General features: G+C 36.8%; 3 protein-coding genes and 3 long non-coding RNA genes across 20 annotated transcripts; 2 read left to right on the forward strand and 4 right to left on the reverse strand.

Moving 5' to 3' along the window:
• Positions 1 to 71,884: 71,884 nt before the first annotated feature.
• On the reverse strand, positions 71,885 to 92,454 carry LOC110357194 (uncharacterized). The gene is made up of 3 exons (XR_010473530.1): positions 76,355 to 92,454; positions 72,979 to 73,094; positions 71,885 to 72,435 (listed from the first exon to the last, which is right to left on the reverse strand). It is a non-coding gene; the product is annotated as an uncharacterized LOC110357194 (long non-coding RNA).
• A 7,557-nt stretch (positions 92,455 to 100,011) lies between these two features.
• Positions 100,012 to 567,182, reverse strand: NRG3 (neuregulin 3). Of its 5 annotated transcripts, XM_065067648.1 has the most exons (10): positions 567,060 to 567,182; positions 510,916 to 511,097; positions 337,570 to 337,699; positions 208,576 to 208,649; positions 171,515 to 171,541; positions 131,990 to 132,092; positions 126,874 to 127,000; positions 116,133 to 116,260; positions 109,128 to 109,298; positions 100,012 to 103,695 (listed from the first exon to the last, which is right to left on the reverse strand). In XM_065067648.1, exons 2-10 carry the CDS (start codon positions 511,070 to 511,072, stop codon positions 103,188 to 103,190), a joined length of 1,425 nt encoding a protein of 474 aa, XP_064923720.1. In that variant the 5' UTR covers positions 511,073 to 511,097; positions 567,060 to 567,182; the 3' UTR covers positions 100,012 to 103,187. The 5 variants fall into 5 exon arrangements, with proteins under 5 accessions (XP_064923720.1, XP_064923718.1, XP_064923717.1 ...); XM_065067646.1 differs by lacking the exons at positions 510,916 to 511,097; positions 567,060 to 567,182 and adding an exon at positions 504,154 to 508,420 and having other exon boundaries at positions 171,515 to 171,538; XM_065067645.1 differs by lacking the exons at positions 510,916 to 511,097; positions 567,060 to 567,182 and adding an exon at positions 504,154 to 508,418.
• A 132,880-nt stretch (positions 567,183 to 700,062) lies between these two features.
• Positions 700,063 to 876,354, reverse strand: LOC110365697 (uncharacterized). Its single transcript, XR_002425410.2, has 3 exons — positions 876,160 to 876,354; positions 739,593 to 739,641; positions 700,063 to 700,712 (listed from the first exon to the last, which is right to left on the reverse strand). It is a non-coding gene; the product is annotated as an uncharacterized LOC110365697 (long non-coding RNA).
• Positions 876,355 to 929,946: 53,592 nt separating this feature from the next.
• On the reverse strand, positions 929,947 to 1,056,185 carry SH2D4B (SH2 domain containing 4B). 11 transcript variants are annotated; one of them, XM_065067669.1, is made up of 10 exons: positions 1,012,648 to 1,023,850; positions 1,011,701 to 1,011,829; positions 1,001,224 to 1,005,326; positions 989,851 to 990,010; positions 988,585 to 988,732; positions 979,726 to 979,870; positions 969,593 to 969,803; positions 966,444 to 966,571; positions 943,564 to 943,784; positions 929,947 to 941,461 (listed from the first exon to the last, which is right to left on the reverse strand). In XM_065067669.1, the coding sequence occupies exons 3-10, from the start codon at positions 1,001,405 to 1,001,407 to the stop codon at positions 941,369 to 941,371; spliced, it is 1,290 nt and encodes a 429-aa protein (XP_064923741.1). In that variant the 5' UTR covers positions 1,001,408 to 1,005,326; positions 1,011,701 to 1,011,829; positions 1,012,648 to 1,023,850; the 3' UTR covers positions 929,947 to 941,368. The 11 variants fall into 11 exon arrangements, with proteins under 11 accessions (XP_064923741.1, XP_064923740.1, XP_064923737.1 ...); XM_065067667.1 differs by lacking the exons at positions 1,011,701 to 1,011,829; positions 1,012,648 to 1,023,850 and adding exons at positions 1,048,699 to 1,048,776; positions 1,049,278 to 1,056,185 and having other exon boundaries at positions 929,948 to 941,461; positions 1,005,132 to 1,005,326; XM_065067663.1 differs by lacking the exons at positions 1,011,701 to 1,011,829; positions 1,012,648 to 1,023,850 and adding exons at positions 1,048,699 to 1,048,776; positions 1,049,089 to 1,056,185 and having other exon boundaries at positions 929,948 to 941,461; positions 1,005,132 to 1,005,326.
• LOC135579775 (uncharacterized) lies at positions 945,183 to 949,931 on the forward strand. The gene is made up of 2 exons (XR_010473538.1): positions 945,183 to 946,979; positions 948,620 to 949,931. It is a non-coding gene; the product is annotated as an uncharacterized LOC135579775 (long non-coding RNA).
• LOC102084425 (rap1 GTPase-GDP dissociation stimulator 1-like) lies at positions 1,023,858 to 1,059,974 on the forward strand. The gene is made up of 13 exons (XM_065067686.1): positions 1,023,858 to 1,023,996; positions 1,038,432 to 1,038,542; positions 1,039,404 to 1,039,526; positions 1,039,689 to 1,039,814; positions 1,041,594 to 1,041,722; positions 1,044,051 to 1,044,176; positions 1,044,811 to 1,044,954; positions 1,049,115 to 1,049,249; positions 1,052,367 to 1,052,492; positions 1,056,181 to 1,056,320; positions 1,057,201 to 1,057,327; positions 1,058,407 to 1,058,535; positions 1,059,770 to 1,059,974. Exons 1-13 carry the CDS (start codon positions 1,023,993 to 1,023,995, stop codon positions 1,059,901 to 1,059,903), a joined length of 1,554 nt encoding a protein of 517 aa, XP_064923758.1. The 5' UTR covers positions 1,023,858 to 1,023,992; the 3' UTR covers positions 1,059,904 to 1,059,974.
• Positions 1,059,975 to 1,061,823: the final 1,849 nt, after the last annotated feature.

Consider the following 1,061,823-nt stretch of genomic DNA (forward strand, 5'->3'; position numbering starts at 1 on the left):
ACTCTTTGGGTCTAACCATCCAGCCAATTCCTTGTCCATCGAAGAGTACACCCACCCATGTTATGAGCTGCCAGTTTCTCCAGGAAAATGCTGTGGGCTTTACTGATGTCTAAGTACACAAAATTCACAGTCTTTCCCTCATCTACAAGGTGGGTCACCTTGTCATAGGAGATCAGGTTGGTCAAACAGGACCTGCCTTTCATAAACCCATGACGACTGGGCCCAATCACTTGGTTTTCTTGTACGTGCCGTGTGATGTCAGTCAGGATGATTTGCTGTATGACCTTTCTCAGCACCAAGGTTAGACTGACAGGTCTGTAGTTCCCCGGATCCTCCTGCCATCCCGTCTTGTAGATGGGCATCATGTTAGCCAATTTTCAGTCAACTGGGACCTCCCCAGTTAGCCAAGATTGCTGATAGATAATGGAAAGTGGTTTAGAGATCACCTCCACTAGCGCTCCCTCAGCACCCTTATGTGTTTCTCATCTGGCCCACCAGACTTGTGGGTGTCCAAATGGTGTAGCAGGTCACTAACCATTTCCCCTCAGTTTACTGAGGTTCATTCTGTTCCCCACCCCTGGCTCAGGGGCTGTGTACCTGGAGCACAACTGTTCTGACCCTCAAAGACGGAGGCAAAAAAGGCATTTAGTACCTCAGCCTTTCCCTCATCTTCTGTCACTACGTTTCCCCCACGCATCCATCAGGGGATGGAGATTCTCCTTAGCCCTCCTTTTGTTGCTCACATATTTATAGAAACATTTCTTGTTGCCTTTTGCAGTGGTGGCCAGGCTCAGCTCTAATTGGGCTCTGGCCCTTCTAATTTTCTCCCTTGAAAAACTCACAGAATTCTTGTATTTGTCTTGAGCAGCCTGCCCCTCCTTCCAAAGGTTATAAATTCTCTTTTTTTTCTTAAATGCCAGCCACAGCTCTCTATTTGGCCAGGCCAGCCTTCTTCCCTGCCAGCTTGTTTTCTGGCACACGGTGACAGCCTTCTCCTGCACCTCTGAGACTACCTTCTTCAAGAGAGACCAGCCTTCCTGGACTTCTTTGTCCTTCAGGACTCTCTCCCAAGGGAGGCTGCCAACCAGCCTTCTAAACAGATCAAAGTCTGCCCTTCAGAAGTCCAAAGTAGCAGTTCTGCTGACTACCCTTCTATCTTCCCCAAGGACAGAAAACTCAATCGCTTCATGATCACTATGCCCAAGATGACCTCCAACCGACAAATTGCCCAAGAGTCCTCTTACAAACTGTTACAAACAAGAGATGCAATGGGGCTCCTTCCTTGGTAGGCTCACTAACCAAAGTTGTCTTCCATGCACTCCAGGAGCCCCTTAGACTGCTTCCTCTCTGCTGTGTTGTATTTCCAACAGATATGTGGTAGGTTGAAGTCCCCCAATAAGAACAACATTAAGCACCAGGTCCTATTTATTTATACAAAACTTGCCAGAGTAAGATGCCATCTCTTGGTTGGGACCTCTAGAGAATGCTGCAAAAAAGTGTGCCATTTTTGTTCAACCTACAAAGCATTTTTGGTTCTCTCCTAAACAACACACTGTAGAATCAAAATATTATTTTCTTTTTTTGTCGAAACTTGCATGTAGTAACAAATAAAAGACAAAATTGTACAAAGGAAACATGCACAAAAAAGTAAAAGAGCAGAGATTTATGCCAAGAACGTCAGTATACATTTTCAAAAAATCAGTAAACTCCAGAGTCAAATTCTTCTTCCAAGATTTATTACCAAATATAGTAAGTCGCATGTAATGAAACTACTCTGAAATTACAAAGCTGGATCATCCCTTTTTGTCTCTCTGTGGTTTTTTTTTTGTTTGTTTGTTTTGTTTTTAATTGAAATCAGTTATCAAACTGGATCCCTAGAAAATAAGATTGAAAGCAAAAGGAGGAACTGCTCTCTTTGCCTGTTAAATTTGTTTTAAAGCCTGCTTTAGCAAAACAAAACAAAAAGTTAACAGCTCTTTTTGCCAGATTTGTCTGTATCTGCATTCCTCAGATGCAAGGCTAGCGCGACAATTCATGCAGGGACAGCTATTCAGCCTGGCTCTCAACTCTGTTATATTAAGTATATTCTAAAGTTACAACATAAAATGCAAGCATCCTCCCATAGTTAGCATTAGAAAAGGGAAAATACAGAACTTCACCAATATTTACACTATACTGAACTATGTAAAGAGTGAGTTTTTGAATTAATGCCCTTTGAGATGTGCCTATATTCCAAATGCTATCACAATCTGTGGGAACAGTAAGACAAAAGAGATAAAACCTATGAGAGATCTCAGTAGGACCGACGATTGCTTTAGAGTAATTCTTACACAAGCTGGATCTAGAACATTTAAAGTCTTGACATCAGAAGCTAGAAAAAGGAAATCAAAGACTCCAAACGATTTTCTGACCTGCCACACAGAAACAGAACAAAATGTCCCCACAATAAATGATAAATTTTTGCTAATTGATATTCGAGAAACTCTGGATTTCTTAGCTCATTGTCTAGGCTAATATACAGTTGTCTATTGCCAATGACCAAAGCATGTATTGGCAAGAAACTAAATATTACAGAAAGTGTTGAATAAAAAATGATAATTAAACTGAACTGAAATGCTTCCATTAAAAAAGATTTTTGCAAATGAGCACAGAAAGGTGACTTGTATCATAATGATCCAAGTGGAAATCAGACAAAATACTTTGGCTATATGGATAGAATTCATGTAAATGTTATGCTAAAAAACAATTTTGCCAATATCATGCTTAATGTTAGACCTTTATAAACAGCAGCAAGACAAAAGAACAGAACTATAAGGTTAATGCAGAAGTAATGGCGGTTTTTGCACTGTTGAAATCTGCCGTTTGATATTGGAATATATTCTTAAATAAATGTGGCTATGTTATACATCATTTGAATGCACTCCTCTCGCTTTATGTTTTTTTGATACTGACTTACAGCTTGCTATTTATTTTATACTATGGAAATTATGTTAGACAAGGGAATGGAGCATCTCCCTTATGAGCTGTGTCTCTTTAGCTTGAAGGAGACTGAGGGGTGACCTCATTAATGTTTATAAATATGTAAAGGGTGAGTGTCACAAGGTTTCCCGATTAAGCAAAATCTTTGAGGTACAGAGAAGCCTTTTTTTTTTTTTTTTCTTTTCCCTTTCAATTGGGCACTTTCATTCTCGAGAGACCCGGAAGATCCCGGCAGCCCTTGTGAGAGCAGCTGATGTGGAGTGGGCGAGAGCAATCACACTCCTGCCCCTCATCATACAGACATCACCTGCCCCTCATCTTGAAAAAGCCTTTGGGAGGGTAGCAACGCATCACTGCCCACCAGGTGCTGGAAAGGGCAGTCGACCTGTGACACGGGTGAGTAGCACCCACACCGTGCTGCAACAGCGAGTGTGGTAACTCGTGCACTAGGATGTAGAGGTTGTCACCTTTTGCTAGTTAGACTCTCTCACCTATTGCCACTGTCTCATACTGTTGCCAACCATGGTCTCAACCAGAAAAAGAGCTTGTCTGAAGAAGACTGTAGCAACTCAGACAGACTGTCTGCCCCAAACCTTGGCTATTCAGGTTTCTGGCTGCAGGGAGTGCCAGAGCCTGATGCTGCCAGGTGAGGATGGCCAGCATCCCACCTGTGTGAGGTGTGAGCAGGTGCAAGATCTGCTCTACATGGTTGTGAAGCTTAAGGAGGAGATTGAGACTCTGAGGGCCATGAGGGAGTGTGAAAAGAAAATCAACTGGTGGAGTAACACCCTGGCGTGCCACTCAGAGAGGTTCCAGGGGGATACCCCCCCCCAAAAGGTGATGAACCCTTTGCTCTGTTGTGCAGAGGGAGAAGACCTAAAACAGCCCTTGCCCTGTCGCTGTCAGAAAGAGGTAGGGGACAGAAAAGATGACGAGGGTTGGAAGCTAGTTGCAGTTCAGGGCCATGGGCAACCCCCCTCCCTGCCTGCTTTGCTTCCCCATGTGCCCCTTTGTAATAGGTTTGAGGCCCTAGATCTTGAAGAAGAGGTAGGTGAAGATGTGGTGCAAGGCCCACCTACGAGGTCACATAGAAAGAGGCAGTTGACCCCACGCCTCAAGACTGCCTCAGGTAAGAAAGAAAGAAGGGTAATTGGAGTAGGCAATTCCCTTCTGAGAGGGACAGAGGGCCCAATCTGCAGAGTTGACCCGCATAGTAGGGAAGTGTGCAGTCTACCTGGAGCCTGGATCAAGGACATCATCAGGACACTTCCCAACCTGGTGCACCCAACAGACTACTACCCACTGCTGATCTTCCAGACAGATGGGGAGGAAGCTGTATCCCACAGTCTGAGCGGAATGAAAAAAGATTTCAAGGCCTTGGGATGGATGGTAAAAGAGCCTGGGGCTCAAGTGATTTTCTTTTCCCTCCTTCCAGTTTTGGATGATGATATGGGATGAAATAGAAAAATTCAGTCTGTAAACAATTGGCTACAAGACTGTTGCTACAGGCAGGGCTTTGGGTTCTTTGATAACAGCTGGTTTTACAAGACACCAGTCCAAACAGTGATACATGGGAAAGGCTTAGCTCACAGGGGCAAAAGGATGCTGGGACAGGAATTAGCAGGGCTCATTTGGAGAGCTTTAAACTAGACTCAAAGGGGGATGGGGTTGTAGCTGGGCTTGTATCAGTGGGGCATCACTCTAGAGTTCATGAAGGCTGGGAGGCCTCCCATACTCCTAGGGTGAAATCGGTGTGCTCAGCTCACTCTCTGAAATGCCTGTACACCAATGCATGCAGCATGGGGAATAAGCAGGAGGAGTCAGAAACCTGTGTTTGGGCAGGAGACTATGACCTAGTGGCAATTACAGAGACATGGTGGGACAGCACACATGACTGGAAAGTGGTTATGGATGGCTATGTCCTTTTCAGGAAAGACAGGCCAGCCAGGCATTGGTGGTGGAGTTGCTCTTTACGCGAGAGAGCAACTACTATGTACTGATTATGGACGAGGCAGGGATGAGGAGCGAGTTGAGAGTCTATGGGTGAAAGTTAAGGGGCAGGCTGGCATGGGTGATATTATTGTGGGTGTCTATTATAGGCCACCAGATCAGGGTGAGGAAGTTGATGAGGCCTTCTACAGACAGCTGAGAGCAGCCTCACAATCACAGGCCCTGGCTGTGGTGGGGGATTTTAACTTCCCTGATGTTTGTTGGAAGGACTACTCAGCCAGCCAGCCAGCCACAGTCTAGGAGGTTCCTTTAGTGCCTTGATGATAACTTTCTCACGGAAAGGGCGAAGGAGCCAACTAGAAGAGGTGCACTGCTGGACCTCATCCTCACTAATAAGGAGGGTCTGGTTGAAGCGGTAAGGGTTGAGGGCTGCCTTGGTTGCAGCAACCATGAGATGGTGGAGTTCAGGATCTCGTATGGCAGGAACAGGATAGCAAGCAGAATTGCAACCCTGGACTTCAGCAGGGCAAACTTTGGCCTTTTCAGGCAACTGCTAGGGGAAATCCCATGGGCAAGGCTGCTTGAAGGTAAAGGGGCCCAAGGTAGTTGATTAGTGTTCAGGGACTGTTTCTACCAGGCACAAGATCAGAGCATCCTGACATGTAGGAAGTCAAGGAAGGGAGCCAGGAGACCTGCGTGGTTAAACAGGGAACTGCTGGGTATGCTCAAGTGGAAGAGGAGAGTTTATAGATCATGGAAGGAGGGGCTGGCCACTTGGGAAGAATATAAGGCTGTTGTCAGAAGGTGTAGGTAGGCAACTAGGAAAGCTAAGGCCTCCTTAGAATTAAACCCAGCGAAAGGGGTCAAGGACAACAGGAAGAGCTTTTTCCAACATGTGGCAGATAAAACAGAAGAGGAAATGTAGGCCCACTGATGAACAAGGTGGGTTCCATAGTGACAGAAGATACAGAGAAGGCAGAGTTACTGAATGCCTTCTTTGTCTCTATCTACTCTGCCGGAGGCTGTCCTGAGGAGCCTCGTACTGCTGAGGCCCCAGAGAAAGGCAGGACAATGGAAGAGTTTGCCTCAGTTGATGAGGACTGGGTTAGGGAGCAATTAGGCAATCTGGACATCCATAAATCCATGGGTCGAGATGGGATGCACCCACGGGTGCTGAGGGAGCTGGCTGAGGTCATTGCTGGACCACTCTCCATCATCTTTGCCAAGTCTTGGGAAACGGGAGAGGTGCCTGCGGACTGGAGGAAAGCAAATGTCACTCCAGTCTTCAAAAAGGTCAAGAAGGAGGACCCAGGTAACTGTAGACTGGTCAGCCTCACCTCCATCTCTGGGAAACTGATGGAATGACTTATCCTTAGTGCCATGTCAAGGCATATCAGGGATAAGAGGGTCATTAGAGTCAGTCTACATGGCTTCACCAAGGGGAAGTTGTGCTTGACCAACCTCTCTGACTTTTATGAGAACATAACAAGATGGATGGATGATGGCAGGGTGGTGGATGTGGTCTGCCTTGACTTCACTGAGGCATGTCTCCCACAGCATCCTTACAGCTAGACTGAGGGAGTGCAGTCTGGATGACCGAGTAGTGAGGTGGACTGTGAACTGACTGAAGGAAAGAAGCCAGAGGGTCGTGGTCAGTGGGGCAGAGTCCAGTTGGAGGCCTGTATCTAGTGAAGTGCCTCAGGAGTCAGTACTGGGGCCTGCATTGTTCAATATATTCATCAACTATTTGGACAAGGGAATAGAGTGTACTATCAGCAAGTTTGCTGATGACACCAAGCTGGGAGGAGTGGCTGACACACCAGAAGGCTGTGCCGCCATCCAGCGAGACCTGGACAGGCTGGAGAGTTGGGCAGAGAAAAATTTAATGAAATATAACAAGGGAAAGTGTAGAGTCTTGCATCTGGGTAGGAACAACCCCGGGTTCCAGTATAAGTTGGGGAATGACCTGTTAGAGAGCAGCATAGGGGAAAGGGACCTGAGGCTCCTGGTGGGCAGCAGGATGACCATGAGCCAGCACTGTGCCTTTTGTGGCCAGGAAGGCCAATGGCATCCTAGGGTGTATTAGAAGGGGGTGGTTAGTAGGTCGAGATAGGTTTTCCTTCCCCTCTACTCTGCCCTGGTGAGAGCACACCTGGAATATTGTGTCCAGTTCTGGGCGCCTCAGTTCCAGAAGGACAGGGAACTGCTGGAGAGACTCCAACACAGGGCAACAAAGATGATGAAGGGAGTAGAGCATCTCCCTTATGAGGAAAGGCTGAGGGAGCTGGGTCTCTTTAGTTTGTAGAAAAGGAGACTGAGGAGTAACCTCATTAATGTTTACAAATATATAAAGCATGAGCATCACGAGGATAGAGCCAGGCTTTTCTCGGTGACAACCAATGGTAGGACAAGGGGTAATGGGTTCAAACTGGAACACAAGAGGTTCCACTTAAATTTGAGAAGAAACTTCTTCTCAGTGAGGGTAACAGAACACTGGAACAGGCTGCCCATGTGGGTTGTGGAGTCTCCTACTCTGGAGACATTCAAAACCCGCCTGGATGCTTTCCTGTATAACCTCATGTAGGTGTTCCTGCTCCAGCAGGGAGATTGGACTAGATGATCTTTTGAGGTCCCTTCCAATCCCTAACATTCTGTGATTCTGTGAGATGCACCAAAAACTGCAATGCCTGCAGCCGGCATCAGTCAAAATAAAGCACTCAATTCTTCTCCATGACAACACCTGACCGCACATTGTACAACCAACGCTTCTAAAGCTGAATGAATTGGGCTACTGTGTACACATACACAGGCATGTTGCAAGAAGAGCCAGAGGCCACGAACGCATTGCAAAGAACAAATTTTATTTTAGTTACCTCTGTACTGGGGGATCTCCGAAGCCACACCTGAGCTCCCAGGCAGGGGTGACACCAGCGGGGACGCAGGCGCTGATCAGTTCAGCCCTGCTGGAAGATCACTGGGCCTGCTGAGCTCGCCTGTATTTCAAGGCTTCAGGCAGGCACAGCCTCCCGCTCTTTCTCACAACAAAGCAGGAATCTCAGACATAGTGATAAGGTGCCTGGTGTTTCTCACAGGCCTATGTTATCTAACACAGAGGTTCTGCTCATCAAGCACACAAGGCCAGTAAAACAATTAGTGTGATGTACGTGCTTTTTCTACAGACAGGTGCAAGTCACTTGAGCGTATTTACATTTAACTAACCTCCTCACCAAATCTTCCACTATATCCCCATACAGCTACAAAGCTTTTTCTCACCCACTATATTCACCTGACCTCTTGCCAACTGACTGCTTCTTCAAGGTTCTCGACAACTTTTTGCAGGATGCAGAAAATGCTTTCCAACAAACTTATTCCTCATTGGCAAAAATGTGTTGATTGTAATGGTACCTATTTTTATTAATAAAGCCTATTTGTAACGATTTAAAATTCATGGTCCAAAACTGCAATTACTTTTGTACCAACTTAATACTACTTGAAGGAAAACTAGCACACATCGAGTGATTAAATATAAGAATGTAAATGTTAAATTAGCTCCTTTATTAAGCTTTATGCTTCAAAATAAATTAGCTAATACAAACACTTTGTTCGGTTAGTATGATCACTTAAGGGATCATTCAAGAATTAGCGCAATATATTAATATTTAACAATATTCATGACACCATCAGGCTCACAAAATATTTCAGACCTAGGAAAAAAAGTCTAACAAATTACAAATTTACCATCAAAATAATGATGCACCATCAATGATGAATTAGAGCTACCCTGAAACATGGGGCAGTATTTTACAATTGTTTACTGCAGCAGCAAGACACATGACACACATTCAGCTCTTCTGAGATTGCTACTTAACAGTAACATTTTAGTGGCAGACTCCTGTACAAGGTAAAGTGGAAATAAACAGTTATTATCTTCCTTTTCAGTATCTATTTGAATTATAAGGTGGTTTTGAATGTGAATAACACCACTTAATGAATTAACCCTCCAAATCCTCCATCTCGTGGGTTTGTTACATTCCTCCCAACAAACAGATGCAGATTTAACAAATTCTCTTTAGTACCTGTTGTGTTGGTAGGTACATACGAGGTAAGATACTCGGACAGTGTATTTACTGGCTATCGTTATTTCTTAATTGCAGCACTACTGAAGTTGAAGGAGCTGTTAACTCAGGTGAAATTGCACTATAGTATGTTACTAAATAATCATCCAGTCTACAGCAGATAATTTTAACTGTGCATTTCTAATAGTCTAATTTTGAGACACTGAGTGCACAGAACTCCTTAGATCCCATAGACATTTAGTCTTTATCCACTGTCATAAATCACAGCCTTCATCCCCAGCCTGGGTACTAAACTTTCAATATATGATCAGCAGTCAGAGCTTTTCCTACCCTAACACAATGACCTGTTCACGTTCATGTACACAGTTGCCAAGACATTTCTTTTTAATAAATGTCCTTCATTTAATACAGACGTGAAAAACATGACAAAAATGCTTCACAACTCAGCACCATTTACCTCTGTAGCCACAAAAGACAACTCAAGATGCTGCCAGATACCACTAATCACCTGTCCAGAGATGTGCAGGACCCCTACTTCATTTGACAGCTCTGCCTGTCTGCTAGTAGTTTCAGTTAAAACTCCCTTAATAGAGTAAATGCAAAAATTTACTTATCACTAGGTTATAGTGATGGAAGGGATTCCATAAAAGTAGCAGCTATTCCCAGAGCTGCTTCTTCACCACATTATATTGGATTTATGAATGTGTAGCATTCTTGAAATCAAAACGGAGAATTAGACGCTACCTCTATCTCCCAACAGTTGTTTTAATTAGAACTCAGTATATTATTAATAATTACTTGGTAATAATGTTCATCACCTATATGCTAAAATTTTCAAAGCAGTGCATACATACCACATTAATCAATTAATTCTCAGAACAATTTTATGTGACAAACAAATTTAATCTCCATTTAAAGATAGCAGAGCTGTAGCTGTGAAGCTAAATTATACTCCCAATATACATCATTAGTAAGTAAGATTAGACCTCAGTCACAAATATGATGGTATTCTCATGCTTTCATCTTTTGCTAACACAACAAAAATCTTTCAAGATAAGATTTAAAATACAACTATGCTAAAGGAGATGTACTTTATCAGAAAAATAAACCAGAAAATGAACAGATTAGCTAAGCATTTCATAATTTCCCATCATGATGGAAACCTTGGGCTATGTAAGGGGCCTTTTACACAGAAGAAATAAACCACCACCAAGATTTCCTGCGTATTCGTTACAATATTCACTCTCAAAGTGACAAGTTCCATGGAAACTGCCACACTGCATTTAGTTTTCAGCTTCACTCCTTAGTCATTTACTATTAGAGACCGAATTTCTAAGAATATAAGGATTTGTAAGCTATCTGAAAAAGAATACCAAAATATCTTCAGTACTACAAATACTAAATTTGCTCTGTGAATCTTTATTACCTGGTCATTTTAATGCTTTTTTGGCTAGTCTAATGGGAAGAGGAACATATTGATCTGAGTGAGGCTAAGATAACTTTGTTACCATAGCAATGCTCTTACAGGAGCAGGTTTTGTTTGAAGTTGTTCCAGGTTCTATCTTTTTTTTTTTTTTTTTCCCAGATGCTCCTCCAGCACTGCCAGAGTGAACAAAGTTTGGTTTCATAAGTGTCAAATATTTGACAGATGTTTTGGTATTTCTATACTAGAATTGATGGCCAGTTTTAATCTCATCTCTTGCCTCTATTTACAGGGGGCAACCAGCTGGTGTTACATTTTTTTCCGTCTGTACCACGCAAAAATAATCAACTTTCTTGGTTCAGGGTTGCCAGTTTCCCTCCTACTTTATTTGCAGTTGGAGCTCCGCAGTCAGGTCAACTAAGATAAGGGTTTACAATCCAGAATGCTTTGGTTTTGTTTGCAGTGTTTTGTTTTTCTCTGATCCTAATGTTATAAACCATGTTTAAAATTTGAGCTCTACTCTTTGTAGATTTCAAGTCACCAAAAAGGAGTCTAGTGACTCTGAGCTTGATATTCCCATCACATATTCATGCTTCCATAACCACTAACTCCAGCAATCTCCATGACCAGCTGTGACTATGACTACCTTGTTTTTCTCTTGTGTAGCATTCCTGTAACAGAAGATTAGAACTTCAGTCTTCATTGCTCAAAGAAACAGAAAGAAGCTAAGGACAAATTAAAATAAACTTGAAGAGACAACAATACAAAAATGAAACAGACAAGCTTGGCTCATCAGCGGTATGAAAAAATCTAACATCTAAACCTTACAGTCTTCGAAAATCAACCATCAATTAAGGAATTTTGTGTTCCTTTATGCAGATCTCGAAGTCCTATTTTGTGTATAGGTAAATGTAATTGAAAGTAGCCATGGAAAATGTATGCCATACATCAAAGAGACTCATATTGAAATGTGAAAGTTAGCTGGCTGTCTTAGCAAGATTTGTTCAGTGCACAATGAATGCTAACTAGGAGAGCTCAGAGATTGTTCTTGATGTCAGCTACTTACCATAAGAAAGAAGAAAACACCCTATGAAGGTAGTGGGCTAAACATGGTAACAATTGTTCCTGCCGAACTGTGTTGCCATTAAGCTGTTGAACAAATGAAGAAAAACTAAAAGAACAGTTCAGGAGACAAGAATGAAGATGCACAGGAAAATCCTAGGCATGAGGTAACTTAAACTGGCTCAAAGTCAAATACTGTCAGTTTTTGCACAACTTCCTAAGTATATATTTCAAACATTCCCAGCTTACTCTGTGAGTATGCAAAAGCTAACTCAAGCCTTTAGAGACCAAGTCTCTGGAGACCACTGTGCAGCTGGTAAAGTTATATTTGATTTTAAATTAAAAAAAACCTCACTGACATCTGTCATTCCACTTCACACCTGAAATTCTGTTGTGTCCTTCAAAATAGCTAGACAAGTGTTCCAGAGGTCAGCAACATAACTTGTTTGCTTTCAGGAAGAGAACAGCATTCTTGTTTTGATGCTGTCTGGCTATTGAATTTGGTGTGTGATGGTAGAGGTTATTCTCCTCCAACAAAAAGTTCAACTTATGGTCATGAATTACATAGAATAATGTGAAGTCTAATAACAGAAAAACAGCTTCAAATTTCAGATTACACACCTGGCTGTGAATGTTATTCTCACTCTGAACATCTACAACCACTGAAGAGCTATCAGTGTTTTCAAAAAGCTTTGAAGTACTGTGCTCTCATCCAAAAAGTTAAACCTGCTTTTCTCATATACAGCTATGTTCCATGAACTATTATCCATCCTATTCACATTATTGCCCATCTCCTACCATATGCATCTGAGTACAACTACACAGCTTAGAACTTCTGGAAAAATGCGTTGAAAGGACACGGGATTATCCTTTAATATGAAAAAAAATAGAATATGCAGGAATGAAGTATTCAAAAAGAAACAAGATACACTAGATAAGCATTTGATGGTACTACTCTACATTTCCCCAAACCTGCTTCTTCAGATTCAAATGCAGTTGTAACCATTTTCCTGATTATTCAGCAAAAGACAACTTTTCACATCTTATTATCCATTGACACAACAGGAAGAAAAAAGAAACAGGTTTTTAAACCTTAAAGCATTAAGAGGAATCCTCTGGCTTGTCCAGCAGCACTAGAAAATGTGCAAGAAAAGGAAAGCTGGGAAACCTGATACAAATTTCTTCCAAATGCCAGCAATGCCACATATTTATCTAGGTAAGTTCTCTTGAAACATGCTGTGGTGTTTGGTTGGTTTATTGCTGAAGAAGGCAACTGTGAACTCCACACTGTTTAGGTCAAGTTCTCTCTTACTGCTTTACCTGGCACATTGTTAAAAGAACAGTTCCAGCTAATGTAGCAAAACATGATGTAGTAAGGCCTGTTCTTCATGCAATTATACATGCTGCTGAACAGGCTGTTAGCTGTCCTTGTCCACACAGAGACTTCTAATGCAGCTATGTGGAGCAAGGAAACTGTAGGATTGGAATTGTACTGAAAACAGTCAGTACTCTTCAAAGGTCTTGTGGAAGTTATGCAGAAGGGTATGTCTATGGCTTTTTTATTGCTTGCTTCAAGTCTCTGGCTGAAATAGCTACATCTCTCCCAGCAGAGCTTGAGAACAAATCTCAAGCCTTTGAGATGCCTTTTGTATAATGACACCAGCTGCATTCTCTCTACAGTGAAGTAAACTATAGTCTAACAAGATTTCAGTGATATGATCTATATGCAAATACTGCATGACTGGGGCAACACTAATGTCATGTCAATTAAATAAAATCAGAGATGCTACACACAATTCACAATTAATTTGGAAAGAACTGTTTTAAAACAAATCAATTTATAAATAGAAATACAAAGATGACCATCCTGTAAAACTTAGTTCCTTACATAAGTATCCTACACACCAGAGAACACTTTGGAGTACTGAGGAGAAAATCCTAGATCCCAATTAACAAAACAGACTTGAAAATTAAAATGGATTTAAAAGCCCAGTACTGTGGACACAGTCAAGTGTAGGCATTACACAGTGAGGTGGATTTGGTTTTATTAATGACTATCAGAATATCTTTCTACCTCAGCTAAATAACACCTTCACTTAAACTGCCTAAAATATCTTCAGCGTAGAGTAGTAGAAAGGAATGAAAGTAGGTCAAAGGACAGAGCCAGCAACCAGCTGATAACGAGCTTTAACGATAGCCAGAAGTGCCAGGTTCACTTGATTTTGATCCCATCATTTTGGGTTCTGAACCAACCTGTAAAGCTTTTCATAATTTAAATAGTGGATTGTGCTCCAGTTTAATGACCACATCATATAAAACTCCATATGTACAGGAGAAACTGATACAGAAATAAAATATTAATCGATTTGGGTCAGCAGAGGAGAATATAATATGGAAAGAGAAGGCTAGAAAGCATTCACGAATGCTACATCAAACTGATCCTCCATCCTGGTTATTTACCAGTAACACCCCATGAGTACTTCCAGATTTTTCAGTAGAGGTACTCTTTATAGTTCTTTCTAGGTTCTTTTGGGGAATTACTCATTCAGGGAAGAGAAATGAGACACCACCACGTAGGTCATAACTCAAAAGAAACAGTAAACTGATGGAAACACATCTGTAACACCAGCTCTAAGGACTCCAACACTTACTTCCATAACATTTCCTTCTCTGAAGCTTGCTAACGCAATATTGCAATGCCATAACACACAAGAAAACCAATTGTTTAATAAGTCTGATTTATGGCAATTCCATTGCCATCCTCACCTTTTATTTCACTATGCTTCTCCAGAGGATGCAAATTACAGACGATTATAAAGAGCATTAGGGAAGTTCTATTCCCTAAAAAGAGAAAGGAGAAGGAGTAAATTATTTGAAGAACCAAATCTTTTGTCCTTACAAGGGACAAAGAAAATGTTTCATACACACAGATGAAAACTTTACAGTGAAGACAGTATTTTGGTTTTGTTTTCTTCTGTCAAATAATGTGCATGACAGTTAGACACTTTTGTAGTACAAAACAGTTATCCAATATAGAAGTTTCAAGATAAATCCTCAGAAATAAAGTTCTGAACAGCTCTAGTTAACACTTTCAAACAAACTGCAAACCTCCTGAACTTTTAAAACAGGAGTTCTCTTTGGGCCTGCTTCTATTTTGTTTTGGTTTTCAGTTTTCCTACTCCAAATCCAAATATTTTGTATTTTATTATCTCTTATATGTGAAGGAGACTTTATCATACCTGTTATTTTAGATTTTTCTTAAAAAGTCTGGAAAAGAGCTGTACATAAGGCAATACAGCAAATAAGTCTCTTCTGTGAAGTCCTTTATCTGCTTCAGAAAGTCACACTTCTTCCCACTAAACTTGTGTTCTAGGACTAATTTCTAGGTAGCAGTTTCTAAGTCACACTCATTGAGTTCAGTAGAAGAAACAGCTTAGTATGAGGGCAAGAAAAAAAGGAACACAACCTAATTGATACCTTACTATTATTTGCTGAAATTACAATGAAGGGACATTAACGAAATTAAATAACCATAGTGCTTTATTCATCATTCTCTCACTGATACTGAGCCAAGTTTAGCACAATGATACAGAACAGTTGGAGAAAGACTTCATCTTTTGTTTTCAGTCATGAAGCAAACGATACAACAAAGAACGCAGACTTGAAAGCCCAAACAAAACAGTGGACACCAAACCACAGCAGGCATACAAATTAAATTCAAGAAACAAAAACAATAAGAAATGTTGGTATGAAGAAGGTTCTCAGAAGAACCTTCTCTCAAGTCACATATACACCCCAATAAGATGCTGAAGACACTCCTAACACTCCCAGATCAGCATTTCTTTCCCATACAGCTTTTACTTAGTCTTGTGTATGTGTGAAGAACTGGGTGTCAGTTTATCAGAAATAGTCCACGCTTGATACAATCTGCACTGGAAACATATAAAGAGATTTTATATATTGCCTGGAGACTTTAAAATATGATAAATAAAAGAAATTGCAAGATGCAGATTAGCTACTACTGTTAAAAAGGAAAGTCTTCCTGAGGGATAAGTTTTGCACTGAAATGCTTAGCAAGTTTCTGTTTCTTTTTCAGCTGAAACAATATCCAGCAAATCCCTGATATTAGGATAACTGAGACGTAAGAAACTTTCATTAGAATGACAATCCAAGAGTGCTTTGTTAAAATACAAAACTCTATTTGCATTTGCTGCTCAAAACAGTATTGAAAACAAACCAGATGTTACTTTCCTATTCAAAATCTGAAGACATTTTTGAAGTAGCCACACATTATGATAAAAGCTCAAAAAAATAAAAGAACAAAAAATCACTTCCACCACCTGACAAAACAAAAAAGTTCCTATTTGGAATTTATGCTAAGCAACATTTACCATGAAATTATGCAGCATGGAAGCCTCCTGTTAGCTTGACTATGAAAATCTCAGGCTCTGCAGAGAGAATTGCACTGAGTAAACAGCAGATGACAAGGGACCACCTGAGTCCTCAAGTCCCCTACTCTTCCCTCACCACTCTCATACACGTCCTGCTCAACAGTGTCAGCCAGACTTTCTGCCTGCACTAGTGTGCATAATGCCCACAAAAAGCACCCAACACGAAGAAAAAGCTTAGAGCCATATTTATAATACACCCGAGGAGTAAAGTAGGCGGGCACCCGTGCCCTAGCCTCTGCAACTACAGGGAGTTTGCTAAAGGAAACTGCTGTACAGTTCTAACGTAAGATATCAAAGACAAAAATAATAATTAAAAAAACAAAAACAAAAAACAAAAAACAAAGAAGACTTTTTTTAAGAGTCCCAATTAAGATATCCCGGGCAGGAAACCACAGCAACAAATTGGTTTTAATTCAACCCACGTGCAGAGGACAATTCCCAGGCAACACCTCAAATGTTACCATCAAAAATTTTCAGTCATCACAAAGCCACGCTTACACATTCTCCCTTATTCAAAAGTTCATATCGCTGCCTCTCATTAAACCCGCTGTTTGGCTTAACGAATACAGAATCCTGTCAAACACGGCCGGCCGCACAGCCGAAGACACCACACCAGCCAAAAGCAGTCTGCAGCCCGCCGGTACGGGCTGAACCAGCACCTCTGCTCCGCCCCGCCCCGCCTCCCCTGCTTGTGCACACGGCGGCCACCAGCTGCTGCCAGCCCCGAACGGCGGCTCGCACCGCTCTCCGTGGCCCGGCACCCCCGTCCCGCCGACCTCGCACCTCCCGCCGCCACGCCGAGCCCCTGCCTGACGGCCCCGCGCAGTAATTACCGAGAAGCTCCGCGGCCGCCGCTGCCCTAACGCGCCGGCTCCGAGAGAGGAAAGTTAAAAGACAAGACCGTTGCCCCCGGCGGCATTTAAATAGCCCACAGCATCTTGCGACCCGCGTGCCCGTTAACGCCTTGCTGCCCAACGGTCGCTCAGCGCCGCGTGCCCGTTAACGCCTTGCTGCCCAACGGTCGCTCAGCGCCGCGTGCCCGTTAACGCCTTGCTGCCCAACGGTCGCTCAGCGCCGCGTGCCCGTTAACGCCTTGCTGCCCAACGGTCGCTCAGCGCCGCGTGCCCGTTAACGCCTTGCTGCCCAACGGTCGCTCAGCGCCGCGTGCCCGGCGGGGCGCTGGTGTCTGCACCGGAGGCTCCAAGTCTCCTTGCATGTTTCTGACCAGATCTAGAAGGACGGTACCTGAGGGTCTCCAACTCTCACCGAGTGGCAAAAAACACTGAAAACACTTCAAGTTTTAAGCTGAGCACAATTATCTTTCCAGCGTGATCAGAAATACAGCTTTTTGGTCTTTGTCAGCTTTCTAATACATGCTCACAGCAGAGCTCTGGTGAAACTGTATTTCCTGAGGAGATTAGGGTGTGCTTTCTCTGGGTTTATGCAAGCAAGATGCACTGCACAGAATTTGAATGCATTCAAAAGCCAAGCGAGTCAGTTTGTTGAAAGATAAAGCATGTGCAAAAGGCTGGCTGAACAAAAACAGCACATATAAAAGAGAGGAACCAGAACCACTCCAATGAAAACTTTCTGGACTTGTAGAAGGCCTCACTACCAAGTCTAACACAAAGATCAAGTAGAATTTGAAAAACAGCAGAAATTGTTATGAATAAGCATCTGACCATAAAAGCTGATAGCATTCATCCATTAAACTTTATGTTGTAAAACTGGAAGCCAAGTGCAGAGCTCACCTTGTCTGTTTCTGCTGCCTTCCACCTCCCTGCCTGCCCGGGGGGGCTGCTCGCATTGCACAGGCTGCGCTCAAAAGCAAAGGTGCCAACACGATGGTCTTTCTTTGTCATTTACCTTTATGTTCTTTCCAGCTTTGCTATTTCTCTTGAAGTAGAAACCACTCACCATGGAAGCATATGGCATTTTCTTGGCATTAAAAGGACAAGACATAGAGCTATGTGCAAGTGAAGCTCACCTTTCTGGCCTTTTTCCAATATTTAGGCATCACTGTCACAAAACGCTCGGTATAACCTTGTTGATGCTTAAGTTTCCATATGTGACATGGCATGGGCTCTAAAGTTTCACTGCTCTAAATGCACTCAGCCATCAGCGGCATGATAGCATAGATCTGCTTGGTGTCTAGGTTACACTTAAAAGCTCTGCCAATGCTCACAAAAGAGGCCTTTGCCTACCTGTTCCATTTGCTGGAGGGGTTCAGCAGTGCACAGACTACACTGGCTCAGGAGCACAGAGTTTAAAGGGTCTTCCTGAGCCATGAGGTCCTAGCTCCAAAGCCATTCATTAAAAATGCCAGCGAGGACTCTTGTACACAGGTCCAAGCAGCATCTCACAGCTGAAGGGCCACAATACTTCCTCATGTCCATTCATAAGACCTACTTAAATGTGCTGCAATTTCACACAGGTGGAGCAGTAATAATGGAGTCAGGGGGCTAATAGAATTCCTGTAAGAGCAGTGGCTTTCCTAAATAAAGCTCCCGGGTGAGCCTGGTAAAAGATCATGACTGACTCTGTAGAGGAGGGTAGAAAACAAACCTTAATACCTGGCTCATGATCTGATGCAGAGAAAATTCCCATTTGGCTCCATATCTGTGCCTGGCTTTATGCTAAGTGGATTAGCAAAACACCAACCAAACACATCTGAATTTCATGCTCTTTGCTCTTTCTGTCAGCTTAGTAACACATGTTCTCCACAGAATAGAGATTTTCTCTTGTGTGAAAAATATAATACATCAAGTGCAGATTACTGTGTGTCCCTTGCCAAAATCCTACCTGTAGCTGGAGCCAAACCCCAATGCTGCAGAAGTTAGTAGAAATAATACCCCAAAGCCACATAGTGTATAAAAAAAAATATAAAAATTTCTTCCTGATCTCCCATGAGTATGTCAGAAGAAACCTGGGGGCCTAAGATTAAGATGGTACAAACACAGTGGAATTAAACTGTGTGACTGAGCCTTTTTCCATAGTTCTGCAGATATGCAAGTACAGCAGAAAAATAAACATTACCAGGACAGAATAAGATAAAGATTTCCTTGAAGAGGGCAGCATTTATGAGAAAAAGCTAGAACTGCCACTTCTCTTATACTACCTGTTCCACACTTTTATCGCTTTAATTGTATGCATCTGCTAAATTTAAATGCCATTATCTAATTATCCAGAGGCCACCTCTAAATACAAAACATCAGGTCCATCTCTGGGGCCATGCTATCTCAAGAAGCTTTTTTGGATGGTCCAGTCTACCTAGCAAGAGAAGCCAGCTAGACCTTCCCCCTCAGAGTAAAGGAGAGAGGCCCTCCAGCCTCCTTCTACCTGTTACAATGACAGGATAGATAAAGGGGTAGCAAATACTTTAATGTTGCACCCCTTCCTCACCCCTACAGACCACAAATGCAGAGAGCAGGGCATAGATGTGCCAAGCATACAGCAAGAGCCATGGAGGCAGCACAGTGCAGATCGAAAGATGTCCCGGTCTCACATCCCAGCACCTGGGTGCCTTACAGAAACACTGATCTTAGGAGCTTCACTGAACATTAAGAGTGCTTCTAACCAAAATGTCTACTATTCTACTGGATTGCTTGACCACAGCTTGGGAAAGCACCCAGGGAGTTATCCTTGGATGCCTGGCATGGCAGCCTTTTCCGTGGTAGGTGTATTATTTGGCATACGTTTCTCAGCTAGAAGAAGGGCTGCTGTTTCAAGAGTTTTTGAAATATTCCTAAGCAATATATATGGAGTTTATCAGTATTTGTGCCGAAAGTTCTTATAACATTTTTAGCTAGAAATAGTGTCTTCCAGCAGCTTGATGTACAAACTACAGTGTACTGAGCTTGGGTTTGGCCAGTGTACTCAGAACAGAGACCTTCAGCTACTACAACTTTTATGATACCAAAAAGGGATTAGTAGATGTCAGCCTGTCATCAGACTGACATCTGAATGAATCGGTGCATTACAAGAGATTGTTCAGCAGATGTTTTACTGGTGCAACCATTAGTCACAGATTACTTCCTTGTAATTCTCTGGTATTCCTAGAGTATGATTGATACCCAGTGTCATCTCACAAATTTAAGCTCCTTCCTCCTCCATTTTAAGGGAGTACCTGTTTTGTTCCACAACAAAAAAACTCCTAATACCTGATTTTGGACCCGTAGAGCCCTTCTAGTAGAATTACAAAAGCAGAACTATTTGTCATAACTTGAAAGAAAACAAACTCTCTCTCTGGCAACATTTGAAATTTTTTGAAGTATGTTTCTGTTGGATAACATTGTACCTTTAGACGACCACATTTTTGGAGAGGAAGAAGAGAGAGAACAGCCATCTGACTTCAAAGCCTTTCTAATATTTGAGATGAGGCATTGCATTAGGAAACCTGTTGATAATTTTTATCATTAAATGCTTCATGAATATTGCTTCCTCTTCTTTTGTAATCCATGCTTGTTTCTTTCAGAATGCTTTGTCTTCAGCTATCTACAATAGCAGAGTGGCACAGAAAAAGGCTCAATTAGAGTCTGCCTATTCCTGAATAGTTACTTTCATACCTTTCTATTCTTCATGGGAGTCACCTGCTTCTTTCTTTTCTCCCCTGCGTTATTATTATTATTTTTTTATTCTTCCTTCTGTGTTTTTCTTCCTAATTAGTCACCTTTCACCTCCCAAGTTACAGAACTAAAGTGATGTTTACCAGTGTCTCATAATTCACTCTGGATACATTATATTTGTTTAGTACTTGGGATAAGCTGAAGGGGCTCCCATGTTCAGAAAGTGTGTGTGAATCTTGGCAGGTGCTCCTTTTGCTCAGAAGGGGAGAATCAAGGGTCACAACACTGGCAGCATGCAAAGGAACCCATAGAGTAGCAGAGGCAGGGACTGTCCTGCATACCAGAAAAGGGATTAAAACTCCTAATTGTGCTCTAACTCTGGTCTTGTCAAGATTCACCTTTAGATCCTGCCAACTATTCTTGGATAAGAGCCTTTCACAGGAGGGCTCAGTCACAGTTGCTTCCTAGGCATCAGGAGAATTAATACAATCTTTCATAATCTTTGCAAAAGTCAGGCTCTGAGGTTTTATCCAGCATACATGCTAAGCTGTGAATCTGGATCAAGACTCATGTTTCAGAGCTGTACATTAATCTGCTATTCTGTATGGTCATCTTTTTTAATACTTAATGGGTTTTGCCGTTCATTTAGCAAAAAACCTATCAATTAGCCCTCACCTGCAGATCTTGTTTGCTGTGTGCTTCTGCATTTCTTCTCTACTGCTTTGTTGCATCTCAGCCTTTCAACCAGGTAGTATGTAGGGCTGAGATTTTCAACAGCGGCTGCATACTATTTTATTTTTTTCACTGAGATTTCAGAGTAGCTTTGCAACGCTTAGTTGTGGCTGAAAGACAGAATTGGTTCCTGTGTGCTTCTTTGAGATGTCATTCAGACTAAGAGAAGTTCTGATTTTTCATCAGAAAAGCCTGCACGAATATTTCTTATTCCTTCACACTGAGATCAAATTGATGAGGAAAACACGTGCTTCATGTGCAATGCTCAGGTGACCCTAATTTCAACTGATGTGTAACACCCCATTCCCCCATATTTCACTAACTGCAGTCTCATGTACTTAGGAGACATCTTACAAGAGCAAGGCGAGGAAGCACACACATGAAAACACAAATATGTGGAGATTTCAAAATATTTTATAGAACCTAATTAAAAAAAAATTAAAAGTACACTTGAAAATCTAAACTATTATTATAGACTCTAGTGGCTGGAAAGCTGCCTGGCAGAAAAGGATCTGGGGTGTTGATTGACAGCCAGCTGAATATGCAACAGTGTGCCCAGGTGGCTGAAAAGGCCAACAGCATCCTGACTTGTATCAGGAATAGTGTGGCCAGCAGGACTAGAGAAGTGATTGTGCCACTATACTCAGTGCTGGTGCCTGCGTTCAGTTTTTGGCCCCTCATCATAAGCAAGACATTGAGATACTAGAGAGAGTGCAGAGGAGGGTGACAAAGCTGATGAGGGGTCTGGGGCACAGGTCTTGTGACGACTGGTTGAGGTAGCTGGGGCTGTTTAGCCTGGAGAAAAGGAGGCTGAGGGGAGACCTTAGTGCTGTCTACAACTACCTGAAAGGAGATTGTAGCACAGAGGGTGTTGGTCTCTTCTCTCAAGTAGCAAGTGATAGGACAAGAGGAAGTGGCCTCAAGTTGTGCCAGGGGAGGTGTGGGTGGGATATTAGGAAAAAATTCTTCATGGGAAGGGTTGTCAGGCATTAGAACAGGCTGACCGGGGAAGAGGTGGTGTCACCATCCCTGGAGCTGTTTAAAAGGCATTTAGATGAGGTTCTTAGGGACATGGTTTAGTGCTAGAGTTAGGTTATGGTTGGACTCGATGATCCTGAGGGTCTCTTCCAACAGAAAGTATTCTATGGCTGGTTTGATAGATGAGCAGACCAAATACACAGGAAGAAAATGATCCCACAGCACATGTTGTACTAAGGGAGTGCTAGCAATAACAGAATTCTAGTTTCCTGACTCCCTCCTCTAACTGAGAGATTAAGAAATCCCAGGGCTGGATGTGTATGAACCATTGTACAGATACAAGCCTTTTGAATTATGTCTTCCTTGATGTACATCAACAAATTAAACTTTGAATTGTTACCCTGAGACATCTAAATTTAGGTTTGGAAGTATCTGCTTGCATTAGTTCAAGTCAGTGCTGTCTAGGAAGCAACATGAAAAACCCAGAGAAAAAGCATCATCTACTGATTAGTCCCAGCTGTAGTGTAGGTCTGAGAACTCCTGTGGACTAGTGGGCTTCAAAGCCAGCATTTTCCTTCCATTCAGTCTCCACCAGCTCACAGTCTCTCCATGATCACTCCTTTAGAGTGAAATAGAAAGAAGGGTCAGATACAGCCCAATTTTAATTTATAGAGTAATAGTTCCCTCAGAGAACTGTATCACATTAGAATTAGCTGATATAAAACCCCAGGAGCTTGCTCTCTTTCCCATCAAAATTAACGCCCTTTTCTTCACCCAGAATTCCTGTCTTGAATAGTTTTCTCATCATTATTTTCACCATTTTTGCTCTGCAATTCTTATGGCATCTTATTTCACTGCCTTGCCCAGGTGCAAAACTCACTCTGGTCTAGTCATAAAATATCATTGGTGGTAGCCTGCCAGTGAAGCAGAAAACAGCGGGTCTTTAAAATCTTTCATGGGACACTTTCAGAGATGAAATGGTATTTCATGGCTCTTTTTCCTGACATTGCCTACAAACCTATAGACAGTCACAATTTTTCAGTAAAACCATTGTCCCCTGGAAAATAAACTGAGACCCCAGTTGCTCATCCCCCTAAGAAAATAAGCAGTTCTACTAGCTGAGCTATCTTCACTTGTTTGGGCTTAGACCAGTCAGAGATAAAAGGCTTGTATCCCTCTGTGAATGATTCTGTCCACCTAAGTCATAAATTCCTTAATACTCCTGAAGAAGCAGAACACTGCCTTTCACAACAGTAGATTGGAGCTAATGAACACTTATATTAGTAATAGTACTTTGCACTGCTTTTTCATGTTTCATATCATCAACTTGTACCTATGCTTTAATCAGATTAACAATTTCATCTACATATTTTAAGTGCCAAAAAGACTTCAATAAAATAGTCCCAGACGAACTAATTGGAAAAATGGAAATATACACTCCATAGAGAAGCAAGCCATGTGATTTGAGAAAACCAATTATTTTATGGGGGAAATATATTTTTTAATGAACTGAAAATCTAAGCATTTCTAATCTTCTGCAGCCTTTGATGTCAAAGAGATCAAGTTCTAAAATCATATCTGCTTTGCTTACAAATAGAAATGTTCCTTTCCAATAGAGTTAGTGCCAGACAGTGTAACTTTTCTCCCAAGCTTGAGTATTGTCAGTAGAGAGATAGAGGTGGCTGACAAGCAAAACTGAAATTGCACATCACCAGCATGGCCTGAGGTGGGACTGCAGGGTGCTGCTTCAATGTATGATAGGGAGAGGCAGGCAGTTCTCCCACAGGTACAGCAAGATTAATTTGAATAACTGAAGATGCATTTTCTTGAAGGTAAAAATAAATCTGAGTGCATTACACACACAGAATGAGGGAGTACTGATTTAGGAAGCAGCAGAATGAAAGAATAGTCCAAAGTGTCTAGGGCTTGTGGCAAGAGAGGAGGGAAGTCTTCCATGCACAGCAACACTGCCTTTATTAAGATGAATCTCAATCACTTAAGGGTGAAAGAGAGTTTATGTTTATATATGTGTCCTGTTAAAAATATCTGTCCCCCAAAAGTTTCAAATAGCTTTTTCAAAGAAAAGTGTTGACCTCGGATTTTCTTTCTAGAATAATTTGGTGTCAGATTTAGATACTCACTAGGTTGTAAATTCAAGATAAGAAGGTCAACTTCTGGTGGCTTGTCTCTCTGTAGCAGCAAGCAGAATTCCTGAAAAGAAGTAGTGATTTATTAGAATGATAGTACTAGGAAATTCAGGGGGTTTTGCTGATAGAAGCAGAAAATTACATTTGATGTCTCTAAACTTTAAAACAAAGACATTTTAAAATTCCTTCTGCCTTTGTTGTTAAAAGCATCATGTCGGATTAATAGCAAGCCATTTTGGTTTATGCTCCTTACATCACTAAAAGGAAACAGTACTTCTAAGCTTTATCACATGGGATCTTACATGAAAGAGAAATTTGACTTTGCCAGAATAGCATCTTCTGTCTTCTCTGCATAATGCATTCAGTTCAGATGCATGTTGCTCTTTCTCCTGGCAGCTAACATGTGCAACAGCATGTTTACGGAAGTTTGACCTTCCTGTTCTTCCCTGTCTCATTTCTGTTTGCATGAGAACTGGGAGCTGATAAAGTGAAGTACATTTTAAGGTCTCTCTACTTGGAAAAGCTTTGAAAAGAAGACACCTCTCTCTCTGACACAAAGCTGTTAAAAATATGCCAGACATATTCCTTCCCAGCACAATCACGAAACAGTTAAAGCCCTTCATTTTCTGAAGCAAAGAGATGAATAGTATATGATAGACTTGAGCTATGCATATCAAAGTCTCCATAAAACAAGTTAACCAACATGCACACCCTACCAGTTAGTTGACTATCTCTGTATGTACCCCAAGCCTTGAATGTTTTAAGGACAACAGTTATCAAACACCATAAACCCCTATAAAGCTATAATCAAGACTGACTTACTATTATTCCTTCTTTCTTTTTAAAGAGCAGAACAGTTGCTCTAGCCACAATTGATGCTATGCTCCCACACATTTAACCACCCAAAAGAAGGGCTTGTGCCTCACCTGATTTTACCAGCATTTCACAACTATTTTTTTTTTGTTAATCCACTGCTGAGTGTCCCTTTCTCCAATAAACAGCTACTCCCATTAATTGAAGAGAGTATTAGAATTAGTTTGCATGAGCTAACATTACTGTAATATTGACTGCACAGTTATCTTTTCAAAAGCATGCTAAGTGGTACTTTGCAATTCAATGAAATTAGCTAAATAAATAATGGGGATTTTTTTTTTCCTCACTTTTAAGCCAAAAATCAGCTGATAATCACATTTATGAAAGGAAAAGCCCAGCTGTAGCTTTTTTAAAAATCAACAGGAAATCATGAGAAAGGTTAAATTTCCAGGTTCACATAAACATAATTAAATGTTAAACTTTCACACAGAAAAACAAATACCTTAAAAAAAGACCACATTCCAGCTGACTACCTCACAGGAATATGGGGTTTGGCCCATTTGATTTAATCAGCTGGCCTTCATCTATCATCTCTTGGAAGCATTTTTCAAAGATGGATGTAACAGCAAATACTAAAAAAATAGGAAATTACCAATGCCAAGGCTAGCTTTTCATAACTGGTGGTTATTGATTTAACTGAACCTCCAAAACCAGCAGGTTTCTAGTGATATTCTCTAACACTGTCACTTATGGGAACCCAGTATGAGTAGCTTATGGCTTTATCACATTTCAGCACCATATTTCCCATAAGCTTTACATATCTTAAGAAAAATTCTTCTGTCATTTACCAGAAAGATTCTGGGGAAAGAAGCTGATAGGTGATCTGTAACAGGAGTCTTTTGAAACTTCTTAATTGGAAAATGTGCTTTGTAGTTTCGTCAAAACTCTCCAGGGCAGATGCAGATTACCTGACAGTAAGTGCCTTCTGTTTTAAGGACATCTGTATAGTTGTCTGTGTGTCCCTAACGGAAAACAAATGCAAACCCACTGCCTGCCAATGTTTTCAATCACCTGAGACCTTGGAATTAGTTTTGCAATATTGAGTTATAGTGCATCAAGTAACATGTAGAGAATACATTTTTACAAGTGAAACATTCTTAGAATCATCTAGTGAGTCGAACTACCTTTTGTTTTAACAGCATTGTGGTTTTCACATGTTTAGGTGTGAAATCATTGCCATGAATATCTCAGCTGTTTTTTAAATCTTCTTGTTTGTTTGTTTTCCTATTCACACTCTTTATTTACAAAGAAAACCTGGTGATTGGAGTGCTCTAAGAACTTTAAATTCATGAGTTGATAAAATAAAATATATATGCTAAAGCAAGAGAGATTCATTATTCCTGAAGTACAATATAATTACAGCATTTGTTGATTCTAACTTTGTTATTATACTTTTGTTGACTTACTTGTTAAAAACGACTTGCATATAATGCATTTCTTGTACAAAGGAAATCTGTGGAACTTCATCAGAAAATAGTACTGCTGACATTATTATGATATAGCAAAGAAAACAATACAAAATTGAGTTTGCTAAGAAGTTAAGGAGTATCAAAATTGTCACTGCACCCATTTAACTCACCATTTATGTCAATTTGCTTTACTTTCCCACCAGATTCCTGTCTCATTCCCTGCTCTTGGCTCATGACCTCTTTTCTCATATCCTGCACTCACTGTGAGGTACATTTTATGTCTTTCTCATTCACTGTGTAGCCTTAGTGTCTTATTTACTGCACCACTCTGACTCTCTGGATGGAAGATCTACTAATGCCCTCAGAGGCTTTGTGTTTTTTAGTATGGAATGTGAGTACTTAACATAAACTGATGTCTTTATCCTCCCAACACCTCTGTGAGATATTCTTCCTATTTACATATGAGGAATAGAAGGATAGGATAAAGGTGCAATTCTAAAAGGTGCAGAGATTTCTTTGTTTCATATCCAATTTATAAGACACAAATTAGCCATTTATACTAATGTATTAATTCAGTGAGGAGTCCTGATTAGCTTCTTTTCAAGTAGCCCTTCTGCAAATCAGACCCAGATAGCCCATACACAAAGAATGAAATGCACTTTAATAAGCACCCCTGAAATATATTGGTTTTCATTAGTTGCCCAACAATACACATGAGATTTTTTTTAGCAGAGTTAAAATGTAGTTCTCCAGTTCAGCTTGTACCTTTTTAAACTGTAAGACTGTCTTCTCTTTTCTTCAGCTCCTTGTCTCACTTTAAGTACTGTCATTTTTTGCAACAATTTCAACTTTAAAGATATAGGTGCCATTACACCACTCTGACCACTGTCCACAGCTCGTATAAACAAAAAATGAGCAGAGAATGAAACACACTCTTGTGAAAGTGTGTACCGACACAGAAACTGTCAGAAACTGAGATGATGTTAGTCTTGGTTTCTGGTGGAAATGGCTTTCCTATCCCACACATCATTTTCTAGAGAAAAAAACACCCCTGCTCTGCAGTGGTGGTCAAAATGTTTGGTCTGCAAGTGCAGTCTTGCTCCATGTTCCCAGTTCTTGTGGTAGGACAGGTACCACAGTATGAAGCTGAACCTAACGAGAGGGTCCGTCTAGGTGGGAGTTTGGTGCCTGTGTAGCACCACAGCCCCTCACCAACTCTTTTGTATTAATACCACATTAGTCAGGAGGCTGAAGTGCTGTGGCTGTTTTGGTAGCATATGTGACCAGAACAAAACCGCAAGCCTGGGGTGGAAATGGATGCCGGTCCCATGGTCTCCTCTGTTTTATCTTCTTTTCCCTTGCCAGATTCTGGAAAAGAACTTACACAGTCTCTTTTGGGCTTCAGCAAAATGTTGTAGCTGAACTATATTCAGCTTCCAAAAAATTATGTTTTCAATGACAATTAATTGCTGTTTTTGCTGTTACTTCAGAGTGTTTCGTTTTGTTTGATCAGGTTTCATATTTATTTGTGGGTACCACTCAGGAAACAATTCAGCCCATCATCACTTCTACAGTCAAGTGCCACAAACTTGGTTTTAAGCCAGAGGTTACTATACACAAGGTAAGCAATAGGTACAAGTAGTGACTTGGCTCAATCTGAGCTCTTCCTGGAATGCTCTCTCTTGCACAAAAAGCAATATTGATGCAACCCATTAAAAGGGCAGCAGTAACTTACAGCTGCAGGACAGCAACATCTGATTAAGTTTTGTACTCTCTCTTCTGTTTCAGCTGTGGACACTGACTCTAACCTCCAGGTACAACCACAGGGCTCAGCCAACTCCAGACTTCTCATTTCTGTGGATAAAGCTGAGTTTTGCAGCAGTGGTAGAATAGCAGAGAAAGGAAATAAGGGCTGGAAGGGGTGAAAATTCAGACTGAAAACAGGGTTTTGGTTAAAGGACCAGTGGTACAGGCAGCTGACTGTGATTCTTCCTCTACCTTAACATTTAACTCAGTTTCTGTAACAGATCATTCCTCCTCACCCTTCCTATCCCAAACAGCTCTCTGCCCCTGCAGCAGGGCTTCTCTCATTCTCAAATGCCTCTTTGTTGGCACCCACAGGAGAAGGAAGGAAGGAAATTGGTTTGTGTCAAAATATCAGAGGTAACCTGGTGCTACTGGAAAGGTGCACCACTTGTGAGGGCTGACACCCTCATCAGCATCTATCATAGAAGATTAGAGGTGGGGGCAACTCTTCGGGTTAAAGTAGCTGATTGCCTACAGTTTGAAAGCTGCTGCCCTTCTTTGCTTATGCCTGTGTAACCTCCCTTACAATGCAGGACACTCAGGCCCTCTGAGAACTTTGCTGCAAATGTATGTGGTCCCTGTGCTCATGCGAGGTTCAGATCCATGCTCAACAGTAAGCCTTCAGCCTTTTAAGCAATTATACTACAGTTTATGTTCCTATATGCTCAGATCTTAAGGCTGTTTTCATTTAGTTGTTACTCAAAACAGAACCCCTCTCATAGCACTGGGAGCTTACATTAGTGAAAAATATGAGGAATGAGAGTATTGTTGTTGATACATAGCTCACAGGCAAGACTGAAGGACAGCAGAAGAATGATGTTTAGCCAGCTCAACAGAAAAATAAAGTAGCGCCATTTGAACAGTAGCAACCTCTATAGGCTCTCCTAATTTATGGTAGGTGTATGCACCATTTGGTTTTGGAAAATTTTTTTCAATCTGAAGTAGGAGGAATTTAGTGCTTGCAGTAAGACATACCATCAATTTTGTTGTGATTGAAAATGAAGGAATATTTCCTTTCTATGTTTCTTTCATATCTTCTTTGTTATGTTTGTTGTTTTGTTTTGTTTTTTTTATAACAGGTTCAACATGTAGGGAAGTAAAAACAACAACAGCCCCACATTTAGTCCTTTTTTCCTGCTTGGTTTTAAAGTGAAAAAAAAAAGTTTCTTCAGCCAATCTGCAGTCCTCTTTTTGTTTGCCTCATTGTGTATCGCATGTGTATGTGTAAAGGAAAAAGAAATCTCATCTGAGATCTCTCAGCTGAAAATTTGGCATGTCACTAGAAAGCTGCAAATTTTTGCTATATTTTTCACATGGCAAACCAAAATTTATACACATTGTATCTGACATTAGAGACACTAAAATGATGCAAGTCTCACTTGGGCTTTCCATTCAACAATCTAGGATGGGAAACAAGGTGGCTTCTGAACGGCAGAAAATATCGTTCTGTAAGAGAGTGGTTGCATGACAGTGACTTAACTACACCTGTGACCAAATACAGACTCTGAGGTTGTTTTGCTAGAGAAGGGATCAATAACTCAGACTTCGATTACTTGAAAAGAAAATAGGGAAAAAAAAGTGAAAAAAAGTAACTGAAATTTGGAGAATTGCCTGCATCCATATATTCTTTAGCAGAACAGGAAAGAAGTTTGCCCAGCAACAGAGGCAGTGGCTGTAACCTCTTGCAAAAGGAGGATGAGGCTTGTACAATTGTCTTGACTCAATTTTCTCCTTCAGAGCTGGGGATTCGTATCTTCTCCACACATACCTATAATATGTCAAATCAACAGCTAGATATAAGCAATGAGCGTCATCGAGAGAGTCTGAGGTACTACCTCTGCAGTCTCAGTACTGGGGAAACATCCTGAGAAAGTTGTGCAGCGGTGCTGCTAGACCAGACAATAGACAGGTTGTATATACTCAGTAGATATATATTGAAGTAGCAGATCAGATTTTCCAGATGTAGATCAGAAGTCCGGAAGCCTTTTGAAATCCAGAGTTAAAAAATAAGAGGAATGCTGTAATGTTCGCCACTCATGCTTTTCTGAAGAAACACAGATCTCAACACACAGAAAATACAGCCAGAGTCATCATCTATTACAAATTATCTACCTATGCAGGGCTCCAAATGCAAGTCCAGATTTGGGAAAGACAGCGAGGCCCTTGGTTATCCACAATACCCCAAGGGAAGCTTTACAGGCAAGACTGCCTGGAAGACTTAAGCTGGAGGATTGGCATTCTCAAAGCACATCTGTTTAAACCTCTTGGAGCAGAGGCTCAACTCATCTTGAGGTGAATGGAAGGCAATTAATATGCTCATATAATCTCAAATCAGACATCCACAATTGATGGATGCTTATTTGGGAGTCATATTCCTTGACAAAACTTATTTTAACCAGAAATAAAAAGGCACAAATTTGCCAAATAATTTGTTTACTTTCTGATGTGTGTGATAACCTTTGTGCTAGGTGCACATGAGAACGTGACATTTTAGATTAAGAGGAGCTTCAATGTGGTTAGCTCAAATGCCTCGTGGCAGGCAGTGAAATGGCTGGCTGTATATTTACAAGCCAAATGTCATTTATATAAATCAAATCTTGAACACAAATACCTAGAGACATTGTGTTCCTGTATGCAAAAGTTCATCATGATATTCTTCTGTGTTCTTGAGTGTGAAGCATGAATGAATAATTTGAAACAGCATTCAGGATTTACAGTCAGTCACTGCCCCTGTCTTGGGCAGCATACAAAGAAACAGCAAAATCTCTCACCCATACCAAAATTTTAAGGTTTTAACCCAGAATACCTGCTGTGTGAAAATGTCTTGCAGTGCAGAAGCCTATGTATTTATGGAATCTAAGCTGGAAACAAGCTAATTAATACCTTAAAGAACTAGTTGCTTGCTCCTGAGAGCTAGGAATCAGAAAATGTAGGAAATGGAATACCATGAGAGAAAAAAAGGCGAGAAATAATGAATTACTTGAGATTAGGTCCTCTCCTATGCATTGTTCTGTATAAAAGCCGCAGGTTTTAACACAGGGGAAGAGGGGGGATAGGAGAATTGAATCAGAGAAGGACTAAAGGGGATAGTTTTTGAAAAGTATTTGCTTTGTTGAAGATGAAGCTGCTAACCAAGGGCATTCAGAGATTGCTGATTTTCAGTGGAGTGAGGCAGTTGACTCTGGACATTTGATTTGTTGGCTTTTAACTCTGAAAATTATTTATCTCTGTTATTTGAAGAGCATTTCATAATCACACACACAGCATCTGCTCCTGAATTGAAAAGAACCAGAAATTTAGTAGTGTCCTCTTCACATGATACAATCAGGTTTTGTTTTTCCGTAAGAGTCATTTGTGGAAAATGGACTCCACCAACCTGCTGTACACTGCTGAGCCCAGCAAGATATACAACAGGATCGTTTTTTGTCTTGTTTATGTCTGTGATTTAAAAAGTCACCTGCAGTTTTCAGAGACAAACCACTGTTGAAATTTGTAGTTCTTCTTAATATAAAAATAAGTCTTAGCAGTTGAACACTGTAACACTTCACCATCCTGAATGGTGTAAAAGTACAGAAGAAAATCCTTTGGAATTCATCCTAAATGGAACTGACTACTAATCTGCTAGAAGGAAAAAGAGAAATTAACTTTTTCTTTCCCCAGAGGCTCCTCTTAACTGCAAAATAGTAAAGTGGAATAAAACCTTTTTGTTTCAAGGCAAAATGACTACAATAAATGTGGCTTGCTATGTGGCACTTTGCCCACCTTTGGGTCTGAAATGCCACAGATGCTTGTATGATTTCAGCCTTGGTTAGAGGCATTACCCTCTAAAATCTGCCTGCTGTGAAATATTCAGAAATTCCAAACTGGATCCAAAAAGCAACGGGAGTTGTTCAGTCCTCTCTATCGCCTTAATGGGGAAAAGTAGAGAACAAGAATGCATTTGAACAGGTAGAGAAAAGTTGCTGCAGTATTAATTCCCGTTCTCTGGGAACACCCAGAGACCTGATATGAGTGAGTTTCAACCAAATTTCTGCAGAGAAGTCTGTTGTTATTTTATCCATCTGACATACAAAGGGATCGTCTTGTCATGGTCATCTCAGTCATGGACACCCACTCTTCTCTCTGCTCCATTTGGTTTTAGAAAATGTGTAGTTTCTGCAAGATAAGTGGTTCTACTTTTATTTCTTCAGCTGAATTGCCTCTTGCTGCCTTAATCAGTTTCTGTCGGAGAAGCTGGGCATTCAGGGATAAGGGATCCTTCATAGTAGCTCTTTTCAGGATGCCTTCCTCATACCAGAGATTCAAATCCGAGACTAGGTGATTTTTATGACATTTTTACATCCTTTCTTTTGGTCTGTATGTGCTACTATCCACAGTGTTATCAACAGATCTAGTTCATTTTGGGGATCTCGCCGTTTTATGGGGAGAAGCAAAAGCTTTCATTAGCCGTCTGATATGGCCGGAAAAAAAAGACACTTGCTTGGGCTCACCAAACCTCTTTTCAGATCTGAAAAATAATTTGCATGCTTGCAGTAAGAGTTCTAGCTATGCAGCTGTCTCTTATCACACTCTGTTCTCAGCTTTAAAATGTATGAACAATGTATTTGGAGTGATGAATAATAAATAATCTTTATCTCAACACACTCTTTTATTCCACAAAGTCTCAAGGTACTTCACAAAAAGTAATAAACTTTCTATAAAGAATAAGGACCAACGTGCTGCTACCTCCTCAAGGAGAAGTGGCAAATTCTTAACAATACACAGCTACTCTGCAGAGGGCAGATACTTACACATACAGAGCCTTTGCATATTGAAGCAAACATAAAAGATCGGAAGAGGTCTCAGGGTTTTTCCTTATATCCACAAGCCTTTGTCTGCTAATGAAAAGTTAACAGAAAATGAAAGATAACAAAGGAAAGGTTTCTGATTTCTAAACTGAAGTCTTAATTGAATTCTAAAGAGAACAGATAGTAACTCAGATTTTGCAGTGTCAAGTGAACTTTAAATATAGAGTGGGACTGACCAGTTTGGAATTTGCCCAGAACACCAAATTTGAGACACTTGCCCATTGGGAAACCCCCCAGTCACTGCCAGACATCTTAGTTTCTCTGTATTAAGGAGCACGAGACCTGCAGCAGGGCAGTGCCCTCCCCAGATTCTGGGCATTTACTAAGTGCCAGCTCAAAAGCCAACACACAGAAATTTCCTGAAAATGCTACTGCACTGCAGTGTCATGCACTTGTCTTGCAAATTTTTCTTTAAGCTTTATGCTGCAATTCTTCATGTCATTGGGGCAGCTAATGTGAATTGGTTTGGAAGATATAACCCTTTGTACCCTGTGGCTGAGAGCTTCAGCTGTCGAGCCCCTGCCTTGTTTTGCACAACACAATTGTCATCGTGATAAAGTTTTCTATAAAAACACTGTGAAGATGTGAGAAAGCCCATGACCTGAAGCCATGCAGAATAAGAAAGCAAAACAAGAGACTCAACAGTATTTGCTGAGATGAGCTTGCTTACAGCTCAGGGATTCAAGAGGAAAACACTGACATGAAAAGCTGTAAAATCCTAGGGAAAGAAAAGCAAAGAACTAGAAGACAGCAAATCAACAACATCAAAGATCAACCTACACCAAGGTGCAAGAGGCAGAACCCTGGCTGTTCAGCAGAGACTCATCCAAAGTCACAAGTACGTTTGCATGGCCTTGTGGCACTGTAGTCCTAGCTATCCCACTGCATGTGAATTTATTCACCAATAAATAAATGTTATGTACTCTGAACTTGTTTTGCAGACTCAAGCATGGTAGAGGTACCCAACCAAAAACAACCCAGAAGCAAAAGGCTAAGGAATAAGTGAGCCTTTACAAGAGGGACTTTTATTTCCATCCCTCTTCCCCTCATTAATTCCCTACTGTCCATTTGCTCTGGGAAGCCCAGCTATCAGCTAACTCATGGCAGTTGGTCATGGTAAGGGAAGAACACTGCTGGCTGAAGAAAGGAAAGGAGATATGATAGTCAAGCCTTTTCTCTCACCTTCCTCTTGGATAAAGGAGAACGGCACAATTAAGGGATAAAGGAAAAGAGAGCAGACATGGGGAGGGTATCCAGCAAGATGAGGTTGTTCAGAGTAACACTAAAAATGAGTGTTTCTGCCTTTGTTATGATGGCTGTGAAGACTCACAATGCATTTTAGTACTGATCTGACTAGGCTAGAGCCACATTTCTGTTTCTAAAAGGAAGAGCAGGAAATTTATCTAGATGTTCCCTGAAGAAGGGAAACAATGCTTTTGTTCCCTTTTAGTTACTCTCCCAGCAAGAAATTCAGTAGTGTAGTAGGATTTCCACATAGTCTGGGCAGTAGGAGTTCAGGCATTTGTTGCCAGCACCCACAAGCTTCCATTAGCCCAAACAGGAGCTGCATAAGCCAGGTGGAGGAGAAAGCCTGTCTTCTAGAGAAATTACACCACTGGTTTCTGCAGTACAGGCCTATTCTGATCCACATCAGCTGTGAAACCTGGCTTACAGCCCAAATCAGTAATCCTGCAAGCAATGCAGGTTTTCTAGTACAAAGAAAGTTGTTCCTTTCTTGCCATTTTCATGTTTGAAGAAACTCACTTTTTAAATCAGGGTTAAATCACAAACAAACAAATGCTAAGAGAAAAGATCACATGCATAACCCTGAAGTATATTTACATATGTAAATAACATGTAATTTTCACTAATTACTGTTTCATGTCCTATTTCCTGCTGTAGTCTATATTTAAATTGTATATTTGCCTCTATCTACTTTCTCATAATGTGTCTTGACATGAATATTCATACCACTGTTGAGTGTTTGATTACTTCTATGCGAACCTTGAAAATACTACGCTTGCAGCACAGCAAACAGCTGGGTGCTGTGGTTGTATAACAGAGAAGAAAATAAAATACAATTAATAATGCTCTGGCTAATTTAACAGAACTGTTTTGGATCAGTCCATATTATTTTTTTTTTCCTTCTTCGTGATTTTTTACTCTTCTTATAAATTAAGAAAATTTAGTCCTTACTGTAGTACCCTGAACTACAACTCTAGAGACTTGATTGCCATAGAAAATGAGTGGTGCAAGTACTAGGCGATATAGAATTGCTGCACATTGTACAGTCTTTTCAGATGGGAGAAAAATGAAACAGTTTATATTGCAGCTGGATACACATTCTGTTTTCATCATGTGAAATCTGAAAAAGCATTTTTACTGTTCTAAATCAGGAAGGAAAGGAAAAAAATTTACCCCCCCTCCTCCACAGTCTAGTGCAGTTATCTGAGGACAAAAAAAAAAAAAAAAAAAGGAGAAAGTTAAACAGAATTACATCTGCTGAAGTATCCTGAGCCGGTTTCCTTCCATTAGGACTGTTTTATATCATGAAGGTTTGATGTTCTACTTGTATTTCAAAACAAAGGCATTTTTTTAAAAAAACAAACAGAACAATTTCATTTGGAAAAAGGAATGAGAAGTCATGTTATTTTAGGACTTACCTGTTTCATAATTCAAGATCTGAGAAGAGAAACAGGCTAATTCCCCATTCTTGTAGTTTAATACCTCAGACTGAAGGAGCTGTGCCCTGGCAGTGCCTGTTTCCCTGGACTATGGATGAAATCTGGAGTCACTCTGGCAAACACAGCAAAGTGTGTCCTGACCTGGGTGACTCCCCATCTCCCAGGACCATTAACTTGTGAAAGACAGACAGGCAGACTTGGAGGTGGTGGGGAAGTGGGATATTTATGACAACGTCATATTGACTCTTGGCCACATACAAAACAGTCTGTCACTCTTCTGGTCTTCTTTTACCCCCTTCCAAGAGACACCTACACACCACACTTTCCTCACACGGCACAGTTAAGCTACTTAGGGCAGTTTCAGAGATGCCTACAAACCAGCTGCCAGTCACTCTTAAGAGCACCGAGCTCACAGCCAGGTAGTGTGTCCTGCTTTTTTTTCTTTTTAAGAAGAACTCGTTACTCAGTCTACACTGCTTATATATTCACCTCTGAAGTTATCTTCTAAGAAACTTCACATTGAAGACATCATTCTCTAACAACTTTGCAGTTATGACTCCATGACTTCAGAGGTTTCCAGCCTACAGAAAGAAAAAAAGCTGGCCTGAGCTTGGAAGTTACTTCTGTGAGAAGCCATGGAGTGTCTCATCCTGAGACATTTTATTTCATGGCCTCCATTGATTTATCATGTACTATGGAGTCGTTAAGGAAAGGAGCTATAGCTGCTAAAAAATGCAAAAAACCTCAGCTGACAGGGATCTTCAGCTAATTAAGGTGTAGTGGCTGAGAATAACCCAATTCTATTGTCTTCTTTGCTGTCTTCATTCCTGCCTATAGAAGTAAGGCTCTTTAAATCTACTCCAGTGATGCAGCTCCACAGAGGCTGAATATATTTACTCATGTTCAAATTAGGAACACAAGTGGACATGATCAGCATGGCAAGATTTGGTTATGGCAACCTTTCTCCTGGCTCCTAAATTATCAGATTTGCTACTTTACTGGTTAGAGACCTGGCTAAAGTGTATCCCCACTTTTCTGCACATAGAGGTTTAATAGAAGGAAGAACTCTAAAGTTATCTTAATGGCTCTCCATAGATCCATTTAAAAATTTCACCATGGGACAGTGGTGTTGAGAACCAGTGTTTGATAGGGGCCAAGTTCCCAAAAGGTTTGAGGGGACTGCATCCTATATTGGGACATGACTAAGGTGCACTCATAGTCAGAGTCCATTTTTGAAAATCAGTTCTTAATCACTTCATTTTATGGACAGTTGAGAGCATTATTCACTGAGGACCACTTCTTTCCCACACAATACATTTAAAAGAGTTCTACTGAGATATGAAAATGTAAAAATGCAATTGCCAAATTTATTAAAATTAGATTGTTGCTATGTAACATGGTGCCATTTTTTAATCTATGCAGAATGCACCTCACACTTGGACACAGTTCAAAGCTGAAATGGACAAACTGTAAGGACCAGCAGGAAACTATATGTTCCAAGAACTGTTTTGAGCTTTAACTAAGTTTCATCTTTAATGATTCTGTTCTGCCTCCAAATAAACTGAATAATGACTGGAATCTAAAGCTTATTTAGGAAGTTGCCATAGTAACAATTAACTACCCCTAAGCCTTTCAGCTTTATTTTATCTTTTTTCACTAAGGTGCCCTAAATTACTTGAATCCTGAATAGCTACAGTAATATATCCATGTCTTTGAACTAAATGACATGGTTTTGCTAGAACCCTCATTATGTGAATATGGATTGAATTTCTAATTGGGACTAGGCATCATCTTGCTGACAGCATCACTGAGAGAAGCCTTGTAAAAGCAAGAAAAAACATCAACAGAAAAAGCAGGAAAAAAAAAAAAAGAAAGAATGCTGTTTCCAATAGGAAAGCACATAGGCTGATCAAGCAGAAGAAACAGTGAATGGAATAAATTAGCTTAAATCAGGGGTGTCAAACTCATTTTCACCGGAAGCCACATCAGCCTCCCGGTTGTCTTCAAAGGGCCGAATGTAATTTTAGGACTATATTAATGTAACTACTCCTATATTTATACAGTCCTAAAATTACATTCGGCCCTTTGAAGGCAACTGGGAGGTTGTTGTGACCCACAGTGAAAATGAGTTTGACACCCTTGGCTATAATGATTAAGTTTATATGGTCTACAAACCTCCTCTAGGTTCAGTGCTGTTTATTTCTGCTATTATCATCTTACACTCTATTAAATATAAAAATATAAGAACCCAAAGAGGCTGACTCTGACCTCTGGGTTAAATAATTGTTCATGCCAGTGCAAAGAGCATATTAATCCTAATTATTCTAATTTAGGTGCATTTTCCACTCACTTTGTCCTGACATGAACAATTCTGATATTCTAAATTGTTTCATGAAATGTTGTGCTCTATATTTTTCTATGCCACTTTGCCTGCTGTCATTCAACTTTGTATTTGATGAAGCAGAGCTTCTGATATTGTTTCTGATGTAATTAAAAATCATTGTCATATCCCTCAAAGCTCAAAATGTGCCCAGGCACCCATTTCCTTTGTTTTTCCTACAAACTAGCTTTAATCCTCAGATGCAGGAATCTGATTCATAGAAGCTGCATCTTACCTAGTGTGTGGGGACAGTCCTTGGACTGGAAATCTCTGAAAGGACCACACCAGTGTTTTGTCTCCCGTAGAGACTTCCAAGTATTACTGAGGGTCGTCTGTGGGAAAACATGCTGTGCAGAATACCCTCACCCTATGTCTACAGCCTCTGTGTATTGGTATGAATTGGTATGCACCGTGCATATGCAATTTTCCACCTACCTTTTCAATTCTTTCCATGGATTGTATTCTTAGAGTCAGTCACAGCTGTAGGTGCCTGGATTTTCTAAACTAATTTTCCAGAGCATGGCCTGATTCCTAGGGCGCAATTCAGGGCCTCATAAAGAGCAAAGAAAAGCTCCCCTCACTAACATGGGTCCTTGTTTTCTTTGCCAAGACCAATGGGGCAACTGAGGTACTCAGTAATTGTAATAGCTCCAAAGCCTTATTTGCTTCTGCAGGATCCTCAGGACAGGTGTCTCAATTTACCCATTCTTTCTCAAGGAGCAGAGTAATGCTGCTTTTGTGGTCAACTTTCACTTCTCACCTCCAGAGGTGACTATGCAGGAACAGTATCATACTTCCAGTAGTTTTGAGGAGTTTAAGAAATACAAGCAAAATATATTTTTTTCTGTCATGCCTCACTCCTGAGTTGTAGTAATTGCCAGTTTGCTTTCAGCCTCTAAGGTCTTCATGATCAGAGTTAAAACCTGGACCATTGCATTCAACAGTCAGTAATGGCCAGAAGTAGCCACAGAAGAGGAGCTTTTAACCATATTTCATAGATGAGACTGTACCATTAACACATGCTGCTAATCTCTTGCCTGTTCTGTATTGTGTTTCTTTTGTCACCCTTCTCAAATTAGTCCCACCTGTTTTGTACATGGCCCTATTTATTGTACTAGAAAAAGCAATGCATTTTCGTCTTACCATACATATATAAAACCAGTACGTTCCCAATCTTCCAAGTGAAAGCAGAGAAAAAAAAAACCCACCTATCAGTGGCTCTATTCAGAAAACAAGTAGTCTTTCTTATATCAGATAACTACAATCAGTAACTGATAAAAATTGAACTTTAAAGGAATTGGAGCAAAATAATTCCAATTTCACTTGATGGTATGCCTTTTCTAAAGTCAGTCCTAAGGCAACAGAGAAAAAAGCACATGACTTCACTGTTACTTTGATGAAAACAATATTCATTTGGATTACCCTTAAACCTGTCCTGGGGGTTAATAATCACTTTAACTGCAGATAGCTTAAGAGAAATAGCTCAATACTGGTTTTATATTATTTTTCTCACATCTTGAAAAGAATCTCTGCTAGTCTGCTGAACACCTCTTTTTTGATAATAAAAGAACAATATCCTAAAGAAAAGATGTTTCCTCCATCCCTATATCTGATAGGAAGAAACACAATAATTCAATGCAAATAAAATCTGGAACAAAAGGATAAGATATGTTCATTTCTGAACCAGTGAAAATGATTCAGCAGCTGTAGATTTCTTGTCTGCACTGCAGTTCTCAGAATTTTCATAATTTACGTGACTAAGAGATGTTCGGCTGTTCAACCTTGTAATTCACAGGGAAATAGCATCTGGCTATCTATTTACACTGTTATATTGACCTTGGAGAGCTTCCTGTACATATTTTTCTCTTGCAAAAATGCCTACTGCCATTACATAAAGCAAAATACCAGTGACGTCAGTCTTCAGAGCATTACATAGCATGGACTCAGCTCCTGGGCAATACACTGTTTGCACTTAGCATAAGATAGGACAGTCATTTGGAACGGAAGAATGAATACGCAAAGTTTTCAGCCACCGCTATACTGTATAGTGCGAGGTAAATATTTGGACAGAACGAAGAGGTATCTATTGCTTACACACATTCCAGCCAAACCAGCCTTCTCCCTTACAAGTCAGCTACTGGTTTCTAACTCCTCTAATCCTTTTGCTAAAATTCTCCCAATGGACTGTGCTTGTTGGGACAGGACAACTGGAGGTGGCTGACTGTGAAACATCTGACTTGCATGACGGGGAAGATGGATGAGCAGAAGCGGGGGAGCCCCTGGGGTGGGGGCCGTGTCAGGCTGCACTGGCCATGGTTGTTACTCACTGAGTAGCAGCAGGCTGCCTTATAGACTGGGGATGAACTGGGCTGGGATGGCTAAGGAGTAAAAGCACTGTCCCCTCAGTGGGTGCAAATGTGCTCAAGTACACACAGGGCTGGAAGCTGCTCTGAGCAAAATGACTGCATGGCAGCCAGCAGAGTAACTGCCCACCCACTCTCAGCAGTTTTGGAACAAATATCACTTCTGTAAGGGCTGCTTAAAAGGCAAACATCAACAGCTAAAAAGGCAGTTGTCACCTATACGACATCTATTCAGCAGCACCTACCCACTCTACCCAGTTTTCTTACCAGGATGGACACTCAGTTTTCTGAAGACATGTTGATCTTGGAAGCAGCCCCTTACCCTGGACACTAACCTCACAGCCACCATGTCTTCAGGTCTTTTGCTTCCAGATGCTCTGTCCTCCATCTCCCTCTTTCTTCTGCTTGCTTTGTGTGAGCCTCTGGCTTGATAGGGCAGCTGTTTGCCCGTCCTTTCCCATGGTACCTGTGTGGCAGCAAAGCAGATGAGATTGACAGCCCCAGTCTGCCTCCCTCCACACCTGATTTTCCAAGAAGTTTGTATTGCCTTGTATGGAGAGTCTCCCTGTCTCTTCCTCTGGCCAGTCTGCATATTTCTGTCAAGGCGGACGTGGCCTCCACACTGTGTCCCATGGCACCGGTGGTGCTCAGCACAGACCTGGATGTACAAACACAACACGTGCTCTTTCATACATATGTTTCATTCGTTCAGCCCCGTTTAATCCAGACACATTGATTCATGCATTTACTTTCCTTGGAGATATTAATGCCGGCTCATACATACAGAATGAGAAGGAAAGTAGCAATAGCACTGAAATTGGCCTGTAACAGATGTTAGCAAAGATAGTTATAGTGTCTGCCTGGCATATATCTTTGTTTCTTGGGTGATGTGGGTGGTAGAGAAATAAGGAAACAAAGAGAGAAGGGTTGTAAACCTTAGGTGTATGTCTGGAAATGAAATAATTTTGTACATTCATTGCTTCTGTCTGAAGAGGAGACATCTTAAATCTCTATGAATTACACTCTGAACCCAAGGAGAAAAAGCTATATACCTTTGATTTCTTGCAGAAATGTCCTGTGGTTTTTCTGTAGCAAGCAGAAGAAAAGAGTACACTTTCAAAAGCGGTAACTGAAGGCAGTTACAAAAGAAACCAGCTGTTAAAGTCCAGGTGTCCTGAGGCTGGAACCTGTTGCTGGAAGGTAAAATGCTCAGTTAAAGTCTAGCTTGTGTCTTCAATTAAAATGGTGAATTTTAGACAAATGCACAGGTATTTTGTATTGATATTTGTGGAAGCACATTTACATTTTATCACAGAAACTGTTTATAGTTATTAGACTTTAAAGATACACTAAATAAATGATTCAGTTTTGAACATTTAAAGTCGTGGCTGTAATCACTGAAGTATGGGTTTTTTTCTCTTTTCCCCAGCCCCATCACGCTTCTGCAGTTAATAGTACTGAAAAATTAACAATGTTTTGCAATAATTTCTAGACCAGGCTGCTAATTTACTTCTCATTACCCAAAATACATACTGACACTGATAATATTCAATATTACATATGAAGATGGCTGATTTTTTTGTGATGGTTTCAATAGTGTCTTATTTTGTAATGTGGTGTAACTTGTGGGGTCCAGTATTTGTATCACATTCAGAGGCAGGCAGAGTCTATAAACATTATGATGTTCCTTGTAAAGCTCTTGGTCTTTCTGATGAGCAAGACACAATTGATTTGTTTTACTGACTCACAGTATTTATTTCAGATTTGTTCTCCACTGTACACTGTGTCTACAGAAATAAGTTCACATCCAGTATAAAAAATAGGCACAGGGCAATAAAAGATGTACTGGAATATCACAACATTTATAGTTGTCACATATCTTAAATCCACATAATCATACTTTTCTTCAGACACTCAGATACACCGTTAAACTTACACTCACCCTAATAATACTTGTATTAAAAGTAGTTATTCAATACATTTTGATTTCTATTCCATAAATGTTACAGAAAAAAAAGTTACAGAAACAACCTAATTTCTCTATGAACTTTTTCAGGAGGACATTACATATCTTATAAACAGATAGCTGAGAGCAACTTTGCTTTATGTTTTTATTATTCGCAGTGTGTTGTTATTTAATAATATTATTTACTATTTTCACTTGATTGATACTCATAATTATTATAAAGAATGATTCCTTTACATGATGATATTTTTACTCTTGTTTCTGAGTTACAGCTTCATTGATTTTCACTAATCATAAGAGCTCAGGTTTTCTCTAGATACATACCCTTTTGTTTTGCTACTGGATTGGCAAGGCTCTTTTGTATGTCTGCTATTGGAAAAAAACATTACATCTTCTCTTTGAGCCTGTGTAGCAGTTCACCTATTTCATGAAGCCTGGTTTTATCTTCTGTTTTGATAATGTACCTTGTATGGGCAGAAAATATCAAACAAAAAAAAAATTTTCCTGTAGCCAGTGTCATATTTTGTAACAGTGGCAGAGCCCACAGATATAATGAAAATAAAAGCGGTCAGCAAGGGAGCCTGAGCCCAAAATCCCATTTATTTTTCCACCTATATGAATTAGTCTAATAGAAAATATTACTCCTCTGCTAAATTTGATGAACTCTTAAGAAGGGGCTGGGTGGCACTTTAAAGAGAAGCGGATGGGGAAAGACAAATAGTCCAGTGGAAATAAGCAAATGCCCCAAAGCCCCCTGCCTAACTGCATTTTGTACTGTATGATCAGTCAAACGTATGTTTAACTTTTCTGTATTTTCTGTCCCAGTCACAGGAACAGAGGAGTACACTTTCAAAGACCTGTGTTCATAAATAGCATGCTCGTATAAACAGAGACTTCTTCCTACAAAGTATAGGACTTGAAAATTTGAAAGATTATGCTAAGGCAAGCTGAGTCCTGAGCTGTGTCACACCGCTGCACGGACAAGCTCTGAGGAGTCAAATTCTCAAACTAGACATCACTGCAAAACTTCAGATACCTTTATTGGGAAAGTAAGTTTTAAAAAGTTACGCAGCTTACTGTGCAAACATTAATAATCCTTTTTATAAACCTTAACATTTTTTTGTGGGGAAAAGAAAAAAATACACTAAACAATTTAATAGATAAAGAAAAGTCATACACTCTATACCCTACAACCTCTTTAGCCATTAAAATGGCTTACACTTTTCTTGTTGTTAAGATACTTCACCTATTTTTATTAACAAATATTCCTCATTGAGGAATCTCATTCTTTTAGTAAGGTCAAAGCATAGATCCTCTGGTCTCAACATGCTTGGAATTATTCAGCTTTTTAGATTGTACCTTTGATTGGCTGATTTGCCCTTTCATCTGGATCTGTGACTTTCACCCAAGTGGACTTCAGTTATCTTTTGTGCTGGATCCAAGCTCTAGTCTTTGTCCACATCTGTTGCACATAACTTTCAAATTAACAATACCTTTTCAATAAATTACATTAAAATAATTTAATTATATTTCTGTACAGTTCCGTGCTATTAAAGCCACTTTATAACGCCTGTTGTCAAGTGATTTAGAAGAAAGAAAGAAATGGTTGGTCAGGCTAACCACAATCGACAACAACACTAAAGTCATGTTTTGTTAAGCTGGCATTGGACTCTTAAAATTCTAACTTTTGCATTTTGGTAAGAATTGAGTATACAGCTGTGCAAGGAAACAAAATCTGTTATAAAGCTTTTTCAACAGGATGGTCCTATTGAGAAACTAAGAAAAGGAGATGGTGTCATTTTCAATGGCAACAATTCTCTAGAGATACCTTCTGAACATCTGTAACAATCGATAAAATCATGCAACACAGATTATTTGCTCTGTTCAGTAAGAGGGATTGAAGACAGGTTTGTTGTGCATTAATTAGTAAAAGTCATTGTTAAAAGCTCCTGTTCATCAGATTTCAGAGGATTTTTGACAACAGAAGCTACCAAGAGACATTAAGTGACTCAATGTGGATGATGTCATAGAATGCCATCAGTTAGGATAAAAGCTTACACTGGCTTTTTATTCTGTAGATTCAAGGACAAGTCCTGAAGTATTTCACTGGAGGCAACTAAGTTTAGATAGTTGAAATTAGAAGTTTACAAAATGCAGTAAAGGTCGAGAAAACAGGCAGAGAAACAGACCTTTTTTCTTCTTCTCTCAAGATTTGCTGGTAAATTTGGTGTCTGTAAAGTAGCTCTTGACTATTTAGTGTGGTAGGCTTATAGTGACTAGGTGAATAGTTTTTAAAACAGAGAGTTTTTATTCAACAGAAATACACACTGCCATTTCAGCATGCCCCTGCCCTCAAAATGAGCTAAGGAAATAGCTAGGACATTATTGTACTAGTCTTCATGCATCCTATCCATCAATGGATGCCAGATATCTGCCCTGCAAAGATTTTCCTGCTCTTTCAGTTTAATTATGTATGGCAAATACATACAGGGCTTGCTAGCAAGTTCCTCTTTTATGTGGTCTTGCAACCTATTTAGAAAATGAAGTATTCCAGGGGGAACAGAAGCATTCATGATTCATGAAATGCTTTAGGCACAGACTTGGAATGACATTTATCAGATCTGTGCTGTATACCCGTCCCTATTAAAAACACGTCATTTCAGACATATGCTCCAAGATCATCAAATTCAATAGAAACTAAAAACATAAATACTTTCCAAAGTAGGCATTCATTGGAAATATTGTGCTGCAAACTATCAGTTCTTAAAATAAAAACACCTGGCTATTGTTTAGCATTATGTCTGTAGTTTAGGATACCCCAAAACTATCTGTAACTCTTCCCACTAAGGCCCATAGTCTTTGGAGCAGGAGTGAACATTTTTAACATTAATGACAGGTCTCACAGAAATCAAAGCATCACCAAATATTAAAAGTTGATGACTAGGAATAGGTATTACCAGGTGTGTAAGAGTTTTACTGAGTCGAAACCAGAATATTGGAGAAATTGTGGCATTAACAGGACCATGAAGCAGAGTAAGTTTCTTTTCACAGCAATTAGTTTGTTTGGAGATGGTCTTTTAAATAGAGTTCCGTGGGTGATATGGTAAATATTTGGTTTGGTACCTAAAACCGTATATCTTAAAAGGTCACTTTGTAATCTGCCTTTCAGTACCCAGGAATTTCAGTATTTGAACAGCCATTCTGCAAATTGTGATACATTGCCTTGTGTCAGAGCTTGCAGTTAAATACACTGAAATAGAGATAGCTCACTCTGTACATGCGTAATTTCATAACTTGTCTTCATTTCCAAAGGCATCGCCAATTGAAATACATTATCATGTTGTGCTTATGAGTTAATGATCAGAGGCAGATATGAAAGAGTCAATTAAGTCCTCCAGTGAGTCCTCCTCCCTTTCATACTTACACTGTTTGTACCAACTTTTGTTGTACTCTCTGCAGCTGTGGCAAGATATTAATATTTTTATTTTGCTAATTGCTTTATTGCTTTTTTTTTTTTTTTTTTCAAAGTACACAATCCATAGGTGCTTTGGGAGTTACTTTACTTCCCAAAGTGAAAATATCTACATGCAGTGAGAGTCTTATAAAATTACAAACTGTAACCCTCCAGTATTTGTGGGGAGTTATTTGCATTGCATTTCATTTTGTGTGAATCTGCATTCAAGAGCACTAGAGAAGGCTGTCAGTGCCACTGCACTGCTTGGACTTGCCAAGGCCTGAACACAACAGGACAGCAAAGCGCTTAAGCGATTTGTCAGATCTCACCAGCACCACAGTTCACTCCCAGTTAGGCGCAGCACAGAGCATTTCTTCTAAAATTCATTATAATGATCTTTATGCCGTTTTCCATATGCTTTCAATCAATGCTTAGGTGCTGAGCTCATCTCAGACGGGGTTGAAATCATCTTGAGATGAAACTCATAAAACTGACATCATATCACTATGCATCTTGCACAAGTTTCTTAGTAATTTCTTGCTCATATTTTCACAAAGATTTATATTCGCATCCTTAGCAACAATATATATATTGAGCTAGATAGATTACTAGACTCACCTGAGAGGATACATTTTATGTTCATATGGATAGTCTTCCTCCAAGGCAACAGCAGCTCCCAAAATGTTAAGGAGGTTCCTCTCAATAAGATGTTTCTCCTCTTTCTGGAGAATCCTGTGTTTCACATTGCTTTGTATGGCAAACCTCTCTGTCTCTTAAAAGCAGGGAAGAAACACAAGGAGGAGAGTGAGAACTGATCTGTGATGGACTTTCTGAGATTGTTTTTTATGGTTAGCCTCTGCTGTGGATGCTACTAACTTTAGGCTAGTTTACTATTCTAATTTTTGTGTTCCTTACTTACCCATCGATGGTAAGTAAATGCTTCACTGTGAATCGGTTGAGTACATTTGGACTTGAAGTACAACTGCTGCTGCTATGGGGTACTAAAATACAGATAAATAGTATGTCAAAAGTTACATAAGTCAGTACAATACAGTGGCAAGATACTGTTTTTAATTACATAACACAAAACAGATTTTAAATTACATAGTATCTTGTCTTGGACTGCATTAAGGGAACAGTTTGTAGACAGAAACTTACTCTCTTTTCCTGTTTTACCCCCCAAAAATCTCTATATTTATTAGTAAGTGATCCTTCATAACTTGAAATTTTTACGAACAGGTACATAACACATAATCACTTACCTGAAGACAAAATGGAGGCTGGCAATTTGATCTATCCTGGAACAACAGAGGTGAAAACCTTTTCCAGCTCAGCACACTTGTGAGACACTTATATTGTAGCTGGAAATCTTGGAAAAGATAAAGCAAAGTCGAAAGCAGAGAGTTGCTGCTGGCTTTGATGAAAGGCAATTAATTTTAAAAATTCCCGTAGGGTTTACATTTTGCATTACTTACCTAAGAACCCTTTTATGGGCACTCCTTTCCGGTGCTGCCTTGCAATGATATTATGGTGGCTGTTGGGAGAAGTAAGGTGAAATTCCACTGTTTAATGTACTACCATTTGACAGTGACTCCGTTTTTATAACTGATAGATATTTTAATATGCAAATATGTGGATCACAGACCTCTCTCATGTCTCCTTTTTGTATTCTTTATTGGCTACTGCAGCTTACAATGTTTCTAACTCTCCTTATTACAAAATACTCCCATTGCCTCGCAAATTTGATTTTGGAAAGCTGACTGTATTTCAAAATCACATTTCTGTCAATGTTGTACACTGCAAAAAAAAGGACTATCAGATAGCATTTTGGTTTAGAAGTATTCACAGTTTGCCTAAAGTAACCCAAAGTAGACAAAGCAGCAGCCATCCAGATCCTTACTGGACACAACTGAATGAGTTTTCCACTGTGGGCAGGTTCATATCTCACCCAAATTCAGTGGTCTCAGTAGTAGTCAAGATATCAGTAAATCTGAATTGTGCCAGAAGTCAATCAATAATTTCACTGTGGGTAACAGCAGAACAGGAAGTAGCTCCCAGGAAAGCACAGAAATGAAATAAAAAAGAGAAGTGAGATAATGTTAATTGGCTCCTCAACATGTTACCATTTCCTACCGATCCAAGTTTCAGATAAGAATTTAGAATGTGGATAAAATGCGATAAGCTAGTCTTACATGAGTTATACAGAAATTATATTTCCTCATCTATTAATACCTGCACAAAGTTACATTTTACCATTAAAAGCACTTAGTCTGGATCTGGCTACAATTTAAATATTTGACAGCTTACTACGGATTAAAGTTATCCAGCCTCAAATTTCTCACCTCTGCCATAAGGTTCTTGAGCAACCTGAAGAAGGAGCTGTCAAATGCTACAGTGTGTTGTGTCAATATGTGCAGGTATTTATGTACAAGATTTAATGCATCTTTTAAGTACACCTTCTCCTGCTTAGAGAGATTCTGTGGCTAGAGGGAAGGGGGCCTCATGAGAAATCATGAAAGAAGATCTGATGATGGATGAGAATCAAAGGAGTCAGTCTAGAGCTTGGTGCAATCGTTCATAAAAGCTAACCATTTTCTGTGAATACTGACAACTCTGGAGAAACACTGCATGGTTTATAAATGAATGAGAACTTTTGTTCTGAATAGTAAAGACAATTTTTACAGAAATAATGAAGGTCAGGACATGCTTGCTTTCTAGTTCACCTTAGCCCGTAAACAACAGGCACACGGGGCTGTTATGCCCAAATTCTTTGAAAATGAACCCATGGATTCATTAGGGTGTGGATCCAGACTGAGCTAGCATTTTGGTAGATTTCTCTTTGTACGTAAGCGTAAACATCCAGCAAACATTACTCCTACATTATGCTGCCTGTTGGTTTTAATGTAGAAGACTAGAAAAACAGAATTTTGAGGGCATCAAGGGCTAAAGTGAGATCATGACCTATTATATATTCTATGACATCTCTGTGTATTAAATCACAGCCCCCTTTAATCTCTTAAAACAAAGAATACAAAGTAAACTCTCTTGTTTGACACATCCTATATTTTTTCCCCCAAATCCACAATCCCCATTCTCCTCACATGGCCCACTGGCAGGATAAAATAAAAAAAAATGATGTAATGACTGGAAGATTGGCCCAGACAAGAAAAATAATCAAGCACAGAGCGCTGCTTTTTAAATGTGAAAGCAGTTAACCATTTGCTGCAAGAAAAGGCAAAAGAGATTCTTTGGTTCTTGAACCTTTCAACCAAGACCAGATTGAATATCAGCCTCAAAACTTTGCTCTGACTCAGACAGAATTCATGAGCTTCATCAGGCCACTGGCAGCTGAAACCCTCTGGCCAGCCTGATGTAGAAAGTCTGACTTGATATCACAGTAGTCTCTTTTGGTCTTAAAATCTATGAATCTGTTTTCAACCATGTCAAGTGCGATACCTGTTCATACAAAACAGAATCTCTGCTTGGTTTATCCTCTTGGCAATGGATCCTGCTAGCTACAATTAAGTTTGGCAAATGAAGAATCTAGAAGACTGACATATTTCTTCTTTTTTTTTTTAGATTGCCCGCTGAGGCTTTAGCTCTGTGTTAATTCCAAGAGACTGCCCTCTAGCCAGTCTTTGCATTTCTTTCACTCCGTCTTGCATATAAATATTTTACTATGCTCCGACATAAAAATTTAATAGAATTTGAACTGAGGAAGCATAGATAGGACAAGGATATTCAAGCTTATCTTTATAAAATAAAAATGGTTTTTATCTTAGCTCTGTTACTAAAACAATTGAGAAGAAAGTGTATTTGTTGCTCTAGTTTTTGGAGGGAAAGCTATAATATATTTTTGTATTAATCAGGCAATATATGTTTGGCTATTACAATATATATCTACTTTATGGTGGCAAATGGCTGACCTCAATGGGAAACCACACAAGCAATGTGATCTTTTCCAATGCAAGAGAGATGGTTAACCTGCTCTGAACCATAGCAACTCTAGAAAGTCATACACACAGAGCATCTTTATTCTAAGACTGAAGTATTAAAAGGCCAGGCTTTTGTGTTAAATTGTACTGATTTACTAAATGCTTCTGTGATAGGATTTTTATCATTTCCCAGTGAGGAGTAGAAGGAGATGGTGAAGACAGTTTACAAGTAAACTGGTTATGAAATTCTGTGTGTATTCTTGATAGAAAAGAAACAAATTATGACCTAGTAGGTAGATGAATATACTCCAAGCTTGAAAGTATGGATTACTGAACTAAAAAAATCATATCTTCTTGACTATAATTGCACAGCCCCTAAAAATAGCAAAAAAGTATATTTGGAGTGTTGGGTTCCAGGAGCTGTAAAAATAGTGATGAATAAGTGGTATAATCTGGGGTCAGTGTTTCAAGTTATCAAAATGTGAGACACGTCAGGATTTTTTAAGCAGAAACTGAAAAATGCTACCCACCTTGCAGTTACTGATTCTATAAATAGAAATGTGAGTTTATGTGCTCTCTCCTTTTAGTAAAAGTTTTAAATGCATTGGCCTTTATACCATACCCATACTTCTGTCACTTTATTTCATTTTTTCCATTTCCGAAAACAAGATGCCTGTACTGTGGAATTTACCCTTAATAATCCCTAAACCCATGGTTTATTTTTATCCTAAAAAATAATTAAAAAAAAAAAATCAAGTCAATATACTTCCTGAACTGCTCAGTGCTGTTAACATTCTTCTTGTAGCTTCGCATCATAGGCAACAAGCATTTCATTTGCCTAATGAAAAACATATTTAAACTAATGAGTACACAGTGTTTTTATTTACATATGCAATTAAAATTTATCACTATTAATAGCTGACAGAGGGGAAGAGAAATTGTGATTATCCCAGTAAATGCACACTCTTTTGAGAGGATAATACTTCACAGACAACACTAAAGATACAGATTAAAAATTGGCGTCAGTGTGCGTGGGGGGAAAACCACAAGCAGAACTACACCACAACTCTGAGGTGTTCTAATCCCCATGGTCCATTAATGCAGACAAAGCCATTAACAATTTCCCCCCTGCTAGGTGCACTGGAATTTATAATCTCTTTCTAGAGCCACCAGCTTGCGTTCCTACCGCTTCCTGCAGGAGCGCAGGTGGGTTCTCCCAGCAGAAACCATTTAATATTTTACTTTGCGGGGACCAGTCAAACCATGAGCTTCCCAGAGTCTGGTTGGAGGCCAGATATGCAGATATGGAGAGAACAAATGTTCACAGTGAGGAAGGAGAGCCACAGTTACTTGCTATAAACTATATAGGAGTGAAAAACCTGAGGATGGGGCTGCCTTCAGCAGACAACGGCTGTCTGGCATTGACACATAGATGGGGCACAGGGAAATGAGATTAATCCAAAAGAGTCAGTGACACGGAGATCTTTAGCCCACACCATTCTTCTTAGAAACAGAGTTCAAAGACAAGCATCGGACACCAGCTATCACTGCATAGACAAACACAGCAAAGAGTGCTAATCTTCCGCCTTGATGCTGTTATCTTTCACAGAGCTGACACAGCCTGCCAGGGGAAAGCACATTTCTGCTTAAGGCTGCACTATGTGCAGACATGCTCTTGCTGAACAGTGCTGTTACTTCAGCACACTCTGTTCCAGCAAGTGCGAATTTTACAATCAACACTATAAAGGCACTCAAATCTATGATATGCATCCTAAATCCCTGATTGCTGATATGCATTGATATGCATTTTTCTAAAAATTTTGCAAATGGTGCAACCTTAGCTAGGACATGAAAAACATTAATAATATACATTAAAACACTTTTACGGCAGTTTTACAGGCACCAATAATTTTGCTTTGATTCGAAAATTCTGGTTGAGTTGCCCATTTTTTAATTTAAATGAGGACATACAAAGATGCAGCATAAATAAAGAGGAAGATTTAATACTAATGCATGTACTGAACAGGGGAAGTGCTGTTTGCTTGTTTGTTTGTTTTTTAACAGGTGTTCTTGATCAAAACCTTTTCCAGAGGAGAAAGAGACTATAGCAGCTGAAGGCTGGCTACCATGCAGATGTCTTGCTTCAGTCCCTCTACACATACGTGAAATCTTCCTGTTTGCAGGGAGAGAAGGGTCAACAACACTGGCACCAGGTCTGATTAAAGGAATCATCACTAGTTTACTTGCATTGACAGACACTCACATACTGCAAGGCAAATCAGTTAGAAAAACCGAAAGGATGTGAAAGCTCGAAGTCATAGTGTCTGTAGATTAAGTGTCAGTGCAATAACTTTTTGTAGGGTGGGAAGTTTTTTAAAAAGGTTGACACACTGAGAGGTGCATATGGAATTCTGAGGTAGAAGTGATTAAAGAGGTTAGGGATAGTTTTGCATTCTCAATCTCTGTGCAAATATCTAGACATAACCATTGGCTAACTGCTACAGATCCATAGCTGGATGATGAAGTATCCTGGTTGTATGCTCAAACGTGTGGGTGCAGATTTAGAGGCTGTAACGTTACTGTGTCTCCAGATGGTGCTGTTACAAATTGAGTTTTATCTTCTGTTTATGTGAAAATGTAGGATTTAGTTCTCTCTTAGAAAAACTTGTCAGTTGTGAAGTTCATTGTCAGAGCTGAACCAGTTATTTACTACCTGTACTGTGCTAGTGCTCAACTCCTAGGTGCTGTTTACAACATGAACTGTACAAGAAGACAAAAGGACTATCCAATGCCAAAAGACTAGAGATATCACTTCTGAGTTTAAGAGTTTAAGAAAATAGGCAAGTGACAAAAAATAGACAAGCAGAACTGTAAACACATACTAGAGGAATCACCAGGTGCTATATATTGTAACATTAATCCTCTTATTCACAGTGCTAGAAGATAGATTCAGAATCCTGCACTTAGGTAACCATTTCTTCCTTTCTTTCTCTTCTTTTTATTCTTGGCCATAAGGCATGTGTTGGGGGAAGAATAATCAAGAGGATGGCTATATAAAAATACATACATTTTTCTGCTGTGCATCTTGGCTTGTCTCTTTCCAATTTTATAGTACCATAAAGCGTGAGCAGTGGAAGACTAAATTGTATTCTTTTCCACCTTCTGCTATGTTAACAAATTGACTGGTAAGTTCTGATTTGGGACACTTACAATTTGCTATAGCTGATAATGATGCATGAAGCAGAAAGAACTTGTTGATTTTTAACTGGATTCTGTTGTTACAGTAGGAATATTTTGAAATTATTATTTCCAAACTCTCAAGATTCATAGTGGAGTGCTCTATATTAATTAAGGAATACTGAATTGCTATTTTAGGAGACTTAATTTTCTAACTAATCATTGCATTGAAAATGTAGTTATTAGATGGTTCTAGAATATTTTCTTTTATTCCGCTCGGTTAATAGGTATTTCAAAACTAGATAAGTTGCAATGTTATGGTAAAATGACTCAGCTAGGTTCTAGATGGCTTTAACTGATACAGCTGCAGCACCTTAAGTTCTACGGACAGTCTGAGCTCTCTGGAGGAGAAAAAGCACCTCAGCACAAGATTTACACCTAAAGATCACTTTAAAACATATACGTACCAGGCTGTAGAAACACAGCATATGAATTAGTACAAAATGGCTTCCAAAGAGAAAAGAACTATTCAATGTGTAAAGATAAGTTTAGATCTCTGTCCTTCCTTTTCTTTAAGTTTTCTTTTAAGTTTATGGATTTTTTTTCTTCTTCTGAAAATTCATTCATGCTTTGTTTTTAAAATTCAGCATATTTTCACAAGAGTCATTTCCAAAAAAATAGGTGAAATGTGTTGCTCAAATGTGAGAATATTGCACACAAAAATAAACGAGCCAAATAACGTAGCTTCTCCGAATTATTCATGGATACATAGCAAGCAGTGTTTGTAATATAGCAACTAAGTAAGCAGGATAGAAAATGAGTTTTGGCATGATTTTAGGAATTAGCATTCTCCATTACTATGGTAACACTGATAAAAGGTTGTTAATAGTAATGAAATACACTCAGAAAAAAATAAGTAAGCTAAACAGAAAAACATCTATTTGAGATTAAGTGTTTTTACCTTTTCAACAGGAAACACATGTACAAACTTGCACACATCTAAACTTCAGTACAGCACACACTGGTGCATATATTATTAGCTTAGTTTGCCAGCAAGTAAACACAGATGTGTGATGAATACTTATTTGACTTAGAATAGCTATAGGAAGACTATCAAAATATACAAATATATACAGAGGCTGCGGTTGTTCAGTGGGCATTTTGTAGAATCACAGATTCATTACTAACTACTGATTAATTCAGGGTACATTTAAATTATTGCAGTTGTGGGGTTTTTTGTTTGTTTGTTTGGCTTTTTGTTTGTTTGTTTGTTTTTCTTAAAAAAAAACCAACAACACAGCAGAAACTTTCTCAGCTGAGAAAATTTTTCTTAATGCATTTATATTCTTAAACAGGAAATAATTTTCTTTACCTCCAGCTGCTTCTGATCCAGCTACTAGCATAAGGTATTATGTAATTCTTATCTGTACTTGTATACATATTTATATTCCTTCATTGGTTTACAGACGTGTACCTAGAAAAAAAATGGTTCTCCTTATCAAGGATTCTCAAATCTCAGTTGCAGTGGAAAGAAAAACACAAATAAACATAATGCAAATCTTACCATTCCCTCCCCTTCCTTAATGGAAAACGTGTGGAGGTTCCTGATGATACAGTGAAGTCTGATCCCATCATCAAGTAAGTCAAAATCCATTACAGGAACACAAAAAAGAACAGGAGGGATGAAGAATAATAAAACCTCATCTTCATGTTAGTCTTTGCTCCAAATAAAATCTGAATGTGCAGCAAAGCTCTATCAGCTTTACATAAGCAGGGTTTTTTTGATTCATTTTCACAGGGTTCTCAATTTCTAAGGTTCTGACAGAAGAAAAAAACCACTAAAAGTTGTCAAATACTTGCAGCTGCTGGGTGGAACTGAATGCCTGATCTGAAAGACTCTGATTTAGCAAGGTTTCCAGGATGCAATAAAAAAAAAATTATTTAGAGCCACTGTGTGGGAAATGAAGCGTCTAAGAGAACCAGCAGAAGCAAGAGCAAACAGAGGAATTATTGTCTAGATCAACTGCAGATAAGACTAATAAAACACATACCATGCATATGCTAAAAGAAATATAAAAAGATTTCTCCCAAAGAAAAATATATTTGGACAAAAGATACAGTGTAACACATGACAAAAGCTACTGACAGCAACTACAGTCGGTGATGTTAGTGAGCGCCTGTCTCAGCCTATGTTCCTCAGGTGCCCACCTTCCCCTGCCACCCTGTGTCATCTCCTGCTTTTGCTTCCCATCCTTTGGGGGCCAGACCTCTACCCGTACCTTAGACGTCCTCAGGTGTGTAGCAAGGATTCACACTTGCTTCAAATTTCATCCCCCTGGATAACTTAATATGAAAACTTGGTATACTATCTTTTATGTTTAATGGATTTACTCAGGACTAGAAACAGAAGGCTCCTTTGAGTGTCCCAGCCAGGAGAGCAGCTGGCTGACCACTGTAGCTCCCTGTGAAACGCAACCCATTTGCCTCACAGCCCAGGCATACCACAAAGCTGCTAAATTCAAGGTAGAAAGTGAAACGTTTTGCAACAGGCACTTGTTTTACGTAGTTGCGTAAAAATAACAAAGAGTTTCAATTCTGCTGGCTATTCTAGTCTATACTACTAGAAGGAATCAGACAACTGGCATCCAGCAGGTCACCTGAACACGCCAGGGTGGATCTGCACCAGAGGTGACGCCTGCCTGGATGAGCTGAAGCAGATTGGTCCTGACCTGTGAAGAAGTTGTGAGCCCTCAGACCAGATTGGTTTTCTCCAATAGAATAGTGACAGTGTAGCTTGGGGAAGAGCGAAGAACCCAACCTTGCTCCTGGCTTTTCTCATCAAAGAAGTCTCAAGAATAACTGTCTTGTTCTTGGAGATTAAGAAACATCAAAGACTGAAGCCATTGGAGACAGAAATACAGCATCAGTCTCAGTAGTGTCACTTGACTAATCTGTTTGATTAATGCTTGCTTTTTCAGCTGTTATCATTTAGATTATCATGAACTACTTGCCAAATAAGTATTTGCTTGGAGTTAAGAGGTTTGCCTGCTTTCTCACTCTATCAGAATCTCTCAGCCATCATATTGCCCCCCAAGTTCCCTTAAAACAGTTGTGACAATATAACTTTTCCTGACCCTTTATCTTTGAAAAACAGTCAAGAGTTAACACAAATGGTAAGAAAATGCTGGCAGGTCTGGAGTGCCTCGCGCTGGCTCTCCAAGCACAAGCACATCGCTGGACATCAAAATTTTGTGAGGATAAAACTTGCAGCAGTAACAAGTAATTAAACACTTTTAGTAAAGGTATTTTAGTCTCCACCACTTCCTGCTGAGTCAGTGACGTGTGCCTCATTTCTCACTTACAGTTCCCCAGTGAAAGAAAACTTTTCCACTTGTTTCTCTGGGGAGAATGCCGTCTCTTAAGGAAGATGTTAGGAAAGGCTGGAGGCAGAGGGGCATTGACAATTAATATCTGAACTGTTTGCAACCAGTATTCCTATGGAATTGAGCTAATCTGGAAAAAGCAAAATAAAACTGAAATAATCGCCTTCAAGTCATTCAGCAAAAACATTTCAAAAGACCATCCACAGTGCTTTTCTGTGAGGGATGTGGAACATGATTTAGATGCCATATACACCACCACACTAGTTATTTTGGAAATTCAAGCTGGAATTTTCTCTAGTCATAGCTGTACACAAATCAAGATAATTAAAAAATTATAATGCATAAGATATGAGTCTTCCTGAGACAAATCAGAATATTTCATTTTTATGAAAATTACCCTTCAAATTAAAGAACAGATTAGAAGATGTGCAATCCATGAAATATTAAAAAGTTTCATTTAGGTACTTGCTATAGGACTTGAACTTCAAAGAAAAATTAAAACCACGGTAATTTAAGAGATTGACTGGCCTCACAGGTTGAGAGATACAAAAACATTTGGATTATTAGTTCTGACAGATCCTTCATCTTGTTTCTGCAGCATCATCCTTTTTCAAAATGTGAATTTATTTCTTTACAGGCTCTTTTAACTTGTTATTAGAATTCCTTACATGGAGAGGTTTGTATTGAGTTCATTTGCTCCCCAAACATGAAAAGACAGAATCCCTTCTCCTTTTAATATTACACTGTAAGTAATGCAAACTGTATTTACACTGCAAGTCCTAACTTGTGTCTTAATTAGTCCATGTCCTTCGTCAGTTCATTAACAGTTAATTAACAAAAAATAGAGCCATGTCATAACTTCGGTGCTATTTATGTAAAGTACTGAACAAAACCAGACTAGCAACACTGACACAAGAGGTAAAGCAGAATCTGTCATTTATCTCTTGTGGGGTTTTTTTCCTCAACATGTCTAGATTTGCTCATTTATAGAAGGTGGATGCTTTTGTGCTTGTATGCATGCATGTGTCTCTGTATATCCACTGATCTGTAAAGCGCGTTTATGTTCCTATAGATAATAGTCACACTTAATTTTACCAGCACAATAATTTTTCTCTAGAGCAGCTGTATTTATTCCAATGATTTACCTTGTTAAGCACACCCTTCTCAGGTGCTTCTTACTAAGTATCTGTCTTCTGTTGCTTCCCAGCTGCCCTTGTCTCAATATAAAAATTCATGAACTCCATATATTAAAAAAAATTCTATTACATCAGTGCTTTTATTTATAAATACAGATTGTAATTGGTACAGAATTGTCTTTTCTCTTCATATAACCAGTGCCGCCAAGTCTAGATTAATGCTGGGACTCCAGCATAGAAACACAGCTACAACTCCCTACATTCTAAGTCTTTCTTTAATCAATTTTGCCTTTAGCCAAAAATTGTAGTAATGTAGAAATGAACCTATCAGAGGCAATCTCACTTCTCCAGTTCCTCCCTTGGAAAGCACAGAGCCATGCTGTTCACTGTATGAGTAACTGCTAGCAAGCCTTTAGCTAAAGTCCCTTTTCAGTGTCTCTCTCCCTGCATGTTTTAATTAAAAAATCATTTGGATGTAGATTTCTTCCTCACATTCAGAGGAAAAGGAAAGATTTCATTGCTTAGCTCTTGTAGCATACTCTGGTCATCTCACTAAACATAGGTCCCAGAATGGGACATTTTAAAGCGTGCATTGATTCACTGTACCAGAACAATACTTTGCCACAATTACTTTTCTTATATCATTTATCCCTTCAACTAAAAATCAAAGTTATTCACCAACTGAGATTTATTGAGCCTGACCACTGCTGGAGCCAGCACTAGCAATATTGTAGAAAGCCCTTGGAGAGAGGCCCCTGTGGCAAGCCACTGGGTACAGAGAACGGAAATGACTTGCCAAAGAGTTTGAGAAAACTGCAAAAGTGATTGGGGAATAAAATCTGAGATCTAAGGAAATAACCAGCTCACAGTCTCATCTGGCTGCTCACGTGACTTATACTGAGGAGCAAAATATTTATCTTCCAGAAGTATGTATGACTTGATGTGACCAGGTTATTTGGATTCCCATACGTTACATTTTTTGAGTAAAAGTGAACAAAGTATCCCAACCACAGGAATTGCTGATTCTCCCAGCAAAAGCTGCTGGGAGCCCTCCCACACACAGTGCTCCAGGGGGCTGCATGCTGGGGACCCAAGCCCGACTGCTCCCTCGCAGGGTGAGCACTGATGCTCTGCACAGAGATTGCCCTCCATCATGAGCACAGTATAAGTGTATCAGGGAAAAAAACATATGAAAAACATCACAAACTTCATAAACTAGGGGTGTCAAACTCATTTTCACTGTGGGTCACATTAGCTTCCCGGTTGCCCTCAGAGGGTCAAATTTGATTTTAGAACTGTACAAATGTAGGAGTAGTTACATTTATTCAGTCCTAAAATTACATTCAGTCCTTTGAAAGCAACCAGGAGGCTGATGTGGGCCCTGGTGAAAATGAGTTTGACACCCCTGGTTTAAGCCATTCTTCGCTTTTAATTCTGGGCTGAGTGCATACCTGGCAGTAATCTGGAAAAATACTGAAGGCTGGTATCTTTGGGCAGTCTCTCACTGCTGTTCTTTGCACTTTGACACATATTTTCAGTGTTTTGCCAACAGCCCTCTCACATAGCTTAATCTTTATTCTGGCAAATCTTAATGCATAGGGATTTACAGGAAAGAGATGTAGAAATTTCTTAGTTCTGGCTATGTCATACGTGCAGATTTCTTCAGGAGTCCCTTTGAGCGTCCTTATGGAAATGGTGCAATGCAAAGCAGTGACAGAAACAGCAAGAATTTGGCCCAATTTACTCATCCTTAAAGAAAACCAAGACTCTACAGTACATACTGAATTACAAGAAAATAATCTTTGTTTATTGGACTAAAGCCTGGAGATCCTTACTTGATACATAGAATGGAAGCAGCTTTGTGGTGAGCCAGCCAAGAAAAACATCCGTTGCTCAGCATGGTATCCAGCTAAACTAATCTTTGTTTTCCACAGGAGATGCTTTTTCAATAATTTCCAAGTGCTAAAGGACTTCATTAAAAACCACACAAGCATCGATCCAGATGTTAAGCCTCTCTGTACAATGAGAAGCCCTCTTGGAAAGCAGTAAAGAATAATTGGTTAATTGTTATCCAGTCCTGAGAAAATAGAGGAATATTGCCTATTTATTTAGTGTTACTATACAGAGGAGTTTACTTCATTGCATACATACTGTTTGAAGTACGTTTAATTGTAATGGTTTTGTGTAATTAAAGTGTAGGTAAACATTCTGTTTCAAACTAAGTGCTCTATTGTAGACACTGAAATTAGTTATTGTTGCTAAGTCTGATCCAAAGAAAAGAATAACACTTATGAGAAGTGAAACAAGGCTCATTTTTAAATAATCAATGCTAAGCAGAAGTAATATTTCTCAGTTGTTTCTTGTAAAATTTTATTTAGTTCTCTCAAAGCTGACCAAGCAGGCACTTGATGCCAGGTCTATTAAAGTCAATAGAATTATTGCAAAAATGCTTTTCTTATTAAAAGCAAACAAACAAACCAACCAACCCCCACCAAACCTACCATGTTGCACATCAGGCTTTGATCAATGTCTCATTTGTCACTGTGCTGCCCTGATTCTCCCATCCAGCTAACTTGCATCAATGCTTACATCCACAAAACACACTATCACCCTCCCAACTCATAAAATACCTCACACTTATGTCCAGTTGTTAAAGACGTGAGCCTGATGTTTAGCTTCTTGTCCTCCGCAATGCTGGAGACCAACATTTGTAAAACCAGCAACCTAGTGTTCTTTGGAGATGTTTTAAAATTTAATAATATGGCACATCCTGATGACAAACGTTTAGATCCTGGTCTATTCACATAAAACTCAAGAGCCATCACTCTGTTCCTCACAGACAGCAAGCTAAATTTGTAAGCAACACTGAGTCAATTCTCTTCCATCTCTGCAGATTTAGCACAGCAGTGTACAAAGAGGGAGAAAGCAGGTACCCCAGAACTGCCAGGTGACTGAGACTCAGATGACGTACAACTTCACGAAGCATTTCTTTGTAGGTCTCTGCTGTTACAGGCAGACATAATAAATGGTCTTTTTCCATTTCTGAGATTGCCAGAAAGACTTTACAGCAATTTAGTAGTGAAATAATGTGAGGAGGAGACAACGGCACTTCTGAAGCTGTGTCTCAAGAGTGTTTTAGTCAGTGAGCATGTAAGACTGTCTGGCACTTGTGGTGCCTGACCTCAGATTAGGCTTCAAAGGTGTGTTGTCATGGAAAAAGCCAAAAGCCTGTTTTGGTCCACACATTTTACTAGTAGTGGAAGTTTTGCCTCCACATCTGGTACCAGGTATCTGTTTTCCTTTGCGGTATGGCAAATAAAGCAGATTTTGTCCTGTCGTCTGTATAGTAAAGTTCCAATGCTAGCATACTAGCATGCTTAACTCTGAAATACGCTGTTCATTTTACTTCCTCCCAGCCTCGAGAGCTAATGGATTGTTTCTATCAAGGAAAATATTTTCTAAAAATCCTAATTTAATCTTCAGTTTTTACAAAGAGCTGAACTGAAATCAAATGAAAGTATTTTGACAAGAAGGACAGATCATGAATTGTAATTGTGCCTTAGCCATGCAAACTACAAAAAGTTGGGATGGGGCTACAGTTGAAGTTAAGAATTAACCATTTTAATTTCATTGTGAAACAGGCAGACATAAAAGCCCAAGTAAAAGATCCAGAACACAGCAAATATCCGCACTGAGTCATGTTGACAAGAAGAGGAAGAGAAGATTATAGGGAAAGAGGTGGGTAGCAATTCAATTATCCTGAATCCTGATAGCATGACAAAGTCTTCAGCAAGAGCAAATGAATCTGAGTTTTACGGTTCATGGTCAGAACAAGGCAGCAGCTGCTGCTGCTTTCTGCTCTCAGCTTCCACAACAACAGAGGGAAGAAATTTGGGATTTGTCTCACATACGTACCTTGATCCTAAATACTGACTCCTTCAGTCAGAAAATGACAAAGTCAAAATTCATTAAAACAGTGAGGACTGAGGATAGAAATGCTGCAGAAGTAAAAATCAGTACATTTCAGAAATCAAGTAATCATCTTAATAAAATAAACAGCAGCTAAGGAGTATCAGGACAGTTTTTGATTAATTTGTATTTCTAAATAAAAATGAAAAACATAGGAAACAATGGTAAATACATAAATACATAAAATAAATACGTAAATACAGTACATTTTATGTACAAACTATAATAAATGAAAAAAGTCTAGAAAAGCAGTTCATGTTAAAGACAAATGTTTGGGCTCCTGTTAGTACTTTTTACACAAAGATCCAATACAGTGGAGGAAGTGTTAGATAAATACAGTTATTTTTATAAACTAAAATATTATCTGGCAACTAAAGTCCACCCTAGCTAAAGCTGTTGTATCATCAGAAGTAGGTGTCTAAAATTTTGGTTCCATGTTTTATGTAACATATAACATATGTTATATGTTTTCTAAGTCAATTTCCCAAAGATTGAGGTTTGCTCACAACTGATAACAAAACCACATTTATTTTGAACTGTTTTGCAACAGAACAGAACCTGAATACAAATGAATTAAAGTACAACCTGCATCAACCCTCTAGTTACTAAAAACGTCATCTTTTTGGTGAAATTTAAGGAAATACTTCTTGTCTGTTTTCAGACACATAAGATTTGTGCGCTTATATTACTCTTCTTCCCCCCCCCCCCACCTCAATCAAGCCAATTAAATTCTGTAAGTGCTTTGCTTTCTCCAAGAACATGACAGGAAAAGTTGCTTTAAAAATAACCTGCTTCTCAGATATATCAATTTGTCCTTTTCCCTGCTTTGCATTTTTTCAGATCCTGGAATTCCAGCTTAAATTATATTTTGACACAATACAACCTTATTTTTAGGTAACACAGAACAGTGAGCACACATTAAACGTTAATTAGAATAACCTGTTCTTTCAGTGAGCTTAAAAGTGCTTTATTGTAAGAACCTGCAGACAAGGAGGGTATGTCAAAAGAGTAGTACCAAGCCCCTCTAGAAGGGTTGGAGATATTTGAGCACTCTTAGAAGTGACCTTTAAATGCCTGGATTATCCAAGGCCATAAAACCTGAACTAACAACCCTTTGTTATATCTTGTACTTATCTTTTCACCACAAAGGGAAAACTGCTACACCTGCAAAGATAACTCTAAACATACACTTAAAACTTATTTTACAAATATTATACATTTTTCCATAAAAGAACCTTCTATAACTAGTAATTGCATCTAAATAACCCCCTCTCCACCTTCCCTAGCTCATACCAATTAAGAAGGAGATCAATATTTGCTATTTTGCTCCTTAAAGCTTGAACTGAATATGCGAGGCACTGGAGTAACATCCTCACTGTTAGATCAATTGTAAACTCCAAAAATCAGCATTTGCCAGTGCTGAAACCTACTTCACACTTTGTTTTAAAGGGTTTTTAGAAAGACTTTATTCAGAAGACCGAAGCATTCAAAAGCAAACTACTTGGATTGTATGCCATAATTTAATGGTATTTTCACACCTAGCTTTTATTGCCTCAGTTTGCCTTCTTAACTATTTTTTTTTTTTTTTATCATGAAGCTATTAGCAACTCAACATTAGTTTAAAATAAAGAAGGAAGGAAAAATAATCTAATAAAACAGCCCATCTGGCTTGAAAAGGTTGGTTCAGCCAGGGCATTTCCAAACTGAGGAGGAAAATCAGCTGTTTAATCTGATCCTTTCTCAATAACACAGTGATGGCTTGCAAGATTTTTCATCATTTTTGTAAGGTTCCAATCTTCAATATACTTATGTCACTAAGATTGCTATTGAATAATTATGGGCAGGCACTGAAACTACCAATAGAAATACTAAAACCTTCAGTCCAATAGAGTGTTCAATTCTTGCCTAATTTGAGCGCATAAAACTTCAACAAGTTATTCAAACATTTCAAGCTAGGTAGACACATTTTCAGAATGGAAATTTACTGTCACTTCGAAGATGATCGTGGAAACATCCAGCAGCTTGCAGAGCAGGTATAACATATAATTAAAGCTTGGAGCACATATAAATATGTTTTAGGCAATCAGCATGTCCTACCACTGCTAAGAATTCTGAAACAACCTGCTTTTTGTAGTAGGCATTTCAAAATTCAAATATTTCAGACTGACAAGAAATGCCTATTTTTTGCCAGTTGAGAAGGCCTTCAGTGTTTTTCAAGAACTTGAACCATGATGCTCATTAAATTGCATACTCTCCTTTGTTCTGAAAGAAGAAACCTAAGCTCACTGATGTACATTACCTGCAAAAGTCCTGTGGACAATCATTTCTAAAAAAGACAGAGCAAGCTTTTAAAAAGTAATTTGACAATTATTTCTACATCACAACAAAGTTGATGGATAGATCTGAATGGGAAAGAAATATCTTTTAAGGGCAATTACTTGAAGTCTCATTATTTCAGACATTGACAACAGGAACAAACAAAACTGTAAAATTATGTGTAAGTATCTTCCTCTTCTGGAGGGGAAGAGGTTAGATTACTCAATATCCTTCTCCATCTACCTTCTCCATCTTTCTCTGTTTCACCTTTGCTTCTGGAATCAAACATTTCCTCCTACAACAAATTTTCTTTGCCTACCTGCCCCAAAGAACACTTCGCACCAAATAATCAAAACTGTTTATGAGGTGGTAATGGCAACGATTGACCACATAAATCCTAGAGGCAAGTTTGCTTTACCTCAATATTCTTTCAGTTTGCAGTCCTTTCAATATGTGATATACTAGAGCATGTGAGTCGCTCAAGTAATTACAATTTACTATAAAACTTGTCTTATTTGACAATGATCACTCTAATATTATATGTTTTTCTTTTGTAACTGTTTTTTCTGTACATATTTCTCAGAAACTGATGTTTGTGAAAGGCTTGCATTCTAACAAAAATACAGAAACATTTTGGACCCAACAGAAGTATAAAATTCAAACTTAGATATTTGTAACATCAGCCATTGTGAAACATCACGCATAGTTCAATAAAGAAAGGATGTACATTTTAATGATACCCTCTGTATATGTTTGTTTGTTTTTTTCTGTGTAGCCAGTTTCCCCACACTGGCATCCTTTTTGATTTGATGAATTCATCGAAAAATTATTGAGCCAGCTCAAACCAGAGACTTTATCACAGAAGATTTCCAATTGTTGAGTGCAACATTTCAGCCAAATTACTGAAACTTCAAATTTTTCTAATAACAAGACTTTCTTAGGAAGATATTAATCCTCTTATAAAAAACATTTTAGATAGTGAAGTATCAATCACCTCTCTTGTGAGCACTGTTCAATTAACTGTATGCAATGTGATATGTTGTGACAAAATGTAAGGCTATGTTATCCTTTCTCAGAAAGCTCACGGAACTCAAACTAATACATCTTCAGTGGCAATGCCTTAATCAAGATCATCTTAGGCAAATAACTTAATGAACTTCAGGGAAACAAAGCACAGAATAATTGCATTAGACAGTAAAGAGAATAAGAAATATTTTATCAAAACTCGAGCTTTTTCTTGGAAAATTTTCTAGTTCATTAGTGCACAGTTTTGAGTCAAATACTAGAAAAGGTAACCTAATGACAAAAACTACACTCATTAACCCTAGGTCAGGTTCTCTATGAATTTCAGAGAGAATAACTCTCCAGGAGAATAATGTTCAAACATCCACAATTTTCACATCTTTGTTTCTCTTGCTGTCTCAGAGACCCTTCTTTTGATGGTTATCAGCACATAAAGTGTAGCAGAGCTCAGAAAGAGACTCAAGGCAGTTTGAGGCCATCATTTCTTGGACACTGAACAGTGATGTCTCTGGCAGCCACTCACCACAAGTGGAAGTTTCTCTGAAGTAGATTTGTCCACCAGTGACATTAAATGTCCATGATCTCTAGCTGGTAAATTGTTTTCTCAGAAATTTGGGAGTCCTTTCAATGTGCAGGTCTGGACAGGTTCACTTCTTGTGGCACATTTTTTATTTGAAGGCATGTTTGAGAACATAGGAGATAGCATGGCCAGGATCCAATATCTGTATAACATCCATTATTAGACTTTTCAACATTTCTTCATTAAAAAAGCAGAAGGATAATATGCTTAAAAAATAATGAAGGAGAAGATTAAGGGACTGAATATAAAGAAAACAATTTTTTTAATATTTTTAATTTGTGAAGTGTGCCAGCCTATTACATTAACAGGTAGTTTAGAAATACTTATTAATACAGGCAGAGGGAGACAGGAGGATAAAAGGATAGATCTAGAAAGGCTGTGGATATAATTATGGGTGTCCTCAGAGTCTGACATATTAGCAAATTTTGAAACTCATTCCTAATGAAAAATCCTTTTAATGAAACACGTTGATTAAATCTCCATTGATATTATTGTAGGGATCTAGGCAGAAATTTACTTAGAAGAATTACTTCCATGCCAGTCAGTTTTTCCAATTTAATTTGGAGCAACCTGAATTTACTGAAGAGTACAAAGTTGATTGATGTCTGAAGATCACATCTTGGAGTAAATGGCATGCTCTTGTCTGGGGAAGGAATTTTCCATCATTTCTCTCATGTGTTTGTTGGAGTTGGATCAACACAGCTTCAAGCAAAAGCCCCAACTCCAGACTTTTTCCTGCGGAACTCTCTGGAGACAGGGCCGTGCACCTGATGCAAGGGGCTGATGGGCAAAGCTCTGACTGGTAAAGCAAAGCTCTCTCTGCGAGCAGTGCCGTGCTATTCACAGCCACGAAGAATATGAGCAGATTTAAGCTTTCTGTAATTAACCTGGCCTATCAGATTTCTAGCCTTTTAGATTACTTTTTAAAGTGGTTTTTAGGTCAAAGTACAGTAAATGCAAAAGAAGCTAAAAAGGTGTGTTAAGTTTTGGTTTGGGGAAAAGGTCCTGTTCTTTGTGGCTAGGCAGTCATCACTGTGAAACCTGAACACTAAGCCACTTCAGACCAATTAAAAATAAATGCTAACTGGTGATAACTCTCAAAATCTGAAGAAAACCCCTTAGCCCTTCTCCCATCTTCCAAGAAGAAATAATATTGAAAACACCCTCATAGATCAACAATGCCACAGTATATTCAGGGACCAACATCACTCAAAAAACAAGTCATGCAAATACCATAAAATAAAGTTGACAGCTTTCAAAAGTGACTGAGCGATGAGCAACCCTCAAGCTATCAAATACTTCTCTGACAACACCCAGATATAGGCTATTTATGGCCTACCTCAAGTCTGCAGCAAGACAACAGTAAACTATTAATCTCTTTCCTGTATTACATTAACTGCATTGTCAGAGATACATTCCTGAGAATAGAATGAAAAAGAATGCTTTTCCCCTATTTAAAATGCAAACCAAAACCAGAAACTAAATCGTGCACTCTTTTCACCTGTAGACCTGCTACAGAATTCACATGGGTGCCATTACCTAAAGCAGTAAAAAATCTCCCTACAAAAAATCCACTTTTGCAGATGACAGATTCTGAAAAGCAGTTAAAAACCATTTACTAGAACATACTAATTGACAAAGAATTTTTTCTAGCTTTCAGAAGTATTCTTGATTATGGTTCTGTAGTAGGAGACAAACACGTTATAAATTGCTGGAACAGGGTTCTAAATATTACGTTTCAGTTATTCCACAGAATTCACTCCTATTTCAGGCTGCACACACACACACCCCCTCATTTGTAGCCTGCAAACAGTCATCCTGAGACACCCCTCTGCATTAGCTAACCAGCTGTTCTTGATGTTTGATTCACTTGCCAGTGCCCCACTACCACTTCTGTGGTTTTGGTTATTACAATGGGCTTTCCACTGCCTGCGAAGAAGAAAAAATTCATCTGACACAGTTTCAGAGAGAAACACACATTTGTTACCATATGAAATACAAATACCTCCTCTACTTCAGACATACAAACTGAATTTCTATTAAAACATTTTCTTCACCTGACGTTGGGAACTGCAGCCAGAAGGGATATTGATTGCCCTGTACAAATGCTCCAGTGTTGGTTTTAACAACACTGTCAGCCTGCTTCAGCTATCATGATAACATATTTAGCAAAACCCAATCTGTAGCCTGTCATTTACACAACCACTGCACATTCACTATTTTAAATTCTCATTCCATCACATTTATACAGTTACCTATGCAGTTCCCCCTACAGCATATTAATTGCTGTATCCATTTGAATTTCTGAAGCAAGAAGAAAAAGCCTGAGACGAGGAATTTCACAGAGCCACATGCAGACCTTAAGCTCCTTTCTCTTTTACTGGAAACGCATATTCATCCCTCCATCTACAGCAGATCTTTAGATGTAGGTTTTGTCAAGCATCAGAGCTCTGTAACACAGAGCATCACTCCACCTTTCCTGCTTTAAAAATGAAGTATTTCATTGACTGCACTGAAAGAAATTGCCTGCAGAGCCTGCTGCATGTGCAGGGCTGTGGTGCCTCGGGTGAGGGCACATTGAGCCAGCCCACCTCTGAAACCTGCTGCTTCTCACATCCCAACATCATTTTCTTCTTGTGCCATATGACAGAAATAGCAACGGTTTTGGAGGATTACTTGCTCTGTGCAGTTGTTTCAGGAAGTGTATTCATTATCAGCTTTTAAAATAGGGTTATTTATGAAAGTCATTGTGAGGGCTGAGGATTTAGTAATTACCCAGTGCAGCTAGTCCCCAAAGTAGCATGAGACTGCGTTCCCAGGTGATCCAAGCTACACAAGTGTGACTAGCACCTGAAAAAAAACCATCGTGCTCTCTAAAAGAGGTTGACTAGGGCAAATGATCACTTTGGGGAGGGAAATAGAAAGGCTGAAGGTAAAAAGCAGACCAAGGGAATCTGAAATAATTTTCCTATCTTCTTTTGAGTTCTTTGTCTCCCCTAGGAGAAGCAGACACCTGCCATAAGATGACACAAGCGGTTGAATTATAGTGCAGAATTAGTTATAAAGTTAGACATTATCCAAGCCAAATAGAATAGTTTCTTGCCCCTTAATACCTATGCCATCTATCAGTTGGCAGCCACCAGCTCAAAGATTATTTTTAATGTTTTCCCACATGAAAGCTTAATTCCAAACATCTTAAAGAAAGGATTGATCTTGGACAGAATGTCCAAAATTATGTTGGTTTTTGATATTGTGTGTGTTTTGTTTTTTCTTTCATTAAAATGTGCTCTATTGCTCTCACTCAGTATTTATGACAAAATCAGCATCAGATGAAGCACTTCTTCCCTAGCAGATAAAGATGACAAATGGTAAATCTTCTTTGCTCCATCACTAAAGAAATATGGCAAGTGGAATTTGAGCATCACCAGGGCTATTAACTCCATTCCTTCCAGGACAGCACACTCAGTTCATGGTAATACCTGCCAAGCAACTGTGTGGCATCTGCCCTCCTGAAAACAGACCCACCAGAAAGCTTTCAATCCCTTATTCCTTCTCAAACCTGCTGCTGCAGGACACTTCTGGTCTCCTGTTTGCTCAGGTTTGAATCAGCAGCATAGCTGAAGCATCTGCCCCACCAGATACCCAAGTTAAGGGCTCAGTGAGCAAAAAAGCTCTATCAAGAGGCAGAGGAGAGGTAGTGAGTGCTTTCTGCTGCTGGGATAGTGAAACAGCACCCGAGCACATGAATCACAGCTAAATGTTGGTGGCTGTTTGGGAAAGCATAGATACCTGCACTTAGGCGAGTCATACTCCATTGTTTTCATAACAGTGATCTGAACTCGTTACTCACACACACAATCAACATCAGCAGCTCTCAAGCTCTATACACAACTCTGAAGGACTTGCTATTAACTTAATGCATTTTTGATCATTACCTGATAGAGTTCATCCCCAGCAACAGCCAAAGAGGGCTGCAGGAAGCAGGTTCCTCTCTGCACTGCAACAGGGAGAGATTAGAGAAGCTCAGGGTTCTTTAAACAATATTGGCTACCAGAAGGGGACAACTGTGTTTCCCAGGGGAATACCTCATTTGAACACCCCAAAAACATCTAATGGAACTTGAGAGGAAAGAACATTCGACTTAATTAGTATTGTATTAAAACTTAAATCTCAACAGCTTGGTCTGTTTCTTCAACTTTCAAGATTTCTGTGTTTGGATTTACTTACTGAACCCTGCAGATAAGTCTCCACTTTGTCACAGTTCACAAGCTGGGAAGAACTCAAACAGAAAAATGTCCTTGCAGTAATGTTATTTCATCTGAAGTGCAACTAATAAGAAGGTTATATTCTACGCCCTTTTTCCTCCTCTCTCTCCCTTTAACACCTTATTTGCTACAGTCACAGAGATTTAGAAAGAAAAATCAGAGCATCATATAATGATTCATAGCCAAGCACAGCAGAAACATTAATCATTCACATCTTTAACTCTAAAAGCATATAAACTTCCAAGGATGATCAGTCAGTGAGACACATTTATATTTTATCTGGAAATCAAATTTAGAAATGAAACATCCTGAACTTCCAACCAGAGAACAAAGTATATGAAATGCCACAGAGCCATTTTCAAGGAGTCCAAATGCATGGCTTCTACTCACGTGAAAAGGTATCCTTTCATAAAAGCAATCCTATTATTTTCAATTCAAGTCATGATTCAATAAAATTTTAGGAAAGATGAGCTGGAGGAGCAGAACAGAGACAAACATGCCAGGTCTGCCTGTCTCTCTTAACTAGACAACTAAAGGAAGGATGCTGCTGCGTGATAGCAGAGTTGAAAACCGGAAGAAACCTAGTGTGATTTATCTTTCTGCCTGAATAATCCTTGGTGATCTTTTTATTGATTCCCACATTCATTTCTAGTAGGCCTTCTGGAGTTGGAAATAATGAATGTGAAGGGACTGAGTGAAAGCCCTGTCCAATGATACATGGCAAAAAGAGGAGATATTGAAAACATTCCCAGGAAAAAATATCCAGCAGAGAAGTAGCCAGCAATGACAAAAGTCATATGCAAGTAATGAGTAGAGGACAAGGCACACTATACAATACTTTTACATGTGTAGAGGCATTTTATAAAAGAGACCATCATCTGGAAACTAAAGAAAACTTGCTTCATTGCTTAAGAATCAGGGTTTCATTGTCTGCAATGGTGATGCAGCAGCAAAGGCAGGTGCCCATGCTACCACACTTTCACTGGAAAAAAATCTGTGTCCTTTTTACCATGTTTTATCTCCCTTTGTATTCTTTACAAGAAAATGTTATTCTCTTTATCACAAAAAAGTAATATTTTTTAATCTCACAAAAGAAAAACATTTTCCTATAACACATACTGAAATTCTGTGCCAATCAGAAACAATCAAAGTTGTTAAATTCTTACAGATTTCCTAATTATACAAAATTCAGCAATAAATATTAGGGAGAAGGAAACAAAAAGTGGTGGGAACCTTTCACAAAAAAAAAGAAGAAAAAAGAAAAAAGAAAAAGTTTTTTGTTAAAGAGAAAAGTTGAGATTCCCTTTCTACTGGTAGTTCTCTGAATAAAAGCCAATATGTGTCATTCGCATTATTGAATTTCAAACAATCTGAAAAAAAGAAAAAAATAAAAAACCCAAGTCTTTCTTTTCTTCACTTACGTGTTTACTGTATCAGTAAGTTAACATATCGTGAGTCATATTTGAACTCTAAGGCTATTCTATGTATTTAGTTGTCACGACAGCAGCAGCGTCTTCTGGGAGCAAGGTAGCAGGAAAATAATTTTAGCAATAAGAAATTATTATATTACCCTGTTTTGGGTTATATAACAGAAACTGAACCAGAACCAATGAAATTAAGAGCAAGTTTGAGAAGCAGTAGCAGAGAAGCTGGCAACAAGCTCAGTTTTGTGGCTCAGAAGCCTTAGGACCATATTTTTAATTTTTGAAAGTGCTTTGGTACTCCAGACCAACATTTCCTGTAAGCCTTGGTGCTCTGGAAGCTGGGGACAGGGTGAGGTTTGCTTCTTTTTTGAGTTCTTCCTACTATCTAGAAATCTTGCTTTTTGACTGTCCTTCTGCATAGCAACAAGCATACAAAGCAGCATCCCAATAAAATGCCATCTAGAGAGAGAACTATGTCTTGGCATTCAGATCAGGGGCACCTCCCTCCTGCAGATGCATTACCCACAGCAGTGTTATCTACAGAGAGTCAGTTTGCTTCTGTTATGGAGAAGAAACATACAGGATAATAAAAGCCACGAATACAAGATAAGAACTGTTAGCAAGAAATCATTTATTAAGGCTGAGAACTGCCTTGACAGTCCTGCCCTGCCAACATGGTCACTGGGGAAAGGTACTTTTTTTACACAGCAGATAATGCTCATCCTGGCAGATACATCTTTCTGCCCATTTCCTGCAAGTTATCACCTGCTGTTTTCCAAGCACAAGTTTTAGCTGTACAGTCACTGATGCTTCTTGTCACTGCAGTTCACAGCTGAACTGCAACAAATGCTACATACAAGAAACCGAAGGTCTGACTTCAGTGCATCTTCTAGGATGTCACTCTGTAATCATTAACAACACATGACCAAATGTAAGACTTTTTAAAGGATAATCTGAAATTTATCATTACGTTTGTCATAACACTTACTAGAAATAAAGCCAAAATGTGATTGTCAGGAACCTCTAGGTACCAAAGGAGTTTAGGACAGACAAACCATGCCATTGCCAGGGCTGCCAAATGGCTGAAACAAACAACAGGACAAACAAAACCAGGCTCTGACAGCACATTATTACCAACAAAATCTCTTTTGTTGGAAGTAGGTTTAGTGGCACAAGGTATAACTGTAGGCCAGGCTAAGGGTTTGTGGAAGAAGAGATACGGACCCTTTATAGCTCAAAACAGACCTAATCGTAGATTACTATTAGTTTGCAGTACAGAGCATTTTAAACACGATGGTTTTAGAAATTCAAGGTTCCCAAGATTTAGCTTGCTAGCACTTAAAGCCAAGGACATGTGTAAGTGCATTGGTAGTCATTATTTCCAATTAAAATTATCCCTGCTCAGACATTGGTGTAGCAAGACAGAATGGCAAGAATACCAGAGAGAATTCCATTTATTAAATAACTAAATCAAAACATAAAGTAAGTGACATAAAAATTACTTTACCATTAGTATTTCACATGCCTGAAAGGTGCACAGTTGAATGTAATTCTCCACATTTATATGGAAATCAAGATAGCCTACCAACTGAATGTATTATTGCATTCTGCTTTAATATACTGACCCTTGGCTTTCTACTGCTGTGAGCTCTGTCCCAGATGAGCCTGCAGTAAGGGAAGTCTTCTCTTGAGACAATGAAGTCTTTAAATATTTCTACTCAGGTCAGAACAGGTAGCCAATCTGAAAGAAACTCCAGAAACTTGCAAAACAGTGGTTTTGCATCTGAGGGAAGGCAGCTCAGGTACCTGTGCAGGAGGGGAGGGATGGGAAAGGAGTTTGGGAACATGTGAGGTGGCAGGGAGCCTGGTGAGGGGAGCCGGTGGAGCAGCTGCGTTCCCCTTGCTCATCAGGCAGGTCTGCGGGTGAGGAGCAGCTGCAGCTCAGCTCACAGTCTCCTCTGCACAACCATCCCTCTGATGGGATCTAAAGCGAAAGTCCTTTTTGTGTCTGCCAAGAGAAATCTCTCTCTGATTGCTTAAAGCTCAGATGAGCTACTTCAAAAGAAAATAAGCATTTGTTGTTTCCTCTCTAGCAAAAACATACCATAGAGCCTCAGGTTTATTATAGACCCCTACATTTGTGCTCCAGTTCCTAATAATGCCCATGGTGTATGTGCATCAAACAAGGAAAGAGCAAAAAAAAGCAAAACGGACAAAAAAACCCAAGCAGTATGCTTATTAACAGGGTAATCAAGCGATTCCTGCTGTCAGCAGGTATCTTTTGAGTGATTTTGCTGTATTCTTGCTTATATTTCATCACTTTGACACCCTTAGCAAGTACACTTGCAGGGAGGGCTGAGTACAAGAAAGGAGGTAAATGCTGGCAAGCACAGAGATGAGGAGGACAGAGACCTCCCCCCTCCCAACCCCTTCCCCAGCTCTACTGGCACAGGCAGCAGCAGCATAAGCCAAAAGAAGGGCACAGGAGGGAGCTGTTGAACCCAAATTGCCTGGACAAGACTGAGCTCCCTTCTCCTTTAGCCTCACCCATGAACATCACAGGTAAGTAGTGCAAAGTCTCAAAAGCAGGGCCTGGTTGGTTTAAAGTTTTAAGCATCCTAGTCTCATTATCTTTTCTTAAATCCCCATTCTTAAGCTTCTTAATGTGATACTGAACATACTTGATACTATGACTAGATAATACATGCCTTTTTCTTTCCTAATCCAACCATGGAACAAAATCCACTCATCTGATGGGGTTGTCCTCTTTGAGATGTAGCTGCTCACATGCAGAGAATAATTCCTGTGCTCAAATACACCTGGGGGCGGGGGGGGGGGCCCTCCAGCACATGGAAATTATTCTAGCACATGTGGGTGTGCTTAAATTTTCATTAGTAAAAGCCCTATCAGCTGTGGAGTTAAGCAGTTTTTTTGAATATCATAACTGGATGTAGTTCATGAAGCCCTTACTGCATAGTTACAAATGAAGGATCTTAAACACAACCTTTGTTTTTTTCCAAAACCGTTTTACAAAGGAAACAATGCTGTGTGTGGCCCACCAGCAGGGATTTTCTCAGCTATAGTAAAAGGCATTGAATATCTTCACACATTTACATTGGCTATTCCCCCCCACTCCCCATTTACATCCCTTTAGAAGATCCCTACATGAGTAAGTCAGAGGTGAGCCCCAGCAGCACACTGCTAATGCACTGAATTTAGCTTTTATTTCTGACTGTTCAAGTTGGATATTCATGAGGCAGCTGGACAAAAATAACTCAAGCTGTATGAGACATTTGGGAATGAACTGATACATTGATTAGTAAGTCCTGCAGTCTGCACCAACAACTTAATAACAAAGAAAAACACACACACAAAAACACCCACAACAAAAAACCCCACGCATTTATAGTATTAGTGAACCAAGTAGATTACTTCCTCCTTGCAACTACACAGCACTGTGAATAAGCATCCCACTGCAAAGCTGCAGTTTATGCAAACAGCACAATAGGTGCAGCAGCTTTTGGAAATCCTGCAGCATCCCAGAAGGGCTCAAGCCATTTAGCAGCAACCACATCACCTCAGGCTGTACATTTGTCAGCTCTACCCACCAGCAAAGCAGGGAAGCAAGAGGGCACATGATCTCTGTGAAAAAAAACTAGTCTGGTAATCACTAGCGTAGCGCCAACCTGCTCCCATCACCGGCTGAGGAGCCTGAAGGAGTGAGATTACCGAGCCACAGATACAAAATCATGAAGACCCTTTCCAGAGCTGGCTACCTGTTATTCATAACACTGTTTCACTTGGTACTGTAGGAATTTCACACATGGTAGGAAGTTATTTTTAGTGCCATGTGTGGTGTCAATATGTTTAATGACTGCATGGGTTCACCTGCCTTCACAGCTATGGTTCAACCCAGTGAGACTTAGTTCAATTATTTTCTATTTTTTGTGCAACTCCTATCCTGTTCCCTCAGCCTTAAAAGAGCTGTGTACTAAAGGAAAATACACCTGTAAGATTTTTACTTGTCTTTTTAGTCAGAGCAACGTAACAGAATTAAACCAGTAAATTATTACAGAAGCACATAGATTATAAAACTGTTAAGGGACACTGAAATTAAATAGCCTTTGTATCCTCTTTACAAGCTACCTGCAGGAGCAACAGCAGGGAATCAGAAACTACTAATACTTGACCTTTGCTCAGCTTCCCAGGGCAAGTTTCATTGAGTGCCTGGAAGGATAAGGAGTAAATGCCTCCTTAGCTAGGCTGCACTGGAGCTGTATCAGTTTTAAATTTATGTAAAAGCCTGGTTTCCTGTGAGGTTATCTTGGCTTGAAAGCAAACCAAAACAAACTACATTTCACTACTGCCTACTATAAAAGCTCTGGCAATTTACACTACTGTAATTAAGAACTTCAAACATTTCTCACCCTCTTCAAACAGCATGTCCTTTTGCAAGTCATGCAAGATTTTGCATATAGCTTACACGGCCCCCAGAACACTGTTCTTTCAAAGCCTAAAAAACTAAGCAGGAGACATCTATTTAAGCATATGGTTGCACTACCTGGGAAATGAAGTAAGTGGCCTGAACTCAGATTTAACTATAAACAGTCCTTCTCATCACATTTGCCATTTAATGGCTTGTGAAGACAGAAAACTCCACACTATGAATGTTTTTCTGATGAAATAATGTCTCAAAATTTTGGATTGTAAAAAACACTTTTCCATGGCCACCCAGGGTGCCATTTGACAGAGCCGTTTGAATAGTCAAAGCATCCTCTGCAGAATTTTAAAGTCAATATCTACCTGGCAAGAATCTTGGGAGAGGTGAGGCCTCATCCATGATCAAGATTGTGAATCTGTGTACTGTGGGCAGAACAAACTGATAAATGCACACTTGTATAGAGTAGAAACACATAAGTCAACATTGCTGCATGAGGGGGAGTTAGAGTCCTCATAAATGTATAGCTAGACATTAAATACATGGTGAAGTTTCTTTCTTACCTGACGTGATCTTCGGTTTACATCTTGAAGTATGAGCAATAGATCTTGCCTCCTGCCCTTTCATGCATCCTCTTCACTTACATTGCTGTACTGACACTTCAAAACACATGGTGATGGTTTTGCCTGGTGGAAGAACGAGTCAACCTACTGCAGCTTTGAACCTCAGCAAATTGCACATGAATTTTAAGAGAGCAGGATTTGATGCCTGTGCAAGGTGAGCTTGCATATGTTTAGAGGACTGAATTAGACTTTTTCCTCCAAGAAAAAAGACATAATTTATAAACTACTGAATACAGCAGCTCTGTTCAAGTCTTAAATTAATTCAGCATGAAGTTATAGGTGGAGAAACCTTCTGCTCTCTCTGCTTTAGTTAGGAGGATCTTCCTGCACTGGGGAGGTCCATCCCTCTCCTCTGCACATCCATAGCCCTGGTCACATCCCACTGGAGTCTACACGAGCACCCCAGCAACACAGGAGAACTGAGTAAGGGTAAAATAGCAGTGTGACTTGCCATTTCCACCAGAGAAACTTAACATAAAAGCATAATTGAAATGTTCAAAGCTCCTGCTTCCAGCCCTTAAAACAAACATGACATGGTTTCTCTGAAATAATCTGCACAGGACTTTCCTTGGTACAGCAGTGATGGAGACATTCTAGCTGTGGCTCCAAAGCACAAGACACCAGGTACCCCTGTTAATTAACACCTGCTTTTCTGCAAACACAATCCACCTTTTCTTCTCATACTCTGCCAACATACCTGGACACTTAACTCATCATTAGTAATGGCAACCACCTGCAAGGACAGCTGAATGCAATTCAGGGTTCCTCAATTTGAATTCAGGGCATCATTTCTTTGACATTCAAATAATGACATTTAATTCTCACTAGATCATGTGGCACATGTTTGAATTGTGGACTACTGAGCAGTCCAAAAATAGGAAATAAATTCATGTAATCTCTTCTCCCTGTACTCAAAGTCATGCTCAGTTCATCAACCAGGAATCACTGTTGTGATGGTTTACACAGAGAGAAGATAGATTAATGTATAGAGTGGGATATTTGATCTACACATAACACTTAAGTCCTTAAAGACCCATGAACAGAGAGGATACCTTCAACAGGTAATATGCATACCATGCAAAATGTAAAAGTAGCAATTAATACGCATTTCATGATAATATCCCAGTCTTACCTTGAATATAAATGAAATGAGTCTTCAGACATTTGAAAGATATACATTTGCTTTTCTAACTACAATCAAAATATTTTTTTACATTCTTTCAAACCTGGTTGTCTGTTAACACAAATGTGATGCTTCTTACAGTTTAACAATAAAGACAATTTCCTTGTATTCATGCAACGGTGTTTTAAGTGAGAACAGTTAAAACTATGAAAAGCAAAAGTATCAAAGAGAATTACTTAGTCAATAAAGTTTATTATTCATGTTTAAGAGGTTTTCAGTGTGACAGACTGCTTTATTTCTCTGCTTTGTTTCACTTTCCTGCCTTTCTTTACAGCCAGAGACAGAGAGAAAAAAGTAAATACAATTCAGCTGCCAGAGGCTTTTTTAGAAAGAAAACTGCTGGCTTCTTGTCTTTAAACAGACAGCATGTACCACAGCTGGAAGATTCGTAAAGAAAAGAAACATGAAACAACACAAAGAAGCTCAACAAACATCTTCCATCTACAAGTGCTCTGAAAACAAATTTCTGCGAACATAGCTTTGATACCTTCACAGTTTTAGTCTTCCCTGATAATTGTATTTGACAGAAATTCTTTTAGAACTCAAAAATAAACCTATTACTAAGCGCATTCGCTACAAGGGGGAGAGAAAAAAAAAAAAAAAGGAGCTTTTACCAAGCTACTCATTTTTTTTGCGTATTTTTACAAGTATTTCTCTCTCTAAATTTGTGCAACTGTCTGGACCCCAGCTTTTGTTGTGCAGCTGGTTTCCCCAACCTGCTGCAGAACAGAGGATTCTGCATTTCCCACCACTGGAGTCATTCCAAATTTAACTCTGAGAAGAAATATCATCCCCCTCCTCCACTTTCAAATGCCACCTTGAGAGTTACTCTCCTGGTTTAGTGCTTTAATTAATGTACTAGGGGAATACTTACAGACAACTGTCAGTGCAAGGGGCACCCTGAGCTTAGTTTTGTTTAGCTCTGTCATCTCCTCCCTAAAAACCTTGAGCCTGTACGTTTGTTATCATCTGGAAAAAAAGAGTGGTGACAGCCATCATTAAAGATATACTCTAGAGGAGCTTCAAAGGAAAGGCAAACTTTACCGGCTTTTCTTTTCCCTTGCTCTACAGACTCTCCTGATGGAATTTAACAGAGGTTAATTTATTCTGCTTCTGGATTCTCTGCCTACTGTTTCTTTGATTCTCTGCAACAAATTTGCAGTCATAAAATGTTTGAATTTGGCCTCTAGCCAGAATCTGACAAGGTTTCCCCAAGTAATTTTTTTTCCCCTCTCCATTTAGTTGATTAGCATACCAAACAACACTATTTGTCTACACAAACACACACACAAAAAGCCAAAACACATTAAAAAATATAAGCCCTGAGAGGCACCAGTACATTATTTTTTTTCCAAGCAAGCCACTAAAGTTACTGTAAAAATCATCATTCTATATATTGAAGTAGAGTTGCACTGAGGGAGTTGGTCATGCAAGACACATTATCCGTATCTGAATCAATGGACAATTTTATCTTGGCCTCCTGCTCTATGATGCTGATTCACAGATTTGGAAGCCAATAAGGCTAGCTGTGTTTGGCCATTAAAGAGAGACATGTTTATGACCCCCTGGGCCACAAAAATCAGCTGTGACTCCACCAAAAGCACACTCTGACAGAGGTGCATCATGCAGGGAGAACCTCGAATTCTCATATTACTTTTCTACCACAACTCAGTTGGCCACAGTTTATACATGGATTTCAGTAACTGCATTTTTTGACACCATAGCATTTAAATGGCAACACTAGTCTTCAAGAAGAAACATAAAGTGATATTTTCCCCTTCTTAATGTTTTCCCTTATGTGTATAGAGTCCATAAAATGCAAATGTACACCGTGGAAAGAAATGCTCAAGTGAAGTCAACTGCTCTGCAAAATATTCATAATGGTTTAGCAGAAATCCTTGTTGATAAATGCCTTAGGATGTAGGCCCTCAGCAGCATCAAGTATTTCCTGAGAAAGCACAGAGGGGAAAAATTCTAGAGATGTTATTTAATTCTTAAAATGACATTTTTCTCTACGGCTAACTTTCCCTAGTGATTAGAAAGCAATGCAAAACTCTAACTTGAATAGATCTGTCTCACTGCCTCAATTTTTTAGTTCTGTAGAATATACTGCAACATCCACTTTTTGTTAAAATTACCGGAGGCAGATGGAGACACATTAAAGTCCACTGTTCTGCATCAGACAGAAAAATCAGATAGAGCTAGTTTTGTCTAAGAGGCCACCTGAGTACTAATGCAATTCAACCTTCACACATTTGAGTCCTAGATACAGGAGATTGTTCAGACTATGCTAATCTGATTGCAAATAAGGGTTTAAATATGTTTCATATACTCTACTTCTGTATACTCTACTTCTATTTCTGTATAACCTTTGGTTTTCTTGAGTAGCTTCTCAGAATATAATTTTTAATTCTGCTTTATATCAACAGTATGTATAGAGCTAATGGAGGTACCTGCACCCCACAGTCAGCTGGTTCCATTCAGGACCGTTCATCTGTCATTTGCCTTGTTCTGATAACAGCAGTTTTCTTTCACTTGAAATGCTACATGCCATTCTTTTTGGGCCAGCAACATCAAACTCACTTGTCCACTTCTATAATGATTTGTTCCACTGTTCATTGCTCTTTAAGTTCAATAGTCCAGTCAGTTTCCCACCCACAGCTAGGATGTGTTTTGCTATATTTGCCCTGGCTTCACTGTAGTTACGTTGTGATACACAGCATCAAATATAACAAAGTATTTCCAAGTATAACGGATAAGAAACATCAGGTAAGAGCTGGTACAGGAATACAGGGTCAGGACATCAGCTGAATACGGGAAAGCTACAATCTGCTATCAGTGGGTTGGCAAGAACATGACTATGAGTCTGTCTGTTCACAGCTGAAAAACAGCCTTCAATGTCAAGTTTGCTGTTATGTGGAAGCCCGCCAGTATTTAATGCTATGATCACTAATTTTTGACCCTCTACCTTTGATTTCCTATTTGTTCTCACCCTCACAGAAAACACAATTAGCTTTATTCCTAAACTATGAGGACAAAAGGCAAAGACTCACATTTTAACAAGCTGATGCCCAACAGTCAAATGGTAGTGAAATAATCTCTGCTTGAATTTAGTCTAGTAGTGTCACATTTCACTGTTTGATTAATGACTGAAGGAAAATAGGTACAAATACATACACAAAAACCACACAAACACCTCTTGAACCATTCCTTTTGTTTTCTTCATCAAGCATTCCAAAGGAAGAATAATCACCCAAATACATATCGTGATGGTGTCATAGTCACAAAAGAAGAAAATAGAGGCTCCTGATCTTTCATTTTGAAGTCTTAACCCAGTCCACAGTATCTGAGATTTAAAAGCAAAAAACACTGCACACATTCCCTAGGGCTTTCTTAAAAGTAGTGTTATGAAATCAGAGTTAAATTTTTGTTAGCAACCACAGAAAGTACATGCATAAACAGCAACTTAAGCATGAATAGTTAGTCAGAATTACACATCATGCATAAAATGGAAAATTTGAAAGTGAAATAGAATGCAGTAAGATTTAATTAAGAATAAATTAAAGCATTACAACCACTTTTAATACGGCTCTTTCCTACCACTTTCAGTGGGAAAGCAAGAAGCAACTGTTACCTGCAAAACTGCTGAATTGATCTAGCTACTGTAGAAATATAGAGAGGCTATTTTTTCTGGGTATAAACTTTACTGTGCACATCTTTTCCTTTTTTTTCCCTCCTCTCCCTCACCCCACCCCATTATTTTACTTCCCCTGTTCTCCGAGATCCTTTTGTGCAATTTTCCCACCAGGCACCAAGGGCGATCCTCTGGCTGGAGAGCTGCCCCTGCCCTGCCCTGGTGGGGCAGGAGGATGTTCAGCTGTGCAAACTGAAGCTGTAGAACTCCCGCAGTTTCAGAAACATCACCAGTCTTTCTCTGCAGAGCTCTCCTGCAGTCTGAGATTTAACTTGTACGCGCGTATCTGTGCTGCAGTATTTTCACTACGTGCTACCTCCTCATAGTCCTACAAAAAGTCAGTGTCTTCTGGAAAGACAATGATGGCTAGTATTCCTTCTTGGGAAGAGAACATATTCACTGGGTTTTGGCTACTCAAAATAATTTAATGAAATCAGTAGGTACATATACAACCCAACTCTGCCAAAATAGGATGCTGAAAGCACATCTGATGGGAAATCCATCCTTGATGCTACAATATGCATATGCTTTGAAAAATCCAGTGAACTTTGAGGCCATGCAGGGTCTCTATTACCTGAGTAGTGATTGGTAGGCAATTCTTAAGACTCTGATTAAACAATTTATTAGTACCAGCAAACTTTCTGTTAACTACTGAGGGATAAACTAGAAGCATTTATTTTGGGTAGGATAAGTAATCCAATGTTTGTCCTAGCTTTCAGAAGAATTTATGTTAACTGGACACAACAGCTTTTTGTTTCAATCATTAACTGAACAGATAGATTATTCTTCATCATTGTGACTCAGTGATTCCCTACTAGCTGAAGCAAAGGAGACAATCATATTCACATCCATTCAAACTATGATCATGAGGTGAACAGCTGATCATTCCCAACTTCCAGTCTCCATAGGGAAGTATATGTAGTATACATAGAGTAATATCGCCAATATTTAACATGCCACTGGTGAGCCACAAGAGCATTTAGAAAATACAGAAGCCAATGATGACTCTCTTAATTGTTGTTATTCCAAATTTTCCATAAAGCTATTTCAGGTTAAAGAACCTTGATTTCATATTTACTATGCCTTTTTTTAGTGTGTAAAACACATCGGATATCCCAAGACACAAAAATTTATTTATTGAAACTTCATTTTGTCATACTATGATTGTGAAAACTCCGCTGCTCAGGCTCATGTTTAGTCATTAATTCTTATTTAAATGTTTAAAATGTCTAATAAATGGATCACCTTGAACCAGCTGAAGAACAGCAGCCACATCAAAAATTCAGTAAAACTACTTTATTTCTGAACCAGAACTCCCACAGGGAACATTAAAAATATGAATTCCAAGTACATTAATTTGGAATAACTTCTGTTGGGTATCCATGGAAATATGCTTTTAACACACATGAAATATCACTATGGCCCAATGCATCTGTTCTTTGAAGTCCACAAGACCCATACTTTAAATCATTTATTCAAAACCAAGCTGTGTTGCTTATAACACTGCCTGGAGTTTGTGTGTGGTTATGCCAGAAAGTACTTGAGCCCCAAAGCCTGGTGCAGATCTGGCAGGATGTGTTCCTGAGGCACAGTCAGTTCCTGCATTCCTGCCTTTGCAAATACTTTCCTTGGGCTTTATGGAAGATGTGGGTTCAGTCAGTTTCTACTCTCCAAACTGTTAAACATTAATTTCAAGAGGTCCAGGGTCTAGAAATATTGGAAAAGATCAAGCACAGTGCCTCTCAGAGAGAACTGAGGATAGGAGAAAAAAAAGGAGATGTAGGCTAACCAGAAAACCTGATTTCTTAAAGGGTAGTTTTTACAGGATACCAGTAGAAAAAAAACAGGAAGTTTTGCAGGGGTCTGCAGGTACTAACAACAGACATGACTTTGTCAAACACAAACACACAAACTGTACCAAACCAGTCCAATTTCCTTCCTGGACAGCAGATCAGACCATGTAGGTAGGTAAGCCCTAGGAAGGGTCATATCTTGGTTACAAGTAAAAAAAAATAATATATATATATATATACACACACACATATATATATATATATATATATATATACATATATATATATATATACATATATATACATATAGTTAACCTCTCTCATAAAACACAGAGGAAATACAGGCTAAATGAGGTCACTATGACATGGAGGTTGAAATGCTGGCAAAGCACTCTGCACTTAGTAATTACAAGTTTTCATTGTTAAACAGGGGAAGGCACTGGCTGATGTCTTCCTTGATGGAAAGGAGTTAAGAGACAAGATGGTTCCAGAACAAAACCTTTGGGAAAACAGGAGCACTCCACACTCAAAGAGGTTTGTAACAGTTTTGAAATACTCAGAGCTATGAACAAAGTAGGAAAGGGTAATCTATTCTGCATATCCTAGGTGAAAAAAACCCAGTAATTGTCTTCAACTGCAAAGACAATATAGGATTCAAATTTAAAATGAACGGAACAGGCTGCCCAGGGAAATTACACAAACTTTGAATAAAGGTTAGGTAAGCACTCATCTAAAGAGATGGAAGAGTTGATGTTACTTTGGCTTCTTGATTTTCCTCTCAGTCCCATTTCCTGAAACCCCCCGATAGACTACTAGCACTGGCCTTAGATAAAAGGATGATTTATTTATAAAGATTTTTACCTATCTAAGATGGGAGCACTTAGTATGATTGATGCTAAAAGTTAGCCAAATCAGATTATTTCATAGTATTTTGCATTTTAGCAGTCCTTAATTAAACAACTCTAGTTTAATTCAGCACGATGCTGTTTGTCTTTGGGACTCCTAATCTTGCCCCTCAAGAATTTATTTTTATTATAGTTAACAGTAGATTTGCTTTCAAAGTTTTCAATAATTTTAACATATTCTACAAAAATACTCCTGTTACAAATGCACCACCTCTTTCCACAGCAACCTACAAAAGTAAATAATCTTGTTCTTTAAATAGGTCAACAAGAAAGCATACGCATGAACTTTCTGAAATTCTGCCACGTTGGTGGGAGGTTAATACATACCTCCTCCATTAGCAGGATGAAATGCACCATTTGTGTTAGATACAGCAATTGTTTATGATTCTAGCTTCAGCTATTTGCACTGATGCTTAAACTCACTGGGCTGATGTAGTTTAGAACATGCTAGGGAATAGCACATCCCTCTCCATCTGTTCATTTTGACCACAAAAACTAAATAATCTAAAATAGATAGTAGTAATAAAGAAATCTAGAAGGAAGTATGTTGGAAAAGCATGAACAAGGCAGAAGCAGAAACATTGAAGTAGCATTTTTCATTAGTGCAACAACTGACTTCTTTCTTCAGTTGCAGACAAAACAGCATAACCACATTCTCCTTTTGCTCAGAAAGCTGTATGTCATACTTTAGAAATCTGGCTGACCTGCCCTCTACTTGTCCTTCCCAGTGCTTCCCATGACCACTAATTTGGTGAATGCACTGCAGTAGTAATAATTGAAAGAGATTTAAGAGCTGGGGACTAGCTTGTCCTATGGTAAACTCCCTCCTTGTCACTGTTATAGCAGAGATCACTGGCTCCCATGCACATGGTCTAGGACAACTCCTGTGTCCAGTCTCTGGCCAAACAGGGATCGGTGTGGGTGGTGGCACAGCTCCTGCTATCAGAACTGGGACAGCAAGCATCATCTGCTGTCAACACGCACGCAAGCACTGACAAGCCACCCTGAGTCATCAGATGTGTTTCATTGCTGCCTTTGGTACTCCTGCAGTCTGCTGCCAGTTATTTGCTACATTTAAAAGGTTTGGTTGTCCTCCTGCATGGAAACAAATCTGGAGTCCTCATTTTAGGGCACTGAAGCAACCATGGTCTCAGTGTAGCCAGCCATCAAAGTTTGCCAAGCCTGGCTGCTGCTCCCTAGCACAGTCAGTCTGTTTTCAGCTTGTTTCTCCTTACCGGAAAGTCACAGGTGCTTTGTCAACCACACTCAGGTACTCCAAAATAACAGTACTGTCATAAAAAGCCTGTTAATTGTACCAAATGCTCCTTCCAGGCAACATGGAGAGCAACACCTCAGTGGAAAGGGGATCTGTGAAAGCCCACCTGCAGGGTCAGAAACAAATGTAAGCAAGAGAAAGAAAGATTGTCACCTGTCATTAGTAAGCAGTAATAGAAATAAAATTTCAGCATGTGTTTTGAAAGAGCAGCCACAGCAGGAACACTCGTTTGATGCTAAAGATTGTCAGCTTAAAGTACGAAAGAAAAATTTGGTTCAGACTCTTCTACACATGTGAACAATAATGAACGTGACTCACAGAGGCCTGATCCAAGCACAGCTCTGCTGCAGCAGCACCAGCTGTGGTCAGGGTAGGGTCAGCCTGGGACCAGCCTGCACAGAGCATCACTTCAGGGAAGCTGGTGGCACCAGCGCCACCCACCCTCACTCTGGAGGGCAGAAAGGTGGAGTGACAGCACAACTCTATGCACAAGATACCCATGCCAGTGCAGAAAACCTGGTGACATCTCCTCTGTCAACTTCAGGCTCAAAAACATCACCTCCCTATGATATCACATACCCTATGGTGGCAGAGAATAATGCTTTGTTTTGGAGGAGCTCTACTCATTCCCATGAAATATTTTGGTAACAGCTGAAAAGCCAGCTGTGTGGATCTGGAGAATCCAATGTTCTGAGAGATACCTCACTAATATTGACAACAGGTACTCAAGACCTCAGCAGACAATACCCTGTTCCCTGAAAATAAGACCTACCCCTAAAATAGGCCCTAGTATCATTTTTCGGGATGCTCAAAATAAGCCCTACTACAGAAATAAGCCCTAGTTACAGTTCATAAAATGTCAATTGAAATGGTGTCCAGGCAGCTATGCATATAAAAAAGTAATACGTTTTGGAGCAAACGTATATAATATATATACAGGGAATTATATATAATACCCTGTCTTATTTTCAGAGAAACAGTGTACATATGGCACCCCAGCATTCATGTAACCAAAGAGCAGGAAAAGCCCTGGAGGAGTTGGTACTGGGAACATTACAACTGGGGAAATGCCTGTCATAAGAAGCTGAACAGGATTGACATGAGTGTTCCCGTCCCAAAATGGGTAAAGATTATTTTTCCTGTATCTACCTGAAATACCTCATGGGTGTGCTACACATGAATCATTTTCTTAATCAATTTATCTTCTTATTCCACATGGGGAACCTCACACCTTAACTTCAAAACTATAATTTTATTGGTCTTGCACAACATTGATTTTTCATCAGACCACAGATCAACCACCTGTCCACTCCAGCTTACGTTGTTCTGGGATTTTGTCTTGTTTAGGTGCACTTTTTTATTTTTTTGTTTTCCTCCCGAAATTCTAATCCTTTTACATTTTTTTTTTTCCAACTGTGTTTAAGTAGTTAGTGATTTGTTTAGCCCTGGTTGTAAAGCCTAACAAGCAATTAAACAGAATTCTGCACACTCTGCTTTTGTCAACAAGCTTTATGCATAAATATTTTAAATAAAAAATAGTAATTAATTTGAATTACACTGAAGGAAGTTTAATCTAAGGAAAAATCCACACACTCTAGCAAAATACAGCAAAAGCACCAGGGCAGATTACGCAGAGATACTGTCAGGGACCTCTGACATCTTTCTAATGAGCAGCTCCGGTATTAGTGAGAACACCACATCCAGCTCTTGATAATCAGTTGCTAAAGTAATGATTCTTTCAATCACCCTGATGAAGTTGATGACAATGATTAAACTGGCTACTTAAGACATCTTCTTGATTAAAGTGATATTTAAACCATAAATAATGAAATTCACTCCTGTTTGTCTTCATGACATATCTTTTATAAAAGTCAGGTGAGAAATTTTTGTCTCCAGTGACAAACCCTTTTTCAGTTCTTCCCATTTACACATACATACAATGAGGTAGACTTTGCCCACATAAGAAACGAGGTATTTGATAATTGGCAAGTACTTCACTAACGCCATTCCCTACAGACAACAGCAGCCCAGTATTTTACAATTCTAATAATACAAACAAAGAGAAATTTGGCCTTTGACATTGTGAATTTTGATCTCCAGGCAATCTCACCAACTTGAAATTTGCAGTAAGTCATCATTTTAGCTTTCCATCATCAACCAAATAAAATAAATTACTTAGGATTCTTAGCATCTAAAAGAAATCTACTACATACTAATATTGAACACCTTCTTCCTCTTCTCAAATAGACATGTAATTAACCCAGTGTGATTATGCAGGGGAACAAAGGAATACTAGTATGTTAGGGTATCTTCAACTATTGCTTTGATAGTGCTTGTTGAAATTCCCTCTATACACTATTATCCCTTCCCAGTATTTTAAGACATTAGTGGAAACAATAAATTTCAGCAGAAGGGTGCTAAACCAAAGGGCTTCAAGTAATACTGGGCTTGTAATTACTTCAGGCTATTGTAGCCATATAAAAATAGTAACTTCTTAAGGAACAGACTTAATAGCCCAGTACAGTAATATAATTAGTGATAGCTTTCTAAGAAAGATTAATCCATTTAAATCACAGAGAGGAAAAGCTGTATGTTGGAGAATTTAATCTATATTGGCTCAATTAACTAGATAGGAATAAAAGGTTCATTTGATCTGAAATCAAAAGTTACATCTCTATTTCTTGCTGCTCTACATTTACAGTAAACATTATCACCAATAAATCTATTCAAGCTGAGAAAGCTGTCAGAGCAAGTCACATCCTATGGAGATTAAGCTGTTAATCCAAAGGTAAAAATATAGACTGTTAACAAAGAGTAACAACCAAAGAGCACCTGATCCCTGCAGTGCTCTGGAAAGCTCACAGATCAAGCACAGCTCAGATGGAAAGGCAAGACCTCCCCCTTCTCCAGATTGCTCTGCTACCTGCAAGGATTGCCAAACACCTGCAGCCATCCATTCCCACAAACCTCAGTCATGTGTTGTGCACTACATTGGTTTCGCATGTTCCTTACACTGCTGACTGTAAAGAGGAGAACTGATGTCCATACACTGCAGTTTGTCCTAAAAGTCTTCCATGTCAAATTAGTCCTAAAATACCAGTTCAGCAGTGATTTCACAAGTGATCTCAACAGGTGAGTCCCCATACCCTGGCACCTCCCAGGAAGGTCCCAGAAGCTTCTCTGTCATCCCTGCACAGATACCTCCATCCAGTGCAGATTTCCTGGAGACTTGGCCAAAACCACAACTGCCCTTTTTTTTTTTCCTTAAATTATTATTATTTTTTTAAGAAAAAAAGAAAGTCCTGAATAACTGTCACGTCTGCTACCCCTGGTATAAATCACAGCCTAGAATAGCAGCACTATTTTTAGAAGAATAGAAGTGAACTATTAGGCATGACACAGAAAGAGAAGTAGAGCATGATAAACATAGCAGAAACCTTGAGAAGGACAACTTTATACAAGATACCAAAAAGGAAGCAGAGGACATCTCTCAGCTGTACAGATTTGTATTAGCTGTTGGAGATAAGCCATATTCCCTCAATTTCTACCACCCCAAGTCTACTGCACTGCAGAATTTTCTGAATAAAAAGAGAAATAGTGGGAAGATACTGCTATAAATCAGAGATGCTGGAGTGGAGGAAGTCAGGCATATGTAATGCATGCAGTACTCAATCTGACCTTGGATACAGTATTAATAGTTGTTTCCTGTAGCAGGTAAACAAGTTTTAAAAAACCCTTGTGTTTTCCCTAAGTTAGCTCCTAAAATTAAATCCTTGTAACTTTATCTGGCCTGACTTCAGGAGAAAAAGTAGAGGAGATAACTAAACCCAGCTCTCAAACTGAACACCTTTCTTTCTAGCAATAATAGTGTTTTTTCCACCCTCTCCCCCAAGATTCCTTAAAAATAAATCAGCTCTGCCAGGAAACATCACCTTTATAATGGGAATAAATCAATCTACTTCATCCACCAAACCTAGCTCGAACCATTTGTCAGACTGGTGAGTTAGGAGGTACAGCTGTGGGTCAAGAACACCCAGACACCAAACATCACAAGCTTTATCTGCAAATCCCTCTCTGGTATTGCTGTCATGTGATTATGCTGAGGGGAAAAAAAATATATATATTTGTAGCCACCTTTTTCTTCTGTTGGATAATTGCCAAGAGAAAAACAAGGAAACCTATTTTCAGAGTAGATTCCCTAACCTAGTTTTGCAAGGTAGCTCCCCTTTGCTGACCTACATATGTCTGTTGGGCTTATATCCATCTGAATATGGAGAAGGTTCACAGAGTGTGTCTTCTTCAAATGCTTATTAACTCTTGACAAACAGCTCTCCCAAAAATCTGTCTAGAGCGTGGGCGAGACCCATCCTTTCCCCAGGCCTTGGCTTCCTCTGATTCCTCTGCTACAAACTGCCAGAGCCTCCAAAAAGCCAGTCTCCTCCTTGCATCTTTGTGCCTGTGTACATCCTATTGTAACAATCACAAAATGACAATGCTTATAAATAATGCAGTTAAAAGAAACAAAACAAGAAAACAGCTACAAACTCACCAGAAAAGACCGAACTCAGAATTTTGTGAGTGGTTGATTTTTTTGCTGCCTGCCCACCTATAATTTCATACCTTGCCGCACAGGGGGAGAAAAATAGAAACAAGCTCTTCTACCCAAGATGAGAAAGCATTTACAATCCATATACATAAATGCAGTATTTTAAGCAGCATTAAATTAGTAACAAACCCTTTATTTTACAGAGCAGCATTACTCCTGACCAAATAGCTTCACAATTACCTTTGCTCCTTCAGCTGTGCTAGAGTGAAGATATTTTGCAATGTGTTCTGCACTTGCATATGCTTACCATGTTCTAGCAAAAAAGATGCTTACAATAAAATGTATTCTTATTTTGCATAGTACCAGCAATAACCCTATCAACATTTTGTTAGTTTTTGCCATTAGTGGTAGATGTAACTTCAAATATAGCTTGAGAGGGACTTGTTAGCATTTTTAACAGCTTGCTATGGACCTGTGAAGAGTACAAATTAAAGTATTTAAATGGTTTGAGGAAAGGTTTTGTTCTGCAGATGACTGCCTAAGCAAAGTGGTTTGAGGCATTAGGATACAGATTGTCACAGGAAGTTTCTAAAGCTGTATAAGAGATGCTGTAAGCCTTGCATGAGAAGGCACTCATAATTAATGTCTTTAGTGTCGGCAAAAGGCATTCCATAAGTACATGAAATTTTAAGGAAGTATCAAACATGACTCTTAATGGGAATTTTATGAGCCATTCTCATTGCATTCTTTTTTCTTGCATTTTAAGATGTACCCTCGAAATTTAGCATAATTCCAAAGCTGACATAGCTCCTCATCACATAGGTGGCTTTACTGAATGGTTGGACAGAATGCAGCCTCTGTTGTGGCATAAACCACGCTCTAAATAAGCTTCAGATTTTTTCCATTTTGGAAAGCAGAAGACAAGAAAATTGCAATTTACCCTTGGGTGAAGTGAAAAACAAAAGGGATGCTTTATTACCAAGCAGGTACATTTTTTGAAAAAAATCAACCGTAGCTCCAAACAGACTGAAAGCTTCAAGATAAAACTGTAGGACTATTGTACTTTAATACCTTAATCCCTGCTCAGCCTAATAAACTCAGTTACTATGCTACAGAACAAGTAAAATAACTACTACAGAAAATAACCACTACAGAAAATAACCAGCACAAACCAAAGGGTGAAAAAAAAAAAAAAACCCAAAACCCAACAAAACAACAAAAGTGTTTCCTAACACAAACATTTTCTCAGAAACAGCACACTTAAGAAACAAACCTGCCAGACCCATACCTCCAAAATTGCTTCCACTCAGCAGGACAGAGCCATTCAAATACAATAAGAGGAGAGACCTTAATATGTAGCCACTGGTGGGGGTGGGGGGGAAAGGGTGTCCTCAGTGATTTCAGCTGTGACTGCAAAACAGGTGAACAGCTTCATCTAACTCGGATGTGTAGGTCACCTGTGGGTGCGAGCCTGCTCCACAGCAGTGTTAAACTCTCCCCTAAACCTCTCCTTAGCCCTAGGCAAAAGGAAAAACCTTCTTATTAGACCAATGGGTTTCAGCATCATACTCATCCAAGCGCCTGGGTGCAGAGGATGATGTGCCTGGAAGAGTAAAACATTTTTCTGTTATTTTGTAAAATCGGTGTGTTCAAAAGCACTTGGACTAACCACACTAAAGTAAGGCAGATTTCCAGCAAAAAACATGCATTAGGAGAAGCCAAATGACAGATTCAGACAGAAATTCTGAGCTACACACACAAAAAAAACCAAAACGCCCAGTGTTAGCTAGGAAAGTGGTGGCCAGGGATGTTAGGGGAGCTGGGGAGCACCTGCTGCCCTCCCACAGTCCCCAGGCCTGCATCCTTCTTCTCTCCTGGGAGCAGGCTGGTCCTTGGATGGGATTTGGGGTGCTTGGTGCTCTGTGAGCAGACAGGGCAACAGGGAGCAGCAGCATCTGAGGGCTTCGTCCGGGGCCTACCTGGTGTCGAGAAGAGAGGTGTTTCTGGAGGCAATTGAGCAGAAAGTCTCTTTGGGTTTGGATGATGAATAAGCTTGTCATGGAGTGGTTCAGCACAAAAATTGCTAGGGATATGCACGGAAACACAACACCGGGCACAGGGGAGAAGTGAGGGATATCCATGCAAGGTGCTGGGAGCTGTGAGGAGGAGTGGGCACCATGTCCCCTGTGGCTGCCCCAGCTGGGGGCCCCGGCAGGTGCCACCACCCCAGTATGGTGCCCTGGGTTTGTGACATGGGTTTCACCCTTTTCCCACAGCTGCTGCTGGGACTCCTAGATCTGTTCCACTGTGTTCAGGTGGAAAGTCATTTTGCAAAGAACTTGTGCTTCTTTTTGCAGGGACTCCAGAATAATGGATATTGCCACCCTCAGCTTCTCTTCTCAGTTGATCCTCCCTGCAAATGCATTATTTTGGACACTTCAGCATTTTTACCTTGTTCATTTAGACTGAGAGGCTTCCAGATGAGACTGGAAGGACTGGCTTCCACAGCAGAAGACTTGGACTTTCTAGGCAGGTGCCGCTGTGTGTGACGAGATGCCAGAGACCCTGAGCCTTGTTGTCTCAGACTCCAGCTAACCCCAGCTGATCTTCCCACCAGTGAGGGTGAATGAAGAAAGCTTTTGTCCTCTGTCAGATTAGTCTCATCCTTTTTTGTAGCTTTGTTAACAAATGAAACCTCTGCTTGGAGAGAGAGAGATCACAGCAGGAGCACGCCACTTCAGTACGGAAAAAGGACTGCATTCAATAACACAATGGCACTAAGTAGAGAAATGATACTGTTTGGCTTTGCTTACATGTATGGTAAACCCATCTGTGTGTTGTGAGTATAAAAACAAGTCAAAATACAAATTGATTCTGAAATAAGGTTGTTTTTGTTTTATCCTTTAAAACCATGGGCAAGAATATACAGCTCCACAAAAATAGAGGCCAAACCTTTCAAACCAAAACATTTCCTGGGATGCTGCATGACAGGTTTTCTAAGGCTGTTTCCTTTCAGCTACACTCAGACTGAAAACGGCTTCCATTTCCAGTTAAAGTAATTGTGGTACACATTGCACGCTCCTTGAAGTACAATCTTTGTGATAGGCACTATGATTATTTTCTTCTGTTTTTATTTATGTTTTTACCAGTGAAAAAATAAACATGGTTGAAAATAAACACCTCTTCTCCCCTTTCTTCAATGTGTTTAAGTGGATATTTTCTCCAGCTATTTGGGTGAATAAACTTTAAGTTGGAGCATTCATTTCTGTGCTCTAAAAAAAGTTTGTGTATGTAGTGTCGCATATATATTATTCAGAAGCCCCAAATCCAACACAAGTGTTTATCAGTGATTTTATTGACAGCAGAATCAATTTTGTTGATATTTTAGTTGTCTTATTTCAGGGAATGGTTCAAGACTTTTACCTGCTGAAAAGAAGGTTTCACAAGATTCATCCTATGCATTGAGAACACTCAGACTTCATGTCCACACTAGGTGCTACTTCATGCATATTTACACATCAGTTTTAAGGTAAGCATAATTTTATGTAATGTGGAAAGGATCTAGTGTTCAGTCAAGGAAAACATGAAATCAGGTGTAACTCTACAACAAAAGTTCATCTATTTAAAAGAAGCCTGACTCTACTTGATTAGTGCTCAGCAAAAAGTCTGAAATATTGGATTTGTGACAATTAAGACTACTTCTGGGAGCCAGTCATTACACTTTTAATTTTGGACAGCTTAAACTGCTTGTTGAGTAAACAGTGAAGACTGAAACTCTATTTAACCAATAAATCAGGCACAAGATTTGCAAAGGCAATTTTTCCTTTTCAGTTTTTCAAACTATCCCAGCTGTATAGGTCACAGTGAAGAAACCACTTTTCCATCACCTTCGTTTTTAAGTGCTTTCAATATGAGGATTTGCTCTGAGTTGCAATGGCAGCTGGTGAGGGAGCAGTGCAGGGCACTGCCTGGCCTCCTCTCAGCTAATTAAGGAAAACGGGCAAAGTGCTGTTACCCAGATTCTGCCCACAAGGACAGAAAGTTGCCCATGAGCTAAAGTACCTTCCCAGAGCATGGGCATTCATACAGTGATGTGTTCTCGTTACTGTCTGAAGCCAACCACAGACAGCTTGAAATTAGTGTAGATGCAAGACTGCTTCTAGTTACTGGAGAAATCAACATGAAAATCAAAATGTTCTTGCCCATCTATACAGGGTTACAGTGGAGCTTTTTTTTTTTACAGGACTGTGATTTGCAGGGTTTTTTCCACGTCACCCTTTTATCTCAGTCCTGGGAGAGTTGTTTGTTTTTAGCTTAGGAGGCCTCCCCTACTGTGCAACCTGGTGTCAATTCCTGCCCCGACGACGGGGCTGAGTCTGCAAGATGCTCCCTCACAGCCCAGAGTGCTGCCTGTGAGGCTGAGGGCAGGACTGGTTTACTCTGCTTGCCGGAAAGTGATGTGGGGCTTGGTGGGGCACCCACAACTCTGGCAATGAGGTGTCACTGCCGCCTGTGTAATAGAAATGTCTGTTGGTCAAAAGAAACTGAGATGGAGGTTAAGGGGCATGGTAGATGCTGTCCTGAGCACTCTGGATGTCCATCCTGAGATAATACAAACCAATGACAATTTAAAATATGGTACCAGTTTATATACATCACAGCCTGCAAATAAGCGTGATCGAACCATAGAGAGTCATTTTAGCATTACCAGTCTGTGTGAATATTAGTGGAACCACCTGGAAAGTTTTTGGTAATTAGCCTTTAGATATGCTGCTGTCTTCTCTGCAGAGAAAGCAGAACACAACTCTTGCCTTAGCTTCAATTAATGTTTTAAGTGTTTTTAGGTACAGGTTTCTTCAGAAGAAAGACAGACTAGATAAGCACACACATGAACAACATCTGCTCAGAATAACCCTCTCCCGCCAGAGTATCAGTTCCTCCTCTGAGGTCAGAATTTTAAAGACTTTGTCTCTTGAGCTGCTTTGGAAAAAACCCTGACATCTTTAGCTGAGATGAAAGTGCAGGCAGGCTGAATTTGCTTTCACTGCTTCCCTATACAACATAGAGAGAACAGACATAGGAAATTATGTTTAAAATATAGCTTTTTAAAATAAAACTGATAATGTGAAAGATCATCCTGGCGTCTGATCCTTGAATCTGAATGCATACGAATGCTGCAGAACAAGTATGGAGAGTTTTGCTTGTACATATACATGATTTTGGACTGCAAGACCCAGCTTTGATCTGTAGAGGGGGAGGACCTCACACCACCGTCAGAACTGAAGCTGAGTGATCACGACCAGTTACTCTGGCAAAGACAAATCAGTGATGACAACTTTAAGACTTTGGAAGCAGCTTCACCTCTGCAATAATCAAGGAGAATATGCAATGAAATATAAAAAATGTTAGTTGGAATCAAACGGCTTTCATGCTGTTCTGAAATTACCCTGATGGGCAGAGGGATTTCTGTTCAGGTTGCTCCAGCTCAGGCAGTGGGAACTAACAGGTCAGGTCAAACCGTGAGCCAGAGGCTCAGAAACTGTAAATCAACACCTCTGCTGGCACTCTGTATAACCTGACAGCAACTGAGAACTGGTTTCTTCAATTTTTATTTCCTATTATTTCATTTAGATTTAATGAGAGGAGCCTTTGCAGAAGTCAGTGCTGACACTTGCCTTTTGGTGCAGCCGCTGGTGGAGGAGCTGCAGCCAGCCCGGGGCTCAGGGCAGGCCAGCATTGGAGGGGAGCAGAGGTGAGCACTGCAGGGGTGGAACCCTGGGGTTTATTTCAGTCAGCTCAACTGCTGACCCACCATAAATATCTTCCTCTGGCAGCCACATTCCCTTCACTGTAACTGTGCTTTCAGTGAAACAGCTGCCACTTGTACAACACCAGAGTCTGATCTGAAAGTTTTATGTAATCTATTTTTTTCTTTGCAAATATATTAGTTTTATTTACCTTTTCATGTAAAACCCAAAGTTGCCATTGATGTGCACAGAAATCTCCAGCATTTTATGGGCAATTCGATACATAAAAGAACTAACTTTAACACACTTTTAGAGAATGTGTAGAATGGGTTTGGTCGGAAGAGACTTTTAAAGGTCATCTAGTCCAACCCCCCTGCAATGAGCAGGGAAATCTTCAACTGGATCAGGAGAGTAACATGAAACACAGATCTTAACCATGCCCTGTTATTGTGATGTAAATCTAAATGTTTACAATTTAGATTTGTATAATCTTTTTAGAAATAGTTAATAGAAGCATTTCAAGTACAGATAGTTTAAAATAAAACCACCAAGAAATTTTACTTTTTTTTTTTGGAAGTCTCTGTTTCCAAAACTCAACACTTTAAAGCTGTGCCACAGCCAGGAGAAGCTCCCTACCCTCTTCTCCAGAAAATGTTCACAGTGAGCATCTTGCTGAGGTGGTGAGGGTGGTAATATTTCTGCTAGCTGCTGTTTCCCCCATCAAAAACAGTCAAAATCTCAGCTATTTCTAGGACATTCAAGTTCAGCAGATGGCTCTGATCTTGGTATCGATGGATAGATTTTTGAAAAAAAGGCGTGGAGTATTCAGACTTCTCTTCTTTTTTTTTTGGCATACTCATTCTTTCCTGGAAGAGATAAGAGATATCTAAAGCAAATGAGTTTCATTAGAGTCAGAAAGCCAAAGCGAAACCTATAAAGCATTTCTGTCCTGCTTATGCTGAGGTATGTGGTGATACTTCCCTCAGCTCCATACAGCAGTAAGCTTCAAGTTACAAAAGAGACATCGTCTTAATGCATTGTCAAGCAAGCGAAACTCCAAGCTTGGATTCCTTAAAAAAGGGGCTTAGATATGTAACTGGCATGACTTGTTAATTGGCCTCACTGAGCCTTCTTTCGTTTCTGATGCATCTTGATGATGCATCTCAGCTGCTAGTGTTTATTCCAGAAAAAAGCAAGGAATTATCATCTTCTTTTAGACATAATTGAATATTAATTACTCTTTGTGTTCTATTCTTGTATTATTATTTGTATTATTATTTGTATTTTTAGCTTCCAAATATTTACACAACTGAAAGCTCTCATTCCATATTCCTTCAAAGCAAGACATATATTGAAACAATATTTGCCATATAACTCCTAATTTTATGAATTTTGGCATTATTTATATTGCATAATTTAATGCAATGCATGTCAGAGGTCTTAACCTTTGGAAACATTTTAGTATTAAGAGACAAAAAGTTGCATCTGAAGCTGTAGCTCTGGACACTTCAGATCACTTCTGGTCTTTGGTGATCTGAAAGAAGTTAGAGGCTTCTGGCCTGAAATCTCACAGTACTTCCCAGTGCTGGGCAGGAGAACCCAAGGAGAGCAGCTGACCTGGAGACTGGAAACATTGATACCAGCAGATGTGAAGGAACAGCAGGAAAGTGCTGTGCAGCACAAAATGCAAAAATCCTTCTTCAAGGGAAAGGTCCCCCGTTAGGTCTACCCAAAGCAGACAAATGTAAGCATATAACATTTTGAAGGTTTTAGGCCTTAAATTTACTCACTAGACGCTGCCAGTGTCCTAAAAGTTAGGCTGTAAATGATACTCTTGATTTTTAGGGTAAGGTACAATTGAACATGAATAAATATGCTGAAGCATTGCAAACTCAGTGATGTCAGTAAAACCAGAGTGAGCATAAGACAGCCCAGAAGTGGGCCATGCAATGGAAGAGCAAGGAATAACGATGAGTGTATTAATGCTCAGTCACTACAGTGATCTGGTACAGAACATTGTCACTGTCAAGGAAAAAGAAAAAAAATTGCATGTGGGTCTCCCAATGGTGTTACAGAATATATCACTAAAAGCTACAGTACAAATACAGTATTTCCATGCCACTTACATCTGTTATATCCTGTACTTCATTTACATTCTTCAGTTATCAATAAACTCTGTAATAGCTATAAAACATTATAGTTCCTCATAGAAAAAAAATATAGGTTGTCTTGCCGTATTTTTTGTTTATTATTTATCTGGAAAGTTTCACAAGAATAGCCATGTGGGGTGCTAGGAAATCACTCCTTGTTTACGGGACTGTTGACCAAAAAGAACACTGCTGAATGTTTTCAAGAAAGTGTCAACGCAGCCTGCCAGTGTCGTGTGATTGCTCTGTCCCTACAGCAGGCATTGAAAACTGTCCTCTAATAATAAAGAATCAAAATGCAATCACTTTTGTTCCAAGAGACAGTACAAGCATTATGGATTTGGAAAGTTCTGACCCTTTTACTTTCCTCATATACTACCACCACAGTCATTAATAAATTCAGGTAGTTTAAGTTTTTGCCAGTTTCGACAGATGGATAGATTGGTTATTTACTATTAAGATGAAAGCACTTTCACCCTCTACAGCAGACATTGCAGGCAACTGTGATCTCCTCCACTATGGTTTTCCCCAGTTCTGGGCTACAGCAATGGCTTTCCACTGCCATTAATATATTCTGTGACTGTATTTCTTACAAGAAAATACCAGTTTCTATGGCCCAATCCGGTAATTGCTATGTAATAAAAATAAAATTAAGAAAAACTTCTTAATAATTTACTGCTGTTGTAGCTATTTCATTTATATCTCATGTATGAAGTCTCCTATTTAAAATACAAACCTCCAGTTTGATATGGTGATTTGGAAGAGCAAAGTCTAAAATCTGAAAACTGTGTGTCACAGCTGTTTTTATGCGACTGCACATCAAAACAAAGGGAGAATAATCTCACTATGAACTTACAATAATAATGCAATACAAAAAGAAAAAGATTTGCATCACTTTATATTTTTAGCAAGATAAAGAAGGATATTATTCTATTAACCATTTTTTAATATAATTTAGATAAAATCTTTTTGTCTTTGAGGAATTCTACCAGTCCAGCATCTGGACCACAAAAAAGAGACAGCTTTTAAGACTATGTGTCAGACAATACAGATAATGGGATCACTGATCTGTTGGGCTGGTGAAATAAAATTTAAAAATAAACAAAAAAAGAAAAACAAACCACAAAAGCTGAAAAATCTATACTATTTTTGTTTTCCCCAATTTACTTGAAGATAAGCATTTTAAATTAACGCAGATAATTCACTTCATATAAGCACATTTTTTTGCCAATTGAAAAACAGTTTATAGGGAGATTCCATTTTATTGAAAGGCAATAGATATTTATGCCATTTTCAAAACCAGTTTTTATTCCAGGTCTGCTTCTTCAAGCTTTAATTGCATTTATGCAGCTAGGACTCTGGAAGAGTTCTTCTTTGGTATTCACCTTCATAATACATTATAAGAGTAAGAAATGTTCAAGTAATGCCCAAAATTAGAATACAGGAAGCTGGGAATGAATAGGGAAAAATCCAAATGTTTCCTACTTACATGAGAAGTACACATGTATTAAATAATTGAACATTTGGATTCAGGAGCACATCTAGTGCGTGCTTGGTCATAAGCACGTCATCTCCTCGTTATTTTTTCCAAAATATAAACCCAAAGCTGTAGGATTTTGGTGAATAACATTGGAATTAGCCGCATGGTCTTTAAGTTCATTGCTGTTAGAGCCTGGTCAAGTGATATTCAGCCCTTGTAAAAGATAGACTTGACAAACCAATCACTCGGCCACCAAACCTTGCCCTGTATTCTGTTGAGGGTATTCACACACTGAGTGTAGAAGCCCTTACATCTCGTGGTAAACTACTATGTGACACTGAATTAGGCATCAAATAGATCTGGGAAACAATCCTCTATTAATATAAACTGCCATTACTGCATTGACTACATCAGCTGAGAGTGTGGCTAGATAAAAACATTCTGAAGAGCTCTTTTTTGGGGATGTGTTTGTTGATCCTGCAAGAATTAGAATGTTTAAGCTTTGGGTCATGGATGTACTGAAAAGTTTTTCAGTGGTTAATGCTATCAAATGTGCCCATAGTCACTAACAATTCCTATTTCAGATGCTGAGATCATTCTACAGACTGATGTTTTCTTTAGGGTTGTTTTGAAGAAATTCTACAGAGAAAAAAAGGAAATCCGGATGTACGCCTCTCAAAATTCTGCTCCACAGTATTATGCTGAAGAGACGCAGGCTTTCTCAGTTCAGTTCAGAGAAAGTTTGATTTATTTAATTAGCTGTTCTCCCAGTTTACTCGAGTGTAATGCTGCGTGTGTGAATTTTGACACTAGACTACACTTGAACTTCATAGGTCAGATATAAATTTTAATTATGTTACAGGTAAATGACTGAGTTCAGAACCTCTTTTAGGGGGATTACAGTCTGTTTCCAAGGCTAGCAACAGATATAATTTTAGGAATGAACTGCATTTTGCACTGACTTGCATCCCTTCTGATCCATTCAGTTCGATGGGACCAAAGGGGTCAAAAGTAAAGCAACATTTGGCCTACCATTTTGGCTGTTCAACTCCAACTTTCTTTTGTGTCCTCTATATAATTAATAATCAGACCTCAGAAAAAATGTTGTCACATTCACCATAGAACAGGAAGGTCCATGGAGGAAAACAGTTGCATTACAGAAACTCACAAACAACATTAAGGCTACCTAGTTTGATGTTTTCAACCCTTTTTCTTTTCATCTGCAAACAATGGCAGTTTCAATAGAATCTGAAGCGATACTCTTAACAAAGAATACACTAGTCTGTCATATGGTTAATATTAATGTCTCTCTATTCAAACATGCTGAAAACTGAATAGAACAGTTAACATACAACAGTCACACATCCTTTGCTGAGTACAAGATCGCATCTCTAATATGAACTGAAGATATCCTCACCATTTCAAACCTTCATCTACCATTCAGACAAACATTTCATTCTCTTAAATACATTGCTCTTCCCCTCTTTCTGGGTCTTTTGGCAGTGCTGAGTGAACACATTCTCTCCATCAAGGCATTGCTTATGATATGGTTCTTTCTTCAACAGAAATCTTGCCGTGTGTTTCCAATACATTGCCAAAGGTTAATTTGCGGTTTGGAAGGATTTGCAGTGAGAAGGCCTTACACCTGGATTGAAAAAAAATTATTTTGAAACATCTGTTTAGCCATGCTTCTGCACTATGTTGCAGTGAGACCATCTCTTGGTGAAATTAATAGTGAACAATTAATTAATTGTGATCACACTTCATAAATTAGTTAATCAGAGCTTTATATAGTAGCCGGTTTTCATATTACAGGTATGTTCACGAGGCTTATGTACAGACACAAGCTCACTTTGCTCATGTCCTGAGCTGGCAGGTTGTAAACAGTGTTGACAGAAAAGTCACACAATTGTAGGGATGCAAAGCTGAGCCCCACTTAATATACCTCATCTTTCAGAGGGATTATTGGACGTGGGCCTGAGGCCGTACCCACGGCCACCAGCTCAGCTCATGCACAGTGAGACTGCATCCAGCCACAACAGACTGCAGAAACACATCAGGGTGAGACCACTCCTCGTGGTGAAACCACCTTGCTGCTACAACAAAAACTCCATGTCTTTGAAGAAGGGAATCTGAATGAGGTGTGCTACATCCTGTGGCATAAAGCATCGTTTGCCCTCAAATATATTTTTATTGAAAACACACAGCAAAGATTACAGCCATAGAAAGTTCTGTAAACAAGACAGTTTCATCACTGTTATCTTAAAAAAACAGAACCACAAAAGAAACCCAAAATAAGACTTGCAGAATGAAGACTTGTGAATAGTATTTGTTTTTTTTTACTGTCTTAACAAAAAAAAATGACATACACCTTCAGCATTTCTTTTCCAATTTACTTGACAGAGGTTAAAATATTGCTTTATTCTGACTCAACATACAACAGCACTGTGTGATCGACTGTGCTATTTTGGGAAGTCTTGAGACTTGTGAAGTGGAAAGTCTGGGGCACATTAATAAATCTAACAATTAGTTTGCTGCAAAGAAATATTTTAATACATTCTGTAGATACCGTAATTTTTTAAAATCAATCATTAACCAGGGAGGGCTATTTAGTAATTATTTATTATAGTTTATTTTCTTATTCCCCACAAATAGGCAGATATTTTAATACTAAAATAAGACAGTAATGCATGTGTCACTGAACCCAATTCATAGAATTATTGTCATATTATGTTAAAATGTATGGGGGAAAAAAGGACTCAAAAAGAAAGAAAATGAAAAAAATGCTTCTAACGTGATTGGGATACAGCAACCAGGAAATGGCATTTCTTCTCTAAGGCCTTGGTCCCCTTGCAGGGAATGATTTGGTGAAAACCATCTGCTCTAATACTGCCCCATTCGAATCAGATCTGTGCATGCTTGTGGGTCTGCCCGTACCGAACCATCTGCAGTGTTTAAGCTTTAAAGTTCACAAACCTAAGCCACAATTACTTAAAGTGACAGAGGAGCTGAAAGCAGGAACAAATTAGGGCAGTGTGGACACTTATCGACAGGATTTTTATCATATTGGAGCTCCCTGACTATTCTCTGAACAGTCCGTAATAAAAAATAAGTCTAAAAAAATACACACACACTCAGAAGTGCTCCTTGAGAGCTTACAAATGCCTTCAAAGCGTAACAGTGTCGGAATGTTGAGGGGTCAGTAATGAACAACCCAAACCAAAAACGGAACCCAAACCTGTCACAATACACACTTTTGCACTTTCTCTTGTTCTTCCTCACTCCCTGTCAAGGCAGGATGGAGCCTCTATCAGAGGATGGAGCAGCCGCAGGCTCCTGACCACTGCATCTCTGCAGACCCTAATCCCACTCCGCACTTAGCCAAACTCAAAGCTCCTAAATGTTTCTATTGACTTTCCTGGGCTGACTGACACATTAAAGTAAGGTCAAGAGTTAAGCATCTGTCTCAATTTAGGGATTTATTGTCATTCCACAGTAGGTACCAGACCTCGGAAGTAGACACTTGCATGCCTCTTTCCACAGTATGAACCTGGAACCAAAAGGAGAGGGGGAGAGGGGACCAGGCATGTGCTGGTGTGACAGGACTTGCTCCTCAGGGTCTGAATCCCTGGCCAGTTCTGCCCTGAAACCAGAAACGAATCTAGGAATGTTCTTGGGCTTTACTGAAAAAAAGGATGCATAGCCTAAGCCTTCGGACAGCTGAACAGGACCGCAGTACAATGCTCTGTAACTGAAACTGTATGTGTAATCCTGCCTAGAAAGCACCTGATGTACACTTTACCCCTCCTGGAACTTTTCCCTTAAAAAAATATTTTGTTAAAAAACACTATGATATGAGGGCGATTGACTATTTGGTTTCTTCTAAGTAGATGCTCTTAAATTAATGCATATAAATAATTTGTATTTAATCTCCTCCCTTCCTGTTTAGCAAAGCATCGAATGCACAGATCTTGTTTCCCCTCCCACAACCCCCACACAAAGTCACTTGGTCAATACTGAGTCTCTTTGCGTTTTGCTTTTTAAGACAAATTGTGCCTCTCGCTCTGACTTGGCCATGGGACTCATGGGCAGAAAGGCTGTGTTTTCGCTCACGCTGCTCTCTGCTTCTACGCTCGCCAGTTCATAGTCCTCCGACCTCCTCGCATCCGTCAGAATCCGAATTTGCTCCTGCACAGTTTCTAGCAATATTTTCACTTCATGTTGTTCTGCTATAAGACAATTACTGACTGGGGAACTCACATTGACAAGTTCAGCTGAATAGGAGTTTTTGCACCATTTGATGCCTGTTACTTCAGAAACATTTTGCATTTGCATGCAGGCTTCGTCCAAGCCCACAGATGGGATGATGGGAACTGAGTTGGCCCTTGAAGATGAATAGCCGACCAAGTCCTTCTGATCCATGTTATTAAAATAAGGGGTTGTCTCTCTTGAAGGCAGTTGCATATTTATTGAAGTATTCTGAGGAGTTTTTAAACCACTGGACGAACACCTGGAAAGAATAAAAAGAAGTTTCTGTTGTACATCAAGCAGTCAGATGCAACCGGCAGCAGGAAAGCTGTGCGAGATGCAGTGAACTGTGCTGGAGAGACACCTGTCCTTTTTCTCTCGCATTAGGAGGACCTGGTAATAGCGTGGCCCTGGGGAAAACAACAGACTGTGGAGAAGTGGTTTTGATTCTCAGATCTGCTGGTGGCAAACTGCTGCTTTCTTCTCTGTCTCATTTTGCCCACCAGTATATCAGAATAATGACAATTCCTTTAAAAAATATTTCAGCTGTAATACTGTATTACAGCTCATTGTGTTTGAATTTAAATTTGAAACTCCATTCTACGTTACTAACTGGGGCTTTCTTCAATATTGGAACTCTCAATGTCAAATGGCTATTTTAGGAAAACACTTTAGAAAGGTGCAGAAAAAAAGAACTTTAAATGAAGTGTGGTTGTGTAGTCTTTATTTACATGTAAATGATTGCCTGTGCTCCCTTCCAAACAATTAGAGCACTTAATTGCACTGTACCTCTGAAAAACATGTCTTTTTTACAGTCACCCATACTATGAATGTTGGCCTGATTTGTTTTCATCTGGCATAGATCTAATACATTTGGCTCGAGAAATTGTCTGTGTTTTCCTGATATTGTAAACCTATGTTTCACAAAAAATACTTTATCCTCCATTAATACATATCCTAGGATGATTTATTTATTGTGAGGCAACTTTGGTGAGTTTTTATCAACATTTCCATTTTGTTTCAAAGCCAAATTCATTATTCTGATCAGAAAGTCTTTTCACTACAGGAAATACTTAAAAAAAAAACCATAAATGGAAAGTATACTAAATATAAAAGAAAGGAAGCAATGACAAAAATAAAAGAAGATGTTTCCTATCTGGAAGTGGTATCACTGGAAATTTTGTGCTCTTAGAGTGCTGTATCTGCTAATCATGGTTGTCAAGACATCACCTCAGTACTGGAACATATTTTATTTATAATCAGCTTTGTGATCATATCACTATTTAATCCATAGATGAGGAAAGCAATGTTTAGATCTGGTGTGGAAGCAGGTGCTTTGAGCTCTGACTTGAAGGGTATTTTTCAGAAAGCTGCTTAAGCCTGCTGGACTTCACTAGGGATAGTCTTCTACACGTATGTTCTTTGCTGCTTTTTGGCATTAGCAGAAAGAGAACTAAGGAAAAGAAAGTGAAGTGCATGAAACAGCCATAGTCCAATACTAGCACACAACACTAATTAACTGGAAAGGCTTCCTTTGGCCCCATCCTCCTGGCAAGCTGACAGAGAGCAGAGAAAGCAGGAGATATCTTTAGGCTCATTTCCAGCAGAGCACTGCTGACTTGTAATTAACTCATCTGTGGCGAAGCCGTGTTTGTACAACTGTTTGACACATTAACCTGTACACGTGCAGGCATGCAGCTCTGTGCAGCCCCTGTACCAAAACTCCCCAGGCATCCCCAGAAGACCAGAAAACACCGCGGGGAGCCCTGTGATAAGTAGGTGCTGTGATCTTTGCTGCTTTCTGATGGAAAGAGATACTGCTTTGGGAAGTGGGACCCAGGTGAATAAGATAGCAAGCGGCTTTTTTGGATATGTGATAGAACTTCTTGTACATGCTATACAGCTGCAATTATGCTTTTCATATCTGAGCCAGCTGAGACTCAGCTTTTGGTTAATTACATTTGCACTATGCTTAAACACACTTCTAGCTGCTTAGGGAGGGCCTTTTTAGAACAGTTTTCAAGAACTGGTATGAACTAATTCTGACCAGGGAGATTATTCCCGAGGGAGGACAGTCAAAAAAAATAAACAAAAACAAAACAGTGCAGACCTTTGGGTTGTGCCCATTCTTGTTTCCTTTGCTTATTATATAATTGTTCAAACGACTATAGCTGGAGAGATCGCATCAGTTGCATTATTCCCTTTTTTGGTAATTCAGGCCCTAAGTATATTCTGGGCTGCACCCTGAAAACAAAGGGAGTGAATGTTTTTAATGAATTTCACATGCAATGGAAGTATTATATGGATGATATATAAGCAAAACCAAGAAAAGACTGAATTAAAATGAGTGTGGTGAGAAAACAGTAACATTTGCCAATTTCATAATAGATATTCAATTATTCTTGGTATTTTGAAAACTAATTGGCAGCAACAATAACATGTAAAGCAATGCCTGGCATATTTCCACAATATTTTTGAAGTACAGACAGACATACCAATTTTATGCCAGAATTACATGTTTCTGCCCTGTGCCCACAGGGCTTTCAAAGGAGGACTGAGGATGAATTAAAGCACATACAGCGTGTATAATAGGCAAGATATTCAACTAGCAGGGATATTACACCTGGACCACGTGAGACCCAGCTTTTGGTTAATTACAAACTGATTCATGCATCTACTTGTGACACCACACTGCTGCTGTTTTCAGCAGACTGAAACTAAGACCTATAACTGCAGAATCTTAATTACATTTTCCTATAATTAACTTTCCCAGAACTTTAGTTCCTCCTAAGAAAGATATCTGTTTTTTTATCTGAAAAATTATTTTCTCTGAACAAATTCATTAATGCACATGTATTCCAAAGTGCAGCTCTCTCTCCACCCTCTTCCCAAAACCAAGCAAATAAGAAACTCAAACATTTATAAATATGCAAGAGTAATTATGTTATACAGTTTTTAAGAGTCTAAGTTAAAGAATGAAACTGAAAGAAGAATAATAATTTTACTGCCCCCATAAAACAGATATTAAAGAGAGACAGAAAGGACTGGAACTTAAGATATGAATTTTTTTCTGTTTAGCATAGTAGCAATAGCTTTGCTATAAGCACTGTTGCTATAGGTGCTCAGTATATGAGCCTAATGACAACATCCATTAAGATGAATAGGAGTTGTTCCAGTGGCATCACCAGGCTTTGATTCAGCCTTGTATGCACATAGACCTAGACAGACACCCCCCGTTTTCTACCTGTACATGTAACACATTGGGTCTTGCATACATAAATATATCTTTATAGGTACACATACACAGGCTATAAGGCACTTCTAACATTTCATACCATGTAACACAAAAAGCTGTCACTTGAAAGCACATGATTAAACTGCTAGTCCACTTAACTGCATGTAGATTTGTGACACCCTCAAGGACTCAAAACAGTCTCTGAGATGTGGCTGGCGTGGAGACAGTTTGTTTTCTCTAAGCCCCTCATTTCAAGCAGGTTTTTCTACTCCTTCAAGTAGCATACTGATTAAATAACTGGTATAACTGTATTTGACTCAAATTCTACAAATATTGGAGATCTGTTGCAAATAATGAGATCCACTGTTTCTTGAAGGCAGCAAAATCTTTCTCCTCAAAGTGGGATGGGCAGTGGAGCACTTATATAGGACTAGACAAAAACTAAGCAGGCAAATTAGCCTCTTTTCTATCAAATATAAACATACAAAATCTGACTAAACTTCAGCCAGAGCTGCTGATGGATGAACTTCAGAAGGTTCACAGAATTAGGGAGATAAACCACTTTGATTTGTGCCTCCTATAGGGAAAGATGGAGGTGAAAAGGGAGAAGAAAAGCAGGAGAGTAACTCCTACAAAGCACAAGGGAACTTTTCATCTGGGCTGGAAATGTAATGAAAAAAACAACACTATGAAACTAGAAGATATTTAGATGGCAAAAAGCCATGTGATTCTAGGGAAACCTTTTCCTAAGTTAGAAGAATTCCACATAAAGTAGAATTAGTGAATTATCTTTTAGTTTTGTTCAGACATAAGGTTCATTCTTCTGCTCTGGTTGAAGAGATTACTTCATTGCTGCAACACAAAATAACTCACAAAAAGTTTTGTTACACTCTTAAAATACTTCATTTTAATAAAAACCATCATCAGTAAAACATTGTAATAAAACAAGATCAAATAATTGTTTTTGTTTTCATGCCTAACAGTGACATTTTAAAAATTCATTTCCATGAGTACTAGTTGAAGACTATTGATATTGTATTTGTGATATACAGAGACTTCTGTGACTCGCTGTCACAACACCATGTATTGATGCACTCAGAGAACTCCTTTAGATAGAGGTCCCATTGCTAGAGTCAATATTAGGAAGGTCTAATTCTACAGACATGCCTCACACACAAAATGTTGATGAAATGCTTTAGTGGATTGAGGCCAGAAGCTATCATAGTCTGGTCCAAATATGAACCTTTTCCAGAACTGCAAATTTAAAATAAAGGTCAATACAAGATGATACTTGTAGTATCATAGACTGTTTTCCTAGAGAAGAGTAAACCTGGCTACCCACAAGGCAACTTTGCTGTGCACTTCTCAACCTAGGAGGCGGCTGCAGCACATATTTACATATTTACTGCAAGAAGTAATAAACAAGTTTTTCCTTGGAAGCAGCAAATAGTAACAATGAAAGAAGTATGAGGCAAATTTGTAGCTGTGTGTGCACACATGCAGAGACACCACACATGTAACAATGCTTGTTCTGGATCAGTGCTTGTGGCTTTCATTTCACAGGAGGTCAGAGTGGATAGCGATAACAGCTCCTTGCTTCCCTGAGGAAAATTAAACACATAGGTGACCTCAGTTCTGCATTTCATAAAGCCAGTTCCAGCATCAAAACATACAGCTGCCTTCTTGCAGTGTAGCTGTTCACTTTGCTGAACTTAGTTGTGATTTACACATGTCCAAATGAAGCTGGTGTTGTTTTATTCTATTCCTGATATTGTTGCTAGTTTTACACATAATGTGTTTGTAGTAATTCTGAAGAGTCTTTGGAAATCCATAGGGATATGTAAATATTATGCAAAATATCTCAGCAATTGCAAAAGACTTCAAAGGCAGCTGTAGGTGCTCAGGAGCACTTCTGAAATTCAGACCTTATGTACAGCTGGAGCTCACATTCCATATTCTAATAAGCTGAATTAAAAAAGAAAAAATATTGGATTCTTTGTGCATTTTCAAAGACAAGCCCATGTGAAGTGGTAGGTCTTCAGTCTACTGCAAACACATTTTGCCATGTACATGGATTTATTTTAAAAACATGAAAGCTGGGCTTCTGAATTATTTTCTATTCTTTGCCCATAGCTGATGGAAAAAAAAATTGTTACACAAAAGTTACTAGAACTGCACATCATGGCATTAGTTATAAAGAGTGACGCTGCCAATCACTTATAGTTTGTTCTGATCACTCCTTCTATAGCCTTTGAAAGGCTTAAAAAGAGCAGTCTGGCAAACAAAAATGAATTACCTTCAAAGAGCCAGTACGCTGAAAATATTCTTCTGCTCAGTACTACAAACCCTGGATCCACAGTACACTACCATAAAGTTAGAAGGACTGTAATGGCAAAGTATGTTACCACATAACAGCAGCCGCTCACAAACTCGCTCACTTCAGTTATGTTATTACTTACCCGTGACAAGGTATTGTGTCCTGGTCTGTGATCCTTGACTCTTCTAGCTGCTGATATGCTGGTCCTGTAATTCCATTGAACCTACCCCGAGGCAAGGGAGGAGTCCTCCGAAAGGCATTTCTATGTAGCATCCCACTTTTTTGTCCTGGGCTGCAGCATGAAGAGAGACTTCTAGGAATAACACCAAGAGTACAGTAAAAATTATCACAGCAGAAGAGTAAACTTCTGTGAAGTAAAGATTCAAGATTAATAACAGATGGATTATTGTTTCTATAAACTTTGCTGTGGCCGTCTATGACGTCAGTAGAAATTCTCTGTAGAAATGTAGTACGATAATCCATAGTTAGCTGCTGTTTATGCCGTATTTAATACATCACCTCACTTCTAGGAATGAAAATAACTACCTGGTATATTAAATATTTTCTTGTACTTGATGAAGGATGCTTCTTTTTTCCATGCTGAATACCATAATCCTGCTATACAGAGTTGACTCCTCAGACAGTATAAATAAACAGTACATCTCCATCATACCTACAGCTGAGCTCAAAATTAGATCTTAGATTTAAAACCCACTGTATCATCAATCAGCGTACAGAGTCCTGTTTCCTGATACAACAAGATTAAATTGGGAAAAAATATAAGTGAAGAATCTTAGTGAAGCTTATGAACTGCAGCTTGAAGAAAATACCTATGACACAAGTTTTCTCCCTATTGAACAAGATTTTTTTTCTATATTGTTTTATTCCTGTGTTATGTACATTCATTATTTTCTTCTTTCTACACAGATAAATACCATGTTGTTTCTTTATATGATATTTAATACAAAACTGAATACGATATAAACAAGTAATAGTTTTCTACTTATTTCAGAAAATTGCTTTTGTAAACAAGGTTTTTGAAGTGTTTTGGAAGGAGATTGGATTTTTCCCATTTTGCACAGGAATTAGAACATATCTAGAATCCACATAGTTCTGGTATATTAACCATAAATTCAGCTGTTGTTAATGCAAAAATAAAGGAACACAGAATTAAGGTGAGACATAACCTGTATCTACTGTCAACAGGTCACAGTATGACACAGAATGACTGCCTATTAATTTTCCAGCTATTCCTATTTCTCTTGACATCTCCTGGGTCTCAGAAATGTGTATTACCTGATATTCTGTCACACCCTTAATGATATTTTAATATAGGTTTTGTAGATGCATTTTAAGAATCGTTATTCTTGGTTACACAAATAATTTCAGCTGCTGATACAATTCAGTTATGCAAAAGACTTTTGATAAGTTTGCTTCTCTTTTCCTATTATTATGTGATTTAAAAGCAATCTGCATTTTATATCTAGTGAGAAATTTATTTACAGTTACGGCCACATCTACTCCCAAGGCAATTCTTCCTTGGACCAAGTATGTTGGACAAATTCTCTCAGAGCATACACTTCCATTATAACTGAACTTTCTCCTCAAAGTCAAAACGTAAGAAAAATTCAATAGTCTCTATCCTGCTCAAGCTAGCAATGTTCCATCATGGTCTGTGCTCTGTTCTCTTCCACACTTTGACTTTCCTGGTGCTTTTAAATTGAAAAGATCAATAACCCATAGCAATACCACTCCCTCAAGGATTTCCAATGCTTCCTTAAATAGATTTTTCCTTCGCTATTAAGGATGCTGTGAAACACTTTTCTAAAAAAAATTAAAAATGTTGAACTTGAACACTGGCTTTTCAATTCTGAAGGCTGAGTTCAAGTTGTAATTTACAGTTCATATTCTGTAAAATAGCATTACCACATCACAAAGCAATTCACAATTTCTGCTCAGGAGAGTCTGAGATTATTGCAGCTGAATGAATAATTCATGATTGATAATGAATTTCAGGGGTTTTTATTGATTGAAATATATTCATCAATGCACTAGAAAAGTCAACAAACTGATTAACTTAACAGACTTTAGGCTGGTTGCAAATATTTGAAACTAGAAAGGTGGTGTTTGATTGTGCTTGGTTTAATGCTCTTATGCCTCTTCCTCGTTGGATGGCAGCACATGGTGTTCCATCTAATAACAGGCACATGCAAAATCTCAAAAGCTCTGCATTTGTAATAGACATAATTATAACACATCCAGGTAAACCTGAGATAATTAGTATAAACTGCACCAAAGATGCATATAAATGCCCTATCTGAACTTCCTTCAACTTGCACCGAAATTTTCGTTGCTACATCTAACACTGGATGCTACAGGCTGGTAAAGGCTGATTAGACCAAAGGGATCTGGCACATGCCAACATCTTCCTGCAACTGCAGTGGCTCCAACTCCGACAGAGCTTAAGCAACTGATTTGTTGCTAATGTGAGGTTCTTCTGCTTTTGACATTTCTTACAGAATAAACGGAGGGGACAATGAACAAAATAATTTGTGGTCATGGACAAGACTGACTTAGATGGACGAGGAAATGTTTACAGATGGTGCAGCTGCAAGCTGCAGGATAGCTCTCATTGCTTGAAGAACCAAAGACAAGATAGTAACATTTTTTGTTAGAAATTCTATGAAAAAGTAACTCCAGCATTAAAAAGTTAGTTCTTTTTCACAAAATGGCTGTAAAAATCAACACACTCTTCCTACAAAAATGTGAATACAGTCCCTCTCAGGCTTCTGCTCTGTTGCTCACATGGTGTTCCTCTCTCTGAGGTAAACAATGCCTTTCAGTTTTCTTCAGGGAATTTACTCTCCTTTTGCCATCAGTATGGTTTCTTCCTTCCTGTACTCCAGTCTAACTAGGTAAAAGAACTCAGCCCACGTAACTGAGCTGTTCAATACAACAGACCAATAAGGAAAGCTGTAGCAAACAAGTCTTTAAAATCTTTTAATCAATTACTCCAGAACAACAAAAAGCAGAATATCTTTGAACTGGTTTACAAGTAATGCATAAACTAGGGGGAAATGCAATGAAAAAGCACAAATTAATAGTATGAAAGCAGTTCAACCATCTCTAAAGTTGCTTAAGAAGCTGGCACTCACTGTTGCATGAAAATTTTCTTTAGTTTGAGAAACTGAGTAAAAACAAAGTCTGTCTCAGCAAGTGGAGTATTCTTTTTCTCAGGGCACATACACAACTCCCAAGCACAGTTAAATGCATTTGAATCTTCCTTAACACTGCTCATAAAGAGGAAAAAACCTGCAGTGAATTTACAGTAACTTTGCAAATCCTCCTGTACTACTTTTTAGTTAATTACTAAGCAAAATTGATTATACATCACATTATGAACACATTCAGAAGTAACTTTGTCAACAGGAACAGGAAAAGCATTAACAAAGGAAGAGCATTAACAAAGAGTTAGAACTATAGATGGGATCTCCCCTTAAAGGCATTAGACACATGTGACCAGAAATCAATTGCTGACTGAGGCTGTGCAAAGATCTAGCTCATCTACACCAAATGCAAAGAAAGTCATCAGTGTAGTGTCACAGGAACTGCTGCTGGTAAACCTCATGATAATTTTTAGCCTTTTTTAACAACTACACAGTGAATCTGTTTCCCCCACTTTTGTCCTAAAGCCTTGACTAGTCTAATTCAATATAACAGGTCTTCAGTTCCTTTGATAAATTGTTCCTCTTCCTAAACACTTGACATGTGCTATTCCATCATCACATGGCATGATCCCATTTTGATAGATTTTGCTACCAGACTTGAAATTTCATGAGCCAGTTCTCCTTCCAGACTTCTCTGATCAAGATTAAATGGACCATCTTGACCTGATGGCTTTGATTTCTGCATTTTACTTCCACTTCGACTGTAGTAATGTCTATTTTCATACATGTAATTCTATTTCTGTTCTACCTTTGTCCTCAAATAATCGTCCTAACTGAAAAATACATTCATTCAGGATTGCCCTAGCTGCTCAATATAATTTATTATCTCTGTTCCAACATCAGCTTTGCCTCTTCCTGTATAGTACTCCTTTATACAGCAAGAACAATTACTGGCCTTCAGTATTACCATTAATTCTTAACTCTCAATATCTTCTGGAAATGTTCACTTCAAGCATGACTTCTTGCCCTCTGTGATATAGTTTGTTTCTTCCCCTCCACCCCACTTCCTTTAGGCATTCTTTTTAGTAAATTTCTCCAGAAAGCTATGTTATTTCCTTGGGAAAATATCAGATTCTTTATATTTTCCCCCTTTCAGGTTTCCTCTGCCTTTACATTCTTAGTTGCTTTAGTTTATCAATACTTGTTCTTTGACATTCAACAACCTTATTTACAGAATAGCTTTAATTTGCTTTCTTTTAACTTAAACTGAATCAATTCTATTGGAAGCATAAAAAGTAAAATGCTTACTAAATTAAAAAAATGGCTTTGCGCTGTTTTCCATGGTGTTAAAAGTTCATAAAAATGCAAACACAAGTTATTTTAAATTTTAGAGTAAGTTTATCCTATTTTGGCATTTTTATAAGACAATACAATTGCTCTAGGCTGAAAACCTCTGTGTTTGGCTTTCATCATAGTATTCTCTGAAATCAATGATGACTGAATCAATGAATGAAAGTCAGGATGACTAATTACCAAGCAAACTGCTATTCAAAGGGATCACAGCTCAATCCCATAATTAAAAAAACTCTGATTTGTTTCTCTCTGTTAGAAATTAAGACAGATAATCTGAGACAAATCTTTGAGCACATTGTATATTTTACAGTTCTGGCAGTACTAAAAGTTGTTTTACATATACAAGTAGACGATATATAATTCTTCAACTGTAATAACAGTGCATAATGCAGGTGGAATATTTTATGAGTAGGATTCGGTGGATATTCAAATTTTCAGCTTAGTCTCTGCAGTAATTCTTTGAAAGCAGCTGAGGTCAGTAGAGATGGAAAATTGCTATTATCTAGTAGTCTGAATGAACTAAGTGATATTGGTCAGTCAAATTTCAGCAACCTCAAATGATTCCCCACCATGATAGTCTTACTGCTAGGCCAAAATTGTATTGGTTTTAGGAACTAGAAACAGACAGCTCGTTATCTGAAGAAATAATCACCTATCATTAGTGCCCTTGAAAACACCAGCAGTGAAAACAGGTCTGGACACAGGACAAAATAATTCCGTAGCAAGCAGAAGTAAAACAATAATGTAGTTTAATAACAGCATAAACCAGAGAACCTGCAGAGCTGCTGTGATTTTTCCAGGCTCATGTGGGGTTTGGAGATGTTTCGGACAAAATGTATCCCAGTAAAAAAAGTTTACTCCTTTGGCCACATTTGACAATTTGGCCACACTGGACACTATTTGGAAACTGGAGAAATCAAGTGAATTAGGAAGCTGTCACAGGGTGCATAAATTAAAGACAGCCCTCTAAGTCTTAAATGTTCAAGTCTGTTGCATGTTTTACAAAGTAAGGGCCTTGTATAATAAATCTTAAGTTTTAAAACTACAAAAAGAATAATTTATAAACTAAGCTAATCATTTCACATCTTATAAGAGTTCTAAAGCAGAGTCTTAAGATAGTCCAGCATTTAACATCTGCAAATAATATGACTGCTGTTTTTTGGTTTTTGTTTGTTTTTCCTGGAAAAGGGAGATTTTGTGTGCAAAGGTGTTATGATAAGCAATCTGGGATACTGTATTGGTTCACTGTAAATTCAGTGTGGCTTATTCTATAATTTCCCTATGGAAAACAGGGAATCTAGAGAGTAATTCAGCTTTTATTTGAAATGATATTCGTAAACAGAAGAAATATTTTCAGTCTTTATTTCCACGTTTTTAAGCTCAGGTAAAGTCACGGCACAGCACCTAAAACATTTCAAACTTGGATATTGTAATAATGCTATTAAAGGTAAGGAAATGTCATTGTGTCTTTTCTAAACTTCACCATTTGACTAAATGGAGATAAATTTCCCTCAGAACTTCAGTGGAAAACACTCTAGGCAGCAGTTCCACAGTTCATTTATGTTCAGTAAAATTATTAAGCATGTTTTGAAAATCTCTGTGTAATAATGAATAAGCCCTAAGAAATGGATCTGACGTGACAGTTGGCGTTATTTTTTCATACCAAATTAAAGGCTTAAGTAAGGTGAAAGTAGATGGGACCCAAATATCCCTTCCTGGCTCATATGCTGCACTTTGGTAGGTTAATCAAATCATTAACTGAAAAAAGAAGGAACATGTAGTTGACTGGGGAAATGCCACGAAAAAGCACAAAATTCTACAGAAGCTAGATCATAACCTCAGGCAACCCCAGACTTTTTTTAGTAATTAAAAAAAATCCTTTTAATTAATAAGTCTTCCTGTGCAGATTAGCTACCTAACATTTTTTTTTAAACTAATTTTTCTCATCCTTTTTTTTGTCTCTCTGTGCTTTGGAACAGACATTACCACTGCCATTCCAGCACCACTATTGCTCAGACCAGACATGAGTTTGGTTTCTAGTCCTGTAATGAAGCATCTGCACTCTTTTTTATCCAAAAAAGGCCATAAGCAGAGTTCTAATCCAAACGCTATGCAATGACGGGTGACTTTTATATCTTTTTGTTTCCTCTTGGAAATAACCATCCAAATTTTTTAAAAACTAGTTTTCAAAGGCCACCATGTGTTCATAAAGAAGTCGTTATTAATTTGAAGTATTAGCTGTTGTAAGCAAGTGTGAGAAAGGATGGAAGTTTGCAAGCATGTCTTTCTGCAGCAAATGAGTCAGTAACTTCATGAACAAGTCTTGTTTTTAATGGTTTCTCAAACTACAGTTGTTTCATTCACTGGTCTGCGTCTACAGCTTTGGTGGTGTCTTTTAATGCTTCCTCTAGGACTTTCACAAGACGCAGATAAAGTTGAGGAGCATTGTTATTGCCTTTTATGTCTGCAGCTAAGAAATCTCTCGGACATCTGCTTAATGAGTCGGTTGAGGCTCTGGTGGTACCATGTCATTCAGCATCCCTCCTAGTCACAGCGACATTTCATTTCATTTCAGCGACATCCCTTGGCAGTTGGCCACATCTCCCATCAGACAGACATTTGCTTACCTGTGTTGCTTGATGGGCTGGGTTCCTCTGTCGGGAGACAAGGCCTCTGGGAAAGACTGAGGGCCTGAAAAACTAGACTCCATAACTTTGTCCAGAACAGGCCCAGGATGCCTATCTGGTTTTGAATACTGTGATAGAGAGAATAAAATCAATTAATACACAAAAGGCAAAGGACGTCGTTGATACTATTCAATCAGAATTCATATTGGAGTGCATTAAGAAGTGCTCTAATGCATTTTTAAATTTAAATAGGCATTACAAGTAATACATTCATTCACTGTTGTTTACATAGCGGAAAGCACTGGTACCCATTACCCCCATTACCGTATCCACATCAAAATGCTGACATCTGCATTAGCAGCAAAATCACTAACTGATCTACCCATGAGAGGGAACACTGATCTCTTTGAATAAAAGCCTGGTTTTGGACTGTTCATGCAGAGACTGAGATCATGAAACATATCTCAGAGGATGGTCAGCACATTCTTGGGTCTTTTGGTGATTTCAGTCAAACACTACTTCTATCAGCATGTGTGCTTATGAAAACCAAACTGAAACAGCATTCGTAGCACTGGGTAAGCAAGAAAAATATTTGAATCTGACCCATAGAGCCAGACATCTCTTCTGAACAAGTCTGAAATTTTTGACCTGTGAGTATCTGTGCTAGTAACAACAGTGTAAACATATTTTTTCTTGTGACAGTTGTAGGCGTAGGGCAGTCTCTGGGCACATAGTGAGACACAAAGGTCTGTAAAGCAGACACTGGCCATGAACAAGAACAGATTTTCTTCTTCTTGCTTTGTGATTCCACTGGAATTTCAGCAAAAAATATGTCTTTGATCCTGAATGGAGCCAGAAAAATGAAGTATGAAAAAGTTGCATTTTGGCTTCGAAAAAGAATCAATGTTGTTAGCGGCTATGGTGCAATATATCTTAGATATGAGAGGTTAACCCACATTTCCACTCAGCTATGAAAAATCTAGACTTTGCAGATTTTTTTATGTCACATTACAATGACCTGCACTAAAACTTATTGCTCTATTTTTCTTTAATCCATTTCTTTCTGTATTGAGTTTGTATTTTTAGTACTAGATACCTAGATATCCATGTTATCTTTACAATAAACTTGTATTGTGGAAGCTACTACGATTAAGTAATGTAGAAATAAGATAATAATAATAATAATAATAATAATAATAATAATAATAATAATAATAATAATAATAAATAAAATCACAGTAGTAAAAATGCCACATTATGATACAATAGCATAAACATTTGTAGCAAGATAGTAAGATTTCTTTCAAAGTACAACTATTTTTTAATAATTATTTTGTTGTCTAACAAAACACCAATTACTCATTAAAAAACCCAGAATTATTTTCTGATTCTCACTTATCCTTTTCTACATTTCCTTAGACTTCAGCAAAATCAAAAAGATAAGTCATACAAGATTACTCTTTTAAAAATGACCTACATGCAATTTTAGTCCATCTATTCAGACTTCTTATGACGAATATCTATAGATAAAATAACAGATCTTCTATTTTTTTTCCATTGCTCTTGTGCCTCTTTCTGGTCTGTGAAACTGCCACACAAACAGAGCCAAAATCACTGCTTATGTGCTTCAAAATGCAAAGCTACACAAGTGACAATATGCAAAATGTTGCTTCATGTATGAAGTAAACACAACTGAAATAATAATAAGAAACATATTCCACTCTCATTTCTTTCAGTTATCATGATCTTAGTTGTCACTTGCAAATGTTGTAGATAAAATATTTAGACAGAAGTATGATTTTAAGATACTCATGTCTGTGAAGGTTTTAAACTTTAATAGTTACCCTGCCAGCTGCAGAAATAAAACTGTCTTTGATTTCTGACCTGAATAAATCAATTTGAGCTATGTAAAGGATGGGTGGTTAGTCCCAGAAAGGTATTTCTGTCCTTTTTTTTTGTATTTGCTCCTGATAAAGAACTGAAGGTCTGAATGGCTTATAAGGCCATGAGCGTGAAGTGAATAAGGAATGGTAATTAGAAATTTTACAATATCCATGCTTAAGGTGGATATAGACTGAAGCAATGGTGTACAGAGTGTTTCCTCATCACAACTGAGGAAAGTCAGGACCCCCAGAACCTGCTCTGATGCTAACTAGCAAACTATAGCAAAAGTCCAACTGCCAGTACAACTCAGGCACAGCCTACAAAGGATATTTTTCCTACCTTATCTGAACATTTATTTTATGCAATTTTTAGATGCACCACTAACCGCTTACTATAACAGCCATAATATTAATTACAATGAAAATGTGAATCACAATTTCAATTGAGAGTATAAATATACAGAGAATTTGAACAACGTAACTGAGCTTATTTTGATATATCATATTATTCATACATTTTAATAGATGTAAACACAGTTGCATTTATTCTCCTTTAGCTTAACACCCATTCTCTGAGGTTATCTCTGGAGAAAAATATCTTCAGATTTCTGTGAGGAGTTTACAGCAGTACAAGTTGGTGCTCCCAGAGGTAGGGTACAGGATCACTCTCCACCTGTAGCCCAATAGAATCATAGAATGCCCTGAGTTGGAAGGGACCCACAAGGATCATCAAGTTCAACTCCTGCCCCTGCATATGACAACTTTACAGTTCACACCATGTGAGTACATCCCGCTGCTTCCACAGCTCAGTTCTCGCTTGGGCTGAGCTCTGCGGAACCCTCTGACTGTTGTGATCTGGGGAATACTCAGCCATGCTGGAGAACAAGCTGTGAAACACTTTCGAAGGACTGTTTCAGTGGGGTGAAAGCATCACTGAAAGCTTATCTGTATTTTTATTATTATTTATGGTTTATTGTCTTCTTGCTTAATTATTTGTGCTTGTTTGAGCAATTACTGAGAAACACTGATGCATATGGCTAAATAAATTAAAGACTAATGATAGCATTTAAAAATAAACCATTTTGCACATTTTCAATTTTTCATGGTTTCATGGAGAAAATAATCTGTTATGTACAATTACTCAACTCTTTGACAATAAAATTTCACCCCCTGCTAGTTAATGCTGAGCAAATCTGCAAAGGCAGCCTGGGTCAGGTAACCAGAAATCAGCCCCTGCTACTGACCTACCATACGACTGTGAGCACATAATTCCCCTGCTCCATGCCTTGTATACTTTATTCTAAAACGTGGGATCCATGGACAGCAAATGTCACTCAAGCGCTACAGAATAGCTTGACACTGTTGTCCTAGTGTTATGCAAAACAAAACACCCATCCGTTCCACGAGCTTTTCTTAGCTCTTCCTCCTCAATGATTTTTCCAAAATGGCAATAATAAAAGATCCAGAAACACATGTGACACTGGAAGAGGGGTGATGTGGGAATCCCATTTCAAAAAGGACTGAGAAGGCAGAGGGGCCAGCTTCAAATTGCATTCAGAGAGGGTGCTTCAAGGAGGTAAAGAGACAATGATTTTACTGGATGAGCTGACCTTACACAAAAAACATGTCAGGTGGTACATTTAATGTCTTTACAGCTGATCCCGTATACTCTATAGATTTTGTTGCCAACACTAGCTCTAGACAGAGACCAGTGAACTCAAGTTGGTCTCTTCTGGCAGCTAAGTCCTGAGATACAGAAACAGGAAATTTGCTCCTGATGTTAGCTGACAAATCACACAATGACTCAGGCAAAACTACACAATAATGTTTTGAAAGACTTAAGTGTCTCTATTGCTTAACATATATTAATTGCATTTCTATCACAGTGACTAAAAATAATTTATTTTCTACTGTTATCAACAAAAAGCAACAAGACACAAAAAGAACATTTTTTTCTCCTCATTATAAGAATATCAGAAACCTGGAACTAGTGATCTCAGGTTACTAGAACTAAGTGTAGCGAAAAGTGAAACCACACATTACAGCATGAAAAGCACTTTAACCTCCTCAAAGGGAAAGTGATGGGGAATTAATAGATCCACTTAGTACCATGTGAGAAGGTATGAAAATCCACAAGGGTGAAAAAGGCCACTTTAAACAACCACGACAACTTTCAGAATCACTAAGGGAGTTAGCCGGGCTTCAGCTGTTTTTTTTTTTGTTTGTTTGTTTGGTTTTTTTTTAAATGACCTATTTGTCAAGTTATGAGAATTTAAAGAAACACTGTAGCCAAGGTGGTAAAAAGAGCTAGTAATCAGGATCATGATTAAGACTTACAACTCATGAAGGCTGGCAAACTACAGAAGAACAGAAGGAGGACCACACCACCTCCTCTCGGCCCTTGCACAGTGTAGGAGGGTGCAAGAGCACTTGTCTTTCTAAGAGAGGCAGCTGAGAATGATGATTTACTTCCTTTTGTCTATGAGGACACTGAACTGTTTGCTGCAGTCTTGGGGAGCACACACATTAAATATTTCTTGAAGATAATATAATCTCTTTGGGAATTAGATGAAATTTGTGAATTAGATGAAATAAATCTAAATCTCCTGTGTACCTCAAAGATCCCGTATTAAAAACTGACAAATCTATCTCTTCCTGACTGGAGAATTATAGTGAGATTACCAGTGCATCCGTATCTATATACAAGATGCTAGAAAACCAAGCAAGAAATTAGGTTTGTTGCTGCCAGAATATTTGGGAAAAGCAGTAGAATTGACAGAGATTCAGGAAAAATACTGGCAGCTGCTTACAGTATACAGTATTTTTCATCTAATTTGTATCCCTAAGAAACTAACAGAATCAATATCGAGAGAAATAAACTCAGCATAGGTGAACACAATTATCAGCTATGAGCAGCAGGAGTTCAGAGAGAATACAGCTGTCCTGACAAAATCTAAGCTAATCTAAGAGGAAGGAGGTAGAGGAGGTGTAATGCATTTGGGTGTGATATTTCAAAATATTGTCAATACAAACAAAAAAAGCTTTATTCCTTCTACTATAGCAAATGCCAGGGAGGCATCCGTATTTTAGCTCTCCTTGTGTTCTTCCCCAACCTTAGGGCTTGCCAAGGGAGGTGAGTTTGCACATGTTTATGTTAAAGTGCAGTTGCATAGCTTCAGAAAGGGCTAAATCTTTTCTTGACTATTTCCTGATGCTTATAATTGATGGAATAGCAGACCCAAACTCCACAAACACCTTCTGTTTAATTCATATTTCACTGCATTATTTGGGTGGTATCCCAATGCCAGCTGTTTGATGCAAATGCACTTGCAGTAGTTCTTTTAGCTAAGGATAACTATATTGTTAAGAGCTGGCACGACCTGCAGTTCACTTCATACTTTGCTGAGGCATGGCACTCAACCTGGAGCTTAGATTAAGTCCCTGATTGTTGCAGCAAATCTGTTCTCTGCTGCATGCCAGATGGATGTGTTCTTTCCCAACTTCACTACAATGCTATATGCTGACATCATCCTTTTAGAATATTTTTTTTTAAAGGATCCAAAAATCTGAATAAACAATTTCACTGGCCAGTATTTACCAGATTTCTTCAAGTACAATTGCTGCAGACCTTTACCTTTATGTTTTCAGCTCTTCAGAGGCTTTCTGGGAATGCTTTCAAAATAAGAACAATGAGGAGGAGTATAAAGCAGTGTCTATAACTCATTGTAGGAGGGACTATCTAACAGATCTAACACTGAAGGCTCTACAATTCCTAACTGCAGTGCCTGACACATACAATGCTGGGATGTGGCCATTCTTCTTCACTTTTGCTTGTCCTCCTGACCAGAGAGAGCAAAACCGCCAAAGAGTGCAGCTTTTGAAATGGAGTTCTATAAAGCCTACATTTTTCAATTTGCCAGCTCCGTGTATTTCTGAATATCTTGTCACTTAACTTGAATATCCACATCTGAAAGGGCAATCCTGCCATCTGGATGTTTAATGAACTTGAGGGAAGGTCCAACATTTCAAATCCTTTGCTTAAACCCTGCCTTTCAAAATAGAATGCATCCATAGTGCAGGATGCAGCAGAAAAATTCCGACGCAAATGTACAGTAGTTTAAAAGCATTCAGAGCTTTTAAACTTATATATGGTTTTCATAATCACAGTACTGTAAAGAAGACTGAATTGGCATGGAAATGGTATATCCACCAGGGTGGGTGCCCTGGTGGCAGAAGATATAGAGAAGGCAGAATTACTGAATGCCTTCTTTGTCTCTGTCTACTCTGCCGGAGGCTGTCCTGGGGAGCCCTGTACCCCTGAGACCCCGGATGAAGCCAGGTCAATGGAGGAGTTTGCTTTAGTCGATGAGGACTGGGTTAGGGAGCAATTAAACAGTCTGGACATTCATAAATCCATGGGTCCAGATGGGATGCATCCGCGGGTGCTGAGGGAGCTGGCTGAAGTCATTGCTGGACCGCTCTCCATCATCTTTGCCAAGTCTTGGGAAACGGGGGAGGTGCCTGAGGATTGGAGGAAAGCAAATGTCACTCCAGTCTTCAAAAAGGGCAAGAAGGAGGACCTGGGTAATTATAGACTGGTCAGCCTCACCTCTGTCCCTGGGAAAGTAATGGAACAGCTTATCCTTGGTGCCATCTCAAGGCATATCAAGGATAAGAGGGTTATTAGGGGCAGTCAGCATGGCTTTACCAAGGGTAAGTCATGCTTGACCAACCTCATAGCCTTTTATGAGAATGTAACAAGGTGGATGGATGATGGCAGAGTGGTGGATGTGGTCTACCTTGACTTCGGTAAAGCGTTTGACACAGTCTCCCACAGCATCCTCACAGCTAAGTTGGGGAGGTGTGGTGTAGACAATAGAGTACTGAGGTGGGTTGCAAACTGGCTTAAGGAGAGAAGCCAGAGAGTGGTAGTCAATGGTGAGGAGTCTAGTTGGAGGCCAGTATCTAGTGGAGTGCCTCAGGGGTCAGTACTGGGGCCAATATTATTCAATATATTCATTAACGATTTAGACGAGGGAATAGAGTGTACTATCAGCAAGTTTGCTGATGACACCAAACTGGGAGGAGTGGCTGACATGCCAGAAGGCTGTGCTGCCATCCAGCGGGACCTGGACAGGCTGGAGAGTTGGGCGGGGAATAACCTGATGAAATTTAACAAGGGAAAGTGTAGAGTCCTGCATCTGGGCAGGAACAACCCCAGGTTCCAGTATAGGTTGGGAAATTACATGTTAGAGAGCAGTGTAGGGGAAAAGGACCTGGGGGTCCTGGTGGACAACAGGATGACTATGAGCCAGCACTGTGTCCTTGTGGCCAGGAAGGCCAATGGCATCCTGGGGTGTATTAGAAGGGGGGTGGTTAGTAGATCGAGAGAGGTCCTCCTTCCCCTCTACTCCGCCCTGGTGAGACCCCATCTGGAATATTGTGTCCAGTTCTGAGCCCCTCAGTTCAAGAAGGACAGGGAACTGCTGGAGAGGGTCCAGCGTAGGACAACAAAGATGATTAAGGGAGTGGAGCACCTCCCTTCTGAAGAAAGTCTGAGGCAGCTGGGTCTCTTTAGTTTGGAGAAGAGGAGACTGAGGGGTGACCTCATCAATGCTTATAAATATATAAAGGGTGAGTGCCACGAGGACGGAGCCAGGCTCTTCTTGGTGGCAAACAATGATAGGACAAGGGGTAATGGGATCAAGGTGGAACACAAGAGGTTCCACTTAAATTTGAGAAAAAACTTCTTCTCCATGAGGGTGACAGAGCACTGGAACAGGCTGCCCAGGGAGGTTGTGGAGTCTCCTTCTCTGGAGACATTCAAAACCCGTCTGGACATGTTCCTGTGTGACCTCACCTAGGCGTTCCTGCTCCAGCAGGGGGATTGGACTAGATGATCTTTTGAGGTCCCTTCCAATCCCAAACATACTGTGATACTGTGATCATGGGGATCAAGGTCTGAAGTCCTTTTCTTTTCCTTCTGCAATAATGCAAACAGCTGCAAGTATAATGAGTTAGGCTGGAATAAAATGCAAATTTGTAATGAATTTTAATATTTGGTTCAAAAATGAAATGTGTGGGATTTTCTGTTAACATAAATTTTGATACATTTACATGGCGTCTTTTATTTTTTAAAAAGTTCAAAGTTGGCTTTGAAAATCCAGTCAAGGCTAAAATGAGAAAAAAGGAATGATGAGGAGAAAAAGTACTTCACTGAGACCGGTCAAGCTCTTTAAAGTCAGAAACTGTTTGAAACCCTATCTGCTATACCATTAGTCTTGGGAAATAGGCAAAACCTCTTTCTAGAGCAGAACAGCATTTGGAAAGATCTATGCATCCATCACCAACTGTAGCAACCTCTGAGTCTAAATGTGATGGCTCTTTCAGAATAGACATTATTAGAATAGTCATCAAAAACAAGGAATCTTCTGCAAGGAACCTATTCTCAGGGCTACAATACCAGATTCTTCACTACAGAAGAAGAAAAAGCAGAGTGCAAAACCTGAGAGCATCGTCAGGTCCATTCTGAATAGGCAGGAGAAAAATGTGGGAGAATCTTTTAGAGAGAGAACAGTGGCACACAAGCAGGACAGACTTCCCGCGTGAGAGGAGCACATGGAGTAGAAACACAGTTCCAGGACTGCATAAACCAAAACCCCAGTCTGGAGGACTAGTCTCCAGAAAATAACCACCTTAATTTATATTCTTTCCTGGAAATGAAAATAACTAAGATTTCTCCCCATATCCATGTGGTGGGAGCTGCAGAAGGGAGTTGCAGGGAGGTGACACCCAGGCAGGGACCGGCAGGCAGGCACAGCGCAGCCACAGGAGCGAGCAGCCCGGTTTCTCCTCCCCGCACCACTCCCTGTCCCCGTCCCACCCAGCAGACACGTGCTGGGCAGATCTCTGGTCTCTGATGGGGACCTGTGCAGCCATTCCTACCAAATACCATTTCAAATTTCTGCTGCTTCGCTATACACTTTGCCCTTCCCCCCCACCTCCAATCAGCCAAGTTTTGTAAATATTTCATGGACTTCCTACATGTATTCCTGCACTAAAATCATGCTAACAATAGAAACCATTATTTGCCTGCACTGTTACGCTACATCCTGCACAAGGTCATTCCGTTTTTCTTCCTTAGTATCTTTGCTCCCAAAGGGAAAATGCATTAATGTCAAGGAGAAAACAGCTGCCTTGCAAGCAGCCAAAAGAACAAGAAAACGGTGCATTAATTACAAGCACTGATAATGCCAGCCCGAACACTATTAAAAGCTGAAAAGCAAATTTGGATCAAAGTAATAAATAATAATAATGCTTTTCAATCTCTAACATCTGGAATCTACAAACTTACTTCATCCATTATAGTTATTGTTATTGTAAAAGAAAAAAGACTTAAATAAAGCTGTTGATGTGTTTGTCAGCTGCTCAGAAGGCATCAAATAGTTCATCGTGATGATGGGTTGACAAAATATTGCACTGAATTATGGAGAGAAAAAGGCAAAGAACATATTCTTAGCATTAACCAAGATTAATTTATGTGTTAGAACAAAAGGATCACAAAAGCTCTTTACTTTACCTTTTGTTATCATCATTACAACCCAACAACAATCCCAACAGCTTTTTTTAGGGGCTAAAAGTAATATATGACAGAATGAACTGAAAGTGAAACAAAGAATTGTACAAGGTTCCCTGAACTGTGACTATGTCAATTTAGTGGAGCATATTTTTCATGAACTACAAAACATATCATGACTCCCATAAAACAAAACTTTTAGTGAACATAAGTAATGCTCTGACAATGCCTCTGTCATAGCATAGAGGCTCTGCTTCGTCTGAATTGGTTAAAAGGGCTTACACTTCTACACTTATTTCCACACTAATTAGATGTAAACCAGGAGTTGAGACATCTGTGGGCATGAGTGCTCACTTTTGCTAAACTCTCATTATTTTGATGGACTCTGGCAAATAAGGCAGTCAATCCTTTAAGCAAAGCTTGCTTATTTATTTATTTATTTATTTATTTATTAAACATTTAGAAAGCCTTCGATACATATTTTATGATTTTATGATTATATTGCTACCGGGATCCCTCTCATTGGTTCCAAAGACTGTGTTCAAAATAAGACAGCACTAAATGTGTATGACCAGGGGAAGGGAGTGACATGAACTGGAAAATACCTTGCATCCAGGGCTAAATAAATGAGTCATCTTCAAGTTCCATACTTCAAATACACTTTATTTCATGATTGGGGGATTGTATTAACTTACATATAACTATATACAGTAAAAGAATAAATGAATTTCAAATTAAGTTTGAACAAACTAATCTCTTTCTGGTATCAAAAATTCCTTTAACTCAAGACCCAGTAACATAAGACCATCTGCACAATGTTCCCTTGGGCACCAGTTTACATATGTAAATTTAGTTCTAGATTTTTAATTTCCTCTGAATTAACTGTGATAAATCTCTACGTTCTTTCATGCCGATTCATTATGTATTGGAAGACTTGAAATCACTTAAGATCAAGGACCCCCACTTCACCTATAAACCATACATATCAGTTCAGATATTGTCGGAAACTATAACAATAATTTCCCCTGGTGGATGCAGAGCTAAGGGGCTCAGCAAGGTCTGTTACATGAACAAAATGTACCAGAATCCATTGAAATAACTTCAGAAAAAAAATCTCTGCTCAGTGTTTTCCACTAACAGGCGTGATAGAAAACATTTTATGAAAGAGGTGAGAATTCTTGTTCCCATTGCTCAGATGCTAATGGCAAGATGGCGATGTGCTGCCATCAGCAGCAGGAACGCAGCCAGGCTATTAAGTGGTGTAGCTGACAGGATTACTTACATTTTGCAGCTGGACTCGGCTTTGTGCCATACACTCTGACTTTGCCATCATGCTGGAAGCGTTTAGGCTGTAGGTTTTCCTATTCTGTGTTTCTTTCAGCTGTTCATGAATTTGCTTTGTTTGTTTCCTGCAGAGAAAAATAAAATTCATGTAAGAAAGAGCTAGTTTTATCTGCTACTATAGCCATGATATTTTTATAGCCATGGTTCCACTTGTTCAAAACTTCACCGTATTGCATTAATCAGCTGAGCTAATTCACTAGTGCCTAATATTTCAAAGCAGTGGTCATTTTCTGTCAACGCTTAAGAAAGGAAAAAAGAGCTCTTCTATTTAAAATATCTTCTATTCTCAAATGACTCTAATAGCATGCTAGTTGTTTTAGTGAAGCATTTTGTAAGATCACCTATTACATACTTAACAATAGCTTGCAAGTAGGCCTAAATATTAAAAAAAGCATTTTGCTCTGATTTGGAACAAAGATTTTTTGGGTAAATACAGCAGGCATTAGTCCCTGATGGCTATAAAAAGTGTTGAAGAATCAAAGATTTCTGCTAGCTGATTAGACTTCACATATAACCCAGTATCTCTTATAGACCAGCTTTTGTTTAAATGCTTAAACCTGGAAAAAAAAAATCAGTACAGTATCTGAGGCCGTGTTTTTGATGTATTATACTATGATCCACTATGTCAGAGCTAGGAATACTACTAGATGAATCACTTGCAATATTCAGGAGATAATCACACCATTAATAAAAGCTTTCTGTTTCTGCCACACTACATTAATCAACTGAGTTTTAAAGTTCTGTACATGATTGAGGACATGAGGCAGCAAACTTTATTTTGAATATATTTTTTTAATCTTCTGCAAACAGATATCTTGGCTGGGCAAAAGATGTTAGCAAAATATATTTAAGGTCTTTTATCAGTCTACATTCTTTTGATAAGCTACATTGTCTGAGACTATCAGTTTTAAATGATCATGAGAAATAATTCCACAATACTGTTTTAATTCCTTCCCTCCTTCTCTTCTTCCTTTTTCTCCTCAGCAGATGCATCTCCAGCAGTGAACATATGAAGGCCCTGGAAACTGCACAGCAAGGTCAAGGACCCACCAGCAGCACTTTGTTATGCCACCAGCAGCTTTTGGACAGCAACTCATATGGAGCCAGATTTCAGAAGGAAGTGATTTCAGGAAAGTGTCAGTGAGAAATAAAGGAAATATAGTCTCTCTATACTAAAACTTGAAATTTTAGCGAAGAAGCTACAGCAACATTTTGAAAACTTGATGAAATTGCTGCTGAAAGCCTTGTGACATCATCAAATTTGACAGCATCTTACTTGACTCAGGCCAATGAATTTGATACCGACTAAAGTAGAAAAGTCATTTTAACTTCTTTCAGTGGAGTCTGTGTCTAGTGCAAGACAGTGACTTAAGTGGTCAAGGGAGGAAACTGGGAGAAAGGAGAAGCTCCCTCAATATGAAAGAAAGCAGTGAGAATTATCACAGTTCAGCTATTCAATTTTAATAATATGATTTTTGCTGTATGAAAATAAATTTATGAGATTTCCTCTGCTTTTGGGTCCATTAGTTATGACTCAGCACAGCACAATTTGAGCATTTGCTTAAATTCAACAAAGCTGTAAGCACCTGCATAGAAGTAGGTATTTGTTATTACACATTTCCTGAATATGGGTCATAAACTATAATAAATCTTGGACTCTGCAATATCTCTTATGCTTTCTATTTACATCCTATTTTGAAACAGTATGACAAATGAAAAAGTATGAATTTACATTGTAAGCATGTTACAAATAGGAGCAGCATATTTTGAGTGTAGCCAGGAGCTCATAATTAGTAAGATTTATTAATATGAGTAGGTGAGGAAATAATTTCTCAAGTACAAAAACTTATTAAACTTGCAAAATTCTTCCTTAGCCAAAACAACTTGTAAAGTTAGTATCAGAATAATCTGACTAGATATATAATCTGAGGTATTATAGTGCTGAATTAAATAAATTAGTCAGTTGATTCTGAAACATCTCTTTTAAAAATATTTTTTGATATCTACTCACATTTGAAACCAATGAAACTAAATAATTTAATTTGTATAATGTCAAAATGGACTCTTTAGTTTCTCATGAAATTCCAAGTGAAATTCATAAAAGCTACTCCAGAGTTTGTATGAATAATTATTTTCTGACCAGCTAAATTGCATACACTGGGGAAATAATAATATATATGTATGTATGTGCTACTGGAAAGACAGCCACTTGCATGTTTGTCACCATAATGGTTATGGACTGTTTTTGAGAGAAGACTTCATATAAAGTCTAAATGATGACAGTGAAATAGGATCACGGCACCAGACTTTGGGAATCTCTCCTATACGTAAAATGTTACTAGAATTTAATCAGGAAAATAACAACAGAAATTACAAATTCTTCAAACTCTAATTTGGATTGATTTAGAAAACCTGTGTTTAGAGTTGTTTGTACATCTATCAACACACGTAAGTAAACTGGAATATTCAGTTTAACTGCTGCAATCTTTAACACTACAATTGAGATTCCTGAAGGTAATTTACTGGGAGAAACAATTTAATAATTAATTTTCTTTTATGTTCACGCAATCTAACTTTAATATTAGGTTTATGCATATTCATTTTGCCAAACTATTGGATGCACAGTTATAAAATTAGAAACTATTAATAATTCAAACTTACTCACTGATTAATATATTTATTTTATAATTTTTGTTTTCAAAACAAGTGGGCCTTATGTGTTCTACTTCAGAGATGCTTGGCAATGAATTGTTACTTCAGCCAGAAATAAAGGTACTAGCCATTTATAAAAGTCAGCCATAAAGAGCAGCATATTACTGTACTCTCCCTCTGTTGCTATCACTTACAATACTTTCTTGATTACCTTAAAAGGAATAATTGGAAGGGCACAGGGTTTAATTATAATTCTAAACTTCCCCAGACTGAATTTATTTTAAAGAAGGACTTTTAATTCAATGGTGCATAGGGAAGTGTATATTCCTAGCAGCAGATATTATATAATTGCCAGATGAAGAAAGTCAGGGTCAGTGTCTTCATGGAAACCTTTTTCTTAAAGGGTGCACCATTCAGAGTTTCTGTAGCAGTTAGCAATATTTTATATTTTCGATACATCAAATTAAATTCAAGAATTATCCCCCATGCAGAAGGAATGCTTTGATAACTCTTAAGCATGATCTGCCTGAAGAAGAAGCTTCTGAAAATCTGCTCCCTAAAAGCTAACATCATAAGGGTTGAAGTACTTTGTATTTGTTGTTTTTTACACCCTTAAGACACTGGCTGATGTCACAGTTATGGTATTGTTTTATGTGGCCTCTATGCAACTCAGTCTAGACACTTATTTAATTTTTAGACAGTTCACCAGATGGAGTCACAGCCAGGGAGTTAGGGACTGATTAGTGTTTTACTATTACTGTTTCATATATTTGATAAGATCTTGACTGAACTGGAGGTGCTCATTTTCTCATTACTTTTCAAACTTCAGTTCCCAGAATCTGGCATAAGCACACATAAGCGTTATTTCTACTCATTATTTTTAGACACAGCTCTCCCCACCACCTCATCAAAGTCTTGGTACTCTGAAGGCTGTTCCAACCCAGCTCTCCACCACTCCCTACAGCAGTGCAAAACCAAGAGGGGTACAGCTGAGTAACAGAGGGACATTTTATTCACACTGTGCTCAGTTGTTGCCTGCAGGTTCTTCCAGCTGACAATCCCATTCTGCATTTTCTGAAGATCTCCTCATCAGAAAAAAACTCAAGCCTTTCCAGGAGGAACAGGAACACCTTGTTCTCTCTTTCTTTCTTCTGCAGATCTAAAGAGCATAATGACATTTCTGAGGCAGTGGCAAAATGGCTGTCTCTGCTCACAATTTATACAACAACCAAGGAGCTTGCAGAGAGGAACTGTCCTGCCACAGCATCCTCCCAGCTAGCATCACTGTCATACTCCAGGTCCAAAGAAAAATTAAACAAAATTCCACATTATAAGAGGTAGGAGTGTTTAGATGAAAGATGAACCAACTCAAATCTTCACTCAAATCATGCACAACCTACCCCTGAAGTTTGAGGGGAAGAAAAAGGGGGGAAAAAGGCCTGGTGACTCTTCAGATTTCCTTTTTTTCCTGATACAAATGTCTGTCTTTTTATTAAAAAAAAAAAAAAAAAAAATAGTCCTCATCAGATTTTCTAACCATTAAAATAAATTCTAAAAAGGGGGATTCAGATAAGCTTCCAGACTTTTAAATAGGACAAACCTCCACATTTTTGATGCTCAGCCACTGTGACCAACCTCATGCAGGTACTATTTATATTGATATGTGTTCTCTCATTAGCTCCAGCTGGAACAAGAATGAGGGATGACAACCATACAAAACATATTTATAGATACGGTGGCACTGACAAGCACATCATGTAATCGCTATGAAGTTTTTGCAACTCAAATCACAAACATAACAATAAATATTATAAACTAATGTTCAGATGGGAAGATAAATAACAGAGTGGAAAGTATTTCCCTTGAAAATAATTTAGTACAGATGATTCCACCATACTTGGATAGTTCAATGCGCTTGTGCATTTCAGATACTCATTATGCAACTACATCAGCAGTTTACAACTATTAGCTACAGGTTACAGATATCTGCAGTGAACTTGTATCCTCCTGCATTTTGAATTTTACATTTTTTCTCAGCATATAGAAACAAAAGGGACACTCAGGGATTTGAAACAAAATGCAAAAAGGTACGTTTAAACTTTTCTTTTCAAAACATGTCAATTATTGCACTGATAGTAAAAGAGACACAAAATTATTGTTGTCTAACAATAACTGTAAAGGACACAATCCCTTGTTTCCTGAGATCAAAAAATAGGAACATGAACACATATGACTCCTGTTTACTTTTTTCTTTTTTTGGACTTAGCATAGGCTTGAGGAACTGTTCTGACCTGTCCAGAGAAGATAAGAACAGCTTCAAAAGGAGGGGGAAGACTGAAGATTTATAAAGCTGTAAAAAGGACAGAAGCTAAGTAACAAACATGCTAGCTGAAGGCTCTTACTTTGTTTTGAAGTAGAACGCTGCACAAAGCATGCCCACTACGACTAGGCCAAAGACGATACAGGAAATAGACAGCACCTGGCGCTGGTACACTTCTTCACTCTCTGTGAACAGCAAAAGTGAGAATTATGAAAGCATCAGAAGACAATACTTGCAAAAAGTGGATTTCAATAAATCATGGTGGCACTAATGATTGACAGATACTAGAGATTTGGAGGTCTGGGTAGGCCAATTCCTCAATAGAATGGATGCTTCTCTGAATCTCTCATCTAAATAAGGTTTAGAGAGTTGTGGCCTCCTGGAAAAATTTTAGAAAATGGTTCCAATACAGACAGAGATATGTAATAAGGAAAATTAGGATAGTTTAGTACCTTCTCTGCTCTACATATTTTTCAGCTTTTTTAGAAAGCTTCTACTGTCAATAGGATAAAGAGCTCTACAACCATGGAGTTCTGGCTTCAGGAAAGACCCATCAGAACTCTCACAAGGCCTCACAACATTCAGAGTTCTTGTTTAACTACCAAAAAAATGTAAGCTACTTTTGACTGAATGGTGATTACAATCCTTAACTCCCATGTATTCCCCTGTACTTGAAGCTTATGTACAACATACCACAGTACGAAAATAAACTCAATCTGCTTGAATGGAACTCAATGACTACTATGCTAGAATGCACCAGATATTGCTTTTGTGGGAGTCCATTTTTAAAATTAAATTTCTTTAATAAATCTCATAATTTTCTAATTAATTTTAAACCAGGAACAGAAGTGGAAAAAAAAAAAAAAGGCAAAAAACTAAGAAAAGAAGACAAAACACTCATTCATGACTGCAGACCAGCTGACAGTCAACTGCAGTTTTTCACACACTGAATTCATCAACAGCTCCTTAAGTGTTATATTTTATCTTTATTACTTTAACTACTTCTCTAGCCTAAGGTGCTAACATGCTAAACAGTTTGTAATTTTTTAAGATCAGTTTCTCCAAACAAGCAACATACAAAACAGTATTTTCATTCATATATTTTAGATAGAAAACCAACATGTAGGATTATCAAAGCACAGTACAAGCATTGTACACCAATAAACCTACATTTCCATTCTAGGTTGGAGATCTTCAGTGCAACCCTCCCACCAATATGAATACCAGACTCATATGTCAAGTACATGATAGTAACTCCAACTTCCAGGTTCATAAGTCTCAGGTTCACAAGTCTATTGTTCATACTGTATGACAACATCAAGGTGAATCCAGGCAAATATTGAAAAAAAATCTACACCTAACTGGAATTTCACTCAAATACTATCTGGTATTATAATGACTGAAGACTATGTACAGTAACCTAATCAGTACTAATTATTGATTTATCAAGAATATCACATCACAATGCTGTTACTAAACATTTGGAATCTTAAATACAGTCATTTTTCTCTTGTAAAAGTCCCAGTCCCTTTTCATAACGTATTTCAAATATAAGTAGCAAATCTTTATTTCTTAATTCCTTCTTTACTTGCTCAAAGAACACCACAGTGATTCAGAAGCCACTTCTAAGATGCAACATGTCTGCAGTTCCTGTTTACTTCCCCCCCCATTTAATTTTTAAATTCTAATAGTTATACTTTTAAAATATTGTCTTAAAAATAAAAAGAAGCAAATATAGTAACTTACACTTTTTTTTTTACATGTCTAAAATATATCTGGAAAACTTGTAATTCAGTAAGAAATCCTGATAACATTTCCAGTAAAACTGATTAAACTGATTCCAGTAGAGCTTTAGGCCCATTCCTCATTGGCATGTATAAAATTTGGATCTACGCAGTGAATCCCCACTGGGAATGAAGTAAATGTTCGGGGTTTTAATTTCTTGGGGTTTTTTGTTTGGTTGGTTTGTTTGTTTTTACTAGTTTGTGTAAACACAATTATTCACCTTCTATTTCCTCTACAGTACACAAAGGACTAATATTACAAAGGACTAGTCTTACTAAGTTTGAATTCTTATGTTGAGGAGAATCACACTGCAAATAGTTAAAAGAATTGTTCAGTTCTGCAGTTGTTAATTTATTCTGACTGTATACCATGAATACCTGAATACCACTTTCAGTATATACTGCCTAAAACCACAAGTAAACCACACATATTTAGGAACTGTCATTTCACTCCATTTTTGCATATAATTAAAAAAAATCTATTCAAAGAAACGGATTTAAGTAATCGTAGAATCAAACAGGCTTAATTTTGCTTTTTCAAACGAAGTCCTTATTAAATACATTTTTTTTTTTTTTTTTTAATTAGAAATTTTGAGTTTAATGCAGTCATGGCCTTTTGTCAGTCCTGAATAGCTATCACTATAATGTTAAAGATGCTTTAGAATATGGCTTACCAAGATAAAAGCACTTCAGAGGCTGGACAATATTATCTTGCTTGAACAACTATGTGAAGATTTAAGTCTTTTGTGTAGTCAGATTAATCCCTGTCACTAGCTTTCAACACATAACGAACAATGCTTTCTTTCCTTTTTGTTTATTTTGCACAGTGGCTATTTAAAGAACTACTTATTGATCAACCTTATTTCTTAAATACCTTTGTTCATTTTTATATCCTTTAAGTCTTTATTTATTTATGTATTGGACTCCACAATTTTTTGTATCCAACATCTTAAAATATAATCAGTTAAGCATTTTTCCATTATCTAATATTTCACATTGGCCTTTTTTAAAACAAAGAAACAAACAAACAAACCAACCTTCTTATTGACAAAAATGTAATCATCTGTCTCTCTCTGCAAACTTTGAAGGACCCCCTCATTATTGCTTTGATTTATCCTCTCTCTTGCTCTAAACATGTACACCACAGCTGAGATCCTCTCCAGCCAAGGTGGACTGAATAGGGCCTTTAAATAAAGCAAAACGCTATAGCTAAGTACTGCAAAGCACTTTTGCTCCCACAGAACAAAAAGGTGTAGAAAATAAATGCATAGAAACAGAGTAGATCTGAAAGTTCCTTCTCCTTAGTTGATGAAGCTCTTCAACTTGCACATACATGTATTTACATACTGCAACAAACTTCCCAAGGTAATCTAAGGTGTGACTGCAATTATGATAAATCTCTTTTTATTCACTTATATTCATATATTCCTTGTGAAGTAAATCACCTTAGTTACATTCTACTGAAATAAATGCTCCAGGGAGAGGATTCCTCATTTAATGAGCAGCTAAGAAAATATTTCTGCTAAAAAGGAAAATATAAACTGTCATGGATATTCCTGGATAATCCCGCTGAGGAGTTAAGACTACAGAACACAAATTCCACCAAGCATCCAAATTATATGAAATACGTAGCCTACACCAACAGAAATACAATCACAGACCACAGTGCTGAAAAATAAAACAATACACTGTTTAGATGCAGACTATTTTGTTTAAAAAAAAAAAAAATATATGGAAAGAAAGATCTTCCCAGAACATAAAAGACAAGACAAACTCACATGGGACATGAAGGCTCTTGAAAGGCCAAGTTCCCTTGGACAAGTCCCCATCCACTGTGTGCTCTGTTAACATCTAGCCTGTTTTTATTTATAGTACTGATTCTTTCTTATTTTCATTCCTGCTACAAAACGGTTTCTCTCCTTTCACCTCTGTCACATCACTCCATGACTTCTCATGCCTTAGCTGTTCCTTTTCTAAGTTTATCTCACACATTTGCTACCTACCATTATGAAACACAAAATGACTACTGGTGCCACGTAGAAGCAAATTTTCTTCTGGGACTCACTTCATAGTCAAATTTCATCTGCCCGTTACTAAAAAAAAATTATATGCCATATTACAGGTACTAGGGTTTTGAGGATTTTGTTATCTTGCTCTTTAAAATTTACTCTTAAAGGCTGTCATCTGCCTGCTTCATGGATGTGGAAAGACCCACTGAAGTATACATATAAGTTTTTAGAGGATTAAAAAGTCTAGAATAGGCACATTTTTCTCACAATTGGCAGTTCTAAAGGGTATGGTAGTTCTGTTGTGCAAATAAGCTGAAACTTGCCTCTTTGTGATTTTGTTGTAAAAGGAAGAACACTGGTATAAGGTCCCTGAGAAACAATCACATACGTTTCTAGCCATATTACTGAGAAAAAATAATTTCGTTAATTAATACAGATTATGTTAGGCTTTGTTAGCAACTAAATCCACAACGTCATTACCAGCCATAATCACTGGATCTTCTAGTTCTATTGCGTATTTTCTGAATTCAACGAATCATCTTTGAAAGGTATTTCAAAGAAGAACAGCATTGTGCATGTGGCCTCAGCAAAATGATAAAGGAACAAAAATAGTAGCTTTCCCCCTTGTGGTGCTTATTTCAATGGCTTTTGAATAAAATCTCAATATGGTCACAAGCATCACAGAGAATAATTATTGAATATTCAAACTGAGCCAATTGGGGAATGACAACATTACCATATGAATGCATTACTTAAGCTTTGCTCTATAAAAAAAACAACCAACAGAAAGAAAAAAAAACATACACAAAAATTCTCCACTGCCACCAAAAAAAACCCCAATGACAAATAAATGTGCAGAATAATTTTTTTGCTGAAGTTTTTACTCCCAGCCCTCAAAACACCACAAACCTCAACAGCATCCCTTACCTTCCTTACTCCCATCCCCACAACAGACTTGGTCTGTATTGCTGCAAGTAGCAACATGCTACAGAATAAATATGGAAAAACCCAGCATTTTCTCATTGGTATGTACGATGAACAATTGCTTTCCACGTACTTTCTCCCATTTATATATGCCAATGAAAATAATTCTATGACTTATTTTTGACCAGGAAACTTGCACTCTTAATGCGTCATATTGCATTTATGTGTCCTGCAGAGCCAGAACCTCCATACTGACGTGCACCTCAGTAGAATCATTTGCCCCTTACACTTTTGTTGGTATCCTGCATCCTCAAAGCCCCATATACAATAAAAGAGAAGGCTTACATGGGAACTCCATACACACTATCAAGATTTCCAATAAAACATGCATTCCCATAAGTTAAAATGGAAGACAGTAGTTAAAACATATTTTTCAATATACTTAGATTTATGTGTGACAAGCACTGAACTATATAAGGCATCCTAAATTTAATTCAAGAAGAGAATAAAAAAAGCCGACATGTTCCACAAAATCTGTGATTGCCTCAGCGTCAGACTTTGAACTCTCCCAAGAGTTTTCTCTATTCTTTCACTAGCTTGTGCTAAGGCAGAACAATTTAACAGTTGAAATGCTACAAGCCGCAGTTCACAAATTTCTTATTTGACCTTGAGTAAGTCAAGATCCTTGTTCTTTCTGTAACCATGAGGATAATATTGCCTCTTCCATTCCAGTGAGTATCATGAAAAAATTTAATATAAACCTATTAACCTCTAAAGAAATGAAGTCTATGCAAACATATAGAGTAGCCTGCCCCAGATAATTCTGTTCCAACATGTTTAAGAGCATATGCATTGCTTCACTCAAAATACAATGTTTTATTCTAATTCTCAGCTACCTTTATTAGACACTGAGTTCTGTTCTTTCAACTTATCTGTCTGGGTAGAATTCCCCTTTTAAAAAAGCTTCAAAATGCTTGGGTTTACAAATTAGGAGTGGAAGTTTGTACCTACTATTGTTTACAGAAAGGGCAGAGTCAAGGTTAATTGCATGAATTCACTTTTCAAACTGGAACCACAGCAAACTGACTTCTACTGGCAAAAGTTCATAAAGCATTTCATTGTTTTGATAGTGATTCTCTCTTGGGAAGAACTGTTCAATGATTCTGATTGTAACTAAGATTAACAAAATTCATTTCCTTGTACTTATAGAACATCTACAGTAGAAGGATCTTAATGAAAGCGAAGTGAAATAGATGGAGCCCATTATATATTATAATTGTGTGATATTACACATTCTTTGACTGTTGGTATTTAACACTAGTGAGATCATTTTCTTGGTACACAGAGGCAGAAAAGGGATGAGTATTCAACCTGTTTGACTGACCTATTTTGAGTACTTGATTCTATAATATTAATGTTGCATTAGCACTAGTTTTGCATGGAACATCATAATGAAGCAATGAATTAAGTATAAAGCTAAAGACTCATCATGAAAAGAGATGCAAAGGTATGTTCTTCAACCCGGAGCTCTCAACCAGCTCTTTTAGGTTGGTGAGTGAAAGATGAAGTCTCATTCAAAAAATTAATGAACCAAAATCTCCTGAAAAGTTATTTCTATCGAACTGATACATAAAAAAACTCAAAGGGAAAGGGAAAGGGAATGCAAACAGTGGAGAGTTATTAAAACAAAACAACAAACCAAACCAACCAGAAGAAGCTAACCTTATACAAGAATGTCTAGTGTTTTCTGTGGTTACAAAAGGACTGAAGGTGCCAATATTCTTAGTAAGTGCTACTTGTTATGAAGTAACAATTTGATATATAGTTTTAAACAGCAACATAATTCTGAAGGTAAAATAATTTAAACTTTGGTTTCCTAAGAAACAATAATTTCCTTTTAGCTGCATGGAACTTGTGAATTTGTGTCAGCTATAACAAGAACTCAAATCTGACAAACTTCCAAAGCCTTAGTTCAGTACATTCAATACAAGATATTTACTAAATCTTAGGCTTGAAATAGCTCCACAGGCAGCTAAGGGTGAGAGATAGCCTTTTGGTTTTTAAGGAAAAGTCTGGTTAGGAGTTTTTGTGTATTGACAACTTATGAGTAAGACAATCCAATGCTTTTGCAAACTACCTATTTTCATTCTATTTCTAAGATGGATAAGGTCAGTAATCTATAAACAAAATTCATTACTTTAGTCTCATCAGCCTCTGTGTGCATGTGCTAATTTTCCTTTTTGAAAGGTTCAGTTTCAGACTTTATTATAGTAATTCTAAGTTTCTCTAAGACCTTCTATTACCACAAAAATACATACAGAAAGCTAACCTGTACTACATGATTATTATATACCAATAAGAATAAAAATAGATATTAACCTTGTTTTTATCATATTCATTTTTGAGACAATCTGACTATAAATATTTTAACTTGAATTTGCTAAGTTTAAGACAAAGAAAAATATGAAGGCTACGCTTCCTCCCTCCCCCAAATTAATTTCCGGTCTGGAAATAGGGGAAAAAAGTTACCTGGTTAATAGAGTTTGACAGCTAAAAATCTTTTCCTGGCATGATGGATGGCACAATGGGTGGCACGACAAGTGGCACCAAGAGTGCCACAGGGAAGGGACAGAACCAATGGCACAGTGGTGGTGACTCAGGCAGCCAGCAGAAAATGGAGAACAATGGAGTGGTACCACAGAACCCAACTGCAAAGACACACTGAAAAAAATCCCAGAGGGACATCTGGAGGTTTTTAAACCTTTGCAGCACTCTGCAAGTCTACATAGTGTAAAACCTTTTCATAATACCATTGCTAGTACCTCATTACTGAATTAACAGCTAAAACTAAAAGCTACTCAATTAACAGCTAGAACCACTTGCCTTTTACTTACTAAAACCTCTCATCTAATAGCTAAACCTTCATGATCTACCATCAAGTCTTACTCTTTATGTCACTTTTGCTTACTGAGAATCACAGCTCCAAGTAATTAATATTAATACCTCCAGTTTCTACTGTCAGTCCAAGAGATGCAAATTCAACCCTGTAAATCAGGTCTTTCACCATCAGACCACTCAGTGACAGGATTAAGTCAGGCAGGCAAGGAGGGCATGCAAGATGCTGATAATTCAGTTTCCCAGCCAAACACCAAGCAAGCAGACAGTCTGCACAGTTCCAGCTATCTTTGGGTTGACAACATTGTTCACTGTTCTCATATAATGGTTTTGAAACAGTTTAAAATTTAGGTAAGAAAATCCACGTAACTGTAATACATTTTGAAGTCTGAATGTTACCTAATTGGTCTTCCATGGAACAAAGAAATTTGCAACATTTTCTGCATTGTACAGAAAAACACTTCTGGTCTTTCACAATACACAAAAAGTTTCAAAGTATTAATGACAAGAGCATTAAGATTGAAAAATATTACAAATAAAAAATGATTTTTAAAATTAAGTAACATTCTTTACAGAAGAAGTTAGTTTTGAGTTTTTTTCAGTGGTTATGTTTCCATGTATATTCTTGCAGGCTATCAGTTATTTGCCAGGTCCTAGAGACCTCTTCTGTACCATAGATTTCCCACAGACACTATTGTTCCCTTGCTCTCTCTGACAGAGTGTGTAAGATCTGAAATTCTACATGACAGTCTTAAATGTGGGGGGGAATGGTACCCTATCTTGCTCCAGAATGATGACTCATCCCTTTTTCCTATCTTAATTTTTGGCTGCTTCTTGGCACATCTCTTCATCTTCCCTCTCTAATTTTGTTATCTTCCTCTCTTTTCCTTATTTTTTATTGAAAATCTTGTAAGCAAACACAGTTCTGCACTTCAAAAATGTCTTTGCTAGAATCTTTTTCCCCCTTCATTAGCATTAGCATGAAAAATCTTCCAAAGCAAAACAACTGTTCATTATTCTTGTAATATAGCCTTCTGTTTTGGCAAAGTCTATGTTCAACTGAGCCTGAGTCCACGCTCAGCTCTTCTGAGGCCCTGGTTCAACCTGAGGCTCCATGGTGGTAAACGGAGGAAGAAAAGGGAAGGACATTTAGACACAAGCTTCTTACTTGAGTTATTGCAGAGTGTATCATGGTTTCTTAAGATATATACATATATGTAGGGACTAATCCAAAGACCATTAAGTGTGGTATGCATTGCATCAGATACACATAAAAAATTAACATTAAATGATTATGTAACTCCATAAAGACAGTTTCTGAGAGGTTTATGACATGAAAATATTATGGCTTTATAAAGCAATAGCAGTCTTTAATTCTGCCTTAGTAATTCCTTAGCTGATGAGAGCTGTTATTGCTAAGATCCTAAGCATGGCTAACATCTAATATAATGATGACTTAGTTTCCCAGCTGATATTTTATTTGATCTCAGAGCTTGCACTGCTATTACCAGCAAAGCCCTGTCATTGACCTTTCCCCACAGGTGAGGCTTATATAGTCTATATATTGCACACTTGCTAGTATTGAACATTTCACCCAAAGCTCAAGCTAACATCAAAGCTGCCAAAGTGTATTTGATGATTATCGTTGACACCCACATTGTCAGAAGCTCACAGTAACTCAAGCAATATTGTAAGTGCGTGCTATCTCTGTTTTGACTGCTGCTGTTTTGACATTGATGTTTTTATGTGTGTGTGTGTATATATATATATATATATATTTTTTTTAACAAAAAGAGTGTGAGCAGTAACAAGAGAACAATAGAAAATGATCTTAATAACTTGAAATATTTTTATTTTCTTTTCCTTACACTGAAACAGAAACACGGTGTTCTACCTGGGAAAGCTCTGGAGGGTGATGGCACAGAGAATAAGCACAAGGGCTTAGTCAGCTGCAGAAATACATTACAAGGACACTGTGTTGCTGCTGAAGTACAAGAGTTTCTGAACAAGACTGTAGGCACAGGACTATGTATTTATGCATCAACTTCTTTTTTCCAACTTCTTGACCTAGCTTTGCCTCACAAGCCAGTGACTAGGGATGGATGTGATGAGGAGAGAATGCCAGAGGGAGGTGAAGAAGTGCCCTTCACAGCATGTTATGTCAATCTGTTCCCCTTGAAGCCATCCACACTCAAAGCTCCCAGATATGTGGAGGATTAAGGGACCGTATACGTATGCACCCGTGACTTGTTCTGCTGATTTCCCCTACCTACTCCATGAGCCAGTGGAAACTGGAGACAGAGATCTGTTTTGGTGTACACTGTCCCTCACATCTACGGGTGCAAAAACTTCCCTGTCACCATGCTACAAAATATTCCCATCAGCAAGGTTCACATCACATCATGTGCATAATGACTGCAAGACACAAGTCTAGGCTGGACTCTGTAAATGATCAGAAAGAAAACCAGATGACACTGGCAGAGAGAGAAAAGTAAATATGGTAAGCAGCTACACTCTTGTTTAATCCTCCAGAGGCTTTTTCCCAAGAGGAGGGATAATGCATCCAGTTGGTCATACTGAGCAACAGCAGATGCTTAAAGTCTACTAATGTGAGTAGCAGCCTTAAGACACGGCTAAGCCCTCAGCCCACATGTCTAGCAGTACACTCCCCACACTTACCCACGTTCCAAGATCTACTTTGTGCATTTGGCAGGGGCTGCAGGTAGGCAGTGAGCTGCCAAAACCAAGTTTGCTCAAGTGCCAACATGCATGTGTATGTGACTGCTGGGACTGCCACAGCACAAGCCTTACCACATTGCTTTGCTTCAGGAGGACTCAAGAAAATGCTTAAAATCTTCAGCAACTGACATATTGCATAGTAATGCATCCTAACTGTGTTCCCAGTTAAAAGAAAGATCTTAAAGTAGTTGAGAACACAGTTTTACTTGTTTTTGTAACTTCTTTCTGTCAGATATATGCAAAAAGCAATATATAGTCCAATCTCTATGTATTAATAAATTCGAGTGAGTTTTACAAACGTGCAAATCATAGCTCAAAGGGATGGAAATGCACGCTTAAAGATAAGAACGTACATAAACACAAATACATTTTGGTAACAGATTTTAAAATTTCAAAATCCCTCACATATGCTGATTTTTTTCAAGAGTGAAGCACACAAAATGTCAGAAAAAAATCTATAAACCTGTCACTTCAAAAAGATGCATGGTTATCCAAAACCATACAGTGCAACATAACATCTTGTAATCTATAGAAGAAATTAAAAGTATTTTCAGAATGACACATGCAATGAATTTAAAGTTAAAAGTAAATTTAATAAATAAATAAATAAATATCAAATTATCTCTGACCCTGAGAACATTACTGAGAAGACGGAGACAGTGGCACATGGCAGGAGTACAATACCAACCAGACAGTATTTGAAACAAGAGAGTTTCACACTGGATATGAGGAAAAATGGTTTCCCATGAGTAGACCAGGCTGCCCAGTGAATCCATGCAGTGTCCATCTGTGGAGGCTTCTGAGACCCAGCTGGTTGACTAGGGAGCTCCTGGCATCTCTCCAAATTTGAATTATCTTATGACTCCATGAAATGCAGCAGCTTTACATGGTCACTGTGGGGCAAGCTGAAGGACATACTACACCAATGTCAATCATTTTGAAGTGAAGCCTGGCTGGGAGTACCAGTAATAAACATTTCTACAGAGTGCCTGGGTGGCTATTACAATTCAGGAGCTGTTATACATGATAGCAACGCTGACAGCACAGGGCAGCTTTTAATGTGCTTTGTAACATCTCTGGTCATGACTTTTATCTATAAACTGCAAATGGAAACACTATGCCAGAAGTAAGCAAGCACTACCTCTGCTTCATCACGTTTTAGCATAAAGCTCACTTTGCCAAGTAGTCACAGCAAAGTGTTTTCTGACTCATGCTTTATATGACAGCCCTTTCTGTACCCTCAGCTTCACGTTTTTTAAAAATATTCACATGATTTTCTGTGGCAGTCATGATGGACAGCTTATGACCGTAGGGCCAAATGGGTGCTGAGCCTTGGACAAACATTGCTGAAACATTACATCTCTGAGTATGGCTTAATGAAGAGACAAAACAGACTTGGAGAGACTGAACACAACAACCCAAGCAAAGGCAGCTGAACAGCATGCAATAACTTGGCCTCCTTCTGGCTGCCTGAGACTCAGTTTTCTGCCTGGGTGGGAGATATTTTGAAGAGCTTGGATAGCACTGGGTGACAGAGGGTGGGCTGACAGGGAGACAGGAGGTGACACGGCTGCACTGGATTGCATTAAAGCAAAAGGTGAAAGAACACAATAGCAGGGACTGCAGAAGATAGTGCTGCTTATGATCCCAATGTCATGGAAGAGGTGTGAGAGTTCATGGAGATGCCTTTACGATTGCAACTGAAATTCAACACAAAGAGGCTTCCTTGCTGGCCAACCTGCTGCCTGTAGCACTAAGTCATTGTTCTCTCCCCTACGTCTGAAGTTACTCATGTTTTAAAATTATGTGCCTTCATGTTTCCTACCAGCTTTAAACAGTTATGATTAATTCTCCTGTCATTATTTCAGGAAAAATCCAGTGTGCAACATTATCTAGAAGGCAGCTAGGTAAAACCTCTGCACATCTTAACTGTCTTTGAATTTTTCTGTTACTGTCAGGTGTTGCTAAAGCCAAGGAAAATGCATTGTCTTTCCACATCGCTCTTCATATATCCTGTTTGACAACTCCTATCTGTTTTGCTTCTCTGAGCAGGAGTAGAAACGTGATCGCTTCAGATGACCCTTCTTTACTGACTATCTTTATGGTACACATCTTATACCTACTCCAAGAAACAATCAGAAAACACATGATTCATCAAGTTGCCAACTTATTGCCATTATCAGTTACAATTTTCACAATATTATTGGAGAATGCAGAGGTGGTATGCAAAAATGGTAGTTATGAGCTAAGAGAAATTAATTAAATAAATTGTCATTAAAAAACTAAGGATTTACAGATTCCTCAGGTGCTAACGATAAAGGAGACATCAAATCTCAGTTTAGATGTCTCTTCCTCTAAACCAGTTTTGTTTATATATGTTTTATATAAAACACAAATATAAATATGTCTATACTAAGTTAATAGCTGGGAACTAGATTCAAGAACCTGTCAGACTGACATTCCTCAACCCCCAACACTACTCACTTGAAACTTTTATTAAATCTTTCTGGTATTGCCACCTTATTTAGACATATTATTTAGTTAGAAACACTTAAAAAGTGTTTTGGATTGATTAATCTGGGAAATCTACCTGCTGGAACTCTTGTGCACAGTAAAGCAATAATCACTAGGAAGTGTGGGACTGATTCTGGTCTACTTTGAAAGAGGCAAGAAAATTTCACTGAAAATGTAGAGTCATAGTGGTGTAAACCCAGAATATGCCTGACCTCCCATTGCTACATGCTGGCTGGAACAAGACCTGTCATTCAGATGCGAGCTTTCCTCTTATATTTTGTCTCAAATTGTTCTTATTGAACGAAAAATCGACTTCCAGGTCTTCTTAACTGGCACATGGAACATCAAACATTCTGATAATGCAGAATCAGACCTTAAAAAATACAGATAAGAGAATCAACTACCAGCTACATGTCCCAATTAAACAAAGCTTTAATTGATCATGCCTCTATTAGGTAATGCTAAATTTCAGCTCATTAAGAATACTTTCACAGAAGCAACTTCAGTATTTAAGAAAGCAGATATTTCCTCAGGCAAAGCCTTGTAAATCCTCTGCCTAGACATTTTGAAAGGATTTAGAAATGCTCAGCAGGATGGTCTCTGAATGTATCATATTTATACTCATCTGTTTCCTGCTCCTTGTTTTGCTGTTGGCCATCTCAGAATTAAATTACATGTTGAGTCATGTCTTCACTAAAAAGTAGGTTTGGTGGTGGTTTTTTTGTTTGTTTGGGTTTTTAATTTTTTTTTTTTTATTTTTTAAAGATTATATTCTAGGTTTTCAAAAATCAGCCTAAATTTCCATAACTTTATGAGTCAAACTAGGTCCTGCAGAGTACTGTAACACTGATGATTTCTGACCCATGTTACTTAAATTCATAGAGAGAATCATAACTGACGTCTCCATCAAATGTTGTGGATGTCTTAAAATTCATTGAGTCATTGAGGTCATCTGGAGGATGTTGAACTTCAGTATGTGACTGTGTCAAAGTGTATATTTTTGCTTCAGTGAATTCACAAGCATGAGCCAGTCAACAGGAAATAATCTAGTGGTAACACTTGTACTACGTTTGTAGCTTACTAACAGGTTTATCAGATTTTTTTATGAAGTGTAGTAACTTTTAGTCTATGAACACTATAAAAATAATCCAGACTGTGAAGCTTAATGATTTCAGTCATCATGTAACATTGCACTTAAAATAATAAAATATTACTTCTATTTTTATAAATAAAACTATTCTGTAAGAACCATTTATGGATTACTTCATATCTGAAAAAAAAAAAAAAAAATCTGTCAAATACTCACCACAAACCAGAAGTAGAAAAGGAAAATTGCAGATGCTTTTGAAAGCATTTATCTGCAAAATTCATTTCCGAAAGATTATAACTAACATCCAATATCACAAAGATATGTGAAACTCTTCAGATATAAGGTCAAAATTTACCCTGGATCAAAACTCACCCTTCTACATTTTCTAGCTTAGCGTTGGCTCACTATCAAAAAAAAGATTCCTGAGTGTCTGGGAGAGGAAACAGAACAGCAAAATCATCCTCCTGAATGAGCCAAAACCGAAGATGTTTTGAAAGCCTGCAAGTTCTGCTGAATTCTATTGCTACCTTAACTATTTTGTTTAAGTTCTTGTGCCCTATGTATTGCAATTATGTACAAATGCTAGGATTTTCCACGAAGGCTTCCTCAACAGCTGAAAATTCAAATCTTGCTAATTAATCTTTCATGTGAAATGGGTTAAAATTGACAGAAAAAATTTGTGGCCAGCTAGGTACAAATGATATAAAGTCCTCTCCTACGAATAATGGAGCAGAAGAATCTGAGATAAAGAAAATCTCAAGGTTTAAACTCCTGTCTAGAAGCATTAGGTTTTGCTTTTGCAATTTTTTTTTTTTTTTTTTTTTAATTACACTTCCAGAGCCCAAGAATGGAAATTTTAAAATAACCAATTAAGAAGAGTATGTAAGCATTCCTCTAATTTGGGGAATTAGCAAGTTCGGGAATGAAATTATTAGAGACAAGGAGGAGAGGTTTAAAGAAAACCAAAAGACTTGATTTCTCAGAGCTTTCCCAGCACTTACTGGTCACTTCTCATGATGCTGCAAAGTGACAAACTTTTCTGCTTGCGTGTTTGCAAATTCAGTAATCAGGTTGAATAATACGCATATGACACACATTATATGGACATATATTATCTTGTCTTTAAATAGGTTGGAGTGACAGAACACTGAGATAAACTTCAAGGTTTTTCCAGTAGGCATTTGTAGGTTTACCTATATATATATTTTGTATGTATGTATATACACACACAAATGCACATGCAGAGGCCTTCTCTATTAGTTTTAGGTGCTCTTATACCTCTGCACTAAATCTCCTCTGGCAGTATGACTCCATGACTCCATAATTTGACCAAGTTTAGGTGACTGAAGCAAGTAGCAATGATGAAAGCTCAGCCCTAGTACAATCAAAGAAAGAAGTACATTTTCTAAGAAAAGTCAATAGCCCAAAAACCCATTAAGTTTTTTTCAGTGGAACAAAGTATTTCACTCCGAGTTTTCTTTTGCATGTTCAGTGAGCTCATGACATCAAATATTATGTTCTAGAGGTAATTTTTCATTCTTTTAGTTGAGTCAAGACAGACTGAAAACAATTATAATTTAAAAATCATAACAATAGTTATGTGAATTGGCTTTTCTTTCTTACTCTTCCTAACATGAAAATCCTAACTGTTCCTGTGAAAGAAATCACACATGTAAATCACATATGTTTCTGTGAAACAAACAAAATATATATTACCATGGCAAACAAAGTTTCCTACCTGTACCTACCATAGTGTTTCACATACTTCTGACATAGTACTAGTGTTCAATACCTAGCTCTTAAACTTTGTGGAATATGTGAATAGACTCTGTATTTAAGGTGAAAACAAAAATCCTTTCACATCTTAAAGTAAAAGCAGATGTTTCTCACTTTAGCACCCTATAACTAAGGAATAATAAAGAAAAAATATTTTACAGATTGTCTGAATTCTTATTTCTTCCTATCTGCCCTGCTTTCTGCTACTTCAGTACTACTTGGAAAACCTCTCAGGTTTAGCAGAAACTAAGTAAAGAACGATGCCAGAAATGTCTCTTCAGAAAAAGAGACATTTCTTTTTCTAAATAAATTCCAAAACATGCACTTTCTAACTAGTTCATGTACACATGTACTTTAAAGGCATACATCGGTGCAACACGATACTTACTCTATTTAGTTAACATTACACTTCTCTCCTAAATTATAAATACCTTGAAGGCAGTTAAGTTTTGCAGGTAGGATATAATCTGTAGGAGGATATAATCTGACTTTTTAATGTCTTTTAAGTCCTGTTATACTAAAATGTCCTTTCTACCTAGTTTACTAATCAAAAGACACCTTGCTTTAGCATTGACTACTGCTCTCCAAGTACCAATGCAACTCCCTCAGGAATAATGCAACATTTTATGTTGAAGTACTTTGCAAATTGTATTTGAATCTTTCTGTACAAGACCTTTGTCTACTGTTAAAATTACCAAACATCTAACCAGATTTCTCATGACCTTATCTGTTTTTTGTTTGTACAGAAAATATAGTATGCTAATATCTTATAACAGTTCAACTAACTCTAATTAATTATTTATACAGATTTTTTTTTTTTTCTATTTCTGGCAGAACAACAAGAATTCTACCTGTTAGACCACAAAGATGCTGCTCTTAAGGGAAACATTAACAAAATCTCATAGTTGAATCTGTGTGTATTTGTCTTTAATCCAAACCTCTGATTTCTGTGTAATAATCTATTGTCTTTTATTAAAAGCAGCTGCAACAGCTTCTAATATCAGAATTCAATTCTGAAGCTTCCAAAAAGCATTATCTATTTAGCTTCCTATTTAAGAATTCAATTAAATATTTTTGCTTGGTTTGCAACACAGCTGGATCATTCTGATAGAAAAGTCTCAGGACACAAGAACCTTGCAAGAGCTACATATTCAACATGGCCCAGAAACCTTTTTTTTAAGTTTACAATTTGCTTTACTATCAGCAATACATTTTATTTACTATGTATTTTTATCCAGTATCAAAATTTTCATCCTGAATCACCCAGTTCATATTATCATTCCAGTGAAAAGCTCTGGTGGCTGAAGAACTATGTAATCTCATAGGATGTATTTAACGAAAAGAAACAATGCCATCTGCTCCTCTCTAATTGGCACAAACTACTCCTTTCATACCATAAAGCTGGATCCTATAGAGACAATCAGCGGCGCAACCAAATGTATTTTTTTTTTTTTTAAACAGCATGAAATACAATGCTTTTCATGTATTCAAAAGCATTCAGATATGAAATCAGGCAAGCACCTTTTTATGTTAACCAAACAGCCTAATGTCAGCAATGGCTCTGCTATTTAGCAGCTCATAAAAGCTGCAACAAAGGAAGAGGAAAATATATATCTTAATAAATCTAATCCTAACAAATTTTACCCATCAGCCAAATTGTACTGAAACATTTTAAGTCTATAGGAAACTATAAATAGCATCATTAAATATTTTATAAAGATATACATAAAATAATACCTACTGCTCACTGGACCACTGAATACTCAAACATGTCCTAAAAAAATCTTCCTTTCCAGAGAAAAACACAGCATTGAAAGAAAAGTTTCAGAAATTTATGACCATGTGACATAAGAGATATTATTAAGAAAAGGATATTTTAGCTTAAATTGTGGCAAGTCTTACAGGTAATAAAATATAAATATATTTAAGTTAACTGCCAATGGAGGTGAACTTTAGACAAATGCTACACTAGGGACATGAGGTTTTGTTGCTATTTCTGTGATGTTAACGTATTGATTCCAACTTTTTTCACTAATGAGCAGTAATTAACTCTAATAAGCAAGTGAAGCTATTTGGGAGATGCAGATAATCAGTTTACTTGGATTGCACTGAATAGCTTTTCTTTCTGTTAATTGACGAAAAACAAGCCCCCAGTACCAACCTATGATACTAATTGAAGACACAGAGTAAAAATTGAGTTCATGTATTTTACTGAAAATTGTACTTTACATATAATTAGAGATACTTGTTATCTCATATCCTAATTATTGTTAATTTAACAGTTATTGCACTCCATTCTGGTAAGATGTGCATCTCCTTCCTGTTTTTTTAATGCAAATGATCTTCCAAAATTGGATATTAATTTGTATGACCTTTTCAATATATTTTGAAGAGCAGGTTGATTAACTAAAATTGTCTTTAAATATTTGAGTAAAGGAAGAAGTGAATTAGCTTCAGTTCAGCTAATCCCATTTTGTTTTCCCTGTGAATATCTACCACTTGCTTGCACAAACAATATTCTAGAACTGCAAGTAGTTGAAGTAAATTTTAATTTGTTTTCATTTAAGTTCCTATGAGATGTACATTTCATATAGTATGTGATGAAATATGTTAAACACACTGTTTCCAAAAACCAAAAAGCACAGAGATGCTGCAGGATCCCTTATAGGAAGCTGAGAAGCAACTGAGTTAACCACAGAAAGCACATTCTTTGAAGAGGAATCCACATTCCCAGCCACCGGGATGCTGAAAAGGAAGAAGTGCCCATATAAACCCCTGTGGCTACCAAAGAAATGAGTTACAAAGAATCTGTGCTGCTACATACCCGTTCCTCTCCCATCTACTCTCTTCTTTGCACTGAAGTAAAATTCACAGTGTGTCTCAATGCCTCCTCCCGTAATAGGTTTCCATATCCGCCAAGTGCAAGACTTAGTTTACTCCCCATGCAGGTGAGTACTTTAATGGCATGTGGGAATTTCCTCTGTACAGCATCCCAGGGACAAATGCCACTAGTGGCCCCAAGGCATGTGTCCTACCAGCGATTCCCATCATACTGCTGCTCCATCTGAATACAGTTAGGAGGAACTCAGTTGGCGAGCAGAGAAACTTCAGTTCATAATTTAGGGAGCACTACTTTATACTGAAGATTTCAGTTAAGTAGTACTGGACATTATTCAGTTAAGTTCAGTTCATACATCATTCTGGCAGCATGTTCAGCAGCATCCAATGAACCCGCTTCAGATATTTTAAGCACAAAGCACTGACTTATTTTTTTTTTTTCTTAAGAGCTAACTATTTGTAAAAATGGTAATACAATAGAGGAAGCAAGGATTTGAGATTAAAAGAAGAAAACACACCGACAAAGGTAATTATGTTCTACAAAATGTTTGCTCAATCACTATTAATGCTAGTCCACAAACACTAATCACAGCCAGGGTTAACTCTTCAACTGAATGGCAGATGTTAGCACCTCTGATACAGGGGGAGGACTCAAGATAAATAATAAGTGAAAAACGTGCACGCTCTGTTTTATGGTACTTTTCAGTACTTGCGGGTAGCAAGATGTACATTAACTCTCACAAAAATGGGCTTGATACAGGTCATAACAATATTTGAAACATCTGTGGAATGAAAAGTGACAAGAGTTAAAGAGCCAGAACCAATATATATGTAAGTTATTGTCCCAAGCTAGGACACTGTATTTTCAGTAAAAAAAAAAATGTAAACAGCCCACCTCTCCTCCCCAGAAAATTTGAGATTTCAAGCTTCAGTCAAGCATTCAGAATTACTACTTTTAACTGTTAAAAACATATATTCATATTAAAAAAAAAATTAAAAAAAAAATCAAACAACCTGGTGAAAGCATTTAGCTTAAATAGTTATGATGAATTTTTCCATGGAGCATAATGACTGCTTCAGCTGCATTTTGGTTTAAATTAAGTGGCTAATTCATGTTGTGCTTCTTTGTTAACTGCCGCTGATGGGCAGGCACAGCAGTGTGGATGCAGAATGGCAGTAACATATTTTGCATGACATGATTATTCACCAGTAAATGAGTCAGGCAAATACTGCTTTCACTTACAGCTGTATTAAAGTGTCTGGCATGGGCATTTTTAGCAAATGCTGAGATGGTGGCTCCCAGTGTGATCTCTGATAGCGTGTGTTATGAATTGCAAAATTCAAATCAAAGAAGTTCTATTCAGCAGCAGAAACTCCAAATTCTGCCAATGGGCTTTTAAAAAATAACATATCAATTTCCCTTCAAACAATTAAATCCTCCCAGATGCTATTTGGGTTCACTCCTTCCTTCACAAAACAAACTATCCTCCTTACTGTTTGCAAGGCTAAATAAAAGTAGCCTGAGTACGTGTGTCTAAGCCACTGAGTATTTTCACAGGCAGATTGTTCCCACTTATGGGTCAGACTCTCCCACACTGAATAAAAAAGAATAAATGATAGGAAATAAAATATGAAGTGAACTGCAGGTACTACACTGGTTCACAGTGATCAGATTAACAGATTCCTATGTAAAAATAACAAACCTGAGAGGAAAATATTGCATCATTGCTCTTACTGGATCAGTCCTGATCTTTTAGTTTGAGGTTGAGAAAAATATACATCTATATGTTTGCAGTATCAAAAACACATTATGTGAATAGCACCTAACAACTTGTACTTACTCTCTGGGGCACTGAACACAGCTGTATTGTGCTTAATCTCCTGGACTCTCACTCTGGCTCCTACACACTACATAAAACAAATAAATAAAAATCTAAAACATTTGAGGAAATGTGGCAATAAATCAGTCTCTCCACCTCAAGCTCAGTGGATATTTGCTGGATGTATTTTGCATAGATAGGGCTTCAAGTTTAGAGAAAGCTGACTAGAAGATAAAAGGTTCTGATAACCTTCAAAGTTCTACTCTGCCACTGAAAAATGAAAGTTTCCCACATAGGTCTCCAGTGGATTAGCAGCTTCGTTGTGTGCAAACCCTCCCCATAGCTTTTCATTATATTTCATAGTGACTTAAACCCTTTTCCTAATAAGAAGACCATGCCAAGGGTAAGATTATGAAATACTCCAAAGTTACGTTGATAACGGTTTAATTAAATGTTGCTCACTAACAACACTTCTGGCATAAGTCAGACAATAAAAGAGAAAAATGAATGCTGTAATTGCTTCTTTTGCTGCCTTTTCACAATCTTCTTGAGATGCTCTTCCCATGACATTGCCTTTCAGAAGATGAGGTTACATGACATGGTTACTCAATTCAGTTTTACACTGAGCATGAAGGATTCATTTTGACTCTGGGTTTGGTATGGAGCAGCCCCTGCATGATCAGATTTTGTCTGCTGCTTTTTAATTAAAATAAGAGGGGCAGGTCCTCAAAGGAAATAAGTGAGCATATCTCTGTTGAAGTGAGTATTTACCAAGCCTTCTCTCTATGTCAATAGCAAAATCTTCCTATTAAAGAAGGTTCATTTCACTTCTTATAAGCCAGATTCACTCACTTAATAAAGTCTCTTAATAAATGAAACACTTCTGTATTTGTTTCTTTAGATGTTGCTTCCCTCCTTCACACTGCAAGCATTGCATACTTTGTGCTCTACGTGCCACATAGCATGCTTTTACCCTGCAAGTCACCCGTGATGGATAAGCAGATAAATGGTTTCCCTAGTATCTCATCGATTATAACTTCTTCTACAGTGTTACGTTTCTTATACGCTATATTCTTTCCATACATAAAACAACTCTGATTCAACATCAGCCTGGAAATTTTACTTTGATAAGTAGTTTGGGGTCAGTGGCTGACCATATTCTGTTGTGGAAACAGGCAAGTTAGAGACGTGTTTCCAAATGTACACAACATCAACTATTTTCTGTGGAAGACACAGAGAGAAGTGATTAATTTTAAATTTCCCCTTAAAAATGGACTGTTCTTATGGCTTCACTTATATAACACAATAATCTTTTATGTTCAAAACCCATATAGCCTTCTAGTAGATGTTCAGCATAATTGCCCATTAATAAAACCCAATAAATAATGATGATATACTTGGATTCTGTTAAAACTGAAGTACAAGGAGGTATATAAGAGTTTTACCTGGCCAAACTGGAAATCTAAATAAAAGAATGCGTAATGTCAGGGAAATGAAAGAAGGGAAAAGATATGAGTTCTATTTCAATAATAGGAATGCCTATACAAATATGCACAAGAAATACTATCAGATGAGAAGGGAAATCAGTTAAATTCCAATATGAAACTTAGCAATGGTACATTTAACAAGTAGTGTACAAAGCCACGATCTGCTCTAAATTAGACGCTCCCATCTCACCTACAGAACAGCAAGAAAAAAGGATCCTTGTGTTTGCAAAAGCAAAACTTGCAGAAGTAGTTCAATGTACAACAGGTCACCATTCACACTAGAACAACCTTCATTTGTCTCCTGATCATTCACGTAAAGGCACATTTTATTGATATTTCTGTGCAGATCGACACTGATTTTCTGACTTAGAAGCAGACTGGCTATAACATTTATTTAATTTTTTCCTAAGCAAAACTCTTGGCTCCATTTTAGCCATGAGAGCCTTCAGTCCCAGGCATTGCTTTGAGGATAACAACAGGAAGCAAACCCTTTTCCCCTACAATAACAGAATCACAATGTTTCACAGGATCACTGCTGCCTTTTCCAGCTGAGTACACTGCTTCCTGACCAACACTAAAGCAGTTTCTCTTTGATTTCTTGAAAAGTGCTGGACTTTCCCCTCTGATTTTAACTTTACCTTTCCTGCCTACATCAGCTTCTGTCTTAATCGATTTGGTGTACAAACATGGGTAAACAGGAGGGATTACAGCATTTTATGAGCCTGATTCATCGTGCTGCATGCTGAGCAAACAACCCTGGGAAGTAATCCAGCAGACAAGGGCGTTTTTCAGACACTACTTGTCTCCTCCCTAGAAAGCAACAATTTAGCAGTAGGTGCAGAAAGGCACAACAGCAAAGACAAGGCCTTGGACACAGTATTTTCAATGATAGAACATCATTTCTTCACTGTATTCATAACAAATGCCCTTGAAAATGAAAAGTTAACACTAACAATGTAAACTAAATGGAGTTTGCTTATTACATAAAGGTACCTCTGTGGCTTTGAACATGGCTTCAACTGTTTTTTCGTCCCTAAGACAAACTAGACAGATACCAAGAGATATATGATTACAAAGGTGCGACTGGTGCATATTCCCCATAAAGCACTTATGGAGATGTGTTATGCTGAGCCAAAAAGTATCTATCAGCAGTTTCCACAAAAGGCTGGAAACTCTATCCCTGAGTGCTGAACCTACCACGACACTCAAATCACATGTCCCTACCCTCACAGGTAGATGCAAACATACCCTCCCACATGTGGCAAGCAAGTGAGCAGTTCAGCTACTCAGCTCAGCACTTGTGCCTCTTTTGGGAGTCACAGGAATACAAGCACAGCTGCCAAAGTTGCCTTTACACCACAGACTATGTGCGGTGAGAGCTGCATAGGGCAGGGGGACGCCAGAAAGCTGCTGAGCATATGTACGCTCTGCCTTAGGGAAGGATGGAGGGAACAAAAAAGCATAGCAAAAAGCAGGTGGGCGCTGTTATTAAGTTACTGAAAGCCCTTCTACAAAGCCCTCCAAAAATCAGAAGGCATCCCTATTTCAGTATATTGTCTTCACACCAGCCCCCTCCATCCATAAAGAGGGAAGTAAGTTTTATGTTAAGGTTATCACACCATGGCCAAACCTCGCAAGCAGTGGAAGGATCTGTCTTTTTCTAGTAATGGACTATGCATGATTGGTTCATCTCAGGAGCTGAGGTATTCTAATTCAACAATGTTTAAATTGCATAACTTCTTAACTGAGTGCTACTTTCAGATTTTTAGAATAATAAACTTATTAACCAAAAATGATTCAATTTAGAGTTTAACCCATTTTCCTTTGTAATATTTTGCAGTAGATGACATGAAATGGTTCCCTTCCGCTTTCTGCTCAGAAAACAGAAACAAAAAGCAGTGCATCCACAACATGATCATCCATATTAATATCATTCTTAAGGGAAGGAAAATGTACTTTCATAAATTGCTATAATTGTGCCTGGACAAAATGAGATGTGTCATTAGATGATGCACAATTAGATCAGTAGGTTAGATTAGAATGACAGTATAGGGATTTTTCTGTATGTTACTGTATAACACAAATGAAAAAAAAAAAGTGACTTTTAATTAAACGTGTGTAGATGCTTTGGTAAAAATAGAAGCAAAAGTAGGAAAACAGAAAACTAGAAAGGATTCCAGAAAACAGAAGAGGAATCTGTACACTAGATAGCTAGTTCAGGTATTTCTACAGAAAAAACAAACAAACAAACAAAAAACAAACAAAAAAAATGAGTTTAGTAATGTTCCATTAACAACTTTTTCATTTTACTTGAGTCACATTTTAGCTCATGGCACTCTTGATTTTAGAACTGGTTCCTCTGAGATTTTCATCTAATACAGTAATGTATTTATACATTTAGCCACTTAACAATTTTTCGTAAGATACAAGTGCATTTGCAGGTTATATCTTTCCATCCTCCACCAGCATAAAAGGAAGTTCTCCTGTCAGCTGCAAAGCTAAAAGATGTGAATGCCAGGTTACATAAACAAATAGCAATTACATTACTTCTTGGAAATTAATCTTATTTGAAGTGTAGGTTAGAATCTATTGTGCTACCTGGGATACAAAAATATGGTTTTGATATTTTTTTAATTACTTATATTAAGTTCAGATACAATTCAGTCAACTTGTAAATGAGAGCACATGTTACACATGTTATCTTAAATTACTTTTGCTCACTAACTATACAAACAGTTTCAAATCAGTTTGCAACCATGCATTTTCTCATACTGTACAACAGAAATCTCACATTTATATCCAGGAACACAGTAGAACCAAATTCTTGAAAAAGAGATTGATCTCCTCCTGACAAAGAAAGCAAAACTGTGATCCAATCTCTTTATCAGAAGAATGATGTAATGAAACATCTTATGCCAAGCATTTTAGTAATACTAGTCATATTTGCTATGTAAATATTCACTAAAACACAAAGATGAGTAAAATACAAAAGTCAAAATACTATCTAAAAGAAGTTTTAAGTATTTTAAAAGTTATTAAAATTCTCTTAAGGTTAATAGCTTGAAATATACAATACAGTTAAAGCAATTTAAATATAGACAAAATTAGAAAGGAAACATTGTAAGAGTAATCAAAAAGAACCTATTACAGATATTCAACACTGAGGCATGCGTCAGTCCTGAATGTTAATCCACCCTTCATGATTATGCTCCTGATTCAGGCTACTGCAAATGTAATATGTCTATTAAGAGAAGCACTGGAATAGAGTCTGTATTTCCTTAAAGCTTGGCCTGTGTTTTAAATATTTTTCAAGCTTATTTTGATGGCATTCTCTAAAATTTATAACTCTCTTACTAAGGCTTTTTGAAGATGAAACTGCATTGTTGAAGCTGTTCCAAACAGTTTCTAATCCTTTTGTGCTAGACCCAAAAGATCTTTAAAGAATGTGGATAAACAGATGGTGAATCTTACTCTTCCTGGTACTCCTGTGACTGAATTCTGTTAAATGGTCTTGTATCAGGAATCACAGCAGATTACATACTGTATTTCTGTAAACTGACTGTTGAGATTGTTAAACTGCTTTGCTCATACCTCATGGCCAGTTTGTAGCCATGAGAAATCTCAACATTTCCAGTTAATTCTTTACCTGTTTGCCTAAATACAAAATTTAACCTGAAATCAGGTACTAGGTGAGAAATTCTTTATACAACATGAACAAAGACATCTAAAATACAGTAAGTTCCTAACTTTTCAGTTATGATGTTCTAACCTAAAACAATGACCTGCAGCTCATTAGTTTATTAACGTGCTTTCGCACAAATCTGCTAAGATATTATACTGTAGGTCTGGATAATTACAAAGCCACAGAGGGAACTTTACTGTAGAAGTATATTACATACTCTTTCTAGTAGTAAAATGGCAGAAATAAATGAGGACTAATATAGTTTTAACAGGATGAGAAAAGAACTATAAAAACTAAGACTAAACATTTATTTTATCTAGCAAAAGTACAACGCTCTAAATAAGCAGAGAATTAAGTAACAATAAGAAAGTATTTGACTCGAACATAAAGTATCAAGCAGTAGAAAATACACAATTCCAGAAGATTTCTACACAAATGGTAAATTAAAATGAGAAATTTTAACTAGATATAAGGAAAATCTTACCATTAGGCCAGTCAAACATTTGAACAGGTTGCCTAGAGAAGTCACGCACTCCCCATTTTTTAAAGACTAAGTTGGGATAAAGCAGCCTGGTGGCACCTGAGCTGACCCTGCTTTGAGCATCAGGTTAGACTAGAGACCTTCAAGACTTTCGGTTTCACCATTAATTATTCAGTGGTTCTGTGACTTCCATTCTAAGATACTTTTTAAGTAAACAGAAAAAATCACAGGCACACCAACTAACACCCTAGAGGGCAGAAGTTTCAGACAAGTGGGGAACAGACCAAAAAAAAAAAAAAAAAAGGATACAGGGGAGGAAAACAGGTGGTATAAACCAAAATAAAATATTTTTTAATTACCACCTTGTTAAATGTAAAAAAGTGATAAGTTTTAAGTAATGTTCTCAAGTAACATATTAAGAACTAGAGAAAAAAATATTTGTATTCTAGTAACTAATATTTAATAGCTAGTAAATAGTATATTATAGATCAGGAGCCATTTAAAGCATTGCACAGGGAGCTTACTGCATAAAGACAGAGAGAGCAAAGAGGGAAGGGGTACTCTAAATCAGGGGTGTCAAATTCATTTTTCACTAGGGGCCACATCAGCCTCGCCCTTTGATGGCAACTGTACGGCTGATGTGTCCCCCAGTGAAAATGAGTTTGACAACCCTGCTAGGAATTATTTTAACAAGTATGTAGCTCCTCACACTGCAGTACACCTCGCAAATAACTAAAAGACAGTTGAGACCCTGGAGATCAACATGAGGTCAGCAAAAAGAACACTGAGAAAACTGAAGGCTAGCATTTATTATTTAAATACAAAAGAGGTTTTAAGCTCTAACATAAAAGAAATAAAATCAGTTCTGAATAATAGATGGAGACGTTCATGCATGGACCTATGAATAATTCAGAAAATTTAACAGTACAGACTTTTGGTAAGAAAAATTAAAGACAACTCAAACAGCAGAAGTAATATCTTTACCAATGATCTGGATGAAGGGATTGAGTGCACCCTTAGTGAGTTTGCAGATGACACCAAATCGGATGAAACTGTTGATCTGCTAGAGGGTAGGAAGGTTCTCCAGACGGATCTGGACCAATGGGCTGAGGCCAACTATATGATGTTTAACAAGGCCGAGACCTGGGTCCTGCACTTGAGTCACAACAACCCCATGCAGCGCTACAGAGCTGGAAAACTGCCTGGTGAAAAAGGATCTGGGGGTGGTGTTTGACAGCTGGCTGAACATGAGCCAGAAGTTTGTGCAGGTGGCCAAAAAGACCAACGGCATGCTGGCTTGTATCAGAAATAATGTGGCCAGCAGGACTAGGGAAGTGATCATGCCCCTGTACTCAGTGCTGGTGAAGACCCTGAAAGAAGATTGTAGCACGGAGGGTGTTGGTCTCTTTTCCCAAATACCAAGTGGTAGGACAAGAGGAAATGGCCACAAGTCACAACAGGGGAGGTTTAGATCAGATATGAGATGAAATTTCTTCACAGAAAGGGTTGTGAAGCACTGCAACAAGCTGCTCAGGGAAGTGGTTGAGTCACCATCGCTGGAAGAATTTAAAAGACTTGTAGTTGTGGTGCTTAGGGACATGGTTTAGATGTGGACTTGGCAGTGCTAGGTTAAAGGGTGGACTTGATCTCAAAGGTCTTTTCCAACCTATACAATTCCATGGTTATATAATAGAGATACCAAAATAATCAGAGAATAAGTGATGACTGCAAACAGCAGTGTTCCAAACAATGAAAAATAAAAGGAAAAACACCTAAAGGAAGTAAATATCTAAAAAGCTATTCTCTCAAGAACAGTGACACAAGAATAATGACTGTGAGGGACAACAAGGGACGGATTCCTTCAAACAGCAGAACACTTGCAAGCAGGACTATTGGCACAGCTGTGCTATCAACAAGAGCATCAATATGTTTTAGAAAACTGAGAGCAAAAAAAAAGAAAGGTAAGATGAAGGTTATCAAAGAGATTGAGCAAGCAATAAAGATTACAAAAGGACAAATGAAATGACTGATGGTACAAACCTTGATACCATAAAGAATAAGGAGTATAGAATGGGAGAAAACAATAATGTAACATCATGGGATGTATTTTATGATAAGATAATTTGAAGATAAGTGAATCGTATACTGGTATTTTCATTAATTTTTATTAGCATACTTCATTGAGAGAAGAAAGTCTACAAATTTAAATTGAAGCTTTACATTTATACAAGAATTAGGGAAACTGAGCACATTTTGGGGGCAGGGTGATGGGGCAGGGAACAGGCTCCTTAAAAAGTGAACTGTTTCCCCACCACATTCTTCACAGTACCAAAAGAAGTAACAGACTGTGTCCCCATTTTTGCTGCATGGGTGAGATGGTAAACTAGTAACACCAGAATCCAGGAACACAGGCTAGACATGCAGCAAGTTATTCAGAGCACATTTCAATCCTAAATTCACAAGGTAGTTTGTCACACTAAAATTTACAGGTGCAAACTGAAAGGTGGTTCTGAATTATCTTTGCACAAGGATTGTTAGACCCTCACTGCACACAAATGAGCAGACTGAACAGGATGATTACTGAGCTGATTCACAGGCTACAGATGCTGAATTTAATCCATAAAAGTATTGAGGCAATGAAACAATAAAAAGGGCTGATACATGAATACTACCAAGTTCTAAAAGATATAGAAAAAAATTACAAATCACTTGAAAAAGTAAGCCAACAACATTATATTACTCACCCCTTGAGGAGAACAACGCCTGCCATAAAATTTGAAAAAAGCAGCACTGATGACAAGGCATGCATTTTAATTGTCTTCCAGATGTCCTCTATCCACACTGATTGCACCACAGTCAATTAAGAGACTCTGACCCAATACTGAGAAGTAAGATATCAGTCTTCCAGTGTAGTTCTCACAAATCACTAGTTGTATTTGGGAAACCATTCATAAGTTATAGGCTTTCCATACTTTTTTTGAGGTTTTCATGAGACAATCTAGTCTTATTTGTGCAAAATCTTTAGTAGAACATATAGCTTAAAATAAGTAATCTTGGGAAAAACACATGAATAGCTATTTAACTTCAAGGAAACAGTGTAAATTAAGAAAAATACATCCACCTTTTCTCTCCAGTTCACCCTTAAGTCACTACTTTGAATAAATTAATTTAAAACAGCTTGATATTTTTCTATAGGATTTTTATAGGATTCACTCACCTTTTCCCACTAATGGTCAGCCATCTTATTTCAAGACACTACTAACTGAAAGAATGAGATGCACTGGTGCTACCTTACCTTGACAAAGAGACTCCATCAGGCAAGAGAAACTTTAAAAGCACACTAGAGAGATTTACAAGGAAGAAAAAAAAAAGACTGAAATAAAATATTTACTTCTTTTGGTGATTTTCTCTTCATCAGTCATTAAATTAACAGTTAACTAAGGACACTTTCTTGTTTTTGTCTTAAGCACATTACCCGAAGTACAGAAGCATAAAGAAACTTCATGCAGGAAAATTAGCAGGAGTCACAGTGCTATTCTCACTGAGGCAGGTGATTAATTTGGATTTAATAAAGACTTATTTTTTATGGTATACATTCTAACAATGCACTGCATGCAGTTACTTATGGCTCAACAATTTTAGAGGTCATTGTACATTGTAATGTACAAAAATAGAAAATTCCAGCACTGCTGGCTTTATATTCAGTGCATAAACTCTACCTTACAGACTCAAAAGAAAAAAGTGTCACAAAAGACATCTAAACTTGTCTCATCAGAAGCAAACCACCCTTATCCTGAAAAAAAAAATAAATTAGTTGAATGAGAGTAACAAGCACAGTGTAGAATAAATACAGAAAACGAAGTAGCTGATATTTTTTCATTAATATCCCATGCAAGTGTATATTATAATGACAAATAAGGTGGTTTTTTTTTCTTCTAAAGCTGATTAACTGTATTAACACTGCTGTATTCATTTTCTGAGCATTGATATTTTACGAGCTGGGCAAGTTAGTGTATACTGCCACTCCCATTTTTCAAATGCTGTATCACTTCTGAATATAGTAGGAGGACATTACAACTATAAATGAGTAAAACTTCAGTGTGTATGTGTCATACTTTCCATTAAAACTAAACAGAGCAGTTGTGATACAACTGATCTTAGTTCCTCCTGTAAACAGCAACACACACTCACACACTTAAATAGAGTACGTTACATTTATCAGTAAATTTACAAAACTAATAGAAAAGTGAAGTCTGCAGATGTATAGAAAAAAGAAAAGAAGGAAGTGGGTATAAAAGAGAAAAGGTAGGGAGAAGAATAATGAAATTTCAAAGAGGAAAGAAAAATACTCATAGAATTTCACAATTACATAAAATTACTTATACATGCTAGGTTTTGTAACTACTGTTGAGGGATGTATCAGTTTTTTTTCAGTTTTAGATGAGTTGGAACTAATTGGGAAAAGGACAACGTCACTTATGTGAATCCAGTCACATACTTGTTCTTGATTTCAAGTTCTGTAGATTATATTAGAAATAATAGAAATTATATTGTGATATCTGTTGACTTCCATGTGTTTTAGTCAGAAATCACGAGAAAGATGAAAATAACTCTTAAGTTCAACACTGCAATTCTCAAAATTTCCAGTCAGCTAAGACCCTGAAAACACCTGAAGTTTTTGTAGGCATCAGTTTTAAATATTCTTGGCTTACACAAAGATATCTAAGGCTGTACAGCACAGAAGAACATAGTGCTTATCCCACACCACAGCAGACTGGCAAGAAGGCGTCAAACTCAGGTGGCCACCACACATGACAGAGAGTCAGGCTCAGCCCAGGCGGCATTTGGCATGCAGTACGGCAGTTCTGCAGTCCATTTAACTCCATGTTCCTCTCATGACTTAAAAGCTTGTACTTTTGAAGACCCAGGTAATTTATTTCAATGACGAAAACAACTTACAGTCCTAGCCAGTAACAGCAATGTGTGGGAAACTACTAACAGAAGTATTAATGCAACAGAAGTATTAATTGCAAATAAACCACTTTTCTCCCACTTCTGTCTCCTTCTAATTCATTTTGTCTAGCTCTTCTCTATCTGCTATGTTGAGCTGATTTTTTTTTTTTTTATTTCACTGTCAAATAGTGAAGACCATAAATTGTTTCAGTTAAGTCAGCTGAGAACTTCAATACTGTCACATTTTATGCTCCTCCAATAGCAGGTTATTGTTTTATATTTCCATTTTGATTTTGCTTTCTATTTGAATGTGAAATGCAAAATTACCAAAAGACCTGAAAGAATAACCATAGAGTAATATTATATTACAATAGAGTTTACTTGCTAATATAGGCATGGAGTAGTACATCATGAATGCCAAAAAATAATAAAAGGAACATATGAATTCATATAAGAAATACTGGATGATTGATACAATATATATAATCAGAGTGACTAAACTATGTGAACATGATTCCAATGGTGTGTCAGCACTGGCAAACAAAAATGCTCATCTGCATGCAACAGTTTGCAATTCCGTGATTATTTAGACTACTGTTAAGAATTGAGCATACAAGAACAAGACATACACGCAGGTTTTTTCCCTTTTCCTTTTCTGCTGCTCAGGCTTGTTTCCCAGATAACTGCTGCTCTGTCTAATCAGAAGCAAACACTGACCTGGGTGACTGGACACACAGTGTTTTTCAGCACAGACAGGTTAGGTTTGAAATGGGGATAAACTGATGCTGATGGGAACAGGAAATGGGAACATGAGACCATTTTAAATTATCATAAAAATAATTTTATTACAAACAATCAGACAGAGTAGGAATAATATCTTTGCGCTTCTCCACGTGCCAATATCCTACAGCTCCTGCAAAAGAAAAGAAAAGGAAGTACATGAAAAAATAATTCAGTGCTCTACATAGTGCACTGTCAATTTTTCCACACTGCTTACCCTTCTCCTCTGCATCCAGCAATTACTGGCAGGACACTGTCTCTACTCATTCTAGGCACAGAGGACACAAAGATTTAGTTCACTGTCAGAAACATCAATTTTTCTATACAACCGTAATATACAAGTGTACCACTGTCATGGAACATTTATTGTGATGCTTACCTTCTGCTTTCCAAATCCTTGCATCATTTTCTGGGTGAGACTTGACATCTACATAACACCTCGAAGTAGAAAATGGACAAAGTAACACTGATTCACCGTGGCTGCGTAAACATGGCACAGCTCGGGCACTTGGAGCCTCTTCTCCTGTAGCAAGATAACTTCAGTACACAGTAAACAACCTTCTACAAGTAAAACCCCCACATCGTAGTGGTCTAACAATGGATTACTAGTTCTCCCGGGCATCTCTGGATTGTACTTACTACTTTGAAGCCTCCTCCCAGGTCCTTGGTCAACTGGAAATATAAAGTCTCACTGGCAAGTCTTCTGGCAGCTGTCTCTACCATCACCTTTGACATGCAGATCTCGCCTTTGTCCTGCTAGGCTTCTTTCAGTACTGTACAGTATATACAAGTCACTCTCTACGTATTTTCACATCTGGTTAAACTGCAACTGAGCCCAAACAAGGCCAAGAGTAAAATTTCAACATTGCAAGTCACCTAATTGCATTATCATACCCTTGTATCCAGACTCACAGTTTTAACAATTCCTCAAGCTCTGTGAAGCATCTACCTAAATACCACATTCAAAATGCAGGCTACAAGACTGACTGGGTATAAGGTCACATTTAAATACACAGCTCTCTGTTCAGTTTTGATGCCATCCAATTACCTGTGTTTCATAATAAAATTGTTTACCTCTGAGATACACCAGCCATGCAGGGACCTGGGGCACATCCCAAAAACTTAATTTGCATACACAGAGACATAATACAGCAAAGCCCCTCTGGGTGCAGAAGGGATGACGTGTCCTCCATTGAAATTCAGCCTCGAAGCACACATCCTTTTCCCCCGAGGTGACAATACAGCATGCGTGTTCCTGAAACCAGCACTACGCAGATGATCTTTGTATCTTACGCTAGGAGTTACATGGAAACTTACCTGGAGGCTTGTACACAATACACATTTTTAAGGCTTCACAAATTCCTTTGTCTGATCCACAGATAAGACTTTGACCTTACTAGTACAGCCCAATCAGCACATAAGGGTACACAGTACACGTTCACAGTGGAAGTGACAGACTAATGGTTACACGTAGCATCACTGATGACATACACCCACTTTTATAGACTGATACTCCGCTCAATGCAGCTAGTGCCTCCTCCCAACCCAGCCCCAGCAAAACAGAGAAACCCATACCAATTCTGATTTCCTAAACTTGTCAACATACAGTGTTATCAAATTTTTGTTTCCATAAGTTTCATCACAATGATTAGTAGATTCAGTTAGAGAAAGCTGAAGAATCCAAACACAGAAGAAGGTCACCAGAGTAAGTTATGTACATTAACATGATTTTATCAATTTTATCCACACAGTTCACTGTATTACTAATTTGATAAAGCATTACAGGCAATTAACAGCACACAGAAGTTAACCACATGGTGAATCTTAGTCTTGCTGTTTAAAAATAATGGAGGTTAATCCAACACAGTTCATTGCCAATACAGAAAATCCATATAAATTGGAAAAATGACATACTGAGAAGAGTAGAGATGGTAGCACTGAATCAAGATTGTAGGTAGAATCACAAAACACCTAGGGATAAATCTCTCTCACTAAACCAAAATCCAAACCATATTCCCCAAACTGACAGAAGATGTTGTAAGGCAGCCTGCAACACATTCACCAGATGTGCACTGACTTTCATTTAAGAAGTACATTTTCCTAAACAGGTACAACCACTGGCAGAGCTTCCTCCAGCCCCTGAGGAACCTCTGTTTCATCTGTTACTCTTATAGCATACAGACATCAGCTGTTTCTGTAAAGTTCTCTCTTCTGATGCTCATGTCTCTTTCCTCTAGAGGTGATAAATGACTCTTCTTCCCAGCTAAAAGAATCCTGTGAAAAGTGCTGAAGATCTAAAGGCATTTCATGCCTCAGGATACTATTGTTATATTGCAGCATACTTAAAAAGGACAGATATTTCACAAAGCAAACTGAAAGACAAGGTCCCAAGAGCAAAGACTTTACTAAATTTGAAAAGGTAAAATCAGAAGAAGTTAATGAAAGGTTGGGACAGGATGAAAACCGAAGAAATTCAAAGAGTGATTACAACAGTAGTAATAAACATTACAAGTATCAATGTCTATCAGAATAGCCCCTCTTAGTTCTTCAGAAATTTATGGGATGACCAAAGATGAAATATTTTAAATGCTTGTGAGTAACAACAAAATAATTATTAGAAAGATATGCTTTGATAGTAGGGGGGGCTGATTTTGATCAGAATCTCTAATAATTTTGTGTAAATTGCAGCATAAAAGCAGCTTGTGTGACGTATTACCAGAAAAAGATCTACCTGCTTCATCATTTAAAAAAGGAATACAGGGGAAACAGAACTTTATTTTTTAAACATATGTCTTTTAGAACACATACATTCTTTGCTCATGTAATTGTACATACATCCTTTCTTCTAGCGAGGACAGGAGTGTTACAAGGTTTTATAACAGATAAGAGTTGCTCAATGGTAACTAAGGCTAAGACGATCCATGCAAATGTTGGTTATTTATTTTCATTATCTGTTTGCTGGTACAAGACACTGAGTTTCAGAAGACAGCTCACTGGCTGCACATTTTGTGAGCTGTACAGGAACTAATGAACTTTGCCTTTTTATTTCTTTGCAAGAATACTAAATGGTTGCACTCTTGCTTATACTGCTCATCAGCAAAACCAAGTTTTGCAGTTTGGAAAAATCAAAGTGCATCTGCTGCAGTACATGTCACAAGGTCACAGTGTCAATTTAGTTAACTGGATCATATATTCCTAGAGTCTTATGGATACAACCAGCTTATCGCAATGAGGAGGCAGTGATAATCAGCACAGTGAAAATAAAGCATGCACCTTCTTCTCCAATATTAACAACTGCTCAGAATACAGAAAACTGAGTACATTTCACATTGCAAGGAGATATATAAATTTTAATAGGATCCTATTCTTGAGTCACTTTATTGCTCTACTCAATTAAATGGTATTTAACGATTCACCACTTATAAGGGTATTATATATCGTTCATACTCCATTGACTTCAGTGAAGTTGCTTCTGATTTTTCCAGAAAAGATAACTAGTTCTAAGGAAAAATATTAATTTCCTGTGTAAGGCTTAAGTATCAGCAAGTTAATAGTTAGCAACTAAATATAGCAACCGCTGTATTATTTTTGCAACTCACACATGGGGAGATTCATGTTATCATATCATAACTGTTTACACCACTGATATTGGTTTAACTGCTATGCAGCCTAAGGATGAGGACTATTTAATGTAATGACTGTATTTCCATCAGAACTGTAGTGACTCAGCTGTTGCACTTTCTTGGGGCATTTTATTTTCAACTGTATCCATCCTAAATGACTGTTACAGAACAAAATAGAAAGATTCTGGATCACCAGGTTAGGTGGTGTAGGTGGGTTGCTAAAATAGTCAAGTTTGTTCCTGTATTGTAGAAGGGTATCCAATACTCACCTTCATCTCTTAACACACCTTAACTCTACTCGTTCTCAATGTAAGGAATGAGTAAAACTGACGACGCCTTGTCTCGGGCACTGGCTCTGCCCAGAATGCTCATTTCCAAAGATCACTCTCAGGCTTTTGTATCTCCTTATCTCTGGTAGTTAAAGCAAAGATTTTGCTCTGCAGCTGGGACGACGTGCACGAAACCAGTGTCCACAACTCAGCTTTCAACTGCTACTTGTTGCACCAAAGTAATGTGATCAGCCATGCTCACTATCAGAGATATTTCGCTTTTATCATCATCAATTTTTCCATCAGATAAAAATAAACCATTCAGCCCTGAAGTACGGTTAACCACCTGGGTCAAAAAAATGATAATAAGCTGTAGATACTCATATCGCCATGCTATCTAATGCTGAATATACATCACTTAATTCTCCTCATTGAATAAAAGCTGCTTAATTTCTTTTTTTTTTTTTTTTTTTTTTTAATTACAAACTCACCACCTCACATGAGCATTATCAACATCCAGCCTGCTTTCAGTTGACATGAGGATTTTAATACTCTGAGTAGATTTCATGTTTGTTGAACATAGTGGTAATATTTACTTACCTTTGTGTTGGAAACTTAAATAAAATTGCACACACCATCATTGGTGAGACACTGGGAATCACGCAGATGTGTGCACCAACCCAGACCACAGACATCATGCTCCTGAGTGAGCCTTACATTTTTCTCCCGTGCACGGCTGTGCTCTCTCAAGAGAACGGGGAGCACAGGTAAGTTTGCACCCTCTTGCAAGGAAGAAATAGTTGCTGTGTTACACACTGCTGAAAGATATTGCCCAGAGAGTGGAGGAATCTAAATGCAGAAAGCCTGACAAAAATTACTGTAACTGAGAATCTAAGGCACAGAGAGATTAAAATACCTTGCCCAAAGCCTTTCTGTAATATTGCATCAGAGATGGAAATTCAATCAAGCTCACATGAGTATCAAACAAAATACTTTTTTTTTTTTCCCTTTGTGGTACTAGAATGTGTCAATTCTGTGTTATCACCAGAATTTTCATAAAGCTTGGCCACTTCGATCACAATATTTAAATGCACATTTTAAAGGACATTATCCCTTGAACACACACTTGGCTTTAATTTCATTCAAGAGAAGCTGCAACTGCACACATCAGAACTATAACATTAATTGTTACGTTTGGAACATTTTAAAACAGATATGCCACATTAGCATGCCTGCATTTATCTCTGCTATTTATACAAAGAAACAGACACTGCAAACCAAAGCCAGTAACAGTATTAAAGTATCAGGTATTCATGTTTGGGAATGCACAATATTGAATACTGTGTAGAACATAACCTGACAATACCCAAAGTGGGAAAAAGGTGTGAGAACATGAGAGAGGTTAACACAACAGCCAGTGTGGTGGATAAAATGAATGCATAACTCTTGCTCAGTATGTTCTGCACATGAGAGCTCAGGAAATAGTAGGATGCATATTTCAACAGGTAGTGGAAAAGCAACGTACACAGCCCCTGACTACTGAGCTCTGGAATTGGTTACCACAGGAGCTTGTGGGAGATGACAGTATCAGCTGGTTCACTGAAGAATAAACAAATTCAGCAACAACAGAAGCCTAACAGACCAGTAAAAGTACTGGGCAGGTATACACATTACAATGCTTCTCGAGATTCTAGCAGGAAAGAAAAAAAAAAAAAAAAAAGCGATGCTCACGATGCTCATCTGCTTTCCTTGGCAAATGTACACTAAGCTAGATGTGTGGTTACTGTACGTCTCATCTGTCCCCTGGGGCAGCTCTATAGACAGATGTTCCTATCTACATGAGATTTTAGCTTCACCTACTGTGGAAGGAGTTTAACATTCCCTTGGAATCCAGGCTTACATAGTTTTCAAGCAAAATTACTGAAAGATGATGATGGAAATGAAATTCCCAAGGCAACGGAGCCCATACATGCAATAAAACACTAGAAAGAGTGTGCCTTGGATCACATACAACCACAGCTAAGCTCTGTAGCACCTATACATTGCTATTTTTCATAGCTGGAAAATATTCTTCCCACTAATGGCAATTCTTTGCTACAGTGCAGAAGTAAACTCATGGGAGAAGCTTTGCCCTAACTTGATGAATATACTGTCACCTGATCTCTCCATATACAGGGTGAGGATTTGTACCTTACTTTGTGTGCAGTAATGATTCCATATGTACTTATACTCCTAATTCTTCAAGAAGATTGGGGGAGTATTTAAGAAGTACAAACACTTCACTTTCACACACGATTTTGGAACTTCCCTTTTTTTAGCCCACAGAAAACCATGTCAAGCCTCATTTTAGCCTTTTGTCATAACATTCTGAGGCTAGAGACACAATTATTAATTTCTATACCATTAAGGTCAGTTCCAATATTAAGCAAGACAAACAGAAAGCTACTCATATGAGAAGACTACTCTGATCCAAGACTTCAGGGCTTGGCTTTATTTCAAGCCTTAAAGAAATGTCTTTCAAAAAATCCAGGAAGCTAAAATGCTCAAAATAAAGTTAGAATAATTCAGCTTTGCTTCCTGGGTAACACTTTCCTGTTTCTATGGACAGGCTTACTCTAAGATCCTATATTCCTTATCCTGTTTCTTTTATGCATGTTTATCCTTCAACTCGTATGCCTCAAGATTGCTGCTTACAAATCATTTTAAGCAGTAAAACTGGGATATATACAGAGCCTTTAAAGTAACAATTTCCCAGCTGTACTTGTCCGCCCAGTCTGTGAAAACACTTGCATCAATTCTACCAATACTTTTAATGTTTCATATTAAGTGAAGTGAAACGCTAAACTTCTGGAGATCACAGAACAGTTCTCTAGAGAGAACTCTTCTCTAGAGATGCGACAGTTCTCTAGGTGTGCCAGACAAATCCAAAAGCAGCAGGAAAAAATCCCTCAGCCTGCTGGCTATCCTCCTAATGCAGCCTGCCATGCAGTTGATAATCATCACCATACTGGTTTTATGACAACTTATATCCAACTTGTCAACAAATTCCCCGTATCACCACTTACAATCACTAGGCTACCATATTTTTAGTTTTGAAATCTAACAAAACAAAACAAAAAAGTAAAACTCAACATAGGGAAAGGACACATTAAAAGTAATTTTTTTATGACTTCGATACGACTTTGCAAGCTTTCCCCTCCCCCAGCCCAGGTTTCAGTCACATTTAATGGTTTATGCAAGCTGTTTTTTACACAACTGATGCACCAGCCCACCAATTCTGCTAAGAACAAACCTTGGCTTCCTTGAGGAAATTATCTGTGCTCTTTGCTGATCACCAGCTGAGAGGTGAAGTGGTGACCTGTTAAGCCTATCAATCCCTCAGGCTATGAATACATTACATTTCAGCAAATGAGTCAATGGAACATTGTCTTTTCCTTTCCAAAATTACAAGAAGCAACTCTTCACTCCTGCTTTAGCTTTTTCCTAACCTGAAGTTAACTTATTTGTCCCTTTTCTTAAAAGTAATCTTCTAACTTGTCTGTTAAAAGTTAATGAAATGGTTCTTATTAAACCTAGTTACATTTAACATTGTAACCAACATGAAATTCTAGAAACTTTCCTTTACATGAAGATAGGCATTAACTCTTTCCTAAAATCTCATATAAAATATTATTCCTCAAATGTAATGACATGTCCATATAATCTTTATGTTTTGTTTCATTGAACAGCAACTAAATACCAAAACATCATTATGTACTTTTTAAGCCCCCTAGTACTGGACCTAGTAATGGACAAGAGAAAAGTTAAATCTTTATATCATTTCAAATGTAATCAATAAATACAATAGGAGCCCAAGGGAGTCTTCTCAATAATTTCCACATGCTTTGGGATAAGGCACCAAGGTAAATATTAGCAAGTGAAAGGAAGAGAAATCGAAACTTACCCATGAATTCAATTCCTAAATGGTCTGCTATACCCAAGAAAGCATGTAAAAGGAAAAAAAAAAAAAAAAAAGAGAGAGAGAGACAGAAATGTTAGAAACAGATTAAAAAGTAAGTATCACCTTTATCATAAATGGTAGCATTCAATACTTATATGGCAGAGCTGCAAGAACGTGATGTGGGGTCAGGGGCACACAGTGTGGGTACTGGTCAAACCCTGCCCTTTGAAGGACAATTCTAAAATGGCAATTTAGGGCACTGACCTGTCAGAGAAGGAAAGCATATTTGGGGAAGGACGTGAACACCTTTACTCATTATATTTGATTGAAGTGCCTCAAGCCGGCTACCTACAGGAATTTCATTTTATCTTCCTCCTGAAACACCTCTCTCAACACGCTAACAATTACCATTAGCCAGACAGGGTTCTGGCTTTCATTTTCTATGACAGAGCAAAACCTAAAGAGATAAATGGAAGGCTCTTCCTGAGTTTGGCCACACTTGCACCCAATGTGATTGCACAATTGCTATCTCTTGTGTAACAGAAAATCTGAGTTCAGGAAAGAGTAGCCGTGTTCCCTATTTAGCCATCTGACTGATACATTGCAATAATTTCAAGGCATTTAGAACTGAAGCAAAATTGTTAATGTTTTTAGAATATTGACTGAATTTACCACATGGAGTTCAAAACATTTCGAGACCTTTTTTTCACATGACAAATTAGTATACAATATGCCCCTAACAGACAGATGATTTAGACCAAAGCAGATTTAAATTTATATAACACACTTATTAATTTTAAGTTGATAGGAGTTATGTTTAAGTTGATACGTGACTAAAGAATAACAAACTATACACCCTGCAGAGACAGGGCAACAGAAAAAAATAACTGACTTTTCAGAAGTGAGTGCGCAGAAAGTAGTAGCTTCAAGTCCAAACTGAAACTGTGCAAGCTTGAACGTTCAGAAAAGCTGCAAAACACAGTTCTCTTCTGTGCTAGGCTTGAAATATTTTGGTTTTCAATGAGATTTTATAAATTGCATTATAAAGAACAAAAACTGATTTTTTTTTTTCTGAAGAAAATGCAGTATTTTCCTTTAAAATATAATAAAAGCAAAATATGTTTATTGCATTTGTCTTACTTTCAATTTATATTCACATTTCCTTAATACAGAAAAGATTAATACATGATTTTGCTAAAATTTCCAAGAGTAGCGTGTGCGGAGAGGAAGACAGTAGGGAAAGAGCAGGAGATTTACAGGAAAGATGGAGCAAGACTGATGTGTTGGCTCATGCTTGAAACTGGGATGTACTACTGGGAGCTCCGTGAAACACTTGGTCCCATCAACTGATGTAGTGCAATTGTCAAAAGTCCACTTAAGAAATATACTGCAAAGTTAAAAAAAGATTTTCCAACATAAACCAACAGTAATTTTAAACAGTTTATCATATGAATTCTCAGCTCTGGTATTTGTGACAAGAATGTGAAATATTTGGGTTTCTGTTGAAAATACCTTGCAACCTTTCGGTCCTTCCAGAAGGCATTAAGCATCTGCTTACTCTGTTAACTTAGCACACAAATCTATATAATAGTTGCTAAATTCTATATTTACCTTCATGCAGAAGACACAATACACATCTCAAAATAAAAGAACATAAGATGATGCTATGTGATATAAATACCTCATTATCACGGTTTTAGGACAGGTGTAACTCTAGTGATACCCAAATGAATCTTTCTTTTCGATATTAAATACATAAGTCAAAACTATACATATAGGTATTCCACACTGCAGTCTTCTAATTTGTATTCTTGCATTCATGTACAACTGTCACATATAAACACCCCTTGTTTATTTGACACAGGGATGTAATTTTTTTAAAGGGCCATTATCTGGCCTCTAAGGAGCTGAGGATATTCCCAAACGAAGCAAGATCCTGTAACATCATATTTTTAAGTCTACGTAGAACAGCTGATAAAACAATTCTTCTTTCATAATGGGGCTATACATGTTCTCTGCACGATTTCCATTTGCAGCTTGCAATCTCCCCATTGAGTTCACCAACGCGGTTAAAAGCCATTTTCTCAAAAAGTGGATACAAAATACACCTTCCCTTTCAAAAAATGGAAAAAAGAATTTTAGTTCATCTTCAAGTGCTTTATACATAAGTGAGGGTCAAGGATATCTGTAGCCTTCCCAGGAAATGTGTTCAGCTGGAGAGGCTGGAAACCTGTGGAAACCAAATATCTTGTGTGCCCAGAAAGCAGCTTCGGCAACCAACACAATATATATTGCTGACAAAGTTGTTTTACGAAGATTATGAAGAAAAGATGTCTAATGGGATAAACCTTCACAGTAAAACATCCAGGTTGTCAATTTATGTCATTAAGCATAGTTCAACAAGCTCTGCAAGCAGCTACCTGGGAATAGAAAATTAAAAAAATTCTAATTCTTGTGGCTCCAGCATGCACTGGCACTGGCTCAACCCTCTTGTCTGGCTGCTGTGGCACATGTATAGTGGTAACAAAGCCCAAGCCTTGGAGCTGAGCTCTGGGCTCACCCTCGTGTCTGGGGAAGGGACTCTGCACCCATGGTGGTGGTGGCTGGGAGGTGGCCAAGGCAGCTGGGCTGACAGCCCAGCCAGGCCCACTGGGAAATGCCAGCGGCTACAGCTGTGCCTCAGGGACTGTACATGGCAAACAAGCCTTCCACACTACCAGGGATCAAGCAAGCACTGCTCAAATGCAGTAAACCATGGTTGGCAGTGTGGTTGTGGTTTGTTGTTGTTTGTTTGTGGTTTTTGTTTGTTCGTTTTCCCCTCCATCTTTTTACAACTGCAAAAAGACAGTTTGTAACATGACTGTTCTCCATGTCCTTACCCTCTTCACCCTGGGAAAAACAAAAACAAAAGGCGTTCTGATCCCAGAAACAACAGCACTACTTGGGCTGCTCTGAGACTTCAGAAGCAAAAAGGAAATAAAAAAATCCTCTTAAGAGCCTGAACATACTCACATTCTTCCCTTCCTTTCCTCCTCTCACTGCAGAAATTCAGCTGCACTCACAAGTTATCAAACCCCTAAATTTGAAACTTGTTTTCCTTAATACAAATCTGGCTCCTGCAGCAATGGTGTTTACCAAAGCATTCAGCACATTGAATCAGGGATGCAAGGCAAGGTGCTAGAAGAAATGTCAGCAGTCATTAATCACGCCTGTTATTTGGCTCTTAGTATTTTTATCATTCTGTTTTCTTCACTAGCTATAGGGAAAACAAACAAACAAAAATCCACCCAGACCCCACATATTTGCATCTGAAAAAAATCAGAAAAGGAGAGAAAAGGACTGCTTCCAACTCCATGCCCTTATTTGAGCTGGCCCCTGCCAGCGGCTGCCTCCAAGGGCCCCTCCCTAACCTTTTCAGAAGGTAGAAAGCAAATGTTGGCTCTTTTGGAGTAGAGCCTTTATACCGCAGCTTGCCATCACCAGCAAAGGACTGACTGGACTCTCATACAGGCAAAGGGGTCAGAAACCTCCCTGCCCAAAAACGTAGCAGAAAGATGAGTCCCCAGGACTCCCCGGGCTCTTTTCCCTCCCGTACCCAGCAATGCTGGTAGCAGGGAAGGAGGGGATGGGGAGAAGCACGTGGAACAGGTTATAACCATCATCAGGCTGCCCCTTGGTGACCAAGCATCAGTCCAGCATTTACTCTCACTTGCACTGCTGTGGTGAAAATTAATGATTTTGCAAGCTCTGGTTTTGGAGATGGGTTTCCTCTCTCTTAACAACAGCAAGAAACTCTCTCAGCAGATTCATATGAGACCAACATGGCACAGGGAATGGCACAGCAGGGGGAATGAGGGAAAAATGGAGAGCTGTGGTGGTGACCTGAGACTGAACCAAACATAAAAATGTAAAGTATTGACCCCTGACATGCTACAGTGTAACAAAGTACTGTTACATTGCTATACAGCCCTAATATATAAACGATAAATTGCCTGCAGAGCACTTCCTTGGACACAACGAGTACAATGCCGAGTAATTCACCATCGAGCAATGCAGTTTCTTTAAGGACTTGGTTCAACAAAAATGTATATGAGAGCTATTAATGTGCTGAAGCGTGGGTGCTGCTCCACAAGATGGGGTCATTAACCAAACAATGCAACTGTATTTTATTGTTGTTATTGTGATTTCTTCTTTTCTCTGGTATTGTTATGTTCTTAGGAACTAACATATTACTCAGACAGGAAGATTATTCACTTTTATATTTTATTTTATGAATATTTCTGTATTTTGTTGTTGATGTGGGGAAAATACTGTGCCTTATGGTCCTTGTACTATGTGAATTTGCTGCTAGTATTAAAGTCATTTTAATTCATGCTTTATGAATACATACACACCTGGGAATACTTGATAACAAGCACAAGAGAAGATCAATTCACACTCACTAATGGACTCATTTATTAGTGCTTCACATAGAACATGCAGCCTTGTGTCTGGATTGTGGTTTGCTGGGTCATACTGAGACAGAGATTTTTCCCCAGTTAAGGCAGGTTTCATTATCCCAAGTACATTCTTAGCTACACTATGTATAGAAATACAAAGACAACATGTAAATCTCACTGGTTTACAGAAGAAAAATCTTGGCCATGAAAATACTCATTGCAGCCCACTACAGACACTTCAATCTGTTCTAAGGATAGGTTGACTTTGGGATGAAGGAGACAGCTTTAGGAAATCAGTGCAACAGCAAAGTATTTTGCTCTACAAATGAAATTTATTTCTTCCAATAAACTCATAAGGTTTGTTAAATTGTCCTTGCTAGATCATTGTCTTGGATAGAAAACGCAACACAATAATATGCTGCAAGCTACATTGGGACAGCTGAAGTACTCTGAACAGATTATCTGGCTGGAAGGAACAGGACAAAATTTTAATCTTAAGTATTAGGCTGATCAAACGTGGTATGAAATGAAGAAAAATCCTTCCTTTCAAAAGGCAGCTAGATTAGGATACTACCTAAACATACCAACTGCAACTTTCTTATCCATTATTTTTCTATGTTCGATAGCACACAGTTATCAGCATATTTGTACATTTAGTGAAACTAAAACTGTAACTGGTTACACATATATTAAAATGTATTGTTTTTTCACGCCTCATTTGGCATGTGAGCACAAAGAGTTACAGGGCAAAGGATTTCTCTCTTCAGTAGGACATTGCAGGAGGTTATCCGGTTTAGGAAGCTGGCCAAATGCTCTTAGAGGCTGGTTCGGGTCTTTTTCAGTATGAAAAAGAAAAAGCACCAACATATATTAATTTATTTTGTGAATCTCAGTCATAAGAAAGCACAACATTTTATTTTGTTGTTTTAGAAAGATGCCAGTGATTTGTTTCCATTGTTAATTTACACAGAAGTAGCCTTCACAATATTTTTTTGCAGTGCAGAAGGAATGATTGGGATGATTCATTGAAATCAGAGACATAAAGTCAAGGTAGTTCAACTACTAATTTTTCAAAGCATCTTCACTGAAAGTCACAATAGAAATTTCCCGCCGTGGAACATTTTAAAATGGACAAAACTAATTCAGTAGAATGGCTTTGAACAGATTAATACTTGATGTCTCCTTTTTACCTCTCTGACAAAGAGGACCTATTAAAATTTTCCCAGATGTAGAATTTCCCTAGTAACAGGTAAAGTGTTCACTACACGTTAGCTGGTGTAATAGTAAGTATACAGAATATATCAGTAATTTGCCCTACCTATGTAAAGACACAGTAATGAAAAACATACATACACATGATATTTGGTCAGCATTCAACAAAATTATAAATCACAGTTACAGAAATGATAACAACTAAGAAATAAAAGAAGGTCATAAATCTACAAAAAACTTCATAATCTGTTATATTCTCAGTATAAACAATGAGAGAAGATGCAGTCTCCATTTCTATAGATAGGGTTATTTTTATTTTTAACTCCTCAATAATTTTCTTTTAAAACCCTCAATATGCAAAAATAAATATCGAAGACAGCATCTACAGGTTGTTTTACCTATTTATTTTCAAAGGGGAAAAAAAAAAAAAAGGCCAAGAAGGGAAAAACCTAGACTTATTGTGAGTATTTGTACAGCTCTGGGGGGGCTACAGTATAGACTCAGGACAGAATTCCTCACCACTATCAATTCCATAAAAAAGGAACATTTGAAAAACAACCAGCAAAATCTGCTGTTACATAAATAATAGACAGTGATGAATAATAACATAAACTTGATTTTCTTTTCCTTTGGACAACAAAAGCTCATGGCTGTGGTTTACACCAAAGTTGAAAGATTGTTTCTAACTTCTGAAAATAAATAATAGGAATGATCCCATCTTTACATGTTCAAGACAAGTTAGAAATTTCAACTGCTTACCTCATCTGCAGCATGCAGGCTCAGAGGAACAGTCTTGCCTCTTCTTTATCATTTTAAGACCTTAAATTATCATCTCTACAGCTAACAGACTAAGTTGCTTCTCTTTGAGACACTATGGTGTATTTTAATGTAAAAATTTAGTCTCATTAAAGAACATAAGCAATCTTTACTGATATGCACAATATTGTAAACCAGTACAGATTTTAACCCTAGGTTAGAATTTGTCATTATAATTTCAGCAGAGCAAAGAAGCATGTCTTTAGTTTTGTTTGTAAATAGTATATTGAAACTGCTCCATTAAACTTACTAAATGCCTGAAGAATGTGTTCAAGAATTTCACCAGATCTAGGTAAAAAGATTTAGTGCTAGATATCAGCCAAATGCAACAATGCTTTATTTTCTCTGAATAACCCATTGTTTTCATCAATGAGAGGAGACAGCCGTTGATTGTTAGGTGCAGATATATTTTTGCTGACTTAGTTAACACTGATAAATCAACAGAACTGCTCAACAAGTATAAGGATTTTAATACAACCTGAAAAATCACTGTGTAAAATAGTAAGTCTACACAGAATACTGTGTCTCCAGTCAGACAACTTGAAGTGGCTTCTTATTTTATTTGCTAAAAATATAATGCTGTTTCCATGAAAATTAATAACTACATTAAAAGAAAATGAAGCTGCCTGTGTAAAGCCTCATAGCTCATATTGACAAGGTTATTTATGAAGTTATCTCTAAATATATGTTGAAAATAATAATCCAGTGTGACCACTCTGAGATCAATGCCCCTCCTGCTGCAATAAGACTGCAGTATACATTGCACATTATATCTTGGTACATGACTTCTGATATTAGCATCAACTGCTGCAACCAATGATTCTGCAAGACATTCCCAGAAAAATCAAAATTTCTCTGATATTCTGCAATTTTGACAGGTCAGTAAAACCCTATTTGAGCTTTGTAATTGCAAAAAAATGTGGTTTGTTTTGTTTTTCCTTGGCTCCATACATCAAATTTCTTTTTATATTGTCAACTAGAAGTGCAGCCTCACAAACCAGAATCTCTGACTATGCTAAGGACTACACAAAGAGAAAGCACCAATCTAACTATTTTACCTACTTTTACAATTTTGAACTGTGTTCCTGGGCTTCTGCAGCAACTATGACAATGACTACACTTATCTCAAAATTGCAACTGCATAGTAGGTGATTATGGCATGGTCATAACTAGGCAACTGTCAGGAGAATAAGGCTTTGGAGCAATATATTCTTCTGTTCTCTGTATATTAACACAACAGTTCCTGTAGAGCCGTGACTTGCACCGATAAAATCCCTGTCCATCTCTCATGACTGTTCCATGTTTGCACAATGGTATCATGCTACCTCTGCAGACAGGGTCAGCTTTATCTGCAGGAATGCTGGCAGCTGGGTTTGAATGTATTTATCTAAGTTAAACTTAGATGTTTAAAGTCATTAGATACTTCACCCAAATTTCAGTAGCAACCGATGTGGTTAGTCATGCAGACTCCTTTAAAATGCCAACTTCTACAATGGAAAAAGTGGTCCTTTCCAAATTATGTTGTGACAAGGTCTCATAAAGCTAGATAGGAAAGGGGAGGGGAAATGATTTTTTTTTTTTTTTTGGTCAAAAAACAGAAAAAACTACAAGCATACCCCAAAAGTATATTCAGTATTTTGAAAACATACAGTCTGGAAAGTTTTTGGAACCATGTATGAATTAGATTATTTATCTTGTCATAGACGTGAAAGATTTCACTTGACTGCAGCATTCTGTGGGAGAAAGAATCCTCTTCTGGTTAAATAAATGATGCAAAATGTCTCTTAAGGTGGGATAAGTCTATAAGGTTCTTTGAAATTACTGTAGGGATTTTCACACTGTTATTTCCAAATGGATATTTGATAATATGGGTCTGTAAAATATAACCAGCCTCACAGAAACATTAAAGGAATTGCTAATAGCTCCCTCATCTCATGAACATATGACATTTAATAAACATTTCTCATGCTAAATGTTACTTTATTCCTTCCACAGATCATTAAGCTGTCCTTCACTTGCCTACTACAGGAAAATGTTTCAGATGCAATCCTGTTTAGTGCTCTCTAAAGGCACAGAAAATTTTGTAAGTTTTTGTCAATTTCTTAAAACCTAATTACTTTATTCAACTTCAGGACAAGGAAGGTACATCAATTTGTGAAAAACAAAATAGCTTTATTCCCTAACGCACCAAGTAATTGAGTTCTACTGCAGTCAAAAAACAAACAAGCAGCAGCAGAGTACAGATATTTACACCAAGATTTGTACAATATTTACTGAATGTTTTAATGGATGTGAATTATACATCTCTATTGTAATAACAAGAAAGTTGCTGTATTTTTTTATATCCATATTTAGCTGCCTAGATAACTGGTCTGAATTTTGCACAAATGGACTAAGGAGACTCAAAGATGCGGGATTGTCAGATCTATTTAGAAATATGCTGTTTTTCTTCTGCTTTGATTTGGGAAACTACATTTCTTTAGGCATCAAATTTTGACAATATTTGCTCTACACAGAAGACACTTTCTCATCTTGCTTGCAAGATAATTATTAGAACTCAGTCCGGTTACTCTGCATCTCGCACTTCGTGTAAGTAGCTGCCTTATGCTGCACCGGTACAGAGCGTCATTTCCAGTAGTCCTGTGTTCCACACTTTGGATGATGATAAAAGGCCATAAGCTTTAATCAAAATTTTCTCAGTGTTTGTGGCATTTGCTGCCTTATGGGCTTGCTGCTCTCCTGTACAATAGGTACTACTGTGTGTCAGCAGTCTTTCAACCCACCTTCCTGAACCGTGAAATCACACACCAAGACCTCTAGTGTTCTTCCAAATCTTACTGAGAGTTCTTCCCCTAGGAAAGCTACGATCCAGCTGCAGGTGAATAATCCAAACATACATGGTGCTCCAAAGGGTTTTTATTTAAAAGAGGTTGCTCTCACCTCACAGAATCACAGAATGTTAGGGATTGGAAGGGACCTTGAAAGATCATCTAGTCCAATCCCCCTGCCAGAGCAGAAACACCTAAATGAGGTTACACAGGTCCAGGCAGGTTTTGAATGTCTCCAGAGTAGGAGACTCCACAACCTCCCTGGGCAGCCTGTTCCAGTGTTCCGAACCTACATAGGGCTTCCCTATTTAGTGACAAAGAAGAGAAGCATCCCTCTTTTTTGTTATTTCTTTCATATACTTGAAAGATTTAAAGAACTTATTGTAGTGAACTTTATCAGAAAATACAGCATTTGTCCGATACCTCTTATGATTCAATGGATGAAATACTGAACACCAGTTCATCAAAATACACCCATTACTGTGCAATTCTCCCATGTCTGCGAGAAGATCATATGTGTAGCAAGTGAATGACTGAATCTAGGCATGTGGGGTTTTGTTTGTTTGTTTGTTTGTTGTTGTTTGTTTGTTTTGATTTTTGCTTTGTTTTTTAATGCTAACTCCCTCTCTTAATTTTACAACTCAACTAATACTAATAGTGTTGTGTGCTTGTTGTTGTTTTTGGAGCTGCTGCAGGTTTCTTGGCTGTCATGATGTGCAAACCACGTGCATGCACAACATTGCTTGCACTGCATTTAGTGGTATGTGGTATTAAACATTAGAGGGACAAAAGTTCAGGTATAACTAGCTTGCTAGAGAAACTAATGGGTTTTATTCCTGATTTCTTTTTTTGTTACCTGGGAAATGTCTATAAAAAACTTTGTGATTCCAGCAAAACATTTGAGTGGTTTTATTTAAAGCTGGTGAGTATGCAGACACTTAAGATGATTATTTTACTACATAGTGTTTTCAGATTCAAGTAAAGGCTCCTTGAAGAACAGGAACACTTCAGCACTCCAATCTGAGTGCTCTCTCAAGTCACCTACTAGATGCCTTCCCTAAACTCTGTCCTGTGAGGCTGGTGCACTGTATGAACAATCTCAATGGAAATATACTGGTAATTGTCAGCCTGTTTCTGGTATCAAACTGCAAAGGGTAGATGAGAGCAGAAGAGCTCTGTTTTTCTTCAAGGTAAAATCTTCTCTTGACATCTGGTAATGATTTGTTCATGCCAATCAATACAAAGTCAGATATGCTGGAAAAGCACAGTGATTTGGACAACAGCTCTGCAGCATACAGAATGCTGTTTCTGAATCGCAGGATATTTGAAGTGAGATAGTGAGATAAGATGAGCTATTTGTTGAGATGTGAAAACAACGGAGCTGAGGCATATTATCAAGGCACCAAGGAAATGCGTCTCTTACCTGGAGATGAAACAGTTCAAATAGTGTCATTTCTATTTGATTGTGGGTGCTGGCACACATGCCCTGGCAACATTGAACTTGTATTTATGAATCCACAGATAGTATAATAAATAAACATCATTCAGTCAGATAAGTACACGCAAATGTTCATGGAAATATTAATGGATTCTGCTTAGCCATTAGCTAATGATATAAACAAAGAAGCAGCAGCAAAAACAAATAGTGAAAATGACCATCAGCTCTTCCTCACAGAGTCTGAACACCTTGTGTAATTTTGGTTATATGACATGAATTTCTGACTCTGATATGTAGGTAGCAATCTGAAAAATATTTGCTTTTGTGTTTGAATGTTGTAGGTGTTAAAATTCTTTACTACTATAAAAACATTAGAACAACATTCACTACTATAAATAGATATGACAAAGGTGGTCTAAAAATGTGAATGTTTGGGATGGATAATGTGGCTCATCCATGAGTTTTGAAGCAGACATAGAGCTATGACAAAAATAATTATTACCTGCTATCAAAAGTAATAAAAAATAGCATGTTGGAATAAAAGCGTATGATGTGTACACAACCCAGAATCACCTACAGTGACAGCAGCAAAATCAAAGCTGCTGTTTGCCCCCATTTCTGTATGGTGATACATTGCAACTAATTGTCATCAGTATATTGCGGGAACAGTGCGACAGGGCCCCATATATAGAAGTATTAAACTCATTGAATATAATAACTCTCTCAGAACCATTAAAACAAATGAATTCCTTGTGCATGGATTAGAGGTAAACCAAAATAACCAGGATGGTACCAATATGCTGATACCTGCACCACTGGCAGTTTGCTTCTGGTCCTAAAGTCAACTCATAAATTACTACAGCACCTCACAAAGGGACGCATGTCCTGACCCAAATCCTCTCTTTCTCAGAACAAGTAAAGAAGTGGAAATGTTGCTCTTCAGAGGAGCTGTAAGGCTCCAGCAAAACAATAGCCGTATTTTCTGGGACTCTACCTGCAGATCTTCCCAGGCAGCTGTTCCATTCATTGCATTTACCAGAAGCAGTCTTTTTTTCTTAAAATGCTGTACAGAATAACAATCCCATCCTGCTGTTTCCCCAGTCCATTATATCAAATGTGGTCTGAAATCAGAAAGTTACAGAAAGGACCATATTGCTGCTTGAGCTGACAGCAGCATCAAAAATAGGTCTTTACGTTTCAGAGTAGCCTTACAAATGACCAGTAAATATCCTGGAAATAAGCTGAAATTAGTGTGGAAGTACTTCCTACTATTGCTATAATACCATTACTTCTATCAGGTATGCAGATAAAACCAAAGTTTTTTTCAGACAGGTTTGTGAAGAATCCAGTATTTTGCCTCAATATCATCATTGTCAGCAGCAGCAATATTGTTTTCCTCAAAGAAACACAGTTGTCCATTGGAAACTATAGTGCCCCCCCCCCCCCCTTTTTTTTTCAGCAGCTGTGCACCACAAATAACTAACTTTCAAGAATATTTTAAGCTGAAAAAGCAGCTGTCTCTATTTTTCATTTGTGAAATGCACCTGCCATTGAGGATTAGCAATTCTCTTCCCTTAAATAAAACATTAAAGAGAGGCTAACACATGGTTAAAAACATGTTTAAGCATCTAAACACCTTTATAAAATACAAAACTCAATAACTTAGCTTTGTATAAAAAACAAAACAAAACAAAAACCTGAAATAACTTTCAAAATGGAAACCAGTTGTCTTAGGCTCATATTTCTCATGCTTTCCTAAAATTTTAATTCTTTGGAGTAACATCTACATTGTAAGCGAGACAAGTTACTCTTGCACCTAGCCTTATATATGTACAGACAGCTAGTCAGCAGGAGGTTTACCTGCATGTAGTGACTGCAGCATGGAAGAATAGCCATGCATGAATTATCACAGTTTAGGAACACCTTATGGTCTTGTGGCTGCTTCTTCCATGACATTGCTATCATTACTCATTCTAGGTAGATCAGGTTAGTTTGGAGACACCTAGATTTGCTATAAGATATCCACTTTGCTGAGAAAGCTACTCATTTGTGGTCAATGGGACAGAGTCTAGTTGGAGGCCTGTATCTAGCAGAGTCCCCCAACGGTTGGTACCAGGCCTAGTACTATTAAATACATTCATCAATGACTTGGATGAGGAAATAGAGTGCACTGTCAGCAACTTTGCTGATGACACCAAGTTGGGAGGAGTGGCTGACACGCCAGAAGGCTGTGCTGCCATCCAGCGAGTCCTGGACAGGCTGGAGAGTTGGGCGGAGAAAAAAATAATTAAATATGGAGCGTCACAAGGACGGAGCCAGGCTCTTCTTGGTGACAACCAGTGATAAGACAAGAGGCAATGGGTACAAACTGGAACATAGGAGGTTCCACTTAAATATGTGAAGAAACTTCTTCTCAGTAAGGGTGACAGAACACTGGAACAGACTGCCCAGGAAGGTTCTGGAGTCTCCTACTCTGGAGACATTCAAAACCCGCCTGGATGCCTTCCTGTGTAACCTGATCTAGGTGTTCCTGCTCCGGCAGGAGGCTTAGACTAGATGATCTTTTGACGTTCCTTTCAATCCCTAACATTCTGTGGTTCTGTGATTCCTACTTTTGCCAAACAGTTGCATTAGCAGAAAGCTAAAAGAGAACCAAAAGCTGGATTCTGCATACTCACTTGTGGAAAATTTCTATGGAGGTCCAGCAACCACAGCAGTAAAAGACAGTGAATCTCAGTCACTTCTACCATCGTACTACTATGTTGACCAACTGAGGTCTTAAACATCTCTCAGTCTCGGAACCTGGCTTTCCTAATACGTAAGAATTTTCTTTTGATTTTCAATCTAAATTGATACTGCACCATTTAAAACACATTCATTCTTGTACCAACGTATCTTTTGGTTTCAATCATTCTTATCTTTCCTATATATTTATCTACATGAAGTATTTATAGAGCCAATGATATCTCTCTGAAATATTTCCTAGGTCACCATTCTATACAGCTGTAATTTCCAGACAAACATTGGACTATCTATCAATTATTGTACTGGATCAGCAATATCTTCACTCAAACAATGGTGTTCAAATACTTACAAAAATCTGATCACTGCCACTACCATGACTTCCTACATTGCTACAAACTGTACATGAAAAGAGCAAACTGTACATGTACATGTACAAACTGCACATGAAAGGAGCAAAAGCATACTGTGTACCTCCTAGTGCTCCCAGAGTTATCAGAAACAAACAAACAAAAAGCACTGAGCAAGAATAAAAGAGGTAAAACCTTTGATTGGTGCCTTTGAGTCAGATTCAAGGGAGAGGAGAACACAAGATCTGCCACCAAAGGTGTAATTTCATCCCAACAGGTACATTAAGGACTGTGTTGGCTGGAACAGGTGCTTGCTCCACTGCCAGTTCAGCTGTGAGACAACTAGCATAATGGAACTGGAGATTTTCCTTTAAACCGTTTTGCCTAGGAAGGAAATTTCTGCCCCACTAACTGGATTTTGTCTAGAATTATTAAAGCAAGAAAAAAATTTTTAAAAAAGAAAGTGCATTCCCCACAATATTTGTGTGGCAACTTCTAGATAAAATAAATCAAAACAGTTCAAAAATATCTAATTCTTTTTCCCCAACTAAGTTTTGCACTGAGGAACAATTTTCAGAACAAAAAACTTTAGTTTTAGAATGGAATATAAAACTCAAGACAGACATCTTAAAATTGGATTTCTAAAAGCAACTTTTACAAAATCATGCAGTATCAATTTAGATTGAAAATCAAAAGAAAATTCTTACGTATTAGGAAAGCCAGGTTCCGTGACTGAGAGATGTTTAAGACCTCAGTTGGTCAAAATTATGATTACTGGCATTTTATACATATATATATCATCATATAAGAAATGCAGTCATACGCTGTGCTTTTGTCTTTTGTGTAGATGCTAAACAATGCTGTACAAGACTATCATAATATGAATACTTTTTCGTTAATTTCTTTTATTTATTATTTTTGCTAATGCTGTTTAGATTGTTTGGACAACTTACAGTGGTGAAGCCTTGTTGACTTCTCTTCCTTGTTCATTATGCCATTTAAGCAAGTTCAAATACATGCAGAGTAATTACATATGAGTTGTTAAATGCTTGCCCACCAACTGCCGCAATACCTGGAGGAGAAATGCTTGTTGAAGAATTAATACAAGTGGAGACTTGCAACGTAAACCTTACTTGTGAAAGGTATTCTCAATCAGTGGCAGAGTCATACATTAAGCACTACTATAGGTGGCTGAAGACAGATATGCCAAATGTACAAAAAAGACCCACAGCCCTAGTCTGCCTGAGTTGGTCAGTGTCACTGTGATGGAGTCTCATTAGTTGCTCTGCAATTGCACATTTTAATTTTCTTAAAGTCCATTAAGTTGACTTTAACAAAAATTAAACATACTCCAGGGCAAAATAACCAAGTAAAGCAAACCAAAACAGTATATTTTTAATAAACACTTTCTTATGAAATTGCCACTTTGAGGATAAATGTTTCTTTCTTGAGACAAACTAGAGACCACTCCATCCCCTTTGGATGACTACAGAGCTGGGATGGGGGAGAGCAGAGGTATTTTGTTTATGTGAAACACATTCCCCAAAAATACACTACATCTAGCTGGACATTATTAAATGATATCACCACCATAACAAGGGAAAATTAATCATAACACTAATAATACAAATCAAACTCTACTGTGATTAATAAGATGAATTAGATTAATCAGCATATATCTCAGCTAAGTTAATGTTACAAAGCTATGTATCCTATTCACCATCATTTATCGGTTGTGCTAATTTCTCTTTTCTCTACCTATGGCCATCAAATGCAACATATGTTAGGTCTAAGAACCATTTGCAGTGATTGATAAGGAACAAACCACACCTTTTAACATTGTCATCTTAAAGCACTCAAGAAGATCGGAAAGTAGGTCAGATATTGAATGACATAAATAAGACCTATTCATTTGCTTCACCTGCAGTGGGCAGGGAAAGCTTACATTTGGATTTGACCTTCAATATGTTTTATCAGTAAATGTATATTTTGTCAAGTCACTGGTACCGAAGACAGCTTTCTTTGTTTTAGAAATGGTGGTTATCAATTGGTCTGCAGGATATGTCACCAAGTCAGGACATCTCATCCATTTTGGTGGGTATTTCTAAGCTTTAAAGATGAGAGTGTGCATTCACCGAGGGATGGAGCACTAGCTGAAGGTGTTAGCAAAGCAGCTCTGAAGGATGGAGGTCTCCGAGTGCCATAGCACAGCCCCCTTGCAGCACAGTGTCCACCAAATGTGTGACAAACCAGCTTCAAAGGATCAAAACTCCAATCCATTTAGTTTTGTCCTCTTTGTAACAGGTTTTTCTGACACAACTTATATATTTGATTTGAGGCATTTGTCTATCATGACCTAACCTGAGATGATGACAGCATTTTTCACAGGCTACTCCATGTTCTGAAGTGTGTCTGATCTGTCCAGGATATTTCTGCTACTTCTCAAAGACTACAAAATCAAAGTCATGAAAGTTAGAGGAGCCAGTATGCACTGTGCTTAAATCACCTGACAGCCAATAAAATGATTCCACATGGAAATAATTATATTCCCAAAATGTTCTGGTACTTTGTAATGAATTCATACAGGAAATTTGGGATTGAGGATCAGATTGTTCAGGTTCTGTGCTCCTTTAACGGTCTTTCCTCTCCACCTTCTGCTGTTTGTTTGCATATAAAAACCTCCACACTGGAATATGACTTCCCACTTTTTTACATTTGCTAGTGAGAGAAATGAGGCAGTGATATCTTAAGTGTCTGCAAAAATTTCAGTGTCAGGATGCTCTGCTCTGTCATGAAACCACTCTTTTGTGTAACCAACGTGGAAGGGCAAATATGCTAAACATGAAAACAGACATCACGCCTTGTGCCTTCTCTTTTTAGGCACAGTCCCACTCTTACCTTGAATGCTAAGAAAGGAAAACCAGAAGGCACTCAGAAGTGAGTGGCATAATGTGCTTGTACAAGCAGATTAAGTTCATCCCATTTGTATGTGCTAGTCCTTCATTATCAGGCAGCGTTCAATGTAACTGAAAAAGATGCTTTTGTGATTGTGATAGAGACATAAAATCTTTGCAGTATTTTTGGATCACAGTTTACTGTTAAACTGTGTGTTTTAGTGCATTTTTGTCCTAGAAAAAAAGGGTGAATGCCTATATTTTTTCTCAAGTTATGCCATGAAGAAATATAATTTGCCTTCTACTAGAATCATCAAGGACCCATTCTCTCCAGTTCACTATATAGATTTGTATAGCCCATACAAAAATATTTTGAGTTTAATTGGAAAAGACAGCATGACAGCATAATTTTATATAACTGTTTACAATTACTACAATGACAGTTTCCACGGAGCTCTTGGTGATTTTTTAAGAGCATTTGCAAGAATAAAGTATGGGTTAGAAGAAAAAAAAATAGTAATTTGCTACAACTGTGCAAAGTGGATTAAAGAAATCTATCAGCAGCAACACAGAAATTCGAGATATTTTGCCAATATGAGCGGAACTGTAATATTTGGTAATGTTGATATATATTTTTTTTCAATAGCTAGAATACATAAAGCATTCTATTTTATCCTCAGATATATGGCACATAAGAAAAAAGCAGACTTATAGGTTAGGAACATGTTCTGTTTGTTCTTCATTTAAGGAGAAAGTAAGATCAATTAGAACCAAAGAGCTCTGGTCCTCCAAAGCACAGGAAAGCACACAACATCTGTGAAGTTTTGAAAAGTTATGCAAGAGAGAAGCAGTAAGACAACATCAAAGGAGTAGTGTAAAAGGGTGGAAAACACAGAGTATGGGCCTAGGAAAACATGGTGGGAAAGGCACTTCTCTGGTAACTTTCAGACAAGAGAATTTGCTTGTTAAGCACAACAGCATCAAATATATTTGAGTATTACCAGCCTGTCTTCCTAACTGCTAATTTCACAGAATCTTCAGTTCTGGCTAAGCTCTTGGGTCAAACCTAATGTTATTATTATATGCGACAGACACAAAGCCTGTATTTTCTAAGGTGATGTGGACTGGAGATTTACATAGAAGACAAGAAAAACAAGCACATTTATTTTCTAAAGCGCATGTTGAACATGCGTACTAACAGGAGCTTTATGAACATAAGGGCAATAAGAGAACAAAACACTTTGCTTAATTAGCCAATAATGAAAAAAACTCATTAGTGAAGTTTAATGCATTAACCGATAAGTTTATAGAAGACAGCAATCCAGTTTTTTTCCTGAAGTAATTTTATGGTGGTGTAAGTTCTTCTATCTATGCTATAGATTTATTATTTATTTACTTTTGAAGAAATTCTCAAGACCCAAAAGATCCTTTCTTGACCTTGAATGTTAAGCTTTTTCTGTTAGATTTGTCATCCACTCAAACCAGATTAGAATAATCCAATAAGGACAGACAAGGAAGAAAACTGGGCTGTGATTAATACACGTACATTATGTTGGAAAAGGGGCTCACGAGAGTTACTGGGTTGAAGATGGACAAAATTGCTTTACTTCTTTAGGGAGAGGGGCAGGCAGAGCAGTATTTATGCAAGCATGCAGATTAATAGGCTTTTGCTGAGCTCTGTGCTGCTGCAGCTAAACTGCTTCTACAACCTGACCTAATTAATTTAGAATTTCCTCATTCAACCACAGGACAAGCGCAGTACGCAGTGCACTGCAGAAATTATCTTGGAAAGTCACACAGCCCCATAGGAAATAAATTTCTCAAGAGCAAATTAAAACTTCATGAAACATTGTTGCAGCACAGAATTATCAGTCAAATCAGAAAAGGCTAGATTAAAACTCATATACTGTAGTCAGAAATCCAGCATAGTAATTTAAATGCAATATCAATGGCAATTAGCAATAAGTTAATAAGCATCTAAGTTACAGGACACTCCATATTCAAGTGCTTTGCAGCGTTAGTGACCATTACATTTATATACTGACAGGTCTCATTTTCTCCACTGTACTCATCAAGCTGGTTTTTCAGACTCCTAATTTTCCTTATATGCACAAGCTATAATAGAAAAGCCTGTGAGTTGCTTTGCCATGCACAAGATAACAAATTTCTTTCACAGACAGCCTGTTCTCTGAAGATCACCAAAAAGAAGCTGCTCCTATTCCCTTGCATCACAATGGGTTTGATAGCAAAGCAGTCTCATGAAGGCACAGTTTATAGAGAGGGGAAACATGCTGCTTCCATTCCCTTTGTGCCACTTGAGTAATATGAGAGCAATGTTATATTGTGGAAAACTTTCACATTTTATTTTTGATCAAGCTCCTGCATTTGCACAGGTCATTAATGAAGGCAAGAGAACACCGAATCAAGGGCTAAAATACATATGTGTGTTTGCATATGTATATAAATACACACACAATGTGGCCAGGTCTTCAGGTTCTACTCAGCATGCCTCTGTAGATTTCAGCTCTAAGAGTTACTATCTTAGCTTTTTTTTTTTTTTTAATAAATAGAAAAGAAAACATGGCTATCCTCTGTGAGAGCACAATATCCAACAGCCCCAAAAAAGTAGGGAAATAAAGAAAATTCAAATGTATTCATTTTTCAAATCCTACTTTTAAGCAGATGCTATGGGTTTTAGTTGGCTCATATATTGCAAAGGTAAGGTATGAAAGAATAGCTTTGTGAAAGTAACTGGGTTGATTAACTGAAAGAGAGAAAAGGGCTTTTGCTTAGAGTAAGGTCATAAAGTAATTAATATCTTTGTGTCATGAACAAAATTAAATTTATTTTTTAAAGAGTAAGCTTAAAATAGTTTTGGGGATCAGCTGTTTCTTCACAGCTTTGCATATGTTGATAAGGTCTCCCAGTAACAGTCCCTCTCCTTGTGACAACCAGACGCCAGAAAGGGAATTAGATACAAATAGTTGCCATCTCACCTAATAGTTACACTCTTATCCACTGCAGTTCTCAAAAATCCTATCCGCTAGGAAGCTAATCAAAGCAAGGCACACCATACAAATACCATTTGGGAGACAAAAGAGAGAAAAAACTCCCGAGTCCTAAAACTGCACACAAAAATTTTCAACCATTCATTTACCTCTAGGTGTTTCAAAGGCATTGAGGAGTTAATTTTCACAGAGCCTATGTATAATTTCAAAAACTGACTTAAGCCATAGAGGAGCCTAAATGTTATGAAGTGTCCACAGGTGCTGAAATTCTGTTAACAGTTTTGCACTTTCTGCCTTTTTCTTTTTGTGTAAGAGCTTTTGCATTACTATACACCAAATGCATTCTTTTACATTCAAATAGCGGTGCAGTTGCCGGTACCTAAGACTTGAGAGAACTATGAGTAAGAACAGGAGTGTACAATAAATGAGTACATTTGGATGCCGACCAAACAGAAGCTGCACCAGTCAATCAAACTGCTGGACAACTGATCCAAGTTTACAGATTAACATAAAACAAAATAAAATTCTTCATTCTGCCTGGCTGCTGCGTCAGAAAAATACGTTATGCATTTCACAGTACTGACATGGATAATGTAGTATTTTCCTCTTTGACCAAAGTATACTATAGAAATTTGTTTTCTAAGCCAACAAATGTGTTAAAGCAGAAAAGAATAGTAATTCTTCTGCACTGCTATGAATAAAAAAATAGCAACCATATAAATCAGTTTCTGTAACAAAAAAAAAAAAAAAAAGTGACAATGTCAGGATCTCAGCTCATCCCACTTTGCACATAAAAGAGCTGCACTTCATAACACAGAAACTGTAGTACTGGCACACACTGCTCTCCCAGTCACTTCATGTATTCTGGCATCTAATTTTTGCATTTTTTTCAGGTGTAAATGCCACATTCTCTACAAATGAAAGCAATAGATATTTCTGTGTATGCTTTTTTCATGAACAAGAGAGACCAAAATAAAGAATCATAGCAGTCCCTACCCAAACTTGATAATTGAATGCAGTTCTGGTTCAGTCTTTATCAATCAAAACCACTGAAATAAAAATAAAGGTATAGAGAAGAGCTCTGAATTGAGTTCTTGATTGTAAACCTGTACCAAATGTCAAAGGTGTCTGAACACAGTTCTCACTAACAACTCTGGGAGAAAATGGCATTTTTAGTTGAACGTGTACCAGGGATGAGCAGATATAAATAGGGATATCCTATAGTCAAAACCTAGGGAGTAACATTCCTGCTGCACTGATCAAACCAGTTGTGTCTATTTTAATTTTCCTTTCCCTTCTAGCTTTTTAGGACCAGCAATTTATGACATTCAGAAATCTTTCAGAACATCCCAAAGCCCCTCTTCAGCAATCTGGCTGACCCTGGAGCCAGATCCCAACCATGACCCCAAGGCAGCATCAGCAGTCAGGGCTCTGTAGATCTGAAGTCCAAGTTTTTTCACATCCATCACCTTGAAAATGACTTTCTATCTGCTCCTCCTGGCATTCTATTCCTACTGCTCTGTTGTCTTACACAATTAAACCCCCACAAAGGCCATCTTAAAACCAAATCAGGGAGGAATACAAAAAAAATACTATGTTTTTTATTTTTTTTGAGCCAATCACCTACTACTTAAGTATTTCTCTATTCCTACCACGTATGCTATGATCTGATGGTAAGTGATTTTGCATAAAGAATAAAAAGGGATGTGCTTAGGCAGTAATCATTAATTCCTTCTCTGATCTTGTATTTTTCCAAACTCTCGCCTCTTGACGAATCTCTTTGCTACTGCCTAGCACAAAGCTATGCTTACTGCTTTTTAAACTTGCTATCAGTTTTGGCAATACTATTTGCTTTGCTGCTGCTCTTTCTTCCACTCGGACATGGACTATCTGCCACCCTGCTCACCAGATCACTTGTCAGCTTTAATATCTGTCAGCACTGAAAGATGTTATAGGTGTGAATTACTTTCATATTTTTCTTCCCAAATTTTGGGTTGAGGAGAGTATTTTATTGTGAAGAGAAACTGTCTACGAATAAAAAGCAAAAGCCCATAGCAGATAGGATGGAAGACAGGTACCATAAATTTTCTATGTGCACTTCCTAATCCTTATTACAAGCTTATTCAAATTCTCTTTCAGCCATCAACTTTGAAACGTTTTCATCACACCTAGCTGTTAAGCAAAGGATTCCAAGTTATACACTTTAAGTTTTCCCCCCAAAGCTGATCCATTTTCATTAAGCAGCAAAACATATAAATTGTCCCAGGGAGAAATGTGCAGGTGATATTCAGATTAATCAAACTAGAAAACCCTTGGAGGAATTCTAGTGGAATAATTCTAAGGATTACAGCTCTAACAGGCAACTTGACAGCTGATGAAACACAGTGCTGTCAAAAGTAATACACATTGTAAGGGATGAGCTACAACTATTAAAAAAAAAATTGTTTTAAGTCAGCACATACATACTAAATGTCAGGAAGAACATTTATATATGAAGGATCAGGATTGGAAAAACTTCAGAGCCCAGTTGTTCCAAAGCACTTGATCTAGGGTCAGGACTGGAAGATCAATCCGCTGTATCTGTTGAGCACACTAAACTTGAGGAACTCTACTTTTAGTACTTTTAGTAAATCACATTCTCACTTTAAGCTTAAGTATTTTCATGATAAACTCAGCTTGGAAGTTAAAGTCTTTCCAGGTCTTATTCTGTGCAAGCAAAATGATAGTTTGTAATTCATTTTGGCAAGTTTCTACACTTGGGCAGAAACCGATTATATTATACACTTCAAAACAAACACACAAACAAAACAAAAAATCCCCTTCCACGCCCCCACAAGAACCCCTCCCCAACAAAAAAAAACCCCAAACCAACAAAAAAATACCCAACACACCAAAAAACCAAAACCAACAAAACAAACACCAAAACCTGCCACAAACCAAACAAAAATATACACTAATCATTGGTTGGTGTTGTGGTTTTTTTTTGGTCTTCTATTTGTTTTAATTTTATCTACATTGTCCATCTTGATAGTCCTGTATAGGGTAGTGTATAAAGATCTAGATATTATGCGCAACACAAGAATGAGAGTGGTTAACTACTAACACCTTGCCAAGTTTTAGAAAAAGTCTTTAATTTCACAAGTACTGAGCAGCATCAACCCAAAAAGCAGGTTGCTGATGTTGCATTATTCCATTCACAGTTGAGATATACATAAAGGATGATTAAAATCTAAGCAAGGTCTAGTTCAACTTACCCTAACACTATATATCTACACTTTTTGCTCCCTTTTATTTCTTAGTTTCCTCTTATGCCATCTTTGTCAACAGTCAAAAAAGAAAAAAGTTTGTTTTTGTTTTTGTTTTTTTTTTTAAAAAAGATATTTTCATATCTTCGCATGTGCTGAATTCTGGCAGCCAGCTTCACGAAGCTGCCAACTCAGTGAGTTCAGTTAAGCATGTCTGGATTTGAGATGTTTTGCCATCCCAGCAGGGTAAACATCCCTGCTATCAGCGCAGATCTGCCCTAGTAGATGCTGAATAATTTCCCTTTATTAAGCAGCCAGATATAGAGCAGCTATCACTTTGAGTCTTCCCCAGATTGTCTTATTGAAGGTTCTTAAATAGTCAGCAGAGCTACTATCCTCTGCATCTTACCTTATAATACCCAAATTTGCCTCTTGCCTAATCTGCCATATTCTAATTAGGCTCTGGTAGAGTAGGAGAGTGTATGTCCTCCATTAACCACATAGGGAACTTAAGGTTATCTTCATTCAAGCATCTACGGGGTGATATGAAAAGCCATACAGAGCCTATGCTGCTTCCACATCATCATCTGGGACAATGATTCTGACTGATGCAGGGTTGAGGAAAGGAGAAGTCCTCAAGGGAGAAATGGGTTATTCTGAATGTACCTTCAAAGGCACAGAGAGCTCATAAACAAGAACCAGCTGAAATGGGTCACAATCTCCCCAAGCAGATGCATCTCTATATTTAGCAACAGCTATGATAGTTGTTGACATCTCAAGATGGTGTCCTTGTCACTGCCCCAACTGGTCCCAAATTGTTATCTTTCTACTTACAAACCCACGTAGCAGCACTCACCCTTAGTCACAGAAGTGGCAGCTTGTAAAATGCTGTGAATTTGCAACACTGCTTTTCAAGTAAAGATCAGAAAAAGTTTTCTACAAGACAAATGGGACAATAAACACTGGCTTATACATAACCAAGTTGAAATTCTGAAAATTCCCTGCTTGCATGACACACTGTGACAGATACTGTCAACTAATGGATTTGCTTTTTTTCACAAGGCATTTTCTTTTGACTTTAAGGAATAAATTCTGAAAACATGGACAGGTCATAACTGTATTTCTGTATTAAAACCTTGCAATGCTCAACTAAAAATTAATTCAAATCAGAATTACTGATGACTGCAAAGTCAACATCTATAAGAAAATAATAAATTGATGAAATCGATGCTAGGTCTGATCCATCCATTTCCCTTATTTTCCCCCAGTGGTAACATCTACCATATATATAAAAAAAAAAAGATGGTTTTCTAGAAATATTTGCCTTTGTCTATTTACCAGCTTGCTGCATGACACATTGTCCCTGTTATCTGTTTAACATATGGTCATTTCATTGTTTGGTTGGAAGAGAGAATGAACTGAGCAACAGGACACCTTGGAAAAGCTGACACGGTTTGTAGCATGAAGTTTCAGCACATGTGCTTGGCCACATGCAAAAGTCAGTTTTACATTACTACATCCAGACCGTAAAGTATACTGGAGATAGGCAAGGGTTGACTTTATCTTATATTAGTCTCACCCTTTTTTTGATGGTTCTCTGACAACAAGAATTTCCTGTTTGATACGCATTAAGGAACAGATATTTATTTTTAAAAAATAAGCCTCAGCCTCTCTCTGCATGCAGGGATTTACATTCTTTCTTTTAAAGTAACTGCTACTCTCTTGGATGCTCCTACTTGATAAGCCTAAATCTGTCCTACTTCAGACAAACAAGATTGCACTAATCTGCCAAAGCAGGTCAATTACGTACAGACTGTGACAGCAGCAGACGCATAGGAAATAAAAACTTAGTTGAAAAACCAGCTACTGTCATATAAAGAACCAGAGGGGAAAAGAGTCACCTCATGGAGCCCATTCAGCCAGCTGTCCTTGCTCCATGTGGTACCTGATTCAGAGTAGCTTCAGTTAATTCCTTCCATCACCAAGCTATGAGGACTTTGTTATTTGCCAAACCAAACAAATTACTGAGTGTAGCCACGTCATAAAGTCATGGTGGGAGTCTTGCCTTCATGCAACTGCAGGGCACCAGCTTGCTTTTATTACAGGAGCAGGCAGTTATCACAGAACAGATGCAAATCTACAACAGAACTTGCAGTAACATAGACATAACCTAAACTAAAAACTAATTTACCTTGACATCTGTTTTTAAATGCTGCAGCAAAATTTATAACAATATTACAGAACTGGACATGATCTTCGATCTGTAATTTGTAAAATTCAAAAATAGTCTGTTCTAGCTTCCAAAAGAAGTTATGAATTTATATTGACTGGTTTTGCCTTAAATACATAAATAGGGAAATATTCCCATTTTCCAGTGGATTAAGACATTCACTACTATCATACAAGATTGAATCAGTTTATCTGACTTATTTCTATAGTCACCACGTTTCCAACACCTAGAAAATGAATAATAATTTTCTGAGAATAGTAGTACTGCATTGCTAAGTAGCATTTTTACTTGAAGTTGTTCAGATATCTACATATATGACTAAACCAAGTTTCACAACTTTCCTCTGAAACAAGTTATCTTTTCTCTAAAAGTGTAAAGATAGCATTTTAAGGATTTCAAGGGATTTAAGCCTTTGAATATTTACTGAATGCTTAACAAAACCTAATCAAAAGAATAATCAAAAGAAACAATATGCATCAGTATAATTTTTTGCAGAATCAAGACCTAAGTCAATATTATACATTTTGTAAACTCCAGCACATTCTATAATATAGAAGAGCATTAAGGCAAAATTTTGTCTCATGCTTTCTCTAGGGTAGGTCAATAATGTAAAAATACATGGTTTACTATACCAGAGTTTTCAAGTCTACTAGTTCATCACTAGAGCTAGCTGAAAAATAGCAGAAAACACTTAGTCTTTCTCTTCCAGAAAATAAAGAAGAAAAGACACCAACCCACACTTTTCTGTGGTGTGACCTAGGCATTCATCTGGAAAACAGGAAAATCAGGTCAAGCAAAACACAGACTTGAACCTGTGTTTCACCAGTTGTGGACAAATATTGCATTCTTTACTGATCTGGGACCTCTTCCTGTATCATATCTGAACAGTTTTCTATTGAATCGGAAAAGGCTTTCCCAATAAAAGATCTGGTGAGGCACATAAAAACCTTCAGGGCTGAAAATGCAACTTTTTTTTCAAGAAAAAGTCAGTTTCATAAACAACCAAACACACACAACAACAACACACCAACAACAACCAAAACCCAAAACCTGATAAACACACCACAAAAAAACCACCACCAAACCAGGGTAAATTTCACAAACAGCCCACACAGTGGATATTTTCTCCTGATAAGCATTAAGTATTAACCCCTTTCTGTATCTTCAGAGATAATTAGAGCCAACTCCTTTGGAAAGAAAATGGAATGTAGACATCTGTTCACTGTAAGCATATAAAGAACATTTTAAATACTAAATTAAACAGCAAATTATATTTTTTTTATTCCATCCTGTGGCAAAAGTAAAAATTATGTATAAGAAAAGAAAGCCTAGATGAGACAGATCAGACAGTATCAATTTATGATGTAGGCATTCTTTGGGAAGACAGGAAACATGTCAAGCAGAGTCAGGAGTCAAACCTTGGTTTTAGAGCAGGAGTGAAGGCCACATGCAGTGGCCATGTGAGAAGAAATCACAGAACAAGCATGTAGCAAATATTGAGCGGTAGCAAAGATTAGCAGAGAGTAAAAAGTCACTAACAGAAATGTAATACAGATCTTGAAGAGGAAAAGTCCCTCAAATGGGGAAGGAAATAAAATAGATATGTCTGAATAGAACAGAAAATAGACAAAAACTGAACAAACAAACAAAAAACCAAACCACAAACAAAAACCAACCAAACGAAAAAATCCACAAAAAAAACAAACCAACCAACCAGAACCAACTAGAGAGAGCAGGAAATTAAAGCAAGCAGGTCAAGAAAGAGAGAACTGGTATCTTAAACAACAGACTATGTAGTACACTCAAAATCTTTTCCTTTTGATGATGATAACCCAGCTGAGATGCTAAAATGGTTGGGGAAGATGGAAAAAAGATCAAAGAGCAGAACTACTTGCAAAAATCAAATGGGCAATGGCAGACAGAGGTTGACTATTCTATTTGGTCATTCGGCAATTTCATACTGTTTTCTTCATACAACCCTTCAGAGACACTGTCAAACCTGTTACACAGGCTGTGTACAGAAGTAACAAAAGAAACTTTCTGTTTCCAAGGCCCTTTCTTAACCTGTAACTGATGATAGCAGCAAACAACTGGACTTTTTCTCTACAGCAAGCTGGTACTTGCAGTGAGAGCAAGACACAAGAGCCCTCAGAGCAGGATGCTTTCTGAAAAGGTTGGAAGTGAATCAAGTCCTCCCAATATAAACAATCTTATCAAGAACTGCCTGTTACAATGTGTTCTTTGGTTTGCTCCTGGGACAACATTGATCTTGTTTCTTTTAAGAATCCATTTCCATGATCAAATTTATCACTGAAGAAAATGAATACAAATCCTTATGGTTGGCAATTTGAACACCCCAATGGTCAATACAAAAATCTCTAGCAAAATAGTAGTCATACATGGAATAAAAGTCACAATAGGAGAGTGTAACCTTGAAGGATTCATTAAAAAAGACGTTCACCAGTTTCAGCAGGTCCAAGATTTTACCACTGGATCTTTTTGATTCAGAAAATATTAGTTTCATAAATGGATGGGTTTGCACAGTAAAATTTTAACCAGAAATGGCTGTTCCTTGTTGCCAAATATGATTGTTACAGAAGTCCTGAGAAATGTACCTGAAAAATACATTCAGGAGTCTCAGAACTCTCTCTCTTCTTAGAAGAAAATAACTACCTTGATGTGGTAATCAAACTCACAGTAATGCTAACACCTAACATTTTCATTAAGATTGCTATTATCCTAGGAAGTTGGGTATATGCATCTCCAAAGCATCTGGTCTTCACAACAACAAAGAATACTTCCTACATTAATATTGAATGATACACTTATTCCAGGTTTTCCTTGATAAGCAGAGATTGTTCAAATGAGCTGAATCGACACTGGTAGAAGCTCCATGTGAAGTGAAATGTCTAACAACAACAATTGCCTTAATAAGCATCCTTGTAGTGGAGTACGGACTTCATGCAAAGTAAAGACCAGTTAAGATCACGGAGGCTCTTACAATGTATTAATTTAGGGAAGACAATCAGGACACTCAGCAGAAATCCTCTTGGAGGAAACTTTAGCTCTCGTGTGTGAGCCCCTTAATGTTTCTACTTTCAATATAGTTAGTGTGTGTTGGACTGATCTCGAGCTTTGTATCGGTAAGAATCAGTGCAGAAAGTGTCTTCTTGCTCTTTATGAGAGTCATATAACCATACCATGGACATGACAGATCAGAATATCAGGCGTCCCACAACTTCATGATTTACCTGCACACACAGAACGACTGACTGGAGAAGGCAAAACACCAAGTTCTGACCTAGATTTAATACAGACAGGTACATTCAAAGGTATAAGATTAGTTGCCAATAAGAGAAATCCATCTTTTTCTCCATATGTTCTTACTAGCTCCTGTCACAGGATATTACATCTTTATGAAACCTATGCCATACCATCCTAACCAGTCCTGAGGCATATAACGTCAAACATGTGACTAAAACACTGAGAGAAAGTGAAATGGTATTGTTAAAAGTAAAATACTATTTGGATAACCGAGTAGCTAATTTTCAAAGACAGAACCTGACAAAACAAATGCTTTTCAGCTAAATCACTACCACATTTTGTGCGATTTTCCTACATGTCATCTTGTGATAACCCATCTTTGCATGAAGAACTATGGCTGCTGCACTGCTGAATTTTCCTCTTAGAAGGCCTGCAAATGTGACCTGACAAGTCAAATGATTGACTGAGTCTTGTCCATCCTGGCACAATCAGAAGTCTTTCTGAAAGACAGTGGGAGATCAACAGCAACAGTAGCATATCGTCGGTATGAAGAGTATGCAAGTCAGAAAAGTTAGTTACTCAGACCAACAGGCTAAATTAGATGCTTCCAGAGTGTCACAGAATATGTACTTCAAGCTATGTTTATACTTCTGGTTTTCCAAACACAGGATGGCCAACAGCAGATGTAGGAAATCATAATGTCTCTATAAGAGAAGCGAATAGGAGAAGCTGATGTTTCAGAAGCTCATCACTTGGGAAGGTGGTTTTTCAGCAGCAGAGCTGCACCACCTCTCAGCCAGGCACGGGAGGAACCCGGCACTGGTGGCAGAACGGGCTTGCCCTTGGCAGAGCGGGATTCCCGCTCCCTCCCTTAGGTGAGACATTAACCTCCGTTCCCAACCATCTGCTGGGACTCTTGCATAACAAGCCATAGTCAAGTGTTTCTGTCATCATGTGGTAGATTTCTTCAAAACACACGTGCAAAAGTCCTTACACAAAGACCTAGAAATTCTTTAACTATATGGAAGTCCCAAATTACATAGATGAATGGAAGTTTGCAGAGGCAGCCTTCAAATTCCTCTGTATGGAGTAGCTCTGATTTTCTTCCTGATTTCTCACACCTATGACCTACAGGAAGATAAATTGATTAAACTTTTTGTTGACTGAGATTGGCATTGCTAGACATCTCTATTCTCTCTCTTCCTTGGGATTTATACTGAGAGCCACATATAGGCAATTTTTTAAAGAAGAAGGAAACAAGTGGTTTTGAAGTGTGTGGGTTTTTGTTCTTGTTGTTGTTGATATTTTTTCTCTCCCCCCTGTCAACAATCTACCTGATTTCAGTTTCTCTCCATGAATTCCTACAGTGATGCAGCCTTCACAGCTGAATTACAGAAGACCACCTATGACCATACTTCAACATTTTAAATGAAAAATTTGGAAAATAAACAATGTTGAGTAGCCAGATGCCAATACATTACTTTTTATTTAAACATTATTTTAGCTAGTACTATAAATATGGATTTGGTAAGTCATGACAATTAATTTAAAATCAAAATATTATTTCAATTGTAAACCCCTCCTCAATCTTTCCGGAAAGAAGTTGGGGGAGGTAGGGGCTAGTGGGGAGGTGAGTGAGGGTGCTGTGCAAACTCATTGCTGTTTGTTTCCAAAAAGACTGGAGACTGGGAATTCAGTAAAAGCAGAGAGGAAAAAAAAAAAAAAAAAAAAAAAAAGCAGCTCTGTTATTTCACACAAAAGTAATGACAGGAATTCAATTTAATGCTGTTTGGAAACAGCTTTCACACTAGTGGATTTTTTGTTGCTGTTGTTTTTACTTGAGAAGAGCGAGACAAATTTATAATCCTAGATTTACTTTAAATTACTCCCCCCCCTCTACATTAGAAGCATGAAGATCACTGATACTTGTGATTTTTTAAAACCTGTTCTGCAGTCCCAGTAGAAAATAAGTTCATCGCTGAATAACATCTATACAGCACATTCTGTACAAGTCACTGTTAGAGCTTACCTACAGAAACAAATATGACTTCCAATTGTTTCCTATGCAGTTAAATTTTGGTTTTAAGACTGTAAGAAACAATTATATTATCAAAACTAATAGTGATTTTCAGTGTGATTATTTTTATATACTACCTTACTAGCAAATTTGTGATTTCACTTAATCTCTCTAGGGCTTTAACTCTTCAATATGTTTTGACAATGAACACATTCATGCTTCCATTTATCACTGGCAAACCGTTTTACTAATGCCTTGTTAATGTTGCACTTCTGATTTTGAGCATTTCATTCCTTAAAGTCTAAGCTGCTATTTCAAAGAATAAACAAAATAAAACCTCAAAACAAATCAAGATCCATATTATTCACACAAAGTAAAGTTTTACAGCTTCAGTACAGCTGAAATTTGAAAACATGTCTTCTATAGTCTGTATCCTGAGGTCTCTACCCACACTTGACCAGAGGAAGGAAAACGTCTCCCATTCCCCCAAGAATATCCTTTCTTATTTTACCTTGCTGAGGTTTCATATTCCCCAGCCCGTCTCTCATGTGATGCATCTTTTCTCATCTATAGATAAAATAATTATAACTTCTGAAGTAATGGTGTTTTCTCTTTTATCTATTAAGGCAATCCATCCCTTTCTTCTTTTCAATCTTTAATGCATCAACACTAGGTTGATTTGTGATGCACTTCAACTGGAGGAACTCTGTTTATATATCCTTATAAAGAAACTGTAGTTAATAGAAATGTCATACTCACTTGATGAATGCTAACAGATCTTATACTGACTCGTCATTTTCATGGACATCACTTGACCATTGTTACCACACAGCTCTTAAAATTTAATTTTAAAGGCAATAAAATATCACATTTTGATTATGTAATTTTTGTAAAAGCTTAATATCATAGAGCAACCATAATAATTTCTATTCTGTGCACACACAGTTGATTTAGAGTTCCTCTCTAAAATTAGGTTGATAGGACAATTTCTACAAAAGAAACTTGGTCCACAGCCACTCCCCTCCATGTGCTTGTTTTGAATACAAAATAGCCTTAAACAGATGGCATAATTACCGCAGAAGGGTTTAAAAAATTTTTATTTTTGAGACAAAGTTAAGCCACAACTTTCAGATTTAGATCCAGATTTCAAAGGCTCTTAGGTTAACAAAGCTCCATGTTAAATCTGTTTTAAAAGGACTTGCCCTCCACAAAACTTAGATGCCCACCTCTGGCTAGCTAGTCAGTCCTGTTTTCCCTAAATTCTCTTCCACTCATATCTGCCCCTACCTACATACAACATTCTAAGTCTTTCCAACAGCAAAATCTTATTTTCTCCTATGCCTTCTAGAAATCAGAAAAAGAAGAAAAAACTAATTCAAGAGGAATGCTTACAAATTCAGATAGGTTAAGTGAAGTTGACAAAAAAAACTATCCAGGTTCTCAATCATTCAGTAAGACTCTCAACAGTTCCAATGATTTTATTTATTAAAATTATTTGAAAATCTATTCTATAGATATTTCACATATGTGATGTGCTTCTTCCTCTATTTAATAACAATCCCCTTACAAACTACCTTTGTGGTGTCCAGTGCAATTAGCAAAAACTTTAAAGCCAGATGTGCTGAAAGCAGGAGGCTGAACTTCCCAGGTTCTTTAGAGAAGTCCAGGACTTCTTTTCAACCTAAATTATCCTATGATCTCACAAATACAAAAATGGACAGTTTTGGAGGAGGAGGTGAAGTGTGGGTCTTAAGGCTTTGAATACATTTCTAGAAAAACTTTTTTTCATTTTTAAACTATCTGGAGTTGTTTTATTTATATACAGCCCCAGTCTTCCTGGAGAGGGATTTTGATCCTTTGCTAAATAAAGAGGTGATCTAAGAACAAGTAACTGTAGATTCCAGACATGGCACTTGCAGGTTTCTCTTTGATGAGATTCCAAAAGAAACACGATGTGTGCTGTGCTGTCACAGGTTTAAGTATTGTAAGACCACAAGCTGTAGCTAGGTCTAAGTAATAAGACTTTAACATTTGCAAAAAAATAGCTTAACAGACCGAAAGGGTAACATGGTGCAAACTGACAGAAAAATATATCAACCAAGACTCGAAGTATGCATTTTAACAAAGAATATAATTGGAAATTATATTATTTGGCTGTGCATAATTTTTGTGTGTGGAAGCTGAAAAGACTTGAAACCCTCAGAGCAGGGTGATAAACAAAACTTATTTCTAGTGGCTAGTTCATGCTGATTGTAAGTGGTTTACAGATGAAGTCTGATTGGCTTACAGAAGGAATTACGTGATGGGGCTGACTGCAACAGCAGGAGCATGGCCTAATGACCTATAAGCTTTCCACCGTATTTTTCAACTTTTAGAAAATAATGCATTTGTTTTGAAAAAGGAAGGGATAACATTCCCAATATTTGAAAGAGTATTCCTCTTCACTTAAGCTTCTGAGGTCAAATGGGACGGTTTGATTGTTAATATGAAAAATATAAAATTAATACTGTACACCCTAAAACTGAAATACACTTTTTGTGTAGGAAAGTAGCTTTCAATACTAAGTTAAGAACAAAATAGTTGAAGGCGGATTTCAACAATTTGGTGAAAAAGGGGTAATGTGACAAAACCATTCTCAATGCCTTGTTCAGCACTTTGCAACATCTGCACAAAAAAAGTCAAAGGTTCAAAGATTATGCTTTGCCTCAGTGTAAAAACTGGCCAAAAGACATATCCACAGCCTGCATACAACTTACCTTTCAAGACTCTTTGGGCCAGGCATGTCTACTCCAGAACACTAGAAAGGATAGTACATGAGTACATTCTTATGATTTATGTTATATATAAGTTCTCAATCTTGTAGATACACACAGGGCTACACAGGCCTGAAAAATGACTTGTACATAAAGTTATATTAAAGCTGTATTTATAATGTTGAAAATGTAAGTGTTCTATCATTGCTACAAAGAGCAATTATAGAGAAATTGACCTAGATGGAGAAAGCTGAAGCGGTGTTTCAAATATACTCCTATCCTTACCTTCCAGCATGCAACTGCTATTTCTTTTCTCTTTATTCTATTAGTGTTAATATTTCCTCCACAGATGAAGGGGACTGTGACTGTGAGAGAGTTCAGGGACTTGCACAGCCGAGTGTTAGCAGGGCCAACAGATTCCCTCTGCTTAACAGTGACTGTAATCACAGGTTGCATTGTCATGCAGCCTTTTCCCTTCTTGGTGATGTTATTAATTTTGGTAAGTTCCTCGTGGCTCCCATGGTTTAGGCAGGTTTCTCCCATATTCCAAGATCAATAAACAACTTCTCAAACTACTTATCTTTGAGTTGGTTTGTTTTGTGCCTTTTCATTTTTATTTATTTTTTTTTTTTAAACTTCTTTCATTTATATCCAGAAAACCTGGTTAAGAATGGAGAAATTAAGGGAAGTGGAAGCTGTTAACAACTACGATGCTTGAAGGTCCAATAAAAGGGCCTGTGTTTAGAGTGCTTTGACATTGCTCTGTGTGTGTCCTACATATGTTTTCTTATGAATTTGATTCTAACTTTTAGCTGAAGGAAGGTAGCACGAGGCAGATCTGACTGCAAGAAGCCATGGATGCCAATTCAGGAACTCTGAAACACCATAAGGCAGTTTCAACAGGTTTCCTGAAAACAGAATCTTAAATATCTTAACCATTTAGTTTAATTAAATTACATGTACATGACTTAACATACATTAATCTGTATTAAGTATTACATAATTTGTATTCATATCTGTGATGTAAAGTCAAGACCTGCCTCGCATATACCCAAAATGAGGTAAGAAGCTGGGTTTGGCCTGATACTGTTAAAAATAATGCAGAGCTGTAACACATTATTTGTCACTATGCAACCTCAGATAATAGCCATGCTGAACAAGTTTGGTTTGGTTTAGAGGGCTATTAAGAAAACCCAATCAAACAAAAAACCCCAAGCAAACATACAAAAACTCACACACACAAAATCCCAAACCAAAACAACAAAAAAAAGCCCCTCAAACAAAAACAAACAAACAAACAAATTCTCTTTTGTGCATAAATAACTAACAATGTTAAGACAATAGTGTTGCTCTTTCACAAGTGACAGTGGTTCAGATTCACTTCCTATTTAATGACAAGTGAAAGTTCTCAAAATGTAACCTGCACTATCACAGACAAGGTAAGATTAAAAATGTATTGTTTCATGCACACAAACTTCAGATCAGCTGAAAACTGGTTACAGATCCATCAGTATCAGTTCTGAATACATTTGCTAAGAAGGCTAAGCAATCCCACAAAACTCAAATGAGCTGGACTTGCTTATAAAGCTTGACTGACACCAGCCAGTGCTGGCTAAGTGCAGTCCAGACACAAGAGCACTCATCTCAGTGTTCAACTTTTGGAAATTAAGCCTCGCATTTTGAAAAAAAAACACTTATTTCTGAAGCCGCCTCAAAATTCAAACCCTTAGTGTCCTTCAGCAGTTCGCTTCCTAATCCAAACATGCTTTCAACCACAAAACTAAGATTTTGCAAAGTAACACCAGAGACTTCAGAGATTATCATATTGCATTTGACCACTGTGTCAAATACTTTTTACACTACTCAAATTATGCAAAGAGCAAATATTCCTGCTGCTGAGTGCTAATTATCAGCATGGTATTTGTTTTTTCCTCTTCAGAATGAAGATAAATACATACCGATTTAACTCCTGAGCAAAATGTTCCTGTTGCCACTGTCCAGCTGCAACAGAAAATTTTTAATATCTCCCTTTCAGGTGAGGCATACTTAGAACATGTACATCTGCGTGTACAGACACAGAGATATATCACACTATGCCAACACACAGAAATGTGCCTGAACAGAAGCTTCTACTCTTTTGAATACGGATGAGAGTCAAATGTAAGTTAAATTTCAAAACAGACTAGGAAAGTACTTAACTCCCACATTAACCTTCTTTTTTTATATTGGGAGAGGGGCCCTTCTTTGGCCAAAGGTGTGTCCAGGGGATCTATGCCAACATCAAGCCAAGGTGCCCTGCTCTTACATACTCTGAATAACAAAATTTTGAAATAAAGCCTCAATAAGGTGAAATAAAACTGTCTTTGTAGCCAAAAGGTGTAAAAAGGACATTTTGGTTTACTGAGCAAGATCAGGCGGTTGAACAATATTACAGAAACAATGCAGTCAGAACTCAAGCAGGGTATTTCCCAAGAGAAACAAATCTGTGCAACCAACGCAATCCTGCAAAGAAACAATAATATTGTCTGCAGTATGTAAACACTGTAGGACTTTTGGTCTTGTTAGATGCAGCTTAATAACTGAGTCTTTTCTGAGCTTCGTGTTGTAGTTCTAGGAATTTCATCTCTACTCCTGAGAAAGTAGAGTCCCTTGTTAAAAACAAATAAGATAGGTACCACCCTGTCCTGCTGTTGATTGTCCTTTCCCCCACTTTTAGGGTATAAAGTATCTTTTTCCTTGAAATATACACAACTTTTTGTTGACACATGCACATACAACTTGCCATAGATAAAATCTCCCAGTTCCTTATAGGCTCTGCACCATTAAAGGTCAAGCAAAAGGAAACACTAAACAAAACACAAAGCAATTTCTCATGGGAGCTGTATAACATAACAAACTACAAAACAACAGGTTTTCACATGGAAAAGCACAAGAACATAAACAGAAATCAGAAAAAAAAAAGACAGAAGAACAAGCATTAGTCTTCAAAAACCACAAACAAAACAAATCAAATTTTAAAGAGCACCCAAACCCAGAAGACTTAACATGCTACACTTTCCAGGTATAAGAATAAAAACGAGAGATTAGATATGACCCTTTGTTTTATGTCATTTCATTTAAAAACTTAAGATAAACAACATTAATTAGTAAATGGATTCTCTTCCAATAAATTAATCTTGGATAGTGTTTCGGACATAGTTGTATTATTCAACAGGATATAAAAAGTGCAGTAGTGGAGTAGAAGAACATACATGGAGATGGTACTCTGGCATATAATGAACAGTGTAATAGAAAGTTACTCTGACTCCACATTACTACCTGAAAGTACACTTCAATCTGCAAGTATAGAGCAATTGCACTTGTAGAAGTGACAAAAACATTAAAAAAAAAAAAAGAGTTTTGTATAAACTGACATCACATATTTCCAAGGAGATTATAATCTCTGCAGTCCCAGGCAATATGAATTTATGTTCTTTTGAAGGAACCACTTTGCAGCCTATACTTGGTTTCCTTTTAGATGATGTAATTTTATTTGTTCTTGAGTCAAAAGTAGAGAAGCATGAATATTTTGGCTTTAAGCAGGGAGAGTATTACTCCAAATCATAAGGCAGCAACTCCTCTGCCGGGCTGCCCTGCTGCAGCAGCAGCAGTTTTATACGAACAGAGACTGGAGGATGCGCTTTTATCCTGCCACCAAAGCAACACTGTTCTCTGCACGCAACTGCAGTGCTCTGTAATATGCTTTCTGACAATAGGCAAAGGGTCATCTCGCACAGCAAGAATAGCCTCCAGCATGGATTAAAAATATAAGAAAAACATTTGACGTACTTGGATCTGACAAGATTGAGTCGGTTTTCGGCAAAAATTGGTCACAGCGGACTCCTTGGTAGCCCTCTTTGCACCTGAGAAAAAGGGGATAAATGACAAACATACGCATGCGGTAGTAAAAGGTTAATTTCAAGGCAGCAAAATCAACTGAAATTCTCCCTGCCAGCACTGTGAGGGACTTGCATATTTACAGCTATTTCAACTATTATGAAAGCAAGGTTATTACTGAAACACAATGGCAGCATTAAAATCATATGTATTTCAAAAGATTTCTGTCAAAACTTTTTGATTATTTTAAAAACTAAGAAAAGAAATGTCATCTAAGCATAAACCTTCTTTTAAATATAAATTCAGTGAAACAATCAAAGAAAAGTCCTCTATAAAATAGACATATTTATAATAAAATATTAAGTAACACAAAGCTTTCTAAAGCTTCTGTACTGTACAAACCATCAGATTAACAACTTGTTTATCTTTGGCTGTTTGAATAAGCAGGAAACACTTTTCTTAAATTCTTTCATTCATTTTAAGACTAGTTTCTACTATGCTTAAAAGATAACATGTTTAGGCATAATAGACAACATCAGACATTGTTTGCAAGTGGACAGTCTTAGATGTCTGTAGGATTAGAGTTTAAAGCACATAAACCAGAATACCCTCCTGCATTAACAAAAATACCCTGGCTTTCACTGAGACTCTAATGATATTATTTATCGTGAAACCTTGCTTTGAAAAAATCCATTTACTGCATTTGGACTGTTCTCAGAAGTCTCTCTCATTTCAACAAGTGTATCAGAATCAGACCTTTAATTATTTATTTGCCAAGCAGTTTTTCAGAGAAAAGTGATGGACACTTTAATTATAAATGATAGCAACAGGGCCTCCTTATCTCCCAAAGCTCTTGCACATCATATAAACAATATGCTCAAATCATCATCACAACCTTCGTTAGGACTGACAACTGCAGCTTGAATGATGTGATTATGTCAGGAGCAGAAGTCATCTGCTCCCTCACAATGTTTCTACTCAGGTGTCCTCTAGAAGTTGCCTTTTAAAATACTTTTGGTTTAATAAATTGCTTCAGTGAGAAGTGCATCTCACCAGCATTGATTCAGGGTTTAGTTAGCACATTTGTGAGCAAATATGTAAATTATAACATTTCCCATCAGAACAAAAATAAATTGGTAAAAACCCACAGCAAGAAAAAGATTTTTAAAAGCACATAGAGATATTATTTCCAAACCCCCCTTTTGGCCTTTCTCCCTGATGGATACTGAGTGTTACTTTGAAGGTCAGCTTCTTACCAGTACTCACCTATCTGTAAAATGACTGACTGGGATAAACTGAATTCAGATCCAATTGCACTGGTCACAAGTTATCAGTCAAGAGGCAAAAAATCTTCAGTTTTTTTTTTTTGTTTGTTTGTGGGTTTGTTTGTTTGTTTTTAATACAGAATATTCAGTTAAAATTTTCCATTAGAGACCTAAAACTTTCCACTAAACTGTTGCTCTGCAAGACATAAACGAGTTCATCACATAGCCTAATTCCACAAATGAAAACTTCTTGCTATGTGTGAAGATTGAGAGTCATAGAGTGGAAGAGCTGTACCGAATGCTCATGAGCATGTGTGAACATCCATCAGCCAGGAGCAGGCAGAGCGATGCTACAAGTATTACATTTTAGCAGTTGCAAAACCAGCAGATGCTGTAAAGTTGGTGACCTCAAAAACAGTCTTATGGGAGATCCCTGTAACTGGTAAAGTATCACCCTCGTACAAGACCATGCGTTTCATTTTTTTTCACGTCTTTCTCTTCCTGACTTTGGGGAACGGACTAGAACAGAATATATCACAGAGTCACTTCGATTTACAATTTCTCCCTTGTAAAACTTGGTATCCCTGGTACTGGACTGAATTGCATGCTGCCACAGCTACGCTATGATGTCTGGAGATAATGATGGGAATGGATTTCTTCTCTTAAAATGTATTGGCTGCCATATCAAACCATTATTTTTATCCTGACTTTATCATACATGTAAGTGCTGCTTTTCTCCATCACTGTGAAACTGGAACATATAGTAATCAGCTAATTGAGTGACCTGGCTGAGTCTAAAGTAACATTTTCACTTACTAGAACACTTCAATGAACATGCCACAAGAGGCATTTATTTTTGCTCCTTTCAAAATTTAGTATAGAGGTGGCTGATATATCAAAAAAAATATATAATGTTTTAATGCAATAACATAGTCCTACACTAAGATAACAACTACTATGGCGACACATAAATTGTTTTTTAAATTGTATTCTTTTTCACCAAAGATAAAAAATAAGTCTTCTAGTTTCATTAACAATGATTTATGAAATCCATTAGGCACCAAATATTAACAATAACAGACCTGCCGATATCAGACCTAAGTTCAAACCTTTGTAGTTAAGTTAGGTGAAATTGATATCTTGTAGAATATATATTTGACAGTTACAATGTTACAATATGATAAAACCTGATCATGTTGAGGCATCCTATCTTTGCTAAAGTATCTGTCACCTGGCCTAAATGGACAGATCTGATAGTCGTGCCCACAATACCTGACATGCACACAGGCTGCTAATTGGCATCATACTTCTAAAGAAAGCAAAACAAAACAAAACCAACAAGTAACTTGACACAAAATCCTATTAAAACAGCACTGTTATATCACATACAGAAGTTCAGGGAAGTCCAACTGAGGTCATTTAATATTGCCATATATGGTGTGAATGATCACATTTATATTTATAGATGTATTGAAAAAAATCCTGTGAGTAATCAAGGAAAACTTGAGAAATGGTTTGATGCAGCCAACTATTTCAAAAATGATCACAATTATATGACAAGCAAATGTTTATTAGGTATGCCCTAAAAAAAATAAAAAGAAAAAAAAAAAAGAAAATGAAACTAGGAGAAAGTATTGCTTGCAGTGAACTGAAAGCTCTCATCTATATGCGGGATCCCCTGCAGCAAAGGGTGGAAAGGATGGTCTGAGCTCCATTCAGCACCAGAAATCACGGCTGTGCTGAAGCACTGCACTGAATGGGCAAGCTCAGGCACATGCTTCGGTGCAGACCATGGTGAAGGGCTCTATAAATAGTGTAAATTACAGCCTCCTTGCAAAGTTAATATGAAAACAGAATTCTCTATTTTGCATTCAGATTTGCACCAAAATAACTGTATCTGTCTAAGCTCTAGACCAAAAGTATCATCAAGACTGTATGAATGGAATTATTTAAATCCTTCTTATCAAATGGTATGAAAACAGAATCACAGGTAAAGCTAATCTACAGCTAAAATGCTTGCAAACAGTACAACTTTAAATGACATACGCTGAATTCAACTAGAATTATATTATCATGTGTTTTTCGCATCTTTCAATAACGTACATTCTCTAGATAATATTTTTTAAGGTCAAAGACAAACCACATTTTGCATTGCACTTCCCTCAGTCACTCACAACACCCTCTGTGTGAAAATACAGACACTGAAACACATTTCTCGTTCTTGCTGAGAAATTTTTCCTCTTTCTACTTGAACATATTTTCACTTAAGTATTAAAAAGTAAGCAGAGTATATTTACTCAAGCCTTTTGTCCCCATTTTCAATATTAAATAGTATGAATAGTTGTATATTCTAGTCAAAGAGACCACTGACACTTTCTGTGGACATTTCTCAGAACTGTGGTTTGGGTATTCAAATCTTGCAGAGCCAAGGGAGATTTCAAATAGATGTTTGCATTGCATGCAGGAATAACACAGCACCCCAAATCCCTAGATTTCAGGTGGGACACACTAGTAACAAATAAAGTGAATGGGGTGAAGGGGCAGCAAATTGCATGCTAAACGAAGTTCAAGAATAAAATATATCTAAAGCCAGCAGGAGAAAGGGAAGATACTACGAAGAACCTAATTAGAAGAGTTAGGGAAGGACATATAAAGTTTATGTCCAAGAAGTCACCATCAGAGTTTACATTTTCCTCAAATACTTTCATGTAGTGCTCCATATCCTTATTAAACTGAAGTATTCTCATTCTCAAGGCATAGTAATGAACAGAAGGAAGGAGAGAGAGTGAGACCAGCCAAGTGCAAAGTCAATAATGATGATAGTGCTGTGAATCCCTATCTTTTTCCTCCTTCCCTATGATACTGCTCATCCATTTAAAATGGGAAGAATTATTTTTTTTCCCCTAATTGTGGTGATCACATTGCTTTTGACCATGTGAAGAAGAATGCATAAAATAGTTTCTCTGCACAAGTTCCAGAATTTGGCAACCACAAGATATGAGAGTTTCTCTGAAATGGAAATTTTGAAAATGACATTTGGAAACTTAGTGACAGGCTACTCCAGAAGACAAAGCTTTAATACTGTACATCAGGAGAGTAAGCATATTCTAGGCCAAAAGTGATTTGTGACATTTAACAGAAATGCCTTAATGGCACAGTGTCCAAAAGATGAACTTCTATAAACCTAGCTGCATAAACAGGAGTAATCCAATTTGAAAGATGGAATTAATTGGACCCATGAAAAATGAAAGTTAATTTTTGCAGTGCATCCCATCCAGACCAATGTTTCCTATTTGTAAAAGTTACAAAATTATAATCTTAAAGCCACTATTAATTAGAATGATCCATCTCATAATTTCACTGGATCAGTTACAAATCATTTTCTCATGACACCACTACAGCTATTGTATGGAGGATCAAATGCCAATAACAGTACATACTGCATACCTTATTTAATCTCTAAGAGAGGAATCAGAGATCATGATAAAGAAATATTCCAATGTTCCATACATTTTGATCAAGTATGTATTTTCACACAGAGAATGCAATACACTTTTATCCTGGGTTAGAGAGCCAGTTATGCAATAAAGATACAGTAGCAAGCTGTCATCCTGTATATGCCATTGAGTTGTCCCGTAATCCAGCCTGAAATATGCCATAAACAATGAAAAATAATTTCTCTGCTCTGCAAGTAAGACAAATATAGACATCTGTGCCTGTAACTAGAATGACCCTAACTGGAACAAATAGAAATTTATTATTGTGATTGTTATTTGGTGAACATTTTATTCACAAGGGAAGAAAAGAGTAATCATGACAAGACATCCTGTCTGACCCTCACAGTTATTTAACACATGCAGCATGCCACCATAAGCAAAAACCAGGCTTCCTAGATGCAACAGATTAGACCACTGCATCACAACTGAGAGCGTTTTTCAGTGGATAGCATGCTCAAAGCCAGGCAGAAAATGAACCCTTCATAAAAAAAAACAAAACACAATAGTTTGCTGGTCAGGCAGTCACTTGGGAAGTAAAAGGTTCACATTCAGATTTGGTGTAAAAACAAAGCATAAAACACTTGAACCCAGGTCTTCTATATTGCAGGAATGTCCCCAATCACATGACTTATCTATTCTAGGAAGGGCTGCTCTTGGATTTTTCTTGAAGGAAAAAAAATAAAAAAGGAAAAAAAAAAAAAAGATATATTCCATTTCATCTCAAAATAGATTGGGAAGGTGAAAAAAAAAAAAAGGAAAAAAAGAAAAAAGAAAAAGCTGGTCATTGTTTACACCTAACAGAGTTTGTAACAAGATACAAACCAGAATGAGTAATTTAATAAAAAATCAACTAATGGAGATTTTTCCAGAAATTGCAGGACTCTGGAGACAAGGCATATATCAAGAAGTGCTGGCAGAGATGACATTTTTCTCTTTGCAAATCTGTTTCTGTAGTTTCACAATGGAAAGACTTTTCCAGGTTGATATGATTTTTTCAATATTGTTTCATAAAAGGTTCATGCAACAATTTACAAGCAATTTGTTAAAAAAAAATGCTTTTCTTAATTGAGAGTGACTGTGGGTGTTGGACCTTTGTTGTGTGTGATCCACTCATCATAAGTGTGTGGGGCTGGGGACACCGATGGGAAGAAGAGCAGGAGGAGAGGTGACAGCCCCTAAGACAAAACCATTTACAAAAGCCTAACACAGCAACAGGGGAAATTGCCTGCATTAATTCCTCCCTTGATCTATTTAACACTCTGACATATAGTGGAGTGCCTCAGGGGTCAGTACTGGGGCCAATATTATCCAATATATTCATTAACGATTTAGACGAGGGAATAGAGTGTACTATCAGCAAGTTTGCTGATGACACCAAGCTAGGAGGGGCAGCTGACACGCCAGAAGGCTGTGCTGCAATCTAGCAGGACCTGGACAGGCTGGAGAGTTGGGTGGGGAATAACCTGATGAAATTTAACAAGGGAAAGTGTAGAGTCTTGCATCTAGGCAGGAACAACCCCAGGTTCCAGTATAGGCTGGTGAATGACCTATTAGAAAGCAGCGTAGGGGAAAGGGACCTGGGGGTCCTGGTGGACAACAGGATGACCATGAGCCAGCACTGTGCCCTTGTGGCCAGGAAGGCCAATAGCATCCTGGGGTGTATTAGAAGGGGGGTGGTTAGTAGATCGAGAGAGGTCCTCCTTCCCCTCTACTCCGCCCTGGTGAGACCCCATCTGGAGTATTGTGTCCAGTTCTGGGCCCCTCAGTTCAAGAAGGACAGGGAACTGCTGGAGAGGGTCCAGCGTAGGGCAACAAAGATGATTAAGGGAGTGGAGCACCTCCCTTATGAGGAAAAGCTGAGGGAGCTGGGTCTCTTTAGTTTGGAGAAGAGGAGACTAAGGGGGGACCTTATTAATGTCTATAAGTATATAAAAGGTGAGTGCCATGAGGATGGAGCCAGGCTCTTCTTGGTGGCAAACAATGATAGGACAAGGGGTAATGGGATCAAGGTGGAACACAAGAGGTTCCACTTAAATTTGAGCAAAAACTTCTTCTCAGTGAGGGTGACGGATCACTGGAACAGGCTGCCCAGGGAGGTTGTGGAGTCTCCTTCTCTGGAGACATTCAAAACCTCCCTGGACATGTTCCTGTGTGACCTCACCTAGGCGTTCCTGCTCTGGCAGGGGAATTGGACTAGATGATCTTCTGAGGTCACTTCCAATCCCTAACACACTGTGATATATAATTGAATAAAGCTCAAATTCTTCTTGAAATGAAACATCCGACTTTAAAGCTAGATGAAAATAATGCAGTTTGTCCTCAATTGTTTCCATGAGTGGTATAGCACATCGACCTCATTGCACTTCAACATATTATAGACAATCAGTTTTTAAAATATGCTTCTCACTGCCAGGCTCTGTCCTTCTTCCTTGTCCAAAGATGACAAACCGTAGCTCTTTCATGATCAGACTTTTAAAATGCATGGGTGAGATCCATTAATAAGGGTTCACTATCTAACACAGCCTTCAGCTCTTGATTGTGGTAATTTTATTAAAACCCATAATGCAATCATTTAAGTCATATATGACCACAAAAATTCAGTAGCCTCTACTGTCTTATGCCACTGTAACAAAGCAATTTCACTAGCCAAACCATCTAGTTACCCAGTATTTACAGGCACATCAGTATGGAAATCAGAAAAAGCGAACATGAATTTTTGACTGTCCTTAGTAACCTCAAATGCAAACAGCCAGAGGCTTTTAGCACCAAGAAGAAAATAAATGATACCTTTTCTGCAAAAAAGTGTAAACAGAACCAGTCATTAAAAGGTGTGTTTAGATAGGTGGGTCTTTAAAACATTGTGGATTTTAACTGCAGCAATAAGTGCAGCTCTGTGACCAGCAGACTCTCAGGCACTCCTTGCATAAAGTTCTAGCCCCTATGGTTGATGTTATACACAAAATATAACCTACTAACTAAAACTAAAATCAATATAAACAGATAAACTAAATTAAATTAAAATGAAAACATGGCATAAGAACAAAACTGGGGACTCAAGAAAGAGTTGGGTAAAGACACAGTATTTCTTGAACACAAACATGAATTCCTTCAGGTGGGAAGGCCAGAACATTTACTCAGGACACTCACCCCTCATTGCTTTTTTTTTTTTTTTTTTCTTTTTTCTTTCAGATTTTTGTTTTCCTAAAACAATCCCCACAACAAAGAAGCAACTTACTGTACAAATAAAGCTTCCCAGGGAGGCAGTCACGGCCCCCAGCCTGGCAGGATTCAATAAGAGACTGGACAACACCCTCAGACACATAATGTGATGTGTGCAGTTGGCATATTCAGGGACAGGAGTTGGACTTGATGATCCTTGCGGGTGTCTTCCAACTCAGGACATTCTATGATTCACATTAGGGTTTGAACATACTTTATTTATTTAAGACCTTGTAATCTATTATGTGATTGAATTAAGACATATATCTGTCTTCTATTTTTTTAAATAAATAAGGTTAACTACTGTGTGAAAAAATAGTATACATCTTACAGACGGACAATATAAACCTTAAGAAAAAAAATCACTTTTCTGTCAATTTTCTTTTAAAAAGTTGCAGTTGTTAAAAATAAATAGAACAAGTAACCACAAAGGAAATTATATTGAAGAGGCAGCCAAAGAAGGGTAAGAAACCTTTTTTTCTGTATCATTTGTCCTAGAACCAGGCTAGCTGAAACACAGTAACATCAACAGAGAAATGGAATCAGACTTTTTAGAAATCACACTTATCATTGGTATCATTGTTTATAATTTTTCAGGATGTGAATTGTCAGTGCACTTCTCTGAAATAGGGAAGTACTACTCTGCTCTTGGTGCAAATCAGAGACTAAAGGTCGCAGATATAAAACCCCAAGTCATTGCCCAGATTTAGATAATACAACTTTAAATTAATTTGTTGACTCCAGTGTTCCAGGATTCATTAGCCTTGAAGAAACTAAATGGAGATATTTTAATAAAATAAGAATTCTCTAAATCCTCTGTAGGAACAATTGAACCAAATGAAGCTTTTAGCATTTAAAAAGGAGTTATGTGGATTTGTCTTAAATGCCTCAGCCGAAGTTATGCAGGAACTACTGCATTATCATTCCTCTCCTGATCTGCCTGGTTTTCCTTCTTTGTCTTTCATAAAAGGTAGATAAAAAAATGAAATAAAGATTAATAAGAGCTGTTAGTAAAGCCATTCAAGCTGCCCTGACATATGACAACACCTGAACTAATAATCATTTCCCTCCCCTCAACAACAGACCATTTTTTTAAATTTGAAAGCGTTCCCTTAAAAAAAAAAAAAAAAAAAGTTTCATACACTTACTTAATCAATGCATATAGCCCATGTGGAATTGTTAAATAATGGTTGTAGACTACAGTATTCACTTGAAGGTCAGGTTAGGTTTTGTATCCAAATATATATTTATTGTATTATTTATAGTTACTTGGTATCAAATTTATTTGTGGCATACCCACATGCAGATCAACATTTCACACTAATACAGAGACTTCAGGCTTTTCATGGGATAAGAATTATCTTCACCCACTGAGGATAATGAAATCCTTATGAAATTATTTTTCCCTAAGAAATTATAATTCCCATTATATGTGTATATATATATATACACACACACAAGTCTCATACATAACAATTTGAAGTGGCAATTTAAGAATTGGCTGTAATTTAGTTTCAACAATCAGATTCAAGATTGAATTTTGTATGTAGCTTTTATTGTAGCAAGCATGTGAAAATTTGAAGAGAGGACAGTTACAAGTCAGTAACAGGTAGCCAGAACACAGTTGGGTTCCAAACCTTAGTGAGTAGTGTATAATCACACATATAGAAGGCACTGGTATCTAGACAGACCTTCTTATGCTCCTTGTTCAGTCAAAGTCAATGTATTTATTTAAATCCAGATACAATAGCTACATGCTTAACTCAAGTGCTGAATAGAGCCTAACTGGCATAAGCCTCCATTTCTGGGCTGCTAGTACATCTATTATGTCAAATCTTGTCATGTAGCTTCAAAAAAAAAAAAATCTTTTACTTGTGATTGAGCTAGGATGAATTGGGTGATTTCAAGAGTTGACTTCCTCTCCTATCCTCTATACTTCATTTTTCATCATGTATTTTAACAACAAAATTTCTGGTATTACAGTCCTTTGTTTCCCTTTCAGCTGGAGAACTCTCTTTAAGTAATACTGTATTCAGGAACTATCAAATCCAAGCACATTGGGATGACTAGAGAACAGACATCATGACAATCATCTGACTTGTTCAGCCACCAACAGAAATGAAATCTTCCCCTCTCCTTTCTTAGCTCAATAGCAGAGAGCAGTACTCTATTGTGTTGGAGAAAAATTCAAACCCAATAGCACTGCAACAATGTGCTGCAAAAAACGTGGCTAAAAATACAAACACACCACAGACAAAAACTAGGCAGAAACAGTAATCAAAAATAAATAGAGGAGCCAAGGCTGACCAGGATTTACACACCAAAAATCACCTATCTGTAGAAGAAATCCAAGAACCCTTCTGAATTATTGCCAAATGTTTACCTCTCGACATATTCCAATGGACAAGGAAGATAAAAGGAGTAAAGATGCAATACGTCCTTCTGAGATTAAAGAAAGTTTGGAAAAAGTAATCAAGAACATGCACAAGGTCATGCTCACCTTATGCTACAACTTTTAAAATCGTGGTCCCAGGAGACTTATCCTTGTTTATACCAATTAGAAAAACATGCTTAGTGTCAGCTCAATTTTTCACAGCTGTGCTCTAGTAAAATCATATGTTATGAGGTAGACAAGTGATGCCTTTTACTCAAAAGTTCATTTGCAGTTCCAATTCCATCTAAATGGTGCTTACAGTACTTTGTGACTCTGTCTAGGTTAGACAGCACTGGATAGGCAACACAATCTTTTCATTATATAAGTTTTGATCATTAAAATAATCATAACACTCCAAATCAAATAAAATATCAATATCTGGAAAAATCTTTGACAAGACAAAAAATGAATAAGCTTAATCCCTTTTTTCATCTAAGAATTTTTTAAATGTTTAGCTTTTGTTAATTTATATTAGTCCTGCAATCAAGAAGCTTACAGTCTATGCTGCAAAAACTGAGTCCTGAGTGCTAATATTAACTCCAAGACCTGCAAATGCTAGATTAACTCCAGTAGAGATGTGCAAAAGTTTAACAGGACCTTTCAGAAGTAACCCTGGAAGTGACTGCACTCCAGAACTGCAATTCCTATGTTTGCTTTTGCTTTTTGAAGGAAGATTTTAGCCCTGACATGTACCAGGAGCAAGTTGCCACAGCGTGTTCATTCTAGTGATTCAGTGCAAGTTCATCTCATATATCCATACCAAACTGGCTTATCTGTGGTAGCATTTTGACCAGGCTCAAGCATGGCACAATGCAATAATACTGCATTTGCCCTGGTGCTTTATAGGAAGATCAACAAAGACTTTCTTAGTGTATGTTGCACCATTAAAAAATAATCATCTTAATAAAATCCCTCCTCCTTAACAATAAATATCCATCAGTAAACCACAAAAACATTAGAAAATGTCTTTGAATACCATCTAGTAAATAATATGTTTAACCAACTACCCGAGCAATCATTTCTCTGCTGTTTTAGATTTAACCATATAGAAAAACTAAAAACCTTTGATTAAGTTTTTCCACAATATACCTCTCCTCTGTGATAAATGATTTACTAAGGATGATAAATGAATGTAATCTTTCATCATGTACAGCATTCATCAGGTACGAGAAAGCTTTTGAATAAATGGAAAGTGATTTCATACCATATTCAAAGCCTCATGCAGCTAGGGCACATTCAATTCTTGAAAAAAAAAAAAAAAACAAATGAAAATGAGACCTTTGCTTTACATTGTCTGCCCAAGATTGCCATCTTTACAAAAGCCCTTCAAAACTCTTCTTTAAAGCATCTTTCAGGGACTGGACTTAGGTAAGAAAAGAAGATGTCTGAAAATCAATACAGAAAGGACAAAAAGATAGAAAATTTATAGACATTATCACGGCATTCAGTAGGAACCTACCTCATTTTCAAGTGGTCATGTGGTAAAAATGGCAATTATAACAATAAGTGAGGCAATTCTAAAGAGAGGTGCGACCTCACAAGTAAGTAGAATAACAGGTTTGCTGGATGTGTTTCTTTTTCCAGTTTCCTCCCCATGTATATTACAAGCTCAACATTAAAATCTTTTGCTTCCAGATATTTAATGAAAGCAACAGCCCAGACTTTTGTCAAAGACTTTCAAATATTTTTTAATTTTCTTTTTTTCATTGAGTATTTCTCAATTCAAAAATAGAGCCAAAAATACTCAGAAAAATGAAACTGTTTCAAGCCCAAGATAGAAGCACAATGAACCCCTTCACTTATCATGAAAAAGTCATGCAAGATTTCCAGTCCAGCCCTGTAGATTCAAAAGGGTTTTTCAAATTTTGGGAAAACATTCTAAGTCTTTTTTTTAGACAAATTTCAAAATATGCACAGGAACTCAGATACTTGTCTGGTAATAATAACTGTATGGAAAAACGTTTGTCAGACTCCTCTCCTAAACAGCTGAAAGCCACACCAAGCCAGTGCTTATCTACAGACAGTGTGTTGCTGCCAGACACTCAAAACCCCTCAGCAATTCAATGAGGTATTTGTTCAATACCTGGTTTTATATCTGGTTTGGAAAGAATAATTGAAGCTACTCTGGAGGTGCCAGTTAAAATATCCTTAACTATGAACAGATGGTCTACACAAACGATGCCCTCTCTCTTTATGGCAGGAAATAAACCTGCCTCTACTACTGTATTTTATAAGATCAGCAGACATCACATTTTATAGATAAGAGCAATTTGACATGCAATGTAATTGCCTAGCAAAGTGCAAATAGAGAAACATTTTCCAAAATAACTCTTCCTTAGCATATTAAGTGTAATTTAGAAGCCAGAAAATGAATGGTGTCAAAATCCAAGCAAGCCATTTTCTGGAGATATTTAAAGTTTCTAACTGAAAAACTCCAAATCTTTAAATTTATCCCATTATACAGAAAGATTTAGTAACAAGTCTTGCATAGAGAAATTTTTTTCTGAAGAGACAACTATATCTACTGTAACGACATTATAGCATATATATCACTATGTAGATTTAGCATAAAACTAGCCGCTAAAGCTCTCCTACTAATGGATTAGCAGCTTACCAGTCAGCAGAAAGTCTTGGGGTAAATGGACTAAACCCAGCAAGATTAGCTCCTACCAAAGGCAGGAGGAAATTGCAGTTTTTGTTGCTTTACAGCACCTACTGCAGCTGGCAATCCACCAGTTTAAAGCTTCAAAATATGCAATGAAGACTCCAGCGCAAAGCTGTTCTGAGCTTACCCTGCTCTCTCCTTACTTCAGTGGCAAAAGAAGAATTCTGTAGGAGTTAATATTTGAGAAGCACACCCTGCAGCAGGAACAGCACCACCCAAAAGAAAAGACCCAGTTACCTTATCATCCACATGAACTGCAGGTGGACTTCCACAGGAGCAGTATAGCAAGACCCTTACTACACTAAATAAGCAGGAAAATTAATTGAAGCTGAAAGACATGTCTAACACTTAAAAAAAAAAAAAAAGTTTTTTATACACAAAACTTTATTATAATAAGGAAAAAAACTTCCCTCTTTGTTCCACTGTGAAATCTTGACCTGAAGACCTCTTAATTAGTTTCTTGCTTGTGACTTTAAAGAACCCACATCATTAAAAACTACTAGTGATGTGAGCACTTTTGTCCACCAGTTATTAATGCAGGTTTATTAAGTTTCACTAGCCAGTAGTAGTATTTGTAAATTAGTAGGGTTTGGAGGAGTATGTTTCAGAGTACAGGATGTGTATCAACTGCAGGAAATTCCATTTGACTGCTGACAGTATCTGACCTGTCAGCGACAAAAGGGAAATTTTCCAATGTCAATTTATTAACTGTAAATAGCAACACAATCCTAAGTTATTAATTCAGCAATATGATATGCAGCAAATAGAGGCAAATTTATGTTGTTCTATGTCCATTTTAATACTTGCCGAACACACAAAGCAGCTCTCTGGCTGACACAATTCTCACTATCAGCTATGTGGTAACGCACAGGAATCCAAGCCATGTTATTTCATGATTACTTGTGGGCAGTAGTATAACCAGGATATTTTCATTTGCTGGCTTTCCTGCAGCTTCTGTAACAGCAGCAGGAACAGAAACATTATTAGAGACAAGAGAGCTCCCAAGAATTCTGTCAATATTTACTCCCGGGTTAAAATGACTAAGAAAAGAACAGCGTCCACAAAAAGACCTGCTACATTCAAGTCTACAATTTGCATTTCTTCTCAATACATCTTTCCAAAAGTAGAAAGTTGCATGAAAAGTCACCCATGTTCTGCCGTCACCTGCCAAACCCAACAAAAAATAAAACTTGGAGAATCGGAGTATTGCGAAATAACGGTAACCCCAACAAACAGCATTAATCTGATACACTTGCTGCCAAAAAATACTGGTTGTACATACAAGACTCTTGCTTGATTCCATTTTCTAAATAACAGAAGCTGAGGATAATAATCAGGAAAGTGATTATGTCCCATTTAAGATCATTTTGTAGATTAGAACTAGTCTCTGACAAGACGTCTCGATGAAATTTGAGGAATACATTTGCTTCTCTTGAATTCCTAATCATAAATCAACTGAATTCAGTGATGTGTTTCTGATAATTTTCTTCTGAATTCAGGTGAAAGAAAAACGGCACAGCTCGTACTGCCTCTAGACAGTGCTACCAAATTTTTCTCATCACACACACAAAAAGAGCAGAACAGGTCATTCTGATCTTACTCATTCTTATTTCACAGGAAATAAATAGCAGAGACTAGAGCTTCTATGAGAAAGAAAGCAGAGGCTCTCTGCTCTGCAGCTCTGCTCCAGCAGCCATTCTGCTTCCCTTCCAGGAGACCTTCCGTCAGTTACTTAATGGAATCCTACTCACCATCCTGCTGCAAGAGCAGCGTAGTAGGATCAGCACAGCTTTCCCCTCTGCTGGAGCTTTGTGAGGAGAAATTATCAAAAAACTTGTGATAATGGTGGTAATGTAAGCGTCAAAGCTATACAGTAATAAAATAAATATATCTTTGTCATTTTCTGCAGAAAGCAGAAATCTTGCATTGTCGAGCTCACTTATTCATTCAGCATGTTTTTCTTCAGAGAAAAGATTGATACTTTAAAAAAAAATAAGCTATATTAAACTTGCATTAAACACTAGTTATATGGAAAACAAGGACATTCTCATTTCCTTTTTAAAAATTAACTTCAAAAATATTAATATGTTATGTAACAACAAAGCAAAGCTTCTCATCCCCATCCATATACTTTCATAGAGGATATGAGTTCCTTCCTAGAAATGGAATGTAAGTGCTGCTTGTAATTTGGAGCACAGAACAGTAAGAAGGGAGGAAAGCCTGGTCTGAGTGACTTCTGAGGCCATATGGTGAATGCAGACACTGCAGATATCAGCTAAACCATAGGTATGCCAAGGCCAGCACAGGTCTATCTTAGACACATGTAGCTTTACCAATTCAGATTCTTCCACCTTTGATTGTGTCTTAATGCTAGTAGATCCAGAGAGATTCAGAAGAAAGATGCTCCAGATCTATTTCGAGCAAATCTGCAAAGAAACAAGTGTCACTGTAAGAAGCCTGGTCCTTGCCACACTTGCCCAGTTTTCCACCTGGGCAAACTGGGATGGAAGCACTCAGCTAATTGGAGCAACTTTCAGGGACTGCCTCTCCAGCAGAGCATCCCAATAGCATCACTGCAAACAGCACAACCTGGGGCTCCTGCAGGTACGGTGGCCAGCTGGATGCCCAAAAACCACTCTGAAACCAAGACACTTCTGCATCTGACCCAGTCTTTAAAATGCCAAAGAGATGGCCTTAGTACCTTTATAAGTGACAACTTAGTTATATTTCACTGTCAGGACAACCACAGTTACAACCTACTTCAGCCTCATCCTTCTGCCTCTCTTGAGATATTGTTCAATTCTGTAAACATTGCGGAAACTGAAAGTTTTATTGTTTGTTATACTAGCTTATTCAAATATTGTTTATATCATGACTCAGTAGCATACAGCTAAACAGAGATTACTAGCCATGTTATGCACAAATTGGCAGCCAGAAGTGTATTCCAAGATGCAGCAATTAATTTATTAGAAGTGAGTTAGCTAATCTAAGGTTAGCTTGGACATTTCTTCACTCACTTTGTTACAGACTGTTCTAAATAATGTATTGCCATCCTTGTTATTTTCATACCATTGCCATTTACTGGTATTTATCTCCTTATGACTGCATTTATATATAAATTGTTTATTCAAAATCAGACCAGCCATGTAGTGAAACATGTTTATCCAACTTTTGTGCATGGAATATAAATCTTTTAATATATCAACTATGACTAGACTCATTATTCTACAAACTCATCATTGTTATAAGTTTACCTATGCCTTGAATTAGGTGGATTTTTTTCCCAGTGGTAAGTATTTAGTAAGTTCCTTTAAACATCAGTACGCAGATCAGAAAATAAAAATAACCAGGCTTGCTTTTTCTAATAATACCAAATAGCCTTTTCTTTTTTGGTTGTCTTTACTGTCTTTCAAATTTGTTAGCTCATTAATTTTATTCATTTATACCAATTAAGTGTGTTTCTAAACAGAGGAGAATCCTTCCAAAAAATATCCTTGTCGTGTTTTGTTTGTTGCCCAAATATGTTGGCTCTTCCTGTTAGAAGTATCTGCCCCTTTACTCCCCTCCAACATTTTAATGATCTGCATAGTAAATTTAATTTGGATTCTATCCTGTTAAAGATGATTTATAATATATTTTGCGTACAAAACAATGCTTATATTTTGAAATATGGAGAAAGAATAAAACTTGGTTTAGAGCTATGCTGTTCCATTTCTACAGAGAAAAGATAAGATTTGGTAGCATAATAATGCCTTATTACGCCCACTTGAAGTGCTAAAATCCCAGACTTCTCCAGCCTCAGTATGTTCCTACTGAGTGCCTAATGGGGAAGAGAACTTCTCACAACATATGACTATGATAATGTTTTAAAGAAACCGAAAAGACAACCAGCTTAAAGCAAGTGTGGGAATCCATATCCTTGCAGTTTAAAATACTTCTTTAAGTCACCACATAGAAGTTCGAGTTCAAGATTTATAAGGAAAGAAACATCAATTATACTTAAACCCGGTGTCCCTTTCAATCTATTTTGTGCTAAACAATCAGTAAGTGTTCACATGTGATTTACAGTGAAATGGTTTTGCTTTGATATAAAATTTAAAAAGGTCCCCTGATGCAATAGTGTCACCAACTTAGAGCTAGCACAAGGATTAATAATTTGAAGTCTTAAAAATAACATTAAGGAAGATAAATACTTCTGTCCTTTCCTCTTATATGCTTAATGAACTTCTTGAAGACTGCACTATTGATTTAAAGTCATGTTTTTTAAATCCATGTTCTCATTAATTTGCTTTGTTTCTAGTGTTCCTCTGTAGTTAGAATTAAAAAACATGAATGAAACCAGATATATTGGGGGCAAAAGTCAAGTTAAACCTGAGCTAGAGATCAGTATTTTAAAGCCTCAGGTTAACATAATCTAATGTGATGCATAAAATTAAGTACTTAGCTTTGCTTTTAGTCATTTTGCCATGCCAACTCCTGACTTTATCATCTAACTTACACAGGCTAATTACAAGCTAAATGCTCAGAAATACCCAGAACACTAAGCCCATCTTCTACACAAGAAACCAACATTATTCCATTGATTTTAGAACACATTTCATGCATTCCAAAGCATATGGGCACTACACTTCAAAATAACATTAATAAGCATATCTGCATTAATTTTAAGTCAGACCGCTAAAGATATTTTTATGTATTCCAAATAGTTATTTTCAAGAGTCTCATCTTTTGATGGTAATCATAAACACAAGAAAATTGTTCATCTAGATCATCTATGAAAACATATTCTTGGTTTCAGAAATAAGGTTTTTTCCCAGATATGAAATATAAAATGATGCCTTATTTAAACAAACACAACCTGCAAAGATTTATAACTTAATATAAAGTCTTCTATCTCTAGAGTCATATCACAGAAAATTAAATCCATCAATCCTGAAAGATTTTTTTTTTTTTTTTTACTTCAAATTCTACCAGAGTCAGGAAAAAGTTACAAGCAATTAGCAGAGTTTTGCATATCTATCACTGCTAATAACCTGAGTCCCAGAGTGCTGCAGAAGGGAATCAATGAAATGAATAAACAATGGAGGAGTCACAGGAAGAACTGCTTCCTTCAGCACCTTCCTGGAGTTTGCTTTTGGAAGACTGAGGCCTTTCTCTCTCCTCCTCAGCCTCCAGCCTTCTGTAGTTACCTATCACCAGTTCTTACACTTGGGGGAAAAAAGATTCTCTGGTAGCAAGTTTGGAACTCTCTCCACTGCTTTATTTCTTGCAAACTGGATTCATTCTTATCCTCCTCTACTGTAGAGGTTTAACAACCTGCTGGAAAAGCAATCTACACTCTTGAGTGTGCTTATCACCTACACAGCCTAGATTCATCCAGAATTTGAACTCTGAAAATGTTCTCTTGGAAGAATACCACATATGAAATTTTATCAACATGGCACCGAAGCAGCTGTGTGGTGATTTAAGTATTGGCACATCTGGCAAGAGGAGAGGCTGAGCGAGCTGGACTCAAGGGGGTTGTTATTGATGTGCAGAAATGTCAGGTAGGGGGACTGCAGAAGACTGAGCCAGACTCTTCTCAGTGACACTCAGTGAAAAGGCAAGAGACAATGGGAATGCATTAAAATTCAGGAGACTTCACTTAAACATTAAAAATCCTCTGTTTCACTGCGGCGGTGGCAAAGCACTGAAGCAGGTTGCCCAGACTATCCGTGCTTTGAGGTATTCAAAGATCAAGTGGACAATCCTGAACAACCTGCTGTAGCTGGCCCTGCTCGAGAGGGGCTTAGACTAGATGATGTCCAGAGATGTTTTCCTACCTTAACAATTCTGTGATTAAAAAAAAATATATATATATATATAATTTATCTGAGAATTACAAGAATTTCCACAGTAATAAAAACAAAACAAAAACCAACCCCCCACCCCAGCAAACAAACACAACAAAAACCCCCACCACCAGAACAAATGCAATCCTTTGTAGATAAGGAAAATCTACGTGATGCCCAACATATTTCCTAAATCCCACTATAATTGCCGACAATCACTTGGCATCATAAGAGATTGATGAGAGGAAAACACATTTCCATATCTGAAAACAAATTCCCTGCTTTCTAAATGAAGTGCTCATATGAGTCATGGAAATCAATCATACATGATCCTTCACTTACTAAAGAAAGATCTAGGATCTATATATAGCCATTGTTTTCTCCTCTCCATGCCCCAAAGCTTGAGTCTGCTTCCATCAGTTTTGCTTTAAAAGTAACTCACTTTACTTACAGCTCTAACATAAAGAATAAATGGCATAAATGGAATGCCATGTGTGAGCTGATTATATTAGTTTCATTTTTCCCCCCTTTTTTATAAAAACATTTGAAGACTTTTGACCTTTTTATCCTATTTTGATTGATACAGTAAATTGCACCCTCGGGAAACAAAAAAGAGGAAGCAAGAGCTAAATCAGAGACAGAAGCAAAGCAAAAGATTGAATACAGCTTGGAGAAAGCACTTTACAGCAAAGCAGATGGTTGTAAAAAACAAGACATTTTTCTGAAGTCTAGCTGACATGATCTGTACTAATTCACTATTGGAAAGCAACTACCAAAAATATCAGTATAATACAAGCCTTTGTAAAACATTGTACCTATTTTTCAACCACCTCTGTCAGAAGCTTGGTGAATTTTTTCCTCAAGAGGAATTTATTTTCAACAATCACCCATAATTTCTTTCTGTATGTCCCCACTATCTCAGTATAAGGAGCTGTTGATTTCAGAAAAAAAAATAGAGCCTTTAATGATTCATAAAAGTGAAGCATCACTAGTTAGATTACAACGAGAGTAAAGCAAAACGAGGTCTGAAGTTCACTGTATATAACTGAGCTTATCCAAGCCTTATATCTTCCTTGGGAAGGAAAAACACGTACATGGGACAAAAGATTCTCAGAGGAAGTGGAAACCGAAATTAGTCACAGGACTTCAATTCTGAAGTAGAGCCTCAATTTTTTTCCCTACCACTCTCAAACCAGTATCCAACATTATTTTAATGCTACACAGATAATCAAATTTATCACATAGCCTTTCTACTGCTTCTGTGTTCGCCATAGGAAAGGATACCTCTATGCTCTATTCATTTCACTTTCATTCACAGGTTTTCATAAGGAGAGAGTACATGTATAGAGGTGGCCAGTATCTGATAACCTCCTGGTTTATAGCTGCTATCTTACCATACTGCTCACCTAGCTATAGGTGGACTAAAAGGCAATTTGGATAATTACTGCTTTTTTTTTTTTTCCTCTACTACATTGAAGCTTGCCTAGCAGTCAAATATTAACATAATGCAAGCCTCCTCATATGTATTAAGCACAGAATCTACTTTTCATGCCCATACCACACTTCAAAAAATTTAAAACCCATGCTGACTTCCAGCCACCACAACTGATACTACTCAACAATTCAGCACAGCCTCAGCTATCTTCAGTACTCTCTCTAAAAACTTTCTGCATTCTAATCCCCTTATCAGTTTAGCACTTACTCTTCCTTCCCCAACCCACCACAGATGTTTGAGTAAACTCTACATGATCCTACATTTGCCTAATTCAATTTTAGGACAACATTGCCCCTAAAGCTTTCTGTTCTACTTACTCACATAGCCACAAAAGCTGCCATCTGGTGGTGGGATTTCAGTTAATTAAATCAATGTTTCAAGGTTTCTGGCCATCTGGTGAGACGATAAAACTTCTTTGCTATGGCAGAGAGGAAATATGCCCAGCTGAGCTGCATGTACTTACTGGTATGATGACTCTAGAGTGAAAGCAGTTCTTTGCACTCAGAGCTTTCTTTCCAAGCAGCCTGGCAGCACCTTCCTGTGTGGAAGAAGCTCAGGCTACAGCTTCTCCAACAAAATTCATGGTATGGCCACTTTGACTTTTTGGCACACCAAGACAATTGTATTTAACTTAGAAAGCCTGCAGCTCAAATGGACAGGCCACTCTAGATGGAATGAATTGTAAAAATTAAAGCGTAGTGTGGACTGTGGACTCACACCTCTCATGGGAACATCAAGCTTTTGAAATTCAATAAAAATGCAGAGATGCAGATGGAGTCACCAGAGCTATAATCTTATTTTAATACCTTCTCTTACAGTCTATACACCGTGTTATGAGGCTAAGCACTTACACCACTCAGAACTCTCTGGTTAATTATATTAGATTTCTTTATGTGCTGCATGGTTGATCAGGCTCCCTTCCTACTTGGTGTGAGTCAGAGCCCTCTCCATAAGCAAAATAACAACTTTAAGCAAGCAAACTACAACTATAGAGAGAATTAAAAGCTCATGATTGTTTTTTCTTCTCTTATTATGATAGCACTATACTAGTTGTTTTGTATTTTATCAGTTTTGTTTGCCTGCTTATTTGCCCACTTCAGCTCTCAGTAAACACAGGTTTCACAACTATAAATAAAACATACATGAAATAGGTTTCTGCCTAGTTTCACCTCCCTCTGCATTTGCCTGATCATCTGCATTTTATTTGCCTCTGTTCTGTAAACATAGATCCTGCGGCACTTCACTTCACTTGTGGATGCTCTAGCAGTAGAGGACTGCTGTCATTTCTAACTATTTTGAAACTCTGAACAGATGTTAGACTGCGCAACATAACAAACTTCAGACGTGTAACATGAGATGATTTTTTCCAAGACATTAATAAAATTCCACTAGGTTTTTAAAAATCCTATAATTGTTCCAAGGCTGAAAATTGAATTTTTACAATGGTGTGGATATTCTATAGTCTATATAATTTTTTTGTTATCCCTAAAATGCTCTTCATTAGTGACACAGTCCATAAAAATTACATAAATGTCTTTTTCAAATATAGAATGCCAATGAAGGTCTCAAAATGATGGTTTCAAAACACCAAAATCCTCCTTTTTAGGTTTCTGCATAATTAGTCTTTGTTTTCAGAGCTCAAATATCTGAAGATCTAACAGTCTGTGGAACCGGCTGTTGGCCCCTGAGCTTATTTTCTTGCTCCAAAGAACTTAACCATGTTTAATTTCAAGTGTGAAGTTTCAATAGGAGCACTCGCACACCCAAAGTTTAACTGATTTTTGGAAAGACTGGATGGGTAACTTCCCTTATATCACAAAATATTTCCCAACTGGCCAAAATAAGGCTTCCTTAAAAATAAACAAACAAACCAACAAACAACAACAAAACCCCCACCAAACCTCAAATTCTCAATATTTGATGAAAACATGTCCAGCATCCATTCATCCTGAGAAGTGCATCATACACATACAGATATGGGGGCTCCCACTGCTTCAGAGAAACTGCACAGTCCAACCCTGATAATGAAACCTCACTACAGTTCAAGTCACACAGCTAGGATTTGGACCATAATCTCAGTCCTTAATCTAAGATTTAAATACATCGTAGTTCATAGCTATTTCCTTACATATTTCTGAAATTTCTTTTTGAAGAATAACAGGAAATAACCTATTATTCCAATATTTGCTATGCTTTTTATTTTTATATTCAATTTACCTTGCACAAGTAAAACAGAGAATCATAATCTTTGTGGTCTAACATCAGTCACTTTCTAGTGCTTAGTCAGCAATATATATTTTTTATAGAAAAAGACCCATGGTTTTGCTTGTTTTAACTGAAATACTAGATGCATTGATTAAGAATGGATCAAGAAAACCCCACCAGGCTTGAAACATACAAAGATACATTATTGCAAAGGATTTCAAGTCTTGTGAACTTGGTGTCAGTCAGTAGGAATACATGTGTAAAAGAGGTCAAAAGAGTACAGCATTTTTTGGGCTGCAAGAGAATTTCATAGGGCACTTTTAATACAGATTATATGCTCAGAGATTATTAAAAAAGTTTCATAGAAATACTGCATTTTTTTCTAAAACCTATTTACAAAACCTGTTGTTTTGAGAATGCTTACAACATCAGATTTTGCACATTTGCAACAGAACAATTTACCGTCATGTTACATTAAATGAAAATGTCACACTTATAACAAGCCTCTGGATTCTAGGATATTAGAGGTCTAAGAATTAGTATGGATAAATTTTCTTCATAAAGGCTTATGTCCAGAAACAAGCTACTAATTATACACACAAAGAAAGACAGTAAGAGTATTAAAATATTAATACATAGAATAAGGATGGAAGGCACAATCAGACCTTGCAGTATGATTTTCAGCTGCAATCAACCAGGAGTTGCGCAGCTGCCTGACTTGTAAAGCAGTAATTCTCGAAAAAAAAAAATAATCTGGATGTGTCTGGAGCATGCTCAAGCTCTGTCCTTTTCATGGGCTGAGAACTATCTGGACCAGTTCCAGTTGATCATGATACAATTACACCTGGATAGCAAAAGTAGCCACCCAAACATTTCAAGTAATTCAAGTACGTATTTATCTTAAATGAAAAAAAAAAGAAAAGTCTCAGAATGTCAGACAGCTGGATACCCTCCTCCATTTACAGCACTGAAAGATTTTCTGTTCCTTATTCCATTTGAAATGCAATATGGATTCACAGAAATCTGTATTTAGCCCAAAGTTGAAGTTACCTAAACAGAAAATAATAGTGGGATAGTGGGAGACTGTGCTCTTCCAGATTTTTTTTTTCTCATTCTGATTTAAATAAATTCTGCATTCTGCTAGGAGTTAACCTCAGTGCAGCAATCCCCTTGTTTGTTAACGGTCGGAACACTACCATGACCTTCGGCACAATCATGTTCTCTCTTCTACGTCTCAGCACTAACCAGAAATCCTGATGACAAATACTGCACAGAGGGGTCCTCCATTGCTACTCTAAAATTATCATTTTTATATAAAGAAAACAGACATTGTCATTGTCCTTTTACAAGGTCCTCTTTTAGGAATTATATTCATATTTTAAAATACTTTCTCAGAGATAAACGTCTACAATAAATCCTTTTATATGCTTTACAGTTCTCCTACAAAGTTTTTAAATCAAGTCTCAAACTCAGAAGTTCCAACTAGATATTGGGCTGGTGAACAACCTCTCCATTTTTTTGCCAAGCAAATTATGAATTTAACTACATTCTTGCATAAAAGAACTGTAGAGAATCACAAAATAAGACAACAGCAAACAGTCTGATTTTATGGATTCTTGAAAGCCTGAAGCCATCTATCTGGAGAGCAGAAGAGAAAGAAAAGAACTACTGCACCGGAGATAACAGGCAAGTGCTGCTGGCAGCAAGGACTGAGGTGGTCACAAAAGCCATCATCTTATTTTCTTTTTTTTTTTTTTTTTTATTTGGCCATTTTCCTGATTTAGCTACTTGAACACCAGTTTTATCCATTTCAGTGCTTTCCTTCAGCTTTTGGCTTTTGTTTCCTTTTAAGTTCTGCAACAATGTAACAGCTCCAATAATTATATCATATGTATGCACCGATAGCCAGTGGGATAGCAAGCCCATTATATCAATGTAATTTCCAGATGGATACACAGGCCTCAGAAAGAAATCATGTACCTAACTTGAACTCCATTCACTTAAGAAAACACCTGGTGGATAGGCCCTAGATTCTACCATCTAAGAGACAGAAAATGAAATGTTATATTCATACTTGTCTCTGGGCATGTTTAAATTAGCATTTGATTGCTATTAAAAAACCACAACCAAACAAACTTGTGCTGTATGAAAAAGAAAGTAAAAGTAGGAGGTTTGGGCAAAATTTAATTTCTCTATATATCACCATGCCATGTTCTTTCTGACTAGAGGTAAAGTCAAATGAAAATTGAACACAACTCTAACTGGCAACAATGGGAGACTGACATCCAGTGATCGGATGAGAACTCCCGTTTTAGGAGTAACTACACCAAATATAGACGAGCTGAACAGTTAATATCAATTTGGCATTTTTCCTGTGGCAAAAGCAACACCTTTTTTCACCAAGAGTTCTATGTGAAATTTACAATGATCTGTCATATATATTCATGTGTCTTCTTATATGTATACAAACACATATACACTACATGTTGAAAATACGTTTTTAAAAATATTTTTCGTGAAGATTGGAAAAAGAAAAAATCTCTTGTGCAAAGGGCTAACATGTCTTCGGTTTACATATTGTCAAAGTGGCTGTAAATGACTTAAAGACCTCCTATTTTACAACAAGTGGATAGGCTTACATACACAACAACCAGAAAAAAAAATACAAGAAGGAACTGAGAAATCTTGCTATAATTTTCCTTAATCAAACATAAAAAGACTGCATCCTGTACTCTATTTTTTCAAACTGAAGAAAACACTTCATAGAGAAAGAGCACTCAGAATTTACTCTGCAAAACGAAATTGTCAACAGCCTTCCCTCTCTCAAGTTTCTTAAAGGAACTATAGGATCAAACAACAAAATACATTGATAGAACTGTGCTTAATTGATTTGTCTAAGATTGGAGGTAGAGAGCTAATCATAATATACTTATGAGGAAATTAAATGATTACATTTGGTAGAAGAAGTGTTCAACTGAATTGTGCTCATAGCCCTTTGACAGAAAGCAGAGGCCCAGACTTGCTGGTAAGTAATGGGAGCCTATCCTGAGGATCACCACCCTGTCCATGTTGTTTCATTTTCCAAAAGATTATTTTCTGCCAGCTCCCAGAAATACAAAAGAAACAAAAGATGTCATTATGTCAGATCCTTGTCTCTACACAGATAGATTTCATTTTGGTAGCTTTGCAATGTGACACTGATAAAAAGCAATGATTTCAAGATAATTATTTAATCCCAAAGAAATAGGTAAATAACTACTTTTGCCACTGACAACAGAAATTTTAAAAGATCCAAATTATACTCAATTTAAATCTGAAACAGACAGGTATTTGGCAATGGTACAATAATATAAATATTCGATGGTTTTCTCATGACTGCCTTTATCAATTTTTATTGATGATCACTTAAAAAGATCAATAAAACACTTTGCTGATTTGATGGCGGCTGTTAAACTTCCATAGTTTTATCATGAAGCACTAGCTAACGTGTCACTTCCATATGTGGTACATTCAGGGATAGAATGCATGCTAATTGAAAATACAACTATTTCAGTTATGCACAACGAGGTTTTTCCTAGCTCTCAGACTGAACTTTAGCCCTAATTGAGGAGACCAAACTTTCTTCATTCTGTACGTTTTCATAGTCAATGCTGTAGATACAAAATGGATCTGTATTACTAGCTATTACAGCATTATTAGCCAGTAGCAAGTTGGTGAGTGTTGTTACTTGGGAATATCTCCCATCTAAGAGAATACACAAATGGAAAAAAAAAAAAAAAAAAGAAAAGTGGATACTAAAGCAAGTTTGAAAGGCAACATGGGTCTTTTTTTCAGATATATCCCTATCCTAGAATAGTCACCTTTTATCAGTATACAGCAATAATGAAGTTTTCTGCTTTTAAATCTTAATTTATTAGAGGCACTGATGCACCTTCATGCCCTCAACATTTATTCATTGCATGCTTATGCAGAGGTATTTCATACCACATAAAGGGATCAATGAACTCAGAGTAGGAAGGCCTAGAAAAATCTTATTTCTCTTAGCTTCTGATGACCACTTAGCACACAAACGGTAATGAGGATAACAAAATTGCCAATTCCTGGCAAGTGATCTATGTGGAATTACTTTACACCCTTTCTCCAGCTGTGGACTGCAGGAGTGTATTTTTCCAAACATCCCACCACAATCAGCATTAAGAGGACAGAATGGGTGAACTGAAAAATATTCCTCAGGGTCAGAAAGTGTTGTAATTATTCAAAGAATAGATCTTACAGTCAGAGCAACAATATCCTGAAGTGGGCCTGAATACCTCATTTTAGTGTCCATGCACTTCATCAGAAAAATAAAAATGTTCTCAGATGAAATCAGTATTCAGATTTCTTAGTATTCAAATGATATTAATATAGACTCGGAAGCTAGATTTTTTTTGACAGAAGAACCTGCATCCTGGCAGGATAATATCTTTCAGTATTACAGATCTATTTAATAAAGGTTATTGTATATCTGGATTTCTTTGAAGTATTTTAAGTAATAACACCTGACACAGTGATTAAAAATTTCATTATGTGGAAGTAACTCCTCATATGTTAGATTAATTAAGAGTTGCCTCTCAAACTTTGGCAAGTAAAATTACTCAGGTCTTCAGCCTCGATTGGTGGGCTGCTTCATTTTTGTTGAGAATGGAGTGGAAAAAAGGGGTTAATAAGGTACTTCAAAACGAAATACAAATAATATTCAAAAGTTTCATGATGAAAGATGAGCATGGCAGAATTAAGTAGGTGTCTCAGAGGAAACTGGAACTAGGCTAATATGAAATTATAATAAAATCCAATTCTAATTGAATAATAATATTTTAATAAATTTCAATTCTGAATAAAATTCAGTTCTTATCAATAAATCATTTTATAGCTCTGAAGGATAAAATAATAGTATAAAAAAACCCTGCTCTCTACATAGAAACAATTACACTGGAATAAGAAAGAAATCACTTACATAAAATCATGTGGAATATAATGGCAAAACTACAAGGGGAATCAATCTCTTCTTTCCAGTAAATTTCTCTAAGTTCTGTATGGCACAAATTCTTCATAAAACTGGTGCACAGTTTACAAGACAGAATAATGATTTTATGCTATATAGAAATGTTGAAAACAGTCTATTTCTATAGAAAATAAATCTCACTGCAGTTTAGCTACTATTGTTTACAATTACTCAGAAGATATTTAAATGATGCATCTTATGCCAGTTCCAGATTACTCTTGCAATTTGTTTCCATTCAGGAACAACTGCTGCCAGGAACTTACAACTCATGTTAGTGAGGAAGTTTCAAATCTCTCTCACGTATCTATTTCACAAAATGCAAACTGGAATAAATACATTAGGTGACCTTATACCCAAATGAGAAAAATCATATATGCACGGTACTTTTTACTAAATAGGTGATTTAAAAAAGAATAAATGCTCAAGAACCAGCAGGGTTTTTTAATGTTTGCAGTTGGTGGATGTAAAGTGTATTTTAGTCCAACATTTGGTTGTAGCTGCAAGCATGTTTAAACTTTCATCAATTTACTTTCTAAGTCTGCTTAAAGTTTGTTTTGATCTTTTAATGAAAAGCCCTTTCTAATGTAGCTTTTAAAATGCAGGATTTTTTAAACACGAAAATCATGGTTCAAAGATCTCCACACACAGCAATCTTAAAAACTGGAACATGGAATTAGTTTGAAAATGTTTGATTTTACCAGGCAGTGGTTTATCTTCTCCTGTAATGTAGATTAAACTTCCTATGAATTCCACACCCCAAGACACCATATAAGTTAGACATATTTAATCTAGTGTAATTTCAAATACAGAATGGACTTAACTAGTTCAGGGTAAGTATTGTAATAACACCCAACTGATATAAAATGCTGCCTTAAAGATGATTTTATCTAATTTACTCTCTAGAAAGAAATACCAACATTATTTATACAATTTTGGAAATGATTCTTCAGGTGCTGAGAGTGTTATCACTAATGAACTTAGGGAAGCCTTATGACAGAGTGGTAGGATTCTTTGAAACTGGGATAACAGAGCTTGTTTGGCTTCAGTATTTTCTCAGTTCTCTCTGTGTAATTTGATGGCTACACTCAATTTGCCTATTTGTTATTTATTTTCAAACACTAAGTAAGACGGAACTGTTTAGATAGATCTCTTTTTACAACAGAAATAGGAAAAAATGGGTTTTAATGCAAGAAAATGCCTATGCACAAGTTAAACTTTAACCTATTAAACAGTCACTTTGGGTAACACTAATCTAAATTTTTCAGTATACTAAATGTAACATAACTATCACACTTTGAGGACATTATAGAAAATAAGTGCAAAAGGGATATAATTAGAGTTTTAGTTATCAATGCCCTTAAACTAGAATTTTACAGAGACAGAATCTGTCACCAGTTACCTCTAGAACAGCTCGTTCCATAAAGAAGTATTACTTACTCTGAAAGGAAGTCAAATAAAATATAGAGAAATTTCAAGAGTATGAGTCAAAGAATCAAAAAATTCTAATCTGTTAATAAGAAAAGCCATTGAGAAACATTGATCACTACTGATCTCTCATATCAATGAAAGCTGAAAACATACTTAAATACTGTGTAACAGTCCCATGTCTTCAAAATAAACTGCTTTCCTGGGTGAATATAAAGTTGAAGAGAAGGCCAATGTAAGATGATTTACTTAAAGATGCCCTAGGCACATTGATATTTTCTGTACATTTTTGGTAAATTCAGTTATTTTAAAATACAGAAAGAAAAGGTTAACATTCACATGTCAACTTTCTGACAGATTAAATCAGCTTTTGCACCAAAAGACAAAAAGAATGGTTCTGTGACATTTTACAATCCAGGAAAGGAAAAGCTGGAATAATCAGCTTCAGTGAGAGTAGTGGAAGTCAGAGAGGGAGGGATGGGTTTGGAATACGTGCACATGAGGATGTACAAATGTTAGCAGAGAACAGGGCCTGGTAATAAGAGTAATGTGTTAATAGAAGGGAGAAAAATGATATTTGAATCTCTGTGTCAAGGAAATAAAATGAGGCAATACATAAGGAGCAGAAAATACATAAGAAGGAGGAATGAAACTATAAGGAAATAAAATCTGAATTTAAAAACTAAACAAAACAAACCCAAACAGGAATCCATTGCAACACACACAGGCAGTAATCAATGAGAAGTCAATTTTCCAATATTTTGAACTGCAGACAGATAGTACTCCTTGGCTAAAAAAAAAAAAAGGATTCTGAGGACCATGTTCATTGAAACAGAAAAGAATCATGAAGTTACCTACATTAGTTCCACAACTGTGAACTCTGAACACTAAGGCGATAGAACCTAAGCAAAACAATCTTTCATGAAATAGCGTATTTTGCATTCAGAAATACCTATATTTAAAAATCAATACAACCACAAGTTTTCTGAATGCAGATGTGTCCCACAGGTTACCTAACCCCACCAGAACACAAACTGCTTGTGTGCTCGACGTTACCACATCAAATGACTCCACAGACTCGTGTTTTTTATGCCCTTCACTTTTATCATGCAAAATTAGTCAAACTTCAAAAGGGCAGGAAGTCAGATTTCAAAATGCAGAGTTTTACACCAGCTATTGCAGGAAAGCATTTTTCTTTCTACCCACTCTACATAACAGTGTTCAAAATTTTTCTACAAAAATAAGAACAGGTTGGCTTCTATGGAGCCCTTGCTGTTGCTTGCTTATCTTTGCTGCAGAGGAATTTCTGAGCCTTTTAATCCCAACAGGCACAAAAAGATGGACATGTAAGAGAATACACTTGTGCCTAGGCTTAAATCCTTTCCTTGCTGATGCTCAGTAAAATGAAAAAGTGACATATACTGGATTAGACATTCTAGTTGCTATTGCACAGCCACAAGTATGTTGGACTAAACATGGAATGTAAGGATATAGCAAAACAAGATACGTTCCATATAAATGGATCCATCTTGTTTTCCTCATGAAAGCGTAAGAAAGTAGTTACATAAGATTCTGAAAATTTAACTAATAGTTCCACAAATCTTTCTTATTTACAATCCCATAATCTGAGCATGTACTCCCTTATGGAGCAATATTGCCAATTCTGCTGGGTGCCTTTCTTATTTTTAGTTCAATCTAAAGTAGAGCTGTAGTTCAAAAACTGTATTTGTGCCACATGACAATTCTGGGGTTTTTCTTTCTAAGGTGCTATGCATAGGCACATTCTTTTGGTGCTATTATTTACTGTCCAAATACATCTAGTATATCATTATTTTTACATTCTTCTTCATTATTTAGAATCTTTGAAAAACGTAATTTTTTTACAAAATAGCTGTTAAAACATTTCAATATATCTTTTTGGCATTTTAAGCTTACCTACATGAAAATAATAAACAGATATTAAAAGTCTTGAAAAGCTACCATAAAAATGACTATGAGATGTGTCTCTTAGCAACTATGCTCCAGGGTTCCAAACCTAAACCTCCTTTGGCATGAAAACAAAACCTAGTAGAGGTCAAAACAAACCTGACTGTACGGGAGAGTGAAAATGAGACACAAGAATTCAGTCCAAACGCAGAGTGGTAGCACAGCTCTAAGTCAGTTAAGCATAGGAATCTCAAGAGAAATTCGCTGTCATTGTAAATGCTTCTATAATAACACCAAGATCCATTTTCTGTTCAACACTAATTACAGTATTACAACAACCTTTTTTTTTTTCATTTTATATTCCCAAGAAAAGCTCGGTACCGTTATGGTATCATGAGGAGCCCAGACTTCCACCTCCCACTGGTGGCATCAGGCTGACAGTCACAGGTGATGTGTGGGGAACTGACACACAACATCTGCCTGGTGTCAGCCACAACTGCTCTTACTAGCCAGTTGCAGCTTGTCCCTTTGCTAAAGAAAGAAACACAAAATAAACAGAGAAAGTATTTGGCCAAATAATCAGTTTTTCAGATCATTTCAGATGACAGGGGTGAGTGTCAAGAGTACAACAGCAAGAATTCAACTTGGGTATGCTCCACACAGCACCATAACGCCAAGCTCTGCTCTGAGGAACAGGCTGATGAGGGGACTAGTTCTTCAGGCATTGAAGCTCTGCTATGGCAAATCTGCCCCTTGGAGGAACTTCAGTAGAAAAATCACTCTAAGAGCATGTTTACAGTAGCCCAGAAGCTCCTCTAAATCCTACTAATTTTGTTGAAATGCCTGAGGAAAACTACTGTACTACTTAAGCCAGGAATGTGATTGTTTTTTACGCTTGGGTTTTCCAAGTTATGATTTCCTGCTTTACCACGTTTTTCTACTTTGACTAAAAAACTCAGCTGTGAGTTTTAATTCTGTGACTTGCATCAGCTATCGTCATTACTGATTTTATTAGCTTTCTACTGCATTCCTGCAGACAAAAGTCAAGGCTCCTTCATAGCCGTGCTGGTGAGTTGCTGCCTCGGTTCAACCAGGTTGTCATATTTAGTTGATATAATGCAGTTTAATTTTCTGGAAGAGGAATATTTTATCTTTTTCTTTTAAGAACATTCAATTCTGTAAATCCCATCAGGACAAAAGAAGAAAACCTTTTAAACTGGAGATGTAGCCACATTGACTAGAATAATATCAAAATTTAATACAGATTCCACACCTGCATCACTCTAACAGGAAAAAATGAGCTGGATGAAAGTGCCATTGATCAAATCCAACTGTACTCAGAGGAACATTTTGTGAAATACTCATCACTTAAGCTCAAGTCACTGAGAAAAGGAGTTGCTCCACAGAATAAATCTGCTGCTAACTTTATCCAAATGCAAATATAACCCAGAGGGAATAATCTGTTAACTGAACAAAAAAGCACATATCAACGACATAGATGTCACATTTAAACACCACCAGAATCATATACCTAAGCCTTCTCCAAACCAAAGGATAACAAAATTGAAGCAACCATAGGACTGAAAAGCACGTGATTTGTTTGGCCAGACTGCAAATGAAATAACGTAACACTGATGTCTTTTAGTGTAATCCTACATGAATAAGAACCCAAACTATCAGCAATGTCAAGCAAAAAATAGTTTTTTTGCTCTATGAGTTTTTTTGCTCAAGATTTCAGCCTTAACTTCTCTGTTATTGAATGAATAAAGGACGGATAATTTTAAAATGGAAAGGCAAAGTGAATGAAAAAAAAAAAAGCAACAACAAAGTAAATCTTTAATTAGGTAAGTCTTGTTTGTTGCCTGGTTCAGGCAAATAGACCATATGTTTCTGGTGTCTAAATCTGCCTACAGGTTTCTGATGAACGTGTCTCTGTGGGGCTGTTTCTGTCAATAGCACCTTTTTTGTTTTCTTCAGCATAGAATTTGCTCACTGGTAGCCACCTGCTAATGACACCACTACAAATGAGGAGGGTGCTTGGGAGTTTGGACACAGATTAAAAAGTAATTGAAACAGTGGGCTAAAACAGATCTAGAAGCTCTGATATCCACTTTAAGCCACTACATTCTTGTTTTGGAAATAATTTATCTTTGGGACATTGAGTTCATCAAACAATGACTGGAAATGCAAGCTATTTTCAGTTCTGTTACTGTTAGTAAGCTCAGTTTCCAATTCACCTTCCACCACTGCTGCACACCATTTGTGTCAGGCACACATAGATAGTATAGGAAATTTTGATTCAATAACTCATTAGTGGGAGTTACTATGCCACAGTGTACCCAGAAAATGTAGAAATGTAACCATGACAGGATGCTCACATAAACTATGGTTGAGCACAACATGGGACCTCATGTGTTTCCAGAGATCTGAGATGGTCTGTCTCTCTTGATAGAAGTCTCTTTTCATCAGCTTATGCCAGTTACTACGCTTCTTTCAAATCTGTTTTGACTGGTTCAACCTTGCACTTGGCCAGTGAGCAGCTCTAAGAAAATGCACCATCACATCACTGCAAATTATTACTCCTGGTACTCAGTCAATATTCTCTCTCAAACCTCTCTCTGCCAGAGACACCTCATCCTGTGCCTATGTTTATAATTTAACTGACTTACCTTGAATCTAAGTATCATTTTTCACAGAGCAGATATGTTAGTGACTGTAAACAACTGACAAAAAATAAATGAAAGTACCTGTAGACTAGTGAAAGACCAGTGGAAAGCTTTGGGTGTTTTGCTTTAATAGTGTTCAAAGGAACATAACGACTTTGCAAGGAACCGAAATGGGTGGCCTCCATGTCATTTGTCCCTCTTTCCATCACAGATACTTCCAAACTGTATTTTAAAGATTTAAATTTCACACTACTGCTGTTGAGTGACTGTAGTTTGGGAAAAAAAAAAGGTCATGTGAACTTCAGCAAGCACCTTAGATTAATGCTAAAAGGTTTATGCTACATTTTTTTCTCTATTCTTTTTGTTGTTACAATCCACAGGTTTTATCTTCCTGTATTACCAAAATAAAGAAAAAAAGATCTTTAAAGTTCAGCAGGAGATGGTCTGTTTCTACACAGAGCAGATGAAGTACGGGGTTTTCAAAACCATTGCTCTTTGAGGATAGAGGTAAGCATGTTTTAATCATTTGTGTAACAGCTGCACATAATAAGGAGAAATAAACACTATTTCTGCGGTTTATATTGTTTTGGTGATTGGATGCAATTTATTTGGGTCAAAATCTGTGGTTACACCAGCTTATAGCCCAGTAAGGTTTATTTCAGCAGATCACTGCTGACATGCAGTCCCGTAACCCTAAAGAGAACACAGCCCATGGCTGTGTGTGAAACAGTCCTCATCCCTGTTCAAACACACCTGCTCACAATAATGCTGCTCTAATTGGATCTCTGAAGAGCCCAGATGAGACTTGTTTCCCTAAAACATGGAACTACAACATTCTAGAATTACACTTCTACCTAGAGTTTATTTTTTCTGCTTCTGCCATGACAATTATCAGCTATTTTGAGAGCAGTAAACTACAGCTTACTGTAGCAAAAGCGATGCCTGCACCATGAGGTTAGTGAAAAATTCAGTGCGTACTGCAGCTGGACCTGCTCTGCCTCTGCTGTGGTGCTGCTCCTGCAGACAGAGCACTGGGACTATGTATTAGTTCCAGAAGGGGTTCCTAGAAGTGATGCCAATTGCATATCCTCTCATCATTATATATACTAGACTTTCTCTATGATTTTTCTTCAACGTTTACTTTGTTTCACATTTGAAGACCTTACATATCCAAACATCTGTTAAGAAAATGAGATGTGGGTTACTTTGTTTTTAACTTGAGAGAAAGAAATGCAATTTCAATTACTTTGGCAGAATCTTATTGGTGAAAAGCTAATTTATAATTGAAACATAAAGGAGGTATGAGTTAAATACAGGGCTAAAAATAGTAATTCCACCGAAATACAGATAGGCACGTGGATCAGATTTAATGATTTGACTAAGCTATCTGGAATTGACCATTTAAGAGTGGTGTTTAAGAAACTGGTACATTTAATCTCAAATCCTAGGGATTGAAAGTATGGTCTGAAGCTCAAGTCCTAGACATGTTTTGACTGAATCATATTCTACCTGGGAAGTTTTAGAGGGAGTCAGAAACATATCTTCATCTTCACATGACAGTGTTTGTCAGAGTCAGAGAGGCAAAGACAGACCTTGAATGCTGAAGATCATCTCTATTATAAATTCTTGCATGCAAAGTTTTATTCTTCACTAATTATTGCCTCAACTATGATGACGATGAATTAATTAGTAATGTAAAAAAAATATATACATATAAATCAGTAACACCATATTATGATGATCAACATATAACTCAAGATATCAGTAAACAGCGAAAATTGGTGCTAGAGTTTAAGTGGGGTACTGAAGTGAAAAGTAAATGAATATAGAAACTTTCTCACTGCAGAAAAAGACACAATCTACTGCATTTGCCTGATAATTATTCTTCGAAATCCTGACATTAACAGCCATACAAATGATACACGGATTTAAGGTCCCTTTACTACCTTTTTTTTCCCTACATTATTTCTCTTAAACTGAAAAATTGAACTTAGAAAATTCTACAGCAACTTTCACTAAGGATGTGAAAGAGTTTTATAAAGTTAATTCATCAATTAATCGGAGCACCACAGTGAGGTATTTTATGCAAGGACACAGCAAAATACAAATTCAATCAGGAATACATATAAAAGGAATAAATTCAAATGTCATGATAACAGACTTGTACCTTGTAATTCAGGTGTATTTGAGCCTGAAAATGGTGAGGATGTAAAAATAGAAGGGTTTGATATGGACCTTTTTTTTTTTTTTTTTAGAATTACTCCTCTTTTTTTTTTTTCAGCAACAGTACAAGATGAGAGAAAAATAAAGGAAAAATGGAGCTTTGTGAAAAGTCATTTCCATTCTTTATGTGATAGTCTGGAAATAATCAGCAAAACTTTATTTTTAATAAAATGACTCCTGGTTACTTTGATCTATGTAGCTGATTATGGACTTTGCTTTACTATTATTTGCCATGTCCAAATCTTTGCAAGAACCAGCTATGCCTGTAGCTGCCTTACAGCAACACAAATCGGGAAGAGCTCCTCCAAAGTTAGTAACATTACACTTGTTTTGGACAGCAGTTGCACTCCAAATCAGCCTAAGCATTTGTCTTTCATATAATGATAAACAGCAGTCATACAATTGATAAAAATATTACCTCTGTCCAGCAATTTCATAGAGGCTAGCCTCATATACCCACACTCATTGTGTTAAGTACAAATCCACCCAGAAAGCTGAAGTGATTTGCCCAAAGTTGAAGAAACAGACCTACCCCAGAATACAGGCAGGAGTTGGAGTGATTTTTTTAATTATTATTTAAAACAATCATTAATGAAGTTCTCAAGTTTTCTTGTAAAAGTTCATATTTGATACACAACCCTGCCACAGATACATTCTAGTTCAATAAATCAAAAACCAACTTTTTTTTTTTCCTCAAGCGATATATTAAGAGAGTTATGAAAAAGAGTAAATGTACAAGTTTAAATTATAATACTAAAAGAAAAAAAATATTCTTTGGATTAAGAAGAAAAAAACAACCAACCAACACCAAACCCAAACCACCAAAAACCAAAATGCCCCAAAATCAAACCCAGGATATTACTGTAAGAAGATAGCAGAAGACTTCTTTATCAGCAGAAATGAATCAAACTTGAAGGAAACCTATAGGTTCTAATTCACTTTCTGCCTTGGCACATCATTGTCTGGAAGGTTTATACAGCTGCACAACTGACCAAGTAATGGGTTAAAATCTGTACTACAAAGAGACTTCTGCATCAAATTACAAATCAAAACTTTTCTTATGCTTCTAAGGTGGACTCTATGGTAGCTCAAAATTAGCTTTTTTATGCTTGACACATTTCCCATGAGACCTATTAGCATAATATTTATCAAAAGTGTTTCAATGTCTGAAGCCTCATTTCAACAAAACCCAGCAAAACAGGCTAACTTCAAGTACATGGATTCAAGACAACTATTTATTTTCTTTAAATGACTTACTTAGATTAGGACCTAAACTCCAAATCCTAGTTGTTAGTTTAAAAATATACTCAAAACTCAACTAGACTTTGCTCTAACTCTGTGTGCCATGCTTGTTGTACACAGATGCCTTTCCAGCTTTTATTTATTTTGTCTGAAAACAAATCATCAGAAATATTGCATAAAACCAGTCTGCACAATATTGCTATTCTGGACAAGACAGGATGAAGTGCATATCTCAACAAAGAAACCTTGTTTCATGCAACATTGTCAATTAAAAAAAAAAAAAAAAAGTTTATGATTCAAGAAAGTTCTAATTATCTAATTCCAAAATTAACATTCATTTTCCAAGTAAGTTTTCCTGTCAGAAGACCATCACATTGTGAGTTACCATCACTCTTACTGTTTTTATAAGCACAGACAAGCTATATCCAAACCATATTTATGCTCTGCTGATTAAGAAAATTGTCAATGGAGAGCCCTGCAAAAAGTGGGGTCTCCTAAACTTCAGCACCACTCTAAACAAGTGAACATGTTAATTAGAAAGACTTGCAGGCTGAGTAGATGTGCTTGCAAAAAAAGCCTGCAATAAGAGATAATATATGTCATAACAATAATGGGAGTTTATAGCCCTCTTCTATTTAGCATAATTTCTGCTCTGTGTTGCAAGCCAGGGGTGCAGGGAAAGAGGTGTGTTGGACTGCATCAGTGATCTGCTGTCAGATATTTTATAATATCTGGTGAAACACGAAGAAGAAAATCTTCATTGTTCTTCTAGTATATTTCACAAATCCTAAAACTGCAGACATAATTTATTTCTGTTGCACAATTACTACCCCCACATTCCTTCCCAGCTGCCACAGAAACCCGGTCTCGCCCAGTGCTCTGAAACTCAGCAGTGGCACCTAGTGGCTGTTCTTTACCACAGCCAAGGACCTGCACTAAACTAGGGGGGATTGTGGACCGCTTGAAATCGATTTTCGCTTCTGCAACCATCTAAAAATACGCACAAATTATTCTCATTAAATAGTTTCTGCTATCTATGCCTAGCTTTATAAAGTTACTGTTCTCATTTCAATTTTCAATCTGTTTTTTTTGTGGTTGTTGTTGTTTAGTTTTTCTCCCACCCACCCAATATGACATTTCCCTTCTAATCAGTTGGGCACTAGTCTAACAGTCCTCCTCTGCTCTGTACAACAACAGTAGCTGCTCATTGAGCCTTTCCCCAAGCTCAAGTGTATTTCAGACTGTGTTTTCACTAGAGAAATTTAAACATAGCGCTAAAAGCAAATTCTAATTTTATTTTTTTTTTTAATTAAATAGTAATGTAAAAGCTAGGAAATACAGTTGCTAAGAATTTTCTATAATAAATAATGTGCTAGATCTTTTCTATAACCAAAAGTTGAACTCCTGTCCCAAGGAGTTCACAGGCAAAGTAGCAAAAATATTGCTGGTAAAAAGATATGACAAAACTATATAGACCTGCAGAAAGATTATGTACATATCACCAGTTTGAGCATATTGAATTTAATTTATATGTGTATTTGTTTTAGGGTTTAAAATCTTACCATCTTCTTTAAGCTCAGAAGCAAACTTGACAGATTAAAACTGTGCACATGTGCTTAACATATGAAGGAAAAACTCTTCTGACAGCCTCGGCTCCATATTTACTGTATAAATTTGTATTTATTACCTTCATATGAAGATGTCAGGCATACTTTTCTTTCTCTTACTTCACATCTGATTCCCAGAATAACTTGTTATTGTTTTCAAAAAACTCTTGCACAGAAGAGATGGCATAATAAAATACCTCCCCCTCATCATCAGTATTGTAACAGGATACTGGGGAAGGGCCCTCCGTGAAAGGCTGCAGGGGAGTGAAGCTGGCAGGGGTGTGTGGGAGAGAGAGTACACTTTCTTCCCCAAATTTTAAAAAGCACAATCAGCTGCCCACATTTTCATCTGCACATACAGAAATGGTGGCCAAAGCCTTTTCCTCCTGGAAGCTGAACTTCGCTGGCACCCACACATGAAAATACGAAATGACAAAGGTTTCCATGGACACTGGCTGAAATTAAACATCGGAGTCAGCATCAGTTCTTTACCAGTGAAGGTGGCAATTTTTACTGAGTTTTCTCAGACTCATTGCAAGTATTGTCTGAGATAAGCACCACATTATATCTGCAAAGAATTAATAGTCTACCATCGGTATAAATGAAAATTCTTTTTTTCCTCATTAAAGATGTTTTTAAACATATATTAAAAATAAGTAACTCAGACAACCTCAATCTGAATGATGTCTCATGCAAAGAGGTCTCTAGGCTTAGCATACTACCACTTCATTAGATAAAATCTTGAGTGAATAGACAAACCTTGCATCATGTCCTCAAAGTCACTAAAATATAGAATAATTGGAGGAAAGAATTCCAGTGCTGATGGCTCTCCATTGAGAAAATACTGCTTTTAGTCCTTACTCGTTTTAATTTACAGGATGCTATTGAAAGCAACTAATTAACTTTCAATATGCCAAGCACTGCAAAAGCAGGCTTTCCAGGTAAAGCTCATCACCCAGAAGTGATTAAAGAAGTGGCATGGGATCTAGTGAGCAGAGGGAAAGCACAGGTCTACCATTAGCACTGCCAGCACAGTGCACGCATCCCCAGGTCACGGAACATCACTGCACTCCGAGTCCCTTCTCTGCACCATGACATCTGCTCGAGCGTTCCCCACAAACATGACCAGTAAGCAAGGTACAGCAGATAAGTTTTCTGAGAACATACTGTCGTATTCAAAGCATGCATAAGGATGCTATAAAAGCTTATCATAATATTAAAAATACACATCCATAGATAGGATAGCAATCTAAGGAAACCCTGAACAAGTGTGGTTTATATAACTTCCGAATGCTTTGAATAAACTGTAAAACACTGGGCAAATACTTACTTGTTTTAAAAATACTTTCCTGGACAAAAAAAATGCGTTACAGCCCCTTCAAGAACATCCTACTCTTAATCAGAACCATCACATTGGGCAGAACACTCCTTGCAGAAAGAAAAAAAAAATAAAAAGCCAAAAGAATAAAAAAATCAGATACAAAATATGATCTAGAACCTGTGGAGCTAAGACCTAGAATTACAGACTTTCTGGTATAACTTTATGTGACGCTACTGGCTGGCCTGCCTGCCAAATCAGCATGCATCTAATGTGGACAACTGAATAAAAATGGCATAATTCCAAGAAGTTATCAATACCTTTGTTTTAGTTATTAAAACAAAACAAACAACAAAACCCAATAAACAAATTATTCCAGTCCCCAAGAAAACAAAAAAATTAAAATTTCTCTTAAGAAGTTTAAATGCTTCACTTAATCTGAACACTAGCATACAATGCTGGCACAGTTTCTTAGGACAGGCAACTTCACCTCCAAATTCGACACTGGTTTTATGGTGCCTTACTACTGGAAATATTTTTTTTTTTTTTTTTTTTTTTTTTTTTTAGTGAAATCCTGGTATTTAGGTATTAATATCAGGTAAGGTGAAGCAGCAATTTTTCTCCATCCCTGTATTTCCAACGCACCACCCGCTCACAGCTGAGAGCTACGGCTTTCATCCTCTCTGGAAACATCATCTTTTGAAAGGGTTCGTAAATCTTCTTTTCAATACATACCACCCTTCCAAAAGCTGGGATCTAGGCCAGAACATATAAACTCATATTCATGTTCAGAAGGGAGAAAGAATTTATTTTGAGAAGTAGTGAACACTACAGTGTTTTCCATATGTGGCAATGCTAAGTGTACTTCATATCAATTCTAGAACCTGTGACTTCTCACGCTGGAAGTGGAAGACTGCAAACCTATGAGATACCACACATACCAGAAACCTTTGCCTTGGTACAGGGCTCAGTTTTCATGGGAGTGACAGGGTTCAGGTGGTAAGGTTGTGCAGAGAGATTCACTTATCCAAAGGTTCTGAAAATTAGAAAAATCAGTCATCTTCAGTGTTTTATTACTGACCACAGTAGCTTGGAAAACTGGTACAGGCAGCTTAACCCACTGTCCCTCCTGCCCTCAAGTGACCTAGCAGCTGTTTTCTAGATGCAGCTGTTTTGGAAAACACTATGCATTTGGAATAATTAATCCAAATATTCATAGCAGTTCTTTGCTATGATTACAGTGAAAATGAGTGTATTTTATCTATTACTAGATATTTGTCCTTGAAGAAACTACATCACTATCACCTTTTCCAGCAGGAAAACGACACTTTATAAACATGTCTCTAAAATAAGATTCCAGACTAGACTATTAACCTACAAGAATGGTGACACACAATTCCCATTGATAATCAGCGGATTTTTCTGAAGAGCCTAGTCCTAGACCAGGAGGACCCCATAAATAAAACTGCATTTGTAAAGATGCACACAGATGCAGAATTTTCTGAAATAATAGATGTTGACATGACAATCTCATTCAAATATTGAAATTTATTTTAGCTCTTGCTTTGCACAAAGGCATATATAAAGAAATCTTCCATCTGATACTGCAGGAATGACTTCTTTCCCTGAAATACCTTACATATCCATAGCAAACTAGGCCTAAATAATGATATGTGGGTATAGATTAAGTGCACAAAAGGCTGCTTTTGTATCTGCATGTGTTTATTTCAGAACAAGACACTGTATAATTATTCAAAATACATTAAATCCAGTGTGCATTGATAGGATTCCCAAAGGCATGCCATTGTAAGTGGAATATGCCTTATATTAAAGTACTTCCTTTTCCAATTAGGAATCAAATGCAGAATTCAGTAGGCTTCCAAAAAGCTAGAGAGCACAAATAAAAGGGTTGTTTTCTATTATGCTGATCAGTAGACGGGTATGGCTTAATCTGCTTGTTAGAAGAGAAATACCTTGCCAAAATTAACAGATCTAATACCTTAATCTGTTGTACCACACGTGTTAGCCTATTAGTGAGCAAATTATGGAGAAATCCAGACAGAGAACCACACACAATAATGTGCTTAGCAAAGCCACGCAGCGCCTTCCAGTAACTGCAATTAGCTCTGAATTACAGAGATCTCAAACACCAACAGCTTGCTCAGTTAAAGCTTCATTTTGTTTCCATGCTGGTTTCATCACACCTCAGAATGACTTGAGCTCTTGAGAATAAGATCCAGCCCTTTTTTTCTTATGCACAGTGTGCACTAGAACTTGTTATAAGTTCAGTTCTACTGGGTGAAAAGAGCCAGTGACAATATCATCAGTAGGGAGAGAAGAAAGTAACACTAAAACCCTAAAAACTCATGATGCTCTCACCAAGGCTCCTGTATCCCCTGAGAAAGTTGCACCCAAAACATAACAAAGATATTTTTTTCCTCCCCATGATTGTTCCTTCTGAAGAAAGATCAGAGAAGATTACACAATGTTGTGGCAATCACATGGGTATTCTCATCTGGATTCCTAGCTACTATTTCTTCCTGCACTGTGTCCACCACTGGATGGCTGAAGACAGTGCCCACAGCCTCAGTGAGAGGCTACGTAAGCTTCACAAAGCAGCTCCTCCAGGTCCTGCCTTGTTAGCAAAACTGCTATGGCAAACAAGCTTCACACAGTAAGACCTCAGTCTTCAGAAATGTCAGCTTGGCACTTTTGTAAGTACTAAATTCACTTGCAAAAGTGAAAGTCTGAAAGGCTCCAATGATGTAACTTCATCTATTGAAGCTGTTGATTCAATATGATGGAAATGTTTCATACATTTGTATTCATATCATATTCATAATGGTTCCAAAGGAGCTATTTAATGTCAATTAAATACTATTATAGTGTCAAAGGGAGTTCATTTTCAATATATTTTATTCTTCCTTAATACTTTGTTGCAGTACTTCTACACCCTTATTTCAATAACAGTACAGCAAAGTTAACTGACTACAAATGAACTGAAAAAATGAACAATTTTTTTTTGTTCCCAAATAAAATTATATTGGCACTTGCCTGTCCACTTGTCCAGTCTAAAACATGGTCTCTTTTTCCTCCAACACTGGATGGACCAAGAGGTATAACTGCATAAAAAGTCTAATAATATATGAACTACTGTCTGAGTAGGTCCTCTTCTTCCTTAATACATTTCTATTAATGTTTCATTCTCTTTTGTGATCTCATTCCTTCATTCCCTTTTGTCCTTTTTATCAATGCTTCACTCTCCCACCCTTCAGATTTCTCTCACTGTCACCATTTCTCTGATATCTTCCTAACAGTTCCCTGCTTTAATTAACAATTCACAACAACAGTTTTCCTCTTTTTTTTTTTTTTTGTTTTTGTTTTTGTTTTTTCTCATTAATTGGCAGATCACAGTTCTACGTGGCACTCGAACTCTGTTTTTTAAGCAAATTCTATTGTAATATCTCTTCCATCCACTCCTCACAATCAGATTCTCAAACAGATCTCTTCCCTGTACAGATTTATTTAGTTATTTTTATGTAACTAAGTCGGTGCTTTTCATCAACTTTTTCTTAATATCTGTACATGCTGCTATAGACTGGTACTTGTTAACCAGTCCCCAGTGTGATGGGAGTTTCTTTTATTACTTATAAATGCTTTCAGGATTTGCCTCTCATCTGTTCCATATGAACTGGCACAGAAATGACTGACCCCATCGTGCAACAAATCTGATTGAAAAGTTTGAAATTCTTTGCAGGTCACATCTGGTCTGATAGATGAAAGTTAGATTGACGGGGGTAAGAGAGACCAAGACAATTAATACTTATCTTCTACTACAAGCCCCAGAAAATACTGGTTGTATGTGAATTTCACAATTTGCTGTCCACTCTCCCTGTTACAAGAAATGTTTCAGATAAAGTTTTTTTTTGTCTCTAATTATGTTCTCCATTCTAATTTCATGTTTACATTCACCTGGTTAAGAGGGCGATAGGGGATCAGTTACTGAGGAAGGGTAGAAAGGGTCAGTTTAGCAGTGAAGTTTTTAATTCCTCCAGTACAACACCGTTTTTTTGGTTTTTGTTTTTTTGTTTTAATTTTTATTCTTATTTTTATTTTTCCCTTCCCCCCTTTTCCCTTCTAAAAGAGATCACCCTGTTTGGCAGGAGAGGAAACTGAAAACTAGGTGTTGTCCTGGCATATCAGAATAAGTTAAAACTTTAGGTTAGTTAGCTCCTCTCTCCTACAGCTTAAAACCAGCTACTGTTAAGCCTTTTGCCTCAAGAAAGTCCTATATATGAGACTTCATAATGTGTGTGCTATAATAAATTAATGATGGGGGTCTACTATTTTTAATTTACAGGCAAATATATGAAGTCTAATGTTGTATGCCTAACACTTAAGCAGGGCAAACACCTTATTCTGTTTCACATCTTCTTCCAGACAACATTTTATCCAAAATTGGCACATATTCCTGAGAACTTGTTCTCAGAAGAAAAAATTTGCACGAGAATTAGTGAAGGCTCTGTTATCTTTGACCAGCTTCATGATCCAGAGATGCACATACTCTTGGAGTCTTTAAGCGGACTTCCAAGACATTTATTGTCTCTGTTCCTTACCAGCTTTTCTTTTAGTCTAGTATTTTGACCTCTACTCTTTTACTAACTCAGTTAATAAAGGGTTTTAATGATGATTCACGTTGACAAAAGTATAAATGGTAATTAGGCTGTTTAGCATCTTCAAAACAACCTGTGTTTGCCTGAAAACATTCATACTTACAGCACCTTCCCAACATAATACTATATAATATCCTGAGATGACCCGATTAAACTGTAGTATGATTACATTTATAAACATTAAGTCACAGTAAAACAAAGGCATATTCAATAGAGAAAACAATGATATGAAATTACAATGATAGGGTTGTGTAAAGCAACTGTGGATCTCAAGTGCTGGATACAACATTTTGATCAAAAGAAAGTAAATTGGGAGGTCACTCTTAAAAATTTGTGCATGCAGAAATGCCAAAGTAATTTTATACCTAGGGTTGCAAACAGAAGGTGCCATTTTCAAGAGGCGATTAAGGATCAACATATATACAAAGACCGATCATGCTAAATGGTGTTGCAAGACAATGTTCAAAATGTGGAATATGCAGGATTAACACTGAATATTTCAATCATAATTTCATTAATGCAACAGACACCAAATGCCTTATTCTCTCTTCTGTTCTCAAGAAGGCAAGGCTATTCTAAGGTGAGCTACAAGACCGCTTGTCTTTGAGCAATTATTCCTAAGCATGATGCCAAGTGTCACAAATGTGTGCACATGGTAACTTCATCTCTGGTTCTCAGAAGAGGCTTACTCTCACATTCACAGCATGCAGATGTGAACTACTTGGAAAGGCTAGCTGCTGCTTGATCATAATATTTATAGAACACACAGCAGATACTTTAAATAACAAGAACTGTAATCTGCCTTATGTCTTTCAGAGCCTCAGTATAAGCCTTTCTAAAACCCACAAAAAATAGAGGTATTGCATGTTAGTCAACCAAGACAAATATATAATTTTAAGAACTTTCATAAATATTCTTTGAAAAGTATTTGTGTTAAGTCTTTGTATACATACTTTGACCTTTCCTTTCTAGTTTCATAATGTCTTCCAAAAGCGCTCATTTCGGGATGCTTCAAAGGTGGCTACAGTAACCTTATCAAGATACTTTTCTCCCAAATGGAAAAACAAAACCAAAACAACAAAATCCTGAAAATGTTTCTAGAGCTAAGGAAACAGTTTTGCTCCTAGTAAGTCAGATTTGTTTCTCTGTAATGGTGTAAAAGACACGGTAAGGTTAAGTCACAGTAAAAAGGGACCTCTCATGAGCTCATTTTAAAAGTAGCATTTTGTGGGGGTTTTTCTAACTTGCTGTCAGTCATTGGACAGCCAAGAACTCCTAAAGCTTCCCTATTATTTCCATGTCAGTGGCAAAAGTGTTTTATTAATATAAAAATTAAACTGGGCAGCAGATTCTAATGCAAGTTGCCTTTGCTCAGCTCGGTCAAGGGAACAGAAGAGTAGAACAATCTTCTGTACAGTCAGAAACCAGATGAAATAACCAAGAAAAACCTCCCCAAAACAGCTCAAAGGAACTTACTGAATAAAGACAGCAGTCATGCTGCTTTCCTGACATTTTATGAAAAGATGAACCCTCTGAAGAATTCAGATCTTTCCTATGAACACACACAATTGTTCCAACCAGAATCTGAAAAGTTATGATTGCAAAAAGGGATAAAGACAAAAGATTATCTAATTGAGGCTGTATTTAATGCCTTAAAATACTGATTTAGCAAAAGTATCATTATGGCTTTTTGAGCCTTCACTAAGAAGAGAAGTAGTGCATTTTACAGAACAAGTATGCACAGTCACAATACCAAACTTATTGCAAATACTTTTCATTTAGTAAACTCACTGTTTGTATTACAAACAATTTCTTAAATGAGTTGTGTTAACTTAAAACAGAAATTTCTACAAAGTTTGCTTATGTCCCCATATGTTGAATGACCATTCAGACAACACTCCGACCTTTCCTGCTGCCTGTCTTTTTGGAAACAGCAATAATTATACAACCATGCTTTTGAAACATAGGTTTTTCAAGAGTCCTTTTAAACCTCTGCTTCTATAAAAGCATACTCGTTAAGTCCCAGCAAACTGGATAAAAGTGTCAGTATTTGGTACTACTGAACAGTGTTACTATCCAGAAAGGTTATTAGACTATTAAGACTTCTTTCTCTGAACAAATTCAGCATGTTAGAGCAAACCACTACCCAACTATCTTTTCCATTCTACCCTCACGTTAGTTAAAATACCAACTCTTTGCATGGTTTTATGCATTTTTGTGATGTGCATACACCAATATCTCTTTCTTACACCTGGGATATATTAATGGATTTACATCTGTTTGGTTTTTGTTTGTTTGTTTTGACATAAGTTTATCACTGTGTACCTTTCCTAAGCCTGATAAACGTAATGGAAATTGGTTTAACACTACAGTAATAAACGTCAAAGAATTATCTCTTTACAGAGATAAGCAACTCTTGTCAGAAACACTTTCCAGCTATTTGGAGAAAGATATACTTCATAATCACTGTTGCTTAATTTATCATTGTCTATTAATTTTAAACACAGAAAAAAGCCTACGTATTAAACTCATGTTTCTGATATTCGGAATATATGTTACTTTCATTTTAAATTATCACTACCGAATATCTGCTGCAATGTTAATATTTTATTGTAGTACATGCAAATCTGCAAATATCTCAGGTCAACATAACTTGGAAGTCTAGAAGGGAAGTGAAAAATAAATATGCCAAGAATCATAGCAAGGGTTTAAGCATCTGTTGATCCACTTGGTTTCCCATGGCAATCTTTCATTACACTACTGCAAATTGCTCATGCATATTTTTTCATCCTAATTACAATTTCAATTTTATGAAAGCCTCTGTAAATCATAAGAAAGAGGTTAGCCTTCCGATTTTATGCAAAATGAATCACCCTTGGAGAATGAATCTCCTGTAGCTCAAATCTGGTTTAGCCATATAATTTAATAGCAATATTAATTCGGGAATATTTCTAGATTTATTGTTTTGAAATACAGTACCAAGGAAAAATCCAAAGAGACTGACAAGCAGTACATATAATGCACAAGCAAATCTAATACTTAAGAAAACAACTCAAGAGCAGAGTAGTGGAACACTTTGGCACAGCATCCAGACTTAGAACCCAAAAATGAGGATGTGTGGTTCACAGAAACATCTACTACATTTTGATGAGAAGCAGAAACTTAGTGTTTCAATGGCTTTGAGACAGCCAATAACAAATAGGGTAACATTAAAAAACAAGTTATACTTGAAGAGCATAACTTCCCTTTACAGGATAACTACCCTTTACATAATTACCCTTTACAGGATAAGTTTGACTGCACTTTCTTTTAAAGCATTTGCCACATTCTAACATCACAGGACTAGACCTGGTACATAAGAATGTTCACAGATCTTAAAAAAAACTCGCTTGCTTTGATTTCCACACTATATATGTATATATGTAGAATTAAAAAAAAAAAAAAATCTGCAGAATATCTATAATACTTATTATCCAGTGTGTATTTTTTGCATCTTTTAAAAAGTTGAGACTGCTGGCCCAGCTACTTTTGAAATACAAAGGAGAAGGTAGGGCCTCTAGAGTATTAATTTTTTTCCCCTGAATTTATACTGTGCCCGTGAAAATAAGGCTTTGATACAAGATTTGACTCCCTAATGGCAACTCAGTATTAAATAAGAAATCTAGATTCACATCTGTGCCATATACTATGTGTAACTGCATGACTGAAACTTAAAGTAATTGCTCCCTGGAGTTTCTGCTTTAGTATTTTTCTGCTCTCTTGAGTATTAACAACTCTGAATCAGTTTGTATTACGAGGCAGTAAATGAGTCACACACTCAAGAAAAAAAAAAAAAACAAGAGCTCTATTCCCAACTATACATTAAAGTCTGAAGAAATGAGAGAGACCTGGTTTCTCCACCTGCACAAGTTTCTAGGAGAATTCAGTTTGCAGGACTGAGTTCAGTGATGAAATACAGAAGTGTACCATTACAGAACAGAGGCAGTATGTATGTGTTTAAGTTTTCATTCTTTAAAAAGTTACCATCTAGATGGCCGAACCACTAGAATTCTTTCAAAAACTGAAACAGGTGCCTATCTGCAAAGACAACAGGTTTTCCAAAGTCCGCACATCATTTGTTCTTATTTCACCTACACTAGTAAGATTTGAGGAACTTTACTGGCTCAGCCACACAGAGGTTTCATGACAATAAACACAGTAGAAACTGATGATATATGACAGTGAAACTATAGTGACTAAGTAACTAAATTTTTGATTTTCATTTAGACAGATTCTGCCTTCAGGGTGCTGCCTAAATTCAGGGAAAACAAGGTTATTAAAAAATGCGCAGCTTGCAGCTCTTCTGCACCTTTGCTCTTTGAGAGCCAAATGGCACAGTTGTCCCTCATGCACTTTTGCCCTGAACCAGTGAGGAAACATTTCCAGGGCACTAAAAACAGATTGAAGTGCTGACAGGAGCTGAGTGCTCCACATTGATGTTTAGGGGATTGAAAAGTATCAAGATAAAGCTCTTCTATGCCTAGAGAGACCTAGTTTCAGAAGCATAGTTATTGCATATGTTCTCTGCATTAGTCCTGGAGAGTTCTTCCAGATCCATTCCTAGAACTGCTAGTGTATTAAGACAGAGGAAAGCAGCTCTGTCAGCAAAACTAGTGAATAACATATTAATCAATTAGAACTTTTATTGGATAGGTAATTATTCAGACCTTTAAGAAGGTCACCTTCGAATCATTGACATCTGAAGTCACAGATTTCCAAATCCTGACAAAGCTTCTATAGATGTACCAAATTTTAAAGGAGTCTGAATTATGAATCCCAAATGCTCTACAAACTACCCAAGTAGGAAGACTTTATTTTTTTTCCCCCATGGAATCACTACACTTTGTGTACAAAGATGATAAATTAATCTAATTAGATCTCAAATATAATAGAATTTCAAGTGTACTTCCAAATAATCTTCCTCCAGTAACAAGCAGTAATCATCTGGTACAATTATGTATAGCTAGAATAATGAAATACGAATATGTAATTTTGATGTTTAATTTTGTCAGCGCCTTTTGTAAAACATACAAAAAGACTAACATTTTAGAGAACTTATACTAAAGATACATAGCAGAAACACTCTTAAACTGTCAGATTACCACAGTAGTCCTGACTCTCATGTTCTGACCTTTTTTCTTTTATACTCTTCTTTTATTTTTTTTTTTAAATAATTTAATTCGCAGTGTGATGTTTCTGTTCCACTTACCTGTCATCTTTGAAGCTGATTTTTAAATGTGTTAACCTGATTAGTCAAAATAAGTGGTAGCTTGAATAGCAATTTAAACATAGCATAATGTAATTTGGAGAATAGAGAGTTTATTTTAAATGACAGTGGATAAACATGTTTATGTCTCATATACAAACTAAACTTGGCAAAACATTTCAAATTCTAAGGCTAGTTACATGTATTAATTTAGACCTAGCCAGAATTTACTAGGGAAGTTATGTTTTCCAAAACCATATTTTAAGAAGTAACACCAAAGATGTATTTACAAAATTTTAAAAAGTAACATCTCAAATGTATTACAAATTTAAAGATGATTGTGGAGAGACTATTCTGATTTTGGGGGTAATTTTGCCACAGATAAAACAAGTAACGCAATATCGTCAAGACACCTTTCACATGTTCCTTAGGCAGACATGTTATGCAACCCTGTGTTCTCTGGGATGTTTCTGCAAAGTCAGATAGTGACACACAAGTGGCTGCCTCAATCCTTCAGGAAAGGTTGAGCAGCAGTAATTTTAAGTTTCTGGCCCTAGGAAGTCATGGTAGAAATAATTTTTTTTTTGTTAACAGAATTTTAAAGTGAAAAAGTTGTTTTCTGCACGAAATCTAGGCAACCCAAAAAACCTCTTGTTGGTAAGTGTTTTATTTCCAGCAACACTGCTCTTTGTGGGTCCCACTCTACCTATTGCTTGAAATCTCTTCACCCACTGCGTAGAGCCTGTGCTAGCATTCTTCACCAGTACGAGAGGTTTATTTTTAAAGCACTCCTACTAGCTAGGGACATAAGATGCATCAGAAATGAGATATTAGTAGCATTTGTAAAATCTGCTTTGGTAGCCTCATAAACTCTGGAAGCAGAACCAGAAGAACCCAGGACATGGCTGGTTCCTCAGCTAAAATTCAAGGGGAAAGAAGCGTTCACCCAGGAGTAAACTCCACTCCTGAATCCCAGTATGTGTCACCCCCACTTCAGTAATACTGATCTTCAGTTTCCTTTTCACCCTGTGCTATCTGATTAGACTATGATCTCCTCTGTACTACCTGCTGTGAATTAATATACGACATACACTAAATAATGGTGCAAAATAATTTTATTAACAAGTTTACCACTGTTACAGAAAAAAAATTATTTTAACATATTTAAGGCAATAGTCACAAAGAGTTTCCAGAATTATGTCACTGGAAATTCAGTGTATTCAGTGAAACGGATGTAATTTCTACCAGTTTATGAAGTGATATAATAGAATTGACTCTCTATTACTTTAAAAATGTAGTAGGCCTTTTCACTACAAATCTAATGGCACAGAAATCTGATCACAAGACGTGAATTTGATAGTTGGGGCCAAACTTCATCCCCTTCTTTGGCATTTCCTTCATAACACATGGCAACATTTTTCATTAGTTAATCAAAGCTTTCTGAACACAAAACATGACATCTTTTCTCTCTGGAAAACAAATGAAGGAACTCATATTCACAGTCCACAATTGTCAGAACTAGACTAGACAGTTTGAGAACCAGTATAATTCTAGATTTTCTACTAGTTTAAGTTATTTTTAAGGCTTCTTTTCAGGCACAAAGAAAAGGACTTTGCACTGCAAATTATTTCTCCTTCAGTCAGGGCATTGACCTAAATATAAGACGAATTGTCCCTTAAAAACAATTTGTTTTAAAGCTAAATTTAAAAAAAACCCCAACAAACTGGTGCTAAAATACCTTTGCACATCAAGTTCTTAGGCTGTATAACTGACAAAGGACAGCATTTGAAACAAGATGCAATAAGACAGGAGACTTCTGACAAAAAATAGAGAAAAGGTTTTGTATGAAGTCTTTCACCAGGAGACCTGCATAACTGCTCAGATTTTGTAGAGATATCGCGCTAGAGGATTCCTAAACCTTATTATCATCTTTATTAAAAGAGGTAAGAATTCTCATCAGGATTCTTCTGTCAAATGGGTCTTCAAGTGGTCTATTTCTTCATAAGATACCAACTATAAAAAGAGAGTGCCATTTCTTTCCATTGTAAGATGTTGGATTCTTCAATCCAGATACTTCAAGAGCTCTATTGAATAGATACAGTTTTGAGTGGTAAGTGGATGAGAAAGGTCAAGTATGTCAGACACAAGTTATTTTAAAATCAGAAAATAAGAAATAGCTCAGAAACAATAGTGGAATTAACTAAATTAATAAAACTGCTACATCCTTGAAGTCCTTAGGAGGATGTTGGAGACAATTGCATTTATCCGATAACACCCATTAACACATTCATATCGTATTAATTAAAGACATTTCCCATTAAAATTTTCAAGGCCATGTATGTGAGAATGTAATCTGCAATCCTTAGACAATACTGATATGGGATTGAACATAGAAATAAAAGCTTTATGCTACTTGTTACTGACCTCAGAAGGTCATGCCTGTGAGCTGTGTCACAGAGGCTTCCCTTTACTCATTATAGAAAAGCTCTCAGAATAAACAAGTCTCCAGTGACCATGATCCCACTGGAAAATATACTGAAATCCATATGAAAATAAGGCCCACAGGAAACTTGTGAGGCTTCAGAAATTGTTCTCACCCCAGCAAGCTGTGACTGGCACCTTTCATGTCTCTAGCTGTAACCACAAATCAAGTGGCACACTGGAGAGACTTGTCCCACTCTTGCACAGAAGACTGGAGCGCAGTGACAAGCCCCACTGAGCAGCTGAGAGATGCACACCACAAATACTGCCCAACTGTTGGAGCTTGTTGTGTTACTTGAGGCCTTGAGACTGTTCTTCAGCACACATTTTTTATTATTGAAACAAAGTTATGATCTCAGATGTGGTTCAATCAATAAGGCTTTTACATCCCGAATCTAAAGAGATAATTCACATCTCCCTAAATTACTTTTGAGGTGAATCAATCTTTCTGCCTATTTTAATCCAATCTAGAAGCTAAAGAAATTCCTGGAAGAAACATGCTCACAATAAGCGCCTGCTGTAAAGTGTATGTATATCTGTCAGATTCATTGAAACATTCCTGGCTGGCTTTACATTTTGCATTCGTAAGTCAGCAAGTCAATTACAAGTGTCACACAGACAATTTATATCATAGCTTCACAAATTACAGTATTATCCAAGTTCATTTAATACTATTTTCCTTTTCTTCTCTGTGTTGAAGTCCATGTCTCAGGTGTAGATGATATCCAGAGTGAGAAAAAACATCTCATCCGCCTTACAAACAGAGGTGCTTTTAAGGCACCTGCTCTGTTTTCAGACCCTACTGAGAAATCCTTTCCATTTTTGTGAATCATTAAGAGTATTCGTGTAGCACAGCACTCAGAGTTTTTGTTTGAGCCCTAACATTTGCTTAGCAGAAGATTACTGTTTATTAGCTTTTGCAGATGTATGTTTCTCTATCTTATTTATGACCTACAGCGGATGCAACTATTGTGTCCTGAGATATGTTAGCTGGTTGAAATGATTCTCTTAATCTGCTTCAGTGAATATCACTAACTGATTGCAAAATTTGATGATCATAAGCTGTCAGATTCTTCCCCCTGGAGATGTGCCTGATTTACAACAGTATGATTAGACTATGATATATTCAATTTTTTCATAAGCTGATTAAGAAAACCTATATGATACATAAAATAGCATCTTCCACAGCAACAGCATATATGAAATATGGTGGATGCATATCACAATCTTAACTATAACAATGATCTTTTAATTAAGCATAATATCACTTAAGACTTATTATTCTTTTATAATTACATTTCTGCATTGACAAATTATGGTTGCACTACTTTTACTATACACTATTTTTCACCTATTGAAAAATATCATTGCATAAAATCTCAACACAAAATGAACAGCAAAAACCCCTAATCAACCCCAAAATCATACACAACTGCTATCATTTTTGAGGGAGCTTGGACTAATGTTAATGCTAACATTAAATAATAATTGAATTATGTAATGCTGACAACCACACTTAATGAATGTTTTGTCATTGGAAAAGAGAAAATAATATAACGAAAAACACTAAAGGCAAAAAAAAAAAAAAAGAGAATCACTGACTAATGTCTGGAAATACATACCTTTATACATTATTAAGTATTGGAAAATGGATCATGAGCAATCAACCCTGTCAATGCTGTACCTGATATTTGATTAACTATCTTAAAATCTCAAACACAAGAAAATATTATTACTATTTTTTTTCTTAATTTTTTGATGATGAATCTTCTCCTAACATGCAAACACCTGAGCTAGTACAAACAGATGATTTCATCCCCTGCCACACACAACTACCTCAGAGAACAATCAATCACTTAAAAGATTACTCTGCCTTTTTTGAAGTTCTGCTTATACTCTGTAATGGATTCTTATTCTATATAAGACAAAACAAATGTAATCTATTAATGTATCCTTATGTATTGCTTCATTTAAATCACCTGTTGCTCTTCTTCAATGGAATCTATTCAACTTATCAGATTTTTCTTTAAAAAAAAAGGAGTTCAAAATCTGGACAAAACCTTCTAGCTAAATGTAAACTAGAGTTCTGTTAACATATCCTTAAATAGTAGTTACCTTATTTTCCAGTTGTCACATTATTAATTTATTTGAAGGACTCACACATTAAAAATATTTTACTCCTCAGCACTACTTACACTTTAGAGCTCACCTTCCTAATTATACTATTTTTTGTGTTTTCATGGACTATCCTTTCAATTTGTCAAAATTATTATCCTCTAACCAAAAATGTTTAGAACTCCTCCCATATTGTCATCATTCATAAATGCTAAGCTCTGCTACTGACATAAAAATAAAACATTAGAACTAGATCAGGATATTGATCCTTATGCAAAAGAAGACTGCTGACAATTGCTCCTTGACATGTATTTTCCAACCAGCTGTATCTTTGCTTTATCATCATTCATGTTGGAATATACTCTAATTTTTTCAAGAAAAACAGACAGATTCTTATTAAAACTGAGGTAGTACCAATACATAGGTTTTCCCAAGTTATTCTTTAGATTACACATTCCATCACATAAAAAGAATTTACCCACCTTCTGTGCAGCATAATTGTACCAAAGCTCCACTAGAATGACTGAAATGACCCTGCCATCAGGACTATTATGTTCAACTCAATAAAAGGAAAACATTTTTCCTCCCCACCTTCCCCCACTAATAAAGTAGTTCCTCTATGAGCAAACCAGTTTTCATCATTCATTACAGGTATCTGAACTAGTGTCATTTTTAACAATGTAACTCTTAATACTTCATGTAAATGAGATGATACTTCTATTCACCAACCTAAATTCATATGACACAAATATTGCTCATTACCTATGTTTTGCAGGCATTTTAAAAATGAAGGTGTATTATCTACATCTCCAGTTATACACTGGGCAACCTTCTTCATCAGCTGAAGGTTATACTTCATTTATGTAAGCTAAATGTTACATTTCTGTCAATAAAATGTGGACAAAGATGACCCTGCTTTGGGTGCCAGGGTACACAATGGTGTGCTAATGTAAAAGTGGAAATAGATAATATTTGGGATGCTTCATTATCCCATCAAAATATACTTCCCACTTCACCAACAGGGACCTCAATCCAAATTCATTCTTTTAAAAGAATAATCCTTGCATTCCTTTACATGACAGTCCTTGTTTGGTTTATTTTTTTGCTTATAGCTTCTAACAAAATCTACCAACTGTAATAAAAATGGCTAATGTCCTTTTGCCTTGAATTAGTTCACATTTCACAGGCAGACAATCAAACCCAACTCTGGATGGCTGCAGAGCTGTGATCATGTCACATTATATAAGAACAAACACAAAGACGAACAAGGAGGGATAAAAACCTCAGAAACCCTTTTTAGTGACTCCACAATCCTTTCATTAGACAACAAGAAAGTAAAAAGGATGATATGCTGAAGTGCATTTTAAAATGTTACTGGAATATTTGGTAGTGATATTATTCAGTTCAAGCTGTGATCAACAGTTTCTAGCTATCTTTTTTCTACATTCTCCTTGAGAACAGACTGAAACACAAACTGCGACAGTGACTTGAATTAAGTATAATTACATCTTCTTCAGATATATTTTCACCCTTCAAGGAATCAGTATATGTGATGGACAAAGCCCCAGCCAAATTTTTACTCCCACTGTATCAATTCAGGTACAGGACTTACCTAAAACCCAAAATATTAAATAGAGAATGGGAGGAAGGGCAGGGGAGGGCAAAAGGTTCACACTATTATACAGTTACTATCGTTAGTTGCTCATCTTGCATTAATCTGTGCCTCCTTGATGCATTTACTGCTTAGTGTGCAGAATCTGATGAATGTCATGAACTTTGTGCAGTTATTTAACAGACTAGGACAGTTTTATATAGAAATAAAAGATTCTGAACACTCATGAAGATAACAAAAATTTTCATTCACTTTCATATTTCCCTTAATTCTTGATTGAAGTTGTATTTTCTAGACTACTAACAGAATTGCAAATCAATCTGAATACTTCACATTGGTCTGTGGTTATCCAAGCACATGACAGAGGCAACAGCCAATGACAGAATGCTGTCTCTGACATGAGAGAGACCACCTACCTTACTTTCATTTACCCACAAAGGACAGGGAAGAACAAGTCTGCCGAGATTTGTATTACTGGTACAAGGCTTCCATTTTGTGCTTCCCACCCTCAAAACCAAATAAGAATTTGTGGGGCAGTGAACCAGTTTCTGTCTTGCCTTAACTGGACCCAGTGCAGGAAGATGTGATCTAAGACACAAGGTATGGCACCTGGCATTGTGCCTCTTCCTGGGAAACCCTGCTCAAGGGCACAATCTGCAGAGCAGGGCCAGTACAACAGCCTGTGGCCATTCATAGGCCATTCGTACTTCTTCACATGTCACCCTGACACATCCCAAAACACATCATGCAGTCAAGAACTTCTCATTCTAAATTGTGAAAAAACACCTTTTGCACCTATACATATAGCCTGACATTTAAAGATGAGTAAGAGTCACACCAGTTTGTATTAAAAATGATAGAAGATCTTAAAGCATATATTTTCCTGAAAAGCTTTGTATAATCTCAGACAAAATGAGCACCTGGCCCTTATGGCTGCAGAATCTATATCCTCCTGGTGGACACAATCTACTCCAGCTTGAAAATACAGCAACTCTGTATTAGACAGCCTTTAAAGAATTTTTGAGAAATGTATTTGTAATATTAAAGTCCAGCTATAAGTTAGTCAAAGGAATAAGAAATGTCTAAATTCTGAGTTGAAATTGTTCCTAGCTTGCCCAGACCTAAGCCTCAACAAGCTCTAAATTCACCAATCCAGCTTCTTCCTCCATTGTTCTGGGGAAGAATTCCTCTAGTTAATAGATCAACTCTACCCATTACTTCCTGTCTGAGAAGAATTTATAGTTTGTGCTGAAAAAAAATTAGAATTTCAGTAGTTAATAAACTATGAAGTCTTTCACAGTAAATTATGCTGGAATGTATTTCTACATAAATCTATATAAATATATTTCTTCATAAATCAACCAGATGCAACTCCTCTATTCAATTATGCCTATCAAGCCATATTTATGCTTATCCAGAGGATCTATTCCAAAGTAAAGCACTTGATATCTTGAACTTCTAAGCGTATGATAGGTGAATGAAAAGTACCATGTGGCTAGAAAAAGCCTGCATGCAACACTTATTCCATTTTAATGAGAGATGGGCAGCCTACTAAAAAATCTGAAAACCTTTTCACAAGGAAGGATCATTTTTGAATAAAATTTTGAAGGAAAAAATACTAGATTAGGAGTAGGTTTATATGACAAAATATACTACTTCACTAACCCTGCAAGTTTACAGATAAGGTCCACATTACAGGATGGCGTATATGCAGTATAGTAAGAGTTTCCCACTAAGATACCCAGTAAAATGAAAAGTGAAAGCTTTTCCAAAATGGGTCCCACAGGTATTGTCATTAAGTCTTAAATGAGGCACTGTACAACTATGTGTGAAGAAAATAGAGAGATGTCTCTGATTCCATGAAATCATTGCTTCAAATTAATCATCCTGACCTACAGGTCCTAAAAAGCGTTTGAGAAAGGACAGGGTTAAATCCTCCTAACACTCTGATCTCTTCTAACTCTGGGGTATAATACAGAGTCACCATGCCCAGAGAGTCATCTGCTCTCTAGATGCCCACAAAACAAATGCCTTTTCCACGTAACAGGAACAATGACAGGATATAACCTCACACTGACTTCGGCAGGGAAAGGGGTCAGAAATGACAAGCAGCGCCACAACCTTCTTTTCACCACATTCTCTTAAGCATATAGCAATTGTAAAGAAAAGGAACTCTGCTTTTCTTCTCCCTGAAGTTTAAAATTTCAATGAGCAAGCTAATCGTTGTATACATTTAAAATGGGAATTCACAATAAGACAAATACATCAGAACCTTTCAAATTTGTGCTACAAGTATACGAATAGAATGAAAATGAATAGTTTCCTTCTTAACAGCATGAAACATACTGGGTGAGATCAGGATTAAGTCTGTCAAAACCTGCCAACAGCATTTTCTGTGAACCATTGCAAATCCAGATAATATCCTCAATGACTGAAGACCAGACTGAGATTTGCATACAATATCAAAAATTATTTTGTGCAAAGTAGTTTATAAAGACCTCTATTGACTGCCTAAGAGTAAATCTCTGCACTGCTTTGCACTTAGTAAATGTAGAAATTTATAAAAATTTGAAACAGTAATTAAAAAAAATCTATTTCTTCTCTACTCTACGAATCAAAAGCAAATTGCATATGAGTACTACTAACTGCATATAGGAACAGAACATATGTCAGTGGCTAATAAACAATATGTCTTGCAATGGTGATGAAGATGACACAAAATTGTCTGTCAGTTCTGTAGGACTCAAGTAACTTTGATCCACAAGCAGCTTTCAGAGTACAGCTCTTTGCACAGAATTTCTGTCTTGTTGCAGGAGAATGACATAAGCAGCTCTGAGATGAAATTTCGAGATCAGATCGTCCAGCTTTTTCTGCCTCTGTATACTTTGCCTTCAGAAACAAGGTCTCAAAATAATGGTTTCCATGAGCATTTTAGTAGCTCCAGAAGAACTAACAACTTATGTGTGATCAATACCTAACATTTTTAGCAAGAATGCAAGAGCCAAAATGCATCCTTAACCAAACAGTAGTAATGTTAACAATGAAAACAATGATTTTATTTTAACAATTAAGAACCAAGTCCTACGTATACTACATTGTAAATAGACAGCAAGCTTTTGTCATCCCTCGCTACAACTAACACAGTCAGTAGCACAAAGAAAAACTTTAAAAAATATTTCAGTACTTCCCTTCCAAGTCTCTGTTCAGTTCTTTATTGGATCACTTTGTTATCTAAGAATATGCAATGAAGTAAAGACTCCTCTTTGGATTTACAAGAGGTACTTTCCTAATCTGGAGTTAGAAGAGGTACTTTAATGCTGAGAGGTACCTTTCGCTTCAGAAGATGGAAAAATTACTATTTTGATAGAGAACACCTCTCTCTCCTGCAGCGAAGGAAAATGCTTTCCTCTTCTGAATGAAAAAGTTGACCTAGGAATACTCAGGCCACTGTCAAGTGAGTTTAAAAAAATCAGTTATTTTGACACATATATGTCTATTAACAGAAAAAAGCTCAAGCTGGGTCTAACCTTGGGAAGGGACACAGAGCAACACTTTCATTACAGGTCTCATCAGCTATAAGGAAGGATTAATGTTAATTGTGCATCTTGGTACATGATCAGGCATATGATTACGCAGGAGTAACATTTCAATCAGAGCAGTTTGGCTGTTGCAAATGAAATAAAACATTCAATAATTTTCAGTATTGTTACCAGTCTTGTGTGATTTAAAAGGAATCGTACTGCAGGACAGAATCAAATTTTTACAAAGTATTTGTTACATAAGTAAACAGAGGTTTCTAGAAAGCTTGATTTGGGGGCAGCTTTTTCAAAAATAATATCTCCTTTCAATTTGATATAGGAAGTCGTTATATATTTGCCTCTCAACGGAGTAGTAGTAGGTCTTCCATAATCCTACATACTAGTGAATGAGTTAGGAAGGTAAAATTCAACTGAATTTCTATATCTGAAGGTCTTTTGAGTATGTAAGCTGAATAAACATGCCTAATAACAGATATGAAAATAGAAGTCTTATGCACTGACAGCTAACCGATAAGTCATTGCAGGTGAACTAGCAACATCTCAAGTCAAAAAGCTTGAGATTTATGTCTGTAGTGGGTTGACCTTGGCTGGATGTCAGGTGCCCACCAAGCCACTCTGTCATTCCCCTCCTCAGCAGGACAGGTGTCAGGGTGTTGGGAAATAAGATGGGAAAAACTTGTGGGGTCAGATAAAGTCAGCTAAATAAAAACAACAGCAAAGGCTACATGTGGAAGGAAAGGAAAACAAAAGATTTCTCTCTGCTTCCCATCAGCAGGTGATATCCAGCCACTTCCCAGAAAGCAGGGCTTCAATACATGTAATGGTTGCTCCAGGGTTGCCCCTCCTCCTCCCTACTCTTAGCTTTTATTGCTGAGCAGATGTCATATGGTATGGGATATCTCTTTGGTCAGTTTGGGTGAGCTGTCCTGGCTGTGTCTCTTCCCAAGATCTCGCCCAGGCCCAGCCCTCTGGTGTGGAGGGAATGCTGCAGAGACAGCCCTGATGCTGTGCCAGGGCTGCTCAGTACTGCCCACTGACACCATTCTCAGTAGCAATATACAGCACAGCACTATGAGAGCTGCTGTGGGGGAAATGAACTCCATCTCAGCCAGACCCAGTACAGAATGACAATAAAAAAGACTGTCTTGGCTGATAATTACCTTCATTCCCTGGCAAACCCCAAACCACTTGCAGCTCAACCTGTGTTTTAGGCAATTTTTCTTGTGCTTTCTTGAATCTGTTTGCAGGACTTAGGTTGCTTGGAAAGAAGGAAATGATGATTTCATGTGTAAAAAAGCTATGGAAATCTCAAATTATGTATTTGAGAAACAGTATTTACATGTAAAAGATGACACTTTCACAGATAGTTGCTCATTTGATACGTAGTATCATTTTGTTACTTCAAAACAACACACAAAAAACAAAATCCCCTTTTTCTGCTGCACAGAGAAAAATACTTGCCCTGCATAAAATGCCCTCAAGTTTCACCAAAATTCCAAACTGAAAATAAATTGTTTTTCTATATAATTAATTATAACAATATGATCCTAAATTATTTAGAAAGCTCCATGCACCTTTAAAAATTATAAATATATGCCATATTTATTTCAAGAACTGTTAAAACAAGTACTATTAATTTCTCTATTTTGATTAACAACTGTGAGGGAGATGAAAAGGTTTGATGTTTTTCTTTTCTCGCTTTTTTTCCCCCCCCCGGCTCGATTCTACTTTCTCAAGTGAGCTGTAACACTTGAATAAAGCGGAGATTTATACTCCAGTTCTCTCAAGACCCAGACGTTTCACAAGAGGAAACAGTGGAAGTGTTTAGCTCTTTGCATACATTTAGCCAGTTTCATTTTTTCCTATCGCATTCTGAATTGTAATTCTGTATGTATATTTGTGCATGTATATATATATATATATATTTCTGCATATAAGTATGTCTGTATATATACACACAAACGGGTGTATAAATGTGTGCGCGTATAAGTATATATATATAAAACCACACTTTTAAATACATGTAGTGAATGTGAATCAAGCTTAATTCCTACCTAGTAATAAACAATAATCTTCATAGTAAATAGTACTAAAATAAAAGACAGGCACAGCAAGCCTGCATACAAATATACACGGTATGAAAACAGTTAAAAATAATCAGCAATTTTTTTGATTCATTGTTTCTGAATGAGAATATTTTCCATGACAAGCACACCTGTATACACCCACACCACGAGAAGTGGGCTGTTCCAATTCACTCTAATACCTTTCAAGCATTTTCCAACAAGAAGGCAGCATCCTCAGGACAAGGGATGCAAAATGGCAGCATCAGCACTTGTATAATGGATAAAGATTTTAATGCCAGTCTTACTATACTGAACCTTTAGGTTAATTATATTTCATGATTATGTATCTGATTTGTAACAATTAACTGATAAATCTGCTTTTGACTTTTTCAGCTTTTTAGAATTATTTTTATAAGAAAATGGTTGCTGTAGCAACACTGATTGACAGCGCTAGATATTGTAATTTTACCACTTTATTCATCAAAAGTAAATGAAAATTATGCCTATAGATCTGATATAGCAATGTTACTGATATTTATTCTATTGTATAAGATTTTTGTACTGTATCTTATTGTAACATTTCTGAGTACTTCTTTTGTATAAAAGGGATTGAAGAAAGAACTCTAGGGCAGAACCTGCCAATTCAACAACTCAACAATATTCAAATTTACTAAGAACTCATTATTTCTGAAGAGATTACCTGTTTCATCTGTTTCACTTTCAACAAGGCCTTTGCTTTGAATCATTAAGAAATACATTTGAGAGACAAAATTTTTCCACTGATGTTTCAGAAATGCATTAATTTTCAAAATGAAGTAATTAAATCTGATTTCCATTGTACAATGGTTCAGGCTGGGGCCAGACAAAGAGGCCTGAACATTCAGTTTTAAACCTCTCCAAATGAAACACTTAAAAACCAGAAAACCAAAAGAAAAGAAAAGACTGAGTAATCATTTTCAAATACAAAGCCAAGATGAAAAATCAACATTCAGTATCTTGCAGGGATTGGAAGCTTTGTGTGAATAAAAAATGTAGGGCATGTTTAAAGGACTAAGAGAATACAAATTAAATCTTTTACCCACTAACATTTTCACAGTGTTTAAGACGAGTCAGAAAGAACACAGAAATTCTGCATGATGAATCCCTTTTGGCATAAACTTTCATCTTAAGGAGGGGCTTTTTTTTTTTAATACTTAGGAGCACATGGCACCACTGCTTTGGTGGATTTACAATGCATTTGCTCAGCCTTTAATAAGGACAGTTGGAAGAAACAGTCATTTTCTATGGCCTTATTGCCACTGTTGCCCTATAACATTCCTTCTGTGACCAGAAGTGAACGTTATTTAGCCGGTAACAGACGAGAACAAAATTGTAAATAAAATTAATGTTTTAAGCTACAAAGCTTAAACAGAACCTCAGTCCCTTGCTACATACAAGTAATATGGGTCATCCTCTCAAGAATGAAAATACAATGACTTCTTCCCTTGCCAGCAGTAAAACTGTCATCTTCTGTTCTTCATTCCTTCCACAAACAGGAATTGTTTCAGACTTTTTTAATGCAGAAGATGACAGCAGCACATCTAATAATTGTTTTCCCCACCCCCAACAGCCAGACTGTAAAAGCTCTACAAAGATTCAAATGCCAATTAATTAAAAAACAAAAAAAATAGAAATTACTTGAGTGACAGTATACCATAGTATCATATCTGTTGAATAATTAATCCTAAAAAGATCTTTCTTCACTTTTGTTCCCTCACATCTGTGATGTAAAAAAGGCAATAATAAAATCAGTACTATAATTTTATTTCACTAAGTTGATTTTGGATTTTTCTTATAGTGTTTTCTATGCTCTTCTATATCTTTTGTGCATTTCATATTCTCTATATTTTTTGTGCATTTCATATTCTCTATAATTTTTGTGCATTTCATATTCTCTATAATTTGATTAGTAACAAAACATATAAAATGGAGGAGAAACCCTAGAAAAGTCCTATGAAATAAAGTATGTAAAAAACAAGTAGGTAGTTTATTTTTCCCAGAGATTGATATCCTACAATGGACACTTTCAGACTAATCATTAATTTCAGTGATTTCCACACCATTTCATCTGTAGTCTTAGAGAACAAAAAAATGCTATTTTTATTAACAAATATGATATAAGATCCAGAATTCAGCACAGAAACAGCAGAAAACTAGATTACAAACCATTCAAAAAATTGCATGTACAAGAAGGTATTACGAGAGACTGGGCACCCAACTCTTAGTACCTGAATCTACATAATACACAAGATATACAGTCCTATTGTACTGAAGAATATGAGAAAATGGGAACTTCATGAGAACTGGGTAAAGACGCAAGTATTTCAGAAGATGCAGTATTTCAGAAAAAAAACATTCAGAAATCAGGATCCAAAGGTAATTGTAGAGCAACACCCTTCAAAAAGAACATAAGGGAATGATAGTATACTGCCCTAAAACAATGGAAATAATACTTATGGACAGCCATCTCACAGGAATCTTTAGAATTCATTTTGTGAAAACACTGAACTTCTGAGTACACACACACACACCTTCCTCCAACAGATTATTGAAAAATGTGCTTTGAATTTCTGAAGCTTATTTCCTCAGTAATCCTCACGTTGCTTCACAGCTAAAAACAGAAAACATCAAGAACTACAGCAAAGCGGGTGGTAAAGTTGTTATCCCTTTTCAAGTTGCAAAATGAGGGGAAAAAAATATAACCCTAAGTGAAGATTATGACCACAGTACATTTGTATGTAAAAGCCTCATTATTCACTAGATGATGGACTCAGAAAATATCCCACAAGGCAGACACTATTTTGGAGAATCACAAAATCCTGTAGTATTCAGGAAGCCTCTTTCTATTAATTTCTCTCTGCTTAAAAACAATGGCATACTAGTTTATCAAACAGTATGTTACAGTATGTTCCTTCATTTCAACATTGAACTCTACAAAAAGCTATTCTGAAACCATATGAAAATCCAAATTTATCTGCCTCTTTCCTTTCCATATTAACTTATGAATGAAAGCTTCTGGCAGCTTGGATCCTCAGCTAACTGTCCAAAAAGTAAATTTATTGCCCAGTTATACGATATTTATTATTTAATGTTTAATCTTTGCAAACTTAGTAACAGCTATGCTGCAGCATTAACAAGTAATACATCTCCTAAGGCACTGTAATATAATTCCAATGCAGCACCAGTGTGGGGCTCATGCCCATATGGCATAATGAAAGTTCCTATGATAAGCACAACTTCATTTACTCACCCAAACCTTTCAAGCAGTTTTAAACAGATATCCTGTAAAATCCAGTACTTCCATATCATTAGAAAAATAAGAATGTTTCTTTTTCCATTAGGACATAGCTCTTGCTTCTAACCTATATAGGTCAGACTAAAATAATGAAACATTATTCAAGGAAAAAGTTATTTTGAGTAGTTTATTTAAAGGTCTCAGAAACTTCCTATTTTCCTTTCTCATTCCCATCTCAGAAGCCTATATAGTTGATGCATAACACCAGAGTCCATTTTTTACCACAGAAAAAGCATTAAAACCAGCAAAAATAAGACTTTTTCAAAGTGCTAGAATATTTAGAGAAGTTGAGCAGAGTTTTAAAGAAAATTGGTTTCAAAAGGCAACAGACTGCTGACCAGAACATAAGAAAAGCTGCCAAAAGCAAAACTTGTCACAAACTTTCTTTTCAATCTCTCCTCCTCTCTTACTTGCCCCAACACTTAACCATAATGTACTAAGCTGATGACATACACTTACTCCTTGGGGAAGTGCAATGATGTATTTTATGGTTTTATGACTATAATAAAACAAATCCCTACTAATTACAATCATAGAAAATAAAGGATGAATTAGAAGAGGCACTGCATTAGAATTAGATGTGATTTATGGTCATCTCATAAAACAAATAAAGGATGAGTTGATGAAAATTCCATTTAAAAACTGGTTTATTTTCACAAAAATATCATGGAAAAGATATAATGCAAAAATGATAAAGAATAAAATATTTTATATTAAAGAAAAAAAAAAATCTGTAGAGATAAGGAAGACTGCTCCATTCATCTGGAGCCTGTGCTACTCTAAAGTAAACCACAGAGTTAAGCTGTTGCTCCTTTTGACCTCACAAGTATAGGGTTTTGTTTGATATTGAAGTGACAAAAACTGAGTTTTCCAGAGATACTGGAAAACATTTCATGTGATTATGGCTCTGAGCATTTCAACAGTCTGTAAGCATAGCCAAATTAAGCTTCCCATTAGCAGTATTCAAAACTAAGTATTCACAGTCATCTATGACAACAGCTCAAGAATTAAAGCAAACAGTTCTTTGCATGAAGAGAAAAATAATTTCAAGAATTTAAATATATTCTGACTACAGATTTGCACTTTTCTCTGCAGAAAATATTTCATACAAGCGAGGAAATTTTTTGCACAACTCCTGGTCTGTTCTCATGGACTTAGTGAAAACATGTTCTCTGATATCATCACACAAGCAAATTCAACCACAACTCATCATAGCAGAAGCAGCATCTATTGTGCACTTCTTCCTGCAGATCAGTTTGAGAAAACTTTAAGGTATGTTAGGACATGACATCATTGATTTGGAACCAAAATAAAAACTGGAAGTGAAGCCAGAACTGGAAAGGAATTGTAATTTTCTAAGTTTCAGTGATGCAAAATGTCTAGGTATATAATATTTCTGTTCTTAAACATATATTTAAATTAGACCTTTTAGGAATGTGTTAGTAGTCAATTGATGCGGCAGGGTTTTTCGCTTTGTTTTTAAACTTAAAATGGCATTTTGTTCCCCTTCCATTTCTACAAAGCAACCTACTAGAGAGCAGCAGTTAGCCACAAGAAATAGTCAATACTACTTTTCTAGAAAACTTATCAGTCTCATTTATTAAACAAAAAACCTGTGACAGTTTCCCAAGTTACTTGCTCTGACTAGCAACAGATTGGGTGTTTCATACTTCTTCTCAAGATGAACATTCTTAATGATGTCTGTTAAATGTAAATATCCCAATAAATATAATTTCCATAAATGAATAGATTTTCATTTATTTTGGCTATCAGGTTGAACTGAAGGTAGTATTCTTCCAAATTCTGCACAATCTGTACAGTGGCTACAGATGCAAAGGCAGCATGTTTGTAGTGCTTATTTATACCGCACTGACTGAATACTGGATGATACAGAGAGCAGGTGAAATTGTGACATCTCTTGCTTGTGTACAAAACTACCTGGATGCTAGAAACATATAGTTGTTTGGTTTGCAACCATTCTCTAAACATTCAGTGAAATCCAAAAACTAACATGAATGTTTCATGCTAATAAACTATGTGACATGAATGTTGTTAAATAACTACTGAAAATTAGAGTATATGTTTGCAAACAGGAATTGTACGTAACAAGTTATTCCTACCACCATAATACTGTCAGGTAAGCCTTTTATTTGAAACAGCACACTATCAACCTATGACAGTAATGAAGTTTGAGTAGTTACATTTTTGTTATTGCTAGTGGTTTCCTTCTCTCCTGCCCTCCTCGAAAACACCCCTTCTTACCTTGTTCCCTGTCCCATATGTCTACTTGACTACATGAGACTGGATTATGGAAAGAACTAACAAAATGAAAGCTCAAAGTAGAGCCAGAGCTGCCATGTCACCTTGATCTAACAGGAGTGAAGAGTTAAATTAATTTTGTACCTGCCATTCAGAGCTTGAACAGGGATCATACAAAACAATACAGCCAATCTGAGTGTAGTTGAGGTAAGCGGTAAGCTGCTGCTGGTTGCTGGCTGTTCGTTCCAAGAAAGAGAGAAAGCTGTAGAGATCTGGCAGGAAGAGCCAGAAAGCAAGCTAACTTGATCCAAAGGCCTTTAAAATTGCTACTACAAACCGATGGCAAGTTATTCCCAAAGGACAGGAGAAGCAGGATAGAAATTACACTTCTTCCAGAAGTGATACGTCAGATGTTGCCTTACATATAGTTCTTTATTTAGGATTTTCATAAACAAAAATAATCTTTAGTTATTCTTTCCTCTTTCTTACACTTTTTTAGTGTGCTAATAAAAATAAACAAAACAAAACAGCCAACTTTCTTCTTTGGGCAAGCCATGTAGTATCTCTTTACATCTTTAATTAACTTTCAAAAAATATAGTCATATAGTCAGTTTTGTTGTGTTTTTGGTTTTTTTTGTTTGTTTGTTTGTTTTTAAGCAATTCATATAAAATTGCCTTAATCTATTCCTTGTCCCTTCTCCCCTACAATAAAGTCATCAGCAAACATGATTTCATATTGAACCACCTTCCTTCTTTACTCTCTCCTATTCAAAAAGTCCAGTATTCCTGAGGGTTTCTCTGAATAACAACTCAGCCATCTTGGCAGTTTTATCACCCAGCTTTAGCTAAAATAAATTCCTCATAAATTACCTACAGTTTGATACCAGAAATGATCCCTATAATTCAGTGCATAAGAGATGTGCATCATTAACTAAGAGATTAATTAATCTCCAAGTACAGATGTTGTTAAAACTCTCTTACTTCCAGTCAGACTGATATTCTGCATAAATGGATATCTAAGAGGGAAACCATTCCAAAAAAAACCTTAAATTTCTTCAATTTCTGGTTTACTACCTTTTTTTTTTAGTTGAACTCTGTGTTAAGATTCTTTTACTTACCTTCCAGAGCAAAGAACATCACAAATAATGCATATCTAATCTCACACTGAGTCTGTTACCCTGTAGAAAGAACATCTAGAAACATTCTCCTTACCCTTTCAACCTAACTCCACATATTCCCTTTGAAAAATTCTCCAGAGTTTTGAGTTACTACATTGCATGAATATCAGTTCAAGTTGTTTATTAATATATCCAGAAAATACATATATCCTACACCTGAATGTCTTCAATATTCAGAAAAAGTTATTTTCCATAAGAAGAAAATAAGCAAGGGGGCAAAAATAATAAAAATATAAATACCGAAATAAGATAACTTTGTAACCTGTAGCAATATCTGGAAGTTCACTCTGAAATATTAGCTAGTCTTCCATGGAAGACTAAAGTAAAGATTAATAGCCTGAATATTGTCTTAGCAAGTCTCACATAAGACCATTGACTTCACTAGTCATGTGCACCAGAGCAAGAAAGAACACAGTCAGTCTCATTATAAATACATACTGTAACATGCCCCGAAGTAAAAAGTTGTGCTGTGGGAACGCATTAAAAAATAATATACAACAAAAAGAATTTCAGATATTTAAGAAAGAAACATTCAATAGACTTTCAGTCTGAACATTCATTTTCAGTTCTTTTTAGATGACTTGTTTTTTGGGTTTTTGGAAAGTCTGAACTGAAAGCAATTAAACACCACACAGATATATACTCTATAACTGAAAATAGAAATAATGATAATTGAAAATGCTGCAGTGAGAGCACTAAAGTCTTATCTTAATTATTAACAACTGGAATTATAGAAAGCATTAACAGTAGGAACAGTAGGTCAAATTGACTTCCAAGAAGTCTTTGCAAGGCAAGGATTTTATTATGGAAATGGCTCTGGAATGAAGGAAATGCTTTTAACACAATAACACAGGACATCGACAAAATCATTTTCTGTTTCTCAAGTAGAGGAAATCACATTAAAGCTTGATTCAATGAGGGTGCAGGTGGGAGGAAGAACCACTGATATTGGGAAACACTAGAATGAATTTACAGGCAAAGTCTTCTGCAAGTCCATTTTTTTTTTCCCCCCTCGAAAAATACCTATATTGCAGGCAGCATTTATCAAATGGAAATTTTAAAGCAGTAAAATAACCAATTCAAATTAGGATATGTATAATCTTACCTGAATATTGCTGCTCTGACTCACCTGCCATAGTAAAACATTTCTACATTATTGGAACCCACCCCCTAATCTACTTCTCCAATCTACACTAATCCTGAGCTGAGTTCAAAGTTTAACACAGATTTCTTTCACAAAACATACCTGTAGATGTGTTTAATCAATTTTTGTCTAACAATTTTAACAAATAATTTCACTATCTATTTATAATTTTTGCATGAAAAGTACACGCGCATAGCACCTTAATTTTCTAAGTTGAAATTATATAGGAGAGAAGTGGTGGAACTCCCAACTTGCATCTCTGATTGCAGCATTCTGACAGTAATCACTGGGTTTTCACATGCAAATCAGGATTCCACAGGCATTAAGATCCACATGGCTATGTTTGGGCACAGCTATATGGACCACATGTAAACAGCATGACTGGAATTGAGAAACAAAAAAAATCACCCACAATTTTTTAAATATATATGACTGTATCCAAACATTTCATATCTAGCCTATTTCTAACATCTTTGTTTCTGATAACAAGGAGGAAAATAGAACTAGTGTTCACACATTATAGTATTTTGAGGGGTTCTATTTAGTCATTTCCCTCATTGTCTGTTCCAAAAACATATCCTAGCCCTGAACTATTTTAACAGGAAGAGGAAAATTTACCCTACAGTTTCATAGAAAAAGATATAAGGATGACCCTAGTCTGGACGCTCCTGATACACAATGGAAATAAGGTATACATTTTAAACCACTGGATTTTTAAAGCTAAAACCACTGGATTTTTATTTCAGTGAAAACTCTGAATCCAAGTTGGATACTTTCTGAAAGATGTGTTTTAATCCATTTACTTTGATGGTGAGACCTGTCCATTTTAACAGAAGGTACACTTTGTTCATTCTGCAGGTGAAAAGAGTTGAAGTGGCAATTTAAATGTGTGGCCAAATGCCAAACAAACCACCTGCTCAAATTTCAGGTTCAGACCTGTCACCGGATTCTGCCGCCATCTTCAGCTCAGTGTAAGAATTTTCTTGTTCTCATTAACTGATAAAATAAGGTCAGATACATGAAATAATTACAAAAAGCTTATAGAACATTCTAAGGCATTTTGGAACCAGAAGTACTTCGTGGCAAGTTTATTTCAGTATCACCTTTTCATAATTTCAGTTCCAAGTTCAACGGTACTACTTAAAGACTGTTTTTAAAGTCAGAATTTAAAGCAGCACAATCAGATTAGATGCTTCTGAAGTTAACAGCAAGTACAAAAATTGCAGGGTAATGCAGTTATTATTCCGCATAGTTTTCAGTATACAGCAGAAGTTCAGCATGTGTTATTTATATTCTACTTGATGTTCAGTGTATGAGAAAAACCAATACACAGCCACTACTTCTTGTACACTAAGGGAGAAAATAAGAGTCTCATCCATTTCAGTAACATCTATTGTTTTTCTTAATACATGCTCTAAGTTTTTTCGCTTAGGCATATGCTGACCTGTGAATACAAAGAGGCACAAAGAGAAGAAACGGAATGTAACAAGAATGAAGGTTGTGTGTAAGAGATTACAAGGTTGTTCTGATCTTCCATAAAGTATATAGAAATAAACCCAAATAAACAAAAAAAAACACATAAACAAAAACCCAACCAACCAACAACAACAACCACACACACACAAAACAATAAACAAAAAAACCCTCAGAAAACTACAAAAAGTCATTTGTTAGTCTCAAGTAAGGCTTTCAATCAGAAGTGGGGATGTCAAAACACAAGTTAGATTACTGCCAGGTCAGCTACACTAAACCTGATTTGCTCCTCCTTTGCAAGCCAAAGCAACATTTGCAGCTCAAAGCGAACTAACTGGGGTATTGCTTGTTGTACCAGCTACGCAAACCCACAAATATTAGAGCTTTTTATCTGGCCATTTTTTGTAGCTAACATTATCAACACATGGAAAGATGTAGCAAGATAATTTGGGTATACTCACATCATCTGTAATTACAAGAATTGAAAAAAGTATCTGTCACAGTAGAAACACTGTATACTGGCAAACAGTAAAGATGATGGGGTGCGCTTGAGGATAACTCCGTAGTCAAATATACTGCCAAAAAGAAAATACACTCCTGCAAATTTCCCGCACTTGATGAAAACAATTCTAAGGTATCACTTATCAGTTAGATGGGTGCTATATGTTAATATACTTGAATCAAATTCAGATTTCAAGTACCAGAGGAAATTAAAATCTCAATTACTAGAGGTGGCTTCTGAATTCTGTGTTCACAGAATCACAGAATGTTAGGGTATTGGAAGGGACCTCAAAAGATCATCTAGTCCAATCCCCCCGCCAGAGCAGGAACACCTAGATGAGGCTACACAGGAAGGCGTCCAGGTGGGTTTGGAATGTCTCCAGAGACGGAGACTCCAGAACCTCCCTGGGCAGCCTGTTACAGTGCTCTGTCACCCTTACTGAGAAGAAGTTTCTTCTCAAATTTAAGTGGAACCTTTTGTGTTCCCGTTTGAACCCATTACCCATTGTGCTATCACTGGTTGTCACCGAGAAGAGCCTGGCTCCATCCTCGTGCCACTCACCCTTTATATATCTGTAAACATTAATGAGGTCACCCCTCAGTCTCCTCTTCTTCAAGCTATAGAGCCACAGCTCCCTCAGCCTTTCCTCATAAGGGAGATGCTCCACTCCCTTCATCATCTTTGTTGCCCTGTGCTGGAGTTTCTCCAGCAGTTACCTGTCCTTCTTGAACTGAGGGGCCCAGAACTGGACACAATATTCCAGGTGTGGTCTCACCAGGGCAGAGAAGAGGGGAAGGAGGACCTCTCTTGACCTACTAACCACCCTCTTCTAATACACCCCAGGATGCCATTGCCCTTCTTGGCCACAAGGGCACAGTGCTGGCTCATGGTCATCCTGCTGCCCACCAGGACCCCCAGGTCCCTTTTTCCTACTCTGCTCTCTAATAGGTCATTCCCCAACTTAAACTGGAACCTGGGGTTGTTCCTACCCAGATGCAAGACTCTATACTTTCCCTTGTTATATTTCATTAAATTTTTCCCTGGCCAACTCTCCAGCCTGTCCAGGTCTCGCTGGATGGCAACACAGGTTTCTGGCGTGTCAGCCACTCCTCCCAGCTTGGTGTCATCAGCAAACTTGCTGATTTGTTCACTCTATTTCCTCGTCCAAATCATTGATGAATATATTGAATAATGCAGGCCCCAGTACTGACCCCTGAGGCACTCCACTAAATACAGGACTCCGACTTGACTCCGCCCCACTGACCATGACTCTCTGGCTTCTTCCCTTCAGCCAGTTCGCAGTCCACCTCACTACCCGATCATCCAGACAGCACTCCCTCAGTTTACCTATAAGGATGCTGTGGGAGACTGTGTCAAATGCCTTACTCGAGTCAAGGTAGATCACATTCACCACTCTGCCATCATTCATCCATCTTGTCCTCATAAAAGTCAATGAGGTTGGTCAAGCACGACTTTCCCTTGGTGAAGCCATGTTGACTGCTCCTAATAACCTCCTTATCCCCGATATGCCTTGAGATAGCCCCAAGGATAACTTGTTCCATCAGTTTCCCAGGGATGGAGGTGAGGCTGATCAGTCTACAGTTACCTGGGTCCTCCTTCTTGCCCTTTTTGAAGACTGGAGTGACATTTGCTTTCCTCCAGTCCTCAGGCGCCTCTCCCATTTCCCAAGACTTGGCAAAGATGATGGAGAGTGGTCCAGCAATGACCTCAGACAGCTCCCTCAGCACCCGCAGGTGCATCCATCCAGACCCATGGATTTATGGATGTCCAGATTGCCTAATTGCTCCCTAACCCAGTCCTCATCAACTGAGGCAAATCCTGCCTTCCTCTGGGGCCACAGTGGTATGGGGCTCCTCAGGACAGCCTCCGGCAGAGTAGATAGAGACAAAGAAGGCATTCAGTAACTCTGCCTTCTCTGTATCTTCTGTCACCAGGGCACCCACCTTGTTCATCAGTGGGCCTACCTTGCCTCTGGTGTTTTATCTGCCACGTGTTGGAAAAAGCTCTTCCTGTTGTCCTTGACCCCTTTCGCTGGGTTTAATTCTAAGGAGGCCTTAGCTTTCCTAGTTGCCTACTTACACCCTCTGACAACAGCCTTATATTCTTCCCAAGTGGCCAGCCCCTCCTTCCATGATCTATAAACTCTCCTCTTCCACTTGAGCACACCCAGCCGTTCCCTGTTTAAGCACTCAGATTTCCTGGCTCCGTTCCTTGACTTCCTACGTGTTGGGATGCTCTGATCTTGTGCCTGGTAGAAACAGTCCCTGAACACTAACCAACTACCTTGGACCCCTTTACCTTCAGGCAGCCTTGTCTATGGCATTTCCCCTAGCAGTTGCCTGAAAAGGCCAAAGTTTGCCCTGCTGAAGTCCAGGGTTGCAATTCTGCTTGCTATCCTGTTCCTGCCATACGAGATCCTGAACTCCACCATCTCATGGTCGCTGCAACCAAGGCAGCCCCCAACCCTTACCGCTTCAACCAGACCCTCCTTGTTAGTGAGGATGAGGTCCAGCAGCGCACCTCTTCTAGTCGGCTCCTCCACCCTTTCCGTGAGAAAGTTATCGTCAAGGCACTAAAGGAACCTCCTAGACTGTGGCTGGCTGGCTGAGTAGTCCTTCCAACAAACATCAGGGAAGTTAAAATCCCCCACCACAACCAGGGCCTGTGATTGTGAGGCTGCTCTCAGCTGTCTGTAGAAGGCCTCATCAACTTCCTCACCCTGATCTGGTGGCCTATAATAGACACTCACAACAGTATCACCCTAGCCAGCCTGCCCCTTAATTTTCACCCATAGACTCTCAACTCGCTCCTCATCCATGCCTGGACAACACTCAATACATTGTAGTTGCTCTCTCACATAAAGAGCAACTCCACCACCACGCCTGGCTGGCCTGTCTTTCCTGAAAAGGACATAGCCATCCATGACCACATTCCAGTCATGTGTGCTGTCCCACCATGTCTCTGTAATTGCCACTAGGTCATAATCTCCTGCCCAAACACAGGTTTCTAACTCCTCCTGCTTATTCCCCATGCTGCATGCATTGGTGTACAGGCATTTCAGAGAGCGAGCTGAGCACACCGATTTCACCCTAGGAGTATGGGAGGCCTCCCAGCCTTCATGAACTCTAGAGTGATGCCCCACTGATACAAGCCCAGCTACAACCCCATCCCCCTTCGAGTCTAGTTTAAAGCTCTCCAAATGAGCTCTGCTAATTCCTGTCCCAGCATCCTTTTGCCCCTGCGAGATAAGCCTTTCCCATGTATCACTGTTTGGACTGGTGTCTTGTAAAACCAGCTGTTATCAAAGAACCCAAAGCCCTGCCTGTAGCAACAGTCTTGTAGCCAATTGTTTACAGACTGAATTTTTCTATTTCATCCCATATCATCATCCAAAACTGGAAGGAGGGAAAAGAAAAATCACTTGAGCCCAAGGCTCTTTTACCATCCATCCCAAGGCCTTGAAATCTTTTTTCATTCCGCTCAGACTGTGGGATGCAGCTTCCTCCCCATCTGTCTGGAAGATCAGCAGTGGGTAGTAGTCTGTTGGGTGCACCAGGCTGGGGAGTGTCCTGATGATGTCCCTGATGCGGGCTCCAGGTACACTGTATGCTTCCCTACGATGAGGGTCAACTCTGCAGACTGGGCCCTCTGTCCCTCTCAGAAGGGAAATGCGTACTTCAATTACCCTTCTTTCTTTCTTATCTGAGGCAGTCTTGAGGCGTGGGGTCAACTGCCTCTTTCTATGTGACCTTGTAGGTGGGCCTTGCACCACATCCTCACCTACCTCTTCTTCAAGATCTAGGGCCTCAAACCTATTACAAAGGGGTACATGCGGAAGCAAAGCAAGTAGGGAGGGGCGTTGCCCACGGCCCTGAGCTGCAACTAGCTTCCAACCCTTGTCATCTTTTCTGTCCCCTATCTCTGCCCGACAGTGACAGGGCAAGGGCTGTCTTAGGTCTTCTCCCTCTGCCCGACAGGGCAAGGGGTTCATCACCTTTTTGGGGGTTATCCCCCTGGAGCCTCTCTGAGTGGCACGCCAGGGTGTTACTCCACCAGTTGATTTCCTTTTCACACTCCCTCATGGTCCTCAGAGTCTCAATTGCCTCCTTAAGCTTCACAACCATGTAGAGCAGATCTTGCACCTGCTCACACCTCACACAGGTGGGATGCTGGCCATCCCCACCTGGCAGCAGCAGGCTCTGGCACTCCCTGCAGCCAGAAACCTGAATAGCCACAGTTTGGGGCAGACAGTCTGTCTGAGTTGCTACAGTCTTCTTCAGACAAGCTCTCTTTCTGGTCGAGACCATGGTTGGCAACAGTATGAGACAGTGGCAATAGGTGAGAGAGTCTAACTAGCAAAAGGTGACAACCTCTACATCCTAGTGCACGAGTTACCACACCTGCTGTTGCAGCACAGTGTGGGCGCTACTCACCCACGTCACAGGCTGATTGCCCCTTCCAGCGCCCGGTGGGCAGCAATGTGCTGCTACCCTCCCAAAGGCTTTTTCGAGATGAGGGGCAGGGGTGTGATCGCCCTCGCCGCGGTAATGCCTACTCCACGTCAGCTGCTCTCGCAAGGGCTGCCGGGAGCTTCCGGGTCTCTCGAGAATGAAAATGCCCAATTAAGAGGAAAAAAAAAAAAAACCAACCACAAACCAAAAACAGGCTTCTCTGTACCCTGAAGATTTCGCTTAATCAGGACCCGCCAAGATGCCTCCGATCAGATGATCTCAGGAACCGTTCACAGAGTTAAATTTAGCCACACTGTTGCTATAACAAAATTTTACTTCCATACACTTTCAAATAACTTATCAATGGTATCGTTTCACAACACTTTACACACTCACCCCTTTCAGCACACCAGTGAATATTTCTGTAGGCAAGATAGCTCACATCCAGGTCACCACTGAGCCTTTAGACTGAAGTCAGAAGCAGAAATCTGGGTCACCAAGTAGAAAAGGTGATGAGCAAATCTTAAAACAAAGTGCAACATTGGACTGAGGAGATAAACACAATAAAGGAACTCACAGAGTCTGAAGTCAATAGATACTATAATATGGCTACTGTACAAATCACATCACAGAATTGTCATAAAGAGAGTATTTCATTAAAAGTTCTGAACAGATTTATACTTCCTAAAAACCTTCATTCATTTCCTTTCATGAAACTGAATTTCTGTTTCCCCTTCAAAACATGCACAGAGTCGTTTAAAACTTCTTTTGATGTTTTACAGTTAAATTGGTTCTTCAGTACTACCATGGCAAGTGCTTAGAAAAACTTGTAAGAACAATGGCTACAATAGAGAGCCCTACCAATACCTTTCACTAGCACAGTTTACTTGGCCAAATACAATCCAGCTTAGCAATATAGCTTCTGAATAAATAATTAAAAAAAAAAAAAAATCAATCCTATGGTTATTTTACTTCTTTGATCTTTAAAACTCACCCGAAAATATATAAATAAAAGGAAGTTTAGAATGCCAAGAAAGTTTGGCATACAAAAGCAGGAGAATAAAACCAAGGTGTCAGCAATTAACTTGGATTTCAAAACTACTTTTCAGGAAACTCCAGGTATCAAAAGGATTATCTATCCTTGCAGCAATAGTTATCAGTACACGACAGTAAAAAAGTGGGAACGAAAGGTTGATTCCCACAGCAGGAGGAGGCCTCTACAAACGGAATCACGCAAATGTCTGTGCTGGTATCAGTGATGCTCAGTGTTTTCATAAACAGACTGAAATGCTGTATACTGAGGTGCCAGGCTTCTCTAGTACATTACAGGAAATAAAAGGTAGGAATCAATCATGAAGTAACGCAGGTTGCTGAGTGGCCAATAAAGTGACAGATAAAAGAAAATTCACTATAGACAAAAAAATAGAGGTACACACGGAGGGAAAAAAGAAATCTTAATCTGTCAGTAATGACTGAGAAAAGTAAAGAAGTTAGGAACTTTCAGGAAAGGAACACAACACAGCACTCATTTTGCTATTATATAAATCCATGGTCTGTCCACATCAATTCTGTGTGTCACCTTGGTCCCCCATCTCAAAAAAGGATGCAGCAGAACTGAAAATGACTTGGAGAAGGGAAACTTAAGATGAACAAAGGTAAAAGAACAAATTCTGTGCAAAAAATCTCTATGTACAGCAAAGACACTTCAATCTCTTTCCAGGGGGACATAGCTCAGGGGAGAAATAATGAACGGCTATAAAAAAAATTGTCTTCAAGGTCAAGGTGATAAAAATTGATTCTTCACCGTCTTCCAAAATGAGGAGCAGAAGGCATCAGCTGAAACTAACAGCAAACAGCTTCAAAACTAGATGAGGTGACTCATCACTCAACAAATAGTTGTGCTGTGAACTTCCTTGCTAATGGATGTTTAGAAAGGTAAAGGTTATATCCAGTTTAAGGGAAAATGAACACATTTGAGTAGAAGGTTGTTAAAGATTAATAAATACATGGAAACTACATCCAGTCCTGAAGTGCTTGATCCAAAAAAAGGGCTGGAAAGGATTAAGATTACATTGAGATGTAACACAGATACTTCAGCCATTTTCTTACAGCTCTCATTGTAAAAAGAATAAGGGACTAAATGGACCTACAGATTGACTTGCTACAGTCATCCTGATGCCACAGTGGCTATAAAACTGTAGTATGACAATAAACGTATAACATCCTTTTGTACAATTAAAGGAAATTTAAAATACAGAAATTGCTACATTTAATGTGGAACACAATGGTACCTTGCACAGCTTGATAAAAGTCTAGCTGCAAAACGATTTTGAAATATTACATCTTTGCCACTTATGTAAGAATTTTATATTACTCTATTACTCCACAGCCATTCTAAATGTAGAATTCACCTAAAATTATTTTGTCATGAAAGCAGATGCATCTAGGAAAAGACTACAGATTTGCTCCTAATTTTTGTAACCAACATCTGGCCATCTCTCATCACTCTTCTGTTTGTTTGTGGGGTTTTTTGGTGCCATTTATTTCAGTTCTCTGCACAATTAGATAGAGTAGATTCTATCAGTTATTATTAGACATAGTTTTTTTTCTCTGTAATCAAATGTACAGTTTTCATCCAGATCTTACAGACTATCCAGATAGTAAGCTATAGTTAGATGATGGGGCGAGGAGGTAGACAGGGAGATGCAACACAAAATAACATTTTCAGTGAATTTTCCAAGACCACTCCTTCTCCTGTGCTGACTTCTGTTCTCATTTTTACAGCAAAAATGGAAAAATGGATGGCTTTTTTGAAGTACTGATAAAGTCAAAAAGTGATTTTTTTACAGAATGAAGGTAAAAGAGATGGAGTATATAAAAACTCAGAAAAACTTTTTTTTTTTTTAAGTTTTTTTAAAATTATTTTTAGTTTTTTGTTTTGTTTTGAATGAAGCACCATATACATTTTGGGTGGAGGAATGAAGGAACATAGAAAAATGCCTCCCCAAAATTCATGTCTTCTTGCACAAGATACTAAAATGCAAAGGATCATATGCCATCTGCCTGTCCATGCTTCAAACATTTCTAATTTTAATATCTAGAAGACAGCATTCTGAAAAATATACTACAGAAGATGAAACATTTTAATGGCCTTTTTTTCACTTTTTTTTTGCTATTTTCTTTACTTAACACTATCAAGCATATGACAGCTGGAAACATCACTTTTTAGCCAGGAAAACACACCTGAAAGCAGCTGGTAAATGAGCTTACTGCAGAATTGTAGGAGACTACTAGAAACAATCATGTCAGAAAAGCTACCTCAGAGCTGGGCAAACGCAGCCAATATTTTTCTTGCAAAGATTACAACAGAGAACATTTTCTTTGCATTACACACTAGGTCCTATAGCAGTGAAAGAACTGAGCTACATGCACTTCTTTATTGTTATTATTATTATTATTATTATTATTTAATTTTAAGCAGACTACACCTTAGGCACTCACATGCCTATAGAGCTGAAGAGAAGGGTAGCCTATAGGATGATGACTGGATCCAGACACCATCTGGTCTGTGAAAAGCACAACTGGACATCTGTGCTTTGAAGCAGTCATGCTCAGGAAAGGACAAAAACTGCCACCACATGTGGTGCTAAAATGCTGTTGGCTTGCTTGCATCCTGGTTATGCGCTGCTCCCTGCTCCAGCCCACCTTTGTATACACATACACGCTCGATGTAGGAACAACTGAGCTCTCCATGAAATTGTCTTCACAGTGTAAATGCCCAAATGGTTACACATGTGAAGAAATATTTTATTCAGATAAGTAGGCTGAGCAACTGAATGTTCTTCACATGTAAATTTTAATTCTCTTCTCTCAGTAGAAAAAAAAAATGGAGAGACATAATAATGCTTTTAAGAAACCAGCTACCAGGTGATCATTAAAGGCTGAAGCACTCACTATCTGTACTTCTTGTGGTGCTTAGTGGAATTCTTGAGTGCAAACCCTTTCTGCAGCAGAATTATTGATCTTTTTAACCTGAAATCGTGTAACAATGGTCAGGATCCTTTCTTCTACAAGTACACTTTCCTGGTTGGGTTCTTAATTTTTCATTTATTAATTTATTTTTATTTTATGGAATAATGCCAACATCATGACCCAATTTTGGAAAAACAAAACAAAACGACACAGTTAGAAATGGAGTATATAAAATATTTCATATTGCTTTCTATGTAGTCACATTTCACCCATCAAAAATTCTAAGACACTGAGAAATATACAGCATGGTGGCTGTCAGGTTACTCCTCATGTTAAAGTGGAACTGGCTCTCTACATAAAGACTCCCACAACAGTAGCTTGCAACAAGTGGGAAAATCCAGACAAAGCTTTTCACTGATCCCTCAAAGACATTTAATCTGTGTACCTCAGATAAATGAATGACTTGGTGTTTGTAAACTGGGAATTTTAAATTTGGATAATGCCACATTTGCCTATGGATTGTTTGTTACAATTATGCTACTTAATAATGTATTCTAATAGCATTTATCTTCCTGAGGCATCTGAGCCTATATAGCATTATTACAAATGATACTACATACTTCTGAATAAAATAAATATCAGTACTGCATCTCAAAATATCTTATTATAACCTTATTGCAAACTTTCAAAAAAGTCAAAGTATAACATATCAAAAAAATATTTTATTTAATTTAATCCACATTAGAGGAAGCTTCTGGAGGTAAGTTTTTCAATGTCAAAACTGCAGACTGCTAACTGGACAGGTAAAAGTGTTTTGATCCACCAGCTGTTACAAACATCAGTTGACAAAACTGAAGAAACGAACTCCAGGAAACCTTTTTTTTTTTTAAGTTTTGGGAATTTGGTGTGGTTGTTTTATCAGCCAGAGTAACAGAGACAACTACAATGTGCTGAATGATTATAAAATATGTAGAAATGCACCAGGCCTATAAAAGAGGAATGACATGGATAGCATGGCAGACTGAGATACAAAATGATGTTGTCAGAACCAGTTACTGAAACTGGTGCAACCAAAATGATAAAGGCAAAACAAAACAAAAAACCTAATAAAGCCAATAAAATAATAATAATAATAATAATAATAATAATAATACACACAAAAAACCCAAACAAGCAAACTTTTATTTTTTTCTCCTTTTAATTGCATATTGTTGAGGCTATTTTTGACCAGAGTAAGGATACTAATACACTGAAATTAGTCTGAGAGCTGCCACATGGCCAGACTACTACAGCACATAATCTATAAATCTGAAGTAGCTTAAAAAGATAGGTTTGGGGGAAAATCCTATTCATGTCTTCCAGCTACACAATGGGAGGATACAAGCCTTACAAGCCTGGCTCTTCTCTGAGATGCAGAGTGACAGGACAAAAGACAATGAACACAACTTGGAACATGGGAGATTCCAGTTAGATGTAAGGGAATTTTGTTCCCCTTGAGGATGCTGGCACACTGGAATAGGCTGCCCAGAGGGGCTGTGGAGTCTTCATTTCTGGAGATGTTCAACACTCAGCTAGACACATACCTTATAAACCTTAAGCTTTAAAAAACCAAACCAAAGCAAACCAGAAACACCTAGAAAACTGTAATATATCCTCAAAAATTGACATGTTTAACCTCCAGCACCTTACCTAATAATCATTAGTAAACAACGCAGTGTATTTGATATTTAATTCCAGTGTATGGTCACATGTAAAGTTCCAGCCACTTGGATACAACTTGTCAGAAAGTAGGGCACTACTGTCAGTAAACAAAAAGGTATGTCAATAGCACAGTTTAGGTTATTAGTTACATTAGACAAGTGGTGACTGATTAACTCTAGTCAATAAATCCAAATGGCACAAACGGCTCTTTCTCACTACACTTTCCTAGGAAACGACTGTCAGCTTTTGCAAAGAGACAGCTAATAGAGATCAAAAGTTTCTTTCTGCTATTCAGAAAAGGAGACGTGATGAATGAATCAATTCCAAATTCTCTGGACCCATCGCGTGAACTGTGCTGCTGACACCCTTCAGCCAGACTCAAGCTCCTGTTCCCATCCAGTTAGTTTGTTATGTCTCAGCACTAGAATCATGCAAATCTAATCTGGAGAGCCAATGAGGCACAGTATCACACCTGTCCTTGGCTCCACTAAATTATGTACTGTGTGTACTAGAGTGAATATTGTCTGTTGGAATGCATAAGAATCCAGCACCAAAATCCTCTCTTGTGCAGAAACCTCATTCAAACGGATAAGCAGTTTCTGTATACATCAGTGATTTCAATGGGATTTCTTAGAAATAAGGCAACAATATAATTCCTACAATCGGAAGGAAGAATTCCATTCACACAATATAAAACAGCAGAGAATGTAGTTACACTGGCTTGTGTTGAAGCAAGAATACTGCGTTACAATGAACTTTCAGCATTAAGTTCAAAAAAGTACAAACTCAGATCTTCATTGTTATTAACTCATCAACACCTTTTGCCTTAAAATATGGAAGAAAAAAAAAGTGTATTAAAAAAAAACAAACAAAGAAGCAACTGCCATGTCCATTTTCATAATTACCCATATTACTTTAAATATTTGCCAAAGAAAATCAAACTACACATTTGAATAAGTTGAATACTGGTTTACATATTTCTATAACTTTCAAAAGAATAATGCCTAGTAGTATGGAAAAAAAAGGTTAGCAATGATCTAGAATGAAGTTCTCTCTCAGTAACTTCCTCCCTTTATAGAATTCTGAGTCTACATAAAGGAAAAAAGAAAAAGCAGAACATCAAAACATACCATCAAGATGCTAATAGTGACTACAGCACTCTCAAGCTGACAGGTACAGAAATGCTTTCCAGAGGTTATCTTTTCCTTCACTCTCACTGCATATACACATATTTCAAAAGGATGCTTTAGATTTTATGAGGAATACAAAACATCAATACCTAGTTATGCATGCTTGTCTAAATGTAAATGTAATGGCATGGAACTACAACTGTTTTCATACATTCAAAGTAATTTGACAAACCATCCCAACTGCCAAATCAATCACCATATTATTAATGTCTTGTGTGGTATCTTTGAAAAACTGAATGTATCAAAAAAGCCTTAATTACTCTGTTTTACTCTTCATAACTTTTATTATATGCAATAGGTTTCAAAGCTATTCCTAAGCATGAAAGTAAAGCAGTTTTGGGAAAATCAACACAACAAGGAGTCTTTATATCTTAAGTTACTGGAATTGATATGAACCATGCATTTTAATAAATATTATGAAAACTAGAAACACTAAAGCAGGTAGGTTAATTCACTACTAAATTCTGCAGCCCTCCGTTCACTAATTCACATATAGTTCATCCAAGTACCTAAGAGTTAGGAGACACTGAATAGTGTCCTAATCTGAAAAGCCCCTTTCCATGTGAAAACCGCATTCACTCCATTAGTGTGAAAAATTACTTTTCCAGTGATTGGGCTATGCATCTCTCTCTCTCTCTCTCTCTATGTATATATATATATATACATAGAGAGAGAGAGAGAGAGAGATAGATAGATATAGATATAGATAAAATACAAAAATTCAAAAAGTAGAAATCTAGTTGCTGAAATAGATATTATTTGCTAGCTGAATATCATGAAAATAATGTATATTAATAAGAAACAGAATTCAGCAACAGATTTTCTCTCCAAAGCATGATATGAATATTCAAAGCAAATTTTTATGCAAAGAATTTGACAAATCCATGAGCAGAAACTGCCAATAGACTAATTTATTTTATACACCTAAATCAATAGCATGGCTTCCATAAAACATTTGTTATTTAAATAAGAAAGTTAAGATATTATTGATGAAAAATATCAGACCTTCCCAAAACAAAGGGAGTAAATGAGAAAAAGCAGAATACAATTATTTGTAAATGTTAAATAAATAAATAAATAAACAAACAAAACCACTAAGTATGAAAACCTTTGAAATCTTGTACAACTGAGGTCCTTGCTTTAGGGACACCTGAACACAAAATGAGAGATGTTCTGTAGTTTTCAGGAAGATCACCCTCCTCTAGCAGCGTGCAAATATTTGTTTATAGTGCATCATCCCTATGTTTTTCTAACTCCCTGATTCCTTCTGCCACAAGTAAAACAGATGGAAAAACCACCCTAGAAGTGATGGAGGAACACAGCTGACAAACTTCAGGCCTCCTCTATCTTCCATCGCTTGGTTGCTGACCACAGCTGATGGCCAGTCAGATGCTGCTAAAAAGGTGGATGGATACAGCTCTGTCTCTAACCTGTTCATATATGCCAAGTCATCTTCACCACAAAGTACATAATTTTTATTTAGATAATTATTTAAAAGTTAGATTTATTTATTGTTAAAAATATGTCAGGCGTGAAATTTGCCGTCCTTGTTTAAAATAAATAGGAGCTATCTATATTTTTAGCATTGAAAAAGTTTTACCAGTTAAGTGCTCCATGCTATTAGAGCATTATACATCTACATTATTTAGGAAACGTCATTTTTGCTGAGAATAGAAAGCTTACTAAGAACCTACTTATTGCCCACAGTAACCAGAGCTTTGCCTCACTCTCATTTTGTGTGAAGTCATCAGTAGTGGAAGGTTGTTATTTTAGAATTATTAGCTTTAATATTGTAATTCAATATACTTGAAATACTAATTGCCAGCTTTCTGATCCTTACATCTTCTTTCTTTTGATCCAAATATGCACTTGAAGACTAATGTTAGATATGATAAATACATTTTTAAACAGCAGTTGTACATATCTCATTGCCAAAGCCAGGCACAAACTCTGTTAAAAAGATTCAACACATTAAAAGCCAAACTTGACATAAACTTATTAGAGCAGATGACATTCATAAAAAGAAAATAATTGTGTAAAGACCTCAAAGAAGAAAATGAACAAAATCATCCAATCTTCATACTAGATGAGTCTATCAAACAGAAGACACTGAAGGATTTAGGATGAGACCACACAGTGTGAGCCCACACTATTAAGCCTACAATTATTCCTAAAGGATAATTTTGTGCTGAAGATAAAATATTATCTAATGGTATTGGCAAAACACTTCACAACACTCAGAAGGTTAAAAAATTGAAAGCAGTCAGATTCTTCTTACATGTACTAGTGACCAAAAAAGCCCCACACCACCTCACGGCTCGTCACATTTTTCAGCTAGTTCTCAGTGCAGGAAGGTTTACATATAATTATGGCCATACATAACAGGAGGAGGCTTTTAGTGCAGAAGTGATAAAATATCTTTTGGATAATCCTAAAGACTTTCAGTTGTTCTTTTTCAGTTGTTAGAACCACCTTTTCTTTCTTTCTTTATTCTCCCACAATCCTTTAGAGATGTGAATTAAAACACCAGAGCTGGTGAACAAATTTGGCACAATTTGTATGATGAATTGAAAATGATTTACATTATATTTTGGTCAGATGTATCTGAACACATTACAGGCAATATTAAAAGGCAAATAATAACACATGAACCTCAAGGGCCTGCTGGGAATATATAAAACTTACTGATGCAATCTGTTGCTGCATTACAGTAACGTTAAGAAAAACCTGAATGACAAATTACATGGCAGAGAGTAGAAATAAGAGCAGGTTCTTAGTAATACAACTGACAAGCCTCCCTGCTTCCCCAGCTTTCCTGGACATTATGTCTTTTGTTTTATTTGTTGAATACAATGATTGCTTTTTTTAAATTAAGTTTGATTAGTAAACATAAGAATGTTTATATACTTATGCTTAGGTTTGTCAAATATTCTTCTTATATTTATAGGTCAGGAAACTGGTTAGAAAGTGATCCTTCAAGCATTTGAAATTCCAGATATTGCCTTAGAAGACGTGGGGTTTATTCCCAACCCACATCAAGTGAAATTCTGCATGAATTCAGCATCTTGTAGCTAAAGATACACACAACAAGTTGGAGCACATGACAAACAAAAAGTTCCACCTTGTTTTTGGAATCTTTGAATTTTATTGATGAGATTGGTTAATTCTTATTTTATTTACAATTTTACCACAGATTTTTGGTCAATTTTGCAACAGAGTAAACACACTAATAATTGAACGAATACTTTAAGTTTATATAAGGATAGCTACCCAGTGGCATTTTTAAATGATACGACAAGCCATACAAAAAACCACATCATCATCAATTAGAAAAAACCCCACATCCATGCTCAAAGTGAAACAAAGGAAAGTAATTCTTAAAGTAGTTTATTTCTAAATTATAAAATCTATGCTTCACACACCACCATGCATGCTCTCATGCAGTATTATTAATTCATTTATGCACAAGAAAACATTTGAACAGGACAGAATATTTGTGTGCTCATTAACAAAATTTTAAGACTCTCTCCCACTGGTTGTATTAAATCACATACAAGCTAACACTGAAGGTGATGCAACAGCATTTATTTCCCCCCGGCATAAAGAAAATAGATGGCTATACTATTTCACTAAGCATTAAAGGTTTGTCTGCTCTATCTGCTCACATGAAGTACCTTAGCTTAAATGCACATTTTGACACTAACTTTGTTCACCATTCTTCCAGTTATAATAATAATGCACTTGCAAGAAAATACACTCTTTCTATATCTCCCTTATATGTAAGAAGAGTTTTCTCATCAAATGACATTTTTATTTTCAGTTTATCTCATGATAACCTTTCAAGTGGCCTAAATTCTGGATATTTGTCTCAGATATTTATTCTATGTTTCCTGAAGGGCTTCTGGATTTAACACTGCTGACACAAGCTTCTGTAAGAGGAAAACCTCAAACTCTGACAAGCAAGCCAACAATTGTTTCTGTTCGTCATCTCAAGCATGCAACCCTTTTGAGCAACCTTGCATTCCCAAGTAGTTCTTTACTCAATATAAGGACTCTATTTTATTTTCAAGCCCTGTTAAATTACCCCATATGTATGCATACCAATTTAATGAAGCAACTTCAAAAGATGACACATTCAACAGCTTAGCAGCTGCACTGAACAACCAAACAGTATTTTAAGTGAGAACTGCATTGTTTCCAACTAAAAATACAGGCACTTCACTCACACTCAGAGACTTCAATTTCCAATATGTGGGATACACATTTCCTTTTGGAAAGGTACAGCTGGAAATCAAGTATAAACCTCTATTACTTTAGGTAAGATAAAGATAAATATAGCATACACAGAAACTAGAAGATTACACGTGGAAAACTTGCTTAAGAGAATATATGTTTACACTTTTCTTAAAAATTAGGAAGGGGCAAAAATAAAGCTGTCTTCAAATTGAAGGTTCCTAACACTGCTCTGGAACATCATTTTTTGAGGCGGTTCCCATAAGGAAAAAAAAAAATAAATTTACAGAGTGACTTAAGACTGCAATAGGTGCCTTCAGACTACACAGTGTAATCTCTGTCCCTCAGTCACCAAAACTCAAGTGGAAAAGGTCCTGAGAAACCTGATTTAAAAATTTTGTCATCCCTGCTTTGAAGGGGAGGTTGAACAAGATGTTTTTGACTTCAGAATGCTAGGTAAGTTTTCCTAATTAATTATTAACTGGCACTTCTTTTCTCCCGATACCCCAAAGACTAGTATGACTCACAAATGCTGTATATCACCCCTCACAGGGTCCAGCATTCTGAATCAGGCACTCAAAATGCATAATTACAGATTAGATCTGAAAAGTCTGGTTTAAGTGATTTTACTAGGACTTGTGGACACAATGGAGCAGAAATAGAAAAAAATTTGTCAAAGGTGAGCAATCTAGCATGTTATAATAAACAGCACATGCTTTTCTGCCCTAATACTCTACACTCCACCTTTTTTTTTTTTTTCCTTCAATTCAACACCTCTTATTCTCCCAGTCCTTCTACTACAATGAACAGGGAACCCTGGAGAAAAAAAGTATCAGAATATTCAAAACTATACAAGACATACATATATATATACATATATATAACATACATTAACCCTGATGAGCTAGTTAGCCTTCCTTTTGAAAAGAAAGAAATCTCCCCACCAAATGAGTATTGCAAAAGTAGTGAAGAATTTACACTAGAAAGAATGTCTCAGTGAAAAAAGAAACTAATTATTTATGTTGTTCTGCTTCAAATACAAACAATGAAAAATTTTTACTACAATTCCAGTAAATATCAGTATTTTCCAGTGCTTTGTTTTAAACTACAAATCGTATTCAAAACAACATTCTATTTAGAATGAAGAGATGTGTCTAATACTCCCTAGAAACACTTTCCAGCCGCAAAACTGCTAAATGCCAGCCCTGCTACTCTTCCAGAGCTAGCTGTAATTAAATACACAGACAATTTAATAGCTGTAACTATTATACACAAAGCATCCAAATGGAATTATATGATACTAATAGAAAAAGCAGAACCACATTTTCTAAACTGACCATAAACCAAAAATGTTTTCTATTCTGCAAACTCCCAAAGTAAACTACATGTTAACAAAAATGTAAAGTAAAAAAAATCAAGTTCCTTCCTAAAGTAACCTACATGCTTTAAAAACAAAACTCCAAAACTAATAAAACCAAAAATAAAAAAAAATGACAAGTTCCTTCCAACCACTAAAGAAAAGAAACTAACCTCCAATTAAGTCTGCTTTAATATTTTCTTTAATTTTATCATCCACTGGATAAATGTAATTTTACTACGAGAACTTGGAAATTAGTAAAAAGTTGTGAAACATTACCAATAAGAAGACAGCTAAAAAATGATAAAATAAAACAGGGAGGTTTGGGTTTTTTTGAGATTAATCCAGCAACTGTTTTTCATTAGAGAACACATCTCTTTTACAATGTTACTGTTGAGCTTTCCTCCATCTAATCAATACAAAAAAATTCATATTCTTCTACTTAATTGGCTTTAAGTGTAGAGTCATGGATTTAAAACTTAGGAGAATTTGCTTAAGGTTTCAATAAGACTCCCATCTCAACATTCTGTGCGAGTACCAAGATATTTGTTGGTACCAATGCTACATATGAGACAGTTCCATTCCAGAAATACATGCCCAGATTACAACACAATGTTCTAGATCTAATAAAGCCCTACTGAGTAAATGTGAGGACATACCCAAGGCTAATAAAGCCCTACTGAGTAAATGTGAGGACATACCCAAGGCTAAACACACACAATTTTTGCTACTTTAAGCAACAAGGATCTTACTCACTCTTTGTTACCTGGGCCTTACCTACTAAATGGGAAAGTATACCCAACTCTGTTTATCCACGGCACCAGACATACTCCTAAGGGTCTCCAATCCTACCTTTTTGGTAGTGCTTCAGGAAGTAACAGATTAACTTAATTTTACTTTGGCACTTCTAAAACATAATCGTATCTTTTCACTAAATCTGTCTGCTAAAAGTGAACTTACCTATTGGTGACCTTCGGTAAAGCATTAAAAAATTAAAATGAAAAAAATTCTAATAGATAGCTTATATGTCTTCCAGAATCAAAGAAATATATGTTTTTTACTTAATTTTCTTAATATATATTTTTACTAAATAATGCATTACTAGATAATTGCTATTCATGCAACAAAAAAGCTGTTACTCCGGGGGGTTGGTTGTTTGTTTTAAGGCAAAAGAAACTTGCCAAAAGCTGGCTGGCCATCAGACTTGGAGTGCTCTTTCTCCTCATCTTGTTACTGCAGAACATTAATTCTTCTGATCACTTTGTATCCATATTTTTTCATCACAGGATTACCTGGCAGTATTTTATAAAGTGAACTGCACTACCACAAGCAATGCACTCTCCATCAAAAATTACAACATTACTTATTTTTCTATTCCTCTATGAGCAAAGCAGCATTGAAATTCTAATTATAAGGCAACTATAAAGCAAAGTGATGTTTCAATAAGGGATCCAAAAAGGCCAGTTCATAATACTAGATAGTTTAGAAACTGAATTTGTCAGCTAGCACATATAACTGCCAGAGTCTAAACTGACTATTGCCTCTCACTAGGATTTTCAAATGCCAGCCACAGGTCCCCACTCTTTTTCATTTGTTTGTTTTATTAGAGACCACCTACTGCAAAAAATCAGGTTACTTTACAAAGATTTTTTCATTATATTTAATTTATTATTATTATTTTACCCCCATCTGAGGAACCCTATATAATTTATTCCCTTTCAGTGAAGTAGTACTTGATCCCACCCTTACGGCTGTCTTGAAATCTGTGAAACACAACCCCAACTGCTACAAGTAAGCAGAGCTCTGCTGAGATTAACATATAAAAAAACCCAAAACCAAACCTCGTTGATGGTGCTTACAAAATATATTTGCAAATTATGATATGAAACTTGCTTGAACTGGCTGAATAACTGAAATGATAGTCTTTATAAAAATCAAATAAAATTAAAAACACTACAGTGCTAAATGTTGAAGTGCATGAAGGAAAATGAAGTATTATAGCAGTCAGCTAATTGAAATGTTTATTATTTTCTTAGAGGAAAGGAAAAGAGCCCTTGGTTATTTGCTTTTTTCAGTGCAGAGTTACATTAAGGTGCCATTACAATGAACCTTAAGGGTAGCTCAACATTTTTTAAACATAAAAACAAGAAACCCCTAACCAGCAATGTTACCCCTTCTGTAATGATAAATAAATGCATGATACTCAAGTTCTTACAGCAACCACTGCTCAAGGGCATGCTGCTGGACAGATCCACAATCCTGGATAAGATGGAGAGAGAAGGATAACAATCACCTCAACGAAATTGATTTCTCATGAAGGATCAAAGATAGCTTCATAAGCCACGCCTTGAGATTAAGCAACATGAGTTGCACTCAAGCCAGTCTATTCAGGTTTTATGTTCCCTGTTCAGAGAAACCAGCAGAGCACAGCATAGAGACACCCTGGCAAGCCATACAATAAATAACTCCAGGTATGAAAGGACTGCGTTAGCCAGCATCACATTTCAGCTGATCGGACTTCAAAAGGCTGAATATCCTTTGAACCAGATTCTGTTGAATTCCCTTCTGTGAATGGAATCTATGTCTTCTTTCTTTAATGGCAGCTCAGAAGTCTGGTACTTCCCAAATACACTCAGAATTGGAATGATCTCCCTTTTCTTCCCCAAATGAAGGCATCTGTGAAGTCCTCTATATCATTATAATCTCTGTTGCATTGTACTGTAAACTATCTCAAAAGTTAAATGTAGTCCCAATGCCACTGTAAAGAAAAATTACCCCAAATAGTGACATCATGTCCAATTATGTACACTACAGCCCCAGACTACTGCCGTATGTAGCATAAATATATGTACAGTGTTAGCCAATTTTTCCAATTTAAGCTTCACCATCATCTTCATTTTAGATTTCATTTATACACTACTAAATAATTAATTCACAGTAAATATTAGACAATATGTAACACAAAGTAACATCTAAATATGTACAGAGGTCAGGTAACTTGAAAGATGACTCAATGTGATTTTTTTTAATGAGATATGGAGTTTTTATAATATGGAGTATCTGCAGAGACCTATACATATGAAAAGTGTAAATGTTTTGTTAGAATGTGGATCATTAAAAGGCTTGAAATAATAAAAGAAAGGACAACACTAATTGCAATAGCAATTTATGAACAATATATCTTTACAGCCCACTGGTTAGAGGCTTTGATGGCTCTAGATAATATTTAACCCTCAACAGTATAAAAGAATAAAATTTCACTAAACTTTCAAGTGCAAATAGATAATATCTTACTTTTTTCTGGTGGTGTTGTAGAATACTTAAGCAGCCTAGTGTTTTAAATATTTTTTTAAATATTTTGGTAGCAGATGAGCCCTATTTCTTGATAAGTTTGTTTGGATGAAAGACAACTTGTAAACTGAAACAGTACACACTCACCTAAATGTAAAAATGCAAGATGACTCTATATGTGTCATGTCTGTACAATACACTGTCAAGCTGTATATCAAAAAAGATGCAGGGTACAGGGAATAGATTTAAAAGTATAAGCAAACATTTTTTTTTTTTTTTTTTTAATGGCTTATAGAAGATGTGCACATTCATTTGCGATTATGTATCCATGGCAAGAGCTAATGTTCTGGAGCGTAAAACTTATGTAACGTTCCAGTTAGGGATACTATAATGTTTTACATCAATCAATAATGCGGCCAATGATGCATAAAGTTTGCAAAAACATCTACTTTTAAAAAAAAGTCAAATTAATACTGCAGATACATATAAATGATATGGGTGAATGTGACTCTTCTAGCATGCTAATAAAAATAATTTGAAACTTTGCTCAAAAAAAGCAAAAATAGCAAATAAAACACATAACCGTACTGTTTCACCTATGAAATGTGGAATTTAACTGATTTGTACACCAAAGAACTTTAGCCACATGCTCTTTTTTTTCACATGGCATAGCTTTCAGGCTGTAGAGTTCTCAACAATTTCAAAGCCTATAGTTTCACCTGTGACCGAAAAACTATGCTTAAATTAGTTCCTGGAGAGGCTGTGGAAAAGACATATAGTCTGTACAAGAAAGTGGCAAACCAGTGGCTGTTAGACACTACAAAATTCATGTTTTTACAGAACTATCCTGCATATTGGAAAAAATCAGTTATGCTATCACATCACGCTTCTCTGTAGTCTAATTCTTCCCTCCCTGTAATCAACAGTCAGATGGAGGGAGCTCTACAACAAATCAAACTTCTTGTTATTCACAACATAAAATAAAACAAAATGGAAATCTCTGCAATGACTGGCAATGCTAAAGCTACAAGAAACAAATGCCTCAAGGCAAGCAAGTCAAATCTGATTTATTTTTTACCAGAACAGAATAAGCTAGCGGTGCCTAAAACTAAATAAAAGGTCCATCAGAATTGATGGTTTCAGCAGACGAATGCGATCACCTCTGCAGCCTGTACAGCTACCTCTGAGACATGACGAATTTCAACCAACATCAGCATACAGAACCCTGATTTTAATCCATTAGAAAACAAAATGCTGTAACATGACGGTGGCATTATTCTTGCCACATTGTTAATCAGAAATATATACTGATTCCATTTTGGGAAGAAAACACAAAGTATATCACTAAAGTGTAACTTCTGCTTCACCATGTATTGCTTAACATGCCTTACTCTTGAAGAAAAAGTGTTTTAGCTTTGGGTTAGTGGTATGTTCAGCAAAATTTGACTCTGTAAGAATTCAAGTCAGGCAATCCTCACTCAATACTTTTTTTAGATTTAAGAGAGAATGTCACCACATGGGCCACTGTCCCCCGCTAACAACCACAAGGCATGCAGTGCTCCAGCTCATGCTTCTAATAAAACTCTGTGATTCCCTTCATGCAGTTCTCTGTTAAGTTATCTAGCTTTTCTAAATTTTCCCTCAGCAATTTCAAGCTAGTTTGGCTAATTCTGAACTGACTGGCATTTCCTCTGCATCTCAATAACCACAATCTCCAAACAAGGAGGTCTTTCACTTTAGATGTTTTCAAAACATCTGTATGATCTAGTGCTAAGCAACTGAGAATAAAAATCAAATTGCACTCTCATCCTTATCTCAAAGATAACCATACTTTCCTCCATTCCTCTGTTATTTTTCATTTTCATATGCATCTTGCTTCTAGGTCTTAGGTACTACCAGCTGCACAGTTGCCAAAAATACTCCTGATTCTTCTGGAGGCTCTTATCGTTCAATTGCAAATACGAGAATGACCTGATATCATTTGTTACCTCCATTTTTTCAAGCTTAACTTGGCAGACTCAAAAGGTCTGAAAAAAAGCAATAAAGTTGTAGTCAATCTAAAGACCCAAAACCAGACAGGAAGATGGAGTTCATTCTATAGATGTTCACTGAACCATAATCTGGAGCAATAACTTTAACTCAGCAGTTCAAACTCCACACACTCATAACCCAAGGTGATGGTAAGTCCTCTGATAGTCTCAATTAAACACAAAATACAGAAGGGAAAAATATTTGCTCCCTGTGACTTGTATCATGCGCAGGCACCAGAAAAACTAATTATTTTAAATATGTCAGCATAAGAAACATTGCACGGTTAAATCACAGTTACAAATCTCAGAGAAAAGGCCATGCTGTTGTGATGAAGCTCTGCAAGGCCATGAGAAGACCGCAGTCTCAGTGTGACTGCTTAAATCCACTTATGAGCTTTCAACCATATGAGACCTGTAATTCAAACTGAAGGCAAGAGATGTCAGCTGGTGAAAGTCATACAGAACAACAGAACATGTGAGTGCTGGCTCAGTGTTGTTAATGAAGCTGCATGCTGATCCCTCCCTGAAGTAGGCAGAAGAAATCAATATAACTGAATTCAGTAGCTGATTTGTGTGCTCTCAGCAATGGATCTGGTTGTGCTAGGGGCTTTCACACAGGGGATTACTCAAATTAAAGCAGAAACCTTTCATTCATGAGATAAGTGGATAAATGTTGAAATTATAAGAGAATCCTTCAAGGTTGAGACCTAATAGCATATCCAGAAGGAGCCCTTATCTCTTACAGTGGGAAATGTAAATTAAAATGCAATTCTATAGTTTAGGCAGCTCAAATCTAACACCAAACAGAATCAATTTCTCCTCCTCCTAGCAGTAAGTGAGATAAACGCCATGGAGATAAAAGCCAAACCTCCCTTCTACAGATTAAAGCACCATGCACCAGACTCACTGAAATGCATCATCTCTGGCTTTACATTCACATCTCAGCCTCCGATGAAAGGGTATGTTCTTGAAGAGGATATTCTCTTGAACCTTGACATTGTTTGTGTGTGGCTGAAAATACAAGGCATCTAACCTATTATTTCTTCTAAATTGTTTATGTGTGCTGAAAGAGAGGCAGGCACCTACTCAGCAGAGGCAAATTACCAGACACCAATAGATACAATACTGCACAGACATGCTACAAACTGGCATACAGCCCAGAATCCTACTGAGAAAATAGTAGGTCTAAAAACCCCAGATCATCACACTAAGGTTTTGCATCGAAGAATGGGAACAGGAAACCAACTGTTCTGTAGTCTTAAACTTCTACTTGTCAGAGGAAGCTGGCAGCTAGGTTAAACATTAGGCATTAATAGGAATTCATTAAAATTTCCCTATGAAATAATGAATGCAATTTCTTAAGCCTTCCTCCTTTTCCATATACCAGGCTGAAGCTCAGACATTGTAAACTATGCCATTTGATTCTCTCATGCAGTATGTATCACACGGGCTGAAAGATGGTACAGAGGTATTACAGGGATTACAGTAAGCCTCTGATCTTCAAACATAGCTCTTGCCCACTGTGTGGGACAGTTTATCACTTATGTTGGTAAGGGAACACAGATGTCTGTTCTGATACAATGTGAAACACATGTGACACACATGTGTAACACAAAAGTAAAGCCCTCCAGAAGGGAATTTTTCAAGTGCATCACTGCTTGCTGTTTCTGAAGTTTTTGGAAATTATTTTTTCCTCAATAGAAGAAACACACCCCACACTCCCACCGCACAATACATATCATTAAAATATATTATTTATTTCTCATATTTGTTTTTAATGTAGATGCATCTACTGATGTCCTAACAGTCACAGCCTGACCACCCAGAGACACATGTATCTGCCATTTATGAAGATGAAGGGTTTTTCTTCAGACAGTTAAAGGAAAAAAAAACCACACACACACATACACACACATATATATATATAATAAGCATAAGACCACACACACATATTAATTGTGTTGTTTACACGAATGCAAAAAAATCAGAACAAGATTCAGAAGTCGACTAAGATTACTTAAACTTCAGTGAAGGAAACCACCAAAATTATTTTCTCTCCTAAAATTTCACATATTTGACTTCTTTCAATAGTACAACCAACCAAGAACTCTTTGTGCAATAACAAGCATGTTCAGAATTCAGCTACAGGTTCATAACTGACACCTGAAATACATTTTAAATATACATTTTACACAAGTTAAAAGGAAAAAATGCCAAGTAAATCTTTCCTGTGAAAATCCTCAGTACTGTGTACAATGGTAACATACTTGATTATCATATATAGCACAATCAACAAGATACTGTTTTTTCAAAAAGAAAAGCAGAAAACCCCACCACTGAACTAGACAATAAAATGAGAGAGGAAAATACAAATTTTAAGAAACATGTGGAATATTTTCTATGCTCAAAGGCCTCAAAATTCACTGATTATGTTAGATGCAAAATTAAATTTACAGGGGAAAGGGGGGGAAAGGGGGGGAAAGGGGGGGAAAGGGGGGGAAAGGGGGGGAAAGGGGGGGAAAGGGGGGGAAAGGGGGGGAAAGGGGGGGAAAGGGGGGGAAAGGGGGGGAAAGGGGGGGAAAGGGGGGGAAAGGGGGGGAAAGGGGGGGAAAGGGGGGGAAAGGGGGGGAAAGGGGGGGAAAGGGGGGGAAAGGGGGGGAAAGGGGGGGAAAGGGGGGGAAAGGGGGGGAAAGGGGGGGAAAGGGGGGGAAAGGGGGGGAAAGGGGGGGAAAGGGGGGGAAAGGGGGGGAAAGGGGGGGAAAGGGGGGGAAAGGGGGGGAAAGGGGGGGAAAGGGGGGGAAAGGGGGGGAAAGGGGGGGAAAGGGGGGGAAAGGGGGGGAAAGGGGGGGAAAGGGGCTTGCCAGTTTTCCTGAACAAAACTTACCATCATTAACTTGTGCAGGAGAAACTGAACCTATTTTTAATATGTTATATGGAAAACTGCTGAACAAGACTGTTTCCCCATCTTTTTTAAGCTCCAGGTTTAAAATTAGGCAAATTATCATTTATTAACACAATTGTGTTCTTTTTGTTATTAATAATTTATCATAGCCAAGAAGCTTATCCAGGATTCTTTTGACCTCAAAGTCATATATCAAATAACTAATAGATGAAATCAGTTTAGATGCTATGTGCCTACCTTGCAAATAGACAAAGACCTGGGTTAGAGATTGAAAATGCAGTAGTAAAACACAATGTTATCCTCTCAGAGCATTTGACTTCAAAGTCAGATTACCTGACAGGTATGTAAGGAAACAACATTGATACCAAATAGTCTATTTAAAAGGCTTATTTATGTTTTCTTGTGAGATTCATGTAGGGCTGTTAAATTAACAGAGTTGGGAAGCATGAAAGCAGTATGAGCTTCGGATCAGTAATTGAAGTTTAAAAAAACCTGACATAATTTATACAGAGAAGTTATTTAATTTTACAAACAGAAATAGAGGTCAGTAGGAAAAGTACCAATCTATCTCTTTAAATCGCCACGCTCCCAAGTTCCCAAATCTCCTTAGGCACAGGGAGAGCTTATTTGACGCTTCCTTCACACCTCCACTTCTTACCACAAATGGCATTTCCAATCTCTAGATATGTGCCCCAGAATCAAGGTGGAGTCAAGCCTATTCTCATAGCAATCTTCCTCATCCAAACTAGAAACTTGATGTGTTGTTCTTCTGCTATTTCAGAGGGCAGTACCAGCTCTGCTACATATTTATTGAAAATTGAACCTTTTCTGTTATTGTTTTTAGGGGTATACCACAACATGCTCTTGCCTTGAGTGGTGAGAGCTTTTTGTGAATGCACAAACACACATAGACTAATAGTTATTTACGATCTGAAGCTACTGTCACTTCACCTTCTCATGAAGACAATAATTTTTTTTAAAAAACCTGCTAGCTGAGAGTCTCAGTTCCATTGTTTTTATGTAGAATCAATGATCCAATGGAATTTAGATAATTGGACAAACTTGCTCACTTCTTTAACGTGAAACCCATCCTACCTCTCCCGTTCTTCCCCCCATCTTTTTTTATTACACTTTCCTTACCTCAGTTAGGCTAGAATGAAAAATGAATTGATGCTACATCTGAAGAGAGGTTTCACCAGTATATTTTCACCAGTATTCATTTTATGTATGAACAGTTGCTAGCTTTGTAAATTAAGATAAAATCTGAGAGATCAAAATAAAAAAGGATGTAAAATATCTATCTATCTATAAAATATATTAATGCCCAGCCTCCCAATATCTTGACTAAATTGATAGGCAATTTCCATCTCCATCTCTTTTCCCTTGTTAAAGATAAGCATGAAGTTCATCCTTTTCTAAAGTTCAGTATATCCATGAGTTCACATAGATAATTCCCAATGGACCTGAGATTTTATTAGCAGCTATTTAAGTACTTACTCAACCAACTGAATACATTTAACTTACTGAAGTGTTCTCTAATTGGAGATTGAATTCTTATCCCTCAGTCATTCTATTAAATGCAGCAGATTCAACGCAGCTGACCTTATTTATGAAGATTAATGAAAAAAGGGGTTTGGAAACTTCTTGGCATCATGCATATATGGTTGCACACTGAGCCTTAGAAATCATCTGACAAGGTGAGATAATAAAAGGTACCATACATGAGACATGAGCAGGTTGTTTGAAAAGAGTAGCAAAATTATATAACATTTTCCAGTAGCATCTTCAGCATTACAAATATTTGCATAATTAGTGACCTTTCCTAACATTTTTAGTCAACTATTTTTAATAATTTTTCTGTAGTAGGTCTAAAGAAGAGTGCACCAAGAGATGTGTAAAAGCCAGTATGTCGTTACAACAAAATGTAAATTTTTTATTAGAATAGTAGCACTTTTCTGCTCCATTAATACATTCTTTTTAATAGGCCAAAGTAGCAAGTGTATTTCACACATAAAGCTTTCTTGTCTCTTTTCATCTAAGAATGGAAATTACTAATGGGAGGGATGTGCCCCTGCAGTACCTACAGATGCAAGCAGAGAAAACACCCCCTGCTCTGCCAGACTCCACTCTCTTTCTGTCACCTCCCTGTTCTCTCCATCCTTCACAGAAGTTAGCAGTCTCATTCCACTTCTAGATCCTCCTCAGTAAAGAAAGACACAATAGGCTTTTCCTTTCCCTACAAGGAAAGAAATATGTAGGACTACACATCACAGTACACCTCCAGAAGTTTTCATTTTTATTTATTTATCTTGTGGGAGACGAAAAAACAAAACAAAACAAAACAAGAAACCCCAAAAAAGTGGTCTGAACCTTCCAATATACAGTTGTTAATACCATTCAAGAAAAAAAAAATTGAATACTTTTTAGCATATGTGACAAATGAGTGGAAAAAATTCAGAAACCTGAAAGCTATTTCCATAAATATAAATACACCACAGCTGAAGCATATTCCCCACTTTCCATTGTCTAATGTACAGAATAAATGAATTAGTATCTTTATTTGTGTCTCAGTCATAAGGCTGTGTTTTTCAAAGTGTGGGAAGCTGAATTTAAAAAAGAAAAAAACTAAAACAAAACACAAAAAAAAAATCCTAAAACCACAACCACCACCTTCAAATTTACACCTTGACCCTTTCTATATACTGTAACAGAGAAAAAGAAGATAGCTTTTCCATCACAAGCAGTTTGAATATTAAAATGTAATCCACCTCCCTGATCAATTACTCTCAACACTAAAAAATAAACAACAACAAAACAAAACAAAAAAATCCCCTAGATATTTATTTTCCGTTTGGCTCCAAGTTCTGCTACAACGTCAGGAAGAGGCACTGAACTGCTCAGTAAGTTTATGACTGATTTGTTTTATTTGGACAGATTTGTGTCTTAGAAAAGAAATTATGCGAAGTCCTCAGTTGGATAGAATTGCTGCAAAAATCAGATAAACAAAAAGAACTTCCATTTATTTTCAATCTGATTAAATTCAAATCTGAAATTCAATGAAAAATTAATATGAATGAGCTGCTTTATATGGCATAAATAACCACACAGTACAAAATCTACCAATGGATTTTGCAGAAGTCCTATTTACCTGAACTATTTCATTAAGAGAGCCCAGTACTGCTCACCACCCAGCCAACCTCCAACTTCAGCCTTCTGGGCACTGCTTGCCCCTGCATGCATACCTGAAATGTTTTCTGACTGATTCAACATGAGCAGAAAACTACTGATTACATCACTCTGTTGAACTTTTGTCATTGAACTTAAACACCTATGGTAGGCCCTTGATTCTGTGGGAAGAACGGTAACTGCCAAGTACATGCAATAGTCATTGATGGTGACCCTGATCCTACTCATACCAGTTGTTTTTCCTCTGAATTTAGTTAGAAGCTGGATAGGAAGCATAAGTGCCATCACCCTCAATCTGAAAATTTTGTCTTATTTTATTTTTTAATGCCTCTATGGGTATTTTGAAAATAGCATTTATGAGATGAGCAAGTATTCTACAATGGGATTTTAATTTATAGCTCTGCAGAAATCCTGCATTTTTGGGTTTCTGTAGTTGTGGTTTAGAAATTACATTATTTCTAGTCAAAACCAAACACAAATACACCAGGTATTTAGAGAAGCCTTTCAATGCAAGCCAAGTGATTAAAACACTTCAAACTGACTATCTGTAAGAAATGCCAAAAGTGATACAAATTTAATACTGTTCTAAAATGAATTTCAAATCTAATCAAAGGTATAAACAGATTTAGATTTTCAAGCTCCCTCACTTTCACATTCAAACTGAAAAGCAATCAGATTTTACAGAAACAAGTTTACCCTCTCAAAAGTAATACTCCACTTTAACTCATTCAAAGCTATTACTCTATTACTCATAAAGTAATAGCTTTTGAACACAATCAATCTTGAATGCTTTTAAAACTGTAACCTCCAGTAAAATTCTCTGAGGTGCTCAGTTTCCCTTTTCAGTATCTTCTGGACACTTTTTTTTTTTCCAAATGCGGATCACAGCTGCAAACTTCCAAACAGAATGAGCACATCCAGTGTCATCCTGTACATTTTAAAGCCAGCTGTAAAAAGCTTCATAACATTGATATACCATGAAGAAAGCCTCTTTATTTTGGGAGTGGATACTCATAATCAGGAACAAATAAGTACCAATTACACCAAACCAATGCACCCCATATTGTTATTCTTGAAAATACTTCTGAGAGGTTTATGGATAGCTGTTGTATTCACTTTCGTCCTCCAACAAACATCTGTGTGCAGGTCATGTTTTACTGCTTCAGGGATATTTGGTTTTGTATTGATTGAAAATCAAAATGGTAATCTATGTCTTGCTCTTCCATACTGGACCACTGCAATGCTTTATTTTATTAATTTCCTGGCAGTTCTTTGCATACATTTAACAGCTTATGTGAAACCCTGACAGCAAGGTCATTTCAAACAAGCCATTCCCAGTTCCCCTCTCTTCACCTCCCCACAACACCAAATCGTTAGCTTCTAATTAAATCTTGTACATTTGGGACTTTTTTTAATCTATAAAGGTTCTTAAATATTAAGTCAAAATTTCTCTTTATCCTCTGATGTGTGCCCTGTTTCTCTCATATACTCAAACCCAGAAAAGCTTTTCTTTAAAGTATTTCCCTATGGATTGTTTTCCTGCCCCCTCCTTCTAAGCTTTTAACTGCTGTTAACCTTGTATGTCAGATCAACAATTTGTTACAATTAGGCTTACAAACTTTCAGCTTTTAACTCTGGTCTCAGAGATAATTTACTTGATATAATGTAAGCTTAATTACCTGAGTTGCTAATTCTGTTAAAAACAAAAAAAAACACAAAAAAACACAAACAAACAAACAAAAAAAAACAACAACCACCACAAACCCCAAATAATTTAACAAATAAAACCCCCACAAAACAACACCCCCCCCCCCCATCAAACACGAAAACCCACAACAACACACACCTCCACAACCCTGAAATCTTGTACTTAGCATCAAAAATCTTCCAAATGTACACTTTGATAGCCTGAATATCGACAAGGTTCTGAATCTTCTGAGCATGTATAGATTTTGGACTCAAAGGACCAAGATTAAATGATAATCCTTTTACCAGCACAGAAGGTGACCGCAGGGCGTACCCTTGGTAAATGGCTTGGACAACAACATCTACTAAAATAAGAGCATGAATATAAATAGCATGTGTGGGCTGAATACACAGAACTGTGTACAGGGTGTTTGTCTAAAACAGATCACGTCAGAAGAGGCTGCCATGAGCCCCTGTGCTTATAAAGCAGCTGTGTTATACAGAAATGCACGTGCACACACACTGCACTTCACAAACAATCTTCTGCAATATCTACTTGAACATCTTTCCTACTGTTGAAGAAGCAAACAAAGATTAAGACATTTGCCATATACAAATAAGAAAGTAAACAAGTGCTAAACCTAATCTCATGTTTTCTTCATGTTAAGGTATTCAGTAATTACTAAAACTAGGAGTATGTTGCCACTTCACTATAGTGTTCATAGTCTGAAATTCAGAAATTGCTTTTCACACAAGGAACTGTAGCAGAGAAAGTGTGATAAAAAAGACTAATTATATCACTTTTGAATGTCAATGCAATTATTGGATGAAATGTTCTACATATGAGATCTTGTTGCTGCTCCACATATCTAGTTCACAAAAGGAAAAAATTTTTGCCTGCAATATATGGGTATATTTGTTTTAATTTTATTATATAGTCTCATACCACATATTATCATCATCACTACAGATGCCATTCTCAGCTGGAATAAACTTGCAAATTTAGCACTTTATCAGAGCTCTGCTGACTTTTACCAACTGTTGAACTGTCCAGTAAATACAGTGAAGGCAACTGATACACCAAAAACCAGACTGCAATACATATCGTTAATATTCAGTCCTTTGCCATTATAACTTCTTTTGAAATTACCTATAGAGAATACACAAGTAAAGCACTAAAAACTCATTTGAGAACAAGGCTACTTTCAGCATCCACAATGAGGCCACAAACAGATGCCCAAACTCCCTTGAAGTAAAGGCTGAATTCCCACTGCAGAAGGCTAATGGAATATGACAGGGAAAATTGTATGCCAATTACATGCAGATCTGAATGTGTCACATGCTCACAGAATACTTTTATACAAGGAAGATGGCTATTTACTGTTTATCAGAGTTTCATATAATATTTACAAATAAGATTGATATGTTCTAAAATATTTTAAATAATATCTGTTTAACTTGTTTACATAACAGGTACAGAAGAATAGTATGGAAATATCTAGTCTATCAAGTAAAAATATCTCAGACTACTGATTTTTATCACTGCACTTACTAAAAGAGAGATTAACCTTTAATTAACTAGGTGCCACAGGACATGAACGAACAATTCACAACTGTTCCACAAAAGGAAGTAGAACACAAAACAAAGTTTTCTGCTCCTTTTAGGAAACTCTTACGGCTTCTTAGAAATATGGTTTTGCAAGATGAAACAGGGGATCTTAATTCCCTTTTTTTTTTTTTTTTTTTACATCCCTTGCACAAAGAATCACTGAACAATTCAGATTTGAAAGGAACTCAGGTCACCCAGTCCAACCTCTGCTCAAAACAGGGTCACCACTGAATTCAGACAACATTCTCTTGAGCAATCTCCAGTCAAGTTTTTAACACCTTCAAGAACAGAGATTGCAAATCCTCCCTAGACAGGTCTTTCAGTGCCCAGTTATCTTCAGAATGATTTTTACACACACCTCCCATTTCAACTAATGACCATGGCTTCTGCTAAACCATCATCACAGAAACAGAAGCTAGTTTGGAAATAATTGACACTGTTTAAACTACTGTGTACAAAGGGAACTTACCTTTGTGTCCTCTGTTCTGTGTTTTCTTCCCTTCATGCTTTCAGTCACCGACTTTAATGAATTTGGCCAAGGTTTATGTGCCATAGCTCCAACTGGTATTTTAAGTAAGTGTTCTACTGCTGAAATTATATCTAACCTATGGGTTTTGCACACTGATGTGGAACTGAGAACCTGCATAAAAATTGATAACAGTACTTGGAGATTTGGATTTGCAAAGATATGTAAGTTAAAATATCATCATCATATGTAAGACCTTAAAAAAAAAAAAAAAAAAAAAAAAAGAAAAAGTAAATAGGTGAACAGAGAATATAGTTTTCCTAATTCATCATGATTTATCATGGGGAATATAAAGACCTATTATTTTGCTTTAATTACAATAAAAACCTGTCTTGAAAAGACTGCAAATAATTAATAGTTTCAATGATAACTACCATGTGTTGACATCCATAGAAAACAAGTATTTAATGAATATCAGTTTAGACTAGTTTATGTGGATGATTTTATATAGAGACCAATCTTTGGTAGCTGTTAGAAGTATTCATGATAGCTAAGGGCAGTGATGAACCATGACTACAGAATTACACTTTAAATACTGCATCATAATACCATGTATAAGGTTAAACATGCCATACTGAGTACTTGCAAATGTGGGCTTTGCACCCACACACCACCAGCTTGGCACTTGAGCTGAAGCAAGTATTCATGCACTTGTGCAGAAAACCCAAGTGGGACTAAACAGAATATAATTCTGATCATGTTCTCAGTATTACTGACCTGGGACCAACCAACACTGATGTGCAGTACATTCACAGATCAATTAAGGTATTTTGCATGGACCACCCTCTACTAAAACAAAGACGAAAAAGCCCCCCAGCTTTCAAAGAGGCTGTACAGAAACTGTTACTATGTTGATTAACCCTAACTTTTCAACCTGAAAAAAAGAAAAAAAAGCTATTTCCCCATTTTTGTTTCTAAGACCAGATCCTGAAATAGACAAGTGAGAAAGCAGAAAATTGATTTAGTGTTTGTTTTGAACATAATCTATTTATGCATAAAGTAGGCTTTTCTTGACTGATTATATCTAAACCAACAAAATGCCAATCACAAAAGATTCAATTCCAGCAGGAACTGAAAGAGATAATACCTATAAATAAACTATAAAATCTGAAGTCAAGAGACAATGCAGACTCCAGTCATGGAAATGTACATCTGAGCTTCTTAGGTTCAATAGATTGGTTTATAATACAAGGAATAGGAAAGGAACAGATAAATGGGAACATGCTAAAAGATCAACTGCCAAATCATTACTATCTGAGATAAGAGAGTAGGAAAAAAAAAATAAATCAGTGAGTGATACATATGCATATAGGACTTTTCCTTTAAAAGCCACTTCTTGTTATTTATTTAGCTACTTCTGTGATTAAATACTGTTTCAGACACCCATCAGGCTCAGCTTAATGTAACATCAAAGAAAATGAAAATAATTGCAGCAATTCACAGTGCAGCATGCACATTCCACCTCATATGACAGCAGAAACCAGACAGCTTCCCAGTTAGACTTGCCCATGCATCAGTCCTTACAAATCAGCAGCAAGCTAATCACATAACAAAGACCTGCTTGATAATGATTTATCAGGTTAAACTACAGAACACCAGCCTGGCTATCAAAAGTATATTATGTTCCTCCATCTAGTTTTGCCCATTAGATGTAAGTCTAATGCACAATGAATTTCAAATGCAATGAATAAGTCCTTTACAAAGCCATTGGAGTGTGTTTTAGAGGTAATAATAGAAAATATTCTATTTTATAAGGAAGGCGTTATAGCATAAATGTATTTTAAGCACACAGAGAAACCAAGGATGTGTTGAAGGTACATGGAAGCCTCAGATCATGACACTGTTTTCTTGATCTACAAATGCCATGAGATCAAGACCTCTGTGTGGCATGTGCAAAATTCTATTAGAAGGGAATCAAAGTCCCAGATTTACTGCAGTCAAAATACCAAGACAAAAAAAAAAAAAAAGGCAAAGGCCAAATGACTGTTCCAAATAAACTTTGACTCTCTATTCAAAATACAGGACAACAAACAAGTATAAATGTTGCCTGGTCAATAAACATTACAGGTTAAAAGCCGTATCCTATTTTAAGATCCTATGACTACTCCTGAAAAGTTCAGGACTAAGTCACTCCTGGAAAGCAGGAACCCAAATAATGAGACTTAATGCATACCATGGGTTTTTCTAACAGATGCCCCAGGGGTGTACCTCTGGGTTTAGACAGAAGAGCAAGGGTTGTCTATCAGAATGAATCACAGCATAATGTCAGCTGCAAATTCCTTGTAAGAAAATGGATATTTTTATACTTGTACATCTTTTAAGAAAAAATAATAATTTAGTAGTTTATTATAAAGGATAATCCACAGTTCCTATTAGCTGCACACAAACTGCATAAACATTTTATGAACTACAATTGTAAATCTTTAGTCTGTTTAATCTCCTTGTTATTCCAGATGGGTATAAATTAAGACCAGAACAGGGATTCCATACGCAGATTTATGGATAATAATATATACTTATTGTCACTGTTGTGTAACAAAAATATAATACAAACTAATATCTATGTTATACAGATGAATCTAAAGAAAAATATGTCAACCTCCTTATTCCCCACAGAACACTGAGAAACCCTTAAGGTCACAAAGGCTGCAATTCGCAAATTTGCTCAGGGTGAAGGGTCTTGGGAAAGCTTACATCTGTTGGTAACTAATACGGAAACAAAAATGGTAAAGTATAATGCAATCTTCTAACTGACTTGAGGACTCATTCAAATAAGGTTTTTTAAACAGTTAAATAGCTTGTACGATGCCTAGTCTATAAATGCCATATTTTTCATTTTTATTTACAGAAGGGAAAAAAATTACATTTCTTTTTCAAACCCTACTTGCCCATTTTCTGAGATATCAACAGATTAAGTTAGTGAAAACAACTGATGAGTACTACATCTTGCTGTTTTTTCTTATAGGAAATAGCTGAGTTTCAGTGCTAGCAATATTGGAAAAGCTTGTCTGGAATTTTGCCCATTTACAGATTTTAGGGGAGTTTTTCTGCTTAGTCTGCAAACATTTTCAAACAGTAAAATGGAGCAATTTTAGTTTTTATTTTCTACTATACAGTTATATTACTCTGATCCTGTTGTGAACAATGATTCATTAAGCATGAATCCATGTTTCCCAGATGATACAAGCTCACGCTGTCATGTAGTGCTGTGATTCTCCCTGTACCTAAAAATCTGTGTTCCAGGATTACCATGGTTACTCTTTTAATCTTACACTGCTTAATCCCTAAGTAAAAATAAATCACAGCAGTAGCAGGAGACAATTTAAGAGAAGACACCTTTACCATCCCATTTGATCACAGTCACGTTTATCCATTCCTAATTTCCTCTCTAACAGTTGTAAACTACTGGACACTTTCAGTAATTATACACAAAGCAAGGAATTCGGAATTACAGAAGAGAGACAAAAAGTGTTTGCGGGGGAAAAAAAATAAAAGGAAAAGAAAAAAAAAAAAAAGCAGCATGGCTAAGTAAATAATCTCTCAGTTTCCAAAAGAAAACACAAGGTTCCTCTAGCTTTCTTAACATCACCATTAAGAACTTCATATAGAAAAGCTTGACATTCTGAAGAACCATGTGTACTTTTAAGTTTCCTTGTGAGCATTGTATTCTTGTGCACAAGGCTTGGCATTATGTTCTTTTTAAAAATTTAGATCCTGCATATAATATACTTCTTTGCCAAGTAGTAACGAATTTTCCAATCTGTGACTATTGTGAACATATTCCACTTGTTACTTATCACTGAATAATCAAGAATGACCCTTCTCATGCATACATATATATACATCTACATATGTGTGTATGTATAATTATCATACTTTAAATAGATGTATACGCACACAATGTTTTATTCCTTGGTGCTATATTGTCTTGAGTTAATATATTATTTTTTCCTCAGTCATTGGCTTTCCAATTACTTTTTCAGGGAGCTTAAATATCTTTCACATGCAGCAGAAAAAGATCAGCAGCTAAACTCCAGCATAATTTCAGAATTATGGAGATCAGTAAATGATTAAGCAATATAACCCCTGCCTAAGAATTTCTGATAGGTTATAATTAATATGCTTTTAATGCTAGCTCTCTCATTCTTGAACTGTTTGTTGATCTGCCAGGAAATTAAAAATTAAGCATACAAAATGAGTGATAACATATTCATGCATATTCCAGGTGTTTTATAGGAAAATTCCAAGTCATTGCTCTAAACTTGTCCAGCTTTAAAATACTTCACACTTCAACTGGCATTCCATTTCCATGAGCAAAAATGTTTACTTTCACAAATCCTGATCCTGGAAATGTTTGTATGAGTGGGTTTGTGTCATTCCTGGGAGATATGCTTGGGAGAACACAGCTGAGGATAAGACACCACCACCTGACCCTACCAGCTCCATTCTCCCTCAAGTCCTACTCCTAGGACAATTCATCAAAACCTCTCAGATGCCTCAATGTAATTTTTTTCTTTTTTTTCTTTTTTTTTTTTTTTTTTTTTTAATTATTTTTGAGGCAGGCAGGAATTTTGATTAATCTCTGCAGGAGCACAGGCTTTCGCAAAGAAAAGGGTATCACCAATGTTGTGTGATATGCAGCATAAACTCAAGAATGTGAAATATTTGAGGTGAAACTGCTGCGTCCAGGATACAGTGACCATTTCTCCCTTTAGACTCTGGGAACACTATGGCTGTACAGAGGCACTGCCAGGATCTACTTCAGAAAGGGATTTAACAGAGCAAATAGTTAAAAGATTAAGAGTAAATCTGTTTGTGCTGTGGTGAGCCTGAGATTAATACTAGACACCTCTAACAAAATACCAGATGAACAAGCCAAAATTAACATTTAAACAGGAGGAGAGCACTTTGGACTAGAGAGATGGATGTGTGATCTTTTTCATTTCATCAAATACTTAATGTGATTATTGCTTGAAAATAACTGGGAGCTGTGGCAAGGTTGGAGGGGAGAACCCAAAACAGATAAACTTCTTTTCCTTGAAAACTATGAAAAAATTACCCAATGCAGCTAATAGATGCAGCAGTGTTTTCCTGCTAACTCAAGAAAACAAAACATTTGGAATAATTCTGCAGCAATATCCAAATAAATTCATTAAATCCATTTATGTCAGTATGTGGCATCTTGTTTTCTGATTTATGTCTACAAAATCAACAGATCAGGCTACACAAGGAAAGAAAGTACAACAAAGTCTCTCTGGAGACCATGAGCATCTTGATGCTCAAAATTCAACATATAATAGGATTTACTAGAAACTTCATCACTGCAAATATTATAGCTATCCATCATACATAATGAATTAACTGTGCACTTCATTTTAAATTCATACAGTCTGTTTTTTACTAATCAGTTGCATACATCACCACTATGCCATCCATTCAGGAATATTCTACTGTGCACTACTTACAAAAATGAGTTAGAAATAAAAACCTTCATAGTGTAGTGCACTAAACATTCCCACTGCTGTAAAAGTCATTACTGTTCCATCATAGGCTGCTCAGAGTTCTACAGGACTGAGCATTCAAAAACCACTGCTACAAGAACTTGGTAGTTCTTTCCAAAAGACAGCATCTTTGCTTCTTGTTCTGTGATGTTTTATTTTAGTTGTATATACAGAAAAAAACACATCAAATTCTAGTTGTTGTTGCTGTTTCCTAAATGTTCTTTTATCCCATTTGCTTAGCCCCACCTTGCAATCACAAACATGTACATTTCCTTAACCAATTACTCTCCTCAAATTAAAGTGACATTATCACAACATGTTACTGCATACAATCAATAACCATTTTTATTTCATAAAGCTGCAAACAACTTCAGTAAAAAGTACTGTCCTCGAGTGGTGCTATCATACTTCCTTTCCTCAAGAAAGTTCTTTATTATTCTTCCCTATATTGAACATTTTACTCTTACTAGCCTAACAAGTTTTGGGCTTGTTTTTGTTTGCTTGTTTGTTTTTTTCTTAGTAAATGTTGCCTGTATGTTTTGAAGGCTTGGTTTTGAAATATGTGATAGCTGCATCTTGCATGCATAGGTAGAGTGTGTTCTTTTGCACATTAGTGTGTTCTAGCAAGTACTTACACATCCCATAGCTGCTTCAAGAAACCTTTGCTTCCAGTATTTTCTTCCCAATGGATTAATGATTAATTCCAGTTGAGATTTCAAAAGAACTGGCATAATATTATTTTGGATTTATGGATAACAAAATTTACATAAAGACACACACCTCCTACCACATATTATGTCTTTTCATGGAATTGGTTTTGTCCTGAGGAAAGTTGATGCACAAAGTTTCTTGTGGTTACCTCCAGTTCTAGCTTGTCACTACTTCCATGTAGATGCCACGCTGCATATGGCTTTAAGTTAGATACAGACACAATCAAAAATATCTTCAACTTGACTAAGATGTTTTTAAAAGGCATGGTTTAGAATAACTGATTATTATAGCCAAATTAGCATTGACTTTTCTTCTAAAGTGTGAGACAAAATCATTGTGCCTAAAGAAAGCTAGTCCACATGAACATCTAAGAAAGTCACAGAAGTGAGTGCTAATTATCGGTTGATGTCAGATGCTGATCCCACTACTAATGCAGCAACGGCAGCAAACCACCAACTGACTGAACCCATGCTATTAGCTTTTGACATGAATTCAAGTTTTCAAGGAATTTAATTACTGTTAAAGCTAAGTAACAGGATATCTGGTCATATGTCACCTCTAACATCACCAACTCAAAATTATAAAATCTGAGATTAAAAAGTGGTTTGAAAAGAAGCATTCTTGATGTCAAATTTTTAATCTGGGTTATAAATGTGGAACGTGAACTCTATAAAGAGCTACTAGCAAAGAACATGAACATGCAAAAAATCTATTTACAAGGAATTATTCTAATCATAAATGGTTTATAACATGTAACAGTTTTCAAAATACATACAGCAAATAGATCTTTTAAACGAGACAGCTAGTAATCACACTTTCAAAGACAACACAAGAGGTATGGCACAGTCATTTCTATCAGACTAAGAGCTCTGTTTTAAAACCTTCATCCCTATTGAATGAAAAAACAGCAAGAGAGCTGTGAACAAAGATGGATCTTTCTCAAGTGGCACAGCAGCTAGGTCAAGGAAAGTTCCTCTAGTCAGGCATTCTCTAGGGAGGAGATTAGGTGGAGTGGGACACTGAATAAACCTAGTTAAGTATAGCATCAGATCAGTAAACTTTTGTTAGTTTTTATGTCCAAAACTTTGATTGTAAACTAACTCTTTGTAATTTTGGGGTGCAAATGATTTTGCAGAATTGGTCTAGCAGATGCTAGACACAGAAGCAAGAAACCTAAAAAAGACATACAGGAGCTGATCTACTAGATGTACACTCAATTCAGTTTCACAGGTTACTATAATACTACTCCCAAGCAGGAAAGAGCTCTTGCACCTATGAAAAGCGTTATCTCCTTTAAACTGGTACATTTCTCTAAAGCATTCATCCTCTTGCTCTAAAGTCAGGTTTAAAATCTAATAAAGATGCACCCACATGTAAATATTATACTCAGAGGTACAGTGGCTAGGGAAGAGGAGATATTTGCCTTGTTCCTCAATCACTAATAAAACAATGTGCTATTAGAGTTACTCTAGAAGACTCCATATAATTAACAATTTTAAACTCTAAAAGAGACTTTATTTTTTATTAATAATTTTAGGTTTAATTTTATATTTAACAGCATTGGATTTGTAAATAATTTTTCATGTATGCATTTGTGTTTGTATTAAAAAGAAATGCTATAAAACCGCTTATGCAAAGTGTCTAAGAATCCATGTAGGTGTGTTTCTTTCTTACTTTTGAAAACCTCTCAATTTTTATTCAGGCACCTTTTCTATAAAAGTCAGCAAGGCCAATTTCTGTGTCTCACACATCATAACCATGTATTTTTTTTTGAATTCTAACTCAAAAGCTAGAAAACTCCACAAGACTAAATGTTAAATACATCAGCATCATGACTTAGATGAAGTTTGATCTTTGCCTTAGGAGACTGACATCAGCATGTCCCAAAGCAAAGGCTTGGCATATTCACCACTAGCAAATTTCTTCCGCCAGTAGCTGGGCACTGTCTTTTTTTTTCCCAGACAAACACATTTCTCCTGAGTTAAGTATTACATCAGTCTGTAAATGATTAATCACAAAGGTTCACTTGTCATGAATTTCCCATAGAACTTCCATCACTGATTTCTACTTTAAAAACAGTAACAATAAAACAGTAGTAATCAATAGCACTACATTTACTCAGATTCATCTTCTAGACTAGCTGACAAGCTGAGTAAACTGAAACACTAACTCTTCTTCACAGGGAATGTAGAGAGACAAATAACTGCATTAGAAATTATGAAGAAAATGAAGTTGCACTGGTCTGCAAGATAGAAACTGGTGAGTCATAGATACAAGACTTCCAAGGATGCCCCTGTCTGTTAAATCTAATAGCACAGTCTTTAATAACAGTTATGGGTGGCTTCACTTGGCCTTTTAATTCACCTCTATCAGATAGTGGCTGATATTGGCCACCTTCTCTCTATAGCAAGATGGCCTTCATTACCTGAGTGGAAGGCAGTTAATCAGATACCTCAATGATTCATTTCTTTGAGAAGAGCAGCAGATCTCAGAATAAAACTGTGATTTGTTCCTAGGTGTGAGAACGTTCCACTAAAGGCTTACTCTTCTCAGAAATAACATACTAATTTCAAGCTATTTTAGAACAGAATTATGTTCTTTGCCATTCTTGTGTGAAATTTTTTAAAAAATCATCACAAGTGACACATAAATGATGTTTCTGTCCTTAAATAAGCAAGCCAGCAAGTTACTGCACAAAAAAAAAAAAAAATGACAGTAATAACCTGTCTTCAATTTTAAGTACCTGCCTTTGTCCAAGCCACTCATTTTATTTTATTTTATTTTTTAACTTTTCAACAGGACAGACTAATATGCTAAAAGGAGCCATCTTTCCTAATTATATGGCATTGTTCTTCAGCAGTTTTCTTACTGTGTAAATTAATGTTGGCAAAGAGAGATCAGAGCCTGCCCCTTCTCCTCCCCTTGTAGGGAAGCTGTAGACCATGATGAGGACTTCCCTCAGTCTCCTCCAGTCTAAACAAACCCAGTGACTTCAGCCACTCTTCGTATGGCTTCCTCTCCAAACCCTTCACCAACTTTGTAGCCCTCTTCTAGACACTCTCCAGTAGCTTTATATCCTTTTTTATCCTGTGGTACCCAGAACTGCACACAGTGCTCCGGGTGAGGCCACCTCAGTGCAGAGTAGAGTGGGACAAACACTTCCCTCGCCTGGAAACCCCACAAGTGACTGGTCACCGTCCCAACATAACCCCATTTACTAGAACGATTTGAGCCCAACCTGTCAGCCAATTGCTTACCCACTGCACTGTGTGTTTACCCAGCTGTATGCTGGACATCTTGTCCAGTAGAACACTGTGAGAGGCAGTATCAAAGGCTTTACTGAAATCTAAAAAGATCACATGGACGGGCTTTCCCCTGGTCAACTGGTTGGGTAACCGTGCCGTAGAATAAAATTAAGTTTGTTAAGCAAGACTTTCCTCCCATGAACCCATGCTGCCTGGGACCAATGACTGCATTGTCATTCAGGTGTTTTTCTATAACTCACAGAATAATCTTCTCCAGGATTTTGTCAGGCACAGAAGTGAGACTGACAGGCCTGTAGTTGCCAGGGTCATCCCTGTTGCCCTTCTTGAAAACTGCTGATGACAATGTTTGCCAGCTTCCAGCCAACTGGAACCTCTCCACACTCCCAGGAGTGTTGAAAAATCAGGGAGAGAGGTCTTGCTATGACATCAGCCAGCAATTTGAGTACCCCCTGATGAATCCTATCAGGCCCTATCAACTTACAGAGATCTAGCTGGAGCAGCAAATTCTGCAGAAGTTCAAGACTGACTGGGAGTTTATCATTCTTACAGCCACGGTTCTCTAGCCCCAGGCTCTGAGGGTCCCAGAGCCCATCTTTGGTGTTCAAGACCAAACTGATTATTGAATTATCATTGATACATACTCTGCCAGACCAGCTGCTATGTCATGTTCTGCCACTGCTTGGTAATAAGAGCTGACTTAGTGCATGTAGTAGCTGAAAGTTTTTGCAACATGCTGAATGATTTCTAAGACAAATGGACCATTGTTCTAATAAGACAAAAAATATATATGCCCTGAACAATGCAGTAACATAAAGTTCCAATGATTCCTGCACTGCTTTTTGATTAGCGAGTCATGCAGACACAGAAGCTACTTAGCATAAAAGTAGCACCACAGATTCATAGACATCATTCCCTTATGTGTAATTTCCTCAGCACACAAAGCCTTTGACGGTGCTTGAATACAAAATCCTCTATATTTAGGCAGCTAGGCTTATTTAATAATTGTTTGCTTATTAATTCATAACATTCTAACTTTTGTTTCCCATGTTCTCCATATAATAACTCCATAAATTTCTCATTCTAGAGCTTTTCTTTTGGAGTCCTCAAAGACGATCAACAGATAGTCACTCTAGTGCCCTAACCATGCCCCTCAGCCAGCAACCAGAGTCTTTATTCGTAATGTTGCCCACCTTTTCCTACAAATTTGGCAAGACAATGTTTGAAATTAACTCTTCCCACTGGAGGGAGTGGGATTCTTGTTAGTATTTCCCTAACAAGATTACAGAAAACCTCATTTTTAGGATTTGTCCATCTTCATGAGCAGATTTATTAATTGAGCTTTTACGTTTCATAATCAAAATAACAAAAAGAAAGGATGGAAGAAAAAACCTCACATATTCTTGTAGGAAATGAGGCTAAAGAAATGTAGCTTGCCTCCACGAATCTTCCTGAGGCCAGTGAAATCAAACTGAAGCTTAACTCAATTTCTAATTCCTCCCTAAACTTTTTGTAAAAGCAAAAACAAAAATAGTCTTTTCCCTTTTTTTGGTAAGGTGTTTAAAAAAAAAAAAAAAATAAAAATAATAATAATAATAATAATAATAATAATAATAATAATTCCCCATGAAGGCGGGATGAAGAATCATAGGATAGGAAAGGGAAAGATAAAAATGCCTGTTGCAAAGACCTTATACATGCACTAAGATCACCAAGTATTACTGTATTCCAAGAAAGATGCAGTGCCTGATGGAAAGAAGCTATTACCTGTTCAGCCTTTCTAATTAGCTAGTACTTGAGTTATAAGATATTTATCTGCTCAGTTTGAAAAGCATTTGGAGATTTATTCAGTCATTGAAGAACTGAACCCCAAGCAGGATGCTTCCTGTGAAAGAACTGGCAAGTACATAATCCAAAAAAATATATTGCACAGAGAATTCAGTTGCCTCATGAAGAGATAATGAGGTAAGCTTAGAGTTTAAATATGAAGTTAGAAAAAGGGTCTTCAGACACTTTTAAGCCTAAGTTACAATGATGACAAATTCTGTCACATACGTATAAACTTAGCTTTCATCAAAATACAAAGGCTTTTAATACAGATCACGTTTCATTAAAAATAAAACACAATCTCACATGACTTGGAGAAAACATCAATTAAGTCTTACAGTTTACCTTACTGAAGGTTTTCTTTGCTCCGAGCACACAACTATACCTTACCTCCAGTCTTCTTTCTTGATGACATAATTTCTTTAAAAGCAATATATATTTTTCATATCACAGATACTATTCAACCAAAGAGCAGAAACTACAGACTTGGCTACAATATCCAATACAAAATGAAATTCAAAGTTATCCCTTGACTATGCTGGTGTGTTTAAATTATTCACACTTAAGGACATTTTAATAAGGGAATTTTAATATTATCTAACCTTATTTATTTAATTGTATTTTGCTCCAGTTAAAAAAGATTGTTATAATGGACGCTAAACATTGTGATTGGAGATATTCAGTTTTCATGTATTGATAATGATATTTCATTAACCTATGTTATTGTAACTTTTTCCAAAATATTTACCAAAACAAAACAAAAAAAAAAAAAAAATACTAAATTTGTAAATTTTCCATTTCCTTGCAATTAATCACAGTGTTGCGATTTCCATTCAAGATGTAAAGACTAATTAAAATAATTCAGTTTCGGCTTATTGTAAAAAGAAATCTGGTGATTTATTCTGTAGTCAAAGTTTATCATTTAGTAGACAATTTTAATCTTGCTCCTATTACTGTATTATTACAGTGCCAGCACTGAGTCAAAAGGCCTTGATCAGGACTACTGAAACCAGCTGAATATTGCAGAAAATTTACACACCAGCTCCAGCCCTCCTAAACCAGGCAGGCTCTGTGCTTTCAGGAAGGGAACTGCAGCATTTGCAGGTCCTTGCCAGGAGAATAAAGGTTATTAAGAAATACAGTCTCATAGGTGTGCGGAAAGCAACATACATCAGCAACCTGATGAGGACAGGATGAATTTCCTTTCACATCTATCATCATCAGAAGACAATAATTAAAAATGCAATAATCTGTGCAGCAACACTGAATTTTCTATTTGCATTTGTTTCAAAGCTAAGACAGCAGTAAATACTATAACTTAGTCCAAATTTTTGTTCAGGTTCAGTCATCTTCCTAAAAGAACATGATGATTTAATAATCAATTTATATTTAACATCTAGCGCTTCCTTTACACCTTCCAACAAGAGTTAAATAAATAAACAAACATTCAGTGATATGTTTGAAATACAGAGTTTAAAAGCAGCGCTTTAAAGCTAGATTTCATATTTAACAATCACTGCTAATAAAAACAGAGACATAATTAAAATTATTTTGGTTGTGATGTTCTTCAGAAATTTAAAATATACGTGTTCAATAAAACATTATGATTCTATTTAGAATTAAAGCTCTACTTAGAGACATTCAGCTAAAGCTCTGCTGAGTCTTATGCTACTTTTCAGTAGACATAGTAATGACCTTACACCATAAGGATTTTCTGACAGATGTTAAACACCCATAGTGTATACACTGACCTGTTTTGTTCCAACTTGCTCAGTTACAAAGTTTGGTACACGTTCCAGCACAGCACATTCACAGATCATGAGCAATATGATGAGCTATGCAACAGAGAATAGGATTTTAGGATACGTGGGAATTGTCAGGTTTGCTTCCAATGGGACCTGATTATGTGTTAATGAATATTTAAAATATAACAGGAAGTTACACATTTGCTCCAGGGATGATCTCCTTGGAGAACAACAGATGAACAACATGTGTAGCACTTAGATCACAGCAGGTCATCTCCTATGGCTAATATAAATTTGGAGGGAAGAAAAAAATCCTTACACATGACCTCAGAATCATCATTAAACATCTCTGTGCTTTAAGAGTTTAGTGAGAAGTTAAAAGAGGGCAGTATTTTGATTCTGTCTTTTGTATTTTTTCTGTCTTTGCACAACAGTTTTTTTACACAGATGAAATGTTTTAGTAACAAACAGTGTGCAGAAGAACTTGTCGTGCCTATCAGGTAAAAATGGAATTTGAAACTTTGATGTTTTTGAGTTCCATTATAAAAATAAAGTCAGTGGCATTACAGTCACCATCGAGTTTTAAGTAACAATCACAATGTTTTTCTTCTACAAAAAACCAAACCAAACCAAAACAAAATTTCAGTTCCAAAAGAAGACTTGGTGGAGGGAGAGGGAAACAAAAAAGCCTGTTCACTACACAGAAGCTGAAATGGATTAAATAAACTCAAATTTTCACTTAAGATAATTTTATTTGAGAAAATAAAACTGATTCCCAAGAGCTCTTGAATAAAATTTTCTGAAACATTTTATTGCTTACAGTCATTTTTCAACTGATATTTATTATTTTTAGCACTCCAATGTGAAATATTTTAGAGAATGCAAAGTTTTTTTTCCCTATTAATAAGCATTCTTGTGCAGACTAGCCATCCGAGTGACTCCAAAAACATCAGATGATCCTAAACTGCAAAGACACTGTTAATTCAAAGCAATTTTTGTGGTACGATTGGAAAGCAGAAGTTTAACACCTACATTGCCAACCTGCATGGATGCAGCCCACAGAAACTAACAAGACTGAATTGGTCATCTTCATCTTTTGCCTCAGAAGTTATATAAACTCCTTTGTAAAACCATTCTCATAAACTAAACTTTGTAGGCCCAGAATTCAAGATCCAAAAAGCATAGCTTTTGAGATAAGACTGGAAAGCTATCCTCCAGAAAGGTGTGTTGTGCAAAGAAATGACAAATTTAAGTAAGCTGTAAAAAGAAGGTACTAAGAAAGTGATAATGTTTCCATGCTGAACAGAACAAGTAGTAATAGGCTTGAACTTCTGCTAAAATGCATTATACTGGACCTCAGAAAAATCCTTCCAGCGGAAAGACAAAAGACCACCCAAATGTATCACCTGGGAACATTATAAAATCTCTGATCTGAGAGGTCTTTCAGAGCAGGTCAGACAAAGATATGTCAGAAGTTCTCTGCCTTTGTATGACCATGAATGACATTCCCAGACATTTTTTGAGTCCAGTTTTCTATGATTCTACTAGACATCTACCAAAGATGACAGATGAAGAGAAAAAAATTCCCATTAAAGGTGAAAGGTGAAAATAAGATATAACAAATGTTTTCATACTGTTTCATGCATGTTTTCATACAGTTTTCATGCTGCTGGTTGTAATATACATGCATTTGTAATATACTGTGGCACCAATATCTATGATTTTCAATAAATAGGAGTTCACAATTGGAGACTGAAACAGCCTGAGCCTATCCTACACAGAGTGGCTTTAAAACCACCAAAAGTCTTGAGTGTTTCTGGTTGTGCTTTTATTACTCAATATTTTGTAACTTTCTCTCACAGCACCTACATAGAAGACCTACAAACGTGGTTTGTTTGTTTTAAGAGGACAAAATAACTAACTTCTATCTTTTAATTTCCCACAGGTCCAATTTTAATTTCAAGGGAAAAATGAAGGAAAAAAAAAGCATAGGGGTATATGCTTTTAAAAATCATCTAACTGATTCCATCCTGCAAAAACAAGTACAAAATGCATAGCATAACTAAAAACATATCAAACCTCTGGAGTTCGCTTTGATTTTCTGCAAAGTAAAAAATTTTTTGAAAGAAGTTTGCTCCAGATCCCTACTCCCCTAAAATTACTACTAATATTTTATTTTGCCTTTATGTTGGACAATTTTAATATCAAATTTCTGATTTTCAGGCCATAAGGCAGCAAGAAATGGTAGAAGATCACTTTAAGTCTAATTATCCTAGCTACTGTTCTTCAAGTTCCTTCTTTACATGTGAAATTAAGAACATAAAGAGAAGAGGGAAGAATGGATGGTTACTCATAACCAAATATGCAGAAGTCACTTGTAACTGAAGTTACCACACTAAGCAGAGGAGTTGTTCACGGAAATAAAAGTGTAGGCAGTTGTAACATTTATCAGTTTGTTTAAACTATCAAAAAAATACTCTACTATAACGGACAATGGCAATTTCAAATTTCATTCACTCTAGTATTCCTACTGACATCAATCTAGGACATAATTAAGTATTATGTAAGAGCAGTTAAGAATGTTTAACTTTTAGAAGGGAACAAAATCTTCATTTCTGATGACAACAAACCCTATTTAGAAGTTACTCTGATAATTGCATAGTGAGGTATAAACAATAAAACCATATATACAGTCATATAATGGCCTGGAAAAAAAATAATCATCTTCAACAGCAGTAATATTACATCAAATTGCACATATAATAAATCTGTTTTCTGCAATATTCTATATTTTATGGTGCGTTTCTCTGTTTTCCCATGATACAAATCCATTTAAATAATTAATTAAGTATACTTATTGCCTAGCAAGGCACTGGAAAAATTATATATATGTAAATTCTATATTTAAATGTATTAAAATGTATCAGTATAAAAATATTCCTTTAACAGCATTCTGCCCTAGACTATAACAGACACTATCTAAAATATAAGTAATCGAAAAGTCTCTGAAGAAAGATGATCTTAATGGGTTTTGTCTCTAAATTGGCTACTAAAGATTGAACTTGTTGGGGAAAACAAAACCAAAAACCACAAAACAAACCCAACCAAACAAAAGCAAACAAAAAACCCAAAACAAAAACAACAACTAAACCCCCAAAACATGAGGAGAATCTTACTTCCTTATTTTCTGGAATAGTATCCCTGTATGAATCCTCAAAAACTGTATTCCCTTCAGATCTCACTTTTTCCTCATCCTAACTGTGCATCTAAGTTATATCATAAATCTGTGATGCCACATAGGAAAGACAATAACAGCAAGAAAGAGTATTTTTAAAGTCTCCAACACTATTGATCAAAATCCCTTTTGCTTAAAAATCTTGAAGAAATTGATAGAGAGTTGCTTTTAAGTTTGAAAAGTCTGTACTGCTTCCATTATTTGCAAGTTCAGAAGAGGTAAAAGAAACAGCATTTAAAGGCAGTAACACATCCCTCTCTGTTCTTTCAGCAAGCTTGACATCCAGCAAAAATGCTTTCCTCTACTGTTTATTGATAATAATCACCGATGATGACTACCATAATAATCCAGACTGCAAAACAGGCAAACAATAACTTCAGCTTGTTTTTAACTCGCCCTTCAGAAGTAATTCCAGAGATAACCTCTGAGTTCTGCATCTCTCTGTCGCATATCCTTTATACTTTGATAATGCAATTAACAAGATATCATTGGCACATCACAACTGTCTTAAGCAGCCTGGAGTTTGACCTCAAATTTGTGTGCTGATTCAAGTAGAAGTTATTACTCTAGGCTTCTGACACTAGTCTTCTTCAACAGCATAATTCCTGTAATAACAGCAGTTTACTATCTAGCAAAGTGGCTGATAAGGCACAAATACAGTCCAAAGGATATTTCATTACAACAGTCTGGAGATATCTCTGTACTTTATATAAATCTGCTTCTTATTAGATGCTGTTGGCAGGTATCTCAAAGACTTCATCCTTGTCTGCACTGGGCTAACCTCGAGGAACTTGTTTAACAATTGAAAGATCCATTCGCTCCTTAACACTGCAGTAGTGGGTACAGGATAGGAACCAGAATATTTGTCTCCCTAACATAACTCGTATATGACAGTTTACATGCCTGTCTAGTCTTAGATACCTCAGTTTTCATAACAGTACAGAACCTACACAATTTTGCCTTACTTTCTCTCTTCCTATTTGAGATAGTATGAAAGGCTTTCTTTACAGAGTGAGGGGCAGAAGACACAGGTGTTTTTTTTTGTTCATCTCATCTAGATTAATCTAGAGTATTGGTGGATTAAAGTTCACATTTTGATATAGCTGACATTTGTTTCTATTTAAATGACTCAATTGTCCAGATTTTATTTCTTCTCCTAGCAAGACATTTTCCAGTAGATCTTCTGGGAGAATGTCTGCAGATATGGTTAGGTTGGAAACGCTATTGCTTTCAGTGTACTTAGGACACTGGCAAGGATGAGAATTTAAATGAGAGATTTCAGATGTCTGCATTACGCACTTCAAAAATTCCTTCTTGCCTAAGGGAGGTAAGAACAACAACAATAAGCCTAACTCATTTCCAAGTTAATTTAAAACCAGAGTTTGATGGCACAATATTTGCATACATTAGCTTCAAGACAGATGCAATATATGCCATTGATATTTGAGCCCATACTTAAGGTTTTATTTTCTACAAATACTTTGTGTGTACTGCAAAAGCTATTCAATCCTTTTTTTTTTTTTTTTTTTTTTTTTTCCCCCCACTGGCAGATTTTGGAAACCTAATTCTTATAAATCAATGGAATATTCCTTTGCAAGGAAAGGACTTTACCATCTTACATTTTTCCAGTTTTCAGAATAAACCTCCGCATCTTGTATTTAGTTTCAGACAGCATGTACTGAAGTAATAGCTTTCCACAAGAATTAAGAATTAGAACTAAGATACATGAGACTGTTTAGAGGCAGCTTCTTCCATTAACAGACTATCTTAATGGAAGTTTGTATTTTATATAGAATGGATTTGAGTCATGTCTACCAGTGGAGATGTGCTACACAATCAAGGTGCCTTGTTAACCTAACAAGACACAGTCCAGAAATGTGTAGGCACAAGAAAAGGTGGTGATAAAAATCTATGGTTCCACCAGCTTTAAGTACTCTTGCTAGTGAGACAAGAGAATAAATGCTAGCACACCACTGCTTCTTAATCTCCCACTTAGGTGCCAAATCAAGAAATCCAAGAATTATTAGCAGCCTCAAGAAAATGCTACCTCAGCTGCTGAGTTGGCTACTACATTTCTCACTTCTCTCTGCTGAAATTCAAGGTTATAGCCCAACTTTTCCTTTAACCTACTGAAGTGATCTTGCCAAATGCAAATGGAGCTGAACTGTGTCTTTTTCTTTTCCAGTCCTCCAAAAAGAGATAATACTTCAAGCTTCCAGAAATATTTTTGTTTCATTCACATTGCTCATTGTTCTAAGAATTGATGCTTCTCTTACATTAGGGAAATAACTGTGTATATGTGTAAATGAAAGAATTAACAGTGTTTGACAGTTGTTGTCTGTGAAATAAAAATCTGTGGCTTAAAAAAAAAAAAAAAGTAGGCAGAAGGATGTGTTAAGCCTGTAACTATGTCTTCCCATACTCTTCCCATACTTTATGTTAGCTGAAAATGGATTTACATGAGCCTTTTAGTATTCTGGGAAAGAGAAAATAATTCCCAGTTTCTGAGTGCTCTATGCTGACATAAGTTTAAAATATATAGATTCTCTTAAGCTTCAAAATTAACTTTAGATGCCTAGCTATGCAATTTCGCCTTTGTTTCTTCTTCCTCAAACTCTTTCAAAAATATTAATTTGAAAAAGTATTTCAAACAAGATGAAATGGACTACAAATTTGATTTTTTTTTTGTGGATATTTTCTTAAATCAAATGAATCACTGGTGAATTAAGTTAGTGTGTAATTTAAATACCTGGACATGCATTCTACGTGTATCATGGCTTTTACCTTATTACTCTAACTGGATAAGTACACCTTCATCATAACCTGAAGCAGGAGTGTAAACTTCATTACTTCAAAAGATGGAAATGGAACCAGGAAATTATACTGGTTAGTAATCAAAGTTTTTTCAAAAGAAAATTATTAGAAAATGTGGCCTGTTCAAGGTGCTCAGTAGAAAACAAAACCCAAAATACTATGAAGATAGACTATAGCATGCCAATAGAAACCTAAAACTATCACTAAAGACAAAGCATTATTTTTTTCTGCATTTCTTTTTACCATGTAATTAATTTATCCTGGCTCAAATAAGACAACTAATAGAAACTTATTTTCAGAAATTGTTTTTGAGGGATAAATGATATTAGATGTTTTGCCACTGACTTATCTGGTACATAGAGCTTCTTGAAGGAACGATACTATGTGAACAGCAAAACCAGTAAGAAAATATCACAGTTCTCAAAAACTTAAGCATGTGCTGAAGGGTGAATTTCTACAAACACATCAAGGGAAATGTCTGTCATGATGTTTGAAATACACACTGTTACACTGCTGCATTAAAACACTCAGTTTTGCAGATATTTGAAAGTAATTGAATTTCTTAACACTTTAATTTGCATCAAGCTTGAAGTATTTTTTATTGCAGAATTTAGAGAAGATTGAAAAAGGTAAATATCTGCTAATTGCAATAATCTAGGAGAAAATATGTAAATAAAAAGTACTGTAAAATGGAGTGTTGAGATTGTGAAAATTAATCAGTAATTGAAGTACTTCGACAAGAAGCTTTCTCAAGAACCTCTATCTTTTGAATGTTAGAGTATAACAGCATGATTTGGGTGCTATTCAATACAGCCATGTTAAGTGTGCATATCAAATAATATGTTCTTGCACTGTTTCACCAGGGGAGAATGTTAGGAGACTCCATCTTTAGATTTAATAAATATTTGCTATTATTGAATTCCTATAGCATAATATCAGATTAACAGAAACAACCACATTGCTAAAGGCAGCCCTAAGTAAAACCACTGAATAAGCAGGTGATGCAATAGAAATACAATGTGATATCTATATTAAAATATAGTTGCTTAACAACTGCTACCTAATGTAGTATTTCAAGTTCACCTCAGCTTTTTTAAAGTAAACATGAAAGTAAAAATGGCAGCATTTCCAGCTAATGGTGTGTGCAACTACCCAAATATAATCTAGATACATTCTACAACTATGCTCATAAGGCAATAATTTTCACAATAGGAGGTCTGTTGATTGCCCTTGACATGGGAAGTATCCTGAATTTTAAGCACAGCTTTATTCCTCCTTAGAATTCCTGTAGTTGCGTGTGACATTCTCAGCCTAAGGAAATGGGTTATTTTTGATGAAACTAACCTTGTAATATTATGACATGAATGAAGTGTTTCATTTATTCAATACTATTAAATAGCAAATAATTTTCTGAGTTTGCGTTAGTAACATGTTGGAAGTGCTCCTGGAAAGCATCACTGTAATAAAAGATAGGGAGAACACACAAAATGGGGTAGCTGGTATTTTAAAACACCTACGTCAGACTGCAAAAGCCTAGATAACACACCATGTAACTAAAGCAGGGAAATGATCTTATCTTTTTAGATTTTTATCTTATGGTTAAGTGCATGTATCATATGACATACTCAGAGATGTTCTAAAGTCCAGCCTGTTTGATCCCTTTCTCCTGTTTTTACTGACAGCAAGGGCTATGCCTGGATTACAGCTACTACTATGCAAAAGACTCACAATAAAACCTGTCAGCATATAAACATACAAACTGGACCTTCATTACAAGGGAATTCAATACTTCTGGTCTCAAGGAAGATTTTAAACAAAGCTCAGCAATGCTGGTATCACTTCTTAATCAACTAAATGTAAAAATAGAAATTTTTATACGTAGAAATGAGCAAGATCACCAAGGTTGAAATTCTTCAGGACAAGACAGATGCATCACAAGTAGATTGTCCTACAAAAGCTGAAACCTCTGGGACAGTAACCACAGTAGTGCCCTTTGGATGCATCTGTACAACCTGCTGTAATGTGGTTAACTGGGAATGATGTTTTGTTTACTATGCATTTTACTACTGGACAAAAGGAGTCTCACATCCAACATACTCAAATCCATAAAGAGTATGCTAGAGTTCATTGCCAATGCCAAAATTTTCAGTGAGTACACAATAGTCTCAATGGCTTATTTCAGAAGGTAAATTTAACAGGGCAATCCTCATCTCCTCTCAAAAGTTTCAGCCATTCATTCATCCGGTGTTTTCCAGTCCTAACTGGCTAATCAGAAGAAACTGAAGGGACTAAAAGGGAAAAAAAAAAAAAATAGAAGGATTACAGAAAAAACCCCGAACAACAACAACAAAAAAACACACAAAAAAACCCCAAACAAACACACCCCCCCACCCCCTCAACAGAGCCACCGCTAAAACCCAGAATGGCCTGAGATAGTCTTTGAAATAAAATTGTACAGGCAAAACCTGAACTTCTATTTTTAAAGCCTTCATTACGCAATACCCAGTTAAATGCCAATGTGCCAGTGTTGACTGTGAACTTGATTTGTTTTGTGTAAATAACAACTAAAAGCCCCCTCACCATTCTGCTTAAATTCTCACTAAGGAAATCATTCTCACTAAGGCCACAGGAAAAAAGGGTTCAGCATATGGAAAAGCTAAATATGAAGTTTGCCTACTGTTGCCCTTCCCTATCCTTAAAACAAGCTGTTGTTAAACCATTCACAAAAATAAATACTGAAGTCACACCTTTAAAATATCACAAACAACATCCGGTGTAACTTGTTTGTTACATAACCATTTGGGAGAACTCTGCCAGTTTACATCCCCAGGCAAATTTTCACAGAGAGGCAGCAAGTAAAATGTAAAAGTTCAAGGAAAAATGAAATTACAGAATTTGAAACTATAAACATTCTTATATTTTTTTCTCCAGTTGTAAACTAAGCTAAAAAAAAATAAAATCCTATGACTTGAGGGCACCTTCCGGGTAGGTGATAAGAATGGAAGATGCATGAGCAGGGCTGCTTCAGACCTCTGTGTTTACTGTATTCCTAGTGGTCTCCCACAACATGGCCTCTTGTTACCAAGCGTGGATGTTAGTCCCACTCTCCACAACTACAGGTTCAAACTAGATAAGCCATGTATCTCACAAAATAGAACAAAATTGCAGAGCTGCTGCTTCACAACATCCAGCTGCCAAGGTCATTACTGACTGCTGGAGTTTGACACATGGTCATATCCTCCTACTGTCCAACAAGAGCGTGATGAATTTAGTCACCTCTGAAATGCGCTTGAACTGCCAGCTGAGACTGTTTGCACTGACAGTATGGTTCATGAGGATACAGAGGAAGTCCAGGATACAACTCCAATATTTATTAATTGCTATAAAATAATTTTTTAACAATCGTTAGCATATTTGTCCTTAAATATGTATACACAAGAACAACCACCTAAGCTTATCATCTAATAACACTCTTTAAATGTGACAAAGTGGGATGAAAGTTTTTTGCTTCATCAAGGTCTTTTATCTGCAGCTGTTCCACATGGCAAATTCCCATTTCAGTAAATTGGTGCTCTGTTCCCAGAACATATGCAAAATCAAACTCCCAGTGAGAATACATAATGCAGCCTGATTCTAAGAACAAAGTATCATTTCACTAAGACACCATAATTCCATATGCAAATGATTCTTTTAATTGCAATGGGAATTCCATAACTCATTCTCAGGGAAAATTACTTTTTTTTTTAATTTATTTATTTTTTTCCTAGTTAGAGGACAAATACAGTACATCAATATTGTATTTTTCCATATGTGTACATTCCAGCTGCTATTTCAGAGCACTGTTCTAAACTACAGATAGAAAAACACCTGCATGCCACTCACTGCAGCGCTGGCACTGACAAAGAGACATATAGTCTATTACCACAGTAGAGGTACAGAATTTTAAGGTCAAATAAAACTGTTTCTCTTCATTAATGACATACATGTCAGTATCATAGAAGTGATTCTGAACAAGCTGCTGCTTGCAGTGTTGAAGGTCCTCACAGAATTAAACAAAGCGTTATAACTAGCTTAATCACCTTGTAACATTTTAAAATGTCTTCTCTTACTAGATGAATTTTTATTGCCTTATACATGTCTTTTCATGCTCAACACTTCAAAGTATCCACTGGAATAAGCAGATGTTTAATTCCCAAAGAATGTTTCAATGCCTGAAAGTTGTACAAGCAAGGCAAATCTGTTACAGTGGGGAGCTAACAGACTCACAAATGATACCTGTATTTCTCTATGTAAGAATTACACAAGAGAAAGTGGTGAAAAAACTTTCACCCAGCTGGAACAAATGAAAACACTGGTTTGTTTAGTTAAGGGGAAAAACCTGGATAGAAAAGCTTCTAACCATTAGTCAGACTGTGTCATTAGAATCACAGGAGGTAAACAGGATTTTGGCAAAAGCAGATAACAGGAAAGATCTTGAAAGTCAAACAACAACAAGAGACAGATCTCTTATGATATATATTCCTGCAGATATTTAAACGTGTAATCCATGCAATTTACTAAAACAGTTTGTTCAAAAGAGTTAGCTATTAAATTTACCAGCTAAATAAAAAATCTTGTATATATAAATTTCTCCCTGCTATTAATCTGTATCGGTTTTATCTAGTTTGAGTATTCTGACAATGAAAAATGATTAAATATTTGAGTGACGTAATTCCCTTGTTCGCAGCTTGTGATACTTCTAAGAAAGACTGAAACATCAAACACATGCTTTGAGAAGGAAAAACAAAAACAAAATACCACAAAAAAACCTGTGAAGTTTCATGATAGAAGCTGAAAAGTTCATTTTTCCATTATTTCCACTCAAAATATTTAATTTAATAAGCATAACATAAGAAAACAAAATGAAGAGGAGAAACGAATGGTCACTGAAGCATATACAATCACATGGGAAAAAAATTACCAGCAGTCTTAAAAATAAAAATCTTAGGAATAGTCTTCTGATTATAAGGAGATTCTCAGCAATCTTCAAATCCATAAATTTCCACTTCCAAAACAGACACATATGATTTCATTACTTTTTTCCTACTTTCAGTGAGATTTAGCAGCTTAAGTCCCAAATCATTCAGGAAAGCTGCTGAGTATCTTATCGCCTTTTATTGTTTATATTAGATATATCTATACTTTGAGGCACTCAGTTTAGAATTTGGGCATATAAGCCTCTTAGATATACCTGTTTGCCAAATACAATGTCTTAGGAGCAGATTAAACATTGGAAGCACAGGTTACTATTTTGGACCACTTCTGTTGAAAAAGCTGTTTGAATAGGTCAACATATTTTTATTCTCATTTTTAGGAAGAAGTTAAAGTACTGCATATCACCCCTTTATACTGGCTACTACGCCTAGAATAATTATATTTGGCAATCTGTTTTTCTTTCCTGATATTATTCTAAATACATTCAAGATGGTCATAGATATTACCAGAAATTTGAGAGCATAAAACTGTACAATAGCTATATTGCAGGTTCAGCTGGCTATTACAGTTCATTTTATCTTTCAGTAGTTAAACTTAAGAAACCTTAATTCTTAAAACTACTAACTGAACAACTCTTTCAATGAGCAGTGCATGCAGTTAATGTCAAAACTCTATTTTGAGTATTCAAAAGGAGGAACGCTTCTAGTAGGTAGAGGAACATAAGGTTTTAATATGTAAAAAAACCAAAACATTAATCTTTACTTGTTTATAGGATTAGAAAAGAATATTGAAGATTTTTCTTATCTATAAAAGTAATCAAAATGCCACTTTTTGTATTTCCATATTTGTATTTACAAATATTGCAGACCACTTAAAAAAAAACAAAAAAACAAACAAAAACCAACCAACTGTGAGGTATGCAATCAAATTGCAGGCAAATTCCATTGCTTTATAATGGTTTAAGTCTAGAAGTGCATTTTGTCTAATGCTATCTCCCTTAGGCAGAAGACTTTTTTTGCAACTTCTTTGCAAATGACTTACCGGCAGTGTTTATGTGAGCCTGTTAAGGTTTCAATCACAAAGCATTCCCCTTCATTGAGACAATATGCAAGATCCTTGTCTTTGCATGGCTTAAAGTGCTCAGATCGCTCAGTGGAATACGTTGTAGTATCTATGGAGAAGAAAAAAAAAAAAAAATTTCTGTTTTTATACACCAAAATATGGTTTTAAATACAATACATAACTTTTTCATGAAAAATAGGCAAAAGTAATTAATATAGTAACAGCCTAATAAAGCCCTCATAAAACCCACAAAAAATGAAAGAAAAAGCAATGCCAAAATCCTAAGGACAACGCTCATTTGATTCATCAGTTACAAAAATTAGCCCAAACTTAAACACAAGCAATGCACCACAGGTTGTTTCATTTCAGGTACACCATCTCTAAGTGTCTATAGACCCATTCAAACACCCCCCCATAACACAATTTAAAAAACCGGTTACAGTTGGAATATGTAGTTAGATAATGAGATTTGAAATAGGCTGACAGTATGTCAGGTTGAGCTCTCATTCCTGTCTTCTAATATATCTCTTTAACCTTTCCAATCCAGTTGGATTAATCGACAATAAACTGAAATTCTCAGAGGAAGATGTGTGACTAACAGATATTTTAATTTTCTTCACTAAGACAATGATTTTTCTAAGGAAGTGTGATTTTCAAAGTAGACAATGAATTCCGTGAGCCATAGCTCAATCTTCATATACAGTCTTAATTCTCAAAGTTTAAATTCCTACTCACTTGGCGGGGACAAGGACCAGGATCTAATGCACCACTATAAATTAAAATTATAAGGGAACATTTCATTATATACCATACAGACTGTCACAAAATGTTCTGTTGCCTGCTGTCAAAGACATGAAGCTCTGCTCAATGCACATTAAACTTTACAAACTTATGATTATTTTAAAAATTCATTTGCTTTTTGGTCAGAGAATAGTTTGGGTTAGAAGGGACCCTCAAGGCCCATCTAGACCCCCCCTCCCTGCACTGAGCAGGGCCATCTTCAACCAGATCAGGTTGCTCAAACCCCTGTCCAGCCTGGCCTTGAATGTCTCCAGGGACAGGGCATCTACCAACTCTCTGGGCAACCTGGGCCAGCATTCCACTACCTTAATTGTAAATAATTTCTTCCTCATGTTTAACTTGAATCTCCTCTCTCTCAGATTAAATCCATCACCCCTTGTCCTATCACAACAGGCTGTGCTAAAAAGTTTTCACTCAGTACAAAGTAAATATGTACCACATTAATACCAGGGTTGAAAGCAAGAACACTGAAATACAAGATACCTGTGTGATTTTGAAAGAAAATTCAGATAATTAAACAAAATCTTTCAAAGTAACTTCTTAATTCTTAGTGTATGTTAAATAAAATAGTGCTACAAATTTTCTTTGTTATCCAGACTAAGTGAAGATTAATAAAATACATCTGAAGAGGATAAGAAAATCCACATCCTGATGTTTGTATACAATATTATGGTCTTGTGGGGTTTTTTTTGATGTTGCTGTTTTTGGGTTGGGGGGGCTATTTGTTCACACTTTTTGTTGTTTGGTTGGGGTTTTTTTGTTTGTTTTTTTGGGTTTCCTTTTTGTATTTGGTTTGTTTTGTTTGTTTCTTTGTTCCCCCCCCAAGAAAATATTTAAGTTCAAAGTTTTCAGGATTTAAGGTCCTACCATTTCCCCCTAATAGCAGCATCTTTAAAAAAAAAAAAAAAAAAAAAAAAAAAAAAAAAAAAGCAGGCTATATAAAAAACTACTCTATTTTTAGTGACTGCAAGCAAACTCTGAAGTGAAATGTAATGACTTGTGGAAACAAACAGCACAAGATGTTTTCAAATGCAAATAGTGATGAGCACATCAAGAATGATCAGGTTTTATATAATAAAAATATCTTAACGTAGGAAAAAGGTAGCCTGTTTACCTTTTAAGGTCAATTTTACACAGGAGAGCTTAAATGACCATTTAAAACTTGCTTAGGAAAAAAAAAAAAGTATAAACAACAGTTATCAGATACGCTATTCCTATCCCTTTTAAATAAGGGAAACTGAAGACATTATTACTTGAAAGCACTTACGATAATTATAAAAGGTAACTAAAACTGTTTGATGAGCAGCAACTCGATATGGCTTTAGAGAACACATATATTTGTCAGCCTGCTCTGAAAAAACAATCTGTGCAAATACCTTTATGAAGGCAGTCATGTTACATAGACCAAAGTAATCTGAGATGGCCCCAAAGGACAAAAGCAGAACTAAGGAGATGCACCATATCCCAAAGCATGTCTTTGAGGTAGTGATGTACTGAATTCTCCGAGCATGGTGTCTGAAGTGCAAGATACCCCCTCCTACCATAATTAACTCAAAACTACCTTGCCAAGGTCAGCATTTTAAAGTTTTAGATTAAATATATTCTTCAGAGGCTTTGTTGTATTTTATTTTAATCACTTCTCTGTTAAACATTATTCAAGATTAAATCAAGTCCACAGCAGAAACTTCTGCCAATTCAGCAGTGTCAGAGCAGAGCTAAGACTGAGCACGTGACATTTTATACTGGCAAAATTGCCACTGAAGATACAGCTACAGCATAGCTTAATTTATTTCAGTACTAATGGAAACTAGACAAGTAATTGGACTTCTTTGCCAATATGAATTTTTAATAAACTTTGGTCAGCCATTGCACCAAGCCAGCCTGCCAGATCAGGACTTTCTGACACTTCCAGAAGAGTAACATGGGGCTCTGCCCATGAAGAAAGATGTGGGGCTGGAGTCAAAATGCTTCCATCAAAATTACCTGCCTATTTTATTTCTAAACAGGCATAATCTGTGATACTTCATATTGTACACTTGCATGTGATTTCAAGCTTTTCTTACCTAGTTTTGAGTTTAAATTAAACACGACAGATGTAAGTAATGATGCTGACAGCTTCTTATGGCAACCTCAGAAAGCCCTCCTTATGTTGAATAATATGCTTTTTTTTTTTTTTTTTTTTTTTTTTTTTCAACAAATAAAGTCTCATTAAAGTTCAGTTTTAAATTGTGGCCTTTTCTGTCTTGGAAATATTTGTGCAAGGGTAACCAGGTTGATGCAAATAGAAATAATGTTCTGTGTTCAGTTGATCTCTGGTCTGCAAAGATAGATGTCTTAGCTACAAAGGTCATTCACTAACATTCGGAAGCTGTGTTAATAATTAATACCCTAGAAATCCCTAGACCTGTTTAGTATTTTCTGTTGGATATATTCACAGGATATGTGAGTTTTCTAAAAGGTTACAATCCTGCTGTTATTTCAGGTCACACTCATGATGAAACGACCTCTGATACAGCTTCATTAAATATTGAAAAAAAAAAAAAATCTAAAAGCTTTTTTTAAATAGAACTACAGATAGAACAAAACAATGGAAAATACTGTAAAGCCTACATAGTTTTATTGATTCTTTTTCTAATAAATAATAAATCCTATTGTCTAATCTGTTCTTTCCCTCCTTTTATTTTATCTCCTAACAAAGCCCTGAATTGAATTGTACTTCATTGCTTCAGAAGCCTGCTAAGTCCAGTCCATTGTGAATTTTTGCTGTTGTTATTATTGTTGTGTGGTTTTTTTTTTTAATAATAATTGATAAAACCTGGGCATTCACAAAATTATGAGTAAGCCCCTTAATTTACTTCTAGCCTTTGAACGTTGGTAATGGACCCAAACATTTGTAGGTAAGAAAAGGGAACTTCTGTTATGCATTCAGATGTCCTTGAATTCAGTACATAAATGTCAATAAACCATAATCCCTTAAGGTTGTGTTTTTTTCTTTTCTCTTTTTACGCTAAGTGACCAGGCATTTCATGCAAAAGCAGCAGGGGATATTGATTTCTGCTGGAATCTTCTCAGCTAAATTGGAACAAAAGCATTTCTAGGCACTTTTGCTCTATTTTTCTTGCCTCACTATCAGCAGCACTTTATGCGTGATTCCTGTACTCTAAATGGATACACCACTGCCGAGTATCAGATACCACTGTGTAATCAAATGAACAAGAATTCACATTTCAAAAGAAGGCTTCAAGATCTTTTATTTAGGAACATGGTGTTGGTTTAAAAAAAATGCAGCTGTTTGTGAATTGTGAAAAAGATTCAGTAGGAACCTTTTAGATGTTATTTTATTTGGTTAAGGCCTAAAGCTTAGTCTAAAGAAGTGTTAGTGACTTCGTATTCCTCTCTCATTAATCTATTTCATCATGTTTATACCAGCACTGGATGGCTCATTATAGCTAATTTATTGAATGATCTTCATGGCATAACGTGGATACTATAAATACTATCTCCCCCTTCAAGCCTACAAGTTCATTGTTTCCAGTATTATACTCTGATATTAATAAGCCTGTAATTGCAAAGGACAAATGCAGGAAAAGAGAGAGTGCGAGATTTAAAATATCCTGGGAAACTGTGGCACTCGTGGCAACTGTTTCTGCACAGACTGCAGCAGCAGCAGCCGCCGCCGTTCCCACCCAGTCCATCTGTCTCACAGCATTCTGGCTTAGAAACAGTTTTCACTGGACACGTCTAAAACCTGCATGCACCTCATCGTAAACGTTGGTTTATTTTTTTTTTCCAGATAGACAGCCTTAGCTGGTATAGAGAAAGTGAAAAAAAAAATGACCCAGGAGAACAAGAGAGAAGAAGATTCTGGTTAACTTTTCTGAAGTCACTAGTGGAAGGGCATACTAATTTTGTAGCTACATTGTAACACTCACTTATTAACACATATGGCAACTACTTGGCGTGTTATTATTGCAGTTTAACCCACAGGAAGCTGAACACCACAGGTAACTTTTGCTCAACCTCCTGCAGTGGCATGTGGGAGACAGCTGGAATAAAGGCAAACCTCGTGGGTTAAGGTGAAGACAGTTTATTAATAGGACAGAAAGAGAAAATAATAACAATTATAATAAAAGAAGATATAAAACAAGTGATGCACAATACAATTGCTCGCCACCCATTAGCCAGTTCCCGAGCAACGGTTACCCCAGCCAGCTTCCCCCAAAATATATACTGAACACGACGTCGTATAGTATGGAATATCCCTTTGGCCAGTTTAGATCAGCTGTCCTGGCTGTGCCCCTTCCAGCTCCTTGTGCACCTGGCACAGTGTGAGAAGCAGAAAAGTCCTCGACTACCTAACATTCTTCTCATGCTAAATCCAAAACACAGCACACTAACAGCCATTACCAAAACAATTAACTCTACCCCAGCTGAAACATGAACAATCATCATCAAGGTGGAATATTTAAGACACCACATTTGGTTTAATGCCAGATCTTACACATTGAAAGACTTTTTAAAGTCTACTGTTGTGTATTACCAGTCCTATAAATTTAACATCAACATGCAAATTAGCTTTTCCTTTATTTTGTTATCCATTTATAACCAGTCATTTCTCTGAGAACTACTGACTTACTGAGCCACCAAAAAAGAGATGCTTATTTTAAATCACTGAGCCCACTATTAAATGCATTTTAAAAAAAAAAGCAATTGCAAACAACTGGATTTCCTCTGACAATGCAACTCCAGATAGAAAAAAACAAAACAAAGCAAACAGAACCACAACCACACAAAACCTTCTCAAAAAATCCCAACATTTTCTACAACATATTTTTAATATTGATATTGCAGTCTACAAATAAGGTAACATAAAAGGACATTCAACAGCAAATAGAGAGTTAAATTTAATGTTTAGTGAAGTCAACAGCAAAATATATACAATGACTCGGTATAACTATGGTTCCCTGCAGTCCTTACAGGATCATGTAGTGCTTCTGTCCTGATATTTTAGAATTATGTGATAGCCCTACTAGAAAGAATCTTGTAGAAATTAAAATTAATCACACAATAGTTTATATTTGTTTACTCATAACACCCTTTAAAAACAACAACAAACAAACAAAAACAAAACAAAACCTAAAATGTTCATTCCTGTGCTGTAAATGAAAGGTGGGTAGGGGAAGAAGATACCAAGTCCTATTAAGATATTAATTAAGGAAAAAAGAGTGGAAATCTTAAATATTATTTGTGTTTGTTGTGATTTAGCCTTAGCTGATGGTTCTCTATTTTCTGAAGTTGTCAATATTTGTAACATAAACATTCAAGACATACACAACATTTGTAATGCAAAACAGAGATCATTCTTTGTCAAGGTCCAGGAGTACAAGTACTAATCCGTATGTGGAAAAATATATTAAAGGATTTTCAAGCTACTAGCACATTATTAGCAAAATATTATGTGCTTACTTGCTGCAAACCTGTTACATATTAAAGAATGTCTTTACTTTCACAACTTAAAAAAAACAAAACAAAACACCACTGCAACACCAAAAGCAAGCAAACACTTTCCAAAAAGAATGCACGCACACACCACACACACAGAGAATCCCACCTAATGTTATCTTGCAACTGAAACTCAAAAGCAGAAAGGCAAATAAAGCTAGCATCACTTCGGCATGCATTATCTGATCACATCTATCAAAACTAAATAGATGAATTTCATTGATATTCAGGGTCCACTATGTATGTGCAGAATTGCACATCAGAGGCTACATTCTCCTGTACAGCTCAAACTGAAATCAGTGAAAGCAGAACGAACTGGAGAAGACTCAGGAGAGAGCCCTGTGAGACATAAAGGGCTGGTGTTTTTCAGAGGTTCAACATCTAGGAGCCAAAGAAACTGGAGTGACTAAAACTCTACTATGTTTTAGCATTCAATGTGAAGAGGTATTTTGAAAATGGACTCATGACAGTTGTGATGGGCACTTTAGGTGCAGAGTGCTTTTGCCAATCAGACATGTATTCAGGTGTCCTTCAGCAGAACTTCTCATTAATTGACCTAGCACTCTGTCCGTGATGTCTGCAGCCACCAGCACTCCACAGTAAAAAAAATTCAAACAAAATCTAGTGCATCAAGTCTACAGTAGAGAGCATCAGGAAGTTTGTGACAAAACATTTTTGGCTTGCTTTTACTACAGAAGAAAATGTTAGTTTGAAGAAATGATTAATCATTATTTATCAAGAATAGTAATATAAATAAATTTACCTTAAGCCAATCAAAATACTTTTCTTTTTTTTTTTTTTTTTTTTTTTTTATGCTCAGCTTCAAGTGATCTCAAAAGGATTTGAATCTCATTGCCTAAATTACTTTAACTGGATTTGTTTGGAGTTCCTTGTAAATAAGTTCAAGAGAAGAATTTCAGAACTTTGCACTTTCAAATCTGATATATTTGGAAATATAAAGGAAAGGAAACAGAAGAGGAAATAGAGAAGACATGTATAAGAAAATACAAGACAAGTGCAATTACCTAAATAATGCAATATTGCTACAGAAGGAAGAAAAAAGTGGTGTTACAATCATTACTATGTGTAGTAAAACAAACACACACAAACAAAACCAAGAAACAAACAAAAACAACAACTAAAAACACCCCACAATACCAAAACCCAGTCCTCTGCATCTTTTTCTTTCTTGCATAACAGCTGTATTCTCTCTCCTCCTGCCCATCAAGCACAGTGTGGGGGTGGGAGCTGAGATGCAAGGACGAGGAGAGAGAAAGATAATGACAGAAACCTTGGATCTTAATGTCTATGCTGGTATGTGCAGGTGGTTCCTCCTGCACCCACCTGCACTACAGCTCAGAGGTAACAGCACTGGAGTGAACTGTAGCCTAGTTCCAGCAGATCCCATGTACAGCTCTGTCTAGTTCCACAGCAATTGATTCCCATCACAGGTCACATCATCCATCCAGTTTCTTTATCCTTTATGTGTGTTGTCATAACCCTGCAATAAACCTGCATCAGTTCAGTCTACAAACTCCAGTCCCCAATCCAGATTACTCAGACTCCATGGACTCTTTATTTTTATGTGAAAGCTGCATAATAGATAACTATGAAAAGTATTTGTACAATGGACACATACTTGTAAACAAAACTATTACCTGGTAGTTTAAATTTATATCGACATAAAATGAAAACTTGATCAAATCAGCTATGCTTTTCTTTTGGATGACACAATTAAGATTTTCTTCTATATTAGTGTATCAAACAGCCCTTTGCCTCAGCACATGGTGAGAGCACAAAGAAGATAAAGGTTTGTGTGGGTCTCAGGAGGGACATGGTCCCCTGTTCTAGTGTCCCTTTCCCAGCCTGCTTCACCCTTCCCATTGCTCAGGAAAGTCTGAAACAGCTCAAATTCCTATTTGAAAGATCCCAAACACCGATTGTCTCAGCTGCTGGACCTTAACAAACCTGACCTTTATGATCTCCTTTGTCCTGCCACCCAGCCTTTGCTCTGCTGCCACTATCACCAAATCAAATTATGCCCCCACAGCTGAGAAACTAACTCTAAGGCACATAACTGCCACTTGAGAGCTTTAAAGAAAAAAGGTAAAAGCTAAAAGTAGACTTCTGATTTTTCTGCAAACCAAGCTGCTGTCCACATGTTTTTCCACAAAACAATAAATAATTTAAGCTGGAAGATATCCCACCAGACCTCTTGCTCGAAGTATGGTTAACTTTGATTTTAAGATCAGGATGCTATAGGGAGTCCAGCTGATTTTTTTCAAAATCTCCAAGGATAGATATTCTACAACCCCTTACAACTACCTGTTGCAGTATATAGTCACTCTCACTGACAATTTTTTTTGCCTCCTTATATCAGACTCAGAATAGATAAGGCTGGAGCTGATACAACAAACACCATCACCAAACAAACACACACACACACCACCACACAACAAAACCAAAACATACACACACTACATAAAGCACTAAAATGAAAGCTACAGAACTTAAATAGTTTCATTGATGTATGAAACGGGTCCTTTAGAGTTCATTAGCAGAAATTAAAAATCCAATATATGCCTAATAAATGATGGGATCTGGGGTTTTTTTGGTTGGATTTTTTTGGGGGTTTGTTTGTTTTTCTTCTGACTTTAATACCCTCACAGAGCTTAACCAAAATGACAAGAAAATGAGATATAATATTTAAAATTCTGAATGTGTCTAAACCACCTCTCAGAAGAACAAAGGGAATTTTATTGCTTAGTATAAAAGGTTGCTATACTGTTATTGGCAATAGACATAGTGTGAATTCTGCTTTCAAAAATCTGTTCAACTAATACTGATGAATGATTGAGCAATTCATGCATATTAATGACTGTTCAGGCCCCTCCATAATTTTTGTCCTTACGTAGTAATCATATCACAGATAGCAGCTAGCTAGGCTGTACTGCTGTAAAGTAATGGAAAATCACAATTATTAATAGTTAGCATTCAATAGCAATAGAGCAAACATCATCAACACTGAAGAAATCCTCCATTCCTAAGAATAACTGTTTTGTAAGAAAACTCTTCTGGGAACATGTATTTAGTGATTTACAGCTAATTAAAGCCATCTGCAAATTCTTTGAAGTGTGATAAGAATTCAATTATCACCTTCATAAATTATTCCTTCTAAACATTCACAAAATACAAAGGTTAAAATAGAAAATTAAAGTTCTATGTAAAATACGAGGAATACACATTGTTATAATACAAAGGTATTCATTGTCATGACACTGTTAGCAATCCTTGTTGCAAAGCCCAATTTTATGTAGAGATTATTTTGAAACATTTGGAATGTTATGTATAACTTATCCAGACATTGCTGGAAAATAACTGATTTTACTAAGAAATTAGAAGTGGCACAACTGTAAATCTGCTCAGACAACTACAAAAAGCAGTTCAGAGCAAACATGTTTGTTTTTCTCTTATAAGTGTAAGAATGTGACTCGGGCTTTTTCACAAACAACTTCCAAAGCTTTCAGCTCTGAAGACCTGAGCATTCCTGAAAGGATTAGCTATTTTTTATCCAAAAGCTTCTGATTTTTGTATGTAAATAAGCAGCACAATGCATACACAAGAAAGCAAAAAGGTAACCACCTGAAGCTCCATCAGCTGCACAGTAAATCAGATACTGGGCCGCATCAGTAGCATCATTGCTAGCAGGAAGAAACGTGATCATCCCACTCTGCTCAGCTCTTGCCAGGCTGCACCTGGAGTGCTGTGTCCATTTCTGGTCCTCACAATTCAAAAAAAGGCATGGATAGACTGGAGAGGGTCCAAAGGAAGCCCACAAAGATGATCAAAGGGCTGGAGAACCTGCCCTACGGAGAAAGACTGAATGAATCAGGCCTTTTTCTCCCTGAAGCCTGGAGAAGGCTTAGGATGGAATTGTCACAGTTTCCCAGTACTTAAAGGGCAGCTACAAAGAGGATGGAGGCTCTGTCTTCACAAGGAGCCACTTGGAGAAGACAAGGGAAATGAGCTAGTGGGAGAGGTTTCATCTCAGCATTAAAAAAAAAAAAAATATCACTGGAGGTTTTTAAGACATGACAGGCTGCTAGATAATCTCATCTAGACTTCCTTTGCCATGAGGGGTTGGTTGGACCAGATGGTCTTTTGAAGTCCCTTTCAGCCTGCAGTGCTTCTATGGTTTCTAGGTATTCTAAGGAAATGGTAAGTGACCCAAAGTTGTACAGGAGTTATCCAGTACTAGGTTTTCAACATTTAATGAATCACTTCTTACCGTCACTAACAAAGTACTATAGGGTAAAAATAGATACCTAATGGAATAAAAGGATTATACTAGTTATGTAGGGAAACATTTCACATTGCAGCATAAAAATACTAATTGTCAAGAAGCTACGAATAGTCTGTTTGACTGGCAGTGTGATGCTCTTTCTACAGGAAATTGAAGTACATCAAATAATTCACTAACTAAAAGTGAAGGAAATAGAAAATGCAATTTTAATCCTAAGCTTGTATAATACATATTTCAAATCTAAAATTTGTTCACTATTGCATTTATCATTTTGTCATCTTTGTGGTACAGGCATGCCAAGTCAGGCTACAAAACACTAATGTTAGTCTCAGCATTTCCTTTCATAAAGAAATGTGTACAACCAAGGCTATATATGTATCTCATTTCTTCACCTTGATTCTTTTAATGCAGTCTTCCAGAATGAAAGGAGATAGGCATAAGAAGGTCAAGTGTCTTTGCAACAGTTCCTTCATTCTGTATTGCTCTGTTCCTGTATACAGTTTACCACCCAAGATTTCCCTTGTTCACTTTCTCAGGTAAGGAAAACACTTTTGCATCCACTGCATCCATTTCTGATACATAACTGCAAGAAGTGCATGTGCTGCAAATTCCCTTGATATTACTACCAACCAGAAGACAACAAGTAACTGCTCAGCTCTACAGGCTAACATTTTCTAATGCAAGTAATTAGGTAAATTACATACAGCCTTGTAATTTAAATCCACAGTGCTTTGACATAGCAAAGTGTCAGTGAACTATGGTAAAGAAGAGATAATGAGGTTTTTATGTGGGCTACTACAGCTTCAGAAACCAGACTTCAATCAAGAGAACGTGGGTCAGGTCTGAGTTTGACTAGAGATGTCAAGGGTATCATCTCTCATATCAAAACACCTATTTTTAAATATTACACAGATTAATCTATACATGGTATTTTTCTATTTTATAAATCCTTGGCCTTGGACTCACATTCAAATCAGTTTTAGTTGCATCTCCCTCTAGTCTTGGATTTGACACAAACAAAATTATGAGCTGAGTATCTGTGATTCAATTCTAAGTCATTGCCTAATAACCAAGATGTATTTTTCTGCTAAATTCTCTGCTTGATACGAATGAAGTTCAAAATAGTTGAAACTTCTTGGCCTGGCTTCTTACTATTAGAGAGTACACAGCCTTAGTGCAATAAACCAATACACAGTCTTGCCAACTGTGAGCAAAGGAACAAAGGGAAGAGAAGTCATGGAGTTTACAACTATAAGGAAAGGTGCTTTTGTAGAGACAGTATTAAGCATGCTGAAATCTCTCTTGGGACTACAGCCACCACGAAAAATATTTGGTCAGGGTTCCTGTTTTTCACTTCAGCTTCCACGAGTCGCAGGACTCTGAAGTTGCTTTTGGAAGCATGCTCTCTACATCTAATGTGCTCTTTAGTTCTAATTTTATAAGCTGTCAGTATACTTACCCTGAGTAAAGTAGCACAGGCCTCATACCTTATGGCGAGTTCACTAATTTTAAAGTTATATTAGAAGTTAATATATATTTACTTCCTTGAGTGCAAGTGGTTTACAGCATGTCTGACTGGCAGGCAAGAGAAACATGCACACAGCTTTTACTAGTAAGTAATACTACCATGCTATTGAGAAGATTACAAATTATCAGAAACTCGATTATTACAAAAGCTAGCTACCAAAAGGAAGTCTAATTTATTTGCCTACCACATTTAGTAATCCCTACAGCAGCTACATCCTGTAACAATCATCAAGAGAGGAAATTGAATTCCATCTTTCAATAGTAAAAACAAGCTAGTAAACTAATAAGTCAACATCATCATTCTTCTCTACATCTTCCAAATTCTACAAACTCCTTCTGAGAAGAAAGCACCAGAAGCAGGCATACCACTTGGAAAAAAAAAAAAAAAAAAAAAAAAGCAGCTAATATGCTATCATCTACTTCTTTTCTAATGCTTCCTTAATTATTACATGCACAGATGTTATAATGCTTTATACACACATATAGGCAAAAAAGCATCGAATGCCACGGAGTTCTGATTAGCAAAGTAACTTCAGAACTTACATTTCACTTCCACACATTAATGGTATTAGGGCATGGCACCCTGATGTGCTGGTAGCATTGCATCTCACCACCAATGCCAGCTGCCAGAGCATTTTGGGATTATGGTTATTTGTGTGGTTATTTTTCATTCTTAATCAGTTTTGCCTGCAATAACACTTCTGTTGCTCAAGCACAGTGTTATGCAGTAAATAGACCTTGCCTCAGCTTTTTACAATACAATCTGCTTGCTATGGAATAAGTTGGGATTTTTTGGTTTTAGGTAAACTAGCCAGCCTTTACAGTGCACCCTTCAACAAAACAATTGTGAAAGCTATGATTAAGAGCATTCCAGTAATTATTTAATTCCACTGAAGATCATGAAGAAAAAATATCCCTGAGAACTGACACTAACTAGAATTTTAAAGTTCTTAAAAACATTCAGGTTAATTTTCTATTAATTAATGACTAAATAAATTTTGCAAATCTTATGCTTTGCCCCCCTTTAATATTTTTTTAAGGAAAAATATTATGTATTCTTTTTAATTAACAACTCTAATTTCATGTACCCGATAAAGCAGTGTAATTGAGGGAAAATAAATGAAATAGCCAGATATTCTCTGCAATCTTATAAAAACTCAGAAAGCACAAGGTCTGCAGAACAGACTTCTAGCAGTATAAATTCCAATACATCAGAAACCTCAATGTTCATTCATACTTCAGTTACAATGAAAACAGCATGACAGAACTAAGTGACCACTCCTTGCATGTCAAAAAGGGTAAAGTCAGTGTTAAAACAGTATCAATAAATTTGTACCCTTGCGATATTTTATGAAATTTACTATTTTTGTCTATTCCATACTATGAAAGAAGAGGAATGAAACATCTGTTGCAGCTTCTGTTCTCGCTCCAGGAAGAAATAGGATGCAGTGTCGCCCTTCAGTTCTCTCCACTCCGCAATTAGCTGATTTAGGTAACACAGACTAAGCTCAATTGTTACTAGTATCTTTCAGTAAAACTGTCTTCACAAGAAGCTAGCCTTGAAGTAGAAAACAAGAGCATTGCTTAGCTTTCCTACACTCCCGAATCAAATACATGTTAACCTAGGCATCTACCAGTGTTAGCTAGTACAGAACGTGAGATTTCACATGCTGAAGATGCATCCTTGTTTTATTACTCAGATTAATTCAGTATATAATTGAAATTGAAACAATATCTCCTACCTTTACCCATGAGAAATTTGGGCAACATCAGAAGCCCTTTGTGTCTCCCTGTACCAGTTTGACGGTTGCAGAGCAGTCAGCTTTCCACTGCTAAACCAAGCAGCTTGAGGTTCAACAAATCAGCAGTGCTGACATCTGATAGAGCTAAAGTAAGGAGGAGGAGAGCAGTTGAGAGATGGCACTGACAACTTCATTTCCACTTCTGTGCAAATTAAATCTAGGCTGGGGCACAGAAACCAAACATAATTAGACATTAAAAGTAGTACTGCAGGCTCTGGTTGACTGAAGATATCAGGACAGTATAGAAAAAGCCAATTAAACTACTAGTTTAACTTACAAACTGCAGCATTAATAACGTTCATAGAACTACAAGACAAAAGCAACAGAAGCCCGGTTTTGGAAATGCAAAACTGAACTCCTCCAGTGCTAGACTAATTCCATTTTACAATCTCTCAATTTGAAAACGCACTGTATTCACTACTCTAGTGCCACCACATCGAAGACAAACATACAGAAGCAACAACTGTGATCAGTGAACTATGAGCAATTAACAGCTGAGTAACAGAAGATAACAGAAAAAGGGCATAATCTTCTTTTGATGGTTTCTAGTTCTTCTTTAATGCTAATATATACCACATATGAAGCCACAATTAAATAACTGTTCTAGCTTATATTACTTACACATCCCTTAACCTGCCAGCCAGATAAATAAGCAGAACTTTTCACAATAATCTATTGTGTTCGGCTATTGTTAATGACATTTACAACTAGTAGATTTATTGTCCACTCGGAAGCTGCCCAATAGGCAGCTAACATACCATTGCTGCAGCTGTCTCCGACTTTGTCATGTTACAAAGCTGACTCACACAGCAATTTTTGCCAGAAAATTTTTGGCGGCAGTAGGAAAAATCCTAGTAATACCCCCTCTCTGGAGAGCACAACTGCTACTCTTGAAGTGTGGAAAATCCAAGAAAAAATAAAACAGCTGATAAATCAAACTGGTTCCAAAATAATCCAGTAGTCATTGTCAGAAGTTCACAGGAGGTGAACCCGAATGCTAATCAAGTCATAGTCATAGAACCACAGAATAGTTTGCATTGGAAGGGACCTTAAAGATCATCTGATTCCAACCCCTCTGTATGAGCAGGGACACCTTCCACCAGATCAGGTTGCTCAGAGCCCAGTGCAACCCAGCCTTGAACACTTCCAGGGATGGGGCATCCACAGCTTCTCTGGGCTGAACATGCTTCCAGTGCCTTAGCACCCCTCATGGGGGAGAATTCCTTCGTTACATCTAATCTCTATCTCCCCCTGTTTCAGTTTAAAGCCATTACCCCTTGTCCTGTCACTCCATGCCCTTGTAAAAGGTCCCCTTCTTTCTTTCTTGTAGGTCTTCCTTTAGGTACTTTAAAGCTGCTATAAGGCCTCCTTAGAGCCTTCTTTTCTCCAGGCTGAACAACTCCAGCTCTCTCAGCCTGTCTTCACAAGAGAGGCGCTCCAGCCCTCAGATCATCTTCATGACCCTCCTCTGAACTCACTCCAACAGGTCCACATCCTCTAACAGCATCCCATTTCAAGGTTCTGGAAAGAAGTCCAGACACAAATACCTGCTCATTACAGTATTTCTCTTCCTACTCTTCCATTGAATTTTTAATTCTTGACTTTTTTTCACAGCCTTTTTAAAAAAAAAAAAAAAAAAAATTCACATGTAATGCTGCCCAGGTCACACATAGAAACACTTAAATGTTTGAGGCTCTACATAACAGGAAAATTGGATTTAAACAGTGGTTCTTTACAGCAATATATCACCTCCCTCATACAGGTTCAAGGTTAATGCTCAACTGGGAGAGGCAAGAGACATATGCCTGCCCTAATCAAGACACATTTTCTTCTCAGCCATTCCCAAGAAAACACAAAGATAATTTCCTCTAAAACAGTTTGCCCTACTGTTTTCCTACATAAATCTTCCCAAGGCAAAAATTACTTTATTTGTACAAGGCATGACTAAGGATAACAGGAATGGGTGTGGAAAGAGAGGGTCAGGGAAAAAAGGAAAAAAGGTCAGATGCTAATGCACAGTTTCTCCAAATTTATATGACATCGAGTAGCGGGTTTTAAAAGCAACATGAAATAGGATTAGACTTACCTACAAAATAAGGTTACTAACGTCAATTGTTAAAAGGGAAAAAGGTCCCAAAAAGCTAAGCCTGTTTTGGAAGTGTCTTTCAGATTAAAATTACCGGGTGGCTCATTTTGAAACTGGGAAATTTTTTTTTTTTTTTTTTTTCCTTTTTAATGAGTTATTTTTGCATTGACTCAGTGTTCAGTTTCTTTTTGCCAACAGTATATTTAGACTGAAAGCACTCAGAAGCAGCAGACAATGTGTTATGGTTTGGACGTAATTAAAACCTCACCAAAAGCTTTGAAAACTTGTGGGTACGGGTAATCAAAGTACACAATCAATTTCTCTGGCACATAGCAAGTGAAAACCTTTGGCTTCAACAGTGTGTTGGATTGAATGAGTCATCTTTTGCACAGGAAAATGCTTTGTTAGTGAAAAAGTTGTTTAAACAGATCCCATGCCAGCCTCCTTGAACAGCCACTATCACATGTAAGACACACATATATCCACACCTAGGAGAAAGATATAGTCAGAATTTCTTTATTCAAAGCTGATCTCATTTTGCTGAAGCAGCCACTGCAGGGGACTGAAAGCTGGAGGAGGCCAGAACAAGCTAGAACAATTTTCAGATTTTCTAGTTAGCATAAGCAATATGGCCGGCATCTTGTGGCTCTAAAAATAAATGTATTTAAAAAAAAAAAAACACCACACACACACACACACAAACAAAAACAAAAAAAACACAACAAAACACACCACCACCAAAAAAGCCCCTATCTTGAGATGGTGGAATTAATGTTTCACATCCCTTTTGGCAGCTCCTCTATCTTCTTTCTATTTTCTCCGCTTGAGTATGTTTCATGGTTATTCGGTAGATTTATGTATTTTCTTATGCTATTGCTTTCACACTGTCAAACATCCAAGATGATAGTTTCTGCTAGCTAATTCTCTTCCCACTAGATGACAAAGACTTCAAAAACAAAGTGATTGTCTTGAGTCTTTATTATCCAGCCTTCCCACTTGTGCATACACTGCATGTAGAGTTCGTTTGAGGTGGCAACTTGATAGCAAAGCATGACACAGAACACGTCAGTATCTGCAAATCCTGTCAGTTCAGATGAGCTGATGGAATTCAGTATCAAACGTAAAAGGAGGAGTATGCCCTACCATGCACTGAATGATAAGGCTAACAGACTCGTCTATGAGTACACATGATATATGGATACTTCGCACGTTTTGATCGTGTATCAAAGTTTAAATCAGAAGTGGCTTTTGATTACCAAGATCTAAATCATACCTGAACTGACTATTTTAAAGGAATATTTACAGAATCAGCAAGAGCCAGTACAGAAAAAAACAAGTATTTTCAGACATCCTCCGTGCCTGGACAAAGCCTCAGCAAGTATCAGAAAAGCCTACATATCTAATTAGCATTGCTAATGATTGTTTCAGAAGATAAATAGATCACTAATGCTCTATTTTTCCACACCAGCACAATTGCACATGCATCACAAGACTGTGGGTCTAAGAAATCTCACTTCATACAGCACTTATCAGTTCAGAACCTGCAGTGCCCCTCCACATGCAGCAATGCATGGACATTTTCCTAGGGTCTCACTTTATCACAGCGTTATCAAGCAGATGCAAGATTTCTGAGGAGAGCAAACAAGCAGACAAGCAGCTGAAAGCTTGCACACTGCTAAAATTTTGGCTGAAAGTCAGCCTTCTAACAGCTGCAGCCGTGTTCATGACATTTTGAAAAAAATCTGAAAAACTTCAATTCCTACAATGATTTGCTTTTGTGTGCAAGTTTTTGCTGCCTTATTTTAGAACTCAGAAAGGACTCATCATTTCACTTCTCTCTCTCTCTCAGGGTGAAGTTTAATTTTTAATGAATTGTAATTAAGAACTGAAGCAGCACCCTCTGTCCACCTCCTCACAGTTTACAGCTCCAGCAAACAACTATCCACTCTTCCCATTTGTCCCTCTTTAGCACTGGAGGCACAATGCACATAGAGTAGGACCCTCCCATCTCTTCATAGAATTAGACAGATTAATAAACTGGGACCAAAATCAGGAAGCAATTCAGACTATGGAATTATTTGAAAAGCTATGCACTTTAAGCACTCTTTGCATTGGCAGCAGAAATCTGAAGGTCAGTCATTTTATTAGTTTTCATATCTGGGACACATTTTACATAGCAAGAGCTTTCAAGGTTGAGGGTTGAACATTATGAGCTATCCTAAAAAACAAACTATAGCAAAATCCAGGACAGAATCTGCCCTAAAACAAAAAACTGTTAGAAGTCTTGCATTGCAGATGTTAATATTCTCCATATTACTATGAGCTATATTTGATGTTATTTGTCTAGCACCAGACCTATGCAAAGTACTTCACAAAATTCAGAAAATTAAGATTTACGGCCAGGAAATTTGTCTCTCCAGTTTGAGGAAAAAAAACCCACAACACTATGAAGGTGTTCACCAACTGCAGAGGACTACTTTGGTAGTCTTCCTTGTTATTATTCAAGTTGTCCTTACAGATGGCCTTTAATAAAGGATTTATAATTGAAAGGATTTATAACGGAATAATTACATATGCAGTAATTTCAAACATCTAGGCTTTTAGTACCCTATTCACACTTATGACATATCAGTTAATTAAAAATAAAAGAAAAAATCACCATCCTTATTTTTTCCTACAGACCCACAGAAAAACAATTCCTCTTCTCCTCAGACTTTAATTTCACTACTTCTATACTGCTTTCACCTAGGCTTATTGACAGACACACATACACTTCACAATTTCATTCCAAATTGGAGGTGTCTTTTTTTGCAAGATATACTTCACTGGTTTACACTTTGTTATTGAATCTCCTTCTCATTTAATTATGGTATACAGAAATCCATACACACATCAAGAATCTGTACATACACAAACACTTCTGTATGTTAGTTTCACTAGAACAGATGCTAGAACTAATATTAGCTGAGTGGGTACTCATGTCTATGTCTGAATGTTATGGAGCCAAGCAGGTGCCATCAGTAATGACTTTTCACAGTCATTTGCAGGACTTAATGCTTGATAAACTAAAGATCTAGATCTCATAGTCTCATCATCTACTTATTTTTTAATCAAGTTTCATCACACACATGTATGCATGCATATAGTTACACATATGCACTCTGGCTTGCTTGCTTATGAACGTATTAGTTGATTGGGGTGAGATTCATGGGGTGGATCACTGGTAAACAATTTCAGGATCTCACTTCAGTTTTATCTGGGGAGAAGCAATGACACAAGAACTACTGAAGAATTATTCTGTATTTCAGCTAGTATTTTAAACTATAATATACAACACCTCCTCCCCCCAGCTCTCAAGTGTTTTGGTAAGGAAACATAAAAGTAGCAAAGAATATATTAGCAAAGGTATATTAATTTTTAGGATGGTACAAACTTCGCCAGACTTAACATTTCTTCCTGTGAAAAGGCAACATATGTCCTTAACTGGAAGTATGATAGTATGTACTAGCTTGGGGTACCTCTGGTAGTGTTAGTATTCTAAAACTATAAAACAAAACAAAACAAAAAAACAAAACAAAAAAACAAAAAACAAAACAAAACAAAAACAAAAAAAACAAAACAAAACAAAAATCACTCTTTTTTAGCCAAGCTTCATTTAGAAAAGTATGAATTTAAGTAGCATCATTTTCATGCCTTCTCTGTCTTCTTTTTCCCCTTAGTTCTATGGAAGACCTTCAAAACAGTAAAGAGAGAATTTGATCTCTGGACACATCTTTGACAGAGACTTCTGTCTGTACAAAGTTAAAACCAAACCTTGTTGAAAAACTTCTTCCAGCTTGTCCCCCTCTACACACACTGAAAAAAAAAAAAAAAAACAAACCAAAAAAAGACACTTAGTATATTTTGGAAGAACAGCTTTCCAAAAGTGCCTTTCTGCTCAAACTGGATCACTTTTGAACAGGAGTTTCCAGCCAAACTCCTGCCTGGGTGAGTCCAAGCACAGCAGCGACAGGGGATTCTGACAAACCCCAGCACAATTAAGACAGAATCACAACAAAAAGTGAATTATTTTTCCTCCTTTCTTCAAGGAAATACACAGAGACAGATTTTGTTCTGAAAAGAAAGAAAACAAACAAACAAAAAAACTTAATCACAATAAAGAGGAGTAAATGAATCACAGAGAAACTCCAAGATTCACTGGATGTGACACACAGGTTTTATAGCAGAGATAGGAAATAAACCAAGAAGAACCTAAATTGAATTTTCATTTTCACCAAAACTTTAATAAGAATACGCACCAGACCTTCATAAGACTTAGGTGCAGTTAGAAGTTCTTTAAAATACAAAAATAATTGTTAGATATCTGTAAAAGGTACTAGGAATTAATCAGCTTTTTCTCATCCTAAACCAGAGAAAACAAAGTCATAGAATCATCGAAGTTGGAAGGGACCTTGGTAGGGTGACTAGTCCAGCATCCCACTCAAAGCTGGGTCAAGAACTGAGTTTAGTTCAGGTTGCTCAAGGCTTTGCCCTGAATAGTCTTGAAAACCTCCAAAGAATTGTGTATTTAAACTAAAAATTTGTATCACATATATCAAGGAGAAAATATCTCGAAGAGATATTCTATTAAGCACCTTTTGAAGAAAGCAGGCATTTACATTCTGACCATAGATGATAGTATTTCAAATTACCTCTTTAAAATAGTTGACCTGGCCTGTTCATGCAAGGGCAACAGGAGGCCAAAATTTCAACACAGAACTTCGAAGTACAAGTACATCCTGTCTGTCTTCAGGTACGATTTTTCTTTTATTTCAAATGTAGCATAATGAGAAACTGTGTTTAAAAACAAAACAAAAACAACCCAACCTCACCACACACACCCCCAAATCAAAAGGCTTATATCAACTATAATAGCTGTTTCAAGAGAGACACACACTGTGAATGTGTGAACTCGCCTATATATATATTATGCACATCATTTGTCCCATACTTGGGAAGACTGTCTCATCACATTCTCAGAACACAATAAGGCTTTCCAACCATTCAATTTGGAAGCATCTGGAAAAGCAACTAGCTAAAATAATAACTGGGGAATGAAATACTATAAGGAAATTATTATGATATAATAGTTTAAGATGTATTATGTTTATCTGTGCTCATTTAATATATTCAAGAGGAAGTATTTTGTAATATTCTGGAAGCCAAAGGTTTTCTACAAGAAGACCTGTATCATTATTCTTTCTTCCATTCTACACAAGAACAAAACAAAAATAAAAAATGTTATTTAAAAAAAAAAAAAAAAAGAGAAACTTCCTTTCTCAGAAGTATGTTCTTGAGACAACTCAGTGTAATGGTGGCAAACTGTAAATCTTAAAACAAATTGCATATTTATTTTGGAGAATATTCTCCAGCAATCATTGTCATTTATGGCTTTTAAAGAGCATACGATCTTGTCTGTGTAAACATTATTTTGTTCCTCTGTTTGGTTTCAATAAAATAATTTTTCCAGGCAGAACATCTAAATTACCACATATTGAAAAGCATAATGTCGTACACCATCTGGTTTGGATTTGTGAAGTGGATTGTTGTTCATGCATTTTCACCTGCGTGGAATAAAACCACGTTGATGAAGCAGTAAATATTGGTTGATTGGATGCAATGAAAGATGAATTCTGAGTACAGGCCACTGTTAATTACTATAGGTACTCTGCCAAATATTTACTTTAAAAGCCATCAACAAACCAACCAAACAAAACAAAACACACTTGCACAATGACCCACAGGGCTCAAGCACACAGCCCAGCATCTTGCTGCACATCAGACAGCCTTTCTGGTTACCATCTGCAACTGAAATATCCTGTCACTTTTTTTGACCCTGGTTATGCCAGCTTCAATGCACCTGAAATGAAACCGATTCCTGTTTTCCTTCCAATATGCTGGAGGATATGCTGAATAGCTATGACACATATTGAAGCCCCAGTGTTGCAAAATATCTCTGCCAAATCCCTGGATAACAAGTGCTTTGTAATTCAGTTAAAAACAAACAACCAACCCAGCAAGTAAACCCCAACTCACCCAGAAAACTCATCCCCTAGGCTCAAGAGAAAAATAAGAAATTTAATCAGAAGATATACAACAAGGTTTTATGGTAATAAAAGTGTTGGGTGGGAAAGAGGAAAAGAAAATTAAAAAACAAACAAACAAAACCAAACCTCAAATTCTTCACAGTAAACCAAAAAAGGAATGTTTTCTTGCTCCTTCTCTTAGCCAGCTGGCATGTTATCTTCTCTAGCCAATGCGGAAGCCCTGGATTCCTTTTTTTGTATCTCTATTTTATCTATCTTTACGCTATATATATATCATAGACATCAGAATCTCCATAGAATGTTCCCTCTGTTGAGCTTTCAAAGATTGCTGTACATTGGTCTCTGTTATGATTTAAATTACTGATTAATTAAGATGTGCTTAATTCAAGGCATCTATAAATGATAATGAGCTACCAAAAGCAATTATATTTATTCATCTAGCCTGGAAACCATTACAGTCCAGTTAAGTGTCATGTCTACAGGCTAGGTTACCTGCAGGAACAGTACCTTTGATTTCACATACCTAAAATTAGGACTGCCTTTTGCAACTTTGCGTTTAGGTGTCCATCTCTTTAGGACAGGCTTTTACAGTTTATTAGACCATACTGAGGTGTATGGCAGAGAGACGCCCAGCACTTTGATAATAACAGGCAAGTGTGTTACTGTGTCCTCTGCTTGCCTGGACCTCGGAGGATGCAAGTCTCTTAGAAACCCACAGCAACAGCACCCTGAGCTTACACTCAAGGAAAACAGTACTTTGAGAACTATCCATTGTCTGAAAAACATTCACATGGAATGCTGATGCCTTGCACATCTGAAACAGAAGATATTATTTAGGAACTTCAGTTTGCATGTTTTTTTAAAATGTTCTTATTTTAAAAATAAAATCGCATGCTATTCTATTCCAGTGCATCTGTACAGTCAGTGATTCATCTAATCAGTTTGCTCTTGTGCAGTCTGATTTACTAAGTATCTGAAAGTATAAGTACCTCTTAAATTGTTTTACTGAATTATTCTATAGCGATTACACAAGGATAAACTGCAATTTATCCCCTGCCCAAAGGCAGAACTCCTGAAAGTGTCACTTCTGTTTGGCCATGTCCTTTCATTGACATATCTTCAGCACAGAAGTCTCAACCCTAAAAGGTCTCTGGATTTTTGGAATAGGACTGTCTTTTCAGTGTGTTAATACTGGTTGTGTGGAAAAGGGCTGAAGAGAAATCCACATGTGTTCCTAAAATTAGCTAGTCCTGATCTAGCATTGTGACCTTCACATGACCAATATTTAGAGAAGTTTTTGAAAGACAGAATATATAATTAGGTTATATTAGCATTCATATTTAGATTGCATCTGCTACTGTTCCTTGATACTGGCATCTCTTAATCAGATTGCAGCCTGTGGATTTACACATTCATGACATGCTAACTCAGGGATCTCTGCAGCAGTTTCCATCACAGACCATTCGTAGGTCTGAGGGTTTGTGGGAAGACTGTGGAACAGATTAAACTGTTACAGGGGCTGAGTCCAACCTACAAACAATGCTTCTGCTTCAATATGCTTACACTTCAGTGACTGCAAGGAGCTCTAAATTAAATAGTACGTGTCCTGCTGGCAACATATAGTCTCAGAAGCATGAAGCACTGGACAACTAAGTGTGAAAATGTTTACTCAGTTCGCAGGTTACTGCAGCATATGATGAGCTGCTGCGGTGAAGAGCAAGATGTATATGCAAACTAGTTGAATTCATTACTGCTGTCATCTGCTGTGAGAAGACATCAAGATTGCTTTCAATTAGCATTTTTTTAGATGCAAGTTGTTTACATTACATACCTATGATTTCTAACGACAATCAAGAAGCATTTTAGCATACAACCTCCTTTCCCTCCTCCTCAAAAGTTTTAATCTAGAACAGATTAAAAAGAGCAGGAACTGTACAAGGTTTGTGACCTGTTCAAGGCTACAGAGCAAACCCCAGTGAGAACAGCAGTTATCCCATCTGACCCCCAGCCCAGCACACAGCCCTTGTATGCTGGTTTGAATTAGCAGAGTCAAGATCCCATGTTTCAGTGCAATATCTGTTCATTGATTATGTTCTTTGTGTTTAGCTGGAAACAACAGGGGAAAAGAAACCAGTGCAATTAAGAGGAAAAGGTAGTCTTTCCAAGATTCTTAAGATCCAAGACAGGGAGTAGCATGAATTTTTATGTCCATACTAATGTGTCTCATTCATATGGACTTGTTAGTGCAGTTATAACTTTTGTATCAACATGACTCTAAATTTGAACTGGTTTGAAGTGAAGAGAGAGTTAGTATACATCCATAAACCAGTACTGGTATCCTTTCTACTGTAACTAGGACTTCAGTTTGTGATACACAATGTTTTGTTCATAATTTTATGAGAATATCTACTGAGTTTTAGAGTAATTTTTTTTATTACTATTATTTTAACTGAGACAGTAAGAAGCTTAATTGAAATACAGTGTTTTCCACTCCTTACTACTTAGTAACCTAACATATAGATATTTTAAATATAGTTCTAATAGCTGTTGTCTTCAAGTGGTCATGTTTGGAGTATATAAATAAATGTGGTATATAATACATCTCTGCTGCCTCTAGCTGTTAGAGCCAGTGTGATTTTTGAGGGCCAAAGTAATTTGAATGGCTTGACGATACATTTTAGCCTAACTAAATGGCAAGTAAAATAGTAGGGTTTGCTCTTATTTTTATGAAACAATTATATAACAGAGATCTTTCAACTTCACATTCTTCCACAAGAAAAGACCTATTCTTCTGTTTGAATATAAGAAGCCATTTTTATGCATAATATTTTAAGAACTCAGTGTTCCAGAAATTACATTACTCTACATGAAATAAAAGCAATAAACTGACATCGCACAACATTTAATGAAAGGTGAAACAATTGCATCAGTCAGTAATAGTGTTGCGTGTCTGTAGGCAAGTGATACTCAGTTCATACTTGCTAGTTTAGCATAATATTCTAACAAAAAGATATGCATCAAAATCACTGATTTGGGTTTTTTGTTCTTGGTTGGTTTGTTTCTTTTATTTTTTACAGGTTCAGATTTTAGAACAATTTTTGTACTTTGTTTTATTTTTGAGTAATTCAGATAAACTATCACTCTTCCTATGAAGGCGACACTTAAAAATATGGTACAGAAACAATCTATTCCATAATGCTAACATTTCCATGTCAGTCAATATCCAAATGGTAGGTTTTGAAAAGCACTCAGTATGCCTAAAATTCATTTCCACTGAATTCACAAGGATTCTTTATCAGAAAGAAGCTAATATATTCCTTCTGAAAATCCTGGTCCAAGTCTCTGTTATTAGGGAGATGGATTCATAAGTTAACCCCTCTTACTACACACAACTGAATTTTAAATAGTTTTTTAAGAATCAAAACTTCAGTCAAAAGAACCCAAACAAAACGCTCAGGTGTATATGCTTAATTGTTAAGCAAGCACTTCAAAACGATCACTTCCCAGGAGCTGCATCCATAGCTGAAAACAAAATTCTGTATTATTTACTTGGAAACAGTAAAAGTCAAAGTAGCTCTTCCATATTAGATACATGTTCTGAAGGCATCTTCCACCAAAAAGCTAGTGCCTTGAGCGGAAAGCCTCCCAGGCTTATTTTCGGACTTATTTAGACTGCAACCCATTTTACAGACAAGATTAAGTTTCTACCAGCCACACCTGCAGATCCATATTTGTGATCCAAAAATCCGCTACAGAAGTTCCTTATAAAAGTCAGTAACTTGGGCTGGCTAACAGCATGAAGCACCTTTAACTTCACTGTACAGTGACCTGCAGGTTGTTGCCACTGTTCTCCCAACAGCTGGATCGTGACTGGCTATGACAACACTACATCTTTACATACACATATGGCCACATACTATTAAGCAGTGCATCTGCTCTTCTATACAGCATCAATCCTGGGCACATTCAGTGGTATTTCTGAATGTACATAGGTGTTTTGATTGCACAGCACTACAATGCTCTTTGCTAAATGAAGCATAATGGTATGAATTAAATTAGGAAACTTGAAGTGGGAAGCCCCATGGAAGTCCAGGACACTGCTTGCAGCCTCAGATGCCCATCTAAGAGCACAGAATAGGTACTGCAATAATTCTCTAACTCTTAAGACAATACATAGGTACATGAGTATTCCCATTGACTTAATACTGAACACTGATCTGAATGCTACTTCTTATAAGACCTGAATAAACATATAAGCCCATAAATAAGTTCTCTGTGAAGTATAACTAAGATATACATTGCATCAGTCATATGAGTTCACCAGTTTGTAAGACTCGCTGTTCAGATTCTTTGTTGTCAGATCTCTTCTAACTCAGTTTAAGTCATGTATAAATCAGCTAGTAAGTCTCTCTGTAACTTTGACTTAAAAAATGTGAAATCTTTATAAAAGCAAATTTATAAGGGAAGAGTTGGAGCTTCCTAACATATACTATTAAAAAAAAAAAGGCAATAAAAACCCCAAAACGACACAAATGCAGACACAAAACCAAACCATGACACTGCTGAAAAATTATGAAAAAATGAATACACAGTGTAATATTCACACTAAAAATATTTGGTGACTAGACATCTATTTGACAACACTTAACAGGTTGACTAGGGAGAAAGAAGGTAGAAGGTTGGGTAAAGAATTTCCAAATCTATTTTAAAAGGAAAGATTAATTTATTTCCTAGAGTTTTTTTCCTAAAGTTTTCCCATTTGTAAGATCAAAATAGTATACTTAGGTTTAGGGTCAGTTTGTCCTGAATTTGACTACTTCATTGTGCTACTCCAAATTTATTAGATCACTGTAAATATCTGTTTGCAAAACACTTGTCTAGATATTTTACAGCCCCTTCTCCCTCACAGGATCTGTGCTTCCTTACTCAGCATCTCCTTTGATCAGAGGCACGCAGTCAACAATTGCTTATTCACTGCGCAGCTCTGTGTCCCTTTGCTTTCTCTCAATGCTTTCAAACGTTGAAGGAGATAAACTTGCAGGCGATACCCTTTCCTGCTGAGGGCTGGTTAGGAGACCATTTCTTATCGCTGTTACAAATGCTTGGCCTCAGTGATCCGTGCACACAGACACTGCAGCTCAGCTCTGTGTGTTTGGGAACACAGCCAAACAGCTGAAGAGGCAGAACGAAAAACCCACAATCATCAGCTGATGCAAAATGTAGAAGCTATTTTCTCAGTAGCACAGGTCATTCTAAAACCAGTGCAATTCTTGTGTTGCAAGCAGGTCTTCACTCAAGTAGTGAATCAGAGCCTGCCTTTGGCTTTCTCTACCCTCCATAGAACCGCTCTGAGATAGCAGAGCAATTGCCTCTCAGGTTGCTGTGCTGACTTCCCAGGACTACACCAGGACGATGAAAAAGTTACCTAGTAGCAGGAGACTTATGAGAAAGGGCATGTGAAAGTGTTCATTAGGTAATAAACATAACAATGTAATGATGGGGGGCAAACCCAATGGTTAAATTAACTTCTTTGTCTTAGCTTCTCCACATTAACTACAGGCAGAAAAGGAATATGACATTCTAATTTATAAAAGTAATCAGAGTTCTATTGCACATATACTTAATTTATGAAAAGAAATTGGTAGCTTTTTAGGCAAAACCGATTTGCAGCTGATGCTATAAGAAAGCATGCACCTGTGACTTTGAATTTGAGATTTTGAATCGTTAGGATTGAAATTGCTTTTGGGAGGCCCAACCTACTTAAACAGAGACAGCATCAAACTTAATCAGGGTGCTCAGGGCTTTGTCTGAGCACATCTCAAAAACTTAGAGCGAGCAAGAATCCACACCTTCCATGACAACCTGTTCCAGTGCTTAGTTACCTTCAGAGTAAAGATATGTTCCTTAAATTACATCACAACCTCTCTGTTAACACTTCTGGCAACCATATCTTGTTCTCCTGCTGTTCACATCCACCAGAGGTTAGTCCATCCCAAACACAGGACTTTGCATTTGTCCTCACCAAATTTCACAAGATTCCTGTTAGCCCACTCCTTCAGCCAGTCTAGGTCCCAGTCAAGGACCAGTGACAAAAGAAATTTCTAAGGATGCAGATAGCAGGATAAACAAGATATAGAGAAAAATCTAGACAACTTTGGAATACAGTCTTTGAAGGTCCTACTTCATGCCAAAGATACAGGATTTTTCATAAATATAAAAGGATTTTCAAGAATTAAAAGGCTTACATTACAACAAGACATTAGAGGAAAAACTTTCTAAAGATAAGAACACACTACTGGAATACATTACTCAAGGAGGAGGCAATGACACCTTCATCAGACTAGATGATCTCTTGATTGCTACCTTTTTCTATTATTTAAATATGTGCATATAAAATAATCATAGGAATAGGAAAAATAGTGTATTTTGCCTTTAAAATAATTTTGTGCAGTCAAAACCTGCAACAATTTCATTTAGAAAGCATTTCTAAATGTTTTTCCTGTTAGTTTTGGTCCCTTGTTGTTTCGGTGGGTTTTTTTGGTGTTTGTGGTTTGGTTTTGTTTGGGTTTTTGTTGTTGTTTTGTTTCAGTGTTTTTTTTGGTTGTTTTTTGTTGGTTGCTGGGTTGGTTGTTTTGTGTGTTAGTTTTGATAATGTTTCTTTGTTTATTTTGTTGTTTTTCATGTTTGTCTGTTTTCCAGTGGTTTGCAGTGAGTTTGTCCCCCTACCTCATCGTAACAATAATCTCTGGGTAAACATCTGCAATAAGCACGTGTGTGGCAGGATCGCTGTACAGTAATATTATTGCTGGTTTAACTAAATTAAAAAAAAAAAAAAAAAAAGGAAAAAAGAAAAAAGCTTACTTTCAAAATTTAGGCCTATTTACTTTACTTTCCAGAACAAAACACAATGAAAACCTAGAAACACTCTTTTAATATTTCCATTTTGACAATTTGAATGGAATACTCTATTTTATTTTTCTTCCAAACTATTATCTTTAACCGATGTCTTCATTGATTATTTTTAGCAATTAGAAAATCCATCAGGAAACTATTTCTTCAACCTGGTAAGTAAAATAAATTCACATCTAAATATGTTTTAAAATATTCCACAAATTACTTTTTTCAGACATTACAGAGATTATAAACACTCCCTTATATTTTTACTTTCATCCTATATAGTCACTGGATATTGTAAATTCTGTACAACTTGTGGAATAAACAAATAAATCTGAATGGAAGCCAAGAAAAGGTCTAGAGATAATCAGTGAGCTGTGAGTGACAAATGGTGAGCTTGTGAAAGCTACAGTCTGACAATATTATTTTCAAAGACGTACAGTAATTTTTTGAGCTATACTATGTCTACCCAGAAAGATCTCATTCAAAACCAGAAAAATCTGAGTGTTTGAGTCTGTAGTGAGGCCAAAAAGTAGCCTTTCATTTGCCTTTCATCCAAGCTAACACTGGCATAAGAACTGCAAGTAGGAGGAAAACTTTTCATTCTTGCTTCCATAGAAAGCTAATGCCGCCCTCAGATGTAGAGGAAATATGACAGTGTGCTGCTCTTTCTGAATTCATTTTTTAACACCACAGTGCATAGCAGGAGGAGTCCACATGTTCCTGAAGCCCAGCAACCATCACACATGGCTTGATGAGCAAGTTTGGCTAACGTGCCACACAAGGCACAGCAACTTCAACAAACCCGAGCTAATTAGCATGGCATGATTTACCTGCTGGCTCTGTTCAGCTGCAATTAGGACTCCTGGAGAGTACATCTCTGGAGACAGCTATTCACAAATGTGTCTGTCTGAATAATATCTAAAATTATTATTTCTTCATCATTTTGCTCCTGCCATACCAGTCTATCGGCGGGGATAATAACAAATTTTACTCTTGCTATGATTTTCTGATTTAAATTTAACTTCAATTAGACTAATATGTTATACATAAGATTTGGGGTTTGCCTTTTCATCTTTACAAAATTAACAGATTGGAAAGAATTTCATTCTTAACTGCAACACCATGCTTGTTCTTGACACATTCAGAAAACATTAAACCTGTAATTTTTCCCTATATTTAATAGTAGCTACTCCCTTATTTCTTCTACTATAATTCTCTGGATTTATTTCTGCAGTTTCATAAGACATAGGCATATCTCCTTTGAACATTTAAAGATAAGGTAAATCCACATGTACTGAGAAAACATATTTTATATAAACTACATACAGCCTGCTTAAGGTATCAATAAAGTATTACTCAGAAGTATAACTGGAGATATTTCAGGGAATATTTATTACTGTGCATTTCCTACAAGTGTTCTTGTAGCTCTGTGATGGCAGGTAGCCTGTATGATACAAATAGCTTGCTGAGTTGTGTTTGGAGTCTATAAACTAATTGAGCTCCTTCAAATGGGTTTCCCTTTCTCCATTTGCAAATATTGAACCTTGAGTGAAAGGTATTCTATAATAAGGCATTCTGGTGAACATCAATGAACTGCCTCTGAGATTGAGATGGCAGATACCATCCTGCAACTAGGACGACTTAAAGGATAAATGAACAAAGTTAGTCTGTATTTAAAAAGAAAGTGATATGCATATCTTTCAGTAGCTAATCTTCAGTTTGAAATATTAGACACAGACATTTATTTCTGAATGAGAGTTTACAGGTTTATATTTTGCTGTTATTTTTCTACTCCTCTCTACTATAACTACAGTTACAGTAGACGAGTAATGTCCAGGACAGCAAAACAACAACTACAATTACGAAAAGTATTCCCCCTACCCCCTTATACACAAATGTAAACTTAGAACTACTTTTTTCCCAACAAGATAGGAGCAGCTGAGACAGCTACCCTCACCATTCATGAAGAAAGCACAGTTACTGCTCTGAAATCCATGACAGCAGCTAAAACATCTGTTGCTGAGCCTTCTGGAATTATACCACCTTCTTAAACAATCCCTTATCTTCCCCTCATCTTCCAACAAATTCCCAACATAAACTGAAGCTCCATTCATCACTGAATGTCCAAATCACTAGCAATGACCATAAGTACCCAACATTCCAATACCAAATCACACAACAAAATAAAAGGAATCAGGACCATATATTCACACCTTTAGACTCTAAAAATAGCAGAATAATGCATTCTAGCTATGAGAGTCTGAACGTAGTAGTGCCATCACCTTCATTTTATCTATTATTACAAGACCTCTCTGCATAAAGGAAGTCCTTTTTCCCCTCCACTCCTTCATTTGACAAAAAAGGAAGGGCAGCTTTGTACCTTGCCCAATGTCTTGAGGGCAGTTTCTTAAAAGGTCTGCTACTCTGTCTGAATAATTTATTAGGCACACAACACATATATTAATCGTGACTTAAAATGGGCTATGGACAGACACTAAAATTTATTGTGAAAAGCGGAAAGGAAAATTGTAATCATACAATTAAAGAACATGTCGAGCAGCACACTGATGTATTCATTTAATATCACCCAGAGAAATAAAGCAATTTAATATAGCACTCAAACATCTGCTTAACAAAGTCACTGCCTCCTGTAAAACCCATCTGGACCTCTTTGGAGACGATAATGTTTCAATATGGTGGTCACTATCACCAATCTTGCTATTAAGAAAAGTGTATTAACCTTCCTGCTTTCATGATAAAAACATCCTTACATTTCCTGTGATATTATTCTAGCTTCTTTCTGACCTTCACAAATGGAATCAGAGCAGCATCTGAATCTGCTGTCAGTTACAGATTTGTGTACCATGTTTGGAAAAAGCACATGCCACTCCTGTCTCTCCTGTAGCTCATTATATTTAAAAGATACATATCAGACTTACACAGTGAAACCCATAGCAAGATATCACCTTCGATTTTTATGTGGCAGAAATCTTAAATCTATCATTATTGTTACAATGAGAAAAAGACCTATGGCGATACACACCAGACAACAAGATTACTCTTATTTCAGGAATTTTTAGTGCTGTTAAAAGGTAGCACATATAAAATGACTGAAAAGTGAAGTTCCCCATTGATCCAGAAAAATCCGCACTGCAGGAACCGTAACTGGCAGTCAACATAGCGCCTTTACTTAAAGAAGGCATTTATACATCTAAGCAACGAGAATAAGGTTAAAAGTAATAAGTATATAGATTGCACACAGGTTACTGAACACAAAGCTACTGATACTTAATCTGATGACTGCAGTACTGCAGTAGTGAATAATTAACCTTCTCTGATCATTACAGAAATTACAGCAATAAGAAAGCACTGAAACCATTAACACACACACACACACACACACACACTTTTTAAAAATCATGTTTTGTTTTTTAAGGTGGTTGCCTTCTTTCTTTACTGTAAACCTGTTCCAACAGGTACATAAATTATCTTATTTTGAAGTCTTAAAACAGTCTAATGTTTACCTTAACTGATGCTTCCAGAACTTCTGTGACTTTCAAAAAAATCTCCCTGTAAATGTTCAACTATTTCTGCAGGCCCTTACACCCTAGGGCACTAGTCTTCATTGCTATAGATTACACTGAGATTGAAAAGGAAAAAATCTTTGCATTTTTGCTAGTGTGCCACAACATATGTCTTTTTCTTATTATTCCATAATTGTGTAGAGCAGTCTGTTTAGCAGAGGCCTTACTGATTATTATTTCTCCTTGCAATAAGATACACATAGCAAACTCTTTCGGCTCTAATGGAAACAAAACCAAAATATGTTACCATTAAAATGGCATTTATCAGCTGTGAGACTGATATGCAAAACATCTTTAGTCCAGGAAATAAAGTTAGTATTTTAAATAATATATGCAAATCAGTAAGTGTTTTGGTCCATTCGCCATGCTTTTTCTGTAAGTACAAATTTAACTGCTAAACTACACAGTGACAAAACACATGCTTAAACTACAGCTTTTCTATTAAAGTTTGCATAAATATGCCAGCAAACTAAATATAAATGGTAAGTCTACTATTACTAGCATAACCTTTAAAATAAAAGAACTCCTTTAAACATTCCTTCAACATATCTTTATATCTAAAGAACGGTTTCATTTTAGTCCATCTGAGTTCAAGAGCTTTCCAATTGCAGTTGCTGTGGTAAGCAAATAGAAGGGGATAAGTTCCAGCATGTACAATGGGAAAATAACCCAAGATGTGAAGTAGAGGAGTTAGTGTATAGGGAAAACAAAGCAGTAGCATTTAGTTTCAATAGATAAAAAATTTTAAAATAATCAGAAACTTCTTAGTCTGTTTGGAGATCTCGTCCTTGCAGTCTCACTGTGTGAGTTCTAGTTCCTCAGTTACAAAATAAAGTGCTTATAATCCCACAAAAATTTCAGCGCAGGATTACTATTTCCTTCATGTACAAAGGAAACAAGAGGCAGTTCCACATGCCTATACTACATACCAAGACATTTTGAGATACGACATTATATTTGTGTTTGAAGATCAGGAGCTAGACTAGCAATATCCTCACACTTAAGGACTGGATACAGTCAATGATTACACACATTTTTAGGTGAAAAATAGCAAAACACAAGCCTCTTTCAGATCTAAAACATATTATAGAATACATTTAGAGGGATGAAACCAATAGGTATGTAATACAGCTTTTTCATAAAAGGAAGTTTTGTTCTAATTAATTGCTATATGTTAATAGAGATCATACATTGTTTTTATGGGATAGTCTTTGGACTTTCCTACATCAACAATCAGAATAAAACTATTCCAAAGTAATATAAAATAGCAATTGGAAGTGAATAACCATGTTATTGCTATATACATTGGTACCACATAATCCACATTCTTTTAGAAGTGGAAAATAAATCCAAGATTATAATCAACTACCAAACAATACAAATTAGCAAGGTAAAGCACTAGACCAGAGAAAAGTCCCCAGAAGTAAGGGGTGGGTACCGAAACAAAGAGGGTAAGAGACAGAAGCAGCTCCCAGTTAAAATTCCCCTTCACATGTTTACACTTACTTGCAATTTCTCACAAAACTGAACTATAAAAAGCTCAAAAATCATGATATAGAGTTTCTCATACATAATTATAGAGTTCTTAATCTAGTTTAATTCACCAAACTAAATTACAGCCACTTTGATTCAAGGAAAATTTAAAATAAACTAAACTACACCAAACCCTTGCTTTAAACTTTAGGAACTTGGTTCTGTAGGAATTGTTGTGTACAAAATGTGCAAGCGTTCCACAGAGTTTATTTGTATTTATGGTCATCGTGCATAGGAACAATTCTAAAGTATATCCCACACTGAAGACAAAAGCACAGAAAAAAATATACTTCGCATTAATTATGTATGGCCACTGAAGAATCACTTGGATTTTTATAACATTTTAACAAAATTTTAATAACAATAAAAGTGAAAAATTAAAAAGATATTCAATATTGAGATGACTTATAAATATGCCACATATTTTGACTGTCCACTTACTGATTAGAAGAAGAATCTATCATCAATCTTGGTTGATAAGATCATTACTTTAACAGTTAAAAATCAAAATGAAATAGCTTCAGCTATGATATTTACAAGCATTTAAGGTAAACTTATGCACAGCCTGAAAGTTGCAAAGAATCAAATGATTCTTTGACCAGTGATAAGTATATTTTGTAAAACAAGATAATGCCTGAAACCAGAATCCCAGCAGTGTTCACATTCTTCACAGTAAGAACCAAGATAGAAGTGTTAATAAAAGCTAATGCGATCACTTTTGGACTTGAATAAATGTACTAAGTTAATCAAGTAGAAAAACTATGGATGATATTCAGACTAAGGAACAACAGAAATCAAAACATAATACAACCTTTCCTTTAACTGATGAATTACTAAACAAATAAAATCATTTGGCCCTAGCAAAAGTCTCTGTATTTCATATACAGTATTGCTGCCCCAAGTCTTCAAGTCTATTCTTCAGACCAGTCTCAACTCTGATTAAACACACACACAGAGTTTTAGGATGGGTTCTGGCTTCAAAAAAAAAAAATTCTGCTGGAGTACGAAAAGTACATGATACCAGGGCACTATTACCGTCTTCTTTAATTATGAGAACTTTTAAGATAAATCGTTTTCACTATCTTTTTGTCTAAAAAATATACGCACCCTTATCTCATTTAGTGATTATAACCCTTCCCTTCTCATTATGCTGACATTTTGACTGGAGAAGAGAAAAACCAACAACTGTTAAGTGAAAGGTTGCACTGCTGTTAGTGTAGATCACCATGGGAGGAGACCACTAAGCTAGACAGCTGTATTTGCCATCACATAGCTTTATGGAGTTGTAATTTTAACATAGTGCAAACAGCAATGAAAATATTTGCAGAGTAATCAATTCCAGAGAAGTCAAAGGTAGAAAATAAAGAATTTCAACACTACTCATCTGCAAAACGTGATTAAAGAGACAAGTGGAAAAACTGGCTTTAAACAGTTATGGAGTGAAAACAGGCAGGTGGCACGTGTATGTCTGTGAATTGCAATACACTGCAAGTACAGCTTTTGAATTGCATAAGAGTTTAGGTGGTGTGTTATGATGCTGTTAAGTAGAATAACAATTTGAGATGTTGAAGACGACAAACTTTCCTCTAAAGTAGGATAGTCATGATTATGTGGAACTAAAGAACTAACAATCACCGCCAGTTATTTTCATCCTTTTGTTACCAACACCAGTGCCAAAGGACAGGGGAGTTGTAGACTGACAGGATTTGGATGCTCTTGCCAATCAAGGCTACGATTTGCAGCTTAAATATTTCTCCAGAGACTGTTTTACTATGCCTTTTGATGAGTAAATCTACAAAAATAAGGTTTGGGATCCTATACTAGGTTCACGGGCACAGAGTGTGATATATGATTAATCTAGGTATACCTAAAATAAATAGCATGATGTTTTCTCTTGTAAAGGCTGTAGCACAAAAAAAAAAAAGAAAGGTCTCACATGAAAGTATTTTCTTCCGTTGAAAGGCAACAGATCATCCTCAAGGTTTCACGATGGAAATCCCCCCACTCACCCCCTGCAAAAACCCCAACCAATCATTCTCCCTGCCTCCTTTGTTCACCTGCACATTTACAATGTTTATATTCTCCTGAAATATCCCAGTGCTATCTAGCCTGCCAGTACAGAGACACTGCCACTATTACACTGAGCAGCCATTTCTTTCCTGAAGATAGAAAAAAAAAAAATCTCAATTCCCTATCTTTTTCTTTTCAATAAATTGAAGCAAAGGTAAAATTAATTATTATAATCACAGCTTAACTATCCTTAACCACAGCCAGCATAATCAACAGTCCCTTTCTAGCATTCACTTTCTTCATGTGTATTTCCTTCCTCCTCTGGCAGTACAGGGGAATCTACTTGTTTGTGTGGGGTTTTTTTTGTTTTGGTTTGGTTTTGGTTTGTTTTGTTTCTTTTGCTGCTGCTATTCATTTAAAAACAAACAAAAAAACACCTTATAGCAGTGTCAGTTATATAGGTTACTAATTAATTAATTAATACTATGTATATGTTATATTCTTTGTTTCCAGTATTTTTCTGCAGCTCTGTTTATTCTTTTAACTCCTTTATCTACAGTTACTGTTAATTTGAGGTAAGACAAGGTTCAGCTCCCCTGCCATGCAGTTTTTCCTATTTAATTTTACTATGGCTGCTGTAGGGATTCATGGTGCTCACCCTGTTGACTCTGAAGCTCTGAAACGGTGATGTTGAAGAAGCAGAAAAGGCAAATGCATGCAAAAGGGAGACGGCAGTGCAGGGATATGAACACTGTCACATTTTGCCTTTAGTGATCTGGGAGAAAGCGCCGCATACTGCAGGTGACAAATGAGATGAGTCTAGTGCTGCTGGCGTAACCCAAGACACATCTGTTAAAAACACAAACCGCAGCAGGAGTGGTGTTGACTGTGAGATACGCCTCCTCCAGAAAATGGTCAATACTGATGAGGAGCGAGATACAGTGGCAGTACAGTACAGGACTATATCTGGCTTTACTTTATCAAATAGCGCTGAGCAATCTGACAGAGGCCACTGAAGGGTGGCTTTATCAAAAGCAGACAGATTGATTCAAAAATCACTTGAAAAGCTTGAGGCTTTTTTTTTTTTTTTTTTTTTTTTTTTGAGCTAACAATGTTATTCTACTCTCTGAAGCTATTACTAGGACATTGGTGCTTTTACTGCACTGCTGAATTAAAAGCAGTTAAAAGTGCTTTTAATGTAGCCATTCTGCAACAGAAAACACTAACTTACATGTTTAAATTGAATTTCAAAAAAATCTGGATGTAAAAAAAAAAATCTAAAATAAGTGCTACATTAAAATAAAAACTTTCTTAGATGAATAGCCAAGGGAAAATGCAAACAAGGGCCAAAAAACCTGAGCCTCGCTGTGAAGTTCAAAAATTTCATTAAAATTGAATCTCAACAAGCATATAAAGTATGTATATTCATTCTGTTCAAGTGATTACTTTTGTATTTTCAAGTGTGTGCTAACAAAAGCATCCTAAAAATCTATTAGCATTACTAAATTGCAATTCTTCCCAGACAATTTGTTATAGCAACGTAATAGGTGTTAAAATATAGTCAGGCATATATATTGCCTTCTCTTCTATAGGTCTGCCTGCAATGCAGTAGGGTTTTCATAGACAAACACAAGCTGAAGGGATTTCAGTCATTCATCAAAAAACAGACCTGGAAGGAAGATTAGAAGGACAATTAATCCACCCTTTCCTTTCCCTGAGAGATTCAACAATACCCACATTTTTTCTATTAAAAAATGAACTTAGAGTTACCCTGAACACACAACTTTGCATTTTCCCAGTTCAACTGCACCTGGTTTCTCACCTACCATTTCCGTAAGTTGTCAGTACTCTTTCAGATTGCAGTCCTGTCTTCTACAACACATTATTCTGCTATCTGAAGATGTAACAGATAGCTTCTCTATTGCCTCGTTCAGATGCTAATGAAAATATTGGAGAACACTGGAGCCAGGTTAGATCTCCGTAATTTGAATAATCCTTTAATTTTTATAACAAACCTAGGAACCATGCTATAGTATTTTTCCAATCAGTTGCATGCCCATATACATGCCTTTTAACCTATATCATATTTTACTACTTTGGTTATTGGGACTAGCACACCCTCTACAAACAGAAGAGGATAAAACGATGACTTAAAAAAAATTGACTCAGTACAAAGTAGATGGCTTTCTTAAGAAAAAAAACAGTGTTTTAAATAAAAACAGATAGACAACAGATTGGCTGAGGTGATTGCTGGACCACTCCCCATCATCTTGGGCACATCTTGGGAAATGAGAGAGGTGCCTGAGGACTGGGGGAAAGCAAATGTCACTCCAGCCTTCAAAAAGGGCAAGAAGGAGGACCCAGGTAACTATAAACTGGTCAGCCTCACCTCCAACCCTGGGAAAGTGATGAAACAACTTATCCTTGGTGCCATCTCAATGCATATCAAGGATAAGAGGGTTATTAGGGGCAGTCAACATGGCTTCACCAAGGGGAAGTCGTGTTTGACCAACCTCATTGCCTTTTATGAGGACATAACAAGGTGGATGGATAATGGCAGAGCAGTGGATGTGGTCTGCCTTGACTTCAGTAAAGCATTTGACACCCTCTCCCACAGCATCCTCACAGCTAAACTGAGGGAGTGCAGTTTGGATGACCAGGTAGTGAGGTGGACTGCGAACTGATTGAAGGGAAGAAGCCAGAGAGTCATGGTCAATGGGGCAGAGTCCAGCTGGAGGCCTGTATCTAGCAGAGTGCCTCAAGGGTCAGTACTGTGGCCGATAATATTCAATATATTAATCAATTATTTGGATGGGGGAATAGAGTGTACTATCAGCAAGTTTGCTGATGACACCAAACTGGGAGGAGTGGCTGACATGCCAGAAGGCTGTGCTGCCATCCTGGAGAGTTGGGAGGGAAAAAAATTAATGAAATACAACAAGGGAAAGTGTAGAGTCTTGCATTTGGGTAGGAACAACCCCAGGTTCCAGTATAAGCTGAGGAATGACCTATTAGAGAGCAGCATAGGGAAAAGGGACCTGGGGGTCCTGGTGGACAGCAGGATGACCATGAGCCACCACTATGCCCTTGGCCAATGGCATCTTAGGGTATATTAGAAGGGGGGTGGTTAGTAGGTTAAGAAAGGTTCTCCTTCCCCTCTACTCTGCCCTGGTGAGACCACACCTGGAATATTGTGTCCAGTTCTGGGCCCCTCAGTTCCAGAAGGACAGGGAACTGCTGGAGAAACTCCAACACAGGGCAACAAAGATGATGAAGGGAGTGGAGCATCTCCCTTATGATGAAAGCCTGAGGGAGCAGGGTCTCTTTAGCTTGGAGAAGAGGAGACTGAGGGGTGACCTTACTAACGTTTACAAATATAAAGGGTGAGTGTCATGAGGATGGAGCCAGGCTCTTCTCAGTGACAACCCATGTTAGGACAAGGGGTAATGGGTTCAAACTGGAACACAAAAGGTTCCATTTAAATTCGAGAAGAAACTTCTTCTCAGTGAGGGTATCAGAACACTGGAACGGCTGCCCAGGGAGGTTGTGGAGTCTCCTACTCTGGAGACGTTCAAAACCCACCTGGACACATTCCTGTGTAGCCTCATCTAAGTGTTCCCCTCCTGCTCTGGCAGGGGAATTGGACTAGATGATCTTCTGAGGTCCCTTCCAATCCTTAACATTCTGTGACTGTTACAAAGACTGGGTGCTTAATGCTTCTTGGACTATTTATTCTAGAATTTTGATCTGTATATATTGGTTTTCTATGTTATAAACCCCAAGAGGTCTTTCTGGAATTTAAAAAGTAGCAGTTAAAAAAATGTTGGGTTTGGGTTTTTTTTTTTTTTGTGTGTTTTGTTTTTTTTTTTTGAGAACAATCTTATTTACTATACTGACAAAGTGAGCATGTACCTGTAATCTTGATTACATGAATAGTGAGGTCAGCTTTTAATATATTTTTGACTCCTACTGTTTGCACTTGTGCACACATTTTGAATTTTATACTTTTTTATTCTACTACTGTTTTATTTTTAAAGCATGAAATTCTCATGTAACCACTTGTGTTTAAGAAGTAGAGCTTCAAGTTCTGCAAGAGTATCTGCACATAACGAAGCAGGACTAAGCTGACGAGGAACACTGCAAACACTGACCCTGACTCAAGGCAACAGCAGGAAACTGCAGCAGGAGGATGCTCTGAGTACTTCAAGGGAGCAAATGGTATTTCTGCTTTCCTGAAAGATGGGTCTTACACAAGTCCGTGTGCCAAGAAAGACCTAGAATTAAGGGCTTGTGTTATTAAATAGTCAACAGGACCTTCTGTTTCTGAAAGTCCGTTCCACTGACCCTCCAAGCCTCATCTTTGGTCTCTCTGTGCTCTACAAACACTCCATTTGTTTCTCTTCATCCACTGAAAATTCATGGAAAATTTTCCCAAATAGACAAGGACATTGAACCAAAAAAAAAAAAGTAGGTAAGTATTTAGGTAAGTATTTTCGTCTTGAAATTCAAATCTTATTTTTCTTGTGCCTTCCCCCCCCCCCCCTTTTTTTTTTTAATCTTGTATCAGTTAGAAGGCAGCGCTTCTATATAGGAGCACCAAGTTTGCCCTCCAATGACGTATCTTCTTCATAGCCTTAAATGACATCGGATATGTGATTTTGCCACAAACGCACCATTTGGCTTTGAGCGAGATTTTAAAACTTGTCTCTGTGCCACCTCTCCAGTAGAGCTGACAGAGGAAGTAAACATAGCAACCAGTGGCTCAGAAACAAGAAATAAAATGCTCCAACATACAGACTAACAAAAACAAACTGCATAATCAGTTATTACTACTGAAATACCCTCACATGATTCAAGATCAAAAATAATTTAGAAAACAGGAAAGTATCCAATTCTGTAAGCTTTAGTAGGAATGAATCTATAACTCAGAGAATGTATTACACAGTGCTAGTTTGCATCAAAGTAGAAAGTAAAGCATTCCATTCCAAAGGTAACTTTTTGCTTTGTATAATGCAGAACACCAAAATGAATAGTTGTGTTTAAGAAAATCCAAACTTATTTTCAAAAATGCTGATCCATAACCTTATAAAGCTTTAAAAAAGTTGTTCTCCATTGTCTTTACAACTTTATCAAAACCTAGGATAATTTGACAAAATATTAAGCCTCCAAAAGAATGGCTTTCTCTGCGTGTAGCAGGAATACAGTTTGCATGCAGGTCTAACAGACAGGGATTTATTCCCTCCTGTTGGCACTGTAATAGCAACAAAGTTAAATATGGCTTTTGTAACCAGACAGCAAATACAGCTCGTCAAAAAAATCATCTCATCTCTCTCCCTTTCAAAGAGGCATTAGTTTCTGTTGTTGCCCCTTATTTAATCCCAAATGATCACAAATCATCTGTTATTACAAAAATTAAATGCCTTTTTGTTCAAAAAGATACTTTATTTGACATATCAAGTGTGGTATTACGTTATTGCTCTTCCTGTTTTATCATATCGAGACTCACCTGAATTCACATCAACAGTAAACTTTAGCACAGCTCAAGAATCAGTGTAGTGATAGCTGATAACTAATGGCACTGTTTGCATGAGTTCAAAACATGTATCCAGCATTTGTCACACAGTTTAAATAAATATGTTATCTTTACATAAACATTTGCAGCATAAACATTTGCAGCAGAAAGCCTCCTGATCAACTAAGGCAATTAAATTAGCATCTAAATTCACTGTACATTTCATATTTTCTCAAGGCACAAAACCCTTGGAAGGCCAGAAAAATTAACATAGCATCCAGAGTCTGACAAGCAGAGATGTAAGATACTGAGAATTCCTCACCTCAACAGCCTGTCTGAACAGACTGCAAATCTCAGTCACTCTAAAAATGGAAAGAGCAGATGAAGTCAGATGGCTCTCTATAGAACAGTACAACTCTGGACTAATATAGAACAGCATCACTCCTAGTAAGGGATCTGGGAGGAATATTTGTGTTTCCTATTGTACATGCATAGAGAATCAAACCTTTAATCTTTCAGGCTCTACTATTTATTACTTCACACCATGCAGACCTCTTCATCAGACACATGGAAAGGAACAGACCTGTTGTTTTCTCTTTATCTAAGTTTCGTCACCAATACAGAGAAGCCACCACACAAAGACTCTATTACATTGTTGAACCAAAGTGTGAGGGGTTAGGTGAGAACCGAAGGCAGCTTGAACTCTTATTTAAATTTTCTTATTTAAAGCATCTTATCAAATAAAACAAAACAGATACCAATTTCACAGGTGGCAGGGAACAGAAAGGAGTCTCATCAATGCAAACAGAAAAGAATAAACTATAAAAATTGAGGAACAAAAATACATGCCCCTGCAAAGAGGAAACTGGACTCTGTGACAAAATCTTACTAAATGACAAAGCTGAAGGATATGATGAAAAGGACGTATTAGAGTTAACCGCTAGAGACAATGAAAATATGCCTATGACCATATCAGTAATGTGGCTTGAACAAGGCTAAAACACATTTTGGCTGAATGCAAAGGCATGTCTTTCTTTAAGAAACAGACAACAGCCTTTCTCTGTAGTTCTTGGTGCTGTGGCACTGTTAAAAAAAAAAAACAAAAAACAAAAACAAAAAACAGAAACGCCTGGGCAACTGAAGAAAAGAAGATTTTGAAATTGTAATCTGTTTTTTTGTAAGACAGTTCCTTCAGTTGATCCTCAGTTCAAGACTTAACCATACCTAACTGAGAAGAAACACTAAAGTGTTTTACTCACAATAACATTTATGAGTTTTTCAGCAGAGGATTAGCAGCAACATACCCAAGACCTAGGACCAGAGATAAGACCAGGGAAGTGACCTAGTAACCTATGCCCAAGTAACTACTGATGTCAGCCACTTCTGCCATGTTTTGAGACAGGGGATCCAATAATTGATATATTTGTACTAAGAAAGTCAAATGCTTGTGTGCTTTAAGAAAGAATTTGGAAGAAAGATGGACTACTTTGAAATGTTTCCTAAGTCTAATACCTTATGTTTACTTAACCAGTATTCTTTTTTAAAAATTATGTATCTATGTCAAGGCAAGGGGAGATTTGATTTTTTTTTCTCCTCACAAGTGTCTCACATAACTTGTCAATAAACCCAGACATTTCAGCACATATTATTCAACACCCTGTCTTAGAGCGATTCACTGTCACTACATAAAATCCACTGACAGCTGTTCATGTGACTAGATAGTACCAGAGAAAGATTGAAAGATTATGATAAATCATCACTGCCATTACAACAAACAACATGAAGAACTCGACACAAATAATTTAGTAAGTGCCAAAAAGAAGTAATGATCTCCATACAAATAAAAATAAATAAATAAATAAATAAATAAATATCAGTGCAAACCAAGAAGTGAAAACATATTTCTACCTTAGAAATTGTTTTAAAAAAGAAATACCTGACTCAAATCTTCACAGCAAAGAGCACTGAATAGCACTACAGTAGATGCAAAAGCCATGTCTACAGCCCCATTTTAATCTATACCACATGCTACACCTCACTGATGATGGTACCCAAACCTGTTCCAAGTATTTCATAGCACTATTATCCTGCACAAGTTCAGAAAGTATGATTTGACAACTGTGTGTGGGAGGAGTAAATCGGAACATTTGTTTTCCTGTTAAGTGGGACTGAAACAAAAGGTCTGTATATTAACATTAAGCAACTGTATTTCTTGCTTCCAGCACAGCTTCCAGGTAATGTCACACCTCCACTCATTCAAACAAATGCCCGGGGGGGCGGGGGGGGGAAGAGAGCAAGCAAAGACCACCTGCACACAAATTTAAATGCATTACATATTTCAAGAAAGAAAGATGAACAATATTTTAGTTTTCTCTTTCTGCTCTGAAAGAGCAGATGAACAAAAAAGGAACTGGGAGTGGATGCATAAATTCAGAGAAGCCAGAATTTCATCCTAATCTTTTAACAGCCAAATAAACAACAAAAACCAACAACCACACACTTACAACTGGACACATGTATGTTCTGTGATCCTCCTTTACCACCTGCCACTTTGTTCCTAAAAGGTTCCTGATGAGTTTGAGAAACTTGCTCTTTTGTGATCTCAATGTGAGTTATATTCAGACATTGATAAATGAACGTATACAAAGAAATTATATTTAATTGTCTAAATATGGACTTAGTTATCCACATGAATCTGGTTTGATTTAGTGTTTTGTTCTCTGAAGTGCTGGTTTTCCCCTCACCCAACTAGTATCTGTTCACTATCTCCAGAGACATCAACATTTTATTCATTTCTTTGCAAAGATTTTGCTACCTAGTTTGGTGTTTACCTGCTTTAAATCCTGTTATTTCATTATCTTTTCTTTATTCCTTCCTGCTTGCCCCCTCAAACACAAGCTGGATAATATATGTAGTGCAGGACTTTGAACTTGAGCCAAATGCCCTGTCTTGATATTCATTGTGATCCCCTGGAAAATGTAGCCTAATTCAAATTAACAATTTGCAGTCATATTGCATGACTTGGCAGCTGTTACTACATATAACTTTAGTTTCATATCACAGCACAAACTGTGATACTGAATGACAGCTCCTAATTACTAAATCTTCATACTTCATGAATTGCACATCATCCTTTTCTGTCCATATCAGCAAGTCATGACTGGATTACATGTAATATCATTGCAGAGCCTTTTAAAAACCACGCATACAGAAATAAATATATATTGGTAACCTTCAGGTTTGCCTAAATGACCACAGAATTGACCCCAGAGCTCACAGAATGAAGGTGTTGCCTGTTTTCCCAAAGCAGCAAATAGCTACCCACTGCATATTTTTACTTGAGCTCCACTCAAAAGATTTAGATTTGCAGTATGAATGAATATTCATTTGTCTTCTGTGTCTTAGCTATAACCAGTATCTTCAAGTTCCAAACACTTCTAGCTTGATAACCTCAGCAAATCTTTTTGATTCTGTTTCTCTCTTTCAGCATTTGACCCAAGACAAAAGCAGCTTCTACAGAAATGACTAATGATTCTTCCAGCTTTTATTGCTGACACTGGCACTCATAACCCATTATATATCCTAGAGCTTATAAAGGTTTTGAAGCTCTGTGAGCATGTAAAATAATTTATAATCACTGCAAAGTTTCAGATTTTCCTACCCCTAGAGTCAGGAAAACAACTTCTAAAACTGAGGAGGAAAAAAAAATCCCAAAAAACTGTTAGTCGAAAAGACTACCATACACACTGTTTCAACAGGCATTCCATACCATTTTGATTTATGTTCCTTCACTCCTCAGCATCAGTTAATACTTGAATCTCTCAGTGTCTTTAACAGAAAATATAAGATAACGCTGTCTGAACTTATGGTTGGAAATACATAAATTCCCCAAACCAAGCCACTGGATCTCTAATTGTAGTGACCCACCGTGGGTTCAGGAATTTCCACCTAGGCATACTGGTTCGAAATTGTCACACCAGGGATGATATTTTATGCACTTGCAAAGAAAAAAAAAAGGTTGAATATATATATAGGTGAATTCTGACAGGCTTGGGAATTAGGACCGAGTGTGAGAGCAACAGCTGTGCTCGTACTGCTGGTCTGCAGCTAAAGCACACCCTGTACTTATGCTCAAGAATTTACCGGAAAATGTTTTCCTGAAAGTTTGCAGCACATTCTTTGCAGTTCCCTGTGTTTCTTCTGTTTATTTTTTCCTCCACTTTTGTGGCCTTTTTAATCTCATTTTTGTTCTTCCATATACTTTAATTAAACTTACTGAGCTTTTGAAGCTTTCTATTAAATAAAAGCATATCTTACGCACCAGGTGGGCAATTACAAGCACTCACTGCTCTGGTCTGCTGGTGAATTTTTCAAATTAACTAGCTTAGCTCTTATAAGAGTAGGAACACATCATTAGAGAACATTGACATTCAAATGAAGCATTCAGAAAAGTGACAACTGCACTTATTTGTAAGATGTAAACAAAACTGATGATACAGCCACTTACAAGTTATCGAATAAAACAAGCAAATATCAGTAAGATATGTGAAAGAAGTTTTCAAAACTGCAATATTTTGACTGTTATATTTAAAGACCTAGTCACTGCTTCTCTCAAATTCCTGCCAGAATTTTTTGGCAACAGTCAAATGAGATACCTACCAAAACCAGCTAGCTCAAATTAAACTACTATTTTGGTTTAGATTTTTTTATTTAAGGTCTGCACATTATGAAAGCATTTATCTAGCATTTCATGTCTAATAAATATGGATTAAACCAACAAAATTAGCAAATACTGTATAGTATCAGTAATTCCTCGGGCCAACATGACAGGCCCTTTCTGCCAAGACAGGCAGAAAAACAGCTTGGATGGACCTCATTGAAGAAAATGAAGCAGCAGCTGTTTATATATTGTTTGTGCAAGCAAAAGAAACAAAGGATGCTAGCATCTCACTTGGCATTTTTCTTAGATGTCCTATTAAACCAAGTATCCAGTTATTGATATTGAGCATTGGCTAATATATAGCTGATATACCTTCAGGAAGAAATAGAAAACACATGGCTATTCATACAAGCAGAGTCTTTTAAAGCCAGTTTCTTAATCCTGTCAGATTGATATTACCATGTATAACACTGTATAGAAACAAGGTCTAGAAGTCCAGAGCCATGGTAATAAACAACCCTAGTCACCCAACCAAAATATTGACAGGGAAGTGGTAAAAGTTGATATTTATTGTAAACTTGTTCTGGCTCTTGGGAGCTACAATCTGGCAGGGATGTGCATTTCGGTTGAGGCTGGACAAGAACACATGACATCTCTGTGAGGCGATAAGACTGTTAGCTGCTCTGAAAAACTAATTCTAAACTAAACTGAGTATACAATTTATAAGGATGTGTGGAAAATAAGGATATCTGATTAAGGGCCATTCAGTAAAAGGAAAAGGACAAGAAAAGTAATAAAATAACCACCCAACTGTATAAACCTTAGGAAGCAGGAAAGGACAGAGTGGACAAAGCAGTGCCGGCACAGCTCTCACACTCTCTGCTTTGGTCCGTGTGGCTGTGCTGTGCACGTGCCCACCTGCATCACCATACACTGTGCGCAGCCTTGTTACTGGCTGGACCTAAAAACGGCAACAGCAAGAGGATAAATCTGCAAATTGCAGAATCTAGTCATACTGTCCAAAGACCTGCATCTGGAAATAGCTCAAGTGGCACGACACAACTTCCTAGCTTCCCTTCCTGTTGCCTTCAGAGACAGCATAATCGATAAAATACAAGGATTGACACTGATTGCAACTGTGAAATTGGCTTTTAATGGCAATAAGGGACTCTGCAATCAATTTGAGTTACAACTGGCTGCTCTAAATTAAGCAGTGTGACATAGTACAGCTGAAGTTTCTCCACACACAACTGACTTGTATTAGCAACGTTACATCCTTAAGTAGAGAGTAGCCTGTCTCAAGCTACTGCTGTAATTATAAATACCTCTCATACTGTGAACTAATTTACTTACCAATACACTCAAAGCAGTTCTCTAAATCTTAAAAGCAGATCACTAAATTAAGTGGTCATTCAAGCAGCTTATCTCATTATTCACAAGGAAAGAATGATCTTCTGATTTACAATCAAAACTAAAACTCATTTTCTCTCACAGGCCAAAGCAATTCATTTGAACATCCTTAAAGGAAACATAAGAATGAGACTGTTTATAACAGCTTTGGACAAACCTACAGGGGTTTGATCGTTGATTGCTTTTGGGTTATGTGACCACATGTTTTTCTTTTCAAACTTCTCCAAATTGGATAATTAAGAAACAAGTCTTGTCAAAGCATAGATTTTATGTGTGTGTGTGTTTTGTGGACTTTCTGGTTGAACAAGATACATCTTTCCTGTGTCCCTTTTTTAAAAAACAAACAAAACACACAAACACAGAACACTTCTATATGCCAAAAAAAAAAACAAACCCACAGTTTTATAGGCAATCTGGCTGAACTTCTTTGGGCCTACTTCGTCTACGTAGGTAACATCGCAAATGGCCAACAAGATGAACTTCACAACTCATACTAGAGCTGTATGCAGCCTCACTTTTCAGCTATATTTTTTAATCTTGAATGCTTATCAAACTTGCTTTCAAGCAATCTATATCTTGCCATATGCTTTCATTGGATTTCATAGTCACTGAATTTATAGTAAAAAAATGGAGCACATGTATCTCTGAAGTTGAATTGTATCTATTCAGTCTGTCAAGAAATATTATATTTACAGACCCACCGTTATTTATAGAGTAGTTTTTGTATGGATCTTCTATATGGAACTCTCACTGAAACTGGTAGAAATATGAGTTCCAAAAAGCTTCCAAAACTTTACTGACAAATAATTCCATACCTACTAATAATTTGGAGTAGACTTCCCAGACTTTAATTCTAAAAATGCTATTACCTTTTTTAGGACACATTTAAGATAAAGAAACATTATTCTACATTACTGAATTCCATTTTAAGAGAAACATGATGATACTCAAAACACCTTGTCTTTTAAACTACTCATGCCATCTAGATTACTTTCAATATCTGTCATCCTATCTGGATTACTTTCAATATCTATCCTGATACATTTCAAAGAAAGGTAATTTGCCTTTGCTGCATACCCTCATCTGAGCAAAACAGCAAAGCCAATAGGATGTAGTTACAATTTAATAAGCACAACAGAATCTCATAAGGCAGTGTTAACTGGAATATAGATGATCCCATAGCACTATATTATATATTATATGTGATATACCCCAAATACTTCTAAGGTAAAATGGATTTAAACATTACTTTCTTAACATTTCTCCTTGAAAGGCTACATAGAGATGGCAACAGCAATTAACATTTTATTATATTCTGCATAATAGTAATAAAAAAAAACTTCCAGAATAACAGATAAATGAAAAATTACACATTACTTTTGAAAAGAGTTCAACAACATAAGATCTGCATGATTTTTGTGGAATAGGTACATTCTTAAAGCATGCTTTTCAACTACTTCCAGTCCAGCTGTGGCTGACTGTGACAACAGGTTAATTTGCCCTTTTCAGTCATCAAGCTGCTACTGCTTTTTTTTCCCCAATCAGGCCTTTCATAAGTCAGTTGCCCTATATACTCTGCTGAACTTTTTAATTCCTAGGCTCAGTGACTTCAAAGCAAGTAACGTAAACTGCTCCCATGGGAACTTTTGGAAGCTACACTGTGATATGTGCTGAATTTACCCAAAAGGCAATGGGGTGATGAGTCACCTCATCCTAAATCACTTAAGCATCCTCAAAATAAGGGTTAGGTAACACAAACACAATGCAATTCCACACAGTTGGGTTGAATTTCTGTCATGACAGATAAACGCTGAGATTCATATGAGTAGACCTGTGGGCGCACACACATATACACAGAAAAGGCTGATCTGCCTGTGTTAGGAGTGTACATTCCACAGTGTTTCTAGCTATATTTAGAGAGTGAAATTTGATTTGATTCACAAAAGCAGCAAGGAATGCATGAATCATGCCAAAGACAAATGGATTGGTTTATTTAAAATCAGCTCTAATAAGAGCCTAAGCCTATGGAAGTGGGATACAGACTTCCAGCTGGTTTGACTTAGTTTTTCATCTATACATGTGAAACTTTCCAACCTGACTTTCAGAAGCAATACACATTGCCTTATAAACTGACTAAAATTTTGACTCTATACTCATACTCTACTCATTAAATGTTGTCAATTTTTCTAGTGATAAGTGAGAATAGTTAAATAAAAAAAATTAAAAAAAAAAAGAGAAGACGTATCTATTTTGACATAATTATTTCCTACCAGATTTTCTAAAGGTTTTAACATTTACATTAGTGATGCTTCATTTCAGTTCTAATCCTTCTTTCTCGATTTTACATTTTAAAGTATGTACAAATATAATTTTAGCTTTGCTTTCCTAATGATTGTAGCCACTGATTATGAAGAAGGATTAAATTAACTAACTCCTTCTATGCTTATTTGTATTTTAGCTGTAGACTTTATGTGAGAAAACTACTGGGAAATATTTTTTTCCTTGTAATTTACTTCATGCAGTCTGATATTTTTATTAATTTTCAACCCTTATCCATTATATCAAAACAGAAAAAATTCAATATTGTCTTGATGTATCTTACAGCAACAAATAAAAACATTTAGATGAAATATCTGAAGTTATGAACTCAGAACCAACACCCTTGAAGGAACAAGAAAGTGTGAAAAATATACAGCCTTTTACAAATATGAATGCTCTTCAGTGGTAATAAATTTTCAGGGCTTCAACTGGTGTGATGAGATTGAAGGTAGAAACTACTCCATGGCAAGACAGGATGGATAAGTTGCTTAGTCTTGAAGGCAGAAGGCACTTTTGTAGCGTTATAGTTTAAGAACATTGGAAAATAATTCTGGAAATAAAGTGTAGATTTGATTGTCACTATATAAACAAAGCACTTCTGAAATGAGTTCTCATCAGGACATAACAAAGAGCAAACCACCCTTAAAATTTCCTCCAGCTCTTATTTTTAATGGATTTCAGAAGAGAATCGCAAGGAGCATATCTAAAAAGAAGTCAAACTTTACTTGGAAGCAGCTTAGAGGTTTCTCATAGACAACATGCAAAAGGTCACAGAAAACCCTTTGCCTCATGTTTTTACTGCAGAATTTGAAGGCTTAACATACTTACTCTGCTTTTATGGAGCATAACATTAAACTTTCTTCTAGGTATAGTCTTTAGGCTACACATGCTGTTAAGATGGAAGGAAAGATGGGCTGGATGAAAATAAATTCTTTTTGCTTGCAGCCAATTTACTATAGTGAATGAACACCAGAACATATTGACACATCTGGCAGAAAGTTAAAAAATACTGAAGAAAATAGAGACTTTTCATACTAATATGAACTGAGCAGCTGAGGACAGAACATAAAGAAACAAGAAATCATTACTAAAACAGAACACAGTGGAAGCAATTTTAAAATATTCATTTTGCACCTCAACAACATTTTTAGTGCAAGGAATTTGAGGTGAAAATGTTCCTTCCCTTGCTTGAGAAGATGAACACTATCCTGCAAGCTAACGAAGCAAGCTCTAACAGACCAGTCTAACACCATGTGAAGGATTTATGTGTAGACATCTTCATAATTACATAAAAGCAGACAACTACATCTGAACCTGTTAGGAAACAGGGTTGACAGTTTTACAGGCTCAGTTTCTTGAAAAATACAATATAAATAAAAATTGATTCTTCCTCCATTAAATAATGTCCACTCTATTTCTTTTGAACAAAGAGCTCTCTTGTACTACAGGTTATTTGAAACTACAGGACTAGGTTGCGCACTGAAAAGGCAGCATACTCAGCTGTACTAACGTACTACTAACGTAATTGAAAACTCAGCAATACTGCACAGAGTAATTGAAAGATGTAAACAGCTTTGATCTAATATTGCCATTATCTAATATTGCAAACATCAATCTCTAAATCACATACATGGTAGCAAGAGTTAAGATAATAAAAACAATTAAAATATTATTATAATGAATGTTCAAGTGTTCTAATTTAATTAGCCTACACCTGTTTTTACTAGATCAAATTTCTTTTAATGTTTTGTATATGAAAAGCAATTACAAATTTACAAGCAATACAGTAGAGCAAAAAATGTGTTACCAGAAACAAATTTTATTGATTTAGAAGTCTTCTTACAGTAACAACACTTATAATACTTACACTGAACAACACCTGCCTTTGCCAACTTCTAGGATAAACATAATCAGTTTTAACTGATCATAATGGGGGAAAGGTAATGATCATAGAATAGTTTGAAACCAAGTACCTATATTAAAAGCCCTTTGCTGGGCACAAAGAAGGTATAAGCAAAACTGTAGGTTCAGATGTCCTTGATCATAAAGGCCACAAGAAACAGCTCTTTTCATCAATTCCAACATGCAGGTGAGGGATGACATAGGCACTGATGAGGAATACACAGTGATAGGCTGCAATGTCCTTTATAACTATATATAATTCAGGGCATAACTGTACCTAGCATTAAAAAATGTCCTTGATTAATGAATCGATTATGTAGCAAAAAGAACAAGGAGATCTAGTGCACATGAATGCAGAAGCATCCAATTTTACCTCCAGATGTTCTGGGGTGATCCTGGATATTGCTCAAGCTTTGCGACTGTGCTGTTTTCTTTCACACCTTTGAGTGACAGGGCCAATGGCTGTTTAACCTGATCTCAGACACATCATCTTCTGACCTACACTTGTCCACTGTTGCAGCTGAGGCAATTTTTCTCTGCACAAACAGTCTTCAGGCAAAGACCAAGGTCTTTGGCTGAGCAGTTTCATTGCAGTGCCACAGTCAATAGCAGCAGCAGGGACAAAATGAATCCAAGCATTCTGTTTGCTTTAACCTTCTTCCTCACCCACGCAATGCAATGCCATGTGTCCCCTAGCACGTAGTTAACCACATCCAGGAGACAGCTCAACATGCTATCCATCTGACACCAGGTATCCTTCTGGGGCCACTCTTCCCTCAGGCAACCAGGATTTTGACAGACTGCTTATCCTGTGCCCAGGACTGGTGTGCAAGGTGGTCCCAAGCTATGCTAGTACTGCCAAAGCACAGTAGGCAATGTGATCTTACCGGCAAGTCCAATGGACTTCCTTGTTGATGATGTACGAGTAAAATTCAAGCTGCAATGGATTTAACAGCCACTAAAAACCTAGGCTGCTGAAATCCTCAACATTTTCTGTTTAAAACAGACATTAAATGACACAAAAGAAGTTTCATGAAGAGTCTGCCCAGAGTGAATCTGTCACTGAGACATACCATTATGAATCATTTTATGTGGTATAATATGAACAGACCACTATTAGGAGTGAAAAAATCTTTTGACTTCATGGTAAAGAACAGGTAGTTGGAATAGAGCTCCTAATAAAAGATAAAAATATAAATATGTACTGCACAGCATTTTCAAAAGGCAAAAATCCAGAAGAAAAAAGAAGCTTGATGCAAGTAATATACAAAAATAACAGTATGAAGATTCCAAATTAATGCCCTGGTAAAATAAAAAAAAAAAAACAGAGACAACGTAATAGAAGTATTGTCAAACAAATATTGACATGTGGCTTTTTTTCTTTTTAGTGTCACTTAAAAAAACATTGTTCTGTATGCCAGTAAACACTAACTGCTCATACTTGGAGTCTGGCCATTGCAGATTTTGCAAAAATTAACCTCAGGCTTTGAAGCTAGAAGAAATAATTCCCCAAGTCCTACTGCTTGAGCAGGCTTTTGGAGATGACGGAAGGCTTCTCCATCAGAGGGAGACAAATGAACACATTTCCTTATCTAAATGGCATGGTCACTGTGCAAGAGAGAACCCAACGACAGGCATTGTCACCAACTGAAGAGACTTGGAGGAAAAGATTAAGAGAAAAATCAACAAGAGGAAAATGTAAGAGGCCAATGTATTATTTCCCTGATCCCCATGCTCTCACCCTTCCTTTATTCCCCCAATAAAACTTGTACATTTTGATACCAGAAAGAATTACCTCTACATGTGTTTGTTTCATCAGTCTGGCACACGCTATATGCAAGATAATGAGGAAAATTAATGTGATTTCCTCCTGCCAGATGTGATCCAGAGTCAGAAACACCTCAGCTAGAAATGAGTTCCACCAGCTCTGTGGGAATCCTTTATTTTAAGTGACTTAAGTAATCTGAAAATTAGTTGCATCCATAAATTTTCAATCACTGAATGGCTGGAGGTTAACTAGAGAATTATCTTTCCGGCGGGGAAGTAGTCACGCTTTGCATTTTCAGGTTCTGCTCACTGTTCAAGTAATTTTTGCCTATTTGTTCTAACAAAGTATGTTAATAAATGCACGGGTTTTGAAAGACAAGATAAAAACCCTTGGAAACAGAAATCCATGCACTGGTGCAGTTATATCCTGATGGCTCCAAATCCTTCCAATTGAAGAGTTGGGACACATTCAGTTTTTTGTGCTTACAAATAACATCATCCTTCTCCACAACCTTCAGATAAACATAGACTTGAAAATTTTGTAAATACGCCTTCTTAGCTTTGTCACAGATAGACATTTTTTGAAAATATTCTCTTATTACTCATTCATACTGGCACAATTTTTGAGTATTTAATTAAAACTCCATGAGGATTCTATTCTGTGCTTGTAAGTAACCTGATCTGTTAGAAGAAACAAAAATTCTGTCCAAAAAGTGTTAACTCCGTCTAAGCTTCAGCAGAAACGAGAAATGGTTGCAAGATCTTTCCCCATTTTCATTGTCTACATGAATTCCCACTAAGGTAGCCCCGACAAGTGTTCAGCCATTTTCTAGAACCTGAGCTTCAGTTCCTCGAGTAGCTTCACTGCTCCTTATGCTGTGCAGTTACAGCTCTGACTTCCCTCCCACATCAAATAAGAACAGACATTTAACCTTCACTTGCTATCAGATTTTTCCAGTATCCTCTGCAGCTCTAGTTACAAGCATAGATTGTATTATTTCTAGATGCTTTTGATATCTCCAACAGAAATCAATCCAGTTCTCGTCTATTACGCATATGTCTAGACAAAGCAGCTCATAACCAGCCTATAGCATACACCACAATTTTCAGAAGTGACATTACCACACAGTTCAGCAAGAATAAAGAAATCTCAAGACTTCAAAACAAAACTTCCTATAGCACAATGATTGAAAAGAAGACTTGATCCTGTTTGCTATGTTCTACTTTCCCTCCAAAACTGAGGGGAGACAACAAGCCACAATCACAATTTCAACATTAAATAGACTTACCAAACAGAAGTTAGTTGCAAACCAGAACATGAACTTTTTGAAAATGAAAACAACAAAAAAAGTATTTTCGTGCTTACAAAACGTTGCGGAAATTTTGATGATTTCATTCCATTAGAACTGACCTTTTCAATAAGTATTGCGGAGAGGCGTGTCTGCTTGTTCTCTTGATGTCATTATTTGAATTAAAGATCATACCTGATTACGTAGAAAAAATAATGAACGATCAAAAGGAGTTAAACTGCAGGCAAGTACCTCATATTCCTCAGATTTAGCATGGTACATGTTCCACAGAATTAGACACAAAAAGATGAATGAATTAACTTTGCCTTCATAGCAGTGAGCAGCCTGTAACTTTGCGATTTACTATGCTGCTTTTACCGGTCCTCTGCAGCCACACCATACGGCGTAAAAACATAGTAGTTTTTAGCAATGGACAAAGAGCAGGTGTCACCACTTTCACATATGCTTCTTAAGTAACCACTTAAACAGCAACATCTATCCTGTACCGACATGATGAAACTTCCCTGTTTTTCATGGATGGTATGTACTAACTGCTAAGCAGTTTAATAATTACAGAGGGACAAATAAAAATTCAAAGTGATTTTTAAATGTTATCTGTTAGAATACATAGAAATCCTTTAATGATTTAAAAATAAATTAAAAAAAACACAAAAATATTCCCATTAGACTCAGCAATTCACAGCACAGTGAATTCTCAGTTATACAATGGCTTAACACTTCTTTTTAGTCACTGTAATCATATTCACCACATTTCCTTTGAGTTTAGAAAGAAATAGATGTGCCATGGTTCCCATTGTAAAATTTAAAAAGAAAAAAATATTAGTTCATCTGTTTGTGATCTATATGAAAATAAGCCAATGTTAACGAGGCCTAAAGGCCTCATTTTCTGCTTCACCACAAAAGCCCTTAGAAATTAGTAGGTTCCATAAATGATTTAGCTATTCTGCATCTCTCATGCAGTGCACTTTTGATTTCTTGCCTCCCTTTGGGGTTTAAGTTAAGTATCTGCTCATCACTGATAATGCTTTGCGTACATTACAAGCATGAGATTGTGAGACAAAAAGATGCAGTCAGTAAAACGCAAATTTCTCTTCCCTTCCAGCCTGTAACATCTCATTGTCTAATGTCAGTAACTCTATTTACTCATTCCTTGCTATTACGGAGAATAAATTTTGCTCCTGCACTAATTTCAAGGTTCTCATTTAAAAACTAATGAGACTTCAAAAGAAACAGGTACATTTTCCTGAAGGAACACATAGCTCTTCCAGATTGAAGCTGGGAGTAAATTCCTAGAAACACGTGTCGTCATTTTTGGAGTATTCATCAACTCTTTCAGGCAAACTGGGGATTTCAAATTGAACACTAGGAGATATCAGTGGATCTAATTTCTGTGGTTTTGCAAACAAATCTAACTTCCCCTTCTTCCCCCTGCCCTGTAAATGATTATATGACAGTATTCAACTATCATCCCATTCCCCATTGTTCAATTGTAGGCACATATATTGATAATTGATAATAATCACAGACACTTATTTCTCTCATTTCAATAGGCATTTGAAGAGTCTAAATGCAGGCCAGGACTTCCATAATACACGTTCCCATAGACCACTATTCAGCAGCTTCATTCCCATTAAGTGAGGCCACAGAAGAGAAAGACACTGATGTGCAGAAGAAAGTTTAACAGTCAAAGAGATCAAACTCCAAATAAGATGTCCTTGTAGCATTAATTGCACACACTTCAACAGATCAGTGGTCACATTTTATGATCATTCTATAACACTGAAAAATATGACAGTATATATCTCACATTATGGGAATTATAAGAGTTGTAGATAGGCCATTTTCCTTTTTTTCATTTATAAATAAAGTTAGATGGGGTATTCTTAATAAACTTACTTGTATATACGTCCCTTCTATACAGAATAAAAAATACAGAACACTGAATAGTCATTTAGACACAATTTAGGCACAAAAAGGAGCTGCATTCAGTGGCCCAATTAACTTCTTCAAACAAGGCAGCCAATTGTAACTTTAGAAAACAATGCAAGTGGCAAAGAGGAAGATCAAAGCATTTTACAGTCTGCCTGGTGAAGATTACAGTGCTAGAATAAAAGTGATACAAGCAAAAAGTGACGAAAGATGAATCAATTTGCTTTTGGAACAGAGCATTTTGGACACTATGTGTTTGGACAATTTTATATCAGAAGTCCATGTCAGAAATGGTAGATTCAGCTCTAATATATAAGGTCCTCCTTCTGCTTAGTTCAGAAAAGTACTTCAAAGTGAATGTATACAGTATATATGTGTATGTATATATATAAAATATTTGAGATACTATGTGTACATAAATGTGTGTGTGTATTTATATACATATATATATATATATACATATATATATATATATATATATATATATATAGTCACATAGCCAAAAAGTAGGACTACTTAGCTGATCTTTACACTGTTATACCACTTTCTGGACTGACTGGGTTGAATCATATTTTCTCATATTCCAACACAAACCAGGTACCATATTATAGCCTATTGGTTGAGATGTGTACCCCTTTGCCTAATAAATGAAGGTCCAGGTAACAGAATAGAATCAGGTTTGTCACACCGGTGAAAAGGAAAAGCCTTATCCTGACCTCAGCAAATTGCCCTGTTCAATCGTACACCAAGAAACACTGCACATGCTGGCACTCCCACACATCTATAATACCAGCATAGAAGCTGCAAGGAGAAAGTGGAGAAGGCTCTAAATAAGTCAGGATTTCCAGAAAGATGGCCCAGTAAGCAGGGAAGGTGAGAGTTTCCTGCAGTTTCACGCCAAAAGCATAAAAATACAGGTGAAAGACACATGTAGAATATGAAACTGCCCACAGCCTTCCAAAATGAGAAGCACATCACCTGTTCTCTCATCTCTGGCAGGTTCAAGATGCACATGTTCTTATAATAAGTTCATTTATATGTGTTAATCAAAATCATTAACCTCCTTTTCTCCAAAGTTTAACTGTAAATATTTGCCTGCTCCATCATAAGCACTGTGATGAAATGAAACCTTACACAGAATGCAACAATATTCTCGCTCCATAAAACATGATTTTGAAACTATGCTAAAGGAGCTTCTGTAAATGTTTGTGGGCTGCCTATTCTAACCAACTGAATACAGTACAATTCACATATAATTGCCTAGTTCATTACATCAAATCTTGTAAATATTTTATTATGCTCCTTTACACAAAATGCTCTTTGAATCTGCCATTGCTGCACATTCTACACCTACTCAGCTATTATGCTCAAAAGCTGCAAGTGTCATCATCCACAGCCAAGAGCACAGGATCAGAAACAATACAGCAAAAGCCAGTAACTACAGAGAATTTACACTGGACAGTTTCTCTGCATGGCAGGCTAAAGATTTAAGTTATGTCTTGTTCAAGTTTTGGTTGTCAGAATTTCATTCCTTTAGCAGAACCTCTGACCACAACAGAAGGTGTTAAAAACAGGCATTAGAAATAGTATCAAAACAGATACAGCAGAAGTCAGCTACATAAGTCATACATTTTAGACAGGCAAAACCCCAATAAATAATTGTTTTTCCAACTATTCCACACAGTAAATAACACTCCTAGCTTACTTGGTCCTGAAGTCTCCTGTGGGAAACAGACAACAAAATAGGTATTACCAAGAAATGCTTAATATTTCTGCATTTGTTTCCAGCCTGCCTCTCTTCACTATAGTATCACACAATCAGAATGTATACAAGACTATCCTTCCACACTTCACTCAAAAGCTTCCTTTGTTAGCTTGTCTTATCCCTCTTTCTCTCCCAGTTAGTTAAAAAGCTATTAAAAATTTATGGCTAAAAATGATTAAGGTGTTCCCTTTCTAAGTACATTGAATAATGCAGTATATTGTAAAAAAGACAATTATCAGGTTTGATTAAGAAGAGTCAGCTGTAAAGCTCTGCTTCTGTTAAACAGCAAAAGCAGCTAAAGAAGGCAAGATCTCAGGTTCCATTTGCTTTTACTTACAATATTCTTGTACTGCTTACACATAAAATACTGCTGCATGCTTTATATAAATGTTTTAAGTACAGAACTGTTTTTTAAAAATATTTGTGAAAAAAGACTAAAGCTAACCAGCCTTGTGATAGCTGAAATGAGGACTAAGCTGTGAAACTGAAATAAATGATTCAAACACCCATGTTAGTTATAAGCACAATTTTTCTGTTAAGAAATAAGATGCAGCCCTGGAAAGAAAGCCATATACTAAACCACTAAACCCCTGGAAAGAAAAAAAAGTTAACTATTCAATCATCACTGCTCACAGGATGAAGAATATACTAAATATACTAACAGAAATGCTCTGCTACTTCCTCAGTTATTATTGGAGGAGAGATGGGTCTTAAATTTATTAAGTCAATAAGAGTGGGTACTACAACAAGACCTAGAATATTTAATAAGACAATTTCTGAATATACTGAATAAAAATCCCATTTGTCTTGGCTGGCATCTAGACCCTAAGAAACCACTGGTGTACTTCTGTGAACCAAGACCCTACCGGTTGTCTTGGACTAGACTTATCAGTGGGATTAATACTGAGGGGAAAAAAATTGTCACTAGCAGAAATAGCTAAACAGCATGGCTGGCATTGTTTGAAAGATTGCTCAAAAGCTTTGGTTTCAGCAGCAGAAAGACAGAACCCTCAGAGCTAAAGCACAACACATTCTGCACCACTGTTTGATTATTTGGTATATTTAAGATCATATTGGCTGGCATTTAGATTTTCATGGGTTTTGAGACAAAACTGTGACCATATTTTCAGTATTGCTCTGTTTTCTATAGCGCAGAAAACCTGTTTATGGCAGATACTTAAGTATACTTTACTATCACTATGACTGATTGTTCACCTATTACAGTATCACTTACCATCACCCAACTGGTGGTGAACAGAAAATTCCTCTGCCTTCTTATAATCTTTCTGTAGCTTTTTCTAAGTACATACCTTCATAACTAATAGAGGAGCCAGGCAATATATCTATTAGTAAAACACAAGACTTAAAAGAGTTGCAGGAAAACTGAGCTATAGTTGATAAAAAACCCCTCCCATAAAGTTCAAAGTTCTCACAAAATTAAAAGTGCTTCTGAAGTTGCAGTGTCCACCCAGATGCTATAAGCAGCTATATTCTAGATTTAGAGGCTAGGAATAAATGCCTGTGTAGTTCCAGTTAGAGACAGAATATTAAAGTGCTTATAATATTCATTGACTTCTGCAGCCAGACCCTCACAGTTTTTAATATGAAACGTACAAGATACGCTGTTGAGTAACTGACTTCAGTCCAACCACTTTTGCCTACCTTAATATCCTGTTACAGAAGCATAGTCTAAATGTTCTGCACGTGTTATTAGAGCAACTACACGACAACTGTTACAATTATGACAGCAACAGCTAAAAGAACAGCAAAATCACAGCCTGGAAAGCTTAAATTGAAGAGAATACCAAAAATGTGGATTATGGAAGTCAATATCCAAACTTATGATTTGATCCTTGCTACATAAGAAATATGTTTTGAACTGATAGTTAATATTCCCACAGGTTTTGATGCTGACATATCTCAACTATATAATTACAAAATGTGAAAATTTAGAGGTTAGCTACCTATTTCATCAAGTCTTCCTTCATTAGGATCAGGAACAAAAAGCTCCTTTATCTTCTACAGTCCCTTGTAACTGGATGTTTACACCCATATATATTCTCATAAGCACTTCAGGGTACTTTGATGCCTATTTTAAATAAAGGAAAGACTATTTAAAACAAAGTAAGCATAGGTGCAGCTATGAAGATCAGAAACACATATGGCAAAATCAGCTGAAATCTAGATGATGTTACAGAGAGTATGTACATAAACTTCAGCAGCATGCATCACACTATTTTTATGAAAAAAATAATTTTAAACAAAAAATCTGACTTGCTCTACTTATTTGGTATTAACAGCTCAAAAAAATAAAAACAAAAAAACAAAAAACAAAAAAAAAAAAAAAAAAAAAGAAGGCACTTCTCAGTGATTTTAGGCACTGCAGGTTTTTTGTTTTAATTAATGCAAGACAAAGTTGGATGAATTCTTACCCACACCCTTGTGTTCAAGCTGTCACCTAAGCAGATCACTTATTCTTCCCAGAGAAAACCATCTCAAAGTCACTCTAATCTGGACAACCACTTAAGCACAGGCCAAGTGCTAGAGAATGTCCTTCACTTCATAAATGCAGTATCTCAGATTTCAACCTTTATCCGAGTTGACAGGCAATCTGCATACAGCAACTTGGTCTGAAAATGTCTCTACAATCAAGTTAAACGGTACCCATTTTCAGGAAAAGGGTGTTTTAGTATCAGATTAACTTCTAGAGCCTTATGATGTCCAAAGACAGGCACACCTTCAACAGGATGTGCTCAATAGTGTGGATATTACATTAGATTATGATTAAATCTCTTCATCATAAACAAGTAGTAACATTAACAAGTACTTGTTAGCACTGAATCACGCCTCTTTATTGCAATGTTTCACTTTATTGCAATACAGTTTTAATTAGTGTTTACAAGACAGGCCTATGAGATCTAGTGAAGTGTGGGGCACACAAGATGGGTTCTTAAGGTGTCAATTTCTGTCTGTTTAATAATTATGGTGATATACTGAACACTATGCAAGGTATTACACACATTCATTAGGATATAATCTTTGCTCTAAGGAGGGACTTTATTATTTTATATTACTTAAATATGTGCTGTTGAGTTAAGCAATTTTAAATACTCATAAAACATGGAAGATTAAGTTTAATCTGTGTTTGCATTCCATAAGCTTACACTGTTTGAAAAACTCTAAACTTTAGATAAAACCCATGCTTTTCATTCATGCTCTCTGTCCTTACTTGATCCCTAAAAATTTCCGCAAAACCAGTGAGAAAACTATTTTTCTACTTGTCCAAATAAGAGACGGAGCACAGAGGGAAATGACTATACATGTGCATTTCATATGTAAACTCTGAGTCCTAGGAAAGCAATAGTTACATATCAATAGCTCATAAAGTCTCTTACTGCTATAAGAGGCTTCATAATCTATTCCCAGCAATAATTTGATTTAGCTAATCTCAAACAAAACAAGAAGCAGAGAAGAAATTGCAAGTCAGATGTTTTTCTCCAAGTGTTCCCCAGTATTACTCAGTTTTAACTACCCTTGCTGAAGTTTGTACTTTACATCATCAACTAGACCTTAATTCGCATGTAAAATTCTCTATAGCTTTTTCAATTACACATTTTCCCTGACTTCTCAGGTGAAACTTATGAGTAAAAACTGATATGCAGAGCAGGAAGGAAAAAAAAAAGAAAGACAAATTCAGTTTCAAAAAACCTACTTTCATAAAATGTGAACATTAGTACAGTATTGTATCAGCCATGGTTTGGGATTTTTTCATTCATTTAGAAGCTTTTACATTACAATGTTTTCCAAAAATAGACTTTACCAAGAACATTTAAAAAAATATCTTGATCAATTTTTCTGCTTCATCCCAAGTCTGTAATGTTCGTATCGTAGACTATTCATAGTAGAGCAAATCTTGAATCATATAGTAGAGTGAATTCTTGTATTATGAAAACTTTTCTAGATTTAAATCATCAGTTAAGCAAAATAAATTTTAAATCCACACACTAATGATGCAGAAGAAGTTATATAACCAAATAGCTTGGCTGAGCTTCATATTTTTCTCAACAAGCATGGGTAATTTTTTCTGCTCTAGATTAAAAGCATATCTGAGAAATTTTCACATCTAGACAAGTCACCCTGAAAAGAAAAATGGAAGGACACAAACTTCTTATAGGGAAATGTAAGCAAATTTTCTTTTTCGCTAACACCAAGAAACTTCGGAACCTTACCAGCTTTATAGAAAGCATAACTTTTCTCTAACATTCAGTTCCAGTGAATATATGATTTTGTCCTTGTTACAAAGCTCTTTGCATAGAAACAGCCATTTTTAAAACTCAGAAAAAGCAGCAGAGAATAAGCTGTAACTCAAAAATAAAATTTATTCCTCTTTTTCCCAGGATTATTCTACTCCAAGTATCTTGGCTAAGGACTATATATTAGCTCAAAAACTAGTCCTTACTTTGCAAGCTTAAGCCAAGCTTTTCCATTTACTTATTTTCCCCTACCAGGTACCAGTCAATAAAGTTGTATCCCTCATCCACACACAAGAGAGTTTTCCTTTCACATGAATTGCATAAAGTTACATTTCAAATGTGTTACAAAGCTAAGCTGTACCAGGAAGCAAACACCTTTCTTCACAGCCACAGAAGGTGGTACATATGCTTCTGCTCACACAAGGTCACAGTGTTCACACATTGCTACATTCACTGAGTGATCATATTGGGCAGAAGAGGGAGAGACCCAGAGGTGGAAAACTCTTGTCCATTAAAAAGTTAATGCAGCTGTATGGCTTTCACCAATAACTTAGATATATATTTAGCCTCTCTACAGGAAATCTCTTCACCACTGTAAATACTGTGAAGATGGGTACTGCGGTATAATTTTGATATTTATGAAGAAATCAACATAATAAAAATATTAAAATATTTTCCTAGCAGTTTACTAGGTTTTACACATAGCAACACCCACTAGTTTCTATATTTTACAGACATCAGTATTTATCCAGTGTCATGAAAATACTTCAGTGTTAGTGATCTCCTGAGCTGCTTTTAGCTGACATTACAGAACTTACAATAAACCCTCTACACTGTCACCCACAGCAGAATGTACTGGGTCCCAAATTTCCTTAACCAGCTATCAAAGGAACTCTGCTGTAGCTGCACAGCACACCTTCAGTCACATTTGGCATTGTAACAAGTTGTTTGCTACAGCTATGTAAGGCTAGAGCAATGGGACTAGTAAAAAGGCAAGACACAACCATGAGTCTTGGTTAAAGCATCATTAGCAAAGCCAGAGGTAGCAGTTTCCTCTCCTCAGATCCAGCACACAAATAGTCACAGTAAGTCTGCTCCTTACTGCAGCTGCCACAAGCTGTGGTTTGTTTCTGGGACAATTCACAGATTTTAGATGGAAGTAGATTATGTGACTTGCACCAAATACTTTCTTTCATCTGCTGTGATTTCTCTTGCCTGGTCCAGGCACAGGACCATATTCACATTTAGCTCATCACATACGAGGAATCAACACCTACTACCATTACCACAACAATTCATCCAGACCTCGCTTCAGCATAAAAGATCTTAAAGAAAAGACAACTGAAGGACAAATAAGGTATTTTTAAACATAGGATGTGGGTCATTGTATAAGCACAGCTATAACAAGAGAGTGACAATACAAAAACACAAAGTAACACTTACTTACAACAAGTTCCACAGACTGCTCTTCTTTCATGCTCAAATTGCAATGTAAGCCTCAGCCAGGGCATCTGCAGCAGTTCTTCCACTATCAGTATTCTCATACACGCTTTTAAATCAGCATGTTTAGCTCTCTGAGAGTGAAAGAAGTCTCCAAATCCAAAAGTCACATTGCCTATCCTGAACCTTTCCCTAGGTCACGCCATCAGGTCACCAAAACGCTTATCACCCAAGTTTTAATTTTTCCCTTAGAGAAGCCAAAGCCCCCACAGTCCTCCCCCAGCAGATTTCCTCCAGAGGCAGGGTAGCAGCAGCACCCCCAGCACCCCCAGCCTGCCCTGTGCTCTCACCCTGCTCCCAGCTGTTCCTAATCTCTCTGCACAGCCCCCAGCACTGCTCCCAAGGCACAGCTGAGGCTGGTCAGCAGCTTGGCCACAAGTCCAAGGGGTAATCAAGGTCATCAACATCTTCACCTGGGCTGTTTTGGCAACTCGTCTAGCAGGCCTCTCTCTACAAATGTTCAAATATTTAAACACACTAATAGCACATCAGGGTGGTAAGGTCAGTAACCTACTGAGACTGAAGTAATGGCTATCTAGGTGCAGAGAGAAAATGCTTTCATTATGAAGACAAGGATTATAATTTTTAATAGGTGACTTATCCTTCAAGGTTACACATTGCAATTGTAGTGCAAACAGGAAGGAAATATATCTGATAACAATATTTTATTAGTGATATTAACTAAGACATATCAAAGCTTTCTTTTACAGAGGGTTGGCATATCCTCAGGTGCCCAAGCAGGCAGGAAAAGCTGTCTCTTCGAGAAGGTATTAGATATGCACAGGCCTCTTTCACCAAAAAATAAGATGAGTTTATATTAAAACCTTAATCTCACTAGACATCCTGAAGGAGAAACTGTAAAGCAAAACTTTGATAATCATCCCTGATTGCTTTTGTTTTCAGTAAATTTTGGATGTAGAAAGAACTCTCTGAAGACCTGTTGAGAGCAGAAGTATAGGAAACAAGGATGAGCAAGAACCTATCTGCTTACTTCAGTGATTAATCATGTCTGTGATTAATGCAGGGAGTCTGTTCTGAATGGACACTTCAGGGGCAGTTGTTATTATTCTTATTTTACTTTTTTGTTGCTGTTGTCTTATTAAACTGTTCTTATCTCAGCCTTCCATTTTGGTTCTCTCCTCTGTTTTTGGGGCTGGGGAGGGAGGGAGCAGTCATTATGGTGTTGATTGCTAGATGGGGTTAAACCACAACACCCACCTCTGTTTGGTTTGGGGTTTTTTTTGTTTGTTTTGTTTTGGGTTTTTTGTTTGGTTTTGGTTTTGTTTTGATTTTGTTTGTGTTAATAATTTATACACAAATATTTGTCAAAAAATATATTAAATCCAAATCTCACTTAGATTTTTTGACGTGATGGAGATTGATGGCTGAAAGTTCATTGCAGAACCTGCCTCTTCTCCTAACGGCTATGCATAGCTCTGACATCTGGTTTGTTATGGATTAATTTAAAAAAACACTCCCACAGAACACTCTAGAAATGAGCATAAAAAAGGTCAGCCTAGCAGTAACTTCTTCCATGGGAAGGAGGCATTGCATGTAATTGCAATGTTTCTTAACAACATATAGTTTACATCGTATTTGCCTGCACTTGCATCAACTATGACACAAAATTTTCATATACAGTTTATCCATGAGAGTAGAAAAGCCTCCAATCGAATGCATTAAACCAGCTGTACATTCAAGAAGATATTTCCTTGCTGCAGACAGAAGCCTGTTGTTTAAATACTAGCTTTGGCATAAATAATCCTCATGATCTGAGACATGACAAAGAAGGACCAGAGCAAAATGTGGACCCTCCTGTAATAAAAACCAGTTTTGATCTAACTTCAGCTTTCAAACTCCCAAATTCAAAATCCCAACAGACAGAGGTGGGGTCAAAAAAAAGTCTCGATCATGCTCAGAGCCCTTTAGTGAAGGATTTCTCAAACCTCATGACAGTCTGTGAAAATTACTGGTGTCTTTAAGGGTAAAACGACCTATCTGCTTGTTTTCCATATTTTCAGAATACCAAAGCTGGAAATGCACAATAATGTTTTGTTGGTTTTGCACATGAAAGGAAAAAGGGTAAAACCATTCCCAAGCCTTCACATTACCATTCTGACCTGCCTGGTCTCAGAAATCATAGCACCTTCAAGTTTGTTTAGACTGACTTTTTTTTTTTTTTTCCTCACTGTGTATCATTTTTTTATAGAGTCTGATATCTGACAACTTCAATCCTTTGAAAAACAGGATGAATTAATTTTTAAAGTTCCAGTAAAAGATGTTTTGGCACAGTCTGCAAAAGAACTTGCTTCCTGCTTCCAAATTCAAATCACCAGATGATATCACCAACCACAGGACAAAGAAGGTTGGAAGCACAAGCGAAAATATAATAAAAACTAAAAAACAAAGATATGAGGACTTTAACATACTGCCCCAGTAATGAGTTTGTTAGGCTCTGTAAACTTGGGAGTTTCTTATGGGAAATTCTCCCACTGAGTTTGCCAGAGTAAAGAGTTTCATTTTTATTCTTCTACTCCTTGCCTTGTAATAACATCTAACAATTAATAATTGTTTGTGTACTAATCCTCAAAGAAGTTACATAGGTCAAAGATGAGCTAATATTTGATACACTAAAAGTGCACAACAGAAATGGGAGAAGGAAGTAAAATAACAAGGAGCAAATTATTATTAGCATGTAAGCAAACTACCATCATCATTTGGGATTAATTTATTTATGTAGTCAAATTCATTTGAGTTGCACCAGAATGTCAGAAAATTATACTTCAGAAATGCAGTCTAACATCTTGGATGTAGCCATGACTCAACCTTCAAAAATTACTGAAAGTTTCGAATTGATGTTCTTATTTTCAGACTTTAAATATATGTATAAGTATTGCCATGATTTTGTTCTTCATAGCTGTTATAATATTTGACTATTTTTAATAGGAGTTGAGTAAAGTTGGCACAGCAGTTTTCAATCAGGTTGACTTCATTCAAAGAACAAATAAATAACAAGTATGACTGTTACTTATATGGCTGACCCATGTTTATTATGTGCATAACAGTTAATGTTGCAAATAGTACAACTGAACATTAATAACGTGACTGGTTACATTTGTGGGACAATTAGTCTTTATATATTCTAAAGCCATTAAGCATTTGTACGTTAAAACTAGATAGTACCATTTATAAACTAAATAGCTTTTTCATCTGTACTTCCATGTTAACTCAGTAAATTAATGCTTTCAGGGCAATTTAAAATGTAAATTAATCTGGAAGCACAAAGTCCTGCTGAAAATGCAGTAATATATTAAACGGATGTCTTGTTCTCCAAACAATCAAATTTTGGAATTGCTGTTTTGAGAAAGTTCAGGCAACATTTTTTGTCCTTTCTGACAGAATAAACAAACATAGTCATGCTTTTCAGAGACTATTTTCCACCATTTCGTGTCTACATGGACATCCTAATAAAAAGTAGGGAAACGTTAGTGAGCACTGAAATAGCTCATGTTATATTTCCATGTCATACTACTAGGTTTCCTTCACGATTTTTTTTTTTTTTCTTGTAAGAACACAGAATGCCCATTCATGTCAGAAGACAAAAGTGTTAAGCAGGTTATGTTTGTTTTTTTTTTTTTTACAAAAACATGGAATATTTAACAAAAAGTTAGTAGATGTGAAGTACATTCAGTTCATATACTAACTTCACCTAAAATCTGGAAATGCAGAGATATAATACACACAGAAATATAATTTCTGGAACCAGAAGGGTAACCTGGAAATAAGTGTTTATGAAAGTATCTTTGTAATAATAAAAACAGGTTAAAAGAAGCCAATTACAGATGCATTGTAGAAGTTTAGGATGCATAAAACATATGGACTCAGCAGTTGTAATAGGCAAGATATAAGGTTTTCAGCCTTTTCTGATTTGGGACACTACTCTGCTCTCCAGTTCAAGGGATAATGAAGTAAGAAACTACTCTCTCATGATATATATATGCAGTACATTGTTTGTTGATAGTTGTGTATGCAAAGTTGTACAACTAGTAAATATACCATTCTGACAGCATAGGAAGAGAGGGCATCTGCATATACACAGAAATACTTTAAATCACAGATTTTTTTTCTGCCCAAAGTCAATGGGTTCACATTCATCTGTGTCTGTGATGAACATATAAATTTGAAGTTCTTGCATTCAACTCTCAAAAACAGGAGAATATTTTTAAAAGCAATTCAGATTACCTTAATAGGACAAGTTATGGAATGTTTCACCATGTAGAAGACTTGCCAAGCAAATATAAGTAAGCAGAGACACATGAAAGTGCTTTGCTTTAAATGTAACATTTGATAACAAAAGCTGCAATTAGTAATCAAAGACAAAACACATACACTCCAAGAGTTTAGATGTAAATGACTCCTTCAAAAAGACACAGCTTCATACAATGTAATTACATTCCTACCAATTATAGCATTAGAAGCATAATAGTAAAATACAAAACATAAGTAGGATACAATAAGAACTCATATTTTCGTCTTTTTCAGAAATTCCCTTCTGTGTTTTGATTTATGCTAATCAGTTAACAGGTAGGCAGAAAGAAAATGTCGCAAGCCAGGGCTATAACACTGAGATTGTCTTCTTCATTTATTTTCTTTGGTTCTGTGCTGTTACCTGCTCCAATACCAAGACCTATTCCTTGAATTTGCGCTCTTCCAAGTTATTGCTCTTCTGGGCCCCATTTTCCTCTTCCCTAACTAGGTCTGTCTTTTTATGTAGTCCAGAAATCCTTCCTGAAATTAAACAATGATGTTTGTCTTATGCGTGAAGTGGGCTAAAATAAATGCAAATAGATGAAACCCAAGACTTAGGAGCCTCTACCACATTTCTTCCATTAATAGACCAAATATAAGACAACTTTAATCAAAGACCTTTCTTCTGCATTTATCACATTAAACTTCCCTTCAGTTAAAGATAGCTGTTGAAGTTTGTGGCTTGATAGTACAGTAAATCTGGCTTTAAAGCTGACAGTGCTGGATCATAATCAATACAGTCATATAAGATGAAGTGCTGAACCAGCACAGGCCAGCCTGCTCATTCAAATTCATTCTGAAATGTTCATGGAGTAATTTTATAGCAACCACCTTTCTGCTGAATAAGATGTCTCTGTAACACTTTTCTACAAGGAGACATTACAGAATGAATCTCACCACTAACCAAGACGACAAATCTGTATCATATATACCTTGTTTATATAATCAGCCAGACAGATTATTTAATTTCCACATCACATCTAGATCAACTTTGTACTGTAGTGCACTATTAAATTACGTGGAGTAGCCTATCTCCAGGTTATAGAGAAACACAGGTGCTTCTTGGGTAAGAAAGCAGCAACCAGGTCTTCAGGGACCAGGAGAGCAAAGGAGCTTCTAACTGGGGGTTAGAAGTGCAGCTGGTTACAGGAGCTGTATGAACTCTTAGTTGTCCCTTACTGATAGTTCCCATTTTTAGGGAAATAGCTTCTTGATTTCCTACCCCAGAAGAGCTGAGCTGCTGCTACCGATTCCAAATCTTGGTGTGCCTTGATTGCTGTCTCTGGAGGTGGGTTGGTGGGTTTCATGCTTCCCAGTCACAGGACAAATGAGCCACACGCTTCCTGTTCTTTGTACAAGTTCGAGAAATCCTGACCTAAAAACTGTATCTATAAAGACTTTGAGAGTACACTAGGTTTATAATGTCCCAGAAAGAAAGGGGAGATAGAAACAATACAAAACTGTACAAAAGTGTCTCTGGGCTCCTGGTACTTTTGGGCACTGTCTGCTGCAATAGAGAGGAATTAAAATAATGCTGGAGGGCTCCAAGAACACAACAGTGAGAAACCTCTGGATATGAGAGGAGCCCATGCCCAGGCAGCAGGTCAGAAGAGTACATGTCCCTGTTCTCAGTGCAGACTGAGCCTCAAAAATTTCCATTATAATTTTGTTGTCTCCTCTGAAGCCATTCACTGGTTTCTACTGTGGAAAAGTCTCACCATGCATACTCATCTGAAAGCATTCACAAGGAGGTTAATGAAAATAAACACAAAAACCAGCAGCAACCTAAAAAAATGTTTATTTGGGGAAGAATGAAGCAAACTTCAAGTGTTAGAATATGAAATGTCATTTTGAGAGTGACAACAATGTGGAAACTGAAGGTTGTAAGAAGCATGAATTTTGCTTTTAAATTGTTTTTTACTGTCTCAGTTTATAAACACCGAGAGTCTACAGCTTGGCAACATAATTCAGTTTTATCTAATATGTGTTTTTTCCATCATCTGTCTCCAAATAAATATCACAAATAACGTATAAGCAGTTTTACCTAGAATAAAACTCTGTAATAGTGTTACAACATAATAGTGGCATTCAGTAAATGCAGCCAGAAAACAGAATGTGATTCAGTCAGAATTAATAACTTAAATTGACGCACAACGAAAACACATTTTCCACCAAACCTATTTAATGCAGCCTGTTTTATCTAGTGCACCAAGGCAGCAGAGCTAGCTGAGATCCTGCAGGAAAGAGACCACAAAGGCACCAGAGATTTCTTGCCTATCCATATTCTAGCATAAAGAATTAAAAATATTGACTTACCACTTTGTCCCTTGATTTTTTTTAATTCTTATATTATAAAGTAGGTCTGATACATTTAAAATTTCCAGCCTCTGTTTTTCTGACTTCCACCTTCTCCCCTGACCAGGCAGAAAAGAGAAGAATGTCTCTGAAGCAGGTTAGTCCTGGGGAAGGGCTGGTAGGGATTCGGAACTGGTGAAATGTAACAGGCTCTACAAATACTTAGGCTTGACCAGTGGGAAGTCCCCATGTCTAATCAGGGAAACCTAGACCCTCTTTTTAGCTTAGCTATTTAAAAAGCATTTGAAGATCTGTTTCGCATTTAGTATCAACAAGGAGATGGTTTTGTTCAGGACACAGAGCAGACCCTTCACCAATTTGTGAAGAGACAAAGAAGCAAAACTCTAGAAAAACTAAAAAACTTTAGAAAAAACTGAAAACCTTAGGACTGTCTAACAGTACAGTTAACTGTAGTTAACTGCTACATTTAGACAGTCCTAAAATTCGGCCCTTTGAAGGCAACTGTGAGGCTGATGTGGCCCCCAGTGAAAATGAGTTTGACACTCCTGCTCTAGATTATTGTACCCTTGTGGGGTTTGTGTTAAGCTCCAGCGTTTGGAGAAAACTCACGCATGGATTTCAGAAATTCCTACAGTTTGGGCTTTAGGTCTTTCCACATTACATGGATTAAAATGCTCTCTGTCATGAATGCTACAGAAAGACAATATATTTAATAAAACAAATGGAAACAACTTTTGAAGATCAGGTATAAAATCAACCATATTTCACTGAAAACTTCAAAGAAGTGAAAAAATTGCTCTTAACAAGTTAGAAACAACCCTGATTTCAAAAGAAAAAGGCCAGAATTTTTTTAATGAAACATTTTTGAAACTTTCATATAATAGATCAATTATTTTAGTAATTGGTTGCCTACGTTACAAAGATGGCTTGCTGACTTTTGGTCTACCAAAGACAACATTCAAGAAATAACGTGCCAAAGGTGAGCATTTCGTCTCTGCCTTCTACATACCATTTAAAAGCAGCAGAACAGCTCTGAAAAAAAACCCTTCCAAATAACAAAATAATCTATAAGCTGACAAGAAAAGAATCCAATAGGGTAAATATAAGGGGATCATTGCATGGGGTTTCCTATGTATGTCAGGGTGTTAGGAATGGGACTGTGGCACAGTCACTTGTGTCTTCTGGAAGCCTGAGGAAAAGTCACAACATCAGCAGATCTCAGAACTGTTATTAAGAAATTAGAGTGCACTTTTTTTTAGGAAAGGACAACGGGTGGACTAAGCCTACTTTAACTTGTTGTCTACCACCATACCACCACCCTCAAAATCCTCATCATTTATATAAAGTCTGGCCTTAGAGTATCCATTCGGAAGGTTCATTCCCAGTACAATTTATTTTTGCATTTAGTATGTGGAATATGATTCTGAGCCCCATTCTACATATCATTATACACGAAAATAAAAAGCATAGATTAGGAGCTGTTACCTGGCCCAGAAACTTGCTAACCTGCATCTTTTTCCAGCCCACAGCAGCACTTAATTTCTTGTTAGGTATGTTAGGTATTTATTATACAAGGAAATTGAAGCTATGGCAAGTTTCCCTTTCCCTTCCCTTTCTGCAGTTTCATCTGGATGACATTCTCTTTTATCTAATTTATAACCTAAACCAGGTGAGACCAAAAGTTTATTGATCCCATAAGCTTACTTCAGCTACGGTAAACAGCCAATGACTGAAGAGTGTAACAAATACAAAGCAGTAGTAGTGATGTATGATTCAGCCTTCTTCATGCAAAACATTGTGGATAGCGCAAAAAAGTCAGCTGAAACAGCTGTCTCCAGCCTCCTTGGTTAAAGCCTTGATAAAGTTTTTGTCAGAGTGGGATTTCAGACTTCTGAAATGCAGATATCTACACCTAAACCAGTTGTACAAATGCTCTTTCCAGTCAATGAAAGAAACCAGCACATAAATGTATGAGTTATTCTGGGTATCTGAATTAAAAACCCAAGTAAATGAAGTTCATAACAATCTATAAACACAACAACAAAATCCCCCTATTATCTATAGTGACCATTTTAAGATTTTTTTTAATTGTGTCTAATGAAAGTTTGTAACAGAAAAGAAAGCTTAATAAAGTAAAAATTTTAGGAAAGAATGAATACAGCAAAATAGGAATGTCAGAAAAATGTATTAATTTGTTAAAAACTAATTGTTACATAAAAATGTAGACAAAATTCTAAATTCTTTGCTTTCTAAATGTAAAATATTTTATAACTCAAAGCCAAAGTGATTTTAAGCAGTATCTTTCATTAATTCTCCTCTCTTCCTACAAAAAAAAAAAAAAAAAAAAAAGAGCAATGAGAGCAATGTGTGCTTTTTTTCTATGCAAAGGCAACTATCAATCACACTTTCAAAAAGTACTTGCTGGAAAAAATCAGTTAGTGGGCAGTGTATTAGTTAGTATGCCATTATAGGGTCAGATTCTGAATCTCGAATCTACACCTCAACTAGCTCAATTCTTCCTCATCAGCATTTTGGATCCATTCCAGGGGCAGAGTGCAAATACTCTTACCAAAATCCAGACCAACACAGCTAGATTAAAGAATTTAGAATTATGTATTTGAACCTCACCCATACAGAACATTTTTTAAATTACTCCATTGGAGAATCTGATGGCTAATTCTGGAAAATATAGTACTGTGAGGTGACCCACATTGCTAAAGCATTTGAATAATTTCATTCCTCTTCAAGAAAGCACATAAACATATGTTTAACTTTAATCATAGATCATCTTACTACTTTCATCTGGACCTAATCATTAACCATAAATGTGTGCTTACATGCTTCACTGAAAAAGGATGAGATTACTCACACTCTTACAGTTAATTTTATGCTTAGATGTTATAATGGCCTCTTGGCAGGCCGCACTGTGTGCTGGGACTGCTCAAAGCAGAAGCAAGCTTCAATGCCCTACAGCAAAGGTGCCGATTGTGCCCTTCTTTCCTACTCCTTAATAACTTGTGTGGGGTAGGTCATGTAAGACAGTCTCTACACGAAGTTCTCCAGTGAGACTTGGCCAAAAAAGTCTTGTAAAAAAGTACATCTAATGAACTGATCCAATTAAAAAAAAAAAAATTTCTAACACTGAAAATTACTTCTATCCCAGTATGAATAGTGATTAAAGTTAGTAGTTATTATTAAGTCAACTTGCTAGACTTCAAGCAGAGCCATGCTTTTGGTATATACAAAGACTATCTTCTGTAACTTATCCAGCTTAATTTTCCATAGACCCTTAAACAATGGTACTGGAGATGCAGTCTGTGCATCAATTTTCCCCCTCTCTCTTCTCTTAACATACCATATTTATGGCCTTTATAACTGCAATGTCTAACTGCCTGCCTAGAAATTGGAAGATAAAAGTAAGCCAGACAGAGCTCATAGCAGCAAGCTGAAATCCATTTCCAGGGAATTAATTTCAGTTCAAAACACGCATCAAATATCAAGTCCTTCTACTTGGAAAAAAGAAATATGTTATAAAAGGACCAAGCACATTTCTTCTAAGTCTCCCATGATTTCTTATTCAGTCATGCAAAATGGTTTAATCCAGTAAAAGACCAGTAACCACTACAGGGATGGACTAACAAGCATATGAGCACTTTAAGAAAGAAATAGAATCTGTAAAACTAATAGAGATCAACACTGTGACCCAGCTGTTTGGTCTGCAGCCACTCACAGATCATTGCATTTAGCATGTAAGCCACTTGTCATAGCTGTTCTCATACTTACTGAAGTATTCCTCCTAACTGCATTGCTTTACTGTAATGCAACGCTGTGTTGACTGTCATGATTTTTTTACATCTGGGCAAGTAAGCTGCCTTTGATAAATGCTACTACTTGTTATGAAAACAAATATCACTTGTCCCAGGGAATAATAACACTGGACTATGAATTCCACCTACTGTCTGCCACTCTTGTCACAGCTCCTGAAAAATCCACTCCCTGTCTCATAACGCTTCTGCAATTAAAGTGCCATTCATTTTACAGTCGTGAAGCATAGAAAGAGAATTATAAGTATGCACCTTAAAAAGCAATGCATTTTGAGTAGCTATTTTACTTTTATTAAACTGAAATTATTTTTTAGCATCTACATTAACATGAGTAGTTTTGTCCCTGTAGTCAACCTCATTTCCAAAATAAATTATACTTCTTACAGAGAAAACTAACTTGAAATGGGACATTCAGGTTATAACAACGTAGCAATCCAGAAGTAGTTTTAGATTTGTCATTTGGTTGTTTCTCAGCACTTAAGAAATACAAAAAATCTAATTGCCAGTTGTATCTGTGCATTTTTCTAGTCAACTGAATTCCAGACTGACTTACAGAGCAAAAATTCAGGAATTTGCATTGTTACACATTTTTTTTTTTTCCCAGGTGAACCCTGCAATACAATAAAGATTTTGATAAAACCAAATCCAGTAAGACATATTAGTTAAATATTTTTTAGATAAATTTTGGCCTATAATACAAGGAAGAACACATTCGGTTAAAATGAAAGAGTATAATACAAACCAAGCAAGCAGAGTGGGGAACAAAACAAAAGAACACCCAGCCAGCCTACCCTTAAATTTCAAGACAGTGACACAATACACTTGAGGTCCTAAAGCTGAGAAAAACATTTCATCTCTTTGTCAGGCAGTATATTGTCTATATTTAAACTTGGTTAAAAAAAAAAACTGAATAGGCTCACCCAAGTCAAAATGTTACTATTTTCTTAATTTAAAGTTCCAGTGGTTTCTTTGGTGCATCAGTCTCTTCGGCAACCCCAGCAGGGAGATTGAGCAATGGATAAACACACAGAACCTGCAGCATCTTCTCAGATCTATTATATCTAAGGCTTTTAAGGAACATTAGCATCATGGTGAGGGAAAGCCTGAATTGCCTTTAGCTTTATCGTAGTTAGCACAGTAGTTGTTTGTAAATAGGATCTCAAGAGAGAAAGCAATGTCTTAGGCTCTAAAAATAAAGGAAGAAATTAATTAAGGAAAAGGGGAGTATTATCTCTTTGAATGGTTGTAGGGCACAAAAAGGACGGAGCACAATTGGAATGCAGAGGCAGACTCCTGCCGGGGGGTAACTGCTGGCAAAGAAGTCTTATGAGTGGAAAGGAATACGGAAGAATAATGAGTTTGATTCTGTCTGAAACAAGAACAGCGCACGGCAGCCCAGACAGGCTGCATGCGGTGTTGGGAGCCAAGCCGTGGGTTAGGACATCACCGTGCTGTTGTCATCCACTGGGAGGGAGACACATGTGGCTTGGAGGCGATCAAAGCAGACAGTACTGCCAGGATCTTCAGGGCTGACGTCAAGCATAAACTTCTTAAATCTGTGTTCCACTTTATTTTCAACCAACTTAAGTTTTCTAAACACACAAGTTATTTCCAGCAAACCACTGCTCCCATGAGGGGGAAAAAAATAAGACTGTGGCCAAAGAACATAAATCAAGCTGATATAACCTATCCTCACAAATTTTACCCTGCTCAAAAGAGACAAAAAAATCCACAACCCTAATTTTTTATTTTCAAATTAGTCTACTTGTGAAAGGATAGATGTGGCACAACTTCCCAAGCAGTACATTTCAAGGTATCATAGCAAAGCCAAAAAGCGCACTATCCACAATTCCTTCTTGCTAATTTTTTGTGAATATAATATCTTGCTTCATAGATATGCAGATGCCTTAATCTGCCCCAAAATCCTTAAAATTACTTCATCCTGAAGCAGCATTATTATTTGCAAAAACTATACATTTAGACTTTAAATAGGAAAGAAGTTAATTATGTTTCAGAAACAATCTGAAATGGTTCAGATCTACTGACAAGAGGTGAATTACCGATCGCTAATTTTAAGGTCTACAGTTAATCTAATTAATTTGTCATTATAAAATGTGTTAAACCTGCAAAAAACAAAAGCTACAGCTTCCTGCTGAGTTCATGAAGCAAAAATACATATTAGTCTTTTGGGTTTAGGTAACTGACATTTATTTGGATAAATAAGTACTGCCAGAAGCATAAAAATAACAGGCCTTCAACCAACAAGTTCTGCCAGCTCCCAGTTTGGGCCAAAAAATAAGAGATTTATATGGATTCACTAGCATAAAATGACAGCTCTGTGACTCCAGGCTCACTTAGGTGATTTTAAAGCCTTAAACTGAAACATAGTTCTTGAATTTAATTTAGTCACTGATAATTCAAACAAATGTTTTACATGGGATCAAATGAAGTACAGTAAATCCAGCTTTGATTCCTAAAACCAAAACTCAGATGAATTATAATGAAAATTGAATGCACTTTTCTTTAACTAGCGTCACAAGGTCCTATAAATTACTTGTACAGATCTCTATTTTTTCAAATAAATGTACTGTATTTGCTGGCATACAAACAACCAACATTTCATTTTAAAATATGCAGGTTCCTCCTGATCTGTCCAAAATTCTTTCTAAAACCACTAAAAAATTATGTAAGAGAATGTAAAGGCTGGTTTATAAAACTAGAAATCCAGAAAAGAGCCCATCTCTACTTATTCATCTCTTCTAAGAAGAAAACTAAGTCCTGGTTGCTTCCTTGCTGCTAGGGCTTCAGGGTTTTTTATCTTAAGTTAATAACAATTATAAGTAAACATAAATGTAGCATGGGAGAAGGCACAACTGAATTACATGCATGAATGTTGGAAAGAAACATGACAATTCAGTGCCTTTCTTATATTTCAAATCAAGCTCCATTAATTCAGTTCTGAATCAGCTGTTAGGTGGGAAAGGAAATCCATAGCTTTATTTTAAGCATCTCCTTACTTCCATTCCAGACAAAAACAATAAAGCTAAAAAGTGAGTCTTGTTTCACAAATTCACAATTTTCATAGAATCATTTTGGTTGGAAGAGACCCTCAGGATCATCAAGTCTAACCATAACCTAACTATAGCACTAAACCATGTCCCTAAGAACCTCATCTAAATGCCTTTTAAACACCTCCAGGGATGGTGGAGGCTGTTCCAATGCCTGACAACTCCTTTGGAGAATAATTTTTTTGTAATATCCAATCTAAACCTCCCCTGATGCAACTTGAGGCCATTTCTGCTTGTCCTATCACTTGCTACTTGGGAGAAGAGACCAACACCCTCCCTGCTACAGCCTCCTTTCAGGTAGTTGTAGACAGTGATGAGGTCTCCCCCTCAGCCTCCTGTTCTCCAGGTTAAACAGCCCCAGCTCCCTCAGCCACTCCTCATCAGACTTGTGCTCCAGACTCCTCATCAGCTTCCTTGCCCTTCTCTAAACACTCCCCAGCACCTCAACATCCTTCTTTATTCATAACTGAATAAAACAATTCAGAGAAATAAAAAAATATTAAAAAAAAAAAAAGAAGCTGTAACTGAACAGCAAGAAAAAAACAATTGTGATTAACTGGAAATTGTTCTACATTTGGATGGATGGAAGGGTAACACCCAACATGAAACAAAGGCTTATATTTGATAAAGGGTGTCTGTTGGAAGAAGGCAATACTCATACTTGTTATTTAAATAACATCTATGCCTTATGTTCATACAACAGCATATACACCACCCGCCCACAGGAGTACTATCCACAATGCATGGCGCACTGGTTTCTGCTGTATTACAGCTTGAGGTTGAGCTTGAGGCTTATTGTTACATGTCATCTCCTGCATTTTTTAACAAAGTACACAGATCCTTATGGAATACTGATAGCATTTGCTGTACAAATCTGTTTTTAAGAGACAAAGAAGCTATCTATTTAAAAGTCACAGTGCATCTGCCTGATATCACCATTCACAATACTAGTTATTTCCAAATGCTTTGCTCATGTTTTCCTTTTTCCTGATGTTTAAAACTGTAAGTGAAAAGACAGCACTTTCACATTTCAGACGTCTCTTCAAATCCAAAGGGACAGCGAAGTGTGTGTTTGTTAATGATGACAGCTCCAAATAGACTGAAGTTCCAGATTCAGGTAAGATGCTTTGGTAGCACACATATGTAACAATTCTATCACCAGGCTCCTTTGCCTCAACTGCTGCAAACAAACAAGCCCCTTTTGACGTGGAAGAGTCTTGCTCCAGTCTTTTGGCCTTTCTTACCAAGTAATCAAAGAAGTAAGGACACAAAATATTGTTTGGAGTAATTATTTAAATTTGGCTTACTTCTGAACACTGAAATTCAAAGTTCTCAATGAAATGTATTATGTTCCTTTAGTTTAACCCCAACTTTTTATTCTGTTCACTGGCACATGCCCTCTGTTTATTTGATAAGTAGAGCTGAGTGGAAGACACCAGCTGTTTAGAAGCTCACTAAAGAATCTAAGTTTTCATTCATTCTTCAGTAATACCCAAAACCACTGAATAAGAGTTAGAGTCATCTTGGTTTAGATCCCATATAAACACAATATTTTATATAAACAATTGTAGGAAAGAAAAAAAGGCAGGAACAAAGGAAGGAACAAAAAGGAGACTTCTCATGAAGTCTTGGATGTAGGTAACTTGCCAGTGAAGAGAGAGCTTTTTCTTTAGGAATTTTGTGATGATCAGATTAGATCAAAAGGGAAAAGCATGCTCAGTTCTTGAATAAGCCAATCTCTCTCCAAACCCCCTTGCTATCACAAAGCAGGTACGAAGAGAGAAATGTTGATACTTATCGTCAAGAGCTTGTTCCTAGGGCCCATATGTGGGAGAAGACCATGCTCCTGGTCACTAAGCAAGCACACTGTACTGGGGAACAGAAGAATGGCTCCATGGACAAAGCCTTACCAGCCAAGGGGCATCATAGGCAGGAGGCTGCTGTGTGCCAGTCCAAGACGTACCAGCAGCTACCTGGGACTGATGCCCCAGGAGGGAAGCTCCTGGGTGCAGATTCTGCCTGACTGACACAGAAGCCTTTTCAGCTGCTCCAGGCCTCTCTCAGGAGCACAGTGCCGTCAGCATACTCCTGTCTTATCTGAGCAACCCAATATTTTGGTCTGGGAGAAAAAAAGAGTTGTAAGTCCAAATATGGAAATAAAATAATTCATCTGCTTGCCTTTTAACTTTTTTCCTCCTCTATAGCTAAGCACAGATAACTGCGTAGGACAAATGCATTCAGACAAATCTTTATAGCCATACAACAATACCTATTTTGCACTCATCTATTAGTATTTGTGAATAAAAATAAGGACACACACAATGACCATATACTACTCTGCAGCCTCCTCTCTTATTTTCTATTTTTTTTTTTTCAAAACAGATTGATGCACCTAGTTGCTGAAGCCTTCCTCTCTCCCATATTCATAAATGCTTTCCAAAAGGTAGGATTTGTTTTCAAATGAGATACCATATTCTTACTAATTAGCTACTTCACTCAGCTCGTGCTTCATGTGTGATACTCACAAACCAAGCTAGGAAGATGAAGATTCTTGTACATGCTAACAATAACAAAGAGAGAGCTTGATCTCTAGCTTCTAGTCACAAGCATCAGCACAAGTCTGCATGGATAGCAATTACTCAGAAGCAGGTGGTATCAAGTTCTGTTGTTTCTCTAAATAAAAGCTTTCTCGGGTGAAATCAGCAAACTGTCAACTGGTAAACAGGACACAAATCATTTTCCCTAAAATACCTCAGTTTTATATTCTAAACAATTTCTGGAGAATTTAACAGCCTACATTTATAAAAAGGCAAAGCCTACATGGAAACAGAGATTATTTTTTTCCTTAATTTTGAATTCCTTCATTTTAAAAACAAAAGAGAGATTAAAAATGTTATGTACACTTATGCTGTCTGAAACAGCTCATGAAAAATGCAAACAGCTAAAGAAAAAATAACAAGTCTGTCAAAATCTTAAAAGCAGATGAAGATAAAAGATTGATTACTCACACGGAAGAAAGCTTGAATTTTATACTTATCTAGGGATCAAAAAATGGAATAGCTCTGATAATTTGATACTTTTTATAATATCAAAAATGTTGCCAGGCTTCTAGTAGTTTTTATTCTCTAAGGGAAGGAGCCACAGAGCAGGCAGGGCTGTGACACTGCCAGCAGCAGCACTGCCCCCTGCTGTGGGCACCGGCCCCATTAACTGCTTTACTCCACTTTGGTCCCACCGCAGCCTGGAACAGCAGACATACAAACAGCTAGCAGAACTAAATTAATGGAGTAAGAACGGTTTCACAGGGACTGAACACACATTTTTCCATGATGTAGAGAATTATAATGATTCTTTATTGGACTGGGGAACATATGACTCCAACGGCAGCTGTAGGTCCCTTCCAAGTAAAATATTCTATTCTGTTCTGTTCTGTTCTATTCTATTCTATTCTATTCTATTCTATTCTATTCTATTCTATTCTATTCCATTCCATTCCATTCCATTCCATTCCATTCTTATTCCATTCCAATTCTATTCTCAGAATCACAGAGTGTTAGGGATTGGAAGGGACCCTGAAAGATCATCCAGTCCAATCCCCCTGCCAGAGCAGGAACACCTAGATGAGGCTACACAGGAAGGTGTCCAGGCAGGTTTTGAATATCTCCAGAGAAGGAGATTCCACAACCTCCTTGGGCAGCCTGTTCCAGTGTTCTGTCACCCTTAGTGAGAAGTTTCTTCTCATATTTAGGTGGAACCTCCTGTGTTCCTGTTTGTACCCATAGCCCCTTGTCCATTCCATTCCATTCCATTCCATTCCATTCCATTCCATTCCATTCCATTCCATTCCATTCCATTCATGTTTCCCACTCAGGGAAATAGGTTAAGATAAGTCTATCAGAAGGCTAATTCACATGATGAATTCCTTCAGTAGGAGCTCGATACTTCATTGTTTACATGGAATAATGGAAACATGCAAAGTAATTTATGAAAGTCTACTTTTAATTCCGTCTTTAAAAGGTACTAGCTAATCGCAATAATAGAATCAGTCTAAGAAACTAAAAAGGAGGTTAATCTGTTAAACTGGTAAAATAGCTATTTCCTCCAGAGCTGATATATAGTTTTCTTTGGTTAAACAATTAAAAGAAAAACAAAGCAAAACACAACCAACCAAGTAACTAAAACCAAGAGAACACACATTTAATTTTCAGGTCCAGAAAAAAAGGCAGATAAATTTGTCATGACAGAAACATCATACATCTCAAGAAAAGCACAATTTACTTGATAAATGCATTATTCCAGTGGACAAAGCTTTTGAATATGAAAAGTGTTTTCAAGAGGTTTGCAGATCTCTAAGAAGTTATTCAAATAGAGAGAAAGAAGGCTATGAAATCTGTCACATCAACTCTGAGAAGTTTTTGCTCTTTATCTTTTAAAATGGCAAATTATAATTAGTGCGATGATCTGTTTTAGTTTGTTGTAACATAAATTGAATCTTCTGTGTTACCCTGTACAATGCACAATACTGGAAGTGCAGCCAAAATTCAGGTCTCTGAAAGAATTTTTCACTTGAAAATGTTTTTCATCTCAGGTGATTTGGAACACAATTATGAGCTCTCCATCACTTTGCTGCACTAAGCATTCATCTTTTATGCTGGTGTCAGCACTACTGCAGTTTTACTGCTTTCCTATTTCTTTTGTATGTAAATCTCCAGAATAATGAACTAGAAGCTATCACATTGTTTGAAAAAATCTCCATCAGACGTGCATTGTGTTTATCCGGACTCTACATATTTTGTTAAGACTTGGGAGGTGGCAGGTACTTCTCTGAAAGTTTTGTCTAAAACCTCAGATTGCTTTAAAATAGATGCAACTTCATAAGAGTTGTCCTATGCCAGATGTTGCAGATGATACCAGACAAACCTGTTGTACACAATGCAACATCTTAAGTGAAGAGATATTTTTCTTGAAACCACCACTTGTTAGTTCAATATTCCAGCTTGTTTGGAAATACCTGGCTTGTTCACCAAGACCGGCCTTGTAATATGAACCTTGGCTTGCATACAGAAATTTCCCCCCACCCGCAAGCAGATAATGTCCTGTTGCTGTCTTCACTGATTTTTGGAATTGGTGATCTACTTTTACAGTCAAAGTATTTTTTAGCTCGCCTCTTCAATGCATACTTCTACACATGAAGAGGTGAGGTGCTATAATTCTGTGGAACTGAACTGAGTAAGTATGCAGTGTTACCTCAAATGGTTTTCCAAGCTGTAGAGATCCACTTCTACTGATAAATCACAGTTTATTTAAATACCTACTTATTTAAATACTGCCACTGCTCACATTGAGATCAATTTCATGTTAACATAACATTTTTCCTTCCCCCAGATCATTATGGCAAGCTGTTCAACCCATGTACTCCTCCTTAGCTACTCCTGATTTTTTCATTCCCCAAAGTGTTTACAAGTGGATTTACAAAGCATTCACAGGAATTGCTCACCCACTGCTGAAATGCAAAAATCTCTCAGGTGAAACAAAGCAATTACTTAGGAGTGCCCAACTCACTCAATTTATCAAAGCTAATTATTTGAGGTATTAACTGATGTTTCGCAAGGTAATTCATAGTTCTTTCAGAGGTACAATTAAAACTGCAACTCTGAGCTGAGTTAGAATATCAAGGCCATGCCCTGCCCTTGTCTGTATGCTTTCTAGACAAGCATTTAAATGCATGCAGAACCCTGACTCCATTTAACGTATTTTGTGAAGGCTGCGTTGATAGACTGTTGAATCCATTCGTAGTTTGCTTATCCTGAAGAAAATTAGGTACTGTTAGAAAAATAACAGAGAATTTACAGCTTATTTATTCAAAACACTAAATGAGGTCATTCCTAGGAAGGTTTCTATAGCAACCACCACTATTAAAGATTGACAAGAAGGGTGCTGGTTGGGCTCCCTCCCTAATGAACTGAATTAGCCGCATTTCCTTTCCCAGCAGGAGGTTGCTCAGCCCCTGATGGTTTCATCAGTGATGTCTCTGCTGAGACCCTGCCTGGAACCCCACCTAGAAAAAGAACTGCTGTTCATGAGCACATAAAAATAAGAATTCACTAAAATTATTTTTTTCTTCCTGTGGAGAAGGTTTATCCTGATGGTAAAGAACGATCAACAACCAAGTACTAGACTGAGAATCCATAGCTGATCTGGGCAGAACGCAAGAGATTAGAGTAGTGCTTTATATTTCCCAGCTGGACTGGGGTATTACACATATTAGCTCTTTTCGTTCAATACTACTAAAGCCCATGCACCATAATATTATTTCTGATTTATTGTATCTAAGCTTGAACTCAGTCCCTGATAATAAAAGGACAAGTCACTAATAATCCTCTGCATCACACAGTTGCTATCAGCTAACAATTTCATATTCATACTTCATTGATTCCTGTGCAAGAAATATTCCCTGTCTATTTTTAAATTACATACCTACAAGAAATGGCTCAGTGTTATCTCTGCCTTTGGCTGGATACAACAAAGCTATAAAGATTATTTTTTTTTTCTTTTAAAGGATGATAGTACAAAGGAACATGCTGACAATATGATTTAGACCTACTTAGAACCAGAGAGTAAATCCAGTTTACGACCAAGTTGAAATAATAAGTTCATCTTATCTACTAGCATAAAGAGGGAGTGGGAGAACAATCACATTACCATAAGCATGCATTTTGGAGAATGACACAGCATCTTATTTAAGATTTTATTCTTTCTGAAAGACATATTTATATTCTTCTGTTATCAATACAAAAGCTTCAGAAAAGCCAGCCTTCTACATTAAACATGTGTGTGTGTGTCTCAAAAAGAAACAAAGAGCAGGAGAAGCTGTCTATGAAGCACTAACTTCCTCGGTTTCAAAAACACCATGTGAGTCATATCAGGAGTAGCACTTAAACCATTTGACCATAGCGACAGAGAAAAGAATCCAGCTTTATGTGATACAGTATTTTTCCAGAGAAAAAAAATGCCTGGTCCTGCAAAGTGTTCTGTAGATGGCCTGTATCTTTTTCAGCATCTCCATATCTCCTGGAGATTAAATTCCAAATCTCAGTACCACAACAGTCAGTTTCCCCATAGGCTTATATGAGAAGTATCCAAAATTCTAAAAGCACCAAGCATCCCACCTGCTTTCCATCTGAGTGCTGGAAAATATTGCATAAATCTACCCTACCATAGCTTTAAACATCAGTTAATAGTTTCTCATGCATCTCTCTCTTGAATCCCTTTTAATTCGTTCTTCTGACAGAAACAAGCACAACGTCCTCTGGACACATGAGCACTTCCAGTACCATTAAAGGTTTCAGTCCTGTCAGCTTCCCCCTGCAATTACATTGTAAATCTCTTCTTTTGCCATTATGTAGAGATCAAGCACTCTGAGAAACAACCCTCTTACTATAGGTCATGCATTAATAGATGAGTCCTGTTCTAATTACTGTGATGGTAATCCAATATATAATTCATACAGTGAAGAAACAAGAGAGTCCAGCCAAGGCAGTGGTACTAGTTCCCTTGCTGATTCAGAACTGCATCCAGAGTGGTTCTTTCATTTGTGCTCATCAAGAGTCAGGGAAGTTCAGGGCCAAATCAATAAAAAACATGTCTTCCCTTTACAGCCTGGGCAGAAAATATCCACATCGATACAGAAAATCAATTACTTTTTCTGCAGCTGCATAGGATTAACATCAAGAAAGACTAAACACATTTGACTTTTAAAATAAGCTCAGAAATGGTACAAAGAACCTCCTATAAATCTGGCATTTATGAAAAAGATTAGCATGCCTCTACTCAGAGGTAAGTTTTTGAAAGTACTAGAAAATATCCACTTCTAGAGAATCTTTACTTGAAAATCTCAGACCTCTTTACCTTTGTTATTCTGACATATTTTTATCACTACAACCACATAAAATGCGTAATTCTTTCTGTAACAGCATTGTTTACTGAAAGCAAGATAAATCAATAGCTTTCCACTTTTTAGCCATGCAACTCAATCTTATTTCCCAGCCAAGCACAATTTAAAGTAGCATTCACAGAAAACAGATCCCATTATATGATCTGATCCAAACACAGGACACCATGCGTAAGCAAATCCAGCTCCTTTCCAAGCGGGCGGCTGAGGAACTTGCAGGAGGCCTCTCAAAAAGTCTGCACTTCATAGCTCTGTATTTCTACAGGATGTCTTTGCGGCACTGCTTAAGCAAGAGAGAGAAAGCTGGAAGCTTTCCAATGGGAACAGGTAAATAGTGAAACTACTGTTAATATATCAATATTAAATAAAGCAATGTTCTGCCTAAAATAAGCACTCCTGCTCATCTGGCTATGAAACACTATGGACAATTTTTGGCATGGTAAGGAAAAATAATAACAGAAGAAAAAAAAAATGATTCTTGAGTTGAAATGTCACGACTTCAGGAAGAAGTTCTTAATCTTATTCAACTTCATTCTTTGGAGAGAAGGAGTTACACAGTATAATATTATGTCTTGAAGAAAGCTCACATCGTAATTAAAGAACAATGACCATGTTGCAACAAGGCTTAAGTGACTTGAAAGAGATGCATCTTACCTTGCAGACACCAGACTCCAGCCTGGACTGTGAAGGAAACATACAAACACAAATGGACTGGGCTTGCTGGGCAAATGCACAGCACAACCTACGTGGGGCATCCCTTCAGCAGAGACAAGGACCTCCTCTTCTAGTCTTCCTCCTAATTATCTAAGTTATCACAGAACTGACTGCTGTGGGCCAGTCAATGACACCTGAATGAGCTGCAATGCCTTGTTTTTTTGGGGTGGGTTTTGGCTTTTTTTGGTTTTGTTTGTTTGTTTTCTCTCTGCAGAAAAGTTCCAAGGTCCTTCACTCTTTGTACCACATTCCCACCTTGGTTTGAAATTTTCCTTTTGAGGATTTCCCTCACAGACCCACTTCCATACCCTCACAGCCTTTGCACAAGAAGATTATTTTAATTAATATTTTGCAGGTGGCTACCTTATATTTTATCTTATGCATCCTGTAGTCATCCTGTAGAGCGTAAAGTTTTTGAACATTATTGCAGAAACAAGCATATTTGTAAACTGGATGATCTCCATTAGCACTGTTTTCTAGGAGGACACTATCAAGCATTGAGTCCAAAGATGCGACCAGTATGCATTGTCAGCAGTTGCCACCAAAACCTTCAATTTCTGGAAATTTAGACTGATGATATTTTGAAGTATCTGAATTGTATTGTGCACAAACCATTAGATCACAAAAGATATAATAGGGATATACATAGGATATATAATTAGGGATACATAGGGATACATAGAGATAGCGATACAGGGATATAATTAGAAACTATGCTATAATTCTAATTTGAAATGATAGCAGAATAGAGGTAATTTGATCCAATGTACTTTGCTACACCTGAGGCTTGTAATTTATTACATAATTTAGGTTGTCCAAATCAAAATGCTGCTTTTAACTCACACTACTATGATGTTTTTCCTTTTCTATAAATGTTGCATACAATTAAACAAACAAACAAACAAACAAAAACAAACAAAAGAAAGAACACCACCACTGATCTTGATGTTAAAGATTCCTTACAGTGTTTGCAGAATTTCACAAGTTTCATCATACTACACTGCAATAGGAGATATTGTTATTTAGACATATTGCAGCTCCTGGAATAACTTTGTCATATGCTTGCTAAGCAAGAAGAAGAGACAAAGGAGACCTTGTAACAAAGGATTTGTTCTTGTATTTAACCAAATCAGTGATAACATGAACTAGATTGAGGCAACCAGAAGACTTGTATAAATGGAGCAAAATGTGAAGTGAGTCAGCTGGCTGTAGTGGACATTGACTGGACAAAAATTAGTTTAACCCAGGAATTTCAAATGTTGATTGAATTAAAGAGAAAAAACAGAGATAGTCCTGACTTAAAGACAACACGGAGCAACACAAGGACCTAAGAAAAAAAAAAAAAAGCACAACTCTTAATATCTGGTTGGATCTCACTTAATTGTAGATTTGCTTACTTGTAGTAGATATTTGAATTAATGTATGTACTCTGCAATTGTTGATGATCAAGTCATACATTAGGTGACTTAGTGGCATAGTGTTTCAATACTTTTACTTTTTAAAGCATCACAATAAGCTGGAATAGCTCTTTGCCCTCTCTGTAGTGATTTTCTTGCCCACCTCCTTCAAACCAAGTAGTGAGTGGACTGAAAGCATTTTGACAGCTGACTGGCCGGACTGTAAATTGCTGTGGTCGCCAGCTGATGTGCAACGTGCAAATCTCCATGGGTTGTGGTGTAATGCACTAGTCGTACAATTCTGCTCTGGTTCACAGCAAGCAACACACCTCAAAATATAGACAACATGGTTCTGCGTACAACAAGATTTTCACCTAGGTTCTTCCCTAGATTTAGTCCAGGGGTTGATCATGAGAGACTAGAAAAAGATTAATTTCCAAGTCAGCTAGTATAGCTTGGCTGAAATAAACACAAATACCTAATTTTGAACATTTACAATAAAAGTGCACCAGAAATACCAGTGAAAGGTATTCTATCATCATCCTGCACTTAAAGAAAAATAACAGAAATTATAGACGTGGAACACTCATAATAAGAAAACAAGAAATGTAGTTTTAGCAGTGGGAAATAAAATACATCTATTCATCACTCCTTTTACATTTTTAAATAAAATATTTAATGGCCATGTCTTTTCTTAAGCTTTCTTCTTACTTGCTCACAGCATCTTTCACTTTGGATAAGAGCTATGTTCAGCAACGCATAGATATGTATTTCCAGCAGTTTCGTAACAATTTTAAGTGTTACAGGATGTTAATGAAGCACAGTATGCACAAAATACCTTTCCTACAAGTTTCTTCTATTTTATAAATTGAATCAACAGAATTCTGATTAATTTATATTTACTGCAGTGTTTTGTTTCCCAGAGAAACAAGTCTAAGCTCCTCATCTCATTACTCTTAGAAAGGGCTTGTAGCTTCAATATTTAATGTCAGGGAGAAGGAGATGGAGTTATAAAATAACCACTACTTCATTAGTCATTCCATGAGTATATGAAATGAAGACATAGTGATGTACATGGCAAATGATGAACGGAACAACCGGTATTGCAAACCCTGCATCAGAACGGTTCTTGCTGTAAAAACAATTTACCTCTGGCAATCACACTTCAAAACTGGTTGAGATCAAAGATAAAACTGAATATACAGTGATATCTATTCTTCCCACTCTCTCACAGATATCAATTTGTAATACAACACAGGACAAATATGAAACCTTTTTACTATTTTCATTTTTGTAGGAATAAAATAATAGGCCTCAAAAACCTTACTATTTTGTTCAAAATTGCAATAAATGAAAAAGGAAAAAGGACAAGTATGGGTTCCAAGTTATATTTTTGAAATATAAAACTACCACATTGTGACATTTCTTATTTTAAATATTTTACGTTTTGACATGCTGACACATTACAAATGAATGCTGAAGATTTCTTGGAAAGACTACAGGTGCTCCAGGGGCTATGAGAGAAAGAGACAGCTGCATTTGACACAGCCATGGATGCTTTAATGGTCAAAACAGCAAACATATGTTCCTACAGTTCTCAATGAACTGAAGTCACAGCTACTTTTCTAAGGAAACCATATGGAATTTTTTCTTTAACAATTTTTGCAATTATTATTGAATTCATTATTATTAGCATGCCAGAAAACATGAGCCACAGCACTAGGGGAGGTCTAGGAAGGCCAAAACAGTAGCCCAATCTGCACATCCTTTTTATCCACAAGTAATTTCACCACATTGGTAAGGACCCTCACAAATGCCAGGACACAGGTCTGATGTGTATGATGATGGAGCTGACTCAAATAATGGTTTATACAAGGAAGACAGGGTCTAATTATTTCTGTGTTAATCCTACCAAAATCAGGTCACCCACCATTGTACAGATGCAAATACACAAAGTCAAATCATTCTTCACAGAAATTTTACAATGTGGTAAAACAATTGACTGTAGATGGAGTGGATCACCTAAGCAAAATGGAGAACAGCAATATTTATTTAGATTGGTAGGAGTAGGCCTGAAAGGTATATGGTCCAATCACTGCCCACTCGATTTATGCAGCTGTAACTCTTACCCACATTTTACTTGGCAGATGCAAAATGCAAAATTCAGTGTTTTCACTGGTAACAAACATTTTACCAGATGGTCACTTAATCAAATGTATTTGCTTGCTAATACAGAAACTTTGCAACTACTAGCACATTTTTATAACATTGACATATTTATAAATCTAAAAGCTGTTTCAGCTCTTTTTATAAAGTCACATATAGTACAATAAATACTGCAACAGAATTCCCACTTTCAAAGAGAGTAGATCTAATAATTTTGGTTTAGAACTTTCCCTCTACGCTTAAGGATTTGCAAGCTTGAGTACATCAGAAAAAATTATTTTCAATCTATTATCTTTGGAATGCAGCTAAGAACATAAGCACTGTCTGCAGGCTTAATTTTGCTATGCAGAGCTTCAGAGTACACAAAGAGCTCTACTGAATTTTTACACTGGAGACCAGTGCATCAGAGGCTCTACCTCCAAACAACAACCTGCCAGCCATGAGGCCTTCTGCTCACTGCTGGTTTACACAGCAGTCAACTTCCATGCTAAAAATTTCAAATGTAGGAGTGTAAATTAATTTTTAGGGGAACACTCCAGATGGACCTGTTCAGACAGACAGTCTGATCCAGCCAAAACTGAACTCATCCATGATGTCAGGTTTGTCCAGCACAGCCCATGCTGAGACACCAGAAAGCTGCAAACATAAGGCTCATCGTAAAACTTATCAGATTGCCAAGGCAAAGGACTTTCCATGTCCAGACATGTCCATTCATTTGTAATAGCTTCTCAGAGTTTTTAAAGTGATTTTCTTCTCTACATAGCTCAGAAACATCATGTATTCGAAAGCCATAAATAGAGTGGATTATCAACAAAGCTACTTTGACATAATATGCAAATCATGTCAAAGTGCATAGTATATTTGGGGTTTTTTGTTTGTTTAGTTTTTTGTTTGTTTGTTTTTATTGTTGTTTTTTGTTTTTAATGTAGGATTATCTGTGCAGTGTGATTCATTAAATGGAGTTAAGCTCCAGTTTTCATTAAAACAGTTTTCATGACTTCACAGGATTAATGTATATCAATGTACCTGTCCCACCAGAATAAAATTTTCCTTTTATTTTTGTAATCCACTCCATCTTTAGTTACCGAGAAAAAGCTCAGATAAAAGGGTGTTAAAAACCCCTGAAAATATTATTTCCTACTAGACCAGTTAAGACTAATTGTACAGACAGGGATAAGTAGCATCACTTGGACTCTGTGTCAGCTGCAGAAGACATAGCTCAGAAAAATCAGGAACAAACCAGCCACCCAGCAACAAAAACAAACTAAAAATTTATGTTCTTTCTAACAGCATCAGCAGGTTTCAAGTCACAGTTTCAAAGAATGAAACCCACATTAAACGGAATTTGTACACTTGCCTGCCACAACAGTCTCAAGTCAACATCCAACACACTCTTTACAGCGATCTGGGGAGGAAATCTAATTTTCCATTTTAGTCTACATATCAATACCCTCTTCCTGTGGTAAGCCTACTTCTCTTATTCCCCTGCCATATGGCAAATCAAATTCACAACTGAAAGTCAAGTAATTGCAATTGACTGACTGTAGGCAGACTTTAAAATAGGAAATTCCGGTTTTCCTATAAAGCCCTCTGCATTATCTCTGTTAAAATATGTATTAATTTTAGCTAATATTAATTATTAATTTAGATCCAAATGCATTCCTTTTCCAGCAACAGTATAGCTTCAGTTTAAAGTGTATTCAGTAAATGTTTTATTGATCAAATACCAGTTCTCTTTAGGAACATCCTCAGTGATATAACAGAAACAAAACTTCAGAAAGCTACTTACTTTTCAGCATGATGTCTGAAGTGAGAATACAGAAAGAATTGCATCAAACCGCAGAAATTGTTCTGCTCAACATCTGAATGTAAAGACAAAAGACAGTGTTTTTGATTGCCCTCTGTTAGACTTCAAAATTGTATACACAAAAGGGTAACATGTATGTTTCACTACTCTGTTTTGCGTCATCATTCTCTGTCTTTGTGGAAGCACAGAAGCATTATAAACCCCAGGAACTGAACAGGCAGCAAATGTTTCTTTCATCTTCATGTTTCTCTGTCTACTCTCTCCTTATGACCTTTGTATGCCAATATACCATTGTACTAATTTTTTAATCTTAATAAATCAGATAAACATAATACACTGGAGGATGCATGAATACGTTTTTTGTGGGTGTCAATATTTACTACTATCATGAAATTATATAGTTTACCGCACTACATACAAAGCTTATTTGCAATTAAAAATATTTAATCTTAAGGAAGTCTCAAGCAGTATAAAGAACTGGTATTTTATTTTCTCAAGAAGACATACCAGGAACCTTCCCTTCAGCAAGTTTTTATTCATATTCAGCCTACATTTTTCCACTAGCAATTAGTATTAGTAATCTTTTGCTGGTATTGTTACATCATTATATTATTATACTAACATTATTTTCATGCTTATACTCTTCTACTACTCAGAGAATGTTATGGTTTCCTAACTCCCAGGCACCATTATTCCTATTATTTCTTATACCAAGGTAAAATTTAGGAGATTTCTAGACTGGATCAAAAATATTTTGGTAAGAGTTTTACAAAAACGTAACTCAAAATATTATCATTATATGAATGTGCGTAATAAATACATAGGTTTAGTCATTCATTCTACGTGAAATCCCTCTATTCCCCTATAATTGTTGTTTATCTCTGAAAGCCTTTCAATTTGCCAGTATAGCATGACAGTGAGATATAACATAGAACAGTTAGAAAGGTGTTCAGCTTTCTGGATGCAGCTGAGAGGACCACACAGATTGTTGTCATGTTCTTCAGAGCATGCACAAAGTAGAGTGTGCATTTTTCCATTTGTAAGGTGCATAGCCACATGACTGAGTCCACTGCCATGGAGTTGATATACTAATTTGTGTTTTTGAAAACAGTCTCTTGATTTGTTATGTCAATGTTTCAAAGCTCACTATTTTTTCTTGATGGAACAGAATTATAGTCAAACAACTCTCACTATCAGTTTGATTCCAATTTTATGCCTGTGGTCATATAAAGCAATCATTCTAGTTTTCTCAGAGCTGCTTCCAACCCTTCCTTATATTTACAGCACACTGAATGTTAAATGCTGTATTTACCAAATTCTAATATGGAAATAAGAGAGGGTATCTTCCAGAATTGAAAAGGAATACCAATATTAAAGTCTGATGATTTTATGCAGGAAGCTAAATCATTAGGCCTTAAGATCTAATGCCCTTAGGAACACAAACCAGCTAATTTATGCATTAAAGATGCAATGTATTTACATTCTTTCAGTGTGTGAGATTTTTGATAATTTCCTCTCCAACACTTTGTCTCCCTTAAAGTCCGTACAAAACCAACATTATATTTTCACATTTTGGTAAATATGAAACAAAGAAATTTGCACCAAAAAAAAAAGTATTTTTATCAAAAATTCTGTTATTTAAAAAGTTTTAAATATCTAAAAAATTTAAAAATCTAAAAAAAGCTTAAGTTATTTTTTACTGAGCTGTTCTTCCTACAAACATTTCAAATGTTTCAAAATAGAAAGTAAAGTGTTGTCATTTTCTGTGACTTTTTTAGATCAGCAAATTACAAGTTTTTTCAGTATTCTTTCTAAAAGTTGGCCTTTATTATGTAGTACTTTGATGGCAAAGGCAGGACTAAAGGCTTACAAAATACCAGGCTATTTATTTCAATGATGAGTTATTAGTGTACTTACAGTAACTATAAATGCAAATCTGAAGGCAACGATTGTGCAACCACAGGATTCAACGTGGTGATGCACAAAATGACCTCTGTGACTCGCATATAACAGACAAGAAATTCACCTGAATTCCAGTCCGCTACATTAACTGAAGTTTCTGTTTTAAAAACTCAGTGCTGCTTTTCTAGATCACAGTTTATCCTTTAAAAAATAGCATTCTTACATACAACAGAATTATCCATCACTTTTAAACAGCATCACAATAAAAGTGGTGGTATTCAATAAAATTTTGTAGGTTAAGCTCAAGACTTGTGTGAGATGAAGCTCTATTTTTCTTCCTTGAGCTTAAAGCAATGTCCTAGTTTCAAATATTTTATTTAATTAATGTATCATCACTAGAAAATAAAACATTAAGTACAAAAGTACATGGCTTATCAAAAGCTAAAATGAAATTACACTTAACGGAAGAGTTAATATCTTCCCCAAATACATTCAAACCAGCTAGAATTGCACTAGCAGTTTCAGGGAAGTTGTATTTAAAAAGATTTATCATCATTATCTGATCAAAAATTTTCTGTGGACTCCATGTTCAACAGATCAGTCTGCAAGAAAAATGGACAAATGCAACAACTATTCTACCATGATTTCCTTTGAGCCCACTATTCCAGCTGATCAAAACTTTCTAAAATTTCAGCTTTCTAGGTGCAATTTCAGTAAATTGGATGCAAAGAACAAATAGATATAGTGTCAGACACCTGACAAGAAGTAGAGCTAAAAATGAAAAAAACCTGACAAAAGTAGGAAAAAGTAATTCCCTCCCATGTTTGTTTTAAAAGGAGGAGACAAACACCTTAGTCCTTTAAGAATTCTGGAGATCTTAATATGAAAGATGGTATAATATAACACTACATAGGAAGAAAGTTGTGGAGGAAAATGGCTATTTAGTCAATACCATGACTCCTGATCTAACAGCTCTGAGCAAATTTTAAATATTTATTATTTGCTATATTTGTTCCTGATATAGTAAGTTATGTTAGCCCAACCTCTCCCACTTATAACCAATGTTAATGATACTATTACAACCTCTGAAGTTGGATACCTTCATAGATAATTGAAGGTGATAGAGATTCAGCAGTGAATGGAGAGACAAATACTGTTTTTAAAGGACATTGCATCATACCTCAAGGAGGTAAATAAGATCTCCTGGCAGCTGGTGAAAGAAATACAAATTCATCATGTCAAGGGAAAGGGTTGAAAGAGTTGTGAGCGTCCTAGAGCTGCAGCTGCGCCACTATACAACCAGTGAACAATCAAGTCATTCAGTAAGACAAAAGCAGGCAAACTCCCTGATAGTTAAGAAATCCCTACCTTGCACTTCAACAAGTCTAGAGTTTTATCCTTTCAGTTAGAGAACCTCAAATGACGGAATATGTCCTTAGTTCAGTTACTGTCCTGACATAAAAGATGAAGTAGCGGAAGCAGAAAATGTGCCTGACTCCCTTTGCATCTCCCTTGTGTCGTGCTGTAGTTCTGAACCGTGATTCTTCTTTACGAAAGCAAACAGCAATTGTTTTCTTTTTCCATTTCAATGGGACTAGAATAGACCCAAGGCTGCTCAATTATAAATGTCGCCTGTGCCTCACATTTCCGCTAACCAATTGTGATGACCTATCAGTGTGCAAGTGGCCCATTTGTTCCCGAAACATTTTCAAATCATATGAATCCTACTTAGTAGCAACTAAAGATTTGCAAGTGAAAGCTTGACCGTTACATTTATTATTATTATTATTTACTACATGTCTGTCTCTGAAAAGCCCTGTAACTTTAATTGTTGGCAATAAAGTCCATTATTAGCGGCTTCCAAAATGCTGTTAACAAGACAATTAAGTATAATTCATGCAAACAATTTTCATGTATGAAAATATTTTTACTCCATTAAGGAAATTTTCCCATTTAGTTTCCCTGATACTAAAAGCCACCAATAAAAGATGGAACCAATCATGGAAGAGGAAATTGCTTTTCTGTTGCTGATCAGACAACAAACTGGAGCCAGTCAAGTTTCCACTAAAGCATCAGTCTGCTGACAAAGAACATCCCTGTAAACTGCTGATTCTTGTCAATCATGCAGCAACTTTTTTCTGAAAAAGTGTTTAAGCCTTCATTTTCCTAAGCCACAGAAATGCTGTAGTAGTATTTTAAAGCAGAACAACACGTTAGACTTGAAATGAAGTGCATATTCATTTTTGTATGAAATACGTAAGTGAACAGTCCATGATGACAGAATCAAATTTCATTGCTAATAGGTTCACTGATTACTATGAATTGTCAGTATTTAATTAAAATACTTTTACTCAGCCAAGAAGGTCATTGTTTTCTAATGGAAGTTGGAACACTTCGTTGCACTGTCTCAGTTGTCATCACATCTTTGGCACACTAATTATTTCTCTCAAATCAACTGCATTTGCGCTGGAATTCTGTTGTGCATGTACAAATAATTAGAAAAAAAAATAAAAAGTGTTAACCTGCGTGACTTACTTCTGATATTTAAATGCAACAGGCTTAAACGGGGACAGGGGAGGAGCCAGGTAGTGTATCTTTTTTTTTTTTTTTTTCAAGTTGCACAGAGTTACATTTGAAAAAGAGCAAGAGTATTTATTACTTTTTTATCAGATCATGTAAGCACAGCTAATAGTCTACCTACGTAATCTGGAACAACACCCAAACTGATAGTTACACTTGCATATCAGAGAGCTGAACAACTCATCTGGGACTTCTGAAGTTACCTCAGAAACCTGGCCATCTGTTTATACAAATTTATGGTGAGTGTTCAAATGCCCAGGTACAGATGAATATTTGGTGGATCTGTGAGGAAAAACTTGGTTTTAAATGACTGTCAGGCAACTATCTTGCTGCCAGTGCCAACGTTAACACTGTGTTATCTCAAGAAGTGGCAGAGCTGGCAGCCCACTCAGAGCCACCAGCTTCCCCTCAGAGCCACCAGCTTCCCCTCATGCTTCTCACCCCAGGATGATGCTGCTTGCAGGCCGTGCTCCCAGCCCGTGGGTAGACCTGGCACACCGCCCCCCCCCAACCCCAGTACCACACCCAGGGAAGGGTGAGAGGCAGAAGCACAGTGAGATCCCCAGGACACTGGGCATGCAGAGTGACTCACATCTGTAAAAAGCCAGTGTTTGCTATTGCTCTCCATTGACCCTGCTACTGGATCATAGCAGCAATCAAACACGCTGGACCTAAATCCATCAAAGTGCTCTCAGTGTTCAGCACATGAACAAATGATTTGTAGAATCACAGCATACATATATGATAAATCATCATCACTCTGCTGTATTTCTCATAGATTCAACAAGGACAATATGTGGTAAAGAAAAGATGTACATTTTAAGAAATTATAATGGACAGTGCCTTAAAAAACTCGCCTTTCCCAAACAGGTTGTACCTAGCATCTGATGGCATCTGGCAGGAGCCATTTATTAAAAAGCATCTGTTGCAAGATTCTACTAATAAGTTTCAAAAAAATGCACAGCCAATAGAAAACCCTGGCATCTACACAAATTGTATAGAAAACTACTCAGACTAGCAATTTTGTTATTAAACATTTATAACTCTTTTGAACACCTATCCTTACTTGGTTTATCAGATGCCAGCGCTAAACACCAAAAAATTAAAAATGGGATAAAAATCTTTGGTTTAATTACAAAAAGTCCCAGAGACAAGTTAGTATGTTTGGTCAGTTAGTATGAATGGCCTTTTTAGTCTAAGAGTAGCAACTGGGAAATTCTAAATGCTGTGCACTATTAGAATCAGTAAGAAGTGACAAACATTTGACGAGGTTGTATGGTATTAATCCCAACACTGGTTTCCAGAAAATAGCCACTATACAACCATCCAGACTTTTAGATTACTTGTCCAGCTAACATGGAGCAGAAAACAAAGATGCTTTCTCCTCTGGTATGACTTCACACTAATGAATGTGTGCACTGGCATGAGAAAGCTGTATTTCAAATACTGTGCTGTAAAGCAATGAAGTAGAAATTTCTGCTCCAGTAACACTGGTGAAAATCAGTTTTCTGGCTTTCATTACTGTTGTCAGAGGATTTACCTGTTTGCAAATCAGTACTGCTAACAAGATTTATAGCTAACTTGGTTTAAGGTCAAAACATGCTCAGGGTGGCTGACAATACTGCAAAATTGCCATTGTTTATTTCTAGATCCAAGCTCTTCACCTTTTCTCTTTCAATCTGATATAAACCAGCTGAAGTGAACATCAACATCCTTGGCCACAATTCCTCTTCTAAAGAAGATCAAATTTGTAACTGAAATGGACAATTTCATACCATAAAATAGCAGGTGATCAATGCCTGAAGTCTGCACAACAGAAAGATGCAGCCCTAAAAGAGCACTGGGATTTACAGAAGGATGCGTAGAAAGGAAAAGGCACAAAACGTTTTTCCACCTGCCACATCATGCTCATAAATCCAACCCTTCCGGTCACACCTTCTTGCTGGTGGTTCTCTTGTGTACATTGGTCCAGTACAGAATACCCAGATCAGTTTAGGATACAAAATTTGTACATACTTATCATGGCTTTTAAATGAGTTAACTATTGCATTAAGATAGCTTAATAATATGAGGAAATTGGTGGTTAATAAGAATTCAATAACTTTATTTTTATGCATTTGCTATTCAAAATATATGGGAAAAGTAAAAAAGATATTAAGAGGCTACAACAATTCATTGCAGAATCTGTGAGAATAACACATTTATAATCCAAACTAGGCTACCTTTCATATAAATTAACTCTATAGAACCATCAGGGACAAGGGTGATTAGAACATCCTTTCTAAACATCTACAGACTGGCTGCAGATGGGGATTGTGGTTTGAATTCTCATTGCCACACTGGGAAGGAAAAAAAAACCCAAACAAACAAAAAACAAAACAAAAAACCACAACACTTTTGCACTGTTGTATTAACTCCTGAACATTTGTCTGTTCGGTTTATTAAGTCAGAAGTTACTGTCTGTGATATAACCAAACAAATAGCTAGTGAAGTTGGAACAGCTCTTTCAATTAGCATTATCATACAAACAAGAACATTTTGCACTGTGAATGAGTAAGTGGCTGGTACAGGCAAGAGGAGTGACTGCTGTCTGGGGGAGACTCAAGAACGACTGCGACGTGAGGATGCGATTACTCATGCCAGCTCCCCCCACTCACGCACACCCTTTTCGAAGACTGCATTTCATATGCTCTCTCAAATCAGCCAAGCATCATCCGTCAGAAGATGTGAAAGTACGACTGACATACCATGAACGGCTGGCTCCTTGCCATCTCTGCAGCAGGAGGAATCCACCCTATCAGATCTCAAGCAGGGGAAGGTGGAGCTGGAGTGGCTTGACATGTTTAGGCAGCAGTGCGGCAGAGAAGAGACGCTGTGACATGCTCTCCTGTGTCTGCTGGATGCCCCTGCCAGCCAGCCCTTACCAAGGAACCTCAGCACTCCTCCCCCTCACCAGCATGGCCCTTGCACTGAGACACCCCATGGGCTGACTCCTTCCCCATGGTGACCAGGAGAAAGGCCATGACCATAGACCAACTCTAGACAGCGCAAGCGCACTAAGGGTTCCTCACAGGAAGACCAGCCTGCGAGGGCTCCCAGTGCTACTGCACCATCAGGAAACCACCAACCAAGGTAACTAACCATATTCAACACACAGAGAAACCTATGGTGCCAGGTGGTGGCTACACGCAGCACTGAGCTTTACGAGGACTGCCCACTCCCAGTCCTAAATTAACAAGCACACACACACACACACACACACACACACACACACACACACACACAAAACACCTAAACCATAATGGAAAACCATAACATCTTTCCTGAAAGTGTTCACCTTTCCTAAATGTGAAAGCAGCCCAATAACAATAAGATGTATCAAAGAAAAGGAGTGGAAGAAGAGAGTGAAGGGAAGGCGAATGGAGCCTGTAGAACAGAAAGCCAGAAAAGACCTCAAAATATCAATAGCCACGTGTTAAATCAGAATGGAAAAAGCCATGTTCCTGACTCTAGACTTACAGCACACAAAAGAAATAAGGTAGTAGCATCTACCTTTGCCCTTCTCCTGATTACCAGTGTGTCCTGACAGACCAAAGAGAAATTAATTCCAATAGTACATAGTCACTGGACAAGCCAGGTTATCCATCCCCCCTGCCAAAAGATGCCAATAGGCTAGACCAAAGAGACTTTATTCAGGCAGCCAACATCTGTCTGATTGTAAGCACTCAGATGCTTAAATGTTAAACTTTGAATTTAAATGCTCAAAATTTTAGACATATCTAACTTGTTCAAATTTAAATGTATCATGCCATGTCCTGAGAGTGAGTTTAATGAAGATAAAATTGTATAATTTATTCCATCTTTGCAGCCTTTAATCCACTTGGCAAAACACCTGTTGTTCGTATTGATAGGATTGGTTTGGCTTTGCTTTAAATGAAAGATAGACCAGCTCAGAGCCTGTTTAAATAGAAGGGCAGCAGACATCCCTGTGCCCTCACAATAAAAGTCAAGCAGTGTATCTGCGAAGTACGTAGACACGTGGGTCTCTCTCTTGCTCTCTGAATACTTAACAGAACTCAAACCAAGTCAACTGGGTTGCTAATCAAAGGGAAAAACTGAAAAAAAAAATAGACAAAAAAATGCTGTCATAAGTAAAAGCATTAAGCTCCTCCTAGTAATTACCATACATGGCAGAAGGTAAGGACTTCTCAGATGTCTCAGAAATTTATGCTTTTACAGAGTTCGAAATAAAAAACCTCTCCAACTAGTAAATTAAAAACAAAGTAGATTATCTCAACACAATACATTTACTACTTTGACCTTTCATGAAGGCTACAATATTTTCAGTATGTAATCACTGGTATTAATTTCATTTATATTATTAAAAACTATTGTCTCATGCCACTGCAAATCTCATCTGAGGGTGTACTGATCAAAGCATCTTTAACAGACACAGCTTTAGAGCTGTCTGCAAATCAGAATGCTACTGTTAAAGCATCAAGGGAAAGAGCCTCAATAATTACATTACTTAATGATTTATGATAGGTCAAATTTGACCTTAGCATAATTTAGTATTTCTCTGAAGATCTCCCAGCTAGGATACTTTAGTTGGCTTAGTGAGTGAATGAATCCAGATCTGATTGATGAGGTAGTAACATTGGAGATGTTCAGGCTTTGCAAGAACAGTGGTGTTTTCTAATGCCATGCCTCAGAGCACTCTGCAGAAATAATGTGATCACATTTTCACTTCTTATTGTCTACACTGTCTTCACGCTGGGATAGCCACTGGTATGACTTACGACAGCACTACAGATTAAAAATGGCCATTCCCTCCTCTGCTATTACATTAGCATGCCTCTCCCAATAAACAACAGAAATGGAAATTATAATGAATAAAGGGTTTGGATTCAAAACTGAGGAAACATAAGCAAGCGGAATTTAGGAAACACTGACAAACCTGAAAGCAGAAGATACTGATAGTTTTTTGGTGGTTTCTTCTTGTTGTTGTTTGGTGGGGTTTTTTTTGTTCATTTTGTTGTTTTTGTTGTTGTTGTTTTGTTTGTTGTTTGGTGTTTTTTCATTAGGTAGAATAAAACATGCCTCACTCTAAGATCACATTTGCATGTACCACATAATACCACGTAAATACATCTTGCTTCCACCTTAGCAGCAGTCAATATGTTAACAGCTGTAACTGACAAAAAAATCAAGAAGGTTTAAGTTACAGTAACTTCTATGACCCCCCAGCAAACAATTCAGCCTTTATACAATACTGCTTTCTGTCCATGAAGAGTATCTAACTTTTAATTCCAGTTTGACAGGCCTGGTTAATTTTGCTTGTTTAACTCAAGAAGTTTTCAAAAAATATCACACAGCAGTATCTATTTGCCAGGAGAACTATACAATACAGTGTGTTATCTCTCAAGACAATAAGAGATTACACAATTATACTTGTGTATGGACTGAACTCAATGCAATGTTTTTGGTAGGGAAAGATGCAGGTGGAGATAGAGTGGATTAGCACAGGATCATAGAACAATTTAGGCTGGAAGAGATCTTTACAGGTCATCTGGTCCATTGCCTGCTAGCAGGGCTACTGTCAGGTTAGATAGTCATGTTCAGGGACTCGTCCAAAAGTTTTCAATACCTTCAAGGATGTATATCCCACAAAATAGGGTACTTGTGCACAAAGAGGTTCCATGCATTTTTAAGATAGTAAAACAACGAAATCTTCCATGAGATCCTGCTGTCAAGTTTCTTATAAAAGACTAAGTTCACAGCATAAATTTATGTAACTAGTTCAGCTCAATAAGTTCTGTTCTATTCAGATTCTTATCCAATACTTACTATTGAAACAGACATCTGTTGAAAGACATAGAAAGTAGCTTTCTACCCAGACAACTTTACTGTAAGTTTTTATACCATTTTTCTTCCTTTCATTCCTAAAAATACTCAGCAGAATACAACCCACCTAAGTAGCCTCTGAAGGAACCAAGATCTGTAAGATGTAGAAGCCTGATGATTTAATTTTGTTTGGCATTTAACATGTTTGCTTTATTCTGTTTTCATTTTTTTCTTCCCCCCGCCACCACACACACACCTTGTTGGAAGCAATCAGAAAATTACCACAGATACAGCATTTGTAAATGTTATTTTCTCAGACTAGATTTTAGAAATGCCTTCTAAGACCAAACACAGAACTAACCTAAATCTTCTTTTCCAAGAGAAAATGATTATATTTACTACAGAAAATACAATTCAGCATCTTTCTTTATGTCTTGGGGCAATTTTCATATAACATCTTGTTTGTCAACAACACATGCAAAACTCCAGTGGCACAGCTTTGAATCTCTCTGTAAATACACTGAGAAAAAGCAGCTACATTTAGTTTCAACCAAAGGAGGTTTTACCATAGAGGAAAAAAAAGAATGGAAAAAATATTGGCTTTTTTTCCCCACTTACTTACTGCACATCAAAATTGATTAGAAAACTATACAAGCAAAAATTCATCTTAGATTATGCAAATGCAAAGGCAGTTTTCATAAATCCAATTATATACCTTACTATGGGAAGTAATGTGGTCATTTAAGAGAAGCCAGTTTGTGCCTTCCAGTCGTGACTGTGAAAAGCCCACGTGGTATCTGCTCACTACTCTACACTTTCTGTGACTTCTGAAATATTTCAAATCATTACCCTGGAACTGCCTACTCAAATAAGTACACATTCATTACAATTAACACCAAGTTCCACCTCTTTAGTGAATTGTGGAGTGTAAAACTAAACAACACCAATTAGTAACAACAGATGTGACTAAAATTTCATAAAAGCTTTCAAGAAGCATCCTTTAAATAATAAAAATAACCCACGGTTTGAAATATCTGAGTCAGAATTAACAGATGAGATGACTTTTCTGTACCACTTTTTTCTGCCTACTTGCTGGATGCGCATTAATGAACTGAACATAACTCTCATCATTAATTCAATTTATGCGTACAAGAACACAAACAAAAATCTTAACTATTAGCAAATAAAGCACCATGATTAGCTTTCCCCAGGCTATCTACCTGCATTTGGCTTTCTACAAAAAAAAATGATCCTTCTAATAATTTCATTGTTATGTTGTAATTTCAGTGATAGTGACCTAAAGAAATCAGCAAGGCAATGATTTCAGGATGAGGTGCTTTTTAAATTAATAATTTTAAATCAACAAATATAAATTTTAAAAATGCATATACAGAAACCTTGCTTATCTTATTACTTATTAGCAAGCTGCTTAAAGATATAAAAATTAAACATTTTTTCCACTAAAAATGTCAAATTACATGTTTTTTTGTATAAGCCTAGCTTTTGTTTTATAGATTTGCTGCAACATTAGCAATGTCTAGCACTGCCCTCCAAATCACCAGCACTATGGCTCTGAGATGTATTAAAAGCTTGAACTGGGGTTGATACTCTTGTTCGCAAGTTTAATGGTGTGTTAAATGGCATTTCAAACAATGTTGCAACATGTGGCAACAGAGCGGTGGATGTGGTCTACTTTGACTTCAGTAAAGCCTTTGACACAGTCTCCCACAGCATCCTCACAGCTAAGTTGAGGAGGTGTGGTGTAGACAATAGAGTAGTGAGGTGGGTTGCAAACTGGCTTAAGGAGAGAAGCCAGAGAGTGGTAGTCAATGGTGCGGAGTCTAGTTGGAGGCCAGTATCTAGTGGAGTGCCTCAGGGGTCAGTATTGGGGCCAATATTATTCAATATATTCATTAACGATTTGGTCGAGGGAATAGAGTGTACTATCAGCAAGTTTGCTGATGACACTAAGCTGGGAGGGGTGGCTGACACGCCAGAAGGCTGTGCTGCCATCCAGCGGGACCTGGACAGGCTGGAGAGTTGGGCGGGGAATAACCTAATGAAATTTAACAAGGGAAAGTGTAGAGTCCTGCATCTGGGCAGGAACAACCCCAGGTTCCAGTATAGGTTGGGAAATTACATATTAGAGAGCAGTGTAGGGGAAAGGGACCTGGGGGTCCTGGTGGACAACAGGATGACCATGAGCCAGCACTGTGCCCTTGTGGCCAGGAAGGCCAATGGCATCCTGGGGTGTATTAGAAGGGGGGTGGTTAGTAGGTTGAGAGAGGTCCTCCTTCCCCGCTACTCCGCCCTGGTGAGACCACATCTGGAATATTGTGTCCAGTTCTGGGCCCCTCAGTTCAAGAAGGACAGGGAACTGCTGGAGAGGGTCCAGCGTAGGGCAACGAAGATGATTAAGGGAGTGGAGCACCTCCCTTATGAAGAAAGGCTGAGGGAGCTGGGGCTCTTTAGTTTGGAGGAGACTAAGGGGGGACCTCATTAATGTTTATAAATATATAAAGGGTGAGTGCCATGAGGATCGAGCCAGGCTCTTCTTGGTGGCAAACAATGATAGGACAAGGGGTAATGGGATCAAGCTGGAACACAAAAGGTTCCACTTAAATTTGAGAAAAAACTTCTTCTCAGTGAGGGTGACAGAGCACTGGAACAGGCTGCCCAGGGGGGTTGTGGAGTCTCCTTCTCTGGAGACATTCAAAACCCGCCTGGACATGTTCCTGTGCAACCTCACCTAGGCGTTCTTGCTCCTGCAGGGGGATTGGACTAGATGATCTTTTGAGGTCCCTTCCAATCCCAAACATACTGTGATACTGTGATACTGTGTGATGTGCAACCCCTTGGAATTTCATCATTGATTTTTGGACCTTCTGTCCTCCACAAGGTGTTACAAGTCTACATCATGTTCTTGAGTGATACATTCAGCATTTAAGTATCTGATTTAAAGAAGAATTAATTCAATTGTCAGCACTTTATTATCTATTGCCTACATATCTGAGCTGTTTAAGAGCTCAGGCCTTCTTTCCACATGCCAACAAATAAATTACTTTAGAGAATATCCTTCATATCCTTCAGTATCAGTTTGTCCTGCATACAAAAAAAAACAAACAAAACAAAACAAAACAAAACTTATGCTTTCAATAAAAGGAGTTTCAGGGGATTTTCAAATCAGGTACCTAATGGTTACACAAACATAGCAAGCAGATTCTGCAAGGAGTGAAACAGACTCTCCCTGTCTACATCTTCTCCTTTTAAACTCTACTGGAAATGGGTAAGTAGACCTCTAGATGCAAAACACAAGAAATAGCAAGTTCTCATTTTTACAGTATGTGTACCCGAGTGTCCTTAATAGCACTAGGTTGATTTGATTCTGCCTGTACAGCTACAGTTTGTTAGCTTTATCTGCAAACATTCTTACTAAATAGAAGAGTAGCCTAGTAGAAGAAAAGCTGTTTATTGTTTCTTCACCTAATCTGGCAGTTCTGCCAAATTACTTACACTCAGAGTATCTGCAGATAGGTGTGAAAGCAATTACAGAGATACCTATTCTATTTTTTCTTCTTTTTTTCCTCCTAAAAATTTACCCATTTCAGAAACCAAAGTAAGGGCTCAAAACAAGTAATATTCTGACCTTCAAAACACATCTCATTTTCTCTATCAGTAACACAGAAGTTGCTAGAAACCTGATACTACTCAAGAATAGCAACAGAAAAAATTATACTTTTTGCCACATATTATTCCATCATCATTACCTTTTCAAAAATGACAAGAATAAGGGTATTTCCTTCTGATTTGTCAGAAGACTGTGCTAGGTTGCTACAGGCTGCAAGAAACAGATATTTCTTTAAAAACATTTGGTGCATAGGAGAGCTGAGGACCACATGATTTACTGCAGAAGACTTTACAGCTCTGACACATCTTCCTCCGATGTTGATCTCGCTAGTCCATGGCAAGGGTCAATAATCCCCATGTGGAGGGAGCTATCCTCACAGTGAGGCCCAAGAATTTAACCATCTGGGATTAGTTGCAGCAGGAGAAAGAACTGGATAAAGTAAGTTGTTCCAGCAGATCTGGAATCCAATACTGAAACCTTACCTAGAAGTAGCTGACAGTCTTTTAAACAACACTCACAGCTATAGTTCCTGAATAGGGACACTGCTGAGTGCCTCCACATCCACAGAGCTATGTGAGCCACAACTGTGAAATGTCTGTCAGTTCTTCCTGCTGACCATCATCTGGATCTTAAGAGACTCCTCATGTCTTTTGGCAAGTTTAAAAGACAGGGGAAAGCAAACAAACAAACAAAACCCCACCTTTTGCACCGAATGTCAAACCAACAGGAAGTTTCTTTCTGAACCTAGAAATGTGTTATCTGTAGATCTGTTGCATATTTGACACAACTGCTGTATTATGGGGAGAGATGATGTGTGTCTTACTTGACACGAAGATTATCAAAACAAAACACCCAACAACACTACCACCTACCCCAATAATTTAACCTCACTTTTTCCAGTGAAAACGCTACAGTTATTTCTTGTAGGAATCAAAGGTCATTAACAGATGAATAAAGTCCTGAAAATTACCTTGAAGTTGCCAGAGAGTTAGATTTAAATCTAATAAATTATTTCTGTATTGTACACATTGACTCAGCTTTAACTTATAAAATTCACCTTGCATAAATGTTGCACATGCTACAGCATGCAAATTCAATAAAATAAGCATGAAACATACTAACAGGAGCATGACAATATCAGTGTTATCCTGCTCTCTGCAGAACAAGTTCACAGAATTCCTAAAATTTGACCCAAAGATGGATGTTTATCCTCCCTCTTGGCTATTATAACAAGAACAAAAAAGCAATTTAGAAACACAGGGAGTTCCGGTATATCTAGGCACTTATTTCATTATCTGCCATGAAGAAAGGCAACTTGGTATGGGAAAGGCATAACCTCCTTTCCTCCTCCACATCTTGCCCAGGAAGGTGTTAAACTATTTTGCTGCTGTCCTGCCATGTGTGCTCGGGCCTTTGGGAAGGGCCAGGCAGCAGGTCCTCAAAGCCAGCTCACCAGCTGCTCCCAGAGACTCATTAGTCTGCTCTAAACACCAGCAAAAAGTTCAGCTGTACTTGAGTGCAAGCCATATCCCAGCATAAACCCCAGAGCACAGGGAAGAAGGACAAAAGTAAAGGTCTCTTCAGATCTGCAAACTGAATTAACTTTGTTATGTATTTAAATAATAAAGCAAGCCCTGAAAATTATCTAATGCAGTCTCTTGGTTAATATCCTCCTCAATTTCTCTTGTATATGAAATGAGAAAGTTAATCTTTTTGAAGATAAAGAATATGAAGCAATTCTTGCCCTAGCATCATGCCATGCTTACAGGCCTTTAACCCTCCCAGTACTCAACAATTATTGCCTCCTAGGTCAGTGGGACACGTGGAAATGATATTGCAATGTCTTAAGCAATATCTCCTTTACTTGACAATCATGTTATACAAAACTGTTTTATAACAGTTTACTAAACAATCAATCAATCAATCTTTAGTCTAAATAAAAACAGCCACATATAGTGAAGAATACTATTATAACACACAAAACCCCCTAAATATAGTACCTGCCTCCAATGTTTCTGCCTGTCTCCACATGGCGTGAGAATCGGCAAAGCACTCCTAAGGAACACAGGATGGCCTCACTAACCTTGAGATACTTATAAAAGAAAATTGCCTTCCTGAGCAAGTGCTTGACATTCAAAACATAACCAGTGTGAAAGAGTTCAACCAACTAATGGGTTTTAACTAGGCAAAATCAGTGCATTTTTATGATGAAATTGGCAGCTTTGGCTCCACACTTCGTCTTTTAAATGCCATGTGTGCATCAGCTGGAGCACATCAATAGTACCATTGATTTTTTTTTTTTTTTCACTTCAGTGAAATTACTCTGCCTTTGTAATGATGCTGCAAAATGAAAACAGATATTTGGAAACTTGAGACCATTAGCTCAGTCCTCTTTAAGGTATGTGCCTTGACTAGGTATATGGCTAAAGCATTAATGATATTTGTTCATGGTTATTTTCCTTGTCTCCTACTGAAACTCCCACTCAGAAAAACAACAACAACAACAACCACCACAAAAACAAAACCCAACCAATATGCCAAATAATAAATATATTCTTCACAAACTGAAAAGAATGTTGAGGAAAAATGTAATATGGATCAGGCTTCCGGCTTTTTTTTCCTCCTCACTGTTGACAATCTTAAACATCATCCAAGTTATTAGTAGATGGGTTTTGTGTTTCTACATGCTCCAAACTTGCTTCTTCCATAGTTAGAAAGTCTTTTTAGCTGCACATGTTCTATGGAAACTTAGCTTTGATCTAAGATTTGTGTCCAAATCCTATTTGTTCTCTGGTCTTTACTTGCTAACTGTACCCTACTAATAATGGTCTGATGATGTACACAGGACATCGTACTTGACCACAAAACCTTATTTGTGAGCTGAAGTCCACTATGTTGTTAACTGTTACATTCTGCCTTTTCCTCTTGTTTGCATCTCACCCTGTGAGATGTTAAAAGCTACTCCATCATCTACTTTCAAACATTTTAGAGCTGTCCATGTATGTTGCATTATGATATGAGGAAAATGTGGAATTTCAAAAAGGAGATGGGGAGAACACACAGATGACGCCTAAAAGTTTTACAGGATTAAGTGTCTCAGGTTTATAAAACAGGGATGCAATTTTAGATGAACATATCACTCTCCTGAAACAATGAAAGAGAATCTGTTATTATCTTAATGAAGTTAGGCATTTTCTTTTATTAAATAAATTGCTAGATGTTAGCATACTGAAACAGATGAACCGTGACTTTACAAATAGACTAATTTTAAATGCATGCTTTACATTGTTCAGAAGACTTAAAATGTTATAATAATTAAACAAGAAAACAACATTTTCTCCATTCATGGAGCATAGAATGAATAATTATCTGAAAATAATTTTTATATTTCATGATTTACATACAAGTAGGTATTTTTTGGTACATAAAGGTAAATATGTGGGATGGAATCCATAAAATTTCACATCAAACTTTATTTCCTGTTTTCTAGGTCATTCTTAACAACCAGACTTACTTTTAACTGGCACCCTCCTAAAGGTCACCACTCTCTCCCCACTTCACACCACTGGCAGCTGCTGTAACAGTTAGCCAAACCTATTGTATTTGCCTTTCCCCCCTCCACATATCTTTTCTAAATCTTTTATTTAAACTATAGGGAAAACACTGGACAAAAGAAAATAGGTGGTGGTTTTTTTTAAGTTAATTTTGTTTGCCTGTTAAAAAGTTAGACTGGAATCTGAAGAACATTTTCTAAAACACTTCTCATATCAGTGCATCTGTTACCTGTGTGCCATTGTATACTAATAATAAAGTTTCACAATGCAGGCAAAATGAGCTTTAAATTATTTCTTCTTTGGTCTTAGTACGTGACAGGAATTTCCAAGTCATATTTATAACAATAATGAATAACTTAGAATTTTAATATTAGTAACGTTTTTTCAGGATCAACCCTTTTCTTACACAGAGTGCTTAATTGCTAAAGTAGGACTGATTCCTAACAACTATATCTGCACTAAATTCTATTCTGCTACGATCAACAGGCCAAGCTCACTTCTGCCTTTTCTTACAAGAGGAAATAACATTGTCAGTCATTATCAGAATAACATTTGGACTATAATCTCAATTCTTCTGTAGTCTTTTCACAGTATTTTTGATGCATTAGACTTTGTAGACAGGCCTCATTTTATATAGGAGAAAAATACCAATAATGGGCAGAATTATCACATAGTATCATATAAAGAAGGCTTTTAATCTACACACTGAAGAATATGTGCCCTAGCAATGTCTGCTGAAACATTACGTTCATTTAAGTTTCATTGGAAAAATAAAAACACCCACACATTTTGTTTGTTTTTATGAGGTATATGAAAATTGTGTTCCTTAAGATATCTTCTACAGTCACATTTTTTCTAACCAGCAGTATTTTAAATTAATGTCAAAACAAAATCAGACATTTATTAAATGCAAGCAGGCCACAGATATAGCCAGAACGTTTTGAAGGAAAGAAAAAAAAAATAGTGCATCAAGCTGCTACAGATAATTTCATTGAGATCAGTGAGTTTATCAGCACCCAAAGTAATTGCAAAGAAGTTGTTTTGTAACATGTAGGATCTGAAAAAGAAAATTCAATTATAATGGCTCTATGCTTTGTTCATTTTTTTATAGGGTGCAAAATTTCCTCCCTAAAGCTAGCAGTTATATTTTAAAGTGAATAAAAGAATATAACAAAAGCCTTAAAATTACAGGGAGTTTTTCAAATTATTATGCAGGCTTTGGAAAAAATACCTTGTACACATAATGACTTGCAGTTTGAATATCTCGAGTGCACGTAGCTTTTTTTAAAAAAAAATCCCATCTATTCATTTTTTCTCATATCGCTATTAATACTCAATATTATGATAAAATTCCTACTTTCCCAGATCTGCAGAAACAGAGTTTGCTCAGTGTTACCATACATGCTGCTCTCCATCAGAGCAACATGTCAGGAAGATGAGGAGCTCCTGCCTCCTCCAGAGCAGATGAAGGTGTCAGCTCCACTCTCTCACTGACCTGACCTCTACTTTGAGGAGAACTTTTAAGCCTGTACTGTTACTAACATCAGGAGTTCTGCCATTCCTTTGAAATTTTTATTAAAATTCCTTATATTGAAAAAAGGACTAACGATAATCTAGTGTAACAATTCTTAAATTATTTCAACCATTACTTTCAAAATAAAATTGTATGGCTGACTGATTTCAGTAAGAGACTTTCTACTTTCAATTCTTCCACACAGACTTTTCCATATTTGACTATTTGTCCTAACTCTAAGTTGTTTCACGTTCACACTGCACTGAATGCGTCCTTCCCTGTATGTTCCCATCCCAACACTAAGAAAAGCTGCACTTGAAATCTTTATAGACCTTACAGACATTTCACAGTTGTTCGAATGATGCAAAGGTAGTTACTTAGATTAGTCAGGAGACAAACAAATTGCTAGCTATATACAGAGATTTCTATTTGTCTGTATAAATACAAGGGATTTATTTGTTCCAAAAGCTTGCAAATCTTGATTAACCTGACTGCCATAGAGGCTGGACATGTGTGAGGATTTGTAGTCAATCCTTACCGAACACGAAGCTAACTAAAGCAGCTTAGATAAAATCTTTAATTTGAAAGCAGAGAACAAATTTTGGATACAGTAAAACCTGTACAACCTCAAATTACTACAGTGACTTTATCACCCCACTCTTCCAATTATCTACACGTTATAATTGCAGCCAGACTGTAGCCCCCATACTCCTAACACTGCACCACCCCATCAATTGACAGTACCCAGAGCCAACGCCACTGTTTGAAAAAGGCCCAGTCAGATCTCTCACTCATCTCTGCCTCCTCAAACAAAGCTGTGGAAATCATCCATCTAAATCCTCCCTGATCGCCTTGCAGTGATCTCTCTCCCAGAGCTGTGCAAACATATGGCCAGCAATCAGGCTGTATCTAACCTCACATTTACCAAAAATGTTCAGAACAGCTCAGCGTCCCCTCTTTGTCTGTAATTTGGATTTATACATATGTCATTCCCTTGAGACATTATTAGCCTACTGGAGTGGAAAATCATATCTGTATACATTAGATAAACAACACTGCTACATAAATTGTGAACACTGTCGCACGATAAATCTTCCACACTACTTGCAAGAAATACCACAACTCACAAAAGGGACGAAGTTCATATAAGTGCACATCTGGTAAACTTCATAAGCCGAAGTTGCTTATGTATCAAATCATACAAAAAAAGGTATGAGAATGACTGTGTATTTTTGGCTGTTATTTCAAAACCAGGTCTGTTGAGCTGCATGCTTATTGGCAAGTTTAGCTTCCACAATGGCTAGAAAAATTCAAAAAGGTTCATGAAGTCAGACAGGCACCTACTGAATCTGATTTTTGAAAAAAATCTTTACCTGTGTGAAGGTAAAGCATTGTTACACCTCACTGTCCTATCCAAACAAAACTGAAATATATTACCTTGAAGTAACAAAGTATCTGTATTATTACAAGCATTTTTAAGATTTTTTTGCTATATGATCTAGATACTTGAAGCCACATTTAAGAAAAATACTTTGTACAAAAGTAAATTTACAATATGGTGACTTCTAGAATCTGCAACCCTTGTTCTAGCTGACTTCCACTAACTTTAGTGGCAGTCACTGAAAATTTTGTGACAGAATTTGTAGAGAAAACCACGGTGCTGACAGGCAGGAGTCACTGGAGACTGAAACCAGTTTATGCAGGATCCCGTGCTCTCACTATTAGAATAGCTCAAGCAGTATTTAATCGGGATCTCTAACAGAATAAATGCACATATGGAAGAATTATTGCTGTATTTCCTGATGAATGAATACATGAAACACTGACGTATGGATTACATACACAAGGAAAGTTTCTGACAGAGCATGAATTTCAAAGGAATACAGCAGAAATTATTAAGTTTATTTGTCATGGTGAAAGTCAACATTGCATGCAGGATAACTTAGCCACTACTCATTTCCTGATTTCATTTGGACCCACTACTACTGGCTAACGATCATGCGAATATAAATCCTGATTCTGTATGTAGGACTTAAGGACCTGCTTAGAAGAGAGCTAAAAAATATTTCTAGGAGGAAAATAATTCTGTTAAGTTTTCTGAAATGTGTATAAATATAGATACATATACAAATATAGCATACATAAACACATACATATAGAGCATAAATATATATACTTGTACTTATATCTATATATATGTAGACTGTAAAATTGTCAAAAACATTCAGACTTTTCTTTTGTATTACATTTATGAATATGTGTATGCATATGTACATATAATGAAATTAGTTCTCATAAGCAGTTTTATTCATTATTTATTGCCAACTACTCGGCTAACTTCCATTACAGCCCAAGCATTAATACAACTATAAAATATATAGCAGCAAACACAGTAAAGGTGATTTTAGGCAAAACTGATTTAAGTACTCTGATTCATCCTAAAAACACTGCACCCACCATCTTACCAACATGGCAATTTGTTTGTGATGTATTTGTGGACTCCTCATTAGACATCCCTGACTTTATGAAAAGATGGGATAGAGAAAATCTAGAGTAAAAGATGTGCAAATCCTACTTGGAACTCATGAATGAAGATCAAAATAATTATTTTTGCACTGCAGTTTCCATTTCCTCTTACTGCTTGTAAGTTCTGGTTTCTAAGAACACATAAATTAACTCTGCATTTCCTATCTTAATACATGTAGAAATTGCCATGCTAACCTCATCTGGTTTACAATTTTTAATACTTATATTTCCAGTGTAATACAACAACTTTTATGTACTTTCAAGTTGCATATTGTATTTTATATCTTATCTGCATGTGTGATACAGTTTCATTTTATCTTTCATGTTGAAGCAATATAAACTTTTCTTCCTCATATATGTGGATCCTCAAGGAAACAGCCGTAAGATAGCCAAACATGCTAGTAGCATCATTAAATCCTGCTATTTCACCGAGACTAAATGTTCAGAAAGCAAGGATCTCAAATGTCAGCTATTGTTTCTTCTTACATTTTGTCTTCCTCAAATTGCGAAATGAGATATATACCACTAAAGATTTCAAACACTAAGAGCTAAAGAGTTACAGGTACACAACAGGAAACAAATCCTCTTGTTTCTCATCTTTTACTGTGATATTTCTAACTGCACTGCGTGTGCCTTAATTGGATTCAGCAAAATCACTCAAGCTCTTTATGTTATGAAAATCTGAACAAATGGATTAGCATGCTGAAACCTGCATCTCAAAAAAAAAAGTATTTTTATTTCATTTTGTTTATCCTAATGAGGTGATTAAGATGATATTTGGAAACTAGAATTAATAGCAGAGTCTCAGGCAGTTAACTCCAAGAACCCATAGTCTCAACAGAATATTCCAGACAAGAAGGAAGTTATAAAATAAACATATTCCCTTTAGCTACATAGGAAGAACATATGCAACACAGTCTACATCAGCTCCTGTTCTGCCTTTTTATCATACAATTTATATAACTAATAATAGCTTTAGATTTGGTGTGAGAATAAAACTTTGACGTAATCCTAGGCCTAGAAAAAGTCAGCAAACCAGACACCAAAAAAACTTACTCTAGCTAGCTGAGAGAAATAAAATTGGCACCTCTACCAAAATGTTTTGGCTAGCACATGAGATACTGCAAGCATTCTATCAGATCAACCATTATGGGTAATTGCATCTTCATCAGGAAGGTGTGTACCTGACCTGCTGCCAGGGATCCTACGGAGCCGAGTGTAAACTGCACTGTGAGAAGCTACCAAGGGGGAAACAAAGTTTTACGCATATTTATGTATCTCCAGTCAAGATGTAGTCATAACTCCTGCATTTTATTTGACAGAGTTAATGCTGATTATCAAACAACAGCTCTTTAACTGTGAGCTGGAGGGAAGTGTGGACTGATTTAGAATAAAGTAATTGACACAGGTGTAAAACCATTGCTTTAGTATGCACAAGAGAAATTATATTTGCTTATTTTTTTTTTTACACAGATTGAAGGACAGCTTGAACGATTCATCCTTAAATGAGTTAACCAATTGCGGGGTGGGGCACGGTATGGATTGAATTTCTCCACAATATCCTTTAAAAACTTGCTTTGGACACAGAGCCACACTATGTTGTGATGATGAATGTGAGCAGGACAAACACTAGACAGACACAGTGGAAGTATAAAAATGCACAGGACTGGTCTTTAATGTTGAAGATGGGGAAAAACACAAGCAAGAATCTCTTTCTAGTCTCGCAGTACCATCTATTTAACCCTTTGAAAGTACAATTGATATTCAGCATTAATGGTGGACTCCCTCAATCCATACTCAAGACTTCTTCAGTAACACACAAAGTAATTATGTTCTCAATTTAGAAAAACGTATGGCAGCAGTTAGTATAATTTCTATTTTAGGACTAAACCATGTTCAGTGCGCATTTGCACATCGTATAGCTCATTCAGTGTTTAAAAGCCATATTGTACGGAGGAAAAACAGCTAATGTATTCAGTTTTTTTAGAATTAGACTTCATATTGAAAATTTCTGAAAAAAACACTAAACACCTCCAGCTCCCACAGGCTTCAATTATGCCTGAAATGCAAAGAACTGAAATCATCTTTACAACATAACATGCACAGATTAAGATCCTCATATCTGAACTTCTTCATGCAGATAAATTAAGAGGTTCTGTATGAAATAAGAGCATAACAGGAAAATCTTCAAAATTAGTATTTATTCAGCAAGAAAAACAAACATTATGTCTACCTTGAGTAGATGAATACCTCTACTTAAGTCAATAAGCACTAATGAAATGAGTGGAACAAATATTGATTTCAGGGCTTCTAGGACTTTGCCCAATGTATTTACTCTGAATAAAACTGTATAAACACATTAATTGACTGCAGGGTTAGGGATTTAGGAAGACACAACATAAATTCCACTGACATTTTTTTAAACCAATACTTTTAACTCAAGACTTGTTGTTATTTGAACTAATTTTCTCTTAAAGTTCTATGTTCAGAATCAAATCAATAAAGTATTATCACTAAATTTATTTTAATGAAAATCAAACCATAATTATTCTTTAAAAACATAGGTGCTTTCAGTTTATCCACAGCACAGGACCAGCCCTGAATACTGGTCAGATACAGAACTTCATTGCATTCAGTATCCTTCGTGCTTCCATTTCAATAGTTATTGTAAAGAGATATTTTGTATTTTAAACTACTTAATACTTATCAATTAATATATGACTCAGAGAATTATTTGTAAATTATAGTAAATCTGTGCTTAGGAAAAAAAGAAGATCCAGAATTACCACTTCTAAAAACAGTAGAAAAAATGTGACTAATTGCAGCACAAATAGCAACAGCAGACTTGACTCCTAACTTGAGACTTTATTTAAAATAGACATTGTAAGTTTTGAGACAATGCAAGTCAACCTCCCATCCAAGAACTGTAACAAGAAAAGTAAGAAATATATTCATCATTGATAGATAAAGAAGTGTCATCACACTTAACTACTTAAGCGGAAAGGTAAACATAAAATACCTATGTACAAATGGCTTGAAATTATCTCAAGGTACAGGGAGAGAACTTTGGCTGAAGTATAAGTTTTAATGACAGCCATATATGTACACATCTAAAATCTAAGAATGAAAAATATTTATTTTTAAAATAAATTTATTGATATAAAGTATCTGGGAAGACCTCCAGAAATTATTCTCAGTCATTTTTAGCCATGGTGCCAGTGTGATTGACAATATTGAAAGTCTGTTTTATAAACTTACATATGTATCAGGGACCAGAGGGATTTTACTCTGAGACATTTCTGTACAAAAGCCTCCTTTACTTTGGTTCCTATACTTTATACTTTTGAAACTAGGAGTTTCCTTTAAGCACACAGAAGGAGTTATAGGAGTTCACACAAAGTTTAAAATTCTAAAAGCCTCTCACCATTACAAAAAGATACAACATTTCATCACTTCAGATAGGCAATTGTGCATCACAGCCCAAATGGTACAGAGAAGCATTTCTTTCAGTTCTCACAATCTGTGGCAGCTTGAATTCCTCAAAAGATAGCAGTGGAACATCAATGATTTTATTAGAGGTACTTTTATTATTTCGATTTGAAAAATAGAGGTTATTTCATAAGAAAAAAATAACAAAACCCACTTTGTTGCTTGTAACAGGTGTGATTGTACTAAGGTATAAAGATGAATACATGCACTGGTGTCAATAAATGCTAATTCATTAGCAAGTAAGCATGCTCCACAGGATTATTATTTTATTTTTTAAATTACCTTATAAACCCTATGAGGACCATGATTATTTTTTAATGACTAACTGGATTATTGTATACATGACATGAGAAAAAATAACTGCAGTATCTGTGGTCATTAGGTAAATTCACAGACTGCTTTGTTAGGTTCATTATATTGATTTTAAACATGAAAACACACTGAAGCTATATGAGAAATACAAGAGATTACTAATTCAACTAGATTCAGCAAAACAAATGTGTTGCTGCACTCTACGGGTACTGGAAAAACATGTGAGGCATTCTGCTTTGTTAAAGCCCCATTTGGCACATTACCCATGTAGGCTGATCCCTATCTATTAAAATACTTTTTGTAGTCTACTGGACTGGATTTCAAGAAACGTTCTTCAATATATCATTGCATGAAAGATAATGCAGAGAATTAAAATTGTTACCCTATGTCCCATTAAAGTCTGCAGTATAACTTTGAGATTTTTAGTCTCCTTTTGTTTTTTAATTATAAAAAAAGATACATTTACTTAAGATTAAATAATTCTCTTAGCACTCAGTGATGGAAGGAACTCGAAAGATTGCAAAAGAACTATTAAAGTGTTATTAAAACAATTGATGAGCTTAATTAAAGTGCACGCATGACAATTAAAGTCACTTCTACTAAGGTAGTTCATGCTTTCTAGAATCACGGAAATTTTTCTTTATTTTATGAAAGACTTTTACCCCTCCATGTTATTAAATGATTAATTATTAAATACAGATTCTTAATTGTTATCAAAATATTAAGATATTTGTACTTAAGCTGCAAAGCCACATGTTTCAGCTGTCTCCTTTGTGTAGCAGCATTGTGAATAGATTAGACAGAATATGAGGAAGCCAATATTACTGTTCCACCATAGAGGTCAAACATGAGAGTTTATTACTGAAATTATCCATTATCACTGACAGACAGGTATGGGTACAATTTTTGATACAGATACTATGGTTACTGCACCGGAATTACAGAAATTCTTATCTGGAAAAAGAAAAGTGTCAAGACAAGGAGCAGCTACTGAGTATGAATCAGGATTTCTGAATTACTCCATCTGATACTTGCACTCCCGCCTCCCTGCAAAAGTGTGGTGTAAGAACAAGATGAACATGAGAAAGAACTGAGTTAAATGTTTCTGTGGGAGCCTGGAAAGAAAACATACAGATTAATACAATGATTTTACTTATTGAATAGTTTCAGCAAAATTACAGCTATATAAAAACTGTCATAGTGAGGCATCAACAGTGCCATCATAATGCCTACATAAAAGGTGACTCATCAGAGCCCTGAAATCCAAGTGAAATACTGTCACTTATAATAGTTTAGAAAATGAAAGCTAATTTATGCAGCCTAACAGACTAACTTACTATGCCATTTTAATTATTTTTCATTCAGACGGATTTTTCTTGGCACATAAACCAATGCAGCAAGGAGAAGTTTCTTTTGAAAACCATGTAGCAAGATGGTATCCATTAAAGATGCAGGAGTGAAAATGGAAGAGAGGAAAAAATAAAAAAAAAAAGAAAAGAAAAAAAGGAGAGGTGTCATCTAAGATGCTCAATATTAAAGCTCAGGTTTACAGAAAGGGGTACAAGGGAAAGAATTAGTAGAGACTGCAGGCCTTTACATGTATACAGTCACTTAATGAATGGACATATTTTGCTGGAAATTTGTCTGGTAGGGAATTGTGCAACAATTATTCCTAAGACTGGAAGTAGGTAAACTTATAAGCCATTCAAAAAAGCTTGTCATACTTTAACAGTTTTTCAGTATTACAAAAGCACAAAATCCAGGAAGAGAAAAAAATACATTTATATATACATATATACATATATATACACATATAGTGCATAACATAATACATGTCATGTCTGTGAACATCCAGCGATCTGAGAGAGTAATACAGTGACTTCCAACTCTGTGGAATGTGGCTTTCCAGTGGCTGATCTCAAGCTCAATAACAGACGAGCCCCAGCATCATTTTCCTCCTCCTTGCACCTCACTCCACTCCAGGAAAGCAAGGTACCTATACTGGTTACTCCTTAAGGGGATTCCAAGTGATTTTGCCTTGTTCTCACACAGGCTGACAGTGGTTTCAGCTATGGAACTGTACACATTTGTCTCTTATACAAGAAGAGCACAGGGAGATCATCATACAATTGACACATACACACAAAAAAGTCAAAAAGTACACTTTAACAATTCTGTGCATAGTCTATTATAAACTTTCTATATTGTTGGAGAATGTGTATCTTCAAAACTGTTTGTGAAAAACGGGAAATTCATCTTCCTAGGTCTAGAGTAGGTAGGATGGGCTAATATAGCTAGAAAGATATTCCAACTTAAATGCATATATTTAGATATTGTTTCAGCTTTGATACAGCCCAATAATAGAATAAGCTAGAGGACTCTATTAAGTTTTTGAGAATGACATTTTAATTGCACAAAAAGTATTATGAGTAAACCTATTAAAAGCTATGGTCTTTGGACAAAGACATACAGCCTTGACTGGCTTTCCAGCATCATGTGTACATATCAGTGAAAACCCTGCTGCAACAAAAAAGAAAGTTCTTTCAGTTCTTTCTTGTACTTTAAAAAGTGGTATAATCTATAAAGTTATACTGCTTAAGAATAGACATAATATAGCCAAATGTTCAATTAAACAACATAAAAGTGGGCCATTTACTTCGAGTGAAATTCTGAAAAAAATTTAAATTTCAGCATATCATACTCTGATTTCAAAAGAAATTTCCATTTTCCAATCAGTTCTCAAAAACTTATTTTGATAGCACTGTCATACACTAAAGCTTACTTTCAAAAAACCTACAACTTTTGGTCTAAAGTTATAATCTTCAATAAATGTACTTAATATGCTAAATAGTTTGTCAAAGTCGCACACTGCTTCCTAATATCCTTTTTGACATTATTCCTCACAATCCATACATCATAAAAAACTACAAGACAAAATAAATGACTGAAAATCATCATATGTATTGAATAACAGAGAAGCTACTGACCATCAAGTTGCTTATTTCAGAAATACTGAGGTAAACTGTACTGAAATTAAGTATCTGTTAAAAGTAGCAGAAACATGAGTCAAATACTGGTGACTAATCTGGCCATAGCACAGGTTTTCAAGGGACAGTTTGATATTAAAGTTTAATACTGAATACCTTGTGAGCGGTTTCCATCATACCACACCATTTAAACTGTTGATGTCAGGCAGGCAATACATGCTGTTTTCCGCTTGGATGGGAACAAAGCATGAAACTACATCCACGTATGAAAACCAACAACAAAGTATTCTTTGTTTGGGGTAGTACGGTACCTTCAGATAGAGGTTTTTTAAAATATTAAACTTGTTAGATTTTCATTCCTGTTACATTATTAATAGTGTAGGAATGTAACCTACATAGTGGTTGCTTAAAGCAAAGCATCCTTCCAAGCAACATCCCAGAATTAGATTACGCTAGCCTACTCTAAAAATAAAGTCACCTGTCATGTGGCATTGCACCAGCTATGAGTAATCTGTGTTCTTCCATCTCCAGCTTTCAACTAACATGGCAGTTTTGAACATGAGTCTTTTTCTGAGCAGAAAATAAAATAGATATTAAGTAAGAATAAGCCCAGCAAAACTGCTTGCATTGCATTAAGGGCAGCTGTACGACACCAAAACATATTTCCATGTGGCTGCTCTTACCCACTTCTGTTGTAAAATACAATTAAAAGATTTTTTCTCTTTTTTTCTTTTTTTTTTTTTTTTAAGTTATGTAACAAGAACCCAAAATAAAGCATTCACATACTCTCTTGTATTGCAGAAGCATAAGCTTCAAGCAATAAATAGCATAAAGCTGTTAATTAGTTTTCAAGGGTTAGAATCTGCCATCATAAAATGGGACAGAAACTGGAGGAAGAAAAGGCAGAATACTCTCCAGAGGACTTTAAGGGTTTGGACAAAAATTTCGTCTCCAGAACTCATGTTCTGCATCTTGTACTCAAGCATTCATCTACAAAGAAGTACATGGTGACAAGATGTAATCATTTTGACGGAAGAAAACGAAGGCATAAAACAGAAAAATTGGCATTTTTACAGTTGATTATAATAATGACAGATATAATAGATCAAAGATGAGCTAACGATCAAAATATTTTTGAAAGTACACATATATTCATCTTCCAGGACAAAACCAGTATTTGACAGTAAGGACCAGGGAAATTTTCTCTGTATGCAGATTAGAACTTTCTTGTGTTTTTACAGGTTGTGGGACTCTTTGAAGACTTTAATAGTTGATGCTAGTATTGATTCCTTTGTTGTTTTTATTTTTCTCTTCCTACATAAGCAGAGGTGACATCTCTGAATTCATACTGACAGGTGGATAGATTACTAAAGACCGTTTTTTAAGATGCAATTGCTGATTTATCCCCTAGAACTCATAACTGAAAGCCAGCTTCATTCCAAAGAACAATTGCTGGAACTCCACAAAGCATCTGATTGTTACCAGGGAAGAGTGTGTTGATTTGCTAAATAAAGTGCTTTTCCATTTTGCTTTTTCCTTAATCACTCACAGAGATCACAGAATGGTTGGGGTTGGAAGGGATCTCTGGAGATCACCCAGCCCACTCCCCTGCTAAAGCAGGTTCGCCTAGAGCAGGTTGCACAGGATCACATCCAAGCAGTTTCTGAATATGTCCAGACAAGGAGACTCCACAGCCTCTTTGGGCAGCCTGTTCCAGTGCTCTGGCACCCTCCAAGTAAAGAACTTTCTCCTCCACTCATACAGACACATACTCATACACTCATACAGAAACAGACACACCTCAGAGTGAACAATCAAGTTCACCAGGGGACAATGGTCATTTTTGGTTAGCTAAGCCTTCAATAGTAGCATGAACTGTTTCCTTCTGTCAGTGATGAGGAAAAACCCCACACTATCTATTACAAATGCACAGGTACTAATGTAACTCACCAGTAAACAGACAAACTTCTTGATGTAAAAAAATGCCCTGGGTCTGTGAGATTTATTCACAACTTTACCTTAGCTGAAAAAAAAAAAAATACAACCAGACAACTTCCTACTGGAGCATATTTAAAAGAAATTATGAACTCAAAAATTATTTTAAAAATTGACAAAGAGAGAGGGAACTGAGCTAAGTCATGCTATCTCACACTTGCATGAAAAAAACAACATCGGCTCTCATAAGCAGCCTGAAACGGCACGATTCAAGCCTTTCTGGCTGGTAATTCAAGCTAACACTGACTGTAGCAGCATTGCAAGGGACATCTCTGAGAAAGGATGAGCTATGTGGTTTTCACATGTCAACCATTATACATAAACTTCTCTTTTCAGAAAAGAAATAACTTCATAACAATCAACAGCTAGCCTATCTGGAATACAGGTTTAGTACGATCCTCACAAAAATTAAAAGAATAAAAATTCAAAATTAAAATGCTATGAATATCAGTTTCCTGCAAGCCTATGAAAAAGTATATTCTAGTTTCCTTTCACATATATTATAAAGAAGTTTATAGAGATATAAAGAAATTACATAAAGTGAGAGAAAAGAAGCCAGATTTGCACTTGTTTCCTTTTCTTTGCTGTCAGCTGGCCACTTGTCTTTTGAAAAGCAACAGCAGCCACTAACTTTACCTGTGTGAGAAAACATAGCATTTCAAACTTTCAGGACTTGTGCAAATTTGTATGCTGCTTGTCTCCTCTGAAATTCTACAAAAAGAAAAAAAAAAACAAGCCACAAAACAAAAACCCACAAACCTCAAAACAACACAGCTTTTAGTAATCTAAAACGTTTCCCCTTTCGTTTGAAGGCAAAAGGGCAAAACAAAAAAGGTCAAAAGCTACATTTCAGAATCTGGAATCAAAGCCATAACCTGTAACAGCCAGGGTCAGAGAAGATGGGCAGACACATTAACCCAGGGAATCTATGATGACAAAGGGAGAATAATCAAAAGGATTATTGTCTGTTTCACCTCTGAAACTAAGTCTGAAATATTTTTACATGAAAAGACTCCAGTGAAGGATATGATACACTTTACTCCAGAAGGCCTGAAGATACCTTTGAAAATTAGAAAGGCTCAAATGTCAGCATTTCTGCCTCAAAGCATGGTCAATTATAATGGGGAAATGTAAGCCTTTTTTAATTTAATAATGAGTTGTCTAGCACATATTTGAAAGAGTTAACAAAGCAATAAATAGCAAAGGTGTGTTAAAGAAACATTTCATAAAAAGCCTAAGGCCAGTGAATAAATCACTGATATTTTACCTCTGCTACCACAAATAAAGAATTAAGGATGTGTTCTCACCAGGTTAAAATAAGTGTCCTGGAACTATCACACATAATCCAGCAAAATTTGGCAAGAGTACACTGTATTAAGAGAAAGCATGTGTACTGAAACACTACAGATAGAAGATAGATTTATCTTTTTTTCATGTTTTACCTCTTTTAACTTTTCATTTCTGCTTCTTATCTACTCTGGGTTGTTAACTGCTAACTTGAATGATATTTATATCTAGAATTAATTCTACCTTATACTCAATACTTGCAAACTGTCTGGATCACTTCCATCACAGTGTGCTGAAATTCCTGAGTAAGCTATTACCTTCTGAAATAATAAATATTTGCCAATAAGTTTGTAAATATTTTTGTAATATATTTATGAAACAAACAATGAAAAACAACAAATCCAAGGGGAAGAAAACAAAACAAAACAAACCACCAAAACAAACACACACAAAAAAAAACACTTTTAAACCACCAGGACAGAAAAACTGAGAATGCAAATTCACAGTTCTTCAGGCCTGATGTGTCAATCATTATCAGGTCATAAACTGACCAATGCTCAGCACGATTGATTAAAAGGGTTTATGTATTGAGAATGCAAAGTGGAGATTAATAAGAAACTAAAGTATCCCACATGATTCAAAACATGCCTCTGCCTCATCTCTCACTTCCTAGTTACTGGCCACTAGTTTATCCGTGTGCTTCACACATACAGGACATGCTTCCAAGTTGGAACTAAGATTTGCAAGAGAAAAAGGGCATGAAACTCCTCTGGCCAACACCTACTGTGTACACATCTATATCTAAACTAGCCTACCAAGCTTTCTCTGTTGTCAAGGAAGAGCCCTGGGAGTGGGTATGCAATAATTCATCTAGACTCTTAGACAGAGATAACATAAAACGTTTCAGACAGAGATGAGATAAAGTGAGTCACATTAGAACTATAGGCTTCACACATTCCACATACTTCAGTTACCTCTCCTAGTCCTTTTTCTTTCTTCTTCCCCAGAATCTAATGTAGTCTAACACTGAACTTCTCAATTATGTATTTATAAGCACTTCACCACAATACATCCTAGACAGATAGATACAGAAAAGCACCTTTTACTAAAAAAAATTATTGAAGTTCAAATGAAAATTATAGTTTTCATCAAACGTAGGACTCTGCTGACTAGCATCCAAACTCCCTTCTCTTGAAAACATGGAAATAAATAAAAATGCTACATTTCACTAAAATATAAAGCTACATTTATATACGATGGCTTCTAAATGTGCTTTCCTAAAGTAGAAGTGGCTCTTGCACCTGAGTGGCCAGCAGTCACCACGGTCAGTGACCAGAAAGTCAAATTATTATCATGTGTCTCTGCTGCTGTCCTTACACTGCTTGAACAGTCTTATTTCCTCTGGGTTCTTGGATCTTGAAGGTCATGCTACACAAGATATTTATTCTGACAAAATTTTAGAAACTTCACACAAAGAGACAACAAGCTTTACAGCGATTGAATTTAACTGTTTTAAAGTGACACCAGATTTAAATTGATTGTATCCTATAATGTTTAGGGATGCACTGCATTTTTTTTCCTTCCTACTCATCTACACTAGCACATTTTCAAAATAAATTTGTATTTTTTTCTGACATAGTACAGTAATAATTTAATCTCCTGAATGCCCTAAGGTTAAAAAAATAAATAAATTTTTTAAATAGCCTTTTACAAAGTTGCTAAAGATCACTGAAATGTAACTTTTTTCATAGGTCAGTAAACTTCACACCGGTAAACAAAGACATCTTTGTATCCAGTGAATATATTCCACTTTAAGAAGTGTGTTCACCCCGTCTACAAATACCGTTTAGTGTAAGCAGTCACAACTTATTTTCTCGCTTTAAAAATGCAAGAAGATCAGCTCTAATGCTTATGTTTGGATTGGCTTGAATAAAAGGCTATTTGAAATTTTTGGTCAGTGTAAATTGAAAAGCTGGATATAGACATTTCCTGCAATTCTGAAATAAAAAACAAAATAATATTAGAGTTGGATATCTGATGTATCGAATTATGATGACTGGAAACCCATTATATAAGAAAAACCTCTTAGACTGCATTTTTCTTTAAACATAATTCATTTCTATTCTACACACTTAGTTAAAATCAATCACAAACCAAGTTGCGGCTGCAATTAGTTTGCACTTCACTACCTGCATCGCTGATTATATCTGGAGAGGTGCTGGGAATAATAGCACTCATCTGGCTTTTTCACTACCCAGTAGCTGTTCACTACAAAGGCAGGACTCATGAAGAGTGGCTACCATTCCTTTAGTGTTTGCAAATAAGTGGCTCTCCTAGCCCTGAAATTACCTGTTATGTGATTTTACTGCATTAGCTTAAGCATTCTTGTAAAAATCTACAGCTGTATTCTGAACATAATACCATCTTAAAATATATACAAAGCAGGTTTTCAAACAATAAATTAAGTGTACTGCACACAGGACTACTTGATACAACAGGGAGCATGTGCAGTAAGGAGAAAAAGTTGATGGTTCCAACTAGAGAGTTTTCCACACAAGAGAAACTCACCAGTTCAATAGTTTGTATAGTATGTTGACAGTCCTTGAAAATTACTAGACCACTCCAGAAAACCATAAAAATAGCTATTGTTGTGGCATTTCTTCCCCATTAAGACCTAGGAAATATTCCCAGAGCTGTTATTCCAGGATTTTAGACTGTTTAAGACAGACAAGATTATAAAAAGGGATGTAAAGTATGTCATTGCCACTTAATATATAAAACTGGAGGTGAACAGCTGCACTGGTAGTTCAGAAACCTGGGACAGATCAAGAAAGTACACATGAACAGACCACTTTGAAGTGCTTAAAATGTTTGAGTGCTTTGCCAGATACACTTGTAGAAACAGAAGTTGCACCAATTTGGTGGTTCTGACTAACCTCTTGCAGAGACCATCTGATACTGCAAAGCTGCATAATGTGTGTGAAGTATGGAATAGCTCAATGATATAAACAAAGTCAGAAACAGCCATTTCATGTATTTTGGTAAAAACTTGTCTCCTCAAGGGAAGCAGATAAAGTAGCAGTTGCATTGTTTCAAGCAGCGCTTGACACGGCCATACGGAGGGATCGGGGTGTGCAAAGACAACCCGGAGAGCAGTCCTGCATTCATAACTGGCATGAGAACACCAGTGCCACTAACACATCAGTGGCTGAGTCAATATTCTGTTGTTAATTACTTGTGCTGGTGGTCTGTACTGATTTGTAAAGGAAAAATGGACAGAAGAATTTCACCCGACTTTCTGATTCTTGGAAAAAGCCGGTTGAGAGAGTATGCACGTGCAACTTTGTAACAAAACAGAGCATCCAGCACAACCCTGGCATATGCTTAGATAATCTGGAATTTAATTAAAAAATAAAAATCTATTCTACATAGGAAAAGTTAAAAACTTTTCAAAACATATTTTTCTTAAAAATAGGAACTACTTCATCCTAAGAAAAAATAAACTTGAAAGACTTAAAATTACGGCAAAATTCATAACAAAATGTGGAAGCCTTTCACTTGCAGTTCCAAAAAAGATTACAGCTTTTTCACTGTACCACTTTAGAGCGTGCTGTATCTAGCACTTCAGTTAGGCAGGGTTTTAGGGTTGGAAACCTAAGACTGCATGAGAAACAGGTAATCATTTTGGTATTATCCTTAATTTTCCCAACAATCACTGCCAGAAAGAGAAATGCAAGTAATGGCCTTTTTTAAAATTCTCATTACAAACTCTGTCTTTCTGAAGCAATATCAGAATTTTAATGACTCATATATTCTGTGAACGAGCATAATGAACACTACCTCTCTGACACTTTCAATGTTCTGTAATTTGATTTGTTGGCAATTCCTGTTCTCTTCTGTTTACAACCTGCAGGAAAGAGGTGAAATATCTAGCCAGTCAAAATAGAGAATATTTATAAGAGTCAACTTTATGGATTCATTTTAACTCTCCAGTAAAGTGGAGAGCTTTACCTTATTATATATCTTGAAAAAACAATATGCACATACCCAAGCAATAGCAATTTTTTCTGAGAGCAGCCATATTATGAGTTTAAATAGCTTCAGGAGAGAATTTAGCCATATGTTTAGCAAGTCTCCCAAACGTCAAAATTCTTCTGCTTAATAAAGTAGACACGTGAATGCTAATCCCCTTTCTTGGTACAGAGTCAAGATGAATTTTTAAATTTGCAGTTTTTACCTCCTGTCTCAAGGACATGAAGAGAAAACAAGGTGATGTTCCCAGGCTGACATGGGAAGGGTGCCCAGTCGTATGGCAGAGGGACCAGTCCATCTCATTTCCAAACTCTTTCTGTGTGCTGTCACCCGTACTCCCCCCTTGTCAGCGTGGTTCCATTGCCAGGATGACCCTGCTGTCCCCCAGATAAGGACTAACAGCTACTCCTTTCATGGTAAATGATGTTCCCTATATATATCAAACCTGACTCCTGTTTGGTTATGATAGCTGGAACTTGTCTCTTCCATCAGTTATCTCAACTATACCCAACATGATCCTTGGCACTGCCAGAAAATGAGGGAGGCCTTTGTTAAAGGTTCCCTGGATTAGAATTGTTAATAAAGTCTTGTGAAATTAACATTTTAGGGTTCTTAATTCACTTCTAAAATTGATTAAACAGAAAAGATTCTAATTTTATAACAAATGCACCCAGAATATCTCCATATGTTTATTGTCTAAGCTTTTAGCAGATAAACAGACACATATCACAGGAAGTTTATAGTCACTGTGTGTGACACAATTATTATCTCAGTACTACTGCTCATGCTGCATGGGCAGCAGCAATGGTAAAGTCCTCTAGTCTCTCCATGGAGCAGAAAGCAGCAACATGAGGTTTCCTCAACATCTGTCTTAGTTGTGAACTGGAAAAAAGAAAGAAATAGAAATTGCTGGGGAGGGTAGTTTAGTCTATTTCCTCCAGTGTTCTCTGTTGCAAATGCTGATTTGTGCCTAATGTGATATTTACTCCCCTCTACTAGTGATACTCACTTATCTACACTTCACATATTGGATAGAAAAAGTCTTTATTAAAAAGCATATTTTCCCTCATCTGTATTCAGACCTCTTAAATAAAGCCATTTTTGACATTTCAGATTTGCACTACAAAAACTTTGATACAAAAAGCTTTTTTTATGGCCCAATCTCTTGGACTAAATATAATTTTTTAAACTAAGTGACTTTTCTTAATATTTTACATGCTTAGGAAACATTTAGAATCTTCCTTTATAAATCATAGTAGTGGTTTCAAACCATTTCTTGATGCTCCCTCTGAATTACATGATATCTTAAACACCAAAACATTTTAAAATTATCATTGTAAAATTTTTTGAACTGCTTAAAACAACAAAAAATACCTCAGCAAGGAATAAGATGTAAGCACAAGCATTAGCAATGAAATCCCATTGATACATTTAATCTACACGTAAAATTAATACAAGATGAATGGTGAACACTGAATAAATTGCTTTTTCCACAGAGACTTCCATGTCATGCTCCTGGCTGATGACAGAAGTCTATTAACAAAGTTAAGTAACAACCTAGTAAGTACACGAAATAATAATATATCGGGCAACAAAAGAAAACAGCTTTCAGACAAAACAAAAATACTTCAGCTATGATGAACACGAGAATGGTGAACACATATATATTTTACTGTAAAATAGTATAACCTGATGCAACGGTTTAAATAGAAAAGCTCTTAACTTTTCTGGCATTCACATTCAAAAATATATAAATAAAAGCTCTTAATTGTATTTTGTTCAATGTACACAAATAATTAAATGGCATTCTCTTAAAATTCACTTTTTTAATCCCATTTTAAGAATTAAAAGATAAATGATTGATTGATAAATTCCACTACTCTCAAAGCACTTCTGTTAATTACAATAATTGTAAAAAATTGTCCTTAGGATACATTTCAAGCTTTCTGAGCTGCTTGCTTAGTATGTGTATGACATACTAGGGCCCACAGAAGTTCATTACAACTCAAAACCAGTCAAAGAATTCAGAATAGGAGGGGGCCTCTTCATCTGTTTCCTATACAAATAAAAAAATATGTAAGCAAGCAAGCAAGCACCCTTCACAGTAAATTTCCAGCATCTGTGCGCTTTGCCTTTGTAGTACTCATTGGCTTGACAGCAAAGAAAGGAAAACTGCTTAGATACTCGGCTTCCACAGCATCTTTTGTTCTAGTTGATGGACAGGAGCTCCAGTCACAATACTTTTCAGTGCCAAAATCTTTATTTCAGAGTCATTCTGCCCTATTTACCTGGCATCTGTTGTGCCTCTACCCTCAGAACACATCTTTTTCTTATAACCTTCTCTTATACTTTAACTGTTCCTGCTTTTCCATGGCAGGGTGTGCACTTTCAAAGTGCTAATTACTCTGAACTGCCTCCCTATATGGGCCCTCCTAGCATAAAAGAAGTGAGCTTCTGAGCAGGGTAGGTTATGTGGCACACATTGAAGTGAAGCACCATACTATTTGAAGAATACTAAAAGTGTTTATATACAGAATTCATGCTGGTTTACTACCTTCTATCTGGGCTTGTCTTTTGAGTCCTTGAAATGTCAGCCAAATCCAGGGAAGATTGCATCAATTCACTGACTCATTATTTGGTGTTTTGGAGTCTACTCGTAGGGAAGCAATGAATGAATGAAAATTTTGCATCATCATAAACTTCTGGCAAATCTCACAGAGGAATCTGCATTGAAACAGCAAGCTGAAAAACCTGAAATGGCAAGGGAAAGCAAAGCTGTGATTCCAATAATTTGAAAAGAATTTGAAGGTATGACAATCATCTCCCTGTTTATTTCACAGGTAAATATGCATGTAGAGTGGGATGTTTAGAATGACTTGAAAACAACAGATTTGCTTGATTTTCCACATACTAACTCGATATACACACACCTTAAAGGAACAAGAAACCTGACAAACCCTGTCAGAAATGCAGACAAATCCCCTAACATCCCATCTGCATATGAATCCCAGATTTTTGTTTGCTAGACCCATGTGACTGAAATGGCCTCTCTCCCGACCCTAAGTTCCTAAACCAAATACTTTCCTGAATGAGCAACAGTCACTCTCTGGTAGCTGAGAGCAGCCAGGAAAGTTCGGGAGAGGAGCAGGTGAAGGTGTGGAGAAGGATAAGGAAGAGCAGGAAGCACATGCTCAAGGTTACCAGCCAACTGCGGGTGGAAACGTTACTGTTCCTCAGCAGGGAGAACGTCCAAAACACTGAGAGAAAGGAAAAGAATCAGCTCTTTAGAGGGCATGATGAGGATTTCATGCTAAGACAGGAAGAATTGCTAGGCAGGAAAAAAATCTCACCTTTGATAGAATGTAACATACAAATTTTCCACTAAACAGAAGCATCCACTAAAACTATAGAATATTTCATTACTAGGACCAGCAAGTTTCCTTTGGAAAGATTTCCCTGATTGTGAATATATTCTTCTAAACCTGACCTATACAAGCAGAGTTAAAATATGGAAATCTTGCAAAACAACCCCAAAAACATTTACCAATATTAAATATGCCCTGGTTTTTAAAAAGTAAATCCTAGTTAAGGTCTGTCTTCATGTCAATAGTAATGTAATGCAAAAAAAGAAAAACTACAAGATATGGAAATCATTATGACTTGGACTCATAACACAGTCATTTTCCGAATGTGTATTAAAGCATGCTTGCAAGTGGAAAGCATTACAACCCTTATGGATATGATCAAGGATACTGTTGCATGAATATTCTAGTTGTTTATTGGTTTGGGGTTCTTTCCCCATAAGTTTTGATAAAGTTTCCTTTTTCCTTTTTGGAAGACTACTGCAAGACGGTTTTCTAACATACAGTGAGAATGCAGGTACACCTCTCAACAGCCTCCAGGAGCAATATTCCACCATGGTTTAGTCACACTTGTTTCTCTCAACATATCAATACGTAGTAATAAAGTGTTAAAAAGGTCATTTTATTTCCCATATTTCTGGGTTTCATCCTCCTCTGAGCAGAAGCTCCTCCTGGTGCAATAATTATAAGCTTATCAACCAGAGAATGACAGACAGCAGATTTTTATTCTGTCAAAGGAGAAGAGCCAAGCTGTTACTGTGGGTTATTATATAAAACCCTTAGTTTTGATACTGTGATTAAAATGTCAATTTTCTTAAAGAGCCATCAGATAGATCTGATTAAATTTGCATAGCATAAGTATGAAAATTAAAATGACTTGAATTTGAGAAAAACTATGCTTGAAAGCACAGACACATCATTTGCACAAGTGCCTTAACAACAAATCCTTCAGAGCCACGATTGTCAGACTATTTGTGTGGCACATCCGCAACGTCTCCATGGGCTCCAGCAGTCCAAGCAAGGATACCATTGTGCCAAAACAGCCTTCAGAAACTAAATACCCCAGGAAAAGGACAGAATGGATGTAACAGTCAAATCAATGAGAATTACAATCCATAATTCTCTAATACACACTATATAATGCAAGGGGCACTCCATACAGACAGCAATAGTGCTATGCAAGTAAATCTCGGAAGAAAGAGAAGGCTTTAAAGTCAAGATAAGAGCCTGAATGAAAATTGCTGGTCTGTCAAAGAAACACATTAGAGACAGAAATGGCAAGTAAATCCAGCACTGCCTGCGTAGGGGCAGATACTAACCTAATAGATAGAGACAGCAGCTACATGGTGCAGGGCGAGCAGAGCAAAGAGCACTTGCTCCTTGAATTCATGGTCTAGATTTGATCAGGGGACTGAGGTCTCAGTCCAGTCATAACCCTGGTAGGGGAGAGATGGCCCCAACCAATGCTGAGGATGCGAAACTGAAGACAGCCTTCTCTTCTTAAAAGGGCACATCTTTTCATTGCCAAAATGAAAATGGCAGTGTCATGAAACAAGGACAGCTCAAATAATAATGTGGGTAGACTTTGGTTCCTGTTTTGACAGCTGGCTGAATCCAGCCCTTCTCCAAGGATGCAGCACCCAAATTTATATTGTAAAATGTCATTGGAAGATAAAAAAAGTAAATAAAATGCAATGGATGTATTTGGCCAAACTCTACTACGTATGGAGTTCTAACTGACTGCAAAGGGAGTCAGGTTAAAAGGAAAGAACCCTCCCCTTTCCATTTTACACTCTCAAGTTTAGGAAACATTCCAGAATTTAGAACAACTCTATATGACAACATGACATAGCAAGCCATTAAGAAACAAAAGTGTCTTAGTTACTGAGTGCTTTTGATGACCAAAGGGATAAGTATAGGCAAACAAACACCTATTGAAAAACCCATATAAATTTGTTCTTTTCAATAGTTAAAAAACTACTTGAAAACACTTTTGTTTTGTCATTAAAAAAAAAAAAGAAAAAAATGTACATATATGCAAAGATACTAGTTCCAGTTCAAAATGAAGCACCATTACACACTTACTGGCAGGGAAAACAATGCTTTCCCCTTGGAGCTCAAGAAGTGATATCCTAGATCCATTAAAATTCAGCATAAATGTGTGATCTGTTAAAAAAGTAATTGAAAATAAATATTATACTTATGTGAAATTACAAACCACTTCACACTATTAATTACTTCAGCAAGCTGTGTATTTTTAAACTTGTAATCACTCATGGAGATAGATTACTGCTAAAGCAGACTCAAAATAAATATACATTCCAAAAACTGTTTAAAAAAAAAAACACAACCCAAGCAAACAAACAAACAAAACCCAAACAAACAAACAAACAAACCTACAAAACCAAATCAAACACGTGTTCTCCAAACATCTTGAAGACATTGATTTGTGCCCATGCTTGCTGAGAATTCCTGTCCCTCCAAGCCCTGTAATGATGATCTAGAGCAGCCATCACAAATCATAAATGACCAATCCATAATCCCCCCTTACGGCTACAAACTCATAAAAGGTTTAACTTCATTATGTAGCAAATGTTTCCTGTATGATAGAATGACAGAGCAATTCTGAATAGAAGGGACCTCCCTGCAGCTCCTGTGGTCCAAGACCCTGCTCAGAGCAGGTTTAATTAGATCAGGTTGCTCAGGGACTTGATCACCACGTAGCCTGGAGGAAAAGGAAAAGAAAACAGTTCCCCTAAACTTCTGGGATTTGTAAGGAATAAGAGTAATTTACCATGCAGGGAAACAGATTAAAAACTATAAAAGAACACTGGAAAAAGGTTTTCTTATTTAAAAAAACAAAACAAAAATAAGTAACTTCAAGAATGAAATGAGTAGCAATATTCTTTAAATAATGGCACATATAACAGGACAATTTCATTATAGCATGATTAAAATGGGACACTATCAAATGAAGTTTTCCTGTTATTTATTAAAGATAGCCACCCTTTTCTCAGAATTGCATAAAACAAAAATAAGCACCTCAGGGATGGAGTCTCACTGGGTTTTGTAAGAGTATTTTCCTTTAAATATGAAGAAAATAACATCTTCAGGTCTATTTAAGAAGAAAAAAAAAAAGCAGGATTTTATGAACTTGAGTGGGCAACTTTTTATACATTTACACAGCCCCCAGCACATGAAATCTTTAACTTAAGATTACAGGTAATACGGCTAAAAGCAATTTCACAACCTTTGCAATCAGGGCCTGATTGACACTGAAAGTGTTCCTGGAAGTAAAAATACAAGTTTCTTCAAAGTTACTATGATTTATGGGCTAAGAGATTTGGTTGGCTTTGGAAAACTTTTCTAGCATGCTTTGTAAAAAGTTATATATTTTGATCCAATAAACATGAATCAGAAGATGAATTTTGATGTCTCTTTAGACCAGAGGCCAGAGTAGAACATCATGATGATTTCAACCGATTTTTAATCTTCAAATTTATAAATGGGATTTTGTTAATCCAATTTTTTTTCGACCAGACTTGCCCTCCCTAACAGCAACTCAGCAGATTCTCCAACTACTTGTTTTTTATAGCACTTTGATGATGAAGTGTTTACATTTATGTGTTAATCTCATTTAAAGTTTATAAATCTCAAACTGCTTAGCTATTCTGTAGCTATTTTTCTATTTGAAAGAGGCAAAAAAAAAAAATCACTTTCTTGACTATGGTTACCATGATAACAACTGGCTTCAGAAAAAAAAAGGGGGGGTGGGCAGGGAAGAAAAGAGGGAGAGAGAAAGAAAGCCTACATTTTCAAATACAAAGAAAAACCCAGGAGCCCTGAAAAAAGTACCAAGTACCGGAGAAATTAGAATTAAATAATGAAAATTGGCAACATGGATCGGGATATTTCAGCCTTCTCAGAGCCTCTGATGAATGTAAATCAGGAGATGCAGACACAGGAAAACATAAAGCTGGATTTCACTAAATCAATAATTGTGCTGCTATGGATCAATTTCTTTTCTCAGTTTCTAATCTCCTAAAATAACATATCTTTACTTTAATGATCTAAAGACCTCAATACCACATTCTTAATACAGGACATGGAGGTACGGGGAATATTCTTTTTTACTTCTGAGCAGATTTGTTGTCCCCTGGGAAAGCATTTCTCATGCCAGTCACAAAGTGGTGTCCTATATATTTTCCAAGGTCTCCATAAAAAGTGCAGAAAACAAGCTGCTGTTACTTGCCTTTTAGCTAAATTATTCTGCAGCTTTTTTAGCTCTGTAACTCAGTGAGCATTTGAAGAAGTACTCAAGTGAAGAGATTTTCAGAATATGTAAAACTTTTGTTCTTTCAAATGTCTGACACTTTAGCACTGTCTTAGCTGCAATATTCAACTTATACTTCCATGTCCATCTGGCTCTTTAGTGAGCTAAGCAAACTTTCAGCTTTGATCTTAAATTTTAAAACCACTTCCACTGTTCATTTGTGTTTCCCTACTAATTAAAGTAACATTCTGTAGGGGAGGTGAAAAAGAATATGACACCTGTTTTATCGTTTCAGTAACAACTTTGCATATAGTTGATGCCAACTTTTTTTATGCTGTCCAGTGACCTAAGTTTCTGCTAATTAGCTTCATTAGCAGCTTTTTTTTTTTTTAATAAAATGAATTCTTCAACAAAGAAAATGAGAATGACTTTTCTTCTGTTATCAAAGTTAAACATATATGTGAATTTTTCTGTGTGTTATTGACTGTGTGTAATTGACTGAAAGCTTTGTTGCAATTTTCAGAGAATTTATGAGAAAAAAAAATAAATGTCTGAACAGAGAAGTCCTTTATACACTGAACAGGATTCTATGAAAAATAAGCTTTGTAGTAGCTCTGATGAAAACCCAAAAACCCAGTTGTTTCAGACCACAGATTGTACAATAATTATCTAGAACAATTATTATTACACACCTTGACAACAAGTGAAAAATTAGGTGCTTATCCTGGGTGTTGCATCAATAACTGTCACCTTTCCTCAAAGCTGGAGAGCAATGTGACTGCTGGGTCCCCAGCCACGTTCACCCACTTGTCTGTGCTCAGCTGATACTCACAGCCCAGCAGCATCCCTGTGCAGGTTAAGGTCAGAGAGGAACAGCAGGCACAGAGCAACAGGGATAAATTTCTCACTAGTGACATAAGGATAAGTTTATAAAGTTCCTACTGCTCCCAAATTTATCAGAGAAAATCAATCTGCATTTTTTGTTTTGTAAACAAACCAGGCTCTGTACTTTACATACTGATTATCCTCTGTAAGTTAACTCAACTGTGACTTAGTTTCCCCATCCATAAAATGGATGCATTGTATCATAGATACAGGTGGAGACAGACCTAATGGACCACCTGATAGATGACAAATAAGAAAGCTGTGGCTCAAAGACGGATAGAAGGGTGGACAGAAAATAGTTGAGGATGTAACAATACTGAAGATTTTATAGTTCTGTACCTCGTCTTTGAGGCTCCAGCAAAACATACACCAGGAAAGGCAGGACATGGAAAAAGTGGAAGTGCAATGCCTAATATTATTATTGTACCTACTATCTATCGTACGTATCCCATCACATATACCTACCCATGGGAGTGCAATTCCTCCTTTTCTGTCTCTAGCCTGAAACTATGGTTTGAGTAACTGCAGTGTTTTTACACGTCATTCTTCAGACAGCAGAAGAGATTCCAATTAGAGGTTCCTGCATCTTCCTTATTCATTTTGCAAGACTTCCTAGTAGTACCAAACCTGTTGCTTTTGCAGAGTTTCCAATACTTCCTGACTTCCAGACCCAGGTAACAGCCATAGCTCTGGGTAATGACTCCACCTGGAATGAAAACTGCTCCTAGGCTGAGACTTCAGAGAAATTAAGGATCTTAAAAAGGAAGCATACTGTTTTAAATATACTCTAGAGAAGTATTTTAAGCAATTCTTTTGTGAGAGCAACCTACTACATGGGAAATCCAGCTCAAAGTATTGAAGGGTACCTGGAGAAAAAAGCAAACTGAAAACACAGGGACACAGCATCATCAGTATGTTAAGCCATGTTCCTGCAATTTGCTGCTCTCATTCAGGAACACTCACTTCAATTAGAATGAGGTAGGGCTGAAATAATGGGACGCTACCTCCAATTGAATATCAGCTCTCGGCATGGCAAGCAAGGGGTCTGTCCCCTGGGCAGCAGCAGTGGTGTTTGAAAGACAGATTCTATTGAGTGACTCAGATCCAAAAGGGCATTTAATAGTGATGTGCAAAGTGATATTTCTAAATCAGGTTTAAACCAGTAATCTACTATTAATCCCAGTTACTCACAGCTGCAGTGTTGCACAGTGACACACCCTGCTTCACTTGCCTCTGCATCTAGAAAGTGACAGGTTTTGTAGTATTTTCTGTTAATTACATGACAATTATTAATTATTCCTTAACATTTCCCCTGAGATAGGTAATTTTCAGGTGCCAACTAATAAATGAGTCATTCTGGCAAGCTGAAACATCTCAATTGTTCGCTTGAACTTGGACAGCTCAGCATTATCACTGATACACAAGAAAGCCCTGTAAAATTTCAAAAAGGTGGCAAACAGCAATTATATATCAAGCAGATGCATGTTCAACTATGTAATTGAGTCATACAATTAGGAAGTTCCAGCTATCTGTATTTCCTCTAGAATATTCTACACAAACTGACTATAGTACTGATTAAATTACTACTGGTTTATGTAACCCCATGTTGGGTACATGTAACGCAGAGACACTTAAATTTCAACTGTTTTGTCTAAAATCACACAACCACACCACATTTTTTTTCTCTAGCAACACATGCATCCAGCAGGGACACAACAGAGAAAAATGACCCATATCACCGCAAGGAACACTAAGCACTTGGTTGCAAAAGTGATTTCAGGGAGATCTGTTCAATAAAGGAGCAGCGTGATTGAACCATGTGCTCCTGTGGTACAAGTGAGGGGAACTGACATATCAACCACACAAAGACCACGTTTCCAGCTGAAGCACCATGCTCCCTGCTTCTGCTATCGATTCATCAGTTTTAAAACAATCTACATAAAGATACAGAAGGTTCTGCTTAATGCAGTATGATGGGGTAACATGTTTATTCTGTACCAGTGCAATACAGTCTTGACAGATAGTAATGAACTAAGGGATGAATGTTGCACGGTTTGTATGTATTTCTTTTCACGGTAAAGGGCATGGATTTTGTTTCATGCTGTTTACCACCAAAAATCAAAATTTAAAATAATCAGCAAGATCAATGATAAGATGTATGCTCCAATGATAAGAAACAGCAGAAACACATATAATGGATAATCCATGAAGAGCTAAATCTGTCACTTTACCTCACCTATCCTTATATAAAGAAAATGCATTTTAAAATTACCAACACAATTTAGACTAACTATAACAGATACTGGCACAGCTTTCAATCTAGAAGTTACCCTGTAGATTCTTTTGATGTCATTTGTCATGCATGTTGCCTCAAGATAAGAAAAAAAATGGCATGAAAAATGTTGAATGAAGTTTTCATTAAAAAAAATCAAATGAACACTAAGGACAACTAAAAACTTTTAGGCATTACAGTTACAGTCACCTACAAAATAGCGAAGTGCAACACACACTGTAATAGATTTTTAATTATACCAGAAAAATATGGGTTTATTCACCTTTACCTGATAGGTCACACAGTGACAGAGTAGTGAAGAACAGAAAAAGACACATGCATCTTCAATACATACTTAAAATATTAATTGTAAAGCACAGCATATTTGGCAACTCCTTCACTGCTACTTCCACTCAAGTGTAAAACATTACTGTGAATTCTGATGTGTCACAGTCTTTCCACCTAAGGCAATGATCTTATACCTCATTAGCTAAGTAGGTCTGAGCGGGATCAGAACTGAAAATGTGCAAAGGGGTCAGGATTCAAACCTGAAGGATATTTGTACGTGAGAAGAATTCAAACACACAAATGTAGCATTAATCTGAACATCTCTAATCCCTTCATTAGATACAAGGACCTGCGCTTTCTTTCATGCACTAGAGAGAGCATCATGCTGAGACTGTTCCCTCAAGACCTTCCAGAGAGCAATTGTTCTGGTTTTTATTTTTTGGTCTATTTAACATGATTTTACTTGATACATACATACATTGATTTTATGTATCGTTTGTGCACTCGAAAGCGTTATCTCCCTTTTTTCTGCTGTGCTGGGTGACAAAATTAAGCGAATGATGCAAAGGTGTCTATCAGTAGAGCTTGAAATTCTCACAGAATACTATAAATTAGACCAGACTTCCTCTCCACTGTTGCAATCAGATTATGACTAGTTAACCACCAGCTGTTTCTGTATCAGCTTTACCATGATTTTGTCTAGAATGGCTGTCACGTTACCTCACCTATCCTTATCCTGGCCTCATTTATGGTTTCTAAATATTAGTAGTCGTTCACAAGACTTTTTGAAACTATGCAGGATTCCTTAATTGAAAAAAAAAAAAAATAAATCTGCACTAGTGATTCAGAAAGCTCATTATCCAGGGATGGAATATACTTTTTTGGCATAAACTGCCTATACCCGAAGTTCAAAATTTTTCAACTTTGTATCAAATTATTCAACACATTCTCTAGTCACTTGTAAAAATCAACAGTATTTAATGATCTCTATATGGCGTACAATTTCTCTCTTCTTCTCAAGTACTTTTGAAAAATTATATTTTTAGCCTTGTTTCCACTGCTCTTTACCAAATCCAGCTATGATGAAACCCATGCCATTTTTAGAATTTCATTGCTGCTAAATAGTTTTTAAAGAAAACTACAATAATATAGATTTGTTCTTTTTTAGTTGCTCTGATATCATTTAGCACTTGCCCATCTCCTAACACAGAGTGCTCTCAGCTTTTCCGTTTTTATCTATTTATTGTTCATCCTTGTTACTCCCTTGTTGATTAACTTCCTTTTACCACCACCGTTTTTTTAATCCAAAGAAGTTCTCTTTCACGATTAATGAGTTGTATTCTTTGGCATCTAGTGAATCAGACTTGCACAGTTCCCAATTATCATTGGTATTCTTATGTTTCAGTATTACCTCCCACTGCATTCGCTCCTAACTGCTTTCAATTTCACATACATATATTTATATATTAAACTAGCAAGCATGCCATGTTTTCTCTGTAACATTGACTACACTGTGTTTTTACATAGCAAACAAAATTATCATAATCACTTTTAGTTCAGTGATCAGTGACTTAGATTAACAGTATCACAGCAGAATGAGGGTGTTCTATGTAATTTGAGGTAGCTGTAATACGTTGCATAAAACACTAACTGAAGAATTCATAAGATGTTATTACGTGTGACAACATGAGTCCTTTCCTCATTCCCAAAAGGGCTAAACAAAGAGGAAACAGTATGTGAAGAAGTCTGGTACATTTATTCTACATGTCTTTCAAGGCAGGACATAGGGGAGAGGAAAATCCTGTGGTCCACGAGGAATAACACCTCACATGAAAGGCAGACTGAGGAAACAAGGCTCCCTGGGAACCAGCTACTGAGATGAACTAGAAACATCCTCTCATATTTTGAGAACTGAGATATAAATATTCTCCTTGGATATTCCCCAAACACAAATGCATGCTCTAGGTCAAAAGAAGTTTGGATTCTTATCAAAGAATCCTCTCAACCTTATTATTCTTTCAATATTAAAAAAATATTGAAAAACAACAACAACAACAAACACCACCAAACCAACTAGACAGGCAAGTTTTACTACATGTACTTGTATACTTTCAGAAAGGCATAGGTACGCTGATCTATTTCAAGAGACCTGTTTTTAATTTGCAACGATGAAAAAAGTAATATTACTAAATTAAGTTTCCTGAAGGTTTATCTTAGTTTCTGTGTTCCTCAGATGTTAGATCCTGTTTTGCACGGGGTTGAAATATCTGTTCCACCAGCAGAGGCTGCCCCTCAGTAATGAAGAAAGCTAGATGTGTGTGCATGCATGTACATTAGCAATCAGTTAGTCAATTTTACAAACATTAACCTGAAAGGAATGGCTTATGCCATAACACCAAATCATTTACACACACTTAGGAGGATAAATATTCCCCCTTCTAGGGCTAAGGCTTCTAAATGTCTAAATCATTACTGAAAAGAAAATTGGGTACCCTTGAAAAATGTTACTACATATACAGTAGTAGTGTGTTTCCAAAAGTTGATAAAATAAGGATTTCATTACGTAAGTACTCATACATCAATAACTTGCATGTAAGCTCTCTGCTTAATTATATGCATACATAATATACATCGATAATACACAAGTATAATTGGATGCTTGTAATTATTTTCAGGATCAAAGCCCTTATTAAAAATTCAAATTAAAGCCTTATAATGGTAGTAGTCACGATGGACTTACATGAGGATATAATGAAATTAAGTCCTGTAATAAGTGGTATGTTTTGCATACACAATTAGATAATCTTAAAAATTATCAGCGTAGGGCTGACAACTGCTAAAAGGAAAGAGATGAAAGTATGATTATATTTCTAACATTTACTAGGAAAATAAGAATAATAACAAAACTCCAGAAACAGTGTTCCTTAGGCGACGTGGTGAACCTACCAAATTATCGAAGTGACAGGAAGCCTGAAGGGATGGGATGTGTGGCTATCTCTGGGCTAATGACCTGAAACTAATCTCTGGGTAATGACCGACATCAAGGGACTGCAATAAGAAGGAACATCAAGTCTTGCTGCCTCAGACCTGTGTTAGCACCAGCAAGGCTGAGCTCTTCCCAAGAAAGCAGAAAGATGAGCTACAGGACACAGCTGTTCAGCAGCAGCAGCCATACAAGCACCTTCAGTGTCTTGGATTTTAAAAATCATATCAAGGGCAGAGAAACACCACCTCTGTACTGCCTGTTAATGCATTAAACAGTGGTCATTAAGAGTCACCTTTTCCTAGGTCTTCCAAAACTGCAGAGTGATAGGAGGTAAGGCAGTTGGAAAGCTTAATCCTATACTGGAGTGACCAGTCACAGCGAAAAATTATTTGGAAAGGCACGAAAACACAAAAATATAAAAAGCTTATTCACTATACAAGTGCTTCTGATTTTTTAAAGGATTTACAGAAGTGACTAGCATCTTCCCTTCATTACTACCAAAAGTGGAATAAAAAAATACAATGATATGGGGTGAAAGTCAAACCCTACCCCCATGATAAATTTGATAAGCTGTGTAATTAATTTCTTTAGAAGAAGTCATCTGTATTTACATTTCATTAGAAATAAATTATGAACTCAAATGTCACCATTTTCAGAGGGGAAAAAAACATAAAGATATCAATTAGATACAGAATACAAATACCTCCAGTTTAAACTGAAGTGCTTGAGTTACGACAGACTTCTGAAGTAGGGTTCACAGCTCACATATGATCTCAAATAAAAAGAAAATCAGCAAAAGTTAGAATTTACAAGAGCTGATAAACCTCTGAGAAACAAAGAGGTATCCAAAGATGCCATACTTCAGAGGATGCTCCATTCTGACTAAAGACTTGTTCGTCAGAGTAGACTCAAAGACTAATTCAAACACTTCCGAGAATTCTCATTCCCGAGCAGAGACTGTTAATCTGGAACATCGCACACACTCATCATCTCTGCAACAAAATTTTTAAAATGGTCTGAGACTAAAACACTAACTTTGTTCCTTACATGTCACCGAACGCTACTGGGAGTGTCATAGACATCCACAGCAAAGCTTTAAAAAGGGTCTGAGATAGAAGCACAAACTTTTGCTCTTTACATGTATCCCTACATGTTACTAGAAGTTACCAGTAGCATCGTTGAAATTTACAGATTGTCTCAAAGTTGATAAACATTACTGGAAACAGCCATCTCTAAATATTTGTTTTAAAGACTGCTGAGGATTAGTTTTGTACACCACTAAATAATAGATTGGGACCTATAAGTGTAAATTCTCCTCATTTTTAAATATCTATGTATGGCTGGGAAAATTGTTTCCAATTTGAACGTTAATAGTTTCAGCCTCCACTCTTGCATAATGTTTTCACTTTGTGCACTACATAGAAGAATCTTCTGCCACAATACAAAATAAAAAATTAGTTTCAGCCTCCACTCTTGCATAATGTTTTCACTTTGTGCACTACATAGAAGAATCTTCTGCCACAATACAAAATAAAAAATTTGAACAGCAACAGAACAAGTCCCTTCCCCAGCTGCTTTACAAACAAAGCTTCTTAACAGGGACAAAATAAGAAACAGAAAATCAAGTTGATACCCTATGCAGTGGAGCAGGCTGGCAGCCCAGCTCTTACAGGCCTCCAGGCTAACCTGCACTCTCTTCTGCAAGAAGAAACCACGTGGTGCTGTACAGGAGACTTCCCCTGGCTAGACTGAAACTTGCTACCTAAGAAGATGTTTGTTCTTCTTCCCCACATTCTGCAGGTTTTTCAATTTGGTGCTAAATCAAAAGATTTCACAGAAGTTTTTGCTTCAATATGCTAGGTCAGCATTAAGATCATTGAATAAATAGATGAACCTATGGCAGTGCAGCAGACTAACAAATATTCTCAACTGAGGAGTTACAGCAATTCTGCAAGGCAAGCTATATACAGCCTGAATTCAGCGTCATTTACTCCTGAAGGCGAAAATACACCAAAGCATGTGAGCTGTGGCATCACCGACGCACCGCTCTCTCCCTGCTAAGAAACTGGACTTTCATGTCCTATTTAAATCACATGCTCTTAGGTTGCACAGCTCTGAGAGACTTATAGTGCTGCTAAATTTAAAAACCACTTCTGTAAAGAAGCTCCAGACATGTTGCTCTGTTGTCAGGGATGAAGTAACACTTCCCAAAATCTTATTGGGTTTTAACTGAGACAGCAATGACACCTAGTTTGTGGTTAGAGCCAAATATTCTTGTCCTACTAATATCAGTAAGACATTGAATTGCTTTAAAAATAGAACAATTTTCAGCATTAACGTGCTCTTAAAAGGTGTCTGCCATCAGCAGAGCCACAGGCGAAGTGACAACAGCAGAGAGATCTTCAGATGACATCAAAGATTTTGGTGGGCTCGATGCTCTGTGCAGGTCGGTGCTGCAGGCAGCCCTGGGCAGGGCAGCAGGAGCCACAGCCCCTGGGGCATTCCCCGGCTGCAGGGGCCAGACGCCCGGGATGGAAGAGAGCACAGTTGCTCTTCCACAGTAGAAACTGAGTAATGATTTTGCAAACTGGTAATGTAAGAAGTTGCAGGAACACAGAAAAGAAACTACTCAAGCAAATACCACTACAGATGAGGAAGACTTACGTTTACATTTGTTTTCTGACTTAGGAAGGATTAATATTCACTTTTTTGGAAAGAACTTAAATACACTTGGAGCTACCATTTGGATATAACCAGTTTGCTTAAGAAGATCATTTTTTTTTGTTTGTTTGTTTAAAATTTTTAAGTATATATTAGAACATAAACCTATAAACTAAACTAGGTCCACCATGGAAAACTATTTCTAAACAAGCTACACATTCTAATATTCACTCAGATCTTAGGAATGTATGCTTGCTAGCTAGTTCCTTCTGTATTTCAAAGAGAATCCACCATTGGTATTCGGAAAAAAATGAAAGTACAAATGAAATGGCATCATAAAATCTATTAAAATAATTGTAAATTCCAACTCTAAGTCAACAACAATTTGTCAGGTGCAGCATTGCTAACATGCTGTCACAGCTGCATCCTACCAAAGGCATGGCAGGATGGGAAATGTTTCTTGCAACAACAGCAGCCTAGAGGCTTTTGTTTGCTTCTAAAGTTAAGCTCTTGATCATTATTACTTAAAGCAAAATTTTAGAAGTGTAAAATGGATTATTTTTTGTAGTATAAAATAGCTTATTTTGTAGCTTCCTGTAACAGCTCACCTTTGCATTAATTTCTCGAGTTTATAGAAACAGTGTCTAGATAATTTTCCCTGTAGCTTTCTCTTACATAAAAAAAACCCTAAATGTGTATGTTCAGTGAATAATAAGTTTCTTACTAAAACCTTTTTATTTTTATTAATCCTGCCTGCTGCAGAGAAACAGCTCCGTACCTCGTTCCTGCTAAGGAAAAAAGAAAAAAAACAAACTTTTTATTGGACTTTTTATTGGACTCTTCCCAAACATACTGGATTTTTTTTCTCACCTTTAAAAAGTGACAGCACTAAACAAATAGACAAATAAATAAATATATGCTTGTCTCTACATACATGGTGGAAATATTGCAACTGAAACATTGGATTGTATTCTTTCTGTGTCACTAACTTTTAAAGGGAAGAGATGTCCCCCAGTCCATATTCAACAAATATGACTGCTGAAGTTAAGAAGCAGAATCTTTAAATTAGATTACACCTGTGGGAATACTAACAGATGCAAAATGAGGGCTGTGGCTTACTCACAAAAGGTCCTGCATAACTGACAGTTACATAGTTCTTTTCACTCCCATTAATCAATCTTTAAAAATAAAGCCTTTTTACACCATGTTTGTTATTTTTATGATGACATTTGAAATGTGTTTTGGGATTCCCAGCTACTAATAGAGTTCAAGGTAACTACTTGTTTTAAGTTCAAAAAATAGCAAAATGCAGGACAGATTAAGAAAAAACAAATACAAAAAATAATATAACTACAGTTTTACTTTACACATAGAGAGGGTAGGAAATGTGAGGAAAAAGGGTGATTTTCTTCAGGCTCTATGTATGTGGCTATTGATGAGCATGTGTACTGTCCGCTCAGATGTGTCAGGAACACTTCCCTTCGTGCAAAAAGGGAACTACTGAAGAAGAATTTGAGGATTAATCAGTATGTTAATTGAGGTTATCTAGATCATGATAGATGGGGACAACATATTAAGCAAGTTACTATGGCAGCCAAGCTCATCTGTTAAAACCAAAATAAATGGGTAAACAAACTTATGTTCACTTTCTCATTGATTTTTATCCAGCTGCTGTGGACTACAAAAGAGCTATCACGGAAAGCTATCCATTAGCTGTCAACTTGGACTGCCTTAAGAAGCAATTGCTAATCCTCCAATGATATCTCACCAAATCCTAATCTCTACAAATTGTTCTTGGAAGAAACATTAAACAAGTCATCAAATCAAGTCTTTAATGCTTCTTAGAGTTATTAAACCCATAACCCATTAGAGATCTTACAAAGTACTGAAGCTTTTAAATCCAGTTTAAAATAAATCAACCTCATGGATATTGTCACCAGCAGGTCTAAACTTTCCTGTGCTTTGTGTGCTGTAGAAAACAAACAAACAAACCAACCAACCCCAAACACTATTACACATACAGGAAAATGGATTGCTACAATTAAAAAAAAAAAAAAGTCCCTCTTAAGATTAATAAAAATTAAAAGACTACCAATTGTGTTTCAATTTTGCTTCATAATATGGCCTCCTATTATAAAATGGTAAAAAATATGCTTATAAAGTGGTGGAGGTAGATTCATTAACATTTCAGTGTTCATATCATTCCAGATAAACAATAAACCAAAAAGAGATTATTCTTTTCACCTTGTTAAAAGAAACTAAAATCTTGATTGTCTCACCTAGAATTTTATGGAATGCACCACTAAAATGGCTATGGCTAAACCAGTATGAAGTTGATATAAATGAATAACATTCTTTGATTCTGTGATTCTAAGACTGACTTAGCATTTTGAGAAAAGCTAAAACAGTGCTGAAGCTTGGAAAATATACAGAACAGGGATATTAATTTCATTGAATAACTGTAAAACCATTAATGTCTCCCTCATACGGTGTTCAAGGAAACAATAGTTTTTACTTCCCAGTGCCATAGAAGTAGTTCACTTGAAGCCTTTTGATTACAGTTCTGGTGAGAGCCAAAAGGTAAAATATACCGATTGCAGATAAAGATCAAACTCAAAGTTCTTCATCTGGGACAAACAAGGTATGATGCTTAAGCAGAAATGATCAACCACATAGTAGAGAAGACACATGGCTACAAACCATTAAAAAAAATTTTAAGAAGTCCTAAACTAATTTAAAAGGCATTATCTATTCTACTTATGCATCTCAGAAAGAACAAGAGAAATAAGGACTGCAAAACACTAGAATAAAACTATCTGTGGAAGCTCAAAGACCATGCAACAAGGTGCTCAGATTATACCTGATCCTGCCCTGAAGAAGAAACTGTGAGAAGGTGAGGCACGAGTTTGTAGGTCCCGATTCTGTGATGACATGAATTCACAAATACTGATCTCCAAAATACAAAGGGACGAATATTAAAAAAAAAAAAAAAAAAACCAACAAAACACCACACACAACCCCTCACACTAGAAAAGTGACAAATACTTTGTTAACACAATTGCAATTATATAACTCGGGTGAATCAATGAGATCAGAGAAAATAAAAAGAAAAGTTGGAGGCCACACACTGCTGTCTAAAGTGCATCCCATGGAAATAGCCAACTTATGTCAGAATAACTCTGAAAATAATGTTTTTAGCCTATAAAAAGCTACTTAATAGAAAGGTTACAGAGCAAAATAACAAAACTTGGCATATAAATTGGTTGACCAAAATATATTTTCAACAGGTAAACAATAATAGCCTACATTTATCAAATTAGATAAACATATGACTTGTATTCTCCATTTTCAGAGACCATTTTGGGCAAATTGTTGAAGATCCTTTTAAATGAGTATACTAAAGCTTACGATGCCCCAGAACCCTTTACAAATTTGAAAATACAGTTTTAATTTGTGTCCACTATTTAGTGAAATACATCAAGAAGTATGTACTTAAACTTTAGACCCAGTTTTGGTGTCTATTGCAGGCAAACGGGATTTTCTCTCTGGTTAGGAAGTTAGTACAAAGCTATAAGTGGCCTGGGACAGCCACTAAAATGTTTGCACTAAAGAAAGAAAAGGAATGGAGACTGTATCCAGATGGCATTTTTAACAGCAATGATTGATTTGAATAACTGGAGATAAATGTAATAGGAATTGCTGTTTGTTCAGAAACATTTAACAGATTAGGACACTTGTCGAAACATCTAATGCTGTACTTTCTATGTTACCATTTTAACATTGTTCTAACTCATGACCACACAAGCAAGGGACTATTTTACTTGATAGATGCTTACTCTGAGTTCTACAGAACCACTATTAAGACTGTAGATGGCTTGTGGTGATATGTTTTATTTGCATGAGCAAGAAAAGTGGTTAAATACAGGACAAAACAGAATTTAGCTGAATTAGTTAACCAGTGTATAGAAGCTTTACTGCACGTGACCTCCAAAAAAACAAATGCATTAATACATATTGGAACATGTCATATATGCGCAAATAAAAAAAAAAAAAAATTGATCCCACTAATATATTAAACAGAATGTGGTGCTACTTAATATGCAATAAAATGTTCTATTTTTAACATTCTGTATTACCTTGTTAAATATAATATTGCTGTATCCTCTCCTAAATGTTTTGTAATGTGAACAAAATCTAAAAGGCTTTTTCTTTAACATAGTGTTATTCCTCACTCAATTATCCACTCAGGAGAAAAATAAAGCCACTACCAATTTACTGATCAAAATAAAGCTTTGTTAATACCCTGTCTAAGGAATAATGGCAACCTACTGTATTTCTTTTCTTAGTACATCAAAATACTCACTTAAGTCATAATTTCTGGAAAACAGCAAGAACATTAAATGCAGAAGTAGAAAGTGTCAAAAGGGTGCTAAACTATAGAAAGAAATACTCTGGGGAGTTTAAATTATTCCTTGGGAAGAAGAATCATAAAGCCCAGACAACTTATTTTTAAGTGGAAAATGGACCCCTTTTAAAACAATGGAATGTTTTTGAAGACATCTGTCATTTGGAACACGCATCTCCTCCATTCAAATTTAATATTACATTAGAGTTTTATAGTAACTGATAATGATCTAAAGTAAAGGTCACTAAAAATTACCTGAATAAACATTAAAAAATATAATCTTTTTCTCTATTGAAGTTAGATATATAAACCCACAAATACAGATTTCCAAAGTAAAAGTGTAGCAGTCTATATATCCAAAAGAAGTTATATATATCCAAGAAGCAGTTACAGGTGAATTGAGACAGAAACCATCTCATACACTGAGGAGAGGAGAGAATTATGTAGTATGAAATCTCAGTGACGTTATTTAGTCCGCTGAAGCCAAATCTGGCAGCTGTAAACCCAATATATTGTAATGGAAAGAAAGTGCAGAAGTGGCAAAACATGGGAAACTACCAAAGTGCCCTTGGAATTCTCTCCAAATGAGGATCTTGTCTTCTGAAGGAAGAAACCACCAGGAAACTGATCCTTCATCAATCAGACTGCTCTGACTGCTGCTCAGTCAACAAATCATTCATGTAATTGGAGTTACAGCTCTCAGATGTCAGGCAGAGAGATCTAAAAAAAAACCCAGAAGAACCCACAGACACCTGTGAAGTGGCACAGAACATGAGGAATAAGGACTTGCTTATTGGAAGGGCTGACAACAGCAATGCATCTACTTGAGCACTATGCAATGCTTAGGAAAATGTCATGTTTATGCAGTATATTCATACGAATAATGTAATTTAAGGAATCACAGCATAGAATTTAGAAGATAGATCTATATTTCTATAAGAAAACATTAATTTCTGAGGGTCATTCTTGAATATTTTATCCTCATGTGTAACAAAATACGCTCTCAATGTGTAAAGAGAATATAAAAATTACTCAAATGCAATGATTATGTGAAAACTCCAGTAGACAGGAACTTAAACATTGTCAAAGCTGAAAAAAAGTCTTCAAACTCTTCCTCATGAAACAAGGTAAGGAAAGACTCAAAGGAGAATGGATACCTTGACAAGTTTCTACCCAATGGATGCAACACAGAAAATTCTACCCCACTGTGGCCACTTAAAAGATCACCAAACACAGTAAACAGGGGAAAATGTGATTGTGTTCTTACAGCCTATTATTTTGTTATTTCTAGCAGCAAATCTTCAGCACATTAAACAGCTGCTTCTTGGAACAGAAAGAAAGAATATCAGGCAACCAGTTTTGACACAGATTTCACAGAAAAACAGAAGCTGATTCAAAACATGATGAGAATATGATGCAGTTCAGTTATGACAGCAAAGGGGGATGACAAGGAAGACAATAACCATTACAAATAATAGGTAAAGCTTTTCAAAAACTTGTGAGGTTGGGTGGGGTGGGAAAGGAAACTAAATGGAAGTGGGAAAGCCCTAGAATTTGAAATACAAGAATTTCAAATAACATTGCAATCTAGTCCAGGAAGGTATGGAATTTTTCCTCTCCCTGAAAGAGACAGAACACAGCAGAGGAAGACAGCAAGTTAAATGACAATACATCCTTTCAAAAATAAAATCTAGCCTGAGCGAAGTATTCAGGAAACAAAGAGAATTTTAAAAGCTATTAGGTAAAGGCAATAAGTAAGGCATTTAAGTGTATCAGTCACAGGAAGGCTATGAGAGAATCACATGTTCCACTAGCAGATCAGGCATCAATTATGGATACTGCAGATAAAATAAATTATGTCTGTGCATTGATCTTTACCACAGAACATGATAGAAAAATGTCTCCAACAAACTTTATATTACCAGTAGGAACCACTTATAGAGAAAATGAAGCACTGGCATAAAAGTAGCATCAGGAAAAGGTTCTAGAAGATGACTTTCTAAAGCTCATTGCAAATTCCAAAGCATTTGCCAAAAAGGGAGAAATATAATCCAATAAAGAGACAACACTAGAAAAAATGAATAATCACAAACAGATACCAAACTACATCTTTGACTCGCACAAACAAAGGCAGGCCAAGATATTCCAAATATTTATCTCTCCAAAGATTTTCAGAAAATTTTTCTAGACTAGAAAAGACCCGTAAGAAAAATTCTCAAATTTAAGCAAGTTTTGAACATGGAAGAATTATTATCTGCTGAACTGGAAGGAAGTATCAAATTTATGTTTTGCCGTTTGCAGACTCTAACATGGCAAATGGCACAGAAACGGCAACTGAGGTGACACACATGCTACAGGGTACGAAACAAGCTGGTCACAAATGCCATCGTTGGACTTCCATAGTAATTCACACAAGGCACTCTAGATTTAGAATTCTTTTCTTATTAGGTACAATTTTAAAAGACAGGGCTGCCCTTCATGATACATTTTTTGAAAGCTAGCATTTTGGATGAAATAATACTAGAAGGGAAATAAGAATGTTGTGAGGATTGTTATGGTGAACATGATCTTCTGGAGCACTATTCTCTGTTCATTGAGAGTCGTGGCAGTTTTCAATGATGTTCGGGAGTGGTGGAGTATAGTGCACTTGCGTGGTGTTGATGACAATGAACTGTTCAACTCAGAGTGCAGAGACAACATGGGCAAAACAATAGGTTCAGCTGGCTAGGATATATTTCTGCTGGGGAAATCAAAAAGATTCACCAAAATGACTCATTATATGTGGCATTCTTTCTCTAGCTCATATTACTTCTTTTTCCTCAGTAGTGCCACCCATCCCAGGGGAATCCCTAGGAGAAATACTACAGGATCCTACTGCAGAGCCCAAAAGGAACTGATCCCATACTGTAGCACCTGACTGCAGGCAGAGTGCATCATCCTGGTGCAATTTCCTTTTATGTCTTCAATAATTCACCTACTGGCAGGAGTTTTATCATAATAAATTAGGCCTACAAAAAGCATACTAAATATTCACAATACATACAGTTCCATTGGCTTTTCTGATCTTCTGAGTTTCTAAATCTGTCTTTTTCATTCCCTCTGAGCACAAGACCTCTGCTCCTATCTCCACTGTGCTATCCTCTCTGGGTATTTCTGGAAAGCTTAACTGAACAGCAACAATGGAAGAATCAGCGTAGGACACTGGAAAGAGCATTCACAATTTCCCTGCATCACTACAGCATAAGTAGCATAGCACATATAAAAAAACAATGGAATGAGGAAAGACAGACTCTGTTAGGTTTATTGTGTCCATGTCCTCCAAATAATATATCACTTGTAAATAACTATTACACATCCCTATTTAAAAGATTATGCAGAAGCCATCAATGATATTTCTAAATAGTTATTACAGTCTATGCTTTGAGAAGCAAATACAGCTGAGTATATTAGATTTCATGACTATTGCAAGATTAAGCCCAACACTACAGTTAATGTAAAAAATGTGCAGTACTAAATCCTGCTTTGATCATACTTTGTTTTCATGCAAAAACTTCAAATATACCACGTGATTTTTTAAAAAAATTTAGGTGTGTCTACAAAATAATCTAAAAAAAAAATATAATCACACTTTCTGTGATGCATTTCACAGCGACTATGCATACTAGTTACACAATCAACTGCTTGTCTCTATAAGTCGGTCATTTGGTGGCATTTCACATGGTGTACAGAGAAAGTATCTGAGACTTCAGAGAACCATGTGGTCTGATTTGTTGGTTGGTTTCAGTTTGTTTTTCTTGGGTTTTTGTGGGGTTTTTTTCTTTTTCTTTTTTCATTTGAACTGTTTGATAAAGAGGTTGAGACTTCTACCTTTTTTTTTAATGTAAATCCTTATTAAGCATTGACCTTGAAACCTCTGGAAGTCCAGCTCTTGTAGAACTGTTTCAACCTGAAGCTACGAAACTGTTTAACTTCACTTTCTGAAGAACAGACATTTTTCTTGAATGGAGACTTCTGAAGGGAAATTCTAAACATCCACACCTCTTACATGAAGCTCACCAAAAAATGCTAGATGCAAGCAGGATCGTTTGGGACACGAGCAGTTTACCTACACAAGCCATGTGTTTCATATTAGAGTAAATATTGGGTCAAAGCAGCCACTGAGGAAGTATTTAATTCTCCAGGATTAGTGCAGTGGTTGTTTGGATTATAAATGCTGTCTTGATTTACAAAATGGGTACTAGCTTACTTTAACAATTTATCTCAAACTTTTTTTTTTTTTAACTTACTTTTTCCTTTTAAGAACTGAAGTTTACAGTCCAGCTTTCTTTACAAATGACAGACTTGCAGACCATCAATAAAATTCCAAGGCAACTACTTCAAACTGAGAACCCCACAAAAATAATTTAGTTGTTACTAATGCTTATCTGACTACCAAATGATCACCCTGCCACATGATCACAACTGAAATATGTCAAAAGGAAGGTGGCTACTACTTGGAAAGATTTAACTTTTATCTTAGTTTTAAAGTAAACCCATCTGAAACCACAAACTTTAGGGTGTTGATGTTCATGTAATGAGATTATAGGAGTTACAAATCAAGAGTAGTAAAATCACTAAGAGTAATGCAGAGTATTAAAACCCTGTCAAAAACCTTCTACACAGATACCAGTAAAATGGGTATTCTAGTTAGGCACAGCTGGTATTCTAGTTAGGCACAGCTGTACCAGACTGAGAGAATTTGATTGTGTCTCATATCAGGCCTCATGCAGAGCTTCCACTGACATCAGTAGTAACCAATGAAGATCCACAGGCTTAATCCACTACTATTAAAGTTAACATAGTTTTAGTACTATGTCAGCAGGGACAGGATCAGTTCCCAGACAGACTACTACCTGTAGTCATGCCTGTGATTGTCTGGGAAAAAGACATCCCACCTTAGGTGGTGTACACCATACACTCTGGTCATAAATAGGATGCCAAGCCCAAGCTGGCTGTTAATAGCACAGATCCATTCATTTATTATTCCTCATTTTCAATCCATTTCATTATCCTATTTGCAACCAAAATACTCCCAGCTCTCCATTCCAAACAGCAGATTATGCCACTTAATGGCAATTAAATGTCCGAAAGGCATTCAAAAGGCTATTACCAAAACGTATTTTCAAGCGCCAGAACAAATCATTTCATATAGGCATTGAAATTCATGAGTGAGTCTTCAGTGTGAATGTCTGTGTTGGGGTCATATTTATAGGCATTAACACAACATTAATCTTCAGTAATAAATAATGATACTGAAACTTTCTCCAAACTACTAAGACAATCTGAAGGTATGAGAATTTTAAAATGATAAAGTTTCTTACCCACCTTTAGTAAGTTTCTCTAATACAGACATTGTTTTTAAACCCCCAAATTAACAGCAGGATAAATCAGGAAATAAGATAACACTTAGCAAGCTTTACATTCACCTATTCACACTTCAAAGCTAAGCATATAGGTTCAATTTCTGAAAACATGTTCAGTTACTTAAAAACCAGACAAACAAAACCCAAAACACAACAAAAAATTTTGTTGATATTAGAATCCTACTATTGAAAGGAGACTGAAAAGTCAAAGGGCAATCAGTTACATCACCTCACCAAAGATACACAAAAAAAAGCATTTGCCAGTTTTTCTCCAATTGTATTAGTTGATCTACTACAATACCTCTCCTGCCAACCTTGTTTCATTTTACATGTGAGATCTCTGATAAATGCATTATTATTTTCAGAACAGATTTTTTTTTTTTTTCTTAGAGATCAGCATATCTACATTTAATAAAACTATGAGCAAACACAGAACAGACTAGGCTAAGCAAGTCACTCCTAACTGTTTATTTTAAATGTTAGCTAGAGCCCACTTATTCTCACTTATCTCATTGGGTTTGGATTGGGCTAAGGATCCCACCTACTCAGAGAGCATTTTGATTCTATCTATAGAAAGCTACACCATACTGAAAGCGTTTCTTCCTTTTGATGTGAGATATGGCAACAATAACACCTCAGTTCTAAAATATAACAAGACAGCAACATAAAACATAGTAATGACTAAAATTCCCAGTGACAACTGACTATAAAGTTAAGCTAAAATGATCTAAATGGGGTTGTCATAATGGCAGGTTTAGGCCTAATGAGTGTCCCAAATTCAAACCTGATTCAACTCACTGCAGGACAAAAATAAAGAATTATGAACTAGAGTAACTGGCTTGTTAGGGTGGCTCACATACAGCCTTGCCCTGCTGTCACATACACCCCTGTTGGCTCTATTTGGAGATACGCTTTCAAATAACCTAAAAAATTCTAAAGCTTCTGCCCTTTTTTAATACTAAAGTCTAATATATTTCACTGGCAGAAAATTATTGAAAATTATCACACATATAACCAATGGCACAATCAGAGATATCAAATACCTTCTGAATATAAAAATGAGACTTAAGTGCATTTCCTTATTATTTTTTGAACATCCAGTACAACACACCTCTCACTTCTCACCTGTACCTCTTCACTACATCTTTATTTCACAAATAAGAAAACTTGAGCTTGAAGATAAGAAGTGACCACTCCTGGTCTCATAGCTTCCAGTAAACAATAACCGATGGTCTGTTACTTCCACTGATATTTGAACAACTTTTGGGGATGAATTGCAGACTAATAAGCAAGTTGAAACTGTGAAAATGAAGTAATTCTATACAGGCTGTCCATTATAAAGGCTCTACACTGACAAAGTCACCTTTTCTTTGTGGCGGAAGTGGAAAGTCAAGGTAATTCGTTCAGTTCTAACAACGAAGGGCAGAGCTGACAGTGCAGCACAGACATTCATTCCAGCTTGAGCGCTGTCTTAACAAAAAGTATTTCCTTCTGTGCCCTATAGGATGTGCTTTTTCAACACCTAGCGGGAAAAGTTATTTGTTCTATAATGTAGGAAATCATTATACAAAGTAACTAACAAAGACATGAAATAATGTTGAATTTCTGATACTATGTTTGAGGTTTTGGGATTGTCAGGTTTTGGTTTTGTTTTGTTTTGTTTTTTTTCCTCCATCAACTTGCTTTCCTTAACTAATATTGAAACCGTGTATTACATATATATAATTTAGTATCCTCCTATTTCCTCTATTTATGTGTTTTGATTACCCCAACATTCCTTTATGCAGAGCTCAGCTCAGAAGCTTTTAATTACCTCCTCGACAATGCAGAGTTGGACGAAAACCTGGTGATAATTAGAAGAGCTTCATTATGTTTGGACTCTGAATTTTTTAACAAGCTTTAATTATTAGTTATCAAGTAAAATGTTCGGTGTAGTTCCTGTCTGTGGTCTGTCCTGCTTCTTGCTGTGATTCTTACTGAACTGCAGAGCAGCCTACAGCTCCCACAGGATACTCAGTTACATATGAGTTCCTCGGATTCTAATTCTATTTCATTACACGAAATATAGTAAATTTAGTTGTAAGTAGTTCTGTTAAAGCAAAACTCCAAGAGTCTGTGCTGTCATATAGATTGCATTAATAAACAGGATTACAAAATATTAAGAGAGTGTCTAAATGTTAAGGGATGGTTGCAAAAGAATCTCTAATTAAAGAATTCAAATGTAATGTATTTGATTAGATACAGTCTTACAGCATCTTCTTAAAAGCATTTAAAAATAAGCTCCCTATTAAACTCACACTACTTTTAAACAGACAAAATTCTCACAGTATGCAAATAAAACATCTCACAAGAATTATTAATCTTTTTACCACCTAGCATACCTTATCCTCAGTGTAGGACTCAACCCATAATAATCTCTTTACAGTAAGGACTTTTAGATTAGGCCTGTCCAATACACTTCTTTTTCTACAGGTACATCTCTCACCAGCCAGGATCATTGCTAAAATCAGGGATTAATGTATTTTATTTATTATCAAACTTGAATAAATACCTGTTCATGCTTCCAAAATCTGCAACATAAACAAATCAGAAATGAGGAGCCATTACTCAGCAGCTCCTCAAACTGGGTATGTTCACATTTCTAGATGTACCTTACAGCATTGAAGCTGTGGCTGACTACAAATCCCCTACATCTGCCAAGGTAATGGAGGACAGCTTTTCAAACATATGTAAACACAAGATGTAATCAAGCCTTGCAGTGTACCAAATTACTGAAATTCGGCATGTGCAAGTGATCTCTTCAATCTCCTATAAAATAACAATTACAATATCAGACTCTTCTTTCTTCCCATCTTAAACATATCACACACTAACATTTCAGCTTCATATATTCAGATTAAATTCAGTCATGCAAGAACTAAAACCTGCAAGAATTCCCTATTGCAGGCAGATATTTCTAAAACCAATCTAAAATATTAAGTTACTAGTCTTGCTTTTCATTTAGGACTAAGTAAGCCTCTGTAATGAATGTGCTCCAGATATGAAAAGGTATTAGAAACACTTATTTTCCTCTGTGCTTTTGTAGAGAACAAGGAGGACAGTTAATGCTGACAGAGCCAAGGCAAAGGCTGCATCTTCCCCAATAAGGCTGAACTGTGCTGAAGAGCTTCTCATGCAGAAGTGCAGGACAGAAGCAGCTCACCCCGTCATCTCCACTGCCCAGCCACCACCCTTCTTCTCTAAGGCACAGTGACAGCAATCACCAAGTGGCAAATGTTCACCCTCTCCAGTACAAATGAGCCTTTGGACTGTGTTTTCTGTGTTGTTTTTACTATCATTATGAGCATCAAGGCTGTCATCTTCACAGCTCAGAAAGTAGTTAGTTGAGGCAAAGGCACAATCTCTTAATGGAGAAGCTTTGGTAGGAAGAGAGCCTATGTGCACTATGAAAAGCTGTTGCAAAATCTTAGTTTAGTAGCAGGTTGTATTATTTCTACACTGCTTTGAGATAATCAGCGAACTTAAAAATGTGTATTGTATGAACTCAGAAACAGCAATCAATGAGTATTTTCACCTGTTAGATACTACAATTTATAATTTTTTTTCATTTGCAACCTGCATTTTTCTAACATTTTTGATTGATGGAAAGTAATTACCATCAACTGTATTACACTGAGATACAGTCCTATAAAAAAACAGCTGACCCAGTGAAATGTATTATATGCTCCAGTAATGTAAGTTATAAAATAAAGATTGAAATCTAAAAGCAAAAGAAACCCAAACTACTTAAGGAAAAAGTCATTGTTGTGTGTATTTATGCATAGCATTTTGGCTTTTCAGATATATATGAAAAAAAGAAAAAAAAAAAAAAAAAAAGAGGGAGGATTGAACTTCAACACTATGACCCTTATGCAGCTCGGCCAGATTTCAGACTAAACACTAATGTGGTTTAGCTACTTATGAAATAATTGTAAAAGTACCTCTACCCTTCTAAATTAGGAGAACTGACACTCATCATAATAATCCCTGCAGTTAAGAACCTGAACCCACTGAACCCTGGCATTGCGAGGTCTTCATATTTGATACTGTTAAATGGCAGGAAAAATCACCATAGTGTTTCAGTGCAGCCTATCTCCAAATTTCAAACAAAAATTCTGCTTAGCTTTTGCAAATTCACTGACAAATTGAACAAGAAAATTAATTTCCTCTCCACACAACACTACTCTTAAACAAACAAACAAACAAACAAGAAAATAAAAACCCAGCACCAAAAACAAACAAACAAAACACAAAAAACCCACAACACTAACAAAGCACATCCCCTTGGAAGACATTTAATAGACTGGTTTTAGCAAGTGTTACACAATCAATCCCAAGCCAAAACTTTTGGGATAGCTTAGTACTATTTTAATGATAACCCTCTGACCACTTGTTCTGTAATCCAATAGGGGGAGTGGAACCAAAGATTCTCTACATCTTTTTTTAATATTCCCTATATCTTTTTTTAATATTCAACAGTATTACTCAGGCTACAGCTCTCAGCCACTCTGAGCACACTATTGGAAATGCTATTTTACTATGCATTAAACTGGCAGACATAAGTAAACATTAGCATTGTACAATGCAGCCCAATTTTGTAGGTTAGCAAAATTTTTTGATAGAAGTCTTTTGGTTTTGTTAAAATCCTGATTACATTTAGAAGCAGCACAGCAACTGCAGGCTAGATTGTACATTCTCTACCTTCCTTGCCAACCACGTCAGGAGAAAACCCCTGTTGTTGCAGTGAAAATGGATGAGCAAAACCCTTCCAAGAGGATAACACCATCTTATCTCAAATGCTTGCTTTACAAGTTCTGACATCAGTAAGAATAATCAGATCCAGAAAGGAAGCTATTTGCTATTAATACTGATTTAATGGTTTGCTGTTACACAGTGCTATAGCCCCTCTATCTGGTAAGAACCAGCAATCTAGGCTCGGTTCTTACTGAACTAGAATCTTAAACTTTAACAGCAATGATGCTACAAAGTGAACAATGTGAAGATCATTTCATAATTTTGTTTTCATAAAGTAACTACATCTTAAAACACAACCTTCCATCTCTAATGTTTTAGACAACATTTTTTGTCTATAAGCTTTATGAAAAAGTCAGTGTTGGCATATACACATCTGAGGAAGTAATACAGAGTAAAACTGTACAAAACCAGAAGCATGATTTTCTAGAATAATATGAAAAAAATCAAGTAAGAAAATAGTTTAAAATTGAAGTGCAAAAAAATTCATAACCCACATGTCTCATGACAGGCTACAGCTGAGCAACTACAGTCCCCTAGAAAAACAAAGATTTTACTACTGAGCACATTTCAAGCAAAGACTAAACAGGCTGATGGTATATTAATATTTTTCATGATAGTGCTAAACACACACACACACAAGAAAATGCACTAATGGAAACTAATTTCTAATAAGCATGTTTAAATAATGATGACAACTCTTACAAAGCAGCACTTTAAAGCTGGTGTACACTTGTTTACACAGGCATGTTTTGTAAGCACTCACGTTGCAATCTAAGACACAGTAACAGATTTAATCACAGAGATGTTCACGTAAATGTACCTTAATTCTGCAGATGCATAACTCTACAAAAGAGAAAAGGCATCACTCCCACACCCTAATGTGGGCCTATATATTTGCAAAACTGGGCCATATAGCAAACTCATTATAAAACCAGAAGACTCTAAACTAATTAATTCAGTACTTCTACACGGAATACTATCAAGGTATTTTTCCCCAATTCTTTGCTAACAAAGTTACAAAATGCCTCAGTGAAAGGTCTTTTCATATAGATGAAAATACTAATGATTTTTCTATAAAGAGCACCTACCACATCACCAATATATACACATTGCTAATGAGCATCCTCCCTATGAGCATAAAATACAAGTTGGGCAGGTGGGCATGGGACACAACTTCAGGGCCCTTAGAATTGCCAAGAGATTAATTCAAATTTTAAAAGGAAAGAAAAACCTACAACAACAAAATAACACCCGCAACCACAACACGCCAAACACAGGAGTAACATATTGTAAAAAAGACCTGAAGGTCATGGGATTGTCCTCTTTAGATGCTACGTGAGAAATACAGCTTTGGAAATGCAAAATTCTGCCCTTGGAGGACAGAAAAGGTGGAACACTAGAAGAATTGTGTAGGTTTCACTTATTTTATCAATATTTTTCAATATTACTAGAGTAATATTGAGCATATAAATAAAGTTTCAGAAATAGACATTTAAACAGTTATCAATAAGCATTTAGTAAATGTATTTTTTCCTGCTTTCACCAAATTTCACCAGAAAGATCTGATCCATTAAGGTATTTCTTCCACGAAAATGACACTGAAATTTATAAATGCAGTTGTTATTTTCATTTTCCTCTTGGCTGCTTTAATTATTTTTGTCTTCTTGAATTCGTTTTAACAAGGGGCCCCAGAAACCTGTAAGCTAAAAAGTAAAAAAACATTCAAAAAGCACTTGTCCACCTGTGTGCATTTACTTTTTATGTGTGTTACCCAGAAGCCATTTGAAAGCTCATCTTCTTCCTTGTCCTGCTCAGAGGTGCCCTTGCCCAGCAAGCCCGTCTGTGCAGCCCTCACAGGGAGGTACTTCCCTCCACTGAAGATGTACTTTACTCAGTGGAGTGGCTTGAAATTAGGTATGATGGGGAAGGTAGAAATATAAATGCAGGTTTAAGAGCTGTCTGCCTTGGAAATTTAGCTCTGAGCAATGAGAAAACACAGCCCCAGTTTTGATCTGGAGCACCTTATTAAATGACACTTCTAACCCTCACCGTATCAATCCAAGAACTAAGTCTCTAAATCCCCTAGAGTAAGAAATCATCTCCATAACACAAAGTATCTTGCTGTTTTTCCTGTGTTTTGTCTACCCTTGTAATGAACAAAAACAAACAAACAAAAAGGTACCTATTCTTAATAGTAACAGTGACAACAAATCCCTTTCACACGGTGGAAATTGAGAGAGACTTTCAAATGAAAAAGGTGCCCTTTAACTTGGCATTCAGTCCAGTTAGCTACAATGAAACCACCAGGTTTCTTTTCTGAACCATATGGCAAGGACAAGCACCACAACCAAAGTAGCTGTCTTACTTGGCAAAGACTAGTCTTGAAGTTACTGCAGGGTTTGAGGTCCTGCTGCCCCTTGAAAACAGGTACCATGCAAATGTACAAATACCTGCTTGCATTTTGTGTGAGTGCACGCATGTGCACACACGTGCGGGCACATTTAAGTTGGGAATATACCAAACTTGTTCAAAGAATCTCAAAAAATATATCACCAGGCTCAGAGACACATAAAAGTCTCTGGGTTTTATTTATGTCTGACCAGGTAGGTAGTCCTACACAATTTTACCAGGCACCTTTCCTTGTGCAGTTTCTTTCCAAACAAGTCATGGGAGAAATCAGCAAAACCAAACACTAGAGTGCTTTAGGTACTTCCTGAAAGCCACATGAGCTATAGAAGTTAAAGTCAAAGCCAAGTCCATACCAATCCATGTATTTACTGCGCTTTGCAGAAGGATTCAAAGCAATGAGTCAGATGATAAATGCTCTGCAACACTAGACAGAATACTGTAGATAGAGACAGGTCTTTTGCTTTAATTTTTAATTTCCATTTTCTGTGGGTTTAGACAAACCACTGACATTACTTTAGCATAATACTTTGCAATGAATCAATACTTTAATTTAATAATGGTATTCTGTTGTCAACATATAATATATCACATGATGTCTTTCTACAGATGCTACAAAAATATGCCAAATAAAATGCAAGGCTTTACTTCTACCAGTGATCACAGGTTAAATCAATGTAATGACAATCCTTATAGCCCCCAAAAGAATTTTCTCCAGCATTAAAAAGCAGCATGGATTAATTTCAGCCATAGTCCTTCCTCTCATAACACCACTGATATGAAAGCTCTCCTAGGTCATGGGATTCCAACAAACACTTCAAAAAAGGAACATACAGGAGAAATAGCTAAAAACAATCAATGTACATATTTGTGAGAGGGACTTTCATTTAAGCACTCCACTTCCTTATCAATTCAGTGATAACTGCAGCAGTTCCTAACTATTAAGTGAGTTGAACATGAAATTAAGTCCAGTGTCATCCAACTTTATTGAAACAGATGAAGCAAGTTGTAGCTGTAAAATATGAAAAATAAAATAAAACCACAATAACTTCCACGTTAGTGGTGTGACTACAATTCTGTATTTCTTATTTTTATCTTGACAGTAGCCTTCCTGTTGACAAGTATTTCAGATGGGAAACACAAACCTAATCATGTCTGTGATACATTGACTCATGGTATGTGAATAGAAAGTAAGTGGGAATAAGGAAGGAGCAAATGCTTTTATAACTCCCAGTTGTTCACTTTGGTATTTTTTTTCCAATTCAACAGCTTTTGATGCATTACAAATTGACAAATAACTGACATTAATCTTAGTCAATGCTACAGGCAGGTGCTTTACAGTCACGTGTGCTCCCCTCGGTTTCAACGACAGCTCATGATCATGATGCAAAATGTTCATAGATACATGTCATTCGTTGGCAGAATGTTTTAGAGCTCTGAGAAGAGTAGGTCTGGTCTTACTATGGTTTGGCACCTCCCACAACACCATCCAGTTCGTGAAAACCCCGCAGTTCCATCTAAGTGTCATCCTTAATGCGAAAAAGATATTTGAGTCAGTGCAAAACAAAACAAACAGCTTTTACCAAAATGTCAGTGTTGGTAACAGTTTGGCTGCCAGATGCTTGTTACTTGAACCCATGCCGTGCATAACAAACAGATAGAGATATGACTAGGATAAACGACTGGACCAGAAAATCTTTAGCAGGAAATCAAAGTCTACTCAGGCTGCAGTCTGGAGTCATAATAAAAGGTCACAATTGGCCTTCACAAGATATATTGATTAAGAGATCCATAACATCTCTTTCCCTGGTTACTATGCATTAGTTGAGCCCCACCTGTCTGACCTCAGATCTCTGCATTAGCCTTTGGTCATATGAACACAAGAGAAACCACAGTGCTGTTTCATAGCTGAATTCATGCAGGAATTCTTATAAGTACAGTATCTCAATTTAAAGACAATACCATTACTGAAGAACTCAGAATACCACAAAAAAAATGCATATTGGAAAAAATCAGGGCATGACTCTATAGATATGAAACTAATGGCTTGATAAAAACAAAACCTCACTGGTGTGTTCCAGCCAGTTGGTTGATTTTCCTGATCTACAAGCTGGACTATCCTTCTAAATCAATGACCGATTTTTATGCTGAGCACTGGATAAAGAGGCTTATGCTGAAAAGCCATAGTCTGTGCATGATCATGAGAAACACATGCAGTCAACAAGACACAGATCAAGACTTGATGAGTAAGTGGCTTTTGCTTAGTCAGAGCCTGAGGGATCTTCATCAAGAACTTTCAAAACAGCTAACAGATCGCTTGATTTTGAGTGAAATACAACCAAGAATTATTGTCATTATGCACTCCCACAAGAAAGAGAGAGACTTCACAACATCTCCTCAGATGAATGCACACACAGAGAAAAGACTTTACCAACATTTATTTCAGGTGGGCAATCATCCAGCTTTCTGGAGAAATAACTCCCAGTTTACCTTCCATTTTCCTAAATCATATTCTGAGTCCATTTTTATGTGTTAAAACAATTAAATAAACTGCAACACAACGCTGTATAAATAAAGGCAGCTGCTTCTTTTCTTAAAATCTGTAAAATGTTCAATAACCTATGACAACTTCCCACCTAAGTGCCTTGCCAAGCCAGAAGATCACACAAGGATGTGCACTATTTTGAAAGCTGGGACATCAGATTTGTCATGTCAGATTTGCATTCACACAATGCAGTGGGATCCATGACTTTCAGTTCAAGAGCAGCTGGAGCAATGGGCACAGAAAGAACATGCAGCTCACCCTGGGAAATGAGGATGAATTTGTTTTTTAAAATTCCCTTTCTCCCTAAGAGCTATTAGTGGCAGATGCAGACGTTTGCTTTGGGGTCACATCATGTCAGCAGTTCATGGCAGAAAGACTGCAGTTCTTCTCCCTCTCTCCTCCAGCAGATACTGCAGCCTCAGAGAATTTGACACGTATCCTCAGAGATGTTTATATGTATCAGGAAAGTACAGCTGTAGGCTTAAAAAAAAAATAAAATTCCACATGCCCTACAAATTCAAATCCTTTTTTACATAATCTATTTAATCTTCCATTAATGATAATCTCTGCTATCAATGTGCCCAAACAGGGTCAATTTCTGCTGGATTTGCACTTCTTGCATTTCATCCTATAACCAAGCTGTATTTAATGAAGGGAAACACCCTGCTGTAAAAGGTATTAGCAGCCTCCCTAAAACAAATAATAGTTATGAGACTCTGCAACTGCCAGGAACATTTCAAGATTGTGGGTTTTCTTCTTCCTTTATATGTCTTGCATGGGGCAGAGTCCTGCCAGCTGAACATTATTTATTAATCAGGATATTCTTGCCTTCTATATCTTGCAAGGAGACAACATAGAGAGGTGGAAATTGCTGTGATTTTCTCTTAAATACCCAACAAGATAAAAAAGGGAGAAGGAAGGGATTGCAAGGGAGCATTTAGACCCCGACAGGTCCCACCTGACATGCCCAGCAGCATTTCAGACACACACAGGTGATGGCAGTTTGAAACACCATATAGCATACTGGGTTCACACAAGGCTTGAAAACAGAGACACACATTGAAAAATCAGGCTCCCTTTGCTGTTTTGTTTTTTAAAACAGTACCCTATACAGCTCCCTACACTTAAGTGAAATGAGTAGGGTTCAGCTCCATGAGAGATTTTTCTTCTAGTAACATCTGGCTTCTTTAGGTTGTACCTACAGAGCAAGCAGGCTCAGACACACCTGTAAGGGATGGTTTTCTCTCAGTTACTGTAGCAGACACTGTGGAAGGAAGTTACTGTCTTGTTTGCCCTTCTGATTTAGTGATAGTTTTATTCATAATCATTCCCAGTGATCCACCACCTGCACACCCACCCACACATACATGACCAATTTGCTGTTCTTCTCCTGATTTTGTCAATTCAGAAGATCAGCTCACTCTGCATATACTCTCTGCCCCAGGGCTCATCAGCAAATACATTTAATGGACAAAATAAAGTTCAAACGACTTGCTAACAAAATCCTCTGGCAGAATAACCATATATTAGCATGTGAAAGGGGAGCCCTGAGCTTATTCAGGTGATACCATTCGATTCAATTGACATTCCTAGCAGAAGCAACAAAGAGTTAATGGAGGACACACGGCTTCTCATTTCCTCTGCTGCATCCAAGAAAATACAGAAGATGACTATAATACAGTATAATTGAGCATTTCATTAAATAGCACCACACAGAAGTTCTTTTGGCACGGATTGCATTTGTCCTAAATAACCTTTACAAGAAGCTGAAAGTTGATGCACTGAGATCAAATGAATTTTCAGATTTAGCCTGAATCCTTAGGTTTGTGCCTGGGAGAGTGGAAAGAGCCAGCCACCGAGCATCAATTGGGGAACTAGCCCCCTCCTCTGATTAAAAAAAATTAGTCGGTTAAGGCAAGACAGTGCTGTGGCTACACGCAGGAGCCAGGAAAGCGTTTGGCTGTCTCTGCATATTCGCGGGGTGCCCTGTGCTCCTTTCCTGGTGCTGTTGGCGGCGGCCCTTCAGGAGCCAGGCGGTGGGACGGAGGAAGCATCCTTCCAGAGACCGATCTCGTCTATTTCAAACGAGGCGATTGTGTGAAAGTCAAACTCCCTCCCCGGCAGAGAGGTACAGGCACAACCCACCCCGCAGCTCCCGAGGACCACTCTCCCGGCTGCCCCTTCTGGAAGCCGCCGCTGCCTGAAGGGGCATCACTTATCCCCTTCGCTCAGACACCTCTCAGCATCTCCTAAATACATTCCGCAGACCAGCCTGGAAGGGGAAAGAGAGATCTGCATCTTTTCTAAAAACCACAGCGAAATCTAGTCAGCTCAAATGGCTTCTCCTGCCTCACGATCCATCACGAAAGTGGGGAACTTGTCGGGAGGGGAAGGAAGCGTAAGGGGGGAGAGAGAAAAGAAGCGCAAACTTCGGAGATCTCCAGCTTCCCGCAGGGCAGCAGCGGCCCGGGAACCCCGCGTTTCCCTGAGACGCGGCGGCAGCCTCCTACCGAAGCATCTCCCCGGCTCGAGCCCGCCGGCGCTGGGCAAAGTCAGTTTTGACGGGTAGACGCGAACAAGCGGGAGGCGCGGGCGCCCCGAGGGCGCGGGGCGATGGCTTACTTACGGATTTTGGGGGTCGTGCTGGCCTCCGGTGTGGTGGTGGTTGACTCCTGGAAGGGAGACAAGGTCCAGGACGGCGCCGAGTCGTGGACGTAGATCTTGTAGGAGGAGGTAGCGTGTGCCGCAGTGGGCCAGGCGGGCAGCGGCGGGGTGCTGGGGGCGGCGGGCGGCGGCCGGGCGCCGCGGCCGGCGGTGCCGGGGGGGCCGCTGGCGGGCGGCGCTGTGTGGGGCGCGGCGGGGTGCCGTGCCGCGGTGGGCCGCGGGCCGCCCCGCGCCGGTCCGCGGGTGCCGGGGGGCCGCGGGGGGGCCCGGCTCATCGTGGTGAGGCGGGGGCTGACGCGGCTGGGCGGCCGCGGCGTGGCGGCGGCGGTGGTCTCCGCGCCGCGAGGGGGGGCGGTGGGCTTGGAGAGGAAGAAGGGGTCCTGCCCCACGCCCTTGGCGTCCATCAGCTCGGTGGGGACGTACTCCTTGACGGAGCCCACCACGATCCACTTGAGCAGCATGAGGCTGAGCCCCAGGCCGATGAAGCCGATGAAGAGGGGCACTACGCACAGCCACGTCTGCTGCCGGTTCCAGACGATGCAGTCGCTGCAGCGCAGCTCCCGAGGCGGCCCTCCGGCCCCATCCCCGCCCGGGCCCCCCGCCGCCGCTGCTCCCTCCGCCGCCCCGGGCGCCGCGGCGCCGGCAGCCCCCTCGCTCATCCTAGGGGCCGTCCGCAGCGCCGCCGCGGCCCCGGGGCATCAGCGCGCCGCGGCTGCCGGCGGCATGCGGCGGAGGGGGGCGGAGGAGAGCGGAGCGCGGCGCAGCGGAGCAGGCGGCGGGAGCGCCCCACTCAGTCACGCCGCCGGCATGGCGTGCCCCGCGCCGCGCCGCCCCGCGCAGCCTCCCGCGGCCGCGGAGTCAGCGGGACGGCCGCGCCATCCGCCGGGCGCCGTCCTTTGGCGCTGCCTGCTTCAGCCTCTTCGCTCTCCTTCTGCCTCTGCTCACAGGTTTTTCTTTTCCTATTTTTTTTTTTTTCCCTCCGGGTAATGAGTCGCAAGAATCAGCCTCCTCGATTTCTTTTCTTTTTATCCCAAGCGTGCGGCTCCGGCGGCGGGCAGGCACATTCCTTCACATTCACGCACCTTCTCGCCTCTCCTCGTTTTCCTCTCCCCTCGAGGCTGGGGGATCTTTTCTTTCCGTCTTTCCTTCCTTTCCTCCGCTCCCTCCCCCGCCCGCTCGGCTCCTGCCTATGCCGGGCCGCGGCGCAGCAGCATCCCCCGGCTGCTTCGCGGGGAGGCGGCGGCGCGGCGCTGCGCACCCGCCACTCCGCGGCCCCGCGGCCAACCCGCGGCCGGCGCCGGGCCAGGGAGGCCGATCCGCGGGCGGGGCCCGGGGGCAGGAGGCACGGCTCCGCGCCCGCGCTAAGTCCAGCCCGGCATCGAAACTCCGGCGAGGTTTCCCGAAAAGCGAAATTTAAAATCCACAGACACACAAAAAATTAAGATGAAACCCTGGAGAGGGACGGCAATAACCCACTCTGCAAAAAAAAAATACGGATCCGGCAAATAAATAGGCACGCAGAAGGCAGCTCCTGCCAAGCTTGCAGCTTCTGTTCAATTGTGTATTCCTATCGCAGCGCAAGGGAGGCAGGCTAGCGCGCAGAAAGTAAGGCGCCTCCCACAAAAGCCTAATGGTGGTTTCTTAATGCGCACAAGATAAATAAATGATCCAGGCAAACCCCTCGAGAAGGTGTATGCTACGGCAAGCGGAGCCTAGGAAAGGAAGGGGGGAAAAAGAAAAAAAAAAAAGGGGGGAGAAGGGGAGCGCCTGAATCCATCCAATCCATCCTCTGGTAGCAACCCAATAGTCTGCTGCTGTATGTCCAAAAACACACGTGTGGAGGGAGCGGCGAGGGGTGTGCGTGTGCATGAGGGAGGTGGAGACACCTTCAGGGAAGATTCCCAGTGAAAGACCAGCGCTCAGGACGGGATCATGGTTTCCGAAGCTGATGCTATCCGATAACTAAAAATAAGCAGCGTTTTGTTGCTTCTAAAAAAGATTCCCTATAGGAAAAGAAAAACCACCAGACACCTGCAGCAAAAGGATGATCCTTTTCAGCAGCTGGGGGGCAGCTTGTGGCCCAGGCACATACTGAGTGTGCAGCTCTAACAACGTTGCCAGACAAGTTTTGATATTGAAATTAATCCTGCATTTTGATCTACTTTAGAGCTGAACTCCAAGTTCAATGTGGTCAATGGTGTGTACATTCCATTCACTCACTGGACAAAACATTTCAACAGCATGGGTGGTCACTGAAGGCTTAACTGTAGTGTGCCAGAGGCTGGGTCTATCACCATTTTGAAAATTTTAGAAAATGTTCTATAAAAGTAGATCTGTAAAGAGGTGTACACCTGTTTTTAACCCATTCTTCTGAGCTGTTATCTATTTGGTGTCATTTCCTGGTATTGACAAATAATTTCCTTAGTCGTGTATTTAAAAGTATATTAATATTTATACAGAATAATTGAGCAGAAAAGTTGGAAACAAACTGTGAAATACATTTGTTCAGTATTCACACAGACAAATATAGAAAAGGAAATACTGCAACTGAAATGTATCTGCTTGAATTTTTCTGCAGAATGAATGTTGGTAGCATTGTAGCATTTATAATATAATATCAAAATCACATTAGCTAGACATCTGAATTATTTTCACTTCAAACAATCCAACTGGAGTTGGGCAGCTTCTCCAAGATAGGTCTATGGTAACAGAGATCAGGAAAATCTGTGGAAGTGGCTTACCAGGTAAGTATGTTGTTTAAACAGTTTGTTTGTTTGGGGTTTTGTTTTGTTTTTGTGGGTTTTTTGTTTGTTTGTTTTAAAGTTCTGTGGCATTGGAAAACATGAATATATGTGTTTCTAATCCTCTGATGAAGAGGCAAAAGGATTAGGGAGAAAACATTTGGAAACAATCATATGAACATTGTCCAGTACAAAAATGGATGCCCAGTAAAGCAAGCAAATGAGCAAGGCAGGTAAGTCTTGGGAATCCAGGGAGGCTTTGTCACTGATTTCATGGAATTCAGGATTTTTTATGGAAATCTAGAACCAGATGCTTTCAGTCATGAGTGCCTGTCCTGCACAGTCCTCATCTTCCTTGCAAACTCTGAACACCTTTGTCCTGCTCTGGCCTTTCCATTGCTTGTACAAATGTGCTTTAGCTCTTGCCTCTTCCACAACCATATTGCTGTTCACTAAGCTCAATATGAATCATTCTTTGTATTCATTCTCAAACAATTTGTAAATGTTTCTTGGGAGAACAGAACACAACAAAAATGTTTTACAAGATTCACAAGACAGAAAGTTTTTATTTTTCTTAGCATTATGTCCTGTAATCTTTCTCAATTGCACTTCTACCCCCAGTAAGATTTTCAAGCTGTCAGCTCCTAAAATTTGTAATGGTTCTAATGGAAGACATCAGAATGTAATACCATTAAGAAGACTCAAGTGTAGCCATTTCATTGTTTAATATTGAAAGACTTCCTGTATCATGAGTAAAGATTTTCAGGCTCCTTTCTAACAATTTCCCATTCTTATCATTGAGGGTTGACAAACTATTCTTGAAATTGATTGTGAAATGCTTTCAATATGCCTTACTTAAGTGAATTACTTAAAGACAGGTATTCCCCTGATAAGTTAATGTAGATCATACCACTGACTATTATCCTCTTTGAAGGAAGTTCTTTGGTCTAAAAATATGAAATGACTATGGATCTTGATACAGGAAACTCAAAACAGTTTTCCCTTAACTCCACAGTAAATGCAAATGTATTTCAAATAGGTTATCCTGCAGTTAAAAAAAAAATGCCATGCAGCTAGACAGACTCCTAAGTGCAGGCAATGTTTGGAAACCTCTTCCTGTAATAATTTAGTCATGAGTTAAAATGTTATGGTGTGTACAAAAGCACAGTCTCTGAATGCTTCTAGATTATTTCCCAGTTCTCAGAAATTAATATTCGAATCATAATCAGTTTCTCAAATCAGCCCACTCTTGTTAAACTGAATCTGTTCAGTGCATTAGTTCTATTTTACGTAGGTATTTGGTAAATTTCACTTGCATTTCTTCCAACTCAACCTGTATCATAACCCAGCTTCTTGCTTTTTCTGGAAATATGTATATCATGATCAAAAAACAACATAACATTTATTTTTCTGGATTTACTTTCTTCATAATATGCAAAGAAATCCATCTGTGACTGGGATAGAATAAAATTATTTATCTGCATTGGAGTCAGAAGTGGTATTTTCTTAAGGACTGGTGTGACACACATGTGACAGATATACTGTTTATGCATATATTGCTTTGTTTGTCATAGAGGGCTTATATTTTGGCTGTGCAGTAAGCATGCCACAGCTAACACTTCTTCTACAAGGATGCTGGTCTCAGGACAACTGTCCTCAAAATTGAAAAATCAGACCCTTTTGGAGCCATGTCCATTACAGCACCAAAACAATACACATGTGAGATGCCTGTATTCAAATTCCACATACACATGCAGTTAGAAGCCTTTCTTTCCTTCCTAACTTTACAAAATATCTGAAGACATTCATTGTTAATTCATGTAAATATTATCTGAAGCTATGAGCAACAAAGCATCTGCAGTTCCTTTGTTTTATGGTGCACTCAGCTGCTGATAGCATAAACAGTCTCTCAAAGTTGTGAGCTCCTCCAGCACCCACCTCACTTGTACTCTGGCAGCTCAACAACTGGATGTAGCAAACGAAACAGAATTTCACAAACAAAGGATACTGGAATTTGGGCTGGTTGTATCAATAGGTGTTATGCTGCTGGGGTATTTTCTTGAACTAGGGCATTTGATTATTCTTTACTTCATTTTTCCTCTTAGCTTTCATCCCCAGCTCAGCTACAACATATGTGTCTCTAATGATTGCTTCACAGTCAGGGAAAACCTTGCTTTTTGTCTAAGGTCAGCATGTAATTCTATTCCTTCTTCCATGTGAAACATCATATAAATAGCATTCCACTGATCCCATTAACCAGTGCTCAGAACTAAAGTACTCTTTCCCACTCTGATTGTTAAAACAGCCCATTAGGCAAGACAAACAGACTAAGCTTTATTGAGCTAACATGTTGTCGAGAGACTGGGGCTATATACCTGCGTGTAATGCAGAGTCCAAAGTATTCCTCCTTGTATTTTTACACAGGATGTTAAGAATCCTCCTGGTACCCAGGAGGAACAGCACAAGTCACAAGGAGTGAGAAATCCACAGCAGAGTTCAGAAGCACGGCAACCATTTGAGACGTTAGCAAGCTGCCAGTTAGAATTATGTCAGTCTCAGGCAGGTGTGAGATGAGTGACAGTTAATTTTGGAATAAGGAGAAGAGTCTGCTTTCTCTCACTGCAGTATAAACTCTGAATAACAATCCTGTGGCTAAATTAATTGGATAAAATACACCTATCCGTTCACACGGTGCAAGGATGCTGATTACTGCTCAACAGCATATCCTCAGTTTTTCAGATCATGTGTAGCTTATTTGCAAATGCCAGGGCTGCCACTAAATATTTAGAATTACACTTGAGTGTACACCAATGAATAGATACAATTCAAATGTTTGTCTTGGCATGGTTCATAATGATTAACTGAAATACATCATGACATCAGCAAAAATCCCACACTCCAAATCCTGCAAAAACATGTTCCAATCAGGAAATATTAGTAAACTGAATACTTTCCTTGGAGGAATTCATTACTAAATAAGTTAAATCCTAAAGGCTTGACTCACTTCTTATCAAGCCAAATTCTCAATATTCTCCACTTTTAGCTGACTGTAAATTGTAAGGATTTCAGTGAGAGAAATTCTGTTTGACAAGAATAAAATCAAAGTAATTTTTTAATTCTGATTTTAGTGGTATTGTATCAGTCCCTTAAGAACATACTTAATAATGACTTCAGACTGAGAAATATAGTGACTAGTCCTAACAACACCCTTGTGATACACTGAAGCCATGCAACATAACAGAAAGGCATATATTACTCTTCAAGCCTTTGTAACCTCTGAGATTGCTATCAGGAACATAAATTTAGGATGCCAGAAGAAGAAATATTTGAAGTCAAATATGGAAAATGCCATCAAAAGGGCTTGGTCCAAAGCATGATGAAGTCAGCAGAAAACTTTCAGTATATTGCACTCTATCTGGGACAAAGCCCTAAACCAAAATTCAAATATTTCCAAGATTTAGGACAAAATGATGACAACAGCAAGTGAGAAAACCTATGAAGCAATCAGTCATCAATAGAAAAGAAAATTATTTACTATTATGACTCACTTCCAATTTTTTCCGTGAAAATTTACACATTTTCTATCCCAATTAGTACACTCAATTCCAATCAGTCATGCAGAAAGGGAGTATATACTATATTTCATATTTTGGCATCTTTTATTTTTCTTTCCAAAATTGTTTGCTGAACCACGTAACTTCTGCCCAGTGCAGAGGACACTGCTGCTAGGTGTCGCTTTGTAAATGATCTGGTTGTGGATATTGTCACATGACACGAGACTAGATACATTTTGGAAATGCACACACTTTTACCCATCTGTTGCAAGGAAAAATGAATAAGTTTTATGTACCTTTAGTTCTGCTGTCCATTGTAGAAGCTTTAGTGTTTGCAGAGAGGTGACAAAGAAACAACTGTTTTTGCAGTGATTTCCACATGCTACCAAAAGGGGCAAATAGGGTAAGTTATAAATTCTTAGAATGTACCTGAAAGGTGGATGCTTGCCTGGGTCCTCCTCTCCCCAGCAGCCCCAGGCATGGGCAGGGATGTGTGCCAGCAGCCTCCTGGTGATGGGTGGTCTAGCAGTAGCTCTGCTGCAGGGACACAACCATGGAAACTCCTCCACAAACAGGTATGGAGCATCCAATATACTCTTTCTGAGTTTTCCCTGGAAATTAACCCAAAGTAACAGAGACTGTCAAATTGAAGGAGAGTGTGAGGCATCCAGTTACTGAATTAGTTTCATTTATTTCAGTTTCAGAGGCGAATGCTCATGAATGCTCTTAAAAATGGTAAATCTGCAAGGTTAATGACACAGGTCAAATAGTGCACCTCCAGGTGACTTTGAACGAAGCCTTAAATCACTGCTGTCTCCAAAAATACAATTATTTACTAACATAGATTTTTTTTTTCAGTCTTCATTAGATTTGATGGTAAATAAAATTACCTTCTGTCACAGTCTTTTGGATAAATAGCACATTAATCATAGCTGTTATATTAAAGAGAGATAAATTAATTATATTTAAATAATTATTTAAACTATTTTCTAAAGTTATTACAGTGATCAAAGGCAAAGCAGGGCTACAGAAACACTGGAAATCTATATTAGGGGAAGGAATAAAATAGTGATGGAAAAAGCAGAACTTAAATTAAGTTAAATGCTCTTGTGAAGTTCAAAGTTGATAGGAGCAGAGATAGATTAAAACTTCCTCATCAGTCCCAGCAATTAAATTACATCTGAAAGGTCTGGCTTCTTTGCCAAGGATGACCAAATAAATGACTTACCAAGCCAAGTATTGCTGCTGATTTTTAACACATAGAAAAAGAGTAACAAGAGAAACTACTATGAGCAATTAACTTAATTTTGTGCAGATTCTAGAGAAATGAACTTTGAATTATTATTTTCTTCATAGTATTGACATTCATCTAGAAATTTATTTTTACCAGAATGTTTTATTGTAGTACAGATTTAGTGCCAAGACAGAAGTAAGCCAGTTTGGCTATGGATTTGCTTTAAAATCTGGGATAAGTTCTTTTATCACAGTTTCACAGAATCATAAAATCATTTTGGCTGGAAGAGACCCTGAAGATCATAGAGTTCAACCATTAACCTAACTCTGGCACTAAACCATATCCCTAAGAGCCTCATCTATACATCTTTCAAATGTCTCCAGGCATGGTGACTCAAACACTTCCCTGGGCAGCCTGCTCCGGTGCTTGACAACCTTTTCCATTAGGAAATTTTTCCAAATATCCAATCTGAACCTTCCCTGGTGCAACCTGAGGCCACCTCCTCTCATCCTACCACTCATTCCTTAGGAAAACTGACCAACACCGTTCATGCTACAATCTCCTTTCAGGTAGTAGTAAGCAGTGATAAGGTCTCCCCTCAGCTTCCTTTTCTCCAAGCTAAATGGCCCCAGCTCCCTCAGCAGTCCCGCATCAGACTTGTGCTCCAGATCCCTCACCAGCTTTGTATCCCTTCTCTGCACTCTCTCCAGCACGTCAATGTCTTTCTTCTAGTGAGGGGCCCAAAACTGAACATTGGATTCGAGGCGGGGTCTCACCGGTGCTGAGTACAGGGGGATGATCACCCCTCTGGTCCTGCTGGCCACACTATTCCTGATACAAGCCAGGAAGCTGTTGGCCTTTTGGCCACCTGGGCACACTGCTGGCTCATGTTCAGCTGGCTGTTGAGCAACAGCCCCAGATCCTTTTCTGCCAGGCAGTTTTCCAGCCACTCTTCCCTGAGTCTGTAGCACTGCCTGGGGTTGTTGTGACCCAAGTGCAGGATCTGGCACTTCATGTTGTTAAACCTCATACTATTTGCCTCAGCCCAACAATCCAGCTGGTCCAGATGGCCCTCTAGCCCCAATACTGATTTCTGGGGAAAATCACTTGTGACTGGCCGCCAACTGGATTTGAGTCCATTCACCACAACTCCTTATATTCACAATCCACGATTTCCTTATATTCAGAACAATATTTCCTTACTACTTTGTTATTGTGCGTTCCTTTATTTCATTTTGGAAAAGCTCTGTAATAGTGCTTTTTATAGTTCTATTTATAGTGTTTTGTTTGGGCTGCTGTTAGTGAGAGTTGGTCATATTCAGCCTGTGTGAGTTCAACCTGAAACAGTTCTTGTATTTGAAATGTCAAAATCAGTCACTGACATTCAAATCTCCATGTAGCCAGTTTGGCAATTCATGTTTGTAACCTTGAGTTGTTAAAAAGGTGGCAATGCTGAACAACACTGCCCCATAATTTCCTGGCTCTCCCATAGCCAACAGGAACTGGTCCCCAATGTTTCAGGACACAGTCTGTCCCATGAAGGCCAGATTTCCGTACTCTAATGCATCTGTTAAGCAGCATTTATTCCTGATATGATCTAAGTGATATCAAATGTAAGACAATTGCCTGGGAGAATTATATCTAAAGTAACGAGTACTATTAATGTGATTTTGGATGTCAGACTCCTACAACTTAGGAGGTTCAGCAGCTTAGCAGGTACCTCTTTAAATGCTGCCCTGAATGTCCAGAACAGCAGCAGGCAGAACAAGCCAAGGGGAGCAAGCTCCTTAGCCTTCCACATAACACAAAAGGAATTCATTCTATCAAACTTCATGGAAATAGCTTTGTGGCATCTGTCCTTAGAATTATATTTGAATGACCCTTTGAAGCAGAAAAAGCCCACAAGTTCTTATCATTCTCATAGTTTAATCGGGAAGAAAAGCTGGATCTTTCATCTTTAAAGCTTTGAGACATCCATGAAATCATTCAAATTTTCTAAGCACTTCACCTCTTGGTGGATTTCAACTGTGTAGAAAAAACACCTTTTTTTCTTCTTCTTTCTTCCTTCAACACAGGAGTCAGAATAAACTGTTTCTTAGCACCCCTGTGTAACTATAAGAAACTTTTCTATACCTAGCATAAAACAGCAAAAAGAGTTAAGAAAAGTAAAGCAGATGAGAATCCTATTTTTACCATTGTTGTGTATTTCAATTTATGTGTGAACAGGGAGATACTAGGGAGGGACAATAAGAAGTAAAACAATGCCTAGAGCAAGATAGCTGCTGAATAAATTTTTCAAAGAGAACAAGAGATTTAATGTTAATTGATAAATACTTGCCTGATATTTTTATATACAGAATCTATTGTATTAGGAGCTGTGATTAAACAAACAAACAAACAAACAAAAAACAAGAAAGAGAGATAAAAGGGAAGAATGTACTCTGAAAATTTCAGGATTCTGATGAAAACAATAGTATTACCAAAAATTAGCCCAAGTTTCAACCTCAGTTTTTAAAACAGTAGACATAAAAAACCCCAGAATACCACAAAACAAACCCCCAGAATTCAACCTTAAACTAATTAAATGACAAGATACATGTTGATGTTTCCACTTACTAATACTGTAGGTCATAACATTTATTTGTCCAATGGAAAACTGGAAATGACAGTTAATCTAAAATCCTAGTTAGTATATTCTGAATCATAATACCGTATTTTTTGGTGTGTATTAAGGATACATCAATGCGTAGCCCTTATCATGGTAGTTATTCTCTACAGTTCAATAATCAGGGATTTAATATTTAATAAACAATATTATACCGATAACAATATACCTTACATACACTAAAGTTTTAATAATAGCAAGCATGATAAACAAAGAGATGTAACTTTTATTGAAATAGTTTGTTTTCTTCTGTGTTTGTGTTTTGTTGTTGTTGGTTTGTTTGTTTGTGGGGGTTTGTTTGTGTATTAGTGGTTTTGTTGTTGTTTTTTTACAAGATCAGCTGCGCTAGTTGGCTAATGGTAAAAAGCTTTCAGTTACACAAAGCGTACTTTCTTTTAAACTCTTTCTTTCCCTACAAAATTACATTTTAAATGTCACTGACAGACCTAAAGGGAAAGAGGCAAAGATTTCATAAATACATTTGTGTGGATGTATATGTAAGGAGACATACATGGGTGTGTGTAAAAATACAGATATATATCTGAGAAGGAAGATGTTGAAGCTGTGGAGTAAAGAGAATATGTACCCTGGCTGTGTGACTTTGTCCCATTTGGTACCAAAGCAGCCACCAATCAGCTGTTAAGCAAAGTCACACGACTGTTTTGCATACAAATACACTTGTGCAAATCTTCCTGGTTTTAGAAGCAATACAATACAGAAACACTTTATTAAATCATATTTTAAGGTCAAATTACACATCCATGACCCACCAGGCTATTCTGGCAGTCAGAAGTTGAAGCAATTCCCTCACCATCAGCTGGGATACACAGAGGAATCCCTAAACAAGACAGCTATAAAGTGGGTTTTTCAAGAACAAAATAGTGTAAGCTCCCAATCACAAAGCAGGATCAGAATTTATGTATCTCTTTTCTATGCAAAATGAAGATTTTTATTTAAAACAGCTGTCAGGAAAGGCTAAGTAATCCATACACTGCTCAGCTATTCATTTGTTCTACAGCCGTCCACATTTCCCTTCATTTCTTTTGGGAAACTGACCTTATTTTAAGGGGAAACCTCTCCAGTCAATCTGTCTATAATCAGAGAATCTAGCTCAGCAGAATGGTAAATCTGTACTCAGAACTCAGAAGCCAGAAATTAAGATTTCAACATTTGTCACTCTAGCTGCCTGATCATCCAAACCTGTGGTCAGGGAATCATGAATGTCCCCAAGGTCTCTGCATAAGCTTCTATTGCTATTTCTTCTCTTCCTATATTTCTAAACTAGAATGTAGCACAAAGTAAAAACATCCACAATACAGCAAAACATTGTTCAAACCTGAGTACTTTAAATCTTCTTTTTCAGTGTTTATTTGGACAGTGTCAAAAGTGCTGCAGATCACCTGCTTCCATTAAAAGCACCAGTGAATTGCATGAATTTTGTATTAACCTAACTTTCACAAAATTAGGTGCCTGATGGTAAAGGTGAACTGTGTTTACATAATTTTAAAAGTCTAAAAGTATTGTTATCCCTGAGTGTTTTTTACCCCACATACTGCATTCTTGTATATACTCTGAGCCAAAAGCAGAGGTGTGATCAGGAGGCAGAGACATGCTTTAGCTGATAAACCCTGATTTAGTTTTTGGCATGAAGAGGAGGCAAGGACAATGTGTGGTATAAATTTACCTTATATAACTGTGTCCATGCCATGAATGAAGAAGAACCTGTACTACAGATGTTGCTGCCCTTCCTCTGAAGGCAGGGAAAGATCAGCTTATAGATTGTGTTACTTCTGTGCTCTTGAGGATACGCCCTAGATTCAGCTGTTCTAAACTGAGTCTTCAAATTCAGCCTCCGTTTCCCAGCCTTGCTCTACAACAGACCAAGCTGTACTCGTGCCTACAAGAAAATTCCCTCTAGCAGCTTGTGACAAACAGCTTTTTACATGAAAACTGCTCCTAAAAGATAAATATGCTGTAGATACACTCCAAAGTATATGTAGGCATGTATATAAATAACTGAAAATCTGAACCTTTGATCTCAGAAATCCTGTTCCATCTCACAAACATTGGGGTATCCTAGTTGTTCTGTCCTTCAGAGTGACTCTCTTCATTTGCCAGTTTTGTGCAACCTGTCCTTAAATAGTGAGCTGCCTTTCTATTCTAAAATCAACAAGCTTTTAATGATTAACCATCCTTTTGATAAAGCAGTGATATAATTTTAATTACTTTCCCAGTAATGGTCTCACCACTAATTCTTAGGAGGTAACATACAGAAGGTTGTCTTGCCTCTGGTCCTTGCTTCATCATCCACTTGATAATCCTAAAAGCTTCTTTTGATTGCGTTAGAAAAAAATCAAGCTGGCAAACGTGTACATACAACTAATAGCATGCACACAGTCTGACTTACTCCACAGCACATTGCTTACATACACAAGTGAGATAAAAATTACTGCTAAGATGAAAAACACTTTTCATCTTAAGACCCCATTTCCTATCACATAAAACTTTATAAAAAATATGTTCCTTTTGAGATATATATTTGCAATTTCGACACTAGCAATGCCAGCCAAAGTGGAAACTTTGAAGAAAATGTTAAGCTCAATCAGTTCAATCATTAAAGTTATGCAAATGGAAAACACATTTCTTCTTTTTAAACATTGCTACATTTTAGTTGTGATCACAAGATTCAAGATGTGAAGATGGCATATAAATGTCAAAAACTTGACAGCATCATAGGGTGGAATCCAGTGCCAGCTGCGGTCAATAGCAGAGCTTCTCTGCATTTCGACAGGGACATGATTTTACTTACAATCTTCACAGAGCAACTAAAAACTGACTCAAGATTAAAAGTGAAACTGTTGAGATCACTTGTCTGTGGGAGCAGACTGCAAATTTTCATTGTGTGCTACTAGCTTAGGAAGTTCTGAAGCAAAATGCACTAAACCACAAGTGTTAGTAAGGCAGAATTGTACCACATATCAAATGATGTCATTGTTATTACCTTTTGACAGAACTCACTGTCTTGTGGAAAGGAAGCAACACATATATCATGTTCCTTGTCACGAGACCATGGTGGTGCAGCAGTATCCTCCAAGAGGCAAAGTTTTTCTCTGACGCTGGTGCTGCTCACTGTTCAGCAACTATCATTATCCATACATTTCAAATATATGAAGAATAAGTTGTATAAACAGTGAGGAAACATACTTCCTCTTACCTTGTGCAGGATGCGTACCAGAAAGCATGCTGCTATAAAGCCAGCAGAAGTGGTCCCTTCTTAAACAGAGTCCTCTGCGTGGTGGCATGGGGGTTTCCCTCCCCACACCATTCCACACCTTTATTTACTGAATCAAAGAGATTTTTAATTAGAAATTATTTTCTTCATTAGAAGCCAGTCAGATTAGGAGAATCACCATTTAATGAAATATATTCCTCTTCTCATCTTTCTTATTACAATAAGATTTTTGGTTTGGCAGTCACCTTAGAAAGTAAGCTGCGCAACAGTTGCTTGCCTTTGCCACTGGGTCTTCTTTATTTTTAAAACACTACACAAAAATAAAACAACAACAACAGCAACTGCTCTTGAACTAATTCTAAATAGAAAAATTCTGAATAACATGTTTCTGAAATCACTGTTCAAAAATGTCACTTGTGGCAGTGCAGTAATTTAGAGTCAGATGTTTCAAAACGAGTCTATTGAATCTAAGAGATCTTTCTTCTTAATATAGAATAATCTATATTCTTATTATCGAACTTCTATAAAGATTGAAATTTAGTCAAGAAAATCAGATAAAACTCAGACCTACTGAAGGAGCCAAAAGTTGACATTCCTGCACAACCTGAATTACCTGTTAGCTCATGAGTGGCCATGTTCACTATTTTTAGAAAATAACAAGAGACGTAGATTGCTCAATTTTAAATGTATTGTACAGTCCTCATCTCTCTGAGAATCTTGAGAAACATTAAGAAGATACGTCTATGGCCAAGATAGCTGGAAATAAAAAACAACCAGAAAGACAGGTTAAAAAAAAAAAAAAAAAAAGCAGATTCAAGCTGAGAGCAGAAGGAGGTACAATCTCTTCTTTCTTCTCAAGCTATGAAGGTCAATTTATGCATTCAAATAATGTATAATATACTGGGGTATAAAGAGTTTGCATTTTTATTCTAATTTGTTTTTCTTTCAAGTTCAAAATCACCAGCAAAGAAAATTACTCTAATTGCAATGCTTTGCATACAAATAGTGATTACAGCTTAGTGGATTGTTAGGACACGACACCACACAAGTTATTAGATCAAATTGAGTGACGCCTACACCATACCAATTTTCACAATGTAGATAAATCAAGTTAAGCACTCTCAGAAACCCTAAATATTTATGACCAAAAAATTATGGGTGTCAAACCTGCAGGCACCAGTTACATGATCCCTGGTTCAGAACTTTGAAATAATCAAAGGAAAAGCAGTCATAATGTAGTATGGCGTTAAAAACCAACAGAAGGAAAATCAATTTTAATTAGTTCCTGAAGAATGAATATGTAGAGAGCAAAAACCTTTCTCCAATATATTAATACAGCTTATTTTTTACTTGGTTATTTTAATGGAATTCATTAAAGGGATGCTGAGTAACTGGAAAGGTGCATGTGAAAGCACTCGAATAATGAATTGCATACAGAGATATTTCTGCCTTTCCAGAAATGTTATATTATTATTATTTTTTTAATACATTCTCTTTTAGAGTTTTAAAAAAATATCTGGAACATGGAAAAACTCTCTAAGATTGTACATTCAGAATGAAGGATTTCAACATACTATCTATGACCAACTTAAAATTGCCCATAGGTTAAAAAAAAAAAAAAAAAAAAAAAAAAATTGGCCACTTCATGTGTTAGAAATTGTAATTTTTAAACTTTTAATTAGGTTCTACTTATAAATTACATATTTTGGACAGTATTTTACAGATACATGGTATCATAGCAGTATTTAATTGGGTTCTGACCCATCATTTCAATCTAAGCACCGTATCTCTAAAGCGGAAATCACAGTGTATGTTTTTTTTCGTTTTTCCTGAGGAGCAGAACACAACCTTAGCTCATGGCAGAGATTTTAAGTTATGCATTTTAATTTTGTTTCCTCTAAAGTTTAAATTTCTGGCTTTTAATTAAAAATTGACATTCTATTGTTATATGGCAATGATGGCAGAATAATGGATTGGGTCAGGCACAGTCTGTGTGTGAATAGGTGAGGCAATGACAGACAAGTAATACTTCCACTACTTTTGTATTTTTTGTATCTTGTAGAGCAGTTTCTTTAGTCTTAAATGTTTTCTGGTTTGTAGACTATGTGTATTATATTCAGTGCTTTGTACATATACCTTTACCTTTGGTTATTAATAATTCCTGCCAGGAATAAAATGCTCCGGGGGTTAACACTTGAATAGCTTTAAGTGAGATGCAGCTGAAAAACATTTTAAGTACTTTCTACCAGTCATACCTTTCTTGACAATCTCTATTTCACTACACAGCTGCTGCTTGGATACTCATATGGTCCACTCATACTATATGTGCAGCTCAAAGCAAGTAGGCCTGCAAAATTAACATTTTGGTATTTATACAACTGATGGAAAACCTGGGTTACAGGTAGCATTGTAGGATGCATAGTGTGTTTTGATGAAAGGGGAAGTCAGTGTATGGAACTAGTGCCTTCTTGCATGAGTAATGGATTAAAAAAATACTATAACATTCTCTCACCATCTGGTATATAAAATGGTCTTCCTGTCCTAAAAAAATGTTGGTGTTGAAACTGTAATATCTAGTCAACCAAATCTCAGCCTTCAAAGAGCACTGAGTTAAATCAGTATTTCTGCAGTGTCTGCGTGATGTACTAACCCTAAAAGCAGTACTGTTGATAAATATATCATTGGTGTCCTAAGCAATGCTACTAAACCAAAAGAGAAATGAAAGTGTGGCGTGTTGAGGACAATAATGCCTTTTATAATGAGTAGTTTTTAAAATATTACTTCATTGGTTTATAAATGCAGTTCAATTGACTTTTCTTAATAGAAAAATTAAATGTGTAGATTAATCAGGATCCCCATGATCCTCTGTACAGAAGACATGGGAATCCTCCTGATCCAAGATCACAGGCATGCTATTAGTATGCCCACAGAAGCCATATAGCTCAACTGCAGCCACAGCAGATCAGGAGCCCTCAGGCTAGCAGGTGGATATTTTAGCTATTTACAGAGGACTAGCAATCAGTAGAAAACAAAAATTAAAGAAGAACAGCTAATGACAGAAGAATTCTCTGAGGGATGGTAGCTGTTACTACAGAGATGGGATACAACTGAATTAACCTCTTGGCTTCCACAGTAGACTGAAACCTTTTAAAAAAAGGCATAGGCAGGACAAGAAGTTAACAACAGATTTCATTTGAGTTTCCTGTTCTTTTACAGTTTGCTTTTGGCATTATATCACTAAATTGATGATTAATAACACTTTTTTTTTTTTTTTTTTTAAGACCTCATACTGAAAAGGCTCTGATATTGGTAGTAAATAAGAGACATGTTTATTTGGAAAGAACACAGCCAAACAATCCCAACACGAGTTTGGAAAATCCAGATAAAGTGCTTTTCCCACTAACCAGCAAAAGTAAGTGGTAGCATCAAGTGCCGGGGCATGGAAGAGTCTGTCCTCACACGGATTATTTATTTAAAGAGCTGTGGTGTGCTTCACATTAGAAAACCCACTCACAAACATATACAGCATTACTGCAATGTTGTTTGTAGAATACATCTAGGGCTGGGCAGCGATTAGAATTTAACATAGAAACAGTTTTCTTGATTTCATTGTAATTGGTCCCAGGCTTAAAATTAATCTCAAGTTTATGTACTTAATGTACCTAATTGCCTTGCTGTTCGAGGTCTATGTACTTAAATTGTTAGCATATTATCCTGACAGGCTGTAAACTTAAGTTTTACATCAATGCATAAAAGTGAAAGTATTGATGTACATTCTGCCACCATGGGACATTGCATAATTTACATATCCATTATGCAGCCACAAACACATAGATCCATATCATCCTGCCCAGCTGTATCCTAGCTGTCTAGATTTTAGCCAACACCACCCATTTATTCCTAAAACACTTGTGCTAGCATTCTTTTAAGCAGGCATGTTTACCAGAGCAATCCTAAAAGCCATATAACTGCACATAATATGAGCCTTCTGTATAGCAAGACCAAATTCTCTTTCTAGAAGATGGTATGGTGCTGTGTTTTGGATTTAAAATGAGAATAATGTTGATTACACACTGATTTTTTTGTTGTTAAGTAGTCAAAGACCTTTCAGCCTGTCACACTGTGCCAGGTGCACAGGGAGCTGGAAGGCGCACAGCCAGGACAGTTGATCCAAACTGGCCAAAGGAATATTCCATACCATATGTCATCATGATCAGTATATATTTGGGGGAAGCTGGCCAGGAGAATCGCCGCTCAGGAATTGACTGCGTATTGGTTCAATAAGTGATGAGCAATTGTTTTGTATGTCACTTACTTTATATATTACTTTATTATTATTATATATTATTTTTTCTCTGTCATATTAAACTGTCTTTATCTTAACCCATGAGATTTAACTCTATTTCCTGATTCTCTGCCCTGTCCCACCAGGTGGTGGTGAGCAAATGGCTGTGTGGTGTTTAGCTGCCTGCTGGGTTAAACCACAACAATTTACTAGAACAGGATTAGAAATTTTTGTAAGACAGAGTGCTCTCCAGTTACTGCAGGAATCAGGAAAACATTACTGCACTTAGTGAAATATATTACTGCATTTGATAAGATTTTTAGATCATTTTTTTCTCCAATGTTATAGAAACAAGATTCATTCATTCAGTGCTGTGTTTGAGTTTTGTTGTTGTTATTGTTTTTCTTTTTCTATACACTTCCTATGCTTCTTTTCATCAGGATTGTGACAGGTTTTGGCTAGAAGTTTGGGAACCTCTTAAATACAGTTGCTTTGTCATAAAAAGAGCAGCAATAGTCTAAATCGACATATAGTTTTCTTTTTCAGAAGAATGAAGTATAAGACAGTGAACACAATTTCAATATTATCTCAGCAGGGTAGGATCCATCCTTAAATGTTTTTCTTGCCACTAACTGCTGCTTTGATGACACAATTATTGTTTAAATGTAGAAAAAAGCAAGAGAGTTTTTATACCGTTTTTACCTGCTGTATATGAAAAAAGGCCCACAGAACGTTAGAGTAGCAGCAGTAATCAGATATCATGCAAGAAAACACAAAAAGAGCTTGAAAAATGTTACAGCTTAATAAAATTTTAGTATCCTAAAGCTACACAAAAAGTTCTCAAATGGAAGTGTAAATTATGAACAGGGAACACTTATGATATTATACTTAGGAGGGATAATCAATAAGAAATACATATAATGAGGACAAATTATCCCATTTAAGTTTGTGTAAAGGAATAGGGTCATGCATCTGTACACAGACCTTCAAGTAGCCATGTAGCTTTTTACAAATACAAATTGCCATGGCACCTTCCTGTAGAAGTTATTGTAACTGTTAATCTCACCTAATATATACATGCAGTGACCACATCTACCAGGAAATTTGCACCAAACGGAAATGAGAATCCTTAAAGAATATTGTTTTCTGAATCCATTTAAGACCTGAAAACACTCTGGAACATATCCTTTACTGCTGTAAAATTTTGAAAGCAGTCTTTTGTATGTTTTATAATCAATGCTTCTAAAACATAATGTAACTGTGTTACTAAACTTGATAAGAACCAGCAAGGCATTTCAGATAGATAAAATGCATCCAAAATCTTAGAAGACTGTGGTAACCACAGGCATTTATATATTTGTTTTCTGAAATGAACTGACAATTAAATAAAAAAAAAAAAATCAGGGTAAACCAAATCGGAAGCCACCTATTCACACAGAAGTCTGGAAAGATGAAGAAGAGATTTAGAACACCTTGTACTAACTGTGACTTGCTCTTGTGTCTACTAGAGACAACCATGAACACTTGCAGGGTCAGCTGAAGCTGAGCAGAGCTTAGATCAGACACACTGGCAGGCAGGCAGCAGGTTTTCACATGCTCCTGTTCTTAGAGCCAGCTGCTCTGAGCTACCTCACCCACAGCTACATAAGTATTATTGACCTTTGGAATTTCCAGCTTCTCAGTTTCTGTGTTCAAGGATAGTCACCCAGACAGGCTCACCCTGCAATTCTAATTGGACCCGGTAGAAAATGTTAAGATTTGATAATTTGTTTCAAACTGGAAGGCAACCAAATTTACGAAAGCTTCCTCAAAGTGGAATTGCTTTTCTCTACCCAGGTTGACATGCTGCAGAAATATCAAATTAGACTTCCTGAGCCAAATTTTTAATTTATTAGTTTTTTTCCCCTCATTTGTTTGGCTTTTTCCCTTGTTCAACAAAAATGATTTCCAGATTAGGACATTGTATAAGAATATTTCATATATGGACAAAATTGTTCTCTGCTTCACTCTATGTTTCTCAGTACAAAGATACAGAGAGCCAGTGAAACACAAGTTTGCATTCTGCAGCTGAATTACGTTACAAAAACACAGATGGAACTTTAGATATAAAGTAGTATTTTTAGCCGAAGCACAGTTGAAGTGGTGTCATACAATAGAGACATATACAAAGATGCTTGTGGTAATACACATTTATCATTTTTAGTGAATGACTGGTACACAGTACCCTGTGTACCCTGTCTTTGAGAAGTACAACCATTTTTTCCTTTAACAGGAGAGAATGAAGTATTATAATATATATCCATGTATGGCCTTATACTGGTGATTCATTTGGCTAGCACTCAAGCTGTGAGTGAAAACTGATATTTTCATGGGCACTTGTGTAATTGTTCCAAGGTGAAATATTTGCCATTTATGTCAGAGAAAGCAGATATTCATTGTAAGAATTGTGAAATTCTACCCCCGGAGCACAGGTGTGAATTTCCATACATTTGCAATTGTCAGAGGGAATGTTCAATTTTTTCATGGTAAAACAATCATTTCCAACAGCAAAATCCCCTCATTTCATGAAGGATTTGAGGTGGGATCAGAACCATTTACCTTTATCACAAACTATTGCTGGTATGGAGAGGTTTTATTATTTCTGGCATATTGCATATCTATATTAAAAATTATTTAAAAATCTTATTAAAATAGGAATTTGAAGGCACTGGAAGGATCCAGAATATAAAATAATAAGAAAGGAAGGGGTTTGGGTACAGTTCTGCACATAAAGCCATATTCACAGTTCTTAGTTCCTGGGTTTGATGTCCCACACAGACACATCAGTGTGCTGCTGGACAAAACTTTCTGGAAGGATGATATACACCCTCAAACAATTTGATCAAGGGCTAGCTCACAAATATATGTAAGGGCAGCAGTAGTCCCTTGTCACTGTACATTGTCACTAGCTATATAATATTAAAACCGCATTGGAAATAACCCTTCACCAAGTCCTTCCCTGTTAAAGAACATTACTGTTACAGCTCTGTAAGGAGTAAATAAAGACCTAAAAGATCAATAACATGTTGGAGGCTTTGGAACCTCTTCTGGAAAAATGCTGGATTTTTATTGCTTTATACTTCTGGTAAACAGGATGCAGGTATTTGGAACAGGCTAGGGAGAAGTATTCCTAGTAAAAAATACTTAAAGAAAGAATCAGTCAAGGAGGAAGCATGGGAAGGAACAGGCTTCTTCTTGGAAAGCCTGTTGCTACTTACAAGGAAACCGTGACTTTTCCAAAGGAAAGGTGCTATGGAACACCTGAAGGACTGTTGCTTTTTACCTTCGTGACAATAAGCAACCATCACAAGCTGTTTTCTGAGGCATTTGGTCTTTAAGGAGACGAAAACAAGAATTTCTTTCCTCTGGAAAGTTTCATACCTCATAGTAAGAAGTCTTCAATAGTATTTTGTAAATTGATAAATCAAAGAAAGACTGAAACAGCTTTTCGGAGACTGTTTTTCTTGCCTTTTTCTCCAACAGGAAATCAGAAAAGGGTAAACAGCAGCCACACAAGGCTGGAGACAATGGGTGGTCAGGGTGCAAAGTATTAGATAACCCAGCAGGTTAGTTGGCTCTGTTATGTATCCACAAGTACACCTTGGTTCCTGCCCACAAACAGCATTTAGTTATTCTCAGAAAAGCAAAAGAGTTAATTATCAAATAAATGATAGAGCCCCACCTACTGTTGTTTTACTGTATACATTTCTAGATATAAATACAATTCATTAGCGTATGGATGGATATTTCTTGTATAGGAGCCATAATTATGGATTATAAACTCACAGTGCGTATGTTTTGTGTAAACACACACAACTGCTAAAGTTGCAGTTCAAATCTAGCCATACAAGTGGATTTCCTTCCATCACTCTAATTCAGAATTTCCTGGTAAATATGAGCATGCACACATAAAAAAGCTCCCCAGAAAAAGATTAAAATTTTTCAAAAAGCCCTGCATATCTTGTCGTCAGCAGTTGACAGAACAAATATTTATTTCAGTAGCAACACTGTGGTTTACAATTACAGAGGTACCATCACCTGTTGCTCTCCTTACCAGATTACCTGACATGTTTCCCACCCACTCTGAATAGAGAAGTTTAAATGCAGCATGCATGGAAGACAGCATATGCATTATGCTCATTTTCAGGAAGCTGAACCAAAGGACTCAGGAAGTTATTGAAGGCATCATCCAGACAATAAAATGCCTTGTCCCAACTGACATCTATCCAATACATCCCTTGCTCATAAAGAAAGCAACACAGAAATGAAGTCCCAGCACACACAAGGCTTTTAAAAATGGCTATTTCACCTCTCTCCTTGTCATTTGCTTTGCTTTTACTTTAGTTTCATGTGAACTGGAATTCCAATTGCAAAGGGAATTGTAGAAAGACCTTTTCTGAAATCCTACATCCAAAGTGGGAAACGTGTTGAAAACACCAAAATGCATTCTTGTAACCTGTTGCAATAATAAATAGTATCACGTTTTGCAGGTAACATCTTGTCTTTCAACTGTTACCAGTAACTACAAGTTCACAATTAGGTGTGATTTTAAAATAGAAATAGAACTGTGTCAAAATTACAAGGAAAAAAAGACCTCGTGCAAGAAATGTGAATTGAAACAGCTAATACAATGTGACAGCTGGAGAAAAGGGCCAATTGATGTATCACATTAAGAATGGCAACAAGCTTCAAAAACTGGCTGTTAGCTAACAGCAATTGTTCTGTTCTGTCAGTTTAATAGGTGATAAGCCAAAAAAGGTGGAAGGAAGCCTTCCATGTTATAAATATACTTATTTCCACAATTTCATGGTAGTGTTTCCATAATGCTTTTAAACAAAGCTCTCCTGAATATGGTTGTCAGTGTCTTAATAAAGCTAAATAGAAATTAATTTATAACTTCTTATTTTAATATTAATTTCTTCAAATGAGGTACAGACATCTGCCTAGCCTGACATTCTCCTTGTTTGTTTTTTTTTTTCATTTGTTATACTTGCTGACAACACCTCATATGTTTTACTTGCATCCCAAATGATATTAAAATATCTGAGACTAGTTAAGTAAAGGACATGGTCATAAATACTGATTGTTTTTTGATTAAGTTATGCAAAATATTTGATGACAGGATGCTGAAATGATTAATATCCTTTAAATTTTGGCAAAATATTGAAAAATAGTTTTAGCTGAAAATTCTGACATTTCAAAAAAATAATTTAAACACTTCATATGAGATGGTATTTTCAAAACCTAAATGTTCATAAAGTTATAGTAAGCACTGATAACTCATGAATGAGAGGGAACATCTTATTCTTGGTATTACAAAGTACTGTACACCAACATCAAAATACATAAATTTTCGGAAATTCACAAAAAAACCCCACTCTGTTTTATTTTACCTTTAAATGATTTTGATTTGTTTGCTCTTTGACCACTGAATGAAAAAAGGAAATTTTGAACTTTCCAGTTTTCAATAGTGAAGGTTGAATAGATTCATATGATTCTCTTAAATAAAAGAAAATACTTATTGTAAGTTTGTGCAAGAAACTAATAATGTCCTTTCTAGCATCCTTCAGGGAAACAAACCCAGAATGCAGGACAGGGAAGAAGCACCAGAAATGGAAAAATTGGCAAACTTCATTTATCAGTATGTGCCTGACAAATAAAATTCAAAGTGGGTGTGTAGAAAATTCTTTTGAACTTCTCTCCCCCACTCCCCTTACCACCATTAAAATCTGAGGTGTAGCTGTGCTCCCACCTGTCTTCAAAAGTCAACCACTGTGCTTGCCCACATATACATTACTTGATTAAATAAGATGTGCAGTATTACATGCAACAGAATATCTCATGTAAGAGTCAGCTCCTGCTGTCTGGAGAACCTAAAAGCACCTAAAAAGAACCTAAAAGCACGTACAGGTATTAGATACAGTAGGACAACATTTGAGTTCAACCTATATATAAGTTTATTATATCCATTAAAATTGTGATGAAACTAAAATTATAATATTAAAATTTATAATATGATGCTTACTATTTATGTAACATATATTACTTTCATATCAAAATCAACAGAAGATTAGGAACACAGTTTTGAAAAAAATACATTTAAGAAGAGGCAAGTAGCTCCCTGACTATTTGGAGCATATCCTTGAACAGCATGGCATTATGCAGACTAACAGTCTAACATTTCTAAGTTCTTCTGCAGAAGTATTTTTTTTTAAGGTTAAGCCACACAAAGCCTTTGATGTTTGCATGATACTAGGACAAGAGTGCATTAAACAGTCTATTTTTCCCCTCAGGGACAGCACTGCAAGGACTGCAGAGCTGTGGCAGCAAAAAATAGTTTGTTAAATACAAGTGCCAAAATCCAGTGGCAAAAGAGACAGGTGCAAAACACTTCCAGCAAGTTAATATCAATACATTTTATTGTTATCCACATACCGGGAGGCCAGACCATACAACCCAAGCACTTTCTTTAGCACTGGCTCAAATAATTTCTGACATGCAGTTCTTATTATTAAATTAGTAAAATAACTTACTCTGGAAAAAAAAAGAAATATGAGTAAGCCTAGTACTCAAGGCAATAATTTGTTTAATAGTCCAAAGTTTCACTAGACTGCTGAATGACTCAGTATTGAAATCCTCTTCTGATTTCTAGATATGCTGTTAAAACATAATCTCTCCTCTGAACAAGTGGGCTGTGGTTTAGTTGGCTGAGGTCTATAAATTTGACAATCTCAGTTGGCTCCTTACCCTGTCTTGTTCTCTAGAATGACAGGGTTTCCTAAGAATGAATGTTATCTAGGAGATAGGAAAGAATCACTTAGAGTCAGAATGCACAGGAGAAAGGCATGTCACAGCCTGTTTCTGAAAAAACTAAATACGATGTGAAGAAGTGTATGTCTGCTACTAATTTTCTATAACACTCATCATTTTGTCCTTAGAAATACACCCAGACTGAGTACGGTGCAAACAGATATCAAAGTTTTGTGAAGCATAACTACTTTTAAAATTTCCATATTGCTAGGTATACAACTCACAGAACCCTCAATTACCAGTTAGGACCTTGTGTGAATATCAATTTCCACATCACAGGGAAGTGTGAAAAATGGAATGTTCTCTAGGACAGATCAAATGACTGGGATTAAATTTGAAGGGCTGGGCATTAGGAATAACTCCATTGACTTTTCAAAGTTAGGCAGCTTTACACCACTTGAGAGTCTGGCCTAAGGTACATATTAATGTATTTAAAGTATTTTAAGCATTCTAGTACTATCTTCTAATGGCAACCTTAAAAATGCGTTGCAGGCCAAGAAGTATGTTAATGTCAGTTGTATTTTTTTTTCACATATAATAGACTCAAAGGAGAAAAGAAATTAGGAATATATGAATTATTGAAACTGAAAACTCATATTCCAATCCTGATACCACCTTATGGATATCAAGAAGAAGGGAGTTCCCAAGTAACAGTCACATAAACTTGAACTTAATTAATAGAAAAGTAGTTTTGTCTATCACACATTCAAAAGAGTCTAATTCCTTGTCACAGCGAGGTATAAAGTGGGATTGAAGACTGCAAATAAAAAGCATCCAGGTTTAAGAAGCATTTATGTATATAGTTTATTTAGAATTAAAAAAAAATAGTAAGTCAAATATAACATATCTATATCAACTGGCTCCACCTATTTCTCTTGTGTATAAAATGTTCTGAACCACAGAGATTTTGCTGCCAGCTTCAAGTAGAACTGAGCCCTAAGAGAAAGGCAACTTTTCATGGCAAGTTCAATGCAATTTCATAGAATGGAATGGTCTGGGTTGGTAGGGACCTTAAAGATCATCTAATTCCAACCCCCCTTCCACAAATTCTGCTATGAGGTCCACTGCAGATTGTGCTTGGAACCAGCTATCTGACTCCTTCTCAGCCTCTCTTAATGATGTGTGAATTATAAATAAAGCAAAGTGAGAGAATATCAGCACAGCCTAATGCTACAGAGTGTGGGAATAGATTTGTGGTTTTAATCTGGATCTTTATTTTCCAGGTATACCAGCTGCATCAGCGCAAGAGATTTCAGGTTGACTTCACAAACCTGCATATTTTCCAAGTCCAGTTAGGAAGGCTGCGACTCCAAGGGAAAGCCATTCGAACTCCTAGTATGCTTTGGCCTTCTTTATCTTCTCATGTGCTAGTACTTTAAGATCTAGCAAGATTATATAATAACCAGTGAAACAACTCCCTCTTTTCTGTCTATACTGCCTCCTGTAAGAGTACCCATACCCTTTGAACTTAGCTGGCTATATAGATCGGTATTGGTACAGAGGCATACACAGATCAGCATAGCTCCAAAACCTTGAAAAGCTACATAAATTCTCAGCTGCCAGCCTGTGGTGAGCTCCTGGAGCAGCTTGGATGGATTTATTAGGATTTTTATTATTAGGATTTTTTTATTTTTTCTTCCCCCCCCACCCTCCAAACAAATGTTTTGTATGTAATTACACATACTAATGTGCACCGTCACTTCACTGAGCCCTCCTGGCCTTTATCTAAGAACAGTTCAGTGTGACCCCTAACTTTTCATCTAACTCTGGATGATGGATTTTTCCTGATATAATGTCATCTAACATCACTTGATATTTAACTGCATTTTCACAAAATACAAGCCTAATATGAAGCACCACCTGTTCACGAAGCTTCTCTTTGTTTTATCTCATGTACCAAAGGGTTGAATTATGTTGGATCCACATGAACCTCTGATTGTTCTTTGGTCTATTTATCTGCATTTTTCATCAACAAAAACATTGAGTATATTTCCAAAAAGTCTTTACCAGTCAAGTCCTTTCTCTCCGCTGGCAAACACTTGACCATCATATGCCTGAAAAATAGATGGCTGACACAAGTTAACAGGTTGTGGCTGAAATAAAACCAAACCCCTATGAAGCATTCAGCTACCACATATTTTCAACCAGAATGGCTAAAGATTTGCAAATTTGCAAGTATGTGATAACACGGATCTTTAAACTATCCTTTAACGAATCCAAACTCTTTTTTATAGCAACAGGCATATTAGCCTTGATGTTCTACTCTACAATTTAGCAAATTATACATGGTTTATGAGAGTTTAGTTTCACTTCTGCTGTGGAACTATCATGTTGTTATTAGGTGAACTCCTACAACATAACTAAATATACTATGTGGATTGATCTTATATATAAACAAAAGTGTTCAGATTGCCAAATTTGATAGGAAAATGCTATTATAAGGTCAGGATGATTAATAAAACAACACAGTCCTTCTCAGCATAACAGTCACTATTTTAAAATGCTTATTTGACTTGTGTTATTTTTGAAAATTATGTATTTTTTTTTTTCTGTGAAATCTTTTGCAACTTCCCAACTGCAGCATTTCCTTTCTCCTCTTTGTGCTTAATTTATTATTATTATACATTATCCTTGATGTCAAATGGACCTACTAATGTAGTAGGCACTTGTTCCTGACTATAGTACAATTCTGTGTTTAGAAAATCCAATACTAAAGGAGAAAAAGATAATAATAATATGAGGATTTAGATGTTCTTATTTTGTGTTGAAAAAGTACAGTTTGGTCTTCTACTACCTCTGCTGAAAATACGGAAATTATCTTTGGTTATTTTCCTCAACACATGATTTCTCAGCAATCACTGGAAAAGAAACCTTTGCAACAATACTATATCAGGAAAAAAAAAAAAGTATATATATACATATATATATATATAACCTTTCCAACAATCAATAAAGCTTTAATCATAAAATGAAAATCTTTCAGTAAATCTCAGAAAATATTTCCGTGCACAAACACAATTGCCAGGCTTCTGCGCAAAGAGATTTCCTTTAGGCTTCCACTTCCAAAATAAGAATATGACACTAATTTTATCTTTCAAGACAGAAATATGAATATTTTGTACAAAAAAGTGTATAGTCATTGCAAGTGTCAATAAATATTCTGAAACACTGATATAGAAATACTCTTATTTAGTATAAGTTCTTCATTGATAAAGGACATTTGTATTTGGAAATGTTCAGTAATTTCAACAGAAACATTTGGAATGTATAAACATTTATCTTGGTGGTGTTGCAGCTCTATAAGTAATAGAAAGTTTATGGAGAAGTCCAAGTTGTCAACCTTGATAGGCAAAAGTAATACTTCTTTTTCCTTTCTTTTCCTGCAAAAATGCATAACACTATCTGGACTAGTCAGTATACAACCTCATTGAATTCTATTAAAAGTCTTAGCTTTTTCCACTTCATCATTGCCTTGTTAACATTTCTTTAGTTTTAGGAAACAAGTGAGGTAATAGTGAAGAAGAACAAAGCATTACTAATACAAATGGTGAAATTAGTGATGTAGTTCTGCATAACATTATGTAACTTAATCCTACTGGGAATGACCTCGAAATAGAAAAAAAAAATGGTCCAATTCTATTCAAGTAAATGTGAACTTTAAGGGTTAAGATTGAATTGCATCAATTTTAATAGTTTAACAGCATAACACAGAGTAATTAATGAAGAGTGAGTCCATAACATGCCTTCAAAAAATTGAAAATACCTTTAAAGCCTATTGTAGGGCATGAAAATAATTTGCAATTTGTTTACTTGTTTCTATGTTTTAAACCACAAGAGATGCTGAAATCTTTCCTCCCCTGAGTAGGAAAAGAAACAAGATATTTTACGATTCTTTATTATTTCTGGCTGTAAATGGGTTGCTCAGTAAAGCTTATTTGTTTGTTCTTTAGCAGTTTCAAAAAGAGGCTTTAATGAGCCAAAAAGAAGTCAAGACCAAAGTAGTTTAAGACTATTTTCTTCAATTTCTGTTTCCTTACTTGGCAATTTCAATCCACACTGTCTAACAGTGTCACTTAAACAGTGTGATATCAGGGGAGAAATCTTTCAAACAAAGTATTTTCACAGTAAGAGAAAGAATAGAAGGGAGAAGGCCTCCCGCTTTTGCTCATAAAGCTAACTATTTAGGAAACAGAAGATATGAACACTGTAAATAAGAAATGCATAATTATGGTTCATAGTTGTTCTCTCCATTACCAGGAGAGGAAAAAAAATCAAAAGGAAGTGCATATGAGGCTCATTAAAAAAATATATAAGCTCCACAAAAAAAATGTGGTCCCACTGACACTAGCCAAAATGCCTACAGGCAATGTAATTTGCATTTACTTTTGCATAATTAAAAAAAAAAATACTAAAATAACGAGTGCACGCTTCTGCTTGTGAGATTCAACCGTTGCTGCCTGTTTAAGTACTGACCAGCAACAGCAACGTGTTCTGTGCTAACCTGTGAGCACACAGATGTCACTGGGCATGAGATGGCATTTTCCAACAAACAGCAGTCTGCTGGAAAGGGCAATGTTTGCTGTGTCTTTCCAGCACCTTGCAGAGTCTTCCTTCAGCAGTGTCAGGAAGATTGCAGTGTGCAATGGAGAAGATAGGGAATATACAGAGGTTTACAAACAGTTTAGCCCCTTTCTCTGTCAAAATCCTAAAAACACATCCCTGCATAATATTATTATGGAAAAAAATGAATTTATAGCAAGAAAATTTATTGCTTCCTGTATTCTCTTGTCCTTCTAGGAAAGTAACTGAAGTGTCTGTACTCAAGAGCTCAGTGCTCAAAATGCTGCTTGTGGAAAACAATTCATTATCTTGACAGAAATCCTAGTCAAGTACCTATTCTGACTCCGAGACATCCTGACAAAGGCACAGACAGTGGGAGACAGATTTGCTCCAGAGAAGTAGGAACAAGTTTCAGCAACAAACGGCAACAAAAGATGGGAAAAGTGAGTATGGTGTGGGAGGAGGAGTACAGGGATATGGGAGAAAGGCTCATTACCTTGCTTGCAGGAGAGCAGAATAGGAATTTGATCACCAGAAAAGAGAGGCATCTGGAAAAAAAGTGTCCCTCTTGCAGGACAAAGTCATGCCATTTTACCAGTGTCAGCTTAATTCTACAGTTGTTACCAATTTATTTATAGCAATACCATCAAGATATACATATTTTCTGAGAACAAATACCCTTCTTCCCTTCCCCTAAATCAATGAATTTGTGAAAGAACTTCAATGCAAATCAAGACTGATTTTTCTTTTCCTGTTTCAGGAACTATTTTTTCCTTTTTCAAAATAATCTCTACTGAAGACAGTAGAAAACAATAAATTGAATATGCCAGCTTTCTCATAAGCACAGTGTTTTTTAGAGTGCTTCTAAAGCTAGAAAACCCAGAACATGGGATACAAAAGTATTTTAGTCCATGACCAGCCTATCATGCTGGCCTACTTTTAGGCAAACATGGTAAAGAAAAGAAAATGAAAGCAAGCTAAAAGCAACAGAGTGTAAAGCGTGTAGTGTGTGAATAGTCCAGCCAATGAGCTTTCCAGACCTACAGAGATATTGAAAAAGCTTGTAGGAAAATGTTTCATTTATATTCCTAATAATGAATCACACTGGTTTACCATACAGAGCTGCAGATTGCCCTTCTACTTTGAGAAAAAAAATAAAATGATCTTAGGAAAGGTGAATAGAAAATTCCTCTTCTGTAAATAGATTTCACAGGTGAGATAATATAAAAAGAGAGAGATTTCCCATAAAGAGTGAGCACACTGCAGCTTTAACTAACACTGTCTAGTCTCCGCAGCTTCTCAGCAGTGGAAAACTGAGAAAATCCCTATCAGCAGTTTTTATTCATCTTCTACCCCCTACAAGCTCTAATAACACCTGCTAAATTTATTTGCATGCTCTGCTATATGAAATAAAAAATACTGTTTTGAATGATGCTTTTGAAATATCATCTGGCATGCAACATCCTTTGTGATAGAACAAAGTAAAATACCGTTTCAAGGAGTCATGATGTTAAAGATTTGTACAGTGGTCCCATTCTTTGTGACAAGGGATGCATCTCCTCACATCATGCTGTATCTGTGTTGTTCACACATGTGTAATTGTTTTATGGATTCTGTCTAGTTCCTCATGAGTCTAAGGGTCACATCCTTTTCTATCCTCCACTTTCACTTGGTTTCCATTATCACACATTTCTTCTTTAACAGTAGCACTTCTTGCTTGCTTATTTCCTCAGTTTATCAAAACTGTTCATATTGTTCAAAGGTACAGGAAAAAAAAAGGAGAAAAAAACCCAATCCCTCCAAATCCTGAGATACTGTAGCTATGAAAGAATGCTACACAAGCAAAGAGACACGTAGCTTAGAGACAGAGCTTCATGGATGCAAAGGGAATTCTCAATGGATTGACATTCCTTGTCATCACTGAATTGTCCTTTGCTCTTACTGCTTGTCATACCACATCCTACCTGGACTACTTTGTATCAGAAACCTTCCAGTGGGAATACTTAGATCATTGACAAAAAACACATATCAATGAAATTAACTGCCAGAGACAGATTTTTGGCAAGAGATGAAGTTGGGTGACTATTACTCATCACACAATTAGAGAATCTAAAATTACCATGTTAGTAATCAGCCAACTGCTTGTTTGTCACTCCATCCCTGAAATTACACTTCTTACACACATGGTGCCATTTCAGGAAATGACATAAAAACCACGTAGGCTTTCTTACATAATTTATATATTTTTCATAGATTACAGCATCTGCCCAAGTAACAACTACTTGTGTGTCTGATATTCCTAAGTACCCACCTTTCTTTAAGCATACACCCCAACCTGGATTTGTAACAATTCATAACATCATTTAAAATGTTACATATACACAGTGATTTTCTATATTACAACATGGTGATTAAAGGAGATTGACTGGGAGTTGATGTGTTTTGTTAAATTTTATTTATATTTACTTGGAAATTAATTCTGATTTCCAACATGCCTGCTACATTAGGTGATAGCAGAAAAGTAGGACAAATCCTCATGATGAAACAAATACTAAGCTTGAGAGGAGAAGTACCGACTTAAAATAGTACAGGTCTCTAAATCAGCATCCTTCCACTATTGCTGCCATAAATTAAAGGTTGGGACAATTGCTTCTAATGCAGCTGTGTTTCACTGCAACTTTTTCAAGCAATAGCAAGCAATAGCAACTAAGGTATTACAAAGAGAGAACCTGTTTGAGGCTGACAGTCTTGTAGTTCCTTCTGGTATGTGCTGTGATACACACCAGAAAAGAAACTTCAGTTTCAGAATATCTGGATATTCTGCATCCAAGTGCATGGTAAATCCCTTTGCTTATAAGACAGTTAAAGATATTATTATTTTCTTTCGTATCTGCCAAGAAATGTTGGTCTCATACACCAGAAAACAATCCCATACATATCTAAACAGAACCCTAAGAATTTTATTAGCTTTTATATAGACATGATAAAAAAATAGTAATCATACTAATGAAACCCCACCTGTAGTATTGCGTCCAGCTCTGTAGCCCTCAGTACATGAAAGACGTGGACTTGTTGGAGAGGGTCCAGAGGAGGCCACCGAAATGATCAGGGGGTGGAACACCTGTCCTATGAGGACAGGCTGAGAGACTTGCGATTGTTTAGCCTGAAGAAGGCCCCAGGGAGACCTTATTGTGGCCTTTCAGTACTTAAAAGGAGCCTATAAGAAGGATGGTTTTTAACAGGGTCTGTTGCGATAGGAAAATGGGTCATGGTTTTAAATTAAAAAAAAGGTCAGATTCAGGTAGACATGAAGAAGAAATTTTTTATAATGAGGGTAGTGAAACACTGGCCCAGGTTGCTCAGAGAGGTGGTGGATGCCCCGTTCCTGGAGACATCTAAGGCCAGCCTGGACGGGGCTCCGAGCAACCTGATCTAATTCAAGATGTCCTTGTGCATTGCAAGACTACATGACTGTTAAAGCTCCCTTCCAACCCAAACTATTCTATGATAGACCAGCTGATTCACCTCCAACAGAAACATTTCATTAAATTGTCTCATGCATTTATGTAATAATTTTCCATCTCAAAAAATCAGAGAATAATTAATATCTTTAAGACTTTAAATAATATAGGGATTTTTTTTGTAATGGAGCAAACCAAAAGAAATGGTTTGATTGACTATGCACAGTTTACACAGAATTGACAACAAGGACTCTACAAGATCAGTTGAGCCAATAATCAATAAACAAAGATTTTCCAGACAATGGAAATGCCTCATAGAAACTGAAGTCCATTGTAGAACACACAAGCCAATACACACCCCCCACAGTGTGCATTTAATTATGTAGATCTTTAAAATCCTGACGGAAAAATCCACTTAACTCCTAAAATCCACTTACCTCATTCTTAAAAAATGTTTACACAAGGTTTAAATATAGTGCATGTACTTAGACAAAAAAAAAAAGATTTTTTTATCTTTCTGGAAGAGATACGATGAAAAGATGGAAAAAAAACCCATATCAAGGAAATACATGTTGAAATTCTTCTAGTTGGTGAATGACATCAGGTATTTTGGATGAGTACTTAGTTTCTATAATAATTATGCTCTAGGCAGCAAAGAGGAAATGCAATGTCAGCCTTATGCTATTCTATTGCTGCCTGGAAAGCCAAAACCCATACATTTTGTATTGTATTTAACTACAACATAGTAATATGCATACATTTATTTATATCCTGTTTAGCTAATTTGGTAACCTAGTAGCCAGTATTTCATACTCTTCTTTCTGTTTATATGTAATATGGTATTTCCATATCCATATGCTTTAAGACAATACTGATGGAAACTTAATTAGCAACTACATCCTGGATGAAGAAAACAATCTCCATCCAGTGAGATAATCAAATCAGTGAGTTAGATTCCTTGAGTATCTCATAAAAATCTGTTTCACTGAATACAAGACACATGGATTGTGTAGCTCCTTGTAGGGCAGATGCTCTGGCTCCATCAATACTGATAATAAATGTGAACTACAGTGAAAGTCAAGTGTTTGACCTCTTATTGTTTTAGTTCTTAGGTGAACTGTTGGTTTAGTTCTTGTGCCTATTTGGGACAGCTAAAGCTGTCCCCAAGACAATATCGTCAGCCAGCTTTGAGGGTACCTGAGTATTTATATTTGATATTATTTCTGCTTTCTGTGTGAGATCATCCTAGTCCACAGTCTGCATTTGTAGTTGGAAACAATCTGCTCTAGTTGTATGGGTGTCAGTCAGTTTGCACAGCCTGCCTTGGAGCCAAGGCTCACTTTCCAACAATTTTTTATTTACCATTAAAGATTAAAGCATGGTCCTGGAACAGGTGGAAAAAACCCCAGTGAGAATCAGCCTACATCACAGCAGATTCTGAGTCTGTGTAGGTCCGAGCTGTTCACACTACTTGCATGCCATTTGTATTAGCAGGTACTAATCTGTTCTGAATCTGGCATCTTACTGGGCAAATATCTCAAAACTCTTAATGTTTCAAGACAGTGTTGATATGTTGTTTCCTTTGTTTGTTAAACAGAACCCCAGCTGCATAAGTTGCTTAAAAAATTAATACCTCTGACATTAGAAATTATGCACTTTTAACTTGTGGCATTTCTGAACCTAGTAAATGTCTATCAGTTACAGAGACCAAAAATTAAACACATTAAACTCTCAGAACATTTCTAGAAAATGCTTTTCTGAATTAATGCACTTGAGGCATGAACCAACATGACTGCTCACAGTTCTGTGAGGCTTTTTGTGCCTTTGCATTTTCCTGTCTATCTCTTATCTGTTTTTCCTTTTCTGAACATTGATCCACAGATGAAAATGCTGAAGCTATCCAAAAACCTGTTTTGATAAGAAGAAACACAACACACTGAACTGCCTTGTTCAGGCAAGAGGTGATTACAAGGGATTATGTTGTGCTGTTCTGTCTCCCCAAAACTGCATGGCTTGAGCTCCAGTACCAGCCAGTTACAGAAGTAGGGAGACTTGAGCTACGTGATTTGATTTCAAATACTGTCAGGAAAACTGTTTTGCAAAGGAAGGGATTGGAAAGTGAAGGACATTTGCTTCCACCATTCCAGACATAAATTTTGCTTCCTTGCATGTTTGATACAGATTTTTTAAAAAGTATTCCATTTGTAAAGACAAACAAGTGCTTCTCTCAGTTGGATTTCACTTGCCCATCTCTCCATAATTATACGGCTATCAGCAATATTTGTATTTATGAAGCTCTAGCCCACCAAAAGAGACAACACAGAATCATAGAATCATTTCAGCTGGAAGAGACCCCCAGGATCATCAAGTCCAACCATAACCTAGCCTAACTCTAGCACTAAACCATGTCCCCAAGAAAAACGCATCAAAGGCACTCAGTAGAGTGGAAATAAATGATCCTGTTCAGACCAAAACGTTGTATGTTTTTCACTTGAAGCATTTATTTCAATCTACAGTCGCACAGTATTCCTCAGAAGTTTACTGAAAACTTTTGTGTGAATTGAAAGGGTTACACAGCTTCTCCTACATACCAATATACACAGATTCTTTAAACAAATATTATTGGTCATTTTGAAACTGTCCTAAAACCCAAATAGTTAGAACCATTTTTATGTTTTTTCCCTCTTCTTGGAAACAGTAGGAAAAAAGAACTTTGTAAAGGGTTTGTACTATGCTAAATCTTAAAGCAGAAGAGAAGCAGCTTGCAACAGCCAGCCACAGAGAAAACCATCATGGTAGGTCTATGTTAAATGTTCATGATATGTTGATACCATCTTTATTCAGCATCAGAACTGAAATTCTTTCTATCATACTTTTCATATGTAGTGATTATAGCTACTGAAACTAATTTAAGCATATACAGCTTTAGCACAGACACTACAAACTTTTGCTAAAATAGTGGATAGAAAATACCCCTTCTAACTTGTCCTATTTCTTTTCATCAGCTTTCACGCATCCAGATTGCTACGTACCAAATTAATCTATATTTTCCCCTTTGAGTTTCTCACTATGTTAGTCAATTCATTTCTTTGTGGCAGCTTATCCAAAATTTTAATGTGTAAATCTTTCTCATCAGACATTAATTATGAATATCAAGGAAAGGGCTTAGAAATTGATCCAAAATAGTTAAATCTTGCTACCTTGCAAGTATTTATCCAAATACTGTGTTATTTTGTGCAATAGTGGTTGCTCTCTTTTATTCCTACGAATTTCCTCATCCTAGGTTTACAGTATGTTCTGTTCTTAGAAGGATCGTATTTAAATTATGCTACATATCATTCAACATAAAGTCATTTTGTCTCAGCTGGCAATATTCCTTTCTTCATATGTCTCATATGAAAGAAAAGAAAAATAGCAAAACATGGTTGAAGAGAGCTGTAACATCAAGAAAAATGAGATAGTCAAAGAATCTACAGTATTAATTCTCTAACCGTTATCTATTCTTTTTCTCTATCAAATGCTGCCTGAATACCACATCTGACCAACTTGTGATTTCCTTTATAACAGTTACATGTGAGGACCTATGGTATCCTAAGAAGATACAGTATAACTATTTTGCATAGTGTACAAACTATGTTCCAGTGTTCTTTAAGTTAAATGATACAATAGCAATGGTAGAAAGGTAAGTGAAAGCACAAAGAAAGGAGAATACTTAAGAAGACAGAGGAAGCATATATTTTCAGGGGATTTTAAAAGGCAGAGAAATGCCATAAAGTCATCCCAGACGCTAGGGATTCTCACAGCAGCAACTGCAAGGTTGTAAAATAGGAAAATAGGTAAGTATCAGTAGGAAATTACCAGACAAAGCAGAGATATGAGTGGAGACAGATGTTCCCAAAAATCTCTGTGCTGTATTTTGACATGCAGAGTAAAGAAACCTGCACTAAACACATGCACATAGCCTTTCACTAACATTCTTAACAGTACTGCAGTTTTATAAAGGTCTTTTTTTTGCAAAACATTGACATTTGAGACCAGAAGTGTATTGTATCCTCTCTGCATATCCAGAGTTGCAGGAACAATAAACTGGTGAAGAAGGTTAATGCAGATTGCTAAAATAAGCTTTTGTAAACTTCAGTGGGAAGATCTTGGTACGGGGAAACGAACACACACAGTCATATACACATAACAAAAGCACAGCAAAACAGTAAAGTGGACAAAAATGAAACTGTAAAGAAAGAAATCTCTATGCATCTTAGAAAGTGGTATGACCCTAAAGGCTGCACTGAAGTCAACAAAAATGAGGAATAAGTGTCCATCAGTAGGAGGGAAGATGGTAGTAGCACAGAGCTGAGTGAATTCTTTTCTTGGACAGATCGAGCCATTATTGAAAATGGTCAAGGTTATTGCTAAATAAATGGTGTTTGAAGGAACAGAGGCAGCTGTTGTGTTTACCTAACATCAGAGGGCATAACATATGCCTCTACCATCTGCTCTGCCCCTATTTGTAGCTAAGATCAGCTCCTTGTCTATTATCAATGTTGTAATCAATCACCTATCTCCAATTTCAATCTCTTCTCGGGCAGAATACACAGTATGCTGCACTACCTTGGTACTGCTTTTACTAGCAGCTACATGCAACTATAGCAGATTTTGTAAATTTATATTGTTGTGACACTTCTCCCAGGGGAGAGTCTGTAAAACCATCAGTATCTCAGAGCTAGGTAATCAGAGAGTAAACCTGAACTCAGTGTAGGCAGCCATTCCCTAATGTCAGCACGTGGGATATCATGTGGATTTGTTGCATGATGCACAGGGAGGATGTTCTGCATCTACTAAGAACTGTGTGGTTTTTAATTTTCATAATATTATGCATAGCATTTTACTAAGAGTTTTCAGAAGTCCAAGGGCCTTTTATCAAGTATTTTAGCAACCTGCAACCAGGAAAGCTGTTTGAATATGCAATAAAAGCATACAGAGGAGAGGAAAGTAAAAACAAGTAATACACACTAGTGTTGTCTAAAAGTACTGTGTGTCAGTCGCAAGAAACTAGAAAAATTAGGCTAATGCATTTCAGACTAGAATGAAACAGAAAACAGAGCATAAATTCAACATGCCTGTGATTCTATTTTTTTCCAAAATGGGAAGAAAGATGATACAAATGCAGGAATAGGAGCAGACAGTAACATTGTTGATAAGAGGCATGAAAGACACTGTAGACAAAACTGAGAGATAGAGAGATTTTGGCTTAGTATAAGAAAAGAAGAGGAATCTATCTGTGGTATGGCATTCTTAAAGATTATGTTAACTATTAAGTATATTGTAATAAATTTTGTTGTTTTTTCTTTTTATAACATTACTCTTATTGCAAAAGGACATTGTTTCAGCCTTCAACCTTCTCCAGTGGCAATACTGTCTGTGAATGCCGGGCACATGCTTGTGCAGACTTGCATTAGAGATGGTCTCACAGACTAAGGAAACAAAGCACCACCTGGTCACTAGTGCCAGGCATGACATCTCTCTGGCATGTTGCAAAACAGTGTGGATTACACCTGAATACTGAGGATCTCCAGGTAAATCCTGTGTGTGATAACTGCAATTAAGCCTCCATATTAATCATTAGAAAATTGGTAGAAATCAAGATTTCCAAAAGTTTTCTCACTTGGTAACTGATGTAGCATATATGCACTTCAAAAATCTTTGGAAATGCAAACTTAAATCTCATGAATATGTATGTATAGTACTTAAGCTACTTAATATTTCAATGGTAGAATTATTCATTATGTCAACAACTCCTTGTCAACACCTTTGAGCTGAATCAATATTCCTATTCCTGTTCTTACATTGTTATATTAAATTAAATACTAAATATTTTTAAAACCTGTAAATTAAAATAATCTGTAGGTCTAACACTACATAATGAAAAGTATACTGTACTGGGGATATTAGAATACATAAAAAAGTATAACACAATAAAAATGTATCAAAATGATATTTTGTGAATCAAGCATCAGATGTCTCATTTCTACGTATAATTTGTTTTCAGTAAAGTTTCTGAAAATGTTTATCAGAAATGGAAATTGTTTGCAATATCATAAGTCTGTAATTTGGACAAAGATGCATTCCAGAAAACCTGCAGAGTGTTAGTCTTGATTTATGCAATACATAGAAATCGACAGAAATCATTCAGTTGCATTTATGACTCAGTTGTCAGGGTTTCTGCAAAAGAACGGAAGTACTGGATTCCTGCAAATAATACTTAGAAGGAAAAATTATTTGTCTGAGATATATTGATTTTCTTTGCACATTAGATGAGTTACCATGACTTGTAAAGCTGTGCATGCTAGCAATCATTTGCCATTCTAACGCACACTTCATGTTAACATTTTTATACGTGCTATCTTTCTTAGGTATGCATTTATGGGAAGAAGATGGTAGCTGCATTTCCTTTTAACTCAAGAATCAATTAAAATGTAAACACATTCATCGTACGATGCTTTGATATTTCATTAAACTATCATCATTGTACTATTTTAATGTTTGAAATTGTGAATGTCACATTGCTTTCCTTTATAAGGGTGACAGACACCAGAACCCAAACCAAACCCAGATCTCAGAATAGATAAACTGGATGGATGAAAACAGAAAAAAACTGAGAACATTATGAGATGCAAGGGCTGCATGGTGAACAGAACAAAAAAAATAAGAAAAAATAACATGGAAATTAAAATATAAATAAATCAAAACATATATAAAAATTTTCTTCTCATTGTTAGGAACTGGAGAACTTAGGGTTGTGAAAGTGACTTTTTTTTCAACATTTTTGCACTTAAGGGTCATACTTTTTAATCAGATTAAAAAGAGAAAAATCTAGCTTCAAATAAAAAGGATGAAAAGAATTCAGTTTCTAGTTTATGCATCTGCCAAGGAAAAAACACTCGTGACAAAATGTTAACTTGCCACTTAAATGAACAATTATGCAGGCACCACAGAGCTGAAGTGCTCATGTAACCACATGGCAGCACTTCAGCCATATTAAAATTATGAGTGCAACTTCAAACCAAAGAAAGATGAAATATTCTCATCCTACATTCTGGTGAAATTCTTCCCATATTTGCAGCCATCCCTGATCTCAGAAAATTCTTCATGGGTTTTTTGTTCCTTTTCACTTATTTTCCTGAAATATCTCAAAGGCGAGACTTTTTTCCAGTATTACAGTTGGTCACAGAGACCACATTGGCATATCCTCTGGGATTCAGTTATTCTGAGTAGAGAAAAGAACTAGTTTTTTTACAAGCATCCATAGCACCCTGAAGAATCCAGGGGCCAGTTATCCCTAAGAAATTTATCAGAGCACTCATAAGCCAAAAGTCTCAAGTCTGGACACAGGCAAAATTTCAAGCCTAAGAATACTTTTAAATAGAATGACTTTGTAATTTGGCATTGACAACTAAAGGTATCCTGATGGTTTTACCTTAAAATCATGTATCTGTATATCCTCACAGTATGGATGACAGTTAGCTCCTAGGGACCTCAAATAAGGTTAAACCTCTACTGGTTTAGAGCTCACATACAAAGTAGTAAACATTAACTTGTTTGAGGACTGTGAACAGAAGAGACAGACAAAAGTTGTGAAAAGGATTTACAGAGGCTGCCTGTTTTACAGCTGAATACAGAGAAAACAGATGCATTTTGCAGACTTCCGAGTGTCAGTTTAAAACCTTAATTGATAAATGATTCTGTCACTTGTATCAACTAACAGATCATACTCTCATACATATAACTCTACTGATACCAACCAACTGCAGCATTAAGTCGGGGTTGAAGGAAAAAAAAAGCAAGGTGTGCTAAGGAATCCTCCTCTTTGTGCTTCACAGCATCTCCTTCTTACCTGGAGGACTTCTGTACAAACGCTGACCTAGTCAAACTCTGCTTAACTATTAAAAATCAAGGAAGACAACAGCCTTGGGTGATACTGCTGTAGGCAATTCAGATGTTTTACAAAAACTTGGTATTGAAAATTCTATAGCCAGTTTTATCTGAGCAACAACAGTGAAGAATCTGAACAAAACATTGAATCAAACAGTGAAAAGAATGAGGCATTTCAGAAAAAATGAATCCAAAAGAAAGAGAAGGTTTGGGTTGATGGAATGGAAAAAGGCAACTAAAGAAAATGAGGTGACAAGTGAGCTCCTCACAAAATTACTAAAACTTTCCTTCCATCTTTCTCCATTAAGGAAGAACAAGTATTGTATAAAAAAGTTACTATTCTTTTTCAAATACATCAGAAATAAGCCCCATCACAGTTTTTTTCTAGTAATAATTACCATTTTATAAACTTTTGACTCTATGGAAATTAGGGGATTGTTAAAAATCATCTTTTCAATGAGGATTAAATTATTTGACGAAAATTTAGTGTCATGTATCATTTAAAACATATGCAGAATTTGTAACTTTTTTAAGGACTTTATAATATATAAATAGTACACAATCAAGTGAAATTTTAATAGAAAAGTGTACATAATCAAATGATGTAACTTAATAGTGTACAAGGTTATTTTGTTTGATGATTCAGGGAACAGCAAGGCTTTACACAATGACTTAAATTTCTTTCCTGTTACATGAACGTGTCCTTTTTCCTCTCTCTGCACCACTCTTTGTAATTTTTCTTACTAACTAATTTTACTTCTAACAGGGGGCCAATTGTTGAAAGCTCCTTTTAAGCCAAGATAGCATACCCCCTGCCTCATGTGTGTCAAAATGATACAAAACAATATGTAGATTCATGCTTTTCTGGATTCCTGTAATTTGCTTGTGCAAATATTTTTCATTTTTTGCTACATTTTGCATGCCACTTGTTATTGCAATGGTCTTTTTATGCCCTTTTACTCAAGGCCAGATCAGAAAGAAATTACTAGAACCAGCTTTTTAAAGAAACTACTTACAACCTACAAGATTTACAAGGCAGCAGCTAGTTACCAAACAGACATATTTCTGTCAACTTTAGAGACCAGCAATACAGAATGGAACAGGCAGGCCCAACTAATCAGCACACAGTTATGTGACTAGTGTCATCAATGGAACTTCAAGATTTTCAACCATGGGATAGTCAGTCCTTCTACAGGTCTCCTGACACCCGATGGAGTGCTCCTCTCACAGAAGGGGAGAAGGGTGTTTGCTCAGGGGTTAGCAAGGTCAATCAATAGGGCTTTAAACTAGATTGGAAGGGGGAAAGAGGTGGTAGCAGGCAGATCAGTGGTGAGCAGTGGGGTGGCACACCAAAGCTTGAGGAGATGCTTGGCAGCGAGATTCCTCAGACTGTGCCACGAGGTGAAGGGCACAATCAACACATCTAAGTCCTTCTACACTAATGCGTGCAGCATGAGGAAAAAGCAAGACGAACTAGAAGCCTTGGCCCATTTCCAAGCTCCCTTACAACTCAGGACATGCTATGTCCAGTGAGCAGAAAAACCTCATGGGATAGCCTTTTATTACACTCCAGTTTTATCTGTGCTACAGCTCCTAATCTGAGAGAAGCTCTTTTTCTAGATACTGGATACTGAAAGCTCCTTTTAAAGGCTGGGAATAGAAACATCACTGTGGCAGGGGGAGGCGGGCAGTGCGGGGGGGTGTGGGGGTGTGTGAAGAAAAGCAAAACTAGTAATTTGAGAAGATTTTGCTTAAGCCACACACTCATTTGGACTCATTCATAGGTATCCAACACCTGGAGGACAGCTCAACTGATAGTCCTCTTTGTAAATGGCTTTAAGACACCAGGACTACGTGAGCTAAGCAGAGAACCATGCAGAAAACCTGAGGCTTAGAGTTATCATTTGAATTAAGATGTGCAAGATGTGAAAATAATGAGAGATTCTGGATGATCACAGCTGACCTGACTGCCCTTATTGTCTGGTTACTAAAACAACAGTTCTCTCTGTGACTAAATATTGACAAGCATGTCATTTGGCTCAAGATAACACGTCAGTGTGTCTCTCCTGTTTATTGGCCGAACAGCTATTTGAATGCATGGCAATAGCTTGTCATTGAATCTTTACAAAAAGAGTAATTTACATTTGTTGTTATTCTGGTGATGCATGACCATGTTCCTAATTATTCTGAGAACACACCCCTGTCCAGGTATGACCTTTCAGTTACAAGAGCAAGAGGAATTAAAGAAGTCTTTATGTGAATACTAATTTCACTTTATGTGAACACTAAGACTTTTAACAAGAAGTTTTATACAAGTTTAGTGTATTTTATATTAAATATCCCAATCATATTTAGTCTGATAGACTAATAAAACACCATATATTTTTAAGCTGATTTAGGATGGTAAAGTTTGTGTGCGTGTGTTCATGTGTTTGTATTTTTAACCTTAATAATTCCAGAACATCCTCTCAAAAACAGGTTACACTATTAACCCCATATATTGCATTTTTAAAAGATATCCTTCTGTGTTTCATTTTATTCTGATTTCTCTGCATGACAAGAAATAAGAGGGAAAATACCATGAACTTAAGACATCTTCTTTTTAAAATCAGAAAATCCATTTTTCTTCTATGTCTTAATGACCTTCAGTTCTTCTAATGATCTTAAGCACTACTTTCAAGAACAACAAAATCACAATAGAATAACAAAGTAAGGAGAATTATGATTTTCACTTGCAGTCCTTCTAGCAGAATAAAATTTTTCAATATTACTAGTTTAGAATACTATTTGGTTTCCTCAGTGGTTTTCTTTTACTTAATTTTCTAATTGAAATTTTGAATTGTATTTCTCATTAAAAAAAAAACAAAACAAACCAACAGGAATTTTCTGTTACTATTGACAATTCTTTTGCTGAAAGAGCACATGAAATTCTACTTGTTCGTTTGTTTGTTTTCATAGCTTTTGGGCTTGGTTCATGTTATATTATTTCTGTACAATAATTGTTTTTCTACATCACCATTAAAATATCCATTAAAATGTATGCATCTTCTGGGTTTTGTTAAAATAGCCCAAGAGATATGCACATATTTCTAAAGAATTAGAAAGACACGAGAGCTATTCTTTTCCTGAGGCTCAGAGGAAGACAAACTTGAGAACATGCCCTCTCTCAGAGATCATATGTGACAAAATAGAACCGGCAACCTTTTGGAAAGTAATCTAAATATCCCTGCCTCGTCATTCAAAATAGTTACCTTGACCATAAGAAAATAAAAAGTATCTTTTCTTTCTAGAAATAGAAGAGAAATAAGCTATTCTGATTTACTATGAAGAGCAAGAATGATCTTTAATTCTGAAGGTCCAACTGTATTGAAAAAGTAAAAGCTGATCAAAAATTACATCCTTCACTCAAAACAATTTTCTTTCCTCCAGAAAGAAAAAAGGCATTTTCATTCCCCCTTCCCCATTTTCATCTCCCTGCACACATACTTGCATAATCAGAAAGTCCATTCTATAAGTCCATTCTTTTGATATTTCCAGTCTGATCAATGAAAGATGCTAGTAACTTGGAAAATTGAAATTCTCTGAAATTTATCATCTGGCTTGAGATCTACAGAAAACCAACATCCAAAAAAAAAACCAAAGAGGAATTAGAAAATTTACATGTTATTTATTTCCAGAATGAACTTAGAAGATAGGTAAATTACTGTACTTCAGTATCCTTTTTCAGTAAAAAGGAGATTATAAATATATAGATTGAACACTGCTGCTTAGGAAAACAGAGGAGAATTTACAGCAAGACTGTTATATAAAATGTTTAAAATTCTGGCATAATTAACTTAATGCTGGTGGTTACAGTCAAATGACTAGGGCTTGGAAACTAATTAGTGAATTCAGAACACACATTAGCAAACTATTTTCTTCAAAAAAAGTAATTTCTTACAAACAGCATATTCCTAACACTTGCCCCTCGCCCAAAGAATCCACTGTTCATGTTTCCTTGGAAGAGCATATAATGGTCAAATCACTGTGGAACATTGCTGTTTTTCAGTACTTTTTGTACAATAACTACAGTCATTGCTTAAGTTCTGCAGCTGTGTTTGAGTGCATAAGCAGCTTAAAACTTGTTTATCAATCCATTCAGCCTTCAAAAATGTAGAAAGCTCTTTCTATTTCTCTCATAGTCTCTAAACAGTATGCCATACACAACATGTCTTACCAGCATTATCACCACAGGATAAAAATGTTAAAACATTTTAAATGACTTATCCAAATTTCAAACAAATTCTCAGGTTACCATGGCAAAACACATTCATCTGTCATTTTTCACAATATTTATTAATTTATTCAAAATCCCTATCTGAAATTCTCTGCACATGCACACCCAAAATTCTAACAGATCTAAATGTACTAAACTCCCATAAATACAATCTTATATCACCATCATCTTGACACACTCCTATGCAAATCTCATGAATCATTATCTCAGTAGAGAAGCTGAAAAAATGAATAACCCACCCTGCTTACTCTAAGAAGCCCAACGAGCAGATTTTAATAATATGGGTATTAGATATATCTAACAAGATCATTATTCAATATTTTCCTGAAAGAGTCTCTCATTTAATTTCTCAGAGTGGCTTTAGATTTTGGTCTACAACGTTGTTTACGAAGGGAAATTTCAGATACTATAAACTTCTATTTTGCATTTAACATGGGGACACAAACAGTAGAATTATAAACCATACTGCTAGATATGTGTCACTATGAAGAATGGAATTTAACTGTACTGTACAAGGGAGCAGTTGCAATTACAGCTTTCCATTGATCACCCTGTCCATGTTCATTCTAAGAAAGAATGAGTTGCATTTCTTTGGAACGGGTTGTGCTGCTTGTTGAAATCATCGTCAAGGTGGGGGAAGAAGGAAGAAAGCCCCCTGTTCTTTCAATGCAGCATGCTTAAGCAGATGGGACCATACATATGGATGAAATAATTGAGATTTTATATATAAAACGCACTACACATTCTGCCCTCCCTGCAATTAAGAGATTTTACTTTAGGCTACGGAAGTGTACTCCTACAAAAGCCAACCCAAAATAACTACAAAGAACTTTCAATGTGTTAAGCTAAAAAAATGCTCTAAAGAGGACAGTAATGCATGATATGCCATAACTGTTTTTCAGCACAGTAACAGCAGAAACATAAAGGTGCTACTCCAAAACAGGATTTATGAATTAGTTTCACTCATGTTTATATTTTGATCTATATATTTTGTAACACTCTACCTTCAAAACACTCATTTTAAATGTTCTTTTAAAACAATTTATCTCATAAGAGTAGATAGTTATTCAAGGAAACTCAAGTAACAGAAATTAGAGCACCAGCTGGGCTGCAGCACATTTGCTGGAGCAAAAGCAAAATGGTGATCTTTAATACTCTCAATTACGCTAATGACACTCAAGGGTTTGCTGACAAATGTTAAAGAATTAATTTAATCTTTAACCCAAGCGTAGTCCTTAAAATTATATTCTGAATACTTCAAATTACATCTTTTTCCCATAATACTCTGCACCCTAATTATGCAGTAGCTACCACAGTTGATCTTCCATTTGCCTCACCTTATAACAAAGTCTAACTGTATTTTAGTTGCTATTTCACCCTAACAGAAATTTCCAATCAACTGTGTTAGGTGTCAGTAAATGCAAAATTTTGTCTGAACTACAGATTTGGCATTGACACATTTAATTATGACTCTAAATTATGACTACTTCTGAACACAGATTTCCCTGAAATCTTCCAAAACCAGGATGAAAATACATTTTTCATCATCTGAGATAGTATTAAATGACCAATACATGTTAAAGGTTCTAGATCCATGCTAGAGCCTCTATCAAAATCCAGGTTTCCTACAGCCAGAAAAAAAAATGAAAATAGTCAGAGGACATATTTTTGAAAAGTCAAGACCGTTTTTGTAGAGATTTTACAAACCATTATTGGAACTTTACAAATGACTGTGGAGTTCAAGAAAAAGATTACAGAATCAGAATATCTAACTGTATAAACTTAAAATGTATCCTATTGTATGACAGTTGATAATTAAACATCAGTATTTGCTTTGACAGTAACAGGAAAATGTTTTAGTTTACCTACCATCAAATCAACAAGTAACACTTCAAAACTCCTGATGCACCCCTAGCTGAGACAGAGGAATTCAGTATACCTCTTAAATGCAAATGAGATATATGTTTCTGAAGTTCAGCATTATTCTAAAAGTTTTCCTTCTGCTCCTAGTCAGTCAGAAATCACAACTCCACTTACTGTAAAATACACGCGTCAAGTTAATACACATTAAATGAATGATAGAGATTCAATCCAAACAAGATGTCTGAGGTTCTGTTCCTATTTCTTCTTCCAGAAAACATATATTTGATTTGACTATGCATTTAAAAGTTGATCTCTCATCTGTCACTCATCCTGGCAGCCCTTCACTGATATCCTCTGTTCTGAGATTAATAAGAACTCTGCAGGCTCCTTACCATGAGAGTGAAGACAAATGGAAATAGAATTGGCCAGCTGACACCAGAAAATTCCTTGAGTGTCCTTGCTTAAATGGAAATTAAAGATTTTCACCCGAACAGCTCAGAGAGTCTTAATCCAGAAGAGGTAACAAGGTATTCAAAAAAGGTTTTTTGAATGATTTTCAAAAACAGAACAACAATTTCCAATTTCATCTTCTCTTAAAAAGGCATTAGGAACTATACTCTCTCTACCATGATATGTGATGAACGGTCACATTTCTAAGAAAATACATTGATACAATCAGACAGGCTTAAAACCTAATCAAATGACAATACAGAAAATATGTTTAGAATTCTGATGACGTTTTAAAATCTGATCTTTCTCTTTGATACCACTCAAACCAGAGTAAACTTCTGGTGGTTACATCTTTTCTCTCTCTAGTAGTCCAATAGCTGCATCTGCTGAGTGATGCAGAAAGTGTGGCAATTAGGGCCAGAATTTTGGTTCAGTGTTCTATGCAAACATTGGGGTTGAGACTGGAGCCAGTTCATACATAACCAACTGCTTCACTGGGAAATCTTGGAGATGTTTTGTGTGGATTACTGTATATCATGGAAATTTAAGCACTCTTATAGAATGTGAGAGAAAAAGACAGCCCCGTTAATCAAATGAAAGAGTTTAGCCTCATAGCATGTGAAAATATTCTAGCCACTAACATTTTGAATGAAGTTTAGGTTGAAATTCATCATTAAAGGAGGGATCTGGACAAATTGGACAACTGGGCAGTCATCAACTGCATGAAGTTCAACAAGGGCAAGTGCCAAATTTTGCACCTGGGACACAGCAACCCTGGCTGTACAAACAGACTGGGGGATGAGATGCTGGAAAGCAGCTCTGCGGAGAAGGACCTGGGGGTTCTGGTCGACAGCAAGTTAAACATGAGCCAACAGTGTGCTCTGCATCCAAAAGGGACAATTGTGTCCTGGGGTGCATCAAGCACAGCATTGCCAACCAGACGAGGGAGGTGATTGCTCCACTCTACTCTGCACTGGTGCAACCTCACTTGGAGCACTGTGTGCAATTCTGGGCACGACAGGATAAAAAAAAATATAAAACTACTGGAGAGTGTCCAGAAGAGGGCTACAAAATTGGTAAAGGGTTTGGAGAGGGAGCTCTATGAGGAGTGGCTAAAGTCACTTGATTTGTTCAGCCTGGGGAAGAGGGGACTGAGGGAAGACCTCATTGCGGTCTACAGCTTCCTCACAAGGGGAAGAGGAAGGCTAGGAGCAGATCTTTCCTCTGTGGTGAACAATGACAGAACATAAGGGAATGGCAGGGAGATGTGCCAGGGGAGGTTTAGGTTATGCATTCTGAAAAGGTTCTTCACCCAGAGGGTGGTGGAGCACTGGAACAGGCTCCCCAGGGAGGCAGTCATGGCCCCAAGCCTGACCGTGTTCAAGAAGCTATTGGACAACGCCCTCAGACACATGCTGTGAACTGTGGAGTGGTCGTATGCAGGGACAGGAGTTCGACTTTATCCTTGTGGGTGCCTTCCAACTCAGGACATTCTATGATTCTAAAGATATTTTTTGAAGGAAGTATTTTCTTCCTCTGAATCCAATTACATGAGAGGGTTCAGGGCTTTGAGTCAAGTCAGATGAGCGCATGAATTAATTGGAAAAAAGAGCATAACGTTAAACTTTTGGGTTCTTCACTGGCTTGTGTAAATGCCATTCATAAGGGTCTAACATTTCTCTGTATTTTGTAAAAAGCTGTAATGTATAGTTTTAGTAAGGACAGTTGCGGTCCTATAAGTCTCCATTTTAAACCTAGTCTACCCTTATCTTGGTTTGGGCTCTTATTTTAGAGGATAAACCTTTTCTTCACAAATGGTATAAAGACTATTAAAAATAACTTATTAAAATACATTTTAAAATGATTGCTTTTAAGAGCTGGCTGAAGTGGTTTCAATTTAAGGTTTTTAAATTTAATAATGCTCTTTCAGACAAATGAAAAAGTGTCATGAAGCAATATCAATTTAAGCATTCCAGGGTGCACTCTTTTTTAACTGATATACAGAGGAGACCTAAGTTGAAAATCTAACTTTTTCAATTAATTAAATTTTGGGTACATGGAAACATTCAGAATGATTTGTTTTCACTTTATCATGGAAGAAAAAAACCCAGAAACCTGAATGCTGTCAATTATTGTTTCTTGACCAGCTTCTTTAATTACTAGCTAACGAAGTACTGTGGCTTTGCAAGATTGCTTGTGAAGAGGATGCCAGAATAAATGCTGACTGGGTCAGCTTGTAATGATGATGTCATTATATTTGAAGCTGTACCATATTTTCAGTTCTTTGGTGTGCTTACTGCCTTCGGAAAGTGGGGAAGGAACATGTGGTTTAAGAATTATTATAACGCTAAAGAGAGAAGGAAAATTTTTCAAAGTCTTAAATGGGAGATGGATACTTAAAATTTCTTTCAACCTCCTGCCATTAAGACTACTTGAATTACATATGTTTTCAAAAAATCTTTTATTTATTTATTTATTTAGCTGTATTTTTTTTGCTTGTATACCTACTTAGCCTTTGAAAAGAGATAAGTAGAAACTAACCTCAACAGCGTGAAGAAACTTATTCAACCTGGAGGTTTTAAACTCAGATAACAATAATATCATGAGCACTCAGTATGAGCATGCACAAGGATTAAACGGATTGGTCTGAGGAAGGTTCTGAAGTGCGTTTATATCCCATGGGAATGTGCATCAGTCATATGCACAGACCTATTTGAAACTACATAAAGAGGAATGAAAAATAGGAGATGACAGCTGACTCAGAGGAACTGTAGAGTGCCATCATACTGTGTCACTGGGAACAGGGGAAGAGAATAAAGAGAATTTGCACTGGAACTGAGATGATATTAATGAGCAATTTCTGCACAGACAAAGGTCCTCAGGTAACCTCTCCTTGTATGAAAGAAACAGGAACCTACTGTGGACCAAGTGACAACACTACACTGGGCAGAACCCTTATCAGACAAGGTACTTGTAACTGAATTCTGCAGTTTTAAGTGACATTTTGTGTGTTCAAGGAGTAAGAAAATGAACAAGCCAAAAAAACCCCAAGAAATCCAGCAAATAGGAAAAAGAAATCTCCTGTCATGTAAATGGTTCGTAATCTCCCATGAGATCTCGCTCACAAAAAATATTTCAAATGTTTAACATGATTGAATGTAGAGACTTCTATGCTTTGGTTGCACTTTTCCCTACAAAGCCAGAAATTCAGCAAGCTTGATAGAGGAGCAACAAGATTCAGATACTCAGAAAAATGAGGCATCAGAACTAATGTAACATCACCTGCTTCATGGCAACAGTTAATATAAAAACATTAGAAATGTGTGGGAGTCCATGGATCTGTAAATAAAGAATAAATCAAATTCTGAAGGTTAATGTGTCCTTTAAATAAATAGCAGAATTTGGGTGATCTCTTCTGTTTTACACTGATGGTGATATCTCACAGTTATGATGATAGATAAGCATGCTAAGGGAGCAATCATCCATGTAAATTTGTCTGACATCAACAAGAATTGAGAAGGGGGAGGAAAGGCAAGCTTCTACTTTCAATAAAAAAATAAATAAGGTGTTAAGAGTAGTGCATTTGTCAATATTCAGGCACAGAGAGTGTAAGATTTAAAAACTCAAAGCACTAAATGCAGCAGTTCTTCTTCACACAGAAATCCTGTTGAGGACAATGCAAGTCTTTCTGCATGAAAGGCTGACAAATTTGTCCCAGAGACATGATAAAAAAATAGTGGTTATTTCCCCTTGTTTCGTATTGTCATACTTAAACATAAATGGGTGAATTTCAAGCACAGCAGGAGAGCAATAGAGAAACCATGGCTTCAGCAAACTGCTAAGCAACATTTCAGTGCCTGCAAGTCTCACAAGCCTTTGCCAGACCAACAGAGGAATACTGGAAAAGAATTCTTAAAAGACACCAAAAAGTGGAGAAGTTCATAAATCTATAAATCAGAATATAAGGTAACAATTTTATTGGTAGCACTGATTCAGAGGCTTCTTTAAATAGTTTTCTCCAACTTGAGCCACTGAGAGACCTAGAAGCTGTAATACTTGTAATATAAGTAATACAGTGTTAATGATACAAGGAATACCATATTACTTGTGTTAATAATGCAGTTAACAGAATAACTATTGCCTCTTTACAATATAAGAATTACTTCAGAACCTTCAATTGAGGGTTAAGATGATGGCAGCTGATATCCACCCATTCTTGAGCTCTAAACCAACAGTATCGAGATGTGTTTCCTGAAATTAACCCACTTTTAGACACACCATGAACTTAACAGATAGGTTTAAGACTAAAAGTTTTCCTGATTTTGTTTCCTGCAGAAGAATCATGAATATTTTTAGGCTTACGATGAGGAATTTTTTGTTGGATTCCTTTTTAATAGAAACTTCTCACAGGAATTACTGAGTTAAGTAATTTATATACAAAACTCAACTTTCTTATTGAAAGTGCCCAGGTACTACTTTAGAGTCACCTATCAGCATTACATCTTAATGTAACGTGACTAATACATAATTTCTTAAACTACTATTTGAAATAGAAAAGCGACATTTCCAGTTTCAGATGGAAAACTGCAGTGGTGGGAACCAAATGACTTGTCCAGGGCCACACAGAAGGTCTGTGGCACAAGCAGGAAAGTCCTGACTTCCAGTCTAGCGCTTTCACAACAGGAGCCTACTTCCTTCCAGCCAAAAAGGAAAGAAACCCCTAGACCCACTTCTGAGAGCATAAATGTACTGATGCAGCTGGGTGCAAAGCTGGGGGTTTTATAACCTGTTTAAACCCATAAGAATAACACTAAATATCATATCAGAGATACACTTTATCACATTCAGATCCAGTGACAGTAACAAATCCAAATAATTTCTATGCCATGCTTTGAAATAACTACACAAAGGTATCAAAATAATTTCAAAGTCTGGTCAAACAATGCTTATCTATCAGCAAATGCACATTTAACGTAGTGCAAATCCTACTAGTAGTGTCTTTTTTTATGGCATATGCCTTATTCAAAATCAGGGACTAAGACCAAGTCAGGGTGCATGTGCTCCAATTTCTACATTTCATACTACCCCAGCTAGAAAATACGTATTCCTCATGACTAGATTACATTGTGCTTCATTATAAATCCTCATAAACACTTCAGTCACCTTATCTTTGACTGGGTTTATTCTATCAGCTCTGCAATTAATACTTTTGCTCTTTCACACAATATGAACAAATTACAAGGTCAAAGCCGTCTCCCAAATAACTACATAAATTACTTTCCACCTGCAAAAACTTTTTATCTGTATGATATCCAAAACTTCTAAAACACACAAAAATCCCCTCTTAGGACACTTAAGGGTATAAAATCACATCATGTTTTATCCCAGCACCTCTTTCCCTCAGTCCTAACTTGGTACCAAAGAGATAAGCGTTGGATGTGACCTCAGTAGGTCATCTAATGCTGCTTCCTGTCAAAAGCAGGGTCAGCTGTGAGGAGCTCATCAGTCACAAGGTGGCCAAGCCTTCTCTCACTTTCAAAGGTGTCATGAGCAAACAAAACAGTTGGACACCTCATAGACAGACTTACCTCCTTCTCTACCATCAACAACTACACTTTTTTTTCAAATACCTAAAAAAGCTCTTCCACATACATGATGTATTGTTCAGTCTAAAACTCTGAATATATAGGCACTAAATAAACTAAGGGTAAGTAGAGGTGAAACATAAAGGTTTTAATGTTATTTCTTCACACTTTTCAATTATAAAATTTGTTCACCTTTGGTAGCAGATTGCATGTTTTTTTTTAATTCCATAGCTGAAATGTAAACTTATAGCGAAATGCAGACAAAGTTCCAAATATTTCTATGCCAGTCATATTACAAAAATCCTAATATTGTCTGAAATGGTGGTTGCAAGTGTGGACACTGTAAACATATTGAAAAAAATTCAGTTACTTTGACACCTTAAATGTTATTTTAGCACTATTTAAATGCTATTTTGACAAACACTACTTCCTTTTAGATTAATGGTGCATTTGTATAATATCTGGAATTCATGAATCATATATAATAATGGGAAAGGATTATTTGACTTCTCTGATATGTATTTCTTTTAGTCAGCAAGAAATTATTCAGGATATTAAATGATGAATGACTGGTCTATCTGCAGTCCCATGCTCTGTTAGAGAGTCCTTCAGCAGTTAATATTTCCGAAATTCCTAAAACATAAGAGTTTCTACTGATGCTAGTTGTTGGAGCTGTATTTTCTTTCTGGAATCATATTTCATTTGGTAAGCTTTTCTCCTTTTAAACTTAGTTTTGAATGAAAGTAAGAAACATGCTTTCCATACAATATAAACCACACTTCACCTTTGTGGTCAGTAAGATAACCATACTTGCCATATTTGAAGTCCTCTGTAAAACTGTCATGTAGCTTTGCATACCTTAATACAGAATTAGCAGAATGGAAGGAATACCTAATTCTGATTTAAAATAAAATTTTAAACTCTCCAAGAAAGGCTAATATCATCTGCAGTGACTTGTGTTTAAGATACCAAACTTGAAAGATAAACACATCTCATGCTGTGCTTTCCATATGTCAGACTAGTAACTTTAAATTTCTAACGTTAATCCTCAGATTTTAACAACATTTACCAAATGTGATACTTTGCCAAAGTGACCACGTCAAACATGCCATTCTATTCTGATAGTAACTACTGTCTGATAACTACTATGAAGCATTGTTCCTAATTTGGTAGCATAACATGCTGAAAAAATGGTGACTCCCACTTTAAAAAAAAAAAAAAAAAAAAAAAAAAAAAGTTTAAAGGGTTCTGAGTTTTTCAAGCAAGAAAAAGGAAAAAAAATCCTGACTAAGTCAGAGATTGTGCTCAAGTAGGAAAGACAGCAGAGTTGAGAACGAACATAGTGGAAAGGAAGATCTATATTTAAAAAGACTTTGTCAAAAAGCTAAGTTGGTCTCAGAATGCTGCTGGCACATTTAGAATACCCATTTTTCAGAAGCGATGTGATAGTTTTGTCTCATACACATCGCAACATCCCAAGCTGACTTGCGCTGTTCTACTGAAGAAAGAGGCTGGTGGCAGGCTATCCACCATTTTTGTTCACTGCTAGCCTCTTTAAAAGCCATTGGTATCAATTAGAGCACTACTCTAACAAGAATAAATGCTTAATTCACGCTAATTAAGCTCAGACCTTAATTCAGAAGAACAAGTCCTGGACAGTCTGTTGATGAGGGACCGTGGGAGATGTACAGGAAAACGAAGGTGTCTCTTCATGTGTTACTTTCAGCCTTGCAGCTGACTTTAAGGTAACTGGCTGCTAGATGGGTATTTGGTTCTTGTGGTATCTGAAGCACTAATCCTAAGTATGTTAAAAAAGACACTTGTCTCTCAAAAGTTGAATTAGTTCTTTTCCATTTTACTTTGATGAATCCTTATGTTGTTGCAATTTCCATTTTTTAAATTTAAAGGCATTAAAATTTGATTATTTCGGAACAAGACGTATCAACAAAGCTCCACTGAAGTTATTAGAAGTGTGCCAATTTCCATAGATTATGGCCAGAACCTTGGAAAGCAGTCAATAACTTGCAACCTGCTTCTACTCCCATCGAAGCTAATAGGCACTGTGTCACTAATTTCAATGTAAATTAGGGGAAACTTTTGCTAAGTAAAGTCAGTAAGTTCCTTAGCTCTTATGTAAAGGAAAATGAAAGGAGCAAGGGAGGAATAAGGATGATAGATAGAGATATATATATACACATAAATATATATATACATATATATATATATATACATATACATACTATATATATACCATTGTCTTCTAAGTCAGGGACAACCTAGACTTTCTCCTGTAGGCAAGGACAGTTGAGACTGGAAATGAGCAGCCGCTGTCACCGTGTGGTGCAGGAAGGACAGGTTTGTGGGAGCATCATGAAAAGTTCCATGGCCCTGAAGTCCTATATCAATTCCTTCCTGGATGCACAAAATGGGAATTCATGGAAATCGACATCTTACGCAGGACCAACAAAAACACGCTTATTGTCCCCTCTCACAAGAGAACTACAGAGCATGAGCACGTAACTCATTCTCTAGAAAGCATTGGTCTTCCTATGAGAATACAGGTTTTCCTATAAGAATCTCTGTGCTATTTGTGGCTAAATCTTCTTTAGTTTGTCAAAACCTAGTTTCCAATTGTTGTCTTTGGCTCCTTCTCAGGTTTGTCTTCTCTATTGTCTTCTGGTTGAAATTAGATAAGAAATTCAATTATCTCCATAAGAAAGCAGAGAGATACACAAAAAGCACATCACATAAGCTTTGTTTTCAGAAGTAAGAAGAACCCAAAACTCTTTCTTACTAATGAAATGTGCACTGAGAGTGATTGAACTGCTACAGCAGTTTCTTAATTTCTACAACTGTGTGCTCACTGGGAACGCCACCATCAGATCTCAGAGGAGAGACTTGTAAGCTGGTGGCAGCTGAACTGATGCATCCACACAAGGCAGCAGCAGGACAGCTGCAAACATCCTGGAACCAGTACAACTAAACATATTTGAAATGCACGCGCTCTTAGCAAGACTAATTATGTCAGGTTGGCTAATGTGACTATACTGCCTTTTATTCCTTGAGTATGTTCAAAACATCTTTGTTGAATTTCGGCGTGTGACATGTAGTATATAGTATGTAGTATACAGTATAAATTCCTTTTAATTGTCTGTTTTAACTATAAGCTACTATAAGCTACTTTGTCCTTGCAAATTTCCAGGTGATAAATCAGCAGAAAAGATTTTTTTTAAGCTAAAATCCAGATGATAAGCACTTCAAAAGGGCTCATCTCTAACTTAAATGGATTAAAACCCCACCATGATGTTTTTTTACATGATAGAAGTAATTCTCTGCCCTTGAATTCGTGGTGCCTAAGTTTCTTTTCTTGCCTGTTGGAGGATTTTAGTTTAAACCCAGTTGTAGTATCAAGTTAATGGTAATAAAGTGGCGTTTGAAAGTTTGTGACATACGGGTGAGATTAGATGATCTCTTTATAGTTTCAGAGGGTACAGAATGGTGAAATAGATATTAGACAGGATATACAAGAATGTTTTTCCTTTAAGAATAGAATAATGCTGGGCATAAAGAATTAAGCCAACATTATTTCCTAGTAGACTTTAAATATTATTCTTCTAACCTAATTCAAAATGATGGTCAGGGAAGGATAATTGAAATGCAGCCTTGTGTTTTCTAGTTTTACTTATAGCTGCTTCTAACACTTTCATTTTGTTTTGCTTTTGCGTGTTTTGGTTGTCTCTGCTCTTTGCCCATGAATCTGGTCATGATTCCATTCTTAACTCTGTTTACTTTGTTTCAAAAGACAGCATTCTCTTGTTTTTCTTCTTGGCCAGGTGATTTATTATTTTCCAGAAATTTGTGTCCTATTTTAGCTGTCTGTGTGTCATTATATTTCCCACAAAGGTGCTTTGTTTCTCCTCTTTAATAAGAATTTGTGGGACAAGATAAACCACCTTAGCAACTGAGGCATATCTTCTTTTGTATGGAGAGAACTGTTCAAAAGTGTACATAATTAAGGGTAACAAAAATATCAAGTTGCATGCAAAATTCCACTTTAGAAATTAAGAAAATATTTTACAAAACAGGAAGATCATGAGCATAACTATATGGCAATACAGATGTATGCTCTTTAGATTGTTTTTGAATCAATTATTTAGAGGGAATTCTTGTAAGAGAAGGGCAACAAAAAGGGTTCTGCATATCCTAAGACTGACTTGTGACTAAAAATACGCAGTTCAATTCATCAGCTGTATCCTCAACTAAACATCCTTAGGTCCTTCATTACTCCACAAAATCCCCATTTCAGAGATGAGTTTCTGCATAGCTTCTCTCCAGTGAAACAAACATTTCCAGATCCAACAAAAAACTGGACTATGAGCTTAACAAATTAAAGTTCTGAATTCATTTTAGAATAGTGGATATCATCCTTTATGAATTAAAAAGAAAGACCCAATCAGAAACAAAGAATTGAAGGAAACTTAATTGCAGAGTAAATTAAAAATTTTGAGAATTGCATTTCATCAGTTTACTGGTCTGTAAAATTCCTGAAACCTGATGGTTTAAATTGACCTATACTACATTTTGCGAATATAGGCTGCAAAACAACTCACTTTCTCTGTGTATCCACTTCCTTTTTCAGAATGAATCAATGAGCATAGCCAGCTTTAAAGTACTAAATAAAATTTGGCTTCGGTTCAGCTCTCGTAAGGTGTGTGGGAATGGAAACTTTTTCGCTAATTAGCCTTTCTTTTTTATTATTTTGAATAAAAATGAACAAGAAAGTTCGTACAGAAAGAGAAAGGAAAGCCTTGGAAATTGCCTGAAGAAACCACTACTCGCCACTTGTGCTGGCAATTGTTTTATAGTTCAAAAACATTTCAGTTAGACAAGACTTGCCAGAAAAGACAGAAGGAAAATCTGAACTGCTGGGGAACAATAAAACTGAAGGTTTGCCCTCTGTAACTGCCTGAAATGTTCTCATACTGCAAAATACCATATAAATAACTGAAATAATAGGAGAAAAGGGTAAGTATTTGACACAGCATCACTCAGCCTAAACAACTCGGGCACCATCCATGACAGCAGAACCATCCTTACTATTTTGCTTTTTAGAAGAATTTGCAACGTCTGCCATGGGTCATCTAATCAGTCGTCCTGAATGTGCAAATTTTTGTTATTGCTTTACAGGCCATACATACCAACATACCTATTGAAACAGTGCTTGCCTTTGTCTACAAAACTCTTAATATTTCCTTTGTCTGTCACAAGTTTATTCTGCAACTTACAGAAACTTCACTTGGGAAAAGAGAAAAAAAAGGTACAAAACCAAAAACCAGAAACAAAACCAAAACCCCAACCCTTAAAAACTGAATAAAGTACCACCACAGTGCAATACACTGTAAAGACAATATTAAAGAGGATAACATCAAAGAGCATGATAGCATTGGATTTTCTCCTCTTCATTATGCTGTCTCTTTTTTTAATGAAGTGAATCAATTGTCCATATTGGTTTATCAAGACCACCAAAAAAGGCACATGTCTGTTGTTACAGTGGTATCTGCTTATGAATTACCTGACAATATACTTAATCTTTAGTTCTCTATATATTTTTCACACTGTCAATAGAATAATAGAGATTATGTGAGATGGCTTACTAGCTCTTTCTATCTCAGGTTTACAATATTCTTAAAATACTTCAGATAGTAAGCTAGATATTTTATATTTGCAATATTACTTTCTCAAGTTTTTTATCTTTGCAAACAGTAATAAATATATGGACTGTTTTATAAAAATGCTGACTTTGCTGTAGAAATTTTCAATTCAAATAACATTTTTATGAAGTCATATGGATACATTAAATGATGCCCTTCAAGTAGCAAAAGGTAAACAACATAAGAAATCACTGTCATAGTGTGCAATCAACCATAAACTATAACAAATAGCTGTTAAAAACTATCACTAACTACTCAAATGTAGGAGTTAAACTAGATACCCACATGCTTTATTTCATGGACTTGAGGACTAGATATTCCCTGAAATTAATTTTCTAGTACTTTTTTAGTATAAGCATCCCCTTCTGACTTGAGGAAGCCTTGGCTCAGGATTCATAATTTGTAGGGGTGACATGAGAGAGTTACAAGCTTCTTATGTACACTGACAGTCAGTTGTTAAGGCCAGAAAAAGTCAAAGGTGCCAGATGTGTCAGTGGAGAAGAAGAACCAGGCACGATAGCAATAAAAGTAAGAATTTGTGAGAAATGCTAAAAACTAACCCCTCAGTTCTCTCAACAAAAATCAAATGATCTCAAGATTTGCTCTCATCCTCTTCCCATATTGACTAAAAATGTTTGTTTATTGTAAGTAGTGTTTTTTTCTCTCTATGTGAAAAAATAACATTGTGAATTCCAAAACACAAAATGTCGTATGACTTTTTTTTTTTTTTTTTGATAAAAACAGTATACTTATTTCAGCATGGAATTCTTTCTGCTGGCTAAGCAGTTAGTGCTGGAGAGCAGGCACAGCTTCTACCTTTTAATTCACTGCTACTCATACCTAAGATGATGCATGACATCCATACTACTGACAGGATTTGAACTACGAGAAACTTTAGCCAGTTATGTTGGCATTAATCAGCTAAATGTGGCTTTGAACATTGCCTAAAGAAGCACAGTAGGAGGGTGATGAGGGCTGGAATGGGTCTGACACTAAACAGAGACCACTGCCTGGGGAAGGTGTTTGTCACTGTGTCACTGGCGTGTGATGTTGCTCGCTCTTGCTTTAGAGCAGTTGTTTTCCTCTTTGAAAAAAGATGCTCCAAATGCAAAGAATCCCAAGTTATTTGTAAAACACCAAACTGGATCTCTCATTCCAACTCCTTCTCAGAGCACCTCCACTAAAATTTAATCATATATACCACTGCCTACAGGCACCATAGGTCCCCAAGACAGTAAGAGGACACATAAAGAGGATACAGGACTATCTATGGTCTTTTTACAGTCCAATATATTAAGAGTTAAAGTGGGATGGAAAAGAAAAAGAGTAACCAGTTGACACTTTTTTTTAATTCATGGATGCCATGGTTACCTCCAAAGAGTTGTGTGATATGTCTAGTTGTCATTATGTAAGAGAAGAGATTTGAATTTATAGGGAAATTTGAACTTAAGCTTGGGGAAAAAAAATCCAGGTCTTATCCAAATTAAAAAAAAATAATATATTACAATAACGTAACAAAATGTTCCATATACCAATCATCTAGTCTTTAGGGCTAATGCACAGAGAATTAACCCAGACAATTTAAACATAGCATATAGCTAAATTAAAACATTAAACTGAAAAAAAAATAGTGTAGTAGTATAATTGCAAAAATAGTTAGCTATTCATTACAGGACAAAACTGTTATTTTTCAGCTGAGTATACTCATAGTTCCTCATAGTTCCTAAGACAGAACAGAATCATGAAAATTAAAGCATTGTTTTTACAAGCATATTTCTAATTTGGTATACAAGCAGCTGAAATATACCTAAGAATTATGCAATCTGTTTAAACCATAGGAAAAAAAAATCCATTATCCTAAGAATTAGACAACTACATGTGGCAATTCCACATCTTTATATATACATTTTTTTTCAATTCCCAGAACACATTTAGCTCACTTTGTATTGATTTTAAGATATTTTATTTAAAATCAAATAGTTTTAATTTTAGCACGCTTAATTTTAAAGTCCTAAAACTTTTATTTTTCTTTTCAAAACCAACTTGCCTTTGATGTGTCTGCTAGGTACATAACATGAATGAAGCTTGAAGCCATTAATTTTCTAATCATGAATGTTCAAAACTGCCAATTTTGACTATAATTACGCACTCATCCTGCTGTTGGACCCTAGGGATTGTGTGTTCCCATTCTATTAGACCTGTTGTAGGTTTGGGTTGTTGTACACTAAAAATATGTCTGAACACAAATGACTTTCTTCTTGTGAATAATACCATTATATGCTCAAAGGTATAACCTTGGGTAAAGAACAATTTATATTACTGGGAACAGAAGAATCTTTTCCACTGTGTACCCATTGGTAGGTGAGGTCAGCACAGGAGATACACACAGGAATCACTACTTAGCCATTATGGAGTCTAATGGGGTATATATAACCTGATAAATGCACAAACAGGTTACATTAATTTCTGCATTCATATATGCATAAACCATGGTGCATGACGCAAGCTAAAGAAAGCATGCCTAGAAACTAAAAATACATTTTGCTAAGAAGAACCTGAAAGCATATCAGGAAGCACATGATGACAGAAAAAGGAAAATTAATGAGCGCTAAATAACCTACTGATTACTGTACTTTTAATTGTATTCTGCTGGATTTATTCGAAGACGGGTTTCATTGCATGATTCTTATTTTGGATGCATGGTGTGAGACCTAGAATAAAGTGGTCTTTTTAATATGAATATTTGGATCATTATGCTCTAGGCTCATTTGATTTTCAATAATTTTATCAGGCACAGCCTATAAACTAATTAAAAGAGCACAACCACAACCAATAAGCCCAACTCCAAGCTCTCTTATGTACTGCTGTGTGCAGTATGAGTTTTTATGCATTTACTCTCAGATCTGATGATTTGACTAGGCAGACTTAGGCTTTATGCTTCCAAAAGTATGAAAATTGCTCCCAAACATTTCAGGGCGTATGTTATTTTTTTTCAGAAAAATATAAAGGAAAAAACCCAAACACTTGCTTATTCAATAGAAAGTTTTGCTTTTCTCTGCAGAAGTAGGCTCCAGTATGTTTTCCTTTCTGAAGTTTTTCTTCTTTATGTCAAAAAACCCAGAAACAAAAAAATAGTTTAAAATGTTGTCATTATCCAAACAAATATGAAATTTCATAAATATTATGGTTTGTGCTATAACACTTCAAAAATATTTTAAACTGACAGATGAGTGAGACTACCATTCATGTATTACCAGGCAAAAACATGTTTAAAATACTGTTTGAGGTACACAACCTGAAGTACATTCCACATAAAGTATGAAAAGAAATGCCTTGTATGCTAAGAAACTATGAAGAAAAAAGCTAACTGAATGAATGGCATAATATTTTACACATTTGTAATTTATTGGGAAGAGATCAGAGGTCAGAGGAAAAGATCATTGTTACAACTGTACAGGTAGAAGAAAAACAAAGAGAAAAATCTTGCTTTCTTTACACAAAAGTATTATGAGATTTTCCAAACAGCTATCAGAATGAAAAGTTGAAAGCTGAAAATTTCATAAACTGCTCTACACCAGACAAGTACAATAACATTGTAAAAACCAACCAGGGGAACAAAATTTGTCTTCAGTGACAGCGGTTTAATGGAGACAAAGAAGGAGGATAAGAATCTTAATCCATATTTTAATGAAGATAAAGAAGACAGACAAAGTAGGAGAAGGAATGTGTACTGTATCTTTCACTTTGAGTTGAGATATTCTCTTATAGAAAAGGCACTAGTTAATAAGAATGGTCTTACTCCAAAATTTCACTATATACAAATTCCAGTGAGCTCTCCCCAACGTAACCCACACTATGTTTTCATCTTTAAAATGCCTGAAAATTAATAATTTAAAAATATGCTATAGATCAATTAGATTTTCTGATGAGATTTCTGTTCCTTTATAGTGTCTGCAATGACTAAAGAGACAATGGTAATAAAATATTATAGGCAAAAGTTTTAATTTTTACCTTATATGATTACAAAGAATTCAGTTTTAACACTCAATAATAAAGGAATTCTTTTGCACAGGGCACAGAAGTATCCTTGTACAGGATAAAGAAGGAAAAGCTAGTGTTGAGACTACTTTCTCTATTTCTAAACACTAAAGATATTGTCACTTCATATTCCTAGTGTGTAAGACAGAGAAATTCAGGCTCACATGTTGTTACTTGAAACCATATAAGAGATAAGGAGTCATGAAGTTATAGCCTTACACCCCACCTATCTACAGAATGTAGATACAGATAATGTCTCCCACACTACTTCGTAACAATTCCTGTTCAGGTCCATTATCTGAGAGGGAAAAATCTCTTCAGTCTTAATATCATGAACAATAGCTTAAAGTCAGATTCTAATCTTATGGATTGGCATTCATGAGTCTTAACTGATTATTCTTGGACACAAGTATAGTCATTGGCTATGCAACTCACTTTTTTGTTGAGTCAAAACAAGCTGAAGCCAATACATCTCTGCCAGCTGCAGCTGGAGACACTGCGAGGAATCTGGAGCATTTTAATCCCTCTACGTTCTCCTTTTCACATCTGACCTTTATTCTGTAACAGAATGATAAAAGAAATGAGTGAGAGTCTCCATCAGTTATTATCAAGTGACCTCTGCTCAACTTAGCTAATGAATTTAATTAAGACAGCCAATACCAGTTATTCTGGAAACACACTAATGCACAGAAAATAAAAGTGACTTGTCTGTATGTTAAGTAGGAGGCCACTCAGTGTTACTCCCACGTTGAAGTTACTTCCCATATTTGTAGGAGATTATTTCATCAAATCTTTCTAGGATTTATTGCTTGCTTTGGTATGCTTTCAGTAAACAAATATTTGAATTTACCCATTTCTCAGTTGTCACTGTTGAAGTTTTCAATGATGAAATGAAGCTACCTTTTACGTAGCTGCCAATAGTAATCATGGACATGTAAACTGTCCCCTGGCACCATAAAAGTATCCTCAAAAGCTCCTTCAACCAGTGTCTCTGTCCCCTTTACTGTCACCCCATGCTAACAAGATCAAAATGGCATCTATAAAGCTGCAGTGGCATCCAGTGGGGTGCCTCAGCTGCAATGCTGACATGAGGTATGTTCCAAAGCCCTCAGTGCTACTGTATTTTGCATACCTGACCTCAGCAGCACCCAGTAACCTACTATTGGTCATATTTTTCCATTTGTAAATGACACACAAATCATCAGAATCTGCTTGAATATCTGCAATGACACAGGCCAGCACAACTTGTTGAAACTAATAACAGACTTTCTCTTGATGTTGGCAAACTGACTCAAGATAATAGACTAGAATCAAACCAATGAAGGATTTTTTTTCTTGAATAAGAGCCATGAAAAGTAGCACACTTGCGGATATAAAAGTAAAGCCAGCCTTATTAAAGGTTTTATTATGTACTCTTATTGAAAGAAAATAATACATTTCTCTGTCACAGAGAGAGACGCATTATGGTCTTTCCTTCAGGTACTAACCTGAGTGTGCTTCCTGGTGGGCTTTGGTCATTTTGTGTAATAAAGATCATATATAGTACCAGAAGTCTTGTAAACATTTTCAGAAACTAAGCATCCCTTCTTAATAATGCTGAAGAACTGATTAACACAGATACCATTTCTTTCTCCCTATCTTTTATAACTGTAAAAATGAATTGTATTTGTTTTACTTAATATATTTTATGAAGATATAAAACTGAGTATTTATTTTAAATTAATTTATTTTTTTTTAATTATAATGCAAAATATAAAATATGTTTGATTATACACACAATACAGAGTTTCCCTATTGTTGGAAAAGAAACAAAAATGATAATAATAAATTTCAAACAAAGTAGGCTTAAATCATGGGTTCAAACAAAAAACATATATTTTTTTGTTACAGAGTTCTAATTTAATCAGATAAAATATTCCACAGCCATCAAGCTTGACATTTTTAAGTAAGCCAGAGCCTGGGTGACACAGGCTGTCTACAGAGGTATCATCATTTTAACTGTAGTCACAAACATAAAAATAGCTCTTATCAGAAGCACTGATACACAAATCTAAACTGCTGTTAAAACCTACTGAACACTTGGAAAGAAGAGCAGAGCATTAAGTATATAAGCAGAAATCGCTGGCTAAGATGCCATAACTGCTAACAAAATAGATTTTGTTTGAATTCTAAGGACTGACAGCAGCATCCCAAACAGTCCTTATCACTGTGTGGCCTGGTGTGAGCTCAGATGATCAACATGATTTTTCACAAGTTCACAGAATGAAAGAGGAGGAAGGCAATGGAGGCTTATTTAATCACGTTTACACGGCTTTTTTGTTGGAGAACAGACTTCAATACTTCTTGAAACTCAGGACTTCGAAAGAACTGGAAACCCCATATCTCTTGTTACCAAACCCCCAAAAATGTATAGAGCATTAGGGGCTCTGCTTGGTTAGACTATTGAACATATTGTCAGCAGAGAAAAAGAAAATATTACCCCAGAGAGATTAATCTAATAAAAATTTGAAAATATACAAATCCAACCTTTTGGTGGTTGAAATATGTTTTGATAAATACATTTCACTTAAAAAAAAACAGTGAAAAGAAAACCCCTTGTGAAATCCAAGCATTCAGTGTTCAAAAGTAAGGAATTGAATTTAAAAATGTTTATTGTTTTCTTGTAATAGACTTGGCTGATATATTCTGTTATTTTACAACAATTTTCAAACAATTAGCCAGAAACTATCAGACATATTTAGTGTCCACTGTGAGTACAAACTACTTCTCTAGTCTATCAAAATCAAAAGTGATCTGCAAGCCATTTTTGTTCTCATACACTGCTCAAGGGACTACGTGGAAGTCACCTACCTTTTCAGTCAGCAGTTAGATAAGTGGCAGTACTTTACTTGAACTCCAACACAGAAATGAGATATTGAATATCTTGTCATTTATTGCAGAGAGATTGAAGAAATTACACTCAGACCTGCTGCCCATACTATGCTTTGCTGCCCGTATGAACAAGATCAAATGAAGGTATGAGACAAAAATCTGTGAAAATACTGGTGAAATATTATAGATGGATCAGACCTAGGTTTAGGCTTCTTTTTAATTTTAAACCACACTTTTATTCCCACAGATTCATATGCATGAAGTTCTTCCCCTTCCTCCCAAACCCAATAAGCTGAGATCTCTATAGTAATCACTAAAGTGCAGCAGTTATTTTCCCACTAATGAATATGCTGAAATATCATAAGGAGAATAATTTTTTCAAACACTAGTTTGGGAAGACTTTTATTTTTTTTTTTTTAATTCTAACTTCCAAATATTATGACTGACATGGAACAAGGGTGAACCATGTAGGCAGGGGGGATAGTAGCAGCCACAACTCTAACTTTGCTGCCATTAATATTTATGTTGTATATGAAGTAGTTTACCAACATGCTGACTGAATGGCAAAGTGTGCAAGCACACAATTTATTACTTCATGCAGCAGCTATGGGAGATCACAAGCACAAATGCATATTTCAGTAGAGACTGTTTTAAAGTAGAGAGCATTATTTTGACAAGCAACAAAAGATTTATCATTCAGTGGAACAATTGGTGAATGCATTATCCTGTCAACATTTAACTATTATATTCAAATTAAGAAATCAAAGACACCCTGCATTATGATTGTTTTACATTAATTTAAAAATAATTTAGTTCTATTTTATACTCACATTTGCTTTAATGTAAGTGAAATTAATAAGTTATGTAAAACAAGAAACATAACACATTTGAACTTTCATATGCCTGTTCTGCAGGTCATACATTCTCATACCTGCTGCACTTCAAACCCTAAAACTTTGAACTTTAAACCAGCAGATGACAGCAAAATGCTTTGGTGTGCTACCCAGGCTATACATGACATCTATGCACAGAATGACACTACAACAATGATTTTGCTAATTAGGATATACTTCTAGCCATCTTTTTGCACCTGAAGTCGCTTCTAGAAAGTGGCTCGCCGTGACTGGCTAGTTCACCTCCTTGTAGAGGTGTTATTAGCATCTTACTGAGACCTATCCAACTCCATATCCTTCATAAGTCTCTTTGCTCCAGTCAGGCATAAACTGCTGATTTTTGGATTAGCATCTTTTGTCTGTTAATCTGCCCTTGACTCACAGGCTGAAATATTTCAGGAATAGCAAAAATATTTTGAAGCATTTCAACAGTGGTTTCTGAACCACTTACTAACTGACTGTAGAGAATACTGCATGTTTTTCCAAGACTTGGTGTATTCACAGACTCCCTGTAAGTGAACCAAGTATATGGTACCTATGAACGTAATGCTTCTGTATGGGAAAATTTAGCCTAACGTGGTGGTATCAGATAAACATGTAGAACCCAAACTGAAAATAATAGTAAAAGATCTTTTCACCCTTCACAGAACTGAGTAAAGCTCTAGCTGCAGATCATCCAAATTGGCTGTGTGAAGCCATATCAAAAAAGCCACATGAAACCAGAGGTGCATTGGTTCAAGCTCTTATATAGTTTTTAACAAGTTCTAGATTAGGCTGGTAGGGGATTCTGTCTTGCTTCTGCTTTGAGTAGTGAGGCCATACAGCAGCCTCAAAGAACCTTGCAAAAATAAGGTTTAGCTACATATTTAATTGAAGAAAGATGGGAAAATTAGGATATAGAATGGTGAAGAGGACACAACTTGCATTGTAATTTTGATGCCAGTCAAGCCAATAGCATCTGCATCATGATTGAGAGAGAGAACAAGAACCTGTGCAAGTTTCCAGGCTGCCTAGAGGCATATATACATCTAGCCCTATATTTAATGTGTGCAGGGCACAGCTAACCAGGACAACGTATGGCTCAATAAATGCAGTCACATAATGTGACATGTCCTCAATAGCAGATCATACAAATTAAGAAAAACACCATGGTTTAACTGCATGCTATCAATGGTTTGATTTATTCTTTACTTTGTGTCAGGATATCCAAGTGGGAGAGAAAAATATGTATTTAAAAATATTGCTGATGGTTTAATTGCTGAAACTTGCTACTCCATCACTGCTCAGCTGTAATAATGGTCAGGGCATGGAGCATTACTTGAAGAATTAATGACCACCTGAGGTTAGCAACCCACGGCTAAGCCTTGAGCCTTCAGCTTTCTCAGACAGTCATTAATCCCCAGGAATTGTCCTGTGCCTATATCATTACTTCTAATTTAAAAAGCGAATTTTCTCCTTTTAATTTTCTTTTCTGAAAATGAAAGTACTCAATTAGACTTTGTCATTAGATCACATCTGCATTGATTACCCAGGAAAAAATAATGACAGCAGAATTAAATTTGCCTATTTAATCACTGAATCCTGATTAAATATTTGTTATAAACACTTCATTCCAATTAAGGTTGCATAAAAAACCCACATTAGGCAAAGAAGGGTATACAATTCAAAGCTATAACATGTCCTGACATGCTGCTTCTACTTTCTTCCTTCTTTGCTCCTTGCTGAACAACAGGATACATTTGTGAGAAACTTCACAATTTAGATTCAGTGCCACCAAACTTTAACAGTAGCTAGGGAAATACAAAAACATTTCAGTGATCTGATAGTGAAATTGATTCAGATCACAGTGATGAAGACAATCTTAAAAGAACCAAGTTACAACAGAATTACTTTCTTTTTTAAAGGTAACACAAAGAGTAAAAGAAAATATTTAGAGAAGACTTTGGATAGTGATCCAGTTCTCTTACTCTAGAAGCTTGCCGTCATCAGAAAAATAGTTACATTTTTGCCCATGGCACTGTCCTCTGGTGTAATCCTATAGGATTCCATATGCATCAGGAGACGTATGGTGATATGATTAAATTAGTCTGTGCCTCAGTCCCTTAGCAGCCACAGAGAGGGCATTGTACCTTAGAGCAATGTGTGTTGACACACCAGGTTCTGAATTGAAACAAAATAAATTGATTGAAACCCTGATTTTATAATGAACTTCAGCAGGAAGGTCAAAAGCTACTTTACACTGATGTTTGTCAACTTCACACTCTCTGCTACTGAAAGGTACCTGCTCTGCCAACACACTGACATATTAACAGAGGGAAAATCTGCTTCAAAGTTTTGAATAATCGCAGTATACACGTTTGTTCCCAGCCGCCTGCCTTGTTCACGTGCAAGTTTGTGCTTGTGATACCACACACAGCTCTGGTCAACCTCACCATTTTATGCAGAGTTGGAGAATTAAGTCTGAAAACCAGACTGTGACCCACAAGCAAAGTGGTTTAGGTCAGTATCTACTATAATTCACGTACAAGTAACCTAATTTTCTGTGAGTTTCATTTCTCCCTCCCCACTACATTCTCAACATTTTCCCAAATCCCCTTCATTCCTTGACACAACACTCTCAATTTCCTCCAAGTCCCATTTCCTCAACTAGTGGACCAAGCAAAAACGCCTGTGCATTGAACCTGATGCAAAGAAAATACATTTATAAATTTCCTCGCCTTCATATAGAAAATTATCTATGTTGGGGTTTTTGGGCTTTTAATTCTTTCTAAAACTTTCATATATTCACAAGTTTCCATTCAAAATGTTTGCCTGTAACCTCATGACTTGGTACAACTGCAGTACACAAACATTCATAGAAATTACATACAAACATACTTGAACATATTAATTGAAAATATCAATAAACATTTACTGATTTATTTTTTTCCTCCCTGTCTTATTTCAGCTTCTCTAATGTGGAAGCAGATGGAGCAGCATAAAACCAACAACATCTGAGCCTAAAATATACCTAAAATTTTTCAGGTTTTCTGAATGTTTTGTTGCTCCTTCCAATTTTTTTTTCCCCAAAGCTGGCTGCTTGCTTTGTCAGTGTCTATATTTAGACTGTAGAAATGATACCAAAGGCCCTGCCTTTTTAGCACCTTTTCTTTAATCATAACAATAATATGAATGACTTCAGTAAGAAGGCCGACATATTTGCTTCACTTTCGTGATTCTGATATTGTATCAAGGATCTTGGAATTATTTCACAAGTAACATTCTGAACAAACTCACATACATTCTGTGTGTTGTCAATAAATCAACCTTGAAAAAATATTTCAGCTGTGACATACTGAATGCTGTTAGTGAAGTAACAGGAAGGTTACCTGCAGATATAGCCAGCTATTTTCTTTTTTCCTCCTTGCAGCTGCCAGATGGTGTTGAACAGAACAAACTGCTATGCAGAGTAGCTGCATTTTTTCCAGGTAAGTGTGGCATTACACACAGCCTTTTTATCTATTCAGATGCCTTAGGGGAATGATATAAGCATATTTGATCCAATTAAAAAAAAAAAAAAAGAATAATCAGCATGTTCTTTGTGTTGTCTTTCACATCCTAAATAATAAATTATACAGATAGAAATATCTTACTAGCAAAAAATCCTCATTTGATCAAAGCAACAAACACTACTGGGGAAAAAAAAAAAAAAAAAAAAAAAACAACCAACAAGCAAATCAACCAAACAAAAAACAACAAAAAAGCCAACCAACCAAACAACAACAAAAAACCCCACAAACAAAACCTAAACAAAACCAACCCGAAAATGCCTTTACATAGCCTGTCAGAATTCAAATTATGAGAAAAGCTATTACATGGCTTACATGTATTTAATAAGAATAAGAACGGTGCTGTCTTGTATTAAAGAAATTAGATTTTTTTTTTTTTAGATGGAATTACAGATTCCAGTTTCATTTTACAGTACTACAAACACGTTAAGGATACAATTCAACAGACCTCACATGACAAACACTAATGAAGACTTTATTTTTGTTCAGTTAAAAAAAAAAAAAAAAAGAAAGGCTACTGTAATTAAAATTACAGGAGTCATTTTTAGGTGCAGTAGGCGGAATGAAATGAACCGAAGCAAAACAAAAATCCAAACCTCTGAATCTTGCTCTTGAAGAGAGAACGGGGGAAACTTTCATGGCCACATATGGTCTCATCTGAAAGAGAACTTCCCACACTAACTTCCCACTGGTCCTTTATGAAACTCTGGCTCAAAAGTGATTCAAAAGAAGGATGACCTAGTGAGTCACCGGTATCATTTAAGGAAATGTTAGAAATACCTTCAAGACCTCTTGCCCTACTATTTGATCTTATCCTGTTCAAAAGAGTACCGTTTGAGATTTCATACATTTATTCAAATATTTGAACAGATTTTTAAAACATTTTCTATATGGAAGACAATCTTTTTCAGATTTGTTATGGAAGCAGACAAAAACCCTTATTCTCTAGTACTTTGCAAATAAAACCACAGTAATAATAATAATCGTTTCTGGGCCTATCACTGCCACCTTCTGAAACACTGAAATTCTAGTCATATAAATTCATTAAAAATACCGTAGCCTATTTATACATTACTAAGATAGCAAATGTGTACTCCAAATAGAATGTCTCCTTGTTAAAACCTATTTTACTAAATTGTGCATGTTTTTGGCTTTTACTACAGAGAGAGACAGGATAGAGTGAGTCTTGCAATTTAGCATGATTAGTCATTTGTGAAGGATATGTACTTTTTAAACTCCACCATTAATGTGTTATGCTGTAAATAGATGAGGACCTATGTGTGTTTAAATTTACACATTAAACAATTCAAGATGATATTTCATTTCTTTAAGAAATTAATTCAGTGCTAATGAAGGGTGAAAGACTGAATCAGTCATTAATTTAACCTTTCCCTCTTGATAAGATCAACTGAGCTACTGCTTCTTACTTTCAAGGATATGTCAGGGGAACAAATCATTTTATAATAACTCAGTGAAATGTATAATCATGGTAGTATTTACAAAATGCATTAGCTAGAAATTTACTGAGCTACCTTCAGGTTATTAGAATAACTGATTAATGAGCCTTCTTAATACCATACGGGCATGATCCACAAATATTTTAGAGATCCAAGTTTAAAACTATTTCAACCATTATAACTTTTAAAATGACCACATGTAGTTTCCGCTTTTCAAAAGGAAATACACTAGTTCCTAGCAGGCCTAAACTATCCCAATAAAGTAATATGTATATAAGTTCCTTATACAAGGTTTTGGAAAACAACAGCAGGACAATAAGTCCTGTTGGAAATGTCTTCATTTACATTATCTACTCAGATGTAATTCCAGTCTGTCTTTTCCAGTTTTTAGTTGTTTGTTCATTAGGTTTTTTTGTGTTTCTGTTTCTGTTGTTTGTTTGTTTTTAATTCTCTTATGTTATAGACTCTGGTTTCTACTAGCAGCATGCAAAAAGTCTTTTTAGAGAATAAATATAGCACTTAAAATATTTAGCTGTATTTTCCAAGATAGACTGGTTTACTGAGTGTTTGTGCGTCAGAAGACACTAAAGACTAGATTTTGTCTTCTATGGAACTTTGCAAGACCAAGCTGGAGGGCAGCTTTATTGCAAGGTTTACTAGCAACTGAGTTCCCAGTAGCACAGGGCCGTCGGGAACACTATTAGTTGTCCAGATAACTCAGTGTGAGTAATGACAAGAAGGAAAAAAGTCCTTACAAATCAATATAATCTCAGGTTAAAGCAAAAACAACCTGAAACCAAACCAATGAATCAAGTAATAGTCATAATCTTCCTGCTGAACCCTGTCCCAGTGTTGCAGATAATCTTTGATCATTCTACATATGAATCCAAAACTCCAAACAACTATTCAAAAATATGCAAATTACGTAGCAGGATGGTAGTTACAAAGCTGGTGCCCAAATTGGGGGTAAAATAGGAAAGGAGTTCTATGGAAGCAAGGATGCATGAAAGTGTTTCTGCTTTTCAGTTCCACTGTCCAAATGTGAATGAACAAAAACTGGGCAAAACTTCACTTCAACTATGGCTTATTATTCTTACTGAACCCAAGAGTTTCAAAACCAGATAAACCTTCACATTTACTAATCTAAGTATTAGACATAAAAGCAGACAACAGTCTATATTTTATACTCAAATCTAGGAATGTTGATCAAATACCAGACAAGTATATGATTTTTTTTTATAGCTATAATGTATAACTTCATAAAATATAGCGATACTCCACAAATAAGTATTTGTACAAAGATAAATACTTATGTACAAATAACAGTGCATATCTCTCTATGTATACTCTTTACATTTAATTATTGCTGCAAAAAGCAATATAATTAAAAGTCTTCCTCATACCGGTGGAATTCTACATTCATTTTCCATCTGTGGTAATGGCCTACACATTTGCCTAAATGCTATTTTGGCAAAGAACACTTCTGAACTATATTATTTTCAAAGAGACTGTATACATTTGTTCTTCAATATTGAAAAATACGTTAGATTTGATTTTTTTTTCTTTAACTACAATTTTACCTTCAAGTGATAAATGTAAATGCAAGCATCTATTAAAAAAACTGCACAGGAAAGACAGTATATACTTTTCTCCAGCAAGTACTATTCTTTATAGCCATTACAAATAAAGTCTTGTCATGTCCTTTAAGTAAAATATCTTGCGTTTCTCTAAGAGTCACATCACATCAAACTGAGGACAGAAAGGAATAGATATCTACAGAAACACATAGAAATGAATTCCACTCATTTTGCTAATATTGTTCCCAGAAGAAGACAATTGGAAAGAATGGTGCCCCAGCTCACTTTTATGATAGATCTTGAAGTTTATTAGATGCATGTATCAAAAGTCTAAAACCACTCAGATTTATGTAGAACAGTCATGAAGCCAGTTGCAGATTATTCTAAGTGCAATTACGTCAGTAGTATACAGCTGAGATCAAACAGCCACTTGGAAGAACTGTCAAATACAAATATATTAGATTATGGCCATTTGGTCAGAGTGACCTTCTTAACTCTCACTGCAGAACTGGAAAAGAAATAAAGGAAACAAGAATGAAAAAAGACAAAGAGATTCTCCAAGAATATCTGTGTTAAGTTGATTTTAACACCAGATTGAGAATTTTGTAATATTTTTTTATTAAGAACTGAAATTCAGTGCCATTTTTAAAATGTTTCATTAGATACTACGAACCTGAAAAACTATGAAATCGTAAGTTATATTCCTCATACTTCTAATGTATACAGATAAAAGGAAAACACATTAATTTTCAGCTATCTGATTGAACTGTTAATAATCTTATCATCACTTGTGTAGACCATTTATAATATCTACACATTAATTCAGAACTGTATAAAATCTACTGCTGGTGTAAAATAGCACAAAATAGCTCAAAATTACTGCCAAAGTGTTCATTTCAATCCTTAGACAGATTCTGGATCTCTATTCCTTCTTTAGTGGCTTCATGAGTGTTGAGGTGAGAGGGGTTTTGTCTGCTTAAAAGGAAAAATTAACCCTATTAATCTTAATACTTAAAGATGAACAATTTTTCAAATGCTTCACTCCTAGGATTTAAGTGAAGAAAAAGCAATCTCAGTTTGATTCCTGCTGGTGTGTACATAAACAACATTTATCACAATAAGCACTAACTTGCCCACATACTCAGGCAGCTATCTTAGCTCATCTTCTTCTTTAGATTCTTACTGAAAAAGCCTTTCATACTCTGATCTCATTGAAATAAGATTTATTCTTCTCTCAGTTTTCCTTACTCATTTTTTTCTAATATATTTACATGTCTTGCTTGCTTTTTCTCTAGTGTGATTTTACAAATTTTGAGTAAGACTTAGCTGCAGCAGTCCAGCATGTTAAGGGAGGAAAATGAAAACTAAAAGTATGCAAGCAACTACAGATGAATAAAACAGTAAATGTTGTTGGTCTTAGCTGATGCTGGCTTGATGGAAGTATGCCAGTTCCATGCTGACTTACACTTCTGACAAGGGACTGGAGCTTGTGTTGAGTGAGGAGCCAATGGGGCCCTGGTGACTTTGCAGAGCTTTAAGGGAAGTTAATGCAAATTGCTGTGAAACTGGTACTTCAGGAGGAAAAAAGTCACTTTGTTGGCTACCTAGATATGGATTTAAGAGCTGAACTTTGGTCATTTTTAATAGTATGTCTGTCCACAGTGTTCAGTACTATGTATAACGAAAAATCTGTTTCCTTCCTTTCATCTCCCTCTTTTACCACAACGTGTATCTTGCTCCAAGCAAGATTATTAATTTACAAAACTGCATTGTGAGCTTCCTACAACAGCATCTTAACCTGCTATTTAGTAATCTCAGGTTTCATGATAACTGAGATGTCCAAGCATGTCACCTCCACTAGTTGCACTCAAAATGTCTATAGTTCGGTCTACCCATGGAACTTTAAAACTTTATGCAAACACAAAGTATATTTAGTGGGTTTTCAGTGCAATTCAGCTAGAGTATTACACAGCCACAAGTCCTGGTCTTCCCAGCTTTACCTTAAGGTGACTTACCTTTGCAGCACAGACAGGATCAATTTTCTAGAAAAACAAAACAACTCACAGGAACCAGAAATCCTATTGTTCCAACCCGTATAAAATTTATATATATTAACATTCTTACTGTGCCATGGAGCTAAGTTAATCCAAAAGTAAAGTAGAACCCAGGAAACTTTTTTTAACTTCTCCCATGATATACCAAGAACGTTCAGTGCAATAAGACAGCCCTCTCTGTTTTGTCTTCTAGTACACATGAATTTTCAAGTTGCAGAATGGCTTTCTTAAACATTTGCCTGGCGCTGTCCATCACACCCGTCACTGGGGACATCACAGCAGAGTGGGTATGCAGGAATGTCCTCTCTTGCTCCACTCAGACTAGGTCTGCTGAGGCCTCTGCACAGTTCCTATCATATTTTTTTTTCTCACATTATCTTAATAGTCCCTTCAAAATTAATTTTTGAGGAATAGACCCACAAATTATCAGGAAATCATGGGTATAATCCAGCATTTAAACAAGCTTAAAATATATAGTCATATTATAAATATGATTATCACATTCAGTAATACAGAAGGAAGTAACACTACAGTCATTAAGGAGTATCCGCAAAGGAGCTCCAAAACAACACCTTAAATAATGTTTTTGTTGCAAATTGCCATAACATAGATGATACACAGATGCTTTTGTATCTTGTAACAAATTCTGTTCCACAAGTAAGTTATTATTAAAGCCATGTACTAACCATCTACTCAAACAACACAGTAGGAGGAGGGCTTCAATTCTCATGCTGCCTGAAAAAAATCTTCTCATAACACTTGACTTGTTCCTGACAGACAAGGTGGAGCTACAGCTCATTCTCCTACAAGCCATCCTTTGTTCGGACACAACATGATCCAGCCTTGTGCATAAACCTCTTGCAACTTCCTGAGGATAAGTATGTATGTAATTCTGAATGGACCATTACCAATTTCAAGGGAAATAAATGATAAAAATATTTGGACAGTCATCCAAAATACTAAGGTCTATGGCCTGAAAAATTGTTGGGACCCTATCTACCACCTAAATGAATACAGGTACCTATATTTCAGGTATATAGTTATGCCTCAGTTCCATTGCATTGAGCATCAACTTCACAGAGTGCCCTGTACCTCACTAAGACAGGAATATTCTTTAGCTTTCCAATAGCAGGCTGCTGCCATTGTTCTAACTGTAATCCTGTCTACAATACATGAAAACTACAAAGGTAAAGAATTGAACTCACTTGGCCACACCATTTCATTGTTCCATTCTTGTCTTTGGTACAACTCATAGTGCAAACACTTTCACATAAAAGCCACATTGAAATGACTCTGCAGGTCACCTGAAAACTATGCCTAGTCTTGTAAATTGGGAGATTCCAGTTTAGTAAAAGATTACATATTGCAATAGTAAATTAAACAACATATACTATTAGTTGGCCAAAAGTATTTATCACCTGATATACGTGTGTGTGAAGTGTGCAGGCATGAAATCACAGGTAGGACTGGCTCTAAAAAGTTCAGGTCTGTTGAAAGAAACAGAAATAAAGTTCCAGTAGTGAAGCTGTGGTATAGCAATGATCTACATAAGACAGAATACATTGCCTTTTAAAATAAGACAATAACAGTCATCTAGAACTCCAATTAAATAGCAGACACAGCAAATTATTAGTGTTATCTTGCAGAAGTACAAAACCTGGATTTGGACTCTGTGAAAATTATCTCTCCCTTCTTTTTTTACTATTTTAGTATCTCCAAGGCATGTGTAATCCTAATATGAAAATAAACAGACGTCAGAGGTAGAAATTTTGAATAGATTTACAGTGCAGCAGCCTACGCATTTGTATCCTGACAACATGGGATAGCGCTGGAGCATCACAACAGGGTACTAACACCAGCTATGTAGAACTATTGAAAATCTGTTATGACAGCTGGCCTTGTGGTCTGTACAATCCCAAGATCATGACAAAGCAGCCATGATCAAGATGGAATAGTGACCACAACTGATAACCCACAGGAGATGGTTGATCACTCTTAGCTGGACAGTTTTTGTACTGTGAACTGACACTAAGCCAGATCACATGTGGTCCAAAAAACCACCAGCCTGGAAAATAAAGAGCCCCTGGCTTCTCAGCGACACCCCACGTGGGCAAACATGAGCTATTAACTGCTATTGATGTAAATGATGGGACCATGAACGAAGGGTCCTTCCCAAAGCCAGGCTGAACACTCCTAATAGAGGGAAAACTCAATTTTCCCCTCACCAAAATAGGCTCTCCCCAGTAGGCCGATGCTGCCGGTGCCCCTGTGGTTTGCACAGCACTCGCTGTGTCTGACTCGCCCCATGGCTCATCAGCTGAATATTGCACAGCCAGACAAAATTAGGTTTTGAAACCAGTAACCAGCACAAGCAACAGAAACCATGAAAGTGTATCAGATGAGAAAAATCTTGGCAGGAGAGATTATACTCTTTCATGGAAAATAACCAATGAACAAATGTTGATCAGCGACATTTCACTTCACTTTAGCTTGAACCATTCTTGCAGCTGCTAATAGTGGTTTAGCTGCGTCAAATATGACAAAATAGGAACTGGTGCTGAAGACAGTCTGCCTAATATATTAAGCTTCTTAAAAGCAGAGATCTATTACCCTATTCTAAACTAACTTGCAAAATGGGGGTACATAACTATGGTTAAAATGTGGAAAATGGCTTATTTCCTAAATATTTTTTTACATACCTAAAAAGTATACCTTCTCTCAGTCACCTTCGTACCAATTTCTGCAACCCTTATTTACAAGCCCAGTTTTATGTAACTGTAATTGTTTTCATTGGAAACTTACTTCTGGAATTGCTTCAACATGTGATGAATGTAGACTCATCACAATTTTCCAACCGACAATTTTTAAGGGTTAAACAGTTGCATTATTTAACATTTTACCAATTACACTTTTGTTTATGCATCTTGGAATGATTTTGGTCATCTTTTTTTCTCAGTGAGAAATCATGGCTGACACATAATCAGACCTTTGTCTTTAGAAAAATTACCCAGTCGGTTATACTCAGTTTTGCATTTGTGCAGTTGACCATTGCTAAGTCTGTAAGTTCATATTCACCATCACAAATTTGCCTAAATTGGAAATAAAACAAAAACCTTTATTTACTTTGTCAAGTCTCAGGCGCTGTTTGTAGTTTTAAAAGTCCTTCTCTCCTGTATGATAAAAGGAAAATTTTGGACCCTGGTCAGATTCCTGATGAATCTCAATATGCTCTTGGATTCTGCTAGAAAACTATTGATAGCAATTCTGATTTGTCAGTCTTCTAAACATTCCCATCATAGCAATATGTCCCGTATCCCTAACTGATGCATACATATATAGTTTCAGTCGGAACATCTGGGTTTTTTTAGCTTGGGAAATCCTACTTAGTATTCCCTCCTATCAATGCCATTCAATATCCTTGACAGACCCTGCAATCTTTCTTTCCTCCAGAGTACAAGCTTTTATTTTTTGGGGTTTGAAACTAACTCTATAAAGCATAAAATACGTGGTCACATCATTAATTTACTAAGTAAAACAGTAATGAGATCTATTTCATTCCATATAGATAATCCTAATAAAAATTGGGAATTCCTGACATTTAATTTGGTTATAATTCAACCACTGCTACGACATAAGCTAATAAGTTCACAGAACTGTCTGTGAAAAATTTCAGGTCTCATATCTAATGTTAATTGTAATCTCAGAACCTATCATTTAATATGCAAAGTTAGTATTAATTTTTTTCCCCATAAGCATTGTCTGAAGTGAAAATTAGCTGAATGATCTCAGAGTTCTTACAAGATTTTCTGTTGACTTTTGTGGTGTTGGCCATCTGAAGTTCCTCTCATGCTGGTTCTAGTAGCAAAATTGAAAAAAACAATGTGTAGTGCATGATAAGTGCCTAATATAGATGTGAAGAACCTTTAGGAGCCACAGTCCAAATACAGCAACAGATTGTGTGCCACCTCTATCTCATCAGTTTCTGGATTTTGCAGAACTTAAATGTTTTGCCCCTAAAAAGGGGAAGATGCAGAAGAAAGCACATCAAAGAAAAGATAAACTTTAGAACACAATTAGGTATCTAAACATAAAGATTGATAAAAGTAGTTTTTCCACAGAAGTTTTGACAATGGTTTTGAAAATTCTGCTAGATATATTCAGCATTTTAAAATCTGACTCTAAATACCTATCTGAGGCCACAGTGAAAATGTAACATTAACTCAACTCTCCTCCAGTCTTAGCCTTGTACTGCAGATAGTGCTTCTTTCTGACTGTATGACTAGCAGAAACTATTCTGCCTTTGAGGGCAACATATTTTACATTATTTTACATATTCAAATGGGATGTAAAAAATCATGACCAAATCAGGTTGAAAAAGCCAGAACATCATGCACAAAACTGTTCCTCAGAACTTCAGCATGAAAAATCATATATGATTAATTTATTTTTAGGGGTCTATATACTCTTGTAAAACTGGATGGTTTGCCTGCTTCAGCATATTAAGACCTTGGGATGGTAAAATGCAATAGTCAACCTTTACAATCAAAGTTGATTTAAGAGGATTGTTAAGTGAATTTTTTCAACATCCCCTCAACAGCTGACTGGGCAACTGGGCAGCTAGTGAGTCATGTTCATGGTTTCACAGTTCCTGCCCCAACCATCACTATCCTACCCTACCTATGCACTTAATACTTGACATGTTTTCCCTTTCACCAGCACATGAACAGATTACATAGTATCAGCCTGGCCTTGTAAACCTCTGTACCCAGCCCTATATTATCTGACCTCACTGAGGTAAAAGTGAGATCAAAACTGGTATGTTTTTTCCTTTTAAATGCATCAAAAAGGGAGAAAAATAAATAAAACAAAGCTTTTAAATACTCGGTTCAATATTTCAGTTGATCTGCTACTATCGCACAAATGTGTTACAATACAAAAAAACAACAAACAAAAACAACACCAAAAAAAACCTAAACAAACAAAAAACACAAAAGAAAACCACCAGCAAGAGAGGATATTCTCCTCAGAATATCAGAGAGGAATCCAGTCTATGATTTTAAGTCAAGGAAGATGGCAGAGTATGAAGAGGAAAGAATATGTCAAGTGTGTTTTTTGAGCTGACATCCCTCCCTGGCTTATTGTCATTGTCATTTTGAAAAGAATTTCTTTCCCCCTTTCCCTGCATGGAATCTGATATTCTGAAGAAGGAAGTTCAGAATAGATGAAGCACTGAAAGATAAAGGCACTATGTGAGTACAATAGAAGAGTCAAATTTAATCATAAAATAGCAGTGTTACATAAAACAGACAGAAAAGGAAATTAGACAGTTACCTTACAGTAAAAATAATAACGCAGCACTGCAAATGCCTATTGCTGCAGCAAGCAGTTATCACCATTTCCAGAATATTTTTAACTGGCATTCTGGAGGTATTAAAGACTCTGGTTAGACAGAGACAGGTCAGTGCTTGCCTACCTGAAATTTGCACTGTCTGCCATATGCTGCTGCAGTGAAATTGCAGTGCTGTATCAACTTCACCTTACTCAGTGAATCAGAGGCATTTGCTGTGTCTGCTGGTGCCACCTAGAGTGAGCTGATCGCAGCTATAGTGCTTCTGATTATCCCTCGAGTGCAACAGCAGTGATTTGAACAAACAAAAATAGCTACCTGAAATGCAACAAAAATTTATTTAAAAACAGAAAATAACACCTCTTTCATTATACAGACAAATTGGCATAGCAAATGAAAGCAACACTACTTAGAAAAAAAAGAAGGTGGCAGGCAAGGAAGCAGACAAAAACAGAGAGAGAAAGATCAGTAAAAAGTCAGAGAGAGATTAGACTAGTAAGCAAAATGCAAGCGAGATCATCTGGCTTTTGCTAACAGATATGCAAACAAAAAATAGATTATTCAGCTTGTAGAGAGAGACAGGCTGCAGATACATCAGATGCAAATAGATTTGTAACACTGAAATGAGATTTTTTTTTTTAATCTCAACATATCTTCTTTATTACATTTCCAGTACAATAAGACCATGGCTTTTGTTACTCTGTGTTAGCCCATTCTGCATGTGTGTGATAGATGGCAAATAGTGCAATCAACAGAATACAAAAGGGAAATTCAGCAGCAAGAATATCAAACGGATGTGTTTGGCAATGAAGACAACTCTGCAGGATCTGGGAACAACTTATATCTTTGTCATAGACTTATTTACACAGCCTTTGAGGATGTTTAAACAGCTCACCAGAGAGTAGTGCAGAGTCTTAAACTAGAATGCCCAAATCAAGTATACAGCAAATTCCAGTTCCAGTGTCCAATACAGAAAATCTGTATTATAGCATCTTTCTCAGCAAAACTGATGAGCTCACCCACCCCAGTGTTACAGGGTTCAGTCAGTGACAATTTAAAGCTGTGCAAACTACACTCGGTGGTATACTGAAGTATTGTCTAGATCATTATCTTAGAGACCTTCATGTTTCTTTTCCCACTTGCAAAGCAAGATAATATTTCTTGTTTTGCCTCATTGCTTATGTTTTTCTAGTCAGCCTGCTTAGACTGTGGGGCACAAATGATATCGTTTCAGAAGGATGTTTTGTTCAGTACCTACTATGCAGCACTGTCTTGATTGCAGTTGGGTTCAGCTCTCAGCTCGTACTTTATGAATACAGCTTTAAAAAAAAAGCAGCATAGATTTTAAAATCATGTTTTAACAAGAAAAGATTTTAAATGCGGGGGGTGAATGGGGTAGGGGTTGCTCTATTTGCTTAGCTCTGCTAGCAAGCTGCCTTCATTTAAAGTTATGATTTTCACCTGTGTATCACATAGCTATTAGGTAGTAAAAGTTGCATTTTGCGGCATCACAGATGTTTACACGTAGTTTGGAAAGCCAGGATACAACAGTAAATTTCATCCAGGTAGTGTAATCTTAACACTGGCTATTTACAGCCTTTATTCTCACCCCACAACATTGATACTGTCCTTCCAAGAAGTAATTTATCCTTTATTTTAGAAACTGAATAATAAAGTCAGTTGACACATGTGAATAACACCAGGTGTTATCATTCTCACTTTTCTTAAGGTTCTGTTGATGTTCTAAACATGAAAGTCTCCTCTGTTCTAAGGTCCTGAATTCAGGACAAATATCTTTTACATGTACATGATATTGTTGCTACATGATGCTAATCATCATATAAGATAACAGTTTCAACACAAAAGCAATTTCTGTTGAATCATAACACATCTTGGAAAGGTAATAGGGCACCTTTAGAATGACAGTAACTTGAAATTAAATATAATCAACACCCACAAATGTCAAGAAGATCAAAAGTAAGGCTAAGATCCTCACCACCTATGAGGATTAGGTTCATATAATGTGGTCTTCGTTGCACTTATAACCAAGTTATACTATTTGTCTCTGAAAATTCTAATTTTATTTTCAGTAAACACTGTGGAATTGGTGAAGAATGAGGATTACATGAAACAACAATGGAAGTTATACTTCACTTAATGAAAAATCTCTGATGAAAATATGTAAGGCAGAAACTGCTGATATAAAAGTGAGAACTGAACCCACTATCTATGTATTTCACTGCTACACACAGATACATCCCAGGCAAAAATTACCTCATAAAACCTGGAAATCAGAAGGAAGACAAGGTCCCAAATAGCTTAGAATTCGAATACACTGAGAAAGCATGTGACATTCAAAAGCTTATAGTCTTTATTTCAAGGAAAAGTAAAATGGAGGACAGAACTTGCTCCATCAAAATAAAAATAAAAACCTGCCAATAAAAGGTTCAGAAGATGTAACAGTTCCCAGGCCTGGAGAAGCAGGTTGGGCATTGTTTATGCTTTTGAGCAGCACAGGATAGACCATACACTAGCACCTATGTATCTATGTATATTGAATAACTTGAGACACTGACAGGGAACTAGAGACCAATTGATCTGATGGATAATAAGTGATGATACCAATATTTATGTGGTTACAGAGTCAGTCAAAATTGCATATATCCAAATATGGAAAAGGGTTGTAGTTTTACCAACCTCTGCAGTCTATTTGTCAAAGTTTTTCATGCAAGTCAACATGTAATCCAAAATCCTGTCTTTCCTAAATCAGCTCACTCACACTGAAGTCAAAAGATGATTCAGAATGGAATGTTCTGTGATATCTTACACTCCTACCTGTTAATGTGCTGGAAACCCCTCAGGCAAAACTGAACCAGCAGACATCATTAAATTACCATCAGTTTTAGGCACTAAGCAGGGCTATTAGGACTCCAAAACAAAATACTTTCTGAGACAGAAGTATCTAACCTGGTAAAGGGAATTCATTATTTCTCTCATTTTAGAGCATTACCTCTTGGTCGCTGCAATTTACAAATGCTATTAAAATGCTATAAGCTATTATGCTAATAATTAAACACAAATTCTTAAAACTTTCACATTATGAAAAACTCAAATTCTTGAAACAGAAGAGTGTACATTAAAAGGGGAATTACTAGATGTGTGTCAAGGTTTAAAGCAAGATGACAATAAAGTGTGGCAGATGCTCTCTGTTACGCCCTCACCTCCCGCCACCCCTTCCTTTAGATCAGAAAGATGATAGGGAAAATAAGGAGGAAGGAAGAAAGATTTAGACTTCAAGTTGGAAGGTTTTAAAGGGCTTTACTAATGTTACCAGTAAATAGAGAAATATACAGAATATACAAATCCAATCTTGAACGCCCAATATGGAGCTGGCATCACTGTAGCAGTGGTGGAGCTGGGTGGACGGAGCTGGCGTGGCTCCAGCAGCTGTAGGGCAGGTACCCAGAAGTCATGGGCAAGACTTCACAATAAACCGGAAAACTGGATTTCACAGATGCAGGGCCTGAGACCTTCCAGATCTCAGGCAGACAGCCAAGGTCCTCTCTAGATGCTGGCATGGTCAAAAAAAGAGACAGACCCTCATTATATAGGGGATATGACGATTATGGGATGGAATACTCGGTCAGTTTTAGTCACCTGTTCCGTCCACCCTTCCTCAAACACGCCCTTCTCAAAACTGAACATGGGAAATCTTATCAGTCCTTCTTGGCTACCATAGTAATAAATCTAAACATGAGCTTCTTCAGCATTCTGTTGATATTCTTATCAGCACTGAGTACAGCATCTGAGGAAAAATATACAGGCAAAAACTCAGAAAAATACAGCCACCTAGAAGAATTTAGCTGAAAGGAAAAATCACTAAAAGAGAATTGGTCTTGTTTTTAACAAAACCAGGACAATGTGCACAACTGTCCTTTTCTAATTTGGTACAATGATCTCATGGTAAACCATTTTTTAAAGTGACTTAAAAAAAATGTTCCACCTTGCAACTGAACAAGATCCTTCAACGAGATACTACAGTAACAATTTTCCTCTTAACATTTCCCTCTCATGCCTGCATCCAACTAATAGAATTAGAAGAGAAAGTGAAACTCTGTTGCTTTTAGAAAAAAAAGCCTTCTGCTCCATCACTTGGCATAAAGAGAAGAAACGGGAAATATATATGTGCTAATAGCTGAACAAAGCAACATTTGATCACACTGATTTGAGCAAAGCAGATAAACGCTATACATTAGTTACTGAACAACAGCCAGGCAAAGCCATACAGGATGACAATCAATACACATTCCTCTAGGAGTATTTTTGTGAAGTATTGTGGCTGTGTGTAGGAAAAACTATGTTGCATGAAAAACCACAAGAAGAAAGGGCTTTGCCTTGTCTGATATTTTTTTGTATTTCAAGGATGTAATAGGATGTGATCACAGTGATAACAGATAAGGGTAACAAATAAGAACTTTACTGATAAATTCCAAACCTAGTCTAAAAGGTTGGAATGGTCAAGTGATAAAGGACAGTGGAGGACAATCACAATGGCAGATGCAGGTGTGCAATTTGCCTGTGAAGTCAAAGCAACAATAAATCAACAACTGTGTTGAATTTGTTTATCTATTTATGTAATACTTTTTACTGGTCAACAAAGCTTATATGATGTTTGTGAGAATACTTGTATTATTTCCTTTTTCATTTCTTAGCATGTTGACTGTCCACAGAATCTCACATTAGAGCAACTGTCTTTCGAGAACTAGACTGTTGTTTTGACTGACAGTATAAACAGACCAATGAGGTACATTAGCTTTTATGCTGAATATATGCATGTTCTGTAATTGTTGCACGCAATATAATTATCTTGTCAAAAGGATCAAGATTTTGTTCAGATCACAAAGCTATTGCCTTCACTTCTCCTCCCCTATGTATACGCATTTTGTATCCATACAAATAGTCTGTTTATGTTGTGTAGTAATCCAGAAATATGTGGATTTGCTCAAGTAAAAGTGAACAGCCACCCTTGCTTGTCAGCACTGCCTACCAGCTATCTTGAGTGTATGTATACAGCACACATTCTGCAGTACTGCATAAAAGAGATGACTTACCTCTTGAAAATTCCATTGTCTTTCTATCTCTGGTTGCATTAAATTCAAAACTACCTCTCTGATGTATAAATCTTTGTGTATAAGCCTTTTCCATTACACAAATCCTTTCACTTTCAATTCCATCACAGCTTTCTGCAAGTTTCCCACATTAATTATTAAGACTTTATTAAACCTTTTATTTTATTTGAATATTTTGCCTAAGCTTTGTCAGGTTAGCTGTTCACACATGGAATGCCTTCATCGCCTTCCTCTGCCAAGAATCCTTCCCCTGTCCCAAGACATTAGTGCCAGGATTATTCTTCCCTTCAGTGCCTTTTAAATTATCCTCACACACTCTTTGCATCCCCAAATACTTCTCCTGAGCCTCAGTGTTTGTCTTGGCTAATACAAATCCCAAGTGTCTTGAAGCAGAGAACATGTTTTACTCATCTAAAAAGCCTTGTAAATGTACAGCCTGTGCAAAAGAGAAACTAGTCAATGAAAGCTTAAATAGCTTAGGACTTAGAGAAACAGATATATTTTAGTTGGGGAAAGAATAAAAAGAAAAGCTGAGTCAAGTTAAACTAAGGCTAAACTAATGGGAGGCAAACTTCATACAAATGTTTCATGGTCTTGAACAAGTCAGAGAACAACATATTTCTGCAATTAGGTCTTGACACATTACATTAGCTGAAACATTAATATAGAGTTTAGAACACTTGAAGCTGCTCAAATGACATCTGTGCTAAGGTCTTCAGAAACAGTGGGTTTTATGAGAGAAGTTGATATCAGGTGGGCAGAATAGCAAAGAAAAAAGGACATGAAAAGTCTTGCAGAGGACATACCTATAGGAAGCTGTGGGTGTGTGAGAAGTGGATGTTCCCAAATTCATTAGTGGCTTTTCTCTAGCCCCTAAAATCTGACTGTTGCTTAGAGTGTTATCAACCAGGTCTGAGAGCTCAGGAGAAGTGGTTGTTATAAGCAAATTTATTTCTATATGCTAAGCCACGCATAACGTTTACACCTTTATGTATAATCCTGCAAACATATACATGCTGTAAGACGCTGCATTAATTAGCAAGGACTTTTTCCCTTATAATGCACTCATACTACACTGACCTACCAGCCCTGCAGTTAAGTATTATTTGCCATTTTTCTAAAAGCATATTGTAACTTAAATAAAATGCTTGATTTAGTGTGCATTTTCCCATATATTTTTATTTCTTATTTTCCTAGTAAAACAAATCACTAAATAGGTATATGAAGACACATTGGTACTATACTTAGTTTTAATCCAAATGGATTTTTCTTCTAATAGGAAAACACTTGCAGATTTAAAACAATTGTTTTTCATTAAAAAAAAAAAATAAAAAAAAAAATGGAAGAAATGGAGAAAGATGTGTTCCCTGATCAAAATCTTTATATGAAGTCAAACATTTTTTCTTTCAAAAAATGTCTGTTTTGCCAAGTAAAGAAAGCTTATTTTAAAATTGAACCTAGGGCTAGTACCAATGAAACCGCACTAATGGTATTTTAAGTACAGTAGTTGTCTTACAAAGTTGATATTATTTAATGTTACAATAACACAAAATGATACTTCCCAATATTGGACTGCAAGGTGATCTAGAAGTAATTAAAGCTACAACAACTATGTTTCTGAGTCTTTCATTCTTTCCCGCGATTTTCCACTTGAGCCTCTCTACCACTTCAAAGACCAAATTCACTTCCTAAATCATACAGCTTGGGTTTCTACTCCATTGCTGTGGTGGGAGGAAGGACCAGCCAGATACACTAACATTTTAGAAATATTTTGGAATTCTCTACTAAAATTCACTGAACTAGTAAAAAAAAAAAAAATCTAGGAAGGATTTTGCAGAGAATTCTGTCTGTATATTACAGTATGGTCTCATTACTTAGATAAAATTTCTACTATTATTAATATAGCATTTGTTAAATTAGGTGTACATTTCTGTAAGCACTGTTTTTTCCAGTGACACTCCAAGTACATCCCTGACTGCCAATTACAGTGCCTCTTGAGAGAGATGAAACTAGGAGTAACAAAGAACAGAGTGGAAAGTGGCATAAAATGAAAATAAACATTAATAATCTTTAACCCCACACTGATTCATTGACTCACACAAATAAGGACTCTGGGATTTGGTCCTTATTACAAAGAAGGAAATAATGGTGTTAAGTCTTTAATCATAGGGGCACTTAAGCCTTATCTTTAGCACTAAGATTACAGAAAGACCACAGAAGTGAGCTGGCAACTCATGCGTCAGACTGTTACTATGCACCTGAGGCCAGGCGTTTGTGGTGGGTGGGTTGTGTGGTGCTATCATGTCACTGTTACTCATTTCCATTTCTTATGTTCAAAGACTTTGGAAAGTTTGAGAAAGAGAGAAGTTTCCAGTCCACAAACAACTTGTGTTTAGCTAGGAAGGGGAATAGCACTGGAGTAGAAGCTGGGGAAAAGGCAGGAGAGGCACCTCTTTGTTAGTGTCATCCAGATTAAAGAGCACAGAGAGCTGAAAGCAGAAAATTTATCAAGGAGACTGCAGTCCATATCAGTCACCTGAAAAAATATCATGAGAAGACTCTGTACATAGAAGACTATGTAACCATTCCTAACAAGAAAGTTTGAAATTGCTTAACTGTGGGAACTGGATCCAGTTATTTTTGTATCTTGCAGCTCTGCCATTGTTTGGAAACAGCTCTGTCTCATATTTCAGATCTATGCAGCAATAAGAGGCTATTACTACTTGGGTGTTTCTATTGCTTTGTAATTTACGTATTTGTCATATTTTAAACACCACAGTTACCTGGGTTAGTTTCTGTGTATTTACCCATGCCATGTTTTTTTTTTATTGTTTTTGAAAACACAAACATGGACTTTTTCTTCTGCGTAGTTTCTATCAAAATTTTAATTGCAGTTAAAAAAGAAGAAACATTTATTTCCATACAGTTGATGTCTTTCCTGGTATGTTTTAAAACCATTTCCCTAGAAACAGATGCCAGTCTACTATTGTTTACTCCCTCTGACTTGAGCTTTGTTCATGGGCTTCAGCATTGCAGGAAAATATTTTTCTCACCATTATATTTTAGAGGCTTCCCATTCTTCATAGTGGATTTTCTACAGTGCTGTTGATTCAAATCAATTTTCCCCTGAAAAATCTCAGTTTCCAAAATTCAACACTTCAGTGATGAAACACTTAGAAATACTCAGTTTTTAGACAGTATGATACTGACGAGAATAAGAGTAGCAGTGGTTCAGAGTCTTCAGTACATTGCTGAGTAGCAACTAATATGACTGCATTTTTACTTACAACACTAGCTACTAATACTTTACAAACATTGTTTGGTGACATCTTAGGTGGCAAACTAATTAAAAATGATTGAAAGATATGAAACAAACATTTCTGAAATAAGTCTAAAAATTATATTTATCTTCTAAGCAGGAGAACAAAGACATGAAATGAAGTAGGCTGTGATTTGGGCTCTAACTTATTTCCTAACACCATGCTCAGGCTGATCTTTGAGGAACATGAAATTGATATTTAATAGAGTAGATCATTCAAAAATAATTCAGTAAAAACATGTACGGCCAGAAAATAATTATTTCAATTCCTTGCAAAACATTTTTGCGGAAAAAAAAAATATAATGTTCTTGTGAATTTTGAAGTTACACGATTCTTGGACTATTACAGTAATCTCCATTTTAAAAGTTTGCTAATATATCAGGTCAAACACATAGTTATGGTTTAGGCTGAATAGAGTGGAAAACTCTGACATTGGGTAGCAGAAGGGATTTAGTTTTGTATGAGAAAGCATCTGGAAAATATTCAAAATGGTCTGGATTTCAAGTTTTGCCTTCAAATCCAAAATGCACTGTGGCAACAGGGGCTTTCAGGAAGAATTTCCTTCTTCATAGACCTAATATGGAATTCTCTCCAGAATGACTGACATAATTTAAAATAACTCAGTTCTATATTTTCATTTAGAATTTGTTAATTAAGAACTGAAGAGATACTTCAAGTCTCTTTCTATAGTTAAGTCCTTCCCTTTCAATGTTTAATAACTACTATGTATTTCCATATGCAGACAGTTCATCCATTTACTATTGTCTATAGTAATAAACTACGGTACAGACTATTGCCTACAGTATATAAAATTTATAGTATAGAGAATTGTCCATATTATCCCAATAAAATATATCTGAAGTAAAACACCAACACACCAATCCCTGTAAAATTTCTCTGAAGCCATTCCTGCTGTCCCTGGAGCACCAGCAGTGTCCTGGGAGCTGGGTAGGGGCGGCAAGGCAGTTGTGGTTGGGGCAGCGGCAGAAGCTGGCACCCTCCTGCCAGAGATGCTGCTGTTGCTTTGACCAGGAGGAAACTGCATTGGGCTGAGAGACTGGCTGGGGGGACAGAGAGAAATACCCTGGATAACAGCATTGTTTTCAAAATTGACACTGTTTATATTCTATATTATTCTGTAATAAACTAGATGGCAGATTTGATTTTCAGCATGTTTTCTAAAACATTATAGAACAATGAAATCCAGAAGTTGCCTATTGTCAATAGCAAGAGTTAAGTCCTTTCTTCCCACCCATTACTAACGTAAACATCAGTACTCTATTTAACTGTTTATTATTATATTCTGAACCCTTTAAAAGTAATTTCTTTCTGAAATTTCTCATTGAAATATTATTTGCTAATAGAGACATCTATTTTTACTGCATTAAGTTCAAGTATAGACATTTATGGTTACAGATAGACACTTATGATTTAGATATTCTAATCATTCCATATCAGAGTAGCACTTTAAGGCTTATGTTCTTAAACATAAACTGAAGTGGGGAGCAACTAGAGGAAAGTATGAGAAAAGAAACCACAGATACTGCTTTCTACGATTTTGTGATCAATTTCAAATAAATCCTCTCTCCAGTTTTCCAGTGCTGTATCTCTATTTAGTATGAATCATATGAATATATAAAAAAATACTTAATATATATATAATAATGTATATTTAGTAAATACCCACTGCAGAACTTTAACCACTAAGGCTATTCTATTCATTTATAATCAGTCTAAGAGTCGGTTCTTGGCTGCATCCATTATACAGATAATCTCCTGTAACCACAGAGATTAGTGTACTGGTCATGGCAGTAAAAGTAAAATTTATTTATTTATTTAATTTCCCATTACTCAACATATCATTGAAATGCACATGATGCTAAGGAAGGTGAGGTAACAGATGATGTGTAGCTATGATAAATCATACTTCATCCTAAGTCACTGGAAGCGTTACCTGCAACAAACAGGAAGGTCTGAAGGGAGAAAGAATTGCAGCTGTTGTATGAAATAATTGTCACTGAAGACATATTTTTAACTCTACAATTTATTTGTTTTTGTAAAGGAGATATGACAGCCAAAGATTCATTAGAAATTTAGCCACTGATCTAGGTGGGGTTTGCTTATGAATATCCACATTCTCCCTGAAATAATATGTGATCCTCTTCTCACCTAAGAAGGTAGAAAACCAAAATGAGAAAGGACCTTTCCTTCTTTTTTATCACATTTATATAAATAAAGAAGAACATTACGCAGAACAACAAATTACACCAATTTAGGTAAGCAAAGGCCACAGATTCCCATAAAGTTTTAACTGCAGATTTGATTTTGGTTTTATATCCATTAATATTCTAAATATATCACAGCATTTGGCTTCAGTACTGACTGTAAAAAGGAACGGCAAACAAGATAGAGTACAGCTTAGCATCAGAATTGCTAGGGAAAAAAGAAGGGAGGAGGAAAGAGAGTCAAATTAGAGTATGCTGAACACCCTTGAAAAGGCTATTCCTTTTAAGTAGAATTTATCTAGACAAAACATACTGGGGACTCTGACCAAGAAATCCTGAAAGTCACATGAAACAAAACTAAGTTAAAAGTTTTTGATCTGCAGAAACTTTTACATGTAAATACAACAAGTAAGCATACCTCTGAAGAAGAAAGATGTAAAAAAAAAAAAAAAAACTAAAAAATGCAATTAATTATAATACACTTAGAAGGTCTGATCTGAAGCAGAATAGCTTTAGTCAGAACCTGTGCATATTTCTGGTGAATAATGACAAGAACTTGCAAAACCCTTAGGCCACAACTGTGGCTTTTATCCGATCCTCTTTATACATCAGTGCAACAGTATAGCTTTGTACAATTGCGTTCATACGGAAGGTCAACTGGGATCTCCCCTCGTGCTTAGGCCAGAGCGGATGGTGGTTCTTAATGCTGTGCAAGGTTTTCTGATAGAAAAAAAATAGAAAAGAAGAAAACCATTTCCTTGGAGTAACCACCATCTGCACTACTAAGCATTTTAAACCTGGAGAGCTGTGCTATTCATGTTATATACCTGCTGTGTTGAACTCAATAGACCAGTATAAGCTTCAACTCAAGCTTTTTGGCAGTAGGTCCTGTATTTTTAATTGGCAGTGCTGACAGACATCTGTGTCTCCTTTATTTTGCCTCCCTTCCTGCTATGTTCATTTTAGCTAACATAACATTCATTATAGGAACCACTAATAAGTAGTTGACTAGGACTTGCCTAAATACATTAACAAAATTATAACTTGCATAACAAGGCAGTTAAGTCTCATTAAGGAAAAGAAAAAATAAAAAAGGGAAAGTTACTTCCAAACTCTCTCTACTCATAAAAATCCCAGGAGAGGTTGACTGTAAAACCTTATTTCCTGAAAGCTGTTGCAGGTCCAGTTTTACTGAGTTTGGTTCTTGAATTCATTCCAAGTGTTCCTACTAATTTTGATGGATTTAGTCTAGGTTTGCTTATAGTGCCTTGAAGACATGATTTCAGGCCTGTTTTACATTCATCAAAGTCCACAGATGTCATTGAAAGGGAAAGTCCTGGCTTCATTTTTACCTCCTTAAGGCTGGCTGAAAAACTCATTCCTCTCTTTTCCTCCCCACGCACACAGCTACCCCACACAAAATCCCTGTTCTTCTTTACAAGCCCCACTCTGGAAATTAGTCCAAACCACCCATGTCAACTAAGGTACTTCAGGAGCCGTCAGCTTAAGTTCTTAGTGACATGGGGATCTAGTCATCTTTGAAACATCTTACATGATAAAATTTGGTCTTCATTTGCACTGGACAGGACCAGCTACCAGTCCTACATCTTTAGGTGAAAGAGGAATGACAAAATCTAATAATATTTTCCCGTTATCTTAAGCTTCATTTTTGTAGTGTATTGTAATATATAACAGGACTTCATTACTAGTTTTCTTTATTATTATCATAATAACGACAATAAGTTATTAAATTAATTTCTGTTCAGTTTAAACCATAAGTAACTTCTTCTCATACTGCTCTGCATTTTCATCCATATAAACTGGCAAATTTCCCTTATTAGACACTATAACATTAAAAATTGTCTGATATCATGCTAAAACCCCACAAAGCATTCTTTTAATCTGGAAACTACAAATCCCTAGAATAGCAATATATATTTGGGACAAAGTGTAAAGCAGTGGAGAGGACAGGGTTTTGTTTGTTTGTTTGGGGGGTGGGGTTTGTTTGTTGGTTAAATTCTAATTGCTATTCTCAGCAATCGACTTCACAGACCATGACACAACAGCCGTTGGCCATAATCACTCTGGGCTGGATTTGATAATTACAGCCTCATGATGAAAGGTTTCCTACCCTGTAGCTGTAAAATTATCTTAGTGTTTGGTTAATGGTTTATTTACTTAGAAGTACTCCTTGCACATATAGTTCCTAATGAAAATGAGATATATTATGATTCAGAGAGAAATCTGGGCAATTTTTAATGAACTTTTGGGTAAATTTATGAATTTGAGGTAAATGTATTTTTTATCAAAAGGGAAATAAACGGGGTGGGGAGGGGTGTGGGGGGGTGGGAATGGGAGAGCATTAGAGCATTTTTTCAAACTTCCATTTAATTGACAGTGCAAATATATCCCTGGGCAAAGTGAGTTTGACTTCAGTGCCACCCTCCCCCTGAGGCATTTTGAGCCTCTCTCTTCATTGTTCCTCTCACACTCTCTGGTCAGAAACTGAGTAAGCAAAAAGATTTATTCCCTACAGCATTCACTTGCAACATAGGGCACAAAACTTCCAGATCTTCTGGGAAATGACTATTACTTCCAAAAGCATACAAAGGAACAAGGTGCTCCATGGAGAAGTGAGAACTGAAGCCAGCATCCCACATCTTGTATTATGTCAACAATATTACTTTGACTATTAAAATTTGGATGCTATTCCTAGTTTTCTTCTTCCAGCAAGTTTGTGAATAACACTTCATTTATTTCACTTTTCTTTTAAGTGCAAGACAAAATGTCCCCCTTCTTTTTTTTTTTTTTCTCTTTTAAAATAGATTGATCCATTTCATTCACAAATTATTGTTTTGGCATGAAGTACACAAGCTTTTTCTCTAATTGGAAATTATATTTATATTATTATAGGTATTATTAGTGTGCCAAACTGACAGTCAATTATTTGCATAACCTTACTTCCAGGTTTGTCAACAGCCAGGAGTTTGTATTTGTTGTTCCAGAAAAAACCTGTGTAATTGCTAAGAATGCAGAGAAGGTGATCTGTCGAAGCATACTTGATGACTGCAGATTAGTTACACTGAAGTTGTGACAAAAATACCCTGTAGCTGCAAAAAGCCTTTCCAGAGTATCACGGCTGGTTCAGAGGTATTTAAGCAATTTGCTTCCCAGGAAGATCTGTCATCAGCATTTCTTGGTTTTACACACACACATTCGTTTACCTGTCAGTTAACGCAGCTTACGGTGAGCCTCAGTCTTGAGAAAATATTACATTTTTAAGAGGCAAAGAAAATGAAGGGAAAAACAATAGAGAGAAAAATAGTCTTGTTGCTGGATTGTATAGTTTAGTTGCCAAAACATAGCTCACTGTAGATTAAAAAATTAGGTCTTAATGAACATATTTTGAGGGGAAAAAAAGTCTAATAAAAATAGTAATATTGAATCCTTGTGATGATTATGAACAACCAATACTAATTTTATGTCCATTCCACGACAGCTAGCAACTAAAAATTTTTTGACATCATGAATTACTTGATCAAGATTAATCTGACTGATTTTTTGCATACTCTTAATCAGTTTGGCATTATAGTGGTTCACAGATGAACAAATACCTTTTTACTGCTATTTTCCCTAAATCACTTTTACCCTGAGACCACAAGATAGATTTTCCTGTAAATACATTCCAAACTTGAACAAAGCCTAGAACAAATGAAAAGAAAGATTTTACACTTTTCTTAACAGACTGATCTTAATATATTAGGAAAATCAGAATTACTATCTGAATAATGAGAAGAAATTATCTGCATTTTCAACTGTTAAGTGGAAATTCATCGTTGCAGGGGATATTCTAAAGGAAGGGAGAAGGAAAGGACAATAATGGATTAGAGTGTGGTTGGCTTTACTCATTCTCTTACTGTACTAACATCTCAAGGTAAGACATTTTACTCTTCGGGGAGAACAAGAAGAATGCAGAGCTCATAAGACTGTCATGTTAGAAGTGATTGATGTGCTGTAACAATAATGACAAGATTTGCTAAGCATCACAGATATGCAAATGGTCTGTTTCGGAAAGATGTAGTTTTAGGGCAATTAATCTTATAGAAGGTATTAATATCTGAAGTGATGACTCAAGAAATAGAAAAATGACAAACTTGGGAATTTACTTCTCAGAGTCCAATTCTTAATGAAGGTAACATAGAATACACTTACTCATTTTCATGGTTTTACTCTGTAATGTGCTATTTTGCAAGCAGATAAACTGACCTATTTTGTCTCCTAGAGGCATAAAGAAGCAAATAAACTTGATACCGCTCCACGTAAAACTAGATAAGCTTGATTTTCTTGCACATACTATTGACTACACCACTGTTTTTACTAACTGGTGATTTACCAGTTGCAGGCTGGTTTGCTCAGTCTATGACTGAAACTACTGGATTCCAGACTTTTCTTACTGTTACAGTCCTGTTTGCCTTCCCAAGTTTCTAGAAATTTACCTGTAGCAGTTCGAAAAGCTATGATACTATTCCTATGGTAGGTATTATGCATAATTTTAGTTTTATACCTTCATTAATAAGAAAAAAAAGTATTAGTGCAGAAGCAGTCATAGCACAACCCTTCTCTAATAGATCCAGTCCCCACCTAGTTGGATAGCACTTTTGAAGCAGGTGTATGAGTTGGATATCCAACATTTTAATCACCTGCTTGAAATTCTGACTAAATTCAGTTTTCTAGGTTTCTCATGAGCAGTTCATCCTTTTTGCCTGCTACAGGTTCTTTGTCAGTGCACAAGCTGTTAAGTACAAAAACGTCACTGCAACACATAGCTTCATAAAACTAAAAATACTTCTCTACAGAAGAATTAATTTTGTTTCCTTTAAGTGATACAGAATTTGCTGTAGCAAAGCTACTATCCTGGTCCTTCAAAAAAGTTTAAATAGTTTTCCATCAGGTTTAATGTATATTTAATTAGAAAAATAATTGTTTCCTTGCACAAATGTCAGCTGAAAACTGATGCGAAGTTATTTGCAGACAAATAAAGAAACAATGCCATGAAAAATTCTAGACCATGCAAAGAAAACAAACACAGTCAAGCATATGGGTCCTGACATGGGTGCAGGGGGAGAACGTATGGCTATACTCACAAAAGATATTGACTAGATTCTGACATATTTTGAGTACAAAAAGAAAAGCAGTTTGGAAAAAAGCTGTGTATTTTGTTGCATACATTCATATAGGCATTCTTCATTATACTAATTAATATTATAAAAATTTATATTACTGATAATTGTCAACCACAGGGGGCATATTAGAAATACAGCACTATGAAATTCTGTTATCTATGTACAGAACACAGTAGGCCAGATGTCCATGGGCACGGAGCAGACAACTCCAGGGAAAGCACCAGATACATTTCTGGATGGGAACCAAAAGTCAGTTCTCCCCTGAATGTGACAGAAGCCACCATGGTGGGAGGAAGCACTGTTTGAACACAGCCAGAACCTCCAGCTTGCTCCCTGGACAGCCACACTGATTGGAAACACCAATATACATGCAAGATATTCAGAGAATTTTTAAACTTTTAATGAGACCCAGAGCATGTGCTCCTGTTTAAATGGTTATCCTTTTCTGAATAAACAATTCTCTTCTGAACTATATTTGTGCAAATCTTACATCCTCTGTGGATTATCCAAGGTGTTATTGCAGTACTTAACACAAATGAAATATCAATATATTTTATTAATATAGTTTTACTAAAATTTCAACTTGGATTTCTTTGATGTCTGTTTAAACAAACTTATATTCCAGACATGTCTATAATCTCTTATTGCTGTAACTCCAAAGATTTAATATAAATTAATTAACGTGAATTCCACAATAGTGTCTCCCAGATATATTATTTTCATTTTGCAGATGTTAAATTGGGGCACCAAGACTAAGAAATATGACCAAAGCATAATGAAATCCATTGAAGAGGAAAGACCATAATATATATCTTCCAAATTCCAGGCTAAAGGTTCAATTGAGTAGTGTTTTTTTGTTGGGTTTTATATATTTTTGAATGTAGGTTTGAAGATCTCTAATCAAATGCTTAAAATTCAAACTTCTTAGGTGTCAGACTGTTTTTCTTCCAGCATAGATTACTTGTAATATCTTTATGTTCCATGGAAAAACATGAGATCTGATTGTACCAATATTCATCAGGTTACATCATACCCAAATTCAGCAATTAGTCAATTTCAAAGCTATATCTATAATCCTGCTGCTGTTACAAACCTGTCAAACCTTCAAGGATCCAAAGCAAATTTTTATTTTTAATAATAAAAAATTCTCAAGTCTCTAAAGTTCCAACAGTAATTGCAGTTGTATAAGAGAGGTAAATACTACTTTTCTGAATTGCCTGTGTATTTCTCCATCAACCATAATTTTTCCAAGTCTGTTGATCTGGCCAGTCGATACCACCCAGTCCAGGGGAGGGCCGGGCCTCCCTGCAGACACAAGCCCAACACACTCTTCTGACCAGAGGAGCTACAGAGCTGCCTCCAGGGTATAATGGCAGAGAAACACTTTACGCACTTTTTTTCCTGTATCCTCCAGAAGAGGATTACAAACAAATAGCTAGCTTGAGACTTTGATGTGAAGCTAAGTCACTTCCAAGTATGGAAATCTCCATTAAAAGGAGACATGAGACATTGGGACCATTTCTCATGCTTATAGTACTCAACGCAGAAAACTGTGGGGTTCATAGAACCTGTTCTGTTGACCCATTTGACAGAAAACAAATTCCTGACACCCCTCTCTGAAAGTAACTGTTGAGAAGGCACTGCTACTTGAGTTTCTTTCTTCAGGAGAGAATGATCTAGCCCAAAGTAATTATGTAGTCTTACAGGTTGCTATGGTTTTGTTCAAATATATTTTTCTTGTAATCTATTATTTAAGTTAGAGAACACAAACAATTGTCCACTTGTTTGCAGTGATAGGGTAATTAATGTATATCATAATTAGACAGTCATTTGCCATATAAGAGAAACCTTTACATAATATGCTTACTGGAACTAAGTGTGCTTGGAACAATTCCATACCATTTGCTAGGCTGGATCTCTCACTTAGAGAATCAAGCCTCACTCACTTTAATTACATAATTAATTAAATCACAACATTCCTGAAAATTTCCCATTCCTTTTCTTGTTACTGTTTCTTCTGCATGTTACTACACTCTGTGCTAAACTCAGTCTACAGATTATACAATGTCCTCTAATGCCACCATATTTCATTTTCATCATCTTTCTTTCAGTTTCTCCTTAGATTTTACTTTGTCCAGCAGAATAACAGTGATAACTGGTAAACCTTGAAGAACAGTTCTGTGTTTCCACTTTAAGGAATATGAGATTATAATGGCCCATTAAGCCACTTCATGCTTTCCCTAAAGCTACTGAAGCACTTCCCTCTTCCTCTGGCCACTTCCTTCAAAACTCAGATAGTTCTCACTCAACCTCGGCACTCTGCCAGCTGATTCCTTAACCACTTGCTTTGCCATGAGCTAGATGCTCTCTGAATGTTATCCTTTCTCATGAGAAATTTGTTTCTTGCTGGCATTAGTTGCCATCTCCTCAAAAATCAGCTGGGGAAATAATTCATCAACATTTTTTCAATATTCACCTACTATCTAAAACAAACAAAAAACTATTTCAAGTTTCACCTGCCATCATAATCAACGTTTTACTCCACAGATACACTCATAGAATTTCTGTTAAATCACACTTTTCTTGCGGTTCCATTCTTCCTTTAGGCTACTTCACTGCAAAATTTACAGGCTTCTGCACTTATTACTTTGTACAGTTCTTTTGTAGCCCTGAATGCTTTTTTTCCTTGTTCCCAGTATTTTTCCACTGTTTGGTCTGGTGCAGCTGCTGCTAGCTTTTTGAATAAGCTGTATATTTTGTGACTGTATTTCCTGGATTTGTCTTAAATGCATACTGCTAAACAAGGATTTAATATTGCTCTTTAGCTTTTGTATCCAGCTTACATTTTGACTTAATGTAAGCCATTTTCTAAATTAATTTAATTGTTTTTCCTATTACTTAACATGCTTGGAAACATTTAGTGTAGATAAATTCATTCCAGTTTTCAAAACAAAATTCCTGTTGTATTTAAGGAAAATACATTGATGTGACCCCAGTGCAGCTTACCTGTGTGTGATGTACTACTGCATTTACAGCATCTGCAGCCTGAATGGCTTGGCATTTTGCACTGGTTAGAGTAGCCTGTGTTTTTAAAGCACACATCCTTCAAGAAACAAACAATATACTGTAATCTGTTCTTCCCTATCTGCTTCCCTGCTGTCCTGGAACCAAATGTTCTGATCAAATGCACTTCTTTATTAGAAACATGCTCCTACAATTGCAATGATGGTACAGTGGTGCACTTGGTTAGCTTGGGCCGTCATTGTGAATATCGTGAATAGCTCTTGCAATCTAATCTGATGGATAGCCAATGTTGTGCTGCAAGCAAAGTCACTGCCAGTAAATTATACGGCATTTGAATCTTTTTAAAACTTGTTTGTTCTAAGGTACTGTGAGCATTTAATAATTTTCTGTTGGTTTTAAACTAGTAGTTCGAGTTAAAACCAATTTAATTTTTTTTTAACATTAAACTTTTTTTTTTTCTTTTTTAAAAATAATTTTCCAAGTTTCAAAGTGGAGGGGGTGGCTCTTTTAAAAGTAGTTAAAACAAATGTTTGACTAGTTGTGGTCCTGAGATATATTACTTTCTTTGGAATTTTCTCCTACTTGAAACAAGAGGATTTGGCCTTTTATATGGGTGAAATTCTGTTTGAGATTGCTATATCCTGTTTATATTCCAGGGAAGAACTTAACTGTGTGAGTTACAGAGGGATAGGAAGCTAGTTTCATTTCTTAATTCAAATCAGTGAGACTACAGATTCAAATTCAGTTTGCAAAGAAGTTGGATACCATTTATGTTTTAAAATTCTGCCTTGGTGTTTTCCATTAGACTTTGTACTGGTGTTTTTCATTAGCGTAGTATAAATGCAGAGTTGTTGCACTTTACCCAGATTTATGAGAATGTCACAGAGCTCAAATTCTTCCAATTAACATTCCAATTACATTTCTAGAACTATTTTAGAAAGGCCATTTAGAAATGCTTTGACAGAAATTTGATACACAGCTTACTACTACAGCAAATCACACTTGGAAAGACAGTTTGGAATTGTACCGGCTTTGAATCTTGCAGACTTTCGGCTGAACAGTCACAATAGTTACCTTCCAGAAAATTCAAGCACAAATTGTCAATGTATGCTCCACCAGCTTTTTCTCTCTCTGATTGGAAAATACAGCTCAGCAGATAGAAAGTGGCACTTATAAAATTGTACTTACATGCACTTCAACTACACAGCAATCTCCACTGATGCTCTCCTTACACAGCTCATTTGCAGCCTTGATTGAAAATAATGAAGAACTAACATACATTAAATGCTTTAGAATATTCTATACCTTATCCTTTATGTTGGGCACTTAAATTTGATGTCCTGACTATTATACCTAGTTGCGTCTCTTTAGTTCAAGAGACGGTGACACACAGTGAACCACATCACCGAATTACACTGAGCTATGCATCTTGGTCAGTGCTGGTGCCACACCACAGGACTTGGGCCCCCAGCTCCAGCTGGAGAAAGTCCCCTGAGAATTGGAGGCCGTGACTGAGATAGTCCTGTGCAGGGATGGTACAACCTGTGTTCCAAGGCCAAGGTGGAAGGGGTGTCTCGTGCCATGGGCTGGGGGGTGACAGTGACCTCACCTAAGGGTAAAGTCTCCAATTGACTTAAGAAGCAACAGAGTTACAGTATCGGGAGCATAGTATCGGGAGGGATGAACGGGATAGCGACATAGTTTTAGACCTCGCAAGAAAACAATGATGCAAGAAAGGAGGAACAGTTGGGAAGTGCACTTGAATGAGCAGTAGTAACAGCTCCTGTGATAGGGGGCTGGAAGCTTGTGACTCCTGGTAGCAGGATAAATTCTCCCACTCTGCCTTTGTATCTGAATGTGCAGAATCAGTGCAGTACTTGGCAGTTAATAGCCAGGGAAAGGGAAGAAATTTCTTGAAGGGAGGCTTCAGAGACATCTGAGTCTGAACTGAGCAACCAAGAACCCCCTTTACTCAACCATCACTTGGACCTTCAGCTCCAGCATTCAGCGTTTTGCCAGTTACCCACTTTACTGAGCTGTCAGCGTTTTTTTAATTCCAGTTAGGAAATAAATTCCAAAAACCCTGTATAATTTTGCATAGACTAGAAGCATTATGTTATTGTTTATAGAACACCTGAGAAATCCTTATATCCGTCTCCTTCCAGATCTGAGTGTTTCTAAGCTTTCCCAGCTGTTCAGCCATGACTGCTGTACCTCCCTTCTGAGTACTGATGGTAGCTGTTGCCTGCAAAATTCTGTGTATTTGCTGCCTATTCGATACCTTCCGTGTACATACCAAATTATCACCTTTGCTACAGCTCTATTTTTGTTTAGTTCTCATTTTTCAGCTAAGTGCGCTTTTAACAAAAGCTATCTAATTCCTATTTTACTAAGTCTCCATATTTTATCTTAAAACCAATACTTAATTGGAGTCATAACAGATTAAATTAGGCCTTATATATAGACACATGCCTTACATGCCTGAATAATTTCCTCCTTTTGTAGTTTATTCTTGGCTGACATAAGTGAGTTAGTGCCACTGAAGATAGCAGCACTGTGACAATTTCCAAAATCTGTCCAGTCCTTTAATGGCGCCTCAGTTAGATAATACAGTCACCTACTTAAGGCAACAGAAACTACTCCATGACTGTCCAGACTGAGTCTATTTTATCTTATTCCACTATAAATTAGAATTCACAGATCCTTTAAAATTCTTAAATTTAAGTGGCTTATCTCTCCTTACCTCATCACATTATATACATAGATACAAGAATTGATATATTCTCATGCATTAACGGAAAGTCTGAATGGATCTAAATATTACATGATATAGGCACCGTCCTCTTTGAAAGCAGGATGTATTTGAGGTGAAACGCAATTCACAAAGACTTTCCAATTGCCTTAGAGGGTGAAAAGATTACCTTGTGCATTTCCTCTCTAAGAATGTTTGAGTATTTCCTATGATCAGCTATTTCATATCAATTTTTTTAATGACAAAACTTAAGAATACTTAAGAAGGATTAGTATCAAAATTAGTCTCAAAATAGATAAGAACAGAACAAGACACAGTTGTTAACTGTATTTAACCTCAATCTGATAGTTTTACTGCATGTTCAAGAGGCATTTTCATGACATTGAGAGTAACTGCTTCTGAAAGCATTGCATTGTGTCCTCCAGCCTTTGCATCACACCAGGATGGAACCTCTATCTTTTCCACTGCTTTTGTCCAACTTTCATCCTTGTAAAAGATAGTGAAACTTTGTTCCCAGCCACTCCTGCCATATTGTAAAGTGACAGCTGAGGCATGATATTCTCCCTATCTTCATGTAGCCTTGCTTCCACAAGCTGTTTCACTGACTGCCACAGCCACTGCATGTCCTGCACCTTGGGTCTGCTGTGGGAGTTGGCAAGAGGCCCCACTGAAAGAAATGGCAAAATTATTCTTTCATCTGAAGCTCCATATGGTAATATGCAACTGATTACCAAAAAGATCAGTTATTAACAACTATTAAAAACTTTTTCTTTCACCAATTTATTTTCTTCGAGTTGAAATACTTTATCTTATTTTTTTGAGCTCCTTATCAAACCATAACGATACCAAAAGTTATCATCAAAATCCATAAAGATGTAACATCATCACACAGGTAATTATAAGTTTCTTAGAAACTAAGATTCTCAAATAAACATAATTTGAAGGAAGCAGTGCGAAGGCAAGGCACCTTTGATTAATCTGTTTATTTTTAGAAGACTACAACTGATGTGTTATTTTTTGAATGTCAAAACTTTTTTTTTTATATTAAGGTGAAAATACATGCATATCCAAGCAGCATTCATTATCGCTAGATAATCAGCACAGGAAGAAACCCTGAATGTCAAACTGAGCTGTGAAATTCAGAGAGAAAGCCCCAAAGAGTGCATAAAACAAATCAGATATGACAGAGCATGACTGACACCTGGTCATGCACTGATGGGAATATTTCTGAGCAGCAGACAAAAATATAACAAAAAGGCAGCATGATGAAGAAAGAAACGTAAAAACTTTATGTGTTGTGCTAAAGACAACAAATAATCTTTCTAATACAGACACTGGCAAGAAATGGATTGAGTCATCCATTATTCAAGCAACAGCCAGACTAGTCTTAGGAATGGCTTTGTGAATACACCAACAATTCCTGTATTGCTCCTGCTTTTCTTGAATTACAACTTGCCACATGTTCTAATACATGCTAGGAATGTTATGACTCACGATTTGGGTTAAACTCCATTTCTAACAATAATGACCCAGGAGATTTAGTGAAAATGCTTAGTAAAAATCTCGTAAATACATAAGTCCACTGGACAGTGAGTATGAAAAAGATGTCAGGAAGCTACTTTACCATCTAAAATAAAAGCTGGAGACACACTAGAGAAATAACAATCTTATCTTAAGTCATGCATTTGTATAGGTCTGTATTTTAACCTGAAAAATGAAACAAAATTCACAGCAATATTAATGTTTGCACACTGTTTCTAAAAGAATGCACTCCTGTAATCATTATAATAAAATTACAATTTATTTATTGTAGGTTCAATAACAAAGAAATAAAATTTTATCTTTACTTACCAAAATGAATTTGTTACTGTGAATGTATATAACACAGTTCTTAAATAGGCATTGAAAAACAATATTACTATGTAATCAGCATTCAGTCTGTGATATTAGCATTATGGGGTTCCGAGTGACAGAATTTGTTTTTCACTAAGTTTTACACAGCCATAGTGCAACAGCAATCTTATAGTTTACAAAATAGACAAACATGAGTATAAGCTTTTCCATATTAAAATACTCTATGAAGAATCTGAGAAATGCCTGTAAATACTGTACCACCTAACTGCAAATCTCCCAGAAGTTATAAGCTAAATTAATGTTTATTTGTTCAAGTTATCCATGCTGTCATTACCAGCTCAAATAATCTTAAAACAAATGCACTTTCACCACCATCTTTTTCATGTCTACAATACAGGGAAATAAACACTCAAGAAAGAAAATGTGCTAATCCTTTCATATTATCACATGCAAAACAACAATAACCACAGGCAGAATAAAATCCAAATGCATAATGCATGCTCACATCACAGGAGAACATCAACAAAATCCAACAATATAAGTTAATTTACAACATGACACTGTTTCATTATGCACTAAGAAATCAAATTTTTAAAGCCCTAAAACAGAACAATCATTTACCCTGTGAAAAAACAAACAAACAAAAATCCCCCACACATGATGAAACATAAATAAGTTGAGATTTTTGTCTTGAGGCTGTGCTATTTTCATTCTATAATAAAAACTATAGGGAGACATTTTTAAATAAGTCCTTCTCACAGAGGGAGAAAAAAAAACACACTTGAATGAAGTGGGGGGGGCAGAGAAAAAAGGAAAATGAATCCCAGCAAATCAATGCAAAACATTTAAATAAGCATGAAGCCTCTTGGATAACAACATAAATGAAGCTTAACTGAAATCCTATATAACCCTTGAATGTCCTGCGCGATTCAAAAGCTAAATAGGGTTTCAAAAACATGGTTTTTGAGAATTCAACACTAAGACACAAACAAAATTATATTTAGTACTAAGAACCTTTATAATATTAGAAGGAAACAAATGGTGGAGTTCAGCTTGCATTAGTCTAAAGATTATGTTAAAACGTAGTGCTAAAGATTTTTATAACAGAAGGACATCAAAGAAAAGTGTTGTACATTTCTGTGGATTGCCAACTACATATTATTCCACCTTGAAATGCAAAAGTAACATAAAATTATATCTTTTCCATTTATCCTCATATTTATCAATAAATTGTTATGGTCCTCTCTATATTTTTTGTCTCTTATGAATAGTTGTGGTAATTGAGAAAATCTTTGAGAACAACCTGCAGTGGACAGATATTCTTCATGACATAGAGGCAGATGATTTACACATTTTAACCAAAAAAACACCACCAAACTTCAAACAAACACTTCAGTGACAATTTTAGTGAGATAAATGCACGGATCTGTAAAAGGAAGTTAGACACTTAAATTCTGCCTGAGTTTGAAATCCGTGCAATTTAGAAAATCCTTCCTCTGTTGTAAACTAATTTGGATGAACAAAGAATTTTAACTATCAAAATTCCGTAGAATTCTACGTGTTCTTCCTGTTCTCCAAGCAGAGCTATGAGATGCCAGAATATTACTCATTACACAATATTATACATTACATTGTATTGTATAAAGATTTCGAGACTGGTAAACACATATTAAAACAACAAATACGCTGTCCTTGTTACTCTTCAGAGGTTTGCACAATGCAGGAAACACGTGGACACAGTGAGATGTTCCTTCTTTTAGTGAAATTATAATATTGTAAAAATATTGGGTTTAGAGAAGGTCCACCCTTCTGAGTAGTCCCATCTTTAAGCAGTTAGACCTAAACAGACTCCTCAAACCCATGTCTGACAAACAGGTCTTCAATAACTTTTGGAAAGCAGCTATTCTGATAGAAAGTGCAGATGAAAAGTCTCACAAAAACCTCACATGTCCATGTAAGCGGATTAAACTCTGAAGGGAAGGCAAAATATGTGATAAAGGCAATACCTTATATGCACTGGGAAGCAGCAGAAGAGATTTAGCTGAATGTTTTTGTTTGCTTGGTTATTTTTTTTTCATAATCACATTAAATTCTCTAGTTTCAGAGAGGGTTAGCTGTGAACACAGTTCAAAGTATGCTATTTTATTTTGGTTGTAGTCACAGTAAATGTGTGTTAAATAAACTAAAGCTGCTTAGAGATATTAGAAATAGCTTCTACAGTTATTTTCATTTCCCCCACATTATCTCAATGCTGACCACAATCTCATTTTCTTGGGGTTTGGATAGGTCTATTTTATGAAGTATTCCCAAAAGAAACTAACCTATCAATTCAGATGATCTTTTTTTTGTCCTCTAAATAGAGACTTAGGTTACATTTCATGTGTGTTATGGCATGTAAGCTCACTACTCCGTATTTGCATGCAGTTAAGTGCAAGCAGACAACAAAATAAATGCAAACAATTAAGTTGTTTAAAACATTTAGTAAAAATTGCTGCTGCAGGAGAGTAGGCAAGATATCAGTTTGCTTCTTAAGAGTGATCACTATCTCCTAAGGTTTTATTTTAAATTGGCCATTAAATTTTCCTTATAAGTTCTGAAGTAGACATGCCAGAATTGCCAGGGCTGATAACTAGAGCTTCATCTAGAACATAATACGTAAAACAAACTCATTTAAAGATTTCACATGATGAGAAATGTCATTCTTCCCTTGGAAATTTGCTTCAGCGTTTACCCACTTTTAAAGTGATGCACCATATTTCCTCTTTTCTACTTTAAAGTTGATATCATGGAGTCTTGTTGTTTTTCTGGCTTCTAGACTAATAAGTTCTCTAAGATCAAACCTGTTTTCTGTCCATAAGCACGCATTTCTAGACCACGAGCAAGATACATGCCAATCCTATTAATTCCTCATCTTAAAAATATTTGTGTTTCTTAAAACATGTTTTCTGCAATCATCCATGTTATCAATGAATAGCCAGAACTACAAACATTCTTCCAGTAGCAAACTCATCTTTGCTATATTTAGAACATTGCGTTCAATGCTCCCCTCTCTCTACACCTTAGAGTCCTATTTATCTTTTCTCTCAGTCCCAAAATATTAGGCATTCCTTTGCCCAAATGAATTTTTTTCAGCTGCCTTTTTCCCCAAATCTCTTTTCCACCATGAAAGCGTGCCCTACATTTCTCTCTTAGATGTATTCACTTACATTTCTCTGTATTAAAGTATAGTTAATACTTTAATTAAACAATTCTTTCCCAGATGGCTGAAGTCATATCAAGGGGATAGTTACAGCCGAAGATACACAGCAGTAGCTCTACTCTAGCAGAGAAAAAATTCTCATGTGAAAAAAAATTCCCCCCTGAATATAATCAGAGCAGGAAGAGCTGTTCCAAATTCTACTGTTTTCAGCATGAAATGGATTCAGCTCAGGAGACCTAAAAAGAACAACACAAATTCAATTCTCTAGGTATCATAAGGGAAGAGGGGCAAAGTACTGCTAATGACAGCGTGGGAGTACAGTGATTGTTTCCACAACTATCAAATCAAAATGTACTACAATTATGTTTCGAACTGGGAAAAGTCTGAAACTGTAACGCAGAAAAATGAGGTTTAATTTTACATATCCAGGTCTTATCAAAACAACAGAGAGAAATTCTAAACCTGGTAACCCTATCTCAACTTTGGTCCCAAAAATCTCTCCAAATTCTAAACCGATGGCTTTCATGGTGCAAACGGGCTTTTGAGTTTATTGCTATTCTGTGATGAGGCTCTGGCTGCAATGTAAATTTCTTTGTATGAAGCATGACAAATCCTCTAGGTTACCGGCGTGTCAGTTAATGTACTAGACAGTTTTAGAACCTGCATATTCATTTTGTCTGTGAGCCTTTGACAGACACACACCTTTATTTTCTTTGATTGTTTTAATAATAAGCTACAGTTATACAAAGGCGAAAATAGTGGAACATCATGATTAATCAGGCCTGTTGTTTCCAAAACTGCCTGGCTGAGTCCTTTGGTCTAATGCAATTTTCTTCCTTTGCCCCTCTCTTTTCCACTTGGCAGTAAAGGAAACTGTAAAACCAGCAAAAGATGATGTGCAGCCATTTTGTTTGCCATTGTTTCTTTTAAAGATGCAATAGGAGTTTAAAACAATAGCTTGAAATTATAATGCAGTGATATGCAATTAGCTACAGCAAGAATACAACCCTTAAAAATGTTGTAGACAGGAATATCTTAGGTTGGGCCCAATGGGGCACAGCTAAGGCAGATCTATGTATCCCCAAAACTGTTTTGTAACACAGTAAAATAGATTCTAGCTTTATCTTTCCTGAAACTTTCTAAAAAACATCCCCAGTAACCACTTCCTAGTGAACATGCTGTACAATTATGGGTACCATAGCTGTAAGTAAAATCCCACTGGAGTACTCATTGTTTTATATGTGTTTGTGTGTGTAGCTGTTCATCAGGCTAGGACAAGACACGAGGAAATGGAAAGAGAAAAGTTGTCATGGGTCTAGAAGTATTGACAAAGCACCACCAACAAGGAATTACTCTTGCTGTAAAACCAAACAAAAAAGTAATTCATATATTCTCATATATACTCTTCCTCCCTCAATTAAAAAAAAAAAAAAAATCTCCAGTGGTTTAATTTGGAATAGGTCCACTCTCTAGTCTAAATCAAACACAACTTAAAAGACAAACAACTTTATCCTACCCACACTCAGTACAAGCTTCCCTTTTTAATAACTATTTGTCCCATGATAGCCTAACAGCATGCATGCTTATAGATTATTTTCCTGTACTTTACAAGTTGCATTCTGTTCATCATCAAATCAACATCCACAGTAACCCCACTGACTGGGCAAAGGATACATCCTACTCATGCTTATTTTCCTGTCCCTGGTATCTCCAACAATTTAGAAGGCGGTAGATTCTAACAGACTGTGAAATTCCTGTGCAACAGAATGGTTTTTCTTCAGGGCTCCTATTAATAAAGATCATTATCGTAGCTATGAGAGTGCTAAATGCCGATTTGCTGCACAATGAGAGAAGTTTTCAGAAGGGGCAAAGGAACCCGGTGTTATTCCTTAGCTCCGGTGCTGGTCAAATGCAATTTCCTCAACATTGGCAAATCACTCCCCACACACCAGCCTATCTGTGAAACAGAGAAAAAGCTACTCATTGAACACAGGTATCCAAAGAAATATAGCTGATGCCCTTATCACATTCCTTGTGGAATTTCACTGAGTTCTAAGACGAGATATTGCCAATAGCAGAATCATGCTTGAAAATGAAAAGGGCTGCCATAGTTAAGTGCTATTCCCCAAACTGAGAGCAATCCTCACTAATTCAGAAAAAATCCTGGTAGACAGAGATATCTGAGAAATAGCTGTGAGCACTATGTAGAAAATAAGGAAGTCCTTATTAGGGCTGTTCTTAGAGGTAAAGGTGAAGTAGTTAAAATACATAACCATCCATTCATAACAAAAAGTATTTTCTCCCTCAGTGAGGATGAAAATTGGATTCAATAGCAAAGCAATTTAAAGCAAATTTCTCACTCTGCAAAGTTTACATGCCATGCAGCAGATTAAGTTCTGTCTGCAGGTACAACAATTAAATCCAGTGAATAAAATTAAACTATTTGGGGTATGCAGATGTGTTCTGTTGCTATTTCTTCACCAATACGTTTAATGAGGAAATGTGTCCAGTGTTGTGAGAACAAAGAATATCTTTGCATTAATTCTTGCCAGCCTTTTTATTTGATAGACTTTTCCTCATCACTCTGTGGATTTATAGGATTTATTATAATGAATAAAAGAACTGACTTGTTAAGTCTGATATCCAAACCATAGGAGTAACAGCTACAAGAATTATTTACTCTGTGATATCAGGGAAATTATTTATTCCCTGAAGCAAAAACAGTGGGGTTTTTTTGGTAAATTTAAAAATCCTTTTTCCAATCTAATTATGAATTACTGTGTAAGTTAGAAAAGAAAAATAATTTTTTTGGCAGGGGTCCTGTTCTAATATTGAAAATAAAAACTGATACAAAATTCAAAAGACATTTATAAAAATCCAGTTAAGAAATAATGTACACGAGGCATCTTCCTTTTTTTCAGATTTTTTTTTTCTCCGAAGAGAACTGGTTTCTGGACCTGAGCAAAGGACAGTTTAAGTTTTAAAACAAAACCAAACAAACCCAAAACAAAACATCACCACCACACACACAAAAACCTCAAACAAACAAACAAAAATGAACACAAACAAAAAAACCCAAGCAAACAAAAAACCACAAACAAACAAACAAAAAAACCCACAAAACAAAACACAGAGGAGGGGGGGGAAATCAGCTCAAATCTACTGACAAAAACTACAGCAGATACCAGCTCTGTCCTACAACTAGTTTTGATATCTTTTGTTAGGTTCCTCATTTTAATAACTTGAACTACATTTTATGTCAATGGGGTGAAAGACTATTCTGACATTCCATAGGACTTATGTACTAAGTTCCAAATTAAAATGAAGGCTGAAATCTACTGTTCCATATGCCCTCTTTCTCTTCTTTACACTGGATCTACCTGTCTTTTCTGACATACATTCTCTTCTGCAAGTCAGCCTCTGGTTTGAATCTAGAATGGAACACTCATGGAAAGAATAATAAGCACAACACGATACTGTGAGCCTGTGTTCAACAGCTCCATTGAAAAAAATCTTTCTACACATGGAGTGATTTGAATTTAAGGTTGCACTAAAATAGGTGATTTCTTGAGTTCTAGTAAAACAACAGAACACAATTTGCTTTTAATACGTGTCTTCCATAAAAATACAGAAAATGCTGTAGAATTGAAACAGACTACTTCAGAAACCTAGGGATCACAGTACAGGTTTTTTTCTTCTAGTCTTTCCATCACAAAATTCCTAGATCAGATGACTGAAAGATGCAAATAACTGTCTGTTCTCTGTTCTGCTAAAATAAATTAAAAGAAATTAAATGATGCAGTAGCAAGAGAAAGGAGAAATGTGTCATTCTTGCCATTATGAAACATTCAACCATTCATCTTTTGCACAGCCATGCAATGTGAGAACCGATGGCCCTATTCACAGTGGCATGTTTTGGCTCCACGTGTGGCAAGAAGCAGCAGATGAGGCTTGTTTCAACTCTACAGCACCTGGCACTTCAGCATAGGAATGGTTAAGAACCGAGAACAAACACTTAAAACTTCTGTTTAGTGGCAACAGGACAGCTTATTGAATAGACATAGAAGTGTAACAAGTATACAGCAACAAAGTCAGAAGCCTGCAAATGATGCCATAGGTAGCAGGAAACCCCCACCCGCACAGAATATTATCTACAATCCTTTCCACATAAAACCTGTGGTGCCTCTGAATACAAATCATTGTCTCCATAAAAATATTCATTTTTCTTGCTAAATACAATGGGAAAACTCCCTCTTGGGCAGAGAATGGAAATTATTTCAAAAACCTAAACAGAAATACAGTAAGTCTGTAAAATACTCTGCTCTAACAGTGCTTGAGCACAAAGCTGACAACAGAATTACAACTAATTTGAAGTCCCATTTTAAAGAAAGGCATATTTTTTTTCTTTGTCTATGAAATATCAGCCTTTCAGCCAGGTAGCTGTGTTCTCACCCGAGCTTCTCAGTGAATTCACTTTTATTTCCTCTGGAAATGTCAGTTTACTACACTGTAGCAGGTGACATGGGAGATGACATAAAAGAGGTGTAATGGAGAACTTCTTACCCAGAACACTTTCTACATTCTGTATAAGCCCTTGAGAGGGAATCCCTGAACTGGTCAGTAACAGGCAAAAGAGAAATGGTTACAGTACTTGCTAAATAAGTGTCCATCAAAGACTGAACAAAAAGACAGAATACCTGGAATTAGTTAATATGAAGGATTCTGGTATCTAGGGAACAATGAAGTCTACTAACATATCTAAAATTTCTGACAAAATTTTAAAACTTTTTAAAAAAATTGTTTATTTCTGTCCTATTTATGGACAAATTCGACTTCACCACACAAAGTTTTCATGAAAATGTTACAAGGTCAGTTTATTGATAGGAAATTAAGTAAATTCCTCCAAATTAATGTTGATAGGCAGCACATATTCAATATCAACTCATACAATGATCTATAGAGGATGCTTGTTTCCCAAACAAATCTGCACTAATTAAATTACTTCAGCTAGGTTCACACTGTAAATGCTGAATTTTAATAGCTACAGCCAATTCTCTCAGGATTAGCTGAGCAGACACCCTCTGAAAAAAAATGAAATCTCCTGATCATTGTGTAGCCTCCTTTCTTCCACTTCTGTACAAAAATCCCAAGAGATTTAAAAGTTCATGTGTCACTTCATCACATTCTTAGCTGGTGCAAAGGTCCATCATTTGAGAATCATAATTTAGAACAGCTTAGGAGGTTCTCTACTTCCAGGCTTATACCTGCCCATAGCTTGCCTTGCTTTGCAGCACGGTACTTTTCACTTCTCACCTTGCCCTTGGTTGAGCTGAATATAAATTCGGGGTTGATTCCTTCTCCCTGTAGATGGACAGAACTAGCAAAGGGTTTCATCTGTCCTGTGATTTTACATTGCTGAGTAAAATAGAGGACAGTAAAAAAAAAAAAACAAAAGTTAACCAAAGTGAAATATAAAGTTTGCCTGTCATTATCTGAAACAGTGATGTACTTTGTTATGAAAACTACTTGGAAATTACGTCATTTTTGTGTCTGACCTAGAGTTCCTTTTTAGTTCTTTCTCATGATACATAGAAGGAAATAATGAACAAGTCTGGAAGGAGTAAAGGTTTAAATGACATTGCACAGGAGTTGGTAAAGATTTCTTTATAACTGGCTTTTGTATACTCATTGAGCCTGCAAAATTGGTTCAGCAAACAGCAAAGCCACAGTTTGGAAAGTGTTTAGTAGAGAAAATGCCTGGAATATCACATCATGATTTCAGCTTTGACTCAGTAAGCAATATGTCTATGAAGTTTTGTGTATGTGGAAACAAATATAGACTTCAAGGAGAAGAGAGAAATAAAAACTAAAAACAACAACAACAAAAAGCCTGGGTAGCAGGTCAAGGTAGGTTCTCCTCCTTCTCTGATCTCCCCTAGTGAGGCCACATCTGGAGTACTGCATCCAGTTCTGGGTGCTTCAGTTCAAGATAGACAAGAAATTACTGGAGAGAGTTCAGTGGCAGGCTACAAAGATGACGAGGAGACTGAAGCACCTTTCTTAAGAGGAACGGCTGACAGACAGCGGGGTCTGTTCAGCCTAGAGAATGCTGAGAGGGATCTCATCAATGTTTAGAAATATCTCAAGGGTGAGTGTCAAAAGGATGGGATGAGATTCCTTTCAGTGATGCCCAATGACAAGATGAGGGGCAATGGGCACAGGCTGTAGCACAGGAAGTTCCACCAGAATATGAGGAGAAATTTCTTTACCAGAACAAGCTGCCCAGGGAGGTTGTGGAGTGTCCTTCTCTGGAGATGTTCAAGACCCACCTGGACACATTCCTGTGCAATCTACTCTAGGTGAAGCTGCTTTAGCAGGTGGGTTGGACTAGATGATCTCCAGAGGTCCCTTCCAACCCCAACTGTTCTGTGATTCTGTGATGCATTCTGCCTGGTTAAGCAAAAATCACCTGTAAATTGCTTTAAATGCAAAATCTATTCGTATTACTCAAAAATGCATTCTTATTGAAGTCAGCTTAATCTAAATAAAAAATAGGCCAATCTGTTATATAGTTGTCCTGGTTTTGCTAAAAACAAGTTTCTCTTTTAGTGAATTTGCCTGTCAGCTAAAGCCTTCATATTAACTGCATTTTCCTGGAGAACCAGACACATGTTTTGGTAAACCTAGCAATGGAATGCAAACTTATTGATAAGCACGGATGGACATCTCGCAAGAGGGGCGACGAGAAGCAAGTGACCAAGAAACTGACCAACTGTGTATAACATCCCATTCACGTGAATACTTCATATAAAAGTGGGAGATCACGAGGATCTCGTCCCTTTTCCCTTTTTTTCTTATGGCCGACATTAGGAGAGGACCTTGCTAGTCGTCCCTGCAAACTGAGGCCTAGTGAGAGACTGAATCCAGCTCCGGTTGGCTGCAGGGTCTAATCCAGGACTTCAGGTGCCGGCTCTGCAGTTGCTGAGACTTTCAAGATTGGTTTTGTATATTTTGTATTATTTTCTCTATTCTTATTAGTAGCATTAGTAAAACGTCTTTAATTTTTTCCAACTCTCTTCTCTCTGCCCTTCTTTTCCTCCCAATTGCCTCTCCTTAGTGGAAAGGGGGGGAGAGGGAGGGGCAAAAAGGGGGAAGTGGGGGGGGGAGAAGGGGTTAACAATACATCTGCCAGGGTTTTATTGTCACCCCGCAATCTTAACCCTCGACAATAGTGTACAGTATTTAGAAGAAATTAATTTCCACTCCCCTCTTCCCAACAAACATATTTTAAATTATTTTCAGATATGTTTTTGTCAGATTTAAGATTTTTCTCCTTTTTTTTTTTTTTTTTTTTTTTAGAGCTGTATTTCATATTTTTAACACTCAAAGTTTTACAAGTTAAGTAAATATTTTACAGTCTTGACAGAGTCAATGATACTTTTCTACAATTATACTGTATAGCACAGTGTTTCTCTGGCACTCTACACAACTTTCAATATGCCAGAGACACTGCAGAGGAAATGTAGCAGACATTATTTAATTAGTCACATTCACATAAACATTTGCAGAGCAAACATATGAAAATATGGAACGCTTAGTTCCTCTGCATGTTACAGAGGGACTGTAACAGATACAGAGAATTATTTTTACTTATTCATTATGAAAAGTAGAAAACCCAAATACTACTGAGACCTTTGCAATCCAGATGGCCATATAGAAGATTTTAATAATATATCTATAAAAATCAGAATATAGTAGATAGAAGAAAATTTGGTTATTTTGTTCCTGTACTGTCATCACTAGAACAGATTCAATGGCAATTTTTACTTATTTTTAATGTAATACTCTGTTAAGCAACACTGTCACGCTTATTAACCCTATTTCTGGTACATTTTGAGAGAATGGATGAAAAAAACATCCCTATATATTGCCTATAGGAGCAAAATGTGGCACCAGAGTCACATAGGAATGTACTGCCTGATCCTGCATCTACTGAGGTTAATAGCAAGATTCCCACTGGATTTTCACAGACACAGGATTTCACTCCAAAGTTCCTGGCATGTAATCAAACCGCTTGAATTAACAGGCCTATTCTCTTAGGGAAACTCATGGGATTTGGAGCTCACTTCGTGAACTGCATGCATGCAATTGCTCTTTGGGTAATATAAGCTGTTCATACAAACACCATGAGCAAAGTTATTTGTGCAGACTGCAATTCTACCTAGATACAAAATGGCTGCTGTCATCACATATGCACAAACACCCTGCATTATGATGTTATATTTATTTGTAAGTAGAAAACTACTCCATCTATACAGAGAAAATATTTAATAAAAATGTGTTACTCAACAGATGAGTTTATTCACTCATTTTCATTTAAGTCAAAAATTTTAAAATTGCCATTTTTTCATCCTCTTTGATCAGAACAGGTTTTTTTCAGCTAAATTCCTAGCACTAAATAACTTGATTTTCAAGGAGATATTAATCTGCAACATAAATACTGGAGATCAGTCACCAGTATATGACATCACTGTATATAGATGCACAACATCGAGATGTGCTAACAGAAAGGCTATGGCCCTTTACCTCCCTTTCCCCACAATATTCACAGTGGAACTTCTCATCCAGTATGTGCCACACATATAAATTATTTCAGTTTCAAAGGAGCATAACCCATTGGTAGAAACATATTTTTTCCAGAAGTTTCATTTCTATGGATAGTTTGAGAAAAAACAAACAAACAAACAACATTTTCTTCAATTCTATAGAACATCAATATTAGAAAGGCACACCCCCCCAAAAAAAGACAAATTTGGCTACTGCTGCTTGGGTAGTATTTACAAGTGTATGCTCTGACCTCATTACCACTTGTTTGACATGCTTGTAGTGGGGTTGCTGGGACAGCTGAAGAGAATGAGGATTCTTCTTGTTAGTAAGGTTTTTACAGTTTTAACAATGGTGTTTTCTTGTGTGAGACTGAAGCAGGTGAAAAAGCAGGTTTCAATTCTAACTCTGCAAAAACAAGGTACTGATATGAGGAAAGTGACCTCCTATCTGATTTAGCACAGCTATATGTTGTATTTTTGTACAATACACCAAAAAGAGTAACAGCATAGCCACCCGCTTAGTACATATGCTCCTGGAAATATTAACAGGCTAATATGCCTCATTCCTCATGTCACTATGGAAGAAAATACCTGAAAGACATTAAAAGTATGGCAGCTCCCTGTAGCAAAAGTTTTATATTTTTTTCCATTAATATATCATAAGACCATAATGGATCAAAAGGTGCATCGCCATGTACTTCCACGTGGATCATAGCAAAATTATTATTCCTTGATAAGCAGGGTCTCTGCTCTCTAGACTAATTTATAAAAGGTCTTTTTCAGCAGACATCACAAGAATTTAAGGCAGTAAAATCCCTCTTTAAAAGATGACAAAAAACAACTTTGCAATTGCAACCTCAACAAGGGCAACTGCTCCCCTTCCCACAAACAAGAGGATTCCTCTTTCTCAAGAAGTCAGTGTTTATTAGTCCTGCTACCATAGCTGTCTGGCATAATTTCACCTACAAAATTATACTTATAAACTTGACCTTGCTGTTCCATAGTCAAGAGTTGATTTAAGATCAAATGTTGAAATGAAGGTGGTTTACCTCTGCTTACCCATGCTTTTTACCCAGGATCCTTAGGTGAATAAACTGTCGTCACTTCATCAGAATGAATTCAAGCAGTGAGGTGTTTAAAATAGAAAAATAGAATTAATACTGTTTGGCCAAATTTCCTCCCAGGTCTGTCTGGGTTGTTACCCCCACAGCATTAGAGACTTCTTGGTGCTCTGTTGCCTGTCAAGTGCTGACATCAATAATTCTAGTATTTTTTCTAGTATTTTTACCATACGCAGCTTTAAATCTCTCTGTACAAGATGTCTTAGTTCTTGATTTAAAAATGCAGGAGTTTAAAACCAAAACTGTGAAACACAGGCTGAAGGTTAAAAAAAAAAAAATAGGAAGCTCATTTAAGATGCTACAGTCATGATTATCTGCACACGGCTTAGTTTAAAGCTTGTTCAGTTTGACCTACTTCAGTAGGGTTGGGTTTGGCTTCTTTCAGCCATAGATTTCAGCAAACAGAAAACAACAAACAACACCTTCACCTCAAAAAAGGAGAGAGGGAGGGGGAAGAAAAAGAAAAAAGGAGTAATCTTGTTTCATTTTAGATGCTGTTCCTGAGCATGGTGAGCAGCTAAGGAATGGAAGCATGTGAATACACTCCGACTTTTCACCCTCCGTGATATGTTTATGTGATATAGTTTAGGCACATCTAAAACAAACAAACAAACAAACAAAAAACAACAGTTGGAATAGTTGTATTTAAGAACACTAAGAAAAAAATACAAGCATTACAGCAATATTTTAAACTAAATGGAAACCATTATTCCCATGAAAGATATGGATGTGAAAGAAAGATGCAACAAATGCTTCATAAATTCTAGAAAACAGACATGAGATTAGCACCCTCTCCCTCTTTCTTTCAAAAGGTAACTGATTACGAGACAGTTTTTACGAATCTGAATTTTAATAATGATTTTTGTATGATTGCACACAATTATTAGTCATGCTAACTAACACAAAGGAGGAATACATTAATGACAGTCATTGCTGACATGAAATTATGTGACATTTTAAGAACAAAGGTGGATTAGGATTTTACAAGGAAAGCCTGATTGGCCTTTAGAAGAGACAAAACAAGAATGGGATTAATATAATCATGTGAAGGGCAAGGACTAAATTCTGCTATTAAGTGAGAAGCTCATTGTTTGAGTATGATGGGGGAGGAAAAGCTCACATGTGCTAATTGGTAAAGAATCAAAACAATACAAGTTTAAAAAGAGGAGACATAAAAATCTACAACATCAGTCAAAATGCATCTGTAATATTGCATAAAATACAAGATATGCTTAAGAGACAGGAATTCAGACATGTAAAAGCAAAAGGTGCCAATGACCTGCACATACCTTCAGTGTTCCATACTCTTCCCAGTAAGGAAGTGCAGGTGCAGGAGCATAACAGAGAACAGGAGAGTTTGACCTGCTTTGTATAGTAACATAAAACCTAAGAGAAGATGGAATTTCTGCCTATAAATAAATCAGATGGGTGAACTCCAGGGGAGGCAGAACTGGGGAGAGCACTATTTTATGTTTACTGACAGACTAACACAGAAACAATTGCACTGGTATAAAACATCATAACATTCAGCTTGATGTTTAAGAAAAAAAGAGCCACAGAAGACTCTGCAGTGTCTCCAATTATGTCAAACAAGGGATGAAACTGAAATTCAGTGCAGTATTATTAATTAGTGAATGTATAAAAACAATCCTGCATGGGTAACTTAATTAGTTATCACTCTTCAAATATATCTAGTGAATATTAATTCATACATAAAATTTCCCAGCCTGAACCTCTGTTACAAGAAAACTGTATGGTATATTTCTATCTTCAAAGAAATGTGAGAAGAGGGTTTATACACAGTGTTCTGACTACTAAGAAATTAATTTTCAAATTACTGAAAGTAGAGTCTAGAAAAGCCACACTAATGCCATCCAAGTATTAAACATGTTTTCTTATTACATACTTTGTGAAATTTGACTCCTGTTTGTCACATAGAAAGTATAAAGCTAACACAGATTTCAACAGGCAAGAAAACTTAATAAACATTTTTTCTTATTTTCTTGTCAAAATAAAGAGGCAATTAAAAAGAATGTTCAGAATGTTTCAACTACTTCTGTTGCCTCTGTATTGAGTCATCTGGTGTTTATGCAACAAGAACTAGAAAAAAAAATACTATCTAACAAAAGCCAGATCCAAATAATGATGCTTCTCAGCTATAGCCAAATATTTTAGCTCTAGACATGTCAATATGACTGATCCAAATGCTTTCTGGTAGATGACAAAATACAAGAAACATGTTGACACCAGGAGGAGGGTGGAGCTTTTTGAAGGAATACACAGTTACTTCCTGTACAGTAAAGTTTTCCTCAGGAGACTAAAGATTAATATATTTTGTAGAACAACGGAAACTCTTTCTGCCCTAAGATACTGTTTTTATGATGGAAGCTGGGGCACTAGCTAATTACTATTTATAAAGAAATCAAGGAAAGTTTTTAACTAATTGATGCAGATAATCCCAAAAATTCAGTGATGGTGAAAGGTAGTTCGATTTGGTTTATCCGTAATAGATTAAAATAGCTAAAGAATGAACAAAGATAATTGATTCTGTTGAGTTGTATTAAATTCAAAGTCTGAAAGAAACATGTAAACAAGCTGCTTCAAAATGTTGTTCTTCAAATATTCATCATTTATCCACCCTGCAGCTATCTCAAAGTATGGTTTGATTTCATCTTACGTGCAGAGTGTAAATGATGAAGGCTTGCATGACAAACAGTCAAGAACCTCAACATTTGTAGTAATTCAAAGTCCAAAGAAAAATTCAGATCTATCCTTTAGAAAAAAAAATCTTTGATCTCCACACTGTCTCATGAATGGGCTGATTTAGAGAGAGTGACGTAATTTGAAAGGCAAATTATATATAAATGCTAGTAAGTTTTTCTTTCAAACACTGCTGTTGACCTACTAGTACTTACCTTTAGCCACTAGTGGTATTTTCTTGCATGGCAATATATTAGCAAATTGCAAGTTTAATTCCATTTGTTAACCTATAATAATCAATACAAGAACTGCCTGATCTGAAAATAATCTGGACTTGTGTCAAGATCAATGATTGAAAAGACAGAAGTTGTTATGTTTACATCTTTTTTCTCCCCACCCTTAACCGGAACTCCTGTGAACTTTCTTTCCAATGCCTACATCAGGAAATATTAATTACAAAATATTCAGGATCACGACATTAGTCCCATTACTTATTGGTGCATACCTTATTCTGATCTAGGAAAGTTATCCAGCCTTTGGCCCCAAAAGAAATCGGATCTCACCATAATATTTAACAAACAAACAATATTAAGACATTCAGTCAGTTCTGGCACATAAGGTATTTATTCTGAGACAATTCACTACTACTATTTGTAAAGACTTGCAGGCCGAGCCACTTGGGAACTGCCACAAAACTAGCCTGGGGGACACAAAATCTGGGCAAGTATTTCTGCATCCTGTGCTGCTGCTCAGAAAGGTTGTAGGTTTGTTGTGGCAGATGCATATGCCATGACAACAGCTGAAAGGAGACTGTGATGCATAGGGAGAGTGATGCAGACATATGGATAGTTGTGCCTTTGGAGGCAAAAATGTACTTCTATGACTCTGCCCATCTATGCTGTTGATGATGGCCTTCCATTTCCAGCAATGCTCAGGGTGTGTGGCTGAGCATTTCTTGTGACCCAGGCTTTTTACCCTAACAAAGAAGTTTATCCAACACTCCTCAACTGAATAAATCAGTGCAGCTATCGCTTAACCAATTGTTGCACCAACTTTCTCATATTGTTCCTGGTCTTTGACAAAACATTTATTTTCAGAACCTAACTGCTCTATTAGTGAATACACTTAAATTTATATCCCCCTTCCAAAATTATTTCTATTTTTAGTATATTGGCATTTTTTAATCTCTGCTAGTGGGTTTTGAAACATAATGTCTCATTTGAATACATTAGCATATCAGTACCACAAGGTCATTACAGAATGCAGGAGATGAAAGCAGTTTTACATGCCATTATTTTCTAAGAAAACTGGGGGAAGCAAGAGAGTAAATTGCCTACTAACTTGTAAAATAAATAAATAAATAAAAATTCTTTAAGCATTTGATACATCTATGTCATGGATAGCTCTGTTCTAAACAGTTATGGATCCCTTTGCCCTTGTTGATTTTAAAAATATCCGATATTGGCTTTCATACATAACATCACAAGAGATCTATCATGAAAAAAAAATAACAACATTGAAAGGAAATGTGGTATTTTACTCGTTGCTAAGCAACTCTGCATTTATGTCCCATTACATTTCTGGTCAGCATGAGTAGTAAAGCAACCAAAAAAAAACAGTCTGTTTAATAGTACCACATACCAGCTAGGGCAACACAGTTACAGGAGTGTGTCTGGGCTTACTCTGACTATTCATTATATTCTAATATCAGAAACATCTTTTAACCAACAATTGTTCCATGGCAAAGATAATCATGGTCTCCTGTCTTTGTAGATTCAAACTGAAACATCTAACCGTCTGCCACAGATGAGCTTTCCAAACAGATGTTACTTTCATTAAAACATCCAGTAAAACATTTTTCTGCAGTAAATACACACACCTGTAATTACTGTTAACCATACATTGTATGTAATAATTCTGTAATATAAAACAAGCTTGTGATGGTTTTTCATATTACAGCTATGCAGTATATTAAAGAAATTCATCTCCAGGCCAACAATTAGGGGCATCGTGAAACTCTGAATCTGCATTTTGCTTATCAGGTTAACACTAACTTCCAAATTGTCAAGACATTTGATTTTGAACTTGCATGGGAGTCATTGTGCATCTAGACCCATGTCTGTAGTTTGGATACATCCATCCAAACTACATTTGAGAACACACAAGCCTGAACAGGAAATAGTCCAGTAACAAAGAGAAAGGTCAGCATCAAATTATAATTCTTTTGATGTTATCCAATTGCTCCATCTTTCATTTGCTTTAATTATTCTTCAAAGAGACTTAAAAAAAAGACACTCCTCTCTTTTTTGATCATGACAGCAATCAGAAAGTGCACAAGCTAATAATTTTCCATTAAGATATTGAGAAATAGAGGTGGAAATTAATTTAGGAAGCATAAAGGTTTTCTTAAATTATAGGATATTTCATAGGGTACTTACAGTGCTTCTTGAACTTTTGAATTTTCAGACTGATAGATAGAGTGTAAAAGCTTCTATTTGCATTTTATAGAGCATTGATGTATCCAATTAAGATATAGGAAAGACTACATTGTGTCTGAAATCATCCGAGGAGATGATTTCAGGATGCAAAGAAGTTTTCTTTCACTTTTTAGTTGTGGTTGGGAAACAACATACTTAGAAGTATGATTCTTTATGGAAACACATTAACAGATACTTTAAACATTTTATATCCATTAAAGTAGAAAGCATAACATTTCAAAAATTTTTAAATCTATTTTTCATTCCTCCATATCATCAGATATGCCCTACTCCTTTTGACAATGAGAAGAGTTCCTTTCCAGGCTTCTGTTGGCACATCGCTGGACATCCCAAAGACATGGAAAATGACCACCAGTGTATGAGTGTCCCAGGTGATTCTGTTGGCCTGGCAGAGCACAGCCGCTGTGCATGGAGACGGCCAGACCCGCAGGAGGCACCAGGTATGCTGGGTTTGTACCTGCCAGCAATGGCAACTCTAAGAATAGTAACAGTGTAGCAGGACAATTTAAAATCTTGACTTTGCTTTTGTCATTGGTAAGAGACACACACAGTGCTATTAATACAATTTAAAAAACCCAAACCAAACACACACAGACAAGTGAATATAACCCATGAAACTTATCAGAACTGGTGGAGTTGTGCACTTAATAACACAAGGCAGGAAATACACTAAAAATAATGGCGCCATGTATTAAAAAAATGCGAATGTCCATGCATACATACACTCCTAGTGCAACTTAAAAACTCCAAGCCATGGTTGCAGTCCAGAGAAACAGTTTTCCTCCCAACCTTCTTTCCAGTGGGTTTCACCTAGTGGATCTGATTTGGCTAGATATGAATCTATCAGGGGAAAAAGGGAAAAAGAATATACCCACTGTTAAATATACCTACTATTAAAAATGTAAGAAAAATAAAACAAACAAACAAGCAAAACAAAACCAAACGAAAAGAACCCCAAGCTCCCCACAACAGCAATAACAAAACCCACAAGCTTCAAGGTACAAGATACTGCAGCCTGGAAGAGTATTCTAAGGAAATATGTGTTTGTCCTGTTTTTACACCCTTTTCCAGGAACGTTTCAATGACCACTGAGATCCTGAACTACTTGAATCTGTACCAGATCCAATGTATCTATGCTTATTTACATAGGGGATTCTTGTTATTTATGTTAATAACCTGTACTGACAACACTGAGTCACTTTATAATGAGTTTCATATGAAATTAAAGAAAATATATAATCTTGATGTATTTATAGGAAAATATACAACTAAAGTCTACATAACATGCTAGACCCATTATCCATTCACCTAAAACACAACATTCAACAACATTTTGGGAAAAAACAAAACTCAATTAGGATCTAAAGATGTGATTTCCAACCACCAACTTTTTTTTTTTTTCCAGATCAAAACAACTGCTTCCAAGTCCACCTTGAGAACAAACAAAAAACAAAACAAACAAAAACCAAAACCAAACAACTGTCATTCATTTTTTTTCCCCACTCATATGATTGCCCACCAATCCAGGCTGTAATATTCTAACTAGGATACAAGCATGTTACTTGGGACAGACTTGAAAATCACAATAGTATTTGTTTTCAAGCTTGTGATCTTACCCTTTGAGCACTGAGAAACACTACAGGTTCACAATTAACTAATTATCTCTTTTTTATGTTTTTCTACTCTTACCATCTCTAAATAATTTTATGCTAATGCATACAGTAATTATTTTTCTCTCACAAGGAAAAATACTAACTTCTAAATAGCTTCAGAAAGCTAATAACCAGTAAGGCTGTTTGAGCTCCTATGACTACAGCAAATTAGCAGAAACAAAACACCATAAAATATGCATTTGACTTGTTTTTAAAGAAGGTTACTCTTTTGAACCAGATAGAATATATGAAAGACTACCTTTTATCTGACAGTGTGCATGGCTCTAATCTACTAATTGTGTTAGAAAAAGACTTCTCTTGTTACTATTTTGGTAATGAATGGAAATATCTCAGCAAAATATAGTCAGTTGTCATCTTATATTCCAGATTCACAAATAGGCTACTTAAAAAGTCTTTAATTAAGGAAAATAAGGTAATGCACAAACTTTGTAATGTTAATTTTCATGTCAGTGACTTTCAGCAAAGAGAAACAATTTATTTTTTTTTTTTTTTGTCAAAAGATAACAGAATGCACAAGTTCAATGGCAAAATGTTGGCAGCAATTATTTCAACAAGGAATTACTGATAATATTATATAAGATATTTTCAGGGGAAATGTAAACTCATAATATATTATTTTAAAAGAAAATTTAACGCATATATAAGAACTAGAATTCAGGACTTTAAGTGTGGAACATTTAAATCATCACCGACCTATGCAGTTGTTACTATAACTACACACAAAGAATAAAAAAATATAGGATATTAAAATTGAATTAACATGTTCATAAAAGTCCAGGTCCCCAGAACTTCACTAAAAATACTAAATACTAATACTGAATACTAAATTACGGAAATATTGGAGGAAGTAGAATAAAGATAATAAAAAAAGACCCGCATCAAGAAATACTGGTGTCAGGAAATATTTTCCAGCATCTAAACAGAATATATGAGAAATTCCTGCTCCAGCTCATATTCAAAGTAAAAGAGAAATCTCTGGCAGTTCCAGAGTCCATGAGTAACTTGACTGAATTCAACACATCTTTTCCAGGAAGGTGTTTCACAGTGTAATGGTGGCAAAAATCTGCCCCAGAATCATTGATATAAATCAAATATTTAATGTTTCCAAATCAGCCTGAACTAAGAAAAGAGGAATGGTCCAGAACTTGAACAATGTTATGACATAAAGTGGATTCTGTTCCTACTTTAAGTTTTCCCTCTGGAACAAAAATATCAGAAAATTATAATTTGAGAAAAGATACACTATGTTAATATTTTTGAAGTTTCTGTGTAGCCAAACAGCCATCTCAAAATAGATAAAAAATGTTCCATAAATTTCAAACCATAGCATATTTAATTAATAAAAAAAAATAATAATAAAAAAGAGAAAGTGATAAGCAAAAGTGCATCATCATCAGTCTGGGTAGTTATCAACAGAAATTTCAATATTTTAGCTAGAAAATCTTTCAGTAAGCACAGCTTTAAAAATCTAAAATTTCAAGTCATCTGAAAATGTGTAGCTGAAGTTATAAAATAGGATTTTGTTCTCTTATATATGTGTAATGGCACAATCTACACATTATCTGTCTTAATGTGTAGGACTGTTGTCACACACACGTACACTATTTCAGCATGGCATTTACTTTCAGAGTTTATAAGCCTCTTACTTTCGCTGAATTACAAATTATTAATTCCTATGACATTATTCAATACAGCATCTCACAGTGTTCTATCAGCATCATTTGACAGATGGGGAAGCTGAGACATAGAATCATGAAGTAGCTTTCACAAGGTCATACAGCAAGATTCCAGTAAAACCAAGAACAAATGTCATGGTCGTATAGCCTACTTATGAGACAGACGTACAAATACTACATCCTCCATCATTCCTCCTACCTCATTTAGAAGCAAGCATTTTTATACAGATTTGTAGGCTTATCTTCTCATTATATGGATTTTTTAATTCTTCATGTAATAAAGATTTTAAATTAATCCTGCCTTTTTTTTTTTTTCTAGTGGCTTGGCAAGCAGGCTCAGGATATGGAGACTGAAATCTACACACTGAACTAAAACCTGAGTCCTCACAACAGATCACAGGCAGTCTCAGGAGATTATTCAGCAGCCTGACACATACAGCTTAAAGAAAAATTGATCAGAAACAGAAAGAACAGCATATAGTCCTGAGTAACCATTGTTACTTCGTAGAAGTAACAGAAGGTGTCTGACTGATGTGAACCTTGCTTGTGCAAGAACTTACAGGGAGATATACAAAAGAATGAAGATAACTCAAGCATGCAAGCAGATTTCTGTTTATATTATTGCCTCTCCCTTGCTTTTGTTTGCAACACATTGTGACCAACCCCTATGGAAAACATTGACAGGTGTCTCTCGAATTTCTGCATACAAGCACTTCATGGACCTCTGTAATTTTACCATTGGGCTCCCTCAAGATGATTTGAAACTTAAGCACAAATCCCACCTGTGGCAGAACACAAACCCCACTCTTTCCCCCTCCTTTACTTCAATATGGAAGGCACAGACACATCTCCCTCTCTCTTTGCTGCTTGAGTCTAACAGCTACTTTTGTTTGAGCCCAGAGCCTGCTGGCCAGGGTCATTACGAGAGAGGAGAAGGGAGCGCAGAGGCACCAAGGAGTCGCTGGGCACCCACAGCCAGTGTGGAGGATGTTTGGAAGCTTCAGCGTAACACTACAGCCAGTGTGGGGGTGCAGAGAAGCTTCTGGAATGCCTACAGTCAGATCTGATCAGGCTATAAAACTGGGATTCTCGTCGAGGCCTGCCCCTTGTGTGATCCTCTCGGAGTTACGAGCCGAGCTGCAGCCGCCAGGAGCCACTCCCCTCCCCGGGACGGAGACTCCACTTGCCTTGCCGCCATGTGTGTGAGTAAAATTAATCCTTGCAGGATTGCGAGTGTATCTACTTTTTGTGCACATTTGCACGTGTACTTTCCATGCTCAATACGAGCAGATGTATAAATTATTTCCTCGCATAATCATGAGTGTATTTTCCTCCCATGCTTCCACATAAGTACGTGTAATATTCTGTGCATATTTGCATGTGTATTTCTCCTCGCAGGATTGCAAGTGTATTATCAATTAATCCTCGCAGAATCTTGAGTGTACACTTTCCGTACACAATACGAGTTTGTGTATGTCTTTAAAATAATCCCACACCATGTTCAGGCAAGTATGTACTCTTCCCAGACTCAGAGACAGCTCTGGCATTGTTTTTGGTGAAGCCACATGCATGCACACTGTGGACCTCCTGTTGTATTAGTTGTTGCCCCTTAATAATTTCCTCAACTGATATCCAAACCTGTATTCAAGTCACTTTGGAGTGCTAAAACCCTATTTCTCACCACATTAATAAAAGTTGTTTTGGACCCTGTTGTCCCTTAAACTAACCTCGGGGTGTCTCCATGACACCACTAGCATCTATTGCTTTTGTCTGTATCCTTATAGCTTTTCCAGGGGAATTTTTCCTATCAGTGATCTTCCAACATTTGATATAGCTTCCTAAGAATTCACAGCTGTAGTTATTTCAAATAATTATTTCAAATAATTATTTCTCCTGACAACATCACTGCTGCCTCTTAAGACATATTCATCTTTTTGGTAAACGTGTTTTTCCTGTAGCTTCTACGTAGCAGGCCAGACTTCATACTTTTTCCAGTAACTCCGTACAGGAATGAGAGACATGGTAATAGGTTGATTAATAATTAGGCTTATTTTTAGTCCAGTATATTTTTAAGCAAAATGTGGAAAAGTGCATTTTAGAAACTTCTCTTCTTTCTAATTCAGTTTTACCTCTTACAAGTCACTAATTGCCAAATATTTCTGTGTGTTAAGTTCTGTATAAGTGAGCTGATGGTTTTTTGAAAACGAGTAATAAAAACCTGTAATATAACCCAGAGCTAGTAGCCCCTCCATGACAAATACTTTTGATATCATTTTATACAGGCCAGTTTATCAAACATGCATGTGTGTCTCTGCTTGATCCCCCAGCTACCCAGTCTTTGACCCATATGAGCAAATTCAACCCAGCCTGAGGAGCTTCTTTCCTTTTGAACAAGTTTCTTAACTGCAGCACTCATAAATTCTGCTGATATAGCCCAGTTCAAATTCCATTAAAATAATTCAATTTTAGTTCATCTAGAAATACATTTGAACAAAATACAGTGGAACAATGAAGGGAGAGGAACATAGGGAAATACAACTGAAAATATGAAAAAGAAATTAAATGCAACTTGCAGGGACAAATTGGGATATGCCTTATGGTAAGTACAAAGCAGATCTAGGTTATAGAAGCTATTATTTTCCCACAGAGATATGCCCTTATCTTTATCCCAGCAAGACCCTTTTTATGTGATATCTCTAAGACAGCATGAAAACCTGAAGATTCATTTTCAACCTCAGCGACAAATGTGTATCTATGTATTCCTAAGTGGACAAATATCGCAGCACCTTTGAGAAGACCTGTGAGTCTCAGACACTCCCTTATGTAGAACCAACCAAAACCCACAAAGTCATGACTTGCCATTGAATTACATATTCTGCTACAGTACTATAAGTAATTTCCAATTGCACTGGACCCTAAAGGGACTGAAATACTTGGAGATTTTTGTAGTGGCAGAGTTAGATGAAGTATTTTGTAGTGAATGATTCAATTACCTTGAGAAAAGTTCCCCGAATTGAATGGTTTGGATAATTACTTTTTAAAATACATTTTTAAACACACTATTACAATTTAGTTAAAATATATATATATATATATTATAAGTTAAAGGCCACACCAAGACATAGATTTGTTTTGCTACAAATATTTTGTAATAAATATTTGTAAAGCTGAGACAGATTACACTTTCATCTTCATAGAAGATTCTAGTGCGTGAGCAGATTTAGCATATTTACATGTTTAATATAATCTCCTCTGCTCCTCACTTCAATACATTCTGATATGGCAATTATTATTAGCATCCTCTGCAAACTACATTTACCCTCCCCGAACTCCAACCAGAATGTCGTGAAAGGACTAAAATCTTTTGAAGCTGTCTGAATTTCTGCATGGTCATTGTATCTCTATAACATCTGCACCATATATGAACTATTTTCATTTCTCTAAACAGTTTTTGATTTTTAGGATTTCCATCAAGCAGAATGATGAAATGAAAAACAAGAGAAAAAACATCCAAACATCCAAAGTCCCAAATAACGTCAAGTATTTATAGAATAGCACAAAACTACTATGTCATATTTTCTTGCTTTGATACATGTTTATATTTTATAGATGTTTATCGAGAACCAAGAAAACAAAGGCTTTTGGAATACACACCGAAGTATGCCTAAGTGCTCAAGCACACTTCAGAATAAGTCAAATTTCCTTGAAAATAAGTATAAAAGCTAAAATATCCTTTTTAGATAAGGCTTTCATCCAAAACAGATACAAGTTTGATAATTTTTAATGACCTTATACATATTCTTATTACCTGGTTAGTTACTACTGGTTATGTATCCTTATTATAAGAAAACAAGCAATAGTATTCTGAGGACTAATTATGTCCCAGTTTTATACCTGATTTTCTGGCTGTGGTCACAGACAGGAGACTACTTTCTGATAGAGAATAATCAAGACAGATTCTGTCACAGTAGAAATAAAAAAAATATCATTTTGAATAGAAACAAGAAGATGTAAAATGCTGTGAGTGGTGAGTTCCTTAATGCTTGTGAAACTCTATATTTGTATCCTCACAGTAAACATAACATCACATAGATCTTTATAATTTAATAATTAAAGAATACACACATTCTTGTAAGTTACCCAACATCTATTGTGTGTAGGTGGAAAAGGAAAACATTTCTCAATTACAAATAAGCACAACTACAATGCTTAAAAAAAAAAGGCAGAAAAATATGAAACAGAATGTGGGATTGTACTCTTTCTGCCATCTTTTCCCAGTTTTGATGTTAAGCAGGTTTCATGCACATCCACTTGTTAGAGAGTCACTACAGACAGATACATGTTCCCTTTTGTACCAGTTTACACTAGGTATTAAAATCAAAGACTGCCAATAGGAATGTTCTCTCCCGTCAGATCCTCTCTACAAATATAAAGGAGCCAGATAAGAGCCATCTGTTATTTTACCAGTACAGATGTTAGTCTGTTTATAGAAGACCTTTCCTGCATATCCACTTCAGCTGGAATAAACTTCCTGGGCTTTGCCTTGAGAAGAAAGACCAACACATGCACTCTGAAAGGCAGCAAACTGTCCTTTAACAGACCTATAACTTTTTTACAGTGAAACAGAATGGTAGCAAGTACAGGTTCCAGAAATGAAACTAAAAAATACCAAAAAAAAAACGAGAAGAAGCCAGTAAAAAATGAAAGTTGGCAAAAATTTGTATCACTTTTGCCAAGAGTTTGATTAAATGTTTGCTTGCAAACTTGGTTTGTTAAGTTTTTGAATGTACCCTAATTAGCATGAATATTCAGAGAATCTCTCAGCTACATGGATATTCCTTTAATTTCTGTTCTCTCATTTATCTTTTTATTATATTTACTTAAAATTATTTTTTGGAATGCAGGTCTTATACCTCCTGTGTTCCTTGTTGTACACTGACCTGATCATCATCACTATTTTTACCAAGTTTTACCTTGAGCCTTCCTTTTCTGTTATGAATTCCATTCCATTTCATTGTTACACACAGATTATTTTCTTCACTACTTTTTCACCTTCTTTTCTCTCCCCTTTTTCAGAATTGCGCTCTCTCAAAAGGAAAACAGCCAAGCTAAGTTCTCACCTATAAAAAGCAGAACAATCTGTCAGTCCCTAATCTCTTAAATATGAGAAACTCTTGTTACGATTTCATCTCCGTAGTAAAATTAGGATAAATGCTAATATAAACCTAAAATATGTATATATATGCATGGACAATATACAAATTTCTTTTGCCTGTAGCCTAAGTCAACTAACAATTTTAAGCATACTTTCTTAATATCAGTCTGAGTATTTTCAATTTATATATATATATATATTTTATTTATTTATTTTTTTTTTAATTATCCATGCTAAATCACTCCTGATTGGCATACATTCTTTTTTCCTGGAAGTGAGTAGCCTGACCTACATGCCCATTCATGGCAACTCCACAACTAACTACTTCTATTTCCTCAGTGTAAATTTAGCAGGGAGAAAACCTGCTTAGTGTTTCAAGTATCTGTAGTTTATTTATTAAGGTATTTACATCTCTAATGTCTTTTTCACTCCATGCCCGAATTTTTAAAATTGTGGGACAAGTTTGTGGCCCTAATTTCAGAACTTTTCAGAAAGATATGGAGAATGAACACTACTTGGGAAACAGCAGCTTGTTCTAAGGCCAGAGATCAAGAGGTGCTATTTCATTTTGCGCACTTCCAAATTTTGTTGTTATTTTGTTGCCGCAAGTTGGCAGAAGGAGAACCCAGCAGTATGTGTTGCTCTGGATACATAGCACTCCTCTGCAATAAGCATTCCTCCCATCTCAAAACACCATTTGTCTTCTTTTGTCATATGCATGTCCAAGTGTTATGTCGAAGTGTTATGTCCAGTGAGATGAGAGACAGACTTATTTTCATGCTCTTTGCTGTGGTCCACAGTAATTTCCCTCATATTTTGTTACCCAAAAATATAGCTTAAAGTTTACATACAGTGATCTTACAGGATGGTTCAAGTTTCAGGAACAGGTAAAGAGATATTTAGCCATTGGAACACTGTTACAACGTCAAAACATACAAGAATGCAAACATCATATTGTCAAAATGTCAACCACATTGTTTGAAAGCCCCATTTTTAGCTGTCGAACACGTCTTTATCAGAAACACCTTTATTTGGAAAGACACCTAACACTGCTGTAGGCAATGAAATGCTCTGCAAGGTAGAAGAAACAATTGCAAGGCTATTTGTAAAAACAACTAGTAAGTACAAGAGGATTTCCTCATACTGACACTACCATAAGTATAATCTTTAAGTATAACAAGAGAGTAAGCAGGTGACACTTTACAGCATTAACAAATGACTGCCCTAGCCATTCTAAGAGCATTTCAAACTGGTTTTACTGACAACAAACTTACCTGCTACTACAGAAGTCTTGGCAACACACAGTTTTCATTATGTCAAATAGAGACAATTATTACACATGCCTAAGAAAATTACATGCTACATCACCTTTGCTATTTTTTACATCTAACCAACTGAAAGAGCAATATATAACCACAAAATACACAAGTCAGAACACCAGTAATCTCAAAGACACTTTACTAAGTGGCAAATTTTCTCTTTCCAGTTGGGCAGATTGAAAACAGTGAGTTTTTAACTCAATGGAAAAATCTGTTCTATGTTGGGTATAGATCCTGCTCTACATATATATTATCACATGGTGCAAGACCTCTTTTATACCAGATGTTGAATCATAAGCTTCCTTTTCAATGACAGTGAAATAATGAAATGTGAATCAAGCATATTCTAATAATTACATTATTTTAATTTTTCTGTAATTTCACCTTAAAAATAATGCAGTAAGATCTGGAAAGTTATGCGAAAGACCAGTTGTCAAGTCAATGCACGCTTCTGTGGTACTAGATTTTGAAAAATGCATCTCTTCTGTCTGTTTTTAAAGTACTGAAAATAATTAGCTGGTATTCACTACATATGGCAACTTCAGGACCTCAGACATAACATTTTAGTTTAGCCATCTATAAATACAGTCATTAAAAGAAAGTAATTGCTCCTCAGTGATGTGTAGTTATGTAAGACTTCTAAAACCCAGAAAGACAGAAAGATCTACTCTATAAACACCTGGTCCAAAAGTATTTTAAGCTCAGAGTTCTCTTAATGTAACTACAAGTGCAAGACATGAATTATATTTGTTATTCCAGCTGATGTAACTGGTGCCTGATAAAGTAAACTAGGGGTTAATGAAGGCATCAGTTCCAAAATATTTTTTCTGGAAGGAAGAAAAAAAAAAATAAAGTAAGTAGCTGGAAGGCCTTTCAGATTTTGTTTTTATTTCTCTGTCCTATCAGAGCTCACCTGCAACTATGTCCATACTCCCAGGTCTCTTGGGATTGTGCTTATTGAACTATTGGGTCTGCTCTGCTGCCAGCCTGCTCAGAGATTCTTGCAGAAAAGTGCATTGATTAACTTTACTGTCTTCCAGAGATCATCCAGTACATGTTTCAGCTCAGAAAAAGGGGAAAAGAATGACAAGTCAAGCACCACTATCATCCCCCACTATGTAGGTTAGAGGGAAGCTCTTGAATTTAAGTATTTACTCCAATACTGTAAAGATATCAGACAAAAAAAGGAAGAATTTCTAGTTCCTCTTTCACTTCATCTGAATTTTTCTCAGCTGAGAGAATAAAAACAAATCAGTGGCTGTGATAATACTCTTAATTTTGTTCTTTTATTATTATTAATATTATATTTAATTGTTGTTGTTTCTTTTGCCCACAGAGCAGTACTTGCCCCACTTCCTGAAGAAACTGTAGACACATGAGCAGACTAGCTAAATGACGCTTGCATGAGGTCCAGCCTGAGAGATCTTACACAGTAACAAACTTCTTCCTTCATATAGCACACAGCTATTGTAGTAAAGATCAATGAAGTTCAGCAGACAGTCAAGAGAATACCATCTGAAAATTATAAAAAGTACTAAGTTTTAAGCTGTTTGGTTTTGTTTGTTTGTTTGTTTGTTTTTTGGGGGGTGCAGGGCGGTATCTTCACTTTTCTGATAGTTTTCTGGTTTCTTTATTTTCTCACAGAGACAAGTAGGAAATAAAACAGTTTTCTGCCTCCAGAAACTTTCTGCCTGTCCTTGTACAACGGCAGCAAGCATCCTTTTTAGTTACATCTGCTAACTGAGTAGGCTTATATGATGATGGTGTCACATTTCTTCCTCTCATTAAATGGGAAAGATGATTTGCTGAAGCTGAGAGAGGGCTTTAGTGCAAAGTTCAAGAAACAAAGCACTGAATAATTTCAGAAATAAAGAATGATGACTTTTAATTAAAAAAAAAAAAAAAAAAAGCTACAGGTTTAATTTCTGATTGAAAATTAAGGAAATGTTTAAATTTCCTGAAGAAAGATGCCAGTGATAGAAACAGCAGACAAGGACTGAGGAATTAACAATCAAAAAAAAATCCAAAAAGTCCTTGTCATTCTCCAACATTGAACTTTTCAGATTTTATATTTTTCAGTTTTTCATGCAACTTCTGTTTTCTTTTCCAGGTATTGGTAAATGAAACCATGCAGCTCTAATATTTTAGTATGTTCTAAAAATGCCTATTATCAATCAATCCTAGGTTCATAAATTATAATTTAAGCAGTTACCTAATATTATTTCATCTTATGAGTATCCTGAGATGTGGAATTATTTATGTTGAAATGACTAGGTAAACTGAAGTGATCAAAGACAAGTTATTCTCATTTATTTTTCAGTCTCTATGGCAAGTTCTTTTCTATGTTTACTTGATAACTCACAGGCCACCTCTGGGAATGAAGTATCTCATTTCCACAGCAGGATTGGCATCAGTACAACTGGTGTAACAAACATCACTTATACCAACAGTCTACCAGAAATGATTTGAAACAAGCACAGACATGCCTTACAGTAATTCTACATTTTTTATCACGTCCTTTAACACTAGCAGAGAATCTTAAGTCAGGTGACAGAAATCTAAGGAGTCAGAAAACAGATGATACATGATCTGTGATTAGTGTTTAGTGGGCACATTAGTATCCTATAAAAAGATTATATTAACGCTGCTGAATAGCACTCCTGAGAGGGAAAAAGGAAAGTATAGCTATGATCTATTATATTTATAGTAAACATCTGAACATGCACAAAACAGAGCACAACCAGTTTCTGTTCCTCAGTAGACAACCACAAAAGAAGCAAAACTCTGCTGAACATTTTTTGTACAAGTAGACTGCGTGATGTGTTTTTGTTATAAGTACATATGAAAAAACTTGCTGAATATTTATATAGTTGTTCAGACACCTATATAATATAAAAAATATATTTATTATAAAATATACATGAAATATGAATCTATGAATATGCAGTAAATTCTGAAAAACAAACAAACTGCAAACAATACACAGGACTTAAGCCCTGATTTCGCTATACTTGTCTTCAGGGATACAAAGTAAAACCTGTCCTCTACATATTTAGCTGAAGATCTCCAGACTTTCCTACAATAAACTCAAAACTACTCAAACATCAAGGGCTAAATGCTTCAGCTATTTATAGAATGCACTCCAAGTATTTCAGTGAAGCAATTATTGATTTACTTCAGTAATTGACTGGTGTCTGTCCATCTGTCTTTTTTTTTTTTAAAAAAAAAAAGGCAAATCAACAAAAAAACTACAAAAATCCCCCAACCAACAAAACAAACAAAACCCACAAACAACAAACAAAACATCCTGCTGTTGAACTTTCTCCAGCCTGCTTTTGGAGTTTTCAGCATTTTGAAGATGAATCGATAAGGTGCTAAGGAGAAGCTGAAGCTGACTTCAGGAATAACAAGCATAAGATTTAAACTTATTTAATAAAACTAATGCCATTTGAAAATCTCATCCAATACACAATTCCATCAAGACAACTTGATTTTGATTTGTTTGAAGCTTTTTGTTGAGTGACAGATTAAATGTTGGTTAATGCTTTCTATGAGAAAATATATTATATGCAATCCTCTCTTCTTGTTAGCATGACAAAACAAACCACCAAAAATCCAAATAAAAGATTAGTTGCTCTAGTCTCTGACAGTAAGGTCATATCTCTCAATGTTCCCTAGTTAAATTTAAAGGAAAAATGAAAAAGAATTAAGTTGTTCTTTTGTGAATTGACTATTTTCCTGCATCTTTTTACCTCTTTAACTTAATATATTTACTACAAATTCCTTAAAGCGAACACTGTCTCTTCTTGTACCTAACACATTGGTTTAGATAGTGACTTTATGCACGTCTTTAATGTAAGCAATATAGACAAACACAGCAAATAATAATGTCCAGTGTACTGCATGTAACTCACATTTACTTTTAAACTCAGGCCCCTTAGTTACTTATATCATCCAATGATACAGCTGTCAGAACTCCTTTTATACCCTGGTTAGGTCTGTTTTACAACCACCGAGATGGTACATCACAGGAATATCTATTAAATTTAATGGAACTGTTGACAGTAGAACATGATGGTCATATGGAAATCATAATCTCAGCCTATAAGAATATCAGCAGAAGCAGAACTCTAAGTTCTTTGTGTATTTTAGTTCATTTTTTATTTCTTCCCAAGATGTATTAATCATTCATGAGGAATCTGTACAAATAAGCTGTTCTGGGTCAGCCTAATAAGATACGTCAAAATGGCTTTTTAAATATTAAAAAAGCACTCAAAGCTCTATTCATTTTAGGACTATCAGTATACAGACTTGCTGGTTTTGTTGTTATTTCTATTTTTAAAGGCTGCTAGTGACTTTTGCCAGTTACTCTAGCAAGTTATTTATATACCATATTAAATATCTAGAGACTAGAACTACAAGCTGAGGTATCATGAAACAGAAATAAAGACTAGAGGACAAAGACAAATGCTATTTAAGCCAAATGTACATTGATTTTTATTATACACAGAGGCAAATAATGCTACCAGTTGGTATTTTTCCATTCAAAATTTACCATTTCAAAATTTCACAAATTTAAGGAAGCAAAGTACTTATTGAATCAGTGGCAACTATCTCACAGACTGGAGAACTGTGGTCTCCACCTTTCTGGTTTCTGGTTCTGTGGTCTGGAGAATGCTTAATCATGCTGAGGACTCAACTGGAGTTTCAAATATATTTTGACAAGTTGTACTCAACAGGTGTGGCATGTCACCTCTCTATAGCCACACATACACACCTGTTATTCATCAAACTCCACAGAAATAGGTCTCTGTATCATACGTGTGTGTGTGTGCACTCAGAATCTTCACAGACTTGTGCATTACCTCTGCATGTAGCATAGTCCACAAGCAGCATCCCCACACTGAACCACACCTCCAGTTCCTAGCACGTCTGTGTTTCATGACACGTCTCTACACAGCATACCCCTTGATTCCAAATGGCTTTTTCTACTTAACACGGCAGCAAAGACGATAAGTGCTTCTTACTTCATAGGACTCTGTATTGCGATCTTTTCTTAAAGAACATCAAGCTTTGTGCTTGTTCCTGCTCCACCTCCATCCTGCAGCACAACACTACTTTCTCCATGCATGCTGACATCCAGAATTTGTTACTTCAATATACATAGTTGCACTGGTCATCACTTTCTAAGATCTTTAAAAGTACTCTTTGCTATGTATATAAAGAGTATAAGGGCATCTGCTTTTGCCTCTGTTCTATGACATCTTGAATGTTTATTAACATATAAACCTAGCAGGTAAGAAGTGACATGCAAGAGAGTGCTGTTATTTACGACATGTTTATGATATATATATGCAAAAAAACCCTACTCTTTTCCTTCAAGTCTAAATAAAACTTCTCTGCCACATGCCTACAGAAAAATCTAACAGCTAGACATTAGATTTTCTGAAAGATTGTGATGTTATTTTTCATTGTTTCCTTTTGTTACCTATTTGGCTTTTATTGTTAGATGTACAAAGAAAACAAACAAACAAACTCACAAAAAAAAAAAAAAAGGCAAAAGAAAACCCCAAATAACCCACCAAAGTTAGCCTTAGATAAATATTTAAGTTCTTAAACAGTGATCAATACAAAAGTATATCTATCCATAGGAAACAGCATAGGACTAAGAAGCATGTCCACTGACATCACACTAACATAACAGGTTATAAAATAACACAGAATCACAGAATGTTAGGGGTTGGAAGGGACCTCAAAAGATCATCTAGTCCAATCCCCCTGCTGGAGCAGGAACGCCTAGGTGAGGTCGCACAGGAACATGTCCAGGCGGGTTTTGAATGTCTCCAGAGAAGGAGACTCCACACTCCCCCGGGTAGCCTGTTCCAGTGCTCTGTCACCCTCCCTGAGAAGTTTCTTCACAAATTTAAATGGAACCTCTTGTGTTCCAGTTTGAACCAATTACCCCTTGTCCTACCATTGGTTGTCACCAAGAAGAGCCTGGCTCCATCCTCGTGTCACTCACCCTTTATATATTTGTAAACATTAATAAGATCACCCCTCAGTCTCCTCTTCTCCAAACTAAGGAGACCAAGCTGCCTCAGCTTTTCCTCATACTGACACTGCCATAAGTATAATCTTTAAGTATAACAAGAGAGTAAGCAGGTGGTATTTTCCAGCATTAGCAAATGACTGCCTTAGCCATTCTAAGAGCATTCCAAACCCGTTTTACTTCTCCTGTGCAATCAAAAAGATCAAGGTGTTTCAAACTAGTAACATACATTTTAGGAAATATGAGCTCATCAGATACTTCTTACCAGAAATAAAAATCTTTCCTCACTTATTAGTCAGTCTTCAGAGAAAATTTGGTTAGCTCTGTCTTGAATTAAGTGCTTGCTCATTAACCTTTGGTTAGGAACCAAATGCTGTGACTGGCAACCAGATCCTTGTATTGGGTCTATTTTCTAACAACTTAGGCCAACATTAAGGAATTCGCTTCTGCACCTCTTCAAAGGCTCCTATAGAATGTGATATGCAACACATAAGGACTCGTTTTTCAGAACAGGAAAATACAGATGTATAATTTTGCCAATCAGACACTACTGAGTAAATAAATATCAATATAACGAATCCCTTTTTTAGCTGGTATTTCCATATCTACTGAAACATTATTTTATGCCATTTACTAGCTTCTGGAACCTTCCATTGAGAAGTAATTACAAATGGCATATTTTAAAGAGGGTAGACTCACTGAGCAGCTATAAGTTTTCACAACTTCACTTTTGCGTATAGAACAGCATGAGCAGAGTTTTGGGCCCAAGGATACAATAAGGAGTGAGAAAAAGTGTGAAAGAATGGCACTGTGTCAGCCATGAAGTGGAAACTTAGGGAGCTGAGAACAGCCAGAAGTGGCTGGTTGAGTTTATTTCCCTATAGATTATGTAACTGGGAAAGGTTATATTCTAACCAACAGAGTGAGGTGAACCAAGAGAACCAGAGAGCAGAAAAGTCATAAACCAGCTATGTTAACAGAAGAGAGCATTTATTTGTTCAACCAAGCATTTATTATATCAAAGAGAAATGAGGTAAGAACGTTTGAAAATTAAAATCAGTTCTCCATGTTGCTTTCGGAATGCGTAAAGCACAGCAGAGCAAGTCTACTTAGTATTTGCAAAGATCCCATAAAAAGTGTGTCGGCGCTGCGCCTGGGCCTGCAGGATGGCTGGAACACACATTTAAAAAATAATGTCACCAAGTGGATATTGGGGTGGTGGAGGAACACAGATCCAATCCCCAGGATTTTCAAGTAAAGTTTAAATCACCTTTCTAGTAAATCTGTATCTGGTAACTTTCATTAGGAGAGTCAGTAGTGGGAAGAAGGCAGAAAAGGGGTAAGCCAAAACTGCTTCTTTGCAGTCAGACAGTATGTCCTACTGTCTTTTGCAACTGACCAGCCCATTTCCTGGGTTTTTACTGGGGAACTAAACATTTTAGATGGGACACTGTTTTCAGCTACAATCAAACAGTGCTGAGTTACCAGCTTTCCTCAATACTGTTAGCTGAATAGTAGGCAACAGATAATGCCAGCTTCTCTAAGGAGAGAATTACCTCAACATTCATGTCTTTATTTCTTCATGATATATAGTACAGTTTAGTCACTGGCAAATGCTTCTCTGGTATGGTATCAGAAAAAGGAATGGTCTTGCACTGTACTTTGAAAATACAATAACGATTTTTAAGGATTACGGTTTTAAAGGGTCCTCAAGTCACAATTAAAAACTTCACTTTCACTGAAATATAAAAATTATATCTAGTACTGGGACTAAAAACTTTTGAAATATTGTGTCAGCTCTGCTGTAATTCATGAGTAATAATATCAAGTGAGAAACAGGCTTTTTTGGTGCATGTACATGTGAACATGCTGCATTCTTAATTACTTGGTATGGAAACAGCAATATTTAAATACACCTAGTTTTGCCCAGAATAGATTGATGAAAGTAATCAGAATATGAAGCCTAATTTTTCTAAATATGTCCTGCACAACATGACAACTACTGACTGCAGTTAGCATTAGAATTTATTTGCTTAAATAGCATATTTTTTTGTTCTGATTTCTACATACTTTATAGCGATGAGCTTATTGGTAGCAGAAACAGATATTGAAACTTGAAACTTTAACATTATGTAGGACTTCTACTGATTTTTCATTGGGAAAAATATGCATTCCAAAACACTGCACACTTATTTTGATAGCATCGAAGCGGTTTTCATGCTTTTTTTTAAAACTCAAGTCCAAGGTAGAACTTTTTATACAACTTTTCATTCTATGCAAAGGTTTGTTCTCACAGGTTGTAACAATTCAAGTTCTTCCAGGTTCTTATAAATACAGATTCTTACAATTGAAACAGTGACTATTTTTCCTGTCACTTGGCCTTTATTTCTATGAATAACAGAAATGCAATATAATCTCACATACCTGAAAGGTATAGTTCTGTGTCTACCTCAAATAATTTTCAAAAAGGGAGTTTTAAAAATATGTTTTGACAATGTAATCTTAATCATTGCAAGTTCCTAGAAGACATTGTTATGCAATGTAGACACATATACTGTCAAAGTTAATAAAATGTGTGAATATTTCAGAATTTGACAGTATATCTGAAACACATTAGTTAAGTTTAAATTAGAAAAAATTCTCCATAATTTCTCTGTGGCTTATCCTAGTGCTAGAATTCCGAGAAAGCCACAAATGATGGCCAATTTTTATTCTTATGTTCTCCCAAATTCATGTATTTAATACAGTATAGAGATGGCTGAACACTAAAGTGAAATTACAGCATATAGCTTTTATTTCAATGACTCAGCAGATGTGAATAAGAAAAGGAAAAATAAGGAAGAATCTCTCATGTGTTGGAGGAAATTTCCTGTAAAAGCCAGAGCTCAAAATATACATTGTGGGAAAGCAAGATGTGCAGCTCCAGCCAAGTGAATGATAAAGGAAAATCAATACTAACATAACCATCCGGATGGTCAAAGAAGAAATAATACTAACATAATTAGATCACAGCAACTAGTCAAAGTATAAAGGGCCTTGGGCGGGTTGTACTGAAGTGTGTTTTACATAATTGTAAAGAGTGATAGCCCAAACTCATGAGAATGGTATATTGGGCCGGATAACTGCCCTCAAGTACATGTGATGTGGGAATGTTGTTGGGCCTGGTCTGTGAATGAGTGGGAATGTAACTGAAACAGACACATGAGTGTGGTGTGTTTGCAATAACAAATAATTGAAAAATATCCTGTTTAACCTCTTAGTCCAGGCCCATATCTGTAAAACCTATAAATTGTTAATGGGTAACAGAGGACCTCGGCCTGGCTCAGCCCTGCTCAGCTCTGCTCTTACTGCTAACAAGAACTCAGTGCCTGTGCGTCTCTGTCCGCATCTGTATGCAACGTTCCTCATTGCCACAATACATAGTTTTCTAAATCCTGCCTAAGCCCTGAAATCAGACTTGATGCATAGACTCCTGCTCATCTTTTTTACATAGGGTTAAACATCACAAATGTGTGCAAGACAGGCATTAGAAAGGGAAGTGAAAGGTAAAACAAGTCCTACAGTTCATATGAGTTTATATGATTTGACTCTTTCACTTATCTGCCCTTTTGCCCCCAAAAGCTGGAGAGGGGGAAATCTTTCCCATCCAGACTGAAAACATGACATCTTTTTGAACCGTTCATTTCAATTAAAAATTAAACCAGAACTGTGAAAAACTCCAGCCAATGAAAAAATCTTAAAATATTTAAAAGGCATTTTTCATGAAGATCTAGTTTCTATTCCAAAGTCTAAAATAGAGTCTTACTGAGGGGAGCTGAGTGAGGTTGCCAGGCTGACAGATGAAAGTGTACTGTGACAATTTGTCCTGGCCATGAAAGGCAGCTCGGTGCTTCTCAAGCCTGATGTTTAAAAACCTCAGTAATCTTCTGCCAAAGTGAGAGAGTTTAAGAGTCTCAATTTATAGTGAAGCTGTGAAACTGAAGCTGAAATTTTTAGCATCAGTGGTAGGGAAAATACATGGCACAGGTCAAAAAAATCACCCACCTCCTCTCAGCTTTCTGGGCAATGCTGTATCTGCTTCCTTCTCAGGACTATTGCTTCCCATATTACATTATCTCCTTCCTGTAGTCCTGCTTAGTGAGTCCCCAGCTTCCTTTCAATATCCAACAGGTATCATTTTTCACCAACACTATACATTACCTACAAGATTACAAGCACTTTTCAAATGGAAACGAGACAAAAACCTCTTTCCCACCAAAAAACCATTCTCTTAATTCCATTATATGTAGTTCTGGTTTCTACAAAATAATCCTTCTTCTAGATACCATAGAATCTTATCCTAGGAAAGGCAACATACAAAACCAGAATAACTATTTGAAACACTTCAGCAATGCTGAGAACACATTTTGGAGACGGCACTCCCACAGTAGCTAAGAGCTTTCCTATTTTCCATTGCACTGCCCTGGACTCTGTGTGCACTGAACTTATGCACTAATTCTTTTCTGAAGTTCCTCCTCTTGCCCTCTTCAATTTTATTTAATGAAGCCTTTCATTTAGTTACCTATTGCTTCTGAAGAATACAAATTAAATTTATAATTTATATACTGGAACATTAAAGCATTTTATTTCATTTAACCAATATGTTATCTGAGTCATAAATTAAATGTAACATTAAGACATCTCTCAAAGGCCTGTAAGCGTGCTTGGGGAATCAGTTACATCATTTCCTGAAGGAAGCAATATTGACAGATTTGTAATAACATTTGAAAAAATTTTTTAAACAATTTTGACAGTGTAATTTTCATCTTTTTTTCCTCTTACTTACATTTTGGTTTTCTTTTTCTCTTCTCCTTTTCCATGACTCTTACCTTTTCTCCAATCATATCTATACTTTTAATTCTCTTTCACCCACATTTACCCTTGTCATTTACTCTAACAAAACATTTTCTTCTCGTTACCAAAATTGTTAGATCTGAATTCATAAAAACCTTTAAAAAGATACAGGATTATTTTTGGTGATTAGGGGCACATAACACCAACCATAAAACATATCTAAATCAATATACTTCTACATATCAGAACAGTATGTGGCAGTACAACATTATGAAATTTATAATTGCATCAAACCCATGATTTCCCAATAGCTTTACCTCTATAATAACTACTTTTAAGCAGGAAGTCCTATTGGTAACATATGAAAAAAGAAACAAAATGGGACATTTCCATGAGTAATGTTAAGTTAATGCTGCAAGGGCTACACACCATATTGTAGAGTGATTTGTTGTCCTTTTTTGTCACAAAAACTGAGATTAATGACTTAAAAATCATTTATAAGGGCTGATCTTCCAATATGATTTGAAGAGCATTTTTGTTTTTTATTTCCGTTGTTTACCACAAAAAAGCCTAGTTCATGCAGCCTAATATACGGATCAGAGCAGAGAACAGAAGACGGTGAAATATTATGTGTCAAATACAATATTTTTAACTATATATAATTACTTGATACCTTGGAACTTCTATATATAAGTCTAAGACTTAAGCATAGGAAGTTTTAGTTTTTAAGATTATTTCAGAGTTTAATCTGAAATGCACAAGGAGGACAAAGGATTCTGTAAGAGGTTTCTGCTACAAATAAGCGTCGTGTTTCCTTCCATCAAAAGGGAAATGTGCTGTCACAGAGAGAATATTGGGATAAGAATATACATGGCTAAAATTTTCCATTCAATATTCTGAGTTACAAAAATAAATTTCTTAGAGGAAAAAACTTTCCAGATTATTTGGCTATAGAAAAATTGTTCACAACTGTATGTTATTCTGTCACCTGGCTGCCTAATATAAACCACATACTGCGTTGTAATTGTGTAACTAATCATATATTGTACTTAGACATTATAATTATAATCATCTAGGACCATCCTCCAGGAAAAAAAAGAAAAAAAAAAAAAAGTAAAGAAAAAAGACACACACACATACAAAAAAAAGGCATCATGTGTTTAGTGCCCTCCCATTTGTTCCATGCAAGCACCTTTCCACCATCGCCACTGTGGGAGGCAGCCCCAGTATGCCCTGTCCTGCTGAGCCCTGACCTGGAGTCCACACCTCCCCAGTGTGGCTCTGGGCCAGGCTGGTGACAGGAAAAAGTCCAACTTTATGCAATCTTATTACTAGCTCAACAGTGGCATGAGCTGTAAGAACCCTGTATTTGCTGAAGACATAACTTTGGCTTTTCATCTTCTGTACAAACCTATTTAAACCCAAATAAAACAAACACAGAAAAAACTCTAATTTCACATATCTTTCTTGAAACAAGACAAAAAATACCGTGGCGGTTATCCTGAATGTTCCCTAAAAGATTTAAGGAACACAGCAGCTTCATTTTCAGTTGTGATACCTACTGTCCTCATTTGCCTTATTCAAAGTATTCTAAGACTCATGAGTCCACAGTCTCTGACCAGGAAGAGGCACAGACCCATAATCCAGTTTTACCTGATCTGAGTGAATGCTGCCTCAGCAGGAAAGCTGGTGCACCAGCAGATGATGGCTCCTCTTATTCACAGGGTAGACTTTGCTCTCAGACTCCAGGAAGACTGGTAATCAGCAGTTTTGGCAGGAATGTTGTGGGCCTCAGAAGCCAGTGTTCATTCACGGTATAACTACCAATGGCAGGTGTGGAAATGTATGTTGATTCACACACCACTAGTGCTTTGCCAGTACTGTCCACAGCAAGCCCTAAGGATTTGGCCTCTGCTGAATTCAAAAGCATAGGTCAGCACTCAGCATGGGTTCCTGATCCCCTTGTCACAGGACCATTAATGGTGTTCTTAAAGCAGATAATCTTTTTTCCTCCTTCCAAATGTTTAGCACTAAAGTTGGAGTTACTATACTACTTTTAGAGTACAAGTCACAGCGTAACATTAAGTTTGTTAAAAGTGCAAGGGTGCACTTAGCGTCTAGTGTAAAACTATTCACATTATATAAGGGAAAACAAGAAAAAATAGTTTAATAGTTTTAGAGATTGAGTAGAAGTTCAGCTCAGTTACAGAAATAAGCACAGTTTATATTTTGCTGTAAGAGATTTTGAAATTACTCATTCACATCCATTACCAGGAAGACCCAGGTTTTCTTTCATGTCAAAGCATTATACAAAAAGCTCCTATATTTGTCATATTTCCCTCCCACACATTTATGTATCAGTTTAAAGCATCACTAATTATTTGTTATTAAGAATGAGCTAATTAGATCTTGCACTGCGTGAAAGAGATACAAAGTACATAATTCATTTTCCATTACAATAGCTGCAAACAAATGAAAAATTAAATTAAGAGTTCCAAGAAAAATGTAAGACCTGACAATGACAAGCCAACTATTTTTCAGTTAGCTTGTATGACAAGCTAATTTACAAACCTACGTAAAATATAAATATCAACAACAAAATTAAGTCAACCCAAATACATCATACTTAACTTTTGGTAAATGTAGCAGCCGAACAATGTGCAGATACCTCAAATGCATAGCATTTATGTAAAAAAAAAAATAGCTTGGTCTACCTCCCTTGTGACTATTTAAACAAGAAGTTATAATGACAGAACTTAGAAATATCAGTCTACCAATTACTGTTGGTTAACATTTTTAAATTTATAGTTGAGGTTTAAAAGACTAAACTATGCCAATCAAATAAGAATGCCTGGGGTTTAATATTTTCATTTGAGAAATTAAATGTTTTGAAATTAAGCTCCCTGTACTTATACCACCAGATTTCACTTGGCACTTTGGAAAAGGTATAATATAGGCAAGGATGCCATATGTGGCTTCTTATTTTAATTTTTAGTTTTGATAAGCATAAACCTCCTCACAGATCCATTTTTAAGAATAACAACTTATATATGGACTTGAAGGAACCTTTTTTCAAGTCTGTGCCCCTATTTCAACATCACCTCACCTCTTAGCCCCCATTCATATCCTATTAGAAATTTTCTTTACACTGTTTTGGAGAATAAGTAAGAGGCAGGTAATTTTTAAACCTCACTGTGTTCTGCTTTGGCTACAATGCACTCTCCAGATTGATACAAATGACAAAAATGAAACCATCTTTTATATGGTTCACCATTTGCTGATGACTCAGTTATCCTTCATGTATAAGAAACTGCAGCTAAAAAAGAATCTGCGAGAGGAGACAGATGAATAGTATGATAGGTATTGGTTTGCCTCTCAGTTTAAAGCCAAAACAAGACAGAATACAACATTTAGGCTATGGTTCTTTGGATATCTAACAAAGATCTATCTTGTCCTATTAACAACTCCATCTAGTAATTCTTACCTGTTCAATCTTTTCTTACTACCAAATTTTAAATAATTATTGATTCTTAATGCATTCAATATTGATCTTGGACATAATTAGCACTTCCATAAGGAAAATTAATCTTAATAAAGTCATAGAAAAATATCGCCTTCCCTATGAACATAATTTGAGCTGTTAATGTTTTGAAACTGATCCCTTAGCATATATTGCGTTGGATGTCTAAGATTTTCCAGAGTATACAGATAAGGCACAAATATGCCAAGCTTTCAATATGGCAGCTGTATATTCAAAAAATACCTTTATCTGAAAAGTTACATTTCTTTCTCATGCTTTTGTAAGTATATTACATTTGGATATTGTACATGTAACTTACTATAGGATAATTTAGAGACATAGTTGTGAATATTGCAAAACATACAGTTCCGCAAAACAATAGTTTAGCTCATATACCCAAAGGTATAACAAATAGTTATCAAACTCAAAGCTGAAAAGCAGTCATTCAGCAGTATATAAATCTCACATATCAGGAATAGGGGTGTCCTTTGCCTATGTTGTAAAATGACTGAAATACTGTCAAAGATATTAAGAATTCTTTTCTATTAAAAAACAAAACAAAACAAACAAATTCTATCTTTCCAAGAAAAAAAAAAAAAAAGACATAATGGCCAAGTTTTGCAATCATTTATACCTTTGTTTATATATACATGTATTTATTAGGTTCTCTTTCTGACTTCAGCAAAAACACATGCCTAAACTTTGAAGGGCTGCTGATGGACAACCGCATTGTGTTTATGCTGAGAATACAGTAAAGGAATGCAAGTTTCCCAGCCACAGTCAATGCTACAACTTTATCAAGACTTATTAAAAATATCCCAAAAAACAAACACCACCCCCCCACAAACCAAAAACACCACAAAATTTCCTTACTTCTTTCTCTATTTTGTCTAATAAATGACATAACCCTTTTTGATGCATCTACCCAGCTAGAATCCCAGTGCATGAAAGAAACCCATGTAAAATATGAGAAATTACATTTGTGCAGCAATATACTACATGCAAGTTGTTCTGCAAGGAGTGGAACTAGGAAGTTTGTTTTTCTGTAGAGATGCATCTCACGGCTGAGTATTTTGGCAGTTAGCAAGCAGTGGGCAAGCTGTTTCTTCCAAGGTGTCTTGTGTTACAAGTAAAGACCATTACATTAAATTAAAATTAACACAGTGGGTCTTTCAAAAACCTGATCGATAGTGCTCACAGTCAGGAAAAATCCTCCAAAATATTGTTCTTGTAACATCAGAAAACTATGAAGGTGGGTTTGGTGTGGTTTTTTTGTTTGTTTGTTGTTTGTTTTTTTTTTTTTTTTAATTATTATTAAATTGCTGTTCAGAATAGAAGAACACTTTAAAGGTCAATCATTTGCTGAGATGCAAAGAGAAAAAGTCCAAATAAAGAGAAAATGGTACCAAGATTAAAGGACATGTAGTCAAGATTTTTTCTGATGAAATTTATCTATTCAGCCATTGAATTTCTAAAAAAGTAAGCCTCACTAAAAGACAAGGCAATGTAAGAGTTTTAAACTGCTGATCTATTAACGTTCAACAATTTTATGTCCAGTATGACTTATTTTCTGATGTTTAGCTAACCAGTAGTGTTTTGGTATTGATTCCAGGATTGATCAGAGGAAGACCCATAAGTTTCCCATCCTATGAGGTTGCTCAGTGGAATTAATGCCAAGTTTTTGATTTTACTATGATAAGACACATTAAATAAGTTTAAAAGTACTGCTTATTTTACTTCAATTGGTAATATACCGATCAATTTTGTTCATGACTGTGCTGAAAAGAAACACCCCAAAACAATCTCAGCTATGAGTTAATTAAGCATTTTGGTATAGGATACAAATGCCTCAAGGCTTGCAGTTCCAAATGTCACTATATTAATTTTATTAAAAACACCTTTCAAGAAGAATAAATCTGTTTTGAGGCCTGCATAATTGATGTCAATGTTATATAGAGGTAAATACTTCTGGTGTGAACATCTGATAAAGAAATATAAATACAATATGATACATTACTGCCGTTGTACCATCTGTCAGATACTATGTAATTATGGCAATAACATTCTTTTCAAACACTTGAATTAAAAAAGTATATCTGCCAAAGATGATGAATTAAATGCAGGTTCATTCTGGCATCTTTAAGTCAGTGATAGTTTTGAAATCCATTCATGCTTGTTTCTACAACTACTATATTGTGCCGGTTAAAAGCAATAGCTTTTTAAAAATATACTTGAATTTATATCAGGTAACCTCAGAACTGTAAGTGATGGTCAATGGTCATAAGTTAAAAATCTTTAAATTATCTTCATAGCTTCTTTCTATCAAACCAGAATGTTTTACATAAGCCCTATCATTTCAAAATACCCTAAAATATAAACAGTAGTGAAGTGTACTTCTTTAGGCCTTGCAGAATTTTCACAATGGTGGTTATTATTTTAATCTACATCTTAGGAAGACTTGCTTGGAGTATTTTATACTGTAGAAAGAAATATAGGATAATATTCATTACCAAGCAAATTGAAGAGATACTTTAAGATTCATTTAGTGTGATTCAGTATGTAGGAAAAACAAGAGCTTCAAATATCATGACCAGCCCTCTCTCTATACTACAAAGAAATAGTTATCATCAGCCATGATCCCTGCAACACTGTAGGAACTAATATTCTGCATGTTAGTGTATGTCTATGTATGTAGTATGTGTATGTCTACACACAGTCACATATATATAGATATGCATATGCTTAGCTGAACAGACATAGGTAAGGAAGCATATGACTTATTAAAAAATATATATGCAAAGACATCAGATAACTCCAAAATCTGACAGGCTATTGACTTGGTATGTTGCTATGTTCATAATTTTAGATTAATTTAACTTATATAGAATACATATAAAAGTAATATGTGTTCTCATGTGAACTTTTCAATATTTGTGACCGAACACAGGCTTGAAAATTAAAATAGTATGTCATTTTAATTAAATGAGAAACAAAACAGCTATTCTTGAGAGAATGCTTTTTCATCACCAGTTAAGGATGAATTATGCATATACAAAATATTACCCAAAAATACAGAGCACGGGGAAGTGATGTCTAGAAATTCAAGAGACAGAGCTCTTATCTATGGACTAAGATTTCCAGTTTAAATATTCATCTTGGTAACATGAACTGAACCGTGTATTCCAATAGCCTGATATAGACATGTCATGTCTGAATACATTTTGAATTCCAAGAAGTCACATTCTTCATGTTTTGCTTACAGTCCTTGTAGATGAAGGTTCAAGATGAAAAAAAGAGCATTTGAAACCAATTATTTGACCTGAGCATATTCTTACAGATTACTTTCCTCCCTATGTCCCTATATACATATAAAAATAATCAGCACACTATATCTAATGATAGCTAATAAGTGGAAAAACTCATATTTTGCTTGTAGAGAAAATATACATGTCTATAAATTATGTAAAATATACAAGTACCTAATATACACTGTAATACTCACATTAGCTGTGAGTTGATACCTTTATTCCTTCCTCGATGGATCATGTTTGCCAAGAGATTAGGGCGTTGCTAGGTCACCTCATAACCCAACTACAAAGATCATTAACGTTTACCCTGGGAAGACAAGTGAGCATGCCGTGTATGAAGGTAGAAATCTAGGATATCCTTTACTTCAAAATTCAACCTTAAACGATGGTGTCAGAATTATTGAAAGAAACTGCTTTATTTATTATTGATCAGGGTTCACGTTTAAACACCATAAACTGAACAACTTGTCATATCAGATAATTTACAAGGCAATAAATGTTGGTGCATCCCACAAGAATGAAGGTGGTTTTGTTGAAGAACTATGGGGACGGGTTTTTTTGTTTATTTATTTTGTGAGGGCAGTGGATGTGCATCTTTTTCATCCCTTCCTTTTTTTTTTTGGTTTTTGATACTGAATTTTTCACACATTAATTCAGGTGGTGGAAAGTAGCAGCAAATGAGCATCATTCAGCTTTCATACACTGTAATTCACCTATCATCTTGAAAAAATTCATATTGCCTAACCCATTATAAAGTTAAAAGTTGTTAAAACCCCTAAGAGCTCCTGTTAGGACAGTGTCATAACACTTCTAATCAAATAAGCCACTCACACGTCTATTCAATTTTAACCTTTTTTCAATCTCAAAAGACCCTCCACCAGTCACTGAAATATAAACAAATATTTCAAATAATTTTTCAAAATGGCTAGTGAATAAAGTATAAATACTGCAAACTTCTTTCCATAAGTAATGATCTTAATAAAAGAGAGAGTATTATAAATGGAAAGTGGACCACTATGAATTTTTAATCAAAGTTAGGTGCAGCTTCGCATCACTGGACTGAAATCAATGGATTTAAAAGCTCCTGGAGATCATTAAATCTCAGTGAAACTTGAGGAGTGTGATTCAACACATTTTCTAGAGAATCTCCACATGCAAAAGACCATTGCTGGTTGAAATTTTCATTTGAACAGCTGCCCACTGCAAACTTGGGTTCCGATTGAATTTTTTTTCTGTGTTAGACAATATATAGGCATAAAGGTACCTAACAAAGAGCACCAAAAAAAAGTATTGAAAATATTCTGAAATCTAATTTCATTGAAAAAAAAGATTAACGTTTTCTTTCAGAGTATTATTTTTTATATATTTTACACTATTTAACTGTGGAAATCTGGTCACACATTTTTTACTTCAGACTTACAGTATGCCATGATATGATATACGATAATAGCATAAATAATCAACTTTATGTCACATATGTATATATAACTTTATATCAAGTTTACTGCAATCATCTACAAGAAAATCATGTCCCATCAACAGCATTCCATCACCAGTTTCTTTGATGCAATCTATAGGGTGTCTTTATAGATACACCTTTGAATTCATGAGCAGCATGTGTAGCTCTGTGCTCTATCTGTAACTTCAGTAGCCAGGCTCATTACCAGTCTCCCAAGCCATCCAGTCTTCCTCAGTTGTGAAAACGTAATAAATTGCTTTTTTCCCCTAGTGTATTTAGCCCTCATGAAATGTGACAGATTGACAGCCTGGGAGACTGGAGTATTCTGCTTAAATCACAGAGAAAAGGAAGGAAGAGTCAATGACAGACTAAGGAACCAAAACCGAATTAACCCTTTGCTCAAATAACCAGCTGAAGAGAGAACAGCAGAGTCTCTATGGATCAATAGCCTACTGAAAACAAAGAAATCTTAATTGTTGGCAATAGAGTGTGCTATCAGTAAGTTTGCTGATGACACCAAACTGGGAGGAGTGGCTAACATGCCAGAAGGCTGTGCTGCCATCCAGCGGGACCTGGACAGGCTGGAGAGTTGGGCAGGGAAAAAAATTAATGAAATATAACAAGGAAAAGTGTAGAGTATTGCATTTGGGTAGGAACAACCCCAGGTTCGAGTATAGGTTGGGGAACAACCTATTAGAGAGCAGTGTAGGGGAAAGGGACCTGGAAGTCCTGATAGACAGCAGGTTGACCATGAGTCAGCACTGTGCCCTTGTGGCCAGAAAGGCCAATGGCATCCTGGGGTGTATCAGAAGAGGAGTGGTCCGTAGGTCGAGAGAGGTTCTCCTTCCCCTCTACTCTGCCCTGGTGAGACCCCATCGGGAGTATTGTGTCCAGTTCCGGGCCCTTCAGTTCAAGAAGGGCAGAGAACTGCTGGAGAGAGTCCAGCACAGGGCAACCAAGATGATTAAGGGAGTGGAGCACCTCCCTTCTGAAGAAAGGCTGAGGGAGCTGGGTCTCTTTAGCCTGGAGGAGACTGAGGGGTGACCTCATTAATATTTACAGATATATAAAGGGTGAGTGTCACGAGGATGGAGCCAGGCTCTTCTCAGTGACAACCAATGGTAGGACAAGGGGTAATGGGTTCAAACTGGAACCATTTAAATTTGAGAAGAAACTTCTTCTCAGTGAGGGTATCAGAACACTGGAACAGGCTGCCCAGGGAGGTTGTGGAGTATCCTTCTCTGGAGACATTCAAAACCCGCCTGGACACGTTCCTGTGTAGCCTCATCTAGGTGTTCCTGCTCTGGCAGGGGGATTGGAATAGATGATCTTTTGCCGTCCCTTCTAGTCCCCTAACATTCTGTGATTCTGTGAAAATACAAACCAGATATTCCAACATACAGCTATATTTACATATGTATGTGTTCAACAGGAGTTCTGTCCAGTTTATAGTGAAATCACGGAGAAAATCCCTAACTAAACAAATGTTTGACACAACAGCTCCTTCAGAAAGTAAAAATTATGAGCCGCATTGTAACTTGAACAACTAGAACATAAAAGAGAAAAAATATTACTGGAAAATTTTCACATTACCCATTTTTGTTGTTGCTTTTTAAAGCAGATTCAAAACCATTTAAGACCTACTGTCTAATAACTCAATATTCAGCAATTGCACAGCACATTTTAAAAGTGTGATTTGGCGTAAATAGTGTTTACAAGTCTGTCTTTTCAGCTAATATCTGTTTCTCAAAAGTTTATGAAAAATACCTTGCCCCAGCTTTCATCACCAAGATGTAGCAATGAGTCTGCAACTGTAGAGTCTACCTGTTTATTTTCTGAAGCCACAAAGAAAATATAAACAATTAAACAACACAAAGTTAAAAAAAAAAGTCCCATTAGAATTTCTGGGTGGGAGGGAAAGGGCTTTCTTTTAATAAATTGGCTGCAAAATTTGTAGACCTTCTCCACTGTATTTGTAAACAAGCCACAGAACATGTAACAAATTGGTTTGGACACAAACTAAAGAAGCAGAACCAGATGAGTAAAACATTTATACACCAGCAAAGGAACTGTGCTTTTTCAAGCATTAGAAGCAAGTCCTTTGAGGTCTAACTAATGCTTTATTTTATATGCTACGGCTAAGTAATAATAATTGTCCATCCCTGGAGAGAAGAACGAGCCTGAAAATTTGATAAAAATGTTGCAACTTGTCCCAGTAATAGACCTGACTCACGGCTTGTGCCCTGAAAACAGCCTGTAGGCACCAGGAGTGAAACGGTCTGTGACAGCGAAGAGACAACATGCTGGCTATTGTGTCCCATGAAAAGAAGTACCCTAGGTTTTTGAAGAGTCTCTCCTATACAGAGTCTCAGTGAAGTTCCTATCCGATCTTGGAGACTGATAGACCTTTATTGTCATCTTCTGGGAAATGAAGTTCTTGATGAATGTATTTATTCTCTGAGAAAAATTATTACTTACACTCTGCTAGACTGAGAAGGGAAAATAGCACCTATTTTCTGTGATATGGAAGTGTATAGTCATATTTATCACAAAAAATGCTATATTAATGCAAGGATCTGAACAAGCCTCCAGTGCTGGGACCTAGAGTTTTGGCAGAGTTTATTTATACTACTAAATAAACCCTCTGGTCCAGATATTTAGTTGACTTTAATCAATGCTGTTCTACGTAAGTGCCTCAGAACAAACCTAGCTTTGAATGGCTACAGAAGGAAATAGAAACACCACTGAAAATTAATTTTTACTTTGAAGACAGTCCAAGAACAAACAGTACCACAGTGACAGGGACAGCAGATCAAACAATATTTTTTAGACAATAGGCTGGTAGTTAACCATTAATTTTATTAATAGTAACACATATCATATGTTTTTCCAGACTCCCTTTTTACATCCTGAATATCAAAAATATACAAAGGGTTAATGAGATTTGAAGAACAATTTTAAGTTACTTCCAGTTTAATTTCAACTGTAAACTCATGATAGTACCCATATTTACTTATAAATTTGGTTATATTTTTTATAAGAACCATGAAATAGTATTCCCTGGAATACTACACTGGACAGAACTCCTAAAAAAAAAGAAAGCAGGGGGTGGGGGGTGTGGGGAATAGAGGAAGATTTCTTTCACCAGAATGAATTTCAACTGGAAAGATGCATCACAGAAGAATTGTCAAGGCAGGTGACCAGGAGAATGTCCTTCATCCTCTCCCCTTAACTCAAACATTTTGACAGTTCCAGCAATGAACTCTGGACATGACCACCTAGAAAGCTTCATACAACTCTGGGATTTCTCTTGTAAGAAGCGCACACATTGCTCTGCTGTACAGCACATTTGTCACTTGGGAGCTGCACAAGTGTGTGGCAGACTCTGCCTCTCTGAGCCACACTGGGACACGCTGGTTGCTCTGACGATTTCCAGTGGGCAGATGTTTCTTCCCTTCTGTTATATTTTAATTTATCAAGTGGGTGGCAAAGGCAGATGTTACCATATATATATATATATATATATATATATATATATATATATATATATATATATATGTAAGGTGCCCTCTTTCTCACAGTAGTCGAAAAGAAATGGGATTTTATACTTAGGGCTTGATTCAGCCTACAGATTATATAAGTATATGTCTATTCACATGCATATATATTGAACTGCATATATACATTTTCAAATACATTTCTGAACAATACATAAATATATATAGTATTACAACACATATGCAGACATATACTAATACAAACATATGCTTGCATACAGCAACATATGTATTTTTATACATTAAACCAAGTCCAAAGCATAATGCGCTACCTGTTTCAGAATAAGCTGCATTCTAAAAGGCATAACATATGGCATACATATATGATCCACATGAACAAATTTAGACTTTTTTCCTCAAATATTTCTCTGGACCAGATGATACAGAAGCTTACCTTGCATCTCCTGTTTTCTCTTTCTCCTGCAGTGCTACATCTTTATTTTATGTATGTGGGGAAAATTTAGGAAAACCTAAATGACAAGAAGGGACTGAAGACTGCCCATAGAAAATGCCCTAGGCAATAAGCATTCAGTATAGTAATTTCAGATAGTACAGGGAGCTCACTGCTGTCACAACAAAGGTGGGATTGCCCCCAGTAATGTCACCAAAGCTCCACCTAGCAAACTAGTCCCCGAAATGCCTTCAGATCTCTAGTCCCCTTTCTACTTCAGTAACTAAGCACTAGGGCTACCAAAATATAGCAGGAGCAAAAGGCAAGATGAGAAGGATGTCTGCAGTGAAATACCTCTCCCTGTGTAAATGTAGCCACTTTCACCACTGCAGCAATATATTTGGTAATGTGTCACTAAATTTCTCTTGAGTGCTGCTACTTCTACTCATTTTGTGTACCTCTTCCAGATGATTGATGAACTGGCCAAGCAGACCACTAATGCACACCACAGACACAATAAAGTGGGAAAATCCCTGCAAGGTATCTCTGTATTAATGCAACAATTTTTCACAGTTCTCTATCAGCAATCTTCATTAATTACTGCATCAGTCTCAAGAACAAAATAATAATAATAAAAAAATCTAAGCTTCATAAAACATAGGCTATTAATTATAAAACATTTTTGAGCTTTGATATGACCCTGAATTTTACAATGATTATCGGGTTTTTATTAATAAAACCATAAATCAAAGATGAAAAGCATTAAGCTTATACTATCTTCTGTATTAAGTTTAAGTCTTACCATGGTGAAATGCAGCTATTGTGATTTACTAAATGTCAACTTAGATAATCGCTTTGGGTTTTGGGTTTTTTTGTTTGCTTGCTTTTTAAAGTCCAGAAATTCTTCTGTACGAGCAAGAAGTAAAATTCACTCAAAGTGTTTTAAAAACAAAAGAAAATTCAGGTGGACTGCGTGGCAGCTAGAAATGAAAATTACATATAACTCAAAGCTAGCATTTGTATTACTACTGTTAATTTACTGGAAATTGTAAACCTTTATTTCTTTTTAAAGAAGAGAAACAAAAAATAAGAAAGATGAGTCCTATGTTTTTGTCAGTAGTAGCATGTATTAAAAGGAAGAAATAGACAGAAAGACCAAGATCACTAACCACCAACAATTACATAATTTGGAGAAGAAGGGATTGAACTACAAGCACTGCATATCTCAAACATGCATGTATTTAACTGAAGGATGAAAATGTAAAAGCAATACTCACATTCCAAAGGCTAGGCCAATAAACACAATTTTCAGGCTTTTAAGTAGCTTTTGCTACATAAGGTAGTAAGGAACCTGACACAGTATTTAACAATACTTTTATAGAGAACATTCCAGTCTGAGTCAGTCTGCTAGAATGACTGGAACTTTATTTTTTTTATGCCATAAGATGAATATTTCAAAGGACTGCAATGCAATTTACTGTCATCAACTATCCTTACAACCGAATCAGCTACTTTCAGCATCATTCCTTTGAAAACGGCAAAAAAAACTTCAAGATGAAATAGCATAAGTACAAGAGCTAAAATTTCCAGTATCATAAAGCTCAGCAACAGACTAAGAGATACAAGACTACAAGAAAACTGCTGCTGCAACCACTCCAGTAACTGCCGACCACTACATATTTGTACCTTTATAAAGAGAAGACAGAATTCTGAAATCAATTTAATCTTTATCATGTGTGTTGAGATACTAACCCTATTATCTGGAGCACTGATAAATTCAGAACAGGCTTGGGTACAAGAATGTGTTTGGCTGTTTGGATACCATGTGGCTGGAGCTTGTACACCTTGATTTTGGGAACACTAATTTAACTGAAAAACTTCATCAGGATGAGCAAAAAACATCTATTCATTCAAACCACACTAGCCAAATTCAGTCCAGCGCAACACTTTTGTTTGTTTGTTTTGGTTTTGTTTGGTTTTGGGTTTTTTTGTTTGATTTTTTTTTTTGTTTTTGATAACAGTTTTTAAAAGTTATTTTAAGATAACATTGTTATTTAAATAATGTTTTTAAATAACCAGGTAACCGTTAAAAATATATTTCTCTGAAATTTTTCAGAGACTGTATTTTGTTCTCTGTCCTTCCCATTCTTGCACACTTGCAAAGATGACTTTTACATCCAACCTCATCCAGAATTTCTCAAAAACAAGGTCAAACCATGTGGAACTTCTTGCTGACAGAAAGCTAGATGTTCATGGGATTAGAATACTATAAAGTCAATTTCTGTTCTATCACAAGGAGCAAGCAATAAAGGTAAGAAATGGATAGTGATTTCACAAATTCTTTCTGGTAAGCTTTTCCTTCATCAGTTAGGGAATGATGTTAAATCTCTCTGCTGAGTAGTTTCATTCCCATAATAATGCAGAGCCTGGCTCTCATTACTGCAGATATCATAGATAATTGATTTGATTACAACTGATTTTAAGCTTTATTTTTGGTTGCTATTGAATGTCCTTGATAATAAAGACTAAACTGTACTTTTATTCTGTTGAAAGGTTGATTTTGCTAAATGAAGAACAAGATGGACTACCTTCTAAGCACTTGCACAGCTTTGACAACTTGAAAAATAAGCATTCAAACAGCTGGGTAGGGTTTTGCCTTCAGAGGATAATATGTATACACATAGATACCAGCACTGAAGCTCTGGTTTAATCAGTAGGTTCTGTAGTATTTTGGGCTTTCATATTTGTATTTGTTCAGGCATTGTGAGTTGCAACACTGAATTATGTAGCATGTATCATGCTTTCAAAAGGAGCATAAAAACAATCAGAACAATCTCCAAATCACAAAGCAAATAAAACAGATATCTTTTTAGCTTGTTCTTAACTACACATTCCCTAACAAGGCTACCTTGCCACAAACATGACATTTAGCACTAGATTTACGAAAGAGTAGAATAAAACAATTCACAACTTTAGACTATGATGACTTTTATATCTGTGTTTATGTACCCCTAGAACCTGCACTACTCAGCTAGTGCAAGTGACTGGCAGCTAGTGCTGGAACTGTGATAGTGCAGTGGCATCGTGCATAAGGCAGCAAACCATGGTACTGAATACCAAGAGTAGTTTTCATGTTTGTCAGAGAGATTACTAGGAAGCTTATCAGAAATCTGCAAACATCTCAAGTCTCAACTGGTTTTCAAAATTCAGTATTCAACATATTTGACTAACACTGCCTGCATAAAGAACAGTTTGAGAGGGTGGTTGTTGAGATTGTTTGAAGCAGCACATCTCCATCTTAATTTATTTTACTCTAATGTAATTCAGCTATGCAAATCAGCTGGGCGCATGACAGCACCTTTATATCTGCTAAGAATCCGCATTTTGCTTCGCAATGGTGAACTTTTCTAGTTTGTAATAAAAAATGCCTGCACTTGTTCCTCACGTGTGAAAGTTCACTTTACCGACGTTCTGATTTGAAAACACCCTACTTTTGCTTTGCACTCATTACATGTAAGCGAAAAACATACATTCAGCAGTTTTTGGTGTATTTTTAGTAATCATGTAAAATTAATAAGATTAATATTTATTTTAAATGGATTCTGTGGTCATTAGTTGGCTGAGGTTTTATCTATTTGGCTAATTTTTGACAAAGTGGTAACCTTCTACTTTATTATACCCTGTACTAAAATAAGCATCCCAAAAATCCAGCTGAAACCTCAAAACCCTTACGTGAATACCAAACTGATATTAGAGAATATTGTCAGAGGAATGTGAAAATGAAAACCTATTTCTAGTTTTGCTACATCTTTCTTTCCAGTCTCTCCTTTTTTATCTCTTGGCAATTTAGTCCATAAGCTTTATTTGTCATTATAAGCATCATTAATGATCTGACTGTAAGTTTTGCTGTAACCACAACAGATTATATAAAAAAAGACTACTTTGTTCAAAGTAGAAGATGAAGTTACATGAATAGTTACCATCTTTATTTAATATTCTTTTGTATTTACGACTCCTGAAACTGGGAAGATAAATATCACATGCTCACAAAAATCATTAAAATATTTCCCCAGTATTTCTCCATTAAAAGACCTGAAACTTGAACCGAGTTTATTTTATCTAGAAGTAGTACTTGGCTAGGCATATTTGTTCTGTACCATTTTGCTTTGCCCCACTCTGATTTTAGAGAGTAACAAGTTTAAGGAAACATTGATTTACAAAACTAAGCTAACATTACCTGGACACATCTGAACTGCATATAGTGACATTTGTTGCAGTACTTAGATGTACTGTTTTGACTTAAAGGATTTATAAAGACTAGTTTAAAAAGCAGTGATAATAATTTACAGGAAGTTATACTCCTTATCTGAAAGACTCATCTATATAAGAACCTTTCCCAAGGCCTTTAAATAATACTTGCAGTTGTGTCAAAGTTCTACTAGATTTCTGCACACAAAGCTAACCTTCAAAATCATATAGTCAATATTAATAATTTCTTTATGAAACAAAGCAGGCTAAGGTAATTAAGACTGACAAATACTAACATTCTGTGATTCTGTGTGAAATAAAATTGTCATGATCTGCACCATGAGAGGGGAAATAAAAGTAGATGATATAGGTTCTTTTGAAAATCTGGGGGAGGAAGGAGGAAAAAAAGCCCAAACCTGAATTTTTCGGATGCCAAGTCTGACTGCATGGTTTTGTCAGCACTCCCGTTGGGCCCGACTGAGCTACACTGACAGGGCTCAAAGTCAAAATGACTCAGCTGAACAGATAATGGGTAAACACTGCGTACAGCACAGTTCTTGAGCCTGAGCTAGTCTTTCTGTGCAATCCAGTGACTCTGCAATTTGTTTAATTTGCATGCTAATTTGTGTGCACAGGAAAAAGTAAAACTGATGTATTTTTGAACTATTCTTATGACTTATTATCTTGTATATTATCTTGAGTATAAAATGCACTAAATTCTCACTAAAGTTTTCTCAGGATTTCTCTGGATTTTTACATTTTTTTTTTTCTGGTTTCATGGAGGGATAACTTAAATATAAACAAGCTCATACACAAGTGGCTTTCAGAGAAAAAGTTCATCTATTTGGCTCAGCTATTTAATTAATCAGAATACCTTAAGTAATACGTCAAATAAATACTAAGAAAAAACCCAATATTTTCTAAGCAGAAATAAGAAAAAATAAGCTCCCCTTTCCTATTTTCTCATAAATCTGCTCTTTTTCTCTTCTAAATCTCACTGAAGGAACTGGATTGCATCCTATTATGATCTATTTTCAAACATTACTTTGAATTATTCACTATGCTGCTAAACAATACATAGAAATGTCTGGTGATAGGAGCTTTAAACCCATATATGCAAGAGAAAACATGATATATTTTAATTGTGGAGTTACTTAACTGAAAGGCCTTATCTCCTCTGAAACTAGACAGCCCTGTGAAAGGAACTTTTTTTCATTTGCATATCTTAATTGTAAGAAGATAACATTTTTCTTAGATTTCACTGGGAGATGTATGCAGCATGCAATGCATCATCTATAGCCTCTGCATTCAGCAGACAGCACACTCTCTATTCCCATTCTTCAACTTCATTGACACTTTTCCCCTAAGATTTTTTTTCTGGTGTCAATCTTTAAAACCAGTAAGCAGCATCACTAAGGTACCAATCCAGTGTATTGCTACCTTTGTGGCACAGTGACAGCAGCAGGCCCTTGACATCGGCAGAGACAGTATAACAGAAGTACTGCCAAGAGTTAATTTACAGTATTCCCCCTTTCTCCCAAATAAGATTTTAATGGTATTGTAATTTAAGACAAGAATTGCCTCTTCTCTTAAAAGCTGACATAATTTAGGCAATGTATCCTGAGATAAACTTGGTAAATGAGACAAACAAAGGATTTAATTTTGAACATAACATTCATTAGGATAAGATTTCAGTGTAACATTCATTAATTTCCCTGCCTGAAAACAGCTCCCTGAATTTAAAAAACTCAGACTAAATTTAAAGAGATAATTCAGGTACATAGTATGACTCCTCATTTTTATGAGCTGTCCTCATCAGTGGTGATAACTGAGACTGAGTAAATAGGGTTCCTTGGCCTTCCACAAACAGAATCACCTACCCTCTGTTAAAACACGTATTAATGACAAAAAATAACAATAATAAAAATTTGCTTTGACTCCCATATGACCACCCACATGAAGAAGGTGGATGGTGCCTTTTCAAGACCCTGAGAGGGAGTGAGCAAAAGTGCAGTTCAGATGTTGGCAGCTGTGAGGGACAGACCAGCTCCTCGCACCAGTCCTTGCTGTGAGCATCTTGTGAAAAATTTGGATGACGAACTTCACAGGAGACCATCTCAACACAATAATTAGGGTGGGGAGCTCAGAAAGAAGCTGCTGGAATATTTCCGCTATATTTCCCCAAATTTCTAGAGAAAGTATTTTTCAGTTTACTGCTGATCATGGCAGTTTGAAAATTTGCAACTCCCCACTTTCTGCCAAAAATGTCAATACACACTGATCCCAAAGTGATGATATATGTATTCCATGTTCTAGGAAGTCATGATGTGACACATACCTATACATGCACAGACATGCTGTATACATTTTTTTAGTTTTCTCATCCACACAGAAATTAAACCTGCCCGTAAACTCACATTCTGTCAGTCTTCTGTAATATTATGAAGTAGTAAGCACATTTTTCTGATATTTTCCAAGCCCAACTTTTGTTTTGGATGAGAAAGATGTGCACAGAAATCTTTACTAATTGAGTGGAGGAAGAGAGGGTAGCAAAAGTAACTAGAGAGAACTCCTCCATATAGTTTTGGATTCTTGTGGTTCCTGGGAGGTTTAAGACAAAAATGCAGCTTTTCATGTCTTTTTGAGATTTTAAGTGAGAAAGGTACCATGAGATAATAATTCTAGCCAGTAATAGCAACTTTTGTTTTCTAACATATCTTATTTAGTAAAGAAGGTATTATAAGGTCAGCTGTTATGTTCTACTCTCCTCCTGGTTTCTGCACATTAGAAAAATTGCTGCAAAGTGCACTCAAGTTCTTTCCCGTTGACAGAGGCAAGAAAGCAGTAGAGAAGGAAGCAGCACACAAGTACTTCAAGCTCCTACATTTCCAGTAAATGTGCAGGGAACACACACACAATATCCTTTCTTGAGAAAATAAGAGGGGGGAGAAAGGGCAAAAGAATCTTAAAGATTTAACCAAAAGTAATGACATCCTAATCAGACCTGAGTAGAGCTGTTATGATTTTCTTTAGGTTGTAAGTTGCATCTTGGAAATCCAGAGACCATGATCCTCTTATGTGGCTATGAAGTAAATCAGACACTTATGCTGCTGTTTGACAGGCCTTGCAGACTGTGCCTCTTCTGTGCAAAGGTGAAAAACTTGTTGCCTTTCTTTGCCATGAAAGTCACTTTCCTTCAGATATAGGCAGCAGCTAAACCAAGTGGTCCCAGCAGCAGCTTGCCTGAATCACAGAGTAGGACAGTTACACAGGAGTTACCTGATCACCCTGATGACAAATAAAAGGGAGATGCACTGCTTTGGTGAAGTGGCACCTCTCCCGTGTTAAAAGCATGTTTGAAAGTTATAGAAATAAGAGAAACAGACAAAACCTTCAGGGAAGAGGCCAAGAAATGGGCTAGCAGCCATGCCCTGTCACCTCCAGACCCATCACCAAACATTGCAAAAGAAACGTAGCCTGTCAGGAATTCTGTCTGATTACCATTTGGGCTGATTTGTTCTCAAGTTCTAGATGCAGAATGAAAATTTAAATAAGTACAGGGAATATTAATGCTTTACAGACTAGCATGTCATAAGGATCTGTACTAATTCATACTAAATGAAGATCCTACATAGAATCGTATCCATATTGTCCAAATACAAAGTTCATTTTCTCAATAATACAAACCTGGGTTTTTTAAAATTTATTTTAAGCCCTTTTCCCAATTTAAATCACCTAATCTTTCTTGTATACAGCTATATCACAGTGCAACTCTTAACAATGCACATTTTGTAAAGCAGTTCCTAATTAGAAGAACATGACTCCAGTTCAATAAATTATTTGCTTATTGCTGCATAAGTAATAATCTTACGTTGTTCCTATACAGCATAAACAAATTCAGTAAAACTCTAAATTATTCTGCAATGTCCTTCCTGCATTTTCAGACTTATTTTAATTCTGTGTATTTAAAATATAAATATATATATAATTCTTTTATATCATAGACATTCATACCCATAAATTGAAAACAGAAGGTATAATTACAAATTGGTTTCCCTTACTGTAGAACAGAAGCACTACATCACTAATTGACTGCTTACCAGTTGCCTAAAACCACTAATTGACTGGTAAGACTCTGATTTCTTAACCTAACTCATTAGATAGGAAACTCTTGGCTAGGAAATCACCCTGAATAAGTATTAACATCCATTTGGAAAAGGTCAGGTACTTTTTTTTTTTGCTATTATTATTGTTATTATTACATTCTAGCTGCTTATTTATAATTCATTGCATGTCAAAGACAAGTTATTCTTAATGTACTTCCTAGCAAAAATATCTACTGCAGTACCACCATTTTCAAAAATGAAAAAGAAAACAGAGTATCAGATACTCTTATAAGCAAAAGTAGCTGTAACTTCACTTTATTTCCCAGACTAGGATGAAAATCACGCTCTCTCTTTTATTCAAAATCAAACTGAAAAGATTTCACACTTGAGTTTTTATTACTTCCAAGTTATAAACAGACAAACTCTCTGCTACTTTGATTCCACTGGCTTCAAATAACAGGCAGTGCTGGACTCTATCCCTAATCAAAATGGAGAATTAAATGAGTTTTCAAAAACCTTAATTAGCAAGTCAAATGAAAAAAAGTTTATGAAATTCTGATTTTACAGCTTCTAGACAGACTATGTTCACTCAGCATAGACCTAGAAGGAAAAGATGCCAAAACACCTCAGTCTGTGGCAGCTTTGAAGAAACCTCACTTTCAATAAAAATGCGCACTCTCCCTTGTCAACATCTTGGAACATGGGGAACAAATTGTACAGAGCACCAGCATCACAAGAGCAAATCTTGGTACTCCCTTCTCCTTTTTACATTCCAGAAGATGCACATTCCCACATTCTCTCCCTCAGCAGGAGACACTACTACAAAAATTATTTAAATGATTCTCAGCTCCTTTTATCAAAATTACAAAATGATCTAGGTAAATATTTTCAGTCAGTTATTTTCATTTCTAGCCATTTAGGTGTGCATGAAAGAATACATCAAACAGTTGCAAAAAGTGCATATGAGTTTTTTCAACACAAGACACAAAACACAATGGAGGAATTAGGAGCAATATGAAACACATCACTGAGATTCTGAAGGAAAGTAATACCTGTGGCAACCAATTACTGATCTTTTCCTCAGCTGTTTTCCATTAAGATGACTCACATTAGCAGCAGTGGTGAAAGAACTCTTTCTCCCAACCAAACTAAGCTGCTTCTTTAAATCTAGGATTTTATCTAGTGTTATATAGGAAACTCCTCTTTGGTGCATATTCCTTGAGAAAAGGACAGTATACAAGGGTTTCAGTTACCACACAGGAAACTCAGACTAATTTTTTCTTCCAGCAATTTACAATCAATCATGCAATTTTATTTTATTTTTTTCAGTTTGTGCTTTGTTTAGAACTTAAAATCCATTTTGCTTGACCTAACCACTAAGAACAGATTCACCTACATACTCTCTATAGAGCCACAGTTCTGGAAGAGAAATATCTGCCAAAATCATGTGAAAAATATAAACTTCCATATCAAGAATGATCAAAGAAAAGTAAAAAGCATTAATGCATTAAAACTTACCTTTTGGCCTCCTATGCTGGGAGTAGATGCTCCCTCAAAGACATGAAGACATAACCTTTGATGGTCCCATCCCTTTAGTTGCAAGATACTCCAAAAGACAATTCTTCAACTTAGCTGCTGGAGGGTTTGCAGTACTGCTGTTGACTGAAATCCTCTTTCAGAGAGTACTCTAGAGAGAAGAAAAAGACATCATCATTCTTTCCTAGGATTGAGGATACTCCATATTATTCACTGTTTATAGCTATTGCCTATTGAAACCCAAGGAATTCATCCACTGCCCTAATGAAATTCAAGGTGCCCCAATTTCATGAAAGACTAAAGCTTTGAAGAACTGGATGTTTAATGTAGCCATCACATAGCCCACATTCCATACCACCTTACTCTGCAAAGTTGCTATGGCTACATTTCATAATCAAATTACCAGGCTGTGCCTTTCCATACCAAGCAGTAGATATTTCAGTCTCCAAACTTCTTCCCCTAGGAGAACAGTTATATGCAAAACTTCATTTCAAGCACAATTTTGGATCCCCACAGTGAAGCCAGATTACCAGCAGATGCTTCTCAGGGTTGGCATGTGGAGACCATAAGGTGTTCTTCCACAGCCAGTGTTGGAGAGTAGGGCAGGAGAGATAGACATAGGGACAAAATGATGGCCAAATATGCAGTGCCATGAGCTCACTGCATCCATAGAGCAAAATACTACCTGGTCTGTTATCACATTTTACTTTAAGCAACCACACTAAGAACCTCTGATCTCAAAAGCTATGTTCTGTTTCAGAAATATGGGAAATACTGAGAAAATAAATAATAACAAACAAAACTTTTGAAAACAAAGCTTACCCTGTATACATACTGTTTCTGCTGCTCCTGGTGCCTCCCTCTAGTGACTTTCAAAAGACGATCTCCAGCAAAAGGTGCAAGAAGTCACCTCTCCTCACCTCCACAAGATGTCCGCCAACTCCTTGCACCTGTGCCCACACAGCCCACCTGGGCCCCCGCCCCACCCTGGCAGGTGGCCCGGGAGGGAGCAGGGGTAGATGGGCAGCGGCTCACAGAGCACCATGGAGCCTCAGGTCTCTCGTTTCTAGGGCTCAGTCCATGTTATAGCATCGTGGCCAGGCCTTACTACCCAGCAGGGTCTCCAGGTATGTGACTGCTGCTCCTGCCCTCAGAGTGACCGAGCTTCTGGCAGTCACACTGTGTGAGCCCTGGCAGACCCCATACTAGGCACAGAGATCAGTCCTGCTTTGTGTCTTTGAAACTGCACCACACACACACTATTTATGGATATTACCTTGTTTCTTGTGATTTAATATGCCAAACATGTGAATAACATTTGTGACGTTTTTTCTTATGCTACAGAGGAGACTGCTGGTCGAGCAGAGACCCTGAAGCCTGAGAAAATGCTTCGGGAAACGTGTGGGCAATTGAATGTGTTGTCCAGGGCTTTCTGACACACCCTTCTGATTAAGTATTGTAATAAGAAATATATAGCAAGAGTGCTGTACTTCCACAAGCAGAAATAATGATAGATCTTAGAAAGAAATCTGAGAAAAGTTAGCTGTATGTTTCCATTTTACACCTTAAACTCTAAGTAAGCATCAGAAATTCTGAGTGGTAGGAAATTTGAAGACTTCTTTTTTCTCTCATGTTCTTAAGCAATGTTTCAAGGTACTTTTATATGCTTTGGAGTTCTATTCAATTATCTAATTCATGTCAAATAATTAAACAAATTGCTTTAAATGGTGAAATTTGATCTAAAATCTTTTGTTCGTTTGCAACCAAGTAAAGTTTGATAAGAGCAGAAAGTTTAGCAGTGCTTGTAGATTGCCATGGAGCAAGGAAATTCACATCTCAGCACCCAGCTCTGTTATGATGTGCCTGATTTAGTGGAAAAAACACAACAAATTCATTTCCATACTTCTAAAATACTTTAGCTTAATTAGCTCATTGAGCGATGAAAAATGAAGTTTTTTTACGCATACTTGGTTCCTAGAATATGCAGGAGCACGTAAAAATGATAAAACTGAAGCTTTTGATAAGTTACTACAAGGCAAAATACATTTGCATGCTAGGAATAAATTGATTGTGATCTAATTTGTATGTGATTAGTCAATAAAATACTTAGCTAGTAGTACTTTAAGGGGTGTTTTATATATGTAATTAATTTGGCATTGATCATTTGCATGAGTCCATAGCCTGCTACTTATTGTTGCTCACGTTGTTTCTGGACATCTCCATAAGAAAGGGAGAGGAGTTTCAAAGAAAAAGCTACAAAAGGCCATCAAAATTGTTGGTCTCCTCACTGACAGTCCCAATGCAGGGATGCCCACCAGTATTAAGCAATAAAATAAAGAGAAAATTTATGTTGTTTGTAATACTATCTGTGTGTTTCCTTTGTCCTTCATATTCCAAGAAAATATCACCATAGTATTTACCACTTCCCTAGGCATCCTTAGGTAGTCTGAACCCCAGTGTCTGTTTCTGTGCATTTGATTATGTATTATCCCTTTTCTTACCTTTAAGACACATTATAAGTCTTTCACTATCAAGTAGGAGATAAATTGCCATCCATTATTTTTAGTTGTATGTAGTTTCTTTTTGTAAAGCGATATTCAGCTTTTCAAGGTAATAGCAGAATATTTACTATTCCTCCTGTTGAAGCACTAAGTGCAAGATATGAACAGAGATTCAATACGTTCTATCTGATCTTCTCAAAATGTCTAAAACTGTATTATGAATAGTTCAAATAAAACTCACTGACTTTCTCACACAAAACATCCTATATAAGCTTAGCTTTTTCTTCATTATTTCCTTCTTATTTTTAATTACAGAAACATGAAAATTTGCATATCTGGATACTGATATATGCTTTGCCATAGTTAAAGTGAATGAAAAACTGAAGAAAAGAAAACTAAAAGTTCTTTGATGGTTTATTTTTTAAAATATATTAAATGGGAAATCATGTTTCCAGCTGTTGTGGGTGTGTTGACGATTAGTCAAACTAAATGTCTGTTTGGTGAAAAATAAATTCCCATTTCTTGAAAGAAACAAAACAAAACAAAAAAACACTTTTTTTTTTTTTTTCTTTTCCCATTTTATGGAAAGATAGAGGTTCCCCTAAGGGACTGCAAAATGAAATCGACGTGAATTCTTCACCAAAAAGCCATGACAAGAACAGCACTCAGGAATAAGATGGACTTCAGAACCCGACCTAAGCAGCCTGCTTGGAAACTTGATCATATAGCATATAATGTTAAAGGAAAGATATTCCCCGAATGCAAATAAATTTTTGACAATAAAATTCAGAAAACTGGGTCAAAACATTTGAAATATCATTATATGCAAGAGGATTCTGGAAATTGTGTAAGTTTAATCATAACTTAATTTTGGAAATATTTCCATGAACCTGGCTCCAGGTAACTAGGTCTTGTTTTAGATGAATTTCTGGACATTTAGAGCAATGTGTTCTTCCTTGTAGTCCTCAAAATTCTGTATCATAACTATAATATGCCATTTTCAGAGATGTTTCATTTTAGACATTACTTCTTTTCAAGAGGTACTTCCAAAAATCAGATCACATATTTAGATGCTTAAGTATCTAACCTTAGTTGCTCAATTTTGAATACTCAGGGCTTACACTTTACATTTATTAAATTAATCATATTATATTTTGTGGATAGAATGAATTAGTCTTTAACATTCTTAAAATTCTGGCATGCTAATGTAGTAAAAACTAAAAGGAAAAACAATCTGAAGAAAAACCTATCTGAAGGGAAGGCTGCATCTGACCTAAGCAAAAGAGACTGCATTATAGTTATAGACATTTTATTTCTGTACCGCTAGAGACTGTGGTGACCAACCTACAGGCAAGTTGATTAATCTCTCCAGCTACAAGGAAATGGAATGTCATGCACTGCAATGTATTCTTTATGGCTGTTCCTACATAGCTTTTCCATAAAGTTCTTTGTTAAAGATAAAAATGAGAAAAATTTAAATGGGATTTTAAGAATTTAAAACCTGTAGGCTCATGAATACTCTTCACAACACTTTCAAGATCGCCCACAGTCTGTCCAGCTATTCAGTTTATAGGGGAAGGATTTAAAACACAGTCACTATAAAAGTTTTCACTACCTTCTTATATATCAGTGCAGACATAGAGGGATTAATGAATATCTATCCTAAAATGACAATTACAAAAATCCTAAATCAATAAATGAATAAAACAATAAATCTGCTCTATAAGACTTGCTTAAAAATATAAATAGGTCATTATTTAAAGAAATGTACAACATATTGAACATGCAATTAATTTGCTTAGTAATTCTAATCTTCCTTCACAGATTCATAGTTGTCATTAATTTGGATTTCCTGCTCACATGAAGTAATAAAATCAGTAAAAATTAAATAATAAAAATAAAAGAATTAAAGGTCCCTACATTTAAAGAAGTACATGAATTTAAAACAAACATACATCACTATTAATAGAAACACAAATGCAGACCCAGGAATTCTCAAGTCAAAAATTATTTTTAATTTAATTACTCTCGACTTAATAACTAGAACCTCAACGCAATGATTTTCTAATAGTTAAGATGTTTGACAGAAGAAGTTTTACTATGAAAACCATTCTTACTTGAGATAGTAGCACAGAAGAATAATTAGCTTTCATATAGTAAATGTATAATTAGATTCCTCTGGTATTCTCTACTGTGCATTGTGTGCATGTCCATGATAAAAATATTAGAAATATCCTCCATTAAAAAAAAAAAAAAAAAAAATCACCTAAATCACCTCCAATACTACTTATTTGGGTTCTCTGCCATGGTTTTGTTCAGTTCACACTGCTATTCTGCCATAAATCTCAGTTTTCTTAGACTGAAAGAAAATATTTTGTTCTTCAAAGTGAAACCCATGTAATAATTATACATAGCTTTGACAGCCACACACACTTACTTGCCAGCTGAGTGTTCCAGCTCCCTTTGCTATAGTTTTTAAGCATCACAGAAGAGCTAAACTGTTAATGCTATTTATGACAAAACTTGGGGTATTTTATCAATAGTCTTCATTGAATTTTACCAAGATAGATTGGTATTACTTGCCTCATAACAAAACAGTGATGCAGAAACATCATACAACTTTATCCACCAGTAAATATTGAGAGACGTAAGGACATAACACTTCTGACCATCAGTCATGTTGTCTCTGCACTGAATCCCATTACAGGTTGCTGCTTAGCTCTGCTGTTTCCACTAAATTTGGGAGCCTGGCCCAGATGTCAAGTTCTGTGACTCTAATGGATTTTCCTAAGCAATGATTAAGTCTAACACTTTCATTTTCCAGTGTTAATCTGCCATTCAGGTTGCAAAATGTTCAATTTGGATCACTTGAGTCTAATATTCTTTTATTATATGGTGAAATGCCTGTAGTCCTCACAAAATATAAGTAATGTGGTCCTTCAGGCCAGGCAATGCAACATCAAGGCTAAAAGCAGCAGTCTGTGTAGGGCAACTTGACAATAAATGCATCTTAAAAAACAACCCAGGAACTACGCTTTCGAGAACAAGTTATATAAAGTGAATAGTTATCAGCACTAACTAAAATTCTGATTGATTCCTGGCTTTGCATGCAACTTCTGCAATGTTTTTTCATACTGGCCAGCACAAGTCAAAAATAGCAAAAGGACAGAAATAACAAATCTATGCTTTGTACGTGAACTTAAATCTAGTTATAATGCTTACTAACTATACTGTTAATTGATTTGGAAGGGGTTTGTATTGGTTATTTGTGGATTCTTTTTTTCCTAAACCACTCTCAGTAACAAGATTGGTTTATAGACTTCCCATAAAGACCATTTTGCAACAACCTTATTTATTTTTAAACTATCTTTTTGTTAATTTGTAAAATTAAAAGTTAAAAAGTAATTTAATCAGAAATTGGGCTGTTCAAAAACAAATTCTCCAATTGTCAAATTGCCAATGCGTATGTGACAAGATCTGTAATCTACAGTACAGGGAACCGAACCACAAAACTGAAACATCAGGTTCATATTAACTATTTTCTGTCTATATAATTCTAGTACCTAGAATTTAAGCTTCTGAGCATTTAAGAATTGCTGAAATATCTGCTGCAATTTTCAAGTTTCCTTTGTTATTTTTTTTAGTGTCTCCAGAACACTTACTGAAGCAAACATGGAAGTATTTATGTCTATTACTGAAAGCAGATCCTAATAATTTATAATACTATCAGTGAACGTAAGTAAAATCACTGTTTTATTTTAGAAAAATAGACTTTCTTGTTCCGAAGCTATGTGAAATTTTTTAAGCAACAACATGATCAATTCCAGTTTTATACAGATAACAGTATACCTGTAAGCCTGTGTCTGATTTGTTTATTATCTACCAATCTAAAACACATACTAGACTCAGAAAAGTATTTTTAGGTAGATACAGTACTTTGATGCATAATTGAGACTTACTTTTGTTTCTCTGAGGGAAAACATAAATTAATGAACTACAAAATTACATAAATTGCATTGAGATTTTGGGGTTTTTTTTTGTCCTCAATAATAGATGTCAGATTTTTTTTTATTTTTTAGAAATGCATATAATAGATGTTTTGATACCTATTTTTATTGTGGCAGGTTTTATTGTCTTATGTTTTCAGGAGAAAAATAGGGGTTGGAAAGAGAAAAGACAAATCTCTATATAAAATGTGTCTTTATTTTCAGTACCGAAAGAGGAAATATAAGAAATTACAGTATGTTAACAAATAATATCTGGTCTTTCTACCCTACAACTTTTAAATTCTATGCAATTGTAAATAATGTACCATTTAGTTCAAGAGTGTCTAAGAGGTATGCACGATCATGTTTCAGTGCAGCTGCTTATATATGGTGTATTCCACAGAAAAATTTCCTACAGACACTATTCTGATTACACACCAAATGCAGTGACGATTAGAATATAAATTCCCATGTATAATAGTAAAATTGATATTCCATTGAGAGATTCGGATATTCCATTAGAAAATACATTGTTTTGATAGTAGTATGCATTAGGTTTTTATACGAAACGTGCAAGCATCTATTCTTGCCTCAAGTTTTCAACCTCGCTCCTGTGATTACAATCAAATGTGCTGGGAGATGTGCTGACCATATTTCACTTACAGAGTTCCAAGGGAGAAAAATTCTCTCAAATTTCTAGAGGTTTGAAAAAAAAAAAATGAATTCTTAGTGAAAGCCACGTTTATAAGATTAATGAAATTGTGTCATTGCCTTCAAGGACTAAGTTTAAATCATGTGTGTTTAGAAACAATTTCTCTAATGTCATCCTCCAAGGTATCCTGTAACTACAATGAGTTCATATAAAAATAGCTTTTTTGGCTAATACACAATCAGCATCATGATCAAACAAATGAACATCTTGTTACAGTGAAAAATTCGAAGAGTATTATTAATTTCTTATCACATTTTAGGTAGTAAGCAGCATATCAAGTAACATCTGTTACAAATGTGATAATAAATGAAATCTCTTGGTCTAGTTTATGTTATTACTATAAAATCTAGTTTTAGTAACTAACATAATTAGAAGCACTAGACTGTGAATCCAAACACCTGTACCCTCACTGTAAAACAGAAATATCTAGAAGGTTTCTGGAAGTGGTTTCCAAGGATTTTCAACAATGCAGTAAATTGAAAGTCTCTTAGTAAATTTTGCAGGTCCTGGAGAGCTGTTATATTGGCATCCCATGGATCATATTGTTCATTTTAATGATCTAAAATGCTGGCACTGACTTTCACATAAATGGGCACCATAAATTTGAATTGTGGGATTGAGGCCTACTACTTTAGATTGGTAAATTAATTCTCCTCTAATGCTACAAATGCTGTCCTATTTATCATGACTGAATAAATCCAATATTTCAGCCATTAAGAATTCAACACTGGAAACAGCTGGACTTTTTAGATTTAAACCTGGGAATATATTCACTAACAGAGGTCTATAAAACAAGTCTTAACTCTCTGAAGGACTTTAGAACCCATCAAGCAATTCTTTATTAGGGAAACAATATTTATGGAAACTTCAAGAGTCCAAATTAGCTGTAGCTCAACGAAAAAAGATTTCTTCCTCCTCCTCCCCACACCCCCTTATTTTTTTTTTTTTTAAATTTCTCAAGTCTTAGACTGTTTCAAAATAAGAAGCAAATTCTGCTGCATTTTCAAGGAATTGAATGGTAGTAGATTTCTAATGCTTAAAAATAGATTGCCCTGCTGATCAGTAGATGTATCCAGGGAACTGTGTTTGTTAACCACATTCGCTATCAAGGAAGGAGCAAATACTACATCTACCGGCTCTAGGTTGTGATAGAATCTCAGATTATGGTGCTTGTACTCTGTATATCATGATATAAGATCAGAAAAATATAAAAGCATATTTAATTGAGATGAAGTGAGTTAAAGCTGCAAAGTTTAAGATAATTTTATTTCTTTTAGAAATATACTGACTGAATAGGAGGTGAGTTCTGAGGTAATGTGAAGCATACAGAAGCATACTTTAGTAAAACATGAAATAGTTCACCTAGAAATTCTTCTTGTAAGCATGTATGCTTCTCTGTCTCTTTAAAATTGATGCATATTTAGAGAATATTTTAACTGTGGATTTCAGATCATCAAAATATTATTTTGAGATATTGACAGTGTAAAGTGTAATGTCAACCATACATACAGACTTTTAACAGAGAGTTTCAATAGACATTGGAGTTAATGTATTCCTTTATCAGCTCTGGCTGAGATGTTTTTCAATTGTTGACATTTGTAAAATTTCTATGTGCTTGTGCTTTTTAATTATTTGTTATTATATTATATTGCAAATGTTTATCTTATCAGACTGGTGAGTGTCAAGAGTGTTCAATCAGACAGATCTTTTTTCACTGAGGTAATTTTGCAGATGTTATGTGATCTGCTATTTGATCTTTGTCTGCCCTTCCCACAGTATTAAGTGGTTTCCAGTAGCTCAGTAAGCTCTACGACCAGCATCTGGCATCTCTTCTTGTTTAGTGCAATTAACCACTACTTTTTTAAAAAAAATTTTCAGTTATATTTATTCATTTTAATGATCATGAAAGGTGTAATTAAAATAATTTAAATGAGAACAACATCCTCAATTTAGCATTCAAGCCTTCAATTAACTGGAGCCAGATATTTTCTGCCAATATTACTCAGGAAACAACACACTAAGACATATTGTACATTGTTTCAGTGAGACTATGAGGTTCTAACCAATATAACTTGAATAAAATTGCATGAAAGTCAGAGACCCTTTACAGACTTGGAGATGACCATCCAAGAGCACAGGTCATTGTGATAATTCCACTAGCATAAAAAGAAATTAAAGTCAGAATATGTGTATCAGCTGCAATTGAATATTACCAAAATGTATGCATGCTGAACTGTGTATTTGGTTTTACAAATAAATATGAAGATAGGAAGGAAAAAATAAAAATGCAGAAAAAATACTTACAAAGGAAGAGAAAGCATAGTCATCCTAAAAAGATAAAGGAAATTTTAGTAGTTAATCATAACAGTAAAAGTAAATAATGGGATATACCCTGTAAATATTAAATCTTAATAATGAGAATATTATTGGCATTTTAGGCTTAATCTCAAGAAACCTTTTCACATATTTAGTATTATTTAGAAATATGTTCTATTTCAATAGAGAAATTAAATTTTTCAGAGTGTGTATATCTATCAAAGAATGAATCTATTCCTTAGGAACAATATTATGTGTATAAAAATAATTGCACTTATTTCATTTTAGCATAGACAAGAGGTTTTTTTGGGTTTTGTTTTTTTGTGTTTGTTTGTTTGTTTTTAAGTGAGCTAAATGATAGAGGGGAAATCAACAACAAAAAGCAGGCTGAAATTTTCATTTTGCCATAAATACACAGAACTGAATTACCATAGCTTAGACTTCTTACCAAAATCTAGACCCAAATTCACCCAGCCTGTTCTTAACCATGAACACAGCTGTGGTTGCAGTGCCCATGCTTAGCTGCATTAAGCAATGCCATGTGGTGGACAGCATCCACTGGTTTCATTGGGAACAAAACCTGAGGAGCGCCTTGGAGTGAACAGGCACTGCAGTGCAAGGATGGGCTTCAGGAGAGCACTGCCATATCCAGTGCCACTATTTCTTTGCTTGTCCCAGCTATGCTTCTCATATCTGGCCTCTCATTTAAGAATAGGGGATCTTATATTCCGTTCCTTGCACTTTTTTTTTTTTTTTTTAAAGGTATTAAGTTCTGTGATGAGCTACTGTAAGAAAACCATAGAAAGTCCTCTGAACAAAGATTGGGAATGTCATCTCCACCTTCTTAACCCTGCAGTCTTCATATACCTCTGTAGAACTGAACTTACCTGCTTCCTAACGTGAAGGTGTAAACTGCCTTTCCCTGTCATGCACTAAAATCCGTATTTTGCTGCTGGCCATGTGTAGATACAAAGAAAACCACTCTCTAAAATCAGGTTGTGAAGTAACTGTATAACCTGGCACTTCCTGCAAGAGGAGTTTTGCACATCACATTTGAGTAAAATGTCCAAATACAATGAAAACCTTTGATTTCTAACTTTCTCATGGAAGACAAACTTCAAAAATTAACCCACCTCTTAATTTAATTTGAAAATATTTCATACCTTGACAGTATCAAGAGGTGATAATGCCAAAGTAACTGTCACCTTCTTCAGGCCAAAAGCACCTGAATTAACTACAGACATATGTAGCCAGACTACACACACCAAATGCATTGTTTGTAGTTGGTGTATCTTATTTTACATAGCCTATTTTTAATTAATTTTTATCAATTTCTACATATTGTTCTTTCAATAGTAATGTACCATAATGTCTATGTTATTTTCAACAGAGAGTAAAATTAGACATTGAAAACCAGAAAAATATACATTAGAAAAGTGTTCCTTTAAAGAAAGGTATCATCATTTTTTATAAAGAGTGAAAATTGTACATATACGCATTTCAAGAAATCTGTTTAACCAATATAATGTAAGCATATCACCTACTGAGATGAAAGACAAGCTCCATTTTAACTCCTGATACCACTTAGCTTTGTTTTATGACCAAAACTGTTACAGTGATATATAAAAATAATCTATATACATAATTTCACAAGGATCAATAGCTTAATTGGCTTTAATGAATGGGTTTTTTTGGAAGTAGCTGACCTAATTATGCAAAACAGAAATCACACATAATTTTTTGTACAGCATTTATGGCACTTATACAGAAATGGAAGAAGTGTTATATCCCCCCAAATTCAGACTCTGTTCAAGTTTCTATGGAAACCTTGAACACCTGCACAGAGAAAAGAAGCAATGGGTGAAACTGTTCTCCCTGTTTTTCACCATTTTCCCTCTTCTCTCTTTGATCCATGTAGAAACGTTTCATGTATAATTCACTTTATGCTGTCCCCTGTTTCTCTTTTCATTTCACGTATCTCCAGGCCTAGGGAAATTTCCCTCATTGTATTGCTTTCCATTGGCTAGCCAGATGATTTTGAAGTGTAATGACTAAATTTTTAACATTTTCAGGTGCCTGGTCTTTATACATTATTTTATTTCAAGCCAGCTAAGCTCAGAAAAAGAAACTGCCAGAAACCCTAAGAAAAGTACTCAGGCCTGGCAACTATAACTTACATGGTCCTGGGAGACCTTCCTCCGTGGTTGCTTAAAAACTCTGAGATACACTCATATAAAATCTCAGAGATGGTACGAGCCCAAAACCGATATCAATGACATACACCAAAGGGATCTCTAAAGAACCTTTGAAGAGTTAGATTTGTTTCCCTTGAAAGACTACAAACTATGCGAACTAAGCATAAAAAGTGTTATGCACCAAAAAGCAGTTTTACCTATAGATCTCAGATAACTGAGGAAACAGGAACTAGAAAACAACACATGTGTAAGCCATATTTTTTCGCCTAGATTTTTATGTCCTTCTTTTCGAGATCCGCATGCAGCTTCCACGTTCATAAAGCAATGGAAATTACAGTTTCAATAGAGCCAGTAGCTGAATGATTTTGAAAACACCTACTTATTGTAGGTAAATGATACAAGGTGCCACATGAGGTGCTGTAAAGGATTAACTAATTAATAGCCTATAAATCATTCTAAAGCATTCAGATGAAGGTCACTATATGCTAGACTATTCTTCCTTGACTTGCATTATTTTTTGTGAGAGCGATCCCCACCCACATAAGAAAAAAGTAATGTCAATTTAATAAAAGATTTAAATGGAGTTAAAGCTTCAATAAATCCTATGAACATACTCTCTTCCTAAAGTGACCTGGAAAGAGATAATACAATAGATGGGAAGTCATCCCTGCTTGGTATAACCTGTAAATGTTATCTAAAGGGATTCAGGATGCCCTCATACTAATAGGCTGGAAAACAAAACATCATTTAAAAGGTCTGTAAGCAAAAATGGGTCAAATCTTGTGGAGGAACTCATATTCTACAAGCAGGGTCCTCCACAGGATAGTCAGAAAAAGAATGTTCTGCAAAGATCTTAAGCCAAAATGTAATGCTCTCACTTAGAAGGATTGGTATTTGTATACACAAAGCCACTGAACAACTACAGTCAATGATTCATTTCTGAAGCAATATAAATGCTCAGTTGCTTGCAGCACCCTCAGACAAAAAATCTGCTATTCTTATGGTACTTCAACTGTCTGATTGGAACTGTGTGAGAATTAGAAATGGCATTCTGCCTTTACAGATCCACAAAGATCTATAGATACACACTGACTAGTAACGATAAAATGAAGTTAATGGAATTTCTCAACATGCATTTCAGTACCTTGTGTCTCCATTAGCCTTTGTAGTACACAGATACCTCTCCAGAACATGATGTCCTGCAGCCGCTCAGCCCCAATCGCCTGGCACACTGGGCCAACTACTTCTCTACTGCTATAAACTGCTTGTTTTCATCTATTTCCTCCCAGCGCTTTTCTTATACCAGGTGGTTTTACTTGTGTCAGGTGATGCTTATCTCCAGTTTAACTTTGTCTTATGATAGCCCTTCTATATTTTGACAAGTTCAAATGTCCTACTCCCTAAAAATATTTTCTTGGCAATACACTTATGTAAATACGGGCTGGGCTAGCACCTCTAGTCTTTCATAATATCAAATATTTTAGCAACAGTAGCTTTAAGTAACAAACACACCACAGTGTCATTTCTGTTACACTTCATGTTTTTGTGCAAGAATGTGTATAAAAAATTTTTGTAAACTTGATTCTTGTATATAAGCTTTTTGAACACAATATCACAAATTACGTAATTGCATCAAGAAATAGGAGCAGAATCTGAGCACCCAATTACCTATGACAGTGCATAGATGTTAAGTTTTTGCGCATATTTAATATCGTTGCGATTCTAATTTCTCCCCATTAATACAACTGATTTTCTCACTTATTATTACTGCCACATTTCAAAAAGTAGTACACTTTTAAAGACAATATTTTTTGTCTGCTGTATTACGAATGTTGATCTTGGAGGTGTAGTTCACTAATAATCAATCAATAACATATCAATTAAAAAAACTCAATAGATTGCTTTGACCCCAATTTGATAAGCTATGTGAACTGAACAATATTTCCCTTTGATAATACATGAGCCTTGTGTACAGAGGAAATAGTTAATAAAGGCATATGCAGCAGCTGTGTGAAAAAATACAAATAGATCTTTAAAAGCACTAGATTAAGTGAATAAATGACACTATGTATGCAGTTTAACAAATGCTTGATTGACAGCAGTTGTTTTGTTTGCATACCAAAGCAGTATTTTGTCATACAACTTCAAGAACTTTCCATGTGGCACATACTAGCAATTTTTTGGCTGCTCACCTCTTGCCTGAGGCTTTGGAATTACTGTAACCATCGGTCAACCTTACTTGCACAGCAAAGCTTTTCCTTCTGATGAGTCTGGTGCATTTCTGTGAATAATTCAATGCAAGATGTGTGACCAAGCATGCAGCTGATCTGAAGTGTCATTTATGTAAAAAATGTGGTACAAAAAAGATGTCTGTATATTTTCCCCTAAGCTACCTAATTAGAAAAATTGAAAGAATACTTTTTTAAATGCAGCTTATTTCTTTCTGATCAAACACAGTTAAAGGATTTGGTACTTCTTTAAAAGTGCCCTCAGAAGTAAGAAACAAACAAAATAATGGTTATATAAATATATATATATATATATGCACACACATATATCTTGAATTTGTACAGGGTAGCTTTTTCACTCTTTAAACTTGTAGATCTGATTTCTTTTCCACGGAGAGGGCTAGCAAACTGTCGTCAGGAAGGCCAGCAAGACGCTTATGAGTAAACTCTTTTTGTTTTCCTAGTGGAGGATTGAGTTGTCAAGTACATGGTGCATCAAAACACCACATGTAACCTGAAGGGGAGCTTCCAATGGCACCAGGACTGCCCTTCCAGATCAATTTCATACATTCTTTTCTGCATTCAATTAAAACTGTTTCGTGCATAAATTTTCACTTCCTCATTTTTAAATTAATTTGGAATCATTTATATACCAGCTATTATCGCTATGGTGCCTTGGAAACTTCAGTGGTAACATCTTTTACAGGTCATGCAAACATTAAGGTTGAGATTGTTGCTGAACACTTAACTCCTGACAAGGAATGTTCCTTACAAGTAGAGAAAAAGAGAAATGAAATAGTTCAGCACTTCCAGCTCTGTTAGATAAAGAACACTGAAAATTAATAGACTGTAAATGGCTATAGTCTTGTGTTATGTTTATTGCATAGCAGAAACATTTTGAGCAACTAAGCTCAGGATCACTTGTGAATGTCACTGATGAAGTAAGGTATGACTTTTATTAGGTCTAGGAGTAATAAAATCTAAACAGGCAAAGTAAAGGAAAAAATGAACTATTGTTTCCATTCTAAAATTATTAAGATTTTAAGTGATTGCTGGGTGACACAGAAATTGAGGCAGAAAATGAACTTTTTCTTGTTTCAAGTAACTGTCTTAGTCACAAGACTATCCCTGCTATTCAAAGGAAAAAGTATTTTAAAAATAAATATATTTATAGATACAAGGTTTGCAACTGCTGAGATAAATTCATTTAAATACTACGAAGCACCTCAAATTTGATATATATAAAGTATGTGTTAGTTTATGATTTTGCATATGAATTTACCATGAGATAACTACTTGGATGTGAGAATATTTGCTCCCTTTTATTTATATATTGTTAATACCCTATTGAATGGATTTGATCCCAGTACCTTATTATTTTGTTATTTATTTACATTTTGAGTAAATACTAGTGATTTATCATTTAATGTTTCACTTCACTGAATTCCTTTAAACCATGAAATGAAAAAACTAGTAGTATTATATAAAGATTTAGACCAGTCATAGATAGAAGCGAAAGCTGCAGTAATATTTTTGAAGTCATTCAAAACATATTCAACTAGAGGGAATGCAGATCCCTCCAGTCTGAACTTATTACACATGGTGCAGTGGTGACATACATTAGCTTCTCCATTAACATGATCAAGTTACTGCAGGCCAGCACAAGCTGTCACTTTTTATTGTCTGTTCTTTTGGCCCTTACTGTTTTGAGTTTTCTCTAGATGACACAACACAGTGTGAAACTGCAGGAAGTTTGCACTTGACATCACAGTAAGTTTTAAGCCATTTAATTAAAAAGGGCAGAAATGTGCAAAAAATGAGCAAGACTCATACATTTCTGCTTCCTGTCAGCACATACATAACTCAATCTGGGAGACTGTAGAACTCGGTCTAATGAAACATGTAACCCATAGATAGTTGTGTTTAAATGAGAAATAAATTTCTTTCCCATTCTGCTGCTACTGAGGAATAGCAAGCTGTGGCCATTTTCATATAGATTTATAATTAATTCATTGAGACCATATGACCCTATTCTCTGAGGGTGCTTAATCACCATGACATTTCATAGAACACACAAAGTTATTGATGAAGCACAATACTGAGCAGCTACTTAACTTACAAGTCTCTGGATGGGTGCATCAGTACCAGATAACGTAACAAGTGAAACAGTTACTGAGTCCAAGCACTGGTACATTTGTAGCACTAGATTTGGGGTTGAATTGTGTCAGTTAAATCACTTACAAAACTATCTGAAAAAATATGGACATGCATATGACTTCTGTAGAATGACATAAAGTAGTTCATTAATTTTAACTGCATGAAGAAACTGATGTAAAATTGTTAATAGTAGAGGAAATATTTTTGTACATGCAGAAAGACATGCTAACATTATTAAGTCAACAACTACAAGGGCCTGAGGTGATAGGACAAGGGTTCATGGCTGTACACTGATAGAGGGTAGATTTGGATTAGATATAAGAAAAAAATTCTTCACCATGAGGGCAGTGAGGCACTAGGACAGGCTGCCCAGAGAAGCTGTGGATGCCCCATCCCTTGAGGTGTTCAAGGGCAGGATGGACGGGGCTTTGGGCCACCTGGTCTGGTGGAAGGCGTGCCTGCCCATGGCAGGGTCATTGGAATTAGATGATCTTTAAGGTCCCTTCCAAACCAAACCATTCTATGATTCTATGGTGTTTCATATATGCGCACTGGAAAATGTGTAAGTAACATGAAAACAAGATTCTTCTACACTTCTAGTGTCTTCATTTAATCAATTAATTCACTGCTGTAATTTGCCACTGAAATACTATACTTTCAGCAGGTTTCAATACATCATGACATTCGCAAAGTGCAACTTAAATATTTTTTGACAACCTGTGTGTTCATTTCTTCTCTTTAACCACTCTTGACACCAACCATGCTACTATCTCCGAGAGTGATGCTTTTTCTCCTTCAGCTAGCCATGAGAGACCTCATGCCAAAATACATCTTTATCATCACTTTTGGAGACTATATTAATTTAAAAAGCATGCATTTAGGAAACTCCAAGTTATGCAAAATGGCATTGTTTTGTTAACTTCCTCAGCAACAGGTAAGACTAGGGATAGTATTTTTGCTTTTTACTGGCTTTTGATTCAAGTTGCCTTTTGGGATTCTCTGTTTTGTCTCAGAATATGCTGAAGATTCAGCAGTGCCCCAGGAGTAAGGCCTTTACGTCTTCAGCAATGGAGCCTAGAGTGAATTCCTCCAGGACCTCAACAAACTGCATCTTTTTATTACTTTCCTACCTCAAAAAAAACCTTCTCCAAACACTGTACCTATCTTCTTGATACTCTGTCTGCAGAAGAGGAGGTGAAGAAGTGTACAGCCATACTGCTTTCTGCACATTACACAGACAAAGATACTGGTAGTGTGTCATAAAAACCCATACAGAAAAGAACATTTTGAATACTGAGGATACGTATGTCATAAAGCATCTCAGGGGGCATTTACTGTAAATTTTGTCACTTTGCCACATATCTAATTCATTCCTTCTTTCCCAGCTGGAGAAAGATACTCTTAAACCAGTTCCATTTGTTAGCTATTTTTATTAATTAACTACTTCTGGGGCATTTTGACACCATCTACTTTGGAAATTAAGTTTAGCAATATGACACAAATAGCATTGTTCTCTACTTAGAGAATAGTAGTTTCTGAGTTTCATGATCTACTTGGTAAACTTTACAAAATAATCCCTGTGAATGAATTTTCAGGAGGAAGGCAATGCCATTCATGATTAGAAAATGCTTGCTCAAGAGCAAACAACTAGAATGAATATTGCAGGAAGAGGAGATGCAATTAAGAAATCCCAGAGAAAGAATGTAACATCATTTTCTTCAGTCACTTAGCCCACTGCACACTTAACCTTGGACCTGAGCCTACCAGCCTGCCGCCTTTTATGGAATGCAGAATGAGGGTGGCTAACAGCTTGCCAAGCTCTCTACCCCTTGCTGAAGAACATGCATGGAGGACAAAAGATCTGAAAACACTGTTTTAAAAAATGTCTTTGTTTAAATGAAGTATTTCCATAGTTAGAGTCATAAGTTGCATTTAGGAATGTAAGATTTTGGTTTTATGCTGATACAGTTTCTTGAATCAACTCTCTGTACATCAACTCTGTCACTTAGAGGATATATTTTCTTTAATATTGTGTTGTTCTACCTAGAAAACCTAACTTCTTCAGCTAAAAGGAAAAGTTGTTACCTTGTGATCTTTTGTGTCCTGATAAAAACTATTATGCCCAGCTTCACACAAAAAGACTCTTCTTAATTATCTTGTCCAGTGAGTCCTACGGTGTAGCCAGGCTTTGTAAACTTGTTATAAGAACTAATTAGAAAAAAAGCCTTGAAAACAAATTTAATTATATGGCCTCCAAAATGTCTACAGCATGACAATAATACTATCAGGAGAAAGAGTGATAAACTACTTTGATGAGACAGAATGAAAAAAATCTCTACCTTAGGCTTATTTGAAAATAGTCTAAAGGTGACAAATCTCATAAAAAGAACATAATAGAGAAAAGCAAGGCCACGTAGATGATACCCTCTGTAAGTTAAGGCCTTCAGCTTTGTTTCTTTATTCTTACGAATCTTTTATTTTCTATATAATTTGCAAAATTTCACTAAAAATACCACATGCCATGACTTAGAAGGGGTCAATACTGAATTATTTCTTTAAAACAAAATTTATTTTTTTCTGATATGGCCATATCTGTCATTTTCCATGGTGAGAGAGATGAACCGATCTCACAGAACTGTCTATTCACGGATGTCTTGACCTTTCCGACAGACACTTCGCACATCAAACAGAAAGACACATAGCTGCCAGCTGAAAGTGCCCTTATGGTGGGATAAAAAGTAAGAATTAGGACTGCTGAAAATATTTTGGCAGTTCACGACAAGTTCTTTTAATCAGATCAGGGAAACTTAAAAAAAAAAAATTATTTGAAGCATTTTGAAATCTAGTATTGTTTAAAAAATCATTATTAAACACATTCATTTTTAAGTATCTCTGATATACTAAGGTGATATTATTTTAAACATTTTCAATGTTTTTATTTTTCCAATAAGAGATTAATTATTAACACAGTATCAATATCTGGTACCTTTCCAGCCCACCTCTATCTTCTGTCCAGCAACTGCTGCAGTACTTTTTCATGTAGGCTTCTTATATATTAAGAATAGAAAGCTCATTTGTGGATTATTTTCATTTGAAGGGAAAGCCAGGATATCAAGGATAGTTTTGCTGTAAGAATGCCAAGAAAACTAATACATGTAAGTAGTAGTTAATTTATGTAGTGTTCTGCCTGTGAAGTGCAGTTTTTCATAGCATTGTGAACAACAGCTTTAGCCCTGCTGTACCATTGTCTGCCAGCTACAGTCCTTAAAACATTATAAAGTGTCCTTATACTTTAGATGTGAAAAGAACAAGATGTTAAAGTAGTTAAGTACATTTCTAAAATAGCAGTAAAAAGATTTAGAACTTGTAAGGATGTACATATCTAAAGAAATAAAGAGTCCATTTATACACTGCGGTATTAATCTTGTGTCGATTTGTTTCCGTTAAGAAAATAAAATGGCATATAAATTATGCCTTATCACCTTAGTTTTACTAGTCTTGCATTTCAGCTGTATCTTTCACAAATTAGATTTTGACATTATAAAAAGGACTGTCCAGATATTGAACAATCAAAAAGTCAAAGCTAAAAAGTAATTTGATCATAATTGCCAAACTTTTGGAAATATTACTTACATTTGTGCTAAATACTGTAATTTTTAGTGACAATATACAACAGGAATTTCCCTCATTCAATTCAAAACACCCCAGTATGACTCAATTTTTTATAAGAAATTATACCCATGATTTAACAGTTTACAAGAAGTGCACACAATACTGATCTAAGAAACAGATTATGAATTTTGACTTTATTTACAATATTTGAGGACATCATTACTTGAAATTATAATTACATATCCATAGCACTGGTATGTTGCATGATAATGACTTTCAAAATAAAGGAACAATATCATTGCTGAAATAAGGTAAATTTGGTGCTACAGTTTGATAGCCTTCAACTGCTCCCAGCTGTTGTGAATGAAAAAGGAATCCAAACAGAGAAATACTTTCCAAATTATGTACTATACATTTTAAGGAAACACCATCCTCAGGCACACTTAGCAGCATATGATTTTATAGAAAAGAGAACATTTGTGTTGCATGGATGTGTGCTGAATGTCTTTCTGGATAATAGAATAAGTATTTCATTTTAGGTAGCTTGAAAGTAAAATATTTATCTCCTGTTCTTGTTAAATGTGAAACCTGGTAATAATGACACAGATACTTCCATCCAAAATTTTAAGGTGATTAGGATCTACTTTTATAATGGTTTAGAAATTAATTTCTTCTGTATGTTACAGTTTTCAAATGAAGCCCAGTGAGAGACCAGATGAAGACTAAAGACAAAGTGTAATCTTCATCTTAAGCATTTCAAGTCCATTTTTTTTTGTTGTTTTTCTTTTGGTCTTTTGAGAAATCAGGAGGTCTAAGTAATTAAAGAAAATGGCATATCCTTAACACAGCTACTGAGTCCCTGCTGAAACGATGTGTTTTAGTGATTATGATACACTGCAATTTACAATCAATATATTAAAAAAATAAAGGCTGCTCTTATCACTACTACATCTTAAAGTGGGAGCTGCTATAGCTCAATTTCTGTTGAGCTGGATAACCTGGCCTGGTTGCTTAAACCAGCTCTGGCCAAACAGAAACCTAGGAAAAATTTTATTCAGACACCTCAGAAACATCCCATGGAAAACAAATTTGTAAAACAGAAATTTGAATTCTTCTTTTTTACAATAATTATTGATGAATGATGACTTAATTCCAAATTGAAGTCAAACTTGGAAAATATGATTGAAATCTGAAATATTCATATTAACTGTGACTGATTTTGCTTCCCTTATCCTCTTCAGTTTTGTTCTTAAGCTAAGCAGAAAGGGTTAGGTCCCCAAAAGATTATATTCTAAAAATTCACTCAGCCACTGAATCCTCTTATCTTTTTATTCTACTTAGAAAAAAAATGGGCTCTCCCAGAGACTATAAATGATTTCTGACCTAAAGAGATATCTTACAGTGCCTCAGAGCACTCTTCTTGTAAGTAATATAGGATTAAATGATTCTTCAGTTGAATCTTGAACTGTTCAGAAACATAAAAAAGAAACATATAAAGCTTGCCCCCTGTTGACTTCTGTAGTGCTGTCAAGCTTTTGAAGATTTGTGTCAATGTAGTGATTAGAGGACACAAATATGGAGGAAAAAGCTGGAGATGATTCCAGCTTAGCAATTCTCAAAACTCTAAAGTTGCAAGAACTCACCTAAAAAGGACAAAACCCACTGTCAACCTCCTCTAACTCAGCAATTGTCACTCCTTACCCTCAGATAAGATTAGGGCAGCTCAAAATATCACTGTGGCACTGGTGTGGAGTTGTGTCACTTCTCAGTCGGGGCTCTAAGAGCTGTCTGTCCCCAGCTTCATTGTGTTTGGCCCACACTGTCCATGCTGGAGTCGTGACTGGGCTCAGCATTTGCACACGATTCACTAGGGCTGCTGTTACCTGTTCAAGAGTGTTGTGCTGTACCCAAATTTCGTGCTCCCTGAGAGTGAAAGAGGCTGTAATTAAGCCTCATGTTTTAGCACAGTTTTAGTGCATTAAAGACCCAGTTAGTTTAAAACCAAATAGTAGCTGGCTGCATCCTGGAGATCCACCTTAGATGGGAAATGTCCCCCTAGCCAAGTTTACACAGAAACTAAATTATCAGCTTAGTTTGGCTAAAAAGTAAACCTTGATACTGCCAATATCTATGTATTTTCCATTAGAAATCATTTTGGTTTTTTTATCTGAGACTAAGACAAGTCAGGGAACAAAAAAAAATATTTTTTTAAAATCACATTTAAGATGTCCTTTCTTTTCCTGTCAGCTACCTCTGCTGACTTCAGCTCTTTCCAGCAACTGGGGTGCAGAGCATGGAGGTTTTTATTTGTTTGTGAAATCAAAGGTAGGCTTTTCAAGTTCTTGCTGCTTTATATGAAACAAATATACATATTAATATTGTGAGAATGCTCTTTCTGTCATAAAGAGAGAATTACAAGTATGTCTGCCTACAAATCACAACAGTGGTTGACAGATTTTGCAAGTCGGCAGTAGCCAAAATGTTGAATTTTGTTATTTCCTTAGCCCATGCATCATATAAACATAATTTTGTTCTTCAGAAATTCTGATTATTTGTTGTGTTCATTTCCAATGACATTTCAAGGCAAAAACCATAAAGGACATTGTGCCTATGTGTTAATTCCCACGGTGAACTGGCTGAAGGAAAGAAGCCAGAGAGTTGTGGTCAATGGGGCAGAGTCCAGTCGTAGGCCAGTATCTAGTGGAGTGCCTCAGGGGTCAGTACTGGGGCTGGTAGTGTTCAATACATTCATCAATGACTTGCATGAGAGAATAGAGTGTGCTATCAGCAGGTTTGCTGATGACACCAAGCTGGGAGGAGTGGCTGACACCAGAAGGCTGTGCTGCCATCCAGCGAGACCTGGACAGGCTGGAGAGTTGGGCAGGGAAAAAATTAATGAAATATAACAAGGAAAAGTGTAGAGTATTGCATTTGGGTAGGAATAACCCCAGGTTCCAGTATAAGTTGGGGAATGATTTACTAGATAGCAGCGTAGGGGAAAGGGACCTGGGGGTCCTGGTAGACAGCAGGTTGACCATGAGTCAGCACTGCACCCTTGTGGCCAGGAAGGCCAATGGCATCCTGGCGTGTATTAGAAGGGGGGTGGTTAGTAGGTCAAAAGAGGTTCTCCTTCCCATCTACTCTGCCCTGGTGAGACTACACCTGGAATATTGTGTCCAGTTCTGGGCCCCTCAGTTCAAGAAGGACAGGGAACTGCTGGAGAGAGTCCAGTGCAGGGCAACAAAGATGATGAAGGGAGTGGCGCATCTCCCTTATGAGGAAAGGCTGAGGGAGCAGAGGCTCTTTAGTTTGGAGAAGAGGAGACTGAGGGGTGACCTTATCAATGTTTACAAATATATAAAGGGTGAGTGTCGCAAGGATGGAGCCAGGCTCTTCTTGGTGACAACCAATGGTAGGACAAGGGGTAATGGGTTCAAACTGGAACACAAAAGGTTCCACTTAAATTTGAGAAGAAACTTCTCAGTGAGGGTAACAGAACACTGCAACAGGCTACCCAGGGGGGTTGTGGAGTCTCCTCCTCTGGAGACATTCAAAACCTGCCTGGACACATTCCTCTGTAGCCTCATCTAGGTGTTCCCCCTCCAGATGGGGGACTGGACTAGAAAATCTTCTGAGGTCCCTTCCAATCCCTTACGTTCTGTGATTCTGTAAGATTAATTAGATTAATTATTAAATGTCTATATGTAGCACAAAATTCTGATGGATTCAAATTCCAGTTCAAGAAAATAATAATATAGGTTTTGAAGCATACCTCTCCCAACCAAGAGGATAGCAAATGAAACACTGTAGAAGAAATCAAAAGGGCTACAGAGACTGAAAACACAGTTATAATGAAACTTCAGTTACCCTATTATTAGGGTATTCAGGGTAAATGAACTATATAAAGATGCTGGTATTGAATTTAGACTTGCATTTTGTGTGTGTTCTTCAAGTAGCAGCCAAGTAGTAGAGTTCCAGGAAGAAAAGGTTCTGGTTAAGGCTCAGGACTTCATTAAAAATGTGTAGAAAAGGTACAGAGCTGCAGTAATCAAAATATCCCCAAATTCAGCTGCATTAGGGTTGCAGTAACCTCTCAAAATAAGGATAAGAATATTTTTTTCCTCTCCAAAGGAAGGTTACATGAAAACATTGACATTTGCTGGAGAGAAGCCAAGGGATCAAATATTTGTAAGGTGGTGGATATAATTGCAAGGCACTGTACCTGAAGTTTGGAATAAACACATGCAGGTAAGACTTGAGAAAGGCCAAAATAAAACCAGCAGATTTCTTCTGTTTACATAGCTGCAGTCCTTACTTCTTACTTCACTGATGGTTTGAGCTGTATAAAAGTTTACTCGGTAGAGCAGAATAAGTGCAAATCTAACTGCTAAAGGATTAAAGAGAAAACATAGAGAAACCTCAAGAAATGAAAAGAAAATTAATAACAATTATAAGAATTTAAATACATGTTTCTCTATGTTATGTGAAGAAGCAGCAAGCCAGGACTAGGTGCAAAACATAAAATTCAGACAACACTACTACTAGCATTTTTTTTTTTTTTTTTTTAAACTCTGACCACATTTGGATTGATTCACAGAATGTTAACTCTTCAGGACAGTTGATTCATTCCTTACTATCCAATTTAAACAAGTATTTGCATATTTATTCTTAAGTTGTTGTTCTAAGTATGAAAGACCCAAGTGACACTGAAAATAGATAAGACCATCCGATAAAGTGAGTGGCACAAACAATGTGGTGTCCTGGCTTATCTATTAGAAGCACAAAAGGCAAATACGTTGGAGTCAGATGATTTCAGGCAACTCAACTGAAAGCTCACAGTTTTCTGTTTAAAGAGAAGACTGTAGGAACGAAATAAGGACTCAGCAAAACAAGTCGATTCAATGTGAATCACGCTAAAGCCATTTATTACAGAAACAAGTCTCTTTATGTACGTAACTATATTCTAATCACGCGTTCACGCTCCAAGCATGGATTCGCTAAATGAGTATCGTGGGCTGTCCATGCGCTGGAGTCTCAATGATGATACGTCCGATGATTCACGCCACGCCAGGACCCCGGTGATTGAGGAACGCCCCTCTCTCTCACAGCAGATTCTGTTCTCAGCTTCTCTAAGAGACCTTGAGATTCCTTTGAGCCTGACTAATTCAGCAACAAATCTTTATCTGTCAAAACCCCTCCACAGAAGACCTTCCTGAAACTTTGAATTAATTGCATACAAAGCATGGAAATTTCATTCATACTGAAACAGTGGCCCAGCAATGTAGCAAACAATCTTATCTCATTACCCTTATGCATTGCAAAACCTAGTTCATTAAAGCAGGCATTATTCAGAAAAAGACGACCTGGGAAAAAAGAGGCAAATAGTGCATCCCCAGCAGAAACATGGAAAGGTGAAAAATTAACACTAATCCAAGCATAAAATACCCACACAACTGTAAGTGACACTTTTTCCCTTTCAGTTTTCATCACAATTTGCAAGCCAGGAATCAGAGAGAATATGCTGGTCCCAGCACAGTGCTACAAACACATCCTGTCTCAGCAGAAATCAAAGTACATTTCCCCAGCAGTAGCAGAAACAGAAAAAGCTTCCTCCATGTTACCTGTATCAACATTTCCTATAGATTACTAATGGCTTCTGGTTGCTCCCCTTGCACCATGAGAATCTACCACTATAACCATCAAAGAACCACCTCAGAAAAGCCAGGCATCTCTGATAACCCTGGGGGCCCTGCATCTTCCTCCTCTTCTCTCTCAGTAGAGAGAGGAGGATAGGGGAGGCTTTTTTTTTTTTTTTTTTACCTCTCCCTCTTAATTTCAATGTAGTGTAAAAATATCATAGGATTATCCCAAAAAAAGCTATTTTATTTTATGATAAACCTTCCATAAAATACAGGACTCTGGCTTACCTAAGAGTCAAAACAACACAATTTTTTATTTGTGCATCATTCTAACATAACACAGACTAATGTACACAGTATCATATTGAAAACAGGACCTCAAAATATGTGTAGCAAGTTCACAGCCATGAGCTGTTCACAGCTTTCGCTCTGCTGAAAACAACTCTGCATTTAGAACTTCCAAATGTCACTTATCCCTTGCCGACACAAGCTCACTTAGAAACCTAAATTAGTGCTAGGTGTATCACCTTTTGCAATATGCATTATGTCTCAAACATTTGAGTGTTGAAAAGCAGCAAGGGAAAGATGAGTACCTGTTGTACAAATCTGTCATTTCCTATTTATTTAGGGAAACAAACAGAAAGCCATTTTTCTCCTGAAGTTGTTTAGAGTGCTTAGGACTGCATGATGGAGTTGTGAATAATATCTTTGGAAGGCAGATTAATTTCTTCTAGCACTGATTGAAAGTGAACCACTTAACTTCGGACTGATATGAGTGAGGACCAGGGATCAATTCTGTTTTGCAGAGTCTCTTTTCTACTAACCACTGGAAGAAGTTTGTTAAAAAAGGAAAAAAAAAAGCTGGTAGTAATGACATCTTAAAAATCTCTGAATTTCTAATAATGGATTTAGAGATATTTAATTTACTTTTTTAAAACACAGATTCATTAACAGTTGCATGAGGAATGAAGACATTGCCACTGTCCCTTGACACTGCACTTTGGATAAGATTTCACTGGAAATTCCTGGCCAGATACTGTCCCTGTAGCTAGTAATGGATTGAAATTAGTTGCTACTCCTTTGTTTTTTTCTCCTCTGAGACAGAATTTGGATGACACCAGTGAGCCATGGCTCCTTGTGTGAAGAGAGTCCCTTCATCTATACTCTCCTACTCTGGGCCTGCTTTAGTTCTGATACCAAGCTCACTGCTACAGGTGCCCATAGCTTTAGTGCACAAAACAGCTGAGACTGTGCTGGCTGCTGATAGAAACCTGTGAGAGTGAGTATCCTGCAGTCTTCTGAGTACTGCTTTATAAACCATTTTTTTTCTTAGAATGAATTTTATCAGGAAGGATTACTTACCTGGAAATATATACTAGAAGTTAATAACGTACTGAGGGTTGGGAAGCAGAGAGGGAAGGTGTGGAAATACAGATTTGCAAAGTGTACTACTCAACTGAAAACGAGTCTCAGAGTTTTGAGATAAAACGCATATAGTGAATCATAGGAAGATCTATAATCCTAAAGCATAAAGGTATTTAAATAAGTTAGAGTTCAGTATTAATATTTGCAGAAGCATATCCCAAACAAACCTACTGTCTTGTTTTGTTAAAAGCATACAACCAAGTTCTGTGTTGGTTAATGTTGCTTTTGGTAGTTACATGTTACACCTGGTTCTATGTCCATCTTGCTACCAAGAAAAGTGTCATTTTGTTAGGTGGTAATATGTTTTTCTTCGAAAAAAAAATATTCTAACTAGGACGTGTGAAAGCCTGCAAAAATGTATTTCTAAAATGTAGCTATTGGGAAAGACATCCAAATGATTTAATTTTATGGAAACTCCACAAACTTTAATCAACATATATAAGGTTACAAAAAAAAAAAAAATCTCAGATTGTCTACACCTGTTGTGGCACCTCTACTTCTGGAAATCCTGTCCCTCGGGTGAGTCTAACATGCATTAGGAACAGTTTTGTCACCATGCATGGTACAGGAGTATATACTAGATAATGTTCCAAGAACTGTCCTTATCATAGCACCTTTAATTTCATTCTATTCTATGAACTTGCACAGCTGCAAGACAATAGAAAAATATATTTATTGCACCTGTACTTAAGTAACTTAACAAAAGTGTATTTAAAGTATGTTTTAAATTTACTCTGTAATATACACAGTAAAATCCATTCTCCTGCCTGAAACTGGGTAAGCTTAAGAGGGCAGGACATTGTATTTGGTCAGGAAGTAGTTTATTTTTACATTAACATAGTTCTGCCATTGAACTTCAAGGTTGTTGAGTTGTAGTGGCAGAGCCAGAGAGGGCTGTCTAACTTATCTAAGCTTTCTCTTATCTTATGCATGTTTTGATAATCTTATTCAAGAAGTTAGCCTTACAGTGAGATGATCATCTATAATTACTTGGGATGGAAACACCAGGTTTGTCATGTTAGCTGTACAGATTTAACTTATTTCAAAACATCTGTCTCAGCTTGTTTGAAAGCAATCAGCAGCGCACCGGGTGGATCTCAAGATGGATCTAACTACATTTCAGAAGATCATGAAGAAGATCACTGACATAAGAAAAATTATTTGAGCTGGAATTCTGCCCTCGCTGAATTCAGTGGGCCAAAATCCCAGCTAGACCAATTGTCAGCCTTCTCATGTAGGCTTACAGCATTATCTTTATTTCTACTGAACTGAGTCTAGACATGCAGTTCTATTCTGAGCTGCCACTGAAAAAGCTAAAAAAAGGGAATTCTTTCCCCACCATATGCAACACCATTTTGCTATATTTGCATATCATGTTCAATGAATTATTCTCAAATAGCTAATGCAATGTATTAAATCATGTGGAGTATGATTTCTGTTAAGATCATCACTGGGGAAATAGAGGACAGCTTTCATAGATAGGCATATTTCTGACAGACTAGTATAAGGAAAAAAAAATAAATCGAAAGGCACTCAATAGATCAGATATTGGATACATTGCATATGAATTCCTAGACACAGCAATTCTTCTTATCATAGTTTGATCATTACTTCACCTGTAAAGAGTTAGATGTTTGAGACTGTGCATGAGAAATTATTTTCACCTCTACTTCCTACTAATTTTTGTATGCAAATAGTGTTATTTTATCTTTAAAAAACCCTAATATCTTTATACATATATTCAGGAAGAATTTAAGGAAGATACCTATGAAAGGATGAAAAATTATGTTCATCAGTCTGCCAGAGAAGGGAAATCGAAATTGTTACAGCTTAGCATTTTATGCAGGTTTTATTAGACTCCATAGAATCTTCTCAATAAAAGATTACTTTTCAGTGACAATGGCTGGAGATATAATCCAGAAGGTGAAGATATCACTCAGATCTTAGTGGCATTTTATATATTTAGGCTGTCTTTTGCTATTTAGTTACAGAGTTGTATAGGAGTCTATGCATAAATAAGCAGTGTTGAAAAGCAGAGCTCTACTCTCTCCATAGTCACTGAAGGGTTTGTTATGCTGGGAGGATTCATAAGAATAGCACTATGGTCAATCTCTATTTGCTTCCTGATATTTGAGCTGCATGAAGTGAATACATAACCCCAATCAGACAGTACTTTAAATGCAATTTCTAATATCATGTTATTATAACCTCTTTCCAACATCTAATAAAATGTTGATTGTATTTCTAATCATATCCTTAGTGCTAGCATATTTCCATGCTCAAGCATGGTTAAGACCACTGACAGAATTGCACCCTGCCCTTAAAATCTTTGCAGTATCCTTTGATTACTACTCATTTTCTAATACCCAGATTAAATTATTCCTTTCCTTCAGTTCAACATCTATAATTTGTCAATACAAATGCAAAAAATGTTTATTTCAAATTTCTATCTACAATCTCAATTGTCCATTTAACAAAATCAACCAGGTCATTAAATCTTTGCTCCCCGGAATTTTCCAACAATTTAACTCATAATGTTTAGCCCTTCCCTCACACACTTAAAGATCTGGGTATCTTTTTGAAGTGAACATTTACTACATTACAGATGAACAATGGCTAATGCAAGCATCATTTAAATACAATATTACTCATGGATACAAACTTAGTTCTCTAACTCTTCTCCCATCTGCCTGCCGTCATTTGCTTCTTCCAAGCAAATAGGAAAAAATGTATTTAATTCTATCTTCTATTGTTTTACTGAGTCAATCCAATATTTCACCTTTTGACATTTTTATATGTCACCCTCTAAAAATGGGAACAAATTTATTAAGTACTCTCTTTACTGGCTTTTGGACACCTAACAACTCATTTAGTCAAAGCCTAATTTGCTGCACTTCGTTGAAGTCTCTGGGAATAACAGATTTTGTTAAAGCTAATCAAGTGCCCATCTGCTTCCTGCTTCAAGAATAATTTATCCTTCTTAGCTAGATAAACTTGTCCTTGCTTGTTTATTTCTTAAACCTTTAGACTAATGTATTGATTGTATAATTGCTGAAATTTTACAAGGTTTTTAATTTTGCCAAAGAAATGAGACAATCATTAAGAATAAGCTAATATATTCCAGAGACTTTCAGGCTTCATGCAGGGGCCTGTGTAAATTGAAAAGTTCACTTAAAAAAAAAAAAGGATCAGGAGATTTCCATTATGCTATTCTGTTCTAGTTTAATAGACTTCCTAGTGGTCTGTATATCCTATATTTCAGAATTCAAAGAGGTAGGACAAATTCCCTTAGTCTACCAGATCTTCTCCATGGACCTGATACCACATCTACTGATGTCTATGAAAATATAGAAACTAAAACAAGTAGAACCAAACGCACTATAAAAGAAAATATTCTGACTTTTAATTCTGTCTAGCTTTTTCCATGTAAAAGCATATATCCTTAGTATATTATCTATGTGTTAGTAAATAATTTTTAAAAAATCATTGGCTTTTTAGAAGATTTGAGTGAATAATTTTAGAGAGTGATTACTGCAATGGGGAATTAAATTCTTTATCTCTGTTAACAAAGGCTGTGTTTCACAAGATATTGATAAAATTCTTAAACTTTGTCCGCACTCTTTAAAAAAAAAAGTCCATCAATTTTCTTGGTCTCTAGATACAGCCATATGTAATGAAAGTAAATACACAATGTATTAATCTCCAAAAGCATTTCAAAGGAAAGTACATTTCTCACTTGCCATGCCTAAAACCAGATTATATTTGCTTTAGGTAGATTTGGTCCTCTAAATTGAATAATTATTTTGCAGGTTTTTTTTTGTTGTTGGTTTTGTTTTGTTTTTAATTTTTATGTTTAGTGTGTGAATTAAGTGTGAACGTTGCATTGTGATTGTGATATTCCACTTCTGTTCCTCCTCTATCATGAAGTATTGACTGGATGCCATTCTCTGAAACAGAAGACAAATCTAGAGTATCCACTGAGGTTTCCAACATTTCAGGTAGTCATAGCAAAAAGAGGCAAGTAGCAGATTAAAGGAAGGGTTTGAAACATTAGAATATGTTAAACTTCTTCTTCCCCTCCTTCACCCCCCAGCCACAGCCCTTGCCGAGACCTCATGATCAGAAAATTCAGGCTGCTGCAGCATTCACTAGCTAGGTATAGCATTTACATTTAATTTTCTCTTATCAGAATAAATAATTACTTCTGTGTGTAGGGTTCTGGTCTCACTACAAGCTGGCTGATTTAACTGCCTGTGCACTAGGGTCCTGGAGGAACATAAAGAAAGGAACTATACAAACCAATCCCCTGTAGCACTCCACTGAGAAGAGAAAAACTTACTGACAGGAGTAGGAAAATGCTTATGGGTTTCTGACAATCGATGATGTTGAGAGGATTCAGATTCAGAACTGAGTAATGAACATTTGTGTAAATGTTTTTGACAGATCCTACTTGTTTGCCAGGCAAAGAATTTATCAACACAATGATACTCAACTAATTTTGAAAATAATCCTAGCATGCATCTATATGCATATCTTTGAAAGAAATTTCTAAAAAAGAAGCTTGTTTTATATGACAGATAGTGAAAGATAAATATACTATGCATCCACGTGTAGGGTAAATGTAGTAACCTGGAGAGATTTTTAAGTAGATATTTTTAAAATATAACATTATCTGATCTGCAAAGCCATATTAAAAGGTCAGAATTAATAAGCACCTCACAATAAAGTAATGCAAATTATGTGAGACAGTTATCTTGCCAGTTTTAATAGCAGCTGACCATTATTATTCTAGATAAACAGCCATGTATTCCAATATATCTTATTGACAGAATGTGTTGCTCAGTTGTGCATCAGGGCAACGAATAAACAAAACAAAAAAAAGAAGTAAGCAGATATCTGGCATCAAAAGAGTGGCTCTGTGGGATACAAACAAGTAAAACATGGAGATGAAATGAGTTGGAACTGAAGCTATTTGCATTACGGATTGAACATGATGTGCTCAGTAGGAAAGCAAGCAACACTTCACTGAACAATAGCAAAATAAGTTGAATATCCCAGCAATATCTTTATATTCCAGAAATTAGCTTTTGTTGTTGTTAACACTTCAGCCTTACTTTTTTCACCAAAACCTGCAAAAAAAAAAAAAAAAATCTTGGTTTGCATCTTTCTTTTCAAGTAATGCCATAGTTCTAAATATGCTCAAATACTATAGGAGAATTGAGAGTTCTTACAGCTTTTCAATTACAAATTTGTTTTGAAATTTTTTTTAAACAACAGGCCCAGTACTGTGCTCTTTCTCTAATAAATCTTAGATTCAAAGTCTATGCACATGGAGAATTAATTCATATTTTTGTAGGAATATGCATTTAACATGAAGAAGGCTAAAAAGATCTGTTTTTTTTTTAAATGCCTCACCATTTTCACAGACTTAGAAGAACGGAAAAATAATACATTGTCATAAAAATGAACCATCATTTACAATTAGCTCACTGGAAAAAGAGAGGAAAAATTCCTATTTGTTTGGTAAATACCATGGCATATTCTATTTAAGGTATAACTTATGTTCTGGTCTCTTCCTTCTGTATTACTCCTGACATCTAAAATGTGCTCAGCTTACTAGTGATTTGAGTTTTAAACTCATCTTTGAGACCAAAATTGGTGGAAATTTAATATTGAATTAAACACATTCAGAATGGAATAATTAGGAAAACAAACAAACACAAACCTACAAAACCAAGCAAAACCAAATGAACACACAAAAAAACCCCAAACAAACAAAAACCCCCACAAAATGAAAAACCAAACACACACAGAGCAAATACCTAAAACCTGTGTTTATAAGACAGACTAGAATCTAGATGCCTCTTCCTTGTATATTAGATATTTTGCTATTCTTCTTACTCTCAAGAGGTATGATGGTTGGTAATGCTCAAATGTGAACTTTGCCTTTCCTCAAAAGATGTACAGAGGACATATCTTTCTTCTTCCACTGTGAAAATGAGACTTATGTAGGACATAAATGTTATATAGAATTTCTACTTCTGTAAGAGATACATTTCACTGAAGGAGAGGTCTGTTGAATAAGGATGTCATTTGTTTACATACATATCAGAAAGAAACTAAATCTTAAGAAACCAACTGTCCTCTGACATCTTGAATATTTCACGTTTGACATCATTTCTGGTAAAGTACCACCTAGGACATTTGGCATCTATAAATGTGAGAAAATGTACAAAAGAAATTATCCTAATTTTGAATACAGGGAACAAACATGAAAGAATTAAATGCAGAGTCCTTTACCTACTTTAAGGATCTGCGGCATAACTGTATTTTTAATGATTTTCATTACTGTTTAAGATATTATAATCCTTCCTTATCTCACAGCTCTAGGGCTATATATGTTTTAAAACATGTTTTTCCATACTTAAAGTGTCCTTTCAGAAAGAAAAAACAAAATAAAACAAATCCAATCCTAGTTCTGAACATGATTTAGTAGAATTTTGAATCTGGTTCCCAATCCCATATTAGGAAGAAATCTGTTTCTTTTAGCATAAGGTAATTTGTAACACATTTTAATGTTCTGTCTTTACTCATGTTTCTATCCCTCCATTTTCCATTTAAAGAATTGGAAAAAAAGCTGTTCATACACAACAACTGTTCTCTTACATTCTGACTTTTTTTGTACTCACAAATCTGAAATGTAGGAGTGAAACTGTTGTGAGTTGTATAAGAACTAATGAAATAACCCCATCACAATGTTAAGATTTACACCATGTCATGCTATCACTGTATGTCTGTATTTCTTTTATAGCACATTTTAACATAATTATGACCCTCTGAAACTGAATACAGTGGATATTCCAGCAGAAACTTGACAACACTATGATAGAAGAAAATAAGCTTTCTTCCCCGTTATATTATATGTTTAATAGTTTCTGTTCAATTGAAGGAGTAAAACTTTTAGTAGTCTAAAGTAAATAGAAAGCGATGACCAAGAAATTATGTCAGTCTCACAACTATTTTAAGTGAGCAAAAAGCTTGATTTGTTCTTAGCCCAGTATAGTCATAATATTCTGCAGTTATTTTGAATACTTATGTGTACACACACATATATATGTACATAGAGAGTGACACCCTAAATATTTCCTGTTGCAGGACTAGGATATAATGAACTTTGTACACAAGTATCTGAGGGAGAAGTGGAATTTACACTGGTTCCGATAAAGAAACAAACACCTGAAAACAATTTGTTGATCTTATTCTCTCAGAAGGCTAAAGATTGTATAGTTTAACACTGTTTCCCCCTGAGAATGATAATGTTATTTTCATACATTTTTAAGATAATGAAAGCACTCATCTTTTCCCTAGAATTTAATGGGAGAGTTTTCTTTGCTTCAGTGGACATGATACCAGAATCAGAGTTATACTTTTGAATAGCTTGATTTAAACTTTTCAAAAATGTTTTGTACAATGATCTAATACATTCAGTATGATGATTACCAAAATCTATGGAAGTATTTTCTGGTAGGATGATCTTGCAGGATTTTCCATGTGAAGTCCTTTATGATGGTTTCTGAATTAAATATGGGTAATTGTGATCCTGATTTCTGTTTAAACTTATATTTTAAAGCATCACCTAGTTATCTACCAAATAAAACCTACAATTTTTGACATAAGGAATCTACCCGATACGTTTCTTTTCCACTGATTACGCATCTATTTTAAAATTCAGGAGCTGAACTGTTAACTGATATAAATTTCTATCAGTGGAGTCACAACAATTTATGCCACTTGTGGATCCTACCCTCTATACCAGTTCCTTAACTTAGAGTAAGCAGTGTAAATATTTATTTGTGACAAAAAGTTTAATTCAGACCATATTGTAGCCCCAGACCTTGCACAGTTAGAACATCTTCCCACAACCCTCTCTACAGCTTTCCTTTTATTGCTTCTTATGGTCTCTGAAGGATTTCCCACCCCACTCCCTCAGTGACCATATGGTAATGTTACTGAATCTAAAAACTACTAAGACAGCCTTAAACAATCATTCCAAAGTAAAGATAATTCTTCAGACGTAAGAAACTATTGTTGATTTTAAATCAGAGTCACTCTTCTGGCAAGCCATTTGCCTCTGGTTTATGCTGGATGTATTAAAAGATTGCTGCATTACTGACTTGCTGGGCATATTGGCTTCCTCAACTCTATAAAATGTGATGCTTATTCTTCAGGAATTCTCTTTTGATCACTGCGTCACTTTTCTCCTCATACTTTATCAATGTAAAATACAGGTGATTGGAGGAGCATGCTGTTTATTTGCCTCCTAGTCACTTGACTTGTAAGTGTATTTATAACAGTCTGGCTTAGCCTTGAGTCAGAATGAAGAAAGAGTGAGTAGCATCACAGGTAACCTCATTTGTGGTTGTTTGGGGTTTTTTGTTGTTGTTGTTTGTGTTTTTTTTGGCGTATTTTTGTTGGTTGGGTGGGGGACAGTTTAAATTAAAACAGATGAAACTGATAATTTTAGCAGTGTGAATTAGAAGGAACATTTGCCTCATGAGGCATTATTCTGTAAACAGAACAAATTTGATCAGCCTGCAACTAAAAAGTAAGGGCAGCTTTATTGCTTCTAAGGTTGGTTGGTTGTTTTTTAATGTAAATGGAGGACTCTATTAATGAACTGTTTTCAATTTGAGATTGATGATAATGAAGAAAAATTAACACATACAGGATTGAGAACTGTTAGTTAATAGTATATCTGGCCTCCATTACAGTATTCCAAGCAAATATGGTGAACAAGATGCAGTAAATCCTGACCAGATTCCTGTGTAGAAACAAAAGTAGCTTATACTGAAAGAAATTTTAGAAATGCAAATAATTAAAACCTCTAGCTATTAAATAACAATCTCTCAAAAAATAACGAAAGGTATAAATATAATCACACTATTAAGCAACCATCTCATGAAGACTTACAAGAGAAATCCACAAAACTCAAAAAAATCCCAAAACAGAACCCCAAACAATAAACTACAGAAAGACAAGAAAAGCAAACAACAGCTTATAGGAGATCACAACTTTGTATTTATTGTGCTTGCAATCATTTTGAATAAGTACATTTTGGGGAAGAAAAGAAAAAAAATAAAACCTCCAGATGGCAATTAGAGATCCAATTCCTTTGGTTTATTTTACAGGGGCAAAAAAAATAAAAACAAAAATACCTGATCATGTAATTTCCTCCTACCTTTTCATTACTTTTCTTATCTTCTATGTCTGTCTTGTCTTTTCCTCCCCTATTATTTCCAATTTTCCATTCATGGTTTCCTCTGCTATTGTCTGTGTGATCCCTGTCTGGACAGTGTTCCTCATCCTCTCAGGAACCAAGTGCACATTTGATTCCAGAGGAAACTAAGTTGTGGACAATTAGACCAGCCTGTGTACCCAGGATTTTCACAGGAGTGGGCTGTGCCCAGTCACCCAAGGTGCCTTAAAAACTACAGTAACTCCAAAATTAAATGTTGCATGTCGAAAATTCATAGGATTGACAGAGACTCGAAGGACCAAAAATCAAAGCCAGAAAAATAATGGATTTTACATGAAACTTGCATGCAAGAACAAAGTCGTCCTTAATGGTCAAATAAAAAAAAAGTTTAATTGATTCAAATGGTATTACAATGTGTGCTTAGCTAGGGAAGCATTTGAAATTTCAGGAGCCCTTAAATATAACAGAGTTTTACTGTAATACCCAGCAGACAGTGTCCTTTACCCACTTGGAAATAAAGGACAAGGCTTCTCATGAAGCTAGTCCAAGTACAGGGAATGAATTGCTTAGGAAATTAAGAATCACCTGCCTCAAATGCAATGCAGTTTCACTGATCACAAGTTCTCTAGCACATACATAAAAGTAAAGATCTTCTAGACAAAAAAAAAAAAAAAATCAACCACGAAACCATGTATCATTTCGAAACAAAAGTACTCCACTTGATTTGCTGCTGCCTCTTACAGGAAAAGATCAAAGTGTTAGGACAACCATTCAATAACATTATAGAACATACATTGAAAGGTGCTCAGGTACCCTGGCGGGAGATGACATGTGTTTATATGCTATTTTGTGTGTTAGTTATAAAATACTGAGCAACTCATGTTGCTCAGTATTTTAATCAAGACTGCATAAGTGTTGAGATGCATATTTAACTTTAACAACTACAGTTAATTAGGAAAAGCATTACGTTTGCTACTGCTTCCTGACTGGCTGGTGTATGGCCAACTCAGCAGGCATTATGCAGTTTACAACTCATCTTGCAGTCCATTGTTCCCTTCCTGCAATAGGACTACAGTTACACAAGTGTTTAAGACTCAGCTGAGAATTCAGTGGTCCATAAAGAGCTCAGGGACCCTGTTCACTATGTACAGACATAAGATTTGACAGAAGAATAAGCACACTGAGCAATTAGTCTACTTTTTTCTCCCACCATTCTGTATATGATTAGCCAGTTGTGTGAGAAAGGGAAGAGAAGGTGACTCTTGGCAAAGCTACCCCTCTCCTGCCCAACACCAACACCAGCAAAGCTGTGACATGTGGGCCCGTCATTATTTGCTGCTGCTCCACAGAAACTGCACAAAATGACTGAAGAAGAATTGTGGAATAATGCAACTCTGAACACAGATACAACTACCCATTGCCCTTCTGCACAGAGCTCATAAGAAGTCCACCATCTCTAATAATCACAGTTTTTCTTCAATTATAAATTTTGGAGCACTATTTAGATGGAAACTGTCCAACCTTTTACTAAAGTCAGCTAAACTCCTCTTTAAAATGAGCATTCAAAACTGACATTTTCCCAACATCTCTTCATGATTTTGCAATGTAACTTCTCATGCTACAGTATTGATTGGATGGCCATGTCCGAATGTGTTCTATTACAAAGTACTACTGAGTGTGAGGAACAGGACAGACACACTCTTCAGAGCTGCTGAAACATCAAATATCTGAGGTCAAATGCTGATGTGATTTTTAACTGAGAAGCAGAAATATTAATGAAAGCTTCCTTATTTTCAGCATTGGGACAACAGTTGAAAATATACTTTTTCTCTTTTCTCATTGAATTGTTGAATGAATTATAACGTGGACTTTCAAAGCCCATTGTCATTAAGTTTCTATTTCCATGGCACTACCCAATGCTTCTAGTACTTCTTACTGCACATCCACATTGGTCTGAAACAACAAATTCTACAGAAGCGCCCAATTTTTTTTTTTTTTTCAATTATTTGCAGTATAATGCCAGGTTTGTTTTGTGTCACCTCATTTTATTTATTGGTATTTACTGTCCTCCAGCTGTCAGCATCAATGCTTATTTTCTACCTGCAGCTGCCAAGCTGCATTTCTAGGGTTGTTATGCATCTACATTTCACCCACACTGTTCTTTTCCCATCATTATTTATAGCACCATCTCTAAACATGAAATCTAACCTTCAAATGTCATGCAATTATCCACAAAAGAATGCCTAAATAACTAAATGCAGAGTTCTTCACTCGTCTCTTCAGCCAGAGATTTGATTTAGTTTGACACGTCATGAAAATAATATCCAAGTACACAGTGAAATTAACACACAAAAGAAAATATTTACTCTGTTCCCTCAACCAGGCTACAGCAGTAAACGTTACTGTCAACAATATTACGTTGTTTTATCCCTTTTTCCTCTTTCCTTAAAGAGAGTTGAACTTGCAGTATTTCCAAAACAAACAATCACTCAACAGCCTACAGCCATAATATTTACCTTTTAACACTTTAAAACATCAGCATGCTATGCTTAGAATACTAGAAGCAATTTAGGACATTAAACAATAACAAAAATAACCACTGCTCTCCAGCAAACAAACAGAAACCCAAACAAACAAAAGAACCCCAACAGTCAACAAGAATATAATTTCCGTGGATTCTGTTGCGGATTACATTCAGAGACATGGAAGTGAGAAATCCTAGCTTTAAAGTTTTGACCACTATGTTTTTCATTGCAGTTCAAAATTTTACATGAATTAATATAACATTAGAATAGCCGAAGCACCCCAGGTCTTAAATCTAATTAAAAAATAGACATCTCCTCTCCGATATGCTGTTGTAGTAGCACATTATGTAGTTGTAGGGTTGTAGCTATTCGTGATTGAAGGACAGAATATAATAGATTTGCAGGTAATATTTATTAGAACAACTGGCAGACTGGTAAAAAACAGACATGATTTTGGACAAACAATGTAAGTAAATCATTGTAGGAAAATTATTTTTTTGATTTGCAAATTTAGAACAAAACAAAAAAATATAATTCTAGAGGAGAGGTGACAGTCTCCCTGACAGAATAACTTTGTATTCAGAAACTCACTGTGTGAACTGACATAGCTGATCATCAACTCATTAACTATTGGGGGATCTTTATACAGATAAAGAATAACCTTGTCCAAGCAAAGTGTTTAAGTCTCCAACAGCAATGTCATCTCTAGAGGAATTGCATTTGTTACCACAAGAGGGACTGAGATGGTAGAGGGAAGAGAGAGAAGGGAAAAAATGTAGCCTCAACTTTCATTCATTTTCGAGTCTTCTGTGACTTTGATAGATTCACAAACCAGCCTGAGTGTTGAAATGCCTCCCTAAGGCATCATAATGGTTGGCCACTAGATGTTCAAAGTTAACACCAAATTCTGTCTCCTACCACTAAACAACTGAGCTATTGCCCCTCCCATTTACTTAGATCTGCCCTTTAAGAAAGAAAAAAAAAAAGAAACAAGAACAAAACCCAAACAACACCACCACCAGCACCACAACAACACACACACCCCCCACCACCAACAAAAAATGCCACAATCCACACCTTAATGGCTTTATACAGTGCATACAGGCTGAATCCTCAGAAGTTAGTAAAGAAGTGAAGCTTCCAATTGTAATGAATAATTGATGTGTCATTTTGAAACCATGCATGTTATTTTCCATGATTAGGACATATTCAGGTGTTTCTTCAGTCTTTTCATAAAAATTTAAAATCTCACTTAAAGTAGAAGGAATTGCAAGCTTTTCCATGGCCAGTTGTTGGATGACAACATGATGATATGAAATAACCATCAGCTTTGCAACACGTCTCATACCTGTTGAGAGTCAAAGCACAGGCAGTATGGGAAAAAGATCAAGAGCTATACTTCAGTTTTAGTGGACTTGATATGAGGAAAAGCCATAGCAAAATGAACAGTCCAGAGGGCTGTGGTATGTGATTGTTATCTCCAGATTTACAGTCCTTGATAGACTTGTGTTTTGTGAGTTTAATAATTTTTAATTCATTTAATAGTTCAGCATCCTCCAGTATTGAATTTTATTACTTTTATTCATTAGCTACATTTTTATTCAACTACTGAGTAATTTCAGACTAGTATATTACAGAAAATATATGTATTGGATTAAGAGATGAAATCAACGCTTGACCTCTCTTAAACTTTCCTTACAGCTTTGCCTGTAAAGATTCAATACATTCCAGCAGTAATGTGTTTGTGTTGGTCTTTTTTGGTCAAGTAAAAAGTCAGAAATTAGTGACCAATTAAATTACAAAAACTGTTGTACTAAACAGCACAGTTTCCGTCTATAGTAAGACGTACAGGACAGAATGTCTTACCAAAACAAGGTCCCACATCATACTGTCTTAAGTAATTACACTCATTACTTTCTTAAATCCTTCTTATGACTTTCAGGATTGCTATCAAAACATTCTAAGCTTATGGTTTGAATGCAATTTTTTCTAAAATTTAGGAATAAATATCTTGAGGAGGCTGAACTGCCCTCAATCGTATGCCCAAGTTGCAAGAAATTACAGTTTTAAGAGGATATTGATTTTTCTACAAATTACTGTGTTGGTAAGACTGATACGAAGAATTCAAGGTCGGTCTTCTACATTTCATTCTCTGCAGTTATCATCCCCTAAATTTATCCTATTTAAGGAAACGTAGAATATTAAACTAAACAGTAATATTTTTAGTAGAATGCATCTTACTTTCCAGTAACCCCAAGTTCTCTTCCACTGCTGTAATGTCATGTTACATTTCACACCATTTTGCTATGCAAATTAAAACCTTGTTCAGCTGCTTCCTCTATTTCTGAATGTCAGAGGGCTGGTTCTGCATCACACATCAATTAGATGTGTGCCATGCACACTTTCAGTGTGGTGGCATTTTACCTGCTGGTTACCACACGGGTCCCTGCAAAGGCATGCTAAATGGAAGCCTCAACAGAGCATCTCAATAAATCACATTAAATGAAAGAGCTCATTTCAAAGAAATGTAATACTGTGAAATTTAAGATTAATTTAAGTGGAAATCAGGGTGAATTTCCAGGTCTTGCACTCCAGGGGATGAATTCTGGAGCTGCAGAGATATAGACTCTGATGTTCTGAGCTCACTGAACTCTGTGAGGGTATCAGATATGTAACTATATCAAGACCACAACACATGCAACCCAAACCTTGTCTGTAGTGAAAAACAATCTACAGGTCACTCCACCTAATGGGAAAAGGAACCATAATGATGTTATTTTTATATGTAAACTAAAGATTTTTTTGTGGCTTTCCCAGAAATATGTGTATGTACTTCTGTATAATAAAACCTGACTTGAGCTTTGAAACCGATCCATTGCTAGTCTCCAGTGCTCTGATGTCAACTGTGGAAAATACTCAGAGTTCACCCTGTGCACATGCAAATGTCAGTATCTACACATGTATGACTCTGTACATTTTTGCAAGTGGATTTCTCTTGTAGAACTTAGCCCATACATTTTCTTCCACACACAAATCAGATATATAACTAAAGAAAGCATTTTTTATTTCCTGTTCACATGACAAATTACATGAAAACTAGTTCCATGGCAGATGAGCACCCTTGCAGCACTTTCATTTGTCACAATAAATAAGACTTTTATAAAGCCTAATATATTAAATTGATGTTGGTTGTTGACAAAAAAAAAAAAAAGTTAAAGAGCTCCCTTCAGAAAACTGGATAGTATTTGCATGTTTGGATGATATTTCACAAGGACAGATCTTTTACAAAGCTCTACATGAGGCATGGAATCAGTTCATATTTTCTGAAAGAAAATTGTTTAAGTTATTATGTTGTTTCATTCTAAAACTACTTTAACAACCAATGGGGAATATGTATTAAGGCATATACATTGACTTTGGTATGCTTCAGACTGCATTGGAATGAGTGTGAAAAACACGCTCATCACTCACACAAAGCTGAACTTCTCCCCCTCATTCTGGGAGGGGGATATCACTTTTTCACTGTGGTATGTGGCTTACTCTTTTGCTTTTGTGCATTTTGAGATTACATAGACGCTTGTATATCCTGCTAGTTTATTCTTGAGATGAAAGATGGGTTTGGAATTAGCTGAGCATCTCTGACAAAGACTGCACTTGCAAGAGTTCATAGGCCCCTATGGAAACTAAATTGTTTCAGCTGTGGAAAGCACTTTTCAAGACCTGCTAAGTATTTTTCTGTGGCCTGCTAATATTTGTTTATCTAAACTAGAGAGTTCTTTGAATTTGTCTTTAAACTACTGCTGAGAAATGCATCTAACTGATAATTCTTCAAAGGAAGCTCTCATAAGTAGCTATATGCAGTTCTAGTGTTGGACTTGGAAAATGGACATGTTAACTGAGTTTTAAAAGGGTCAAAGTATTAAGCAGTAGGTCATCTGCAAGACAAAAATTTACTCCTGAAGCTCACTGGAAGATTTTAAAAGCTCAGAGATCTTTCCGTCAGTCTGGATCTGTAGAAAAACTTCTTATATAAGTTATTAGTAGCTGATGATTAAGTAAAAGGCATTTCAGGTCTATTGCTATTCCTTTGGTTTTTATTTGTATGAATAGAAATAAGTACTGCTGCCTAATGGGGTCGCTTGTAATAGCATCATATTTTTGTCACATGCCACATACCATCAGTAACTAAAATAAGGCAAATTCTGCCAAGAAACAATTCTGGTGAATCAGTGAAATAAACAGAGGAATAAAATGGGTCTAATGTTTTTAGAACAAGAAATAAAAGTCCGAAGATCAGTTTTTTCCATAGTTAGTGGCTAAGAACCTTCGCAAGCAATTAGCAATGTGATTCCATGTAACATGGACTGAAAGAGAATTTACCATTATTCCAATAGAAATTGAAAGTTCTTGAAAACAAAACAACTAAATGAAAATTCTTCTTGATAAAACCAACTATTTTGATGAAGTGTGGGTCTTCTGTCTGGTAAATTTGACTTTAATGTCTTCACAAACATCAAACATTTTTTCTTTTCAAATTTGACTCACATTTTTGTGTTTCATTCATCGTCACCCCAGATGTTATGCAAAATACATCTCTGAATTTTTGTGCTGCTCCATCTCTGCACAGATTTAATACACTAACATTTGCAACCATTTCAGAGCTACAATTTCAGAAAATATTCTAGACATCTAAGGACCATCACTGTGAATGGGTGAAAAAAGTCAAGAAAACTAAGTAATATGACCAAAGAAAATACTGAGAGCATATCTTAGTGAATAACCACATTATTAATAGGTACAAAGAAATTGTAAACAGGGTGAAAAATTATTTTTGAAAACAAGCAAAAACATAAATCGAAGATATAAGGAAATGCATATGAATTATTTCATGAGCAACCACCCATGGAAACCACTGAATAGCAAAACTTGAAGGGACACTTTGTGTTCCAACATGAAAGTAGATGTGGGTTGAATAACAGACCCTAAAGACGTTAACCGGCAAAACAGATTAATTAGCAGTCTTCACAAGGTCAAGAACAAAGATGAGGTTTGTTTACACTTATCAGCTACTGTTTTAAAAGAGTTCTCAGACAACAGAAACAAGGTAGCTGCCGTAAACCAATGGTGCTTTTCTGATTCCTAAGCTGTCTGTGTTGATCTGCACACAACTGAGCTTCTGCCCCATTGTTTCATTAGTTAATAAAATTTTACGGTTTCTTTCTGCCACCATGATGAGGTAGGATTCCAGTCAAGTTACACTCCATTTAATGAATGCCACCTTACACAGTTAAACCCATCTGTTATTGGGCCTCCACCATAAAATGACAACAAACTTAACAGAACAAATACCTACTCCATACTGAGAACTAATTAGGGTTGCGTAAGACACAATCTGACTCAAAAAGAACATCTCTATAGTAACCACAGGCTTGTTTGTTTGCTAGTTTTGCACTAAATTGACATTACTCTTTTGTTAGTTGATGGAAACCAGGCCCTCAATGCAAAGAGAGATTGGTACAAGTACCACTTACTCTTTCCAGTAGAAGTTTCCTAAATGGCTGCAGTAGTCTATATTTCTGAAGCTGTATCAGTGGAAAAATACTAAGTATAGAAGTGTTCACAAAAGCTCATCTTGGGTATGGACTTGTTGAAGTTCAGCTGTAGCTACCTGATGAGAATATGCTTGAGAGAACAAACATGCAAGTGCGCACATGTAGCCAGGAACATCAGCAAGCATACGTGTATACATTTACCTCAAGACCCTATAAGGTAGAAACGTACTATTCTCGCTTTGCAAGTGAGAAGTGAGGGGAGGACAGATTCCTTGTCCTTCATGGGTGCTCATTTGAGACATTGACTTGCTAAGTTAGTATTATAAAAGTTAATACAGCTGATTGATCCTCAGCAAGTCAGCCAAGCTCCTTGGCAGTGACAAAAAAGACCGCCTGTTCAAGCTTTTCATCAGAAAAAAACAATCAATCTATTTTTGGGCCAAAGAGAAACTGTTGTAACTCCACAGGAAAAGGAAAAAAATAATCTAGATTTCATAGAGAACATCTGCAGTACAATGTTCTGAACTCTTTCAGCAGATGTCACTGATCCATCACCATTTTCTAAATGTCACCACTAATCAATATATTCGCTCTAAGGAAATTAAAATTTACACTGGAAACCAAGTCAATGAAAAATGTCTTTCTTCACCTTGTGAGAAAGGCAAGGTTTGTCTAGCCCAGGTTTTCTGAAAAAGCACTTCAACAAAACTCAGCAAAAGTATTTATAACCTATGACACTGAGAAACAGGAGCTTTCTAAAAAAGACTTCACAAAAAACTTGCAATTAGCAAGAGTGGTTTAAAGAAGAAGCTCTAGTTAGGCGTTACATGTGCCACTTTCATATACCAAGGACTGCCACGACAAAGAGGAATGCAATGAAAACAGTAGTAATAAGCACTTACATTCAACTTCACACAAAAGAGGCAATGTTTTGAGTCAATATGAAGGAACATTTCTTTCAACAATTAAGAAAGAAGTCGGCTTATAGGTATAGAATAACTTCTGAAATTTTTTCTGCGTCTATCTGCAAACACTTTGTAGACTTGTGTAAACATGTAAACGTGTTTCAAAAAGTTTTAAAATACCAGTTATTCCTACCAGAAAAATATGTTTGATTACATCAACATAATATTAAGAGACTAAAGATGGAAAACAAAGCATTTTCAAACTGTAGAAAGAAGTAGGTCACATGCACGATAATAATACATGAACATCATATTCTTTAGATATTGTGCAGATCTGGATAAAGATAAACTTGTTATTGTCCATCTAGCTCCTGCATTAATAAAATTATTTCAAAATCAAAGCTTTCATTTATACATATATATGCACAGGGAAAATTTCAAAAGTCTGACCTATCTAACAGAATGGCCAGAGCTTGATTCCTCAAACAACACGATAAACAGATGAGAGAAGCCCACTCAAGCAGGCATTGTATTAGACATCAGTTGTACCACTCCCAACACCACAACAAGATCCTGCAGCCACCAGGCAGGCACAGCACAGTAGCAGGTGCTCAGACTGTCCCTGTAAACCTCAGCCTATCCAGCCTTCTACTCCAACAGAAAGGAGCATACACATTTTCTCCTGTCTCATCTAATTATTACAAGGGTTTGGTAGCCCATGCCACGTGAGGAATACTACAGGGACGCTATGCTGTATATATCCATATTGTCTTAATTCAATTTGTTGTGCACTGAGAGTACAGTAATACCTTCTTGTGAATACTTGAAGGCTTTATTTGAACAAGCAACAAAGTATAAGAAGTCTATAAAATAAGCAAAATTTGGAAGCTAATACTACCAAACAAAACAGAGGAATGTGTGAGGATTTTTTTCTCATCACTTGAAACTTGGCTACAGATTATGAAGCAAGAACACAACCTGAACCTACTTAAAAAACAGAGGGATGAATTGAATTTCTAGAGCCATACATTAGTGTCCTATTGTATCAATAATATTTTTGTTTTCCTAGTAATGATAAGCACAAAATAGCTAGCAACTATCTTAAGAGAGCTTTCTACCTACATCTCGCAAATATGATTATTCAATACATGGTCATATCAGTAACTATTTATCCAAAACAAAAGAGAAAACTGAATTCCTCCTTACATTCAATCAATACTCCCTCAAAGACATACTTTTCAAAATAGCCAAGTGCCCTCATCACAAATGTTACCTCAGCCAATTCAGAAACTAAATACAATTAAAGATAAATTCTCTTACTATAAATCCAAGCCAACCTAGACAAAAGCTATGCTGCTAACCTAGAGCTTTCTCTTTTCTCCATTATATGACACAGCTGTTCCTGGGCTAGTAACAAGGCACACATGCTTTGTCCCACCCACTTAATGCCTTCTGCTTTAATACTCAGCCTTTACAAGAAAAATGAGTTTGTGAACCTTGGTTTTATGTTGCTATTACCTAATTAACTGAAGTCCTGGGAAACAGGTGCTTCCTGCAAATCCTGTAGTCTGGGTGAGCTCTGCTGTGCAACTGGTTATTGTTGTGTCCCATTAGGAAATGGGAGTCAGCTTAGAAACCACCTGTAGTGGAAGAAATACAGGAGGTTCCAGTGTGCTGAGCAGATGTCCCATGCTGTTGCCCTGACTACCTTATTGTTTGCTGGGGTACACCGTAAATAAAAAGCAGAACATGTTTCCTACTAGCATTTGCATTGTAGTGAGACACTATGAGATGAGAAAGGGATATTTTCCATACGTGTTGAGCTGCATTAGTGATACTTTTAAACTGCAGTACTTGGCAAACAGACTGAGTGGGCAGGAGACATAAAAAAAATCCTTTGTTTGGTTCATAGGTAAAACAACTGTTTATAGGAAGGCAATTGAGTCATGGATGAGTTTTTTTAAAAGAGGATTAAGATAACTCAAGAACTGGATGCAGAAAAATCCAAGTAATAGTAGGCTGTGAAAAATAAAAGAATCTTATTCATTCTGCACAGAATGAGACAGATTTTAATGAGAGAAAAAAAATACAGTCATATGATTAAAGACAGTATTAAAAACTTATTCACAAGGGCCAAATTAAGATGGCACTGACAGGCTAATGTTTCAGTGTTCACTCATGCAAACATAATACTATTTTATAATGGAAAGGGGAGACAAAGGGGATTGTAGAAAGTAATTTGTCTTATTTTTGTTTTGAATGTGATCTAGATACACATATATCACTATGAATTACTATGCATAGCTTATGATTCCAAGGAAGGACTATTTTTACAGTAAATTGTTTTCTTAAATATATAGGTGACAGAGAACTTTAGCAGATATTCTAATTATTCTTATAAATGAGTAAAAGAAGCTATTAGTACATGAGCAAGGGCTAGACTGAGGATAGCTCATTCCAATATTATATACTGCAAGAAGGAACACTGCCTCCCCACAGTCTACTCAGAGTTCCCAGAAATTACATACCAAATTTTATTTCGTTTTCACTTTTGATAATACTCATAATTTTGCATATCTCTTCATCTAATAGAGAAAGTAAAGGGAGAAATGGAGGATAAGAGACAAGACATAAATAATTTAAGTAAAAATGGTGGGTTTTTTTCCAGCTCTTATTATAAAATGAAACATTTTTACAATAAAAATATACCATAAATATTTATGATCTTAAAAACAAAGATGCTTGACCAGTTCAAGCTGTAACTGGTTTTGTTAAGTAATGGCACACACAAATATGTCAAGTAACTGACAGCACTGCATTATTTATTATTCACATACTTTCACATCTGGGCCTAACAAGGAGATGAGCGGTCGCAAAAACGGAGCTGTCATGAATAAATTGTGTCAGACCAGCCTAATTTCCTTTAATATTTTTTACTAGCCTATAGGCTTTACGAATGGGGGAGAAGCAGAAGATTCAGATGTAAATTTCATCCACTGTGTCCCAGAGAACATTCTGATAAAAGGGACAGATAAACTTGGACTAGAATATATTAGTGGACCGCATAACAGCATCCATGTTTCACAGCTAAAAGGATGTACTGAAACGGATTTGTCAGAGCTCTGCTATGGGTCCAGTCCTGTGCAGTGAAAGGAGGATATGTTTTTTTAATTGTGAACTAAGGAGGATTTTCAGTACATGGAAGGAACTAACAAGGAGTTTCAGTACCTGGAAGATTCATCTTATCAGGTTGGAGAAATGGATTGAAAAAATGGGATGCAGTTTCCCCAGGATAGTGGAACGCGCCACGCTTAGTCAGGCATAATAAATTTCACAGAACCTGGAGAAGGAACAATGGTCTGGCAACACTTCTGCAGAAAATGGTCTGTGGTTATACTGAATATATGTATATACTGAATATATATATGTTATACTGAATATATATATATTATACTGAAGCTCAGTATGACCCAACAAAGCAATGCTGTTTGTACTGTGCTGGTATGAAAACACCTCTCATCTTGAGGTGTAAGTATCAAGTCACAGCCCAATGTGATGCTGTCATGCTCTTCCACAGCAGGACAGCAGTGGCCTGTGTCAGCATCACACTTCAGGAAGAATCCAGAGGAAGAAACAGCCCAAGGTAGGGCAACAGAAATGGTGAGAGGTCTAGGAAACCTGTAGGAAAAGGCTAAAAGAATGGGGACTCAGAAAATAAAGGGGAAAATTTTAAGAAAAACAAAGTATGAAAAAGGCTGTTTGGAAGGCAACACAAAGTTTTCTACACCCATGTGGATGGAACAATTGCAAGAAGAAAAGTTCAGGTTAGACATCCAAAACACTCTTCAGTAAGAACAGAGATCTGTTCAGAATAGATTGCCTCTTGTAATGTTTAAAGTTTTCATACACACAAAAAGGTTTAATACATTTCTGTCAGGAATGCTGCATGTTCTTCTAATCTCATTCTGAGTAAAAGGGACCTCTTAAGGTCCTCTCAGTTTTTCCATAATAGGTTCAGATGATGCTCTGAAAATGACACACATATGCTGAGATGGCACATGAAATGAGATGCAGTTGAATTATGGCTTTCAGAAGTAGGTTTAAACTTACATGTGAAAATGCACCAGAACCAGGCAAAATTTGTAGATTTAAAGAAAATTAAAGGGGGAAGAAAAAAAAAAAAAGGTATAAAAGTCTTCAATATCTCTGTTCTAGTTCTAAGGAAAAGCTTGAAAGTGTGATAGTGCTCTCCTCTGGTTTTGAAACTCTCCCCGCCATTTAGGGATGATTCTACAGAAGAAGGATTCAAAACCAGCAGAGAACCTCTCATGTTTACTCTTCCCCAGGAAGCTAAAGCCCAGGGCCACAATTCCTATTGTCTGTAGAGTGGGACAAGATGATGGATTACAGCCAACAGAAGCAACAGTGGGGAATTTTCTCTTACTATTTACAAAAATGAATATGATCCTATAGCACAGGAATGCTCTGACAGTGAATGAATTGGGGACATGCTCATAGAAGAGAAAGCTTCTGTTTGTACACAGATCTCTCGGTAATCAGTAACAATGTGAAAGCAAATACAGAAAAGTTCATTACAGTTAAATGGGAGTTTGTTGAAATATGATAATTTCTTGAGTTGTGGCTGAGTCTGGCAGGGCCTTTTTAAGCAAGATTTCAGCTAACATCTGAAAGAGTGCATATCAAGCAGCCTTAGGCTTTTAATTTAATTTATATTAACCAGCCTACTTGGAGTTTTCAAATTGATTCACCGCCACTGTTTGAACATTCTGTGACAGAAGCAATGCATATTAATGTAGCTAAAGTTCTCCTTTCAGCAAACCTAATTAACTGCATTTTCTGTCACAGGCAGTAGCAAAATACTGAAATACATATATATGCATTATTGATACTAGACAGTGAATTTTACAGAAAAAAACAGTTGTGGCTGTTTGATCAAAGTTCATGATGTGGCTATGATGATGTTTGGTAGCTTCATTTTTTATTATAGTATATTCAAGATTTCTTTTTCAATAATGTCAATAAAATTATACAAAGCTCTCCGTTCTCATAAGTATGTGTGGTCATGCTTGTGCTTAAATAAAAAATGGTTCCATAATAATCATAAAACCATCAAATCTGTGATACTATCAGAAAAATTCAGGCTGTAGATAACTGTTGAACAGTGAATACAGAAAATAATCTCAGTGAATATTGTGTATCAGACTATGTCGCTTGAGCATTTTAGAAAAATAAACATAGTTATAACAAACTGAAAATTACCTACACAGAAAAGGAGTTAAGCATTCAGAATAACATGCTTGCTGTGAATAATTTATCCAGTTTCAATATTTACTCTTGCATAAACTAGAATTGAATTACTTATATCTATGCAATCATAATTGACAGTGTAGTTCAATTCTATTTTCTGCCACAGGTTTCTGTATGACCTTGAGCAAGTTATTCAGATTGTTTTGTGCCTCAGTCCTGCCCTCTGAAAAACAGCAATGAAGGAACCGACCGAAACTTGAGGATGAAAAGCTTCTGATGCATACAGGTAATGTTATATCAGCAGGAGCACTTAAGAAACCTATACAGAGCTTTTCAGAGAGATATTGAACAGTATAGGAACATGTATCATATTGCTGCTATGTACAGCTGTCCCTCAAGGTTGGGCTATAAGATTAATTTGGCCTCAAGGCCAGTATTCCGTGGCAGGGCCAGCCCCTACATACACAGGGTAGATACTACTATGGCAAACATAAGGTTGATACTGTAATGTATTGGCTCATGTAATACAGAAATAATTATGCAGTTACAATTTTATTCAAAGCAGTTAGAACATTTGTTTCATCAGATTAAATAAGTTTCATGTATTATTGTCAGAGCCTTGTGTTTTCTCTTTCATTTCAGCCTTCATTTTAATCTGTTGTGACTATGCAGTTTCTTAAGGAAAAGACGTGATAAAAATGAAATCCTTGAGGCCTTTGTATTAACCTGCAGAAAATGTCACTTGGTTTATAAGAGAAATAACATGCATCCAAAAAACGTGAAGAAAGGATCAGAATGCCCACAAGCTGCAAATAGATGCAAATCTGCTTAAAACAGCACCATTAGGAAGAGTTAAACAGGCACTGTTGCCACTTTGTCTGTTCCTGCACACATCACTTGTGCTGCCAGGAAATCAGTCTCATGGCAGATCATTTCTATTAATACAATGCACCTGCCAAATTATTTATACACCATAAGCATCAGTCTAGAGAAAGTGTACTCTGGGTAGAGAAGCGAGGTTTCACTGGGAGGAAGGCATGTTAAAATAGCGCACAATTTTCATCTCAGATATACTACTGTAAATACAGAGTGATGCCATCGAAGCCTGTAGAGTTAGTCTGGATTCACACCAGTGCATCTGATTGACAGGAGAAAAGGCGTAAAATTGCAGCACAAAGAGATAAATCACTGACAAGAAAATTGGAAAGAGAAATACAAGTTAATGTTAGATTGATCTATTATTCTGTGTGTTTCTCTTAGAATATCTGAGCTTCTCTAGCATGCTTTTTTGACTGTAATTAGTGATTTTCTCATCTCTAAGTGTACATTAAATTACTGAGTATTCCCAAAGTTAGAAAAACAGAATAAAATCTGCAGTTTAAAAGAGCATGTTTTCACAGGTAGTAAAGAAACAAAAATATTTTGTTAACCATTAACTGTTTCCACTAATATTTAGTTAGCTTGGTTATTAAACAGCTTTTCTATCGTGTGCCCTGCTTTAGAGGGGGTTCCCACATTCAAATTTCAATTCTTACTAGTAACGGACTTCAGAACTGCTCCATATAAGGTCCTTCAAAGTTTGAAATTTAGTGTGCTCATATTTGGTTCCTAAAAGAGAGAGGTTTCCCTGCTGAAACAAAGAGGGATTTGGGGGAAACAGTATGTATTATTCTGCACAGAACATTCAATTTACTGTGTGTTTAATCTGAAGATCATTAAACTTTATTGGCTTTTTTTTCAGCTGATTGCACAGACTTCAGATCAGACCCTGTGCTATTGTGTCTGGATCATCTTTGTGCCATTACTTACGATTTCATAAGGAACACATGCTAATGTCAGGTCCAGTTTCTTCAAACTTAAATCAACCTGCACATGTGATTGATGGTCAGCATTATTCTTTTAGCTTTCTTACTTTGAATTGTGTCGTATGAAAGTATATGTACCCTCAAATCAGAAGGAGTACTTAAAATTACTCACTGTACCAAAGCATTAAACAGAAATTAATTAACAAAGAAACAAAACCCCAGTGATCTTTTTTGTTTTTTTAAACTGACACTGCTTTACAGAAAATAATCTTGCACACTAATAAATACAGAGATCTTGACAACACACCTCATGTACAATTTTCAGGGATACAGATCTTGAATGACCACATAAACGTTAGTATTCTTTTTTCTCTTTAAAGTAGAAACTGGTAGACATAGAGTTTGTAACATATAATTAATATAAACAAGAAATGAACACTTGTATTCCCAAAACAAGAGAAGCAAGCATGAAAAATGTCTTTATAATACCCATATTTTCAAAGGAAATATTTATCAGTAATCTATCTACTTGAATCAAAGGAAAGACTATCCTCCATGCTAATAGGCATTGCTTTACACCCATTTTACTCCACTCTCTTCAAAATGTGACCTGTGCTCTCTGATTGCGTGACGTAACACTGAAATATTTTGCTCAACTGATCTACAACTGCTCTACTGAAGTTTTCTTGAAGGAGAGAACTCCTTAAGATATCACTATCTGAAGAGTTTTTTTATCATTATTGTTTTTAACCAGAGAGAGGTGTATGCTAAAAATGTAGGCTAAAAGAATTCCAAGTTGTGTTGTGGGAAAACAACAACGACAAAAACCACACACAACAAAAACCAGGAAACCGCATTGAACCCAAAGGACTTGGTAAACTGAAAACTCTTGCACATTTTATGAGCAAAATGAAGGTGGAATGAGAAGAACCAGAGGTCACCCAAAGAAGACTGAATGAGGACATCACAAGGTACATCATAAGGCAGAGGCAGTGGAAGAACTCCCTGCTGCCTTCAGCTCCATGTAGAGCTGCTATGGAGTACGGTGAGGATAATCCCACTTTCATGCCCACTGCATCCTAATATTCTCTTAAAGAGAATGGATGAGTACCAAAATACTTTTGAAAACCAACCTGAGGAACAAGAATGATTGTCTTTAGCAGACAATATTCCCCACATTATTACTAACAGTTACATTTCTGTCTTTTGACACTTATGGTCCAATGTGCATGTTATAATTTTATTCCTGTTCCCCTTGATTCTTTTCTTGGTGTCATGCTCAACATCTACGATGTTTACACAAAGCAAAGACACTTGAAGTAGTTTGAAGTGTGGCTGCTAAAAAATGGGATGTCCTTGCACAGATGTCTTTGCATATTTATATGCCTATTAGTATACACTTATTTTCACCTAAATAAGACACAGTTAATACTTTCTATTATAGTCAGAGTTGAACAACTAAATCAGTTGTGAGAAAAAGCTGGGGTATTTTTCTGACTTTCATATAATTTATGGAACAAATTGCCAAGTTAGACAAACCAGTAGGTATGCACTTCTTCAGCTGTGAAGTCTGTGACTATGTCAGGCCTCAAGAAGGATGAGAGCTAAAATGTTGTTTCTGTTTTCCAGTTGTCTAATAAAAGGTATTAACTCTACAACCTTGACCTGCATCTGACCCTAAATCATGACTTCCTTAATAAAATCATTATTTCATTCAGAAATCATTCATTCATTCCTTCATTCAGAAATTTGAAAGAGTGTTTTTAGGTTAAAAAAGTGACTCAGTATCTTATGCCCCTTCCCATCAACGGATAGAGAGTGGGACAGACATCAGACAGAAGGGATGATGTGTACTACGTTTCAGAGCTCAAAACCCACAAAGTTTCCCAGTTCATAACCCCTTTGTGTTTGTAAAGATATAATCAGCGTGTGTGTGTTCCCAATGTGGATTTAACATAACATCTTGAGCAGACATACTTATAGACAAGGGATTGCTCGTATGTTTTATTTGCAATAACAATAGTAACTGTTAAAGAATGGGCCAGCTTTGAATTTTAAAAGTCACTCCTTTAAGAGGGAGTTATTTTTATATATATTTTCACTAAAACTGCCAGCAATGATATTTATTTGATATGCATTATTTTGCCTTCAGTAGCAGCAGAAGAAATTCTGCTTTTAGGACTTTTTGAAAATCACAGACTTCTGTTATCAGGGTATCACAAATTTTCCTGTCTAGAACTGATCCTTATGATACAAAAGCATTAAATTTACAATACAATTTTTTGCTTTATGGAGAAAATTTTAAACACTCATTAGCTTAATCAGGTTATTATCATTATTAAACAGGAAAAAAAACCTACAGTCAGAGTAGCTCATCTATGGGCAACATTAGTTTTGGGTTAGAGTCTGGGTTTGTGGTAAGCTTTTTAATCCATGTGACAGTTTCTTGGAATGATATTATGCCTGTCAAAATAAATCACCACCTAAATTTCACTAAAAGAATAGCAACCACGTAGTTTTTCCTAATACAAAAACGTTATTGGTGAGATGGAAGGCTGAACTAAACTATTTGATGAATGTTTTAACATCCAAGTCATCTTCATGTTTGTATTCTTAGCACAACGGTATCCTCAATGAGTTCTAATTAAAATGTTACTGTGGTTTGATGAAATACTACTTACTGAAATGAAATCCAGATTAGCATGTTGGTTACTTTCTAATCATTTATCCTATAACAGTAAAATACAGTTTGCAGTCTCTCCACTTGCTAATCATGAGGGTATCATTATGCAGTCTCTGCTCTCTACTTCCAGAAATAATCAGTGTAAAAATTACTGGAAATTTAAGTACAAATAGTTGACCAAAGAAGTGTTCCAATCTGCTACTTGAAACTTCATTAAGTGCATATGCAGTTTTTGATTTTCTTCACCCCAATAGAATTCTTGTTGCAGGTTGGGAACAGTTTAAACAGATTTCCATAAAAAATTAGAGTTTAGCTTAGTGTAAATCTGTAGGTGTCTATGAGTGCACCTGCTACATAGCAAAGAAAAAGAAATTGCAACATCTAATTTCCCTGTATACTAGTAAGGATAATCAGAAAATAGCCAATATAAGAAGAATTAGTAATGATGCTCAACATATTGAAATGAGTGAAACTAGGAAACTAATTAAATATAACCTAAATACCACACTAAATAAATGTTTTCTGCTTAACTACAGCACATTAGAGTGATCAAAATAATGATCAGCATATGGAAATTCAGCAGCAAAGTCAGAAGAAGTGCCCAAAGAGATGCAGCTGTTCTGATCACTGAATTTTCTATTTCAAAACCCGCTTCAGTTTCTTGCAACATCAAAATAGTTTGTTTCTCTTTTGGAAGATTTTGTTGACAGCATCTCTGCAAGACCTTGTACCTGGGCTTAGAAAAAATGTCTTTCAACAACTTAATGGCTCAGCTCTTAGTGTGTATAAAGATATAAAGGAGCAATGTAAGTAAGTGGGTTTAACAAGTTGTTTTTTTTTTTTTTCCTGTTATTGGCCCTTTTCCATGTAGTAATGCTTTCATATCCAAAAAGAGAGTTAGATGCTTTCAACAATGAGGTTGAGTATTATTCTGGTTTCCACTAATAAGAGACCTATCCTGAGCAGTTCTGGTGAAGAATGATATTATGAAGACAGTGATCACACACATGATTTTATGCTTTTAACACACTTTTAAGAAGGAAAGTGCTAAATCCAAGATTTTTATGTATTGTAAATAAATTGAAAGTATTTCACCTTATAGTTCTAGACCCTCTGCTCAGTCCAAAGCCTGCTTTCTGGCCAAATTTTAGATATCTGTCACTATGACGTATGTTCTGAGCCTTTGCTTGATGCTTCTCCTCTAGTTGATAGAATATTTTATCTACTTAATAGGTGCCAAACTGGAAATTTTTTAATAAATTTCTGGTCCTTCCAACTTCCTCTGGCTCCATTTGTTTTAGCAAAATTGGATCTCAGAGGAGATACATATCTTTACCTCCTTCATGTCTCAATACTAATTAAGTAATATGGACTTAATTAAGCAGAAGTCAGGCTCTGCAAATACAAAATGTTTAAGCAGGTAGCATCAACCTCCTTCTTCACATGACTTACAGACCACTAGCACATAACATTTGCTAGATCATTATTATTTCATTTGCCATGCTGTTCAGCCTACCTAACTATGTGATTTGGAGGGCTTCAGACTTTCAGCAATTACTTAATAAAGCAACAAAAAAGAGTCACTATTAAACCAGGTAGATACCATTATAAAATTTTCTTATTAAGGCCTTTATAATTCCCAGTACAAATGAATAAAACTTCTCAAGCAGGAGCAATGCAAGCCTGTCCTTCACCTGACTGAACTCAGTCTCACACAGCAGTGGTGTGTGGGATAACAGTATGAACATGCCAGCTCACGCAGAAAGTGAAGCTAAGTGTGAACATTGTTCTTCATTTAGCATTTTAGATATCTGAAGAGCAGAGGTATTAAGATCTGCTGACAGCCTAGGCCATTTTAGCCTTGGAAACACAGAAGTGGCAATAGGATAAAAAGAAACACTTACATTAACATATTTTGTTTTGTCATTTTTTTTCTGAGAAAATTAAGTGACAGAAATGTGATGAATAAGTCTAACAAAACAAAATTCAGTATTCCCTGTGCAAGAAGATGTGCTAAAACAATTTGGGATGTAACTGACCTTGGTTAGAAGATTTCAGCAAGAAATTGTAAAAGTACATGAATGGTGTTAGCAACTCCTGGTGTGTTAGCTTCAGGTTCACCTTAGATTTACTTCAACGTCCTTGTGCCCCACAGCTTTTTAAACTCTTCTTTAAGGAGCTGAGAGGAAAGAACAAAACTGGAAGCAGGATTATGCTAATGTAAAGATTTCCAAAGTGGAACAAATTAAGTCATTTAAGCTGCGTCTGAACCGGAAGTACCACAGTAATAACTCATTCTTGAAATGAGTCCCTCATTTGTTGAGCTGGGGGAAGCCACAGCCTGTTGCAGACAGGTTCCTCAGCTGCAGATCCACCAGGCATCTCGCCTGCCAACTGCACAGAGCCTAAGAGAAATCACATGACTGTGTGAAATACTCATTTTTGTCTACTTGACAGAGAAGTGAATGTGTTAAGTTATCATAAAATGATACCAGTTACAGATCAGGGAGTATGACTTGTGTAGGCTGCATGGTTAAATAAGGCCCAAGTACTCACTGGGGCTCCTAGATACTGTTGCATTCATTATTAAACAAATCAAATAGTTTCCAAATGCTTTCTTTTTATAGATGTGTTTTCTAGCATGTAACATAGTTGTATTGGTTAATACTTCAAAGTTAAATTATCATTAACTACTTTCATTTAACTTTCAACACAGCCCATTAAAATGTTATTGTTTTACTAGATATATTTACTATGGTAAGTATGGTGGTAACCTTGTTCTTTACTGTTTACCCAGAATAGTCATAGGCTGCACATTTAACCTCATTACAAATACCATGTCTTTAATTTTCATTTCTAAGCAGCACATGACACCAAAACCTTTATATAGCTGAGCAGTTTCTAAATACCAACACACCTGTGATGCAGTGCAATTATATCAAGACAACCAAGCTCTTGAACTTGAATTTTCCCAGCATCCATTTCCAAAAAGTGAAAATATCTCCATAATATCAACGTCTACAAAGATAAAATATTGTAAAATTATTACACTAGTTATCTGTCATCTTCATATCAAAATGTTTGTTTCAATTGAAATTTACCAGTGAAAGAAAATGGCATGCTGCAGTATATATGCATCACATGTTAGCAACTTTTTTAATAGCTTATGATTTTTTTCTTTAACCTTCAAATTTAACACATAAGATCTTCACTTGGTGTAAGTCTGTATAGGAGCATTTAATTAGTGAAGCTGTGATGATATTCAGCATCAGAATATTAGACCAAAAGTATTTTCAAACAGATTTAGAAAAGCAGATTTCATATGTTTTGCTCCACAGCATCAATATGAAAGTATTTGTAAAGAGAAATCAAGTCATAAAGACTATGACATGCAGAAAACATTCACATAACAGAATACACATATGGATGAAAAATGTATTGTTATCTCAACCCACTTCTCTATAGGTGAGAGAGGAGATCTGTGGTACAACAGGGTTAAATTCTGCAAGATACAAAGCTGTCTCAAGTAGTTTTGACACGGACAGCTTTAAACATATCAAATCCACATCACATGCTCAATTTCAAACAATAACAGAATGGGTGCAAAATTAGACAAGATTTATGGAGATGTCATATTACTATAAAAATCCAGACAATATGAAATTTCTGATAAAGTAATTTCCCATCTCATGAATCCTATTGTAATTATGAGAGAATCTTCACTTGCGCCTCAAAACTTTTCAGAAGTGCACGCATTCTCTTAAAATTAAAAATTGGAAAGGGAAAGATGTAAATGTATGCTGTGCTTGTGTTAATACTAATCAACTATGGCAGCTTTGCACCTCTGAAGCTACTGAAAGCTGATCATTGATTAGATTCATGCAGCTTTTTGAGTACCTTAACATTTCCTTTTTCGTATCTTCTATGTTTTTGCATAACTCAACATACCTAAAGATAAAGGCATTAAGGGAATTAATGGAAGTTTAGAAAAGGGATTAGTGGTATTGTGCTTCATTCAACTAATCAGGCACTGATCAGGGGCCTGCCAAGCAGTCTTGAAAATTTGGCTTTGTTGTATTTTTTTTTCTTTCTGTGAAGAAAGATATGTTCCTACAGCATGCCAGAAAGGACTCAGCTGTGCACATTATTCCTCCCCCCACTTAAAACAAGCAGCCTCATCTATTTTTTTTGCAGCCGTCATATCAACAAGTCCTAATCTTTTGACAAGCAATCCTGGATTTCGCAGCTAGTTGACCCTATATTTTTAATGTAACCTCTCCTAAAGAGAGATTATATTAATTGATATCAATTAACATTAATTGATACCCTTGGAGACTGATATTAATAATGCATATATCCTCAGGCTTAAATGGTAATAAAGACATAGTGGCTTACAGAAGGGGTATCAAACCCATTTTCACTGGGGACCACATCAGCCTCATGGTTGCCTTTGAAGTGCCAAATGTAATTTTAGGACCATATAAATGTAGAAGTAGTTACATTTATGCATTCCTAGAAGTACATTCAGTCCTTCGAAGACAACCATAAGGCTGACGTAGCCTCCCGTGAAAATGAGTTTGACACCCCTGGTTTAAAGGATTTCCATTTCATTCTTCTCTTTAAGAATAACAGTGGTGTATGCTATCATGAAACAAAAACAATAACTTAATCTAATGGAGAATAAAAGGCAATTCAATTATAGAGGTGCTTCCTATCTATAAATATCCCTGGGTCTTCCCCATTCCCCACTGACTTGAATCAGGCTCCTAGGCAACAATAAAGGATCAGTCCATCATTGCAATTGTCAACTGAAATGCACTTTAGGGTAGTAGGTATCAAAAGAACTCTAATGGCTGCTTATGGCCTTATGGCAGATGAGATGGTGGGCTTGTAGGACTTTCTCTTAAACAGATGTCAGCAACAAATCCTACTCCATCAACAGGCAATAACTGACATCCTTTCTGACAGTCCCTCTCCTTTAAAAGGCATCTCTGCAGTCTGGGATGGACACATAAAATTCATCCAAAAGTTGGCAGTGTGACAGTTTTCATGACAAATCTACTGAAATGAAGCAAAAGCATCTGTAGTGGTCTGTAAATCCAGCTCTAAAATGAATAATTGAAAAGGAGATATTCACATGTCATTTAAACCATAACTTTATTTAATCTAGGTGTTTTTCCATGAGGTAGCTATGATAAGAGCTTGCTAATATCAGTTTCTTGTGCACCACACAATCTAGAGGCAGCGAGTACTGGAGCAGTAATTGAGGAATATATGTAGCTCAAATCTCCACAAATTTAGAACAGTCAGAGGGCCTGAAATAGTCTCATGCTAAGATTTTCAATAAGGCTTAAGGAAATCAGATGTTTGCTTTCACTGGGAACTGTGTGTCAAAGTCCTTTGGGCTTCTCTAAAAAGCTCAGCTTAAATAAAACAGAGAAAGCTTGGGCATTAACCTTCTCAGGGTTGGTGTTCCACCAGTTCAGTTTATTTTGACAGGCTGCCTGCATAGAAGGTGGTTCGTTAGATTTATGTCTGGATGTCCAACTGGGATCTCAATTCGTATTATTGCATTCTCAGTGCCAGCAGGTATCTATTAATAGCATTTTGGGGTGTTTTTTTTTTCAATCCTGACTCTTAACAAATAGTGAGTTCCCTGGTTTGGGTGTACTGGAATGTTATAATGCAAGTCATTAGAATTTTATTTTTTTTTAAATTACTACAAAGACTATTTGAATTAATGAAAATACTGAGATCTGTTCTAATGGCTCAAATATATGTTAGTTTAACAAGCAACCAATCACATTTTTGATTGGATGAAACACTAAAAAAAAAAAAACCCTTTTATTACTTAATTTTCAGACTCCAGAATTCGTAGTTACAGCACAAAACTACCCACTGTCTTATTGTTGGAAAATAATGATCTTGGATTTATTATAACTTGCTGAACAAAATGAAATACTAAGAAGTGTCCACACCAGACAGAACTGTAGACCATTCCTTTATAACCACTCCATTCCATAGCAGTTTCTGTTGGCTGATGTAAATGGTAAAAGGAAGGCATGTTGGTTTGCCCTTACATTGGGATAAGACAGTTTTATATCAGATAGATGGCCATCTCTAAAGACTGAGAAACAAAAAGGTCCCACAACAGACTAAGGATTACTATATAATACAGTGTAAGCATAGTATTCTAAAGTAATCTAAAAGGGGGAGAAAAAGGGGAACAGAAAGCTGGATTCCTTCACAAAGATGCAGGTAATGTCTGAAGAAAGGATGCGCGTGAGAAAAGGAAGATGCAATTTGGAAGTGCAGATGTGGGTCAGTGTTGCTGTGCCACAGGGATGGTGAAAGGAATAGAGAGGTTAAGAGCAAACAGGAATGTTTTGATGAGATCCCAGCAGACAAAGTGATTCGGGGAAGCATGGGAGGAAGGAATCGTGGATTTGAAATTTGAAGTTCTGTAACTACTGACGCATGGTTCCACTTTGAAAAATGGCTGTGTAAATGACATTTTCTGCCTCAACAGATCTACAAACAATGCTAGTTCTGTTTTAGATTTGCTGACTTGAATATGAACCCTTCCCTTGCCCCAAGTTTTTATTGTCTTTGTTTTTTAAAAAGCAGTATTTATTCTTTGTAACAAAAATTGATGGTACCTGCACCAGGAAGAAGAGAATAAACCCCAGACTTTCATTTTTATATTGTATTGGCCTCATGGTGCTATTAAGACTAAACTATATTTTGCTTTTAAGGAGTCCTGTCAGACACTTCATAGAGAGGTGCAGACTTTGCTGCCTTTTGGTGCCTCTTCAGAACCTCCATAAAAATACTAATTCACAGATTCAGCCCTGAGCTTCTGACTATCCCTATTGCCAGTCCCTTTCCACTCCCTGACACTGCTGCCTGGAGAGAGAAGGAAATGATTCACAGACATGCGGCAGAAGGCTCAGTCTTGTTACTGATATCCATGCAAAGCCATTATACACAGTACAAACCAACTAAAAACCATTGCCAGTGTTACACAGATGCCCTTTGGCTTAAACTTGCCGTTTAAGAGCAAGCATTGATACCTAAAGTCTAAAAACTTGCTTTTCAAGTACCCTTTAATGACTCTCTGATCAGGAAGAAAGAGAATACTGGCCAGCAAAGGTAAAATCAAGTTTCTCATCAGACACAATCTGAGTATAACCCATAGATGGAGCATCAGCACTGCCCATAGTCACAGCCCTATTAGAGAGGTTATACACCAATACATCAGTCCAGAGATAAGAGTACATTCTGTAGAAAGTAATGTAAAAGCTCCTGTTTTGGACAATCAGTAGTAGTGAATGTTTTAACAATATGTATATGGCTACCTAAACCTCATCTCTGAATCTTAACTGATGTACCTGTCTTTAATAAGACTCTGCCAATAGAGCAAATGAGCTTCTGCAAGGAAAACCAACCTGTCATCTTTGTGTCACCTCCTAAGAGAATCAGTCTCCCTCGTTCTGCTGGCTGTGTATCTGAGATGAAAATATGGGAAAAACAGAAGTGAAGTACCTGCATAACTAATTTATCAAAAAATATTTCCATAGTTTCTTTAGTGAGGTTTCAGCAGCTTGTCTAGCTGCAGTAAATAGTCATCTCCAGTCTGATGCAGAGGAGAGATTTGAAGTCCTGAATGTCAAGGCAGTTTGACTGGCAACGTGGCATAGCAAGGAGATACCCTTGAAAGGATGAAACCAGCCTACCAAGCTAAGCAATATTTTAAGTATCTTAGAATACCAGGTTGTAAGAGATCTCAAGGATCACCTGGTCCAACCTTTCTTGGCAAAAACACAGTCTAGACAAGATGGCCCAGCACCCTGTTCAGCTGAATTTTAAAAGTGTCAAACATTGGGGGATCTGCCACTTCCCTGGGAAGATTATTCCCATGGCTGATTGTGAAAAATTTTCTCCTTGTGTTCAACTGGAATCTCCCCAGGAATAATTTGTACTCATTACCCCTCATCTTTTCCATATGACTTCTTGTAAAAAGGGAGTCTCCATCTTCTTTGTAGCTAGTCTTTATATACTGGAAAATGGTGATGAGGTCTCCTCTAAGCCTTCTTTTCTCAAGGCTGAACAAGCCCAGTTCTCTCAGCTTTTCTTCATGCAGCAGGCTTCCCAGTCTTTTGATCATCTTTGTGGCCCTTCTCTGATCCATCTCCAGCCTGTCCATATCTTTTTGTACAGTGGGGACCACAACTGAACACAGTAGTCCAGGTGGGGACTGACAAACGCTGAGTAGAGTGGGATAATGACTTCTTTACCTCCGCTGGTGATGCCCTTGCTGATGCAGCCCAGCATCCTGTTGGCTTTTTGTGCCACAGCAACAGCACACTGTTCCCTGATACGGAGCTTGTTGTCCACCAAGGCCCCCAAGGCCCTTTCCCCAGCCTGGACTGCACTCCTGGATTATGTTTTCCCAAGTGCAAGACCTTACACTTGTTCTTGCTGAACTTTATAAGGTTCTTCTTAGCCCACTCTTGTTAGTACCTCTAGCATACCTAGGACCTAATTTCTTAAATCTCTCATGCAATACTTCGAGGTTTTTCTGACAAAGCAAATTATTTGTCATTATTTTCTTCTTCTAGAAATAACTAATCTTTTGTTGTTGTTGTTTTTCCAGCTATCCAACAGTTTTTGCATTCAGACAGAGCATTGTGAAGTCCAAGAAACAGCTAATTTGTCCTTCTTATAACACCAGCTGAGAGGAAGTTGGGTTTTGGACATGGTGAATAGAACGAGATGATGTAGGTGGAAACATTGAGCAGTTCCTGACATTCATTATTGACCACACTCAATAAGTCTCCTTAATTTGTGCCTATCACGTACTCTCTGAGCTTTGAGAATGCTTATCACTATTTTTTCTTATTTTGTTTAGCAGCTGTTTATTCTTTACTTCTAATGCATTATAAAGAGCTGATTATATGTTTACAGTTATTACTTATATATTTTAATGGAGAAGAATTAGTCAAGAGTAGCATAACTTCCTCTAATTATGAATAAAAACAAATCATATTTCTAAAAATACTTTGGTCTTTTATCATCACTGCTGTGTTCTTATTTGATAACTCATGTTTTTCCATTACTGTGCTGACATAGGCTTTATGTCAACATTAGTACAGAATACCATTTTTTCCAAGCTGTAACTTTAAGATATTAGAGTTCTGGTGTGCTGATCGTCAATGATAGCCCACAGCAGATCCAGCAGAAATGTCAAAGGATTATTTTGTAATACATTGAGTGTTCTTAATACTATTTTGTCTTGATTTCCAGAATCATGTGATTCAGAGTATTCTGACAGGGATGAATGGATATCCTACCCTCACACTATGAGTATTTGCACTGTCACTCCAACTGATCTGTCACTCCAACTGATCTGATTTAGGGTTCTCCCATTAAAAAAAAAAAATAAATCTTCGCTGATGTCAATAAAACTGATAAAACAGTTCAGAATAATTTCATCTAATGGTCTGCAAATAGACTTGTCTGGGCTCTGCATCCACACATGGTTTAAGCCCTTCTAATCTTAGGATTCTCCAGCATAAAAAGCAAACACAAACAAAGAGAGATATAAAACCAAAGGAAGCAAATCTCAAATATGAAAGCCATTCAACATCCAAAATTCGTCTTAATTTTAATTACTTCATACACTAGTTTTGAATCTTCTCATTAGTTAAATAAAACAACCTTTTTTCCTCTCTGTTTTGAATTCTCATGATACCCTGTGTCACATTCTTAACTTCAGAATCTTGTTTTTTAATAAAGATTAATGGAGGCTTTTTGTTTTTTTGTCTTTGTTTTTTGTGGTTTTTTTTTGTTTGTTTGTTTTTGTCTTTTTGTTTGTTTGTTGTTTTTGTTTTTTTAATTTTTGATAAACAGAGATTAAATAGAAGGCAAATTGAATTAAGCGCTGCTTAGCAAATGCCAAAACTCATCAAGGACACAAAGGATCCCACAAGTTTTCGCTTGTCTTTTGTATTAATCCTTGCTACATAAGCAGTATCTGTCATACTGGTAGGGTAAGCCTCTGTTGCTCCTGTTTCATAACTTCAATAGACTGTAGTTACATAAAATATGTAGTTTCAGTTTAGCTGAAGAGTAACCAAGAGTTTCCTAATGCCAAATGCTAAAAGGTGTGTAATTACTGAAGATAAGAAGTATCTAAAATGGTTATTATTATGTCAGCAATATAAAATTGAACAGACTGTCACATTAACTTTAATAATCTTATGCAAAATTTCCTGTTTAAAAACAGTTAAGTCAAAAATCGCTGTGTCTGGTAGAAAATGATCCCTAAGTCAACATGTTACATAAGTAATCATGAAAAAGGGGGTGGCTAGTAGATCGAGAGAGGTCCTCCTTCCCCTCTACTCCACCCTGGTGAGACCACATCTGGAATATTGTGTCCAGTTCTGGGCCCCTCAGTTCAAGAAGGACAGGGAACTGCTGGAGAAGGTCCAGCGTAGGGCAACGAAGATGATGAAGGGAGTGGAGCACCTCCCTTATGAAGAAAGGCTGAGGGAGCTGGGTCTCTTTAGTTTGGAGAAGAGGAGACTAAGGGGGGACCTCATTAATGTTTATAAATATATAAAGGGTGAGTGCCATGAGGATGGAGCCAGGCTCTTCTTGGTGGCAAACAATGATAGGACAAGGGGTAGTGGGATCAAACTGGAACACAAGAGGTTCCGCTTAAATTTGAGAAAAAACTTCTTTTCAGTAAGGGTGACAGACACTGGAACAGGCTGCCCAGGGAGGTTGTGGAGTCTCCTTCCCTGGAGACATTCAAAACCCACCTGGACATGTTCCTGTGCGACCTCACCTAGGTGTTCCTGCTCCAGCAGGGGGATTGGACTAGATGATCTTTTGAGGTCCCTTCCAATCCCATACATACTGTGATACTGTGAAAGCCTATTTGAGACAAGGCAGTTCATACTGACTCCTCACCACGCAATTATCTCAATTTACCTTTGGGGAAAAGTCACCTTCTAGTTTCAATCAAGTAAGGAGTTCCGTATCAACGCCTCTGTTTTTACAGTAAATGCACAATTCTAATTGCTTAAGAAAATATTGTATATCAATACCAGATATCACTGTACTTGAGGTAAGAAATAGACGATTTTGAAAAGAAATCTACTACTGACTGATTTTTATCAGCAGCCATGGATAGGAAAGAGGATCTAATTAATATTTCCTTTTTTCTCTCTGAAATAATTTCAGATTCAGATTTGGACTTCTATAGATTTCTTGATTATGGTAAATGAAATATTAAGCTATATTTCAACCTTAGTTTTTTTCAACATTCAGCTTCTATTACATTTTTAGAAACTTATTGCTTACTTCCTTGTGTTCAGACATCTAAATTCTGTTGTATTGCTTCTGCTGCTTGGTTGGGTAAAGTGATATTTACCGAAAAGGAGCCAGCACTCCCTAAGTGAATAATGAATCCTAGTATTTACATGGGAATTGTTCTCATCCACACATGAAAGATTACATTTGCATTAAAAAAATATTGCATGAACGTTCATAACAAAGCAAGTAGAAAAGATCAACATGGACAAGCTGAAAAGAAAAAAAAAAATCTAAAGCAACCCTTTGCAAATAGGTTTTCCATTTTTAATGTTGGTGCAGAACTCTGTAACGGCCTCATTAAACAAAAGGGTAAAAGTGTATAAAAAGGTAAAGTTTATAGAAAGGTTAGGGTTTACAACACCCTATTGCAATGGAGATCTCAGAGAGCGATAAATTTTTCAGAGGTAGTTATACTCAGTAAGCAAATGCGGACTCTAGGATAGTTATGGCTGATCTGATTAGTATCTTTTCACATTATATTTACACAGGGATTTATATTAGGAAGTTCAAGACACAATAATGAACTGCATGTACGGCCTGCACTGATTGTGTCTGTGTTCAGTTATGAGGTGTTCCAGAATTGAAGTACTAAGTGTCATAGCACCCTTGGAGAACAGCGTGTGTAAGATCATCAGCAATATCTAGGGCACCTAAAATGGTAGTGGGAACACTACTTAGAGCTTAACTTTGAATTTGCTGTACAGAGCCAAGAGCTCAGGGTGACAACCAGAGTTTTCTAAAATGTCTGTGGAAAGTTTGAATATTTCAGGTGAGGCTCAATTATTTAACAAGACATTGCTCTTTCTCCAGATTTCTCTCTGGTGTTAGGGTACACATTTTCATCTATTGTCTTTCAAGCACATGGTGTTCATTACCACATGATAAGCAAACATTTATCTTCTGTATATTTGTGCCATCTACCTTGGAATATAACACAAGTAAGCAAATAAGTATTAATAAATCGAAGTTCTACAAACATTGCCTGCAGTCCAGTGTACATGAAACTCTCTGAATATTTGAAATTATGACTTTTTCCATCTTTTTGTGTAAAAAAAAATTAATAATATACATTTCATGTTATAATACAGAATAACAGAAGCATTACCAATACTATTGAGAGTACACTAGAAGTTATCTATTTTTTAAAATGCTAGCTAAAAATAACAAAATAATCAATAGTTCAATTAAAACTACAATCAGATTCGGTTAGTTCATTCCAGTAGTTTTGTTAGGTAGACTTACTGTTTAGCCTTTTTTCTCCAGTGAAGAAGAAAATTTAATTGAAATGTTTTCTCTTTGTACAATCGTTATTCTTGTCTTGCCTTGGCTAGCTCTCTTCCTGTTATTAATAGCACCCTAGTGAAAATATGGGAGTTCTGTGGCTTGCCTTCTTAATAATGAATAAAGGTGATACATTGTATGAAACTGCCTCAAAAATTTACAAAGTAGTATCAAGCAAAGACTAACTGTAGTGGTATGCAGAAAATATATTGAATTAAAAAATGATCTGTAAGGTGCATAGATGATAAAATGCTAAATCTGAGCACTGACCTTCTAGTCTATTAGAAATGTTAACATTTTAACACCAAGCATGGCTGTTTTTCTACTTGTTTTAAGTTATAAGTTATTTTCTATTCATGTCTTTATATATATTTATATATACACATATATTTAGAGATATGGTACACATTCCTCTGACAGAATGTGCTTTCACCTTCAGTTCTACTTATAAAAAGACAAAAGGGAGAGAAGAGTTCACTATAATCACTGCTTCTGTTTGTGAAGTCTAATTCTATTTGTCCCAGGTGGAAAGCAATAAGGTGTTGTCTATCCTCGATGTGCATCTGGAAAGGACCAAAGTACAGCATTAATGTATTAATGTACTAATCCAAGACATTTTTCTCTCTGATTACTCATCACAATGGAAGACAACTTGTTTTACCTGAACTAAAAGAGAACTTCCAGTAATGGCTGGTCTTAACTGTTTCTGCTGTTTCTGCATTTGTTTCTCCCCATGTGACACAAAGAAAATGAGATTGCCTATGCTTGTGCTGAGGAACTGTTCCTGGGATTATATGGGAATAGCACTCAGCTAATCCAGGGAATGTTAAAGAAAACTTCTTGCCCTCTTGTTTCAGTTCTTTGTCTCTACCACACACCACACATGCCCAATCAATTTTCATTGCTTTACTGGCCTGTGTGGTAAATGAAGCTCCATTGAACAAGTGACTCTTGTTTCATTTTGTTCGTGAGCAACTTTTAGAAAGCTCTCATTGCTATAGGGATGATCACACAGAGAAAGTTTTCTGGTTTCTAAATATGCATGTGGTTTAGAGATAAACACCCTTACACAGTTTCTTTTCAAAGTGTAACCATCACAATTATTTCTAGCACTTTTAGCTGACCAAAGTGAGATTTTCAAAAGAGACTTGGTATTTAGAATCCTCCTTTCCTTGGGACACCAATAATTTGAAAATCAGCTGCCCAATATTCAGAAGATGGAAGAGCAAATCACTATAAAGTGTCTTCTCTTTGATACTCAAAGACTAAACTATAAAATAGATAACTACTTTTGAATATTTGGCATATATGTATAGAAATACACATAGGCTGAATTATGAAAGTATTTAAAATAATATATGGACATTAATATGAGCTGTCTCGTGCCTCCTGTGTTTTATAAAAGCTTCTTCAGAACCAGTAATGAATAACATTTTCTAGAGTTAAAGGAGTCCTGATCCCTATGAGGCTTTCCAATGTTATCCATCTTAAGAGATTTGGATTCTAGCCAATTAAACAGATTAAATGAAAAGACAGTACGAAACAGAACATGATTCTGGCAGAAGCAGTAGCAACTTGCAGAATATTAATCATCCAGTCAGAGAAAATAAACAGATTTAGACCAATCACACAGTTCAAGTACAGGCTAGAGAAACAATACTCATAAACAATTTCAAAGTTATATCTAGGCATAAACTTATTCAAACACAACCCTTTTTTAAGAACAAGCAAACGAATCAACATCAATTAAAGATAAATCAGATTATCGACGTAAACAGCTCTGCTTTTACACCTGAATGATCCTGGATACCAGGACATGAGAAGGGATATTTGAGAAGAGTGACAACGCTGGTAAACTTGTATTCTGGTACTAGTGAGAAACTTGTATTAGTAACTGTCAAACTGTTCTTGGGACAGTAAAACTGTAAGTGCCCTTTTATATTTGCATTTCTGAAGTCCAAATATTAAGTCATGATGAGTAAGAATTGGTACATATGTATAATTCCTAATTGCATATTAATAAGTTTAGATTGCAGAGCATGGAAGTAAACCGTACAGTTCTGAATCTGGGAAAGTTTCTGCAAGACTTGCATTACACTCATAGATGAGACTGCAACTTATTTTACAAAGTCATCAAGACTGGCTTTTTAGAATGACACCAGTTCTGCAGAATGCAATGTAATGACAAGAAGACTATATGATTTTTTTTGTCCTAGTAATGATGACATACCACTTTCTGACTTGGAAAAGAACAGAAATGGCAACATTATAGTGTTATATTGCGGTTAATTTCAGGTTAAAAAAAAAAACAATAAAAAAAGAGTAACACATAATATTTATATCTCTCAAGACAATATTGCCACACTATGTTGTAAACAATGATTTACATTATGTATTTCCTGGTTAGACATAAGAGTATATCCTGTATTTTATTGCTAATTCTATGAAATTAATAGTATTGAGTGTGTCAGCTTAACTTATTTGCATCCAAAGCTTTCTCTTTTGTTGCTTGGAGTTAATAATCTTCACACATATTTAAGCAGAGTTCATATATAAGAATTCCAATATAAGTTCAGAATAGCAACGTTATTGCAACAGTGGTCACCATAAAAATGTCATCATTTACATAAGATACAGAAACAGAATGATAGCACCATCCTTCTAACTAATATCCTAATGCATCAAAAAGCACACACAGCTTAAAACAGTTCAGAAATCAAACAAAACTAGATTTACTTGACTCTTTAGATGGAAGGAATAATTTCAGAAAATTTCATATTGTTGAGCTCTACTACTGAAGTTAATCCTCCATTTAACACTTGGAACATTTATTGCGTAACTACAAAGCACAGTTTAAAATGTTCAATCTGCATAACTTTCTCCTTCATTCGCCAAAGCAATAATTGTAACCTTTGATGTCAGGCTGGTTTTATTAGTTCATTTAGGTAAAGAACTTCTTGGTCAGTGACTCAGAAGAGTATTATCTAAAAACTGCAAAAAATTGTCTGTTACTCAAAAAGCACATCGATGTACAAAGAGCCTACATGAATCCTCTGTTCTCACTGGCATCCAATACAGATCAATTCACATGGTTGCCCAACTGTTACTAAGATGATAGATGCTATATGAATCCATTGGGGTCTAATATTCTCTGACCAGGTTCTTTTAGCTATTCCATGCATGGAGGGTGTTAAATTTAATATCAAATTTACTTAATTAAAGAGAGTAGATATTACACAGGATTTCTTTTTAGCAGACTGATAAACATACATTGCATAATACAACACAAATGTAAGGTACACTTAGCAACATATATGTCTAGCAATTCAAATAAATAATTTAATCACATTACCGGTGTGATTCTTGTTGCTGGTCCATGGAATACATTGATCATCGCTATGCTGGAAAGGACAAGGTGGGTTGAAGTCAGTTGAAGGCCATTGCTCTCTTTGAAATACTTTTGTTCTTCAGGTTTTATACCCTCTGTTGGGCTGAGCCACCTATTGACTCCCCCCACACTGACCTGGCTAACTCAGGGAGACAGTCACACTCTCTTAATGAACTCAAGGCGAAACATTTACAGCACCAGCTGGTCTGCTTTCAACACCTGTGCTCGGTCACACCCTGCCTCAGGCCCTGAGCTTCAGGGGCACTTCACCCTCCCTATCTCCTCTGGGCCTTCTTCCATTTTAGGAGTTTATTGGTCAGGCACAGAAAATAATTTTATGAATTACAAAGCCTCCCATTTAAGAGGCATAAACATAAATCAAAAGAACTGCCATACTGATATTCCGCCTTCCCCCAAACTGCTGTATAAACCCAGAAGATATTCAAGTGGTTAGTCATTATTTTATTGTGATGTATTGATAATTTTTCAGGTACTGAACCTGTGTATGTTGTCAGCTGTTACAGACCCAACAAATCACAGCAGCTAGATCTGAAGAACTACAAATGAAGCAGCTTAGTGAAAGATGTTTATACAGATAAGATACTACAAGTCTGTGAAGGAAACAAGGCATTCTAGCTCCACTGCTTAATAAGTATTGGCCTGTAATTGACCTTAATGGTGATATCTAGGTACACATGTAAAAGGCAAGTGCCCTGTGATTCAACGGTATGAATTACTCTTTATTAACTGCAGCTCTGTTCAGGAGATTTCCCCAGCAATAATGCCATTCTGCAGTACCTCATTGGAAGTGAAATAATTTTTCAATTCAGTATAAATATTTGCATAAACAGAAGCCAGGGTTTGCAGGTTTTAATCTCAGAAAATTGGTTTCAGTGAGAAGAAACTGGTACCCCACAATGTTCAGAGTTATCTATTCTGCCCTGTTCCTTGCACAACCTCTTGTTTAAAACTCAGAGCCGCTTGTGTAGGTCTACACCAGTCACAGTTACTTGCAGCTACTAAAGATGAGCTATATTAGCAACTCCTGGCAGCATTTCACATTTAGATCCTTCTTTCAGATGCTTTCAAACAGTCTCTGCAGTAATTACCATTAGAAAAAGTCAATATTTGTCAGAAGCCCTCATTGTCAATTCCCATGACTAATCTTTCTTTCCAAAGTAAAGATGGAGGCACGGTTTCCAGATCTGTTAAGGGTCAGATCATCTATGAAGTTAAATTGGTTCTAATCAGATTCCACTGAATTATAGCACTCAAGATCCAGCTCATTGCTCTCCTTTTTTCAGATACAAAAGCTAAACCACGCCACAAATTTAACAGCAGAGCTGTAACAACAATAATAATATAGTGCTAGAGGATAGTGATTTTATTTTCCTGGCACAAAATATAAATTTTCTTAGAAGGGTAACTTTTTCAGGCAAGCATTTGACATCCAATTGTTTAAATAGATTTATTATTATTAAACGATGCTTCAATAATTTTCTAAGGCAAAATAGCAATGGAGAGAGAGAAAAAGATCCAGAGAGATAGAATGAGAAACCAGGTTACTTTTACAAAGGTCCCTTCCATATTTCAGTTTATTTTCATTGCTGATCCTTGTTTAACTCATGAAGGAAAAGGGGAGATATCCAGACTGATAGACCATAGCTTTAGGATATTCCTTTCAGAGAACAAGTTGTAGGCTCTTCACATAGTAAATGAAATCTGAAATGAGTTAACGTGGCAGAAATGCATCCTTGAGGCTACAGTTGTCACAATATATGTAAAGATTCACTAATATCATTTCATTAGATCCTTTTCCCCTGATATGTTGTTTTACAACCAAACTCAAATTTAGCCAGCTCTTATGACATTATACTATTACGTGGTACAGGGACAGTAAAGGACAGTTGATTTGGTTCAAGACTTGACAATTTGTCTCAGACCAACAAGTTAATAAAATTCTAAATGTATTCATAAGAAAATATTGATATATATAAAATCTGGCTTCTAGATTCTGGGAAATAAATTTTTTTCCTAAGTAATTGTAAACTCTTGTCTCTTTAGGCAGCAACATAGTCTTACAAGATCTTCTCTATCTTTTTGTTAATTTTAACTTTTATTAATTAAAACTTTTAACTGATATAGAAGCATCAGCTCATAGGAATAATTGTTTAGCTGATAAAGATGTTAATTTAACTTATATTTTAAACTCTACTAAGCTTATTGCCTATGTGCCTAAAAAAAATCCAGCAGAGTTATTAAGCAATATCATAATTGATTGGTCTTTATGATTGTGTGTTTAAAGAAAAATAGATGAAGAAATGCAGAGCCAGGAAACAAAATTTTGTCTTTTTATGTACGTATCTAATTATTAAAGCTTTAATAATAATTATATATTTGTTAGCAATTGGTACTTTTTAGAAGTTTCTGATGGTTTCTTCATGGTTCTTTGTGATACTGATATAGAAACTATAAGGAGACATAGTGTTCGGGGATGACATGAAATCAATGGGGTTTTCCTAGTCCTTAGGACTCCATCCAGGCAGCAGTTGAAAAGTTCTGCAATAGACAACCTCATACATTTCTACAGAGTTTTGAAGACTTATGGTCTGCCATAATGGTTTTCTCTCTCTACAGTCTTTCTCAAGACTAGGCAGGATGCTCAGGAATTAGCATAATTCAAAGTTCATGGCATTTTTCCAATCCCTAATTCAAACTGAGAGAAGCTTCAGAGCTCCTTAGAGTTGTCTTTGGATGCCTGTGTTAGGCTGACTGCATTGGCCAAGATCAGCAGCCCCATTTGGAATAACAGATATGGCATATTTTCCAGATTCACTCTGGAAACTCATGAGTTTGCATTCCTGAATTCAAATAACACAAAGAGATGCTAATGTAGGTACACACACTAGCTTTTCAGGAAATGAAGGGAACACACCTGCTACAGGGAATAATTACAAATCTCACTCAAACTACTGCTTCTCTCCTTATTATTTTATATACTGATATTATTTTGTGTATCTTAAAAAGAGAATTTGAAAACTTTTGTGAGTGCACAGTGAAAAACGTGTATCGTAAAATACTATGGTTTTATGTAAGGCTATTGATTATTAAGCTATGTTATTGTATCCTCCAAAATACATTTGACTCTTGAACTCATCAATTTGTTCATAAAACTGGTATTTTACTTAGTCTTCAATTGTTGCTTTCAGTGAAGAAAGAAAATACATGTAACAGCATATTTTTTGAAATGAATTTTTAATATGAATAATATGTGTATATATTAAAAAGGACAAGAACTAATCTACCATAACGGGGGGGTAGCATAAAGCCCTAGCAAACCTAGCATAGTTTATGTAAAATTTATTGGCTACAAAATTAAATAAAAATAATTTTACATTCATTAGACAAGTAACGCGCTTACGATTGCACTGAATTGTGAAATAATCATCTGTTACGTTGTGCATTATCATCAGCTACAAAACACTGTCACCCTCTTCCAAATCTTATTACCATATATTTAAGCACCTTCATTTATCTGCCGAAGAATAGTAGTTTGCAGTTTTATTTGTTCTGTCTTCTTGCTAATAGCCTACCTTTAATCTTCATGCCATTGGAAATACAAAGCTTCTGCTTTGTACATAGACATTGGTAAGTATTTGCCACCTTTACGTACACATACATTAAAAAGTTTTGGGTGGTTCTTAGGTGCCTCAAATTTGCAAGTGCCCACCTGCTGATGTACTTCTGGAAGATGATCACCAGGTAGCCCTTTCTTTAAAATTAGTCTCCAGCTCAAAGAGGTCACATCACCCTCTGTCTGTCTCTTCCTCTCCTGCAGCTCACCAGATAACTGACCTACTTTTCTATCATTAATGTTTTATTAATAGTGATATACTCATCACACTATTTTTAATAGAAATCAAATGTCTCAATTATGATTTTTCAGTTAGCTATTTTCTTTCTGGGAATTTCCTTGTCAAAATAAGAAATGCTATACTTACTATAACCTGTTGTGCATCTTTACCATGGAAATTTGAAGGAACTCTCCCATCCATCAATATGAAGCAGAACCATACTTATAATCTTAGAAGTTGAAGAGATCCTATGAATAACAACTGACCTCTCCTAACTACTATTCCTCCTTCCCAAGTACCCTGTTCGTATTTAATTATTCGTATGTCTTACTTTTTGGGTAAATGTTATTGTTGGCACTCTGGCACTATCCAACACAGTTCTGTAAGATGTTTTATATCCTTTGTGTCCTCAGGGGTGAAATACGACAAAGATCTGTCCCTCTCCTCTCTCTCCGCTTTCTTCCAGCTAGATACTCTTTTAAATCTTGCAGGAGCTAAATTTATCTCAGACTCATATCTTTCTATCCAATGTTGCTAAAACTGGCTAGCAGCTTTAAAAATTATTGGAAGAGTTACAGGCAGATGCTTAGACACACAGAGTATAAGTGATTATTTAGGAAGTCAGGTTAAAGGTTAAATTGTCACAGCACTTTGATTATAGCATTTGATTATAGACCATGCAGAGTGAAATTAAATGCTAAAATGTAGAAAAACACTGGAGTCTATTGAAGTTATATGCTGTGTTGATATTTTAAAATCTGATTCCTAACAGAAGTCAGTGATTCATCCTTTATTTCTTGTAAGAAACTGAGAGGTTTGCATCATGTGACATTTCTGAACTGGCAGACCAACTTGTACTGAAGCTCCATTTGGTGCCATTAAGGAATCAACTGTCTCCAAGTTGTTAGCTTCTGAAATTACGTTCTTTCAGTGAACACTTACTATTTATACTGTTTGGAAAGGAGGGTAGTTTTGTTGCAGTTGAGAAGAAACATTGAGCTACAGCTTGTTCACTGCAATTAAAGGGAAAAGACTACCTAAATCAGTTAATATAACCAAAAAATCTGGAGCCACAAGAAGTGCTAGGACGAGTTGTCTCTCTGTCTCCACGGCTATAGACAAAACATAAATGCCTGATGTAGGCTGGCTTCATAGTCTTTTTACATTTAGCTAGCATTACGTCAGTTTGATCCAGGTCTGTATCATTTTTCCACATAGAGATGATAGAAGTAAGTGCCAGTATTTTCTGGGAATTACAAGGCTACACTTTTTTATTCCAGATTCATACAGCAGATGTGCCAAGCTTCTACAGCTATAACAACTGCAGCATGGATATCATCAGAGCTATATTCAGAGACCACGACTGTAGATTAGAACCAAGTATAACACGTTTGTCTCAGTGGTAGAATTAACCTATATTGCCCTGAGAAATTATTTCTTTTTTTTTTTCTAATGTTTAAATGGTGGCAAAATTTTTGTCTTTAGTATACAGAGGATTAAAAGTTTCTGAAACAGCCTATGAGATTGGATCCCAGTCTCTTGCACTTGTTGGTGTGCTTTCCCCATTTAGTTGTACCTTTTGAGATATGTAATCACAGTTCAGTAGTGATATTCTTGTTCTTAGTGATATAATCACATAAGTGGGCACGGTGAACTCATAACAGCTGGAGATGTGTGAGACAGAACAGCAGTGATGCAAGACCTACATTGGTATCAGTAGGATCAGTACGAGGCCAATCATCTGGAAATATGACCTCATGTTTCATAAAGATGTCTTGAAATTAGTGTTGCTGTTGCCACTTCATCTAACTAAAATAATTCAGACTGCTCGTTATTGGGAATATTTACCTATGACTGTTTGGAGAGTACACGTGACAAAATTTGCTTTAACTACTTTGCCACAAATTATTCCAATGAAATGCCCACTGGTAGCTTGTAAAAATATGTTGTTACTGTTTAATCTTGCAGGCATTCAGCTGAAAACTCTGTAAATGCCAGCAGGAGAGTCAAGCAAATTGAAACTAAGCTCCATGTCAAATGAATTCAGCTCTTGATTGCTTTTGAAGAAAAGACTAAATGGTAAACACCAAGAACTTGTTATTGAAACCTGCAATAGACTCGTGTGTTTGGAAGAAAAACACCATTATATATTTTAAAGTCTTAAACATTAATTTTCTGAGTAAATACTGTTTGTTATTAGAGCATCTCTTCATTTTCCCTCCTTTTCATATGAAAAACAGTAGTTGGAGCAGTGGTGGAGATTTTTCCCCTACAAAATGGTCAAATTCTAATGGGATGACTGCTTTTACAGCTACTGACCCCACAAGAGTGCCACGGTAGCTCAGTTCCAGCGGCTGATGTAGGAAGTTTTGATGTCCGGTAGTAGCTCTGGGTAAATGCTTTGGACCTGTACATAATATGATGGATCAGTTTATAAACAGAAAAAGGAAAACTCTGATTCCAGGCACAGTTAGGCAGGGGTTGCTTGGCCTTGGCTGGCCAGTTGTCTAGCCTGACAATGTCTAAAATCAAAGTATTAAAGAAGGACTTATATCTGTAATTTTTCTTAGAGCAAGTGAAAGTGAGGAAGAGCTTCTCACGCTGCCAGCTCACAAATCAATATGGTAGATAAAGTAGAAATCCTGCCTGTTTTGTGTGTGTCAGATATTTTTAAATCTTAATTTGGAAGTTTATTCTCTACTTATCTTACTCTATTTCTAATTATATTTTAAAATAATCTGTTTTCATTATCAGATCCTGATGATTTTCTCTCTCTTGCTGAGGAAGTGAAGTCAGCAGTACCTGTCCTAAAAATTAAGTCTGTGCATATGCTTCTGTTCCCTCTGCTGGGCAGCACCCTGGTTATTTCTGTAAATCAAGAATGTTCAATACTACATTAGTCTAAAGATGATTTGTGAACAGATGTAAAAGCTACTGACATTGCCAAGAAAGAAGTAACAAATGTCAACCAAGCTTTGAAATGTTCCTTACTTTTAGCTAAGGTTCTGGTAGAGTAGTTTAATATACTACACTATGTACTGCACCCTTGTAAGCAATGATTGCTAATTCCAGAGGCTCAGTTTACTGGAGCTTAATCAAATGAACACTAAGCATGTTTATCAACACTGCTGAAATCTGTTGTATTACTGAATAAATACAATCAAGGGAAGGGTTGGAAGGGATAATTCTGCTGCTGGTGATAATTTCCAGTTGTGAAGCAATTATTTATATAGCAGATTTTAGTATGAGAATAAGGACTTTAGTAAGTGTTGGATTTGCATAATAGTAATACATGTCACTTTAAATTTCCTCCCAGCATTTTCATGCACTTTTAAAATGAATCCTAATTATAAATGTTATACAAGTCTCACATAATGTAAATTTACTTGCATGCACATATGCATTATCCTCATTTTTAAGTGTGCTGATGATTAACATTAGTAGCCAAACTATTATGTTAACTGCATTAATATACTACACACCATCTTTTAGAAATTAAATGTTATGCACAAGAAATGCGCAAAGAACTAAAGTAAAATGAGCTGTGAGAGGATCTTTTTTTTTCTCTCTCTCTTTAGAGCATAGGCCATATCACTCTTTCTTCAGAGCAACATGACCTATAAAATATAAAGACACCTCTTTTACTGTTTCAGGTCCATCTTTAAAAGCTAGTTTAATGTGATTCATATTATTCAAAGTTGGTATAGCATAACTGTGATGGCTAAACAATGTCTCTTTTTCTTCCATACAGTTTCAGAAATGACAAAAAACAAAGCAATCCCCTTTATTTTCTCCTGAGTGCAGAAATTCAGCAAGCCAAGTGAAAGAGAACATAACCTTTATAAATTAGCAAGTAGCTACTCAGCTACACAGAAGCTACTCTAATATATTCTAATCTTTTCTCTGCTCTCTGTGAACTGTTCCACAGACAGAAATGCCCATAAACTAGTTGTACCTACCTCCTGTCACTCACATTGCAGGTACATCTGGGCCTGTGCTCATGAGTAAGATGTGGGACACAAATAGTTTAATTCTCCTCATGTTATGAAAAGACCCAACTTTTCTAATGTTACTAATAATTAGTAATGTTATTTTCAGTTTATTTTGCCACTTGGCTTAATTTTCATTCATTCACCCACATTTATGGTAAAATTTTCAAATTGCCAAAAGGTTTCTCAGACTGCTCATTATCCAACAATCAACTGTGTGACCTGTTGAAAGATTTATACAAGTTGAGCATTCAACAGTTAGAATCTACCTTAGACTATAAATGCCTTTTATTTTTTACACATTAAAAATGCAGCGTAAAAGCACCTGAATTATATTCTTGCATATAACATAGCTTAATTACATCCTGTCTTCTAAATCTCAGTTTTTCTATCTGAGAATCTGATGACTAGGATGAATTAATGTAGATTTGGCTTCAGGTCTACAGTTGCTCTGAGGAAAAAAAAAAGATATAATCCTTTTTAAAAAATTGTTCACCTTTTTTTAAAGCTCACATTTTAAACTGAACACTATCCTGACAGAGCAGCAAAATTTTGCCTTCAAAACTGGAAACATTTATGCATATATGTTCATGTTCAGTAAATGAAATCATAAAGCATTCTAATTATTTTCCCCTCTATAAAATTTCTGCTGTTGTCAAAAGATAAAAAATAGTTAAAATGAAAACAGCAGTGATTGCAGCTAAAACTGTAAATATTCCAAGGATTAAATATATTATATTTAAAATATTTAATTTTTTTAAAGGTGTTTTTTAAAAAAAATCCATTTATTTTTGATACTGTAAATGTAAGGAAGGATTTTCAAATAAGAAAGTTAAAGAAAAGTACAGAATTTGTAGGCTACAACATTCCATTTTTCAGGGATTATTTGACAAATTTGAATGATGTTGAATGTCTTTGAGCAATAATAGGGTTGTCCTCAGTAAGACCATTCTCCAAACTGAGTGACTGTTGTCGTCTGGAACTCAGTGAAATGAATTAAGAAGTTTATATCTTATGTGAAGAATAAAAGAAGCATGGTAGAAGTGGTAAAAGTTATCTAAGATGAGTGAAGGTGGAAACATGGGTTCCATCCATATGAAATCAGTGAAAACAGTTGTCCTGGTTTTGTTGAAAACAAGACCAGTTCTCTTTTAGTGATTTTTTTCTTTCAGCTAAGTTCTTCTGGGTGGCTGTATTTTTCTGAGTTTTTGCCTGCATATTTTTCTTCAGATGCTGTACTCGGTGCTGATAAGAAACCAACAGAATGCTGAAGAAGCTCATGTTTAGATTTATTACTATGGCAGCCAAGAAAGGCTGATAAATTTTCCCATGTTCCGTCGTGAGAGGGGCATGTTTGAGGAGGGATTGGATGGAACAGGTCACTTAAATTGACCAATTAAGTACTGCATCCCATAGTCGTCATACCCACTATATAAGAGGGTGATCACGAGGGTCAAGCTTCTCTTCGACCATGGCCGGCATCTAGAGAGGACCCTGCCTGTCTGCCTGAGATCTGGAAGCCCTCAGGGCCTGTAATCCCTGCAACCAGTTTCTGCTTTGCTGTGAAGTCCCGCCCATGACTTCGGGGGGCCTGACTTGCACCTGCTGGAGCCTCCAGCTCCGCGCACCCAGCTCTGCTGCCGCTGGAGTGACACCAACTCTACATCGAGCACTCAAGATTGGTTTTGTATATTTTGTATATATATTCTCTATTTATTAGTGACATTAGTAAAAACCTTCCAACTTGAAGTCTAAGTCTCTCTTCCTTCCTCCTTATCTTTCCTATCATCTTTCTGATCTAGAGGAAAGGGGGTGTCAGGAGGTAAAGGGGGTAACAGGGAGCATCTGCCATGGTTTATTGCTGCCTTGCCTTAAACTGTAACAACAGTTGATTCCAGCTTGCAGAATTTACTAAACTGTTGTACAGAATATATAATTCAGAATAATCAGGATTTGTCTTTATTTAAAATTTTTGTTGCTCATTCCTTTTTTGTATTTCACGAGAATAGCTTATCTATATCCTGACCTAAACTCCTGAAATCTCTCCATTAATATCAATAAACTTTCCATCTGACCAGTAGAGACTTCATTATGTGAAGTTTTCCTCATGAAGAAATAGTTCTTTATGACACTCCATTTTCTGAAGACAGAGGAAAAGAAAAATCATATCCATGTACGTACAGATAACACAGAAAAAAGTTGCATGGAATGCAATGGCATTTGTCAAACAAGAACAAATGTTTCCTAGCGTCTATAGCATTGAAGTTTCCTTGATAAATCCAATGATACAGTGTCTTAGTCGGGAAACAGCCTCAGAAAAAATACATTAGCTCATGGTTAGTATTGCACTCGCATAGCCAGCTGTCTAATCCAATTACCCTAACTTAAAGGAAGAATAATTTATGTTTTCTCGTGAATATCATGTAGAAATTGTGCATACATTGTGTCTTCTAATAATTTACACAAAAGCTTTTGACAATCTAGTGGGATAAATCCTATGAGACTATAAATCAGGTTTTATATTCTCACAGATTTTTAACAAACATTTTCTTAAGAAATAGTGTGGCTTTACAAATGGTTGATCTTGAGGTCAGCCTTTGAGACTACTTCTTTTAAAGACAAACCTAGCAACAGTGTCTGAGGTTCTCGTTTGATAAAACTTTTAATGCTCTTCCAAGATATGCAGGGAGCATTGAGTCACTGCAGCTCTCCAGGATCTTGCTTGTGACGGAGATCCCGAAAGCTGTGCTCAGGTTTTGGAACCCTGGGCTATTTTGGGGCTCCAACACTGCAGTCACTCTGGTTGTCTGTGCGCCCCTTTCTGTGAGTGCGTCCTGGCAATTTTTCTGATACAGAGCTGCAGTAGCAGAAGTATTCCAGACAGATGTAATTTTCCTTTTTTTTCTAAATTAACATTTTTGCATGGCTATTTAAATTTATTAACTCAACTATTTCATTGTTCAGTAAATAAGAGTTCCTTAAAAACACATTATTGGATATTTAACAACATAATAAAAAGTATTAAAAGGTTAAGTTAATGATTATGTTTGTACTAATATGATGGTATGAGAATGCTCATTAATATTACTTATTTTAGATTGTCTCAGTAGACATTATTATTATTATTCATTGAACATTACTAACATGTTTTAATGACCTCATCTTTTATTTATTCAGTGAACAATGAAAACCAATGATGTGTAAGCACTAGTTCAAGATTGTACAGCTTTTATAGATTATGTTTGAGCACAAGAGCAACTAATACATCAGCACACAAGAGATTTTATTGATAGCACAAAGACTATCTTAGGAAATTACGCTTGACCAATTCAAAACTTTGAAGCAGATAAAGACATGATCTGAATTCTACTGAAATAGTGCACAGAAGTCTTCTTGACACTGAGATGTGGGACCTGAGAACTGATTGTGAGTGTTGTCACAAAATGGTGAAGACCAAATCCTGGTATGTGGAGATGTACTGCATAGTTTCTCTAACCAGAAGCAGTTCCATGAATTGACAACATGCTTACATGGGCTACTGAAAACTTTACATACCCAATTTTGGACCTGAATTGGTTTCCTATAAAGTCAATGGAAATTTTTCTTTTCAATTTTGGGACAATTGGATTTTTCCCTCAATTTGGTATGCAATTGGACAGTTTTTCCTGCATTAAATGTCCAGGCAGTTCCAACTCAGTTCTCCAGCTTCTTCGTACTACTACTTCAACTAACTGCATCAATATTACTTCTTCAATATGGATTATATGGAGACAGAAGCCTACTGTTTGATTAGTGTCAGAAGACATAAGTAAATGGTTTAGTCATCCAAAGCCCAAATGCTGCCTTGTATAGTTTGGTCTCTCATGGCTAGTGAAATATTAGGAAACTCAGAGCATTTTGCATATTAATGATTGTTTCCTATGAAGCTATTTGTATGCGTGCTAAAGAGGAAGACTGGAAACAAGTACACTGGTGAATACAGATTATGCTGACTGGAGAGACTGTTCCATCTTCTGATTTTCTACCAAAGTAACTACACACTCCATTACTGCACACAGAGAGGCGACACAATACAGTCTGTTCTTTAAGTCAGTTTCAATCTTCATCAACTCCAGAACCACTTCATAAGTTTCTGGGGTAAGTTAAGTTTCTGGTTGTCACAAAGTCTTACATAATTTCCTATGAGACACCTGCATAGTTGTTCATGACAAATCTGTTGTAACAAGAAATAACTTGACTAAAAAGTAATACTGGAAAGATTGTAACAATAAGCCAAAATGTTATGCAAATTAAATGCAGTAAGGATAAGTCTCTCAATAAGAGGGGTAGAATGAGGAAGGTTCAGTACAACTGACCTCTGAAAGCTGCTACCTTAACAAAAATTTGGGATTAAACACAAGAGCACATTTCAGAAATCTGATTTCAAGCTGTAACAGAATTTTAATTGTCACACAGGAAAGAGAAGTTTGCTGGGTTCAGAAAGAAGACTTTTTTGTTCATAAATATCTGTATTTTCATGTCTCTCTGATTCATTGCCTCACAGAACACTTCTGGATGTAGCACAGAGAGTTTTGCCTCTTAGGGCTTGCTTTACATGTACTAGTTTATTCATAAGGGGTGAATCAATGTTTAAAGTGTTTGACTTCTGCAGTGACAGAACACTTAAGGGTTTTGTTTTGTTTCTCAATAACCTTTATATGGTTTCAAAATGAATGTGAACTTGATACTTGTGTTTGTCAAACATGTGGGAAAAACTTATGTCAACAACACTGAAAAGCCTGAAGTCGTGGATACGAGAACAGAGTAGCACTGTATGGTTTCCAAGAAGGAGTCATTTGCATAAGAAAACACACATTTGACAATACCTGAGAAGTGGAAATGTGATGAACATAAATTCTTTCCCTTTCCATGACAATGCAAAACACTTCTCCTGCACAAGGAACCTCTGGCTATGCACTTTGGCCTGCCTGTGCTGTTTAGCCATGCCTTTGCCTCCCCCTCGTGATATTGTGTGCCCATTGGCAAAATATTTTCTCCTGACACCTTGAATTTCTTCTGTTCTTATCCACATATTTTCTCCAGGGAAAAAATACTGACGACTCCATTACTCATGCATAGCAATGCTATATTAGAGACTCATACAAATGAGACAATTAAGAATAAGACATGATCGAGAGGGACAATGTTATTCAAAGAGACTGAAATTTAGAGGGAAACTTCAGGAGCTTATTTGCCCAACCAAGTTGAAAGCGACTTTCAGTAAAAACTGCATTACCAAGATGAGTGAATGATACATGTGTAATGAATTCTTAACAGAGAAAAGAGCCATAGAAAAAGTTGGAAACAAACCTTAAACAAATTCTTATACAATTTTCATTTAAAATTACAATAAAGATTAATTTCACTGCAATGAAAATGCATTTGCCGACTACTTGGCTACAGAAGGCAAGCTTAGAGTCATTGACGGTTATGCACCATGCCATTTACAAAGTTCTTAAAGGCTGATATTTCTTCCTGAGATAATTGTTATGAAACCAGACACTGTGTCAGGCATTGGGAAATTGGAAATGTGATAGGAAGTACTGTGGTATGCTACATTTCAATTATGTGGGTTGTATATGTAGGATACCAGGAGAACTGGCTTCCTAAGTTTTTGGCATGACGGAGGCAAGGCTGTAGCCATGCCTCCTTACTATTGTCCCGTGAGGCAGAGACAATGGACTGTAAAACACCTATTTTGCTAGGACTCTTCAGAGAGCACAATGCATTCACCATCAAAACCTCCAGAGAAACTAGTACTGCACTTGTCCAAATCCATAAAGAATAATTACACTTGTAACTGTAATGAAACATAATTACTCTTCTAAAACTCCTTATAGAAGAGTGTTGACCAGCAGAAAGAAATTAGAATATTTCATTACAGCCCCATGGAACATGGATTTATAAATGGAGACTGTGAATAATTGGGCATGTGAATTTACAGAGTGTAGAAACATAGCAGGGACAGAGAAATGAACCGTTTGCGCTGTTTCTTTCTAGTAAGTTAGCAGACTGAGTGGTAAATCCACTTTAAAAGAAGCTGTCTCTAGCACAAAACAGAAGAAGGCATCATTCTTGCCCTAAACTTTCTGAGATCTCTAATTTCTTTATTCCCAGGGCATTGTAGAGTGGTGTGAAGCTTAGGTAGCTGCAGGTATTTATAGCAATTGAGCCCAATCCCATGGCAGCATCCAGGACTCTTGTATTGAACTAGCATCTGCAGAAAAGCTTTTCTAGCACACAAATAACTCATTCCCTTCATTTTCTGAACCCAGCAACTGTTTCTGTGGGGTATGCTTCTATTATCTGATAATGCTACAATAAGACTATGCCCTTGAGAGTTTTTACTTTAAACTTCACTATTCTTACACACCTGCCTAAAGACAGGTTATATTTATTTCTCCAACTGAAACTGGCAGATCTTGTTTACATAAAACAGAGACAAGACTAATCTGGGTCAACTCAGTTCATTCACTACATGGAAAAGACAGTTCAGTTCATTGTAGGGACAACATCTTCTCCTTTACCTTTTTCTTATGGTAAGCTCCAAATTATCTTTACTTTTGTACCTCACATTCTTTTATTTGGAAAACAACTTAATTCAGATTCCCACATTAGTGTTAATGATCATTGATTTAATTATCACTTAGGTATATATTTAAAGTTAAGCAGTACATACACAACTTTCTGAACCAGGGCCAACATGGCTATTCCGTGCCAAACAGATCATATAAACTAAATAAAACTGTAAATACTCAATGAAGAAGATCGTTTTAAAGATTTAAATAAAAAGCTAGATTTTTAGTGTACCATTATGTATAATGTCAGTGAAATTATATTATGCAGATTAACATTATTGGTGTCTTTTTTCAGGAAACTGCCACCAATTGAAAAGGATGCCTCTGCTTCCTTTTTTCCCCCTCTTCTTACAGTACCTTCAACATAGACAAAGGAGAAAAGTCATTAAATGAGTGTTAATTAATTTCTCCTTTATCAAAATATTTTCAAACCAGAAACTATGTTCCCAGTTCTTTATTGCAGTAATTGAGTTTACTCATTTATTTACTCAGCGATAGCTTTACTTATTAGAATTGGTTCAATACACAATAGAATGTAATAGTTGAGTGACAGCAATGAGGACAGTGGAGAGCTTACAAATTTAATTTTCTAACTCCACCCAAACTATTCAACAGGAACAGCTGTTTTCTTCCATGCATTTTGATCTACAGATGCAAATACCATGTGGCTCAGGACCTCTTCCCTAAACAGCGAGCACTCTCACGCTGGCCTATGCTCTTCCTTTACTGCCCATGCAGCAACAGCAATATCCAGGTATCCACACAGATTAGTTACTACTATCTCCATCTTCTACTATCATTCTTGAGGTCACATGTTAACTAAAAACATCATTATTCAATAGAAGGAAAAGATTGTTCAATAGATAAAGTATTTGGAGGTTTTTCAGACTCTGGAAAAAATTAGAAGATAACTGTCAGTACTCTCAGGTATTGTGTATATTTTAGAAAATTATTGCCAATGGTGTATATTGAGCATTAGAAATGTTCTCTGCAGAATTAGCCCTGAAAGTTAAGTATAAAATTTCACAACTGAGCGCTAAACAAATATCTGTTGTGGTTGTATTTAATGCTGCATTAGCACTGAGATCTGTGAGTTAGGCCACAGTGTGAATAAAAATATTGTACTTGTCCTACAAGCCCTTCCCTAAAACTATACTGTAAAATTCATGTTGATTAGACTCATATGGGAAAAGATTACATGATCAGGCTCAATGTTCACGTTTTATTATGAACTATGTTGTTTTCAAATGCGGGAAATACTGGTTTATTCATCAGCCAAAAGCACATTGCAATTTGACCTTAAAATTACTATAGTATATATAAGGTATTATTTGCGTTAAAGAGCACTTAAAAACTATTCAGGATAAAGTTGTCATAAAAAGAGGCCAAATACAGACAACTATATTGTTAACTGCTTCTCTGGATCAGTTCTGGGTTGACAATTTTATCAGAGCAATTTCATCTACAAACCTACCATTCACTTGAAGTCTCTAGATAAAACTCTTTATCAAGTTAAGGCCAGCATTTTCCAAGTAAGAAAACTGAACAAAGGCCATGGCTTAATTTAGGGAGGACTTTTAATTCCTACAGGAGCATTAGAAACAGCAAGCAACAATATCTTTGAAAAGCTGCTCTGTATTTCCAATGATTGTGTTACATTTATAGCACATGCAGATGATGAAGGCATGTATTATTGATGAAGGGTAACAAAATGTTTTCTACTTAATTCTGAGCTTGGTATTTCAACTACCTTTGAATTCTGCCAGCCTCCCCATAATTGCTGGCATGGAATCCACTGTGTGATGGTGATGAAGGCTTGAAGAATATTTCAAAAACACCTACGTGCTTGAGAGTGCTTCTCGTACTGTGTACTAGTTGGAAAGTATTAAAAGAATTCCTTTTGACCTACATGTTATTATGGAGGATCCCATTTTCTGCAAGCAGATTGACAAAAATGCAAAATGTATGTTCTTCACACTAACCTTTTATGGAGTCTTTCTAAAAATATAACTAGCTAAAAGGACAAATTAGAAATCGTATTAATATTAATTGTGGCAGATGGAATTTTGAGGGGAAGCAGAAAGGCTAATTTCAATTTCTTTTAATAAATCTATTTAAAAATAGAGCTGTACCAGCTGCAAGTTATTCCCAGTCAACTTGTACTCACTGAAATTGAAAAAATACTGTCACCCTCATGGCTGGCCAACTACTTTTTTCACAAATTGAGAAGCAGCAGTATAGGCCTTCTGAACTTGTGACATGATGCACGCAATCCCTTCTCCCAGAATATGACGGCTGTGTTAAACTGTGTCAAATCTTAAAGAGATTTATTCTGAGGATAAGAATTTATAGCACTTGTCACCATAGTTGATACTGCCAAAGCTGTGCAGAATATCGGCAATTTGCCTACTCTGTAGTCATATCTATGTGTAGAAAATGTACTTGCTACCCAATACAGGTCTAACTGTTATAAATAATTCTAGCTGTTATAAATAAAATGCTGATTTACTTTAAAAACCTGGGGCCTGATCTGTCAAGGTTCTGAATGCTTTGACTTTTCAAGCTTGTGGAGGATTTGAAGTTGCTTGTTTATTAGCTAGCTGCTTTTACTAGATGAATTGATGTACTACCTGTTTGGGGGAAAATCCTTTCTTGCTTTCGAAATTTCTGAGTATACACGTATCAGAGGTAGCTCCCTTAGCAGAGATAAGCCTTTCCTGCTGGATTATTTACACCAATTCATTTCTTGGAGTGATTCATGGTATCCATGTATCTTTAAGTTATTCAGGAGTTAGTTTTGGTATTTCTCCCACTATATTATAAACTGTCTCACCTCTTTGGAGACACACAAGTCATTCTAGTGGACCAGGTGCCACCTCCAGTTGCTGACTAGCCTGTTAACTTGACTCGATGTCATTAAACTTCCCCCAAGTGGTGACACAGTTTGTGCATTTCAGTGTGAAGCACCTCCAGTCACTGGAGTCTATATTTTACATATGTTTGTAAACCAATAAAAACCGCTCCAAACAGACTCCTTCAATGGTTTAATGCATATGGGTCATTACTGGCTGTTAAGTGAGATCTGAGATGATAGAAATTAATTGCTTTGGGATTATATTAGCTTGTGCTAAGGGATCCTCACAACTTTTGAAGAAAAATGCAACAGCACCACCATCATCTCATGTCCAAAGTCTGCTTTGAACTTCTTTATACATTTTAGATCTTGTAGACTAAATACTGTTTCTAGTCTAAATCTAGTTGCGTAAGCTCTAGCATTTGGCATTTCCAGAGATTGTTGCTTATTACTGTAACAGTTTCAGGCTTTAATCATAGAAAAACCACATTCCATGCAGTCTGGTTGTGCTGCCAAGAGAGACACGTCCTTTCTTCAGGAAGATGAGAGATTAATGTCATTTTGTGTGTATAACAGAATATAAATTTCTCATTTAATCTGGTTATAAATATGATTCAACTAAGTAGGGAGTCTTTACAGCAATATGAGCAATTTTATTATTGCTAAGAGGTCTCATTTGAGTATTGCTCACACTATTCCAAAGGTTATGCATTATTTTCTGTATACATCATAGAATTGCTTGCTACCTGATATTGCTGCCTTAAATTCCAACTGTACAATATTATCAGCTATGTAATATTTCTTATCTAGGGTTATTTAAAGCATGCTTTCTAAATATAGAGATGGTTAAAGAGCTGAGCAAAATGAAGGAAGTTATAATAGTACCACATGCTTATGCCTCAGTCGTTACAATAGGTACCAGTTTTATGTAATAGTGTTTTTAATCCATATTTGGAGTTTAACACTGGTTGAAACTGAGTTAACTTGTTTAATAAGCATCTGATTATGTTCAAAATAACTGGGCGGGGGAAGAGAGGAAAGAAAAGTGAAGAAATAAATATATGTATACATATATGCACACACACAGATATTTAAAATACTCTTAGCTCTATTTTCCTGTTCTATGTTTAGGTTTACAATATTTTAAATTCTGTAGTAATTCAAGATAAGATCAGAACAACTTTAAACTCTTTAAATTTTGAAGTAAAACAAAATCCATATCCAGTGAAATATTTCTGACTTGAAAATAACATATGACAAGTATAAGCTGACACTAATCGCTATGGACAGACAGCTTTCTTCTACCTTCATAATCATATCCATGCTATAACATCAAGAGATGAGCTAAGAAAGCAGTCTTTTTTTCCACAAAAGCCAGAACATAATAAATGTTCTAATAATAAGGCTCTTTCTTAATATAGAAAACGTAAATACAGTGATTGCCTAATCATTGTCAAAGGGAATGCAATGGGAAATGCTTAGAGCTAACCTAATATTTACATAACTTCACTAAAAAAGCAGATATTTCTTCTAAAATTTCATTAAGCAATTATAGAAAAGGGTTTAGCCACTAGGCCAAACAGTACCTACATCTAGTACCACATGCTATTCATCAGGCTAAATATGAGTCTAGAGTCATTAAAGGACTTTAAAGAATGTAATCATGTAACTTGCAAGAACAAGAATTGCTTATTTTCCCATCAGACAGGGAAGAAAACTATTATCAACAATTTGGACTTATTATTTGCATCTTCTTTACTGACAGCAACAATTCAATTGTTCTGAGAGTAGGGAAAAAAAACAAAACACAGATTCCCCGAGTGTACTACTGTAAGGCTATCAGCAAAAGAGTCATGCAAGTGTGGGGGAAAGAACGGATTGAAAGCAAAAAATGTTCTCCTTACATTTTCTTGACTATCTCCTTGCTCAACAGAATTATCACTTTACAACCTGCTAGGTCTCCCCTTTAATGCTGCACAGTACAGGCATTCTTGCAGTAATAATATGTTCTGTGATACAGAACCTTTCATTAGCTTTACTTAAAGATTTTTGTCCTTACTACCCTTAAAGAACAGCTCTTCAAATGGCCAGAATGTATTAGTTAGTTGGAATTTATTATCACAGTAATTTTACGTTAATGCAGCCTGGATGATTTTTCTTTCCAGTTTTTATTCTTGAAATGCCCACTTTGCTGCTAATGGGGGAAATTTAGCTGACTATGGGTATCTTCTGAACCATAAACTAATTTTGCACAAGACAAATAACATTTCACAACAGAATGAACTTTAGATTTCACTAGAACATTGGCTCTTCTTACCTGTTAGAAAAGTCATTTTAGAAGTTTAGTCAAAAAATGACACACAGGTGTTCAATCATGTCTGTAACAAAAGATATGCTACTTAAGAATGTGGTTATCTCACTCTGGTTTCTAAAATACAGGCACCTGGCAACACCAGTCAATGCTTTCTTATTCTGTGGAAAAATAAAAAAAAAAAAGACGTGCTTCTGTGATTCCTCCCATATTATGGAAGACGTTTAAAATAGTGAAGATCGATAGTCCACAAAGAACACCATCTCTCTCCACTGTCCTGAAAGTGTCCTGATTACTACAGGGTGTAGTAAAAGACTACACCAAAAGACTAATCAAAAAGACTAATCCAATTTCAAACCAGTATATTTCAAGATTGGGTCCATCTTTTTGAAACACCTGGTAGAATAGACACTGTAGCTTTAAATCATTAGAATAAGCAATAAGATTCTCATCTTCTTTGTCAATATGACTAAATTAAAACCACAGCATAACTTTAAAAATAATGAGAATTTTATATACTCCAATAGTGTACTTGGACAATTTGACAATCAAACAATTCAGAAGTTGGCTTTCAATCCACTTTAGTTTGGTTACAGGAAAAGCACACTGTATTATTTGTTGCCTAATTTGGCAAATATCTGAACATTTTCAATCTTGTCTTTGTGAAAACTTTACAGAGCATTCTGAAATTTCATGTGTGATCTAGTGTCTACAAAAAGGGGCAACTTCAACTGCTGTTATGACTCTCTTTCTGATGCCTTTGCCCTAAACTTGAGTCCACAAGAGACTGAACCTATCCACAATATTATTTAAAGAGTAGTTTTAAACACAGTGCAAGAAGAGTATAAATCATAATTTAAAAACTGTAATAAACTGAGATGAAAATAAAGCAGCAGCTGGTATGGACAACATAAGCAATTGCTTATTGAAAATCTGTATTCAATGAAAAAAAAAATGAAGCTTCATATAGAATCTTGCTCAAAAAAATTTGAGGATTAGAGAGAGTGGTAATCAAACTGTCCAGTGGAAAAAAAAACCTATACTGCCACTTATGACAATATTAAAAAATATGAATATAATCTTATAAAGAAATTTATGACAGAACTTCAGAGTTGAGAAATATATAAGTTGTCACATTTGCATCCTGGCCAGGAATCTGCGCAGCCCATTCTGTTTTCTCTAACATAAGAGTCACTGCATGCTTCAGAAAACTCTGTAGAATATCAGAGTAATTTCTGGGCCAACCGTCAATGCTAATTTATCTCATTAGTTCCATCTCTGTATCGTAAGCTTTTTCCCTTTCTAAACTCTTCTTCTAACTACCAATTTTCTTCTCTATATACACTTCGGCTTCTCTCCTGAAACCATCTGAGTCTTGTTCTTGGTATTTTATATGACAATGAATGTTCATTGTTAAAGAAAACTCAGTGTCCTGCTTTACATTTAGTTTCTTTCCATTTTCAATACTTCTTTTTTGATCCACCGTTTGGAGAAGTGAGTATAAGCTCCTAGACTAGCTTATCTGTTTCACTAAATATCTTGCATATCTTCAGAGAATACCTTCTCACACATCTCTAGCACATATAGTTCTGATTTTTTTCAATTTCATTGATTTTTTCTGTCTTCATTTGCTTCCATTACATTTTTAATCTTTTGACTTGTATATTTTATTGGTGTCATATCAGAGATTCATGATGATACATAACACACAAAAGCAGAAAGTGTAGGCTGGGACTAATGTAGATTAATATTCTGTGTTAATAATAATAATTATTTTATATTACTTTTAATTCTATTATTCTATTTATCTTTTTTCATTTTCTTAAAACATTGTTGTCCTCTGACAGGTACTGTCCATTAAAAATGTTCCACAAAAAGAGAGTATTAGAGGTAACTACACTGACGAAAATTCCCTAGTTTGAAGAGAAGGTGTACAAGGTAAAATCTGATTATGACATGATAAATGTTATTATGAAAAAATTCCAGTCAAGTGTGATACCCTGTAGACATATCAGGAAACAAACTTAAGGCAGGTACAAAAAAATAGTGATATGTAACTTTGTGTGAAACTTGCAATCACAATATATCTTTGTGGTTAGTAGAGGTTGGTACTAACCTGTTAGTGGTTAGTACAGGTCAAAGAAAAGACACTTTGCAGTGAGCATTTCCTCGTAGAATACAGAACTATTAAATGCTTTACTTTGGGGGTTAGGTCATAATGTGAATTTTGCCACAGGTCAGGAAGTGTTATTTGTCTGAAATAACAACCCTGTATGGTTCAAGACCTTATAAAAGTTTCACTTTTTTTTTTCTGAGGCATGCATTTACCACTGCTGGATGTCAGAATGCTTGACTACATTGGCAAGTGCTCTAATCAAATACAATTCTGTCTATAGCACAATTTATATATAAGATCTGCTATTACATAATTTTCTCTGTTACAGGGAGATAATCCATTATAGACATCCGTATATAGTTCTTGAACATGCTTGGTATCTTACTGATGAATTTCATCAATGTTTGGTTTGTTGGTTTTTTTTTTTTACTTGTAGTATGCACAGTATAGCCTAATCAGTAGTACCTTGTGTGTTTGTTTTGGGGTTTTTTTGTTTGTTTGTTTTATTGTTTTTCTTTTAGTCTCAACATGTATTTAATTTTCCTAAGCCTACAATTCTTCAAAGCTGCTTTGTTTTTCTCTAGAAACTAATTAAGTCCAACCCTGGGGTAGCTGCATTTTTTAATATTTCTTTCAAGTGTCATAGCAGGTTACATCTGTCATAGCTCATTATATTATAAAGTGATAAGATCTAAGGAGACATCTGATGACAGGTTACAATGGATGAGGCAATTGCCAAGACTTCAGGAAATGCACAGTGCTTTTTAAGAATTACTATCTCTTACTCGCACTGCTTCTTAAGCAAGTAACTGACTACACCAACCAGTTCCTGCTCTTTAAAAGTAACCTTTGTTCTTATTGCTTTGCCCTGCAAGGCACCTATCTTGTCGCCAAAGCAGTGAGACAATTTCAAAGAGCAAGGAAAAATAGTTTCCAAATTGCTTTTCTATAATTAATCTGGCTAAAACCTGTATTACTCTGGCTACCACTAGTTCCTAAAGCTTTCAACTACATTCAAATATACTGATTTTATTCCAGCATGCCTGTAAGGAGCTACAGTGTCCATGATATACCCAAACAGAAATATTCTCAAAAATATTGTCAAAAAAATGCATTTGTATGGACACTGCTTCTGCAAGATCACATCCATGCTATTTAAACAGCAGAGAAGTCATCAGATACCATTCAGAGGTGGCAAGCCAAGTACTATCCCAATAGAGTCATAATGAGGTTATCTTCATATAATTTGTTGCACCTTACTCAAATGGAATTCAAAACTATACAGAGGTGGACTTTAAAAGCATCTGTCACTACTAACATTCAGCTTCCACTTCAGGTGTAGCTTGATGATCTTGAGGGTGTCTTCCAACCAAAATGATTCTGTGATTTTATGATTCTAAAAGGTTTGGAGATTAAGTAAAGAGCAGGGAGAATTCAGTTGAAAAAAGTAGGAGCTACTAACATGCCAAAAATAAATAGTTCCTGAAAATTCCTAAATTAGTGCCAGAGGAATCCTTTAGAAAGTTGGATTCTGCTTTTTAAGTACTGAATTTGAATATGGTTTTCTTTTATTAGTGAAATTGACACATTAATACGAATTACACTGGACTTTTAAAACATACAGAAAAAAAAAAAAAGCATATACCTACAGTGTCAGCCAAAAAATATGGTTTTGTTGAAGACAAGAACTATGAAGATACTGAGGGGCATCAGCTGGAAGAGCAGCTGGGGAGGGTAAAATGTCCTCTCTGCCCATTTGATTCTTTGTCCCTTCATCTCTTTTTCCAGTGCTTTGAGATCCATCTTACCTTCCACTGAGAGACTTTGGAGATAGTGGATGAACTTTATTCCATAGTTTTTGGAAAGTTTTAGACATCAGGCACTTTTTGGTGAGGTGACCCACAGGAAGCACACAATGGGTTCAACATTACTCTCAGCTGTCTCTTGTAGGCGCAGCCCCCACCATTCCAAGTCCCTAAGAAGCCCCAGGTGGTGTCTGGTTTAGTGCCTAACTGGGAACAAGAAATCAGAATCTAAGGACATTAGCAAATGTTAGATAATAAAATACTAATGGAAGGAGTGAGTTGGATATGAGTATTTACCATGGTCAGACTGCTAGTTGGCTTATTCTAATGGCTTTGATCAGATTTTTCTTGGGAGTGCTGTATTTCAAAACAGGACTTAAACAGCTAGTACTGTACAGGATATTATACATTTAGCACTGCATATTTCTGTGAGGCTTTCTCAGCCTCCATCCAGCACACAGCATTCTGGTTTACAGGGGAGGAAGGTAAGTTACAGTTTTTGCAACTCAAGTAAATTGTATCACATGGTTCAAGCTTTTGAAAGAAGTTGATTTGTTGCTCATTTTGAAGCAAGATAATGTATCTAGATCATTTGTATACAAATGATTGCATTGTATGGTATTGTTCTCATAACTGTATCTTCAGAAAATCTCAATAACTGCTCAAAGAGTACAAATCAGTCAATCATTAGTATATTCACACTAGGGCAACTGCGTTATATTTGTGTGTGTGTGTTCTGAATGCAATTTCTTGCATGTTTGGGAATGTTTTTATTAGTAAGTACTTGCTTTTTTCACAGTTGACTCCAACTGAGAGTAGCTGGGTGCCACCAATCAGCCAGCCATTTAAGGAAGATTTTGGTCCACTCACTAGTTCATTCTTAACATAGGAAAGGAAATCCCTTCAACATCAGAAAATAACTACTCTGACTAACTGCAGCAGTTCAAAATAGAAACACAGTGATGTATTACGTCAGCAGTCATCTGGTGACTATTAGCAAGAGGTATCATTCATGCTAAATTAACTATACAGGCAATACAAATAAGCACAGCTACAGTTAAACGATATTTGATCAGGTCTTAGATTTTGCTATTGGGGAAACCATGTCCTTATGGAGTTGCTTGTTTCCTAATGTTGTTCCTTAGTGATGCTGTTCAGGAACAACTTCTTTGTGTTGTTCATGCCAGCTGTCTACCTTATTTTTCACTTTCTCTAAATTAAACAGAGCTACCAGAACTAATTCCTTTTGTCCAGCCACAGGTTTCACTACCTTTTCCTCAGACAGACCACATTCCTTTCACCTTCCATTTTATTTTCTGTGGCCTTCAAAATTCCCCCATCCATGCAGTTTACGCTGAACTGATGCTGAGCTACAAAGTATCAATTGCATTTAACCTTTGTTACAGCAGCCATTTTCGTCTTCAGTTGCTAAAATGTATTACTGGGTTGTTCTTTGGGCCTGTGGCTGATAACATGGTGAAAGTTGATTTCCAAAGAGAAAATCAAAGCCATGAGAGATGGAATATCATACCTGACCTTCAAGGAAAGAATAAGACCAGCAAAACCAGCTCCCTTAGTCTCTTTACATGGTCACTGGTTAACAGATACAGATAGAGGCCCATCATGTATTGCTTGAAGTTCTACATTAATGTTTCAACTCTAGATGCAAATCTGAATATGTTAATACTATCCCTTCACATGCAACTCTAAAGCTGATAATTCCTGTTTTGTGTGTCACTTCCTTCATAATGTCTCTGTTGTGAGAAGAGAGACAAAGCTGTAATTTGTTATGATCAATTGATATTTTGTTTATTCCTTTTCTAAACATTAATAGAGATATAACTTTTTTTAAGTTTACATTTTTAAGAGAGCAAAAACATAGCATTCATTAGACAATAGATGCTATTTCCCCTTTTCACTGCCTACAGTTAGACAGCAAAACCTTAAGACTGGCAAACATGTGATAAAGAATGAATCATCCTGGGTCACTTTCAATCATTTATCTTCTATTCTAAATTTGTGTTTCAACTATCAGAGCACTGCTCATTACCTCAACTGTCCATAGGGACAGAACAATGTACTCCTTTCTTATTTCTAGTGGGATTTGTTCCAGGTTTCATTCGTTTCACTAATAATTGGACACCATCCTACACATCTTGTCCTATGACCTAATAGGCCAGACTGAATAAAAGGATCCAAAAGGTTGTAATATTTATTTTTTCTTTGCTTTTATTCCCCTCACTTGTGTTGCATGCTAATCTACAGCATGACCCAAAGCATGGAAGAATCAAGGAAAGAGACAGACTTAGCCCAGATACATATGTGATTTTTTTTTCTTTCTCTCTGCAGAAAGTAGTGAACTAGATGGTTAGAATATTTTTTCTCCTTCTGATCTTTTAACTGGATTATCAATGTCCTCCTTTGATTTTTTCAATGGCTATTTTAAGAGGAAGGGATAATGTGAATTCTAATGTTGCTGCATCCTTTGAAACAGATTTTTTAAAGCTCTGGTGTAAAAAGAGGGAAAGAAGGATTCAATTGACTGAAAAAGCAGCTAGAGGAGTGGGTTGGTCCCAAGACAAGCAGCATAGAGAAAGTCAAATAGTTCTAGGCAATCTTAGTTCAGCTGATGAGATAAGAAGTTAGAAGATGATTTGGATAGGAAGAGGCTGGCAATTATCTGAAGATCAGAAGAATAAAAACTAAAAAGTAGACAGGAGAAAAAGGATGAGAAAGCAAAACAACAACGACAACAACATGAAAAATATACTGAGCCACTTTTCATTGTGTATTTCTATTGTGTATTACTTTGTGTAGCTGTACTTGGTTCATAGACAAAGTTCTTAAAAACTGGCTAGTTCAGCTACATTTGGCATGGAACACTTCAGGTAGAAATTTAAAGTTTATTTGGACAAACTTTTCCTCTGTTCTAAACAAGATGGAATCACCCTGACATTACTACAAAAGCCATTGTGTGTAGACATTAAATGTTATAGAAGTCATTCTGTTTGTCCCACTTCATATTTTTATTAAAAACCTGATAACACCATTCTTCAATACTGTAAATATGAAATAAAAATGGTGCCAATTAAAGCCAATACTTCAAATACAAGATCAAAAACATCAAACATCTAAATATTAAAATATATAAAGAATATATAATATATAAAATCTTGCTGTAGAACATGAGTGATGCTTAAAGATGTGCAGTTTTTCAGCTTTCATATTCATGCTGTCAGACATAGATGGTAATTAAATGACAGTTGGGATGATACCTGCAAAATAACCCTTGATTATATCTCTTTATGAAAAGTATTTTCTTTTTGAGTATATCAAAATATGTTACTGTGGAAATACCCAATTTCCATTTAATAATCTAACTTATATTTGGAAATAAGGCTTAGGTCAGAAATGAGATGGATTATTATCCTTCAGAGAACAAGAAAACACAAGATATTCCATCTTTAAGTCACCTAATTAACCACAAGAAGATCTACAGATAGCCTATATTACTTTCACATTAGGGAAAGGAATTAAGCTTTAAAGTAGATGGAATATTTATCTGTAAAAAATGCATGCAAAATTTGTAATGCAAACTTTTGCCACACATATTCCATGTAGAACTTTTTTACACTGTATTTATAATAAAATGACAAATTGCTTGAGTTATGCCAAGTTCTAGAACTCAGTTCTTCATAATCCTGGTTTTGACATGATAGCAAACTAATATTTTTTTTGTTTTTTTTCCCCTAATTGGAAAAGTTTAGAACATGCAGAGTGCCTGCTTTGTGAACAACATCAATTTAAAATGGAACTATTTGGGATCTGATTTGTTGCATGTGGACTGCAGTATTCAGCATCTTTTAAGATTGTGTTCTAAGTGTTCTGATATTTAGAACATCGTGTTTTCAAAATTTAGGATGACTAGTATCATACATTTGCAGACTTCAAAGAAAAAGATTACCCACACATGGATGAGAACTAGCAAACCCTGCCTAATATATCTTGTCTTCTAGGTCTGTAAGAGTTTAGAACAATAGATACTTTAGTCTGACTACTTTGATCACAGAAGATTTGTTATATATATTTGTAGAATAATGAGTTTTATATTATTTTCAATATAGTCATGTTGCAAGCTTACAGAGCATATAGGACATATCAGGGAAATGACATGGAACACATCGCAAAGACCTACAGACCCCCAAATAAAATCAAGGTTTGGAATAAACCAGCATAGTCTTTAAAGAAGATAGATGAGATTTTAAAAATGTATCTTACAGATGGATTTTAATGTCTTAAAGTGAACTATATGTCTGCTGAAATTTTCAATAGTATCTTCATATTAAATTACAGAAAATTTGATACTCACACGACTTGATAATTATTGGTCTACTTAATGGTTTTATAAATGCATCTGTAAATTACTTCAGAGCCATGGTCCCAGTGAAAGCAATTGACACTAAGGTTCTAAGCATGTAAACTAGAAATACATTATGCTCTTTTGAATAATTTCATTGTTGTGCTTTCCTTCATATTACGTGAGAATAGAAAGCAAATCTGGGTTCACCAGTATATGAAAGCATCTGTTTATTTTTAGGCATCTAATCAGCTCCCTTCACATTAATTAACTGGCACTCCTAAAGCTAAGCATATGTTCAGTCTAGATTAGGGCCCTCATAACAGTCCCAAAAAAACCTAATTTTAGATTCAAAGATCTTCTATATAGTGACACTATAGGCATTCTGCATTTATTTGTAATGACTATTAGTCATCTAGTCTTCTCAGCCACCTACACATTGGTTTCAAAATGTTTCTTATATTTTTGTTGTTTTGTGGTTGAGCATGGTCATCTGTACAGGTTCTGTACATATGGTGACGCTTCGTCTACAGCAAGAAATGCAAAACTATTTCTGGATTTGAGTAACATTGTCAACAAGTTTTTCACAGTCTTACAATAGCATGAAATGTTAAAAGTGCTTGATTCTCTATCAGAAAACTGGTAAAGTGTTGCCTAGTACAATTCATCCACTACATTGCAGTCTCATGGCAGCATTCAATAGTGGCGGATTCATGTTTTGTTAATGTGAGTAACCAAAAAAAATCAGCCTCATTTGCATCCAGAAAATGGTAGGTGTCTCTGAATCTGAAATGTGGACAGCTGGAATGATGCAAGATGATTATTTTCCCTGTCTTCATCATCATAACAGATTGTTAGTTATTGCCACTGGTGATTTCTTTACACTCAAGTTCTGCTTTGATGTAGAACATCTAAGATACTGTATTTCAGTCTTGAAAATATTGTAGTAATCCTAAAAAATTATTCTGAAAGCTGCCAAGTATCACTTTTTCATAAGTTTAGAATATGCCATGGCGCAATCAAATGGAAAATCATTTCTAGACTCATGGAAATAGGTCTGTTAGGAGCAAGACACTTTATTCCTTACATGCAGACTGCTGGCTATGAGGGAATTACAGAAAAGATCATATCACAATATTAAATGTGCTTCTGAAACATGGATTTGGAATACAGGGAAGAAACTCAGTCTGGGCACTATGTATCAATTACTAATACAATGCCCCCAGGGAACTTCATTACCTTCCATTAATTGCAAAGCATTAGTTGTAGTCTCCTATAGCATGAGAATATTGTTTTACATTGCTAACAGGTCCCAAAGGAGTGATTCATTCTTCTTTCCTCCACTGTTTAGATTTTTCTAGCCCAAACACCGTAGTTCTACAGAATCTCACCTCATCCAATGCTACTTCATGGCTGAAAAGAAACCCAGTAAAACTACAGATGGTGTTTCTGTAAGGAGAGCTCCAGAAGAAGAGAAAATCAACTACACAGCAATAAACCACATAGTCATATTATTTATCCCCAGAATGTTATCAGTTTCTACTTAGCTAATTAATTCATACTGAATTAATAATTTCATTCCTTTGCTGAAAAGATTGATAATGCATTTTTAATTTCAGCTGACAGTCTTTTATTTCTTTTTTTTTCTTTTTCCTAAATAACTGTGACTGGGGAGGAGCTTCCAGTGAAAGGAACAGGCTTTGGAGTTTAAAACGAAACCCACTAAAAACAGTTGATCTCATAAGCTCCCTTTTTTTTTTTTTTTTTTTTTAATTGGTAGTGTGAATCTTCTCTTTAGCTGATGAATATCAAGAAATAACATTAAGTGACCAGATAATCATAGCTCTGCAATTTTTTTTCACCCACAATAATCAGGGAGATCTACTGATAAGTATGTCCCATGTTTGACTGATTCCTGCTCAAAACCAGTTTTAATACAGAATTGCAGAGAAACAGAGGGGGGAAAAAACCCTTGGTCAGTCTAGCAGAGGTCATGGATGAAGGCATGCCAACAAATTAATACATAATGCAAATAGTAAATAAAGGAGCACATCTTAGAGAATAGGAAGGCTTCTTGCTTGCAGCCAAGTGAAGTCAAATGTCATTTGCTTGCTTGCAGAACAGCTAAGCAGCTATGGAAAAGAGATTTTTGCAAAATGATTGATGTTTTTACTGATGAAAATTGGAAACCACTACCTGTTGCTTTCTGGTTTCCATATGCTGTCACCAAAAAATAAGAAGCAGTTTGATGGCCAACAGTATTTAAAAATATCAATGAGATGTTACACTAGGAAGAACACCACATTGACTGCCACCAGCTGGAATAATTGGATTCAGCTGAATTCCCCAAGGCAAGTACGACTGCACACAAAACCCAGGGATCCATGCCTCTGGTGTGATTTGCTACTGCCAGGCAACAAATACACCAAATGCCTTTGCACTGAGAGGAAAAAAAACTCACCTGAGACATTAGTTAAGTTTAAACATAACTTCAAGTACCCGAGTAGCTCTGTTGACTGCAATGATATTATGCAGTTACTTATACATGCTGGTGCAGAATCCAGTCTGAGGATTCTGCTTTTTATGGAATACTTCAAAGACGAATTATATTGTCATGGAGTTGTTTTCTTTATTAGAATTTTCCAGAAATAAATCAGTATTTAGACTGGGTTAATATTCAAATAAGAATTACTATGCACACTCTTCCATTTATTGAGATAGCGTTTTAATTTGATTTTAATGACTATGAAGCGCTCAGAGATGTTTGCAGGAATACTGCCATATAAACGTAAGTGGATGATTACATTGAGATTTTTTAGCGTGTCACTTTTAGTACAGAGGAAAAGGAGTTAGAGAAGCGCAGGTTCCAGCAAACTAGAATTCTTCAACAGTAAAGTGACCATAATGTAGTGCTAATAGTCTGTGCAACCCCAACTCCTCTTTTTTTCCTCATATTTCCACAAAGTTTTTTCTTTCTCTTGTGGTATATTCTACACCTTAAGTTCACAGGCTGGAGCTGCAGAAATACCTCCTTATTGCATTTGAATTCTTTTTTAAGAAAACATCTGACATATAAACTGCTGCTCTTGAAAACAGGATGCTGAAGTACTATCATGAACTTCATAAAAGCACAAAGATCTATCGTGCAAGCTACTACGTATAGCTACTACTCCTCAACAACACATGATCTGGACATCTATTTAGCAGTTCAGTCTGAGAGATTACTATTTTAAGTGCATACATGAGTGCCCACCATAATTAATCTATTCAGTGTATGTGAGTTAGCACCTGCACTGATATTTTTACCTGAAGGGAAGATGGTAGCAGTCTGCTGGGCTCTGTGATTCTGTGAATTAACAGCATTTTATTTAATACTGCTTTATGTCTCTATTGGAAAATGGCAAAAACAAACAGGCTTTAGAAATTCACTTATTCATACTGTATCCTAAAATCAGTTTTAATTATAGATATCACCTGAATAATGGAAGTTTGGAAATAGTTGTGATTATGTAGGACTAGTGAAGATTGTGACAGTGGTGACGTAACTTAATAACAAGCTCGTAGGCTCCCAGCATATCTCCAGCTCACCACAGCTCTGCCAAACTACTTTCCCATCACAATCCAGCTTTTCCTACAACACTGATGAAAGGAAACATGAAATGAGCCTCTGAAATAAAAAATCTGTGTGGCATGAAGGCACTTATGCAGGTCACCAGTAGAGATGAAGCCTCTAGTACCCTATCAACATCAGAGTTACACTGATTTATAACAGATGAGCTCTTTACATAAACTGTTATCTAGTGTGTGCGGATTTCACAGACACAGAAATCTAAACACCACAACTGGACAGTTAGTTCTGAGCCAGTGATCATCAATTTCAAAGTGAAAAACCAATAAGAGATTTCTTATATGCTAATGTGCGTTCGGTTAATCAAATATGGAGAAGCATATTTTAAAGCCTTTCAGTGAAGTTGCTTTTGAAACAATGTTACATGTTTTCTAGCTATCAAAACATACTACATGCGCCATAATTTTCATTAAGTGCCCTGTGGACTTGAAAGTATCATGCTTCACATGTTCTTTCTTGCATGATGTAGTGCGAAGAAGTGTCATAGGATTTTAGCACAGTGAGATCTTTCTCATGGACTCTGCTGATAACTACATGCTTAGAAGGATGCCAGAGGACAGTATGATATTTGTTATTAATATTTCCACTCCAAATATAAACAACTGTCTTCCTATATTTCACATGAGACAATGCATATGGTTAACAGGTATTTCCTTCTCTTACTTATGTCAAAATCTTACCAGGACATCCAAAGGACAATTCTTACAATGTAAAGTTCTGTAGCTCTTCAAAAGACCAATGAAAATTAACACTTAGATTCTATTTTCAGTGCTATATAAATATGCTTTGACAGCTAGGATATCCTTACTTATAAATTTAATAGTATTCTAAGTATTTATTACAACCATAAGAAACATATTTACCTGGATACCTTTTCAGAGCTGGGTATACGTATATGTGTTTACACAAATTCACTATAGATTCATATGTATGCACACATGTATATGTGTGCACAGGCACCAGTTAAAGCAGAAGGCACATATAACTCATTTAATATATTATAATTTTTATTAGACAAAGTCACCATTTATAGCATCCATGTAGAATTCTGGTTGTTTTTTTCATCTGATGTGAGAATTCACAGAGAATATTGGCTATGCAGGAGAGTGATGTATAACCTACAGTGTAACTGTGACTGGCTCCAGGACAAGAACATTCCCACAGAGTCTAATCCTGACTACTGGATATTTTCAACCTACCCTAAGTAAATTATCTGATTCATATCCTTTTTATATTTTTTTTTTGTCCCTCAAAATGGAAAATTGGTTTTTTTTACCTGTCTTACATAGGAAAAAGTTGTTCCTGCTCCGGCAGGGGGGTTGGACTAGATGATCTTTCAAGGTCCCTTCCAATTCCTAACACATTCTGTGATTCTGTGATAAGTAATTTGAAGATTTGTCCAAGCTCAGACCCTGATTTGGTGCCTATACGTGAGGCAGAATGGATTTCCTGCCGATTTAGCCCTGACCATAGTAATTAAATAATACTGATTTCCTGTGAAGCTGGAACTGGAAGGAGTGATATATCTTCCTGTCTCTTGAAAAGTACATGTAGATCATATCATCATGCTTCAGCATGAACACTCCATATCCCCACTAGCAAAAGGGCGGTTTGCCCTGAATGTTTATTTGGTGGCTTTCATGTCAGAAGATGACTCTTCGATTGTGCGTGTATGTTACTCATGATTTGGTTGACTTGTTCAACTTGTGGAAAAATCTTATTTGTATCTCTACTGTTCCCCTTTCCTTCTTGGAAAATCCTATCATATCTAAGCAGTCATATGTTCATTGTTCTTTTTCATTCCTTATGCAACAATTAAAACAATACAACTATGCCCTGTGTTCAGTTGTTGCATTCCTGTCTTGTCTGTGTATCACTAAGAATCAAAACCGGCAAGAGCTACAAAATACACCATGAAGAAGAGCATATCATTCAATCCACTGAGATAAGTGTAGATAAAGAATTAACTCGAATCAAGTCACAGAAACACTGTCAGCATAGCATGATATACATTGACTTATACTTCAATACGTGTTTAACTTAATTTAGGATTTACAGTTTTTCACAGTGAACTTCTATACAACTAGTTGAAACTGCCAAAATCAGACTATATTGTCAAAGCAGTGTTCAAGGTATCAGTTAAGTGACTCAGGATTAATAGGAACCCTAATCAAAACCCAATTAACAACTCTGAAATACCTTTCTCCTGCAAAAGAACTTCTAGCCTGTCTTTTTAAAAACAAAACACAAACAAAACACAACCTTGTGGTATGAAGCACAGATAGATAGGCTAAACTTACATAAAGTTCTTGAGTTTAAAAAAATACATGACTTTCCAATGTAAATTTAATTTTTGTCAGAAGTTGGTGTGTTTATTTTTTTGTGCAGCCTTTTAGGTTGGTTTGTTTGTTTACTCCCTTTCTAAGAAATAATCTCAGTTATTAGAAATTTGGGACGCATCTTTTCCATATTACTCCTGTGCATGTTGGAAACTGTGTAAGAAGACAAAGAGCTGCAGCTGTATGCAAAAGGAAGGACTTCCACTTTCACTCTTCCATATACATGCTCTATCATAATGAAAGCCACTAACAAAACTAGTTATTTGAAAGAGGCGTCCCTGCCCTTACCATCCTCTTAGAGAAAGCAACAGTACTCAATCCCACTGTTCCATACTAGTCAAACTTCTGTTGTTTTGTATTTCACTGAGCTGTTTGTCTTAAAAGTTGCTGAACATAAATTTGAACTCCAAGTTCTCTGGAGTATCTCTGTACTAGACTTAATTCTTTTAGTAGGTTGTGGTTTATACAAGAGATTCTTTGTCTTTATAACTAAGTTTTTCATTTGTGACTCAGTCATACAAGTTTGAGACTTATCCCACTTTTCTGTGACCTCTCATGGGTGTGTTACAAATTTTGTTACTTTTTGAAGACCTTGCAATTTGATTCTGGAGTAAATTGAGAGAAAAACATATTTTTCTAGCCCTTGTGATTGCAGAGAAAAGCCTGAAAATGTGAACAGTCTGCAGTATTAAGGATTAGAAAATTATAGGAAAAACTAAAAAGCCCAACAGTGTTATTAATTTTTTATCTCATTTTTAAGACAACCATAATTTCAACCTTTAGGTTCACAGCGTGATATACACCATTGTGGTATTTATGTAACTACATGGATTCACCATTCTTTAACTGGGACCTACACTCTCAAACTTTTTACTTATTTTAAGTAGACTAAGAGTTTACGCATGTATTTAGTTCTCAAGATGACAGAACTTAGTTCTCCCTTAAGGAATTCCAATAACTCCCCAAGAACAAAGCAAACTGATATAACTCTGTGAATTTTATCTTCTACCAATTCACCACATGTAAAAGAGAAATTGGCAGTTACTTGAAGATATATGCTATCAAGCTAGAGGCACATTAATTCTCTACATCAGATTTATCTATCAGGGTGCAACATGTCCTCAGACTGAACAATATACTCTCTGCTTAGAGTGATTGAACTGGGCTCTGTGTTTACAATGTGGCTGGAAAGAAGGCAATCATTCCCGACCTCAAAAAGAAAAAATCTGTTTAACATCACCAACTGTGTTATTCTCAAAGTTCCTCTAGAATAAAGAACAAAATCAATCTATTCTGTTTTTTAACAGCAAAATACCTGTATTGATACAAGCTGATTAGAAAGGCCAAAACCCACAGAATGACATATAAGCCATGCAGCAGTCTTACAATGGGAAAGGAAGAAAATACCGTACCTTAAGTTAAAAGTGCAGGCTTTGTAAATGGTGTGTCTAACTCCACAAAAACATTGCCTAAATCACTCAATTTGATTTGAATTTTGGTCTATAAAACAAGCTTCAACAAATCCTGCCTATTTCTTCTCCTATATGCTTTTAGGTCATGGTCTAAATCTTCTTGAGACTACTTTGAGCCTCCTCTCATATAATTCTTGCCTACATGGTAAAACAAATCTTTCTAGATCAAACTCAAAATTCAGAAACAGATTTTTGAGTCAGCATTTGGATTTATTTTAAAAAATTTTGGTGCGGTACCTTATTCTAATAGTTTCAGGATCTCATGGTTGAAATTCTTAAGGGCAGTGTACCCATTGTACTCAATTAAAATCAATACTTGTTTCAGTGAGCTACTCCAGCCGTGACAGTCACCCATGTCCTCATCTGCTTCAAAGAAAAGGCCAAGAAATTCTAATCACTTGGAGAATCAGTAATTTGGTTTGTGAGTTTCTTTGTGGTTTTGTTGTTGTTGGTTGGTTGGGGTTTTTTTTGGTTAAATTGTAACTGCAACTGTGGGAGTCCCCTTTTACATACAAACTCCCATTTCTTTCATAAAACTTTCTATAAACTTGGCCTCAGTCATACTACATGGAAAGGAATTCCATGGGCAAGTTACACTGTCAACACCACATATCTTTTTATTCCTTTTAAAATACTTGCTATAATGCCAGTTGAATCAGCAGTTGAAACCAAGATGGAATTAGTGTAAGAGATATTTACAAGTAAAAACAGGGAAATATTTCCAAAATTCTGGGTGGCTGAACAGTTATTTTCTTCCCAGTGTTCAGACAGCAGCTGTGGGCTAGAAAAGCCTTCTGAGTGGAGTAAATTTGGGTGTGTTGCATTTCATACTTTTACTCTATACTAAGTAGTCACATTGTAAATAATGCCTGTTTTCTTTTTTTTTTTTTTTTTTTTTCAAAATAGAACTCCTGAAGTAAATGCTTGTTGATTTATTTCTAATACCTGTAGAAATCATTTTAGACACTATTCTCCTATTCTGTAGATCTAAAATAACTTTTTAAGATTCTCTCTGAAAAGTTCAGAAGTCAAACATTTCACTTCTCATCAGACAGAGCTGCCATTTGGCTGAAGTCAGTCATCCTCAGGATTGAAATCAAAGCCTCTTTGAAGCAAAGAAAAATGAGTGAAACCATGTTAAAAGTTTGATTATAATAACTATGTAAATCTACCATTTATAGTATGATTTTTAATGCCATATAAGAAACAAATGTTTTCCTAGCCATTTAGTAAACACTTACAGATTTTTAGAATCATTCAAATCTGAATGCTTCCAGTGGTGGTATAATGCTAACTTTTAAGCGTTAATTATAATTGTGCCAACAATGCATTCTCTTGGCAGATGGATTTCAATTCCTTTTCCAAGCATTCCTTGTTTTTTTATACCGAGGGCCAGATTTTTCAAACCACCAGACACCTGGCTGATTATTCAAATAGGTAAATTAGAATTTCAATGTGATTTTGGTGCAAAGACCTTTGGATTTCCCACTGGCACCTTTTGACATCTTTAAGGGGATGAGGTAAAAAGTATTTTTCACATAATGAAACAAACTGAAACAGGTCTAAATGACTGAACGTCATTTCTCTTTTCCCACCTGTCAAAATGCTGAAAAAAAAAAAATCATCTATTGGTACCTTGCTTCTTGCCTCAACTACTTCTTAAAACTTGAGTGCTAATTTAAGACAGAAATGGAGGAACTGACAGAGAACTGGCTCATCATACTAAGGACACTTTGGAGGAGGGTGGATCTTAAGGGCTGTTTCTTTTCAGCTTTCTGTAGATACCCATTATAAATGTAACTGTGTTTTGTAAAGTGAGTGCTAGAGGAATAGAACACACTTAAAATATTTCAAGGCTTCTTTGAAGTATGGCTTTAGTTTACATACAGATTTATGTGTGGATTTCTCAATAAGTATAGCTAATGACAGACTAATAAAGGGACAAGGCAATAGATTGTCCCAATCCTTCATTCTCTAAATGCATGTGACTCTGATCCGGTCAGCTGAAATATTTCTGCATTTGGGCCATGAACTAACACTGTGAGCATTCTTTTAAATCTTTGAACTAGAATGACTTCTTGACAGGGTAGTCAGGGCAGGAGCCACCATCACTCTGCAGTACTGAGATCCAGGTGAACTGAAAGTAAGGGTATTAATCATCCTTAATATTAAAAACAATCAGTTCCTTTTTCTAATTTTTGTGATACTGTAATTTAGGAACAAGTGAAAACATTTACCCTGGTAGACTATGGAAAACATATGGAGAGAGAAAGTAAAAACAGAGCAGAAATAAAGTGATAGGCTCTACATTCATTTTATTAGGTAAGGTGATAAAATGATAAATGTTCATGCTATTATCTACCTCACATATTTACATACATCTCTTTTTTTTTAATAAATATATACTTTTGTCTAAAATATACACTATCTTAAAGTATGTGGAGTGTAAAAAATATCCTATAATTTTGGTAAAGACAACAGTATTATAAAAAATTGAAGACTAGATATCATCATCCTTACTAGAAACGAGGGGTTTGTCTCATGCCCAGGTTGACTAGAAAAATAGTTTTTTACCAGTGTTCAGGGATACTCAGTGTTATGATTTTGTGAACTGGGTCCAAGAATAAAGCCTGAAACCATTCATCTGTAAGGTGGTGTAGCAATCCCTGCTAGTACCAGTGGAGCTACCAGTGGATTTACTCTCATTTACTGTCTTTGTAATGCAACAATCCAGATATCCAGCAACACACTAACAAAAGGCTAGTGTATACATTTATCTTGAAAATTCCTGTACGACTAACGTTGTTTCATTTGATGATCACTTACAAAGTATATTTCTGCTGATTCACTTCTGTCCCCTTTATCCATGTTCTTACACCACCAAGTGAAGTAGTCAATAGTTAGTCCTTGGCCAGGACAGACAAGTTAAAAAGCACAAATATATGTCTATATCTATAATGTAATGAAGAAAGAAGACTCCATGATGCCTGTGACAGAGAAGAAATGCTTCTGTTTCAGGCTTCTTCTGTTCTTCCCTGGCCAAAGCACTCCAAGCCAGTTATTTTCACTTCATTACACCTGGCAGCATTTGGGGAGAAGAGTTCCAAAATGCAGAAGCATTGTCTCAGTATACACAAATAGCCTTTTTACCCTATTATACTACATCCTTTCATTAGTTTCATCCTACAGTTGATTAAATGTATGTGTTAATGTGAATTCTCCAAGAGGATGTATTGCTTGTCATTTTACTTCCAGTGCTGCCATGTGAACGTATATGGGCTTATGTGTTCTGGGGAACCCTCCAGTTAATTTTCCTAATACTATAGTGTGGGTGTTTCCTGATAATATCAGCCTCTATTTTTCTATTTTGTATTCATCAGTGGGCAGAATAAACATCATACAACCTTTATACAGAACTACATGAATAACAAATGCAAACAATGAATAATATGTGACACACAGGGAAAATGTAACATTACAGTATTATACCTTGAAAGAAGTGAATGATTCATTTTTAAAAAATATATTGACAAGTAATTTGTAAACATAATAATAAATACAATTCAGGTGTTTCCTTACTGTAGCCTCTGTTTTGTATCAGTCAAGTGAGAACAGAATTAAACCTACATACTTGACACTTACCTGTATTCCATCATCATCTATATACATAGATGGAAAAAAAATAGAGAAAAGTCACATGTACTCAGATTTTCTATGCTAAAAGTATGGTAACCATCTTGATATTTGTTAAAGCAAAATGTAACTCCCCTATCCCTCCAATAACATCTGCAGATTAGATTAGTTCTCAGAGAAATACAACTATGCCTACTATATTTTTGGCATGGATTGTAGGCAGGACCTTGTAGAAACCTTCTTTTCTGTCTGTGAGCTGGTCTGTCCTTCACAGCAATGAACAATATTTTTGCCCTCTATGCAAAAGCGAAGATGAGCTATCAAGCCACTAGACTAGCACTTTGAAAGCTAAGTGGTCATCATACTGACAGCCATTATGAAGTGAAATGTTTTAAATGCACTTATTCTAGATATTCCTCTCATGTAAATGAAATAGCACTGTAAAATCTGTGAACAGCAAATATCAATGAGACATACAAATTTATCTACCTTACTACTGTTCTCTGTTTGCCAGTCCTGCTCTGGCTTCATGCTCTAATATGAAACCATTGACTCACAAGAACTTCATAAAGGAACAGACTCAAACTAATATAAATATACTTCTTAAACAGAGAAAAGCCTTGCAGGCCCATTATGTCATTCTAGGACTAGGCTCCTATGTTGCAGTTATTTTGTGAACTATCAGACTTTCCTTGCTGACTTTTATCTTGCTGGTCTACACCGTCTGTTTCAAGGAACATCTCTTTTTCAGATGAAAAAGCGTTATTTCAGAATAAAGTATGCAATATAAAGCAAAGTCAGAGGAAAAGACCGGGTTCGTAACAGAAATCTAATGAACTGTTCTCAATATTGGAAATTCAAATGGCATCTTTTTTGTTGTTGTTGTTCTAAATGAAGAATTAGCTTTGCTGAGAACATAGAGATAGTTATAACCTTACATTCAACAAATTATCTGTCACTGTAAAGAATTTCAAAGTAATTTACAGAATGAAAGGCAAGCTGGTCAGATGCAGTCCTCCTGTGAAAGTTTCTGACATTAACCTTCTTGAACTGGAAAGAAATGCATATAACACAGAGAGGTTCACCTACTGACTGAGAACAACTCATTCTTGAATCATGGAGGGTGTGAAGAAGAACGGAGAAGTCCGGAGACCACGCGAGTGTATGGAAAAAAGATCAAGTCTGAGCTAACATCCTTGTGTGTCATGGTAAACATCCTTGTATGGCTTCTGGGTTGACGGTTCTGTACAAAATGCCACAGAGAAAAGCAGTGATGGACAAGCTGACTAAGATATTGAATTACTGGAAAACAGAATATGTTGAAAAAAAGCCCAAGGGTGACCAATACACACAAGATAACACAGTGCCGCATGGAATTTGTCAGTCTCAAAAGCAGTGAAAAACAGGACACTGTAATAAGCCAGGAGAAACAAATTCTGAAGGAAATTGGAGATTCTGGACATTTTGGGTTGGGTGTCCACTAATTCATCCTCCTTTGCACATGGCCATTTTGTGAAAAGCACCCAGATCTTCTGTAATTTCAACATATTCTTATATAGTCCTTGCTGATAAGTGAACACTGTTCTACCTTATAGCAGGAGGCAAGAATTAAGGTCTATGTTTTTGCAATAACTCTCTTTTTGGAGCTTCCTTTGTGATATATGTTCATATGGGAAGGTTATTTGACTCAGTAACACATTCTTTTTAAATTCTGAGGGGCTTTTAATGACTGCGTAACATGTATCATATATTCTTTTCAGAACAGGAAAACAATAGCATATGCATGGATATACTTATTCTCACCTCTTTTATGTGAGGGTTTAAGTTTCTTTTTCAGCTTTAACATAGAGTAAAACTACCTTTAAATGCTGTGGGTAGGCAGGTAATCACCTTGGAGCCAGCATGGTGACTGTATCATCACAAACCTTGTGCTCATGAAAGAAAGCTGTTTTTTCTCTTTAGAATGTGACTCGTATGCACTCAAGCTTCTGTTTTATGCTTCCTTCAGCCCACTACTCAGCAATTCTCCTCTCCTTTGTAATTAGGGTGCAAGATAAATTGCTTCTGTTTACACAGAAATTTACTGGTTTAGTTCCAGAAGAGTGACCTTCCTGCACGTGCATGCTAGACTTCCCCATCGCTTCTGAAGTAATGCAGAGTTACATGTCAGCTGGTTCGGCCACCTTGCAATCAGAACACAGATCACAGCCCTCCTAGTTATGAAGGACAATGGATGATTTTGGAGTGAAAATCTGACAGGCTGTGACCAGCTTAAAAATATACCTGGTTTGTCCCTTGCAATTACATTCCTTCATGAAGCCACAGTGACCCAGTGGCATTTGGAGGATGAGTTACATGCCTTTGCCTTTACATATAAAGATTCAGAACAAGAAAAAACCTTCAGGGAGATTTTTTTTTTCCCTATTATTTTTCTATTTTGTAGCTATTGGTAAAGTAGTTCCCTTACAGTCACCCTTGAAAGCAGCTTGCTACCACTTGGGAAATATTTTCCAAATCCTCTTTCTTAAATTTCACCTATTTCAAAACTTAACCTGCCCAGCCTATGAATAAATCTCTTGTAACCCCTTCTAACTCTTCTAACTGCTGTGTTGTACATGTGCCTGAAACAACGAATGAACATTCCCAGAATCATTCCAGCTGTAGGGTATATAAGGCAAGCAGTACACTGTCTGAGCATCACAGTTGCACTAATAAAAGCCCCAGATATCCCAATTTACTGCAATATTGCTTGATTTGCAGGACATCATTTCAGTAACCTTGTTTGCTAACCCATTTGTGATTGACTGCCGTCATAGACATGTGTTGAAAGTGTCACTCACACACTTGCATTTATATTCTGTTCTCATCCATCTAATAAAAAGAAACACTTGCATATTTTTGACAATGATAAATTATGAACCATTGAAGAGAGCAAAGACTTAGTTACTCTTTTAGAATATCACATCCTGGAGAAATATCTGCATGACACAGAGGATTTGACAGGGAACACAGAGTAGCAAATGAACAACAAGGCTGGCAAATAACCTCATTTCACTTTCCTCTCCAGCCACACTGAAGGTTATCACAGGTCTTGTGTTCTCTCACAGGACAGTGGAAACTGTAATATCACCTACAGCAAATCAGACAAGCAAAAGCAGTAAATGAACTTAAAGACCTATCCAAAACATTTAGTCTCCTTAATTTCTGATTATTGTTTTACAATTGGAATTAAGTGGCTCAGTTATGAAGATGGAAGCAGTTTGGCAATCAATGATAAGTAACTGATGACCTTCTAAAATCACGTTGGCCAGAAATTTTCCAATCAAGATGACCATATGTTGATTTTGAATATTTTTTTCCCTGAAATATCTCTGATAACCCTTCCTTATATGTAAGAAATAATACACAAAACTGGACCTAATTGCTCAGTCCAGTCCTTTTAGTCCATCACTCCTAAAAGCTGTAATTTCACTTGGACATTAAAAGAGAAAAAAAGACATTTTTGTCAAAAGAATTCCAAAGCACCCTGGTGTTCAGCGTTGGTTCTTATGATCCCGTAGAACAAACACAAAACATTAAAAAGGAATTCTCGAGAAACAGGCAGCTATGTTAGTGGCTACGTTTACGAATAGCGTAATTCCTTATAATTGGATTATGTGTTTTAGCTCGCCAGTTCTATACAGTGGCCCATAATACATTTTTCTTGTTATTTTGTGTACTGCATATCCAGTATAAAAAATCTACAGGCATTACAGAATATATCAGCCACCTAGAAAGCAGCGACAAATGTCTACAATGTTGCCAGTTCCCCTCTCAGGAGGACTCTGATTCTTGGGTACATGTCTTCATGTTTGCACTGCTAAGGATAAAATACGATATGCACTGAAGAAACAAACATTAATGTAAGCCTATATGTCCCTGACTCCTCTCTTGCACATACCACAATTAACATGAGGTCAGTGGAGTTACTTATGAGTTGACACGGTTACAAATCAGAGCAGAATTAGTTGAAGGATTTCCTTTGTTTCGTTATCTGATACAGATTTTTAACCATATAGTTGGTTTCCTTGTTTAAAAACAAACTAACAAACAAACAAAAAAAGCAAAGCTCTCCATGTAGCTACTAAGCTGGATGCCTTTAGAAGGCTGATTTTCCTATGATCTTGGTAAGTTCAAGAAATTCCTCTCAGAACCGAGTATCTATACCAATATGTGATCAAGAAAACAAAACAAAACAAAAATACCCAAACCAAACAAAAAACAAACAAACAAAAAAAAAACCACACACACACTTCTATTTAATACATGATTTTAACACACATATTTCACACATAGCTCTACCACCTCTTGTGACTTTCAAAGACTGCCATCTTTACTGAAAAACTCAAGTAAGGATGACATTCCCATCAATGCATATAAACTAGTTAATATGTCATGACGTAGGCCCAATCTGTCTTCTCTGTAAATGTGAACATAGGGAATTTCTGAAACTGTGACAAGGCCCGTACACTGGCATGATTTGGCAATATTGCAGAAGGCAAAACTATGACTGTTACTGAGTTCTGAGAACAAGAACCCTAACAAGGAGAAATGCATTATAAAGAAAATAATATTCTAACTTTTCCACCTATATGAAACAATAATTAAAAAAAAAAATAAATCTGTATTTAGAAAATATCTTTGATAGAGTGCTAATGAAAAAGAATTATTAATCGCTAGCTAGGAGGATGACATTCCATGAACCGGAGAGGACAGAGCAACCCAGTTTTACTTTGAACAGCCCAAATCAGGCAGCTAAATCTGCATGTGGGCATGTCTTGCCAGTAACAATAAAAATATTTTCCGTGCACCAAATCTTGCAAAGCAATGGGGTTAGTCATACAAAAACAAAATGAGCACATAAATAAATCATGGATGGATCAGAGCCATAAGTGTTCGAGAGAGTGATTCTGTGTTTAAACACTTACTGAAAACTACTGCAAAAATCTGAGCTGTACATGACCTTACTTGCATTTTGGAAATAACAATAATGTCTTCATGTTCTTCGTGAAGATACAAAACAGTTTGTCGTGGGGTTTTTTTTGTTTTATTTCTTTTTTGGGGGTTGATTTTTTTTAGCACCAAACCCTTTAGTCCCCAAAGTAGTAAGAAAGCCTCATTTCAGAAACAAACAAACAAACAAGTAGGCAACAGATAAAAGAGATAAAAGTAGTTATCAGAGTCAAATTTTTTTTTTATCTTATTTATAAATGATTTCAAAAACTCTTCTGAAAAAATTCCAAACCAATTCTACTGCAGTTTCACTGGGTCCTTGGACTGTTTGAGCTTCTTAAAGAGTTAAGGAATTAATAGGAAAATAAAAAAAAGTCATTTCTTGATCACCCTTTCAAAGCTACTTCACACAATTTACAGTATAAAGACTACTACAAATATTTACCAGACCAACTTTCAGCTTCAAAAAGTTCAGCTTTCCTAAGATATCACTTTGTATCATAAAATGTGACCACTATATTTTCCAGAAACATTAATGACCCATTTTGTGTGACACAAAATATAAGGCACTTCTAACATTTTCTTTTTTGTCCTTTTCCTGCAAATTGCCACGTTTGTTACAATGGTCACAGTGACTAAATCACACAGTAACAAAAGCAGTCAATATTTTTCTCCTAAATGCTCTGAAAGTGAACAAAGTCTTCTTAAAGTTAGAATATATGGGTTTTTTCCTCCTTACTAAACGCTTCCTCTACCAGCTTGGAATTCAGTGCTACAGTCTTGCTTCAGGTATTGGATCTAATTGCAAGAGCAGCTAGTAACAATTTCTCAACTCTGCTGTATGTACAGACTACAACAGTGTATAAAATGAAAGAGCACTGCATTTGGCAAGCAGAACACAGTAGTTATACTGCTGGGCTGGGGTCAGACTTGCATGAGCATGAGAATGCAGCTGCAGGGACACTATCATTCAAATTCATGACAGGTACGTGCACCAAGGGTAGACTTAGAAGAGAACTATGCAGCAGAATGGAGTGCTGAAGTTTCTGGATAAAACCACAGAAAAGAGACAAAACTGCAAAGAAAGAAACACTGAATAATGCTCTCATTAAATGTGTCAATGGCTGTAAGGAGTGGAAAAAACACCTAAAAAAAAAATAATTTGATGATAGATACTGATATCTAGAACTAAGAAGATACTGCTTTGCATGTTGGCTGAGAGTTCGTGTATAAGGTGAATAGTTAATTCCATTTTATGGAAAAATGGTGAGGCCAAAACAGAGCAGAACACCTCTCAGCATAGGCAAATCAAATGTTATGGTATTAAATTATGAAAAGTTATAACCTCTCCAGAATAAGAGAAAAGGGATTAAGTGAGTGAGTGAAAAGTAACACTAGTTTTGACTGGCATTTTTGTGGTGGTTTTGTATCTTAAAGCTGCAAACATGTGAGCACTGGAGTGATAAAATCAAATCTTCCCAAGTCTCAAGTCCCTTTGGCAGTCCTACCACATTGTGGACATTCTGCTTCAGTGGAGTTTGCTTTATGGTTTAGTAAACTAACAGATCTAAGACCAGAATTCCTGGACAATATAACCAAAATGATACCTGTTAAACAGACAGTACCCTGTACACAGAAAGAATCAGTCAAAGTGGTAAACTAACATGCAGAACTTTAAGCAGGCCATAGATGCTGCCGATAAAACAATGTTTAATTTATTCTTCAATTCAGGACCCATCGTCCTAATGGGTCATGATTTTCTGGAGAAGATTAGATGGTGAGGTTAGACCACATTGTGTCAGACACCAGAAAGGTAACATCAAAATTTCTGCTAGTGTCAAATATCTCTGAAAAAAAAAATTTAAAGAAAGCAACTTTCTACTGGAGCAGGGAGAAATAAGAGTAAGAATCTGCTTGAACTGTGGTACAACAACAAAGAGCCCCTGAGCCAGCTAGACACTGCTGGGTACACGCTTCTTTCCCAAAATCTATTCTTCAAGTCTTTCTGGGCAACCATATCACAAAACTCACCTTGAATGACAGAATATTTTATAATAGGTAGCAATGCTGTTGACAAAGCTGATGACATGGCAGTTTTATATACCTCAGTTTTTTTCAAAAAGTAAAATGCAGCTAATTCTGGAGCTGATCACTAAAACCCAAGTGAGCGTAAGACAGCTATCAGCTTGGGCTAGGAGAAGAAAGGCAGCTCTGTGAGAGGTTTCAGTGAAGCCACTGTTTCTGAAAAGCTAATAAAGCCAAAGGATAGAAAGAAATGTGCATATAGTTTGTAACAAGGACCTGCTGTGGGAAGAATGGCTTATGGGACTGACTGTGTGGCAGGACACCTGGGGTTAATTCTTGTTATGACACAGAATACATCTTTGCCAGGGAGATACTCTGCTTTACTTTATTTTCTGTAATGTAATTCAAAGGAAATAAACATTATTTTCTTCCCAGCCAAAAATATTTTATAACAGAATGAGTAACTCTGAGAAAATTGAAGCACTTTATAGTTTAGCTTAAAATTGTATTTAAAAACATGCAACATCTTAATGAGTACTAATATTAAGCTAAATCAAGAGGTAGACGTTAAACTCAGGCTTCATAAATACTTTCTGTCACTATGTATTAGCCCTGGAACTGACTGCCTATTCCCTTCCAAGTTGTCGTAATGAGAGTAAAATCATATTGGATTGCACAGTGGTTTTTTCAGAGTTCCATGAGGCAAGAAATCATTGAAGACTGCATCGGCAACATTTGATACCTTTTGATTAAAAGGTTGCCTTTTGACATTTTAATCAAGAGAGCAATGATTGTGTTGTAATACAGAAGCGCTGTCTTAAAACTTCTTTCCACATCTAGATGTGCATGTTTTAATTTCATGTTTTGTCTTAATTTACTTAAAATACCAGAAAGTTTATAATTTCTGAATACTATTGTATTGCATCCTTCCAATGTCATAGAAATAAAAGCAGTTAGCAAAGACTGAGATAGGAAAATAGCTGGTTAATGAAGGGAGAATATTCCTCTAAATAATGATAATAAATACTGTTCTATGAAATCCAGGAGTTTTATGAAGCACAAAATATTGTTGGCCTGTTAAAACCACAAAGAAATCAACAAAGTTAAGAAAGTACTCTTGTAAGAAACTGTTATAATCAGTTCTCAGGTTTGACTGCTTTAACCCTTTCAAACCATAAGCACTTTAACCCTTCCAGCAACCCTGAGGTTTGTCTTAAAACACACTCAGAAGAGGTGGCAAATCAGAGCTAAAGTGGCATCATTTGCTGGTGTTGCTGAAAGAGGAGCTAACTTCCACCTCCTAGCACACAACTCAAGTTGTAGCAAACATTTCTACTCAAAGACAATTTCCTTGTTCTCAGTTGTTCACTGTGAGCAGATGACCAATTTTCTGACCAAAACACACAAGTTTCTGAAGTTAATAAAAGAAATTCATAGAGCTGTCCCCTGAAAACATATACATTAGATAAAATGTGTAATATGAAATACTAGGAAGGTGCAATTCTATCAGGAAATTAAGAGACGTTGAAAGTATTATTATACATGTAAAATTACATAACTTGGATGACAACTATCTCGAACAAAGGCTTCTGAATAACAGCAGCAAAAGTTTAATTGCACTTGCCAATTAATCAGCTTTAATTTTCCAGAATCACTGCATTGTGTAAACCTTCAGGATCTAGAATGAGATAGAACTAGCATTTCCCATATATTTGCCTTCTTTTTTCAAATGCCAGTTACCTCACTTAAGTCAACAGAAATATTTGTAGCAATATCTTATTCATTCATGCCTAATTAAACTCTTAGACCACTCTACATTCACCTATTTGGAATTCAACCAAAGCAATGTTTCATACAAAAACACTCCTAAGTATTTTTTCATACAAAAATACTCCTGTATCTGCTTATGATTACAATTCTATTTCCTGTCTCCTTCCATGCCTGAAAACCAGATCACAATTCCTTTTTAATCTTAGAAACTAACCACTTTCCAGATTCTATTTCAGCAGTATATTTATTTTCTGGCTTTTAATGTCAATATTAAATATATGTATATAGTGTAGGTTCAGTGTACAGATTAGGTTTCTTAAAGAAAAGGGAGGGTTTGGGGGGGTTGTGTTTGTTTTCTTTTTTTAAGAGTTACAATTGCAATAATTTTGAAATTATAGTTTGAATGGAGCTGTTTAAGCTTCTCTTACAATATTAACCTGCTTATAAAATGTATTTTGCTGTTGCTTTCATCCTGATTTCCTTTGGGATAAACTACTCTGAGTGTACCACAGGGTATCAAGTATACAAAAGTCTCAACCCAATCATGATGAAAGGATCAGTATCCAAAGACTCAGTATCCCAAGGCTCATTTAAGTCTGAGTTTGGTGTTTGTGGTTCCTTGGGACAGAAAGGTTTTCATGGTACCAGAATACACTCTGGTGTAGAAGCATCACACAGCTCTTTATTTTGAGAGTACAGGCTTTAAGACTCTTCTACTAAAAACTGACTTTCATGTTTTCTACTCACATTGAAGTCTATTGCCTTCTTGGTGGGTGCAGGCAAATGGTTTGTAGGAGAAAAACACCTCCCATATGTTCTGAATTTCAGTTTAGTGAGAGCATAATTTGTTCAGCTTTGGTAAGGTCTCAGCTGGAACACTGGAAGAAATTATAATGATAAATGACTCAACAAATTAGTGTTGATTAGTCTAAATAAAGAAGACTGAACAGTTAATAGTCTTAAAATATTCTTAAAGAGCTGCAGAGAGGAAACTACCTGTTCCATATGTTGGATAAAACAAGAAGCTTTTGGTTTTAAATACATTAGAGAAGATCCAAAATAGACATTAAACAAAAAGTTTTAGCAAAATTGAAGTTAAGCAAAACAGTGAAGCCTTATTTCATTGGCAGTTCTTGAAACCTTCAACAGGAGAAGGTTGAAAAAGCATCTGGCAGGAACACCACAGGTTGCTCAAAGAGAGGACACCCAGCTCTTACCTGCACCTCCCTTTCATCTCTTCTCAGCAGCAGCTGCCTCCCATAATTCCTTCCCCAGAGTGGAATTATCCATCCTCTTACAGTCCTCTCAGTTTGAAACTCTGCTACTAATGTTACCTTTATTTTGAATAATCTGATAAAACTATCTGTCCATTTTGCTTCTATCATATGAATAAGACTAAAATATGCACAAAGTAGCACCCACAGTACTAAATACGTACCTTTTACCACACAGCTATAAACTTCAGTTACACCATTTAGCTGAGCAGATTTTAGTCCACAAACTGTTAAAGAGTTGGTGCTTTCTAAATAACTAAAAGCATAACTAAAGCCATTTGAAACTCCATGAAAATATCTCTACGAACTATTTGATTGACATATCCTATTTTCCATAGAGGTGGTGTGGGTTTGGGCTGATTCTCTTTTCTTTTCTTCCTCTTCTTTTGGAAACTGTTACGAGAGGAAATAATTGTAAGTGTATTTGCTCTTGCTTCTTAATCCCTATACAAAAATCATAATGCTCTGTTAGGGATACTGTAATTGTCAGCAGTAACTGGCAAAGATGTTGAATAACCATAACTATATTTTTCTCATAACAATTCATTAAGGGTACAAGGAGACGGTTGATTAGACGTCCCACTGGGGAAAGGTTTGAAGGAACCACCTTGCTGTGGATTGAGTTCAACTCAGAAAGGAGCACAAGCACAGACAAGGGAAAATCTTGACTGCTGACTCATTCTCTCTTACAGAATGAATGAGAAAGTAATAATCAGAGCTCTGCTAAATTCCTCTTGTTCAAGAATCTTTTTCAGCATTGGTGGGAAGATATGATCACACAAAAATACAAGGTTTCTTCCCCCTGCCCTGCACATTACCTCTGCTTCTTAGATGTCAAGGCATGCTTTTGTTAGAGCTTCCTTGCACTTGATAATTCTTTAAGTAGAAAAAAATAGATGGGAAAGCAGCACAGTGTAAGCAATGAGCCTTTCACAAATAAATCAAATCTGTTGCAGTACTGTTCAATCCTTTGCTACTCTTAAATTCCCAGAGTGAAGGAAAAATAAATAATAATAAAATCATGATTAAAAATCATAATATATGGGACTTCTGTATCTTGTACAAAAGAAAAATGAGCAATATTTAGTGGACTGCAAAATACAACTTAAGATGTAGATAGGAGGAGACAGACAGGGTTTTTCCTAATTTTAAACATAATCAAGCTCTCTGAACTTAAAATTAACCTGTGTTAAACATATGCTATCAGATTTTTGCTCTACTGCATGAACTGCATACTGCTTTGTAACTGGCTTAGATTTTTAATGTTAACAAACTATAAGCAAAAGAGATTCTCAAAGCCTGAAATTAAATGAAATAGGGTTTGTCTTCAGAGATCAAGACAATTTGTTGAGAACGAAAGGTGTTTTTCAACCAGGCTTTTCATGCAACATAAGACACGTCTGTGAAACAAAAGCTAAAATAACATAAAATGACCTATATCCACTAAAGCCACCTCTGCTTCCGAAAGAATCACTGATTATTTAGACAGCATAGACAACCTTATTTCTCTTCCAGCTCATTTCTGTTTTTACGTCCCGTGGGGTCTAGTAGTTCAGCACAGCCAAGAACTTTTATATTTCCCTGATGGCTGGGTTCCCTGCATTAGTATCCCAATGGGATACAGTGTTACTGAAGTGCTTCTGCTGCTTTTTACAGGTGAAAAAGAAAAATTATTCTATTTTCTGCTGAGGGAGAAGAAAGAACTTCAAGTATTTCAGTCACTTATCCTTTGAAAAATTATTGTCGTTGTCTTAAAAGTTGACAGACTTGTCCAATCTCATCAGTTTTAAGGTTGGATTTAATCCTTTAAATCCAGTAAATAATTTAGGTTTTTAAAGTGAGCCATAGGCATCTAAATTTTGCCTACATGCCCAACTCTGCTTCTGAAAAGCCACACCTAGATGCAGTTCTGAAAATACTTTTCTTTTTTCTCCTAAAATTTCAAAAAACTTTTTGATGCATCCTCACAACTATGAGGATAGAACCTTTCAGCTTTGAAAGGCTCTATCACACTCCTTCATCAGGAGCCATAAGATCAGCATTTCACAGTATCACAGTATGTTTGGGATTGGAAGGGACCTCAAAATATCGTCTAGTCCAATCCCCCTGCTGGAGCAGGAACGCCTAGGTGAGGTCGCACAGGAACACGTCCAGGTGCATTTTGAATGTCTCCAGAGAAGGAGACTCCACAGCCTCCCTGGGCAGCCTGTTCCAGTGCTCTGTCACCCTCACTGAGAAGAAGTTTTTTCTCAAATTTAAGTGGAACCTCTTGTGTTCCAGCTTGATCCCATTACCCCTTGTCCTATCATTGTTTGCCACCGAGAAGAGCCTGGCTCCATCCTCATGGCACTCACCCTCTATATATTTATAAACATTAATAAGGTCACCCCTCAGTCTCCTCTTCTCCAAACTAAAGAGCTCCTACGCTGGACTCTCTCCAGCAGTTCCCTGTCCTTCTTGAACTGAGGGGCCCAGAACTGGACACAATATTCTAGATCGGGTCTCACCAGGGCAGAGTAGAGGGGAAGGAGAACCTCTCTCGATCTACTAACCACCCCCCTTCTAATACACCCCAGGATGCCATTGGCCTTCCTGGCCACAAGGGCACAGTGCTGGCTCATGGTCATCCTGTTGTCCACCAGGACCCCCAGGTCCCTTTCCCCTACACTGCTCTCTAATATGTAATTTCCCAACCTATACTGGAACCTGGGGTTGTTCCTGCCCAGATGCAGGACTCTACACTTTCCCTTGTTAAATTTCATCAGGTTATTCCCCGCCCAACTCTCCAGCCTGTCCAGGTCTCGCTGGATGGCAGCACAGCCTTCTGGTGTGTCAGCCACTCCTCCCAGCTTAGTGTCATCAGCAAACTTGCTGATAGTACACTCTATTCCCTCGTCTAAATCGTTAATGAATATATTAGATAATATTGGCCCCAGTATTGACCCCTGAGGCACTCCACTAGATACTGGCCTCCAACTAGACTCCGCACCATTGACTACCACTCTCTGGCTTCTCTCCTTAAGCCAGTTTGCAACCCACTTCACTACTCTATTGTCTAGACCACACCTCCCCAACTTAGCTGTGAAGATGCTGTGGGAGACTGTGTCAAAGGCTTTACTGAAGTCAAGGCAGACCACATCCACCGTTCTGCCATCATCCATCCACCTTGTTACATTCTCATAAAAGGCTATGAGGTTGGTCAAGCATGACTTACCCTTGATGAAGCCATGCTGACTGACCCTAATAACCCTCTTATCCTTGATATGCCTTGAGATGGCATCAAGGATAAGCTGTTCCATTACTTTCCCAGAGACAGAGGTGAGGCTGACCAGTCTATAATTACCCGGGTCCTCCTTCTTGCCCTTTTTGAAGACTGGAGTGACATTTGCTTTCCCCCAATCCTCGGGCACCTCTCCCGTTTCCCAAGACTTGGCAAAGATGATGGAGAGCGGTCCAGCAATGACTTCAGCCAGCTCCCTCAGCACCCGCAGATGCATCCCATCTGGACCCATGGATTTATGGATGTCCAGACTATTTAATTGCTCCCTAACCCAGTCCTCATTGACTAAAGCAAACTCCTCCATTGACCTGGCTTCATCCGGGGTCTCAGGGGTACAGGGCTCCACAAGACAGCCTCCGGCAGAGTAGACAGAGACAGAGAAGGCATTCAGTAATTCTGCCTTCTCTGTATCTTCTGCCACCAGGGCACCCACCCCATTCACCAGTGGCCCTACATTGCCTCTGGTGTTAGTTTTATCTGCTATATATTTGAAAAAGTTCTTTTTGCTGTCCTTGACCCCTCTCGCCAGCTGTAATTCGAAGGAGGCCTTGGCTATCCTAGCTGCCTTCCTACATCCTCTAACAGCAGCCTTATATTCCTCCCAAGTGGCCAGTCCCTGCTTCCATGACCTGTAAACTCTCCTCTTCTGCTTGAGCATACCCAACAGATCCCTATTCAACCATGCAGGCCTCCTGGCTCCCTTCCTTGACTTTCTACATGTGGGGATGCTCTGATCCTGAGAGTGGAAGAAGCAATCTCTGAATGCAATCCAGCTATCTTGGGACCCTTTTCCTTCAAGCAGTCTTGCCCATGGGATTGCCCCCAGCAATTGCTTGAAAAGGCCAAAGTTAGCCCTGCTAAAGTCCAGGGTTGCAATTCTACTTGCTATTCTGTTCCTGCCACCCAAGATGCTGAGCTCCACCATCTCGTAGTCACTGCAACCCAGGCAGCCCTCAACCTTTATTGCTTCGACCAGACCCTCCTTGTTAGTGAGGATGAGATCCAGCAGTGCACCTCTCCTAGTTGGCTGCTCCACCATCTGCGTGAGGAAATGATTATCAATGCACTGGAGGAATCTCCTGGACTGTGGCTGACTGGCTGAATGGTCCTTCCAGCAAACATCAGGGAAGTTTAAATCCCCCACAACAACCAGGGCCTGTGACTGTGAGGCCACTCTCAGTTGCCCATAGAAGGCCTCATCAACTTCCTCAGCCTGATCTGGTGGCCTGTAATAGACACCCACAACACTGTCACCCCTGCCAGCCTGCCCCGTAATTCTGACCCATACACTCTCAACTTGCTCGTCATCCGCTCCTGGGCAGAATTTAGTACATTGTAGTTGCTCTCTCTATAACCTGAGTTTCCAAAATAGCCTGGTTTGGCACTTGCAGGCAGTGCCCACCACAGATCAACACGGATTGGGTTTCCTATGAATTCTAGCTGCAGTCTGCAGTAATTTTTAATTTCAGGTGTTATGATCCCCAGCATACAGAAACTTTATGCTCAGGATACTTGATCACTACAAAAGACCAGAGTTCAGAACCAATGATACCATATTTTCCACCATTTGGAGTAAGCTAGTTTTGGCTGGGATAGAGTTAATTTTCTTCACAGTAGTTAGTATGGGGCTGCGTTTTGGTTTTGTGCTGGAAACAGTGCTGATAACACAGGGATGTCCCGGTTACTGCTGAGCAGAGCTTGCACAGAGCCACGGCCTTTTCTGCTCCTGACCCCACCCAGTGAGTGGGCTGGGGGTGCTCAAGAGACTGGGAGGGGACACAGCTGAGACAGCTGAACCCAATTGACCAAAGGGATATTCCACACCATATGACATCAAGCTCTCCTTATAAAGCTGGTGAAAGTTAGAAGGAAGGGGGGGACATTCAGAGTGATGGTGTTTGTCTTCCTAAGTAACCATTACATGCAATGGAGCCCGGCTTTCCTGGACATGGCTGAGCACCTGCCTGCCCATGGGAAGTGGTGAATTAATCTCTTGTTTTATTTTCCTTTTGTTTTACTTACTAAACTGTCTTTATCTCAACCCATACGTTTTCTCACTTCTACCTTTCCGATTCTTTCTCCCATCCCACCAAAGGGGAGTGAATGAGTAGCTGTGTGGAGATTAGTTGCCAGCTGTGGTTAAATCATGCCACGGAGGGATGGCCTAAGTAGTGTGAATTTGACACACACTATTTTTAGCAAGCATATGTACTCTCCACAGCTATTGCTGAAGTATTATCTCTGAGAAACCACAGGAAGAAACCCAGTTATGTAGAAGGCTGCTCTGACAGCTGGAACCCGATCTGTGGTGCTCTTCCTAGCACATATCACAGGGTTGCTCAGCAGAAATATAAACATCACCAAAAAATAATGTCTAGCCTCCTTTTTTTTTTAAAATGTTTGTTTGTTTTTTCCTCTCCTAGAAAGTAGGAGATGTGTTTTTAATATTTCTTCTGGGACTCAAAATGGGGCCTCTTAGTCAAGTGCTAAGCTGCTAAGCTCTAACACCACAAGCAAAGGCAATTATGGACTTCCATTCTGGCTTAATTTTTTTTATTTATTTATTCAGTGACTTTAACCTTTTTTCCACTCTTTTGCCCTGTTTAATTTTTCTGAGTTTCTCCATGTGGAAATTACTCTAGTCAAAATGCACAGTTCCATAGAGCTGAAGGGGACTACCTGCACAGAGTAGCAGAGGCTCTCATTCCCTACATATTCCACCCATATGGATGTTTTTACTAATATACTGCACTGCCTTCAATTTTTTACTTAGATTATTTTATTATAGACAGAGCCTCTAATGTTCCTTTATGTGGAATTATTTCTTCTGTCATGCTTCCATTAGCTATTGTACTTAAATAGGTACTTATATTAATGAAAGGAAATATGCAATCAGTCATAAATGCCTTCAACCCTTGGTGCTATATGGAGAGCCAGGATTCAGATGACTACTTCTATCTCAGAATGTTTCAATATCAACTGTGCTAATCACCCAACACAGTAATCCTTAGTACCTCTAAAAGTCCAATTCTCCACTAGTCTATAAAGTAGGAAGATCAATTGGAGAAGGCTGGATTATCTTGAACTGTTAACTGTAATATGGGACAAACATGACTGTAAACAGGAAAAGTGTGGGAACACACAGGATTCTATAATATCAGTCAACAAGAGCTATATAGAAAGGACAAATAAAAAAAAATCAAGGAGTAAATAATTGTAGAGTACACTTTAGAGCTAATTTTGGTAAATATATTCTTAAACTATATATGCATATGTAAATTAAGTGAAAGTAAATCCCAATATGTAGATTCAAAGTATAGATTTGTGAATAAGCAAAGTTTCATTTATAAGGATGAGTTTTCAAGTATTGCTGCTTAGCTGTAACTCTTAGAGGGGTTTAGTGGATGTGCTGTAAATCTCTGAAAAAGCAGGCTCGTAAGTTTATTGTCTGTGCAATCTCTCATGAGCTGAAAAGTAATTGATATCAATAATACAGCACTCAACAACACTACACACTAAAAGACTCCTCCCTTACAAAGCAGATGCAAGAAATACTTGAACCAGTAAGAAACATTCAAAAGGGAAACAAACAATTCACAAGTGAAAGACAGAAAGAAATGAGTCTGACTTTGCAGTTACAAAGGAACTTATTTGTACCAAAATGACTCCCTAAAGTTTACAGCCAGCAAGCACCAGCAACTCTTCCTATGCCTTCAGTTCATGGCTCAGTCACTCCACATGGTGCCCGGTAGGAGCAATGCCATGGGTCTAGAGGAACTATGGGGACACACAGTTGAGACGGATCATTTTACAGCTGGATATAGTCCCAGCAGTCATCAAGCATTTAAACAGTCTGTCCCAGAATTATTCATAATACATCTACATTCTATATATTCAGATCCCATAGGTCATGAAACAACTCACCAGGACAAGTTTAAGACCCACAAGAAAGGTTCATGCTATATAATCCATGCTAATTTGCAAGAAAGTTCTTCTGACTGTAAAATTTTATCAAGAATTAACTTTAATTCAGCCATTGAACATTTCCTTAGTTAAAACAGAAATAGAACTTAATCTTTAAGAGCAATTCAAAATTCCCCATGATCAACTACTATTGCTAAAAAGGAGATAAAGAGAAATACAGAGGTTGATTTCATATAATCCATGTAATTCAAATAAACTAAGTAATTCATATAATAACATATATACATCAGACTCACATGGAAGGATTTACTACCTCCCCTGCAACTTACATCCCTTAATAGAAGAATTTTTTGCAAACTATTTTAAAATTCTTGTGGTATTCACAGGAGATGCTGCAAACTCAGGGCAATACAAGTTTAGAGATAATGGGTGAACTTACTGCGAAGTCAAATAGGTGGACAGATGAATGGTTTTAGAAAAGGATTTTGGCTAATTTCCCTAAATTACTTATTTATTTTGCTAAAAAATTGGTGTTGTTTTACAGACATTTGATCCACTATTTTTGATTGGTTGACACACACTTCACACTCCCCCTACCTCATCTTCTTGAACAGTTTACGGAAACTTGTATTCAGAAAGAACAAGCATCTTCATTTTGCAACATGCGACATAAAACACCTTGTAAATATTCTTATTAAATATCATTGCCCACATTTCCTAAAAATGTGTCAAAAATACATTATTCGTAGTTTCCTTTTTCATTTACAAAAATACCTTACTATGTAATGTCTACATTATTTTAGACGACAGTGTAGTTTTAGCATTGCCAGAGATGAATATAAGATTCCCCAGGCTACCCCCAGCCATGTGACTCAATATACTTACAGAGACACCACTAGTAGTACCAAGAAGATATTCACTTGCTCTGCCTATCTAATTACTGGCTTGCATAACAGGATTGTCAGCAGTCCTGCCATTTGGTGACATTACGACAAAATGATGAAATCATAGTGTGGACAACTGACCTAAACCATCTGATTTCATACACTAAGAAACAGACATCACTAACAATAATTTCTGTTAATTTAGTCTAGATTTGAATTTTTTTACAGCAAGAGTCTGTGATCCACAGGTTTGGTCTACAATATACCTTCAGTGTCTTTTTGAAGAAGTAAATATTCTTGTCTTTGAGTCCCACATTGCTAATACCAGTGCCTGAGCTAATAGTTTCAAAAACTTCCTCCAAACTATGCAGTTAAGTGTTCATATTTTTATGGGAACACAGCACCTCTGTGCTGTGAGATATCATGTAAAGGAGTGACCATATAAGTATGCTTTTGAGCTGGATAGTATTTCTGCATTATGAGATTGGAAGCAGTTAATAACCAAGAAATGGGTAACACAAGTCTGCATGGCTGAGAATGGATAGGAAGGATTTAGGAGCTAAAAAACAACTGAAACTTCAGTTCTCTGGCTACAAAAGCAGTGGACTTCAATTTTTAAAAACTGACTTAGTAAATAAATTGCTTTAGCTCATTAGTAACTAGTGAATGACTGAGCTCACTGGCATTCTTAATCAAATAGGATCTGAGTCACATATAAAAGAAAACTACCACTCACAATTAGTACCCTTAGGAGAAGCCCTCAGTCCCAGACTTGAGAATGCTATCTGTCATTCTTTGCAAGACCACACGACAAATGCAAATAAAGACCTCAAAAAAACATGGCAAAAAATATAACATAATAAACTTTAACAAATATCCTTCTTTCTATCTCAACAGAGAAAACCACTTTTTTATTCTACTGACCACTGCTCACAAGTTTAAGCTACGGTGCATTTATAAATTTACAAAAGTTTTTTCTTATTAGTCCTGCAATTCAAAGTGGTTGCCCTTGCTTTGTTTAGTTCTGCAGAATCTATTGTCCTTTACTTTCTTTCATATTTTCAAAGGTAGAACAGAATTTCCATTTTCTGATGCATGTAGAGATTAGGATAGCTTCTAATTAAAGTCAACTGTATCATGAAGCCTGACCTGTAAAGTCACTCCAGCAGATACTCATACATTGTGCCATGGTAGTTATGCTTCAACATACGTACAGCTTTTATGAAATTCTGTTTTATAATGGTATTGGACATAGTAAACATTTGGCTACAATAATTAGAAGTAGCTGCAGTTAACTATAAATACATATTTCTGAATCATGCAATGCATATCCAAAAAGGTATGACGCACAGTGTTTGTAGTTGTGCCATGGCAAAGTTCCTAAGTTTCTCTGAGTATTGAGTAGGAGGCGTGTGAAATTCTCACCTCCCACTATCCTGTCTTACACATTCACTTCAACCCTTACAGGAAAAGCAAGAGTCTAAGTATGGCAATAGTGAAACAACCAAAGCACATACAAGTCTAGAAACATTTTTAAGGACAAAAGGATTAACAAATACAAAAGTCACCAAACGAAATCTGGTTTCTCAAGCTCTACAAAAAGCTAGCACTGGAAAGGTCTGTATCTGCAGTAATTTCTTTCCTTCAGCACAAACTTTAGAATACTACAAGTAAAGTAAGTTTAAATAAACCAGTTACAATGCAAGTTGAACTAGTTCAGCTAGGATGGAGCGGGGAAAGAAAAAAAAAAAAAAAAAAAAGGAAAAAGGCAATCTCGCTCTTTTTATGCACAAGACAGCCTGTATTCAGTTACCTACTTAACAAAATTACTAGTACTAAAATCAAGACATTTGCTCATCTTTCAGTACAGGTCTTTCTGGCTACAATACAAGAGTGAGGAGCCTCAGAGTTCTTCCAGGAGACACAGTTGCACTGAAGTTCCCTTTCCCTGAGATGCTGAAAAGTGCGTTGAGTACTTTGCACTGGTCTGCTATGAGATACCACTCAGCTCACTTCATCCCTCTCTTCCTGTTCCTGGTCTTTATTTGTTCATAGAATCAAAGAAGAGTGTCTGGATTATTGATCCATCCTGTCTCTTCTTGTGTAATCCACACAGGATTCACTTAGTCCCACAGGGGATGAATTTCATCGGACTGTACAGCTGAGTGGTTATAGACAATATTCTTCACTACTGTCTCCCTTATATTGGCTTGCTGCATAAATTTCAGAGAGGCAGAAGGAGTTTCTTTCTCTAATGCTAAATAATGCTAGTACACGTGAGTAGCATATGGGTTTGTGTTTTCTTTGTTAAATAAACTCATAAATCCTGTGCCTCTTTAAATGCCTCTCTGTGAGATCGCACCAATTCACTTGTGTGTTAAAAGAGTACACTGGTGTGCTAATAACAAATCAACATATGAATGCCAGTTAAATGATAAGAGATTAACATAAAACTGAATTGCAAAAATCTGGAATGCACAAAAAATTTGCATCGTACTGTCAAATTTCAAGATTACATTAAAATGTAATCCTAAAATTAAAGTGGCACACAGAATCATTGTATGTCAACTTTCTTTTAACCTTGGAGTATAGTATGAGTGTCCAGTATTCCTGAAGAGTACAGTGCAGTGACTACAGGGGTAGAAAGAGGAGGAAGCTCACACAGAAGGCATTTAACTTTAGTGGGTGCAAGAAATAGTTATTTTTCTGTTTTTCCAAAAGCAAGCAGAAATGAAGAATAAAAGAAAGGGGTTACCCTGTCATAGCAAGAAGATAACTTATTCACTTTCTATCTCATTTTAATGTGCAAATCAATCCTCATGCTGTTCTTTGCCAGTTCCCGCTGCGTTAGTCACTCTGGAACAGCTGGGAGCCCTCCTGCTGCTCCACCTGGCATTGGCTTAGGATCAAATGGGGTCATCTGTCAAATCATATGTGAGAGACAAATTGATGAAGGTCTTCCAAGGGGCGGAAACACTTGCTAGTTTTGTAGGTAAATTACAATGAAACAATGTAAGGTTCGTTTGTTTGTTAATGAAGATTATTAAATAAGCAGGGTCATTCTTGGACTCTATTCTAGATGCCTGTTCCAACTCTCATATAAGGTACACTTTTAGGAATGAAGAATGATTTTTTTTTTCAAGTTGCTGAAAGTCTCTGATGTGAATTCTAGTTTAAGAATTAATTCCATAGATCTCAGACTTCATTTAGACCAAAACACTTTTGAATTTTAAATGGTTTCTGGCAGAGATACATTTTTTTCCTTCACAGTTAAACACATTATTTGAGTTTTCAAAATCACTTCAGAGTTTTCTTTAGAATTCCCCAGAAATCTTCTCTGCATTCTTTAAAGTGATTTGTGCACATACCTGTAACAAAACTTCAATGCAAAGGAGAAGTTGCCTAACTCCAAGCATCTTTTTAACTTGTGTTCCACTTTGATTTAATTTGATAACTCTCCTGATAGTCTTTGCCACAAACTCTTTTTTAGCATTCTGTTATTTTACATTAAAGTGTTCTCTTTTCAAACACAAATAGCTACTCACCACCACTGAAATTCTGGGATATTATGTGGGATCCCTGAATGCAGGCAATACAATGGTCTTTGTTCACAGCAAATCAAGTGCAATTCAGCAAGCTTATGTGTGTACTGAAGTCAAATCTTTTGCTCTAATATTCCAGGACTATCAGCTAGTGTCCTCTCTGACTTTAAAATATGTACAGTATTATTTCAGTGATTTATCACAATAACCTGGAATAACTTAGTGCATGTCTCAGCTAGAACATCAGTTTTGTCACACGGAACACTAATTTGTTTAGAAATTCTCTCATGCTTAATCACATTAAGCATAATACCAAATAACCTCACTGATTTCAATGACTTACCCACATCTCCTGTGGGAAAAAATTAAAACTATTTCCCTTGTCACCTAATTCCTTGGCAGCTTTGAAGGCTACTCATTTTTTCAAAGAGGAACAAATTTAGGTTCAGAAGATCTGAATAGATACTGGATCCTTATGTGTTATCTACACATGTGATCTATCTTTAGGGGCAATTTAATGGTGTTTTGATTGACATAATGAACTGTTTACTGCAATCATGCATATAGCATTACTACAAGCATAATAATACTGGCAAAATAATGAAAACTCTGTTTTGTAAAACAGAGTCACTAAAGGAATTAATAGTAAGAATAAAGCATGTCATAGAAATAGAGGAAACATCTGTAGCTCAAGAATATCTGAAGCACATTTTGAAGAAGTGAACACACCTAACTTACTCCACAGATTTACTTTTCCTGTGTGCTGAGGGAATCACAAATCTTACCCCAAAAAAGTTTTGACTCCATATAGAACACAAGTAAACAGTAAATGACACAAAGTCCATACTCAGAATAGGTATGTCTATCTTCAAGCACAGAAAGCTCTAATGTTTGGCACTAGCTGAGAATCTGGATTCATAAGTTATATTTGATTTTACTTCTGTGAACAATATCTTCTGTTTACAGGAAAAGAAGATATAGATGAAGGCATCTTCACTTACGTAATGAGAAATTTCTAGTTTTAGGGACCACATTCAGTATATCAGACAGTACCAAGATTGATGCAATTTCCAGTTTTGTGCCTCTCCCAGAACACCATTATCATCAAGAACATCTTGCCCTCTAGTGTAACCCTCCCAGGGTAAAACCAACAAACAAACAAATAGGAATATTAGATCTTCCTCCAATTTCATTAGTATGTATGTTCCAATAAGGGTAAGAATGTGCTGGTTTGGAGCTACAGGTCCTTGAATCGTAGGTTCTTCATGAAGTAGCTGGTTTTTATTCCCATTTCACTTGATATTGTATGAACTTATACTCACTCAGAACAGTTCAGTGCCTATGTGGAAAATGAGGTCATTTTGCTTTTGTTTAAAATGGAAAGGACAATTCATTGTTATCCTGTATATTTAAAAAATAGTACCTCTTCCTACCATTGTATTCTTGATTTTTTTGTGCAAATTAAAGACAGCAAATCACTTGAGTACTTATTTTAATTCACATATACTCTCAGAAAGTATTGCCTGCTGTTTATTTCTGACATTTGGACTACTTTACCTATGGATTTTCATATATGTGTTTTCTCTTACTAAAATATTAATAAAGCTACATATTTTGTAAAGAAACTTTACCAATATCTAAGCTCTCCTTTCCCCAGACTTAATCAGAATTTTACAATATATCCCTCCAATGGGAAAAAGGTCTCCCTGAAAAGATACATTTGCCCCTGTCTTCTGTGTCATGATTGTTCATTTTTGCAGTCAAAAAAATTAAGTAAACATTGATGGCCTTGTAGGTGAGCTTTTCTTACGAATTTCACACTTCCTCCTTTTTGCGCTACATAATTTTCCATCAGAAACAGCTGGGTAATCAGAAAAAGTTCATATTCAACTTTTTTTGCATGTGATATTTTATGACAATGCAACAAGAAGAAAACATATGTTTGCTTTATCGAAGTCACATGAAAACAAGATGTATGTGTTTGCATATGTTTGACTTGACCACATACCAAGAAATGAAGAGAAAGTGAGAAAATCAAATGCACAAATATTTGCTAAAGTACAAAAGGTGTTCATATCTATGAATGCTATGACTGAGTAGAGGCTAAAAAATTATTGAGCTTGAGAGCTGGCATTACTCAGTACTCACTGCTTTTCAGTGATAAACATGGGGCTAGATAATGTTGCCCCCTATAATTACCTTATCAAGATATATATGTACCTATTTCAGCCCTTGTCTATACAGGCAAATGTCTTGGTTTTGCTTCAGAATTCTTGTTTAGCTTCGTAAAACTAAAATAATCAAAAGGTATGTATTTATCATACAATTGTTTCAGCCTATGAAGCAACAGCTGTTCTTTGCTTTGCTCTTTACATAAGCATTAATGAAAATTCAGTGCACCAAAATGGACAGGTTGACTTAGGGAACAGTCAATGAGAAGCGGATACTTTCATCATTAGGTCATCAATTAGATTCTAATTTGGCTTGATACTCTTAATTGCATGTTCACTGCACCTTTACTGCTATTGGTATTGCTTGGTAATGTGAGCTGTAAAGCTGTCTATGAGTTACCAGCAGATCCTGACCTTGCATACGTTGTTTGAAGTAAATAAAACATGTTGTGTCAAGAAGTTGGGAACAAATGAGAGAAGTGCAAATTGCAAAACTGTAGGGACATATTTCTCCCTCCCTCCCTCTCTCTCTCTATATATATGTATATATATTTGAAGATCCAGAAGAAGAGAATGTATATTAAAAAGTGCCTTTAACTACTTACTCCTGTCTGTCTGCATGTAAAGTGTTTTATAATTCTGATTGAGCTGTTCAGGGTAGAGGGAGGGAGGGAGGAAGAATGTAACTCTGCTGATATCCTGAATGTCCTAATCAGAAATGAAACTGCACAATCCTGAAGAAACATATTAGATTTACGTATAGATTAATTAATCTAGATAAAAATACATTCGTTTTGAGGAAAAAAAATATAGATGAACTACAGCAGCAAGGACTATGCATGATATGAAAAAATATAACATTTTCAGATTGTACTTAGACACCAAAATTGTTTAATTCTGGAATTAATTTAAACATACTGGTACTAGAGTTCCTGAATTCATATTAGTAATGACCATCACAAAAAAAGACAGTAATCAGATGCCAGTTGTGAGGCTGGGTCAATATTGAATTATGGTCCTAATGTAACGTAAAGGGTTAAAATATATTGCCAGAATTAGTATCAGAATAAAAATTAAGAACACAACATTCAGTAAGGATCAAGTCATGAAAGAGCAGACCTTGAACACTAGCAGTAACAGAATGGATATAAACAGAATGACAGATAAGAAAGAAGATACTAGTCTGCAGTGCAGGATTACAGGAAAGGCGATCAGTTCAAGTTCATGCTAAGTATGCACTGCTGTTGATCATCATAAACAAAATCCTTACAGAATCAATGAACAGAGAAAGTATGATGCAATCTACAAAATGTTTAGGTGTGGAAAGGCCGGTAATATATAGGATTAGTGAAGGTAAGCAATTTCTCCAGTGCATCCTTTAGTAAAAATGAGCCCATATTCCTGTCCTCACTTGACAGGTCCGAGACAGATTTTCTAACAGAATGCAGAGTGGAAGTTCATTTGCTCCCCTTACTCTCAGAGTTATGTCTTTCAAGAATAAGAGAAAGCAAAAGTAAAGAAAGAAAAAGACAAGAAAAGTAATAAAATGGCGAGTCTCAGATGTTACACTGACTTCCTTTGGGAAAAGGATTATTCCTTTTGGAGGGAGCACACCAGTAGAATAACTAAATATCACTCGGTAGTTGTTAAAACACTGGTTTGTAACCCAGCCCATCTCTTTTTTGAAGCAGCATGCAGAGTTTTTAAGAACAAGGGAAGTTTGGCCCTTTGTTCAAATCATAGGTCAACACTCCTCATGGACCACTTGTCCTCTGAGGATGGTTAGTCTCCTTGTAAGGAATCTGGTATGCTTTGCTGACATGGTGAAGCCATACTACTTTAGATCATATTGCCTCTTGATGCATTACTGTCTGTTGCAAGTCCTTTATATCCTGTCACAAAGAACCAAAGCTGGAAGAAATAAAATAAAACTGATAAAATAGGTAAGTTAAATAAAACAGACAACTTGCTGATAGTGTAATCTGCTATGACTATGCAATAACTTCACAAAAAAAGAATTATCCAAAGAATGCAAAAATAGATGACCCTTGAAAACAGAACCATCTTTGCTCAAGCAGAGCATGCTGGACTGCATGGTCGAGTTCCCTGACAGTTCCAAGAACATACAACTTCAAGAATTTCACGAAAAGCCACTGACAACTTACTATCAAATTTGCACTATACCAGATGTTATAGCTAAATGATACAGATAAAAAGGTGCCTACAGACAGTCTTATAATAAAGTAAAAGAGAGATGGAACAATTTGTTCAAGATCTCACATCAGTGCTAATACCAGTTCTGTCATGACTGCAAGATAGTCTTCATCACCTTTTTCCAACTGCTAGCCTAATTCTGCTATTATATAAGAAATAAGCTTTAAAAGAAAGAAGATACTAAAATTTGGAAGAAAACAATGAATCCTTATTTAACGTGACACTTGGAAAATACAACAGCAAGCATGATGCATGCAACAGTATGCTGTTTCATAGTCCGGAAATGTTATGTTAGGCAAATTTCAAGGTGAGGTAAAAAGAAAATAAAATTATTTAATATGCTTAAACATTCATGGTTTAGTAAAATCTCTAGTAGAACACCACCTCAAACAGCATTTTTTAAAAAGTAATTGAGTAAACTAGCAGGTGAATATTTCTTCATTGGACATAGTCAGCAATTGTTCAGGTTCAACCCAACAGAAGCAACAATCCATAAGGGTTAAGAAATAATAGGAAGCCCTTAACCTTCGAAAAAAAGCAGAGATGTGGGCAAACAATTTCTGAGAACAGCGAAGCTATGTGGTGCCACAAGTAGAATTTTACCTCAAATAAAGAGTATTCTCAAGTCATTCATACAAGATTTTTTTCACCTAGTGCTAGATTTATATACAAGTCAATGGGCATGACATCTCCATTGTTTTTATCAGTTGTGAAAATAATTTTCTAAATAGACTTAGAAAACAAACAAACAAAAAAGTTTTCATTGATGTAATTTAAAACAGAGTGAAAACACAAAGAGTGGTATATTGTGTTTCAAATATATTCTGCTATGTCTTATAAAGGCGTTCTACCTTCTCAGCAAAGACTTTCATTACCTACTTGATCTTACTGTTAGGAACTTAATCCTGAATGTGACAACATCTGCAAAGCCAAATGGACATTTTCTTGGCTTTATCTTTTCCTAATAAACACTTTATCTGTCATTGAAAAATAGTGAGATTTCAGGTGTTTCAGAAAGTTGCTTGTGAAACTCTAAACAAACCATTGTTCTCTGATGAGATAAAGAGGATTCAGAGATAAAATATCCTTCAGGGGATGTTCTTCATTGAGATCAACTTTTAAATTTGAGAACTACAAAATTACTATCTTTTCTCCTGTGAATCATCCAGCAAAGTGTTTACTGGTTATATCTGTGAGCAAGCAAATATCTTCTGAACTCAATATGTTTCTGGAGAGGATGCTTGCCCATAAAAGTATATTTTCCTGCTACTGATTCTTCTGTTCCTTAAAGAATGAACAAGTTACTTGAGGCAATTTATTCAGAGTGCCGAATCCAACATTGCTTTAAATCTTTACAGAAGACGTGGACATATTATTCAAAGCATAAGTTTACCTAAAAAAAAAAATTATGGATTTTGACACAGAAACTGTACAATGACCTCCTTTCTCCTACAATGTACAGGAAATCAAATTATATTACTCAGATTGTTCCTTCTGATCTTAAAAATTGACTCTGTAACCTAAGAAATGTCAAACTGACTGGTCTTGTTACTTGTCCTCATAGGATTACAAATGTTTCTCTCAAAAGTATTCAGTGCTAAAATACCGAGACCTCTTTAAATTTATTTAGAGTATTTGTGTTCAAGGATAAAGTGTTGGGTAACAAGATTATTTTAATTCTTATACTGTGAAAAATAATCATTTCTTGGTTCAGCTCTTGACATCCTGTGATACACATCAATGAAGATGAAAGGAAGAAAGCACTTTGTTACATTAATTCAAAGATCACTTTGAAACTCCACCTGCAATGATTCAATAAATTACATAATACAGTTAAAGATTTTTTTCCTTATACTAGCATTAAAATTTCTATTGAACAGAAAAAAGACAAATGTGAAAGGAAATAATTTTCATTTTCAATACTGAGAATGTAGCTTGTCCTAGAAGAAAGCAAGAGTATTATGTGAAAGTAATGTACTCTTTCCTTTAAGATCACCGATCTATACAGATAATAGCATTTAATTTCTGGATCACTATAAATCACTAACTCTTTTTCAACTCTGCTTAAAAAACAAAAGCTTTTTATCTGATTGTATCATTGGTTGTTCTGAACATAAAAGATCCAGAAGGAATTGAACCAAAAAAAATAATAATATTAAAAAAAATAAATACAAAATTGCAGTTCAACTTCCTGAATTCTGTCTTCCTTAAACAAATGAACTCTTCCCCTATCTGTATGAAACCCTGCATTTCATTGATATATTTCAAAATCTGAATTTAACTTGTGAAATGTATCAAGCGCACTAGTAAATTTCTGACCATAGTAGGAGAGAAGTACGGTGCAAAATTACTATACAGTGGGTGTTTACTATCATTATATGCCTTCTACAAACCCTACCAAAATCACTAATATAATAGAAATTTCACATTGTCTTCATAGAGGAATGGTACTCTTGACATGGTCCACATTTCAATTGCAGCTAGTGGAATTTGAGAAATGGTAGGTTTTTTAGCTTAAAGTGGCAAGTACATTTATTAATATCCTGACTTATTTCAATCTGAGGATCCTGAAACTGAACACAAAATTCTCATGATTTTACAGAAATGTTAAACAAGTTTTCATGTAGTTTGGTTTATGAATCTCCTAGAGACATGGGTGTATTTCAGAGTCAGCCCAGAATGTAAAGATTGGAAGCATGACAATTTCCATGGTAAGATGCAAAGGTATAACAAAATATGAAACGTGTGCCATCGATAAGTTCTTTGTAATGTACACAAAACCCACAAGTCATTTGCCCCTTTACTAAGGCGGCTTTATTGATGTATCTCATAACTGGTGGGAATAAAACTCCAAACTCAAATGTTAAATCATATAAAAGATTCTCTTAAGAGTCTGTCCATAATAAGTGATAAGATACTATCACATTAAATACCCCTATCACCAAAAGCTCCATTCAATGAAGGATGTAAAAAGCCCCCCCTTTTAGAAGACATGCTAAGTCATTCCATGGAAATGTTATCCCTTATCTTAAGAATAACACTCTGCTATCAGTGGTCCCCATTTAAATTAAAACAGGATTATATTAAAATATTATCTTTAAAGATTTTAATTTGCATGATCTTTCCTGAATGTGTCAAATCTCTGTCACAATATTATTCCACCATGCTATATAAACAGTAGAAACTGGAAGAAGGCAAAGGAGACTTGGTTCCTCAAAAGCTAGCAAAACTTTAGTTTTAGGCATGTAACATCATTGAATAGTTCACAGTTCTATCACTGTCTTTGAAGGATTTTACTTCGGCACAAGAGCACAAGAAGTTTGTTTGACATGTTATTTCATGCTCTTTCATTGGTTATTACAATAAGATTTGTTGTATTGATATTTTTTCTCCATTTGTTATTAAAAGCTGTTACACTGCTTGATTCCATTGCAGAAAATATTGAATGATAACCCAGTATTTTCCAGGGTGAAGAAACATTGTCTCTTAACTAGAATGTACTGACTTACCAGCCAGCTCTAAAATGGACTTTCACAAGGTCACTATGTTTTAGTAAGCAAAAGGCCCAGTTGACTGAGTAGCAACACAAGTAAAGAGTTTTAAGAAAAGAAACATATCTTCAAAAATATTAAATTCAAAAGAATCTTAAAAAAAAAATCTCTTAAATATACATTCAATGGCATTTTATCTTTAATGTTTGCATTGATCTGTCACTGTATATATCCTTATCTAGCAGCTTTTTAAATTATGATTTACTTTTTCCTTTAACAAGAGTTCTAACAGTATCTGCCAGCATTCCAGGAGCAATACTTGGACTTTATCAATAGAAAATACTTTCTTCTGAATTTAGCTTTTCTTTTTGCATTCCAGCAGATAAAAGAAAAGTCTCTAAATGAGAACAGAAAGCTAGAAGGACCCACCAGGCAATAAACAGATTCCACCAATTATTAATACTCCGTACGTCTAGTGACCGGTGTCTACCATTCTCAATATACCCCCAGTTTACAGCTCCAGACTTCAGCTTTTTGAACAGGTAGGATTAAATGACAGTGTTGAGAGCAAACCTGTACCCTGTATACAGTTACAGTTTAGTTTTAGATACGCAAATTTCGGTTTTCCACAGACTCTGTATTGCTTCAGTATTAGTTCAGTGTCTCTGAGGCAGTTTTTATTAAAAGTATTTGCTTGTTCCTCCTTATTCACTAGGTGTTTGGTCATCATGTGCTTAACTTTTTTCTATCATTCCACAGAAAATTAATCCAAGTTATGAATTATGCACCACTAGTATGCATACACATGTATATATGTTAAATCAATGTGCCTCTGTTGATGATTTAATCTTCCTATTATATCTCTGTTTAATGATAGCATCAAAAGCTTGGTACTGGCTGTGATAGTCAAGTATCATAGCATTAAAGGGCTGACAGCATTGCCTGGAGGACAGTTCCTTAATTCCCTTTTTGGAGACTAAAATCTTGTCATTTCAGACTGCACATGGCTTCAAAAGGCAGATCAATTTTTATAAAGGCAGTAGGGATGCTTCTGCATGGTGGATATGAAAAAACATTCTGTTTGTGTATCTTGCTTGTAAAGCAAATATGCAGTGATTCATTCCTTTTATCACTTTCAACACCCCTTGCAATTTATCCAGTCAAGCCCTCTCATGGAGGCGAAATATATTGGTGTCACCTCCAGTACATGAGTGTGCACGCAGCTGTTTCCTTGGGAAACAAGATCACCATTTCCCTCTCGTCTCTCCCATATGTCACTCTAAAATCAAAACAGGTTGCTAAGAAAAAACATCCTCAACAACTGCTTTTTTCAGCACTAAAAGCTTTAGGCCAGTCTCTTGAATGAAAGGTTTCCATGGGCCTGATTTTCTGAATGTATGATTAATGTTTACAGTGAGACACGTATGAAATAGCTACCTGTGTTCAGAGATGTATAGCTTCCTCTTACTGTTTTTCAAAAGCGGTGACCATGGCACACAGTCTTTAAAAAACATTAATGAACTTGTTCATGGCCTTCAGTTTGGCTGGGCTTTTAGGAATAGATTAGGGGCTTTAACATTCCCATTCATTCAGTTACAAGGCATTCATGGGAAATAAAATACATCTATAAAAGGAAATTTTGTATAGCTTATAATTTAGTATTTACAAAAACATACAGAATAATTTGGTTGTTACCCCTCACTCACAGACTAACATTAATTTATTCTTCATGGCCAGATTTTGCTGCATATTTGTTATGCATTGAAAAGTTCTGAGGAGTCCTCTTATCCTTCTAAGAACATTCAAACTTCCTAAAACGTACAAACAGTTTTCAAAAGTGACAGAGGAGAATACTGCCACAACTAGCCATTCCCAGAGTGCTGTTGTTTGGCACTCTTCGCTGCATAGGAGGAACGTTGCTCCCACCAGAGTGCTTCTTGTACTGGTGGGCAGACTGACCCAGGCACCAGCTGAGCTTGAGCCCACACCCTGTCAGGCAATGAATCCTCCCACCACAGCACAGCACTCCACAGGGCACACATCAATCGTTTCACCTACACATCGGGTGGATATTCCCTACTAAATATATGCTTGATACATGACTCTAAGTAGAATGGAAATGCATGAAATGTGTAGGTGGGAAACTTTCAAAACAGGAAACAGGTGTCAAAGTTGCATTACTTTCAACACTTAAAAGCTACTGATTTTCCTATAATATAACCACTTTTAACAAGTTTCAACTACAAAACACTAAAACATAATTTTAAAACTGAAAATTCGTTTTTCTCCTGCTTTATCAGTTTTCTAAATAAGCTGACCCATTATATTTCCTGCAGAATTAATTAAGATAGAGAATTTAAGCCTGATTAAAACAAAACAACAAAACACAAAACACACCACCCAAAATAAAAACATGCAGATCAGGAATAACAATCTTCTTTAATCTTCCAACCAATCTGTCTATTGCAATAATTTTAAAGTAATTGCACTTTTGCTCTGATAGATACTCCCAAACTTGAAGCAACTAGTGTGTTTATGCTACTAAAGCACAGCACAGTGACCCTATTTATTTACTTATTTATTTATAAATTACCCCCTTGGCTCATGCCTTTATCTTTTCATTCCTTTATCCAACTGCAGATTCTTTCCTCCATGGACAAAAACGACAAATTCTAGAGACAGATCAATCTGTAAATGCCACATAAAGTCTTCAAAAACAGACTTAAATAGATCTTAAAGAATACATATAATTTCCTCTACTTGACACATATAAATAAAACTGAATTATAAGTAAAAAAATGCATCCTTCATAATAAGAATAGCTTTCTTCATTGTTGAGGCTAAACACAGAATTCTCTAGACTGGGGTGTCAAACTCATTTTCACTGGGGGCCACATCAGCCTCGCAGTTGCCTTCAAAGGGCCAAATGCAATTTTAGGACTGTCTAAATATAACTACCCCTACGTTTATACCCCTACCTTTGAAGGCAACCGCAAGGCTGATGTAGCCCCCAGTGAAAATGAGTTTGACACTCCTGCTCCAAACAATTCTCATGCATGGTTTTCATTTGCACGAATCATATACTTTTTCTGGATGCAGACATGGCATGGGAGATAGTTTTCCCTGGTGTGGCTGTGGAATTTTCTCCTTAGACTGTCAGCCCTACAGTCTTGCATACTGTGATTTAGGAATGCAGACTAGGTAACCAGGCTAAGTACAGCCTAAACAGGCATGTCTGCATGACAACATGTTGGGGGCTCTTGGCACTAAGCTGTCAGCCTCAGCACTAGACAAGTGCAACCTAACAATGTTGAAGCAATTTGAGCCATCATATGAGCACTCTGGAGATGATTTTTTGCCTCGTCTTGGCCCTGCAGTACTGGTGCAGGAGTACCTGCCATGGCATGCACAGTTGCAGGCTGGGCATGCTGTATGAGTCCAGCCGCGCTCACAGCAAGGACTTGGCTGTGCGGAATCCAAGCATGTTCCCTTCAGCATTCCCCAGATTTCACTGGTAGCTTGCAGACAGGGCAACCACAAGAAAAATTGGTCTTAAGCTACTGCATAGCTGAAACAGAATGGAGAGTATATAAATCCAAGATTCAAGGAACAGCTAGGAGTGGCTATTAACCCTGACAACTTTGCATCTCTAAGCACAGACAGACTAATCAATGCACTTCTCTTGGTGCCTTGGAGCCAGCCCCTCCAGCAAAGCAGAATGGTTTGCCACAGTAAACATGCAAATGCCAAGTCATTCACAAAGAACAGAACTTTTCTATAAGCTGTGTAAAACTTATGCAGAGAAACAAAACCTACTGAAAACAAAAAGTTCTAAAATGGTTATTTATCCAACCTGATGTACTCTTCTGAGGAAAACAAAGAATGAACTGGCTTTTCTTTTTAATCTATCAAATTTACTGTCATCTAATTTGCCCTTATTTCTCTCAGGCATTAAAGCACATGAGAATGTCTTGCTTCTCTTCCAGGGAGATAGGACATTGTTTTCCCTGAAGTTTCAGCACCAGTTTTCTCTCCTGTTTTAGCTAAAGTTGATGTTCTTAGTTGATTGCAATTTCATTCTCTTCAACAGAAAACATGTCACTTTTTCATTACTGGTTTGAGCCTAAAATAAAAGCAGTAGGTTCTCATTTTTACTATGCAATATCCAGGGGTTAACAGCAAAAAGGAAAAAATGATACACAGAAATCACAATTACATTTTGGTTTGCAATAATTCTGATATCACAATCTAAAATTTTATCTTTGTAGCAGGAATTTCACTGAGCACAATTTTGCGTATACTGAATACTATCACACTACTATCAAATGCATAATCAGTTTAATGCCTAATAGCACCCCAATTTGCTCTATATCCATTTCACACAGGAGACATATTCAAACAAGTATAGGCCTTATCTAGCTCTGAATTCTATGACCTAATATTTATGAAATTGCCATTTTTGTCTCTCTTTTTTTTTTTTTTAATCCAATTCAACACCTAGTAATTTTTCCAAAAGCTATTCTGTATGCTTCGGAGAACAGATAAGGAAGCATTAGGTTGCTATTTGTATTTGTTAAAATGAAAAATATCTCCTGGTTATCCTTTTGACGAATCCAGCTGTCAGAGAAATTAGCATGAAATGCTAACTCATGCAAAGAGAAATGCATAAATGAACAATAAATTATACAACAAATAAAAGACATCATTTATATTTATCATGAGCCTGATTCATCACATCATCCCTACTCAAATCAAATAGTAAAGAGAAATATAGGAATTGTCATCTTGGATCAGATCCAGAATATGTTATTTCATCTCTGGAAAGGGTAGTATTACATAGCTATGTAAGGTCCAAAGAGCAGGCAGCTGGAGAATAAAAAAAAAAAAAAAAAAGGTTATCAACATGGGTTGTATTCTGCTCTCTACAGAGATTGGCTTTTACTCCAACACATAACATGTACTGTCACTTCTAAAATGTACTTTTTTTACTGAAAACTGTAAATGTTCCTTACAGCCACAGAAATACACAGATATTTTTGAACCTTCAGCCTGATCCAAAGTCCCCCGTAGTCAATGAAAGGATTTTCGTTTTACTTTTGGAGTGAGCAGCCAGTCTGTGCCACAGGGCACCCAGACTTCCACTCTTCTGAGGGTCTGGATCACAAGCCTGCAGCCCACCACAGCTTTTTTCCAGATCCTTCCTTAAGTTTCCATCTGTACACAGGGAAAGAACTGGTGTGCACTCAGAACTTGTCAGATGTATGACTGGGAGAGAGCGAAAACCAGCACCTAGACCAAAGCAAATTTGGGAGTACTTCCAGTTTAGAGTTAATTACCCTAATTTAGCAATCTCTAGATTACAATGTAGAGACTTGTGTTGGAGCTAAACTTCATTTACTTTCTTAGGTAGCCATGACAAAGTAGTATGTGTTCTGGTTCAATATTTACCCATGCCATTAGCTACTTGTTATGTGACTAAGTACAGTGTATTTATTGCCACAACATCCTCACCTTGTTAGTTTGAGGCCTGATTCTGTCCATCAGCCTGTTGCAATGGAGACTAATATTGAAATTCTGGGGACTGTTATTACCTATGCCTTTCTTGTGTGAATGGACCATCAGCTGTCTTTTCATCCTTTTGATGAACTGTTTTAGCTTGGGTATTGTCTACTAGGCTATACTATTAATTCTTCATTCAGTCTACCCAGATAACTAATGTATACATGCTGAACCTCTACACATTTTAGCTTTGAAAACTCTTTTTCTGGGTAATTAGTTGCATATTGGTCTAGTGCCATTTGTCAGGCCTTTAGAGGATACCCAGTCTGTCTGTTTGTTAACAAGGTATTTCTAATATCCATCACTGTGATATCAAATTCCATGGAAATATATTTTTGCCTAAATGATTCAGGTTTTTATAAATTTTATTAATAAAAAGAAGAAACATTAAAAAACAAACAAACTATTCTACCTATGAGCTAATCTTTATTTTCTGAGCATTACATACGCATATATTTGAAGATATTGCTTTCAATTTTGAAAAAAACTTGTGGTGTTTCACTCAGGCTACAGTTGGCTTCCTCAGAGGACTAAACTCAGGAATGTATTATTCTGACAGCAGGAACAAACAAACTTTCGAGTCCTCTGTTGGCATGGCAACACAACACTGAAACTAATTCGAATCTTCGGTAATGACAACAAAATATTAACTTCAAAAAATGTAGTAGTGATGCATTATTTCATTCCACAATTTCTTATTTATGGGTTGTTTTTCTTTTGTGGTGTTTTTTGCTTTGTTTCGACAAATCATATTAAACAATCCTGTCTCAAAGTAGTCTGGTTTCTTTGTATCGATCTTGATACAACTTCTTTTCACTCTTCCCTTTCATAGCTTGACTGTATTCCCGCCTTGATGTTTACCATTGCTCCTGAAAACTGCTATTACAGACAGGTCTCTGTGCAAGCTAATTAACACTCTCAGTCTCTATTCAGAGGCAATCAGTGCTGTAGTGGATAAGACTTCTTGGAAACAGACATGGAAGCGCTAGGGATTATGAGCTCCTTTTCCTTTAGTATATATCCATGTCAGGAAGAAAAACAGGTAAGGGTGATATTTTAGAACTCTTCATGTAACAGTACAGCTGCTGAACAGGTCAGAGCTCCAACTAGAAATCATGAAGTCCATGACTTCAGTGAAATTGCAAAAAAAAATATTTATTCTAAATTAAGTTATATTTTATATACACCCATCAAAAATATTTAGGACTTAAAACAAAACAAAAAATCCCAACACAACAACAAACAGAAAAGCCCTTACAACTTCGTGGACAAGCAACAAGAAAACACTTTACAAAAGCATAGTGGATTATAATACCATTTCCATCTCAACCAACAACTTGGGGATCTCCCATTCATATCCATTCTTCTTTAGATACAGAGGACCTTCCTCCCTGACTACAATTTGCCAGGTCTGTCAATAATTTTATAGAAAACACCCTTGTTTCACAGTGTTCAAAATCTGTTTTGTACTCTTTTAGCCCTCTCAGTTTTCTGGCCTAGAAAGCAAAGAGGCAGAGGCAGTCCCAGCTTCAAAGAACTTACTAGTCTGAACATTGGACAAAAAGGAGAGGAAAAACAAGGTGCAGAAGGGCAGAGTGATTTATCCAAATTCAAACAGCAGGTAAATGAGATAGGTTGAAAAAGGTACTGGAACACCCAAGAGAAGAGATCAAAAAAGGTTTCAGCTCTTACTCTTTTCTGTGATTGAAGATACCCTGCAATTAGAAAACAAACAAAACCCACCTCCATGGTTCTGCCCATTTCATTTCTAATAATGGAATTGTAATAAACATTTCTAGCGTTTGAAAGCATTCCAAAAGGCCCTTAACATGGCATAGAAAAAACTACTAATACCCATATTTACAACTTTTCTGAAAGGCATGAAATTGGGAAATTATTTTCACATGTAAGGAGGAAATGTATTGTCAATTATAGCATCACAGATCAGAGTACTGGCATTTTTTTTCCTCATGCACATGCCATTGTAGGAATAACTTTAGTGGCAGTTTTGGCAATTTAAATACCACAATTTAGAGACCAAGTCATGCTGTGAGTACCGACACCTAGTTTAAGAAATCGGTTCTCTCACTACTGCTCTGGCTTCTCTTTGTGTTGGAGGCAATTGTTCTGATTTTATTTTTTATTGGGGGGGGAGGGGAGGGAGTGCTTTTAGGAATGCACTTATTATAATTAACTTTCCATCATTTGGTTTTGTTCCATGTTTAAAAGTTTCTAAATGAGAATCAGTTCAGGTCTAAGGTTAGAAACAACATGCACAATGAAAGGCAGGCAGCAAGAAGCAAGGATGGAAAAAGTCCATTCCCTGGAGCTCTAATCTCGGTTTTTCAAAGGCAAACCATATCCTTTTAAAAATGTTATTTTATATGGGAAGCTATTGCATTTTGAAAACTGGATGTAATATGTTATTTATACTTAATTAGCTCTATGTTTGATCCTTTCCTTTTACAAGCGCTTTCGCTCCCTATATGTGTGCAAGTATAATTCTACTTTTCTTAAGGGTTTTAGATGCCTGATATTATTGTATAACAGACCCTTCCTTAATCTATAATCATTCCATCAAGCTTTTGACTTAGACTGAATTACATTGAAATAGTGAAAATTTCCGGTCAGACTTCCCATCACACCTTAACTTTCAAGTATAAAGAATCTCCCACAACAAGGACCAGAAAGAAAGAATGCAGACTGTAACACAAGTTTTAAATAAAAGAAGATAAAAATTTGCAAAACTTATTTCAATAATGCAATAGATCCAACCTTACATTTTAATGAAAATAAGTTGAGTCTAAAACTCAATCTCTAAGTTTGCCCTTGTATTTCTTGAAGTAATTTGCTCTCCTAGCTATCATCACTTATAAATATCACACAATTATTTACACCAATGCTACCGGGAATCCAAAAGAAAAATGCTGCCACTGGACAGCTTCAAAAGCAAGATATTATAAGAGCTGAGCAGAAAGACTACAGAAAACAAAATTCCCAGCTCCCTCTGAGAGAGATTTTTCTTGAAATGATATTCAGTTTTTGTTTTCTTATACTCAATTTTACTTGCATTTAATTCTAAAAATCAAGCTTGGTGGTGAAGAATGCCAAGGAGAAATTCTATACTTGTCAGAGAATGACTATGTTTATGTATTCATAAAAATAACAAGACTATTCAGAGTTACCATGACTATTTATATAGATACATTATTCACTTATTTGAATACACAGAAGTACTTTTAAAAGGCTTTGAAAAATATAACCTGTGAACACTGAGGTTAGCAGTTTCTACCTGGTATACACTAAAAATATTTTCTATTGGAGTACAGAGATGACTGCCTAATTCCAGCCTCTGAAGGAGCTGTTGATACTCAGCATCAGAAATACACTGCTGGAAGAGATGAACTACCAGTTTAACCTTTCCACTTGCATTTTCTTGTCTAATTTAGTTTGACAATTTGCAGCTGTCATTTTCATATACTGATAAAACCAGTGAGGTTTCTGTGTGAATATATTTGATGTTCACTGAATTTTCTTTCACCGTGTGTTAGTAAGAGACCAGCAGCATACAACAATCTACAAAATTACATCACTGATGATATTGTATGAACGGTGTTTTTCTATGAAAACATGGATGTGGTGAACATCTTCAGCTTCAGCTCAGTTCAGTCAGAGGTAAAGAACAACTCTGAACACTAATCCCCACGAAGTTAGAGAAAGCAGGATGGGAAACCACAGGGGATGCAGCATGTTGGAATCAGCCCAGGCAAAGAGAAGCAAACAGCAGACTCATGATGAATGAGACATTGAAAATTGCACAGGGAATAAGGGACAAAAGGAACACTCCTGGCAGATATGGAAACTCCATCTGTGGCAGTGAGAGACATACAGATGAGGCAGAAATACCCTAACAGTAATAGGGATAAAAGAATACAAGAAGGGTTTTGAGAAGGAACTAAGACAGATTTGAGAGGGGTACAAAATATTTATGAAACTCCTAACATCCATTTCTTTCAAATCACATATGCTAGTTTTCTGAGTTTATAGGCTTGTTTTAAATAAGATCATATTTTAATAATTCAAAACAACTTTGGGCTACTGAAAAATATTTTTCTCATATATCTTACTAATGCATACGTAGAGCAGAATGTACTCTTAAACATTATTCTGAGAAGTCTGGTGTCAGACTTGCAGACAAACTATATCAGCTTATAATATCCTTCAGTAAACCATAAATGCAAATATTTTACCAGCTTAAGGCACAGAAATTACATTTTAAAACCTTCCATTGAATTTAGACTAGCATTTCAGCATCTAAGATCACCAACAGCACAACAATTTCACCTAGTACTGTAATATAGATGGAATTCCTAGAGTAGAAAAATAGCAGCTTCTAGGGGAATTAAACCTTCTACTCAAGCAGAAACACTGTTTATCCTATTGACTGCATTTCTGTAGTAAAGCTGTTAATTCAATGTTGTTAGTAAGAGTAGGATGCTTAACCAGGATTTCTCTAAAGTAGACAAGGCTTGAGGGGAATGGAACAGAGGCACAGTAATAGGACGGCTTAGTGTCTTGCAGAGAATTATTATGTAAACACAGCTCTTAAAACTTACATTTCCTGATGATCTCAGGCTAATCTTCTAAAAAATTAAACAAGAAGCATAGATTATCATTTTACTGGAAGCAGAAAGGAGAGAAATGGAAAAGGGAGGGTCAGTAGAGAGTAGGCAATCCTAGATTAAAATGGCAGTTGGAAGGAACCATTCAACTTCCACACTACACCTTTATTCTACTAGGTAAAACTACATCATGATTCTAGGATGTTAATTCGACCATCATTCTTAAATAGGTAATCAGTGCAATTTTGCTAAAAATGATGCCAAAAATAGCATAAAAATGACAAGCCAGGATAAAGAACTGTTGTATAAAAATGCATAGAAGGCCAGGCAGAATAGGACAACGTAGATTTAAAGGCGGTAGGGAAGAGGAACTCTCATACCCTAAGGTTTACTACTTTTATAATTGATTGTTGCCAACAGGGAACTAATGTCCATATGGATTTTGAGCACAGCTTCTAAGTATCTTGAAAGGAAATTACCTCTGTGGAAGCAATCTGCTAGTAAGTGAAGATTCTGAACTTCATGAAAAGTAGCAATACTTCGCAAACTAATGGGATACCTTCAGGGAGTCTTCAAACCCTTGTGTAAGGCAATTCTTGCTTCTCAGCACTTTTAAAGACTCTATAGCTAGAGGAGAAACATCATTAGTTTGGACTCCCAATTAACACCAATCTCTCTATCCTCGTACAGCAAATCTCTCTATCCTCATACAGCCTCGTACAGTAACTATTTAGAAATCAAGTATAACTCTTTGAAAACATTCTGTGCAGGAATTCACACGTTAAAGTCATGGTAGAACTAGAGTAACAACAAACATGTTTAAACTCCTTCAATGTCTGCACATTTTCTTAGCTGCTGTCCTCAAAAACAGTTTTTTATTTAAACATTCAATAAAACTATTCTCCAACATCTTTCTAGGAATTTCTTTTTTGTTTATGCTTTCTAAGGTTTCTTCATGTGTTTTGAAGGAAATTTTGTGGCTCCTTCCTAGGAATTTTCCCAGTGATTTCTAGTCTTCCTCCTGATGCTTTCTGGGAATTTCTTACTACTGGGTTTTCAGAAATATTCCCTGTGCTTTCTAGAATCTTTCTTATAATCTTCTGGATGTTTCTAGGAATTCCTGGATCAACAGCCTCTGTAGGAATTTCCCAACATGTCCCAGGTGACACATAGAATTCCCTATAAAACATACTGTATTCCATACATCTATATAACATGCACATATCTATACTATACACATGAATCTTTAATATCTATATTATAGGCATACTACGCATATACTATGCCATACAAAAATAAATACAGAAATATTGCTAAAGGAAGCCAAAAAAGTCTTGTCCATCTGTAGTATCAAGTATCTAAGCAGAAGAAATTCTCATTGACAAAATTCACAAGAGATCCCTCTCTGTATTCCAAACAAACGGCACACCACACACTCCTCCCCCATATTTGTTACACAGGGAAAGGAGAATCACTAACTTATTCTCATCTTTCATTGAGAAGATGTAAATTTGAGTTATTGGAAATACTGGCTATAAAAGGCATTACAGGCTGTATCAGTCCAACTCAGGCAACAGAAATAAGTAACTAAATGGCAACCAGTAGTCAGTAAAGACATTCTCCAACTTAAAAGAATACTTAACACTTTTTCTTTGCTGCCCATTCTCCTCCAACAATAAGTGTATGTGTTGAAAATCCACAGAGGTCCTACAGCTAGATCTTAAATTTACCCACCACCCAACCTAAAGACAGGTCCTAATAGTTAAGAATCACCTTCTACGTCTTGTACCAAAGAAAGCAGAAAATCTGACTTCATGTTTTCCAGGTATCTGGGAAAATATTAAGTATGGCAATAAATTGTGAGCTTCACATTAATCACTGTGCTTTTAAATAAGACAGTACGATGGAATCCAGAGATCTTTGCTCCTGCTTACCTCATCTTTTATTTTCCTTTTGCACTTGCTGTAGAAAAAAGCCCTGGTGAGCCCTCCATGTTACTGGCATTTCCACCCTTAATATTCCAGAGATATGTAGAACTTGATACTACACACTTGGACTGTAAGGTCTGCTGAAAAGGAAAACCACCATTCTGTTTGCAGCAGCAAAGCAGATACAGTCGCTATTCTGGAGACAGAATGGTTTGCTATCTAGTAGAAGGACAATATGTAAATTCAGTGGAGGTGGACTTGAGACCTCAGAGAAGAGTGTGTTTATACACACACAGTAGTTACATTTATACAGTCCTAAAATTACATTCGGCCCTGTGAAGGCAACCGCGAGGCTGATGTGGCCCCTGGTGAAAATGAATTTTACATCCCTGATTTAGAGAGACACTCTATTACCTGGATGTGTCTGCACTGACAGGAATGGTAGTGAACCAGTGACAAAGATAATTTTTACTTTGGACTCTATGTTGCTTAATTTAAATTTGAAATTCACAGATTACAGCTTTGGAGGCAATCCTGCTGTATTTCAAACATCACCTGCTGGATGGCTTTTACCAAGTGAAGTTATTTGTGCAGTTTTAGAAAACTGACAAAATTATAAAATAACTGTTATGTTAGTATCACAGAAATTTACTACATTGTCACTATCTTTTTTTTGATATACCCACACTCCCATTTTGTATTTTGGACTAGATTGAAAGGTTGCTTTCCAAACCAACTAATCCTGTGTTGTCATTTAGAACCTGAAAACCTTTGCCCTCTATGTCAAAAATCATAGGCTGCCAAAATAAATGTCAGATTAACATACATTGATGCAAATAAGAAAAAAAAAAAACAACACAAACAAAACACTACAAACATTCTGGTTTATTGATGGAAAACACCTTTAAATGCTTTTTAACTGGAGTCTTTCAAATTTCTTCTATAGTCATAGCTGATTTGCTTTGGGTTTTCATTGACAAAAAAATGCAGAGGACTATATAATCTACTGAAAGCTATGACAGTCTCAAGAGGTCTCAAAAGACATCCATAAGTTAATAGCTGCACACTGTTAAAAAACGTGCTAATGGAAAAGAGGAAAGAAATCAAGGCCTTTTGCCCATTGACTCTTACTGACAAGAAATCTGAGTACAGCAGGGGAGAAACTAATTAAAGATTAAAAACCAGAATAAACCTCTACTCTTAGAGAATAAAATTGTTTATTGTCTGCAGAGTTTAGTGGGCTATTTTCTTCTTAAGCCAGTTTGTTAATATGAAATCCACTTTCAGTGTCCTGCAAGAAACATTATTCTGAGATACACAGCTCTGTTTGTAGGGATGGAAACTTTAGAGGAAATGTTGCAATTTGCGATTCATTATTGAAAAATACATAATGGTTCTTGAAACTTTCAGACTGGTGAGGTATGTAACTGGAATAGAAGACATTAAAAAATAAATACGTAAGTATACTGCAACTCTTCTAATGTGTTCTTCCAGGGGATTCCACTCAGGGAAACAAGTGACAGGAAATGAAGGATATTACCCTGTCACAGTGCCAGCCTATGAGCGACTCACAAATGCTCTGCTCTGGCTTTGCTTTCTTCATGTTTTTCCTTCCACACTATTAGACGACTTCATAAAAAGAAATTATTATTCTTACTCACTCAAAGAAAACTTTTGTACAGAGTACTTCCCAAGCCAGTCTGGCTCTGAAGTGAACACAGATTTATTACCAAAATTATGAAAAATTCCCTCAGTTAGATGTTTCTAATAAGTGGTTAAAAAAAAAAAATAAAAAAAAAAAAACACAAACCCACAACACATGTTTATTTTTCAAAGACATCTATACTTTGCCAAATTTTACCAGCATTTTACTGGAAGTTTGAGAGTAATTTCTACAAATATCTACTACCTACACTGCATTCTATTGTTTAATTCTGTTTATTTTCTACCTTGATCCTATTTGCAGGATCAGTACTAGTCTCAAACTCTATTCCAAGAGCTGAATAGTGATAAAACCTTTCAACTTCTTATGAGAACTTTTTAAAATTACTTCCCTTTTTCATTCATTAGTGTGTCTGTCATATTTTAGCTGAAAATATTTGTGGGGTTTTTTTTTGTAACTGGAGAGCTTGTATACAAGAGTTCCGATAACAACTACTGGGTTAATTAGTGCTATATGCACATATCTAGAATTTTCATGATTAATCTCAATGTACTTGGATATTAATTGAATAATGTATTGCTAAAGTAATTTCTTCTTGTATTTCTTTGTTGGTCAAGCGGAACTAAATTGCATATTCTAAGTTACTGTACTTGAAACTGGTTGTTAAATCCAAAGGGATGGAAAGGAATTTGACATTGTCATATTGAGCACATTTTTCACCGGACATGATTTTAATTTACATTCCATTGCATTAATAGTTTCTTTTATGCTAAACTTCTCCACTGTCTTGGAGGAGAGATCTGAACATATGAGAATGATGCTCTCAATTGTTTTCCTGTAAAAAGTCTACTTTTTTGTTCTCTACTGATACGAACTAAAAATATAATTCTTATTTTAATAGCATTTTAGACATGTAGTCACTAATAATAAGTAAACAAAGAATTCAGCAGTATTCAGAAGACAATGTTAATAACAACTTGGAAGTTCCATCATTTTCTGTCTACGTAACTGACAGCAAAATCTGATTTTCAGTATCATTAAGTGTCCTTACACTTTCTTCCCAGATTAGAGGGCATGTGAATGTATTGGCAGACATATTCAGGCCCTTTTTACATGGTCTGAATATCAAGAAAGGGTCTCAGCTTAAAAGAAAACCGTGTTGATGCTTTTTGGAAAGCACAGATCATCCCATTGTACCGAGATGCTCACAGGTTCAAAATGCCAGTGAAGCACCTCTGCAGGTGTACCTGGAATGGATTCAGCTGTGACATAAGGCTCTCCTGTGAACCTTGATCATGGTTGCCAGCAAAGCCTGAACCATTTTTCTGTCCATAGGATTCACTAATTCCCAGCTTCAGGCTTACTAATTAGCTAAGTATTTCAGAATATCTATCATCAAATCCAGAGCCAGCAGCAGACTTTCAAGGATATTTTTTTATTTTCCTTTTCAACAAAATTAATCACGTACATTCAGTTAAAGCTCATCATAAGTGTGATCGTAAGTACATTCTATGGGAAGAGACGCTGTATTAAAGTCTTGGATTTTATAACTATTCATAAATAAGCAAAACATAATTCACTATCTGAAAGTATAGTACTCTGGTAAAAATTGCCAACTTTCTTAAGATATTTCAGCTCACAATAGTGAGGTAAACACAAAGAGAGACAGAAAATAAAGTATAGGCATAAATATTCTCTCATCTGTTCTATTTTTCAATAAGTGTGTAACAAACTTCTAGAGACACACAATAATAGAATTAGATTCTGCTGTCATCTATAGCTCTTCTGAGCCACCATGGAAGCAAATCTCAAAAGATTTGCCCAGCATCATAAGGGATGCTGTTCACCTTTCTGAAGAAACAATAGCCCACAGCTTCACTCAGAATGTGAAAAATCATAGAAGCGAACATGTTCAAAGACTTTACCAAATCTAAGAAGCTGTACAGAAAGAAAAATAAAAACATAAATCAGAACACACTGGCATTCAACATCTTAAAAAAATCGTTCATAAAAAAATAAATCATACTCAAAACTCTTCAACTCAAATGTCATTTTTCATCTTAGCATATGGATGTAAGAGTTGGAAATCCACCAACATTATAGACAGACTTTTAAATACTTTCAAAAGGCAAATGTTCACAAAAATACTAGATCTCTGTGGATTAGCAGCAAATGCCAACATTTGTCAGACTGACTGATTTTTTTTTTTTTTTTTTAATCTCTAGTCTCACTCAGGAAAAGGAGAAGGAAATACCTTGGACATATATGAAGAATTAAGTCAAAGCATCTGCTATACCAGTTATGGCCCAGGGGTGGGGGACACACCATAAGGATCTCTCAGTCAAAACAAATACATAGAAAAGATAGAGGGAAAAACCTAAGAAATTTACCAGAGTAGAGGACCTCCCCAAAGGAACAGAAAAGAAACAATAATTGCAGAACCTGGGCTATGTCCTAAACCATATTTTATAATCAATATATTGAAATGATAAATTAAGTATCTCATTCCATTGAAGTATGTCAGACAGCTCTTCATAAAACAGAAGAGGAACAAAAAACAAAACAAAGAAAACACAAACAAAAAAACCAACAAAGAAACCCCAACACACTCAAACTGATTAGAAATAACAATAAGTATTTTGAAGTAGCTGTAATAAAATGAAAGTATTTGCTTTGTGGTTAAATTAAGCATTTCTAGTAAACAAAGATGTTTTTTCCCAACATATTTGTATTCAGCCTGTGCATTGAAATACTTGTATTTATCATTCTCAAGTATACAGTGGAGGCCTTCTTGTATAAACTGTAAACACTGACTGCTCTGCTAGTTCACATACACTGACATCCTGAACTGTGAAGTTTCCATTACCACCTCTACATCTTCCTTTATTCCCTACTTGTTATCTTAACATGCACATCAGTTCAACAGAGCACATATTCTAATTGGGGGGGGGGGGGGGAAGTAAACCATAATTAGTTCTAAAACATTCTAAATTTCAAATTCTAAAAATTTGAAATACTCTTGAAAATTCTTTGATATTTTTACACTGTTATTCCTCATTGTTTCTCTGCTTTCCTTTCTTTTGTGAGGTTATTCCCACACTGTTCAGTTCATAACTCTTTCAATATCCTTTCCACAGCAGTGACCACTGCCTCATTAAATTAACCCCTCTATTGGCCTCTAATTAATTTTTAGAAGCAAGAAAACAAAATGATCATTAATTGATGACATTTGTCCCTGCTTTCCTCTGTGAAAGACATCAGTGTTAACTTCCCAAGACCTATGGCTTTTACATGCCATACTGATTTTGATACAATCTTCTTGTTTGTTTTCATCACTACCAAGATTTAGGGCTAAACTAGATGATACGTTTAATACAGTATTATCATTTGTATTCAACAGACTAATTCTTTTAATGCTATCTGCTGATATAAAATCTATTAATTGATAGAATGCTGTTCAATTCATTTTCATTATCAGAAGTTCTTCATATGCTTAAAATCATTTACTTCATTCTTACATTGCACAGTGGCTACACGCTCAAACTCTTCCTTGTCATGCATGAATGAACAGCTCAGTCACGTGGACTTGTTAATTCTCTGCTATAAAACTGTGAAGGTCTTCTAACCCAGTGAACTGAAATGAAATATTACAAGCTATCTCCATCTATAATTCTCATAATTTTGAAGTTTTGGGAGGGAAAAGTAAGAAAATAGCGTACCAAAACTCACCCGTTTTTTCACAAGGATGTCTATAGAAATTAAAAAAGGAAAAAAAAACAGCAGAGCAATACGCAGAGGCTAGAGGAATATTTTTTTTTTTTCTAAATATGTGCAAAAGTTATTGTTTTTCCTCAACAAATATATATTATTTCATTTTAAATATTTATCTCCCTCTAGTATTTCTCATGGGGAAAAATAAAGTCATATTCGAGTTAATGGAAATGATTATTCGTAAAAGTAAAATTTACACCAGTTTTGTGAAACTAAATCCCCAATATCTGTATTTGTCCCAAATGTCATTTCTTCATAGCTAATCAATTTGATATATATCAGGGAGTAGAATGTCAAGCACAGTAATGGAACATGTAACACAGATTGACAGAAGTAAAGTAGATTGAAGAAATTTGCTTAACATTGCTGACTTTCACAAAGTTGTGTCAGATATAGGAGCACTTTGCAACCCTGGCAATGGGCTGGAAACCTTATCAGTCACTTCCAGTGAAGGCACGAAAGTGAATACCTAGTAGACATCACCCTACACCACTCTTCAGGGACCACTTTGCTTCTAGAAAGTATCAATATACTCTGCTTACATAGATTTTTTTACTTAGATGGCATATCTAAGTATCTATTGTCTATATTTTTGTGTAGAGAAAGATATACCTTAAAGATTAGTCTCAACTCGGCTTCTCAGTGCCACTTTAATTGCAGGACAAATGCATACCTTGCAGACCCTACAAACTGGGTATTTTTCTGCAATGACAAACTGCAAGCAAAGTGATCTGTTTTTGAAGAGGATTTCTGAGGCTACACTGTTGGAGACACAAAAATCTCATGATCCCAGTTCTTCTGCTCTCTTATGGGCAATGTTCAAGGAATCCTGGAGGAACAGAAGCTGCCATTTAGTGATGATTTCAGCTACTACCTAACTATATTTACTTTTCAGATAAATGGTTTTGCAGTAGAGGTGGTGGTGATAGTGGTGTTTGGGTGTTTGTTTGCTGTTTGTGAGTTTTTGTGTTTGTGGTTTTTTATGTGTGGTTTTTTTTCTTAATTATATCTAAAAAACTGCAAGGAAAACATGAAAGTGGGCAGAATGTCAAAGCAAGTGAGAGGAGAATGACAACAACAACAACTAACCTGTAAACAGAGTGGAATCCCTCATTGTCCATAATCTGATGTAGATTGAGCATTTCTTCGATGAGTAAATCATTTACAATATTTCACTGCTTTTATTGGCTGATGATTTATCTAAGACTATGGTTTGACAATAGAGCATGACTGACTTTTAGGATCCTAGCATCAGATTAAAAATGATGCAGACACAGAATAGAAAGAGCCATCTGCTGTAAACTCCTGTTTCTTCAGAGGGAGTTGTTTTGAGAGCTCATGGGTATTTTTGTTTCCACTGTGACACACAAGGGTTGAGTCAGGCCCAGTTTTGTTAGTCAACACCACTCTAATCTTATGTGGGTTAGTTGGTCTGCCTTCAGTAAAATGCAGGCTGTATGAGCTGTCTAAGAGTGTCGTGGGTATTCCTGCAGAAAGTAGATCCTGTGCCTGAAGTGATCTGGGTCATATCTGTACTATTTGGAGATCTGACAGTGCACAGAAGCAGCACTGACAGTCTTGGAGCCCAAAGTGTGTGCTGCTGTGCCCTTTTCCTGCCCTCGTTAATCACAGAATTTGGGACAGCAAGCAATTATAAGTGTATTCCCAACACAAATTTTTGCATCACTGTACATGTATTCCTAGCATAAATTTCCTAGTTCATAGACCACTGATATTCTCATGAATACGCATTTACCCAAAACATTATTATTTGGCTTCCAATTTATGCTATTATATATTTAACTATATATTTAATTTTTACTTTTTAAATTTCCCTATTTTCCCATATGTATAAGAAGGAATACAGGTGTTATGACTAAGATAATACTAAGAAATAAGTTATGGTTAGAGAACAGTTTCTAAAAAATAAAATAAAAAAAATAAAATAAAAAAAAAAAAAAAAAAAAAAAGAGGAGATTGAAAATCGAATTCAAGAGAGAAACAGCCCAGGATTAAAAAAAATACAGATACAAGAAAAAGAGAAAAAGGACAAAGTAGTATAAAGAAGAGCCAGAGGGAAGGAAAGTAAGTTGATAAAAGGCAAGTGACAGAAAGGAAAAATAAAGGTGACAGAAGAAAAATAGATATAGGAATTAAAACCACAATCCCCAAAACTCAGCACTTACAAAAACATCTTTCCAGCTAATGCTCTCAGATTAGTTTCAATTTCCTTCATTCGCTCTCTTTGGTGGCTTCCATACAATCTTCTTAACAGTGACAGGAAATATTTTTATACTTAATTTAGGATCTAAGTCCTTTCACACCTCTGTTACTGTTCAGATGCCCGTTATTCCAGGCTAGTATGACAGGGAAAGAATTAATTGGTAATTTAAATTATCCATCTTGAATTTTCAGCAGGACTGAGAAGAACTGTGTACGTAAGTTCTACTGAATGTTCTATTAGGCTTTTTATTCACTACATAGGTCCTTTCTTACTTACATGATCTCTTTAAATTGAGGATTTGCACGAGTCTTTGGTCCATCACCCATATTTATACTCCTTTAGATTATCCGCTTTGGTAGAGACAGATATAAGTCTTAGACCTATGACTTCTCAATTACTTTTGACAATATTTCTGTCCTATAAAAATAGGACATTTCAATAGTTAGCTGATAGAAGACATCACATATACCTAAGGCTAACCCTACAGCTAGACAGAAAGCCTACTCAGATACGAGATTCAAAAAATTATGTTGTGTTTTACAAATGGATTCAATTTGAATGCTGAAGACTTACTAAAGCAGACATGTGAAACACATACAAATAAAAATGTTATGTATTATACATACAATATTTTTATTTATCTATGTAAACTTTTATTTGTATAAAAAGTCTAAAAAAATTTTAAGACACATTTGTATTTGCAAAACCACTTAGTTAAGGATCAAGTTCCAGATCCTTTTAGTCTGCTTTTCTTCAACACGGTTTTTTATGGCTACAAGTACTCTTGAAATCAAGAGACTTACAGTGATTGTTAATCAACTTAACAAAAATGTACAGAGTGGCAGCCATATAGACCATTGCACATAGCTCGCTTTCCTGATTTCTTCAATGAATAGAGATATACCAGCTTACTATCTCACTGACTTCTTGCTGAACTGTGTTGCTTTCAGTTATTTTAGCCACCACTTGGATTTTCAAAACACACATTTGAATATTTTTTAAATCTTGTGAGGTAAACATAACTATTCTAGTAAATCCTTTCCAGTTGACTTTAAAAAGATGAATACAGTTAACACCCTCCTGACTTCCCATATAAATGTCACAGCAGGTGACTGGGAAACATCTTTCTGAGAATGGCTTTACAGTGACCAAGACTAGTTATTTTATGTATATTGTTCTACTTATGGGAAAAGCAATACCTATTATGAAGGTGCTTAATTCATAGCTGATCAAGTGGGAAAATACAAAATACCAATAAATACCAATAAATGAAACAAAATACTTTCCACATTATTGAGCAGGATTTACATCAATTCACTCCATTGTGATGTGTTCTCTTAGCCACCACCCTAGAACTACTCATTACGCATTTGAAAACCTGCTCCTAAAACAGCCAATGTAGATCTGCTTTCACCAGTCAGCTGATATTTGCAATTTTCAGCACAGATGAGAAACAGCAATCAGTTTTGAGGCAAGCACTGAGATTCTCAGCAATTCTAATTTAGAAAGATTTTGTGATACTGCACCAGCCAGCACTTGTGACACTCAAAGCATAATCTCTCTGATCACAGAAATTAACTTCTGCAGCTTGTAATAGCATATATACCTCAAAATTATTTTGACTCTCAATGCAAGTAACTTCCCAAGACAACCTAAGTTTCAAGACACCAGATTTATATACGCCATGAGAATTCTCTACTGACCTTCTTTAACAGAGGAAAACTGCTCTGTTGTTCAAGTCTCTTGGGTATTTATTTTTTCTCTCAGAAAAAGGAAGACTATGACAGAAAATCCCAAGACTAAGTGATACTAGCTGACATCAAAGTGAAATTACAATCTTTTTGATCACAAAATGCTGGTTGGAAGGGAAGTGCCATCATGTCAAGAGTTATTCTTCCCTATTGTAATATGTCAGGAAACTATTAGAAACCCTTGTTTTATATTTTGTTATTAATATATAGAGAGAGAGAAAAAAAACACCACACAAACATGCATGAATAATAGTTATGATTAAAAAAAACAAACACAAAAACCACCAAGCAAAAAAACTTAAACAAACAAACTTTGAAATATCATCATTTCCCTGTAGCCAATTTCAGGCTGTTACAAAACTGAACCAAGGAGATTTCTCAGCACAGGGAAGCAGCTGCTGGTTTTCTGCAGTGCACAGTGTGACAAGCACAATGTTAGAGCCTAACCTGAAACAGAGGTCCCTGAGCTGCCTTGGTATTAACACTTGATATCACTAAAACTGTAAGTCATAGACAAGTTGGATCTCCTGACAGTCCAGCTGCACTTCTTGAATACAATAAGCATGTAACCTTAAAAAATGTGGATGTAAGGAATACAGAAAACTTGTAAGCATGACAGTAGTCACTGCTTGATATGAATTGTCATTAGTTCTAGTACTAAGAAAACTGCAGTAAATTAAAATGCTTTGTGGATTTATGAAAAAGTTGGTCTGAAAAGAGTGAAAAAAACCAGCAACAGCTTGGATTCACTGAAATCTGTTTGGAGAACACTGAAGAACACGGTTTTCAGGCCTAGCGTCTTAAGACCTAAGAGTTTATTTTGTTCTTTATTTTATAGCCAGGCCTAATAATGGTCACAATTTAATGAAGAGCTCAAGCTATATTTTTTTTGTTTGATTGGTTGTTTTTTTTATTTGTTTGTACAGGATTTTTTTGGTTAAGGTTCATCCTCTTCACATTGCAGCCTCATTCCCAAGCAAGGACTTCAGTGAGAGACCAGGGAAATGAGCTGGATGAAAAGCAGGGTACATTGTTTCAGTGTCACTGCAGGTCACACATTTGCAGCCAAGATGAAAAGATACAGAAAGTGGATTGTAGATAGACATGGCCAGTGGAATAGTGTAACACAAATAATTTACCTTTCCTAGGCTAATCACCATTTTTCAGATGACTCACTGCTTTGTAAATTACTGATTTAAAGCTAATTTATGCTTCTTTGAATGAACAAAAAATTAGTTAATTCTGCGTATTGTACTGATCTATACTATTATTGACACCTATATACAACATGGTAAATGACAGAATTTTATGCCACTTAAGGTTCAAGGACTTGTTCTTAAATAGTTCAGCATTTTAAAAGAAGTACTTATTAATCAAAATTGTTCAGCAGCACGATTCATTATTATGACTCTCATTCATGAGCATGTAATTGCTGTCTGAAATACTAGTTATGCTCACTAAACTCTACGGTTACGTGGTATGCTTTGATTTTCTTTTTTCATGAGATCAAGTTTTTACATGTAGGATTTCTTTGTAGAAATATTCAGCATTATCCTTTAAATTAGAAAAACCTGGAAAGTTCATTACATCAATAAAGTCATTAGGTATATGTTTTCCAGGAAGAACCCCCAAACAGATGTCAACTCAGTAAGAATAAATGCATGTAATGTTTCAGCTGAGTGTGTATGGAATCCCCCCACTGAACATGTTGGTAAATAGCTATCTCTACTAAATATAAGTGATAGCCTGGATGTCTCTAGCTGGTTTTAGAGAAATAAAAGAAACAAAAATATCCCCTGAATGTCAACAAAACGTGAATTTAGATGAACAGACACTGGCAATTTCTGTACTATGTAAGTGTGTGAATGCTAGTTTTTATTTCTTTATTTTAGATGGTGAAGGTCTCTGCTGTCCACCGGTACCTCACTTCATAGAATATAAAAGAGGCTGGTTTAAATTTGTCGTGTGAAATCTAATCTCTTATTCAAAGACTGAAACCCAAGAAACAAGCTTAGATTTAATGCTAAAAATATAAGAACATAGATACTGGCGGTTGTTGATATCTGCCTGATTTTACCATAATCACTGTGTTCCCTCCCTTATGCAATAACTCCGGCTTAGAGTCATGGGTTTTTTAAGAGCACTTGAAATTAAACTTAAATCCTCTGTATTAAAAAGAATGTTCTAAGGTTATAAGCCATTACAAAGTTTAAATAAGTTTGAATTACTGATTGAGTTTCAGACCTATTTTAAATAACTTCTATAATGTACACACTAAAGTCTCTGGTGAGCCCACTATTAGATTGTGAAACAGTACTATGAAATAGTAATATTATTAGTAATAAACTAATAATAAATGTTGTAATTAAAATACAGAAGAATCATGCTTTCTTCTCTGTAATAAAGTTCTTCTTCATATTCTGTCTATTCATGGCACATCACAATGATTCAACAGTACAGTTGAAATTACCTGTCCATACAGGCAATAAAGTGTCAGGCTAAATAGATTTTCTCAGCCACTAAGAGAAAGGACATGACAAAACGCCCTTCTTTGATAAAATAATTGCAAATTTATGACATTTCATATTTTGTTGACAAATGAAAGCTACTTGAGAGGATTTTTTCTGATAATTACATGGTGTAACCAAATGATCCTGACAGTGATTATAACAACTCTGACAAACTATTTTTTTGTGGAGAAGTCTTATCTGCATCTTAAATGTAGTCAGTTTTATGCCTTTTGGTTCACTGCAGGCCTTTCCCTGACAGTGTGCATATGCATAGCCTGTTATCCTATTAGCACCATAAAATCAAAGTTTTGAATGTGATAGAAAGTGTATCTTTCTTACAAACACAGTTTGAGGTCAAGCACAACAGTAGTTCAGAGACAAGAGTATGTGGAAGAGAGAAAGCTATTTATGGATGGCAAACTCTTCATCTCCCTCCTTCCCAAGTCAAAATAAGACACCAGTTTCTCAATGTTAAACCTTACTCGAACTATTTTCAGGAAACAGATGATTATTAGTACTTGTATTTTAGGTTGTTGTTTTGCTTTAAAGTATGGATGAAGTAAGATCCAAAATTAAGTAAATGCTATCTTGGTAAAATCATCACTCTGACGCAAAAAATGCCATTTGCTATCAGAATGTAACATGAGACATAGCCTCTTCTCAGAAGGTATCAAAAGGTGGTGTACCCCATGCCATCGTAAATAACCTTTCCATTCTTTCCAAGAATACACAGACAATCTACACTTCTCATATTCTTCAGAAATTTGAAAGATTTTTAAGAAATTAATTTTGCAGGGACACAGACTATTTCTCAAGCAAACTGCTGATCCCTAAAATACACATGAGGCAGTCAGAGGTACGGTCTGGAACAATTAATAAAAAAAAAAACAAAACAACTATCTGTATAAATCCATACACTAGCTCTGTATTATAGACCTAATACAACAAAGCAGATAGCAATAAATGGAAAATTATTCTGTTACGTATGTAAAATAGATTGTCAAGCAAATATGCTCTATATTTTATGGCATCAACTCTATACATTCAATTTCAGAAAAGCTGAATTTCATGCTTCTCTAGTTCCCCCAAAAAGTGTGATTTTCCAACTCATTAGGGAAGCAAAGGAAGGAAAGCTGAGCAGAATATTGCTGCAGATTAACACTATCAGTTGAAAAAAATCCTTATAGTTACAATGTACTTGATGGAATAACAGCTAGTAAAATATTATACAGCAATTTCCATCAGATTTACTGTAAACTAGTAAACTACAGTAGGGCAGAAGGCTGAAAATGAAATTAAACCAGGCAATATTTCAACAGTGATTTTCTTTTCAGCAGCTTTGAACTCTGCAATGGATTATATAGTGTCATGCACCTGCATTCACTACATTGTAAACATTTGTAGAACCGGAAGCTACTAGCCTTACAGATTTGAAATGGACTAACTTTAACCATAGAGGAAAACTTTGGGAACATTAACTATATTGTTTATTAAAATTAAAAAAAAAAAAAAAAAAGGAAACTCACTATAAAAGAATTACAAAGTCACAAAGTGGTTGGGATTAGAAGGGACCTCTGGAGATCACTTAGTCCAACTGACCTGCTAAAGCAGGTTCACCTAGACCAGATTGCACAGGAATGTGTCCAGGTGGATTTTGAATGTCTTCAGAGAAGGAAACTCCACAATCTCTCTGGGCAGCCTGTTCCAGTGATCTGGCACCCCCAAAGTAAAGAAGTTTCTCCTCATATTCAGATGGAACCTCTCATGCTTCAGTCTGTGCCCCTTGCCCCTGTCATTGGGCACCACTGAAAGGAGTCTGGTTCCATCCTCTTGCCATCTACCCTTGAGATATTTATAAACATTGATGAGATCCCCTCTCAGCCTTCTCTTCTCCAGGCTGAACAGACCCAGCTCTCTCAGTCTCTCCTAAAAAGAAACATGTTCCAGGCCCCTAATCATCTTCATAGCACTCCATTGAACTCCCTCCAGTAATTTATTATTCTTAAACTGGGCAGCCCAGAACTGGATGCAGTGCTCCAGATAGTGCCTTTCCAGGGCAGAGTAGAGGGACAGAATAATCTCACTAGACCTGCTGGTCACACTCTTGTTACTGCACCCCAGAATACTGTTGGACTTCTTGGCCACAAGGGCACATTGTTGATTCACAGTCAACCTGTTGTCGACCAGAACTCCCAAGTCATCCTCTGCAGTGCTGCTTTCCAGCAGGTCCACCTCTAACCTGTAACAGTGCCTGGGGTTATTCCTCCCCAGGTGCAGGACCCTACTCTTGCCCTTGTTGAACTTCATCAGGTTCTTCTCTGCCCAGTTCTCCAGCTTGTCCAGGTCTCACTGGACAGCAGCACAGCCTTCTGGAGTATCAGCCCTTACTCTCAGTTTGGTTATCATCAGAATCGTAAGAATGTCCTTTATAAACATTTTATGCAGACATCCAGTGTCTTTCAAACAAATGACACCATTTTCTCAGTAGTTAGCCAAAGGCTAACAGTGTCACCTTTATTTAATAGAAGACATAGAAAATTAAGAAAAGTTCATTTTTCATAAAATATAATATCTCTTGTTAATTGAAGTTGTTTATTTTCAAACTGTCTTCCCAGTGGCACAGTACGAAAAATATCACATCACCAGGGAATCTACATTCCCCAGTACAGAAACATCACTCCAGAAGATAACATCTTCACGCTTGCAGTATTTGCAGTGAAAACCACAATACTTCAATATTTTATGTTCACTTTCAAAACTTCTGTTTTGATCATATGAAAAATCAGACTTGAAGAATCCCATTGAGCTGAAAGCACAAGAGGTACACAACTAGTTGAAGCCAAAGCTCCAATGACTTTCATTTTTCCAGTAGGGATAGAAATGTGACATGCACATCCCACAGTGGAGATGCAAAGCAAACGATACACACAACTAAAACTGGATTTAACTGATATCTCCTCATCAGCATCATACAGATTGTCCATAGCTCTACATATACCATTTACAGCTAGAATGTATTCCTACTATGGTTTAGTACAAAATCTCTAAGCTTATACAGTAAAATTACTTCATGGTCTAAATAGTCCATTTTTATTCAGTGTGATATAGGAATCAGGTTTCTAGGAATGTCACATTCAAACATTTAAAAAAAAAATAAAAGTCCAAGCAGCATCTGCAGTTCCCATTTTGCCCTATTGTCTTTTTTTCTTTATCCCTTTCAATTTATTTTAATGTCATACAACATTGTAAGACAGAAGAAGGGGTCAATCAAAAATATTTATTGGCTGATTAATCCAGACTGTATTTGCTGCTGCTGTATCAAGTTTATATCCAATAACACAGTTTATCACATTTTATACTGAACCCCAATATGATTATACAAACTACTCTTGGAAGACATTCTATGATTCTGTAAGATGATATGGAGACTGTAATGAGATCATCTGTGGGGAACATTCTGTTACATGTACTCCTTTATGTTACACATGTTATGGTGGAACAACAAAAGAAAATGATTACTTATTTCAACATATGTTCTCTTAATACAGCCAGACTGGAAAAGGAATTTAAAGATACATTCCTGTCATGGTATCAGTAATACTTTAACAGTCCTCAAGAGTTATGATGCTGTCTTACAGTGGGAGAAAACAGCCGAAAGTAAGAAATGGACTTGGACACAACTGCAAGAAAAGCATTACTGTAAATACAAAAATTCTTAAACCAAAAGAAATCATTATTGCTGTTTATAAATAATTAAACTAGTCATTTTAAAAATCAGATATTTGTAAAGAAGTGTAACAATTTCCATCCTAAGGTCCCATTCACCTATAGAAACCTTAGCACTCAATGACTGGATAATATGCTATTAAAAAATAGAGAATCCAAAGATGCCCTCTGAGACATCCAAATTCCTTAGGTAGCCTTGAAAATCTTGGCTTAAAAACACAGTTATCTACTGTATCAGAAGACTTCTAGAAAGTTAAAGTCAAAATTACTTACTTTCAGTAGGGTATTTCAAGACCTGGGCGAATAACCTGAGCAGTCTGAATAACCTGCTCTCATTCGATAGTTGGTCTTGCTTTGAGTGAGAATTTGGATTAGAAACCTTCTGAGGACCCTTCCAACCTGAATTATTCTGTGACTTTGTATAAATGGTCCCAAATACATCTGTTGAAAGATGTGCAGACAGATAATTTTTAAGTAAGGCTGCATACAATACTACACAGAGACAAATGAGGTTACCATCCACAAGGTAAACAAGCTCTTCTGAAAAAAATACAACCTACTGCGGTTAGTAAGAGGAAAACAAAGCTACAGAACCTCAAAGACCTACACCAAGTTTACTTAGCAACAGATCACTGTTTAATCTGATTTAATTTGACAGACAAGTATGCAGAATTTTGCCTACGCTGTCAGCCTTCAGATTTCAGAAGAGACATTAAGTTTTTCACTGGAATACATCCATGTTTGAGGTGAGAGAATTTAAAAAGAATCTACTTTCCCACAACTGAAAAAGAATTTGCTTTCACCAAGTCAGTGTACATAGGAGAGTGAAGAAAAATTAAAATGCATGGCTTAGCTTGATAATTGACAGCAGACTTTAGTTCAGCCACAAGGTAAGTACACCACAGTGAACATTATCGCTTTTTGATCTTTCATTAGACAATTACCATGAACCAGGACTGTCTCTTAAACCAAAACTATTCTGAAAAGCTCAGTTGAGAGAAGATATGATATCACATGGCCTTGAGCTGTGGTTTCATGAACTATGGATACAACTGGAGCAAGACCAGAACACAAGAGTAAATGGAGATATCAAATATCAGATTTCTAAGTAGAAATTGAAAGGTAGATAGCAAGGGTATTATTAACAGAATAAGCAACTGAGAAAATATTTCAAGCAGGTTTGTCAATTTAGTTCCCATGTTATGCAGGAGCCCAAGTTTTTAAATTTAAAAAAATTCCTGCTAGGACACAAAAGGTTCACATTGTGCCTTCTGAATGTAACCAGAGTTCTAGCCTATCTTAAACTGTTTTCAGTGTCTAGAGTACTCAGAGTGGCATGTTGCAATGTCAAAACTAAGAACTAAACAAGCTATCTCTGTGTTACTACTTTCATGGACCTTCTCCTTACAAATAATAGACATGGAGTGGTAATTCAAGCTCTGTTTCAGTTTCTTAATGAACTTCAACCTCCAGCAGCCACAACCATATCAATTTCCCTTCTAACTTATGTCCTTTTTCCCCTTTAAGTAGTGATTAATTCGATATGTAATTAAGGCTCTTTTTCCAACATGTGCCAAGACCTTAATCCAAGCAATTGGCCAGATCTTCAATATCACTTCATTGACTGTTAACGATTTACAACAGATGAGAATCTGTTGTCAAAAAGTATATTACTAATTAACTTATGAAGACTTGGCTGCTGTATTTAATATAATTCTTGAATGTGCCTAGGTGTTCATCTGAATTTCAATGAAACTTCTACCAATGCATAGATATTGACATTCTCATGAATACCAAATGAGTTCATTAGCACTTGCCCTGTGATAATGGATGCCTTCTGAATTTATAATTGAGTAGCCTTTAAATGAAACTGCTGTCCACATATCTTTGGCTTCAATCACTTTCCATCAAATTTCAAGCTTTTCCACCTTTTCCATTTTCTATGTGTGAAACGGATTCAGAAAATTGGAGGGGAAAAAATGAATTAATGGAGAAGAGAGGTAAGAGTGTCATATGCCAAAGACCTGCTTACTGCACTGAGATTTTGACTGAATTAAGAATACAGTACATCTGGGAACATGATTCAAGTCTGTGAAGGGTCTATCAAGAAAGATGAATGCCTAACACTTTGCCAAATAAAGCCATTTACTTAATAATTAAAAGAGAACAGGAATGCCTTTTGCCAAAGGAAGGAGGTTAGAAGTACACTTCAGTCTTTCAAAAATGTTTTATTCATGCAGCACTGACTTTGCAGGCTCTGGCAATATACCTTAAGCTCCTCTCTGCTTACTATCTCATCTCACCCCCTCTCACGGCATCCTTTAGTCAGGTTTGGCAGCTGGTTTACATCAATTGCCCACACATACAGTTTCCCTTTAGCTTAAAATGGGTCATAGCCAGATCATCTTCAACATGTTGTTAACATTTACGCTGCTTGAAAAATGGCAATGATGGAAAATGAAATCTAAGATGGAGGCCAAAGGGGAAATACAGAATAGCAGCAAGAGCTGTTCTTTTCAACTAGATACTAATCTATCCGAAAGCATATATTAGCAATTTGAAGAAACTGAAGAGAGTTCGGAGAGTGAAGGACAAAGGCATCAGTCTTCAGTAGTTAAGAGTAATCAGACCTTGAATATAAACTAAAGCAGTGAGAGAATAAAAAGGGTTGTAGAAATAGAAAAAAGTAGTTAGTATGTAAGAGTAAGAAAGGATCAAATAAAGTCTAGGTTCCTACTGATGGCTGAATTTTCTGATGCCAAATAAAGAAAACCCTGGAATGAAAATCCTTAGTTATGCCATTAACTAAGAGTTCTTATATGGAAAATATGCAGAATCCAGTAAGGTGAAATTGTTTTCATGGGAGACTGATCACATCTTTTCCCTCATCCAAAGTTTCAGTATGTTTGAGTCCCATTGATACCAACTAGACTAGAACACCATTCTACAAATTTAAAAACAAAATAAAAAAGTATCTGAGCTGCAGGATACAGACGTACAAACCGATGATTGAAGCATACATGCAAATAAAACTGGTTTCAGATATAAGAATCCTTATTATGATGATTTCATACATAAATGCATGTCTATTATATATGTAAAAATGAAAACAGAGACCTGTGTAACTCATTTGTGCTAGTACTTGTGAGACACTGATAGAATTCATCATCTTGAAACAGATAAGTGTTCAAGACCTCAAAATCTATGTACTAGGAGAGAATCTTCTGCTTGGACAATGACAGAAGAGACTGAAACCAACCCCTCTCCACTACATTAGATTAATCCTGGTTTTGAAAAGTCAGTGGGATGAAACTGTAACATAAGGATGAGAAGAATATGAGAGATTAATTCTAGTTCTGTAGCAGGAAAAAGATAATATACAAATACAATTTCTTTTTGCACATGATACCATTTCCAGACTATTCTAACCTCAACACAAGACTTACATGAACAGGTGAACAAGTAGACATCTGTCATTCTGGTCTTTTTCTTTTTGCAATAAGACATATGAATGTCACTAATAAGCACAGAATAAGGAAAAACAAACCTAAGATACTCTAAATTATTACTTCAGTTTTCCAAAGAAAATATAAACACATTCAGACGTTAAAAGAAAAGCCGTTATTGTTTTAAGGGAAAAGACTGAAAAGTTCTGTCATGTGATCACTTCAGAAACAAAACCAATCATCCTTACATGCTACCACATTAAATATATTAACCTCACCTTCCTGTTGTCTTTTTTCATTTTTACATTAGTAGATTTGTATGAACACTAGTATCAGTTGCAAAAACTTGGTAAAAAATATCCAAATCTATAGGATTTTAAGTGTGAACATTTATACTTTTTCTCCCTCCTTCTCTTTTTCATCACAATCAAATTTGTGTACGTGACTAAGTAATTTCAACACAAAGCAATAGACCAACTTTTACTTTTTCTCAGTGGAGACTACCTTAACATTTGCAAGCATCAAAAAAGAGTGCTTTTCTCCAGCAACGCCAGGATACATCCTGTTAAGTAATCAGAAGCAGAACCCAGATTAGCATTGAAACCTGGATTTTCAAAAAGTAAAATCCTTTAGACCCATTCAGGTAACTTGAACAATCCCTAAATGCACAGAGGCTTCATAGGAAGAGAAGCTCCTGGCCACAGTCTCTCATGGCGAGGTAGAATGGTGAGATATGAATATGTTGTGAGTCCTCCTCCTCTTGGCTTAGGATCAACTAAATGTTTCATGCTAATGATAGAAATCAGGTTTGTTCAGGAAAGCGCTAACTATTCCCAAGTTCAGCACCCGGGAATGGAGATCCATAGCTCTATCTTGTACACTGACTCAACCCTAGTGATAAGAAGCTTTCTCATACAGGACAAAATCTGCCTTATGTATTGGCAGTGTACAAACAAACATCCATCTGAATTCAGAGAGCCATTTGCTTAGAACAGCTGCTGGCTGAGTGTAGAAGTATTTGAAAAAAGGGTAATATTTCCATGCTGAAAGACACATCACTTTTAAGATGATGGTTCTAACAGGAAAGCAGCCTGACTGCTAGCTGATTCGTGTATGATTCATACACTTCAAACAATCCTGCACAAACAGACACAGTATTAAAAAATAGATGCATCATGTTTCCATTCATAAAGGTTTTTTTTATTTGCTTTGTTTTCTGTCTTTGAAGGAGAAAATTTCCCAGTTAAGAATTATTTTATTCTTTCATGTGCAATACCACCAAACTAATTTTCTCTATTTTGGATCCTCAATATGGAGTCTGAATCAGCAGCATCATTGAGCCCCATTTTAAGTTTCTTACTTATACTGAATTTTCTAAGACTAAAGGACTTTTTTCTGTTTAAACTGGTGTTCTTGGAATACTGGTTCATTTTAGTTTTGCTTTTAGTACTCCTGATGCTGTCAAAATACAGGCCTCATGCCAAAAAATGAATTTCTATAAAAGATATACAATGTAACTACATGACAGAGGAAGCTCAAAAAATGCAAGTTAGGAAATAAGAAAAAGGATAAAATATATTTGAAAGATACTTCCTAGTAGAAACAAGCTAAACAATTTGAATTAGACCTTATTTTTACTTTCTTTTTTAAATAAATGAGAGGAAATAGTTCTGTCAGACTTCACTATGTAAAGGCTTTGTGGATTGCAATGCTTCTAGCAGATGTTTTATTCAATTTAAACAAGGACTTTAGTGCTTCTTGTTTATAGCAAGAGATGTGGATTATTGTGTTAGAAATGTTGAAATACTGTGTTAGAAGCACTGAACAAGTAGGTCGTTATACTTGCACTACACTTGGATCAGACGTAGAGTAGATGCCTGGACTGCATCTATTTCTGAATCGAGAAAGACACTGACCTCTAGTTTAAAACCATGTGCACAAAGTTAGCCAGCATTAGACTGACTTTAGTTTTAATGCTGATGCATTTGAATTTGTGCATATGTTTCATTGCTCCAGTGACTTACACCAGAAACCAGAGCACTTCACAGCACCAGGGCTCCTACAGAAACATTGGAATTTCACTCCATGTTTTGCTGCATAGTTTGTTATCTTGCTTTTGAGAAGGTGCTGAGACAGTGGAGGGAGTAGTTGTTTTCTGTTATGTATCTTAGATAGTTACCAATTTTCTCACAGAGAGCAGCCAAAGAGAGATGCTTATCAGAGGAACATGTGCATGGATCTTTTAATTTAACTTTTGAAGATTACTGTGTTAGTACCTGTGTCTAAGCTGGTCATCACAGGTCATCACTGACTGCAATCTAGACAATAAGAAGGTGCCAAGGTCTCAATCCTAAGTCATCTTAAAATAGACATTGACTTCTGATCACATGAACCGCATCACTTATTACATGGGCCGCCTAGGGTGGTTTTCTTGAACATTCATACATCTTTCTTGTGATGCACAGTCCTATTTATTCAGATGAATCCTACCCAAATAAAACATGAGCAATTTATAACCTTCATGGATTTGCCTGTTCAACATTTACTTTACTGCCAATCGGTTCCTTCACTCTTCTTGTAGTGTCTGCAGCCTGACTGCAACAGCTAAGGCAAACAACAAGAAGTCTGCTCTCTCCTGTGGAAAGCCATGCTTTTTAATGTTGCCCTTGCTCATGCTAAAATTTTAAATTTCTCATCAGTTCTTGTGTACATCTAGATCATAGACCCATTTGGAAAGTAATGATTTTTGTACTGCACAGAGTTCTAAAATACAGGAAGTAGCATAGAATGTTCAATCAAACAGTCTATCCAAATCATTCCAAAGAAACTATTAAACCAGCAAGACAAGGTGGGGATGGGGAGGGGGGAAGAAATCAATCAACAAATGCAAATAAACATGAACTAGATGAATGGATGTCTTTAAAAAAGTCCTTAAAATTGAAGATCAGTAGTCTCTTTAATAACAAGACTTCTGCATACTAGCTTTACTAAAGATATATAAAAAGAAAAAGTGTGCAAACCAAATTAATCCAACATATGAAAATGTAGCTAAAATGCATTTGCTTCCCAAGACCAAAAATTTACAAGATAAAGTTTTTATAGTCTTCCAAGGAGCCAAAATTCCTCCAAATGGCTTTCAGACTCAAGAAAGAACATCTGCACTCCTAACAACCCAGCAAAGATGAGACAGAGCTGATACACTGTGTACAGATACTGAAAATTAGTCACAGATGTCCAAAATGCACTACTCAACTGCAAGCCTGAGGGATTTGTATTTGTAAGTCCAATGAAATCAGTCATTCCACAAGTGAAAAAGATTTATTGACCTTTAAAAAAGGTTCCAAGCTATTTATACATCTTTCCTGTGTCCTGCTTTCACTTGAGATGCGTCCTTCCACTGCTGTAGGCTGCCACTTTACAATCTCTCCCTTCAACATACTTTCTTGTCTCTAAGACCACCAGTAAAAAAGGATGCAACACAGACATTGCACCTTGACATGAGTTTCTGTGCTGCCCTCTGTCTCCTTGCACAGGAGTTTCCCTACTTTTTCCTTCACTTCTGTGCCATGGGAACAATAGATTGGGTTGACTCAACCACTATGCTTGATTCTGCTCACCGCTGGACTTCATACTTTCTCTACCTTCTGTGAAAGGTATTTAATTTTTTCATCATCCTTCATGATGAATAATGTGTATTTATTATCTTCAAAACTACTAATTTGCATTCAAACTTGCAGCTTAAGCCCATCAATAATAGTAATTCACATTTACATAGAATGTTTCATCATAATTGCCAAAGGATTAAGTTTTATGACATCTCCCAAAGGTAAAAAGTATTACATCTACAGAGGGTCTGGTCTCTAATACAAAATGTTACCATGTCTGCGTGTTGCTTGTTGTGAGCAACCATGAGAAGTAGCATAAAGCTGAACAGCAACCTATACATATATATATTTATATAAAGGTTCATTTATTGTGTTCAGCACAACACTGAAGTAAGGTTTCGGTATGTTAAGGTACCACTGTGCTAAACATAACTGGTCAGTTTGTCCTAATGGCAATACGACACCCAACCCAGCAGTTCTGTGCCGTGTTCAGACTCAGTACAATTGTTAACACAGTCCAGGGCTAACAAAAGGGTAAAAAGAGGCAGATGCTTATTCAAGGGTAGAATCAGGACTAGATGTCAGTTTTGTTATAACTTTTTAATTTTCTTCAGTCATTAAACCTGCTTGGTCAGAGTTAGGTGGCTGCTAGTAGGTTGTTTAGATCTGCTGCCTCTATCTGTAATGACTACTTCAAGGTTTTGTGAGTTGGTGAGAAGACTGAATCAGAATCAATTTTCACATGTAGGCAACATCACCTATTTTTCCTTTCTGTTTTCAAAGCTTAAGTATAATGTACATCCATTGTATATCCATCAGATAGCCTGTCTTGCCAGAAGTCACTGCAAGAACTGTTCATTTCCATTTTACTAGTAACATTGTCCATAATCATAGTCTGAATCTTACCCTGTACGCAATACTTTTGACACTATTCTTTTTCATGTAGCACAGATGTCTGCTACACAAGGGAGTCACAGGCAAACACCATAGCAGTTAGTGACAGTAAACACTTAAGATTTTGCAAGAGTCTTTATTATTAAATTTTCTTCTTCTTTTCTGTAGTACCTCATTGAAGTAAATTACTAAAATGTTATTTGCATCTATTTTTCCTGGGAAATTGTTTTAAGTAGTTAAATACTTACTTGTGTCACACACAATTCAACTGTTTCCTACCCAATGGTGAAATAGCTAGTATTTTCTATACATTTTGATGGCACAAAATCTATGGCAGCCATAGCAACCTAAAACCAAAGATATAATTGCAAGTTCTGGAAATATCACAAAGGGTCAGACACAGAAAAGAGTTCCTGATAATGGCTAATGTAAATAATGTCCATGTTGTTGTTCACATATCTTGGCTAAGATTACTTCAAAATCATTGAATCCTGCTTTTTTTGTGCTGTCTGAATGTCAGAGCTTTAGAGTGCCATGTTTCACTTGAAACAAGTCATTTCACACTAGGAGAGGGATATTTTTCGTAGTTATGCATAAAAGATGTCTTTTTTTCCATGGTAATTTATGAAAGAGATTAAGCCCATGTTAACTTTGCTGCATAATGACTTGACAGGGCAATTCCTTCACTACTATGGTAACGAAACACAAGATGTAGTACAATAGGAGAGCAGCTTTCATACCATTACCATCCATACAAGAATATTATTACTTGTTGCCATAATAAGCGGTTCTTGTAATATCAGGTTTAGCAGACATGATGCACAGGTTTAATTTATTGACAAATGGCAGGTATCTCCGTCTCAAGGGTTCTTTTCCCATTCCCTTGGAAAGGAGTGTCAGCAATCCTTTTTCCACTGGTGAGCTCAAATGTAATTCAAACCTAATAGGTGTCATAGTGGCAAAGGAGTGGTGTGTTGATGGGACTGTACCCTGAGTCTATTATACCCAAAGTACATTCTAAAATGATATTCAAATGAATATAAAAGAGCTAGAGAGAGAACACATGATATTCGCAGTGGGACACTTCATAAAAAATAGCTGAAAACTATTTAGCTGTTACTACTTAGCACTACACCTATAGTAGGTGCCTATTATTAATACTCTGATCACTCTCTATTTTGCCAGCTTGAGCCTGAACATAACTGAAGAACAATCCTAAAAAGTGCATTCAGCCTAAAAAAAAATGAAATATATACAAGACACTAAAAGTAACCACAGTGGTATGAAGATGAGGCATTGAATTGCTAAAATAAAGCTGTGATAACAGAATAAGCCCTGCATCGATGTGGTAAGATCTGCGAAAAGAAGCAGTTTTTTGCAGTTCAGTGGCCATTCAACATAACTTCTGTATCAACTACATTCTTATCATGACAGACACAAAGATGTCACAACAGAAACACAAGGGGAGAGAGTGGGTGGAAGATGGCAGCCATACAGCCCCTGCTTTCTGCAGTGGGCATCTTGCCATGCCTACTACATGGTAGTGGAACTCTTAAATGAAGCAACCAGAACCTTGGAAGAGAACTAAGAAGCTGGCTAAAACAAGGGTATCAGTATAATTAAGTTTAAAGGGACACTTGCTTTGTTATGTCTTCAGAGTCCGCCCTCAGAGAATATTATGTTCCACATTTACAACAGAAAACTTTGAACAAGAGGAAGGAAACAGTTCTTATTTTCATTTGCTGGGTATCTTGTATTGCATGCACTCTCTTGGTTAAAAATTCATAAATCCTTAGCATTCAAAATTCTCAAGCAGTCCTACTTTCAACACACTTTATATTCAGTTGGCCTTATTCTTAAAAATAACCAGTAAAATTCCACTCTACAACCTACCTGGCACTAAGGGGTTTTGCAAGCCAAACAGCTCCCTGAATCCTGGGTTACGATCATTTACAATTCAAAATGAAAAATTTCTGCCAAAATTAGGTAGCTGTTAGTTATATTTCAACAAATGGGACTCCAGAGGGTGTGGAGAAAGAAAGGAGAGTGTGAAGATAAATATTTGCATTCTTAATTATTTATGTAATATCACAAACATGCACAGAAGAAAAACAAAACCAACAAAAAACCAAACACACAGACACACAAACCAAGATTGGCCTGTGCTGTGAGGATCTTACAGTCTTCAAAGTTTAACTGTGCACAACTGCTGCATTTCACAGCATCTTGTGATTGTAGTGAAAACCAAAGTCAAAATTCAATGAACACCCAGGAGATAATCATTGTTATTCATTTGTAAGAAAATATATATTCACATGAAAAAGATTTTTAGGGAGAAACCAATAATTTTCATGGACTTAAATCCATCTTGACTATGTATTTTATTTTATTTTTTTTTTTTTTGGAAACACTCTGACACATTTGATTTAAAATGAAACCTTTAAACTTTTCTTTTTGAAATAACAGGCTTCATTTACAAACTGACATGACTTCATGACTTACCAAAACAAACAAACAAAACAAAAGAATAAGTTACTCAAATACCCCAAAGCAACTTTCTTTGGCTGGAAAAAAAATGTTTCCAACTGACCACAATGGACAGGTTTTCTTCAGCTGGGGAGGACAGGGTCAGGAACAAACAAGAACACACAACAGTGCTGTTCTGGTTATCTCATGATCTTCATTCATTTTCCAGTTCAGCCATTCAGCTGAGGAATCCATTATTCATCCAAATCTACTAATTATTCCATAAAAATTAGGAACTAAAGTGTTCTTTACTGCTATGAAGATTGCTATAGCACAGTTTCTATTTTACATACAGAAAACTGAATTAGTGTTTTACTCCCCCTTCAACTGAAAGAGCATATTATTCATACAATTTGGTAATTCATTGGCTCTAAGTTGTCTAATCAAGTGCTCCTTGAGAGGGTAAAAAAGATGGTAAAGTTTTAGACATTTTAATAAATAGACTTCAAAAAGTGTTATATTTTATAACTAAATTAAAGTTAGCATTGTTCATTCTACAGATTTTAAAAGTCACATAACTGCAGTTTTCCTGAGATTACACAGTGTATTCCTGCTAAGGAAGGAAAAAACATAGTCCACCCTTCTGAAACAGAGCTTGTTGCTTTGGTTTTTTGGTTATCCAAATAGTAGTAAATAAAAAACTTCTTTTTAATGAAGTGTGATGAAGTCTAAATAGTAAGAACCAAGGATAACTTTTCAATGTAGCCATTTTTCACATATGCAAGTCGTACTGATGCAGCAAATCCAAAACCCATTACTGGTGAACTGATTGACCATGACATTTTTTTTGTTTATTTGCTCTAGTAATTGTCAACATTTTCACTTGTAAAAGCAGGACTATCAGTATTGTTTGCAGATAAAACACTGGAGCAAATGTTTCTACCAAGATATCTTAGCCTTTTCATAACTCCAAGTTGCATCCAGTAGCCATTATGGCTCTAGGGTTCCACCATACAGCAGTACGCTTCGTCCTACGTGCGGGAAGGTTACATTCCCAAGCCCTGGAAATCACACATCTGCTACAGCATACCCTTCACACTGCCTCACCGCTCATCCACACAGGCCTTGTTAAAGGGAACCACGGGGAGTAAGAATCAAAGAATGTAGGAGACAGATGGTATTTTCCAGAATTTCCTACAGACAGATTCTGTACAGTCTCTGACATTCGGGTTCCTTTCGCAACTCCCCCAGTCCAACCAAACTCTCTTCAGTGCTCTGTTTGTCTGTCTTCAGCTAACTGCTTTGAATTTAATCCCTACATCTGCCCATTTAGTGATTGCACTGTCCCCCATCTCTAATACCCATCAGTCACAGCATATGATACATCAGACTTCATTCTTTCTGTGACCAGCCATCACCTCCACAAGCAACAATACTGTGACTAAAAAAATGAAACCATCAGGAGATGTAACTAAAACATGCTGAAGTACGGATATGGCACTAGAAATCCACAGTGTATCACAGAATGACTTCAGATCGCCAGTGCTGTGAGGTATTCTGGATACAGATTACTCATAATATAGTTAGAATCTGTGTCTCATGAATGCTCCTTCACATCTGCCCATCTTTACAATTCTTGAACAGCCAATAAATAGCACCTTATCCTGCAGATCTCTAACTGCCACCAGAAACAAGGTTATTTAGATTTTTAGCCTGTTGCAGCACCTAGTACCATCCCCTATAGAAAATATCAATTAGTATTAATGATTCACTTTAGTGCTAAAACATAAAAGACTGAATATCTTACAATTTTCACTCATACAAATTTGAAACTAGCTTATTGTTATATCACAATATAATCTCAACCCTTTTCAAGATTCTCAGCAGTCCATAAATATATAATTTTTTCATATTCCAGAACTGAATTCTGCATTTTCTATTTATATATACAGAAAATTTACACACATACTTTATCTATCTATCTATATATATGCATGTACATATATACCTGTGCATTTTATATCCATCCGCACAGACTGTTTTTTGTAATGACACTTTATTCTCTCCTTAAGAGAAGAGCTAAATAAGGTAAAGATGATGTGAAATTCTACATACAGGTGCAAGACAGGTTGGTCTGCTTGAAACCGACTGAAAGTCATTGAATCCAAGGTTGGAAGAAGATATGTTAACAAGCTCAGCACCAAGCTAAGGTGAACTTGGAATCAAATCAAGACGCCGGCTGCCATACAAGGCCAGCTGACTTCAACTCCACCATTTAATCATTTGTTCCTATATGTTCAGAATCCTCTTATATTTCTGAATGTGCTTGTTATTTGCAGAATAATCTCTGCAATAATACAGAGATTATAAATTCCCAGTCTGTAATTTCTTAATGGATTAGGGTAAGTATCTGATATTAAAAATCTGAGTTATCCTGGCTAGCTTTAATTGCATTCCAGGACAATATTGCAGATTGTGAATTCCTCTGGTTGGAAGCTGCATACATTTTTTTTACCCTATCAATTAACATTTATTGTGGTGCTTCTCTGAGCCAATCTTGAACAGTTGGTGGTTTATGACCTAGGCAGTTTCTTCTGTTGTATTTCTTACACATGCCAATAGAAGGCAGAGCAATATGATTTTCTCCCTACAGGAAATCTCCTGAGTGATATAAAATGTAATGTAATTGCTGCAACAAACTGCAAAGGACAGTAAATCATATGACATTTAAAAATAATTTTTGAAAGGATAACTTACAGTCAAATAGGTGGCTACAGACACCCCTCAACAGTATAATATGAAATAGCACTGAAAACACTCAACATCCATTTAAAACAGGTAGACATCAAGACTTTCAGAATTTGGTGCAAATCCAAACTCCCTCTTTAGAACTGTGTATTTCTCAAATGCATTCACTACATACAGCACATATGGTCAAGTCCTCGAGCTGGCCAGTATCTAATTATGCAGGAAGTAAAAAAGTTATCATTTCTGAACTGACTCTGCACTTCTCTAGATTATTTCATCTACAGAGAAATTTATACTGCCTTTGTGCTGAAAATTCTGTACCTATTACCATTATACACAGGCATTATTCTCAGGTCGCCCAGTGACATATGGGAGCTGTGTTCAACGACAGGCTCCCTGTCTGTATTAATAACATGTGATGTATGACCACCAATATGCTGGATAAGTATCAGACAGTTGAAGTAATGATACAGTTAAAAAACACACTAGCATTTGGGCTGAAGTCCTTCAGGAAACACCTAATTTCTTTAAAAAGCTGGACCAAACTATACATGGTGAGTTTCAGAGAGCTTTGCTGTTATGCTGAATAACGATTAATATAAAAAGTTTAGCAGCCCTGTATAAGACAGTATAGGAGACGCTGACTAGGAACTTGAATACAAGTCAAAGGAGGGATGATCCTTGAGTCTTCAAGACCAATGTCATCAGGTAGAGCTATTAGTAGCATTTGCTTTGTCTTAACTAAGCACAAACAAGGGCAAGAAAACAAAATTTAACTGCACAATAACTTTATAGAATGAGCCATCATAAACAACTGTATTTGCACTACAAAAGGTACCTTAAAAAAATGCAAGCACTTGCAATTTGGTACACCAGCTATTCAGAATAGAGTGGAAAATGCATTGCTATGCTTTGAAACTTCAGCTTTACTGACTTACAGATTTGAGCAAGAGAAACTAGACAGCCAGGCATCTGTTTGTGAAGCTTATGCCTGGATTACACAGAAAATGAGCCTTAGCCCTACTAAGTTTTGCTGCTGAGTTACTGTGCCTTATTATTAAGCAAGGTGAACTTGGGTGATGCTACAACAAATTTCTGTCTCTGCAGTGGTACTAAATCCAGTAAAATCTGATGTAGGCATATACTCCCACAATATGCTTTTTTTTTTTTTTTTTTTTTGAGGAAGGTGGAAGTAAGGAATGTTTCCTGCTAAAGGCCAGTTTTGAAAGAATGGTCTTAAGACACAAAGTTGTAACGAAAACTAGTCCAACAAATACAAAATTGTGCTCCTCTGGAAAGGAGCACATGTCAAGTGATGTTCTTTACTGCATCAGCCCTGAAGAAACCCCAAAATTGGGAATACAGCTTTTCACAAAAGCAAATGTGAATGTCTGTACTCTGACAGGAAGACGCTTTCTCTTTGAACACTTGGCCTTAAAAATTTGCATCCAAAGATTTCTCAGAGATTCAAGTACATGATAATTCCATAATATGTTAAACAGAAATGACCCATGCAGACTACGCTTAATTTAAGATGTAGAGATGACCACACTTGCTCAAATAGCTACTGCAAAGCAAACTTAAATATGTTTTGTGAGAGCCATCCAGATAGAAAACATTTAAAGAAAATAACATTGCTTACCTTGAAATGCATAGAAATGAAAAATATCATGCTATTGATTTAAAGTTGTTAAAATGTTTATAAATTGATTTATTTTTACAGCTACTGAGTCTTTGCCTTTCAATTTCAAAATGCTCTCTGAAATCAAAGGTTAAAAATTTCATTTTCTTTTTTTTTTTTTTTTTTTTTTTTAAATGGAAAGTAAGTTTCACAAGTCATCCCATTGCTCTGAGACATGAAGAGTTGAGAAAAACAACCCATAATTTTGAGATTTATAAGAGAAGAATTGTCAACTGCAATGATCTTAGTAAGAGAAAAATCAAGGAAAGGCCCGCAGGGAGACGAGATGCCAATAATGTACTACAGAAAAAAAAGGCGAAAACATCATAAGGTAAAGAATCTCATGTAACTTATGGAACCCTGAACTTAATAGTGTTATTTGAAGATACAATAAAGCTTATTGGTTTTACACCTCAGCCCATAAAAGCACTTAAATATATACAGGCCTTCTAGCACACTTGAGTAGCCCTACTGAAATGTCCCTCTGACTTCTGGTTATCAGCTCTGTTAATGTCTAGTTATTATTATGTACTAAAGTCTAGCTCACTTCATTTCATTAAAAGTTACAAAACTGCACAAGCGTATCTTTTCTTTCTCAAGTGCTCAGGAAGTGATGAATCTGGGCAAACAGATATCTGTCTGAAATGCTTAGATCCCACTTTGTACTCAGGGAGTATAGAAACAGTGCAGTAGTCTTTGAGCAGGGGCTTTACATTAACGGAATAACAGCAGTTTCTGAATCCAGCACTAACAATCACGCAATAAAAACACATCAGCCTCTGCTGCTGAGTATTCCACACGATGGCCTTCCTGCCCCTGCCATTCACACAGCTTGGTTTATGTCTTTCCTACCTTTATTCCTAATATAAGGGAATAAATATCTGCCCATACATGTCTTTCCCCATTATTGAATATACGTTCTGCATCATGGTTTTCTTGTTGTCTAATGCATCACTTAACATGTTTCTACAGGGTATTAACCAGCCGTACTCAGTACATATAGTGAATTCACTGGAACAGCTTATTGCTGTATTAATTATTTTTTATTTTGTCCTTACCCTAGTCCCAAACCAGTAGTTTTGTTTGCAACGGCTAACATGCCTTTGGAGCATACTTCATTTACACGCACTTTCCTATCATCTGTTCAAACACACTGATCTGATCCCTGTGCCTGACTCTTGCCACGATGACTCAGGGCAATTCTAACTTAGCATCGAGAGGGCTGGGGAAACGGGACACAACCTCAACTAGAACGCAATAAATTTTTTAGTCATTCTGTTATTAAGACCTGGTTAAATTAGGTACAAGAAGCATGCACTGAGGAGCTCTTTTGTCCTGAGGGAAATGACATCTTTTGAAATACCTGTGTGGCCATCATATTCATTATCCACAAAGGAGTTTCCTAATTCCACAGAAAAGATAGAGGCTTCACTCCTTGAGTCAGTATTGATCTGTCTCCAGATCATTCAAATACAGCAAGGCAAAGTGGGTGATTTCACTTTCTGTTATGTCTTTCCTCATCATAAGCGTGGTACTGGTTTAACTCCAGTAAAGATCTGTTTTAGTAGAAAACTGTCTTGTGACAGAGACTGAAAGAAACAAAACAAAAAAAAAAAAAACATACAGGCTGTCTGTGAGATTTCTTGCTTTGACTGGAACTTCTCTCTCCATTAATGTGTAATTCTTATTCCCATAGGGATCTGTTCTTTTCAGACAGTATTCACTTTTACTACATCATAACTCACCAGAAATATCAGGCTCATTCACAATCTCCTATTACGTTCGGCTTATGTAGTCTCACCTTTGCATCAAGAAGTCTCCAGTTCAGAAACTACACCTTATTAGTTACTCAAACCTAAGAAAATTGTGTTACATTTTCCACATAATTTCAACTTTGTTCTTGCCCAATGCCTTCCTTCCATTTTTTATGCCTGTCTCTCTGGTCACACAAAGATGCTTTTTTATTTCATTCTTCTAACTCTATCAGGGTTTCTTCTCTGCAGCAGCACAGCACTCGGTTTTGAGAACTCAGTAATTTCTCTGCTACTTGAATGAAACCTGAGTTGCTACAGGGTGATTTTTCTGTGGTGCATGCCATGGTTAATTGCTATAATTGTTCTCTCTCTTGTATTATTTATACCCTCATGTTGCAATGCTGTAATTCTAATAACACTTAAATTAGATCACTGTGGGCCACTGGTATACCTACCAATCTGAAAGCTTTAGGTCAAAGATTAGAAACTAAATAGGGACTCTTAGATCTTGCAGTCAGTTATAAAATTTGAAAACAGAATCTACCATCTTACCAGAAGGTAATTTCTAACACTGACAAAACTTTTTCCCTTTTGCTCTTTCAAGAGTAAGAATGAGCCATTTTTCCCAGTTTAATACTATTGATTGTTTGCTTTATAGCCTCCTCTGGCTGGTCATTTCTAATTCATTTCCTCCAGTGAAGGCTGCATTTGCTGTAATTAAGCTTTCATTAATCCATACACATTTACACCAAAGGTGTTGCAGTCTCCTTTCATGAAGATATAAATGACTTGCTTGGTATTAACCCATTAGGTAGTAACAACAAAGCTGCATATAACATACTACATACTAAGCTGACTGCATTTCAGTCACAACTTCAGAACTTCTGAGCTCACTAACAGTTCCAAAGAGTCCATGCTTCTCTAAATGAAATGGTTGTGGTTTGAAAATAAAAATCATTTTTAAAAATAAAATTAAAAAACAACAGCAACAATGAAACAAACACCAAACACTAACCAACCAACAACCACAAAACCAAACACCAAAACCATTATTCACAAAAATTGTGATTCTGTGAAAACTAAGGAGATGGAATTCATCTCCAAATGTTCAGGTTTTTAGTTTTCCATATTTACAGTAATAGATGAGGTGCAGTTTCCTCTTTGTACTTTATCCAAAGACCAGTTATCAAGCCTGTGCTGCAGAAACTGCCTTCCTGGTCAGTTCAGATAAGGGTTTTAATCATCCTAGCTCTGCAGGTAATAAAAAAAGTCTGCCTTGCCATGGTTAGTCATGGAAAACTGAAGGACCTAAACTTGTTATTTTGGCTTAAGTATGAATTAAGTCATTTTAATTTTTACGAACTTTGCTAAAAGCATTTTTGCCAGTCGAGAACATGCCGCAAGGCTCTAATCTTTTTGTTTATGCTCTCCTTCTCTCTATACGTACATGCTGGCCCTTCGATCCATTCAGGATAACTTGCATACAGATTTCCTAGCTTCACAGATGCCAATGACAGCAAGAAATTGCATTTCTGCTCTCATTTCAGATAATTCTGACTTTGTGAAATGTCTTGGAAATACAAAATGTATTTAGATACAAAATTCCATAAAGACAATGAATGAAAATAAAGTTGAATAAAAATTTTTAATATGATCAACCAAAAAAAAAAAAAATCAGCATTTTGATATGCAAGCTTCAAATCTGTTACACAGCTCTTCACTGTGGCTGGTTTTGGGAAAGCCTCCTCCATGAATTTTCACTATCAGTTGCTGTTTTATTTATAAGGCTGATAAAAGGATAGAGAGGTTCCATGGAAATAAAGCAACTCAAACAAATCGAGGCACACATGTGGGTTTTTGCTGGAAAATATGTGGAATGAAACACTAGTCCAGAAAAATCTGAAGATTTTCAGTGCCTGCAGTTATCATGGCCTAAAAACATCACCTCATTCTGTTATCCAATGATTCAAAACAAATGCACCCATTCCAGCATTGCCACCTGCTAAGTAATTGCAACTACATTTTAAAGCAGCTTGTTATCATCTTACAAAAATAACAAGGATTAAATCTTGCTCAGCTTCAGAGGATTTAGGAAATGTTTTGTTACAGACATATTGGGTTTTATTGCATCCAGATTGGATTACAGTTAATTCTTTGTTTGCAGATTTGCCAGCACCATTTTTACAGATCTTGCAATAGGACCAAAATGCAACAAGAAAGAAATCTCTGCTTGAGGGAATGGGATGTCTGCAATAGCTGCATTGTATCAGCATTTTATCCTGCCGTGATTCGAAAACTCCTTTTGATTGCTTTCAGTCAAGATTCTCATGTGCATCTGACTGATATGCTAGAATGAATGTTCTAAATTACATGGTTCTTACTATTTCCTATACCAAACAAGTGCTGGACACTGGGAAAACACAAAACACTGGAGAAAAAACAGGGTGGTGTGGTGTTTTGTTTTTTTTTTTTTTTTTTTTCATATGGCTACAGAATTTCCTTCTTAAATATCACAAGCTTAGCCCATCTCTATATGTTTCAGAAGTGCTACATAATTTATACTCCAAAAGAAAATCAAGTGCAATGTAATAAGTGATGGTCAAAATTGTTAATGTTGAACAAATCGAGTAGGATTCAATTGTATTATGCATATTATTGTAAGCAGTAACTGTGCTTGTGCGAGTTTGATTATGTTTTGTAGAACCTTGTAGTAGTAGTTAAAGACAATGCCATAAATAACAGGACTACCAGGTGGTGCCATAAATAACAGGACTACCGGATGGTGTCATAAATAACAGGACTACCGGATGGTGCCACAGATAATAGGACTCCCAGATGGTGTTACAGATAACAAAGCGCTCGGATGTTGCAACAGATAACAAAAGTTCCAGAGACGGAAATTCCCAGCACGTAAACGAACGCATAACGTATATAAGCACATACGAAAGGTTGATTTGGTGTGCCTGTTGGCGGAACTGAGCTTCCCCCGGTCACCCAGCGCTGTTTTGCCTAATTACCGCTTGCTAAATAAAATCGATTGATTGACTCAGAATCGATTTATTGGCTCTTATTTATAACAGCAAGATGTTGGGAACCACTGAAAACTAATAAAGTATTCAAAACTCATAAAATATTACAGTAATGTGTTGGGAATCATAGAGGGAAAACCACTAATTTATTAGATTTACTGGAAATCCTCCCACTTCAGACAAATTGGACTTTTTGGGTAATTTGAACCCCATAGTCCAGACTTGCAGTAAATTTCCAGCTAAAGACTATTGCTTAGGACAATATTAAATATTGTTTTAAATCTTACATGTTGGTGTTGTATTTCTCTGCAATATTCTTTATGCTTCTACAGAAAGATTGTGTTGCATTCTCATCCTGATTTACTTGCATTCTACACATACTTATCACTCACTTAAGTGATTATAGGAGATGCAAAAGAAAGAAGAATATGATGCCCTGAGTTTTATTTTCCTCTTACAACTTATTGATTCCAGCACTATACGGAATTCACACAGAAACAATTAAAGTCAGTTTTTGAAGATTATGTGAAACCTCATGAATGCAATAGGACTTGCATCAGAAGCTTTTTTTTTTGTTCAATTCACTAAGACTGAACTATTTTAAAACATTTTGAAGATACTACTCTTGCATATGCTTAAGTCTTCTAAATAAATGTATGCTTCTGAAATTAGTTGGGTGTTTCTATAAATTATACTCTAACAGAGTGATTCCAGGGTATTGTAGAGATTGTTTACATTGTTTATACATAGACTGAGGTTGTGCTTAGGTTTGTGATTTGGTTTGTTGCTTTGTTTGTTTGGGGTTGGTTTTTTTGTGCTTTTTGTTTGGTTGGTTTTTCTGGTTTGGGTTTTTTAATTAGATGATTACTGAATTATTGATTTAACTGATAAAAAGCTCCTTTAAAAGTATTTACATGGAAGGAAAAGTGCATTACAAGAAAATCATTTCATTTAAATAGGGATTCTCTATTCATTGAAAAATCTTGACCTTTACTGTGATATAACAGAAAAATGACAGAAACTTACAGACAACATGAACTGCTAAATTTAATGGGCAAGTGAAGTGTTTTAGCAGAAACTGCATACATTATGTTTTTCAGAAGTTAGTAGACAATCTAATTAACTAGAGAGATAAATTGCAAAACTCTAACTGTAGTCCCACTTGAGCCATTTTTCAGTATTAATAGCATTCATTTTTTGTTTTTTTATTTTTAAACACTCTTATTAAGGGCACAAAGTACCATTTATATGCTCTTATTAACAGCAAAGAAATATTCTGATAACATTTTAATAGCCAAAAGAAAAATTCTTGAAGATCTTAAGAGTACCAGGATAACACACAGACTCCTGCAATTTATGGCCAGTTCCAATTAAGCAGAATACCCCACAAAGTAATTACTAGTTAGAATTCTTGTTTTGTGTTATCATTTGATATACTCTTATTTATTCAACAGAACCCAAAACTGAGCTTAATGTTCACCCCTCCTCAAAACAATATAAATTGGGAATAGTGCCACAATTAATTTCAGGTGTGGCAGAATGACTAGAAGTGGAAAATGAAGCCTCATTTCGGGAAATCAGTCACAGCGCTTCACTCCAGAGGTAGCTTCATGCTAATGTTTTGGGAGAAAACATGCATGTCATGGCATAAAAATAGCATGTTTCTTACAGGTACAGTGTAAAACAGGGAATTATAAAAGTAATAGAGAAAAACGTTTTCCTGAGGAGTTCATATCTACAGATTTTTTCAATAGATATTGATTTCTCTAAACTCACCTTTAACCTCTGCTTCAGGTTGTTCAAATCTTATTACTTATTGCCCTAATCAAACCCCTTCCTCCTAAATCTACTATTTTAACATGTGGGATTAATCTCCTAGTATAAGTAGGCCTTGGCAGAAGCCCATGCTGCCTGCTGCTTGCTGAAGTACCAAGAAGTTCTAGGAAGCTGGCTGACAGTAGGAGGAGGTTGCTCAAACAACTGATGTCATTAAAATGGTGAATCTTCTGTAGCTTTTGATTTTCCTGGCTTCTTCATTGGGTCTCTGTCACTTTGTATTTGATCTCTACTATACCTAGAAAATGATGCCTATACCTACAAACGTGCTGCTTCCCTTGCAAGCTGTCACAAATGGGCAAGTTACCTCAGCAAGAAAACTGGATCTCAAAACTGGAGGGACAGTAGATTCCACCTTGTACTTGCTCCCTGCAGTACAGAAGTGGTATAGGTACCTTCATCATGTTCATGTTCACCTTGAGGGTTGCTTTCTATTCAGCCCCAAAGCTCTTGATGGTTTGCCCTGCCTACAGCTCGACTGTCACTCCAGCTCATCAGCAGTGACTTTTGGGCCCTGATGCAGACTCTGCCATAAGCAAGCCACACCAGCAGTAGTGTCAAGTCAACCAGCTTGAGAGATTCACCTCTCTAAACTCAAGCCCAGCTACTACAGAAACTCTAGGCAAAACCCTTATGCTGCTCTCATAAGCTTACTCAGAACTTTACAGATGTGGGAAAAAATAATAATAAAAAAGGTAAAAATCTGAACTTCCAAAAATACAAACAGAAATGGGACAGAAATAGGTTTGCCATCCTAGAAATATTCACACTGTTAGTGGAAACAGCTTTGCAATTTGCAGACCATCTCTGACAAAGCAGCTACGATTCTGTAACAGGCTGTAATTCAACACTGGGTGGCAACAGCAAATTTAATCTAAAATGCTAATGTAATGCTCACAGCTCAGGCCAGTTTAAAGAAACCAAACTTAAGTGCTTCTGGCAGACACAGCTCACAGCAGGGCTGGAAAGCTGTAACTTCAAGGGCTCACTGACTTTAAATTGGACATGACTTTCTAGGTGCCTCTTGTGCAAAGGAATGTCTCCTCCTGTACTCTTATCTGCTCTTTATCGGCTGAAGGCAATCCCTGAGGTACACACCTACCAAATAATTCTTTCATATGGTTCATATGACTTTTTTTTTTTAGCAAATATAAAACACGTAAATATATGTGAATGTTACTTTATGTTATTTCAGATAAGCATTCTATGTTACCATGCTTTTAGACTATTGTTAACTACTGATGATTTTTTTTTCCACTCTAAGCAATTTACACATCTATAAAAAGCATTCACAACAGTTCATGCAAATATGATGCTTTACGTAATTTATATTAAAGTCTTATATATATAAAACCACAAGTAATCAGAAACAGAGCTCAAGGTCACCATTTATCTTACATATATTTCAATTAAAATTCCTTCAATTTTTCATTTCTAGTTCATTTAATAATATCTTTAATTAAGACACTATCATGTACCATTTACTTTTTAAATAGGTGTGCTTCCAGTAAAGGCTGAAAGCTAACTGAAGAACATGTACACAGTAGTTGTGATTAATACACAGGGTTTTTTTTTTTAACTCAAACTACACAAAAGGGTTGATCTAGAACTGAAATTGACTTAAAAAGAAAATATTCCCGAAAGGAAAATATACCTTACTTCTTTTTCTAAAAACATTTTATCTTGACCTGTCTTCCACCTAAGTTAACAAATTACAAAAATAACATTTCCATGGTAACTGTTCTTTTGCTTCATTTTTAGAGATGCTGAGAAACCTCAGCTGCCACTGATATCAAACAAATCTGTGTATGCTTCACACCCTTGAAAGTCAGGTTGCATATATTTTCCGGTAGAGACATTCATTTTTTTGTTTCTTCCTATTCTTTAAATTAAATGTATGTCACTTAAAAGTATTTGGGCTACATAATTAAAGTATATGCACTCTTTATGGTTTACAGAGCTGGTAGATAGAATAAAAACATGCTCAGCTCTCAATGAGAAGTAGAAGTTAGATGCAAATCAGCTTTGGAGAATGCTCCCAGAGAGGTATTTGTGTCTTTCAAGACTAAATACCCGTAGAAATATGCCCCTAAATTTCAGAACAGACGTAGATGCTTAACTAAAAGATTAGCACAGCTATGTGTTAGTTGACCATCATAAACACACTTTTTAATATTATGTCCCAGTATTTAACTATATAAAGTATACATTACCACACAAACTGAGACTGAATTATGAAACAACTGACAGGAATTGCAATACAACATTTCTTTCACAACATAACTAACTCGGAGCATCCCAAGAGACTATTACCCTTGTTAATACTTATTTAAGATATTTTGTTCTCCAAAAGTGGTTATGGACTATAGCAACACTATTGATTTGGTTCTCATGACACGATAGAACACATTTCATAAATGACAGGTGAAATAAATATTCAAATGTGGATTAAAACTGTAGGTGGCTTGCATAGCAGTTCTAGTAGATATAAGAAAACCAAAATGCTCATAACCTCAGGAATTAGCTTCTCTCTTAGGTAGCTGGCACAGTGTATATTAGTTTTATTTATCTGAAAATCCATAGAAAAATGGGGATTGAGAACTTGGTCTTTTAATGTATTCAAATTCCTATGGAAGTTTTGGGAAAGATTTCAGCTGCTTCCAGTTATAAAAAAATGAGTTGAACACATTTTTCTAAAAGTCAGGTCAAAAAATGTAATTGTCCTGGTTTTGCTAAAAACAAGTTTCTCTTTCAGTGAATTTTGCCTGTCAGCTAAAATCTTCATATTAACTGCATTTTCCTGGAGCACCAGACACATGTTTTGGTAAACCTAGCAATGGAATGCAAACTTATTGATAAGCACAGATGGACATCTCGCGAGAGGGGCGACGAGAAACAAGTGAGCAAGAAACTGACCAACTGTGTATAACATTCCATTCATGTGAATACTTCATATAAAAGTGGGAGATCACGAGGATCTCGTTGGTTTTTCCCTTTTCCCTTCTGCTTATGGCCGACATCAGGAGAGGACCTTGCTAGTCGTCCCTGCAAACTGAGGCCTAGTGACAGACTGAATCCAGTTCCTACTGGTTGAGGAGTCTAATCCAGGACTTTGGTTGCCGGCTCTGCAGTTGCTGAGACTTTCAAGATTGGTTTCGTATATTTTGTATTATTTTCTCTATTCTTATTAGTAGCATTAGTAAAACATTTTTAATTTTTTCCAACTCTCTTCACTCCGTGCTTCTTTTCCTCCCAATCGCCTCTCCTTAGTGAAAAGGGGGGAGAGGGAGGGGGAAGTGTGGGGAGGGGGAGAGAGAGGGGGTTAACAATACATCTGCCAGGGTTTTATTGTCACCCCGCAATCTTAACCCTCGACAGTAATTTACTGAATATTTTGTAATATTCATTGCAAAAAATCACCTTTCTTTTCCCATTTTTGAGGAAAAAAATAAAAAGAGGACTGATTATCAGCAAAAGACCACAGCTGCTATCATTTACCCAATCATCTTTTGACATTTTACAGAGGGATCTGGACTGGCTGGATCACTGGTCTGAGGCCAGTTGTATGAGGTTCAACAATGCCAGGTGCCAGGTCCCGCACTGGGGTCACAACAACCCCAGGCAGAGCTACAAGCTCAGGGAAGAATGTCTGGAAAGCTGCCTGGCAGAAAGGGATCTAGGGGTGTTGATTGACAGTTGGCTGAACATGAGCCAGCAGTGTGCCCAGGTGGCCAAAAAGGCCAACAGCATCATGGCTTGTATCAGGAATAGTGTGGCCAGCAGGACTAGAGAAGTGATTGTGCCACTGTACTCAGTGCTGGTGAGGTCTCAGCTTGAATCCTGTGTTCAGTTTTGGGCCTCTTATCATAAGAACAACATTGAAATACTAGAGAGAGTGCAGAGGACAGTGACAAAGCTGGTAAGGGACCTGGAGCACAAGTCTGATGAGGAGCAGTTAAAGGAACTGAGGCTGTTTGGCCTAGAGAAAAAGAGGCTGAGGGGAGACCTTATTGCTGCCTACAACTACCTGAAAGGAGGTTGTAGCATGGAGAGGGTTGGTCTCTTTGACTAAGTAAGAAGTGACAGGACAAGAGGAAATGGCCTCAGGTTGCACCAGGGGAAGTTTAGATGGGATATTAGGAAAAAATTCTTCACAGAAAGGGTTGTCAGGCATTGGAACAGGCTGCCCAGGAAAGTGGTGGAGTCACCATCCCTTGAAGGTGTTTAAAAGGCATATAGATGAGGTTCTTAAGGACATGGCTTAGTGCTAGAGTTAAGTTATGGTTGGATTTGATGATCCTTGGGGTCTCTTCTAACCAAAATGATTCTATGATCCTATCTTCTAGACCATAAATCCGATATCTGGCACACAAACCACACAAATCCCATAAATACCAAGGACTGAGACAATGAAGACTTTTCTCAGAGAAACTGCAGAGACAAACTGTCATCGCTGAACGGGTTTTCTTGAAGGTTTTATTTATGAATTTAGAGCAAAGCTTTTGCTTTTGTTTGGGGTTTTTTGTTCGGTTTGGCAATTCATATTTGTTGTTTTGTTTTAAATGAACGCAGAGATGCTAGAGAACAGAACATCAATATCTAGAAAACATTGTACGTCATTTCTGTACAGCTCTTTCCCTGAATAACACAGACTAAAAATTCAATTAACATCTTTGCCTATGGTAATTCACCCTATCATTATGCCTTGTGTCTTAACAATATCTGTAGATCTTCTACAACTATCAGTTGGAAAAAAAACAGCCCGCACACACACAAAAAACCACCGCACCACACAAACCGCAAACAATTGTATCAAAAGTGGTATTTTCTAGTCCCTGAAAATCTACATGCATGTTTTATCAGGTAAATTAAGATATTATTTGATTGTTTTACCAAAACTGTAATTTTTATTACTTTTTTTTTTAGTTGAAATGCCCATGCACTTCCATCTACAGGACAATTACAGCATTGTAGAATACCATTGTTCAGTTATAAATCACCTTCTTTAACCATCTTCATACATAAAAGATGTATGTACCCTTCTTGTAACAATTCTGTGACTTCTTCCCAACATCATTGAAGATTATGTACAGCTTTTCAGTATTTCAGAAGGACATTCATATATGCATATTATATCTATTATTCTAGAGAATTAAACATAATATATTAAACATACATCTCATCATTGATATGTAGAGATACTCTTAATGTGCTTATTTCCCTACTATTTTATGAATACCCTTGGCTAGAAGGATATTTTGGCAAACATCTTCAGGAAACTGAATAATCTAAATGAGTGAGTGAATATTACACAAAAGTTCTAATGGTTATCCCTTTTAATTTTTAAGTATCTTTTCGTAGAATACATTTTCCTTTTCTTTCTTCTTTGTTTGCATTATTTTTCTAATGAGTTCCAATGGTAATTGAATTTCAGATATCTAAGCAGGATGTTAAGATTCTTATTTTGATGCAATACTCATCATCCATCTGGGAATCTCAAACAACGTTAAATAGGTCTAATTAAACACGCTGTATAATTGCATGCTGGGCACCAAGAGTTTCATTCCTCGTTTATAGTTAAGTTAGTTTTAGAATGTATTCCTGTTCCCATATTAAAAAAAAAGAAAAAATATTCTGATCACAATTTCTGATGCACCACAGGTTAAAGACCCTGTGCAGCTTTCTCTCCTTGCTGTTTCATCCTCTTTCTTTGTCCTCTCCCTAACTGTATCTTCACTTGAACCAGTGTGATTCATCCTCTCACATCTCTTTCTGCCCTCCCACTCACACCCCCTCCGCTTTTGCATTTCACCCCCATCATCATCTGCTACCTGTGCCTCTATGCAGAAAGCAGAGCTATGACTGCCACAAGAGCAGACAGAGGTGGAATCATAACAGACAACAGACGGTATCAAAATTATAACAAACAGATAGGATACAGTCAAATAATTGATTTCTTGTGTGGCTAATCTAGTTACTGATTTCTTCACCCTGCTGGCCTCTGCATCTCCTGAAGACTGCTGTGCCCTCACCTCTGCTCATCTGATTTCTCCCTAGTATAATTCTATAATGTAATACAACCTATACATAACAAATAAGCAAAATTTTAAAAGTTAGCATTGAAGGGTTTTTAATCTACTAATTTTACAGAACTGGGATAGAGACAAACCAACAAAGTGAGCTGAAGAAACTAGAATGCAGGGCATAAAGACAGCAGACTGACACCATAGCTTGCAGGAAGCTAAAGGTAAAGATTTCTTTATCTGGATTGTTGGCAACCAGGTGGAGAGGATATTTTTATTGGATTGAGCCATCAGTGAGCAGTATTTTACGTTGGAGGGTATGACTATAGGCATTCTTTGTTTAAAAGAAGTGTTGGGATCAGAGTGCCAGATATCAAAAATCAGAGCAGTGATGCTGAACAATACAATGCAGAAAAGAAGCACGTATGCCCTTCAAAGTGCCCCTGGAAATCCTCTTTTTATTCTCCATCTACTTCAAAGATACCTTTAGAAAACAGACTGTAAATTTTTGAGGAACACTATTCTACTCCAAGTAGAGGACGCTAGTTCTGTCACTTTCCTTTACCCCAAAAGGCCTCCTCTAAAATAATGTGTTTCTCTTCCCTCATCTGATAAGGGACAATCACAAAATTCAGAGACAATGAAAAATCCTATGAGTGACCTGTGATATAAGAGAACTCACACAGCAAAACAATACCATTGTCAAGATTATAGAAATAAGAATATACATGTTCTGCTAGATGCTTTAAAAGTTGCTTTCTGAACACACCATTCCCTAAGGGTGAGAATTACATTTGCCAGGTTTACCCTGAAAGAAGAAGTAAATTATATTCCTCTGTATTTATTGTTCAATTTAACTACAACGTTGAACAGCCTGGCTCTGCAACTTCTACCACTTATCACAGAAAGCATAGAACTGCAGCTATTTGATGAATTCTCATACTGTATTCAACACAGTTTGCCCTGGTAAAGGAAAAAAAGGTTATTGTCTACCTTGCATTGCAAATATTTACTATAACTGATATGTGTCTGTGTGCATCTTGATTTCATTAATACAAGAAGCTTGTCTTGCCATTCTTGAGTTAGGAAAATGCTTAATAATTGTAATAAAAACCTCCATGTTTATATCACAATAAAATAATAAGAACATGAAATATCAAAGCAAAGTTTCCTAAGTAGAAATTACACTTCAGTATATCAAATAATGCTTTGCTTCTTCATATCACTGTCCATACAAGCACAGTAAGTTCTATGATGGAATGAACAAATTTAATTCCAATTTAAAATAAGTATGACACATCTGTTATCACAGAAGTTTTCCTGAACTTTCAGGTGGTCCTTGTTAAATAATATCGGGAAATACTACTTCACAATTGCAAATCTCAAATGGCATTCACCTCACAAAAGCTGCTGTTAAGACTTTTCTCATCCTCCATGCTTGTTGTTAGCTCTATTACGTTCATAATATCCACAGAACATTCATGCAACAATAGTATATTTGTCATAGCGCACTGTAATATTAACTACAAGAAAACAGTGTACTGGGGACATGTTTCTTTTCAATCCTGCCCCATGTAGAGAACACACAGACCTTCTGGAAGACTGTTTTAACATTGAAACAAAGTTATATAACAGCTACTTTTAGTAAGCAGATGTAGTAACAAGAAATAAGTCAATCAGGGAAGGGTCCCTGTGAAGGAGGCGGTCACTAACAAAGGAACATCCTGCAATTTGATCATATCTGCCAGTAAGAGGCACTGCTATTGAATATCACACTCTGAAATCTCACGGAGGCAGCACACTAGCCTAAACAGTTTTTATTAATAGGTTATTAATGTGAATATTGCAGACATAGCCAAAGTTGTGTCCTCATGATTTTCCTGTTTCTGTTTTGAAGGGGCTAACAAAACCCATTTTCTGTAACAATATAAAATATCTGTGTGCTGATGTTGAGAACAACTGGCTGAAATACCATTGACCTACATAGGATTAGTCATATTGTGCTAACAGAGACTCAAAGATTTGGGTGGATAACGGGGGAAGGTGACAGGATGCAGGGGACACACATAAAATCAGCTAACATAATGACATTTTCATATCAGATTAGTGAAAATGAATTTAATTCTAGAGTTCCAGTTTAGTACACTTCCAGCAGAGAAAAAAAAAAAATCTATTTTTTCTGAAGTCAGAAACAAGAATCCTGACCTTTCTGTTGAGTCTTGCAGCAAGCCTGCTAATTATTACAAGGTTTCTTAATACTATGCTCTCATGTTGTGACCGAGACCTGCAAACTCATGCAAATGGACCACAAGAAATCAGAGAATTACAAGTTTCTCTGTTAATTCCCAGGTGGTAACAATCTAAGAAAAAGTTCTCACATAGCTCCTGTTACCAGATTATCCTCCCAGCATGCCAGCCTTTAATGAAAGTAACCTCCAAATGTTTTTGTAATACCAGGCAAAGCCTATTATTCTCATCCCACTATGTCACAGGTCCAGAGGCAGCCAGGCACTCAGTGCTGGGGGGACATACTGACAGCACAGAACTGCTGCTGCTATAGTGGCACTGGGACACTTTTTCATGGAGAAGCAGAAAGTTGTGGCAGTGAAAGTGTTTTTGATGGTCTGTGTATTCCAGCTTTCTCCTTCCATAGCAGTGTTCCACCAACAGAGGAATATCAGTGGAAACTCCATTAATGTTTCATACCCACATGACCATAACTACAAGGTGGATGGCAACCCTCTACCTTCTCATTCTTCTTAATCACATCATTTAACCTCCTTTCTTCCATCTTTTTTTTTTTTTTTTTTTTTTTTGTCACTCCTATATAACTGCTCAGCTCAGGACAACTTTGATCATAGAGCTGGGTGCTATACAAAATTCTAATTATGCAAATCTCACTCATGCTGACACTGTGTTGAATTTTTCATTGCTCCATTGTTCTCCCTTTTGGAAGTAATTTATTTTGGACCAAATCATTATAGCAACACGTTAGCTCCACTTTGAAATATAAAAAAAACAAGTAAGAATTGGGTCAACTGACTTGAGCATTGTAAGGTTCTGTAGCATTTAAATCCACAGGTTTGTTAAGAACTTTTATTTTTGCATTCATACCAACATATGTATAGTACAGCAAATCATATGTGCACTGTACTCAGACCATCTGCATTTTTTCTGTATTTCCTTTCCAGTTCAGTCTGAACTCTGTTTCCATCTGCTCCTATGGTTGTCAGCCTGCAGACATTCTAATTTTGTTATCACCTGTTCTCATGTAATCCGCATTCCTTTAGCATTTCTTCTTTATTTCTTTCTCAGAAAATTCTATATGCTTCTGACATGTGTTCTCCATCATTATCTTTTATGAACTCCCAGGCAAAAACCCATTCAGCAATTTTGTCAATGTCAACCTGCTCTGTCAAAATATTACATTTGATATGTCTGACAGCCTGCAATGTGCTGACCTCTACTGTGTCAATGACCTTGAACCATATATTTTTATTTCACAGCTCTTGTACATACCGACTTCAGCTTTTCTTAAACAACAAAATCACTAATACATGTTCTCCCACCTTTTTCACAGTAACCATTACTGAACTGACCGCCCTGCACATGAGACCAGAACTAATGCAGTCCTTATTTAGTCTGTGAGAAATTCAGGTGAAACACAATAATGGCTCGACTCACGTAAGTAATGAAACCAAAATACTCCTGTCTTTTCATCTGAAAGAGATTGAAACGGCTTTTCCCAAAATCACAGCATGTGACTGTGTGTGACTGAATTCAGAAGAGATATGTGGACACTTCAAATCCCAATTCTTTTCCTTAGGCAGTGGACCAATTTTTCAAAACTTACCCCTTTGCCCTGATTGGATTCAAACTGAGTTTTCATTCCTGAAAAGAAGAAAGCTACTTCATTTTTCATGAAAATAACGTGGAAGTTAGCCAGCTGATCAGAGCTAGCCCAGCAAGAGCCGGAGCCGGCGGGGTTCAGCTGACCACGAGGTTCAGCCGAGATTAGGAAGCTCAGAGGGAAACGTACAGGGACAGCGTGATTCCCGGTGGGTCCCGATCCCCGCAGCGCCAGCAGCCATTGCGAGAGAGCGGCTGATGTGGTGGGGGGCGTTCCCACGGTGATGACGACCACACCCCCTCCCCTTGCCTTGAAAAATGCTTTGGGAGGGCAGCGACTAGTCGCTGCTCACCAGGTGTAGGGAGGAGCAACAAGGCTGTGCAGCTGGTTAGTCCCACTCGCACTGGGCTGCAGCAGCAGGTGTGGTAGCTTGTGCAGCAGGGTGCAGAGAGCACCTGTTGCTTGTCAGCCCCCCTAACTTATTGCCAGCATCCCAGACTGCTGACAATAGAGTCGTGAGGTGGGTTGCAAACTGGCTTAAGGAGAGAAGCCAGAGAGTGGTAGTCAATGGTGCGGAGTCTAGTTGGAGGCCAGTATCTAGTGGAGTGCCTCAGGGGTCAGTACTGGGGCCAATATTATTCAATATATTCATTAACGATTTAGACGAGGGAACAGAGTGTACTATCAGCAAGTTTGCTGATGACACTAAGCTGGGAGGAGTGGCTGACACACCAGAAGGCTGTGCTGCCATCCAGCGGGACCTGGACAGGCTGGAGAGTTGGGCAGGGAATAACCTGATGAAATTTAACAAGGGAAAGTGTAGAGTCCTGCATCTGGGCAGGAACAACCCCAGGTTCCAGTATAGGTTGGGAAATTACATATTAGAGAGCAGTGTAGGGGAAAGGGACCTGGGGGTCCTGGTGAACAACAGGATGACCATGAGCCAGCACTGTGCCCTTGTGGCCAGGAAGGCCAACGGCATCCTGGGGTGTATTAGAAGGGGGGTGGTTATTAGATCAAGGGAGGTCCTCCTTCCCCTCTACTCCACCCTGGTGAGACCACATCTGGAATATTGTGTCCACTTCTGGGCCCCTCAGTTCAAGAAGGACAGGGAACTGCTGGAGAGGGTCCAGCGTAGGGCAACGAAGATGATTAAGGGAGTGGAGCACCTCCCTTATGAAGAAAGGCTGAGGGAGCTGGGGCTCTTTAGTTTGGAGAAGAGGAGACTGAGGGGGACCTTATTAATGTTTATAAATATATAAAGGATGAGTGCCATGAGGATGGAGCCAGGCTCTTCTCGGTGGAAAACAATGATAGGACAAGGGGTAATGGGATCAAGCTGGAACACAAGAGGTTCCACTTAAATTTGAGAAAAAACTTCTTCTCCATGAGGGTGACAGAGCACTGGAACAGGCTGCCCAGGGAGGTTGTGGAGTCTCCTTCTCTGGAGACATTCAAAACCCGTCTGGACATGTTCCTGTGCGACCTCACCTAGGCGTTCCTGCTCCAGCAGGGGGATTGGACTAGATGATCTTTTGAGGTCCCTTCCAATCCCAAACATACTGTGATACTGTGAAGTTAAAGCAGTCACGGTTTTCCAGGAATATATTTACCTTGTATAATGCAAAATAAGTAAAAAGGTCAATTAAATTTCCACAAAGTAGATAACCTCATTCACTGCAGAAAAACAAGATTTGGCAACCTATGTTGTAACTGTAATTATGATTATTCTTAAAATCCTGTTTCTCAAAGTTCCAAACTTATAAAGGCACAAAGGCCTTCATGTTCTCCTACATTTTCATAGCCCTGGGATGAAACTGTAAGCACTGCATTTGCACCTGTCAGGCTAATAAACAGTGAATTACAGAATATTTCCCTAACTGGAGGTCTAGCTGACTCACAATATTGAAAGGACTAGATTTACTACAATTGTCAATTGTTTGTTTTAACAGAACAAAAACTCTCTCTACCTTTTAAGTTGGACTTAAATGGGGAAATAAATATCAGCTGTAGTGCATCTCTGGCTGTGATTTGCAGTTGAACCATCACATTAAATATTTTAATTAAAACTTGGAAAACAAACTGCAGTGTTAGTAATGTACTAATCATCTCCAGATTGTCTGCTTTTTTACCTCCAGTCTTCTTCACTCAGGGGAAATATAGTTATCTTGTATTCATGATGGTTTTACTAAAACCATTTCCAGAGGAAAGTCTTAACTATTGCTAGAAGATAATCAATTCCATCTTATAAACAAAACAGGTTAATTTAACTCATTGAGTGTGTCTGAAGATTAATGGTGTCTTATTTATGTATTATTCCTGATTACCAGGCATGTAATATGGAAAAAAAATAGAACAGCACTTGAATGAATGAAGAGTGGGGAATAAACTGAAAAACTTGGAAAGATTGACTAGGAATACAGAAGAGAAGGAAAGTGCAGTATTTCCTGGGTACAAGTCTCAAGCATAGCTGTATGCATTTGCTCTATGTTTACAAATGAATTTATCAAAATAACCATCCTGTATTTATGTAAAAATATAAGCTTTGCTGTCAGTAGCACCAATAGTATCACATCAAAAAACCTGGCATTCCAGTCTTAAGCTTTCATCAAAAAGACATACGGGTACAGTTTGTCCACATGGAATATACCAGAAATATAAACAATGTGTGGAATTATTATTTTGTAACCAACTCACCATCCCAAGAGCTCTAGTTTACATGTAAACATACATTTATGTTTCCACAGAGGACTTTGATAAGTGTCTGATCTGGTGGTTCAGACTTTCATGTTTGTTTACCCTCTGTTCAGTCCTACAGAAATTAGCATAATAGCATAGCTCTGACATTAATACATTCACAATTCAAGCCCATTCAGAAATTGTAAAACTGTGTAATCACACTTCAAATTGAATGGTGAGCAACTTTGTCCATAACAATAGGCTGAGTATACCCCTGCTCCTAGAAGTGTCTCACTCATACCGTTAAAGACAGGTTTTTCAGTTTTCCCCAAAATAATGACTTTGTGGGCAAACAATTTTTGCATTATACAACACAAAAATTACAAGTTATTAATATTGGTATGTATATTTGCATATGTATTTACAAATACATACCCAAAATAGAAAAGCTCTGAGCTGTTCAGATAAATATATTAAAAACAGTTACTGAGACATTCTTCTTACTCAAAAATCTTTTTTTGCATTGTATTACAAATTTGGCTCTTGAGACCTGAGTATAACAAATGTTTTTTCATGTCTGAGAATATCTGTAAAAATTAAATGTTCCATCGGCATTTCCTGCTTAACTATTTTGCTTAATAAATCAATAAATGGAATGAGACAGCTATGCTGAGTACAACTCTGGTATTTCTCTTGCCTTTGAATTACATTTCATCCAGATGTAATGTTTTGCCCCCTCTCTTACTTTCCTCCAGTTGTATAACTGGATTTTCAAGTTCCAATGATTTAATCACAGAAAACAATACAGCCTTAACAATAAGGTTTTATTAACCTTTGTTGTTCTAAAGCCTACATCGAGATGAAATTCCACAGTGTTAACTGTCAAAGGTTAAAAAAGTGATTGGTGCTTATAATGAGTATGTGAAAGATACTCAGTTGTATTTTCTCTTAATATGCTCAACACTGACAGAAAATACAGGCTTACAATAACTGGAAGTAGAAGACTTTAAAAAACAAATGCACAGTGGAGTCAATTTTCATTTTCTCAGAAACTAGACCTTAATCTAAAGGGGAAACTTTCATGGTTAAATAGTCTCGCCTTCTCTTGCCTAATCTATTTATGTAAATTTTCCTGATAGTTTACATAGCTGAAACTAAATAGCAGGCTTGCACTTCATTATGGAGGAGAGGTACAACAGTTCAGCAGGGGTTTCTTCCTGCGTTAGAACTGAACTTCATGGAAGGCATAGCACAGCCACTTGTTTTAACAAGCAACAACTGAATGGGTCAGTGCCTCAGAGAGGTAATGATCTATATCTCATAAAACAGCTAGACCTGTTTCCTTCTTATTTTGCTGAACATTCTCCAGTGAACCCATTGATAAAGCCTAGCCATTTATTACAAGAAGGTGCTTCTTTCAACACAGAATCACAGCCTAAAATACTCTTCTGAAAGTAAATTTCTGCCTCTGATTTTATAAAACAGACAGAAGAGGAGGGCCAGGGATGCAATATTAAAGAAGCCAGGAAGTTTAATGAAGTCAGAATAGCGATCAGGGAGCTCTTTCTAGAAGCAAAATCTTGAGTCATAGCCTCTGATTATTTCAATTGAATTCTTTTATGAAAAGTGACCATTAAAAGAAGGCATAATTACAGGCTGTGATGGAGCTCAAACCTACTGGTCTATGTTTTGCCACATATTCCACAACTCATGGTAATTCAGACAACAGCTCAAAAAATTCACTGGCTTTAGGCTGTATATGCTAATCTTCCTATCACTGATAAGATACAAGTGCAATATTTGGGCATTTTAATCTGCAAATTGTTGTTGCCCTGGAGCAGAATAGAAGCAATCTCTGCAGGCAGAGAAAACGTGCTGCTGTCTGCACATGCGATGTGACCTGCCTGCCACACAACACAGAGTACAAGAGGGGAAGGAGAGTCTTGTTTCCAATCAAGCCATCAGAGTTCTCACTGATGGCAGCAGTGCCAACCTTCAGCTCAGCTAAGAACATGAAAAAATTCTTACTCATATAGGGAAAACTTCATTACAAAAGTCCTGAAGAACACACTGATGACACTTTGACTTGAGAAATTCAGTTATCTTCATCACAGGCTACAACCTGTCAATTTTGTTTTGGTTGTCTTCCCTTAAAATACTCAAAAACTACACAAAAATAAACATACTTCCATGTATATTTCCTTGTATTGAGAATCCAAAATAAATAAATAAAGGTTCTTAGCTCATTAACTTTATTTTCTTTTTTAAATATCAGCTTTTACTTCATAGGCTCAGTAATACAGTGTATAAATGAGGCATGAAATAAAAGTCCTTGCCTTCCCAGTGGGACAGTGATCACGCTCACTTGCAGAGTGCCAGGTTAAGATACGTAGAGCCAGAAAGAGCCAAACAGGCTACCTAGTATTGGGATGAACTGTAAGCTCTGAGAAGACAACCAAAGACACTCATCTCCCACATTTGCTGTTTTTATCAGGGGCAACTACAACGGTCTCCAGGTAAGAACTGCTAGATGCTCTTTCTAAACCTTCTGACAAAAAAAAAAAAAAAAAAAAAAAAAAAAGGCAAAAAAAAAAAAGCACCACAGCTTTGCCACAGTAAACAGATACTGTCACTCTCCTAATGTGATGTTGACATGTCATTTCTTCTGTGCTACGAGCTCTGCATTATCCTGCTCCCTTAGTGATCAGAATGAGGAAGTAGGTATGCTCAGCACAAGAGAGAGCAGTGACTAGCACAGTAATGTGTGATTTCCTAGGGTAGGAACTACAGAGAATTCACATACTAGAACATCAGAAGTGTGAAGCACTAGGAAAGAAAAGGGGGAATGGTATACATCGAGATGCCTAGATCCTGTGTAAATTCAGTAGTAACAGAAGAGCTTTAAATGTGGAAACTATTTTTTAATATCCAAAGAGAATATAACAACATTTCATTTAAAACACCTTCAAAATTGAAAGGGGTTATACAATGCCACTGCAAACTAGCTATGATTACAAGTAAAGCTGCTTATAGAAATCAGCCTGTACATGTTTTTATTCATATGCACTAAATATTTTTATCATCTAAATAATACCACATTAAAACACCTAAACATTAAAAACAGTCTAAAAAAACCCCACATCAAAGCAGAAAGTATAAGAGTTTCTGGGAAACAGGGAAGAGTTATTTAGGGCTTTTTTTTAATCAAGCACAGATTTTGAAGAACTGTGAATAAGAGTCCACAACTGAAAGGATCATTTGTCTCAGTGGCCAAACATCTATCGCAACAATTAGTTTTAATTTTCTTACAAAGTCTGATGTTTCACACTCATTTATTTTCCTGGCTCAAAAGTGTGGTCAATCCTTTTATTCACCAAGCACCTATAGGAAGCAGTGAATCCTGGTAAAGGATTAGGATATTTTCTAACTCCCTTTGGAATGCATACTTCAAGGATCTGAATTGTTTTGCTGGTGCAAACACCCAGTATTTTTAACAAATGCACAGCATAGTGAGGAGAAATACTAGTTTAGTTTACTGCTATATACTGCTTCACGGAACTAATTGTACTACATTGTAATAAAAACTTAATCCTCTTAATCTATTCCCTAGGCACCCCTATATATTTACATCTGTTTGTGTCCACATGTATGCATTTATTTACATGTGTTTATAATTCAAAGACAACATTCTATTATAAACAAAAAGACACTTATTCACAGATGTTGCTGGCATCTCCGGACAGCTATAACTCTTCTTAAACCAGGCAAAACTCATTTGGGTCAAATAATGTTGGTGAAACACACTAACATGAATTCAACTGCCCATCACAACAGGGAATAAGTGAATGGGAGATGCTAATGTACTCTAATAGAGAGGTCCCTGTACACCCTGATGTGTTTAGTGGGACAGCAAGTGAGTGCTGTTATAGTTCCAGGGAGGGACAATTTACAGTCAGTCAGGTCTGTATTGATTCCTTCTACTTACAAGATTTCAAACTAGGAGTTATACAAGTAGTTGACCTGGGTAATTACAGCGATCTCCCCAGCATTACAGCCTATAAATAGATGATTCACTCGGCATTCTACTCAAGTTGTCTGTTTTTTCTCTTAATTCCATTTGATCGTTTTCTTTAATCTGCCATAACCAGTTATCCAAGGCTCACACACATATACATTCCTTCACCAGGGGTGTCAAATGTAACTCCTCCTACATTTATACATTCCTAAAATTACATTCAGCCCTTCGAAGGCAACCGAAAAGCTGATGTGGCCCCTAGTGACAATCAGTTTGACACCCTTGCCCTACACCATTCAAATTATTGTTTATGTTTATCTTTCCATCTAATATCAATCTGATGCTAAATTCTTCCTTTAGTTTTGATTTGTTAACTTACATTCTTCTTTAGGTATTTTTATGATGTTGGCACATGAACAAAGGCTGAATCTATGTTTTGTTTAAGCCATTTCAGCCATGCATAGACTATAAACTTTCACAAAACAAAAGTTCAAGGTTCAAATGTTCCATTACTGTAAGGCCTAAGTGGTTCAGGTCTTCTATCTGTAGTACAAAGCTGATGGTCAGTAATTTGTACCACTGCAAAAATTGCTTAATTGTTTCTATCATTAGAGAATCTCCCTTGCTGTTCCAATGTGTGATTAAAAGTAAAGCAAGGTTTTAATGATTTCTTATACCAGAATTGTAGTGCTTTCACAAATAAAAAGCTTCCTGGAAGGAAGAGGAAGTATTTTCTCAACTTCGAAACTCAACAAATACACACACTCAGGAATGACCTAGATTTAAAAAAATTGAAACCAAACAAACAAAACCAACAAAAAATCACCACCAACAACAAAAACAAACAAACAAAAAACTCAAAACTCAACACCTGTGGGAAGATTCCCTGTGCATTGATTATATATAGACAAAATGTGGAAGAAGTTATGTCACCATCTAAAAAATGATCAGACATGGTAAATTTCCATTAAGTAGCACTGTAGTACATTCTAGTTCTTGCTGTCTCTAGTTCTAGGTAAAATAAGCAATTGCTTAGGGTAAGGCTGACAAGACAATCTGGTATCATTGCTTTTTGCTCCTGGAATCCCAACATTTGCTGCTGCTTCTCCCAGCACTAAAGCAGGTACTTGTTACATGAGGCACCTGCTGCTAATGTTGTTACTATGTGTAATGTGTATGTGTGTCAAGAAATAATAAAGCATTCCAATGCCTTTATGAAAATGCCAGCTTTTAAGTTTTTCTGAAGCAAAATGTCCCTAAGAAAAAGAATCTTCAAAGCCTTACACTGATGTTTTCATCATCATCTTTTTCTCACATAGCTCCACGTTCCTATTAAAATTAGTAAAATAATGAATTCATAACCATGGGTCAGTCCATAGCTGCATTCAAGTAGGGCAAATTTTAAAACTACCCCAAAGAAGCAATAAGAAAAATAGCACAAGAGTGTATTGAAATGCAAATATATCAATTCCACAAACATTTCTGTGAATACTCGTTGAAGATATTTTCTTCAAAATCTATTAAAGAATACATTGTTTTCACATCAAACCATACATGTTAAATAAAAGGAGAGTAATAACCTTGTTGAAGGCGTGACTGTATAAAACAAGGTTGTACATTTACCACTGTTTGACTGTAATTATGACTTGTAGGAAAACAGCATGTTCCTTATGAATTAATATGGTGAGTAATGAATTCTTTTATACCTTAAGCCCTTTTCATTCTGGTTTTAACCTTTTTAATTCCATTTCAATATTTCTGGAAGTTTTCTATAATATATGGCAACGTATTTTCAGTAATCACACAACAGGAAGAGGGAAATAACCAGGGAGGAGCGTGTAAGCATTCCAGCACACTCCAGTCACTCCGTGTTTTCAGGGTCAACAACAACAAACAGCAGAGCTTTGTAGGTACTTGGAAACACATCCAAGACACATTTGAAACTTCATTTAAATCCAGTCTGCATAAACATTTCTATAGAGGCAAATAACAAAACAGGAACAACCTATCTGAACACACTCAATGAATTCCCACTCAGGCACTCACTTTCTTGTTCATGGGAATGCCATGGAAATAACCAGAATTACAATTTAGATTAGGTCCAAACAGAAGCAGATTATTGCTATTAGGAGAAAACACTGAGCAACAGAGTGACAGCCATTGCTGTTAAGAACTCTGCCAAAACGGGACAGTTCCAGAACGTACTTACCTTCAGATGATACAACTCCTTCCTGACCAAAACTCAGTCAGATAAACTGAATACAGTAAATAACAACAGTAATCGAAAACCTTCAGATGAAGCAACTCTAAACAGCACATCCTTTTACAAATACTCCACTCCTTTACAAATAAGCTCCTCCTTAGTTAATTAAATTGTGCTGACTGGCAAGACCATCAGCTGCAAATGTTTCTTAACTAGCGAGGTCTGTAAAGGTGTAGCAGTTGTTAACTGTTTCGCTTCCACAGGAGGCTATGGCTGAGATCGGGGATAAGCTGTTTAACATTCTAATTTGCTTAAATCCAAATTTTTAAAACCTCAACCTACAGCTGTGATTTCTGACCCAAACAGCTCTGTAATATGAAAGAAAACTCTGCATTTGCTAGAGCTCTGGAGAGTTGGATAAATTTGCAACCAGTGCTTCTGTGGGATTTCCACCCAGCCTGTCCCAGCACTGTGTTAGACCTCAATAAGGATGCGATTGCCTGAGTCACAGAAAACTGACATATTAGAGAAACTCCATACATTCAAGACTCATGAATCACATTCACACTTGCCCTCCAAAGAACAGCAGTTAGAATCTTGCAAACACACGAGTTCCTTTCAGCTGCTGTTTGAACTTCTGTGGAACGTGTTCCCATGTTTTCCTCTACAAAGAAGGCAAGTTCAGCTTCCATTTCAATAAAGGAAGCTGTGGCTCTCTCAGGAACCCAAGATTCCAGGAGATGAAAACCACCAGATTTTATAGGCTTGATAATATCACTTCCACAAATAAGAGGCATTTTAAAAGAACTACATAAACTCTGTGCTAAGTTGAACTGTATATATCACTCATTTTTTGATACAGTGACTAAATCAAAAGGAGACTGAAAAACTGAAATAAACCTAAGGAAAAGCAATTGATATGAAGTTTGATTACGTTTTCTCCCACTAAAACGAAAAGTCCAGAGGAAAAATAACCTCACAAAATGAACAAAACATGGCTTATTCTATTTTAGAAAGGTTTCATTTTTAAGTCTTGTAAAATTTCAGTTTTGAAGTTTCTCTCCTGAAATGTGTTAATATGTAACGTGAAAATGTTTGTTTAAAAAAAAAAAAAAAAATCAGTGTTTTTTTCATGTGTTTTTTTTTATTCTGGTATATTTTTCAAATGAAACTATTAACAAATGCTGATTTTGAGACAATGCCATTCCCCTGTGAGATATTGTTTTCCCTAATCTAGGTACCTCACTTTAAAGCTTAACTCATTCCTATGCAGAAAGTGTGTTAACAGGAGTGAGTTTTGTCAATGTGGTTTGTCACTATATGCTTTGTCTACTAGTACTTTCTTCAACAACCTGCTTTATGCTTGTTTAAATAGTTTTGAAACATAAAGTTCAATATTATTTCCTATTTCACCATGTTTCATAAAAACATGCACAGCTTCACATTTTAGAGTAAACTGGAAAATATTTTAAAGCACTTTGAAGACTACTTCCAGGATATTTGATTATCTAAGTAAAGAATGAAGATTCGGTGAGCTTTGCTAACATACACACTCCAAATCTATCATCAGAGGCTTCCAGTTTGGCACTGTGATCTTACTGTGTCCTTGCAGTCTTCGAAAAGGCAGTATGTTTCTGGAAACACTCTTCAGATAGTGCTCATTTTTTGTTCTCCTCACTGATTTTTAAGTAATTTAGTGCTGGTGAATGGTGCCAGATGAAGACACAGTAGACAAAATTAGGGAGCCGCTTGTGTGCAGGAAACCTCTGAGTAGCTGATGGCAGCTTCTGTGCAGGCACTCGAGGGCCAAGGGGTTCCAGGGAACACACCTGTGCCCGCAGGAAGGAAAGGGACGTTCTAGCTTAATGTCCCACTTGGCTTTTGCCACCTGGCTCTTAACTGGTTTCACTGTGCTTCCAAAGGACATACACTTTTAGAGGGAGAGGCTCTTTCTTCTGAAAGTTTTTACTGAGACCCTGATAGTAGTTGAGCCCTACACATAGAAAAATAACTATTGCCCTGACATAAATTCCCAGTATCACTGAGACCCAGGAAATGCGTTTTGCACTGCATGTTTCAAATACATTCTAGCTCTTTTTAAAAATAAACAAATAAATAAATAAATGTCGAGACTATAAAAACTTCCCAGGAACATTTTACAAAGATTTACGGTAGTAATTAAGGAGCTTGAGTCCTTGACCTCCAGTTTAGTTGCTGTATTATTTATACTGCTAAATTTCAGATGTTTATCACTGTCTATATCAAAATGACAACACATTCCTTTTCCCGATACAAATTAGATTTAAGTCAAAGCTTTTAACATCAAACCATTCTGAAAAGTGCGAGGAAAGTGTGAGGATGTATTGATTCTCATAAGACAGGGCATCAGTTTTTCACCTCTTTCATACTGGTACTTAGAGAATTACCAACTAGAAGGAATTGTCTAAATGACTTCAAAATGTAGATTGTGTATCAAAATAAGAGATAAAAAATAATAGATCCTTTTGATTTGGGAAACAGATATAAATCGCCTTGGTTCTTGACATTCCTGTTTTCAAAAGTCATGACAGAAACCCAGCTAACCTCTCTAAGCAACTGTTTTACACCAGTGGCTTCACAGACATCTGTCTCTAGTGTCTACAATGCATAGGAGTTTTAGACTCCATCCTGAACTGGGAGCTGATGCTTTTGAATAAACACCATCATCCAAAATATGTCACACATCTCCAGAGCAATAAAAGCAGAGAAGAGTGGTGATCTCTGCAAATGGGCCATTCCTACAGTTGTGATGATTCATGGCTTTGTCTTGAAAATAGTGCTCTCTTCAGACTGGCCTTGAATTTCAGTGTCTACAATATATCTATCACCTGTACATGCTCTATTTACAGTTTAGCAAACTGCCATCGTTATAATAAGATCAGGAATTACAAAAAAAGTGTGGAGAAAAAAAAATGAATCAGAGAAAGTTAACACATGGTCATGGAAAAAAATTATGATACTAGTTTTTTTTTTTGATAATAGGATAATAGGGAGGTTCACAAACAAGAAAAAAGAAGTTGTTTCATTTCAGTAGTTACAGGGGCTGAAAGTGATGTATTGACAGATCTCTCTGTACAAGCGAAGCCCTGTTTCAAACAGTATAATCAAGAACCACTCTGCATAACATAGCACTGGAAAGAAACATAATTAGAAATATACAGAGGGCAAAATGGCTGTTTCAGTGAAGAAGTGGGATTTGAAAATAGTTGTTCATTAAGCTCTAAGTGAAGACTAAGGGCTTCAGAAATCTTAAAGCAAATTAAAAAAAAAAAAGCTGTGTGTACATGGAATTGTAAATATCTACTTGCAAAAATAAAGAACACAAAAAATACACTTAAAAATGTGAAAATAAATACAGCTTTCAGTATTTATCCTAAACAGAATTTTAGAAAAATCAACTTTTTGTTTTTCCTCTTTGTATTGGTGATGGAATATCACCCTGTCCAAGTTTCAGCAAATAATTCTGCTGCAGAGCTACAAGTGATAATCTCAAACTAAATAAAATAATTTTGTCACATGCTACTGTGTTTTTAATGTTTTTCAGCAAAAGCAATACCAGTAAGTCAATTGTTTACTGCATTTGTGGTAATAAAAGTAAACTGTTTCTAAATCATTCTGGAGAAAAAAAAAAAAAAAAACACAAATGAGAAATAACAGTTTATCACCTTGGATCTGCCACTGCTTAACTGATGAAGATGTAAATGAATAAAAAAACTATCCTTCACCAAACCTGGAGACATAATTGTTAGACCATATTCTGAGCTATTTGAATTGTGCTAGAAATAATGACCAACAGCCTGCCAGTCAGAAAACACCTCAAGGTTCAGTGTTCTGGCCCTCTGCCTCTTCTCTGACACCACTGTCTTTTCCTACCCGTTCCTCAGCACACCCTACTGATTACTACCCTAAAAAAGCCCTTTTCCACACCGGTCTTTAAATCACAGTAATCATACAATCCACATATCAGCATTCCTTATTGTGCTAGTAATTTCAACATTAATAGACAAAGTCTCAAGATATTAAATATAGGAAATGCTGATTTCTTAGTGTCTTCTGCTGTACACAATGCAATAGCACCATAAGATTAGTTAATTCCTTTTAGTCTTCTTATGGGGAAAGAAGAGGAGAAAGTGGAACAGATTTCAAGCCTTTAATATGGACAGCATATTATCATCACAGCTTTCTGTGCTAATATGAGCCTTGACCCATTAGAACACATTAAGAATTCATAAACAACATGGATTGCCAAAGTAAACAAACAAACAAAACCCAACACACCACACACACAAACCCACGGATTGCTTACGTTGCTTCTTTAGACAAATGATAAATCAAATACAAAGGTATCCCATTGCAAAGAGTGTTATTGTTACAAAGTAAAATAAAAAAGTAGGCAATGTCAATTTTAAGATGAGTGCAACACCAAGTGGGTGTCAGAGGGAGATGAAGGCATCAAGGTTAATTTTCCTTAATACTTCTACCCCTGACCTTCCCTTGCCAAATGACTTTAGAAGATATTTTCTCTATGTGATTAGCCATTTTCACCACATCTCCCCTCACCTGGAATTCTTTCTGTTCATGCCATCTGCCTCTCCTTCAACTGTCTTCTCAATTCTTGTTGTTTTACTGAAAGCACAATCCTAGCCATTCATTGGATTGGCAAGCTGACAGAATTGATCTATCCTGTGGCATAAATCCACAGATGTTATTCTAATGAACTGGCAGATCCAGCAAACACTTAGCAAAGCTCTAAGTGTAACCTTCTTTTCTTTGTGGAACTGGTATAACAGCAAATGCTGTGGGAATTCTGCCCAAGAATTCAGAGACACACAAAATGCGATTTTGGATTGCGGGTGGATATACACTCCTGAAAACTATGTAGCATCCCTTTGGCCCACTCAGTGCATAAATAGTGCTTTTCTCAGTTATCTGTGTCCTGCTTGAATTATTATTTACAGCATTTATGCGTCTTCATAATTTGTGAGGAGATATTTTTGTTTCATTTTAGATTATGGAAACTTTTTTGTCTTTAATAGTTACCTGCCATTGATCACATTTTTTTAAAGGAAGAAAACCTGACAAAGATATCTTTGTCAGTGTTTGTTCCTGTGACTATGGATAAATTCTTCCTACATCAACAGCAATTGCAGTATGAGAGTTGCAATGGTGTTTCAAGGAAATGCCTTTTGCACTACCGTTTTCAGATGCATTGTCTACATTGCCTGTTAATATCTACTTTAACTTTGCTGCATTCATGTATGTGCTCTGTGAACTCTAGTAGACCCACTTGTTAAAGATAAGCTATTTTGTATAGAGAAAGACTTTATAATGAGCCCAGTGTTAGGCAGTGACGCATAAAGAGCCCTTGCACTGAATTTTCTGGAAGATGATGATGAGAGCCTTCGCTCCAGTGAGATTTGCTCGATAAGACAGTCAAAAGAAAAGTAATAAAGATCATTGTTTTCCTCTTTTTTTTTTTTTTTTTTTTTTTTAAATTTATGCTAAAATAAACATCAGAAGCCTCTTATTTTCTGCTTCTTTGGCTACATAAGGAAGAAAAGATCACTGTTCTGGATTGTAAAGACCATGACTTTGTTTTGCCTTCCCCATGAATTTGGAGCCTCTTGCAGGTACAATTTTTTGGTCATCAAATGAAACACTGAAAATGACTCTCATGAAGCCCATGAGAGGAGCTGTAATATTTTCTAGCTATAACCTTGGCATGGATGTTGAATGTACTCAGCCTTGTGCTAAACACATATATGTTCACTTCTTCAGGCTACTGACACAGGAATAATACTTACATTCTCCTCTAGGTAATGCATTAAAGGCCTGCAGATAAAATAGGTAAGATACAGAAATGAAGTCTCTGTTCATGTTTATATGTTTTTGATGTGTCCAGTGCATATAAACTAGGAAGAAAGAAATGCTCTCATGAGTTCTGCTTGCTCTTTCATAGTCACCATTCAAATTTACAAATAAAAAAACTTGTAAAACAAAATATGATGCAAAGTTAACTTGACCAAGCATTTAAATACCCTTTTATCTGCCTTTGTTAAGCAGAAGGTCATTTAAGAGGGATCCTATAAATAGGTGAAAAAAGATTTTGATATCACCATAACACGTATGTCTGAACACACGGGTAGGATTCAATCACAGCAAAGCAGACACAGTAAAGATGTAATAGAACAGACAGCAAATGTCGCTTTCAAAGGAAACTCACATAAGACAAAGAAAGTGGCATAATTATTCTTACCAATAACTTATTACATAAACATAATGCAAGACTTGAAGTGCCCTAATGCACTGTAAATAATACAAATTAAAGACCAAAGTGGGAAATATGTTACAAAAGGTTAGCATAATTCTCTAGTATACAAGCCATATGTGCATATCTGTTATCAAGGACACAAAAACCACATACATCCTTGATTTTTCAATATGGTTCTGTTCTATTAAGGGCAGAAAGATGTACTGTGCCAACAGACAACTATAGGCAAGTACATAACAAAGCTATGACAGGGTGAAAATTTCCAAAGCATTCATATTCATATTTTAAGATCTGAATCAACATTTTCCACACCAACGTTCCCATCTGCCCACACCAGAAAGATAACCAAAAGCTTCCAAAACATTTACTGCAAATATTCCTTTTCAACTGTATAAGAGTGCTCCCATGGTCCAACTTTGACGAATGGCCTGCGTAACGACACTTGTAAAGATAGAAATGCAAGTGTAAACAGCACAAGTAAATCAAATTACACAAAACTACCTGGGAGGATATTTGCTCCAAATTTTTCATGTTAAAATAAAAGAGAACCATCAGTTAGATAAAACAACAACCGAGAAATAACAGACACTTCTGAAACAAAGAAGTCAGCCTGGCAAGAATTATAGAAGAATCTATAGAAGAATCTGTTAGAGAAAGGATGACACAGAGGTTATACAAATCTGATTTGAAGCTGCCACAAGTTGTCCCACAAGCAGCACATCCTCTGTAAAGACCTGACAGAGCATCTTCATCATCGGACACAATGAGCAGCCACACTCCAGCCCGGAGAGTGAGACCTCAGGGTGCACCAAGTAGGCACCCACGCCTGGGGTGCACATACATCACTTTGGAGGGTCTGAGCCCACCACTGGGGGCTGGAGGCATTAAAACCTTTGGTTTAAGTTATATAGGGGTGTTTAGAAATTTGTGGGCATTTATTAAAATTTTGTAAGATTTCGTGTCTAGTTTTGTAGCTTCCATAAAAATTGTTCCATTAAAAATTTGTGGCTTCCATAAAAATTGTTTACCCATTGCTCAAAAGACTTCCAGGGAAAGTTAAATATCATTAGTAACTCTGTTCACAGTGGGCAATTTGGAGGAGTGAAGAATAGTCCAGGTTCAGGTAAACAGGGCTTAGTTCTAGAGGCAAGTTATTTAATCTATCTGAGAAAAATCTATCCCTGTTTGATTTCAGGGACCTTCTGTGAACTAATTTAACTTTCTTGATTTCTGTTTCCCCACCACTGAGAAAGAAACAGTAATATGTGATTACCTACAACACAGAAGTCAGTAGTCTTTAGCTGCCTTCTTTAATCCAAAACTGCTAATCAATTTCCTGATTCCTGCATTTGGCGATTGGGTTGACTAATTAGTTAACAGAGTTTGTTAAAACTAGTTAAGAGAGAAGAGTAATGGGAATATTCTGCTAAATCCTAGCTTTGGAAAACATTCAGGGCTCTGATTCATGACGGATGGCTTGCATTGGGGCGCCAGTCATGCAACCCTGCTCCAGCTGACCGTAGGGAAAGCACAGCTACTTGTGTGGCACCTACTGGATAACCACAAATTACTGCCTGATGTATTACAGAAAACCAAAGGGCAGTTTTGGTTTACCTCACTACACTGTGCTCTCACATTGTAGTATTTCAGCTTTTGCTTGTTGTTGATCTAACCAGACAGCTCAGTCCATTGTGATTCTGGGCCACAGAGTCAGCAGTGTGGTAGGAGCTGCTATATCCATCTTCTGTTATGCAACTTTCTCTCGTGATAACAATTTAAATGCCTGAAAATTCTAAACATTTCTAGAGCTGATTCTTTTTAAATAGCGACATTTAAATGAAACATTACGTGAGGAAAAATAATGCAAAAAAAGTTTACTAAAAAGTACAGAATTTTTAAAAAGTCAGCTTTGACAGTGCTATCAAAACAAGATATTTCTGTCTGCAACACTGGTTTTCCACAACATTCCATAACATGTTATTTCATGACTATCATGTGTATAATAAAAAATATAATTTCTTTCTAGTTTTCTTTGGATTATTTATTCACCATCTCCCCACATTTGTCTCAGGCAGACCTTTGTTTTTATACACTATATACCTAACATTTTCTGAAATAATTATTTCAGTTGTAGTTATATACTACATTTAGCAGAAGCTAATAAAGCAATATATTTTCAAAGGTGAAAATGATTTCGTATACTCCACCTTGTCAGTTACAAGTGCTTCTTATACTGTATCTTTTCACACCATTCCCATGAAATTAAAATAGAATTTACTATTGGAATTTTCCTGCACATTCAGAAGCCTATTTCTGAATACTACAATTGCAATACAAAATATCACATTTGATTACCAAACTCTAGAAGAAAGAACAGACTTAGTTATTATAGGCTTGGCAAACCTAGTGTGTTCTTAATTAATTGTATCTCACATTGCTGAAACTTTCACACAATTGGCAGAGATGAAAGCCAAAAGAGATCACATGGTCATCATTCATGTTTACCTCCTTTAATCAAATGAGAGGGAGAGGCCTAGAGACCTAAATACAGAATGTGTTAATCACTCAGTGTCACAGCTATTAGTTGGATCTCGCTTATTCTGATAGTATTCTAACAAAAGAGCTTTCAGAAGACAATGTTTCCAAGATTAGTATAATATTAAAACAACAGGTATTATGAACCTAAGGCAGTTTAGAAGTGCGTGGCACAGATGAAAACAGTAAAGTGTAGAATAGATCCATTTAGTAGCACCTGTACATCACTATCCACAAGTATTTATTCTCATATCTCTGCAACATGGTGCTTTTTAGAAGAAAACATTTTAATTCCCTCAGTTTCAGAGACACATTGACAGTATATCAACAGGCTTAAGCAGTATGCAATATTTGTAGTCAAACTCACACAAACAGTTTTTGAAAACAAAGGCTAGAATTTCTATTTCTCTGGCTGTAGCACATCCTAGTGTGATTTTCAACAGAACTATTTTGAGTCCAAGAACAAGTTCTAAATTTTGTGAGTTCATACTTCTAGGTTTGACCAAGACTGCAGTAGAGAGTGGGCAATGTTGTTAAGAACTGAATTTTGCAGCATTCCCTGCTGGAAAACAAATGAAGACTTCTAAATTATTGACACTTCTTTAATATTTTTTTTATAGAGGAAGTGACAGAAACTCTGTTGAGGTTTATAGCACCATTTTGCAGATATCACTGGTCTGACTACTTAGTATTCAGGCAGAATGCAATTTTAGATCTAAAATATCTAAAAGCAGCCACAGTGACTTTGAATCATCACTGGACCTAATACTAATCCATTCTACATGTTGCAGTTTATGTCATAACTTGGAAGTATCAGCTACAGGTGCTGCTTTACCATTCAAACCAAAAAGTGAAATGCAGTGCACATTATACATCTGAAACTCCACCTTTTCCAAAATCTAGTGTCTTTGCAGAAGAAAATGAAGAATTGGGTGAAAAAATGTGTTATATTAAAATATCATAAAGTAATGTAAAAATAAGCTTGAATGAAAAAGAACTCTTTCGTTGATCTGATTATGATTACCTTGATAAAGCAGAGTAATTTGTGGTGGAAAATTGGAAGGAAGGAAATGAAATATCTCATCACACTGGTTTCCTAAAGATAATATCAAAGCTACTCAATAAATGCAGATTTTGAAACAGTACATAAGTAACACATAAAGAGGTAAGTCTATCTGCAATTCAGCATCCAGCACTTTGGCAAAGTATGTTTCAGAGAAGAAACAACGGATTCTCATCTGGTCACTCCATATTATCTACTATTGACTCCTTCAGTGTCTCCACTATAAAAAGGACAATAACTGATTTAAACCTACTCCATAAAAACCTGCAATTGATTTCCTTATTGGCAGAGGAAGAAACATGAAAACATTATTCCTTTCTGTTATATACATAATAATTATGGCAATGAAAGACATTATGCAACACCCTAAACAGTACAAGAAGTGCCACCTGATAATAGCGTCATAGTTACTATACTATACATATATATTTTAGAGATACATTAACTTAGTGTTCCAGTGTCCTTTCTGCAAATTCCAGTTAAATAGGCTTTTTATAATGTTACTGAAGGTAGTAGAATGCTTCCACAGATCACAAAGGAGAGCTATAAGCAAATGAGAGATGCTACTAATGACTCAAGGTGGTTTTCATCCCATGACACTGCACTTGGCAGATGACCTATGACTATATGGATCCTTTGCCTCTGCTTATAGCTCATTCCTATTTTCCTCCTTTCTTCCTACTCTGCAAATGAAGCTCTGCAGAGTGCTGCTTCATCATTCTGACATTTCGCACCAGCTCACTGCATTGTCAGCCACAGCTAACCAAATTTGAAATATACTTCTGCTGCCTTGGGGTTCTATCAATACACACCAAGGTAAAAAGAAAGGAAGGAATAAGATTTTGTCACACACAAGCAATATATTGATTCTTTGAACATAAATTGCATTTGTAAAAAACATGTATTCGCTTTCACACTTTTTCCAAAGGATTACCAAAAGGATTACCAAATATCATAGGCTTCTTAAAATCCCACTCTCTTCCTGATCTTGAGATCATTATGGCTTATAAATAAAAAACACAGTACCCTGAGAATTTTCACTGTGCATCAGTCTCATTGCAGTCAGTAATTATTTTAATGGTTTTCCTCCTCCAGATAAACTTTTCTTTCTCACGAAATGTGTTTCTTATTTAAATTTCACCTTATTAAAGAAATAATCTGGTTTCATCCAGAACAACAAACAATAAATTGCTTTAATCATAGTAGGATTTTAAGAAGTGTGCAGCTTTTGTTTTTTTCAACATATCATTCATAGTTAACCTGAAATAAAGACTTTTCTTACAAAAAACTTTACCACTGAAAACCATATATCACATTACAGATGTAGGAAGCAAGGTCTAAGTTGGTGTAAGGAAGCTGTTACTTCCTTATTAGACATGACATGAATAGATAGTGCTATTTTTTTCCCCCTTTAATGCTGTACTGAACATTGTTAAAAGCAACAATGACAAATGGACTAGAGGGCATGATTTACAAGGAGCAGCTGAGGATACTAGATTTGTTCAGTTTAGCGAATAGGAGTCTGAGGTCTGAGGGGTGACCTCAATGATCTCTACAACTTACTCATGATGGGGAACAGAGAGAGAAGTGATGATCTCTTATCCCTGGTGTCTGGTGACAGGAACACAAGGGAATGGCTTATAGCTGCACCAGGGAAAGTTCAGAGTGGATACTGGAAAAAAATTCTTCACTGACATGGTGTTCAAGCATTGGAACAAGCTCCCCAGGGAAGTGGTCATGTCCCCAATCCTGTCAGTGTTCAAGAAGCCTTTGGACAAAATTCTTAGATATATGGTTTAACTTTTAGGTTGCCCTGTGAGGATTCAGGAGCTGACCTCAATGATCTTCATGGGTCCTTTCCAACTCAGGAAATTACATTGAATTTTAAAAATAACTTAAATTAGTTATAGCATATTCATGATTCTCACTCCTGTGAACAAATAGGATGTTTCATACCCTCTAAGTGGCCTGACTGTTGTCATTTCAGGTACCCTACTCCAATAATCAAAGCTCCTTTTATTCATCCACAATATGGACAAAAATGTGCTAGGAGGCAGTACCAGGTAGCCTGTGACAATGCTACTAATGTAGCCACATTGACTTGAAGGCACCAAAACTAGGTTTGTGCTTGGCCTTAGCTGCTGCAAACACAGGAGGTTAGCAAGGCAGCTGTGGTAGTATGTGTCAGCACCTGTCCTTTCAGAAGTGAGTAGGACTTCTCTGGTATATTTCCTCACAAGTAAGCACATGTTGACAATCTAGGATAGACTTGTGACTAGCTAATTACCTAAAAACAACAAACTTTGAGCTGAAGAATGCCCCTTTTCTTAAATGGTGCAAAAAATTAGAATCAAAGTAAGTGTTTTCTTTTGCATGTTACACTGCACACAAAGAAAAAATCATTTTCCATTAGGCCGCTTGCCATGTTCTCTTACTTAACACTAAATTATCCCAGCAATGTTTCTTCTCCTCCTTTTCTGCAATGAAATCTGTTTCCTTAAAAGAAGATAAAGAGATTACACCCTTTCGCCTTATGTCTATGCCCTTTTTTTTCTTTCCATTCATAGCATATCATTTTATTTCTGTTTGGATTAAAAAAACTCTGAAGGATCAGAGTTAGCTGGAAGGATTAGTTCACTTTGGTAAATTCATGCATCCATACCAACACTTTAGGATTCTTTGATGGAACAAAATTTTATATGAAATCCCAGCCTTACTGAAATAAATAGTGAAATCATCATCTCCTCTTTTCAATAAAGTTTCACCTTCTGTCACCTGGCCTGGTTGTCTTGCCCCTGTTTCTCATTCAAGTGTGACACTGGCTGCTGAGCTTCAGGCTCTCAGCTCCCTGCTCTAACTCCATTTCTCACATATAGGTCTGGAGTCTCTTCTACCTTGAGCAGACTCAGAAGAGATTTGAAGCAAAACGTACACAGAAGAAAAAACATCTCTCTTTCATTATTACATTTATATGTACATATAAACACATTTGAATGTAAGTTCATGTAGTGTAACCTATTTATTTAGACATAATAATCTATAATCTATAGCTATGCATTACAAGAGTTATTTCAGGAGTTATTTAAGAATGATGGGCAGTTAAAATTCAATATTGCAGTGCAAATAATGCACTGTTTTTAATAAAATATTCAAATGAATCACATATTCAGGCATGACTCAAAGTGCTTCTACCGAACATGGCCATCGATGAAAAAAAAAGTGGTTCTTTCTGATTTCACTTAACTTTGCATCTGAACCAAGATGACTATATTATTCTTTGTTTTGTTGTTTGTTTTTATGGAATGAGGTTTCAATTGTTTTATGAAGGACAAAAAACATCAACAAAATAGTTGTTATATTTGTGAAATATTTAATTTTCAAGCAATTAACTGTAGCAGTGTTATTGTGAATATTTTACTTCACTGTTTTGTGGTATCTCAGAAAAATGATACATGTGAGGAAGCAATATGAAAAAGAAAAAGATGGAAATTCCAAAATTAAAAGTTGAATATAATATTTTAAATATATTTGTCACTAAAAGGAAAAGTACGGATAGAACCTAATTAAAAGTAGTTTTGAATCAATAGCGGTATTGAATCAACAGCCATAGTAACAATATCTTGAAATGCTAACACATTTTGCATTTTTTGCAACTTGGCAGAACATTCATGTGGCATATCCTTGAAGTTTTACAAAAAGATCCTTATTTTTAAGTACAAAACTACCAGCTAGACTCTCTGGAAGTGTTTGAAATTTGTCACTCCCAAGTCCACTTACTCATTGTTCATATAATCTAAGTCTTATCTTCATGAAATAAAGACATTTCTACCAAAAGCAGGAGGAGTTATTTTATGTATGTCCTCTCCATCAGAATAAAACAGCCTGTAATCCCATGTGAATGAGGAGACACAGTTGCAAACCACTCATCCTTCCTTATTTATATTTAATGGTAGCTCTACTCCACCACTGATGAATGAGAAAGTTGACAAAATAAAGGCTGGAAGAACAATGGTGGGGCCTTGTTACCTACCGGCAGTTTTCTGAGCAGCAAATGTTGTTCTTTTGTCCTATACTGCAAAACCCTCTGATATTACAGGATTTTAGCTCATTAACCTGAGAGGATGCTGCAATTTGCATCTCTTCACGTATTCTACAAGATGAAATTTACATTGAACTTAGTGTAAATGTGTAACCAATGAGGCTAGTGGTTCATTTGTGGCTCTGGACACTAGTTTTACTGGTCTGTAATGGTTTTGTCCTGTTTAGCCTTCGATTTCTTTAGCCTTCTGGTGCTGGCATTTTTTTCGAAGTTGCTAGAATTCTTTTTCCACTGTGGCCCAAATAATGTCCATAATTTCACTTCTTAAATGAATTCACTAAAAGATATAAGGGGAGTCTCTGTTAGTGTTCATTAAGATCCTAGTATCTTGTGGGAAAAATGCATTACTCATATTTGACAGGCATTTTGACTTTCTCTGCTCACTCTCTGTGGGAGTTAAAATAACAGTGACCTGTGTTGTGTTTTCCTTTCTAATTGGATTGCAATTTACATTTTATTATTAGATTTTTTTGGCTAAAGTTATTAAAAAAAAATGCACACAATCAATGCTATGGTTATTAATATTAATCTCATGGTATAACAATAAAGCATGCTAGCTATAGAGGTATTTTTCAGTGTCGTGGCAATATCCTTTACCAGGCCTGAGTCTGTTGGGTTGCCTTCATGGTACTCTATACAGCCTACACTAAAAGTGGCTTTATCTTTTTTTGTTGTTTTTTTTTTTTTTTTTAGAAGAATCTTTAGGTCTCGAGGTTAAGCTGGCAATAGTCAGTGTATTCATTTTATTTATGGCTTCCCTGACTTTCTGTTTGTCCAAGGAATGCAATTGTGGCTGCAAAACAAAGACTGCATTTTAAATAATAGTTCATCACTAAATAACTTAAGAACACAGAGAAAGCATACAGATTTCCAAATCAAGGAGTACCGTTAATAATTATTAGGAATATTCTAAGAAATTTAGAGATGCCATAGGCTCTGCACTCATGTTTTTGGATCTCTTGGAAATTTTCCTTTGAGGAAAGGCAATATGTTGCATACTGGTTTTTGCTCTTTGAACTTCCCTCTTGCTGAGGTGCTGAATATCCCAGTTGTCACCAGCGCCCTGAGGCAGTTGCCAGAAAGTGAAACAGCTACACAGCAGAACCGATCATCTTACAAACTGGCTTGGAGAATATGACATTTTGTATGTCCATTCTGCCTTCTTGTCAGATACCAAGTGTCATCTCCTCACCTAACATTTCATTTCCTCTCATAACCTGTAGTTGAGACCTCTCATTTCAGCTCTGGATGAAGTCTGAGTAATGTGTAATGTAACTAAATCACACATATACACCAGGAAGGGAAAAGAACAAAGGTGATTCTAGGCCAACATTTCTGGGGAGATTCCAGCCAAAGACAGCAATAATTTCTCTGATAGAGCTCTCCCCTAAGAGTTCACTTGAATTAATGGTCCAATGGGCGATTAAATTATTTTGTTACTTCATTCAACAAAATGCATCCTCTACTTAGCATAGAGTAGTACAAAAATTAAGAACATCACAGCTTGTTCTCCCAAACCTCAACATTTTCCCAAACACAAATAGACAAATGAAAGGCTATGTATAGCAGCAGAATCTAACACTCCTTCTCATCATAACCCTGTGGAACACAGTTTCAAAACGGGTGTACAGAAGTATGAAAAATCTGTGTGTATGTGACATACCATGGCTCAAAATCTGGGCAAGGTATAGCACTGCAGCAGTACAGGACATTTGATGTGTTTTTAATAGGGCTTTAAAATAAAGGTTTTATCCTGGATCAGGCAAGAAAGAGAATAAAGTTGGTTACCCATTGTTATTCTAATTTAGCATTCTTTGTTAATTAGCATTTAAATTAAATTGCATCTTCAAATCATGGAACAATTAAGTGGTACGTTTCATGAACTCTCTCAAAAAAATTCACTTTGATTGGAAAGCCAGCAGAAAGAAACACTGTTTTCACTGGGTATTTTTTGCTGTTTACTGCTAAAAATAAAAGATACGTTTGGCTAGAAAAACCTTTAAGAGTTGTGTTTAGCTCTACATAGATGGCAAAGTTGTAAAATTTAAAAAGAAAAAAAAAATCACAAACAAAACTGTTAGATATGTATAGGCAAGAATAGCATTAAATTTGATAGTTATGCACAGCTCTGAATTTGTCTTCTTAAAACATATTCATTCCTATTTTTAAAATCAGTATCCATGTATAAGTGGATGTGGTTTAGAATAGTAGAAAAGTTAAACTCTTTTACTGCTTTCAAGTTTTGTCGATCTGATGAGAATATCAGGAAAAAAAGAAGGTTGGTATCAGTATTTGTTCAACAATAGCAAAGTCCTTTCATTTCTAAATTTTGCATAACGAAAAATCATGTCAATATGTTCTACACTTTGGCACTCCTGTGAACTCTGAATCTTTTTGACACTGGGTGGGAAATAAGTATCGCTGTGGTAAAATCTTTTTTTGGCCTCAGTGAGCCTCAAAAATACATTTGAAGAGAAACAGGTGCCATGGGTTTGACTGAGATCAAGATCTGTTCATTGTTTAGAGCTTGCAACACATGAATTTACAAACAGATATCACTCTACAGCTTGCTTGCAATCTCTTCACTATACATGCTCCTTTGGTGATTTGGCTGCTGCGTATTTCACAACTGTATTCAGTGACATAATTCATCTGTAAATGAGATGCCCTTTTCAATTACATTTCTGGGAAAAAAAAAGTCTTTTCTAGCCAAGTTTTTGACAGTACTCGGGAAAGAGTGGGAACAGAAAGAATAAGTTCTTGAAAAAGTTAAAGAGGTTTTTTGGAGAGTGGTTTGGTTTATTTTTCTTCCCGCTGGCTCATTTAATTTTGGCTTGTTAGGTTAATACTCTGCCTCCATATTATACTCCTTCAGTAACAATTATTTGAGTGTTTTTGTAAATAATTGCTATGCTGTTTATAACTGTATAGACAAAACTTTACTGTGATTAAATCCAAACGAATTATTTGCACATAAATGATAGCAGAGTGGAATTTACTTGAGGGGAAAAAAGAAATCTTTTGCATTCCCTCATTTGTCTCAGAAAATTCATAACCCCTCCTAGAGAAGGGGTTTTAAAAAGGCAGACTGAAATGCAAAGAATTAAGCATTTGGCTTAATTAGAATATGAGATGATATATGAGAGGACAGTTTTAGTTAATTTGGCAGCTCTAGACCATGAACAAAAGGAGGTTTCAAAGTAACCCTCTGTAACATCTCATCCACAACTACGCCACGATTATGACAGACCCCCCCCCACCTCTCAAATTGCACAATAGTCAAATGGCAGGAAAACCCCCAAGTGCCCAGCTTCAGCCAGAGAGAAGCATTCGGGTCCCGGATTCCTTTTGTCCCAGGGCAGGGATCACACCACTCACTCCCATGGTGGTGCCACAACATCCTTCTGCTTTGGCAGTGCAGCAGAGCCGTTAGAGAGCAGTCCTGGGTTGCTTTTGCATTTATACATCTGGCACAGAATTTTCTGTCTTCTAAGGAAAGAATTAATCTGGATTACTGGATACCAGTTTCACAGTAGATGTTCTAACTGCCAGAACCTGTCATCAGCAAAACAGTGCCCTTTCCTGAAACAACAACCAGAAAGATGGCTCTGATGTACAGCCTGGGTTCAGGATGGAAGAAAACAACTATAGCGTACCTGAAACTTTTCAGAAGGAAAAACTTGTAATGGCTTCATTCTGCAAAAGGACTGACTCAAAGGTATTCTCTTTTAAATTGTGCTTATTAAGAAGCAGTTTTGTCACCATTTTTCCAGGTGTCTGAATAGGTAAGTGGATGAGCATTAATTTTGCTACAAGGGTTATTACAATGGAGTCCGAGTCTGACATTCTTAAGGCAAGTGTCAGAGGACCTGTAAATAGAAGTAGACCAGCTGCACTTTCTAAATAAATGAATAAAGTAAAAGCAATTGCTTTTCACAGATACTGCACAGAATAACACACAATACAACTTTTTTTGCAATTGCTTTTCACAGATACTGCACAGTATAACACACAATACAACTTTTTTTGCATTTAGTTTCAATGTTGATGTTTTACATTTACAATAATACTTTTCTCTGGGAAAGTGACAATTATGACAACTGATGGCAATATCTAGGACACATTTTATAGTTACTACAACAACAAAAAAAATCAGCAAACCAAAAATATCTAAACAAGCATTATCCTATAGAATAATTGATGCTAAATTTTCTTCAGTTCCTCAATCCAGACATAGCTTTCCCTGCACATCCAAGCTTTCTTCTTAGGATCTACAGTCAAAACTCCAGTATTACAGTACCAAATGTCAGTGGTACTGTTTACACCACTGATAGAAATGATCATGTTAGCTAGCAGCTGCTACCCTTAATCTGTTATTGACATGTTTTGTAAAAGGGCTTGCTTGAAATTCAGTTTGGCTGATTTGAAAACAGGATTCTGGGAAGAAACATGTCCTTCCAGAGCAATTGGTAAAATATGAGTAAACATAAGCTAGAGTTACAGACTTCTTTCCTTCCTGTGAAGCTTTATTAGTGTAAATGTAACTGGAGGGAATATAGGAAGGTATTTCCCTGAAAGTATAATGTAGATCCATACTTGCCACTCATTCCTTATCTAAGGAAGTACGTTGATTATTATGCAAGAAGTGTTCTTTCTACTAGCCAGGAGCATTTTTATGCTAGATTCAAACATAATGAAGCAAAGAAATAAAAAATAATAAAAAAAAAAAACACCTTGTGCAGATCAGGAAGCCACATTCTGGAAACAGAAAGAGTGTCACTCAACAAAATAAATCCTAAAGTCTTAAGTAGTCAGGTTTGTTCTATATTATGACCTTACCGAAGGATTTCATCTACAACATTTTCAGAAGGACACCTGAAAAAGACATCAAGAATGAAAGGCACAGAGAAGCAGTGAAAAGGTTACATATTAACTGCACATATAAAAATAATTATGACCATTTAGCAGTTTGATAAACAGACATTTTCTAGTCAGTGTTTTAGCAAGGGTCACAGGGAACAATAAGGAAACCTTTTGACCTCTTGGGCCTTGAGTCAATGTGCCTGACTCAGTGATGTCATCAAATAAAACAAGCTCAGCACGGTTTTTGTACATCCAAGGGAAAGTCATTCCTATCATGTGAAATGAAAGTTTTGTGGTATCTGTTCAAGAGCATTGTGTAGCAACTGTTCAGACTCAGACAGCCAAAGTGGGAAATACTCTAGTCTGCAAACAGAAGTTCAGAGTGATGCAAAAAACAGTGATGTATGCAGTCATGTAGACACAAAGCGATATTTCTGAAGCCTGTTTCAGAGAGTGTTTTGGATCTCTGGTGTACAGTTTCCAAAACCTCAAAAGTGAGTCTTGAGAATGGATAAAAAGTTTCTGACATGAAGAATTAGTGGGAGCAAAACATGGAATCTAACATAACAACAGGGGAAAAAAAATAAAGAAGTAGATTTTTACACCTATATATGACTGTGTTATTAGCTGTCCTTACTGCAACTGTTTTTCATTCTCTGAAATCCAGTTTCTACATCAATGAATTAAGTCAGAAATAGGATCTTTTTCAAGCAAATGCAAATTTTGCTGAGTGCCCACTCTACTAATTCTTCACAAGTTAGTTATACTAAAATGTTATACAGGAAGGAAGAGGACAGGCAATTAAATTATAGAAAGCAATAGAGTTTCAGGTTTTGCGGGCCAAACACATGGGAAATTTTGAATGGCATTACTTTGAGTACAGGTATCTGAAAGTGGATGAGAAATGACACATGTGAATCTAATTTGTCCCACAATAAGAAGAGACAATGAGAAAAAAAAAAAGAAATTGTGACTGTGTAACAATATTACCGTGAAACATTAAAAATGTTAATTCTGTGCTACTTTTGAAAGATGATCATATTTGATCATATTTTTCTACAGTCATATCCTATTCATGGTCATTTTGGTTATGACAGTCCATGTGCTCCTCACAGTCTCTGAAAGCAGGAAGCTGTCCAAGGCTCTATAGACTTCTCTCTCATACCCTCTCCCCAGTTGTCTGTGGAGAGGTCTTTCCTTCTACCCCGAGCTAAGGAAACAGATGACTAGAGTGTCGATAATATGGATGGCCCATGGGTGTAGAAGCAGGCATAACTGAGTTCTCTGTTTCCGTCACTGAGTTTCCTGAAAAATTCATTTCAATTTGATTCCTGAGCATTGAGTAGAACTTCATAAATCTACTAAACTCACAGTAGTAATGCTGGTATTGAGTCAAATACCAACAAATTCTTAGCTAGTCCATTAACATGTCTGTCAACCAGTTCTCACAAGACAGATCCAACCAGCAAATGATCAAGCATATCCCTGAATGCATGGTAAGATTTTATCTAGGTAGGGTAATTATATGATCATTGTAAATTAAATTTTGCTCCTCTTGATCACCCATAGTAAGCTAAGAAAAACTTGATTCTAGCTAAGGCTTTGAAGTACTTTTTCCTCCTCCATGACTCTGTATTTAAACTTGAAAACTTAATACAAAAATAAATAGTAATGCTGCTGTATTGCTTTTCATTTCCCTACTACCAGGGGATAAGTGAGATAGCACAGTGCAATAAGAGGTTTTATCTGATTTCTCTGATGGTGAAAATAATGGTTTCAAGATGGAAAAGCTATTTCCAAGTAAACTGTGACACAGAAAAAAAAAAAAAGAGACTACCCGCTGATCTCCCAGCATGAGATGCAATCATTGATTTCTCCTTTCTAAGGAAGAGTATTTTAAATCATGTGAGTCCAGAATTTTACCTGTTTAAATGAAATCAGTTTCTAGTAATGGTAATTCATTTTTAATTATCATGTATGAATAAAAGATTGAAGTGTGAAAGTTCTGAAGCCATGGGAAGAATGGGAATTCCTTTTTCTTGCCAGCTTTACAGATCTCAAGTCAACCCTTTGATCATTTCACAGGCATTTGATCTCTATAATGCTCAATACTTTAAATCACATGGAACCAATGGTTGGTACTGTTTTTACTGTAGTTTTTATCACAGTATATGATTCTTATGTCATGCTCCTCTATATGCTGCTATTGATAAGTGCCTAAGACAAAGTGCCTAAGTATATCTCAGATAAAAAAAACATGGTAAAACTGCTAGGTTAAAGTTAGTCATACACACAGCACTAGTCCTTATTTGTCACAGGGTTGTTAGCAGGTAGGTAAGCAATGCTAAAACTGAAATCAGGCCTAGGATATTTATTCATCTCGTATGAAACATTTCCACTTTTACTGTCACGGCCATTTATTTTACACTGGATGAACACTCAGTCCTAATGCTATGGTACTTGCCTTTTAACATGGGAAAATATGTGCCAACTGTAAAAGAGATTAGAAAATTTCATTTAGAATATTTTGGGAGATTAAAGAATTTCATTTAGAATATTGTCAATAGCTTCATTGTCAGAAACTAGAAGTCCTTTAGAGTAGTCTCTGTATTTCAGAGTGTTTTTGAAAATGATTTCATTTTCTACAGACAGATATTGAAGATCTATACATATAATTAAATGTGTATATTTAGACTATAAACATAAGTTACCAACAGGTGATCTCCACATTTATTGAGTACAATAGAAACTTCTCTCACTCATGAGACTGAAATGGTTTCTGTTCACTCATAATACTCTAACAGAGGGTAGAAAGCCACTTATCAGCCTTACTAATTGAGACGGTTATTAGTCAAGCAGTTTCAAAGCAATTCCAAGGCAATAATTTCATTCTCCCCACTCCTACACCCCAGTGCTCGCATTCCAGCCACTCACTACCCACCTCTCAACTCTTATCTACTTCACACCCCTCGCCTTCACATCCAATCAAGTAACAGCATCTTCCACTGCCATAGTAGCCCAGGTGTACCACAGCCAGCACTTTACTCCAATAAAACCACATAGGAAGAAGCTCCAAAATGTGCTGTGAAGAAAAGCAGTCTGCAAACCCCTAAGATAATGTCTATTAATGAGGGAAGTAACAATAAACTACCCACAGAACTGACTGTTTAGGAGACAATATACAGAAGATACAATAGATTAATTCAACTCCTAAGTAAGGATATCTTGGCAAATAACCTGAAATTGACCCCTCATTGCTAGCCATAAGTCAATCCACAGCTGCAAAAATTACTAGTTTTTTTCCCTGGGTAAATTAACTCACAAAGGTATATTCTTAGGAGGCTGAGCTTAAAATCTGAATATCCTGAAAAACAAAGGCTGAATAAACAGGAATGACATATCGATAATAATTGTTAAAGTCTATCACATAAAGAAAATAAAATCATCAAACAAGTGTAAAATCTGGATCCAGGAATATTTCCCATGGGTATATCTCTGCCCACTTAAATTACTGAATCTCCAAAGAAGCAGAGAGAAAAAAATAGCAGGATTTGTGCTCAAAACCTGTTTTATGTCAGTCCTGGGGAGAGGGATAAAAATAAAAGTTGATAGGAATACCTTTCTCCAAACCAGTACTGACAGGCTAAAGAAAACGTTCTGTTTCCAGTGTTCCTTCCCAACAAAAGAAGTGCTCATATAAACACCCATACATTAAAAAGGTAAGTAATCAAATCTGGGCCAGTTCTGTAAGTTTCTGACATTTCTTGTCTGACAAACATCCATAGCCATGCCAAGTAACACCGGAAGTTTTTCAACTTTAATAAGAAGTTTTAGAAAGATTCTCCCCAAGTATATTTTTTGCTCACTTTCTCACACACACAAGCGTACCACCTCTTTCTTTCCTTCCTCAACAAAATGTTTTATTTTCAAGTAAAACCATTTTCATACCTTTCTGAAGATGTGACAGAACAGACTGAACTGCTGTCTGATTTCCTTCAAATCCTACGTGAGGGCTCAGCATTTTGAGAGGAAAGCGAGAAATAAGCAGCGACAGTGATGGCCTGCCTCCTTGTTCTTGAAGGGATGTACTGTACACACCTAAGGCAACAAGACTTTCTATAGTGCCTGCTTTTCTCAGCAAGTCAGAGAGAAGTGCCCGTTTTTGTCCATTCCCTCCTTGCCTTCTTGCATGACTGTGTCTCATGTCTCACACCTCTTATTCAGGTCCTGCGATTCCAGGTTTGTTTGCCTTCAAAGTATCTGTTCTTTGAAGTATATCATTCTGAAGCAACGTCAATTAAAAAAAGTAAAGTTATGTTTCAAGGCAATGAGGAAATCTTTAAAACACTACAAGTTTTCAAAAATATGGAAAAAAAATAAACTTGTATTTATAGCTTGTTCAAAAACTATTTCAAATGTTTGGGCCCACTGTGATTTATCTCGAGGAACAGCAGCAGCTCTGCAGATGTACCATAAGTATTGCTAGCTGTCACAGGGAAATAAGGAGGTGACTTATTTGTGCTCAATCCCTTAACAAAGGCACAGTATCTAGGGTACAAACTCTGGCTCCAAGGAAGTTAATATAGCACCTTGTGTTCTCAAAACTGAAAAACAAAGCTGAGTGAGGTTTTTCAGGATTTTTCTTTTCATATAATGAAATGTTTGTTTCTACTGCTGCTATAGGGCAGTAATCATTGTTCATGCATTAGCAGCAAACAATCAAATAATTTCACAGCAATTCAGTATAAATTAATATTCCTTTTAATTATACCACATAAATTAAATACAGGTGTTCATGATCTTCTAGAGGTACTTAGCACTCTCATGCAAATATAGAGTCTTTATCAAGAAAATCCCTAGAGGATGCCATATAGGTGAATATTTATGACTTGGGACGGGCTAGCATACAACTGCAGTTGAACTACACATGGTATTGGCATTTACTCGAATACCTGAAGAGTTTGTTATTCTTGAAATTACTACAGTAATTCCATAAAAAAAACAGTGGTCTGATCTTCTAGTACTTAAGTATCTCAAGCTGATTTACACCAGTAAAGTGAAGAAGAAACAGATAGCATCTAGATAGGTGAAGACACACCATTAACTCTTGAAATTTTACCAACTATCATGTTGTTCTTATGTTCCTTTGCCTTTTTTTTTACCATTTGTTTTTCTTTTCAGCCTAGTTCTCATTCCTGGACTTTTCCATATCATCGACTAAAAGTAAAAATAACTGATTATGAAGGGAGATCTTTTTAGGCTGCCTTCACTCAGTGGCTTGAGGGTTTCTGAATGCTAAATAATGGTTAAGTCCAAAATCTTTATACCATTTAGCCCAAAGGCTGTATTTGCAAATGTTACTACTATTTAGTATGAGTAGGATGAGAGGTTGTGACATGCTGCTTTTTACCAGGTATCACCTTCTTTTCCACACAATTAATCTATAAATAATTAACATGAGTCATCACCCCATTTAGAAGCTGGTCTTGCTGAAATCCATTCCTGCCAAGTCCACTCTGAGAAGGAAATGAGCCTTCAAAATATGTCCTTTTTCAATGTGATTAAAAGGGAAAAAATGTTTGGAAAGAGGCATTAAAGTCTAACAATATTAGACATTTCGTACTGCATTAGAAAGCAAAGAGAAGCTGGCAGTTGGTCAATCTCTCATGCATTTGAGTTTTGGCCACTTAGATAAACTGTAAAGGGCATAGGGCAGGATATTTGGGTGCAGTGAATTATAGCGAGATACTTTAATGTTCTGTGATTAGTTAAAGGGGTTATTTTAACCTATAAAGGAGTTATTTTGATCCTATACTGGAGTATAGGAAAAGAATCGTGCTGTGCCAATCTATATGAATTTAACAGACAGTGACAGAAAACCCAAACAGTGACTAGCAAGTACAAGGCAGCCTTTATTAATGTCACTCATTCTAGACTATGAATAACTGCATGGTGCTTTGCTTCTCCAATATTGGATATCCCATAAAACTGGATCAACGACATCAAATCAAACAGAAACTTTTGAGAAGCAGGTTTCCCACACATCCTCAAGGTATTTTTTTTACCCATGTAATCAATGTTACTATTAGATAAACAAAAAACTCCAACAAAAAATGGAAATAGCTAATATGTAAAGTAGACTACTTGACTGGATCTTGTCACAACAATACTAATGGAGGAACTTAATACTTGTATATTTCTTATAAATTACTTCAGCTGTCACTCAGCATTGTCTGTTATGAAAATATATTCTGCATTTTGCACCTGTACAAGCAGATTATTAACACTAGACCACCTTTGTGTAATCATTTAAAACTCTGCACCTCAATTTGTGCTCCAATAAAGCTATACTTTCGTCACATTAATAAATAAGTGAAGAAATGACAAATTTGAGACAAATACATGACTCTTGCAAGATGTCCTTCCATTCAGCCAAAGGAGAAGCTGCAGTTGATTACCAGAGACACAGGTGATCTAGAATAGCAAGCTTTATGAAGGTGTCTATTTTCCTAACCACAATTCTTAAAACGCAACAATATTGCATCCAATAAGCCTTATAGGACCTTGTAAAAAAATATGATTTTTCATCGTATTTTCAGTGGAAAAAAAAGTGTTAAAAGTTACAATAGCTTATATTTTGTAGGTTTAGCCATCATTAAAATTCATTTGAACATAATTTACCTGTACAAACTTTTCTTCTATGGCATGCACAGCATAACTGGTTTGGTCAACACAGGCTCTTAAAGCATTATAATAGTAAATTGGCCGAGTGTTAGTCCTATTCTGGATGCAGAATTATTGAAGTCCCATATAGTCTTGTGCTCCAGCTCTGAACTGTTCAGACCAAGCCTAGGCTTAGAAGTCCTCACACACACAAGGTTCTAATTTCTGCACTGTGAGTAACTTTCTTATGAATCAGTAAATTACACAAATGTCCACATAGGGACCAATGAAAATACAGATTCAGCATAGGATCAGTAGATACTTAGCAGAAAACTGATGAATAATTTTTACATTTTTTTAATACACTTTGCTCAATGAAGTTTACTGGGGTTTGCCTGAATGTAAACCTATACTTTGTCACTATTCATTATGCATGCCACTTATGGAAAGAGTCGCACCTTCTACTTGATAAGTTAGTGCAGAGAAGAAGTATGAAAGATCATATAGACTGTGAGGTTGCTAGTCTAGAAAGCAAAAACTGCCTGAGTATGTTAGACCTCAATCCAGCAGTGTGCATTTGCCCAAAAAAAGACCATAATAGATGTTGGAGTGAAAAATACAACTTCTTAATTACACAGTGGTGCAAACTAATAACCCTTTCAAGGCTCTGTCAAGCTACTGAATAGCACATGGCTTAAATAACCCTGTAATTCTGTTCCTAGTTAGAAAAGTCACACATAAACAAAATATATTAAAAGCTCATAATTACTTATTTTCAAACCAGATTATAATGGACCTAAACAAGGTTCTACATTCAACTATGCCAGTTCTTCTAGACTATAGAAAGGACTCTCTTCTTTGAAGTCTAGTGGGGTTTTTTGAGCATTAATGGCACAAAATACAATTATTTTGACTCACATGTAATTTTAAAAATGAAGAGAAATTCAGAGACAAGAATAAAAGTGTAAAGTGATTTATACTGTTAGATGTCATTCTTCTGATAATGGCAGAAGTGTAGATTGCTTGGCTCTTTTGGTTTAAAGTTAGATCTTTCATGTCATTTACCTATTGGATGGATAATTTCTTTAGAGGATCACCTAACCAACTATGAATCATACAAATTCGTACTTTAGGTCTTAACCACTGGACCTCTCTTTCTGGATGATGAGTTTATTCTTCTGACAGATAAATCAAAACCCTGTTGCTGTACATCAGTATAAATGGCCATAATTTGGCACTGAAACATTTATCCTTCTCTACATCTAGTTTTCGTGTAACAGACTCGGGTAATAGCTTTTATGTAAAAGGTCTGGGTTAGTACAACTTGGGTAGATCTAAAAACAACTATCATAAACCAGTTTTCCAGTAGTGTTTATTTTTGTGATTGTCCCCAATTCTTGTCATGCTAACATTAGTCTTGTAGGACATGTCAGCCTTTGTTACAGACTTGATTTATTTCATGTAAGAGAAAGTAACTTGTCATCATTGCGTTAAGTTAATGGACTCTTAAAAAAATCTCTTTAGCTTACTATGCAATTTTCTGAAATTTGGGTGAATGAAGACCCAAATCATCCCAGCTTGTATTACATAACCATTTAAAAATATATGTATAATTATATTCTCCATACTACAATGGATGGTTGGAAGGAAACTTGAAGGTGACACTGAACTTAGCTAGCACGGAAATGAGGGACTAGGAAAGGGAGAGCAGGGTTCCACTGAGTTCTGGGTGGCAGCAGCAGAAGATCTGAAGAGTCAAGTTTGCTGGTGACTGATACTGCTGCAACTGGCAGCAGCAATCAGCAGCTGTAGACAGTCTACAATATCGCTCACCCCAGAGCAGTAGTTGCAACAGCTTCACAGAAACAGTAGTCAGGCCCACTTATCAAGGAACAGATGTAGGCAAAACAGACTATAGTATTGTTGCTGATTTGTTTCTGGAAGTAATCTACTATCTCAGACAGCTGCTTCCTTGCTTCTGGTTAGGAATGGTTTCAGAACAAGTGAATTTGTTTCTGGATGAAAACTGCCAGATGAACAGCTCTAGGAAATTTCTTCATATATCTCAGTAGAGGTGTAGCATACAGAGTGGAAGTACAAGCTCTCAAAATGTGTTGTGCTTAAAATGCAAACATGGAGAATGTTGGTTCTGTAAATCCAATAGTTCTTAGTCCAATACCTTGTGTAGTGTGAGCTGTTCTGACTTGGTAGTTTTTGCAATAGTTCTGTTACCTGCTTCTGCGTGGCATTCTGCCAGGGGATGGGTGTCCCCAAGACAGGACACCAGTGGTCTTCTGTAAGTGTATGTATTTGGGCTGTATATATCTCTGATTCTTCATATTCCACAGTATTTGTTTCTTGCTGCTGAAAGTCTAATATCTGTAACACAGCAATACCATAACAAGATTAAGTGATTGAAAAGTCACCTGGCAAGACTGTGTCAGAAATATGAAAACAATGTCAAGTTCCTGATTCCCAGTAAGCTGAATAGACTTCTAGATTACTATAGATCCAGGTGTCCAGTATGCTAGGCCACCTTGTACAGCATCTAGGTAAGCGTATCTTATCCTGAGGAACTAATATTTCAGATAGCATACATGAGGAATGGGCAAGCTCAAAGTTATATTTCTCAGCAGAATTCATTCTTACATATCATATTTACTGTTTCCTCTAAATATTTATGTAAATCAATAGAAGTATACTTTATATATTACTTCACTAACATTAAATTTGAGGCCAACCACCCAGAGGGAATAATATGCACAATAGAAAGGTACCTGGCGTCCAGAACTGAGCATACCCCTTTTGCACCTGGCTGTACATTAATTGTTTCTAACACCTCTGATTTAAGTTTGCATTAGTGTCCTTATTAGGTTTTCATGTCAAAATACTGATGTTATTTTAAAACATCATTTTTCTGAGGGTGTCCCTGAGGGTGCATAATGCACAAAATTAAAGGGTCGATAATGACTTCCAGAAGCACCATTGTTCTGATTCTCCAGGGCCGTTAATCTTCTTATCTGCTTAAATTTGTGCCAAGAGAATAAAAAATGTTACAATGGACATCAGTGAGTGGAGACCACTCGCTGGGTCATAGACTATGAACTCTTCATGCAGGTGAATTACAGAGTCTTTGTATGCAACTAACCAAAGTAAAAGGGAGCAAAGAATGAGGCCTATTGACTCTGATGAAGCAATTACAGAATGATCACAATATTTTATTTTACTTTCCATCAAAGTCTAATTCCACTACTTAACTTTGGAAAGTGGTAGCTGACCACCTTTCTGATTGCCATGTATAATTTGGACTTGCACTCCTAAGAAGTCACAAAGGATATAAAGCCACTAGTTCTGAAAGATTAAAGGCTCCCTCCATAATGAGAAAGCAAACACAAGAGTAATTTTACTGGCTGTCATTCTTGTTGGATTACCTTATGCATTGAAGATCTACACTATTCTGTTTAGACTGACAAGGCAACTTGTGATTAGATAGTAAATTTACTGTTTGAATAAGATGAGCATCAGAATGGCAGAAAATGCCATTGACTGCAGTTTTAAACTCCAATAAAGTCTGGCACGCTCTGCTGCCTGTGAGCATCTCTGAAGTAAAGCACTGTGGTTAAGCTTTCACCTTGCATGCTGGTCTAGAATTCATAGAAAGACCAGGAAATAAATCATAATAAGAAGCCCTAGCTATTGTTCAAATTGTTACTGCTTTAGTCTTGGTGAGACAACATATTTAGATGCTTCTCAGTATTCACTTTTTCACTCCACCTCTTGTCCTGACCCCCACTCTTTAAAAAGTATTGTCTACTGTGCAGCCTAGGAAAATACAGTACAGGGAGAAACTTTGTTCAGGTAAGAGGTTCAATGTCTTCCAACCAAAATGAACATAGAAGGCAATCACAGCATACAAAACACCATATTGCAGCAATTATAAAATAGCAATAATATCTAGATACAATTTAGGTGATTTATTATGCACTGTTTGTAGTCACTGGAGAAGACAGTAATGTAAACAGAGTTATTTTATCGCATTAAAATGCCAAGCAAATGTGCATTCTTGCTCTTCACATTTTCATATCTGGTGGTATGGTGGGGTTGATGACCCCATACTGTCTTCAGACTGAAAAAGGGTGTCCTTCATTGACCTCTGCTTTAGACCCAGAGTTCTTGCTTCAGTTTCCATGGACAAACAAGGCAGGAAGTCAGTAATAATTCCCTCCAAATCTCAACGCACCAGTGTTTTAACTTTATTGAATTAGAATGTAGACTGACACAAGAGCAGCTATGCAAAGTCACTGCTCATTAAGGTCAGATGGAAAAAACATAATTTTCTCAATTTTATTAAAAAAAGGTAAATTGATGCAAAATATAGATGCCCTATGACAAGCACCTACAATTATGCAATGCATAAATTATACAGCTGAATAAAGAAAACCCTGACATACCTTCTTGAATGCCTTCCTCTTTTTCTAAGGTACCGATACTATATTTCCCTCCGTTCCAGGTTAGTAACTGGTTAGCAAAATATATTAGAATAAAAGGACAGCAAAATATAACCTCAAAGTCAGAAGTTTGCATTTTAGAATTATTTTAATTTCAGTCCTAACATCCAATTTCATTAAGTCATTCTACACTGAACAGTCTTTTCCTACAAAGTACTTTTTAATTTTGAAAATACACATTGTAATGAATGCTATCTCTCAGTTGTCCTCGTGATCAGCTACACCAGGCTGACCTCTTTTGTGTCTCTCTATAAGTAATAACCTCCCATTCATATACACAAGGATTTTTTTTTTTTTGCACTGTCAGAAGATTTTCAACATTCTTTTGAAGAACACAGGTACTGGAGCTTCACACAGAATTTCAGTGTCACTCTTACCTGTGGCAAAAAGAGATGAAAGTCATTTACTTCTTACCAATCTCCACTGTAAACTGCCAAGGACTCTCTTAAACCTCGTTGTCTTGAAAGCTCATTTTTGTCTATCTACACTGACACAGCTTTTTAGAGAAAACAGAAAGACTCATATGGAGTTAATATTCACACCTAATAAACCAATCAAATTATTTTTCTGATCAGGGGCAGAATCATCCAATATAGTTTAGGTAATTACTGATCAAAGGGGTAGAAGTCAAGAACTCTTAATGCCCTCCAGTAATTTCTTTTTAGCACGATAAAATACTCACAGCAGCCATGTCTTGTAAAAGTCAACATGTTAATAAGCCAGAGAAGGAGGAGGAAGCAAATGCTCTGTCATGAGGCTACCAAAAGAAAGCTTTCCTACTTAAACCTCTGCTTCGGCATTTTTTTTCATAGTTTCTGACCAAAACAGATTTTAGTGTGTTTTTACTAAGAGAACTGAGAGCTGGGTTTCAGTGGGCAGAAATGCTGTGCCAGTAAAGAAAGGAATGGGTGAAGAAAACAGCTTGGCTAGCTTAAAAATTAGTACTATGCTGCAACAGAAGCCATATTTGCTTGCTACCTCTTTCTGAGGCAACACAATCCAGTATAACTTCAAGAGACCAAGTTAAGTCTTGAATACTTTCAATGATCGCAGTTTATTTAAATAAGAGACACCACCAGCATTTCTTAGCTCAAGATAGCCTGTTGAAATCAACCAGAAAATTTCAAGAATTTAAGTCTTAATTTGAGCTTGGGGTGGAAACATTTAATGTTCAAGAATTAAATTAACCCTAACCCTACCCCTAACCCTAACAACCCAAACCCTAACCCTACCCCTACCCTAAACCTTACCCTAACCCCTAACCTTAAACCCTGAACCGAAAACTAATCCTAATCATAACCCTAACATCAAACGCTAACCCTAGTTATCCTGACCCTGACCCTAACCCTAATGCCAAACCTAAACCCTAACCCTAAACCTAACCCTTACCCTAACCCTAATTGACCCTAACCTTAACACTAACCGTAACACTTACCCTAACCCTAAACCTATCTCCTAACCTTAACACTAACCCTAAGGCAACAAACCTAACCCTAACCACTAATGCTACCCCTACCAATAACCCTTACACTAACCCAAACCCTAATAGAACATAACGTAACCCTAACTCAAATCTAACCCTAACAGGACCTAAACCTAACACTAAACCTAGACCTAACCCTAACCTTAACCATAAGGCCCAAAACCTAACTCTAATCCTAGCCCTAACCCCTAGCCCTAACAGCTGTTTAGTAACAAGGACGATCTGTAGTGTATGTAGTGTGCATGAGGGTCATTGCCATACCATCTTGCCTGCTGTTTTTCAAACACATGGTTTTGCAGCTGCTGTACTAAGATCAACAGATCATTCTTCACTGAGCTGCTGAATACTTAAGTAAGTAGTGTTATGTTTGAACCTGCCGACTTTTTAGTCCCTCCAAGTTCTTTAGATCATTGATGGTACAATAAATAGGGCCTGGACTGGGCTCATCCTTTGACATTTAATAAGTTATGTGGTCGTGAAAAAATGAATAACAATGATACAAATATTAATCTTATTTACAAACAAGGCATGATCAAGCAGGATAGCCGTTTGCTATTCTGACACAACCAACTTAATCGTTTTGGCAGAATCAGTTTTGTGACTGGACAATGGAGAAACAGTTCTTCCTTATTTTCAACTGATATTTCTTTTGATTTTTTATTCTCCAAGCAGCCCAAATGTCTATTTACTTTTTCATCAGATAAGGAAGAATAAAAAGTCTATCTAAGCTGAAGCACTCATGGATCTTCAAGTGTCCTTTTCAGCAGCCAAAGGAGAGGCAGTTTTTAATGGACCTTCTTCTGTAGTAGGAGGGCAAATAGATATCTCTGTCAGACATCACCCCTTCCTCAGTTCTTTAAATACAGTTGCAAATTGCACATCCGCAAGTACAGGCTAGACATAAGAGAAAAACATTTTCATATGAGGATGGCACACAACTGAAACAGGTGACCATGGAGGCTGAGGAATCTCCAGCTTTAGAGGTTTTCTGAGATTCACCTAGACAAAGCCAAAACTAGCCTGATCTCCTATTGGCCAAAGTCCTATTTTGAGCAGAAACTTGGACTTCATGATGACTAAAGATCTCAGTCAAAATTTCTACAATTCTGTGTAATTGCAGGCAAACCCTAGGACCAACAGAAATTCCTCCTTTGGCACATTCCCAACCATTGTCTCAGCTGTAGTGAAACTGTAGTTTTCTGGTATAACCCAGACTCGGTATATATAATCTACCAATTTTTGCCTCAGTTTCTCTGTGTGTAAATTGGGATTGTTATATTGCCCAAGTGTAGCTGTCAGGATGACACATGTAAGGAGTGTGAAGTGTTTTGATGTTTTGAGACTTCCTTGCAAAAGGAATTTGAAATCTCAACCCACATATGTCATAGCACTGCTATTATCATTACATTTTAATTGCTCATATAAAAATAAAATATCCCATGAAAGTGGCAAACACCCTCTTCCCCACTGACCATTATTAATACAGGAAAATAGAATTTATTTTCTAAGGCTGGCAAACATCTCAGCACACTCACAGAACCTGTCAAATTCCTGAGGCATGCATTGCACATGCAAACATGTCTTAACACATTTTTTCATTAAAGACTTTTCTTAAAAGAAGACAAAATAAGTCACTCTTCCCCCCCAAAAAAACAGATAAAACCACAAAACAAAACAACAAAAATTGGACAATAAAATTTGTTTTGAATTACCGCTTGTTTATAATTTTTACAGCCTTCTAATTTATAGGCAGCCCATCTAAAGAAGACAAAAGAGGTGTAACCTGCTCAGGATTGTTCAAAACCAGAGAGCAAATATGTCCCTGAACTCTGAAGAAGCATAAGCAGAGCAGCTACTCTGCTGGAAGCCTGACTGAAGGGCAATTGCAATAAACGAAGCACTATGCTTATGAGAAGGATGTCTTGCAGTTGCAAGGTCAGCATGGAACAAACAAGAGCACAGAGTGACCAAAATGTACAGTTTAAGACATATTCATACCATGTTCAGCAAACTGGCTTACCATAGAACAGATGTAGTTTTCATCAAGAGACAGACAATTAGAAGAGGCTTGTTGCAACAACAGACATCACTAGTAAAATAAAGTAGGCAAATTACTACATTCTCTACATATCTATAGCATCACTATAGTTTGTGTCAAGTGATTCTTGTGTCTTTGCAACAATACATTTCAAGCTTGTCTGGGCAGGGAACATGTGTTTATGTACAAGTTGATAAAGACAACCTGAATGACCTGCCTTCGGCAGCCAGATGAATGTTTTTATAAAACTAAGAACAAAATTATTTGTATGCATCCAGATGGCAGTGTCATGTAAGCAATTCTCCAGAGCAGATACTAAGCTCCACAGGGTACAAGATACACAGCTGTGCATTATGAGAGTGCTGATGTTATTCTGTGCTGTGCTAGGAAACAATTTTTTCTGGAGGCTTCACATGTCCTTTGAGCAACAAAGGTTTGGAGACAGATCCTTGAATCATGTCATGTTTCATACCTCTGGGCACCATCTCTGTAGTTTTATTATTTCTTACTGGTCATAAGAGGGGATAAGTTCTGACATTCCAGTAGCACCTCTTAGTTGCTGAAGCAATCACCCACAGTGGATGTTGCTGAAATATCTGCTCTAAAATGCCTATATCTTTTGAATCTCCCATCAGATGGAATACCTGCCTGAGAAGCTGCCAGTGTCTCACAAGTGATGAGTAAACAAACATACTCTCTTTTTCAGGAGGTGAAAAACCTAGGCAGTAACTAATAGGTCAATGGGCTGTTCTGAACAAAATATCCAAGTCCTTACTAAAAGCAGTCAGTATTATTCCAGCTCTCCATAATACATTTTTAATATATGATGACCATACACATGTTTTCAAGCAGCTAAGGATAGACCACAGTCAGAACTGCATGCACTGTACCTCTTAGTCACTTTTCACTTCTTACTTTCCCATTAAAATTCAAGCAAAACTGAACACATAACATGAAATGTGCTCTTGCTTCATGTTATTAAGCATAGAAATATAGCTGACATTTTCAGAAAAAAAGAAATGTTAAAAATAATGAGTAAGACATCATAATATATGCACAGGAATAGCTTAGACACATCTGTGTTGCATTGTGTCCTGGGCACAGTTTACCCCAAAGTGGATGTGATCTACATAAAAAAAAACAATGGAGGTAACCCCTGGGTAGAAATGCAGAATGCAGACATTTAATTGCCCTGTGGAATATTTTTACTTGTGAAGTAACTTGCACATAAATGAGGATGTATGAAGAATGTTATTCTTTACCTGCTAAGAATACTAACATTCCAGTTATAAGCATTTTCAAGTGACTGTCTCTCTTCTTTCTTTTTCCTCTTGTGTATTAATGTAGAACATCACCTACAGATTACACTGAGGAAGTGTTTGCAGCAGTAATTATTCTTAGTTTTTATTCTTGATTCTTCTTATTCATCATCTGTCATTGGCCCTGCTCTTTTCAAGTAAAAAAAATACACAGACCTGAATTAGCTTATGCTTCTTTCAAACAGAAGAGGCTAATTGAGACAGTAGCCACATAAGAATGAATCAGGAATAGTTAGCTCCTTTAAACCCAAACTTTGCCATAATACAGATGAGTTTTAGCAGATTAGATCTTCATTATGTTCTGTTTTACATCAATGACAACCCCAAGGTCTCATAGCTTGCAAACCAGTAGGGGTGAAATATAAGCATTCAACCACTGGAAACTGGTTTGACAGGTACAGGGAAATTAAAAAATGTAACAACAATAACCACAATGTTCCTGGTCTTAAAAGTATTTCATACATTAGTTCTTCTGCAGAAAAACACCAAAAGTGTTGGCAATAGGGGTCCAAGGCTGAGGCCAACATTCATAAAGACCACGTAGGTCCCCTTGCAGGACGTATTTTGCATCTGAAGCACAGGGCAAGAGGCTGAGAGGACTTCAGCCGTCCTAAACCCTGTTCATAACTCTGCTGTGCCTTTATACATTCTATCACCTTCTTTCAACTAAGGAATAGAATTAGTCATTAAAATATAACACAAAGAGGATATACTCAGAATCAGAACGTTTTTTTTCTGGTGGCAGAAATAAATGGACTTCCAGCATGAACAACGTGAGAAACCTTGTTCCCATACAGTGCTTTTGCTGCCCTCAGTACTTGAAGTGGTACAACAAGACCCTGTTATGACTTGCAGTTTGAAACACATGCAGAATACATCAGAGTGATATAAAAAAAGCGGGGAGGAAGGAAAAATTCAGCGAAGCACCAGCTCTGCTCACATGGTAAGCTCAACAGTGCCACCTGCTGAGAAAACCTCAAGGCATTTGTACCTTCGAGGCCACTGGCTCGTTCAGACAGCACATCTAATTTGACACCGCCTGCACTGCTCACGCTCGGCTCTTTTCACAGTCCTGCTTTGCATAAGGCACCGCCGTAAGGCTCCCTTCCCTGGCCCAGTTTCATCCTCTTTTAGAGGTGGTCAAACACAAATGGGGACAGCATGCATCTGGCAGTTGCCTAGAAATTTGTCTCAGCTGATGTGCAAATGAGCTGTGGATTTAGAAGCTGGCATGTTATCCATCTGTCTCCTCCTCACCTTAAAAACAACCAGTTTAAAGAACCTACCTTAAATAATTCTTCATTTTTTCTTAATATGGCTTCCTTCAGGCTTTTGTCATCCTGTATTAGGAAATGTGAGCAGCTCAAGCAATACGCGCTCTTTCCCTTTGTTAAAACTAAGAGACAAGTTATTTCAGAAATAGAACCACAGTGTGCATGAGAGAAGCAGACACAAAACATACAGTTTCCACTGTCAAACTCATAAAATTGAAGAGACTACAGATCTCCTTCTGTAAGTGAATACTTGTGTTTTCACATCAAAAGATCTCCATCTACATCAAAACTACTCAGCTTCTACACTTGTTAACACAGCCTTCCTATTAAACCTCAAAACAAAATTCTTACAGTCATACACTGGCCAAGGGCAAATACTGAGCTGAAGAGCTAAATTGTCTTTGGAGCTGGACTTATTAATATTTCACCGTAGTGTCATGGCCGCTTGGAAACAGGGAAGGATGTTTTTAACTGCCTGAAGGGAGTCCAAGCATTGGAAAGCTTGCATACCTCCAGAAGACGTGGACTACTGTTTGTAGGAGATAGCTTGCTGTCCCTATATGCATGTACTTAATATTACACTTGACACATATTGGGCTGGAACAGAGGGATAATTCAGGAGCCTGAAGCACATAAATTTTGCCTTTTCTTCCCTGCAACATCTACTCATGGTAAAGAGTAAAACAAGAGGCGAAAAACCACAAACCACACTTCTCCTTTCAAAGTAATGGAACCATAAGAAGAAGGACGGGGTTACAGACAGGGTGATGTGTTTTACAGTTTGTAAACTGTGCTTCCTAGGGTGGAAATGAAGCCTACATGAATAACCTGTTAGCAAGTCTAACTCAGGAAATGTTCTGAAGAGAAAAATCAAGTGCAGCTCTTAACAGTTCACGGTACACAGCCTCTAGAGGTAAAACAAGGAAGGACATCTTGACCCACACATTGTAAAATGAATCTGGTAAACTCAGTCAACTGACAAGTTCCACCATGCAATCCAAACCAGCAGAAAGCATCCAGTTTCTACTGCACTGAACCCAGTAAATCAGATCTAAGGATTCTCCTTGGAGTCTTCATAGGTACTTGGGAAAAAAGAAAGGGGGGGTGTGCGGAAATAGAGAGAAAATTCTAAGGAATTAGAGCCGAGATTGCTAGGTTTACTTTGTAATTCACATTTCATTACAAAAAGTATTAACTGGGCTCCATGCAAGCAATCTGCCATAATTTTCAATAATCAGATTACAAAATTAAAGAGCCACAGGTGCTTTGATCCACTCTATGTTGTTCTGTCTGAATTTTCTCTTCTAATCCCCATGATCTCTGAATAAATGAAAACAGAACACTACATCAGGCTTTCTAATATAGGCATTTCTGCGGGGTTTTTTGCTTTCATATGCTGTGTTCCAAAAATCACATCACCAAAACTGTTTGGTCCCATCCCCCACCATGGCACTTTTAAATTGCCATAGTTTACTACAGGAGTCAGAGAGAAAAAGTAGTTCTTTCCCACCAATATTAAAGTTCTTAACTGGCAGTCCCATATATTGATGATGCCTACGAGTTCCTAAGTGTCTTGTCTATAGGAGGGTGCACTAGTCTTGGTCATCCCTTCACTTACTAACAGTTTCCTGGCAGAAATAGAGTTATCTTTTTTCTGATGATGAAGAATGAATTACAGTCTGAATAGCAGATACCAACAGTGTGTTAACTATTTATTCTAACTCACAGGCAGACTATCATAGAACTTCACAGTATTAGCCTACCCTCCCTTCCAATATTTTTCCTTTATGTAACTGTTACATGAACTTTCAAGATACACACAGGAACACAAGGTGTGTGAAAGCTTACAAGTGTGACATGCAGAACTGTTTTCATAAGTATTTAGAATTTTATTATCTCTAGTATGCCACGTAAAATACCTGTTCTACAAGGAAATTATTCCAAAGGAGAAAAAGGTCTTATTTTGCCATGGGTCTCCTTATTTCTTTCACCATATACAAGCAACAGCAATGCTATTTTGGAGAAAGATTAATCTATTTGTCAGGTGCATGCACTTAATTTTCCCAGACATGTTTCAATCTGTACTAATTCTATCTTGATGACTCTTCTGTCAAAATATAATTTCCCCTTTAGTTTCATATGATGAGGAAATTTTCTTGTAATTATCACCAGGATGACAGTGTCAGCTGACTTCAACTTTGCTCATGCAAATGTGAATGTACAAGCAAATATGGAATATATGCATTGAAGCAACCAGCTAGGCCAGCAACCACTAATTTCTGTGGACTAATTTCTATAATATATTGTCTTAAATAATAAACCAACATATCTATTCAGTTCCACAGCAGAGGCAGCTCAAGCAAACCAGTGAATTCTATACCCTAAAAATTGTATGATGGAGAGGTAATAATAGAAGCCAGAGCTCTACATTGCCCTAAAATGTAATACATCATATAAGTGAGCTGGTAGGTGTTAAAGTTACCTGACATATGTCCCATCTAAAAAAAAAAAAAAAAAAATAAAGCTCAAATTTTGGGTTATGCTTTAAGTCAGTGTTATTTTTTCTTCAGCCTGTTTAGGCTTCTTCTGTAAGTCACCTGCAGACCTAAGGCAGTGGAATTGTGGTCTCATCAGTTTCCTTAAACTTGCTTTTTTATTGACTTTATATGACCTTCAAAGTTGCATAGTAATATTCAGACAGCAATGGAGGAGAGGTAAAAGGGAATTGTATCCGAAAAAATGAGGCAGAAAAATCTGGAACAGACAATCATATAAAGAATTCCTCGGTCATCTCTTTTATTCATTGCTTTCCTTTGCCTTTACTTCTAAAGAAGACAATATGAATTTGTTTGAGTTCAACTTCATTTAAACTTCAGGCCTCATTAATTGCCAAAGAAATGGCACAGTGAATGTTTCAGGCCTTTGGTTTTGGAAAGACTTTTCTGTTGATAGGAATTTACAGAATCATAGAATCACTTTGGTTGGAAAATACCTTTAAGATCACTGAGTCCAACCATATACCTAACACTGTATAGTCCACCACTAAACCATGTCCCTAAGAACCTTGTCTACATGTCTTTTAAACACCTCCAGGAATGGTGACTCCACCACTTCCCTGGGCAGCCTGTTCCAGTGCCTGACAACGCTTTCCATGAATAATTTTTTCCTAACATCCTATCTAAACCTCTTCTGGCACAACTTGAGGCCATTTCCTCTTGTCCTGTTGCTTTCTACTTGGGAGGAGAGACCAACACCCTCCATACTGCTACCTCCTTTCAGGTAGTTGTAGACAGCCATAAGGTCTCCCCTCAGTCTCCTTTTCCTCTGGCTAAACAGCCCCAGTTCCCTCAGCTGCTCCTCATCAGACTTGTGCCCCAGACCCTTCACCAGGTTTGTTGCCCTTCTCTGAACTCTCTCCAGCATCTCAATGTCTTTCTTGTAGTGAGGTGCCCAAAACTGAACACAGGATTCAAGGTGCAGCCTCACCAGTGCTGAGTACAGTGGCACAATCACCTCTCTAGTCCTGCTGGCCACAATATTTCCAATACAAGTCAGGATGCTGTTGGCCTTTTTGGCCACCCGGGCACACTGCTGACTCATGTTCAGCTGGCTGTCAATCAACACCCCCAGATCCTTTTCCTCTCAGCAGCTTTCCAGCCACTCTTCCCCAAGCCTGTAGTCCTCAGGACTTTAACTGAAATATTTATCTTTGTTAAAAAAATTCTACATGATTTTAAAATGTCCTAATAAATTTTATCTAAAACCACAAGTCCTGGATTTGACTCCTGTGTTGGGGATTTTGTCACTGGCATCAGTAAGGACTGGCTTTACTCTAAATATTATCAGTAATTTTACAGCCATTTTTGTTCCATCACAATGAATGCTGCAAGACTCCCTCATATCAAAATGTCCTGAAAAATATTAGACTAGAATATAGATTTTAACCCCATGATGGATAAAAGAATTAAATACTTGATTGTAAGAAGCCAGAATGTTCTCAGAAGAACTCATTAAGAAGGACTGTGTGCTAGGATAGAGGCACAAACAATAGTAGTTAAAAGTATTAGATGTTCAGATCAAATGAGCTAGGATAGGAACACCATGATATGTAGTTATGAACACTGGATGCTCCTACTTATCCACTCACACTAAGGGGACAGAGCAGCAATAACCCTCTTCCTAGTTCATATGTGTTTCTAGATAAGGGTCTCCTGAGGAACCTGATAGGGAACATGCACCCACTAAGAATTTCACATTAAGTCAACACACAACGTTCTCCTCACATCTTCCAGTCAACACACTTCTGTTCTAATACAATGAACCATCAACATTACTTCCACTATTTACACAGCTATACAATCTATTCTTTCGGCAGACCTGTAATCTCCCTAAATCTGTGAACAGGAGTCATCGCTCAATACCTTTATAGTACAACTGCTTTGGCATTGTGTAAAGGAAACATTTATCCTACCAGTATTACGTTATGCCCTACCAAGCCAGAAAATTATGGAACTCCTGCAAATACTAGAAAGAAACTAGAAACAGTATGAAATCACAACTACGAATAGTGATGCCTACTGAAGGCAGGTGCGTAATGATCAAAAGTTAACTTTACAAAATGGCTTATCCTTCATGTAATTGGGTGTGAGAAAAAGCTGCAATATATCAGGGACCTCTCACACACTACAAGGTTCCATCTTGAAAGCTGTTGTTGACTCTGCACTTAGGACTTGGGACTTGTTTTAAATTTCCCAGTTTCTGATCTCATCGTAGACCTTCGTCAGCTTCCCAAACTTCATTGGGAAGATTTATCTTTTCGTAAATCTTAAGTCAAACTACCATGAAGATTTAGATTTTTTTTTTTCCTGTATTGGTGTTAATTGTTTGCTATATCTTTTTTTCAAGATTACAACTTTGTTCTCATGGAGCTGCTAAAATAAGCAGCATTGTCTAACCGCTATTCAGACTGTTTTTAATGTGTGCCTGAAAGGTGACCACTGATGTACAACAGTGATTACCTAAAATGCACAAGATTTTTTCCTGATTTGCTTTCATTCCTGTTGGCCTCATTTTGCTGGGTGCCAACAGAAATTCTTGATGGTAATAGCAATAGACAAGAGATTGCAAGAATTCTCTGTGGAAGAGCAGCATGAAATCAGATACACAGGACTCTCAGAGAATTGATTAAGGGTCTTAATCCTTAAGCATATACATTAGAGACAGATGAAATAGAGAAAAAATAGCTTGATTACTGCACTCAAGTTCTAGTCCCAGCAGAAGCAGCAACTGTGGCACTGTAGTATGAGCTTCATAAGAGTTGTTTAAAAGCACGTGCTCCAAGACTACGGGAATGCAAATGCCCAGGTTCCACTACAACTACTTCAGTTCTTGACAGCTGCATGGTACTAGGAACTTCCTAGGAAGTTAACACTCATAAGGACTAGTACATAAGAAAAAGTATAGAATTACTTTAGGTAATGTACTGTTTCATTCCAGTGCTTCAGTGTCAGCTGAGCCAGCATACTTTACTTATTTTCAGTATTTTCATGGTGCATATCTACAATTTCCCAACCAACCAAAAATTAACCAAAGGGCTCTTGAATGTTATTAGTCTATACATCTTATTCAGAATGGTTACTCATTTGGCTCTTACTGAATTAATGTGTAGCAAGGTGTAAGTAAGAAAAAAATGTAGTCCGGTTAGACTAATCCAAAGTATGGAACTCCTGTTTTTATATAGCCACTAGGACTCTTGTATATACACCATCTGCTTTCTCTATTAGCTGCTGACACCATTCACCAGGTTGAACATTCCCCCAGTTGATCTGATGAATAAGAGACACCAGCTTAATTGTGAGCCTTAGATAATGTATCTTCCTCTTATAGAAAAAAATAGAGATTTCAGACTGAAAACAAACAGAATTAATAGTTTCACTTGCATGTCTTTGGCACATGCCACAGTTGTCACTGCAGATTACACATGTTTACATACATGCTGTACAGGAATGTGTGTGTATAAATCCGGAAATAAAAAAAGACAGGGTGGTATACTCTAAATTCTAAATGGTGGTAACACAGAAAATCTTGGTGTTTCATGAAGTCACTGGGGATTAGGAGTTTATTTATTCAGCCAGATGTACTGAATATGGTTCTCTCTGTTATAATATTATTCCAAGGTACTATTTATGGTTTAAAACAATTCAAAACTACAACAAGAGGGAAAAGTTACTTTGTAGTCATGGAAAATTTGTGTATAATTTGCTACAAGACAGAAAGTTTGATATAGCTTATTTGGAACCTCTCCTTTTTTCCTTCTTTATCCTATGTACTTCGAAAAGTCAAAAGGAATTTTTTTCCCCTCAAAAAAAAATAATCAAGATTTTTGTTGGAACCATCAAATAACATTCAGAAGGAATAGCACTAATATCCACTTAAAGATGGTTAGAATCATAGTTATGAAAAATGAGTGAATAATTAAAAAGTTCTTAATAGTAATAGTAATTGCAACAATAGCACAAAGAATATTTGCAGTCCTTTTACAGTGCTAGGCCATCAAATCAGCCTCTAAAATGCAGTGATAGCAAATCACTGAAATTAATGGAAGAAGTCTTGAGACTGGTCAATTCAGACACAGATATTTCAGGGGAAAAAAAAAAAAAAATAAAAAAGGCATTAGACCTTCCCAGCACTCATTTTCCATGTTGTAATGATGAGAAAGAAATAAGTCATGCTGTAAAATTCTAGTCATGAGGTTTCTACTAGGAGCTATTAAGAATGCATGTAAAAAGATTTTCTGTCCCACATCTCCAGCATGAAGGAGGTCCTCTCATGAACATGTGAAAATTAATGGTCATATTGATTTATCATCCCTAAAGCCATGTCAATGTTTCAGAGAGCAGTAGCTTTTGACTTAACCACATTCAGTATTACAATAAATTTTCATTTCAAGGCCTAAGGAACATGATGAAGTTTTGAGCAATAAAACATATCACAGCTTGAATGTGTAGTTCTTCTCTTCCAACGTATAAAAAGATGTTTGCTCCTCATCTGTCAGAAACATGAATACCCATGGGCTGGAAGAACCAGCTATTGTAGCTGTAGCCCCTTATTCTGTTAAAGAATTTCTGAAATGCTGGAAAGACTTTTCTCAAAGTCAACAGTGTGATAAAAACCTACATTTTGGGAATATGGAACTGGTTTTGGAATGCTGGAGTTGAAAAACATACACTGGGAGAAAAAAGTCTGAAATCCTCAAAACATTCTCTGCTTAGTATTAAAAGCAGAAATGGATCCTTTGATGTAGAAAACGGTATTTACAACAAAGCAGGAGGCTATTGTTATCTTACTTTTCTTTCTTAGTTCAATCCTTTTGTCTGAGTATTCTGAAAGAAAAATAACACCACATTATATTTGAACTACTAGTGAAAGGCATGATTATCCACTTTTAAGTTTGCTTTAATTGCCGCTTAATATTCATTAATTATTGTCATGTGTAAAAGGCTTTTTCTCCCCTATAATGCTAAAGCTTAATTCCCAGAAAAACCGCAGCTCCCGAAAAAGAAACCTTGCATGCCAATCTTTTTTTTTCTTTTTTTGTCTTGCTGTCCATGCTTCTGTTGTTAGAAGTCCATGGGAGGAATCCTCAGCTTGTGTACCCTGATACCATCCAACTGATCCTACAGAAGCTGGGAAACTTGTATTGAAGGTCTAACATTTCACTATGAGAATGTGCAAAAACTCCATTCTGTTGTGAGACTCCGAGTTCTCACTTTGGACCAGAGTATTGACTACTTCTAGTTGCCTTGCTCCAAGCTATATATTGATCATCTAATCAGTCATTCAGATTAGTTAAAAATAAATCCTACTTCTAGAGTCTTTTGTCTAACCTTGTAGCAGTGTCAGCCTTCCACAAAGATTCTCACTGAAAGTGAGGCAGTGCTCAGGAAAAAAAAAAAAACATTGACAAGGGTCTGCTCCATTCCCTTGCAACTGATCCATTTCACCTGCAACAAGCAAGCCACACGGTTCTTGCCAGAGCTTCAGGGAACATTATTATGTGAGAATGAAGAGAAAGTATGAACTAGTGTTATTCATCATTTCAACACATAAAAAAAAAATCTCCTGTATTCAACTGGTCTTTCACTTGATCTGTGTCAGCATAGGAAAACATCAGGAACAGCACTGTGAGATAGTAATCCTGGCTGAATGGTGTCCATCTACTGTAGTGCTTCCTTGAGGTCTTATGCAAGACCTCTATTTGGATTCATCCTTGCGTGGAATTCTAAGATATGCTTTGTATATTGACATCATACTCTTAAAAGTTTTCTCCTGACCATCCCTAAGGACCTAGACACGCATTGAGTCATTTTCACCAGATAATTGCAGCAGGCTAAAATATACTGAACATTTTCTTATGCCTGTGCTCTCACTTCATCTGCTTGCACATATGCCTTGACAATGGCTGAGCTGTAGCAATGCAGACATTCTTGTGCCAGTTCTTAAATAAATACTACCAAATAACCACCCATGCAATAATGTTGATCCTTTATTAATTTAAAATAAAAATTACAGAGCAAAGTTAGTTTTTGCAGCTTTCTTAGCTAATGTTTTATTATTCTGATAAAATTGTCCACCATCTCATTAAATTGAGGACTTCCTGTAACATCATCTTCTAACACTAAAAACATCTTAATTAACCCAGTAGGTTGTAACTTATAATCAGACTACATCAAATGCATGATATCTGATAAAAATACAGACACTTTGTGCCTTGCCTCCCCTGCCCCATATTATGGAACAAGCAAACAGTTGATTGATTGTTGTGGGAGTTGTTTGGTGTGTTTGCAGTTTCAAATTAAGGTATGCAAACTATACAAACTGTTTTAGCTTTGCTTAATGGTAAAAATCCTTATATTACTGTAATTAGATAATACAGGCTAGGACTATAGCTATCCTGTGCCAGTAGTTTCCAATATTTTCTGCACGCTCTTATCCCAAGAAGGAGCTCTAGTTATCTGGTAGTCACAGTTGCAGCTCATATTTTTATGAGATACTTCTATTCATTTCCTTCGTAAGTTTAGGATGTGGAAATGAAGAAAGTAATTATTCAATGTTCTATACCTTTTATGTTCACTTACATCTATGTATAGTGTGGAACCTTAGCAAGTAACTAATCCATTTTAAAACGTGTAAGAAAATTTCAATCTCTAATAACATTCCTTAATGTATGCTTTCAAAACACTGATACTGTGAGGTAGTTTTTGAAAATGCAGTATTGTTCTGTGGACTCTATCCTGCTTTATCTGAAGTTGGTTCTTTCTTATAACAATTACTGGGAGTGCCTGAACACACACAGGCATGCCTCTTCTAGGTAGTGACAGCTAGGAGAGCAATACAATGAGCCTGCAAGTGGAACAAAATTACAGCTGGAAGGAGCTCCCCCAGAAACACAAGTGTGTATATTTGTGCCTCAAGATCAGAAACCGATTCTGATTTTTAGGGAAAATATGAATGAGATTGCAAAAGCAGAAGGGTAAAATGACACCTATTAATATTTTTAAAAGGAATACCTGAAAAACACAGATCACCCAGCCTTATCTCATGCCCAGGAAGATTGTGGAAGAGTTGCTAAACATTCTAAGAACAGTGATAAATAAATAAAATAACCCCCTCCATGATGTATGGTCTTCTCAAAAACCATCTTATTAGAGCAACTGAATTTCCTTCTAGCTAGCTTAATGAGCAAGGTTAAGCAATAAATGTGTCACATCTCAGCTTTAGTGAGGTATTTGACACTGTGACATCACAATAAACTGGAAATATTTGCAGAATGGCAAGTAAAACATACTAAAAAAACAACAATTTATGACTCATTATCAGACTAAGAGACACTAAGCAAGATCTTTAAGAGGTCTGTCATGAGATTTTTTTAAGCTATTCAAGCCATAAATATCTGTAAATTATTTGAGTGATGAAATAAACACACACAATTCACACATGGCATCGTACCAGGAGAATTTACAAGCATTTTGGAGGACATTATCAGAGTTTTAAATGACCCTGGCAAGTGAGAAAAATGGTTTGAAGTGAGTAAGATAGATTCAGTTAGTACCATTGCAGAGCACTGCCCACAGGAAGTGGAAATAAAGAACCTAAACACAACAAATGGAAACAAACAATCAAGTTATGTCAGCAAAAAATGTGGTTGTTAAGATTAAACCTGAATAAGCATGAACCATGCAGGTTACATATTCTGAACTGTACTAACAGGAATACTGTAAATCTGAAATGGAGCTTCATCATCCTGGAGAGAGCTCAGCTAGAACACTGACTGCAGTTTGGTCAGTCTGCTTAAGGCAGACAAAAGCAAATTGCTGATTCCTGAAGAGACTATTAAGAGTAATAACAGGTTTTAAAACATGAGAACCAGAAGGAAAAGCTGCAGGAATTCAGTAAGGTTAGTCTAGAGAAACCTTACAGGTAATATGACAACAGTTCTCTAATATGAAGATTGGTAAAAATAGTATAGTGATAAATTGTTCTCCATTCTCATTGAGAGAAGGGAAAGGAGGAACAAACTTTGGCTGCAGCAGAGATTTCAGATCCTGGAAGAAATTTTCTAATTCAGAATGTTTCTGTGTTTTTCATTAGAGTGGACAGGGAAGTTCTGTCACTGGTTAGACAATAAAGGACAAAACATCTGTCAGTAATCCTATGTCACTGAAAGGAGATGAGCTAGATAAAAGGTTTCTTTCTGCATTCTTTCACTGAAAGACACAAAACTAAATACTGAAAACTACTGTACAATACTGGTATTTGCAGTTTCACGGTCAACATGTCAAGCAGTTGCTTCTCCATCTTAAAGTAGACAAAAGCCCAGATGGTCCATGAAGTATTTAGATTGCATTGGTCATCACCTGTTCTGCATACAGACTACATTCTTTTGCACATTTAAACTGTGAACCTTGCACACATTCATGCAGCTTTACAGTGAGAATGACACATAATAGTAATCTTTGACTGGTTAATGCATGTGCTCCTCCTGAACAGAAATCTTGACTATAAGATGGTAACTTGCCTGCTTTTTTTAAGCTTCTTTTTAAATCATTGAATGGGCTCAAGTAACAGCTAATCTATTTTCTGCTATTCAAAACAAATAGTTTAAATCTGCCTTGTGTTTTGTAGGTGACTCTTGAAAAAAGATAAAAAGTATTTACAGCTGACATGTTATTTTTTAAACCCTGATTCACACTGTCCATTGCTGTCATATGTCTGAAACTCATGGAATCTAGTGCTGATACTTTTTCCCTATCCAATTACTTGTACAATGGCAGGGGGGGAAGAAAAAAACCACTGTTTTTAATGTTGATTTCTCATGGAAATATCAATACTGTATAATTTCTCTCTAACGACAATGGGTGGGGGAAGAGAGCAATTTTCTTAATTAGTAAATGTGATTAATAAGTCTATGCTATTCAAGCCATTATGTCTGTAATTTAGCCTTGATAGTGCTGTGGTGTATTACAAACACATTCCCAAAATCTAGGACTGCTTAGCAATCTTACTATCTCTGCGAGTATTCACTTAAGATATGCAGATAAGCATACAAACATATATACTTGTCTTCTCCTGATCACATGACTAATCACTTTCGATCACCCTCCATTGGCAATCACCTTGATTAACTTGATGAGCCCAGTGTTTATCACTTAGGAATCTCTTGTTGAAGTTGTGGGAGAAAGTCAGAACATACCAAAAACAAACACAAAAAAATCCCTTCACAAACAACAAATCTATTTCTGATGTCTTCATTCAGTGTTGGTAGCACAGCCAGAAGGCTACAAGGTACATTAGGAAGATGAGTTGATCACACAAATTCAGTTTCTCTGAATACAGAAACAAAGAAAAGGAAGGGAGGAACAGAAGAAAACATAGTTAAAAGCCTGCTAATAAAGTAGCAACCTGACACAGGAGACTGACATTCAAATTCTTACATTGAACCAGCTTGTAGTAGTCTTCATGGAGTTGACTGTTTTCAACAGCCATCACAACTGTGAAATTCTGAGTAGTTTTCTTTCACGTTTTTAATGGAAATTTCAAATACTGAAATTAATTTGTAATCTTTCACATTTTAATGAAACTTTCAAATACTGAAATTGATTCATGATATCAAAAGAAAAATAGCATTTTTAGTCCATCATAGTCTTCATGAAAAAAAGAAATAGGTTTCCAAACAAAACTGACCTGAAGACCTTGAAAGCTTACACTGTTGAAAGGATGACTCTTTGCACTGACAATGTAAAAAAGAAGCAGTAGTGACAAATCATGAAATAGGTTAAAAGAACTTCAGCCTGACTCCTAAATTAATTACTGCCTAGGGACTTGCTAAGTAGAGGCTGATTTTCTTTCCACTTCCTTTCAGTCTGTGAGGCCTTCTACCTTGCGCTGAAGTTTCCTATCCATTCCCATCAAAGAGGAGAGAGAATGAGGAGAGGCTCTAAATTTTCATCAACCGACAGGGATATCAACGGACTGGTGGGGCAGAATGGCCCTCATCATCCCTCTCACCTGAGTTCCAGGGCGCTAGCAGCTGTCATGGTCCAATTGCTCCACATCCACTTGAGGATGACACAGCCAAAAGGGTGGATGTATCTCTTAGTATTTCTCTCTTTTATAGGCAAACACATTTCAGTTCCTGCACAAACAACCTCTTCTCTACACATCATTGGATCAGTGGCAACATTTACTGTTTTGGCAACACATCCCCATATCTTCTAAAAAGATGGTAGTGGGCCAGATAGGAGCTAGACCCTCTTGGTTAGGCTGGCTTACAGCATTGCATCTATGTACTATATTTAACATACATAAAAATCACCCATCAAAATGGAGACCATGAATTGAGCATTCTTGTTGATAACCATATTCTGGACCCTTAATTTCCCTTAGAAGCTCTAATCAAGAACTGTTGAGAAGCATTTTATCAAATAACAAGGAAAGCAAGATTGTTCAAAAATGACTAATGATTTTGGATGCCTCAATTTTTTGCCTGAGTTCCTTTGAAAGGATTTGTTCTGCAAAACACTAGCAAATATAAAACCTTACAAAATGTCTCTAGCTAAGAAAACAAGACAATGCAAAAAACCACTCATCACATTTGAAAAGCCAGGCTGTAGTATGTTCCCAACCAAGACCATGCTTGTAATATACACTGAGAGACAAATACATGAACTGCAATGCTATCTGCCAAGATAATCAGCCCTGTCTAATTTCTTGGAAGCACGTATAATCATCCCAGTCCATAAATGGCTACTATTTCTACAAAACAAGTCATTTTTTGCCTTATCCTCCTGTTTTAATTTCAAAGGCGTGACACCACATGCAGCCTGAAGTACCAAATGCTATTAAGATACTTATTTTTAAATAAAGATTGTGCTGTCTGCTTGTCTCCCAAATAGAAGGATGATGAAAAAGTGAACTCACTGACATTTCAGTGTTCAGGCCTCTTGCAGTGACAGTGACACACTAGCTAAGGAGTATTTTATGCCTGTTGCAACTTCAGTGTGATCTGGAACATTTTAAGTTGGCTGTGCCTGCCAAACCCTCAGAAAGGTTCGATTGTGAATGTCCAGAAAAAAAACAGAATACAACCTACTTGACTCCATGCCTGTCAAAACTACTGTCATTATTATATTTATGATAAGATATGCACCCTTGTCAAATCTTGACAGAATACTGCAGTGGGGCTTCCCTCTCTTATAAGAAGAAAGGCTCTATTCCAATATATATGTTTTACAAAACTAAGCCAGCTATGAGGGATGCTACAGTCACTCAAAGTTCTCCTATCATACCAAGAATAAATAGGAAAAAAATTGATCTGGCAGCGTGGTTCAGCAAAATACTGTTTTAAAAGATGTGGCAATGACTCAAAGTGCTGAGATTGTGTGAGCAGGACAACCCCAATTCAGCAGACTTGTCCTAGTGACTAAACCTCTTGCACACTTGAATAAATACTACCGTACACAAAAATGTTTTTTAGAAGGTGGTTGGCAAGAAATATGGTAATAGAGAGTTGAGAATAATTATCACTGATGCATTATGCAAGTTGAGGAAAATCAAATAGCATATTGACTGACTTACTTTAAAAAAAGGAAGAGAAAGTAAAATGAAACAATCCTGGTAAGGTCTTTTTCCCCTTTTTCCCTTCTTCAGGTTCAGCCAATAAGAAGTATCCTGACTCCAGCATTACAAGTCATCAGGTTGAACACCAAAAATGATGAGCTAGGCTTAACGATTTGCACAGTGTCAGAGGTAATATATACTCATTCAATTCCAGGTTTATTAGTTTGACTCAGCACTATGTTCACTGACTTCAGATCTCTGAGCACAGGAGGAATACATTCATGTCTGCTTGCAGCAGACATATGCAGAGAAAAAGAGTTCACTAATATCTGTCTGAATAAGACTACTTAGACTATATTCTCATTTTCAGATTCTGTACACTAAGCTCAAAAGGAAAGAAATTAGATATGCTGAACTTCTGAAGCAGGCAGTGTCTCAAAGCCCTTCTCTTTCCATCAGTTGTAATGAGGTTTTAATTACTCTTCTTTTCTTTGGGTAGTGCACACCTTTTCAAAAACTCAGTGTATGTACTGCTTGTGTAAGATTAAAAACAAACAAACAAACAAACATTTGGCACCTAATATTTAATATTATTTAGTGTTTTGCTTGAAGTTGTTGCATTATTAACTTACTGCTAAGTTCACTGGAATGCAGCCCATCATGGAGCAAACACTCTTTCCAATTCTATTTCCAGCCCACATACAACTGTCTTGTTCCACAGGTCATAGAAACGCAGTTTTCATGGCAAGGCACCATTGCATTTTTCCCAGTATATCAGCTCCCCAGCACACCCACTCAGGAGCTTCAAAACACTAAAGATCTGCGTTGGCTGTGTGCTGGTCTTCTGAATAGGGCTGAATTTTTCTCTGGTAGGATGAAAGGAGTAGATAATGTTGAAGGAAGAAAATCATCTAAATCCCCATGTAGGGAATGAATTGAAGCTAAGGATTATGTTCTTTAGAGGCACAATAACTGAGGTATGGACTATGGAAACAGCTTGACACGCATTTGCTTCCTTTTACCTTAGAGGAGCTGTTGTGATGATCACCAAACCTTAATGCCCCATTTTTACATCTTAAAGCTCGCTTTGTACATATTGAAGTGTGTCTAGATTATCCCCTGGAGCTTGCATGCAGTGTCATCCTTTTGCATGGAGTTATTCAAGTAAGTTCAGCCTTAGCTGTTTCCAACTCTGCTCAAGTGCTAAATGAGGCATACCACTGCAGTAGTCTAATCTGTACTTCTAGCAAAAAGTGCTTTGAGATTCAACCATGCAATCCACAACTGTCAACATTGCTGATCGCTCAATTATGGACTACAACTGGCAGTTTAGAAGGAAAAAGCAGCTGGAGAAAGAATAGTAAAATACTTTTAGGAACCACAAGTTTGACAAAGAAAAGTTATATCGGCACTCCAGGCTACGGTGAAGTCAACCAGAGGTCTACTTAGCTACTATTAATGAAGCTGATTTTAAAATGGTTTGATACTTGAGAACAACTTTGACACACACTTGGGGCACCGTTTTACTCAGACTGGATCATTTCTGGAAGCCAAACCTAGCCAGTTTTGATTCAAAAATTTCAGAGCTTTTTTCTTTCTATAACATCTCTATTTGAAGACCTAGTATTGCGTGTTACCAAAAGAATGTTTACTTGTAAGCGGCAATATCTAAGTTGTAGCAGATACATTTTACAAGACCATTTTCGTTGTTATTTCTTTGGCAAAAATTTTACAGATCCACTTATCTCCTGGTAAACTTTGAGCTGTCTTACATTAATGGGATTTCCCTTGATGATACCAATCAGAAAACCTCAGCAGATAAGTCAAAAATAGAATCAAATTCATCCTCCCGATCTTAAAATCTACAGAAATAAGATGAAGTGTACAGTAATGTGGTGCTGCAAGCCCAGCACTACAGTTAAACAAGCTTGCACTCTTCAATTGAACACCAATGCCTATCACTACACTCACACCTTTCGTCTTACATCACCACATTTTCTCTGACAGTATACAATTTTCCATAGTATTTTTTCCACTGGCTTCTTTTCTAACTCCTCTGTCAATGAAGTCAATGAGAATTTTACAGTTGACCTACATCGAAGAAATACTGGCTTAAGGACTATTGAGTTGCAATTTCCACACAAGTAACAGTAGAGAGGTGTTTTTCTCACTTCACACAAGATAGAGAGCTTTTAAGGAATATGTGTAAATGAATAAGGTAACTAAACACAAGCCAGAGACCAAAACCCTCAACAAGATTAATTTAATGACATTCAAGGTAGTATTCAGAGCAAAGCAGTTTCATAAACAATAATAGACTCTTATTCAGAAAATGAATGCTACCTGAACAAATACTAAAGGATTTTATACCTATTACAGTGATGAAAGACAGTGAATTAAAACCATCTTTAAATTGTTTCATTTAAAACATTATTAAAATCAAAGTCCCTTGTCCAGTGGGAGTTTCTAAAATATTTACTCCAGTTCATTAGGCATGCAAAAAGCCCAAATATTCCTCTTGCATTAAACTGTATTTTGCTTGGTGCTGGTGGGATTGCCACAAGATAAAAGGTTTGTGAGGATATGGATTTGAAAGTATTACAAATTGCTTTTTACTGAATATCAGTACCATTTTATTGATAATAAGGGATTTGCTGACTATTTACCACTGACATTTTGAGAAGTTGTTCTGTAATCCAAAATGATCTCCTACTGTACAGCATTCATTTTTAAGCTAGGATCCAGAGGGAAAAAAGTAGGCGTTCAGCAGAGCATGACATTTTGATGTATTCTGAAGAGTTATTAAAGGACTTATCATCCAAAGTGGCAGGATAGATTAAAAAGTAGATAGGGACATTTTCATTACAGATTGTTCTCAAAAAAGTTCAGATGTTTTCATATGAAGCACAAGAGTTCAGACACTCCTCTGAAATTGTTTCATGGAATTCAGGTCTTTGGGGTCTATTGGATTCATTCCTAGAAAGGTCTTATTTTGAGACTTCCCATCCTTTATATATCTTCTTCTATCAGATGTTTAACAAGTTGGAAAATGAAGATAAAAGCAGACTTGCATGGATTTCCAGGAGTTTTGGATCAGGCAGGCACTAGCAGAGCATTCTTTGAGCACTCAGTTCAAAACTAATAAGAATCAGGAACTTAGGAGAGCCTAAGGGGAGACTGGAAGTGGAGGCACTGAGCTTTTCTTAAATTTCAAAAGAGTTCTGGTGTTGTTACATATAAAATCAGAATGAATTCAGTTTGCCTGGTGAGACCACAACTGGAATATTGTGTCCAGTTCTGGGTCCCTCAGTTCCAGAAGGACAGGGAACTGCTGGAGAGAGTCCAGCACAGGGCAACAAAGATGATTAAGGGAGTGGAGGATCTCCCTTATGAGGAAAGGCTGAGGGAGCTGGGTCTCTTTAGCTTGGAGAAGAGGAGACTGAGGGGTGACCTCATTAATGTTTACAGATATATAAAGGGTGAGTGTCACAAGGATGGAGCCAGGCTCTTCTCGGTGACAACCAGTGATAGGACAAGGGGTAATGGGTACAAACTGGAACACAAAATGTTCCACTTAAATTTGAGAAGAAACTTCTTCTCAGTGAGGGTGACAGAGCACTGGAACAGGCTGCCCAGGGAGGGTGTGGAGTCTCCTTCTCTGGAGGCATTCAAGACCTGCCTGGACGCCTTCGTGTGTAACCTCATCTGGGTGTTCCTGCTCTGGCAGGGGGATTGGACTAGATGATCTTTCGAGGTCCCTTCCAATCCCAAACATACTGTGATTCTGTGAAATTGTTTTAGCTTGTTTAACTAAATTGTTTATCTGAGTTTTATTTCTCTGCTTTTTCTACAATAACTATTCTGGCACGGTTGCCAAAGAACTGCTTCAAACATACTTTAAAGGTGCTCTCAAGTGACTGCAACTTACCAGCAAACACTAGACTGTAAAGAGGAAAAATAAAAACCCCAAACAAACAAACAAACAAAAAACCAAAAAAACATACCACACAACCAAGCAGGAGGCAGGAATCAAGAAGAGGAAGATACCTATATCTCTGAAAAGAAGCAGAAGATCCTGGACCTGGAAAATTGAGCAACAAGAAAGAAGTAGAAGCACTGACCAGTTCATTGGCTGAGTTGTACTAGAGTTAGCTCTTTATTATCCCAGAAAACATGAACTATTTGTTCCTTTTACAGTCTTCTGATTACTATTGATGATGGACTCTGATAATGAGTATCTAAACAGACTGACAGGAACTGTCAGAACTTTCTGTGCCTCGACATTGGCTCCAAATATGATGAACATACATTGTACATATAAAGCTACATGGAATACCTGAGACTTTTCAGTTTCACCACTTCTATTGTGGTGACAAAATGTGAATTTTTGAGCTTGGATCTGTAAATGCAACTAAGGCTTTTTTTTTTTTTTTTTTTTTTTAAGGAAAAAAAAAAGATACTGTAATGTAATAACATTCATACTCCTGTAGGAAGTAAAAGAATACAAGGAAAGCAATAAACAAGATGTTGATTTCACACCACAAATTCACTGCCTGAAAAGAAAGCTCTCCATCAAGGAAGTTAATAATGCTGTTCTAGTGGCCTTCCTGAGACAGGACATCACTCAGATGCTAATATAAATTCTTGGGCAGACATATATCTATTGCAATATTTATTCATTTTCCTGCTGTCAATAGTGACAAATTGTTTCCTTGCATTCTTTGGTTAGAAATGGGCTCTTTTTTTTTTATTATTTTTTTTTTAATATCCTTACATACCTCCCAACACCCCAGACACTTTCTCAGTCATATCTGTAGCTGTTACAGAACTCATATCAAGAGTATTTTATCAGATATGTAATAACAGCAGTCATTGCAAAATATCAAACTTAAAGAAGAAACTCCAGCTGCATAGGCTAAAATGACACCTTCAACAAATCCTCTGGTACCCCATCAAATAGTTTTAAAAACAAACAAACAAAAATCCTCAACAACAACAACACCTCAATAGTTTTATTATACACATATTAGGAACTTTAATACTGCAAAACGGAAACATGGGCAAGAATTACCAGTTGGCTTCTGTAAAATACTTTTCACCTTCTTTCAATAGAGCTTCTGTCCATATTCACAATAATGAATTCCAGCATCTCTGCTGTAATCTAAGATTAAAAAGTGTATGTCAAAAACTTTACTGAAAGATGACCTCCAGAAATAACAATCTGAAAGAAATTTGTAACAATACAAGGACAGATCTAAAATTTATTGTTTGGACCAAGAAATTAGTCAACTATGGTCCTCTAGAGGGTGTGGTGACATGGAAGGAAAACCAAAAAATCCCACACTGAAAGATTAACAAAAACTGAGCAATCTCCACACAAGTTCAGGAGAAGCCATCCTTAAATTTTAATGCAAACATTACTCCCAAAGGCCCCCTAAAACCTCACATTTTTGTATGATTTTACAGTTCTCCCATTAAAAGCAGCTTCCTTTCTTTCATTTCATTAAGTGGCTCTTCAACCCGGTGTTCTGCTATGCAGAATGAGGGCAGGAGATTCTCCTTTATCTGCTGCTTCTAATAAACTAAATTCACAAATCTTGTGTCTATGTTTCATTTCATCTATTGGACTCCTTGGTTTGTTGAAAACTAAATTACCATGGAAAATACCCACAACATATTAAATAAACAAACATTTCATCAAAACTATTTAAGAAAACGTTAATTTTGTTTGGATGTTCTCCAGCTTGTTCTTCTGTAATGAGAAGATGGATATTGAGGTTACTTTCAAAAAAAAGAAATCAAAACAGAACACTTTCATTGCAAACAACAGGCATAATTATATTCTTGGTAGCTATTTACAGCACTCCCTATTATGCAAAAGCTTTATTACATTACTGAGCATTATTTCAGTATGTATTAAAGAGTCCCAGCTTTTGAAAGTTGATAGACTGTATCGAAGCACATCAAATCAACCAGAACATAGCTGTTCACCACTCCCTCTACCACAGCAATTCAATTTTAGACATTTCTTATTTTGACATTTCTAAGTCTTCAGAGTTTTCCCTCTCCTGTATCTGAAATTTGTGTGTAGTGTTCTATGAAGAAAGGTGTTAGGGATAAGATTTAAATTTACAATTTCAGAGACTGATACACTTTATTTCATTGAATAGCAACAGTTTCATTAAGCATAATGCTAACTGCCCTGATAATGTGTGTTCCAGATGTGATTGTGAAGGTAAGGCGGCAAATTTGCTTTATTTTGCATTCAAGGATTGATCCAACACCCATTGAAAAACATTTACATTTTTGTAAATATTCTCAATACTGAAGCAATGTTTGCTTTTCTTTTAGCGAGTCATGGAGATACAAACACATGGGACAATTTTTTCCTTTAGATTCTTTCCAGATCAGACTTGAACTTTGGACTGGGTTAACAAATTGGGTCAGTGAACACTAACCTCCTTAGCAATTGCCGTGGGATTTCACATTCCAGCACCATTACCCTGGCAATTCTGGGAAGCTAAGCCAAACAACAACAAAAAAATGCAGCTTACCTACCAGTTGGCCTCCATCGGGTGAATGTTACTGGAGAAGAGGGCTCCCTTCCTTTGTCTTTGGAGGCAATACGGAAGCTTCCTTCCTGCTGTCTTCTCGTTTCTATCGTGCAGCCACATGCAGCACATTGAAGTCCTTTTCAGCAGGTGAGGACTCCTTAAGCCAGGATAATTCTGCGTTCCCCCATGTATTTCCTACTGCCAGTTTTATCTTCTCCATCTGTAAATTATCTACTGTGTTCAGCCTGAGAGGAATCAACCTGTGGCAGAAGTTCTTAGGAGACCTGCCTTGGGTTCCTGGTCCAGGTAGGGCTCAGCAAATAGGAGACTTTTGGCAGATGAAAACTGCTCCTGGAAGTTTCCTCCAGGAAAGCTGCAAGAGTGAGCCCTTCGGCCTCTGAGCCTCCACTTCAGAGCACTAACGAGCAAAGAGGAACAAGTGGGAAGTCTGTCAAAACTGCTCACAAAGCAAAGCCAGGACATGAATCCAGATCAGTTCAGGTGAGTTTAGATCAATTAAGTGAACTTTACCCAGTGCAAAGCAACAAGTGTTGTTTCCTTGATATTTATCTCAATTTTGCTCTCACTTGCAAAGGTGATTTTTTGTTTTAGGTTTAACTAAAGAGTCATTTCTGCAAGGGCATAAAATAGTTCAATTGCTTTGCTATACAGATGATGCTAAGTGTAAGAGTTGTTTGAGCTTCTCAAGATGCTTAAATTTCTTAATTTGTGACAGACACAGGCTAGCAGAATCCACTAGAAGCCCCGGTACTGCCTCTGTGCTGAGTTCACAGGCAAGATGTCTGTGCTGTGCGGGCTGATACGAGGGGGTGCAGTGGATGATATTATTCCTGCAGTGCTGTGGATTATTCTGACAACAATACAGGCTCCTCCTGCAGTTTTAAAGAAGGGAACTCAATTCATGACTTCGTTGTACTTCACTATGCACGGTTGATTACTGCATTACCTTGGAGATTTTTAAACCATTTCAGATCCCCCCTGACTCCCCAGCTACTATTCCAGCAGTTAACATGTTCCCTGCTACATCTCTGGGGCATTTACAAGAATCCAGCCATCAGCTTCAAATACAGCATTTTTCCATGGTCTCTCACAGCACACTGCTAATGTTAAACTAAAAGTTCATTAATGCATTTAACCTTTATTGCAGCTGATCACAAGGATGCCATCATTGTGCAGAAACAAAGTTATCAAAGAAAAATATCTGAAAAATTGTTATCCTTCTAGACTTTGAAAACTTCACTCGATATTGAAACAGGTAAAGCAACATTAATTCAGCCTCAAGTAGAGCACTCTGTTCCATTAAAATTTCATTGATTTGCTGCTGATACAAAATGAACCACCAAAGACATTGATAAAAAAGCTTTATAAAGGGATATGGCAAGTAATCATCAATTACTTAAGTGTAACTTGAAATGAATTTAGCACCATGGGCAGGTGCAGACACAGCATTACAAACAGAATATTGGCCAGCAGGCAGGTTTCTCCTTGGTTGTTGTGAATTTGGTTCATTATTAATAGGTCTGGGGAAGGAGGAAAGGAAAAAAGAAAAAAAGCCATCATGCCTCTTAATTTATCTGCAGACTGTGGCCCAGAGTAAAAGCATCCAAACCTTTTCAAATCACCTTGACTGTCTCCTTAGCAGACAGAATATTTTTAGTCCATTGTATTTTGAACAACTTCCGAGAACAGATGGGTTATCACTTCACGACTCTATGTGTGGTGCTGTAGAACAGGATTAATAAAAAATGACCTGGCTGCAAAATTCTTATTCCCCACTTACTTCTCATTGACTTCAGCAAATTGCCTTAATGTCTGATTACCAAAAGGAAAACAACATGTCTGCAACACTTTGACAAAGCCCCCTTTTTGCCCTTTGCAAACTGACTCTTATGTAGCGTGGGGAAGGGGAATTATTTTTTTTTCCTATAATGGAACTATCTCAAGGTTTCAAAAGTTTTCACACTCATGTCCTCTCAAATAACCAGTGATCTTTGACAGAAGAACTGGTACTACACTGGCCTGGATCTCCGGATGAAATCAGCGTTTCTAGATGAGCTTAAGGTGAACAACTGGAGTCCAAGCTGTCCATTTTTGCTACATGACAATGGCTATTCTGTGGGATGTTTCACATTTGCGTGCAACTGGGTCATTGCAAATGTTTCCATTTGGTATTTGAACATGTAGTTGGAACTTTGTATTTCTTAATCAGAGACTTTAATCAAGAAGGCTTTTGTTGTGATTAGTCACAATGACAGCTTGGAAAATGAGATACTTTTTCCTGCAAAAGTTCGTGAATAGGCTTAGGCTTTTACATAACCATAGGGTTGATAGAATTAGCCTTTTTTTCCAGAGAAACTGGAATAGCAGACCTAATTGCCATTATGTTATTGATTATTCCATTTAAATCAATTATTTCTCAGTACTCACACTTTCTAGTAGTATATAAATGGAAATCATACTATAATGCTCCAAGCACGTAACTTAAAACATTCAAAATTGTGAATAATATAGATAAACTATTTTTTTCTGAACTCACCTTGCTAGCTTGATTTTTTTCTGGAGAAAACATTATCTGGGGTCTTATTTAAAGCTTTATAAATTTATTTCAGTTGTCAAATGAGGTATTTAATCAGCTTGACATTTTAAATAACTGTCCCCTGGGTATTTCCATTCTCCCTTAAAAGGAAACTGGCATTAAGGGAGAGAATGGATACCTAATGAAATGTCAAAAACATTGAATATCTGTATCGAGCCTAATTCAGCACATTTTCTTTGGGGACTGAATTTAAAAAAATATTTTTTTCTGGCAAATTTGGGCATACTTGCCACATTTTGTGCAATTAAAAATGCCTTTAGATACTTTCAATCTTTTTTAACCTAAAAAACTGAAACCATTTCATGAAGCTTTGCATTTTGAAACCAGAACACTTCTCCATTAAAAAGTGCTAATGGAATATTTTAGAGTAGCTCAATTTCTTTCTGGGGGAAGTGAAAATCATTCTGACAGGCAGTCCTCATAAAAAATTCTCATATTTACCAACTAAGGGTGGCCACATGAACTCCAGTGGATGTTGTGGGGGTTTAGCACTGGAATTTGGTGAACATTTCATCCCATAGAACAGTTTATTCACATGTGCAGTGCTATACTGCTTTGTTATTCAAGAAAATGTAAATAGGTTCCAAGGTAGCACATAGCATACTGAAACTCAAAAGTAATGAACCAGCCTGCTGTGAGTACTGCAAAATACTGTCTAGCACTCAGACCAGAACTGTATGCATCTAGTCATCTCAGAATTATTTTTTTTTTCTGGGATTCCCTAAGAGAAAATATTAATGGTAGAAATGATAATGAAAGACATACCTTAACACATTTTCCAGAAAACTGGGTTTGAATGACTTAATAAAAACATATTTCTCATTAGCATCAGGCTATCACAAGCAAGATGAGTTTGAGAATAAAGAACAAATGTAAGTGCAGCACGCTATCTAATTAGAGTGCAGTGTTCAGTGTACAGCTCTCTGGAATGATTTGCTGCAATATTTAAGTCCAATATTAAGCTTAAACTCCTAGATGAGAAGACATTTTCTTGTTTGCAATATTGACAACATTTCCTACAGGAGATGAGTATAACTGAGGATAGCTTTATTCTTTGTTGAATTTTTAAGTGCTCTAAAAATCACTTTGAGAAGTTCATTATGCTTTATGTGGTAAGCAGGGTTTAGCTTCTACATTCTCAGAACCTGATAGTGATGCATAATACATTTTAAAATTTCTCTGTCCCAAATATTGTACAATAATGCATATTAACTCTTGTCTAAGGCAAGTATTTCTGATTTTCCTTTCAGACGATCTATGTTCTGTGCATTTGTGCCATAGGAAGTGCACCAAGACTGGCCATGTCTCCACATGTGTTGAGCATTCATGACAGTTGTATAATTAAAATAATTAACTTCTACTAAAGAAGAATTTGCACTTGCTCCTACCTCTACGCACCTGTATACAAAATATGTCTTTACCATGTTCTTGATCTGCACTATTTCTGTACCATTCCTGGGGCACTGTAACACTACTCATTCAACTCTACTTGGGCTCTTTTCACACCCAGTGTGAACACCTCCTGTTGCTGTTGTGTAGGGGAAAAGCAGTGACAAAGGGTCTCAGCCTTGTGAGCAAGAAAAACGCTGCATCTCAGGAAATAATTTATTCAAGACTTTGTCTGCTGCTATATGTAAAATATATGGGATAGGTCCTAACTCCCAACCTCTTTCTTTTACCTCCATTGCTCAAACTGAGAACAGGGGAGAGATGGCAGCTAAACTTTAAAGGAAACATTAACATGCAAAGTGTTTTCTTTGCACATAGATGAAATGAACACAATTATGACCAAATAAAATATGTCAAATCACTTTTGAAGTTATTTCTCCTCCATAAGAAAAAATACTTATTGATATTTAATGAAGATACCATAAAATGATGTTACATTCATTTAAAACCACTGGAAGAAAGTCCAAGAGAGATTAAACTCATTGAAGGCTCCAGCCTAGTATAAAATTTGTATTAGCTATGGGTTATAATGTAAATATACCAGCTACAGGACTAATCACTAGCAGTAAACAAATATTTGAAGATAAGGTTTAACACGGCACTTGCAGGGCAAGAAATGAGGTATAAAAATCAATTACGCTTCATTATCATTAGACAGTATGTCTCCAGAAGATTCATCTCAGGAAACACTAATCAAACATCTGGTCAAGTGCTAACACCTCATTCAGCAATTGATAGCCCAGCCAGGGGCACATTCTTACTCCACAGAGGTCACTAACCCAGTCCTCTTGGGAACAGAAAAAGGAACCTTAAAGCAAAGGGATAATAAAACAGAAAAGAAAGTTAGTCCTTGAAAATAATTGAAAAATCAATTCCAACCTGTAAATTATGAAACAAATTTATTCATACAAAGGAATAGAAAAATTCTTCCACTGTGAACTACCCAATTCCACCTGAGCCCAGGTTTGTGTTGTGCCATTATGTAAAGAGAAGAATTTAGATTTCAGTGAAACATGGTGCAACTCCATTAATGCCCTCTGTTCAGGTCCTTGGGGTCTCGGGGAAGAATGAGCAGAAGTTGATCCCTAGTTTGTACAAATCTGAGTTGTTTTGCTGTAGCCAGTTTATTAATCTTGGCTCACTTCAGCAAAGAAATAGGTTTTACTAATTTGATTCAAAGACATTGAAATTTAGTGGAAATTCTCACTCTGAATCTGGTATTTGGAAACAATTTCTACACAGTAGATCTGAAAATAATCTTGATATAACTAAAATTTTTAGGTATCTCTTTCTTGAGGCAGAAGCTACCTTCTTTTGCTCGGTACTTGGTCAGCACAATAGGGATTTAGTACTTAATAGTTGCCCTGGATTGTTCTTTTATAAAACTACTATGCAAATACTCATACTACATAATTATTTAATTACAACAATTATAAGAGGTAATAGACTGGCATCTGCATTCTTTGAGTAGCCTTGAAAATGTCATCCATTATTACTGTCAATTTCTTTGCTTGGTTTTTGTTCTCTTTTAGAGAAGAGAGCAGTTTTGAATTGGAGATGTCTATGTACAGTAACAGATTAAAACAAAATTAGAAAGAACAGATGCATCTGTAGATCCAGAAAGAAGCAAGAATAAATCCTCAAGAGCTGTTTTTATAAAGATACATGCAAACAAGCTTGGGATCTTGTGTGCTGTATTTTATTGCTGTGAAACAGATATGAAGAAACGTTCAATTAATGTAAAAGTTGAAGGTTTTCCTTATTACTGTTGCATTTTTCCTTATGAAACAGAATTACTATAACAGGTCTCTCAGTGTATTCTGTGTGGTCTCATTGATGAGAATTATTGACAGGAAATCTTAAAATGAAACTCCATAGCACACATCTCTTACAACTCAACAATAGCTACCACTAGAAAAACAGATCAGAAAGTAAGACCTGAAGGTCACTGTGTAGCAGAATAAAGCTAGCCATTCCAGGCAATGAAACTGGAGCACTAAAAACATTTTGTATACAGTGATGAATGGCTTCAGACAGCACCAAATGTAGAGGCAGACAGCATGGAGCAGATGCAGCATTCAATACTGCAGTATGGACCAGCCCAACAGACTTGAGTGTAAAATCTAACTCCAAGGTAGATTTTGGCCAAAGCTGAAATCCTGGAGACTTGCAGAGAGAAAGGGAGGTAGCAGTGCCCAGTCTTCTTCCCAGAGTAGCAAAAATCCAAAATCCTTTCAAAATAATGGGATAAGCACATTTTTCCCTTTCTTATTTTCTTAATTGTCCATATTTACTCTTTCAAAGCTTTCCGTTCTATTCCTCCTACTAACTGGTTACCTTTTCATAGTTTGTTTATTTTCTGGAGAGCAACAAAAAGCATTTTTTAGCTTGGAAAACGTCTCTAAGTTTCTACTATGCCCAGAGCCTTCAAGTGTGTCAGCAGCAGCTGCACATCTCTACCAAGGAAATCTTCTGTTCTTCATAATTCCGCTTGCTCTTATCTCCTTTTGTTTCCTTCAAAATTTATCTTCAGTTAAGTTGCATTGTATTTTATTGCTGCTACTTCTGGTTATGTATTGTTCAGTTTTGTTTTTTTTTTTTTCCTGTTAAATCTATGAATGGGCTGGCTGTTTTTCATTATTTCTGTGAGGCTATGGAAAAAAAAAAAAGCAATTCCTTTACTTGAGAATTCTGACATTTATTAGTATAATAAAACTCTCAAATGAAATTGCAGTTTTCCAAGTAATTTCATTTGCAGGAGAACTTACAAGGGATTTATTTTAAAGCCAGGTAAAACTTAGAATGAGAAGTGGATGGAACAGAGACAGAAAATTTTAGAAAATTAAAAGTAGGAAATGTGCTCTGTAGTAAAAGTGATGATGCTGTTGTGATGTTAATTACATCACAAGAGGACACATAAGCTATAGAGCTAGTATTTCCAAGCCTTCTTACCGGCTAAAATTGCAAGCAGTTGCTGGAAAGTGTGTCACTAGAAATAAATACCTGTATTGTCAGTCTCTGAATGTGAATTCCTTATGAAACAAGTTCTTCAATATTCTATCTATAAATATTCCCAAAATTGTGTACGACGGTTGAGTAATTTTTCAAAAACACTGGGAATTTCATGTCTTCTTTTCTAGCATGCCTAGCACGTTTTCTGAAGAGAAGGAGGCATTCCATGTCTTTTTTATTTACAGGACTATATCTGTACCGTGTGACAGCCCAGAGTGCAACGACTGCTAAGACACAAATTTCAAGAAGCCAAATTAACTACTGTGACAAGATTTTTTTTTTTAATTATATGAATGCTAAGCGACTGCTCCATAGATCTAGGCTATCAGTCTATTTTCATGGGGTTCAGTATGTGTAACAAATGGATCAGGAAAATATTCTGTGCGTCTTTTTTTTAAAACATGAAATAGCATGATGATAATGTAATTAGTTGTACCTTTTCTATGGATAAATATAACACCCCCACCTTCACTCAGAGTTCAGCTAAAGAAAATATCTGGTTCTGTAGCAAAGCAAAGCTAGGAATCTCCAGCGTGTATCTTGCACATCAGGAAGCAGAAAACAAGACAATGCCAGTGAGAGGAGGAGTTGTTGCTGCAAATCAAACTGTTTTCATTACAATAACTAGTTTAGAATAAATTGACCACTTTCTGTACAAGAGTAAAATTCTTTCCAAGGCTGTTGGACTGCGGGAAATTTTAACTAAAATGTGAACGACCTTATTCTGTCTCTGCTGCGGAGAATTTTGTAGGCCTGAATTCAAAAGCACAATGGCAAGTTTTCAGCTACACTTAACCATTTAAGCAATCACAAACTGCAAAAGGACATTTTAAGACTGCTTCTCTTGTACCAAGTGTGCACCACTGAGTAATAAGATTGTCAACAGAAATCAACAAACCTTGCTTTGGAAAAAGACAATCTGTTCATCTATATTGGTACTTCACAAAATACTCTATGAATAGTGTTCACCCATACTTCTCACTGCATTTTGCATTTTCAATCTCAGATATCAAGAAAATTCACATAGGAACTTAGTGTTCAGCACAACTGGCCACAACCCCTTGAAAAATTTCTGGGAGTAGTCCTAAATTGTAATTTGCCAGTAATTTCTCACCTTAAAAATGTTAGCAATATGAATAATGATGGTAACTCAGATGCAAAGCAGAAATATTATGGGCCTTCTAATGAGGATACTTTTTGGCCACAAGACCAGTGGCTTTGGAAGTTTGTTAACTACTTTTCAGTGTTTACTTTTGTAGGGATCTATTACTACAGCTATCCAGAATACATCCCTGTTAGTCCTGGATCAGTTATTCAAATAAAGGGCTGTAGTCTGGTGGATTCTTCTGCTGTCCACATGGATCCAGTAGTAGCTCTCCACCAGAGGATGTGATGATTTCTTCCTAGAAAGATAAAACCAGTTAAAATATCATTCACAGATGTCTAAGGCTTTCCATGTCTTCTAAGAAAAGCAACTCATAGCAATAAAAAATACGGCTCCACTGTAACTGGTAACTAATTATGAATAAAAGCTTGATAAAATAAGTACAGACCAGCAAAGGGATCCTATCAACTATACATTTTCTTCATGCTTGTTTATCTCATACTCATGCCATTAGTATTATAACTTGTGAGAGTATCAAATAATGAAATCAAACAGTTGCTGTACAAAACAGGCTGTGATTTGTACAACCTGCAAGTTTCTACTCTACTTAATAAAAACTGCTACATATGCCTATAAAGGATGTTCTCAGGGGTTAATTTAATAGATATATGCCAGTCCTGCTAATGCTGCTTCCATAGTCAGGCAGACTGAGTTCAACATTGAGTGCTCACATACAACAGTAACAGCTTCCTGACTACAGAGAGGTGAAAGACATTAACCTTGCTAGGGTAAAGACAGTCTTTACAAATAGCAGTTATTCTCATTAATTAAATACCCACATGCCAAGTTTGTCCTTTCAGTAACCGATTACCAAGATGAATACAAAAAAAAAAACCTTACTGGAAAAGTAGAGAACTTGGTCTTTGCACTTACTCCTAGAGTAATGACAGTTTGTTTTTATTTTTCTGGAAGTTTAAGATGTATAGATGCACCAAAATGAGGCAGAATCCAGAATTAGATTGACTGAAATAGCAATCCATCTGAAAGTTTAGATCCAAGTTATGGATCTATATATGGGCCCAACATTTTCAAAACTTATCCAGTGACTATTGAAAAATCAATGGAAATTTTGTGCCTGATTTCCTCAGAACACACACAGATTCCCAGTTGTGGTTCCTCCCCAGTCACTACAACAGACTGAGAATAAGTTCAGAAAGTTACTACTCAAATTAAATGCTTTTGAGAAGTTAAGAGGTAGTGAATACAAAGATTCAGCAATTATCTTGGATGTGTTATTGCTGCTTTCCACACAGTATTTAAATGCAAATAGTAATGAGCAAATGCACACTCGCACCCTCTTCTGTAAGAAGTTTGCTCTTCCAGCTAATGGTTACCACCCCATTGTACCTGTCAGCTGAGTTGCTTGAGTGACCCCTTAATTTTTTTAAACTAAAATAAAGTAGATTTAGATTAATAAGTATAGGCAGCCCTGCTCATTTTGATTGAAAGTCAAAAGGACCCTCAAAGAGAAGTCCATGCAACTTTTGGGGTGGGAAAGAATACTCTTGCCAAAAATAGTCCTGAGGAAGCAGCAACTTTTCCAAACAATACAGCAACAGCCACAAAAGAAAGTGTGCCTGCAGTGCAGCCATTTACATGAAGGTTGCATAGCTGGTTACCAGAAGGCTTCGGGACACTTGACAATGTACTTCACCAGAAAGGGCAGGCAGAAAAGCTTCAAAGGAAATCATGTGAGAGACAGGATAAGATGCCTCCTGAAGTGATTGGCAAAGACCAGTTTTAATATAGATGTTCAGCTAGACAGTTGAAAAATAATTGTGTGGTGACATTCAAGGTGAACCACATTCTCTGATAGGCTTCCTACAAGGGAATATTGAATAATATGGAATGATCCTTAGCAGATCCCTGAAAGAGAATTCTCTATGTTCCTTTCTTTACTGGAGGCCCCCACTCCTTTGCTTTTGCATGTTACAACCCTCACATTAAAGACTGAAAAATGCTGAAATTTCACTGCTAGACCTTTCTATGTTATTTCCAATTCAATTCTGCACAGCAAAGAAGGTCAAGAAGTGTTAGCTCTGTCAGCCCTTATTAGTCCATTTTTAGCCCAGGAGAGCATGAGTTATGTAAGAATCTGCTTAGAAGGGGACACAACTACCTGCTGAAGCATTTGAAAGTAGGGGAAAAAGCCTTCTGCTTCACTGCAACAAAAGACACAAACTATAAATGTTACAGCTAGGCTTACTTAGAATATATACGTATATTCTTTTCCTCACTATGGTTACTTCTACTTTCCAGTGTGGTTTCAAATTACATGGCTCTTCTTTAAATTATTAATCCATTCCACTCAGCTATTGAGCTCTACCTAGCAAGTGTTACCTTGTGAAAATCAATAAGATCTGTCAGTGTTGCATGTCGGTTTGGATCTACCCCCAAGAAGCTGTAGAAATCCCCCGAAGCATCAACCAGGAAGTGTTTGAAACCACTTTGCTGACGATAGGACAACGCATAGCCCCAGATTTTCTCACTGACTCGCACCAGGAATGTTCCTTCAGATTTATTCATCAACAACTCTTCTGCCTCTTGGCGGCTAATAATACCTGGCAAGAAAAAAAGATATAGTTATGCAGATAACAGGTCTGTCAGAGTAAATCAAATGCAACAAATACAGAGCAGAAATGAAATTAAAATAGCGTAACTTCAAGGTTTAAATGTTTATAGGAGGAATTAGAACTATGGAGAAAACACTTATGCTCTGCTTCTGAAGGATAGCTATAAGAGTTTTGATATACCCTAGAAGGATATGCTTTTAATTAACTGAATAAGAATTGCTTTTTTCCCATCCTTACTGCTTTTTCAAAGGAAGTCTTAAATGCAACTGGCCTATCAAACCAGTGAATTCTGTGGAAGTGATCATGTAGCAGGTGAGCATGGTTTGGGCATTGCAACTTGAATTTGCAATACATTGCTGATATTTGCAATTGTATCGCAGTACTTCTGACTGTGTTGCCTTACAACTGTTTTATAGGTCCTAAAGAAGGAACATAAAGGAAGCACCAGGAGGAAAAGCATTTGTCTGCTTTTGTACATCCATAGATGCATATAGATAAATCAGAGCTGCTAAAAGAGCTGGGTATGTTAGATTACTTATTCACAGGCTTGTATTTCTATTGTCAATAGAGGAAAACAACAAAGATCATAGTCCTTTCCTTCTGGGACCTTTCAGGCTTAATACCAGAGTAACAGTCCCCTCTAGTTAAAAACTGTAGCCATGAACTAAACAGAGGTTTAACACAAAGAAAAGCTTGAATATTATATTTAATGACCAGACATGAGATAGTATTTACAATTCCTACGGAATAATAATGAGTAATGCACATTGTTCTAGGACAAGACAAAATTAGTTGGGGCTTCTTGCAGTATATAATTGTCATCTTGTGGTCATTTTCTCTATGAGCCAACTTACCTCTCTGGACTAACTCAATCAGGGAACAAACTCCCTCCCCATATCCTGGTCACCAAGCAGTTGGTTTATAGGTGAAGTAATTCCTTTGCTGTATGACAAATTTATTTGTCAGGGCAAAAGAAGGATCACAAATTCAGATTTTCAGAGTAAGAAAGGGACAAAGTTTAATAGGAATAGAGCTTTCAAGAATTTCCTAATTTTATTCTTCTGTGTTGGAAAAGTCTTCATCTTTCTTTTTTCTTTCAGATCCTAGGACATAACAATGAAGGTGATGGTACTTCTGCTTACAAACAGGGTATAACAGATACACCCTATTCTGGCCACACCCCACACAAAAGGTGTGATCAGAATTGCACCCAGCACTGAAACAGGTCTTGCTGTCCACCTAGAAAGCCTGGCTCAAACTTGTCTGGTAGGCCTAGAGGACATTAAGCTCACGTCTCATAATTATCTGTGAAATACCAGATGCTCACTGTAATGAGGAACAGATGTTGAATTAGGCCATCCCAAATATGAACATGGCACAAACCAGGAGAGGAAAAGGGAAGAAAGCAGCTGGCTGATAACTTATGACACCATCTTTAGCAGAAAAGAGAATTTAAAAAAAGGACTTGGCCGTGAGCAATGTAGCGTTTCTCACCTACTCAATGATATAAAGTACCCAGAACAAAAATAAGGTCTGGCAAAGAAAAAAAAAAAAAAAAAGGAATATCTTCACTTGGTGTAAAGCAACACTGTGTCGAAAGCAGAAAAGCAGTAAGCCTTTAACCTACGTACAACTTTGCAGATCAGTCATTTAAATAAATACCTCACAACTAATCGATCTATCATGAGTATCATCACTTTAACTCATCATGTGTCCAAATACACAATAGCATATTTGGACAGCAGTTAGCTACCCCACTGAAGCTCACAGCTTCTACCTGTCATGCCCAGTTTCTCTCAGAGTCTGCAAACTGCTGTTGTCTATAACAAACTGTAAAAGAGCAGTAGGGCTTTGGCTGGGAGAGGACCAACTCCTCTTGAAAGCATGGCAACCTCATCCACTGGCTTGAGATTCAGCCCCCTGCCCCCCAAATTCACTGCATGCATCTATCACGTTATATGCATCTACCTGTCCACTTTAAACATTCTAGTTTTGCAATGCTTATACATATTACCATTTTGGATTCTTAGCAAGAGAATAACATTTTAGAAGACACTTATTTCAAATCATAGGACATTCATTAATCATCAACTGACATGTTCCTGATTAACAGCTTCGTTTTTAAATACTGTGCCTGTAATGACAACTTGTAAATGACAGGCAAGTCTTAACATTTTTGTTGTAATTATGTTCTTTTTACTGCCACCAATCTTCCAAAAAGGAAAAAGAACATCCTAACATTTCGAGTATATTAAGTTCATGTGGGAACTGAAGAGCCCGTTATTAATTTAGTGGGCACATCTGAGAAATTCTGATGCTGCCTTCCAAGTTTACAGCAGCCTCAACAGCAGAAAATGCTATTCTGAAATATTATGCAATGACACTTCAGCTTCCCACTCTTCTCTCAGCATTATCCTACAGACATCCTTGAGTGAAACTCAGAACATGAAATACATAAATATTTGCTAAGAGAATGCCATAACAAGTGTGAATCCAAACTAGAAAAGCTGATAAACTTTGCCAATAAGGCAAGACTATATACTAGAAGTCTGAAATTATTTCTCTGATTACACAGAATAAGTTATACCAAGTCCATTGCTGTAAACTACCAGTGGTCTAATGTACCACATGTAATAACAATGTCAGTATATACAGATAATTTGATCTTTAATGACCAATGTATTTTTTAATATGCATACGTGCATTTATATGCACCAAGGGGTTGGTTAAGATTAGAGGGACAGCAGGTACAAACACAGCCCAGAAGCATTCATTTACCCTTCTGCAATAGAAGCTGTTTGCTTAGCTGATGTTTTCTCTTTTCATATTTTTTCATTAGTTTGATCTCAAACACACTAGTGCATGAGGTTTTACTCACAGAACAAACGCATCACAAATACTGCCATGAATAAATAATAATGAGAGCATTGATGCCAAAAGCACTTTCATGACACTTATGAAAAGCCTTCTATTTCATGCAAAATTGATTTGTTGAACAATTATGAATATTCACAGGTAATCAATGAAGAGAGAAGAGACTCATCCTGCTCATACAACTTAAGACATTTAACCAGGAAAGCGTGTGATTTAGGTCACCAGTCAAAATCAGGAGCAGGATGCAAAACACAGAGAAGCCAATACCAGTATCTCCTTCATTTTCAATGGCATTAGACCAAAACCCATGTGAGTACAAATATTCCTGGCAACCATTACATGAATAATTCACATGCTAAAGGTCGTACAGACACATTACACCTAGAGCAAATGTAAATAATAAATAAATGAGTAAAGATAAGGAATTATGAGGAGTTAGCAGATAACTTCCAAATAATGTAAAGAACTATATTTGTCTAATTATAGAGGCAGATCTAAAGAGTAATTTGAAAGACAGTAATAAAATGGCACAAGGTTTAGAAGGATCAGTTTGCTAAGCACCAGCCAATCCCTTCCATACTACTATAATTATACCATTTGGAATAAAATGTTTCCCAAAGGGAAATAAACAAGCAAAATTTCTAAAAACTTCCAAAGATATTTTCCCTCTCTCAGACTTGATTTGAGAATCAAAAGTTGGATTACACCACACCTTGCAAAAAAGCTGAAACAAATTTCAGAACAAACCACTATAAAAGCCTGAAAATAAATCTGTATAGAACAAATTTTAGGGTCTTGGGTATTTTTAATCAAAACAGAAAAGTTCCAGTTTGAGGAGAGGAAAATATGTCATAGGTTTTTCTACCTACATCTTTATAATAATAAAAATCATGCAGCTGGAAGTAAAGACCCAGCTTACTTGGAACCAATATACAATTAAAGGCAATCAGTTTAGAAAATAAATAATCAGAAAAGTAAATGAATTCAGAAGGGATTAATCCAACTGCAGCTAGCATGGTTTAGGAAGAGCCTACAGCCTGTGTTAGCCAGCATCAATACAATCCACTGTCAGAACAGCATGTAAGAACACCAGCCTAGGCACCTAACAGAGGGAGTCATAGATTTCAGAGCACACAGCAAAGGAAGATATACACGAGGAACAGACACAAGTTAAGATGAAAACTGAAGCTGAGGAACTAAGGTTTAGAATAAATCCGGCCATATTTTAGATCACATAATAAGGTGGGACAGCAAAGGCTTGAAACAAATGTTCAAATGCATGACACTAACAACCAGCTCTGGTCTAGGAGAGGGTGAAAAATCCAGCTCCTTCAACTACTCAGAAAGATCAAAAGCATAAAAGCAGGGAAGATGAAATTATCACTTTCCTGCAGTGCAAGAACTAGAGCAGCTATAGCTTATGCTCTCAAGGGAAAGCAGTCTCTACATCACTCAAAGCAATAGTTTCCTCAGTTTGACTTTTACAATTCTCTCCCACAGGTGCAAGTCTATATGTGGACTCTGGACAAACTGGTGTCTGTTCATTGGGAAGGACATTACTAATCTACAAAACTATGATATCTAGAATGAATACCTTATGGTACCCTTGAGACTAACAGTATCACTATTATCAGTTGTGGTGGTTTATGGAGTGATCTGCAACTGAAACAGCCAAAGAATAATGTACATATCCAGGTCACATCTTGTCATTTCTCCAGCATTTACAGCAGGAGTAGCATGCACAATCACATGCATAAATATTTGCAGCAATAGGATCTTACAGTGCGCCACTCCATTAAAAAGGTTTCGTCCTCTCCTTCTCCGTCCTTTTGGTCACAATACCTTTTTGGACAATGCAACAAAACAAATAGTGAGAGAAGAGATCAATAGTACTGTGTGAGAAATGCTATAGCTGAGAGATAACAATAGCTTTTCCTTTTCTATTTCAGAATAGAAGAAATAAAGACTGAAAAGGAAAGCAAGGGAGTAAATCAAAGACGGCTGGTAATAGAAGCAAAGACGTTGAAGCTATTCACCATCTGCTGTTAGCGCAGGATGAACTCACATGGGACTAGATCTTCAAAAGATTTCTGTTCTCATTTAGGCATAAAAATTAATGGCAATATTTTAAAAAAAAAAAAAATACAAAAATAAATTTAAAACAAAACCAAACAAACACAAAAACAACACCACAAACAAACAAACAAAAAACCCCACACCACCAAAATCAGCTCGATGATTGTTTTGGATTGGTTTTGGTTTTTTCAAGATTTGGCCACAAGTGTCATGGCAAAAGCCTAAGAGCCAAGGGGTGATGAGTTCCTATGAAATGCTTTTCCTACTTAGAGCCGGTGAGAACAGAGATATTTCATGCTGTGCTGCAGATTGGTAATTTAATTCCCAGTAAATAGCACAGTATCCATAAATGTTACAAGTAAGGGGCTACCGGTTTCTGTGCTGATAATAGAGAAAAGACAAGCAATAGCTCACAAAAAGTAAAACCTAAAATAGGAGTAAATAAACTGAAACTTTCCTATCTACATGGAACTGCAATGGGAAGCAAAGCTGGGATGTATTTAGAAATCATCAGGTAAAATACACATTTGAAATACACTGGCCATGTCACAGATAGGCTATCAGAGCACTCAGTGGGCAGTACAGGGCCACTCTGAGCCTCTCTAAGCCATGCAGGCAAAGTGAAGTGACACTGGTTAGGAAGCCTCTGCAGAAGTCTCGTGTTGTTCCACATTTACCACCTTCTCTTCTGCGCAAGCTCGGGGGCAATGCATGCAGTAACATGCCTTCGACAGAGACAAATATGTGTTGTTAAAAGGAGAGCTGACGTCTATTTCCAATCCTTTCCCATTCCTCTCCTTCGTAACTGGCCTGTAGTTTTAAGACAGATGCAGAATTGGGAAACAACACACCAGTAAGTCTTCACTACCTCCCTAGTGGGCCTTCCTCAGTATGGAAGGTATGCTCTAGGCTACATACAGACCTGTACAGAAAACCAAGGGCCAGAGAAATAAGGTTTCTCTGATGGTAAGAGATCCCTTCAGGCAAGGATGAGGCATATTGGTAACGTACCATGCCCTAAACAAGCTCTTCTTGAAGAAATATGTGGTGTATTGGACAAACTTGAGGCTCTATACACAGAAGAAATTCACCAAGGAAAAGTATCATGTGTAAAAATATATAGGCCTGTTTTGTTGTAGGTTTGTGTGTGTGTGTTTTGGTTTATTTTTAATTTTTGTTTTCTTTTTTAACAATATGGATTCATCTCTCTGTTCTGTCAGTATGAAGTAGTTCTTAGAATAATGAAAACTCAGATGTCAGAAGCTTTCTTAATTCCCTAAGGCGAAGATTCCTTAAAGCAATCAAAAACCTACTGAAATTCTGAAGGAAACAGGTGCCTTACTCCCCTGGGAATCCTTGAAAACCCTCATCTAAATGAGTAATGCAGTTATAATGGGTACTTTTCTTCAGGTTTACAGAAAATCAGATGTGCTACATCCATTGTTGCCATGTGGTTCACAGTCAATTCTTTATGCACTCTGCAGAAAATATACCCCTTAATTGTCTCCTTTAAAGTTCATTCGATATCCAAACTATCAAATACTGTAAAAACCCTTTATATTATATAGACTGTCAAAATATTTACACCATATTCACTAACAAGAAGTGCAACACATAAAAGATAGGTGGTTGCATTACTTGTCTGAATATACCACTGGCATAATAGAGCCATAAATTCTTTTTAGTGTCTCCTCAAAGCATTAATATTGGTTTCTTTCTTTCTTTCCTTTTGAATCAGGCTATAGAATGCATTAGCCAGGAGGAAAATAAAGATTTCAAACTCTCCCTTCTTCTCCTTGTACATTATTAATTGTCACCTATCAGAGAAGAAAATGCAGCACAAAAGACCTTTAATCTTCTATCTCATATACATGTTTATTTTTTTCTTTAGAGATAGGTTGTTGTCACCTGAAATCCCTTCATTAAAACTCTGCTATTACCCTTTAATTTTTGTGAGTTTTCTCTTCCCATGTGAACAGCTTCAGAAAAGAAGCTCATCTTAAAAAATAGAACAGTTAACCATTCTATTTTCAGTGGTTCCTCGAGCCGTATTCTCTGTGTGTAGTTTACCGTGTAGGATTGGTAAATTCACAAATTTAGGAGCAAGAATATTTAATTTTGTGTTATTTACAATGACTAAAATTGGAAACCTCTGTGTTCTAATAAAGTCAATGGAAGATCAACAACAGGAAGGTTCCAAGCAGGCAAATAGGACGCTTTACATAAACAGTACAAATATTCTCAATAATGATTTTTTTCTTTTCTTTTCTGATAGGCTGACTGGAAAATATGAAAGTGTTTTAAAAAAACCCCAATCAGTAAATATTTTTGGGCCTATATAAAAATTCTAGATGCTGTTATGAATAGTCGAAATTTCCTGCAAACAGCACGGAAAACAAGCATATTCATGAGGATGTCTGCAAACTCCAAATAAGAAACAAACATGCTTTGAGAAAATACCAGCGCACTAATCCAAATAGGCAACTTCATTACAAATATTATTCCTGTAGGATGTGTTCATCTCTTTAGAATACAGATAGGATTGAATTTTTATTTCTATTATATGTGAAAAAGCCAACTACACAGGCTATCAATAAACTTTTGTGGTAGGTGTATGATGTGAAACATGCAAAGTTGATATTAAGGCCTTATTGTATCTTCTGAAACATTAAAATTTACTTAATCAGTAAAGCACACAGAAATACCTCACTTGAGCAGCCTGACAAGTCTAGAAATTATACAGTGTTATAACACAAAACCACTATAGAGCAAAGAAGCTGATTTAAGTTCTGATCCTTGTCTGGCAACAAAAACCATATCTGTTCTGGTACAATAGTCGTTGATATTGTGCTTTGTTTGAAAACTGAAAAATGTAGCAGATTTTTAAGAAGGTTGCTGGCCAGTATTCACCATCCTTTCTCCAGGCAGACAAAATATTTGTAAGCAATAGAGGAAGAATAAAGGGAAATTCTAGCTTGTGGGAATCACTTGCAAGCAATTTTTAACCACTTCACTAATTTACATTACTCACATGTTACTTCTCATTTAAATTCTCAAATTTTGCTGAATTTGAAAATGAGAGAGAAAAATCTTCTGGTATGCAAATGAGATCTAAAGCAAGGAAAAAGATGAGAAAGTTGATATGTGGGAGAGGATGAGAAAGAAAAAGCCCTCCTGGGATCTATTTATGTTCTCATAACTCCAGCCATCATAAGTACTTGTTCCTCCTAAATACTTCTGAGGGCAGCATGAACATAAAAAACTTGGAAGACTGAGCTTTTACCAAATCAATTGCACAAAACAAAATAAAGCCCACAGTGAGATTTCTGTATGCTTTAGATTTCTGTAAAAAGGCGAAGTAGAAGAATTAGTTACAGGTAGTCACCTTGTGGCCCCTTCCTGGCTTTGTACAACCCATTCTGAGGCAACACTGCCAGATGACACTCAGGGAAAACACATGGAGCAAAGAAAATAATAGTGCATGGAAAAGCACTGCTACTAACAGCCTGGGCTGGGATGACATTCCTGCAGAGACAAAGAGCCCACTCCTGGCTGATGGGTAGTTGCTGAAGGAAAGCTGAGCGATAAAGTTCTGAACACACAGAAACTCAGGAAAGTTTGTGGCATTGAGAGGAATTCTTTCTTAAATCAAAGGCTCCTTTAAAAAATAATTTAAAGAAATATTCATGTAAAAGTAGAAAATATTTGCAATTCAAAATCAGGAATCATTGGACTCTTTAAACGCTGAAGGTATTAGAATCAGAAATGAGATCAAGTTCTCTGATTTGCCATGCAAGATGCATTTAAGTCTCAAAGCTCTACATACCTGCTCACTTAGCACATGTAAATGTTACCATTATGTTGTGTTTACCACATTTACCACTTTCTGCAAGTGGAAGAAGAGTATGAAAAATGGTAAGCATTAAAACTACTGTCAGTCTGATAACACTTAGGAAAATACCATATTTTATCAGATTTTTATCAGCTTGCCGCTTCTTCCTTCACTCAAGTATATATATGTACATTCAACCACCAAGATTTTATTTGAAATTCAGTGACAGAAGAAATACTTGTACTTGCAACTCAACAGGTTTTTAATCTTAACAAGAAAGACAAGTCAAGCAAAAAACTACCTAGAAGGGTAAACTATGCAATCCTTTAAAACAGCATACATACTTTACTAACTCCAAAATATGCATTACTGATTGGAATGTGGAATACTTTACAAAAATTTAAGTCCATAAGCACTATTTAAAAAATTAAATGCTAAAAGTATACAATATATTTAATTTAGCACCAGGTTCTGCTTCAGTGTAACACATTTTAATATACTGATGTTTCTTTAGGAATAAGATGCTTCTTTCCATCCTCAAATAAGTTTGATGTAAGAAAAACACAATATGCTCAAACCAGTTACATATGGTTTCACTTACAGTCTTACAGTATTGACGCGTAAATCGTTTTTGAAGCTTCTGAATTGTGAATACAGGGATGCTTAGGCAACAATTATTTATGTTTGCAAATGCAGACTGTATCCTTTGTGTAACCAGCCCCTCTTCTAAAAATATGGCCACATTTAAGTATGCATAGAACAGAGAGCAATGATGCACGTTCATTAAAAAAAGCCAACTGTGGTTACCCCACCATTTGCATGCTCCATCACAAATATACCACTTCTAGAGGAAAACGGGATTTAATTCAGTGCCCATGAAATTCCTGATATCTAGGCTGAGACTGTGACAATATACTGAATAAATAATATAATAAATCAATGTAAATTCTGGCGGAACAGAAATTTGCTTTTGCCTTGTACATTGTATGGTCATTTATTCTGGGGTGGCTTTGTGACCAAATTATACTCATTTATCCTTCATGTATTTGAGTACAGAAAATACAAAGAAATTAAAAGCAGGTCCTTGTCCACTCAGACTGGACTGAGTCAACCAGCTGCCAAAAGCTTTTTAATAATAATAGTAATAAATTACAGAGGATTGTAATAAGCTAAGATTTCATATCAAAAGGAATAAGTAAGACACCAACACTAAGCCCTAGTGCAGTTTTCCTAGGCCACTATTGCCGTAGCTGTAAATACCTATGAAACACACCCATTGGGTTTCCTAAATGAGGAAAAGGAACTAATTACTAGATACTAGGAAGCTACTGGCAAATTTCATCAAACCATGTGAGAAGCAGCAAAACAAACAAGAAGATTCTTAAATCATGAGTTAATTGCACTGGAGACTGCATGATGCAGAGTCTGACTATAAAAAGACAAACAAAAGCAATGCAGCCCTATCTATATCACCACATTTTCTGGGTACTCCTGCCTTTACCAGAGGATTTCCAAGAACCATACAAAAAAAAATCCAGGAGGGAAAAATGGCACGTTCAGTCATGAGCTAAATTATAAAAAGCCTGCTTTATTAATGGTTAAAACTCAGAGAAAAAACAGCAGTGCTTCTTTCTCAAGCTCATCCCTAGAAAAAACGTAAAAAAATAAGAGTCATTCTCAGGCATTCTTTCCTTCTTCACATTGCCATAAAGCCCATCAATATTTCTCGTATGAAAGCAGTATAATTTCTTCATTACAAAACCAACGTACATTTAAGAATATCTTCAACACATACTGAAGTTTTGCACAGTCTTGGTCAATTAAGATAAAAAATAATACTTCAAATTTGGACTTAGAAACTGAATTTACTGTCTTTATTAGAAGGTTGACATATTTTATTTGGGTGCAATAAAGCAACCAATAGCATAAATTACAGATGTATTGAATATTTATACTAATAAATACTTAAATTACTTTCCACAAAGCTTCACAATTACTACTGTGAAACAGAGAAGTACAATTTTGAGAAGAGTAAGGACTATTAGATATTCAAAACCTGCTTGTATATAAACTGTAAACCAAATCTCTCCATATACACCCATACTTACTATGTTTTGTGCAAATATCAAATTTCTGTGAACAAACACCTTAAACAGTGTGATACAAAATGCACAGCTGTGTGGGAAAGGTTTTGTAATTTTACTGGTTAATGACATATGTGCTACCTTGGTTGATCACATTTTTGAGCACTAGGAACATTCAGAGACTTCTTCAGTATTCTTCCTGGTATACTGCTCGTTTAAATGGCATTATTTTATGCGGGTATTGATTTGTCATTCAGTACGCTGGGAATGCATTATGAATACAACTTTGTTAATTTAGTGGTCTCACTGTAAGAGTGTTTGCCCAATGAATGGACACTGAAATGTCTAGGAGTTAATTGAGTTACGTGATAGTAAACAAAATATTACATTACAGCCTCTGACAAGCTGCTAATTTGCTAGAGTTGCTAATGTTTTCCACTGGCCTTTTTATATTGATACTGATTTGTATTGATGTACCTGTGCTATTTTGATTTGCTCTTTTTCTGAGTAACTGGAAGTTCAATTTGTATTCTTCATTGCATTCAACAAGACTCATTAAACCTCCAGGTCAACCTCCAGCTCCATAAGCAACAAGAGCTGACCTTTTGATTCTGGGCTCTCTTCTACATCAGCCATAGAAATGCAGCCCAGGGCTCATTCAGGTGGGCAGGGACCAGAATGGCACCCTCACCCTGGTGCAGTAAACTCCAGCTTCTCTTTTCCCATGCCGTGTTTCCTTGTGACATAGCTGGGGGCTGCTGTATGCTGCCAGTATAATTTCAGGAAGAACCTAGACTATTGCTATAAATTTCACCCACAATTTATAGCCAATTTGACACACTATCATGAATATGCTGAGCAGATATCAGCTGATAATGGCAATTATACAGCACAGTTGGCTCTGCAATCACCACTACAATTTGTGTGTAAAAGGTGTTAGAACTTTTCAGGAGGCTTTAACAATAACATTCCTGACTGTGAATTAGACAGATGAAAAGCAGTTGAGTGCATTCTCAATTTGTTTTTAAATCATGAAAACCCCTTTGGTTATTAACAAAAACACATCCCACACTCAAAAATAACCAATCGACCTTTGTCTTTTTTATAATTAAATTAATAGATCCAAAAAGTATGAAAAGTTTACCTGTAGACAAATACCGGCATGTGCCCATGATGGTCTTCAAAAGCACGGTTCCCTTACAGCTTACCTAGAGCACTATCATCTCATGGGTGTTGAAGAAGCTGTGAAGACATATTCTCTATAAATCTAAATGACAACTGTTGGAGTAAATCACAGTGTCCACAGACCTCACTCAACAGAAGGAGAAAGTAGTTTGCTTGTGGTATTTTCTGTAAGTGCTTAAGAAACTACACTTCTTTATTCAGCTCAAAGAATAATAAATCTATGGATAATATTGATAACTAATTTTTCTTCTCACACACTTGTCTACATTTGGGAAATTTAAGCTATCTTTGTTAATTACAGTGCTTTGTAGCTGTTCGCAACATTCTTGCATATTGATTTAGTGCACTGTTCCTCAGGGGAAAATGTTACCTTTAATCACTCAATAAAGCGAACCAGACACTGAAGCACTGTTGAAAGTCAAATGAGAATAACATTGGGATAGTAAAAACTCCATGCCTAATGAGCAGCAGTAAATAACCATATACAGCTCTTACAATGATCCAGTTCTGGACATCCTCTGGGGTTTGACCTATTTGTCACTTAAGCCACTAAAAACCAGTCATTAAATATCCTCATTTCCTACTCGCACTGTAAGTAAGGTCAGTGAGCTGCAACCAGGCTCAAACTCACGGCAGGATATTCTGAATTAGGTGTTTGAAGCCACTACTTAGTAAGCAGAAACAGCTTCAGTGGAGGGACCAACTTCATCTGAGGTTCTGAAAAAGTTACAAACAGAAGGAAACAGAATTTTGGACTTAATTTCTCATACAAAGTCTGGGATTAAGAGTCTTTCATTTATGCTACATTTAATTACTGGAACTATTGCTGTTTACATGATAGGAGGATCTGGACACAACAAGTGCACAGAATCATTTGTTGCTATCACCATCTCTCGAAGCTTCTGTCCCCACCCTGTAAACAGTAGCATGGTTAAGAGTAACAGGAGCAGGAACTCTGTCCCATGACTAATGAACTATTACTTTCTTGTATCTTGGATTGAAATATCTATAAATGTTTGCAGCTAACTTCAAGTACAAAAGATTCTTTTTATCAAGCATACTGGGATGAATTTACAACAGCCACATGCACTCATGAAAGATCCATGCTGTGTTTAATTGTAAGAAGCAGTGGTAACAGCGGTGGCAGATTGTTCCATGGAATTATATATAATTTACATCTGAGTCCTTCCTAGTATGGATTAAGAGCTATTGTGTATTATATTACAGACGCTAATCTTGGATAGATCTAGTCAGAGCTAATGCTAATCAGCATGCTATATTGCATGGCTCTTTTGGAGTTTTACCTCTTAAAAAGATTCACGAGTTGTGATCTGACAGTCCAATTCACTGAAAGGCCAGGAGAAGAAGGAAGAACTGACCTTTATGAAATTCAGGAAGGAAGAAATGGAGCTGTTATTCCTTTATCTTTTGCAGAAGAAAGGCAAATTTATGTTTTACACACTCTACCTCATTCTGCCTCCATGCCAGGGTCACACGGTGAAGTTGCACATCCAAGTTAGGTGCCTACCAAGTCACAGAAATCTCTTCCCTTTGCTTTTGTATCATCTCCTCCTACTGCTTATCTCCTCTGGTGAAAGCAGTTTTAGTGTCACAATCTGCTCCTAACTGGGTGAACTGGAGTTAGGGTAAACCAACAACATAATTCTGCACAGCCATATGCTTTATCACCCTGCATGACTACACACCATACCTGCTGATACCTTGTTTGAGAGAGCTGTGTTTGCTTGGTAGGAAAATAACATTATTTCAAAGGAGCTGTTGAACTAATAACTTGTAATCCTTTGCCTTGAGGCTGAATCAATAGGACTGTGGTTTCAATACTTCACATAGCAAGACAGAAGCATCAGCAAGAAGGCCATCTGCTGGGAAACCAGTAAAATTTTCTGATATTTGGTTTGCTAGTATTTTCTGGGCTTTAAACAGTAAATACTGCAGATAAAATAATAAATACAACTAAGTTTAGCATAAGCTGAAGAAAACACATGGAAGCCTGTTAAACAGAAAACATGTTATTGCAAGTGTGCAGGCAAAGGAACAAGAGCTGGAGACATGGCTGATAAAGAGCTAGATAAGGGCCAACAATAAGCAGGATACCAGCAATTCATTTGAGATTAACAAGGTTCTGCACAGGACACCTGCAGGATGCTAGAGGGGTGATCAGGAAACATCCAGATACAACATTTAAAGATAAGCAGTATGAGCTGAATGTCTTGTGCTGGTAGCATCTGACATCTAAGTGCACCTTGTGCATGGATAAACAAACTAACCAATTAACACATACAATTTACAGTGAAAGGAGAAAGCATCGTCCAGCATATAAGGATCAGACTACAATATCTGTAAAAGGGCACGATAGCTCAAATTCAGGCTACTAGACAGATGAACAAGGCCTCTGCATTTGCTTTGGTCACCATGAACAGCCAACATAATCCCTTCCAGTCTTAGCATAAACAACCTTTGCAGAAGTCAGGGCTTTTTACTTGAATCTAACTTTCCTTATTTTCTTTAAAATGGGTCAGTTTTGAGACTTTATATGTGATTTCTTCCAAATAACCATGCTCTTGTGTTCCTGCTTCAGCGGGCAGATTAGACTAGATGATTTTTCAAGGTCCCTTCCAATCCCTAACATTCTGTGATTCTTTTATCACTTGTTTTTTATAAACAATTCTTCATTTCCAAATACTAACAGCAGAGCTTTCCTTTCAGGAACACCTCTCCTTTTTGTTTCATGTAATGTGATAAAGAAAGCCTAACTGAAGGAGGTGAAGTAATAGAGGAAAAAAAAGGCACACACAGTCCAGTTCAATAAGGAGACAGAACACAGAACTGTAATGCAAAATTACAGATAAATACATTAAGCTACTGCAATGGCTTACTAAATGAAATCCTAATTGCACACTATGTCACGCTCTGATAGTAGCACATGAATAAGAAAATCTTAAAGTGCTTTAAATAAAGGGAGAAAGAAGTCTTCAGAATGTAAAGCAATTTGATTTTCAACAGCAAAACATTTTTTCATTAAGAGATTAGTAAATTCACCTGGAAGTAAACTCTATGGAAAAGCTGCTGCATATTCTTCATAACTGCAAATAATTGTCTGGCACAAACTTTAACTTGAAACTCCAGTCTTTGACTAGCAGTGAACTGTATGGGCACTGCACTTGATCTGTTTGTCTCCATCAAACTGTTAACACTTCATCAAACTTGTTTCCCCTTTGTGGTCACATGATCTTTATTACCTCCCTTTTTTCGTGTCTACAATACAGGTTCAGAAAAATTGCTGCCTTCTGTCTTTAGAAAATGCCTATTCTATAGAATATAGCTTCCAGTTAAAAATCGGTCAAGAAGGACAATGTATTGTAAAATAATAAGAAAGCTCATTTCACATTAGCAATTAGCCTATTAACATTAATTATTCAATTGCCTCATTCTATAATTTCCCTGCTGTTCTTTTGTGCTTTGTTTCTCCTTGCAGCATGTTACAGCTCACGTTACCTCACTTTGATGCTTTGCTCCCTTCCAAGGGGAGCGATGAGTCTAAAACATTTATTTTGTTTGCTAATAACCTGTCTGTGTAGACACTTTGGAACGGTAATGGCACTAGAAAAACAATTCCAAACCCTTCAAAAGAACCGACAGACCGAAACAATCATTGTGACCCAAGTGGAATGACTTAGTCAGTGAAGGATCATCTTTCTCAGGAAACACCAAAACATCTCGCATTTAAGGAAGAAGCTGAGAACTAAGAGGTGATGAAGTATTTAGGTTTTATCATGGGTCTGACTTGGCTTGAGACATCCATGATCAAGTACCAGAATCTACTATAGGATCTAAACACAACTCCAAGTTCTGAACTATCTGTGAAAAATACTATCAGGATGTCCAGTAGGTGTTTGACAGAAATATGTTCCAGAAATATAAAAAAAGTGTTCTGTCTCACAGCAAGTAAACAGATGACCATAGCTCTAATAACTATGTGTAAATCCACCCTTATAGAGAGTAGATATAAAACTGCAAGGACAAACAGGTTTGTGTATAGCGCCTCAATAAAACCTGCATGTGTAGGCTAAAGCATTACTGCTTTATAATTATTTCAAATTTAGTCAAATTACAGTATTATTACTAATTAAGGCCATGGTGCAAAAACAAAGTGAGCTTAGCATCGGTCCTTCAAATGCTAGGCAGATTTTCCAGCCTGGTTTGTCTCATTTGCTCTCTACAACTACCTGAGAGGAGGTTGTAGTATGGAAGGTGTTTGTCTCTTCTCCCAAGTAGCAAGCGATGCAGCAATAGGAAATGGTCTCAAGTTGCACCAGGGGAGGTTTAGATTGGATATGAGGAAAAATTTATTCACAGAAATGGTTGTGAAGCAGTGGAACAGGCTGCCCAGGGAAGCAGTTGAGTCCCCATGCCTGGAGGTGTTTAAAAGACAGACAGATGAAGTTCTTAGGAATATGGTTTAGTGTCAGTTAGGTTCATGGTTGAAATCTATGATCTTGAGGGTCTTGTCTAACCGAAACGATTCTATGATTCTATTCTATCATTCAGTGTTTAGCAATCCCTTTATATAAGAGAACAGAGGGCTCTTGTTCATCCTGCGTAACCACTGTGGTATGAATCTGATTCATCTCTGTATCTGAACTCAGCAGTGATGAAAAGCACAGGAGTAAGCAACCTTGGAAACTAATGTGCTCTGTCTGACCACAGAACAGGGACAATAGGGATGACAGCAGTGCATTGCCCCCACTCAGCCTAACAGTATGGCTCAGCCCCTTTTCTCATGCAGGGTTATTTGATGACAGTGTAATACGGTATCTAAACTTGTTCCATATCTATTCTGCTTGCCAAGATTCCCTGCAAAGGTAACACTTTCCTAACAGTGTTTTGCAAGAAATCCACACACATTAGGAATGATGATTAATAGTAAACAACTGCGATGTTACTTGTTTTACACAAAATCAACCAGGTGACAATAACTATCAGCCAGTGTCAGCCTGGGTGTTCACCTGCAGAAGTCACAAGCCACAAAGTCTACAGACATTCAAACCACTGATCCCAGCAGTGTCAGCCCTCTCTCTTTGAGAACAGGCTGGCAGAGTAGAAAACAGAGAAATCTACCTTTTTGATAAACAGAGAAATACATGGTCTTTTCTAAACCTATTGTCTCAAGGCCGTCTTTTTTTAATCTTTCCCAGAGAATTGTTCAAAATAAATTTTGATATTCTGTAACTCTTTTTTTAATCTCACATTTCCCTTTCTTCATTTACTTGTATAAATTAGAGACCTAGAGCTACCCTACAAATGTGTGAAAGCTAACAGGCACATTGTAATTGACAACTTTTATTTTAACTGTTTTTATCATTTGAGTTGGGAATTCTCTATTTCCATTCCAGATGTTTCCCAGTCACCGGATAATTTAGATATGAGGTTTTGCATGTAGCTATTTTTTGGATGCATCTTCCAAGGCCTGCGGAAGACAGCGAAAAAGCTTTCAATTAATTCAGGAGATTTTGAACAAGATCTTTTTCCCAACAAAGTACCTCATCAACAATTCTAAAAGGGAAAAAAATATCCCAGGCCCCTGGGCTCAGATCATTTAAGCAGAGAATCTATCTGTGCACTATCTGAAATAGAAGTAAAAGATAGATAATGATAAAGCAGTGAATTAGAAAATAGATCATTAATATCAAGAAGGCCGTACTATGGCTGGAATTACACCACTTGCTTTACATCTTCCTAACATGTATTTATCAAATGATTGAAAGGTTCTTCTTCAAGAACAGAAGAAAAAGTGTGCTTTTATGTTCAAAGCAGGAAACCGTATTGACTGTTAGATGTTTTTCAAACCAAACCACTAGCGTTTCTGTGTCCCTTAGAAAATATTACAATACAAGCTATATTTTATAAGATATCATTCTCGCAGTTCAGCTACACCAATATGCCTAGTGTTGCTGCTGCTGTTTGAGGACTCAAAATTAGCAGACTTTCAGAAATATTAAGTCTTGGATCCTTTACTGAGAGCATCTGATTCATTTTCCTCTCGAAAACATCTGCAACATGATTCTGTGCAACTGAAAATTGTCTTCCCTGGCTCCCCTGACCTCAGGGATTATTCCACTTCTGCTTCTCTTTCAGCATTTTTCAATCCATCCATCAACTTGCTCTGATCAGCTTCTTCCCATTTTGCCACTCCTTAGCCAGTAACTGCACTGCCACTCTGACTGCCCTTGATAACAATTCTCCACAAGAGGAACCACACAACCACAATCACATTTTAAAGGTACAATCTTTAGGGCAACGACCTCAAGTTTCCAGATCTGTGATATCAGCCTCTGAACTTTCCTTTCAATCTGAAGACAAGTAGAGACCGGATAGTGCTACAGCAGATGCTTGGCTAACACGCATCCAGCCACCTCAGTGACACCCAATGATAATTCCTCTTTTTGTCATACTGTATTATACACACTACACATCCAAGAGATCCTTTTTATATCATGGATAAATCGCAATCATAAAACATTGGTCTCAACTAAAACTGGGGAAACATTTAGAGATGAGCCTCCCTGCCCCCCAAACAGCAACACACTCCTGTGTTCTGAGTGGAAAATAACCAAAAGCAGAATAGAATGTGTGAGTGAAAAGTATAACATCTCAAGTTAAAAAAAATCAGAAATATCAAAAGAAACAGCTGACAAAACAGGGGGAATGGAAAACAAAATATTGAAACAGATTTCAAGCAGAAGGAAGAGAAAGGTTAAAGAGCAAATTAGAAAAAACTAATGGAAGTACTACCTGTTTCAGCCACCAGCATCCTTTTGTTAAATACTTATGGGAGGAAGAGGCCTCTGGTTTTCCTGCCACATGGAATTCTATTCCCAGTGTCTTATGTCTGCAGTAAACTGAAAACTACAATTTGCTAATGTCTGTGATAGAGTTCGGCAAAACTCTCCAACATACAGGAAAGGCTGGTAACTGTCTCTTTGCTTGGAATGAGAGGTTTGTAAAGAAAACTCACATTTAAAGCTAAACTTGACCAAAACAACGGGTGTGTCTCCCTTCCCAGCCCTTTTGCAAGAAAGACCTTCCGTCCTGAACACCAAATTATTTCCCAGCTTTCAAAGTGTACCAGCAACTGAAATCTTGGCAAAGAATGTTCTGAATTCAGATTTACAAAAAAGTTTCATCCATCTTGACTCATCATTGGGATGCCCTTTGTAAGTTAGATTCATCTGCCCATATTTATCAATTTGCAGGTAAGAAATCAGAATACAATTTTTAACTTCCTGGTTATCGAAATGATCAGAATTTACCTTTAAGTAAATTTAGACCAATTTCTTAATTTTCAGAGTCAAAAAAATGAAGTCATAAACCTTTTCTCTCAAATCTAAGGCAACTATTAACTATTCAAATAAAACAGCTCTTTCTTTGTACAAAATATATAGACACCAATTACCTTATATCACAAGATAGTCTCAAGTGACACCTTAATCGCTTACTCTGATTCTCCTTAATTTTAGAAGTTTGAGAACTTAGCACTGTAGCACCTAAGTGAGCATAAGCCACTTTAAACGTTCATTGCTTCCCAATCCAAATGAAGACCATCTAATTTCATGATCTCTAAAAGGACTAAAGATGGTTTTAAGTTATAAATAACATTTTAAAATACATTATTTTAAAATAACATTTTTTCTTTACAAACTTTAAAAAAATCACCCTATATCGAAGGGGTAAATGATCTAGTTTTTGGCAGGGATCTATTATTCAAACATATCAAAAAAGAATTTACATCCAAAATTCAGCTGCACATTACAGTTTGTATGTTTAATGTTTGTTTGTTTTTTAATCAAGAAAAGAGTAAAGCCTACTCAAAATGAGCTCAAAACCTCTGTTAGTGGAGTTCAGATCACTGAGAGACAAATAGAGATGGATGCAGTTGAAGCCGATATTTGTTGAAGAAGTAACTTTTTTTGAATAAGAAAGGAAATGCTCAAATTTGAAGATGACTTCTTTACCACAGATTTTACCATTGACAAAGCAGGTAAGCAAAGGTCTATTGGCTTCAGCAAAAACAGGTAATTCTGTAACAAACAAATACCTACCTTTTCAGTACTGCTGTAATACATCTCTTAGTGCATTGCATTCAAAAAGCCTTTAACATGAGGCAGAATATTATACTCCCATTTTAAGGTCCAAACTGGGACATAAGAAAATACAGAAGTTGTAAAGGATGTGAAGGTCCTGATTATATGTGTTTTGAGAGATGTTTGTGGCTTTAAGAACCTGTCATCGTAACACTAGCCAACATTAAACACTAGGCAGCAGTTCTTTCCACAGAAACATCCACTTATCCAAACGATGATTATATTATTGTCCCATTGGTCCAAGTGGCTAGCCGCAATTCTGGGCTTTGCAGAATGGCTTTTATTTGTATTGCCAATTTCTCATACAAGTCAGAGATATTCTGCTGTATTTTTGTTCATACATAAAACACATATAGAATGTCCTAGTTCCCTGAATACAATACAAAACAACAACACACAAAAGATCCTACAGAGACCTGTACAATAGAAGTCACAATCTTTATTTTAATAAGAAGTAAATAAAAAATAAAAACCAGAATTTTGGTTGGATCGAAAGTTTTGGGGTTGCCTTCCTCTCCTCACTTCTCCTGGCCAAACTGGGGGCCAATTCAATAAAGAGGTGTTTGGGGTTTTTTTCTGGAAAAAAATAAGTTAAAGTACTGACATACTTTCTAATATTTTGCTCCGGGTTTTTTTATTGTTTTTTCCTCAATGCTTGTTTACATTACAAAATGTAACATAGACACTACATAAGACTACAAAACATTGAGGACTGCATCTATAAGGACCTGATGTTTGGCTGCCACCACTCCAGAGGAGTTACAAGGCCTCTGAGTTGTTCACTAAGGATTACGATGAATCTGACGAGCGCTGCAGAAGCTGAACCAGCTAACCCAGCAAATAGGTACCAAAGCAGCATTTGCGTGGATCTCAGGAAAGAAAACCACTGAGTTTTGTGCTGGGAATCTATCTTAATTATCTTTGTCAGGCTCCCTGGGAGGAGGACAAATGAGGTACTTTGCTCACTTTTATAAATGTCACTGGATAGTCACAGTTTCTTAAGATATGAACAGCATTAGCTGAGAAACTAAAGAAAGGTCATGAATTCTTCAATTCCTGCAGTGATTAACAGACTAATCTGAAAGCCACTGAGGTCAGTAGAAAGATTGCACAGGCATTAGCTCAAGCACAGATGACTTCTTGAGGCTTGAATTATGTTCATAACTACACATGCCAATTTATATGGATGTGAACTTCCCACAAGTGGGGAAAACACTTACCATTGAACCACACAGAAAGATCATGGTTGAAAATACTTTTGAAAAATGTCCAGAGATGAAATTTTAATCAGTTTGTCTCTCAGAAAGAAACCACACCAAATGTATTATGTAAGAAAACAAAAAGCCCTGCCTGCATCATTATTCATAAGAAATGGAAGTCTGGAGCATTTACAAGCTATTCATGACTGACTTCATTGTCTTTGACTAGTGAAGCCAATGAAATAGCAGTTTGCTGATGTCTTTCAACACATAAGGATTTGTGTATCATAAAAATAAATCTGAAATATATGAAACACTAAACTTGTTCAGAAATCTTCCTTGCCTGGTTCAGTTTAGAATGCCCACATGTCTTCATCTTGTGCTTAGAGAATCAGGAAAATAGGATCAGCATCAGCTTAGTGCTTTGAACAAAGAAATATCAGACTTGCCCAAAGCAGCAATGAAAAAATACTGAAATTTAATTTTAAAGTATTTCCAGTCCCTTAATTATGTCAGCTATTAAGCCAAAATTCTTTTTTTCATGTTTAACAAATATAAAGATCATTGCTAATACCTATGAAAATACGATGTCTTACCTGTGAATTTGATATCAAAGATTTAGCTGCATAGCAAATGCTATACAGAGTAAAAGCCTCAGAGACGCAGGAACTCCAGCAGATGTGAAGGCAAACTATGGATCAAACAGCAATTGTTTTTTCCGTTTCATGAAAACTGCCTAAAATCATACACTCCCGAGTCTTTTTAGAAAAAACAAGATCTTTCTATAATTTTTGTTTGCAAAAGAAAGCAAGAAAAAATGCTACCCCAGTTTAGAAAGTACAACAAGGACTAAACAGATATGAGTTCAAATCCTTCTTGCAAATCATCTGAGGTAAAAACCTGAATGTCAGTCACCCACTTGCTATATCACTATGGTATTTGGCAATTTACTTCGGATTTCCCCCCACTCTGCCTTGGTCCCATTTTGGCCAAAATATTCCTGAAAAAAAACACTCTGGTGTTATGAATCATGAATTAGTCTACCTAATCAGGAAAAAATAAAACAGATAAATCATATGTTAATAATAGGAATGATGCAAAAATCTTGTTTTAACAGACAGTAGGCTTCACAATGTCATAAGACGTTCCTATTCGTAATGAAAGCTGGCAAGATTTATTTCCTGAGTGTGTGCTTACAGTTTTATTATATAAGAAATGAAGGATCAGTGTATTACCATGAAACCACGGAGCAATCCTGTTGGTGTTCCTCTCAAAACCAGCACGTCGAGGAATCTGCTCTTCTCTGAACCAGCGAATGATGACATCTCGGGAAAAGGGTCTAGAAGGACGCTCCCAGATGCCACTGCAAAGAAAGGCAACTAATTACAGAGAAGAGTCATACAGAGAATTAGCAGTGTATGAAAGCAAAGGACAATATAAATATTCATCGATTTTCCTATATGTACAAAATATACAGCTGCAAAACAGTGTAAGTGCTGTTCAGTATAGCTCACTGAACAATTTTAACCTTTTTCAAATTTGTAAAAAATATTTTGAGTTTTTATGGAAACCAGAGTATTTTGATTTTACATTTGCAAGGGAACCTGAAACATTTTCTTAAAGATCGAACTTAAATTGAAAAACAGTTTACCTCAAAAGATGCAATGGACATTTCAGTCAGCTTTTCTCTTCCATCTCATTTTTATTCTAATGTACATATTGAACAAGCAAAGTTTTGTGTGTGTTTTTTTGTTGTTGTTTTTTTGGGGTGGTTTTTTGTTTGTTTTTGCTTAGAGTACACACTTTTTCACTGGCAGGAAATTCTAAATCGGGATCAACCCTACTAGGTTGTGTATCCAAACCAATGAGCATGATAGAGGGAATGTTTTGTTTAAACTCTTATGTTCCCTTTGCATTCTCTACTTGACAACCTTCCCTACTGTTTCTACTACTTTCTACGCATTTTACATTATTTCAGTTAGTAGGAGGCAAATCAGGTAGAATATGTGGAAAATCCATCCAACTATCCCAAATAAGGACTAAGGTATATTATTTCAAATGAAAGTATGGCTGCATTCCAATTAAGCATACAGTCTCATTTATCCTGAGAACAGTAGTAAAAAGGGGGTTTTACAATAGATGCATGTATATTTTGAAATCCCATGGATTTCTGGGCACCAAACTGTTAGCACAAATTCCCAGATCTTCATTACTGCTCTTCTTCAGATCAACAGGATGAAGGCTAGTGTAGGTATGCCTACTTGTACTATAATTTCACTTCATTTGATGAGACACACACTTCACAGTGCCCAGTAGAGTAGCTGGATATATACTTTCCTACTGTACCTGCCATGGAGCTGCCACTTAATGTCGTGTATTTCTAGACATTATAATGGAGGACTATTACTAAAACTAAAATATCAGCTCAGGAGTCACCAAACAGTGTTAACTTAATTTGCGAGATAATAAAGAACCCTCAAAACCAACCAAGATTCTGGAATTCTTGACAGCAAGGTGCTCTTTAGAAAGGAATAAAAGCCAAGAGATAGATGTTATCTGCTTAATGATATTAGACTGAATCCTCCTTTCAGCTTATCCGACTAAAACTAGTGATTGATTCTGCTGATATCAAGTGATGGAATCTGCAGTGAATGTAACAGTTATTGCCAAATTACACAAACACTTGAGTAGATCTGACCAACATTCATCATAAAATACAAAGACACAACCATGAGTGAAGAAAGTGAGAATTCACTTAGAGACATGCATATAAATACATATATATGTATACACACACATATAAAACAACACCCTACATGTGTTTTTTATTTCTGTTTCTAAACATTTCCTACAACATGCAACAAGAAACCCTTCAAATCCAAGGGCTTTGCAGTCCATTCTTGTTTCTTAACTCATTTCTCTCTAATTCAGTTTAGTTTTGAAAAGCTTGTCAAATTCATATTTTTTTCTGTTCTGGGCCAAATCTCAAAATTCTTCTGTGAATTCCTATACAGTTACTATGGTTGTCCAGTAGGGGCAGGAGGAAAGATGTACAACCACAAAATGACAAACAAAAAAAACCAAGCAAAACAACCCCACACCAAAACAGGAGGTGTTTATGTATATTCACTATTAAAGCATATGTTTAAAGCAACTTTTATTTTTCTTGATATCTTCACAATCAAGTCACAAACAGACAAAGAGCCTTAGGAGATAAAATTATTAATACTGCCTGGCTTTTGTCATATAGGCATAGCTTAGAAAGAGATAAATAGTATTGAACATGAGCTGGATAACAATCGGGAAATTTTTCAGCTTTTTTTCAGGCCCTTTTTGAAAAGAATCACATCTAGCACCACCACCTCAGAAACTCAGAACTTCAGACCAAAGTTATGGACTGTCTTTTTCAAAATCTGCCCCTTTTACTCATGTTTTTGTTACTTCAACTTGAAGACGACTTTAAGCAGTTCGGAAATAAAATAATTCATTCCTTTGGCAAGTTGATTTGATGGTGACTTTAAAGATCCTGCTTCTCTCTGGGAGTGAAATTCTGATTCCTCCTCAAACTGGGAGTTTTGGCTGCTATTACTGGAGAATTTCTGTGTCTCAACACCATAGAGCAAAGAACTTGACAAAGCAGAACACATTTCCAATCAATGAGGGACTGATTCTCTCTGGTCCTACACTGACTTGTAAAGAACAACAATGTAATGAGAGTCTTTCTTTTGTGAGCTTGGATACTGGTCGTTAGGATCACTTTTTTTAGCATTTGATGCCACCATCTTGCCAGTGCTCACATTTGCCTTTATCACCACATGAAGCCAAATTAATGGTATAAGAAGCTACGAGGAAAAGAGCAGAGTGACTAGTGAACTTTCTAGCACCCATCTGCTAGCTTGGATTCTTCTCTTCTGCAATTCATGGTGCTCCCTAAATAGTCAGATGAAAAATTAATAAACACCAAAGGCACTTGATTTTGCCTGAAAAAAACCTTAAAACCCCTGAAACTTAGGATTATGACAATTTTCTGTAGAATGTTTCAAAACAGTAGGCAGTTTTAGGCTTGAGGCTTAAGACTTGCCTAAGACTTTGTTCATTTGACTTCTCCATATCGCAACTTTGCATACTAACCTAATACTAACTATTGAAGAACCCATCTCTCCCTGTGTGAACTCCAAGAAATCTGTCTGAAAAATCAAATGGCATTTAGTTTACATTAAGTATTCAACCTGTTTTCCTTTTTCTTTAAACATTCTTTTCGTGGTCATAGTGAAAGAGCAAGACTATTTCCAGCAACTGAATAAGAACTTCTTGAAATGGTGTGGACTGGAGAGGGAGCAATTCGACAGAAGACCATTTCAAAATCACTCCTGTACAAACCAACCTGGACGCCTCAGAGCGTGACAGCAAAGGACTTGCACTATTGTTGTTCAGTTTCATCTCTTGATCGTTAGTCAGTCTTGTCCCCTGGAACAAATTGCTCAGGCCAGCCACTCTCCCCTTCTGGATGGCACGCAAGGACTGCCGGCGGTACTCGTCCCGGGCCCTCCGCGCTTTGTGGCTCCTTTCCTCATCTGCAGCTTTGGAGCGGCGCACTGGGTGGAATGAATGGGAAGGGTGGGAAGAAGATACTTTAGAAATACAAACAGCCATTTACCCCTTTTCTTATAAAACAACTTACTATCTTTATTCTTTATATGACCTGATTTTAAGAACGTTCAAATTACAATGCATTACCACAGAGATGGCTGACTGGGTGACTACCCTGGTGCTCCACAGACAGGCCCACCAGCATGCCAGACCTGAGCTCTCAATGACCTGATCACTACTGGCAATAACTGAGCCTCTACACCTGACGCTTGCTTTGGCTAGAAGAAGAAAAATTCTGTTTCAGGACATCTTTTCCACTGGCAGTAAACCAAGTTTTATATTTCAGGAAAGAATGTTATCTACTGCCTAAAACTAAGTTTGTTTAACAAAATTCTTTGCAACTATACACAGAACTATAATTTCCAATTATAAAAACTAACATGTAGGTCGCACTTTTTGTTGTTAATGGTGCTTTCTTTCTGAAAGGAATCCGCTACCGTTGCTACAGCAGTTAAAAGTCACAGAAGTCTTCACCTTGGAAATTCCAGCAACAATGGAGAAATTAGTAGCCACTGGAAAAGGCACGCTGATGCTGTGGATGTGTTTGTCTCACACTTGAGACTCTGAAATTGCATATAAAGAACCAGAATCTGTACTGGAAGATTTAATACACACCTACCAATGACACTGATCAGGGAGCTACACACTTCCACAACCTGAAATTAGGCTGCTACCCTAGCCATTGCAGGTCAGGCGTCTTTCACTAAAGCTTTTTAATTTTAAAACTAATGTACTAACAATCCTGTCTTCAAAATGGTATAACTGAAATACACCAAGAATTGTACTGCAAATATCATGATGTATCAGCTCTGATCTGGTGCCTCAAGCCCCATTTTGATGATTTTTTAAGACACAAATAACTTCAGGCAGGCAAATTATTCCAGTGCAAAACAAACCTTTAACATCCAGTGAAGCAAATATTAAAAAAGGAAGCTATTGCCTCCAGTAGCAATTATCAATCCTCCCATGACTATCCTGGCTTATATCATACTCAATTCATAAAGTGCACACACTATTTCTTACTCTATTTTGATTGTACCTGTGACTAGGAATGCATGATACAACACCAGACAGCTGCATTTCATTAGGCTGCTTGCGTGCCTCTGGTTTGCACTCGTGATTTAAAGCAAGCAGAAGTATAAATGGATTTGTCCAAAACCTGAAAAGGTTTAATGGAATCAAGAAATAAAATCACTCAATGCAAAATGAAACTAAATTAAACCCCCTGGGCAAATGAGGGATAGAGAAAAGACCTTCAAGTTTAGAGTTATAGAATACCATCACATAGGTAGAAAGACATACAGGACTAAAAGGTCACCAAGATAGAATAATAAATGAGTCATAGATGCTTCATATGTATAAAACTGGTAGGATTTCAGTTTCACTTAATTACATAACCTGTAGTCTTAGCTAAACACAATAATAAACAACTGTGCAGCAGAGAAAACATGAGTAACAGGTTTCACTACTTATCTGACAGGCCATTATTTTTAAGGGTAGATAACGTCATCTAAATGTGCTATTTCACTGGCTCAAGTATATTAGTTACAAAATTTCTGTCTTTTATCCTTTGTAAAGCCACTCAGCGATGGCTGCTTTAAATGCGGACTTCGCAACACAAGCGCCAGCAAGGGAGATGAGTTCAATGCAGCTCAGTGAGACATTTAGAAACCAGTCATTGCTTGTCATAATCACAGTACACAGATCGAGGGCAGACTGCATGGGGTTTTCTGGGATTCTTTTCTGCTGATGTACAGGCTGCCTGAGAATAAAAGAGGCAAGGTATCTTCATGCCCCACTTTCCTCAGCAATAGATACTCTTTTCAGCAGAGATTCCTACTTTATTTTTGCTGGCTAATAAATCTAGGCCAGCAGAAGCTAGTGACCTGGACTACATTTTCCAAAACTATCAGATTCTAATATTTCTTATCAGAAAACAATGGGAAGATGTAGCATAGTTTGCAACTGCCAAATATTAACATTCAGAAAACTTCTTGAAAGTATGTATGACATGCAGCCTTCCCTATACACACACACATATATATGTTTACATATATGTATATACCCATACATGTTATATGTGTCTGTACATATGTTGGGATAGGGAAGGTTGCATGCCACAGATATCTAAATGCATGCATATAGACATTATATATCACAGAATCACAGAATCACAGAATTGACTGGGTTGGAAAAGACCTCAGAGATCAGAGTCCAACCCTTGGTCCAACTCTAGTCCGTTTACTAGATCATGGCACTAAGTGCCATGTCCAATCTCAGTTTAAAAACCTCCAGGGACGGCGAGTCCACTACCTCCCTGGGCAGGCCATTCCAACACCTGACCACTCTCTCTGTAAAGAATTTCTTTCTAATATCCAGCCTAAATTTCCCCTGGTAGAGTTTAAGCCCATGCCCCCTTGTCCTGTTGCTAACTGCCTGGGAGAAGAGACCAATCCCCACCTGGCTATAACTTCCCTTCAGGTAGTTATAGAGAGTGATGAGGTCACCTTTAAGCCTCCTCTTTTCTAGACTAAACAACCCCAGCTCCCTCAGCCTCTCCTCATAGGTCTTATGTTCGAGTCCCTTCACCAGTCGTGTTGCTCTTCTCTGGACCCGCTCCAGCACTTCAATGTCTTTCCTGAACTGAGGGGCCCAGAACTGAACACAATACTCCAGGTGTGGCCTCACCAATGCAGAGTACAGGGGAAGGATCACTTCCCTTGTCCTGCTGACCATGCTATTTTTGATACAGGATAGGATAGCGTTGGCCTTCTTGGCCACCTGGGCACACTGTTGGCTCATGTTGAGCTTCCTATCAATTAGTACCCCCAGGTCCCTTTCTGTCTGACTGCTCTCCAGCCACTCTGCGCCCAGCCTGTAGCGCTGCAGGGGGTTGTTGTGACCAAAGTGCAGCACCTGGCATTTGGCCTTATTGAACTTCATCCCATTGGAATCAGCCCATTTTTCCAGTCTATCCAGATCCCTCTGCAGAGCCCTCCTGCCTTCCAGCAGGTCGACACTCCCTCCCAACTTGGTGTCATCAGCAAATTTGCTGATGATGGTCTCAATCCCCTCATCTAAATCGTCAATAAAGATGTTAAACAGGACTGGACCCAACACTGACCCCTGGGGAACACCACTAGTGACTGGCCGCCAGCTGGATGCAGCCGCATTCACCAGCACTCTCTGGGCCCGGCCCTCCAGCCAGTTCTTAACCCAGCGTAGAGTAAATATATATATATATATACACACACACGCACACATATATATATACACACATATAATAGGCATCTCTCTTGCATTATGACGATTCTTTATTGCAATTTCCCACCTGAGGTATGTGAAGAATTTCTATAATTTGCCATAGGGATGTATAGGGTCTCTTAATCCATGTTTTTCTCATTACTGGAGTCCCGATTTTCTTCCTACCCCATTCCTTACAATTTTTCCCAGAAACCTCTCTCTTCTTCCCCACATTCCTCTATCTTTGGGAGCTGTCTAGTACAGCTCCTACTGTGGATCTGTGTTGCTGTGTCATCCCAAGTTTCTCTCAAAACTCTCTAACTGGTCAAGGGATTTTGTATTGGGTAAATAATCGGTTTTGGCTACTGGAAATAGTATTGTGGGTAAACATTCCTCCAGCCACTACAGTCAGATATCTATAAAAAAGTTTTCCACTCCCTCCAGACAAGAGAATACGTGCCACATGAACCATCCTTCCATAGCAACATTTCCCACAAATTTACCCATCTTGAGAAAGTCAAAGTCTGATGATAAATTTGGACATATTTCTGTAGCAGGTTTTTCTCACAACAGAATTTAGTTAATATTCATATTTCTCTCTTTGACTCTGAACCATCTCACTAGAAATAAGAACTTTATGCCTGGATCAAGTCTAGCAGAAATATTCTAAGATCGAAGAAGCTACAAATTCTGCATTACTTGCTGTATTTCAGGACATGTCACAGCCTTTCTCACAATAAGAAAAACTAGTCAGGACTTCTAGTACTCTCTTAAGCAGGAACAGATTACTTTTCCTGACTGGCTGTCCTTTTACAGTAAATGTACTTCTGGCATGACCCTGTGAAAAGCATTGCATTCAATAGTCAGTATTCTGAGTTGGGAGATTAGATATCTGAATGATGCCTTCCATCCTTAAAAATCGCTGAATCGTTACCATAGGCCCATGTACCTAGCATCAGGAATTACTACAAATAATAATTTACATTTTCTTTATCTTCCTTTTATATTACAGTAGTGATGAGTGTAGGAAATGAGGAATTTGATCGATTTCTCAAGCTGCCAGGAATTCTACCATTCAACCAGGTCCTGGAAGTCCATCTCCACTACTGGCTTTCTTTTCAGGTGCTTGGTGATTCCAACAACAGGTACATCCTCCCTCAGTGCTCATAGAATTAAGCACTTTTGCCCTAATGGCACCAAATTTCACTTGTGTAGATGTGCCTGAGCTGTTTATATAGGTTAGGTGCCAACACAATTGTAGCTGCAGTAGAGCAGGCCAAAAATGGTTTACCAAACCATCCTGGAAAACTGGTAAAAATATCCAGACTGAGGTCTCTGCTGTCATGTGGTTATCATTACTAGAAATATTTATGTTAAAACAAGCTTGGAAATGTCTGCATGACCTGCAGTGTGAACATACTCTAACAACAAAGAAACCACAAAGCTTGGGTATGCAATATCACTTATGATCCTATAGGTCCCAATTTGTGTTTGTTTTGTTTTCCTTTAACAGTTTACAAGAATCCATTATAACTCTCTGCTAACCTAAGTTGTCTTTTGAGTGAAAATCACAGAATCACAGAACGTTAGGGATTGGAAGGGACCTCAAAAGATCATCTAGTGCAATCCCCCTGCCAGAGCAGGAACACCCAGATGAGGTTACATAGGAAGGCGTCCAGGCAGGTCTTGAATGCCTCCAGAGAAGGAGACTCCACACCCTCCCTGGGCAGCCTGTTCCAGTGCTCTGTCACCCTCACTGAGAAGAAGTTTCTTCCCAAATTTAAGTGGAATCTTTTGTATTCCAGTTTGTACCCATTACCCCTTGTCCTATCATTGGTTGTCACCGAGAAGAGCCTGGTTCCATCCTTGTGACACTCACCCTTTACATATCTGTAAACATTAATGAGGTCACCCCTCAGTCTCCTCTTCTCCAAGCTAAAGAGCCCCAGCTCCCTCAGCCTTTCCTCATAAGGGAGATCCTCCACACCCTTAATCATCTTTGTTGCCCTGCGCTGGACTCTCTCCAGCAGTTCCCTGTCCTTCTGGAACTGAGGGGCCCAGAACTGGACACAATATTCCAGATGTGGTCTTTTATATTTTCACTTAGGATTGGGAAATCACTATTAGTATTAGAACTTCGCCAGGACTGCTAAATATTTTGATACAGATGAGGACTAATTCATGCTGTGCTGCTGCTGAACTGGATCACAGAATTTGTGAAAGACTAGAGGTTCTCCATTTTGTATAATCTATTCTGTGCTTTTGAAGAGTTGTGAGTTACAGGGAGAGCTACGGGAAAGCAGAAAAAAAAAATAATAATAATGTGCTATGAATATGCATCCTCATTTTAAAATTATTTTGTTTCAGCTTTACCCTCATTAATAATTCTTGGAAGCCTGTTTATGAGCAATTCAAAATGACTACTTAATAGATAAAATTCAATCTTCAAATTTTCTGAATGCATATACAAATCAGATGGTGTTTTTCCCTGTCCTAATTGGAAAATAACTTCCCACAAATACTCTGCAGTTTGGCTAGAGTTCAGCAATCTTCTTCTCTGAAAGCATGTGAATAATCCATCCCTATTCAATAATGCACTCTGAAACCTATTGAAGTTCAGTGAGCACATACTTAAGGTTGAGCACTTGCTTTGTTAATACATAGCTGAACGGGGGACTACTCACTTTAATTACAGTATTTCATAAAATGCTCCTGCCAGTAAACTCACTTGAATTTCTGTGGAAGATAAGTACCAAAGAAACACAAACTCATTTAAAATTCAGACAAAAAAAAGTTCATAGACATAGTTTTTAGAAGAATGTAAAAATACAACAATAGAAAGGAAGCTATAACGAATCAGCCTGGTATCCTACTTCCAACAGAGACCAAAAGTGAGTGTTTAGGGAAAGCCATAAGAACAGATCAAGTCACTCAACTCCATTTACATTTTTACTGAAATAATTTTTGTCTGGAGATGAGTATGGCTGGTCAGATGGTATCTGAGCACTTCATTGCTTGATGCAGTTTGCAGAGGTTTATGAATGTACTAAAAGAATGCCTTTTGCACTATTCAATCTGATGAATGTTTATCTTACAATTTTTCTTATAATGTTTTGCAGATTCCTTTTCTGCTCTGACAGAAAGAGGTCACACTGAGAGACTGTGATAAAGGGCGTTGTTTATTGAATACTCTAGAACCTACAAAATGGAACAGCCCATACAAAGATCCAAACGTACTCAGAATGTATTTACTCCTCTATCCAAGCTTAGTCTTAGTTCTCACTTCTCAGTTTCAGAGTATAAGAGCTTTGAATAGTGGACTCTTTGAATCAGTCTTTTCTGCTACTCATTTTCTCATTTGCCAACCGATATACTTGTTCCACATGTTAACTCACAACCACCCTCTATAACACCCCAATATATTTCAATGATATGAAATCAAAGCATGTAATTGCTCTTATGACCTCATTATTTTCCTTTTAGTACTGATTTCTCAAGTTATTCTACATTTGTTATTTAGTATATTAAAAAGCACTAAAATGATGTATTTCAATTAACACAGCAGTTCTATGGGCTTTGTTATTTGACACAATCAGGCAAACAGCAGAAGCAAACTGAACCAAACAACTGAAACTAATATTAGCAACACTTTTTTGATTGCCTTGGCAATAAACAGCTGAGACAACACGATGAGGAGAGATGAATCCTCATCACATTCTAAATTCCATCTACTAAATAAATTAGTAGTGTAATCAATATCATTGCTACACTTGCTCTCCACAATAGCTGTTCTAGCCCTGCTGTTCCTCTTCAGTACTGACCCCCAGCACTGTTGAACATGAAGGGCTGACTTCAAGGAGATGAGACACAAAGGAGCCTTCTTCCTAACAGGCAATGCGGTTTCCATCACAGGTGTGTAGAGACAAAAGATGTTAACAGTACCTTAGTAGTACATCTGCTTGTGATTCTCTTATGCATTTATTTATTGTTTAGAAAAGTTGACAAGTGGAGAGCTTTGCATAACTTGATTAAATTTCCTCTCAGTGTCCCAAAGGAATATTTGAAGACAAAATGAAAGGATTACCAGAAAACAACACCACCACCAAACAAACAAACGAACACCAGAAACACGTGAACCTAAAATCAAAAGTGAAATATCTGGTGAACCTGAGGTACTAGTTCCTTCCATAGCAATTTCAGATGTTCCCATTTCCAAATATTTGTTATTGCCTGCCTGCTGGAGGTTCTGGCTTCTGCAGCAAAGTTAAGGAAACAGGAAATATTAAATTCTTCAGGAAGCTCAATGCAAAGTCTGATGGCATAGTCTAACCCAGCCAGTAACGGGTTTCAGATAAGGCACTAAACACTGCATCTTCATACCTTAAGCTGTCACAGCCATTTGCTAATGGAACACAGTTCTAAGCCCTCAAACCAACTGGGACAAATTGAGGAACTGAGATAAGCATAAGAGGATAAACAAGGATGTGATACACTCATTAGTCTGCAGTTAGTTTAATGCAAAATCAATTACTGATAATGGCATAAACTCTGGCAACACAGAATTTATAATAGGCTGCAAAACCCAACTGTGGTTCCGTCAGCTAGAAGGCACTGAGCTTTTGTTTTGCCACAGCAACACTATTACTGGTGACCAAGCTGGACAGGTTGAAATTATGTGAGCTGCAGTTGGTCACCCTTTTGACCACCAGCAGACAGATCTGTAGGTACTGAGGCACAGAGTGATGGTGAGAGAATTCCATCAGAGCATACAGAATACTCCAAAGGCTACACAAGGAAAAATACGGGTGGTAGATTATATCCAGCAGCATATAATGCAGTTGAAAGTGTTTTGACAGAACAAGAACGCAATTACAGAAATCATGGTCAAAACCTTTCAGAGCTTGTTCCTTTCCTCTCTGCCTTCTCCCATAATTCCTCTGTTACATTTCTTGTGTGTGTCCCTGTACAACCAAGAGTCCTTCAGAAAAACAAGACAACAATTTAAAGCCTCGGTTTCCTCTTTAATGCAATAGTAAGAAAACAATAGCTGGTTTTAGTAATGTTTATAGTATTTTGTCTCCTTGCCAATTTCAGTGCAGATAGGCTGCAAACATATTTTCTTTCCTTATCTACCATCAAAGAAATGCTAAAGTACAATACCACCCTCTATGGTAGGTTGCCAGCTGATGCTCATTGACAATGCCTCATTTTCTACAGAACTAAAGGGCTATTTTTTCCCCTACTCATTCTGCTCTTAAACATCCAAAATACAGAAAGCTACGGTTTTCCTTTCTGAATAAACACGTACACCTGGATTTAGATAATTCTGCAGGAAATAATTACCTTCTCTTTATTGACAGTGTAATATACAGAAGTTTTATCAATCAAAAATGAGCATAGCTTGCTATAAGCTTGGAAAATGGCACCAGCGTATCTTATATAAATTTAATTTGTGTTGTTCAGAATGATTAACTATCACATCAGTGCCAGGTAAAAGGACTTCAGTAATTAGTCTTCAGGAGCTCCTGAACTGATGACTAAAATCATAAAACAAAGTCATTGCATATTTTGAAACATTTTTTTCACTTCTGTCAGGAAATACGTACCATGACATCAATATTTTTTCCCCACTTCATGAGGTATTTTATGCAACACATACTATCAGCTCCCTAAAACTCCATTTCTAGCACTAGTTGATTAACCTTTTTTACATATAATTAATACAATAACCCAACATGAGCTAAAATCTAATTGTTATATTTCTTTTTGTGCAGAGTAATCGAATCAGTGTAGACATGGCAAACAAAGAAATGTTCTGCCTCCAACAAAATTGCACAATCCTTATTGCAAAAGAATTTCCTACTTCTAAAGCCAACTACACAATAGACTCCAGATAGATTGGACATGCATTTTATTCACAATAACCTATTTGGTCTTCTTACTCGTAATGTGAACATTTACTTTTCTAGAGTATGTATGTATTTATATACACATAGTAATATATTTGTTCTGTTCCTTATAGGCTTTTAAAAATCACTGATGTCCTTTTAAATTCATCACAGTGATGACATTAATAAAGAATTTCAGGGTAGCTAAAAAGGAAGAGCATCTCCATAGAGTGAGATGATCATCATAAGGATTATTTTAAGGGCAACAATCTATTATTTACTGTAATCTTCTGAAATTAAGTGAGTTTCAGTGCTGATATCATAGCTTGACCCCTTCACCATATGGAAGTAATTAAAATACAGATGAAGACAGATTTTTACCTCTTTGGAGATAGCTGAGGACAAGCTGTCAAAATAACTGTGTCCGGAAATATTGTTACTAAGCCAAAACTGTTAATTAATTACACTAGACAAAAATTAATTATCTCAGTCACTGGACACAAAACAATTTCTACAAGTCATTGACATGGATTTTTATTCAGAAAGAAATGGGAGATTGGCAAATTCACAGTAACTTCCGTTTGTAAGGTCAAGCTGGTATTTTCCCACAAAATAACACGGCATTTTGCCTTGCTCTAGGTTGAAGAGATTTTCAGAAACATATTCTTTCATTCTACAAGTCTCCTTCTATTTGCTTTTAGAAAAACATGAATCCTGTGAAGGTAATTTTACTCACACTGTTCTTCCCACTCCTGGTCATCGTCACTGTGTTGATTATGCTGCTGAGCTTGCTTGAGACTCAGATACAACTCTTTTGCTCTGATTTCTTCCTGCTGCCTTATTTGTTCTTCTCCCCTCTGCCTCTCCTCTTCTTCTCTTTTCTAGGCAAAATGAAGTAAAACTGAGGTCACTAAAGAGGAAGAATGTGCCAAAAGTTAGGACACTGGTTCAGTTGCTTCCCCCTGACAGAGCAGTGATGTTACCTTGGTCAAATCACTGTCTCTTCTAACTTCAGGCTTCTCACTTACCACAACAGGCTAATAGAAGTTTCCCACCTCTTAGCTATATCTGAGGAAGGTGTGTTTTGAGATGCACAGGTATCACAGGAAGAAGGAACATGTAAGTATCTAAGACCAGAAATCTAGATGTAAAACATGTCTCATCATGTGGCACCAAATCTTGTGCTATCCTAGAGTCCATACGCAGTGCTTATGTCCACATGTGCTCCCATTGAAGATATCACTGTCACTCAAGCAGCAGACACATCTACAGAACCTGTAGAATTCAGTAACTGATTTACTGGTGCTCTTAGTTTAGCAACTGTCACCACGTGTCATCCTAACCAATACAGAGAATCATCACAGCAGAATTCACAGCATCATTAAAACAATCCGTGGTCTATTTTAGTAAGTACTGCAAATGTGAGCGGAAAGATTTTAAAAATTGGGCTAAAACCTGACTTCCGTTATTCCCTAAACTTGGTCTGTGGGTTCAGGAGATGCAAAACTGAGCTTTCATTGTGTTGCTCATCACCCTGAAAAAAGTAACTTGCACACTTAAGTTTTTTTACACATGGGTTCTTCCTGTTCAGTGTTTAAAGATGCTACCTATATAAAAATTCACACCATGTCTAAATGTTTGGTACAATTCAGCTTCTTTTTAGGCTGAAAGGGGTTGAACTATATAAAAGCTATATTACTTTAGTAAAAGTATATATTAGTTGCTTAACATTACAGTAAATAGTGTGTGTTTTATAATACATCGGAAAAGTACATATTCAAAGGTTGCCTGTCCTATCTTGACACCTGCCAGGGTATAAATACCAGAAGCAGCTTGAATACAGTAACATGAATGTCCAAACAATGTTGGTTTCTAATACCCCTCAGAGGGACTCAGACACATTTTCCCCATGGTGAAATGGGTCCATGGAATGTCTGTCTGGAAAACAGAAAAAACTTTTGCCCATCATGGGGAAGAAAAGGCTTTTTTTTAATCTCTCCCTGCCCCTGGTTCTCTCTAGCTCTGCAGAACTTATCTGCTGTTAACCAGAAATCCAGAATTGAAGGGACACTAATTCTTTTTGGAAGACAGCTTTCCAAAACAACTTTGTTGTTTGCAATCTCTAGAAGCTCAGTGAGGACCAGAAGCAGCAGGAGGAGTCAGGACTGTTTGGTTGCTCTGGTCATCACAACAGTACATTTAAGGAAAAATGACATGTTATATTTGCGTAAATATGGAAATAACAGTGGAAATCCAAGTGTGAATAAACAAGGACAGGTGTCTTAAGTTTCACAGGGATGGTTGGCTTCGGAATAGTCAGCCAACTGACACAGCTCTAAGTGCTTTTGTCCACTGACAATTCAAAAAGACTGAAAAGAAGCAATTTCGCAGTGACAAGCAACACCATCTTCGGAGTGGGAAAATGGAACAAGTGCAAATCTCCACCCTTCAAAAGAATTCAACCACTGCTCCGTTTGCCTAAGGAACATAACCCAACGTTTCTCAGCACAGCTGAGCTCCACCAGTTACACCAGCAGAGAGGATCTGTCTTCTTGATAATGCAACAAACCAAAAGACCTGAAATCTTGGGTATTAAGTCATGTGCCTGTGTAAATAATAATAGTTCCATAATACACAACGAACAATAAATTAGTCTGCTCTTATTATTTCTGAGAAACAAAACCCTAGTATTGTTCTTCAGTCAATTTTTTATATTTTTAATGCTAGTATCTTTGATTATTTCTAACATCATCCTGCCATTGTTATCTCCCAAGTCCTAAAAATACCAGTGGAATGGACAGTTCATTATTTTGGAAAAGTCAATGCTTTTAGGAAGCACTGTTTTCAAAGACCAGAAGCTCCTTCAAAATTAAAAAAAAAAAAAAAAAATAATAATAATTACGTTTTTACATACCCCATAGAATTAAGGATTCTATATTTCAGTTTCTAGTAAATGGCTTTACTCCCTTCCTGGAAATAGTATGTAACCAGCTCTTCTTCATGCTTATGAGGAGAACATTTATTTACTTAGCTCTACTACCTAAAAAAATCCAATACATCTAGGCTATCTTTTCAGGAAGACAGACAGACACAGAGGTAATCCTGGGTTATCAAAATGTTTTCTATTCAACATCTCAAACCACGAAGTCAACTTCATATGGGGGAGGGGAAAAAAAAAAAAAAAAAAAAAAAAAATCAATCTCACATCAGTTTCCCTGAATCACACGAGTTTCATCACAAGTTATTTTTTTTAAATGTAGCTATTGTTGAAGCATTTGTAATCAAAATATGAAAGTGCCTTGAAAAAAAACAAACACACCACACAACACAACATCAAAACCCAACCAAACCAGAATTGGGGTGGAGTCTGAGTTCTTAACGGAAAGCAGTAAAGCCTACTAAGAAAATCCTACTTTTTTTTTTTTTTTTAATGAGAAAAAGTAGATTTAAATCAAAGAAGAAATAACCACAAAGCAGCTGTCAGTGATGGCACTCGATTCTGAATTCACAAAACTTTTTTGTGTCATTTTCCTTTTTAAAGGAAGCAAAATTCTGTTTATTCAAATTAGCACATGGATGCATGTGCAAGTATATTGTGCAACTTCTTACAGGTGTGTGAGGAGAAACAAGCCTTGTTAGTATGACAGAGGATAGAAAATTCATCCTTTTGTCAACTAAAAAGCATATGTTTGTATTTTAAATGAGCAACAACAACTGAATTTTTCACATTTACTCCGCTGGAAGAACACAACAACCAGTTTACCTGCTTCTCCCCATGAACGCAATCCTGCACGCCAGAGCTGAGAGTGAAGAGCTATAATAATCTACAAACATCACTTTCTGCCTGACAGTTGAGAGAGATTGTATTGTGTGCTGTGACCCTTTCAGCTCTTCCAGAATAATTAGGGAGGTGACAATCCAGTATGTAGTCGCAAATTGCCAAGAAATACCAACCTGCTGCAAAAAATCACACTGGCAATTCAATAGGCAGCAGTAATCCTCTCCAGCTTTAACTCCACTGGAGAATTTGAACATGCTAAATGATCTTTTCTAGCCTCCGGCAGTTGAGCATTTACCATAAACTTGTTACTTGTTACTGTAAATGTGTGCCTCACAATGTCTGATGGGTTTACTACAGCCAGCTCTAAATAATATTTAATATTACCCATGGTTAGCTTCTAATGTTTCAGTCCAATGCAGATGAGATGAGATGAGGTCAGCATTTATTTTTTGCTGCAGAAAGATTGTTTTAAAAAAATGCACAGAGGAAAAACCAAAATACAGCAATTTATTTTTTCACAATGCAAAATGGAGCTTCTGGCTGCCACGGCTCTTGGGGTCTCTCTGGGGAGTCTCATGGGATGCAGGGCAGCTAAAACACTGACATCCTGCTCAAGGCAAAACCCACAGGGCGTACTTGTTACAACAGTCTTCTCCGAAGCAAAGGATGCCCAGGATTCCCTCAAAGCTTCAGGCTGGCAGGAAACATCTTGGGCAGCCCTGAGAGCTGCAGCTCCATTCCAGCTGCTGTGAATCTCCTGAGATGCCGCAGCAGCCAGCGCTGAGCCGGGGCAGACCTGCAGGACACCTGCCACAGAGCTGGGAGCCAACCTGGCTTCAGGTCTGAGCCCTCAGGACACACTGCTCTGAAAACGGGAATCTGGAAATCCCAGGGTCCCCCATTCCAGGACAGCCTGGCATAGCAGGAAGAATTCAGAGATCAGAGTTCTCCGCAAACCCACCTGACAGTTTCCAACGGAGCTGTGAGAGTATAATCAGAAATATGTCCAACTCCTTCCCAACCTTTTTTTCTGAGAAAATTTTCTCATCTCAGAAGAGTTTACGGAGACATTATTTTCTTTTCTACTAGCAATGTCTCAAAAGGAACACAGGGTTTGTATCACTTCACTGTGCATGTATTTGCAGGGAGACAAATGTACAAAATGCAGTCACATTTTATGCAGAGGTTGTTACATTTTGGTCATGGATATGCTCCAGGACATGCTATTCATATACGGCTCATATAGGGAGGCAACAACATACACTGCTTGGTAACTTGCCATAGATCCAGTGAAATTCTGCTAAGAGTTTGTCTCTTCACAGCTTGAATTCCTAATATGTAAACTGCCCTCACTAGCAGTTCAGATTTTCCCATCTACCTATTGAAAATAACAAAGCTTTACTAGTTTTTACTAGCGATCCAGACTAAAGACAGTGGCTTCAGCAGTGCACTCATTACTGATGTCATTGGGAAAAGACTCTTTTTTAATATCACAGTTCCTCACAAGTAGGATAGAAAACCCTAAAGACCTGATTCCCAGCAGAAACTCACAGCTGCCTCACTTCCAACATTGTTAAAGAGATAACTACATAGAAGAAAAAAAAAAAAAAAATCTAAACTCTGGTTGCACAAAAGAAAACAAAATGAAGGATAAATGTATTACTGTAATTGAGATTGAATGAACCCAGCCGAGGCATCTTCAGAACGAACTGGGTGCCAAACCCCAGCAGGAAGGTGTTGGCATATTCCTGGATTCTAAATATGCTGTCCTGAGGAAAGCACAGAGCTGAACTTACAGCTTATTTGCTCTTAAAGATAAGAGGCCCATCCAAGTGCTTATGTTAACTTGGAGACAGAGTTTTTTTCAGATCAGAACAGAATGGTCACTGCTATATCATAAGAAGCCCACACTACTGTGGTGGTGGTGACATTTTAGTGCATTCTTATACACATAGCAGCAATTGTCTGAAGAATCAGGTCCACAGCACTTTTGGGCACAGTAGAGCACTCAGGCACATGTTGAAAGCCCATCCAAGTCCAAAGGACTGAAGTGTGTTCTTTCTAATAAGCAGAAGCTGTACTTAATAAAGATCTCCTGAAGCGCTAATTATTCTGTTCTTCTCTGAGAGTTAATTGTAAACCTGTCTTCTCTGATATGAACAGAAACAGCCAGAACACAGAAACTCCTGGATTCATACCTTAAAAAAGCTCACTTCACTCATCATAATCCCAACTGGACTTAAAGGCCATGAACCTAAAACCATTAAAAGAAGAAGGAGAAAAAAAAAAAAAAAAAAAAAAAAAAAAGGAAAGGAAATTATAATGAGCTCTTCCTCTCTTGTTTCCTAACAAGAGAATAAGGACTATTTTTCCTTAAGTGCCACTCTCATTAAAACTCCTACTAAATATTTTTGATGAAGGAAGAAAAACATTTATATGCAGCTTTTGGTTAACACAAACTCCCAAGGTATTTTGAAGAAGCAATCTAGCTTTACTGTCAACTCTGATTATATTATTACATTTGGCAGGTACCTGATGTTGTCATACAGATAGTACTTCACTATTAACATTCTCATGCTTTATGTAGACCACATGAAGAGCGAGCTGCGAGAGTCTCTCTCTGTTATTTCTAAATGTAGCTGAAGGATGCCACCCGCCCCTGGCTGGCTGACACTCATACCTGTAATTTGTCTTAGCTCTGCACATTGTTCAAGACTCTTAACGACAGCAACTGATAACAGTTGGGAATTATGCCTATGATCTCATAGGCTTTGTGAATTAGCAAAAAGTTCAATGATAGTAATTGCCTCTCTTATTTGTCCTTTGCAATAGGTGCATTAAAGAATAGCTGTCCTTAAACTGCAAAAATAGAGCAGTCAACATTTGTATTCCAGCATCACAAATTAAAGGCATTTCTGCTTAAGAAACACCGAGGAAAGCAATACCTTTCTAAAAGTGTTGGAAAAGGAAACAGAGATTATCATTCACTTTGATACGTGAGATATCATTTATCTAGTGCAGACAGCCCTAAAGTCCCACAACAGATCAAAATGAATAAAAGCATTTTTCAAAAGGAGTATTTGTGATACAATATGGTTAGAAATTAAACTTCTCAGCAGAAAGGACAGAGTTTCAATCTCCCAAGTCAAAACGCTTTAAGAGGATGAAGCATTAGCAGAGACTGAACTTATCATATCGCAGTTTAGAGACTGCTTTAAACATGGTCTGGTCATCATCACAGAAGGATGATTACCAATGCATTAAATATTTTAAACCTGTTAAAGTGGACTTGCTAAATGATCTGTGCCTCATTTCATACCCTGAATCATTAATGAAAGATACATTTCTTTGTGATTTCAATGGTTGCAGTCACATATTAGTAGATTCATTAGCTCATCTTTTTCCCAACACCTTAGCTCTATTCACTTTTTGAAGTTGGAAGTCGATTCCAGAAACATAACTTTCCTGTTTTCCTGTCCAGGCACCTTTCCACTCATTCCGCTTGTAAATATTTCATGTACTTCTTCCCCTGCACAAGAGTAGTTATAAAAAGAATAAAATGGGAAGGAGACAGGAAGTCAAGTGAGCTTAAACAAGCCAGTTGACAGAGAAGTTAACAACTCCCCCTTATTAACCTGTGAGATACACTTGCCTTTGAAATTCCTTTACTGTTTTTAAGTAGTTCTACAACACTATGTACAAGATCTGTTCTTTGAAGACCAAGTATAGATAAGCTGCTCTTCTGAGTAGCAAAAGTGTGGTGTTATAGTACCAGGGATTAATCCTGCCTTTGGATCTCTGCTGGTGGAACCCTGTGTTGGTCCAAGTTCCTCCTAACAGACCTCATTAAAGACCCAGGGCTGGAAGTGTAATTAGACTATTGTTGTATTAATGCAGCAAATGCTGGGAGCACACTCAATAAAGAGGCATTTTAGAAACAATTGCTACATAATGTCTTGTTTCCAAACTAATTTTTGAAGCCAAAGAGTTCATTTCTGCTGAGTGTTGTCTTAAAAACTTTGGTCTTTTAATTAAATTTTTGCAAATATCCTCTTCAAATAATGGATTTAAAGGAAACCATGGTGGGGGGGAAATGTATTCTATTTCTTTGATAAAATAAAGATTTGGCAACTTTATGAATAGGGCTAAAGAAATCCCAGCTAAAAGTTAGTATTTGAAATTCAAAGTAGAAACTGAACCAAATCGTCATCCCACTTAGAGCAGTGCAATTCTTGCTCCTACCAGGCACCCAGCTGGATGGAGGATACCCACTGACTTCCCAAGGAACACTGGGAACACAGATCACTGTGACATTACCTTTCCATCAATATGAAAACAAGCAGAATTTGGTGCCATTCCTTTTAAATTGTATCAACAACTGAAAGACTAGTTTTCCTTAAAAGGAAATTATGAACCCTGGCCACCAAAAGTCTCACAAGTTGCTCACTCTGCTTTTTGAAAAAGTCTCTTTGAAACAGAAGAATAACCATGAGCTTGTGGACATTCACCCCAGCAAGTGCACTGTAAATCAGCCACAGAGATATAAGTGAACAGGCCTGTATTGGCCTTTGTTTGAGAGGGCTTTGCTTTCTGGAAAGAGTGTTTAATTAGTTGCTCTGACCATTAATAGAGGCACTTGAAAGGTATAGTTGCATTACTCATTGATACCAAATTTCAAAGGCCTGTTCTCTCTTATGAATTCAAATTAATCATGCAAAGGTAAAATTAATCATGCAACCTTGCACAGAGGAGGCCGCAGGAACTGCCCCTGCTTTGTGCTACAGAACCACCCCCAAGCCCCAGGCCCACAGCTCACAGAACGACAAGCAACTTGCTGACTCCAGTTTGTAATCAAACCATAAAGTTTAACACTGAGTTCTTCAGCATTTCTCCCATCACAGCAGGGGGCAGTCTGTCTGCACCTTCTGCACCTTTAATCACCATTCCAAGAAGGGAAAAATGCCATAGCAAGCTGCCAGCAGGGAGAGGCGTGTAGACAGAAGTTACTGGATGCAGATCTCCTAGGAATCCTATTTTGCTACCGGCTCTCTCCATGGAAACCCAGCCTCACCCACCTTGCATGCGGTCTCAGCCTCAGAAGACTGGGATAATTTCTCCGCAGGCTATACAATCACATTTTGGGTCCTAATTTTTAAATAAGTTTTTATCTTCATAAAGTAACATGAAAAGGGTAGACAGAGGTCTTCTTTTCCTGTTAGTTTTCAAATTGTTATTTTCAGCAAGAGAATGTGAAGAAAAAAAAAAAGTTCGGAAAACCACTAAAATACTATAACCATGATCATAGAAAATTCATAAAGAAATCAATAAAAATCAGGCAAATTAATTTCTCCCGGCAAAGCCAAGTGAACTTTTCCCATATGTTGAGTAGGAGAAGGATCCAACCCTCATTATCTGAAAGAAAGCAGTGACAAAATTTTCAAGTGAAATATGTGAAGAACTCATCCAAAACACACAAGATATGTTCAAGCAAACTAACTTAAAATGAGACATTTCACAATTGTACATTTTTTTCCCCCAGTATGATTCACTCAGCACAGCTGACTGAACAATTCTGTTGATGTGTGAGCTGAATAACCAGTTTGATTGTCCTGACGCTTTTGAATGAGATATGTAATTTTTTCGCATCACTCGCCCAGCTGTTCTTGTGAACACCATGTAGCTATTTGTATACTCCAGGATGAAAAATTACAACTCTGGGTTTTAAAGCTTATTAATAAACATGCACTGAAGGTGACAAGAACATTGAATCTATATAAAAACACTATTAAAAAAGCTAAATTATTATGTGCAAACCTTCAATTCCTCCTGAATTTTTTCCTCCTCTAATTTAGCAGCTTTCCGGTCTTCTATTTCTATTTTCCATTTTTCTGCCACTATTCTGGCTTTTTCTTGAGCCATAGCATCCCGGAATTTCTTTGTAATTTCAGCCTCCTTTTGTCTCCTTCAGAAAAGAATTTTAAAATAAAAATAATTTAAGACACTAATTATTTTTTTAAGTAAAGGATCCATACTTGCTCACTGATTGCAACAACTAATTAGCATAAGACCTCCTGTAAATACACATGGAAAGAATTAAAATGCCTTTAACAAGAGACCTACCACAAATCAGATTTGAGGAAACTATCCAGACAGCAGACATTTTCAATTTTTGATAAATGACTAATTAAAATAGCACCTTCTAATTTAGAGAGGTGCTTCTTGGATTTCTTTGAGTCATACCCTGTATTTTTCCTTCTCTGGCTGAAAAAATAGATTTCTCTGTCAGTCTAACAAAGCATGACTGGGAATTTATTGTCTTTCTAATACCAATGCAAATGTGTCTGCCCAGTTCTTAAACTAGATTGTTTATTAGTACTGACAACATAAAATGAACACAGAGCCCAGGTTGAAACTTTAAATCCCTGCTTAAATATGCAATCACTGAAAGCAAGAAGAAACTCAAATGAAAAGGAACAATCCAGAATAATCTGATTTTTCAACTGTCACTTCTCAGTGTTCCACTACAAAGGGAAGCGCGGGAGGCAGGTGGCCTACTTCCCAACAATATCAAGGATCAAAACACTTCTGAATCTCCCCCAAAGCTGGAAGAGGCCCTGCTGGAAACACCAGCATGGCACTTTGTATAATCAGTTTCTGACCCAATGGGATAAGAATTAATACAAGCAATGTGCAAATAAAACCAATTTCAAAATGGATTTTACATACCAAATCCCCATTGTGGGCGTACGTGTGTGATACAACAAATATTTCTAATTTAATAATCTCAAAACCAGATTGTTTCATTTTTATTTATTGACAAACTGGCATGGTTTTGGAAAATTCCCCCCAGGAAAAATGTTTGCTTCACTTTTTTTTTATTGAAAAAAGGTTTTTGCTTTTCAATAATCAATTAAAATATAATTACATTTTTCATGTGTTGAAAAATTGCCAAAATGAGTAAAAGCAAATGTTCATAAAACATACTTACCAGTTTTACCCACCATTACCTGCTGCCTTTCTACAAGGCCATGTCTCCCATTATGCCAAGTAGGCCCTGAATTCAGATTCTTAAATCCTCACCATAGTTCTTCCGCCTCCTTCTGTGCCTGCTGCCTGGCTCGCTCTGCTATCAGCTCCTCTGATATCTGTTCGTAGGGCTTGTCGCCTGGGGCTTCTCCCATCACCCAGACCCAGACCTCACCATCCTTCCCACGCAGCCACTGCACGTGTTTGCCATTACCTGCAACAGCCACCAAGAACAAACCGAAAATAGAAACACTGGCTCAAATTCTTCTGTCATTAGAGGTAGATAGATGGGAAATCTGCAATTAAGGAACATCAAGCTTGCAATTTACCATTCAAAATAAAATATTACTAAGAAGTTGAATAAAAACTTCAGATTTGATTAATCTACCGTGCTGGGGAAAAAATAGGGTTTGTACACTCCAGATTGCACTATCTTTAAAGACTCACTATCCTACTATAATAAGGGATTACTAATTCTGACATGCATTTACCAGAATTTAGGTATTATGATCCCTTTTTCATTGTTATATTTTCTTCCTTCAGTCAGCAAAGAATGAATGAAGAGAATGGAAAAAGAGATGGAGCGACAACAATAACCAGTGACGTTACATGACTAGCAATGCTTCAGCACACCAAGAATGTCAAGTGTTGAGCACGTAGAGATTTTATCAGAAGCCCTGCAAAAAAATAGCAGGAATTTTCTGCTCCCAGTGTGCGAAGGAGTTTCACAGATGCACGCTCAGAGTGCCCATCTCAACACTGCCAAGGCTTTGCTGCTCATGCAGGCAATTGAGAGGGATTAAGTTTCCGGTTCACTTTTCATGAAAAACACCATGTGAAAACCTATGGTTACTGTGTTGACATAGTGAGTTTAAAAACACCAAAGAAAACTGAGTGCTCTTTAGAAAATAGCCTACATTTGGTGAACTTTCATGTCCAAGAATCAACTATCGGAGTCTTGCCAACTACAAAGGGTTAAACCCTATCTGAAAACATTTCAATAGTCATATACACTACCTGACTTAGTAAGGTTTGGTCTCTTCTTTCTGCTTATGTGTACCTCTCATATATTTTACGCATTTTACAGGTTCATAATAATAAATTGGTAGAAACACCTCTTATGCATCCATTTTTATGTTCTATTTCACGTGCATTTGTTGAAATTGTTCTTCACAAAAGGAGATTCCACCGCAAAGACTGCTGTGAAGATGGACAATGGATTTATTTTAAAGAACGCAGACTACAAGGCCACAACGGCTTGGCAGTTCATCTCACTTGCTGACATGGACAGCCCACCACTTTCCGGGACAGTTTTTCTCAGATGTTCCCGTAAGTGTTAAAAGAAACCAGGTCCTATTTGAACAGCCAGTCTTTGCTTCCTCTCTTTCTACATCTTTCTCTACTAGCATCAGCTTAGCTACTCTCACCTTCAAGCACCTGTTGTTGTTCTGCAACAGGACAGTATCCATTTGACCAGATTAAATTCCCTAATGCACAGTTAATAAAGTGGTTTTGACATCCCAGACTGAGGAGAGAAAACTGCAGGAGCAAATGACGTGGGGCTGCTGACAGCAGGCAGTGCTGGTGCCAACCCACACTCCCAAGTGTTGACAATAGGAACCAAAGGCAACAAACATATCAGATCTCTCAATGAAAGCTAATATTCTATATCCAATTTGAAAATGTCATTTATATGAATTCCCAGTGTTGGCCTAATGGTACTGACTTTGGAGGGAAGGGGGGTGGAATTCAAGCTAACAATGTTTTCCTTCAATAACTCTCAAAAGCATTTGCCCTTTCACAGCCTATCAGATTATGTCTCAGTTTATAAATGTGAATGTATTTTATTGTAATTCCTATTCCGTGCATTTCAGTGTTTCTGTCAGCACAACATTTATGTCGTAGTTTTTTGGACACAGCATTTGAACACTCTCTGCCGAGAACTGACTGGCCACATTAATTTATTCAGAACAAGACAAGGTCTTTTTCACATCCAACCATGCTATCCAACTATTTCACTTCAAGAAATGTTGCCCATTCAAATCTTCCCTTAAACCTACAACCTCACAAAGTTGGACATGGGCTTTACTATGGAATCTGATAATAAAACTTGGTAGTTTCTTAGCATAGAATAACATGAAAAATTAGTGTGCAGGAAAAGAAATAAGCAGATCAGGGAGAAAAATCTGTCACTGTGAAAATTGAATTCCTGCCACACAAAAAGTCTTTGCAGACTGTAGAATCAAGTTCATAGTGGTCAGTGTCAGCTCTTCTAGGCTAATAGTACCGGACTTCCACTTTTAAATGGTAGAACCAACTGCAAGACCTGAGCTGAAAGTAAAGAAAATTATTTTCCTTAATATTTTTAGGAAACTATTAATAGTGTTGTCTGGTTTGCAAGCACACAATTACCAGAAATGACAGTTGATTATAATAATTCCTGCTTTAAGATGTCTCTCAAGTAATAAGGTATTTTGTTAACAAACTTTATTTCCAAATGAAATAGAAATATAAAAAAAAAAAAATAGAAAAATTCAAGTAAATCTAAAAGGAAGGGACAGGTTCTGACTAAACAAATTTGAAATCTAGATAAGAAAGAGGTAAGGGAACCTCATGTTTCCTGTTCAGAAGCAGGTCTGTGCCCAGTTACAAAGTTAATGTAGAGCTACAAAATAAAAATTAAATCTTTTGAGTCCAGTCTTGTGTCTTGACCACAAAAGTACTTTTCTTTTCCTGGACAGACTGTGGCAGTCTGCAAATAATTACCATTAGGAAACAGTGGACATCAAAATAAGCCTGGATTGAGAATAGAAATGAAGGTGTTTTAGAAAGAAACAGTGCTTTAGCAGGAAAATATACTGAATAATTTAGCAAGTTTTTTCCATGGGTGGGTTTGTCTAAAACAATTCTGTAGCACCATAAGATGGCAACATTCACTGTTGCAGTTATTTTCACCTGTGGCTCCTCCATGAATTCGTATCTCCCATGGAGTTTCCCTAAACCTACACCTATGCTGCTTTAAGACCAGTAACTTGGTTTCTGTATATTGCTCCTTCCTTGACACAAACGCAAAATCAGGGATACCAAATTTGCAGCACAATGGGATCACAGTGAAAACAGCCTTGGAGACCTACTGCCCAAACAAACAGCAACATGTGTTCGTACATATAAACACAATCAAAACCAATACCAAATCATGCTTTCTGTTTGTTTGTATTTCTGCAGTCAATTTTACAGCAACAAAGAAAGTATAAAACAATACCCTAGAGAGCAACAGTAAACTCAGGGCTCTCACCTATAAGAATTATTAGTCTCTACCAGCAGCACTACTACTAATCTCATACACATAGAGCACTGTAGTACAACCATGAGTAGTGCTGCATGGCCCCACAGTGCATCATCCTGGTGCAAGCAGGGCACCATCATTCCTGGGGCAGGCAGGCCATCATCCCTACCATGGCCAAACGCTGCTAGTAAACTTGAACACTGTCAGCCACCTTGGGAGAGAGAGAAAACAGCACTGAAAGGTGCAGGGGAGGGGAATCCTGACTGCCCACAAACCTCAAGCTAAATCAGGCTTCAACTCCCATCAGCTCAGATTTCCACACTGTGACTAAGGCTTAAAACAAATAGAGTTACACAAGAGAGAACTTGGCCTTACACTGCCCCTGCTAATGGGGACAGAGGAGCAGAAGCACCACAGATCTGGTTTTGGGGGTTTTGTTTTTTGGGGGGTTGGGTTATGCTGCGTTATGTCTGGGTTCATTTTCATGCACACTTCTAATTCAAAGCACTTCAAAAATAACAGTAATCAGATCGAACAGAATACTGCTGGACTCAGCTTCCTTCCTCCAAGCTCGCTTTTCTTTAACAGTTCCAGCACCCCCAACAATTCCACTTGTGATCTATCTCCAGTGTTCACAAGGGAGCTACTCCAAGGATCATTAGAGGCCTGACCGCATGTCAAGTCTCCCAGCTGGGCTGTCATTCAGCCCCAGCCTGTCTGCTTATCCAGCAAAATTACAGACAGTGCCAGAAACCAAGATTGCCTTTCCACCATAGCGAATATTACAGTGTAAATTGGGAGAATTAGGAGAGCACACATTTATAATCTCAGAGACATGGAATAGCATTTGAAGTCTACTTAAACTTTCTCAGAAGCATTGCCTATTTCCACGAACAGCCTTGTTTCTCTGAGATTGGGTTTCTCACCACAGTTCTTTATAACAGCGACTGACTCTCCCTCCTCACTCCCTGGAAAGCTTTGTAGTCACCCAAATAGCCTTTGACTGTGTCTTTAGAAAATATTTGTTTTCTCTCTCTGCACTAGAAAAAGACTCCTGAAACTTATTCTGCATTTGAAATATGCTGCATAAGCATTCACTGTTGACATCAAGACAGCTGATCAGCCTGATCTAATTTTGCCATTCAGAGAAACTGTAGCTTCCGGACTAGGGTTGAGGTTTTTGGTTGGTTGGTTGGTGTTTTTTGTTTGTTTGTTATGGTATTGTTTGATTGGTTTGGCGGCTTTTGGTTTTTGAGTTTAGAGATCTGGTATACTTTGGTCTAAACACAATGTGTTTTACAGGAGATTTTACCCTTGGCTTTATAAGCAAATTATGTTTATGGCTTCTGGTTTTGGCTGGGATAGAGTTAATTTTCTTCACAGGAGCTAGTATGGGGCTGTGTTTTGGATCTGTGCTGGAAACAGTGCTGATAACACAGGGATGTTCCCGTTACTGCTGAGCAGAGCTTGCACAGAGCCACGGCCTTTTCTGCTCCTGACCCCACCAGTGAGCGGGCTGGGGGTGCACAAGAGGCTGGGAGGGGACACAGCTGGGACAGCTGACCCCAATTGACCAAAGGGATATTCCACACCATATGACGTCAGGTTCTGCTTATAAAGCTGGGAAAAGAAGAAGGAATTGGGAGACATTCAGAGTCATGGTGTATGTCTTCCCAAATACCTTTACATGCGATGGAGCCCAGCTTTCCTGGAGATGGCTGAACACCTGCCTGTCCATGGGAAGTGGTGAATTAATGCCTCGGTTTGCTTTGCTTGCGTGCGCAGCTTTTACTTTACCTATTAAACTGTCTTTATCTCAACACACGTTTTCTTGCTTTTACTTTTCCGATTATCTCGCTCATCCCACCAGTGGGGAGTGAGCGAGTGGCTGCACGGTGCTTAGTTGCTGGCTGGAGTTAAACCGCAAAATAGAAACTTGATTTTTTATATTCTACAGCGTAGATAAGGTACCATTCATTAGCTGTAGGATGTGAGTTAGAAGCACATTGATTAGGATGAAAATGAAAACGATATTTAGGCTGTTCTCAGTTTCAGCTTACCCAGTACAAGTATATTATTTATATATACTTTTTTAATACAAACACACACATACACACACAATTTCACTTCTAAGGAGAAAACCTAGGAAATAGAGGTGAATGTTTCTGAGAGGCTGTTCAAAGGACAGAATGCACTTTTCCTTACATTAACCACCATAAATCCATTAAAATACATATAGAATCACTAGGTGGCAATGATGAAAGTAATGAAAATAACATAAACTCCACAATAGAAGACCTGCTATAATTCATTCTGTTGTCTGCCCTTGCCAATAGTCACAGGACCACAAACCCCTCTTCCAAGAATACATTCAGAAAAACCAGTCACTTCAAATTTTAAAACATTAAAATGGGGAAAAATTCTGAACTTCAAGTATCCCCCTCAATGTTTCAGTTTACAGCCCCTCCAATTTCAACACTGTGTTGTGTGCCTTTCTATTTAAAGGAGCATTTGCAGAGGGAGAAAGAATTTCAGCTGATTTACATGAATATATTAATAAGGGTTGTAGGATCTCAGCACTGCTGAAAAATCAGCCTTCATGGTTCTCCAGCTGCTTCCTGATCATATAACAAACTCAGTCTTCTGTTTATGGAATTACTGCCTGTTACCATGGAAATAATTATGCTGCAATATACCCCTGCAGGATCAAATAAAGTAAGAGTGACTGCAAGAGAGCAAACATTAAGGGAGGAAACAGTTACTCAGATGAGACTATGGTAAAGCAAAGATAACTGTACATAACAGTTAAAGGTCAGTGTGTTTGCATTATCACATGGTATGTATACATGCGATAGGTATACGTAGTTTTGCATAGTGTAAACCAAAAAAGACAAAACAAAACAGAACCAGAAATAAGGTGTCACTTCTGTGGTCTCTATCTAGTATGACCCAGATATTTTCTTGGCTCCCTGGCCAGGGCACGCTATTGCACGTAACAATTTTGTAATTTGCCCACTTTCAACTGGGAGATAACATTCATAACTCCTCCTTAAAGACATTGTTGTAGCTCCATATACAACCTAGAGGTAGTCTCTTTTCTGTCCGTTTTAATGACCCTTTCACTGTAAACAGTATAAAATGCAGGTACCTATCAGATCAAAGATTGAAGGTTGTAAAATCATTCACATCAGTATCATTCCTTTGATTTTTTTTTTTAATTAAAAAATAAAGTCAGGAACACAAAACTATAATTTCTGATTCCTGATCCAAATTGTCTCTTTATAAGAGTAAAAGCTACCCACAGGGTTTGGTTTCTCAGACAGAGCTATCACAAAGCATCTAGGTTTTCCCACCACTGCAGAATAAACAAAAACAAGTCTGCACGGCTACTTCAGGGTCTGCTGGAAATTCACAGCAGGACAAGGCTTCTGTCACAGAATGAACACAGAACTCTGGATCACTTTCTGCACCAGACTCCCCTACTTAAATTCAACGTGGCAGGTTTGCACTGACTCCTTTAATCAGGCATAGAGGACCACAAAAGCAGGGAGACCTACATGACTACAGTGTGATTTTCTAGCACCAGAGCACACAAGTGGACTTGAAGGTTATTAAGCCACAACCAGTACCTGGCTAAATTCACTGCTGCCCTGAACACGTTGCATTTTCTAGTGTCTTCCAAATCCAGCTATCAAAACCTGGTGCCTCTGTCCTTGAATGTTTTATTCATTTATGCTAAAAACTGGCAAAATCAGCAAGGAGATATTGAATTAACTTGGGTGAATCCCAATCTCTCCTCAGCTGCAGCACTGCTGTCTTTCCATATCAAGTATTCATGAGCTTGCAGACAGTCACAGCCTCAGATCACTACCAGAGCACTGGTACATACAGCAAAGCCTCTCACACAGATGCATCCAGCCAGGCTGAGGAACGTAAGGCCACAGAGAAACACAGGGAGGCTCTCCATGCCAGCAGCTCAATTAACCCAGCAGCCCCTCTCAGAAAGCAGCCGATGCCAGATGCTTCAGACAACACCAGTGCTGAGGATCACACACGTGCAAGAGAACCCTCCAGTGCGACAAGGCCCAGGTAGCCAGTGACATCCTGCTGAGACTTTTCTGCAAAACAGAGAAGTCAGTTGCAGGGCTGGATATAAGGCTAAAAAGCACAGACTTACAGCTGATCCTAGGAGGGCAGAGAAGTCCTTCCGGATTTGTTCCATCTAGTACGTATTTAGGTCATGTGGTGGCTGGGGGTCTCTTTCTAGCCCCAGGTTCAGAGAAGCAAATGGATACTTTAGAAGTCGCTGTTGAACGGTACCTCAGTACACAGCCACATTGAGCATGAATTCTGGCCCCAAGGTATGCCGTACTAACAAAACTGCAGCATATCACAAGCTGCTATGCACATTGTGAATGTTCCATTAAAACTTTTCCAATAACTTCAAGATTAGTTGGCTCAGTTCCCTAAGAGAAATTATTCTAATGTTCTCACTAGTGTTCTCCAGTTACTTTTTCAGTTGTATCCAGATTGGAACAAAAGGACAGTGCTCTGTGGAATTCAAGATGACACAGAGCCCGATTTTTCAGAAATATTTAAGTCTGATGTCTCTGGTTAGACTCATATTAAGTCAAGAAAGAGACAATGAATACTACCAGAAGTGTATCTCTGCAGGAGATAAAATCTTACCTATGCATTACCAGAGTGCATGGAGGCCTTAGTATAACTGAAGAATACACTTCTGAGTTCAAAAACACAGAAAAAAAGGCACCACATGTACACACGCTTATCCTTCATACACACACTAAAACACACGCCCACTCACTGGCCTTCACACACGACAGTGATATATCCTCCAACCATCCACTTGTGATATTTGAAATACTCGCTTCCAAACAGCTTCATGTATTCTCTAATGATTTTCCAACAAAAATACTATTTCGATAAGAAATTCTTTTCTAGCCATGCTGTGATAAGCCTACCTAATTTTCTCCCAGCTGCTCTTGCTAAGGATAGGTAAATAGGAGTGTTTACAAACAGCTCCTCTCTGAACATCATGAGCTGCAGTTCACAATTAATGTCAGGATAAGCAGCGGCAGACCAGCATTGCCTCCTCTCTCTCCCCCATGGCCATCCTTCAGCTACCTCAAGCTCAACAGTGTTTGAGATGTCATTTTAGGTATGCTGACAGCCCCGGATACTGCATCAGTGTCAAAATCCCAATTGGCAGGGTCCTTCACTTACTCCCAACTCAGCTATACTGGTTAAAGGGCTCCTGCCTAATCAAATAAATATGTTGCTTTGCAAATTGCAAAGCTGCCTGTTGGTTAATTTTCAGCAAATCCCAAAGGGAACTTGAAATTTTGAGGAGACTTCCCATAGTGATTATAACACAGTAAGAAAAGGCAACCTGTTTTATTATAATGAAAATGTGTTTGTGAAAGTTCTGCCCAGGAGTAATTTGTAAATGAACTGGAGACAGACCTCCAAGAATTCAACTGAATTGTGAAGCTATTTCCAGTACAAGCCAGAAATCATGCTTTAATTAAAGCTACAAATACTTTTTTTTACCTTGAATAAGTTCACTAAACACTGCAGTTTTGGCAAGACCCAAATAATACAAATTCTATTAATATCTTTAGGCAAAACACAAACGTAGGCTAGGTACAAATAGCTAAACCATGGGAACAGTTTATTCAGTTTCTTCTAAAGGAAATATTTAATTCTGAAGTGATGCTTATATGCGGCTCCTTTTTAGACATATATCTGTGTTTTTAAAAAAGAAAGGAAATTAAAACTGTTGAATAACCTAAAAACATTTCATTCACCCCTGAAGTGAAAGAATTTCATTAACATTTGTTCTGATACAAATTTCAGTTTTAACCTTTCCTCAAGACACATGAAACCAAACAGTCCCAATGGAAAAGAAGGAACATTTTAACATGTACTAAAGGTGACTAATATTGTTTTCTTTAGAAATTAAGAATAAGACTAATTACACAGACTGTTACACTATTTCACTCTCAACAACTTACATCTTATTTCATGGTTTGGACATGGTCTTGTTTTTAAGAAGCAAATTTCATAGTACTCAATAGGATGTTTACGGACAATCTGCATTTAGTGGCGCTTCTACAAAAATCACTGTAGATTTGGGGCCTTTGCTAGTTAGTTTCCAAGCAATGAAGAAATGATGACACCGATGAGCATTCCCTAAACCCACTGATGATTTTTAGCACAAGGACAATCTGATCTGCGTATACCACTTTTTTCCTCCCCAACTCTGAACTTGTGATTTCTGTAATACAACATATCCAAACCTTGCACAAGAACTCTTCATCCCCAGGTCACTGTGTAAAACCTAAACTGCGTTCACAATCATTCCTCTGTTTCAAAAAATCCACCCCTCTTGCTATGTGGCTAGGTTCGCACGTACCACTGCTGGTAAGATATTGAATTGACAGAGAATTGTACCAATTGAGGTATAAGACTCCGATCAAGCCCAAGAACTTTTTGGAGCAATTTTATTTACAGAAGTACCCACTGTCATTAATTCCTTTTGTTCTATCCCACGATATGCCATCCCACAGAGGTGGGGCAAAGTTTTCATATGTAGCTATTCAAACTAGGAAGAAAATAGATGTCAAAAGGCAGTCCTATAAATGTAATTATTATCAAAATAGTAACATTATTTTATGAAAATACTACGTCATATTCACAAAAAAACATATACATTTTTCTTTCAAGTAGAAAATTTCAGAAACCCGGCACAACGTTAGAGATATTAAAGTCTCACCTCTATTTCCTACTGTACGTCAGGCTACAAAGATCTCTATAAAGCCAGAGTAATTCTTGGCTTCAACAAAATACCACAAATATAAAGTCCCTGTCATGCAATAGAGAGCCAAAACCAAAACCTTGCAGATGGAACTGCTCAAATCCCTCAGTTTCACAGCAATGAAGGGCATGTAACAGTAGCTCTAAATTTCCTGGTAGACACTAATTTTAAACAGGAATAAAAATATTCCATATTCTGTGATGTGTAGCAGGGGGAGAATGTTGAGAAAAATCACCAAAATATACATGGAAACTGAAAACTAAGTAGCTTCAAGGTCCAGAAAATGTTGATGCTGAAGCTTTGGGAGGGGGAGACGGGGGAAATCACATAGTTTAAGAAGGGATTATTACCATATTCTACCATTGTAACTTCCTCTAGTGTCATTTCATCAAGGCCTTTGCTTCAAGTGAGTCTTGGAAACTAGTTTTGCTATGAAGCATTTCTTTAAGAACATTCTTTGAATCATCTAACAGGCACTTCTTAGTGTTGAGAGGATCTAAATATTTTTAAGAAGTTTGACAACTGAATCCAACAGTCTGAGTTGAGGTGCTCCAAGCAAAGCTTTCTTCCATGGGTGTGCTGAGAAGAGCAACACTTCAAACACTGACTGCAGAGTCACATAGGTATAATAGCACTCTCTCAAAATCAGCCACCCAAAATTATTAGAAATTTTGAATATTCAGATTTAAAGATAGGATGTGATCTTTAGGATTTCAAGGGGAAAGGGGTGTTTGATGTATCACTGTGACATTTCCTTGTTGAGTGAGGAATCACTGCAATTACATTTCCCAGATTAAAATATTTCCTATCTTGCATCAGCCTAACTTCATCCTGTGAATAGGGAAAGAGTTGGAAGCCACTTGTTCAGAGAGGAAAGCAAGGAAATAAGTATTTCTGTTTATTTCAAACCACTTGGACCCAAGACCAGACATGTGGAAATGAAAACTCAACAGCACAGGCCATACTGCCTTTTGCCTGACTGAAGGGCAAAGATGGGGATGGTAGGTGAAGAAAAGAGCCTTAGGAATGAAGGGGAAACTTGGTCATGGTACATCCAGTACCACTGAGAGAGCAGGAACAGTGACTCCCGACTGAAAGAGACACTTCAAAATTATTCCACTTACTCTCACACTAAACCATTCCCCTGGAGAAAGAACCAGCCATGAGAGACAAGGAGCAGGAACATGCTACTTTTGCTGCCCCAGCCCAGGGGGACAACTGGCACTCTTCCTTGTAATCTGCATGCTGCATCACAGCCAGTTCCATGCCCACCATTCCCAGCTCTTAAATATCCAAATCTTACTCTGTTTGCGCCTCGCTGTCTTTCTCAGTATGGCCTCCTCCACTCGTGTTTTTTCTTCCCTCTCCTTCCAGCGCCTCAGCTGCTCTTCTCTCATTTTGTAAAACAAGATCTGCTTTTGCTCTTCGTTCAGCTCTGCCAGGAGCTCAGGGTCAATATACATATCACGCAAAATTTGCTGCAACATGGTGACTCAAAAAAAACCAAACTCCAACACCTGCTTCCAATTATACTCACTACAGTGAGAAAACCCCACGGATGGCACTCCGGAAAGCAACTTGCAAAGGGGCTCTCCCACGCCTGCCTGCCCAGGAGAGGTTTGATTCTTGCTCTCTTCGTGCAGGCATATTCCACTCGTCTCTTACAGGGATGGAGTTCTCTGCTTATCTCATCCTCCAAAGGTGAGGGCAGGTGTCAAGTGAAAAGGGGGAGGTACAGACAAGCATAAGGAAAAAAAAAAAAAAAAAAAAAAATGAAAAGGCCAGGAAATAAAACAGTCACTTCGGTGCTCCTGATTGCAAGCTGGTAAAAATACAGAATTCTTGATGGAACACTTCAGCTTTGCTCCCTTGAGCAGAAGGAAATTCAATGTAGAGAAAGTTTCAGACTTTCAGCTCAAGTGGTTCCCTTGAGCAGCAACACACTGCCAAGGGTGTAAGCACGGCCCAGGGGTTCGAAATGATGTCATGGTTAAAGGTATCACCTACACCAACAATATCCATGTCACTTTGGGAACTGATCTCTTCTGATAAGGGAGGAGGAACAAGTTTGCATATTATTTCCCAGTCTAGCCTGTCAACTAAGCTCAACAGGATAGGTCATATTAGAGGCCCTATTTACCTGCTGTTGACAAATATTGTCATGCAGCAAACTGATTAAAATATCTTTAAGATTAAAAGCAGATGTAACAAAACCCACAAGAATCTTGTTATCACTTTATAAATAGTAAATTAATATTAATTAAACAAGAGCAAGTTCTCAGCAGTTCATGCAGCCTATGCAAGTCCTGCTGTTAACTCATTTTCCACTTTGTGACTGGAGAAAGTTACAATGTTGCTCTCTAAGCAAACTGCAGCTTTTCACTATTTAACAGAGTTTTACCAAAAGCAGAAAAATAATATTATTTCAGCACAAGGGCCAGCAGCCACATAATTATGTAAAAAAAAAAAGAAACCCACAACACACCAAGAACCAAACAGCAAGCCCTCTGGATTCCAGAGCTTTCACTGAACAAGGGCCCAGCTCCTCCACGGAACAGTGGCACTTTGAGGGAAGGGGACCACCTTCTGAGAAGAGCCAAGATGTGGCCACCCGGAGTCATAACAAAACACAGATCACGTTTGCAGGATGAACCGCATCCCACTGCAGGACATTTACACAAGAATGAAGAGCAAAAGCAGATCTGTATTTCCTCGCAAGAAACCTGCTTTATAGATGAGTATCTGTCAAACTCTCACAGGACTTCCATGATCCTCATACTCAAAAACTTTTAGTGTTAATGCATCTATTCATGGAACACTCTTGAAGTAAGCAAAATACTATAATCTTCATTTAGGCAGGAAATACACCTGATCTAAATCAAAATTCCAGAGAGGACACTACATCACCTAGAAGTATGAATCCAAAGATTGTACTTGAATGAAGCCTTCAGCTGAAACAGGATTTCAGAATCCATCATCTTTGGGCTTTAAAGAGTTCAGTTCACATGCACTCTGCTCTGCAGTTCAGGATCTCTCTTATGTACAAATTTCATCTCCTAAAATAAAATGCTTAAATTTTTTAAGAAATAGAGCTCAACAAGAAAAAAAACCTAGGGTAAGACAGACTTTTACTGCTTCTTTCTTCTATTTTACTTGTTCAGGTGCAGAAGCAGGAGAGTCTGAGGAGTCTGGCCTTTGTTTCTTTGCTTGCATTCAATTCTATTAGAGCTGTGGTTCCACGTTTTGGCACTAATTGAAAAAGACTCGCCTTTGCAAAGGCTTCAGGGCAAGCAGTTTTGCTGTTCTATTCATTTGTCATCTTTCTTACTTTATTTTACTTGACTTCACAGAGCAGAAATAAAACCCTGATCAGAAGCTATCACAGTGCAAAGAACAAACTCTTCATCAGGGATTATGTGCATTTAAGCATGACAAGAACCACCATTTCTGAAGTGCATTTAGCTGCAGAAGTAGCCTAGGCTGGAGATACAAGATACAAGACAGCAAAACAACAAATTTCCAGGCAACTACTGGTAATGTTCAATGAGCAATCATGCAACAAAAATAGCAAGAGCAAGGAGATGAGATGAAATGAACGCTTCATGAACAACCTATTGCCTGAAGATTATTCACCAAAAATATCTGAGAATGGTAATCAAATGATCAATTAATTTGTGTGAGATTTTTTTCTTCCTTTCCCTTACTAATTAGCATTTGATTTAATAACAATTTGGGAAGGGAGTGAATGGAAGGAGAGAGATGGTTACTTAGTTGCAGATCTCAAAGACGCATAGAACTTCAGTCATATAACTAAATATCAGGCGTGCTTGAGAAACTGTCTGATATTCCACTTGTTAGAAAAGACATTCCAACGATACAAGCTTTGGATATTTTGGGCTAATGAGGTATTCAACCAAAACTAGGCCTAGCCTGTTGGCTTCATCAGGAGCTAAAGCTTCTCCATCAGGAGCTGGCAACACCCAACCCACCTATGCTGAGCACTTTGCAGGACATGAAAGCATTTGACAGCAGGTTCACCTTCCATATACCCCCATCAGTATAGAAGTGCTAAGGAGCAACATATAGCTCATACAATGAAGTGTTGTCACTAAACATTGCAGCACCTCAAATCTTTTCTGCATGTGACACAAATCCTTTCAGACTCACGTTTCTCCTGTCTGAAGAAGTACTTGTGAAGAACTATTAGAAAACAATTAAATCACCTCTCTGATACAGGCAGAATAACCCCAAACATGCACTGCAAGGGGAAGATGGACTAAGAGAAACTAAACACCCAATTCCTCGGTGATGGATGATCTCCAGAATTAACAGGTAAAAATTAACAGATTCTGATACAAGAGACGTCTGAACTAAGAATTCAAAGGAAACACTTGCAGCTATAGTTAAAGACAAGAGGTCACAGATTTTGTTGCATAACTGAGAAGAGAATTTCCAATTCTAAACATATCCTGTTAGAGGGAGAGGAAGCATCAGTCTACAAGAAAACTATTTTTCTTTTCATTGAAGACACAGTCCTGTTAAAGAGATAAGCAGGCTGCCTCTCTCTGGGTTATCCCAGTGAACCTGTTCTCTGTATATGAAATGTTTCCAGCACTATCCTATGCAAATCCAAGACTGTATTTTTAACCCAGTAGACACTGATTCTCATCACAGTTCACCTTTCCATAAATATTCCAAATGAACAGTCTGAATTATGATGAAGAAGTTATCATGAACCCTCCTAAACTTATCAGCAAATTTGGAGAAAAATCTATGAGGTCCAAAACTCAAAAGGCAAAGAAAAGCTTAACCTACGTTAAAAAGTCTTGCTACTTCAAGGATTAGCTCATATTTTGTAAGGGACGAGTTTTACAGTTCCAGCCAACCCAGAATTAGAAAGCTGAGAAACAGGAGATAACTCGGACAAAACACAAAAAAACCCTCTCTAATGCAAAATAAAAATTCACTGTCTTCCTTTCCCAGACCTGATTAAGATATGGATGAATTAATGACTCAGAAGAGCAGGGAAATGTGAAGTAAGTGATTGTGGCCATTCATCATCTTTCCAGCCTTTCTGGGAAGTGTTTTCAATAGTTTAGAAGGACAATGACCCCTCCATTTCTCTTCCACCTTGGTTACCCCAGCTCAACAGTCCAAACTAAGCCAAAATCATCACAGAAAAACACCTCAGCAGCCTATACACAAAATTACCTTATGATAACTGCCACACAACTTGATGCTTTAATTAGTATCAGTCTCTGCAAGGAGCTCAGAGCTGTTTAAAATTTAAATCTGCGATTTCCTTAAATCTTCAACAGCATCTTCTGGAACTAGACACACTCTGCCCCATCTCTGGTATGGCATCTTCCTGGCTAAGCAGTCCTCAGCAGTGCCGCTAGAATCCACCTGCAGGGGAAGGAGGAGGGAGGGAGAGGAAAAGGCACAGAAAAATATTTTCATTGCATTTCATTCTTAAGAAAAAGGGAAGTGCTTAACCAGCCAAGCCTTGCAAATCTTCTCATCCATTTTCCCCTGAGCATGTGCATCCTCCACTCCCTGAACTGAATAGCTCACTGGCAATGCTGATAAATGCTGAGCCAGTAGAACAGCATTTTCATTTGGATTTTACAACACACCCATATAACCTACTTTAGTCATGTAATTTACATAAAAGTATTCTGCTACAACCTACAAGGAAAGAGAGGCAGGTAATGTACCTCTCTCCATAAAGGAAGGAATACTATTAAGAAAGAAACAGTAAACAGAAAATGTGGCAATCATATGTTTTCCAGACTCTGTAGCCTTAACTAATTTTCCTGCTTGTGTCTTTTTTAATATTTTTCATTTTTTAAAATGAACCAGTGTACAGTATCTGAATTTTTCAAGTCCTGCTGTGTCAGCATCAAAAGGAGAACAGCAGAATCTAGAAGTGAATGGTGCAGAAGGGAGACAGCAATAGGAAAGGGGAAAAGTTAAATTAACCTTTTTTTGAGGCCATCTAAACCCTATAAATGTGTCACTAGAAAAGCAAATACACTAACTAGGGCACTCACACAACAAACCAGTCTTGTGTCTGGTTTGCATATTGTTGTCAACTAAAAACTAAAAAAAACCTCAAACAATTGAGAACCATTCCCTCCCCCCCTTCTCTATCACAGATGGATGCAACAAAACTTGCCTGCTTTTCCTCCATTTCCATAGTTAAGTCTGTAGCTCCCTCTAAGGGCTAAAAGCTCCTCAGCAGCATGATCTGCAGCTGAACCAGAACTATAATTTCCCTGAAGCTCCAACTCCATTACAAGGCATCACATAGAGCAAGAACGAGGGTATGTTTTTCCAGACCTTCCTTATCCATACATGGCTAGTGTCCATAAATCAAATTATGAAGTGTTTTGGAGCATGGACTGATTTGCCTGTTTGTCATCTTCTCTACACTGGTTCAAGACTGATATTTGACTGATATTTCTACAAGGTGCTGCTATCATAATAACAATCAAAAAACAACAACAACAACAACAACACAACGAACAAAACAAAAAAAAAAAACAAACACAACAAAAAAACCACACACCACACTAAACCACACACACCTTGAGGTCTGTAGAACAAAACAGCAATGATGTGGACTAAAACATCATCTAAAAGAAATTAATTGCAGCAGAAGATCTACAAACCAATTAGTGAGAAAAAATGTCTTATCATACTGGCAGTCACATAGCTGTAAGTAAGGTAATACTAACTTGGGATTTTAATGGTGCAATGATTATTTATAGTAGCAGGAGTCTCATCAGATAGCTTCTCTCTGCACCCCCCCACAAATTCAAATCTGTTACTCAGCCCCCTACAGAATTTAGGCAATCCCAAACACAGAGAGCCCTGATGATCGGGAAAGAAAAGGTTTGGGAACTAATCCAGATAAAGTAGTATTTGAAGTCCAGGGCTGCAGACAACAGAGTGATCTGTCATCACGCCACTCTCCCAAGGTTGATTCTGTACTCTGCAACACTACTTGCCCTGCAGAAGAAGTCACATCAGTAATTATTTTTGCCTGGTGGTGTGGCAATCCTACCCAGAAAGATTACTTTAGGTCTATCCCTTTGTGCTACAGCTGTTGTACACACGTTACATTGGAGCCTGTAATGTGTTCATGGTTCAGCACAATTTAGCAGAGATTAGGAAAGCTGGGTAGAAAGGGCAGCACTCCAATTTTTCTTCAAGTTGATAGCAGATATTTGAAATTCTGACCTACACTACAAAGGTCTTTGGTTATTACAATTTTGTCAACTTGCGGTTTAGACTTGTTTTAATTTTAATACCTCTATAGTAATAGACATGGATGGAACCCAAACTAGAATCACAGAATGTTAGGAATTGGAAGACACCTCAAAAGATCATCTAGTCCAATCCCCCTGCTGGAGCAGGAATGCCTAGGTGAGGTCGCACAGGAACATGTCCAGGTGGGTTTTGAATGTCTCCAGAGAAGGAGATTCTACAACCCCCATGGGCAGCCTGTTCCTCTGTTACCCTCACTGAGAAGTTTCTTCTCAAATTTAAGTGGAACCTCTTGTGTTCCAGTTGGAACCCATTACCCCTTGTCCTACCATTGCTTGTCACCGAGAAGAGCCTGCCTCCATCCTCGTGTCACTCACCCCTTATATATTTGTAGACATCAATAAGGTCACCCCTCAGTCTCCTCTTCTCCAAACTAAAGAGCCCCAGCTCCCTCAGCCTTTCCTCATAAGGGAGATGCTCCACTCCCTTAATCATCTTTGGTGCCCTGCGCTGGACTCTCTCCAGCAGTTCCCTGTCCTTCTGGAACTGAGGGGCCCACAATATTCCAGATGTGGTCTCGCCAGGGCAGAATAGAGGGGAAGGAGAACCTCTCTTGACCTACTGACCCCCCCCCCCTTCTAATACACTCCATGCCTTGAGATGGCACCATTGGCCTTCTTGGCCACAAGGGCACAGTGCTGGCTCATGGTCATCCTGCTGTCCACCAGGACCCCCAGGTCCTTTTCCCCTATGCTGCTCTCTAATAGGTCATTCCCCAACTTATACTGGAACCTGGGGTTGTTCCTGCCCAGATGCAAGACTCTACACTTCTCCTTGTTGTATTTCATTAATTTTTTTCCCACCCAACTCTCCAGCTTACCAAGATCCCGCTGGATGGCAGCACAGCCTTCTAGTGTGACAGCCACTCCTCCCAGCTTGGTGTCATCAGCAAACTTGCTGATAGTACACTCTATTCCCTTGTCCAAATCATTGATGAATCTATTGAATAATGCAGGCCCCAGTACTGACCCCTGAGGCACTCCACTAGATACTGGCCTCCTACTAGACTCCGCCCCATTAACCACGACTCTCTGGCTTCTTTCCTTCAGCCAGTTCGCAGTCCACCTCACTACTCGGTCATCCAGAGCCCACTCCCTCAGTTTAGCTGTAAGGATGCTGTGGGAGACTCTGTTAAATGCTTTACTGAAGTCAAGGTAGACCACATCCACCGCTCTGCCATCATCTATCCACCTCATTATGTCCTCATAAAAATCAATGAGGTTGGTAAAGCATGACTTCCCCTTGGTGAAGCCATGTTGACTGCCCCTGATGACCCTCTTATCCCTGATATGCCTTGAGATGGCACCAAGGATAAGTTGTTCCATCACTTTCCCAGGGATGGAGGTGAGGCTGACCGGTCTATAGTTACCTGGGTCCTCCTTCTTGCCATTTTTGAAGACTGGAGTGACATTTGCTTTCCCCCAGTCCTCAGGCACCTCTCCTGTTACCCACGACTTGGCAAAGATGATGGAGAGCAGTCCAGCAATGACCTCAGCCAGCTCTCTCAGCACCTGCAGGTGCATCCCATCCAGACTCATGGATTTATGGATGTCCAGATTGCCTAATTGCTCCCTAACCCAGGCCTCATCAACTGAGGCAGACTCTTCCATTTTCCTGACTTCCTCTGGGGCCTCAGCGGTACGAGGCTCCTCAGGACAGTCTCCAGCATAGTAGACAGAGACAAAGAAGGCATTTGGTAAATCTGCCTTCTCTGTATCTTCCATCACCAAGGAACCCACCTTGTTCATCAGTGGGCCTACATTGCCTCTGGTGTTAGTTTTATCTGCCATGTGTTGCAAAAAGCTCTTTCTGTTGTCCTTGACCTCTCTCGCCAGGTTTAATTCTAAGGCCTTAGCTTTCCCAGTTGCCTCCCTACACCCTCTGACAACAGCCCTATATTCTCCCCAAGTGGCCAGCCCCTCCTTCCATGATCTATAAACTCTCCTCTTCCACTTGAGCATACCCAGCAGTTCCCTGTTTAACCACACAGGTCTCCTGGTTCCCTTCCTTGACTTCCTACATGTCAGGATGCTCTGATCTTGTGCCTGGTAGAAAGAGTCCCTGAACACTAATCAACTACCTTGGGCCCCTTTACTTTCAAGCAGCCTTGCCCATGGCATTTCCCCTAGCTGTTGCCTGAAAAGGCCAAAGTTTGCCCTGCTGAAGTCCAGGGTTGCAATTCTGCTTGCTATCCTGTTCCTGCCATACGAGATCCTGAACTCCACCATCTCACGGCCACAGCAACCGAGGCAGCCCTCAACCCTTACCGCTTCAACCAGACCCTCCTTGTTAGTGAGAGTCATAACATTACATACTTGATGTTTACTGCTATTAACATACTCACAATAGCAAGATACAAAGAGCTGGCAAGTCCCATCATAATTTTTCAAATGGAGAATGAAACATCCACCATTAAAATAACAGAGAGTGAAAGCTAGTAAAGTAAACCAAACAGAAAAAAAAAAGTCGGGGTTACTTGAGAGAGCTCATCTGAGAAAACACAGTACACAGGCTTGCAAGAAACAACTAGTGTCCCATAAGCCAAGCGCTGTAGAGAGACAATTTGCAGGGGGGGAGCAGAAAAAAGGCAGCTAAGTACTCACACGCTGCAGTTAACTCAAATAAAGCTCTCACACTCCACCATCCTCTCATTCCGAGTATGCTGTCCAGTTCAGTTGGTGTATTTCTTATTTACAAAACACTAATCAAGCTCTTCAGGTCCCACCCTCAGCTAGGAATGGGGTGCACTTGGTTGGCAGGGAAGAGACTCTACTTAGAAAGCAATTAGAGCTCACAAGGTGCCTGTAGGGATCTGGCCTCCACACAGATTTAAAGGCCCCACTGACAACAGTCTCCAAGGAATTTCTTAGTTCAAAAAGATATGCAGAATGCACCGTCCCCTGCTCTCCTATTTACACTTCCTTGCTCATGTCAGATCCTTATTTTACACCTCCGTGTATCACACTCAGCATGTGCTTGAGCTGCGCACTGCAGTTCAGCTTTATGCTGTTTAAGTACAAAATGCACCAGTCCATCTGTTTCTCAGCAGAAGTCTCCAGAGCAGAGGGAGGCCATTCATGACTCTGCAAAGAAAAACTGGTTGCCTTTCATCTCCTGAGTGACAGGTTTTTCTTAAGATTCTATACACCTTTCCTTTTATTGATTTACCTCTATCTGATCTTTATAACAAACTGTTAACCTAGAATGAAACTGCAAGTACAGACAGCTACCTAAAGAACACTGGTATAGTCTGTTCTTCTCCCCCTGCCCCTCAGCACACACTTTTCCAAGACCCAGCTGTCTGCATAACGACAGAATACATATCTTTAAGCAGGAATTGAATATTCTTTTTTATATTAATCATTTGCTTTGTGTATCTGCAAAGCCCAAGGGACCTTTGGATTCCGTGACCTAATTGCTACATGAAATTACTACAGCATTTGGTACATTTTCAATGAAATTCATTACAATAAGCTACCCAAGAGATATCACATTTTGAATTATGTGAGTTTCTTCTCTCAGATATATATAACTTATGAAGATGCTCAGTAAGTTTACCTTTTTCCATCTGACTGTAAGTGCATGAAAATGTATCATGTGAGAGCTAATTTTCTTTAATATACTCCCCAGCACAATTTAGCTGCATTAGGTATAATGCAGCAGTCACATCATATCAACTTCACATCATATTAGACACTGCATTATGGCAGCTAAATTGATTACTTGTGTAATTGAAGGCCACCGATAGGAAAATTTTTAATCATTTAAATGACTCAGCTTTATATATAAAATGTCTTGCTTTAATGGCATCACGCAAGTGATTTTCTTTCAGGGCATAGCATGTTGGCCATTTAAGTAATTTCTTATTCTTCTCATCTTTGTTGGCAATAAAATCCTACAGTTTTACAAAAGGCAGAGCACATTCTGCATTAAGACTATATAGGATTACTTTTGACCATTAGACTTTTGTTTGAAAGATGTGATCAACAATCCAGCTAGACAAAGCTAGTTGCTTTTTTGAATTGCATCAACAATCTTTTGATGATTTCTGTTTTGGGTTTTGTTTCTGGTGGGGGGTTTTTGTGGTTTAGCACTTCACTCACCATAAGACAACATACTTTTCTTTGTTTTCAAGGGTCAGGTAGAAAAACCCACAAATAATTTGGCATCATATTGTTTTTTAAAGCCCTTTAATTTTCAGCTTCACTTGCTGTCCATCTCCTAAGTGAGCAAAACCTCTGCTGCAGAAGGCCTCTAGCTTTCTGCTGCAGATCGTATTCAGAACTTTCCATGTCTTGACATTGAGGTGCTGTTCAAAAGGTTTAAAAAGCGATACCTAAAGTATTCTGAAAATCCTTCCTTTTAAATTCATAGCCTTTTTAAGACTTTCTCCACTCCTGTCACATATTGTGGGACAAAGAATAGCTCAGGACATTGTTGACACTTACTTGATTTTTCTTCTTTTTACGCTAATCATCTTCACAGCTTCAAGCCACAAAACCTGGATTAAGCCCGCTGACTCATTTTCACAATACAAGCCTTAGCAGCTTTGGCATTCATGTGTGTGCTCCATTCACCTGACAGAAAATACAATCTTCAGAGCTATTTGCAAAATCATGACAGATCCAAGTTTCACAATATGGATGTTCCCCTATCAATCCTTTATGGTGGACTTATGAAGTAAGAAGAGCTGTATTTCTCCTCTTTCTCTCTTGTCACATCCTTAGTCATGACAGTCACCTCCTCATTCTTTTCCAGCAGTGCCATGCAGTGTAGTTCTTCACACTTTTGTTTATTTTCAGCTTTCTTCTAAGCTTCTACATTTCAGATTTCTACTACTGCTTCCTGCACTAAGCTTCTACCCACTGCCAATAGCTGCCTCCTGAGAAAGAGGATCAGCTCGAGTAAATTCATCTCTCCTCCTCTCACTGCAACAGAGGATCACACTGTCCCTGCGGTATTCCACCTTTCCCCTCTCCCAGCAGGATGACAAGCCCCTCTACATTCTCCACGACCCAAACATGCAGAGGCAATACAATTTATTATAATGAATACATTATACAATACGGCCACAAAGTTACTCAACTACTCAGTTGAATGAGAAATTTCTTCCTACAGGAACTCTTGCTTTGAAAAAATTGCCACTGTCCTATACAATCTAGTTCCTGCAAAGAGACACCTACCATATGTTGGCCAAACTTTCTAACTCTTCTTGAGTAACAATGGATTCAAGCAGGTTTTGTCTACCACTCCAGGTCTTTTGCTCACCTTAAGCCACCTATATGGCCTTGAGAGGATATTCTGAGACTTCCAAAAATAAGATTATCTCCAATTGCCAAAAAATGTTATTTTCATGTGCTCATCTTAGAATTCTTTAAGCACCTCTTTAGCTTACCATCAGGCCATGGTGTGCCATCTAGGTGGGAGACAGTATAATACTGCTGCTTCATATTATTCTTCTCTCTCACTGCTACCTGTATGGATCAGCAGCAGTTCCAACCTCTTCCATTCTCTGCAAAGCATTGAATGACAAACTGCTGTCAGCTATTCCCAGAAATCCAGAGTAGAGCTCAGTTAGCTACTGCACTTCAGTTATCAAAATGTGTTCCCGTTGTTTGTTCCTGACAAGAGCAAGCAAGTAGATCAGATGAGTTTATGGAAGCCAAAGTGAGGCTTCAGGGAATTTAGTCATTCTTAAGTTCTCACAGTTTGTATAACAAACTGCCATCTGGTTCAGTCTGAACTATGGAGGGAGACCTGGTCCCTCCGATTTGACTGGCAAAATGTGATTTATTTACTAGAGGAAGTAATTTTTACATTAATACTGTTGGGAGTTCCAACTGAGTCATTCAGTAGGTTACATCTTATGGATAAAAGCAGCTCCTTTGATTAAATTATACTGATAATCATTAGTCTCACAGTGAGACTAGTTGTACACTAACATCAAGCTGAAGGTCCAGGTTAGTGGGGTGGAAAGTGTTCAATTTTTCTGTACTGGGACTGCAAACAGTTCTTTGCAAACTAAATCAATTCTGAGTGCTAAAGTGCTTCAGCAATCCCTGTGAAGCCAGCTTTTCTCTTAAGGAATTCAGAAAGGTCATAGATCTGTCACATCAAGCCTTAGGAACAAATGCTATGTGGATAACAGGGTGAAGTTTTAAAGGCCTGTGATGATCAAAATGATCTAATAGTCCCTTCTGGCTTATTTACTATGAATCTATAAACTCGCCCAAGGGTGAGACAGACTCTCGCCAAGTGGAGTCGTCACCAAATAGCACAAAGGAGTCTGGACTTAAACATGGTAACTGCCAGAAGGCAATGGAGTAATGCAGTACTTGTACTGATAATTTTATTTAATTTTTCCTTTGATCATACAAAGTAATAATCCTTACAACCATAACTATTATAGAAATGAAAACAAAGCAGCTTTCTATCCCTCTCTAAAACTTATTGGATTTGCCTGCAGATTTGTCTCCAGCAGAGAATCTTCCTTTGTTGGCCCAGCTGCTAATGAAAATGCAGACTGAGGCAAGCACTTCACTTTATGCTGTATAGTCAGCTCTAGTAAAAACAATGGGACTAGCTGGAGTATGTAATATTGAAAAGCTTTGTAGGTCACTGAAGAAATGGGATCAGACACTGCATCTTCCATGAAAAACGCCTAATAAGTACACAGGAGTATTATGCAATATGTAGGGGAATAGGGAAATACCAGTCACGTTTCTTAACTCTGATGCATTACTTTGGAAGCCACAGAGACCACACAACCAGCTTAGCCAGTTTCCAAAGGACTCCCCATTCCACAGCTTGTGTTGCTCCATATAGTCTATACAGCAGCCCACACAAATGTGAACATAGCAGCTGAAAGGCAAGCTAGAAGGCATCAGCAGCATGCTATACAACAAATGGCTTGTTTAGAGAAGAGATGCAGGTATCCAAGGTCCCTTTGGGTCAAGAAAAAGTAGGCAGAACACTACAACCACCTTGAGGCTTCTCTAAGCTACACAGGAATTTGAACTGCCCCAACTTCACTCCAGACCCTTCCCACAGACCCCAAGGCTATACACAAAGTTCAGCTCAGCTAAACTAAAGACTAGGCCCTTAAGACTGTCAATTTATTGCATTTTCTTCATTTCTATTTCAGCCTCTTTTCATATGATTCTACAGAAATATTCAAAGACTCTCTTTCTTTAGCTGTTATTGTTCCATTACAAAAACGCTACATTAAAACTTTTTTAGTTTCAGGAAATAAAATCCAATAGAGCAAGATGGACAATATTTGCATTCTCTAAGAGTGATACTACAGACATTCATTATGTAGAACAGGGACTAAATAGCCTATTTAGACAAAAAAATAGCTGCAGGAAGATGCAGAAGTTGACATAGGAAGTCATTGTAAAGTCAGACGTGCACTTAAAAGAAAAAAGGCAAGAGCTAACAGTATTACGAACTGAAAATAAAGGAAACATACTGTATCTTGGCTTAATAAAGAAAAATCCAGATTTTAACCACAGAAATAATATTGTAATCTGGATCTGTAATCAGAAACTTTTCCGGTGGAAATTCTGAAATTGCAACCAAGATCCAGACTTCCACAATGTTTGCCTCCCAGAAAATAATTAATTTCTAGATCTACTATGGCCTATTCTCTGTTATGAACAAGTTCTCTGTTTTTTTTAACTCCACAGTGGATTGAACACAAAGGTGGCTCTTGGTTACTGACATATCACTGTATTTTGCAGAAGTTATATTTCAACAAAATAGCTTGTGCCATCAATGACACCTGATCTTGTGAGCAGAGATATTCAATAAGCAAAATCATACATAAGGATCTGTTTCTGTGTTTACACAATCTTTCATCATATATGTATTTTTTAAAATTATATATGCAACTCCACTGTAAAAGAAAAAAAAACCTAATCTCATAACTTTTTATGCCTAATGATATATTGTCATCACCAAAGTAGAATGAGATGAAGAAAATACAAAATCTCAAAAGAGTATAGGCAGTTCTGAGCATCAAAAATACTTGCATACGTCCTCCCTTTGCCTTTTTTAAGTTCATGTGTACAAGCAACAAATCTTTTTTGTGGACGTAAAATGCATTTTACAAGCTCTTCTATACCCTGAAGTCAGAGGTTCAGGTAGTTTCAATCATTTCACGGTTTCTTTTTTAAAAATATATCTATATATCTATATCAATATAGATATATAGATATATGAATGCAATTTTTTAATTTTCCAAGCAAGTTTATAATACCATAAGCATAATGTACCAACCCTCTTTCTCTGAACAAAGAAGCTACTGGATTTCTTTACTGCTCTTCAGGTATCTATTTAAGAACAGGAAATTCTTCTCTCAAATTATTTAGTAGAGTACTTCATGAAAAGATGCAGGAAGATACCACCAGGAACAAGCATAGTTAGGTTCTCTGTATCTTCTAGACCTTCAAATGTCAGCTGGAATGATCCTCCAACATCCCTAGCAAGGACTCTGGTCACTTTTTGTACAGCTGAGCTGGAGGAGCTATCTGCTTCCTTCTCTTGATGCTACAACATTCACCGCCTCATGAGGCAGAGAGCTGGGAACAGAGCATCTCCAGTCAGAATTCATTTAGTGGGCTTTGAATACATCTCTTGAGCCTCAGCTCATGCAACTGAAGGGGAACTGGTCAAAGAAATACACCAGATATTAATGAAAACTACAGGAAGCAAACCCTCAAATGCTCAGGGGCTTAAGAAATGGCACAAAAAATTATCTCAGCAGTAAAGAAGTTCCTCTCGTCTTCACTATAAAATGAAAAAGAACACGAGGATTTATACAATAAGTAATTAAAAATGGCACACAAGATACTGAATATTTCACTAATATTACTTATTACAGTGTTATTTGAATTCTGGAGTCAATTTTATGAGTTCTCCAAGCCTGACAGAGATAAGGACAAACAACTGAATATAATACCTGCTTTCAAAACTTTCCCTTGAGCAATAAGTACACTAATTGTAGAGCGCAGGATCTAGCTTTCCTTTTGTGCTGTACATGCTGTCACACATGGATGGAAATAATTAGGGATTATCAGAATGGCTTTGACTAAAGAAACTTCTGTGAAAGCCTAAATATTTCAGAGACTTATCAATAAGCATTTCACTAGGAAAGGGTGGTTGGGGCAAGCTCTAAGTATGAAACCGAGACATTCTCATTGCACAGACCCAGATAGTGAAATCTTTGTCATGCCTGGATGAATTCTCATTTAAAACCTACTCTCAGCAGATAGCAGGCAGAATAGAGCTGCACGTTTCCCCACTCCCAAACCAGCTTTACGAGCCTCGCTTGATGTGTAGGCACAGTCTTCTAATTGAAATCCTAAGGTTTCAGTTCAAGAGGTGACATCCCAGTACGGCTCTGGGCTTGTGGAAATACAAAAATGAAGCCAAAATCTTCCCAATGTAGAAGAAAATGAAACGTCAAAACCTAAAAAAAACTTTTCTGAAACCAAGTTGGTGGTGTTGTAACACATTACGAGGCAAACTGTCTTTTTACTGAATCAGATGGAAAGAACAGAAAATCCATAGCTAATTTAAAATCTGCCTGGTACACACAACGCCTAGAATATTTTGCAAATGCATAGTGGCAGAACAGTTCTCCTAAACAAGGCATTTGCTCAGCTACCCTCCAGATCAGTGATATTCTTTCCTTAGTCTGTGAAAAGGAATTACAAAGTTCATTAATTTTCTCTCAGAAAGTTTCTTGACGAATACCCTGAAGGAAAAAGGATTTAAAAGTGAGTTATATAGATGGACATGACATCTCCCAGCCTCAAAGGTCACTTGTAGAAAAGTTATTATCACTCCTCCTTTTTTTTTTTTTTCCCTTTCTTTTTTGTATGAATAAACACTCACAGTGAATCAATTACAACTTGGGACTTCATCTATGCTATACGTTATAGCCAGAGAATCAAGGAATGGAAATCTGACCTGTATTTATTATAATAACAGATTTTTAGGTAAAGTAGGTTGTACTAGTTAGTTATACTTGTCCTTTGGTCACAGATCCATAGTTCTTGCCCCACTGAGCAGAGCACAGGAGCATGCACATTAGGATTGTGTACATCTTAATACCTCAATGCAATTAGCAGATTTCTAACTCAGTATAAGTGAGTTTATTCACTGTCTGATTAGTAACACCTCAATGTTCCAGGGAGAGAGGGAAGCATTAACCCTGTTTTAACCCCTTTAACTAAAAACCGCAAGGAAATGCATCTTGTACATCTTTTCATACAGCGAGTGAGAAGAAGCTCCATATGTGCAAGTCTATGCAATGGCCTTTCAAGCAGCTGGAGCATCTCCACTGGCAGCCCCTCTGCAAAACCACCAGACTTCCAAATAAACGTATACAATCACAAGAAACAGTGTCACAATAAAGGGTTGTGCTGGCCCACTGTAACAGAAGCACAAGACTGTCAAATTAGAAGTGAAACTCATGAGGGTGAATGACCTTCTGGACTGAAAAAACAGCAACCATTTTGTCCCAACACCACTCCTTAAAATAATATAGGGAGTGAAGGATAAGAGATCCAAATCCAGAATGCATGGGATAGAGTGCCTTTTTAGCACACGGTAATTTGGCCATGATTCCAAAACTAATGGTGCTTATGACTTAGAGCTAATCTTGGTTTCTTCTGTGACAGTGCTAAAGCACGAAACAAGGCTAGGAATAGTGTTTTGACAACTCTGAGCAACATTAGTATGTGGGCCTCTCACGCAGAATAAGAAAGCAGAGCATTACATCATTACCACCAACTTGCATCTTCACATGCAAGCGTCCTGACTGAAGGGAAATGCAGCCAGGATCACAAACTATTGCACCTATTCATGTAAGTAATTTCTTTGCCTTCCAGAAGCGTTTGTTAAAAGTGAGGACTGCTACAACTCTTATTTTTCATCTCCCTTTTCTTAAAAACAGATGTTTCTTTCTGGTTCCCAAAGTCACAGACTTCAACTCCTTCAAGGTCTCTGTCCATCAGAAAAAGCTCCAGATCAGCTTCTTTGAAATGCAAGTCAAGGGGAAGGGATGATAATGTTGGTGTTCTTTTTCTCAGCTGAAGATATTCAGGTTAACTGAAAGGCATCTGCTTGATACTTTCCCATTTTATTTTGATATTTTTATTCTGTACTAAAAGCCTAAAAATCTGTGGGTGTATGTGTATTTTTGTTGCACCAGCACCACACTAAACAGGAAGCAAAAAGTTGTACATAAAAACTGCAGCAAGAGAGAACAAAGACTGACAAAACAGTTGAAAAAAAAATGAATAGGCTTGAAGGATCTAGGTACTTCATGAATGCATGGAAAATGACAAGTCCTGTCTCTGAAGTACTACAGATTGCACTCGAGTAGTGAAGATGGAACAGAAAAAAGACTGACTTGAGTAGTAAATCCAGCTTTTCACACTTCACATATTATTCACTAAAAGATATCACTCTTTTCTACATCTTATTTTTCACCATTTTGGTCAGCACACTTCTCCTTGTAGAGTTGGCTGATTATTCATTGTCAAAACATGAACCCCTGAAAGGGTTAGAAAAGAGTTTATAACACCAGTCCTTCCTAGAGGTATCAGTAGATACTCATAAGCAAACTTTCAAAAGTAATTTGATCTCCAGCAGAGATGTTGCCTACAGGTATTCTCTAAGGTTTTCAGGCAGTTTATAGTAGGTACAGACACTCACTACCTTTTCCAAGTAAATATGATTACTGACCTGCTTCAAACTGCACGGCATTAAATGCATTCTGGACCCTGGATGATGCTTTGTGCAAAAAGTACAGTTGTATAACACACTATTAAACCACATTACTACAGAATCTATTACCTCTATATTTTCATATGATGGGAAGACCCTATTTCAAACAAAGATAAAATTTACAACAGACACATGACAAAAAAAAAAAAAAAAAAGAAAACACAAAAAAGATCACACACACACACAAAACACCACACACACTAAAAAGCCCACCAAACACAACTTGCAACTAACCAGAGTAAAACTTTAACAACCCAAAAATTCAAGAGCATATCTCTGAAGTGAACAGGATGCTTAATTACACCTACAGAAGAAGGGCCAATTACTTAGGGCTTTTTGGCAGCCAAGGAAGACAAAAACGGTCCAAAGAGATGCCATGGCCAGTTGAACTTGTTTGCACTGGACCATGGCTCCAAGTTAATGCAATCTATTTTTAAGCAATTAATTTAAAATCTTTGGTAGGAATGTTGCTGTTATAAGCATAAGAGTTGCTGTCGCAGTAGAGATGGACACAACACAGAAGTTCAAGCAGCAATAGCAAAATCTTTACTTCGAGACAATATCTTTATATCTTAGACCTACATCTCATATATCAGCATGTTACAATTTGATTGGTATCTGCTTGTTGCTAGCACAAACTGATTGGCCTTTGTTGATCCTTGTTCTATGCTTAAGTTGTCACATCCATCTTCTTGCACATCCTTGTCTCGTGGTTTCCAACTTCCTCAAAGTCGTCTATCCTTTTGCCTCAGCATTTTCAAAGGTACAGCCTGACCTGGACAAGACTAAAGTCCTCTGAGAGGCCTTCAGTCCTGCTGTCAGCCTCCACAAGTTGCTGCTTTTAATTAATTAGAAATGCCAACCTAATTCAGCTTGAAAGTGAAATAAGAGTATTCAGACGGCCCACTGCCTCAGTTTGATAAAGCGTTTGCTTTTTAATGGGTAAACAAGCTTTGGGCAACCAAATTCTTCTCATAAAACTGAAGGTGTATCAATAAAACCTGCTTGAAAAGAAGTAGCAGTGAGAGCAGCAATTCATACACTCTTTCACTGAAAAGTCCCTTTTTGCCATCAGGAAATCATATACTTAATTTGAGAACATGACTATTGGGTACATCCCAATACAACCCTAAACAAATCACCAGAACTCCAAACATGGACCGTAAATACACACAAATAGGGTCTCCAGCCCATGCAATTACAACCAGAGTGCTCCAGGTAATGACAATTTATCTTGGATTTGAGGATATCTGCAGTCCACTCAGGGCTGGAGTTACAAGAGGATTGTAAAACATCAAAAAATCCAAGACAAACAGCATGCTCAGGTCATGTCCAACAAGCACAGGAGTGTGTGCAGTAAATCCAGAACACAGATGTGTGCGCCTCTTTCCAGGAAACCTTGAATAGAATTCTGGTCACTGTGGTTACTTGTTTTTACAGATAAGAATAATAATTTTCATAATAAATCGGAAGTGTACCTGTAAGCCCAGTAATGGTATTTGCTAATATGGTTCTCCATCCAAGCACTTCAGAATAATGTAAATCACAGAAAATAATAGATTTTTAATGCCCTCTACACAGCTAGAGCAGGACTGCAGCAAACAGGGAGAGCTGCAGCCATGTCTCTCATGCTGCTGTGATGTTGGGCACCCTCCCTGTGTGATGGTGTGTCCCCATGCAGACTAGAACTCTCTGTGGATCTTAACAGGACATTATAGATTAGCTTATTTCCAATTCTTTACCCAAAAAAGTTTGCTGAAGCACGACCACGAGCCCTAGCTCTACTCTCAGATATGCTCACCCTCTGCTCTAACTCCTCCGCTCTCCCTTCTGTTCTGTTAGGTTTATTTTCATCACAGTTACAGAAATTTCATGCTGAGCAAGTGAGCTGATGTTAGCTCCTTTCCTAAAATTCTTTTGATTTCCCCAAAATAACTGCATCTACTAGACCTGTGAAGCAGACTAAAATACTCTTTCACTAGCATTCAAAGGCAGAGAAGAAAATCAAAACCATATACGGAATCACTGTATATTCCCCACTGTAAAGAATCCTTTGGAATGTGTCTTTTTTTGGTATTTTACTGCTCAGATCAGCACAGGTATCCACTGTCTGCTTTTTTTTTTTTCTGTAGAGGCCAGTTTACTTGAAGCCACAATCAAATAAATCACAGTTTCACCTTGTAAAAAACTAAATAAATTAACCTTCAGATGAGAGATGCATCACAATGTAGAATATTAGATTAACTTAACAAAGCAATCCATCAACTAAGGAAGAAAGAAACACTCCTCCATTCATTCTAGATAATTTCTTTTGCTGAAATGAAGTTTTCCCATTAGCATCTGCAGAGAAAATAGTTTCTCCATGTCTGTCAGTCCTGGAATGTGCATAGAAGAGGAACGTGAATGTACCTCAGGTTCCCCAGGCAGAGTCCCTGATGACCAAGCTTTATTTCAGCAGCTGTGCAGGTAACACAATCAGTCTCAAACCAAGCACATCATCCCTCTCAGCAGCACTGACCAGCTAATGCTTCACCAGAGCAGAGCCTGGGCCGCCTCCAGCTGAGGAACACTGCTGGGTCCTCTCACTGCCTCTGCCACTGACTCTCTACCAGGTTACTGATGAGATATTTTCAGATTTTTCAGTTTAGTTGTAAATTTTTCCGAGATCAAAAAAAATTGCTCACTGTGCATTTGTACAACACCTAGAACAAACAGCACCTGATGCTGGTAAGAATCTTCTGCAGTGCCTCTTACAACAGATTTGCAGGATTATATTCAACAAGGGAGAACATTTCAGATTGACCTTGCTGTTCTATAAATTTGGATTCCCATATCATTTTATTTTGCTACAACCTTTGTAACTGATTAGTTTGCATATTAAAAAAAAAAAACACCACGGTTCATTTGGCACAGGATTTCCATACCTGGCTCCTTGTCAGTGCTTTGTGCAATATTATGAGCCTATGTTTTCCCATTAGTATTCACCGCAGCAAGAGGATGAATGACACAGAGGATGAGTTTATCTGATGTGATACCTTATTTGTCTTCACCCATTTACTGCATACCTCATTTTGTTTCCTTTGCTGTCTTCAGTGCTTAACAAGGGAAAGCCATTATTTTTTTTTTTTTTCATTATTACCAATTTTTACATATCCATGAGTCTGCTCCAGTGTTCATTTGAAAAAATTCCCACTGACTTCAAGAGACACTGGAACTGTCTGGATGCTTCTGGCATATCCAATAACGCATTAACAACACCTACCCCTCCCCTCTATACTTTGTCTCTTTTGGGGCTTCACAGTTCACCATATCTGCCCATAAAATGCTAACATTTACCCCTCTTGCTTGCATTTCAGAAATGTTAACCACCTCTGCCCATGCTGCCAGCACGTGACAATCCTGGTTAATACTCAGTCCACACACCAACCTCAATGGCAGCATCTTCGATACCTAAATGTGGCCAAGAACCAATTCACTTCATCAATCCCTGAACCAGCAGGAAGGGCTCACCATTTCATGACATGCAGCTTAATCGATGACTGACCATGGCCCCTTTTCAGTCTATACATACTAGATATTTCTCCAATATCTGTAGAATACCATTTATTTTTAATGAAACAGCACAACTGATACAGATATAAGCTATTTTCCCCTTTACAAGATGTAATGTCTCAATCTTTACCATAGGACTTTTATTTTTTAATTCATTTGCAACTTTGCAAAACATGCCATCACAATTGAAAAAAAAACTGCCGAAAGCATTCAGCTCACCTTCCCTCTCCATAAGCCCAGCCAAAGGGACCGGCTTTTTAATTATCTAGCAAGAGAGTCAGTAAAACATCCCAACCTCCTTAACCGGATCCTCAGGCTCCAAACTCATTATCAAATCGCTTTTTATCTTTAAGAGTCAGTGATTTAAACTCCCTCCAGTGTTATAATCACCACAGCAATTACAGCTTCACAGTGCAGCGAAGTTTTAGAATGCTACAGGCTTGGAGCCCACTGCTGCTCCCAGAATCACAGCAATACAGACACCACCAGGCAGCACCACACTGGGAAGCTCAATCCGCTTGCTGGAACAGCCTTTAAATAGCATTAACTGGCAGACAGTGTTTTCTCTAACTCATACTGCAGCAACACTAGGGGGTTGTAACGCACCCCAAAGAGAACACAGCACTTACTCCGCAACCCATCCTATAACTGGGTCTTATTTGTTAGAGGTTCAACCCTCCAACAGAGTGAAGTGGGCTGAAAAAAGCAACAGAAAAAAAAACCCACACTTGGTCAAATATAGTAAATCAATGGTGACAGCTTCAAGCTTTAATGCTATCTTTATGGAAAAGAATACTCCCATATGTTTCAGCCATACACCTTCAAAAGGTGAGTGTGAAGCAGAATGAGTTTGGATCAGACTTTCTCAAGTGCTTAGCACCCACCAGGTAAGATTCTGGCATTGATACATTTTGGCTAAATTTTAGAAGTAGCTTCTAGGAGCCAAACACTTTTTAAGCCTGACTGGTGTACCTAGATTCCAATGAGAGATCTGCTCTCTTGGAAATCTGCCCCTTATTAGATTCAATAATCACTCTCCTGAATGAGAGCAGAGGGAAATTCAATATAAATTCTTTTGAAGATCTGAAAGATTCTCTCCCAGCATGATAATTACTGTGTTTCCATTTCTGTTAATGACATCTAAGAACTGGAAACAGAAGCAGTGGTGGAGGATTAAGTAATTATGGAGTATTAGATGCATTTGAAGCGCAGGGTCACAGAAGTAAGACAGAAGGAGAAGAGAGAGTGAGCATGCTGTGGGCTGCTCATCAGCCTGAAAGCTATAAAATATCCCCCCTTTATTCACAGCTTGCTGGCTGTAAAGGACAAAGGCTCACAGTATAGATCAGCTATTTTTTATTGTCCCCATTCTGGAGAGCTACAGCTTTTATGGGTAAGTAAAGCTCTTGTTAACTATAGATAGATATGATCTCTAATACACAATTCATTCTCTCTCTCATAGGAATTGCAAATGTATCTGATAGAAATAGAAAACTAATCTAGGATCATTTGCATACAGAAGTGTAGTTCTATGATAAATGCAGTACTATAGGTGACCTGAAATTCTTGTGCGTCCTACTCCAAACAATACTTAATACTCAAAGTCACATGAAAATTAAGGTTTCTTTAAAGAACACTAGCAAATTATGAGCATGACAATGAAAAATGAACTTAAAGCATTGGAAAATTATGAATTCTCGATAATTTAAGTATTTCAAAATTAATTGTTCTCTATTGACAGTACAATGTACACCAAAGCTGCTCACATATGCCTCTGCATACTAATTTCACTTTGTCAAGTGCTACTGAAAAGATTAGAACTGCATTTAAGTGGTCTGACCTTTGAATATATTTCCCCAGGACTCAACTCTTAGCCTAGGTAAAGCTGGAGTGTGAGCCCTTAGCTGTGATTGTTCCATGTGAAAGGAATGGCATTTATACTGGATTTAAAATACAACTTTGAGATTTTAGTTGCCATTGTTCTCCAGATGATTCAAAGGTATCAGGTAACTGGATCAAAGGGTTCAGCCTTCCGCCTGCATTCACATGATGGTGACTTACTCCACAGACCTCGTGACATCACTGGAACTAATCTTAGTATTACTCAACGTGTTTAAAGGTGAAAATCTAAGTGGAGTGTGACAACTGAGCAGCAATTTAGAGTAATTACCTCCCTAGTCAATTAAATAGTTACTGAAGTGAAGTTAAACATCTCACTAATTTTGGGACACATTAAAAAACAGGTCAAAACTTAATGTAAAAGCACCTTAAATAGTCAGAGAAATGGACACAAAATGTAGGTGGACTAAACCAGTATTGCACAGGTATCTTGATATTGCTTCTGGCTAAACCAGCTCTATTTCTACAGAATGATTTCTCTAGGACTGACTTTCTATAGCAGTTTGGGTGGAGATAAATGAACTTGGTGGATTGTTTCTTCTCTTGTTCCTACGTTGTTCATTTGTACCTGTCCTGCTTTCTGAACTTTCTGTTCACACAGCACTGTTTCTCCTCCCTAAGTATGAAACTTTGGATAAAAGAATAACAACTGACAAATAAATCCATATATCTAAGTATAGATTTGTCAAACTTTCCCTTTCTAAGCAGCATTCATTCATAGAAAACCATGTAACAATTCAGGCCATTTTTAGATGTAAACCGTGTTACCTTCCTTACAACTCAAAATATTAAAGTCGGCCTGGACAAGATTACAGATTCCTTGTGTGTGGGCTTCTCAGCATTCCCCAGCATCTTGCCATTCGATCAACAGCATTACACCCTTAAAGCATCAATACCATAGGGAAATCCCAGAGCTGCTGATTTTAATTCAAGCTTTTTTTCCCTCCCTTATAGATTTTTAAAGCATTGTGTCAGATGCACTTAAATCAATTGCAATCAAAGCTTCTTGCTTTCCAGTACCTAATGGAAATTCAGCCACTCTTGTTCTGTCAAATCAGAATCTAGACTGCCCCAAAGTCAATAAAGCCGTGGTAACCTGTGTGGGCTGAAGGACAGACAGGGCCCCAAACTGCATGGTTTTGAGAACGCTCCTCAGTGTCTCTCAGCATCACTTGAGCCAGATTTGTGAAACAAACCTCTTGCACTTGAGGAAAGAAAGTTGTTGAAGGCCCACACGCAGCAGCACTTCACTACCTGCAATTCCATCTTGCAAACAAGCGTTTAGAAACAAAGAACATATCACAAGGTTATCTCTGAGAAAAACCCTCTTTTTGCCCTGTGACAATACACGTAACTTTTAATATCCATTCACCTAATACTGTCATTTCTATGCTCTAGGATCTGCCCCACCCCATTCATTAAGAAAGGTAAATTAAGTTCATAAAATACAGTGCCCCTTGCAAAGAGCTGAATTTTCTTTAGTCTAATATAAAAATCCAATTATTTGAAGAGCTTTTTTCTAAGGAAGAGCTGATTTAAAATACAATTGGTACAGCATAAGTATTTCATTCAGGACTCAGTCCAGCACAAGTATAGTGACAGTATTTTCCTACTTACAAACTGGTATGAGGACTTTGCAAGGGTCCTTTGTAGACTGAACTATGCCATTACTGTCCTATTTAGTTTAAAAATATTTGGGAATAAAAACTGCTCGGCTTTACTGAAAGACCTCTAGAAACTCCTTCAAAGACACCAGTTCCAATGGGAAAAAGTAAATACTTATCCACTTCAGAGAAACTAGCCCATGTTACAAATGTGCGAGTATTTTATTCCTACCACAGTAAGAAATACCAGAAATAAGTATTTGGAATGAGCACTGTTCAACCCATTTGTTGAAACATTTAGCACCTCAAAACTATTTTAACATTTTACCCTTCTTGAACTTATCCATGCAAGTAGAACAATAGCAATAAATCTAGTCACAAAGTACTTGAACCAAAATGCACTAGCTCATGACAGCAAAAGAACGTTATTACTTGTTTACAGACATTTCTTTCCCCCTTTTATTTAACGTTTCCTTTTTTCCTTTCTCCAAATCCCCCACACATACTTTGATACACATTCTGATATTGAAAAAATGACTTAGATATCTATTTCTAACGATTGTAAGCATTTATTCCAGGCAAATAAAAGTGAGAGAACCTGCAAAGAGTTTTGAACCTCTTCTAGGTTCTCTGACAAAAGCTTGTTTAGCATTATGTAAATATAGGTTTGTTCATTAAAACGTTATTGCAATTTTCAGTCCAGGAAAAGATAGGCAAGATAGAAGTTATCCATGTTATGTTGCATAGCCTGAAGCTATTGTAGACATGAACTCTGTCTAAAATGCTTTACAACTGAATGTGTACTAACTGCTTCATTGAGTTTATTATACCAATACAGCCAGGGTTTTCTCAAGGTGTCTGTGTAAGTCTGCTCCCCTTCAAGAGTTCTGTTTGATATAATCACCCTCTTACCCTGGCAGCAGAGAACAGCTACAGTCCCAGAGGCAAGTCCTCCTGTGCACCCCATTCAATGCTGAGGCAACGCCAACCCACTTGTGCAGCAGAGCTCAAACCGATACATGCAGCACAAGTAACACTAGGCCAATATATTTAAGTTAAAACAAACGAGAAAAAAAATAACCAAATCAAATTTTCAGAAGTGTCAGGACACCTGTGCCTGCTTACATACCTTTAAAATCTGACCCTTCTTGCTCCACTGAGAATGAGCACAAAAGTAACACTTTATAGGCATCAATAAAGTGATGTTCCAATAGGTAGATTCTGCTGAGTAACTCAGGTTTCAGAGTAGAGCTCTAAAATATAGCTCATATATTACAGGAACCTGTTATTTGTATTAAAAACTGACAGGTCTTTTAAAGCTATAACTTTTAAAATGTGCATCAGACCTCAGAATTATACCTTTTCAGTATGAGGTATCTTATAGTACACTAAAATAGCCAAACACATCCCCCCACTAACTAGGAAAAAATATTCTTAGCATGTCCATTATGCAATCAACTTTGAGGCTATCTCCCAAGGATCTTCTGCACACCCCATGAAGTTATAAAACAGGTCAAACACATGTCAGAATTGACACTATAATACTAAGCAATACAAAAAGTTTGGTCAGCGTTCACAGAAAAAATTGCCATGATTTACACAAGTTCCCACTACAATCTGCTTTATTTTGGAACCCTCTGTGATTAATAAGGAACTTCACCAACTGCACTGCAGATCATGTGACATCTTTATCTTCCTCAACAGTGAAAAGACCTTCCTCTCTCAGTGGCTTTTTCCAGGTCTTGAATGGAGTCTTAAAAGCAATTAGCACAGACAAGACAGGTGCAGGTGGAGGACAAGTTGCAGACAAATGCTCTGTCCTTTCAAGAACTGCAGAAATACACTTATTTTTTGGCATTGTAACAGAGAAGCAAAGAAGAAAAGAATGTCCTTTGAAGTCTGACAACATAGCTTTGTACCGTAGCCTCCTAAACTTCATGATGCGTCTACTTCAAACTGCATTTGTCACACAAGTGGAACAGACAAATGCTCAGGCATATGAGTTTCCTTGCATAGACAGCAGTTACTAGTTAAACACGAAGTTCAGGAGTTTTAGTCTGGACCGTAGGACCTTTGTGCCCTGCCTATTTAGCTAGAGTCAAGGCACAAAAGGCCAATAATTGCATTTGCCTCATTCCTTGCCATCTGTCCACATAGCTCTCACAGTTCTGGGCGCTCTGGCAGGGCTTCCCTGCTCCACCAGCCCTACCACGTGGCTGGGCTTCCCAGTGCAACCAGTCCTGCCCTCTGGATTTCACTTGGCGATGCTCTCGTCACTGCAGAAACACAGTCTGGCTCCAATTGTGCATCACTACACCCCAGCCCAGCAATACCTATACACCAACCAAAACATCTCCAGCCAACCAGACGGCTTTGCAGCACAGTCCCTGTGGAAAACCAGATTCCATACACTGCCATGGCCAGGGATGAGACTTCTCCACAACTGGAGGTCATGGATGGCACATCTTCCAGACTATCCAGCCCACCATTCTGTGGTCTCCCTCCAACACCTGTCAACATCTTTCCTTATGACAACACATGCTGTAGTGTGGACACCACCAGCTTTATTGTGATTGTCTGTAGTCTCTAACATCCACCTATGCTCCCAAGAGACTGTTTAGCAGGGATAGCTGAGGACTGGGCTGGTGCTTTGATATCAGCACAAAGCTTTATTTATTTTTTTCGACAGCTGTTCTTTTCCTTGGCTGAAAAACCCCTTATAGGAGTAGTCAGCCAAAGAAAATTAATGTTTTATCTTCTGTGGAGCCTACTTGGCTTTTCCTCCACTGACAGCTCTGCAAGCTAAATTTAGGGAGACAGGGAAATTAGACTGAATGCTGTTTGGCTGAGACTATGGTCTACTTTCCAGACACATGTAATGACCAAAGGGAAGGGTTCCTTTAATTCACTTTTTTGCTGAAAAACTACAGAATGTGAGCAAATAGGAAGCCCAACATATAAAAGATACTTAAGAGGTATATTAACTGTGTGACCAAAGGTACATCACTCATAACAAATGCAGAAAACAAGATCTCCAGTAAGCAAGACAGAGGAATTTCATTCATTTTCATAAATGAAGACAGTCAATTTATACCCAGCTGTCACAATTTATCCAATTACTTATCTGCTCACACTGTTGTAGTCAGTGTGTAGCTTTGCCAGCTCTCAGAATTTACCCCTATGTTCCACAATACTTGGTGAAATCCATACCTCCTGGAACTAAACAACTATGGAAAAAGCTGAACTTTGATCTAAACCATCAAATTTCCTGACCTCTTTTTTTATAAAGAAAAACCTGAAACACAGTGTTGTTCATTGAAAAAGAAAGTCATTTTAGATACATTACTCATTGCTTTTGAATACAGCACTTTTTTATTTTTGCTATTCCTGCAAGTCTGACTTCTAAACCGGAAAGCTGGTGTTCCCCTTACCTTGCATAAGGAATTAGAGCATCTGGGAGCTCAGGCTCAGCATTAGCCTATGAGCCTGGCAGATGTCAAACCAACCTATTTGACAAGCATTAAGTGTCATAGTTAAATTATCAAGCCCATAAAAAGATGTATACTTGTACTCAAGTTTACAACATCTTGATTCCTTTACAGTAAAGTGAATTTTATTCCTATTCTCCGTCTGTCATAAAACAAATAAGTTTAGCAGAATACGATTAAGCAGCTTTTCATGCTATGGGTCATCTCTTCAGCACATATGTTCTCCCTGACTGCACTCAGCTGGCTTTCTTCCAACTTATCTCACTGACCTGTTTTAGGTTATCCTTGGATAATCATATTTCTCCTCTTATCTCTTTTCATTCAGGGTTTTGCAACCATTCTTTTTGTTGACTCCACAGGGCACAGCCTCAGCAACATGGCAGTAGAATCTGCTTTCTACCCCTATTTTGCCCCACATACACACTATTTCCTGCAATCCCTACTTGGTAGAATTAAACTATCAAAAAAAAAAAAAAAAAAAAAAAAAAAATCGGAAAAAAAAAAGCTGTTTCCCCCCCTCCCAATCTCCATTTCACAATCAAATGCCATTTTTCTCACCAGCAACAACCTATTTCTGTTACCACAAGGAATATCAGTATCACTTTATACCATGACCTCTTCTGAACCCGAATTTCTCTACTAGTTCTGCAAATATCTTCTGATCATGTGAGGCACAGCTGAGTCTTTTACTGTTAACAAAGAAAAAAGCCTTTGTTCATGTACTTACAGCTTTGTACCTCAGCCATTGCACTGTGAAACTCTAAACTTCAACCACGTAATTCCCACCCAAATAATGCTACATTTCTATATCTCTTTTAGCTGCTTACTTTTCCAAGTTTTTTACTCACATTTTGCTCAAGTTAAAATTATGCACAGGATAAATGTTCTCAAAGGATAAATGCTTTCAATTAAAAACCCTTCTTGCATCAGAACACTCTTTGTGTTAAATCTCTGAGCCATATAACAAAGTTGTCTTTCACCACTCGGGGCAGTCATGTTGTTAGGAGAGCTCTTACTCAGAAGCAAAAGGTTCTGTCCACCCATCTGTTCTGATACCTGTGCTGAATGTGTTTGGAAAGAAGCCTGGCATCAAAGGCCAAAGGAGAACTAAGCTTTCTGGACAAACCGCAGGCCAAACAGTAGATGAACGGTAGGAAACCCTGTAGAAATAAAGGCTGAGCGGCAGTGATCAACAACTGAGATATTAAGGAATGGTCCAAGGCCAGCTGATGCACATATTGTGGACATAGCAACACCACAGTAAACTCTCTTTAATACTTTCTGCTCCCCACCCCCTTGCAATGCTCTTCTGTCAAATGGCTGGCATTCAGGCACTAAAAATTCAGCACTGTGTATCCAGCCATGGCAACCAGATGCTGACCCACTTATATTCTATATCAATTTTCTTTTTTCTGCTTTACTGCTAGGTAGTTCCTACTATTCTCTACCTCATTCTTTGAAAAAAATAATGCCACACATGACACCACATAGAAAAGTCTTGTGTCTGTCCTGGTTGATCTATGACATTTATGAAATTTTTAGACATGGATTATATAAAGTTCTTAAATCTTTGTAACGTATAGACATCATTAATATAAGTACTAGCCAGTCAGGCTTAAATTCCTGATTTCATTATCCTTTCAACCTGCAGCTCAGGCTAAACAGTGAAAAATTCCTTAAAAACCCACTGCATTCTCACATTCTGTGAATAGCAAAATGTTCAAAGGCGCATGCCGCAGGAACACAGGCATTGAACGACGCTTTGAAGAGTTCAGGGTGGGTCAGTGCAATCCACAAAGGTTGCAAAGGCACTGGGGAAAGGTTCGGTTTTGTAGACACCACAGTGGGCTTTCCTATATATTCCACTTCTTGGCAACAGGTATTTTTAAACCATGCTTAGAAACTGCACATATTTGACCATTAACATTGAGAATATTTAGTCTAGGCCAGGAGAAAATAACATTGGGGAAAATATGGCCCTTTTCAGATTCTGGCAGTGGGCGGAAAGAGATATCAAGTCCCAGATAATGCCATGGCTCCAGCCTTCTAGGACAACCTACACCAGCCATCCATTCCTACTCCTTTCCTCCTTGAAGAGGGTTGCTGAGGGATGTAAGGGAAAGAAATATGCAAAGCCTATATATGTCCACATCATCACCAACTACAGAACTGTCCAGGTTGACTTAATTTAGAGTAGTGTCTGGTGTCCTTCCTCACATCTTAGCTTTTAACCCCATGCTGCCATAAAAAACACTAGATCAAGCCTTAAGCTCAGTTCAGATTATTTAAACCAAGGACATTCCAGTGAACATCCATCAAAAGAACTGCAAATTAAAATGCTGTCTCAAGTTTTCAAAAATGTTGCAAAATATTTCTTCCCCATTTGCTAATTTTAATAAAGAAAAAATGTCCACAAAGTCAAATTCATTTTTTGTCCAAACATTCTCTGTCAAGTTATCTACATGCAGAAAAAGTTCAAAAACCAGCTACAAAATAGACATACAGAATGGTTAGGGTTGGAAGGGACCTCTGGACATCATCTAGTCCAACCCACCCACTAAAGCAGGTTCATCCAGAGCAGATCGCACAGGAATGTGTCCAGGTGGGTTTGAATGTCTCCAGAGAAGGAGACTCCACAACCTCTCTGGGTATCCTGTTCCAGGGCGCTGGCACCTCAAAGTAAAGTTTTTCCTCGTATTCAGATGGAATCTCCTGTGCTTCAGTCTGTACCCATTGCCCCTCATCCTATCATTTGGCACCACTGAAAAGAGTCTGGTCCCATCCTCTTCACATCTACCCTTGAGATATTTATAAACACCAATGAGATCCCCTCTCAGCCTTCTCTTCTCCAGGCTGAAGAGACAGCAGTAAAATACATTTTAGAGAGACAACCAGAAAAAAAAAAAAAAACAGGTGAAGAGTTGTTCATAATTATATATCCCTGTCATCCTTAGGATATTGGTTTTAAATTCTCTCCCCAGCTCATTTTTAATCTAATGATTTTTCTCCTACATCTCATCACCCTTGAGTGTAGTAACAAAGACACAAAACATAACTTTTAACATGGCCATAAGTGGCTTTTCAGGGAGATATAGATAATAGCTTACTTGATTTATAGGACAATTTTCCTGCCATGGGTTTGAAAGTCTGAAGAGATGGAAGATCTGTTCCTCCAATATTTTACTTCATGCACCAAGATAAGATATTTCTATTGGAAAGAATATAAGTCAGCCCAGTCCCAAGACAGTTACAAGCCTTTCTAGAGATAGAATATAATAATTCACTGCTGGAGAAATTCAAAACCCCCTCCTCAAATTGAATTGCACCTTTCTCCTCCCTACCCTGGTGGGGCCACCAAAGTCAAAAGAAGCAGCTCTTGCTTCCCTTGGTTACAACAAAACCTGTATAATCACATTGCTGCACCATTCACAGTCAGCAGTAATTTAACTATTGGACCTTATAGGTTTTATTTGCTCTTAACACGCACACACACCCACCCACACACACCAGCCCTTCTGGGTTTCTCCATCTCCAATGTACACCTTTATGTTTCATTATGCAATGAATATAATATCACACTCATAGATGAGGAGATCTGGAGCCTTATTTCTACTAGTACTACTAATTCGTCTACTTGACATGCAGGCACATTTGTTACTATTGGTTTATATGGGAGATGCTATGGACCAGGCATTATTTTTGTTATTTCAGGGAAGAGCATTAAAACATTGAGAAAGTGAGGGTTTACAGCTACAAGATTTTGCAGGCAGACACACAAATAAGAATACAGGTCAACTTTTTTATTATTATTAAATTGCTAGACAGAGCCAACAGCTATTTGCCAGTATTATGACTTGAAATTTTAGTTTCTTCAGGACTCTTAAGCCTTCCAGCTACTCTTGACCTGCAGAACTCTAGCAGTTTATCGACATGGACTCTGATCACTCACCTATCACACGGGATGCATTTAATGGAGGCTTGTGTTCCGTGGCATGGTAATACAGTACATTTTCAGAAAATCAGAGCCAAGAGAAGGCCAGATGATGATTTCAACAACAGAAAACAAGAATGAGTTGTTTTCTCTTGTTGAAATCCAAATACTTTTTGTAACTCACCACAAGTCTATGTTCTGAAAGCTAAATTACAAAAAAGTTCAAAATAAATACTTTCATGAATTCAAGTGCAATTAAACAAGATGAAGCTTCCAGCAAATAAAAATCCCTAAGTAGTTGACAACTAAAAATTAAAAAAATATAGCAGGGAAAGGATACGTACGCTCTTCTTCTACCATTCTTTAATCATCTATTACCAGAGTCATTAAACTGAGCTAAATGGACCTCTGTCGTAAACAATTATCACATCTTTATGTCCTGGAAAAACACATTAACTTGTTTTCCAGCTTTGAAAAATAGTAATAATGATAAGAGTCCATGGAAGTATTTTCTAAAGTACACTAAAGGTAAGCGGCAGAAGAATAAGTTTAGTACGTGAAACTACTGAAGGAAGAGGCAGCAGCAGACACACAAGGCAACTGGAGTAAGTTGTTTCAAGCCCTCAAACTGGATCATACTGACTTCACACTGCTCAGGATCCAAACAGCAATAAATAACACCAAATGTAGGATTTGGTATCGCAAGACAGGGTCTATATTTCCTCTAGAAAAAAAAAAACAAAGTCCTACACATGTGAAAGGCTATAAAGAGATGGGGAAAAAAAAAAACAAACAGATAAGGCATTGCTTTTTTAGAGGGGGCATAATTAGTCACTGAAATATATAGAGATGTGTGAGATTCATTCTTTCTCGCTCCCTGCAGACTTTATAGGTCAAAACTTGTGCTCAGAATTAATACAGCAATGGTCCAAGGGATCCAAAGAGATCACACCTCATGGCTCTTTCCCCACTGCAGAGGCCAGATCAAATCTCTGTGTGCAGCTTGTTTTCCGCATTACTGTTCCTGCTCTCATCAGGATGATCGTAAACCAACTCCCACAGAAAAAGTCTGGTTCCCATGCCTCTACTCAGTAGCTTATACACAGATTTAGATGCAAATTAATAATCTAACCCTTAAGCTCAGGAAAAAAAAAAAGCCTTCTGTACTTCAGTTTCCAGAGATTTCTAAATTGAGACCCTGCAGGTAATTGGTGAAAACGTAAAATTAGAGCTTTCCAGAACAGAGGCTCAAGTCCATTTCCCTCACTTCTACAGTGAATTACTAAAGCAAATCAACAATATTCTGCTAAAAATGCTGATTCAGGAGGATGAAAAAATATTCCCTGAGAACATGTTTATTCTGCTACACCCCTCCTGAGAAGGCAGGCGGGGAGGCGCTCCCTGCTGCCCCACCAGCTGGCGAGCCGGCCTGGCTGCTTCCCAGCTTGCCCGGCCGGGCAGCCCCCGGCTGGGGAAGAACCACATTTGCAAAAAAACCTGAAACAAATTGTTCTGTGTTCCCTGAGGTTCCACCACGTTGGCATTTTGTTCCAGCATGCAATAAAACAAAATGTCAACAACCCAGAATTTTCCACTAAACAGAAATACTCTTTTCTGGATAATTTTAGTCACAATCTGTACATGTGCTGTTTTTATTGCATCTCCACAAAAATAACTGTGTCTTACAGCGTCTGCTTTGATTCCACTTAAGAAGCATGGACTGAAAAGATAATGAGTATTGAAGGAATCAGTCCCATGTTGATTAATTTAATCAAGTTTTTATAAATCACATACAACATGATAAAATCCTGAGTATCTGAGGAAAGCGTTCAGTATCTTAAGACTATTACATTTAAAAAGTCTTGCAGAAGGCAGTATTATAATAATAGCTCTTCAGTTAGGCTGCTTGTTTGATTCTGCTGCTCATAGTACTTGGTTCACAACATTACAGACTGTAACAAGAGGGACATTTTACAAGAACTTTGCCTGTCATCATGCATATGGTGTTATTCCACTGATCTGTTCCCTGGAGAAATAACAAAGCACCTGGATTTCTAATTACCACTATATCAGCCTAAGGAATGACCAGTAATACAGACTGTTCCCTACTATTTGTAAAACTTCCTCCTCTTTTTTTTTTTTTTTCTTTTTTGAGAATATTGCATTCTACATGTTACTTCATTTGCACAAAATCATTTATTCAGCAAACTGCAGCAAGAGAACTGGACACAAATGGAAACGAGTGATTAATGTTAATTTTTTAAAGCTCGTCGAAGGAAATCATCCTTCTTGTAGATCTATCTACTCCATGAGTTTTCAGTCTGTTTTCATTAATAAAAAAAGGCAGCAAATCCAATCTATTTTTAAAAAAACATTGATCTCCTATCAATTTTATACTTGTGTTGCCTGTAGCACCTGATTTTGAAGAGGCCACAAAAAGACAAACACATAATTACTTTCAACTACAAAGCCTTCACAAGAGGCATCATACAGCCTCCGTTTCTTACTCAGAACGAAAAATATTGAAGTTTCCCCACATAGATTTTTAACCTGATGAATCCAGAGATTCTTCTAAATATAGCATCTTGTTTAAGGCCCAAAACTAAAGTTGTAACTGTTCTTAAATAACTGCTTTGAAATTTCTAAGCCAAAGAAATGTTCTTCTCAAAGGACAATAACAGCCTTTAACTATATTCTACTTCTCCTCCCTTTAATTCATCCTCTCTTCAAAATAACTCAAGACAATTCTGATTCCTCTGAAGTAAATTCCTGCCTGCACTAAATTCATACATTCTAATTTAAAAAAAAAAAAAAATCTCACAGTAACTAATGGACACATTAATGAAAGAGAAAACAGTGAAACCATCAAATGACAAAAAGAAATGATGAATTATCAGTCCTCAACTGAAGAATTTATAGGCCAAGATTCATGACTCATCTTTTCCAACGAAACAATTTGTGAAGTAGAAATGCTATTTTATTACAGTTTGGTAACACTTTATGTCATATTCTCCTTTAAGTTAACTACTTCAGACATCAGTTTTCCAGCATTATTTCTTACATTCACTCCAACTACTTTAGGTCTTTTGTGTTCAGGAAGTAGACAGAAGAACATTCAGATTGAAAGGGCATAAGATTGATTTAGAAGAAATCAATAAAATAAATGGTAACCAATTGTCAGGACTGGATGATATTGCCCAGAATTTATAAGGAACTAAATAACGAATTGGCAGATCATTAACTGTGACACACAGAATGCCATTTAAATCAACTTCAGGATAAGGCAGAAAGCAGTTAGGAGTAGCGCGGGTTTACAGAAACAATTTCTAGGAATGCAGGAAATTGAGGTACAGAAATCTGATCTCTGCACAGGTAAATTGTAGGACTATAGTAAGGCACAGAATTACTCAGCAAAGATACAATAAAAAGGAGAATGTCTATAAGCAGGCAAGTAACGCCCAACTTCTTTCTTTAAACATTTTTAAGGAGCTGGCAAGAAGATGAATAAATGAGATACTGATAACAATGCATTTTGATTTCTACAAACTTTTCAATAAGGTTTATCATCCAAGCTATCTTGGGATATGAGAGAAGGTTATCTGATGAAGTCTGAAGGGCAGAATAAAAACTGCTTCACGATACAGAGACATAATTAGTAGAGGTTACCTTTGCTGGAACCTGTCATTCAGTATATTCATACACTACCCAGAAATAGCTGAATGGTTTCTGGATTATTTGGAGCACTCAAAACCAACTGTAGGGAGCTGCAGAAAAATCTTATCCTGTAAGACTTGGGACAAAGAGGCACATCAAATTCAGTGGCTGTAAATGCAGAACCACATGAGGAAAAGACGGCCTAATTATGAGCAATGGTAGGGTCTAAGTTAACTCCCTCTGCCCAGAAGAGGTTGAGTCATTTTGAATAGCTGCATAAAACTCGTTCTCAAATAGACAAAGGATTAAAAGAGTAGAAAATAAACATTACAATCTGTTTTAATCACTGGTCCACCTATAGCTTGAAAACACTTATGAATTCTAAATCCTCACCTAAAATAAAGAGAATAAAAGTGAACTGGGAAGAGATAGAGGTAAGCTACCAAAGCTTCTGTAGAGGAAATATTAAATTAATATTGGCAGAAGAATTACAAAGGAGGGATATAATACAAATCCATCTAATCCTGACAACCATGGAAAAGGAAAACAGTGAAGATTCATTGTTTTCTCTGACTACAGAAACTCAAAGGCCATCTACCAAAAAGCTCAAAACTGATATTTTAAAATAAAGAGAAGTATCTTCCTCTTACAACAGTGAAACTGTGGAACTTAATGTCACAGTGTGCTGTGGAGGTAAGTAGTATGAATTAACTTAAATAGGTAGTTAAACAAATTAATGGAATGAAAGTCCATCGAAAGACATTAAACACATTGATGTAAATGCTAGGTAAGATTCTAAAGGCCAAGGTTGCAGTAAACTAAGGCAGAAGTTGGTTACTGTATCCATTTCATTCTTACATTCTTCAGCGCCTGCTACCAGCCACAGCCAGCTGAACTGCAAGTACTATCTTCATGATATAGAGGTATTTAGAAATGAAAGGCTTGATTTGGGTTCTCTAATTATTTCTCTCTCCATCCACCTCAAACTCTGCCACAGTTATGTTAATTTATTTTTCCAGACAGAATTTATCTCTGCACATTTATGCCTGTGCAAGAGCTATGTGCTGTCTGAGAAGTGGCCCAAGCTTTTGCCTGATGCTCTTAGATTAAAATAATTCTTTAAAGAACATATTTAGATCTGGACCCTTCAGTAGATGATCTTATGGTCAGACATTGTCACTGAAAAGAAATACCAGAAAGAACTCAAAATATTTTCCATACTGGCTCACCACAGTCTTTCATCCCTGTTTAGAAACCCTGAGTCAGCACCTGGAGTACCTCCAGCTCTGTGGAGATGGCACAGAAGCTGAAGATCAGATCCTTGAAAGTCTGAATGGGATTCTCCTGGCTCTTACTGAAGATAGCTAAGTATCACTCCACATCACTATTTAACCATCTGCACAATCTGAAAGCATTAACTGGACATTTCTGTCTATGATGATAATCTGTATTACAAGAAGTGTTTGCTGCTGGAACTGCAGCTGTCCTCAGCCTGTTTTGTTGTTTTCTTTTTTGTTTGTATACTTGTAAATCTACCTGTAACCAGATAAAGCTGCTGGTCACTAAAACAACTGAAGCTACACAGAAATTCCAAATTTAATGTTCTATTTACTACAAAACAAACTCCTAGGATTAAGTTGCAGTGACCCTTCCTTATCAGGTCACAAATTTAAAAAGTAGTTCCTAGTCTTCTTAGAAGTAAGTCTTTAAGGTCTCTGCACATTCTCCTGAAATGACATAAACCAGCACTTATCTTAATCTCCTGGCAGATGGTGATTTACTACCTTAAGAACAATTAGCCATATTTTTGACGAAGAAAAGCTAAGGGAATTGAGTGTTCTAATTGCTAATCTAATAAAAGATGTTGTGCCTACATAGAAAATTAATTGCTAGGCTATACCTCAGGAATAGAATCTTAATCCCTGACTTCCCATCCCTTATGCAAGCATCCTTTTATAGTCAGAGAAGATGAAACTGCTTTCCTCTTTGCTTTGCCACCTGTGCTCTGATTCAGCATGAAGCAGAATAATCAGCTGGAACTACGCTTGCTGCAATTCAGATGACTATTCTCATATATGCAGACTGAGACAGCCTTTAAGTACCTTGTTACATCAGAATCTTGGATCCCACACATATCCACTCAGAACACTATAAAACAAAGAAACATGTAAATAAACCAGTAGCAAATCTACTGCAGGTATTGTTAACACTCTTATCATTACAGAGCAGAGATCCCTCAGCCTACTCAGAGAGAGTGGGATCTTCCCAACTTTGGCAAAAATCCTGAAGGGCAATCCACGATGTGCAGTGAAAGCAGCCCACGTGCTTTCAGAGATAGCCAAGAATGGTATGTTGTACTACAGTGTTACTACAAGACATGACAATACATTAGCTCTATGTGTCTGCTTGAGTTCTGTGTCATGGCTACCAGCTGTTGGTCTTGCAATTGTTTTATTTCAACATGACAAAAAAAAAAAAAAACATAACTCCCTGTCCTTTACCTACACAGAGGAAATGAAGAAACCATGTATTGAAGCAAATTTGGTTCCAACTTTGATACCTTTGCTGGAGAGCACAGACCAAGAAATGTTGCTTCATGCTGGGAGGGCTATTGGCCGTATCTGTTATGATAATCGTAAGTATTGACTTAAATGAGTCCTATTTCCCCTAGTTATAAGGTATTACTTTACATGGCATTGTAACTCATACATTTTTTATAAGCACACAATGCACTTCACCCTCCAGTTAGATATACAATTAATACAGCTCACAGACACCAGGTTGAATGAATCCCAAGCACCTCCTAAACTCTGGATTTCCCTCTATTATTTTTTCTTTTTACTTCAAGGTGATCCATCTCTGTCAGAACTGTTCTGCAACTACAAGAGTAGCAGCACCTCATACAAATCTTGATTTTGCAGAACTGCCTTGGGCCCAAATCCTGAATGGCTTAGTCTTCTTCCAAAGTAATAACAGCATCTATAAAGCAAAGCACTTGTTGAAGAGTCTGTCAAAAAGCAAGGTCACTGTACTTTTAGCAACCTCCACTGTCCAACTTTGCATTTGATAGTTCTTGGCATTCACAAAATAATTTTAAAGATTAAGCTTTTGTTCATTACATGACAAACTACAGAAAGAAAAGTTACCAGTGTTTTCCTCAGCAATTCTGCATGTGGATAGAGACAGCTCTAGTTAGTACACTAGAACCAGGATGAAATTAATTTTTACTCACTCTAGTTTGCTTACTTCCCCCTTAAGTCACATGAATTTATACCTGCTTAATAACCTTACTCAGCCTACAAAAATTCCAAAGATACCTTGAGTTCAAGAATTGAAGATTCCCTACATGTTGAACAACTAACATTCAAAAAACTGGAAGAGGATGATTGCCCTGTATCAACTTTAAAGCCTTTGCTCTCTCTCAGTGGTATCTTGTAATAGCCCAGGTATTGGTAAAATGTCTTGTTTTGCCAAAAAATACTTTTAAGAATAAAAAAGACATTATTCCAACATGCGAAAAGCAGGTATAGGGACATTTGCTATATGAGTCAGAACACTTGACCTCCGAAAGCAGAGTTGTGACTAGACTTTGCTTTATCTTGAGTCTCCAGTCTCTTCCATCTCCTTGCCCTTCAGAACAAAAGAAGCCATAGGATAATAAAGCTGAGATTCCCATTCCCTGAGAGAAATAGGCCGTCTGTTCCTTACTCAATTTTCAGATACATACCAAGAGATACAGTCCATCAGAACTTGCTTTAGAAGCCACACTAGTAGTAGAGAATCATAGAACCATTTAGGTTGGAAAAGAACTTAAACATCATCAAGTTCAACCATAAACCTAACCTGCCAAGTCCCACTAAACCATGTTACTAAGCACCACATCTACTTGTCTTTTAAACACCCCCAGGGATGGCAACTCAATCACTTCCCTGGGCAGGCTGTTCCAATGCCTGACAACCCTTTCCATGAAGAAATTTTTCCCAATATCCCATCTAAACCTCCCCTGGTGCAACTTGAGGCCATTTCCTCTCATCCTATCACTTGTTACTTGGGAGAAGAGACCAGCACCCTCCATGGTACAACCTCCTTTCAGGAAGTTGTAGACAGCAATAAGGTCTCCCCTCAGCCTCCTTTTGCATGATATGCTCATGCAATTGCCCTCATTTTTTTTTTTTTTTTTTTTTTTTTAATGCAGCTTAATTCCTCAAGTCAAATTAGAAGGAGGAGATTTAGCAAAACTGTCCTGAACCTGCATTTCCCACACACGTGCATTAGCCTGAACCCACAGCACAAAAGCTGTACAAATTCTAAGAGTGTGAAAAAGAAAAGCTGCAAGCACCTCAGTTGGACCCTTTTTACCAATTTAACAGGTTGTTATTTAAACACCTTTAACTTCTATGCTTACTGTTACTAGGGGATCTTCAGGAACAGCTGGTGAAGGTAGGAGTAATCACTTCACTAGTCCGAATATTAACCGATTATGCAGAGAGTGAACCGCTTGTCCATGTTGATCTATTGGCCTTATGCAATCTTGCAGACCTTGGTAAGTAAATGCTTTTGTTTCTTGGAGCAAAGTATCATCTTCAAACTGTCACTGCCTTTCCATGTACATGAAGAATGCCCATGGATGGTGGTGGTGTTTTTGGAGGTGGGGGGTTTGTTATTTGTGTTGGATTATTTGTAGGGTGAGGGGGCTAGATTTTTTGCATTTTTCTTTGTTTTGTTGGGGGTTTTTTGTTTTTTTTTGGTTTGGTTTTATGTTGTTTTTTAAACACTAATATCTAATCAAGGACTGCCCACAGTATCTGTGTTGGAGAAGTAACTACTCTTTCCTGGAGTACTAACAATTGCTGGTACTATATTAAAACAATTAAGATTTAATAGACAGCTTTTGACCCAGAAAAATGTAGAGGGCAAAACCTCATCTTGTAAATGGACAGTATCAGCTATTTCAGATATGTTGCATTAAATACTTATTTATTAAAAATGTATTTCTACTTAATAAAATTTATTTCTATTTAATAAAATAGAAAATAAAATGGGTGTCCTTGTGGACAACAGGATGATCATGAGCCAGCACTGTGCCCTTGTGGCCAGGAAGGCCAATGGCATCCTGGGGTGTATTAGAACGGGGGTGGTTAGTAGATCGAGAGAGGTCCTCCTTCCCCTCTACTCCGCCCTGGTGAGACCACATCTGGAATATTGTGTCCAGTTCTGGGCCCCTCAGTTCAAGAAGGACAGGGAACTGCTGGAGAGGGTCCAGCGTAGGGCAACAAGATGATTAAGGGAGTGGAGCACCTCCCTTCTGAAGAAAGGCTGAGGGAGCTGGGGCTCTTTAGTTTGGAGAAGAGGAGACTGAGGGGTGACCTCATTAATGCTTACAAATATATAAAGGGTGAGTGTCACGAGGATGGAGCCAGGCTCTTCTCGGTGGCAAACAATGATAGGACAAGGGGTAACGGGATCAAGCTGGAACACAAAAGGTTCCACTTAAATTTGAGAAGAAACTTCTTCTCAGTGAGGGTGACAGACACTGGAACAGGCTGCCCAGGGAGGTTGTGGAGTCTCCTTCTCTGGAGACATTCAAAACCCGCCTGGACATGTTCCTGTGCAACCTCACCTAGGCGTTCCTGCTCCAGCAGGGGGATTGGACTAGATGATCTTTTGAGGTCCTTTCCAATCCCAAACATACTGTGATAAAAGTTTATATGCCTTAATGAAACACCTTCCCTTTTCATTTACACAATTTTCAAATCAAAGGCATCTCCACTGATTTAGAGTACATCTTTCCTACTTTACACAAGTTGTAAGTATTGATGGAAGAAAAAGATGGGTATAAAAATATCACCACACTTTGTAGATGGTTTGACTGTATAATTTGACCTAATGCTTCCTGCATTTAGGGGGAGAGGCAGGGCAGGGGCTATGGTATCACAGTTACATCACCCTCCAGTGAGGTCTCTCCTTTATAGATCTCTTATCTTAATACCATATTCCACTAAAATGTGTTCTATGCCAGGACACAGTGAGCTTTAAAAGAATTTGATCTTTTTAACATACATTTTACAGATCCCAGAAGGACTAGGACCATCTAATCAGGGCAGAAAACATACTACTACTACAAACTGGCACACACCAATTTGGTATACTAAATAATCATACTACAAATGAAATTAAGTCAGGATTATTTTGATAACTATTCAAATCATAGAATTATTTAGGTTGGAAAACAACTTAAAGATAGTCAAGCTCAACTGTAAAGCTAACACTGCCAAGTCTTCTTGGGAGAAGCTACCAACCCCCTCCATGTTACAACCTCCTTTCCGGTAGTTGTAGACAGCAATAAGGTCTCCTCTCAGCCTCCAGGCTGAACAGCCCCAGTTCCCTCAACTGCTCCTTATCAGATGTGTGCTCCAGACCCCCCACCAGCTTTGTCGCCCTCCTCTGAACTCTCTCCCCCACCTTAGTGTCTTTCTTGTAGTGAAAGACCCAAAAATGAACACAGGATTTGAGGCCGGGCCTCACCAGCACCAAGTACAGTGGCACAATCACTTGCCCAGTCCTGCTGGCCACACTATTTCTGATACAAGCCAGGATGCTGTTGGTCTTCTTAGCCACTGGGGCAATTTCATTACAGGGTCATAGCTACATTAGTTACACAAATATAGCATTAAAGAAAGTAGTAGAAGGGAGAAGGGATGGAGTAGAGTTTTGCTATCTCAGTGCTGTCCAAAGGGATGGAAGTGTCTATAACAACAGAAACAGCAGTCAAGAACAAAGCAGTATCTAATCATTTCAGATTACAATAAGATAAGCTTTTCGTATTTAATCAGATAAAAACCATTCAAAATCCTGACTATTATATACACAGATACTGCCAAGGAAGCTCTAAGCAAGACAAAGGTTGCTGAACAGCTGGTGAAACAACTGAGAAGAGCAGAGAACCATGAGAGGCTAGAAATGGTCTTTGAGGTCCTGCAAGCACTTGCAGAAAATGGTAAGGCTCCTTTCAGCTTCAGGGAATGAGGGGAGACAAGGTACTGGCAGTTAGCCTAAGCTCTGAGTTCTGAGTTTGCCATGGAATCCTACTAATGGAACCAGCAATCCTTTCAGTCAAAAGAAGTCACAAGAACATAAGAATTCCTGGTACAAGCAAGACTTGGAAGCTTAATAGTTGAGGCACCAAAGACAGAAGGGAGAGAGTAACATTCCACATCTATAAGATAGCAGATTCATTCTCTATGCTGTCTAACAGGAAACCAGACTAGACGGATTGGGTTTTTTTAATTAAAAAAAAGACAACCAAACATCACAGAGATGTCTACTCTAAGCAGTGGTGTAACAAGAACTGAAATTAATATGCTAAAAATATCTAGATGCTCAATACATATTTTAAAAGCCTGAAAACTCCTGATTGTCAATACAAGAAAAGTCAAAGATCAATGCAGAAGCTTTGCTCACTCTGCCTTGGTGTTACCCTGGCATCAGACAGTCTCTTAAAACAAAACTAAAAAGAGTGACTGTACCTGGAAAAAAGACTGCCTAGAGTTTAACGATTTAACTTCCTAGTTTGAAACACTTGAACAAAGACCCAAGAAGCTTTTTGTGTGCTTTTATTGTGATCCCTACAGACGCTCTGAAAGTGCAGTTGGTGGAGGCAGGCGTGCAAGAGGTGCTGTCTGAGATCCTGCTGAGGCTCCAGGGTAGTTCACAAGCCGAAGATACGTGCATTGTGAAAGCTGCATCAGATCTCATTGTCTCTCTGCTTCTTGGAGGTAAAAAAAAAGGGAATACTGATGGTCCAGACACATAAAGAAACAACATCAAAAAGTCCCCTTAGCAGAGGACTTGTCACTTGCTTCTGTTGCTTTCATTTCCTTAACAGGGACACATCTGCAACCTGTTTAATAATTCTTAGGGGAATTCTTCTCAGACACCACACTTTCACTTTTTATAGGAGCCTAGTGCTCATATTGCCATGTTTCCGTTCAAGCATATACATACGTTGTCTCAAGTCATTTAATACCACTGTGACTGCTCCTGCACGGAACAGGAACACAAGCACCAGAACCTCAGGCCATTGTAACTGTACCTGTGGTTGTCAGTTCACACCCAGTCTGCTTTCAAAGCTGCCCTATGAGATAGTTTTCAAGTTAAAGCTAATCATTTGATTAAGTTGAAATGGTATTGAACTACTCATGTTTCCTCATTCACTATTGCAAACCTGTGCACATATTTTGAGTATTTGGATTAACAAACTAAATGCAAGAATCTCCTTGTAATGCAAGTTCTGCATCTATCTACCTATCTATTAGAAACAGACTACGCATATTGCTGACCTAGATTTTTCACTAAGTATTTAAGCTGACTTCAGAAAGAACACAAAAGTCTAGACCTAATAGCAACTTAGTTTAGGTGGCCCTGCTATGTTGTAATTTGGGCAATACAGATTTAAGAATCAAACATCAAGAACTGGACACTTACACTACATCCCGCCACCCCAAATCCCAAAGGAATCAACAATTTAAAGGTCTTAAATTATTAACTGAAAAAGAACAAAAATACAAAACCACAAAACAACAAGTCAAAAGAGACAGACAGAACAGCTCAGAGCTAACTATAAACAGATATGAGATGTTCTTTCCATTTATCATGCTACATATAGGTATGTGCAGAAGATTTTTGCTAGCTAAGGGATGTGGCATCATCTCCCAGAAAGCTGGTACTTGCGTAACATCCCAACACACACAGCTACAGAGACAGGATAAATGGTTGTTGCTAATTTTACAAAAAATGGTAAGGCTGGTTATTCTCTACCCCTCAAAGATGGAAAGCCACTGTTTGTGAGTGGAGAACAGGAAACACTATTGAATTTCATTGCTCCCTGGCTCTGAACCAGTGACATTCTTGCTTTTCTGCAGACTAGAGATTTGCATACCTTAAAGTTAGAGATGCTAATAATATTGAAGCAGTTTGAGTGACAAAATTGGGAAAAATGGGCTGGTCAGGTATGCAAGTTTTCACACTGTTTTCTTTTCTTGCCTAAGTCACACATTATTAGAGGGGAAACTCGGGAAATGTTTCATGACAAGTACATTTGTCAGAAATATATAAAAAAACAACCCAACATACAGTTATTGATGTTTTAGGTTTCAAGTCACTTTTAGAAAGGAAGGGTTACTCCGACACATCATGGGGGAAAAAGAAAGATAAAATGGCTATTTTGAGATTTCGCATTTTCCTATTATACAAACCAATCAGCCTTAATACTATGCAGACAGGAACACAGAGAGACTATTACAAACAGACTCCTGGAAGGCCTATTGTGCTGAATCTCTCAGCACAAGATACCCCACCATGTTTTCTGTCCTCTCTTACTGACAGCTACTGTACTGGTTTCAAATCCAGTCAACAAAAAGGAGCTCTTTCAACAGTGCTCAACTTTCTGCATTAGTATGTGCCTAATTATCTTAATATGTGCTTAATTATCATAAAATATCTCCTTACCTCTGTCTAAATGTTTTAGCTAGTCTGGTCAGTCTCACCTGTTTTGTTTGTGTGGTATTTGTTTGTTACTTTTTGTTTGGGTTTGGAAGGTTTTTGTCTGCCTTTTGTTTTTTTATTTTGCTGTTTTAGGTGTTTTTTTTTAAAGCAAGCTATCATACACACATCTCTCCACCTCCCACCAGCCCCCATCCTTTCCAGAGTGCCTTTCTTCTGTGTGTTATACCTTGCTCTGAATCAGCCATTGTGCATCACAGTTCTACAAAGGCCACAGAAATGCCCTTGGTGTCTTTAAACCGGCTGTGTTCAATTTATTCAGCTGAATGGCTTGCTTTGTCACTCACTGTTCTCCCTCCAACTCCCCCACAACCCCATTAGATGTTTCATATGGAAGAAATGAAAAATCTCTTTCAGGCCCCAGGATGTGCCACTGATATATGCACAGCCTTTAATCTAAGAGGAAAAAAAATCCTATAGAAATCTGATCTCAGCATCAAATGGCTTCTGAGGCAGTGAAAAGATGACAGACAGCTTTTGCAGCTCTGAAAGTGGCTATTCCTATCAGACTTTAACTAAGAGCCATTAAATTGTAGGTTCTGCTGCTATCCAAGCAAAAATCCATAGGAGAGAGAACCAATTTGGAGCTCTGTGACAATCAAAGCAAGGCAACCACTAATGGGTTCTGCCTATTCGTGCTTTACTACAAAAGGAAAATGCTCTGCCATTCTTTGGCTTGAAAGGTGAGGGGAAGAGAGAAATTAAGTTAAATTAAGGTTAGGCTATATGAAGATCAAAGTATTTTTGCTGTAGAATTTTGTCAGACCAAAAGAGATTGTCTGCTCCTAGAGAACCTATTCCTAAGAGAGGACTATGCAATTTTCCTCATGTACTCTGATCCCCAAAGATTAGGAAAAGGCAGGAGAACATTTGAAGAATCACAAGCAAACACATCAGTTTTAGAGGAAGTATATGCATAAATTGATATCAGAATATTTTTGCATGAGTAGAATTGAAACTATTTCAGACTGACAGTTCTCTTACAAAAACATCGACTTTTGTAAGCATTTGACAAATTCTTATTCAACATACGTAGTGATACAGAGGAAAAAATATGCTACTAACGCAAATGCTAAGGGACTAAAGGAATAAATGACATCGGTTCAAAAGACAACATGAAGGTTCCTGCTACTTTGGGGTGGATACAACATTCAATCCAGCAAAGGTGTTAAAATTACTAGAACCATTTAAGTGATATACACACAAAAATTAGAAGTCTGTACATCTTAGGCATGCAGTTAGTGCCATGAGAAGCACCTAAAGCTACTTTTGGCCAGATTCTCTATTTGTATGAAGTCTGTATAGTTCCATGGATAATTGTTTACCCCAGATGAAGATGTGGTGTTCCTACATAACATTCACATTTTTTTGCCAAGTTGTAACAAACAGCATTCACACGGTAACAGCATAGCAATAAGAAAATGTTGAATGGTGTCAGGAATATGCTAATTTTGAGGTACAGTATACTGCATAGAATACAGGAAAATATACTTGTCAATTGGCATCTTCAAAACACTTCCTTCATGAAGAATGCAGACCATAACATGCAGGGTGTCCTTTGGCTCTTTCGAAGAACCCTTTCTCATTTCCTATCAAGGTGAGCTATGTAATTTCTGATAACAAAAGGGCTGTCACCTCTGCAGAGCAAGTTCTAAAGAGAGACGGGGACATACCAGACATGCACTGACAAAATACTGCAGAGCATGTATTGGACAAAATGGCAGTTGTTGCAATATACAAATTCACTCCATCAGCATTAAACAGACCAGAATTCTCTAGGTCAGCTCATGTTTTCCTAGCTTCACATAGTAGCACCACAATTAGACTTCTCATTTCAGAAACTGAGTTTCTCAAACGGGTAATAACCTAGGTCTGATTCTTTTGCTGATTAGTTAATGAGAAATTACTTGATTGAATACAAGGAAAAACAGCAGCATAAAACTAGTTATCAGACTCACCACTGCTGGATAAGATCGCTGGTCTCACAACAGTCTCTTAAACTAGCAGAACAGGAAAATTGGAGGATTAACTCTATCCTGTGGAGAAACAGAAAATGCCACCAGTATTCTACCTCATATATAGTGGAAAATAAAGCAGTATTGAGGAAGAAACTGACTGAAGAACACACGGTTTTGAATTTGACAGTGACTGTCCCTGGAAAGCTTTCTCAAGCTAAGCTTTACTAGGGGGTGTCTCAGCATTGGTTGACAGGTGGCTGATGTCCACTTGTCTCTAGAAATTTGAAGCTACAGTCACAACCTTATCAAGACATTTAAACAGTCAAGGCAAAAACTCCTTGAATTCTCAATTTGTGTGATCAATTTCTATCACTGTGTATCTTGTCTCACCTGCTTGGTTTCACCTCTTTCTTCAGATGGCAACTGCGTACGAATGGTACAGCTGGGAGTCATACATCAGCTTCTGGATCTTTTGGAGAAACATGTAGAGAGTGGGGACGTCTCTGTTCAACATGCCGCACTCAGTGCACTTCGAAACCTTGCTATACCAGGTACAGAGTTTGAAGACAATTGACTTACTGTGCTTCTTTGTCAAGATGGGTCATTTAAGGGAGATCTATGCAGCTCTGTCCAAGCCACCAGCTCCAGTTTATTGTATTTTGAGGGGCAACTGACCTTTTTTTTCCCCCTGCAGAGACATATATTTGAATAATTCATCAGGACTTCCTATCTACATAAAGGGACTAAACATAATAAAGTGTGATCTCATTGCCAGCTGCTGAAATGGTCTCATATTAAAAGCACACAGCAGTTCAAGACAAAAATGCAGAACAGGGTTATTAACTTAAGACACAGAGTATGGGGTGGAGCTATCACATCACAGCTGGTAGGGATTTCATAAATCTGTTCCTCTTCTATAAAGCAAATATTAATTGCAAATTTTGCCTTTTTTAACACACTTAAAAATTACGATACCTAGAAGGGGCATATGTGAAAGATGAGGACAGACTTTTTAGTAGGGCCTGTCACAACAGACAAGGGGTAATGGCTTTAAACTAAAGAAGGGAGATTTTGACTAGGTATAAGGAAGAAACTTTTTACTATGAGGGTGGTAAAACACTGGCCCAGGTTGCCCAGAGAGGTGGTGGATGCCCCATCCCTGGAGACATTCAAGGCCAGGCTGGAGGGGACTCTGAGCAACATGATCTAGTTGAAGATGTCCCTGCTCATGGCAGGGGGTTGGACTAGATGGGCCTTGTAGGTCCCTTCCAACCAAAACTATTCTATTCTGTGATTCTACTCTTGTGATCTTTTGCTTAAGTACATCAGAAAACTGTGCTGCTTCTCATCTCAAATTTACTGTTTCCATGTGAAAGTGCAATTCAGGACAAAAATGTTTTGCTAGAAACTTAACTGCACATCACCCTGCAATGCAGTCCTTACACTGCTATACAGAACTCCAGATCAGAGCATGACAGCAATGCTATTTTCTGAAAATAAAAACTTGAAGTCATCTGCCAGTTTTATTACATAAACCAGCCAGCGTGCTTAGTTGAACAGTTTTAACCACAATCATTGTTTTGAACAAGTGGGAACCCCAGGATATGCTAGTTGTTATAATACTTTGTCTCCACTACTTCCTTTTAAAGCCCAATACACCCTCATTTCTTCTTGCAGATAGCTCTATCCAGAACTTCACCTATTTCTTTCAACTTATTTTTGATATGCTCTCAAATAATTTTAGCTTTATCACACTCTCAGGATCATAATAGCCAGCCATGTCTGCCTATTCAGTATTTTAATAACCATATTTCACACCATAAGCCCCTCACTGCTTCTATGTATATTTTATTTCTCTGTGAAGAGATGCAAATTCCTTTTTGGTGCTAATGGAGTACACAACATTTCAATCATGCATGCCAGCTACTTCACATCAGTTATGACCTAACATAGAGCCATTAGAATATAACCATAGAATCATGAAAAAATCACAGAGAAACACCCTGCTGAAATTAGGAGAGTAATTTAGTAGGCAAAATATAACTATCTTTATTAAAATGAAAAGCACCTTTTTCCTATAAGCCTTGGTGTGTCCCAGGCTTAATTCTCACTGACTTCACTCCTGCAATATGTACAATAGGATTTAATGATCACAAGCAGCAATGATACCAATTAATCTCATTTGAAAGACAGCAAGTTCGAGATGGCTTCCCTTGACAACAAGCAGAGACAATCACATTCTAACTCACAACAGAACCCATTCCTCAGATACCGCAGCCCGCTTTTTGCGGTGCCAAGCCCAGGCATTCCTTGCGAGTTCCTTAACAAAGCAATGAATGTAGATGATCTTGCAAAAATTACAGGATCTAGAACGCCAGAAAAATGTGGTTGCAACCTACAAGTTCACCCCATATCATTCCCAGCTATACAGAGTACAAGCAGATCTTAATACTCTTTGCAGCTGTACTTCAAAAGGCTTAACTCTGAATTATAAAATATCAGTGTATTAATACAGAATCCGCTTTGATTATCTGTTCTGTTCAAGTCTATTACAAACCATTTGGGGTCTTTTTAAATGTGTGGGCAATGCACAGCACTTAAAATGCTATTTCTACACTGTGCTTTTTTCTCTCTTCAATTTGTACACATATGAGAATACAGAAGCTGTAAGACAGTCCCTCACAATAATACATTATTTACAGAAATACATAAACTATCACTCTCAACAACATAGCATGCTACCCGTAAAAAAATACTGTGTGCAAATCCAAATAAATTATAAACTTAATTAGATATAGGCCAACACTTGCAAAGGGGCACAGGGAAAGTCTTCAATTCAAGCAGTGATCTTCAAAGAGAACAGCTGCTTAGAAAAAATAAATTTGAAAAAGGTAATTATGCTCTAGCGACCGTAGCCTTTCTGTGCCATCAAAAAACAAGGCCATAGAGAGCAAGTTACTTAACAGTGGCTGCTTCTCAATTTGCAAGGCATAGAACAGTTGTCTTCCTAATGTCACTGTCTTGTCATTTCGCCCTCCCCACAAAAAGGCACGCACAAGATGGGAAGAAAAATGCTCTGGAGGAAACAGCTTTTGCTAGTACAGTTAAGCAGCATTAGGACTCTTTCCAGACAAGCCTCTGATTATTACCAGGGATTACCGCCCTAGTGACTGGAGCAAACACACAAGAATTAGAAGAATAAAGCACAGAAACAAAGGCATGAACAACAGGGGATCAATGAGCTCAAATACAAAAAGAAAATCCATTCTCAAGAAATATGGCTAAATAAATCACTTCTGCCACCCAGTTAAGATGAGCAAACAGGCTTGCTCATGTGAGTGGGCAAGTGGATGGATAATCTATTACAACTAGAAAGAGGAAAAGAAACAATAATGCTGTGTTCATCCTCTTTTATGTACTTTACTGCAGGCAGGACTGAGATCAAAAGTAACCAAAAGAGCATTAACAGCCATTCCTAGGAAGATTTTAGCTCAAAAAAGAAGCCTAAACAGTTGGGTAGTCTCAACCTCATTTCTGAGCACTTTAACAAGTTGGACCTTTCGCTAGGAGTGTAACAGAGCAACTGTTACACCATATCCACATTTTCAAATGCTTTATAGTTACTGAGCTTCGCATCAACTTTTTTTTTTTTTCCCCCCATTTTCTAGTTGTTAACAAGGTTCAAATGCTGGAGGAAAGTCTGGCAGAACGGATTCAGGCACTTCTAAGGTCAGAGATGCCTCCTGTACAGTTTAAACTTCTTGAAACACTACGGATGTTAGCAGATGGTCAAGGTAGGGAATTCATCATGTTTCCTGATGTCAACTCTACACCCCACTCCTCCCCTTGCAAGTCAATGGATATGCAAGGAGACTACAGGTTAAGTGTCCTGCTAACCTAATTCCACTCAATCCAGAGAGGTTCCAACAGGGATAACTGCGAGAGGCTGCAAGTCTTCCATAGTGACCCAGTCAGCCATGGGGGTAGATGGAAAACAAACCAGTGTCAGAATCCTCAATGAGAAATGGCAAAGGCCTAAAAGGAAGGTGTTTTCCACCAGAGATACACCAGCAAGGTACGAGTATGATGCAAAAGAGACAGGCTAAGGATTTACAGTGCCAGATTACAAATCAATAGAAGAACCAGAGAATATAAAAGGATCAAAGGGAGCTGAGAAGGAGAGAGGCTGGAGAAATTAGTTTCTACCAGTCACTCAGTCTCTCTATACACACAGCCAGGTTTATCTTCTTGTTGTGGCTCAAATGTTGAATTTACTTTGCATGTTGAAATATAGGATTATCTACTTGCACTTACTTACACAGAGGTGGGTATGCAAAGACAATACTCTATACTTTGAAGTACAAAGTGTACAACATCAGAATTACATTAAGATTTATTACAACATCTTAACTTATCCTTAAACTTACCTAGCTTCTTACCAGAGTGTTGCAGGGTTTGGTTCTTTTAACAAGAACTTCAATTCTTTCATATCACCAGAGCAGCTGCTCTAGAACACCGATTAGTAGAGACCACATCGTCGTGCAGGAATAACAAGAAACAGGTCAAAACCAGAAAAGTTATCACCATTTTGTGATAGGAACTGAAGGGGAAAAAAACCCACTCTCCTACATTCCATGCTGCCCTCATTTACACCACTGCAGACACCACTTTGATATGGCAGCTACTTACATCCTTTTCCAAATGAATATGCACGATATAAAATTTAGATCTAGCATTCATTAATCTGCATTGATTCCAGTTCAGTAAAAAGCTGCTTTCATTTATTTCACCATGGAAAAAAATGGACATTGGAAAATATACAGAAACTTCACCTTTTCTTCCCCTCAGGCTTTGAAGGAAGTAATAAAACTTCTCTGCAGTTATAACTGAACTGTGACAGGGGAGACCATTTAGCTTTTAAAATTGAGACATCATAATAACACAGATCTAGGTGATCAAACACTAAATTATTGTAGGGTTTTGAGGGGTTTTTTGTGGCTTTTTTTTTTTTTTTTTTTTTAAACACAATGTTATTTACCAGCCCTAGTATGAAATTGGTATTTGGCACAAAAAGTTACAACTTCTGAATCTGAAAATAGAGATATCAAAGTGTAAATTAGAAAAACAGATGTAGGAGATATTCAGTGTTTATCCATTCCTCCCTATGAGCACACAATTCTCCCACCTTTAATTACTTTCGACTCCGTTTACCTATGAGCTAACATTGCCCTTAATTAACTCAGCCTGAAACTCTTATGAATACACATCTACTAAGAAGTCCACTAAATTAGTTAATTGCATTATCTAGTATGAATTAATTACTCTAACAATCACTGGGCATGCTGAGGCCTAGAAGAAGTGGGTTTCTTTGCAACTACAGAAAGCTACAGCCAGGTCCATTACCTTCATTACACTAAAGAGATGTTAACTCCTGTTTTTCCGCTATTTTGCGTCAAAGGAACAGAAGAACTTGTGAACAGCCAAAGGACTTTTAGTTCAACTAAAAGTTCAATACACAGAATTTGAATTAGGTGTTCCCTAAGTTAAAAGGTGCTCCTGTTCCTGCTGAGAGTAACTAATTGGGTTTTATCTCAAAGAGCACTATTACTGGTACACATCAGGAAGTCCCTGTCAAAGCAGGTCAAGATGCCTCCTTTGAACAAATGTCTTACACTGGTCCCACTCACCACCCTCTTACCCCTTCCAGCTTTCTGTACTAAACTGGATTACCATGATATCCTCAGACTAACATGTAACATCTGACCTAGAAACAAAAGCCTTTCTGTTACAGGAGGCAATATGTAGGTGGCTGTGCAACGACAAGTAACTCTTATCTCAAAACAAACATGTTCAGTTAGGCTAGAATCCCAGATTCCTTGTGGGATTTTGACCTGTAGGGTGTTCCTTAGTGTAGTGGACAAATAAAATACAGGAAGCATCTGTCCTTCCCCATTTCCCTTCCCAAAAGAGAAAGAGTGTACGCTCTATTTGACTCTTTCCAGAATATCCCAAAACAAAAGGGACAGGTAAAGAAACAGGAGCAGGGTGATGCCCCAATCAGCCAAGCCTATCCCTTCTGTTCCAGATGTTTATGTTGGTTCTTCCCTAAGTCACCAAAGCTCCAAGAGACAAACTTCTCAGTATCTTAAAACCATGCAGGCCTTTCCGCACATTTCTCTGTTTCTGAACTTGCTTCCAAAGAAGCAGGGATCTCCCTGGTTCTTTCAGGCCTGGAATTATTTTAAAAGAGAGATAAAAGACTGGAAAAAGCTTACAGACCCTTTATAACTGTTCTCAGGCAAAGTACCCTTCCCATGAAGGCCCCTACCACATCTTTCCTTCTTCAGCGCACACACCACACACTTGATGCTCATCTGCTCTTGTCTTCCAGCATCAAGGGGTGGAGGGCAAGGAACCAAGATGACCAAAATGAAGTCAACAAGAAAAACCCCTAAATTAAAAATAACTACGTGATACTCCTCAAGTTGAATTAAATCTTATAACCATGGTATATTTTTGCAAATAGAATAATTATACATCCAAAGTGAGCATCTGTCCTATGACTACTCTCGCCTCTCAGTTGCTACCTCTGGTGCCCAGCTGGCAGTGCTGTGCATTTATACCCTCAGTCCATGATCACCTAGGACATGTGGAAACAGCAGTTTGGCAGTTTACAAAACAGTTCTTCTGTGCTCAAAGCCAAAAGGGTGAGCAATCCCTTCCTACAAGATGACAGCTTAAGTTGTGCACATTACTATTTTTTTTAATCTTTTTCCTGGTACCCTTCACTCCAAAGAAAATTCCAGTTGAACCAAGATTTAAATTTAAAATTCTTAACTACTGAACAGAATCAATTAACTGAAATATTCCATGATGCCTAATACACAGTTCAAAACACATGTTTAAGATATGACACATACAATTACAGCCACACTACAATTCTGTAGTAAGATCTGGCTTCCTATGTGCTACCAACAGTAATTATCACCATTAAGGGCGGGGGAGAAGGGGAAGGTGAGAAAATAGCTTGTGTGGTGTTCACCTGCCTGCCAGCTTAAACCACAACAGCACTGAAACAGCAAGAACAGACTCTTCAGAGCCCAAGATTACATTTGTGCAGGGCTCAAAGTGCAAGAAGCCAAACTGGAAAGGGACTATCCTCATGAAATCTTCAATATAGCAAGAGAAATTTTGCTTCCAAAGACACAAAGCTGCTCATTTGAAGCCCCGCTTCAGCAGCCTCTTAAAACAGATAGGTCTATCAGAACAACTTACTTCGTCCTTTACCTCCTAGAGTTGCCCTAACACAACCAGCATTCCTCAGGTAAAGATTTCCAATATCCCTTAAAGCCCGATGCTTTAGTTACAGCTCTTAAACGATAATGAACTCCAGTGGTCCTGGCCACTTCTACATTCAAATTTCTGTGACAAAGACTGAGAAGTCTGACTTTGAATGTCTCCTGATGATGCTTTTCTCTTCAGCTGATGCAGCTGAAATCTTGGGCCAAGACCCCATGCTGCTCAACAGACTGGTGCAGTGGTGCAATGCTAACGACCACAGCGGCGTTCGTGGAGAAGCACATCGGCTGCTGGCATCCATCCTGCGTCACAACAGATCCCAAGTAAGAGAGATTGGTCTGAGATGTTCCTGCTTTATCCTTCTGTATTTTTTAAAGCTTGTTGATATAGCTAGGGGTTAAGTATTAAATAGCACATACAGCTTTATAACTAAAAACACGAAAATTCACAGTAAAAACCCCTCTAGTCTGCCTCAATACCAGGAAGAGCGAGGTGAGCAGGAAAGTAGCGCTCTCCATGGCACAGATACTGCCCAGAAAAGAGCAACATGGTTGTTTACTATCACTTGGCAACTCTTACTCTGCTTGAGTAAGGCTTGACAAACACTAAACTGGTAGAGCTGTTCTATTTCCATAAATGTTAGTTTCAAGTTTCAAATTAAAAAGGCAAAAATAACCCAGACCTGTCCCAAATGCCAGTGCTGCAGGAGCTCCAAGAGCACACTTACCTACCTAGTGATGGATGAATCTGGGGTGATCTGTATGTGCTGGCATGTTACAACAGGCTGCTGTTTTTCATAAAACCTGCTATTATACACAGGCACCCCAACTGTGCTTTACTTTGAGGTAGTGACAAAAAACTAGATACCATCTGCACAGGCTTTGATGAATCTCTGCTAGTTTGAAGACTAGAAATGAAAAATTGGAATAAGGCCGAACTAAAAATCTTGAGACAAAATATATCTATTTTATCTTATAGACGTGCATACACATAATCGTAAGTATTGATATTCCAAGTAAACTATACCAGCCCTACACAGATGTGTATTGCCAAAAGAAATGTTATCGCTAGTCTTCAGATCTCAGTTTGCATTGCAACAGATGAATTTCCATTAATTCAGAGGATGAAGAGTGCAATCTCATTTCTGTCTTCATTCATAACTCAGATTTCCATCTGTGATATTTTACCTTTTTGCTTTAACAGGAAGTGGTCAAAGCCATCCAGGAGGCACAAGGAGTGAAGCATCTGGTTTCCATGACAACAAGCAAACACACTGCCTTGCAGAATGAGGCTCTGGATGCCTTGGCAATAGCATCTGCAATCGATTTAGGTATTTTTCCCCTAAAACCATCTATCCCTGCCAGATTCTCAATTAAGAAACATTGTAATGCTGCTAATTCCACATAACATATAAGAAAAAAGCATGTTTCTCATCTAGATTTAGCTCTTCAACATGAAATAAAGGTCAGCCATCCAGAAGATCACAAAAGCAACAGGCTTCAGGAATAGCTCGAAGATTTTTTTTTTGTTTAAGGTAGAATCAAATGATTCAGGTTGTATAGACAAGCACAATCTGTTAAATAGCATAATACAACGCTAGAAACCTACTAAAACAAACAAACAGAACTCCAATCACCACAGAAGGAAAATAAAGGTAAAGACTAGAGAAAAGGATAAGAAAGTCTACATGAATACAACACTAAGGACAAATTACAGATTGAATGGTCAACAAAGACTATAAATGGAAGAAATAATCTTCAGAAATCAGACGTTTAAAAGCAGAAGATAATAAAGCAGAAGCATACACAAAAGGGCCTTGTAGAAGCTGAAAATGAAACAAGTGAGAAAACTATAAAGGTTTTAACTACATTTACTGAGCTAATTTTCAGAGAGAGTGAGTGTAATTTGTTTTCAGACTTTTCCCATGTGATTGATCACATTTGAAAATAGGGCTCAGTTTATTAAAAATAAAGACAGTCACCACAGAAATCTGCATACATCAAAAGAGAAATTGAAAAGAAACAGCTGGAAATTTGGAATTTCCTACACCAACAAGTAAGACAGTAAAGAGCCCATTTTACTGCTTGGTCAACCCCTAAGGCTCCCAAACTCAAGTGGGCAACTAATGTGAATCAACATTTCTAGCACTGATCATTGCAAATTTTAATCTATTATGAAGTTCTTATACAATCTATAGTACACCGATTCTGTCTTCCAGAACAGGGCCAGTGAAGAAACACTGTAAAGAAAATATAGAACTTCTCCAGTACAGAAAACAGATGCCCAAGACATCCCTGTACAGCCAATTTGAAATGAAGCCAGTCAGGAATTTTGGTTTTAAAAAGCAGGCACATTCACTTTCTAGCTTCTTTTCAGGCAACAACTCAAGTATTTGTTTTTTATTTTCAGAAACCCTTGAAGAATCTTTTAAGGAATCACAGCTAGTTCAAAGCTTACACAAACTTCTGCAAGACGAGAATACAAGTCCTGAGGTGAAATACAATTCAATGGGTCTTTTGTGTAGTCTCCTTAATTCAGGTAATTTCATTTTAAATTGTCTGTGATGAAAGGATGGATATTTGTGAGGAAAACAAGTGTTTTCTGTTATTGAAATGTGCTCCTTACAATGTTGCAGTCAGTGAGTAGTAAAGGATACTGAAGAGGTTCATTCTTTACTGATCACCAGAAATCCCAGTCAAGTAGTTTCTTTCTTTATGAAAAGTTGAATAAACCAACAGTTGAATTAAAAAAAAAAAAAAAAATTAAAAAAGGCTTTATTCTAGTGAGTCAATGGCATAGTCAATTCCTGAAGTAGCAAAATTAGAGCCTTGTAATAAAGACATCTTTGCCCAAATTCCCCATGCACAGATGTCTGCCAGTCCCCAGTCCTGTACATACCACAGCATTTTTGTGTTCCAAAAAATAAAGAGTCTGTACCATCTTCCACAAGAAGGCACAAGTTTGTTCTGCCTTAAGTTGTAAGCAAATCAGAAGCCAAGATAAAACAGCTATTTTAGCAATGCTGCCTTTGCATAGCAACTTTTAGTAAAACACCCAAAAGCTACAATTTCAGTTTCTCTCACTCCATGGTGAGGGAAGACTTCAAATGCTCCAAGCAACATCATACTGGATGTGTGGCACCAACTCAAAACACCACATTGAAACCAGGAGTCTATCTAAAATCTCGTGCCAGTTTCTCATATCGTAATACATAAATCATGTAAATTGAAAATGATTGTGCTCGGGCAAGGATCTGCCACAAGGGGAGCTGCCTTTCAAATCCTGGAGCCACCTTGTATTGGCAGGCAAGCTGGATTTTGCCCTATATTTTCCCTGTAGCCCCACAGATATTGGAACAGCAATAAGCATTTGCATCCCTCAGTGCTAATACAGAGTACTGATACAACTCGTGTGATCAATAGGACTTTTTTCCAGAGCACTTTATAGACTAACTGTAGTATTAAGAGCTGAGTCTTACTAATATGGAAGGCTAACAAAAAGCACACAGGCAAAAAAAAAGCTGGAAGCTGTCCTGTATTGTATTTTCAAAGTGCTTTTCTTCTGTTCAACCAGTTCTTGGAAGTAAAATAGGAGAAACAAAATAAAAAAAGTCTATTCAATATTTTCAAAGGCTGAAAGGGTATCTATTGAAATTTATTTAAATTATAGCAGCTCATTTTAAACACCAAGTACTCCGAACTTCTTTCTTACAATTGTTAGGAGCCACTATGCTATGTCATGGCACTAAGTCAGCATTTCATCTCCCATTCAGGTGATCTGAGACAAGAAATAGAAGAGGACAAGATTAAAGAAACCCTCGAACAACTCTGCAGTCACAGCAATGCAAATGTGGTCAAGGAAGCAGTCATAACATTACAGGTTTTGAGAGGAGAGACACCCCACTAGTCTCTCTTCTTCCCCACAGCAACCCCACACTGCTGCTGCAGCAAATGCAATCAAACACCAGCTTTGCCAACACCACCTTGCATTTGTCACGCTGCTGCACGACACTACTAAAGCACCGGTTCATACAAAAACAAAACAAAACAAACAAAACCCCCAAACAAACAAACAAAAAACCCCCCACACACAAAAAAAAAAACAAACCAAAACCAACCAACAAAAAAAAAAAAACCAAACATCAGGCAATTACTTCTGTAATACAATTTTAACCCGCTTGGCTTTGCCAAATCAGGGTATCACTTGCAACTTTTTCTTATACCAACAGGCCTTCAAAATCATTACCAAAGAAACCTCAAGCTTATATCATGCAATCTGAAACAATGAGATTTTAGATTAGGTGAGAACTGTAGCTTAAAAACAATACAAAGGGCTAACTGGTACCAGTTCGACCTCTGCACATTGGGAATCAAACTGTGAGCCCAGCTGTAAACTGAAAATGTCAAAACCACTACAAAACTGTACCTTTAATCCAATACCCCCTTCAATTTCCCATTTTAAAACATGTCTGAGTTTTTAACCTGCTAGTGTCACAATCTATATTCCTAAGTATCTGAGGTCATGGTCTTGTCCTAATTTCAGAGTTGCAGCTATTGTAACCTGGACAGACTCAGTAGAAGCAAGCTTTACAAGAAAATGCAGTCAATGTCCATAAGAGCTTGGACAATATACTAATTAAAGCTAGTTAGAAATTACAAGTGGGCATGCGTGAAGGTTTGGAGGCAGCTGGAATTTCATCAAATTATCTCTAATAAGAGAGCCTGAGTTTAACTTCAAGATTATGAAAATCATAGTAAAACAAATGTCTCTGAATATTTCTGCAGAAAACTTTCATCTTTAACAATGGTCACTTGATAAAAAGAACACTATCTATTGCACAACTTGTTCTTGTAGGAACTTTCTAAAGCACTTGCAAGTATGTTGCAGAATCACGTTGCCAAGACCTGTGAGATCAAATTCAAAACCCTGTAGTGGTAGATACTGAAGAGCTATGGAACAATGACACTTTTTTCAGCCAGCAGTAAAAGCTACTGAGAAAAGATAATAGAGAAGTAATGACCTTTAAAAAAATTGTATTGGACAGGGACTACTTAAAAGTCAACAAGGCCTCCTGTTCTCAAACAATTTTGAGTATCACCACCTTAAGTCTGCAACAAACATTACAACTTTGTTCCCGCAAAAACTGTCCCACTTGCAAAACTTGTAACACTATTTAACCCACTACATTCACCACCAAGTACCACTTTCAGGAGTACTCTCCAGAAAGGGGAATTCACAAAATGCCCCCAGAGAAGTCACTTGGTAACACACAAGCTGGCTTTGAGCACACAGTAGGAGAAAAGAAAAACAAGAGCTGAACTATGTGCAGTTTCCTCTAGCTTTAAGCACAGGGATATGGGCATCCTATACATTTCCAATGTCAAAATGAGAAATAGCTTCAGACAACTTCAGAATAAGATCTGGGGTTGTGCTTACACCAGGCATTAGTATGACATATATCATGATGTATTACAAGTTCTATATACCCACACCAAATAGCCACATGCAAGTTACATTATTCTTATCAGAAATGACCCAGCTCAACATTCTAGAGTATCTAATTCCAGACTTTGCATTATCCTAATGTAGCCATTACCTATTGGTTAAATGTTTCTCTGACCTTATTAAAACTAAAATCAGGTTTTAATGCATTATAGAAATGTTACTATGGTCAAAGCAGCAGACAAATCTATTTCTGCAAAGATCTTCAAACCTGGAAATTCCTTCCCTTTTGCTCTTGTAAGAGCAGTTTCAGGAACATTGCTCAGACCTGACAAACTACAGACTCTGCATATCACAGGAGCCGTAACTGTGGGTAATGGCACT

Source organism: Columba livia, chromosome 6, assembly GCF_036013475.1.
Source record: "Columba livia isolate bColLiv1 breed racing homer chromosome 6, bColLiv1.pat.W.v2, whole genome shotgun sequence".
NCBI lineage: Eukaryota > Metazoa > Chordata > Aves > Columbiformes > Columbidae > Columba > Columba livia.

Bases quoted from the DNA above. Each gene is read 5' to 3' on its own strand.
- SH2D4B (XM_065067660.1), bottom strand. From the start codon at position 1,009,213: ATGCTCAAGTGGAAGAGGAGAGTTTATAGATCATGGAAGGAGGGGCTG.
- LOC102084425 (XM_065067686.1), top strand. The intron at 1,039,527-1,039,688 runs GTATGTTGTACT...TTACCTACACAG, and splicing joins TTCAGAGATAGCCAAGAATG to AGGAAATGAAGAAACCATGT. The intron at 1,058,536-1,059,769 runs GTAATTTCATTT...TCTCCCATTCAG, and splicing joins GTGTAGTCTCCTTAATTCAG to GTGATCTGAGACAAGAAATA.
- NRG3 (XM_065067645.1), bottom strand. From the start codon at position 504,850: ATGAGCGAGGGGGCTGCCGGCGCCGCGGCGCCCGGGGCGGCGGAGGGA. The intron at 337,700-504,153 runs GTAAGTAAGCCA...TCTTCTCCATAG, and splicing joins CAGCACGACCCCCAAAATCC to ATACTACAACGTATTCCACT. The intron at 127,001-131,989 runs GTAAGAGCCTTC...TTTTCTCTGCAG, and splicing joins GCGTTCTACTTCAAAACAAA to GAAACAAACAAAGCAAATTC.